This window comes from Lissotriton vulgaris, chromosome 8 (assembly GCF_964263255.1).
Source record: "Lissotriton vulgaris chromosome 8, aLisVul1.2, whole genome shotgun sequence".
Classification (NCBI taxonomy): domain Eukaryota; kingdom Metazoa; phylum Chordata; class Amphibia; order Caudata; family Salamandridae; genus Lissotriton; species Lissotriton vulgaris.
The window spans coordinates 1,317,595,612-1,318,749,044 of NC_141696.1; the positions used below are offsets into that span (position 1 = coordinate 1,317,595,612).

Here is a 1,153,433-nt window from a genome sequence, read left to right on the forward strand (position 1 = left end):
TTGGTAAATTTGAGGACATTTCTGATCAACATCTTTAGGTAATATACTTTAAAATTCCTTTTGCATCTTGTCATAAAATGTCGTTTTTTTCCTAACTAGACAGTTGACGGAAAACCTCGAGAGTTTTATAGATACAGAGGCTCGTATAATCTTGCAGCTTTATGATTGCCTTTTCAAGTTTGCATCCTGCTTAAACAACTATTTCTTGACTTTACTCTCAACTCCAGTTGCCAATGTAGGAAAAACAGTACAAGGTGGTGATGATGATGTCGATCCTGTTTGGATTATTTGTCCGGCTTCCTCTGTTTGCTTTTCATCTTTAATCGTGAGTGCTTTGCAGCATCAGACAAAAGATCTACTGTATGAGAAGTTTATGTGCACACTGATAGGTGACTCGACTTTGACTTGATGGATATTTTTCTCTTTGGTAGTTCAGGTTCCAAATACCTCTGGAATTGTAGTCATGTTTAACTTGGCTGTGGTTATAATAAATAGGAAAGATAATAAGGATAATACTCACGGATAATACTCACCTTTGTCTTTAATCAGAATTGAGACTTTGTGCACAGACTAGTGAAGAAAATCAACAATTTTACTGAGAATAAAATGTACATGTGTGATTTTCCTTCGAGGGAGGAACACCTGAAGTAACTGAGAAGGTAGTCAAACCATTCAATTTGAGGATCACAAAGCCTGGAAACGGTGCTAGAACATGTGGGGTATTCTTGCTGGCATATTAGCTATTTCACCATTTAATATAAATACAAAACACTATAGTGGGCATATGCTCGCATAACAACTGTGCCACCTCTACTGTTGATGCTTGCCAACTTGGCTGACAATACTGAACATTTGAATTCTTGCTATCAAAACATAGAAATGACAGGACACGTTGTCTTCTCTGATATTATCACATCACATTGAAATAGCTTTGATTGTAATGATGTTAGCAATGTCAACTACAGGTGAGTAATACAATGAGGTGGACTGATGTTGGTTGATGCAAAATCATAAACTGTTACTACTCCTCCAAGATATCACTACAAATGCAATTCTGAGAGCTAGTACAGTGCACACTCTAGCTCAAATGCTGATCTTTGCGATTTTTGTTTTCACCTTCTGCCTTTCGACCAGAAAAGAACTCAAGATGTGGACATATTATAAGAACGTTTTGTGTTTTATTCTTTTTGGTGGGTACAAAAACCACAATTTTTTACACAGAACAAGATTATAAATAATATTTGTAACATGAGTGACCCGTAGTCGCTTTTGACTCTACACTGCAGAATTATGACATACTCTAACAATTCGCTTTTTCGTAGTTAGACAGATGCAATTTGTGGAACACTGAATGACGTGACAGAATGGCATAACATAATAAATGGAACAGCGAATGAGAGGATGACAAACAACTTTTATAAAAAAAAATACTCTGAATTTTATTACAGTGATGGTATTTTATATCAATTATTGCAATGAATTGTTCCCTAAGATGGTTAGAAAAAAGAATCATGTTTTTAGCTATTGAATTTACATCAGTTAAAAAGCAAGCATGTTTTCATATTTCTCTTTTTTCAAAGAAAATGTAAATAATTTCTTTATTTTTTCACAGGATTTACATATTTTTTGATCACAGTTTTAGTGATTTCCTTCTTTAACTGGATGTTCGTCCATTGTATACATGGATGTTCTTGAGACACAGGTTAGCAGGTTCATTGACTTCTATAGCTATGTTCTCCTCTTTGTTAAGACAGAAACCAAGTGTTGTCCTTTCCCGAGCATGACTTCACAGTTTAATGCGCTAAGTGGCAAGTCTTATTAGTTTAAAGTCCCCTCAAAAGAAATTTGTTGCTGTTAATAGTTATACACTCTGATCTAACCCCTGGCTACCCCACCACCCAAAAAAACGAAATTATGAATTTTCCTGATATAAAATCTGAGTTTGGGTTTCCGAGCTGAGCTCATGCACACATTGTTGCTGATGATGTCTGGCGCATTTTGGACGTACTTTCCCTTTCTCAGTCAAATCATAAAATCTTCGACGACACTCCCATGTTCAGAGTCACAGTCTGTGCTGTATTTCCATCAGTCACCAACACTGTTTGATTAAGGCACTCAATATTTTTTTTGGTTTTTATGGTAAGTCCGATGCAATTACAGCCAATCCTGAACTTTGTCTAAATGCAGTTCCAGTGTGCACAGCCTTCGGGCAATCCGGCGTTAGGACACGGCCGTTTTCCCCTACGCTCCCTGTAATGGATAGTCTGGCTTTGTTTCTTATGGCTTCAGAAAAGGTCAGCTAGATTTAAGGGAAAAAGAAGAAAAAGAAAGTATTACAACAAGGCCACCGCACAGTGAAACCACACAACAACAAACACCACAATAACAATAGTTAGACATCTGCATTTTTTCATATTATTACTCTAAGAAGTATACGTGAAGTACGAGCTACTGTTGGGCTTACTGACCTACCAAATACTAAAATGTGCGAGGTTTTTAGCATACCAAACAATAATGCATTAAGATGCATTGCATTTAAATTTGCTGCATGTGTATGAACTACAGATATTCTGAAAACCTGACTGGATTCTACTATTTAGTGGGCAGACAAGACCAGATGAGCAAATCCAACATACTTAATTAAATATTTGTATGGTCCTGATGTTTTTTTTTTTTACACACTCAGTTTTATTTTCTAGGGGTGTGCTTGTGCTTGCGTGGCGCTGTACAATTTTGCCCTCCACCTCCTGGCTTTTATTATGATATGTATATTGACGCAATACTTTTTGTCGCATTGCACCATGAAAGTACCTGCACAAAACCTCAGTAAGGTACTTCCAAAGTCTGAACCCTTTTATATGACTCTTATTTGTCAGAATACTGGGAGCTCCAACCGTAAGGAAAGTGGAATGCTACAACTCACAAAGGTGTGCAGGTTTGCATTTTTAGCTTAGCTATATCTAGTGCAAGCAAAAAAGGAACTTAATTTCACTAGCCAACCTGAACTTTTCTTTACACAATAATGCATTTTCATTCCATCATGTATATTTTTCTTTTTTCATAATGCATTCACAGTTTATTCTAATGTAAACTATATCAAACTTTTATACTAAATGGATGACATTGTTGGCTGTTTGTAAGAATAGGAATATTAATACTAGATATTTATTGAAGACTGAGATAATTAATGCTGGAATTTTGTACCTCATGCACATCGGTTCACATGGCCTGCTGTAAGCAAACTATTTTTTTTAAATGTATCTCCATCTCACATGTATTTTCATGCTATTATTTTTTTGCTGTCTTTTGAGAGAACTACATTAGAGTTTTATTGTTTAAATTGTGTATTAAAGCTCAATCCTAATAAACTGCTGCTCAAATTATATGAACAAATGTGTTAATTCTATAGTGGAATGAACCTGCTCAATTTGGTATACTATGAACTAGTTCTGTAATATTATGTTTTGAAACTGAGTTCTAATTACTAATATATTAATTGAATGCTGAATAATAAGAGCTAAGGCAGAAATCTAATATTTTGATAATGAGTTCTAAAACGTGAAAATGAAATACATTGTAAAATGTGAGAAATCCAATGGAAAGATTGCTGTAAGCCCAATGTTATGTTTGATAACTAATATTATTTGTTTCTATATCATTCCTATTTGCAGTGTTATGTTTGTATACCCCCATGGTATTGGAATAGTGTGGTCACATTTTTAGTTGTTAAAATAATGAGCCGTGGTCACCTGCTAGGTTTTTAAACGAATATTATCCTACAGGATAACTAAAGAATAGAGGATCTAAGTTAGAGATTGGTAGTAAGTGAAAACCTCTAATCTTTGGAGGAAATACTAAATGTGCAACCAAATCCAATAGCTTAATTTCCTCTATCATGTTGATATTATGATGGAGGAAAATGAGCCATTACATTTGTCAAGACAGATGTTCATATTATAGAGCATTACCTGTTTAATCCAAAAATTGAAGAATGTTTAATTATCACTGAACTCTTAATCAGATTCCATCTACTGATTTCAATTTTCTCATGCCAACTTCTGTACAAACGTTTTGTTTCACTATAGGAGTGTTATTCACCCTGCTGCCCTTCTTGCTGAAAGTATCTTTAGAACTAGAATGTTTACCTCTCTTTCTTTTCCTTTTTTAATAGCACTCTCTTTACTTGGGCCTTTCTGAATGGTTGCAAATCCCTGCATCTGGACCACCTTTACAGAATAATGGAGAAGCACAGAGCAATGGATGCTCCTTAGTGAATGTAGGATGCGTGGAATTCTGGATTAGAAGAATTCAAGCGTGGAACACAAATGAATTCCATACAGCTGGTTAAACGGTGAATCTGTGAATATTTTGCCCACCATTACTCCTGAAGCATAGAAGTCATAGTATCAAATCCCTAAACATTAGGATTGCAAATGTATGAATATGTATGAAATGTATAACTATTATTAAGTGCTATTAATTATATGGTGGTAAAAAATAGAAAGAAACTACATTTAACTAGTGTCATCTACCTGCCTTGATTAGAAATATCGATATCTACTTCTGTAAATATGTCTTGGATATGAAGTGGCATGTGGACCATTCACTTGGTAATCTCATGATATATTTATCATGTACATAAATATAAAGGTCTCTTTCAAATACAAATGTCTATTCTCTTGTGAAGCTTTACTTTCTTGCAGTTCTAAGTTTCATGTTGACTGTTTTCAAGAAACATTCCTTTAACACAGATTGTAATGCAGATGTCTATTAGCATACATATACAGTAAGTACATCTGCAGCCAAAAAATAAAACAAAATGGAACCACTGTGCACTGAAATTTTCCAAAAAATAAAGCTCTGTTTAGAAGCAAGCATTACCACTTGACAGACACGACACTGCATTACAGAATGCACCGCCCACTCACTGTAGTAGGCCTAAGTCCTACCCCTAAATTTTAACACTTTCGGTCCCATATACGTTGTAACCTTCTCTATAAGTTGCTAAATTCTGGGTATTCTGCGAGGAAGTTGGGTTAAAATTCTGTGCACTCTTTGCCACCTTCATTCGTTTCGCTTCTGAGCGGGACTTGTAGCAGAACTCTATCAGAGCCACCAGCATGGCCAAGCCCAAGCCACCGACGAGAATGTAGAACACTCCAGCCACGTTGCTCAGACTCAAGGCACTCGTCTTGTCCTGAGGGAACAGAATGGTCTCAGTTAGCTGTTGAAATGCTGCATATATAAACTAGCATCATCTACTTTAATCTAAACATATACTTTAAGCAAACCTAACTCAGTTACTCTTCAAATAAAACTAAAATTGAAAAGGCTTGGCATGCCAACACTAATTTTGGCAAATTGTCTAGTATTACAAGTTGCATGACTATTTTTTAAGTATGCAGTTAACCATTGCATTAGATATCCATTCTATATTATTTTTCAAATTCTGTGTCAGCTCATGGTTAAAATATAAACTTCTCTAATCAAATAAAGTAGGCACGCAAGACATACCTTTCCACAAAAGTCAATTAATTAGCATAAGTATAAGTATAAAAACTAAATATTTAAATTAAGATAAAATCTTTACTGCTAAAGCAAGACAATAAGAAAATACATTTTGATAATTCTACAACAATAAATCCTTAACATCGGAATTTCAAACAAGAAATATAACTGGTCTGTTATCTCACATTTTAAATAATATGTTATGCCTATTACTAACTTCTGTCTAGGGCACTGGTTTATACATTTCTCTGTGAATATTTTAGTGATATTTCAGTTTCTAATCAGCACTCAGTACATAACTAAACAAATCCCTAATTAAATGAGAATTTGCTCTTACTGGTACAAAACGATACGCTACATTTTGTGGCTGCGAAAGGGATCTGTCAAGAAGCTGCAGCCAATTCACACAGGCATGCAAGAGTATGTGAATTTGTACTTTTGTAGTACTACTTCATGTACTCCTAAATGCCTTTGTTAATTATTCCTAAAACACCTAAAATAGGACTATTCAAGGACTATTCCTACAATTAGTAGAAATAGAACTGTGACCTCTTTGCACTTTTTCTAATCAGGAATTTGAAACTTTGGAGCTAATTTACTAAGGGCTCGATTAATAAGGATTGACGAGCGAATAGATGAGACTTACTCTTGAAGTACTTGTGGGCTGACTTCTGAAATGTATGAGTAGTCCAGGACTACAAGATTATATCACTCTTACTCATACATCAATCTTTGTGAGTTTGGCCCAAGGACATTTATGAGCACTCAAAGTGCTACTATTTCAAATGCCACATCCCAGTTTGATTCTATATGAAAAACAATAACCTCTAAGTTTTAAGTGAAAATTTGTAGGTGTCTGGTATCCTCCTTGCAAGTACTGAGGACGAGGCCCTGTTCATTGCTCTCTGTGCCAGGGATGGATTTAAGGTCCTGTAGTGTTATCAGGACCAGCCGGGGTGCCTGCAGCGAGATCAGCCGCTTTAGCATTGTGTGGTTGTGTGTTCCGTCGGGTTAGCAGGACTTGCTTAGGTGCCTGCAGTGAGATCAGCCTTTGTGTGTAGTTTTGTGTTAGCACCACGATGTGAAGATGCGCTTACGTGTCTGATCAGCAGTTTTATCACTTTGTGTGGTTTTGTGATTTGGTCGCGGCAGCAGGGTGTGATTTGCATTAGTTACCTGCGGTGTGATTAGCAGATCTGCCTTTGGTGTAGTTTTGTGTTCCCGCCGCGATATACGGGCATTCTTGAACGCCCCTGGTGCCATAACCAGTTTACACGGCACCCGCGGGGGGAGGGGGTGCAGGCGTTCACCGTCCCACGGAGTTGTTGAGGGTCACAATCCGTATAAGGGCTTGCCTCATCTCGCTCTCTGTTTGTCCCCTCTCCCTCTGCTTGCCTCCTCTCTCTCTTTATTGCCCCACTCTCTCTCTGTTTGTTCCCTCTCTCTCCTCTGCTGGCTCCGCGGTCACCCCTTCTTGCCTGGGGTGAGCCTCCATATCTGATTCCGCAGACCCCGAGGCCATCAATGTCGGCCTTTACCAGCTCCCCTCCCCATGCATGATGCCTCCATCGATCACTCTTCTGCCCCGTCACCTGTCCCCTTCAATTTACCCCTCTCTGCTCCTGAGATCACCCTTCCAATGAGTGCATCATTACTCACTGCAGAGCATCAATTACAAAGAAGGCGAGCCCTCAGTGCAGGAGCGCTAAATGGAAAGACAGCCCACCTCATGTCCACCCTGCTGCGCCAATATGAAGCGGGGGGGGGGGGGGGGGGCAAGCCGTAGTGTTACGCCCTCCACATCTGGGACAAGCAGCTGGGCTGGGTCCTGCAGCTTCATTGACTTACAGAGACTTTGGGCTCTGCACTGACCCAACGCAAGCAGATGAATTCCTGAAGACGAACTCCGCAGCAATTGTGCTAACCTCCCGAGCATCCTGACTGCGGTTCATAAGTGTACAGAGCAGGTGGGTTAGCACTGGCCTCTGCGAGACCCAACAACCCCAGATCTCCGACACCCGTTCAGCTATCCAACTGGGAATGTAACCTCTGTGTCCCGCAGTTCGTGAAGACTGCATGCTGCCAAGGGGTCAATGGTCCTGCCCCAGAATTTTCTTCTAAAGTGGTGATCTATTAATCGAATTGTATTCGCCTAAAGTCAAACTTCAGGTACCAGAATACATTTGGTTATAAAAAATAAGCCCAAGACCCTAATTGGAGAGAATGTGGCCTAACGGCAGAGCTGCCGACATCTGAGCTGGGGAACCAGGTTCGAGGCCCAGCTCAACATCCTGTGATTCTGGGCAAATCGATTAATCTCCCCGTGCCTCCCAAAAATTAATGTGTCCTTGTGTAACGTAACTGGCGCTTCAATACCTTCGGGTCGAGTTGGCGCTATATAAAACCGCAAAAATATATATATATATATATATATATAACATGGACTACTTGGTAAACTGCAGTGATTAGGTAACCTTAGGTATGCTTGACATATGGGCATTATTCCCCGACCCCCACCCCGGACTGCCATCTCACTCTGCTGCTAATTGGATCCATATCAAATGTGACACCTCTTGGCAGTCTTGGATTTTAAATCAACAACGTGCATGCTTTTAAATCTAGTTAAATTATTATTTATGGTTACGGTGACCAGGTGGTATAATGCTAGTGTGACACTGACACCAGATTTCTATTGCTGGACTTTGTCTTACATATTGTTATCAGTTATGTTGGTCCAATTAAAATGAACCGAGACTACAACTCCCAGAAAGCACTGATATGTATAAGAAAGTCCAGGAATGTAAAAGTGGTGTCCCTTGACATGGAGCTATCTGATCACCCTATTAATGGTAAAAAGCGTCACTGCACGACCCAGCATGCAAAAGTTGCTACCTAAAAAAAAAGCCAGAATATTTCCCTGTTGAGCTGTAGGTCTGCTAGCGGTTTTTGCCTAACCCAGTGTTTGCTGCTCTGCAGGGAGCTGAGGGTGTAACTCGGAGGCGGTCACAGGGCGGCGGGAACATTACTGATGCAGTCTCCCATAGACGGGCCCAGTGTGTGCCGAGTCACGGCCCCTACTCCCCGCCGAAGTGGGGAGAGGCGGTGGGGGGTTGTGGCGGGGATGGCTGGGGGGCACTGTTCAGAAAGAAGTAAATACTGTTCCTATTGTGAAGCGCTCTGACACCTTCGGGTAAAGTCCACGCTATATAAAAACGCATAAAATAAATTTTAAAAAGGGCAGTGAGCCGTGGGTGGTGTGTGTGGCGGCGACAGTCGTGTTCCTGCCCCTCCGTGCACTGGTCTGCATGCACGGGTGTGTCCCTGTCCCTCCGTGCACTGCGGCCCTCGGGTGTTAGAGGGGTCGGTGTGAACAGTCAGCCCCTGAAGGTGTGGAGTGTTTTACTCCTGCACTGCCCGTCGGTGCTAAAGGCTGAACACTACGGACCCTCGTTGCACAGTTGCCTGGGGTGTAACATGTTCTCCTTGGTTAAAAGGTTGACTTTTGGGAACTTGCTTTTGATTTTAAAATGTTCATTGTGCGGTGAAATAAACCACGCGTTCTGGGCATTTCTAAACCCATCTGGGAGGGGCGAGCGGGCTCTGGGTCATCAATCCCACAAGGCGAGTCACGTAAACTCTCACCCGAGTGAGCCAGAGATCGGCCTAAACTGAGCCGTCTCGGGCATTAATCCTTCCGAGGTCGGTATATTAAGCACCAGTACATTGGGCGCTATTAGCCCCCTTGTTTTGAATTACACCAATGGAAAAAGTGTAAGGGCCATGTAAATTACACTCATTAGGTTGGTCTAAGCCACTCATGAAATGACCGGGAGAGGGCACTCGTTAATCATCCAAGTAGCAGTAGGTGCAGCGCCACTGGACATAGGAGGACGCAGCAATTTGTTAACTGCCTCCTTGGCAAGTGGTTTTATCTAATCTATATCGCCATATTTTGTTACTAAGGAATGACTACATCTGTTAAACATTTGTTTAAACTGATACTTCCTACGGGGCAGACGCATGCCTTACAGCAATTTGTTAAGTCTGTGTCTTATATCAAAGCCTATTTCATGCAAAAAGATGCCAGTGTCCTGTTGCTTATCTTTTTTTTCTTCACTGTTTCAATCTCCAGTCTAATGGTGCATAATTGATAATATATACTGTATACTTTTTACCAAAAGAAATATATTAAAAACAATATCATTTACAATGCTAAATTCTTTAAACAATGTCACTGCGAGACCTATTGCATTGTAAATGCTTGTTTGTAAAAAATAAGTGCTGGACTGCAGCTCTTGAATGCCAGTGGAGTTCGCTCCGTACACACAAGCAAACATTTTCTATTGTTTTGCAAGATTTGGCATTGAATAATTCTTTATTTTGTAGCTGTGGGTAGTTTACATATTTTGTTTTTGCTAGCCTGTTTGCTTGATGCTGATATAAGATTATGTATCAGTGTGCATGCACCTCCAGATACACACTGTGGTTTCCCAAGAGACACACTTCACTAGTTGTTACAAATATTAGCCTTCTACAATTTAAAGGCGTTGGAAAAGCATGTGCTACAAAAAACTCCACAGTTTGAAAATAAGACCTGGCAGCCAAGAACGTGTAGTAGTGAGTGCTGATTAGATCTGAATGCGCTACTTTTTTAGTTCTATATTAGAAATGTAACTATGTGAAAGGTCTCCCATGTGCATTAATTCTATAGTGACGAGTAAGGCCAGATTTGGTGTTGGGTGGTAATGAAGAAACTATTGATTTGTGGTCCATTCTCTGCCTTTGGAGAACTCTCCAATACAGTGTAGAAACCCCCCTCCCCGAACGGAGAATTGACCACTTTCTCTGCAAGTTGTAGAATGTTCATTATGACTCAACCCTCAATCTGGCCCAACGTCCCTTTCACATCTTGCTTAGGATGAAGTGCCTTATAGTCAGAAGGCGTATGTTGTGCTTGGACGCAGACAATGGTCTGCCACCATGGGTTTCAGCAAAGTAAAATGCGAGAAGCGGGCGCTGAGCTGCTCCTATCCTATGGAAGCAGAGCCAACCCCACTGCAGAATCTGGGAGATGGGGGGGGGGGGATCATCGCTCCTGCATGTGATTCACCCCTGCTTCTCTCAGATCCGGAGTGAGATAGCCCCTTCTGCATATTTCACTTTGATGCAACACCAACAATTTGTGTTCTCTATCTCATCAGCCCACTGCCCTTTTTCACAAGTAGGGTTTTAGGGCTCCCTCTAGCAACATAGGGTGATTCAGTGCAAAGGCATATATTTATTCAGATTACCCTACATTTAACAAAAACAAAAGTCATATTATATGTTTTAATTTTTCTAACTGCCCCCAAAACGTATTACTTAAGCCCCGGAGTTCTATGAAAAATATGCTTATAACTCAAATACCTAGAAGACACCTTCTGTTTGTTTTACCAGTGAATTATAGAAATGTATAATGCATGGTAAAGAAAATTTTCATTTTGATAATTTAACAATGCACTTCTGGTTTTTAAGTGAGGAAAATCATGTTTTACATTTACCATTAATACATCATTGGAAATGATTTCCCATATACTATTCCAACAGCTGTCTCAAGTATGGTCTAGGAGTGGAAATTCCAGGGGAGGATTTACAAATAATTTTCACCACCGGGTATGTGACGCAGGTTTTTGGCTAGTAGGTCGGCAAAGAGCAACAAGGCATATGCCACTAATTAAATTAAAGTACCGTCTGAGACCTCTAGATTACATTAGACAGAACAATAATAAGTTTTAAGTTACATTTGTTCCATATCAGTTGATAACAACTTCAAAAACCATTACACTACTAGCTGGACACACTAGGAGTATACAGTGAGTAGTCAAGTGTAACTTCCTAAAGGGGCAAGTGCATTGAAGTCCAGCGCCATTAAAAAACAGAGAGTGCAAGTTTAAATTATAAGAAGGTACCTCAGCAACCTGAAAACTGTTAGCCTTTGCCTTTACTGTCACGAGCATCCTTCTAGATTCATTCTAAATTACTCCATATAAAAATGCCCTTGCATCACTGCGTCACAGCTTTGTGCACACAACAGAAGGCCCCAAACTGCAGAGACTGACCTTACTTCCGGAGTCCTTCGGTCCACACTCCCCTTTATCGTACCACCATTTGTTTTTCAGCTTGTCTAAGACGCCTGCCTCACTGAGTTTCAAAACGGCATGGTTTACAGGAGTTCTTCACGTGGAAAATAACATAAATAACATAATATATGTTATTTTATGTTATTCAAGTCAAACTGCATAGAATCGCATTGCCAAGTGACGGAGCGGAGGCCACAGCCCAGGCGATGTCGTGTAGGCCCAGGGTTAGAAACAAGACACGTGGCTGGGGCCTGCTCTGTCGCTTTAAGTAACAGGCGCATACTGCTAGAGAACACTTTTAAATAAATGGTATGCAATTACTGTGAACCCAGGACTATTGGCTTGAAGGCATTAAAAGTTCATTTTGATGGCATTCGAAACTGCTTTCATTTGCTGGAGGCAGAAATCAGATTCCAATTTCACAAGTGACTAACTTGCTTTTTTTACGTGGGTACAATTTGCCCTTTTTAAAATGTTGCAGAAAGGACGCACAGTCAGCTACAAATTGATGTTACTGCATTCTAAATGTTTGGAAATCTTTCATTTTGGAATTGTTGATTATTTCTGATCTTTTTTTTGTTTTCTCCTTAATTTCTATTTTGCCCTGTTCTTTAGAAGCCTCACAAACAGGATTTATTCGTACATAATTCTAGTTTAGAATCCCGAATGTTTTTTTAAAGAGTTTGTGACATCCATCCACCATCAGTCAGTCACACATCTCCCGGTAATACGTGTTTCATTTCAATTCTTAATATGTCCAGTAGCCCTAAGTAGTATCTTCAGTCATCCAGATTCTTTAGTCAACACCACTGTGCATCCTGGGACTTATAGTTTTACGCCTTCTCTCCCGCGTCATACAAGTCCCATCATGCAAAGTGCTGTTGGATAAATAGCCATAACAGGCTGAACTTGCAACATACAGCTCAGTGCCGCTCAACAGTGATGGACGGAACAAAGCTTTTTGCTAGTCCACCTCACTATGTGAGCAGTACTTACAACATATAATGACTTGATGGCAACACCTCAAAAACCAAAGAAATGGAATTACAATGACCACACATTCCTTCCCTGTCTCAAGGTTCTGCTCCTACATAACAAACACCAGCGTAAAACATTGTGAAAATTCCAAATAAACTTTCAAAAGAAAAAATTTGATTAGTTTGACAAAACAACATGAAACATTTTGCTGATAAGAATGTTTTAGGCCTGCATTCATTGTGTCTATGTTGCAATGCGTATAAATAAGCTTTCTGTCATGGCTAGCATTCACAATAAGGCATGCTTTTGATTCTGCTTGCAGAAAGGAATGTTCTTCTCCACTAATTTCTTCCAGGGCCTAGCTAAGGACCTTACATTACATTCTCTATTCAGTGGCAGCCAATGCAAGATTTAAATGGTTGGAGCTGTGTAGGATTGCAGGCCTTAAATGTTCGTTTTAGTAGGGTTTCTTTTCAATCACTTTTCACTAAATCAGCTGCCAATAGATTTAGGATATGATCGAGGCTGAGTGCCCGTAGTTCTATCTGCCAAGTGCACGCTGGGTATTACCAGCATGGTTGTATGCTTTGAATATGAAAACCGGAATGATAGACATGAAAGGTAAATGAGAAATAATTACATACAAAGGACACTGGAGAACTCAAATTCACTCCATAAAATGCCTACAAGAAGGCAGACTTTAAAAAGTGGCAGTATTGCGATAATCCAGGAAAGCACTAATTCAGTGCTAGTTCGGCTCTCCCAATCATAGGAGCATATTTACAAGGCCCCTGCGCCAGCGGAGGGTCACTTTTTATGACGTTCTGGAGGTGCAAAATACTGAGCCATATTTACAGTAGAGAGGGACAAGGGGAACCCATTAAATGGCTCGGGACCAGGGGTATCAAGTATTTATCAAAACAACAAGTGGTCCTGAGCATACAAGAATAAGGGAAAGCAAAATAGTTGTATATAGACCGCAATGGACTTCTATATAGTTCAAAATTCCTTGACCAGCCGGGCAAGGAATATTTAATGATTTGATAGATTATTTAATCTCAAAATACATTACATAACCCGAAACAGTGGGGTTATAGTAGGGCACAGTCCTGTGCCGTACAGAGGGAGGAAGTGAGAAAGTAAAAGTAAGTGAAAGAAAATATCAGGCAAACAAAGTGAGCTAACAGGTCACTGATATTAATTTACATTGACAGTGTATTCCTTGCCCGGCTGGTCAAGGAATTTTGAACTATATAGAAGTCCATTGTGGTCTATATACAACTATTTTGCTTTCCCTTATTCTTGTATGCTCAGGACCACTTGTTGTTTTGATAAATATATGAGCCATATTTACAGAGCCTCACAAAGCCACCCTGCGTGGCTTTTCATGGCCTTGTACGTATGGCCCCCTTTCACGCATTACTCTGCATTAAAGGGAGTTCCATGGATGTTGCTGCGGGTGTTCCTACGCGACACCCATGTATTCTGACGTATTCACAAATTTATAAGGTTTCGTAAACCTGGTAAGGTGTAAGATTCTAACGCCTCCCCAAGGGAGGCCTTAAAGAGGCGAAACGAGGAGAAATACCTTTATTTCTCCTCGCTTTTGCTCTTTCTACGTGTGCTGCATTTTGCCGCAGACATAGAAGGATGAGGAAAATGCCATCAATTATTGTTTTTTTGCAGAAAGGTGTCCCGCCCTGCACAAAAACAATCATCCCTGCAACGCAGGCACCCTTGCATCATGGTGCAGGGGTGCCTTCATTGGCGCTAGGCAGCCAATTGGGCGCTAGTGCAGAGGAAAGCACAGGGATGCATCGTATTGCTTTAAATACGATGCATCCCTGCATTTTGCTAATGATGCAGTTCGGCACAACAAGCTGGCTTGCAGCGTCATGCTGTGTCATTTTCTAGTAATATTGTTGTCCATTGTATGAAATATGGAGTGCAGATCTAATGAAATTACATATGTTGCACCCCTCTCTGCTATGCATGGGTAGATTAAGACCATGTGTCAAAAGTCTTGGCAATATTCACCTCTGCAGATCGGTGCAGAACTGTGAAAAGGGTGTTGCACTGCTTAAATGTGCTAGAGAGCAGGGCTCCGATGTAGCGCTCTGAATAAGATTCAACGAATATTGGATGTAAGCTGTTTGGTAGGGATATGGTAGACAATAAAGAGTGCGTTACTGTAGAAGTGGTACTATTAATTAGTAGGTTCTGCTAACTTTTTTGATGTCTGTGGCAGGTAGATGTCAGTTAGGATCAAGTGTTGAGAAGTTTGGTGAATTTCTCTGGCTTCAATCAGAGGTATGATGTGTGAGTATTTCTAAGAGTAAACATGTCTTGTTCCTGAAATTTTTTGAGTATGGAACACCTGTGTCTTGAATTTCGTATAAAATGCTATGTGATTCGGGCCTGAAAATTCAGGTAAAGCCCTTAGACAGAAGTAAGATACAGCTTCTCATGCGGAAATCTGTTAATGGTGCCCGGTGTCTTTGAAGTTCCCAGAATACATTTTTGGAGTTGCAGATTGATGTATCCCTCAAGCCTCATGTTTCAATACCAATTAGGGATTCACCATTCCCCTACATCAAGAAATACAGCACAAAAGTGAGGGAGCAAATACTCTTAGATCAGTCTCCCTTGGATTCTTCCATCTCAACCATCCCACTCTGGTTTAGCAACAAAGGAGGTGAGAAACTGTTTAGGGAACATGCCCTTGCTATAGTATAACTCTAAGAACCCAAAAAAACCAAGGGGCATATTATGAAGAAGGGCATTAAAATTATTGTCAATTTAGCGGCATAAAACTGCTGCTAAAGCGGCGATAATGAGCTTGATAAAAAGCCCTGGAGATTTCCAATAGAAGCCCATGTTCACACCAGAACATGGACTTCTATTGGAATTCTCAAGGGCATATTATCAAGCCCATTATCGCTGCTTTAGCAGCAGTTTTCTGCCGCTAAACCGGCGATAATCTTTAATGCCGCTCTTGATAATATGCCCCCAAGAAGTCACCAAAGAGGGCAAGAGGTCCATTGGAGTGGAAGAAGTAGGAGGGGCCTGTGATTGCTAGGGAGCTAGTCTAATCTAGTGTAACTCCTACCCTACACACAGACTGTGCCTGGAGCTCTGAAAATTTTACTTAAATATAAACAATTTCCCAGAGCTAAAACAAATTACAAGCTCTGTTCAACACCGAACATAGAAGCAAAGCTGACCCACACTAAGCTCTCAATAGCCATTATACAATGAATGAGGTACCCATACCTCCTTCTGAAGAAAGAAGTGCTAAATTGGAAGGTAAACCTCTTAGAGGGAGACTCATAATGTTGCTGCATCAAAGTTCAGCCAATCGGTGTGCTCCAACCACTGGCATATGTGGATGGATAAAGCTATAAATTGAGTTGCAAAGGAGTCATAACTTGATAAGCAGATGTTCCCAAAAAATGAAGAATTGTGTATCATATTTTGTTAAGGCAGAGCGCAGTATATTTCTATTATGATTTGGAAACCTTAGAGGATCCAATGCGTGTTGTATTCACAAATATGGTTGTGTTCAGTGTACCCCAAGCTGGATTTGATTCCAGAGGACGGATGGAACCAATTTCACTTCTTTACACATGACGATTGAAATGTGAAAAAGAAGCAACAAGTAAATCATGGTAACCATGATTAGTATGGTATTTTGGAAGAACTGTGGCAACCCCAGTTTAATAGCATAGGCAACATGATCAAGCACCCTTGCCCCCCTGCTTAGTTCTGCAATCTAACTGTGCAAAGGTAGTGATGTAGATTCCAGGCAAGCTTTATAATGTATCTTTATTTACACAATCAAAATGTTATGTTCCAGTTTCAGCCTGTTGGCCAGGCTGGGGGCATACACCCTTCCAGGATTTTTGTCCCATGCATATTTCTAATTGGTGCCTTTGTAGTTGAAAGAATTACATCAAATCTATATTCCAATTTCTCTTCAATAATGTTGTATTCAAGTAAGACAAGATTTAAAATATGTTAATCTCCTGGTTTATCTTAAGAGAATTACTAATATATACTACAGATATCCAGGCAGACATCTGCATGAGTTATTAGTTATGAAGGAGGGAGACAATCTTTTTTAATGTGACCTCTTCAAAATATTTAGGCCTTTGTTAACTTTTTCAGACTTCAAGAAATAGATCATCGTAGACAGCAAAATCCCTTCCTTAGGAAGGAGTGTCAGTATCAATTGGGCTTTTATTATTATTCCTTGACAGAAATGTGAGACCAGGCTGGATGCTGCAGGGGTTGTTTGGTAACATTTTCCTATTTAAGTTAAGTTAATAGTGTAGATTATTTGATTGTGTGCCACCATGCCTTTTGAAAGTAAGCCTTCTGCTTTGCCAGGCAATGTCCAGTCACCAAGGAGGGGTTTAATGAGACATTTTTCACTTTTCGTGCTGATTCTGAATACAATTCTAATTTGATGCACATCTGCACCTGTACATATGCTTGACGTAACTGAAGGTTTTGAAATGAGCGAGAAAAGAGAGAAATCTTGAAACTATGTAGTTTTGTTTACCTACTTCTATTACTTTGATAGGAGAATGACCCATTTGAGTATAGGTAATAAACTGCTTGCCAAATGGCAAAAACCCATCAGAATGAGAAGGGCATGAATGCTAGTCATGATAGATTCAAATTTAGCTGAATGTTCTTAGATAAGGTAGTCTAAACTTCAGATGGCAAGGGTAGTACTCAGTAACGGGGCAAACCGAAACACTGTCATCAATGGCTAGTTTTATAAAATGTATCTGTAAAACCTTGGGAAATAATCTACTAAATAAGTTTGTCAGAGAGCAGATACAAATAAAAATATAGTTAATTGAGCTAGAAAAGCTAATATTGAATTTGTACACATTTTCAGGTAGTCAATCAAAATAATGTTATTTTGGCCCACATTTAAAATAAATATGTACATCTCGAAGTCTGATTAAGATTTAGGTTACTGACACGTTCACTGAATGTAAAGGTGCACCTAGATAAAGAAAATAAGTGTACATGTCTAAAGGAAATGCATCACAGACAAGTACAACATGCTTTGACATAACGTGCATTGAACATTAGAACACCCTTGCATGCATTCATTGGTTGTTATCAGTCAATATCATGTTTCCAAAGGATACTTCATGAACTCATAGGGCAACTGAATAAGCACTCAACAGAATGATGGGATTAATTAACTGCAAACGAAATTAAAATTAAATCAAATTGTGAAATGCTATTTTAACAAGCTAGCGACCAACTTGTGCAAAAGAACGTTGTGTGGGACATCACTTGGAAGTGACTGACTGTGCAGTATACTCTTTCAGACACTCACTAATTGACTCACTCAGAGACTTGGTTATGTAGTTCACTAACAGCCGTTGCAAAAAGCAATTACGAGGAAGTAAAAAACCAACCAGTATCTATAAGTGAGATACTCAGTAGCATATCACAACAATAAAAATAACAATGATGACAACATCAGATTTTACAAATATACAGAAAATGTTGCAAATGATAAAACACCGAAACAGATATTTAAAATAAGTTTGTAGAACATGGATTATGTTGTACAGCAGTATTTAGCATAAAAGGTAGGTAATCACATTATCTGACATGCATTGGAGGACATTAAAAAAAACAGTTTTCTCAACAAAACTCTCCCTATGCTTTGTCACTAGTCATTCCAACTTATCCACCCCCACCAGCACCTCAAGTTTCTACATCTTCCCCTTTAGGATTTTATTTCAAACCACTCGCACTCTCTCCACTCAGATTCAAATCAATGCTCCTAATTCGAATTAAACATATGCAAATATTTCTGGGTTGACAGTAAGTGCATACTTCAGTGTGTAGGGGTGTCATAAGAGGACGAATTTGAAAATCTGACTTGATAGGGAGTGTGGATAGTTTCGCTCTAGCAGATGCTCTTGTTACTTGACATACTGTTTACCCGCTTTGGTGACATTGAGGCTAACCTTGGAGTCACCGCCCCCGCTGCCACATTCTCCTTTGTCGTACCACCATTTGTTTTTCAATTTGTCCAAGAGGCCTTGTTCATTCAGTTTTAAAACTGCGAGGTTAACATCATTTCTTGAAACGATAAAACATATTTTGTAAGAAATGGCACAGCTTCATGAAAATGTTAGACGGAATGAGCTCTTAAACTCTCTCAATGCCTTGCTACAATGGCTGAATAAACCTCTCATTCTGAAATGTCACAAAATAAAGTAATATTAAAAAAGAAAAAAACATTCTTTGGGACTCACTTTTCTTATATTTTTCTATTGTCACTACTGGTAGGCTTTTATCAAACAGCCACCCAAGGGAATTTTGAGTGATTCATTTAGCCTCTTTCTATCGTTAAATTTTAAACGTTAATGAAATAGGGTATGGATCTTCTATAGGTGGAAAAGATTTTTGCTGTCAGGTAATAAACGTCTCTCTATAAACCTTATGACTCATATTTAAAGCCTAGTTAACTCAAAATGTTCTAAGTCCTGGTGGAGTTTTTTACACTATCGGGATACTATGGCAGTGGACATTCCACGAGTAAGCTTAGTTGATTTTAACTCAATTTCCATGAGCAGAACACACATATTCTTGGAAGATAGCTTTGCTAATTTTCCTTTTAATGGAAGTAAGGACCTCTGTTCAGATTCCTTCAATATGCCCTTTCATTGACAGTTCACAGCCTGTGGGTAATATTGAACTATTTAATGACCATTGTTTATGTTATTTGCCATTGACAGCATGGCTTGATTTATGGATAGGATTCTCCAAGTCTTCACTAATTTCAAAACAGAAAACCGGGTGTGAATGTGGGAGCATTCAACTGATTCAGTTAGTCTTTTTGGAGAATTCCATTCTGCAGTGACAATTACAATTACTGACACAAAAAGCTTTGTGAATAGGGCGATTGGAAAAACTTTTTTTATATGTAGTTGAGTATTAATCTTGTCTTAGGTGTGAACATCTCCTCACTATTCAGTCCTGGGAAACGGGTCATTTGCAGTAAATGATTGTACCTTAATCCCGATTTGGGTATAACGTATTCATTTATTTCAAGAATAAGACATGATTACTAAAGTAAAATAGCTTTCAGAATCACACACTTTTTCAATGAGTTGTTGTGTCTTGCTCATGTGTTATATGTGAATAACACCTGGTGATCTAGGCATACGTCACAATTTTCACAACAGATTTGTGGGTAGCTTCCAGCAGTAAGGCGGGGAGCATGTTCACAAGAGAAAGGTGGAGCGCGATGTTACACCACATTTGGTCACGCCACGCTACGACATTCTGAAAACACAGGGATGCGTCGGATATACAATAATACAGCACACCCATGCGATTCCCTAGCGCTAGCGCTAGCGCTAAATTTAACTACCTAGTGCTAGCGCAGGGAATGATCGTCCATGTGCAGGAAGGTGTCCCTTCCTGGACATAAACATTCACTAATGACGATTTGTAACTTTTATGTGTGCTGCAAAATGCAGCACACATAGAAACAGCAAAACCGAGGAGAAATTAATCATTTCTCCTCATTGCACCAGTTTAAGAACAGGTTTTTTTCTGGTCTTATTCTAGGCGCTGCCCCATATTTATGCCACCCTTGTTAATTGGGAGCAGCATCAAAAGCAATGGGTGTTGTGCAGGAATGCCCACTGCAACACCCATTGCCTGCCCCTTTCACACTAAGTGGTGTGTTAATAGGAGCATTATTTACAAGGCAGTGTTAAGCTACGTTAAGTGGCTTAATACCACCTTGTGAATAAGGTGAAGGGCTTATCATCACTAGAACGGCAAAAAAAGTTATGTTCTGGTGGTGATAACCCCTTGTAAATATGACCCAGGATTACTTATGGAAACTGTAAATAAACCTGTCTTATTCCTCTGAATTCATCAGTAAATGACACCCATGAAACACATACTCACAGAAAATACTTTTGGGCTTATTTATGGGCCCCAGCGTCACTTTTGTACCACCTTTTCTTTACTTTTTTTGACGCACTTGCGGCATAAATAATGCGACATGCTGCACCATATTTACGAAGTGATGTATCTAGGCTGATGCGTCACTTCGTAAACCCCTGCGCTAAATTATACCTGCGTCAGGTATACAATGCGCAGGGTGGGTGTTCCGCTGCAAGAAAGGGTCCTATAATATTTCACTGCGCCACTTCTAGGACGCCAATGCGTCAATATCTTACGCCTGTCTCATGGTAGGTGTAAGGGTGACGCAGGCCATTTCACATGGGGCTTGCGTCACCTTTCTCATAAATGAGGCCCTTTGTACCTGAATATTCAGCTGTTCACATCTACCCCTGTGAATTGGGCAGTATGTACTTTTTATAATGCATAAGCATACTTTACTGTTAACATTCCATGATTAAGTCACACCCAAGCGTTAAGAAAAAAACAACTGCTCATGGGAATGCTTTTCCAATCACATAGGGGGGGGGGGGCTAGTGGTGTGGTCCACAAAGCTTTTTCTGTGAGTACTTGCATTTTACTCCAGCTTTAGTTAGTATGAGGTCATGTATTTCCAGGGGCAAGACATACCTACTTCTGAAAAAGGCTTGTTATTTACAAAGCTTGTCTTCAGTATGCATGCCATAGGCAATGAAAATTGAGTAAGGTTTACTTAAGCCTGGACTAAGACATAAAGAAACAATTTTAAATTTTTTTCCAGAGCAGGAATGATTTACTCTTGGAAATTCATGAGCCACTCTGGTCCGTCAAGAGTAAGTTATTCTAAACCACATAAACAGTTCTGTGAATAGGGTCCACCGGCTCTCAAGAAAAAAGCTTTGCAAACCAGGCTGGTTATTTGTTGATTCTACGAGTTTGATTCACAAATATTTTGATGTGACTTACTCTAGGAATTCTCCGAGTTTACCTACAATTCAAGATGAATGCTACTAAATTAAATCACGCTTACTCACAGCAAAATCTCTGTGACTCATACCCTACATTTGTTTGTTGTTGTTCCCCCCCTTGAAACAGATGACACACAGCGTGTGCAGGCGAAAAGTGAGGACCTGACATCAGAGAAGGAAACAGGTAAGTATGTAACCGGATGTTCAAATATCCTAAAGAATTTAAATGTTTAAACTATATTTTTGAAAGTGAATCCATCTCATCCAAAAACCTGATTCTGACAACTGCCTGCCACCATTAATTTGAATTCTGCAGACAAAGTTCTACCTTAGTTTCAAGCACAGAGATGTACTGGGGAGTTCAAACCAGGTCTACACAGCCTGTCTGTCAGCTTTATAATTAAACTGAATGATGATTCAGATTATCTGCCTGCAAGTAGGACAACTGCTTTGCTTATTTAATATTCAAAGGAAGTTGTGCAGTCAAACTGCATTTAAGTGGTATGCTAAAACATGTCTGCGATATCTGGCTGCTAAAATATACGTATCCTCTTTTTCATTTGCTTCTCGGAGTGGAAACTGCTTCAGTTCACCCAAGGATTTTAATTTATCCATACCCATTCGAGAAGCCCTATTAAAGTATTTCAATTATATTTGATTGGCTTTAGCTGGCAGATAGAGTTCCAAAAAGAAGGATATTAAATGAGAGGGTTATTTAGCCGAGTTATTAGCCATAATGACGAACCGTTTCACAACACAATTAAAACATTGAAATCAAGAATGATGAGGGGAAATAGTGGATGTTGATGGAAAAACCCTGATCTCATTTTAATTATCATTTCTAAGGCTAACAATTAATTGCAATTTTAAATAATGAATAGAAGGCCATATAAAAACAAGTCTAGCTTCAGATTGCTGTTGCAGTTTTTTTCAGAACACTTCATCAACCAAGCATTTGAAGAACTTGACTTAAACCAAAAAAACAATAATATTTGCAGGTCAGGTGAACACTCAATCCAAAAGATGCACCATTGTGGCTCTCTATAAATCAGCGTTCCACATGATGGGAGAGGTTCATATGGGTCTCCATGCAAAAGAAACGGAGTCATTGACTGAGGTGTCACGCAGTATTTTCTACCAGCAGATTACCGTTTGGTATTAAGATTTTTAAAAGATTATTGTTATTATTATTGGGGAGAGGATGTGGCCTAATGGCTAGGATGGTCGACCGCAAATCTGGGGTTCGGGTTCATGTCTTGGCAACAACGCTCAACATCCTGTGATTCTGGGGACATCACTTAATCTCCCCTTGCCTAACAAAAAAACCAATGTGTCCGCCTGTAACGAAACTGGTGCTCATGTAAAGTGCTCTGATACCCAATACCTTAGGGTCAAGTTTGCGCTATATAAAACTCAGAAAAAATAAATAACATCTTTCTAATCCAGGTATTCTCTTCTATAAATCCTTGTTATAGGTGCATCAGTCTAATCGGCTCAAATGAAGAAAGCCACAAGGCCCAGAAAGCATCAGTTTGTCGATGAAAGTTAAGACCGGACACATGGGGTCTTGATGACATGATGCAAATGCCAACCCTAGTAGACAAACCTTTCTGTAGGCAACCTAAACTCAGGCACAAGCAACCCAGTACTATAGTACTTAGAATTCATAAATTGCTTCTTTATTTCTGCAACATATTTCAAAGACAGTAAAGGACTGATGTACGAAGTGAAATTCCATGAGCAGGTGTGTGTTTCTCCAGGAAATCCAGGAGGGCGTCTGTACTAAGCAACATCTACTCATGGGGATAAGCTATATGATTTTGGGCCAGAGCATTGAACATTGAGCATCATCTATGTTGTAAAGAAACTTACATAAATCAAGAACCTTGAAACAATTCTCGAAAATGCCATGAATATTCAAAATTACACTTCTCACTCCGGTATATATGTTCATGCATTGATAAGATAGGTTGCATTTTAATATCTTACAGAGGCGCCCCTGTGCTGTAGCATCTTCTACTTTGACAAACACAGAAATTTACAGTCGTTTATTACTTGCTTTCTAAAACTGTGGGCCAAAATTAGAAGATCAGAACTATGGTGCAAGCAATGGGTTGAGTGGCAGTTTTACCTAGCATTTGCCAGAGTTTGTGGTTTAAGTCACTTCATCATTTGCTGTTAATTTTCAATGTTACCTAAAACCTCTATTAAGATTGAGAAAGCACATAATCACATTTATAAATGCACTGACTAAGTACATATGTATTTATGAGAAGAATATGCTACATTTTATTAGACTTACCACAGCTCATCATAAAATGATACCACAGTGCCTGGAGTCTGATTTAGTGGTCTACCACACATGAATTTATAGCAGAACATCATACAAATGTATTTTCTTATGATTAAGAACTAAGTAAGTCATGGTACTCTTTTGTGGTGCTGCAAGTCATTTTGCTGCGCAGCGCTGCATTAGTTTAGAACCTAAGGGATGCAACATATTAACAACAATATGTAGCATCTCTGTGCTTCCTCCTGCGCTGGCGCGCAAACTGTGCCATGCGCAGGCACCTCTGCACCATGGTGCAATGATGCCTGCATCGTGGGGAGATAGTTTTTGTGCAGGAAGAGGCACCTTCCTGCACAAAAACAATAATTTGAGGTGCATTCCTCTTCCAATGCATGCTATAGAATGCAGCACACATTAAAAGAGGGAAAAAAGAGGATGGCGTAGCTTTCTGATGCATTTCTAAATTTACAATTCCTCATAAATCTGGAAATGCATCAGTGGACTTGAGGAACACTCTTGCCAATATTGGGCAGCAACTACTTGCCTTAGATGCCTCGTTGCTGAGTACATCGGACAACACCGAAATCACACAGTGCCGGTTGGCACTATTGATAGAGTTTCAGGAAGTGACCGATAGGGAAACACACATCCTTAGCAAATACATTATGGCACGCAGGTATGGTGAGGGCAAGAGGCCAGGACGCACATTAGGCCAACTACTCAGACCCTAGTATTCTGCAGCGTACATCACTGAGCTCCGGTCCGACTCAGGTGCCACGTTAACTGACAAATCTGATATCCGGGACAAATTCCTGGCCTATTGTGAGCACCTTTATACCTCTAAGCAGAAGCATCCCCAGACGGAGCGTGAAGGCTATTTCGTCGAAATTGCGATGGTATACTTCGATAAACATAAGCAAGATTTCCTTGTCGAGCCATTTTCGGAAGACAAAATAATTGACACGATTGATGCATTTAATAGCTCCACTGCTCCTGGTCTCAAAGGGTTTTCGGGCAATTTTTACAAGCGATATAAAAACATTCTGGCCCCAAAGCTCATAGAAGTCTACCATGCATCTTTAGAACGGAATCAGTTACCTCCTACACTATGAAAAACAGTGATTGCTTTATTACCAAAGCCTGGTAAGGATCCCTTACACTGTGGGTAATATAGGCCACTTTCTCAAATACATTTTGATTATAAAATACTAGCGAAAACGATCTCCACGCGCCTTGCATTGTTGATAGACACAATATTTTCCCCTGCCCAATCGGGATTCGTGCCCCAGAGATCCACCTCCCTGAACCTGTGCATGCTTTTTGCAGTCTTGCACAGAATCAACTCTGATATATCAGCCGCAGTCATCATGCTGGACGCGGAGAAAGCTTTTGATTCTCTGGAGTGGCTGTTCTTGTGGACAGTCATGCACAGGATGGGCATGCCCTTCAGGTTCATGAGGCTCATGGCGCTGTTATACTCGGCCCCCACTGCCAGGCTGTGCTTAAACGGCCCGCTCTCCCGCTCCTCTTCGATATCCCGGGGCACAAGGCAGGAATACGCCCTGTCCCCCTTACTCTTTATCCTTGCCATGCATCCGCTCGTTCGTCATTTCCATACACAGAGGGATCCAATTTAACACAGGGACACTACTGGTATTGCTATATGCGGATGATATCATTTTATATGTTCGACACCCCCAAAACAATTTAGATCCACTTATCCGGGAGATCATTCGATTTGGTGGATTTACGGGCGTTGGCATAAATCAGTGATCTTCCCCCTTATTCAGGGTGCGCCCAGACGGGAGGGAGAGTTCCCATTGACCTGGTGCTCATATTCGGTCAAATATCTGGGAATCACTATACACCACAAAAATCATGCCATCTAACTGCGGAACAGTGATCCATGTGCTGGAGCAGAAGGTGGATAAATGGCTTTAACTTCCTCACTCGCTTGCTGGCCGCATAGCTCAGTTCAAAATCATTGTATTGGCCAAATTTCTCTATTCATTATATATACCTATCCTGCTGCCGAATCGCTTCTTTCGCACCATAAACTCCCAGCTTATTCGGCTAGCTAGGGCGGGCAAGCGCCCGAGGGTCCGCTGGGAGAGCATGACACTTCCTTATCACAGGGGTGGCTTTGGAGTCCCCAATTTACAGATATACTATGTGGTAGCTCAGTGCGGCTATGCGCATGCCTGGTTTCACCCGGACGCTAGGGTCCCCTATTTAAGACCTGAAGCTGACTTAGTTCTGCCGGACACGCTGAATAGGATGTTACCTCTGGGTTTACCACGAGACTCTCATACTCATTCCCGCCTCCCAGCTGAGTGTCCCTCCCCTCCCCTACATAATTGCAGACCGCTGCTGGGGAGCGCTCGTAAGGCTTGACCTTGGTCACAGGCCTGCACTCTCCCCGACAACTCCTGCGTTCAGCTGTTGCCTCTGGGCCCCCTGCCTTGCTAGTTCGAGTCTGCTGCTCTAAGTACTGTTCTTTTTTTTGCTGTAATTTGTGCTTGCCTGCTTTTCTGTTCTTCTGTGCCACTGTAATATTCTTGCTTCTGTGTGATTTTTCTGCCCATTCCTAATCTTTCCCCCTCGCACCGCCCCCTTCCCACGCTTCCTGCCACTGCACACCCGACCCCTCCCCTCTCCCTGTGCCTGATCCTGCCTCCCAGCTAAGCGTCCCTCCCCTCCCCTACATAATGCAGTCTACGCCCATCTGCGACCCGGATGTAACCAGCAGCAGGAACCCTGGCTCTCACTGGTACGATTCTACCACCCTCAACACACTCAACTTCGGAAGACACATCGACTGCGCAAGAGCCTCAGCGAATACCACCCAGGGAGAGTTTGTGTGCAGAGCCTGCCGCAGATTCTTCACCATCGAAAACAACCCCACCATCACCGAAGACTCTCCTGTCGCACACACCACCAACACCCTGACTTGCATCATCCTTAATGTGCCATCACTACACTGACACACCACATCGGTCTAGGACCTGATCGACACCCTCTAGCCTGACGTCGCCTTCTTCACAGAAACCTAGACCAACGCCACCTCCGGCCCGACATCGCACTACCATCCCTGACGGCTACAAGGTCCAGAGAAAAGACTGCACCCACAGCCCAGGAAGAGGCCTCGCCATCGCACACATGACCCCCATCCGACTCTCCATTTCCAGCACGAGTGACCCCCACTCTGACACGGAACACCTTCACTTCCAGAGCCTGACCAGCCCCAGGACCACGCTACGTGGCACCTTTATCAACAGACCTCCGGGCCCGCGCACCCAGTCTGCAAACATAATCGCCGAATACGCCGCACCCCACGCAATCGCCTCCATGGACTACATCATCCTCTGGGACATGAATTTCCACCTCAACAACCTCAACGACCCACACTCCATCACCCTTCTTGACAGCCTCGCCAACCTCAGACTGAAACAGCTGGTCGACACACCCACACACAGAGCTGGCCACACTCTGGACCCTATCTTTGCGGGAGGGACTAACATCCGGTTCAGCAACACCACCCAGCCGCCCTGGAGCGATGACCACTGTGTCCATTTCACCTTCAACACCACCGTCCCGTGGCCACCACAAAGAAACTGGAGCAAGGTCACAGAGGAACTCCTCACTACCACCCTCCGTCAAGACCCCCCCAGCGCCACGACCGACACTAACTCCGCAGCCACAGAACTCTACTGCTGGATAGCCCCCTGCGCCGCCACCCTCGCACCCCTGCTGGCACCCTGCCAAGCAACGCCCGCTGAAGGCCACCTGGGTCACCATGGAACTACAGGAATCCAGATGGTCGTACAGACGCCTAGAACAAACCTGGTGAAACCAGTAAACCGCAGAAGCACGTAACACCCACAGGAGCGCCCTGAAGCAATACCACCATCGCATCAGGGACACCAAACGGACCTTCATGAAGGACAAAATCCCGGCCAACGCAACCAACTCCAAGGAACTGTTCAGTGTCATACAGCATCTCACTAAGCCATCCAGTTAAGCCACGGATGTCACACCCTCCCAGCAACTCTGCAACAAGCTCAGCACATACTTCTACCATAAGATCAAGGACCTCTACGACAGCATCAGCGAGCCAATGCAGGACATCACCCCCCCATCGTGGCAGACCAGCCAACGATCTCGACCTGGAACCCCACTACCATCAAACACATTACCGCGACCATGCATAAAGCCCAGTCAGGAGCTCCTACGGACCTCTGCCCACAGTACATATTCCACAGGCCTGCTGCGGCCATCGCACTCGAACTTGAACGGACCTTCACATCTGCCATCTTCCCAGTCGACTGGAATTGGGCGGAGGCCAATCCCCTCCTCAAATAGCCAACGTCCGACCCTACGGACCTGAAAAATTACCGGCCCATCTCCCTCCTCCGTTTCGAAGCCAAAGTCACAGATAGACTCGTGAACACTCAGCTGACCAACTTCATCGAAGATAACTCCATCCTAGACGCCTCTCAGTCCAGATTCCGCAGCAACCACATCACGAGATCGCTCTCATCGCTGCCAAAGATGACATCCGCCTGCTCCTCGACCAGGGGCACACCATGGCCCTCATCCTTCTAGACATCTCCGCAGCTTTCTACACCGTCATCCATCGCACCCTTGCAGCCAGACTTCACGACGCCGGGATACAAGGAGCCGCCCTTGACTGGATCCGATCTTTTCTCTCCGGCAGAACCCAGAGGATCAGACTCCTGCCCTTTCTCTCCGAACCCACCAACATCAACTGTGGAGTGCCCCAGGGCTCATCACTTAGCGACACCCTTTTCAACATCTACATGGCCCCCCTCACCACCACCGTCAGACAGCATGGGCTCAGCATCATATCCTAGGCTGACGACACCCAACTTATCCTCTCACTGACGAAGAACCCAATAGACACCAGACTCTGCTTCTAGGAGGGCATGAAGAACATGGCAACCTGGATGAACGACAGCTGCCTTCAGCTCAACTCAGAAAAAACCAAGGTCCTCGTCCTCAGACCCTGCAACTCCGCCTGGGACAACTCCTGGTGGCCCTCTGCCTTAGGGAACCCACCCATCCCTACAGACCACGCACGCAACCTCTGCATCATTCTCGACTCTTCCCTCACCTTGAATCGCCAGGTCGCTTCCACTAGCTTCAATTGCCTGCGAATCCGCAGCAAGACCTTCTAATGGATCCCCCCGACTGCAGAAAGACCGTCACCCACGTGCTCATAACCAGCAGACTGGACTACAGCAATGCCCTATAAGCCGGAATCAACAGATCCCTCCTTCTTATACTCCAGACCATCCAAAATGCCGCTGCCAGACTCGTCCTCAGGACCCAAAGCCATGAACACATGACCCAACACCTTCGCGACCTCCACTGACTCCCTGTCGCGAAGAGGGTCACCTTCAAAATCCTCACCCACGCCTACAAATCTCTCAACAACATCGGACCCAAATACCTCAATGACAGACTATCCTTCCACGTATCCAAGAGGAACCTTCGCTCTGCCGACCTCGCCTTGGCAGAGGTCCCCCGCATCCACAGAAGCAGAACAGGAGGGAGAGCTTTCTCCTACATCTCAGCCAAGACCTGGAATGAGCTCTCCGTGAACATCAGATGCTTTCAAACCCTGCACACTTTCTGGAAGGAACTCAAGACCTGGCTCTTCGACTGATCTGGAGCTCCTCCCCACCCCCCCAGCGCCTTGAGACCCTCACAGGTGCGTAGCGTGCTATATGAACCCTTGATTGATTGATTGATTGACATTTAGACGGTCTCAACTACAAGTTGGGCCTGGCTAAAATTAGTCAGAATGATGGGATCGCCGATCCTATACTCCCCAAGTTTGCAGTTACCAAATTCACGATGGCCTCCCATAACTGGGGAGAGAATAGTCCAGCGTACCCTTTCTCAGTTTGACATGGCCACTATAGGGGACCTGTAGTTTGAGGGCCAGGCTTTCTCGGTCTCCAACGAGGGGAAATTCCCTGATGCATCCTTTATGGATAAGTTTGTGCTCACCCGGCTTCGTTCCACCTTGTAAATGTAAAATGTAAATGTGTGTGTCTTGTAAAGCGCACTGCTACCCGGAGGCGTCCTGGCGCTATAGACCGCTGGGGAACCCGTCCTGGCTTTCCCTGTGAGATGTTCCTTCCTGGGTATCTCCAAGGTGAAACCAGGCATCCCCAGCGTTTGTGGGGGGCCGTTGTGGAGATGAGGCAAGCTAGTGCCCAGAGTTGCCGAGTGTGATCCCTGGTTAGAGTAGGCACCGAGGCGAGAATTATCGAGTCCGCTGACCCTGGTTCACAACCCTGCCGCGTCGGGAATTGAACCCTGGTCCCGGGCCATCCTCTGCTTCCAGGTCTGCTGCCTCTAACCAGTGAGCCACACCACTCCACTGCGTGCCAAGATCCTCAGGTTCCCCCTTGAACCTAGCCCAGTCCCTCCACTGTCCACCGTAATAGATAGAGCTGCGGGAACACATCTGATTTAAAAATGTGCAGATCATGCGCTGAGTTTATTCCAGTCAACGATGCAACTGTACGCGCTGCCTGGGAGGCTGATCTCGGCCACGAAATCACTGATGATCAATGGGAGGCGTGCTGCCAGCAATCTAAGTCTGTCTCCCTCAATAGTCACCACAAACTTATCCACTTCAAGCTCCTTGGAAGTATATACATCACGCCTGAAAAGGCGCACAAAATAGACTCAGGTAGACCACATTGCTGCCTAAAATGTAAATTCCCACACTCAGACTTCACACACCTAACTTGGACCTGCAGCACAATCAGCAACTACTGGACTGAAATACACCATACACTGGGGGAAATGATAGGGCTAGCACTGGTCCCTACCCCAGAGATGGCACTGCTGGCGTACGTGAATAACATCACAAAGAAGGTCAGGAAATTTACAGCACTAAGGGCCAGATATAGGTAGCCCAATAGCGGTCGGTAACAGCCAAAATTACAGAATTTCGGCCGTTACCGACCAGTATTAGGCTATTGAGATGTAGGTGGCGACATTTCAGATTCGGTAATTTAAGGAATCTGTAAATTACTGATTCCTTAAAATACCGAATCCGTAAATTACCGAAACTGAAATGTAAGGAGCACTCAAATGAGTGCATTGCATGGTTAAGGATTCGGTATTTACCACCAAATAAAAGTTGGTGGTAAATATCAAAAACCTTTGAAAAAGCAAATTTGTGCCTTTTTCAAAAGTGCCAAGTGGCAGACATACATGCCCATAGGGCATGTATGTGTGCCACATGTGCACCCCTGCACTATTCAGGGGTGCAACAGGGTGTCAATGTGACACCCTGCCACCCTTGAATGTGTTCCCCCATTACCGAATCGGTAAATACCGATTCAGTAATTCCCATTCATTTCTATGGGCCTCCAGGCTCATAGGAATGAATGGGAATTACCGATTCGGTATTTACTGAATCGGTAATTATCGATTATTACCGATTCGGTAAACTCTACCGAATACTTACCTACATACCATTTACCGATTCTACGGTAAAATTCGGTATTTTAGAATCGGTAAATGGAACTTACCTACATCTGGCCCTAAGTCTATTACTTGCCAAAAGGGAAATAGCACTAAAATGGGGACACAGGGCTGCGCAGAGACTGGCTTACCAGCCTAGCATACTGCAATCTCAATCAAGTCTTGTATGCTTCCACTTTGCCTAGCACGTCCCGCCCGCGACATTTGGGGCCCTCTTAAACACTACACCACGAAACCGCATTCACAACCTGCTGATCAACTGGAAGATGGGCTGGTGCCGGCCGGCCGGCATAGGATGTATGGCGGGCATATACAAGATGGGTATGTGTTTGGGATCTGTTCATTATAACTGAGAACGCCTCCAGTATCACAGACCGTTGGCCTGCAAGATAAGGTACTGTACTCTGAAGGTCATGAGAATGTATATCATGTGACTGATAATGCTAAGAAAGCTGGTTTCTTTTAAAACAGCGGAGACGAATGCCATGTATAGTTTACACTATGCAACGAGCTTGTCCTGCACTGAAGCTGGTATGTTATTTTGTACTATATCATGAAAATGGTAAATAAAGTATTAAAAACAAAACAAATAAAATCCAAAAGCATGCTTATTGTGATGTAGAGTGTTTAACAAGCTGATCTGATTGTGACACTTGTTTACAATGTTTTCATTTCCCTCCTTAAATAAGATGAGAGTTCTTGGCTACCTAAAAATGTGCCTAGATTGTTTCTTTACCACAAATGCAACAAGGTTCTATAAAAGAGCTCTGCTTCTAATACGTAATTTGACCGCATAAATTTCATTTGGTGTTCTGAATGACACCTGATTTGTGCCTATCGATGAAAACTCTACAAGAGACTTTTTATATTTTAAATAACAAATTTGTACCAGAGCTCTTCATTTATACACAATTTGGGGGACTCCAAATTTAACAGATCTGAACTCTCTGTACCGATCAGAATTAAGGAGATGGGGAATAAAATGAATGATATTTAAACTCACTGCCCTGAGAAATGCATCTACAAATGTACCAATTCTGGTGTACTCAAATGCTGCTGAAATTGTAAAATATATCCAGCTCACCTGCATATATGGCTAAGGATAACATCATTTGTGCTTTAACAACTTGCACTTTATATATTTAGCATGTGGTCAATATTTTGAATTGTATATATGGTGGTATGTTTTACGACCTACTGAGAATGAGACAGTGTAGCATTAGTTTGAGGAATTGTGAATAACATATAAAATGTAATAATGGCTAATACATAGGTTGTTCTAGCCAATTGTTAACATTGTTATAAATCTCAGCCACCATTTGGTTAAAAGAAATTCATTACTGTTTCCATAATTGGGTAGTTTTTGTGAATGACATTTGGCAATTCAATAATAAGTTCTCTAATATTTCTCATAGCTATGTACACCATCTAAGAATTTCCACTTATATTATCAAAAACCTGAATCCACCATTGAATCAGATTTTGGCAATTAAGTAGGAAATAACTTTTTCCAGGCAGCAATCGAAAATGAACTATTTTAATCACGTCTAGGCCTGTCCTATAGAAAATGTAGCTGAACCTACACAGTGAACTGGCTTTTCGGCCTTTGATGACTGTGAGGGCACACATTTTAAATATGTAATGTGCTAGTATTTTTTTTTAATATATTATGCAATCGGCCTTGATGATTACAAGGCACATTTTAGGTATGACTTACTAATTAATAGGATAGGTTTTCATTTACGCCAAAGGCACTTTTCCTTGCTACTGCAATGCCTTTAAACTGCAATCCATGCAGACACAGATAGGTGCTCCTGCAGCCATATATTCGTGGCATATATTTGGTGGTATAAATACAGACTGCAACCCACATATGACATTTTACTTCCATGCCACCGATGCATTTTCTGCATTATTTTTTGTGACCTTACAGTAAAGATAAATATACCAATTGAGTGAAGCCAATCTGATTAGCAGTGTCACAGTGTACACCGTCTTATAACAATAACAGTAGGTTTAAAAAAAAGGTGAAAATCTGGAGAGACCATGCAGTGAAGTTGAGTTTGCTACACAGTTGAAACTAAACCCATGTTGATGAGTGACAGAGATTTGCCTGCAGTATCTGGCACGATTTGAAACGGCTGAGGGACACATGCACAATAAGCAGGGAACTTTGCGAGACTCCAATAAGTTTTCCATTTCTGGTTTCAGAAGTTGCAAAATGCCATCCATTTTCAAAAGATTGGTGATACATCTTAAGCTCCTTCTAAGGGTGGCAGGAATTCTCAAGAAGTGTTTCTGGGCTAAAGTGGTAGTGGGACGGCTTGAGTTACATTTTTCTAAAACTTCCGTAAAATCTAATTATCTTGTTGAATACAGTCTTGCATGGTCTCCAAGAAACAGCCCACATGCATCAAACGGTGTTACGTTCCTAAACTTTAGCTCAGAGAAGACTATGCACTTTCAATTGTATGTTGTGGTCAACATGGCAATCAAATGCAATGCTTGTAGATAGATATTCCAACTGAGAAAAGAAAGGTGGTCTTTTGAATATGTTCCTGATTGTATTACTTAAAGAGTCTCTAAATCCTACGTTGGCACCCATAGAAAAAACATGTATTTGTATGAAAACAATTTTGAATTTCTGAGCTTGAAATTGTACAATGTAATTCAAAGGTGAGTTATATAAATAGCTACTTTAGAGTGTGTTATTATTGTGGCAGTTACATGTTTTGGCACACCCGCATCACATTATAGGCCCAAATTAGGAGTGGTCCATAATGCTTGGTGGGGTCGGTGACAGGATTCATGAATGGATTTACTATTACCACACCCAATACTCTTGAGTGCCCTAATACTGCATGTTTTACCCAAAACAAATCCTCCAGGAAAAACCTGGAGGATTTGTCCGTGGTAAATGCAAATGCATTATGAATAACTTAAAGAAAATGAAGCAGTGGCATTAAATTGTGTATGTTATCCCCCACTGCATGAACAGTTTGATTGAGATCAACCTCTGATCTCCTAGTACCGAACCCAGCATCACTCGTACCCTGGTGTCAGTAATAGTGGTTGTCGTTCCACTGGCCCTTTTATCACACCACTCCTACTATACACACACCCACACTGTGTCATATCTATACATACACCGTTGATTGTAAAGACGTGTGCATTTACTCTTCTACATCATGGCCATCTAGACACTTGATAGCAAGTTAAATATAACAGTACTTCTAGTTCTTTGATATACTTTCTTTAAAGTACCTAAATACATGACAGGGAGAAATCCCCATACCGTGATGGTCCATGCAGAGATGGTGTTTGTCTACTTTCATCAGGGTTTACCAACACTATGAGGAGAAGTCTGATCACCACAGTGTGTGTTAAGCAAGCACACACACAAACACACACAACATAACATACCTATTATTATGAGGACTGGCCATTGACTGTAGTAAAGTATTTAATTACTATTCTAACTCCAAGCATGCTTTGATAGTAGGGTAGGTTATAAAGCAGACCGAGGAACATCTAACTGCGCTTTTAGTTTTTTGATACACTCGCTTGAAAGTACCTAAACACACTTCGGGAACCGGTCTGCACAGCGCACTGGTCCTCACAAAGATAGTGTTTTTCTGGGTCTGACAAGGTTAACCCACACAAGAGGACTCAGCTGGTCCCCACAGTGTGGGTTATACATGCCCAAAGACACACACACACTCAGAGCACCTCATGTTTGACACAATCTACTCAATGAAATAACAAGCTCTCTAGCTTTTGGAACCGCATTGGGTGAGTTGAAGAAAACAGTGTCATTTTCAAATTGAAACTGGGATGATCAGAATTTGTCCTAGATTTTACTCCCTTCCTCCAATGTTCCAGATTTGATAGTTTTAAATCCAATATGGCTCGCGCCTGTGGAAAAGCATAGTCTCTGGCCTGCCTAGAATATATTAAATGTGAACAATTTATAGTTATTTATTGAAGGAGTAATATTTATAGATCTTTTCTACTAAGTAAACTAGACTCAGTCATGGGATCATTACATTTCAGACTTGCAGCATTACAAGAGTGCTGTCATAGCGCATTATTGGGTTCCAAAATATAAAAATTGTAGGACTCATTTATGAGGTTTTACCATAGGGTAGCACAGCAGGCCTTCCTACTCCACTTTCTTACGACAAAAGTAAAGGGCAGGAATGCGCCGTATCTATAAGAAACGGCGCATTCCTGTCCTCTTCTGCTGCGCCGGCACACAATGGGCTGCAGTGCGCCAAAGCAGGTACCTTTGCACCATGGTGCAAGGGTGCCTGCGTTGCGGGGATGATTATTTTTGTACAGCAAGGGAAACCTTTCTGTACAAAAATAATCACTAGAGGCTATTTACTTTTTCTATGTGTGCTGCAGAATGCAACACACATAGAAAAAGGAAAAATGAGGGGAAATAAAGATATTTCTCCTCGTTGCACCTCCCTTATGCCTCCCATGCGGAGGCCTAAGCTTTTGGCAGTGCCTCAGATTTACGATTTCTCGTAAATCTGGGGCAGTGTCAAACAGCCATAGATATTGCTGGGAACGCCCTCAGCAACACCAATTGTATGCACCTTTAACGCAGAACACTGTGCTAAAGGGACTGATATTTATCAGGCAGCATTAAGCCCAAAAAAGTGGCTTAGTGCTGCCTGACAAATATCACGCAGGCTTCTGCGCCACAGAACGTCACAAAAAGTGATGTTACGGAGGCGCAAGGAGCCTCATAAAGGAAGGCCTGTGTATTTAACAATATTGTTGCTATGCACTCTAATTATGTCTGCTCATCTAATGAAAACAATGTGTTTAGAACACTTTTAACAGACATTTTGAAAACTGTCATAGAAAAAAGATTTTAAAAGTTCAGTGTGGTAATAACAATTAGTTCTTCATCTGAAAGTTCACTGTGGAAATAAAAGTTAGTTCTTCTTATTACAATATATCAAATAAAACACACATACTAGTGAAAAGTAGCAATAATATCCTCGGTGCATGGCATTATCATCCCATAATACCCAAAGGTGTGTCCATCCACCTTTGGCCTGGACACATAACCTCACAGAAGGGCATTATGGTATGATAATTCCTCTGGACAGAAGACATGATTGCTTAAAACAGTTTCAGGCAAAATGAGTACCAGTGATGATATGGCTGTATGGTCCCACAATGTGAAACTTTGAATGGCTTCTTTCCAATACCTCTTCTCTGAGTACTACCTCCACCTGCTTCCTCTGTACCACCCAAAAGCAACCAAATGCAACTACTAAACTGGCTCTTTGACTTTACCACCGCTGGATGTTGGACAAAAGAAATATTGGTAGGAGCCTCGGTCCTTGCTCTCATGCTACAGAGATTCTGGACGAGAAGGATCAATTTCAGGCTGTGTTTAGTCATTGCATAATTGCCAGTCAATTGCTTGATACCACAGCGTCTCTGTTAGGAAGCTTTTAATTGGAAGTGCCTTTAAATAAAATACTGTTTAGAAATACAATTCTAGAAAGCAATGCAGGGTTTCAGTGCTGCAATACCACCCTATATCCTGTAGTTAAATGTTCGCAACAACTAGATGATTTTAATAGTCTAAGGCTTGCATTGTTCAATTGAATCGTTTTAAGATTCTGTATTTCATTGATGTTTTTCTTCAGAACACAGCCACAATAAAAGTAGCCATTTAAAATGGTTAGTGAACAGTCAATCTGTTTCAGGCCCTCTGTCTTAGCTGCAATGTAAAGTATTGGGTTGCCATGCCTTTAAAAGAATTTGGGCTTTTGTATGTTTGTAAGGTGTTTACAGGGGAACTATTACAAAGGAAAGTATTTACAAATATACTAATTTTATTAGCTCCACTGAAAAATAAAGCCCATTAAAAAGTAATAAAAATAATTCTATAATAGGGTTAAAGATGCTACAAAGGGATAGGGCAGTTAGTATCCTAAATAAAAAGGTGAGTGTTATTTTTTGTGATAAGGTTTATAGTTCAAGTAAGGGTTAGGGGAACGGTAAGTGCAATAGTTTGTCTTAAGTGTTACGTTTAGAGTTAAAGAGAGGGTTATGTAATATTTATGATTTAGTCAATAAAATTCACTTTTGTAATCACTGTTGCATTTTAGGAGCCTTGATGTGAAATAAAAACTGCTATTCAACCTTGTCTTTAGTGAATTCTCTGTAAATTTGTTCTAGTGTATTAATCTTTCGCTTTACCATTTTGTTCTGTGAAGATGGTCTTTGGTTTGATATAGAGCTCTTTATTTTGAGAATTTAAAATGCTTAAATTTGTCCACACAGAAAGTAGAACATCTGATTGGTTGTTCATCTATGTCAAATATCATGGCAATGGCTCATTATCTGGAGACTGATGTAACATTTTATCAACCTTTAAAATGGTAATGGTTGTAATTTTAACTTCAGCAGTGCCACTTTAAATCAACTGAGGAGATTTAGAGAAAGATTTAGGATTTAGTAAAATACACTTTGAAAAAGAAAGTTTTTATTTGTTTCGCTCCTAGAAGGGGCTGAGAGCGCATCATCTATGTTAAAACATATGTTAGGAGCCCTAAGGAAATGCATTCCTTGACATTACCTTTATTTTAACATTGAGCTTCATGTTTTATGAATCTTTAAAGTGATGTTTGGAGTACTAAACCCATCTTAGATGGCAAAACACCGGCCTCTCCCAATGAGTGTACCCACAGGCCTGAGCTGCAGGTAGCTAGATGTATCTCCTGCTAGACCTGACTTGGCCGTTTGTACTTTTTGTACCCCAGAGACTGCAACCTCAGGTCTCAATAGTCATCAGCAGCAGGAATAGAAAGTAAACAGGACTGCAGTCCTCTATTCTTTCCTTGTCATCACATTTATGGTCAGTAGTGACTGAATGTTACTTCTGCTATCCCTGGGATTGTTGTGAGCTAATGCTTATGGAGGTACATAGTAACACAAGGGTTGTAAAAGATAAAATTTAGGAAGTAAAGCGGCTTGTCATTTTCAGCTCTGCACACAAGGATTTTTTATAAAATCTAGTGTCAGATGTTTCATTTTGCAAATGAGGCTGGTAAACATATGCAAAAAAGTAAAACCTTTGCATGCAACCTGCTGCTGCCACTCTGAAATTTGAAAATTGTTTCTGGTGACAACCTCCAGTGCACAGGTTCAAAGACTTGTGACCTGTCTCTGAGAGGATCATCAGAAACATTTTGCAATTGGTTTCAGCAGAAAACAAGGTGGAACTGAAAATGTCCTGATCCACTGCAAACAGAGAAACAGGTCTACCACGTCCGGTAACTACACCACTGGCCCTTGCTTAGCTTTCTTCATTTAGAATTGTTCCCAAAGGGTTTTTTGCTCAGAAACGATAATCAAGCTGTATTGGGAAACAGCATGTAGAGGACCTTCGTTAAACAAATATATACAAAAGACTGGCAAGTTACAACCCTAGAAATTGTTTGCATTTGGTCTGCTTTTTTAAAAATTAATGCTGCAAATGTTCCGCTAGATTGTTATTTATATGGCCTTGAACAGAAACTGACCTAGTCATGCTCACTCTCTCTTCCTCAATATTACCTGCTCAATGATCGTGGGAATGAAATGGAAGAAAAGGAAATGGAACATACCATGTTCAAACACAACATAAAAGAATTATATTAGGGACATCAGGGAAGGTGGAATACTATAACAACACATTTCATATTGTTATACTATTCCACCCACCTTAATGACGAATGCTTAGGTGTTGCGACCCCGTATCCTTTGGAGTCGAGGTTTCCTCCCACTTTCATCGTGTCACATGGCTTTCTCTGCTCGATATACTCATTCATGGTTGACTCCAGAAGGAAGGCAAACTTCCCCTTGGATTTACGGACACGGGCTACTCCTTCAGCAGTGGTCTTTGTGAATACTGATGGCTCAGCTGATTTCATGTATGTCCACATCTTTTCATACACTGCTATTTTCGATCTCTAGAAAAAAGTGAAAAAGAAATAAAAAAAACAGTTTTTAACACACCTATGGGTGATAAACATAGTACATACTTTCTTAATTCCCTTGTTGCCATCTGATTATTTTGGAAACAATATTTACTTCAGAAATAAACTCAGGAGATGAACATGATAGTACTTATTTTTTTTAACTGTTTCTAATTCTAATCATTTTGTTTTTACAAGAAAATCCCCTGTTCTTTCATTCTTTTTAATGTTGCTTTACAGTGCCCACCCCCATACCGATCTTTTTATTTTCTCTTTCTGTTCTCTATACATATATTTGTATTTTTATGTAATAATTCAATTTCACCACTTACTGTCTACACAATAATGTGTGTTTTTTGTGTCTCCCTCTTTTTGTATAAAATATTTTTTATTGTGAAATATTCACATTATTAATTCCAACATCAGGAAGGTATATCAGAACATGAACAATCCAGGCGCATTTCGAAGCACTGAGGTTTATTTTGTATTATGTTGAACTACTCTAGTTTTTAGTAGGAGAAAAAAACACTTACACGACTACTCCTGCACCCCTCCCAAAGCACATGACAAACCACTCGGGCCATTTTATCCATAGTCTGAAATACTTTTGAGGAGAAACACTTACTTTAGAAATTTTGGAACAAGTTTTAGTTACCATACTTTCCATATTTTGATTGTATTTTTTCTAAAGTTGTACAACATATTTTCAAGGAAGCATTATAGCTGATCCTGGTTACTTAATTTTCCCAATTTCTTAAAACATTAAAGAACTGTGCTGTTTAAATTACTTATTGTTTCTCTTCAAATAAAACAACTTGTTATTTCGGTTGTATTGTGATAGCTTTGGAAAATAAAAAAACTGAAAAAAATAATAATTGAACACCGTTTTCCCAATGCTTTGGGCTTCCCAACATCCAACTCAATTTTAAACCTGTAACTTAATACATCCTAGTGCTGTCACAGCTGGGTGGTGAACATTGAAGAATGATCTTCTACTGAACTCATGAACAGTGCCACCTCCCACCAGTTCTTAGCATCGCCCTTCTCATAAAGTACATACATTGGAAATACTATTTCTGAAAGCCTAACGTGGAGAAGTAGTGCATAGCTGCCAAGGTTTTAGATTGCTTATGTGTGACATTTTCACAATTTCAGTGTAATTATGAGTGACATTCAGCGACTATCAGTGACACCCTCTCTCGAGCATAAATCAAGCAATGAAGACACGGGAAACATATAAATAGCAGAAATGACACCCATTTAAGCAACAAGAAACTTTAAGAACTTGCACAACCTACTCACATCCCACATGATTTTACACCTCTTTTGACCAATGCAGCTGAGCTGACATAGAAGGTCTAAGCACCCGATGAATAAGTCTGGAGCTCAATGGATAATCAGGCAGGAAGGAAGTTTAGTTCCTACCACCCGCTAGCTACCATTAGATCGCTGGCAAGATAACAGATTACTTGTACCTTAGTTTAAATACAATTATGCCAATGTTTCTCCAACAACAAAGTGTTGTCTCAGTTTGTGCTCTTGTGTTCCTTTTTATGGGTTTGTGTATACATCTGACTGGGACTACAGGTGTGACCCTGGCTATAGGATATCGTCTCTATGGCGGCAGAGCAGGAGTCTCCACTGGCAAATGTCTGCATTTGATACATTGGCCTGTCAGAGGAGAGAGAATCTGTTGTATTATTTACAGATTCTAATATTAAAATCTCAAAGAACATAAGTCACTCGAACTGCTCAGCTTCTTTTAAGTTTGGAAAGTGAACATCCTAGCTATAGGGTTCTCTAGCACTCTGGCTCCCACTGGAGTAAACATCTATATATTGTTTCCTCACCCCTTACGTGCTCTTATATTTCATGAACCATAGTAAAATATGTCCACATTTGGCCGTCCCCATTATTGACTGTGAAAGCCCTTCCTTGCAGTCCTCTCCCTCTCTGACTGCAGTTCCTGACACACAAACCAGTCTGAGCCATTGGACTTCATGTGTTTTCGACATTTCCCATGAGTAGATGTTTGCTTATCTCATGGTTCAGTAGTTTTAAGACAAAACCTCCAATCACAGCTCTGTACTGCCCACTTAGATAGGAGTTGAATTTATCTCTGACCTCTTCCCAAGAGGTCACCAGGGCACATTCCAAAATGTTTCCAGAAAAAGACATGCAGAGTAGAAGGAGAAGGGGAAAGGGACAAAATGAGAAATGGAGATATAGACTGAACAAATAAAAAGAAAAACAGTAAAAAAAAGCTTCTATCAAGATATTAACCTGTCAGCTTCATGTAAACAGAAGATGGTCCGAATAGAGCCCTCCCATAGTTGCGTTATATATTGTTCTGCCTGCCATGGTCAGCACAGGTTCATCCCTGCGGGGTGGAGTATCCATTTCTGAACTCTTGATATGGTGGATGTGCTACACTTATGGAGATGGACAGCCGAGTGGGCGGTCTTTACAGGAATGACTCAGATGAAGACCTGATCTGATTGCACCTGCAGGAGTGACGGCAAAACAACATTGGCACCATCACTTTAGGCTGCTTTATTGACTGTCACGTCAGGACTAGTGAATCTGAAAGTGCCACGTAGGGATTTCGTGTGGTGAATGTTATATTTGTAGACAGCCCTGAGCGAGTCAGCTCCCTGCTGCAAGCAGCGCATGCCAGCTAAGAGATTTGCTCTGACTGGTTCCAATTTAGTAGCGCTCCAACTTGCTGAAGAGGTGCACTGTAATGCATTAGTCTAACACTTAATGCGTGGTACTTGGCACGGCTGGTAGTTATATAAGCACCTTCATGAAATGTCACAAAATAGGCATCCAAACTATAATTATATCACTTGTGACATTAAATGACAACATATTTGATATTACTCATGGTATTTCAAATGCCATCATTGATGACATCACTGATGACATCCTCCATTCATTATGACAGATTCCTATAGAGTTTATGGACTTGAAGTCATTAAGAAGCTAAACTTGTGTCCAATTTTCTATTACCAATCTAGTGATAATGGACATAAGCTTTGCGTACATGCTAGACATAGCATATATAGATGTAACCTGATGTTTACTTGTATTCACCCACCTAACAACCAAAATGCCTCCACGCACTTCAATGGTGTCAATCCCTTTTCAAACCATTAACACCCTCCTAAAAGTTCTTACTATTTTCACCTTGAAAGGATCTTCAAAGGATCAGCCTCCAAAAGAATTCACATGTTGACAGTGTACATTTACCATTCATAAAACACCTTCTGCTGAGCCCTAAGGATAATCCTCAGTAGTTTGGTAAAATACACTATACACATTCCAGAGATGAGCACACTGACATACAACCTTATAGGCATGCTTACAACCCCAGTGTGAGTCAAACCACCTCTAAGTAGGTCAGTCCTACATTCTACATCATTGAGAAATCTGCAGTGTCTCAAAATCTGCAAATAAACATATGCACCTTATACAAGTCTGATGCTACATAGAATGTGTTTATTGGCTATGGATTACAATCATTTAACATCCACTGGTGGATAATCTATTGTCAACAGAAGCTTTGGCATTCATAACAGATTTTCTGTAACAGGTTTTGGCTTTAAGCCACAACTAACTGTAAAATATGACTTTAAAACACACATCAGGTGCACTCAGCCTTTGCCTTGTTTAACATGGAGTGCTACTTGCACCCAAAACTTTACTCTATCTCCATTCAATGTACTCATACATGTAAAACATAGTAACTCTACACATTGTATGAGTATAGGCCAGTTACTAACAAGTTTCGTTTTTTAATTGATGTAAGTGCTTATGGTGAACAGCATTATAAAAGATTATGGGCTAGATTTCGGTAAATAGTATTTACCGATTCGTAAATACAGAATTTTAGCGATTCGGTATTTACGAATCGGTAAATGCTATGTAGCTAAAAATTCAGTAAAAATTACCGAATCGTTAAGATTCGGTAATTACCGAATCGGTATTTACCGATTCGGTAATTGCCATTCATTCCTATGGGCCTGGAGGCCCATAGGGATGAATGTCAATTACCGAATCGGTAAATACCGATTCAGTAAAAGGGGGAAAACATTGTTGCACCCCTCAATTGTTTATGGTTGCACATGTTGCAGACATACATGCCCTAAGGGCATGTATGTCTGCAACATGGCACTGTAGCAATTTGCATTAAATTGATTTTTTTTTCCGTTATTTACCACCAACTTGTAGTTGGTGGTAAATAGCGAATCCTAACATGGGATAAGCACTCATTTACATTACATTAGGAATTCGGTAATTTACTGAATCGGTATTTTAGAAATCGGTAATTTACAGATTCCTTAAACTACCGATTCGGTAAATTACTGAATCCTTAATTTCGGCCCCCTACATAAGAAAAGCCTATTACTGGTCGGTAACGGTCGAAATTCGTTAATTTCGGCCGTTACAGACCGGTTATAGGCCACCTACATCTGGCCCCTTGTCTTTTGAGATGTCATCAGTGATGTCATTTAACATGCCATGAGTGATGTAATACGTGAGGCCATAAGCAGTGCATGATGGGGCGCAAGTTACAGTACTTCACTAAACTATATCTTGTGAATTTCAGTGTATTTATCAGTTTTAGAATATTAGTTCATATCTCACTTTAACTATCTAGAATGTCACTTTAACCCTTGTTTTGTCAGTTAAATTCAGGCCTATCAGTGTGTTGCCTGTAGGGTCTTGCCTCCAGTCAGACCCGGCAATACCCCCCCTTCCCCCCCCACCCCCCATGGGTGTCCAACCCAATGCTTGTGCCAACTCCTGGCCAGGCCCTGCACCAAAGCCTCCATGGGGTCCAACCTACCTCCACACTTCGTAGATATTTGGCTGTGTACAGTGCAACATTGTGTGCAGGAGCTACCCTATGGCCAGGCCCTGCACGTATTGCCCCATGGGACAACTATCCTCCAGGGGGACCAACCTCCACTTCACATAGCCTTTGTGATGTATCATGGGGCTTGGCTGTAGAATTCAACCCTGGAGCCAACCCTTCACAGATGCCCAACACTTCTTATGTTGGGTGCGATCCTGGGCAGAGGCCAGGCTCTTCACCAACCCCCTGTGGGCACCCAAACCCCATCCTCTGCACGGTATTAAGCTGTGTGCAGCAGAGGTTTGGACACAGGGCCTGTGGCCAACTACTGCGTTTGTCTAATCTCCTCAACTACCAGTGGGTGGCCAACCGTCTGCTGCCCATGGCCTCTGGCACTATAGGGGCACAATAGGGGTTTAGCAAGGTGCTGCACCCAACCTTTCATGGGTGGCCAAAGTTTCACGAATACCAACCCCTCCACTTCGCACAGTTTTCAGCCATGTGTAGTGTTTGATTGGCCCTGTCCCCAGCCCACTACTGGCGGGCAACCTCAATGCACATTGCCTACGGCCTGCTCCCTGGTGGCTATCTGCAGGGTGTGGGCTGTGACCACACCAATCTAATTAAAAAAAATGTTTTATTGCTACTGAGGTTCTACATGCAGTGCTGTGCTGGGTGCTGCAGTACCAGCCACTGGTACTGCGACCCATAATATCTAGATTTTAATTTTGACCCCACAAAGCTGAGAGGGGTCAGAGTGTCCATACATGTGGTCTTTCATTTTTTTTTCAGGACATAGGAAGCAAGTCCACAAGTCCTGTAATGACTGCCACAACATATTGTGGCAAGCCAATCGGAATCTGACAATCTCTCTTGAATAGGCCAATGAGAACACATTTGGAAACAAACTTTTTATACCAATGTTAACCTTGTCACGCACATCCACAGAACTTTTTTTTAAAGTTAATATCTTGAAAGCAGTAAAATGTAGAAATGCTGCTGCACTTCACAATTTTACTTTTCTACCTCATTTCCACCCGACTTAGCCATTTGAGTGGAGGGAGTCGCTTTTGACACATGTAAAAGACTAAAACGGCTGACATTTTCTCATGGTCAGCAGTCTAGTCTCTTGAGTTCCTCTCTTATTCCTCTGCTTAAAGAGCAGCCTGGTGTGGATTCACAGCAGACTACTGAGGCGAGCGCGCCAACGGACACGCCAAAGGCAAGCCTGTCTGTGCCTGCCCGCCACCAGCTGCAAAGAATTGTGCTCCTTTCACTAAAGAGGCAAAGAGAATGCCTAGAATTTGTAAACATTAAGGAGATTAGAGACAAGGCCATCTTACAGAGAATGGCCATATTATTTCAGGCCTACCCCCTTCCTCTGGAGCATAAGACTCCTCCCAACTGAAAACTCTACAACTACAGATGTTCATCATGCCTCCCACAGCTGGTCTCTGACCCTTGGAGGGATTCTATTCCTAATCAGGACAAAGTGGGCACTTTCTCCTTTCATTTAAATTAATATCCATAAATTGATCATGTTAACAAGTCTCTGTTGAAAGGCCTCTACTGCAATGCACGTTCCATCCCAAAACTACTGAATATAAGACCTCATTACAACATATCATCCAGTTGTTTGTTTAATTTCTGAAACATGCCTTCATTCATCAGCTCTACCCTGTATTCCTATAGATTTTCCTTCAAATTACAGCTTCATTAGACTAGATAGGGAGACTAATAAAAGGGACAGAGGCGCTATTGCATTTTGCAACCGGGATAAAGTCACTTTGGTGAACAACCTTATTGATGACTTGGTAGTGCTCTGTATTTCTACTTTGGAAACTCTGCCTGGTGAATCATGGAAAGGTGACTTAGTTTATCACTCCCCTGGACTTAAAAAAAAGACTTCAGCCACAAAATGACTGAACATCTTGCTCCCATGTGCTTGCTTCTAACAATTTCCTGCTGGTTGAAGATTTTGACTTTCACACGGAACTAGGTTCAGACCAAGAAACACAACATCTACTCTCTGATTTGGAGATGGTGGGACTAAATCAGTAATTGGCCCACACACAGTGCTGGGCATACCTTAGACCTTGTTTTGACTAATTCCTTGGACATTCAGGTGGACTCTCCTCTTTCTTTTATCTGGACAGACCATTTTTCTATTAGTTTCCAGTTCCATATAAAAGGAAAACTGTCCGGACGCAAAAACAAAGATCTTAAAAAGACAAGGCCTTGGAAAAAAGTCTTAAATTCCTCATTCTGCTCCTTCATTTTCTCTCTCAGTATGCTATTAAGACCTCTGATATGAAGAGTGCTCTCATGGATTTTCAATAGGGTCTATTTCTCAGGCCCTTGATATAGTCACTCCCCCGAACTAAGCCACTCCAACTTCACTAAGGGCTTGATTTAGATCTCGGCAAACAGGTTACTCTGTCACAACGGAGACTGATATCCTGTCCGCCAAAATATAAATCCCATAATTTGCTATGGGATTTTTATTTCGGCTAACAAGATATCTGTCACCATTGTGACAGATTAATCTGCCTGCTAAAATCTAAATCAGGTCCTAAGTCTCTCTCCCCCTGGTTTTCGGAGGCCCTTAAAAAGGAGTAATTGGCGTGTAGAAATTGGAGAGAAGATGCATCCTAGACAAAGCTGCATATAAATGAGACCTGAACATCCCACATTATAAATAGAATTGACAGTGCGTGGAATTCAGCCAAAGAACTGTTTAAAGTTTTAAACAAATTCATTAGGCCCACTGTCTGTGCGTCCTCAATCCCCGAAATTATGCAATGCTTTGGCAGACCACTTTGAAGAGAAAATTGTGATTATCCATCAGAATCTCTCTTACTGTTCCCAATCAACAGAAATCTCCCCCAATATTTCCCAGAATGTCAATTTTCCCACCATTCGAGAGTAAATCGAATATATTACCTCATCACAAATTTTGGAGATGATGAAAAAAAACAAATCAGGTTCTCCCTCAGACTTTTCCCCCCTCACATCATGGCAACCCTTGCCTCCACCCTCTTTCCAAACATCACCTCATTTTAACCTTTCCCTTAGCAAAGCTACCTTACCAGTAGCTTAGAAAACTGCACAAGTTATGCCAATTTAAAAAAAACAAACGTGGAACCCTTCCAACCCCCCAACTATATATGGTATAACCAATATTGCTTCATCCCTATCTCAGTAACATTTGGAAATCTTAGTAAATAAACAACTCTCCTTCTATTTTGCAAGCTAATTCCCTCCTGGACCCCTCACAGTCAGGTTTTAGAGTCTCACGTAGTACAGTAACTGTGCTGATTGTGGTGCTTCAAACTTTCCTTTGATGGCAGTCTTCTTGCCATGCTGGTACTATTCTACCTATTTCTCAGCATTCAACACCATCTCTAATTCCATCATGGTCCATTAATTTACTGAGATTGGTGTCTGCGGTAAAGCTCTAGGGTGGCTCCAAAACTTCCTTAGCAATTGGACTCAGACAATATACTTGGGACCTTTTAAATCCTATGCCACATCCCTAGACAAAGGGGTACCACAGCTACAGGGCTCTTATTTGAGTCTCACACTTTATAACATATATTGCGCCCCACTAGCTCAAGTGGTGAGATAATGCGTCTTTAAAGCCATCTTATATGCAGATGACATGCAATTGATCATGTCCATGGGTCATAACCCTGAATCAACAAAAAATAGATTCAGGGAATATATTTGAAAAGTTGCTTCCCGAATATCTCTGAATTACCTACTTTGAATGGTGATAAAGCGGAGATCCTGCTGTTCAGTGAGGCTCATGCGTATTGGTCGGATGACTGGTAGCTGTTAAAAATAGGAGCTACCTCACACCTTAAACAGGTGGTAAAAGCTGGGAAAAAGAGCTGGGCAGAGAATTGACATGGAAAGAATGGTCATCAATCTATCACAGGGCCCGACACACGGCTCGCAACATGGCCTTCACTGAGACGGCCATCAAGGTGGCTACTTATTGGTACTTGACCCCTGAACACTTACAACGCTGCAATCCTTCTCGCAGTCCCCTCTGTTGAAGACAATGCAGCTCTCTAGGTACCCTCACTCACTTACTCTGGGATTGCCCATTATTAGAGGGTGATTGGCAACAGACACTTAATGACATCTACTCTCACTTTGACACACAGATACCTCGCTTCCCTGCGTACATTTTGCTAGGCCTCCAAAACGCTCTCACGTTCCCCCGTAAGTCCTGACGAGGCAAACAGATGACCCTGGCGCTAGGCGCAGCAGCCCAAAATGTTCTTACACACTGGTGCACTATGATGACACCGACAAGCCTTGGCTGGCTCCACTTTACTCTCACGACATCCACTTGAACTTTCCTTACCTAGACACAATTCGCTGAGGAAGGTGGAGGAGGGGAGGAAGGGGGGGTTTGCTGTCTTTTTCTCTTTTTGTTGACCTTGTGAGTAAGATAGGTGGATTTCAAGCCGGATTGTACTTCGATGAATGTAAGGCATTTACTGGCCTATTGTACTTAATGCTGAAAAGCAATAAAAGAAATCTAAGCAAAAAAAAGGTGGTAAAAAACCTCAGCAACTTGATTGACAAAAATCTCTCTAAGAGACAGCAGGTAGGCTCAACTTGTACTGCCTACTATGGAATCATGCACATGCTCAGAAAAGTTTTTCAGTGATTACCACTACACACTAAAAGAAATGTTACTCAGGCTCTTGTTGTAACCCGCCTGGACTATGGCAATGCCCTTTTGCTGCAGCTAATGAATCAATAGTATTTAAGCTTCAAGTGGTTCTCAAAACACTACTGCATGCCTGGTTTTCAAACTACCCTCTACTCTCTTTCGGAGCCTAGTCAAAAATCTCTTCTTTGGCTTCCGATCAAGAAATGCTCTATTTTCAAAATATCTATGGTTGGTGTATAAATCTCTGTCTGGTGAGGGTCCAGAATATTTTCCAAATAAACCCTGCCTTTATCTCCTATCAGAAATCTGAGATCAAAAGACCAGCTACTGCTCTGTGCTCAGCATATACATGTAGCCAAGTATGGCGTCCGATCTTTCTCCTATCTCATCCCCCACCACTGGAATAGACTATCCCTGCACATTCTGGGGTGTCCAAACTTTGTCTGTTTCAGAAACCTTCTTAAAACCGTGCTTTTCTAATTCTCTAACCTGGTTTGCACTTCAGCACCAAGGTACCCCTTTTGGGGTGATTGCCTGCGATATATTAAGTGATCATAACATAACATGACAATGGATTTACACCACATAACAAAATTCCATTCAGTTGTTTTTTATGTATCACAGAGAATCATTTTCAGTGGGAATTAACATTTCCTTTTTCTTGTCCCCCACTTCATGGATCACTGTGAATCTTACCAGGAAGGGGCCAAAGTGACTGAACTTCTTTTATTGGCAAACTTTGTGCAGATTCATCCAACAACCCTGAAGTTATTAAAGAAACAAAAACTGCGTTTTACTGTGCTTACAAGGTGGCTTTGACCACATTTGACAAATCTTCACAAACCTTTACACATAAAAAGTTTAAGCAAACTCAGTTCCTTCCTGGAAAGTTTCAGGGTGATCTATCAAGCAAGGGCAGTGAAAAAAGGTGCGTCCCAAAACATCTATTCCTCATGCAATTTTCGAAAGTAAAATTGAACTGCAATACAACAAAAATTGCAGAATGGATTTATACCAGGCCGTTCGGCCAACCCTCATTGCGTACTGCCGAAGGCTAGTGGAGCAGGGGGTTAGCCAACCACTTCAGTTGGAAACAGAGCCTGGCCTAGTTAGGGATGGTATTACTTTACATTAAAAACCCTAGAAATTGACTGAATAAAGCCAAAGTTTAAAGTGACATTATAGTTAGGTATGGTGCTAATATTTTACTTTACATTTGCAAAAAAACTAGATTTTCACTTAACAAAATGTTGAAGTATCCTTATAGTTAGGTGAAAATGTCAGTTAAAATATTACATTTTAAACTAAAAAAAACACTGAAGCCCTCGCTGCTTATTACCTAATACATGACATCACTCATGACATGTTCTATGACATTATTTATAACATAAATGGAACTTCTGAAAAAAACATCAATGATGAGACTACTGTGCTTGGTGAGGTGTGCTAGTTATAGTTACGTCAGATAAATATAACTAGTGCATTTCACTTTTTAAATTTATTACATGAATGAAACTTCTGGAAAAAACATCAATTATCACACTAATGTGCTTGGTGGGGTGTGAACGTTATAGTTACTTCAGTTAAATATACCTAGTGAATTTCACTTTTTGAATTTATTTTAGAAGCAACATGGGCCTCGAGCTTGGAGTCTCTTTCAGTCTTTTTGTTTATTTCATTGTTCGTAACAGAGTGCTCACTGCAATATGGCTGAGATACCCGCCACCCCCTCTCAACACAATCCCCAAGGATGGGAAACCGGAAACAGTTCTGAAGTTTTTGGAAGACGGGAGGGAGTGACCCTCCCGGCCGTATTTATTAAAATATGAAACAAAATGAAAACATCAACAGTTTCATATTATGTACAATTTCATTACCACATTGCGATGTTTGGCTAACCTTAACATATCCTCTAATACAAAGGTTCTCCTAGCCGAACTAACATCCTACAAAACATTTACTTGAAATTTTGAAATTGTACATCCTAACGTTTAAGGGCCAACGGCAAGGTCGTAACCGGTGTCAAGATCCCTAACCCAGACATATCCCCCTCCCTTGTGAGGGGCGGCACGGAGGCATACCTCAAGTGCAACTACCAATTTCCCTTGACTTGACGGGGGCCCCAATAAAACTCGACGCCACTTAAAGGTCGTACGAGGCTCGTGTGAGGTATCTAGAAGGTAGCGTAGACCCCCCCCCACACCCCACACAACTTACCACATCTGCCGTCGCAGACGTCCTGGCCCCGGGAAATTCACCAGGAGGGGGCTGTAACCCCTCCTACCCATGAAGGGGCCTTGACCGCCTTCTCTTTCCTTTCGGCGACCCATCCTTAGAAGGGACCGCCTCCCCGTTGAGGGGCCAATGGCCACCTCCCCCGAGCGCCCCCATCCGTAATGGGTAACGCCCACTCATAGGGATCTTCCAATTAGTGCTCACCGATCATGACCTTACCGCCACAGGTCCGGATAGTTGACCGGCTATCCGGACCCCCCACCACACTCCTATCTAAAGGTCATGTTTTAACGTCTTTAGCCAAGCTATGAAGTCTCCTATGAGTAACTCATTCCCCACCCGAGACAAATGAACACCGTCCCCCAAATACATACTGTCATCATTAATACACCCATGCGAAATAGAATGCAGTGCATTGGACCGGAACAACCTACTCACTTTGTTATTAATTTTTCTCACAGAGTGATTTAAAGCAGAAACAGAAAAAGCCCCCCCGCCACACTTTTCGTGTGATCATATGGGACCACGCAATTGTGCACCCTGGAACTCTCCTCGCTAACCAACTTACAGTGGAAAGCATCGCCTCCAGGAGAAGTCGTCTACCAGTGGTGACCAAATCATTGCCCCCAAGATGTACTATGACTACAGACGGCGGTGACCTCGTCCGCCCTAGCAAACCCTCGAAAAATGATTGAAACTGGTCAATACAGAGACCGCCCTTTCCGTAGAAGGACACACTGTACCCGTATTCCCCAGCCACGTGCACCATGTCACCTGCCTTGAATACGTCCGCGGCACGCCTCACGTATGAGTGGCCCACGACCCACACCTCCTTTTTCACAGCCGGTGATGTCTGACCGCTGTCCCGGTGTTGGGTCGACTGCATAGTCCGCCCCGCCTCGTAGGCTTGCGTAACTGAAAACCAAACAAAACAAGAAGCGTGAGTACATCATTACAGCTTCACAACATGTGCAAATGCACATACCTTTTATAACAATTGGAGGACCAACGCCCCACACGTTTAACTTGTTCTACATTCAGACCCCTGGCTGTAGCCTCTGTAGCAGCCCCTATCCGAAAGGAATGGGTCCCAAACTCGCCCGGGTTCAAGCCCGCAGCTGTAATCGACATCGCAAGCACCCGCTGAAACTGAAACCTTGTCAGTGGGGTGGCGTCCGCGTGTCTCAACAAGGTCCCCCCCCATGATGCCACCCTTCATGTTAAATAATCCTCTAAACACTTCACTGGGCACATGGACGACCCGGGAATCCTGCGTATAATTATGCAGTCGCCCATCCCGCTCTGATCGGTCTTGGACCTTACAAACGAGACAGTCATTGTCTCCCCTCTGATTTGAACGTGCTCTGCGCACAGCCCTCCCGTAACATCCTGCTTGTTCCTCGCCACTAATTCGCTTACCCGCATAGCCCCATGAAATGCCAGCGTAAAAGCGGCTCGGAATAACACTGTCTCAAAGTGAGATGAACATGTTGTAGGGAGTCTGGATAATAACTGGGCCAACCTATCTAAACCTATCGGGCGCCTCTCGTCTACTCTGCGACCCTCAAGGCGTTGCCACCCACGTAGCGCTTTTTGCACAACGAAAGACGCTGTCGGGTCCTGGATCCCATGAGCCCTAGCAACAAAGGAAATGGCAGCCCGATGCCTCTGGGCCGTGGCCACCGATTTCCCTGCCAGATGTAAAGACATCAGAAAGTTCACTACCCATTCCTCCTGGCCCCAAAGCTCCTCACTAGCAGTCCCCAAAAAGGCTAAATAGGACCGGAACGCCCCTTCATATGCCTTCCTCGTCCTGGGTGCTAAACTCTCTCCCACGAGGTTACGAAGTTCGGGGTACCGAGAGACCAGAGAGCTTCGGGAAAGGGTGCCGGCTCCGGGTCCGCTGTGGGAAGAAAACCCCAGAAGGCCTGCATACGAAAACGAGAAAGGGCATCAGCCGCCTGGTTCATTACCCCCGGGACATGTCTTGCTTTGAATAGCACATTCAATTGCATACACAGTAATACGATTTCTTTAAGCAGTCTCAAAATCCATTTGCATCGTGCTGCCTGGCTATTGATACACTCAACCACGGTCATATTGTCAGACCAAAATACCACAGAGTGATCTCTGAACCCTTCGGGCCACGTTCTCAGGGCCACCAAAATGGGGAAAAGTTCCAGGAAAGCAATGTTACTTGTCAGTCCACTGTCATGCTACCATGCCGGCCATTTTTGTGCAGACCATCGAGTGCCGAAAATGGCACCAAAACCTATGCTCCCTGCCGAATCTGTCCACAGCCCCAGCTCCTCAGAGGACACGGCCGGTTTGTTCCAGACGACTCGACCATTGAAATCCGCCAGAAATGCCAACCAAATGCGCATGTCCTGGCGGACCTCTGCCGAGAGCCTTGTGCGATGATGGCCCTCCTTCAGTCCGACCATGGCTTGAGCGATCGAACGGGAAAAAGGGCGGGCCATTGGTATGACTCTTAGGGCAAAATTCAACTGTCCCACTAACTGCTGTAATTGATGCAGCTTAACCTTAGATTCGCTCATACACATTTGCAGGGATGCCCTGAACTTTAACACTTTATCACCTGGTAAACGGAAACAACCTTCTCCGGAGTCTAACTCGATCCCCAGAAACTCGAGGCAAGTCGAAGGACCCACAGTCTTACCTGGTGCCAGTGGCACGCCAAACTGATTCATTAAAACACAAAATGCGGCCAAAGCCTGCCCACATACCGGATCCCCGGCTGCCCCCAGGAACAAAAAATCATCTAGATAATGCATCACATGTTGGAAACCCGTCTTCTTTGTGAAGACCCATTGTAGGAAACTACTGAATGTCTCGAAATAGGCACAAGATATAGAGCATCCCATCGGCATACACCTATCCATGTAATATTGACCCTGAAACATGAATCCCAGGAGACGCTGATCGTCTGGATGTACCGGGAGCAACCGGAACGCTGACTTGATATCAGATTTTGCCATCAGCGCACCGGGCCCCAGGCGATTCAAAATGGCTACGGCCTCATCGAAGGATGCGTACCGCACTGAACACATTTCCGGGTCTATCGCTTCGTTTACGGAAAGACCACGTGGGGCTGACAAATTATGTATCAGCCGAAACTCACCCGGGTCCTTCTTGGGAACCACCCCTAAAGGAGAACAAACAAAGTTAGCAACCGGGGGTACACTAAACGGACCGGCGACTCGACCTCGAGTAACCTCCTTCCGGATCTTTTCCTGTACCACGGTCGTATGCTGCAAGACCGATATCTGATTTTTGCATTTTTCCACACCCTGAAAGTCCCCCACTGGGATGCGGAAACCATATGAAAACCCGTTTCGCACCACCCCAGCGGAAGCACGATCCGGGTATTCGCTGAGCCAGGGAATCATTGCCAAGGTATCAATCGGGGTAGGTAAAGGCGCCCCTCGGACTATGTTAGACCTGTTTGGCACCTCCTCTACCCCCGTTATCACCCGTTTTGGCTCTGCACGTGGACTCAGGTTGGGATGATTGCCCACACCCACTACATTCGTGTCTAAATTTGCACGACCCCTGGGGCCTAGTACATTTGCCCCTGTTAAAGTTCCAACAAACCCCCTTTTTACCTGCATTGCCGGTAGGCCTCGAGTGATTGTCGGTACCCGTACCTGAGCGAAAGGGCGTCCCCGCATACTGACGGGAGGATTCGCCCACGTTACTCCCTACCAATGGCAATTTCAACATACCAGTATCCTTCATTTTGGACCAGGACACAGAATCATAACAATCCCAAGTTAAGTTTTTATCATGTTCTTTTGCTTTTCTAAAAATATTATCATAGCAGAACCAATGATTACCCTCGTGTGATACAGAGTACCCCATGATTCGTGACTGATAAATCGGCAATTCGGGTAGCAATTCGGGCCTTCGTTCTCCCAAGATCGATGTGAAAACCCCCCACGCCTTGCCCCAATTGCCAATGTTCTCATTTACCTTAAAGGCGGCCATCTTTGCGCGCCAAACACTCGGATGCATGAGGTCCTTCTGACCCTTAACATGCTCCATCTCATAATGATCAGTAAGCAACGAGAAGATGTTTACATACTCCCCTGCCCATATCTTTTCTTTAATAGCTAAAGGGACATGCTGGCCCAACTTCTCCCTTCGAGAGGGTGCCGACTCCTCCCTCGCAATCGGCAATGGCCGCTTACCTGCACCGGACGCTGTCTCTGCGACTAAAACCGTCCCCCGTGGCTTCTCTGCGGCCGCAGCCGGCGTGGATACCGTCGCTGCTTCCCGAGTTTCACGCAGTTGCTTCATCAACACCTGCGCGTCGACAGCCGTGGCGCCCTCGCTACCTTTACCCAACCACGCTGCTAATTGTGCCGCCAGCTCGGGCGGCATATCTTCCCCGGACACGGGGGTGACCACAACGGGAATCGGATCCCCTTCCTCCGGCACGGGAGTGGGTGCTTCGAGCGGGACACTGGGACTCGGGATGTCTCCCCCAGCTGCTCCCCTCCTGGGCCTCTTGCCTTTTCCTTCCGGGGCTGCTCCCGCCAAAGGACGTTTCGGCCCCCCTTCCTCGTCTTTATCCATTCGCCTCTTTAGGTCGGTCACCTCTTTCATGAGAACACGCAGCATCTGGTCGGTAGTCATTCGCTTTCCCGCCTTCCTCGGCATTCTCCAACAGAGTATCTGAAAAACAAACAAGAACGATTACAACGCTCAAAATTGGCTCTTCGTTCCGTCTCGAGCTCACGTGCAGCGAGGAGGTGCAGCTTCAGAGCACAGGAACAAGAGGATGCCTTCTGGTCTTGTTTCTCCTTTTATCCGTCTTCAGGGCGGGCGTAAACCCGCCCCTGCCTGCCCCAAGGGCGTGGCCAGCCGCGTTAGTGTCTAGGCCAACCCACTCGAGGGCGGGAAAAGGCGCGCCCCGGCTACGCCGCTTCGGGCATACCAGCCGAGACTCGCCTCCCGCCCAAGATGGCTTCCCGGGGGGATCGTGGTACTCTGCCATACGTTCGGGGGGACCGATTGGTCGCCCCTTTCCATGCGTTTGGTAATTGTGGCCGACAGATGTTAGTCTGCCAGCCAAAGAGCACAGTTGCGATAGGTGATGGAATCAAAAGATCCCTCATTCAATGGTCTACCTTTATTTTTTGTACATGGCAGTGAGAGTCAACAACTGGTTCAGAAATCCGAAGAGATTCTGTGAATTAATGATCTGGATAGCTGCATTTTTTAACTCTTTGAAGGCTGCCTGACAAACACTAATTTATCAACAACCAATCAACAACCAATTAATGGATATAAAGGTCTTGTTTCATTCCAAGTATGATCTAATGCTGTTTACTGTTTTTTTTCCTCTAGTGGAGAGCACAGGACTTGATTTAGAGTTTGGGAGACTGAGTACTCTGTTGCAATATGACAGAGTATATCCTATCCATCAAACCCTCAATCTGCCTGCCTCACTTACAGTGGGGGGACAATAGGTATTCCATCGACGGAGGCCCCATTGGCTTCATCAAGAGAATAATTGCTCCGATGACCTGATGGATTATGAGCTGTCAGAGGAAGGACTACACACCATCCACCCTATTTAAGGTGGTCCGTTCACAGCCTTTTTTTTAGTTGGTTGACGGAGCACCTCAAGCATTTACTCTGCACTCCTTTACGAACAGTCAGAACCCCATGTGCAACGCTACCACCCATTACTTTAGCACGCAAGTCGTTACAACGAATTGCTTTAAGGGGGCACTGAACTTTGGAATAGTATACATTGCCATTCCAACTCCAGTCTACACAACAATGGTGAAGGTGTTGTACTTTAAAAATCCAACACCAGTCCAACAACATGCCCCCTACAGCAAGTCATTTTAACAACATGCGTGTTAAAGTAACGTGTTGCAAAGTTTTTGCGGGGTACCAACCTCGCTGTAAAGGTTGGCCGTAGTAAAGACTGCGGGGTAAATGATGTTTTCCTTTTTTTCCCTGACTGTCACCATCATAAAAAACTTAGCAGTAAGGGGTGTTGTGGTTGCTGGTACCAACTGTCCAACTTTTGATACATTTTCCTACTTTGACAGAAACCCCCATGGCCATGGGTCCTGCAAATGTAGAGAGATGTACGCAGGTACAGCAGACGGCTCTAAATTTGGCGGATGAAGATCCCCTGACATGGAGGAGTTATTGTTCTCCCCCAACAAGCACGTTATTTTGGGATAGCCAGGGGTCGCACTTGAGACCCCTGGTGCTATCTTTGCGACCTCTAGCTTAGAGATTGCAAAACAAACTTAAAACAGTATGTATTTGTCGCTTTTGAGAAGTCCGTCCTATGTTTTTTATTGTTTCTACCCATTGGGCCTACTGTGGCCCTTCAGCAACCTCCTATATATTGCAGATGTACAGGGGAATGGCAATGGGTGGGGCTGTTTTTGATACAAGGGCCTGTCACTAAGGATGTGGCAGAGCAACGAAAAGAGAAATTAAATGCAACCTGCCTAAGCGCTCCTTCAAGCATAACAATGCCTTCAAATGGCTTCTAGTAACTTTGAAGGGAGTTTTGATTGACAGCCAAAGAAGACTTATATGTTGTGCCGACATTTGAGTGCAGCGAGGCGCTGAGGCCTCCTCTCCAAGAAGGTGAACTTACTACTGTTTAGGAGCCAGCACTGTCCCGAGGTAAAAAATAAATTACTACATTGTAAAGAAGTGAAAAACGAAAGGGAAGATTTGAAGAATCCTCCAGACAGGCAGGAGATGATACCTTTCAAATAACAGGCATATCTCCTGCCAGAGCTTTTAACATTTCTCCCTCAGTTTTAATGTTTATCTCAAATAATTGCAAATAGTTTTATTTTTATTTTCCACGTTTGTGTTTTTCCAAGTATAGGTTTTTTAGCAGCAGCCATGTCCAAGTCAGTCACTGCTGCTCTGAATTTGAGTAACCTGAAACTCAGTTAATACAATTGAATCTACTGTCGAAATTAAAGTTATAGCCTGGGTGCGTCACATTAAAAACTCAGGCAGGTTTGACAAATGGAAGGGATTATTTTTACTTAATAAATATACAAAGTGCACTAGCTTCTGTAGAGTTATTTTCAAATGTTAGCCAGTTTTGACCAATGTTACTGTTTCATTGTGCCACAGATTAACATCTGTAAACTGGGTCACTCATTTTCACAAGTTCTTGTCCAAAACCCCTTTATGAAATTGTGATGAAATGTTATTCAGCTTTGCCAATGATATTGGTCCAACATGCTTTTAAGTACACCATCTGTCACACAATCAAGGAAGAATGCACTCATCAAAACAAATGTTTCTCGTGCTTGAAAATATGACTGTATTGCACAATGTTTCCTGTATTTTGTGTAGATAACTAGACCACTAGACTGTTCTTTCATACTAATAGCATTACTCAGGACCATGCCCCACAAAACCTCTAGTCCTGGCTATGGCCCTGATGTAAGTAATTACTTTTTATTTGAATGTCTGACTGTGAGTGTGTGTGTGTGTTTAATACGTGTCTGACAGTGTTTGCAGGTAATAAATGTTTGGTTGTATGTGTAGGTAATATGTTAGTGTAGTATTTGCCCCTGAGGGTGGAACAATGTAAAATAACAGTCCTGAAGAGGGATTTGTTGATCAAGAAAGAACAGGACTAAAAGACTGGTTATATTATAAGCCAACAAGGCTTTAAATTTGTGCACTTTAAATCTGGCTCCCCTTAGTGGACCAGTTATTCGAGCCTATAAGTTTTTCATATATGGCTTTACAAGGGTGTGGGTGTTGGATACAGACCAGGATTTATTTTTGCCATACTACTACAAATCCTGTTTCCCCTGTTAGAAATATGAAAAGTACAATTGACAGAATGAAAAGAAAAACATAAATAACTTGGAATGAATGAACTATTTACAGGTGGGTTCAGGACACTTGAAGGCTGATAGAGAAAGAGTGTGTCGTATGTGTGTGTGTAGAATGGCTCTTTACCTTTTCTATTGGTTAGTGGGTCAGTAAGAAAGTAATGTCTCATATCGACAGTGTAGGTAGTATGCGTGTGTTAAGAATGTGTGCATATGAGATCTGTATTTTTATGTGCCTCTTTTTGTATTAAAAAGATATGTTTAGTTGTTCTGAGTGTGTAACAAAGATGTTTGTTTGGAATGTTTACCCTGCTGTGTGTTTAGACCAGTTTGCCTAGTTGTCTGTTGAAGGTATGTACATCTTTGTGTTTTAGCATTGTGTGTAGGGCGATGCTTGTGTTAGGAATCTTCTTTGGTGTGTTACAAGTGTTGTGTGAAGAATGTGTGCCTCATTGTGTGTGTAAAGAATAGTAGCTGTAACCATGTTAAGATCATGTGTGTGGGCTATGTGTAGAGTTATGAGAGTGTTGTATAGTATTTTAGGACCCTACTGTAATTTTCCCGATACATGACCTTATATAGGTATAAATCACCATATCCTTATATAGGCATAGAAATCATAACCATATTTAGACATAGCTCATGCAGTCCAAATACAGCAGATCTACTTCCACTAGTTCCGAAAATCCACAATGATTTCTTGGAAAACTCGGCTTCAGCAATTAGGGACTTCCCCTTGCTTGAATATTGATTTGTCCAAGAACTCATGGAGTTTTCAAAGAACTGAGACTCTTTGATGATGTTATTATGTCCACCCTTACTTCAAACTTGGCACCTTCAAGGTATAAATATGCCCACACTTGCCATAGCAAACACACAGTGGTTTAGAGCAGTTCGACGCTCTACTTGCCCGACGCAGCTCCCTACAGCAAGTGCCGAAGGAAGCAGACCCTCCAGCAGACGCACTGAGAGAGACGCTGTTTTTTCTCCTGCCGAGAAATCCAGCTCCATTGTTTCCAAGCTACCCTTGCGGGTTGTTGGGAAATTGAGTCCTGAGATTGACCTCCTTCATTCCAAACCAGGGTACGGAGCTGATTAGACCCTAAGAGAAATCTTGGATAGATTCTTTGCAAAGAACACTACATTTATGCTACACCTCACTTACTTCTTCCCTCGTACTAAGCTTAGGTTAGGTACATTGGGGTAGGCGTATTTTAGAAGCACCAGTCGAGTACTTTTTTGCCTCTGTTATTTATGTATGTATTTATCTATGGTCTAGGAACCATACAATGCTCTTACAGTATTATTTTATTCTACTCATTTTACTGTATGCACTATATTTTGCAACCAGTTTTACGATTATAGCAGTTCATTTCTTACGCTTGAGAGAGAAGACTGTTCAATAAATACTTTTATTGAAAATGCCTGTCTCTCTATTTCTCTGCACCTCTGGTGAAACGAAGCATGCACGAATGACTGAGTAAAATATCTATCTATTGTTTCCACGACTCTGAAGATCAGTTTTATCTTGGGGAAACAAAGTTGTCATGTTTATGCGGTTGTCAGAAACTAAATCCTTTCTTGTGAACTCGAGAACGTTTCTAGTGACCTCTGAGTTAGCTGGTACTCACAATTAATTGTAATATATTCGATAGAGACCTAGTAGACATGAGTCCTATGTCACATCTATAGGATATATTATTCCAATGCGCAGAGCCTATTGGGAATATAGGAACTACACTACAAGAGGTAGCAGAGTGTTCGAGGTTAGTGGAGTCCAGATAAAAAGATGTAACAGTAGTGGGCTGTGCATATAAGTTCAAGAGTAATCAGTTCATGCAAATGGTAGAAAAATAATTGGAAATAGGTTTGTGGCAACATATGAAAGGGCACTACGCTACATGCACATCAGTGAGATGGGGTTAGTTGCACATTAATAAATGTGGTGCCCATGGTTGACATAGACTAGGTCATTATCAAATATGGCAGCTTTTTAACTTAAGTGGAGGTAGCTCCAGTAATGCCATCATGGTCAAATATCATGTGACATTACCTCGTGTGGTGACACCAGGGTCAAAGGACATATAATGTCACTTCCTGTTGTGTCATCTGGGGTTGAAGTCATATGATGTAACTTCTACTACCCCTTGCATTCTGGTGAATAGGTGTCCATGCTCAAACCCTTTAGTTTTCTTTTAAGAGTTAAAATGTTTTACCCACCTGCCCATAGCTCCACACAAAAACTAGTGCAAAACTTGACTTACCAAAAAGTAAGAAAAACAAAACAAAAATTAACTTTAAATATAAACTTGGGCATAACAATACCCAAAGGGTTGCTATAGCTGACTCTATGTGTGTCTAATCACGTAGCCAATATTCACTGGCAAAACAGAAAACAGACCCTACATGGGACCCATGACAATGTGTTTTAACATAGAGCCGGGTCTGGTGGCTCAGTTCACTGAGTTTGACTTCATGGTCACAGGTTCAAATCCCAGTGGGTCCACTCTGCCCTTCATCCATCTGAGGTTGATAAAATAAGTACCATTGAGTTGGGTAACAATGAACATCTGTTATTCAGTGCCGAGATACCTACGGGTGAACATGCACTACATGTTGCAGTACTTTTAGTGCACAAAATGCAGTGGTGTAATACTTGTTTCTCAAAGACCAATGAAATATAGAAAACATTTTATGATTCCATGTGAAATATGGATATTATCATCATGACAGTCCCAAATTACTCTGCAAAGCTTTAACATTGTCTATTGTTTAATTAAAATTATGTTCATGAACAGCAAACAAAACCTGAACATCTACAGTTAGCAGATAACTCGTTCAACAACATCTTTCTTTTATAATCAGATTGTGTTTTTTAACAAAACAAAGGGTTCTTTTTTGCAATTTCACATGTATTGTCTCCTTTTTATTACAAACAGGAAGTTTAGTATTTCACTTACTCTTTTCAATAAACATTTTCCTGTTTGAAAAACCCTAACTCCCCTAAATCAGACATTTAATAAAATAGATGGGAAAAAGTTCCCCCAGTCATACATTATAAGTATATTGCAATTCACAGTGAAGTTCTGTGACCATATAAAGGAGGGTGGTGATTATATGGTCATCAAACTCTGAGGTGACTTGCAATGTCCTTTTAACTTACCACACTATTTTAGTCCTTTTAATACATGGTGATACTATCATCATTTCCACAAACAGCTTAAATTCTTGGTATCCTGTTCATGTGAAAGAGATAGCATGACTGCTGACAAAGAATAAAAACGGAATATGTAGTGCGCAAGTAAACACTCCAAAAAACAGTAAAAAGATACTACAATCAGTTTAACGTCAAATAAATGCTGTAGCTCAGAACGTATAGAAACAAGAAAAGATACATCTTTCCTGTAGTGTGCAAAAATTAAACATGTTGCCACTAATATGTCTTTTCTGTTGATCACTATTTAAAAAACAAAAACAACAAAAAAACATAGGAGAAAAACGAAAAGCCAGTTCTCGTTTTGAATGTCTAAACTGAAGCTGTATTTATGCTCTGAGACCTGCCTTTCACCTTGCCTACTGGCTATGACAGGAGGCATTGCTATGTACCAACTCAACTGTAATACCCTTTCACAGTTCAGCAGGTATGTCATTTCATCGATACAGGTGACTAAAGATGTCACAAGTCCACAGTAATAAGGATATTAGAAATGGCTTTTCATACAGTCTCTCACGTGTTATATAAATAAAACAGTAATGGTCCTACATGCCGTTTCGTCATCCTGGTGCTATTTACAAAACACTTGGAGGTGGATTTACAAGAAAGTGACGCATCTGTAGAGATGCCTCCCTTTTCCTGCCCCACTCTGAGAAACCCTTGTGCCACCATGGATAACCGTATTTACAATACAACAAAGTGTCTAGGTGTGCATTCAAATAGAAAGTACTTGTAGAGCAACCACCACACCTATTGAAGTGGATTGTTGTTGTGGAAATACTGTTCATGAATTCTTCATATTATGACATTAACATTCAACTTTTAAATCATGTCAACGTTGAGAAAAACAATAACTTCAAAACAATACATTAAGCATCAGTGACAATGACATAATTGACATAAGGACAAGCTGCAAATGCAAAACCAAAAGTACGCAGGACAGTAACATGCAATAGTAATGAGGTGACCAGCCCTTTAGTTAGGCAGAGATGTTTGGCGGTATAGACAATTTTCATTTTCAAAGCCTATAACCTGCCAACAGCAGCTAGCGTATTGGCTGACACCAATATTCTTCCTTACACTGAGCACATCTTGATTGCAATTTGATTGTGTACCACGAGACATACAGTACACATCACCAGAGGCAAGTTTTAACACTCTTTTGGAGTAACATCCATAGCACAGGCACAGCTTCTAGCGCTTAGCCTAATGTAGTAGTGCGTAAGTGCGATTTTTCAATCCTTTGATTTTAGTGGTTATACGGGCGCAACCCGCACCAAAAGCCACGCGCCGTGTCAATAAAGTGTATCTCCATTACAGATGTGGATCACACAACACTGACATGGCCAAAATTAGCTCTCGCTCTCTTTTCTTTCAGAAATTAGCACAAAAAAAGAGAGCGCACGTGCCACTTGGGGTTCCTTAATGTCGCACTCACCTCACGATTACCCATGGTAAGAATTAATTTGACAGCCTCAGAAAGATCAGTATGGTTAGTTCACAATGAGGGACATAAACTTAATTAATCTTTTTTGTAATTTCATGTACATTGCAGCCTTTGACCTAGTCCTAGTCCTGAGAATGAAACCTCAAAAAAATCAGAAGTTCTGAAACGTGTTGACCCGATTCAGCTAGCCCACATCCTTTCTCCAACTACAGAATTATACAGTGTGCACTCAAGGCATTGTGCCTGATGCTATTGTCCCATATGACTAGCTGCTGTTAGCCTTTGAAAGTGAAAATTGTCTATACCGCCACACTTCCCTATCTAACTGAAGGACTGGTCACCTCATTACTGTTATATGTCGTGTAATTTGTTGTATGTTACTGTTTTGCATTTGCAGCCTGTCCTTATGTCAAATATGTCACTTTCACTGATGCTTAATGTATTGTTTTGAATTTTTTGTTTTCTTGATGTTGACATGATTTAAAAGTTGAATGTTAATGTCATAATATGAAGAATTCACGATAAAGCAATACAAACTTTAAACCACTTCAATAGGTGTGGTGGTTGCTATACAAGTACTTTCTATTTGAATGCACACCTAGACACGTTGCTGTTTTATAACTTAAAAAGAGGCCTAGTCTAAGTGGAGTTTAGGGCCCAGCCCCCCATTCTTGAAAAAGTATTTACAATACTGCGCACCATGGCGCTAGGATTGACAGATGCGTCAGAAATTCGGGGGCATCAGTTGATGCAAAAGTCACGATTTGCTGGAGTTGTGTCGCAAGCACAACGCAACTTTAGCAATGCATTTTGAGGAATATTCCCACTACACTGCGTCACTCCTTATGCCTGCTTTTAGCAGGCATAAGGTTTTGATGCAGTGGCATCCTAGAAGCAACACAGTGAAATCTTGTACGTCACTTTTCTGAGGCTTTTCTGAGTGGGAACGCCTACCTTGCACAAATTATTCCTGATGCAGGTATAATGTGATGCAGGGTTTTACAACGTGACGCATATCCCTAGATGGAGCTTCATTTACGAGGTTTTGGTGCAGGGAAGTGCCACAAGGAATCTTTGCGTGGACTTGTAAATAAGCTGCGGCACATTGTGCATCTAGGAGCATCTAAAAAGTGACGCTCAGCAGACCAAAAGTGCCGCTAGGGGCCTTGGTGTTTGTTCTTGCGGCCTTGACGAGGGAGCTTTTCCATAACTAAATTCAAAATAAAAATAATAATGTGCCTGGTGCTTTCTACTTTTTTTCAACAAACAGTGGTCCCAAGCATAGTAGAATTTCAAAACAAATTAAATAAAATATAGACAGAGTCAATCTATATTTAGAGAGACATGTCCAGCCGGACAGCGGTCTTTCAGAGATTTTACTCAAAATTCATGTATTTAAATCACACAGAGTACCTTCCAACGGTCAGCCAGTGTGGAACACAAGCCTGTGCCCAGCACTTACAGACCGGGTACATAGGGTTGATGTAAACAGCAAAGAAGGGCTTTATAAGGCAAAGCAAGTTACTCTACCAACAATCCAATTGTACAGAGCATCACAACTAAGCACTTTACAACATATAGTAATCACAGTTTAGTTTCAGTGCTTGAAAAGTGTTAAATTAACTGGTGCTTTCTACTGCACACTGGGACACATTGGTTGCCCTTCGCCATTTCAAAAGCACATTAAGTACAAAACTCTAGCCCACTAAACGGAAATCAGTAATTTAGAAAAAAGAAAAACATGAACATGATTTTTCCCGACATGATTTGGACCAGATGTGAATAACACATGAATGTGTGCGTGTTGGGGGGGTTGGACGTGAAATGTGGTTCGGGTTTACCTCTCAAATTAGACGGAATAATTGGAACAAAATGCTAACAATTTAAAACAATGGGTGGAGGAAACTTTTTTAAATTTTCATATAAATCCATCAATGGCAAACATTGGATCCACTTACGAAAAATCAGAACCCACAACCTTCCTGATAGCTACAAAAATTTACAGCCGATCCAATAGTCCACTGAGCCATCTACTGCGCTTTTGTTTTCAAGTTAGGTAAAAGTACAGTGTTCATTCAATAATCTTCCCTTGCACAGGAAGCGTGAAAAGCAGACTAACAATGCCTGGAGATGGCCATTGTCACAGAGAGCTGCAAGCGAAGAGGCACACATTACACACAATATAGCTTAAGTGATGATTAGCCAATTTCTATAGAAGTTCAGAGGTCCTCAGTTCAGAAGTGTAACTGGGTCCTGACAACTGAAACACCTGCTTGGAAGGTGTTAGGATCCTGCTTCACTTGAAGAGTGTTTCTTGAATAGAGGCTTTCATTTATTACAAGATGGAGTACAAGGTGACCTATCAAATAATTCTCCTTGAAGTGACCCTTTCTGCTGCAACCAATGCCAAGCCAGGATTGCAATCTCTGGCGAAACGCATGTGGTATGGTATTTGTTCCTTGTCAAAGAGCGGATGGTGTATCATTATCACATTGTACTGGAACCACTGGGCTGTAAAGAGTAATCAGAGAAGGGACATCCATTTAGTGGCTGGTCAAGTACATGGGGTGGTAGGTGAATTGGGGATCTACCGCTGGTTTAGAACATGTCAAAATGTTGGGAGAGCGGAAAAATACGAGAACCGACCGCCTGGTAATTTAGCAATGGTCATCTTTACCTGATGATATCGAAATACGCCGGAAATTACTTTTAGTAAATGCCATTATTGCCAGCAAATTTAACTGAAGGTTCTACCTACGTGGCTCGTAAATATATAAGAAAATAATCTGAGAGCAGGCAGGTTTGTAATCTTCTACAGAACGGTAACAAAAAAAACATTCCAATTAATACATAACGTATATTTAATTAAACTCGCAACTACACTTACTCAAAGTGGTTTAAATTAATTGAACTTGTATGAAAATCTACATCACCAATGTATGGAAAATAAACGCATGAAAAAAGGGTGAATACGTATTTGGAAAGGAAGTTCACACCTAAATAATGCTAAAAATGGGTTGTTTTCTCCTTTTACTTGCTACATCGCTGCGCTTGCTTAACTGCAACGTGGGAATCGGGGACAGCAGGACTTATCCGGTTAGTGTTGAGAAGATTATAACATTCTTTGGAAGTGCATTTTTTAAAGTTTCTGAAATGTGCTGATGTAACGCTCAAGGCACAGGACAAACAAAGAGAGTTTTGTACCAACGAGCTATGAAAGTGAAGGAATCTCCACCCAAATTATTTGTTTGCGCCAGCCAATGGAATAGCTTATTTTAGGACACCAAAGGTAGGTTTCTAATTGTGTGGTATGGATCACCAGATATGCAAACTTGTTTGCGGATAGGACCAAAAAATGTAGTAGGTACACATCACAGACAGTTAACTATAGAAGCAGCTCCAATGATGTGATTTACATGTTTCGGGCATGGATGAGACAACCAACACAATTCTGCCCTTCTAATTTGCCTTGGCGATGTTGATTTCAAGGTCTAGAGTCATCCGATTAGGCAGCATAGTTATCACAGGTTTCAAGGTCACATTGTTGTCCAGAAGGATGCCTCTTGATGGTGGCTTGAGGCACTCAATCCCTGAGGAACTAAGGAGCATATTACCAAGCAATAGCGATAATTATCGCTATTGCTTGGTTAGAGACAAAAATTTACCGCTGAGCTGCAGCGATTTTTACCGCAAATATACCTTGGTATTACCAAGGTTTATCGCAAATGCGATAAAAATCGCCGCAATGCATGAATATCGCTGAAAAGTCAGCGATATTCATGCATTACCGAGCTAATGCTCTTAGCCATGTTATCCACCTCCCATTGGATAACATGGCTAAGAACTGCTCAGGGCAGGTGTTAGCGTTTGGAGATATTTGTGCTTAGCCCGAATATCTCCAAAAGTTGGTAATAGGAGATAGCGATGTTAGCGACTGTTTTCAGTCGCTAACATCTTGGCACGCCCACTTTGCATGTCATTAGTGATAAATATCACTGACATGCAAAGAGGGGCCCAAGATGGTCGCTATCTCCTACCAGCTGTCGCTAACTGGTGTTAGCGACAGCTAGGTAATAGGGAGATCATTTTATCTCCGCTTTCTTGGCTTTTAAAGCCAAAAAAGCGGAGATAAACCCCCTTGATAATATGCCCCTAAATCCCTCTTCCACTGTTGTAGATGATTCTAGGACTCTAGTAAATATTCCCGATTTTCATGCCCTTATGTTGTTATATCAAATCATACCCTTATATAGGCATAAGAATCGTACCCATATTAAGACATAGCCAATGCAGTCCAAATACGGCAAGGGTACTCCCATAGACTCCTAGAAAGCACAACATGTTCTTAAAACAAACCAAGCCTCCCCTCCAGCAGCCCGGGAAATCCCCCTGCTTCTGTATTGATTTGTCCTAGAACTCCTGGAGTCCTGAAAGAACTGCGAGTTCTTAGTGATGTCTTATGTCCAACCTTACGTCAAACTCGGCACCTTCCAGGTATAAATATACCAGCATGTGCCTTAAGCAACACACGGTGGTTTGGAGCAGATCGACTATCTACTTGCCCGACGCCCTGCTGATGCGAGTGCCGAAGGAAGCCGACCCTCCCATTGATGCACTGAGAGAAACGCTGTCTTTTATCCTGCTGAGAAATCCGGCTCCAGTGTTTTCCGGTCACCCTTGCGGGTTGCTGGGAAAGCGAGTCCTGAGAGAGAGATACAAGACCTCCTTCATTCTATAACCAAGATACGGAGCTGATTAGACCCACAGAGAATTCTTGATTCAGATTCTTGGCAAAAACTGTAACTCATCTACTCCTTCCCTGTACTAAGCTTAGGTTAGGCACACTGGGGTAGGCTTAGCTTAGAAACACCAGTTGAGTACATTTAGTCATTATTTTATCGTTGTATGTATTTTATCCATTTTAAGTATCTTATGGCTTAGAAACCATATAAATGCTTTTACAGTATTATTTCATAATACTCATTTTACTGTACGCACTTTACTTTACGACAAGTATTGCAATTGTAGCAATTCACTTCTCTTGCATGAGAAAGTAGACTGCTCAATAAATAACCCTTTTATTAAAAACGCCCGTCTCTCTATTTCTCTGAACTTCTGGTGAAACGAAGCATGCACGAATGACGGAGTGAAATAGCTATCTATTTGTTTCCGCGACTCTGGAGATATACTCCTTATTCTGGGGAAGCAAAGTTGTCATGTTTATGCGGTTTTCAGAAACGAATCCCTTCTTGTCTATTCAGGAAAGTTAACTTCCTGGTTACTAGAGAAAGTTTCTAGTGACCTCTGAGCTAGCTGGCATTCATAATTAAGTCTAACATATTCAATAGAGACCTAGTCGACCTCAGTCCTACGTCTACACTATCGTTTATGTTATTCCAATGCGCAGAGCCCTTTGGGAATATAGGAACTACACTACACCACCTATCCCTTCACTGCCAAAGATTTTGAAATCTTATTAGATTCGAATTTGCCCTTCTCTTCACACATCCAACAGGTATCTGCTGTCTGTTTTGCAAATCTTAAATTATAAAAAAAGATGCTACATCTGGTTCCGGAGAGTACTTGGAAAACGATTGTTCATTCATTGGCAACATCTAGACTGGATTATACAAACAGTCTCTATTTGGGTCTTCCTGCTTATTTAACTCACAGACTCAAAGTGGTTAAAAATGCAGCAGCAAGTCTGATTTTAAGAATTCCAAATCGTCAGTCTGCTTCTCCTCACTTGAGGTGCCTACATTGGTTGCTGATTGCCAAGCGTGTTAAATTTAAAGTACTCACCTTGGCTTTTAGAGCAGTATCAGGACTTGGTCCTCTTTATTTACGAAAAAGGCTGCACTTTTATCAACAGTCTAGACCTTTAAGATCAAACAGCCTCCATTTTTATACAGACGCTAATAACTCTTCTTTTTGATGATAGTGATAGTGATAGGAATTTCTATAGCGCACTATCACTCCGAGGAGCATCTTGGCGCTTTTTGGCTTGTGTATTCCAGGTGGTGGGAGATGTAATCCCCACAGAGGCGTTAAATCCTAAACCAGGGTTTTCAGGTAGTGTCTACTAAGTTGTAAATCCAAGTTTTAAGGGATTTCCTAAATTTACTCTCACAGGAGATTTCACGAATATGGTGAGGGAGTTTATTCCAGGCTTTAGCTCCTCTGACCGCTAGGGATTCTCCTCCTTTCGTGACGAGCCTGAACTTTGGGATGACCATCAGATTGGCCGTTGCTGATCTCAGTTGTCGGTGAGGGTGATAACGATTGAAGTTTTTAGACAAATATGTTGGGCCTCGTTTATGGAATGCTCTAAAGGTAATTATCAAGACTTTAAACAGGATCCGCTTTTGTATGGGGAGCCAATGAAGTGTATCGAGCGCTGCAGAGGCTGAGGTCTTTCTTGGCATTTTAAGCACTAATCTTGCCGCAGCATGTTGAACTATTTGCAGCTTATGTAGGGCTGCTTTGTTTACCCAAGCATACAAACTGTTACAATAATACCACCTGGATATAACTAATGCCACCGCGACCGTTTTTCTGACTGATAGGGGAAGAAAGTCAAAAGAAATTCTGAGACCCTTTATTACATTGAAGCATGAGCCTGCCACTTCACTTGCCTGTTGTTTAAAGGATAATGCCTCATCGAATTTAATTCCTAAATTTCGAGCACTCTTAATAGTGCTAGGCGGGGCCTCGGCCTCTGACGGCCAACAAGTCTGGGGGAAAAACATATTATTTCTACCAAAAGGTAAAATTTCAGTCTTTGCGGTGTTGCATCTCAGGTGATTAATATTCATCCACTCAAAAGTGGCTTTCAGGCAGTCCCTCAGAGAGCATTCAGCAATTGCCGCGTCCTCGTCTAGGATTAGGACTAGTTGAGTGTCATCGGCATATGCTATTGAACTTATGGCAAAAGAAGAAATGAGCTCCATCAATGGGACCATATAGAGATTAAATAAAATGGGGCTCAGACTAGAGCCCTGAGGTACCCCAGACTGGACTTCCCTTTTTCCGAACAGTACTGCCCTAGCATGGTAATCTGCTTTCTTTGTCTCAAAAAGTTGGTAAACCATTTCAACACGGTGCCCACTATGCCTACACTTCTTAGGCGATGTATCAAGATATCGTGGGACACCGTGTCGAAGGCTGCAGATAGGTCTAACAGGATCAGGACTGCTCCTTTGCCCTGATCCAAAGCAGCTCTGATTGTTTCCATAGAAAAGAGGAGGGCAGATTCTGTCGAATGATGGGATCTGAAGCCAGCTTGATTTGGATGGAGAAGATTATTGTCCTCCAGGTATGCTGTGAGCTGTTTGTTAATACAGGTCTCTGCAAGTTTGCATACCGCTGGAAGAAGCGATATGGGCCGAAGATTAGACAATACTGTCGGGTCTTGAATGGCTTTTTTCTGGAGAGGTCTCACAGCTGCAACCTTCCAGCATGTTGGAATATCTCCTGTTTGTAATGAGGAATTTAGTATGGAGTTGATCATTGGGTTGACCTCCTCTTTTATAGCCTTAAGTAACAGCGGAGGACAAGGTTCAAAAGGGGAACCTGAATTCAGTCTGGAGATGGCTTGAGAGGATTCAACTGGGCTAATCACGGCAAAACTTTCCCATGTTATAGTGCCCCGTGTTTCCTTTGAAGCTGTCAAACAAGCTGCGTCAAGTTCTTCCTGATTGAGCTGTGGGAAATCTTTTGTAAAGTTAGTGATTTTCTGTTCAAAATATTCTGCGATTTTATCACAGAGAGACTGGGATGGCGGGATTTCCTGAGATAATATTTTGGGTTTCCTGAAACCGTTGACAATTTGGAATATTTCTTTTTGCTTATTATTAGTGGACTCAATCAGATTTGTATAGTAACTTGTTTTAGCAAGTTTGATTGAGATATGGTAATTCCTCCTAGCCTTTTTATAGTTTTCTTGATCGTCACTTTTGTAATGGCATCGCCATTTACGCTCTAACACTCTCACTTCTCCCAATATTTCTTTTAGTGAACTAGTATACCAGGGAGCAGATTTTTTTTTTTGTATAATTTTAGATTTCGTTCCTCGTGTTTTCATTCTCTCCCCGATGGTTCTCATCCAGCCCTTGTAGTGTTCATTATCAATGATCACATTCCCTGACCGAGTCGGTTTTTCTGCCTCCACCCAGCTCTTCAGGTCCGGATGTTCTATGATTTTACCCCAACAAGGGATTGAGTTTGTATTGCCTGAAATTAGATTATTTTCCTTTCGAGTGTTAAGGTTAAAACCAATAAACTTGTGATCTGACCATGTTTGGGTTAGTGGAGATTCTACTTTGATTGTATTTATATTAGAGCAAATGCAGTCCAAAGTGTGCCCAGCTGTGTGGGTTGGCTCTACTGTATGAATTGTCAAACCTAAGATACCTAGGTTTTCTTTAAAGCACAGTACATTTGGGTCATTCGCATTATCCAAATGCAGGTTTATGTCTCCTAGCAAAGTGAATTTTGCAAATCGTAGGATTAGATTGGCAAGTGCCTCCCCTATACTTTCCAGAAACTGGGTTGCTTGTCCGGGGGGTCGGTATATTAATATCCCAGAGAACATAAAAGAGTCATGGGCTTGAAGATTAAAACCAAGAAATTCTGCTCCTTTTATGTCTGGTATTTCCATATTGGAACATTTCAGGGAATCACGATGGATGATTGCCAGTCCTCCTCCCCGCTGGCGGGGTCTGTCTTACCTCTGTATTAAGTAGCCCGGGGGTAGGGCTAGGACAATATCCGGGTTTGACCAGTCTTTAAACCAAGTCTCTGTGACTAATAAACAGTCTAGTTCTTTTTCTGCAATTAGGTCATATATGTGCTGAGCGTTCTTGCACATAGAGCGGGCATTTCTGAGGCCTCCCATGAGGGTCCTCTCGGGGTTTTTAATCCGTTGTTTTATAAAGGGTACTACGTTTTGTTTGCATTGTTGACAGCTTATAGGGCCTACCCACTTATCTACCGCAAGAGCTTGAGGACAGTGCATGGAGTGGGTATCCAGGGATAAAATAAATTTTTTAGTAGGAGAAACATAAGTGGTTACCAGATCAGAATTTCTGGCCCTAAGCCCGGCCTCAGCGCGGACGGGCGCAGACGGGCAGGACTTTGGCTTGACTTCGGCGCCGCTGTCCGCGTCCGCTGTGCGGAGGAGTGGCCATCTCCTTTAATAGTCTACAGCGCTAGAGTGCTGTGACTTCCTTGTTCTCTCAATATGGCCGCCACAAACCACTCTTCGATCAGGGGTCAGTGTAGAATGTTTCCCAGGTGTGGGGATTGCTGAATTCTAATTAAAACACGGCGCAGAGGCTTAGATCATCCTGTTTCCCTCACCAGCAGGCTAGTTTCTCTTGCTATTTTGAGCCATGCACTTCTTCTGAAGCAGCAATGCTCTGTAGAAGTACAATCTGATTGATTGATGCATAAGTGATATTAGTTGTTAATGATCCTCAAGTTGCATTAAAGAGATGGAGATGTTGATGGGGTGGAGGACCAACGAGGAGGAAGAGAATAACCGAATAGAGAGACGTCCACTTTGGAAGGATCCAGGCGTAGTCATTTGACTGCAGCAGCATGTGATGCAGGGTTGATTCCCTAGTTCATCACAAATATGGATACGTTTCTGAGCATCAAATTCATATGCAATAGCTAACATGAGCAGCATAGCTCAGTAAAAAAATAAAACACTGACTCCCACCTCTGCGGTAGCCCCCTGCATTCTTTTCCGCCATTCCTCTATGCCCAGGTATACCTAAGATTTTGTGCACACTTTCGTATGGAGGGTGCACACTGGAAATCTGGAACTAAATATATGTCATTACATTAGTTTTTCACTTGTAAGCAGGCCTGAAGTTAAACAAGCAAACACAAGAGCTCCATAGAAAAGACTAGGTACCTACATTCAGAAGGCCCATACTTTGAGTACGACAAATTACCCACATGGGGCGAAAGAGGACAAGGAGCAGGCACCAACAAGTGAAAGATAGCACTGAAATAAAAGAACACTGTAAACAGAAGGAAATTAAACACTACAACTTGAACCTTTCCATAATCCACACAACCACACTGGATTTGTGTCTCTCGGCCTCGTCATTTTTAGCTCCTGCATTAAATGCTGCAGCCGGTATCATAACTCACTAACAGACGCAAAGCTGCCAGCAACCCCAGAGACCGGCCTGCAGTCAATGGCGCCTATTGTTTGGATGCTCGAGGATGGATCAGTAGTGCCATGTTGTTCTAATTATCTTTGGGTTTCTCATTCCCTTAGGAGCAAGTAATCATGATTATTACATACAGCTCTCTTGCCTGATGTGCCAAAATCAATAACCGCTGAGCGAATTAAAAAGATTACAAATTCAGCCCTGTGGCGCTGAGGATATTATTACAATGGCATCAAGTCTGCAGTATTTTGGCATTACATATAATACAAATAAAAAAGATAACTAAGGCGATGGGCACAGTAAAGAGTACCAAAATTAAGTAAGACTAGTTCAGTTGCCTAGCAACAAGCATCTTTCTACAGACGGCCAATCATAAGAAACATTCACAAGATGACTTAGCATAAAATGGGGAGCGGCCTGGCAGAGTCTACACTTCTGCACCACAGAGGCTATGATTGCTTGGGAGGTCGAGCATTCACAGCAGCATACAAAACAGCCTTGACAGAGAATGGACATGCCATCTGCGATATGCACACTACAATAATAGAATAAGTTAGGGCAAAACAATAATACCCCTAATTGTAGAGGTCTCCTTCTGTGGGTCCACCAATGGTGTTCAACAACAACTATGCAGTTTCTATTTGAATACAAACATAAGTAAAAGGTGTACTACAGCACAGACCAGGGTGTACTTGTAATATACACGCTACTCTGCTGAACTCTTATTGACACTCAGAGGGGGAGCAGGTTCCAGGCTCATGTTTGTTTGAATATCTAGAGTAAGTGGAAGTGGAAAATGCTGAAAAGATACTGATAGGTCTTCGAACATTCCAGAAAATCCGAGGAAACACACACCGCATAAAAAATGATTCTAAAATACAAAGTTAGTGAAAGAGCAACTCAATGTTATCCTATGGGACAGGAAGGCCTCAATAGTGAAAAACGAATGTATGAGTTTTTTACTACCAGGACATGGAAAACGTAAAAGTAACTTGAAAAGTACATACTCAACCTCTTGATTGAAATTCACCCTTACCTATGGGCTACCTTGATCCTACCTTAGAGATGACTTAAATGCAATGAAAGGAGAGATTTAGGCTTGGCAAGGGGGTTATATTTCCAAGTCAAATTGGCAAGCCAATTAAACCATGTTAAGGGGAGTGAGCACTGTCCCTTAAGCACTGGTTAGTTAGCTCTAAGGCCCAACAAATGAATTTCAGCACCAAGGGAGGTGATTAGGCAAAAAAATTGGGGGAAGAACTTCTAGGGCTGACAGGTCAAGAACGAGCTTCTCTGTCAGACAAGATTTCCTCTTATTTGACCTTAGATTATATTAATTTAATTGAAGATTACAAACACAATGCTTTAAAAGGATCATTATTTAGGATAATACACCAGGCAGCCCATGATTACTGTGCAAAATAGCAATTAATATTTCGAATTGATCAAATAGTGTAGTATCAGATGTAGTATTCACTTTAGGGGCTGAGCAATGTTTAGAATTGCATCTTTACTGTGTATTTTGAAGCGACATTATATAGCATGAATATGCTATACATTTAAAATATACACATGCGCACCTTAGGCAACCTATAAGCATGCCTGTACTTTTCAGACATAAAACATTAACATTTTGCCTCTAGAAAGGACACTTTTTATTTCAGATAAATCACAATTTTTATATTTTTAAAAAATCAAGAAACTGGGCTTGTATAATTATGCACCCACTGAAAGGGTGGCAGTCAACACATCAGAGACTATGGCCTCTACTCTTGTGGCTTTAGACCTACAACCGAAATTAGAAATTTCAGGGTGCCTGGTGGGGATTTTTAAGCCTTTAAAGATTCCAGTGCTGCAGCAGTTGCCCTGAAAGCTAAAGAGTTTGTCCATTCAGCTTCATGAATTTTGCCCCCACTCTCCCTACATTTTTTGTTTTTCAAGAATAAACCCCCGGAAAGCAAACTTGCTCCTGAAAAAAAAGAAACAATTATGCTGACATAAAGGGCTATTCTTCTTGTATGTGGGGGCTGTTTAGCAAAATCCATGCCCGGTGTACCCATGCTTTGGTTTGCGGTACTGGTCAGGGAAGCCTTGTGATGGCCCCTCCACCTTAAATGGGACATGGCAGCTGTCAAAATGGCCTATGACGTACAGGCCAGCAAGTCAATGGCTTCTGCTGGCAGAGCCAATGAGGCTTAGCTGAGAGAAACCTGGCTGTACCTCCACATCTAAATTGGCAGAGGACCTGCGAGTTTGAGGGTGGCAGGGTCAAGTGCACAGCCAATTTATGATGGCCCTCATGCTCTACCAAATGCTAAATGAGGGCCTTAGGTTTTATTTTAAAAATAAATGCAAAGTGTGGAAAATAATTTGTATTATTTTACCTATTCATACCAATGCTGAATTATTTTTAATCTGGTTTGCATTCACAAATAGTCCTACTCATTTTGAAATCAAAGTTATTTTTCATAACACTGACATGCTACATTTTATGCGTATCCATAATTTATTATATATCAGAAAAACACATTGCTGCAAAGCATTTTCAGAAGAACTTAAATCAAATTCACCATTAAGAACATTTTATTGTATGCTTCATAACTTACTTTGAAAAATTCCTTTGTTGATCCTGAGTCAAGTGTTCCATATGCAATGTCTGATTGTTTGGCAAGGTCTTCTGCACTTTCTATAGGGGAGACCATCCTCTCAACAGTAAGGAAAGCAGCGAGGTTAGCAGTATATGATGAAATAATGATTAGTGTGAAGAACCACCACACACCCCCAACAATGCGACCTGAGAGGGATCTAAACATGAACAAGGAAATATATTTTATTATTGTACAAATAGAGATTTTGTAACTTGTTGGCTATTATTGGTACATTAGCCTCAGAATCGTAACCACAATCAAACATAGATTAAATAAATTAAGCAGCAACTGTCTTCAGATGTCAAGAAATATACACCAATGCATGTTTTCATTAATATTGAAAATAGATCCGCGAGCACCTAATAATGACACAGAAGAGCAGGGGCACAGCTTGGTCTGTAAGACTGGGGGAAGAAGGAGGGTGACAGCTTCAGATTTTCCAACATTCACGCTGGCATATAGTGTTAAAATATATTATAGGACTAGCATGGTGCATTAGAGAGTCCAACGACACAGTGAAAACTGAGATAAATTCGGATTTGTAGGTGTACTGAGTGAGAAAAAGCTAAATATTTTGTAAAGTAACCAACATTTTTGAGTACATCCAAGACAGAAAGGGAAAGAGATTGTGTGCATTTTTGTTTTAAAATACATTTATTAGGGGGATGTAATGGCCCAAAAGCGCCCCCACCCCCGGGTGGCGTAGCCCCCGGGGTTAATCTGGTTAATGTTTCGCCACTGCTACCCAAAGCTACACCCCTGCAGATGGGATTAGATTGGCTAACTATACTGACACAAATTGGATAACTTACTATTTTAGAAGTTGATAAAATATTGGTCAATTTTGCTTGACAGTATCAGAATTGTTAGTTGTAGTTTTCTGCATAGGTATATGTTCACTGAATGGAACAAAATGATAAGGTTGGGCAAGGGCGAGCCTCCAGGACTCTGCCTATCCTTTTCCTAATGAGTATTAATTAAATGAATACCGCCTGAAATTCAACATGCTCATTGGAAACCTCAATAAAAAATTGAGTTCTACCTTTTACAGCAAACTTGCATTAATCCCTGTAGAACAGTGCATGATGGAAATTAGTCTCAGACACCATCAGTAACTATTACTCTATCCCATAATAACACTTTGTAAAACTAATAAACACCACAGCATATAGCTTAATCCAAAATGAACGTGTGCATGCCACTTGCTTAAAGCATGTTTGGCATGTGGGCATTGGAAGAGACTTCTTTTGAGCAGCTGTGGGGCACCAAAGGATTATTAGAACTTGCCTCTGTAAACAAAGCGCCTTTGCCAAAAGTGCATTGTACAAACTCAAGTTTAAATGCACTGGAATGATTACTTGCTACATCAAGGTCTATAATACAAAAGTACATTGTCAATAAGTACTTTTTAAAAATTATTGTTGAACACACTAATTATCGTCAGTGTGTAAAAGTATATATATATATATATATATATATATATATATATATATATATATATATATATATATATATATATATATATATATATATATATATATATATATTTATATATGCAGAGCATTGCTTTTTATAACACCAATGACATGTTCACGGCGAATGGAGTCTAACTGACTGCAACAGTCATTTTGTATATTTATTAGTGGAAATGTTAATCCTTTGCTAATATGCCACCTAGAATTTCCTGAAGCTACATGTTTGTTTTAAAATCATGTTTTTGTTGCTACCTTGACATTTTCTACACATTCTCCCATGAACTAACATCGAACAAATGAGACTGATAACAATAAAATATACTGCAAACAGTTCTTAGAGGTTCTCCAACTTCTAATTGGTTTACAAATTTGAGTAGGCTATTAATTAAAAATTTAACAACAGAATGAATTAAAAACAAACAGAATAACAATGACAATATTTTACCCTTATAAATAAATGCAAAAGCTTGTCATGTCATTTGCTATTCAGCATTTACCATATAATTCACAGCTCAATTGTGAATTTACCAACCTTGGTGAGATATCACATCCTTGTTGCATAAAGGCACCCAGAGAAAACCAGAGGCTGTTGAAGATTCCGAATTCATTTGGTGGCTGGTCACTAGGCCCCTCTTTCCCATCTTCAGGCTCCTCTGTGTGCCATTCATAGGGGCTGAACCTGCTGACCAGGAACAAGACTACACTGACTCCAATGTAGGCAAAAACTATACACATCCAGATCTCATATGCCAAAGGGTCCAAAAAGGAAAACACCCCTGGCTTTGACTTCTGGGGCTTTTTGATCATTATGGAGATCCCCAAACTCATAAAAGGCTTAGAAAAATCAATAACTTCTTCTCGCACAAGTGTAATGGTCAAAGGGGCCACTGCAATCTCTGCTTTCTGTAGAAATAAAGAGAAGATAATCTGCTTTAGAATATGGAACCATAGTGATAATTGTTATTTAAAGGTAAATAGAATGAAATACAATTAAATATTGATTGTGATGGTACTGGATAAGGACATGGTTATAGAACTGCTCAAGCCAGTTATGGTATTACGTTAAACAGCAATTGCCATAAATCGAATTGCAAAGGCAAAGTACTCCTGTTTATCTGGGAATGAAAGGGACAATGCACATCGCAGATTGTAGAATATTAAGTGTCATAAATTGGGGATTTAAGACCTATAATGTTTTCTCTATGAAGTCTGATTTAATTCTAGCCATCCAATCAACTATGTCATTTTAAAGGAAATCAAACATGTATTTTCTATCTTTAAGATTATTTCAGCATAAAAGTTACACTGATGCTCAATGTGAGCTGGGTGTTTTTTTCTCAATTTGGCTGACTTTGTATGGGCGAGAAATAAATACTTGAAATTCAACCACACCTTTCGTATACATTAAATGAATGGACCATTACCAATAAGGTCCTAATGGCAGGGGTTTTTTACTTAAAAAATATAAAGCTTGGAGTTCATCTTTAATATCAAAGTATTGAGTGCGGCCGGTGGCAAAACTGAATTTCTCATAAGCAAAATAGAAATATACCGAAAACGTATTGGATTTTTCCTAAGTCATTCAGCATACTTCTGAAAATATAATCTTGGGTGAAGTTTAATCCTACTTACTCCATAAACTAGCTCTCCCACCATTCCATTCCATATTTTGGTTTCAGAATCCCTCGCTCCATATTTTCCATCAGGAACAATGGCAATTTTGTACTTAAATCCAATGTGTTTTGCTATTTCTGATGCAAGATCTACACAGTAGCCTTCAAACTTGTCATTTCCTTCAAAGGTCTCATGGTTTTTCTTGAACATGACATATGGGGCCTCCTATAATGAAAGAAGTATAACTGTAAAGAAGAAACATACAGTATGGGATCTACTTAGGTACATGTGGTAACACAGATTGTGTATTATGTTTATCATTCAGAGAATGGTTACCAATAACACAAGCACGTCTATGTGTAAACACACACATATATATGCATATATGTGTGTGTATATACATATGTGTGTATATAGTTATACACATATGCTTTTATATGCATATATAGACATAGAGTATAGATATGTAACATTTAAACTCAACCTTCACGAGAACACATTAAGTTCAACAGAAATGTGAAATGTACGTTCACTTACTACAAATGCATACCTTAACATATTGCTGAAAACTGTTAATCAGAGAGCAACATTAAACAAATAAGATTTAAATGCATATTAGGTTGGTACATATTATTTCTAAAATAATTCTATGAGAACCACCATGATAAATTTACTATCAATGGTATATGAAGACTGCTATCTTTACATTTTTTTAGGTGTTTATGAGGTACAAGCCAAAGAAATTATTTATGATGCGTAATTGAGAAATAATAAATTAGCTTAATTTAATTGTATTTATAGGTATGCATATACACACTCAAAAGCAACACCTGTGTGTTATGCACAAAAGCCTTTATAATTTTGTAGTAAGCTTGGAGAAGGTGTCCCAGCTGTTTTCAAATTACAGTGATTATGAAAATCTTTACCTCACCTAGTGTTGCTATATTTCATACATTTAACATAAATCAACAGCAATCTCAATTGTAAAAGTACAGGCATCATCAGCAGGGACAAATAAGCAATTGAAAACCACCTCCTGCAATGTATTTTAAGATTACATCTCATTTCAGAGCTCGTCATCTGTAGCTGTTATATTGACTCAGGCTCTGGAACTGCTTATTTGCAATATAAAGTGCCACCTCTGCCACTAAATGACTACAGCCTCGCCTTCGACCGCGTAAACAGAAACCTGCTGTGGCAAAAACTGGAGAGAATGAAAATTCCAGCAACACTACTGAACCAACTAATCCTCCTGCACAGCGACACTTGGGTCCAGGTTAAACTAGGTACCGGCGACTTTTTAACGAAGAAAATTCCAACTAACACAGGAGTAAAGCAAGGATGTGTGCTAGCGCCAACTTTATTTAATCTCTTTATGGCCGACCTATCTACCACACTAAACGAAAACAACTCTCATGCGCCAAAACTGGGGGGCACTCAATTGTCTAACTTATTTTATGCTGATGACTTGGTGCTAATCAGCCGGACCCCGATCGGCCTACAGCGGCTTCTCGACATCACCGCACAACACTCCAAAACAAATAAACTCAGTATTAATTATTGTAAAACAAAAGTAATGCGCCTCAACTATTGCAAGAAGAAACCAACATTCAGTTGGAACCTGGATAAAAATAAACTGGAAGTCACAAATGAATATCGTTACTTGGGAGTGACTATTGATCACAGGAGGAGCTTCAAACCGCAATGCGAGGAGATAAAAAAGAGAGGCTTAATGATAGCTGTATCTCTAAGGAACTTGAAAAATAAGATCATCGGCCCAAGCTTCACCCCACTCCTAAAACTGATACAAGTCAAACTGATACCATCCATTACATACGGTAGCGAAGCATTGAGAGGCAGAGATACCGGAACCTTAGAAGGAGTAATTACGAGAGCAATGCGGATGATGTTTGGCCTCCCAAGATACACTTCTCCGGCGCAGATCCGACTCGAATTTGGGCAAGTTAAGGAAGAGCTTGCTCGCAAGGGAGCATACCTTAAGACCTGGCACAAAATTAGCAGAGGGGAAGCAAACACCCTCAACGCACTCCTCTGGAAGGATCTACAAAGCAAAGACAACTGCCCAGCAAGACTCTTTCTAGAGGATGCAATTAAACAGCTGGGGGCAAGCCAACTATGAGATCTGCAAGGGAGCCTGGCAGGTTTTAAAAAAGCCGTAAACAATACAGTTAGGAAATAATCCCTCCTACAAGACAAAGCATCACTAACGGAGAGAGAACATGGCTGGCTGACAGTACAAACCTACAATAAACTCACACCACAGGCATACCTTCTGACCAGCTTCACTAAAAAAACAAAAGAAACATTCCTAAAATTACGATTAGGAGTATTACCTTCAGCTGACCACATGGCCCCATGGCTGCGGTCCCCAAAACCGTCAAACTGTCGCCTGTGTGGAACTCATGAGGAAAATATAGTACATCTCATTACCATCTGCAAAGAGCTGCAGCAAGATCGCAGGAACCTACTGAGACCCCTATTCATAAAAAAAGGAATCAGGACGTGCAGACAAGCAACTCTGGCTTGCTTCAGAGGCGATGAAGTGCAAATGGCTTGCCGACTGGTAAAATACCTCGGAGCTGTAGAAAGCAGAATCAACACAAAGAAAGAACAAACGGACAAGGACAGCACACCCTCAATACTTTGAGTGCCAAAACATCAAGACAGCTCAGAGACTTAAACTGAATTAAAACACTGGCATACTATAACTAAAAGTTATGAACATTCAGGGCAAATGCCAGCCAGTCTTCCAAAAAGGAATAGGCACTGCAATACTTAACTATGTATAGAAATGAGGGTCAGGACTGACAAAAGAAACCCTCTCCGTAGAAGGACACAAGCACCTAACGGCAGACGGACACTCCGTTCTTTTTAACTTTTTTTAAACTGCACTTTGTAACATAGCTCAAATTGAATAACTCCATCATCTATGCTGCTACAAATATTTTTAATACTTTCCTTTTTTACTGCTGATGGTTTTTGTAATGGTTTTTATTAACTGTACAATAAAGTATTACTTACTCTGCCACTAAATGAAGTGCAAGGAAAGAGGACACACTTTTCAAAAATCAAGAGGTTTTTTAATAGACAATTTGTTTGCTGGGGCTCTGTTTGTTATAAAGACTGCTTGCTGACATAAAGTAATAAAATAAAAAAAAATTTAAAAAGACAATTTGTTTTGCTAACCCGTTCCATGCTGATGACGGAACCGCTCCGTCATCAGCTGCGGTTGGGCTGTGCTGATGACGGAGCGGTTCCGTCATGGCCCGGCCGCCGCGCCTGCGCAGCTCTGATTTCGCGCCTGCGCGGCGCATTCTATTGAGCGGGGCGGGCCATGACGGAACCGCTCCGTCACGAGCACAGCTCAACTGCGGCTGGTGATGGAGCGGTTCTGTCACCAGCATGCGGCCGCCCCGCCCTGTTAGCGCTGCGGCGGAATAGCCGCCGCAGCAAAAGAGTTAAAACTATTTAATTTTCTCTAGTGCTTGGAAGATAACATTCATTTTCTTCATATGGTTTCTTGACAGATGTGAAAAAGACCTCTACTTTGCAGTTCATGAAAGTCAAAACTGCACCACAGATAAGGTAAATAAATATAGTTGGATGACACTGAAATCTAGTACTCCACCAGCAATATGCTTATTATTGATGGATATACCGATTTGTGTGCTGCCATGATGTTAAGACCGACATGAAGTTTGTATTTATCATGTTCAATATTTAACATCATGTTGAATGGTGTTGAAGCTAAAGTTTTCAGAGAACAACAAAAGCACTGTATCATAGTATGTGATATATGCACATTTTTTACATTAAAACTGGGATTTTGAAGGTACGCCATATATCAAATAGGCAGCACAGAAGAGATAAATAATGTAATGTACTGCCCACTTGATTACTTTAGTAGTGCACGTTCAAAATTATATTTTACTTACATCTAATTCTGTATTTGTCCTAGAAGATGCCAATATACTTTAACATACATCAAAATGCAAATAACGTTATAGTACAAAAAATATATATGGAGAAACAGTAAATATGTGCATCCTTTAAGACTCACAGTCAAGATTGCAGATGTATTTTAGAAACTAGAAGGTACAGTGCAATGAGTTTTATCATAGAGAGGAAGCATACATACTCTCCCATGATTCCAGCAGCATGCAGCAATCCCTCTTATTTCCCTTTGCAAGTAAAGCAGTTGGGCATAAGTGATAGGGTAAGGGGAAATATGGGATGATGAAACACTAAATTCCTGATCACTAGGGGGCTGCAAATCCCACATTTGTGCCCAAAAGTGGAGGATAATTTGAATGCAAATTAAAGGTGCTGCATCTGTGATTTGCAGCTTGGAAATCTTGATGCAAATCACATTGGCCAATTTTAAATATGCACGGTTCCCTGATCAATAGGGGGCTGCAAATCCCACATTTGGACCCAAAAGTGGAGGATAATTTCGAATGCAAATTAAAGTTGCTGCATCTGTGATTTGCAGCTTGGAAATCGTGATGCAAATCACATTTGCCAATTTTAAATATGCACTGTTTGAGCAAGCAGGGATGGAACATTTGCAACTTGCATGCTACTCTCCATTCCCATAACTGGGTGCAAATTGCAGTCACACATTTTCGAACTCTACACTGTTGTAAAATTAGGCTAAATGAGGATAGGGGCACAGGCATCTTCAGAGTGGAGCACTATTGTATGTAAACCATTTTGGACGGAGGAATGTTAACATCATAATGAATGAAAGCATATCAAACACTGGAATTTTTATAAGTATTGTCTATAAAATAACCAAGCATGAACAGTGTATGACAGGAATGTACTATGTCTTTAATGAATCTGACAGTAACCATGAAAAAGGAACTAGATGCAGAAGTAGCAAGCATTTCGATCCATTCATTTTTGCATTAGAATTTGTGTTCGGTTGTCTGTAAACGTACTTTACAAAGTCATGTAATGATGAAATACAATAATTTGAGTTTAGTAGACTGAAAACATAGGAATAACCAAGTACAAACAGTTTTAGATGGGCTTTTGTTGTTTAGACAAGTGTGTACGAGGTGAAAATGGGTTCTAGAGCAAAGGTGTGATTAAGGGAATTCTGAAGAAGCTCTGGAAAGTAGTGACGAAACAAAAATAATTGAAGTAAGGAGAGAAGAATAGGATTAAAGAATTTTGCCTCTGGTGCTTGAACAGGTCTATTGGCTTGTTACAATTAAGAAGTGAGAGGAACAGTGGTTTGAAAAGGTAACAAAGAGAGAATCAGTATTTTGAATGACAGCACATGACAGTAAGAATAAGATCTTTTGTGCAGGAGAAGTTAATAAAGAGTGGGATTTCACAAAGGATAAAAAGCTGAAAGCAATGGGTATGATATTTAGAAAATATAGAAGAAAAGGCAAAAGATGTTGGAGTAACATTAACATATTGTCCATGGAGTTATAGGCGTGAGGTGGACCTATATTCCAGAAGAAGGATGAAAGATGGAGAGAAGTAAGAGCTCAGAAGAGATGAGTTTTGTTTTAGAAGCAGACATTTTAGAGAGTAGTAAGATGTCCAGATTTGACTAGTATACAGCACATTTATGAAGTGTATCATTCAGGCATTGCATGCAAGAGATAGAAACAATTGATAGCAAAGTAAAAGCCAAAGGGAAAAGGACTAAGTACAGAGCATTGGAGAGCCCTATAGAGGTGAGAAAATGAGGTACAATAGGAGGCAAATATATTTACCAAATATGTTCACATAAAAGGTAAGCAAAATAATCTGATGGCCAATTCCTGAAATGCTCGCCGAGGAGAGATTACTAAAGAGCACATAGTGCAAATTGCTTTCAAAAGCAGGGTGCAATCAAGCAAGACAAAGTTGGAATGGGTACTGGACTGATGAGTACTTTGAATAGTTTGTATATCCAATATCTGTGAAGTGAGTAGAGGGGAGATAGAAACTAAAGACTGAGATATGAAGATAACTGTTGGAAAAACTAGTAATGGATGAATACAGAGTGAAAAACCAAAGGAGTTAAGGAAGAGCAAACCTATATGTCATGTGGCACAGAGATGTGGAAACAAAAAGGGTAGGGGAAATAAATTAGGATGAGAAGGGAAATACTTCCCATCAAATAGAATACCACATTTGAATGATGTGCACATGAGGCCTGCACATGCAAAGTGGACACATGGAGGTCAGAATATTAAGATTATTTTGCCCAATCCTACAATGAAACGATGCCTACTGTTTTTTTCAAATGTCTATTAGCATGAGCTACAAATCGTAAAACATCGAGCTATGTTAACTTGTGTAACATATTTTTTAAAGCATGATAAAAATGTTCAAAAAGTCTCAATGGGGGTAAAGCCATACAACCTTTGTACACTTTTGGTTGTTTTTTTTGTTCAAAGCCACATTCACTATTTCTGCTAATCCCCTTAGGAAATAACTAATTAACTTCACATATGTTTTCCATTTCCAGTGTTGAAAAAACAATTCAACATAGTAAATGCAATTCTAAGTAATAGTTAATGCCATAATCCCAGATGTGTCCATATCAGGCAGCATGACATAATAATCTGCAGTTCATGAGCTTATCACCAAAATCAAATCGTTTTACGAATCAAAGATACTTTCCAACATGTACCTTAACAGAAATGTTTTTCTGCACCTGCACCTAAGGGGTATACCAAAATAAACCACTCATTCTGAATGTAAGTCGAGATGCACAGAGACAGGATTTCCAAGCAGACATGTACGTAACTAAGTTAAAATAACCACCTACCTGGAAGGCTTTTTTATTTGAGAAAATGCGGATAAGATGGGAAGGAGATCTGCAACAAGCTTGGCTGCTACTTCCATCAGAAGATCAAGGGCCTCTACGACAAGTTCAATGAGCAGACACGTGACCCCAAAACCACTCCATCCCCCAGCAACATCAACAAGCCGACCATCTCCACCTGGACCCCAGTCACCACCGAAGACACCGCATCGGCCATAAAAGGCATCCACTCAGGAGCCTCCAGGACCCCTGCCCCTACACATTTTCCACAGAGCCGCTGCCGCCATTGCCCCTGAACTACGAAGCACCATCAACACCACCCTTGAACCCGGCATCATTCCCGATAACTGGAAATGAGCAGAAGTCAGACCCCTACTCAAGAAGTCCTCAGCAGATCCCACACACTCCACTCCATCATCGACCCCTCCCAATCCGGTTTCTGCAGCAACCACAGCACTGAGACCGCTCTTCTCACCGCCACAGACGACATCTGCACCCTCCTCAACCAAGGACACACCACAGCCCTAATCCTACTTGACCTCTCTGCAGCCTTCAACACCGTCCCCTACTGTACACCGCCACACTCCACGAAGCCGTCATACAGGGAACCTCCCTTGACTGGCTCCACTCCTTCAACGCCGGCAGAACCCAAAGAATCAGACTCCCACCCTTCCTCTCTGAATTCATGGAATACAACTGTGGAGTACCCCAAGGATCATCACTCAGCCCCACGCTCTTCAACATCTACATGGCCCCCTTCACCACCATCGTCAGACAGCACAGACTCAGCATAGTATCCTATGCCAATGACACCCAGCTCATCCTCTCCCTCACCAAGGACCCCATCACCACCAGACTCAACTTCCAGGAAGTAATAAAAGAAGTCACATCCTGGATGAGCAGTAGATTTCTGAAGCTCAACTCCAAGAAGACAGAGGTCCTTGTCCTCGGATCCTACCCCTCTGCATGGGACAACTCCCGGTGGCTCACCGCCCTCGGCAGCCCCCACCCCACAGACCATGTCTGAAACCTCAGCATCGGAATCAACTTCTCCCTCTCCATGACCTGATAGGTCAACCCCGTCACCTCCACCTGCTTCACCACCCTCTGCACCCTCTAAAAGACCTTTATAACGATGCCCCTCGAATCAAGGAAGACCATCACCCACGCACTCATAACCAGAAGACTGGAATATGGAAACACACTACGCAGGGATCAACAAGTCTGTGCTCCGCAAACTCCAGGCCATACAGAACACAGCAGCCAGACTCGTCCTCGACATCCCACAACATGAACACATCACTGAGCACCTGTGTTACCTCCACTGGCTCCCCTTCGAGAAAAGAGTAACTTTCAAGATACTCACCAACGCCTACAAATGCCTCCACAACACCAGACCCCAATACCTCAACGACCAAGTCTCTTCCACCTACCCAAGAGGAACCTCCTATCTGCCGACCTCACCCTCGCCGAACCCCTGCGCATACGCAGATCAAGAACGTGTGGAAGAACCTTCTCCTACATCGCAGCCAAGACCTGGAACGAGCTGCCGATCAACATCAGACGCGCCCCCACCCTGAACATCTTCAGGAAGACCCTCAAGACATGGCTCTTCCACTGACCGGAGCTGAGACCCTCACAGGTGAGTAGCGTACTTGAAACTTCCCTAATTGATTGATTGATTGATTGATTGAAGGAGCTAAGGTAAAGGACAGAGGCAGGGAAAGACCTTGCAATACCTTTTGGAACTTCCTCAAACTTCTGGGAATTGTCTGTGATAGATTTACGAACGTTTTGCAGGTAGTTTCCAGCATGCAAGCATGTCATTGTAAACTTACAAAAGTGGGAAAGAAAGTAAATTCATACCTAAATTCAATCCATAGCGAAAAGTTTGTTGCTCACCTAAACCTGGGAAATCAGTGCAAGCACTGTTTCACCTAATGCACTATTCAGTCTAATTTCAAGCATAGTGGGCCTGATGCACAAATGAATTTTCAAGTTGTAGGATCAAACAAAAAGTTGCTGGATGTATGCCTCCATGACATTCACTAAAGGCTATCTTGAAGGTGTGGATCTATTTACGGCCACATAATATTACCCCACAGTAATGTAATATTGTGCATGGCACAACCCTTGTAAGGGTTGGTGAATGGATAGATCAGGGCAGGGCTTGCCTTGTACATTTATGAACACCTTCAAATGTCTATTTCTGAGTATCTCAAACTCCTCTTTGACCCTTTCCCGCCTTGATTTACACCAGTCCAGGGATGGAGTGTATCCCTTTCTAGAGTGGGAAGGGGAACATAACACTTTCAAACTATGGGGCTCATTAGGATGGTGGACGGACCTGCGTCCGTCCGCCGGGGCAGCTGCGGTCCCTCTGGTGCAATTAGGATGTGACCGCCACCCTGGTGGTCACATTCTGTATCTTTAACCCTGCGGCGGGTGCTGCTTGAAGCAGCACCCGCCGCAAGGTTAAAAATGCATGTTTTACATTTACATGCACAAAGCGGCAGGCACCGCGTGGTGCCTGCCGCTTTGTGCATGTAAATGCACCCCCATGCCCCGCTTCACCCTGGGGGCCCGCAAGGGGCACCCCGGAGCAAAGTTCCACATGCTTTTCCACGGCGGAAAAGCCGCTGCGGAAAAGCATGTTTCAACACACATCCTAATTTGGCTGTCGGTGTCTTGCAGACATCACCACCAAATAGCGCCCAACAACCCACGGATCAGCGGCGGACGGACCTGCCGTCCGCCGCTGTTCCCGCGACCATCCCACCGGCGGTGGGTGTTTCCTGTGGCCGCGGCGGTGAATCCGCATCCTCCGGGCCGGCGGTGGCTTCCGCCTGCCCGGAGGATGCGGATTCACCACCATCCTATTGAGGCCCTATGCACTGGTATTTGGGCAGGGTATCTCCAAAAAGAAAAGTATTTTCACCAAGATGAAAACATATTTAAAAAATGTGCAATTGTTCATAGATTCTGGTGTCCCATAATACAAATTTGTGCTGTGTACAATGAGTACAATTCCATATTGTGAAAATACAAATATATTTAAAAGATCACGACTTACCCAGATGCACATCTGAAAACCAATGTTTTGCAAAGCTTTTTTGGCATGATACTGGTACTTTATTTAATTAAGTAAAGGAGTAAATGTTCACTTGTGCATAGGAGTTCATGCATGGGTGTAACTTTCCACCTGCAGCCAGCTGACAAGGATTAAGGGTTTGGAATAAGACTTAGGCCTTCAGAAGCATGAGACTTTTTTGGCTTTCAACTTTCAAAACAAATGGAACTCTAAGACAAGTGCAAACTTAGAATTAAACCACACTAGTTTTATTTAAATATTTTTACAAGTTAGTGAAACAACTAACACAATATTAGGGAGAGGTCTTCCAACATTTTTATAAGCATAACCTCTTTCAATATTTCAGTGGTAGCTTCCCCAAAGTATAATTTTGCTCAAATTTATTCGACATGACTATCTCTCAAAATAACTTTAAAACAATATATATTGTCTCATTTTCAATATTATTTTTTATTTTTATTTAGAACAAACCCCTAATTAAATCTACACAGGCCATGGAAAGTCCTAAAACTCAATTGAAACAGTCAGATTATGAAATCATTTTAGGCATCTACACCATTTCAGCTCTTGGTTAACTTTTTTATAAATAATGGGTAAAGAAGAGGGAAATTATATTCATACCCAAGAAAATGGAAAAATTATAAGCTAGATTTAACTTTAGAGGTAGCATATTAAAATGAATGTAATCATCCTGGAAAGAATATCTTTAATATTATATTTTTCTTCCTTTCAAGATCCTATTTCAGGATGTGCAGCTAGCTTATTAGTTTGCACAGTGGACACTTCTTGTCAGTTTCACAGAGGATGAAGAAAACTCTGAAACCCAGTAATGATATTCAGAAGATCTAAAGAAATGTTTAAGCTTCCAGTGAGCAAAATATACATTAAACACTGTGGTGGTGATTTACTATGACAGTAAACACGGATCGCGTTAAAAGATATTATGGATTTATACTGAGTTGGCATTGATACACATTACCTAAACATGTTTTGTGCATACAAGTCTGCATGTGTGAGACATGTAACTGAACATATGAATATGAGAATTTGTATATATGGTAGAACTAAAATTACAATGCTGTTTTGTCAATATTCATTTCAGATAAACTCCACCAGGAATATGAGAGTACCTTAGTATTTTATAAGTCCAAATTGCGGTGAAAGTGGCTTGAAAAAATCTTATAGTCTGACTGTTTTTAATTGAGCGATAGACCACAATTTACATAATTAATTTTAGTTGGAGGAATGTTGAGAAGGGTTTGCCATGAGAGTGTGAGTGGGTACAAATGAAAGAGCCTTAAGTAGAAGAATTGTTTTCTTAATATGGTTAGTTTTGAACATGGTAAAAGTACTGCTGTCCGGAGCTTATTCATGTGACATATTAAAATGAATAAGACTCTATTGATTGAAAGTTCTCTTGCTTGCCAATCATGTAGAATATATTTGTAGAAAACTAATGACTGAGAAAGTACTCAAAGAAAAAAATGCAATAGTATTTCATTATTAATGAAAATGAAGGGATCTCCCTAACATTCCCTTAGATGTTTCAATAAAAAGTAAATAAATAAACAGCAGGGAGTCATTGCAATAGGATGTTAGTACCAATCCTCCGTCCCTATACCTAGGGTCAGTCTTATCTACAAGCCAGCAAGTCTGTCTTGTGCCAAGGAGTTTGAAGTGCTCATCAGTTCTGCTACTCCAGCTACAAAGTTGTCACCACACCAAGTATAGAAAAGCCAGATCCACCAAGCTGTGTATCGAGATTGCATCCTCTGGTTTCTATTTGGATATTACTATATTTTATGATAAGGATTTTACTAGGTTGTTTTGATTTGATTAACATGTGACCCAAAAAATGACATACTCTATGAATTGGGGGGGTTTATATCCAGGTTCTTGATGATCCTATTCAATATTCCAATGAAAAATGCCGAAATCTTTGGCATTTATAAATGACATACAAAATTGCATTCTGTCACCCGGCTATACAATCAGGCCTGCACTGCATGAGTATCTGTAAAAGGATGTGCTACTATTTAAATTCATAAAAGCTGAGTTTGGTGTAGTCTTTTTTCATTTTCATTGTGGTGTGTTCTCTTACAAACATAATCGTAATTAAATAAGTGGCTACTATGTATGTACCATCTGACATGCAATATCAGATCATAAATTAAATTGCCATGACAACAAATCAGACATGTACAAACTCAAGACAGCATTAACAGTTTAGCATACAATAAAGCAAATCAGTGTCATGTGGAGACATCAAACATATACCATGAGATGATACACTTCATCACAGCTAAATACAACAGGTTTACAACCTACTACAAGAATAACTTGGAAGGCAATACAATATGAAGTAATCAGGATGTGTCAGGTAATATTTTATTGAGAGAAAATGCCCTCTTCTCAGAGTCACAGAATTAATTATGTAAGTGATCAGAGTGCTTCCCCCATTATGAATTGTGGGGAATAGTGTCAGTGATAATGCACATATACCTAACCCAGCTGGGAAACCCATAGAGTCCTTAGCCCTTATCGCAAATAATATCATGGCAATGGCATTATAAACTTGGATTCAAATATCTGGAAGCTAGGAAATTCCCACAACCATTGTTTAACATTCAAGACACTAATCTATCTCTGTGAATTTAACTGCAATATACTTTCAGCTGCATCCTTCCAAGCTACAAACATAAATGAGATGGTCAACGATTGTTGGATGCAAGATTCTGTACAGTGCCTTGCCCTTTACCTGTTCATGTCCTCCCAACAGCCAGAACAGTAAGGGTCTGTATTCCAAAGGGGGTAATATTCACTAATACTTATTCTCTCTTTGGTCCAATTTATCCTTGAGGTGGTGATTAGTAGAAGTGGTAGTAAATAATGGCATAGTTCAGGTAAGCATTCATAAACTAAAGGGTTCAACATTAGGGGCATTAAAGAAGGAATCTGAACTATTCCATTCTTTGTGGCTGACAGCTTGTGTCGGAGACGAAAGCAAACCTTTTTATTAGTCCGGTGATGAATAGGTCCATGCCAAACAAAACATAAAATCTCAATGGTGGGAATGACCAACGAACATATGGAGCTGTTGTGGTGTGCTACTCCCAGAATCACCATTTACAGCACCCCCAGTCTGCCTCCCACTAAAATGGAGAAGGCAAGACTGTACTGATTGAGGAAGTGAAGACAAACGGGGTGCAAAAAGCCAAGGAGCTGATCGTGGACAGTGCAGACTCTAATTGACTGGAGGCATGGTGAGTCATCGAATATCATGAGCAAGTTACATGCACATGCAGAAGGACTCGGCTCTCATCGTGAGATATCCTGGGGCCAGCAGTTGACTCAGAGGTGCAGTGATGCCTAGGGAGAGGAGTAGCTCCGTAGATAGGAAGAAGCAGAGCCAAGTGAGGAATGGAACAAGAGAGTGATTTGACCATGGGGAGACCGGGTGCACCCACAGAAACAGAAGACGGGTGAGAAGGCGCCTGTGCCCTGATGGAGATCAGCAACACCTTCACACTGCCGGAGGTGTGCACTCGGATGCCTGGGGAGCCCTGCTTGAAGGTACAGAGACTAAGGAGCCAGCGATTGCTAGTGGCTTCTGGCACAGTCTATACAGGTCAATTGAGGGTTTTGCTGTGCCTGAGACTTCGACAGAGTAGAAGTATTCCATCTACGCCTACTCTCTCTGTAACAGTAATGAGACGCTGACCAGGCCAGCTTCAAGGGAGTTTCGACATTTAATAGTACGTTTATTTTTTACATGAGGGGGCACCTACCTGAGTGAAGAATGTCGGCACTGGCAGAGATTAGGGAAAACCTGGACATATTCCAGGTGCCTTGGAAAAGAAACAGGGGAGGAAGAAAATTCATCCAGACCTGCTGGGTGTCTCTCGGGTCGCATTGGCTGGCCTGGCAATTCAGCCTGTAAAACTGCTGGAAACTCAGTGGCTGCCCTCCAGCAAAGTAGGAATCAGATGAACTGGTCTGAGCAAACAAGACCAAATGTTGTGGGAGAGGTCTTATAGGGCGATGCATCGATGGCGGATGATCCACAACACATTAAGAATGGAAAGCAACAAACCAAAAGCAACTGTAGCTCTAACTTGGGCAGTAGGGAACAAAGGGTGCCTAGAGCATGATAGCAAAAAAAACCAGAAGAGGTAACTCGATTAAAGAGCTGCTGACCACCAAAGAAGGAAAACTGGACAAAGGCAAGCAAGTGATGTCTTCAGTTAAACAATCAACAGAGTGAGGAGAAGGTCAAGAGTAGGTGATGTTCATCTCACAAAATGTTTTCACCACTTTCTGAAGGGGATAAAGGACGAGGTAGAGGCAATCAAGGTTTATTTGAAGAATAATCAGAAAGACATTACTGAGATGGAGAGATGATGGCCTGAAACACACTGTTAAAGATGGCTCTGAAGAACCTCATCTTGTGGAGGTCAGAATGGTGAGCAATATGATGAACAAGCCTTTAAGCAGGAATACTTAATGAATAAATGCTGGAGGAACAATAATAAAATTAGAGGCATGCCTAATGGGGCAGAGGGAGCAGGCACCAAGGACTATGTGTCGCAGCTGTTACAACACATTTGGAGCCAGCCAGATGATACTTCAATTAGAATTGACAGAGCATATCAATTCGGCACCTGGGGGCACTAGAGAAGACCCTCCGGATCTAATAGTATGGGTTCAATTATTCAAAGAAAAAGAGATCATGAGCATGTTTTAAAATGGTGGCAGATGAAATAGATTATACCTTTTACTCAGCAGTCTATAAAACTGATGCACGACTACACTACTTTTTTTCTGGCTACCAGATTTTGTTCATGCTTCGAAGAAGTAACTATTAGTAACATAGCTATATCTGATCATGCACCTGTCAGCATTTACCTGTGCTCCTATGGCCATGAAGCCTCTGTGCATAGATGGCAGCTGAACATATTTCTGCTGTGCGATCCAGTAATTAGAGAAGACTTTGCTCAAAAGATCAATGACTCTATATTAGACAATGCCAGCCCAGACATCTCTGCTGGAAATCTATAAAATACGCTGAAAGCAGTTCTGACGGTCAGCTTAGCCCAGCAGTATCTCACATGAGAAAGACCAAGGTGAAGGTGAGGCAATTGCAGGAGGGTCAATCATTCTTAATGCTATTGAAGCAAAGGCATCAATATTCAGATTAATTTGTCAGAGATAGACATGCTTAATAAATTCACAAAAATATGTTATTATGTTGATCATTGCAAATTTCAAAAGAGAACAGTGTATAAACTGAATCACTGTAATGGAAGCGAAAAGGGGTCAGTAGATTTGCTCAAATTGGCACAACAGAGCAATGGCTCAGCCAAGATCCCTGAAGACAGTAGCCGCGTTTTTAAGGAATCGTTTACATAAAGACTATTACAATACCAGCATATTAAAGCTAGCACGAGGAAAAATTTTATTAATGGAATTACTGCATCTAGAGTTCCATTCTGTACAATGGCGATTTGTTTCATGAACACAAATAGTCTTATAACATCAATTGCAATTTTCCAAAAATTCAAACCAACTTCAATTTGCAGTGCACCATTCTAAAATGAAGGATGCGCTCTGTTGATGAATGCAAGTGTCAAGACAAGGTGCTCTATTTTTTGCTTGCATCAGTGTAATTTTGTGTAGTCCCAACTGTGACCACGATGTTTGGTGGAGTTACTCCTGAAATTGACCAGCAATTAAGATATGCTGATGTTATCAAAATACAACAAGAAACAAGGTGCATACTCACCTCTGCAACAGGACTTCATTCTGTTCCATATTGTATGGTGTTTCATACTGCTTGCTGACTGAAGGATTTATTTCCTGTGTGTTGTCCAGCACCCTAGTTGATTGCTGCCTGATTAATTAACAAGAATTGAAGACACACTAATGTCCTCACCATGTGACTCAAAGAGTGGCAAAACCTGGTTTTCAAGTATTAGCATTTGTCTTCGTATTCATTCTTTGCTTCAGAATTCCTTGAATCTCAAGACTTCAACGGATTGCTGCCTTGTGTAGGCCCCATACATAGCAGGGCAGACACACTTACAATGTCAGCATTGTGTACTCAAATCTCTCTCTCTGTATTTTGGTCTATGCAAAATGAGACACTAGCCTTTAGGGCTGCTGGTGTGCTGTCAGGTGTAGGTCATCTTTCTTGTTGGCGACTCTCTCAACACTTAAGCAGCATGGTAGTGTTACTATCTTCATGAGACACAGAAGAGAGTCCTGTACTGGACATTGTACAAAATATATTTGTAGTATATGTCATTCTTGGGACAGTGCTTCCGATAGTATCTTTCAGAAAATTGCAAATCTTCCATTCTATGCTTTATGCCATGTATGTACCATTTAGGAAATGCTAGGTAAGAAAGAGGACAATTCAAAGCTATTCTCAACACAAGAGGTGACATAAGAGAATACTCATATAAAGTCAAGAGTTTTTTTAACCATTGACTATCTCTAGTCAAATTTGTGAAATATGCTTTTAGAATTTGGGTGAGAGCACAGTTGAGATATTGTTTAGAGACTTCTGTCATGGAAGAAGAGCACAAACACACCCCTGCGGTAGGGACAGAGTTGAGGAGAAATGACTGCATTGCTCTGACCGTCACTTCACTTTGTCAGGTTATTTTCTTCTGTACAAAATACCATTTATTTGTGACAGAGTACTCTATAATAAAGTATGGCATACTAGTATGTTGAATGGTGGAGGCAAGAGACTCGTGTTTGCTACTTTCATGAAACACCATGGCCGATATTGTCTGATCCTGCAATCATCCACAATGCATTGTTATGATCTGGCAGCCTGACCCTGAATTCTGTGGTGAAAAGATACACGTGACAACAATGTTAATGATGTAGTCCCATTAGCAACCCTACAGCAGATACCCAAAGAGGCAACATTCACCAAGATTGTTGTTGCACTATAGCTGAAGCCAATTCTGCTACATAACAGAATCATGATCTTTATAACATGATTCCCGATAAAAATTTTGATTGTATTCTCATTTTGAATTCCTTGTTAATGGATGTCAATTTCTACATAATCCTCTAACTAATTCCATCTGTCTAAGGAATTCAGCGCAGGGAACATCATAGGATTTGCCATGTTATGTAAACCGTATCCAATGCTGTATGTCCATTGTAATTTAGAATTTATGGCAATTAAAGTAACCCTCCCCTGATGAGCCAACACAACCTGGTTTATACACCCACACTATTTTATTCAATGCCCATCTGACTTCGATCATCTACTTGTTGAGAGAGATTGTATATAGAAAGTCTGATCTCAATTTCACTACTTGGGATCCCACAAATTACTCCTCCCTCTTCATTTCTAACAACAACAATGCAATAAAGCCTGCTAAATTTTCTTGAAATTATATGATACTTCCTTTAAAGGATCTGATGACAGGCAAATATTAAAGGCACGTTAAAAGTAAAACACAAATCTGGGCCCAAAAGTTTAAAAGGAAAAAAAACTAATCACTGCCATACATTAGTCATTCTTTCGCTTTGAAAGTTATAAGAACAGTTCTATGACACCACTTGCAGATCTGCCAGAAACTGGAAGTGAACCAGTTATCATATGTTTAAGACCTCTAATGCTAAGCATGTGCACTGTTTTATTAAGGATAACTGTATATGTTTCTACAGTAATGTTGTTCCCAAACAATTGGTTGAAAAACACTTCTTGAGGATCTGTTTGGGTTTGTTTTAGTCACCAACCAATCCCTATCTATACCTTATTCAATAGTTATCTTCTATGAACATTTTAAATACTATTACTATGTCTCCTCTGCATTTGTGGCTATTAGGTTGTACCAATGAGCATGTTGGTTGTACCCAATTGTTTTAAATGATGTATTTAAGGAAACATGTGCAATGGATATAGTGTGTGCGGGGGGACATGTGGTTGATTACTGTTACTGGCTACAAACACAGGTTGGTGGCTTACAAGGATCTTTCAAAAATGGGTTATTTTTTAAAGCAACCCAAGTTGATTAGAAAAAACAGTGTTGCTGAAAAAAAGTTAGCTCTTTGGGAACACAACTAGAGGAACATGCAGTGGTCCACTTCCTTCTACTCCTAAGACTGCCCAACACAATTCCCAAAAGGGAAGCGATCCAATGGGGACAGCTTGTCTTTTGCGAATAGGGTACAACCTCCTTTATGAAGTTATTAACTTATCAATGGTTTGCACCTGCAGGTGTGGACACAGACAATTAGTACATTGCGTTGCAAATGTGTTGTAATTCGAATGCACAAAAAGGAGGGGATGCCCTTTCGAGTTACAGTTTAGAATTAGTCCGTAAACACTTTTTGCAAGTTTGAAAGGCTTTTTAAATTACAATAGGTGTTTACTGCATTTTGCAATTTTGTTTGGTGAAGGTAAAACGATTTCAGACATGTGTCCCTGGTTTCCTTTTGACAAATATTAGGTATGTAATACTATTTTGAGTGTGTAAAACATTGATGGGAGTCAACAACAATTTCTAAAGGTCTAAATATTGGAAAGGATACTGGAAAAGAAGGTTTATTTCAGAAATCTGACTGCACACTTCCGGTTGGGGAGAGAGCTCTAGTCAACTTTCTACAGAACTTCAAGGTGGTCAAACATGTCTCCAGAAGTTTCTTCTAACATCGGTGACAACTGATGGGGTGTAGTTCAACTATTTACCTGGTATACTGGGCTTAGGTTCCACTACTACAATGCCATGACTTCTACCAAGAACCTTTGTAAAATTCCAAAGGATCAAAATCTATCCTATCCACATCTCTTTGGACTGAGCTGGTCTGACCACAACACCCAGTCTCTAATAGCCTTGCTCTGACTACTATCAATGAACAATCTCACTTCAAGGGATTGCACCTTGTATACCTAATGTATCATGGAATGAGGCCAGGTTACCTCATCACTGCCCTGTCACCACAGACTAAGCAGAACTAATCTCTCAGAAATTCCCCTGGCTAAAGACAGGTGATTTGGTGCTCTCTCCAGAATAGTATTCATTGTTTCCACAATGCCCGCAAGAAGTGACACCTAATAACCTGGCATTGGGTTGACTCTCTCATTCTCTTAGAAGTGCACTGACATGCAAAGTGGAAGGAAAGCTATATAAGGTCACCAAAAAATAAGTGCTAGTCATTTTTTCTAGGCGTTATAGTGACATGGCCATATGCAAATCAGTCTGACCCTGTGCCTCATGGGAACAGTCCAGCCCGAACTGCCGAGCCATGTCTTCCCTGGACCGGAAACAAGCATCCTGGGACCAGTTTCATATTCATAATCCTCATCAACCAGGCTATCTTGAATCCAGTGGTAGAGTGAGCAAGGGACCCACATCTGGGCATACAATCAGGTGGCCTTGATAGACCAGGAGGTTGCATATCTGCTTTAAAAAAGAGGCAATTACCCCAACCTACTTCCACCCAGGGGTTCGTCAGCAACATCTTTCTGGTGGAGAAAAGAGATGGTTGGCCACGACCAGTGATCAACCTGAGAGTTCTACGGGTGGCTGGTTTATCGCCACTTCAACGTGAAGATAAACCATCTTTTGAACGATCTGCTCTGCCCCGACTACTGGATGGTGAATTTAGACTTAAAGGGGACATGCCTAACGGTCCTCATTTTTCCCCCTTACTGCAGGTCCCTCCAAATCTGGTGGTGAGATCAGGTATATAAATTCATGGCCCTGCCATTGGGCCTCTCCTCTGTCCCCTGGTGTTTAACAAGGTTCTCAAACTGGTCATGGAAAACCTTAGAGCTCAGGGATTCTGTATCATAATAGATTTAGACGATATACTCCTTTTGGATGAATGTCCAAAGTGCTTGATGGGATGACATTTCCCTTGCTGGAAAGTTTGGGCTTCATCCTCAATTAGCAGAAATTAATCCTGGTCCTGTCCAAACAGACAACGATTTGTTATCGACCCAGTAGAAAACACCTTAAGCCTTCCTTCCTGGAAAGTGGCCAAGATTTGCAGAGTACTGAAGAGGGAGCTGCCAGGACCGACAACCTAACTTCAGAAGGTGGCCTGTGTGGTAGGCCTGCTGTCCTCCTCCATACAAGTGATCTTTCCAGGTCCGCTTAACTACAAGGCCCTTCAGCGTCTCAAGGCCTTCCACCTGTGCAAGAGCTTACAGTAATCTGAACAGATTCCCCTCTCAGAGGAGGTCAAGGACAAAATGGGATGGTGGTTGGCACAAATGGAGTCTTGGAATAGGAGGGCCATCTTCGGCTCCAACCAAAACATAATTGTGGGGACTCCTTTACAAGAAGAAAATTGTCCACAGTGGAACAACAGCTCCACATCAATTGTTTAGAGCTAATGGCAGGGTCCTCCACATGTGCCCATGCAAGGTTCTCCGGTGGGGAACATCCTTTAGTGTGTAAACTAATGAGGAGGATGCACTTAGCGCTGCCACCGGAACCCAGGAATTCATATCAGTGGAATGTTAATAGAGTCTTATATCTATTTTGCTCACGGCTGAAGAACAAATACTTATCACGCAAGGAACTATCAGCAAAACTTGCCATGCTGCTGTGCCTGTTGTCCTTTAGACAAGTGATGGATATCTGAGCACCAGACATCGCTTGTTAGATGTTTACTCCCCAAGAGGTCACCATTCATATTTCTAGATGCACAAAGTCAAATTTGAATGTGGTGTCATGTCCGGCTTTTGATAAAGACCCCAAATTGTGAGTGGTGTGCTGTCTAAAGGCGTATGAGAACTTGACGGAGGAATTCCGTCTGACTGGAGAATGATAGTTGTTAGTCTCTTTCAGGAAACCTCTGAAAGTGGTCACTCCTCTAACCATAGCTAGATGGATCAGCTGGGTCATGCAAGAAGTGAGAATTAACGTCTTGCAGTTCGTTGATAACTCTGTCAGAGGTGTGATGGCTTCTAAAGCTTTCTAAAGGATATCATTAATGGAGTGGACTGGTCTTCATACTACATGTTTAAATGGTTTTATTTCAAACCAGTTTAGACATGGCATCTTTGGTGGTGGATAAGATTTGACCGACCATAATCGTCGCCTCTGGTCCTAATACAGAATGAAACATTTCCTAGTAAATATGAAGGAACATTTTAATTCTATTAAGGACACAAATGCGAGGATTATTCCCACCCACAGAACTCTTCCCGCCCAAGTGAAAACAGTGGTTTCCTTATTTTCTCTAAGTTAGTGCTTAGGTAGATATACAGATATCTTAAGGTCTAAGTATCTGTTTCGGTCAGAGGCCTGTGGAATTGGTTTCAATGTTGGGTTAATAGCATCTAACCTATTTTCTTCCCCCAAGAATGTCAGTCTTGCAAATTCACTAAGATATAACCTTGTTCGTCATTGTGGAACCCGAGTTATAAAGTACAGATTCATGGCTCTTGTGTCTGATTTATTTCAGGTTCAGGCGGTAATAAAGGAGAATGATGAAAAGAGATGGAAGACCTCATGTCGCATTCAAGAAAGAGGAAGATGTGCAGGGGATGACCGCCTATATGCGAGGAACTGATGCCTGATCTGCTGAACTGCTATAGTTTTTTTCCTTTGCCTGATGGGAAAATACGTTCTTTACTGTTTTGTTAATGTCTCCTGCAATGGAATAAAGACCTTGTCCTCTCTAGCATGGAGAGTAATTTGATGGTTTTGCTCACCAATTAAAAAAAAACAACTGGCTTGTAGGAGTTTCCCTAAATTTGGTTTAACCCAGTTTTTGTTAGGGACTCTGTGAGATATGATCTGGAGGCACAAGTGTTCTTGCTTTATAATTCTTACCAGAAGTCGTAATTTGAAGTGTTAGGGGCAGCCTTCATGATTCAATTCCCGGAGTTTATGAAGGCCCCACACTTTGCCAATGTTTGTCTCTGGTAACCAAATTCCAGCCTTATCTGCACCAAGTAAGTGGGAAGATTAAAAATCATTCAATAAGTTCTGCCCATGATGTTATTCAGGCTCTTCACTTCCCTCCATTGCAGAGCCTCACTTCCATAGGTTATGCTGGGCAACAGCTTTGCTTGAACTATACGAAGGAGTGGTGTCATAGTTAATTTCTTCTTTAGGGTTTTAAAAGTGACAGCCAGTGCATTTCTTTTCCTGCTTATGGACTCTTTCTGTGCAATAAAAAAACATCTTTGTCAAATATGGCTCTGAGATATTTGTATTCTTCCGCCATATCATGCCACTTCCTGTCCCGGTACCAGCTCGAGGGCCTTCTCATTGCGCGGTTGATTAACATTTTTTTTGTTTTTTCAAGATTAATAGCTAGGCCATTTTATCTGGAATATTCCACAAGAAGTTGAGTAGATACTGCAGCCCTACCTGGGTATGACTTATAAAAATTAGGCCATCAGCATTCAAAAGGCTGGAGAGTTCCATACCTCCTAGTTTAGGGGCCCGTGCATCGCTGATTTTTTGCTTTAGTGTTGTCAGCAAGAAAAAGATTGAACATGGTAGGTGCCAACTGGTAGTTGGAATGCATCTGCAGAGATGAGATCCGATGCCCAGCTTGATCTATACCCATTTATAGGTGTGTAGAAGTATGAATAAGTGCAGAAGGGCTGTAGGGATATCCCAGGTTGCCAGCTTAGTTTCCCCCAAATTAATGTGGCTGAAAGTTGACCAATGAATCACGGATACAGTGCCTGGTTTGTTTTTTTACTACATCAATCAAAAGTGAGAGGGCCATTATGATGGTTGTGGTACCAGTTAGTTTTTGAGAAGACTGTTTTATTGAGTGGTATAATGACACTCTCCGAAGCCCAAATCGGTAGATCCTCAAGAAGTGTGCCAGCAAAATATCTGGCTTTATTATGGATGAGTGCTACAAGGCGGTAGTTTTTGGAAGATGTTTTATATTCCCCATCTTGAAAATAGGAGATTTTATGGAGCCTCTCCATGAGGCCAGTATTGTTTCTTCTGTCAGACTTGACTGAAAACTTCTTTAAGTATTGCCGTCCAATAGATTAAATTGAGCTTAAAGAGGGCCGGAGGGATTCCATTTGAACCAGGAGACCCTTCGTGCCTGCCCTTTGTAATGTGCCGTCTGATTGATCCAGCGCTCATCGGAGGGTGCCGGTGAGCAGGCCTGCTTTTGGCTGAGGAGAGGTAGTTGATGAGCAAGCTGCCCTTTGTACATAACAGTTGGTGCCTGTTGTCAGTCGTTCTTTGCTTGCCCATCAGGTTTTCCCAGGTTTCCTCTATCAGATGCAAGTGAATTCCTCCTTGACCAGGGTGTAGCAGTTTATTTCTTGTTTCCCAAAAGCACACACTATCAATTTCTACACCAGAAAGTAATTTGGGCCATAATGAGTTATCCTGCTAAGTTTTTATGGTCGATTTCAGTATACTTAATGATGCATTCTGAGGATAACTTGTCTGCAGCCCTTTTTAGCTACCTTTTTGTGCCTACTTTGCTTCAGGGGAATGAGCCCCAGTTGCCGGGTGCTTCGTAATTGTTCCCCTCCTTTTACTTGATTTGCAAATTTCTCAATGAGCCCTTTTGTGAACAATTTAACAGTTTGTTAAGGCATTGCAGAAGGTTGCAGTTAATAGTAAATGTTGGACCATATACTTCCGTTGACCGCTGGAATTCTTCAGTGGCTGCCTGAAAAGTCATAGCTAGTGGGAGGTGGTCCCGACCCCCCTCCTTTCCAAGGTGAAATTAAGATACATGAGATATTAGTAGCAGGGTGATAAAGGTGTAATCTATTGTAGACCTGGCAGTGTTTGAAAGGTAGGAAGCAGCAGGCAGGATGACACATGGGAGGCGTCTGTTTATGCAAGTATGTTTAAATGCTCTAGGTCCCCTAGAAGCAACTTGGCAATTTTGCCTAATTTGCCAGATCCATTTATATCTTGGACTGGAATGTCCAAGTACAAAGATTGCGCTGATGTTAGTTCATCACCAGAGGAAGACTGCAAAAAGTAGAGATAAAGTCGCCAGGACCACCAGCTCTGTAATTTGTTCTTCTTGCTGGAACCCTACCAGCATTCTGGAGGACTTTACCCGACTATTATGATCAGGCACGCAACAGCCATTGGGCTCACCGGGCTTCAGGCCCCCCGTCGTGTGTGTCAGCTCGAGCTGAGACAGCTTTGCGGGCTGGCCACCGTCTAATTGCAGCCGCACCCGGGTACTTCACCAGTCTTTAAAAGACCATGTACTTGTTAATGAGGCTTTTGTTGTGTTTTCACCGCTGCTTGGAGCCACTCTGCCTATGGCTGGAAGAATTAGCCCCCTCTAAATCTTTTTCAGCCGCCCACCCCACCCCCGCCCAAATTTGGCTCTAGTTGCCCGCCTGATTGGGATATATATATATAAACTAGCGGTGACTCCTTCGCGATAGTGGAGGTGCATCGCTCTCCCTAGAAGCCCAAAAAATGTAAAATAAAATGATAATAAGTGCTTGTTTATTATTGTTTTACTTTGGCTGTTGGAGCCAAGGTTTGGGGGTAGGGCCAGAGATGACAGGCTGGTGGAGGAGTGTTTTGAACAGCAATCAGTAAGCATGGTGGTTTGGCCGGCTGAAGCCCTCCCCAATCCCAACTGTATTGCGGGTTGGAGAAAGCAGTACAGGCTCTCAGCCTACCTTAGAGCGCAAATCTATGGCACTTAGGCCAATCCTGATGCTGCTTTTATGCAGCATCAGGATTGTCCACAGGGGATTCCTTCGGTGCCCGGTGCGAGATAGAAGCGTCGGAGCCAGATTAGAGCCTGGATGCAGGTACGTTTTTTTTTTTTTTTTTGTTGTCCGTCCTTGATTACCCCCTCCTCCCACCCACCACTTTGCACAGATACCAGCCGCTACTGATACAAATGTTGATGACTGTGACCTGAGTTTTAACTTACTGGCAGATGATTTTAATTCTAATGGTGTTTATGGCTAGTGAGTTGGATTATATTACCCTGTATGTACCTATGCTTGTTGCAGATATGTATATTGCTAGGCCACACCTCGTATGAGCATATTTTGCTTCTTTGAGGGATGGTATGGAGAAATTTATAAACCCTTGTATATGTGAAAGGGGTCTTCAAGTCATGTCTCCTTTAAGAGGGTCATATTGAAGGTTTGCAGGTAGCCTAGAACTTCTAAGTCGGATGTTTTACTTGCAAGTCTGTTTATGTTCCATGAGCACAGATGTATGGATTAGAGCATTACCTTAGTCTTTCTGTGATTACCTGGGTTTTGTCACAGATTGCGCTGAATGCAGTTTATTGATTGTGAGAAGCATCTTTAGTCTGGGTCAGAACAGAGTGTTTGATTCATGTTACTAGGAGAAGATTTTGATGGTGGTGATTTTCCCAGGGCTCCCTTGAAAACTAAATATGCATCGGCAGGTGGGCGGGTGGGTGAACGCTGTCTCTAGGTGAGACAGGCCTGATCTTTGGACTGGGTAAGAGTGGTCTGCTTAATTCAGACACTCTGTTCATCACCACCCCCTTTTCTGAATCATTTTTGTCCACCATAAGCGTGGAAGGGTATACTCAGATGTGAGTCCCTTGCTCATTGCACCATCAGGATTCAAGCAAGCCGGGCCGAAGACGGCTGAAATGCCAGAAACCGGTCCACGGAAGCTTGTTTCCTTCCCAGTATAAGAATTGGCTTGGTAGTTTGGTCTGCCCTGTTCCCATGATGCACTGGGCCAGGGTCAGACTAATTTGCATATAGCCAAGTTCTGAGCTGGGATGGTGCAGTGAGCTAAAAAACGGTGATGGATCAAGCCCTGATCTTTGGACTGGGTAAGAGTGGTCTGCTTAATTCAGACACTCTGTTCATCACCACCCCCTTTTCTGAATCATTTTTGTCCACCATAAGCGTGGAAGGGTATACTCAGATGTGAGTCCCTTGCTCATTGCACCATCAGGATTCAAGCAAGCCGGGCCGAAGACGGCTGAAATGCCAGAAACCGGTCCCCGGAATCTTGTTTCCTTCCCAGTATAAGAATTGGCTTGGTAGTTTGGTCTGCCCTGTTCCCATGATGCACTGGGCCAGGGTCAGACTAATTTGCATATAGCCAAGTTCTGAGCTGGGATGGTGCAGTGAGCTAAAAAACGGTGATGGATCAAGCCCTGATCTTTGGACTGGGTAAGATTGGTCTGCTTAATTCAGACACTCTGTTCATCACCTCCCCCTTTTCTGAATCATTTTTGTCCACCATAAGCGTGGAAGGGTATACTCAGATGTGAGTCCCTTGCTCATTGCACCATCAGGATTCAAGCAAGCCGGGCCGAAGACGGCTGAAATGCCAGAAACCGGTCCCCGGAAGCTTGTTTCCTTCCCAGTATAAGAATTGGCTTGGTAGTTTGGTCTGCCCTGTTCCCATGATGCACTGGGCCAGGGTCAGACTAATTTGCATATAGCCAAGTTCTGAGCTGGGATGGTGCAGTGAGCTAAAAAACGGTGATGGATCAAGCCCTGATCTTTGGACTGGGTAAGAGTGGTCTGCTTAATTCAGACACTCTGTTCATCACCACCCCCTTTTCTGAATCACTCTAGGTGAGTCCAAGGCTGAAAAGGGAAGTGGGTATCCTGGTTCATAGAATGGCCTTAGCCTTATTCCCCATTTCCATGAAGTTCGCCACTCATTTAGTTTTCTGAGCAATGTCGACTGTGCTCCAGGTTGCCTTAGTTGCTTTTTTCTCCAAGGGGATTTTTATCACAATTAATTCAATTGAGGCCAAATCAGGTGACCTTAAAGTTTACAGATTGAGGATAGTAGCTCTAAGATATTACTTCTGTTTAGAATGTCACATTTCCCTTTGGATTTGTAAATAGGTAAAAATGTTTCAATATTTGTGGCTGGCTGGTCTATTCGCACTGTCTGAAGATCACCTTTGGTTGTTCTGACCTCTTGTCCTCTAGGAGCAGAAGAGTCTATCAGGATAAAACAAGCTGTCTGCGATACAGGGAGATTCTCTGTCAGGGTGTTGGGTTTAGAGGCTGTTGTAGGGCTGTGCTCATGTTCTGCATTGCCAGGAAGAAATACCAATCAATGGTATACCATTGATTGGTTTTTCCTAGTGTTCAGGATAAATACAAGTACTAAAGATATGCAATCTTGATTGGCAGAACCAATCACTAATATATATACTGCCATGTTCTGCGTGGGGCATGCCATTCCTGGTGTCTACCCACATTAGTGATTGAGTATTCCTCTCGGGTCCTTCGCCCGATAGGGTGCTTGGCTGATTTGAAATTTTGGGTGCAGCCCCTGCCATTGTACTCTGCTTGCCACCGTGCTGGGCTCCGAACATTCTTGCTCAGGCAATCACGACAACTGTCTGGATTTTTGCAGCTCTGCTCACCCAGTAGTTCTCCATTGTTTCCATCCTGATACTCAGGGCAGCCGTCCTCAGGTCTCCTGCTGTGCAGGTTTCCCCCCAGGTGATGTGACATGTAAAGTGGGTGATGTTAGGTCAGCCTTACTGCTGTAATAAAAATTGGGTATTCTGCAGTCTGCATTATTTTTGTTCTTCCAGCCTTTCCAATGTTACTTATGCCCTGAATCCTGGTGAGTTTATATTGTTGCTAGCTTGGATGCCCTCCTGAGTGTTTGGGTGGAAGTTTAGATTCCCTGTGATGGATTGGGCCTTTTGAATGATTTCCGCCTGATTCTTTTGGTTTTGTCTTCCCTCCAGTGGGGAATTGAGCATGGTGGTTTGTGTTAGTTCCCGAGATTCCCAAGTCAGAAGTCTGTGCTCTTGCTATTGGGTTAGTGGTTTGTTTTATATCCATGAGTATGTCACTGAGCATGGCAGGGCGGGAGGATAGCTTGTCCAGGACCAGTGCACAGGAGCAGTTTAGCTGTGGTATTTGTACTTAGGAGTGAGGTCATTTAATAAGGTTGTTAAAATCGCCAAATTTCCCATCTATGTCAGCAACAAAGACCGCAAGTGTGTTGAGCAGTGACATCTGTAAATCAATTGTATTTGACTGATATTGTAGGACATTTAAGATGTTCAAGAAGAGTATTCAAGTGCTGTTTGCCTGTGGATCCTCCTCACTCCCTGATTTAAGTGATGTTGCTTGAACGACCTCTGAATTTTGCTGGTCATGGTGCTCTTGCTTGGCCTTGCCAGACAGCAGTACAGTGAGCTGGCTTTTTGTCTCAATATTTGATGCTTTCTTTGTTTGCTATTTTGACTTGTTTGGAGGAGATGCTGTACCGGATGAGGCCTTACCTAAGACCACAGGGTCAATAGAGTATGTATGAAGGCTTTGTGCTTCTCCTACTGCTAGATTCTGAAGACCAGTAATTTCTTACGCGAGGTCAGTGGGGTTATGTATTTTCCTGTCTGTAGTGTGCACGCTTACCATGCTTCCTAGGGGATTGTTCCTGGAGTGGAAGTTGTCGTATGACTCTTGCAGAGAGGGCGGCTTGGCAAGAGGGCAAGAGCTTGAGAATCTTGTGTAGCTAAAGTCCATGTTACTGCCCATGAGTCCTTCCAGGTTTTTCCCCACCTTTATGTATCCAGCCACTTTGGCAGTAGGGGAGCATATTGGTGTCCTCCTCACCTTCTTCATGTCCTTGTACTAAGTTTCTAGTTTGAATTGAGGCATCAGGCTCAGGTTGGACTCACTCTATGGGGTAGGTGATGACTTCTGGTTGTAATGGGGTGAACAGCCCAGTTACGCTCTCGTTGCATGAATAAAAGGCGGATCCTGCGTCCTTCATCAACTAAATTTAGTGTATATTCTTTGGCTGGAAGCTGTGGGATGGAACAATCAGAGTAAGGGGACTCTCCTGAGAATTATTGATCCCAGTTATATAGCCTCCTTCAAGCTGCTCATTGTGCCCCTTTCCATTAGGAGCCACGAGGTTCTCGGCTGTGCAGATGGGACATCTTTTTTTGGGAGGATTGTGCAGTGCGTTTCGGAATTAGACCCTCTGACCTTTCCTGACCTCATTAGGTTGGAGATCTGTGTACTCCCTGCTCAGGCCTTGAGGAACATTGAAAAGGAAAGTACTTGATGGATGGAGCTTTCCTGCTGACTTAACTGCTGCTGGAAAGTGACTACCATCTCCTTGTGTCAGATCTTGCGCGCTGGATGTTCCTTTCGAGTGCTTTGCCTTTCATAGGGGATAGTATCTAGTTCTCTGTCAGTGAGTGCCTGAAAAATTCTCTGGTAAGGCGTTGATGAAGTTGTGCCCCCAGGGAGCCATAAGCCACACTGGGACCTAGAGTGGCCGCTTCCACAGCGTCTCTCCCCTTTCCTAGTGCAGAGGGGCAGGTAGGTGGGGCGGTTGCAAATATAGCTTTAAAATACGGCTAAAGGTATGAGCTACTAGCAGAGCTGTCACTGTGACAGGAAGTAAGGCTGGAAGCCGAGGGTGGGGCCTCGATAATGAACTGCAGTAATGATCACTGTAATGATGGCAGTACTACGGCCCCTGCACCCTCTCCTCTGAATTCCTCTTAGCGAGCAAGCCAGCCAGCCAGGATGCTCAGTTTGAGCTGCCCCGGTAGCCCTTGGCACTCTACGTCACACTGCTACCTGCGGTTCACCGCAGTTCGGCACTCTGACACTCCAGTGCTGCGGTGAGCACTCTGCTGCCATCTCTGACATCTCTGCGCCTCTTCCTACCTCTTTGACTTCCCAAAGCCAACTGGGGAGACCATCAACACAATAATGATGATGATTTAATCTTTTAATGGAATGTAAGGCTGTTACATCTACGGGAATATGTCCTCCGACCTGCCCACAGTTAACCTATAAAGCATAATTTCCCATCAGGTCTGAAATAAGACAACTGAATACATGTACTATAAACAGTGACAACATGGCTCCTTTAGGAGTTATAAGGATAGTGTATCACACACCATGAAGGACTACGCACTTTCAGCCAAGGAAGCACTGAAATTTGCCATTTCAGTATGTCTAGCAAAATTTGTTAATAGTGGTAGAGGATACCTAGAGTTAAAAGGCCTCAGAAAGAGAGTGACACATTAGTGAATGCGAGCCAATGTATACAAGACCTTGAGGTATTTTTCACTTAAAAAACGAAGGGATAATCAAATCAATTTCAGTTAATAATTTATGTGTGTTCTATATGGAAGATAATACCATGACAATCTCACTAGATAATTTAGTAACTTGAGAATGTCTTTTTAAATGTTTGTGCAATGCTTTCAATTTTAATAGAGACAAACTGATTTTGTTTGTCATTACATTACATTGTATGCATAGTTTCAGGAACTTAAAGGGAGTGTTTACTATATTGGTGTAATGTTAAGGGGTTAAATGGTTTGTATTGGCAGTACAGAAGCCTTTGTTGTAATAGAAGTGTGAGCCTGGTAAATATTTAATTTTTCACCACTTTTTAATGCACTCTATCAGAGCACATCCTATCTAAAGGGTATCCAAATAACAATGGCCACCAGATCTTGAATGCAGCTTCCTTGTTTTCAAGTGAACTACTTCATCTGATATTGTCAGGGCCACCGGAAGTATATGATTGCTCAAAATTCATCATTTGCTGTGTAGCTTTCAAGTTGTACCTAGATCAAGAGAATCAAAAGCTCAAAAAAAGTGTCACATGTGGTGCCACAGAGTGACATCTCTCCTCTAATGGTTGATGATAAACCCCTTCTCATAGAATGTTGATAATTTTATACTTTTCCCCAGATGCCCTGGAACATACAGTGATAGAATAGAAGTATAAAGAGAATCAGAAATGGTGGTGATTTTGGAAACTAAGATTAGGATTCTTTTAAATATTCACTTCTTTAATCTCTGTCACCTGGATGGCTCAAACACAAGATGTGTGCTGTGTCTCTTCAGTATGATATACGGGCTCACCATGCCATATCACATTTATTTATCAAGAAATAGGTTAATCCAGGCCATGGAAAAGAGTAAAAGCAGAAAAGATTTAATGAACTACACTGGTAAATATATAAATATAATGTGTTCAAATTCTAAATCATGCCTTTTTATATTATACAAATATGTAAAATCCCTTAAATAAAATGCAGTCATTTTTAAGACCTGCATAGAATGTACAACTTATTACCAATAATATTCGACTCAGACTCAATATAACAATTGTAAATTTTACCAGACAGAATTGTGCATACCATATACACTTAATAATACTTCTGCTGCAATGGTTTTTTACATTGGTGAGAAATACAACTCTTTGCGGCTGTACTAGAGGGAGTAAAATAGATTGAAGCAGTTCACAGTCTCCAATTGTTCTTCACAGATGCAAAAACCAGAATGAGGAATGCTATTTACTCATAGTTTCCGACATTCTAAGACACTCTAATCAAAATTGAGCAAAAGGTTTATGAAGAATTGTTTGGTAAATCTATCCTCAATATATGTTCTTGAAACGAGTAGACAATATAACGTGTATAGGGTGTTTTAGATGATTGCATATGGTAGACTTCACACAACCCTCCTCAGATAACATTGTAGACCTATTACAATGAAGATTCAAGGGACAGCACATGTTTTATGGATCAACTAAATAAGTCAGGCTTCTGTCAGAACGAGCTGCCAGTGATCACACAATATTTTCTATTATTTATTCTCAATGGCACTGTGCTGAAGAATAATGAACGCTGTGAGACAGTGTCACATTATGTGTGGTCACCCCCATTTTTTGCTGACTGGAATTGCTATTTTCTCAGTTCTGTACCATGTGGCACTTCTGTTCATGCCCTTAAACATGGTAAATTGACTAACACCAAAATGGCATATTTAATTTCCCAGTGAGGGCATAGTATATGATGAAGGAAATACAGCAATGGTAATAGAAATGCACATGTCATTGTGGACTGCAGCATATGTTGTAAATGTAAATGTAAATGTATTTGAGCTTATATAGCGCACAGCTACCCGCAGTGGGTTTCCCGGCGCTTGCTTAGGGAACCCGTCCTGGTATTTCCCTGTGAGATAACCTCGGCAGGGTATCCACAAGGTGAAAGCCTGGCATCCCGCCGCGAGGGGCCGTTGTGGAGATTAAGCAAGCTATTGCCCAGAGTCGCAGAGTGTGAACCCGTGAGTCGAGAAGGCACCGGAGCGAGAATTATCGAGTCCGTGGAATTTTTAGCCCAAGACCCGCCGAGGCGGGGAATTGAACCCTGGTCCAGGGCCGATCTCCGCTTCCGGGTCTGCCGCCTCTAACCCCTGAGCCACACTTCTCCACTGTACCATCAACTAGGATGACAAAGAAAATATGGCTTTAGGTCGACCTGTGTAGCATGACTCCTGCAGCTTTTAAAATGGCAGAGGAACCTTTCAAAACAACCCTGAAACATACACACAAAAGATGCACTACTGCAAAGGTTTTGTATCACTCTTACAGAGTAGTACTGCAATATGCGCAAACACTGAAAACAATTTTAAGTTGACTTTGTAGACACATATTAGTACTGTAGGGCTGGGTGAAGGGCAGTGAAATGAGCACTTATGGCGAGCTGTAGAATTGTTTGATGAAGTAACACATCCTGAGTAATTGTCCTTCAGAGTTGGAACCGCATTTAATGGATTCCAAACGGACTGATCCCAGACAGTTTGGTAAGTCAGCCAATGTGTAGGTATGCACTAGGGAGTCGAAAAAGTTCCAGAGAAGTGACTCCAAGAAGAGGGGCAAGCCCACAGCTGTGAAAGTAAGAGAGCAACAAGGGTCAAAAAGAGAACTCTATGGGGTTCTAATATCCTCACAAGGGGAAAGTGTCCCAAACTACTTCCGGGAAGCAGAAACTTGGAAACCCAGGGGAAAGAGGCTTTCAGAGAAGTGCATGAGTTTTCACTAAATACAGTTGGGGCACAAAGAGGGTGGAATGCTTATGCCACAAGATGGTACTCACCAGTTGGCACTCTACAGGGATAGTCAGTGAAGTACTGGGTCAGGAGCATTACTTTAGTTGGGAGATGGACCAAGAAACTGGTGATCCCAGAGCGTGGTAGAACTCACTTTCTGAAGGTCAGAGTGGATAGGGTTCCTGTCACTGCTCTGGAGGAAACCTGTGGCAGCCAGATCCTGCTAGTGGAAAGGCTGGTGGCTCCAGAAGAGTATCTACCAAGAGAGGTATGTAAGGTAAGGAACTCCCATTGGAAGAGCCTGAACACCTTATGATCATGGTCTCCTTAGAGTGGAGGGGGGTAGTTGACTAGAAAAGGGTACTTGTATGTTCCTGCTTTCCTATAGACTGCATCTTTGCCAGTGAGCTACTACTGGCAAGTAGGGAACAAATACCTATGTATATACCTAGTTTGACCCACCGCAGATCTCGGGTGGGACTGTCCCTAAGGTTAGAGAACAAGGGCCCAGTGGGAAAGTAAGGGGATGGAGGTGGGTTCCAACCACTGAAAAAAACAGAGGGCCGGAGATTACCTGCCCAAGACTGGCACTGGTGAGGCCACTTCTGTCCTGGAGGTACTGCCTGTATGATCCCAGAGAAAAGAGGCAGGAGACCTGGAATAGGCAGACTCCTTCCTGACACATACTGTGTTCCCCTTGTAGGGGGGCTGTGAGTCCACCCTAGAAGTCTTAGGCTAACAGGGAAGTGTAAAGAGTCAGGATGTCACATGTGAGGTGGTAAGAGTGAGTGCAGAAGGAGGCTGACTAGAGCCTAAGGTTGTAGCTGCCCCCTCTGAGAAACTTAGGAGGCCTGAGAGACCTCAAGAACATGTGGTGACTCCTTATTAGCCCACTGACTGGAAGTGAGGCTTACTCAAGGCCAGTGATTGAAGGATCATTGGATGGCCAGTGGCCTGCTTCATGATACTCACAGCTGTCAGTGGCCTTTCTCTGTTGCTTGCCTTCTGGGCAGAGCTGTCCTTATGTTGGGACTATGGAGGTCAGCTAGGGATAGTCCTGTCCCACTTGTGGCCTGCAGATGAGAAGTGTTCCTCATGGATCAGGACAGTGGCTGGGACTGAACTTGACAGAGTGTCGGTGTTATCAAAATCAGACAATGAGGGAAGACCCAAAGCTGTTAAGGTGGCCCCTCTTCCCACCTGGAATGGCTTTACAGTAGGATGTGAGTCTGGAACTGACCAATACCAGTACAGATATCTTTCCAGATCTATCCCGCTTATGTGATAAGAACTAAAAAGGGAATGGCTAAGTGCCTCCTCAAAATTAATATAAGGGGGTCACTGTAAGAAAGCATATATTTTTGGGTGTTCATTCCTATTTTACTGCTGACTGGTTTTGCTAGTTTTTCAACTCTGCACACTAGGGCTCTGCTCAGGACCGGCTTTAGGCCTGGTGGCACCTGGTACAATAATATTTTTTGGTACCTCCCCAACAGCCCTCCATCTCACTACCACCCCCAAATATTCTCCTTGTCTCTCCTTAGTCTTTCTCCCACATCCATTTAATTTGTTTTATAGCGCTAATCATACTAGCGTAGGGTGTCAGAGCGCTTTACATCACAGACACATTATACAGAGACAGTTATTCACACATGTGTAAATTAATCTAACGGAAATGTTACCTAAAACAATGAGAACTACAGGGTGGAGGAATCACATGTCATCCACACTAGCAGGCAGTACATTTTAAGAGTTTTTGGTCAGGAGAAGCACAAACTTCACATTTAAAATGTACCACAGTGTTTGGGTGTGGCTTTACCAGCAAGAATGTATTTATACCCAAACTAACCCTTTTTAGCAATATTAAGAGACTGAGGAAAATAATAATGTTCTAACATATACCATGGTCTTCAATGACAGTTAATAGGTCACTGTACAGGATTGTAACATATGAACTGAAAGTAACAAAAGGATTTCTGTGACAAAAGTAATAACCCAGTGAGCTCTCCATATTAAATACAGTTCTGTGATCTGCACGGTACACTTTCTTTGTAGCAAGCATATTTAAACTCTGTGCTACTTTATGATGAGTCAAAAGTGGCACTACACAAACCTCCAATCTCTTACGAGTTATATTTACATTTTTACTGTGGCCTGAGAACTGCTCAACGCAAAAGGAAAAAACAACAGGTACTTTAAAACCATAAATTATTTCTTAACAGAGAGCCCTGCGGGTCAGCACCCGGCGCAGCTGCACCAGTCGCACCTACCTAGAGCCGGCCCTGGACCTGCTATCATGGGCCTGTGTATGTACTCTGACCACAGAAAGATCAAAAATGTCCCTGTGGGAAACCTATATGTCACACCACATATAAAGCCACCTGGCATGCAAATTGGTCAATGTGCTCTGACCACAAACATATGGTAAAATTGGCTAAACTCCAATTAACGTATTTAAATTTTAAAATTAACTTTAATTTTAAAGTAGGTTTGGAAAAGAAAAGAACAGTCGCACTCCTTGGTTGATCCTGCAGTGATTAGGTAATCACAATGTATGTTGGTGCTATTTGAGTACTTCCTTCTGGGTCGAGGAAGATTAAATAGTTCACTGTAGCGTTATTCCAACTGGGAATACCGTCCCCAAATGCACACAGAAAAAACTTCCTTTGTTGTTTGATATTTTTCGGAATAAAGTTTTATTGAAATTTCTTTTCAAAGCTCATTCGCAATTATTAAATGTTATTTTCACATCTGTTTTGTATATTATCTTCATACACATTTTGACATGGCCCAATGCACTTCGGGCAATTTGCCCTTCATCAGTGGAATTTTCACGCTGTTGCGGAAAATATGCACAACTAAGAAACGGTCTATCATTTGTACAATCTCTCATGACTCAATAAAGGTAGAATATGAACAACCTCATATCCCTATTCACCCGTTCGTATTTGTACCTGTAATGTAACATTAAAGTTTCCTTTGACCCAACATCACAATCATGCTTGATGATGATTAATTTGCTAATAGTGATCAATTTAGTGTATGAGATGTTTGAACCCCAGTGTTTCACGGTAAACAATAACAATATTGAGTGTATCCTGGCACCGGGTGAAAAGTGTTGTATAAAACATGCCAAAATGCAAGCAAATTCATCCTACCTTCCAAAAGGAAGCAGATTTGAATCGCCACAGTGTATGGTCAAAATAAAAATTGTATTCTTGGTTTCCTATGGGGAGTTACGAGACGATTGGTTAAATTGTGATAATCATTCTCACGTTTTTTGCAACAAAGCAATATGAAACGTTTTAGCGTACCTTCTTGCGGTTGCGTGCTGGCTCGCAGTTCACAAAATAGGGTGCTGGCTCGCAATTCACAAAATAGGATAGTGTTCGTGTTCTAAAAAAAGAAAGACCGGCACAAAGATGTCAAAGAAAAGTAGCCGCGATGTGGTGGATTGTGCAAAAAAAGGCTCAGAGAAAGAAAAGCTCACCATTCAAGTTAGACGCGTGGCGTCGGTCAAGTGGGTGTCTCTTCCCGATGTCACTCGGAAGTAGTATATGCGCACCCATTTACATGTGATTTTTCATGTCCGTGAACCGGAAAAAAAATATATACGCTGTTCCCTTTCCATCACATTATGGGAAGGCTAAAACGTTTCATAGTGCTTTGTTGCAAAAAACATTAGAGTGATTATCACAATTTAACCAATCGTCTCATAACTCCCCATAGGAAACCAAGAATACAATTTTAATTTTGACCATACACTGTGGCGATCCAAATCTGCTTCCTTTTGGAAGGTAGGACGCATTTACTTGCGTTTTGGCATGTTGTATACAACACTTTTCACCCGGTGCCAGGATACACTCAATATTGTTATTGTTTACCGTGAAACACTGGGGTTCAAACATCTCATACACTAAATTGATCACTATTAGTGAATTAATCGTCATCAAGCATGATTGTGATGTTGGGTCAAAGGAAACTTTTATGTTACATTACAGGTACAAATACGAATGTGTGAATAGGGATATAATGTTGTTCATATTCTACCTTTATTGAGTCATGAGAGATTGTACAAATGGATAGACCGTTTCTTAGTTGTGCATATTTTCCTCAACAGCGTCAAAATTCCACTGATGAAGGGCGAATTGCCCGAAATGCATTGGGCCAAAATATGTACGAAGATAATATACAAAACAGATGTGAAAATAACATTAAATAATTGCGAATGAGCTTTGAAAAGAAATTTCAATAAAACTTTATTCTGAAAAATATCAAACAACAAAGGAAGTTTTTTCTGTGTGCATTTGGGGACGGTATTCCCAGTTGGAATAACGCTACAATTTTAAAGTAGGGCCTTTATGTATGGTACAGACAAATACACCCATGGCATGGCAAGTCAAATGATTCCTGTGGACTGCAGCACTTATGTTCCATCCACTAGAATGAGAAAGAAAACCTAGTTACAGGCCTATCTGTGTAGCCTGACTCAATTCACTTTTATGCCTGAATGTAAGCCTTTTAAAAACACTTTTTTAATAGAACAGAACTCTACTTTCAAATATTACCTAAGTTATCTCAAAGTATGCATTCTAGACCACAAGGCTTGCTACCTGTTATCTAAATGTGGCAGATGCAAGAATATCATTTTGGCAAGTATCAAACCACTAGCCCTCAAAATGTATTTTCACACTACAGGGCTGTAGCTGTCCAATGAGCAAAAATGAGAGTTCAGAAAAAAATCGTAACTCGGTTATCTGCAGTTTGGGACAAGCTCCTGGAATAATTCTAAAACTAGTGTAAGGTTTATTAAAATATCCATTTTTTTAAATAAATATTTCGAAAAAGTTACTTTTTAAAAGTTACACTTTACCTAACTGATATACCAGAAGGCTAATTGGTTGACAGCCCTGCAGTGTGTGTGCTTAAGGAGATGTGAAAACTGCTACCACAGTAGGAACAAATACTTAAGCAGTTTCAAAGGAAGACCTAGAAGTGAAGTATGTGAAAGATATTCACTCAAAAAAGGCAGTTGAGGAAGGTCCGAGAACATCAGTAACTTCAAAGGGACCAGGGTGAGGCATGCCCATTTAACATTAAGTGTAAAGGGAGGTCTGAGGAAGAGAAGACCTTTGTTTTCTAGGCATTCAGTAGCTAGCATGGCACTAGCCCAGAGGGTGGGGGGGAGCTCATAGGCAAAACCATTTGGTGTAGCTGAAGAGAGGACTGCTTATTTCCCTAAACACACCCCAGGCTGACTTTTACGCCACTTTCAGTAACAGAAAGATTCTGAAGTTATAGGTTTGCCCAAGTGCCCAGGATCCTCCTCCACCCATTTGCTAAAGAAACATACAAAGCTGCCACCTCAACCTCAGCTCATGACATCACTATCTGGGCCTGTAGAAGACCAGAAGAGGACTGGACCTGATGTTTGAGACCTGTGTGGAGTCCTGAAGGGTTGAGCGTGCTCTCACTTGTACCCAACACTATGAAGTGGACTCCAGGGGTCAGTCGGCTGACCCCTTGTGTGCCTACATTGCCACAACAAGCTGCAAGAGGCCTTTTTATTGAAGTGCCCTACTGACCAGTAGCAACAGAACTGGACTGGACCCTGCTAGTGGCCTCTGCTGAAATGCACTCTGACCTCTAAGGTCTGTTCTTGAGGTCCTGGGAGACTTAGAAGTGATCAAGAGGAGGTGCTCCTGAAACTCTGAAAAGTTGGGAACTTTAAAAATGTTTAGACATCCAAGATTTCTGGGGTTACAGCAGTACCTTGTGGAAACAGTGACCAATGTTGAGAGGTCTGTTTCAGATACAGCTCCAAGCTTGCCCTGCAGGTGGATGTTGAGCTCTATGAAAAAGAATGCATCTGAAGTTAGATCTCTTGAGCCGGCGAAGGCATAAAAACTGTCCGACTTGCACGAGTGCATTAGCGCCAGCAAAATGTGAATTCGTGCCATTCTGAGGTTTTCCTGAAAAAACACAACTGCGTCAGCGGGACATTGTCCATCAACTATCCAGCTTCAAGACGACTTTAGCAGCTACAAACTACAACCTGGCCCCAATGGTGGATTTCGACTTCCTTTTCAGTCAGAAGGTAACACCTTTGACTGGGGAGAACCCACTTTGTTATTCGACCTGCACTCCATTGCGGTCGTGCAATATCACACCTATGTCCCAGTCAGCCACAAACAGCAACCACTGATTGGATTTTTACTTTTTCTTGCCTCTTAGTGTGCCAAAACTTTAAAAATGCATACCTCTTGTTCCCCTTTTTTTAGTGTTTTTGGTTTGCAGTCATTATGCTGATTACTCTTTTCTGTATTTTTATAAATGGGTTGTGTGATTTTTTTATTTTGTTGGGTTGTAATGTTTCTACAGTTTTTTCTACTGCTAAATACTATGCATATTTTCCTTAGTTACGCCTATCTGATTTGTGCCGTAGCTACCAGGTGGTTTAGCACAAGTTTATCACCCTATTAATTATAGTGGACTCACATCTATTTGAATTAATTATCCACTTTGATGCAGCTGTAAAACAAGCTGGACCAATTATAAAGGAAACTGCACTGTACACTTTTTTTACCTTTTCCCTTTTTTGATACAATGTAATAATAAGCAGGTCGAAACATGTTTTAGGATTCTGACCAGTTAAGTGTTGTTCTTGTTAGATTTTAATATTTCTCTCCACAAGCTCTCTAAAAACCACTAATACTGCTAACCAAAGCAAATCATTTCCAAAAACAAATTATTAAAGTTGTAAATCATCCTAAATCTCTCTTACAAAATATCGAAGATTGAACCAATCCCACCAGGCAATCTAGAACTCTCACCTTATCCACTCTTGCTCATAATTATAAAAAAACAATTCATACTGACATCGAGCTCTCAAACAAATTTTTATTAGCATTTATAATAATACATGCATAACATTATATTAAACATATATCACGTCACATAACACTGAGAAGTACCTGATAATAGTCAGCCTTTCAACAACTAGACACGCATGTACTACAGCAAATTATAAGCTCCACTCATCCAATAATATATACTGATGACTTTGCGCTTCCACCCCTAATAAATCTGATGAGCTCATAAATTGACTGCTCTAATTCTATGAATCATCAAATTCTCACCAGAAGAAGAAATACATATTCCTTTCCTCATTAACATATAGCCAGAAACCTACTTTTCTGAAAAAACAAAAGCTTGATCCAGGAGACCACCAGAACATAAAACCAGTTTACAAGCCCTCATTCTCAGAGAAATGTATTGAGAACGCTGTCTCTTCATAACCTCTGACCCACATGGCTAGCAAACACCAACTCTGCTGCATTCATTTCAATCTGGGTTCCACCTGAAATGCAGCACTAAAACAGCACTACTCAATAACATTCTCTGCACTTTGGAAGAAGGTGATGCTTGCCATCGTGTGTTATTCTACCATTTGTCTTTTTTTTTAAACAGATTTTATTTTGTCAATGGTCGAGTACAGTGCAGAGCTCCGTAGCCCAGGAGACATCTGCCAGAGTAGACATTGGACCTTATTGACATCTACAAATAGTTTATACAGTATCAATATCATATTAAAGCTGAACAACACAACATAAATGCTTTGAATACCCCCATTGCACTTTTTCATCTCTACATCCTAATTGCCACCACTTCGCCCACCCCAGCAGATAGTGTCCATCACCAGGCAACCAGTCTCCTACCCAAGAGGCCCACACACCTACATAGACATGGATGCATTCACCGGAGGCACTGGGTCTAAGTCGATACCTCAATATTCCACCCATCTTTTCCAGATCTTAGGGTGCTTTTGCATGCAATCCCTGGACCCAAATATCGGGAGCTCCATCCCCATGCAGAAGTCAAGTCCCTTTTTCCATGCCAAAAGGGAGGGTGGGGCGGGTGCCTTCCACATCTTTGCTACAGCCCTCTTAGCCAGAGTCAGGCCCAACAGCAGCCGGTGTCTCTTACATATATTGCCTCCAATACCCTCCATAATATGCAGAATTGTTAATCTTGGGGCAGATGGGAGCCCCCACCCCAGCACGTCTGCAAGACAGGCTAGAACCCCCCGCCAGAATCTGGTGAATGCTGTGCAATGCCAGATCGTAAGTATCAAAGACCCTTCCTCCCGACTACACCACAGGCACATCAGAGATGACACTAGGCCGGCTCTCCATAACCTAAGCCTCGTATAATAAACTCAGGGGAGCTATTTAATTTTGAATGAGACCCATCTGTGTTGCTATCGATGCTCCCATTGGGGAGGCCAGTGCATCCATCCAATAATCTTCATCTTTTGGGCCAAGATCACCAACCCATGCTATTTGGCATTGTTTATCACAATCGACCAAATATTTAAAAAAAATCTTTCCTATACTTTACCATAAGCAGGCTCCACAGTCTGGGTGGAAATTTTCGCAAGTAAAGGAGAAAATAAAAAAGTTTATTGAACCCAAAAATAAATATAAAAAATATTTTGTATGTTAAATATTAATGTAAATATATTTATTTTACATGTAGAATGAAATGAAAATACTTCATTATTACTAACTTGATTTTGAAGTTCTTTAATTAATGGAAATAAATAAAATTAAAATGATGTTACTGAAGTTTAAATTGAACAATGTATATGCACCTTAAGAAAACAAAAATGTATTATGCATTAAAAATGGTGTTTAGAATTTACTAAAATTAATTTAATTACATTTTATTATAACTATTCTTACAATAATTTTTACATTCAAAACATGGTAATAAATTATTTTGTAAATAAATAATACTTTGTTTATATTTTTTAATTAAATAGTGGGCTTTATTTTAATCCTCTACCTCCATTATTTTCTAAGGGGGAAGTTGCTGTACCAGAGGTTGGTCATGTGTGGTGCTTGAATTTCTACAGTTTTTTTAGTAGTAACTTGCACCAACATTTTGTGAGTAAGCAAAATGTAGCACATTTAGTTAAAAGTGTAAATTACTCAAAAGTGTAAGTTATCTTCCATAAACAAGCCTGTATGATATCAGCTCAACAATAAGCATTTACACAAATGTTCCCAAAAATGTATGTGAGGTGAACCCTGGCCACAATGTTATAACTCACAATAGGAAAATGGTGATGCTAACTCAACAACTGACACAATGTAGTGAATAGGAACACATTGAGTTCATGCACAATATTCAAACAAAGGTTTTATGCAAAAGTGCCAAATATTAAAGAACATATGAAGTTGCAATATTGTTCAACCAAAGGGTAGTAATGGAAGGGCTAATATTACCTCTAAAACACAGAATATAATAATTGACAGTAGAGATTGCTGAAATGTTTCTACTTAGAATCTGGCAAGGTGAATAGTTTGAGAAATAAACGGAATAGTATATGTACTTTTTGGGTTATAAAAAAGTTGTAATGGAATAATAGAGATATACTATAGACAATTAAACTTAAGGAAACCAAGTCACCAAGAAAGAAATGCAGCTGAGTTGCAAAGCAATACTTTGTGGGCTAACCTATGAGAGTGAAGGAATAAGTGTATGAGAGTGACTGGATTGTGTGGGATTCACCCACTGTATATACTAACCGATGTATATGGTGATGTATCCACTGATGCCAGAAAAATATTGTTTCATAAATAGTTATACATACGTATTTTAATGGATAAGGATGGCACAGTTCTGTAGGTATTGCATGTTTAGTATGAAATATAATATGAAAAATAGTTGGTGAAATGAGGTGTATGAGTTTGAGATTTAAATAAGAATAACACTGGCCACAACACTCAAATGTATATATATTAAGGAAATGTCAGTGTTTTGCTGTTGCACATTTGGATGGTTGTAATTAGAAACATAACAAGGATCAGGAAGAAAACATGCAATAATCAGTAGTATTGGACCAAAATAAATACATTTTTCATGAGTGCATTAGAATGAAACAGTAGACACGACTGACTCTTGCGTTTCACCTGAACCGCATGTACAACAGCTTGTCATTGTGCAATATAATTGGACAAAATGTGGGTCAAAAGCAGAGTCTTACTGTTATCAATTGTTGTGTGATAAATGGTACCTTAAACCATGAAGAGACTAATCCAATCCCAGTCTGTTTGAAGATGAATGAACGCAGTCCTTGAGTAATTGTGTTTTTTTAATTATACCCATTAAAATTGAGTAAGTACTGGTTGATTATGCATTGTTACATAGAATGCTTTGCACTTTGCCTGAACACTTTCTTATATATTACCAATTTGAGGCCGGTTTTATTACTGATTACTGTTGTGTGTATTTGCCTTTAGATTATCTGAGGACCATCCAACCAATATATTCAGTGTTGGCGCACTGTACTCTGCAATAACACCACAATAATAAATATAAATGTAGCTAAATAATTAAAGCTGAAATTTGTGCACACGTTTCTTCTTCTTTAGATTATGTGTGTAATGTCTCTACTAAAGTTTAAACAAATGTTATTTAGAAAGAGACATTTATTAACTATTTAGGCAGAACTCGATTAGGCTTATTTAATTGATGGGGAATCTTATCTGTATGTTTCTTTCTTTAACAAAGTTAAATAGTAATAAAAGAAGTATCATAAATTATATTTGGTGTTAGCATACAAGCTGGAGGCATACAGATATGCATAACTATCTTCTACTGAGGGGTTACATCAAGCAAATGAAGGAAATTATCTGTTAAATACATAATGCACATTAATTAAAATAGCTCTGTCGAAACATATTGAGAAATCTGAGAAATTCTCATTTATAACTAAATAATGTACAATACTGATTTTGGTGTTTCATTATGTACGATGAAAGGAAATAAAACACAAAATCTTGCTGTAAGATACATTTTCAAATACGTGTTGATTTTTAATCAGTTTTGGAAAATATATATATATATATATGTTTTGTAATCAAATATATTGATTAGCTGCATAAGTTCTGTAAAGGTTTGCTGTTGCCATCTCAGTAACTGGTTTCATATTTCCATACTGCCAGTATAACAGATTTACTTATGACTGCTAAGATTTGATATTGTGTGGAAGTTACATTGATATGTATTTGTTAATAAAGAAGGGAGCTTGGAAACAACATTGGAAAATGTACACATTAATCACAATTATCACTTGAAACCCACACTCACCCTCTTTATGTCTTATGCAACTTTTATGTGTAGTTCAATAACCTGCAAGTCTGTTTCATGAAAAAAGTCAGTCTTATTTTATGAAACATTTCTGATCAAATGACTTAAAAACATGTATTTACATATAATTTTACATTAACAAACCCCATGTATTATAATGAAACTAACAATAAAACATTACATTACAGTATGATGCACTTTCATATCAGAGCAAAACTCAGTTTTTCTTATTGAAAAATCAGATACAATACATATTTTATCTCATTTGTTTCTTTATTGTTTGATGACAAAGTTAAACATTACAACACATTGAAGCAAAATGCTACATACAGAAATATGGTACAAAGGTAATAAAGTTTGTTTACGTTTGACAAAATAACATATGCCATGCTAACTATATTAAAAGCTTTTCACATGTTTGCCTCACAGCATTTGGAAATGTTATGTCCTCTAATTTTAGGCATTTTACTTGTTAACATTCTTTCATATAAAGGAAACAGATAATATTGTTTTACAAAATATGTTTTCATCCAACAACACAGGAAATAACAAATAATAGATACTTTTGCTATCTCTCTGTACTAAGAGTACATTGAGTCAAATTTCCTTCAATATGAAGTGGGAAATGTAGTGTTCTTCTTTTTTCTCACTGTGTGACATATGTAGTGCTTGTACGTCAACACAAATAAGTGCAATCTGACTTTGACATACCACAGGAATGTAAATTGATCTGTGTTTGGTACTTATCACAGGGTATAATGTATTTATGTTCAATATGTTATTATAATGAATGCAACCTCACTTCTTATCCCATTGCAAGTTTTAACAACACAATATAAAAATTGCAGTTATTTGAAACAGTGGCATTAGGGAACCTGAACAAAAATATGCCATGCTATTCAATCTCGTGAAATTACTGGTTCAGAAATGCTATCAACAATGCTTTTTATAAGTAAAAAAGCTTCCTTTAGATTATCATTTTACTTTGCACATCAATATCTTTCACTGCAAGCAATACAAAAAGTCATACATTTTCAAAACAATGCATAATCAGTCTTAGAGCAAACAAGAAAACAAATTCATACTTCTTACATGTTCCTCCTAACTTTGGCGATGTGGCATTATTTACACTCTTCATGCACACTAGCCTTGCTAAAAGAGATTAAGATCGGGAAATATTGGTAAAAGCCATCCAACTGCTTGTGATATTCATTTTATTCATCACATCTGCAACACCTTAAGTGTTCACTCTTCATCTGTTCTGGCTAATTCAGAATGGTTCAGGCTGGTTACTGTCAATGGTTCAATGCCTAATCATGCAATCAAGACAGTAATCCATATGAAGAATGACTTTAAAATAACTACAATGGAGGTTAATACTTGAGCCAGAGCAAGGAATGTTCGCAGGATCTTGGAAATTGTTTCTTTTCTTTTCAATTTCGTAAAATTGGATTCTTCATCAGAGGCTGAAAAGAGGAGGACTGTACTGAAGTATGAGTTTCTATTACTGTTCCCTTCAGGTAAAATAGTTATGATATTTCAAAAGGCCCCATGCAAGTGACAACAAACAATCAGTTTATGTACTGTATTTTGAACCTCATGTTGGTTAGTTAACATTTAAAATGACTGAGCAGGATTTATTGTCAGAAGAATTTTTTGGGGCTAATTCACACTTTAATAAAATGTTTCAGTCTTTCTGTAAAAGGATTTTCCTTTAGAGTGTGCATTCTTAAAAATGCCCTGTTGAAGAAGAGTGCAACAAAAGGCAAGCATTTTCTCATTTCATGCCAGACAATATCTCCTTTGAAAATATTTTAATGCTCCCTTCCAAATAAGGCAGGTGATGACATGTTCAGAATACTAACATGAAATTCTTAAAATAGACAAGTAAGTAAAAGCCATTGTTTGACAGTCCTATATGGCATTAGTTTTTTAAAGGAGTGTCAGGCTTGAAAATAAGAAAACACCATTAAATAAGTGTTTGAACTACATATAATTTTCATTTTTTAGAAGTACATTCTTGTTTTAGCATTTTCAATACACTTGAAATCCTATTAAGTTAACAACAAGTTTCATTGATAGTATTAAGTAAAAGTTGGTATTGTACTAACCATGTAGAGCACACTAATTTGACAATGAAATCCTAACTATTAAAAAGAAATGAACAAACGCATTCCTGGGACTTAGGATTTCTTGTTATCTTTTCAAAAAAACAAGCAGGAATACTAATAGGAAATTAATGACTGTTTTAAAAATAGTACAAATGAAGTGCCTAAACATATGGCATGTAATGGAAGATGGGCAGACAGGAATTCTTCCTCTTTTTTTCTTGCTTTAGTAAGATGCGCCCCCTCTGTAGTCTTAGACAGTAACATACAAACATCCCAGCGAGAAATACTCTTTACTTTCCAGAGATACTTAACATGGCAATAAAGCATGTGGAATTCTTGAAAATGTTAAGATAAAAACTTAATTTTCCTTCAGTTTGTTCTGAAATATTTCAGAGCGTAACCTAAATACATATGAGAAAACTTTCTCCTGTTCAAATAGCGTATTTTGCATCATCCCCTTACAATCAAAGGCATCTTAATCAGAGAGGAACCAAAGGGGGATGTATATAGAACATGTTAAAATGAGTCCCAAGAAAAGACTTACCAATATTGTTGTAACAACTACTGTTCTGTTCTCAATGGCAGCAGTGCCATTCCCAGGCTGTGGCTCAGCCTGAATCAAAACAAGCTTATCCATGTCATTCCAGAAACCAACCTAAAAAACAAAAAATATGAATTGATACTATGCAAAGATTTATGGGATTCTTCAAGAAGAAACATGTTATTTAAAACTTATTATGCCCTTTGTCAGTTTTTCTGTGACAATACTTAGAGGTACATTTGAAATTTTGCCATTATTATGGTCTTTGTAATGCTGAAACTTATCTTCAAATCGTAATGCAAGGGAAGCAATTTATCAGCTGTTATTGTGAGCCAATACAGATTTTAATAGCTTTATGTAACCTACAGTATTATTAAATGTCCTTGTATCAAAAAGTGACCATGTTAAAAATCTGCATTGCCTGTGCAGGGATGCACTAATCAACAACAGTTAACTTGATGACATCATAAAATAAAGAGTTCAAAATTTGTTGACCAGGTTAAATACTTAGCAGCCAAAAAGCTACAGAGGGGGTTATAGGTCTCAGTCAAGATGGGTGCATATCATCAGGGCTTTTTAAAAAACTAAACAGCAGTGTTTTTATATCAGGTGTCATTGCAAGGTGTTCCACTGTTGTGGGTCTCAATGTCTAGTGGTTCTTCCACATGTTTCTTCCAATTTAATCCGGATTGAGTGACTAGTTCAGTTTGTTTCCAGACAAAGGGTGCCCCAGGGCTATCGCGGACCAGGACTTGCTACTAATGATTGTTAACTCACACAGACATATAAATAAGGTGTAGTGCAAATAAAACTGGTTATTACAACATACTTGAGAGGAAGCAGGTAGAGGAGGCACTACAGATGGTGAGCATGCCTTCATGAGCACACCTCATTTGAAACATCTGAAACATCTGACTGATTAGCATAAACCATCAAACAAGGAACATTTTCTGTCATTATAAGGCCACTGATTATAACAGCTATTCTTCCCTCTGCAAGGTCGTTTATGGCACGCTTACAAGATTACATTTTGTAGCAATATTTCATACATATATTTTCGAAGGGTATTTCGAATTTTCCATAAAACATTATTTTAAAACACAGGTGCAAGCATCATCCACTTTTTCAGCAACACTGTTTCCATAATATTCTGCACACGTCTACAGACTGGGTCTTGGTTTTTTTTAGTACATCCCCTTTTTATCCTTGATCAAGTGGTACAACTTTCTTTCTTTGAGCATTCATCTGCTTTCCTGCTATGTTTAGTATCACTTTTCTTCCTTGGTTTTGAAAATTGGGATACTGGTTGAGGGGGTGAAACCCTGCTGAAGCAGCAGCCACAATTTCTGTCAGGGAGTAGTTACATGCAAACCACAAATAAATCTGTACTTAGCACAAAAGCAGACAGACTTAATTGAGAGGCTATGTGTAAAGTATTGCATCACTTCAAACAGTAATAAAGTGAAAACACAATGCTGTAATAAATTATTGGATAAGTATGGGCGAATTTTGCGGATTTGCAGTTCGCGAAATCTCGCGAAATGGCAAAAAATTCTGCGTGTTCGCGGGAAAATCTGCGAACTCGTGGATTTGCACAAATATATGTGATCACGTGTGTCTGTAACTTTGTCACCGCGCTGAAAGGTGCCGAGGTCCCTCAAGTGAGCAGTCCATCATAGTGAGGAAAGGGCCCAAAGACATTGCATACCCTAGTGTGTGTGGGGCGGGGCCAAACGGGCGGGGCTTCCATGCAAGTTCACATGCCTCTTGTTTATAAAGGGTCAGAGACCGATCAGAGCAGCAGATGAGAAGAAAGCAGCCTCCTGGTCACTACAAGTACACGGGGATTACGCTTGTGAAACTCGTGGATGCAAAGACCTCCATCAAGGATTACATCTAATTGTAGGCGGTAGATATGGGGAGGAAGCACACCTGCCTAGTCTCGACCATGCTCACTAGTTGTTTGGGCTGATTATAATGCGTCACTGAATTTGAGCTTCAACTCAGGCACCTTCTTTATTTATATCTGTAAGTGCTTCCTGTTGAGGTTTAATTTTTGTGATAGGAGCATCGTGCCAGAATGAATCCTGCCTGCATATTTATCCACGAAGATGCCACCATGTTGTGCCATACCTCTACTCAACTGGAGTACTTTCTACTGGCTAATCAGTGGGTGCTACCTCGTTGGGTAAATGTATAGTGCTTTTGCTACACTACAGCTTTGTAAAGGGCCAGAAGAGTTGTCTCCAGTGACCACGTGTGTCTGTAATTTTGCCACCGAGCCGAAAGGCGCTGAGGTCCCTCGAGTGAGCTGTCCATCATAGTGAGGAAAGGGCGGGAAGAGGTTGCATACCCTAGTGTGTGTGGGGCGGGGCCAAACGGGTGGGGCTTCCATGCGAGTTCACATGCCTCTTGTTTATAAAGGGTCAGAGTCCGATCAGAGCAGCAGATGAGAAGAAAGCAGCCTCCTGGTCACAGGAAGTACACGGGGATTGCGCTCGAGAAACTTGTGGATGCAAAGACCTCCATCAAGGATTACATCTAATTGTAGACGGTAGATAAAGGGAGGAAGCACACCTGCCTAGCCTCGACCGTGCTCACAAATTTTTTGGGCTGAACGTTACTGAATTTGAGCTTCAACTCGAGCATGTGCAAAAAAAAAAATCCGCCCGTGAGCGGAGTTGCGGATTTTTGGGCAATTTCGCGAGATTCGCGGATCGCGAAATTGCCGAAAATCAGCATATTACGCAAGCGGAAAGTATTTTGTGCCCATACTTATTATTGGACATTAACACCACAAAAATCCAAGCAGTAGAGCCGGAGCTGTGCAATTTTAAAGTTTAAGTGAAAATAGTGCCCAGATGCACACAGCGTCAAAAGTGGCTTTCTGGTTGTGCTGGACAGGGACAAAGTCACAAGTTCAGGCTGATCGTAATGGAGAGTGGGCCAGATACAATCACCAAGGTAGGCCAGTTACACAAAGTACCTTAAATCCTAGTTGCGGAGCGCTGCAAGACCCTGCGTCGAGGATGCATCACTTAGCTGCATTTCCGAAGAAGCTGAGAGGCTGCAATGTAGAGTCCTGCTTCGTTGTCGAAGATGCTGTTGACCAGGGGCTTGAGATGTGAGGTCCCATGCCGAAGATGCGTTGCACACCAGTGGTTCAGAAGAAACTGTGATGCTTTGTTTTCAAGGATGCTTTTGATGAGAGGCTTTCAATGTGAGGTCAGGCATCAGGGATGCATTGCACAGCCTCATTCCGATGTGGGGGCTCTGCTTACAGGACCACAGCTGGGTTGTCAGAGCTCCTTCAGGCCCATTTCCAAGGGTCTAAGACCTAAGGTGCTGGGTTCAAGATTATTGAAGTATTTTCTGTCGCTGAGGCTTTTCTGAGGAGGCCAGCCAAGTATCCCTTGAAGTCATTCTGGTGGTCTTGGGTTCAAGATGCAGGTCCAGTCCTTCTGTTTCAGGCAGCAGGGCAGAGGGACAGCAGAGTAGCAGTCCTTCTTGCAGAGCAGCACAGCAGTGCTCCTGAATCCTTCACCGTTCAACAAGTAAACCCAAGGGTTAGTTCTGAGGGTCCATTATTTAAACCTGGATTCTACTTTCATGTAGGAGACAGTTCTGGAGATTTCCATCCTCAACCAGAGATGTTTGGAATTTCATTCCTCCCTACAAGGGTCCCTGCTTGACTGGTGTCACAAAAGACTAGTGGCAAAATCCTTTCTGATTGTGTTGGGCGTGGACTTTGTGATATGCAAGTGTGGGAGGCGACAGCTCCTCCCTCTCATGAAGGCAGAGATAGCCCATTCTGCCTACACCAATTCCCTCTTGGGGTACTGTCTGGGAGCAATACACAAAGACCAACTGTAAGTTACACCTAGTCTTGTAGCCCAGGATGCAGGTTGGAGGCAACTGATGGTTGGGATAAGAAAACCACAAGTTTCTAAAAGTGGCATTTTCCGAATTGTAACTTAAAATTGGACTTTACCATTAAAGAGGGTTTTAAATTACGAGTCTTTAGATATCAAACCCAAGATTCCTACTTGCTCCCAATTTAAAGTCATCTCTTATTAAATGTAATGAAGCAACTCAATGTTATCCTATGGGAGAGGTATGCCTTGCAGTAGTAAAACACAAATGTAAGGGTTTTTCACGGCCAGGACATGTAAAAGTATAGAGTAAATTTCCGACTTTTTAAAGTACACTACACCCTGCTCTGTAGGCTATGTAGGGCCTACTCTAAGTGACATGTATTAAAAATGAAGGTTTAGGCCTGGCAAAAGGTTTATTGAGGAAAAGGTCTTACAAGACATATAAAATTTTGAAAAATCCCAGGAACATCTTAAACGAACAAACATGACTGCGGATGATTGGAAAGCAGTAAGGGCACTTGAACAGAACAGTCTGCTTCCTATAAAATCAGCAGATATGGGGGTGCGGTTGTCGTACTTAATACCAAAGATTATGATGCAGAGGTACAACGCCTACTGAATGTACGTGCGAACTACCGTCCTCTTAATAAGGACCCTGTTGATGAGCTATCCAAAATGATAAAGGAAATGGTAAGCAGGGCCAAGACTAACAAATGGATCTTGGTAAAAGAAGCAGAGTTTTTGGTCAACGATACTCCCAGGACCCCTGCTCTATACATCTTACCGAAGATACACAAACCTACCTGCCCACCCCCCGGCAGACCTATTGTGTCGGGGATGCAATCTATCCTTGAGCCCCTCTCGCAATATGCAGATTATTTTTTGCGAGAGGCAGTGGTGAATCAACCATCCTTTATAAAGGATACCACCGACATTCTGAAAATTTTGGAAAATGTACCCTATGATTCCAATGCACAATGGTTGGTAACCATTGATGTTGAATCTCTGTATACGAGTATCCCTCAGGACGCTACGCTGGTGGCGGCAGCACGCGCCCTGAGGGACCTCGAATGGTTCTATGATGTTCCACAATCCTATGTCATGGAATGCGTTGAAGTGGCTCTGACTCGTAACTATTTCATGTACAAAGACCAACTCTATTTACAAACCTCTGGGACCTCCATGGGGGCCACAATGGCTCCCAGCCTGGCATGTATATATGTTGGTCAGTTTGAAGAGCACATCGTCTATCCAGATACCAACCCCTTCCAGAGGCAAATTTGCCTCTGGAAGAGATATATAGACAATGTGCTCTGCATTTGGTCTGGCTCATAGGAGTCGCTACTTGAGTTTTGTACCTGGTTAAACTCTCAGGATCAGAGCCTTAAGTTCACCTGGTCATATAGTCACACCAAGGCTACGTATTTGGACTTAGAGATTGAAGCCAATGGAGTAGGTACCTTGAGTACTCGGGTCCATCAAAAACTCACGGACAGAAATTCCCTTCTATTGTACAACTCACACCACCCGAGGGCTTTGCGTGACAATCTCCCGGTGGGTCAATTTCTTAGATATTGTAGAAACTGTTCTGAGACTGAAACTTTTGTCCAACAGTCCATTGACCTCACTAAAAAATTAGAACAGAGGAATTATCCACGAGAATGCAAGAAAGAGGGCGCTTAATACTCCCCGTGATGTTTTACTTGAGCATAGTACCAGAGACAAAAAGGACTGCTTACCAGTGGTCATGACCTTCGAGCCTATGGCTACGAAGATTAGGCAGTCTATTCGGAAACACTGGGGTTTGTTAAGTAACAAAGATTTTTCAATGCCCCCCCCCCCCTAGGTTCGCTTTCAAAAGGTCAGGCAATCTTAAGGACAGGCTTGTCCATACTCGGGATCGAGTACCTCTGAGAAATGATGCTACGACGATCCCTAAGGGGCATTATCCTTGTGGTACATGCTCAGTGTGTCCATTGACCAGTAAATGTAGCAGTGTTATGCTATCCAGCGGTAAAGAATGGTTCCTGAATCAATTCAGTAACTGTAACATCACCAATGTGGTGTATAGGTTGCTATGTAGCTGTGGCCTTCAATACATTGGGCTCACCACGAGAAGAATAAAGATTCGTATACAGGAACGCCTAAGTACCATCAGGGCTGGGAAACTCACGACGAAATTGGTTCAACACTGTTGTCAAGAAAAACACAGCTTCACCTGGACAGTGTTGGAGACAGTAAAGGGTAACCCCACTAATGTGGAGTCCATCTTGATCACAAAGGAAGCAAAATGGATTTTCAGAGAGGGCAGTGATAAGTGGGGCCTCAATGAAATTATAGAGTGGAATAAGGTAAAATAATTTGGCCATCATTGTTTGCCTCCTGCCCCGTGACACGCCCCTCGTGATCTGTATTTTGAGTATGAGTGGGTTAACACTAAACAGTGTGAAGCATCCAGTCTCTGCAGGCCATCAGGCTTTATGAACCTGCCAGTTTAACCCTTTGAACAATTTTTCAAAAGTCTGGAGATTTAGGCATAGCCGAAGACGATGTGTATGACATATAACATATGATATAAACACCGTTTTGGCATTGATTATACTCACCGAGCCAACTGGTATAATTGAGATTCTATCACTACATCAATTAGCCAATTCCAAAAAGCGTCCACACTGTTTAGGGATATCTTTTGACTCCAATATCTGGACACTACTTTTTTTCTTTTTTTTTCTCTTGTTCATAAAATGAAATTTCTAAATAACATTTTTAAGTTCAGATTCCGTATTGTAGTCACATGTGAAATGCTCTACTTTACTGTCTCTATTTTCATATCATTGTTGTGATTTATGCACGATTATGAATGCGATTTCGCCACTACAAAATGGCGTTCCGTTTTGGGAAGTGCACATCTTGACACCACTCTACCTCTTGTTCAAAAAAAACGTGAGCTTGTTTGGAATTTCAAAACAACATTTTCAAGTCCATATTCCGTATTGTAGTCATATGTAAACACTCCACAGAACTGTAATCGTCCTCACATCCCTAAATCAATGTTTCGAACTACATACGATTACTAGGCGATTCCGCCACTATAAAATGGCGGCCGCATTGGGAAGGACAGCCCTTGAGCTGTTTTGAGGCATTCTGGTCTCTAACCACGTGACAGGGGTCTGGCCCGGTCACGTGAGTGTGGTGCGCGAGATTTTTCGTTTCAGCCGGGATGTTTAAAAGACACACGCGTTCACTCGCTCGGCGTTCCTGGGATGGTACAACACCCGCGGACGCGGATTGTATGGCAAGGAGAGGGCTCTGTGATGTGGGGTCCCCAGGCTGCCTGAGTGCATATACCGGGCGCTGTCTTCCATTGCTATGTCGGCGCACTTTTAAGCTAGCAGCGTATACCATCTCTTCAATGCTCACGTTATGTGCAATATTGCGTGATGCACAGTGGCAGTGGGTTTTACCGGCGCTGCATCATTTTCTTTTACATATGCTGGCAGACCCTATTGATGCGGAAAATAACATTCACATACATTGTAACAGTAGCAACTAAGGTGTCCTTTGGCCAGTAATTCTCTGTGGATGCTCTTCCTGTATAAACATATATTGGGCGAGTGTTTGCCCGCCATTATGGGGGCAGCCCGTGTATTTAATGCATTTTGTGTACAGTGTACATATATTGCACTGACTATATGTGAATATTCCATAGGTTGATGTGACAACCAACAACCAGGCGGAGACCTGCCTTTTCAGCTGGTACGAGGGAGCGTAGCTGAATAAGGGTAATATCTCAAAGAAAACATGTCTCAATACCTTTGTCTTTTTCCATCCCCCTAGTGTTGTTGGGTATGTTGGGTTTAAGATACATGATAGACCGGTGAAGGATAACAATTTATTTTAGAATTAGGATATGTTGTTTACGCAATTTTTTTTAATTCAAAGTAGTATTATCTGGATTTCTAGATTGAAAATCTGGTCGCGATTTTAAATTTTCTTTTCAACTTGGCAGCTTCCTGTTTAAAAATGTCGGAAGTGGGTGCAGCAACAGAGTACTAACCCTGATGAATCTGCCATAAAGGTCACGGGCAGTGAAACATGTTGGTTACAGGTATTGGTATGCGACTTTAAGCTACCAGCCTTTTTATTTCAGCCGTACACACCTGAGTCATTAATAAAAGAAGTCCAAGAGGTGTGACTGTTGATTTTACTCTTCACTCTGTTTTCTGTATGTCTAAGGAGTCATGCTCTAAGCTCCTTGCATTGCACTGTTTCTTTATCTTTTGCTTTCTTTCACGTATTCACCAATTCTGGAATAGGAATGGTCACCTATGATGAGAAAGGGGCCACGTTTCTGGTAAACATCTGACCAGATCGCCCCGAGGGTGTTCGCCCATGAGGTGCCTTCCTCTCCGCCACACATTTTTTTCCGGATTATTTTTGTGTATGTGTGGGTGTGTGTATGGTCCTAGATAGGGCTGACACTTTTTCTGGTTGCGCCGAGTTGAAAAACACTTTGAATCCCCCATAATCAGCAAAACTGACAGATTAGAGAGTCTGTTCACGGACAGTAGGGCATTAGAGACAATGAACATCTAAATATAGAAATAGTATCGGGTGTTTTCCGCAATTCTACGAATTGAGAATTTTAGCGGAAGAGGGTCTCATGCCCGTTAGATAATTACTAACTATAGTCCTGGGTACTGGGAACTCTTTTTGGATTATTTTCATTGAGTGGAGGGCTTGTTCTTTTTAGTACCCATAATTTTCCCTCTAAGCTCCTCTTGTTATTGAAAAGGTTTATTGCACCAGGTCAAAATGGCAGATTAAAACTGCACACACAGGCTACAAAGGCAGGTCTGAGACATGTTTAATAGGCTACTTAAGAGGATGGCACAAGCAGTGCTACAGGCCTACAAGCTGCATTGCATTCAAAGGCCCTGTGTATATGTAGTACTACTTTACTAGAGACATTCTAATAAATTAAATATGCCAATTCGGTGTAAGCCAATTTCACTGTGTATGAAGGAGACAGCAGACACACTTTAGCACTGGCTAGCTGTGTTAAAACAGAGTCCTTTGACCAACAAAAATAGCCCAGAAAACAGAAGGATAAAGGCAAAAAGTTTGGGAATGACCCTACACAAAGGACCAAGTCCAACACTCAACTTGCATCTACTTTTCTTTTATTATGCTAGATTTTACCTACCCTTAGCTTTCATGGTAATGGCCTGACTTAGAAGTCGGCGGAGGAGAACACTCCCCGTCCCAAATGTTACAGATATCCTGTCAGCTGTATTACAATCACATTCTTTCCAATTGGGATCGTAATATGGCTGACGTGATATCCATCACATTTGTGATGAAGTATTCCCTCCACCAACTTCTAAATCAGGGCCTTAGTCTTCTTTGCTGTTTTTTTAGAAATCTGTGCTTATTGTTGTTGAATTGCTGTAGCATTTTAGTATTTTTCCAAGGCTGCTTTAGTAGAAGGGCTGTATCTCCATCTTCCCTTGAGCCATTGCTGTATGCTAGGAATGCATTTCTGATTGTGAATTTGGACTACTTGCCCACTAAATTTCTCAAGTGGGTCACATGAGTAATGTGTCATGGAGAAATTCAAATATGTGCACCAAAGGCAACACACCATTTGGCATAAAACTGCAGTAAGCAAATCCCACCTATCCATACTTTTGGCACTTGTGTCGGCAATGTGTAGATTATGAAGGGTCACATTTTGTACTGGGCGTGACACGATGTACAAAGTTATTGGATGCATTAAATGATTGGTGTGAGAGTCCTTCTTTGAATGTTTTATTTTAGAAAGTCGTCCACCTCCACATAGGAACTTTATTGAAGAGCATTTGAGGTTAAGTGAAACGAGAATGGAAGTAGGTGGTCATCCTGTATTTGGAAGATTAGGATGGCTATCTTAATTGGTCATGACCATGAGATCAACAGATTAAGGAGGCCACGAGGCCTGAATACTGGCCATCAGGTCAACAATGGTTATGCTAGAGCTCGGGGCTCTGAGATCCACAGAGTATTTTTCTTAAGAAGCTGCATAAAGGACGAGAAAGCCATAACTTTGACAATGAGTTGTTTGAGGATGGATGGTGGTTTTGTCATGCTTCTATAAAATATGGTGTGTTGACTGAATAAATGCAATATTCTATTAAGGTCCATCATCATGGGTGCCATGCACACCAAGCAGCCTAATGTAGTTTCTTTACAAAAGGGTAGGTAGGTAATCTATTTGTGGCTGAACTTCAGCAATGTTTTGGTTTGACTGTTCGGGGTTTTTTACGAACAGGGTTCTTCTACAAATTACTTCCAATCGCAAGAATAAACGCTGCAGTCTATTTCCCCATTTCTAGTTGAGCCCCAGTTTGTGTTCCTCTATACGAGGATGGTTCCATACCAACACAACCTTCCCACAGACCACAAGCAAGGAACATTTTCCATACTTCTTGAAAATATTGGATGGTAACTATTGGAAATCACAGAGTAGAATATTCATCATAACCACTGAGCGACTCCAAAGTTGAGTCTTGATGAAATAGGGAGTTTCTCTGGCATGTACCACAGCCCTTTCACGTTAGCTTACCTTCTACTTAAACAGAGAAACAAATTAAAAACTTGGCTGCATTATAAACCAGTCATGTATGCCATCTGCAGGACAGAGGGGGCATAAATCAAGCCATGCAAAAAACAATTGGTTGTCGATTTACAAAAGCATTTATGAGTTCGGAAAGTAGTAGTAGATGAGTCCTCTTTACATGATTACCTTTGTGTATTGGCCTGAAATGTCCAACTCCCCATCAGCAGAAGTGCAAAGATGGTACAGTCCTTTCTATTTGTAATAATTATATATGAAAATTCTGATTTTATACCTGGATATGACGTTTTGGAGCTAATTCACAATGCTGTGTAAGAGTACGTAAAAGAGTACCTTCAACGAGTATGACAAAGTGATGAAACTATACCTCGTATGAACAATGCCCTTTGGACCCTGCGTTTCCAATCACTTGCTCCAACCAGCCCATGGGATGCAACAGAATACTAATAATAAGAAAGACCAATGAAACGCACAGCAGCGCTCCAGGCATCCATGTAGAGTTGTTTCACATCTCTACCTCTGCCTGTTCTTTAGCGCACGTAGAACCAGAGTACTTGATTTAAGTATAAGTTTAGCTTCCAGTAAATTTTAAGCAATGCTGATTCATTGGGAAGGCTGCAGAATTTGTTAATTGATTGCACTACTAGAAAAAGATACTTTTTCATTCAGGCAGCCAGGAAATCATGCTCACAGTTTATAACAAAAAGCGCCAAGCGGCTGCCAGTATTCATGAATCTACTGCAGGGAGTTTATTGCTATTGCAATTCAAAGACCTGCTCAATCCACTTTTTAGAAAATGATGGTGTTTAAGAAATTCACCAAAACCTCTTCCTCAGCTGAGGGATAATAAAGCATTCCTGGTGCCAAGCACAATTGTAATATCCCAGCACATAAATATTTGCAGCAGAAGCACAGTAAGACTTTATAGGTGTTCAGGGGACTTTATGGGATAGTTGTCACCGTAATGGCGAAGGCTTTAATTAGTTGTGTAGCCAGGATTTCGTGATAGAGCAGGACTGGACTCAAAATGGACCTATTTGGGCCTAAGTAGTTCAGACTTGTCACTGAACTGCATCCTCATGTGTGCCCCTCCACAGTCAACCTCCCTGTGCAGGGCAAAGGGTAGTATATTTATTTTATATGAGTATTTACCTCCACTGGAGGTCTTTCTTTTAAAGGCTCACAGTTATAACATGTCAAGAACCACAGTGAAATGTTGATCTTGATAGGAACGAATCGTACAACTATGTTTCTGACATAGTATCCCATCCGTCAAACTTTAATCAGGCCGAAATTTGTTGAAGGCCCATTGTTGGTCGAGACACTAGAGGACTGTTTTAAAATGACTTTAGGTGATGATGTGAACAGGGTAATGTTGCCTTCCAAAACATAAAAAGAAATAGGAGCTATGTCTCTCCATAAATTTCCAAGACATGCACAATTGCACCATTGTATACTAGATTGTAATGTCTCCATTTGGAGACAGACGATGTGGCGTTAATTTGATGCCACATTTATGCAAATGCATACAATTTTAAACTGTTTCTAAATATGGACAACCTTGAAATGCTAAATCCCTATAACTCTTTTAAACTTGTAAAGTTAAGACGCATGATCATGCACAAGGTAAAACCAACTGAGGTGTCTACAAACTGAATGGTGATTTGCATTATACATTGGTAAATAAGGAATATTTGGCATGCGCAGCATATTAGCCTCAATTGACAGATCTGTTTCCTGGTACATGTGAATGTGTCTACCATGCTTATTAAAGCCATTATAATTTCTACATGGTGAATATTTAAATTGGCTGTAATCCATCCAAATTGACATTTGACGAAATGCGAAGATACCATTAAGCTGAGCCTCAATGGATGGAAATAGGCTATAAAAGGCTGAATGCTTGACTATGACAAAAATATTTCTTCTAGTTTTGCATTCCTTTCAGTTGTTTCGATAATGCCAATACTAACACCCGATTAAATCTTGCATGTATTTTTTTTAATTCAGTTATGAAAATCTTAATTCTTTCAATTTTCTGGAAAATGTTACTAAAGCATTCTTATAATTAGCACGCTGGCCACCTTATCAGCTGAATAACTTGTGGTGCATTACCATATTGACTCACCAACACATACTGCAGGTTTTCCCCGCCCATAAGAAAGACAGAAAGAAAGATATAAGTTTTGACTAAAACTACACAGGTTTTAACTGCAGCACTAATTCTTTCTATGTCTAGTTCCTTCTTTGTTGTACCTTTGCCTGACTTCAGTACAGCCCCAGAAAACGCACAAAAAAGATAATTGTTTATATTTATCCACTTTCAACCAACAACCATCGCTATGGTGCTGGAAATGGTGAAGCTTCCTTTCCAGAGCTTCCACATTCAATTTAGGGTCTGATTATGACTTTGTCAGAATTTAAGGCATGGATAACAGAAGGCCAGAATCTCAGACTCCAGCTCAAACTGTGTCATCAAATTTCAGCATTTATACATGTTTCCCTTGGAATTGGAATAACTACTAAAAATCAAGAATTCCAGGTCCTTTTCTGCGTCTTTACCCCCGGGTCTGATGAAAACATTTCAGCCCCATTGATCCCGAAAGCTCTGTGTAATAGCACTGCTGGACAAGTGCCATGCTTACATTTGGGCCAATTAGTTTGTAGTTTAGGAGACTATTAATAACACTTAAAAATGTAATCTATTTTAGATAAGTATACTTGTATAGGTCCACTTGCTTGAAACTGATAAACTCATCATGCCATTTGGGAAACAATATTATCATTCTTTCCTGATTTAAGTAATAAGTAGACATGCCTTTTGGACAAATGAGAAATGTCCTATTGCATTTATTTGTTTACATTTAATCTGCTACAAAATGTATAAGAACAAGATTGTTCACTCACATTTCTAGAAGTTTATATTGCACACAATGTACTTAAATCAATAATGACATACTGAAACCAGTCTGGAGAGCATGCACCAGATCAGGGATATTTAGACAAAGGCAGAAGGAGTATTTGTGTGGTCAAAAACTCCAGTCCTGTGAACACATAGGGGGCTATTCACAAAGGCATTTTGGAGTATAGTAAAGTAGTGCTCTTCTTGTACTCCTTTATTCTCTTACATGCCATTGTGAATTGGAAGGAAAACAAATAAAATGGGAATACTGTGTGAACATTGAAGGAGTGCTCCTGTACAATTATAACTAATAGAAAGGATTGCACTTTATTTGCACTTTTACTTCAAGAGAGTTGGACATTTCATGTCTGATTTACAAAGGCACCAAAGAGTATGGAAAACTACTGCCCCCTAGAAATTATAGCTGATGTCTGGTTAAGCGTTAGAGTGATTTGAGTACAATTGATTTCAATTTCACCTATATATGTCAGATTAGCAAAGTGTACCACAAGCAACTAAACTAACGTCTTATGTGCATTCATGGATTTGAAGTGTGCATTCAAATTGAGTGATTGGGTAAACCTCTAAACCCGTCCCGGTGTGCAGAAAATGGATAGGAGGGTTTCATTATTGATTTCTAACAATACTTAATTTTGAAAGAAGTGAGCCAGGAGTAAGCACCGTTAACTCCTTTCAAATAAACTGAGGCAAGTCATAGCACTATTTTTTTTAACTAAACCAAATTAATGTGTGTTGGGGCATATTTGCGAGCCACTTGTGCCACAGTTGCACCCGTTTTTGTGATGAAAAAACCACCAAATCAGATTGGTGAGGCCACGTAAAGCCACTTTGCATGGCTTTGAATAACGTCATATGCATGGAGTACGGCAAGGCTGCACAAATTGCTGAGTTGCCTTACTCTGCGCTGAAGAGGCATCCTTTGGGATTTGCGGTGGGCGTATTCCCACGCAACACCAATAGATTTTGATGCAGCCTCAGATTTACAACACCATATAAAACAGGGGATGAGCCAAAACCTTATACCCCCCCAAGGGAGCGGAAACAATGAGAAATAGCTTTATTTCTCCTCTTTCTATGTGTGCTGCAGTCTGAGAGAGAGAGAAACGCCTCCCAGGATTGCTTTGTGCAGGAAGGTGCTCCTTCCTGTACAAAAACATTCCTGCCAGCAACGCAGGTACCCGTGCACCATGGAGCCAGGGTGTCTGTGTTTGCGCTAGACTGCCGGAATGGTGTCACCACAGGAGGAAAGGACAGTAATGTGCAATATGCCACAGATAATCAATCAATCAATCATCGCATTTATATAGTGCACTACTTACCCAGTGGGTCTCAAGGCGCTGGGGGAGGGGGATCTGCTACTGCTCGAACAGCCAGGTCTTGAGTTGCTTCCTGAAGGCGAGGTGGTCCTGGGTCAGGCGGAGGTGGGTGGGGAGGGAGTTCCATGTCTTGGCATTCCTGCCCTTTCACTTTGACACAAGGAAGTACAGGAAGGTGACTTGCTGTGCTGCCCTGTGCTTAATCCCCATAAATATACCCCTTAGTCCTGTGGACCTGACCCACTGCTGGCAGCATTAAGGGGTGGTATGGTTTACTAGGCTGTTTGTGGGCAACTCTGAAAAGGGAATGCCAAATGTGTATGGAGTACATACTTGGTCCCCAGTGCAAAAGTGTTTCCCAAAGCCTTTCTTTGTGGTTATGTAACTGTATGTTTGTTGCTTTACTCCTACTGTAGAACAACTAATAATTATTTTTAAAAACCTTTGACTCTCTCAAATGCACTTCTCTATGTCAACTTTCTGACTCATCCTAAACCTCATTCTACTACTTTGATCTCCAAAATAACTCTTTCAGGGCTCATACCAAGCCTCAATTTACTATTGTGATCTCCCAAAACAACTCTCTCTAAATTCTTCCCTCATGAATCCCTACTATGACTCATCTCAAACCTCATTTTACTACTATGAACTCCATAATCCCTTTTTAGAGACTCTTCCCTCCTCCATCTCTCCTTTATGCATCCCAAACCTCGTCTTACTACTATGATCTCCCAAATAAACACTTCTATGCCTCCATTATCCTACTCAGTTCAACTAACAGACATGCATGTCCAGCACTCAAATTAACTTGTATTTCTCTACACTAATCCACCACTAATCATTTTTGAGTTCGGGAGTAGAGTGCTACTTGCCAAAAATCGCTTCGATACCTAGTCTGGGGTAGTAAGCGCTGTATGAATACAATTACAATAGTTTCAACATTATGCCAAGAATGAGTGATAAAGTACAACATAAGAGCTATCCTAACAAAATTCTGCACATTTTTCCCGTTTCTGACCACTATTCAACAGGTATTACCTGCAGAAACCTGCAGGGAAAATGCACAGATATTACTGCACCAACAGAAGTAGGTTCAAACAGTATTTGCACCTAATCCAGTATTTCCAGCCCACTCTGAATTAGGGACTAACTGACTAGTTTCAACATTATTCCGAGAATGAGTGATAAAGTACAACATAAGAGCTACCCTGACCACTATTCAACAGGTATTACCTGCAGAAAATTGCAGGGCAAATGCACGGATATTACTGCACCAACAGAGGTAGGCGCAAACAGGATTTGCACCTAATCCAGTATTTCCAGGCCACTCTGAATTAGGGACTAATTTAATCAAATGCAGTGTGGCTTCTCCGGAAGAATCCGATTTGTTTTTCTTCATTTTAGTAACAGTAAAATGATTAAAGATTAAGCTGTGTTAATCGCAATACACTTCAATGAATTAAGATTTAAGTATCCAAAAAGTGAGGTGTGAGATGAGGAATCTGTTAGAAACAGATTTTCAAGTGTTCTTGAAGTTGAGTTTTTAGGGCACAGGCAAATTACTACTTGTTTCATCTTATAAATTTATAAAGGTAGTGGAAGCAAATTTCTGAATTTTCATCTTGCATCTGGCTTCACTTTACATCCCTGGCCATTTCTACTTTTGATCGAAAGCACTTGGATAACGCTGGCAAATGCTTGTAATGGGTCTTAGGAGTTTGGTTGTAAAAAATCAAATCAAAGAACGCAGAGCACACAGGCTTTCATTATATTTTTATCTTAATAACATAAAACTTTACTCAGAGAATACCTACATATATGGTAACATTTCAGTTTTTACTGTGTAAGCATGCACTTTAAAATGATCGATCATAAAATGTTATGACTTCACTATCTCATCTCATGTGTTTTACTAAATAAGTCATCAAGACTATCAAATTAGACTGATATTACATGGAAAGCATCTATGCATGAGCTCTCAGCAGCCCTCAGACCCATCCACTAGGAATCCCTCATATTTTCGGCATATAGGGAGAGCTGTCTTTCTATGGGCCCCTGTGCGACATGGCACTTTATGCAGGGTCCCCTCCAAACATTTTGCCTTCACCCTCCTGTTTTCTGAACACGTTTTGTTGTCTTTTTGGACTCTGCATACTTTACCACTGCTAACCAGTGCTAAAGTGCTAGTGGTCTCTCGTTTAAATGTGGTGACATTGTTGTACCCCCACTTGGCATATTTAATTTACTTATAAGTCCCTAATAAAGTGGAACTACATGTACCCAGCGCCTGTAAATTAAATGCTTCTAGTAGACCTGCATCACTGATTGTGCAACACCTCAACCCCGCCCTCCCCGAATCTACAGACCTGCCGATGAGAGAAGACAGAGTTTTCGGTTTAATTTCTTTCTCACTTCTTCTTTTCTTTTGTCTATTTTCTTCTGGGTACTGTATATGAGTGTATACATGTTGTGTGGCTAACAATAGGCAATGTTACGGATTGAGGTCATGTTATACTTGTCATGTACCATTTTACTTTATTTATTTAGGTCCATTGGGGCTTAATTATCCTGTCCCGCACTCACTGAGATTGTGGATATTCGGGTGTCATGCATGCACATTCAGTTTAATTTTAACACACATCATTACAGCCACCTGTCTTATTATATAGACATTCTGGTGTATGATTTTTGTCTACACAGATTGACACATTATGTCTCACTGTTATTTGTTTACCCAGTTTCACATTTATCATTAGAAATCTATTGTTTTCTCTTCACCCTACCTTTCATATGTAAAACGGGTGCTGTGGATCTCACAGCAATTTGGGCATCCCCTCAACCAGTAACCCCATTTCTTAAAGCCCCTTGAGCCTTTTTGATTGGTCTACAGAAGTGCTGAATAATCCAGTGGAGATAGACATGGAAATGACCTACGCAACGCTCCTTCATTGATACAATTACACGAGGAATAACACACTCTCTTTAAGGTAAAGGGGTAAAATGCCTTCATAAGACAGCATTATTTAGATTTCTGGGGTATAATCAAAATCCTGCTCTTGTATTGGATTTATGTAAATTCCATTGAGGTTAACTATTACCTGCAACAAATAAGGCACCTAACAAGAAATCAGCCCAGCATATTCCCCTAAGGTAAAGAAATGTAATTTAGAGATATATGATATTTTCGTCTGCAGAATAGGCCTGCCTCAATCAGCACTTCGGCATTCAGTAAAGGGAATCTTAAACTAACCTTTGTTGTTTCAACAAACTGAGGGGCCGCACACCCATAGACTTGCCCCAAGAAAATCAGACTTCATTTATGAATTGTCTGGTACATAACACAATATACAATACAGATGGGTAATGTTCTCAACTATTTCAAATCTGGGCTTATTTTTGATGCTCTTTGTACCTTTCATGAACTTTCACGACTATGAAGCCAATTCACAAAGACATGAAAGAGAACATAAAAGAGTACAGCTGTATCACTCATTTTTGAATTTCAACATGCCTTTTGTGAATTGGCATCAAAAGACATAAAATGGGAATTTCTATGTACAGTCAGCACAGTTATAAAGAATGTGCCCTCTTTGCCCCCTTAATAATATGGAGTTGGATGTTTCTGGGCTGATTTACAAAGACATGCAAAAGTCCATAAAAGAGTGCCATATAGTACTACTTCCTGTAAACAGTTTTGTGAATCAGCATCTTTATATCTTTCTCCACAGAGTAAATTAATTGTCACATGTTGGTAGGGTTATCCTTTCTCTAATAAGCTTCATTAGAAAAAAAATATTATATTATATATATTATTAATTATAAAAGCTATATATTTTTATATAAACATAATTATTCATATTATTTGTGCAGTGTGTATGTGATGTGCATCCGAAACAATCACGAACTATCTGCAAATATGTAGTTTCTTTTAACAAGTTGTTTACACTTCAGGAAAAAATCCTTTACATTCTGAGTGGCACAATACTTAAAGTAATATTGCACCTGAGGTTTTTCCCATTAGAAGTTTGATGAGTAGAAATTAGGTATACCATAGTAAAACTGCTCATTTTAACTTGTTCAGAGCTTCCAAACTCTGATAAAACACTGGATAAAAATTTGCATGCATCCTATAATATGGGTTTTGCCAGGATTAAGATTACCAGTGCACCTAGAGTGACAGTGGGTGTCTATGGACATGGTGGGATTGTCAAGACAGACCAGGCTGAAGGTAATCAACATAGGTCCAACCCCTTAAAACTCATTCTACACGTTATCTATGTCATTTACATTTAAAACATAAGTTGAAGTATTTTGAATAAAATTAGTCCATACCCTGACTGGACCTGTGCTCTTCAGTTCAAGGACATCCATAGTGTAGTTGACTCTACGCCCGTAGTGATCAAACTGAACGTTTCCTGTCAGCCCTTGAATCCGAACCTAAATTGAAACACAGCATCAGCATTCATAACTGCTCCGCACAAATACGTTTTCTCTTGGTGGAGCCAGACTGACATGTTACTTTTAATTTAAACATCAAAAACAATTATGACATTTGAAACAAGCTTGTAGCAATTATCACTTGGGTTAGCAAGACATATTTGGTGACGTACAGCAGGCTACCAAGCATACTTCAAAGTTGTTAAATATTAACAATAAGGGCTCCCGGTTTTATGGTATTTATTTTTTTAACATTTCCATCTGTATTTATCCATATTTTTTTTCTCCATCTTATTGGTATTTCTCCATATTTATTTTGTGTGTTGCGACTATATGGAGTGATACAATGGTATAATTTCCAAATGTATTTCACTTAGAAACATGCACTCATACTTTGCTGCCTGTCGAGTTTTAGCAAATTAAGCAGCTAAATATAGAAAAAAAACTACCCCTCCAGGTAACTATGAGCATTATAATGCAAATATATATTACCATACACCGGAATTTAGGGGAATCTCAACCCTCAGCTGTTGTCCTAGAAATCACGAAAAACAGCATAAAGAGAATCACCCACAAGAAGCAAACTTTTCTGTAAAAACGAAGAACTGGGAGCCTTGATAATAATACACCTACATACATTCTTCTTCAATACAGGAAGAGTCCGCCGCAAAATGTTAGATGAGGAAATAGTTTCTAATTCACCTGAATTTTTCAACGAAATACTCAAACATCTTCACAACTAAAATTGAAAATAAATTCACCCATCCAGCTCTCTTACTCATGAAACTAACATTTTTACATAAAATATGTTTGGCCTGGGCCCTAGGATTTGGTGATGGTGCTCAAGTAGTCTTATGTTAGACCAGTACAAATGTGTGCTGCTCTTTGATGTAATTGATTTGCTGACACAACAAAATGTTTGGATGCTTAGTCTGTTATAGTAACAGAGTAAGAGTCACCATTTCGTGTGTATTTGTTTCACTTTGCTGTCATGATAACATGTTGGATTTACAGCTTTTTTAATTGATCACAAAGCATAAATGTGCATGTAAAGAGGTCTTCTTACAGATGCGATAAAAATAGTGGTCTTTTGTCCAAAGTATCTGCTATTTACTATATTATGTTAAATCCACCACTTAGAATGCAAACTCCATCTTCTGACTCCTTTTCATAACACTCTTCTTTGAGAGTACAGCTTAGCTCTGTTAATGCAGTCTTCTCAGGAATGGTGGCCTACACAGCTGTATGACACAACCATGCTTTCCTTTTCCACGCGCTATTTAACAACACGGGTGTAACAACAAATGAGTCTGAACCACGCATTCCATTTACAATGCAAGTCATTTCAATGACTTGCCTTAGGAGGGGGTTGGACTTTGGAACAGTATCATTTACTATTCCAACTCCTTTCCCCGCAACAGTAGGGAAAGCGTTGAACTTTAAAGTCCAACGCCGCTTTGCCCAAAGCATGTCGTTGTAAAGACGTACTTTGTAAATGGAATGTGTGGTTCAGATGTATTTGTTGACAATGCATTGTTCAGCGGTTGTGGTATTTGCTGTTTCCTGGCATACACCATCACAGTTTCCATATTGTTGCTGCCCAAAATGTTATAATTAAAGTCAGAGGGCCCGATTCACAGAATGAACTTAAGACTCAATCCTAAACTTACTATTCACAGAATGCACTTACTACTTTTGGCATTCACAGAAAGAACTTACTACTTTTGGTATTCACAGAAGTTAGGATTTTGTCTTAAGTTTGTCTTAAGTCTGTCTTAAGTTTGTCTTAAGACAAACTTAAGACAAAATCCTAACTTCTGTGAATACCAAAAGTACTAAGTTCATTCTATGAATGCCAAAAGTAGTAAGTGCATTCTGTGAATACCAAAATAGTAGTAAGTTTAGGATTGAGTCTTAAGTTCATTCTGTGAATCGGGCCCAGAGTGTGCTACAAGGGACTAATTCAAGGAAAGTTAAGTTTGTTTGATGAGTAGTACAAGGGTATCTCACTCAATAGTATCCACAGAATAACAATTTTGATTCAAAAAGGTAAATGAATTAATGAAAGGAAGAGAGAGAACACACAGAGTATGGATTATATTTTGAAAAAGAATTTTTACTGTAACAAAATTGGGGAGATAGATACAGACAAACTAATTAGAGCAAGAAATCATGAACAGAGGTAAATAATACTTTTTCACTACAGTTCATAACTTAAAAACATCAACTCCAATTGGTAAACCACACAACCTAGACTAGTTAATAAACATGGTTATGAGTTAGTGTCGAAACAGCAATAAAGGAGATGATGGAATGTCTAAAATGTTATTTCATTGTAGGATGTTCTTTCTTAAACAACAGGGGCAAAACAAACACCCCAAAAAACATGCGCACACCCCACCTTCCTCCCGGTATTAAACAATTTTCCTAATAAAAAGTGGGCATAGTGGTTTTACTAGCATATCTTTGAAATGTAATAGCATTGCCTTTGTACTACAAAAAAGAATGTTCATGGGGAAATTGAATGTCCAGGGAATACCAGCATGTTTTGATGCAAAAATACCCCTTTTAGCAGGAGAAAAAAACCTTTATATTATTAAGTCACCCCTATATGAGCCTTGTAGCCTACAAAGCAGTGTGCATGGTATTTTAAAGTAGGCCATGTATAAATGTTTGGTTAATGTCTTCCTACAATGACTGCAACCCAAAAGCTATTTTCACTGTGGAAGGTTCTGGTTGGCTATAGAGAAATACTGGGGACTGACATTGCATTTTAGTTCTGCTTTCTTAGATTTGGGGCAAGCTGGAGAAATAGTTCAATCACTTCTTTTAATATTTAATAAAAGCGCAATTCAATGGTAAAGTTGGATTTTCTAATACATATTTACAAAAATGTAATCAGATGTTCCTGGAGACTTATTTGCATTAGCTCTCCAACAGCTCCCAGAACAGAGATAATGGCCTAGGTGTGGGGGAGGTGTTTTTCTTAGCCTTGCAGGAAGAACAGTTATGGTGGACCCAGGAACTTCATTAACCTGTAAAAGGTCTGTCCTTTTACAGGTAACTGTAAGGTGAGATCTGGAGAAGGCAAATCTTTGTATCCGTAGAGAGATTGACTCCAAACCCAGCGGGAAGGAAGCTATCTCCAGAACCAGTTTTGAGGGACCGTCGTGGGGGGGACTGTTCATTTCCCTGGCGACACATCTGGATGGGTATACAGGCTATGCACAAAGGAAGATGGGTTTCACCACTTTAGAATTTTGGAGTAAGGTGCCTCTAACTGTCTCCCTGAGGTCGTGGTCAACAGTGATCACAGACTATCAATGGCACTTTCCTTTTTCCTGGTGCTTTTTTCCTTAAGTCTTCTACCATTCATATCTCTGGTTCCCCTCATTAGTTTTTTGCCATTTTTATGTCAATTTGTTTGGTACATTTTACCCTATTTTTCCTAATTGGAGTTGGATTTGTATTATGTTGTGTTTTTGACTTCTTTGATGCTTTGGTACTTCTGAAAATGTTCCATGTTTTCTTTAAGTTAAGCCCATCTGCTCAGTGTCATGGCTACTTGGGACTGAGCTAAGTACAGCATCCATTTTAGGACATCCCCAACATCCTCATTCCTCACCCCTCATCCCTACTTCTCATCCATCATCCCTACTTCTCATCCACCATCCTTACTTCTCTTCCCTAATCTCTACTTTTCATCCATCATCCCTACTTCTCATGCATCATCCCTACCTCTCATGCATCATCCCTACTTGTCATCCCCATCCCTGCTTCTGAGCCCTACTTCTCATCCATCATTCCCTCTTCTCATCCACCATCCCTACTTATCATCCATTATCCATACTTACCTTTCATCATCCATACTTCCCTTCTACTACTTCTCAGCCATCATTCCTACTATTCATTCATCACCCCTGCTTTTCATCCCTACTTCTCATCCATCAGCTCTACTTCTCTACCCTCCTCTCTACTTCTCATCCATTATTCCTAAATCTCAAACCTGCTCCTCCTCCATCATCCATACTTCGCATTCCCCATTCCTCAGTCATACCACAACACTTTCAATTATATGAAACACCCCTTTACTCTGGTTTGCAACAGCTAATTAGCATAAAGAGAGAGGGCTGGCTACTGAAAAAGTTTGATCTCATTTCACATGAGGATAGAGGCGAGGAAATACAACTGGTATTTGCTCCTAGTGAGTCCAGGGCTGTACAGCATTTCATTTTATTTAAATAAGTGCTTTTCTGTTTACACAGGCCCAAGAGGAAAGTTCTGAGGATTTAAGGAAGTGAAGGGGCCCCCACCCGGGCCACACAGCAACACTTGGAGAGAGGGCTATACAGGAAAACATTTCTGGTTCAGTTTCATATGGAACAACTCTCTCCGGGCCTTACTTTGCCTGGTTTTCTACTCAACTGAAGCAGAGACTCTGAAATCTGCAAACAGCAAGGAAAGAAACAAAATACATCTCTGAAAACTATAAGCAGCCTCAGATGAAAATTTTTTCTTTGTTAAAAATATAATTGAAACAAGAAAGGTTTCCTGATGAACTATATCACCCTGTTTCCAGGAGTTGGTTTTTAACATTTCCATTGTTACAATTTTTAACTCTAACAAGCAAGATTTCCTATGACCTGTACACCCCTGTCTCCAAGTGTTGATTTATGGCCCAAGTCAAGACCCTTGCCTTTCCCAAATCAGAGTTTTCTGCAGAGGCCTGTGTAAATAGAAAATCACTTTGATAAAGTGAAATGCGGTACAACCTTGGATTTACTAGAAACAAACTGCACAGTGTGCAATAAGATGGCTGTTTATTTCAGTGGCTAGACCAACATAATGCAGCCCTGTCTCTTAACTCTGATGTGCTGCTACCAACCAATCAGTGTGATGATGTGTTTCCCATCATTGAACGTGCATTGGTATGAATGAGGGATGAGGAATGAGATGTAAGGATGATGGAGGATGATTTAAGAGTAGGTACCAAAAGTAAGGATGGTGGATGAGAAATAGGGGTATTGGATGCGAAGCAGGGATGAGAAGTAGGGATGAGGTATGAGAACTGTAGGGATGATGGATGAAAAGTTGGGATGAGAAGTATGGATGATGGATGAGAAGTTGGGAATGATGGAAGAGAAGTAGGGATGAGAAGCAGGGATGAGAAGTAGGGATGATAGAAGAGAAGTATGGATAATAGATGAGAAGGAGGGATGAGAAGAAGAGATGAGAAGTATGGATGATGGAAGACAAGTAGGGATTATTGATGAGAAACAGGGATGAGAAGTAGGGATGAGGAGTGTGGAATGACGATGTCCTGAAATGGAGGCTGTACCAGGGATTAAGCTCACATTTACATTACAGAATCCCTTTACTGGGCCGAACACTTTAGTGACTTTATTACTTGCAGTAGCTTTCCATCCACCCCAATAAATAATTCAATTTCTTTTAGACTAGGCCCTCTATGTATGGTCACCCTGGATGTTTGCCTTTCTTTGCTGAACCAATTTTTGTTAGCTTCTAGGATCCTCTGCACTTTAGTCATGCTAATCAGCGGTAAAGTGCTTGTGCTCTCTCCCTTAAACATGTTAAAGTTGGCACCTGATTACTACGTTTAGTTTTTTAATAAGTACCTAGTAGATGGTACAAATATATACCCAGGATCTGTAAATTAAATGCTACTAGTGGGCAGGCTCTTTGCGCTGAATACGTAAGCATAAGAAAGTTTTTAAAATAGTAAAAAAGTACATGGGATAAATAGTAATGGCGGTGTATATGTACCGAGCTATGAGCTAGTAGAAGATACGTAGGGACTCTGAGATACAAGCTGAATATAGATGAAGACAGTCGTAGCCCGCTTGGAATAAACTAAGAAAGGGGTGTTTTGCAATAGGATAGAAGATACAGCTGATACATTTTATTCTATTTAGAAAATATGATTGACATGGAACATATTCTACTCATAGGTGGTAGATTTGAAACTAAAGGAGGCGACCCACTTAAATTGAATTAATAGTACAGGCATACCCCAAGAAGTGGCACATCAGTCTAATCCTAAATGACTTTATCACGGTAGCAGTGATGGTTGCATTCATGATTGCATTTGATAAGTCCTGGAAAGTTTGACATGTAACCTCTGGGTTTTTCATCACTGTTTTAGACAAATTAGTAACATATACATATGTATATACATAGAATTCGATGGCGTCTCCAGTATACACATATACAGAAAAGATCCTGCAATAGCAGGTATTTCTTGTGTTTATAATTATTAGAAAGGACTAGATGTCACGCTCCACCTATGATTAAGTGGAGTGAATAGAGTCGCTAAAATCTATATATATGTCTTATATCTCCTTCCCTATTTAAGGTGAATATTCTAGAGGAGGCCATCATTTACCTCCCTTGTTTTAAACTCAACAATGTGATTTTACCAGAAGTAATTGATAAAGAGCAAGATATCATCACTTGCGTTTTGCTTAGGTAGGTTGATAATTTGACAATCTTAAACATAATTAGAGGGCAAGTGGTTACAAACAGAGATATATATAGCTCTTGTTTCCCTATTCCGTTTGTCTTGATCAAAGGTGGAAATTCTTGAGAAGACTATTAGTATCTCTCTTGTTTTTTAGTATAATGATGTCATTTCACTAGAAGTGGTTGATTGATTGCAGGATATCAGCACTGTCTGTAGATGGGTTCACTATTTGGATATCTAATTCTCTGTACTATAGATAGAGCATTGTTTTACAAGGATGTTGGCCATGAGAATCAACAATATCTTATTAAGAAATTATGGGTGGTTCATGCTGGTGGCCATGTAAAATATTGAATTAACAATGTAACTAAACAGAAAATTGTTCATAAAAAATGGAACAAAATAAACAAATGATTGTTGTGGATATTATGCTCAATGTCTTTTGTGTTAAATTGCTTTTTATTATAGATTTTAATTGTATGCTTTCAAATATTTAGAAAAACTGTCCTGAAAAAGGTGTTTATTACAATACCGAAACGCTGCGTCGACAACTGTTTTTCCGAATCTTTTTTTATGATACAATTGTTTTTCTGAATCTTTTTAATGAATGTTTTATGTAATTATGTACAGAAATGTATTCGAATAAATTGTGGTTTTTTAATTATGATTTGTTATTGTTAATTTTTTGATTTATGTATTTTTTTTGTCAAAGTTATGTTTATTATTATTTAAAACAGAAACATGCGATAATCCCGCACATCTTCCCACGCAGGGGGTAGCAATAAAATCAAAGCCCAAGTGCAACATGTTGTAGTAAGACAGAACCCCAAATAAACAGGACCCCCATCACACAAGATAGCTCTCTGAAGGGTACACCTTCTGACAGAAACGGGGTATACCATGCGACCTGCCAAATGAAGAGGAGAAGTTGAGAAGGCTCAGGGCAATCGCACTCCCTACGGCTCATAGAGCGGCCTACAGTCCCAAGGCTAAAATCAATAGCCGCCGCAGTGCGGAATGGTAGTCGGAGCGCTTCCCAGAGTAGTTTCCCTTGTGGGCATTGTCGTAAAAGAAATTATAAGGAGAACAAACACCCAAACAACATTGAAATACAGAACCTGATGTCCTCCCAAAACCCTCCCCCCTCCCCAGTGGTGGTAGCAACTTAAAAGAAACAGAGGTCAAGTACACATATTGTCAGGGATTCATAGCTGGAAGTGATGCAGGGCTCTAACACTAGCAGGACACACTGCAGCAGGAAGAACCCTGGAAAGAAAAGCAACCAAGGGGCCCCAGCGGAATTTAAAGTTCTTGAAATCATCCCTAAAGATGTCAGCCATCCACTCCAGACTCAGTAGCTTCCACAGCCGCGAATGCCAGAGGGAGGTGGCCGGCAACTCCCTCCTCTTCCACGCCACCGCCAGGGTGAGCTTGGCCGCCCCAATGCATAGCCACACAATCTTTTTATCTGCTTTAGTCTGATGTTCGAGACTTGGATTACGGAGACCCAGTAGGGTAGTAGTCATCGATGTAGGGATGGGGTAGCCCAACTTCTCTTTAATATGGGCAAGGATTTCCTCCCAGAACGGACAGATACTGGGGCAGTCCCACCAGATATGCTGAAAGTCCCCTAGTAGCCCACATCCCCTCCAACACCTATCAGAGGTACCAGGGAATATCTCCCTCAGCTCGGCTGGTTATAGGTATCAATCCATCATGGTTTTCATGTGCGCGTCCCTAAGTTCCAAGGAGTGGTTAAACTTTGCGATATCCGACCATAAGTGCGAACACTCCTCGTCAGTGATTTCTTGTTGTTGATGGACATGTAACGGGGTCTAGAAGAAATCACAGTGGAAAGTAAGAACCTGTATATGAAGGAGATGACACCCTTCATGGAGGAGGTCTTGGTGTGAAAGGCCTCAAATTTCGTTAGGGGCCGGGCAGCTGCGTCTCTCACCTGCGGAGATAGTGCCCAGTGAAGTAGTTGTGCGTGATGGTACCATTCATTGTCCCCAACCCCGTAGTCCCTCCTATAATTGTCAAAGGTGAGCGGATCGAAGTTATGGAAGAGATGCGTTAATGCCTCAGGGGGACCCTCTTCGAGCGCTGGGGGGAAAGCAGGATTGAAATGTATTGGCGTAAAAGGGGAGGGAAGGTAGTCCACCTGTCATCCTTGGAAACTGAGTCCCAGACCTTTAAAGTAGTGCGGTGGGGGTGCTGATATAAACATTTTTGGGCCTGTCGCTCTTGGGCCTCCATACCAAATCCCAGATCGTCCTCCCTGCAACGCTCCGATCTATATGTAACCAGTGTTTTTCTGATTCCTGTTGTGTCAATTCAACCAGTACTCAGAGTTGCACTGCTTTCTAATACAAGTGAATGTTGGGAAGCCCCACACCCTCCTCCTTCCTCGGTCTGTGCAAAATAGAAAAGGAAAAGCGTGCTCGACCACCCTGCCAGTTGAAGCGTAATATCATAGATTTCACCTGCCGGAAAAATTCCCCTTCGAGCTCAATGGGAAGGGCTTGGAACAGATACAACCGTTTCGGAGGAAGGGACATTTTGGCAGCATGAATCCTCCCCAGCCGAGATATAGACATTGGCTTCCAGCGAGCGAGGTCGGCTTGGATCTTGGCTAGTAACGGGGGGAAATTGGCTGAATATAGTTTCCCCAACGAGGAGGTCAGATGGACCCCCAGGTACTGACTAGAGGATGGCCCATGGGAGAGGTGTGAATGCCATGAGACGAAGGACTTCCGGGGGAGAGTGAGGTTAAGGACGTAAGATTTGTCAAGGTTTATTTTTAACCCCGCTAATGCCTCGAAGCGCTCTACTTCTGCCTGCACATGAGGAAGGGAGTGGGCCGGTTCAGAGAGGGAGAGAAGGATATCGTCCGCGAAGAGAGTGATATTATGTGACTCTCCAGTGAAGGGCAGGCCCCGGATGTCGGAGTTGGCTCTCACTGCCAGCGCCAAAGGTTCTATGCTTAGGGCAAAAAGCAGAGGCGATAGGGGACACCCCTGTCTGGTGCCCCGCGAATGTTCAAAAAAGGAAGACTGGTGCCCTTTCACCGCTACTCTGGACCTGGGGAAAAGGTAGTTCGCCCGAATCATAGATAAAAGTTTGGAGGAGAAGCCAAAGGCAGTCAGAGTCTGGAATAGAAACTCCCAGTCCACCCGATCAAATGCCTTTTCGGCATCAAGCCCCACCCGGACCGCCTGGAGTTTGAATTTATTGGCCTTTTCAATCATATGTATTACCCGCCTAGTGTTATCGTGGGTCTGGCGCCCTTTAATGAACCCAGATTGGTCTGGATGGATGAGTGTCGGCATCAGGTCATTAAGCCGTTGTGCAATTATGGAGGAGTATAGTTTTGCATCCAGATTTTGGAGGGCAATTGGCCTATAGGAGGCGCACCTGCTAGGGTCCTTCCCGGGTTTGGGTATGATGGATATCAGAGCTTCAGCCATCGTTCCCGAGGTCACGCCATCCTCCGCCATACCGGTAAATAAGCGGACTAGGTACGGACTGAGTTCAGAGGCGAAGGTCCTATAGAAAATAGCTGTGTACCCCTCCCTCCCCAAAGCTTTATGGGGTTTCAAAGCCTTAATGGTAGCCACCACTTCTTCTCTAGTGAAAGGAGCAGAAAGCATCCCGTTCCACTCTGCTGAAACCTGGGGCAGTGGTAAGGTTTGCAGATACTCTCTTTGCATGGAAGAGTCAAGAGCATCTCCCGAATATATATTCTTGTAGAAGGCACCGAAGAGCTCGGCCTTAATCTTCTCCCTGTGCGTAAGTTCCCCCTGTGGATCCTGGATACCCCCAATATACTTATGCTCCCTCTTGTCCCGTAGCTGCCTGGCAAGGTGTTTCCCTACCTTGTTACCCTGAGAGTAAGAAAGACGTTGTAATTTCAACAAGGTGTATTCTGCCCTATTATTGTAGAACGCCCGAAGTTTACCTCTCACTGCCATTAGATTAGGTTGTGCTTGTCTAGTGGGGTTCGTCTTGTGTGCTTTCTCTAGAGTGGATAGTTCCTTCTCTAGTTGCTCCCTCTCCCGACCTCGCTGTTTGTTGAGAACAGCATTTAGAGCTAAACATTGCCCTCGAAAGAACGCTTTAAAGGCGTCCCACGTAGTGAAGACTGAAGTGTCCCCCGGGTCGTTAAGAGCAAAAAACTCATTAATAGCCCTCTCAGAGTGTCACAGGAGGTTTTGTCATGAACCAGGGATGCCAGGAAGTACCATCTAGGGTTAGCCTGACCCTTCACTCCCCAATTGAGGCAAACCGAGAGCAGACTATGATCAGAAATGGACAGCGGGAAAATCTTGGCCTCGCGAAGATCACCCCGGAGAGACTGACTTAGGAAGATGTAGTCAAACCGGGAATAAGAGCGGTGAATGTGTGTCTGATTTATTTAGATGGGTCTCTTGGAGGCCTACTATATCTAAGTGGTGGTCGTTGACATATTTCCAAATCTTTTGGCGCTTCTGGGGAGAATTCAGCCCTTTAACATTCCAAGTCCCTATAGTAAGCGGCATCGGGGATATAACCAAAGACGCTGCGCTTCAAGGGATGCCTGCCCAATCCAACCCCGAGGGGCTACTGTGTGGCTGACCCTACCAACTTCCAGCCCGCCCAGACTTCCGATTGTGTTCTAGATCTGCCCAAGCAGTACAATCCTCCCCCTTGCATGGAATCGCCCCTCCCGCCAGTCCCCCCCTCCACAGAATACTTTAAAAAGTAGTCCTCACACACACACTGGCATTAAACTATTGCTGTTAATTGTTTTAATTGTGAGGGCACACAACCCCTGTGCTCTCTTTATATAATTCAACTCCCCCTCCACCATCCCTCACCTACTCATCTTAGTGCTCCCCATCACATCAATCGTAATTCTTTGCACTGTTTGTTTTATTTATTTCTGAGGGCTTACAGTTGCCAAGGGCTACCAGTAGGCTGACTTGACATTTAACCCACTTCCAAGCTTAATTGTGTTGTATGTTTAATTTATTGGAATGATATGACTATCAGTCAACTGCAAAGTAAAAAAGACACAATGGCTTCTGTATGACATAACATAAATCATGCACGTGTTGCGATGCAAACGCATGCCTGCATCACATGCATGTTTGCCCACTGCAGCCATCATATAACAATAACCAGAGGTTAATTTGTAAATCAATAAGTGCTAGGGTCCTCGTCAGGAGGACGCAGCAGCTTGCACCATTCATTGCCCTTGCCAGCACTGCCAATTACAGTACCAACACAACTACTAACCATCACACTCCTACAAGTGTGACAATTCATACTATTCTAGGCTCCCAAAGGTATAGAAATGGCTTTGGTGGCAGGTATTAGTAATTGTTAATGTATATTTTGTTGGAAATGGCCCTCACAGTAGGGTTAACCCCAAACATTTTGCCTTCCTCCTCCCATTTTTGTTGAATTCATTGTGGCTGCTTTTAGAACTCTGGGCACTTTACCACTGCTAACCAGTGCTAAAGGGCATGTGCTTTAAACATGTTAACATTGGCTTATCCACAATTTGCATATTTAATTTACTAAGTCCCTAGTAAAGTGCACAACAACATGTGCCCAGGGCCTGTAAATTGAACTAGTAGGCCTGCACCGCCAATTGTGCCACCCACTTAAGTAGCCTTTTATACATGTCTCAGGCCTACTACTGCAGAGCATGTGTGTGCGTAGTTTTACACTGCCATGTTGAGCTGGCAAGTTAACCCTCTTGCCAGGTTCAAACCTCCCTTTTTAATATATTTAAGTCACCAGTATGGTACACACAGGACAGTCCAAGGTCATGGTATAGCGTATTTAAAAGATAGGACATTTACTTTTAAGTTTACATGTCCTACCAGTGAAAAACTCTTTCATTAATTTTTCACTACTGCATGGCTTATATCTCCCATAGAATAACATAGGGATTACTTTATTACAGTTTATGTTTAATTTCCAATTGGGAAGTGATTGGACCCCCACGTTTGGTGACTCTGGAATCACATTTTAAAATCACAACTTATGGTGAAGTCAGATTTTAAATAGTAATTCTGAAAATGCCACTGTTAGAAAGTTGGCCTTTTCTTACTTAGCCATTTGGTGCATGGTGCCTATCTCTGAATACATGTTTGAGGTGGATGACAGCTGGGCTTTCTGCATTCCCTCTAGACAGCCACACACAATGGGAGCTTAGGTGTGATTTGATGGGCCTTAATGGGCCATTAACTGGCTTGATGGGGGGGAAGAGCTGAGCACTAAACTTAAAGCTAAACTTCACTTCCTCCTCCGATGCAAAACGCTAATGATCTTACTGAACACTACAACAAATCCATCACTGAGGTCCTTGACCAAATTGGCCCTGCCAAATCAAAATCTCTAAGAAACATCCCCTCAAAATCCTGGATTAATGCTGATCTCAACATCGAGAGACATGCGCTTAGGTTAACAGAACACACTTGGAGACAACATCCCTCCCTCCCAAAGTTTGCCTTCCTTAGATCGGATCGGGGTAATTACAAAAAAACATATCCACAACGTAAAGGCCTCCTTCTTCCGTACCCAACTCGACCGGGCTAAGAATAGACCTGGGGAACTATTCAACATTATCAAAAGTCAAGCAGCCTCGGCCCCACCCAAATTGACTGCCACTACCAAAAGATGTGAAGAAATTGCAAATGTGTTTTCTGATAACATTTCCAGGATTGATATTTACTTTGTGGTTACTCCACCACCACAGGGCTCCTCACCCCTACATACCCCCCTCCTAAGTCACCCTGTTCAACTTCACCCCTCCAGACTCTGTTCTTCTCCCGCTCTCCGCCACTCCCCTGGAACATCTCCTAACCTTCCCTCATCCCAAAAATAATGCATCTTGGTTTCACTTCTGCCCAGTTACTGATCAAGAAGTCCTCAACATCATCTCTAAACTTAAACCCTCCTCTCATACCTTTGACCCACTCCCCGCCAACCTCATCCAAGATTTAAAGTATATAATCTCACCTTATTGGACTTCCATCATCAACACCTTCTTAGCCTCCGGCTGTGTCCCTGTTTCCCTCCAACTGGGCCAAATCTCTCCCATCCTCAAAAGGGCTACTGCGACCCTAAAGACCTTAACAATTTGCGCCCGATTTCCAACCTGCCTCTTCTTTCCAAAGCCCTTGATAAATGCGTCCTACTACAACTGGACAAACATATCGACTCATTCAATCTTTTTGATAATTTACAATCAGACTTCCGAAAGGGCTGTAGTACAGAAACCGCGATGCCCAACATTGTTGACGACAACCGTCACTCGCTCGACAAGGGGGAGACTTCCCTTCTCATCCTCCTGGACCTCTCCACTGCTTTCGATACTGTCAGCCACCCTACTTTACTCAATACCCTCAAAGATCGATTTGGCTTCAATGGTCCTGCTCTCAAATGGTTTTCCTCCTTCTTTCAGCACAGAACCCAGCAAATTAAAATCAGCAACTGCCACTCTAAACCTATGCCTGTCTCCCTGGGTGTTCCTCAGGGGTCTATTCTCTCTCCTGCTCTATTTAACCTCTTGATGGAGCACCTCACCCTCATTCTAAAGAATGCAGGTATCAATTATACCTCTATGCTGATGATACCCAACTTTACTATAATACCCTGATTAAGATTCAACAGTGGTTCCATCACAACCACCTGAAACTGAATCCTAAAAAAACTGAAGTCATTCTCTTTGCCTCCAAAAACAACCAGCTCCCCATTCTACACTGGCTTGCCAACCTCAAAGCTCTCAATTGCTCCCTGGCCTCCTCGAGCTCAGTTAAATCTCTCAGAATTAGCATTGACCAAAATATCATCATTTCTCTCCACATACAAAAACGCAGCTAAAGGTGCCCTCTTTTACCTACATCACCTCAAGAAAATCAAACCTTTCATTCCTGTGGATGACTTTAAATCTGTGGTCCAATCATTAGTTCTCTCCAGATTAGATTATGGCAACGCCTTGCTCGTCGGATCCCCCAAAGTACACCTAGCCCCTATCAAATCTGTCCTTTACCTCACGGCCAGGCTTATTTCTGATTGCAAGCGGTCCGATAACATCTCCACAACCTCAAAGATGTCCAATGGCTTCCCATCGATGGCAGATCCAGCTACAAGACCGCGTGCATTACACATAAAGCCTTACATCTTTAAACTCCACTGTATCTCTCACAAAGACTTCACAAAGCGGGCTGCACCAGAGAATTGAGGCGCACCAACGCTCTTTTACTGGTTCCTCCTGTGGTTGACAAAAAATCTACCCAATCACGCTCTTTATCCGGTAATGCTCCTACAATCTGGAACTCTCTTCCCAAGAATCTATGTTGCAACCCCTCATACTTCAGCTACAAAGAAGCTATAAAGCGACACCTTCTCCTCAAATACTGGGGTCCTTAATGCTGGCACCGTACAGATTTCTCGCATCCTGCCCATTATTATGTTATGTTTCTCACCGCCTTTTGCCTGACAGCCACCCCCTCCTCTCCTCTTCACACTTACCTCCACCCTCATTTATCCAGCCCTCATATTTTTGCTTCATACTCCTTCATGCCACCTCCTCCCCCTTCTGCCCCCTGACTCCACCCCTTCCCCATACCTCTCCCCATTCCCCCCTACAATCCACACTGGCTCTGATATCCAACGCACTTTATGGACTAAATGTTATGTTTGATTTCCTTGTCTTTTTATTTATCGTTCTGTACATTTTGCTCATATATTTTGCTTTTCGTTTTTTTGTACTACCGTATCACTGCATAGTGAGTTCACTCACATCCCCTGTAAAGAGCTCTGATATCCTTGGGTTTAGCCAGCACTATATAAAACCGTTTAAATAAATAAATAAATATATTCGATGTCTCCCCCACTTCAAAGGCCCAACTGGGTATAAGTACTGGACCTCTGACACAATCAACACTTCTGGACTGCTACTTTGCTGGACTCCTACTCTGCTGACCTGCAACCTGCTGCCCTCCTTGCCTAGGTGAGAAGAATTGGACGTGCACTACCTGAACCCAGAATTACTCCAATGGCTTGTCTGTTGGCCTCCTTTTCTGAGTCTCAGAGAAATCAAACAAATCGACTAACCCTGCTATAGCACCTGGACTCTGCCATCTGTGAGTCCTGCCCTGCCAAATGGTGCCAATCCAGTCCTGGGCCTTTAGAAGTGGGCAGAAATTATAGCTTCAGCGACGTCTACCCATTGATTCTGTTGCACTGCCCGGAACTGGCACATCTCAATTGGCACAGACACATAGCCGCTTCCGCAAGCATCGAAAACATTGCATCGCTGACTGTGTGGCGCATCATCTCCACCTCTGGACGCAACCTTGACTTGTGTGGCTCGACAGCGAAGCATCGCCTACATCTTGGGGTTCAATGACTACGTATCTCTAACTTGCCATGATCAGAACTGACGCATCGCCTACATCTGGAGGGGTAGACAACGCATCACCTCCTCTGCTCCTTGATCTCGTCCTCAACGCAACCGCAAACAAAGCTACTGTTTCAGTGGGCCAGGGCAGATTCCTGTATCTGACCTGTGCTCCATCACAGTCGGACTGAACGTTTAGATTTGACCGAGTCTAGCGTGACCAGATAGTCCTGGTTCACATGTTATGCTTTTAAACACTATATTTCAAGATGTTCTTTATAAATTCATAACTCTGGTTATACTTATTGAACTTTTGTCGTTTAGGTCTTGTTTTGTACAAACTAGGAGTGGTATCTTTTTGTGTGGTGTTTTCATTGTTTTACTGTTTGAAGTGTTACACAAACACTTTACACATTGTCTCTTAAGCTTAGCCTGACTGATCTGTACCAAGCTCTAGAGGGTGGGCACAGGATAATTTAGGGTGTGTTAGCTGACTTACACTGACAAGGACTGTGGTTCCTGCTTGGTCAGGGTGCATACCTCTGCCAACCAGAAACCCAATTTCTAACAATATTAAATTAATAAACAGCTGCTATTCTGCTCATACCCAAATTTGGCAGACAGTGCCACCATTTGACAGACTGTCAGAAACACTGGTGCTAAGAATTAAGTGCCGGTGCCGAGCACTAGAAACCACTGGCTCAAATTAAGCATGGATGATAACTAAGATGGATACCGTGTGGATACTTGTGTGTATGTACTGTAACGTATACAAGCGTATGCATCATGCTACATGAGCAAGCATATGCCTGGGCATGCGGTGCCCATTTTGTCTTTTGTATTATTGTTTTTTTAACTTATTGTTCCTGCATATACAACAGAAATACTGGAATATTAAACAAATAAACACATGCTGGGCGAATTCTAAACAAGCAATATCAAAGACATTAGGTTGGCACATGCTTTCTAAATGAGGGACCTATTGGCTCTGCCAAAATTGTTTTCCTTTTTCCATACTCCTCATCATACCAGCTTCCTGTATTCTGCGGGCTCATCTTTTTCTTGCCGTTGAAAACTGCTGTTTCTTTAGATGGCCAGTTTCAGAAAGGTTTCATAAGGACCTTAGTTTGGCCATAAAGCAGTTTCCTCTTCTTGATTAGTTAAGAGTTTTGGTCATTGGATAAGACTAAGTTAAAGAAACTACTTTTTCATGAAGGATTCCTATGCTGATCTCATCCTGGCTTTCATTTCCTTCTTGTCCACTCTACCCCAATCTTATTCTTGTCTAGTTTACAATGAAGACTTCATATTAATGGTAATATTTTTCTGGAATCTCTACTCTGATTGTACATATATTGTTAAAAAAGGATTGCAGTCATTCCCTACTCTCACTATGACTTCCGTATACAAAAGTCTGAACAATCTGATGGTGAGATGATAAAGTAGTTTATGACTGAGGATGGCAGACCAACAAACAACAACGAAATGGAAGGAATACTTGAAATATATCCAGCCACTGGCAATCGCTCAGGGATGCATTCCAATCTACGGCTTTTCATCCTCTACGTTAGTGTAGACAAAGACCTGCCATATGCAAATCGGGTTTTCTTCTAATCCAAGCGGAACAATTCTTCCATCACATTGCTGTTTGCCGCAAGGATGGCCCACCAGCACTGAAGGTTGTGGTAGCTAATTGGATGATGGGCACTATATCGAATACAAATACCAGGCCTTTCGCCGAGTACAGCACTCAATCCTTATGTTGTTTGTGTCCTCAACTTCAACTGTATGGTTAGTTACAGGGACCTCCAGTGACTCCATTATTTTCCATGCAAGGTTTGCCACCACATGTCATTGCACCACCTCATCATTAAAATCCTCACTATAACTGGGTATAGCTTACCTGGTTGCCTTCATCTGTCATGGTTTCCATGGCCAGCAATTGATCTTCTGAGGGACCTATCTTAGATTCAGAGGTATATATCTGAAATATTCATAGATCTGTGTGTGTTGTAACTTAACTTCTAGCATGGAACTTTGATTATTTTATTTATTTATTTGTGTATTTTGTGTATTTTGTAAAGCGCACAGCTGCCCCAACGGGGCGTCCCGGCGCTGAGAACTCTGGAAACAGAGGGCATAGGATCAGAAAGCCAGTTTAAGAGGAGAAAAGATTAGTCTTTCTAATTGTCATATTACTACAGCTATCCCCTGAATCACTTATCTATAGCACTCCAAATCCCCTTTCTTACTGAGGAGGTCAGAGAGAGAAACATAAATGCACAGGAAGTCTTCACATCTTATTTCCACTCAGAAATGTATACACTGACCCCTACACCACTCACTTATTCATACCCCATCCATATTTATTAGTGTATAATTAATTCCTCAATTCATCCACACATGCTCATTCAACAATCCTCCATCCAGTATAACACTCCCATCTGCACATACATCAACAGGCCCTGCAGAAACACTGGCATAACATCACAGCTCTGTTGAATAATTTGGAGAGAAAAATGAAGAACCTGTAGCTACTGAAGCTATGAAAATATAATTGAATAAACGTTAAATATTAACTTGCCAATCGATTGTATGCAACTAAATAAAAAAATGAATAAATAAATGTCAGCCTGAACATAAACAAATTAATAAAAAAATACCTGCTTGAGTGTTCGCTCCATGTCAATTCCTTGAGCCCATGGAGCGGCAGGATTTGCGAGACAGTCCCCAGCATTGCCTCTTCTTGAAATGTCAATTTTCTGCTTTCGAAGAATGCGGAAAGCTTCAGCCATCACAAGTACCCCATCATAGGTCAATGCAGATGTATACTACAAACAGGAATTAGCACCTTTCAGTTTTTATTTTCCATCAACTCATTATAACAAATCACTGAAAATAAACTGGTGAATTATTCAGATACATCATCCACTTTCACTGTCAAATGATACTCATGCCTAATGTTTTGAAAAATACACACATTTAAAAGACTACATTGTCCCATCTAACAGATAATATTATTTGCTGATTGTCGAAGCAGAAGTGTGTTGTCATGAGAAGTAGGGAAACACACACATAGCTCAGTAATCCAACAGTTTGTTATAGGTATCCATCATACGCTAGTACCTTAATTATTTACCATTTCCATCAGCCCGTGCAATTTGTGTAACAAGAATCTGAAATGTTTTACTATCAAGGTTTCTGGCAGCATTCACATTTTTCTGTGAATGATTAATTATTGAAAGCACCATTACCTAAAAAGGGCAGGCCACGACATCCCAGATGGTATTTCTTACCTTAGGAAATTTGGCAGTTATGAGGTGTGCTATTTTCCTAGTACAAGACCTCCATATATCCCCGGCATAACGGTTTACTAGCTGATTACTTTGCAGCATGGCTGAGATCAGGAAAATCGCTTTGTTTTGTGACCAGGGTGGCCATCTTGCTCTTAGATTAGAACGCTCTTGTCCTTCTGTCTAGTGCTAACAGCAAATTACAACAGCCAAACTCTGGATCGTCTTCTGTCCCCAATATTAGATCCACATACACATATATTTATTAGACACTAGCTTACCCGTCGCGCGTTGCTGCGATCTCAGAAGAAAGGAAATTCAAGGAAACTCGTTATGATAACATTAAATTTACATTGTGTCATTGTTATTGAAACGTATTCATTTTATTTTTTAAAACATTTCTAAGTGTGGCTTGAGCAGTGCGTCCTCGATTGGCTTCCAATCTTGATTCTGGTTGCTCTCCTGTTTCATTTGTGCGGGCTTGAGCAGTGCGTAATTGATCATTTTCCAATCTTGATTCTCGTTGCTCTGCTGTTTCATTTGAGCGGGCTTGAGCAGTGCGTAATCGATCTGTTTCCAATCTTGATTTTCGTTGCTTGTTCGCTTGAGAAGAACGGGCTTGAGCAGTGCGTACTCGATCGGCTTCAAATCTTGATTCTCGTTGCTCGTTCGTTTGAGAATTACGGGCTTGAGCAGTTTGTATTCGAACAGTTTCTAATCTTGCTTCCAACTGCTCGTCTGTTTCTGAAGCTCGTAATGCCTATTTCTTTCATGCATCTGATGTATATTGACCAATCGATTTCCGTTTGTGGGTCATAACTGTCGACGATGCTCGGAAATTCGCTGTCTATTTCAGTATTCGAAAGATTATGAGGGCCCTGGGGGGACGATTTTTTTAAAAGAAATTTGACAGAAACATCACATGAGTGTACTCAACAACTTCCCAAAATTTCATGGTGATCGGATGAATGGTGTAGTAATGCATAAAGGACAAACAGACAGACAGACATACTTTCGTTTTTATATATATAGATATATTCTTTATACATGTATTCGATATATATCTCTAAAAAACTTTACGTGTTTCTCCGAATTATTTGTAAAATGCAGTAGCAGCTCCTCCATTTGAGCAGAGGAGTGTTACCCCCACAAGCCCCAGAACTAAAAATAATTTTTTTTATAAAGTTTATTTATTCCCATTTTATTTGTCAACAACCCGTCCCGAACTAGGGGGCCTATTAGGATGGCGGACGGACCTGCGTCTGTCCGCCACCCCAGAGGAGGAGGGACTGCGGTGGTCCCTCCGTTCTAATTAGGATGTGACCGCCACCCTGGCCGTCACATCCTGTATTTTTAACATTGCGGTGGGTGCTGCTTGAAGCAGCACACGCCGCAATGTTAAAAAATGCATGTTTACCTCGTGCACGCAAAGGCAGGGGGGTTACATAGGTACCCCCCATGTGCACCCCCACCCCTCCTTCACCCCTGGGGGCCTGCAACGGGCCCCCGAAGAAAACACCGTATGCCTTTCCACGGCGGAAATGCCGCCATGGAAAGGCATCGGAGCGCCGCCATCCTAATATGGCTGCCGGTGTCTGATAGACACCGCCAGCCATGTTAGAGCTTTTCCGCCGCGGTCGGAATGTGACCGCTGCGGAAAAGTGGTGGACGGAAAAAAGATGCTCCAGCCATCCTACTCTGGCCTGGGGTCTTTTCTCAGACAGCAGCGGATAATCCACATCCTCCGGGCTGGCGGTGGCTTCCGCCGGCCCGGAGGATGCGGATTATCCGCTATCATAATCGGCTCCTAAGTGTCAGGACAGGGCGGGGCCATTGCAGCCGAGTGGCAACAGCAGGAAGCTAAAGTTTAAAATGTGCATGTCTTTTTGGCCGGGTGGTTTGCAACGACCAGCCAGACATGCATGTTTTAAACTTCTCTAACCTAGCTGTCATAGGCAGCTGGGTTAGAGAAAGCGCAGGCCTCCAGTGCTCTTGAGTGCCCTCAGTGAGGCTGCCCCCTCCCATTCTGGCGTCCAGAGCTAAGAGAAGACACCCGAGTGAGGAGGACGTTGTGCTGCAAACCAGGAAGGTTAAGTCTATTTTATTTATAATGTACCATTTGTTTTTTGTGCCCCCTTACTACCCTCGGTATATGCCAACCGCCACTGGTAAAATGTGCTGTATTGATACAAGTAGAAAGCATTCAAATGGAACTGTGCCCGAGTTCATTCAAATGGTAACAACTAAAATTGGATCTTTTAACGCTTATGTTCTACTTTTTAAATTTGATGGCACTGTTTGCTCTCTTTTCCATTGCTCCACAGGCGGCATGAAAGGAGCGAATCATATTTGTGAGAACATGCACTTTGCTTTTCTGTGCCCGATTTGCGTGCCCTCTTTGTGAGGGATTACAATCTTTTGTATTAAGCCAACTTCTCAAAGCAGAAAAAGTGACATGATATATTGGCCCTGACAACGACCATATCTACATTACTGCTCCAAACTTCATGACACCCAGGAACTTATTTATATTTCTCACTGCATGAGAGATTGTACCAACGTTTTTTTGGTCAGCCTCATGCTCGTGAGCAGATAGCCCTATTCTTGTGTTTCTCTCACCACAGTAGCATTTCTTTTATTTATTTATTTTAGGATTAAATAATTTTTTATTAGCAGAATACGTCACATAATAATAAAATGCATCATTACCTACAACCCTGCGGGCCGGCTACATAGAAGTCATGAAAGCAGATAAGAGCCCCTGAAATACAGGCTACCTTCATATATGAAATACACAGCATGCCACCTACAACCCTTGATGGGCTGGCTGAGTTCAATAAGTCGAAGCATTGAATAGTCCAGGATCTAAGGACCGTAAAGCATAAAGATGACCCTTACACTTTGCATTATGACCTATAATTCAACATATGTCACATCTCGATTGGTATTCTCTGTGCAGGAGCAATCTGATATCATCCCTCTTTAATGTGCAAGGTGTGCCCAAGATCGAATATGTACCACATTGTGACAAGAAAGGCCATATTATGCAGCAATGTTTAAAATGTGTTCCAACATAGCCTCTTCCCCCCATCCCCGCCCTCCCTCGAACTGGTGTGCCCAATGCCAATTCCCGCTTTAAAATAGTGGTCAGAGGGAGTTTGATAATTAGATTCAGGGTCCATTGTTCGACTCTGCCAGTGTTGTGAGTCGAAGGAGGCAGAGGTACTTTGGGCATGTGATCTCGTTGAATTCTTTGGACAAAAGGGACACTATCGGTCGCCAAACCTCCCCAAATCCCGATGTGGTGCTTATGAGGAAGGCCTGTATCCGTTCCATCCCCAGGATGTGCCATAGTTTATGCAACCACCCAGTGTGTCCCCCAATGTGATAAGATATTCTGCAGTGCTGCCCCCAGTACTAGGCCTATCTGCTTCCCTTCGCGGGCCTTCGGAGGGAACGTTAATGGGTTGAGCAGCCCTAGCACTACATAGACCGGGGAATCTCGGAATCGGTGTTTCAAACTGCTGGTCTATTTCATCCAGAATTCTGGGCCAGTAGGCAGTCAATTCTTTACATTCCCATAGCGTGCCCTCCTCCGCACACCCCCACCAGCAAGTAGAGCTGCGGTCTGGGTTCCCTTTATTAAGTTGCACCGGCATCAGATACCAGTACGTGGCAATGTTAAAGGCTGGTGGTGTTTCGCGCTGTGTACTTGGCCCTGTAGTAGATCTCCCTCCACTCTTTCCCTGTGAGGTCTCTTCCCAATTCTTTCTCCCAACATTTCTGACTGGTGGTGGGCTGTGTATGGGCTGGCGGACGTAGCATATCATAATTCAGAAATCATTTTCTTATTGTTGCGCTTCGTCACCAATCACTTTTCATATGGTGTCAGTTTCCTGTTAACTTTCGTATGTACCTCTGAGTGGAGAAGCCAGTGTCTTATCTGGAGATAATGGAAACTTTCTGTCTCCAGGAGGGATATAATCTTGTCTTAACTGAGAAAACGGAATGATCCCCTCTACATCAAACAGGGGCCCTGCCGCTTTGTATTCCGTTGTATGCCACCAGAGAACCCCCTCTTGCCAAGCCCTGGCGTGAACTCCTTGTTGTCAAATAAGGGTGTCAATGGGGAAGGAAAAGTTGTCAGTCCCTTTCTACGGGCTACTCCGTCCCACACCTGCAGTATTGTGTTTGTTATAGGAGAGCCCTCATGGTTCTGTGGTCGGTCCGCTGTTTTCAGAAAGGGCACTTTCCATAAGGAGAGCTTTGCAAGTTCCTTATCCTGAAACAGCCATCTCTTTTCAGATTATGGTCTACTCCATTCCACCAAATACCTTATTTGAGCCGCCCTGAAGTACTCTAACAGATTCAGGATTCCCAGGCCTCCCTCTGCCAGTCGCAAATGCCCCAGCTCCCTCTGCAGGTGTTGGCATGCCCCGGCCCAGATAAAATGGAGTATAGCCTTTTGCAGTGTTTGAAGACTCCCCTTTGGAGGCCAAACTTGTAGCATTTGAAACAAATATAGTGCCTTGGGGAGAATAGATTTTTTAAGTGCAGCCACGCAACCCAGCAGAGACAGTTGATGTGCTTCCAATTCTGGAGCTCCCTCGTGACCTGTTGGACTATTTTGGACTAATTTAGTGTGACCGTCCATTGTATAGACGCAGCCAACTCAATTCTCAAATATGGGATAGACTCCATGATCTTAATTCCTGCGGGAGTGATCCCTCCTGTCCCTAAAGATGCCCGTCCCTGATCTAGTCAGGGAATCATTGACTTCCCCATGTTCACTTGGAATCCAGAGACCTGCACGCATGATTCTAGTTCCTGCAGAAATGCCGGTACCAAGCAGCCTAAAAACTCTAGGGATGCTATGATATCATCCGCGTACAGGCTTATTGCATTTCTCTCCCCGCCAAAGGGAACTTGTGTAATATTCGGGTTTTCCTTGAGCTTCTGGGCCAGCGGATTGATGTATAAGGCAAAAAAGAGGGGCAACAGCGGGCATCATTGTCTTGTTGATAGCAAAAGGCCTAGACAACAACCCATTTACCCTAATAGTCGTGGTGGGTGAGCTATAGCAGCTCGTCACCAAAGCCCTGAACAGATCTCCCAGGCCAAAGTGGACCACAGCCCGAGATAATAAATCCCAGTTGACCCAGTCAAACACCTTCTCAACATCCACTAACAATAGTAGGGCGTCCATATTTGTGCGGTGAGCCTTATCAACCAAGTGGAGAATTCTTTTGGTATTGTCACTGCTCTGCCTACTCTGCATGAATCCCGACTGATCAGGCTCCACGATACCCGGCATCAGGGGGCCCAACCTTGCCGCTAAAATGCTGGTAAGCAGCTTTAGATCCACATTAGGAAGGAACACCAGATGACAGGAACCACAGAGGGTTTTATCCTTCCCAGGTTTAGGGAAGACTACGATAGATGCCATCAGCATATCCGGGGGAATCAACGCTGGCCCTGCAAACAAATTAAAAAGTCGCTTCAGGAGTGGAGCTAAGACATGACATAAGGATGTGTAGAAACCTGCCGAGAATTTGTCTGGTCCTGCGATTTCATAAGCTTGAGGCATGATATCGCCCCTATAACTTCTTCTATTTGGATCGGGCATCTAACAATTCTGCCTGATCTCTATCAAGCACCGTCGTATTTGCTCCCTGCCATCATTTGCGATCCTGAGTGGGCCTCTCTCCTGTATAAGTCTGCTATCTCCTCGTCCACAACGACCACCACCCCCTCATCCTTCTTGATAGATTGGACTTTAGTCTGCTGTATACGGGCCTTAAGCTTATTCGCCAAGATGCGCCCCCACTTGTCCCCCCAACATAGTGGGAGTGCTTGAGATGAAGCGCTGCGTATTCAGCTCTATCGATGTCAAGCTCCGCCAACTGAGCCCATGCCGCCTTCTGTTGTCGCAAGACTTTCGGTGCCTTGGTCCTACTGTGCACCTGCTCTAGTTCTAGCACTTGTGCAGTGAGGTGGTCCCTTTTATACTTGCGCTCCTTGTTCTGTGCAGCAGAAATAACTATCAGTTCCCCTTGCACTATTGCTTTTAGGGCCCCCCCATAAAGTGGGCAAGGAGATGTCTGGTGTATCAATTATCTCTACATAGACTTTAATGCATTTGTGTATCTGACTTGTCACTGGTTCCCTGTGGAGCATGCTTTCCTTGAGTCTCCAGCCTCCCGGCTGTCTAAGGGTCAGGGGCAATTGAAGGGAGACTGTCACTGCTTCAGGGTCAGAGAGTGCAGTCAGCATCATGTCCATCGCCCCCATCAGTGCCTTTAGTTCTGTTGTGCCTATCAAGTGATACGTACCATGTGCATGTGAGTAGAAGGAAAATTGGGAAGTCTGTGGATGTGCCACTCGCCACATGTCTATCAGTCCTCTGGAATGAAGCAATTCCTTCCTTTCACTAGACATTTCCCCGGTCTGAGTGAGTCGGTGGCCTGACAGGTCTGTAGTTGCATCCATAACTATATTAAGATCCCCTCCAACTATTGTTCACCTCTCTTCTTTGCTCAGGACCTCAGAGAGAGCCGCCTTCAGAACTTTCTCTTGCCCCGAATTGTGTGCATATAGTGACCCCACCGCAGATGTGTGCCCCCCTAGGTGTATCATGTAGGCCAAAAGCCTTTAACTTCAACGACCTCCCTGCAAAATTCTCAGCGGCCATGATCACCACTCCTGCTTTTTTAAACGAGGTGGAGGAGAAAAAATTGTTGGGGAAACTTTCTTGATCTCGGCCAGTACCAGTCCTTGGAGAGAAGGGTGGTCTCCTGGAGGAGACATACATCGGCCTTCAGACTCTCCAAATATGACAGTATGGCTTTCTTCTCAGTAGGATTGTTAAGGCCCTTCACACTCAGGGTAACTATTTTCACTGTGGAAAATGAAATGATGCAGGATCGTGAGGTATATTCTGCATTCGTTGGCCCTTGTAGCCTCGGTCCCTTTTTGTGCCCTCTTCCTCTTCTTTGCTTGCCCCCCTGGATCAATCTTCTTTCCTGTTACCCCGACTCCCAGCACACCAGTTCCTCCCCTCCCCCGCCCCAACCCCAAACTAACAACTCGAACACCCAAAAATGTCCAGAGCCCGTCAAGTGTGCGTGCGTGCCCTTGGAAAAGAAAGATATTAGAAGCATTTCGTGGTCCAAGACTCCCCGTCTCCCTGCTCCCAGCAACCGCCCCCACCTCCGCTTATGTCTGCCTCTTAAAGCTATCCCCTCAGGGTTCAAGAGCTATCATGGGAGGCTGTGTCTCTAAAACCGCTTGCCTCTCCTGTGCCATGTTTGTGGGGTCGGGACACTTCCCACGCGAGGTCTACTTTCAGTACCTGGAAGTCGCCTCGTAAGGTGTTAAACAGTGTCTCTGGGAAGGAAGAATTGTGTTGAAGGAGGCAGCCAGCCCTCTCCTCCGCTGGTCTGCGGGATTTTGGTCAGCATATCCTTTAACGTCTGATCGTTCTTCCCTCGCAGCGAGGACATGCCGGCTGTGTGTTTGCGAGCCCTGTCTCAGCAGCTCCCTGTATCTGCTCTAATCCATTTGTGAGAAGCTAGAGGCCTTGTATCTTGCCTTTCTCAAAAACAGAGCTCTGTCCTTAGCCACTTCAACCCAGCACCACTTCACTCCTGCTCTGGTGCCTTCCTAGCTTCTATGCCGTGCCCCCCAATGGCAGCCCGGGGATTATTTGGTAGTAGGCCCGCATGGCCAGACACTGAAGCCCTGATGTTCCATTGTCTTGGGCCAGTCCTCCAATCGAGCCTCAGTCGTGGCCCCATTAAATTCTGGCAGGAGGAGTGTGCCTGACTGAACTGTTGGCCCACAGAGCTCTCTGGCCCTAAATCTGAAAACACCTGCAGCCTCCTGTACCTCGTGCCCCTTCCTGAACCGTGAATGACCATCTCCAGGAGGTCTCAGAGCGGTCACTGTCCACTCTTGCTCTAAGGGCGTAGGGCTCTCTGTACGGTCATCTCAAGGTATTCGTGATTGACTGGGCCTGCAGGGAGCAACATCTCGCGTCTGGTGCTCAAGGCTGTTCCATGCCCCCACTTCCCTGGGGTTTGATGTGTGCCGCTCAGGGAGGGTCCAGCCGCCTCTATTCTCTCCGCTGGCCCTTGGGTCTGGTTGCTCTGGGAGGCTCTTCTCTCGCCTTCCCCCCGAGCAGCGCACCTCCGTCCTGGGCACTACTGGTTTGCCACTATCCACCTCCTCCCTGCTGTGCAGACTTCCTTGGGGCATTCCAGTGGTAGGCCCAGTGAGAATGGGCCACTTCTTTGTCCCCTGCCGCTAGCGCCTCGCTCTGCCATTCTGCGCTTCTTCCTGCACCAGCCCCTTCCTCTCGCTGATGCTGCCAGGTGCCGCTTTGCAGTGTATCTCTATGCTGGTGGGCCCAGCTGTCATGCCGCTCCTCACCCCAATCCACCGTAGGACCTGTTGCGTCCGACCGTCTCCCTTTGTCAGGCCTCCTGCTCTCTGTCGTCCCCCGGACCGGAGCAACGTTGCAGCTGCCGCGCTCACCTGTGGGCCTCCATCTCCCTCCTTGGCTTGTAATGGAGTGGGCAGCTGCAGCTCAGGCTCTGCAATATCCAGTCAGGACCCCCTCTGAAGCTCAGTGTTGACGGGTGCTCTTTGTCGTGACCTCCTTCCACCGTCAGTCTGAACCGGATCGCTGGGCTCTCGATATTCCCCTTTCCACTATGCGAGGCCCCTGCCAGCAGAAGTCTCTGGCCGAAGCGCTGCTAGGTGAGTGCAGCGCGGGTCAATGTTCCGCTGCTGCTGTGAAACACCCAGGCTCCTCTCAACAGACCCCAGCCCCTCACGGCTCTTACAGGCCCCTCCATGCATACAGGCAGTCTCTGTTGGGCCCCAACAGCAAGAAGCCCGCCCCATAAGCCCTGGCCCAGACCCCTGGATTGAACTTGGGCCCTCTCCTTGCACAGATCTCTCGCTGACTCTGGTCATCCTCCAGAGACCGCCGGACCTGAGCGGCTGGGCTCCGGTGCGACTCTCAGAGGATCTGGTGCAGCGAACAGCCCCCACCGGCTCTCCTGATTTAGGGCACCATTTTCTCTCTCTGGCCTCCCTTCGCGGCGGTCTCGCCCTCTCTCAGAACTAGCTCTCAGCACCAGATTACCGCAAATCAGCTATGCCAGTATGTCAGGGCATATATCCCTTCCAGTGCTGCTGCGAGATGCAGGGATAATACTCCTATCTAGGTTGGATTGGGCGCGCAGGAGCAGGGAGAGGAAGGAAGCCGCTGGCCATCTTGGCCACTCCTCCATTTTTTTTAAATTCGCTTTTATTTGTTGAGTTGCATCCTTCCTCTGCTGATGTCAGGAAACAATTTTTTCCTTCAAAGCAATGTTCTCTCATGGTATTTTTTCTTTTATTTTTTTTATTTGTGAATTAGAACCTCATGGGAGCCCATTATCCTACTCCTTTGCTCTGTAGGCTGATGGATGCTGCCCCAAGTAGCATTGAACTGGCTTTTCAGGCAGTCTGCCACAATGGCGCTGCAGAATGGGCAAGCTTGAAGGGGTTGGTGTGTGGGCCGTTTTGTGGTTGTGTGGTTCCCTCATGCCCCACAAGATTGAAAAACACAACCTTGGAGATACAAATCTATCTGTTCACTATGGCTGACACCGTTATGGGGAAGGAACGGACCAACCATAGGTTTGCGTTTTCAACACTTTAATTTGGACGCAACCAAACATAGTGCAGACGGAAATATCCATTTTCCTAAGGGAGCTTGTACGGCTGGCTAAAAACGCCTGCAGTACAAGCTCCCATTTAAAAATGGAAGTTTGTAAACATCCCTGCACCATGTGACAGGCATTGTAGACGGTGTAGGGATTTTGAGGGGGTACCATAGGTGCGAGGAATGTTACAGGGTTAATATACATGGAGTTCTTATACACAAAATGAACAGAAAATGTAGGATGTCTCAAGAAGACCATGTTTTAGAACACTGCGCAAAGAAAAGAGCCCTCATGCGCATATCTCTGGGGAAAAAAGAGGGCTAAGAGAAAATGCATGTGGCAGGTTAGGTAGGAGAAAGAGCATCTAAAGTTGGATGAAAGAGAGGGATGGCTATGTATGTAGGCAGGTTAAAGGAATGCAAGATTATGCGTCTAAATTAAGCAAAATGCCTGGCCGAACTCAGCCACAGACAAATATGAGAGTTTCACATAAAATCAGTAATATGTTCAGGTTTAATGAACTATCTAAAAGTCACAAAAAAGGGGAAGGAAGATTTTATGGAGATAATAATATTAATTAGGAAAATATTGAAAAAAAACATAATATGGGAGGTGGAAGTATAGAGCTATCTTGCATACCAAAATGTCACAGCAGTACACTGAGGAACAGTTCAGAAGATAGTGCAGCATATGCAGCACAGAAAGGTAGACATACAACTGTCATTAAGCAATAGTGAAAATATAGGGAAAAAGGAAACCAGTGCAAACAAGTAGCAAATCCTACAAATAGGAAGATACCTCATTTGGAAATCAAAGAAAATGCAGAATGCAGACCAAAGTGTTTTAAATAAAAAGGGAAGTAAATATGCTAAAAAGGTTTGCTGGGTAATTTACAAGAGTGGGTGACTGACTGAATGCAATTGGTAAACATGTGACTAAAAGGGGCAAAGAGTGGTAGGGATCTGAAACACTGGACAGCCAATTAGCTAAGATATTTTTGACACAACCAGAGCCTATGAAAATGAGATTTGGGGCCTATTCTCAAATGCTCTGGTGCATGGAGATGTTAACTCCGTACACCTGAGTTAAGGGTACTGTGGTCTTGTCAACTCTAGGGTAATAAAATAACAGAAATGGCGGGTTGAAACAGGAAAATCCTCAGAGAAACAAGAGATTATTAGGGGAATCAGTAATTAAGGGGAGGACTCTGTTGGTGATGCCTATTGCCCCTACAGTTCGAATCTCTGGGAGAAACATGAAAGGTATGTGGAGGGTCCACATACCTTGCACTTCCAGACGGGCCTATACTCAAACATCATATACCAGAAGACATATTTCTAATATATCAATCAGTTATAAAGTTATTAAAATATAATATGTATGATGTACCCACCTGGAAGTACTGTCACAGCTAAGCGCTCTTCTTGTATAGTGAGGTAAACTAATTAAGACCTGGTTAGTGACCATCTGATATAATCATGCCTCAAAGCGTCCCACACAATTGCAACAGTATTCGACATATGCCTTGCCTGTGATGGAGTGTAATTTTTCTTTTGCAAAATTAAACACATTAATTGTAATGTAATGTAATGTAAGGGCACATTTCTATAGCGCGGCTATCACTCCAAGGAGCATCTTGGCGCTGTGGACCGTAGCCAGATGGACTTGGCCGGCAGACTGCTCGAAAATCAGAAGGCCTGCACACTCATACAAAAGCTTTCCAGGCGGTGTCCGTAAGTTTTCAGAGATTTCCTAAACTGGCTCTCCGCTGGAATTTGCCGGAGATGAAATGGGAGCTGGTTCCACGCCAATCACTGCCAGGGGTTTCCCTCCCTTGGTGACAAGCTTAAATTTAGGGATCGCCAATAGATTCATATTTGAGGACCTAAGATTCCGTGATGGCAGATACCGTCTGAAACCATTCAAGAGGTATTTGGGTCCTCGCAGATGGAAGGCCCTGAATTTGATGACCAATATTTTAAACAGGATGCGCTTGTGTATTGGCAACCAATGAAGGGCGTTAAGCGCAGCCGAGGCGGACGACTTCCTCGGCCGGCCAAGGACTAAACGGGCGGCTGCATGTTGGACCATCTGCAGCCTGTGTAGAACCGATTTATTCGCTCCCGCATACAGGCTGTTACAGTAATCCAACCTAGATGATATAAGTGCCACCGCCACCGTTTGCCTGGCTGCCAATGGAAGAAGGTCAAAGAATTTCCTGAGACCTCTGATGATATTAAAACAGGTGCCAGCCACAGTCACCGCCTATTGTTAAAATGACAGGGAGTCATCGAACTTAATGCCCAGATTACGGGCAGTAACGATGGTGTTAGGAGGGACTTCTGCATCCTCCGGCCACCATTGTTTAGGTGAAAACAAGTTTTGCTGTCCAAATGGCAGAATTTGCCCGAGTTACACTTGAGGTGATTGTTCCTCATCGAATCGAAGGTGGCTGCGAGGCAGTTTTTAAGATTTTCTTCTGCTCCAGGTACCTCGCTATCCAGCACTAGGATTAGCTGAGTATCACGAGCATACGAAATTGTGCTAATCTGGAAGGATGAGATTAGTTCGATCAGGGGGACCTTATACAGGTTGAAAAGTACAGGGCTCAAACTAGAGCCCTGCGGCACCCCTGTCTCCAAGGCTTTCTCTTCAGAGCAAAACTCTCCTAGAACGGTGACTTGCCGCCTTTGATTGAGAAAGTTTTTCAGCCCCTCCAGCACCACTCCTGCTATCCCCGATGTTACCAGGCGGTCTATCAATATGCAGTGCGAGACCGTATCGAAAGTCGCTGATAGATCGAGTAAAATCAGGACGGCTTTCTTCCCCTGGTCTATGGCGGCCTGCAAGGTCTCCACAGTGAACAGGAGGGCAGATTCCGTCAAGTGCTGGGTCCTGAACCCTGACTGATAAGTGTGCAGGCTATCATTATCCTCCAGAAACTTGGTGAGTTACTTATTTACGAATGCTTCCGTCAGTTTAAATAGTACTGGAAGTAATGAAATGGGACGGAGATTCGAGAGCGTTGTCGGGTCTGCTAGAGGTTTTTTCTGTACGGGCTTTACAGCTACGAGTATCCATTCCCTGGGAATCTCAGCAGAGGAAAGTGAGGAATTAATGATTCCGTTAATAATAGGGTTCTTCGTTTCCACTACAGCTCGTAGGAACATCGGGGGGCAGGGGTCGAAGGGCGAGCCAGATTTACTAGCTAGTATGGCCTGGCGGGACTCTTCTAGACTGATGGGGCAGAACGTTTTAAACCAGACTGTCCTGGAGTCCTCCCCATACACCCCATCAGGAGGGGATAACACCGGTTGAGGGAAGTCTTTGAATATGTCTTGTATCTTTTGGTCAAAGTAGTTGGCGATGGTATTGCAAAGGGTCGATGAGGGCGGAATGTCCTGTGAGAGCACTCTGGGGTTCCTAAAACGGTTAACGATCCTGAAGATCTCTTTTTGTCTGTTATTAGCGGAGGTAATGGCTTCCAGATAATATGCTTTTTTGGCGAGTTTAATCAAGGCATGATACTGCCTCCGGGCTGTTTTATAAATACTGAGATCCTCGGCCTCATAATTCCGGCGCACCTCCGCTCCAGCGCTCTGACCTCACCTAGTTTCTCCTTTAAAGACAGTGAGAACCATGGAGCAGACACTTTTTTGCATCCGTGTAGGTTGTCTGAGCCTATATGGTCCATGGGTCCACTGAGTTCAGTGATCCAATCACAAAAGCATTTATTGTCAGTTACAGTGTGGCCAGTCATTATAGGTTTACTGTCATTGGCTCTCCCTGGAAGGTCAGGGTTGGCAATTATCTTTTCTAGCCAGGTTTGGCGCACCCACCAGCTTTACTAAAGCGTTTCTCTACACAATTGCCTTCCACTATGAGATCAAAGGGGATGAATGTGTGGTCTGACCATGTCTGCACACAGGGGGGTTTAACCTTCAAAGTATCTAAATTAGAGCGGATACAATCCAGCATATGCCCCGCTTTGTCCGTAGGATCCAGAATCAGCAGTCTGAGCCCAAGGACCCTTGTTATGTCCCTAAAGCAAACCGCCCCTGAATCTGTAGTAGAGTCCATGTGAAGATTTAAATTACCTAGCAGCGTAAAGTTGGCAAATCTGAGGGTAAGATTGCTGAGCACCTCCCCAATACTCTCCAGAAAATCTTTTTGTTGGTCAGGTGGGCGGTAAACTAGAGCACCTGAGAAAGTAAAAGACTCATGGGTCTGCAGGCAGAACCCCATACTTTCTGCCCCTTTTATGTCTAATAGTTCATGTATGGTGCATTTCATGGTATCGCGGAAGATAATTGCGAGCCCCCCCCCGCGTTGCTCCTGCCTGTCAAGTCTTTGAATTAGATAGCCTTGCGGAAGGGGCAGTGCAATGTTTGGTTTACACCAGGCTTTCAGCCATGTCTCCGTAATAAAGAGCCAATCAAGTTGGCCCTCTGAGATTAGGTCAAAAATGTGTAACCCGTTCTTACACATTGACCTAGCATTTATGAGCCCTCCCCGAAGGACAGTAGACCCGTTTTTCCCCATTGGGGCTTGTTCCGGGGCAAGCACGGTCTTACAATGTCGACAGCAGACTGGTCCTTCCCATTTGTCCACCTTTAGGGTATCATGGCACTGGGTTGCATATTTATTCGGTGATAGTATAAAATCCCTTGTCGGCCCCATGTGAGCTTTAAATAGGAGGCTGATAAAGGTCCTAGTGCAACCACTAGACCGTCACCTCCCCGGAAGTGAGTGAGCTTCACTCCCTCTGTACCGCGCTATGCTCCCTTCACACAAACATCACAAGCTGCGGTGGAACGGGGAGAGAAGCGGTGCCCAGAAACAGTAGGTTCCCCAAATATAAGCTTTCCAAAATGTGCCTGCTAACATAAATTTCCTAAGAATTAAAACAATGGACTGTTATGAGTATTAATCATTCAACAACACAGTCAAAGCGGCGAATTTTAAAAAATGCAGATTATGCAGTTGTGCCAGCCGCAGCTTCAGCAGCGTATTTAACTTATAATTTGTGGTAGGTAGCCACACTCAGCTATTATAATCAATGCTCGAGTTACGTGTTGTACTGAATTAAGTTGACCTAATATTGAAATAATTTTTTAATGTTAACTTCACACATTTAAGCCTAAGAGGCCTGATCACATATTTTCCTGTTTGTTTTGCATTTTTCCTTTTTCTCTTCCCACTACAGGTGCTGTAATTTTCCAGAAGTCTTCTATTAGCTAGTGAATAGGCATTTGTTATGGATTAGACAATTGACAGTGAGTTTCTCACCGAGAAAAGATTATGCCAGGAAGCTTGACTAGTGGGAAGAGCTGTCTGTACCATATATTCTGCCCAGTGTAACAACTCAAGGAGGTAGCCCTGCATGAGCAATTGTGAAAACACGGGAATTAAGGGAGTTTACCTGCTGCCAGCTTTTGGAGAAGAATAATTGGATTCCGATCGTGTGAACACATTTCAACTAGACTTTTGTTGAATTATAATAGCTTGTGTTCTATAGACTAGTTAGAAGAAGAGAAGCTGACCCGAATGATGCTTGCTGTCTTTGATCTGAAAAGATCATCTCAACTCTTCCAATCTCCCCTGCTTGAATGCAAAGGCTTCATGTCTGAACATTCCCATTCTCTCATCAGAAACCTTAATTTGTTTTACTGAAGTGGGCACCTTACCTTATTGCCTAAATGCCCTTTTTGACTTATCCTTCTTTAATTTACATTAGGGTATTCATTTATGGAACACACTTGTTGCCTATTCTGCATTCTATTTGTAGTTCTTACTAATATTCTATTTTACCTTATTTCGAAACATCAACTTTTAGAGGGTTTACATCTGTGAAAACAATGATTACAAATTGAAAAGTTAACGGACTAATGATTTTGCATTAAACTGATTTGTTAATAAATCCCTTTGTTCTTTGTCATTTCCTTAGATGTTTCAATTGGCCTTCACTGTATGTGGAAATTAATGTAAATGATAGCTCCTTACCCATTCTCCTCGTCGACTAACAAAGGTCATAGGACCAATAGCGGGGTTTGTATGATTATTATACTGGACTTTTAAGATTCAAGAATCCCCGCTCCAGCAAGTGGTAGCAGAGTGATGATTATGGCACAGGAGAAAAGTCACTAGAACCGTCTAGAGAATTTAGGTTCATTAAACGCCCCAGTTCAAAACCTGCCCACATCCCTAAAGTCCATGGGCAAACTTTGATGATAAATGGGGTTTTGGGGTTTTTAAAGATGTCTGCAGTGATGGGGGAGTTAATATTAAAAGGGTTGTGCATTGCAATTGTGTATGTATGTAGAGATTATGGTGTTGTGTTTAAGCTGTGCATTTTGCTTTTTATGTTTTTTTTGTGTAAATGCACATATGTGCACATGCACATATGTGTTTGATGTTGAACAGTTGAAGTTGCTATTGGGTTAGTTTCAGGCTAAGCTCTTGGAGTAAAGAGATTACTCGACGTGTAGTTACGACACTGAGAAATAAACAGAACTGGTAGGGAAATAATATGTTGACCTCTCTTCGAGTCTTCCCTTGCAGAAAAGTATCACTGCATAACTGGATGATAAAGCGATCGTCACTATTCAATCTTCAGGGATGGAGTTACATATTGATGAATTAGTTAAATGCAATTAGAATTGGAGCAATTTTAAGGTTGGAGAGCAATTGAGCAAGAAGGCAGGGAAAGAAAAAGAAGCAAACTGACAGTATAGAGATGAATGGTAAACCATTTCCAGAACCCCCAGACAAAAATGAGGCTCTGACTGGAAAATACCAGCTGGAGAGTATTTTCATGTGCCATGGAGTCAAGGTCATTTTGAGACACTCACAAACAATTTCCCCAAATTTAGAGACAATCCTGCCAAATGGTACACACAGGTTGACAGATCTTTTAGGATCTTGAATATTTTGCAGAAGAATATGAATACCTTTTTGATATTGTGGTACCTTGTGATTTATAGGCTTGGTGCAAAATAGCTATAGAGTGGTCCCTGTGAACATAGTCTTATTTGAAGAAGATCACCAATTTGTTATATGCAATTCAAGCCCTGTACACCAGGTAGGGAGAGATCTTTTGTGCAAATTAAATTGCACTATTTGCAGCACACCAGAGGGTGAAAAGTTCCCCAGGTATGATGAGGACCTTGACTTCAAAATGGCAAGACAGGCACAGCAGTTGAGTTGTTCCCTGTGAAAACAATAGAGGATCTACCTCCTGATTTATGAGATACTATGAAACCCGAAGTTTGAGATTCTTCAGTTAAAGACATCTGACTTATTAAAGGCGGAGAACCTATTCACATAATGATTAAGCCAAATGTTGAGTTTCCGAGAACACCACTATGCAATTTCTCACCTGAGGCAGTGGCTGGAATCACTCTGGTGAGTGAGTCAATGTTATGACAAGGGATTTTAAGAGAGATAGTCAGAAATCCATGTAGGACCTATAAAAAATTAAACCGAGGAAGTGACAGCACTGAACTTCCTATCATCCATTTGAACAGGAAGACACATTACTGGTTTTCCCACAAAAAACGGAAAAAAAGAAGCCAAGCAAAAGGACTTCAGTTTCCATCTCCCATCAGTGGAGGAAATAACATCACTGTACTCTGCATTCCTCCCCCACCCCCAGGACCTAGTTAATGGCAGCTCCAACATGGACATGCAGCGGACGCATGTAGTGGGCATGCTGATGCCATCCTAAAGGCAAGACATCTGAGCCCCTCTGCGTCTGGATGAGCTCAGCACCAAGAATCCTGGTCCATCACCATCCAGCAATACTCCGCAGCACTGCTCAGGTCGCTAGACCCCAGAGCTAGTTCCTCCAACTGCTGCTGTGCCTCACATCACAGTAGGAGCATTTAACTGCATCCAGTGCCAGTTCTCCAGCAACCATCCACCCACACTTTCCACGCAAATACTAACGCCTGCAAAACCTCCACCACACAAGCACCAACAATACATACACACTGACCCTCCTCTACAAGTTACAGCAAACTTGCAAATCATCATCTACCCGCATCCATGCTTCTAAATGCATGATCACTTAGCAAACACACAACAGAAATATGGGACCTACTGGGTAGCAATGCACCCAACATCCTCTTCATCACAGAGGTTTGGCTCAACCCTCATTGGTTCTTGACATTACCACAGCAATCCCAGCAGGCTACATGACCGTTCAACAAGAATGCCTTCACAAGCCAGGATTCGCTATCATCTACATGGAATCCATCAAATACACAACATTCACAAACAAAGTCACTCCATTCACAGAACACCTGCAATCAAGCTGCAAATCTCCAATAGAACCCTTGCCTATCGACGACCCGGACCACGAGCCACATTTACCAACGTCATCATGGACTTCTTCGCGCCGCTTACCACTGACTCCAGAGCCTACATTTTTCTTGGTGACCTCAAAATTTACCTGGAAGACCAAAACGACACCTACTCCACAGCACTCCTCAAAAGCTTGACTAACATCAGACTTACCCAATTTGTCTCAGAGCCAACACACACACTAGGATACAGACTGGACACACAAGTGACAGTATCAAATACAAACCCACCACACTGCTCACATGAACCGACCACACCATCATCCACTTCCAAATCAACACACCACTAGTCAACATCACCACCAGGTTCAGCATTCCAAGCTGCAGCTGGGGCAAAATCACAGAAGCAGACTGGCTCAGCACCCTCAGCATGGATCAAACTAGCCCTACATGCAACCTCAACAAGGACATCAATAACTTCAACAACTGGATCAAGAACTGCACAGAGTCCCTTGCACCCGTCAAATCCACCAAGCATAGTAGATCATACAACCTGGCCAGCTGGTACACAGAAGACCACAGAGAGACCAAACAACACTGTACACAGCTAGAAAGGAAATAGAGAGCCATCCATGACACCATCAACAGAACTGCCTACAAGGCTGCACTCAGATGCTATCACCAGCAAATAAGAGAAATAATTCTTATATTTATCATATTACTCTGCATTGCGTTTGCCATTATCTGATTGACAAGCTGTGACCCAAGCAATTTGAACACTGATATCACCTATATCAGTCAAGTGTGATCGGCAACATTTAAGAAGGTAGGCCTTCCGCACACCGCATCAGTATTTGTATTCATTTTACGGGTATTATAAACTATTTGGAAGCCATAGATCAACAGAAGGGCTAGATTTACATTCTATAGTAGAAAACACTGAAGATTTAAATTAAAGGAATACAACAAACCTTAAAAGACATTTTTTTCTTAATCTAATGAGTCCAGGGGCATTTGCTATTACCCGTTTCAAGTATCAAACAGTCTATTAATCAGGGACAGTAAGGCAATGATGATTGTGGTAATTGGGGCAAGTAAAAATCAGTTTTTCTTTCAGCTACCATGTCAAGTAATCGTGTAATGCAAACTAACGTAAAATAAGTTTGGGGATTCCTCACACTGTTCCCATCAAAATTAGAAACATGATATGAATGTTCATAGAATGACGGGTTGTGATGCCCTATTTTACAGGTCTTTTTAAATCACATTGACAGATGGAAAAAATTGGCTTAGCAGAACTTTTTAAATACATCTTTCAAATTAGTTTCAAGGATTTAAAGAGTCGTTATGGTTCAGTTTCCATGGGCCACACTGGGGTTTCAAATTTCTTGGAATGTATTAGCCTAGTTACATGAACAAAGGTAATGGGCTGTGTGGTAATAGGATGTAGCTGTGAGTCTCTAAACAACTACTCAATCTCTAGTTGACAGTAACCAATAGCCATATAGTTAAACTAGATAGTACAGTTGTTTACCTTCACCCACTAAGATTCTTTGGTACTTGTTTAAAGAGACAGGAATGGTTTATTCCAACTCTCACCTCAGTTCTTTAAACTCCACAAGGCATATTTTGTGCTATGTGTGCTTTCACATCTTGAGCCCTGAATAATATATGTGGTAGTAGAGTCATCATTAAGCACAATTCTTCGAGAATTCCCTTTCTTTAGAGCACAATATCCTAGAGTAAATCCACCTAGATTTTATACGTGTATTACATTTTAGATTATGGACACATAAGAGATGTTTTGAGAACAGGTTTGAACTCTATAAATGAAAGGGTATATCATGTTGATAAAGAAGTCTTGATAATAGAAGCATGCACATTTCATTACCTGTTTATGTTTCATATTAGATTTTTTCGGCTGACAATGTTTGTGAACTCAAAAATGTATTAGGGATGTCGAAGACATGTTCTGAAAGAGTACAGCATGTACAATATGATTGAAAGTTGAAATAAGTGAAGAACTTGAGTTGTTGAAATTATAATTACAAATTTAATGTAAGAAGAAGGTCTGAGTGGATATTCTCTTCCTAGGAGTGCAACATAATCCAAAAGGAGTTTCTTTGTAAATTGTTTGGCTAGTTGTTAAAGAAATGACTGCTATTCCTAAGACATCAACACCGATACAAAAGCTAAAGCAAAAATGCAACAGTGTGAACACTTGATCAATGTATAGTCATCATTATGGCATTAATCATACCTAGCATTGTGAGATGCTGGTTTTTTATCTGGTTTAGATCCATCTTGATTTTATTAAGCTTTGTCAAATAAATCAACAAAGACACAGTTAATGGTTCTAATCCCAATATAAACTATGTTTCTTTCATCAAGTGGTCTGGTAGGACATGAATCAGCTATTTGTTTTTTCTCCTGATTTATAGAACATTAAGAGATCTTTTTCCTTTTTCAGTGATATTTTTAAAATGCTACCTGTAATCTGGCTCTATGCAATAAACTAGGAGGTCACTTTCATTTGATGCAGTCTGCAGTTGTTTAAAACAGGGCACTGGATGTTGTGTTGTGTTGTAGTTGTAAATTTGAGAAAGTGGACAGTGGATTCCAGCTAATGGACATGTTGTCAAAGAACTATTGGTAAAGTAGTGGAGCTTAATAAGATGCAAATAGACCTTACATCTGTGTAACAATGCCATTAATTATCCCCCATTTTAATCAACACTGCCCAGAGACAATGCTTCAGAATATGTGTTAATGTATATTTGGTACCTATAGCAACTACTGACAGGGAACAACAGGTGTAGTAAAAAGATCATGGACTAGTTCATGCACTTTGCTTATATGGATAACGCCATGTTGTTTTACCCAGACATGATCATGGCTACATCAAGCTGACCTGGACCCCAATGTGTTAGTGTAAATTTAAGATTCAAACTGAATCAAAACGATAGATCTTTAAATAGGTCTTGTTTTCTGTGCTTTGGAAAACACAGGTTTACATTCACAGTGGACCTTGTTGAGGAAACATTCCAGATGCTCCATTAGGCATTAGTACAAGTGTCCTGGTCATCCTAACTGGGGAGCAAATGCAAATCAGCATTATAAACACTGTTCAGGTTTTTCACTTTCTTTCTCAGAAAAACTTTGCAAGGTGAATCTTGGTAAAGGTTGTGTAGGACAAAATGTACAGTATGAGTTTTACATTCAACATCATGCAAACGTGGTATTACCAGGCAATTTCCCATTTAAGATGTGGCACTCAGAACAATGCCGTAGTATTGAATCTAGTAAATACTACACACCTCTGCATCAATATTTACTGGAAGCAGTACTACCATGGCAAAGTTATAGGGCACTAGTAGTGATGCCCCTTTACTTAGTGGCTGAGTATCAGTGCCCCCTCATTTGCTGTTTTAGGCTTATGGGCGGGGGTGGGAGGGTTATATTACTCATCAAACACAGGTATTCCCATAGTTCACTTGGGTAAATTTGATAACTTATTTTACTCTTCAAAACTGTATTAATCTTTAGTTATATCTTGGCTACTTGTTGGGTCAGATTACTGCAGCTGCTCTGCTTCCACGCTCCGCTCATGGCTGCTGCTATCGCCATTGATGAGTCGATGGTCTCTGGCAACAGGTGTGGAATATTTGAGCTATGATGTCCTCCCACTTGCTGTCCTGAAGAGTTGTGATCTCCAAAAACATCCAAAATCCCCAAATTACTACATTTCGTGAGATACTGCAGTGCCTCGTCTATTGCTGCAAGACACCACATGTCCTTTCATTCATGCTATTGAATGAAGCCAGCTTATGCAGGACATTCTAGCCAGAAGCATGGTCTGTGGAACTCATTAAGAGGAAACATAAGGACATAAGTGTCGCCTAGTACAACATCCATTATTATTTGAACAATACAAGGGAACCCAGGGCGCAATAGGCAAAGGACCTTGGGTAAGTACTTATTATCAATAACAGTGGTCCTTAGTAAAGGAAGGGAAATGTTCAAGAAATGAATATAGACTGAATAGAACTATATTTTTGAGAAATGCCCACCCGGACACTTTAATGTCTTGATAAAAATAAGGCAAAAGAAATAGAACACAGAGTGTGATGAACGTGGGACACCAGCCGATGTCCAGCTAACACACTATGGGAACACAAACAAGGGAGAGAAATAGTAGGCAAAAATTGGGTCATCTAAATATCATAGATCATAAGTAGACAATCCACAGTGTACACATATGCATGTTCAATTTTGTGTTAACTATGCATTTAGTGCATTTTTGTCGACGACGTTTCGAACCATACAAATTCTCGGTTCATCCTCAGGACAGAAATGATTGCCTAAAGAAGTAACAATTAAGCTTGAACCCACGGTGGGGATAAGCTGAAAGTCACTCAGCCAGGGATCGGCGATAGTTAGAGTGAATTTCAATTGGTGGGGCCAGCGTGAAATCTACATGAGCGGTGCCATTGTCCAAGGATCGGAAATTAGTGTAAGTGCAGTTCCACGGTGGGGGTCCTTACACGGCGTGAGGAAAGCTTCACGAGAAGTGGGTTTAAGCTAAATTGTTACTTCTTTGGGCAATCATTTCTGTCCTGAGGATGAACCGAGAATTTGTATGGTTCGAAATGTCGTCGACAAAAATGCACTAAATGCATAGTTAACACAAAATTGAACATGCATATGTGTACACTGTGGATTGTCTACTTATGATCTATGATATTTAGATGACCCAATTTTTGCCTACTATTTCTCTCCCTTGTTTGTGTTCCCATAGTGTGTTAGCTGGACATCGGCTGGTGTCCCACGTTCATCACACTCTGTGTTCTATTTCTTTTGCATTATTTTTATCAAGACATTAAAGTGTCCGGCTGGGCATTTCTCAAAAATATAGTTCTATTCAGTCTATATTCATTTCTTGAACATTTCCCTTCCTTTACTAAGGACCACAGTTATTGATAATTAGTACAACATCCATAGCCTTTCTTTGGTGTTTACTTTAATGTTTGATGGGCCAAGAGTAACTTGTGGAGTACAAAACCTCCACTTACAGCTGCCTGCACTTTACCATTGTTGGTTTTATTTTACGCTTACCACATAAACAAAGACTTAAAATCGTGCATTAAAAATGACAATCATTCTTTGCAGAGACTCTTCCGAGAACAATAGCAGTGTCCATTTCAGAGGAAGAGAACATTTCATTTTTGTGGAGCAGTAATACATACCAGAAAATAGTGTTTAAACCTTGCAGCATTCAGCAACACGTCAATATTTGTTGCATAATGGGAATTAAATGTACAGGGCGCACACTGCTCTTTCAAGTATAATAAAACCACTTACGTTTTCCAATTCCATTATGCAGGGCATGGTGATATCAGACAATATAATTGATTGGTGCCGAGGTGAAAATATTGAACCACGTGCAAGATCAGAAAAGCTAATTGCTTAGCCAGTCCAACAGAAATCTTGCTAAATTGATCAACATCCGTTCTAACTTTGAACTGAGAAACAATACTGCAAGGAATGATGTGCCCAAATATGGAAAAACTGAGTAATGGTAATAGAAAACAACAATAGCAATGGAGTTGCTCATATTCACATTTCTACAAATTTAAAAGAGAAAAGGGAAAACAGAAAATTTGCTGTGAAATGTATTCTGGGACAATATGTTCATCTATTAAATATTTTGTGGTAGAATTAACAATTGTAGTAGGGTTTATAATGGCCACATTTAGAAAAGTATGTAAATGATATAGCTGAGGGCATGTTTTCAAGTTGGATGGTAACAGGAAATTCAAAAATGTGTGGAGGAAATGCTTAATTTACAGGATAATTCAATTGTAGGCCTTTCCAACTCCATACCTGCACTCCCCGATGCTTCACACTTTCTCCAGAATGCTTTGTTGCTGCCAAATTCCCAGTCAGGCTCAGCACCCAGTTCACAAATATTAGCACACCTATGATTCACCTGGGTGCCCAAATACATTCATTAGGGATGAAACATTCTTTCCTGAGTCACAGTCTCAGAAATGTTGGTATTTTGCTCTCACAAAGGGAATTGTCTCAAATGGAAAATTAATATATTCGATTTAGGGGCATTTTTCTGTGATGTAATCTACACCAAGGTTTTAGCCAATCACCAAACAATGTGCAGCTGCATCGCCACTCTAGAGTGGAAATCAAACCTGTGAAGGGCAGCAGTGAAGGTGTTTTAGGGTGGAAATTACGAGGGAACGTCTCCAAACGTTTTAGCGAAGTACGTGAAGAGCTTTCTTCCAGAGGACAATAACAGTCAAACGCATTTGTGTGTCACATTTGTCCACTCAGAGACCTGTCACATTCCCATAAGTGGAAATATTTCTTGTAAGTACTACTGAAAAACTAAGGTGTCACAGGATTTCAGGACTACTCCAGCGATTTTGTGAGTTTCTAAAATGACAGAAATGTCGTCTATTCATTGGACTTGTCACTGTTTATGATAAATGTGCAACATGACCTAGTATTTTTTTTAACACACTGTTTATTGACACCATCAGGATATCTGGCAATACAATGCCTCAACAATGCATGTATTTCTTCAGGTTACATAACAAATGAAAAATCAACAGTAGTCGGACATTGTACCCCGCTTACCCATTTCCCCTCATGAGCCCACCGCCCCAAAATGATTCAGATTAGGATGGAACCTCGTGAGGGTCTCCGCCATCAGCACTCTCTCTATGGCTCCTGATTTCCACAACCACATGTTCAACCTCAGATCATAGTGGCTCCAATCGTAGCCCTCTGAATTCAGCCCACACTTGCCAGATTTTGTTGTATTTCCAGGGACAACCCTGGGCTGCATATACTAGTGTCTCTATACCCATACAGTGGTCGAGTCTCTTTATCTACTCCCCCACTGACGGGGGAGTATCGGCTTTCCAATGGTGAACTATATGCCCTTTGGCAACTAACAGCCTCAGTTAAAGTAATGCCCTTTTATATCTGTTCTAGTCTAAATCATCACTTGTGTGAAGTAAGATGGATTTCGGGTTGAAATGGACCCTCTAGCCCTGGACAGAGTCTAGGCAGGTGGTGACGCTCATCCAGAACAGGGCCTGTTTGCCGCATCCCAAGACCATGTGTATGAAGTCACCTTCTGCAGCATGACAGCAGAGGCAAGAGGGGGACTCAGTCACCCTCATCCCCCAGAACTCCACTAGGTGAAGTATACCCGGTGGAGGTAGTGTAATTATATTAAATAGAATCTGGCTGCTATTACCGTGCTCCAGGGCGACGCCCTGGCCTCTGGACACTCCTCCTCAGTAAGGTCCCCTATCCCAGTCTTCCAAGTGCTACGCAATGCGCTGATGGGGTCAGGCTGTTGAAGGAGCAATGAGCAGAAACCCTTAGCCAGTTTATGGTCCCACTAAAGCCCCCTAGCCTTTCAGGAGTTCCAGGGGCAGAGACCACTTCACTTCTTCTACTTGGCAGAACATTTATTGTGTTCAGAAAGAACAAATTCTCTGCTGTTCGTTTCTGAGGAAAATGCCCCTGCCAACACAGCACTTTAGTTAGAAATGAACACCAGGAGAGGCCCCATGTCTTAGCAGCCCGTGTCCCATTCTTTTTTATTTTTCAGAAACAAACCGCAAAGTGGGAGCTCATTTCCAAAAAAAAACATTAAAATATAATCGTAACAGATTGGGAGTTTTGAACTTCCAAATGCAGCCTTTGAAGATTTGACCTGCCCAGGTCCACCCTGCCATGTATGGTGGATTCAGCAGGGACATTGTGTCAGGGCTCCCTCTCAGAGAGCCTTAAATGAGGTCACAATACATTTTGAGTACAGATCTGTTATTGAAACATTGTTTTGCTTCCATACTTTTTGTCAAATAGATGTATACAATGTGTCCATAACTTGAGCATGCAAAATTTAGTAAATACCTTGGGAGGGCTCTCAGATCCCGGGTACTCCCTTTGGTCGAGTTTTTTCCAGCGCTGCATAAGTCTAGTGACAATAGGAGTGTTGAAATTTACTAACTGGAATCCTGTTACATTGGCTCCTCCATGCATGAACCTTTCAAGAGAAATATCCTTGAAACCCTATAAAATAAATGTTACACCTTGACGTTTTAAGTCATATGTCGTCAGTTTCACCAGCAGAGCATGAATCATAAGACTGTTTGCAAGAAGAAGCGTCTTACCTGTAACGCTAGATAACTGCCAATCTTCACTATTGAAACATCTGGACAGGCCTGATCATGATGGTCCAGTAATGCGGTTTTAGGCCTAGTTCTTGATTGACATCCAAACTCTAGATTAAAGTGGGAACATATATCGCAGGTGTTTGCTCCAATGGTTTCTGCCAGGTGAAACCCAGCATAAATGGAAGGAGCAAATAGCACACATATACCGTTTGCAAACATCGGAAAGGGGAGGACATGCATTTTAAGCATGTTATTATTCCCCCTTACGAGGTGAAATACTTGTAACTGAGCCCAAATTGTGCAGGCGCTAAGCTGTAAACTCAGCGTCACCTTTTTGCGCACGATCATGCTGATTTTTCTATCTTTTTTTGGCCCATTTTTGCTGGCATTAGAACTTTCTCTGTGTCACTGCTATACAGTCATGTACTCGGCTGCTAAAATGCCTCTGGTAAAATTGGACTACCTAATTTTCCTGAAAGGCCAGAGTAGATGGTGCAGAAAATGCATCAATGCAAGGAAGGTAATTATCATATATGGGGTGCAGTGTGTATTTACACTACTCACCAATATGACAAAAGTATATGGCCGACAGGAGCATCCTTGTGCTCTGGCTGGGCTTCTGTTTAAAAGCGCTGCTGTGACAGTGAAAAGTGAGTTCGTTTATATTTTAGGTAATTCGCCTTGTTAGCCCACAGGGCTAGGTGCTCAATATAGAAAAAAGGCATTTTACACACTGTAAAGAGTGTACCCTCAAAGTGACTAAATACTATAAAGCTGTTTTCTCTGCATAGGCTAAGCTAGATATGAAAAAAGCTTTGTTTCTCATCTCCTTTTGGAAATGCTAGAAACATGATTCAGTTATTATCCACTTAATTTAAAAAATCTGATTTAATAGTGAAATTATATTTAGACAATAGAAAAGTTGATTTATAGAAGTGTACTTTGAGCTGCCTGAGACGAAACTGGTTTAGAATCAATTTCCCTCACAGCTCATACTAGAAGCCTAAGACACACCCATAGCTGAGGGTACGGATTGGCCTCTAGGCCCAGGAAGACAGGGTTACTGTCAAGAACTAGTATTCAACAAGTAGTAGCCTCCTGGGATTGAACTTTAACTTGATGATGCCAAATGGGGCTGCCAGGATCAGTTCCCATTCAGTCCCTGGGCCCTAACAGGCTTTCTGGCTCAAAACCCCAGCAGGAAAGAGAGGTAGATTTTGAACTAACAGACACTAGGACACATCATCTAAATAGAGGAGTGGTTGAGTGAGAGACAGAGGCCTTCCAGGAGTTAGAATCTTTGATTTAGGTTTCTGTGAATTTTTACGGTCAAGCAAAGAGGAAGAGGTGCCATAGGAAGTGGGAATAGGGTAAAAGAGAATACAAAAATGGGCTGTAAAAATAATATTTACTGGCTAGTGTACAAGATATGACTGGAAACTCATCAAACCTCCTCACAACCGTCCTGGACCAGGGAGGACAACACCCAAAGAACAAAGAGTCTACTGGAAGAAAAACACTCAAGGACTCCTGACTCCTGCTGGGACACCGGAAGGAACTGCTCAAGTGTCAAACAGCAGACCTCCTGTTTGCATGCACCAAGGACTGACTCCAAAAGATGACCGAGGACTAGACCCAGCAGGAGCCCTGACTGGCAAGAGACCTGGTGTCTCAAACACCCCTGGTGCCTGTATGAGTTACCAGACTAAACTTTTGAAGCAGTTGGAGAAAAATGGGACAAAGTGCTGAGGTTTTCCCAAGAAGAATGCACAGAAATCAGGCAAGATCAGCAGTTTTGTTTCACCTTATCAGCACCTCACAGTAATTGTATCTATTCTCAATGCGCCTTGCCTAGATAGGGGTTCCAACTGTGCCCCTCTGGTAGATTTTCTGAACCAAAAAAGTGACTATGTCAGATGGTAAAGCTTTGGAACAGGATAAGGTGGCAAATCATCTATTCTAGCAGTGAAGCAATGTCACCAGAATCGAAACTGAGGTTTGTAGCTCTCTTAGCTTTTGGTGCTAAAAATGGCTGCAGCTGTATGATAATAGCAAAAAATTAAACACTCTTGCCGTCTGCACCCTTGGACATTGCCTCCGTGAAAGGTTGTACTCCAAAAAAAGTAGACTAAGTCAGAAGGCAAGAATGTTGACTGGACCAACCTACTTTGTGTATCCGACACCTGCTTCATTGCGGTCAGCCTGAAATGTTGCCTATGTCCTGGCCAACCATAAACACAGATTTTATATGGGCGTTTTACTTTTATTAGCCACTGTTTAACTTAACAATTATTATTTCATGTTTTGGGCAATCCTTATCCAATTTTAATAATTCTGTTACCTTTTTTACACATTTTTTCTCTATTTTTCTAAACTGGTATGGGACTTTGAATATGTTGTTGTCCAAATTGTTGCTACTGCTTAAACCTAACACTCATTTGTCTGGTAAACTGCCTCCTGTTTGTGACACCATTGGCAGGGTAGAGTTTGACTGAGACTTGTGTTGGGACCTATTGGTGGTGGTAATGGGGAGGTGTTTATTATGTCTGACAAGGGTTTCCTCTTCCCAAATGAATAACCATGCTGTGCCAACTCCTGCACTGTTTTGGAGCTGTGGTATCTGCATGCATGTGCTGTTGATAGAGCGATTTCTTCTGCAAGGCATAATTATATGGCCCAAAGTTTTCCTAACTAGGGAGACACTGCAGGTCTTTGTATAGTCCTTCTGTATTGTCCTTGTTAGGATTGGCATGTAAGGGCAAATGCACCATTCAATGCAAACATATTTAATGTATTATAATCAGCACCTACTCTATGTTCAGAGAAAGTGAATTCTGAGTCAGCCTTTTTCAGCGCTTGCTTCTGTGGCTCAGGACACCTCAGTCATTGGCTTGAAACATTGTCAATCACATCTTTCATCAGCTAATACGAGCATTTCAGTCTCACCGTGATTCTGATGGCTTCTTAGGTATATCTTTCTGCCTCTATCGGAAATGCATGGGGGTTTATTTTATAACTAAGAAGTGCCCTTAATAATTACACATTTAATTCTTCATCTCATTTGTGCATTTTATACACAAGCAACCCCATTTTTAAGTATTTTGCACTGCAGCAGGCATTTGTTTAATTCTTTTGTCTGTGTTTGAGTGTGAACGTCAAACCTATAGGCTTTGCCATGGCTTGTTTTTATATCCACGAATGTTCTTGGCTCTCCCAGTCCAAAGAGTCACACATTCTATCTCCGCCTTACCATCCGCCTCTTCAATCGGCCACTCCTAGCAACACTACTGCCGGTCCTTACTCTGGAAGTGTTCATCATCTAAACATCATTTAGCGGAGAGAATCATGTCCTTCAATATTCTAACCCTCATTATAAACCAATCCCTTACCTGACCCTTTTCACTCTACCCATTAACTATCTGTCCATACAGATGCTATGAAATCTTTTTCCACTATATAGAAAGAGTATCAAAACACAACCAAAGAGCACAAATCTATCTCAATGTAAAGTGTTTTTCCTACATTTTCACTCTCAAAAGAAAAATAGTCCTGCTTGACAAATCCTATTTGAAATGAAACAGATGTAGTTCAAACTCAAGTACATTTCATTGTGTGAAATCAAACCAGAAGTTAGAAAATTGCATTTTTGAAAGCATTAGTATACAATTGCTGTATGTGTGTTAAGGTCTGTGGAGTACCGTACAGGTCCCATACTATTGATTAAGCACCACATTCAGCAGAAGAGTGCAATATAAAAGAGAAGATCACCACTATAACCTAAAACGGCAGCGCACCACTGTCAAACAGTAAATAAATGAAGAACAGAACCCCTTATGCTCGCAAAAAAAGCTGCTATTGCAGAGTCAAATGCAAGAACATTCTCCATCCTCTCAAAATGCACCTTGTTTAGGTATAGGATGCTTCAGATTATAGGTGGTCAACAATTACCATTCCCAAAACTCAGTGACTTAGAAAGGAACGATTCAGCGAAGTCTAAAAATTCCAGGCATTACTATAAGAAAGGAAACATATTTCATATTTTTTAGGGGAGTCAAAAGTCTGTTGTGGAGGTTTTGAGGCATTAAAGTTGACCACAACATGAATAGAAATATTGTGGCTGTCATTAAAGGACAAGGCCCTAGTGTCCTTGAAAGGAAAGAAATATGGTATAATGAGTACCTAGATCCCTATGTACCTTCCCAAGCAAAATTAAAAACCAAAAGGAGGGGGGAATTGCTGTGATACCCCGACTCCAGTGAGAGTCCTGCAGGTTGAAAAACGATAAAGAAATATAGGAGGTGGGGGTGTCACTTGGGACAGGATGTGCCCTGCTCCAACTCCACGGTGTACGTGGTGGAGGGCCATGCACAGCAGGGTGTTTGCTGCCTGTCAGAGATGGGTGCAGGGCATGGCCGCCGAAGGCCATGTGCAACGGAGTTTGGCATAAGTATGTATGGTGATAAAAACTTACTTTACGCAACAACAAAAAACTAGAAATGCACTGACATCAAACATGACATTATAGTTAGGTAAGGTAACACTTTCTTACTTTACATAAAAAAAACTCATAAATTATTTGAAAAAATAAAAGTTAAAGTGGCATTATAGCTAGGTGAGAATATTTAAAATACAAATAAAAGTTAAAGTGACATTATAGGTAGGTGAGAACATTTAAAATACAAAAACACTGAAATTCACCTTTTATAGTTCAATGCAGTAACTATAGCATGCACCCTTGCTTTGACCTCACATATTACATTATATATGATATGTTCTATGACATCACTGATAGCATCACTATAATGTCATAGAACATATGATGTGCGATGTAATATATGAGGTCATGGCAATGGCGCGAGTTATTGATAACATCACTGCTGACATCATAAATTACAGAATTGATGGCATGACTGTGCATGGCAGGATGTCAAAACATAAAATCTATGCCAGTAAGGAACTGTATTTAATCAACCCACTGATTATACAGCAACGGATCATCAAATAACAGGAAAATGGCATCACATTTTTGGATGTCCAGGGCCCGACTATTTGGAAAGCTCACAGACCACAGCTGAGAGCAGTACTAACCAACTCCACTTCAGAAAGCTCTTGAAGACAACATTTTTAAGATTGACATGTTGTTGAATGATATAATAGTAGGGGCAGTGACAGATCAACACCAGAAAAGGGGCACCACAGAACAAATGTATTTCTTATAAATCTTCAGCTGGAAATCACATATTCATTTTAAATGTGGCCATCAAGCTTACAGATAAAATGCATTGCTTTGTTAACCAGTTTTGCAATCAAGTAATGAAATAAACAATACCTACCAAGTTTGCAATAATATAATGATATCCTTTTACATGCTTCCCAACACTTACAATCTGTGTAAAAAGAAACATAGGTATTACAATTTTAGAAATAATATCACATATTTTAAATCCTAGTAATCTGTGGTCTGTCAATTTTACTGCAGCATTTATATAAACTGTAATAACCTGTGTATTGGTTACATTTGCAAGCGCAGTGTACAGCATATTATACATTTGCAGGTGTGAACATGGGTGCCACTTTCCCCCCCATTCATCATCCATTAGGCCAAAGGCCTTTGTGTAAGATGACTAGACTTAAGGGTCACTCCATAATTTTGCAGGGAGCTTTGTGTGGTATTTTGCCTTACATCACTGGTTACATTCATTACATCCTCTCAACTATGTTAGAGTAGAAAATGTTACAATACAATTAAATTTACTTTTCTTACAAAATTGTCACAATACAATGATGATTAATTAAAAAACCTTCTAAAGGCAGCAAACTTGGAAATGTAGCACTTTATAATTTAGTATTAACGTTTGACTACAAATGTACATCCGCACATACAAATAAAAAACACGACATATATCACCCTTTAACCTCTAAAATGTTGAATAAGAGTATATATACAGCTGAAGAATGTATGCATTTACCATGCACAGTTGCACAGCTTCCAAAAGGGATGTCTGAAACATACTATTTCTAGGATTTGCTAAACACTAATTTGACTATATAACAACAGCTTGTATTTTTCATACAGTAAGTGAATCAGAAAATCAGCCCCCCTTTGTAACACGTTTGTAAGAAATCAGCTCCCACAAAGTCAAAATAATCTAGTTTCTTGTTATTAACCGCATAGCTGCGGCGGTTATTTTTCCGCTACGCGGCTTTTTTCTAAAATCCGCGTTAGATGACGAGCTCAGCTCGTCATCCGCACACGACCACCGTGGCTGATGACGAGCTGAGCTCGTCATCAGCATCGAAGGGGTTAAGACGTTTCTGCAATGAATCCCAAGCTAAACTTTGGTAGCTAGGCAGAAAGAACTATGGCTTACTCATAGACACCAAAACAAAATTATAGTTAAATAATTTCCAGAAAATGTTGTTAAAACAGCAAAGTTAAATAATCAAAGTGAAAAAAAAAATTCAATAAACCTGATTTAGGAGCCATAAATGGAGTGTTTATTAGATTAATTATTTAATCTTTGGGAGTATAACTAAGCAGTAAGAGTTGCCTGCTTTTAGTTGAATGGACTCATTACACAAGTTCAATCAAGGTACTGTAACTACTCTAGCACTTCAAAAGTCCTGAAACATCCAAGGAAGTGTTTATAGACAGGTGGTCATAGTGAAAAATGGGAAATGCCTTTCTAACAGTTCCATTCAGGTCTATAGCCACTGTCCAGCAACCACTGGCTTGCTGGTTTATTCAAGGCGTATGCAAGTACCCTGTGCCTTCATGCTCTTCCAACCTCTCTGAACTTAGAACATAAATTCCAAAACGTAGACAGGCACCAGAAGCAGGACATGGGCTCCTTGAGCGCCAGCAAGAGGCTAGTTTCCTTATTCCCTTGAGTAGCCTTTAGGATTTCAAACTAGTGGTAAACCTAAAGACTGCCCTCTGCAGACCATTCACAAACAAGGCAATCCTTCCAGCAAGCAACCAGTTGTCTTCATCAACATATTCCTTCTAAGTAGTATTCAGCAGTTTGTAACAGGTAACCTCAGCTGTGGTTGGAAATATACCTCATCAAATCATGCTAATGTTACAAACATTCTTTGCCGTGTACTGCACTGTGACTGAGTTTCTGCTTTACTGTAAAAAATGTCCACCAGCTTGGCCCTATAGTTTGTCGCTCGGCCACTGCTTCCCATGCTGTGCTCCTTGTTAGACGTGCAACTCTGTGTGCCCATTTGACCGTTACATCTATTGATGCGGCTTGGAGTAGACACATCTCACTCTGCGACTGATTCTTTATAGGTGCGCCGACTCCCTGTACCATGCTACAATTCTGGATACAGGTATTGGAAATTGTTTCCTTACCAAGAAACAAGTACCCCCGGCTGATCCTGCTGGTTTTTGATGTGTCCTCAATTAAACGCAGCTTCCCTTAACTGATGGTGTAGAGGTGTGACAGCTCCCCACGCCCTACTATATTACCTACTGGCGATAGCCAGTAGGTATATATAGTTAGGATTTTTTCTCTATGGGATTTTTGAAAGTTCTATGTCTAATAACTTTGGCGTTTGTGGACGGAATTGGCAGAAATTTTCAGGAAAATGGCACATTTTGTTTCTGAGCAGCTCCTGAAAATTTGGGGGGGGTTCGTCAAGGGGGGGCCGAGAAAAAAGGGGGGTCCCAAAACGCGTTTTTCCCATTAATTTTTCCATAGGGCGGTTGGCCTCACTTTTAGCTCGAACGGCTGAATGGATTTGCACGAAACTTGGCAACATTGTAGGGACTGTTAGCCCGATGTGCCTTTGCTAGGTCTCAATATATGTGCTCCAGTGGATTTTGAGAAATTAACGTTCAAAATAATATTTATATCTGTGACAGCGCTCCGGGCAGCGCTCCGGTTCGCGTACTTTTCGCGTAACGGAACTTTGCGAAGCGAAGCTGATTGGCTCTCCGGTGTCTGTCAACATTCTAAACAGTCCGGAGCGGCCGCCATCTTGTCTCTCTGTAGGATCGAGAGACAAGAGGAGGCCAAAACAAAGGGGGAGATGAAGGAAAGGGGGCAAGGTAGACCCCTTCTGACCCCCTAGGATTGATGAGGGGGATATTATAGAGCCACGCGGGGCAAAAAAAAAAAAAAGCCGATTTTTTCGCCGTAGAGACGCGTGTTGGTACGCGAACCGGGCAGCTAACCGGGCAGCTAACCGGCAGTGTAACGGGAGTCTGAGGAGTAGCTGATTGGCTGTCAACATTGTAAACAGTCCGGAGCGGCCGCCATCTTGTCTCTCGGTAGGATCGAGAGACAAAAGGAGGCCAAAACAAAGGGGGAAATGAAGGAAAGGGGGCAAGGTAGACCCCTTCTGACCCCCTAGGATTGATGAGGGGGATATTATAGAGCCACGCGGGGCAAAAAAAAAAATGCGATTTTTCGCCATAGAGGCCCGTCCCGTTACGTGAACCGGGCAGCTAACTGGGCAGCTAACCGGGCAGCTAACCGGCAGTGTAACGGGAGTCTGAGGAGTAGCTGATTGGCTGTTAACATTGTAAACAGTCTGGAGCGGCCGCCATCTTGTCTCTCGGTGGGATCGAGAGACAAGAGGTGGAAAAAAAAAAGGTGTAAATGAAGGAAAGGGGTAAGGTAGACCCCTCCTGAACCCCTAGGATTGATGAGGGGGCTATTGAAGTTCCCCGCGGGGCAAAAGAAAAAAAAATTGCGATTTTTCGCGGTAGAGGTGCTTTCCGGTATGTTAACCGGGCAGCTAACCGGCAGCGTAACGGGAGTCCGACATATTGTGTTTTTGGAATGTTTGTGATATGTGCACGTGTGGATTTTGTCTAATTAAGGTTAAAAAAATATATATATATCTTTAAGCGTGCTCTGGCGCGCTTACGTTACGGGTTTTGTTTGCGCTGCAGAGACGATACGTCACGGTTATGCGATGCATCATGAGGCGTCTCACGGGCTACGTGATACGTCACGTAATAAAGAATATATTTTACAGCTATAGATATTAGCTTTTAAAAAACCAATGAAATTCACTGAAAAAAACGTAGGTTATACACCATATATAGTTAGGAATTTGCATTTACAAAACCTTGAAAATTCACTGAAAAAACCATAGGTTATAGACCATATATAGTTAGGGATTAGCATTTACAAAACCTTATTTTACTCCCACAAAACCATTGAAATTCCATATATAGTTAGTTGCACTAACTATATATAGCGCACCCGCAATCCACTGCTAATGATGTCACATATTACATCATTCATGACATGGTCAGTGACATCACTGATGACATCACTGATGACATCTCAAATGACATCACTGATGACATCTCAAATGACATCACTGATGACATCACTGACATCTCATTTGACATTACTGATCACATCACTGATGATATCATTTATGTGATAATACAATGAACATCTTCAGACTCTAATATAACCTTAGATACAATCAGTATAAACAGACACTCACAGACTGTCACTTATCCATGGAGTTACTCACACACCTAGTCAGTCATGCAAAAAATTAATCACACCTCCATTTCCTCAACTATACAGTTATACACACCTTACTTATTCAAACATATACTAACACATATTTACTCTCTTATACAATCCCTGATACAAGTTCACAATGATCCATACAGCCACTCTCACATTCACTGGCTCTTATGTTCAGTTATTTATATATGTCAACTCTCACATGGACTGTGTTTTACATATGTACTTACTTTGACATGTAGCACTGAGATATCCATTCACTCACCAATACACTCATGCACTCAGTCAACCGCCCATACAGCTGTTTCCACATGCACTTTTGAACCCATACATTTAGTGAATCAACTGCTCACACATCTATGCACAGAGTCATACACCTCCCAGCCACCCACACACATACTCAGTCTCCCATACAAATACTTGGGCAACCATTCAATAACCCATATAGTTACTCATATAGCTACTGATTTAAACATGCAGCAGTTTACAGAACAACATATATAATGATTGCCAAATTAAGACAGTTTAGTCACTAACCCATGCACTCAGTGAGACACATTTAATCATTCTCTCATACAGTCAGTCATGCACCTACTAAATCCTTCATCCAGACACTTATACATCCACTCATTCTTCAATATGTAAGACATATTTTAACTTTACAGAAACATACAGTCACTGGGTGTTGTCATCAGTGATGTCATCAGTGATGTCATTTGAGATGTCATCAGTGATGTCATCAGTGATGTCACTGACCATGTCATGAATGATGTAATATGTGACATCATTAGCAGTGGATTGCGGGTGCGCGATATATAGTTAGTGCAACTAACTATATATGGAATTTCAATGGTTTTGTGCGAGTAAAATAAGGTTTTGTAAATGCTAATCCCTAACTATATATGGTCTATAACCTATGGTTTTTTCAGTGAATATATATATATTTGGCATTCTTCTACATGTATTTGCTGCATGAAGATAATTGCAAATGCAAGACCCCTTTCCTAATCATTTTGTCAAGGCTAGCACATATTAATTTACAAGGAGTTGTGTCCCAGGTATTTTAATTGTAATGTCCTAATGAATATTCCTTGTATTGTAAGAGGATAGAAACATCGTCGACTGCACACACCGACCCTGTACTGCATATGTAATGAGGTATAGTTTGTGGTTTTGTGTATTGTGACATATATAGAATATTATGCATTAATTTCACTTGGAAGTCATTTTCTGAGTATAATATAGAAACAAAATTCCTTTGGCACTACCCACTATTTTTTGATAACCTGTGCTTAGATTAACTATGCTTTTTGTAGGGACCGTAGTTCCTTTAAAATAGAATGTACCTATGCGCCCCTATGTACCCTTGGATTCCCTTGTGTGTTTGTACAATAGTCTTTTGTAATAGCTGCTATAGACCTTGTTTAGTTTTCTCCCTTTGTTCCCCAGCACCCACCAAAGACAGTTTCCTTTTTAAATGCACCTCTAGGCTGAGCTACAGAATACTAATTCTGCCATCTTAAATGCAAAAATGGCTTTACTTATATTTTTGAAAAGCGACCTAGTCTGTGCCACTAAATGGCTTTGCTTGAGCCCATGTTGCCTGGGGCACCATGGCATTACAGATGGGGCCACAAATGTTAACACTTTAGCCACGGCTGTTTTTTCGCGGCAGTGCGGCGGTTTCACGGAGTGGGCGGGGCCGCGTCGGCCGTTGGACATTCGCAGCACCAGCGAGGTAGTGCTCGCGACGGCTAAGGCTGACGGCAGCAGTTAAAGTGCTAATGCAGCCTCTTCTGTAGTACGAATAGAGCTGGAGCACTAAGTTGAGAGTGCGTTCCCTCATTTGCATGGGGGAATCCTCCCAGGCAGGATGCAGTCCATCACTGCACCCACCTGCCGGGGCATCTCTGTCCCTTCTTTAAAGTGCCGTTGGGTGCTGCCAGCACAGAGAAAGACAGTGTGGCTGCTTTAGTCAGCCACTCTGTATTTTACTGAATGGCTGCTGTCCCAGGGGATTTCGAGTTCAAGGCAGCACTGAGGCACGGCATTATTTGCAACAGGTTTGTATCAGATGCACCTATGTAATGGATTTGTCCATAATATGGGCCCAGTTATACAAAAACCTTAAATCATACGATTGAGGCAAAACACAGAAAAAATATGAATTTCCTACAGTCTAACTGATATACTGCTAGGTTACATTCATCAGCAATTAGTTGACTGCAACTCTGAACATGGAGGGACATCCGATTTTATTTTCTGTTGTACTAGTGCAATGAGAGTTTCTTACATTGTGTTCTTTTTATAAATATTTCTTTATTGAACTTTCATGTTATTCTAATTCAAAACGTACAACACCCTGGTGTTTACAAGTATGCATACCAATTGTTGTTATGACATCAAAACCGTCACACGTGCCCTGGTCTCAAGTATTATGAGAACACCCTCCAAGCCAGAAACAACAAAAAACTCACAAGAAGGCTGCAGACAATTCTGAACTTGGTAGCCAGAAGTAATCTCAAATTTTAAGCGCTGCACCTACCTCACACCACACCCAAAGGCACTGGCTTCTAATTTACAAGCAAGCACAATCCAAACTCCTCACCCACACTTTCAAGGCACTATATAACACTTGGCCCAGGATACCTCCACAATTGCATCTGCTTTCACAAACCACACCTCTGCTTGTCTGGACTCATACTTGGACAAATCCCGCGCATACAGAAAACCAGGTCTAGCAGTTGAGCATTCTTCTACATCTATCTTAAAGCATGGAACGACCTATTGCTACAAATAAGAGCCTCCTCCTCACTTTTTCAATTCTGCAAGATTCTGAAGAAATTGATTTTCGAGTCAACCCACTAGGCCCCAGATGGGCCTATACTCACACCTCCTCAGCACCAGGATACCCTGCCGGGTGACAGGGCGACTTCCATAACATAACATAACGTAGAATAATGAGATCTGATGAGTAAATATAAAACAACCGCAGAGCCAAGACACATCCTTATGCTACTCCCTGATTTAAGGGTAGTTTACATAGAAATCTCTTGCTATGTAACCCAAGGCTTAGAATATATCTGCAGGATACCCTCAGAAAAGTAGTCTCAATTTTCATCTTGCCTTGACAGTATAATATAGGTAGATATGATTTTTATTAATCTTGAGAGATACAAGCTCTATTGTCTTCAATATTGGGTCCTACCATACCCTTAACACTCTACACTCTACACTAGAATGCTTTCATGTTTGATTTTAAACTATTTTCAAGTTAACTTCCCTTATTGCCAAATAATCAGACGCTCCATGTTGAGTGTTTTTGTACAACTCTCAAAAAACACAGATTCGACTGAAGTTACAGCATCTGACTATGTGCGGCACCATGGTCGAGCATCAGGTGATCAAACCACCCTCTGTTATTCTCATAAACAGAACTGCTTTTGTTATAATCAACGTAGGAAACAGTTGAATAACTGCTGTTGCAGACAATCAATGAACATTTTATAGGTATTCAGGTCAATTTCTAAATCTGTCCCTAAATCAGTCCCATTGTCTGTTATATGCCAGTAGTTCATGGCTTCCTATGCAATATACGTAGCTTATACATACAAATGCCCAATCGATTCAGACACGTTTACTTTTACTATTCAAATAGATCCTGCTATTTAGGGCTTTTCTAGTATCACAATGCATTATTTTAGTAGCCCAAGCAACATGATCAATATGAAATTGTTCATCCATTTTGTAATGAGTCACGATCCCTCTTACATACATGTAGTCTATCAAGAAAGAGTTTGAAGATGACGTGTGTGTGAGTCCTTCCCGGGATTATCCCACTTGTCTGTTTCTTTGTCTTCTAAACTGCTGGCCCCAATGCCCACGAGGGGATGTCCATTCTCTAGATCCAAAAGTATTGCAATTTGGGATTGGGCAGGGATTAGTTAGCCCATTACACACTCCAGACTAAGGGCATGATTCACAAAGGTAAATTTACACTTTCAAGTAAGTTTACGATTGTTTGCTATTCACAAATGGGGTTACCTGTAGCATCTTAGGAGTGGGGAGTCTCTGCACATATAAAGACTTATCTGTTTATGTGCGGAGAATCTCAACTCGTAAATATACTACTCCTAAATCCCTTTGCGAATAGCAAACAATCTTAAACTTACACAGAAGTGGAAGTTTACCTTCACGAATCAGGCCCTGAAATTGGCCAGATATTACCAGGGCTGGAATGGCCAATTATCTCATTGGCAATTCCTGTGTGGGCTGGAGCCTTTGAGGCTTTATTTTTGTAAGTCCCAGGGCTATTGCTGGCACCACTGTCACTTTATTGCAGCAGGGGTAGAGGGAGGTACAAACAAATGTTTTTAAAAGATAGAGGAAAATTAATGGAAAGTAAATGGGAAAGTGAAGGGGGCTGGTTTGGACATTTTTGTAAATACTACTTCTGGCACACATACCCAGTTTGTCAGCTTTTCCACAAGGAATTCATGTCATACCTTATTCTAGGTGACAGAGACCAGGAAGTATTAAGGCTGAAAATGTGCCTTCATCCACTGCAAGGAGGAAAGCATCTCTGGTGCTAACTAATCCTGAATGGTGATCGTGGAGGAGATGGTTATGTTCCTTATATTCATTGCCTCACACCTTCACTTTTGAGATGGGTGGACCTTGTGCTGCTAAAGGAAGCCAGGAGTATATTCCCACTTTTCTGCCACAGAGAGCATGTATTGCCAGGGGTGGGGTGTTCCCAGAAGCATAATGGTTGGCCAGTAAGGAGCGTATGCCAGTTAGCCTCTGTGATTGCTTGATCGCTGTTGCTGCTTAGATACAAACATTGTCCTTTCTCCATAGATGTTGCTACAAGACACTCAACTTTAGGTAGATAGGTTGTGTCAGCTGTCCCCACTAGCCTGGTCAAGTGCTATACATAAGAGTATCAATGAATCAATGTGCCATCTGCTACATCAAATGTATGTGTCACTGTGTATGCATTGCACAGGTAGCATTTCTTAGGTGGACTCATCAGGACATGCAAACTTCTATATATTATTAACAACTGTTACAATCAACCAATGTCTACTGAATGTGGGCTCATCAGCATATGAATGACACTTTTAACAACAAAGGGCCAAGGGTGACTGAATTTTTGGCCCCTCTTTCTGTATGTGGACCGTATAAGCGATAAAAGAACAAGTAAAAATAGGTATGTGCACACAGCAAATGTGCTTTTGGGAGAAATTGAGTGCTTCAAAAATGTATGCACTTTTTCAAATGGGTGTGGCATAATGTCTGGTCTGTGTGCACCACGACAGCTGCCTACATTCACAATGAAAGTCACTGAGACTCATCCCATGTGTCCTCTGGCTCCGGTGAGTGCCCCCTCAGTCCTCCACAATCAACATCTTGAGTAAAACTATGTTTAAAAGTGACTTGTGGGTAATGGGACTGTATAATAATAATATTCAAGGTAATGGGGACACGTTAATATTCCTAAGGTAAAAATACTGCAAAGGCCCGAGTAAGAAGCTATCGCTGGCCTACTACATCAGTTTGATGGACAAGTGAAGTGGGACATAATGCCCAGGTTTGAGAAAGAGACTCATTCCTGACATGCCATGCAAGGAACAGCTAGCTCATTATTGCAATACAATTATTAAAAGCTGCATTTGCGAATGAGACAACACACTCAGTAACCAGTATAATCCCAAGACTTTTGTAGTAGATTTCACAAATTAATACTCGCAATGTTCCACTCCAAAACACACGTACAACCTAGTTTTGGTGCAGATCAAGGACCATATCTACAAGAAATACCTTTGAGCAGGCGACAGCTGTGCGCTGTTTTTATGCAATTGCACTTTCTAAACCCCATGCATTTAAGTTGGAATTTCTCTGCTGCAGATGGCAGAGCTCGGAAGCAGCCAGCAGTGATTGACTCTTTCTGTTTGTGAGCTGTGCTGTCAGCAGTGCTGCAGTACCAATTTGGAGAAATTCTCAGTTAAATGAATGGGCTTTAGAAATTGAAGACACATAAAAAAGGACAAATCTGTGCCGAGCACAACTGCAAACCTTCACCATAAGGTTCCATCATTAGCGCACTGTAAAATGCTAATTCACTGTATCTAAGCCATACACTGGACCCACTCGCTTACCATTGGTCCTCCGACAGACCTTTTAGATCTGACTGAGAGGTAAAGGGAGTTAGTCTTTTGCATTGAAGCAAATTTCAATTAACAGTGCAACCCATTTGGCTACACAATGAGGACCAGAAATCAGTAGCCATTTTTAAAAGGTCTATTACAAATGTATATTCAAGTTCAAATAAACAACTCGTAGTACCATCCTGTAAAGATACAGAATATCAACTGGGATCCCAGATACCTAAAGAAATTAAGGCAGACCAGTATTAAACAAATAAACAATTCGGTTAGAGCAATAGAAAAGAGTAATATCAAAATCTGATACTCAGAAAATAGTCTAAGGCGCTCTCTCCTTTGCATTAGTAATCTAGGTTTTCAAATTCCAAATGATGGTTCGGGAACAAAAGACTCACAAATCAGGGAATTTCCATGAAAGAAGTCAGGACAGGACAACGGAAATCAACCATGGATGCGTTAGCATCTCAGAAGCTCGGTCAAGATTCTTCTATGGGTCAAGAATATGTGTTAGCCTTTAACACACCTAAGCAAAAATCAAAGGGAAACATAAAGATCTAAACCTCTCAAAATTCCCTCAGTTAATAGGGCAGCACGGAAGGTAAGGTGTCTGCATGGAATCCGCTAGAGAGATCTGCACAGTCTGTAAAAAGGGGGCCCAGCAAAGCAGTCCTGTAGGAGTCAGGAGGACTCTCACAGGGGCTCATGACAGGCCTGAAGAGGTTTCTGAAGCATCTGTGAAGCATCTGGGTAAGAGTCCAGGGGGACCGGTATATTGTAATGTATAAAGTCCACCTAGACACCATCCCCCTTTATCACACCATCAAGGGTCCACTGTTCTTGTCAAATCCCAAAGTTGCAGATTGCAACATAGATGTATTGTCTCACACTAGACATGGGAACAACATCTCTTTCTCAGGCACGGGTAGATTGTAACAGCTGTAAATGAGTTCATTCAGTCAGGGCTTTGCTTTCCCTTCTACCTTTGTCAAGGTCTTTTTCTCAGGCTCTTTTCCCTATCTCTAGTACAGAAATGTATCTGCTCTGAACTAACAATGCATGTGAATACCTGCATGAAATGTTGTATTAGCAGAAAATGGAAAAAAGTATTTTATGAAATACAGAATGGTGAAATACAGGCCTACACTGTTAAGTCAAATTCTGCAGCCATTCGCCATCTCCATTGGTTAAGGGTCGAAAGCAGGATCAAATTTAAAGCTCTTTGCATAGCCTATAAGGCCATTCACCAGACTGGACCGAAGTTTCTAAAAGAGGCTTTCCAGGTGTACATCCCCAAAAAGAATCTAAGATCAGCAGATAGCTTCTGTCCCCCGGACAAGAACGGCTACTTGGGGTGACAGACGATTCTTGGTAACAACTCCTGTGCTTTGGAACTCACTTCCTTTGCACATTAAAACTGCTCCCACCCTTATTAATTTTCGCAAATCACTGAAGACTTGGCTTTTTAATCAATGAGAACGGGCTCTGATTGGTGCTGTAATCCTGAGTATCTGCTGTGCCTAGACACCTTAGGGTATTAGTTGCGCACTAAAAAATTCCATAAATAAATGTAATAGTGAACATTTAATATGCATGTGGAGGTTTAAACACACATGAACATACACTCTAGCACATGTTATTTTAATTCAGACCATGTGTGCCATACAGTAGATCTTTAGATTTGATCAGGTGTAAGTATGACTGAGAACTTCATTTAAATGCATTTATGTGTAAAATTAGTGAACAAGTTACATACATTTTATTGTTTCTATTAAAATCACATTCTGCATATAGGAGTATGGTTTTGTTCTCAATTACAAATCATTAAGGCCCTTATTATGAGTTTGGTGCTCTGTGGACCGCCAGCCAAGCAGTGGCTGTCCTACGGCGGTGAGTTGGCCTCTGTGTTACAAGTTGGGAGTGTTGCCTGTGCAGAGCATGCCACTGAACTGCCGCAACACCTACAGACTGCCGACTTCCAGGTTCGCTGCCTGGGGAGGACAAGCCGACTGCAGCGATCTGACCTCTGGCTACAAGGTCAGCAGAGACAAAGGATTAGGGGTGCATATTCACCCCTTTCCTGTTCTTCGCAGCAGATTCCAACATATATAACTTTTTCTAGGTCCCCCTACACAGAAGCATCTTCACCCCGAGGAATATGACCACGTCTGCGACGAAATACAGGCAAGTGCATTGGTACCATATACCCATTACCAGAACTGCCCACGTATGGGGTCAGACTTCAGCAATGGGTAGGTGGTATTTATCAACATGTATAATGTGTTGGACTTGGCCCTTTTTGGCTAAAGTTCCTTAAATGTTTTGCCTTCCTCCTAGACCTTTTTCTGACATTGTGTTGCCGACTTAGATGCTTTGGGCACTTTGCCACTGCTGATCAGTGTCAAAGTGCAAGTGCTCCCTGTATAAAGTGTTAAGGTGATTGTCCATAACTGTATGCTTGACTTACTAGTAAAGTCCTAAGTAAAGTGCACTATATGTGACAGGGCTGGTAATGCAAATGCTACTAGTAGGCCTGCAGCACTACTTGTGCCACCCACACAAGTAGCCCCAAAAAGAGATCTCAGGCCTGCCCTAGAGTGCATGTGCGCAATTTGTTAACTGCTTTGTTGTCCTGACAAGTGCACCCACTTGCCAGGTCTTACCCTTCCCTTTTTATGCACATCAGACACCCCTATAGTAGGCCCAAAGTACCTCTCTGGGCAGGGTGCAGTGTGTGTGAAAGGTAGGACATGTACTGAGGTTTGTACCATGTCATAACAGTGAAATACTGCCAAATTCGTTTTTCACTGTTGCAAGGCCATCTTGCCCATAGGACAGAATGGGGAATGCTACGTCACATGTTTCCAGCATATCTTTCCATAGGCATAAGACGGAGAGATGGAGTTTAGTGTCCCTGAACTAAGAATTTAATAACACGTCTTTTTATGAGGATGGTTTTTAAATTGTGTATTAGAAACCACGCTTTTAGAAGTGGCTGGTTTCTTGTCCTAACCATCCTGCATGCCTCTGACTGGTTGTGTATTGATTGTATGGGTTTGGATGTGACAGGGACAGGGTCTGGGGAGTGTCCTGACACCAGGGAGGAGTAGGTGGGACAGCAACTGGCTGGCCTTCATTTGGTGTGGTTGGAGTAGTAGCTCCTTTGATGCAAAGGGGGCTGTGCTGCTGCCACAAAAGAATGGTTCCACCTCCTGCAGAGCGTCTGGGGCCAAGACCCTATCAAAGAAAGAAGGTGTGCACTGGCAGGAAGACACCCAGATCTGGTTTGGACTGAGCTCAGAGCCCCCTGAACACAAAGACTTCAAAGGCATTTAGGGGTATAAATTTGAGGGCTGAAACCCCTGAACTGAAGACTGAAAAAGGATTGCAACTACTTAGTAATCACGAGGAACCTCTGCCAAAGAAGAGCAGCTGAAGAGATTGAAGAGAAGCACTTCCCTTGCTGTGTATTTTGGGGCTGGCCTGCAGTTTGCAGATGTGACTAAGGAGAGGACAAGGGACTTTGCTGTGTCCCCCTGCTTGAAAGGACTTTGCTGTGTGCTGTGTCCTGAAGTAACTTGTCTCCAAGGGCCCGAGAGGAGCTGGCTCCCTGTTGTGGAAACTCAGGAACATCAAAGTTTCCAAGTGTGTCTCAGCAATGCTGTGTGTGTGCTTTTTACAGCCTGAGACCTTCATAAGAATTGCCGAGTGACTCTGTGCCCCGGAGCAATCTTGCGCTTTGCTTTGATCGACAGCGGGGCCAGAAGTGCTGTGATCGTTATCGAATATGATATAAGGTAAAGACATGTTACCAGCAAACTCCGCCTCAATAAATTGGCCCGGCATGATTTTCGGGGTGGGGGGAGTCTATGGGTGCCTCTTATATCGAATACACATAATCCCTGTTTGCTAAACACACTAGGGGTTAAGTAAACTAATGCCAAGAGCCCATATACGAGAAATGAAAATGGGATTAAAACAATAAGAGAGATTGTTGTGATGAGATTAATGTAAAGACATGCATTCAATAGTAAATAACAAGTTAAGAACTTGAAAGTATGTGCACAATTGAATCTGAGACTGGTGTATAGGTTGTGTAAAATTTGATTTGAAATGTTTTAACAAAAGCTATATTTATAAGAATATGATTAGACTATATAGGTTTAATCGATGTTGCACACAATACTTATATAAGTATGTGTATCTTCAGGATTTCCTTGAATGTGGCAACCATCCAGTGCCGGTGTTTAGGAGAGACATATCTATGTTTGAAAAAGATGGTCAAAATTTTAAACTAACCATCGAAACGTGTCGACGCTTGGAATTACATAATCAAGGGATAGAGCTTTCTCCATAGACATCATAAGTGAATGTGTCCTGGATCAGTCTCTTATATCTGAGTTCCCTGATATGTATTAATATGACAAATAGGATTGAATGTTTTTTGTTCTCTCCTCTGTCTTTTACTCTTTTGTGATCAGAAGTGGTTTAGTAACCCTTTTAAACACAATTTTATTTTATTGGTAGTTTTTAATCATGAGGTGTATATTGATGTGTATTTGAATGCAATTATTATGTACTGTTTTTTAAATCTTGCAAACACAAAAAAATCTTTTTTCTAAAACTAAAAATAAAAGAAGAATTTTAGAACCTACTCATGTGTTGGTGACATTCACTTCTAATATATGGGCTAGAATACTAACAACCACATACTATCTGGTTGAGCTATCTTGTTTCACCAAGGGATCCCCTTCCTTTTACTATTGACTAGTACCCTAATCCCCTGGTTTGCATGGGGTCTCTCTCATTTGATTACTCCTGTGATCGTTATCTCCATTGGCCTGGACCGTCGTCCCATGGGGAAGCCGTGAGAAATCATCGTCGCCAGCCCGAGCCTGCCTTTGCCAAGGAGAGACCTGTGAATCTTCACCATCGTGGGTCCGAGGTCCTCTGCCCAAGATTAATGGAATCGCACCGGGAGCCGATCAGCTCCGAGGCTGTAGCCTAGTAGCCCATCTCTCACTGCAAGGAGAAGCCACCATCAACCCAAAGCCACACAGCGTCATGCCCAAGCCACGAGGAGAGGAGAGAGAGACTGCACCCCCCCAGATAATACTCAGCGAGCATGCATGTGTCGCTGCCTGGGGCGGAGTGCTCGCTACAAGAGACCGCTCTCTGCCTTTCCCATCTTTGCAGTGCGAGCCTCCTCTCAAGTCAGTATCACGGTCCATACTCGCAGAGGAGTAGCAGTACCGGGGTCGGATTGTGGAGCTGCACTTTGTTTCCTTCATAACAGCATCGGGGCATATTTTGGCAGTCGCTGACCGCGAGTCAGCCAAGAGTGGCATTGAGATCTTCACTAGCACCGCAATCGGTGCCGAACTACATTATTACTTGCTTTTACGATCCGCATTAGTACTTGCATTACGGATTGCATTATTATTTGCATTTACTATCCGCATTAGTCTTTGCAGTAATAACTGCATTATTACTTGCTTTACAAACCGGATTAGTACTTGCATTAAGGACTGTCTTATTTCTACATTCGAACTGCATTACGACCTGCATAGCATTGTATTAGGACTGCATTAGATCATTGTGAAGTGCTCATTAATACCGCAAGAGCCTACAAGTGATTGTTGGCCTAATAATCGGCCAGTGAAATATTAAGAATACGCATATGCTGGATATTTTTTATCGTTTGGTCTCATCGTATTTCTTCTTGATAAAGATACTGCTATTTTCCAAAATCTGTGTGGTGTCCATTTGTGGTGTTATCACTGTGTTACTGGGAGTGTGATTGCAAAACTTTACACATTGCCTGGGCTGCGCGTGCCAAGCTACCGGGGGGGGGGGGTGAGCAGGGGTTATATAAGAGGGTGTCCCTCCTGTCCCTAACTAGAAGCAAGGGTACCTATTGGACTAAGGTGCCTACCCCAGCCAACTAGAGACCCCCAGTTCTAACATGGTTGCTTGCATTCTAGCATACCGGTGTGCGGTCTTTTGGCGGTCAAGTACTGCTACAAGTCCTTTTCTACCAGGAGCGTCACTATTTTCATCAAACCTCACGGGCAATGCTATGACCAGATCATCCTCCATAGTATCTTCCGCTCCTGGGACATCCTTTCTACTTTATCTTTAGGTGGATACAAAATATTCGCGCTAACAATTATACATCATTATTTCTCGCCTCCGGATATTTTATCAACTTGTGGAGATAAAATACTTGCTTCCTTCACTATTGCTCTCATCACCTTACCATCTATTCACTGGAAGTTATCCTCATGGAGGTTCTACAAATGTCAACACAAATAACGATCTGAATATAAGCTACCTCCACTATACTGTTATACCACCTCCTTTTCTCTGATGTCATAACATCATATGACAAGTTATAGGACTACATCGTTCCACATTTCAAGATCTTAAGAAGCTGCTTTTACCGACTGACCTTTTATATCCACGCCACACCTAACTGTGAGTCCTGGACTCTTTGAAACTCTAACAATAGACGGTCACCTGAAGAAGGCTCAAGAGCCGAAACGCGCGTAGTGGTGTCTACCGCTTTGCCTTCATCACTGTATATATGTTTCATGTCTATTGATTTTGTATTTTCTCTTCTGTATTTTTTAATTCAAGACTATATAAAATTTAAACACATAATCACTTATAAAAACTATATATATAAAAAATAGTAGAAAACAAAAGAAAAATAGTCAACAACAATAAACAATAAAGCTCTATCAGAAATTATTTTGCTCATTGGTTTCTGTACACAAGTGGACTTTAATATACGGTTTCAGTCTAGGTTTTTATTTACAAAAAACCGCAAATTGTACTATCTAATCAATGTCTGTCACTTTGCTATAGACCTTTCCTAATTCTGTTTCTTCCCTATGTATAGCAAGTGCTACTACATTATATAGGGGTCCCCTTTTTCCAAATATATGCATCTGACACATATGCAGTCGGAATGTACACACAGGCATCAATACATATTGAAATACATTGCACTCCGCGCAAGACCGCCGCAGCCACACGGCCGGCCCCTCAGTACACTCATAACACGGCGGTCAGACGGCCACGGCGCAGCTGCCTCCTGGCGGTCACGGACCAAGTGTCACTGATATGGTATAGCACATGTTTAGAAAAGTCAAGTCTCCTCTTAAGAGAAAGTAGAATATGAAGATGATTTTATTTCATCAAAACGTCACTGTGATATTTAATTAGTATGTCATAATTATATAAATAGATTCTCTAATTCTACAATCAAGGCCCTCTTTAATGGTAGTCTTGAGTGAAACATTTTCATAAAACATTGCATCAAGTAAGAAGCCCGTGCTAAGTGCATGTTCATGGCATATAGCTGACATTTTATGTTGACATTTGTGACGTCTTAAGGATGGGCAACTTTGCGCTGCACCGCAACATTACACACATAGACCAAGAGAGACAGGAGGTCGTTATGCAGTGTACCCTTCCTTTCTCCTTGCCTCCGAGTTTCAATCACGCCTATATGTTAAGACCTGCAATCATATTCAATTTGCCCTTGACCTAAACAAAACATTGGACAGCAGAAAGATGCACATTAATCAACCGCGCGCTCATTTTCTTGACCTTTATTTTTAATTTAAATAATGATAATGCCTGCAGACATGTAACGAAAGTGGAAAATCGAGCTCTTGATCGGAAGACTTTTTTTACTTGCATTCTATAGATTTTAAATGTATATTCTGCGGCTGGAAATGCTACATCAAATGCCAAGCCGTGCTACTGCTGTCTGGCGCAAATGTGTGCAATGATATGTTTAATGCTCTTGTCTCCATCAGTTCTGCCTCCCAAACGAACGCTTTTGATTCCCTGGAAGCGTTTGGACTTCTCAATAAAACATGAGGATGCGGCGAGCCCGGCTTGGCAGCCTACCAAGCTGGGAGGTTTGCAAACTCCAGTTAGCAGAATGAAAGCAATATGAATTGGTTCTTTACGAAATAAACACGGTCTTTTTCTAAAACTGCAACTGTATTTGGTGCTTACAGGCTCTGGAATCTGCAGTAGTGGCTTTCCATTAGTTTAGGATCATAAAGACATTTTAATCGCGGCCAGCCACATCTCCAAAATATACGGAGACATGTAGTCAAACGTGAGTAGTGATGGCTTCCTTTGAACACTTCAGTACAAGAACCCTCGTATTAATTCTTGAAAAGTCCTTCTTCCGGACAGATAACAAGCTTTGACGGGTCCAGTTTCAAACCGCATGCACTCCACTCTGAGCACTGTCCTACTTTTAATAAAATGGTAGAATGGAATGTTGCTGGCCAAGCCTTGTCAAATCTACGACCCCGGCACAGCTGGTTAAAAAAGGTACTTATTCAGGGAGGGTACGAGGTGGCAGCCACAGTGACCAGCCCACGGAGAGGATTTCATCCTTAGCCAATGAAATGATGTAATTTAGGATTTGCACAAGAAGTGTTGGACAATGCAGCTGCCTTTGTGATCGCATTATTTTTTACAATGTACAAAAGCATGCAATGATTTGCAATTGGGATCTATAATTTACATAATTTGCAAAAGGCACAGACAATAAAGGGGCATTCACAGCTTAATTGGTACTCATAAGGAAATTTATACAATTTACTGGCAGATGCATCAACGTAGCCTTTTGCCGGCTGGGTTGGGTCTGTTGTTGGGTTCCATTCTCCGGGTCGTTATGCAGGGCTCGAAAATGAAAAAGAATAGCAAAAGCTTATGCATTTAGGAATCGCTATTAAAATAGCGATTCCTAAACATTCCTTAATTGCTATTTGCAAATTGCTAGTCGCAATTAAGGAATGCTGTCCCATTCATTCCTTGGGCCTGCAGGCCCAAAGGAATGAATAGGAGATTGCATGAGCAATTTGCGAGTACCAGAAGGTACTCGCAAATTGCTCATGCAATTTCAAGGGTATCAAAATGACACCCTGTTGCACCCCTGAAATTGATCTCTGCACATATGTTGCACACTTAGGGCATGTGTGTGCGCAACATGAAACTTTGAAAAATGCACAAAAATGCTTTTTTCAAAGTTTTAGCAAATTACCATGAAGTTCAAATTCATGGTAATTTGCTACTCCTATTAGCAAATTCGCAATTTTTTTGACTTTCATGCATTGCATTTAAGGAATCTCAATTTGGGATTCCTTAAAGGCAATCGCAATTTAAGGAAGCTCAATTTAGAGATTCCTTAAATTGCGATTTTTGCATTTGGGATGATGCATCCCAAATGCAAAAATACCGGGAGCAAAGGCGCAGATTCTGAGAATCTGCCCCTTAGCTCCCGGTATTTACTTTGATGCATATGCCTGTTAGAGTCTAAAATTATATAGAAAGATCTTGAATGCAATGAGATCTAGGTTCTGTAGAAAAAGAGAGCGACATGCTAGTGTCAATGCCCGGATGGCTAGCGCAAGTCGCCTATTAGTTTCCATTCTGAATAATTACCAAAAAAAGAGACGGGCGCTGGGAGCAGGAATCACAAGAACAGAGTTTATTTCTCATGAGGAGAGCCAGTCATTTCAGACACGAAACAAGGTGTCATCGGGAGGTGCTCTAACAAGTGAGCTGAGACTCCGTCTTTTATACCTTGCAAAACACTTGGCATTATAAGCAAGACATTGTGAAACAAGAAAAGATAACCCCATAATCCTCGTGTCAATCCTACCCCACATGTGTTCACAATAGGGACCCTTGACCTGCTGATAGGAGAGGGGGCAATGACGCAGCTGAATGTTCCGCTGATTATTAGGATGTGTGCGCCTGATCGTAGCCCAGGGGGTGGGGAGACCAGGATCAATAGTGGGTCCTTTGAAGGGGAGTGACTTCATACAATAAAGTGCAGTAAATGGTATCCTCTGGCTCAGGCGATGGCCTCGGACATGTGTGGTCAGTCGGACTCGGGGAAGGGGTCATCAAAGGAGTGGCATTCATGCCGCGTGGACAATCGAGCGCGGAGGGAGTGCTTTGTCAATAGAGGGGCATTCATGGAGGGAAAGGAGGTGTTGGTCAGGCGCGGCCGTGACTCCCAAGGACAGGGTCTTGCAGAAGAAGGTTTATGACTTGTCCATGTGAGGGAGAAGGAGGGGGTCAGGGTGCGCGCAGGGACAGAGTCGCACAGAGAGAGAGAGGTCTTATGACCCGTACATGAGAGAACGGGGACAGTCAGATACAGCTGGGGTGGGGGTTATGTCAGCTGAGGCGAAGGATGCTTTTTCAAGAGGGAAATGGGGGGTTTTGCGTGGGTCAAGCAGAAGGGCTGCCTTTCGGGGCAGGGTCGCGCAAAAGGGAGAGGGTTTCATGGTTTATGCACGAGAGAGAGTTCGAATACACGCAGAAGGGAAGCCGGTGAGTCTAATCTTAGGCGGGCAAAAGGCCAGGGTGCCTAAAATGGCTGTCATGTACACAGGAGTACAGGCCTTTGCTGGCAGTGGGATGTAGTTAATGCTTTACGGTATTCATGGTACGCGCAGGGAGAGGAGTGGGAAAAAAAAGGGAAATGAATGCTGTTTATGTACATCAAGTTCTTCAATTTCCACAGTCGCCCCTTTTACATTACAGCGTTCATTTTCGTAATCGATGATGGTACATATAAACAGGTGCCGTCAAAGAATTAGCAGTTGTCAATACTAACATATGGCAAATAATCATGGACAGTTGAGGTGTTTGGCAGAATGAGGCACACAGGAAATTGCATTTCGTCGAGTTCCTATCATTTTCAAAGCCCTACATAGCATAAATGTTTCTGACTAAAAAATGTGACCAATGAACATCTCGACCAAGCAATTGAGGGCGGAATTTAGTTCAATATACAAGATCTCTTCGTCACAGTGTCTTTTAGCAGTGAGCCATCACTGGTAGGCTCTAGTCCGTGTACTTTCGTTGGTGCTGTGGAGCACCGGCGGTGGAGCTATAGGTCCAGCTCGGGTCTATCCTTACGCGTTGCAGGGTGCGGTCAGTCCTCTGCTGTTAGACCACAGTCCTGTTCCCTAAACAATCCGTTCAGCGGTGCCTTATGCTCGGCACCCATATTCCTGTGGCAACACCTTATTTCCAGTTGAATGCAGTTCTTCCTTTTGGCTTTCCTTTTGGCAATAAGTCACGTGGAAAAGAGTGGGTGTGTGGTTCAAATAGTCGATAGGAGAGAGAGTGGAGTTGGGTCAGAGTTCCTGGGACACACAAAAGGGACCAAGGGAGCAAAGGATAACAAGCAGGCAGGCCCATTAATCGGGCCCAAAGAAGGGGGACGGAGACTCCAGGCACACGTGGTTTAGCAGACGGAGGGCTTCAGGGCAGCCCATCAAGCTTCATTTTCCACGTTTGAAATTGCTGTCTCGTCCCGTATCTTGTTGCTCTGCGGCTCCACCCTTGGTTGAGGTCACACGTGTCTCAAGATCTGCAGCTAGGCTGTACGCCACGTCCGACCCTCCTCCTCCGGTGATCGTGAATCTTTGAATAGGTACAAAACAAGCTTTTAGAGAACTGACAGACGAAGACATTTATGCATGTGAATTCCTCCCTTAATTCTACGCGTTTGGGAGATACGCTCATCGGTCACAGTCAGAGGCCTATTACCAAGTAGTGCATATGTCGGCATTCCTACTGAGTTCATGCCAAGTTTATTCATCGTCCCATTTATAATTCAAGTGAGGACAAAATAATATTCCCATCAACTGTGCATTTCATCATGTTCGACATTTTCGGAACATTTCCCCTCAGGGCTGGCTAACCTTATCAAACAGGGCGGGGGCGCTATCATCGAGAGTCAGGTAAAACAAGTCTTTCTCGAGGGACTCATGGTCATCATGTTTATACCTGGGACAGCAGCTGGGGTCTATCAATGGGGCGGGGACGCTTCGGGCATTCGCGCTTGGGTGCAAAAGGGGTGGGGTAATCTGGGCATTGGGGTCAAGCTGGACGTTGGCGTTCGTCTCTGATGAACAGAAAAATAAGGTGCCATTGACATACAGTTCCCCTATAAAGGCCGGATTGGGGGACCTTAGTCGTCTTACCTGTCCTTTCTTTCTCAGCCAATTCGAGTTCATTTATTTTGCAGAAAGGAGAGGTAGTAATATGGCGAGGTACAATCATTTTAGTTTTGGTCAATTTCGCTGAACACCTTCGTGTTCAATAATTACCCAATCAGACTGGTGCCTGTGAGGCACGATTTTACCATAAGAAGGAAGATGAAATAAGGAGACTCTCATAGAGTGAGAGTTGTCCGCAATCTAAACGAGCCATTTGGTACACGCAGGACATGTAGTGAGAGAGAGAGAGAGAGAGAGAGAGAGAGAGAGAGAGAGAGAGAGAGAGAGAGAGAGAGAGGGGGAGAGAGAGAGAGAGAGAGAGAGAGAGAGAGAGGGGGAGAGAGTGAGGGAGAGGGATAGAGGAAGGGAGAGACGTGTACAAAAATAGGTCATTTGGTGCGTTCACAACACAGAACAGTAGGGGGTTAGGTAACGGAGGGACGTAAACAAGGAAAGAACACAAACCCCTACAGTACACACACACACACACTCAGACGAAGGAAGACAGTACATGTATTACATACATAAGACATTCACAACAAAAACATAAAACAATAGTTGGCCAACGAGATCTATATGTTTTTATATCCTACTTATCTTTTACTATCCTATTTACCTACGTGCTTAGCTCTGTCTACCTTTCCCTCCCTTTTCCCTCTCGCCTGTTATCTTTTCGAGCGTTCTCAATTGCCAATACTTACACCTCGATCAGTCGATCAGAAATTAACCTGGTTGCGCTATTTACCCATGGTTGGATCTTAAACCATTTTTCAGTTCCTTCCTTTGGTGGGAAGTACTCCGGGCTGAGGCAACGGCAAGTATTGATCGGGAGAACAGTCGGACAGCTTGGCTAGATCTATAAGAGTATGAGAAGGGGGAAGCAGTACATTTTTGAACATCAGCAACATTTCTAATTCCCCAGATTGGTGCAGTCTTGGTAACCCTTACCCGTGCACTTCTCTTTCGTCCTTTCCCTACCTAGTCAAACGTCTAGTTACATTCTTTAACGTGTTATTTCGAGTCAATTTTTGTCATACAGTACCCGTCAAGTCTCTATGTCAGTCCATCCTCCCAGTCGCTATGTTCTGAGGAGATACAGTCATGTCAAGTCTACGTCTTTTTAAGAACTTATTGTCATAAGGACCATGCTCATATTCCCTTCTTCCCTTTCTCATCGGTGGTTCGGTCATCGTCCTTCCATACTTCAGCCAAGGTTCCGACGTGACCTGCAGAAGGGAGGAGAAGAAGGAGGGGGGGGGGTGCAGCATTCAAACCACATCAGCGCGCACAAATCCGGAAATGTTTTTACCTACCACATACTCGACCTATCTCCACGTAGTGCATTTCTTTACCATCTCGGCGTTTAAGCCCAGAGGGACCAGTAAGGTCAGATAGATAATTATTGACGATCTGCGTATCTACATGAGTTACTTGGTCGCAACCCCTTTCGCAAGGGTGGCGGTCAGGTGGCATTTCTGTGGTGTCGCTTCAAGTGCGTCTAAAACATTTTTCCAGCTGTCTGTGACGCATAATGTAGCTTGCTATTTTTTACCTTCAGCTTTCATCATACTTATTCTTCGCTCACAGTAGAAAAAGATCCAAAACTCATTAATGCAACCGCTACAACTATGCTTTCTTTTTCAAAATACTTTTAATAAAAAAAGTGTTGATGTATAAATACAGGCCTACAACCCAGTGGACCGGCCACGGAGCAGATTGGAACTGTACATAGGAAGAACAAAGTTGGTGGCAGTTCATTGCATAAAGTGCGGCAGTGCAATAAAATCGTATAAAACTTTACCACAGAGCAAGCATGATGCATGTCGAGTATTCAGTCAAAAAATAAATTAATTCATTATCCAGATGCTCGTTCACTGTCTAAATTACACCAATTCCATAGTTCCCATTCATAATCAGTACCCACCCTAAATCAGTTCATTGTCCAAACACGTGATCAATATCGGTATTGCTTTTCTTCTATAAGCACATAATCACTATCCATCTTATCGACTTTCATTGTCCAAAAAATGCATACATATCTCAGAGCATCAATATTCGAGCAATCCGGGTGAACAGGGAGTTCGAAAGTTCCGTTTCGTGTATCGGCGCCATTTTGGGCGAGGTCAGGCAGGTTCCGGTATAGTCAGAATGTCTCCAATGACTCATGGTTGGACCAGAACCTTCCGTTGGCAGTTCAAAATGTTTTTCGCAATGTGGTAACAGTCTAACAAATGGACCATCAGTCAAAGAGTGGGGAGGGCAACAACAAGTTTCCTACCGGGTCATTCTGGTGTTCCACCGGAACTGAACAAGTCTGTACTTTGGCTGTGTTTTAGCCATTTCCAAACTGAGGCTGGCGCCGGCAGGAGTGTGTCGATGTCGCGGGTCCCAATGAGGGGGGACGGGGGCACCCATGCAGAGGGGTCGGGGGCCCCCCGGCTCTTATAGAATCTTCAAGGTTGAGGAGAGACAGCATGGGGCATGTGCCCGCCCCGGGCAAAAGACCGCTTTTCGATGTGGACCCTCTTTAAGTAAGAGCGTTGGGGTGTCGCTGGAAGCCTCCACCTGGAGGGAGGTGGGGGAGGCTCGTTCGCGCCACCTCCCCCTTCCAGCGACCCCTCGCCGATCCTCGGCTCCGCCGTTTCGATATTGGCCGTGCCGGCTATTGAAGACGGGGGGGGGGTGGTCGGTGGCTGAGGCAAGACAGCCCCCCCCCTTCTTGACATGTGGCGGGACTACCTTCAACTCTCCAGGAATTTGACATGTGGCGGGACTACCTGTAACTATCCAGGCGTCGGCATGTGGCGGGACTACATGTAAGCGCCGCTGTTCTTGTTCTTGGCTTCGGCCTTCTTCGCGGGCCGGACCAGGCGAGAGACAGAGGGGGGGGGGTGGTCGGTGGCTGAGGCAAGACAGCCCCCCCCCCCGTGGCCTGCAGGGCAGCAGAAGAGGAGAGAAGGAGAGGCCATCACCGTTTTCTGGGCCGTCCGCCCCACAGCCTCCCCTTCCGACTGCGTCCAGGCGAGCCCCGCATGCCTCGAGGCCTCGCCTACCGGATGGGCGTATCCGCGGACCTCTGGCACTTCGGGAGTTTCCGGAATGGGGGTAGGTACCTATTGATTTGTATCTATTTCATGTGACCGTTATTTGGGCGTGGTGGGCAATGAGGCAGACATGTTTAGGGCAGGAATAGGCAACGGAACCTAGTTACCTCGTGGCTTGCCTGCTGTCAAACTTGTCTTCCCTCGCCATTTTTATGTTTCTTATTACGGGTTATTTCCAACGTTTCTTATTTTATTTTTAGCGAAGTTGATAACTCCTCAGTGGCCTACTGATTTCGCTCAACTCCTTTTCTTGTATTTTTATGCCATAACCTATTATAAGCTATAGCGACTAGTCCACACTTAATGAACAGGTCCTTATTAGGTGTGCCTTCCAGTGGAGCTGGATGGTTCGACTCTAATAAATGGTCCGGGCTAAACAGGCTACCAACCAATGGGGAGAAGATAGGCATGACGGATTACAACGGGGACAAAAGTCTGCACTACCTATCTTATCACGGCGGGCAAAGACTAGGCAGAATATTTCTATTCTCCGTTGTTTGCAGGCGGTGAATACCTCAAACGAACCAATACCGAACAATCAATGTTCGGCCAATCAAACAATCAGTGGGGAGAATAAGTGGGCACGAAAAGTTATCGTTACCTACTCTTTCTCTACCTGCAAAGAGAGACCTTGTTCCTCCCCGTTTGCAGACAGAGAATCTCCAGACAATAATCCACGAACGGTAGTTCGGGAAACAGTGGGGGAGGAAGATAAGCACGACGGATTACAATGGGGACAAAAGTCTGCGTTACCTATCCTTCACTGCTTGCAGAGAGAGAGCCTGTTGTTTTCTCCGTTTGCAGACAGTGAATCTCCAGAGGGTTTCAACAAAGCGTAATACTAGTATTATCCAAAACAATCATTTCACAATTTGTCGCATTTATGCGACCTTACCCGGACCGGACCGTGTGGGCAGTTCTTCGCCTTCCTCCTTCCAGCACCCGATCGTTCTCTTACTCCATGATTTTACCGCAGCAGTCCTGTGGGATTCCAGTCAGGACAGTAGGTCACTCGAGAGAGGTCCGTTCGGAATTGGTGAAGTTCATTCAATCGGCAGCCGGACGAGGGCCCTCTCAAGGCAGGTATACTCCGATCATTTAGATGTTCACCTCATCGTCTGGATCTCTCTCATTGGACCCTATGTCACTGATGGACCCCGCGTTGGGACGCCAATTGTAGAAAAAGAGAGCGACATGCTAGTGTCAATGCCCGGATGGCTAGCGCAAGTCGCCTATTAGTTTCCCTTCTGAATAATTACCAAAAAAAGAGACGTCTTTTATACCTTGCAAAACACTTGGCATTACAAGCAAGACATTGTGAAACAAAGAAAAGATAACCCCATAATCCTCGTGTCAATCCTACCCCACATGTGTTCACAATAGGGACCCTTGACCTGCTGATAGGAGAGGGGGCAATGACGCAGCTGAATGTTCCGCTGATTATTAGGATGTGTGCGCCTGATCGTAGCCCAGGGGGTGGGGAGACCAGGATCAATAGTGGGTCCTTTGAAGGGGAGTGACTTCATACAATAAAGTGCAGTAAATGGTATCCTCTGGCTCAGGCGATGGCCTCGGACATGTCTGGTCAGTCGGACTCGGGGAAGGGGTCATCAAAGGAGTGGCATTCATGCCGCGTGGACAATCGAGCGCGGAGGGAGTGCTTTGTCAATAGAGGGGCATTCATGGAGGGAAAGGAGGTGTTGGTCAGGCGCGGCCGTGACTCCCAAGGACAGGGTCTTGCAGAAGAAGGTTTATGACTTGTCCATGTGAGGGAGAAGGAGGGGGTCAGGGTGCGCGCAGGGACAGAGTCGCACAGAGAGAGAGAGGTCTTATGACCCGTACATGAGAGAACGGGGACAGTCAGATACAGCTGGGGTGGGGGTTATGTCAGCTGAGGCGAAGGATGCTTTTTCAAGAGGGAAATGGGGGGTTTTGCGTGGGTCAAGCAGAAGGGCTGCCTTTCGGGGCAGGGTCGCGCAAAAGGGAGAGGGTTTCATGGTTTATGCACGAGAGAGAGTTCGAATACACGCAGAAGGGAAGCCGGTGAGTCTAATCTTAGGCGGGCAAAAGGCCAGGGTGCCTAAAATGGCTGTCATGTACACAGGAGTACAGGCCTTTGCTGGCAGTGGGATGTAGTTAATGCTTTACGGTATTCATGGTACGCGCAGGGAGAGGAGTGGGAAAAAAAAGGGAAATGAATGCTGTTTATGTACATCAAGTTCTTCAATTTCCACAGTTCCACATCTAAAGGCAACGGGGTAACCTTTATGACTCTCATCATTATTTAGTTTGTGTGCACCTATTACTAATGTGGAATATTGCCCATGGCTGGTGGAGAGGGCATCATCTAATTTAGCAGTATAGAAGTAGATGAGCACATGGCAAGTCAAGAAATATAGTTGAATAGGATTGTAAACAGTTTAACTCCTGCATGTGGTGTATAAAACCCAAGAGGAAGATAAAGGATGGTCTCTTTGGATCATGAAGAATGTTACTTCTTTAGTTTGGATCCTATCAAATGATACCAGGGCACTCAAGCAAAAAGAGAAGTATATATTGAAGCAACTTTTAGCCAATGTGTTTGAAAATACATTTCCATGCAGGGGAACATCATTGCAATCCCAGAAAACCGCATAAAGAATCATAAGCATGGAGGGCTAGATAGTCCCTAAAAGCACCAAATATAGCCCTATTTACAGCGGAGAGAGCATAACAATGTATCTTCACCTAAGGCACTGAGAATCCTTGCTTTAGTTGCAAAACAGTCTGATGAGCTTAAGGAATTTCCCATAAGAAATTGTAATCCCAAGGAATTCCCCATAAGCAGTACTGTTCTCAAGAAAATGCCCATAAGAAAACTGATCTCAAGGAATGCTCCATAAGAAGTACTGAGCTCTAGGAATATCCTGTAAGAAGTAATGATCTCAAAGAATGCCCTATAGGAAGTACAGATCTCAAGGAATTCCCCATAAGAAGTACTGATCTCAAGAAAATGCCCATAAGAAAACTCATCTCAAGGAATGCTCCATAAGGAGTACTGAGTTCTAGGAATACCCCGTAAGAAGTAATGATCTCAAGGAATGCCCTATAGGAAGAACACATCTCAAGGAATGCCCAATAAGAAGTGCTGATCTCTAGGAATACCCCATAAGAAGTAATGATCTCAAGGCATTCCCCATTAGAAGTACTGATCTCAAGAAATGCATGATAAGAAATACTTATCTTTAGGAATGCCTCATAGGAAGTACAGATCTCAAGGAATACCCCACAAGAAGTGCTGATCTCACGGAATATCCCATTAGAAGTCCTGATCTTTCGGAATGCAACATAAGAAGTACGGATCTCAAGGAATGGCCCGTAAGAAGTGCTCATCTCTAGTTATACCCCAGAAGAAGTACTGATCTCAAGGAATTATCCATAAGAAGTAATGATCTCAAGGAATGTCCCATAAGAAGTGTTGATCTGAAGGAATGCCCAGTAAGAAGTACTGATCTCAAGATATTCCCATAAGAAATACTTATCTCAAGGAACGTCACATAAGAAGTATTTATCTAAAGGCATGCCCCATAAGAAGTACTGATCTCAAGGAATTCCACATAAGAAGTAACGATCTCAAGGAATGTCCTATTAGAAGTGTTGATCTAAAGGAATGCCCATTAGACGTACCGATCTCAAGGAATGCCCCATAAGAAGTGTTGACGTGAAGGAATGTCCCATAAGAAGTATCGATCTCAAGTAATGCCCCATAAGAAGTGTTGATCTGAAGGAATGCCAAAAGAGTCCTGTTCTACATCTATGAAGAGATCACTTCACAAGAGGAGAAGACATTAAAAAACGTACTAAAGTGACAAAGATTTTGTCTCTTTAAACATGCTCTCCCGAGGGAAATCTGGGATCAGAATGGAACAGGATGTATAGATTCAAAATTCTTCAAGTGTAAATGTATTTTGGGAGAGGATATCAGCTTTTTGACATGATCATGTGATCTAAGGTAGAATAAGCTTTAAAATAGTGACCATGGCATTCAAATGCCAGTTCAAGTGGTTCCCATTTTTTGCAGCTCTGTCAACTATCATCCCTCCAGACCCTTGAGGCCTTCCGAGGTGGTCCTTCTGGTGACTCTGTGCACCAGGAGTAGGAATAGGTGGAGACAAAAGGTTTTCTGTTGTGACGTGAAAACTATATAATAGTATGTCTTTTCCAGCTTGAATGAATTTCTAAACGGGACTTTGTCTCCTTCTATTGCCTAGATAGTCATGGCGTTTTTAACTTTACAAATAGTCGAAATAATTAAATAAATAAACAAACAAATACATAAATAACTAGTACATTTTTTGAAGGTGTTATGAGGTAAAATCAAGAGAAATACAAGGAAATGTTGGCATACAAAGAACATAAACATGGCTAGGGAGTTCAAATCTTAATTAATTAATTAATTAATTAATTAATTAAATAGTACATTTTTTGAAGGTGTTATGAGGTGAGACCAAGAGAAATACAAGGAAATGTTGGCATACAAAGAACATAAACGTGGCTAGGGAGTTCAAATCTTAATAGAATTCAGGGTGGTGTATTGAAAGCAGAACCCATGTAATTGTGATAAAATGTAGAAATCAGAAACCTTGCAGGAGCTGCGGGTATGAAATTAGTACAGTGGGTATGTATGGGAGAGGAGGGGCTTCTGTGCTGCAACTCTTCATGGCCTATGTTAATTTTGACTTTTCAGGTGCAATTAACATTTTTTCATTCCTTTGATTCAATATAAAACTGTAATCCTAGCCAATGATTTGCTTCTGTTTAATGTTTTACTGAGATGTAAATTGCAATAATTCATCGCAGCACAATCTGAAGACAGCAGGAGCCATGGAAACCAAGGATTCCTGGAACATTCCTTTCGGTGTATTGCTTTTTATTATGAGAAAGCTGCCTGCTCTCTAAGCAAGCCTCTCTGTTCCCAGTGGACCCTTGGATGGCTCAGTAATTTTACACTGGCTGATTTTAGCTCTTGAAAGGTCTAAAGGGACAAAATCCAAGCAGAGCCCTGTTCATGTTTCTGAAATGCTGTAAGGCACTGCTCAGTATGCCACTTCATCTAAGGGACAGACTCAAAGAAAGATATGCATCCCTCAGTTGCTTGCCAGGTTAGTAATTACGGTGATATAATATTATATGAGATTTTATAGAGTATTTCTTCCATTTGTATGGGCTCGAGCTGTTCTCGGCAGCCGGAGTGCCTTCCTGCAGAGACCCGGGCTTTCTCACCGACTGAGGGCTCTAATCAGGTTTTGCTTCGTGTAATTCAATCTACCTCGCTCTAAGTGCTGTCGAAAGTGTAAAATTGGGTGTAAACGGTGTTTGTCCACGGTTTGAGAATCACAGGCTTCAAATAAATTATGGTCAGTCCCTGACTTCTGCATGCACAATTTCCTCTAGGTACTTCATTACCTCTTGTTTTGTTTGGATTTCACATATATAAACACGGCCGGACTGGCCATTATGTCACTCTGGCATTTCCCTGGTAGGCTGCAGGCTAGAATGCTGCTTTCAGAGCGTGGTGGGCTGCTATGACCCATCCATACCCATGTATCCCCATTCTACTCCCAGCCTTCAGCAAGGTGCAGGTATTGCCCGGGATGGTGTTGGCTTCCACTGTGGCCCTACACATAGCGCAGTCTGCCTACGACAAACGTTGTTATTTATTCCTGTACTTATAAAGCAATAGCTTGCTGCTGGTTGAGGAAGGTATAATTTAGAGCAATGTGCAAAGGGATAAATAACATTATCCACTTTGGAAATCTCTGTCAATAATTTGGATCAGATGAACTAAAATAACCCTTTTATAGTGAGTAAAGTTGGGGCTGCATTACTATCCATTCTTAAGGGTCAAGACGAAGGGTTTTTAGTCAGGTAGAGGAAAGGGCGCACAGCTAATGGTTAGCGCTTGGTGTAAATCTGTTCAAGTAAGGTGTGAGGTGCAAAAAGGTTGAGGGGATAAGCTCTATAACCCCCCAATTTCAGTAATAGCCTACGCCACCACTGTATATAGTACAAGAGAGATCACCTATGCACACTATCATATATACATTGATTATACAAAGTGGACATAGAACGCAAAGTGCACAAAGCCTATTTATCAAATTCAAAATCACAGATCTTATCCTCGGAGTAGGTTGTTCCAACAGTAGTGTCTTTAATGTTCAACAGAGACCAGCCGACATGTGTTTAGTAGCACAGGGGATAGTTTCCCACTACTCCTCAGGGCTCGAAATACAAAGAGTGTTGTTGCCTAAGTTGCTGTGCGATCACTATTGTTCAAGCCGCCGTTATGTAAGACGACGATGTAGATAAAGAACACAAGGTTCACGAGTACTCGTGACCCTACCCGATCACGGTACGAGGAACCGGTTCCAGATGCACCCGTCTGCATTCCCTAGACCTTCTAACTAGAATGTGTTCTTTATCTACATCGTAACAACAACCTTAACTTCCATCCTCAAATAAATTAACTCACTAAAGGGGTGCAATACCAGGTCAGACCTTCTTTTTTAGCGGATAATTGTAAATCTTAATCTGTAGTCCGATACCTCCATACATACACAGCATCAGCATCTGCTTCAGCATCTATGTGGACAACAGCACACATTCTCCACAGTCCATTAGGAGCGCCTGTTTTTGAATTTTTAAATTTCAGTATATACACATCTGAAGACACGGGGAGGGATGGAGTATGCCATTCTTCATTAAGTGTGGGCGGCCAGCTACGCTCCGTTTGCGGAGTGTGCGTAGTGCCGCCTACTCCGCATTTTGCGGAGCCGGCGGAGCCAGGCGGCACTACGCACACTCCGCAAACGGAGCGTAGCTGGCCGCCACCCGCCTCCCTCCCGCTCTCCCTAAATACTTTAAAGTAAAGGAATAAATTAATTTAAAACGCACTTACCTTGCCGGCCGCTGCCCGCCGCGTCCCCGGGGCTCGCTATCTTCCGTCTTCGTCTTCTTTCGTAATGCGCATGCGCGGGCGGCCGCGCATGCGCATTTTCTCGTGAGAAATGCGCATGCGCGGCCGCCCGCGCATGCGCATTACGAAAGAAGACGGAAGATAGCGAGCCCCGGGGACGCGGCGGGAAGCGGCCGGCAAGGTAAGTGCGTTTTAAATTAATTTATTCCTTTCATTTAAAGTATTTAGGGAGGGCGGGAGGGAGGCGGGAGGCGGGTGGCGGGGCTGGCGGCCGGGTGGTGTTTGCGGAGTGGGGCTACGCGGAGTGCGGAGGTGGGCGTAGTTTCTCGCCCACTTCGCGTAGCTCCGCGAAGCCCCACTCCGCCAACTCCGCCCAGGGTTATTCTTCATCTCAATACCTGCTGTACAGGTTATGCTGACAAAGACCAGCACGAGAGTAGCATTCCTATATTCCCACACCAGGGTATATTGTTTGGGATCAAGGACATGTTTTCACATTTATTTTGTCCACTGGACACGTAGACTCAACCCCCTGCAGCACAAAACATTTGGCTTCCAATTTACAGTGTGCAAAATGGTTGTAGGAAAGAGGATTGCCTGCTGCTGAGATATGCATTAACAGATATTAAGAATTCAAAATTGCATATTTGGTTTATTAATGGAAATCCTTTACTAATTTTAGGGTCGGCCTATGAGGAAATCACTGCACTGTAAGCTCAGCTTCCATCGCTGACACTGATTCCAGACCATGAATGTAAAATGAAACATTTTAAGGCTATTTATAACTCTCCAAGAATGCTCTGTGATTATATGTAGACTGATTCAGAAGAATGACAGAAAGATTGTTTTTGCAGTCCCAAAGTAAATGTACCAAAAAAATAATATTTGTGTGTTGGGCCACACGACTCAAAAGAGCCTGCCGCGTAAACTCTGGGGACCATGACAGTAGAGAGGAAATCCGAAGCCTGCTAGCAAGAGACAAATTGCTAGGCAGGCAGGAGCCAGCATGTCTGATCAGCCTTGTGCTCCTGTGTGATACAGATTAGAGTGTGCAAGAGTGCCGCATGTGGGACAGGAGCACCCACTTGGAAACAAAGGAAAGTACCAGGTGCTTTTAGTTTTAAAAAGAAAACAAAATGAAAGGAAATATTTACTATTGATGGAGCAGGAGAAAGACAAACATTTTTGTGCACCCCCATGCAGAGTCTAGTTCTCATAACTGTAATATTCACTAATAGTGTGAAGCATGAAAACTAATCAACAAAATGCACATTGAATAAACACTACACGTGGGAAACTAATAGCTGTTCTGCTGAAAAATTAATGACTAATTAATCGAAAAGTCATTCTAATATAGAGCTGTGATTTTGATATATAACAAAAATAAAGGTGTGCATTTGTGCTTATATTAGAGGTTTTTGTGGCAAAAGAATGCAAATGGTAAGTAAATCACACATATTCGTTTGCTTTTGCTAGGTAACTACTTACATGGAAAAATTAGAATGGTGGGAGGTAAACTGAAAGGCTAAAATTCTATTTCTAATATCTGTTGTGTTTGTTTTCATAATAGTTCCCATTGAGGTCCGTGTGGCCTAGTCTAAAAATGGCAGTTTGAATGAAATACTAAGAGTGACTCAGAGAGAGAGAAAAGGAGGGCCCCTACACATGCGCAGAATAAATCAGAAAAACGTGCATGGCCTGTGCCTGGAGCAAGAGATGTCAAGTCCAGTTTGGCCTAAGCCTGGGAGATGTGCCTAAGGACACTTGCATTTGGGAGCCTGGGAACAGTAGAAAAATATGTTTCATATTATGAATAAAAGATACATGGACTGAGTGTAATTGGTAACATGGATAATTTGCACACAGGAAAATATTCGAGATGACCAAGCAAAAACTAAACCAGTTTGGACAAGGAGGACATGAGGTGATCTTCACCACCCCCTTAATGGACCAATGAGAAATGAGTGCCGACCCTAAAAGTTTCAATTTTGTATTAAATAGTTAGTGGAAAAGGGTATAAAAGAGCCTGTGCGTGAGAGAAGGTGTGGGTACGATTTTTGGTTCCTTGAATTGCATCAAGGCATGCTGTCGGACTGGATAATTTTTTGTTAAGAGAGACTTCGAACATTTTTGGACTTTAAATTTTGATGGGGCAGAGAAATTGAATTGCAGAGATCCATGTCGAGAGGGAGACATCGAGGAGGTTAGAAAGACAGTCAGCTTGGGAACCTGTTCTCTGCAGTTCTGTCATCTTCCTATGGCAGATTGTTTACTTATTTATTTATTTATTTATTTATATGCTTTTGAATTTCTCATTTCTTAAATGTGCTTAATAAATGTTTGAATTTCTCTTTAGAAAATGCCAATTTAGATAAACATCATTAAATATAAATTCGAGTCTGTTTTTATTTAGAATAAAGTCATGACAAGTTTTATAGTAATTTAAATGGAAAATATTGCGATTGAGCTGGTCTTGATCCCATCAATTAACTTCTATTAGATGGTCCATCGACCAAAATAGTGGAGTACCTTGATCTTTATTTTCCTTATGTCAGCTGAAAGACATCTAGAAATGTATATAAATAGTGTATAACATTTTAGAATCTAGGACAATAAGGTACCTCGCTATCCAGCAGCTTGCCTTCATTTTCACTGATTTGGGAGAAATGTGATGTGTGGATGTGTGACTTGCCGTGCTATGGGCCCCACCGATGAGTAAAATACGTTTGCTCCTGAATTTAGTGGGATGAGATTTGAGGGTTGTTTGGGAGCTGCGCTGGATCACTATCATGGCTAATTTGAACAGGAACAATCAAAGAGAGTCCGTTGGTGTTGTTTGGACTAGTAGAAATAAATATATACACAATACCCATTCAGTAGTGTTTCCTTTAGCCATGGAAAGTTACGAGAGAAACGTTAATCTGTCCTAGAAGGTTATGAAAACAAATCACTATTGTGGAAACACGTGATATATTTTTGTGAAAACACGTGATAATTTTGTCTCTCACCACCGTGGTGGTGAGGAAACTTTATTAGTGTTGAGGAGACTTTGTTAGTGCTACCCAGAATCTGGTATGATAAATAAAACATACAAATGACACACTCATACACATTCAGCTTCTTTTTGCCAGTATCCTTATACTTTGGTGCAGCTTAGATAGTTCCTTTTGCAGTCGCAATAGACTCAAAAACAACACACACAAAGACAAAAAAATAAAAAGGTCAATTGTAAAAATTTGTATTCACGAGGTCTAAGTAATGACTGTTCAGTTGACACCAGTAGCCACTGTGTATTGTACTGTATTGTGTATATATTTATTTCCACTCATTAAGGATACTCACATGAGAGTTGTTCACCAATAGGTGTGGTACTAGGGATCATTTGGTGGTCCTGACGAAAAGCCTTGGGGTAACGGCTCGAAACATGTAGACCTTTGAAATACATACACATAAACATATGTCTTTAATTCTCCTTTTAACCAGACCAGCTAGAGGTCAGAATAAATCTTTTTTTCCAATTTAGCCAGGTATCTTTAACTCTAGATTCTCATTAGGTAAGACCCTCCCACTCTTATACCTCCCAACTCTTGATAGTATATGATCAAAAGTGCTCCAGCGTATTCCTCCGTCGCAGCACACCCCTTTCCGCAGCGGGACGGGAAGAACCCTATAATGAAGCATGCCACAAGGAGAAATCTTGGTGGGTGAGGGTTATTTTAGGAAAACATTCTTGGCCACATGCATCAAAGTCCGATTTTGCGATTCCTAATTTGTGATTTTTACCGAATCGCAAATAAGGAATCGCAAAACGGGATGGATGATTGAAAGTGCATAAAATTTGCGATTCGGTAAAAATAGCAATTTTTACCGAATCGCAAATATTATGCGAATTCCAATTTGCGATTTCGCAATTCCCATTGATTCCTATGGGCCAAAGGCCCAATGGAATCAATGGGAATTGCGAATTCGCAAATTAGAAATCGTAAAATGTTGATGCATTCCATGGGTGCAGGGGGGGCCAAAGGACCCCCCCCCCTGCACCCCTGAAATGTATTTTGAAGTGCATGTTTCAAACACACATGTCCTAAGGACATGTGTGTCTGTAACATGGCAGTGTTTTGAAATGCAAATTAGAGCATTTTAACACATTTTCGCAAATTACCACGAGGTTCAACCTCTTGGTAATTTGCACCCCCTAATTGCGAATTCGCAATTTTAAAATTAATCATGCATTGCTTTTAAGGAATCGCAAATTTGCGATTCCTTAAAAGCAATCGCATTTTTGGAATTCGCTAAAAATAGCAATTTCAACAAAAATGCTTGATGCATTCCAGAAACCTATTTAGGAATCGCAAACGGCCGAATTTTGCAATTCGCAGCGTTTGCACTTCCTAAATAAAAAAATTGTTTCGTATGCCGACGATACCCAGCTAGTGGTCTCATTGGCGCAAGAGGGTACCAGACACACGTCAGCAGGTCTGATGAAATGCCTTGAGGACGTCAAGGAGTGGATGACTTGCTCCTCCTTAAAACTTAACGGAGACAAGACTGAGCTCATGCTCCTGGGCTCAGTATCCCCAGTATCGCTCACTCCCCTGTGGCCTCCGTGCCTAGGTACCCCTCCAACTCCTAAGGACAGTGTAAAAAGCCTAGGAGTTTGGATTGACAAAAATCTTTCCTTCTCCACTCAGGCCACCAAGCTTTCTGCCACATGTTTTGGCCTACTAAGAACACTAAAGAAGGTTCTACCCCTCCTACCTATGGAAGCCAAACAGGTGGCTATACAAGGCCTGATTCAGTCCCGGTTAGACTCGAACAATGCCCTGGATGTCGGAGCCCCAGAGATGACCCTGCGAAAGCTACAGGTGGTGCAGAACTGTGCAGCCCGCATCCTGTTGCAGATCCCACGGACTCAGTCGGCTAAACCAGCACTGAATAAACTACACTGGCTTCCAGTGAGACAGAGAGTGGCATTCAAGGCACTATGTATTGCCCACCGGGCCTTCTGGAAATCAGGCCCAGTTATCATTGACAAACTAGTCACGCAATACCACCCTAAGAGAAACCTCAGATCTACAGAAGCCTTTCTGGCCATAGTACCCAGAGTAAAGAGAGCTAGGTCCGGAGGCAGGATGTTCTCCTTGAACGCCTCCAAGATGTGGAACTCACTCCCTTTACAGCTCCGGGCCAACCCAAACCTACTCTCCTTCCGCAAACAACTTAAAACCTACTTGTTTGCGAGGTCCACTGTACTCTAATTTCCTTCCGCTTACTCAGCTCTGTCTTAGGCCTCAGCGCTTGGACGCCCACTGGGCAGCAATCGCGCTATATAAATGACAATACAATACAATACAATACAATAAATAGGTTGATGCATGTGGGCCTCTGTTTTTTATCTAAAAGAAAAGGTGGAGAGATAGTCCAAACAAAACGGACGGACTCTTTTTGATTGTTACAGTATGCACATGAGGCTGAGTTTTCTGTTTCCTGGCCTCTGTCTCCCTTAATCTTGAATAATAATTTCCACAGGAAACAGATGCAGGCTAATGAAGTGCACCAGAAGGCACCTGACTCGCCCAAAATTCAATTATTTGGTGCACTATGCCCCAGCTTGCTAGGGGCACCACCAACAGAGGCAATATATGTTGAGGGATCACCCAGAGAACCAGTGGGTACCCCAATAATCCTTCTGGAACCCCAAATGGACTTTGTGTATGTGACTCTAAGGAACATGGGTCATTAAAAGAGTGTCCCTGGGAGTGTATATCTCAAATCTAATCAAACCACTTGCGTGCATGGGCTGTGTTTGCTCAGTTCTTTGAGGCTGATAGGCAGTTGTGTTCAATACAGAAATTAGACTGACATGAAATATTCACTGTTTACATTTTTATTTTAACAGTGTGTATATATGAACGTTGAAGTCAATGTATTTTCTTGGTATAGAAGTGAAAGTTAAATTCAGGGCTTTTTCTTAATATCACTTCAGGCGTTCTGTAAAGCTGAAAGGATTCATTAAAATCAAGAGCTTATGGTGTGCAATTGCTTAACATGGTGGCACCCTGACAAAGGCAGTATGCTGCCCTTTTTTAAACACACTCTTGTGTTTTGTGATAAGCACATGGGGCAAGGTTATTGTGTTTTAGTGCGTATTGTGCTTTAAAAGGTGAGGGCTTGCTGGTGTGCAAACAGTTCAAGGCGTCTCCGGCACACGTGGTCCAGGGTACATTCAGGGATTACATGATCTGTGTGGCTGTTCTTTGCTGTGTGCCCTGGGAGGTTGTGTAACCCTATAGAATTGTCACCATAGGCATTTCTACCTATCAATGTTAGTACATTTGTGAATTTTTGCACAGTATTTAGCTTTGTGACGAATACATTTTCCTTTTAAAAGAAAAAGTTTGGACTGAGTAGAAAATTTGCCTTTTCTGCACATTCACCACATGCTTTTTACCTTTTCTGGACCCTTTTTTTGTTGGACTTAGAACTCTGTGCATTTAAGCCCTACAAAAGAGAAGCCAAGGGCTTGTGCTCTCCCTTTGAACATGGTCGAATTGCTTTACCTATTAGTCGTGGTTCCTTTCTTTACATGAGTGCCAGGGCTCCGTCCGACCCCTATTTATTAACTTTCAATGTTTAAATAAAGAATTCTGAAATACATACATGCCCTGGTACACTTGTGGCAGACATCGCAGGTTTAGCTGGGCTGACTTGCTTTCAGCCCTGTCTTCTGAGGCCTGGCAGGCTGTAACCCCAAACTGACGTAGGCAGACTTTGCAAATAAAATGCTGCCGAGCGCTTAAGCCCTCTGCTGCCCATTACTGATGTCAATCACCGAAGGCACACCCATTTGCCAATGGGTCCCTCGAGTTTGCTCTGTGAATGCCTGGAGAGCGGTGGGTGGGCGAGAGTGCACATAATTAGCATTTATTTATTTATTTTTTGCAGATTTATATAGCGCAAACTCGACCCAAAGGTATTGGAGATCTTTACATGATCACCAGTTACATTACACAAGGATACATTCATTTTTTTTTGTTTGGTAGGCACGGGGAGATTAAGTGATTTGCCCAGAATCACAGGATGTGGAGTCAACCCAGAGGCTTGAACCTTGGTTTCCAGTTCCAAGGTCGGCAGTCTAGCTATGAGACCACATCCTCTCCTCAATCGGCAGTGACGCTAATCACACACTGTAAACAGATTCACTGTGAATATTTTAGCTAAACCAAAACGAGTGCAATGTACCCATTCAACTTTGTGATCAGTGCTTCTGGCAGAATTGACATAAAAGTAAAGAGAAGGCTGTCCCGGGCAGGTGGGCTGCTGAGAGTGTGGCGACCTGAGAATTTCATTCCCAGGCTCAGCTGCCTCAGCCTTATTAGCCTCCTGTCCTGACCTTCGTACTGCCACAGTGCCATCCAAGAAAACGTGTTGAATGTTGCTCCCTCCGTCCCCAGTCCAGCGGAAATGAATGAAGTACGTTTTTCTTTGCTGTGATTGTCTGGCTGCCCTTGGTAAAATCCTCTGTGCACTTTCTGTGATACAGGTTATTTCAACTTTATTCTGTGTGAAGGGTTGCCTCGTTCAGCAGTGTAAAGCTTAGAGGTCTCCGTTACTGGAATTAGTAAGGCGGGCAAGCCAACAAATCGACAGGGAGAGCCCAGTCGAAGGTCTGGATTGGCACTCACGCCCAAAGCGCGAGCCCAACTTCAAAATATGTAGATGTGAAATGTGCATGTGTAAAAGTATGGAAAATACTTTAACATTCAAAAAAATGTCATTAATATTTGGAATTGTTTCAATCTAGTATGGTATAGTTTATTAAATTATATATGTGGGGGGTGTAAAGGGCCCACTAAACTGAATTATTCACATAAAACGATTCACAGTGAACTACAGTGATATGACTAAGGTCACAGAATGTGGTCACTTGGGAAAGTTGCCACTGGACATATCTTCTTCTCTGTCCTGTTTAAAAGCAAAGGACAGTGCTTTTTGTTCATTTCTATGGTAAGTAAATAGTACACTATTTTAAATACAAGATGTTTTTCTAAAAAAAAAGTGCAAAGTTTAGTGAGTGCAAGACACTATTTGAATGTTTTACAGAGCGCACAATTTTAAGTTTCATTGGGACAATCTTACTCATCGCCTGTTGGCTGCACCGGTCAGTGGGTCAGCCTTGCTTGGCAAACAGGGAAACCTTTCATACTATAGACATGTTTTTTTGTTTTCAATGCCTATAAATAGTTATAATTTTTGTCAGGCCGTTAATGAAAATATGCTGAAAATCTGCACTATTTTACAAACTTTTTTAAAACCTTTTCCCCTTTAAAACCTTTCCCCCGGGGAGACCCAAACATGTTGAACCCTTCCTGTAGCAGTCATACTTGCTTGCTGTTTGTGCCCCATCATGTTCATAGTTCAGCAGCAGGCACTGCTACCAATAAATAGCATATTTGGATTTCCTGTAAGGCCATAGTATATGGTGCAGAAAATACACCAATGGCATCGGAAGCTATATTTCACTTGTGCACTGCAGCATTTATTGTGCTCTCCACTAAAGTGACCAGAAACACATGACTTCAGGCATTCCTGTGTATTGTTAAGTGCAGCAGCCTAAAACTAGGGTTTTTTCCTAAACTCTGCCCTCTAAGCAGAGTGTGGAGCGGGAGGTAAACTCAGCTCCTCCCGTGAAGTTTGCAGAGTTTTGCTGCTGAGCACTGGGTTTTGGAAAAACTCCACCCACCCGCAATGAGGCAGAGTTTTTTCTCCTGCAAAACTTGTCAACGGTAAGTTGGCGAACGTGAGCAAGAAAATCAAGCGCTAGACCGCCTCCCAGCAACTTTTCTCGATGTGGGCAATCACTGCGGGTCGCTACCATTCACATTGAGAAAGCTGCCACTTGTATTGAGAAAGCTGCCGCTCGAGAACTGGGTATTTCCCTTGCCACACCTTTGACAGGACATAAAGGTAGTGCACAAGGGAGGAAAGGTTTCCCCCATCTTGGATTTTAGTGTTGAGGTGCACTGTTGTATTGTTTGTAGCAGGGCAAAGAGGAACTGCTGAAAAAGTGGGTAAGGTTGCACCTGGGAACTTTTACAAGTTATACACTATTGGTTAGGTAGTAGCCAGGAGTCACGCCTAGCCATAGGCTATTGCCAACAATAAATGTGGCACCTCTAATAACACACCTCAGAAATCTTTCTGGACCTGCAGAAGATCAGAAGAGGACTGGACCCTGCTTGCTGTAACCTGAGAGGAACCATGAAGGACAGACACTTCTTCTTATACCAAGGACAAAGAAGTGAACTTCAAGGGACAGTGGGCTGACTTCTTTTGTGGGTACAGGGACACAACAAGCTGAAACAATGCATTTTCCTGGATGCCCAGTCACAACTGCACATAACACTGCACAAACAAGGCCTTTGCTAAACCAAGCCCTAAAGTCCTAAAAGCCGCCCTGAAGCCTGGCAGCCTTAGGTGAACAACTGAAGAAAAAACAGATGTGCCACTACAAAGTTTGGGACCTAGATAAATTCTGCCTTCCAATCGTCGGTGGACCTGGACCAACCACCAGAGCAGATCTGGCATAGGCGCAACTTCTTTGGGCTAGAGAAGCAGGTTGGTTCCAGTTGGAGCTTCTCCAGGTCAGCAAGTTTGTTTCAGCAGGCCCTCTGCGAGAAAGTATTTTACCCCATGTAGCATTGAGAAATCGAGCTCCATTCCAGCGAAAAAGTTCCACGGTAGGAATCGTGACGGGGGACGTCATTGGGGTGGGGGACAGATCACCATTAACAATAATCCCCTTACTTACACACTGAATCTTGTTTTACAATGGAGTTTATTGTGTTGCTGAGTTCTGAGTCTGTGGCCCACAGCACCTCACCTGTGTAAGTTTTGAGCTGCTCTTCCTCACTCAGAATCAAGTACTAAAAGAGATATTTGGATCCCAGTTTGGTGGTGGGGGTGGTCTCAGTAATGGAACCCTGGGACACCTGAGTTCAAATATACTAGTTTTTATAATTGCAGCCCAAAATCTTCTGACTGCCCTGGGAGTCTCCAACCCAGATTTCTCACTCGCTACCTCATATACATGCAATGGAAACCCAGCTACACCTTAACCAACATAGGATTCACCAATGCTGAATGATCCTCCACTTTGCCTCGAACAAACTAACAATGTTTTCCTATGACAGACCAGAAATAATGTTGTGCAACTACACCTGCAAGAATGACTTAATCTTGAGAGTACTATTTAACAAGAACCTCACCATAGCAATACAATTGAATGAAGTAACTAGAAACATGTTTTTTTTATCATCTTCATTGGTTACAATCAGTTATCCTGCCCCTCCAACAAACATCTTTAAAAGGTTTTACTAATCACACTATAAAGTTTACATTTACAACAAACATCTTACAAAATGTTCTTATAGATAGCGGTGTCAGTGCTTTACCTAGATTTTAATACAAGCCCCTCTTGCTGTAGACATACATAAGACTCTCACCAAAATCCAGAGTGTCCAGAACTATGCAGCCCAGCTCATGTTTTGCCTTCGTATGTATGTATTTATGTATGCATGTATATGGTATTTAAATAGGGTGAACTTATCCAAAAGGCAGCGGAGCACTGTACAAGGTCAAAGACGTACAAAGTCAACAAGTAATAGGAAAGGGAGGAATGTTACGGACAGTTAATACATTGTGATGTAGTATTCTTTAAATAGGTAAGCTCTCAACTCTTTCCTAAGTTGGAACAGAGTTGGAGCAGACCTGCTGGATATGGGTATGCTGTTCCAGATCCTGGGTGCATAAATGGAAAAGGCCTGCTGCCTTTTCTTTTTTTACGCTTCTTAGTCTACAGTATAAGGGTGTCCTGTCTGCAAATGTACAGTGTACTTCCAAATATGGTGAGCTTGTCTGCAAGAGAAGAGGGGGTACTGGTCATAATAGCTTTGTAAATGATGCAACTGGTTTTGTAGTTAGTGTGGGCTGGAAAGGGGATCCACTGGAGTGCCATCAAGATGGGGGTGATGTGTTCATATGTCTTCAGACCATGGGTGTGGCATTGATGATGGCCTGAAGGGGTACCAGTGTGGATTCTAGAAGGCTGTGGGGCAGGGTGCTACTTTCAGCCAGATGCAAGAGTCTGATGCCTTGAACAGCAGTTCTGAAGTCGCTATCGGGATAATACAGTTTCATTTTCTTTAGAAGAGATAGCTGTTTCATGGCAATTTGTTCCTGGGGAGAGGGGGGAGGGGGGGGGGTTGGTGTCCAGGGTGAATTCATGTAACATGGCACTTAGCGACAGTTAGGGTTCAAACCAATTAATGTTTATATCATTGAGTCAGGTTTGTACTATGTTTTTGTTTGTTATTCTTGGCAAAAAACTGCAATTCTGCTTCGGATGGGTTGAGCTTCAGATAGGTAGGTGCTCTACATCTGGGTCTGGATAATATGCAGGCAGTGTGTGAAGCTTTGGATGTCTGAAGAAGGGGAAACTTTCAAACAGAGTTGTGTATCATCGGCATATTGGTGAATCTCGATGCTGTCATCTGTGAGTAGATCACTAATCAGCTCCATGTAAGTGTTGAAGATGACAGGCGACAGTATGGAAACTTAGGGGACTCCACAGGTGATAGGGATACTTGAAGACCAGGACGTAGTGATGGAGGGTCCAATTCGAGACTCCAGGGTTCATATGAGAATGAGATGTTGAACTGTGCCGAGGGCAGCTGGGAGGTCCAGCAACACAAGGAGGAAGGAGTCATTTTCATCTGTGCTCAGGAGGGCTCCGGATACAATGTTTAAGGCAGTGGCCTCGGTGTTGCAGTATGATCTGAAGCGAGACTGGTAGTCGTGCAGGAAATGGTTATCACTGATGTGATCTTGGAGTTGAACCTGACCAGATTCACTCTGTTGAGCATATGATGTCGATCCTTCACTGGAATATAGCAAGGGGGTTCACCCAAACATAGTCACTGGGACCTGGGTCGTAACAGTACTGAGAGAAAGGGGTCCCAGTGTATAATCAGCAATTGACACAAAATGATCAAAAATGTAGAAACAATGAATACATCTACACTGTTTTTATTCACAATGTAGATGTATGTTAGATATTGTATCTAGCAATAAACATTCAAAAGGTTGTACAGTGCCCCAGGGGAAAGGGGGAAGTGATAAGGTGAGGATGGTGTGGATAGGGAATAGTGACAATGAAATCAACCAAATAACGCAGACGCATTTGTATGCCAATTTAAATATAAACCAACAGCTGACTGAAAAGATCATAGATTGAAGATTTCATGTGTGGTTATAAGTTGTTGCATGGCCACACTCTTGACTACCAAGCCAAGGCCATCATATAGAGTAACCTCCCTATAGCACTCACTTTGCTACCCCTGCTAAGCAACTATAAACGTAGCCAGATGACTAAGACCAGCCTTTGCATGAGGTGTGCATGCCCACACTGCGTGAATCCTTTCTACCTTCTAGTGAACGTTTCACCAACACAGCATCCAAACAGAGACAGTTGTATGAAAGAATGAAGAGTTAGCATCTCATCCTACAATAAATAAAAATATAACAAACCTCTTCAACCAATAACAAGTTTTATATACATTCTATTAAAAGATTTCTGAGACTGAACTAATATAACACATTCATAAGGGAATTTATGTAAAAATCTAAAGTTATTGACACACTAGTATTCAAAACATTTGTACTTTGAAGAGATATTATTCTAAATCCAAATCTATGTACATTGTCTGACTAGAACCTTAAATTCACTTGTTTGACAACTAGAACAGAAAGAACAACTCCAGTTGAATACTATAGTTTTGGGATGTGAGACTGATATAGAATCGTAAATCTGCGCCCACATGGCTACGACCTTGCTGATGACGTATGACTTTCAGCAATTAAAAGCAGTTTTCAGAAGTACACATGGAAATCTACAATGGTTGTAAGCTCCGAGGCAAAGTCCTGGGAAAAAATATTTTATGTGAAAATATGTTTAATTATGCCTTTTTTCCTCCATGGAGAAACGTTTTATCCCATGGAGAAGCTGTTTTCCATACACCCTTCCCTTTCCAATCCTAGAAATCAACTTACTCCTGCGTAAATCTCCAACACCTTTCAGTATGGGAAACATTCAGAGAAGGTTTTGTGAATACCCACAAGCTTACATAATTGTGGGTATTCCAAAAGTGACAGCTATTCCCATCCAGAAACTCCAACGCCATGCTTAGTGTGTACCCCCCACTTCTGCTAGTAGACGTAATGACAGGAAAATCTTTTTGTGTGTAAATCGAGCTAAAATTGCAAAAATAATGTTTCAGTATTAGATTTGTGGTTTTGCAATTGTTTAAAAGGTATTGTTCAAGAATATCTTGGGCTGGATATTGCCAAACAAAAAACTGTGACCTAAATATCAAGCGAAAAATATTCTGGGTTGCAATATTTAACTCCATATATATGTACATTTACAATATATATCTTCAAGGATTGTAAATATGAAGATACAAATAGTACCTCTTCACTTACCTTTATACACTCATCTTCACAATATTTTGGTAGTCTATACTCTGGCTATATTTGTAGCACAATCATTTTTCCCTCAATATTCTAACACAACCCATGAAAAAGGCTTTTTGTGCAAGTCGAAGTTGCAACTATGTGAACCTCACCCACAACGTCTCAGATTGCACATTACATCAGTAGCTGTATTGTGGGTGATGCACGGTTTATTTGATGTTTTAATTCCTGCAAAATCTATGCAATTTTTCTGTCACTGAGACAGAATAAGGAAACATTCATGTTCAATGGCTGACAACAGGTCAGATTTGTAAATAATGTGTTACAGACATAATCATCTGCAATGTAGACCCGCCAACTTGGAAACATTTTTTACCATGTAAAAGAGGAGGCTGGGCCTTAGAGGGTGGACCTGAGATGGGGTGGAGTTTTCAGTCCACCATACATTGAGCTGCCATGGAGAGAGCTACTGGAAGGGTGGGCTTATGTGGCTACCCTGGCGAAGAACAGAGAAGGTTCCTGAAGCTGTGTGAGTCCTGTGGAGATTGTGGAATCCGTTATGGGTTTCAACAGTGCTGAGCCTCCACACATGAGCTGGAAACTTTTTATTTTAAGCGCACCTTATAACCCCTAAGGGAATCCAGGCACTGGAGGGGTGGGGGTGGGTGGGTCGAGGAGATTAAGTGAGCTATTGGCCAGAGTCAGATGATGCTGAGCTGAACTGCCGCCGGCGATCAAACCGCGAGTCCCGCTCTCCAGTGTCGATACTCTGGCCGCTTCGCCGGTTCACCCAGGGCTCACCTTGTGAGGATGGCTCTGGCTGGTTACAAGATGACAGTGTGATGAGAGTTGATGTTATGTGACACACAGTGGCAACCTATGAGTTGGTAGATTTTGCATAGATGCATTTTAAGTGTTTGTGGTGGGCGAAATTTGCGTAGTCGCGCTCCGCAAAGCTCCGCGAAATGGTTATAAAATCTCTGCGAGCATGCAAAAGTTTTGCGGACACGCGGAATTGCTTGTTCTGCCCGTTCGCAATGCTTTTTTCCTGTTCGCGAACGCTGTTTGCGTGCTCGGGGAAAAATATCTTGCAAACACGCATTTTAAAAGCGCGAACAAGCAAAAAATTCTGAGGAGCCGCAGAATTTTTGTCAATTCTGCGTTCTCCGCAGAACGCAAAATTACTCACATTTCGCAAATTCCACGAGCGGAACGGAATTTGCCACCCAGGCCTAATGCATAGTTCATATTTTTACCGTTGCGCATTACCTGGAGGACTGTGTTTTAGAACTGGATCGCATCACTCACTTACTCCTACATAGTCCTAGTAAGAGATTAACAAGTATACATGTGTAGGTTATAGATACAAATATTTCGTTTATTACCACTGCAGAAACAGTGATTCCCTAAGCTATGTATGCAGAAACATGCCCCTGGCCATTTCCATGCCTAATAAAGGATCTTACACACAAAAAGTGCATTTGAAAATAAAAAACACACTGTAAAAAAATAACCCGTGAATTACACTGCCAAATAATCTTTGGGTGAATGATCCGTTTTGAATGATACACGGCTGGTGCGCTAAAGAGCACAGCCCTGTGCTACAAATGAGGTGAGTGTTTTATAGAACAAAGGACGCACACAATCGGCGGCCACTAGATGGCGTCGGTTCACCGCAATGTCCTTCACACAGGCGAGCACATGAAGGCTTAACATGTTTTGAGATAATGTGAAAAGTAAATGCCATCTAGCTCTCTCAGCCATTATCTAACAATTTTGCAAAACGTTCTTTCCTAGCCATTACTACTTGTTTATGCTCTTGCTAAAAATAGTGCCAATTCGTGCCTAAGGCAGCCCCCCTGTACACAAACGTGTTATTCCTGCTCCTCGTGCGCACAGATGCTTCTAAGCAGTTGTCAGTGCCATTCTCGTGTACCTGACCTGCATTTTACAACGCAAGACCCCTCCATACGTTCCTGTTTACAAAGTGCCACCGTTTGTCACACGATACAAGCCGTCTTCACACACGCTGGCCGGGTGAAGGGCCAACATCGCGCTCTGAACACAAGGCAAGGAAAAAACCCTCTACGGATTCTGGGTATAAATGAGTGTGAATTATCTGCACCGTTTTAAGCCATTACATGTGTTCTAAACTCCTTCAGGGAAATCACGGTATGGGGTACGTCATAAGCCTTTGTGTTTTTGGAGAGGTCTGGTTGGTCGGACAGTGCTGGGATCAAAGTCCCGCCCTTTCTACAGTACCCGCCCCCCTCCAGTGACCTGCCCCCTCAAGGAACCTTCTTGTCTCTGTAGGCTCGCTGACTCGAAATATTTCCAAAGCTGGCCTTTTTGATAGTTTCAAATCTGTCCTTTTTGATAGGTTCAAATCTGGCGTTTTTGATAGGTTGAAAGCTGGCCTTTTTGATAGGTTCAAGGCTGGCCTTTTTGATAGGTTCAAATCTGGCCTTTTTGATAGGTTCAAAGCTGGCCTTTTTGATAGGTTCAAGGCTGGCCTTTTTGATAGAAAGACCTGCCAAAAAGCAATGCAGGACGCTGAAAAGACGCAGAGGAGCCCTGCAAAGGACAATCAATATCATCCTGCGGCTTGACCTCTGACACAAAGAAATTATCAGGGGGCCCTGGAAAGCCATGGCAGCGGGTCATAATCTGTAATGACATTGAGAGTCCTGTCTGCTTCCCTGGTGACCTCAACTGGGTCAAGGTCACGGCATGCTAAAGTGACACATAAGGCTAAGTCACAGCAATTAAATAGGCATGATTGACAAGTTCAAGGGCCAGTGTATGGCACAACGCCCTACAAATTAATTGCATATGGCGCCGGACTCAGCACAGCACACACAGCAGTTCAGATCTGCGAATACGGTCTGTTTACAGGTCCGTCTTTCGGCAGAGAGGGCCGAAGTACTGAGTACAAATTGTTTGCATTGAGCCCAACATCTTGCCTACAGATTCGACTTCCAAATACTCACGCCTAATCAGCACGTGCCAAGGATTTTGATTATATCTGGAGACAAAGGCGACATTTAAGTGGGATTACCATTATCAAGCCCAAAAAAGTGTAAAGCATTTTGGATCCCACGCGCTCCCCCATATATACCCCTTTAACTCTCCGCCCTTTGGATCCCACGCGGCGCTCCCCCATATATACCCCTTTAACTCTCCGCCCTTTGGATCCCACGCGGCGCTCCCCTATATACCCCTTTAACTCTCCGCCCTTTGGATCCCACGCGGCGCTCCCCCATATATACCCCTTTAACTCTCCGCCCTTTGGATCCCACGCGGCGCTCCCCCATATATACCCCTTTAACTCTCCGCCCTTTGGATCCCACGCGGCGCTCCCCCATATATACCCCTTTAACTCTACGCCCTCGTCTCCTGAGCTGGAGCTCAACGCCTTCACCCACATACATGTGCCATATGTATCTTTATTCCCCTCTAGTCAGTGCTTCAAATGGGAGAAAATAAGTGGAGGTACTCATTAAAATGAGCTAGAGGTGTAGTTAGGGGGCGGGGCTAAGGGCGGGGCTAAGAGCAAGACTTGATGATACTTAACAACTTCTATATTAGTTGCAGCGCATAGCATACCAAAACTCATGAGAAATGTGTTTATATAAACAAAGCAGGTTAACTCATTACACAAAATGAGAAATGCGATACTATGTTAACATTTCCTTTCGTTGCAATAGTTGCACCTTCTTCATGACATACTGTTAATTGCTGTTTGGCACAATACTATATATTTTTGAGCACGAGAGTAGGGTGAAACTGAAAATACCCCCACGTCGCACCAAAGCTCTTATGGCACCAAGTAATTGAAGCAACTCATGACCCTCCCCAGAAGATATCTCTTGTCTCTTCCATCAATCTATCTATTCATCGTTTCATCCTACCATTTACCTGCTGATGTCCACCATTTAACCTTTACATTCTATTGTCTCCTTAGTCTTTCATCAATCATTCAGTTTTTCACCATTTCGTCTACCCACCCATTTATATCTAAACCTATCCATCCATCCATCAATCCATCTCCAAACCTATCCATTCATCCTTTCACTAATCCATCTCTTTATCCACCCTTCCCCTCATCCATCTATCCTTTTGCTCATCCATCCATCGACCCTTTCACTCATTTATTCCATCCACCCTTTCACTCAATCCCTCCTTTCACTCATCCATCATCCACCCTTTCATACATCCTCGCTACCTTCATTCATCCATCCAATCTTTCACTTATCCACCCATCATCCTCTCTTTTATCCAATCATCCACCCTCTTTCACCCATGCATGCTTTCACACATCCACCCATCTATTCATCCATCCATCTTTACATCCACCCTTGTTCACTCATCCATCCCCTCACTCACCCACCCACCAACCCTCCCTCCTACATTATTTATGAATCTTTGTCGCAGACCAGACATGTTCTAACAAAGTGCCAAACATTTTCTTTAAAATACCTCCTGTGAGTGCCTTGATTCTCTTACTCTTTCTTTCACTTTTTTTCTTACAAAACAGGCTTACATACAAACATGATTCAGAAAAGGGGGGGGGTGGTGATGAACAGAGTGTCTGAATTAAGCAGACCACTCTTACCCAGTCCAAAGATCAGGGCTTGATCCATCACCGTTATTTATCTCACTGCCCCATCCCAGCTCAGAACCTGGCTATATGCAAATCAGTCTGTCCCTGGCCCAGTGCATCATGGGAACAGGGCAGACTAAACTACCAAGCCAATTCTTCACCAGAAAGGAGACAAGCTACCGGGGACCGGTTTCTGGCATTTCAGCCGTCTTCGGCCCGGCTTGCTTGAATCCTGATGGAGCAGTGAGAAAGGGACTCATGTCTGAGTATACCCTGCCACACCTATAGTGGCCAAAAACGATTCAGAAAAGGGGGTGGTGATGAACAGAGTGTCTGAATTAAGCAGACCACTCTTACCAAGTCCAAAGATCAGGGCTTGATCCATCACCGTTATTTATCTCACTGCCCCATCCCAGCTCAGAACCTGGCTATATGCAAATCAGTCTGTCCCTGGCCCAGTGCATCATGGGAACAGGGCAGACTAAACTACCAAGCCAATTCTTCACCAGAAAGGAGACAAGCTACCGGGGACCGGTTTCTGGCATTTCAGCCGTCTTCGGCCCGGCTTGCTTGAATCCTGATGGAGCAGTGAGAAAGGGACTCATGTCTGAGTATACCCTGCCACACCTATAGTGGCCAAAAACGATTCAGAAAAGGGGGTGGTGATGAACAGAGTGTCTGAATTAAGCAGACCACTCTTACCCAGTCCAAAGATCAGGGCTTGATCCATCACCGTTATTTATCTCACTGCCCCATCCCAGCTCAGAACCTGGCTATATGCAAATCAGTCTGTCCCTGGCCCAGTGCATCATGGGAACAGGGCAGACTAAACTACCAAGCCAATTCTTCACCAGAAAGGAGACAAGCTACCGGGGACCGGTTTCTGGCATTTCAGCCTTCTTCGGCCCGGCTTGCTTGAATCCTGATGGAGCAGTGAGAAAGGGACTCATGTCTGAGTATACCCTGCCACACCTATAGTGGCCAAAAACGATTCAGAAAAGGGGGTGGTGATGAACAGAGTGTCTGAATTAAGCAGACCACTCTTACCCAGTCCAAAGATCAGGGCTTGATCCATCACCGTTATTTATCTCACTGCCCCATCCCAGCTCAGAACCTGGCTATATGCAAATCAGTCTGTCCCTGGCCCAGTGCATCATGGGAACAGGGCAGACTAAACTACCAAGCCAATTCTTCACCAGAACGGAGACAAGCTACCGGGGACCGGTTTCTGGCATTTCAGCCGTCTTCGGCCCGGCTTGCTTGAATCCTGATGGAGCAGTGAGAAAGGGACTCATGTCTGAGTATACCCTGCCACACCTATAGTGGCCAAAAACGATTCAGAAAAGGGGGTGGTGATGAACAGAGTGTCTGAATTAAGCAGACCACTCTTACCCAGTCCAAAGATCAGGGCTTGATCCATCACCGTTATTTATCTCACTGCCCCATCCCAGCTCAGAACCTGGCTATATGCAAATCAGTCTGTCCCTGGCCCAGTGCATCATGGGAACAGGGCAGACTAAACTACCAAGCCAATTCTTCACCAGAACGGAGACAAGCTACCGGGGACCGGTTTCTGGCATTTCAGCCGTCTTCGGCCCGGCTTGCTTGAATCCTGATGGAGCAGTGAGAAAGGGACTCATGTCTGAGTATACCCTGCCACACCTATAGTGGCCAAAAACGATTCAGAAAAGGGGGTGGTGATGAACAGAGTGTCTGAATTAAGCAGACCACTCTTACCCAGTCCAAAGATCAGGGCTTGATCCATCACCGTTATTTATCTCACTGCCCCATCCCAGCTCAGAACCTGGCTATATGCAAATCAGTCTGTCCCTGGCCCAGTGCATCATGGGAACAGGGCAGACTAAACTACCAAGCCAATTCTTCACCAGAAAGGAGACAAGCTACCGGGGACCGGTTTCTGGCATTTCAGCCGTCTTCGGCCCGGCTTGCTTGAATCCTGATGGAGCAGTGAGAAAGGGACTCATGTCTGAGTATACCCTGCCACACCTATAGTGGCCAAAAACGATTCAGAAAAGGGGGTGGTGATGAACAGAGTGTCTGAATTAAGCAGACCACTCTTACCCAGTCCAAAGATCAGGGCTTGATCCATCACCGTTATTTATCTCACTGCCCCATCCCAGCTCAGAACCTGGCTATATGCAAATCAGTCTGTCCCTGGCCCAGTGCATCATGGGAACAGGGCAGACTAAACTACCAAGCCAATTCTTCACCAGAAAGGAGACAAGCTACCGGGGACCGGTTTCTGGCATTTCAGCCGTCTTCGGCCCGGCTTACTTGAATCCTGATGGAGCAGTGAGAAAGGGACTCATGTCTGAGTATACCCTGCCACACCTACAGTGGCCAAAAACGATTCAGAAAAGGGGGTGGTGATGAACAGAGTGTCTGAATTAAGCAGACCACTCTTACCCAGTCCAAAGATCAGGGCTTGATCCATCACCGTTATTTATCTCACTGCCCCATCCCAGCTCAGAACCTGGCTATATGCAAATCAGTCTGTCCCTGGCCCAGTGCATCATGGGAACAGGGCAGACTAAACTTGCTCATTGCACCATCAGGATTCAAGCAAACCGGGCCGAAGACGGCTGTAATGCCAGAAACCGGTCCCCGGGAGCTTGTTTCCTTCCCAGTGTAAGAATTGGCTTTTGTAGTTTGGTTTGCCCTGTTCCTATCATGCACTGGGACAGGAACAGACTAATTTGCATACAGCCAGGTTCTGAAACTGGGATGGTGCAGTGAGCTAAAAAACGGTGTTGGATCTAGCCCTGATCTCTTGACTGGGTGAGAGCTTTCTGCTTAATTCAGAGACTCTGTCCCTCACCACCCCTTGTTGTAAATATTTTTGTCCACCCTAAGCGTGGAAGGGTATTCTCAGATGTGAGACCCTTGCTCATTGCACCATCAGGATTCAAGCAAACCGGGCCGAAGACGGCTGTAATGCCAGAAACCGGTCCCCGGGAGCTTGTTTCCTTCCCAGTGTAAGAATTGGCTTTTGTAGTTTGGTTTGCCCTGTTCCCATCATGCACTGGGACAGGAACAGACTAATTTGCATACAGCCAGGTTCTGAAACTGGGATGGTGCAGTGAGCTAAAAAACGGTGTTGGATCTAGCCCTGATCTCTTGACTGGGTGAGAGCTTTCTGCTTAATTCAGAGACTCTGTCCCTCACCACCCCTTGTTGTAAATATTTTTGTCCACCCTAAGCGTGGAAGGGTATTCTCAGATGTGAGACCCTTGCTCATTGCACCATCAGGATTCAAGCAAACAGGGCCGAAGACGGCTGTAATGCCAGAAACCGGTCCCCGGGAGCTTGTTTCCTTCCCAGTGTAAGAATTGGCTTTTGTAGTTTGGTTTGCCCTGTTCCCATCATGCACTGGGACAGGAACAGACTAATTTGCATACAGCCAGGTTCTGAAACTGGGATGGTGCAGTGAGCTAAAAAACGGTGTTGGATCTAGCCCTGATCTCTTGACTGGGTGAGAGCTTTCTGCTTAATTCAGAGACTCTGTCCCTCACCACCCCTTGTTGTAAATATTTTTGTCCACCCTAAGCGTGGAAGGGTATTCTCAGATGTGAGACCCTTGCTCATTGCACCATCAGGATTCAAGCAAACCGGGCCGAAGACGGCTGTAATGCCAGAAACCGGTCCCCGGGAGCTTGTTTCCTTCCCAGTGTAAGAATTGGCTTTTGTAGTTTGGTTTGCCCTGTTCCCATCATGCACTGGGACAGGAACAGACTAATTTGCATACAGCCAGGTTCTGAAACTGGGATGGTGCAGTGAGCTAAAAAACGGTGTTGGATCTAGCCCTGATCTCTTGACTGGGTGAGAGCTTTCTGCTTAATTCAGAGACTCTGTCCCTCACCACCCCTTGTTGTAAATATTTTTGTCCACCCTAAGCGTGGAAGGGTATTCTCAGATGTGAGACCCTTGCTCATTGCACCATCAGGATTCAAGCAAACCGGGCCGAAGACGGCTGTAATGCCAGAAACCGGTCCCCGGGAGCTTGTTTCCTTCCCAGTGTAAGAATTGGCTTTTGTAGTTTGGTTTGCCCTGTTTCCATCATGCACTGGGACAGGAACAGACTAATTTGCATACAGCCAGGTTCTGAAACTGGGATGGTGCAGTGAGCTAAAAAACGGTGTTGGATCTAGCCCTGATCTCTTGACTGGGTGAGAGCTTTCTGCTTAATTCAGAGACTCTGTCCCTCACCACCCCTTGTTGTAAATATTTTTGTCCACCCTAAGCGTGGAAGGGTATTCTCAGATGTGAGACCCTTGCTCATTGCACCATCAGGATTCAAGCAAACCGGGCCGAAGACGGCTGTAATGCCAGAAACCGGTCCCCGGGAGCTTGTTTCCTTCCCAGTGTAAGAATTGGCTTTTGTAGTTTGGTTTGCCCTGTTCCCATCATGCACTGGGACAGGAACAGACTAATTTGCATACAGCCAGGTTCTGAAACTGGGATGGTGCAGTGAGCTAAAAAACGGTGTTGGATCTAGCCCTGATCTCTTGACTGGGTGAGAGCTTTCTGCTTAATTCAGAGACTCTGTCCCTCACCACCCCTTGTTGTAAATATTTTTGTCCACCCTAAGCGTGGAAGGGTATTCTCAGATGTGAGACCCTTGCTCATTGCACCATCAGGATTCAAGCAAACCGGGCCGAAGACGGCTGTAATGCCAGAAACCGGTCCCCGGGAGCTTGTTTCCTTCCCAGTGTAAGAATTGGCTTTTGTAGTTTGGTTTGCCCTGTTCCCATCATGCACTGGGACAGGAACAGACTAATTTGCATACAGCCAGGTTCTGAAACTGGGATGGTGCAGTGAGCTAAAAAACGGTGTTGGATCTAGCCCTGATCTCTTGACTGGGTGAGAGCTTTCTGCTTAATTCAGAGACTCTGTCCCTCACCACCCCTTGTTGTAAATATTTTTGTCCACCCTAAGCGTGGAAGGGTATTCTCAGATGTGAGACCCTTGCTCATTGCACCATCAGGATTCAAGCAAACCGGGCCGAAGACGGCTGTAATGCCAGAAACCGGTCCCCGGGAGCTTGTTTCCTTCCCAGTGTAAGAATTGGCTTTTGTAGTTTGGTTTGCCCTGTTCCCATCATGCACTGGGACAGGAACAGACTAATTTGCATACAGCCAGGTTCTGAAACTGGGATGGTGCAGTGAGCTAAAAAACGGTGTTGGATCTAGCCCTGATCTCTTGACTGGGTGAGAGCTTTCTGCTTAATTCAGAGACTCTGTCCCTCACCACCCCTTGTTGTAAATATTTTTGTCCACCCTAAGCGTGGAAGGGTATTCTCAGATGTGAGACCCTTGCTCATTGCACCATCAGGATTCAAGCAAACCGGGCCGAAGACGGCTGTAATGCCAGAAACCGGTCCCCGGGAGCTTGTTTCCTTCCCAATGTAAGAATTGGCTTTTGTAGTTTGGTTTGCCCTGTTCCCATCATGCACTGGGACAGGAACAGACTAATTTGCATACAGCCAGGTTCTGAAACTGGGATGGTGCAGTGAGCTAAAAAACGGTGTTGGATCTAGCCCTGATCTCTTGACTGGGTGAGAGCTTTCTGCTTAATTCAGAGACTCTGTCCCTCACCACCCCTTGTTGTAAATATTACATACAAACATAGCAGAAACACAAAAGACTCAGGTATGATAAAAGCCATCTTTTCTCTTCACTTACCATGGCTTTTTTAATCGCCATCAGGGGCGGACTGGCGGTAACCTGTTTTCCATTGCCAGGGGACTGACATGATTCCCGTGCATGCAGGAAAGCACAGGATAGTGTGAATGTGATTGACAGCACAGGGCCTGAATGGACTCTGCTCGGTCAAGCACAGTCTGATGGTGAGCACCCGGACATTATTCAAATAAGCCCTGCTGAATAGCTCAGCTGGGGCTCAGGCTACAGAAGCGGCACCTTGGCTTCCAGAGACACGTTCCACTACTGCTCACCAGCGCAGCTAATGAGCCTACCTTTTCATGAGTACCAGTACTCTCTAGGGCAGTAGAGAAGTACCGGCCCATTTAAAGCACTGCCTCTAGAACCACCCAATGCCCCACCGCTCCAGGAGGCAGTAGTGGTGGCCCTTGGAAGGCAAATTCATTCTCTCGCTCCATCTTGTACAAAGCCTCTGCAGGCCTCCTGGCAAGGCCCTCCCTTCTCTAATGACACTGGTGTTCTGCTGAAGAAGTAAGTAGCGTTAGGTGGCTCACACGTGGCCCACACTCCTTGGCATGCAATGTCTGGATGCATGGCACTAGGAGGCTGTCCACGCTACCTCCTTTGATCATGGAGCCTTATCTTCTCTGTTGGATCATACAGAATTTTCATATGGATGGAAACTCACGCAATGGCTTGGTGGCTGTATTTGTATGTAGTTTATAGAACCCTTGTGCATCACTCACGCTGATCTGTATACCTAGTATGATTTTCAGTCCAATATTGCACACAAAGAGATCTACATAATATACACAAAGAGAAACCATTTCCATCAGACTTATTTGGCTGCATTTTGTTCAGAAGGGGTCTTATTGGCCAGAAATTGTTGCATTAGGAACCTCATTGCTCAGATTATTTTGCCCACAAAAAACAAAAATCACCTGTTCTAAGATGTTCTGAAGTCTTTCCACTTCACAGTCTATTACAAACTTATTTTCTTGTCTTCGGTCCAAGTCTTCTAAAAGCCGCCTGTAGCTTGCATCGTTGAAATTCTCCACACATATGGCACTGACTTGCCAGCCATTTTGTCCTGCTTTCTCCATAATAGCTTGAAGTATTGAATAACCTACAGCAAAGTAAAAGAAATATATGAATATATTATTTAAAATACCACAAGTTTCATATATTCACAAGTGATAAAGAATACAATAAAAATCATTGGCAATACCCTGCAGGATATTCTTCGTTGAAGGGTAAGCTATGTCAATACTAATTTTTTATCAGAATGTGCTAGAAATTGGGTTTCTGGTTGGCTAGGGTATGCACCGAAGCCAGGCAGAAATCACCACTCTAGTCAGGGCAAGGGGGTTACACACCCAAGATAACCCCTGCTCACCCCTTGGTAGCTTGGCAGAGCAGTCAGGCTTATCTCAGAGGCAATGTGTAAAGCATTTCCGCAACACAAACACACACCAGTGACACACTAGGCACACCACAAAAAAGAGACTCCACACAAGGTTATATAAAAATATCCTTTGTATTGTACATAAAACAATTTTAGACCATAATCACATATATCACTATTCCACTAGACACTTATCATGATGTCACATAGATCATAAAATCACTTTACCAGAAGGCAATTGTCATACACCTAACAGTCAGCTCAAGGAAATAATTATAATGTGCACAAGTTAGAACACATCATGCCAACATTATGCATAACACCATCACTGTGCACATAAAAGCAACTTCTCAAATAATGGCTGTTATCCAGATAAATGCATGGTATACACAGCAAAAATCATCACGTCAGGGCGTGGGCACCAAGCAGCAAAGGATTGCACAACACAGCAGAATTACTCCCAGCAGATCCACATTACAGTGCATTACAATAAACAACACCAAGAGCAGCACCTGCGCTCCTATTATGGGTTATATGGTAAATCTGTTCCCCACACGTAGGCTCCTGGGCCACCTGCCCACCTACAACAGGGAATGCAGTAATTTGCCTTGCACAACGGGCGCTCAAGTGCCAGTAAATGACAGCCCCTCGGGACAGAGCAAAGCAAGGAGGCTTACGTGAATCAACAATGTTCATCAGGCCTGGCCCCACAGGACTGGGACAGCAGTTGCGGCTCCTCAGCCCCCCTCCCAGTATGTCTGATGGTAGGGCACCTATGCTGCAGTGAGCATGGGAGACTTCACTGGGTCCCCCCTCGAATGTAGGTTTGTGTAAGTGCAGCTGCCCACGATTGTGTGGGGCACCTGCTGCCGGTCCCCAGTGATGCTGAATGGCGGGGAAGAAGAAAGGAGCATGGGGCCCTCAGGCAGGACACCACTGCCACTCTGGGAGACCTCCATCTGCTCTCCGAGGTGGGAGACTCAACTACTGGCTCCATACAGTGGAGCATGACCTGGCGGCACTGACATAGCTAAATGTTAGGCCCCATGTGGCGGCTCCTGCTTTTGCTGCCCTGTGACGCCGTATGTGAGAGTGGGAGGGTGCTGGCAAATCCGTGACAGGTGCAGGTAAGAGCGGGGGGGTGCTGGCGATTCTGCCCATGGCGGCCGCAGGTAAGGGGGAGGTCACCGCCCCCACACCCTCTTGCTACGCCACTGCCCGGTGGTCCGGTGCGGCGGGCTGGGTTCCTGTTCCCGGCTTGCCTTCACAGTGCAGCCTGACTATCGTGGTGCTGTGCTGGTCACCAATCTGTTGCCCCCCTTGTTCGGTGCTTCTTGGGCGGTTGGTGTAATGTGGGGGTGCTTCTGCTCCCGACCATCTGGAAGAGCCCACTGACGGTTATTCGCGGTGATTCGGTGAAGCTCCCACAGCGCTGGGTTGGCCACCAATTTAGCTGCCCTTGCTCTCCGCTTCCAGGGCATAAAAGGCCTCAAACAAGAATTTCAGCCCAGTAGCTGCACATGTGTTCAAGATTGTAAGGACCAGCGGGCACAGCAGCACTCATGGGACAGCACTGGGCACACAACAGCAGGGTTCAGACAGATAGGCTAGTACAAGGGTCCCAGAGCAAACTGGCAGTCCTTCTTTCAGCCCAGCAGGCGGCAGGTCTTCACTTCTGAGCAATGAAGTCCCAAGGCGGTTCCTCCTGGCATTTGAGCAGTCTTCTGGTAGCATGTAGACCCAGCAGCATCTGTTTACAATTCCCATGCAGTGTCTCTAACTCAGGGGATCACAGTCCCTGTACTTATAGTCCAAAAGTCTTTGTTCTGGGGGCACTTCAAACAACTTTCAGAAGTGCACAACACCCCCATTCAATACCAAGCCTTGGCTCCAGACACACTACAGGGGGGTGGAGACAGCACTGTGAAAGTCAGGTACCGCTCTATTCAGGTGCAGGTGCAACTCCTCCCACCCCTCTAAATGCAGACCAGGCATTTTCAGGTGCAAGGGAAACTCTTCCCACCACTCTAAGTGCAACCAATGTCTATTCAACACAGCGCTGAGTCACAAAGGAAAGGCAGGACACACCTCAACCCCCCTTGTGACTGTCTAGAGTGAATGCACATCCCCTTTTCCTGTCAGTCTAAACCAGACGGTGAATAAACAACGAGTTGGGGCACAAAGAGTCATAAGGGCACAGAAATGCCCACTTCTAAAAGTGGCATTTCTAAAATAGTAAGAACAAATCCTTTTTCACCAATAAGCAGGATTTATTATTACTATTCCAAACATATCAAACCTGGTCAAGCTACTCCTTTATATCAGAAATTATCACTGAATCACATTTCAGGGAATTCCCAATGCAAACCAAAGAGAGGGCAGCTTCACAGCAGTGAGAAACCAAATAGGCTGTTTGTCACTACCAGGACATGCCATACAACTAAGGCACATGCCCTACCTTTTACCTACACAGCACCCTGCCCATAGGTGCTACCCAGGTCCTAACTTAGGGGTGAAGTATATGTAGTAAAAGGAGAGTTTCAGATGTGGCAAACACTTTACATGCCACGTCAATTCGGCAGTAAACTGCGTACACATGCCCTGCACCACCAGAGGCCTGAGACAGGTTTGAGAGGCTACTTCAGTGGGTAGCGCAACCAGTGCTGCAGGCCCACTAGTAGTATTTAATTTATATTCCTTGTGTATATGTGATACCACTGTACAAGGGAATTGCAGGTAAATTAAATATACCAAACAGGTGTAGACCAATCTTTCCAAGTTTCCATAGAGAGCACATGGACTTTAGCACTGATCAGCCGTAGTAATGTGCCCAGAGTCATTAAAAACAACAAAAACAGGTCAGAAAATATACAGGAGGAAGGCAAAAAGTCTGGGGATAACCCTGCAAAAAACGCCAGTTCCAACAGGATGCAATTGTCACAAGGAAGTCCTGCCCATGTTCCCATTCACCAGTTGTCAGTCCCAGCAACCTATTATGAATAGTAAGCGGCACAGTAAAGAATAAATATATCAATATTCTAACAGTTTTTAAGGGTTGTGCACTGAAACAGTTTCAAAGCCGAGCGGGCGCTATAGACTTTTCGAGAAGCCAGTGAGAAAGGAGACATTTCTAACTATGTAACTCCAGTACAAGGATATATATAATTTTATATCAAATGGCACCTTTAAAAAAACAGGTAGCATGGCGGGCAAATTGAGTCATCCAAAGTCATTACACCTAAGACTACATCACTAGTGAATCACTCATGTCTACAGAGGTTCTATAGTAACTTGACGTTCTCCTCCATGTTGAATTGCCGGCTAGGGGAAATAAAACATTTGATTCTTTTTCTTTGATAACAATTCTGCCTTTAGACAAATCCGTTCCATCAGATAACATGTTTCACAAATGTTGCTGTTTTCATATGTAGAGTGGAACCCCGCATGCCATCAGATTTTTATCCTCCTCTGCCACCCAGGCCCTGATTATGAGTTGGGCGGTTATTCTGGCCTGTGCATAAACCTCTGTTTACGGACAGGACAAAATTACTTGTTTAGTTTTATTTAACGCATCTGAAAAACTATTGGATGTGTTAAATAACACAACATTCGCAAAATCTAACAGGGGAAATGTGTACAGTATTTACCGTATCATGCAGATTTTGGTATGACACCAAAATCTGCATGTTATTTTCCAATAACTCGCAATAGGTGCTAGTTATTTCACCCGATAAATACCTAACTCCAGGGCATCGGTATTTACCAGGTGCAATAAATAGCACCTGTACTTGTAATCTCACCCATATCTTTACAATATAGAGCCCAACTACCTGATTTCTTTTGACTACTTCCTTTATTTATGTCTCTCCTTTCATTTCCTCCTTCCACATCAATTTCTCCTCTTCCTCATTCACCATTCTCCTCCCTCCAGACAATTGATCTGCCAGCCTCTTCAGGCACCCCCCTCAAACAACATCCCTCACCCTCATGTTATTTTCCTATTCCCACAAACCAGTACTGTCTGCAACCTGTATTGTGCTGGCTTTCCGATATCGTTTGCCCATTTCTTATTAACATATTCTTACAATTTAGATTTTATTTTAGTAATTGTAAGAATTGTACCAACTGTGTACCTTTTCAGATTGGAATGATGATTTGGTAATCTGTCCAATGCAATGTTTTGATGAAGACCAGCTTAGATTTTATTCTGTCTAATAATTCTCCAGATTGGAAGTTCGACTGACTGTATTTGCCACACTGCAGTTTTCCAACTTGAGAAATTGAGCAGATGCATGAAGCCTAACCTTAAATTAGCAGTTTAGCACAAGGGGGAAGACCTTTGAGTCAGCTTTATGTAAACGTTACTAAGAAATAAAGACTCAAGGCATGGAGTGAGCCCAGTGTAATGTCACATAAAAGAATATCTATAAAAAGACCTGGCCCTAGAGTGGAAAGTCGAAACCTGGTATCATCCTTTTTGCCCAGATCACCCCCATTTTTTGACTGATATGGGTGGTTACTGACTCTGATTGTTCCCTGGGCTCTACTGACCAGACCCAGGGCCAGTGCGCTGTTTAAAAGGTGTATGGTAATTAGATGTAATTACAACTGAAATGACAACATACCTGTAAGCCCCTAGTATATGGTAGGATAGGCTGCTTTTAAATTAAAATTATATCCAAATTCAACTTTTGAAATTAAAGGTACTTCCAAAGTCTTAAACTGTTTTATTTTTTACATATAAGTCACCCCCAAGGTTTCCCCTAGGTGTTCCAGGGGTAGCGTGCCTTGTAACTATAAGCAGGGACATAAGAAAATATGTTTTATATGCTCTGATGAGGGGAAAAAAACAACAATTTTGTTTTCGCTCCATTGCAATACATTTGCTCCTTAGGCTAACATGAGATGGTTTTTATTAAACTTTAATAAAGTCTAACTATTGGCAAGAGTGAGCTAATAAGTACTTTAAAGTGTCTAAATAATAGAATAAAACCAACAACTTGCCAAAGTTAGATATATTATAACTATGACAGTAGCAGAGCAAATCGCAGAAAGGGGGGGCTGAGCAGCTAAATTGGTCTTCAAAGAGGAAAACACACTTAGGACAGGACACAGACCCAACCCCACTTCCTGCACCCTCAGCCAGATGGGAGCCACAGTAATTGAATTAACAGAGGGGCTGAAGGTGTGTGTTAGGGAAAGTTAGCCACACCAGTAGGCTGGGTTAGCTAGACCCTAAGCTCCAGTTGAGATTATCTCCATTTTGGATTTTAAAGAACATTGTTTTTTGGGACAAGAATATGCTACAGTTTAGAGGGAGTTGTCTTACCTGAGGGTGGCACCCTGCACCCCATTGGTCAGGGCTGTGCCCTTGCTTGTAACCTCAGAATCCTGGATAGATATGGGAGAATTTTCCCAGCAACTCAGATCCTTGCCTGAAGAAACAAGAAGACGAAGGACTGCCCTGCTGGAACCCTGGCCTGCACCAAAAGGATTGCACTCTGAATGATTGCATCTTCTGCACACTTTGGAACTACAGTAAAAGAAGGAATGTGCCTTGCTCTGAAAGTTTAAGGAGTGGACTCCCTGAAAACAACAGGTTAAAAGAGCTCCACCTGCATTATCTCCAGCAAGAAGAGACCAGCTGACCACCTTCAGCTGGACTTTAAAGGATTTGGCCAGGTGCATTGTGAGAACTGTAGTCCCATCATCCCAAGGAGCAACTCAGAGATTCTGGAACATTGCATTGGTGTTGTGGAAACTTTAGAACCCCGGAAGGACCTTCTGGAGGCATCCCCAGAAGTCTGAGATCATTTGGAGTATTTTGACCAAAAAGCTGCATAAGATGACCGGCACCTCGTTGAGAGTCAAGCCGATGACATAGTACCATGGCCTGGCTTGAAATCCAGGCTAGTCCCACTAAAGTTCTGGATCTTTTTGCCATCAGCGAGACTTCAAGAGTTTACAGAGGCCCCCCACTGGACCAAGCTGCCATCATCGAAACCAAAGCTGGCCTTCCTAGGAGCCTCGCTCAATGTGGAGAATATTAGCTCCAAAAAAGAGACCAAGTCAGAAGGTAAAAATTTGACCGGGCCCTACCGCTCACTGTATTTAACTTGCGCACCCTCGTGGTTGGCCTGAAACTTTGGCTTTCTCCTGGTCAAGCGAGACTAGATGTTCCATAGTGGCACTTTTGGCTTTTAGGCACTATAACGTTTTTATTCTTTACAAAATCATATCTCTAGTTCCCTACATTAGAGTTTTGTAGTTTTGGTGTAATATTAATCATAAAAATATTTCCTATTGCTATAAACTAGTATACAATTTTTATTGTGTGTTGTGGCTTACCTTTTTAATATATTGGTGTTTTTAAATGCTTTACACACCTATCTCCTAAATTTAGCCTGCCTGTTTGCAGCCAGCTACCAAGGGTTGAGTAAGAGAGTAATTTATTGAGACCTTGACTGGACTTTACATTGCGATTATGGCCTTATTACTAGTGGTAGGTACCTACCTACACCTACTAATAAACCACCTTCCAACACTTCAGGCCTTTTTTGTACTGCATGAGAGCATACAATACAAGTATTTAGTTTGAACCCTTACACACTCACCAAAAGCATAGCAGGTTTTGCTCAGCTGTCAGTCTAGGTTTCTCATTCTTGGCCCTGCTTTGAGTGCCTGTACAAGGTAGAGGTGAGTAATAGTTGCCCACTCTCTCACACCGTCCTCTTTCCATGTGAAAGCCAAGGTCTCTGGTCCACAGCCTTATGTAAGTAGTGATGTGCAAACAGCACCCTATGCCAGTGGTACTTATATTTTTGAGTTCTGAATGATTTGAACCTCAAAACAATACACCAAAATACAGAAACTAGCACTCATCAAACAAACAAATGATGAAATATGTATTTTTAATCACAAATATAAAACGAATAATAGTAACAACTTTAATGGAAAGATGGACCTTTTTAACATTCAACTAAGGCAACCCATCACCCATACTTTATATTGTCTGATATACTTGCCCTAATCCCACTAATCAATTTGAGGATACCAATTTTATTTTTAGTCTCCAATTTCAAATTCCTTCAAATATACAGAACATTCGAACAGTTTCCATTCTGCTCTTTTATTTATATATACTTTATTAATCTGCTAATATTAATTGATTTTCAAGCAGCCGTAGGCCCCCTGAGTAGATGTAACAGACAGGCAGGCATACGTTTTAACGTTCTTCTGAAGGTCGACTTGTTTCTCTAACTTACTTGGTGTGAGATTCATCAAGACTGAACATTTTGTCTGAACTCACTTGCTAACAAACTGTTTTGTAGATTTCATTTGAGTTCATTTTAATTTTACCTCATTAGACAGAACCTTCATTTCACAGTCAGACTTGAGACGATGCCTCAGAAGTTGGACTTGTGAAGTCCCTTCAGAACATGATACTTTAGTGACTTAGGCCAACATGGTCGGTATCTCCAAAAAGATTAACTTGTATTTATTCTTTTGAAAAAACAAAATAGGAGCATTTTAGTCAAATGTAGGAACTGAAGAAAGCAAATAATGACTACATAGAGTAACAGTCTGTACACACTAACATTTCTGGAAATTAAGTGGAATAACCTTAATGAAGACATACTCACTGAGTTAAGAAGAGGATCTGGAAAATTCTGCATACTAGGCAGGCAACACAAAGGGGTCAATTTACAACTGCATTTTGTAGTACCTTAGTAGCACTACAATAGCACTACTAACATCCTACAAAATGCTACTCACTAAAATACATGCAGAGGTCTATGCCTCAGCCTCTCCTATCTTTTATGTGCGGAGATCTCTGCCCTGAATGATAAGATCTCTGCACAAGTAACTACATGTTTAGCAGTAAATGTTGGAAGACTGGGAGGAATAAAGGTAAAATGGGGTATATTTACGAACAAATAGGACGGCTTTAGGAAAGAGTAAGGAGAGGTTAGGAGAGGGGACATGCACTCACCCACAAAAGAGTAAGTCCATTGCTATTCACAAACTGCTCTTCTATAATTACTGCAGCCAAAGCAGACCACAAACAGTTGTAAATGTACTCCAGCAAAGAGCTGGAGAAAGTTTTGCACCACACATGGCCAGCCACTGGTACTACAATACCCTCCCATAGAAAATAATGGAGACCAGGATTTAAAATTAAACCAATGGGAACAAATGTTAAATTAAATTAACCCACTTTTACATTTATAAATAAATGTAAAATATATCTAACCTTTTTAAAATGTTCAACAATAATGTAACGTCTAAAAAATAAATAATAAAAAAAATTAAAACATAATTTCACACATTTTATACTTTAGGTGAGATTTTTAATGTAAATCTTAAAAAAAATATTTTGAAGTTAATTCAGTACAAAATAATGACATATTTAAAATTACGTAAATGCTTTAGAGTGTTTGTTTAGTACTTCATACTAAATAGTTTTTCAAAATTAATTTGCATTAATATTTAACAATACATATTCTCACCAATTTACTTTTAAGTTACTTGTAGCAACTTTACATTTGTAAATTAGGCTCCACCCCCTAAATTGAGGAGGTGGGAACATGTAAGTCTATATTCATGAGTTACGCCACACTCTGAAAGGGTAAATAGCCAAATGTAGTAAAGATACTCAAAAGTATGAGTACATTTATATACCTAACCTTAATGACTTACCTAACCTTAATGACTGGTCCTCTACTAAACTAATATGCCCTTGTGACAGCACATCGGTGCAGTCTAATATTCATATTATGTTTTTTTGCAAGTTATATACGAACCCCAGAAAACAATTTTTGATGCCTTTATTAAAACGATGGGGGTTACGAAAATGTAGACCAGCATACCTGAAAATGCTACAGTTAGAAGGAGATCATGTCGTTTATGCCGTCTCATGTTTTCTAAAAACGGTAATAACATATAGAAATCATTGTACTAAATTATCTTCTTGTGGTATATTGTTATCTGTCACTAATGAAATGCTTGTCTTTTATGGTTTTTAGGAATTTTATTAGATGTTTTTTAATGATCAAGTAAGCATTTATCTTGTATTGATTATGCACATGTCACTTTAAATGTTGTATGTATAAATGTCTTTGTATTGCTTTTATGATTTTAACTGAAAAATCGAATAAACCTTACTTTGAACTTTGAACTTTGAGTACATTTATATGTGTAGATTTACTCACAGGTACGTTTACAACTTTGTGAATAGCCCCCAAATCTTTTTATTTTAGAGAAGTTAAATAGTATAGGTAAGAGTCATCAGGAATGCTAATCGCCAATATTTTTCCAGAAGGTTTTTATGCTTTTATTTCTTCTTTCCATTACAAACAAGGATGGCAAGAAAATATAGACAATGAAAATGTAACCGTGAAACAGAGCTTGCAGGAAAAATCTAAAATGTCTTTGCCCTGTTAAATTAGCTGCATTTCAGGGGAGTACAATTAAATAATCAAAAGAAAATGTTAAGAGAAATAACATCTGTGAAGAGTAGGCAATGAGAGTGGTGTGGTGGGTGTATGAGGTGACAGTCCGAGCTAGGTAGCGATGGACAAGGTTGTGCACTGATTTGAATGCATACAGGAAGAACTTGTATAACGATCTTTTGCAGAAATCGAGTAGACACTCTAAAGGTACTAGAGGGCAACACAATAGCTGTCCATTCACTGGTATGTGTCAGGAGGTAGTAAATTGGTAAGGGATTGGAAGAAGACATCTGATAAGAAGTGGTAGGCAAATTCAAAGGAAGAGACAGTATATCCTAGGAAAGTGCTGTAGAAGAGAAGCAGCAAGTGTCAAGTGTGAAGCTTTGGAGAATGTTCAAAGATGGAAAGGTGAAGGCAGAGCTGGACTAGTGTCTGGTGACAGAGTATAATGAGCCTGTAAGACGAGAGGATAGGCAGAATAGAGCAGTTCAGTAAAACCCTGAGTAGAGATATTATTTTCATAACTATGCCATGCTAAGTGGTGTTGAAAGTGACAGAAAAGTCAAAGGGAACTACGATGGAAATTGGAGTCATGGTTACGGTGGGCAGGTATAAAAATATTTGAGACATATGAAACAGCTGTTATTGTGACCTTTTCTTCTGAACAGTGTACTTCCCCCGTAACTTGTGGGGCGTTTATATAAGTTAGAATAAGTAAGCTAATTGAATCTGAGCTTTTCCCAATCTTGTGTTTTCCGATAAGGAAATAAATAGGAAACAGTGTGCCATGAAGGAAAATATTAAAAAATGTTGGTAAATAGACCTCAGAAAGATAAACTAATTTTCAGAAAAGTTTAATAAAAAGAGTCATACGAAACTAGAAGGGTAACTTACAATTAAAATAATAGTAGTTCGCAACTCGAAGTTTTCGTATGAGGGGGAGGGGTGTGTAACACCACCATGCCACAAGTCTATTTCACGTTTACAAACTATGTTACATTTCCTATAAACGTACCACATTGTAGTGCTTCTTTTCATTATGATTCACATAGGGTTAATCTCAACGGCATTCATAATAACAAGAATGTCCACTGTCACTCCTTTTATAAGACCAAATATGTTAAACAAACGCCTAACTGGTCTAACATTCTAACATACCCTTTTAGCCCCATTAAGAATGCTCCAGCATTTGTCCCACTTCAGAATTATTGATTGCTAGGGCATCTGCAATGTCAGAGGCGGATCGAAAATAAATTATCAATGATGAAGGTTGTACCTTGAGGGAACCCTCAATTTGGCATTTCTAGGATAATCACGAATACTGGACCCAGTTCTCCATGTAATTTCCCATTTTGCAAAGGAGTTCCACCTTGAAATTGTGTGGTACCTGGGAGAAAGATTTGCGCTCCACGGATTTATCCCACCTCTTGTAATCAAGCTGAGGCAGGTTACTCTTGTAATCAGCCCAGCGGGATTCACGGGGAACTGGCAATGGGTCTCTTTGAATGCTAGATGGAAACCTATGCTGATAGAGAGAGGATATGCAAATGGAAATAGCAAATCAACATAGAAAGTGGGGAAAGGAAGATTTCCGGCCATGATGTCCATGATGGTCTCAGATTTGGAAGTCCTGTCAGGTGGAAGTGACTCCTGATCACGCCAGAATGAAGCCTTTTTGATGTCAGTTGAAATATCCATAAGTGTCAGTCATTCCCTCTGTTGGGCTGGTTCTCTGGTCTGTGCAGTAAAAGTAATCACTTGGATATCTGTAGTATCTTCATGTTAGGTTTATGGTGTTCAACTTTACCTTGATACTAGCTGCTCAGCCAGTGTGAGTGTTCTGTGTAGAATGTTGGCGTGATTGACATGAGTGGAATGCTTGGGTGCCTGGTGTGAGTGTTGTCAGTTGGAAGATGGGCTGAGTAGCTAGCAGGCTGCTCCTAGTGGGGCTGTGTTTATGGATCTCAACAATTCAATAAATATCTTAAAGAGGTCACCTATCTGCGTGGAATTCATTTTAAAACAATATCCTACATAGAACAGGGTCCTTAGCACCCACTGCTTAAGCATTCTTAGCTCTCGGGCAGAGGTGGCCAAGCTGACAAGGCATAACTCAAGAGTGATGGGTGGGGAAAGACTAGATACAGTACAAAATTCAATCACAGCTGCAATAAATGATACATTTCCAATCAAGATTATGTGTTACACCAACACATTTAGTAACGCCTCATAGATAGTTATGAAGAATGAACAATAAGCAGAAATTAGAGAGCTTGTAAATCACAATAGCAGATGCAACTTACTAATGATACAATGAGTCAATATCTTCACAATAAGAACATTAATCACATAAAAGGTAATCAAATAGAACAAATGGTAAACACACTATAAAGCGTTGAATCCAGGGCCCTCTAATGTTTGCAAAGCTCAGAATACACCTGGATCTGAAGCACAGAACACCAGTGCAATGCAAGATGGGTATGAAAAAGCAAGGTTTGCAGATAGGTAATGTTAGAAAATCTTTAAACACTCTTTGTTGCAGAATGAATGATCAGTACCAACAAAATAGGTTACATTGCATTTTTTCTATATCTATTAATGTTCACAGCCATAAGAACACAACACAAAATGCACACTATAGCAAAAGAAGGATCAGTGTCTTGGAGTAAGTAAGACCGTCATATAAGCATTTAACGAAGAAAGAGAAGGGAGAAATAGTGGGGGATTCAGTTGTTCTCCATGGAAAGCACTCCTCCTCCCTCTTGCAAGTGCAGTTTTTATACAAAAGCAAATGTTCCCAACCGTTATGAGTAATCGTAGCAACAAATGTGCTTAAAGTGTTTACAAAGCCTCTTGTTTTAACTCACTAATTTTAAAATTTGTGAAGGCTTAAACTGGTAATGCCTTGGATATTTTTTGCAAAAATGCGTCAAAAAAATTAACAAGACTTGGCCCCCATGGGCTCAAGTATCTGAACAAAATTTATATAGGGGGTAAGCAGTGCTTAATTTGAACCAGCAGTTTCCGGTGCTCAGTATCAGCACTTAGGGGCTGATTAAGATCAGGGTGCACCAAAAGGCTGCCGGGTTCACTGCGATCTTGCAGCCTTTTCCCGCCTGCCATATTTTGAAGGCGGGCGGGTTCGTGGCAGTCGGTAACTCTGACAGCCACAAATCCGACGGGCTCCTTGAACCTGCCGCAGGTGGTGCAGGGTCTCGGCATCCAATGCATGCCGGCGGTGCCTAGCAGGCACCACTGGTCTGATTACGATGCTGGATCCTCACCAGCCTTTTTATGGCAGTTCAACCGCCATGGAAAGGCTGGCGGGGATGGGCTTTGGGGGAACGTTGCGGGCCCCCCCTTTGAGCAGGGGCAGTTCGGTTTTGCACTTGGGGGCACCAATGGTGCCCCCCTACATTTCCCTGCACCACGTGGTACCTGCCATGTAGAGCAGGGAAATGCAGAACTTGTTATTTTTCCATTGCGGCGGGTGCTGCAACCAGCAGCACCTGCTGCAATGGAAAACATGGCACCATGGCGGCCGCATTGTTATGCCATATGTGGGCCTTATAGGCGGGCGGTCCCCATCCCCAGGGGGCGATGGCGGACGGACAGAAGTCCGTCTGACATCTGACTCAGGCCCTTAGCTATCAACAGCAGGACTAATGACAGTCCACCACATGGTGGCACTGTCTATTTTTAGGATGAGCACAACAACAGTGAATAATAATTCAATACACATAAAAATGAAGAATCTCTGGCACCAACGCCCTTCATATAGCGATGCATTAGGGCCCCACCAACTACTGTCAAAATGAAAAATAGTGGGGAATTGAAGAACTAAAAGTAAGAAATTGTGAGGTGGCATAGCTGCACAGAGTGTCAGTGACACTCATTCTCACAGATAGTAAGTTCCTTATAAGTAGCACTACTAGTAAGTATTCAAGTCTTTTCCAATGGCTTTTCCCATGTCAGTTAGTGGGAGAAAGAAAGGACAGGAAATCAAAAGAAAATGTATTATTTATAACATCAGAAACTGCAGTATATAAACGAATACAAAGGAAACTAAAAAAAGAACAATTGGAAGTAATAAACGACAGTATTTTCACAAATATGTTATTGAGAGAAAGCACTAGACCTAATGCTATTTATTAATCCACCCATCCATTCTATTTGAATTGTCTTGTTTTTTGTTTCGATGTTTCCTTTAAGAAACTATTCATCTTTTTTGATATGTCTTGTTTTTAGTATTTCTATTTCCTTTGAAAACTAGTCAGAGAACACTCTGACCGCTTCACTTTTATTTAGTGAGATGTTCTAGAGACACTAGTAGAAATCAGAATTTAGCAGATCGATAAACTGCCTGTGGTACCACTGCCATGCTCTGAGAAAAGGAAACAGTAGATCTCATTGTAATGGACAGTCTGCCAGCTTGAATATTTTTCTGTTGGTGAGCCACAGAAAATTACTCCCTATTTAATGTTTCAAGAGGCAACATTCAGTGTGCATGATTTTCATGTTGGGTGGATGTGTAGCAAGCCATCCTCTGAGAGCTATTTCGCAATTTCAAAAGGCGGGGTTCATTCAACCATGGACAACATCAAGATAGTCCTTGTCAATGGTGGGATTCAGCTGCAGAGCCTTTAGGTACTAATCCGTGATTGGGGCATGTGAAAGGGTAATGGTAAGGCATCAAGAACAGATGCTGAAACTGTGACTTCAGCATAGGCTTCCATGCACTGCTCTGTTATGCACTGGCTCTCCAGCAACGTAGTGGGGGGATTAGTGCCTGTTGATGTCAGCAATCTGTGGACCACCACCAAAGTCACCTATGGCAGCACATTGAAATGTAGGGGTTTTACAGAACTAATACGTGTCAAGGCAAAGAATCTAATTTGCACCCTAAAATTAAGAATGGGAATGTGATTCTGCACTACCGTGCTCATGCATTTCATGAGGGGTGGAGTATTATGGCCAGATTTGGAGTTTGACGGACAGTACTCCGTCCATCGGAGTGGCTGAGGAAATTACATCTACCACTCTGACGGACAACTGCCCACCAAATTTAGAGCTCATCGCTGGTCCAGCGCTGATCACTGTACCTTGACAGGAACCACCGTCATGGCGGGTTGTTTCAAGGTACAAAACTCTGGCAGACCGCAGCTGTCAGTTTGGATGGCCCTCATTCAAACTCTTAACAAAGTTTTTGTCTTTCAAATTGGGAGTTTGTTATTGAAAAGAAAAAAATAAGTGATCCCTACTGTCAGAAACTTTTTCCCCAGGCGTGAAGGTCATTATTTATGTTTTTTCTATCCCTCACCACCAGGTTTCACTTTATAGTGATGGACAGAATTTTATTTTAAGTGTGAAATAGATTGTGGCACAAGTAATAACAATAATCCTGGAATCCTCCATTACTTCCACAGCCACCTCCGCCAGACATCATCTATGTCCAACATATCCATCCCCACATCTGCTCTCATATGGCCAAAAACAATACATTGCCACCTCGTTCCCAAATTGTATTATTGAAACATCGTGTTAGCGGGTCTTCATCAATACTTATTTCTGGCACTAGATAAAGAATTAAGCTTTGCTATAATTTTCATTCATGACCATCCAAAGAACACCCCCACAGCCTACTATTATCATCAAAAAACATTGAAACGTCCAAACTACTAATTCTGGTTTATAAAGTTCTAGCTGATCTATCCTACAGCTACCTACCTCAAATGCAGCGGTGGCTTCTCCATTAGGGCAGAGAAGCATTTTCCACCTGCTGCAAGTGCAACAAACGTGAAAAATAAAATAATTGTATTACCATTTTATTTTTTACTGCTGCCAGCCTGAACCGAGCATGAGGGTGGAGTAGGGCCATTTCTGCTGCTGATGGCCACTCCACCATTGTAATTGTAATTCATATTTATATAGCGCATTATCACCAACGGTCTCTAAGCGCTTGCTTTGGGAACCCATCCTGGTTTTTCCCTGTGAGATAACCTGTACTGGGCACCCCCAAGGTGAAAGCCAGGCATCCCGCCGCGGGGGGCCATAGTGCAGATTAAGCAAGCTATTGCCCGGAGTTGCAGAGTGTGAACCCGTGAATCGAGCAGGCACCGAAGCGAGAATTATCAAGTCCGTGGACATTTGGGCTCAAGACCCTGCCGCGTCGGGAATTAAACCCTGGTCCCGGGTCTGACCTCTGCTTCATGGTCTGCCTCTTCTAACCATTGAGCCACACTCCACCATTGTAAACTGTGCATATGAGTTAGGCAAGCTTTCCTGTGAAGGCCACTCTGACGTGCGGTTTAAGCCCCTTCACCCTGAACTGCGTTAGACAACCGGGTGGAGAGCAGGCACAGGTCCACTGGGTCTGAATGAGTGCTCCAACCAATCCTGGGGCTTCTCTCCTTCTGGTTGGCAATATTAACAGTACAAGAGCAGCATTTGGATTGGTTAGGGGAGTGGCTCTGGGACCCTAAGCTCGAATGACTGGAGAAGAACACAGTGGACCAGAAGACTCACAGTCAGTGGGTAAGTCAACATTTCATTTAAAATTTATTTTGTGAACATTTAATACGTTAATTAATGACATTAACATTTTAAAGTAAAACATTCTAATTGTAAAACGTTAAGGTAATGCATGTTAACGATTTAGTTGCAGTTTATTGCTTGCATGCAATGTAATCTTGCCTGAGTCAGCTCTTGTTTGACCCACTGTGAAAGGCATTGTAAGAATTCGCCCTGCCTTCAGCCTCATCTCCAGAGCTCTCAGGTGTTCTCCATTATGAGCACTGTTTATAACGAGCCACGTTTGGGAGCTTTGGCACTGAGCCTTAAGGCATTGCTCGTTTCTCACTGTGCTAGTTCGCTCGCCCACCACATTCAAATGTCACCAGCCGACACTGCTCAAATGCATACTTGCTATGTGCCTTTTCACAGCCTTCATTTGACTCACCTGAACCACCTTGCAATCCCCAAGCCTGCTGGTGCTGCTTTGCGATTTTGCTCATTTGACCTACTCAGACCATGCTTCTAGAATCACAAATAATTCTTAGCAACTCACGACTGCACGCCTTAACCCTCCCACTACCCTCTAAAGTAAATATATATATAAACTAAGTTGTCTAACCTATCTGTTGTCATTCTTGTACCTTACCTGTGCTCTATCTCACTTAACATCTTTTACACATCTAACTTCTTACAAAAATTGGTTTCGTTTCACCCAATCTGTAGGTGAACTTTGGTACTCTGGTGCTTGGTTAAGCATCTCTGTTAGAAATGCTTGTTGTTTGCTCAATACATAAAATATTATAACTATTTATCCACGTACAATTATGCACTATATTTAAGATGGAAATTGTACATTGGATGTAGGGTAATAATAATGAAGGACAATTATTTAATTAATGCTGATAAAAAGAACAGCTGTGGTAATTTTTCGTACAGAGGTGTCCACGAACCTAGCAGGACACTGAAAGGACAACTGAGGAAAATGTGATCAGAGCAATGGGAATTCAAAAATGTATCTCTCCACTGCAAATCCAACATTACAAATGCCACATATTTGTCTCTGACAATAAAACCTCTCTGGCTGCCAATCAACCCTACTTTAGCATGGCAAATAAAATATCAGAGTGCGCTTCATTGTCACAGCACGCAGGAGGGGTAGCTTTAACACATTTCTGTCTATAGTGACAATCCCTAGTAACACATTGCACATGATGAAATAAAGGCAATTGCTCTTGGTTGTATCAAAATGAATAACACATATTTTGCTTTGGGGCTGCATCACTTTTTTGATGCAGCCTGACGCAAATTCCTTCTTTGTATTTACAAAGCCATGCATACATCGATTTGAGTTGTTTTGTAAGAAAATGTAATGCAAGGTAGCGCCACATAGGCATTCCATGGGCGGGGCCTGGGTGTTCCCGTGCATACACCAATAGATTTTGATGCACACTCATATTTACAAATATATGTATACCTGGGTGTGCAACAAAATGGTGCTCCTCCCTGAGACTGGTGTAACAAGGAGAAATACACTTATTTCCCCTTGTTATTTCCTCTTCTGCAGCACACATATAGAGAGGAAACAGCCTCCAAGAACCGTTTTTTGTGTGCAAGAAAATACCCATTTCTCTCCTGACTATACGCAGGCGCCATTGTACTATGGCACAAGCTTACCTGCATTGCCGACTCCATCATCGCACCCCAACTCCGGGACATCATTAACAGCTCCTTCGCATCTGCCACCTTCCTGGAGAGCTGGAAACATGCCAAGCTCAGGGCCCTCCTGAAGAAACCCACCGCGGACCTCAAGAACTTCCGCCCCATCTCGCTCCTCCCTTTTCCTGCCAAAGTCATCAAGAAGACCGTCAACAAACAACTCTCCGCCTTCCTCGAGACAAACGATCCCTCGACCCCTCGCAGTCCGGTTTCCGAGCAAACCACAGCCCCACAGTCTTCAACGTCTACATGAGCCCCCTCGCAGCCATCGCACGCCAACACAACCTAAACATCATCTCCTACGCTGACGACGCCCAGCTGATCCTCTCACTCACCAACGACCCCGCCACCGCCAGAGCCACCCTCCAGGAAGGAATGAAAGACGTTGCGGAATGGATGAAGCTCAGCCGTCTGAAACTGAACTCAGACAAGACGGAAGTCCTCATCCTGGGACCATCCCCCTCTGCCTGGGACGACTCCTGGTGGCCCCCTGCCCTGGGCACCGCCCACAAGCCAATGGACCATGCACTCAACCTGGGCTTCATCCTGGACTCCTCCCTCACGATGACCAAGCAAGTCAACGCCGTCTCGTCATCCTGTTTCAACACCCTGCGCATGCTCCGAAAGATCTTCAGGTGGATCCCCATCGAAACCAGGAAGACGGTCACCCAGGCCCTCGTCACCAGCCGATTGGACTATGGGAACACCCTCTACACTGGAACCACAGCCAAACTCCAGAAAATACTCCAATGCATACAGAACGCTTCTGCACGACTCATCCTGGACATCCCCCATCACAGCCACATCTCTGCCCATCTGAAAGACCTGCACTGGCTCCCCATCAGCAAGAGGATCACGTTCAGACTCCTCACCCACGCACACAAAGCTCTCCATGACATGGGCCCCAAATACCTCAACAGCCGCCTCACATTCTACACACCCACCCGCCAGCTCCGATCCGCCAGCCTCGCCCTCGCCACGTTCCTACAAATTCGCAAAGCCACCGCCGGAGGCAGATCCTTCTCCTACCTGGCGGCCAAGACATGGAACTCCCTCCCCACCCACCTACGGCTGACCCGGGTCCATCTCTCCTTCAGGAAACAACTCAAGACCTGGCTGTTCGAGCAATAGCGACTCCTCCCCCACCCAGCACCTTGAGACCCTAGCGGGTGAGTAGTGCACTATACAAATCTGTTTGATTGATTGATTGATTGATTGCCCTAGGCATCCCAAAGAGCGCCTGTGCAGGGAGAGAGCAGAACTGCACCATTTCTTACCACATATGGCACAGTTCTGGTCTCTCCCTTTCACGCAGTGCTGCAACTTAACATGCTGTGCTGCGTTGCGTTAAATGTTTGTCAAAGTGCCACTAAATGTTGACTTCATATTCGTCATATAATTTTGAGTGAACTTGAGACAGAAAGAAAAGTAAATAACATGGGGGCACATGCATCAAACTTCATTTTTGCGATTACCAAATAACGATTTTTTTAAAATCGCTATTTGGTAATCGCAAAATGCAATGCATCAAAACCGGCTGCAAATAACAATTCTCTAATTGCAATTCCTTAGGATTCGCCATCTCAATTAGGGAATCTATATTTGCTATTGTGACTTTCCTATGGGCCTCAAGGCCCGTAGGTGGGAATGGTCATTCATTGCCTAAATGGCGATTACCTAATTGGTAATCGCAACTTAGGTAATGCAGAGGCAAGAGTTTCCGGGAGCCTAACACTCCCCTAACAAAAAAAGGTGCACATGTACGACACACACACATGCCGTAGGGGCATGTGTGCGCCACGTGGCACTTTGAAAAATTCATTTTTTTGCTTTTTTCAAAGTATGCACATATTAGCATAAACTTGAAGTTGATGCTAGTTAGCGTTTGCTAAATGCACAGTTCGCATTTAGGAAAGGCTTTTTGATTATGCATTAGGGAATCGCAAGATTCCCTATTTGCATTCGCAATTTAGATAATCACAAAAAATTGCGATTACCTAAATTGTGAATCCCAAAAACGTTTGTGCATTGCAAAAGCCTATTTTGCAATGGCAAACAGCCAATTTTTGCGAATCACACTCTTTGCGATCGCAAAATACCTTGATGCATGTGACCCTTGGGGTGTTCTTTGGAGTTGGTTAAAATTGGTGTAACTTTTTCTTTTAACCTAGCACTGTAAGCATCAATTGGGATTTTTTACCCAATATATTATCTTATAAATTTACCTTTTTAGAACAGAGGGAATGAAAGTCTAGCAAAGGCCTCTGCACTGACTATTTTTTCATCAACATTAATAGAAGAAGTTTTTGGCTGAGCATATAATTGAGCACCTCTGTTGATGGACTGAGATTTTTCTGTCTGTTCAGCGCAGATGTAATTTTTATGAGTTTGTCTAAATATAGAATCAGGGTCAAATTGCAACTTTTCAAAACGAGACACAGGTTGGACATATACATGTTATTCAAAATGAAACACAGGTAGTGCACAACATAAGCTATTTTGAAAAGTGTGCAAAGTTTTTTTTTACACCAGCAAAGTTATGAGAAGTACGCAACTTGTGCCTTTTGAAAGGTTCGTAGGGCCATTTCATACATATGAGGAAACGCTCTGTATCAGATTGAATGCACTGCCCCCAGGGCAGCCGCGAACATGCGCAACCCCCAGGGCAGAGCATTCATGTGAAAAAGGGAGTGGCTGATTTTAAGCTTCTCTGTGTTGCAAAGTGCGGGCGGCAACCTGCTTGCACTTCTAAGGGGGATTTCAGATCCCCTTGCAGGCGGGTTCAGTGAGTGACTGCACCACCCTGCCAGAGGATGTCTGGGGGGGGGGTCCATGGGACCCTCCTTTGCCCTTGCAGAGGGTTGCCAACAGGCGGCACACCGTAAGTGCCCCCCCTGAGAGCTTCTTTGCCTCTGTGCCCACGTCTGTAATACGCCGCGGGCACAGAGGCAAATGGATTCCCTCAAAGGGATTCCCTCATTTGCATGCAAATGATGGGCCACCCTCTGATGATAGCACTGGCGCCTTATGTGCACCAGCACTTTTGGTATTACTGAAGGGCACACACAAATGTCTGTGGCCCCTTCTGAAATAACAAAGTGCCCGGAGGAGGCGGGGGGGGGGGGGGGGGGGGGGGGGAGGCGGTGGATGGAGTAATACGACCCCTGGTGTAGATTTGCATCCACCTGTGCAATTTTGATTTTCACCACACTGTGAGATAATGTTCTCTATAATAAATCAGTAGCAAATGTCCACAGGATTTTTTTATGCCTGTTTAATTATCTTTTGGAACACAGATTTGAAATAGTCACAATTTCATGCAAATGTGGGGACTGAATAAAACTTAGTTAAGTTTCCCATAAAACTTTGCTGATATTATGAGAAAATGAACTTGCTAATTCGACAGCCCTAGTTAATTGTAGCTTAGAATATCTCTCATATGCTAAATATTGGTAACAATTGCATTAACTGTGGTGCTTTAATCTGAAGGCCTCTAAGCCCTTGATGGAGCAGGGCCAGCAAGCGCCTATGATAAAAAGGACGAAATCACATCCCCCTGTTTGTGAATAAGAAACTTCTTTGTCAAATGTGTTCCTTTGTGGCTGAAACTTAATTTTCCTTGCGTCTTCTTTGGCACTCTCATTTGCATATGCAAAACAGGGGATTAGGCCGATTCAACGCTTTCCTTGTCCACATTTTTCCTTTTCCACACGCTGGCTCTATGAGCATGCATAACTCAAGCACCTGGAGGATAATCTGGAAAAATAAGACACACCTTCTCTGATTTAAAGCTGTCTGTAGGCTGAATGAAGCTTGTAACAGTCCTTCTGAAATCAGACCCTATTTCACGGGCTTGACAACGCCCTTCAAGACCAACGTCCATTCTGGAGCCTTGCTCCAGTCCGATTTCATCTAGATTCTAGGTAATGTAATGTTCTATGTCCTAGAACATTACATTTTGACAGTATGTCTTGGAGTGGAAATAGCCATCAAAATGCTTAGAATAATTCAGTTGAGTTTTCCCAAAAGCCAATAAATATTCAAATAATTTCCAATTAAATTCATTTTATGTAAATTCCTTTATTAGTGTTCATTGTCGATATCCTCAAAACGTCCATTGTTCAGCGGTCCAAGGAACCCGTTCCTTGTGTAATTGAAATTAAATGTCAAGTAGTATAAGTGTTATATAAACTTGTATCCTGCTGCTAGTGTAGGCTCAGCCACTGAACGTGCACATCAGCAGAGTTTTCTAATTCACTGAACCGGACTCTTGGTTAATATATGTGGATTTTTCACCAAGCAACATTATATCATTTCTGAACAGTGGTTATCTCTGCATATAAATCTAAAAGAGTTTTATTCTCTACCTATTAATGCAGCACTAAATTAAAGTGTATCAGCTCCTCCTTCTAAAACTTATTCCCACAATGTGAATTGCTTGACATTTTGACCTTCAAAAAGTGTATATTTTTTCTTTTGCAATGGCTTCTCGCCTGAGCGTAAATCATTTAAAGACAGACAAAGATGGCGCCTTCTTTCTTCCATATTTCGTTTCATCTCTGCTTTGCTGCCTTTCCCGGTAACCAGGCTGCAGTGACCTTTTCGTAACATGCCTCGGCTCTTTTCATTCGATTCCTTTTCTCTTCCTCTCAATCTCCATAGAACATTTCAGAGTCCTCCTTGTGCTCATTCACCAGTAATGTTCACCTTTAAGGTCGAATATTTGATGTTCAGAAATAAAAAAAAGACCAACATGTTCCACCTTATTCAAACGTCAGTTAAACAGAATGATTGCAATTGAACCTAGGGTTGATGAGACCCATTTTAATGGACTAACATCCCACCCCCATTAAGTAGCAAAAGAGAAAATACGTTCCATCTGGGTCATTTACAATGACATTTTTATATCAAATATAGCAATGAGTCCGTAACCCTAGTGCTATAAGTTGTCCTGATCTCATTAAACAGACTGATAGCGATTACATAGGTGCACTTTGTTTTAGGACAATTGTGTTTTAAGGAATTGTTAATTACCTCCTCATCCTATGCCTTGTGTCATTGCTTACTCAAAGAGGAGGGCCAAGATATGCACTCTCATAAAGCAGTTTGTTTTTAACAAAATATCCTGCATATTCCCCATGTCCCATACTGTGGCCACGCCCCCACATAAGACCTAAAGGATAGGACCACCTAAAACACTTCCTGTATTGTTCTTGTGCCAGTTTTGTTCAGGTCGGGCACCGGGAGCATTTTATGTTCCTTCTGAACACAATGGTTCACTGTCCCCACCCTTTCTCTTGCTTGTGAGAGGCTGATAATAAGAGGTGCCTCCCCCACTCTACATTACAGCTGTTGCAGTGGATGCCAGTAATGGAGCATGCTGCTGGATGTTAAGGTACTATTGCCACTGGAGTTTGCCCAGTGGTGGTGGCGGGAGATACCAGTGGGAACCTCAATGGGCTTTCATGTAGGGAGTACTGCTCTGCCCGATTAAGGGGTCCCTCATTGAAGTGCTTTGGGTGTCTGAGTACAGAACTGCTGGTGGCCTCTAGTTTACAAAATATGCACGGCTACTGGAAAGGGCAGCAGAATACCTTCTCCTTCCACTCTCACTGATTGATAGTATGTCGCTGCAATTCACCTGGAAGCCTGTGATCTATTCCGACATTGAAATGTAGCTCTCTAGTAACTGCTGGTGGAGAAACAAGCAATTGCATTTTGGTATGTTAAGTTATGTTATGTCCAGTTGTATTGCGTACTAATCACCCAAGAGGGTATCCAGGCGCTTGTGCAGGTGTGTAGTCCCCAAAGAGCTTATACAATATATGATGTGTTAAGGGAAGTAGTTCCATGTCTTTGGTGTGATGTATGAGAATGAGCAACCTTGTGTTTTGCTCTTGCCAATGCAGGGAGTGTGTGCAAATGAGAGAGAGGCAGTGTGTAGGAGTCTGGTGGGTTGATGAAAGTGTATGTGGCTGTTCAGGAATTCTGTTCCGCTGTTGAGCAGAGCTTTGTATGTGTTCATGAGAAATTTGAGTTGGCTGCGCTTGTGAATGGTGAGAAAGTGAAGCTGCCTGAGGTGTGGTGTGATGTGGGTGCTGGCATGCGAGGTTCAGTATGAGTCTTGCAGTGGTATTCTGGAGGGTCTGGAGTCTGTATAGGAGTTGTTTGGAGATTCGGGTGTAGAGAGTGTTGCTGTACTCCATACAGCCTGCCTGCTGCTGATAAGTGCTTGCATGACTGGCCGTCTGGTGTTCTGAGGCAACCATTTGAAGGTCTTTCACAACATGCTTAGGATACGGAAGCAGGAGGTGCTCACTGCATTGACTTGAGCCGTCATGTTGAGCTTGACATCTAGGATGGCCCCCAGATTACTTGCATGGTCTGTGGGTGTGGATGTTGGTCTTAGCTCCGATGGCTACCACTTGGAGTCCCATGGGGGGTCTTACTGCTGAAGACTAGTACTTCCGTATTGTCAGAGTTGAGCTTCAAGAGTTTGGGGCACATCCAGTCTGACACCATGGTAATGCATTTTGACATGCAGCAATTGCAAACAGGCTTTGGAAGCCGTCCTAGCCAGTGCACACACACAGAGCGCTCTTCCTGGAAGTATGAATTCCCCCATTAAGATACATTGGAGAAATCATGAGATGGGGCTACAAATTAGTGCAGAATGTCTGCAAGCACAAAAAGCCCTGCTACCAGTTCTATGGGGTGCCTTTCCCTTTTTGGTGGTGGCCAATTTTTTTCCATCTCTTAAAGCTTCAAGTTGCTATTAATGGATTTGGATTGGATGTCCATGCTCCTTCCTTTATATAATATAGACCTAGTCAGGCTTCTCTCCTTCTCCCTGGAATTTAGGAAACGTACAGGGGTACACCCTATACTGGGCTGCCCCAGTCCTGCTTTACTTTAGGGAATAGCTATGGACATACCTCTGTGGAGACCATAATATCATAAAGCTTTTAGAAATGCGCTACTCCTTCTTCAACATTCTGAATGTGTCCTTGCCTTTGATTGCAAAGTGCACTGGTGTCTTTTGGCTGAGATCGCGCTGCATAAGAGCCAAAACACATACATATATTTACAAAAAAATAACACAAAACAGGGTGAATTTTGTTAAATCAAAAATTAAGGTATTTTCAGCCCTCGCTGTTGCTGGTGAATATTGCAGGATGGGTAGATACAGTGCTTAGGATCATGTGAATGGCGTCCAATCCTTTATTACAACCCCAAGAGTTAAGTAAGTGAGCATGGTTCTCTTGCTGGTTTTGAGATCCTTTATTGTACACTTCATTCTGCTTCCATCAGTTGGTATCTAGTTATCTTCTGTCTGCGTTGTTTCTGTTTAGACTTGCTTGGTCGATTGAGGGGGGTTCTCTGCTTGGATCCTCCTTACCATGCTTAAGAAGCTATGCTGCCTTCTTTTCTCCATAATCTGGGAAATTTGTGTCTTCCAGCAGGCTACTGGAATAAAAAATAAAAAAAACTTCTGTCTCTTCTCAGTAATTCAGTGCATGGAGGGCTATCTCCAGCCCCTGGCGCTTGTGGAGTCCTGGGTTTTAATGAAGCATTTTTGAGATAAAAGTTGTAGGCTGAGTAAGTGTCTTTTGGTGGGTAATATTTGAAAAAAGTATTTTCTATTCATGTGCTTTTTACAAAGAATCGAAAAGGTGGAGGAGACTGCAAATCCACTCGCCGATAACACATTTAAAAGGTGCATATTTAATGAAGAAGTTATTGTATAGACCAACTGGTCAGATGGCTTCTGGGTGCACTCGTTTTACTGCTATGGACTGTACTAGGGTGAAAAGCTGTATCAATATACAGAACCACACGAGGTGGGAACAGAAATACAGGACTCGGCTTTCAGTGCGGCTTTCAGTGAAGGAGAAAATAATTGGTTACTTTACAGCCTGTCATTTCATCCAAAGAGTGGTAACATCAGCCATCATCAGAGCTCATCACCATCAGGGACAATAGGATTCTGGTGTGTCCGCTCACTGTGCGCACGCACACGCACACGCACACACACACACATACAGACGCTGGCCTGTCAATGGCTCACATTGCTTTAGGACTGAAATTAAGATTACATACATCTTAATTAAATCCAGGTTTATAGTCAAGAACCATGCAAAACTAGCATCAAGACTTGTGAATATATTCACAAATGATGCATGAACTTCTCTGCCTCTGATGCCAATAGTTTTTCCTCAGATGATGGTTTGGTACTGGTGTTGAAAGAGAGGGAAGCGTGTCTAATCCTCTAAAGCAGGGTCTTTCTTAGCACTTAGTGAGTATGTCAAGAAAATGTTATTTCTAGTTAATCTCTGACAATTGCCTAATAAGATCTCTGAAGTTCATAGCTGCATTACAGACAGCCAGCTGGGGCCCATATCAAAAGAATGCTCAAAAGCCAGTTTCCTCCTGCAGCAGAATGTGTGTGTACATGTAAACAAACAAAACCAACCCATAGAGAGATTATGCAATTATGTGCACGTGGAATTTTCTGCTCAAGTATGAATGTACCACTCCTGCTACATAATTCACCATCTGCTTCATAATTTGCAGGTTTTAACAATACAATCGTTACTAGCACCAACAGATGAAAAGTAACCAAAATATGCCAAAGATGAAGGCCCTTTGTAAAGCTTAACTGGTCGTCTTCCAGTTGCTGATTGGTATATTCAGGCGTAAACAGGCACTAAAGAGATTAAACTTTCGACCAGATAGTATTAATGGGTATTAAAATAACAAAATAACAGTACTGCTACCAAATGTACTATATCATTTCCTTTCACAGCATAATTTAATGAACTATGTATTGATATGTTTTCTAAAGCACGCAAATGCCAATGGCATCTTGGCACTGTCTACCTTACTGATACTCATCCAGCTGGGTAGAATCTGATTTTATGTGCCTCTCATTATGAACAGGAGAACAGCCAGGTGTTAAGATCTTTTCTGAAACTCAGGAAGTTAGACTGCCCTCTCAGCTATTCCTCACGGTTATTCCTTAATGTCAGATAATTTGTTCCCACAAAGCCACATCATTGCAGTGGCCCTGTTAATAAGTCACAGCTGCAGTTGTGTTCCACTCATTCAGTGGGGCGGGATTATTTAGCTTTCTGGATTACCCAGTTTTGGACTTTTTTACTGTGGGTGAGCATATCTGCATGTGTCTCGCCCAAAGTAAACATATGGCAAATGGATTGCACGTGCTTACCACCAGTGTCCGCCTTTTAAGATAAGGCTACTGCGAAGCAGCAAAGGTAAGGGACACTTGGCCAGTTACATGTGAACATGTGTACATACACATGTGCTCGCATGCTGGTAACTGCACACAGGTAGCCTGGCACCGAGGGGACTCTGCAGGATTAGATATTAACCTGGGGTAGGCCTTATAATGTTAGTGTACCCTAAAAGGGAAATAGCTTCAGTGTACATTAATATGGAAAGTCAGGGTGATTTACTGTTTTGTCTATAGTAACTCTTTATTATACATATAAGGAGGAAACTGCCATAGAATGCAGTTTTGCTCCCCTGTGGCCTACAGAGACCAGTGACATATCGAAATGGGGTGTACCCTGTGCGGGAAACTCAATTCTGCAAATTCCAAAAAGATATCTGTACAATGTATGAGTCATCCAGAATCGTCATTTCTCTGGCTCAGCTCAGGATCAGAGCCCAGACCTTTTATCACTCTGCTGTGCCAGGTTAATAAAAATTCTGAACCGCAGCATGGAGCAATGAACAGTGCTTCACTCAGCTCCTGATGAGGAAAGGGGTGGGGCAGAAGGATCTTCATCAATCAATCAACTGTCACACTGTACCAGGGATGGGCATGCCCACGCCCAAGGAACAAAGGAGGGCTCCCAGACCTCTGGAGACAACTCAGGAAGGGGCTCCCTTTTGTAGATTTAGATAGGAAGGCCCTGGCAGTGATGTCAGCGAGGTGTGGAGCTGAGGCCCCCAGAGGAGATGTGACTAGTGACTCCTAGATGAAACCATTTTTAACTGTCCCAGCTTGCAGAGCAGGAGGGTTGGGATAGGGGTGGAGAGGTGACGTGGTACCCTAGGATTGGCCTGGGGTGCTTGGCTTCTAGAACCTTCCACTTCACTTTAAAAACTCTTGCACAAGGGGGAAACTCTTTCTTGCTTGGTGATTTCACTGTACTTCGCTGCTGGGCCCTGGTATCTCTATGGACAATTGTAACGAAGAACCCCCTGACGCCCACAAAGGACAAAGGACTCTGCCCTTTTGACACCAGGACTAGTGGGTCTCCACAAGGGCCAATGAGGTTGGCCCCCTTAAACCCCCAGAGGACCAGTTTGGGAAAACTCTGGACTCTGCACCCAGAGACAAAGACCAGGAGGAAGGCTGGTGCAGGGAGGCAGGAGAACCAGCTCTCTGAGGTCTACACCACTTTGGAGGTGAGGAGGTCTGATGCAACTGCCCTGAGGGGCTAGCGCTCACCACAAGAAGTACAATGAACTCAAGATCATCAATATTGGCCCAACAGGGCCCGGGTTATGGCATTTTACACATTGGCAACCTTTGATTTTTCCTTGCTGAGCAGAGAGTAAGAAGCTCTGCCACGTTTCCTCACTTCACCCCCATGGTAGGCCAGGGCCCAGGGGTCGACTCACAATGTTTTTACTCAGTGTTTCTAGGGAGGGGACATGCATGGGGCCCCCTCCCCAGATTCTACTTTGTATAGGGAACACCATCCCCCGGCCATAGTTGCCAAGGAGGGTGCTGCCTGGCGTGGGCACCCTGGGCTGGCCAGAATATTGAGAGCACGTGGGGTGCTTGGGTGGGTCTGGGCACCCATAAAAAAGGATAAAGAGAATAAAAAGGAGGCACACAGCACTCGAAGAAAATGAAAGCGGCTTCTCCTGACACAATGGAAAAGCTGCTCATAAAATATTCACTGCTTCTGCTGGAGCGCCCCACAATGCACTGTGGGTCATTCCCATCTGCACATCTTTCTTTACTTGTAGTGGTCCTTAAACTGACATTGGGACACACTAACAAGATAAAGGAAGTGTGGGGGGGGGGCTGAAAGAGGGCCGAAGCTCCCTCCTCCAGTGTTTTTTAAAAAAGCCTGATCCTATGTCTGCGGGGGTAAGAAATCTTGGACCCTCCAAGGATTTCCTTAATGCTTCCAAAGCACTCCCCAGGCTGGAGCTTCAGTTCTACAGCTGGGAGGGCTGCACTCTCTAGGGGATGATTTTATGGTCGAAATTATTATGGCCTGAATATGCTTAAACAATGTACATGTAGTACAATGCCCTCTAGGGGTTACGTCTATGATGACAGATTATGTGATTATGATTATAATGCAATCCCCTCTAGGGGCTGGTTTATGATTGTATTTTCAAGGTTTGAAAGTTTATGCAAAATACACAGGCACATGTTTTGCTAATTTTAAGTGCTTTATAGATATAATAATGTTGACAATGAATACTGATCGAAGTGAATACGTTTTAGTTATGATGATTATTATTGATGATTGCATTTACCTACATAAATGATGGCTTTAACGTGTGGTTTGTTCCCCTTGAACCTTTGACTAACCCAACAGACTTACCTTATATGCTTATATGACCCCTTTTAGGGGGTCAAAGGTGATTATGTAATGTAATTGGTGGTACTTTCCATCTACCAATGTTTATATCTGTAAATTACTGCATAGTATTTAGAAGTATGTGTGAAGCAAATGTACTTCTCCTGCTTCTAAAGAAAAAGTACTGACTGGACAATCATTTATTGAGTGTTATTGTTATGTTCCAGTGAATGGTGATTACTAGTCCATGATACATCCCCTGTGTAGGCCCTGGTCTGCTCTGCCTCGCTACACTGATAGAGTCAACTGTGGGGTGGTTGGTTCCCAGTAAGGAGAATTGTGGAACAATTACTTGTGCAGGCCACACAACTAATAACGCAATTTCCTACAGTTACTTTTTAAAGGCTATCAAGAAAACAGCTCCTAAAAAGCTCCTGTGCACACCTTGGTTCAGTAACGTATACTATGAGGTAATGACAAACATCCATCTCTATGTCATTATATAGGAGGAGGGATTGCTTAATCGCCATAGGGTGGGATAAGGGTAGACCACAACCAACCTCACCAAGACAGACAACATGAAAAGAGGTTTATTGGAGGGGAGAGCCATCTCCAAATGTACAACTTTTACAATAGGCTTCACTAAGATAATTAGTTTAATTTTAATGTTATAAAATATTTGAAACAGTAAGAAGGCTTATTTTTTTACTTGGAGACTCAGATTAAATAAGATACAGATCAATACCTGAATGTTACTAGGGCTGAATCAAAATAACAGCATGAAACAGTTCCAGCACTGGGGTTTAACTCCCTCCATGCTCATGACGAGCTGAGTTCGTCATGAGCCACGGCGCTCCGGTGCTTATGACGAGCTCAGCTCGTCATGAGCCGTGGACCGCTCGCATGCAGGGATAATTTGATTGCTCAAACACACTGTAACTCACATCAGGGAAACTAAATCCCATTATACTGTCTATTACCATTGACAATCAGCTTTGATGACCCACTAACACTGATCAAATACAAAACAGTCACACAGGTAATAGACTTGCACTCCCACAAACAAGATGTTGAGATGCCCCTATATCACACATTCCATTTGCAGAGTATGGAGTGCCGCTTACCTTTAGATAATCTATATGAATTACCCCCTCCAGTTCAATTGTAATTGCTCTTTTGCTGTACCATTCATTCCCTTGTCAAATAGTCAGCATTGGCATGTATTGACAATGTAGATGTTTTTCAAGTGTCCCATGGAGAAACCCAAAGATTTACAGTTGCCTTGCTAGTCAACATGGTGGCCATCTTGCAAGTATAGAAAATAATGTTCCATAATGGCCAAATTTTATTTTCTATAATTCTAAGATGTCTGCTACGATGTGTCTACATAATGTGGTGACTATCTTAGAAGTATTGAAAATAACATTGCATTATGGTTGCCCACATCCAGTGGCTTTGCCACTGCTGGTGACACTATTTTACAAGCATTTGTAAAAGCGATTTCAGCACTGGAATGCCCCAAGCATTGATTGTCTCCGAGGGGCAAAGGGAGAGAGAAGAGAGGGAAGGAAGAGAGAGCGAGGTGATGAAGGAGAGACAGAAAGAGACACAGGATCTGCCTTGATAGTTGTGTGCTGAGGGGGGAGGCAAAGGGTGTGGGAAGAGAGAGCTTAAAGGAGGCAGTGGGTAGCAAATACGAGGATAATTGGGGAGGTGATGGTAGGCAGAGAGAAGGAGAAGAGGTAGGGAGAGAGAGAGGAGGAAGGAACAAGACATGTCCCCATTGAGTGCTAGAGATGAAACATCTGAGAAACATGGAAAAAGAAAATAATTCTGTGACATCAGTCGTGGAAGGATACACTTAATTATTAGAAGAAAAAAATAAAGTAAAACATAAATTTGACAGGGATTAGATAACCCCTAGAATAAGGAATAATACCATTAAATCAGAATTGAAATAGAGAAAAAAGCCATCCAATCATGAGGAAGTGACAGGCCCAAAGTTCTCTGTATCGGTTACAATGTAGTCTACAACAGACAGATAAGCTGTCTGCAATGAGACTGCAATAATGAAATATTGTAAAATTAACAGGGCAACGGTACATTAAAATCAAGGTCTGGAAACATTATTGTAAGTAACAAGAGAACTCAGTGCAAGCCCCATTTCCCCCAAGACAAGTTAAAAGCAGCCTCCTAAACAGGCAGTGAATTTGTGCACTGGAGATAATTCCAAAGTCCACCCTTAATTCCCCAACAACAATAGTGGAACAGAGTAAAACACTCTATCTTTAAAATAAAAAACTTAAATTACCTAAAAACGACTTACAACAATAAACGTAGCAACACAACCGCCAACCACACGGTCAACTTCTCTTGCACACCCATTACTATTCAGATGCTAAAGCTCTCCCCCTGTATCAAACCATCCCATGACATTTTCAGAGTGAGAATGCTCATGTAGCAGCAACTGTGGAACATCTGCACAAAAACATAGGCCAACCGAACAACAAACATCTTCTCCACAAAAGGGATGAGGTCTAAAAACATAGGGTGTCTCTTTGTTAACTATTTAAAACACAAATACCAAATATTTCCACTGTTTATCGAACTAGATGAAGCATTACTAACTATTTCGTAGCACTAAACTGCACCTTATATAGGAGTCCAACAGGGTCAGAACTAGCCTGGATTTACTTGTGTTTTTGTTCAGAAGGGATATAGTCTAGTAATTCAGACAGCACTGTCCCTTTTAGGGTGTGGCCAAGGCTGATTTGCATAAGATGACTCAGAGTAAATAACAGTAACTTTGATTAATTTAAGCATTTCATCCATCACAGTTTGTTCTGTGTTCATAAGTGGATGTGTCTGCATACGGTCCCTGTGTATCAGTGGCAGTTCGCATAGGGCATGCTGCAGGTGGTGGGGCGGGGTGGGGGCTGTAAACTCAGACATACGACAGAACGGAGGAATGTAATAATTACGTACCTTCATATGTCCGAGTTTACTAACCCACACCCTGCCCCTCCCCAGCCCCGCCCGCCCCACTGCCCCGCAGCACGCCCTATGCGAGCCGCTACTGCTGTGTATAATGGCAGAGACGATATACAACCGGCAGAACAGAATACGACTCAGACTAATTCCCAGTAGCTGCGATTAATTCAAGCTTTCCATCCATCACTTTTTGTGCTGTGTTCATCAGTGGATTCATCTGCACACCAAGAAGAATAAGAATAAATAAGTGTGTCAGATGTGACACTGCCAGATATCATGAACCTATCAGCCTTGTCATTGCTCTGTACTCCTGAACACATTAGTTTTCCATTGCGGGCTTAGCAGAACTGATTTTACCATTGGTTGTTGGTGGTTGTGTCAAATTTGCCATGCATGACTACCCTCTTTTTCAAAGAAGGCGCATGTCACCAGTGTGCAGCGGGAAGTTCACTGCTCTGAAGGCGGCAGTCAGAGACTTTTAAGGCATGGGCAAAGTGGGGTCTGGCCCTGGGACCCTGCCTTTCAGCGGGGCCCTAGATAGTGCTTGCTCTGTTCAACAGATTGAGCCTTGCTCGGGTGACCAGTAATAATTCTTAAACTTGTTGTTTTAAATACAATGTTCCTTTATGTTTAATGTAAGTGATGTGTGAGAGTCTGTTACGGATATTTTGCAGAGGAATGTGTTTATGTTTCATGCAACAGCCTTAAAAAAACTTAATTTTAAATCGAAACAGGGCCTCCCCTATTAGGAATGGGAGGGTGTCTCAGACACTATTTGCATTCATTTTAGTGGGCTGCTACTGTGCTACAATATTGAAAATAATGTCTCACTGTTAGATTCCTTCATTGAGAACCATAGGGGGGGAAATTATATGGCAATCGCGGGCTATTTTAATTGTACTTTCGAGACCCTTGGCTACGAAGACAGTGCCCTCACTAGCGATGAGGACTCTTTTTGGGGTATCCCAATGCTAACATTAACCCCAATAAAAAAATGGACAGAGGCTGTTCTCCAGCTAAAAAGCTTGTGTCTGGGGCGGGGTATTAGGGCTGCAAATGGGAGGACACCTTCGGACAGCGAGGGCCAGCATACCTATAACAATGGGATAAGAAGTAGTCAAATTGACTACTTTCTCATTAATTTGGAGTTGTGGTCCCTATTAATTGATATGACGAGGTTGTGTTGTTTCCAGCATTGCCAGCGTGATTCCAGCCCTACCTGACCTCGCTACAGGAGTAGCTGCCTTCTAACAAGAACTCTGTGTCCCTGAGGGAGGAGACGTGTGGCCGCAGAGGAGGTGAGAGGCGCGGCCCCGGGACTGCGAGGCACAGCGTTACCAACACCAGCTGTTTCCTCTTCCCGCGTGAGCCGCGCCCCCTCCCAGTGCCCCGCCCCCTGCAAGGCGTACTTAACCTCTCGCGGCCCCCGCTTCGCGGGTGCCGCTCGCCTAGAGGTTGTGTTGTTTCCAGCATTGCCAGCGTGATTCCAGCCCTACCTGACCTCGCTACAGGAGTAGCTGCCTTCTAACAAGAACTCTGTGTCCCTGAGGGAGGAGACGTGTGGCCGCAGAGGAGGTGAGAGACGCGGCCCCGGGACTGCGAGGCACAGCGTTACCAACACCAGCTGTTTCCTCTTCCCGCGTGAGCCGCGCCCCCTCCCAGTGCCCCGCCCCCTGCAAGGCGTACTTAACCTCTCGCGGCCCCCGCTTCGCGGGTGCCGCTCGCCTAGAGGTTGTGTTGTTTCCAGCATTGCCAGCGTGATTCCAGCCCTACCTGACCTCGCTACAGGAGTAGCTGCCTTCTAACAAGAACTCTGTGTCCCTGAGGGAGGAGACGTGTGGCCGCAGAGGAGGTGAGAGGCGCGGCCCCGGGACTGCGAGGCACAGCGTTACCAACACCAGCTGTTTCCTCTTCCCGCGTGAGCCGCGCCCCCTCCCAGTGCCCCGCCCCCTGCAAGGCGTACTTAACCTCTCGCGGCCCCCGCTTCGCGGGCGCCGCTCGCCTAGAGGTTGTGTTGTTTCCAGCATTGCCAGCGTGATTCCAGCCCTACCTGACCTCGCTACAGGAGTAGCTGCCTTCTAACAAGAACTCTGTGTCCCTGAGGGAGGAGACGTGTGGCCGCAGAGGAGGTGAGAGGCGCGGCCCCGGGACTGCGAGGTACAGCGTTACCAACACCAGCTGTTTCCTCTTCCCGCGTGAGCCGCGCCCCCTCCCAGTGCCCCGCCCCCTGCAAGGCGTACTTAACCTCTCGTGGCCCCCGCTTCGCGGGTGCCGCTCGCCTAGAGGTTGTGTTGTTTCCAGCATTGCCAGCGTGATTCCAGCCCTACCTGACCTCGCTACAGGAGTAGCTGCCTTCTAACAAGAACTCTGTGTCCCTGAGGGAGGAGACGTGTGGCCGCAGAGGAGGTGAGAGGCGCGGCCCCGGGACTGCGAGGCACAGCGTTACCAACACCAGCTGTTTCCTCTTCCCGCGTGAGCCGCGCCCCCTCCCAGTGCCCCGCCCCTGCAAGGCGTACTTAACCTCTCGCGGCCCCCGCTTCGCGGGGCCCCTCGCCTAGAGGTTGTGTTGTTTCCAGCATTGCCAGCGTGATTCCAGCCCTACCTGATCTCGCTACAGGAGTAGCTGCCTTCTAACAAGAACTCTGTGTCCCTGAGGGAGGAGACGTGTGGCCGCAGAGGAGGTGAGAGGCGCGGCCCCGGGACTGCGAGGCACAGCGTTACCAACACCAGCTGTTTCCTCTTCCCGCGTGAGCCGCGCCCCCTCCCAGTGCCCCGCCCCCTGCAAGGCGTACTTAACCTCTCGCGGCCCCCGCTTCGCGGGAGCCGCTCGCCTAGAGGTTGTGTTGTTTCCAGCATTGCCAGCGTGATTCCAGCCCTACCTGACCTCGCTACAGGAGTAGCTGCCTTCTAACAAGAACTCTGTGTCCCTGAGGGAGGAGACGTGTGGCCGCAGAGGAGGTGAGAGGCGCGGCCCCGGGACTGCGAGGCACAGCGTTACCAACACCAGCTGTTTCCTCTTCCCGCGTGAGCCGCGCCCCCTCCCAGTGCCCCGCCCCCTGCAAGGCGTACTTAACCTCTCGCGGCCCCCGCTTCGCGGGTGCCGCTCGCCTAGAGGTTGTGTTGTTTCCAGCATTGCCAGCGTGATTCCAGCCCTACCTGACCTCGCTACAGGAGTAGCTGCCTTCTAACAAGAACTCTGTGTCCCTGAGGGAGGAGACGTGTGGCCGCAGAGGAGGTGAGAAGCGCGGCCCCGGGACTGCGAGGCACAGCGTTACCAACACCAGCTGTTTCCTCTTCCCGCGTGAGCCGCGCCCCCTCCCAGTGCCCCGCCCCCTGCAAGGCGTACTTAACCTCTCGCGGCCCCCGCTTCGCGGGAGCCGCTCGCCTAGAGGTTGTGTTGTTTCCAGCATTGCCAGCGTGATTCCAGCCCTACCTGACCTCGCTACAGGAGTAGCTGCCTTCTAACAAGAACTCTGTGTCCCTGAGGGAGGAGACGTGTGGCCGCAGAGGAGGTGAGAGGCGCGGCCCCGGGACTGCGAGGCACAGCGTTACCAACACCAGCTGTTTCCTCTTCCCGCGTGAGCCGCGCCCCCTCCCAGTGCCCCGCCCCCTGCAAGGCGTACTTAACCTCTCGCGGCCCCCGCTTCGCGGGTGCCGCTCGCCTAGAGGTTGTGTTGTTTCCAGCATTGCCAGCGTGATTCCAGCCCTACCTGACCTCGCTACAGGAGTAGCTGCCTTCTAACAAGAACTCTGTGTCCCTGAGGGAGGAGACGTGTGGCCGCAGAGGAGGTGAGAGGCGCGGCCCCGGGACTGCGAGGCACAGCGTTACCAACACCAGCTGTTTCCTCTTCCCGCGTGAGCCGCGCCCCCTCCCAGTGCCTCGCCCCCTGCAAGGCGTACTTAACCTCTCGCGGCCCCCGCTTCGCGGGAGCCGCTCGCCTAGAGGTTGTGTTGTTTCCAGCATTGCCAGCGTGATTCCAGCCCTACCTGACCTCGCTACAGGAGTAGCTGCCTTCTAACAAGAACTCTGTGTCCCTGAGGGAGGAGACGTGTGGCCGCAGAGGAGGTGAGAGGCGCGGCCCCGGGACTGCGAGGCACAGCGTTACCAACACCAGCTGTTTCCTCTTCCCGCGTGAGCCGCGCCCCCTCCCAGTGCCCCGCCCCCTGCAAGGCGTACTTAACCTCTCGCGGCCCCCGCTTCGCGGGAGCTGCTCGCCTAGAGGTTGTGTTGTTTCCAGCATTGCCAGCGTGATTCCAGCCCTACCTGACCTCGCTACAGGAGTAGCTGCCTTCTAACAAGAACTCTGTGTCCCTGAGGGAGGAGACGTGTGGCCGCAGAGGAGGTGAGAGGCGCGGCCCCGGGACTGCGAGGCACAGCGTTACCAACACCAGCTGTTTCCTCTTCCCGCGTGAGCCGCGCCCCCTCCCAGTGCCCTGCCCCCTGCAAGGCGTACTTAACCTCTCGCCGCCCCCGCTTCGCAGGTGCCGCTCGCCTAGAGGTTGTGTTGTTTCCAGCATTGCCAGCGTGATTCCAGCCCTACCTGACCTCGCTACAGGAGTAGCTGCCTTCTAACAAGAACTCTGTGTCCCTGAGGGAGGAGACGTGTGGCCGCAGAGGAGGTGAGAGGCGCGGCCCCGGGACTGCGAGGCACAGCGTTACCAACACCAGCTGTTTCCTCTTCCCGCGTGAGCCGCGCCCCCTCCCAGTGCACCGCCCCTTCCTTACATCTCACTACAATTATATAAACAGGGATAACTACGCGCATCGCGGGACGCGCGCGGGTCGACGCCCGGGCGAAGCCCGGGCCAAGGGCGGGCCCGTTTAAGCCCGTTCAAGCCAGGGCAAGTCTGGTCTGGGCCAACCCTCTTTCATCCTTACCTCCCCGCCTTGTACATTACTATCCGCACTGGGAGCCATTCACCTCTACTGTTTTAGCTTTACACCCTAAGGGTGTTTCTCTGCTAACATGACTACCAGGGCTATGAGGAACAAAACGGCCCATGGAGTGGGTGAAGTAATCGGCCCAATTGACCAATTTATTACCAAAGCGAACGATGCTATCAATCAGGGAATTGTATTGCTTGAAAGACGTGTCTCCCAGGACCTTGCTGCAGCACGGAGGTCTTCTATGGGCCTTCTCGCTCTACCCAAAACACCTATCCACCAGGAAACCAACGCTCCTTTATTACAAGAAATTCGTGCTGAACTTCACACCATCCCAATGAGCGTTGACTTATCAGTCACTCATCTCTCACTAGGGGAAGCCTCTATGGATGACCTGGCGAAAACTCCTACCTTGGTGATCAGCCCCACTCAAACCGTGCCGTCAACTTTGATAGAGTCACAACCTCAGCCTTCACCCTTAGCTGTAGCCTCATCCCCGAAACCCGAGAAGGTGTCCAAGGAGGGAGCCATTCCCAAACAAACCAGTGTAAGGTCAATACCCAAGTCTAAGTCGCACTGTCTACCGAAGCGTACTAGGCCTAAAAAACCTCCACGTACTAACCTTTCAAAGATCACTAGACAGTCATTGCCTGACAACGTGGATGACTCTTCTCTTTTGGCTGCCTCGATGGAGGAGACTCACAGGGGTCATGACACTGTTAATACTAATCATTTAGAACTCACTGTACAAGTTTTCGACTCAATTAAGGATTTTATAAAATTGCAACTACTCCCAATCGAGCGAACGCTAAATAATATTGAGAAGCAGCTCGCTAGACTAACAAACCAGGTTAGTCATCTTAAACCTTCTGCTACCACCGTAGAGCCACTAGCCTCTACGACCACCAAACATGTTCAGGCTGTTACTATACAGAAACCAGCGCCCCAACCTACAACGCATAAAGCTCCCCCACCTATAGAAAAAAAACCAAAAACTCCAACCATTAACCAAACAACTTCTACAGACACTAAGGGTTCCACCAAACAAGTACAGGGAAAACCTGCAACAAGTGCAGATCCCACTAGTAAGAACTCTAAGCCCCCATCACCCAAACCCTCGGCCACCCAACAGGATGCTAAAACACCCACTAAACCAGTTGGCCCAAAGAGACCAGTCCATCTTCCCCCAGAAGCAAGCCCCTACACCGTGATCCTTACAGGGGTACCAGAACTGGAAGAAAATATGAGTGAATCCACCTGGTCATTAAAAAACAAAGTCATGCAGTGGCTCCAGATTAACAGACCCCTTCCTTCACACTGCAAAAGTAGACTGTCCATGGTACGAAGAGTCCCGTGGATAGGGGACACAAGGAAAAGAATAAAAGGGGATTGTATCATCATTAATTTTGATAACCCAGAGACAGTGAGTTACATATGTTCCTGGTCAACCCTGGAGAGAAAGGGAAGCATAGACACTAACCGTCTGTCCTTCTTTTACCCACAGAGGTTTCCACGTGAACAAGATTTCCCCCAAAACTGGGACCAATCCCCAGGCTGGAGTTGGTCCCAAGTCGAAACACGTAACAGGAGGAGGGACTGGGATTATCTGCCCTGGAACCCAAGAAGAGATCATCCATACGAAGTGGGGTGGAGAGGGGCTCCAACTAGTAACTATTTTTCAACCTTAGAAATGGTCGACTGACCACTAAAAAAATCACTCACCGTTTAATAACAAGCCAAGGTCTCCCAGGTCTCCTGCTAGCCCAGGGATGACCCCAAGCAAACATGGAAACCTTGCCCCTCCCCAACCCACCGAGGACTCCCTTAACCTGGCTCTGTCACACGGCCCTTCTGAGTCGGAAAGTTTACAAACCAATGACTGCCAGATTTCTTTCTTACCCCCAACTTCTGACCTGATTCACCCAAACTGCACCCCAACGCATTCCATTGAGGACAAATATCTCTCTATCTTATCTTGGAATATAGCCGGGCTTTCAAATAAAATAAATGACCCAACCTTCCTGAACTATATACACACTTTTGACATCTTAGCGTTCCAGGAATGTTGGGATCTGACGCCCGTAAATCTGGATGGTTATAGTACACATTTCACTCCTTCTATTCAGTCCCATAGAGGTAGATCCTCTGGAGGTCTTTGCTTGTACGTTTCAAATAGATTAAATGTATCATTAGAACGCGTTGACCTCCCGCAAACTGATCATAGCCCAAAGTCCTTTGGCCGCCTACTCCAGGCCTTTAAAATATCTGGGAAAGAGGTTGTCAACTCTCTCAGAATTAATCTATACAATGGTGCACAGAGAGATGATCAAATAAAATTCATGGAGTTTCTTTCTAAACTAATAAAGAAGGGTATGGGAGGGTCCTCCTCAGACCGGCGCTTGATCATTCTAGGTGATTTCAACTGTCACTTATGCCCATATAGTGGAACCAGGGTTTGTGATCAAAGAGCCCCAAATGGAGAACATACCACCCATTTTGAACATTCAATTATGGGAACCCAACTGAACAACTTACTACATGAGTGGGATTTGGGTTTCTTCAATGATCTAACTGGGCCCCCGACTGATTTTCTACCCACATTCCATGGAAGGGGATCGCTCACGATAATTGACTTTTTCCTCTTGTCCCACAGTCATCATGGAGACGCCTTAGAATTTAATAGAGAGGAGTTGGTTCTGAGCGATCACTACCCCATCAGCGTTAAAATATATTCCCCCTCCAGTGGTACTAAGTCTAGGAGCAACTTGGAAAACCTTTTTTCACATACCATTTCACTTTCGTCAAGAAACGGATACACCATAAAATGGGCTAAAATTGACACCTCGAAATTTCTTGAAAACCTGATCAAAACGGCTCCTGACCTTTTCTGGACCTGTTTAGAACTCCCACCCAACCCATTGGAAATTATTTCTGCCTTCGATCAAATCGCCTGACAAATCAGAAAAAACTTGAGCAGAAACAACAACAAAACCAACGCTCCTAAGAGCCAAGGTTGGTTCGATCACGAGTGTTCAAACACTCGCGACATCTTGAAGGCCAGCCTCAACAAAACGCCAAAAAACCAGGTGGAAATCAGATCCGCCTGTGCCGCTTACAAACAGGCAATCAAGAACAGAAAAAAGGAACTGAAAAACGCGGCCTGGGAAGCTCTGTTGAAAGCCAGTACTTTAAGGGACAACACGGCCTTCTGGAGGGAGGTGAACGCCCCTTTCTTTAGTGACAGGACAACCGACTGTATAGAAATTGCCATCACCGAAGATGTCTGGATAAACCACTTTACCGATCTGTATAAACTAGATGACCGAATTGAACCAATGGAGAGCAATGAATCGCTAATCAATAACCCAGATCCGTTTCCACTTTCCATCTATTTCAATTACTCGGAAGTGGAACTGGCTATTCTTGAAAGTTCAAATGCCAAAGCGCCCGGCCCAGATGGAATCCCCATAGACTTATTCAAAGACAACATCCAATTATGGGCACCTATTCTTACCAACGTCCTTAATTCTTATGCCCGTAAAGGATTCCCCACAACATGGCAAGAAGCGATCATAATACCCATTTTCAAAAAAGGAGAAAGAACGGACCCAAAATGTTATAGACCTATCTCCTTATTGGACTCCATGATGAAGGTGGCCGGGAGAGTCCTTCTGAATCAACTACAAACATGGGCACAGGAGAATAACATTTTATCTAAATTTCAATATGGGTTCGTTTCTGGTCTCGGGACAGTGGAACAATGTCTAAATCTAGCTCTGATTATTGACAAACATGTGCTGGCAAAAAGAGGCAACATATATATGACTTTTGTGGACTTAAGCTCTGCTTTTGATTGCCTCAACCATAGCTTACTCTGGTCTACCCTTAACAATATGGGCGTTGATCCCAACATCTTATCATTCATAAAAGAACTCTATCGTGGAGCCGGGGCCAAGGTCCGATATGGGAAGGACGGAGCATGTACCAACAAGTTCCCTATTAGAAAGGGGGTCAGGCAGGGCTGTATCCTTGCCCCCTTTTTTTTTAATCTGTATATCAACAGCGTCGCCGACTGCCTGGCCAAATTAGATGTGGATTACCCAAAAATAAACGGCCTTGCGGTTCCAATTCTTTTATACGCGAACGACGCCGTGATTATGTCCAGGACCCAACTAGGGCTTCAAAAAGCGCTGACCGCCTTTTCTACCTTTATGGACATGAGAGGTCTCAAGATCAATGTAAGCAAAACTTTTACAATGTGTTGCAGCAACAAAAAGAACATCACTTGTAATACGTACATTGATGCTAAAAAGATCAGTCTCACAAAAACCTTCACCTATTTAGGTATACTTTTTAGCAGGACAGGCACTTGGAAGAATGCTGTACACACCCGAAACCTGGCCTTTATCAGACAAATTGGAGCCTTAAAGAAATTTGCGACCAAACTAGGTGGGAAACCAGTTAGAATCTTGCTGGACATATTTGCTGCCAAATGCGTCTCTACCGCAACATACGGAGCAGGCATCTGGGGCATGGCGGATTGTGGAGAGATCCAAATCAGTGAGAACGCATTTTTAAGATTTCTGTTGGCTGTTCCCCGATCCATTCCAACCACAGTCTGCCACAATGAGTTAGCACGAGTATATATCTCTGACATAATTAAAACCGCTCCAATCCTGCTATGGCACAAAGTCTGGTCCTCGGAAAAAACGGTGTTAAACCAGGATATAATTAAGGACTGTATGGCCTTAACCAATTCTAGAAAAATACCCTGGCTCGCCTATGTACAGAAATTTTTAACCTCCCTGGATCTAGCTGATATGTATATTAACCCCACAACGTGCCAAACGATTTCCAAAAAAGACCTTAAGGCTCGTTGTTTAGGCTTACTTACAGACAGACGTTCCTATCTTGAAGGTAACAAACAATCGATTGCTAACCACAACCTTTTACTACATGATGACGGCATCCCGTCCTATCTTTCTCCCTTCACCACCCCCTATACGAGAATGTTGCTGACAAGGATGAGGACAGACTGCTTCTTCCGCCTACTAACATTTCCCACTGTAAACGATTGGTCGGTTACACCGGCGGTCTGTCCTTGTGACAATGTCTCCAAACAATCCAACATTCACGTTATTTTATTCTGTAAATTCTATGACTGGGGTAGAAGGAAACATCTTCTTCCGCTCCTCAAATTGTGGGGCTTAAGACAGTGCCGGCCAGCCTTACTTAAGCTATATATGCTTGAAGATGAACTTACAATCAATGCAGCTAGCAGCTTTTTGAAATTCGCAGTAAGGTGCAGAGCATCAATGAATTAACTGTCTTCTGTTCCCCACCAGCCAAAACTTTACATTATTCTATATAAACCTAATTTTTAACTTGTTTTTAATATGTAGCATGTCTTTTGATCGTATCTCATAGTCATTTTTTATATTGTATTATATGTGCTTTTATGGTTTTAAAATCGAATAAAGCTTTATTTGACTTGACTTGACTTGATATGACGAGTCAACAGAGAACCGAGAGTAATCACAACCCCTTATTATTAACTGTACAGATAAAGGGGCTGGATACACAGTCTGAGAAGACCGAGATAGTGACTGCAGATGTAATTATGACAAATGGTATGTGAAGGGTAAAATGGGCAACCCTAATGGAAAAGGATAACTCCTTAGCCTTAGAGTATATGAAGATAGCGGTGGATAACACACTAACAGCCATTTAAACCCTAGATACCCAGGATGAGTTTGACACTGTGATTGTATAAGCATCTGTCACAAGCCATTAGGGAAAAAACAATAGAGGAGATTAAAATTGCACTGACCATGTACAAAAAAGTCCAAAATGTAGCTAAAAAGGAGTTTTCTGAACAAAGATGGAATGAACTTCTGCAAGCGAGTAACGGGAAAAATATGCAGCATTCTGGCAGACAGTAAAATGGGTTAGTGGGGAATTAGGCAAGCCCCGGTTAACAATGTAGCACCAGAACAGTGGATTTCCTATTTTCAGGCATAATTCGCAGCCACGCCAGACAGCCTTAAGAATCATTTTGAAATAGCTCCTAACACCACGCTGACCTTTGGGATTGGGGAGATTGAAACCTCCTCCTTGGATGCGATCCCAATGGGAAGGGCCCCTGGCCCGGATAGTATTCCTGCCGATCTTTTCAGACACGACAGAGCCAACTGGCTTAAATATATTCACACATTAGCTAATGCTGTATCCAGAGGGGCTCCCGTCCCTGACTCCTGGCGTGGCACTGAAATTATACCTATATATAAAAAAGGGGACCGCACTTCTCCAAGCAATTACAGGCCAATTAGCTTAATAGACATAATGGATAGATCTTGGCCAGGCTCGTGCTGAGTAGAATTAACATGTGGATAGGCGAATATGATATTTTATCAACATTACAAGCTGGTTTCTGTCCCCATGTTAGTACTATTGATCACGTTTTTAGGTTTATGCAGATTTTTTGGAGTACCGTAGTTACAGCTGGGGGAACCTTATACGCACCTTTTATCGATTTAAAGTCCCCGTTTGATTTAGCTCCCCGCAACAAATTATGGGAATCATTAAGGGAATCAGGGAAGCCTTCAGAACTTCTATATTTAATTTTCAAACTGCATGAGTCAAACTATGCTCAGGTCCGCTGGGTATCACAGGGAAAGGTAACCGATAGGTTCCCAGTAAGCAAAGGGGTCCGACAAGGGTGTGTCTTGACTCCCACTCTTTTCACATTGTTTATCAATAGTTTGTTACCTACTTTTCAACACATTCTACAGATGCACCTACACTTGCCGGCTTGAAGGTACCTCTACTAATGTTTGCAGATGATACCCTAATTCTATCCAAGACACAAATAGGACTCCAACGAGCCTTGGACAGATTCACCGTCTTCTACAATGACCATGAGTTAGTAGTTAATGTAGACAAAACAAAATTCATGGTCTTACATAGACACAAAATAGTGAAAGGGAGAGTAGTTATGGATAATACTCTATTGGAACAAACTGACACTTTCACATATCTGGGGGTTACCATGGGAAAGAGGTAAACTGGAAACCTCAGATAGATTTGCTGGCCCTTATGCATGCCCAACTTACAGGTGTCCTATTAAAGGAGCTCAGACTTTCACTAACCAAGCCGGTTGGCCCTGCAATAATGATTTATAATGCTAAGACCAGGGCCTCAATATTATACGGTGCTGAGCTCTGGGGCTTTGAAAATATAACACCCTTAGTCATAGCTCAGAATAAGTTCATGAGATCCCTAACAGGCCTCCCGCAATCACTCCTCCTAAACCCCTTTTTTTTAGATTTGGGTTGCACTGCGCTCGAGGAGATAGCTTGTTTTAGGCCTATATCTTACTGGAGAAGGTTCTGGACTAAGCCAGAGCTGCTACCCCAAGCCAACGCGCTAAAATATGTAAAGAAATGTGACTCATCATGTAAAATTAAATGGTTGCAAAAGATCAGGTGTTTGTTGGTTGATATGGGGTTAAGACATCTGTGGGAGGACCCAGTAGGTAGTTGGTTTCCATCAAAAAAAGATTATTAGGAAGCATACTGGAATATGGTTATCATCAAGTCTATGTCACTTACACAAAACACTGCCCTTACGAGTATCTTTTTGGAGCACAAGTTTAAAGCAAGGTTTGAAGCATACTGCAACTTTATTTCTAGACCTGGTGATAGGAAATTGTATCATCAGTTTAGAGTAGGATCACTCCCTATAAAAACATTTACGTCAAAATGTAATAAATACCAAATGCTCTTCATGCTTAACGATGGATGAGTCTATTATGCACATATTGTTCGTATGCCAGCATAAAAGTGCCCCAGAGATACATTTTTAAAGCCGATTTGTTATAATCTTGGTACAAGATCAAGCAAAACTGCACTTCGCATTTTGAAACCAAATTTGCATGAACTTATAGTAATAGCAATGGCAACGTTTCTGAGTTGGATGTGGGACATTCGAATAAACATTATGAATAAATGAAGTGCCACGAATGTCAAAAACGTTTTTTTAATAACCTTAACCTCTTTTTACATATTTTCATTTAGGGAGTCTTGGATCTGTACCAAATTTGCAACTTACTTGTACATTATTTCGGTGTCCATTAGTAGTCGAGATTATAAAAACGGTATATCTGATGCTGAAAAATCTATACTAGGGATTAAATGTGCAATGTCACTATATGCCATATACTTTTAAACTTTTTAACTTTTTTAAAACAGTCAACTCAACTTTTATATTTGTAATATAGCATGTTCTAACGAAAATCAATGTTTAGCACTGTATTGTTTTACTGTGTCTTTAATGATTGGAAAAATAGAAATAAAGACTGATTGCTTGATTGAAAATACATGCCACTATCCCTGAATAATAGATGTGAACACATTTAGAATTTGGATGAGTTTGGCCTGCACTGTCAGTGGCCTTGCCAAAGAGGGCATAAAAGAGTTGACATTGGATCATAATTCAAACCTGTTCTGAACAGGGGGCCCTAAAATACGTTTGGCCCTGGGCCCCAAAGATCCTGTTACTCTCATGTGACAAGTCTTACTTCTTAGTTCAAACCTGAGCCCAGTGTGGCAGCGAAGAGAAAATGTGACTGGCCTCAACATTATATCATTAGCTCCATCCCTTTCTGTTGTGCCCAGTTCTTAGCCAATGCAAAGGCGCTAGCGTGCGTCGATTTCAGATGGAATCCGGAGACATACGTCACTCTATCGTAAGAAAAGCATTTCTTTTTTTTACAATATTTTAATTTTGTGATAGCAATCAAATGAATAAATATAATGCTGCCTATAATAATTGTGCTTTTGCTGGGTGCAAAGAATACAGCTGCTGTTTAGTCAGTTAACCAATCCCTGCTGCGACAATAAGATGCAGGTAACACGCTGGGATCCATTGCAAGGTCTTTCATCCTTCAGAGGTCGGTAAATTGAGTACCATCAATGGCACATTATGAGTAGGCCTCTAAAATTATACTGTGTCCGGTTGCCAAGCCATCAGATTTATAAGTTTAGCAGGGGCACTGCTGCTCAGTGGTATACCACAGTGATTTGTTCTGGTGCAAGCAGGCAAGTCTCTGGGTAGAGCCAGTGAAACATGCAGTAATGGGTGTGGTAAATCCGATTTCCACTTGTTTTTCCCCAAAAATTCATAATCCATGTTATTCCCCCTCTGAAATTACCAGGACCTCCGGTAACTACACCAGGGGGAAACGAATAACCATTTTTTATGTGACAATGGAAATGAAACCTGATTAAGTAACAATAAAATGTGTTGTTTCTAGCTTTTAGTAATAGTATGGGTTGCTTGGAGTGCTATATAATTTTAAAAATATATATTATTACTAGATGTCTCTAGGTTTGTACACAAATAAACGTAGTTACTTGAAAGCAATCTCTATTTTCACTGCTAGAGAAGTGTGGCTCACTGGTTAGAGGAGGCAGGCCTGGAAGCAGAGGTCAGCCCGAGACCAGGGTTCAATTCCTGGCTCGGCGGGGTCTTGAGTCCTAAAAATGTCCATGGACTCGACAATTCTCGCTCCGGTGCCTACTCGATTCACGGGTTCACACTCTGCGACTCTGGGCAATAGCTTGCTTAATCTCCACAACGGCCCCTTGCGGCGGGATGCCTGGCTTTCACCTTGCGGATACCCTGCCGGGGTTATCTCACAGGGGAATACCAGGACGGGTTCCCTAAGCAAGTGCTTAGAAACCGGTCGGTGATTTGTGCTATATAAATTCCTGTGCAATTACAATTACAACTCCTTGGCTGTACAGGAAGCACGGATTCACAACGAACAGCCGCCGCTGCAGGGAATTACCTCCCTGAAAAAGGCATGTCCAGCCTGCCAGTCCGGCATCTCAAGGCATCCCTTTGTCTCATCACATGTTGATACACATCAGAAAAGTGATGACCTTTCAAACACTGCGCAGAAAGCACCGAGAGCTCAGGCTCCCTCCTGGGCTTCAAGCTGCTGTAAAGTGGCGCGTATCCCCTGGCTCCGGTGAAGGAAAGCTGCTGGTCTTGAATAGGAAACATTTCTATTTCATAAACACTCTTTTTATGAAAGATGTTTGCTGTAGGTCTTGTCTATCACACTGGTCAAATTAAAAAAGCCCCAAACACCATAAAAGCACCTAAGAGTTTTATCTTTCCAATAAAAAGGCGTTTACAAAATAGGACAGCTTTGACAATTTAAGTATATCAATGTGTTTATACAAATCTTCATCTGTGAATTGCACGTCATGTGCAAACAGAGAATATATGTGCAAGGATATAGACTTGTGGGTATTGCACACAGCATACCACAAAGGATGAAAAATTAGTATTGCCAAAAATCCCTTTATGAAGCGTTTTTGTAATTATAGAGCCTTGCTGCTATATATATCAGCTTTAAAAAAAACGCGGAAAGAACTAGTGTTGCTGATTTTTCAAGTGTAGACCTTGCCACTAAATCCTTAGACTCAGTTAATTGTTCACTGTTTTTCATCAGGCTCCAAAAAGCAAATTCATCTTGTCTGTTACCCAATTGGCACAGGCCAGGGCAGAGCATTAAAAACGTTTGCTAAGTGGGCACTTCTTGGTGTTTTGCCCAATAGGAATATTAAATAGATGAACGGTGTCTGCATAATCATGACTTGAAATCACATAAATTCCATAAAAAAATTGCCAAAGTCCAATTGCTCTTAAAAGAGTTAACTGTAAAAGACATGGGGGTGTACGAAAAAAGTATTGTCACTGCTTCTATAATAGTATATATTTACTTGTATTCACTTATTTACAGAGAGCACTAGACATCTTGGTACTAATGTGAATAAAGAATAAAACCAGGATAGTCGGTCTTGGTTTGCAGGTGGTGGGTAGGCTGTTCCAGAGTGGGGATGCCAGAAGTGAAAACACACTTCCACTCATGTAGGTTGGTTTTGACAGGAGGGATTGAAAGAGCTGAAAGACAGGGGGAAGAGGTTGGAAGAACTTTAACACCTAGGGGCCGATTTCGATTTCGGCCGGAAGGTTTCCGAACCATGCTCGGAGCCCTTCCGAAGGAATCCGTCAGTCACGGCCGGATTCCTTCCGACCGAGCCATTCCGATGGGCTCGGTTGGGAAGGAATCCGACTTGGATTTCAGGATTGCGGACGACAGGCTCGGAGAGCCCGTTCGCCGTCCGGAAATGCTCCAGTACTCCCCCGGTCGCCTCTCTGCGACTGAGGGAGTTATGTTACGTTATGTTACAATGTTTTTGTGTAGCGCAAATCACCACTGGTCTCTAAGCGCTTTCACAGAAAAAGTACATAACCTACTGTAACTCAGGACGCCATTCCGCCATCAAACCCCGTTAGGGAATTGATGTTACCTTTTTAAACAGGTAGGTCTATAAATTATTTCTAAAGGAGAGTAAAGTTGAGTCCCCCTGCAAAGTTGCAGGTAGCTCATTCCAGAGTTGCGGAAGGAGTACTGATAGGGCTCTGCCACCTTTAGATTTCAGTTTAAATCTAGGTTGAATTAGTTTACAGGCTATACCAGAGCGCAGAGATCTACCCGGGGTGTACTTCCTCAAGCGCTCTTTGATATAATTAGGAGCTTTTCCAAAAATGGCTTTATGGGCCATACAAAGACATTTGAACTGCACTCTATGTTTAATGGGCAGCCAGTGCAGCTTCAAGAGAAAGGGGGTCGCATGAGAGCTCCTTGGCAGAGAAAAGATCAGCCTAGCTGCGTCATTCTGCACCACCTGCAGTTTCCTCAGGAGTTTCTGCGTGAGGCCCAGGTATAGAGCATTACCATAGTCCAGCCGAGAGATGACAGTGGCGGATACTATGGATTGCAGGGTAGAGGTGGACAAGATGGGTACCAGCTTCCGGAGTTGCCTGAGCACTCCCACACAGGAACCTACCACCGCCGAGACTTGGGGGGCCATAGAAAGATCTGCATCAAATATCAGGCATAGACTTTTTACCACTGTTCCAGGAGTTGGCATAGTCCTTAATTCTGGAGGGCAGAACAGCTCACACCAAGGATTTTCTTGATTAGCAATAACCCGCATCTCTGTTTTCTCAGCGTTGACTTTCAGGAGGTTGCTCGTCATCCAATGTACGGTGAAACTGAGCAAGTTCTTTACCGAATCCTGTGCCTCCCTGGAATTCTCCAACTGAACCAGCAGTTGGGTGTCATTGGCGTAGTTAAAAACTTGGCAATTTCTGTGCGTTAGCTCCTCTATAAGGGGTTGAAGGTAGATGTTAAATAACAGGGGAGATAGTGCAGACCCCTGAGGAACACCCCAGGTCACAGCACTGGGCTCGGATAATTGGCGATGCGGTCAAGCAGAATAGTATGGCTGACCGTATCAAATGCTGCTGACAGATCCAGTAGAATCAGGGCACATGGCTGTTTATTGTCTGCCCTGATTCTCAGATCGTCAGCAACCGTGGCCATGACCAATTCTGTGCTATGCTGTGGGCGGAAGCCCGCCTGGCATGGATGAAGTAAGCCATTATCCTCCAAATGGCCCGCCAGCGTGGTCAAAACGTGTTTTTCCAGGATCTTTCCTAAAAATGGGAGTTGGAAAATAGGCCTATAGATCTTTGGATCCTTAATGTCTGCTCCTGCTTTCTTCAGGAGGGGGATGACCCTGGCTTCCTTCAGATTCGTTGGAACGTATCCCAACTCTAGGGACCTGTTTAATAAGTTCAGCAGATGTCTTTCCAGGCCGGGCAAGGCCATTTGAAATATTCTGGGGGGGCACGGGTACATACTTGATCCTGATTTGATTTGGCAGGCGATAGCTGACGAACTCCCTGCATCCAAACATGGGAAACTATTCAAGTTACAGATCAACTCCCGGGAGATAGGGGCTGCTAAGAGAATGGAATCAACTGAGCTTTTTGTGATGTCTCCAATGATATCTTGTACTTTTTGAAGAAAGAAGCTCTGGAAAGTGTCACAATCCGGGCGGTCATTTACTGGGGCTTTACTATCCCTCTGTGTTAATTCCCTGAGAATAGCAAAGATCTCCCTTTGCTTGTTTCCTGCACGTCCAATTCTGTCTTCATAAAATGTTGCCTTCCTCAGCAGTATGTCAGTCTTGTACTCTGACAGAAGTACTTTATAAATTACAGACTCTGCCTGGCTATAGTTAAGTCTCCACCTCCGCTCCACTTGCCGGAGAACTTATTTTTTCCTTCTTAATGAGGCATCGAACCAGGGGGCTTCCTTCTCTTTTTCTCTGGTCCTCTCCATCCGCTCAGGGATCAGAGTGTCCAGGGCAGCTCGAAACCAGGCCAGCAGAACTGTGATGTCTGAGTCAAGGCTTCCCTTACCCCTCTCTAACGGTGGAAGGGAGAGAAGCGTGGAAATCAGAGACTCAGCTTCCACCTTCTTCCAGGCTCGAACCTTTCTCCAAAGTAGGTCAGCTGTTGCCGATAAGATGTTACACGGCACCCAGCACCTGGCCAAGAAGTGGTCTGACCATATGCAGGGACTAACAAGGGTTATCTGTACATTGGGTATAGAGGACCAGATCCGGTCCAGAGGTCCAGAGTGTGACCCTTAACATGTGTTGGGCCAACCACTAGTTGTCGCAGATTCAGCGAGGTAAGGTTAATGTCAAATCCTGCTGCTATTGTGTCTCTGGGAACCTTGTCCCAATGATAATTAAAGTCCCCTGCTACCAGCAGAGACTTGTATCTGGACCCCAAGTCAGTCAAGAACTCCAGAAAGGTTTTGTTAAAGTCTGGGGAGCTCTTGGGTGGGCGGTACACTACCACCATCATAATACAAGAGGTTTTCAATGAGATGTTTATACCCAGTAGCGGGTATAAAATACGATTTATACGATGGCAGCTTTTCACTGCGTTTACGTGTCAGTCTGTCTGGCATGAAAAGGCAGTTGGAAGCTGTCTCTAGGACCCTCAGCAGGGCCCCATGGGTGTGAAGTCACCGTATGGCGGCCTCGAGGGCACCTACGGTGCCCCTCCGTTGATCCCCGCACCCGGTGGCAGGCACCTTGGGGTGCCGGCCACAGGGTGCAGGGATGAACTGTACCCCTAGTTTCAGCAATGCAAGCATGCTTTCCGGTTGGAAAGCATGCTTGCATTGTAAGGTATACGAATGCGACCAAACCCTGTTCGGTCACATCGTACTACCGGGGCTGTAACCGACGACAGCAGGTCGGACGGTTACAGCTCCTGCCCAATGTCGGACGGACTTAGGTCCGTCCGACATCAGAATAGGCCCCCTAGAAGTTAAGGTCTTGGAAGAAGGAGCTGACCGACTGGATGGTTTTAGGGTTTATGTCGACTTGTGTGTTTCCCGCCTCTTTCCCCGTGTTTTTGTCTTTGTGAAAAACTTGAATTAAACCGCTGCTCTGGACTGTTGTCTGTTCACTAGGTTCTGGGCCCATATGGTGTGATATACTATACAACACTGACCAAGCCTGCTAAAATATTAATACCTCGATCCTTGTATGTCAGCAGCATTATTTTGCTGCTGGAGATCGAGTTATACATGATGCGGTGAAGAATACATCAGGTACGGTTTTCCATAGTGCACACTATATTGGCATATAACAGCAGTGACCTATATGTTCTTGCCTTTTAAAATAAAAACTAAAGGGCTCCTTCAATGTTGATTTAAATCTCAGGTTTGGAAAATGCAACTAACATCAAAGTGTCTTAATTTATCTAACACATGCACAAGTATATTGAGATTTGAGCTACCTGTTGTAGTTCAGGTATTGAGTTACAGGATAGTGTGTGCCCAATTCAGCTATGGTGTGCTCAAGAACTTCACACTATAAGAATACACAATAAACAATACTATCTTTAAAAAATACGGCAATACAATTCCTGCAATTTCCAGAGTATCTTGTTCTAGCAGTGGGTCTACAAAGGGCCATCTTTGCTCTGGCCCATTTGACAAATATGAACATTATACATTGCTGGTAATTAAGAGTCTCCATATCTCCATACCTCCTGATGAATGTCTGACAAGGATCAGTTTCTGATCTCCTTCCAACAATCCATTGCTGATAGTTACACTGACCCCAATCTGCAGCAATATCTTTAAACAAGGGCTAGCTTTTAAAGTATTTACTTCCTATATCCATGTTATAGCAGATTCATGAGTTCAATCAAGATTGGACGACGTGTAGTGCTTCAAAGGGAGAATATCATCTATATGAGGGATGAAAGATGAACTATACGTATAATTTATGCCTTTGTCCATGACTTTAAAAAGAGCAAAGGTATTTTAGTTCAATGTTTTTAGTATTTAAGACCAATGCTTTTAGACCAGGGGAGACGCATGTTGAGGACACCAGTTGAAATTATTTTAATAACCCTGATCTGTTTCAAGAATTGTGACTTATTTTGAAGAAGTTTATAAGTTATTACATGGCGACTGCTAGGTGTTTTAGGTCCTATAAAAATGAGGACTATATTGAATGTTGTTATGTTCCGTAGAGACCCCTGTATGACTACCTTTCTAAGTGTATGGTGATTTACAAACACGTGTTGTAGATTCTATATATCTCATCAATGCCCAAACATGTTTCTATGTTTATATTATTTTAATAATGTTTTTAATTAATCCTCAATAAACCTAACCTATAACATATTCTGGAGGTAATTTTTTCAGGTCTATTTTGCTCTTTTGTAACATAGTTTGGCTATTACTTTTCAACTGATGCTTGCCTTTTTGTCAAAGACCAGCTCATGCCTTTTCCCACTTTTTTCTGGAGGGACATCAACTGCCTTTCAGCACACAAAGAACTCATAATGACCAGGAAAACTAGAAGGGATCTAACCTGCAAGCATTTCTGGGTCATTTGTAAGGAAAACTTCTGCTCACACAAAATAATTTTCAGAAGAGATCCAGTGCTGGCTGCTGGATCTCAAAACGCTTTGAGGTGGGATTGGTTAGATCTCCTGTGCCATCTTGTGTTTCAAATCATAAAGAGTCCAACCAGTTAATCATCGCTAATCACAGGATACGCTTTAATTTGGAATAGGACTGCGGTGTGTGAAATCTTTCTAGATATTAAGACTATCAGCGTTCCTGTGTTAAGAACTGTTATTTGGCCCACTTGTACTTCAGAACCTGTTTAATCACTGATAAAAACATTCCTACTTAGATACTGAAAGATTAACTTTTACTGCCTGATAGGGTAATAAATGAGGATTGTGCTGCCTCCTAACCTGAATTTGTCTGTTCAGGGCATTGTTATAGATTCCTAAACTGGGACACAGAGGGGCTTATTTACAAGGCCCTTGTGCCGCTGGTGCGTCACTTTTAATTTGGAAAAAAGTGACGTAATGGTGGCGCAAGGTGCTTGTAAATAAGCCCCAGGGTTATTTGAGCATATCTGATGAGAACAATGCCTAGTGGAAGGAGTCTCCTTCAATGAAATGTAAACAGAGAAGCAACACATGTCCTGGATCCAGAGGACGGTGCTGACCCCAAAGAACCCAGGACCAGATGAGCTGAAAGCAAAAATGATTTGGGACCCGATGTAGGAGCCCTAATACCGGTCGGAAACTGCCGAATTCGGCCGTTTCCGACCGGTATTACGGTTTTCTTATGTAGGGGGCTACATAAGTACAGATTTGGTAATTTTACCGATTCTGTACATTTACCGATTCGGTAAAATACTGAATCGGTAAATGTACAGAATCGGTAAATAGAGATGTAGGTGGCACTCTGAAGAGTGCCACAGGCCTTCAAGAGTCAGTATTTTACCACCCAATCCAATTGGGTGGTAAAATACCGAATCCAGGTGTGCATGCACATCTGTGCATGCACACCTGTGCCATGTGACACACAGACATGCCCTTAGGGCATGTATGTGTGCCACATGGCACACAAGCCTGTAATTGGGGTGCTAGAGGGTGTCAAAGTGACACCCCCTGCACCCTTGCAAGAATAGGTAATTACCGAATCGGTAAATACCGATTCGGTATTCCACATTGATTCCTATGGGCTTCAAGGCCCATAGGAATCAATGGGGGATACCGATTCGGTATTAACAGAATCGGTAAATACCGAATCTTACAGATTCGGTATTTACCGAATCAGAATTACCTACATTTCCCCCCCTCTAATTTACCACTTCTTAAATACCGAATCGGTATGGTTCGGTATTTTAGAAGTGGTAAATTAAATTTACCTACATCGGGCCCTTAGTCCTGCAAACCTCGGAGTTTGTTTGTGAATGGTTCTGTGAAGTCAGCTGTCTTATTATGGCCTTATAGCCTTCTGTCGGGGTCTATATTGATTGTTAAAGGCCCTGAACTCGAGTTATAGCGTTGATGGTGAGAAGAGCAACGTTGCTAAGTAACCATGATTGCCACAACACACAATATTGTGCTACAGGATTTTGTATTCCTTAGACAGAAATTTTGGCAACCGACATCCAATATGATCCTTACACCCATGTTTTGAAAAATGAATCTATCTTAAGCAAAACTAACCGATACCACTAGCATAGCACTTGCACAAAGGATTACAGACATTAGAAACATGTTCCTATGCCTAGCCTGATACAATTAATAAAAGCAAAGGATCTTAATGAATTTTGGGCACTGGTGTAGAATGGAATTCGTTGTTCTCAAGAATCTCGAAACCTGCATATCACTGAAATGCAATTGTTTGCAAATGTTTGAGGTTTTTATGGTAATGAACAAGAGTGCTCCATTTTTCCTAGCACTAGTTGCCATCTCTCAGTTGAGGGGAGCACTGTAGCTATGATCGATCTTAATAATTGATATTGAATTTACAGGAGTGCCTGGACTGAATGCGATTTCTATATTTATTCTTAAGCTACATCATTTTTAGGGCCTCAGTGCCTTTTCCCATTTTCTGTAAAGTTTTATAAACATATTTTTATCTCTTATGTAACTCTAATACAAAAAAAACGTGCACCGTTTAGAAAAAATGTTTGCTGTGTTTTATGAAGTACTGTCTGTTATAAAATGTATTGACATATTTGCTGCACCATTCAGCTCAATAATACACAGACCATATCCCCTTTGTTTTTTTTCATTAGTTGATTATAGTTTTGATTGTTTTTGTTTTTGGTAACCTGAAATTAACAGGTTGGACAACATACTCATATGCATAAAATTAAACAATGATACAGTGTAAATGTAGATCCTTCAAAACTCAGAAAAACAAAGTTCAAGTAGCTTTTGTCTCATATGTTTTAGATTTTGTTTTTGTTCTCTCTATTTATGAAACTTTGTGGTGGTTATTGGTCAAGGAAATTAACATGGTGTCTTTGTATTGGGACTGCATGTTTTATTTTTTGCCACATAAAGGGGGAAGATATAGCGGGGAGGTGGTCACGAGCCACCGCTTTGTTATTAAAGTCTGCAGTTCCTGGGTTTTGCCTGTAATGAACTGCTCGTACCTAATTTCGTGGGAGGAAAGCAAACGTAGTCTGAAGTTGACTATTACAAATTCATGTCTGCCGCAACCTTCCTAGGAGTATGCAGTCGATAAGCGTTTGTGGATATTCCTAATAATTACAAACAAATCACATGTGCCATTTCAGCCATATCGCAATAACTTCTACCTGCAGTGGGTGGGGTCAGAAGGGCTATCATTAACATCGATAAACTGGACTTAAACAGAAAAAAATGGTACCCGCCATGCAGGACATGGCATTTTCTCATTAGTGCAAGCAGGTGGAGGTTAAGAGATGCAATGGCCGACTTCCCTTCAGACAGCTAGGTGAAATGTCCACCCAGGCACCGGAACAAATTAAATAACTTGTGTACAGCCCATCCAATGCACTATAGTCCATGATTTATTAGCAGCAATAAAACAGAAAGCAGTTTGTAAATCAGGCAGGCTTTCTCCATTCAGCCAGCCCTGCGCCAGTCACAAATCTGTGACAGCCAGCCATGCAGGGAGGCGGTCCTGTGCTGAGAGAGAAAATCTATTTATGACTAATATACTGAATGACACTGTTTGAGAGCAGGCCAACTGTGCTGAAATGTGACCACTGACGCCCTGCCAAGGTCAGTCAGACCGATTGTGAATCTGCTGCCCACGTGATGATGATTGCACAACTTCAGTTAGCTTTAGGGCTACACTGTCTGGCCATCCTTCGATCCAAGACTGCCACAGCATTTTGGGAAACAGGCTAAAGAGCACAGCGTCTAAAACGGATTGCTCGCATGGATTTTATTCAAGTGCCTTTACTCCATCTTCATTAAATGTATAAAAGTCCCCATTTTTCAAGCTCTACTCTGCAATGCAAATTCTGTAAAGCATGTTCCAAATGCTTGATTTAAATAGCAATAGGAAAAAGCAGCTTTAAGCTGCACTCTGACTGCAGGATGCGCAACGCGTAGCTAGCTCTGCTGGTTTGTCTCCTGCATTGAGCTTGCACCATATCTTCATAAATCATGTACGCAGTGATCGTCTATGATTCATACCTGGGTAGATCTACGCACCATTAGAAGGCAAGTCCGGCTGAACTTGTGCAGAAGATAATCCTTTCTTCAGGTTGCACGTTGTTGTCAGTACTAACAAGTTGCAAATAATGAATCCACTATAGACATGCATACATCCCTGGAGCAGAAAATTCCCAGAAATATCATACTTGATGCTCTGATTCCCCACTGATATCTCTATATGTGCCATCCGGCCAAGTCTGGGTCTGGTCAACCTCTTTCTAGGACGCAGCCTACCAGTCAACGCAGCTGTCCAGTTTACTAAAAAAATCTTGGGGACTTTCAAAAAGTTTACCTAGAAATTCATTCTGCCTGTTGCTTACTATTGGCTTTGTGGTTTGTAGCTAACATTTTCTGGCTTTCTATTTGCTGGCTTTATTTGCTTTAGGCTCTACAAGTTCAGTTTGTTCCGCCCATTGCACAAAACATGTTTACTGTATTCTACCACAAACATCACTTCTGTAAACAGGCCTATAAATCTTGTTCGTTATCTTATCACATTTGTTGTGCATTCAAACACTGAGCTCAAACGTCAGTGCTGTCTTCTGAGGGCGCTTGTTTACTTTTCTTTCTCTGACTTCAAAGTGAGAGGATTTATGTGACAATCTTGCTGGATACTGGGGTAGGAACGTTTTTTTTTCTAGCACACAACAACATTTAAATGAACTATGTAAGTCTTTCACAATATATCAGAATTAGGAGCACAAATGAAACACATTTTTTTGTTATTTCTAAAGTTTGTTGGAAACAAATACTTCATATGATCAAAAAAATCCTTACACTAGGTGTTGCAATTTTCACACATTTTCGTTTGTACACTGTATAGTTTTCTTAGTAAAACTGTATGTCTATTCAAATGTAATGGTAATTTCAATTGCAAATGTGTTGTCTGTAATGGCAGTGCACTACCATACCATGCATACTCCACTCTATGCCACTCCACTTTACTCTGCACCCTTCCACACCACTGCACTGTACTTTGCACCACTCTGTCCCACTCCACTCTATGCCACTGCACTCTATGCCACTTCACGCTACTCCTTTCTACTGTACCCTGTACCACTTTACTCTATGTCAATCCACTCTTCGCCACTCTACTCTAATACACTCTTCACAATTGCACTCTACACCGCGCTAGTCTAGGCCTCACCAATCTACTCTGCACAACTTCATTGTTTGCCACTCTGCAACACTGCACTCTACGCCACTGCACTCTATGCCACTTCACGCTACTCCTTTCTACTGTACCCTGTACCACTTTACTCTATGTCAATCCACTCTTCGCCACTCTACTCTAATACACTCTTCACAATTGCACTCTACACCGCGCCAGTCTAGGCCTCACCAATCTACTCTGCACAACTTCATTGTTTGCCACTCTGCAACACTGCACTCTACGCCACTGTCCTCTATGCCAATACACTCTACGCCTATTCACTTACTGTACCCCACTCTAATCCACTCTGTACTACTGCACTCTATGTCACTGCACTCTCCATTTCTGTACAATCTACACAGTGAAACAATCTACTATACGCCACTGCACTGAATTCCACTCTACTCCACTCTGCGCCACTCCACTTATGCCACTGCACCTTACACCACTCTACTCTTAACCAATGCACTCTATGTCACTGCACTCTACACCACTGCACTCTACTCTGCAATACTGTGATCTCCACCACTCTACTCTGGACTCCTCCACTCTATTCTACTCCACTCTATGACACTGCACTCTACAGCACTATACACTACTCTGCAGCACTCTATGCTACTCTACTCTGCACCACACTATGCCACTGCCCTCTGCATCACTGAACTCTACACCACTCCAATCTGTACCACTCTATGACAATCTACTCTATTCCACTCTACTCTGCGCCACTCTACTCCACAACGCACCACTCTAATCTACGGCACTACATTCTACGACGCTGCATTGCATGCCGTTGAATTCAACGTCAACTCACTCAATACCTCTACACTTTGCAACACTCAACACCAATGCACTCTACACCAGTCCACTCTACTCTATTCCACTCTAGTGTATGCCACTCTACCCGACTCGACACTATGACACTTCAATACACAACACTCTATGCCACTCCACTCTACTCCACTCTTCCCCATTCCACTCTATGACACTCTGTGCGGCTCTCCTCTTTGCCACTAATTGTTTGCCTTACTGAACAGGTGCCACGCTGGTGTATAACATGGCTAAAACACATTGGCAAAGCCAATAGCTCTTGCATAAGCGAGACCTGTTGGTTTTGCCAATGCTTGTTTCTTCTAGTTTACCATTTGTTGCTACCAGAAACGATGTGAGTCCACTTCATAGTCTTTGTCTGACCAAACTAGATTCATACCTGAAGCCTGCAGTTTGTTGTTTGTTGAGCCTGCAATGTCCAGCAGAAGCCTCCCTGAATCTGAAATTAGCAGCAGTGACATCTTTTCTGAACTAATCTAGTTTAAACCATACCGCCCCAGCAGATTGTTATTGCAACCACTCTCATCTAGATGTGCTATGGTGGGGGATTATAAATCACGGACCTAGATCACAGGGGCAACAGAGAACTGTAAACAGCAAGATGGTACATAGCCAACAAGTGAAAAAAAAAATCAGTTATATTTACAATGTGAACTCAAGCCAATAATTGCAAAAACTCAAGAGTTAAAAAAAGATTCCTTTAGTGGGGAGCAGCAGGGGAGACAAGGATACCATCTAGCAAGTTTGCAACATGTGCTAGAATGCTGTACTGTTAAATTGCATTCACTTCACAGCTTCAAATGTATGCTGACAGCTACAAAATCTTCAATCTGCACTAAAAAGGATTTCACCCTGGCAAGAGTACAGAGAGCCTGGTAATAGCAGCCCTGGATATTCTTAAAACAGAGACAGAAAAGTCAGTGTCAGTACACCAACACTTCTAGGTTTGGTAACAGTGTATCACTCCTCACCACCTGCTGCTCCTGCAAAGCATGCCTGAAGCTGGTCTGAAAGCCATAGCATGGGCCTGCACAACATCTTTTACTTTTCTGACTATTCTCGGTTACCCTAATGCCACTGAAGAAGTGCAATCTTGATCCTATCTGCAGATAATGCAGGAGTGCATCATACTCGTGCATAGTCAGCACTCAAATTTACTCTGTCGTAACTAATGTACTAAATGGGGTGGATTATTTTGTACTAAAAGGTATTTTGCGTGAAATATATGTATTTAGAATGTGATTAATAAAGTTAAGCAACAATTTATGTATTAACATGACAGGAGGAAACCATTTGAAATGTCAGATTTTGAAATACTTAATTAGGATTTATGCAACTACTGTTTAACGGTTATACACGTACTTTGAACTTATCATGTGCAAATGCATTTTAACCAAGATGTTTGATTCATTGCACTTATTCGTGCCTTAAGCAGTTGCCTTTATTTTATGTGCAGAAAGGTGCACATATTATGTAAACCTGTGCACATGTTAACTTAGCAAAACCAGGCCTTGGGAAGAATTTATCTCAGTCGCAGCTCACGTTATGATTTGAAATTCATGTCTAGCCTTCAATTATGGAATGTATGCTGCTGAGTTGTTTCTACTGCAGGTGCGGATAAGCCTCATTATTTAGAATAAGGAGTTTTGTGTAAGTAGATAGCAGAGCATGGGAAGGAGGAGTCTGCCAAGAGAATCGCTGTAACATGGGAAAGGAATGGCCAAGCACAAGAAGAGATAAAGTGTTATCCTGCAGAAAAAAGGTGCTGAAGTATACAGTTGTACCAGAGCTATGGAAATTTCACAAGGAGGAGCCCATGAGAGTATCACTTAGACGGCAGATGATAGTATGTGCTGTGTCTAGTTAGGGAAAGAGTCCATCTTGGGTTTCCTTAGGGAGCAGTCTTATGCCACTCTACCCGACTTGACACTATGACACTTCAATACATAACACTCTATGCCACTCCACTCTACTACACTCTACCCTTTTCCACTCTACGACACTCTTTGCGTCTCTCCTCTATGCCACTCATTTTTTGCCCTACTGAACAGGTGCCATGCTGGTGTACAACATGGCTGAAATACATTGGCAAAGCCAATAGCTCTTGCATAAGCGAGGCCTATTGGTTTTGCCAATGCTTGTTTCTTGTAGTTTACCATTCGTTGCTACCAGAAAGTGTTAAGTGGTAATTGTATTTGAGGAGATTGGAAGATTCCAAATTGCAGCCATTTTAGAGCTTCTGAGAATTATAGATTGTGTTTAGTTCTTTTAAAATGGAGCACCTAAGTCGAGAACAAGGGAAATTTCAGAGTGTAAGGAATTCAAGAAGTATGGAGTAGATTTACTGACACTAAATGTGGTGTGATTTTTCTCTAGAGTGGAACTGAATGATTCAGACACAATGTTTCTCCTGCTTGTCACAGGCCTGCAGGAATCCACTACTCACAGCTATTGCCTAAAAGGCCCTGCAATTGCTCCAATGAATGAGCACTGCACGAAGCTGGTGTTTTGTGATTTGGCAAAGAAATGCGTAGAATTTCAGGAAACAGGGACTAGTCACATTTACATGAGCATTCCATGGCAGATTTGGGAGTTGCACTGATTGCTACCACCACATAGGTTGACAGTGGGACAGCACCGGAAATGTGCACTATTTTTCAGTAGTTCTTAATGTCTAATGCACCACCCCACTGCTTGGGGTAAACTCATTTTAGCACCAGCACTACGGGGATTATTTATCAATGGGCTTGCTTACATTTAAAGATCAGAAAACACTTTTCACTGTGGCTCATAACCAACAGCAAGCATTTAAGGATGCCTCCATTTAGCAACAATTGCAAAAGGGTTCATGGAAGGCATAGAACCACTGGCACCACTGTAGTAACCATACGACTTGCGTGTCCACTGGTATGGAATTATATACATACCAGCACAAAGTGAAGTTATTAATTGTCAGGTCACCTTATTGTATTTTTTATTTTTTCCATGGATTTCGTTTGTTTACCTCTCGTAATGAATGAGATAAGCCCAGAAGCCCACTGGAGTGGACAAAATCCCTACTTAAAGGTAGAATGCATTTTCTCTAATGTAAAAGTAAACATCTAAACAGACTTGAGTGCCTTTTACACAGATGTGTTTTTGAATGTAAAATACACCCGAAACAGATCAGGGATAGCATGAAGTGCAGCAGTTGGAAAAGAAATTAGATATTGTTTCATGGCACCTGCATATGTATGTTTGTGTTGTTGTGTCTGCCTATTAAATCTTAATGTACCATGAACTTGATTACATTATTCATCCAGGCTGCTCTCAGTTGTTGTACAATGATTTGTCTGTGTTACTACCGTTGAAACATTAAATGTTTACAAGACACTGCAATAGTATCAGCAGAGCAGAGACCAGGAATTGTTAGAAGAAAACGTCTCCTGCTGCACAGTGAGGGTTGAGAATTCAGTTCCAGTGAAAGTACCTTGGGCATCGTCCATCCACCACTTCAGAGCCCTGATGTTCAATCAACATCACATAACTCTATGACTTTGTGGGCATCTCAATACTGGGGGACCTACTACTTTAAGAACTATGCCTCTATATCCCCAGCTAGCCACGTTCCCTATTCCTATATCCTACCCAGCTCACCCAGCCCCTTTGTCGTTGGAAATTGGGTTACTTGTTGAGGGTGGTGAAACCGTACTGAAGCAGCAACCACAATCTCTGTCAGGGTGAAACATAAGCAAATCTCAAATTAACCTGTGCTTAACCCTCTGGTAACTTGGCCGAAAAGTAGTCAGGCTAAATTTAAACAGGCAATGTGTTAAATAATTATGGAGCACTTCAAACTGTGATGAAGTGAAAACACAAGACAAATTCCACACCTATTCATACAAATAGAGCAAGATGTAATTAATTATTTGAGACCAAAATGACAAAAATCCAATCAGCAGACCCAGAGATATGCAACTTTTAAGATTTTAAGTAAAAATAGTGCCTAGAAACAAAAAGCGGCAACTTTGGTTATCTGGACGTGCCGGACAAGGACAGTCAAAAGAGTGACCATGATGGATGATGGACGAGATACAGGGTCCTAGTTCGGCCTGTTTAATAAATTACCTTGAAGCCTGATTTGCAAATTGTTGTGAGATCCCACCTCAAGGTTGTGTCGTGCAGCGGTAATTTCGAGGAGATGCAAGGCTGTGATGCAGAGTCCTGCGCAATCGTTGAGGATGCTGTTGACAAGGACCTTGCAATGCGAAGTCCTGTATCGAAGACGCATCACGCACCAGCAGTTCTGAATATGCGGCAGGGCTGCAATGCGGAGTACTGCGTCATTGCCAGAGATACTCTCAACGAGGGTCTTGCGTAGCAAAGGGCTGCATCAAGGATCAGCAACCAAATGATGGACGGAATGCTGAATGAATCATACATTCACCCCCAGTCAAGAGATCTGGGTGAAATCCGTCGTTCTTTTGCTCACCATGCCACACCAGTTTAGACCCAGCCATATGCAAATCAGTCTTGACCCTGTGCCTCATAGGAACAGTCCAGACTGAACTTCCAAGCCTGGTACTCCCTGGACCGGAAACAAGCATCTAGGGAATGGTTTCAGGGTATGCCACCCTTCTTTAGCCAGGCTAGCTTGAATTCAGTGGCACTGTGAGCAAGGGACCCACGTCTGGGCATACCCATTCCACATAGGGCGAAAAGTGCTACGCAAACAAATGATGGACGGAATGCTGAATGAATCATATATTCACCCCCAGTCAAGAGATTTGGCTTAAATCCATTGTTCTTTTGCTCACCATGGCAAACCAGTTTAGACCCAGCCATATGCAAATCAGACTTGACCCTGTGCCTCATGGGAACAGTCCAGACCGAACTGCCAAGCCAGGTACTCTCTGGAACGTAAACAAGCAGCCTGGGATGGGTTTCAGGGTATGTCACCCTTCTTCAGCCAGGCTAGCTTGAATCCAGTGGCACAGTGAGCAAGGGACCCACATCTGGCCATACCCATCCCACATAGGGCGAAAAGTGCTACGCAAATAAATGATGGACAGAATGCTGAATGAATCATACATTCACCCCCAGTCAAGAGATCTGGCTTAAATCCATTGTTCTTTTGCTCATCATGCCACCCCAGTTTAGACCCAGCCATATGCAAATCGGCCTTGACCCTGTGTTTAGCCAGAAACTGGCCCCAGGATGCTTGTTTCCGGTCCAGGGAAGACATGGCTTAGCAGTTCAGGCTGGACTGTTCCCATGAGGCACAGCGTCAAACTGATTTGCATATGGCCATGTCTGAACTGGGGTGGCGGAGTGAGCTAAAGAATGATGATGGATTAAACCCAGTTCAGTTGACTGGGGGTGAGTGCTTGCAATGTTCAACACTCCGTCCATCATCCCCTTTGGTTTTGCTTTGTTTGCCCTAAGTTGGCAGGGTATGCCCCGACATGGGTCTATTGCTCACTTTGCCACTGGATTCAAGCTGGCCTGGCTGATGATGGCTGATTAGCCAGAAACCGGTCCCAGGATGCTTGTTTCCGGTCCAGGGTAGACATGGCTTGGCAGTTCGGGCTGGACTGTTCCCATGAGGCACAGGGTTATATTAATTTGCATATGGCCATGTCTGAACTGAGGTGGCGGAGTGAGCTAAAGAATGATGATGGATTAAACCCAGATCAGTTGACTGGTGGTGAGTGCTTGCAATGTTCAACACTCCGTCCATTATCCCCTTTGGTTTTGCTTTGCATCAAGGAACCATCATGCAGTGGCAGTTCTGGAGCAGATGCACAGAGAGGCATCATGCTGCATAGGTTCTGCTCAATGGTCCACAGCTGGGCAGGCAAAAGACTTTCAGGCCAACTTCCAAGGGCTCAGGACTGGGGTGGCACTACTTAGGGGGTTGGACCCCCAGCACACAGACGCCAAGTGCTGGTTTCAAGGTGGTTGAAGCCTTTTCAGTCACTGAGACTTGAGTAGCAGTCCTTCTTGCAGAGCAGCACAGAAGTCCTTCTGAGCCTTCCACAGGTACAGAGGTGTACTGAAAAGGTGAGTCTGAGGGTCCAATATGTATAGCTTGTGAACACTGCGAAGTAGTAGAAGGTTCTGGAGGTTTCGACCCCTAAAGGTGCTTGTAACTTCTGGCCTCCCTGCCTTGGACCCAGATTATCTGGGGTCACAATAGACTAGAGTCAAACCCTTTGTGATTGTGCACAGGCAGAACCTTTGTGATGTGCAAGTGTGGTAAGTAGCAGTTTCTCCCCTTCATCAAGTCAGAGATGGCCCATCCTGCCAACACCTATGCTCCTTTGTCTCCCTGTCGGGTGGTAATACACAAAGACCAAATTCCAGCTACACCTAGTCATTTACCCAGGATACAGGCTGCAGGAACCAAATGGCTAGGACAAAAAAATGCCAAATTTCTAAAAGTGCCATTTTCAGAATTGTGACTTAAAGTCCGACTTTACCAATAAAATTCAATTCTATAGACACCAAACTCGAATTTCAGACCTGCTCCCAATGCTATCCTATGGGATAGGTATGCCTTGCAGTAGTATAAACCAATTTTTTCCCTACCAGGACATGTAAAAGTTAAATTTACATGTCCAACTTTTTAAATACAATGCATCTTGCCCTCTGAGTTGTATAGATGCTACATTAAGGGTGACTTTTATGTATTCAAAAGGAAGGTCTAGGCCTGACAGAAGGTTTATTTGACAAACTGCACACACAGGCTGCAATGGCAGGCCGGAGATATATTTAAAGCTACATAAACAGGTGGCACAATCTGTGTACCATGTTTAGAGGAGGGAGCACATACACATTAGCACAGGTAAGCAATGAAGTGCACAGAACCCTAAAAGTCAACAAAAATGGGTTCAGAAAACAGGAGGTTAAAAGCAAACAGTTTGGGGATGGATCTGCAGAAAGAGCCAAGTGCAACAGTCATGTACTGTGTACTACTGAACAACACTCTGTTGCTTAAGTGGCTAGGTTGACTCTTTACAAACCCACATAAATAATCCAAAGATCCTTAAAAAAGATTGCTGTGCCATCACAGTTCAGAAAACTCTAGGGACTCACACATGCTCTGGGCTGCTGAAAGTTTGATGAACTGAAACAGAGTTATATTGACTAGAACATTGTAAGGAGGAATTAGCACCTAGAAGTGCAGAAATCATGGGTAAGCAGACCTAATTTCATCTACATGTTTTATTTTGATCCAAATGATCCAATTCTGTAGCAGAAATTCCTCATGAAGTTAAAGACACATCACCAGAAGCAGCAGTTAAGCCCACATTCATTGAGCAACTCCAATTCTGCATTTTAATTGGAGTAGCGCAATTTAGACTCCATCCTTTACAAGTTGTCACTGCGCAATTTCACATTCATACTTTGACATTATATTTACTGTCTGCCTTAATAATATTAATTTGTGTGAACATTTAAACACATTAATGAAATGTAACTATTAAGAAACGGAAGCTTTATAAATGTGTGCATCAATGTCCATTTAAAATGCTTAAATGTATTCATTATTCACTTTTATATTTCAAGTCATAATTGCATAAGTGATCTTGCATTCTTTATTTCACGTTTGCATTTATTCTGAAAATCATGTGTTCATGTATAATCATATATTTGAAATGCACATTAAATGTTTAGTTAAAATTAGCCTCACTAAAGGCTTTGATTTTGAAATGTGCTTTGCTTGCTCAGCGTGTTTTTTCTTTTGCAGGTGGGTTCTCAAGGTTTCATTAGAGAAGGAGTATTGTTGTATACATTAGTTTGCTGTGAGGAGTGAGAAGGACATCACAGTGTGCTGCACTGGGATTAGACAGTCAGCATTAGTGCTGCGCTGTTATTGGTTGTTAACATCGAATGAGAATTGAGTGTAAAAATAAATTATTTCTTGTTTGAAATAAAATCCTTTTTGTGCTTGTTGACTATACGAAATATGATTATGGGAGATGTGAGAATACCTGTTCGAAATGGGGAAGAGACACAACCCAATGACACTCTAGGTCATTATATGGCATAAATGTGGGTTTTCACACATGTATTTGGCTGAGTCAGTGGTATAAGATCCCTGAGAAAGAAGGTGAATTGATGTGTTCATGCTATGGCACATTTAATCTGAGAATCATTAAAAATTTAAGAAGGGTATTGTATGAAATGAAGCCTTCTCTTAGGCCTGCACGGTTTGAAGCACTTAATGCTTGGTAGTACACTGCTCATGTTAGGCAAAGGGAAACATATCAGGGAAGAGTCGGAAAGGAAGTGCGCAGCTGTGCCAATGCTAGATGGGATGCAGGACAACAACAACGGAGAACTGATATAATAGAGGGAACCAGACTATACCCTGCATTGATGAGTAAAGAACTCATTGGGCTACAGGAAACCTGAGATATTAATAATTTCTTCTGGTTGGATGGCTACACCACCTATTCGATACCAGCGAAAGACTCTGCAATGGGGAGGGCAAAGGGTGGGTTATTGACCCTTATTTCCTTGAAAATTGCAGGTATCCACAGTAAATTGGAAACTGGCGCACCTAATTGTCTGGCCGTACAGATTGCCCTTACTAATGCGCAAACTCTGCTTATTGTTAATTTTTATAATTCCTTTGATAAGGCTTTTACAAATTAACACTTGGTTAGTTCGTATCATTTTCTTGAATTGTATAACGAGAAACAAACAACTTCTTATTCGGTTATTGTTTTAGGTGATTTTAATGTACATTTTTGCAACCAAAATTGTTATGTTTGGGACAGTCTAGGTCCTGCAGACCAAGCAGAGGCACACTTGGAACACTCACCGCAGGGAGGCTTTTTGGTGGTGGACAATGGTCTAACTTATCCCAATAAATTTGATGATGGCATAGTTGTTCCAACTTGTAAGAGTATGCACTCAACTGTTGACTATATTTTTATTAGTGCATCCCTGATCTCCAGGGTTATTGGCTACACCACTATTTGGTCCCAGTATAGTGACCATAATCCTGTCAGCTTGACATTGGTGGATGGACTTAAGAATAAACCTAACAGATCTGCCGTTTTTTTAGATATACGACCCACAGACCAGGCCAGTAGAATCAAATGGTACTCGGTAGTGCCGCAGGATTTTCAGGCCAATTTATTGGTTGAGGCCGGAAGGGAGATGTACCTCTGTTTAAATCAAAGCTCAAGTGATGTTGATGTCCTTACGGCCTTTACCACAATTTGTACCCATTTAGCCTCCGATCTTATGCGGCCCTGTAAAGAGCAGCCAACAAAAGGGGAGAGATGGTTTGATCGAAATTGTTCAGTATCTCATCGTAAGCTGTTAGCAGCTCTAAAATCTAATCCACTGGATAAATGCGTCATAGTAGTCCTAAGGAAAAGATATAAAATGGCTCTAACAAAACGGAAAAAGGAGATTAAAAATGAGGCATGGAACGAGTTATTATCTATCGATGTTATTAAAAATAGTACCAAATTTTGGGAAGTTGTTAATAAACCCTTTTTCCAAGATTACATGGACAATACCCTTGATTGTAATATACAGGAGTAGGTCTGGTACAATCATTTTTAATCTAAATCTCGACCCCTCACAGTCCGGCTTCCGAGCCAATCACAGCACCGAGACCGCCCTCATCGCCGCCACCGATGACATCCGTGCCCTGATGGACAATGGAGAAACAGCGGCCCTCATCCTCCTAGACCTCTCCGCGGCTTTCGACACGGTCTGCCACCGCACCCTAGTACGGCGCCTCAGCAACGTCGGAATCCAGGACAAGGCGCTGGAATGGATCATCTCCTTCCTCGACGGAAGAACACAGAGAGTCCGCCTACCACCATACAAGTCAGAGGCCTCCGAAGTCATCTGCGGCGTCCCCCAAGGATCATCTCTGAGCCCCACCCTCTTCAACGTCTACATGAGCCCCCTCGCGGCCATCGTACGCAAACACAACCTCAGCATAATCTCCTACGCCGACGACACCCAGCTGATCCTCTCCCTGACCAACAACCCCGCCGCCGCCAGAGCCAACCTGCACGAAGGGATGAAAGAGGTAGCCGAGTGGACTTTTTGCACATTTCGGAAGCGTTTAATTCTCCCAATTTTAAAAGATAAAGGTTTCTTGCAAGTTAAACCAGCACTTTTGTATTTGCAGCTGCTATCTAATGTTTGGGAGACTTTTAGTATAGCTAGCTTTCCTACTGCAGCAGTTAGATTAAAGAGGAAAATAAGAAAAAGGTAACTGATTTTAATGTACTAGCTTGAATTAACTAAATCTCAATATTTTTTTAAATGGACCTGTGGTTTAAAAAAAAATGTAATTAACTGTTTGATATGTATTTAATGTCTGAAATTTGTATTGTGATTCACTGTTTTATGATCCTATTTCATGTATTGTCTAGTATGCTTTTATGGTTTTTAAATTAACCGAATAAAGTACTTTCTGACTGACTGACTGACCGAGTAAAGAACTCAAAAAAGGAAAGAGTGTAAAGAGAAGAAAAAGAAAGTGAATACGACAAAATAAACAGATTACAGACAAAGACAATGATAGTCTTTCTTGCAATAATTTCCTAGATGTTTTGTTATCAACACGCCCATCTATATATAATGTTGCCCAATCTGAAGAAACATATGGTGCATTTACCAGTGGAAACACTGAAATAGCCACCGCACCATCAAATAGAATTCAGAATCTGATGGGCGAGAGTTCAGGGATCAGTGCCCCCTGTTAATTTCACTATTCCCAATGCCCCAGAAGCAATCGCTGTTCTAATCACTATTAGTCCCGCAGTTCCTTTGTATTAACCAGATTCAGCAGGAACCATGACACATACTTTGACAGTCCCTACTGTAGTAGATATATCAGATAATGTTTCTTTGTCCCAGGAATGAGAGGAACTCCTTTAGTCCCTTTGCAATTGAATACCCCTTATGTTGCCTGTACAGCATCAATCATGAATCAAACAGGATTTACTCTTGAAGGAGAGTCCACTCCAAGATCGCAAAATTCTAATATGCCTATTTGGAATTTACCACAGAGTGCCATTAACAGTAGTCCCAGAGAAAGGATAGTGTCTGTTAGACCCAGCTGTTTTGGCTGGGTGGGACACATCGAAGCCAATCGGAATCCCCTGTCCTAGATAGGACGACCAGCCGCCTGAAACTGAACTCGGACAAGACGGAGGTCCTCATCCTGGGCTCCTCACCCTCCGCCTGGGACGACTCCTGGTGGCCTCCCGCCCTGGGCACCGCACCCAAACCGACAGACCATGCACGAAACCTGGGCTTCATCCTGGACTCCTCCCCCTCCATGACCAGGCAAGTCAACAACGTCTCCTCGGCGTGCTTCAACATCCTACGCATGCTACGGAAGATCTTCTGGTGGATCCCCACAGAGACCAGGAAGACCGTCACCCAGGCCCTCGTCACCAGCCGACTGGACTACGGCAACGCCCTCTACGCCGGCACCACCGCCAAGCTCCAGAAGAGACTCCAGCGGATCCAAAACGCCTCAGCCAGACTCATCCTCGACATCCCACGAACCAGCCACATCTCCGGACATCTGAGAGACCTCCACTGGCTCCCCGTCAGCAAGAGAGTCACCTTCCGCCTCCTCACCCACGCACACAAAGCCCTACACGACCAAGGCCCGAGCTACCTCAACAGCCGAGTCAACTTCTACGCTCCCAAACGCCACCTCCGATCAGCCAACCACGCCCTCGCCACCGTCCCCCGCATCCGAAGAGCAACTACAGGAGGAAGGTCCTTCTCCTACCTAGCCGCCAAGACCTGGAACTCCCTCCCTCCCGACCTGCGCCTGACCCAAGACCACCTCTCCTTCAGGAAGAAGCTGAAGACCTGGCTGTTCGAGCAGTAGCGGCACCCCCCCCCCCCCCAGCGCCTTGAGACCCTACGGGTATGTAGCGCGCTTTATAAATGTCACTGATTGATTGATTGATTGATTAGGTTACCCAAAGTCACACTGGCACCATATTCGAGATTGAGGCATTCATTCTGACCTTGACAGAGTCAGATGCAGTAGAGGCCATAAGCCAAATGACAAGCAATAAGGCCTCTGGACCAGACAGGGTCCGAGATCATCTTTTTAAATCTGATATAAAGATATGGTCCAAAATACTGGTCAATGTTTTTAATAGGGCATGTGAATCAGGCCTACCTAGTTAGTGGTCTGAGTCAGTGATAGTGCCTATCTTTGAAAAGGGTAACAGAGGGGACCCTAGTTGTTACCGACCCATTTCACTTATTGATTCCACCGTAAAGGTGCTTGGTAGGGTGGTAGTCAGTAAACTTACAGGTTGGCTATCTGAAACTAAAACCTTATCAGAACTGCAATACATATTTAGGAAAGACAGAGGCACTACCGATCAATGCCTCAATTTACACCTTTTAATTGGGAAGTATACTGTGGCCAAAAAGGGTACACTCTATCTGGCATTTATGGAACTTTCCTCAGCCTGTGACCGTGTGAATAGGTCCAAATTATGGGTTATGCTTCTCAAACTAGGTGTTGATAGAAATATTTTGCATTTTCTCGCCAATTTGCATAGGGATTTAACTGCCACCGTGAGATATGATCAAAGGGGCACTTGCACCCAGGTAATACGTATTGCCAATGGTGTTAGGCAGGGGTGCATTTTGACCCCTTTAATTTTCACCCTTTACATTATGAATTTGGATCAAGCTTTAGGTGAAGTATGCAAAGACATTCCTTGTGTAGGGGAACGCTTGATCCCGGCACTCCTCTACGCGGATGATGCCGCCCTTCTAGCACGAACGGCGGTAGGGTTACAACTTCTTTTAAACTCCTTTGCTGCTTTTATGAAATCCTTTGACCTAAGTGTCAAATTTTCTAAATCTCATATCATGATAACTGGCCTCAAACCGAAAAGGGTTAAAACTTTTCATTGCGAGGGCAATGTGCTTACCAGGGTCTCTACCTTTTCTTATGTAGGTAATACATTTGACGATCAAGGTACTTGGACCCCGCAAATACAAGCCTAAAGAAATGTTCTGGCCAGATCTACATCAGCTGTCTTGTGTTTTGCACGCAGACCAGGGGCCAGACCAATGCAAGCTCTTTTAAAAATATATGGAGCAAAATGTATTTCTCCTGCGATGTATGGTGCAGATATTTGGGGTTTTAGAAACGCAAAGGAAATCCAAGTTGTTGAGAATATGTTTTTAAGAAACCTTTTATCTGTCTTACAATCCACGTCTGGCTATATTGTCCATCAGGAGATTGGAGCTGGTTTTCTGGAAGATTTAATTGCTTTTGCACCTCTCCTGAAGTGGATTTCAACTTGGTTAAATCCTGAACTAGAGTTGAACCGCAAAGTATTGAGAGATTGCCTGGCCCTAGAACAAGCAAATCGTATTCCCTGGCTGAGTTATGTCCATAGACTGGCAGTGAAATTGGGACAGCCAGAGATATTTACCTCGCCTGACAAGTTAGTGAAAGGTGATATGAAATGGCGAAGGAATCATATTTGTTGATGACTTCTATGGATAGAGAAGAAAGGGAGCTGGTAAAACCAACCATAAGAGCCCACTGATTGTTAACTACATCTGGTGCAATTGAACCATACCAGAATGTTGTTACAAATCCCAATCACCGATTTCGCCTGGTTAAATTAAGATTGAATCAACTTCATTTCCTCCTTGCTAATCCGCCGGGATGAAGGAGGGTGGAGGATTTGGGGGTATGTTCCTGTGACGATTTTTCTATCCAAGATACAATGCACTTTATCTTTTTTTGTGAGCACTTTTTGCACATTTCGGAAGCGTTTAATTCTCCCAATTTTAAAAGATAAAGGTTTCTTGCAAGTTAAACCAGCACTTTTGTATTTGCAGCTGCTATCTAATGTTTGGGAGACTTTTAGTATAGCTAGCTTTCCTACTGCAGCAGTTAGATTAAAGAGGAAAATAAGAAAAAGGTAACTGATTTTAATGTACTAGCTTGAATTAACTAAATCTCAATATTTTTTTAAATGGACCTGTGGTTTAAAAAAAAATGTAATTAACTGTTTGATATGTATTTAATGTCTGAAATTTGTATTGTGATTCACTGTTTTATGATCCTATTTCATGTATTGTCTAGTATGCTTTTATGGTTTTTAAATTAACCGAATAAAGTACTTTCTGACTGACTGACTGACCGAGTAAAGAACTCAAAAAAGGAAAGAGTGTAAAGAGAAGAAAAAGAAAGTGAATACGACAAAATAAACAGATTACAGACAAAGACAATGATAGTCTTTCTTGCAATAATTTCCTAGATGTTTTGTTATCAACACGCCCATCTATATATAATGTTGCCCAATCTGAAGAAACATATGGTGCATTTACCAGTGGAAACACTGAAATAGCCACCGCACCATCAAATAGAATTCAGAATCTGATGGGCGAGAGTTCAGGGATCAGTGCCCCCTGTTAATTTCACTATTCCCAATGCCCCAGAAGCAATCGCTGTTCTAATCACTATTAGTCCCGCAGTTCCTTTGTATTAACCAGATTCAGCAGGAACCATGACACATACTTTGACAGTCCCTACTGTAGTAGATATATCAGATAATGTTTCTTTGTCCCAGGAATGAGAGGAACTCCTTTAGTCCCTTTGCAATTGAATACCCCTTATGTTGCCTGTACAGCATCAATCATGAATCAAACAGGATTTACTCTTGAAGGAGAGTCCACTCCAAGATCGCAAAATTCTAATATGCCTATTTGGAATTTACCACAGAGTGCCATTAACAGTAGTCCCAGAGAAAGGATAGTGTCTGTTAGACCCAGCTGTTTTGGCTGGGTGGGACACATCGAAGCCAATCGGAATCCCCTGTCCTAGATAGGACGAGTGTGGTACACGTGTCCGATAACCTGGGCTCACACTTGGGTAGCTTGGCACAGAGCAGTCAGGCTCATCCTCTGGGTCCATGTGTAAAGTATAAGTGTAAACACTGGTCTTTGTATTACACACACACACACCAAAATCAACCCAAGATATACATTGAAATCAAAACGATATGCACATTGAATATATACTTCCAGGTATATGTAATTGTCAAACGTTCCCATTTGCAGCAGAACAGCATAATCATATATGCACTATTCAGAGGTAATCATCAAAGACAACATTCCCAATATCGCATACCACAACATTTGCAATGATCAAAAAATCACAGGTCTTTGACTAAGCCTTGTGAACCAGCCCCTTCAATCATTCAACCACCCCTGCCAATGATACACATTGCCCCTGCTGGCGATACATTGATCGGAACCACAAAAAGCGGAAAGAAACAGTTACTTAGTGTCGTCTATCTGGATTAGACCTCCAGGTGCCCGACGTTATTTGCACGAGTGCAGGACCGCTATCCTCCCCCCTAGACAAAAAGTTGTGACCCAGGAAGTTGGCTCGCTTCCAAGTCTGGAGAAATGTTTCCCCTCAGGGGGAGGTGTGAGCTGCTGTAGCTCCTGACAGCCAGCTGTAGGTTCCCACAAGGCACCTTGAAACCCTTCTGGCCCATCCCGATGTTCTCCACAACAAAGTACCCTGTGGCTTGGGTCCAGGGAGAGGGAACCAGCAACCTCGGACAGAGGCTGCGATATCAGGCACTGTTGTCTTTCCGTCTGGAGATCAAAGACAGTCTCAGCTCAGGTTTCCCAACACCCCTCCGACACCAAACGCTCAAGAGTGCAAACTAGCACAGGCCGCTGGTTGCAAGCATGGGTCCCTCTGATCTGGAAGCTTCCCCTGCACACCTCAAACTCACCCCGTCCCGGCACCTCGGATGGGCTGCTAAACTTTACAGCATACTCCTCTGCACAGTGGGATGATGGTAAATGTCAGAATGGTCCTTGTCCCAAATGATGATCACATCCACCCTCTTCCGCTTCACCTTTGCGCGATCCTTACCATCTCTTTGAAATGGCGAGATCCTTTTTGTCCCTGGGATCTCTTGGACAGAAGGCCAGGCAAATGGCTCTTGGAGAGTACCTAGGGACCCGGGTCATGACAGTTGGCACTAGCTGCCGGCCAGGCAAAATCCAACAAGTAATAGTTCCCTTCCTGGAGCACAACAATCTCCCGGCCACCACAAGTCGGTGGATAATCCAGCTGCAGTCCCTCCTACCCTAAAGATTCCTCTTGTCGATGTCTGAGCAGCAAACCACTGTAGTATGGTTCCAAATTTAAAAGCGTCTCTAACTTCTTAGGCCAGAGTCCCAGTAGTTATACCCAAGGTGGCCTTTGAAGATGCAATCAGTTCAAAAGGCCACCTTTGAAAGGCCCTCTCTATATTCTGTCCTGTCTGCAATCTACGGGATCACTATCTCTAGTGGAACCTAGACCCTGCCCCATGGAATGCAGGTTCCAATTCCACCTCCACTTAACCGTCCCAGAGAGGCCCCTCATAGTCAGGGGTCTGCAGCTTCCCTTAAGCCCCTAGTTTAGTCTAATGCGAGAAGCAGGCCCCGTCATACCGAACAAACCAACCAGTGCCATTCATGACCCTTGCATGTAACGCACACGCGCACATGCCCTACCTCTTCCAGACACCACACCCTGTTACCAGGGAGAACTCAGATATAGCAAGAGACATGCAGAACCTTGGCATGTAGCTTTTTAAATGCCAAGCCAAATAACAGCTACCCATGCACAAAGGCCACACCAGGGGAAACCTGCGGCATGATCGATGAGCTACCTCCGTGCTACAGGCCCAATGAGATATGTCTTATCCCTAGATATTGGCCCCATTAAGTGACTCGGTTCTTCTGTACCTCCTACCCACCCAGTTCCATTGCCCACACATCTTGCCAGGTTCCTTGGCCAGAGCAAATAATAGCAGGGAAAGGGGCTAGCCCTGTCACATTCCATTCTTAATAGAGAGGGAGCCAATGGGGCTCTATTGACCTTAACCTATGCCAGCAGCACAAACAAGATTTTATCGTGCCTTAGGAAAAGGGGACCAACATTCATGTTTCTAGAAATAAGCTGCAGTTACTCTCGGTCAGCGGTATCAAGATAGTTCTAAGGGTTACTAAGAACAATGTGCGTGGACCAGATATAACATGGGCATGGGCCAGAGTATTATGTAAATGAGTAAGATTGTGCCTATTAGCATGGCTGGGCTTAAAGTCATTTGGAGCAGGGTACACAAGAAATCTGTCACCCCCCACGATCACATTAGAGATAGCGTTGGTAGGTAATTTGCACTCAAAATTGATAAGATGACAGGCCAACATAAGGGGCTTCAATTAGCTGGCTGTTATTCCTTATCTCTTACCTGTATGGCTTGAAGTTTGTTACTAAGGTATCCTGCCTATATAATATGTGAACATGCTCCAGACATGGGAATTAGCCATGTTGCTGACTTCTCTAACTAATTAAATTGCGATCCAATTAGGCCCCTGGATTTCCACTGGTTGCATGCCTGCCATAGTCTTTAGCAGTTCCTTAGGAATTTGAGGCCTGTCTCATTGCGGTCAGTGCCACCAAGTTGATACACTGAGAGATCCACCCAAAAAATACCCTCTGCGTCCTCTGTATTAGCTTTGACTGGTGCAATGCCAAACCTTATTATTTCACCATTCACAGTATACAAAACTCTATTAATAAATAATTGGCTAGGTAAGTGAAAGCCAATAAAATGTAACAAAAGTTTCTCAGTGATTTAGTTCTGTACCCAGAACTACATCAGTATTAGTCAAGTATCTTTGATAAAAAATTTCATTATTTACACTGGACCTTGGGTACATCTTGTTTATTTACGGCTAAATTCTTACTTACCAGACGGCTGAACAGATGCGTTGCCACCAGCTGTAAATGACTGGAAGCATGACGTTTTTAGATGTTTCATGAAATTAAAAAATAAGTCAAAGCAAATCAAAGTTTCCACTAGATAAGGGCACCTTTGATTTATTATCAGAGGATGTCGTTGAGGACAGGTACGCTGAAAGGCATTCATTTCTATCATTACTGTGTGCCTTATCCAGGTATGTGCTCACTAACTCATTTCACTATTATATTAACTGTTGGCGTTTTGATTGCCCATTCAAGAAATAGATTAATGTATTATCATCTTCAACTGAAAATTAAATTGCTTCTGCTTCTCAGGAGATAGAAATATTATTGCACGTCAATAAAATGGTGTCGACGAGAAGTCTAGCCACATTATCATGAACGAGAATCACTTAAACTAAACAGGTGAGGACAATGCAATTCACAGAGCAGAAACCGTGCTTGCCTAAGTCTCTGTCTCTCAATCAGTACAGGAACTGAGGGGGATCCAGTTGGATTCCAGGTCTAGCTGCTAATATTGAACCAGATCCTTGATCCGGGCTGACCCCAGTGGAATATACTGGCTTTGACAGTGGAATTTGCTGACACAGGGACACCTTCAGCAGTGCTCCTACGTTGTCTGCTTTCCATTCAGAGCAAGAACCTGCAGGCAGTGAGGGGCCTTTCTTATTTTCAGTTCTAGATGGCCCAAAACAAAGGCTTAATTTAAAAGGCAATCAACCGTCCTTTTCTGGTATCATCTTGGCTGGGAGAATCTGGAGCCTAACACTTATATGCCAATGCTTTGGAGGGAAGCAAAGGCACACCACTTGTTATAACTTCACAGGTACTTAAGAGAAACTAGGATATGGAGGCAGGTTTTTGACTTTACTCAACCCCTGTCTGTAAGAGGTATGCATGATTTTAAGAATGCCAGATGTATCTGTCTGTAAAAAAACACTAAATTAATGTATTTAATTTCTTTTATAGTGCTTCTCATCCCAATGCAGGGCATCAGAGTTCTTTAAATCTCATACATTATGCAGATACAAAACATCATACATACAGGTGTGTAAATCAATGTACAGGGAATGCCACATAAGACAGAGTGTTACAATTTGTATGAGTCACGTATTGCCCACACTGGTAGGCAACATATGTTAAAGGTGCATGGCCTGGAGAAAGACAGAGTTAGGATTTAAAACATAACACATTGGTTGGGGTTGTCTGTACTAAAAAGACTTTACTACTACCCAAAGAACCCTTTTAGCAACCTTAGAATAACAAATGATTGAGAAAACGTATGAGCTGCAGGAAATAAAAGGAGCAATGTGCTAAAAGCTGTAACCTGCAGAACTATCTACGCAAAGTACAAATCTGTGATCTGGATGTTACACCCAGTACTTTGCAGCTGGCACACTAACCTTCCTCGTTGCTATATTAGTCAAACTGTGACTTGACAATACACAGATCTCTCAAGCAACTGTGTTAGCCACCAGAGTTATCTAGCCATTGCTATTATCTCCTGACAAGTGCTGGCCACAGAAGGATGTCTGCAGCGGGTGCCTTAACCCCCTAAGATATTATGTGAGCCAGAACAGATTTACATTCGCATTTTTCCTTGTTGCCAATTTGTTGGCGGCAGAGTTTAAAAACAATAATGTAAAAGTTGACTGTCGGACTTTGCTTTTCATTCCTCCGCCCTTTGTGACTCCACCCAATTTCTGAGGCCACATCTTGACCCCCAATTTATGAGTTTCTAGAGTCATTTTTTTTTTCATTTCCGGGTACTGCTCTCAAGGGATAAGGAATATTATTGCAGATTAATAAAAACTTGGAATAAGTTTAGAAGGTAACTCTGAGAACCGAGAACCACTCTCTAACCACCTTTTTACCTTCAAAACCGACTAGGCCAGGTGGTCAAAAGCAGCCTGTAGCATGGTTCAAAGTAAGATAGTGTGGAGTTCCAGTCCTCTACAGTGCAAACACTTCTCAGACATTTTTCAGGTGGCGATTTTGAGACTGTCAGCATAAGCTTTCATTTTGAGTGTCAGGAGAAAATTGCATCTATAATTTAAATTAATGGATATATTATCTCTCAACTATTCAGCTCTACTTTATCTGTAACCGATGAATGCATGGTGACTTGTGTGACATTGAAAGAGCACAAGTATTCCAGCATATTTAGTTAATCACATTTCTGTCATACAAAGATAAAAGGGGCTGGGAAGTTATGCAGTCTTTATGGACGCTGAGGCATTTCTGACAAACTTAATACAAGGTATTTTGATAACTGCTTCAATAGATGCAGTTCTGATTGGCAATGAATACGTGATATGTTTTCTTTCAGAAAAGGGATAATCAGCTACATTTCTGGCTACCCTTCTAGGCTTGACGTCAAGATTCTAGCACCTGAAGCATCCTTCTATTTGTTCTTGTGTACATTCATGCTGCCACTGTGAGCTCCAGCTGGGGGTATTTTCTAACCTCAACATGCGGCTTCATTCTTTTCATAGTGAGGCCTATTTTATTTTTTCCTACTTGATCAAAGACCTACTCGCCAGCTCTCCTTCCATGCCATCACCTGCTTCAGTGTTTCTCTATCCCCTTGTCACACAGCCACATCAGGGTCCAACGCACTTTGACAAATTTATTCTCTCTCATTCCATCAAGCACTGCTCCATTCATTAACATTCATTCATCTTGCACGAGTTTTAACATCATTTAATGGAATCTCTTTTTATCCTCATATTTTTTTTCTCTATTTTTATATAAACAATGTATATTTTCCTTGCCCTTTATCCTTTATGTATTACCTCGTGAGCTTTATGACCTGTGTCTTGCTGGGGACATGTTTTGATCATGTGACAAGTCAGTGTGCGAGGTCTTGGGGACAGAACTCTTCCTCTGCCATTGCTGAAGGCGGAGCAGGTTCTTTGTAATTAGTTTTGAATTCTCATTAAAGCAGACAATGAAGTCGAGACAAGATTATTGCAGGCATAGCCATCGCACATTACAACTGTTTCATTGAGACATTATAACATACATAAAACATCATTAGATACCTAAAACACATACAAAAATATTCCATCCTAAAAACGGCTGGACAGCAACACTAAAATAACAACTCAATCTATATTTGTTTTCCTGCATTAAAAGTGTTGCTTCTTACTTTCCAAGCATAGTACAAGTCCTGGATCATAACATACACATTTTCCCTGCTGTCTGGTTGTATGACGTTTCAACGCATAATTTTACCACGCGTGCCTTTACAACGCAGGTATTACAACGCAAATCGTTACAACGACTTGCGTTGGGGGGCGCTGGATAGTGGAATAGTTTAATTTTCTATTCCAACTCCAGTCCCCGTGGATAGTAGGGAAGGTGTTGGATAGAAAATTAAACTATTTCCTATCCAACAGCGCCCAACGACTTTTGTTGTAATTCCTGCGTTGTAATGGTAGTGCGTGGTAAAAGTTTCGTTGTAAATGATGTTCCCCCTGCTGTCTACCATCAGTAAAAATAAATATATGAATAAATAAGGCAAGCTGAAGGACAAACATTTGCCTCCTCATCCGTAATGCTTCGCCTCAGGGACAGAATGGGAAAAGTGCACCATGGCCTCCTGTCTTATATTATACTAGTTGCAGCCCGGGGAGCATCGGCCTAGCTGCTAGCGGGAGAGCACCCAATCTGCGCTGGAGCTCCAGGCGCCTCACTCTTTAGGGAAACATTTCATGCAAATACTATTCAAATGAAGCCTGGAGGAGTACCTTTCCAGACTCAATGGCTGTTTCTTTTGGAGGGGGTTCCCTTTGCAGGCTACCAGGGTTGCTCCTCAGTCCAGCCATAGTCAACAGTCACATTCAAGTCTCCATTAGGACCACTGCTAAGTTGCTTTTTTGCAGCTATTTTCGCACTCCCATCGATACTGCTTATTCGCCTTGCTTGTGCCCGTTGTCTACATTTGGCACTGATGGCAGAAGCGGATAGTCTTCACAATAGTGAGATGGCAGCAGAGTTTCTCAACCGCATCATATGGTGGTCAATGTTAGAGGGAGTAATCAAATAGCATAAAGAACAGCATACAAAATGTTGGAAGGGTTCTGTGTGCAGCAGATGAAAATTCCTCATCAAATTATACAGATATCTCTTCTAGCATCCAGAGGATAGCACTTTGATGGTGTCAATCACAACGAATGAACCAACCTGAACGTTATGACAAATAATTATTTTCTTTATCTGTCATTTCCCCAGTCTAGGTTTATTGCTATTTGCTCATTATATAGGCCAAATAATATATGAATGGGGATATAGGGTGCAAAGGTGTCTTAAGAAATTGTTCAGATAGGGGTATTCCAGATATTTCTGAAGTTTTTGTAGGGCATGGGTCACTAACTTTTCCAGTCCCAAATGCCATAGGTACATGCTTTGAAGTACAACAAACGTCTCATGGAACGAGAACCACAGCAGCTTTAGCATCTGCTTCCTTCTTATGGTTTATTAAACGTCCTTGCTTCAAATTCTAAACTGATTTTGCAGCACAAACGCAGGATATGGGAAAGCACTGGGCCTGCGGAATAATGTCCCCTCTTGCCTCTCCTTGTGATAGACCGGATCTGGTGCATTATAGTGCATTCTGTACTGTACTAAACACCTACACAATTTAACTGAGGCTCAGTTGTAAGCCTGGGTAGAGTTCGCTGAGTTCCAGTAAGCAGAACTCCGCAAAGTGTCAAAAAAACTCCACCAAGCTACACTGAGTCCCGCTAGCGGCGGAGTACTTTATCCTATGCCGTTCACTCTGATTTTTGGCACCGGATGTTTGTCCCACGCTATCAAATTAACAGGAATGGCATAATGTGCAGCGCAAGAGGGTGCATCTTCTTTCTGCCGCTGGAGTAGAAGTTCTACTCCAGCAGCAGCTTCCTCAACACGAACGGAGGGTTTCTCCACGCCAGTGGCAACCATCTGCGACCGCCCGCGCTGAGAAATTGCGCTATGAAGCAGTCTAGCGCTGGATAATCCCCGCTTGTGCTCGTCAACTTACTGTTGGCGAGTGAGATCAGAGAAAAAATTCCGCTGCGCGGAGCAGAGTTTTTCAGATCTTCGCGGGCCCCGTGGAGTGTAAAAAACTCTGCAAATGGAGCGAAGTTCACCGCCCAGGCCTACTTAGTTGTAGGCCTAGATGAACATCTTTAAAGGTAATGAAAACTCTTTCTCAACTGTGGCCTGACTATTACCCAGGGAAATAACCAGGCCCCACAGATTAACTTTAAAAAAAAATCATTTTTGGTAGGATATGATTTACTGGATCAACACCTGGGTTTTCACCAAAACCCATCTGACGTATATACAACATTTCTTAAGAGACTGGGAATTGTAGGAGGTAAATTTGTTATTTGAAATGGGAGGAGGAATGCCATTTGCAGCCTTGACTTTGATATTGTACAACGCTTTCTTCCGCCAGTGTTAACTGAACTGTTGGTTCTCCAATGCCCAGAGAAAGCATTAAGATTTCCCAGAATTACCACCAGCCAATGTTTTGGCCACAGATACTAAACAGAGACTGACCTTAATAAAGCTGATGAACCATTTGGGGTACCTCAGTATGAACAGTAAAAATGTTACAATCACATGTTAAACTGAGTGGGACTCTAAACATAGTAAGAATGACTTTAGAAGATGGGCGTTTGGAGTATGTGTGACAAGAGAAAAGACAGATAAACCACAAAGAACATAAATATTTTAAAAATTGTAAAATGTAAGTATTATTGGACTAGGAGAATGGTAGGATACTGAATTGTTTTCCAAAGATGGTTATTGCATTAACCTAAATTGAAAAGAATGCTGTTTTTTGCTAAGCTTCCTAGTCAGAACATATGCCCCCGAAAATGTACAACTGCAACATGATTTCTCTTGAAGAAAGGAGCTTCACCATGGAGTTACATGGCTTTGATTTTAATTAAGCTGCAAAATTACAATTTTGCCAGGAAATGTTTTCAAAGGGGATGAACTTTGCAATTTTTCAAAATGTTGCACTTTTGAAAAGCTTCTACTGTGAGCCAAATTTGCTAGCAAAAAACTTCTGGGGGGAACATTTCCAGCAAAAGTATTTATTGACAAAATAAATTCTCACTAAAAGTGTTTTTTTGCAATGTCATTTTCTGGATTTTTCACCACAATATTTTTCTTAAAGCTTTGCAAGGTTTCCTGAACTTTAGATGTCTTGTGAAGTTTTGAAAAACCTCACAAAGTTTGTACCATAGCTCATCTTTACTTTGTACTATGTGTTGATATATCGTTATTCTAAAAGGCCTAGTTCTAAGTGCTCAGGTAACCACTGGCGAAACGAAAGTTGAGGGGGGCACCCCTGCAAGGTACATGAGGGGCCACCACTCCAGATTAAATCTGGAGCTCTCAGGCCTAACTACCGTGAAGAAGGAGCCTCCTGCAGTTCTGGCCCCCCCACACCACGGGGATGCGGGGGCCTGAGTTACGCCACTGTGGGTAACCACGATTTTGATTTTGGCACACACTAGAAGTTTATGCCGAATCTGGTTATGAGTAAAGCAGATTTACCCATTTCTCAGTTGTTTTTCCTGAGCAAATTTAGCAAATTGTGTGTGCAAAATCCAATACTACATATTATACATACTTCAAACTGCTTCAGCTCGCTATCGAGAAGTAGTGCTAATCTGGGGGAAATACCACATATTACCGTAACTTTAATTCCTCAGGCAGTATCACTGCACATAAATAAGGGGCAGCGTGGAATGAGTCCATATGATATGAAAACACCAATAGGTCAATTTACATAGGTAAACTGAGGCGAAGGTCTAACTTTACCAATTTTGGTATTCACAAAGGGTATTTACTACTTGCAAATGCCCTTTGTGAATTCCACAAGTTAAACTTTACGATTTTCAGTATTCACAAAGGGCATTTACGAGTAGTAAATGCCCTTTGTAAATACCAAAAGTCGTAAAGTTAGACTTTTGTCTCGTTTTACCTCTGTAAATCGGACCTACAAGATTTTTAAGACATGGAATTTACATTTTAAATCGTGAATGAATGATTTCATGTAATTTTCAGGGCTTTGGAGCTGTCTGAACTGCATTAATTAATTTCACTGGTCTAATGTGTTCAGTAATTGCGGACAATACACCTGTGACATGATTGTTGAATATTCATTTTTATATTATGCGATTAATGTAGGAAAAAGAGGTTTTGGACCTTGAGAAGAAAATCTGTTCTTCCCTGCTTGCTCTCATTACAATTAAAATAAGTTGGACTTCTTCATGTGTGCTTCACCCCGCATTTGTTCTCATATATATTTTATGACCCTGTTTGGGCTCATTAGAAATAATTAAGCATAGGCAGGATCTCCGACTATAAATATACAAATCTCAGATTGAAGCAAAGGTGGGCCACTAGACTGGGGCACATTTTAAACATATTTTAGTGTATTTATTCATAGAGGAAGGAAAGCAGTAACACTATTTCATAAGTTTGTGGAGAATCATTCATGGCTTGTGTAACCTGTCCATCTTTTTGAGTATCTTTTTCAGTCCTTTACTGTGTTTTGAGACAATAGTTCATTAAAAATTGCTTCAGATGATACAAAACAGTAAAAATAAGGCCACTCTCCTTTATATCAAGTGATCACTAGACAATAACTCTATTTTGATGCTAGGAGAAGATACTCTTGCTTACTAGACCTCTTTTTGCTTTTCATAAACTTCTCATGTAATTTCACAATAACTATTGGAATCCAGTGGCAAACTGTTGTCAATATGAAGGCAACAAGGGACAAGACCTATTATTCAATCATACTTAAAAACTTTCCAACATGCCTAGGGCGTGATCAAGCTAGCCATACACTTACATCCAAGAGCACATGGAAATTGAGAAGATGATCTTCATCAAATACAAATCCAAAGGCTGAGCTACACCATTCAAGCAATTAGCTATGGGACACGTGAGACAAAATACATGGGAAAACTGGAAAAAGCATGAAGACCCAAGAATTACAATTAAAGTCAAGAACATCTTTTTTTAGGCAGGACCAGCCCGTGCAGGTAAGAGCGGTGAAATGGTGGTATGAGGAGGGAGTCGACAGAGAACGACGAGGGAAAATGTAAGCAAAAAAAAAGAATACCACTTACCTTGCGCACGCCGCATCGCCGACTAAGCGATGCGCCGTGCGCACGTTAAGTTGTTTCCTTCTTTTGAAATTTTATTTTCCCCCGTGGTTGTCTGTCGACTCCCTCCTCAACCCGCTCCATGGGTCTTACCTGCATGGGCCGCTCCTGATTATAGGTATATTTCAGTTTCATTGTAACCTGCATCCAAAGTGAACACTGTAACTCTGGTTCCCTTGGTGATGTCATGCATTCTTCAATGGCTACTGGGTTTATGTATTGGACACAGTCATTCCTACTATGACTTATGGACTATTGCTCAGCTCGGCTCTCTTTTACGCAGCTGGACACAGACTGCAGGGAGGTGGGCTGACTGCTTATATCATTGGTAAGGTGTTTTGCAGTGGCCAAACCACTGACCCATGTCAATTCTTCATTGACGTCTTTGCCCCAACCATAAGCTGAACTGGTGGAACAGGCTTAATGCTGAGAAGGTGACCGCAATAGAATGTTCATACCTTTTTGAAGAAGATGCAAACTCATAACCAGATACACGCTACTTGACATATAATCTGTGATGCGGAGGCACAACGAGAGCAACACAGGTGAGAACACAGGCAAGGGGAAGAGACTTGCATTCCAACCACCACCATCTTGGTGGAGCACCTGCCAATGTTGGAACTTCATATGTTCAGTGGGGAAATCCATGCTGCAGTACCCGCCCTATATGGGGAAAAAGCCTTTACACTGTGACTTGAACTACGTTGTGCCTCAACAACGCGGTCCGAGCTGCGAATGCATCTTCACAACACGTTCTTTTACCATGCAATTCATTACAATAACCTACTTTAAGGAAAGAGTTGTTGGAGTTTGAGTTCAACACGTTCCCTACTGTTGCACTAACTGGAGTTAAAATAGTAAATTATACTATTCAAAAGTCCAGCTCTTTCGTTAAGGCAAGTTGTCGTAACGATTTGCGTGGTTAAGGAATGCGTTGTAAAGATGCACTTGTGGTTTGGACCACGTTGTTAAGGCAGGCATGGTAAATGCCTGTGTGGTTCCCACATACTACCCCGGTATTAACCTCACCACTTATCACAGACTCATCTCAGACCTGGGGGAAATAGAGGCTCTAGTCATGACAACCTGTACAAGTTTATCAGCTAGACTGATAGCCATTCTCCCCTCATTAGAGGGCAGATACAAAGAATGGACCCCATGACTTTTATAGGCTGCCATCAAATGTTAATTGGATCATGGCTCTGTCGTGGAATACTTAGTCAACCATGTAACAAAGGAATTCTATCTTGGGGTAACCCCTGCAGGCCAGTGGAGTGTAGAACACTGTTGGGGAGCACAACAAGTGCTATTTAGATCACCTTTCAGGGGACCATTGAAATTAGACCTCTGTGCAGATAACTTACCAGTTGTGTCCTATGATGAAATGAAGAGCAGGAGGGCGCATCACAAACTTTCAGCCCCACAATACATGATCATGTTCATCTTCCCTATCACCTCTGCAGTGAATAGCATCTACCTCTGGTATCTTTCATTCCTGTTCAGGCTACAGTGGATATGAGTCTAAAACTGTAGGTCTAAAGCAGTGGCACGCACAAACATTTTCTGGCTGACCTAAGATTTTGCGATGGTGCTCCTTTGGTACAAAGCGAGTAAGAGGATTGCATTGATTTACTTATAATTATAAAAGTCAGAGGGTACCAGACTAAATTATGATGCACCACATAAGTGCCTTAGGAGCCCTTTATAAAATCTATTCCATAACTGAGTATCTGACCATATCGTCAACTTCCTAGAGAATCTGCATAGGGACATCAAGGCGAATGTCAGATATGCTCAGGATCTCTGTGTGTCTAGGGATTTTAAAGTTGGGAGAGGAGTAAGGCAGGGTTACATTATGGCCCCTTTCCTGTTCAACCTTTACATAAATGATCTAGATAGGGCCTTGGTCGAGACAGGGGCAGATTTTCCGTATCTAGGGGGACGGGGTCTTCCCATCCTCCTATATGCGGGTGATGCGGTCCTCATAGCCAGAACTGCCAGGGGACTTCAAACCCTGCTTGATACCTTTTTAACTTCATGGGGTCCCGAGATTTGGCTTTTAATAATGCCAAATCTTACATAATGTAGGTAGGGACGTGCCCCAAGAAAAAAGTATCTTTTAAGTGTAGGCCCCAAGAAGGTCCCCCTGACCACTGTTTTTATTGGATGACCGTCTGAAGTGGGGGCCCCTCATTCAGAAGAAAAAGGGGGAGTTTACAAGGGTAATCGCTGCTATTTTTAACTTTGCTGCAAAGATGGGTAAGCGCCCAATTGCAGCTATGTTGAAAATCTACCAGGCCTAAGGCATAGTAACTGCCTGTTATGGCAGTGAAATTTTGGGACATACCACTACAGACGTATTACAGGTGGTCGAGAAAAATTTCTTAAAGCACCTGTTGGGTGTGCCAAGTGGTCTATCAAATCTTGTGGTTCATGAGGAATAGGGGGTACCTTACCTATGTGACACCCTGGCTATGAGCCCCATAGTGCTCTGGCTTAGGTGTTGGCTGAACAAGGATTTCCTTCTCAGCCAGCAGATTATAAATGATTGTATGAGCCTTGACCATATATCTCGAATACCATGGCTGAAATATATCAGAGGTTGTTTTGTAGAGCTGGGGCGTCCTGAACTTTTTTAAAGCCTGACACCATTGTGAAAAAGGATGTGGAGTTTGTAAAGAAAGCCTTTAGCTGTATAAGGAAGCTAGGAAGTGATGAGTTGGAAGTGCGAAAACCTAGGGCCATATTATCAAGAAAGGGTGATAACTTATCGCCGCTTTTATCGGCAGGAAACTGCTGCTAAAGCGGTGCTAATGGGCTTGATAATATGCCCTTGTGAATTTCCATAGAAGCCCAGGTTCTGGTGTTAACCAGATAATATGGCCCCTAGTGTCCATACATTTCTGGCACTAAAAACCAACTCATCGACAGAGCCTTATCTCCTGGGGTCACTGTCCACATATGAATGGTTTTTATTGTCCAGGTTTCGTCTGGACCTTTTTCACTAGTTATTGGCCATTCCAAACGTGTGCAGCAGAGGACAGGTGTTAGCACCATGTTACTGCGATGGCGTGTCTCCCCAGGATTTGCTAAACGTCCTGTTACTCTGCAAATTTTATGAGGTATACCCGGAAACATTTTTTACTTCCCCTTTTAAAGAGGCTGAAATGTAATCAGGTTCGCCCTTCGCTTTTGTACCTGCAACTGTGTAAAGCAGATTGTATTTTTTTTATTGTGGGCTACTTGAAATCTTCGGTGCGAACCAGGGCATGCCGGGAAACTTAGATACTTTACTGGTAGAAGGCGCCCCTTCTTTTAATGTGTGGTACATATGTTTTTTTATCAATGGATCCATTTTCTCTTTTACTATTGATATGAACTGTAATTTTTTTTAAACTTTATGTTTTAAATGATATTTGGACGTTGTGTAACTTTTATGGTTTTAAATATGTAAAACCAAATAAAGTTGTTTTTGATTTGCTTTGATTTGAGTATCTGACCAAGATCCATATTGACAACCGCTCCAAAACATATTCTCTGTTTTAATGGAAGTAGTGAGCACCTTTTAAAGGTGTTTCTGTGGTTCTACTCTCCACTGAAATACTGGTGCATGCATTGCAAAACGATGCACTCAAAGTCCATTGGGTCAGTAAAATTGATAAAACATGAAAAGATACAGACAGCTTTATAAGGGGAATTTGAGTTCTCCACACAGATAGTTTTCATTACAAATACTTTCTGTCAGTAGCACATCCCAAGATGTGATAGGATTTAAAAACACTTTACACAGAGTTTGGAATTCTCATTACAGTACATATTTAGAAATGTTTAAACATCCCTTTTAGCAGGCAATGCCAGCATCACCTGCCCAGGGCCAGTTTACACAAACCCAGCAACATTTCTGGCCTGATTCTGCTTACAGAGCAACAAGTTTGGCTACACTCCATATGTCAAGCAACAGGTAATGCCAGTCATTCCACATGCCAATAAATAGCCATACACAGCCCCCATATGGCCAAAAACTAGCATGGGCAGCCTCCACATGTCTGGCAAACACATATGACCAGTTTTCAGTCACATTTATCCATAGTTTCCAAATTTCTAGGCACATAAGTGATTTGCCGGTGTTGAAGGAAATTGCCAAACGATTTGAAAAGCTGTTCTGTAAATGCTATCACACAACCTTGATTTTCCCAAAAACTTCTTAGGTTGATAACCCTTGCTTGGTGGAATGTGGGGATCATATGAATTTCATTTTCCCTACTTACTTTTGATTTCCATGCCCAGACAGGGCAGCTTTATAATAGGATAAGTATACGAATTACGTGTTTTAACCCGTTTCGAACTCACGTGGGCCAACGGCCAACGGAGCACTCCCTCACTAGTGCTGCGCACGACCATTGGCCGACGCAGCCCTGCCCACCCTTCAGAACACCCGCACCATGGCGGAATGTCCGTCGCGGTAAACGGGTTACGTTGGTACTGCAGCCACAAATGTATTTGAACTTTTAGTGCATTTCATTTTTTTGATGTAGTGTTCTTAGAAGTTATTACTCCTTAGTTCTTTCCTGAAATGAAGGAGCCATGGCTGGTCCTGGTGGGTGCAGGGTTATCATTTCAGGTCCGCGGTGGGCACAGGGAGAAGGCCTTTTTCCTGTTTTACTTTGTTTCATTTCTTAGTCTCCAGCCTGGCAGTGTCTTGGCAGCTGTTGTGTCCGGAACCATTGGAGATGGTGAGCTTACCAGCCAGATTGGTGGGGGTGCTTGTCGAGATAGCTTTGTAGACTCAGCTGGCACTGAATTAGGTACAGATCACTGGGAGAGGGGCAGTGCTTAATTTGATTTTTTTTAAGTGCCAATGCTCTAGTCAGAAGGCCACTGAAGGTTGCACCACACATTGCTCCTGCCATGCTGCCAATGAAAGTAACAAAACAACTACTAACCATCACACTCCTACAAGTATGGGAATTCTGACTATTTCAGGCCCCCAAACTATAGGAATAGCTTGGGTGGCAGGGAATGGTAATTTTTAATGTATATTGAATTAATAATTAACTGTTGTTGCAGTCATCTCTAAATTAGCCAGACAGTACCACCTTGTGTCAGCCTAGCTATCACAAGCACCAGTGTGGACAATTAAGTGCCAGTGCCAGCACCGGGAACCAAGAGCTCAAATTAAGAACTGAGGGTGGAAGCAATTTTTTAAAATTACAAAGTGGGTTTGCATTCTAAAATGACAACTTTCACACAGAACCCAACAGGCCCGGTTTTAGCGGGTGGGTCAGGCCCACCCAAACGTGAGCCTGGCCCACCCAAACATGAACCGTGGCCCTGACGTCAGGGGGGCAACAGCAAATGGCCACGGCAATTAAAACGTTCATCTAAATGTTATTTTTCTTATTTTTCTAGGAGTTGCGTGATTGGGCCTGGGCTTTTTCTCACAGGCACCCCCAATCACGCATCTCCTTTTAGGAAGGTGGGTTGTGTCCCCGCCCACTTGTGCAGGTACAGGGGCATGGCATGGGGAGAAATCCTCTTTGGCACCGGGTAATGTGTGTGCACTGCCCTACTGCGTGGATATTTCAGAGCTGGAGAAAAGGCGTTTGTTGATCCAGATTCACCTTTCCTAACCCCTTCAGCTGTTTATGAGATCGGGCTGTGCCACAGAGTTTGAACAGAGCAGTTAAGAGAATGTGTGGCTATTGTTCCATTTTTTTTAAATCTGCAAAGGCCCAGCTAGATGTATGCTTCGAGGATGTGTGTATATTAGTTTTATTTTTTTAAATCTATGAGGGCCCAGCATGACACATACTTCGTGTATGCTGTGTATATTTTATATCGTTGTATCGTTATCATGACGGATGCAAGACACAACTACTAAAATGTCCAGATAACTCTGGTGATTAATGATCTTGCTGGAGAGCAATATTTTGTCTGTTCATAATTTTTAAATGCATATAAACTGTATTTATGTGGATAGCTCAGTAGGTTACTTGCAATACAGAAGTTACAATCCTAAAATAGGACAGTGGCCTATGAACTGACATCAAAGAGCTGCATACAAACCTGAATGGTATAATTAGAACTTATTTTTTTGGGTGTTGCAATATAGTTAGAATTTACCCTGTCTTTCATTACTCTAATAGTGCTATAAAGAGTTTGTTTTGGCAGCTAATCATTTTAATCAGTAAGGCCAACTCCGCAAACACTGGGGTATGCTTTCAGTCCTGTGTTTGTGCTTCTCCAGACCCAACCCTCCTAAAACATGCTGCCCACCAGTATGGATGACATGTGATACCTACACCTTGCAATCCTCATTGGCTTATGTGACATTCCCTATAGACTGATTTACATACTTGTATGATTCATTGTCTCTGCATGTTGTAAGTACTGTGACACCCTACAACTTGAGTAGCGCTATACAACAAATGAAATCGAATATGAGAGAGGGGCTACAGAGAGATGAAGGACACTTTTGGAGGGTGACAATTAGGGAATCCGAGGAGGAGGTCATGAGGGGCTACGGAAACATGAAGTGCACTGTTGGAGGGTGGTAGTGAGGAAGTCTGAGAAGGAGGTGATGAGGGGGAGAGGCTATGGAGCTATGAAGGGCACTTGTGGAGGGTGGCAGTGAGGGAATCCAAGGAGTATGTCATGGGGGCTACTGAGAGATGAAGTGCACTGTTGTAGGGTGGTAGTGAGGAATTCTGAGGAGGAGGTGATGAGGGGTAGAGGCTATGGAGCGATGAGGGGCACTGGTGGAGGTTGGCAATTAGGGAATCCGAGGAGGGGGTCAATAAGGGGAGAGGCTCTGGAGCTATGAGGGGCAATGGTGGAGGGTGGCAGTGAGGGAATCCAAGGAGTATGTCATGGGGGGGCTACTGAGAGATGAAGTGCACTGCTGGAGGGTGGTAGTGAGGGTGTCTGAGGAGGAGGTGATGAGGGGAGAGGCTATTGAGCGATGAGGGGCAATGGTGGAGGGTGGCATTTTGGGAATCCAAGGAGGAGGTCATGGGGGAGGGTGGGAGATACAGAGAGATGAGGGGCACTGGTGGAGGGTAGTAGTGAGGGAGACTGAGGAGGAGGTCCTGTGGGGGAGGGGCTATGGAGAGATTGTGAGGGGTACTGTTGGAGGGTGGCAGTGAGGGCATCTGAGGAGGAGGTCTTGAGGGGGAGGGGCTTTGGGGCGATGAGGGTCACTGTTGGAGGGTGGAAGTGAGGGAATCCGAGAAGGAGGTCATTGGGGGAGGGGCTACGGAGGGATGAGGGGCACTGTTGGAGGGTGGCAATGAGGGAATCCAAGGAGGAGGTCAATCGGGGGAGAGGCTATGGGGTGATGAGGGGCACTGGTGGAGGGTGGCAATGAGGGAATCCAAGGAGGAGGTCATAAGGAAGAGGGCCTTTGGAGAGAGGAGGGTGCAGTTGGAGGGTGGTGCTGAGGGGATTTGAGGACGAAGTCATGAGGGGGAGGGGCTTTGGAGAGAGAAGGGCACTGTCGAAGGGTAGCAGTGAGTGAATCCGAGGAGGAGGTCATTGGGGGAGGGTGGGAGATACAGAAAGATGAGGGGCACTGGTGGAGGGTGGTAGGGAGGGAGTCAGAGGAGGAGGTCATGAGGGGGAGGGGCTACAGAGAGATGGAGTGCACTGTTGGAGGATGGTAGTAAATGTATCTACAGAGAAAGAGGTTAGTGGTGGGGCACCAATAAATAACTCTCCACATGCTCTGTAAACACACAGAAGCAAACCTTGTATCTTGGTGACTGTAAGTAGATATGATGTAATCTATGGCTTGTAGACTACCTCCAGAAGCGACAAATTGGGACAGTAGTGGCCCACCTGAAAGCACCCTTGGCCCACCCAAATATAAATTCCTGGAGCCGGTCCTGGAACCCAAACTTGCACATATAATCCGTTTTGTGAAACGGCTTTTGCACGTGCGGAAGGACTGTCTGAAGTGTGTGACGTACCTATTGCGCACCCCGGCTGACTTGTGACCTGCTGTCCTTAATGAGGGCTCTTGATTGTTCTAAAAAACAACATGAAAATGGGGATTTAAAGATATGTACCCAAAGTGCTCCTAAACGCTACGTCTTTGCACACTGCCCTTGGGTCAGCATCCTTGACTCTTTAACCCAGTACTTTGGTTTAAAAAAAAAAAGAGCGCGAGCGCCACGGGGATACAGCCCTTCTGAAGTTCCTTTTCTGTTTCTGTCATTTTTCTACTGCCAGTCACTGGCATTAAACTGAACTGGATCAAGCCAGTGAGTTCCTGGGAGAGCTTTGATGAGACTTTTGAAGAGATTAATGGGTTTCCAAATCAGCAGCAGGCTTCAGTCGCCGTCTTCCACTGAGGTCTTAACTTTCCCCAGGTCTAAAACTGGCTGCGGAAGACAAGAAAGAAAAAAAAAGAGCGCGCCTTTCAATTAAAGCTGCACAGAATCTCATGCAACCGGCACCTATTAACAGATAATAATGTGGTTCCAGTTTAAAGGCATTTGTGCGCTCTTGAAATCAATTCGAGAAAGTCAGCCGTGCACATTTCGCTCAGGGAATTTGGCTCATTACATCAAAGTCTAAAATTTCATTTGCAATGCTTGCTCTTTATAGGTTTTTTTTCGTTCTGCCTTGCGCTCATATAGGAAAGGTCAGCGACTTTCTTGCTACGTGACGTTTCAAATGGTATGGTAGCTATACGAGCACTCAAGAAGGCTTAATTTCCACTGAGCACTCAAGATCATCATAAAATAAACATCACGATGTACAAATTACGTTTGTTGTTTATTTGTATGTACACCATTTCCAATAATCCCACTGCACTATAATACAAGACATAATTATTCGGGCTCCAGTTTTTTTACCCTTTTCCACCTATTTCATTACAAATGTATTCATGTTTCATGCTTAAAAAAACAGGAGGACAGTGGAACCTTCTTGGTATCGCGCCTGAGTGGTACTATACCTGGCAGATATTGGCAGCCATCGGCAACCCCAGAACATGGCCTATCCCTGCTGACGAGGGGTGATACCCCGAAACACGTGTCCAGGGATGGCGAAGACAGCAAGGATAGCAGAAGATCGAAAGATGATGCATCGCGAACACGTTACTACATTGACCAGAGTCCTTAGGGGCGACACCGCCGGTGTGTGAGTAGTGTGCGACCCCACCCCCATTTGTAACTTTAAAGCTCCCTGAGCAGCGGGCTGACGAGCCTGGGATCCCGCACTACGCGCCTGAGTGGTACTATACCTGGCAGATATTGGCAGCCATCGGCAACCCCAGAGCACGGCCTATCCCTGCTGACGAGGGGTGATACCCCGAAACACGTGTCCAGGGATGGCGAAGACAGCAAGGATATCAGAAGATCGAAAGATGATACATCGCGAACACGTTACTACATTGACCAGAGTCCTTAGGGGTGACACCGCCGGTGTGTGAGTAGTGTGCGACCCCACCCCCATTTGTAACCTTCTTGGTATCAGCACCTAACCCGTAATAACTCTAATCATAAAGTTCCCTTTCTATCAGCATAGGGAAATGTGTGCACACTGGTTGGTACCCACCATCACAGTGCTAGTACCAACAGGAACTGAACAATATAAACAAAAGCACAGGTGCACCACAAAATATCAACAATAAGACAAGTTCAAATCCAAGTGATAACATGGGAAACGCTACTCAGTTTTGATTACTTTATTCCATATGTAGTCGAAAAAACAGTACAGCCGACGCGTTTTGTCCCAACTTGAGACTTCTTCAGGGCGATTTATAGATGGTACGTCATGTCTATAGATGGAAGAGACTGCAACCACAGCACGCTATATCTCAATCTGGAATCCTCAATGTAAATATGTGAAGAGAAGATCCAGTGTACTCAAGAGAAGGATATTTACTGGTTACAGCTCATACACAGATTAGGCGTGGGCGGAAAATCCGTTCCGCTCGCGGATTTTGCGGATTTTCGGGAAATCCGCAATCCGCGAGATTTGCGAATTTCCCGCAAAATCCGCAAATCCGCGAGCAGCGGATTTTGCTCGCACTGCTCGCACTGTTAGCGTGAGTTCGCGCCCCGCGAATAAGTGCGAAATTGCAGAAATACGATCTTGGCAAAACTGAAAGTAACTACTTACCAGGTTCAAAAGTTCAGGCACATCATTAGTAGCCATTTCCTGCAGTGCTTCCTGAGGGGCCCCTCCAGAGTTCAGTTGCCAGTTGAAACTATTATGTGACCCTGCTCTGAACCTCAGAATAGTTACACATATGCCACAAAGGTCCTGAATTACAGCTAAGGGAGACAAGCAGGAGCCAGGCTGGAAGTTAAAATCCATTAATCAGCCCCTAATTCATTATTGTCAGTTGGGGCAGGGCAGGTGTTGTAACTAATTTTGCAACAATGAAAGCACTTAGCAAGTGCAAAAGATCACTAATCAGGGCGCACTAAGGAAGCAGGTGCCAGCTAAAAAAATATTCTGTGACACATTAATCAGCCCCAAATTAATTCAGGTCACTTGAGGCAGGGAAGGTGTGCTTTGCTTTGCCGAAAATAATGTACACTGGACAACCAGAGGGTGTAGTGATGAAACAGAGGGTGGCATGGGTGGGCCAGAGGGTGGCATGAGTAGTCAGAGAGTGGCAGTGGTGACAGAGAGTGGCAGTGATGAAGAAGAGTGTCCCAAACAGGCTGGACACGTAGAAACAACAAGTTCGCAAAACTTGCGACCCGACAGGTAAGTTCGCAAATTGCGAAATTGTAAAAACCCTCGCGAACTGGCAGAAACACGGGCGAACACAAAAAAAAAAAAAATCCGCAAATTCGCGGGAATTCGCGGATTTTGCGGATTGCGAATCCGCAAATCCGCAAAATTCGCGGATTGCCAATCCGCAAAATCCGCTCATGCTTAACACAGATACGGTCAAACACAGACGCCAATCGTAACAGGGTCCGTCCAGCAACAGTATTCATTTTTCATCGTATCAATATGTCTGCACATTTATTTTTTAGCCTGGTCGAAAAACTAAGTTAAAACTCTAGACCTCATCCTCTTTTCTGGAATTCAGGAAAGGACTCAAGACATGGCTGTCCAATGGTGCCCACCCGAGGCAACAGTGCCTTGAGTGCCCGGATACCCTCGCTCTATAAAATTCTGACCGATTGATTGAAAACCAGACCACTTCCACATAGGGTGACCAACCATCTGTAAATTTCACGCCTTTTGTCTGTAATTTTGGCCATCACAGGGAGCAGCACTGCTCCCCTGTGAGAGGCCTCACCACCCCCTTGAAGGGGGTGCCTCGGCTCCTCCTGGAGCACAAGAGCAGCCCCACCCGCCCATTGTCATTCTGTATGCCAGGTAATTGCTACATACAGAATGTCAATGGGGCAGTCTGGGGTGTTAAAGCATGTGGCGGGCCTCCTCCTGCCTCAGTGTACAGCAGGGCATTCTGTTAGAAAAAAGGAAAAGCGCCCATGCTGCAACGTTAGAGAACAGTTTATTTAAAGAAGCCTGAAAAACAAGTTAAAAAGAACGGGTTATCGTTCTTTTACTGTCCCATCATTTTAGAACTGAAGTATTTTCAATATTATATTCAACAAAGCCCTGGTTACTGCTTTTTTATTTTAAGCAACTAACACCCATTGACAAAGCCACTAGTCCTGTCTTCTTGTTGGTGTAATGATACTTGCTGTATTATACATCTGGATGCAATGACAGAAAAAACATAATACCAGTCGGGCGGAACACTATGCTAAGCGCAGATTTTTTGCCTAGGTGTTTTAAACCATGCCCTTAATTATATCAAACACACACTTTGAAGAGACCCCCCAGTTTTTTTACACCACTTAAAGCCCTGGAAACAACACCATGTCACAGTCACCTCACATCCTGGCACTGTGCATCATGCATGACTCATGACTTCTACGTTTTCAGATTGCCTATGTGCAGGGGCATAGTGAGCCCTCCCCCACCCCTTGCTTTAGGAACTACAGCGAGGTGAAGTTCTTGATGGACCTGTTCTGTCTGCGACTCTGCAGACAAAGGCTCAGCTCATAATGTGAAAAGGTGGGTGAGTAAATAAGTAAAGGAATGTGTGAATGGCTGGATGGATAACTGAAAGGATGAATGGATGAATGAAAGGGTGAATGGATAGATATTGAAAGAAAGGATGGAAGGATGAGTGAATGAGTGGAAGTATGGACGAGAGAAAAGGTAAAAAGATGGATGTATGGGTGGAAGGGTAGATTATGGGCAAGTGAATGGGTGGATGGATGAGTGAAAGGATGGATGGATGGATGAATTGATAAGTGAAAGGATGGATGGATGAGTGAAAAGGTGGATGTAAGGATTGATGAGTGAGTGAAAGGGGGTAGATGGTCAAAAGGATGGATAGATGAGTGAAGAAGTGAAAGGGTGGATGGATGAGAGAACAGAAAGATGGATGAGTGAAAGGATGGATGAGTAATAGGATCAATGGATGAATCCATGGATAGATGAGTAGATGGGTGGGTGGGTGGATGGATGGATAAGTGAAAGGGGGATAGAGAGAGAAAGGGAGGATGAATGACTGAAAGGGTGAATGGGTGGAAGGATAAGTGACTGGATGGATGAGTAAGTGAATGGATGGGTGAAAGGGTAAATGGCTGGATGGCTGAGTGAATAGATGGAAGGGTGAAAGAATGGATGGGTGACTGTACGGATGGATGGGGTGAAAGGGTTGTTAGATGAATAATGGATGGATGAGTGAAAGGGAGAATTAAGGGATGGATGAGTAAAATGATGGATGGAAGGATATATGGTGGATAGGTTTGCAAATGGTTGAATATGTTTGGATATAGATGGGCACACAGCTGGAAGGACAGAATGAATGGTGAAAGACTGAATGATGGATGAAATAATGATTACACCTTGTAGCAGCCATTATCTTAAGTAACATTTTCTATAGATTGACTTTCATGTTTTTATGAGTCATTGTCTCTATATAATGTGTGTGTGATGTAACGTACTCTGACACCCTGCCCTACATACTTGGGATGAGTAACACTATAAAAGAAATTAAATACACATGAGAGGCGGTCTAAGTGAAGATGAGGGGCACCAATGGAGGGTGGTAGCAAGGCCGGACTGGCCAGACCTGTCATCGGGTGTTTCCCTGGGAGGCTGGAAGGGGGGGGGGGGCAGTTTTGTTACTGGGGGCTGGCACTGCAAAATTCCTTGTATACCCAGTAGTTTTCAATCACCATTGTCTGGTGACTAATGTACCTGCTGGAGCGAGATGCAAATTTTGAATCGTCTAAGGTAGCAAGCTGGGGCCATACTGAAAAACCGTCACGTGCACGATTGTCTCTACCTAATATGAACTTATTTTGACTTGTACTTAGGTGGTTGTCTATTTACTAACTTATATACTGTTGCGCCACCACCTCTGACGTGTCTGTAAAACTTACCTTTTGTCCCGAAGTTTTGTCCTGAATTTTGAGCTTTTGTCCTGAATTTTTGTCCTGAATTTTTACACTCACCGTCAGTGGCGGTTTCTCGTTGAGGGCGTCGGGGCTCCGCCCCCTTTACTTTATTTGGCACTGTCAACTAAAAGCAACGTGTTTTACTCACTGTTTTATGTTAAACAGTGGATCTATGTACATAGTACACAGACTAAACACCCATCATTAGTTTATTTTTCTCAGCGCCTGCTACTCACTCTGGGATGAGGCAGTCTGCAGTGACGCTGGCGCTGAGTGACAAGGTCTTCAGTATTTGCCGGGCTCACGATCGCACAGCCCTGAGGTCTGTGACGTCATGAGCTCGGCAAAAACATAGACGTGTGCTCCAGTCTCCACCCCCTGATGCCGCAGGGATACAATTAGCCCCGGGCGTCTTACAGTGAAGCCCTGCAGTGCCAGGGCTTCACGTCAATCAAGGAGTGAAGAATCAGGAAAGTCACACCCCCCACCTCTCTGATCACGTGTGGGGGGTAGGATCACTAACTCCACCCAGCAGCGTCGCAATGTCAGGCTCCATGGTTTTTCAAAAACATGGCGGGCTCCTGCAGCTGGGACTTTGGAAGGCTTCGTGCAGCAAAAGGAAGGCAACAGGCAGCTGCAGCCTTCCTCGTAAGAGCCACCTGCATCCAGTGCTTGTGATAGAAAGGGTTAGTCTCTGGGCAGACTGGACCCCCGGATTTGTTCTAATCGCCACGGGCTGATTTCAGAGTGTTTGCGCCTCAGAGGAAATAGCACCGTTCATAAAGCGGAAGGATTAAGGAAGGTGAGAAGGAGGGATTCAGACTAGAGATAAGTAATGAGCGAGTGCCCACCCTGACCCCTGCACATCTGGAGGCTCCCAGACTCCTCTGCGCCTCATCCTTCTTTCTTGTTGCGAGCCGGTCTTCCTTCGTGGGCCCTCAGTCCTCTTCCCTGCACGCCTTCACTTCGCTTCACTTTCCCTTCCCTGCCCTCCCTCCTCTTTCATGGACTGCTCTGGTATCCCGGCTTGCTTCTCCTCCGAGATGGGAGGTGACTGCTGCTGGCCGCTGCTGAGAGCCCTGCTGATGATGGCCGCCGTCAAGGGCCAGGGGTGGCCCCTGCTAGCCGAGGAGCCCTCCTGCCAAGGTGCCTTCGACCACTAGTTCGTGCTGGACAAGTAAGTAAAGTGTTATTTATCTTTGTGAGTCAGATTTTCAGAGCACCGTAATGAAGTGCATGGTGCTAAAGATAACTGCAGCACCTTCATCTCACGCCAGCCAGACAGCTGCTCTGGTCAGTTCGGTTCGCAGAGTCTCAGCGCCTGCTCTGAGTAGTAACATCTAATGCAGCACCTTCACACCTCTTGCACAACACAGCACAAGTGCTTCATTTGTAAACATCACAAGTGGCAGGGCCCTCTCAGGAGGCCACTGCAGCTTGCAACACACATTGCCCCATGAAGTGCAGCCGATGATAGTAACAAAAAAACTCCTAACCATCACACGCCTACAAGTGTGATAATTCAGACTATTCTAGGCCCCTAAAGCTGTTAAGATGGCGTGAGCATCAGGTAGTAGTAATTTGTAATGTATATTGAATTAATAATTGACTGTGGTTGTGGTCATCTCTAAATTAGCCAGACCTTGCCACAAGCATCGACTGGTGTTGACACAATTAAGTGCAGGTGCAGAGCCCCGAAAAACGCTGGCTCAAATTAAGCACCACACAGCGCAGTCATGGAGTATTTTTTAATGTGTTCGCTGTAAACTGTACTGTCTCAAGTGGAGGACCCATGTTTATTCAGTGCTGTACCTGAAGGGTGGCCAGGTCGTATAATGCCCTTTTCCCCTCCACTATGTTGGATAAGAAAAAATAAGTCAACGGAGAACTTAGTGCCTCCACCGTGATTTTGGTGCTTTACTTGTGCAAATAACAAGAAAAATCTACTTGAAGTTATTTTATCATTCGTTGTACATTGTGATTTCTGCCACGGGTATGAGCTTGCAGCACCAATGGACCCTGGTGCCCTCTGATCCCTGTTTAGAGGATTCTTTAAGACTGGTGCATAGTTTGGTTCTTCATTTTAATACACCACAGCGTAAATAAATTGGTATTGTGTTGTTGGGAATTGGATTTGTTGTAGGTTTGCTGGGTGTTACCAAAAGTCTTGCCAAGATTATACTTACGAAGCTGTCAGGGTAAGTAGAAAAAAGGTGCAAATAAAACCGATATCCGTGTTTCAGGCTGCTAGTCAGGAGGGAGACAATGGATTAAAGAACCCTCCATTAGGTATCCTCTATTTCCCAACTACGCTTTGTCCATGGAGGCAATGAGTCTGTAAAGAGTTCTGCATACCTCATCGGTTCGGATGAGCTGCAAATACTCGAGTGCCTCTTTACATTTCCTAATAATTCAATTCCTCACATGATGTTTCCCTTGCTGTGGTCTCTGTTCTTTATACAACTCACAAATAAAGATAATATACAGTTGCGATCTGGGCACTATTGACTTGCATGGGCATGGTATCAGGTATTTCACAGAATACACATTAGAGGGATGGGACGCCAACATTTGGGCCAAGGCAAGCCTAAATCGTAATAGGTAAAATCTCTGCTGGCATTGCACCTTTAGCAGGAATGGCTTAATACCAGGAGTTGCGCATAATGGGAGGTATGTCACCACCATTCTCTCCTTAATTCACTATCCTGTTTCATATCAGCTATTGATCTTAAAAGTTCACTTTTTCCAATGGTTCGGCCAATTGATTAATACACAATGGATTTTCAAACAGTTCCATCCTGTTAATTACCTGCAAATCATCTTTTACATACATAAGCCATTTCATTTTGTGGGCCCTTCCTAGATTTAGGCAATCGTTAATCATTGTTTGTGTCAATGCTACTTCAGGCCTGGACCACACTGACAGCCACAGCATAATGGGTGCCTACCTTACAATATCTTCCCAGTTACAGTAGTCCTAATTCCTCATGCGCTATTTTCGGCAAAACGCTATGGGAGAGTGACCGGAGTCTTCCAAACTATCTATAAACTTCCGGAGACCCATCCCCGTGCTTGCCAAGAGCACTCAGTCATACACAAGTACGGGTACTGATGGCACCCCATAATAGGCGGATAAGCTGCAGCATCAATCAAATAATCATCTAGGTCATTGTTATAAAAACTAAAGAGGAAGGGGGCCAGCATAAAGTCTCACATGACCCCTTTTTGGATCTTTATATGTAGCTTACTCTCCTTGTTTGACCAAAACCCAACACTTCCTTTTATATCCACATGCAGCTGGGAGAGAGGGTGAACCATTTTGGGATTGGCACTTTTGTTTATTAACATATTCCACAGCTTCCCCCTTGTGACATTATCAAAGGCTGTGCATAAATCCATAAATGCCAGTAAGAGACAACCCTCTTTGGTGGACACACATTTACTCATATCTAGATGTAGATTCAAGCATTTATCTACAGTCCCTAGGCCCTGCCTGAAACCATATTGTGCAGATAATTAAACTGCACTTCTCATGTGCCCAGTTTTCAAGTCGATCCAATAAAACTCTCTGTCCAGTACTTGGCTGGGGAATCATTTAATGATAATGGATGATAGCAATGGAAATCACTTCTGTCCCCCGTGTGGGACAATTGTTGCCCTAGACCATGGTTTAGGGGTATCAGCACAGCTTGCACTCCGAAGCATATTCAGCAGTATTAGGGCCCAAAGTGCCAAACTGTCCTTAAAAGGGTCAACAGGCACCCATCTGGTACCAGTGCTTTGTTGCTTGGGCATCTATTCAGAGCCGAGATTATGTTCCCAAGGGAGATTGTTAGCTCTTCTGCAACTCCTAGGCCAATTGAATCCTCAATGGCGATAATCTTAATGGGTTCCAGTTTATTAGATTCATAGAAATTCGTAAAGTGTTTGACCCATACATGTTCAGGAATGGTCCCCATACATGTTCAGGAATGGTCCCATCTATGCTAATTGCGGAGCTACTTGAAAAGAAAGGTGCATTGACTTCCTTCCAAAATTGAGACGCATAATTCCTTGCACATATTTACAACAAGGGGTGGTGAGGGACAGAGTCTCTGAATTAAGCAGAAAACTCTAACCCAGTCAAGAGATCAGGGCTAGATCCAACACCGTTTTTTAGCTCACTGCACCATCCCAGTTTCAGAACCTGGCTGTATGCAAATTAGTCTGTTCCTGTCCCAGTGCATGATGGGAACAGGGCAAACCAAACTACAAAAGCCAATTCTTACACTGGGAAGGAAACAAGCTCCCGGGGACCGGTTTCTGGCATTACAGCCGTCTTCGGCCCGGTTTGCTTGAATCCTGATGGTGCAATGAGCAAGGGACTCACATCTGAGTATACCCTTCCACGCTTAGGGTGGACAAAAATATTTACAACAAGGGGTGGTGAGGGACAGAGTCTCTGAATTAAGCAGAAAACTCTAACCCAGTCAAGAGATCAGGGCTAGATCCAACACCGTTTTTTAGCTCACTGCACCATCCCAGTTTCAGAACCTGGCTGTATGCAAATTAGTCTGTTCCTGTCCCAGTGCATGATGGCAACAGGGCAAACCAAACTACAAAAGCCAATTCTTACACTGGGAAGGAAACAAGCTCCCGGGGACCGATTTCTGGCATTACAGCCGTCTTCGGCCCGGTTTGCTTGAATCCTGATGGTGCAATGAGCAAGGGACTCACATCTGAGTATACCCTTCCACGCTTAGGGTGGACAAAAATATTTACAACAAGGGGTGGTGAGGGACAGAGTCTCTGAATTAAGCAGAAAACTCTAACCCAGTCAAGAGATCAGGGCTAGATTCAACACCGTTTTTTAGCTCACTGCACCATCCCAGTTTCAGAACCTGGCTGTATGCAAATTAGTCTGTTCCTGTCCCAGTGCATGATGGGAACAGGGCAAACCAAACTACAAAAGCCAATTCTTACACTGGGAAGGAAACAAGCTCCCGGGGACCGGTTTCTGGCATTACAGCCGTCTTCGGCCCGGTTTGCTTGAATCCTGATGGTGCAATGAGCAAGGGACTCACATCTGAGTATACCCTTCCACGCTTAGGGTGGACAAAAATATTTACAACAAGGGGTGGTGAGGGACAGAGTCTCTGAATTAAGCAGAAAACTCTAACCCAGTCAAGAGATCAGGGCTAGATCCAACACCGTTTTTTAGCTCACTGCACCATCCCAGTTTCAGAACCTGGCTGTATGCAAATTAGTCTGTTCCTGTCCCAGTGCATGATGGGAACAGGGCAAACCAAACTACAAAAGCCAATTCTTACACTGGGAAGGAAACAAGCTCCCGGGGACCGGTTTCTGGCATTACAGCCGTCTTCGGCCCGGTTTGCTTGAATCCTGATGGTGCAATGAGCAAGGGACTCACATCTGAGTATACCCTTCCACGCTTAGGGTGGACAAAAATATTTACAACAAGGGGTGGTGAGGGACAAGGTCTCTGAATTAAGCAGAAAACTCTAACCCAGTCAAGAGATCAGGGCTAAATCCAACACCGTTTTTTAGCTCACTGCACCATCCCAGTTTCAGAACCTGGCTGTATGCAAATTAGTCTGTTCCTGTCCCAGTGCATGATGGGAACAGGGCAAACCAAACTACAAAAGCCAATTCTTACACTGGGAAGGAAACAAGCTCCCGGGGACCGGTTTCTGGCATTACAGCCGTCTTCGCCCCGGTTTGCTTGAATCCTGATGGTGCAATGAGCAAGGGACTCACATCTGAGTATACCCTTCCACGCTTAGGGTGGACAAAAATATTTACAACAAGGGGTGGTGAGGGACAGAGTCTCTGAATTAAGCAGAAAACTCTAACCCAGTCAAGAGATCAGGGCTAGATCCAACACCGTTTTTTAGCTCACTGCACCATCCCAGTTTCAGAACCTGGCTGTATGCAAATTAGTCTGTTCCTGTCCCAGTGATGATGGGAACAGGGCAAACCAAACTACAAAAGCCAATTCTTACACTGGGAAGGAAACAAGCTCCCGGGGACCGGTTTCTGGCATTACAGCCGTCTTCGGCCCGGTTTGCTTGAATCCTGATGGTGCAATGAGCAAGGGACTCACATCTGAGTATACCCTTCCACGCTTAGGGTGGACAAAAATATTTACAACAAGGGGTGGTGAGGGACAGAGTCTCTGAATTAAGCAGAAAACTCTAACCCAGTCAAGAGATCAGGGCTAGATCCAACACCGTTTTTTAGCTCACTGCACCATCCCAGTTTCAGAACCTGGCTGTATGCAAATTAGTCTGTTCCTGTCCCAGTGCATGATGGCAACAGGGCAAACCAAACTACAAAAGCCAATTCTTACACTGGGAAGGAAACAAGCTCCCGGGGACCGGTTTCTGGCATTACAGCCGTCTTCGGCCCGGTTTGCTTGAATCCTGATGGTGCAATGAGCAAGGGACTCACATCTGAGTATACCCTTCCACGCTTAGGGTGGACAAAAATATTTACAACAAGGGGTGGTGAGGGACAGAGTCTCTGAATTAAGCAGAAAACTCTAACCCAGTCAAGAGATCAGGGCTAGATTCAACACCGTTTATTAGCTCACTGCACCATCCCAGTTTCAGAACCTGGCTGTATGCAAATTAGTCTGTTCCTGTCCCAGTGCATGATGGGAACAGGGCAAACCAAACTACAAAAGCCAATTCTTACACTGGGAAGGAAACAAGCTCCCGGGGACCGGTTTCTGGCATTACAGCCGTCTTCGGCCCGGTTTGCTTGAATCCTGATGGTGCAATGAGCAAGGGACTCACATCTGAGTATACCCTTCCACGCTTAGGGTGGACAAAAATATTTACAACAAGGGGTGGTGAGGGACAGAGTCTCTGAATTAAGCAGAAAACTCTAACCCAGTCAAGAGATCAGGGCTAGATCCAACACCGTTTTTTAGCTCACTGCACCATCCCAGTTTCAGAACCTGGCTGTATGCAAATTAGTCTGTTCCTGTCCCAGTGCATGATGGGAACAGGGCAAACCAAACTACAAAAGCCAATTCTTACACTGGGAAGGAAACAAGCTCCCGGGGACCGGTTTCTGGCATTACAGCCGTCTTCGGCCCGGTTTGCTTGAATCCTGATGGTGCAATGAGCAAGGGACTCACATCTGAGTATACCCTTCCACGCTTAGAGTGGACAAAAATATTTACAACAAGGGGTGGTGAGGGACAGAGTCTCTGAATTAAGCAGAAAACTCTAACCCAGTCAAGAGATCAGGGCTAGATCCAACACCGTTTTTTAGCTCACTGCACCATCCCAGTTTCAGAACCTGGCTGTATGCAAATTAGTCTGTTCCTGTCCCAGTGCATGATGGGAACAGGGCAAACCAAACTACAAAAGCCAATTCTTACACTGGGAAGGAAACAAGCTCCCGGGGACCGGTTTCTGGCATTACAGCCGTCTTCGGCCCGGTTTGCTTGAATCCTGATGGTGCAATGAGCAAGGGACTCACATCTGAGTATACCCTTCCACGCTTAGGGTGGACAAAAATATTTACAACAAGGGGTGGTGAGGGACAGAGTCTCTGAATTAAGCAGAAAACTCTAACCCAGTCAAGAGATCAGGGCTAGATCCAACACCGTTTTTTAGCTCACTGCACCATCCCAGTTTCAGAACCTGGCTGTATGCAAATTAGTCTGTTCCTGTCCCAGTGCATGATGGGAACAGGGCAAACCAAACTACAAAAGCCAATTCTTACACTGGGAAGGAAACAAGCTCCCGGGGACCGGTTTCTGGCATTACAGCCGTCTTCGGCCCGGTTTGCTTGAATCCTGATGGTGCAATGAGCAAGGGACTCACATCTGAGTATACCCTTCCACGCTTAGGGTGGACAAAAATATTTACAACAAGGGATGGTGAGGGACAGAGTCTCTGAATTAAGCAGAAAACTCTAACCCAGTCAAGAGATCAGGGCTAGATCCAACACCGTTTTTTAGCTCACTGCACCATCCCAGTTTCAGAACCTGGCTGTATGCAAATTAGTCTGTTCCTGTCCCAGTGCATGATGGGAACAGGGCAAACCAAACTACAAAAGCCAATTCTTACACTGGGAAGGAAACAAGCTCCCGGGGACCGGTTTCTGGCATTACAGCCGTCTTCGGCCCGGTTTGCTTGAATCCTGATGGTGCAATGAGCAAGGGACTCACATCTGAGTATACCCTTCCACGCTTAGGGTGGACAAAAATATTTACAACAAGGGGTGGTGAGGGACAGAGTCTCTGAATTAAGCAGAAAACTCTAACCCAGTCAAGAGATCAGGGCTAGATCCAACACCGTTTTTTAGCTCACTGCACCATCCCAGTTTCAGAACCTGGCTGTATGCAAATTAGTCTGTTCCTGTCCCAGTGCATGATGGGAACAGGGCAAACCAAACTACAAAAGCCAATTCTTACACTGGGAAGGAAACAAGCTCCCGGGGACCTGTTTCTGGCATTACAGCCGTCTTCGGCCCGGTTTGCTTGAATCCTGATGGTGCAATGAGCAAGGGACTCACATCTGAGTATACCCTTCCACGCTTAGGGTGGACAAAAATATTTACAACAAGGGGTGGTGAGGGACAGAGTCTCTGAATTAAGCAGAAAACTCTAATCCAGTCAAGAGATCAGGGCTAGATCCAACACCGTTTTTTAGCTCACTGCACCATCCCAGTTTCAGAACCTGGCTGTATGCAAATTAGTCTGTTCCTGTCCCAGTGCATGATGGGAACAGGGCAAACCAAACTACAAAAGCCAATTCTTACACTGGGAAGGAAACAAGCTCCACCCCCTTTTCTGAATCATTTTTGGCCACCATAGGTGTGGCAGGGTATACTCAGACATGAGTCCCTTTCTCACTGCACCATCAGGATTCAAGCAAGCCGGGCCGAAGACGGCTGAAATGCCAGAAACCGGTCCCCGGTAGCTTGTCTCCTTTCTGGTGAAGAATTGGCTTGGTAGTTTAGTCTGCCCTGTTCCCATGATGCACTGGGCCAGGGACAGACTGATTTGCATATAGCCAGGTTCTGAGCTGGGATGGTGCAGTGAAATAAATAACGGTGATGGATCAAGCCCTGATCTTTGGACTGGGTAAGAGTGGTCTGCTTAATTCAGACACTCTGTTCATCACCACCCCCTTTTCTGAATCATTTTTGGCCACTATAGGTGTGGCAGGGTATACTCAGACATGAGTCCCTTTCTCACTGCACCATCAGGATTCAAGCAAGCCGGGCCGAAGACGGCTGAAATGCCAGAAACCGGTCCCCGGTAGCTTGTCTCCTTTCTGGTGAAGAATTGGCTTGGTAGTTTAGTCTGCCCTGTTCCCATGATGCACTGGGCCAGGGACAGACTGATTTGCATATAGCCAGGTTCTGAGCTGGGATGGTGCAGTGAGATAAATAACGGTGATGGATCAAGCCCTGATCTTTGGACTGGGTAAGAGTGGTCTGCTTAATTCAGACACTCTGTTCATCACCACCCCCTTTTCTGAATCATTTTTGGCCACTATAGGTGTGGCAGGGTATACTCAGACATGAGTCCCTTTCTCACTGCACCATCAGGATTCAAGCAAGCCGCGCCGAAGACGGCTGAAATGCCAGAAACCGGTCCCCGGTAGCTTGTCTCCTTTCTGGTGAAGAATTGGCTTGGTAGTTTAGTCTGCCCTGTTCCCATGATGCACTGGGCCAGGGACAGACTGATTTGCATATAGCCAGGTTCTGAGCTGGGATGGTGCAGTGAGATAAATAACGGTGATGGATCAAGCCCTGATCTTTGGACTGGGTAAGAGTGGTCTGCTTAATTCAGACACTCTGTTCATCACCACCCCCTTTTCTGAATCATTTTTGGCCACTATAGGTGTGGCAGGGTATACTCAGACATGAGTCCCTTTCTCACTGCACCATCAGGATTCAAGCAAGCCGGGCCGAAGACGGCTGAAATGCCAGAAACCGGTCCCCGGTAGCTTGTCTCCTTTCTGGTGAAGAATTGGCTTGGTAGTTTAGTCTGCCCTGTTCCCATGATGCACTGGGCCAGGGACAGACTGATTTGCATATAGCCAGGTTCTGAGCTGGGATGGTGCAGTGAGATAAATAACGGTGATGGATCAAGCCCTGATCTTTGGACTGGGTAAGAGTGGTCTGCTTAATTCAGACACTCTGTTCATCACCACCCCCTTTTCTGAATAATTCCTTGCACAGGCAACAATAAGCTGCTCCTAAGCCTCCCTTCTGATCTCTTCTTTCCTTAACCGAATGGCTTCTTTATAGAGCGTCCTACAGTTTCTAATTTCTAGCAGAACCTCAGCAAGCTTTTTAGAGCTTGTCTGAGGCTAAGATGAGTTGGTGAGCATGAGTTATCAAACCATTTATTGTGCCTCTGGCATAGTGTTGCTTAAATAGTGTTAATTTTAATTTCTCAGTTGGCTTCTTACAAATTTTGGCAAAGGCCCCTAGTACCAACCCCAGATCGGGTTCAGCACGGAGACAAAGCTCAAAGTGCTCCCTCTGATTCTCCACAAGCTGGGCTAAGAAGACCTTTGGTTCGTCATCCCTCCATTTATGGCGCACACCCCTATTTCTCATATATTCGATGTGGCAAACCATCCCATTCATAGACACCAAGGGCGGCCGTAGTTTAAGGCCTAAAAAAAGTCGGTTATGGTCATTCAGAAAACTCTTTACAATTTAAACGTACACACCTTTCTAGCCCAAGCCTTAGATAGTGTGATAAAATCAATTAAGGACGTCCTTCCTCTACCTGGGTACGTTACATGACTCAGGATTTCTTTTGCAACTAAATCAATACTGGGTATGAGGCCATGTGTCTTCAAGAGCCTATTCAATTTGACACCACATGGGTTATGATCAAAATGTGAGAGGCCTTAAAATTCATTGTCACTAGTAGGATTCCTGCTTCTCCCACTGAACATGCCCTGAGGAGTGTGAGAGGCAAAAAGAGCCCATTCTACCACTGAGTTCAGCATTTACAAGCCTGTACATTTAACATAAAAAGTTGGCCAGCACCTGGAATTTGTATGTGCTTTTGTGATTTTTTTGCTGATGCTACTTTTCAGGAGAAATTCTTCTGTAACACACATTACAGCTGTAAAATTGTGGCTTCTAGAAGCACTTACTTAGAGAAGGCTATGAATAGACCTAGGCATTCAGCTCTTGACTGCCGCTACATCTGCACCTTCCTTTATCAATCCAGTCACACCCAGGCACGTGTCCATAACTATTTAGCCATCCATGTACACTCCCACTCTAAGGCACCCATTGACGCAGCATTACCGACACTGGTGCATTAATACATTCACCAATGTGTGTCTGTGCACGGTCAGTGGCCCCATTGTGTTGTGGCCATACTTTCCTCAATGCACCAGACTTAAACTAGAAACAAAATGGCATAATGTTCTGGGACTTGACTCTTGACTTTCCCTGATCCCAGCATAGCCATGACAATGCAACCTATCCCCAGATTTCTCTGTTTCATGGAGCTGGGGAAGCTTTTATTTTCTCTGCCCTCAAAATGGGGAGATAACGGCAAGCATCCATCTTTTCACACATATATCTTTTCATCCATACACACATGCTTTCATCTTTCCAGCTATGCACTCGCTCACATGCATGCATTTGCACCCTCTCCCTTCAGCCCGCCAAACCCTTAGTAGCCCAATAGTCCCATTCTCCCAATGCAAGGACCTAGGCATTGGCTTTCATCTGTTATTTTTAGATCTTGCGTACAGCCGCCTTTTAGCTATCTGTGCGTAAAAGACATTCTGGGAACCATATCAAAAGCTTCCAGTGGACTTTGTGCCAGCCCATTGCTAATCATTAGTTGCCTGTCTAATCGCTTGTTGCTTGCTTCTTAATTGATGTCTTTTCTTCCTCTCGTGTTTGTAATTCCCCTGGAAAATAGCTTCTTTACAATCGCTTTGACTAGATGGCATCTATCCTTCCACTGCTTACATTCATATAACTACTTTTTTACGTCTCAGCCTACAAACCGCATAGCTGTCTGGTTTGCTAAAGACATTGGGGACATTCAGAAAGTTGATCCAGGAATGCATCCGCCCGTTGCTTACCATTAGCTGTGTGGTTTGTAACACACATTTTCTGTTTGCTGGCTTTGTTTTAGGCTGTCGGGTTTGTCCCTTCCATTGCCAAAATCTTGTATACTGTGTTTTTCCACATACTTGCTTTCTGTAAACAAGCTTTTATATCTTGTTCTTATCTTGTCACATTTGCTGTGCAATCAAAGACAGAGGTCACATGTTAGTCTGTGTCTTCCAGGGAGCTTGGTGTTTATTTTTCTTTCTCTGATTTACATGTGAGTAACCTGTGCGTCCCAGTTTCCCAGGGCTTTCATGAAAAGTGTAAGCAAAGTTTGTGTGCAGGGGTTTAAGTGGGATGAACAAACTGGGGGGGGTCTCTCGTCGGGGCAGCCAATGTAATTATGAGTGTGGCTTAAAACTGTTAAGCTAAAAATCTGTACTTCGCATGGTGTGTTGCCCCACTAGTATTGTGCTTCTTCTGTCATTGCCTCCAGATATATAATACGAGTGACATTTATTTATTTATTTATTTATTTTTAGCATTTGTTAAGCGCGAACAATTGCCCGCAGGCGTCTCGGCGCTGTACATTTGTTTACTCTCCTGTATGGTCTCATGAAATTGTTTAGAGGTTGAATAGCCAAGTTTTCAGTTTCTTCCTGAAAGACATTAGGTTTGGGCTGGAGCGTATGGATTGCGGGACTGTGTTCCATAGTTTTGGGCCGGCCACTAGGAAACGTCTGTCTCCCCAGTTGACCAACCTGGTCCGTGGCACAACCAGGTCGTTCTGTTTTGCTGAACGAAGTGTCCGAGAGGGAATGTATGGGACAAGATGGTCTCTCAAAAATTGCGGCGCTTGATGATGTAGTGACTTGTAAACAATACACAGTGTTTTAAATTTAATTCTGTTCCTGACAGGGAGCCAATGAAAACTTCTCAAAGTCTCAGCTATAGGCTTAAATTTAGGAGTATTTGAGAGAAGTCTGGCTGCCGCATTTTGGATTACCTGCATTTTCTTAATAGCCCTGGCTTGGGCATTGGCAAACAAGCCATTGCAGTAATCCAATGCTGATAGGACAAGAGCGCTGACAAGTGTCTTGCCTACATTTGTGGGAAGGAAAGGGAGAATCTTCCTGACCAGGCGTAATTTGTAGAATGCTGTGGCGGCAGTCTGATTGGCATGTGCCATGAAATTTAAGTTGTCATCGAAGATGACACCCAGATTTCTTACTTTTGTGGCAGGTTTGGGCACGGCTCCAAAGGATGATGGCCACCATACTGGGGACCAGCTGGGACTGAGATGGCCAAAAGTGACCACCTCAGTTTTATTGGAGTTTAATTTCAAACAGTTTGCTGACATCCATTGTCCAATGGCCAGCATACCTATTTTGAAACTCTCCGCTACTGTTTCCCCATCGTTTCTGACACCCAGAATCAGCTGGGTATCATCTGCATATGAGGTAAGGTTCATCCCGTGCGCTTTGATGGTCTTTGCGAGGTCCGACACATAGATATTAAAAAGTGTCGGACTAAGGGATGAACCTTGAGGTACCCCACATGGCAGTGATAGTTCAGCAGATTCAAATTGACCTAGAATAACTGCCTGGGATCTCTCCGTCAGAAAGGATGCCAGTAGATTTTTTGCTTGGCCTTGCACGCCCATTTTTTCGACACGGTCGACTAGGATCTTATGGTCAACCGTGTCGAAGGCAGCTGATAAATCTAGAAGCACCAATAGTGCCGTACCACCTTGGTCTCTGATTAGCCGGATATCATCTGCCGCTTTAATGAGTGCTGTTTCAGTCCCATGAAACTTACGGAATCCAAATTGTGTTTCATCAAGCAGGTGGTATTGCTCGATGAATTCCGTAAGTTGGTTGTTCATGGCCTTCTCTACTATTTTTGCAAGAAACGGTAGGTTAGCTATAGGCCTGTAATTTTTCAGATCGGTTTTATCGAGGCCGGGTTTTTTCAGGAGAGGTTTTAATAAGGTCTTTTTTAAATGGGTGGGAAAAATGCCAGTACGATACATTATATTGCATATTTGAGTTATGACTGGAGTCACAGTGTCCATAAGTGGGCGAAGAGTGTTCAGGGGACAGGGATCTAAAGCCGATCCAGATTTGATGGTTTTAATAATGTCCTGGAATTGATCTTCAGTGACTTCAGTAAAGCAAGATAAATTGTTACTTATGAATGGGATATTCATCTTTTCGATATTTTGATTATCACCAAGGTTGAATACTGAGAAAATATCGTTCACTTTGTTAAAAAAGAAGGAGGCCAATGAGTCACAGAAATTTTGTGAACACGGGGGGTTCAGGTCTGGGACACATCCCGCCAACTGTTTAGTTATTTCGAAGAGCTTTTTATTTGAATTTTTTGCGTTTTCGATTTGCTCAGTGTAATATTTTTTCTTGGTCTCTGTAATCAAGAGCTTATATTGGGTTAAGAGTTCTTTATACATCTTTTTATTTTCATTGTCATAATTTTTTCTCCACTGTCTTTCTTGGTTTCTACATTGCTGTTTAAGTTTTTTAAGCTCCTCAGTATACCATGGGGCTGAAGGGGAACTTCTATTCCTAGACATCCTTTTTATTGGTACTAATTTATTGGCGGCCTGGTCCAGCCATGCTTGATATTGTTCAGTGGCAATTTCTGGGTTATTTGACAGAGTGGGTTTTGAGTTATCTAACGCGTCCTTAAAACTGGGAATGTTAATGTCTTTCCACACCTTAAACGATTCTTGTTTAGGGGCTGGTGCTGTCGCGATAGATGTTTTGTTAATTTGTATCGTGGCCAGTACCAGATGATGATCGGTCCAAGTCATTGGCAGGACATCAGTTACTCGCAGATTCTCAAGATTGGTAAATATTCCATCTAGGGTGTGTCCTGCATTATGAGTAGGTCCCTTCACCAGTTGGGATAGACCGAACACCTCCATTTCTGACTGCAGAGATACAGTGTCTTTGTCTTCACTACAGTCCAAATGGAAATTAAAGTCTCCTAGCAGTGTTATAGACTTATCAGTAACAGAGGCTTCCAGAAAGGCGGCGATTTCTTTAAGGAATCCCGAACGGATTTCTGGTCGTCTGTATAATAGTATGCCTCTAAAGTTGTAGGAGGGGGACAGGTATGTATCAAATTGAAAAGCCTCACATGTCGTGGAAGGAATTGCTGTGGTACGAATTTTTAATGTATCACGAGCAATTATGGCGATCCCCCCTCCTCTCTTACCAGTTCTGTCCAGCCTGTAAGATTTAAATCCTTTTGGGACGGCTATCACGAGGTCTGGGTCTGATGCTTTGTCCAACCAGGTCTCTGTCAGGAACATTATATCGATGTTCCTGTCTGTCAGTACATCGGCCGTTTCTTGCCTATGTTTAGCCAGCGAGCGTACATTGATAAGGACATTAACCTACAACTAGCTAGGACCATAGGCTTTGTCAATGGTGGTAAGTTGCATAAGATAAATAAGAACAAACTGCAGCATTTTCATTATTATATACAATGAAAACATAGTTGGTTCAGAGATGTGTTACAGGTAGGAAACACTTGGAGGGCCTGTTTCCGTTGGCTGTTTGTGCTTGGCTTGGGGGTCATTTTGCAAGCAGGCCAGTTTGAGGATTGGGCACATTTTTTATTTGAATCTAATGTTTTCTTCACACTTGTGCTTCAAAATGCTATATTTGGATCCCCCTTTTTTCAACAATTTGCAGTAAATATGTGGTGTAAAACCCACCATTTTAATACATTTTTTTCAAAATTTTCTTGTGGGGGGAGAATACCCCTGCACCCTCCTTTTCCAGTTCGAGCTCGCTCGCTTCGCTCGCTCGCTTCTTAAATTGGGGTACAACATTTTTCGCCCCACCACTTTCTAAATCCACCAGCCGCCACTGCTCACCGTCCTGAATTTTCAACTTCCACAGTTATTTAACTGATACATGCGCATGAACATTTTGAAGTCTGTGGGGTTTCTGTGGCCCAATGATTAATAGCACTTTAGTGTTACGTAGCCTGCGATTTGCAAAATCACAGATTTTGTGATCACAAATGCAAGGTGACAAAGGCATTTTGGCAGGGGCGGCTTTTCCACGTGGCAGATGAGCGTCGCCCCACTGCTTTCTCGCAGTGCGAGAAGCAGAAACATAAAATGGTATTATGAATACTAATTTATGTTTCTGCTTCTTGCAATACAAGAAAGCAGAAGGGTTTGGTTGGGGGTGAGTGGGTGGGCGGTCCTGCTCTTGGCAGGGGAGGAGTGGCTTGCCCACTGTTGTGGGCGCTGACTGTTTGGTTTGCCCTGGTAGACACTCTCCTGTTTTCTTCATGTGGGCTGCATGGAGCCTGCATGAAGAAAATGGCCTCCCTATAGACGCCTGTGTGGTCGGCATCCCGGCCATTCACAACACTGCCATTGCAACGTTGTGATTGGCTTAGGGATGGAGAGGAAGGCTGCCAGCTTCCTGTGAGGAGCAGAGAGAGGAGACGCGAGGCGGGACCAGAGGTAAGTTATAATTTTTTTTTAAATTATCCACTCCACTGCACGAGCCCCCTACCCCCCAACCGCGAGTCATGCCAGCCGCGACTGTATTTTGGGAGTTGGAAAATCTTTTCTGACTTAAGAATGCCTATTACAGCGTTTTACAAATTGCAATAAGGAGGAGAATGAAAAGGACGTGTGTACGAGGTATTTATGTAGTGCAAACCTATGCAAAAGGAAGTGGAGTATCCCTGCTCAATTGTTATTAGCAATGAACTGTAGAAATGTTTTTTGATCACACCTGTTATACCAAGCATTGAAAAGTTACTAACTTTTGGAGTGCCCAGCTTGGTGGTCTCCATGATAGCCACCCATATCGAAGCTACATTGCCCCAACTCCTAGACTGCGGAAGGCCACTTTCAGCATTTAGACAGGTTTCTATACAGGCAGTGGCGGGAGCATGGATCTGTTGGAGGCTCGCCAGGACCCTGAGTCTGTATTAAACCACAACATTATCTAAAGGTATTATACCCATTGAAACTCAAGATGGTGACTTGGCTCAGGCTCAGACATGGGGGCAGATTTACTAAGAGTTCATGCAACTCAGAGCAGCAAAGCAAGTTGCTGTGCTGTGCGAATGGGAAATAGATGAAGAGTGCCATATTTACAAAGATATGACGCCCTTCAGCTCACTTCCTGCGCAGGTGCCCTTTAGCTGCCTAGCACCATCACAGGCACCCTTGCACCATGCTACAATGGTGCCCACATTACCTGCTTGATTATTTTTGGTGTAGGAAGGGATACCTCCCTGCACAAAAACAATCCTAACAGACATAGAAAGAGAAAGTAACACAGAGAGATAAACATACTACTCCTCGTTTCGCCTCGCTGTGGTTGGCATACCGATTTCACACAACTCCAGCTTTACTGACCATAATTAAATCTTGAATTTAATTAAATCCATGGGTGGATGCACATGAATGCTCATGTTCCGCCCTAAGAAATGTAATGCAATGCATCAGGCCATGCATATCAACACTTGCGCTGCTTTGTAAATCCCAAATAAGGCTTTGCATTGCAGTGCATTGCCTTGCGAGACACGAGGGCGGTTCAAAGTCTTAATAAATATGGGTCCAGCTCTCTAGGCTCACCAGAGCTTTGAGACAACCTCAGATGTTGATAGTTACTGCAGTGGTGTGGGGAAGCTGGAAGCTAGGGGGTGAGGTGGTTGCTAAAGTGGCTGCTGCAGAGTGGTGACAATGAATGGTGGATATTTGGACACCTAAAAGGAGGCAAAGTGGTCCAGTTGACCTCTTGTCTTGGTACACGATGGTATAACTGTAGCTGAGGTTAACACTACAGTTGTAATAAGAACCTCTTTGCACTGAGCTATGCATTGGTATGTTAATGACCAAATGGTATACACAGAATGGGCAATTTTAATGATGCAAAAAGGGGTTGCTGAAAGCTTGCATCTAATGAAAAATCTTTCCATTAGATTCTGAATCCAGCTAATGGCGAAAAGTTGTGGAAGCGAAGGTCCTTTCCCCTTTCCCAAGATTGTTGTCTAGGGTGGAATTCTCAGTACCCTGTCGGCCAAATCTCTGACTCATGATAGGATAATACATAGAATTACTAACCCAGAAGGGAGCAGAGATTTTCAAAATCTGATTCTCTGACCCACGATTAATCAGGCTGTATGAAATGCCTCCATCTACTGCTCTGAGTACAAGGTTCAGTGGAGAGCCGTGTGGGGTGCTGGCTGAAGGACATGTAGCCATGCAACAAATATCCAATTAGGAGCATAAATGACAGAAACACGGCTGCATCTGGCTAAATGTTGGAGCGTCAACCACTGTTTACACAGGCGCACATTGTCCAACATGGCATTATGGGTAAGAAGGCAGGCCCGTCGGGCCTTTCTGTGCTATTATGCGAAACACGGAAGTGAGATAATGTTGAATAAAGCTCTTTGGTATTATTACACATAGATGCAATTTACCATCTGGATTTCAAATATATAGCTCATATACATTAATCTGAGAAAGCAAACACCAAGGAATATTGGAGTCAATTTGACTCATACGTACTGTGCTTTCTATACACACTGCTATACCCAGGCATCTGCTATTTTCATTTTTTATGAATGAACATTTTGCCATCTAGCCAATTTACAAGGCGGCCCTGCTAATGAACGAGGCCTGTTTGGGCTCCTCATTACGGTGACGCCATTTGAAAGCGTGAATGAAGACGTGGCTGCTGGGTTTGAAACTTGGTTTCGTCTTTTTCATTCTAAACAGCCCATTGAATATTCATAGGCCAGGAAATCTGGCCTAGAATATGAAATGAGGGGGGCAGCTGTGCTCCCCACGCAGAGTGCAGGTGGTCCCTGCAACCCCACTGGCCGCTTTGTGAACGCAGGATAGACACATTTCCCCATCTATTGGCCAATGAGCGAACAACTGCATGTATCTGCACGAAAGCCTCTGATAGCGTCCTGGCACTAGCAGAAAAGTGCAACAAATAAAACTCATGTGAAACCAAACACCAGTTAATCCTGAATAAAGCCTTCATGGAGAGCTACCATACTGAAGCCATAAAACAAGGCGCGCTTTTGTGTGAGCGCCTGAACTTGTTATACAATTCACCCAACAACTGGTGCTCAGTTCGTTCAACTTGCAGTGAAGGAATTGCCTCACACTCCTTGGATGAGAAAAGACTTCTAATGAGCCTGAATGTGTGGTTGAATGAAGACTCTGCCAGTGATGTATTTGCTTCACAGCACTTGTGTTGCTTCACACTAAGCACCCACCTAACAGTCCCATAGACAAGCGGGCTATGTTTCTAAACTCTTTCCCAATGGAAGTGGCACACAGAGGGAATATCTTGGGGCATAAACTTTGCATAAACTTTGCACTAGGTTTTCCTTGGTGATTGATACAGAAAGGGGCAAACCGTTTTTGCTCCAGTCTCCACCATAGAACATTTTATTTCATCTCGGTCATATGTGACACTCAATTGCTTTTGAATGATTTAATACGTAACATGTATATTACAAACGATTTACAGCATGGAAAACGCGTTTCTAAAATAATGATAAAGCAAACATTATGTTCAAATGTTTTCCCTACTTTTGTAATTACAAATGGATCACAATAACTAAAAAGAAAAACTGTGCGTAGAATAAGGAAACGGCAAACAAAGATCTTGGTATATGACCCCAAACATGTTGAAAGGGATTTACCGAATTCCAGGGCAAAATTTTGGGGGGCTGTGGAGAAGATGCTGATAAACTCCTCATCTGGCGGTTCTGTCCTCGCTTGCAGGTGTTACTGAGTTACACAAAGGGGAGTGGTAGGATTCCCAGTACCACAGGATTCAGGAGTGGTGGACTGTGGTTGAGGCCGTTGTTGTGGGAGGGGACAGCTGACTGGGCATTCATCTTTCACATGCTTAAAACAGGTTGTAGCAGGTCATCAGAAGAATCCAAGCCCACCTACATTGCTGAAATGGGCATCGAGACAGAGGATGTTATAGGCAGGCAAATGATCACATTTTCGATTAGGGGTGAAATAGGAAGTTTAAAGTGCTTTGGAAATCTCTGGTGCGGCAGTGTAAGGTAAATCCAATATTTGTGTCTGAAATAGCTCTAGAGAAGTCATGTGGGATGGCATACTTGGCTTCTGTGGGTGAACCGTATTAGTACTTCCCCTGTCTACCTGTTTCCAGGGGATACTTCTAAGTTGTAATGAAGGCACTGGGAAAGCTACAGGCCCACACACAACCTGTGAGATATATGGAAAATGAAACATGCAGACATTAATACATTCAGTTTTCTTCTGAGTATGGATACTTGCAAATACTACAACTACTTCCTGACCTGATTCCATCTCTGCAAATACACAGAGGAAGATCTCTTTCCAGTTCTGATCATCACAAGTTCTTGTCAGACACACTGGCAAAGCAGCTAGGCTTCTTCTAGCGGGGAAGGGCATAACCGTTAAAACCGGAAGGCAAAAGATGAAGAAGGTGCAGCAAGGATCAGTGTCCAGGCGTTTTGCACTTGGAAGACATTATTAGACACTGCTCGGGAGTCAAACAGGTGCTACTGGGCCTCAGCTGTGGGGGCGAGGCAGGGCTGGACTGGGAACCGAAACCATCCCTATCTTGAGTACTGAATGGCCACCTTTCGTTACCTTAGATGGCACCCCTCATGATTAAATCTCATGTAACATACACAAGTGACATCAATGAAATATGAACAGATTTAGGTTAACTGTTTTCTAACACAATGTCGTCACAATGCATTAATATTAAACAAACATGCTACCAATCCTATCACTCGTTGTCATTATGCTTGTCTCACACTCTGTATGGTGCTCTGATGCCTTTTGACTGGGTGGACACATTAGAAGTGCCATATACTCCTATAGAGAGATAATACATCTTGTAATATGACTTACCAGTTGGTCACCACATGTGTTCTCAATGTATAAACTGGGAGAATTAACTGAATATGTTACTCCATTTAATGATGCTCTATAACAATGCATTTTAAATATTAGATATGGATAGCAATTATTTGATTTTATAACAACTGTCTCTTCTGTAATTAACTCTAAAGGAACCAATTTTTATCAAAATATAGACTGACAAGTTTCCTAAGGATATTGGACAAGCTATTTTTTAGGCCTCACCAAAAAAAAAAACACTTGCAGCTGTTTGTTGTCTAAGAATTATTGTGGACTACATCCATACTTACAGTGGGCTTTTGAAGAGTCTGTTTCTTACTATTGGTTTGTTTTCTTGTCATCTCACTTAATCTCTTTCCTTTCTCTTCTTGGGTTTGTTCTTCTCCTGGGTCATAGCTTCTTTGCCTTTCTTTTGATTTGATGACTTGTAGCCTTCCACTGTTCACAATCGGGGAACTATTTTTTAATTTTTTCGTTCAGCAAGCCATGGGGTTCATGTGCCTTCTTGCACTCTACCCTGAGGTGTTTCCCTTCTCAAATAGCTGCCTCCCCAGACACTCCCTCCTGCCCGAACTTGTCTGTTGCTCCATTCACCACCCATTGTCCAGCTTTTCTTTACTTTGATTTTTATCCCCCCCACTTCAAACTCCTTTGTTGCTGCCTCCTTGCCAGCTCAATCCATCTTAACATCCCAGCCATCCAGTCGAATCTTTAAAAAAAATCAATAAAAAGATTTGAGAGACCTTGACTGCTGCAAATTTGTTTATGCCCACTCCTATTAGAAAGCGAGCTTTCACACACATTTACATTCATTTATTTATTTACTGCTTAAAGCTTAGCATTCACCATCTTGGAACAGTAAATAAAAAAATCAAGTGGAGGCAGCATCATGTCATATGTGCATGATGACTCCTTTTTGAGCATGTCATCATGCTGCCCGCCACAGCACCAAGAAACACAGATGCACTTATGTCAATATATATGCGTTCATACACGTGTTGTGCTGCACAAGTACCAAAAAGCATTTCTTTCTGCTAATACTAAACAGCATCTGAAACAAGCATTGGTAAATCCAATAGGTCTCAATTGACAATTAATAGAAAACTGTCATTCTTTGAAGTGGAGTTATTATGTAAGTATTATGTATTATGTATTCCAAGTAAAATGTATACTTTCGAGGCAAATGCTGATAGCATGGGGTATTATACTCGTGGACTTAAATACTCACATGCGCACAAATTTACAGTAATTTAGCCCTGTGCAAAATCTGTCCACATTTTGCTAATGCAACACACTAATCTCTAGTTCTGCCAGTTTCAAGGTACTGCAAAGTCTCTTTTTCCCAAATGTACTGTTAAGTCATTTTCCTTTATTTTAATTTTATTTTTTGTTATATGTATCACCTTGTTGCTATAGAATCTACCTGTCTACAGGAAGCAGGATCTTCCTGTGAAAGCCATCTGATCATAAAATAGCTTTGTAGGCAGCTAGGAAAGAAATATTATCTGGAAAGATGTATGCAAAGAGCTGACTTTTTCCTGTCTCTGTGATGAATACATTGTCTTTTCAGGGCGTGATGAATGCCCTGAAAAGTCAGAATGGTGGATTCCCTCACTGCAAAGTCTGAAGTTTATTCTACCCAGCTCTGTGCTGTAGGCCATGATAAATGATGCTCCCAGCCTGAACAGACAACCTATTTTATTGTTAGCTTGCTTTAGGCAACCCCCAAGCCTAAATGTCTGCTGAATCCACAGGAGAGTTGAACTTATGGCAGCCTGACACTTACATCGACAGTAAAAATTCGTAATGTAGCAAGAATTTAATATCCATATTGGAAAGCAGCTCTTGCTTCAAAATATATTTTACAATTGCTTTGTCTTTCCTCAACAGAATTTTAAGGAATTTCATTTTAGAAAGCTGTAAACCAGTGCTCTAAGGAAACAAATAATATTTTGTTTTTTTACATGCTGTCTGTGTTGTGCTTTGTACTCCACATCTGCCACTTCGCTGTAAACAACATATATTCCTTTTACCTACTTTATGGCATTGAATTTACAGGCCTTAGAAAGATGAATAGCGGAATCTTCTTTGATGAGATTTAAACTCATGACCTTCGGTCAACACATTTGATAGTGGGTGCCATTTAGCCGACCCAGTCTTCCTCATGGCTTATAAAACAAAAGAAAACCACCACTAGTGTTCAAAAATCTTACCACAGAAACCTAATGTTTGTTTCCACTTTCTTATTTTTATACATGTTACTACAGTTATGTTATGTATATTTGTAAAGCGCAGTATCACTCCCAAGGGTATCCTAACGCTGGCATATTCTCTTCCCATTTGAATATCTGAAAGGTGCACAATTTAAAAAAACATTCTGATGTCATGTTCACATGTTACGCACTTAATATAGCTCTTTAAACAAATACCCCATATTCACTAATTTCATGGTCTCAGTGCATATCAGGAATATAGCTTGAACATAGTTTGAGAGAAGGTACTACTTAAGAACATAAGACATAGGAGGAAGTAGAACATTACTATGGGTCTGATTTTGAGTTTGGGGTCAGAGTGTACATCCTGCCAAATCCTTGGTCCGCCCACCTCATTAGACAAGCGGACCGGTTCCGTCAATAGAATGCTACCTCCAGCGGCCCAATGGAGTAGAGGGCGTAACGGGAAGGGAATTGCACTGTCCACCCTAATAGGGTGGATTGTGTAATGACTATTTTTCCCTGTTTGTCACTGACAGAAAAATCAAAAGGTGTTAGGGACAAGAAAAATAACAATGACCCACACACCCTAGGAGAAAACTCTCAGAGTGTTGGGGTCATTAGTTCTATGTTTTTCACAAAGAAATTCCCGCTTTGGCAATTTGCTTCTGAATTTTTTTTCAAAAACAGTCAAACGTTTAAAGGTGGCCCTCAAAACTGACAGAGGCCAGCCAATAAACTTTAGTAAATTGAAAAGAGCTGCTGCGATGGCAACTCTCTTCACTGTACAGAGAACACTGCTGACCCGGTGGTCATCTCTAAATTTGAGGTGCAGAGTACTCTTGAGATGGCCCAGCTATTGTCCCCCATTCGAAGAGCAATATTACATCTGCCAAACTCTAAATGAGACCCTATGACACATGGAAAGGGCATCATTTAACAGTAAAACTGTTTTAAATTTTTTTTTACAACATTACATAATTAAATATAATTTCAGTATTTGCAGCCATACCCAAAATGCAGTGTGACTTCCATATCGGGGAGCCTTTGTTAACTGAATTTCATAACTAGAACTGGATGAGGCACCGCTATTGTTCTCCCACCTCTATATGAGAAAAGAAAACACATATTGGATGTACAGGGTATTTCTGCCCGATAATGCCTTTTTCTAAATGATGCTCTTATTCTCAGCAAGTGTTGAGGGGAGGATGGACACAAGAAAACAATTGAAACAGCAACCCAGTTGGTAAAATATAATATATAAAGTACAAACCAAGGTTGTAAAAAAAAAACTGCAGATCGAATTTGGAATCCAAATTAATTTTAGACCCATGAGCGGCTTACACATATGGACAATGTTCTTGAGGTTGTCGTCTCTAGGAAATCTGTTATCTAATCATAAATGACCACACTGATGACATAATCCAATGAGTGTGTTCATTTTGTTTCATAGCTTACATAGTGGGAGGTAACTACCATATTAGATTGTTACCTAGTTTTTTTTCATTCTGTGACCAGCTAATTGGTGTAAGTGTTATTAGGGTATAATGCACGTATAGTGGAAGGGAAATCTGCCTTGTTTGTGACACTCTTCCGCTAAACTAAATCAGGCCCTTAGTCTTGCTTTGAACAACATGCTCACCACATTGCCCATTTAATCCCACTTTAACAGCAGTCTGATCAACATTTGAACATTTGTGAAGGAGTACTCATGCACTCAGCTCCAAGGGCCATAAGTAACAAGCCAAATTGACTTCGCAAAAACACCGAAATTCGCAGAATTTGGCTTTTTCGAATGCAATTTGGACAAATGGTATGTATCAAGGAAATGTGCTTCAAAAATAAGGATTCGCAAAGTTTGCGATTCCTTATTTTGCGATTGCATATAAGGAATCGCAAATTTTGTGATTCCTTAAATGCTATGTAAGAAGCCCAAACAATTCTCAAATTGGCCTTGAGGAATCGCAAATTACCACCAACTTCTAGTTGGTGGTAAATTGCGAATTCCTTTAAAAATGCATATTTTTGCATTTTTCAAAGTGCCATGTGACGCGCATACCTGCCCTTAGGGCATGTATGTGCGCCACATGTGCACCCATGCATATTTCAGGGGTACAACAGGGTGTCCTTTGGACACCCCTGCACCCTTGAAATTATTCTCAATTTACGATTAGCAAATTGCGAATCGCAAATTGAGATTAATTTCACATTCATTCCTATGGGCCTCCTGGCCCATAGAAATGAATGGTAAAAATTCCTTACTTGTGATTAGCAATTTGCTAATCGCAATTAAGGAATTTTAAGAAATCGCAAAAAAAAGCGATTTTCTACATAAATACCATTTTGCGATTTCTAAATAGCGGTTCCTTAAAAATCACTATTAAGAAATCGCAAAAGGGTATGTTGATACATATGTCCCCAAATCAGGGCCTAGGTATGGGAATTTTAAATACTTGCAAACGATGTATAATTATTATTTTATTTCAAGCTGAAACGGGCAATTTTGAACTTGAAGCAAATTGAGGTTTGGGCATTGAAATTATTGTAGCTTCAACAAGCAGTAAAAAGTGAAATTACCTAACCCAGGAAGGCAGTTTTTCAAACATGGCTTGTAGTGGAACTATCAAAAATGTTTATAGATGTACAAATCACACATAAGACCTGTCCTTCACAACATGGTTGCCACCACGACTCTTTGCCGATTACGAGGTAAATAACGGATATTCGTATATTTTATCTAAGGGTCTATTCTGAGGTCAGAAAGGACTACCATTCCTATGTGATTTTAGAGTTTAGCTGTTTGTATCTCTTCCTTGAGTGACTTTACAACTTGTACATTTGAAATGTTTCCCTCCTTTCGCTCCACTTTTTTCCTGTTTATATCTCTTATGTAACTCATGTAATCCAAAGTCCTTATGTAACGCAACTAGTTCTTTTGTAAAGCGCTCTGACATCTTCGGGTAATGTACGCGCTCTATAAAATCGCATTAAATAAATAAATAAATAAAACTACACCATTAGCAACTTTCTATATTAATTACTCCCACATTGTGGCATTAAGGTCCACTAATCAAAACAGGTGATTAGCTAGTTGTATCCATGGACATTCCTGAATCATTTTACCACTGAATCTCGAATTGCCATTGACACTGTGACGACAAGGTGCTCCTTAATTTCCTTGCTTCTCATGCCGCAATCAGAGGCGGATCCTCATGCAGGTCACAAACTTTCTTGAGAACTAGGCTTACCAGAACTACATAAGAACCTCCTTCTCGAAAAACACTACGACTGCTTGCGGAGTACCACAGGGATCCGTGCTTTCCTTTTTACCATTTTTATATATGTTGCATAAGGGACTAAAATCTGAAAATCATGCCAACATATTCCATTTATATGCCGATGACTAAACAAGTTTAGATGCCCAAATATAAACCACTCCTTTATACCGCCCGGATTGAGATTCCACCCCACCAACCTCACTTTCAACTAGCTGGCTCACCAATTGGGACTCCAGCCTATGCAACAAGTACATTTCTTGGGATCCTTGACTCTTATGAAACCTTCACCAAAAGTAATGATGTTATTATCATCATCTCTGACCACCTGTACCCACTTCAGGGAATCCTAGCCATACTAATCCTTTTTCGCCAGATCACATTCGTCATTGCTAAAGCCACATTCAGGATGGGCTACTGTGATTTCATTTACACCAGTCTTCTGGAAAAAATGACTGGAAACCTAGAAGCAACCCAGGACAGTTAACATTACTTTGCATTGCCTACAATGCCTAAAATGTAAGGTCCCTCCCCACCCCTCATCTTCAAGGTCACAGAAATCCTCTTGGGGGCATCCATGAACCATCTTGGCATCCAAATTGGGGCGGTATTACAGAAGGGGCCCCAGGGGCGCAACGGGCGCTTGTGCGTCCCCGTCTATAATACTGCTAGCACTGGTGCACTTGATGCGCAAGCGCTACCTTGATAGGGTGCTACGTCATTTGCATAGGAGCGTGTCCTATGCACATGAGGGAATTACTTTGACTCAGCACCTGCGCTATAGCTGCCCTGGGGGCAGCATGAGTTTGCGGCTGCCCTGGGGGCAGCACATACATGATAATAGGGCTCATTGGCATTGTTTGTGCCCGGCGCACCTTTTGAAAGGGCTCCGAGTGCAAACAATGCCAATGCGTAATACGGCCCCTGTTAAATACTAGGTTTTAGGTGATGATCTATTTAGGGTCAGGCTATCTTTCTATCTATCTATCTATCTATCTATCTATCTATCTATCTATCTATCTATCTATCTATCTATCTATCTATCTATCTATCTATCTATCTATCTATCTATCTATCTATCTATCTATCTGTATGTCTATCTATTCACTGAAAAAACAAAGTGACGTTATAGTGAGGTGTAATAAAAAGATCTGTTTAAAAAAAAATACCTTAGAAATTCCCGGTGAAAACTAAAGGTTAAAGTAATGTTATAGTTAGGTAAATATGCCACTGACAACAGTAACGTTTTGAACTAAAATAAAACACAGAAATTCACCTGTTATAGTTAGCAGTTATTGACATCCCCAGCAGTCTCCCCACATGCAGCGAGAACTGGCATTGCTCCCACCTGGTGGGAGCAGCTACTGATGCTGCTCCCTCAGGGCGGGAGCAATATTTTGATCTGTTTCACTGCCTGCTTCTGTGTGGGCAGGGAAATAGATCAAAAGTCTGCTACCGGCTGGCTGGAGCATTTTTAAAGGTCTTGCCAGCTAGGAGCAGATTCTGTGTTTGCTCCCACTTAACGGTAGATTACAAAATGCATCAGGCAACCCGGAGCAAACACAAGTTTCCCTGGCTACGCCGGTGCGGGAGTGAAAACGATATGTCCTGGGGGTGAGCTCCCCTGGGCCTCTAGAGGCTAAGGGAACGTGCCACGCATTCCTCCTCCCCTTATTGAATACCGCCCCTGGGGTGAGCTCCCCAGGGCATACATTTAATGAATGTGGCCCAGACACCTTGATTTCAATTGCAGATGTTTTTTATTTTTGGCCAGGAGAGGTCCTGCTGTGTTCCCCCTATGAGTCTTGGGGGGATAGGGAAACGCTACCCTTCGCCCTTTTATTACGCTTCATTTTTACTTTAATACAGTGGGCTAAGTCTCCAAATCTGTAATGCCTGCCAGGAACATATCTCTGCCGTTGCTGGCAGCCAATCAGAGCGCTAGCTCCCGCAGGAGTGAGATGGCCCACTGGAAATAAATCTCCCCGGGCCAATCAGAATGCTCTATTTTTAATAAGGCACTCGACCATCCAGATATACAATTATTTTTTAACCTTAAGTTCTCAAAAACTGCTGAACTGATTCACACCAAATCACTAAGATCACAATCTGCGGACCATGATCAGCTTCCTACCAAATTTGGTGTAATTCTGTTCAGCAGTTTTTGTGGTAGCCCGTCTTAAATAAGTCTATGGAAAATGCATGGGGATTTTGCATTTTGGGACCCCCCTTTTTTCTCAGCCGCACTTGATGGATCAATCTGAAACATTCTATGCACAAACTCATATAAAGTTAGCAACTTTTTTGTAAGGTTTTGTGTAGATTCGTCAAATGGTGCCAAAGTTATTAGCAACACAATATATATATATATATAGGACCACAAACAATCTGCAGAAAAACATCAACTGGGATAACACATATTTTGCAGGGATAAATAATTTGGCTAAAAATTTGGATAGAATACAACTGTTGAAAATCAACTATAGAAAGGCTCTCTTTCTTACTCAATTAACTAAGTATTAATAAGTGGGGTATACATTTAGGAGGGGAAGCCACACCAAATTAGCAAAAAAAATGTTGTCATGTTACAATGCAATTTCAAAGAAAACTTTGCTAAACCCCTAGTAGATTTTGCATAAAAAAGAGGCTATCCCTCTGAGATAGGTGTGATATTCATAGGCAGTATCAAACAACATTAAGGTTAAAAAAACAGAAAGTATAATTCCCAAACAAAATCACCCAACATCTCTATTCTCCTAGGGTCTAACAGAAAATCTTAAAAGGCAAAATTGGCAACCTGTGATATAGATCTTTAAAGTTTTAAAGTAAAAATATGCCAAGACACGGCAGCATGGCAATTAAATTCAATGGCGTGGATCCTAAACCCAAGTCACGACCCAGCCATAGTTTATGGCTCTCTGCAATACAGTCAAACATATCAGACATTTTTGTGGTGTGTCAGGTCAAAAACATAATACTTATCCTTATATGTCACAAGCATCTGTTTCTAAGTTTAAAAAATGTCCTCAGCTAAAGAGGAGAAAACACAGCAGCTCCAGTATCTGGTACTAACTAATGGTTTCAGTTGTGTTAATCGCCATATATAAAAAGGTCAGGGTTCCTTCAAAATCTATAAATAGATGTTGATACAAAAGGCCTACAAGAGTACATCACCTGGGGTACAATGCCCCTTTTGACAGCACTTGAAGTAGCGGGGGTTGGGTAAGTCTTTTTGGCCTCCCTGGCCAAATATGTTACCCTTGGACTTTGCTACTTTTTTGGCTCTCAGTATCTGTAGCGTCCTCCCCAGCGTGGTAACTGCTAATAACTATGCCAAACATGGAGCTTGTTTTTGCACGTATTTATTCAGCTGCGTTTAACTGTGAAAACCACATTTTAAACTTGAATTCACTTCACTACTCTCTAACATCTTTGTCACAGTTCTGCGGAGTTCATCAGGAGATAAAAGGGTTCCGTCCTTGATAACTCACATCTCCCTTTTTGCTAAATAAAAAATTATGATTTTGTACAGTTATATACACATTCATAGCTAGTCTTTGTGGTACTCTGATCACAAGTCCTGATTGTGTCTTCGGAAACTGAGGACAGGCAGTAGAAATGTCCGTGATTTGCGTTGGTGATATAGGAACCACAGCAGTCAGGAGGTTTTCACTTGTTCTTTCAGACCCAGTCTCTACATTGACATCAGTGCCTGACAAGCAATGAGCCACATCTCGAAAATGCAAGAAATATCATGTAATGGACTTCCCAGGACATTGGACAGTCAACATGTATCCTTTACTGGTCACAACATGAAAGTGCTCAGCATCAAAGCGAGCATCAGATGTCCTCGGGGTTCCTACTCATTACTTGATCTTCTGGTGGTCCTTTGAGGTAACTTGGTCATCATGGCTCTCCCGAACATCAAGGTTGCAGGGCTTTCACCTGTAGTTGAAGCAGGGGTTGAACAGTAAGGTCGAAGACTAGAATTCAAGACAGTTTTAAGGTTGAACTTTTCCAATAGAGCAAGCTGAACAGCTTTCTTTGAGATAGTCTCTGAATTCTCGACTTTTTAAAGGTGGGCTATTGTCAGATTTTAAGATCGTGGGAACACCATGTTACGAAGATGCCGTCTAATCGCTCAATGACTCTATTTATCAATGGGAAACAGGAGTATTCATTAACAATAACCATCAGGTCATGTCCATTGCCAAGAGGACCAAAGAAGTCAACAGCAATTCTTTCCCATACATGCGTTGGCAACTTTGACATGCTTAAGGTGTATTGAGTGGTTTCTGATGAAAGGCAATCCCATAGATGACAGGCTTTCAGTTTCAACTCTCTCATCGAGATGAGGAAACCAGACTTGGTCTAAGAGAGCATGTTTTGTGGCAACAATTCCACTATGTCTTTCATGGGCCATGTCAATTATCTGTTGTCAGAGACTTTCCAGAATAACAATTCCAGAACCTCTCAGGATAATGCCTTCTTGAGTAATGGACAGTTCATCTTTGACATTTTTTAACTTCTGGTATTCACTGTCACTGCTAAGGGGTTGAATGTGCTGGTTCCAAGACTGATGTGTAATAATTTCTTTTAGTTTTAACATGTCACTATCTGTGACAATTCGTCCAACAAAATGGAAGCTGGTATTATTGATTTCATAATTAAATTTATGTAGGCTTCAGCTAACTTGGAAGGGGTACCAGTACACTGTAGAAACACTTGTGAGAAGTAGTCAGCAGGGCTTTGATCTTTCCCTAGGTGGTGCATGATTGTGTAGCGGTATTCTTGTAATTGTAGACCTCAACTTTGAATGCAAGGAGGCATCTTTGCCTTTGGATTGCCTAATGTGGTCAACAATTCTAGATGATCTGTCACAAACGTGAAAGACTTTACATATAAGAGTAGGAGGAAATGTTCACAAGCCCACACGACTGCTAAACTTTCTTTTGCAGGTTGTGAATAAGCATGTTCAGTTTGAGACAAACTCCTACTTGCATATGCCACAATATGTCTTCGATCATTTGGGTATCCACTGTGTTGTGCAAGGATTGTGCCTAACCCAACAGGACCCACATCAACAACAACCTCAATATGAAGCTTTGGATCAAAGTATGCCATTTCGGTAGTGTACTCAATAGCTTGTTTGATTTTCATCAAGCTTTGCTCACCTTCACGTGACCTATGAAATGAGACATTCTTTTTCATCAAGTCTCTTAACGGAGCAATTATGGTGGCAAAGTCGTGTATATATCTGGAATCGTAGCTGGCCATGCCAAGGAATGAACGTAGCATGGAAACATCTTGTGGGGGACTGGCAGTTGACAATGCCTGCACTTAGTTGGTTCGGGTGTCATACCTCCATCAGAAAACATATGGCCAAAGAATTTTAACTTTGTCTTATGGAACTCACATTTCTGAGCATACAAAGTTAAACTTGAATCAGCAAGCAAATGACACACGTGCGCGAGAGATTTATCATGCTCCATCTGTGTAGCTCCGAAAACCAATATGTTGTCAATATAATTGAAAACATTCATGACAGGCTGTATAATACGTTGAATGACATCTCAAAAAAGCTCTGCACTTGGTGACAAACCGAAACTTAGTCTTTTATAATGGAACATACCAATATGTGTAATAAAGTTTGCAATGTACCTGCAATTATCCTCAAGTTCCAACTGAGGATATCCTTTATTTAATTCAAGGTGAGAGAAAACCTTAGCACCATTCAATTGTGTTATCATGTCGGCAATGTGCGGACTGAGATATTGTTCTCTTTCAATTGCCTTGTTCACTTGACGCATATCAACACAGAGGCGAACAGCTTCTCTACTGTCCTTTATGGGTACCACCACTATGGGAGAAATCCATGATGTGGGAACAGTGGAACGATCAATGATATCATGCTTGGGTAAGGATTCAAGTTCTTTTCAACAGCTTCCTGTAAATGAAAGGCAATTCCTCTGTGTCCTTGAGCAATAGGACGGATGTACTCATTAATGTGTAATTCTACTTTAATGAGTTACTATTTTGTGATGAGCATAAATGTGATAGTTTGCTGATTGCAGTTCCATATCAGCAGCAGTGTTGAAGCTGAGTAAACGGGCACTTGATGCTGTACCTTGAAGTACATGAATGGATGCTTGTAATTTTGTTTTCTTGTGTTTTATCAGTGCTACAAATGAACCTTGACTTTTTAATGGTGTTGATGCAACCCATATATACACTTTGGCTTTCTATGGTCTAAGCCATGGCAATGGAGGCAGTTCAATGTATTTCTCCTCAGACTTAATGTTTAGCGATGCACCACTGTCGATAATAAAAGTATTTAGCAATTGTTTACTTTTAGTGTAATCTTTGGACAATATTTGAATGACTTTGGTGATTTTTCATGTTGACTTTACTTTGATCTGTACTTTTATTCACATGTGGCAAGTCCAAAACGCGCACATTTTTCTGAGGTAAACATCAACATTGCCCAACCATCTTTTTCACTTTCAATTGACATTGATACTGAAGAACTGTTTGTCGATGATTTAGTTGATGACCAACTTCATTTAGTGTTGACTTGCCTTAACTGGTGTAGTCATTCTGCCTTGCGGGCGTGAGTAGAACGCCACTTCTGGAACCTTCGAGCGCCCATTTTGTTTTTGCGCCGTGATGCACTTAGTTTTTCCTTCTCCTTGCAAACCATTACAAAATGGTTCTTCTTACCATGGCCATTGCAGATCTTTTCAAAGGCTGTACATTTACCTTCATCTGGAAACAAAAATCCACAGCTGAAGCACAACTTCTTTTTCAAGGGAGGCATCACTCTGTGTCCTTCAGTTGCTTGTCGATCAGCATGCTCTTCAGCTCTGGCAGCCATGAGAACTTGCTCCAGACTAAGAGTTTCTCTCAGCATACGTTGTCTGAATGAATCCTTCAGTAACACTAGACGTATAGTTTCCTCATCATTAGATTAATTGAACTTACAATGTTTGATGAGTGTATCAAGACTCTCAACAAATTCATCAATAGTTTCACCAACTTTCTATCATTCTTGATTGAAAAAGTACCTTTTGAAATCTACTTTTGGCATTGGATTGAACTTGAGATTCAAGGATGCTTTGATTTGACAGTGTGCAATATCGTCAGCTCACAGCATTTTCTTTATGACTTCTTTTACACTATCACCAGCAAGCTTCTTAAGGTATTTGATGATCTTCGTCTTTTCTGCTTCTTCTATCACATCAATGAAATCATCAACTATCTCTATCCAAGCAGTCCAGCTGTTGCTATATTTTGCTTTTTGGTGGTGGTTTCAAGAAGGCGGTGGCATTGTAACCATTTATGAGAGTGGCTGACACGATGTTCAGTACACTAGCATCCACTTCATCCATGCCATCTCTAAGGCCCTGTGCTGCACTGGCCTCTGGGTCATCTTGGACAGTCTGTGGAGCCTTGACCTACTCTTGATCTCCATTGGAGCCCTTCACTTTTCTGGAGTCCTTTGGTGTTGTTCTGCGCTGCCACCGTCTAAGGACAACTCTGTAAGCACAACCTCGGGCACTTCCTCTGGGGCCGCTCCATCCAATGCTGTGGTATAATGACTAGCTTTACTCAGTTCTAATAGGCAGATGACTGTTTCTTGCATTTGAATTGCTTTGCTTTTAGGCATCTCTTTGTACTGTCTGATACCTGGTTGATCTCTGCCTGGCAGCACTTCTAATCGCAGCGCTATTTTGCAATTTGCTGTTGCTATTTGCTGCTCTTTGAAAACCCGGTTGTATCCGCCTTTAATGTTATCACTCCGTATGATGTACCGCTTTAGGTTGCATAGTAGTGGGGTGCCTTACTTTACGACCTTCTCAGAAGGTTCTTGGCCAACGATGTGTAGAGTTCTCAGTGAAGCTTTCATTATCTTCAAATGCTTCACACTGGCTGGAGTTGCGCTCTGACTCCACATATGCGAAACGTCGATTCTGCACTTTGACTGGCGCACATGTGACACAGATTAGCAGTTTGCTGGACCACGGCAAACTCTCCTTGAGAGCACTGTCAATCTTCTGGTTATTTACCCCCTGTCTTGTCACCAGTAGTAGCGTCTTTCTCAGTCTGGGTACTCGCTAATGACTATGCAACACACAGAGCTTGTGTTTACACGTCTTTATTTGTCTGTGTGTAATCATGAACCTCACATTCTAAACCTGCATTCACTTAACTTCACTCTAACAATTATGTCAGTTCTACAGAGTTCATCAGGAGCCAAAAGGGTCTGTTATTGATAACTCACACAACACTACATTATCTGTGAGCAGGGCATGGCGAGGGCCCCATAGCGGTCTTCCTACCCTATGAAATTGGCATATTGTTTCAGCTATCTGACCACTTCACACCTAAATGGAGATCTAATCACTGTCAATGGAGGAAAGGAAAAGTCAGTCGAACTGGTTTTCTTCTGTAGACATCTAAGCAGGATAAAATATGATTTATATAAGTTATATAAGTTACTTTCCAACTTTAGATATTAAAAAATATTCTTCGAACCCTGATCTATATAACCAAAAGTGAAAGGGAACTTGGAAAAAAGTTTCTATTATTTTCCAAGGCACAATTATGAAAAAAGATGTGTATTCACTCTCAAGCCGCTTTTATGAAAACTGCCATTTTACCTACATAGTGAGAAACAGCATTTGGGAGCTAGTCACTGTGGGGACATACTTATTATTTAGCGACTCCTGCTTATATACACAAACCAGCTAACCTTGTGGGCTTGCAGGGCACACTTGGAGAGGCAGGGGAGTCGTTCCTAATGGATAAAAGAAGGGTTTCTATATGACTAAGCTGTTTTTCTCTAAAATGTGCTACTGCAGTATTTAAACTGCAGACATCCAGGAAAAATGGTGCCTATTGGAGCCCTTACATATTTAGTCATACATTCGAGTGGGTTAAATATACACTGCAGCCCAGGTATGAGATTGAACTTCTGCGCCCCTGGTGTATTTCTTGTGCTAATTAATGATAGTCTTACTGGAAAGTTAAATATACAATTGGTTGTGGCTAATTTTACCTTATAGTCCTACTGGAAAGTTAAATAAACCAAATGGGCTCAACTAATGTTACCACACGTTTTAACAGAGCACATGCACTATGTCACAGACTGACTACTACTGTCACACAGCCCAGAATCATGTCATGAAATAAGAAATCTGAAAATGTAGAGGGGTTAGCAAGTAAGTAAAAATGTTGTAGAGCCCGCAACTGCCCAAGCACCCTGGCTAAAGCTTAATGCTAAAGATGTCAAGCCTTACCATATTCACTGATATGTTTAACATGGAAAGGATAGAAACATTCAGCACAAAAACTGGTTGCTTGGATGTACGCAGAGTGTCCACATGGGCTTGTGGGTATGACAGAGAAAGGTCATTGTTTTGTACATGTACACTGATCCTCTGTGGTATGCTGACATTCATCTAGGAATGAGAGAACGATTTAGCTACCAAAAAAGGTGCAAGTTCCTGTGATTTAGTATGTCTAGTGACAATGACACTGTTTGAAGATTGGATAGCAACCTAGATTCAGGAACACTTTCCCTACTGTTGCACTCTCTGGAGTGGGAATAGTAATTTTTACCCCTACGCTATCCAACGCTTTCCCTACTGTTGCACTCACTGGAGTGGGAATAGTAATTTTTACCCCTACGCTATCCAATGCTTTCCCTACTGTTGCACTTTCTGGAGTGTGAATAGTCATTTTTACCCTCCCGCTATCCAATGATTTCCCTACTGTTGCACTTTCTGGAGTGGGAATAGTAATTTTTACCCTCACGCTATCCAACGATTTCCCTACTGTTGAACTCACTGGAGTTGGAATAGTAATTTTTACCCACCCGCTATCCAACAAATTCTCTAATTTTGTACTTGTTCGAGTGTGAATACTAATTTTATTCCCTTAGCTATGTAATGTTTTTAATTTAGTTATATTAAATGTAGTGTAAATTATTTATTTATTAACATAAAAATTATTACTTTAATTAATTTCATTATTATATATTATTTATTTTTATGTTTAGATAATATGTTTATTTATATATATATAAATATATTTTTAATAATGTTCTAAATATTTTATAATTAAGATTAATCATTATTTTATAATATTGTTAAGTAAATATATATGTTAAAAAAGGTTTTACATTACATTTATTATTTTTACATTTTAAGTTTTTTTACATTATTTTAGCTATGTTTTATTTAATTGTGTTTATTATTTAATTATGCTTATGTTATTTTTAATACATTAAAAAATATATATTTTAGTTGACTATATTTTAACTTTCTATATTTTGGAATCGATATTTTAGTAATGTTCGTAGATAGGCATTCTATATTCTGTTCCTCAATATTTTGGAGTCGATATTTTGGGCACCATGCACACCTCTTTTACCTCTCCTGTACACAGAAAGGTACAGGATGAAGACTAACTCAAATACTGAATCTTACAGGATTTCTTCTTTGGGTCTACCACAGTAAGCAAGCAAACCAAAGCTGCAAGTACAATAACACATTGGTCTCAGAGGTAGGTAAGGAAACACATTAATAGATTTAGCTATGCTTCCATACGAGGGAAAGTTTAGTCAAACAAATCAGGCATTCACAGTGCTGAAGCAGGTATGTGGGCCTCAGACCAGTGTGGAGGTAAAGCGTCAGGATGCAGAAAAGACAGAACCTTTGTGCTCTTTGAGCAAGACAGATAAACCACCCTAGAGTACACTTCAAACCATGGAGAATCAGCTACATATCAGGGAGGAAGCAATATTACCAGTAAACAGTGTAAATGAGAGGTACCAAATCGAAGCATTTAAAACTTACTTCTTCTCTTTCTTAGCCTTAATGAAGCAATTTAAAGCATTCCTTCATCATTTATAAATTAAACATCTTCAGTCATTAGCAATTTGTAGTTCCTCTAATCTATGTTACATGCTGCTTTGGGCAGCAGCTGAATTCCTATAAGAGAAATTCCAAATAGATGTACAGCCAGAAATGTTCTTTCACTTCAAGGCAAACTCACTCGACAGCTGGAGTCCTTTGAAATCTGCCTCGTGACCTTCTTCCATAGACTAGGGATCACTTGTGGTTTTGTTAGATGCCTAAAATAGAAGTCTTACCGTAAAACCTACAATGGTTAAGGCAACAGTCAGCCATTTTAGAGGTTAACAAAAGAACACTGCCAACTTGAAAATGTAAGTACTGATTGCAGGCTAATAGTCAATGTCTGCATCTCACTGAAAAGCAACCCACTAGTCATTAGTCTTCAGCAATGCAAGGGACTTAGATGAGCAGGTGACAGGAGAATGCCTGCCTACCTTCTTCTATGCAAAAAAAGGCAAAACAAATATTGTCACAGCTGTCTACAAAAGAGACACTGGATTTGCTGCGAGATGCTATTTGTGATATGCCATGGATGTCATACTGAGTTGACCTTGTAACTGTACCAATGACCTTCCTCTCTCTATTCACAAAATGGTACGTTCTCTGCCTGTCTTATGTTAATCATGGTAATCTCAAGGTTAGATGTCAGAGTATAGAAAATAGAAAGTCCCCAGCAGCCCAGACTATTTGCAGGTCTCTAGCTAGTTTTTAACTGGAAGATATTAAAACAAGATGGGACATCCATTCTTAACACTTAGCTTCCCTTTCTGACCACATTTCAATATCCAACCATGTGTGAGGAGAGAACATTATAGCACTCCCAACTGTGTGCTTGAGCTTATAATGAGGGGATGTTGGAAAGTGCCCCTTTTTGACATGGTCACCCCCACTTTTTGACTGATATTCGATGCAATTTTGAGTATAAGTGAACTGGGTTCCACTTAACCAGGGCCCCAGTGCCAGATCTATTTTCCTAAAAACTGTGCATTGTACTCCAATTGGCAATCCCTTAAGCTCCCCTTGTAGGTCCCTAGTATGTGGTACGCCAGGTACCTAGGACATAGGGTACCAAGAGGGTCCATAAAGGCTGCAGCATGAGCCACTATCTGGGACCCCTCACCAACACACAGCCAACACAGGCAGACGGCCATTGCAGGCTGCGTGTCTTGGTGCAGACAAAAGTGAAAACAAGACATGGCACACATCTACGTCTGCCATGCCCACAGACACTGCATGCAGCTTGGGTAAGTCACCCCTACAGCAGGCCTTACAACCCTAAGGCAGGGCGCATTATACTGTATGTGGAGACATAGCTGCATGAGCAAATATGCCCCTGTGCTGGTCAGTTCAACTGCTGCCAGTACAAGTTATCGGGTAAGCCATTTTAAGTACTTGTGCTGAGCACTGTTCAAAAACAAGTTCCACAGCTACATGATCGCTTCACTGAAACCAAAGATGTTTGGTATCAAACATCTCATAATAATAAGCCTACACTGATTCCAGTGATGGATTTATTAATACATGCATCCAGAGGGCACCTTAGAAGTACCCCCTAGAAACCTACCACCTACTAGTATGCTGGCTGACAGGTCCTGACCAGCCTGTCACCACAGATGAGCGTCTGACCCACAGAGATGAAGGGCTACGCTCTCGGGGGGTCAGAAACAAAGCCCGGTAGAGGGTGTATTCATTCCCTCCCACTGGATGATCTGAGAATTAGCATTCCAAGGCAGGTAACTTCAAAGAGCCCAGCATATTTGGTATGTGTATCTTACCCCTCTCCAGGGCCTATTTGGCACCTGGACAGGTGGGATAATTAGTAGTCAGAGAGGCGTGTTCATCTTCAGGCTAGTTCCACCCCTAAGGTGGGCTACCCGAAGTGAATTCTTCCATCTTTGTGATGGCAAATGTTGGAACTCTCAGTCAGGGTTATGCCCACTACCCACAGGAAGTTGTCATATAGGGGGGCAGCGATCCCAGGGGTAAGTAACCCATTGACTACCACCCTACACTCTCTTAACTCCCCTAAATCTAGTTTCTTGGCACCAGGAAATCAGATTCTGCCGACCCAAAAGAAGAAGGACTGAAGAGCAGAGAAAAGCAAGAACTGATTAAGAAGCAACCGACTTGGTGCCAACCAAGCTGGCCTGTTTGCCTATTCCCAACAATTGCACCAAAATTGGCTCACCCTGCAAGCTGCTATGGATCCAAAAGCCTGGGAGGACCACCAGAACTTCTACCAAAACCCAGGAACTCCTGTGGAGCAGCAGAGCTGTTCCTCTGCACCTTGCAGGCAGCGAAGAAAGAACTGTGAGGATCCTAGACCTCGAAAACCCGAAACCAGCCGGCACCACTGGACCTGTGGCTCCAAGCCTGAGTTGAAGTGGACCAATAGTGCCAGTGTGGTCCCCCATCAATTCAGAAATTAAGCCCACCTTGGGTTTCCCCGCTGTGGACTACCTGACGCCACCTGCAGCCTCTGCATGCAGGCCTCTTTACCACAAGTGTCTCCGGTGATGAAAACGTGATGCCTCTAAGTACCTCAGGCCCATAAAGAAGAGCACCAAAGGTTTCCCTTGCCTCGCAAGACCTGAAACCCCTGTTGGTTCAGCCTGACTGGTCTCCCAGTCCAAACATGCAGCCTCTTTTCGACCGGACAGATCCCCATTGACTAACATTGGGCACTCAACACTGTATTGCACCACTGCACCTGGCTGCCTAGTGCCACTGGAGGTGACATGCTGGTGCTGCCTTGGAATTTGCCCTATACTCACCATAAGTCCTGAGGATTGGTCCTGTAAGTCGCTGTAAAGAACTTATATACAGTATTTGTTATTCCTCAGAAGGATAACGTTGCTGCCTATGAAAACTGCACTAACTGTTCACTTTCGAAACCTAAAAGTATTTCTATCTCGAACCTTACTTACCTGATCATATTGATTCTGTTGCCTAAATACATATAAAGATATGTGTTATTTTTTATAAATTGGAGAGGATCTCCTTATTGTGTGGTGTGTACCATTTAATGACTGTAGGCTTATTGCAGATGTCTAACACTCCTCTCTCATAAATCTAAAGCTGCTTAACCACACAACCCTCTAATAGAGCACCTAGGGTTTGCTAGAGGAAGCCCGTGACCACTAACAAGAGAATACCTGGACTATTTGCACAGTCCTTTTTGGTTTACTATATAAAGAGCCAGCTTACGGCAGCAGGTAATATTACATTCCAGATACACCAAAAAGCTGTGAAGATAAATGTGGAGCTGTTCTCTCAAAAGATAACAGGCACAATTCAACATAATTAGCAATTCCTAACAATGTATAGGTAACTCAGTGTTTTGAATGCAAACCTTTTTAAAGAAGTAAGGAGTATTAATGTTTTACCCAAAAGGCAACAGACGAGGATTGCTGTATTCATGGGACACGGATCATGGCTTAGGACTGACAGTTTATGATATGCACAGAGTTATGCATTTGAAGTAAGCAGGCTGAAGATCACATAAATGGGCTACAGTTTTATAGAACACAACAGAATCAAGTGTCAGAAGTACTTTACAGAAAACGCCGTGTGACCACAAATGTTGACATCTATTCCCTGAAGAGTTACAGGACATAATGTTAAGGCATTGATTAAAACGCTTCAGTGGTATATGAGTCAGTAACAATCATTACCACCTCCAGCATGGACACTGCCAATTTAATGCTACTATCAATAACAATATGTACATGTAAGAAACTGGAGTATTAAATGAGGGTGGGGACCCACCTCAAACAATAATCACAATCCTTGTTCAGAGTTAACTGTTAGAGTCCCTAAAGAAACCTGTGCTTAGCCCACTGGAAGTTTGGTACAAATAAGCCATTCTTAACTTGGAGGCAATGTGTAAAGTATTTATGCAGCACTTAAACAGTATCAAAAAGAAAACACAACACAGAAAATCCTAAATGAATTTAGAAAACAAGAGTACATTTTAATAAACAAAAATACACCAAAGTGACAAAAATCAATACATATAATTGGAGATATGATTTAGTTTGAATGAAAAATAGCACCAAAAAGCACAAAGCGCCAACCACATTTAGCTGGTCATGCTAGCCAGGTCAAGGTCAAAAGTTAAGGCCAACCACATTAGAGTGTGGGTCGGATAAATGGATCAGGTTTGTTAGAAAAGTTATCGAGAAAAATTGGTCATCAATGAGTCATCAGCCGGGTAAGCCGCTGGCTGGATCTGAAGCGGTGCTCGACAACGGTGAACTGCTGAAGCGCCTAGTTCCCATGCGATCAACAACAAAGGTGGGAAAACTCAGAGTGGGCACAGTTCTGAGTCTGTGCCCAGGAAAGCCTCGACATTGACCAGTTTTGGCTCAGCATCAGTCTTGGTGAAGCATTCTACATTTGGACTTGAAAAAATGTCAGGAAGTCATATCTTCTTCAGCAGGGTAAAACATTAAGCTGATGTGGACTAGTGATACGGCTGCAGCTTCAACGGAGATCCCAGTCTTCGTTTTTTCTCCAGGCACAAAGTTGAGAACATTTATAAAACCCACATCTTGTATTTTGGGGAGTAGGGGAAATACACTCTAACACTGGTCCAGGGTCTTGGATCAAGGGTGCACCACTTGAGGGTTAGGGCTCACTCAAACAGAGATCAGCAGAAGAATCCAGGGTAGATCTAGTTAGAACTGGTCAACTCTTCATTTGCAGGAAGAGAGGGTCTGTAAAGCTTATTGTTTCCCTGCAGCTCAAAATGGAAGGTCAGCCAACTGACTTCCAGAGTAATTTCTGGTGTTCTGGTTTCAAGGCATGCAGGTACCGTCTTCCTTCAGATTCTTCAGGCAGTCCTTCTGATTCTTCACAGGTCTAGGAGTGTTAGGGGAGAGGTCTGTGGTGCCCACTTTTATTCCCGGTGACAGCCTGTTGGTGGATGCCAAGCCTTTGTTCACACCTTAAACCAGTTCTGTTCCATTCCTCTAAAGCCAATGGGGTTGTTGCCAGACTGACCAGAGAGACAAAGGGGAGGAAGGCTGTGGTGTGAGCCTCCTCTGCCATTGACAAATTAGACATCCTTTAAAGCTAAGGAAGGAGCTGGGCACAGATGCCCATGCCATCCGGTCTAGAGCGGAGTCTCCCTCATCACTCCCAAGGCCCTTTGTCCACTACCTGAGAGCAATACACATCTCATCACACGGGCCTGGATGAGCAGGGGCACTGGGTCAGGTGACAGCTGGACACTGGCAGAAAAGCCTTTTGGGTTTTCCCAGGAAAATCACAACTTTCTAAAAGTGCAGTTTCCAAAATAGTAACTAAAATCCGACTTGCTCATTAAGTTGGATTTTAAAATACTACTAAAATGAGTGATTTAAATGTTTTATATCTACTCCAAAATTGAACTTATTAGGATAATACTGTAAATCATTATTAACCTATGGGAGAGCCAACCTTGCTGCAATGGAACATGACTTTGTAGGTTTTTCACTGCCAATACATGTAAAACATAAATTATACATGTCCTACCTTGTCTTGCCCTACTCTTGCAAATGAGCATATAGGGCCTTCTATAGGGGTGACTTATAATTATAAAAGTAGGGTCTCGGCCTGAAAAAGCATTGTTTTGTGTGGTAAAAACGGCAGTTTTAAAACTGCTCACCCAGTCAGGATTGGCAGACCTGGAGACATGTTTTACTACAGCTACTTTAGTGGGTAGAAAAAGGAGTGTTGCGGGTCACTAGTAGCATTTAATTTACAAGCCATGGGTACCTGTAGTACCATATACGATGGACTTATAATTAAATTAGACATGCCGATTAGGTATATTCCTGTTTATTAATGTTTAAAATGTTTAAAAGAGGGCACAAGCACACTTTACTGCTGGGTAGCAGGAGTAAAGTGTACAGACTATGGCCAAAAAAAACAGGCTCAGCAAAAAAAGGATATAAGCTGGGAGGTTGCCACACGAAAGATGTCCATTTCCAACATTACGGTGACAGTTCACAGATTTAAGTGCCTGTTACTAATATCAGTGCAGTCAGCAAATCGCATGTTTTAATCACCAATGACAAAATCGGTATTTTATCCCTTTTTCAAATAAGCAACATTGCTTTTTTTTAAATTTATTTCAACAAGCTCCTATTTAGGATTCAAGTGCCCAATATTTTAAAATACAGTGTTATATTCAATGTGACACTGCAGTGCTTACGAGCCAATTGGCCAGCAACTAGGTGTTTGAGAGGACGCTTGAGGATGCATTCAATGCCAAACTGGAAAACACATTAGATGATCTGTAGTCCAGTTTTATTGTAGGCAACAGCGGCTTTAGCAGAACCTTCTTGTTCGATTTAAAGGGCCACCAGACAAACCTTTCCAGAAATAAACTTACAAGTTATTATTTCAGTAGGTAAGTAAATAGATGTACAACCGCAGAAAGAGCAAGTTAATGAATGAAGTTTAGGGTCTGGTAAAACAGTGACTCCATATCTGCCATAAGTCAATATGGCAACTTCCCTTCTGCCTTCAGCAAATTGGTTCATTTTATGTTAATTACTGGGCATCACAACTGAGTCTAGGTCATTCCTTAAAATAAGGCACTTTCTCTTCTCATAATAATAACCTTCACTTTGCATGGATCTTACTTAGGCTACTGTGCTTACAAGAGGTATTACCGTTACCAATTAAATGATGGCTAAAAGAGTTAAACCCTCTAGATTATAAAAAAATCGTTAGCACCCATTAGTATGTGGTCATTAGTCCGCGTACCATTACTACGCAAGCGATACAATGTATGCGATGTAACAACGCGTAGCCTTCAGTACGCAAGTTGTTACATTGCATGCGTTGTTACAAAGTATGAGTAGTCGGTGAGGGGGCTCCCATTTTCAGGAAGAGAGTCTGCCGCGTGTGCCAGTCGGTGAGGGGAGCGCGCATGCCCTCAGCACTCCTTAATCTGCCTGCCCCCGATGGAGGAAGCGGAGGAAACAGGAAGGGGGAAAAGATTGGAACCAAATGTAGAGGTGAAGAGAGGAGCCACGAGGAGAGAGAGGTTAGAGGGGCTGTGTAGGGTCATGTAGGGGTTGTGTAGGGTCGTGCAGGGTTGAGTACTTGTGTTTGTGTAGTGTAGAGTAGTGTCGGGGGTCGTACCGGGTACTGTAACTGTGTTTGTGTAGTGTAGAGTAGTGTCTGGGTTGTGCAGGGTAGTGTTTGGGAGTAGGGACAGGACTGGGGTAGGGTCAGGGTCGTGCTGGAGGTAGTGTTTTAGGGTTTAGCGTAGTGTTCTGATGTTAGTGTAGTGTAGGGTACTGTTTTAGGGTTTAGGGTAGTGTTGGGGTGTCGTGTAGGGTAGTGTTTAGGAGAAAGGGACAGGACAGGGGCTAGGGGCAGTGTTGTGCTGGGGGTGGTGTTTTAGGGTTTAGGGTAGTATTCTGGTGTTAGTGTAGTGTAGGGTAGTGTTTTTGGGCCCGATTCACAGAACTAACTTAAGACAAAATCCTAAACTTACTACCATTTTGGTATTCATTTTGGTATTCACGAAAGGCACCAACTCATTCCGGTATTCACAGAAGTTAGGAGTCCTAACTTTAGGACTCCTAAATGCCTTCTGTGAATACAGAAAGTCTTAAAGTTAGGAGTCCTAACTTTACAACTCCTAAACTGAGAAAAATCCTAACTTTAAGACTTTTGGTATTCACAGAAGGCATTTAGGAGTCCTAAAGTTAGGAGCCCTAACTTTACTACTCCTAAACTGAGAAAATCCTACCTTTAAGACTTTCGGTATTCACAGAAGGCATTTAGGAGTCCTAAAGTTAGGAGTCCTAACTTTACTACTCCTAAACTTGAGAAAAATCCTAACTTTTAGACTTTCTGTATTCACAGAAGGCATTTAGGAGTCCTAAAGTTAGGAGTCCTAACTTCTGTGAATACCGAAATGAGTAAGTGCCTCCTGTGAATACCAAAACGAGTAAGTGGCTTCTGTGAATACCAAAATGGTAGTAAGTTTAGGATTTTGTCTTCAGTTAGTTCTGTGAATCGGGCCCCTAGGTTTATGGTAGTGTCGGGGGGCTGTACAGGGTAGTGTTTGGGGCTAGGGACAGGCCTGGGGCTAGGGGCAGGGTCGTGCTGGGGTAGTGTTTTAGGGTTTAGGGTAGTGTTGTGGTGTTAATGTAGTGTGGTGTAGTGTTTTAGGGTTTAGGGTAGTATTGGGGGGTCATGCAGGGTAGTGTTTGGGAGTAGGGACAGGACTGGGGCTAGGGACAGGGTCGTGCTGGGGGTAGTGTTTTAGGGTTTAGGGTAGTGTTGTGGAGTTTGGTAGTGTAGGGTAGTGTTTTAGGGTTTAGGGTAGTGTTGGGGACTCGTGCTGGGTAGTGTTTGGGAGCAGGGACAGAACTGGGGCTATGGGAAATGTCGTGCAGGGGGTAGTGATATAGGGTTTAGGGTAGTGTAGTGATGTTTTAGTAGTGTAGGGTAGTGTACTTTATGTGGGTTTTGGTAGTGTTTTACATTTTCGGATGTGTAGTGTAGTGTATTTGTATGTAGTGTTGTTTTTTTTTACTAGGCAAGTTTTTAGTTTGCATACATTAACACTTTCAATGTAATGGTATGCAAACTAAAAACTTGCGTAGTAACAGTTAATGCTAGAAAAAAACGCGTAGTAATGGCATGCAAACTAATTGCATGAGAAATAACGAGTCACATTCCAAAAAATATGAAAGTAACACTGCCCTGGCTTCAATATAAGTGTTGATGTGAATATAGGATTCAGAAAAGGGGGTGGTGATGAACAGAGTGTCTGAATTAAGCAGACCACTCTTACCCAGTTCAAAGATCAGGGCTTGATCCATCACCGTTTTTTAGCTCACTGCACCATTCCAGCTCAGAACCTGGCTACATGCAAATTAGTCTGACCCTGGCCCAGTGCATCATGGGAACAGGGCAGACCAAACTACCAAGCCAATTCTTATACTGGGAAGGAAACAAGCTTCCGGGGACCGGTTTCTGGCATTTCAGCCGTCTTCGGCCCGGCTTGCTTGAATCCTGATAGTGCAATGAGCAAGGGACTCACATCTGAGTATACCCTTCCACGCTTATGGTGGACAAAAACGATTCAGAAAAGGGGGTGGTGATGAACAGAGTGTCTGAATTAAGCAGACCACTCTTACCCAGTCCAAAGATCAGGGCTTGATCCATCACCGTTTTTTAGCTCACTGCACCATCCCAGCTCAGAACCTGGCTACATGCAAATTAGTCTGACGCTGGCCCAGTGCATCATGGGAACAGGGCAGACCAAACTACCAAGCCAATTCTTATACTGGGAAGGAAACAAGCTTCCGGGGACCGGTTTCTGGCATTTCAGCTGTCTTCGGCCCGGCTTGCTTGAATCCTGATGGTGCAATGAGCAAGGGACTCACATCTGAGTATACCCTTCCACGCTTATGGTGGACAAAAACGATTCAGAAATGGGGGTGGTGATGAACAGAGTGTCTGAATTAAGCAGACCACTCTTACCCAGTCCAAAGATCAGGGCTTGATCCATCACCGTTTTTAGCTCACTGCACCATCCCAGTTCAGAACATGGCTACATGCAAATTAGTCTGACCCTGGCCCAGTGCATCATGGGAACAGGGCAGACCAAACTACCAAGCCAATTCTTATACTGGGAAGGAAACAAGCTTCCGGGGACCGGTTTCTGGCATTTCAGCCGTCTTTGGCCCGGCTTGCTTGAATCCTGATGGTGCAATGAGCAAGGGACTCACATCTGAGTATAGCCTTCCAAGCTTATGGTGGACAAAAACGATTCAGAAAAGGGGGTGCTGTTCCCATGATGCACTGGGCCAGGGACAGACTGATTTGCATATAGCCAGGTTCTGAGCTGGGATGGTGCAGTGAGATAAATAACAGTGATGGATCAAGCCCTGATCTTTGGACTGGGTAAGAGTGGTCTGCTTAATTCAGACACTCTGTTCATCACCACCCCCTTTTCTGAATCGTTTTTGGCCACTATAGGTGTTGCAGGGTATACTCAGACATGAGTCCCTTTCTCACTGCACCATCAGGATTCAAGCAAGCCGGGCCGAAGACGGCTGAAATGCCAGAAACCGGTCCCCGGTAGCTTGTCTCCTTTCTGGTGAAGAATTGGCTTGGTAGTTTAGTCTGCCCTGTTCCCATGATGCACTGGGCCAGGGACAGACTGATTTGCATATAGCCAGGTTCTGAGCTGGGATGGTGCAGTGAGATAAATAATGGTGATGGATCAAGCCCTGATCTTTGGACTGGGTAAGAGTGGTCTGCTTAATTCAGACACTCTGTTCATCACCACCCCCTTTTCTGAATCGATGTGAATATAGGAGCAGGTTAAGTCCCCTGTTTCCCCTGTACCCAATCTGCATTAACTAATTGATTGGGGTGAACATGAGCTAGAGATGAACTGGTGTTGGTTCTTTGTAAGCTTTCTTAAAATGGGACATGTTTGCAAAGCAATTCCTAGCATTAGCTGCAGCTGTGCGGTCAATCTCTAAAGAACCAGCGATAGAAGCCAATCTGAGAGTGCACTGCCCACTTCAGACACTGAATGTGGCTAGGCACATAGGGTTTCCAAGTACTTCAAAAAAATGTACGAGTCCAAACAGAACTTTTTCCATCTAGATGGACCTTTCACCCAATGGCTAGACTGGCCACTAAGAGTTCAGTCTAACTGACCTTCGTCCTACGAAACATGTTTAACAGCCTCATACACTTTCATGGGCTCCCAGTGATATCCATCACATCAGATGTCACATTAGCTTTACATACAATAGACTTTGTTATGGTGCTTAGCTAATATATTTGCACTATTTTTACAACACCTTTGAATTGGAGCTTTCGTTCTTGATCTTCTGAACTGAGGTGTCCCCTCAAGTGTGCCTACCAATCGTCTTGACCTGTTGCTGTTGGTGAATTGGTGGATTAAAATGGATGCTGCGAACCCAGCTAAACTGTCTTGAAGGAGACATCCAGTGAATTATTTCAGAATACATCCCAAAGTCCCAGCAGGCATCATCAGGCAGGTTTCTAGACTGTCTACTATTTGGGGATTGTTAAGGAGGCTGGCCTGCCTCAAGAGGTTTTTGTCCTCTACGTTGGATGGCTCCTTAAAGCATTTACCCTGTCTACCACCTCTATTCCTCAATGAACGTCTTCAGAAGGCGAGAGCAACACATCATCCTTGATTGGGTCCAGTGTTTGAGAGCGTGTAATGCAGGACTGAGTACCCAATTAAACACAATCAAATCCAGGTGATGTGAGGAGACACTTGGCCATGCTTTATGCCTTAGTCCAGGGCTGCTAGACGTACAGACAGTTTTAAAATCATCTAAATAACTGCAATGTAGGAATGAGAATTGAGGCTTTCTTACATTTTGAATCTGTTTTTAACAACACTGTCCCTTGTTGTTACGTTTTCTGAAGGTTGCCTTGGAACACTTGGATTCATAATTACTGATTACTATCTTTAAATAGATTAAACACACTTTCTTAAATATGTTAGTTTTAGAAAATGAGATTGGTGACTGATAAATTACAAATGTGTAAATTGTACTAAGGGTCCATTCTCAATTCAGTTATATTTTTAGATCGTTTATACATTTTATTCCGTTGTAATTTTGTTCTATGATAATGTTGTGTACGACGGTTGATGATTCAAAAGCAATAGATAATTATTACCTTTTGTTCCTGATATTAACACTGACGACCACCGCCATCATCATCATCATAATGATACATGATGGGTAATCGCTGTGAGATAATAACTCCGGACTCCTGGATAAACATGCATGTCTTATCTGTACTAGTGTGTGTGGTCATTGAAAGACGGCAGCGCCTTGCGCCCAGGTGAGTCAGGAGTGCTGTATGAGGCCAGCGCAATGATTATGAAAAATCTGTCGTCGTCAGACATTAAATAAAGGTTTATTACACCTACACCGCGCTGCTTCCGTGCACCACAACTTATGATTTAAGTTACAACAGTATAAAGGTTGATGTCTCCTGCTCACAATAGTTCTGCATCATGTCACCCCGTCCCCTCCACCAGCCGACCCCGGTGGGGATTAATGTCACTACATTATTTTTTTCCGTCTTATTTTCGTGTTGCTTCAGCTGTGTAAGCCACGCGTGCCATTACTTCACCTGTGGCAGCCGTTCGCGCGCAACCATGTTAATATTAGCACTGTAAATGCGTTTCTAAATGCCTTTAAAATTCCTGGCTCGGTTTAAATTCAAAATAATGCAATGGTTATCCATAATACGGTGGAGAGCGTGTTTGAAAACCTCACGCATGCAGCACAAACGGAACAAAATAGGCAGCTTCCCGTGCCTGACGGCTTCAGTGTATCCCGCGAGGAAAGTCGGTCCCGCGGCTTCTGATGTGCGGAAGGCTGCACTGCGCCGAAGGTGTATCTCGCGAGCAGCGCGCTCCCCACCTCCGAGGCGCCCCGCTGCCATGTCCCTTCATGTGCAAAAAGGGAATACACAATTGACAGTAGCGTGGAACTCTGGCTTCAGATGAGCTGTGTGATTCACCTACATTAAATGTTTGCATCTCTGTGACTGCTGTACAATGATGTATCCAAGAGAATCCCCGGCAGCCCCCAGTCGCTGCATGCATCATTTATACACTGGTTTACCCGCTGTCACAGCCTGTCTAGCGAGGCGGCTTAGACCAATCCGGTGCTACTGCAGTGCGTAGGGGAGATCGTTTTATGGCGCAAACATAGCTGGGGAGCAGCAGAGTGATGGAAAAGAAGTGCTAGGAAGCCCACGAATTAATTAAATGAAAAAATAGTGTAGGAACAAATTCGTTAATTCAAAGTGTCAGAATAACCTATCAAGGTATATGGTATTAGAACATCATAGCTAGGAAGAAAAAAGCCATTGGAGTTAAAAACGCAAAGTATGAGAACATCTGTATTCAATGGGGCATGTTTGTGAAATAAATTTAGGATACAATATTTATCTGAGGCGAATTTTTTGTAATACAATATTATGGTGTAAAACCCAAATCAGACACCAAGCGAGATAACAGATGGCCAATTTCGATGGCTTCTTCTGCGCACTATTTTCTTTTTTGAGTTGTAAACATCTGCGTTTGCGACTGCAAAAAAAGGTCTTACTATGTATCAATCCCACTCCAAAAAATGGGATATGATGACTGGATTTCGATTGAGTATTTGGAAGGGGCGTGTTTTGGACATGCATTCCAAATGACGAATTGGTACCAGACGTACAATGGTTTGCAACCGGAATTGCAATCATCAAAACCATTGAACTTTCTGACTGCCATATTTGGCTGGTAACTCTTCGCGCAACAAGAACACTCCACACATCTCTTTTCAAGTAGCATAAAAGGTCCCTTTATTATAGGACAGTCAAAGACAGACTCCAACCACTGTATTTTATTAAATAATTACACCCTCTGATATTTTCCCCAACATTTTTATATACTGGTTTTTGCATCACAAATCCCCACCGATTTCATCATTTGTTAAAACTCCAAAACTGTTTAATTCCAAACCAATGTTATCCTTAAACCTTTTCCTACCCTTTTCCACCTACCCCCCCACCCGAGAGGGAAAGGATAAGTGCGCACAAGACTATCCTATCCCCAAAAAACACGCTTAAAAGAAAATATCACAATTGAAGAACTGTCAAGACTGCCCTAGAGTTACATCTTTTTTTTTTTTATATTTAGGGGAGAAGAAGAGTTTACACAAAAAACCCCCACCAATCCACAAATGGGACGGGCGGGTGGGGCAAAAAACAACGACGCCACCGCTCCTTCACTCTAGCGAGTGACGTCGCAATTCCCGCTCCCACCCCGAGCCCAACAAACCCCTCCCTCTTCCGCGGCTAACCCAATCCCGACGCGCGTCCTTCTCTATTGCGCGACCTATCCCAGGGGGACACCGGCTCTCGCCAAGTCCCCTCGGGACCCATTGGGCTCCCCTTTGAGAATTTAGGTACACGTTTCAGGGAGAGAAGGCAGTGGGCCGAGGGAACAGAGCCAACTTTCCTTTATGGAAATTGGAGTGCTCTAACAAAGGTTTCCTTATTTAAATGCAACCACTCCCATGGTGGCCACCATCCCAGCGATTGTGTGCACTTGGAGTGAGTCACACTTTGCGACCTACCTAATAAATCTTAATTACTTAGGTTATTGCAACCCACACCAATTCAGAGTTTTACTAACTGAAGTACTGCATAGGTTGATTGGCAACATTTTATGTTGATTGCAAATTTCAACTAGGAAAATGATACATCTGGCCTTTGGTCTTGTTGCATGCAAAAGGTGTTAACTTCCTAAAGTATAATTTTCTCTGTGGGGTGGGAGGGCATAATATAGCATTATAACCCCCTGTAAAGGGCTATTCAGGCTCCGGCCTATAACGAGAGACAGACCTTTAACAATTAGTATAGCCCAAGGCAGAAGAATATAATAGCATTAGAACATTACAGCCACTGTTGGTGCAATTTTATAAAATTAACCGTAAGAAACAGAAATATAAGAATTGAAATGTTGGAACAGGTCTGTCAATCAGTCAATCAATCACCCGTGAGGGTCTCAAGGCGCTGGGGGGAGGGGCATGCAGCTCCGAGTCAACGGAAGAGCCAGGTTTTGAGGCATTTCCTGAAGGTGTGCAGAGTGGGGGAGCGTCTGATGTTGATCGGAAGCTCTTTCCAGGTCTTTTCCATGATGAAGGAGGAGGCTCTTCCAGCCACTCTGGCTTTGCGAAAGCGCAGGGTTTCGGAGAGAGTGAGGTCGGAGGAGCGGAAGTCTCTCTTGAGTACTTGGAAGGAGCCTCTTTCGTTGAGGTATTGAAGTCCGGTGTTGTGGAGGGATTTGTAGGCGTGAGTGAGTAGCTTGAAGGTTACTCTCTTCTCAACAGGTAGCCAGTGGACGTCTCGCAGGTTCTAGGTGATGTGTTCATGTTGTGGAATGCAGAGGACGAGTCTGGCTGTGGTGTTCTGGATGGTCTGGAGTTTGCGGAGCAGGGATTTGTTGATCCCGGCATAGAGGGCATTTGCTTAGTCCAGTCTGCTTGTTATGAGTGTGTGGGTGATGGTCTTTCTGGATTCGGGGGGGATCTATTTGAATGCCTTGCGAAGGATGCAGAGGGTGTTGAAACAAGTGGAGGCAACGGCATTGATCTGTCGGGTCATGTTGAGGGAGGAGTTGAGTATGATGCTGAGGTTCCAGGCTTGGTCTGTGGGAGTGGGGGGGTTGCCGAGGGCAGTGGGCCACCAAGTGTTGTCCCATGCTGAGGTGGGGGGTCCGAGGACAAGGACTTCTGTCTTCTCCGAGTTGAGCTTCAGTCAGCTGCTGCTCATCCAGAATGCAACGTCTTTCATTCCTTCCTGGAAGCTGAGTCTGGCATTGTGGGGTTCCTTTGTGAGGGAATGATGAGCTGGGTGTCGTTGGTGTAAGATACTATGCTTAGTCCATGTTGTCTAACGATGGTGGGGGGTTATGTAGATGTTGAAGAGCCTGGGGCTGAGCGATGATCCTTGGGGTACGCTGCAGTTGATCTCTGTGGGTTCGGAGAGGAAGAGTGGGAGTCTGATTCTTTGGGTTCGGCTGGTGAGGAAGGAATGTATCCAGTGGAGGGCAGTTCCCTGTATACCAGCGTCATGGAGTCTGGCGGTGAGAGTGTGGTGGGAGACGGTGTCGAAGGCTGCCCCGAGGTCTAGTAGGATGAGGGCCGCGGTATGGCCCTGGTCGAGGAGAGTGCGGATTTCGTCTGTGGAGGCGAGGAGGCTCGCAAGTCTCGGTGCAGTGGTTGCTATAGAATCCGGATTGGGAAGGGTCGAGGATGGCGTTGTCTTCGATGAAGTTTGTTAGCTGGATGTTGACGATCTTCTCAGTGACTTTGGCTGCAAAGGGGAGGAGAGAGATGAGTCAGTAGTTTTTGAGGTACGTCGGGTCTGGGGCTGAGTGATGATCCATGGGGTACTCCGCAGTTGATCTCTGTGGGTTCGGAGAGAAGAAGGGTGGGGGTCTGATTCTTTGGGTTCAGCCGGTGAGGAAGGAGCGGATCCAGTTGAGGGCAGTTCCCTGTTTGCCAGCGTCATGGAGTCTGGCGGTGAGATTGTAGTGGGAGACGGTGTTGAAAGCTGACCAGAGGTCTAGTAGGATGAGGGCCGCAGTGTGGCCCTGGTCGAGGAGAGTGTGGATTTTGTCTGTGGCGGTGAGGAGGCTCGCGAGTCTCAGTGCTGTGGTTGCTATGGAATCCGGATTGGGAAGGGTCGAGGATGGAGTTATCTTCGATGAAGTTCATTAGCTGGATGTTGACGATCTTCTCAGTAAATTTGGCTGCAAAGGGGAGGAGAGAGATGGGTCAGTAGTTTTTGAGGTACATCGGGTCTGCAGAGGGCTTTTTAAGGAGGAGCTTGCCTTCTGTGTGTTTCCAGTCATCGGGGAATGTGCCAGATTCAAAGGTGGCGTTGATGGTGTATCGTAGCTTGGGTGCTATGGCGGCGGCGGTTCTATGGAAGATGTGCAGCAGGCAGGGCTCTGTGGGGGCTTCTGATTGAATGCTCTTCATGGTCATGGCGGTGTCTTTGGTGGTGACCGGGGTCCAGGCAGACATGGTAGGCTGGCTGGCGTTGCTGAAGGAAGAAGTGGTTTCAGTGTCTGGTGTCTGTTTGTTGCAGTTGTCATAGAGGGACTTGATTTTCAAATGGAAGTAGGAGCCAAGTTTGTTGCAGAGGTCCTGGGAGGGTGTGACATCTGAGGCTTTGCTAGGGGGTTTGGTGAATTCCTGAATGATGCTGTAGAGTTCCTTCGAGTCGCTGGAGTTGGCGAGGATTTTGTTCTGTAGGAAGGTCCTTTTGGTAGATCTGATGCGTTGGTGGTATTCTATCATGTTGTTCTTGTAGGTGATCCAATCTTCTGAGATTTTGCTGTTTCTCCATAATTTCTCAAGACATCTGCAGGTGCGTCTGGATTCTCGGAGGTCAGTGGTGAACCAGGTGACTTTCATGGGGTGCCGTCTGTTGGGGTTGCAGAGGGGGGCGAGCTTGTCTGTGTAGTAGGTGAGCCATCTGTGCAGTTCGTTGGCTGCAGAGTTGGCGTCGGTCGAGGTGGGATGGGGATCATGGTTGAGGGTGGAGATGAGGTGCTCTTAGTGACCTTGCTCCAGTTCCTTTGCGGACGGAGTGGTGAAGTTTTGTGAGCAGTGGCTTTGTCGAAAGAGAAGTGTACGCAGTGGTGGTCCACCCAGGGGGGTTACGAGGTGTGGCTGAAGTGGATGTTATTACCTCCCGGGAAGATGGGTTGAGGAGTGTCCTGCCTTGTATGTAGGGGTGGTAACGAGCTGTTTAAGTCCTATGTTGGCAAGGTTGTCCAGAAGGACGGTGGAGTTGGGGTCGCTGAGGTTGTCGAGGTGGAAGTTTAGGTCTCCAAGCAGTATGTAGTCCATGGAGGTGATGGTGAGGGGCACGGTGAGGTTGGTAATGGTTATGGGTAATGCGGTTCCTGGTCCGGGATGACTGAAGGCGAGGGTGCCACATCATGTCATTCTGGAGCTGGTCTGGATCTGGAAATGGAGGTGTTCTGTGGGGGAGGAGGAATCGTTCCTGCTGGAGGTGGTGAGTCAGAGTGCGATGGCGAGTCCTCCTCCTGGGTGGTTGGGGCAGTTCTTTCTCTGGATCTTGTATCCGTGGGGATGGCGGTAGCAATGTGGGGGGCGAAGGTGGAGTTGGTTCAGGTTTCCTTGGAGAAGGGGAAGTCTGGCAAGAGGGGGTCAAGGAGGGCCCAGATCTCTACTGCATGTCTGTGCAAGGAGTGTACATTGAGGAGGATGCCCCTCAGGGCATCGGGTGTGATGGCATCCGGTGGGAGAGCGGTGGCCATGGGGGTGAAGGTTGTTGAAGGTTTTCGGCAGTGTTGTCAAGAGAACTGGCCATGGGTGGTGTTCGTCGTAGACAGCTGGCAGTTGTTGTTCCTTCGGGGTTGAGTGCGTGGAGGGCCGCTGATTTGTAGCGGGGTGGTTGGAGAACCAGGGTCCCTGGCACTGGTACTGGTCTGGTCACAGAGGGGCACAGATAGGCTTGCCTTTGGCGCACTAGCGGCACACCCGATGCGCGGCCGCCATTAAATAGGTAATGGAGGAGGGAAACGCAGCTCGGAGGCAGGAGCGGGATCCAGCGGGGGAGGGGCCGCTGGGGCAGCAGCGGCACTAAAAAGGCAGCAAAAACAGGCTCAATAGTAGTAAAACAGAGGACACAACAAATAGCGAAAAATACAAAAAAGCTGAAAAACAGGCACAATAACAGTAAAAACAGAAAAGACAGACAAAAGACAGTCAAACAGGCACAATAACAGTAAAAACAGAAAAGCCAGACAAAAGACAGTCAAACAGGCACAATAACATTAAAAACAGAAAAGACAGACAAAAGACAGTCAAAACAGAGAAGGCTGGCCAATCAGACCAGCAGAAGAGCAAGGCTGTCCCACAGGAACCTGCGGGTGGAGGAGGGCCTCGAACACCTACCTGGACACAGAGCTGTAGGGGTCAGCGGCAGCGGCGCAATGACGGAGCTGCTATGGCGGAAAGAAGAGTTCCCTGACCAGGAGGCCAAATCAGAGGACTTTATAGGTATGTGCCAGCCATTACTGGCCCTGAGCTAATTCATTGTCTTCAGTGGAACTCTTAACTTTCCAATGTTCTGATATAAACATTTTTTTTTATGTAGTATTATAAAGAACTGCCAATTTAGGATCGGACACTAGTGGGCGTTTTTACAACAAGTTGTAGACTGATTCCCCACTGCTGTACACTTTTCTTCAAATAAAGTTAGGTGCATTTTAAGCAGTGCCATTTTGTACATTTTCCTCTGGCAAAAATGTTAACCAATAAACATTGCTATAACTACCCGAGATGCTCGCTTCGTTTACACTTTTACAAAGAGTGATTGGTGTGAACATACTACAACACAATAGACTCGGAATTTTAATACATTGAAACTGCTGGAGAGCAATAAAACTAGCAATACTCTTGGGCAGATTAGTAATTAGATTTCTGAGTTGTAAATCACATCTTATCAGTTGCTACGGAGATGCTGTTGCCTCATACGCTGCAGGAATTGAATTGGATGCTCACCAAGATATGTAATTTCCCGCAAAGATAAAATAAAGACAGTATATTAATTTCAGTTTAACATGCAACAGTGGAAACCGAAATGTCATTGTACTTTATCTTCTCTCTGTTCTTTGGGAGACAATGAGTAATATCTGATATTATCCTGACTTTATAAGGACGGAAAGAATCTCCAGTGAACCTGGCATACTCGTTCTGGGAATGTAACATATCCACTTGTTGGCAGTAAGTGCTAAAGGTGTTCATACAGAATGGAAGTAAAAAAGCCTGGTCAGGCGTTCTATATTTTTTCTGAAAACATTTTTGGGGATTGTGGGTGAGAGATTAGACCTTTTCTATGAAATGCAGGCGTTCAAACTCTCTGGTCCAGCTTCTTGACAGACACAGCCGCAGCCTCAGTGCACTCGTGGACCTTCATTGACATTCTGTAAGTCTTGCATTTAAAAGGCAGACTGTTCCTGTATAGATGTAATGGACAGCCACTTCAGTTAATCCAGGGGTCAATGAGAAATGATGGGAAAACAGGCCAGCATTGTCTACCAATTCTCATTGCTGTTGCGGTGTACCTCTCTCAATAAGCAGCATGGGTTGCTATCTCATTAAACAACCTTTTCATGAGCTCCTGGTTAGTATGAAAGTATGAAAAGTTATGTTCGAAAACACACTTAGAATAATAGGTTATCGAGTTGTTAATGTAAGTATAATTGAAAGCGTGCTCAATGCTGCTGGGCATGCTCTGCATAATGATACACGTTCAATTGCTTTGGAAAAACTAGTGTGGATCATACTTATTTTGTAGGATGATAGTCTACTGAAGAAAAGACCTGACAAAGTAATTGTGTTCACCCTTGTGACGAAACACTTGTTGGCTATCTGGAAAATCCTAAGAAATTAAGATGCAAAGAAGAAAGGAGGATTTGCATAAATGACTCTTTATAAACTTAGTATTCTAAGAGTGTGTGAGCATCAATTTGCATATTTTATTGGAATCTGTTTCTTTCCTTTGAGAGCACAAGAGTGGCCGCTCTCCTTCTGAGCTAAGCACCCATGGTCATCTTTATTTTCAGTAGACTACTGTATTCAATTGATCAATATGCATTATGGATTAGGGCTATGCCAACATGTTTCTCGCTATTACGTTAATAATTTAGCCTGAATGTAGTCCCTGGTCTTGTGAATCAATTGGATGATCATTTTAGAGCGGAGAAGTGCGGCTCAGTGGTTAGAGGCGGCAGACCCAGAAGCTGAGATCGGTTCTGGACCAGGGTTCAATTCCCCGCCTCGGCGGGTCTTGGGCTCATAAATTCCACGGACTCGATAATTCTCGTTCTGGTGCCTACTCGACTCACGGGTTCACACTCTGCGACTCTGTGCATTAGCTTGCTTAATCTCCACTATGGCCCCTCGCGGCGGGATGCCTGGCTTTCACCTTGTGGATACCCTGCTGGGGTTATCTCACAGGGGAATACCAGGACGGGTTCCCAAGGCAAGTGCCTTGATGCCTTCGGGTGATACGTGCGCTATATAAATCGCAATACATACATTTACATACCCAGAACACAGCCCTGCACCTACACCCTATAGTGAGACACTGTAGAACTGAAGTCCACAGAATGATTCAAACAGTTTGAACATGACTCCTTTCAGGTGCACCACTGAATAAGCAGAGGTTAGATATCTTCTATGTGCTTCCAATGCTCTCATCATGCTTTTCAAGTTTTTATTAAGTCTCTCCACCAATCCTTTGATCTGTGGATTGTAGGATACAGTATACAAGGTTTACACTACATTAATATCAAATAGCTTTTTCTACTTGAAGATAAAGTTACTTCCTCGTCGGAGACTATAGTCATGGGAAATCTGACACGGAGAATGGTCTCACAAAGAGCGCTAGCCAGTACAGCAGCAGTTTTTGCCTTCACTGGCACAGTCGTATGATATATGGAGTCACTGTCTTCCACCACAAGGATATATGTGTTTTCTGAGTTTGTAGGGGGTTCCAGGAAGCAAAAAAGATCAATCCTCACCTTCTGTTTGTGTAGTTCAACCACAGGCAGTGGTACACACGCAGCCTATGTCTTCACAATTGATTTTTCAATGCACTTGCAAATTGGACAGGGGCCACAAAATGTCTTTGTGTATACTCCTTTGAGATGTTCCTCTGGTTTCTTAAACTATAGTTTCCAGTCAAGGGTGACTGACAGTCCAATTGCATGAGAAAGCTTGTGTAATCCTGGGTGACAACCAGCCTCCTGCACAAAACACAGTCTATATCAGAAGGCTAACTCTAAAGTAGCCTCTTCCCCTGACACCTCGAAGAACCCAGCTGCTTCATCTTTGGTGCGCTTTTAAACCGTATTGTGCCGGCCTAGTCTTACTCTCCCTCTGAGCCTGATAACTCTCTTCCACAATGGTACCCAAAGTAATCAAGAACTTCTGCAACTCTGGCGTGGTCTCACACCCTAACACCTGGCCCCCAGCAGAGTACTCCAACATCATTCTGTGTGGATCAGTCAGCTCTGAAACCGGCATTAGTAGACCTATCAGGTCTTTCTGAGATTACTATAAAGGGTCTTCTCCTTGGGTGGTGCTTAAATAGTTGCAAACTGTGAATTAGTTAGTGCTATATCCATCCACCTCAGTTCAACATGATCATTTGTTGAGGTCATCTCTGACAGATCTCGGTAACGCAGTTATAAGTTGTCGTCAACGATGGGGAATAAAATGGAGTTCCCTTTACTGTTTATGGCATTTGTTTAAAAATTATTGTTTTTTTGCTTTTATTAGTAAATTTGTGACACAACCAAATTCTGAGTTGCTATCACCATTGACATTACCACCGCTTTCAATTTTCAACTTGACACCTTGAGTAAGACTTTATGGGCACATTCATCAAGCTTTTTACAGGTCGCAAATGGGCTGAATCCAAGAATCGGTCTGTTTGCGACCTGTAAACAGCCATTTCCGATGCATCAAACATAAATGCGTTCACAAAATAGGTAATCACAATGTTTTGCGATTACCTATTTTGCTAATGCATTTAGGGAATTGCAATGTGCGTGTTTGTCTCTGATTGGTTAGTACCTGGAAGTGTTTTTTTCTTGCTGTGGCTTAGTACCGCCCTTACTCACCCACCCACCCTCCAATACTCTGTCGGCCAGAAGAGTCAGTGATGCTATTGTGTAGTTAATCTAGAACAGGAGGTGTGCCAACATATTTCAAAACCATACGGTGTGAGGAAAAGGGCCATTGTGAAAAGCATAAGTAATCTTTACTGTTATATTTAGGTTCCTGCTTGGTACCAGAGAAACTTTGGGAATCTATTCCTATTTTCCTGTTGGGGAGGCAAACTTGTATTTCCCCATATGATGGAAGACCCTACACCTATGCAAGAGATTATTGGTTTCACTACAGGCTGCAGAATGTTTTCTAGATACCTTTATTCAACTCTGCTGGAAAGGCAGATGTATTTTAGCAGACCTGGCATTGTATGCAACTCTAAGCACCTCACAGCTTCTGCACCTAACAAATAAGCTCACACTATGATTGATTATACACTTCACATGATTATGCACTACACACTGAAGTGTTTATATCAGCTTGTAAAAAAAACAGTTAAACATTCTACTTAAAACAACAACGCTCAAAGAGAAAAAGAGGTGTCGAAAAATGTAGAAGCCCCTAAACGAATACCGAATTGTTTCAGATAGAGACAAAGTGTAAGAAGTTGCATGGAGTCACAGACGCGATGCACAACAGCATTGTTGAGTGGTTGATGATTTTACTACACTGCAGCTAATGACAGAAATATAATACAGAAATGTATTTGCAGCTTGACTTACACTCACAAGAATTGTGTATGTGACATCTCATGGTAACAGATCACTTTTAAACCCTGGGGATTCTTATTTGACGTACTGTGTAAGAACGACCCTATAAGAAATTGGGCTATTAGTTGAGAAGGAGTGAGAGCCCCACTCAAGCAATAACCACAATCCTTGTCAGGGTGAACAACGCAAGTCACAAACTAAAACCTGAGCTTAAAAAAACAGTCAGACTTAATTTATAGGCAATATGTAAAGTATTTATGCAGCATGCATATAGTAATAAAGTGAAAACACAACACAAGGAAAATCCCAAATCGATTTAGAAAAATAGCATACGTTTTTATAAGTAAAATGACACCCAAAATGACCTAAATCCATACGTAGAACCAGAGATATGATGTTTAAAATAGTACCAGAAAGCACAAAACGTCAATAGAGCTAACCTAGTTGCTCTGGAAATTTCAAGCCTACCACGTTAGAATTTGGCTCAGTGACCAGGGTTTTCTGGTGGAAAGTTAACCTTCTAATTTAGTCCAGTTTCATGTGAGAACCACTCGTCGACGAGATCAGCGTTGGTTGGCCTGCAGGCTGGATGCAGAGAGAGTCTTGCAAACAGCGGATTGCTGAAATCCCACTTCTAGGTCGGTACTTCGAATTGGCGGTGTGGTCATTGGTAGCATGCAGTGTTGGCCGATAACAGGAACTCAACGTTCACTAGAAATGCTAGGCAGTTATTGTCGAAATGAAGAGAGCTTGGCTGTGATGTCTCTAGCCTGTAGCAGGAAAGATCTTGCAGCGTTAAGATGTAGTTCCTGCGTTGACCTAGGTGAAATCTGCTCATGTTCACAGGAGACCGGGGATAGATCTTTTAGATGCAAAGAGCCCAGAGCCTTTGTTTTTTCACCTAGAGTCCAGTCTTGCAGTTTTAGGGTTAGAGGACTACCGCTAACACCAGAACCAGGGGGGCACCTCTTGGGGGTTAGGATGCACTCCAGCAGAGGCCAATAGTAGGGTTCAGGAGGTGCATTTGGTACTGATCAGCTGAGCAGTTGAGGCAAACGTCCTCTAGAAGCATGTTGTGTTCGAATGTCTGACATAATATCGACATACAGAATATCGAACTACAAAAATATCGGAACAAAAATATCGACATCAAAAATATCGGAATCCTATATTCATAAAGGTAAGTACAAAAATATCGAAAAAAAATATCGTAGTACAAAAATATCGGAATTAAAAATATCGTTTTTTTAAATGTATTAATAATAATGTAAAAATTATTTTAAAATACATATAATTTTACAAATATTAAATAAAAATATAAAAAAAAATAAAACTAATACATATACATTTAAAATAAATAAAACACTTAATAATTTAATGTAATTTTATTTTTTTTAATGTTATTTAATTGATTCAATGTAATATTTTTTTGTTTTTACCCTGTACGCCTGTACCCCAAAAACCCAAAACTGACCCTGAACCCTAAAAATATCCCTGTACCCCAAAAACCCAAAACTGAACCTCAACCCTAAAAATACCCCTTTACCCAAAAACTGAAAACTGACCCTGAACCCTAAAAATACCCCTTTACCCAAAAACTGAAAACTGACCCTGAACCCTAAAAATACCCCTTTACCCAAGAACTGAAAACTGACCCTTATCCCTAAAAATACCCCTTTACCCAAAAACTGAAAACTGACCCTGAACCCTAAAAATACCCCTTTACCCAAGAACTGAAAACTGACCCTGAACCCTAAACATACCCCTTTACCCAAAAACTGAAAACTGACCCTGAACCCTAAAAATACCCCTTTACCCAAAAACTGAAAACTGACCCAGAACCCTAAAAATACCCCTTTACCCAAGAACTGAAAACTGACCCTGAACCCTAAAAATACCCCTTTACCCAAGAACTGAAAACTGACCCTGAACCCTAAAAATACCCCTTTACCCAAAAACTGAAAACTGACCCTGAACCCTAAAAATACTCCTTTACCCAAAATTAATTAATGGTATTATATTATTTTTCCCAATTAATTAATTAAGAATAAAAAAATATATATATAAAAAATTACTATAATTAATGTAATTAACTAATTAATACTAATTAATTACCAACTAATTAATAATTAAAAATATGTACACAATTATATTAATTAATTAACTAATTAATATAAATTAATTACCATTTAATTATTAATTTAAATATGTACAAACATATATTAATTAATTAATTATTATTAAATTACTTCCCACCCTATTCCCCTATAAACCCATAACCCGCTACAGAACATATTTATCAAATAATCAATTAATTAAAATTAATTAAAAATTAATTCTCAATTAATTAATTAATAATTCCTACTAATTAATAATTAATTTAACATAATTAAATTACTTCCCACCCTATTCCCCTATAAACCCACAACCCGCTACAGTAGTAAAAGACAATATTTAATTAAATTGCATTAAAAATAAATAATAAAACATAATAAATACAATATAATATACACTAAATGTATTTAAAAATTGATATTAGTAACATCGAAGTTATTTATTTCGATATTATTGATATCGATATTTACAACTTCGATATTACTGATATCATACTAATATCGATATTTAGACTGTCTATATTACTTACCTTCGATATTTTGTCCCATCGATATTTAAACTTCGATATTTTTGTATATCGATATTTAAAAATCGATATTTTGTCTGTGTACCGTTGTGTTCTGTAGCTCAAAGAGGAGGACAGCCAACAGATCCTTTGAGTCACTTCTGGGCTTCAAGACATGCAGGGTCCAGTTTTCCTTCAGGTTTAAGACAGCAGTGCAGTTCATCTCCTGAGTCTCCACAGGTCCAGGAGTGCTCTGATGAGAGGATACGAGAGTGGCAGATTTATACCAGTCTGTGGGTGGGGAACAACCCCTGGTTGTTTCTCAAATTTTACCTGGGTTTGGCAAGTAGGCCCACATGCGGACTTCATTTGCAAGAGACAGGGCAAACATCTTCTGAAGGCAGAAAGGGGCTGGGTACAGCCCTCAATCGACCCTTTGAAGCTTGGCCGCTAAGCCATCGGGGTCAGGTGAGGAACACCCTTCCCCACACTCAAGGCCTTTTTGTCCCCTAGCTGGAAAGAATACACATCATTAAAGAGGAGAGCTATTAACAGTCATGTGACCCTGGAAACAGGTCGAAAGGCACATTTGGTTTGGGCACAAAAAGCCAGCTTTCTACAGGTAGCTGTTGAGATGAGAAAGTCTTCAGCATGCTAATAGATGTGCACACCTGCCCTGAGTGCCCAACTGTACTGATGTCTGGATCGCTGATGTTGATTTTTTCGTCACAGGTAAACACGGATCTTGCGTGTATGTCATGTCATAGTCCTGTCTCGCGGATTGCAGTCTTGTTGTGCCAGGAGGGGTGCCCAAAGTGCTACCCTCATAGTGTTGAGGGGCTACTGCCTTCACCAGGAAGTATCTACAGAGAGATTGTCCCCCTTGCATCTCAATTAAACTTGAGGATTTTTATCCCCCACCGTTCACTTAGGTTCCATACGGGGAAGGAGAGTACAATAACTTTACCAGTAGTTAGCAGGTGTAAAATATGCAGAGTCCTAAAGCCAACAAAAACAGGTTTAGGAACAATAGGGTAGTGAATGCATACGTCTAGGGAAATACCACACAAAAGATGATCATTACTAACAGACACTCCACCAGTGCTCCAATCTGTGATTTAAAAAGGTGAGTTTGTGTCAGTAGTTTGTTCCTGAACCATTCACCCCATTAGCAGTAGCAGTTCTATTTTAGAGCCCCCACTCTCCTATTTAAAAAAAATAAAATTCTGGTATACAGTATACCATTTGCTATCACAAGTGGCAAGCCCTAGCATATAAGAAGCAGACCGTGAACCAGCTAATCTGTGTCAAATTACTTAAATTCATGTTCTACCAGGCCTGGGTTTTGAGATTAGGGTATAGTGAAAACCAGTGTGTCAACAGTAACTTGGGTCCACGGGGGCGTGGCCAGTGAGCCAAGATAGTGTACGCACTCTAGGGAGGCTCTGCACCTTTGCCCCTTTATCTGCCATAAATCCTGACCTGGCAAAGTGTCCATCCCTTCAAAAAATGTTGGGGGTCTCCCGCTGCTGCAGGAAGCTGGTGCCTTCAATTGCTAGGAAACTGCCCCTGGTGGTTAGCCCTCAGCTGAGCCTCGCACCCACGTGGAGGGCATGCGGCGGGCGGCCGAGACAGTGGTGCTGACCTGCGATATCGGAGGTGGTGGGTACGGAGCGCAGTTGGCCCCTCACCTGACAGGCCCACAGAGGGAGCGATCGAGATAATGGGCGGGGTACTGGATTTGGGTGGCCTTTGGAGGAGTACAATGGTGCCAGTGGCAAGCGCCCATCATTGGCTGGGAGGTAGGAGGAGATGCAGCTGTGATTTTAAATGTGCGGCCCACGCACTGAGACCTCGTTGGAAGCCCAGGGGCCGAATCAGGCCTAGGCTTGACCGAGAGGCAGAGGGGGAGAGGGGTTACGCCATGCCCCCTGGGCATTGATGGACCACTCCTTCTTCATCCCACTGTGTTCCTGGCCCGACCTGGCCTGTCAGCGGCACAGACTGATCCGGCGTGGAATCGCCTGGGGCCTGTTTGGGAGTCGTTGCCCCACGACGGAGGGTGGTGAGGGTGGCTCCCACCTGTAGTCCCCACTGCTACAAGCCCCGGCAGATCTGTAGGAGGCCAGGTCTTCCCAGCTCCACCTACCTAACATGGAAAGCACCCATAGCCTGGCAGAGAAACTGCATTGAGGGCCAAAGTGAGGGGGAAGATTTAGACTGTGCTCCACTGACTGTGGGGGCCCAAGGGTTGTGCCGGGCCCAGGCCCCACAAGTGAAAATGGCCCACACTTACCAAGAACGCTTGGCATTAATTCTGCTGCAGGCCCCGCCGGACCTCTAAGAGGCCTGGGCTTCTTGGCCCCCCTCCCTTACACAGACAGCACCCTGGGCTGGGTGGAAAAACTGCATTGAGGGCCCAGGTGAGGGGGCGAATTAGACTGTGGCACACTGATTGTGGTGGCAAAGGGGTTGTGCCAGGCCCTACAAGGGAAAATGTCCCACACCAACCAAGGGCATTTGGCATCCCCACTGTTGCAGGCCCCGGCAGACCTGTAAGAGGCCTGGGCTTCCCAGCCTCCCCTCTCTTAGACGGAAAGTACCCGCTGCCTGATGGTGAGACTGCATTGAGGGCACAGATGAGGAGAAAGATTTAGACTGTGCCGCACTGGTTATGGGGATCCGGGTGTTGAACCGGGCCCCCACAGGTGAGAAAGACCCACACCGGCCAAGGTAGGGTAAGTGTTGGAGATGGAAGGGGTACAAATTACTAAGTGTTGAATAGTATAGGGATAAAAATTACTATTCCCACGCAAGTGAGTGCAACAGTAGGAAAAGTGCTGGATAGTGTAGGGGTAACAATTACTATTCTCATGTACCCCAAAACCCATAACCACCCTAATACTAAAATAATCTCCATTACTTACCTTATAATGCGTTGTAATGGCATGCGTTGTAATGGCATGTGTTGTAGTTACATGCAATGTAAAGGCAGTTGCGTTGTAAAGGTAGGTTGTTGTAATGACTGCGTTGTAATGGATGTGTCCCGTTGGAGGAGCTCATATCTTGCAGTCAAGAGATGCCTTTGTGACCTGAATATTCGAAATTCCCTTCTATTTCCCAAAATACCTTAAATGCTGACAGCTGACAACACACAATTTCTTGACTCCACGGAAGAGGTTTGAAACTGGATGGAAAGTGGCCTGATGGTGACTCACTCAGCAAAGGGAGAACCTATACAGACTGATAGTGCGGTCGCAGGGGTAGACGTGGACGGAGCCGCCCCTCCCCTCAGCTGCACTCCATGCCAGACCTGGAACAGATCATTCTGGAAAGATGGCAAACCCTGAAAACTGCAGCAACCATGCGTGAACATGCACAGAGTCCAGACCCAGACACGTCCTCTGAGCAGTGCGTCTACTAGCATGGGTGATACAGCAGACCCAGCTTCGGCTTCCTATCTTTCCTTGCAGTCCTCGGCGGGGGATCTCCTGCATACCCAAAATGGAATACACGAGGAACTGATTCGTCACTATACATTATTGTATGAGTTGACCACTAGTGTTAGCCCAGACAGTCTTGCTGATTTCTATTTAACACTTCGCTTACCCACCATTACACTTGAGCAATGGACGGAATTAGAGGAACCCATCACAATATTCGGTCCGAGAAGCCATCAGAGCCCTGGCCATAGGCAAAGCTCCCGGGCACATGGTTTACCTGCTGAATACTATAAAGCGTAAGCCCCTGTGTTAGCCCCCCAGCTACTTACCCTTTACGAGGCGACACTATCAGCCTCCTCCCTTCCAAATTCCTTATGCCCTTCATCATTTTCATGGAATAAGATGGACTGCTGCAAGGTGGGTTCCTATTATGCAACTCACTGATAACAGTGCTAGGTTCCATGTGGGGAGAACCATTACGAAATGGTTGGCAAGCTCTTTATGCCACCACACTGCACACTCTGTTGCACACCTGCAGGGTCATTGGAACACAGACTTGAACCGCACATGTACAGATCGAGAATGGGTTGCCATACTGGAGAGTCCAACCTTCATCCCTAGGAACACTAGTTTAGTAATCATCAGATACTACATAATACACAGAGCTTACCTGACCCTGGCTAAAATAAACAGATATTTCATGTGCACTGATGCCCAATGCCCTAGATGCGGTTGATAAAGGCAGACCTCCTTCACATATTTTGGGCTTGCCCATCTCTTGCCATTTATTGGCAGTATGCAGCTACCCAATTGGCCAAGTGTGCCAAGTGTGTGGTAGCACACACATGGGAAACATGCATCCTGGGTTTATTCCACAGAAAAAAGGGAAACAGGGACACCGCCCACTTGAATGACCTGGCGCTATTGATGGCCAAGCACTTAATACTAAGACGTGGCTGCTATCAGAAACCCCCCGCGATAGCATGGACTCGTTTTCTACTGACCTGGGCACAGGCTGAAAGCGCTGCATTACATAGGGAGGACATCCTGGGACTACACAAAATCCCGATCAATGCCAATTGGGATGCCATATTTCAAGTCTTCCAAAATGACCGACATGCAGATGCTCAACCCTTAGCTGCCACGAATGAGGCAGGAAACTAGTCACGGCGTCACAGCATCACATACAGCTGGTGTTCGCAATGGGGTCCCCTATGAGGTACCCTAGGTCCTGGAGGCTAACCGAGAGACAGCACGCAGGACACTACACTGTGATCAAGCGTAAAGAGGGAGCTAAGGGTGGGCAGGGGTGACCTGAGTTGGGCAGAGGTCAAATACCTAGTTCAAACTCTCCTTCCCCATCACCACACTTCACCACGACTACTCGCCATTCCCTATAACCCCCATTACCAGATCTCCTTCCCTGGGGCAACACATAATTCACATATCGAGCTGACAACACTGCGGACCCCATAATGCACACTGGTGCCCTGCGGCCTGGGGTCAAGAGGGCAAGGTCATTAAGAGTACACTAGCCTATTATGTCACACACTACCCACCGCAGACCTCATCCTGTCCTGCAGGTACCACTATTAAATGCCTTTCTGCTTGGATACGTGAAATATGTAGGACAAATATTAGTGCAGTAATGCTAACCCACACCTTGTACCTGTATAGTATCTTATACCTTAAAACCCAATAAAAAGACTTAAACAAAAATAAAACAGTAACCTGGGTGCGACTTTACACAAGAACATGGAATCCGCAAACCCACTTCACTTCCTCAGACAGCTGAAACCGATTTAATGAGACACAGAGCTATGCATTTAATATTAGATGAACACTTACGTTTTTCACATATATGCACAAAAACGGCAAGAATCAAAATTAAACAATTTACATACTATAGCCCCACAGGGCCATGTAAATGGTAGTAATGCGCTTTAGAGATGAACAAGACATATTTTGCAGTACCATGAAAGGATGAATTCATCTAAATGTAAGACAAGAAAAAACAGCAGAATGTCAAATTGCTTTCATTAAGGGCGGAAGATTGTTTTAATCCAGGTTGAGTGACCCAGTTTACATCTAAGGGAAGCCTTCTCCGTTATGTAGAGTGTGTGCGGTGCAGCAGAACCACAGATGGACTTCTTAAAGACTGACCCTGCTGACGTGATCAAAACCTCACAGAGCTGCCCTGGCACAAATCTTCACAATGCGACCACCTCGGGATTTACGACCTCATCCCGCCCCTGTGCATGATAACGACAGACCCTGATACACTGGAGTAATATATCATCGATTTAGATATTAATCTGCTAATCCCTCAAGCTCTTCCCTGAGGCCCCTTAAAGACTGCTCAGGTTGTAAAGATGTTCGGTCACACTGAGCGCTCCTTCTTACATTAAACAGTCCACACTGACTGTAAATCAAGAACTTGCCATATTAACTTTTCAGCTGGGCTGTGATTATTTAATCTGAGCATGAGTGGATAATGGAAAAGAGCCTGGCTATTGTGGAGGGTTCAGGCAGAGCAGAGTCGCTGTGAACAGAGGGGCCAAATGTCACGTGATGCATAATTTATTTCCAATTTCTTCTCTACATTTCAGCATTGAATTCTCTCTATTCCCAGGCATAAACTTTAAAATACAGCTGTAGTCATTAATGGTCGGTAGCGCCATGGTATTTCAGCTTTTAGTTTAGTACTCGTTACATTTTTATATATTAAAATAACAAAGAAATGAAACACGTGTACGTAGGTTTCTTTAAAGACCAAGCCACAACCACTGTAGAAAAATACAGTTCATGACAAAAAGCTAAAAAGCCAAATTACAGATTTCGAAATAGCAATCAATATTATTGAAACAGAAAACAGTGCACACAGTAGTTAGAAACATATTGACAAAATCACAATGTGTATTTTGCATAAATCTGCAATTGGGATAAAAAACAAAAATGTAGAAGAAACGCCCATAAATCTACAACATGCACTTGATAGAGCTAAAATGTAGGAATCAAGACAAGTCTTGTAGGCCCAACTCTAATAAAGATTCATTGACTAACTTTTTTAATTTTGTATAGAAATATTGAAATCCTCATTATATCCAAACTATTACGCTGTAATGAACGATTACAAGGCGAAACATCCTACGCATCATATTGACATATAAATGACATTATGATAAAACCCTAACCTCCATCGCTTCTCGGTCTCAGACATATCAGAACAACGGGGCATATTACCAAGGGCATTATCGCCAGCGGCGATAATTTAATCGCCCTATTACCTAGATGTCGCTAACACCAGTTAGCGACAGCTAATATGCGATAGCGGGCATTTAGGGGCCCACTTTGCATGTCAGCGATAATTATCGCTAATGACATGCAAAGTGGGCGTGCCAAGATGTTAGCGACTGGAAACAGTTGCTAACTTCGCTATCCCCTATTACCAACTTTTGGAAATAATCGCGCTAAGCGCGATTATCTCCAAAAGTTAACAACTGCCGAGAGCAGTTCTTAGCCATGTTATCCAATGGCAGGTGGATAACATGGCTAAGAGCATTTGCTCTGTAATGCATGAAAATCGCTGACTTTTCAGCGATATTCATGCATTTCGGCCGATTTTTATCGCTTAGGAGATAAACCTTGATAATATCAAGGCTCCTAAGCGATAAAAATAGGCGAAGCTCGGCGATATAATTTTGGCCGCTAACCAAGCTTAGCGATATTTTCGCATAAGCTTGGTAATATGCCCCAACATCTCTTTTCAAATAAACATGTCATGTGTAATATACATATCGTAAGTAATTTAAACGTAAACGTATATTGCCCAATATAGTTAGGCAATAACAAAGGAGGTTTGAAAAAATGCATTCGCCAACTTGGCAACCATTAACAAAAGCATCTGGCCAATCAGATATTGCCTGCAAGCAATCCATCTTAATTTCTCGGATTCATAGGTTTCTCCGGTGGCTTGTTCATATTTGAGAGTGAGCTGGTCAACATTGTGGCAGGGATGTAGAGCTTGAACTATTCAACAGCCATTGATTATTTGGAAATTTACAGCTTTCACAAATGGTCTCTGATGCCCCATCACCTCTTTTGACCTCGGCTTCAAATCAATAAATGAACGAACACTTTCTTTTATATCATTATTGAAAGCTAAATCATTGAGCATTCCAAGAAAAATGTAGGCAGCATGTCTTTCATGTAAGGGATTTCTCAGCAACATCAAGAACCAATGCTAGTTGGATACATCTAGTTATATCATAAGGCATTTACAATAGGCATTGATAGATGTAACTATTACGCAATGTGTTGATATTTATAAAATATTTGCAATGGTACCGATCACCTTCATTTACTAAGAGGGGCTGGGAACCATGATGGATTTCAGAATGCATGGAGGGATTTAGAAGCTAATACTGCCAGTGCTTTAAATGACCTGGTATGGTCCGGTACTGAGTACCTGCATTTCTTTAATTTAAAAGGGAGAGTGCCTACATTCCTCACCACTGCTGCAGTACATTTAATAAGAGAACCAGCACTTTTCAGGCGCAAACCGGTACTCTAAGCAGTGTGTACCTGCACTCCTAGATTTCTATTGAATGCGCTGGATACCGCTCTTAGGGTCATTGCTTCTCATGCAGCCTCTAATGGGTAATTGCTAACTACAAATTAATATAGATTCCAAATTATTTGACCTTTTATTCCACAATGTGTAGCACTGTGGAAAGGAGTCGATTTTCTGAGCATCCTCTCAAATATGTAGTAATGATGAGGCAAAGCCCTCGACTGACAAGGATGCCATGTTTGCCCATCCAAAGGCCAATAAGAAAACACAAGTGCCACTTTTGAATGGACAGGCTGTTGTTATCTAGCATAACAATTAATTTTGCCTGAAAGTGGTGGAGTGAGTGTTGCCTGTGCTAACGAAATGCAGAGAAACATACAAGATCTTGGTGACAGCTAGCATGGGTGTACGGTATCTCACCGGGTTCAATTACTGTGCTACGGGGCCATTCTAAGGACAGTACTGTGTTGTACAAGCACAAAGTATGGTAACATATTTTGGAACTAAGCTGGATTGTGATACATTCTTAGACATCAGCTAGGCCTCTGGTCAGGTGCAAGATGGAAGTGGGACAGAAGGTAGGCCCGGTCACCAAAATAATAGTGGCCACCATTAGTCAATTAGATAGCTAAAAAAAAGTGGCCAATGTTAGCAAATTTTGCAATTTTTGGAATTGTAAAGACAAGCTGAAAACGTGTTTTTTTTTTCAAGGGGTATGGAGAAGGGCATGGACTTGAGCTTGTTGCATGCAATTCTATTTTAATATCTGGATTATCAACAGTAAACACTAGCCCACAAGACCATAAAAAAGGCCCACAGACAGCCAAAAAACTGACCAACACACTGACCTTTCAGAATAGCCCCTTCCTCTGTCACTGCCTGGTATCCCGAAAGGCCAGTCCCACCATGATCATGTGCAACAGCACTTGGACACATCTAAGAGGCTCCTGCCATGTCTTAGTTTCTACATGTGAAATTGAAGGAAAACACCACTGCCTCTCACAGCGGCTAAGTGTGGATGCCTCAGAGGACTAAAGATCCTCTTCTCTTGTCACTTTCACCTGGTATCCATTCCTCATAGGCCGTTCTCTCACAACATGTAGAGTCAGCAACTCAATGCAGTCTTTCTCTGCCTGCCACCTCCAGACGTTCATGACCGAGGTGACCCTTCTCTTACTCCGGTTTAAGGACTTTAAAGATGCATGACATACAGGCCTCAGCATGGTGTTCTGGGGCTGCAGAAGCAGACACAGTGTTTGCATAAGGAGCTCAAAAAGCATAGAGCAATGTACAACCATAAATAGATAATGAATTATCATGATGAGCAGAGGGCGACCCGGTGACAAACTGTCCTTTGATGCTTGCTTAATGACTAAACACAGTAGCAAGATTTTCTAATGGCAGCAAAAAAGTGTTTTTGATTTAAAAAAAAGAATAATTACAAATAGGCTTTACCATGTTTACCACTGCAGACATTTTGTGTTATAATTGTAAGTAGCAAGGACCCCCTGAAAATTAGATCAAGTTCCTGGGTCAGGGTAAATAGACTATTGAAAATAACGCACCCAGGCAAGCAACCTAGATATACAATGTGATGAGAACCAGAAAACTGAAAATGACATAGAACTGCAAGATAGTATCTTTTTTTTAAAAAATTCTAATTATTTTAATGGTTATCATGTACAATTAAATAAAACATTTCATACAAAACAATTATACATAATGAAAATACGTTGCATTGACAAATTAAAATAGTACAAATGAGGTAATGACGAATTCTTCATTACCTCATTTGTACTATTTTTATTGTATTTTATATATTTTGTTGTCAATGCAATGTATTTTCATTATGTTTAATTGTTGTGTATGTAATTTTTTATTTAATTGTACATGATAACCATTAAAATATTAAGATTTTAAAAAAAAGATACTATCTTGCAGTTCTATGTCATTTTCAGTTTTCTGGTTCTCATCACATTGTATCTAGGTTGCTTGCCTGGGTGCGTTATTTTCAATAGACATTTTGTGTTATATACATTGCTCATCCATTCAACCAACCATTTTGTGGATTTCACATGTCACATTCCATGACTGGCCTTCCAGTGTAAAGACATGGTAGGGTTTGGCTTTCCCTGTAAAGAAGGATGTCCTGGCAGTGATCGCTTAAACAGGGAAGACAACTGAAGCACGTCATTCCCTCATTCACAGCGGTGTGTGAATACTGAAGCAGTATTCCCACACCTGGAATTACCACTACCAGTGCTATCGACAGTTCTAAGACCCCAAAGAAATGGGGAATTGTCACATGAATCACTATCTCCACCCCTAGTTAATCTGATAATACTACATTTGTCATCTTTTTCACACATGTGAATGAGGGAATTACATGCTTCAGTTGTCTTCCCTGTTGAAGTGGAGAAGTGTGGCTCACTGGTTAAGGAGGCAGACCTAGAAGCAGAGGTCAGCCTGGGACCAGGGTTCAATTCCCGGCTCGGCGTGGTCTTGAGTCCTAAACTGTCCATGGACTCGACAATTCTCGCTCCGGTGCCTACTCTATTCACGGGTTCACACTCTGCGACTCTGGGCAATAGCTTGCTTAATCTCCACAACGGCCCCTCGTGGCAGGATGCCTGGCTTTCACCTTGCGGATACCCTGCTGGGGTTATCTCACAGGGGAATACCAAGACGGGTTCCCTAAGCAAGCGCTTAGAGACCAGTTGGTGATTTGCGCTATATAAAAATTCCTGTACATGGTGATTTCACCAGCTTAAATCCTGTTGAAGAGCTTAGGGCTAAACGGGGTAGGGTGGTAATGTGTTATCCAGTATTATTCCTGATTGTATGATGAATCAGGAATTGAACTGACCTTGTTACTTGGCCTCCGACTTACTAATATGTCTGCAAACCAAGCTCTCGCTTTTGAAATAGGTAGGAGCATTCTTTAGTGTCATCCAAGAAAGGAGAAAAACACTACACCACATTCCACAAAATGTAGAACAGGAAGTCAGTTTCATCCTCTAAACTACACATGACACACTGCATGCATGTGGCAAGAGACTTTAATAATAATGAGCCTGGTTTCACATATGTCTGTCCTTATTTTGAAAGAGTTCACAAATATTGTGTGTGGGTGTTGAAGATAAGCGTGGGCCAACAAGATTTGGGGCTAGATGTATCAAGAGTGAGGTTTGCGAATCTGTATTTGGGATATTTTGCGAATCGCAAATGCAGATTCGCAAAACGCGATGTATGTAGGTTTTTGCAAATATTTTGCGATTTCTTAAAAACCAAAAAATATTCTCAGAATAATTTGCGATTTCTTAAATTGCGAAATTCGCAAATTAAGAAATCGCAAAAAATGGGAATCTGCTAATGCAGGAACTGGGTGATGACATCACAGTCAGGAAGTGAGAGTGATTACCTGCACCTGCTTGCCTGAGCCACACCCAGTTGCAGTTGGAAGACTGTTTGGGATCTAAGCAGACCTGTTTGCCTTGTCAAGGAATCTCAAAACCCACAGGAGGGAATGGCAGGAGAGAAAAGGAAGAGGAAGCACAAGTTCTCAGAAAAAGAACAGGAAATATTGATAGAAGAAATGGCTTGCAGCCATGAGTTGCTTTTTGGGCAAAAAGCACTGAAAGTGCCAGAAGCACGTAAAAGGAAAATTTGGCTGGACATAAAGCAGAAGGTAAATTCAGTTGGTGTGACCACCCGTACCATCGATGAGTTGCGCAAAAGATGGTACAACATGCACCAGAGGTCAAAGGAAAGGGTTGCAGCAAGACTGAAGGGGGCCAACAAGACAGGAGGTGGGACATTTTCTGCTGAGCAGCCTACTCCACATGTGGAGCTAGTGGAGGCCACTCTCTTGCCTGAGAGTGTGAGTGGTGTGGCTGAGATTGACAGCTCTGCCCCTTCACTAACAGCACAAGGTAAGATGCAGGTTTGTATGTTACTGAACTGTTGGGATACACATGTGCTTTAAAGTAGTACAAGTATACAGTGGTTTGAATGTTTAAGACCAGGGACACAGATTCACATACAGTGAGCAATGCATCATGGGAGTTGTAGTTACCCTATTACATGTTAATCTTCACATTAATGAAAAACAGATTAACATTGTGCTTTTGAAAGGAAGACTGAAATGCACTACCAAAGATGTTTTATTTAAAGTAGAAACACTTTATTAATGTCATAAAGCACTCCATACAACAAACTCATATGTCTCAATCTACATCCACAGGACAGGCAAGTCATTCCAGGGATGAAAGTGATGGTAATCAATCACCTCAGCAAAATGCTTGTGCTTCAGAAGGCATTAGCAGTGATGACACTGTGTCAACTCCCATTGTCAGGAAAAAGCGGAGATATGTGGCCCCTCTGCCTCCTTTAGAAGGTGATGGAATGGAAGAAGGTGGTGAGAGAGAGAGTGTTCAGGAGACAGTTGTCCCTCAAGTTCCTGAAGAGCAAGCACATGCACAAAGAAGGTCACGTGTATATAGATCTAGGAGCAGCAGTAGTGGACATGTGGATAATCCTACTGTCTTTGCAGGGTTGGAGCAAGATATGCTACATGTGCAGCGCCAACAACACAAGGCCCTCCGTTCCATCAATAGGCAGCTGTGCAAATTGAATAATAAACAAGATGGAATGGGAGATGGGATGAGAGCAATGGCATCATCAATGGACAGACTGTGTTTGGCTCATGAACGCACTGAAGAATCACGCAACAGGACAGCTCACCGAGCCCATGTCAGAATGCATAGCTACACAAAAGCCATAAACAGATAGTGCACTGTGACATGCAATTTTACAAGACGTAGCATTACTATGCAGAGAGAGAATAGTGACTTCACAAAGAACATAGCCAAAGGTCACATCTGCTGTGGAACTACTCCAGACATTAAACTCTGGCACAAGAGCACTGTTTGAAGCAGCAGACAGTGAGGAAACCTCCAGTAGGAGTAGTAGCAACCCCACTCCTACATCACAGCTAACACAGCGCAGGAGTGGTAGGAATGCCGGACATTCTGCAGCGATGAGGAGCATGGAATCTGTGCAGCGCTGTTCTCAAAGCCACCAGCGCAAAAAATTACATTTTGCAGATTCTAATTTTGTTCTTATACATTTACCATTTTGTTTGGATAGTAATAAGAATTTAATTTTGCCTGTGCATTAACAGGTCATGTTGCCCTACATTACTATCCTCAATGTTTTGAAATTAAAACATTCACTTCAAAAGCAAATACATGTTTTGGAATTTATTATTTTACCTAAAAGTAATTGCGTGTTATCTCAGTACGTCTCTGACGGCAAGCAGCAGCTCCTACTCCTGCAGTAGCTGTTCTAGGTGGAGGTATGTCATCATCATCAGATGTGTCTGAGTCACTCACTTCAACTTTAGTCCCTTTTCTCATTGCCATGTTATGTAGCATAGCACAGCTACTTACAATTTTACAGCATATTCGAGTATTGTATTGTAAAGCACCACCACTTTTGTGTATGCAACGAAAACGGCTTTTTAAAATTCCAATTGTTCAATGACACCACCGGTTGACCAGTGTGCCCTATTATATATTCTTTCATGGACATTTGATGGATTCAAATATGGCGTCAGAATGAAATCACGCACAGCATAGGCACTGTCACCTCCATGATGAGAAAGAAAGAATGCGTGTGTGACATCAAATAATATTTGTTGTGGGTATGACTGTAAAATTGTGGTACATTTACCTAGTAGATATCCCTCTCCAAACTGTCCAGCACTCAGACGTCTATGTATTCCACTATGCCGAAAGATAAAGGAATCATGATTGCTCCCTGGGTACTTAGCCACAATATCAGTGATAATGTACTTTGCATTGCACATCATTTGAATGTTCAGGGAATGAAAACTTTTCCTATTTCTTTACACATATTCTGTGGCTGCTGGTGGAGTGATGGCAATATGGGTGCCATCCATACAACCAATCACATGTGGAAAACGTGCAATTTGATAAAAATCCAGTTTAGTCTCTTGGATGGCTTGTTGGGTGTTGGATAAGTAGATGTGACATTGTAGACTGTTCATCATTATAGAAGTGTGGCTCAATGGTTAGAAGAGGCAGACCATGAAGCAGAGGTCAGACCCGGGACCAGGGTTCAATTCCCGACGCGGCAGGGTCTTGAGCCCAAAAATGTCCACAGACTCAATAATTCTCGCTTCGGTGCCTGCTCGAATCACGGGTTCACACTCTGCAACTCCGGGCAATAGCTTGCTTAATCTCCACTATGGCCCCCCGTGGCGGGATGCCTGGCTTTCACCTTGGGGGTGCCCAGTACCGGTTATCTCACAGGGAAAAACCAGGATGGGTTCCCAAAGCAAGCGCTTAGAGACCGTTGGTGATAATGCGCTATATAAATAGAAATTACATTACATTGCATCCAGAAAGGCATGAAAGAAGTGTGACAGAGCACTCTGAGACACCCCACCAACCTCTGCAATGACCCTTTGAAAAGAACCAGAAGCCAAAAGGTGCAGTGAGCACAATACCTGCACATGAGCAGGAATTGATTGTGTCCTGCCTGTTTGATGCTCCAAGATAGGTTTCAATTCAGCAATGAGGTCCAAAATAGTGTGTGGGTCAAGTCTGTATTTTTCAAAGATGTCCTCTTCTGTCTGCTGGAACAGCGTGAGGCGCAGTCTGAAGATTCTCTCCTGTCTCTGTCTCCTCTGTGCAAGGGCTTGGATACGCAGCCTCCTAGCTATCAGGTAAAGTCCCGACATTTCCAAAGTTAACAATGCATTGTGGGTTTCCTTTTATACTTTCAAACTGGTTACCACCTGCATGTAGTTGGTGGTAATAGCGATTTCTTATTTTGCGATTTTCAAGTTTTCGCAATTTGCGATTTTTTCATACATCTATTTGCGATTTCTTATTTTGCGATTTCTAGATTGCAAAATTTTCAAAAGTTGGACCATGCAAAATAAGAAATCACAAGAATATTCGCAGAATATCTACTTTCGCAATATAAGTAATCGCAAAAATAGCAATTACTTATTTTGCTATGCGAATTCTTACATACATCCCATTTTCCTATTTGTTAGTCGCAAATGCTGTTTTTTAGCGATTCGCAGCATTTGCGACTAAAGAATAGCTTAATACATCTAGCCCCATGTCCCTACATGCTGCCTGAGTAAGCACAAATTGAACTCAATAGGGATAGAAGCCTCTTGCCTCAGTGCTGCACAGCAGGCCTTGTCAGGACAAATGATGAGGTTCTAAGTTGCAAGTACATTTCTGATTTGTGGCCAGGAAAATTTTGCCTAACACCAGTGCCATTGGTCCTTGGTTCAAGAGTCTATTTAGATGAAGCATATTTATCATGTCTTGATGTGATGACAGCTCCTCTTATCCTAAGGATGGGTAAATATCAATTACCCAATCCAATGACCTTTGGTGGTGCAGAAGCTATTGAAGCCAGTAATTTAAGGCACTACACATTAAACCACAGGCACAACTAATTTGCACCGCCCTTGGTGGTGCACTGACAACTTCTCTTCTGGATCGGACCATGTTGCAAAATTCTCTTTGCTATCTGTTAAAGGGTTCTTATTAGAGATGGCTTGCCAAGAGAAACTCAGAGACAAATTTGGGTAACAGTGAACACTTTGGAAAACTTCTGCACCTGTGACTGCGTCACCGCCCCATAATACCTGACAGAGAGAGACTACCACCTCAATCCCAAGACTTCTCGTCCTGCTGTGGTCTCTCGCATCAGCTCTTACTAGAAGAAATTACTTGCGTCAATTATATTATTGGATCAGGTGTGGAATCAGGGTGTTCGTTCCTTGGTCCTCATGAAATGCCATTGGGAACAGCTTGGCACATGTAGACCTGTAGAAAGGAAGGGCAGTGCATCCATACTTTCTATTTTTCTCCCCGTTTTTTAACCTTACTGTCTGGAGGACGGATTAAGGCTTTGCCCTCCTACCAGGCAGAAACTTTTAATTTTCACCCCAAAAAAACCTCCTACACCTATTCTATCACCGGAGCATACCATTCAGTGCTCCCGCTTAATTCGCAGGTAGAGGCAAACCTCATTACATAGTGGAACGGGAGGAAACCTATGATGAAGCATACCGCCAGGGGGCAACCCTGGTGGGTGAGGGTTATATAAAATAGCCATGAAATTATTTCTATCCTGCAGGAAGTTAGCACACACTACAAAGAGGGCTCTCTTTTCTTTAGATATATGCAACTAGAAGAACAAGCCTCTCTGGGATACTTCTCTGATCTGCCCCTTCTTTTGATATAAACAGGAAGAACGACAGAGAAAAGCATTTGTTTGTGACCTACATTGAGTCAAAATATAACAATGAAAAGATATATCACACTTTTGATGCCAAGATCGAAGACAGTGTAAACGTTCACAGCAATGACTTGTGATTACAAGTGAGCCAAATGAGTCAGAAATGTACCAAAGTGCTGCTTGCAGTCCCATTCCAGACGTGCAAGATGCATTTGAAATACTGCAATGACATCTCAAACATCCCCCAAAAACTGCCCAACATGATTAGGAGCAGCAAGATAAATGAAGACCTAGAGGCAGACAGTAGTACTGGGACACAGTCTGTCAATCAAGACCGCCTCAGAAAGTTAAGAGGGACAAAAACATATGCCATTCAGAAAATATGCAAGGAAATCCTATATCTTAATAACAGCAGGACATAGTATCGGCCCGTGATGGAACAGTTCACAATCTCAGTACCCACCTCCAAAATGAACAGCTTCAGATTGCAATACAATATTTAATAATTTTCGAATGCGAATTCAATAAGCAAGATGATTTTTGAAGCATACCACTTCAAGCCAACATGTAAAAAACACAACAGACAGTAAGGGGGTTTGGACGGATAATCAATATAAGGTCAGGGGTTTGGGTAAAGAAATGACAGATAGATGGAAAAGAGCAGAGGTGGATAAAGAAATGACAGATAGTGGGAAGGGAGTGGGTAAAAAAAAGTAAAATATCAGGAGGAGGAGCTAAAGAAATTGCAAAGTAGCGGGAGGTAAAGAAATGACAATTAGTGGGAGGAAGGCCATGGAGTAGGTAAAACACATGACAGGGGGGGCGTGGCCGAGCGGGCAGCGAGATGGCCACTTAGTCAGCGAGCTCCGCTCGCCACGGCTGAATCCTGATAAAATCCTGCCTTCCCCTGCTCGCACAAGCTCGGAGCCGACTTGACGCGGCGTCGGAAGAACTGGGGAATAGCGGGTGGCAACTTTGGAGTCTGGACGTGACCGGCTACCCGTTTTCTAATCCTTTCTGCCTGGGCCGTGCGGAGTCGGGCTGCTAGCTGAGGGGCCGGAGGTCGACGCCGGCCGCTGCTGCTAATTGAGGACGCGGCTGTGCGGGCCAAGACGCCCACTATTCGGCGCTGCGGGAGAAGGCACTGGACCTGCGCTGATGGAGGTAGTGAACAAGCGCTGTCCCAGAAACAGATGCACACACTGGAGATTCCACTCCGCCAGCCCGTAAGACTGTTTCTTTGTTCTGGAGGCTGCTTGTGTGGGTCGACTGGACGGGAGGGTCGCCATTTTGGATTGGGAACAGCACCACAACTACTTTCGGGCTTGGGGCAGACCTGAGCAGCATGTTTTTCGGACCTCAGCGACATGGAGGTCAGCGATCTTGCACACGTTTGGAGGGTCTATCCTTGATATTATGACCCCGTGCCACACAGCGCAATTATTGCCTGCGCTTCCCATAAGGTGTCCAAAGACTGAGTGACCTGTACATGGCTATGGTGGAATTGGCGGATTGCCCCTAGCTGCTGAGTGTGTTGTCGGCCCCCGTTTGGTGGATCTACTCATAGCTCTTCGGCTAGGTGGAACTGATCGGGCTTCTGGTGCTGAGTTGGGTAAGGAGCTACATTGAGTGCGACAGAGATTGGACCGGACACGCAAGATGGAGCCCACGGTCCGGGACCTCTTTGTTGCTCTGGGCTCCCTCCATACCGCTTGGGTGGGAGGAGCCAGAGAACTTGGACGGAGACTGGACGCCATTGTTGCCCCACCGATGGATGAGAGCCCCGACGATCCTAGGATGAGTGGTGCCGCTTGCGGCTCTGCACCGGCACCTAGTGGCACTGCTATGCACCTACAGTTGGTTCCGTGGGGGGCCCTGGCTGGTGTTAGAGACGGGTTCAATTCGACCGATCGCGTGAGAGCGGCATTGGGGCCTGAAACTGCAATGCAGGCAGACTGCTTCCACGGAACAGTTCCTTTGCCCACCGACCTGCGTTGCCCTGGATGTGTCGCGATTTGGGAGGATGGCTCGGAACCTTGCTGTTGCGCCTGAATGTCTGTAAGGGCTGCTTTCTCAGTCCCTGGATGCTGTTGTCTCCCATGGAGTCAGCTTTGCCTTGCTTGCCTGTTTACCCTGGTCGTTGGAGATTGTACTGTATTGCTGACATTCAGTTGACACATACCGATGGAAGGGTCAAAGTGGGTCAGGGTTGAATTCTTCTTCCATATGTCAAGGGACGGATGCCCGGCCAGCTACTGCGATGGGGATGCTTTATTGCTCCGTATTACGACGCCACTATTGATTGTTGATTTGTGGGCTTATTTGTGATCGAGCCTGAGCTACTTGGTGCGAGCGGGGGGGAGGGCAGGGGTGTGGTTTTAATGACTCTCCCCCGTCTTTTCCCTTTCTTTGGGGTTATTTCTGGGGCGACAGGCACGTTGGTTGGGGAATGGGCCATAGCCTCTTCAGACGTGCAGGGTGGGGGGTTGGAGGGGTGGGGTTCTTGGTTTCGCATACTCTTTATTCTATGGCCCTTTTCTTGATTAAGTCTTTTCTCTCTAAATTTCGGGTATTCGTTTTAAGGGCGACAGGCACGCTGTCAGGGGGGGGTAGGCCGTAGCCTCTGCAGGGGTGCAGGGTGGGGGGTTGGGGGATGGGGTTATTGTTTTGTTCTCCCTTAGTTACTATGGGCCTTTTTTTTCTTCTTCTTCTTTTTCTCTTGTGTTTCCTTTCTTTATCTCCTTTCTTTGGATCAACATGTTGGGTCAGTGGGGTACCTCTCATTGTCTTCCGCTTATTGCGGTCCTGTGGGGGGTACTATGGTCGTTCTACGTTCTTGGGATGGGCGATGACTGGTGTGATACGCGTATAGCTACCTTCTATCTTGTTGAGAGATTTAGCACCGGTATTCTGATTATTTGCTATTTTTCTGCCCTGTTGTACGCATTGCCCACTCGGTACTTATTGTTAGACTGTGCAGCATTTGATCCTTTATATTTTATAAATTTTAAAAATTAACCTTATCTCCTCCTGTATCTCAGTGGTCGCTTTGTTTCCAGTGCAACTTGAAATGCTTGCTGTTTTTATTGGTGTACTACTGAGTTCCCGTAAATTTGCTAATGTGCTACACACTGTAGCCGAGGCCGGCCAGGTGGTTGTAGGCCCGTAACTGTCTGCTGATACTACACAATAAAGGTTTAAAAAAAAAAAAACACATGACGGGTAGCGGGAAGAATAAAACAAATAATGGTTAGCGGGAGGAGGATGGGGGATTAATAAATTGATAGATGGCAGGAGGAGGACAGGTAGAGGGAAACAGACTGCAGAGACATGCACTCGTAGAGTGTATGTTAAAAACTGAAAAAAAGAGTACCTGCAGCAGGCTGCGGTCAGTGGTAGGACACTGATCACAGAGCGACAGGAAATGGTACTTGGTCCACGTGCCACAGCAGGGAAACACAGAGAAACTCCATGAGAAGGCCAGGCAAGGAGGGGCTCTAGCCAATGAGAAGCAGGGAAACAAGAGTGACACGGAAGCCAACCAATGGTAAGTAATGGTCATGCTCTAAACCTGTTTAACCTTTTTTATGTATGATTACGACAGATTGCACAGCATGCGAAACTTAAAAGGCAGTGACATCTGATCCTTGGTTCGATAGCCTGTCTTCTAATTATGTATGAGAACACCTAAAAAGAAAAGTGTGGTTGCCTAGACGGGATTTCTGAATCTTGGGAACCCTCAGTAAGGAAGTGCGGACAGAACACAGAGAGCTCGAAGGAGTGTACTGATTAAAACATTGCAGTATGAGATTAAGGCCATGGCAAAGAAGAGCTTTGAAACAAGTACAAAGACTTTTCAACTTAACCTGCTAGTATGTTGGAGCTAATTGAGTTTCTTCAAAAGATGGGAAATCGGAGCCCTGTATGGGAGTATGAGCAGTAGCTGGGCTGCAACATTTGTACTACCTATAGAGAGCGAATAGCGGATGCACTTAAGGGGAGTTGGCATAATGCAAGCAGGGAGACGTCCTGGCTTGGATGATATTAAAATGGATGTGATCTGGAAGAAAAAAGAGAACCTTGGGGCATATTACCAAGCAATAGCTATAATTATCACTATTGCTTGGTTAGAGACAAAAATGTATCGCCGACCTGCGGCGATTTTTATCGCAGATAAACCTTGGTATTATCAATGTTTATCGCAAATGCGATAAAAATCGGCTGAAATGCATGAATATCGCTGAAAAGTCAGCGATAATCAGGCATTACCGAGCTAATGCTCTTAGCCATGTTATCCACCTCCCATTGGATAACATGGCTAAGAACTGCTCAGGGCAGGTGTTAGCTTTTGGAGATATTCGCGCTTAGCGTGAATATCTCCAAAAGTTGGTAATAGGAGATAGTGATGTTAGCGACTGTTTCCAGTCGCTAACATCTTGGCACGCCTACTTTGCATGTCATTAGTGATAAATTTCTCTGACATGCAAAGTGGGGCCCAAGATTGTCGCTATCTCCTACTAGCTGTCGCTAACTGGTGTTAGCGACAGCTAGGTAATAGGGAGATAATTTTATCTCTGCTTTCTTGGCTTTTAAAGCCAAAAAAGCGGAGATAAACCCCTTTGACAATATGCCCCCTTGACCTCTGTCCACCAAGCTGATAACCAGATTGTGGAGGAGAGGGGTCATCACCCTCATCACTAGTCTGGCTGTGTTACGCTAGAGGCAGTTGTGCTTCATTAAAGCAGCAAACAGCTGACGTGGATTCAAGTGGCTATCTAAACTCAAGATGAGCCTCGTATCATCAGCGTATCACATGGAGGACTGACCATATGATCAAATAGGCCATACTACTGGACACACATACATTCTCAGTAGGGTAGAGCTGGATGTGGAGCCCCACCCCACAAGCAAGTTTGTTTCAGAGTTTTATATAGCGTGAACTTGACCCGAAGGTATCGGGTATCAGAGCGCTTTACATGAGCACCAGTTGCGTTACACAAGGAGACATTCTTTTTTGTTAGGCTCGGGAGATTAAGTGATTTGCACAGAATCACAGGATGTTGTGCGTCGTTGCCGAGAAGTTTGTTTGTGGGGGGGCTTTACAAGTTTCTGTTACTGCTCATATAGAAAGGAGGACATTTCTAATACTTGACTCTTGAGCTCTGCTCCATGCAGCATCTCAATCACTGCCTTATGCAGCACAGTATCCAAAGACGCATAGAGACTTAGAAGAATGAGTGCCACCACACCCTTCTGTTCTAGGGCCATGCAAGCCTTTTCTGTGCACCAATAAAGGCCACTTAAGTGCCAAGAAAGGGGTGGAGGGCTGCTTGTACAGGTTCAAGTAGGGAGTTAGTAGAAATGAAAGAAGATATCTTTTTTAGGTTACATTGGCTACAAAGTGGTTTTTTTTTTATACCAGAGGCATCACACATGCTCTTTTTTCCATCCTGGAGGTACTACAGCTAAGATGTAAGAAGAATTTATTAGTGACTGAATCTGGGGGTGAGGAAGGGCATCATTGTAAATATTCAATGAAAATTTCTAGCAGGACAGGGGTCGCGAGGGTCGTCAGACTTGACTGCTTTTATCAATTGGGTCATACGGTACAGAGACAGCCATAATGGAACTTAATGGAAGAGTTACAGCGAGCATATACGAGAGAAAGCTGCATCCATTACAACAATATTGTGAAACATTTTAGATCCACATTTTTGAAGTTTTTTCAAGCAATGAAGAATACATTCGGCTATCATTAAGAGCCTGGCACTGTGCCATAATACTTTCACAACAAAAACATGCTTTGCAATTTTATTTTTCACAAACACGCTTGAAATAGTCAGTACTACATGATGGAAATTAGATTAATTATTTGCACCAGTTTAAATCTGTTAACATGTTTCCTGGTGATTGCTTAAAGCAAGGTGTACTACCATAATACGATTAGAAGTGCACGGGAAATGTGTACTTATTCCTACATATGCATCTCGTTATTCCACTTAAAGGAAGCATTGGAAGTGGCAGATTACACGAGTGCCTAAGGGGTAGGGGCGAGGGGGCTCAAACAAAGCCTGCAAGTTGTGAATATTGGCAACCATGGTGTGATGGTGTGAAATAACACAGCCATGTGTCGGTTTGGGGCATGAATCCTTCATTCCTCACACACGGGCCATATTAGAACAAGGGAAACAGCCTTTACAACGCAACTTTTACCCCGCAGTGCCTTTACGACGCAACTATTACAAGGCATGTCATTACAACGCATTGCGCTGGGGGCGCTCTAGGATAGGGAATAGATTTAATTTACTATCCAACACCTTCCCTACTATCCACAGAGACTGGAGTTGGAATAGTAAATTAAACTATTCACTATCCAGCACCCCTCAACGCTATGCGTTGTAACAGCATGCGTTGTAAAACCTGCGATGTAAAGGCATGCGTAGTAAAAGCATGCGTTGTAATGTCATACATCCTTAGAACAACTGCCATGGTGGTACTAACTTGCATTAATGTGATATTTAGCACATTATCATCTATTATAAGGGTATTCTCCCATTCAAGCAAGCTCTCATGCTAACCCCTACACAAAAGAACATTCTGATTAAATTACCAATACACAAAGCACACCCTCCATCCCTACATCAATATGTGTGTTAAAATGTGACTGACTGAAACCAAACAGGGTTGGAGATTTGCCACTTTCTACTTTCATCAGCGCTTGTTTGGTTTGTTGTAAGCGAAATGTACTATTTGAGTGTCAAGTGCCTGGCTACAAATCATATGATCAATCATTTAATAATTCAACCCCTAGTTAACTATTCTGTACTGGGAGTCGAAAGCTGCCCTGGCAATGTAGACGGGCCAGCCTCCCTGCTGCTTTTGTTACAGTGTGCCGATATAGTAGCACCGCTGCTGAATCGCCCCCCAGAAGCAAAAAAATGGCACCGCTGCTGCACAATTGGCTCCACCCTTACAGCCTCCCGGGGAAACGCCCAATGCCCGCCACAGCAAGTCCGGCCCTGCTCTCTGCAGTCCACTAACTCATCAGTTCTTTTGTTACCGTGGTTACCATTCTTTCTTTCCGTAAAGGTCCTTTTATTTGACAGATAAACTGACTGCTGTTATTCATAAATATTTGAAGTAAAATTGTTCATGGTAGGCTATTGCCTGATGAACGGTGAGTGAGTGGCTCTCCTCTTTCAAAGTGATGACACATCCACAATCAAATCCCATTCTATGCAAGCAACATACTGGGTTATTGTTAGCATTATATGCCTATTGATTTGCTTGAGTAAACATGCTGTAACATTTCTAAGTATCTGAAACACATATATATATATCTATATTCACTGAAAAAACCATAGGTTATAGACCATATATAGTTAGGAATTCGCATTTACAAAACCTTATTTTACTCACACAAAACCATTGAAATTCCATATATAGTTAGTTGCACTAACTATATATCGCGCACCCGCAATCCACTGCTGATGATGTCACATATTACATCATTCATGACATGGTCAGTGACATCACTGATGACATCACTGATGACATCTCAAATGACATCACTGATGACATCTCAAATGACATCACTGATGACATCACTGATGACATCTCATTTGACATTACTGATCACATCACTGATGATATCATTCATGTGATAATACGATGAACCTCTTCAGACTCTAATATAACCTTAGATACAATCAGTGTAAACAGACACTCACAGACTGTCACTCATCCATGGAGTTACTCACACACCTAGTCAGTCATGCAAAGAATCAATCACACCTCCATTTCCTCAACTATACAGTTATACAAACTTTACTTATTCAAACATATACTAACACATATTTACTCTCTTATACAATCCCTGATACAAGTTCACAATGATCCATACAGCCACTCACACATTCACTGGCTCTTATGCACAGTTATTTATATATGTCAACTCTCACATGTACTGTGTTTTACATATGTACTTACTTTGACATGTAGCACTGAGATATCCATTCACTCACCAATACACTCATGCACACAGTCAACCGCCCATACAGCTTTTTCCACATGCACTTTTGAAACCATACATCTAGTGAATCAACTGCTCACACATCTATGCACAGAGTCATACACCTCCCAGCCACCCACACACACACTCAGTCTCCCATACAAATACTTGGGCAACCAATTAATAACCCATATAGTTACTCATATAGCTACTTATCAACACATGCAACAGTTTACAGAACAACAGACATAATGATGCACAAATTAAGACAGTTTAGTCACTAACCCATGCACTCAGTGAGACACATTTAATCACTCACTCATACAGTCAGTCATGCACCTACTAAATCCTTCATCCAGCCACTTATACATCCACTCATTCTTCAATATGTAAGACATATTTTAACTTTACAGAAACATACAGTCACTGGATGTTGTCATCAGTGATGTCATCAGTGATGTCATTTGAGATGTCATCAGTGATGTCATCAGTGATGTCACTGACCATGTCATGAATGATGTAATATGTGACATCATCAGCAGTGGATTGCGGGTGCGCGATATATAGTTAGTGCAACTAACTATATATGGAATTTCAATGGTTTTGTGTGAGTAAAATAAGGTTTTGTAAATGCGAATTCCTAACTATATATGGTCTATAACCTATGGTTTTTTCAGTGAATTTTCAAGGTTTTGTAAATGCTAATTCCTAACTATATATGGTCTATGGCCTATGGTTTTTTCAGTGAATATATATATATACATACATATATAAACATATATCATCTGTATATCTATATAAATACAAACATAAATGCATGCATACATATACTTATATGCATACAGATGCATGTTATTTACATGAAAGTTGAAAAAACACTAATAAAAGCAAAGCTAAAAAGCCACCTCATTACAAACAGAATGGCTTTAACTTAAACGAGGGCGAGATCTATTGCATTTTCAATGCTTGTTTACTTTGGTTCCATCAAGAAGGCATTCAGATGTGTCACACATTTGCCATAAATTCTGAATGTTAGCACTCTAGTTGCACATTAGATCACTGTAGTAAAGCTACTGCTCACCAGGGACGTCTGCTGCTGGTATTCAAAGTGCATGTTTCAGTCTGCATGTCAGAATTTTTTTAATGAAATAGAAGAGGATTTGAGAAGTCACTCAAAATGATCCCTAATTTTTCTTTCTGAAGCACTAATCATACTTTCTATGGCAAAATTAACCCCCTCATGTTGTTCCTTTTTAAATTGAGTGTTTTCAGACTTACCACTTCATTCCAATCAAGATGGCTTCTGGTGTGCCATACTTTTGTCATAAGTAAGACTGTTAGCGCTCTAGTTGTTCTTTAGAACACTCTGGGACATTCTGTCATTGGGCTATACTTGGGGTACATCTGGGTGATATTTGGGCTACATTTAGGCTCTTTTGTCTCTGGTGGCCATCTTGGGAGACTGTATGTCAGAATTTTTTAATGAAATTGAAGAGGGTTTGAGAAGTCACTCAAAATGTGCCCTAATTTTTCTTTCTGCAGCACTAATCATAATTCATATGGCAAAATATACCCCCTCATTTTGTTCCTTTTTAAATTAAATGTTTTAAGAGTTACCACTTTATTCCAATCAAGATGGCTTCAGGTGTGCCATACCTTTGTAATAAGTAGGACTGTTAGCGCTCTAGTTGTTCTTTAGAACACTCTGGGACATTCTGTCATTGGGCTATACTTGGGCTACATCTGGGTGATATTTGGGCTACATTTGGGCTCTTTTGTCTCTGGTGGCCATTTTGGGAGACTGCATGTCAGAATTTTTTAATGAAATAGAAGAGGATTTGAAAAGTCACTCAAAATGTGCCCTAATTTTTCTTTCTGCAGCACTAATAATACCTTCTATTGCATAATATACCCCCTCATTTTGTTCCTTATTAAATTAAATGTTTTAAGAGTTACCACTTTATTCCCATCACGATGGCTCCAGGTGTGCTATACCTTTGTAATAAGTAGGACTGTTAGCGCTCTAGTTGTTCTTTAGAACACTCTGGGACATTCTGTCATTGGGCTATACTTGGGCTACATCTGGGTGATATTTGGGCTACATTTGGGCTCTTTTGTCTCTGGTGGCCATTTTGGGAGACTGCATGTCAGAATGTTTTAATGAAATAGAAAAGGATTTGAGAAGTCACTCAAAATGTGCCCTAATTTTTCATTCTGCAGCACTAATCATACTTTCTATGGCAAAATATACCCCATCATGTTGTTTCTTTTTAAATTAAATGTTTTAAGAGTTACCACTTTATTCCAATCAAGATGGCTTCAGGTGTGCCATACCTTTGTAATAAGTAGGACTGTTAGCGCTCTAGTTGTTCTTTAGAACACTCTGGGACATTCTGTCATTGGGCTATACTTGGGCTACATCTGGGTGATATTTGGGCTACATTTGGGCTCTTTTGTCTCTGGTGGCCATTTTGGGAGACTGCATGTCAGAATGTTTTAATGAAATAGAAAAGGATTTGAGAAGTCACTCAAAATGTGCCCTAATTTTTCATTCTGCAGCACTAATCATACTTTCTATGGCAAAATATACCCCCTCATGTTGTTTCTTTTTAAATTAAATGTTTTAAGAGTTACCACTTTATCCCAATCAAGATGGCTTCAGGTGTGCCATACCTTTGTAATAAGTAGGACTGTTAGCGCTCTAGTTGTTCTTTAGAACACTCTAGGAGGCTGCAGTAGAACACAAAGGAATCAACTGACAGTCTCTGTCCTTGTTGGATGTACATGTTTTACTGAGAATGTCAGACTTCATTTTCACATGACTGAGAAAGATAATGTGAATTTACAGAAAATATGCTTTCAGTTTAGCTTATAGATCCCCTTCCAAACCACTGTGGGAAAATCATGAGATATTAGTTTTCTTTCAAACAATATTCATGATATCACAGCAGAAGGTTTTTTCACATGGTAAAATCACCTTAGAACCCACCACAATTCCTAAAACGAGTATGGTACCATCAACAAATGATTTATAATGTAACTAAAGTCCTAAAACCCTCTATTAACTACAATGCTTTTTAATGAGGTGCTATCATGTATATTGGTCCCAAGATGGCTGCCAACACTTCTTGGATGAAGTGCTGACAGCCAATCAGATCAGATGTGTGGTTAGGCTCCGCCCAGATATATATCTTTTTTTTAACCTAAATTACTCAAAATCCACTGGAGCACATATATTGAGACCTAGCAAAGGCACATCGGGCTAACAGTCCCTACAATTTTGCCAAGTTTCGTGCAAATCCATTCAGCCGTTCGAGCTAAAAGTGAGGCCAACCGCCCTATGGAAATTAACATGGGAAAAACGCGTTTTGGGACCCCCCTTTTTTCTCGGCCCCCCCTTGATGAAACCCCCCCAAATTGTCAGGGGCTGCTCAGAAACAAAATGTTCCATTTTCCTGAGAATTTCAGCCAATTCCGTCCACAAACGCCAAAGTTATTAGACATAGAATTTTCAAAAATCCCATAGAAAAAAAATCCTAACTATATATACCTACTGGCGACCGCCAGTAGGTAATCTATATATCTATCTATATATATATTTATATATAGATAGATAGATAGATAGATAGATAGATAGATAGATAGATAGATAGATATAGGTAAACAGACATAATATCGATTCCAAAATATCGATTGGACAAAATATCGAGTAAAAAATATAGACTAGCAAAAATATCGACCAGACATAATATAGACTACAAAAATATCGAGTAATATCGATATTAATAGCCAAAATATCGAATCAAAAATATAGACTAGACATAATATCGACTAGATAGAATATAGACACAAAAAAAATCGAAAATAAGGATAGTTATTAATAATTTTTAATAATTGTGTAATATAAATCTCTAGCGGGTTGTGGGTTTATAGGGGAATAGGGTGGGAAGTAATTTAATTATAATTAATTATGTAAATTATTATTAATTGTTAATTAATTATTAATTGGTAAATAATTAAAATATAATTGGTAAAAAATAATAAATATTAATAATGAATTTTTAGTACATTATTTTCTGTAGCGGGTTGTGGGTTTATAGGGGAATAGGGTGGGAAGTAATTTTATTATAATTAATTAATTATGTAAATTAATAATAATTGTTAAATAAATATTAATTGGTAATTAATTAAAATATAATTGGTATTTAATAATAAATATTTAAATGATAAATAATTAATATTTAGTAATTTATTTTCTGTAGTGGGTTGTGAGTTTATAGGGGGATGGGAAGTTAATTAATAATAATTAATTAATTATGTAAATTAATTAAAATTGTTAATTGTTAATTAATTAATAGTCATTTTAACCCCTACGCTATCCAGCGCTTTCCCTACTGTTGCACCCACTGGAGTGGGAATAGTAATTTTAACCTCTACGCTATCCAACGCTTTCCCTACTGTTGCACCCACTGGAGTGGGAATAGTAATTTTAACCCCTACGCTATCCAACGCTTTCCCTACTGTTGCACCCACTGGAGTGGGAATAGTAATTTTAACCCCTACGCTATCCAATGCTTTCCCTACTGTTGCACCCACTGGAGTGAGAATAGTAATTTTAACCCCTACGCTATCCAACGCTTTCCCTACTGTTGCACCCACTGGAGTGGGAATAGTAATTTTAACCCTTACGCTATCCTATGTTTTCCCTACTGTTGCACCCACTGGAGTGGGAATAGTAATTTTTACCCCTACGCTATCCTGAGTTTTTCTACTGTTGAATTCACTATAGTTGTTACAATAAATTTTAACCAATTTGCTATGCTACGGTAAAAATATTATATATGTTTAGTTAATAATATGTATTTATATATATATAAATATATATATTTTTTTATTTTGTAATTTACATTAATTATTTATTAATATTACATTTATTTAATCATTTTAACTAAGTTTATATTGAATATATTTATTTTCATATTAGTTTTAACTTAATTTAAAAACATATAAAAAAAACGATATTTTGACAGTCTATATTATTTACAGTCGATATTTTAGAGTCGATATTTTTGTACTTACCTGTATAAAGATAGAAACTCGATATTTTGTCCATCGATATTTTCTCATCCATATTTTTGCAAGTCGATATTAATGGGCTCGATATTATTTCAGTGATCCATATATATAGTATCATAATGTAACCCATACTTCATGGGTTGTGAGAGACTAGCCTATCTGAAAATGGGACAGGTCTTACCAATTGGTATACCTGCTTGGAAAAGAAAATTATTTTCTTTAGTCCCCTCACTCACCAGAGGTTGCCCTTAGGTGACATGCTTCATCATTGGGGCTTCCAAGCAGCTGCTTGCGAGGGAAACGTATGAGCACTTTTTGTGAAACTATGTGTGGTGCAGTGTGTGGTGGAGTAGTGTGAATTAGTGATTTAAAAATGCCTACTAGTAAGCCTACACATGTATTCCTGCTTATAGTTGGTATAGTAAAAAGGGGTGAGATGCAGCAATTGGATCCTGTAATGTGGTCTAAAACCTAACTCTCTTGTCAAAATGTTTCAAGGTGCCCCCTACACCTTTTCATCAGGCAGCATGAGGGCCCGCCTCATGTTTGCCACTCCTTCGCAAGTCGCAGCACGCCCCAAGCAGCAGCTGCTTGGGAAGCCCCAATGATGAAGCATGTCACCTAAGGGCAACCTCTGGGGAGTGAGGGAATAAAGAAAATAATTTTCTTTTCCAAGCAGGTATACCAATTGGTAAGACCTGCCCCATTTTCAGATAGGCTAGTCTCTCATGACCCATGAAGTATGGGTTACATTATGATACTGTAGAATCAAGAGGCAGAGCCTAGCCTTAGCCTCTTTCTCCCTCCCTTTTTTGATAAATATATATATCTATATACATAAATATATAATTGCTAATAACATTGGTACCATTTTATGAATTTTCATGATGAAGCTTTCCCCAAAAAAGGTTACGTGAACTCTGCTCCTTCCTGGAAGGTTTTCTGGTGATCCGTTAAGTTGGGGATAAAAAGAGAGGGTAGCACAAAGAGGGTGCTAGTAAGAGGGGGGAATCCCCTTGTTGGAACTAAAACCCTCACACACCCAGCAAGCTAGGTGTCATGCTTCATCATATGGGTTCTGCTCCTCGTCAGACTGGCGCTGCAATGTCTGACGAGCTCCCGAAACCGGGGCTCTTTATCGGAGATCTTTTGTTCCAGCCATATGGTGCATGCGTGTGAGAGGGCGGGTAAGTGTGGTCGTGACGTGAAAGTGAAGCTAAAAAAAGTGGGTCAGTCCACAACCTAATTTATTCTCGTGGTAGACTCCCTTGGTTAAAAGGGGAAGAGGGGAGGTAAATGCCCTGGAACTATCCAAGCAAATTAACTACTACCCTCAAATTTGGTCGACATGTTCCTTGCCTGATGGCAATTCTTCAGGACCTCAGTAGATAGTACCACACAGTGAAAAATTATTATAGTGATGGATAAAACTTGCAATGAGGTATACAACCTTCTATGGTCGGTAATACCGTACCACTGTAGGTCTGGTGTGGGGGCCCAGAGGGAACCCTCATTGGCAAAAACTACTTTTTATTTTACCTGCACCACGGCACGGTAGTCATTTTTCTTTTTATAAAAGGGCAAGATCCTACCCTTTTCAATTAAAAACCCCTCTGCGGGGACATGACATAGTTTATATGGGGAAGAGGGCATGGTGCCCCCTTTCCCAAATTAGGGTGAGGGGGTGCATAGTCCCCCTCCCCAAGACTTTAAGAGGTCCCTGAGACGATCACCGGGGCCAAAATTCTATCAAAAAAATAGGGGCACACGGGGCATTTTTATTAAAGTGGAGGGGGCTGCATAGTCTCACTCCCTGAGCCTAAATAGGCCCCTGATACTCCATCCCCCGGGGCAGGCTCTTGGACAGTCTCACGGGGTCCCAAACCCCCAAGACACCATCTTTTGCCTTCCCAAGAGCTGCACAATGTAGCTCCAGCGGGGTGGGAGCACAAACAATTCCGTCTGCATTCTCGGGCAGGGAAAATATATAGAAATGCTTCCGCCCGGCAGGAGAAAAAAAACATTGCTCCTGCAAGGTAAGAGCAATGCCTGCACCTGCTGCACTCATATGGGTATGAGCATGAGAGCAGATGGGGCTTCAAGGGCCCTGGGCCTCCCCCGCAACACCCAACAAGGGAGCAGTTGTGGGGTGCCACGGTGGGTAGGCTTTAAGTACGGTAATAAAAAAAAACTAGAAATTCACTGAAAACAACAAAAGTTGAAGTGGTGTCATAGTTAGGAATTGGAAACTTATTTGTGCCTTAAGGTAACTATATTGCGTACCCTCACCATGCACTGGTAATTACCCCACATATTACATCACTCATCATGTGTTCTATTACATCATTGATAATATCACAGCAACATTTGCAATCACATCAATTATGAGACAACTGTGCAAGGCGGGTGTGAGGATCTGTGAATTAAAGCTCCAGATATAGCTAACATATAACCTCTGAATGCCCAACATGAGCACCTTTTTAAAAAATACTAATTTATCAAAAACTACTGAACTAGGTGACTGGCTTAGGCACTGAAGACAGGTGCATCTTATGGCTGCTGGTTACACTATTTTCACCAGAGTAATTTTTCAGTAAGGCACAAAGAAAACTGTTACGATTGGATGGTGAATTTCTCTAGTTACTCGTCAGCACACAGAATGAATCTAGCACCTAAACCACCACGTACTCAGAACATTCCTGAACCTAAGAAGACTCCATTTGAAGAAGAAAGCCCTGTTGGAAGAAAAGGACTCACACAAGGACTCCAGAATTCAGCATTCCTGAATCCTGTTGGCACTCAGTGACTGTCAATTGGTTGGCCTCCTGTTTTCCTAGGATTCAGGGACACAAAAGGCAGAAGGAGTCCTGATCCCAAGAAGGTCCAGTTGACCACTGATGACTAGACCCTGCAGGAGACTTGGCACCCAGAAGCCTGCCCTGAGGAGCTAGGACCAGGAATGGTTCGGATAATCCTTCCCAGTAGCTGGAGACTAACTCAGAAGGTAAAACCTTTGACAGAGACAACCTGCTTTGTCATTACCCTGATATTGCATGTAGGTCCTTACCAACCACAAACAACAACTTTTGATTGACACATTATTTTTTCTTGTCGCTTTTTTCCACAAAGCATAAATATTATCTCTGGTTCCATTTAATCTATTTTGATGATCTTTTTGTTCATTACTTTGTTCTTTATTTTCCTAACATTGTTTGAGAATTTTATTATGTTATGTTCTTTCCTTTAAAGTTGTTGGTAGAGCTTGAACTTGACACTTCCTTCTCTGGGGATAGCCTACTGCTTGAGCCATTGCTACCAGGGGTTGAGCAGAGATTCTCTTAGAACTGTGTTTTGACCTAACCAGGGATTTTTTAAGTTGGTTGGGGTACATCCTCCCAAATGAATAAGACAATTTCTGACATATTCACTGTAAAAATCTCAAAGTTAAGTTATGGTTGATTTTGTTATATCACCTTAACATACGTTTTTTAAAAAACTCTGAAATTAACCTAACAAAAACCAATAAAAGTGTAATTAGGATAACAAATTAAAATGAAAAACCACAAAAATTCTCAGGTTATGGCTAGGAAAGCAACTGTTATGCAAACCAAATCCATCTTTAGGGGGCTTCCTGTGTTCTGCAAATTGAAGACATTACATCCTAGGGTTTGCTTTTGCTTGAAAAGAAAGATTGCCTCTGTGTTATTGGCATTGATTGCCACTGGGCTGTCGCTGTTATGGGGACACTTCTGCCATGCATTGACTTTTAATTGAGTCTTTGGATCAATGTGGGATCATGCTTTAAACCAACTCTATGGCTGCTTTAGTTAATAGCCCACCCATCTCTGGTGATGGGATTCTATGAGATTTACAAACTAGTGAAATATGTATTTTCTGGTTGTCAGATAGAAATTTGCCTTAAAGGCATTTTGATAGTTTGCTTTATACTACTCTGATTCTGCTTGATGTAACTATAAGGAAAGGGTTTGCCTCTGTTTATACAATAAGTCAATTATTGGTGTGCTGGCTGATGAGGGGGCGTGGCTAGCTAGCCAACTTGGCGGACGTGTCCGCGTAGAGCTCCGCTCTAGAAACCCCTAATTATCCTGCAATTACCCTGTTGGAGGTGCCCCCCGAGTCCATGAAATGCCACGCGGGGTGACCGGCAGCCATTACAGCAGCTGTTGCAGTGGGGGAGACTCCAGCTGCCTGGTGCTGCCCTGGGCCCTTGGGGGACCTTGAGTTCCGTAGCGGAATCGGCGCTGCCTGGTGAAGCGATAGATGAGTCGACTGGCCGGAGCGATGGGGGCCGTGCACTGAGAGGACGCGGTGTGAGGCGACGCCAGAGGAGGGCGCGGACCGAGGCCTGGCGGCTCCTTGAGGCCTGGTGGCCCCTTGAGGCCTGGATCCAGAAACGGGGCCGCGGCACATCCCGCCTCGATGCCTTTGGAGCGGCGGCTGGCGGACCCCACACAAGCAGTGAGGCGAACTGGGGGCGATTCCACAGAGGCGCTGAACCAGGAGGTCAACCCCATCCCTGGCGGTGCAGGAGGCAAGTGCGGAGCTCGGCGGCCCCGGTGCGGCGCCCACTGGCATCTGAGCAGTGGGGAGAGAACTGCGAGCTGCCCGCCCGCCTAGGAGTAGACGGAGCTGATCTCGAACCGGAGGTGAGGAGAGAGGGGCCTGCGCTGGTGGCCGGAACAGCTCACACCACAAGAGACTGCCACACGGGAATGGGCTGCCCCTGGGAGTGGAACTGATATAGCCTAAGAAGAGAGGCTGCAGGGGGACGCAGGAGGGCTGGAGTCGGCTGGTGGTATCTGCCCCGGGAACAGTAGACCTACGGGGCTCAAGTGGCACCACCCTAAACAGATCCCCGGACTGGTTGGCGCCCGCAGCGGGCTGGATGTCCGTGATTCACGGCAGCCGGGCAGCCCCACCGGATTGAGTTTCGCGCCCTCGGGCCGGCGCCTTGAGCGCCAGGCGCCCTTTTGGAGGAGCTGAGAGAGTCATTCTGGTCCCCTGCGCCTGGAGTGTGTACAGCATCCTGTGGGGAGAAGGCGGCAGGCAACTGGGGCCCTGTGGAGTGTGTGACTTTTGCTGGATGTGTCGCTGGGGCCCCTGCTGTTGGGATAACTGAGACGCCGCAATTGGGAACGCTTGTGCGCGGTGACAGCTGTGCAGGAGCCCACTGGGACTACGCAAGTGCGCCATTCTTGTGGGCTGTGGTGAGTGTCCGGCCATCACCGAAGGTGTGTGTGGGGCTGGCGCTGGATGGCGGGGGCTGAGACTTGGCGGACACGGATGCTGCACCATGATAGAAGCTACCCCACTAGCGGACAGTGATGTTGGCGCGAGCTGCAGCGCTGGGTGCTAGCCAAAATTGACTGGGTGGCCGCTTTTACTATCCTCAGGCCGCGACTGTGGTAACAAGACTGTGCGCATGCAGCCTGGTACGGTGTGTTCAGGACGCCATTTTGTTGTCGCTATTGGCGCCACTTTCGCTGCTGTTGGTGTCAGCTTGCCTGGTGTTGTTCCTGGGATGGCCGCCATTGAACTGAGCCCGGCGCCGTGCCTGGTGACGGCATTGGGAATTCAGGTCTGCGTAAAGCACGGTGGATACCGCTACAGTGGCGCTGTGCCATAGGCTACTGGGAGTTATAGAGGAGACATAAGGGTACTCAATCGCCGTGGGACTGCTGGAGCGAGGTCACTGGAGGCTCGGAGGGAAAGCATCACCGCTGGAGTGTGTGGTGCTGATTGGTCTGCTACCGGAGACACCAGGGGGGTGAGTGCGGACTGTTAGGCGCTGGGGCCTCCACTGCCTTGGCGTTTGGACTGGATTGGCGCCTCCCCGGCGGCGACTGCTGGAGCTGGGCTGGAAGAGGTGCCCTCCTTGTGGTGACCTAGATTGGGGCCGGGCGCTGGAGGTCGGGCGGCTGTCAGCAGGTGTGGATGCCGTCCGCGCAGCAGCTCGCGATGGGCAGGCTAAGGGATAAAACCCAGCAGAAGCAGCAGGTCGCAGAGGGAACGAGTCAACCGCATGGCTCACAAGACGACAACCTGGATCCTGTGGTTGCCCTTGCGGCCAAGATGGATTCTGTATTGGCGGCAGTGGAGCGTATTGGCAACACGCTGGAGCAGACGAAGACATCACTTGAGACCCGAATCGATAAGGTAACATCAGACTTCACATTACTTCACGTCGACCATCGCAAATTGGTGGACACCGTCACCGTGCAGGGCCGGTCGTTCCATGAGCTGCAGCCGGTGGTGCATCAACACACCTCGGCGCTTCAGGACATTCTTGACCGGGTGCATGTGCTAGAGGATCGTGTGGAAGACGCGGAAGGGCGCTCCCGGCGCAACAATTTTCGAGTGGTAGGGCTTCCAGAAGGCGAAGAAGGGAAGGACCCAGAGCGGTGTTCCAAGTCTTGGCTGAGAGACCTCTTGCCCTCGGAGGTGTTGTCCCCGCACTTGACCAGGAGCCCGACCTCGCCCATTCCTCTTCAAGTTGCATAATTATCGTGATCGGGATGTGGTGCTGCGCGAAACAAGGAAGCTGGACACCCTAACGGTGGGAAACAGCCGTGTGATATTTTTACCTGACTACACGGCAACAGTGCAGAGGTGGAGGAGCACATACCTGGCGTTGAAGAAGCAGTTGCGGGACCTGGGACTGTCGTATTCCTTGCTGTTCCCCTCCCGGCTCAGAGTGATCACCAAAGATGGGGCCCGCTTCTTCGACGCGCCGTCGGATGTATGGGACTGGCTGGATGAAACGGGGCAATGGAAGGGCGCACGGCCTGGAACTGCGGAGGGGACGGTGAATGGAAAGGTGCAAAGATCAAGAAAATGCAGGAAACGAGGAGACCGTAGTGGCCAGGGCACTGGCCCAGCAGCGCCCAGTCTGGAGGAAAAGCGGCTCGAGCGACAGGAAGCTCACTAAGCGGTCGTGAATATGGGAGCACTACACGGCGTGGACCGACAGAACTTGCAGGCGCGCAGTGAGCCAGATATGATCTGCCCATCATCCCCTCCAACTGTAATCTCTGACGACTTAGCCATGCCTGTGGTGACACCACAGACAGGTGACCTTCTTGTGATGTGAATTGGGGTGAAAGTAAAAGACGGGGCCTTGCTGTTAGCTCGAGAGTTAATAGGGATGTTTCATTGCATTATACCGCTGCTGGGCGCAAGGAAGAGATATTATTAAGATGCGCTTGCTTTCCCTTATGTACACCTGTAAGGCTATGTAATTCTGACGGGCTGTGGGGCGGAGGGTATAGCTCCGGGGCTGAATTTACCAGGCGCTTACTTTAATTATCTGGAGAGCTCCCCGGCGAGTGCCGCGCGCCGTCCAGGTGCGGCTGTGGGTATCGGGAGTTCGGTGGCACCCTCCACAATCCCAGGTGATAGGTGTTAGGGGTACAGAGTAATGGGATTGTTGACAGCACACGCACCCAATCAGCAAACACGCTGAGTCAAGCCCACTAAGGTGAGGTAGATTTTGTTACTGTTTGGACGTATTCCCTACCAGGGACGCGCCCTTCTTGTTATATTGTTTTGACTGTTCACATGATTCCAATGCAGCACACTGGTCCTCCTTCCCACACAGGCACTCCAAGACCCCTCGTGAGGTGTTCCCCTGGCCCGACGCGTGTGCCAACAGATTTGTCACATGACACACACTAACATAATGTCCTGGAACATTCGCGGCATGCACACACCCTCTCATCGTTATTCAGTGTTTTCCTACCTACAACGTCATGGGGTGGGGATAGCCCTTCTCCAGGAGACACATATGACCCTGGTCGAGATAGAAAAGTTACGCAGACGTTGGAGGGGCCAGATATTTGGTACAACTTTATCTGCACACGCACGTGGTACGCTGATCATAATAAGGGCGGGTGTCCCATTTACATGTACAGAAGTGTTAGTGGATCCTGCGGGCAGGTACACGTTGGCGCGGGGGCGGCTGAATGGCCAGGAAATCCTGTTAGGCTCCCTCTATGTTCCGAATGCAGAGCAGCCTTCCTACTTAGAGGGTTTAAATCACATCCTTCACCCATACGCTGGACTGCCCTGGCTGATTGGGGAGGAATTTAATATGATTCTGGACATGCACTTAGACAGGTCCTTCCCTCCCCTTCGAGCTGCGACAGTGACGTCTACCGTGCAAGCGTTTAGGGACTGGCTCACACATTGGGGGGTATGTGACCTCTGGTGCGTGCAGCACCCCACACACAGAATCTACTCCTTCTATTCCCCGGTCCATGACCTGCACATCCGCCTGGATAGAATAATAGGCACCCAATTGCAGCTACCGGTCCTCGCCAAAACAGAATACCTAGGAAGAACGCACTCCGATCACAACCCCCTGTGGTGCAGGGTCAGCTGGGAGGCAGACCGTCCACCAGTATCCACGTGGCGGCTGCAGCCTACCATGCTTGAAGACGCCGAGTTCCGATCCTCGCTAGGCACGGCTATCTTAAATTACTTTGAGATCAATGACGGGACTGCGAGCAACGCACTGATAGAGTGGGAGGCACATAAAGCAGCTATTCGCGGGCACTGGATGGGGGCCACATGGAACATACGGAAAAAGTTATCAGCTACCCTGACGGACCTGGAGTTACAGCTCCTCCGATAAGAAATGTAGGGCAAGAGATCAGGGGAGCACTTGCGCGTGCTCGGTGAACTTCGCACAAAGCACGCGTCGCTTCTGGAGCAGCTTCGCTGTCATAATTATGCGGCACATACGGCCAGGACAAACGCTAAGGCGGATAGAGCTGGCCGGTTGTTGGCCTGGTTGGTGCAAAGCGAAGCTCGTCAAAACCCTATTGGTGCGCTGCGCACTGCGGAGGGGGAGATGGTATACACTCAGAGAGAAATCCACAGTGCTCTGACCGAACATTATAAGCAATTAAAACGGTCTCGAGGCACAGGCCCCCGGTACGCGCTCGACGCATTCCTGGACGCTCTTGTCTTACCCGAGGCATCTGAGGGCCATAGGGGCAAGCTCAATGCTCCATTCACACTGGAAGAAGTGGGAGATGCAATAGGGGCATGGCGACTGGCAAAACCCCTGGGCCGGATGGCCTGCCCACTGAATATTATAAGGCAAACAGGGACATCTTAGCACCCCTACTCCTTCAGCTGTTTAACGACCATGCAGGAAGCATTTCTAGCCTCCTTACCTAAGCCGGGCAGGGACCACACTGCTTTAGGCTCGTATAGACCGCTAGCAATGCTCAATGCGGACTATAAAATCTTCGCGAAAATTCCTGCGGAGCGGCTCGCGGTAGTGGTCCCCCACCTTGTGCACCCCGATCAGAACGGGTTTGTGCTGGTGAGATCTACATCCCTGAACCTCCGGAGGTTCTTTAGGGTGGCGACTGAGGCAACAAGTGAATGCCCAGGGCGGGGTGCCTGATAATTGACTTGGAAAAGGCCTTTGAATTCCTGGAATGGAGGTACCTAGCTGTGGTGCTCTCGCGCTACGATATGGGCGAGGGTTTCCTGCAGGCGGTCCAGCTCCTCCACACGAACCCTGAGGTTCAGGTGAGACTGGGCCCATATTTCTCTGAGTCGGTGGCGGTGGGCCGGGGGCACCCGTCAGGGGTGTCCCCTGTCCCCGCTGCTGTTCGCACTGGCAGTGGTGCTACGGGACTTCATTTGGGGCACGTCCCGGCACCGGCTGGCGCTTGCGAAGTTGTTCCTACCAACGGATAGTGGCGGGTTGGCTGCTCCCTGTTTTGAGCATTATTACTTAGCGGCGCTACTCCAGTGGATCGCCTACTGGCTGGCAGACAGAGGCAGGGAAGACACCGCCACAATGGAGCCGCCGTACTCGTTAGAGCGAATCACTAAGCTTTTCCACCCACTGGCGGCACCTGTGAGGCCCACCCCGCTGCTGCTGGCGGTGGCATACAAGTGCTTTTGCAGAGCCCTCTTTCTTACCCGAAGAGTACTTACATATGCGCCCGCGGTGCCTCTGGAGCCTTTTCTGGGAGGCTACGGAGTTCTTGCGCGACCCATGTTGGACCACTGGAAAGAGGCGGATATACAGACATTGGGAGACCTCTATCAAGACGGCAAGCTGGTGCTGTATGAGACGTTGGTCTCGGATGACGGACTCCCTCCCGGGGGGTTCCTACTACACAGATCCATAGTGGCAAAGATGACGGCCAAATGGCGAGGCATGATGTCGGAGCCCGCACAACATTTAACCATACAATATCTACATGTCATGGGGAGGGGAAGGCACCTGGTACGTTGGTTCGCGGGATCGTTAAGGGTGCACACAGGGACTAGCTTGACCCCAATCAGGGACAAATGGGAGCAGGATATGGGCAGGCCACTGACTGACAAGGAATGGACAAGGAATGGACAGAATACTCAAAAGTCCGGTGCGCATCCCGCAAAATCTGCGTTTCTGCCAAATACAACTCTATGTAGTTCACAGAGCCTACCTTACGCCAGTGCTTATAAACAGAAATTTCCACCACGCTGACGCATCCTGCCCTAGATGCGGAGAACTAGATGCGGGGCTCCTCCACCTCTTATGGAGCTGTCCCAGATTGGGCTACTACTGGAGTGCGATCGGTGAGCTGCTCTGCAGATGCACTGGGCGTACTATAACCCTGGAGTGGCCAGAATACATATTTTGCTCAATTTAAAAGACCGCCTAAAGATAAGGCGCCCTCTCGCTTCTTAAACCTGGGATTAGTGGTGGCTATACGTCTCATTACGAGGGGCTGGAAGGCGAGCGACCCAACAAGTGTACAGGCATGGACCTCCTCCCTTCAGGCGTGGGCCCGAGCGGAGTGGACGGCCATACGTAGGGAGGAAACGGTGGGACTCCGGAAGTAACCAACGGCGGAGCGCTGGGAGTGCATGCTTGACGCCCTGCAGCGAGATGGGGGGGGGGCAGGAGAAGCCAAGGACTGAGTGGAGCCCTTGATGGGTTGGGGGGTGTAGGCTGGGATGATCTCCAGTCCGACAGTACACTTAGATTCTGACAATGATTACTGGGGGCGCATGGGCTTCAGGTGTGTAATTTAGCTAGGACTAGGGAGGTAGCACGTGCGGGGGGGGGGCTGACCAGGAGAGGGGAGGGGAAGGAGAGACCAATAGATACTGTTTTTTTTCCCTCACGCTGCAATCGTTCCCTTCTGTTTTCTTTCAATGTTCGGTTCCATTTGTTATATAAAAGTCTATCTTGTGCACAAAATTGGTCTGGGAAGATTCATCCCCCAACTATGCTATTACACGGGGACTTAGCCTATGGACAGCCATGGACTCATTCTAGGGCTAGCGCCCTGACAGCATGTGTTTAGCCAGAACTGGGTGGATATTTCCCCTTCTGATACCACTTATGGTTGTTGTACCCCATTAGTACAAACTGCTAGGCTCATCGAAGCGTGCCTGGCATGCCCAATTACTGTGCTGCAACTGCGAAAATGTCCAATACAATGTGATATTCATTCTTGCAATGTTTCCAAAAAACTGCTAATAAAAAAGATTTGACAAAAAAATTGGTGTGCTGGTTGATTTTGACATAACACCTAATTAAACGTTTGTATTTGTTGAGTTTAGGGACTTCTGGTTTAAAAGGACAGTTTCATGCTTCTTACAGTTACTGTAAGAACTCTGACCAAGTTGTTAGGGTCTATGTAATATGACTTAGGTTCTGCCACGGGCGTGGGCTAAGAGTAGCCTTTGTACGTGGTCTTTGTAGGTTTCCGATCACACTTGGAAAACATTTGCTATTGAATAATGTATTGCTCCATTTTCTCCCATTTTTCTTAATTTCTACCATGCAGGTTCCAATGATAGACTTTGATATACGCCATATGTCCGCATAAACCGATTGTAGAATGTTTATTTATTTTTAATGTTATTTTTTAAGGTTCCAGTACATAACAACACTTCTGCACACTTTCGCAATCTCTCATGTAAAACATTCCCATGTATCTTTTGGCTACACAGCTTTTGGGCCAACAACCCAATTCGGGCAGGCAGCGACTTCCACCATTTCCTATGCAATCCAGACCAGGTAATCGTGCTGCCAGAAAGTTTTGTTCTCTTTTCGGTCACTCTTTGTTATTCTCAATGTTTTTCAATTCACCCTTGCGTTGTTTGATCTTCCAAGCCTCCCTTCTCTGTATTCTCAAGACCACTTTTCTTCACCACCTCCACTTTATCCTATTCTTTTCCATTTCTCTCAGCCCTGCTACGCTGCCTGCTATGGCTTTCTATCTTTTCATCTCTAATTTCCTACCACCTTTACTCTCTATCTCACACACACACAAACACACAGACATGCACACACGCCTGCAGTAATGACCACATGAGGGGATAACGCCTCACAGAGAAGTTATGCTACCCATGTTGAGATGCAACATTAATTGCAACAGTGTTAATTTATTGCAATGTTGCCCCTACACCTGCAAAAACCCTTTTTGAAGGTTATTTGCTTTTTGTTCCATAATTTAGATATTTCAGGGATGTATCTACTAATTGGTATAAACTAATTGGAGGAAAGCATGCCTTTGAATTAATTAGTCCTGTCAACCTTCAATGAAAGGTCACACCCAGCTTGAAACTCTCATCTCTCACCCTATGCGGTCTTCTCTAGACATGTTGTTGCACCCATAATTTAGCAATTAGCATAAAATCATTACTTGTTTTTTGAAGACGCTGATGAAGCAGAATTGAAATGGCAGCTAATAGGTAATATGTGTAAGTAAAGCTTTTGACAGGTAGCAGTAGCAGTCATGTGAGTGTGGCTTCAAAATATCACACGATTTATGCAGCTGAGCACATAATTGGACAGTGTATGGGCAAAAATATGTGCACAGTGGATAAATAGGTATTGTTTATCACTGATGTTTTACACATTACCAAGGATGTGTACCATGGCTTGCCCTTTTGATACCAGTCTTTTATCTTTTTCTTCTATGGCTCGAAAAGCTATTAGGGCATGTTGGACCTGTCCTATTTGCAGGGTCACCTCCAACATGTTTCCTTTAACCCCTCCTGTTTTTCTGAAATTGTCTTTTTTGGCTTGAGGACTGTGTGCACTTTACCACTGCTAACCAGTGTTAACGTGCTTCTGCTCTCATCCTAAAACATGGTACAATTGGCCTACATCTGATTGGCACATTTAATTTACTTTTAAGTCCATAGTATATGGTACTGTCATATGTCCTGTGTAGGCCCATGTCGTTTTCCCTATGTTGGCATGAGCACGTTGTAGATTATCCTCTGATTTGCGCAAGTTACTTTACAGATGGAAAGGGGCGACCGAATCGGTCCCCCCGAACTTATGGCCGAGTGCCTCGATCCCCCCGGGAAGCCATTTTGGGCGGGAGGCGCGTCTCAGCTGGTATGCCCGAAGCGGCGTAGCTGGGGCGCGCTCGTTCCCGCCCTAGAGTGGGCTGGCCTAGACACCGACGCAGCCAGCCACGCCCTCAGGGGCAGGCAGGGGCGGGTATACGCCCGCCCTGAAGACGGATAAAAAGGGACGCAAGACCAGAAGACATCCTCTTGTTCTTGTGCCCTGAAGCTGCACCTCCTCGCTGCACGTGAGCTCGGGACAGAACGAAGAGCCAATTTTGAGCGTTTTAATCTCTCTCTTTGTCTTTTAGATACTTCGTCGGAAGGATGCCCAAGAAAGGAGCAAAGAGAATGTCGACTGACCAGTTGGTTCGGGCACTCATGAAGGACATGTCCGAAATTAAGAAGCGGTTGGCGGAGCGAGACGGCGAGGAGGGATCGGGGCGTCCACCGGCCGGAGGGAAGCCAAAGAGGCCGAGAAGGGGGCCGGTCGGGGGAGACGTCCCGGTTCCCTGTTCCCCGCTCGAGGCGCCAGCCCCGGTACCGGCCCCGGTACCGGATGAGGGGAATCCGATTCCCGTGATAGTTACCCCGACGTCTGCCGGAGATATGCCTCCCGAGTTGGCGGCACAGTTAGCAGCATGGTTGGGGGACAGTAATGGGGGCGCCATGGCTACCGAAGCGCAAGCTCTCATAAAGCAGTTGCGCGAGAAACGTGATACAGCCAAGGTGCCCGCGCCGGATGCGGCGATAGACAAGCCACGAGGGACGGAAGCAGCGTCCGGTGCAGGTAAGCGGCCATTGCCGATTGCAAGGGATGAGGCAACACCCTCTCGTAGAGAAAGATTGGGGCAACATGTTCCTTTGCCAATAAAGGAAAAGATTTGGGCGGGGAAATACGTTAACATTTTCTCCCTGCTCGTTGATCACTATGAGGTCGAAACTGTTAAGGGTCAAAAGGATCTGATGCATCCGAGTGTTTGGCGCGCAAAAATGGCCGCCTTTAAAGTGAATGAAAATATTGGTAACTGGGGTAATGCTTGGGGAATTTTCACGGCAATTTTGGGGGAACGGAGGCCTGATTTGCTCCCTGAATTTCCAGTATATCAGTCACGAATTATGGGGTACTCGACATCACACCAAGGTAACCAATGGTTCTGTTATGACAACCTTTTCAGGAAAGCGATGGAGCATAACAAAAGTTTAACCTGGGACTGTTACGATTCTTTAACATGGAATAAGATGAAAGAGTCGGGAATGTTGAAAGTGCCATTGGTAGGGAGTGCTGTTAGTGAGTCCTCCCGCCAAAATGGGGGGACGCCCTTTCGGTCGGGTACGGGTACAGACGATTACCCGAGACCCGCCGGCAATACAGGGAAGAGGGGGTTCTGTTTCAATTTCAACAGAAGCAAATGTACTAGGCCCCCGGGGTCTTGTAAGTTCAAACACGAATGTAGTAGTTGTGGGGCACCCCATCCTGAGTCCTCGTGCAGAGCCAAATCGGGTGAAAATGGGGGTAGAGGAGGCGCTAAACAGGTCTAATATAGTCCGAGGGGCGCCTTTACCAACCCCGATTGATACCCTGGCGATGATTCCCTGGCTCAGCGAATACCCAGATCGTACTTCTGCTGGGGTGCTACGAAACGGTTTTTCATATAGTTTCCGCATCCCGGTGGGTAGCTTTCAGGGTGTCGGGTCGTGCAAAAATCAACTTTCCGTCTTGCAGCATACTACTGTAGTACAGGATAAGATCCGGAAAGAGGTTAACCGAGGTCGGGTTGCCGGCCCGTTTCCTGTCCCCCCGGTACCGAACTTTGTTTGTTCTCCTTTAGGGGTGGTCCCCAAGAAGGACCTGGGTGAGTTTCGATTGATTCACAATTTATCAGCCCCTCATGGCCTTTCTGTAAACGATGCAATTAATCCAGAAATGTGTTCGGTGCGGTACGCATCATTCGATGAGGCCGTAGCCATTTTGAATCGCCTGGGGCCCGGGACGCTGATGGCGAAATCAGATATCGAGTCAGCGTTCCGTTTGCTCCCGGTATACCCGGATGATCAACGTTTGTTGGGATTCACGTTTCAAGGTTTGTATTACATGGACAGGTGTATGCCAATGGGGTGCTCGATATCTTGTGCTTATTTCGAGAAATTCAGTAGTTTTCTGCAATGGGTTTACACGAAGAAAACAGGTTTTCGGAATGTGATGCATTACCTCGATGATTTTCTGTTCCTTGGGGCCGCTGGGGATGATGAATGTGCCCGGGCCTTGACTGAATTTTGTGTTTTAATGAATCAATTTGGCGTGCCGTTGGCACCAGGTAAAACTGTGGGTCCCACGACTTGCCTCGAGTTCCTCGGGATCGAGTTGGACTCTAGTGAGGGTTGTTTTCGTTTACCAGCTTCCAAAGTATCGAAATTCAAGACAGCCCTGCAAATGTGTATCACTGCATCTAAAGTTACGCTGCATCAATTGCAGCAATTGGTGGGGAAGTTGAATTTTGCCTTAAGGGTGATCCCGATGGCACGCCCCTTCTCCCGTTCGATTGCACAGGCGATGGTCGGCCTAAAAGAGGGTCACCATCGCACGAGGTTATCGGCCGAGGTCCGCCAAGACATGCGTATTTGGTTAGCATTCCTGGCGGATTTCAATGGTCGAGTCGTCTGGAACAAACCGGCCTTGTCCTCTGAAGAGCTGGGTCTATGGACGGATTCAGCGGGAAGCATGGGTTTCGGCGCCATCTTCGGCACAAAATGGTCGGCACAAAAGTGGCCAACATGGTGGCACGATGAGGGGCTGACGAGTAATATTGCTTTCCTTGAGCTGTTTCCTATTTTGGTGGCCCTCAGATCCTGGCCCGATGGTTTCAAAAATCATTCTGTCATATTTTGGTCTGACAATATGACCGTTGTAGAATGCATTAATAGTCAGGCAGCACGTTGTAAAATGATTTTGAGGCTGCTTAAAGAAATTGTCTTACTGTGTATGCAACTGAACGTGGTATTCAGAGCAAAACATGTCCCGGGGGTGATGAATCAGGCTGCTGATGCACTGTCTCGTTTTCAAATGCAGGCTTTCTCGGGTTTCCTTCCCTCAGCGGACCCCGAGCCAGCACCCTTTCCCGAAGCTCTCTGGTCTCTCGGTGCCCCGAACTTCGTTACCTCGTGGGAGAGAGTCTAGCACCAAGGACGAGGAAGGCATACGAAGGGGCGTTTCGGGCTTATTTGGCCTTTTTGGGGACTGAGAGAGGGGGACTTTGGGGGCATGAGGATTGGGTAGTACATTTTCTGATGTCCTTGCGTAAGGCTGGGAAGTCGGTGGCTACAGCCCAGAGGCATCGTGCTGCCATCTCCTTTGTTGCCAGGGCTCATAATATCCAGGACCCGACAGCGTCTTTTGCTGTACAGAAAGCGCTGCGTGGGTGGCAACGCCTTGAGGGTCGCAGAGTAGATGAGAGGCGCCCGATAGGTCTGGATAGGTTGTCCCAGTTGCTGGCCACACTCCCCGACATATGCTCGTCTCAGTTCGAGGCCTGTTTGTTCCGAGCCGCTTTTACGCTTGCATTTCACGGGGCTATGAGGATAAGTGAGCTGGTGGCAAGGAGCAAGCGGGATGTGGCGGGGGGTTTGTGCCGGGAACACGTTCAGATCAGGGGTGAGACTATGACGGTATCCTTTGTCAAGTCAAAAACCGATCAAAGTGGGGTGGGAGACTGCATAGTCATTCGCAGGATTCCAGGGTCCTCCATGTGTCCGGTGAGGTGTTTAGAGGATTACCTAGCACAAAGGGTGGCATCATGGGGGGGGACAATGTTGAGACACGCGGACGCCACCCCACTGACAAAGTTTCAGTTTCAGCGGGTGCTCGCGATGTCAATTACCGCAGCAGGCTTGGACCCGGGTGAGTTTGGGACCCATTCCTTTCGGATAGGGGCTGCCACTGAAGCTGCAGCCAGGGGTCTTAATGTGGAACAAGTAAAACGAGTGGGGCGTTGGTCCTCCAATTGTTATAAGAGGTATGTGCGGTTGCACATGTTGTGAAGCTGTAACAATGTACTCACGCTTCTTGTCTTTTGTTTGGTTTTCAGTTACGCAAGCCTTCGAGGCGGGGCGGACTATGCAGTCGACCCAACACCGGGCCAGCGGTCAGACATCACCGGCTGTGAGAAAGGAGGTGTGGGTCGTGGGCCACTCATACGTGAGGCGTGCCGCAGACGTATTCAAAGCAGGTGACATGATTCACGTAGCTGGGGAATACGGGTACAGGATGTCCTTCTACGGAAGGGGCGGTCTCTGTATTGACCAGTTTCAAGCTTACTTTGAGGGTTTGTTAGGGCGGATGAGGTCACCGCCGTCTATAGTCATAGTACATTTAGGGGGCAATGATTTGGTCACCACCGGTAGACGACTTCTCCTGGAGGCAATGCTTTCCACCGTAAGTTGGTTGGCGAGGAAAGTTCCGGGGTGCATAATTGCGTGGTCTCATATGATCCCACGAAAAGTGTGGCGGGGGGCTATTTCGATCCCTGCTTTGAACCATTCTGTTAGGAAACTTAATAACAAAATGAGTAGGTTGTTCCGTTCCAGGACATTGCATTCTATCTCGCACGGTTGTATTAATGATGACAGTATGTATATGGGGGATGGTGTGCATTTGTCTCGGGTGGGAAATGAGTTACTCATAGGAGACTTCTTAGCATGGTTAAAAACGTTGGAACATGACCTTTAGCTAGGAGTTTTGGTGGGGGGCCCGGATAGCCGGTCAACTATCCGGGCCTGTGGCGGTAAGGTCATGATCGGTGAGCACTAATTAGTAGATCCCTATGAGTGGGCGTCACCCAACACGGATGGGAGCGCTCGGGAGAGGTGGCCATTGGCCCCTCAATGGGGAGGCGGTCCCTTCTAAGGATGGGTCGCCGGAAGTAAAGGAAAGGCGGTCAAGGCCCCTTCCTTTGTAGGAGGGGTTACAGCCCCCTCCTGGGGAATTTCCCGGGGCCAGTGACATCTGCGACGGCAGATGCGGTAAGTTGTGTGGGGTTGGGATAAGGGCCACGATACCTTCTAGATACCTCACACGAGTATTCGAACGACCTTTAACTGGCGTCGAGTTTTAGGTGCCCCCGTCAAGTCAAGGGAAATTGGTAGTAGTTGCACTTGAGGTACGCCTCCGTGCTGTCGCCCATCCCAAGTGGGAGGGGTAAGTCCGGTTAGGGATCTTGACACCGGTTATGACCTTGCCGTTGGCCCTTAAACGTTAGGTTGTACAATTTCAATATGTCAAGAAATGTTTTGTAGGTTGCTAGTTCGGCTAGGAGAACCTCTGTATTAGAGAATCTGTTAAGGTTAGCCAAACATCGCAATATGGTAATGAAATTGTACATAACATGAAACGTTTAATGTTTTAATTTTGTTTTAATAAATACGGCCGGGATGGTCACTCCATCCCACTTCCAAAAACTTCAAGAACTGTTTCCGGTTTCACTCCTTTTGGGGATTGTGTTGAGAGGGGGTGGCGGGTATCTCGGCTATATGGAAAGGGGCGACCGAATCGGTCCCCCCGAACTTATGGCCGAGTGCCTCGATCCCCCCGGGAAGCCATTTTGGGCGGGAGGCGCGTCTCAGCTGGTATGCCCGAAGCGGCGTAGCTGGGGCGCGCTCGTTCCCGCCCTAGAGTGGGCTGGCCTAGACACCGACGCAGCCAGCCACGCCCTCAGGGGCAGGCAGGGGCGGGTATACGCCCGCCCTGAAGACGGATAAAAAGGGACGCAAGACCAGAAGACATCCTCTTGTTCTTGTGCCCTGAAGCTGCACCTCCTCGCTGCACGTGAGCTCGGGACAGAACGAAGAGCCAATTTTGACCCACCCACCAGCCCCTGAAGACAGCCAGTTGTGTATAATAAAGTTGATTAATTTTGTTTTGTTTTCGTTTCCAGGTTGTAGTGCCATGTTGATTTTGAGTTAATAAAGAATGTTCGTTTTGAGTATGTTTGCCATTAAAGATATTCAGTTAGTGTCGAATTTTGATGTATGCTCTTTCGGTCATAGTGGCCAATGTATTCTTAGGTTAATTTGCACTGTCGTATTTATTTTGGTAGGCGGTAAGGTCATGATCGGTGAGCACTAATTAGTAGATCCCTATGAGTGGGCGTCACCCAACACGGATGGGAGCGCTCGGGAGAGGTGGCCATTGGCCCCTCAATGGGGAGGCGGTCCCTTCTAAGGATGGGTCGCCGGAAGTAAAGGAAAGGCGGTCAAGGCCCCTTCCTTTGTAGGAGGGGTTACAGCCCCCTCCTGGGGAATTTCCCGGGGCCAGTGACATCTGCGACGGCAGATGCGGTAAGTTGTGTGGGGTTGGGATAAGGGCCACGATACCTTCTAGATACCTCACACGAGTATTCGAACGACCTTTAACTGGCGTCGAGTTTTAGGTGCCCCCGTCAAGTCAAGGGAAATTGGTAGTAGTTGCACTTGAGGTACGCCTCCGTGCTGTCGCCCATCCCAAGTGGGAGGGGTAAGTCCGGTTAGGGATCTTGACACCGGTTATGACCTTGCCGTTGGCCCTTAAACGTTAGGTTGTACAATTTCAATATGTCAAGAAATGTTTTGTAGGTTGCTAGTTCGGCTAGGAGAACCTCTGTATTAGAGAATCTGTTAAGGTTAGCCAAACATCGCAATATGGTAATGAAATTGTACATAACATGAAACGTTTAATGTTTTAATTTTGTTTTAATAAATACGGCCGGGATGGTCACTCCATCCCACTTCCAAAAACTTCAAGAACTGTTTCCGGTTTCACTCCTTTTGGGGATTGTGTTGAGAGGGGGTGGCGGGTATCTCGGCTATATGTATTTTGCTTTGAACCACACTGTACTTTTACACAGAATCTACAAGTTCAAATAACAATGCTGTTTGTTATTTTTTTCTGGTCAGGGATTAGCACCTACACAAAACACACCAATGCAACTGTTATTTGGGAACAGGTTATTTGTCATAGGGCTATGCACAGAGTAGGTAACACACATTAGGAGAGGGATCTCTCCAAGGAAGAGATCGTGACAGCACTTGAGATGTAGATCTTTCATCTGTGCCCTCTAAGGTCCGGGGTCTGCTGCGAAAATCCAGAGATCTTCTGATATATAATCGCTTTGCTTCTGTGGAAGGGGAGGGGGTTAGGCTACCCTGTCTGATACAATGGCAGCTCCTTTTATGATTTATGGGCTACTTGTTATGTTGACCGTATTTGTGTTAGGCAGAATCCCTGCAACAGTACTACATGTATCCAAGGCCTATAAATTAAATAGTACAAATGGGCCTCCAGCACACGTGCTACCCACTAGAGTAGCACTTTAAAACATGTCCCAGGCTTACCATGGAGGCAGTTTTCGACTGCCATTCCGACCTGGAAAAATAACCTTTTGCCAGGCATAAAACATTGTTTTCAATACTTATAAGCCACCCCGTAGGTAGGCCATTAAACCTCATAGGGCAAGGTGTGTGAATTTAAATTCTACATATCCTAGTAGCAAACAACTCCTGAAGTTGTTTTTCACTACTGTAACACCTATCCCGCCCATTGGTTAATGTTGGGTTACCTTATTACATTTAATAAATGCTAATTTTGGATTGGAAGCAGATAGAGATGTAATTGTAAATGTAATTTGCACTTGTATAGCGCCTATCACCCAGGGGTCTCTAAGCGCTGTACGAATACCGCTGTGGAACCCTTCCTGGCCTGTTCCTGTGAGGTGTCCACTCCTGGGCACCCCCAAGGTGAAGCCAGGCATCCTAGCTTTGTTAGGGCCGGTGTGGAGATTAAGCAAGCTATTGCCCAGAGTTGCAGAGTGGAACCCATGATTAAAGTAGGCACTGAGGCGAGAATTATCGGGTCCAAGGAAATTGAGCCCAAGACCCTGCCGCGACGGGCATTGAACCCTGGTCCCGGGCCAGACCTCTGCCTCAGGGTCTGCCACTCTAATCGGTGAGCCACACTTCTCCAGATGTGCTGTTTAGACTCAAATGAATTGTAATTTAAAACCCTCTTTAACGCAAAGTCGGATTTTAAATCACAATTCTGAAAACTTTTAGTAGGTTAGCATTGTGTTGCCTAAACCATTTATGCCTTCTGCCCCGGGTCATATGACTGTTAACAGTAGTGCAGTTGGTGTTTGTGTAGTCACCACATACTATGACACAAAGGGGAATAGGCATGGGTGGGATGAGTCAGCTAGGATGGCTGGGGGCAGAGCTGTACCCAGCCCTACTTACACTTCAAAGGGTTTGCCGCCAGCACCCACAAAGGAACTTGACTCCGGCCTTTTGTCACCAATGACAGTTTAGAGCCTTGACCGGGGAAGGTAAGAACTTTCCAGAAACATATGTGGGGGTAGGAGAGGTGTGCCCTCCACATAAATAGACTGACACCAGCTATAAATATCGAACCCCCAGAGCCACTCTTCAAAACATTCCTGGACAGGTAGAACTTACAAAAGAAGGAATGTTATGCTGCTAGAGGACTGTCCTACTATAAGAAAGACTGCATTGCTGTCTAAGACTGGACCTGCTTGCCTGTATCCCAGACTAACCAGCGTAAAAATTGTAAATTGATACTTGTATAGCGAACTACTCACCCGCAAGGGTCTCAAGGAGCTTGTACGAATACCGCTGTGGAACCCATCCTGGCTTTCCCTGTGAGGCCTGCACTCCTGGGCACCCCCAAGGTGGAGACCAGGCATCCTTAGCGTTATGGGGCTGTTGTGGAGATTAAGCAAGCTATTGCCCAGAGTTGCAGAGTGGGACTCCATGATTGGAATAGGCACCGAGGCGAGAATTATCAGGTCCATGGAATTTTGAGCCCAAGACCCGCCGAGGCGGGGAATTGAACCCTGGTCCCGGGCTAGATCTCTGCATCAGGGTCTGCTGCTCTAATCATTGAGCCACAGTGACTCCAAGCATCAGTTGGCTGACCTCCTGAGTGAGCTGCACGTACACAACAAGCTTCAGAGTCCTCTATGCAACTGCCTAGCTGACCTGTGGCCTACAATGCTCCCTAAATCTTGTCACAAAGGTAAAGGCTTCATCAGAACTGAAGTTGAGTGATTCAAAGCTCCACAAAGCTTCGCTGCACAGCTGCATTCATCATTGGAACCGAAGCCGAGCAATGCAAAGCCTTACAAAGCAATGACACACAGACCTAGCACCAACAACATAAGGTACAACTTCCAACAGGGCAAACTTGGTCCTGTGCCTGTGCTGCACTCCATTGCCAGCTGCCTAAAATTGTGGCTATTTTCTGGTCCAGTGGAACTAGATAACACCAGTGAGCGCTTTATTGTTTGAGACACTATTTTCAATTAAAACTTTAAAAATGAATATCTCAGTTTCTACTGATTGGATTTCTTTTCTTTCAGGAAACATTTAATTATTAAAATCTATTCTATTTTTCAAAATTAGTTTGGGATTTTTCTTGTGTTGTGTTTTCACTTTGCTACTGGTTTTGTGCTGCATAAACACTATACACTTTGCCTCTAACTTAAGCCTGGCTTCTTTGTGCCAAGCTGCCAGAAGGTTTAGTACAGGTGATTTAGTAACTTCTGTGGTTCACCCTGAGAAGGATTACCCAATTTCTTACAGGGCAGTGTAAGTAACAGGGTTTCTAAGAAACATGTTTACGTTCTCCTTGCCCTTATTAGCCCCTAGAAGCAAACAATACGCTGTTGAATGGCTAAGAATAGAATACAGCATTTACAGTCAAATTTATGATGCCCTCCGGGGCAAAAGAGAAATTGATGTAACACCTGCTAATTCTGGAATTTTGGTGAATTTACGACTATGCTTTTTGTATTCAACTCCTGGAACATACAGCAATTTTTTAGCACTAAAAGTACACTTAATGGTTAACAGTGCATTGTTATGCAAATCATTTTCCAATTTATTGACTTACTTCTATTTCGGCCATAGTCAGAATCATAAATGCTGAAAACAAGGCCTGCTTCTGAATGGAATCAGGATAGGCAAAAACAGGCAATTCCACTTTAAAATAATACATGAGCAAATTACACATTTTTATGAGTGTAAAGAAATGTTTACAGGACTCTTATATCCAACTTCATATGCTGCAAGAGCATAGTTGTGATAATAAAATCCCACTCGCTCTGCTTCATCTAAGACTTTTCTGGTCAGGTTGGGCTGCAAAATGCTTAGGCCCATAGATGTGTTGTTTGGCCTCTGTGAATTTTCTATGTAAACTGAACACTCCAATCTGACCAACAACCCAAGTATTTTAGACTCTCTACCTGAGATAACGAGTGTCACTAAAGACGACTGGCTCACGTTATTGAACTTGAAGAAGACCCATTCTCCATTCATGGAGTGGCGATGGCTGAATATTTAAGGGGCAAATGTGCACCGACAGGCCTCATTCTCACCAATACACCTAGGCTCTTTCTAACAGATAAAGAGTTCTTACAAGATTGGTCACTTATCACGTGGCGGTGTACCCGCGATTGGCTTATTCTCATAATTAGCACTGCCAAACGATTGGCAGACGCCATTCTCATAGAAATCCAGGTCCTTGAGGGGCAGATTAAAACAACTATCAGTAGCACCCTCTACAAAAAACATGTGGACGAAACTAACAAAACAAATAAAGAGTACAGAGAGAACTTCCTAATAATAAGATTGACAAATTCAAGAAAGACCTTGCCCGCTTTTCCCTGGTGAAAATATATCCATACACCAGCGATATTTATGTAGCACCAGAGTACAATAGCAGAGGCAGATGGTATGGCTCCAACTATTCAACATCTGGGTCAGACCCAGAGTCCAGTGATTCAGATACATCGAATGCTGGTACACCACAGAGTAGAGAAAGAGTGTCTTTTCAAAGATTTAACAAAAGACGTGGAATGCAGGGTTTCTATCAAAATCAGGGACAATGGTGGCCGCCAGCCCCGTAGGGATATCAACCACCACCATTTGCACAACATATGCCTGTTTTCCAACCATACCTACAATTCTTTCCAGACCAGTTTTTTTTAGGACAGGGTCAGGGACGCAACCGCAACAAAAGAAGGGGAGCACCCTACGTGCATTGGGAGACGGACCTAACGTTCCGGAACACGCGCAGCAGGAGAGGGCAACAGCAGGCGACCAACATGAACATGGACGGGGCGATCTAATCGTGAACCTAAGCTCACGCACCCTAACACCAGAGGAACACAAGGTGCCTACTAAAGGCATGGGATTCGCCCCACCAACAACGAAGATCCATTCAAACTCAGGTGTGAACTTGAAAGTTTCTTTAGAAAAATGTGCCTTCATTTCTTTTTTAAGAACAGAGAGGGCGTTACTGTTGCACAGGACAGCAGCCTGACCAACACTGGACTGTGTCCTAAGTCGGTGTTCACTCCTTTGATACACCAGGTTCCTTCCCAAGGGGCAACATTTGAGAAAGCAGTCACTCATGTCGTTATGGTGTTGTGTAATTTTCACCAACAAAGTTACCAGAATTTCTCTAGAATAGAAAGAACTGCCCTAGAAAGTCTGGTGAAGGATGATTCCATCACAATAAAACCTACGGACAAAGGTGGTGCAACGGTTCTGATGGATACCGACACCTATCGATCTGAGTGTCGCAGACAATTAGATGACACCAAGTCATACCGTCTGCTCCTCACAGACCCGACTTCGAGACTTTCGTCCGAGATTAAACAATTGACTGATCAGGCTAGTGCGGAGGGCTGGATCACCCCACATGAAGCAAAATTCCTGGTTACAAGTCATCCGGTTATGCCCTGCTTTTATTGCTTGATGAATTGAATGTACGTAAGGAATTGCTGTCTAGAAAAGTGCCACATTATCGGAACAGCAAGTTCTCAGAAGCACTTTAAAGAGGATTTGAAAGTACTGAGACATGTATTTTTATATTTAAAGCTTGTGTCACTCTACATATACATGATAAACGATCGATGTACGGGCTGTGCGCATAAAAGTTGTACTGAAATTTAGATGCATTATGGGATTGTGAGTTGGTAAGGCACACCATGGTGAATTTCAGGTTGTTAATTGATTGCACGAGAGAGGGAGGAGCCGAAGTATTTGATAAAGTGAGCGGCAAAGGGGAAAACACCTGAGAGCTAGAGAGGTACCTGGATTTTAAATGAGGAGGATACGTAAGCAGGTACGCATGGCGCACAGACGGAAGTAGCACATTTTAGTAACGTAGAACATAGTTTCAGCTTAAATATGTAAACTGATAAAGCCATCGGCACATGTGAACGTAGAAAATTGGTACGTGTCCGAAATAGGAAAAGTGATAGTATTTAAAGGTGGAAAGTGTAGCCATGGCGTAATCAACAAGTGTACAATAACTGAGTAGGTTATGAGACCGGGTGTATACCTATATAAAAAGGAAGGATAAAACCATAGATAACTTCGATGCAAAGTATTTCGACTCTGAAATGTTTGAGTAGTCACATAGCTGTGGTAAAACACTTGGAGAGTGGTAGAAAGTGAACGTATCTTGATGTAACTAAATCATGCAACGAAATCGTACTGATCACCATGTTTGTATGAAATTGAGTTTAGAGGTTAATGAGGTGTCTTTATTATTAATGTGAATTTCATGATGTTGTTTTGCAGCCACCCCTGACGAAGAGCAAGTAATTACCCGAAATGCATTGGGCACTAAATAAAGTATGCTGCAGAGAACTACTTTCCGTGTATGAATCATATTTACAAGGAGGCTTGGATGGGCACCTGTGAATACTGAAAGTTTCAAAAAACACGTTATTTGATGGATATGTAGAACGGATGGAAATATTGAAAAGAACATGTTATGGTTAAAACTTGGACAAATCAGTATCAGAAAAAAATGGACGAATTTAAGGGGGATCTAGTATCCTTTAAATAAAATGTTGTGCACCAGGGTGTGGAACGTAAATGTCGCGTTCCCCACTATTGGATTCTACTTTTATTGCTTGCCAAAAATCCATAAGAGCCAGAGACCACCGCCTGGACATCCCATCATTTCCGGAATTGGCTCTCTTTTGGAACCGCTATCCACTTTCGTGGACCATCCTTTGAGGCCGATGGTTAAGGAAATGCCAACTTACCTCAAAGATACTGTTGATGTCCTTGGGCTCCTCCCAGGTGTTGACTTCGACGTCACAACTGACCTGGCCAGTTTTGACGTCGAGTCGCTATATATGTGTATTTCTTGGGAGGATATTCTGAAATCGATCAGAGGTCTCCTTGATGCTCGAACTTTGGATAGTATCACTCCGGTTAATTTCATCATGGAGTGTGCCAGATTGGCCATGATGGAGATTTTTTTTTCGTTTCGAGGACCAGATCTTCCTGCAGATCTCAGGGACATCGATGGGCAGTTTTTTGCGCCCAGCCTCGCCAACCTGTATGTCCATCTGTTCGAGCAAGACAATGTCCTCAACCACAGCGACCCATATTTCCGTCAGGTGGTGCTGTGGAAGAGGTACATTGAAGACAACCTAGTGGTTTGGCGGGGCTCGACCACTGAGATCCAGGCATTCCACAGCTGGTAGAACCAACAGAACAGATTTTAGAGATTCACACTGGAATTCAGTAAGATCAAACTCCCTTTCCTCAATATTCTCATCTTTCCGGAGAACGGCAAACTACAATCTGAGTTATTCAAAAAACCTAGGCCAGGAATTCCCTGTTAGCATTTGATAGTCACCACCCTAAAGCCCTACGTGAGGACTTGCCCGTAGGCCAGTTCCTACGGATTCGTAGGAACTGTTCAATGAAACCTCTCTTCGACAAACATGCCAAAGAATTGTCATTACAACTACATGATTGTGACTACCCGAAACGCCTTGTTCGTCAGGCATGGAAAAGGGCCTCCAACAACAACCGTGAGGCCCTGCTTGATCGCCATCTTGAGAAACCACCGATGGAGAGACTTACTTTTGTAAACACCTTTAGTACACTCTCAAATAAGGTGCAAAAGACTGTACGCAAGCAATGGAGAATTTTGAACGTGGCAACTGAGAATATTCCTCTGCCACTGTTCTCTTTTAGAAAGGGCCCTAGTCTACGAGATAGCCTGGTACACACAAGGCCTCAGCTCCAGCTCCATGACAACACCAAAACACTATGGAACCTTTTTCCTGTTCGAGGTCATCATCCATGTGGCTCGTGTAGTGTGTGCCATCAAACATGCAAGACAGAATCTGTGGACATTGGCTCAGGAAAGCCATGAATCTTGAAGACCCATACCAACTGTAACTCGCATTGAGTTATATACATGATCACATGCCCCTGTTCATTGAGGTATATTGGCCATACCACACGTAAAATCAAACTCCGAATCAGCGAACATAAAAGCACAGTTCGCTGCAACAAGCAATCCACTTGTCTCACCAATCATTTCCTTGCGCTCAAACACGAAGTGGATGATATGCGGTGGCTTGTGTCAGAACGCCCTTTCATTCCACCACATGTCAGTGACATCTCAAGGTTTCTTTTCATCAAAGGACAAAAGTGGATCTTTAAATTGAAATGCGACACCTACGGTCACTATGACAGAATTCCGTGGGTCTCATTGGGTATAACCATTCTTGTACATTTAGATTCTTCTGCCGGTTCATTACCATCTAAAGAACCTATCTATGATATCATCTATAAGGAGTATCACTGTATGTGGGAAACACACTAATACACACACTACTTTTTCGAACATAGGTGTAGAGTGGGTAATTCACCTAATCTATCCTGAGATGCCTTCTGGAGTGGTTATTGTGCACACTCAGTTTGCGTACATGACGCATCTGCGCTAATATTACGGCTTATAGCATTTATTCTTCTTTTTTCTGCGCCTCCTCAGGCGTAACCAAATCAATTACGTGCAGTCTAAGAACTGATGCAGGAGGGGTTGAATAACAATTGGCTGAGCAAGCATTTTGCATTTGGTCACTCTTTTTCAACGTAGCGCACTTTTGATAATATACTTGATAATATAGATAACATACATATTGCGTTTCTCTTGTTGCCTTTTATTATGAACTGCACCCTACAAAGCGCAACTGTATAGATACGTGCATGCTTATGAATCATCATGAGCTTTTCTCTATGTAAGGTGGAGTTAGTCCCCCGATATGGGGATAATATTAAAAAACAATCCTTTGAGATCAAATCAAATCGTGATTAATCATGACATCCCTATTATCTCTAGACTGAGAGTCTTTTCATCTGTACCTCTTTTCAAATGGAGACCTATGTAGCTTGATATTTCTATAAGGGTGTGTAGGTTGGTCTATTCAGTTTGACGACTTGTGCTGTCTCTGGCGACTTGTGCTGTCTCTGTTCATCATACAGCACTTGTTGCGCCAGCGCGCATGCGCGCATGCTGGTGCACTAATCTTTGAGCATGCGCGCACTTTGTAGACAATTCTTTTGCCAAACGTGCATGCTCATTGTTTATTCAGTGTATGGGCATGCGCGTAATGGACAAATCGATTGATGATTCTGCCGCTAGCCCGCAGTCCTTGTTGTTAAGAGCCTCCAATCAGAAAAGCTCTTCAATTACCACCAATCTAAGACAGTATATAAGACAGGCTGACCTGCCATTCGGTACCTCCCCTTCGGCTTGGACTCCATCCGGAGGTACCGACGGACAGGTAAACAACTTGCAATCGCTCCTGACATGCTTTTTGACCAAGACTTGCATATTTAGCGCTATGATGCCCAAAAGATGTTGTATTTCCTTTCTTTCTTTCACCTGACCATGGGAAATAAGAGACTAATTAGTTACTTAAAGCCTCCATATAGGTACATGTTGACCTAATGATTTAGGGGTATATGAGCGTGATACTAACATTTTTTATGTTTAAAATCAACTTACATTACTTAAATCCATAGCGGTCCTGTCTGTCTTTAAGCCCTCTAGCAGACTGTCAGAAACTCAATAAACTCATCTGTGTCTCCTTGTTTTACCCACAAATAGAGCGGGGTCTCATATACCGAGCAGTTGCCGGGTGAGGTGAGGCTTAATCCCATATAAAGCTGGGTGAGTAATATTTCTATGAATTTAAATTTGTTTGGCCACTCTTTGGGCTTGGTTGTCTATTTTTTGAGACAAGCAACACATTGTTCATTTTGCTCAGGAGGATGTATGTTCATCTACCTATGTCACGAACCTATCATTTTTTTGCATTTTTTTTGCATTATTTCAGGAAAGAAGACTACATACGCACCTACCGGTCACCACGGTCCATAACAGGTCCTGGAATATAATTTGCTTAAGAAAATTTCTGAATTTTGCTTTGTATTATTGCAGTAGCATATTATCCTTTTTAGGTCCTGACGAAAGCCGGTCACTGTTACCTCTATGGCTGAAACATGTTGACCTTTCATATATTGCTGAAAGATAGTCATTTTTTCACACTATCAGGTTGTTTTTAATCTTGGCATTTGGACGATTCTGAATAAACATATTTTTCGCCCTCGTAGTCATTTTTAGTTATCACTTTCACATTGCACTGCACACCACCAGCACTACTGTTTTGAAAGCACTTTGGCTGAGTCAAATATTGGATAGAAGTCTAGTGTTGTACAGCCATCCAATGGTAGGTTGGCGACACAGATCTCACTCCATCATCTCCCAGATGACGATGCTCCACCAGAGTGGTGGGCTGATGAGACTTGTTCCATAGCCTGGTGCTATTCAAATCATCTGTGACTGATGTCCTTATCCTCATGAGCATATGTATTAGGTTTGACAAATTGACCAGTAATCCACTTTTACGTTTTTTCTCTACTTGCCTTGGGGTGTGGACATTATTTGGTCGGCAAATATTATTCACAAGACCATCCTTTATAAAATTGTTTTCATGTTCACATAGTTTCCCCAAAAATGTTTAAGTTGTTTAGAAGGATGTTGGCATGGAGAGTGGAGTTGGCCGGGCAGGACATTATTTCAAGCACTAGGTTGTCAATGGAGGTGACACTGAAAGATCTGAAGGTTTGTTTTTTCTTTTGGGCTGACCTCAGTTTGTAGATTGCTAAGCAAGGAAAAGATGGTGAGGTGATCCATCCAGGGTGGTTTACGCTTAATTGTTGGTCATGCTGAGCAGATGAGGTAGAGGATGTAGCGGATGTAGCCTTGGAGCGTGGTAGTTGGGTGACATGCTATACCATATTGAATGCGTTGTTGATAAGGTTGAGGAAGGTGTTTCTTATTTTATTGAGTGGTGTTGTCTGGAAACTTGAATTCACCAAGGTAGCTGGATGAATGAGGTGGCAAGGAAAATTACATTTAGAATTTTTCAATGAAGTACTTGTTCTGCCTTTGAGGTGCGTAGATGAGATAGAAGATAGTAGTCTGAGTTGCAGCATGTAGAAAGTGCCATATCAGGAGCTCCAAGGAGTTGGGTGTCATTCGCTTTCAAGATCATGGAGGCCTACTGATTAGGAGTGTGGCCTCCTCTCTTCTTATGTGTGTAATGCACTTGATGGACACAATGCACATTTAGCTCCCATTTAGTGTAGTGTAGGAACACTGGGGAAAGACCTGTTATGATATTCCCTGTGCTAGTTGGTATGAGAAATATTACTAAAAACAAATCTAATTCAGTTTATCAGTGGTCCTAATGCTGTACAAGTATTTCCTCATTTCCTCCAGGTCGGTACTTTATCTATGCCTTGATTTCATTCAAATTCCTAAACCACCAGCATAACGAAAGATAACAGACCAAGATGTCAAACTGCTGATCCCTCCAGGCCCATTATATTTAATGGCAAAGTCTTGTTTCTATGCCCTGCATAAAGGACATTCTTCTGGAGTGTCCATAGATTAGATGAGCTGGTCTAACCACGAGTGCAAGCGCAAGACCTGTGGACTAAGACCTATGGAGAGCATAGCTTCCTGTGAAAGATTGCCTTTGTTATGCCAGCAGTCTTCAAAAGCAGTGCCCCGCAACACAGTGGTGAACCAGGCAACTCAAAACTGAGGAACCAGTCCAACATTTGGTAGGATCTTGACCTTCCAATGGTCTTTCCCATTGTTGAGTCAGCACTCTTTCTGTTATCAGGTACACTGTGTTCCCCTACACCTTGCAGGAAAAACTTGAGGTATCAAGATTGTGCCTCTGCCAATTATTTGTCTCTTGTTTCACAACAGAAGACCTCTTAATCGGGTGCTAAGTTTCCACTTTTGAGATCTGTGTTTAATATGCAGGTCAGAGATTCGAAAACCCAGTAAGGCTGTCTATATTATTTGTTAGTCAAATACTGATAACAACTGATACATAAGAAAACTACGAAGTTTTCTAATACCAACATGCAACATTTGAATGTTGAGGGTAAATTTTGCTTGTGATTAATATTATTAAATCACTGAACTCCCTGGGAGTTGCAATTATAAACTTCAGTGTGTATACCCTATGAAGCAAAGGAAGAAGGCTTTGGATGGTAAACTTTAAATGGTATTGTAATTGTAATTAGTAGATTTATATAGTGCAGTGAGGGTATCTAGGCGCTGTGAATGGTCACAGGAAGATTAAGTGATTTGCCCAGAATCACAGGATGTTGAGCCGACGCCGAGATACAAACCCAGATCCCCAGTTCCAGAGTTGGCAGCTCTAGCTGCTGCGTCACATCCTCTCCCTTAGTTTACTTTATTACATTGTTACTGATGGGAAGCAATTGCTGCCACTGAATTGGAAGCTTGATAGCTTAAAGTGGAGTGGTGTGGCTCACTGGTTAGAGGCGGCAGACCCGAGAGCAGAGGACGGTCCGAGACCAGGGTTCAATTCATGACGCGGCAGGGTCCTGGACCAGGGTCAGCAGACTCGATAATTCTCATCTCGGTGCCTACTCTAACCAGGGATCACACTCGGCAACTCTGGGCATTAGCTTGCCTCATCTCCACAATGGCCCCCCACGTACGCCGGGGATGCCTGGTTTCACCTTGGAGATACCCAGTAGGGACCATCTCACAGGGAAAGCCAGGACGGGTTCATCAGCGGTCTACTGCGCAGAGATACTCCTTAGGGAGTCGATTCTAGCGCATTACAGAACCACAATTAATTTAAAAAAAAACACAATTAATTCATTTGGGGCCCGATGTAGGTAAATGGGTTTTTCCGAATCCAAAATACCGAGGCGGGCCGAATCGGTATTCTGAAATCGGAAAACGAGATGTAGGAAAAAAACACCGAAGAAATACCGAATCGCTCTGCATCGGTATTGTGATTCGATACGAACCGAATCGGCATGGACCGAATCGGAAATTACCGAATCGGCTACCACCGAATCGGAAATTACCGAATCGGCTACCACCGATTCGGCAATTACCGATTCGGAGGTCGGAATACACCCCCATGGCCAAAATGCCCATAGGAATGCATTGAACAATCCGATTCGGTAAAATCCGATTCGGTAAAATCCGATTCGGTAAAATCCGATTCGGTAAAATCCGCTACAGCCAATGAGGTGGACCCACCCAAGCAGGGAGTGGCTACCCAGGCAGGTGCAGCTCATTATGAACTTTCTGGAGTTCCAGCCTGAGCTGAACACTCACAGTGAGCAGCAGTGAAGGCAGGAGCCAGAGAACTGTGGATAGCAAGATGGCAAGCACCAGTGAGAGCCAAAAGGCTGGCCAGAAGAGAAAGCCAAAGTTTAGTAGCATGGAGCTGCAGGTGTTGGTGGAGGAGGTGGTGAGGGTGCACAGGCAGCTCTTTGGGAGGCTGTCCCTCACTGTGACGGACAGCACGAAGAGGAGGCTCTGGAGTGAGATAGCTGAAAAGGTCAACGCAGTAGGTGTCACCCCAGGTCCCTTGATGACCTTAAAAACCGCTTCTACGACATCCGCAGCCTGACCAAACGAAAGATGGCTGAGATCCAGAGGCAAACTGGACTGACAGGTGGAGGCAGGATCCCGGCGCCACCCCTCACTGAGCTGGAGGAACTGGTGTCCAGCACCATCGAGAGGGAGTGTGTGACAGGAATCGGGACCCTGGATAGCTCAGCCAAAGCTACAGCTACAGGTAAGAAGCATGCGCATCATGACACACCCTACCAGACACCTCCCCTTTAGACACAATGCACAGCCAAACCCCAGCCCAGTACTGTAACCAACATACAAGAGAAAAGCATCATGGTATATGTAGTCTGCAGAAGTTAGCAAAATATGGCACTGCAGAACCACAAGATAGAAAAGAGTGGAACACATTCAAAGGAGATGCAAGGACATGTGCAATGCTTTAATTGTAGTGACTGTAATACATCTGCACTCAATTTACAAATGCTTCTTTATACCTAGGGGCACCATCAGGCGGAGGACCACAAGCTACAGAGGCACCAGCACCAGCACCAACTACCATTGCGGTGGCAGGGCCTAGCACGAGTCAGGCTGCCGAGGAGGAGGAGGAGGACAACACCAGTGGCCAGGGAAGTGAGGGAGACCTGGTAATCGACTATGCATTCCTTCACTCCCCACAAATGTCAGGCACACCCCCCTTGCTGTTCTCCCCTGAGAACTCTCCGACAAGGGCCCACCCTGCAGCTACAACACCTCCTGCCACGAGTATGGCTGTGGCTCCAGTCAACCCCATCCAGGGAGCTGCGGGTCAGGCCCCGGCCACCACCACACCCACACCAGTGGCACCCCAGCACAAACAGCAGGGCGGCAGCAGCAGTACCCGGAGGCGTGCCATTTCCAGCACTGCAGCGCCGGCACGGGAGGGCAGTGTCTTCCAGGGCCTTGAAGGCAGCATGGTAAAAATCCAACGCCAGCAGGCAAAGTCAATCATAGCCTGCAATCGCCAGCTCCGCCAGCACAACCTGCAGATGGGCGAGATGGTGAAAGGGTTCAAGGCATTTGTAGACACGAACAAGGAGGTTGCTGCAGGTCTTGGCAGGCTGACCACAGCCATAACACAGTTATGCGGAAGACTTGAGGAGCACGAGCACGAGCGCAGGCGGGATGCCCGCGTGCAAAACCGATCCATTAGCCGCCTTGCTGCTGCAACCGCGCAACTGTGTCAGCGTGGTGCCAATATGGAGGCCAGTTTGACACAAAACACCGCCGAGGTCACCAGGGGAATGGCCCGCATCACAACAGCCATGGAGGCAATGATAATCTCCAACACTGCCGCCAATCCAGCCCTGGACCTGGGGGATGCTGGGGACAGCAGCAGCCGCAGCAGCCCGGCCAGCGCTGCGTCGGAGCCGCGCAGGAGCACCAGGCGCTCCGCAGAAGCCGCAGGACATGCGGAAGGGGGTGAGGCACACCCCAGTGGGGCTGCCAAGCGCTCCAAGAAGTAGGCTTGCCAGGGCGGGTGAGGCAACCCGGACCTTAGACATTTGTTTTCTTTACTTTTACATTTTATTTTGTTGCACATCAGTGCAGTAACGGTGTTGCAACATTATTAAAATTTGCTTTTCCCACAACCATTTACCTGTCTGTGCATCTGTACTCACTCAGAAATAGTTTTCTGTGATCTCCTCACGTCTGTATCTGCCATCACTTGGCGTAGACACCCCAGCAGGCTATGTTAGTGGCACAGCATCGTCGTCGTCATAGTCCTCGTAGTCAGACAACTCCACCTCAGTGCCCTTCTTCACCGCAAGGTTGTGCAACATTGCACAGACAGCTATGATCTTGCAGCAGGTGATGGGGGTATACTGCCTTGCGCCTCCACTCTTGTGCAGGCATCTGAATCTACTTTTCCAGATGCCAAAGGTCCGTTCAACTACATTCCTTGTGCTTTTGTAGGCCTGGTTATACCTCCTTTGGCTGGGTGTGGAGGGGTTGAGGTAGGGGTGAGTATGAATGAGCGGAGGGCATATGCACTGTCGCCTGGAAGGAAAAGGGGTAACATTACTCACATGCATACATGTATTACACCTAGCTACTTTGTGTTATGGGGGTCTGATGATGTGTCTCACCTAGGAGGTATCCTTCACCAAATTCACCAGCCATCAGCCGTGCGTAGATGCCACTCTGTTGGAAAATGTAGGAGTCGTGGGTACTCCCTGGGAATTTTGCTACCAGGTCTGTGATGTTGCACTTCGCATTGCAGATCACCTGCACGTTGATGGTGTGCGTAGACTTCCGATTGCTGTATATGTATTCTGTGTCAGCTGGGGGGCAAATCGGAATGTGCGTGCCATCTATGCAGCCAATGATTTGTGGAAATTGTGCCATCTGGTAGAAGTCAGCTTTAGTTTGTAGCAGTTCTGCGTGGGTTGCAGGGAAAGAGATGTATTGGTCCATCCTGTGTATCATGGAGTCAAGGAATGTGTGGAAGAACCTTGACAGGCTGCTCTGGGTCACCCCTCCTACCGCTGCAACTCCACTTTGATAGCTGCCAGACGCAAGCAGGTGTAAGCTGCATATCACCTCGACGTGTGCTGGGATGGCGTGTGCCCTTTGGGTGGGGTGGTCCAACAGTGGTTTGAGGTCCCTGATGAGCTCCAGAATGGTGTCAGAGTCCAGCCTGTACCTCTGTAGGATCTCTGCCTCTGTGAGCATGAACAGGGTGATCCTCTGTCTGTATACCTGTTCCTCTCTTTGCCATTCCCTCTGTCCTTCCTGCTGTAGCCGTAGCCTCCTCGCAATGACATAAAAAGCTGCCATCCTGTAAGTTGCAATGCATTTTGGGTCTGTTTTTATGGGTTGGAGTTGGTTACCACCTGATTGTAATCCATGGTAAATACCGAGTGAATAATACCGATTTTGAGCCGAAATCGGTGTTTCTGTGCTTCCCAACATCTCCCCATCTGTCCAAATCGGGGACTTTCCCGATCGGTGATTCTACCGAATCGGTAGGTTATCCGATTCGGCTTATGTCCGATTCGGTGTCACTACCGATTCGGTACATGGACCGAATCGGATATTTTCCGATTCGGTGTCACTACCGATTCGGTATATGGACCGAATCGGATATTTTCCGATTCGGTGTCACTACCGATTCGGTACATGGACCGATTCGGATATTTTCCGATTCGGTGTCACTACCGATTCGGTACATGGACCGAATCGGTATTTTAATCCGAATCGGTGTGTTACCGATTCGTTACATTTCCGATTTTCGGTATGTACGTATAGGATTATTTTCGATTCGGTAGTCATTCCGATTTGGTTTTTGTACCGATTCGGACGTTTTTCTTTGCCCTACATCTCGATGGCAGTATACCGATCGGTAAGGGCCCAAAATCGGTATTTTCGGCCGTTACCGATCGGTAACGGCCTACCTACATCGGGCCCTTAATGATTAGATTATAAAAAAACAGGTTGTGCCGCAAAAAACTAATATGACAGACAATGAAATATTTCATAGTTTCTGTCCTAGTTGAATCGTGGACATTTACAGTAGATAGTAACTCTAACAAAACAAATCTTTATGTAATTCTGTTTAATCTTCCAAATATTTAAAAACAATAAAATATAGTAGGGCGCGTTAATGACTAGTATATTGATGTTTTTGTTCTAACTACTAAAGTCTAGAATGTAAATGCCACGTGGGAACGGGTGTCAGCACATGTCCCCATGACACCATTAATTCCAGAGGGTTTCGATCAGATAGGGTTTCACTAAGTATCTTGCATGGATGATATGAGTCAGGAGTGAGGTGATGCCTAGGATTCGGTCTAGTCTCACTTTCAAGGCATATGGGAGGGAGAGAAGGAATATTCATTCATTCCTTTATTATGGCTACCCAGGCATCCAACCATCCCTGTAACCAGCTCTACAGAGCTATGGCCTGTTGGATTGGGGCTGTGCCCGGTAAAGGGCCATTTGAGCGATCTAGTTACACGTCTCCCCACCCTCCACAGAGCAATCCGACCCATGTTCAATGTTCTTGCAAAACCTTTAATCCAGGGGAGCCAGTGCAACCTCAATAGGCTTACAAAGGGCACTTTGGTAGGATCACATCCCCTCTGCAGAGGATGGCTTTTAATCAGTCAATGAATCAGGGTTTTTTAAAGCGCACTACTCACCTGTAAGGGTCTCAAGGAATGGAGGGGGAGGGGGGCTGCTCCATAGATCATTCAAAGAGCCAGGTCTTGAGGTCCCTTCTGAATTGGTGCAGTATTGGGCTTTGTCGGATGCGGAGGAGTAGTTTGTTCCAGGTCTGGGCAGTCAAGTAGGAGAAGGATTAAGGCAGTGCTTTTGTCATAGATGGCACCCCCGTATAGTCGATAGATGAGGATAGGCAGTCCCGGGCTCGGGAACGCGTGGATTATGTGGTCTCTATCTTCGGTGGTTGGTCGCTGCCCCCAATATTGATATATTTGCCTACATTTCTCCGTTACAATACAAACTTTCGCTTACAAAATACTTAGCAAATAAACTACAGTAAATCTGCCCCACGGAATAATCAAATTATAATTAAAACAATGCAGCAGGAATTATTCTCATTACTGCATTTGAAAACAATGTGATTTGCAGGAGGGTAGGACTTCAATGGTTTAGACTTTATTACCGTTCGATATTGATTGTAAAGCATTACTAAACCTTCTTTACTATCTTTAACTTCCATCTATAAATTACTTTACCTTCTTTACTATCTGTAAATTACTGGACTTCCTATGAACTCTTTATTACGGAACTATCTTTACTGATAACAATACTTAAGCATTTTAGAAACCACACCACTGTGAGCTCATTCATCTGGCACCATTTTCCCTTGAGTCTATGACTTTTAATGTCCTTCCGGCCTTTCCGTAGACTACCCCGTGCTAAGTGCTCAGAGCCAAACAACAAATCCAATTCGAAGTCAATACCCTGATCAGAGCCATCGTAGCTGTGACAGAAATGTAGGGAGTTCTAGAGTAGCTTACCACATTAAAACAAATGCCTGCAAAATCAATGGAGGAAAAAGAGTAATTTAATGCGATGCTGATTTCTCCCAGTAGCTATTCACAGGCATGCCATCAGCAGCAGAGGGTATGTATAAGCAATGAAGTGAACTCCCCCGAGAGTTGCACAATTGCCTGATGGTACATTCCATTCTCTGCAGCGTTCAATAGATGAAGCCATCTTTTGATTGGATAAAATCAAACAGCGCATGCGAGGGAATACAATGGGAACCACAAAGGATTTCCTGGTTTACCTTCTTTAAGAAATATTACTCGAAGGAGAAGGGCTCATTTTACTATAACACCAGGCAGACGGCGGGGGAGCAGAGTGTTCTCTCCCGTGGGTGCAAGAGGGTTAAGACGAATATAAAATAGATTATCCCAGTGGTTTTCAGCGATGTCTGCTACCCGGTCGCTTTTTGCCCCTGCTCCCTGTGTTCAGAGCAGTAATACAATTAACCTCACATCCGAAGCAACGCCACAGACACTCCCAGGACAATAGCGCTGATGTTTAACCAGGGGTGTCTCATAAAACGGAGATGCGCTTGGAGATGATTTAACAAGCCACCCCCCTTCACTGGGACCATTAACACACAATTAGGTTTTAACTCAGTCTCGTTTCTATTGCTGTAGGAAAGCCAGTACTCAAGTAGTATTAATTAGTTTTCATAGCACCTCAGAGATCAGGCACAACTGCGCATCGTTAGTAATGTAGGAGACATGTTTTTCACCTCTAATTGTCGCTAATAAATAGCTGCTTGGACAAACTTTAGCATATGATGCGTGACAACACAGGCCTTGAGTGTGTTTTGAGGCCCAACATGGGATTCGCACAATACTCCCTTTTATCCTGCATTGTAATGTCTATTCACAGTAAATAATTTCCCTCTTCATGCTCCCTTTCAATTTTCCATTCAGCACTTCAATTAAAAACGAAAAAATAATAAAAAAGTGGGATGTTCAGAAGCGCTCCTTAGCTAAAGATTAGTGCGGTATAATTACCCATGCACTAACAACATGCATAAAAAAATGTTTCAGCCCAAAAGTACTCCGTGTGGATGATGTGATTTCGAGCGTTCCACCAACTTGAACAGGACCAGAGAGGCCTTTTATTTTCCCGGGCCTTTCTCCAGAGGACTGGTCCCTGGGAGGCCAGCTGTGAAGGCACAGGGCCGCTCTTGGAATTCTGTCACTTTCCCAAGCTCCCCGAGGTTAATTGCAGCACATCCCAGGGAGGCTTCAAGAGAGGGGGAGGGGGAAGATAGAGAGAAAGCGATCAGTGATGGAGAAGAGAGGAGAGAGAGGGAGAATGGATGGATGGAAAGAAAGAGCTTGCACTAGGTAGGGTGACCAACTGGTATTGGTGCAAATTCAGGACGGTGAGTGTAAAAATTCAGGACAAAGGGTCAAAATTCAGGACACAAATTCAGGACAGGAGGTCAAAATTCAGGACAAAACTTCAGGACAATAGGTACGTTTTACAGACACATCAGAGGTCGCGCAATAGTATATAAGTAAGCCCAGCCATTTCCAAACATATTCAACCGTTTGCAAACCTATCCATCATGTATCCTTCCATCTATCATTTCACTCATCCATCCCTTCATCCATCCTTTCACTCATCTCCATTATCCATCCATCCATCCATCCATCCACCATTTCACCCTATCCATTTGTACACTTATCCATCCACTCTTTATCCCATCCATCCATTCACTCATCCATTCAGCCATTTACCCCTTCAGCAATCCAGCCATCCTTTCACTTACTAATCCTTCCACTCATCCACTATTTTAGTCATCCATCCATCCTCCCTTTCTCTCTCCATCGACCCTTTCACTTAGCCATCCTTCCTTCCATCCATCCATCCACCCATCCATCCATCCATCTACTCATCCACTCATGAATCCATCCATTGATCCTATCACTCATCCATCTATCATTTCACTCCTTCACACATCTATTCATGCTTTTGTCCATCTACCCTCCCTTTCACTCACTCATCCATCCTTACATCCACCCTTTCACTCATACGTCCATTCATTCACCCTTGCACTTATCAATCCATCAATCCATCCATCATTTCACTCATCCACCTACCAACCCATCATCCACCCAACCATCCACCCACCCACCATCCACCCACCCACTCATCCATCCTTTCACCCACCCACCATCCAATCCACTGATCCATCCTTTCACCCACTATCCACCCACCCACTCATCCATCCATCCTTTCACCCACCCACCCACTCATCCATCCATCCTTTCACCCACCCACTCATCATCCATCCATCCTTTCACCCACCCACTCATCATCCATCCTTTCACCCACCCATCTTCCATCCATCCATCCATCCGTCCTTCCCTCATCATCCATCCTTCCCCTCACCATCCATCCATCCTTTTACCTCAACATCCATATATCCATCCTTCTACCCACCCACTCATCATCCATCCATCCTTCCCCTCATCATCCATCCATCCTTTTACCCACCCCCTCATCATCCATCCATTCCCTAATCATCCATCCATCTATCCTTTCACGCACCCCCTCGTCATCCATCCATCCACCCCTCCCCTCATCATCCATCCATCCACCCTTCCCCTCATCATCCATCCTTTCACCCACCCACTCATCATCCATCCATCCATCCCCTCATCATCCATCCATCCATCCTTCCCCTCATCATCCATCCATCCTTTCACCCACCCATCCATCCATCCTTCCCCTCTATCCATCCCCTCATCCATCCATCCATCCCCTCATCCATCCATCCATCCCCTCATCCATCCATCCCCTCATCCATCCATCCTTCCCCTCATCCATCCATCCTTCCCCTCATCCATCCATCCTTCCCCTCATCCATCCTTCCTTTCATCCATCATCCATCCTTCCCCTCACCCATCCATCCATCCCATCCATTTATCCTTTCCCTCGTCCATCCATCCATCTCCTGATTCATCCATCCTTCCCCTCCATCCATCCACTCCATCCATCCATCCATCCTTCCCCTCCATCCATCCATCCATCCTTCTCCTCATCCATCATCCTTTCCCTCATCCATCTTTCCCCTCATTAATTAATCATCCAGCTACCCTTCCACCCATACATCCAGCTATTTAAATTTTCTCTCCATCCTTCCCCTCACTCATCAATCCTCTCTCATTAGCCATTTATTCAATCTTTCATTCATCCATTCACCCTTTCACTAATTCATCCAGCCATTCACCCATCCCTTCACTTACTTACTCGCCGACCTTTCCATATTAATTTTGAGCTGAGCCCTTTTGAGAAGAGGCCCATCAAGAACTTCACCCTCGCTGCAGGGGCCGTTCCAGGACTGGGACAGAAGCCACCCCGGGCGCAGACAGGATCCACCACAGGGGGGGACAAGAGTCACCACAGGTGGGGGTGGACTGGAGCCACAACATGGGGGGACAGGAGCCATCCCAGGCGTGGAGTGGACTGGGGCCACCACATGGGGGGACAGGTGCCATCACTGAGGGGAGGGCAGGAGCCATCACAGGAGAGGGAACACACGGGTGGGCATGCAGTATTCTAGTATCATCTTGGGCTCCTCTCCTGCACAAGACAACGAGAAGACAGGCTCTCTGTCCAAAATGCCATCCTCCACTGTGATGTACTGTACTTACAGGAGATACTCTAAGAGAACTGATTGAACTGATTGTCCTCCATACTTTGTTAATCAGTGTGGGTGCGATTGTGCCATTTCTTTATTTTCTTACATTATAGACTGCATGTTTGAAGAACCGAGGTTTGCTTACAATTTAGTGACAGTAATTAAGCCCTGTGAAGAGAACCACGTGCTGCCTCGGTGTAATCTGGGGTGTAATCCTGCTGAGTCTCGGATGTTTGGGGCCCTGGGTAGAAATGGAACGTGTGAGCCCCCCTCTAAATAGCAGAGACATGACACGTTCAGGGCTGTTTGCATGTGAATAGATGTCGCTGCTCCTGAACCTGCAGCCCCTCCCTCTCAGTCACCTTCGAGCACCTCTTAACAGGTCATCAAGGGCTGGAGGTGTGAGGGTAGCCATTCCGCTGTGCCTCTCCCATGCTGCGGGGCATCTGAGGCGCTTTGGTGCAGCATCGGAGTGAAGAAGGGAGGTGGGTGCAAGCTGTGCCGGCTTTAGGGTGAGGCAACCGGTGCCCTGTTAAAATGACGGACAAATGGCGTCCGTTAAAGATTCCTTCACGGACAATGGACAGACGGCCGAAATTACGGACTGTCCGTGAAATTTACGGACGGTTGGTCACCCTAGCACTAGGAGACCAAGGGAGTGGTGCTGGTTTGAGCATTTTTGCCAGGGCTGCTTTTGATTCCCCAGTCCGCCCCTGAACTTTGAAGAACATAACCCATTAAGGGATTTTAAATTCAAGTTACTGTAGTGTAAGTCACACTTGTGTGTTGTCTACTCTGACATATATGTAAAGCAATGATTATTCAAAGGTCTATTTCAGCATGCAGGTTGGAATGTCTGTTTCCATATATACTAAATTTTAGGAGAGAGAGAAAACACACAAGGTAGTTTCACTTTAAAAATACAAAAAAGATAAATACTTAAGTCACTTTGTATGCACCAGCATGACAACGCATTGAACCACTGGATCACATTTGTATTAGTTCAGCCTCTACCTGATGTATTAGGACGATACAGACAGTTATGCGAAGAGCATTCCCTAATAGTGGCATAAGCGACAAATAAGACACATACAGTCCCAATGTAGCGAACCCAGTGATTCCAGTAATTCGTAGTTCTAAAGCTGTTTACTCATGTGTGCTGATACTTGACGAGTACCCTATGTGATCGGAAACTGAATAATGTACAATTGTAAATTCCTGAAGTCAACATACTCAAACAGACATTGATTACGCATGTTTCCAAAAAATGTGACTCACATTCAGAGATGAATTAAAAAAAAAACACTTCAAGGTCATACTCAACTTGCTACACTTGCACACTCCAATGCTACACTCAATGAAGAGTTTAATTTGTTTATGTTTTTAATATTGTTAATTATTTTCACATCACAGGCACTTTCTGACATCAGGACGCACCTGTAATAAGGACATTGTGGCACCACTCACTTCTAAATCATATTACAAGCCTGCAGTATTGCATGTAATGATTCCTGTTAGCAATGTCATCTTTAGCATATTTCCCCCAGTCGTTTTTGCTTCTGATCTCCTGTTTTTGACTGTGTGCTTTATTTCGATGTTGCTGGTTTTAGAACTCTGGGCACTTTATCACTGCTGATCAGTACTAAAGTGCAAGTGCTCCTTGTGTAAATTGTGATAATGATTGGTTACCCTTGATTGCCATTTTTGATTTACCAGTAAGACCCTAGTAAGGTGCAATGTGTGTGCCCAGGGCATTTAATTCAAATGCTACTAGTGGGCCTGCAACACTTATTGTGCCACCCACATGATTACCCTTGCAAATATGTCTCAGGCCTGCCACTGCAGTGTCTAGAGTGCAGTTTAAAACTACCATGTCGACAGGACAATTTTTCTACATGTAAGGCACCCCTAAAGTAGGCCCGAGGTATCCCTGTAGGCAGGGTGCAGTGTATGTGAAAGGTAGGACAGGTATTGGTGTGTTTTGCATGTCCTGCTAGCGAAATACTGCCAATTTCGTTTTTCACTATTGCAGAGACCATCAATACCGGAGGTTATAATTGGAGATGCCTTGTACATTCTTACAGGTGTGACTTCCAATTGGGAAGAGATAGAGATTTAGAGTTTGGAGTCCATGAACTCAAAATTTACAAATACATATTTTAGTGAAGTTGGTTTTTAAATTGCATGTTTGAAAACAGCATTTTCTTGCTTTACCATTCTGCGCCTGCCTGCCTGCCTGTGGAATTCATATCTAGTTTGGACTGCCAGTTCAGGGAGGCGAGTTCTACTAAGGTGTAGACTTACATCTACACCCTTCCAATGAAAAGTTGGAATTTGTATGTGTTGGTTGAGATCTCCGCCAGTGAGGGGGGGCTCTTTGTATAGTAAAATATAGGGATATTTAAAGCAATTTGTGAAATATACACATTTCAATGTAAAATAATATACGTATATTAATTTAAAATAATTCATATTAACTTGGAACTAATAAAATAAACTCCTCAAATTAACTCTGTTAAAAAATTTAAATTATTAAAATATTTTGATTTAATTTATATAAATATAAATAATTTACTAAGCAATACATTAAAAATAAAATTACCTAACATCACTACCATTTTCTTGTTTGTTTAATCTGTAGTAAACATGGTCAATAGTTATGCATTTCATTCTTTAAGACTTTTTATAATTTTTAAGTTTTAGCATATCCTTTTTTCCATTAAGTTTATTAATATATTTTGATATTAATGTATTAAATGTTAAAACAATTTACTTAATGTAACATTCATTCTTATGGGAGGTCATTTTAATTCCCTGCCTAACTGATTTCTATGGGGGTGTACTGCAGTACCAGTGCTGGACCATGTGTGGTGCTTGACTTCCTCCAAGGCAGAAAAGGAATATGTTTATGGATTTTTTGACACTTTTAGGGCTGTAGTGATTTTACGGTGTATTTTGTAGATTGCAATGTTATTACTCTTTGCTGGGTGTAAGTCTTGTTTTAGCGTGTCACTCCCAAACCCTTCCTTAAATTTGCAACCCACCCCCATTTTTTAGTATTTGTTCTCCATGTTCCCACCACTGCCAGTCTGCATAAGTAGTATACTTACACAGTAAGATATGAGCTCAGAAAACATAGGAGTGGCAGAGATGTGTTGCACTTTGTAGTATATAAGTTGCACGACTATAGTACTAGTTTATGCATTACAAAATTCCGTCAGTGAAACTGGACCCACATCCAGTGTTTCCCTATTGAATGTAGATATGTGGTGGGAATAAAATCAACCTCATAACTTTTTGAATTTTGTATTTTGATCTTAAATATTGATGCAATGGTCATTAGGTTGAGCATTCAAGACCTCTTGTATATACTTTAGTATATGCTTATATGTGTATCTACTTTGTGGGCTCTGGAGATCAGTACTAGGACTTGTCTGCTTCCTCTTAGGGACTTTTGTTTCTAATCAACTGCCTCTATTTAACTGTCTTAGTAGAACCGACCAGAAGAGGTCAGTAAAATACCAGAATTGCTTTCTGCTGAGAGACTTTAAAAAAAAAAGAATTCTGGCAACAGCCTCCATTTAACTTTCTTGACATAAAACGACCAGCAGAGGTCAGTAAAATACCAGAATCACTTTAGCATTCTCTGGATTCCAGTCCATAGAAATTGTTTTTCACGAGCACCCATAGAAAATGATATTTTTTTCAAATCTTGTATTTTCCGTGATATGACCACCGAAGGCTCTGGTTTTATATTAAAAACAGAGCTTTGGACTATACCATTCACAGCTGAAAGGCAATATTTCCTTCCATGTGTTCCCATACCTGGCGTGTCACGCAGTTTGGTGCTTACTTTCCCTCCATGTTAAAGAACAGTAGATGTCTCAGCACCCAGGCTAATGTGCTGCCTAGCTAAATGCTCATAAGTTCCCAAAGGCGAGACCGATTGCATTGCAAATGCTTGTTTTTATTACATTATCACTTTTGCTCTCGGAGGCCTCAACATGTATGCTTGATGTATCCTGTCTTCACACATCCATGCTTTCATTCACCCATTGGAATCACTCATTCATCCATCCATGATCCCATTATTTAACCATCCATTCATGCACTCACCTTGACATGTACTCTCACTCAACTAGCCACACACTCACTCATCCTTCCAACTGGTGACTCATTTCACACTCGAACAGCCTCACACCCACACTCAAGGTCCCCAATCAATGAATTAAGGTTAAAAACCATTAACGATAGTCCATCAGAAATCCATTCAGTCAATAGCACTTATTGAAGATGCTGTGCTGGGCACCCCTTGTTTCCTGAGATATAAAGCCAATAGAGGTGCCCAGAGTCGGAAGTAACATTCATGCCTACTTGACTATTTCTTGTGAACCCCGCTGAACATAAAACGCCTGCATCTGACGCCAAGTAAAGCTAAAAATATCGGGCAGGCGCAGATGAAGCCTTTGAAGACATACGCTTGTGTTTTCTAAATAAAAACAGAGTGAATCAATTTGGCAGATATGAGCACAGCGATAGCAGAGTTAAGCTGGCACCGCCCGTGGCTGCTGGCAGTCTGTGCCGCGCGCCCCTTTTGTCTGCTCCTTCGACTGGCTGTAGCGAAGGAGTCGACACCTGGCCATGTTATGTGACACACACACAGCAGCTGCAGGAATCAGTTGTCAACACAAGAATATAAGGCGAAATCGGAAACAGTTGAGTCGATGGCTGACTTCCTTGCTTGACTCAATCAGGCCCCTTGGCTCCTTCGCACAGCTGATCCTGTACATATGCTGGCGGACTCTACATCCGAGTGCGGGGAAGGCGGCGAGAGGCACTGAATGATGTTGTGATTATGAATTACTTTGCATCTGCTTGGCCTTTCAAGAGAAAGCAGCACAATTTTCTTTGGCTGTACTCTGCGTTTTGTTGTTTTTGAAAGGTGGGCTTTTGTTAGCTTGATGGGCCTGCTGAAAGTGCAAAAACCTTTAAGTTTAGGCATTGCCCAAGTCGAACCCTTACTAGTTAGGCTCTCCATTCACCCGCACGAGTATTTTTTTAGATAATTACGGACACAGTCAATACCAACACCACCAGGTATTTGTGGTATTATTTCCCCATTCTGAGTTCTAAGAATGAGGATAATGCAGTAAAATAACGTGTTTTGCTCTATGCTGGGCTGCAAATCTCAATTTGTAGTGGCGTAGCGAAAAAAAAACACTGCTGATTTGTGAAAGTGGCAGAGTGCAGGGCAAACTGCCGTTCACGGTGATCTTCCTGCAGCTCGAGTAGAAATTCTACCCGAGCGGAAGCTCGTGCTTGCTAACATACCATTGGCGAGAGCAAGCGAGGAAAAAGCTCTGCTGAACTATGCAGAGCGAAGTTTTCTGCACTCCGCGAGCTCCGCGGAGTCCGGAGTAGAGAAACCTCTGCAAACTCTGTGAACGGAGTGGAGTTCAAAGGCCCAGGCCTAGTATTTTCCTCCACAAATTCTAGGAGGTGTTATCTGGAAAAATAATTTGATATGGAAAAATGCAGCAGCATCACACAAGTTATAATACTGATTTGGGAGCAAACTGGGAATTTTCTGAATCAAGGTTAGCGTAAGAGTTAGAGTGGGGCCCTTAGTGTCTTGAATTAAAAAGAACAAAAACAAATGAAGGAGTATCCCCAGGACGTGATGTCCTAGTGATCAAAGTGGAGAGAATGAGCTGTAAGTAAAAAAAAACATTATTTTCTTTATAAACCCCTCACTCACCAACATGGTTGGTGACATGCTTCATCATCGGGGTCCACCCGAGTGTCCGAGTGCCACTCAGGTGTGCTGCGACGCCTGCAACTGTAGCGGAGCTGGTGATTCTGTGAATGGTGAAAAGTGAGAGTGGATTAAAAAGTGTACTACATGTACTCCCTAAATATTTGTATTCTAAAGTCATGTGTCACAATTAAAACTAAGTGAGGTACTTATACTGGTGTATATTGACCGGAAAGTAGCAGAGTTAAAATGTGAATACAGTCAACATGTTTTAACCTTCTTGCTTGTTGTTAGGTTTTCATCAGGACCAAAGTGAAGTGAGTCGGGAGGTCTACACGCGCTAAGGTGCACCCGTCCCAGTCTCAACTCTGTGCTAAACCGTGTACTTACAGTTTAGTGTGTGCTTACATCCTTCTGAGTAAGACAATTCTGGAATTATAAAGCAGAACATAGTAGTTGTTCATTGGTACATATCCTTTGAGTGCAGTTACTCACCAAAGAGTGCATTCATTCTCTTTACGGTGTATTCTACTCCACATGCAGTTTCATATACTTTGCAGCATTGTGTGGAAAGTAAACCACATGGTCTGATTATAGAATATACAATTGATTCAACAACATACCCACTCAACAGTGCACATTTTTTCAGTGGGTGTCAAGCGATCCTAATACCTTTCTAGGAGAACTGTTCACACAGTGAAAGTGGTTCAAGAGTACACTGTGTGTGCCTTTTTCATGGCATGTCTTTTGTATGCAATTCATATCTACTCAACATTTCTTTTATTTTAAATGGTGAGAATCATGCGTTCATTCGGACATGCTAAGGTGCACTAATATTGAACTTAATTGTTGCAAAGATCAATATTCTTGGTGGAGGCATAATGTGATAATACACGTAATCATAGATTAGGGTGAAGAGACCAAGGATATCTTTGACCAGTGTTTTTGACAGAGAAAACACACTCCACAAAGTTCAGGAACTTACTTATGGTTAATTCTAGCTGGACCCCATGGATACTGTGGGGGGGCCTGTTAGTGAGCGTTCTGTGGGCGAGACGAATATACAAATAAAGTTTTTTGAGACTCCGTCATGCATTGCCGGTGTCAAGCGTTTTAGATTCCAGCGCGGGCCGTAGCCCAAAATCAAACCACTTACTTGTCACTTCATGGCGGCCCGCCGTAAACCTGTCTTGAGATCACACGGAGTCCCGATGATGCCTGTGGACATCCTACAGTGTGTTTAAAAAGGCAGGTACATGGCGTGGGTGGCGGCCAAGTGTAACCCGTGCGTCGTGGTAAGCTGAATCCAGCGCAAGGTGGGAGGGCATGCGTCAGTACACAAATAAGGGATCATGTGTAAATATCCCGTTGCCTCTGTAGTGACTATGGGGTCTTGGCGAAGTTGCCACAAGTCAAAAATATAAAACTTTATTTAATCCCCATGTATGATTGTCGATACTGGGCCTGAGTGGGGAGGTTAATATTGGCCTTCACAGTAGTAACACCACAATATGAAAAAAACGGTGGAGAGGGACAAATTCTTGTCATAGAATTGAGGGAGATCTTAAAACAAAGGGCGATTATTGAAAAACAAACAAAATCATGCTTGTGTGTTGTAAATAGTATGGGTGCAATGCTCTATCAGATGTGGTGTCTGGCTGTCTATGTTATTTCTACTTTCAAAGCAACTTCACCCAGGGGTTAAAAGAGGGAATTGCTCACTCTAGTGTTTGCTATTCAAGTGCTTCCCCATGGGGTTGGGAAGGGTAGTGGATAACTTCCTATGTTGCTAATCATTGTTTTCTTGTCCACTACGTGGGTGAATTTCAAGTTGTTATCACAGGTGTTTATCCACGTAATGAATTCACCCAGAGTGTCTTCCGGTCCTTGCCAAATGGCAAGGACGTCATCAATGTATCTTTTCCAAAATACAATATGTTGTGCAAAGGGGTTACCCTGGCCCAAAATGTACGTTTTTTCAAAATCAAAAACGTACAGCCCCGCTACACTCAGGGTGAAGGTACTCCTCATCGAAGTACCTCCAGTTTGTAAGCAATTAAAAACAAACAAGAATTGGCAAAGCCAGTAGGTTTCACTTATGCAAGAACTATTGGTGTTGTCAATGTTTTTTAATCAAAAACATGCAGCCATACAGTGATGGTTGCATCCCTGTGTAGGGCACACCTTAGGTTCCAAAAAGGAAAAGGACTCCTCTGAGTTATTGCAGTTTCAAATTTCAAAATTTATTTCATCATGTTTCTTATCTTTTATCTCATTTGAGTTCTTTCGATTGATTTCAATTCATGTACATTATACAAAAGATAATTTAAAATCAGATAACAATCAGATAAATGTCAGGCAGGGTTATTCTATACAAGCGATCTTTTGGTATTAATCCTTGCAGCGGTAAACAGTCAAAATATCGAGTTTTTAATTTCGACCTACACTAATATCGAGTTGCTAATATCGATGGGACAGAATATCGATGTCCAGAATATCGATGGCCAGAATATCGACCCTAAGGTAAGTAATATCGAAATTACTAATATCGATAGCATATATATCGAAATTACTAATATCGATAGCATATATATCGATGTAAGTAATTTCGATTTACTAATATGTGTTAGAAATATAAGTTAAGTATTTAAATTAATTGTTATAATATGTGTTTAATATGTTTTTATAATTTAAAATATATAAGAGTAAATAATATGTTTTACTACCACAGCGGGTTGTGGGTTTATAGGGGAATAGGGTGGGAAGTAATTTATTTGTAATTAAATAATTATTTTTCAATGATTAATTTATTTTGCAATTAAATATTAATTGGCAATCATTTATTTTAATTGATTAATTGATTAATTAATTGATAATTTATGTATATTTTTAACTAAATTATGTTTTACTACCACAGCGGGTTGTGGGTTTATAGGGGAATAGGGTGGGAAGTAATTTATTTGTAATTAAATAATTATTTTTCAATGATTAATTTATTTTGCAATTAAATATTAATTGGCAATTATTTATTTTAATTGATTAATTGATTAATTAATTGATAATTTATGTATATTTTTAACTAAATTATGTTTTACTACCACAGCGGGTTGTGGGTTTATAGGGGAATAGGGTGGGAAGTAATTTATTTGTAATTAAATAACTATTTTTCAATGATTAATTTATTTTGCAATTAAATATTAATTGGCAATGATTTATTTTAATTGATTAATTGATTAATTAATTGATAATTTATGTGTATTTTTAACTAAATTATATGTTTTACTACTGGAGCGGGTTGTGGGTTTATAGGGGAATAGGGTGGGAAGTAATTTATTTGTAATATTAATTAATTTTGGGTAAAGGGGTATTTTTAGGGTTCAGGGTCAGTTTTCAGTTTTTGGGTAAAGGGGTTTTTTTAGGGTTCAGGGTCAGTTTTCAGTTTTTGGGTAAAGGGGTATTTTTTGGGTTCAGGGTCAGTTTTCAGTTCTTTGGTAAAGGGGTATTTTTAGGGTTCAGGGTCAGTTTTCAGTTCTTTGGTAAAGGGGTATTTTTAGGGTTCAGGGTCAGTTTTCAGTTCTTTGCTAAAGGGGTATTTTTAGGGTTCAGGGTCAGTTTTCAGTTTATGGGTAAAGGGGTATTTTTAGGGTTCAGGGTCAGTTTTCAGTTTTTGGGTAAAGGGGTATTTTTAGGGTTCAGGGTCAGTTTTCAGTTTTTGGGTAAAGGGGTATTTTTTGATTTCAGGGTCAGTTTTCAGTTCTTTGGTAAAGGGGTATTTTTAGGGTTCAGGGTCAGTTTTCAGTTTTTGGGTAAAGGGGTATTTTTAGGGTTCAGGGTCAGTTTTCAGTTCTTTGGTAAAGGGGTATTTTTAGGGTTCAGGGTCAGTTTTCAGTTTATGGGTAAAGGGGTATTTTTAGGGTTCAGGGTCAGTTTTCAGTTTTTGGGTAAAGGGGTATTTTTTGAGTTCAGGGTCAGTTTTCAGTTCTTTGGTAAAGGGGTATTTTTAGGGTTTAGGGTCAGTTTTCAGTTTTTGGGTAAAGGGGTATTTTTAGGGTTCAGGGTCAGTTTTCAGTTTTTGGGTAAATGGGTATTTTTTGGGTTCAGGGTCAGTTTTCAGTTCTTTGGTAAAGGGGTATTTTTAGGGTTCAGGGTCAGTTTTCAGTTTATGGGTAAAGGGGTATTTTTAGGGTTCAGGGTCAGTTTTAGGTTTTTGGGTAAAGGGGTATTTTTAGTGTTCAGGGTCAGTTTTCCCTACTGTTGCACCCACTGGAGTGGGAATAGTAATTATTGTTAAGTAATTATATATTATATATTATTATTTTTTTTTTTTATTAAATATGTATTATTTTTTTTTTTAACAATTATTACATATATTTAAATATGTTTAAGTAATTCTTATGTATTATTTACAGTTTTTTTATGTTATTTTAAATTAAAAAAAAATCGATATATTTAACAACGATATTTTTTACATCGATATTAATTTTTCGATATTTTGGTACTTACCATGTTGTACATAGGGCGTCGATATTTTTGCTATCGATATAATTACGCCGATATTTGTGTAGGTCGAAATTCTGTCTGTCGAAATTCTGTCATAGATCCCCTTGCAGCAGCCACCAGAAAGCTAGCAACAGAAAAAATAACTTGGGTACTGCTTAGTATCTGGAGAAAGGTAAGAGCGGGCCTGACTTGTAATAAACCCGCCTCTCTAAGCATTGGCAATAAAAACTTTTTACGAATCTCCACAGAGTAATCACAAAACATAACAAAGTGCATTGTGTCTTGTGTGGAAAAATTATCACAACTACAAGGGTTGCTGTTTTCAGGTTTTCACCAAATGGGGAAAACACCAAGGGACAAATGGATTAGGTTGAACCGGAATCTAATTAGAAGCTTGCGATGGAAAGGTCTAGTAACAATTTTTAAGTATGGCTAAAGTGAAAGTGAAGTTAACAATACATAATTAGCTTTACACATGGTTTCTTTAACTCCAGCTCCTCACGTTCCAATGATATCATAGTTAAAAGGTTTTTCTTTGTCCAGCTTATGTCCTCCTTATTAATAGAGGCCGGTGAGGTGTAAATCTCAGGAAACCCTAGTTTTATAAACATTGCTTTAATGAACATTAACCAGGGCACCCTGCTAGCCCTATCCAAGGAAAGACAGTCACCTATAATCTGGTGGTTCAATGTAATTTCTTGGTTCAACCACGTCTTCAGCCAACATGTCAGCGGGGCGACTTTCAGCTGATCTGTAACATAGCCCAGTCCCAATTCCTTATGCAAAGAGAATGTAGGGGTGGATTGGGGTACTGCCAAAAGGGATCTTAGGAATTTATTTTCCACCACTTGGATCTTCTCTTGGGATGTGTACCCCCATAACAAGGCACCATACATGGCTATAGCCAGGCATTTAGCTTTGTAAACGTTCAAGAGTGCCTCCATCGGTCTTGCCCCCAACCGCTTTGCAAAGCCCATCAGTGCTGCAGTAGACCTAGCTACGGCGTTACTTTTTATATTCTGTTGAGGTCCCCAGGTACCTTCCTCATCGAAAAGTACCCCAAGATAAGTAAAAACAGGCACCTTGCTTACCTCAGCACCATTACAAAAAAAGGGACGTAGCTTTAGGCTCTTGAGACGTTTACCAGCCACCGTAACGTGGGACTTTTTGCTATTGTACTTCAGATCCAAAGATCCCATAAAATCCCTAAAGGAATCCAACAACCTCTGGAGACCAAGGCCAGTACGGGACAATAAAACGGCATCATCTGCGTATAGGAGAACCGGGATTACTGAATCTCCTATACGCGGCACGTCCAGAGAGGTCCCCTCTAAAGATTTTTCCAGTGCATTAACATATAAGGTAAAAAGGAGGGGGGCCAGGATACAACCCTGCCAAACTCCTCGCCTTGAGCTAAAGTGACTGGTGCATCTACCATCCTGTGTAACCCTGACTAACGCTAAAAGTCCCTGATGTAGGACAGCTAAAAAATTAACCAAGGGGGGATCGACCCTATATTCAACAAAATTGTCCTAAGTTTTTCCCGGTTAACCAGATCAAAGGCCGAAGAGAGGTCCATAAAACCAATGTAGAGGGACCCCTCTTTGGCAAATGTATATTTATTTATCAGAAGATGTAGGTTCAGGCATTGATCCAATGTGCTTCTCTTCTCCCTGAAGCCATATTGAAGATTGGAGAGGACACCTCTGTCGTCTAGCCAATCTCTCAGTTTATATAAAATAACTCTGCCCAAGATCTTTACAGCAGAGTCTATCAAAGAGATTGGTCTATAGCAAGAGGGGTCCCCTCTCTGCCCCTTTTTAAAGACGGGGTTTATAATTGAGTTGGCCCAGGATGCCGGAAACCCATTTACACTAGAGGCATTGTAAACATTAGTAAGGATCTTTGTCCAGAAATTAGGGTAGGTACTATATAAGTCCGCAGGGATGCCGTCCGGGCCTGGGGCTTTATTTTTAGATATTTCTTTTATTGCTCTTTCTACCTCATCCACTTCAAATGTTAGAGGGGGTGATGACTGCTTAAACACATTAACATTTTCTTCGGATACAGGGCCCACATTACCCTAAATCTCACTAAAATGTGAGAGCCAATGTTCATCTGGGATAACACAATCCAAAATTGAGTTCTCTAGCCCCGAAAAAAAAGGATGGTTGATAGTTGCCCAAAATGTACTACTGTCCCGTAGAACATCCATTGATAAAAGGTTGTTCCACGCCTCATCTTTGATCTCTTGCTTACGATTAGTAATAGCCATTTTATATATTTTCCTCAGCCTAAAGACAGAGTACCTATCTCTAGGTCTCTTCTTCAAGGCTAGAAGAAGAGCACCATGGGCTTTGGTGCAACTGGTATCAAACCATTTTTGAAACCGGAATGGCCTTACATCGGTTTATCCTTTAAATCATTTGCAATCTGGGCACATATGGAGACATAAGCATCAATAATTTCCCCACTAGAAGCAGTACTATCTAAACATGAGGCCAAGTTTGCCTCAGCCTTAATAAAAATATCCTCACAGAAGGCTTCAGGGATCACCCTGTCCCTTTATAGCCTTCTACCCTGATCCTTTGTGGTTATATCGCTTGTCTCTACACACTCCCTAGTCCTTGAGTCAATAACTTCACCCATAACCAACTCCAGAATAACCGGGTTATGGTCACTGAACGCAGAGGGCACTACTTTGTAGGAAAAGACCCTAGTTATCACACCAGAGGATAAAAAAATATAATCAATGACCGTTCCAGGGTCTTTATCTTTAAATGTGGGGACCCTCTCCTCCCCCTCGCTGATACCTGCCTCAAAAAGGTTCATAGTAGCTAGGATGTCCTCCAGGGCCTCAACTTGCCTACTGTGTTCAAAGTGTGGGACCGCAATGCCTGGGGAACCTTGGTAATTATCTAAGACACAATCCCATCTACATGGGTGAATATTAAAATCGCCCATAATAATAATATAGAATAAAGTGTTATGTTTTGACTTATAATCTGCTAATTTACCGTCCAGGGAGCCTAAATGTTGATTAATTAACTCACTCTTACTGGCATTATAAAAATTAATTAGTAAAATATTAGGCAGATTTGGGATAACCCCCTCAACAATTAAAATAATACTTGAGTCTGACTCCAGCATTTTCAGGGAACCTTTCAATTTTAATGAAATAAGGAGGATTAAACCACCTTTTGATCTGCCCCCTAGTCCCGGAATTACTGGGACAACAAAACTTGTAAAACCATCCACGTTGAAAGACTTAGATGTATCCCACGTTTCCTGGAGGGCAATGATGTGGTATTGTTTTATAAAATCCAGCCAGATGTCATCACTTCTCTTTTGTCTGATACCTGCCACATTCCAGCTTATGAGTTTACATGCTATTACATTAGGTGATACCATGGGTTGATCCTTCATATGTAAAGCTGGGATATGTAGTCAGTCATTGTCCTCCAGATTTGCTAGCGGGGAAAATGGTTTAACAGGGCTATATCAGTGTCTCGATGTTCTAAAAAATTACAGTAAGTTGTGGGAGAACAGATACAATTCTCTCCTCTTTTGGTGGAGACCCGTGTGCAGTTTTACACTGCGGAACATCATAAAAATATTTGGGACCCACTGCGGGTAGCTGTGCGCTATATAAGCTCAAATACATACATACATACATACATACATAATATACTCATCTGGGGAGGCAACAATGGTTGTATGGCATGAGATTTTATATGTGCAATACGTGGGGGATAGAAATAACCCAGTGGTAATGGTCTAATTCCAGGGTTTCCTATCGCTGAAGCATCCCAGAACAATCTATCAGCCACATTACTCCTATTGAAATTGACTACCACCAGTCCCCCTCAATACTTTTAGTGCAGCACCCAACTCAGCCCACCCGTCGAGCCATGATGATACTAGGGGAGATATTTGGACCACCGCTACTAAGTTGGTTGCACCAGTTTCTAGACTTCCTAAGGAGGTCTTGGGTAGTTTCAACCGTGCCATCATCTAGGGAGGAAACCCCTGTGAGTACAGCCACCAAAGGGGCAGCTTCTGGGGGAGATCCAGGGTAATACCACATGCGTTTATACGTCTATTATTACCAAAAGAGGTCCTAGCGGGCATCCCGCTACTTATATCAATGATTCCTACCCCTTGGAATTCACTACGCGGTAAGTTACCATTTGCTAAATGCAGTGTATTACCAGTTGCCCCAGATCTCCCAGTATATTGTGTTCTAATACGACTGTCATGGGTTATTTTAGTGCTACCGTGTTGACCCTTCTTGACCTTAGAGTTAGGGATATGCTCCTCCTGGGACTCTCTCTCCAGAAATTTCTGCCCTCTGAACTCTTTTATAAAATGATCAATATATTCACATTTTTTCAACAGACCCGCAACACAGGTATTAAGAGAGTCCACAATGTCCTGGGCTATGCCAACAAGCACTGGCTCCAGTCGTGAATTAAACATTTCTTCCACTAGTTCAGCCAATTGTTCAGGAATACTTAAGTCAGCACCTTTTGTCAGAACTGCAGGTTTTGTTCGTTTAATAAACTTCTTTGGTCGTCTACGTTTCCCCGAGTTGTTTTGAGGCAAAGGGGCTGATATTTTTCTTCCATTGGGACAGTCTATACCTTTACTTAGTGCTGAGCCATTATAATCTCAACCACTGGTGTAGGATGGGGCGTAGGATGAGTGATCACAACTACCGCCTCCAAGGGAACATTGGGCACAAGCATGACAGGCATAATATCAGACTCATCACGTACTATGGTGGGGACGTCCAAACCCAATTCCTTCTCAGCATTTGCAATCTCCTTGCTTAAGACCCCCACTGCCAATGTTAGATAGGAGATAATGGATTCAGACTTTCTTAGCACCTTTGACTTTCTGCCCTCCTGTTCCCCATTACTCAGCTGCTTTTGCTTACCCGTTTGTGTAGGTTAGAGGGGTGCCCCGGTCTGTCCTCCTTCAGCCTCCGACGGCCACAGACGGCCAGCCCTTTGCCCGGGCTTAGCCCGGTGACCGCCCATGCGCGTCCCGCGTGGAGGAAATGACCTGCTGATTAAATCACCCCCAGTGTCGAGGGGGAGGGGCTCCGGTTCCGCCGGTCACTTCTGGGGCCTGGAGTCCTAGGTCTGTTGCCGCCAAACGCCGAGTCCAAGACGAAGCGTCTCCCGCGAAGCAGGAGACGCGAGCTGTAATGAATGCCCCCGGTGTCAGGGGGGAGGGGCTCCAGTTCTGCTGGTTGCTTCTGGGGCCTGGAGTCATGTGTCTGCTTGCCCCCGCTGGCCCCCACACGCTGAGTCTCCCGCGAAGCACAAGAAACTCCTCCACCCACCCCTCCCAGCAGGATTGCTTTTGATCAGGGTTAATTCCAGGCCTTTAAGTGAGCCATGTCCTCCCGGTGCTGAGCACCGGCAGTTCTAAAAAGCAGGTGCTGAGATGGGTCTCTATTGGACTCTCATTGTTGCCCTCAGGGAGAAAAAAAATCTTAACTCTGAAGCAGAACTACCCTTTACTGTCTTTGAGGTAACTGCAAAGAGATTCTCTACAGTTCTTTCACAGTCTCATAATTTCAGAACTGAAACATTTTCAATATTCTATACAATGAAGCCACAGTTGTTGAATATTTATCTTACGCAACAAACAACCATTGGAAAAGGTAATAGCCCTGATTTGTTGTAGGTGAAATGTTACTTGCTCTATTATATATCTGTATTCAATGACCGAAGCAGCAAAATACTAATCGGGCTGCATACTATGCTACACACATTTTTTGCATGCATATTTTTAAGCCACACCCCTAATTACATTGGCCATGCCCCTTTGAGAGACCCCCCTAGTTTTTTCATTCCACCTAAACCCTGGTTAAATCTGCCAGAAATTGTTGCAGTCCAACTGATCCACCAGCATTTACGGCAACTCTATAAAAGTCTGCCAATGAAAGGTTGTTGAATTTTTAGGAAAAAGTAAGTATAGTGAGGTTAACATTCCGGACACCCCTCCTCCAGCATGTTAAGGAGAAGTGAAATGTGGTCACTAAAGGCCACTTTGACTTTCTTGGTACCTTTCCTCCACATAGTTATTTTGTTATTAAATTTAAAGAAAAGGATTTGCAGAAAATGAAAAAAAGTTTGAAGCTAACTGAGGTCAGACCATATTTTTCTACAGGCTGCAATGCTGTAGTTTGCATGTGCGGACAGGTTGCACTTAATCAACATTTACCGGGCTCATGATTTAACAGCCCTGAGGCCTGTGAGGTCATCACCCTGGCAAAGCCATTGTTTGCAACGCTACGGACCACCCCCTAATGACAAGGACATAAACTTGGGTCCAGGTGCTTTTTTGGCGCCCCCCATGACTTTCTCCTCGTATTCTCTTACCTGTGGTAAATTCTAATTACCGGTACTTAATTTCTATGCGGTAAAATCAATAAGAATAACTCATAATAAATAAGAGGCAAAATCCGTGATATTTGAGGTTTCTCAAAAGGGTTTTATTCCTATAAAAGGAATTGGGTGATTAGCATATTGGCTCGAGCCAAGGTGGCATACCATTCCGTCACCACATAGGTTCGGGAAGGGACTGAAAGACAGTGTCAATGGTAATATGCGAATATGCAAGTATGCGACAATATATTATTGACAGGCATTCATATATATAGTCAATGCATTACAGTAGAGGCATATGCAGGAGGCGTAACAGCTGAAAAGAGAGATAAGAGTGCATGTACGTAATACAAAAAGGCGTTACAATAGGCGTGCATGAAGGCGTGAACAAGAACGTCATTGAACATGATGTCACAGATAGGCGGATCCATGAGTGAATCCGGCAGTGTCAGCAAAAATACATGGCAGAGATGCGCGCGCAGCAGTATGACGTGTAATGTACGTGTAACCTGAGGGGTAAAGGGGGCTTGACATTCAGCCCTACAAGTGTAGACGGATGTCTGGATGTCGGATCAACCTAATCCCAAATCGTATCTAATATCTCATGTTTAAGGAACTGTATTATCTGGAGGGAAAAGGTCTCTCGGACAAGAGGCTATTCCATACTGGCTATGAGTGCGTGTGTGAGCGTCTACGTGTCTGCATGAGATGCGAGGGGTGCGAGGGAGGGCATGGGCCTACCATGGAAACAGGGCCATGAATTACTTGCATAGAGACAGTGAGGCCTAACCCTTTGCTCTGCAGCTGGAAGGATGTTGACATGAATCTACCAGACAGGAATGTATTTTCAAGGAGGGGAGCAGATAATTCGAAGGTTGAATACAGTCTTGGCAGGCAACGGGCTGAGCCGAGCACCGTTAGCCGCGCAAGAAGTAAGGCAGGGGTCACTGGTACGGAGGCAGCCTGGGCTGAGGCTTTCAGAGTCAGAAGGCAGGAAAAAGAGGCTCGATGGCAGAATTCAGGCCTACTTCGCCAGAGCTGAAAAACGTGTAAGGTATACCACAAAAAGACGTTGGCATAGCATATTTAGGAACTGAATATTCAATCCGTTCATGGCGGATCTGAAAGAGAACATGTTAACGTTGGACGCAAATGTATTTACGTCTTCATAGCTAGCACAGGAGGGAAGTTACATGCACTTCAAGCTAGTACATGGAGTCGGTGGGGTCTAAGATAGGGGACACAATCGATCATAAAATTTATATTACCTCATACCAGTACAACCACTCCACAAAAGTGACCCTCTTCTCTCAATAGCCTCTCTCTCACATACATTTCTTGTGTTTTAAACCGTTGATAAAGACTGGTTTACCAATCCACTCAGCTATCCTCATAAAATGCCGATCTGTTCTTTATAGTAGGCATATTAATCCCCTGCACTACTTTAGGTAAAACAAAACTCTGATCTTGCTCCAGCAGCAACATTTTTATTGCTGCCTGAAAGCTGGATGCACGAGGTAATCTGCAGCAGGTGCATTTAAATCACAAGGGGGCATATTACCAAGCAATAGCGATAATTATCGCTATTGCTTGGTTAGAGACAAAAATTTACCACTGAGCTGAGGCGATTTTTATCGCAGATAAACTTTGGTATTACCAAGGTTTATCTCAAATGCGATAAAAATCGGCCGCAATGCATGAATATCGCTGAAAAGTCAGCGATATTCATGCATTACCGAGCTAATGCTCTTAGCCTTGGTATCCAGCTCCTATTGGATAACATGGCTAAGAACTGCTCAGGGCAGGTGTTAGCTTTTGGAGATATTCGCTCTTAGCGCGAATATCTCCAAAAGTTGGTAAAAGGAGATAGCGATGTTAGCGACTGTTTCCAGTAGCTAACATCTTGGCACGCCCACTTTGCATGTGATTAGTGATAAATATCACTGACATGCAAAGTGGGGCCCAAGATGGTCGCTATCTCCTACTAGCGGTCACTAAGTGGTGTTAGCGACAGCTAGGTAATAGGGAGATAATTTTATCTCCGCTTTGTTGGCTTTTAAAGCCAAAAAAGCGGAGATAAACCCCCTTGATAATATGCCCCAAGGTATTGCGAAACATAGCGCCCACCCCCCTTAGGTCAGAGCCCCACCCCCAGGTTGATGCCCAGCGCCGCTGCACCTGACGCCCTGCCCTAAAGCCCGCCTGGCTCCAGTGGTATGATTCTATGATGTACTTAAAGTACATCGAAGTATCAATCAAACACTCAGTCACTATTTCATGGAGAGTAGCCCCCATTGCATTGGAGAGCAGAGAATGAGGTAAAGCAGGCAGTTGCATTCACTTATTTTAAATGGAGGTCAACAAATTGCCCTCACCACAACAAGGGCAGTGATGGAACTGCAGACCCAGGGTCCACCTTTCTTTTTACTGTGAAAGATTGATGGCACATGAACATGTTTAAATGCTACGTATTGTGGGCTACGTGTGGTTGACCTGTTGTATGTGTCTGTCAGCAAGTTATTTTGAAGAAACAAGGGGAGGAAAAGGATAAAACTTGTAAAAAAAATCTGCGTAAGGATGTTGCCTTTCTAGTATGAATATGGGGGCTGCGTATAAGACATGTTTTTATCTCGTTCTTCACTTTGAGGTGTGCTGACACCCATAAAACATGCAATTCAAAAGCACACGTAGCAATTCAACTCTCACTTTAAAGACGTGAATGATGTTTGATATAAAAACTAGGATAAACAAAGTTGCATAATTTTTCAAAAAAAACTTTCCCCTCTCCCGTTCAAATCATAACTGCTGGCTGCAGACCATGTGATAGTTAACGGAATGTGGACAACCTCTTTTCTGTTGGGGCACCTGTTAGTGTAGCTTCTTATTTGGAGTCCCATTTTTGTTTTGACAGGGTCCAGTTTTATAATAATTTTCTTACAAACGTGAAGCCATGCAAATTGATAAAAATTCAAAAGCTGAGTGAAATGTTCACATGTCCATTTATTAAAATGAGTGATTGTAATCTGTGCCATTATTAACCTTATCAAAAAAATAGCCGATGTTCCTGCCGGCATAGCCTCTCTGTCTATAAAGGCTTCAGCCTCTGCGTGCATCTTTAGCCTGTCCCCCTACTTACAGGTTGTTTTTACAGGGTTCTTTGGTGGCTGATGACTTAAATATAGGAAAAATTATATTTTACGCAACAAGCAATCTCTTTACAGATAATTATGTTACATGCAGTATTTAGTTTACAATGTTCAACTCTGGATCCAGTGTACTTAGCAGTGAAACACGAGGACAAATCCTATCAATGAAAGAATGCTTTTACCTTAAGTAGACGGTGCAGGTATAGCTCTCCAGTGATTGTGGTTGATCACTGCGCTCACTCTCTTAGGCAAATGCATGGGTTCATCTGGCGCCCACCACTTCAAAACTTCACCAGCCGCCACTGCTAAGACCCCCTCCAAAGTTGCTCTTCATGTGGCACATAAATGAATACCGATGGAGAAACCTTACCCACCATGAAATGGAATCTCCACTGTGAACGTTGTGAACAAAGCTTATTCTGCCACAGGGGTAAATGGAAAATCCGCCAACCAATCTGGAAATTTGCCTGCGAGGATGTCTGTGTTGAAGCTTGATTTTGAAAGAGACAATTCGTATAAACATTTGACAACAAAGCTGTCCGAACGTTATCAAAAAATAGCAATTGCATTCTGTTCGTGATGGTGTTTACTTATTTAAACATATTACAGGCATGTTAGACTATTGGTGGCGTCGTAATTAGCCATTAATAAGGTGGCCATGTAGTCATTTAGACGCTCCTTTTATCTTCCAGCTCTGGTTGCTCAGATGAAATAAGATTTCCATATTCATAGAGATGTTTGGCACAGAAGCGTCCTTTTGCTGCCATGTTCTGAATGCCTGATCTCCCAAGTGGCCTTGGCAGCCCTTGGATACAAGTGAGTGGCACATCGGTGCCTAATGGAAATGCTTTCCCCTTCCTATCTGTAGCATCCTTGAAAAGGGCTTTGAATCCTGTCCAATTACATTTAGTTGAGCAGTGAATAGCAGCTCAGTGATTGGCAAAGAAGCAGCAGTATGCGCTCTCAGGCGGACTGCAGGAAGGAGCACCCTGCTTCGCCAACCAAGCAGGCGTAGATTGCATTCGGAATGCAGAGTTATATCACATTCAAGCAAAAGCCACATCTGCACGAGGCACAGCACCTCTGCCGTGTACAGCTAGACCATCACACACACGCATGCATATTTATTTATAACTCATAATTTTTCCGCAAAGCTTGGTATTTAAAAAAAACTTGAGTTTGTTTACAAAAATGTTTGTTTCTGTTTAATATATGAACACCAATATGAGTACAAGTATATCACTCTTATTCCACGTGCATCCTATTAAACATTTTGTTAAAAAATAAAAATCAAAATCAAAAATGAATGCTAATAGAGCGCGTTGAAATTTATTAAAGAGTAAATCCCCATATTAGTTCACTTTGGAATTTAACAATAATGATGCAATCCTAGGCTTACATATGGAAAAACAAAAATCAATTGACACGGAAGTAAGATAAGCTCTTCGACCCTAGTGTGGTACAAGCGAAATTGTTGTTCAAGTTTGTTCTTTGCTTACAGTTTTACTCCAGACACCAGTGGCTATTAGAAAAGGTACCCCATTGGGATCATCGAAAGACTAACATTGTCAGTGAGAACTCTTCAATTACATTTTATCTTTTGATACTGCCTGCAACTTTACCACATTTCAAGATCTCTAATTAATGCATGTTGTGTGGCTCACTGGTTAGAGGCGGCAGACCTGGGAGCAGAGGACGGCCCGGGACCAGGGTTCAATTCCTGACACCACAGGGTCGTGTACCAGGGTCAGCGGACTCGATAATTCTCATCTCGGTGCCTACTCTAACCAGGGATCACACTCGGCAACTCTGGTCATTAGCTTGCCTCATCTCCACAACGGCCCCCCACATACGCCGGGGATGCCTGGTTTCACCTTAGAGATACCCAGTAGGGACAATTTCACAGGGAAAGCCTGGACGGGGTCCCCAGCGGTCTATTGCGCAGAGATACTCCTTCAGGAGTCGATTCTAGCTCGTTAGCAACCCACAATTAAATTAAATACATGCTACTGTTTATTTAAATCAATGTTGGCGCTCAGGGTTCTTTGTTAATGGCATTGCTAGTTTACTTGGTGTTGCTACAAACCACAATATATCTGGAAAAGGTAAGAGGGTCACTTAGAAGTGGAATGTAATAAAGCATCCACCATAAATTGGCAGGTGCACTGTAGGGACACCTTTTACATCCCCTGCCTCATTCAAAGGCAGGAGATTGAGGACTGCAGGAAAAGACCGGAAATAGGATTGGAGAAAAGGTGTCTGACCTAGGCGAAAAAAAAAGAACTGCACACTTACCTTCAAATGTAACAGTGCTATAGAAAGAGGACTGTGACAAACCCCCAGCTACCATAGAGAAAGGGCTGCAATCAGGTATTCCTGTTGAAATATTGCAAGAATGGCCACATACGATGTATGCTTTAAATTTAAATATAAGCAAATAATCAAGATTAAATATCGTCTTTAGGGAACTGACTGCATAAGGAACCCCTGACTGCTGTCCACAAGTCACACAAGCATAAAATAGAAGATATTAATGCTGCTGCCCTGGCGGATACAAGCAACAGCTCCATCCTCGCTGCTTGGACAGGCAAGATAGTGCACCACCCTAGAAACACTTTGCACACAAAATCTTCCTTTTAATGAAGTCCCATGAGGCCTCAGGCCAACAACTATGGGCAGAATACCTATAAATATTTTTGAACTGCTACAATTTCTTAAAACCAATTCTTTTATGAAACAACAGCATTTTAAGGTCGAGCCTAGCGCAGAGCGCATGCGCTGCTCTGCGAAGCTTCATGTAAGTGCTTTAAGCTATTCTGTGAGGGTCTGACTACCCCCACGCATGTGAATGGCTTTTATGTGTGTCTTTCAAAAACGAAAGCACACAAATGGGTAAAGGCGGGTGCACGTCCCACCTCTTTTCTAATGTTCACTCCCACTGCGTTTTGCCTGCAGGAGCAAGCTGCTGCGCGCATGATGACAACTGCATTCCTGTTGGGTCAGGTTACTATCTATACACAAGCGTGCTTTCTCTTTATCTTGCAATCATGTATTTTACTGCCAGCGCCTACGTAGTTTTATGTTTCTTTTAATTACATTGCTCTGATACTTTTCACTTCCGATTTCCTTTCTAGAGTTTTTTAATATATGTTTTATTGGAGTGTGTGTCTCCTTTTTACAAACGCGCCTACGTAGTTTTATGTTCCTTTTAATTACCTTGCTCGATACTTTTCACTTACGATTTCCATTTTAGAGTTGTACAATAGGAACGCTTTGGCTCAGTACCTTGATTTCTCAGTCACAAAAAGCAAATGTAGATTTGCGTGCACAACAGTGGTGCCATGCCCTCTTGCTGATGGCAAGGGGGCACACTAGACAATCGCCTGGGGTTGCCTTATTGCACAGCGGGCTCTGAGAAGAAGTGAATACAACTGCTTGCGACCCATGCACGTCCAGCTGCCCAAGAGAAACACTGCAGTGTGAACATCAAGTCCAAACAGACTGTCCTCGGCACATGGGAAGAAGGGAGTTACTTTGAATGTTAGTTCTGTAGAAGGCACTCCTCGCCATCACCCTGGGGGAGGCGGGGGGGGTAAACATCGTTTACAACGCAGTGTTTACACGGCACAACCTTTACCACGCTGCCATTAAAATGCAAGTCATTACTACGACTTGCGCTGGATGGTGCTCTTGGTTAAGGAATAGTGTGATTTTCTATTCCAACACCTTCCCTACTGTTACGTGGGCTGGAGTTGGAATAGAAAATCATATTAATCCTCAATCCAGCGCCCTCCAACGCAAGCCGTTGTAACGTCTTGGTCATAAAAAACGCAATGTAAAGTACCGCAATCAAAATGATCGTGTTGTACTGTCAAACATCTGGCCGGGGCGACCTCTGTATACTTCAGTACAGCAGATGTGCTGACCACCGACCCGACTGTAGCCACCCACAACAGATGGAAAGGCACAAAGAGGACAACAGACCCCTCTTTCAAACAAAACAAAGTTTGACTGGAGGGTCTGTGGCCCATTCAGCTATCGCCGTCCCTTCCCATCCACTATTTTGAACTCTGAACGGGGCGCACAATGTATGCATGCACCCTCCTCCCACAATGCAAGATTTAGAAGGCGGGGTCAACGGGCGCCAGCTGGGATGCCTGGTGGCAGGGATGTAGAGCAATGCAAGTGCGACCATGTGCCACAAGTGAAGGGTGCACCTACCAGTCGGTGCCCTATCAAATCTCGCAGCGCTAGCTTGAACGTTTTAGTGGAACATTTAATGCAGGAATTAAAAACAGGTGGCACCAGTTTAAAATGTGAAGAACTGCAATAAAAAAAGTCATAGTCAGAACTGCGCCGTAACCAGAATGATTTTCTTTACTACATCACAAGCCAAGACGCAGGAAACAGATGGGAAGTTACCATATGATGAAGATAAAACCTGCATGGTGCTACCACAGCTGCATCACGTTGAGACATTCCTCGCGGGTCAGGTTACCGTCTACACACAACACGCAGTGCTTTTGCTTTCAATCTGGGGGCCGCACGCTTATGTTATTTTGTTTTTTAGAGTGCTGTGCTTTTCACAGCGCTACTGCCTACTTGTTAACAGTAGTCCACTTATAAGGTCCCAAAGGCGAGACCTGTTGGCTATGCCAATGCTTGTTTATATCAGGTGTATTAAGCACTGCCATACATGACACCTTGAGAGCACTGCAGGCGACCTTTTCACATTTATGCATGTACTTGTACAAACAGTCCATATGGGTAAGATCACATGTGCCCAAGGTGGAGTTCGAACAGGGCACAAGTGGGCGAGCCATGCCATGGGATAGGGTCACCTTCAACAGTAGTTTATGGGTCCTTGTAGTGGGACAGTAGTGAGATCCCAGGGATGGGGAGATGGTCTGTGATAGAGATGAGACATGAATAAATACCATGGGCCCATGGTGGTAAGCTCCAGACAGGATGTGGGGAAGGTCTCCTCTTTTACATTACTTGGTACATGAATTCTCTGCATGGAATCTTCAGTCTTGTTTTAGGAGTCTTCTGAATAGTGAGGTGTCGGCTGTATTGTCAAGGGTAGATTGAGGGCGTTCCAGAGCACAGGATGCTCTGCACTTTCACAGAGACCAGACCCTGCGCTTTAGTCACTTGAACTTTGGTTTGCAGGCCCTATGTTTTCTACATAGAGGTTCCTGGGTAGTATGGCAGAGGGCAGCTTTAGTGGGTTTTCTTGCGCCAAGAGGACTTGAGTATGTGGTCGAGAGGTTTGAATTTGATCCTACACTCCACATAGCTGCAACAGAGTATTCCACAACAGAGATTGATTGCTCATGCTTTTTCATGTTCAGACAATGGTGTTATTTGGCTTAGTACTCACTGAAGCATTTCAATTAGGTGTTTGGTTTGACCACTACAGATTACAAAGCAGTACTCCACATGCACCATGAGCAGTGATCCGGTAGACGCTAGACTGTACTGTGTTGTTTTGCAAGAGGCAGACTCATTTGTGGCATGAATAGTGGGAAGCTGGTTAAATTAATTCCTGTGTTGGTTGTTGCATGTTAAATATTAGGACCTGGTTCTTTTCGTTCAGGTTCCAGGGCTGGCAAAGATCCCAGACATGCACCACAAAAAGGTATTGTCTTGAAATTGACTCAGCTGCATACCTGAAGTGAGATGTAGATTGATGTTTTGAACAGTTAACATGATTTAAGAAATTTGTCATGTTAGCTTAGCTTCCTGATTCTAGGTGCAGTTGGACATACGTGTTGTCAACGTACATCTGGCAGACTGTGCACAGTCACTTTCTATATCATCTACGCACTTTTTTTAATTTCACCTAGTTGGTGGTACAATCAGTGCGTATGCCATACAACACCATTAGTTGGAGAAATAAAAAAGGGCCCAGACAAAGGAGGCATAAAAAAGGAAGGTTGCACAATCACAAAGCACAAATAGTATGCAAGAATATGTACATGCTTGAATTTGCTTGCTTTAGCACATTAAAGTGAGACCTATTGGTCGATGTTACCTAGTAAGAAGCATCTCTCTGCACTTTCGTTAGACCAAAATGTACCATTAGTGGACTGACCAGACAAGGAATTCAACACCACGGTCAGTCCTGAACTAAACTCTGTCCTTGCACTGACCTTATTCATTCTTTACATTGAACTACTAGGAGCCCTACTAAGAAAATCTGGGATCCTTTATCACCTCTATACTAAAAACACCCTACTCTACCTCAAGGTATCCTCTGCACACATCTCACTCCTCGTCACCACACTCAAGTCCACCCAAGGATGGATGGCGCCACTTCACCTAAAACTGAACCTCTGTAAAATCAAATTCCTTCTTACCTCTACCTCAAAGTCTCCACCTACATTTCAATAATGTATACATGGAGCCACTGGCCAAGATTGTGCAGGATTTTGACATATCTATGCCCTCATATGCCGACGATACGCAGCTGGTTATCTTCCTGGACTCAAAAAATAGTAGACAGAGAGAGACTGTCCCCCTGCTTGATAAGAGTCAAAGAGTGGATGACAAGAAGCTGTTTAAAGCTGAATGGGGATAAAACTGAGATATTATGTCTCGGAAACAAATCAGTACCTAGGCCAATCATAGGTTGGCCTGCCAGCCTAGGTAATCCACCCACTCCCACAGAAATAATAACAAGCCTAGGATTCTGGTTAGAAACAGACCTCTGCGTGGTGACACAGGCCAAGAAGGTTGCTGCAACCTGCATTTAACTACTGAGAAGCATTCGTAAAAAATCCTGGATAGGGTTCCCATAAAGCTCAGGAAGACAGTGGTCCATTCCCTGGTCACATCTCGATGAGACTATGGAAACTCAATTTCCTTGGGGGCACCAAAATATCCCACTCGCAGACCGCAAGTAATTCAAAATGCAACTGCTTGGCTGCTATGCAACGTTCCCACACGGGAATCAGTAAAAAAGCACCTAGTGGTCTCCATTGGCTTCCGATAGAAGCAAGAATAAAATTTAAAGTCTTAATTATCACCCACAGAGCACGCAATAACAAAGGCCACTAATATCTCCTTACATCCCAAATAGGCGGCTACATTCCAGTAAAGAGGAACGACTAATACAAAGGTCAGAAAGGAGAGATGGGGGGAAGATCTTTCTCCCATCTGGCTCCCAAACTCTGGAATTCCCTGCCATTGGAATACAGACTGGTAGACAGGGAGCTACAGATTCGAAAAGAGATCACAACATGGCTGTTCTTGCAATATCTCTAAATCATGGTTACCCTTCTCAGTTTCTGACTACGCAGCGCTAGGAAGCCTCAGGGCAGCCATGCACTCTACAAATCACATAATAATAATAATAATAATAATAATATTAATAATAAAAATAATAATAATAATAATAATAATAATAATAATAATAATAATAATAATAATAACAATAATAATAATCATGGATGGATAATCTGAACATTCTTAACAATAAACCTACAATACTTGACAGTGCCAAATCCCTGTGTGTCTTTCTGGACCAAAAACGTAACCTCCCCTCCTATATCAACACCACAGCCAAGAATGCATGCTTCTAACTGCGCCTTCTCTGGGGGATCCGATGTTTCATTCCTGGGAAAGACCTGAAAACTCTTGCCCAATCTTTGGTACTCTCCAGACTGGACTACTGTGATACTCACTTTGCAGGCTTCCCCAATAGCGACCTATCTCCTTTAAATTCTATCCTCCATTCAGCTGTGCATTGTATCTATGGGGCCAAAAGAAATGACCGTATCACACTTATGCTGATAACTCTTCGCTGGCTTCCTTTTGAAGCTAGGATGATACACAAGACTGCGTGTATCACCCAAAAGCCATTCACACCCCTTGCTACCAAGATAACAAACACAAAATATTGAGTGGCTTTAGACCTTCACCTAATGCTGAAAATCTGCTGCTCAAACCATAAACTTTCAAAAGGAAAAGACTTATGGCGAAATCTTTCTTGGATAATGTGACTAGAATTTGGGACACGCCACTTCCAAACATTCGCAACACCGCCTCTCTCTGGATCTTCAAAACAAACTTTACAACTTTTCTCTTCCAAAGATATTTTTATCAATAACTCTCTTTGTCGAGCTCCTCAACAGGCATACGCCCCGACATTCTATGGCGTGACCCTGACTGTTATATGAGATCTATAATGACCTTCCACTTTAACTGTAAATCAATCAATCAGTCAATCAGGGGTTTATAAGGCATGGCTACTCACCCATGAGGTTCCCAAGGTGCAGGGGGAGTTACAGCAGCTTTTAGTTCCTTTCTAGTACCGCTGTCCCTGTTCAGTGGATGTCCCATCGCCCCCTTTAGCAAGAACGGGGTACCTATACACACTTAAAAGAGTGCTGCTCAGCCATTTTTGTTTGAAAAGGTCCATTGAATGGCATGTTCTGAATGTGTGCCAAATTGGCTGACTGGGAAGGAAAGCACCGGAAAAGCAGGCAGCTGAGGTTAGTCATAATGAGTGGTATACAGTCATAATATCGAATAAAAAATATCGATTGGCCGAAACTATCGAGTTAAAAATATAGAATGGACACATTATCGAATATAGACAACAAAAATATCGAATAGAAAAGCAAAATATCGAATAGAATAGCATTAATATCGAATCCAAAATATAGAATAGACAAAATATCAAATGGACATATTATAGACAACACAAATATCGAATTTGAGGTAAGTTAATATGAATTTTCTTAAGTGTTTTTTATGTTACTATATGTGTGAAAAGTGTATATTTATTTTATAATTCATTTTAATTAATTAATTTAATTATATTTAACTTTTGGGTAAAAATAATTCTGTAGCGGGTTGTGGGTTTATAGGGGAATAGGGTGGGAAGTAATTTAAATATAATTAATTAAATATGTTAATTTATTTATTGGTATTTATGTTGAATTAATAGGTAATTAATTATAAATTGGTAATTAATTAAAATATAATTGGTAATTAATTGTAATTATTTGATTAATTGATAATTATGTTAATTACATTAATGTATTTTCTGCAGTGGGTTGTGGGTTTTTTGGGGAATAGGGCGGGAAGTAATTTAAATATAATTAATTAAATATGTTAATTTATTTATTGGTATTTATTTTGAATTTATTGTTAATTAATTAATTGGTAATTAATTAAAATATAATTGGTCAATAGTTTTAATTAATTGATTAATTGATAATTATGTTCATTTTATTAATTTCTCTTCAGGAGTGGGTTGTGCGTTTATAGGGGAATAGTGTGGGAAGTAATTGAATTATAAATAATTACATTTTTAAATTTATTTATTGCTTATTTTTGTTGTAATATTTAATTTTCTATTAATTGTTAATTAATTTAGTGTTAATTGGTAAATAATTTGTATTAGTAGGTATTTTTTTTAATAATTAAATTTCATTTGTATTTTTAATTAATTAATATATTATATGAAATTGTTAATTATTTTGTATTATTTGTAATTGGTATTAATATTTAATTTAATTTAATTCATATATGAAGTATTTACTTTCCCTACTGTTGCACTCAATGAAGTGGGAATAATAATGTTTACCACTAGGCTATCCAACGCTTTCCCTACTGTTGCACTCTCTGGAGTGGGAATAGTAATTTTTACCCCTACGCTATCCAACGCTTTCCCTACTTTTGCACTCTCTGGAGTGGGAATAGTAATTTTTACCCCTACGCTATCCAATGCTTTCCCTACTGTTGCACTCTCTGGAGTGGGAATAGTAATTTTTACCCCTACGCTATCCAACGCTTTCCCTACTGTTGCACTCTCTGGAGTGGGAATAGTAATTTTTACTCTCCCGCTATCCAATGCTTTCCCTACTGTTGCACTCATGGAGTGGGAATAGTAATTTTTACCCTCCCGCTATCCAACGCTTTCCCTACTGTTGCACTCACTGGAGTGGGAATAGTAATTTTTACCCCTACGCTATCCAATGCTTTCCCTACTGTTGCACTCTCAGGAGTGGGAATAGTAATTTTTACCCCTACGCTATCCAACGCTTTCCCTACTGTTGCACTCTCTAGAGTTGGAATAATAATTTTTACCTCTACGCTATCCAATGCTTTTCCTACTGCTGCACTCTCTGGAGTTGGAATAGTAATTTTTACCCTCCCGCTATCCAATGCTTTCCCTACTGTTGCACTCACTGGAGTGGGAATTGTAAATTTTATGCCAACTCTATCCAACGCTTTCCCTACTGTTGCACTCTCTGGAGTGAGAATAGTAATTTTTACCCCTTCGCTATCTAATGCTTTCCCTACTGTTGCACTCACTGGAGTTGGAATAGTAATTCTTAATATCCCGCTGTCCAACGCTTTTCCTACTGTTGCACTCACTGGAGTGGGAAAGGTAATTTTTACCCCTACGCTATCCAATGCTTTCCCTACTGTTGCACTCTCTAGAGTGGGAATAGTAAATTTTACCTCTACGCTATCCAATGCTTTCCCTACTGTTACACTCTCTGGAGTGGGAATAGTAATTTTTACCCCCACGCTATCCAATGTTTTCTCTACTGTTGCACTCACTGGAGTGGTAATAGTAAATTTAACCCTCTCGCTATCCTACGTTCAAAATATTGTATATGTTTTGTTAATCATATGTGTATATATATATATATATATATATATATATATATATATATATATATATATATATATATATATATATATATGTATTAAAAAAACATTTTTTTTAAATTTAAGTTACATTAAATATTTATTATTTTAAGTTTATTTAAGTATTTTAAGTATGTTTAAATTAATTATATTTATTATTATATTAATTTTAAATTACTTTTAAGACATTTAAAAAATTCGATATTTTGACTGTCTATATTTTTTACAACGATATTTTGGAGTCGATATTTTTGTACTTACCTGTTTGAAGATATGAATTCAATATTCTGGCATTCTATATTTTCTCCACGATATTTTGGCAGGTCGATATTTTGCTCCTCGTTATTCTGTCAGTGATCCATAATGAGTAAAGCTCCGGGCGGCTCCTCCATGTGGGTGGAGGAGTTTCACCCCACTTCTTTATTGCACTAATATAAATACCATTTTATGTTTCTGGTTCTCGTACTGCGAGAAAGCATAAGGGTTTGTTTGGGGGCAAGCGGTTGGCTTGCCCAATGCTGTGGGCCCTGACTGTTTGGTCGGCCCTCTGGGACCCACCAAACCAGTCATGCGCACTCTCCTTTTTCTCCATGTAGGCTGCATGCAGCCTACATGGAGAAAATGGCCTCCCCATAGACGTCTGTGTGGTCGGCGTCCCAACCAATCACAACGCTGCCATTGCAGCATTGTGATTGGCTTAGAGGAGGGGAGGGAGGCTGCCTGCTTCTTGTTCCTTCAGAGGCAGGAAAGCAGGAGCAGACCAAGCAGTGAAGACAGTGGACCCGGGAAAGGTATGTTTTTTTATGTTTTATTAATTAGAACCCCTCTCTGCGTGACCCCCCTTCCCTCGCGACCACTCGCCTGCCTCCCCACACCCATGCCAGCCATGACTGGTAAAGCTACTTGTAAAAATAGCTGTTTTCTGTACAAAGTTCAATTGAACAGCATGTGGGGGTCGATGGCATTGGATGACAGCACAGGTTCCTTGATTCAGCTAGGGAGTTTCATGAGTAACATTACTTCAAAGTGTGGAGGATAGTCCAAAGGGCTTGTGTGATAATTACGCTAAAGATTGGAACATTGTTGATATTGTTTAAACTGTCATAATTGAAAGTAGTAATATAAAATTAAATTTTAATGAGGAAGACATAATTTCATTTAAGACATTGAGGGTGACATTGCCCCATCGCTGATTTCTCAATTGCATTTTAATGACTACATTTGTCTTCTTGTTCTACTGAGATGTCTTCTGATACAAGGCCTTTTGGGAATTCATTGGTATTTAAAGAAACGACACCCCATGTAATAATTTGCATTCTTACTGAGTGCTTTGATTGGCTGATCTTGCATTTGTCTACTTCCTGTTCCCTCCACCTCCCACCAGGTCTAGGGAGTTGTAGAAATTGCCTTCTGTTGCACATTTATGTTTTTGTATTAATGAAATTACAATGAAACCGTTGTTGTTTTGTGTCACTAAAAATAACATGTAAGATGTCCTAAGAACGACAATCAGCATGAGCATTAAAGTTGAACGAAATGACAACAAAATGTGTGGTATTGCAATCAGAGCAGACCGTATTAGACTAAAATCAGGGGAGTCAAAACACGAACAGAGTAATTAACATGTCTGCGGAGCACTTCAGAAAAGATTAACACAATGGAAGACGCCGGTGCATCGAACGTGAGCAGTATGCTGCAAGAAACAGACACTTGGCAAATGGAACCGGTTAAAAAAACAAAAGGAACAGAAAAAAGCGCACACAAAGAAAAAGATTCGAGTGATTTAGAAAATGACTTAAAGGGGATCTATTCATATCCGATTACACCACTGTTGAAAAAAGGCAAAACTTAATTCCCAAAATACCTTGCTTTTGTACCTTAATTGCAACATCCGTTTATCTATTCAAAGTAACTTTAAAAAAAATGTGCTAATGTTTCACAATTCAATCACACTCAGTTTACTACAAGGGAATATTCATGATGTCCTGTAAAAGAAGTTGTTAGTTTACTTAGCAAAGCATCAAGCAAAAAAAAACAACATCTATTCATCTGCACCCACAATGCTGTAAAGTCAGGCATATTTGACAATGGGAGTTGAGGAACATGCAAGTAACAAAAACAAAAGTGTGCATAAATGATAATTAGCTAATCCCTGCTGACCAAACACTAGCGCATGAGTTAACCAGCCATTCTGGCATGATAGTTACAAATAAACTGTGGGGTCCGATTCCCAAAGTACAGCTATGGAAAATTAGAAATAAGCCCTCCTAAGGTTACTTGTACATTTCAAGAAGATTTCTCGCTTTCATGGGATGCAGGAAGAATCGTAGGAGCATCATGGAGATGATATCTTAGCCAGTCAGAGCATTTCAGGAGTTCTCCAAAGCGCAAAGCAACTTATGCAAAATAATTCTACTACACAGAGAGCTTGCACGTGAATAAATTGTGTGGAAATTTGCATTTATACACATATTTTTTCAATGGAGAAATTATTTCCCTGCATCCCTTTTCATCTCCCCCCCCCTATAAACGGAGAAGTCTTTATTTCTCTTTCACACCTTTGAAAGGTGCGTGGACCAAATGTATTAGAGTTTTTTTGTGGGTGCATAGCCTGTCATATGTAAAACTGAAAGCATTGTCCCCATAAAAAGCATGATTTACAATGGCCTAGGCGAACATTACAAGCAGGGCTACTGAAATTATGCCGCAGGGGAGGAACACATTATCTGATAGAGATACATTAGATGGCAAGAAAAGGAAAATGATGCAGAGTAATGTGGCACAATTTGTGGCAGTATTACTTGATTATTTTTGCCTTTTTACATACTATCCGGTCAAAAGATCTACCTCATTAATACCAGTTTAACACTTAAATAGAGCAATTAGCAACTGAGAATGGCCAGTTAATCTTGCCAAAGGGTCTTCCACTGAGTGGCAGCATGCTTGGCAGCGTATTTATAATAACTTTTGATTCATTTGAGAAAGAAACAACTTTTTTGTTACAATCTGTAAATTATGCATCAAGTGATGGATTGTGTGGCAAATTAAGGAAATCACAATTTTTTTAGAAAACGCAGGCGCCGCATGTTCACATGATTCCAGTGGCCCTGATTACAAGGCACAACTTTCTTTGCAGCTTTTGAGTTCCAAAAAGGGGGCATGAAATTGGCATTCTACCTTCCTAGAGATTCACACTGAGCCGTATCAGAGGTTTGGGACCACAGCTGTAGTCGCAAACTGCTGCCTGGTTATCGGCACCTAAAAAGGTGTGGTATATATTTACTAAGAGTAAACTGCCCGTGAAGGACAGCATCCATTGTGTAAATGTGGGCTGTGGGCATTGGTGGGAGCACACATCTGTCCAGGAGGTGGCTCAAAGCCCCCCCAAAATGCCCTTATCATGATGGCACATTTTCTTAAATTGCAGCCCCCGGCCATTTAAGGGACAGGGCCTTCAATGTCAGTATTTTGTAAATGCCATTTCAGCAATGGACGTCTTCAATTCCTCACGGGCCTCCATAGCTGCATTCACTGCCATTCAATAGGGTTTGCAAAGGGAATCCGGCCTAATTATTATAAAAAATAGGATTTTTAACCCCTTGGCCGCTGCGGTAATTCTGCCGCGGCTCTGGGAGGGAGGGGGGATGCGCGGCACCGCCATGCTCGTGACGGAACCACTCCGTCACGAGCCACGGGCGCGCTGGGCTTGTGACGGAGTGGTTCCATCATCGCCCGCCCGCTAAATAAAACGCGCCGCGAAGGCGCGGTGGCCGGGCCTTGACGGAACCATTCCGTCACCAGCACAGCGCGTCCGTGGCTGGTGACGGAGTGGTTCCATCACCAGCACAGAAAGTGTTAAAAATACTACCAAATGTTAGGTTTAGCACTGTGACGATTTAGTGAATTTAAACAGAGGCTTTGTTACAGCTTTTCCCAAGCGATCGGTCCCTGAGTTTGCTGCCCAGTGACGGCCAGTGCATGGTAAGAACGGGTAGGTGGGTGGCGGGGGTATCGACGGATGACGAAGAAGGAAAATGAAATGAAAAGTAAAAGAAAACCACTTACCTTGCGCTCACCGAAACTGCTCACCGCATGTAAAGTGCCGCCGCCACCAAAAAAGTGCCGACCGGGGTGTACAGCCCTACCCCCCACCTAGCTACGCCACTGCATTTTGACATCACAAAACTATTTTTGAGTCGCAAAGAAGTCGCTGTGCAAAAACTGTGATAGCTCTGTGATCAGAGAGAAGCTCAATTTTCAGCTTTAGTACTGCTTTACATGTGAGAAATGAACTGCAAATTGATGATGAACACCCACAAACCTACAGGTCTATGGGAGTACACTGCAACCTGCAATGGCAACAACTCCTCTCTAGATTGCCCACGGTTGCTCCTTTATTCACGAATAGAAAAAATCACCATCCTGGTGAGTTTTCGAGTTTTTTAAACACACTTCACAAGAGAAAAATTCTACCAATTATGCTTCCATGAATACTATTTGGTACAGTTTACTTTTTTTTTTATAAATCTTTTTATGAACAGTCATTGACATTCACATACAGTACTGAGAATTAGCAGGTATACTTAAAATGGGGACAAACAGTGATTATTAATAAAAAAACAATACTTTTCATTGGAAGCTATGGGGTTGAGGCATCATCGATGTCAATTCCCCGGGGTGGGCTATAAATATCACCTCGGTAAGTGTTCCAAGGGTCCCAAACTTTGGACCAGTTTACTTTCTTAAACCACTGATTTTGGTCACTTAATGGGAACTTTGGTGCACACAGACCTTTGTAAATTGGTTCTGCAGTAGCCCAGGCTCGTTTTAAAATTGCCAGCTATCTGCATCTGGCCAAGTTAACAAATGTCACAAACAGTTAAAATATGGGTCAATTTTTTTATTTACGGCACCATAACATTGTGAATTTTCCTTACTATTAAAAAAAATGACATGGAATGGAACTGGTTTGAGAAGCCTCAATGTAGTTTGCAACATGAAGACCTTGGATTTTTTTAGCTCAGTTGTTCATATTGTTTTTCTGTTTTCTTACCAGTGCATAATGGCCCGCTTTGGAAAGGGATTGCGTAGTTTATCAGACAAAAATGACATCTAAGACCATGAACAAACAAGAGTGATCAATGGCCGCAATTCAGATGGCAACTTCTTTAACCCTGGAAGAGGCAGAATGCCAACAGGTGAATGGATGAGCGGAAATGTAATACATTTATGGAGCATCTGCAGAGGAGATGAACTTCTAAGTGCAAGAGCTGGCAGAAAGGAACCCGGGAGAAGGGATGCTGAGTGTGAAGTGCCCCATAGCAATCCATCACATATTGAAGGCCGACTTGCGGACTCATGTTTTTTTCAATGGCATTTGCTTTTGAAGCACTGTAGAGAAACAATCCATCATCTACCCAGAACAATGTCACCTATTCAGCAGAGCCACTATTAGATTAAGGTGAAGCAAGCTTTGATGCTCCTATGTGTTCGACTGAGTGGTGTAGCTCCCCATTTACATGCCCACTCTTATTTCCAATCATAGTGCCATGCTGGCACCCAGGAATGAGGAAGAACAGTGCACGGTCGAATGCCTGTGGTTATGTTTTTTGTTCTGGATGGGAGGATTATAACAGTGTTTTATTGTTGTAGGACCAACACCACCCTCCTTAGTGCGGTAAGAATTTCAGTAATATTAATGTACCTCCTACACACACACCGACGTGCATCAGCACATACGAACATACACACACACATGCTGTTATGTAATGTTATGTTAGGTTAGCTTGTATAGCGCATGGTTACCCCAGCAATGGGGCGTCCCAGCGCTGCGGACAACATAACAGATCAATTGTATGAAAAGAGAGAGTGTGATGATGGCTGCCACTGCCATACAGATTAGATGGGCGAAAATAACCAAGTTTTAATTAGTTTGCGGAAGCGCTGATGGTTCGTGGTAGCACGTTCTTGTAATGGAAGAGCATGCATCAGCACATGAGTATCTACACACACACACACCCACACCAATGTGCATAAGAGCATACATACACACACACCCAGACACACGCTTCATATATTTGAGTGTCTACACACACCTACCTGCATAAGAGCATACACACACACACGCAGACTCACGCATCAGCACATAAAAATACACACACACACACACACACACACACACACACACACACACACACACACACACATATATATATATATATATATATATATATATATATATATATATATATATATATATATATATATATATATATATTACCTACTGGCGGTCGCCAGTAGGTAGTTATAGTTAGGATTTTTTTCAATGTTAAATCTGAAAATTCTATTTGGAATAACTTTGGCGCCGGTTGACGAATCTGCCTGAAATTTTCAGGAAAATGGTCTCATGGCGGTCCGGTCCTTCCCTGAAAGTTTGGGGGGGATTCGTCAAGCGGGGGCTGAGATAAAAGGGGGGTCCCAAAACGCGTTTTCCCCATGTTAATTTCCATAGGGCGGTCGATTTCACTTTTAGCCCGAACGGCTGAATGGATTTCCACCAAACTTGGCAAAATTGTAGGGACTGGTAGCCCGATGTGCCTTTGCTATGTCTCAAGATATGTGCTTCAGTGGATTTTGAGAAATTAACGTTCAAAAAAATATATATATCTATAGGCGCTCTCGGGTGCGCGCACCCGTGAGCGCTCCCGGCGCGACACGCGACTTGCGCGCAGAAAGCTGGTTGGCTCTCAGTTGTCTGTAAACATTCTAAACAGTCCGGAGCGGCCGCCATCTTGTCTATCGGTAAAATCTAGTCATAAGAGGTGGCAAAAACAAAGGGTGGAATTGACCATAAGGGGGCAGGGTAGACCCCCCTGACCCCCTAGGTGTGATATGGGGGCCATTAAAGGGCCCCGCGGGGCCTCAAAAAATTTTTTTTTTTTTTCGATTTTCGCGGGGGAAGCGCCTGGTGCGCGCACGGGGGAGCGGGGGAAGCGCCTGGTGCGCGCACGGGGGAGCGTATCGGGGAGGGTACTATGGAAAAATAATCACTTCAAAAATTGTATGTTTATGAATTGTTTTTTTTTTTTATTTGTTTATACTTCATGAATTACATATCAAAAAGAATATTGTCTGATACAATTGATATTATTAAAGATAAATTTATTCCTCTGATTCTGTTTCATAATTTAATAAAATTTCTAACATAATATTGTCCGGAATTTCCTCATAATTATATGTACATGATTCAATTTCTTCCAAACATTCTATAAACTGTTCATCCAAAGAGTCATCCATGAAATCAACTTCTTTTTTTTCATCTTCTGGTTTTTCCACCTTTACTTTGATAGAAGTATCATTTGCCTTATTTTCTCCTTCCATTTTCTTTCTGTAAATTGCATATAAATTAACTATATTAGTAGAGCTAGTATACCAGAGAAGCCTAACTCAATCCATAACTATTACAGAGAAGTCTATGTCTATCTCTAACTATTAAAGAGGGATAGCATATCACTAACAGAATATTTTTTAAGAAATAAACTTAATGTGTACAATATACTTCCATAATTAGAAGTTACCTTAGAGAAATTAGTTGAAGTTGACAGTGAAATTTGTTTTCAAGTGTACTTCAGGAAGCAGTAGTCAAAATGGCTGTGTTTCCCTCTCTTCTTTTATATATATTGTTGTACTTAACCAATCAAACGACAGGAAAAAATCGTAGAAAATGAGAGATACTTTTTAATTGGTTGTAAATTCTAACATTACAAGTGTGTTTTTGTCATGTAATTTACCTCAGGATATTTAGACAGGCCTGTAGCCTAAATGTCTCAATGGAATTTCACCAAATTTGGGCAAATGGTAGGGACTGCTATGTAGTAGGGCGTATTCTATATTTGATGAAAGTGTCTCCATTGGGTTTTCCGTAAATTACTTTCCCACCTTTTTTTATTTTGCGCTTACTAGTGCGCGCTCAAGTACGCGCACGGGCAGCGTATCGGGAGTCATCCATTTTGTGTTTCGGAACAATCGAGACACAAGATGGAGGGTAAACAATGTTCGGAATGGATAGAAGGGGGAACTGTAGAGACTTCTTGACCCTCTAGGTTTTCTGAGGGGGGCTTAGGAGGCTCATAAACGTAAAAAAAAAAAAAAAATTCTTTAATTTTCCACGGGGGAAGCGCCTGGTGCGCGCACCTTTAAGCGTTCTCGTACGCGTACTTTGGTGAAAAATAGTGAAAAAAGTTAGAAAAAAATAAACGCTTTGAATGATCAGAGTTAGGGTAGCTCTGAAAAGAGCTTTTGGGTTCTGTGGTTGATTTAGGTACCTACAAGTAGGTTCCAATACACATTCTTAAATTCAGGAGGAATATTCTATTCCCCTCATCTGAGAAGTGCACTCCATCTCCTCTGTAGATGTCTTGCATGTTGTAACGCAAGTTATTATTGTATAATGAACCCATTCCATAGTCTCTCATGTAAGCAGAAACAGATTTATTTACATGTTTCCGTGCTTTCTCAAATTGTGGACCAAATTGGTTGGACCAGTTCCATTTCTGTCTTTGGCATATATTGGAATATACCAAGGCAGTGTGGGGAAAAAGTATCATCAATTGATGAAAGGTGTCCTTTAATAGCATTTCCAGACCTACCCCAGTTAATGTGCCTAGATCGTTTCCACCACAGTGCACAATTATAAGGTCAGGTTCTGGCAGATGCAAAAAGGTTTTCACCAATGGTATCAATTGGTGACATTTTAATCCTCTGTGGCCAATCCACTTGATTTCCACATTTGATAAATCAAGGTTATGAAAATTTCTGCTAGCTGCATACCTTTGAGCCCAGTGGATGTAGCTATGTCCAATAACCCAAACAGAGTACATGATGTGAGAAGGTTCTGGTCCAGTCAGATGAAGTGTGGGAATGAAATGGCAGTTGGAACAGTAGGAGTTCACAAAAAAATAATTGTGGAGTTTCTGTGCTCTTGAATCACTAGCAATGATTGGTGGATTCAGATAGTTGAAAACTGAAAGTTAGGGTGTATGGTTATGTTGTGTGAAAGAAGCAATTTGAATGGTTTAAAAAAAATCACCAAAAGCAAAAATACCCTGTATAGGCTGCTGTATTCACAGGTCAAACATCCTTGCTGAGTTAATTTGCAACATTGTAAGATAAACTTTTGAACCTTAGAGTTCAGTTAGGAGGGAGTTGCTATGGTAACAGATAGAAAGGTTTGAGAGGGGGATGGGTGTTGGTTTGAAAATAGTGAGGGAAGAGTTTTCATTGGTTGAATTAAGGCATATGTGTACAAAGAAAGAGATTTTCTATGCCAGTCTTGGTTTCAGTGTATTGAGAGCACACCTTTTCCTCTGCTAAAGAAAAATTGGTGTGTGTGTCTGACACTGTTTTCAATCTCCAAAAGCATTTCTAAAGGTAAGTAATGATTCATTTAATTTAGATAGAGATTTATTTTCTCTATGGAGAATATTTGGAAGCAGATAGTTATGTTTTAGAAGTGAAATTGTATGTTAGTATATAAGTCCTGCGCAGTGTTTTTTACATGTTATTTAAAAATCGATTTTGGGTGCAAATGAATGGTATTTTTATTTGGCCTTTTTTATGATTGCCATGTGCAGTTGATGCATGACTTTAAACATGGGTAATAAGTGATGCACTGGTGGCGCCAGGCTTTTATAAATGAGGCCCTGATTTTGTTTGATGAGATTGAGTGGTTTTAGTTAGGTTCTGTGCAGTGTTTCTTACATGTTATTGAAAAATCGATTTTTGGGTGCAATTGATTGGTATATGTATTTGGCCCTTATTTATGAATGCCATGTGCAGCTGATGCATGACTTTAAACATGGGTAATAAGTGACGCACTGGTGGCGCAAGGCTTTCATAAATAAGGCCCTGACTTTGTTTGATGATATTGAGTGGTTGTACTTAGGTTCTGTGCAGTGTTCCTTACATGTTATTTAAAAATCGATTTTTGGGTGCAATTGATTGGTATATGTATTTGGCCCTTATTTATGAATGCCATGTGCAGCTGATGCATGACTTTAAACATGGGTAATAAGTGACGCACTGGTGGCGCAAGGCTTTCATAAATAAGGCCCTGACTTTGTTTGATGATATTGATTGGTTGTACATAGGTTCTGCGCCGTGTTCCTTACATGTTATTGAAAAATCGATTTTTGGGTGCAATTGATTAGTATATGTATTTTGCCCTAATTTATGATTGCCATGTGCAACTGATGCATGACTTTAAACATGGGTAATAAGTGACGCACTGGTGGCGCAAGGCTTTCATAAATAAGGCCTGACTTTGTTTGATGATATTGAGTGGTTGTACTTAGGTTCTGTGCAGTGTTCCTTACATGTTATTCAAAAATCGATTTTTGGGTGCAATTGATTGGTATATGTATTTGGTCCTTATTTATGATTGCCATGTGCAGCTGATGCATGACTTTAAACATGGGTAATAAGTGACGCACTGGTGGCGCAAGGCTTTCATAAATAAGGCCCTGACTTTGTTTGATGATATTGATTGGTTGTACTTAGGTTCTGCGCCGTGTTCCTTACATGTTATTGAAAAATCGATTTTTGGGTGCAATTGATTAGTATATGTATTTTGCCCTAATTTATGATTGCCATGTGCAACTGATGCATGACTTTAAACATGGGTAATAAGTGACGCACTGGTGGCGCAAGGCTTTCATAAATAAGGCCTGACTTTGTTTGATGATATTGAGTGGTTGTACTTAGGTTCTGTGCAGTGTTCCTTACATGTTATTCAAAAATCGATTTTTGGGTGCAATTGATTGGTATATGTATTTGGCCCTTATTTATGATTGCCATGTGCAGCTGATGCATGACTTTAAACATGGGTAATAAGTGACGCACTGGTGGTGCAAGGCTTTCATAAATAAGGCTCTGACTTTGTTTGATGATATTGATTGGTTGTACATAGGTTCTGCGCAGTGTTTCTTACATGTTATTGAAAAATCGATTTTTGGGTGCAATTGATTAGTATATGTATTTTGCCCTAATTTATGATTGCCATGTGCAACTGATGCATGACTTTAAACATGGGTAATAAGTGACGCACTGGTGGCGCAAGGCTTTCATAAATAAGGCCCTGACTTTGTTTGATGATATTGATTGGTTGTACTTAGGTTCTGTGCAGTGTTCCTTACATGTTATTCAAAAATCGATTTTTGGGTGCAATTGATTGGTATATGTATTTTGCCCTAATTTATGATTGCCATGTGCAGCTGATGCATGACTTTAAACATGGGTAATAAGTGACGCACTGGTGGCGCAAGGCTTTCATAAATAAGGCCTGACTTTGTTTGATGATATTGAGTGGTTGTACTTAGGTTCTGTGCAGTGTTCCTTACATGTTATTCAAAAATCGATTTTTGGGTGCAATTGATTGGTATATGTATTTGGCCCTTATTTATGAATGCCATGTGCAGCTGATGCATGACTTTAAACATGGGTAATAAGTGACGCACTGGTGGCGCAAGGCTTTCATAAATAAGACCCTGACTTTGTTTGATGATATTGAGTGGTTGTACTTAGGTTCTGTGCAGAGTTCCTTACATGTTATTCAAAATTCGATTTTTGGGTGCAATTGATTGGTATATGTATTTGGCCCTTATTTATGAATGCCATGTGCAGCTGATGCATGACTTTAAACATGGGTAATAAGTGACGCACTGGTGGCGCAAGGCTTTCATAAATAAGGCCCTGACTTTGTTTGATGATATTGATTGGTTGTACATAGGTTCTGCGCCGTGTTCCTTACATGTTATTGAAAAATCGATTTTTGGGTGCAATTGATTAGTATATGTATTTTGCCCTAATTTATGATTGCCATGTGCAACTGATGCATGACTTTAAACATGGGTAATAAGTGATGCACTGGTGGCGCAAGGCTTTCATAAATAAGGCCTGACTTTGTTTGATGATATTGAGTGGTTGTACTTAGGTTCTGTGCAGTGTTCCTTACATGTTATTCAAAAATCGATTTTTGGGTGCAATTGATTGGTATATGTATTTGGCCCTTATTTATGATTGCCATGTGCAGCTGATGCATGACTTTAAACATGGGTAATAAGTGACGCACTGGTGGCGCAAGGCTTTCATAAATAAGGCCCTGACTTTGTTTGATGATATTGATTGGTTGTACTTAGGTTCTGCGCCGTGTTCCTTACATGTTATTGAAAAATCGATTTTTGGGTGCAATTGATTAGTATATGTATTTTGCCCTAATTTATGATTGCCATGTGCAACTGATGCATGACTTTAAACATGGGTAATAAGTGACGCACTGGTGGCGCAAGGCTTTCATAAATAAGGCCTGACTTTGTTTGATGATATTGAGTAGTTGTACTTAGGTTCTGTGCAGTGTTCCTTACATGTTATTCAAAAATCGATTTTTGGGTGCAATTGATTGGTATATGTATTTGGCCCTTATTTATGATTGCCATGTGCAGCTGATGCATGACTTTAAACATGGGTAATAAGTGACGCACTGGTGGTGCAAGGCTTTCATAAATAAGGCTCTGACTTTGTTTGATGATATTGATTGGTTGTACATAGGTTCTGCACAGTGCTTCTTACATGTTAAACAAAAATCGATTTTTGGGTGCAATTGATTGGTATATGTATTTGGTCCTTATTTATGATTGCAATGTGCAGCTGATGCATGACTTTAAACATGGGTAATAAGTGACGCACTGGTGGCGCAAGGCTTTCATAAATAAGGCTCTGACTTTGTTTGATGATATTGATTGGTTGTACATAGGTTCTGCACAGTGCTTCTTACATGTTATTGAAAAATCGATTTTTGGGTGCAATTGATTGGTATATGTATTTGGCCCTTATTTATGAATGCCATGTGCAGCTGATGCATGACTTTAAACATGGGTAATAAGTGACGCACTGGTGGCGCAAGGCTTTCATAAATAAGGCCCTGACTTTGTTTGATGATATTGATTGGTTGTACTTAGGTTCTGCGCCGTGTTTCTTACATGTTATTGTAAAATTGATTTTTGGGTGCAATTGATTAGTATATGTATTTTGCCCTAATTTATGATTGCCATGTGCAACTGATGCATGACTTTAAACATGGGTAATAAGTGACGCACTGGTGGCGCAAGGCTTTCATAAATAAGGCCTGACTTTGTTTGATGATATTGAGTGGTTGTACTTAGGTTCTGTGCAGTGTTCCTTACATGTTATTCAAAAATCGATTTTGGGGTGCAATTGATTGGTATATGTATTTGGCACTTATTTATGATTGCCATGTGCAGCTGATGCATGACTTTAAACATGGGTAATAAGTGACGCACTGGTGGCGCAAGGCTTTCATAAATAAGGCTCTGACTTTGTTTGATGATATTGATTGGTTGTACATAGGTTCTGCACAGTGTTTCTTACATGTTATTCAAAAATCGATTTTTGGGTGCAATTGATTGGTATATGTATTTGGCCCTTATTTATGATTGCCATGTGCAGCTGATGCATGACTTTAAACATGGGTAATAAGTGACGCACTGGTGGCGCAAGGCTTTCATAAATAAGGCCCTGACTTTGTTTGATGATATTGATTGGTTGTACATAGGTTCTGCGCAGTGTTTCTTACATGTTATTCAAAAATCGATTTTTGGGTGCAATTGATTGGTATATGTATTTGGCCCTTATTTATGATTGCCATGTGCAGCCGATGCAAGACTTTAAACATGGGTAATAAGTGACGCACTGGTGGCGCAAGGCCTTTATAAATCAGACCCTGACTTTGTTTGATGATATTGAGTGGTTGTACTTAGGTTTTGCGCAGTGTTTCTTACATGTTATTGAAAAATCGATTTTTGGGTGCAATTGATTGGTATTTGCATTTGGCCCTTATTTATGAATGGCATGTGCAGCTGATGCTTGACTTTAAACATGGGTAATAAGTGACGCACTGGTGGCGCAAGGCCTTTAAAAATAAAGCCATGAGTTGCTATTGTATAAACTTAAATATGTTGCAATTTATTGTTTATATTGTTTGCTTTTTAACATTACTTTGTTGTTTGCTAATAGTGGTCTTTCATGTGTTTTTTTAACAGAACAACAGATTCAAATCAACTTCTGAAAAGCAAGCAAAAATGCCTTCAAGGCAAAGAAATATCAAAAATACCATACGGAAAAGGAGAACATCAACAACAGAGTTTATGGAATCCTCTTCAACAACTACTTCAAAAAACACCAGAAAAGCTTCTGGTAAGCCAATTAAGTCTTTTCTTCGTAACATATGTCGTAGGAAAAAAAATGAAATTGCTAATGTGAATATACAGAAAAAGTCAACAAATCTAAAAAGGAAAGAGAAGCCCACAAAAAATGTTTCCATTGGACCAGGAGAGAAGAGAATGGTTAGCAATAGAAGAGTAAATGTTTTTAGGGACATTCGTAGGCGAATGTTTCGCAATAGGGTAGTTTTAAATTTGCTAAAAAATGAAAAGAAAATTAAACTAAAAGCTGCTTTTTACAAGAAAAAGAAAAGTGTAGAAAAGATTGTTGATCAGGCTTTTGAAGTTAAGAAAAAATTATTTATTTTAATAATCAATAGAATTAGGATACTTAATAAGGCAATGGATGTTTTCAAATCGAACAGTAGATGGAAAAGAATTATTAATCGGAGTAATTTTTGTGAAGTATTTTCTGGTGAATGGATGCATAGTTCAAGTTCTGAGCCTTTTTTTAATGAGGAGAGTTACTTTCAGGAAAATGATTTGGTGCATGCGGTTGACACCAGTGGTCGTGCCTATGAGGTGAAAGATAGTTGTGTGATGGAAAAAGAGAAACTTGTACCTAGAGATGCAGAAGAGGTGTTAGCTGATGAAGTTTTAGGGAGACGTACTAAGGGTCCAGTGTACACATGGAAATGCAGTAGTATTTGTAGTGTGCGACAGGAATCAATTGATTTGCTTCGAAATTTCTTACGTACATATAGTAAAAAAAGTCTCAAACAAAAAATGAAGATCCTGCAAGAGTTAGATCCTTGCAGAGTGAGAGAAAGCACAGGTTTGCAAGGGCATTCACTAGCATGTCTTTCTAGAAAAGTTTGTCGGAGTGTTTTTCATCATTTTAGGATGTTAGCAGTGCATCATAATAACGTAAGGAAATTAGTGAGGAAGTTGTATTATGCAAAAAGTCCTGCACTTAAGCTTAAACAGTTAAATAGTGCTCTTTTGCATGGATCTGAAGTGGATGTGAAGACTATTTGTGAAGAAATTGAGTTTTGTTATTTTGGGAACAAAGAGGACAGTGTAGAAATAGATATAGTAATGGATGGTAATGCAGAAGATAATGGACAAATTTCAAGTATTGAAAAGTTTGATGAGGAAATTATCAAGTTTAAGGTGAAATCAAGTGAGAGGCCTAATGTAACTTGTGTGTGTTGTCGACGGACTCATTATAAAATTCAGACTAGGTTAGTTGATTTATATGCAAAAAGTGAATTGGAAAATAATAGTGAATGGGAGGATTTTGTAAGTTATTTGTTGGTGGAGAATTCTTTTGATTTGAGTTTGGATCAGCGTATTTGCACTTATTGTTTGAAAAAATTAAATGAAAATAGAATGCCTGCAAGAGCAGTTTATAATAATCTTCAGTTGATAGATATTCCTTCTGAATTGATGGATCTAAATACTTATGAATCTATTTTGATTCAATGTGTCCATCCTTTTCAGGCTATTGTACGCATGGAGCCTAAGACAGGGAAATTGCCTCCATCAGATTTACTGAGAGGATTAAAGGGAAGAGTTGTTTATTTGCCTCTAGATGTAAAGAAAAATATTAATACAATTGGTGTAGAAAGAGCAGAAGAAGATCCTTTAGTTATTCTAGTTAATGGGGTTCCAACAAAGAGTAAGAAAATTTGGCAAGATTTAGTGGATGTTAAAAAAGTCAAGAAGGCAACGTTGTATTTAGTTAAAAACAATGAGTACTACAAACATGTAAGTGTTGGAGTTGAGGAAACAGCTACAGAAGAAGATAGTGATTCTTCAGTTGGTCAAATTGAAAAAGTTGATGTGTCTAGAACTGAAGAAATATATGAACATTATACTGTTCATCCTTTGCATTCCAAAGAAGTAATGGGAAATGCAATTGACTTGTTTCAAATGAAGGCAGCAAAAGGAAGTCCCATTAGTGTATGGGAAGAAAGTTTGGAAGCTCGTTGTTTTCCACAATTATTTCCAACAGGTTGTGGTGGACGATATGATGATCGACCAGTTCAAATTCCTGCAGCTGAATACCGGACTCTAAGATTATATGCAGAAGATCCAAGGTTTCGTCAATGCATTCCATATTTATTTCATCTACTGTTTGAAAGTGATTTGTCTGGGCTTTCTTATGCAGTTAATCATATATTAAAAAGTGGACCTCATTTGCAAAATGTATGTGCAAGGGACTTTATGGAGAAAGTTAATCTGCAAGACAGTATTTTGGAATCTCAGCTAATCAATCTCATGGCATGTCAACGTGGAACCAATGAGTATTGGTTTCGTCGTCATGGAGAATTGAAATGTATGCTAAGAAACTTAGGAACTCCTACATGGTTCCTCACTCTTAGCTGTGCTGAGTATGCATGGGATGATTTACTTCAATTTCTACGAGAGGCAAATGAAAACATACCAAATATAGAATTGAAAACACCAGGAGAACTGTGTTCTTTAGATCCAGTGAATGTTTGCAGATATTTTAATCATAGATTTGAAGCTATGATGTCTTTTATTACCAACAAAAAAAATCCTCCCCTTGGAGAGGTTTTGGATTTCTTTTGGAGGAAGGAATATCAAGCGAGAGGTGCTCCTCATATACATATGTTGTTGTGGATTAAAGATGCACCCAAATTTGGAACAGATTCAGATGAAACAGTGATGAGTTTCATTGAAGAGTATTCAACATGTGCTGTTCCAAAATCTACTGAAGAAAACAATTTAAGGCAACAAGTTTTACGTTTTCAATCTCATCGTTGTGGAAAGTACTGTCGTCGAAAATTTAAAAACAAGGAAAAGTACTACACGAAATGTCGTTTTGCATTTCCTCGACCAGTGATTTCTAAGGGAAGAGTAAATAATTTGATGTCATCTCTACGACATACTGTGACGAGAAAATCTCCCAAAAACACATATAATTTGAAAAGAAATGAAGAATCTAAGTACATCAACGATTACAACCCAGTGATTTTGTCCATGTGGAATGCTAACATGGATATTCAGTTCGTTGCTGACAACTCTATTGCTGTGGCTCGATATGTGACATCTTACATCACCAAAAAAGAAAAGACAGAACTGAAGGAAATGTGGGAGGACATTTCACATGAAAAGAGTCTAAGCAAGAAATTATACAGTTTCAGTCTGAAGATGTTGTCGCATCGAGAAATTGGAGCATATGAATGTTCTGATCGGTTATCATCAGCAAGTCTCTATGCCAAATCAAGAACAATCATTTGGGTGAGTCTTGGTCTTGCTGCCACACGAAACCGAGTTTTGAAATCTGTACAAGAAATTGAATATTTGGCGGAAAAAGAACCAAACAGTACAGATATTTTGAAGACAAATATGTTGGATACATACTATCCAAATAGAAGTACTCACCTTGAGAACACATGTTTGTATGAAGTTCTTCAAAACTACAGTTATAAGAGGAACATCACAGAAGATATCAATAATGGAAAATATGCACTCATTGGCTATGAAGGATGTCTAGTGAAGCAGAAAAAAGGCCATTTGATTAATCATCGAAAATTGAGTTGTGAAGTTCCAGACAAAAGAGAATTTTACTACTTAGCTCTTTTGCAACTCTTTAAGCCATGGCGTACAGAAGAGGAACTACTTGGAGATTTTCTCTGTTATGAAGACTCTTTTAATGCAACTAAGGATACCATAGAATGTCCTATTTTTCTAAATTATCTGCAAATGTTGAATGAAGAAATGGAGCAAGAAACCACAATTGCTGAAGAGATAGCTAGAAACAGTTCTCAAGATAGTCAGAGTTCTACTTCATTGAGCCAGGATCCACTAGGAGGACCAATTATTCAAAATGAAGCTGCCACTGCCATGGATGAGGTGGAAAGAGCTATGGAACAAGCTCAAGAGGATGGAGTTAACTTAGAAGATTTGGTAACGCAACTAAACATTGAGCAGAAAAAGATATATGATGAAGTCACAGAGCAGATTGAACATGGATTCAGACATGAGAAAAAAGAGTGCTCATGTATATTATTTGACCCTGTCCGACTGTATGTAAGTGGAGAAGCGGGGACAGGAAAAAGTTTTCTAATTAAAGCCGTTGCAAGTTATCTGCAGAAAAGGACTGATTCACCACTGTCTTGTGTTGTAACTGCTCCAACTGGTCTGGCAGCACATAACATTAAAGGGATTACTCTACATCGTTTATTGATGCTGCCAGTTGAACATGATAATAAATTGCATTACAACAAGCTATCTGGAGATGCGTGTTCTGAAGTTTCAAGAGTCTTGAAGAAAATGAAACTTCTTATCATAGATGAAGTAAGCATGGTCTCAAATCTAATGCTTGCTTTTGTGCATTTGAGAATGCAAGAAATTCTTAAAACAGACTATGATGTGTTATTTGGAGGAAAACACATTATTGTTTTTGGAGATCTATTGCAGTTGACTCCAGTAAAAGGACAACCAGTGTTTAAAATGCTCACGCATGAAGATACCAGGAAGTCCCTTGGAAGCATTGGAAATGTTAATATATGGCTAAATTTTAAATATGCTGAACTGCTTCAAAATATGCGACAGGCCAAGGATGAAGATTATAAAAATATTCTACAAGATGTAAGAATTGGAAAAATGACTGAGAAAGGGAAAAAAGCTTTGCATAGTCGATTAATTTCAAATTTGTATCCAAATGAAAACATTCTTCCAGAGAATATTTTTAAAAAAATGACTGAGAAGAAATCTGGGATATGTTTGATGCCAACTCTGCAAGAATGTTCCATCTTCAACCAAAAAATGTTAGACTTAGAAAATGAAGAGATTGTGAAACTAGAAGCAATAGATAAAATAGAGCATATGGGTGCAACAATTGTTTTGTCAGAAAATTTGAAAATTAAATTGCATTCATTGGAGAAAAGTATTTCAAAAACAGCTGGTTTTGAAAAGACTCTGAATGTGTGTTTAAATTGTCGTATCATTTTGAGAAGGAATTTAAATGTTGAAAGCGGTCTGGTAAATGGAGCAATGGGTTATGTTGTTGATTTTGTGAATTACAGAAATAGAGATGGAATTGAATTTTTAAAAATAAAATTTGATGGCATTGAACAAGTACAACAAATAAGTCGTTGTTCTGCTAGATTTTTACTTGTAAAAGACTTATATGTTCGCCGAAAACAGTTTCCTGTTTGTTTGGCGTATGCAGTGACAATTCATAAATCTCAAGGTTTAAGTGTAGATAGTGCATTGGTGAACATTGGAAGATCTGTGTTTAAAGAGGGTATGGCATATGTGGCATTATCTCGAGTCAGAACTTTATCAGGATTGTATTTGATTGCATGTGATGAGACAAATATTTCTGCCGATCTAGATTGTGTTAAAGAATACAATAGGTTAAGAAGAGAGTATGCTCCACATTTGCCTCAATATCCTCTGTTTGAAAAACGTGTGGTAGGCCGAAAAAGAAGAAATGAGGATAATTGTAGTGAGGTAGTTGCAAAAAGACAAAAAGTAGAGAAAACTGTAATTGAAAACAGGAAGAAAAAGAATTGTGGAGAAAATGTTGTTGGATTTCAGTTTGAAAACAGTTCTGGTGTCAACTGCTATGCTAATGTAGTGGTTAATGTTGTTTTTTTTCTTAAAAGTTTACAAGAACAGATTGTTGAAAATCGGGATCAAAGATTGTGTGGTTTATTGAATTCTGTGTTTCAGAAATGTAGCAGTGTTACAGCACAAATAGAAAGTGTAACAGAAATTCGAAATATTTTAGATTTGTGTTCTGGTCAAGATAAATTTTCACAGAACATTCAGCAGGATTGTCAGGAATTTTTAATGTATATGTTTGGTGTTTTGGAAGATGAAGGTGTAGATGTAGATAATCTTTTCAGTCTTTCTTATCAATGGCAGCATGACTGCCACAATTGTAGTTTATCAAGTACTACTACAATAGACACTGAAAGATTTATATATTTGACTTTACCAGACTGTAAATCAGTGTCTTTTAAAAATCTAGTTAAAGCAGCAGATCATAATATGGTGTGTACCCAATGTAACTGTACAATGCTGTCCACATTATTTATACAAAGGTATGGGCAGTATATCATTTTAGTTTTCCAACGATGTAGACCTGATGGAACTAAATTGACAACTTCTATCAAAAATTTTGTGGCTTCTCAGTTATCAATTTCTGGAAGGACCTTTACAACTGAAGCTATTATTTATCATGATGGACCTTCGACCACCTCAGGACATTATACATGCTACTTAAAATCTGAAAATGGATGGAGTTACTGCAATGATTCTCATTTAACTTATAAACAACGTTTGCCTTATGACTCTACAAATTCTTATCTAGTGTTTTTAAAACCAAAGTTTTAGTAAAGGGAATTGGCCTTTGAAGACGGGAATAGTTAATAAAAGTTAGTTAGTTAGTTAGTTAATCTAATATTTGAAATTATTTATCTCATGTAGATACTTTAAGTGGATCTCAAAGTAAAAAATACCGATATATCAGACACAAATTGGCCGTGAGGATTGTGTATGGTATGATGTTTTTAGATCTTTTTTCATAGGAAGTCGATGAAATGGAACTCATAAGGAACAGCAGACTTTTTTTCTACCAAAAGGACCTTCACTATCTTCTATTTGGCCTCATGGAAAAGTAAGTGAATCAAAGATTAGTGTACATATATGAGATGTATGTTTGAATGGGTTTTTTTAAACACAATCTTTTAGATTGTGTTTTTTTTTTCCCGCTGTTATATGATGAAGACTTTGAACTCACTAATTTAAGTGGAATTCAATATATTCTGAGAACAGCAAAAATAAATAATGTAACATATTGTAGAAGTTATTGTGTAGTTTGCATTATGTAATTTATATTGTGTTCACATTGTTATGCACTCATTTTCTTTTTCACCCTTATTTACCTCTCTTTAATAATTTACAATCTTTTTTCATTGCTGTTTCTTTACTGTACTTCATTCACAACTTCTTAATCTAATAGGAACTATCTGCATTTCCTCAGTTCCTTCCACCACTTTTTATCTTTTTTATATTCTCTTAGTACCACTGCTTTAGTTTCCTAACCCTCTTTCTCTTTCTCCATTTTTTTTTCTTTCACACTCATTGTACTGTAGTTCAGTTAGTTCTTCCTTTTGTCTTTCTTTTACTCTCTCTCTTCTTTCTCTCTATTACTCCCCATGTGTTGCCCTTATTCACTTATATGTACCCTCTTTCACCCCTCTTTACTTATATTCACTGATATTTACTTTCCCTCAATCGCTGCTATTCTTTTCCTCTGATCCCGTCACTACCTGTCATTCTCATACTTAACTGTCCTTCTTTTTACTTTCAATATTCATTTATATTCTCCCTTAACCTCTACTTTAGTGTTCTTCCTATTTCTTCTTTCTTTTGCTCCCTTATTCATTTTTCTTTTCTCAGTTACTTCCTTTTACACTTTTTATCTGTCTTACTATCTATTACACAGTCCCTCCTTCATTTTTTTTTTCTTTTTTTTTGTTAGTGCGCTGACGGTACGCGCACGGGTGCGCGCACCGAAAGCGCACCAAAGTGAAATATAAAAAAAAAATATTTTAAATTAAAAATATTATCTCAATATACATTATAGTGTTCATTTTTACAAAAACATACTTTAGCAATTCACTAAAAAACACATAGGTATGAGTCTGTATAAAAAGTTAGGAATTAGCATTAAAAAAACCTATGAAATTCACTGAAAAAACCATAGGTTACACACCAGTTATAGTTAGAAATTAGCATTAAAAAAACCTATGAAATTCACTGAAAAAACCATAGGTTTCACACCAGTTATAGTTAGGAATTAGCATTTAAAAAACCTTACAAATTCACTGAAAAAACCATAGGTTTCACACCAGTTATAGTTAGCTGGAAATTTTACTGATATAAAACCATTGAAATTCCCACGTTATAGTTAGTCGGACTCACTATAACTTGCGCGTACAATGCACTGCTGATGACATCACATATTACATCACTCATGACATGGTCAGTGACATCACTCATGACATCACTGATGACACCATCCAGTGAATATGTGTCTTTCTGAAAAATAAATATTAGTGAGTTATGTTTAAATATTTAAATACATATATTAGTGTTTCACTTTGTGTATAAGTGGCTACATGTGTTGATAAGTAGCTACATGCGTATGTATATGGGTTATTTGATATTTTTATTAGTTTTAGTATGAGTGTCTATATGGTTTGGTGGAGGTATTACTTAGCACATAGATGCATGAGTGACTGACTCTTTGTTTGTATGTGTTTTGAAGACAGCATATGTACAGGACTGTATGGGTGGATGAGTGTCTATATGTGTTTGTTAGTGAGTGAATGACTGTCTCACTAGTGTCTTTATCAGTAACTACATATGTTTTAATCTAGTATATATGAATATTGATGTATATAACTGAGTATATGTGAGAGTAAGAGATTGTAAGATTTCCTGTTTAAATAAGTATGTGTTTCAATAAGTGATTGTTTAAGAGAATAAATATGTGTAATTTTCAATAGAAGTAAGGTGGAAGTGTGTGTATAACTCTATATTCAAATAAATGGTTGTTCAATAGTTTATTTGCACGTGTGAATATGTGTGTGAGTAACTTTTGGATGAATGTCGGTGTGTAACAGGATGTATAGGTGTATCTCTTCATATGATGAGTGAGTATATGTATGAGTGACTATATAGAACTGTTGGTGAATGAGTGGATGTGTATATAGATAGTGGAAGTACAGAATTGCTTGTTGTAACTGATATAGGTATGTCCATTTTTTAAAAATTTCAGTTTCTATTTTTGAATATGTGTCTCAAGGGTTACTTTACACTGAGAGGAGGTCTGTCACTATGTCACAAGGATGGTGTCATCAGTGATGTCATGAGTGATGTCACTGACCATGTCATGAGTGATGTAATATGTGATGTCATCAGCAGTGCATTGTACGCGCAAGTTATAGTGAGTCCGACTAACTATAACGTGGGAATTTCAATGGTTTTATATCAGTAAAATTTCCAGCTAACTATAACTGGTGTGAAACCTATGGTTTTTTCAGTGAATTTGTAAGGTTTTTTAAATGCTAATTCCTAACTATAACTGGTGTGAAACCTATGGTTTTTTCAGTGAATATATATATATATATATTTGTAGGCCCCTGGCAGGAAATCAAGGTATCCCCCACTAAGAAAACTGCACTTTTAACTGGTCAGTCCAAATTAGTACTTTATACACTGTGCAAATTTGCTGAGCTCAAAAGTAGAATTCCCCTGCCGATTTGTTCTTTAGTAATAGAAGGAAATATGCATCCTAACTCCTCATGTTCTGCACTATTTGAAGCTCAAAGGCACCTCTGTCCTTCCCGACAACTGTGAGGGATATTTTCCCATTTTTTTTGAAGAAATAAAAAAATCGATCCCACTGATTTATTCTGCACAGCGTAGATGATGGGTTTGATCGCCTTATGCTTTGTCACACCTTTCTGTACCTGGCCTCTTGGAAAACACTGATGCTATCCCAGCTAGCAGAGAAGGCGAGTTCTCCTCACCCATCGCCAATTCTCCAATTTTGTAGTCCACCAAGACAAGGCAGGATCGAGTGAAGGACTATTGTTTAAATCACCACAATAACCAGCCGTCGGTGGTGCAGTGGCCCCTATAGTCAGAGACCCTATGCTTCAGCTGTGACTTGGGTAATGACCCGCAGATTGCACCGGCTGCAGCCCCTTGCCAACACTGGTGATAAAACAACAGACATGTTTTCTTTATAATGTTTCTCTGGTACTCTAAACCTTATATGCTATTCTAGTTCTGGTTTTCTATGTAAAGCGTTTGGCTGCCTTTGATGCATTTTTAAAGATTGGCTCAGGGCAGAGGCAGCAAATGCCCTTCCTCTGCGTGAAGATGTTGTTCAAAGAAAGACACGCTTGTTGTTGATATGGTTTTAAAAGATGGGTTCTGGTTAATCCCGCACATTTGCTTGGCTGCGTTCCCGTTGCATTGACTTGAATGAGATGGATTGCATGTGATGGGGCGGCGTTTGGTTTATGGACTGCCATGATGAGATGATTCTGTCATAATCTGACCATGCATAATCAGGTGATATTGATCTGTCTTGCGGTTAACATAATTTATTGATCGCTAGGCAAATAATAACTGCAGAGACTAATCACAATGACCAAGGTCAACAGTTATGTGGCAGGGCAATGGATTCCCGTGTCCAAAATCGAAAATTTACTGTTTGCAAGTTGTGCTTTCCCCTTGTTCAATTGTTCCCCTTTTCGCAGACAATGATTTTGACATCTGTGTTTTAAGGAAGGCAACGGGCAGTGACCTCAGCGATTAAATGCATACAAGGTGAACAGATGGATGGGGCAAAATGGGCACAACAAGAGCTATTTTGTACAATGGGGCAAATCCCGGCTGAGCCATTTTGGAAACAGCGCACAGGGAGATCTTGGTCCCAGAAGGCAAGGGTACAAAGTGTGCTACAGTGCAGAGCACGTTACAGGTCTGGAACTATGGCACTTAAGATCTTTTTAAAGACTAGAAATGGCATTCTCCTTAAAATGAATGCATTTGAAACACTGAAAAGCCTTATTTGTTATAAAATAAAATACAATAACAACTGCACTAAACACAGTTCGGAGAAGGAATTAGATGAGAGGATCACATGGAGCTAGAATGGGCTGCTCAATCTTGTAATTTCAGTGACCAGTGTTAGGGATGATGCCCAGATATAGGCATAGTTGACGACTAAAGGCCTCGATTACAAGAGGCCAATGTCTTCCAATGGGCCTGGTAACGCGAGTTCATGGGCACACTGAAAATGTGAGTTGTGGGATTTCACACAGAAATTTCTGCAGATCAACGTGACTGAAAATCCCATTTGAATCACCAGAGGAAAACACGAGGCACAGAAACACAGATACTTCCATGGTAGGACTTCAAATATCATAAACTTGATTAATTCCACACCCCGAGATTTACCAGGACCCCCAGCAGTGGTAATTCTGCATTGGGATACAATTAGATCATGCCCCATAATTGAGACCACTATATAAATGTTGGCGTTTCTTTGTAGTTTTACATTACTTTAATGATCAGTTTTTGAAAGACACTTGTGGCTGGGGAAACCCAATGAGCAATAGGAAAAAAGTTCCAAAGAGCAACCCTACTCACTTTGAGATAATTTCCTGGTGGTTTGGCACTAAACAATCCCACAGTGATCTGCTCTGCTAAAATCCAACTTGGCTGAACCTTTCTTCCCCTTGACACAGCTCTGGGCACAATCTTGAGGTGTTTCTGGGGAAATGGGAATCTCTTGAGGCACACAAGTTTTGGAACAGGTTTTCTCCTCACTTGCATTGGTGCCACTCTAGAAACTTGGACAATGGCAGGAGAAGGCCAAGGTGTGAGTTTCACTTGCCTGTGACAATTCGGCCGCGCCAGAGGCAAGCCCGTCTGCGCCCATCCTCGCCTGGACCGCGCCCAGCGCCAGAAACCCTGGACCCCGGGACCGCCACAGCAGCAGACTCCACTCCAACGCCAGCACCCTCCACGCAGTCAACAACGGCCGAAACCACACCTGGTTCGAGGCCGCCCCGAAACGGACCCATGGACCCTTCTCCTGCCGCATCTGCAGCTTCACCTGCGACAGAGGCATCAAACCTCCAAGATCTGGACCCAACCACCTCTGCTGCATACTCCTCAACACCTGCTCCGCACGCAAACACGCCGTCGAGCTCTAGGATCTGCTCGACACCTCCGCTCCAGACTTTGCCTTCCTGTCCGAGACCTGGTTCAATGACTCCTCAGCGCCTGACATCCCCACAGCCATCCCAGACGGCTACAAGATCTCCCAAAGGGATTGCACCAACGGAATCAGAGGAGGAATAGCCATCATCCACGAATCCACCCTCAAGATCACCACCCACGGAAAAGACACCCTCAACACTGCCAAACACCTGCACTTCCAGATCCAAACAGACCCCAACACCACCCTCAGAGGAACACTCATCTACAGACCCCCCGGAACCCGGGCTCAGTTCAGCGACTCCATTGCCGACCTCGCCAGCACCCAGGCTCTCGCCTCCATGGACTACATCCTCCTCGGGAACCTGAACTTCCACTTCGAGAACAACAACAACGCCAACTCCGCCACCCTGATCGACAACCTCGCCAACCCCGGCCTCAGACAACTCGTCACCATACCCACCCACGCCGCCGGCCACACACTGGACCCCGTCTTCTCCACAGGCACCCACGTCACCTCTGACCACACCGGTGGACAGACATAATATCGACTCCAAAATATCGACTGGACATAATATCGACTTTTAAATATAGACTGGACAAAATATCGACAGGACAGAATATAGATGACCAAAATATCGTTTTTAAGGTAAGTGATATAATATCGACTGTTAAAAATATAGATAGTAAAAAATATCGATTTTTTAATAATATCTAATTTTTTATAGTGTATTTTTATGGTATAATATGTGTGAAAAGTGTGTATTTATGTTATAATTAATTTTTATTAATGATTTTTGTTTTTATAATTATTGCGTAATTTAATTCTGTAGCGGGTTGTGGGTTTATAGGAGAATAGGGTGGGAAGTATTTTAATTATAATTAATTAAATATTTAAATTTATTTATTGATAGTAAATTTAAATTAATAGTTAATTCATTTATAATAGTTAATTAATTAAATTTTAATTGGTAATTACTTTTAATTCATTGATTAATTGGTAATTATATAAATTTGACGAAATTATTTTTGTAGCGGGTTGTCATTTTATAGGGGAATTGGGTGGGAAGTGATTAAATTATAAATAATTAATTAATTACATTTATTTATATTTATTTAATTTCAAATAATTGTTAAATACTTTTTCATTATTAAATAATTAATTGTAAATATTTTTATTAATTAGTATTAATAGGTGATCAATAGAAATAATTATTGTTAATTAGTAAATTTAATATATTAATTATTATATTGTATACAAATATTATTTATTTTTAATTAATTATTAATAGATATTCAATAATCCATTTTATAATTATTTATGAAGTATTTACTTTCCCTAATGTTGTATTCTCTGGAGTGGGAATAGTAATTTTAACCCCTACGCTATCCAACTTTGTCCCTACTGTTGCACCCACTGGAGTGGGAATAGTAATTTTAACCCCTACGCTATCCAACACTTTCCCTACTGTTGCACCCACTGGAGTGGGAATAGTAATTTTAACCCCTACGCCATCCAACGCTTTCCCTACTGTTGCACCCACTGGAGTGGGAATAGTAATTTTTACCCCTACGCTATCCAACGCTTTCCCTACTGTTGCACCCACTGGAGTGGGAATAGTAATTTTTACCCCTACGCTATCCAACGCTTTCCCTACTGTTGCACTCTTTGGAGTGGTAATAGTATTTTAACCCCTACGCTATCCAACTCTTTCCCTACTGTTGCACCCACTGGAGTGGGAATAGTAATTTAAACCCCTACGCTATCCAACCCTTTCCCTACTGTTGCACTCACTGGAGTGGGAATAGAAATTTTAACCCCTACGCTATCCAACGCTTTCCCTACTGTTGCACCCACTGGAGTGAGAATAGTAATTTAAACCCCTACGCTATCCAACACTTTCCCTACTGTTGCACTCACTGGAGTGGGAATAGTAATTTTAACCCCTACGCTATCCAACACTTTCCCTACTGTTGCACCCACTGGAGTGGGAATAGTAATTTTAACCCTTACGCTATCCAATGTTTTCCCTACGCTTGCACTCTTTGGAGTGGGAATAGTATTTTTTACACTTCTGCTATCGTACGGTAATATAATAGTATCTTATTTAATTATTGTATGTTACTATATATATATGTTTTAACAAATATGATTGTAAAAATTTATTTTTGTTAATTTCATTTATTATTTAAATATTATAAGTTAATTTAAGTATTTTTAAGTATATTTTAGTAATTAAATTTTAATATTAATTTAATTTAACACTGTTTTTAATAAAGTCGATATTTTTTAAAACTATATTTTTGTAAACGATATTTTGTACTCGATATTTTTGTACTTACCTGTTTGTAGATACAAACTCGATATTCTGTCTGTCGATATTTTGTCCACGATATTTTTGCAAGTCGATATTTTGTCCCTCGATATTATTTCAGTGATCCGACCACACCACCGATCTCCACTGGACCGACCACCGCTGCAACCAGTTCACTTTCAAGAAACCAACCACGCACCAGCACACCCAACAGCTGCCTCGCCGCTTCTGGAGTAAAGTCACCGAAGACCAGCTGATCACCACCCTCGCCCAGAACCCACCCACCGACCCCACCAACCCAGATGCCGCAGCCAGTAACCTCAAACAATGGTTCAACGACTGCGCCAACACCCTCTCCCCTCTCAAGAAACCCTCCAACAGCCACACCAGCAAAAGAGCCACCTGGTTCCCCGGCGAGATTCAGGCCTTAAAACGTGTTTGCCGAAAACTGGAGAAGAAATGGCTCCACGAACACACACCTGACAACCACGCAGCTCACAAGGACGCCACCCGCAGACATCACCATCTCATCAGATAAGCCAAGAGATCCTATTTCAAAGACCGCTTGGATAACAACGCACATGACAGCAAAGAGCTCTTTAGCATCATACTAGAACCCTCCAGCCCCAGCGCCAACGCCAACAACATCCCACTCTCACAAAAGCTGTGTGACTCACTAGCCATCTTCTTCCACCGCAAGATCGCTGATATCTACGACAGCTTCAACACCACGACGGCCCCGACTACACAAGACTCCACCTCCCCGGTGAACACCACCAGCGCCAACCGCCTGACCTCCTGGTCCAACGTCAACGATGATGAGACACGCAAGGTCATGAACTCCATCCATTCAGGATCTCCGTCAGACCCGTGCCCACACCACGTATTCAACAAAGCAGGCACAGCCATCGCACCCCAACTACGGAAGGTCATCAACATCTCCTTCGAAAAAGCGACATTCCCGGAAAGCTGGAAGCATGCCGAAATCAATGCCTTCCTTAAGAAGCCCAAGGCGGACCCCAAGGACCTCAAGATCTTCCGGCTCATCTCCCTGCTCCCGTTCCCGGCAAAGGTCATTGACAAAATCGTCAACATGCAATTGGCCCGCCACCTGGAAGACAACCACATTTTGGACCCGTCCCAGTCCGGATTCAGATGAAACCACAGCACCGAGCCAGCCCTCATCGCCGCCACAGATGACATCAGGCGCCAACTAGACAATGGCGAAACATCAGCCCTCATCCTCCTGGACCTGTCAGCCTCTTTCGACACTGTCTGCCATCGCACTCTAAAGACATACCTCCTAGAAGCCGGAATCCAAGAGAAGGCCCTTGACTGGACCACGTCCTTCGTCTCCGGCAGAACCCAGAGCGTCCGCCTCCCACCCTTCCGATCCGAAGCCACCGACATCATCTGCGGCGTCCCCCAGGGCTCATCCCTCAGCCCGACACTGTTCAACATCTACATGGCCCCCCTCGCACAAGTGGCCCGCCCCACGACCTCAAAATCATCTCCTACGCCGACGACACCCAGCTCATCCTCTCCCTCATCAAGGACCCACACACCGCCAAAACCAACCTCCATGACGGAATGAAGGCTGGTGCCAACTGGATGAGGAGCAGCCGTCTGAAGCTGAATGGAGGTCCTCATCCTTGGACCCACCCCCTCAGCCTGGAACGACTCCTGGTGGCCGACCACACTGGGAACAGCACCAACACCCACGGACCATGCACGCAACGTAGGATTCATCCTTGACTCCTCCCTCTCCATGTCTAAACAGGCCAGTACCGTCTCCTCCTCCTGCTTCAACACCCTCCGCATGCTACACAGGATCTACAAGTGGATCCCCACCAAAACTAGAAGAACAGTGACACAGGCCCTCGTCAGCAGCAGGCTGAACTATGGCAACCCTCTCTATGCTGGAATCCCAGCCAAACACCTACGACGACTACAACGCATCCAAAACGCCTCGACCCGACTGATCGTCAACGTCCCCCACCACGGCCACATCACCCCACACCAGAGAGACCTACACTGGCTCCCCGTCAACAAGAGGATCACCTTCAAGCTCCTCACCCACGCACACAAAGCACTCCATAACGCCGGACCAGCCTACCTGAACAGCAGACTCCGCTTCTACACCGCCAGCTCCGCTCCGCCAGCCTCGCCCTCGCCGCTGTCCCCCGCATCCAACAAACGACCTCCATTGGCAGATCCTTCTCCTACTTAGCCACCAAGAACTTGAACACCCTCCCCACCCACACATGGCAAACCCAAGACCTACTCGCCTTCAGAAGACTCCTCAAGACCTGGCTCTTCGAGCTGTAGCAGCACCCCCGTCCCCTCAGCGCCTTGAGACCCTCACGAGTAATTAGCGCGCTTTACAAATACTTTGATTGATTGATTGATTGATTGAAAGACACAGGAAAAACAAATAATATGTAACTCAAAGAGATCATTTTTAATCATGCTATCACAGATGACGGTTATTATACCATTAGCAATGGCCTTAGCATCCTTTTCATAATTCAAATTAGACGTTATTCTCAAAGCTGGGGCGACAACATTCCGCTGAGAAAGTGCAGTGCGCACAAACAGCACCAAAGGTTGAGGCACCTTCTTGGCAAGATTCAGGCCGAAATAAAACTAACCTCAATGGGCACCTTTGCATTCCTACCATCGAAGACCTTATTACTGAAAATATGGCACAGCTGAGACCGAACATGCTTTTCTACAACTCTGGCTGTGACAGCCAATAGAGCACGTTGAAGTGGAGTCAACCCACACTCGTAGCAGAAACATTCAAGCGAGTCATTGCAACCCATTTTACCAGGCTCGGTTGAGAAGTGCTGGTAGTAGGTCCGGTACTCCAGAAACGCACTGATGTAGCAACATGTCTTCTTGAGCTGCAGTCACCCTGCTGTTACCACTGTTAGATTACTACTAACAACTTCTGTAGTTTCAGTCAAAGCAAATTTGTACAGTAAGCACATCATAAATTGCAGCACAAAATGAAGACAACTAAAGGAACATGCCATTCCCCATGTCCTAGACCTGTGCTGCGACAATGAACGAACAATGCCTACTATGGGGTGCTGTAGGCTATAAATTCCCCCTCCATCCATACCATTACTCCACTCATTTTGTATTCTAGCAGCGAACTGGAAGACTGAGCAATGTCTGCTTGATAACACCACCGTCAGAGCTGAACTCAGAACCAAAACCAACTGTGGCAAAGAGAATGTTAATTAATGCCCCATACTGCTTTGTGTGAGTGAGCATAACGAGCAAGTCTGTTCTGTGGTTGCCAATGTTCAGTGGGAGTTTCTCTCCAAAAATATGTTTAGAAAAAAAGGGTCTAAACGGTGCAACTTAATGCACAGTTTTCAAAACACATTAGCTTTGGAAGTTCAGGGTTGATTTGTGGCCGCCCATCCTGCCCTGAAAGTAGTCCCCAACCTTACAGCTCATCTGGGAAATATCAGACTAGGCAAGTTTCCAGTCCATCCCTGACCTCCATAATAAAGAATGTGGTAGTGCAGATGCATCTGAAGTGACAGGGCCTAAGCTGTTGCTATTTACTGCATCAATGGCAGTAGCATACTGCCGGCGGTAGTCTACTGCGAACACGGGTGATAACACAAAATCCTCGCCTGTTTAACGCATCTCAATTTATCTGCATCACTATGTTGCTTGGCGGATCGACATCGGTGGCCTCTTCGGCATTGGTCGGATCGTCTCATTCTCGTTGGAAGCCGTCAGATCGACTGCAAAATTACCATGCATGTTGGATACAATCCAACCGACTGCTGGAAGGCTGCCGACTGCAACAGCTTTTCTCCGACTGCATAGATTTCCATGAGATCGCTGTCTCGACTCATCGGAAATGAAGGTTTTGGGGTGCATAGTCACCCAAATCCACTTTTCCCTGACATTCTGCGGCGTGGATCTCATTCCACAGGTTCCCCCCTACACCGTGGCAGCTGAACCCCGAAGACTATGAGCCTGTGTATGCCGGAATGCAGGTAAGTCCGTAGATCGTATGTATCACCATTGACTGGATTGTGCACAGATAGCCACACTCCAGCAATGGAGTACATGCAGCACAAGGCACATCCCCATATATGTCATGCATGTGTGTTCAAATCACATTTCCTGTGAGCGTGTACACACTTGCAGCAACATATTGGGGGATATGAGCACTGCTATATATGAGACCGCAGGAGCATCGTAATATGGCAGGGAGAACTTTCCCAGCCTTGGCGGTTAGAATCGGATGGCGGCCACGGCGGTCAGACGGGTGGTCCGACCGGCATCATAATGAGCCCCTAAATTATCTCAAAACAAGTAAGGCTGAAGCTTGTCCGTGAGTGTTCCTCAGACCGTTCATTCATTGCTATTACTTAAGGCTGTGTGTGCATGACGGAATGATGTCCTCTTTTTATTTAAGGATGATATTGGTGGGTGCCTTGAGTGCGTTTCTCTCTTTATTTGCTCTCGTTCTGTTTGCTTAGCTGGAAGCATTCCAAGATGCGCCTATTTATAGTCTGCTCTACAGATCAATGGGCACGTTTCATTTTATCCTTCTAATAATAGTTGTTTTTAAAGACTGTGTGGTACCATGTTATTGTAGTTTTATAGCCTCATCTCTTAAGCTGGAAAAGCAGTCAAGACCATGTTCAAGGCACAGAGGATCAGCTGCTTGATCCTATTAAAAGCTTTGATGAAAGAGAAATGCCTCCCCGAGAGCTGCCTGCTACAGGGGGGTAGGGTGTTCATAATGCTGGGTCTCTGCTAGATGTCTTTTTAACCCTACACATGCTGAGGAATTGAAAGTAAACATCAGTCAAATGTCTGACACAAGGGCCTCCTGAACTAACAGGTCATCCTTACATTGAAAGAGTTCCATAACTGGAAGTGTGAAGTGCTGTCTGTTGTTAAAGTTGTAAGGGGGCAGTTTTAAATAGCGTAACATGACGGGGCCCGCTGCAGAACGTGTCGAGGGGCCCCTGAGTCTTGCATATGAGACAGATACTTAGGGGCATATTATCAAGCAGGGCGATAGGCAATTATAGCCGCTTTAGCGGACGTTTTCGGCTGCTAAGCGGCGATAATTCTATTGCCCTATTAGCAAGCTGTCTCTAACTAATGTTAGCGACAGCTTTTAGGCGATAGCGAGCGGTTTGGGGCCTGCTTTGCATGTCAGCGAGGTTTATCGCTAATGACATGCAAAGTGGGCGTACCCAACCAGTTAGCGACTGAAAGCAGTCGCTAACGTCGCTATCGCCTTTTAGCAAAGCAGGCGTAGCGATGGAAATATTCGCGCTAAGCGCGAATATCTCCAAATACTAACACCTGCCCAGACCAGTTCTTAGCCATGTTATCCAATGGGAGGTGGATAACATGGCTAAGGGCATTTCGGTGCTAATGCGTGAATATCGCTGTATTCTCAGCGATATTCACGCATTTTACCGCTATCGCTGGATATTTAAGCACAATGGAGAAAAACGTTGCTAATAGCATGTTTTCTCCGCTAACAGATCCAGCGATAGGCAGCGATAAAAAAAATGCCCTAGGCCCATTTTGCGATAAATATTGCTATTCCTTGGTAATATGCCCCTTAGAGTTGTGAAGCTGAATGAATGCGGTCCCAAGGCTGCCCACCCCACCCTCCCCCTGCACAGCTGGGACTCCAGGGGCATGTGTCGCGCCCCTGGCCATTCTTACTATTATGATTTCATTGGAAGGGAGATAGAAACATTCTCATGCATAGGTTCCACAGAGTGCAAGTGGCTGGTGCACGCGCCCAAACCGTTGCCTACGAGTCTAAATTAAATAGTGTGCAGTTTAGATATAAGCGCAACTGCATTCGTTACAATGGGAGGTTTTAATCTGGAATCTTAGACCACAATATATTGGATTCTGCGAATGAGGGAACAGCTACGAATGCTTGTAGTTTCTCTGTCCATCTTTACTAGGACTGAGGGCTGTAAACGTATATCCGTCGTGTGCTGCCTTCTATTTCTACATCTGAGCGTCGTGATTTTATTGAATGTCCCTATTTTTCATACAGCTGTTCTTTCATTTCCAGGAAAACGCAGTTATTCATTTTTTCACCCATATTGACTGGAAGCATTGATGTAAAAACTGCTCTGTATTTACGTTAAAGGCAACAGTGAATGGAACTTTCTTCTATTTCTGTGGCTTTTCTGGGCGAGTGCAAGCTATGCCCTTCAGCCTGCTAACATTATCGCTGAGAAATACTAAGGCATGTGTATCACTCGTTGCCAATTCTGCTTCAATGGCAGAGAGCAGAGAATGGCCTTCTTATACTGCTAATGCACAATGTTCTTGACTCATACAAATTATGTCCCTCTTTTGTGTCCAGATGCATATTATGTTTGACCTGTTTCTATGGCTCAGGATGTGAAGAAGTGCAATTATTGTCTTTTTTCTTTACAAGAGTATGACGGGCATGACAGCTTTATAATCAGGTTTCGATGAATGAAGTGTATGCAAGGCCGAATAGTTCTTCCATTTTGTTCGCTGACATTTGTGGGCCAAGGCTTTGTTCCTCTCTTTTTATTGGGGGTGATCATGTGGGTGTATAAGACATGTACAATTATTTTTAGAAACAGTTCAATACAAGTCAATATAAAAAAAGCTGCAGTAGTTTGGAATGTGTAGAAATATTCAAAAAGATTCTAGATTTTCTGTCTAAATAGTGCAAAAAATAAACATGTTCTCTTTGCTTGTCATTGAAAGCTATTAAAATAGAGTAGAAGAAAGAAAAGCAATGTTCCGATTGTTGCTTTAAACAGCTGTTTAAGATATGCTCGGTGTCCGGACCTGCCTTTCACCTTGGCTGCTGGCTCTGACAGCAGGCATTGCCACGTCAGAACGTGCCTGTAATAAATAACCATATAATAATCGAGTTCTGACGTCTTTTCTTTATAATTGACGATTTGCGGCGACTTGGTGCGTCGCACAACGCTGATTATAAAGAAATTATTGACTGCCTTTTATACAGGGATTGCAGAATCCCATGTATTATAATAAGAATAACAACAATAACAATCATAAGAATATAAATAATAACAACAACGATGATAATAACAACAACGATTATACTACTACTTCTACTACTACTAATAATAATATCTTAAGGGGACATTAAGCCCACATAATCACGTTACATTCATTTAATATGATCAAAATTAAAACACATCTTGATACATTTAAAAAAAAAATCCCGTGGCTTATGCAACTGTGGTATTTCATAACGAAATCCAAAATTCCAAAGAGGCATCCTTCCAATGTTTAAATGTCCAAAACACCTTGAATGAGGTTAGACAGGTCTCCCCGCTTTCTTTGCCCTTTCTCCAGTGACAGGCCCAGCTGCATGTTCAATAACAGAAAAAGAGCATAGGCTTCGTCCCTTCAATATATTTGACCAGAATACATTAAGCGTGCTTTCTCGCGTCATATTGTACCTGGTGCATTATTTATTGATTTATAAAAGGGGTTTACCATAACTACACTGGGTTCTTTTCACGGCATAGCTATAAAGGCATAGTCTCCACCATCGTATTAGCAGAATTGCTAGAGTATTCTCTAACATTTTTACCGCAAACATAAGAGTTTGTATTGCTATTCAACATCATAACTGGATAACAGACAGTACTGTAAGTTTTACTGTGGGTTTACAAGTTGTCATTGAAGGAATGTCTAATAAACGCCGGTATAGCTAGTCAAACCTAACCAGACCTCTCATTGATGACATGACCCTAGTCTGGACCATCTTCCAGTTCGTACCCAATGACAAGCAATGAGCAAACATATTCCCATATACTGGTTTTCGAATAAAGTCTTCAAGCAGCCCTCTCCCAAGCACCACCATAAATGCTACTTTTTTCTTCTGAAAATAACTACTTGGGCTTTACTTAGGCACTAGGGGGCAGGTTTACAATTACTGGCGCATCCCTGCAAATTAGCAGGGATGCGCCAGTAATTGTGCGCCGCAGCTCCGCCACCCATGATGCGCCGCATTTACAATGCGGCGCACCATGGGGCAAAAACGCACAAATGCGTCACGCATCTGTGCCGTAAAAGCGACGCATTGCTGGAGTTGCATCTCAAGCACGACGCAGCTCCAGCAATGCTTTGGGGGGCCTATCTGGACAATGCTGCATCAAGCCTTACGCCTGCTTCAAGAAGGCGCAGGGTTTTGACGCAGCATTGGCCTAAAAGTGACTGAGTGAAATCTTGTAGATTTCTCTCAGCCACTTTTAGGAGGCATTCCTGTGCAGGTTCGCCCCCCCTGCGCCGGACCGCCTCCTTATGGCACAGGGCTTTACAACGTGACGCATCTCCCAGATGCGTCACGTTGTTAATATGCCACACCATGGCACATCTTTTGCGCCTCTGCTGCGTCACACAAGTGACGCAACGGCGGCGCAAAAGAGGCGCAAGGGGCTTGTAAATCTGCCCCAAGGAGTTTAAAGCATCTAGTTGCATTTGGAACAAAACTGGCATCCAATCTGGAGCAATCATTGAATTCACACAGTTAACAAATTTTCACGTGTAGTCAAAACTATGGGAGCATTTTTTTTAACAAATACTTTGGAAAGACTGGCAAAAATTACATTTTTGTAAAGTTGCCAATGGCGCAGCAAAAAGGAAATCACTACAAGAGGACAAAAAATCTCTAACTAAACTGCGCCACGCATGGACAGTAATCTCTCTTATACTCATCAAAAACCACAGGAATACCTAGCCACCCACTTTAATCAACATCTAAAAAAAAATTTACGTTGCCTACCGAATGGGTCAGCACTACTCTAAGGACTTAAGACCATCTTGAAAAAACAAAAAGAAAGTCCTCACTGCAGACTGTGCGGATATCATAATGAAACCATAATGCACCTGTTATGTGCATGACCTGCACTCTTGGCTTTAAGAAGACGGTACTTACAGGACATTTTTATCACTTTAAACATCCACACATGCCGGCAAGCTGTAATAAGCTGGCTGGGAGGTGCCTCCTCTATCTTGGCCTTTCGTGGTCTTAAATTTTTGATCGAGATAACAAAACGGCTACAAGAAGAACAACTGAAAAAAAAGTGAACTGTCCGTGGCTTAAAGACCATTGAGGCACAAATGAAATTATTAAACCTCGCCTATGAACTTGATCTTAATAATGTACTGTACAGGGGGAAATTGAGAATGGTTTCTTCTTTTTAAACTGTATAGGGACTTTTACCAGAGAATGTATATTTTCATAGGATGAAACTTTGTATTTTTTAACTTGCTCGAAATTGTAATGATTTTTACCAATCACGCAATAAAACTGAAACTGAAACCGAAACTGACTGACAAAAATTGGAAAGCAAGATAGTTGTCCAACTATGCCTCTGTTCTTAGCTAACTTTTTATATGTTATGGTTTTGTTTGATGTTTTTGTGCTATCTCTAATTTAGCGACTTCAGCACTAGCTCTGGTCATCAATAACGGGTACTTTGGATGTGCTGTGTTGCTGCATGCAGTACTACTACCATCAGTGCCACTGTGAATTCCACATCATTGTTTTAGTGTGAGGACAGAGCATTTTACCCTTCTAGACAAATCACTGACAAACTGTACATGACCCGCTGCTATTCAAGGTACTGATTTTAATATGCTTGACTACTGCACTCTGCCTGTGAGACTTCCTGCTTACAGGCCTTGCATCTAATAAATGTCTGACTAAATTAATAGATATACTTATTAACATTTCTTGGTTACCACTGCTGTGTACCTGAACATGTCAAGATGAATTGACCCTTTGATGAATCATCTAATTGTAAAATTCGTTTGGTGAGATCTTGCTGCTAAATTATATTTTTCATTAAAAATATCAAAAATTTCACGTTAATTCCCTTAGCTCAATCTTCTTGCTGAACCTTCTTGAGAAGTTGGGAGCGGGAATGGAGGACCACGTCTCCGGATAGCCGTGGGTGATCGCTGCCCCACCCCCAACATGGCGAATCCTGTTGGCGTATTGCTGGTCGGCATCCCGTGTACTCCTGCCGACTTTGCTGACTTTGCCGGCTTTGCAGGGGTTCTCGGCAGACCAGCGGGTCCCGGTGTCAAAACTCAGAGCGGATCATAAAGCATGATAGTGGGGCTCTCTGGGGGTCCGTACGCCGGCATTTTGTGAGCGTTTTGTGAGCTTTCAGGTGGTCCACCTGGAGGGCTGGTTGATGCGGTTGGTGCCGAGGAAGTGAGGAGAAGGGGGCGAGCGCTGCTCTAAGTGCCGGCTGAAACTGCTGCAGCGAGATGCTGCTAAGCTTTGATGCTTGGGATGATAGACGTACCAGCCTTGATCCTTTTATTTGCATGTGAGGCGATTGTGGGGAGAGAGAGACAAAGGGCTTGCAGGAATATGGTGCTCTCATAATTTCAGCGGCTTTGGTGGTACTGAAGCATGAGGCGAATTTAAGGAGAAAGTAATAGGAGAACACAGTAAAACTGGGAATTTTGGACTCAAGGAGGAGGAGATCCTTTCGTGAAGTGTAAGAGAGGAATAAAGGCAACCAAAGTTACAAAGTAACAAAGTAATAAGCTACAAAGCTATAAAGCATAATACAGTAATTAAAAAAAAAAAACCTAGGTGTAACAATGGGCAAACCCCAGAAGAATGTTAGTGCTGTCGCTAAATTAAACAAAGCAGAGACTGCAGCTCGCCTTAAAGCTAAAACACGCCAGGCCTGGGCAAAAAAGACCGCACTCTGAGCCAATAAGGAAAAGGATAAGGGAAATAATTCCAGCTCCCCTGATCTTAAGCGCTCTGAGGATGAGTGTCCGTCCATCACTGTTTCTCCTCAACGTGAAGGGCTGTCTGAATTAATGGCTGATCAAGCAAGTCCCACACCGGAGCCAGCTGAAGCTGTCGTCGCATCAACAATGTCTTCACAAGACAGTCCTGTGCATCAAACAGCCCATAAAATTAGCCCAGTACAGGATGGCTTAAGGAAAGGTGGAAAGGGGGTGAAGGATTTCCAGTTGTTTGTAAAAAAAACGATCCTACAATTGTCGCAGTCCTCTTCACCAACCGTAAAACGCAGCTTCTAAATCTTCTAATGCTTCACCGCCGGGGCCAGGATTGGCTTTAGCAGGATCCCCAGAAGAACTGACTACTAACTCTACCAAGGCTCAAGACGTGGTGAGATGAAGGCAGAAGGATTGTGATGGATATCTCGGTGAGCTTGATGTCATCTCAGCCTCTGTTACAATCCCAGCCTCAACCCCAATTGAGATCTCTAGGGCAAGCACCGCCAGAAGCTGTGTCAGCCCAGACGGACCCAGAAGTAGGATATATGACTACCGAAGCTGACAGCCCACCAAGTGACTTCTGCCTGAACATGGAGACCAGGGGGTTCCTTCAGTTAGATTTTAGGGACATGCTGAATTTGATCTTGGAGGAGGTCCATGAAATGAAAACAATGCAGCAAATGGAAATCGCCGCTTTGCATCAGAGACTTGGGAAGATTTAGGAAGTGATGACCGGATTTCCCATTAGATTGCAGGAAGCGGAAGCCAGAATTTCTGTCTTGGAAGACCAAATCAATATGGCTATGGGGGAGGCAAAAGAGACGGCTAAAAGGAAGAACTACCTTGAGAACAAGCTGGAGGAGCTTGAAAACCACTCTCAGAGGTCTAACCTCCGGATCGTTGGGGTCCCGGAAGGGATAGAAGGGTCCCAGCCCCTCACTTGGGTAAACTCATTTATCAAACAGCATGTCCTGCCTGAATTTGAGGGCGATTTCACTATTACAAGAGCCCCCCGAGTCCCTGTGCAACTTTTCCAAGCTCCACAATACCAAGAACTATCTTGCTGAACTTTGCGGATTTCCGTATAAAGGAAAGGATTTTGACAAAAGCTATTCAGCAGAGACAGTTCTTTGTGAATGAGACGAATAAGTGTCGCATATTCTCCGACATGACTGCTGCCGCCGCACGCAGGAGAAAATAATTTGTTAAAATGTTGGATTTGTTTAAAGCACATGGCGCGCAGGCTTCAATCGCTCAGCAGTCCAAACTGAGGGTTTTGGTCTTCAGCCTGGGACGACTCCTGGGGGCCGACCGCACTGGGAACCGCTCCAACACCCACCGACCACGCACGCACGCAACCTAGGGGTCATCCTCGACTCCACCTTCTCCATGACTAAACAAGTCACCGCCGTCTCCTCCTCCTGCTTCAACACCCTCCGCATGCTCCATAGGATCTACAAGTGGATCCCCACTGAAATGAGAAGAACAGTCACCCAGGCCCTTGTCAGCAGTACGTTGGACTATGGAAACGCCCTCTATGCAGGAGCCTTGGCCAAACTCATGAGACGGCTCCAATGCATCCAGAACGCCTCTGCACGCCTGATACTCGACATCCCTTGCCGCAGCCTCATCACACCCCACCTGAGAGACCTGCACTGGCTCCGGGTCAACAAGAGGATAACCTTCAAGCTCCTCACCCATGCAAACAAGGCCCTCCACAACACCGGACCAACGTACCACAACAGACGACTCAGCTTCTACACCTCCACCCACCAGCTCCGCTTCGCCGACCTTGCCCTCGCTACAGTCCCCCGCTTCCGAAGAGCAACCTCAGGCGGCAGATCATTCTCCCACCTCGCCGCAAAGACCTGGAACACCCTCCCCATCCACCTACTGCAGACCCAAGACTTGCTGACCTTCAGAAAGCTCAAGACCTGGCTTTTCGAGCAGTAGCAGCATTCCCCACTCCAGCGCCTTGAGACCCTCACGGGTGAGTAGTGCGCTTTACAAATGATATGATTGATTGATTGGTCAAAGGAAAGTTTTTTATGTTTTCAGACCTTGAGGAGGCACAGGCTTTGGTAAAGGAGATTTCAGCAGGGTCTAGCGTTTAAATACTGGTGTGTATATATAGAGCTACCGGTAGAAATGGCAATATTTAGGGTACCCTCTCCAGAAATTTATGATGGGTTGGTAAGGAAATGTATTGCAGATAGGCAACTGTATATGGCAAATAAGAGTTAACCTTTCGGTAAATGAAAAAGGGGTCCCCTATATCTAGTAGCAGGGTCCAGTGCTTGAATACTGAAATATATAGAGAATTACCTGTAGTAATGGTAATATTGAGGGTGCCCACCCCAGAGATACAAGCTGGGTGGGTTAGGAAATGCACTTATTGATAGGTAGCTGTCAATAGTAATTATGAGTATTTGGTACCATAGGTTCTTATTAAGATCAACCTTTTGTAAATTATAAAGAGGTTTCCATATAACTTGCGTATAGACTCTGGCATGCACGCAGATTCACTGCTTTTCTTCAATGTTGTTAGGGGGTCAGAGGGCAGCGGGGTCACTAAGGGTATAATTTCATGACACCCAGGAAGATAGATGGGAGGGGAGAAATGTGGCTAGCGTGGGTTGTAGGGTTTATTCCACATTTCAAGGGGTGGGTATTTCCTTTTCGGGGTGGGAAGGGTGGCATTTCACAGCAGAAAAAAGAGCATGAGCAGAAGGTTCAGAAAGGTTGGAAAAATATACAAAGAATAGTTAATGTAAACGGAATACTAAACAAAAAGAAGTACAGAGCTCTTATTAGTTGGTTATCTTCATTAAATCCCCAAGTTTTGTTTCTGCAGGAGACATATATGAAATCTAACTCTCCAAAACTTTTTTTACTCAAAGTCTTTTCTAAAGTGTTTTTTGCATCCTCAGGTCTTGCAGTTCGAGGCGTAGCAATTTATTTTTCAAGTAAACTTCCCTGGGAATTTTTAGAAGTCCGTAGGGATACACATGTGAGGTGGCTATGGTTAGTACCTAAGTTACAGGGGAAAACGTTACATTTTATAAACTACTATGGCCCTATTTCAGATGATATAGGACCCTTGGCACAAATCATCAATTTATTGATAGGATCTTCTGGGCAGGTGATACTTGGTTGGGATTTTAATTTTATACAGGATATTAGAAAATATACCTTGAATAAAAATAAAAAACAACTAAAACCAAATACAAAAAAAATATTGTGAGCCTTTATACAATAATATCAATTGGTGGATTCATGGAGGGAAGTTAATTTAGATAAGGAATTTTATACTTGCTATTCGCACCGTTTTCGGACGGCTTCTCAAATAGATTTTTTTTCTCAACTCCAGATCCCTTCGGATTCAAGATGTCGATATAGAATGTAATCCTTTCTCAGATCATGTATATGTTGGGATGGAAGTTATACTTGGGGGAGAAAGCAGGGAACGTCCCAGGTGGCAGCTGGATCGTCTTCTTCTTGCAAAATGAGGAGTGGGTAAAATGGTTCAGAGAGTGGATTCTGGAATATTTCCCGTTTAATGAGAATGCCGCTGCCCCTTTTTCGGTGTTGGGGGGGTTTAAGACAGCAGTCCGTGGTCAGACAATGGCTTTTACGGTGGCCCAGTTCAACAGCCGGAGGGGTAAGATAGCTCAATTGCAATCCGAAGTGGATAAGGAGTATGCTCTCCAACTCCAGTTTCTCCCAAATAAATATGAGCAGCCGAGAACAGCCTGAAGGATTTTTTTATTTTACAAGAAGTTTGTAACTCACAAATATTTCAACAGAGGGTCTATGAGGAAAGCCAGTTAATAGGCAAATTCTTGGCAAATTCAACCAGGAAAAAGCAAGAATCAGCTAGATTATCTGAAATCTTAGACCCTCAGACTGGCCTAGAAATAGTTGACAGTAGCGACATCTCACAAACTTTTATGGACCATTTTCGCCAGCTGTATTCTACCGAGTATTTAGTGGAGGTGGAGTTAATCCAGGAATACTTCATGAATATGAACCTTCCTAAACTTTCGGAGAATCGGATTAGCAAATTGGAAAGGGAAGTGGAGGCTACTGAAATTTTAGCAGCTATTAAAACAACAGGCAAAAGCTTGTGGGCAGGATGGTTTCCCCATCGAGTTTTATAAAGTCTTCTTAAAGGAACTCACCACCCCTTTGAGAAATGTATTTAATTTTGTCAAAGAGGGTGGCGAGGTCGCAGCGGTTTTTAAAGAAGCAATAATTCTTTCTTTTACTAAAAAAGATAAAAATCCTGAAGATGTGAATTCATACAGGCCTATCAGTCTTTTGAATTCCGATTATAAACTCTTGATGAAGGTATGGGCAAAACGTTTTTTACTGGCCGCCCCGGTGGTAATACACAGAGATCAAACAAGTTTTATAGCGGGTAGATCAATAACACCCAGTTTTTAATACATGCTCTGGATTATATTAATACAAACTCCATTCCCGGAAAGCATTGTAATGGTCGATGCGGAGAAAGCTTTCATCCTAGTGAACTGGAGGGCCCTGTTTGTTACCCTTGGTCAGTTTGATTTTTCTGCACAAGTGGTGGATATGTAGTGTATATCTACCAGGGGCCACGGCCAAGATCATAATAAACTCAAACTGTGCAGGGACCATAAAAACAAACTGTGGGAACAGACAGGGTGGTCCACTTTCGCCTTTATTGTTTACTTTTTTTGTTGAACCTTTGGTTTTAAAGATACGGAATAATGCTGCTATCCAATCACCGATCCCTGACATGGCTAAGCTTAAATTATTTGTGAATTATATTATTTTGTATCTGACTCCAAATAGAGAGAATATCGAAACAGTCCAGAGGGAATTTTCAGAGTTTGAAAAAATAGGCGGGTATAAACTTAATGCAAATAAAACTGAGGTTCTCGCCCTTAATGCCAATCTGAATTTTTTTCCACATTGCCTGAAGCTACAAGCAACAAAAACTGACCCTATAAGGTATCTCAGGATATATGTATTAATTATTTGAATTAAACTATTTGAGAATGAAGGGTAAGATTAAGAAGTTGTTGGAACAATGGACGTTACTCCCCTTATCGATAGTGGGTAGAGTATCATTAATCAAAATGTCCATACTTCCGCTGCTAATCTTTTTATTTTCTAATGACTTGATAAAAATAAATCAGTCATATTTCAGGGAAACTGATACCTTATTTAGGCAATTTATTTGGGGTGAGAAAGCTCCAAGGGTCAAACTGAATGTGGTACAATTACCAATAGACCAAGGGGGTTTAGCGCTGCCGCATTTACAAACTTATTACGAGGCCACTTTTTTAGATTTAGTCTCCAGCTTGATAGGATCAAATTCCAATAGAGACAGCTTTTTTATAGATAAAATGACACAAGAAATCGGATCACTAACTCAAGTGTTTTTAAAAACTTCTAAACTTCCCAAAAAACACGTTATAAAACTTTAAAAGATTATCTTTTTAGACTTCAGTTTTTTCAAAAAGATGAGTTCGTCGAGTCTCCAGTAATTAAAAATAAGAGAATCTGCCAGTCTCGTCTCCACCTCCAATTAAGGCATATAAATATTTGGGAAGGCTGTGGACTTTCTGAGTTAAGGTATTTCATAATACAAAACAGGCCGATTTCCTGGCAAGAAGTATTGGCAAGGGCGGAGAACCACCGGAAGCCGACCTTTCTTGAATATCTAAAATTGTTTACTTATTAAAAAATACTAGTGGTATCCTTGATTCCCCTAATCAATTGGTGGTAGCCCTTTATGGGGCCAATATAAGAGGGGTGGGAAACTGGTATAGGGTGCTATATACATTGAGACAAGTCCCGGTGATAAACAATCATCTGGGGAGAATAACTCAGGAGACCGGATGCAGGCTGACTGGGAAGGAGTGGGAATTCATCTGCCATTTAGGAAGCAAATTGCCACGTGCTGCCAATTGTAAAAGGATGGCCTTCCTATCACGATGGCTCTCGTACCTAACTCTGTCCACCTTAAATAAAAGATTTCCGTGAGTAGAAAATAAGTGTTTTTGATGCCAGATAGATGGGGAAGGCGGGTGGCACCAAACTTTTTTCTCATGTGCAGGTCTTAGGATTTTCTGGGAGACAGTTTTTTCGGATATCGAGCAAGCTAGCTGAAAGAGTATTCCGCTCGAGGCTGAAGCTGCTTTGTTGGGAATTTGCAGAGGGGAAACGATGCAATCCGAACCCGAAAGAGCTTTTATATTTATTTCAAGTTCCGTGGCTGGCTCCCTAATCCTGCAAAATTGGAAATCCAGGGAAGCCCCTTCTCATCTGAAATGGTTAAATAAAATGAAAAGGAGCCAAAAATTTGAAGAAGCCTACGCTAGGAGGGTAGGAGCTACCAAAAAATTTGGAAAAAATTGGAAGCTTTTTAATTAATTAGAGAAGTTTAAAGAGAATTCATAACACTTGAAGTGGTAAATCAATATAGCAGCTTTTTATTAAGAGGTACTAGCACTTTATTGTATTGCACTTTCAATCAATCAATCAATCAATCAATCAGTGACACTTATATAGCGCGCTACATACCCGTAGAGTCTCAAGGCGCTGGGGGGGGGGGGGGTGCCGCTACTGCTCGAACAGCCAGGTCTTCAGCTTCTTCCTGAAGGAGAGGTGGTCTTGGGTCAGGCGCAGGTCGGTCGGGAGGGAGTTCCAGGTCTTGGCGGCCAGGTAGGAGAAGGACCTTCCTCCTGTAGTCGCTCTTCGGATGCGGGGGACGGCGGCGAGGGCGTGGTTGGCTGATCGGAGGTGGCGTTTGGGAGCGTAGAAGTTGATCCGGCTGTTGAGGTAGCTCGGGCCTTGGTCGTGTAGGGCTTTGTGTGCGTGGGTGAGGAGGCGGAAGGTGATTCTTTTGTTGACGGGGAGCCAGTGAAGGTCTCTCAGATGTCCGGTGATGTGGCTGGTTCGTGGAATGTCGAGGATGAGTCTGGCTGAGGCGTTCTGGATCCGCTGGAGTCTCTTCTGGAGCTTGGCGGTGGTACCGGCGTAGAGGGCGTTGCCGTAGTCCAGTCGGCTGGTGACGAGGGCCTGGGTGACGGTCTTCCTGGTCTCGGTGGGGATCCACCGGAAGATCTTCCGTAGCATGCGTAGGATGTTGAAGCACGCCGAGGAGACGTTGTTGACTTGCCTGGTCATGGAGAGGGAGGAGTCCAGGATGAAGCCCAGGTTGCGTGCATGGTCTGTCGGTTTGGGTGCGGTGCCCAGGGCGGGAGGCCACCAGGAGTCGTCCCAGGCGGAGGGTGAAGAGCCCAGGATGAGGACCTCCGTCTTGTCAGAGTTCAGTTTCAGGCGGCTGATCGTCATCCACTCGGCTACCTCTTTCATCCCTTCGTGCAGGTTGGCTCTGGCGGAGGCGGGGTCGTTGGTCAGGGAGAGGATCAGCTGGGTGTCGTCGGCGTAGGAGATTATGCTGAGGTTGTGTTTGCGTACGATGGCCGCGAGGGGGCTCATGTAGACGTTGAAGAGGGTGGGGCTCAGAGATGATCCTTGAGGCATCAGCACTTTGTAGCCTGTGCACTTGATGGAATCACGTATTTTGTATTGGGGTTAATAATATATTGAGCCATTATAGCCATATTTATATTTTCTTGTGTTTAAAGAGATGGTAGCTATGATGGCTTTTGGCGATAAGATGGCACTAGCACTTTATTGGTATTGCACTTTAGGCGTAGTAGGAATTGTCTTCATTGCTGCTTTGTAACAAGATAAATTTGCACTTTGCACTTTGTTTTGTGAATGTCTATAGGATTAGCTGCTTTAGCTAAAAGGCTGTTTTATTGTTTTTTTCTTTGTAATTGTTTTAATAATGATTTCAAGTATATAATGTATCATGAACTCAATGCTCTGCTCAATAAAAAATGTATTAAAAAAGAAAAAAAGAGAAGGAGGGAGCGGAATTGTTCACCAGAGCCTAGTGGTTAATAATTTGTCCACACAGAGAAGTCCTGTCTGACTTTTACCCTTCTCTCTTTTCTTACTCATCACTGGCTTCTCACTTAAAGGAGAGTAGAAGGAAAAATAAAGGAAACGTGTTTGATCCCGAGGAGAGACGTGCTTCATTTAGGAAATTCATTAAGGTTGATTATGAGATGGGGCATGCCAAAACCAACTCTCTTGGAAGTTATTATGTCATTCTGTAGGATACATGGATGTAGATCTACCAAAGGAAATCTTACAATTGGTACAGTTTAGGAATATTGGAAGAAAGGATTAGATTTTCCTCTATATATTGCCAAGCTGCTTTCATTAACTGTTGAGCAAACCTTATACAAATACAACTTTCTGATTCACTGCTAAGAAAATAAGAACTATTCTGACATGTTTTGAGTCCATGATAGACTCAAGACATATTATCAGGTCCCTACTAGTCAGAACCATGACTGACTCCCAGACCACACAATATCCGTGGACTGCATAGCACTCCTGTCAGTACCAAAGTTCCTGTAGACTTGTGTGCATGTTTTGTAGCTATGTGGTTAAGGAAACAGAGGATCCTAACACCTGCCAAATTTCTACACTCTTGTTTACAAAGGTACACTTAGACCTTTGAAAATGATTGGAAGCTCATCTAAGTACCAGGACATCTTACTAGCACCTATTAACAAAATACACTACCCCCCCCAGATTGAAAACGGGTCTCTTCCAAAGCTGAGAAATACAGGCATTCAAAGACCTTCAGGTCTGAGTGCGTGCAACTGTAATCTATGCCTATATGATTCTGGTCAGCTTGCACATACCGTGCAAGGTTCGTAGTGGCATATAGACTACTTTGTCTATGCCGTGATTAAACCCCTCTGATCGCACGACAGAGTATGAGCCATAGGAGGCTGACCACTAATTCTGCCCACCTAATTAAGATGGGCAGAATTAGAGGTGGTAAGGGGCAGTAAAAACTGCTAAATGATCCCCTTGATATGGGAGAGAATGCCTGAGGGGGGCATTTTTTTATGTTCTAAAAGAAAATCTAGCTTCAGTTATTTATTCATTTTTTAAATACAAAACAAAGTTTGATTGATGGTTCAGTTATGTTGACGGAGTCATGCACGAAACTTCAAAAAGCATTGACATGAACTTCTGTGATGTTGGTTCCTGCAAATGCTTTAGAAATGACTACTGGCTTGGCAGGCGGAGTTGTCTTGGCCTCACGGAAGTCAGGCCCTCTGCCAGACTAACGGAGATCAATCCACCCACCAAAACATACATCGGGCCCTGTGGTTCAACGAAACTTCAGGGCCCCCCTGCAAAGTGCAAGGAGAGGGCCCCCAAACGCTAAACCCAGTTATGAAACTCTCAAGTGCCACCCATGCACAGTAGCTGGGGGTGGGGGGGCTAGAGCTCGGGGGCCTCTCTGCCCTGATGGTGCTGCATGGGCTGTTGTTACACCACTGATTGGGACCTAAATTATGCTTTGGTCACCACCACTTCTTGGCCTACCTTGTGCATTATTTACACATGCCTTTTGGGGTTTTCAGTCTTTCTTTTTAATTCAATGTCAGGACCCTGCTAATTCTTGCTAAACATCTCTGTTTGCTGACTCTTTTTCTGCTCATGTAGCATGTGTCAGATATACAGTAGAGCAATGTTTAGCTATTCACTAGGTCTGTTTTTGTTCCCCCTGGATTTGCACTCTTCACCTTTGATTTTGATGACTTAGGATCAGAGTCAGATTACAAGTCTGGCGGGCCACGGGCTGCCAGACTTGTGGTGGCATAGGCGGTGGCGGTCAAGCCCCTGCCTCACTGGCGGTCATATCGCTCCATTAAGACTTGGTCTGTCAGACCACCATGGGACCACCGCCAGGGAACTGCCATTCCCTGGCATTGGCACGGTGGTTCTGGGGTCGCACTATACTTGGCTGGACCACCATGGGCCCACCAAGCATATTGCGGGTTTCATCTCCGCATTGGTTTTCAATGTGGTTCTACCACCATGAAAACCATGGCAAAGAGGAAACAAAGGGGGCCCTACATGGCACAAGGGGGTGCATGCACACCACTTCCCGCATGGCCTGGACATAACAGTCCATGCCGTGCAGGAACTGTTTTTGGAATTCCCATTGTGAAGCCCATTTGTAGGGAATGCCCAAAAAAGTCAGCCAGACAGGAGGAAACTCCTAATCTGCCTGGTGGCCCGTCTACAGCTTTGGCACAGTGGGAGAGTGGCCGTAGCATACCGTCCTCTCAGGCTGCGCCAAAAGTCGTAATCAAGCCCTACATGTTGTTGCATAAAGTTTATGTGCTAGTTGTTTCCCATCTTCCAAAAACCTTCCCTTTGCTCCTGATATTTTATAAACCAGAAATATCCTATGCCTTTGTACAAGTGTTTTTCATTTTTAATCAGGTGAATGGTTACTGCTTCACAAGTGGGTTTAAACAGAAATTATAATTATGTAATCAGAACTCTTCATTCAGAGGTAGGATGTGACTTCCTCTCTACCAGTTATATTGTGTTTCTGTTCCGAACCATAAAAGGTCATACTCCTCTGAGCCATTGCTCAAATCATTAATGCAATGTATTGTCTATCAACTGCTGGACTTGAGACAAATGATGAACTTTTCCTGTGGAGTGAAAGAGCCCAGAAATAAGATTAACTCTGGCCTTGATGACTGGAATATGAATAGTTTTGATCTCTGATAAGGGCACATCTGTCACTTGCAGGAGGTCCAGGAAACAGTCATATTGCGTATTCTGTTCTAAAAATGAATTTTCATCGTTATTGGGTTGTGGGCAGTCGGCCCCAGGGGGTCTATATCTAATATAAAACACCCAGATATGAGACCTGAGCCAACTATGGTATTCTGTGTCCCACCCATGAATTACACCAAAGGAAATATAGCCACACATTCTACCTTTCAGTATAATCAGGAGAAATTTAGAATTTGACTCAAAGAAGAAAGAAATTTTATAATGAGGCGATTAATCAAAGATAGCAGTATTATACACGAGGAGCTTCCATGTGAATCCCATGACCTCTGCCGTCTTCCACTTGTCCAACCACATAACTTGATGCCTCATTCATCTACTACTCCTGTCATATGGCTGGTCATTAACCACATGAGATATACTAAAGATGTCCTCTGCAGCAAAATCACTTTCTGCATGCAAGGAGCTTAGGATGCCATTTTGCATCCATAGGGTGTCTAAATAATGACTCTTCTAAATATAAATTTAAACATGTTGATGATTAAACAAACTGTTGTGGTTTGCAAGTATTATATGTAAATTCTGTTAGGTACTCTCTTCTCTGGCTCCATGGATGAGGCAATATTGCTTATATGTATTTCTCCATTATCAAATGATAAATTAATTTGTTTTCATAATATCAAGGCTGGATCCAACTTGCTTTAGCTGCACCTCAAATAAACTTTATTCAAAAGTGATCTCGTAAAGACTTATGAGGCCTGAGGTATTCAAGATCAGCTGGTTTACTGAAATAACCAGCCAAATTGGAGTTAGAAGAAATACAATCATGATGATATGTGTGGGAGAAGGTTTCCATTATGGAGCTTCTGAAGGGAACTATATTGTGTGTGGATGTGGTCCTTGTGAAAGAGCGGCATGCTGTAATTCATGGTGAAGTCAGCTACTGGCTAAAGGGGGTGATGCGTTGACCCTTGATGCATGCACGGTTGGGCTGGGAAAAATTACAACGATGCAACCACAGCAAATAGATGAAGTGTGGTGGAAAACCCCTATAAGTAACCATGGCATACAAATCATTTTGGCAAACACAAACCACCACCAAGTTAAAATTCTTGTTGCTTATCCGTGTTCCCTCCCTTCACCTTTGGCTTGAATAGAAAATAAGCAGGTCTCATGGTTTTGCGCACAGAGACACATACATGCCTATAAGTCATCAAATAAATGTTTCACCACATAATCAAAGCAATATAGAAATCTGCTAATATGCATTATCTCTTTTGCTTCAGTGAAAATTTAAAGAAAAAAGGGCTGCATTTACCACCTCCAGTGTCAAAGTTTTCTCCCTTGAAGAGTCCGCCGCACTCCCAAAAAATCCCCTTCTCTGGCCAAAGTATTTTTCATGCTGAATGTCGCCGTCCATTATCGCTACATCAGTGAAGCTAAAGTGGGTGAGTACAATTTTGAAGTACTTTTCCCCAACCTGCTCAAGTCCTCAATTTCTGGTTTGAACAGGGCCTTTTTCCATCCGTCCAAGACCAAACTAAGTACTCTCCCATCTGATATAAAAATGTCTTTTACCAAAATGACCTAAACCACAGCAATCCTTTCACCAGTTTACCCTCTTCTTAAAGCTTGATTGCAACAAGGCCTGTAATTCTGTTCCATTTGCAAGATGCCGATTTTACCAGAAATCAGACAGCTGTTCCTGGCGCAGGAGTTTGCACCCTTGATGTGCAGCAGGTACAACCTGCTTCAAGTTACCTGTAAAAATTCCATGAGCTTATGGTGTGCGCACTCCCAGACTGGGTGTACTCATGAACAATTTGCACGGAATTCGCCATTTCATAAGGCAAATTTTGCCATTTAGTGCAAACAGTGTACTTGTTAAATGCTTCATGCCACAATAGTACTGTTTACAGGGTGTGTAATTTGCACCCACGATATGGGGTGTCATGGTAATCGGAATCTCAGTAAAGTTAGCAAAACGTGTATTACTAGTCCACTACAAAAGTATGTCCACTCCAGTGTCCTACTAGAAGCCCGCAATCTGTCTATTGCAGTCACACTGAAACTACTACCATCAACGTATTCAATGTAAAAATCTGCATTCTAGGCATTGGAGGGCCATGTGTTCATTATTCTTGATATCCTGCCAGCATTAGATACCGTAGACCACTGTGGCATAAGAAACATTCTGTTCACAGACAAAGGTGTTGAAGTACCATTCTTATCCTGGATGTCAGCTGTCCAGAATAAGAAGGCCAACTACACCAAAACTCACATTTTTAAACCTAGCCCAAATATTCTCTACACTAAGGCTGAATTTTGTCTCATAGCATGTTTTCAAACTTTAAATGTCTTTACATGCACTCACTTGCAACTTTTCAAAAGGGTGACATGTTATGTTCCTGTTCGCACCACATTGAAGCAAGCTCCAGAGCGGGAATATCCAATGGACACCCAAGAGGGCAGGATCCATGCCAGATCTAAATGATCACGAAGCGCTGTGTAAATACGTTCTAATTAGATTCAGTTCAATGCATGAGGATTGATAATTTAGATTAGCTTCAAAGTATGTGAATTGATAATATGTGGATATCCTGATAATCGTGCATGGGTCAGCTCTATTGCACCTACATAGGATAGCCCTGCTATATAAAACGCATATTGGGATATAGGACCCACTTCACAAGAACTTTGCTGTGACTTACTCTTGTAGTACTCCTCAATTCCAGGCATAAGCCAGGAGTTCTATAGGTTTATGTCACATCTGCTTATGCAGCAATCTATGTGAATCAGATCCTAAGAATTTGTCTGAGACTGTGGGCACATCCACTGTTAACAACAACTGGAAACATGTAAGTTCCTTTTCGTAGGCGGGAGGTCTGGTTGCTCGCCATTGGACCTGATATACTTTCTCCCCTACCCCCCCCCCCATCCCCCCCACCCCCCCCCCCACTACTTGATAAAACAGTAGGCAATAGCAATTTACTTTATTTAACTTGTATTTATCTTTGCTAAATAAGTCGTTATTATTTCCATAAAAGGAAATGCTTGCTATGGTAAAAAGAAATTGACAAAACACGTTCGGAATTTAGCATACAAAAGAACAGATGCACACCTTTTGCAAACCTATCCAGTTCATTAAACAATTGTATTACTCCTATACGTTTCCTCAACAAAAAATAATCAAATATCCAATTATTAAATTTCTGAAAAGGATTTTAGCCAAATACAACGAGCTCAAGTGCCACTCCTTAAAACTTACAACATAATACATTCATTTTAAAACAAAGGCAGGACCCTACTTGCTGGATTTCAACACTTCTAAACATTTCACTCTCCAAAGTGCATTGCTGACCTTATCTTCTATCAATCAGCAAACATCAGTGCTCAGAAGAAAATTCCACACAATTACATTTGTTCTACTTGAATCGATAACATAGAACTGAACATATTGATCAATGTCAACTAAAATTGAACCTTCACAAAATGAATCAAAATATCTAGTCAATGCATAAAGTGAAACCCATGGAAATTTGTCAACAATCTTACCCCTGTCTGTATCATATAAGAAGACATAATGATTCCATCCATAGTGGTCCAAAAGGCTCATGAGCGCTCCTCGTAACGAAGGTCTCAGCTGCAACACAAACTGGCTTTCGCCTTCGGTGGGGAAACTTGGCGTGATGAGGGAGATGTGCAAGGCGCTGCAGAAGGAGGTCAAGGTGTGTACTGATCTCTTATCGTACAGTCCAAAGATGGCAAACACCCCTCTGGAATACTGGGAGCAAACTGGAAAAAAAGAACATTTAATTAGTGTTTGCGTAGGAATTTGCAAAGATCTAGTCACATTCAGATATTTGGTGACAGAATGCGAAAGGCACAAAAGAATTGACAGACATCTACTAGACTTTGTTTTCTGATGTGTCTAAATTGCTTCAGTATTATCCTGAGGCATTTCATGTTGGCGAGCGATAAAATTGACAAGTGGTACATTTTCACTGATGCCAATATTTCATTATCCAGTTAGAAACATTTATTGAAAAATAGGCAAGGGAGATATTTCATTAGTATTATTGGACAGCATGTCAATGTTCTTAAAATACAATAGAAAATGTCTACTGTACAGGCTGAAACAATTATTGAAAGCTAAGTCACATTTGTTGGAGTTAAAACCCTAAAACGGTAAAACGGAAGAATGATATTAATGTATTTATCTTTGAGCTTTATGTGGCACTGCATGTTGCTTCATGGATACTTTATCGTGCTGAATACAATTGAGTTTCTCATATATATCCTGACATGACAACACTATCAAACATTAGTTTTATATCTGTAGATGCCTTTGTAGATCATAGGAGTGCACCAGGGGAATCTTAGCATGACAATTTCCTATATTTAACTTAAACTCGTTAATGTTATCACATTATTTGAATATACAGAACTTCAGGTGTTGCTTAAATAATTCTACATTCTTCAGAAGGAGGGTCTCTGAAATTCCAAATAGCACACAATGTCTGTTGAATAATGCCCATAAAACAAGACATATTTTAAGTCATTTAATATTGTATTTAATCAGATCCTAAAAAGATTCTACATTCGCCTAACTTCACATAGAGAGGTGATCTGTGCTACAATTATAATGCATACATTGCTGAAGCATAAAGTAAAAAACAATTGGCAAAGCCAAGAGGTCTGGCGTAGTATGGCAGCATTTTAGCAATTCCTTTGTTTTTTAAGGTCTTTAACAAAACTTTATTTTTGGGGAAGCTGCTGGGAGTTTGTCAATCTAAAAAAGTATTGAATAAAGGCAAAAATGTTTTCGGTTAAAGAAAAAAAAAAGACCTCATTGCCATAGTACTTCCTGGGCCTTCAAGGGAACTATATTGTGTGTGGAGGTGCCCCTTGTGAAAAGGCAGCATGTTGTAACTCATAGTGAAGTCAGCTAATGGCTAAAGGTGGGTGATGTGTTGCCTCTTGATGCATGTTCAAGTGGGTTGGAGAAAAAGGAAAATGACATAACCACAGGAACATGGATGAAGTGTGGCTGAAAACCGCTATAAGTAACTGTGGCATACACATAATTTTAGGAAAATCACTAGGTCTTGGCTAACGTAGACCTAAAATAGCCAATCATTGTGCCATTGCCCTCTGTCTTTGGGAAAGAAAGAATGAAAGAAAGAAAGGAAGGAAGGCAAGAAAGAAGAAAAGAAAGAAGTCACAAAGGAGAGAAAAAGGAAAGTAAGATGCCAAGAAAGAAAGAAGCAGGGCATTGTCTGGCTCCGGTCAAGATGGCCCCCTCTTGAGAGAGCCCCGTACCCCTAAACAGAATCCCAGGCCAGCCGCATATGATGCGCTACAGCCTCTATGCATACAAAGCTGAAAGGGTGGAACCATACCTTGGAGCTAACTGAGAGGTTTCCGACACCCGGCTCCCACCAAAAGTGCGCAAATCCAGTGTGACGTTTGTCAACCACCCACCATTCAAGTGTGCCCCGTGGCCTTACGTGGCTGGGCTGGCAAATGATTTGCCCATTCTGCAGAGGTCGAGCTGCAAAGTGTGGAGGAGCTGTGTGAAGACAGGGGATCAGCTTAACCAGTGTTCCTTCTGGCACTAAGTGAGTGTGGATTACTGCCAGAGGGGCCAGTGATGGCAGACATGGTCGATGCTGGGGAGTCAAGGGTGAGTGACTGAGGGGCTTGCCGGTCTCCTCCTTGATCGCCACACGGGCGCAATGGAACCTGCTGTGGCCACGGGCCGCAAACTGTCTGATTCCTGGGGGCTGTAACAAGTGTTGAGGACTGCGGCTGGGCCCTCAACCAGAGGGCAATCTCTCCCAGGCTCTGTGTTGGCTCTCAGGGGCACTTTTGGAACAGGTTCGCCCTACGGGGGGCCCCTTCTAAATATTGACATGTAGAAAAAAGATCAGAGGGCCTGCATTCTAACCGATTGCCCTGATAGGTCAGCCATTTGGGATCTGGATGTTTCTGAGGCCACCCCCTCGTGCTGTTGAATTCCCATGTGAGGGCTGCTGTGTGGAGTGGTGCCATGGATGGACTTGTTACTCTTAGGTGCTCATAGTGACATCGAGGTGCATGAGTGTACACAACCCAAAGAAGTGACTGCCTGCCCCTGTTCTAGAGTAGTCAGAACTGGTGTGGGGGTTTGGGTCCTGAGATCGCGACTTAGGGTGAGTGGTGCTGACAGCTGCAAGAGACCTTGTGTGTCGAGACCCCCTGGTGAGCGACACCCTGAGTTATGGTGAGGAATAAGTTGCTGCAGCCCACACAAACTAATAAATTGGACAAATATGCTTTGGTGAAGCCAAACATGGAGGTCGTTGTGGGTGCAGATGTGGCAGCTGATCCAGGGATGGCTTCAGGCCCCTCAGACAAACCTACACTAGGGTTCATTGGAACCAAAATTGGATGCAGTGACGATGGATGTCACACTCCTCCGCGCAGCATTTTAGAAAATAATGGAAAAAGTTACTGCAGCTGAGTCCCATATCACCTATTTATAATCAAGTCTGTGCCCCACCCAGCCAGTGGGAAGACCAAGAACTTAAATTTGGTGCCCAGAATAATCCCAGAAAATCCTGGAGACCTGGAGAATCCCTGGTGACGTATAGCAATATTTCATCAGCATAGTGAGAAATATATACCTCCCATGCCCCTTACACAGATGTCCCAGATCAAAGGGTCCTTACGGTCCCAAGCAGCCAGTGGCCCAAGTGCCAATGCAAATACCATGGGGTAAAGAGGACAGCCCTGCTTCATGCCCCTCAGGTGAAAGACCCTGGAGAGTGTGGCACTAACCTTCGCCAGAGAGTCCCAATATAGAAACCTGCACCCATCCACAAACTCTTGGTTCAAAATCGAACTAGGGTCATGAAGATATAATTCCACTCCACACTGTCAAATGACATGCGGGCGTCGAGAGAAAGGAGTGCTACTCGTTCAGATTGTGGGACTCTGGTCATGTGAATCACCCCATACAAACACCTCAAGTTACAGTGAGTGCTCCGGAGTGGCATTAAGCCAGACTGATCCTTAATGTTATGCCAGTTGTTCAGGATGGCTTTGTGTATTTGGGCATCTTTGTTACTCGGATACTGGAACAGTTCCTGAGGAGGAATGTAAAGCCAGGAGTCAATAGACTCCCTAGAGATGAGCAAACCTGGCAAGCCCTCACGCTATCTTTGATGAGTAGGGCAGTCCATTTTAATAAATTGATGGCCTTACCACGCCTACCACTGAGAAGTGTGGCTCAATGAATAGAGCGGCAGACCCTGATGCAGAGGTCTAACCCGGGACCAGGGTCCAATTCCCCGCCTCGGCGGGTCTTGGGCTCAAAATTCCACGGACCTGATCATTCTCGCCTTGGTGCTTATTCCATTCATGGAGTCCCACTCTGCAACTCTGGGCAATAGCCTGCTTAATCTCCACAACGGCCCCCACAACGCTAAGGATGCCTGGCCTCCCCCTTGGGGGTGCCCAGGAGTGGACGCCTCACAGGGAAAGCCAGGATGGGTTCCACAGCGGTATTCGTACAAGTGCCTTGAGACCCTTGCGGGTGAGTAGTGCGCTATACAAGTTACAATTTACTGTATGTTCTACAGAATACCCTATTCCAGGTACCCTCATGCGGTTTTAAACTGATTGATTCTGAAGTCCAAATACTGCTATGTGAGAGAGGGAGCTCCCACATAGTGCTACCTTGACTCCATGTGAGTGTTAATGAAGGGGGAATGGTGGGACCAGACATTTTTAAGTATTACGGGGCTGCAAAGCTCATTACAGTCAACAACTGGGTCATCGCGGGACGGGAGGAACCAGTGTTCCGCATTCACTGAGAGGTCAAATGGAAGGAAGGTGATGAAATGGCTATGTACAACAATAAGGTTGAGGGTGCACTGCTGATGCACACACAGACAGTTGTCCGCTTGTGGAGAGAGGCATTGAGGTATCTGGGTCGGGAAATTGATGGCTTTGACCTCGCTGTGATGTAGTGACATTCCACATGAAATACGGGCTCTAAGGAGCCTCGCAAAATGGAATCTGATAGGCATTTCACATTTGAGCGATAAATGGAGAGGCCAGGCAATGGTGTAATTTAACACCTTACAACAAGAATATGACATGGCAGAGACTGAACAATGCAAATGCCTGCAGCTAAAATATGCTCTTCACTGACACGTAGTGGAAGAGGATCAAGTACAGGAGGCAGCCCCACAGCAGGATCTAGTTATTTTGTCACCGTTGGAGATTAAGGCAGTCTGCGTAACATACAAAAAAATCATGAATAACTCTCTTGATCTTTTGGCTGCCCTGAGAGCTTCCTGAGAGATTGATGTGTGGACATTAGATGGCGAGGACTGGGCAGACGTCATTCAAAGCCCCAAGGAGGTAGCCATATGGCCATGAATTAGATTGATCCAACTTAGGATACTCCCTAGGCCATACTATTGCAGGCTCTTCTACACAAAATGAATTGGGGTGACTCGCCACGATTTTTGCGAGGTTGTGGGCAAAAGGGCACTTTCTTCCACACGCTGTTTGAATGGCGGTTTATTCAACTAATCTGGACAGATGTCCTAAAGGTCCTGTCAGGGGTCCTGGGACAGTAAGTCCCATCGTATGCCAAACTACTCCTCTTGAATATATGTGGAAAGGAAGTGGGCTCAGGTGCCGGAAGATCTGGTTGGCAACAGCTGTGATCATGGCCAAGGGTAACATAGCACATGTCTGGTAATCAGGGGTCACTCCTCAACTGGGGTATGGAAGGTTGATCTAGACTGGTGTCAGAGGACTGAACGTGTAGTCTCTCAGAGTAGAGTCTGCTCCTAAACAATGGGACAAGGAATAGGGCAAATGGTGCACCTAGCTGGACGAATGAAAGCGGGAGGGTGAGAGAGAGTGGTGGGTTTGCTTGGGGTGTCTACTATGAATGATAATGATAAGCTGTTGCAGTCAGATGTCTTCTGGATTTGTTTCCTTGACTATGTATGCCATACGGTGACTAAATAGTTGTGTGTGTCCTACCCGTGAATGATGAGCAATTCATTGAGGTCTGCACCCACTGTTCTATGCACTGTTGTTTTCTTGTATTCACAATAAAAAGACGTAAAAAAAGAGGTAAGAAGAAAGGCAAAAACGAAAATAGAAAGAGAGAGAGAGAGAGAAAGACAAAGAAAGAGAGCAAGAAAGAAAGAAAAAGAAAAAAGAAAGAAAGATGGGAGGATAGAAAGACCGACACACAGAAAGAAGGAAGGCCAGAAAGACAGATAGGAAGAAAGAAGGAAAGAAGCAATTCAAACAGGAAAGAATGAAAGAAAGAAAAAGACAAAGAAAGACTAAGAAATTGAAGAAAAATGATAAAGAGAAAGAAAGCTTCAACACAGGCAAGAAGGGATGAATGACAGATAGAAGGAAAGAAAAAAGTAGGAATGAATGCAAGAAAGAAGGAAAGAAAGAATTAATGCAAGAAAAAAGACGGGAGATAGAATGGAAGGAAGGAAAGAAAGACAAGAGCAACAAAACGCAAGAAAGAAGGAAGGAATTAAAAATGTAAAGCAAGAAGGTGGAAAGGATGAATGAAAGAAAAAAGGAAAGCAAGAAAGAAGGAAAGAAGCAATAAAAAAATGAAAGATGCAATGAAAGCATGCAAGGAACGATAGAAGGAATGAAAGAAAGAAAAAAGGAAAGAAAGATTGAAGAAGGAAAGAAAGAATAAAACAAAAAAGAAAAGCAAGAAACAGGGAAATAAGAATTGAAAGAAAAAAGGAAATAAGGAAGGAATGAAAAGGTAAGGAAATAAGGAAGGAATGAAAAGGTAAGGAAAGAAGGATAGGAATGAAACAAAGAAAGAAAGAAAGAAAGAAAGAAAGAAAGAAAGAAAGAAAGAAAGGCAACATCAAAGTAATACATTCGAAGAAAATATTGGTACAGAACGAAACTAGCTTGTGTGCGTATGTGGTCCTTGTGAAACAGCAAAATGCAGTCACTCAAAGTGAAGTTGTCCAGTGCCTGAAGTAGGCTGACCCTCTGCCCCAATGATGTATGCTACAGTGGGCGGAAGCAAAATGTGAATGACACACCAACAGACCAATGGATGAAGAAGGCTGGCTGAACGCTCCTTCAAATACGTATAGTGTACATTTATATCTTTTTTAAATCAAAAGGTCTTGGCTAATGCAAGACCTACTGTTTTAGTGGCTTTTTTATCATGTTAAAGTCCAGATTGTCTGGAAGGCTATCAGTTTGTTGGAGCATTGCTTTTTCTACATAGTCAGAACGTACATGTTGCCATTGGTATATGTGATGGATGATTCTCTGCATCCAAAAGGGCTTATTCATGTGGACTCCTAATACATTAGTGATTTCTTATCTGCAAACTCCTATATCGATAAATCATTTACTTATGGATAATGATTCTCAAAATAACAGTAATATCCGCTTATCACTACTGTAAAGATGGTATCAATATTTTCCTTTAAAAAGTATTCATCATGTTGATTTTGAAAATAAAGACCTGCATTAAAAAAACATGGAAGGTGTAGCAAAAATCACAGCCATTGGGTATTGTGTAACTAGGAAGAAATAGGATGAAATTATAGAGACAAAAACAAAATGTTTTCACTTTCCCAAATAATCTTTGCATATTACTGATGAGTAATTATGGCTATATACGTATGGAAGTTTTCCAAAATAGATCAAACTTTTGAAGACATAGGGGTGTGGAAATTGTCGCATGAGCTTCACTATGTGACTGTATGCTAGCCAAGATCCACTCTTTGCTATGATATGCCAGGATCGAATCCATCCATTGGCTACTGGTAACTAGGAAGAAATAGGATGAAATTATAGAGACAAAAACAAAATGTTTTCACTTTCCCAAATAATCTTTGCATATTACTGATGAGTAATTATGGCTATATACGTATGGAAGTTTTCCAAAATAGATCAAACTTTTGAAGACATAGGGGTGTGGAAATTGTCGCATGAGCTTCACTATGTGACTGTATGCTAGCCAAGATCCACTCTTTGCTATGATATGCCAGGATCGAATCCCTCCATTGGCTACTGGTAAAGGAAAAATTGTCCTTCAAAACTTTACCCTTAGTGCATAAGGTAACCTTGACAGTGACTCAAACTATCTTGTTAAACTGTTCTTTGTGTACAACCGTCCCATCCTGATGTTTCAGGTCTACCAATATCAGGTTACTGTTGATCTGAGCACTCACCTGAAGAAGGTTCGGTAGCCGATCCGTCCACTTCCAGAGTTCCTCCCTGTGGAACTTACTTTCATTTAAGACTGATAAGAGGCTACTTCAAATTCATAATACCCTTAAGAAATTAATTTTCGTCTCGGATTTTGGTTGATCATGTCCACACCTGATACATCTGTCAGGTTTTCCTAAGCCCTCTCAGTCAGAGCCAAAGAGAGGATTGCTCTTCCCACCTGGGCCCTTGGACTTTTTCTCTCACAGGTTTTTAAGACCAACTAGGATGATATTATTATTATTATTTATTATTAAAGGCTTTTGTAGCGCGCTCAATTACTGAAATAGTTTCCTGGCGTGGGGTGTAAGATACAAGTAGACTGTCAGGGGGAGAGAAAGATAAAGGAATCAGAGTCAGGTGCTTACTAACAGAGTTTGAAAAAATGGGTTTTAAGTTGTTTCTTAAACATCTCAATTAACTGAACCGATCTAAGTGTGAGAGGGAGGGCGTTCCATGCCCTTGCCGCCCTAACTGAGATCGATTGGCTTCCTATTCTGGCAAATTTGAATCTTGGGACAGCCATTAGGCATTGATTCTCTGACCGAAGGGAATGGGATGGGGTGTATAAGGCAAATCTTCTCCTCAAATAACTGGGGCAAGTACTAACTTTTTAAACAGAATCCTGTGCACCACGGGTAGCCAGTGGAGACTCAGCAAGTGAGACCAGACGCTGGATCTCCTGGGAAGTTGCAACAAAAGGCGCGCAGCAGAATTCTGGATCACCTGGAGCCTCTGAATCAGATAGGCAGGAAGGCCACTATAAAGGGCATTCGCATAATCGAGTCTTGACAAAATCAAGGCTCGCAAAACAGTTTCCTTTGCTTCTCTCAGAAGGAGAGGAAAAAATATTTGTAAAGCCCTGAGAGTACCAAAGCAAATGCCCGTTAGTTTTTTTATGTGCTCTTCAAATTTTAGGTTACTCCCAAACCAGACTCCAGGATTTTTTGCCCATGTTTTTAGGAGAGGGCAAGTCTGGAGGCCATAGGAGGTCCCTAAAATTGTCAGTAAAAGAGGACCTCAGATTTTTCTTCATTACATTTTAGCTGGGCAAGGGCTAACTAGCGAAAAATGGAAGATAGACAATGGTGGACTGACGATGTGTCAAGATTGTTCTTAGGCAAAGTAAACAGGAGCTGAGTATCGTCAGCATAGGCCATTGTTTTTGCCCCTAGTTGTTCAGCAAGGTAGATCAAATGGCTCAGGTAAACATTAAAAAGAAGGGGATTTAACGTGGACCTCTGCAGGACACCAGTCGTAAGCCTCTTTGGGGTAGATGAAAAGGGAGGCATCCAGACCTCCTGCGATCTATCCTGCAGAAAGGACGATAGCCAGTCAGTGCTTGCCCTGCGATGCCCACAGCAGACAGTCGGGTAAGGAGCTGGGCGCGTGGCACCGTATCGAAGGTGGCAGAGAGGTCAAGTAGTATCAGAACCGCTTTGCCCCCTTTGTCCAGGCACTCGTGAAGAGCCTCGGACAGCTCAACCAGCGCCGTCTCTGCGCTGTAGGCAGCGCGGAACCCCGACTGAGACGGGTGGGGTAGCTGGGAGGACTCGATGAAATGATCCAGCTGTTTATAGACCCCCTTCTCACATACTTTGGCCATAGCTGGAAGTAGTGAAATGGGTCTGTAGCTGGATGGGGCCAAGGGGTCAGCCCCGGACTTTTTCAAAAGGGGCAACAGTTTAGCCTGTTTCCAGCACGCCGGAACGCATGCGGAAGACAGTGAAAGGTTGACAATCTGGGTGACCTCTTTATAGATCATAGCAGCCACCCCGCCCAGGATTCTAGCCGGACAAGGGTCTGCGGGGGAGCCTGACTTCAATGTCTCAAGTATCTCCCGGATGTCCAATTCGGCCAGGGGGGAAAAGGCAGTGAACTGAGCAGTAGATCCAACCCCAGAAAACAGAGGGGGTGACATCTTACGGACAAGGGTCTGCGGGGGAGCCTGACTTCAATGTCTCAAGTATCTCCCGGATGTCCAATTTGGCCGGGGGGAAAAGGCAGTGAACTGAGCAGTAGATCCAACCCCAGAAAACAGAGGGGGTGTCAGGGGGGAATTAAAACTGTTGCACACAACCTGGAGGTCTAACTGTATCCTATCAATTTTTTCCACAAAATACGAGGAAAGCTCCTCGCACCACTCTGAGGAGGAAGGCAGCCTCGGTTGCTCCGCATATGGAGAAAGGAAGCTTTGTACAATAGTGAAAATTTCTTTGCTATTATTTTGAGCCTTGGCGATTCTCCCAGCAAAATATTGGCTCTTGGCTGAGCGAATCGCTGCATAGTAGTTTTTTTGCAACGCTCGTAAAGCTTTCTTGACCTCTGGGATATATGCGGTTCACCAAGCTCGTTCTAATTTCTTACAACGCCCCTTCATTTCCCGGAGGGTATGGGTAAACCATGGTTGGGAGGGGGAAGACCGCATCCTACGGATACCATCATCCTTAGTAGAAGCACTCACACCCTCTTGCAGCCATCTATTAAAAGTGTTCACAGGTGTACTTTCTCCTGCATTCGTTGTTGCTGCAGAGTGCCAAACTGGGTGCATTCTCTGTTCCAACAATGGGACCAGACTTTTTTTTCCTACTCATATGGGGCCCCACTTCAGTGCCTCCTTCGAGGGTTGCATCCCGTTATAAATACCATCCATTTCGACAAAGGAGGGTGCACATTAGTAGTTTTGTATCTCTCAAAGAAGCATCAAATTTCTGTAAATTGATGATAATCTCAAAACACATTTATCTTATTTGCCTCATAATCACCTGTGAAATGCAGACATTTAGAGCAAATGAGTGTAATGTATTAAAATTATTAATAGCACCCAATATCCACCTCCATGGAGGTTTCGTTTATGTAGTCTTGCCTACTGTGGGTAGCCAAAGCTAGCAGGTGTGGCTCAATATAATTCCACCCGCTGTTATTCACAGGACACCCTAATGAGAGTGGTCAATACCGATCTTCAAATGGTTGTTGGTGGCACATGAGGGACTGTTCTCAGAGCAACTGCGATTAGTTAGGATTAATGTGAGTAGTTTTATCTTTTCTTCTCATAATTCAATGAATTATGAGAAGTAGGTTGAACATTCAGTTTGCTTTCTGCATGAGATTTCTGGATGTCATTGTTGTTTAAGGGTGATCATTCAAAACAGTTTGTCTGCTGGATTGGACCTGCATCTCCCTTTGATTATCAATTGACTTTTTTACTTGTATGCTTTACATGTTAACTCATACCATTCCATAAATAGATAACAGGATAGAGGTAAGCTCTTCATACCCATTTTCTGTTATTTCTCACATCTTACATAAAATACTAGTGAAGGGCAATGACTTAGTGGTAAGGCCCAGTGCATAGACATTTACGCTCCATATTATATATCATTGAAAGCGAACACTGGAATTTAACACAATAACAACATTAGAAAATGTGCTTAGTGTATACAGGTTGGCCATTCATACATTACTTGTATGCTGCAATCATTGTCTACAGTGTAAATAGATGAGTGACAATTAATTTAACTTTCCTTGTTCCAAGTAACTCACATGATAAACTTTTATTCTACAGGTACTTTTTGCAGAACTATCAATAAAATGTGTAGTGGACTAGGACCACAGCTGGGATATTACAAATATTGTGATGTTTCAAGTACTTCATATCATCTCCAAACGTTGGTGCTGGATATAATGTCTTTAATGTGGATACATTTTACAAAAAGTCCCACAACATGAAGGTACAAAGATCTAATATTAGGGGAATTGCGTTATTAATATGTGCCATTGGCACCAACTCAGTACCGGGCAAAAATCACTTGAAGGAATACCAGGACTTGCGTACCTCATTCTTAGTTTCTTCAAAGGTCCAACCTTTTTTTTCTTTTTTTTAAACAAACTTTTTGGAACATTTCATCTGCATTGTATGTACCACCCATCATTGAACTGAAATATGCTTTCTACCGGGCTCCTGTTTCTATTCCTTGACATACAGTAAAGTACCAACAGATTGTATGTCAGAAATTGTTCATGTATATAGACAGTATTCAGCGTCCTGATGACCGTGACAATTCCCCCAAACCTCTAAAATTCAAATGCTCATTGCGGAAAAGAGGAGCACCCCTAAAATCAAGTTGTGCCCCAGTTCATTCCATTCTTCAGCGAGGCTTTAAGGGTCTAATTTGTATTAGATTTGGTATTGTGCTCAGGGGATGGAGGGCAATTTACTATAAATGAAGGAAGCATATACTTAGGAAATAGAGGTCGCTATGCTGTTGAATGGCTTTCTCATACTCATGTACCCAGTTCTTGTCAGCTACAATATGTAAGCAGAATCAGAAGCAGCCAACCATCCAGACTGAGGAATGAAAGAAACAATAGACCATAATGAATTTCCCCGTGGAGGTTTCTGTGTGTGTCAATGAATGCCAGCTGGGTCCTGCCTTGGAGCAAGAACGCAGAGAGTGCTCCTGAAAGAATGAGTTTAGTCTATCTCTGGGAGCTGCCTTACATCTTATAGAATTAGTGATAAACTTCCCTGAAACAACTTATGTTTTGATGGAGTGGGAATTAGTGCTTTCTGTAGGAAGCATTAGATCTTTAAGATAGAGGGAACTATCCAGTGAGTACTGTAAGTAGAGTAAGCCTAGGAAGACTGCCTTAGTAGGTGAAAAAGACTCTGCAAATCGATAGGTTGTACAAGAAAACTATCTTCCCTGCAATGCACAATGTATTCACATTTTTAAATTACCTTTTTTCACCCTACCAGTGTGTTTAAGATTATGCCATGGAACAAAAGAAGATCACTTGGATTCATGAGGAGTCTAATCAGCTACAAACCCATATGTTCCCCTTTTAAATTTCACTCTGAGCAGTTACAGGATCTACAACACAACACATTTTAATATTCCTGCAGGATTCTTTTTTTTATAATTTAAATCATTGTTATTAGTTTCATTTAATAGACCGTAGTGCACTATGGACAGGCATATACTACAGATTATAATTGATGTGCACTACATATACAGTAATTTGCTTTAAAAAGGTAAGTAGATAATTATAATGAATAGATTAAAATATAGGTTAAAAAGGAGAAATACTCAGATAACTATAATTTACAGATTACAAGGGATATCAATATATCTCATATGACATGCATCCTCAAGCATTCAACCGTATTCCATCTACTGTATATTTCATACCTATCTTAAGTCTACTAAAATTAGCACAATCAAACCCTAACATCAATCCCCCCACCCACAGTTATCCATAATCAAGAAAAGCAGTCCGAAATAAAGTGTACAAATATTCCACATGTAGCAGTACTTGTGGCAAAGAAAAGTGCTGGTACTGCCCAAACCCATATGCATTCATATACTAATGTAGTGTCAAACAGTGTAAGCACCAGGAGGCTTTCAAATGAGTAGTCCCCAAGAGAGCAGAGAAACAAGCGAGTTAAAGGGAGTCTGTGGAGTTGCTATTCAATTGAGGTTGATTGTTGCTATATAATGCGGGTCAGACGACCCCCTGTGACTGGAGGTGGTACTATGTCCTAAAGACTGCCCACAAAAATAACACTCTATTGGAGGTAATATAAATTCTACACTAAATTTACAATATTTTTGCAAGCTATGTTTAGAACACAATTTTTACATCAGATGATATTTATGCACATAATATTCTGATATGCCATTTTATTGATTAATGTTTATTTATAATGCAGCTGGCAGTGAAATAGTATGTGTCATACATCACTTAACCAGGTAGGTCTCTCGACTACATTCTCCCCATAATATTCTAGAAACATAAAAAGTCTTGATTGAATTTCTGAACTGTAAGGACTGTGTTTATTATTAAGGCTCAAGTGTACAAAGTGCTTTCCAGAGCACTGAAAGATCCTGTGGCATTAGGAGGACAATGTAACTTGGAGCAGTGTGAATAGTCTAGTTTTTGGGTATGAATGTTCATAAAGAGGGTAGAAAACCAAGTGGGTGATAACAAAGCTATGGTGGAATTTTTCTTAATTCACAGCAGATTGTTAATGTTAAAAAGGCAGCAGAACGTCAGTGGCAGAAATAGGGCGTAATCTTTCTGACCATATATAGCACGATTTGTCCCACCTTGACAAAGAGCCACAGTGTGTGATGAAGAGGTAGTGTGACCAGGGTGGGAATTCTGTTTGAGAATGTAATTGCATCCTTTGTGAACAACCTTTAACTGGCCAAATCACTCCTCACACGCCAAAAACAATTATCCAGAACCCAGTGAGTCACTGATGGACTCCCTACAATTTAGTCAGGTAGACATGCATTGTAGATTGCTTGACTTTCTCGCCACCTTCCCTTATGTTTCCCAATCATATAATATGTACACTTTATCCTAAGGGTGTTGACTGATATAACCTAGTGCAACTTGTTAAAACACTACCATCCCTTGCTACGTTTCCTATATCCCTCCACTATTGAGGGCCTGTTTTTGTCTGCACCATTCTCTAACAATCTGTGCCCTTGTGAATCGCTCTGTAAAGAACACCGCCACTCAATACAGTAACAGTCCACTTCTGCTCCCAGAATCCAGCTACCTCTCCTATCACTCATTGGCTGTATGCCTGCCTTTGATCCTATGCAGCGCTCTGCTGCTTATGGCTAGGGTTGTGTTATACAATACCACATACATACATACATAATTAAGGTGTTAGATGCATAGTGACCATATTTTCAGCATTCTTATTTCTTGCAGTAGTTGTTATCCGAGCATAAAGCTCCATCAAATGGCCCCACACCTCCCAGTAAAGCCATTCATTGGGGGTTGTTCGACATTACAACGCATGCTTTTACTATGAATGCCTTTAGCATGAATTTTTTTATGGCTCATGCCTTAACACGCCTGCCTTCAAAATGCAGGTAAGTATAAATCTAGTAAGTGAAATACTTTATATTTTTATTGGAGGTAAACCCACCAAGCCTCCCTTTATTAATTGCCCTTACCACCCTATGCCCCACCCTAAAAAATACTTTTGTCACCCTGTGCCTCTACCACCCATAACCCCTAAAAATTATACCCTGTCACCCAAAACCCTTGTCCATCCCTAAACCCTAAAAGCACCCTTACAACCCAATACCCTTACCCACTCCTAAACCCTGAAAATATCCTTACCACTCTAAACACCTACCAATCCCTAAACCCTAAAAAGTCACTTATTACCCTATGCCTTTAACTACAGTTAAACCCTAACATACCCATACCAACCTATACCCCTACCAACCCCTTAATCATAAAAACACCCTCACAACCCAATGTTTGGGGAGAGGAGTTGGTTTAATGGCTAGGGCGGTCGACCTCCAATCTGGGGAACTGGGTTTGTCTCTCAGCAATGACGCTGAACATCCTGTGATTCTGGGTAAATCACTTAGGGCCATATGTATCAACACATTTCCCCATAGACACAGAATGGGCAAAACCCTTTGATACATCTGGCCCTAATCTCCCCATTCCTGACAATAAAATGAATGTGTCCTCATGTAATGCAACTGGTGCTATGTAAAGCGCTCTGATACCCGATGCTGGTCTAGTTCGCGCTATATAAAACTCTGTAAAATAAAAAAATAAAAAAAATGCTTTTATCCACCCCTCAACCGTAAAGCAAACCTAATCACCCTATATATATATAAAGGAAAATATCCTTTACAACACAGTTGTAACCACATAGTGTCTTTACCATGCAGACTTAACAGTGCAAATATTTACCACAACACCCTTTACCACGCATTCCTTTACCATGCATGGAAATTATAGTTAAGTAAGTGTATGTGTGTGTGTGTATATATAAATATACACACTAAATATATATATATATATATATATATTTTTTTTTATTTATTTGAAGAGTTTTATATAGCGGTGGCTAGACCCGGAGGTATCAGAGCGCTTTACATGAGAATAAGTTACACCAAGTTACATCAGTTACATAGCATAAAATTAAAACATATATGAATTATCTGGAGCATGAGGGAGGGTCGGTGAGGGTTCGAGACAGGGGAGAAGGAAAAAACAAACAAGGTCATGTAATTCTGGAAAGGGGAGTCACGGAGGGAGGGAAAGGAAACAAGCGGAAAGACTAGGAAAAACAATGTCCGGCTGGGTAGGTGACGGCTAAGGGTGTGAAACCAAAGTCAATCTCCTCTTTAGCTGCTAAAACAGCTCCACCGGGCATTGGCCATGTTGCTCGGGCACCGCGGTCATTAAAACATATAAGGTTTCCGCCAGAGGACATCATCATAGATCAATCAGCTGCACTAGTCGCAGTGGTATTGGGGAACGCCGCCCGCTTCAACCTCCAGCTTTCCAGTACTCAACTCTCCTCAGCTGGTCGAAGGTCACTCATCTCGAGGAGTATGCAGACTCCGGTTCCCATTACAGGGATATGGCAAAAAAATTGCAGGCCAGACTAATAAGAAACTGGTAGTGTTGATTAAAGCTTAGAGTAATAGAGAAGTGAATTACCCAATATCAATATTACAGCATTGCCAGACGGCCATCACCCTGATTGCAAGGGCTAAGATAAGAGTCACCGGCGTCATTTTAGGGATAGGCAGTACTCTCATAATGACTGCTGAGATCAGTCATTACAATGAAGTGCACCACGTTATCAGCAGTTATCACATCCGCAATAATTAGTGATAGTTGAGAAACAATTACGGACGATTAAAACATTCATGAAATACTCCAGGTTTTAAAATACAGGTGCCATCTTGGACATGCTCAGCACTTATGAGAGAGCACGGTGTTGGAAAGAATGGCTTAGCAATAGTTCACTCCTAAACATAACAGTCACCACATCAGAAATACTTGCTCAGGTTATAAGATTCCATAGCGCAGCCCGCAGGGGAAGGTGAAGCGCTCCCCGAACATCTTGTATGGGCGCCATCTTGAGGTCAGGCCACGATAAACAATGATCACCGGTACGTCAAGATCATTAAGTATATCATCAGTGAAACATTGTACCTTTGCGAAGAAAAGGGAGGTCGAATTGGTCCTCAATCAACGGCACAGGAAATGGCAATCGGGATCCTCCCAGCTCCATCGGCAAAGCCGCAGTCAATGTTGGTCACTTATCAGCCATTTCTCTGCCTGCACCTCTCCGATCGGAATGATCACGGAGGGACCACGGATGACAACCAAGCCTCTTCAGCACGTCCAATCGGGCAGTGAAGGCACCCAAAACATGCAGAGCTCCATCAAAAACAAAAGCCTGATGCCTTGACCCGAAGATGGTCCCAGAAACTCCCAAAAATTCAAGCACCCAAGACAATGAGCACAGCAGAGGGATGGGAAGAAACAAACAGCCATCGGCTCCGGGGCTGCTCACTGTCAACAGGCAGTTCAACGGCATCCACAGCCCCCAGGAGGATCCAGAACAGAGCAGAGGCCGGGCGAACTTCCCGAGGACGAGCAACTCAGAGGGAGGCAGCAAAGGCAGAAGGAGAAGCAGTATCGGCGGAAAGAGGTAAGCCCTGCCCTGATGTCCACCAGGGACTCATAGTTTTTCACTTTGATCATATCCTTCGGTGGATTCCGCAAACTTTACATCTTTTTGCCACCAATCTTACTCTCTGGTGAGTTAAAAACAGGAACCGGAGTCCAGGGTTTGAAACTCAACAGAGAGTAAGATTGGTGCCAAAAAGATGTAAAGTTGGCAAAATCCACCGAAGGATATGATCAAAGTGAAAAACTACGTGTTTCAGAAGGCTGAACTCATTAAATAACCCACCAGAGGGCGTGACTCATCGGAAGATGTTAAAAAGCTCACCAATGAACTGACATATGTATTCACTTAATCCTGCCTGCTGACATCCCACTGAGCCTGTGATCAAGGAGCAGGAGCTCTGTAACGCGTTGAGCCAAAGATTGCAACAAGCGCTGTGATGTCCGCTTTCATACGAATAAAGAATTCTGCTTCAAGGTGCAGGATTTGCCTGTTTTCTCAAGTGCGTCTTCGCCTGGGGGACACCCATTATTTTTTAAATATATATACATATATATATCAGCTGCATGCATATATATATATATAAATCAGCTGCAAGCACTGACGCAGAAGTCTCAGAAGAGGAATTCACAAGTACTACAACCCACAGCCTAGCTCCAAGAGGCTGATTTTTCGAGGAATTCCAGTTAATAAGAAATTCCTGGCAACAGGGGGGAAGAGGGAAACCCCCAGAACAAAGGCATCAGGAGGTCGCAGAAAGACGCGAAGGGCGGCCACTGCAAATCAACCAGAAGGAATAGCAGGCCAAACGCGAGCAAAAGAGGATTCAGGAGATAGAGCTGCCTCCTGATTTTACCATAGTCAATCTGACAAAAAGGAAATTGACAACAGATGAGGAAACAGTACTCAAAAAAGGATTAACATTCTGTCCTAAAAAAAGACTTGAGTACACCCAAACACGAATAGACCTTTTTACCAGCAAATTGAAATTAAAGAAATTTTTCATTATGAGGGGGCAACAAAATCAAAGCGCTACAAATGTATCCATATCTCCTTTGGAAGCTGTACAGACAAGGGGATCAATCGCCCAACGGGGGAGGATCATAAGGACATTACAGATCTTGACAAGCCAAGAACCAACCAGCTCGTAAGACACAATATCTAGGATAACAGAAGCCAGGAGGTATGGTCTGGAACAGAAATCGATACAGACACCATTCAAACCAAAATCCACCTACATTCCGGCAATTGATGTTTTCGAGGAATCGGTTAAGAAAGATTTAACTGCAATGAGGACGGCAACTGCATCAAATATGGCAATGAACGTGACAATAGGGCAACGAGAAGCGATACATCATCTGAAAAATTATCCGAACTTGGTATGTAAACCCTCAGATAAGGGCGGAAATATTGTTTTAATGTCTCAAGAATTCTATACTAAAGAAGCACTTCGGCAACTATCAGACACTACATGTTATGCCAAGATAACTAAAGATGAATACATTGTGAGTATCCATAAATACCATGAACTTATTCAGAAATGGGCGAATAAAAGCATGATTAATGACAAAGAGTTAACATTTTTGACATGCCCATACCCAGTTACAGCTACTTTTTATCATTTGCCGCAACTGCATAAGGACGCCACTAAACCACCAGGACGTCCTATAGTTTCTTCCATTGGTTCTTTAACCGAGGCTATGTCCCAATTTGTGGATCACTTTTTGGCAGACTTTGTACAAATGTTGCTCTCCTATATACGGGACTCCACACATTTTATTAAGAGCATCATGGACATTCCTTGGGAGCAAGATATGATAATGATAGTTTTGGATATAACAAGGCTGTATACTGTACTTGGGCATACTAACAGTTTACAAGTAGTACATTATTTCCTGAAAGGCAGGTCACTGCAGTTAACCGAGCATAATGAAATGCTAATTGAGTATATCAGCTTCTGCCTATCTAACAATATCTTCCTTTTTGAGAAACAACATTACCACCAAATACGTGGAACCGCTATGGGCACCTGTTTCGCCCCCAGCTACACAAATTTATTTGTGGGTTGGTGGGAGAAGCAGGTGGCCTGGGCGGACAAATATCAGAATTGGGTCAAATGTGTAATTTCGTGGCACAGATATATTGATGACCTATTTATTCTTTGGAAGGGTCTACAAAAAGTTGCAGAAGAGTATATTAGTGAATTGAATAACAACAATCTGAATTTACAATTCAGTAGGCAGATGAGCAATAAAGTCTCCTTTCTAGACCTAAAAGTATTCATAGATCTGGGCAAGATATGTACATCTTTATTCAGGAACGAGACTGCTGGAAATTCGACATTAGAAGCCTCAAGTACACACCCAAAAAATGTAAAAGATAGTATACCTTATGGGGAGCTTCTACGTTTAAAAAGGAAGTGCACCAGCGTATGAAGCTATAGACAGATTAAAGATGCGGGGCTATTGTGAGAAGCTTCTATTTAAAACTTTTAGTAAAGTTGAAATAATACCCAGACACTGCCTACTTAAAGACAAAGTGCAACCATCTAAAAGGGAGGATTATGAATGCAGATTCATCACTACTTTCTCAAATGAGGCAGGGACTCTGAGAAAAATATTATGTAGGAATTGGCATATCCTAAAAACTGACCAGATAATAGGAAGGTTATTACCGGACTATCCGCAGATAACATTTAGGCGGAGTTAGTCTCTTAGAGATGAACTGATCAAGAGCCATTATGAACCTATTCTGTTTGTTCCTAGGATCAGCAAGGTCACTGGATTTTTTCCTTGTTCCAAATGCAAGGCATGTATGAATAGCCCAAGAGTCCTCTTTTATAAGATACCTGGGATGAGAGGTGCAAAAACAATAAGTACATTTTTAACATGAAATACACCCTATTGTGTATATTGTCTTTACTGTCCTTGCACAAAAAGTACATAGGAAGTACTATGCACCCCACAAAAAAAGAGAATCCTAGAACATGCACGAGCAATAGAAAATAACGACTTTTCATACCCTGTGGCAAGACATTTCGCTCTACATCACAACAGCAACAGGAATCTGTTAAAATTCTTTTGTTTAGACCATATCCCTGCAAATGACCATGGAGGAAATAGGGTACTCAAACTTAAAAGACTCGAGTCAAGATACATAATTGATATGCAAACAGTAATCGCTGATGGCTTAAACAGATCAGTGATGTCATCAGTGATGTCATTTGAGATGTCATCAGTGATGTCACTGACCATGTCATGAATGATGTAATATGTGACATCATCAGCAGTGGATTGCGGGTGCGCGAAATATAGTTAGTACAACTAACTATATAGGAGCAATTTCAATGTTTTTTTAAATGCTAATTCCTAACTATATAAGGCCTGAATTCTATGTTTTTTTAAGTGAATATATATATATATATATATATATATATATATATATATATATATATATATATATATATATATATATATATATGGTAAAGGAAAGAGTGGTAAAGGCATCTGCGTGTAAACATTTGTGGTGTAAAGGCTGCATGGTAAAGGCACTGCTGCATTCTAAAGGATGTTTCCGTTCAGTGGGCGCTCATTATTCTTCATGAAAACAGTATACACTTTCAGTACTGTAGTGGGACAAATACTCAGTGTTATTAAACAAAACAATGGTCAATGTACCCACTCTTGCACTCCTGCATCAACAGGCACAATCCTAAACAGACAACGTTACAGAAAGCCCAGGCTGACAAAAAAGGGTCTCAATATGAGCAATATGTTCTAGGCCTGTAAAGATCCCGGTCTGTCACTATTTTCAGAGTCATAATGCAAAATGATGGGACATCCCCCTCCTCCCACGCAGAATTTGATGATGGGCCCCGGAGTTTACCACATCTCACATTCATTGGCCGTAGACTGGATGGTGGTCCCTTGAAGAGTAGGGTCTCCATGGAGGTTTGCCCCCCCACCGCACCATAAGGGCTGCGGGGTCCTGTGTTTACGCCCCAGACTGTTTTACAGTAAAGTGAGTTAATAAATAGACTAGATTGTCACATAGTTGTTTTCTTGTCTTTTAGTCCCTCTGAGAAACCATAAACGAATAGTGATTTGTTGTTGAATGGGCTTGAAAATCCCCAAGTATGACCAAATGTTCTTAGCTTAACAGAGCAGTAGATACAGGACTGGCAAGTGGTTCTTGTACCAAAACATTACTAACTAAGTTTCTCGCCCAACACATCATCTTGCAACCACAGACAGGCATTCTGACAACCTGATCCAAGAAAAGGCGACTAGGAAAATGGGACATAAAGCAAATGCAGATGATGAAACAAACATACAAAAGACTGAAACCAGAATGTTGACATAACTGTCAATGAAGAAATGTGTCTGTTCTTGCAGGTCTCCCACTGTTTTTGTCAATTTGGAACTCACTATTTGTTTATCTCTTCTGTGGACTGATGTCTAGTAACCGAGCTCATGCCCCCCCCGTGCTCAGTTAAAATATCAGTGAGAGTGGGGGGAGGAGGATAAATGTTATGCTTTGGATTAGGGTCATCCACCAATGCCATGCTAGTTCCTCCTTATAAAGTGCTTATTTCACTGACATTTCACAACTTCTTTAGATGCAGAACAAAAAACAGAAGACATAAAGACTGCTGCAAGTGAATATTCTGCTGCTTGACAGGGAGACACTGGAAGATGTGTTCATCTCTCCGTCTTGAATCTTTCTTGCATGACTTGATTCCATAACAAGAACAGCCATTTTCATGACCTATATAGACAAGAATAAGCATCGGCTGGGAATTCAGCTGGCTGAAAAGGCTTCATTCTGGTGCCACGTTTATTAGAATCTGGGAATCAGCTGAAACTGCTTAATAGAAATGTCCTGAAAAGAGAGGACTGGGCTCATTAGAACCAGTCCCGAAGACTAAATTGGGGTTTGAAGAATTATATTTTCATTTTTTGGACATACAACAACATCTGCATGTGACCTTTTCTCAAGGGGCAACGCTTTGAACTTAGACCAATTGGACCCAATTCTTCTTCACTCCAAAAATGTTCAGAGCCACAGGCAAAGGGGCATATTGATGTTTGTGAGCTCCCTGTCCCCTAGCAAAAAAACTTCGTTTGAGATAATTTGTGCTTTAATGTAACATCACCCCTCTTTCTCCCCTAAACACAGAGGCGCACTAGTTGGATATTTGACGTTTCTGAGCCAAAGTATGCTGATCATTCGCTTCAAACAGAGAGTCCATGGTTGGCAGACTCCCATCAATGCACTTTTCCATTTTTTGATGTTTTTGACGACGCGTTGAATAATATACTAGACATTTTGGCTCACTGCTTTCTAATTTGGTGCAGATGTTTCTACATTTTTCCTAACCCTACATTTACAACACCTGCCTAATCTCCTGTTTAATTTTTTCCCCTCTATTTGTTAGAGTTCTATATTTCTTAATTGTATTGTTTGGGAGTGTTGTTATGCATAATAAAAAATGAGCCAAAACCGCCCATTGGTAAAAAAAAACCAATATGTGTGGACTGCAGTGCTGAGCAGCTCTAACGCGGGATGGTACCTTATAAGGGCAAACTGGGCTAAAATGTAAATGTAAACTGGGCAGAGATGTAACTTCCAGACCTAATTAGCTTTTACCTTTTGGAATCAATGGGATGAAATGGAACACAAGATTATAGGCATGAAGTTCAAGTTTGTCGTTAATACCCTCTATTAGAAGCTATAGTGGGGATGGAGTTCTTAATTGGTCTCTTTTGTTTGCAACTCGGCAGACAAAAGCTCACATTTAACACTAAAAAAAGATGAGTTGATAGAGGAAGGAATGAATGATTGAAGGTTTGAATAAAGGATGGGTGGAAGGATGAAAGGTTTCATGGGTGGGTGAAAGGATGTCTGGGTGTGGGATAGTATGGGTGGGTGAAAAGTTGCATGGGTGGGTGAAAGAGTAAAAGGATGTGTGCATAGGTGAAAGGGTAGGTAGGTGAGAGGGTGGCTGGGTGAAAGGATGCGTGAGAGAGTGAAATGGTAGGTAGGTAAAAGGATGCATGGGAGGGTAAATTGATGATCCATTGGGTGAATAGATGAATGGGTGAAAGGGTGGTTGAAAGGGTGGATAGGTGAAAGGATGGATAGAACTGCATGGAGAAAGAATGAATGATGATGGAAAAAATGAACAAATGAGACAATGTGAAGGTTAAATGGTGGGTCTCAGCGGATGGATAGAAGGGTGAAAGAACGAATGGATGGATGCTTGGATGAAATAAGCAACTCTTCTGAGGAGGGTTGGGTTCAACTGCTTCACTTGCTTGGTGCCTTTAAAGCTTTGGTTCAAAGTGGGAGATATTTACATTTTCTGGCTACTCCCTATATTAAGTTATCCATATGGTTTAGAATTTCCTGAAATATTCACAATCATTCTGCATATGAATTAATGTAATTTTACAAATCTACGCACATTGTTTAAACACATCTGCACCCATGTGCAGCTGAGTCATTGGAATGGAACAATGAATTCATCCTTTTCTGCAGTTTGCTCTTTTAGCTAGGCTTTTCAGCATTTCAGCAAGAAAAATTGTAAAACTGAAATGTATAGTCACCTTATGTCTTTAAGATTGAAATGTTAATATTTTACCAATGAATTCATCACCTGTTGGAGCCAACTAGTTATTTGGTTAACTGAGTATCACATCTGGCATCAGTCATGTTGAAGTTAGTGACAACTGTTGGAAATGACCATCTTTTGCATGGCATTCCCCAAGATGTTTGCCCTCTGTTGTTGAACCCGTTTATGTTGGCCCTAGGACTTTGTGCACTTTACACCTGCTAACCGGTGGTAAAGTGCTTGTGCTCTCCCTTCATAACATGGTAAACATTGGCATAGACCCAATTGTATAATTTATTATACTTATATGTTCTAGTATGTGGTGCTACATCTACACAGGATCTGCAAATTAAATGCAGCTGATGGGCTGCAGCACACATTTTGACTCACAAATAACGTAGCTCTCTAAAACATGTCTTGAGTCCTGCCAATGCAGCCTAGGTGTGCAGTTGTAAAGTAACTTTTCGACCCAGCAAAATAAACCTTTTGACATGCATACGCCTTCCTTTTGTAAAACGTATAGGACACCCCTAAGGTAGCGCTTAATACACATAGGATAGGGTGCATGGTTTATAAAAAGTAGAATATTTAATGTTTTCAGTGTCCTGGAAGTGAAAAACCCACAAAGTCGTTTTTGACTGTGGCACGTCTGGCTCTTGTATAGATTAAAACTGTTTTACACTATTACCTTGATAAGGTCTAAATCAAGTTTGAAAGTAGTTAGAAAAATGGTTCAAGGACTCCATTTTTATAACCAAATGTTATTGACTGTTGCTTTAAAAAGCAGTACATACATAAATTGCATTTGCCCAAGCATTTATAATGTAGTATTCACCCAAGGAAAGAGAATAGGGTTCCTGTCTCTGCCCCAGGGCACCAATATATTGTAATAGGTCCACCATCTCCCCCAGACTTTTCCATGTTTGTGCAGACTCAAGGACTCCTTTTAAAAAAATTCAACGTAATGGTAAAGTTGTATTTTATATTAATATTTTTGAAAGACACCTTTTTCCTACCTAAAATGAAAATACTTTTCTGACAGGGTCCAGCTGTCATCTGACTCCTTCCTTGTGATGAGGAATGTGTTGCTCCCATACAGTGGAAAAACGGCTCTGGGAGTTGCATGGGGAGGGCTCATACCTTGACAGGCTGGCGTGGGGGGCTATGCCCCTTCCTGAGTTTCAAACGATGCCTAACCTGTCACTGGCAGATGAAGCTCATACCTAGGTGCCTTCCCTTTTCCCCTTAATCAGGATAACACCAAAACCAGTGTCTGTAGAGGAACTGGTTTAGGGGCTTGAAAAATGCTTGCCTTTCACCCTCATGCTGGCATTGGGCATAAAAGAAGACCCCAAACACCTCTCCTCAGAACACTCTTGCAACTGTGAAGATCAGAAGAAGGACTGTCCTGCTGCCTGAAACCTGAAGGAAGACTGATCATATTTGCATTGGGCCCAGGACTCAAGGAATGACTTCAAGGGTCAGTTGGCCAACCTGCTGTTTGAGATACAGGCATACAGCATGCTTCCACAGACTTTTTTTCTTACAACTGCCAAGCTGACCAATACCAACTGGACCTTATGGCCTCTATTGGAGTGAGTCCTAAGAGGTGCCCCCAGGTCCTGGAGCCTTGGCTGGTGTTAAAGTGCTCTTCTCCTTTCCTCCAAAAAGTGGGACTTTTTACCAACTTGTTGCCTGGAGAAGTGCCAGAGACTGAGAGCCCAGTTGAAGCAGCAACCATCAACATTGAATCGCTGGTCAGCCCTTAAAATGCTGTTTTGCCCCACTGAAGGAGATTTGACTTCCTAAAAAGTTTTTAATTTGAATGTAGAATATTTCATAGGTACAGATGCAGAGGACAACCAGTTGAGGTTGTCCTAGGCACAGACTATGGCTTGCCCACTTGGAGCTTTCCAGCCTTTGTTCACAACCGCACTGGGACTCCTCTCTTAAGTAACCTGCCATCTTTGAGCCCTGCTGTGGATCCAGCGTGCAATGACTCGTCAATTACCACTTTTAATCCATAACGTTTCTTAGTCCCAAGGTAAACCTTCCATCAGAATTAACCTGGTCTCTGTATCCGTCACATTTGGCCTTAACCTGGCCTTAACTTTTGACTATGACACACTCTAGCACAGCCAGATAACCAGGGTTGGTGCTTTGTGCTTTTTGGCACTATTATTTTTGTTTTTTTGACATTTTGTGTCATAATTGTGATTAGAATTTTTCATATTTGTCTGAATTAGTTTGGGATTTTTCTTGAGCAGGGTTTTCGCTGACCTGGTGTTGGTGGATTTTAGGACTCTGGGCACTTTAGCACTGGTTAGCAGTGCAGAGTGCATGCGCTCTCTCCCCTCCCTAGGCTAACATAGGGAACTCCCCCCTTATAGGATAATTCCTAAATAAAACAAAATAAGTATGGCATGTTCGGTATGTGTGGAATGGAAATGATAAATGCTGTGCAATGGTGTGCGCAGATTTACTTTTAATATTTTAGGTGTGCCACTTTTAGAAGTTGGCATTTCTGTGTGCTGTGTGCCTACCTGCATGTCTGTTCCTAGAAGTGACTGGGGCTAGTGAGGAGTGGGTGGCTCCAGGGAGGCAGGGTCAGGCTAAGTGGGAGGTCTGCACCTAGAGTAGTGGGCGGAGAAATCCCCTGCCCCTGACTAGGTCAGTGCCTGCCCTGTACAAGGCTAGCTCCGCCCCCTCCTAACACCCCTCCCAGTGCCAGTTGAGACTGGAACTTCTAAGACCCTTCCAGAAACCCCGACCCCTAGACCCTTCCAGAAGCTTATACCCCCTTCCAGACACAGGGCAGAGAGGTGTATAAACACAGGGGCTGTGAGCCCATGTGTGTTGTTGTGCTTACTCGACTGGAGGGGACACTCTGCCGGGAGGAACCACCGCAGGACCCAGCTGCTGGCTCCTGAGGGTCCCTGCATGCTGGCCTGCTTGTGCCCAGCTCTGTGACTCTGCCCTTTTGGACACTCTGCTGAACTGAGAATGAGCTACGCTGGAGCATGGGCTGCTGCACTTCAGGATCGCCATCCTCGCAGTGCCTGACTATCTCAAGGGATTGCTGCTCTGCCTGGAAGAGCTGCCCTGTGGTCTGCTAACCTGTGCCCAACCCTGCTTGCTTCCCAGCACTTTGTGAGTAATGCACTGCGTTTCTGTGCCCCAAGAAGGGGAGAAATGTCTGTTCCCTGCAGCCCAGAGTTGCTCAATCGTCCTGGAGGAATCCCAGCGTGGGGATCCCCCTGCACGCAAGTGGACACTTTTTTAAAATAAAGTGGGTGCCCACCCCACGTTTCCTACATGTTTACTCGTGGGTGCCCACCTCGCATTTGCCCCGCATTGTTGGCTGTTCTCAGCGGGAGCCTACCCCACCACTTTGAGCTTATTAAAACCAGCAGGTGCCCACCCGCATTTGGCAGCCTCTCGCAGGTGCCCACCCCGCATCTGTGACACCTTGGAAATAATTTATATTAAGCGGGAGCCCATCCCCATTGCACCGCCGAAGTCTCCAAAATCATCACCGTGGCCCGAGAACACCAGGGACAGAAGTCGGTGCCTGCGCCTGGTTGTGGGTGGGGCCTGCTGCGATGGAACCACGCGGGCTCCATTTCCACCTCCCCCTGCCTTGCGTGTTCCCCTTCAAAGTCCCGGGTCCCAGGAGGGGCACGGGGGAAGTCAGGAGAAGCCTGGAGGTGGCATGCTGCATTGCGGGGCTCCTGTGATCTGAACGGAGCCCGGTGTATTTGCAGCAAAGAAGTGGTGCCGGCCCAGAGGAAGCCCCATGTGAGTGGGGGCTTCAAGAGTGCGCAGTGTTGGTGCTCACGAGCGGCATTAATGATGACGGCGAGACTGGCTGTGACCTCACCTGCCCAGCCCCCAAGGAGTGGTGAGTGGGGCTGGGCTCTGGGTTGGTGAGGCGGGGGTGGGCAGCTATGACGTGGGGGCTAAATCTGTTCCAAGTGTCCCGGAGTGGGGCTCCTACGTGAACCTCGGTGCCAGTGACTGCTTTGGCTACACAGCGGCGCCGTAGTTGCGGGCTGCTGCAACGCTTGGGCATTTTTTTTAACTTCAGAGTCCCGGAGCGGGGCTCCAACGTGCACAGTAGTGCCAGGGATTCTTCTGCTTTTGTGGGTCTTATTCTTCCTCAGCTGTTTCCCGGTTGCGGCAGCTGCAACGTGGGGGATATTTGTACCTTAGAGCCCCAAAGAGGGAGGGCTCCAACTTGCCTCGGACTGGCCTGTGTACTTCACAGCTGTACGCAGTTGCGGCAGCTGCAATGTGTGGGCACCATTTCCTTTCAGAGTCCCAGAGTAGGGGCTCACATGGGTCACAGCTGCACCGCTAGAGCGAACAGCTGCAACGTAGGGGGCAATTATTTGTAGGTATCCTTATGTGTGCACTACTGACTTTGATTTATGCCCACTGCTAATATGACTTATGGTTAATGTAATTCTGCCCCATGGTGATGCCTAACGCATATGATTATGTCTAATGCAGGTTGTGATTTCTGCTCATGGTTTTTTCCCCATCTGAAGATGTGAATACATAAAGTTTTTAGGCCTAATGAGATGCTAAGATGTGTTAGCGTTTGTCTAATCTAATGTGGGTACGCCTAATGAGACGCCTGTTTTTATGCCTGTCATGCTAGGATGTTTTAGGATGAGGCCTCATGCAAATGTGATTTATGCCCTGTGATTATTGCACCATGTATTTGTTTATTCCTTACAATGTGGGGTGCCTGACGTCAGGTCATTAGGTTCATGCCTGATCTAATGTGGTTTATGCTGATTGCAAGGATGCTAAGTTCACTATTTTACCAGTAGCTACAGGCAGTTATTACTGGTTGTTTTATACTTACTACATGTACTTGTGCGATGGTCCTGGCAGCGACCCGATTGGCGCTGCCTTGTACATAATCCCCTGTAAATAATATCCTGGTGCCGGTAGGCACAGTGTATATGTCTGTGATTCTAATGTGTTTTTATAATACAAAGGCTATTTTTATATAACCTTGTGTGGAGTCTCTTTTGTAGTGTGCCTAGTGTGTCGCCGCTGTGTGTGTGTGTGTTGCACAAACACTATACACATTGCCTCTGGGATAAGCCTGACTGCTCGTGCCAAGCTACCAAGGGGGTGAGCAGGGGTTAGCCTCAGGGTGTAGCTCTCTCGCCCTGACTAGACCGGGGGTTTCTGCTTGGCCCTGGCGCATACCCTAGCCTACCGGGAATCCCCGTTTCTAACAGGGTGAATACGATATCAATGATTACAGTGATGTGTGCAGGCGCGACAACGGCAATAAATGCAATATCAACATATGCCATAACCTGTGCCTGCATGACAATGCCAGTACCCGCCAATGCAATGTCAATGTGTGTCATAACCTGAACCCGCACAGTAGCGCCGGCAATGACGATATCAATGATTTTTATAATTTATGCTCAAATGACGATAGTATTACTAATAGGAACAAATCGGATGTACCTTATGACCTAAGCAAAATTAACCATGTTAATACCAGTAAGAACAATGCCAATGTAAGCTAAGAAAAATGCATGCACAAGGTTGAGTATGTCAATAAAAATGATCCCAGTGGGTGCCATACTATTTTCAGGAGTTCTAATCATTGCTGTTGGATTCATTCAGAGATATGTGGTTAGACAGGCCCTACAACCCACAAACAGGCCTACTGAATAGCAGGTCAGAGGTGTGGTCTCTCTTATCCTATAGAGAAACGTGCGCCCAGAGAAAACCCGTGGTTGCACCACAAACAAGTCAGAGGAAATTGGCCCCAATAAAACTTGTTGTGGACAAAGGCTTGCATTCCCCAAAAATACCACAGAGCTAGATACCACATGAAGATAGAAACAGGACTCGACAAGCACACCACACATAATGATCACCGGCTCCTCATGCCGGACATCTGGACACATACACACGGGCCCACACATCTGTGTGCTTTTCAGATGCCTGAGCTTGTTGATGTACAACTGAGATGCTTTTTTGGAATGTAGAAAATTGCTTTATTGTACTTCATTAACTGTATATAACAGCAGCCAAAACATTGTTCACCAAGAGACTTTGAGCAGGATCACTTTATCAAGGGTCTCCTAGCCACAGCGTTTAATTAAGCCAACTTGTTCCTGTTTTGCCAAATGGCTCTTGTCTTTTCATGTATTTAAGGTAAATTCATATCCGAGTAATATTTTTAAGGTGGGTTTAAACCACCCCAACTAATATTCCAATTTCTTATTAAACCTTACATCAATAATTTGTCATTCACATAATGCACTCTTGTCTGTGAGATCTCTCAATTCATGTTTTATTGCCTAAATAATACACAATAATTGCTGGAATCAAGATAGAAATTTTGCCCTGTCAAAATATATAACTTAAAATGTATGGGTGGCCTGTACTATTGAAGCAAACGAAAAATTAGTTGAAGGGATTAGCATTTAATAACCTATTTAGTAAAGTGCACTATCAATGTGAAAAGAAAGGTCTGCTATACGTTTTACAGGGAACTTTCAGAGCAGGAGGCGAAAAGAAACTACAGCAAAGACCACTTTGCATTCAAGGAACCATATTGTCAGTAATACAAGAGAATTGCAGCCTAGCCTCCAGGCCCATTACCTTTCTGCTTAGACTGACAACTAGGTGCTTATTAGTGTCAACTCTGATAGTGCTTTTAGTGTTGTATCTGGTAGGATCAGGCCTCAAACCAGCAATTCATTTTCCAGTGGCTAGCAGACATCAATCACACAGTAATGACTTTGGGTTACTGTTGATGTGAGCTAAATATAAAACAGTGACATTTTGTAGGTAAAAGGGTTTCTTTTTATACAACCAACAAAGAAAGAGTTCTTCTCACCACTGGATAAACACCAGTGAATATTTGTAACTTTGTCTCTTTTTCCAATAATCTTTTTACTTCCAAGTGTTTCATTTCTGGAAAAAACATGTGAATGTGTACATGTTCCAAAATAATGTAAAAGGAATTGCCAAAGGTAAAGCTTCGAATGATTCTTTCCTGAGTTTCATCATTTTGCTTTAGCAGTAACTCAACTGGTTAAGAAAGCCATATATCACAAAGGCTAAACACATTTCTTCAAATAAGGACTTCTCAGCTGGCCTTTAGAATAAGATTCGCTCTGTTCTTCATAGTCAGAGCCTCTCAGGAGACACACCGCGCCATCTCTATGCCAACAGACTAACAAGAACACAGGTTTGCATTAGCTTTATTAGAGGAAATATGTTTGATGGACTGTGTGTGCACGCATAAGATAAAGCATTAGCTAAGGACTGTTTTTCAACAGCACAGAATCTGAAATGTGGTTAGTCTATTTTGTTACAGTTAGTTATAGAGGAACATATTTAGTATTTACATGTGTTTAAGAACAGTGTTGAGTAAATGACAGTTAAAATAAGTATTTCATGAGAACAGAGCAAACCCAAGTTAAATATGCAAAATTAGAAAACTATAAATTGTTTTTTTTTTATAACTTTTTTTACTATGACATAATAAGGTAGGAGCTTTAAAAATACTTTTGATTTCAAAATGTTTTTTTAGTAGGTTAATTGGAATGTCAGGTTTTAAAAAGTGTTTTGTTTATTTTTTATTTGTTTTTAAATAGGAACTTATTTTTTATTTAGGTGTAGTAATCAGACCCTCCAAAACAATCTCTTCACCAAATGCTTGTTGGACTGGATTGCCTGTGACAGTGTAGGTCTCTTAGAAGTTAATCACATTTGTGGGCATAGCACAGATGGTGACCATCCTGGTAGAGGAACAACCACTTCCTCACAACCCAAGCCTTTCTCTCAGCCATGGGAGTAAATTCACATCTCATCATGGGGTTTATTCAGCTCCTCAGTGACAGTTGGAACCCATGCAAATGGGACCCCAGAGGCTAGAGGCAGGGAAATGGTAACTATCTAAATGCACCTTTTCCAAAATATTCATTATAGATCTGACTTTACCAATGAATTGGTTGTGTAATATAAATCATAAAAAGTCCAAGTATGTGTAACATGGAATGTGTAGCTCTTTCCTAGTTGGAGATAACATTATTAAATGTATTATTGTATCAAATGCTGTTGGATGGGACAGATAACCCTGCTAGAGTGACAATATCTTTCTGGGGCCTTTTACACTGTAAGAACATGTTTAACATTAAACCTTTACAGACCCTACTTTTAAATACCCTGCCCCCTACCTTATAGGCAGTAATGCCTACTTATGGGTAAGTTATCAATATTTAAAAGGAACATTTAGGCCTGTTAAAAGGATTTATTGTGACAAGACAAATTCATAGTTTGAAAATTGCTCATACAGCCTACAATGGTAGGCCTGTAGTCATGTGTGGACTGTCACTGTAGTGGCACATAGGGTGCTCCATGAGCAATAGTGAGATTTAACTTACAGGCCCTGGATACACTTTAAACTATATTGTAGGGACTTATAGATAAGTTAAACATGCCAATTAGGAGTATAGCCAATTTCTTCATGTTTTAGGTGTCAAAGCACATGTACTGGAGTCTTGTTAGCAGAGGCACAGAGTCACAAAAACAACAGTATCAGTCCAACAGAAAGGGTGTGGTTTTGCAAAAGAAGCATTGTCCTGCACCACTGCTTGTTAAACTGGAGTTAGAATAGTAAATCTATCCATCCACCGAATGTTTATGCATTTTCTAATGTTTTTTAGAATGGCATTAGCATAGTAAATATGTTTTTAGAAATGTAAAGACATTGTTTTCTACTTATATTATATGTACATAAAGTTGAACTATATTTGCGGTCGATATTCTGTCATGCAACCACACTTTGATGCATAGTCATGTTTAGAAAGCACTGTAAAAATGCAGTTGCCGACTTTATAATTACAAGTCATACTACTATACAACACACCACAAAAGATGTGACCATCACTAACGATCAATATGAAAAATATATTGTACATTCCTTGGTAAAACTAGTCCCACACAATATATGGGTGTGCCGTAGAAGAGAAACATTGCATTGCCTTTGGTGCACCAGTAAGATTGATGAATCTAAGTCTAACCCACTGGGCAACTGGTGCATTGGTGTAATTTCTGTTTTTTGTTTTACATCGCATCGCATCGAGGGGCCGCGAGAGGAGAACATCGACGCTGCGAATCGCCGCCGCACCTGAGATCGTCGCCGTCCCGATGATCGTCGCATCATGCCTTTGCAAGACGTTTCCTACCGAACCTGCGCAGTGGAATCCATACAAGGTATTGCCTACCTCCCCATACAGACCTGATTCATCGCAACTCACCTGATACGTCCAGCGGGGCTGTCGCATTGCCTTCCCAGGGTCTCAGGAGTGACGCAAATACTTACACATTGCCTTTGATAAGCCTGTCTGCTCGTGCCAAGCTACCAAGGGGATGAGCAGGGGTTATCTAAAGGGTGTATCCCCCTTACCCTGACTAGAAGCAAGATTCCTTATTTGAACATTGGTGCCTACCTCTTCCAACTAGAGACCCCCAGATCTAACACCCAGCAGCAGGCATTCCTTGCAATAAGCAAACAACGCTAAACAAAGCAATCTGACCAAATAATGCAGTGTTTGTTATGAGTTCTGTTATAGCAAATATGCATGCTGTAAAAGCTTAGATCTGTATCACAAAGAGGTTCCCAAAAGACAAGGTTGTTTTATTATTTGCATGTACAACTAATATCACAAGGGATCCTTGGGCTAAATCCCAAAAGCTGCCAATGTTGTACACACCATTGCTGCATCAAGTTAAATATTGTGGCATTGCTTTTCAAATTCTCCGGTCCAACTCATAACTTCATCATCTTACTAAATAGCAGAAAATCGTACATCATGTAACAGAAATAGCTTACACAGATTCATGAAGATGCATGGGGCAATATGAAACCAGCACGTAAATGTGGAAACCGACTGGCAACATGTGCTTTTCTCATTAAGTGTGGATAGCCAAGAATAAAAGAAAATATAAGGGCAAATGAGGATTCACATATGTCCCCAAGGGTAACAAGACAAAATGTCGAGTTCAAAATGTGGAATTGACAAGATATCGAGGTCAAAATATGGAATGGACAAAATATCTAATGGAGAGAATATAGTGGTGAAAAATATCGAATTGAAGGTAAGTAATTTATCATCGAATAGTAATTTTTACCCCTACGCTATCCAACACTTTCCCTACCGTTGCACTCTCTGGAGTGGGAATAGTAATTTTTATCCCTACGCTATCCAACGCTTTCCCTACTGTTGCACTCACTGGAGTGGTAATAGTAAATGTTATATTTATTATTTCATTAATTTTAAATTACTTTTAAGACATTTAAAAAAATTCGAAATTTTGACTAACTATATTTTTTTAAACTGTATTTTTAATTCGATATTTTTGTACTTACCTGTTTGTAGATAGGAATTCAATATTTTTGCATTCTATATTTTTTCTTCGATATTTTGGTAGTTCTATATTTGTTGATTTCGATATTATGTCAGTGATCCGTCTCCAAGACTCGATCTGGGCATGTAAAGGTGTTTCTGACATTTTATAGTGTATTAAGGGAAATGGAAGGCCCAGGAATGAGTCCAGGGACAAAGAGACAGAAAGAGTCTAAAACAGCATGACACTGGGCGGAGAAAACTGCTTGAAACAAACAAACTAAAACAATAGACTCATGAGCAACAAATTATGAACAAGAGAAGGACAGATCAACATCAGGAAAGTCGAGAGATGGAATTGGGTAAAAAAAAGCACTATCAGAAGCTCATCCAGAAACGAAATACCCTGACAAGAAATAAACGTTAAAAGAACGGCACAGGGCCAAGATTCTGGCATTCACAGAAATAGGTTGTACCCAGGTTGTACCTAAGGGCGAAAGAGAACCACTTATACAGATGCCCACTACTATTCAAAGAAGACAGACAACACTGCCATAACTGATAGGGTCAGGCTGTAAGATTCAAAACCGCTCACTAGAACCACACATTAAAACCACCTAGTCATGATGACATGCATTAAAGCTAAGCTATAACGTTTGAAAGTGAAGCTTTAGCACATATTGAATCCCTACTCTACGAGGGACGAGTCTCAGACTAATGTGGACATGGAAGGGCCGGCCCACGTCTCCTACCCCACCCCTAAACCCACCAATAGTAATACTCACAAAACTCACATGGACACAGAATGTATGAGGGGATTGGATAGCTACTTGCGCTGGAGATGAGGGGATTTTAAGAAAAGGGATGTAGCCAAAGTGGGCATCTGCCCCGATTTTGATGTATTTATCCCTTTTCCATTTTTTTTCATGATGACACTGTAACCTTGTATTGTACTTTAAAACAACTGTTATTTTTATTAAATCATGTAACTGCTTTATGTCTTATAATTTATGTAGTAAAATCCTTTAATAAAACTGATTTTGTAAATTATCTATGCTGTTCCTTACATATGGCTACTCTTAGAACATTGATGAAGTGGACTTGAGTTTAGAACTTCTTTAGTTAGCTTTATGTGGAAAATCATAGACTTATTGTATTCTTAATATTGCTAGCACTCACAATATTCCTGTTTATCGTATTACTCTCCTTGATTCACTTGTCTGGGAAACTGTTGTGTATTCCTACTTGATGTCGATATTGGATCTGTGCTCTTCTTTTCCGCATTGTGTACCGCCTTTCGTAGCCTGCTACATACCCATTTATTGTACTACTCTCTTTGATTCACTTGTCTGGGAATTATGCTATTATTTCTCTGGGATTATTCCTGTTGTGTATTCTTACTTGTTGTCGATATTGGATTTATGTCCTTCCTTCCTTTGTAAAGCGCTCTGATATCCTTCGGGATCTTGTTCGCGCTATAGAAAACTTTATTAAAAAAAAAACAAGCAGCAGAGCACTCTACAAATAATTAAACACCCTTGCCTCTTTGGTTGTCACAACTCAGACATGCATGGAGTCTCAGATCCCTGGGAGACTGTGATTTATTAAGCAAAGAGGCAAATCTCAGAAGAACCCTAGTGCACACACTCATTATAGGAGCAAGGATGGCTCGCCTTTGTGGAAAGTTAGGGTGAAGAGCAGTGTTGTGGTAAAAGAGATGCTGTCCCATAATTTCCAGGCACAAGCTGCAGGACAATTATTGCACTGGCTCTGGACTCTACTGCAAAGCTTTGCAAAAGAACACATGCAGAAAATTACAATTTTAGAGGCATGGGACCAAGTTTGTAACAAATTCCACATCTCTAGCAAATATGATTGCCAAATCGTTGAGGAGTATTTGAGGAGGCTTGACTAATCCCACAGAGTAAGATCTAAGACAGAGCAAGCCTTGATGCTTTTACCATAGGTATACTGTAGGTATAGGGATAAAAAGTGCACTGCAACTCGCAGGATTCTAAACAATACTGAGCTTCAAGGAGAATGAGGGTGACTTTGACCTGAAACTAAAGTCCTGGTGGAAACATGACTAGATGTTACATGCTTGAAATATCCTGTGCTCAGTATTAAGCTAAGCCTCTTCGTCAATTCCAGAATAAGATCTGTACTAAGGACTTTACTCCAACAAAGACACCTTAATATGACAAAGTGGACTACAGATGTGACAATATTGTCTATAAAGTGATGCCTCTGTCACCTATTCATTTTTGGCCGTGTACTCTAAGTAGAGAATCAGCTATATTTTGGCATAAACAGGTAAGAGGGGACATTGGTATCCAATATCGCAAGACCAGATATGTCTTTAATGCATTGAGGTTCACTGAACTATCACACTGACCCTCATGTTGTTCTGCTACATCCACACAATGATCTCGGCCAGACAGGACATAGGAGGGTTGTTTCTGACATCTGGATTAGGATGAACCAGTGATCTCAATCGATGAACTGGTAGTAGATGTCATGCCATATGTTTTCTTACAACAGCATCAGGTTGGTGTCTCCCGACATGGAATTTGATAGACATCAGATTCTATGTATTCTTTTAAAGCTGAACATTCTCTGGCAAGTCAGTTTCTTCCTGACCAGCCAGGGATTGTCTGTTCATCTTATCTGTTCTCATATCAATAAACAAGATTCATCTGAACTTGGTTGGTGTGATTCACAAGTTCTTTACTACAGATTATGGCGACGAGCTGGCCAGGAGGACAGGAAAAAGGACCAAATTCAGATCGCAGTAGGTATAGCAACGGATATGAACCAAGGACGCATCAAGGGTGAAGACGATACCCAAGACACCCAAAGGACATTCAAGAGGTGTTGCCACCCACCACAACGGACAGTACACTTTCCATTACAGAAGCTTCTGGAAAAGTAAGGGAAGCATATTAGTTTTGGGTTCAGTGTGGGCCTGCCCAGATGTTGATGATGTGGAGTGTTCCCCCATCATCTGTTCTGTAATTGCATGTGACGTCCACACACAACATGAACCACCCTTGTCCGCTTACAGAGGGCGTGCAGTGGCCATCTTGAATTGGGCTGCATGGTCAATTAAGGCGGCCAATTTAATATTTCCTGCAGCAGCTATTTTCACAGATCTGTGTTTCGCATTTCCGTGTCTGCACAGTGATTCGCACACCTGGACATGCAGCACCCATATCGGGTTGGTCTCCGAAGTTATTGAGAGGCGGCCAACCAAGGAGCCCCAAAGGTTTCACAGCAACGTTTGTGAATGCGTATCTGCACAGTGGTGCGCACACTGAAAACTGTGTAATGCTTTGTACCTGTAAGTTTCCGAGTCCCGAGAAACACAACAGAGTGAAGAGCTTGTCCATGGAGTCTATCGTCGTGGGGAAGTAATCAGAATTTGTCTTTATGATATTTTGAGGGGCACGTCATGAGGTGATGCGCACACCATAAGGAAATCTCTGGCAATATGCGGTGATGCGCACACCATGAGAAAACAACTGGAAATATGCTTGTACATGCCAAGCAATGGTGATATGCACACCCTTGAGTTTTTAAGGCAATATTTTACCAAATTTCGCAATATACTTTAAACCAATCCAGTTTACAATTGATAGTCCGATGACAGCACGACAAGTGTCAGTGATGTTACCACTGAGTTCTGTAGTACAAACAGGTCCCTCACCGTTACCATGGGAAGATTGGATCTTAATCTTCGATAACTATTTGGATGTATTAGATAGGCAAGAATTCAGTCCTAAAAGAAAAAAAAATTCCTGTTAAGTACCTTAGGTAAAGAAAGGCAATGTATTTTTAGATATTTGCCTCAAGCATTAAAAGCGAATGGGCAACCCAAGCCAGATGAATATAAAGAGGCAGTCCGTAAATTGGAATCTAGATATGCCAAGAAAGAGAGTTTGGTTATGAATCATTATCAACCAAAGCTTCACAATGAGTCTAAACCGTTAACAGCTTTTATTACCACTGAGAAAATATTCCAATTTACACGCATACCTTTTGGATTATCTTCAGCTGCAAGTGTTTTTCAATACATGGTGACAGAGATATTGAAAGGTATAGCCAATGTAGTATATTTTCAAGATGACATCTTGATCTTCAGAATGTCTATAGAGTAACAAATATTGTGTTAAAACAAGTGTTGCACAGAATTGCTGAAGTGGGTGTGACACTGCGGAAATTTAAATATTTAGGTTACACCATCTCTACGTTGGGCATTTAACCAAAGAGAAACCTACTCAGTACTATCGAAATGGCACCTGTCACTACTGATAAAAATCAACTGAGATCCTTTATGGGGTTAATCAAGTATTATTCCAAGTTTGATGAAAAGTTTTTGGACAAAATAATACCTTCGAGATTGTTACTCAAGAAGAGCACAAATTTTGTATGGGGTGACCGACAAAAAGAATGTTTTGTAAACATAAAAAAACATTAATTTGTGAGGCAAATTTGTTAGCACCATTTTACATCAAACTTAGATCTATAATCACTGTTGACACCAGCACCAATGTGTTAGGTGCTATTCAGCCTCAAAAGCACAGATTGGGTGAGAAGACAGTGGCCTTTGCATCTAGGACCACACAGCTTCTGATCAAAACTACTCATTTAGAGAGATGCATTGGCGGCAGTATGGAGAGTGGAATATTTTCTTATATATGTGTGGGGTACCCACATTTCTGTTGAGAACTGACCATAAGCCCTTAGTTAATGTTTTACAACCAGGTGGGGCTTGTAAGAGTTCAGCAAGATTGGCAATATTGGCAGTCAAACTCCAGGAGTATCAGTATGTGACTGAACATTTCCAGGGTTGGAAAAACTTACAAGCTGATTGTTTGATGGTCCTTCAACTAGTCTCCAATCAACAGACAACCTGTACAGTCTCACATTCTGATTGTAATGGTGCTGTTTCTTTGGAGGAAGATGTTGCCATGATAGGTGAGGGAGCATTTACAGCTGAAGAGTGGCATCACGAGATGGAAGCTGATGATGTCCTCAATGAGGTGGTGCATATGGTAAATTATGGAGGTAGAAGAGAGAGTTGTGTGACTATCTCCGTGCGTCCGTTTGTCACGATCCTGGAGGAGGTATCGCTGTGTGACAAAAAAGTTTTAATGAGGGGAAGTAGGATCATTCCACCCTTTGGTTTAAGAATTACATTGTCAGCACTTGCCTATGAAGGACATTTGGGGCAGACTTTAACCCAACAGCATCTTAAAACCCAGTGTGGTGGCCAGGTATGGATGAGCAGGTGGTATCTTGGGTTGAGAAGTGTACCGTGTGTAAGGAAGAAGAGAAGAGGTTAAAGGTGGGCCCCAAAACCAATAGGGGACATATTACTGATTTGGGCAAGCCATGTCACAGGATACTAGTATATATGTTTTAGGTTACAACCATAATTACATAGGCCACTTCTCTTGGGAAAAATTCCTAGTTTTGTTTATTTGGACAGCCCCCTTTATGAAACACTTCATTTTTTTCATTCCATTTAAAGCTCCAACTTCAGTGAAAGAAATTGCTTGGGTCTCAAAGCAAATTGCCCTCTCTTTTCCAATGTATATCAATACACTGTTGGAACACCTTCTAGAGTTGAAACCACTATGCTTCTGCATTGCTCCCTGAGAGAGTCTAACTTATAAGCACCTGAAGCTGTGCTGAAGAGAATATGTAGGGTGAATCCTGCTCTCACTTCATTGTGCTGCAGCAGCAGCATGTAATGGGTTGTTGGTATAGCGCAACGACTTGTCCCCGGAGAGCCATCTCGGCGCTTAGGCGACAGACAGATGGAGAAGCAGCCATTAGAACAGCCAGGTCTTGAGATTTTTTTTAAAAGTAGGGAGGTCAGTGCATGTCTGCATGAACAAGGGGAGCCTGTTCCAGTGGTACGGAGCGAGATAGGAGAAGGCTCAGCCACTGTACCTGGATATTCGAATATGCCGGGGACTTATAAAAATCTTGATTCTTTGATCTAAGATTTCTTCCGGGGAGACCGAGGAAGAGTTTATCCTGTAAAATTTGGGCCCATTGCCTGAAAAGGCTGCATGAGTCAGGCAGAGTAGTTTGAACAGTGCTGTTTTCCTTATGGGGTACCAGTGAAGAGCTCTGAGCAATGGGACTGAAGGTGTGCCTGTCAGCAATTTTTTAACCAAGCAAGCAGCAGTGTTTTGTACCACCTGCATTTTGGACAGAGGGGACTCCGTGGGTGCTATAAGAGCATTTCCAGAATCAAGCAGGTTGAGTATCAATGCTTTGATAAAGTGTTTTTCGAGAGCTCAGCGGAATCCAATGAAAATCCTTCCTGAGAAGGTGCTTGTCCCTAAACACGTGCCACAGGTGGACGTAACAAGGTCATTCATTGATAACATATTATCTAGTAGTATACCCAGGTTTATGGCTGTGTTTCTAGGGGAAGAAGCAGGGCCAAGCTCAGCAGGCCACTATTCATCTGTCCAGTGGAGCTGAGCTTTGCCAAACAGAAGGATCTCTGTTTTGTCCCTGTTAGATCTGGGGGTCTCTAGTTGGCAGAGGTAGACACCAATGTCCAAATGGGGACCCTTGCTTCTAGTCAGGGTAAGGGGGATACACTCTTTAGATAACCCCTGCTCACCCCCTCGGTAGCTTGGCACGAGCAGACAGGCTTATCAAAGGCAATGTGTAAAGTGTAGGAAAGCAGTAAAAAGACAGTGGTTAGAGCCCTGGCCTTACCTGGGCTGGATTACTGCAATAGCTTGTTGCTGAATGCTCAACAGGGACTTCTGAACAAGATGCAGGTCCTGCAAAATGCAGCAGCCAGACTCCTGACTGGCATTCCGAAATACGCATCCATGTCGGGCCAACTTACGAAACTACACTGGCTGCCGGTCCGTAAGCGGATTACTTTAAAGGCCTTGTGTCTGGTTTTTAAGGCCCAACAAGGCCTCGGACCGGCCTGTTTGAAAGATTATTTTCATTGGTACAACCCCCGCAGACAGCTAAGATCATCGAGCTTGCGTCTGGTCCGGGTTCCTAGCATAAGGAAAGCACAATGGGGGGGGGGGGGGGGTAGGGGCTTTGTGTTGGGGGCTACAAAGGCCTGGAATGCCCTGCCTTTTGCCTTGAGAAACACCACAGATCTTATGACATTTAGGAAAGGCATTAAAACTTAGCTATTCACACAGTAATCTCGTTCGGCTCATACCCTTCTGGATCCTTTTTTAACAGCGCCAGGACACCTTCGGGTAACAGTGCGCTCTACAAATGTCTAAAATTAATAAATAAATAAGTATTTGTACCAACACTCACAGTAACACAGTGAAAACACCACAAATGCACTCCACACCAGTTTAGAAAAAAAGCATATTTATCTAAACTACAGAAGACCAAAATGACAAAAATCCAACATACACACTTCAAGAATATGATTTTAAAAGAGTTCTAGGGTTTGCGTCAAAATAATCCACAGTTGCGTCACGTTTAGCCCAAAGTACCTGTAAATGTGATAAAAGTTCCAAATGGAAGCTGCAGCGTTGAAAAACAAGCGATACGTCACTCCTGAGACCATGGGGAGGCGATGCGACAGCCCCGCTGCACACAGCGGACATGTTGCAACGAATCCGGTCTATATGGGGAGGTATGCGATACCTTGTAGGATTCCAGTGAGCAGGTTCGGTAGGAAGCGTCTCTCACAGGTACGATGCAACGATCTTTGGGACGGCGACGAACTCAGGTACGGCGGCGATGCACAGCGTCAATCTTCTCCTCTCACGGCCCTTCGATGCGATGGCTCTGCAACGATGTTCGCAGTGACATGAAGGTCCACAAGCAAGCGGTGCGACGATCTCACCCAGCAACGACAGGCTCTGCGACGATACTCGCAGCGACAGTAATCTTCCAGCACCAGAGCGATGCCTTCCGCAAGTGAACGAAGGGCCAAATCTTGCAGCGGGAACAGGCGTGCGGCGATCTTCGCAGTGGCGGGAATTTCCTTGCACTTTCGGGGATGCGCTCCGCATGCGATCGATGTGTGAAAATTGCAGATTGTCTTTGTTTTTCCTTGTCCGGCTCCCCAAACAGCAGGCACAACTCCCAGAGGTCCCACAATTGGATCAAGCACTCTAGGAAGTGCAGAACTTATACAGCAGAGTTCAGGGGGAAGTTGGGGGTGAAGTCCTTTTGTTCCTGGGACTTCTTAACAGAGAGCCAGCTCTTCTCAGGCCCTTGGAGATTTCTTCAAGCAAGGGGAAACAGCACACAGCAAAGTCCTTCCCCTCTCCTTGGCAGCAAAGCAACTGCAGGTCAGCCCACAAGTACACAGCTGGACAGTCCTTCCTCTTCAGTCTTCCAGCTTTCTCCTTGGCAGAGGTTCCTTCTTGATTCCAGGATGATCTAATTTTCTGTAGTCTGGGTAGCCCTTTTTATACCAGTCTTTCCTTTGTTCTCTAGAGGCAAAGAGGACCCGGCTTGGTCAGAACCAGTTCAGGTCAGTTCCTAAGCACTTTGTTTTTCTGTCTTCTCCTCTCCTTTCAGAGAGAGGGACAGGGTTGTCAGCTGCCCAGCAGGAGGTGGAGCCAGCATTGTGGAAGGCAGGCACAGCCCTATTCAGGACCAGGTGCTATCCCATTCCTCCACTCAAGATGCAGATGCGGACATTCAGCCTAGGGCTGACTCATCTACCCTCCTTGGGGCTCCCCAGCCCCTGTTACTCACAAACCAGACAGTCAATTCACAAACAGGCCAAGGCACACAGAGAGGTTAGACAAGAGAACAGCCACTTTCTAAAAGTGCAGTTCTCAAACACAGGATTTAAAAACCATCCTTCCTAAAAGATGTGTTAATAAATTCTGAGTTCAGGGATACCAGACTTTCATTTTCCATCTTGCTCTTATGGGAAGATATGCAGGTAAACATTATACTCAGCATTCCCCATTATAGCCTATGGGCAAGATGGCCCTCTCAATAGTGAAAAACGAAAATGGCTGTGGTCCACTACCAGAGCATGTCACACACACCAGTACATGCTCTACCGTTCATATACACTGCACCCTGCCCAGGGGGGTACCTAGGGCCTTCTATAGGGGTGTCCAATGTGTAGAGAAAGGGATGGGTTAGGCCTGCCCAGTGTGGACACTGGCCAGGGCAGCATGGCAGTTAGCAACGGCACCCAGGCACCGCGGTGGCAGGCCTGAGAGACCATTTTAGGGCTACTCATTAGAGTGGCACAATCAGTGCTGCAGGACCACTAGTATCATTTGAATCACCAGCCCTGGCACACTCAGTGCACTTTACTAGGGTCTTCATGGTAATACAAATATGGTAATCATGGATAACCAATTACAATAACAATTTACTCAGGGAGCACTTGCACTTTGACACTGATTAACAGTGGCAAAGTGTCCAAATCATCTAAATCAGCAAAAACGAAATCCAGCACAGCATCAAAAATACTGGAGGTAGAGGCAAAAAGTCAGGGGAAACCACGCCCAAGATAGCAGGTCTAACAGTCCCCATTTAACTGAAGACAGTTAAGGGACATCCGTGTGTCCCTTTGTTCATGCAGGCAAATGGATCGATGTTTAACGTTCTTAATGACATGCTCAAAGGAAATGATTACTTGAGTATCGGATGTACCATGATACAACGCATACCATTACAACTACCTACCATTACAACGCTACCATTACAACGCATACCATTACAACGCATAGCGCTTAGAGGTGCTGGATAGTGGTAAGTATAATTTACTATTCCAACTCCAGTCCCCGTGGACACTAGGGAAGGTGTTGGATAGTAAATTAATATTATTCCCTATCCTAGAGCGCCCCCCAGCGCAATGCGTTGTAATGGTATGCGTTGTAAAAGTTGTGTTGTAATAGTAGGTAGTTGTAAAAGTTGCGTTGTAACAGGTGTATACCCTTGAGTATCGTCTGCATAAGAGAGTATTTATAAACCACAGGACTTGACTAGCTGGGCAAGGAGAGCAACATAGATGTTAAAGAGTGTGGGGCTCAATGTGAAGCCCTGAGAACCCCCCTTGCCCAGGGAAAGGGTTTTGGATTGAAAGGGACCATTGGAAATCATTTAGATCCTGTCTTTGAGAAAGTCTATGAACCAGTTGAGGGGAATGCCCTGGATCCCTATCTAATAGAGGCGTTGAATCAAGATGGGATGTAAAACGGTATCAAACGCCAATGACAGGTCAAGAACAACCAGCATAGCTGGATTTATGGTGCCCAAAGATAAACTAAGTGAGGCTACTACTGCTAGGAGAGTGGCCTCAGTACTGTGGTAGTGTTGAAAGACTGATTGAGAGGCATCCAGCAGATGGTGATCCTCCAAATAGGAGGAAAGCTGTCTGTTAACATAGGACTCTAGCACTTTGCCTATCAGAGGAAGGAGAGATATAGGGCGAGCTCCTTAGGATCAGCGTGAGGTTTTTCGTTTTAGGATGGATGTAACATGGGCAGCAGTCTATTCCAGATGAACAGTGGCTAAAGTCAGGGATTGGTTGCTAAAAGATGTAACAGTGGGCACAAAAAGGGACGAAAGGGTAGCTATAACATTTGGGGGAAATAAGTTGGTGGGAGAACCAGATTTTATTTTTGATAGTAAGTCTAGCAGCTGGTTTGGGTAATGGGAACATTGGGTTGGCAGGACTTGGTGATGTGTAATTTATCGGGGGCAACTATGTCAAGAGCTTGGGTGAAGGAGTCCTGAAACCTGGCCAATGAGGAAATAATGTCATGTGAGTTATTCAAATTGGGGGCATGGAAAGTAGAATGAAAACACTCCAAAGTAATCTGCTTCCATGGTCTTGATTTCAAGCTATTTACCATTTTAGGTTATGTGAAGTTGGCCCTGGGGTGGGATCTGAAAGATGATCGGTCCATGTTAGTGGTTCAGACATTTCGAAATGTAGAAGCCTAGAGTTAGAGAAAATAATGTCTATGGTGTGGCCTTCCGAATGTGTGGGACCCGTCTTTATCAGGTGAAGCTCAAGCATTTCAGTTGGACAGCAGGATGGATATGTCGGGGTCAGTGATATGTCTACATGATAGTTGAAATGCACTATCAAGAGGAAGTTCTGCGTGAAAATAACGTAAGGTGCTATTCGTTCTGTTAGGTTATGACTAAAATCTTTTTTGGGGCCCTGGGGGGCGATATGCTAAAGCACCTTTCCATATGCCGCTTTGTGGAGGTTAAAAATTACACTACCAGATTGGGGAGAGATAGCGATGTTTAGAGTCAATGATTTCCACTTTAAGGGAATTCCGGAAGGCAAAAGCTACTCCACTTCCTGGCTTTGATTCCGTGTCCAGTTTGTTGTTGTCAGGAAAAGCGATGGGAATGCAAGAAATTGCCAGAGAGCGTAGCCAGGTTTCAGTAATAAAGCATAAGTCCGGTTATAGGTGTGTAAGTAAGTCCTATATTTCTATTTCATGTTTAGGGATTGACCTAGCATTACAGTAGAGACTTTTTAATGCAGGAGGACTGGACCGTGGAATAATTGTCGAGTCATTAGTTTGAGAGGCAGATGTTGTTGGGATGTTAGGCTGCTGTTCGGGAGAGATAGGGCTCTCTGTTGCCAGAAGGCAAAGTTGAGTAACTAATGCAAAAGGAGAATTTACATTTATTGCAAGAGAGTGGCACTCCAGACAGAGTGGAGACTGGGGGGAACAGTGCAGACAGATAGTCCTACGTTTTTTGATTTCATTGCTAGTCTAGAATTTCCTTCATAAGAGGCCTACTTCTGGGGGGCATCAAAGCAGGTTTCCTGGCACCTGGAGACGTTTGGGTGAGGATGGACTTGACTTTGGGGTGCCAGCTGTGCATGTCTGCTGAGCATTGGCACCAGGCTCTCTATTTATGCAATTCAGCAAATCAGGGAGAAAACAGCTACATAGCAATTGTCCTAAAATGGCAGTGGCTGCGGTAAAAATGCACAAGAATACCCCTCGACTCCCTTCACACAATCAGCACTGACTTATGCAAAGAGGTGGATTTTGAATTGCTTCCTAAAACTTAATAGAATGTTATTTGACCTAATCTGAACAGGTAGAGTATTCCACAGTTTAGCTGTGATGTATGCAAATGACCCACCCCCTTCTATTGCTCTCTTGATTCTGGGGACATCAAGATGGGAGAGATAATTTGATCTTAGTGCTCTGGGAGCTGTGTGTGGTGTAATAAGATGCTGGAGAATATGTGTTCCTGCTTTGGGCAATGCACAAGGAGTTATTCTTTTTTTGATCGGCAGCCAATGCAGTTCCACAATTTTTGGCACACCAAGCAATGCTGGTGCTGCTGCATTTTGAATAACCTGCAGTTTTTTTTATGACATATGCTGGGCTACCCAGATACTAGGAGTTACCAAAATCTAGGCGTGAAAGATAAGACCTTGGACCACAGTCATTCAACACATCAAAGGAAGCTATTTAAGCATTTTCCTAAGGGATCTTTGTACTCCAAAGCACATGCCTGACACCTTTTGCCTGAGAAACCATGGTCAGATCCTTGTCGAAGGTGGCACCAAGGCTCTTAACTTCAGGTTTAGGAATAGGAGACTCTCCCTAACAAGGGGGCCCTTGGAGTTGGCCCTATAGTGAGGGATTATTTCTGGCCACCAACACCTCAGCTGTAGGTGGCTTGCCTCCATCCAGCCAACCACCTGTTACATGCATGTGATCAGCTACTTGGAGGTGGAGTTAGATTAGATCAGATTAGTTTATTGTTCAGTTAAATAAAAGTCACTATTGAGTGGAGATATTAAATTAAAAACAACATAAAAATCATCCATCTTTTGATTTATGCACCTATTGCGTTTGCTACAAGATCAGTGTGCCATAGTTTAAAGTGTGGGTGCATAGTATTGTAAACATAACCAGTTCATAAATGAATGGCGACATTACATTAAAACACACTTAAAATTCATCCATCTTTTGATTAGTGCACTAGGTGCAGTTGCTACAAGTTCAGTGTGCCAAGTTTAAAGTACTGGTGCATGGAGATGTAGTCATAACCAGTTCAATTTAGCAAAACCAGTATGCCAAGTCAACCATGCCAGTTTAAAGTGCAGGTGCATCCAGATGTAAACATAACCAGTGCAGTTTAATTAATACGTATAGACTTTAAGGATTGCTAATGAGTCTCTTTTCACATTGTCAAAGAACTTTGTAAGGCAACCGTTTAGTTGGGTAGCAATAGGGTTGAAGCATAGCTTCACTGCCTGTCTGCAAGTCCTGATGCCACTCTGTTTAAAAGTTGGGCGGAGTAGAGTGTGTCTAATATCCATTAGGCTTGGACAAATGCAGATAACATGCACACGATCCTCTCTTCCCAGTTTGCATAGATGGCTGTTATTTTGTCCTATTGTCCTTTTCCAGGGGGTAAGTGCGGGAGGATTGGTAGAATGCCAAAGCGTAGTTTTAAGAATTTTTCTTTTGTCTTCATTTTGAAGCCTTTGCTTAAATAGGTTTGTGGTGTAAGAACTTTGTAGTCATTGAGCACTGGCCACCAATGTGCCCTTTTTGTCAGGGTTTCTTTATCTTCTATTATGGATATTATTTTTGTTGCATTTGTTACTTCCTTCTTAAACCTCTGGCGAGTTGTAAAGGTAACCCACTGACTTGCTTGCCCCAGTTTTGATAATGAGTCAAGCAGGCACTCTCTAGCAGGTGAATTTTTGTGACATGTCAGTTTGATCAAAATATGAGTGTTTAATGATTCTGTCTTGGCTCCTCTGATCCTGTGCCAACTTTTTATGTATGTCTCCCTTCTCTCCACTGACTGCTTCTGTAGACCACATTCTAGGCGAATTTGGGAAGGGGACACGTAGGTCGGTATTTGAAAGATCACTCTATATGTGTTGGTGATTATTTTGTCCAGCGCGATTGCATCTCTTCCTCGCAGCACTATGCTGCTAAATGTTAGCATTGTTTGTAGTTTCATCCGGATGACATGTAATAGAGGATCTAGGGATAGGTCTGGTAGAGCTTTCTTTAGGGGCAGCATTGTTAGGGAAGTTGGGAGGTTTGTACGAGCCTCTGCTATCCAGTAAAACTCTTAGATATTTTTATTCAGTGGCCCAGTCTAAGCGTTGCCCATCTAGATACCAGTTCAGCTTTTTCATCCTAAAGTAATTCACTGCCATGACTTTTATTTTGTTTAAGTTGATGCTTAGTTCATTGGCTTGCAAGAAGTTGTTGGTAGTGTTCATGAGGTGCTGCAGGCCAATTGGTGTTCTACTCATTAGCACCAGGTCGAATGCATATCAAAGGTTGGAAAGGACAATTTTTCCTAATTTCGGGGCTTGTGATGTGCTTCTATCCAGCTCCCCATGGAGGTCTGCCATAAAGAGGTTAGAGACCAAGGGTGCTCTGACACACCCTTGTTTACCCTTCGGGGTGCTTATTCGCCTTGAGAGGTGTGTCCCGGCTCCCAGCTTTATTTTGACCCAGGAAGGCCGTCAGTATCCCCCATTTTTCCAGTTTCTACTATAGTCTGGCACAGTTTACATGGTCGAATGCTGCGCTATAAGCTATAAAACATAGGAATAGTGGTTGCTTTGCCGCTTTGGCTGCATCAATCTGCAGTGCCAGGGCCATGATGTTAGTGGTGGTTCCTAATCGACTGCAGAACCCAGTCTGGTTTATGGGAGTGATGGAACTTGACATGGCCCAAGTTGTTAGTTCTTCCAGGATCACTCCCGCATAGTACTTAGTTCTATGTCAATTAGGGCAACGAATCGATAGTTGTTTGTGTTGGTCTTATCTCCCTGCTTGTAAATGGGACTGATCGTAGATCCCTTCCATGATCCCGGAATAGGTTATGTTTTCCCAGATGTCATTAAAGGCTAGCACTTGTGCTTTGCTCCAGTATTCTGGGTCATGTTTATACAGAACTGGTGGTATGCCGTTGGGACCTGGGGCACCTTCCAGCCTTTATTTGGCTATTTGTATCTCGATTTGTGGTGCTGTTATTCCATAATATTCTTCTTCGCTGATTAGTGAAGCTTCTAGGCGTTCTGCCACTTCGGCCCTGGGGTATCTTTGTTTGTTCAGTATGGAGTGGAGTTGGTATCAGGTGACAACGGGATGACAATCTGCATGTCGTCTGCATAGTATACATTGCAAAGCCATAGGAGCAGATAATGTCAGAACGAGGACGCACATATATATTGAGGAGCGTAGGGCTCAATGAAGAACCCTGCGGAACTCCACAGCCCATCTTATGTGTTTCTGACAGAAAAGGCCCTTCCCTCACTCGAAAGCTTCTTTTTGTTAGAAATTATGTTAGACATTTTAATGATGTCCCTGAGATACCTATTGCTTTCAGCCTCACACTCAGGAGTGAGTGTGAGACAGTATTGAATGCTGTGCTCAAATTGAGGAGAATAAGCGCAGCGGACCTTACATGACCCTTATCTGTCCACATCGATACAGTATTTCAGGCTAAGACAGTTAGTCAAATTGCTTATGGGATGGAACTTTGGCACATGAAACAAGAGTGAAATAATTGGCCCTTTGAAAGAAGGCTGTGGTAGAAGTTGCTCATTCTCCCGGGCAGCTTTCTTACAAAGGCTCTACAAATTGGTGTTAATTATACTTGTAGCAACGCTATGTGAAAAATGGCCCCCGGTAAAGTACACTGTAATAAGCAGGGCACAAGTCCTAAAAAAAGAAGTGGGGGGATGCTGACGTCAGGACAAGAAGTGATGTCACGACAAGTGGTTTGCACCATCAGACCCATTGCCTCCCCTCGCTCACCCCTTAGATGCGATTGCATCAGAGAAGCCAGCGCGTGAGCAGTGTTCTGAATGGGCTCTGATCTCGCCCCAGAGAGGCCAAAGAATGAATGGGTTTCTCCAGTTATCGAGCTCCTGGTAAAATAAGTGGGGATACGCTGTCCGCCCGCGTGGTACCCCGACTCGAGCCCTGGTAATAAGGACACAGTAATACTTTCGACATGCCTCTCAGATTAGACATTTTAACCTCCAGAGGGCTTAAAACTTGGTAATAAGCCTAGATTCCTCTTTTTGAGGCTGAATGAGTGCTCAAAAATCAGTTACGATTTTGAACATCCGGAGGCCCAAAGTCATGTGACTGGTAGTCCAGGCACTGAAATAGTACTCTGCACCAAAGCCTTGGGGTTAGCTCTCACTTTACCTTTCCTACAACTTTACTTAATGTGCGATGGTAATAGAAAAGAAAGCAAACCTTTTGCACGAGTTGAGAGTGGAACTCATTCAATCATGGAGACTTTGTAGGATCTGACAAATGCGTAAATGCCTATTCTACGAAGATTTGATAAAAAATGTTACGCATTCACCATTTTTCTGCAAGAACGCGATATAAGACAATGGCTTGCCACATTATAACAGAGGGCTTGGATCCAAGTGTAAATGTACTGTTTTTATATGCAGTGACCTATTTGACTCAATGATTACATGGATGGTGATGTACTTAGCAGAAGGTTGGGCTGAATAAGGAACTGAATGGTGCAAAGTTATTGCCATGTTGGACACTGTTTAGTTGAGCATCAGATAAGTCTTAGCTATCTTGAGCTTAAGAAATTACACCTTAACATTAATTGGAGGTCCTGGTGGTGAGGATGTTTTAATGATGGATTGCAAAGCCCTAAGGCCGCGTGCCAAATACTATATTTCTAACAGTCCCCTTTAGGACTAAATATAGATATTGGATTCGGGTAAAGGGGCTGTAACAAACTTTTACTCTGGGTATTTTGTTATTTCTCTTATTTTTACATTTTTATTTTTTATAGTAGGTTTTGTATCTGGAAGTGAAAGGCTAAAAAAATCATTTATCAATACAATGTTAAGCAATGTCACCAACACAAGCCAATGGCTGACAAGATTCATCTCCATCACTACATCATTTACAGTGGTGAGTCTAATTTCACAGGTATATTTAATTATATAAGCTCTGTAGCCAAGCTACAATTGAGCCAGTTGTTCTATGGAGCTCAAACACATGATATATGTCAGGCATCTACGTCTTGAGTGACTTTGCTTCAGCCTAGCCCTATCTAGTTTACTTTATAGTTGATCAAAATGAAATTTACTTTCCAACGCCAGTTTCCATGTAAGATCATCACATCTTATTAGATTGTGTACCCATGCCCTACACCACTGTTACTTGCCTACCTCGTTGTTAGGGTCCTGAGATCAAGGTCAGGGTGAGTAAAGAGAAAGGACATTGATAGCTAGGAACAAATGGACAATTAGACATTTGCAATTTCCCAACCACAAACTCTCAAACTACAGACATACAAACCAGTTCAAAACTCCTGCCTGCTCAGGTGTCTCCAAGTTTCCGTGAAGATGCAAATGAACAACAGAACAAAATCCCATCATTCCAAGCTTTTGGATTGGCTGATGCCAGCAGGACTGGATGCTACTGTGTTTTAGAAAGAGAAGACTTTGCATCTCTCTAGTATATTTTTCGATTGTCAGTTATTTGGAAACTTATAATAGTAATACAATGCAGGAGACATGCGAAGTGACAGGAGAAGAATAAAAAAGTAAGCACTGGTTGTGGTTCAAGTATCTTTAACTAAAGTAGAGTGCACGCCCTGGTTCTCCCTAGCCAGATTACTAAATCAAAAGAGTCAAGTGAACAATACAACTGGACGGACAACATTTTTCTCAGAAATGGGGTACACCAAGGATGTACCCTGGAAGCACAAAAGAACTGATCAGGAGCCTACGTTTATTCCTGCTGAAATTAAGATATACTTTCCCAACCAGACTGTAAAACCAGGGAATTCAAATGTGTTAGCCATCTCGAGGTTTAAATTTGTCAGAGTTGTGAGGGTGGCAGGATAGATCTTTTTAGTACTGGTAGGCAACGCATGGAGTATACACTGCCAGCTCATTTGCACCGGCAAGTTCATTTACTGGCTTTTTTGATGAAGGCAGAAAATCTGGCTGCTTGCACAGTAACTATGCTATATCTAGGTGTGTGTTCTCTAAAAATATAGACTAGAAAATAATATCACAATATAATAAAACTATAACACAAAATAATTTTGACAGCTCAAGAACAATTTTTTCATCAGAAGCTAATTGGAAAGTAAGCCATCTCAAGCAGAAATAACTATCAGCCTTGTAGGACACATTGGGAGCAAATTCTGCACACTGCCAAGGGTTACCTGCTCATATACCACCAGTCTTTCCTGTGATGCAGGTGAGCATGTACAATGAGAGTGTGTAATGACTTGGCTTGGTAACCCGTGAATTTAGGTGATTACCGCAGGTAAGTCCCTCGAGAGCAACAATGAAGGCATTGCGCTAAATAAATGAAGCCTGTATACTTACAAAGACGTTTGTAATTATGGAGAGGAATATAAATGTGGTTTGACCTTATCTTTACGACAACATTAAATTGTTACTTTTTAATTTTTCGTTTTTAATTGAACAATAGTAATAATTTTTATGTATCCCATGAATGTGCGGTTTGCTTGCTTACACATGAAAATTTAAGACCCACGTCGCATTTTATCTGTAGAGCACACAAATAATTGTAAATTGCGGCATAAAAGTAGATCCTTTTTTAGACTGCTATGTTTCATAGTCAAGTTACAATCCTAAACAATTGACTAAATTATGATATGGATAATATTGCATGAAGGTCATTAAAGAAAATGTGTACCCACCGACGAAAATGTATTCTGAAAGCATCAGAGTAACACTGTTTTACTACATTGTGCATATAAACATTTTGGTTATGACAGCAAGCAGGAAAATAGTGATAGAAATTAATATCTGAAAATTGATAACTACAAGTTTTTTGTGTGGTATTTTGTTCATTGTATGGTCTGGGCTAGGAAACTATTCACATTTCATGGGAACTTGTAATCCCGGGATAAAAAGTCAGACTCAACTTTCTTCATTGCAGTTGGGTTGTGACGTATCATCAGTCATGGCTCGCAATACTTGCGTGGGGGGGTCATGTGGGGTTTCGCCCTGGGGTTCTGCGCGGGGGTAGAGGGGTAACAAGAAAAAAAACCCTTACTTGACAGGCTCCTGCGCCGCCTCTCCCGGGCCGGTCCTGCGTTTGGCTTTTTCCTGCTCAGGAACAGGCACGCTCCCTATCCTCCGGTAAGCCAATCACAATGCTGCAATGGCAGCATTGTGATTAGTCCGGACAGCGCCCAGCCGGGCGCCTGTAAGGAGGCCATTTTCTCAATGTAGGTTGCATGCAGCCTACATAGAAAAAATGTACAGTGCCCATGATTGTTTTGGTCAGCCCCAGAGGGCTGACCAAACAGTCAGGGTACTCAGAGTAGTGCAAGCCACTCGTCCCCGACCCGCCCGCCCCCAACCAGGCATTCCCTGCCTTCTGCTTTCTCGCATTGCGAGAAGTAGAAGCATAAAATGGTATTTTAAGCAGTGAGGATATGCTCCTCTGCCCTAATGGAGGAGCCGCCACTGCGTATCATAACGAAATGATGTAGCTGCTCAAATGTAAAATGTTATTACAGGGGAGTTGTGATGTCACAATGTCTACCGCTAGCAGCCAAGGTGAAAGGCATGTCAAGGTGTACAATTGCAGCTGCAGTTTAAACAAAGAAAATCGGAACTGCCTTTCATTCTTTTCATTGGTATTTCTGAAAAGGGACAGCAGAAAGGAGATACCTATGGAAATATATTCACTTTTTTTGTCACATTACAGGAATGTGAAAAATCTCCATGCTTCTCCACAATCTGTACTATAAATCAACAAGGTCCACCTCACGTAGGGTCAGTGTGTATCCAGTTGTTAATGGAATACACAAAATGTGTTAAAATACCCCTCACACACCAAAAGGGCCCTTGGTGTCATGCTTCATCATCGGGGTCTTCCCGCCCGGCTGCCGGACGGGGCAGTGCTGCGACGAGCGACTACGCTGGAGCAACTTTTGAGATGAAAGTGCTATGTGAGTGAAAAGGAAGCACATTAACCCGCTTTTTCTTTCTGAATCACCCCTTTTTTTAACAATACCAGCCAGTGTTTATTAAATAGTTTTTTCTATCACCAGGCCAGGTATTTTTTAACATCACATATTTATCTCACCCCTGACCCCACTGACACTCACTCCATTTCACTCACATAGCACTTTCATCTCAAAAGGTGCTCCAGTGTAGTCGCTCGTCGCAGCACTGCCCCGTCCGGCAGCCGGGCGGGAAGACCCCGATGATGAAGCATGACACCAAGGGCCCTTTTGGTGCGTGAGGGGTATTTTAACACATTTTGTGTATTCCATTAACAACTGGATACACACTGACCCTACGTGAGGTGGACCTTGTTGATTAATAGTACTTTGTTAAGAGGAGGACGTGCCCACCTTGGTGCTTCACAGCACCACCTCTTCACTCCCCCCTTTGATATCTTGATCTCCACAATCTGTGCCATAGCATTTGTTTTATGATGACTTACATTAAAATGATTCAAATATATTTTTGGAAAGATTGCTAACTGTTTTTGGGTTTGTCTGAATTTCACAGTACAGATTCTGCTTTAATTCTTACTATCTGCAATCAACATAAAGAGCACAGTACCAAGGATTTAAGTGGTTTATAAGGAGGATGAAAGTGTGACCATGTATTGTCAAACCATCACCTTTATATGGTTCCAGGACTCTTCAGTGGCTTGCAATATATTTATGACATATGGTAGGCAGTAACGTTGTTCCATTTATAATGTAATTACAACACGACATTTGCTGATATTAAGCTTGCATTACTAGGATAAACTTAAAGTGTCTGTGGTTACATGTATGTATTTTGGTATTTCCTAGCTCTGGCTTCCACCCTACTTTACTGCATTACTTTCCTCTTTCCCAGCTAACACATCTGTTAGTGCAGCTATATCTTGGTAATCGGCAGCACTTAACTCTCCCTTTTCTTCAGTATTACCTTTGTGCCCATCCACACACGAGGCGGCTAGTGCAACTATGTATGCTAGCAGTTCTTCGCCATGACCTCTTTCCTTTCTTTGTACCCTTTTTCCAGCCATCTTTCTTACCACACCTATTTTTCTTTACAATTTCCAGTGCTTCCCCTTCCTTTTCTTCATTTCTATGATCCTGTTCAGCCACCCTTTAAGGACACCTTTTGGACTCTGAACACGGAGAGTCTGATTCACACATATTTTTGTTACTCTTGTAGCACTGCTGGCTTACTCCTGAATTAAGTTACAAGTTAGAAATAAATACTCCTAGATTACTCATGGAATTGTGGAGAAGGAGTGCTACAAGAGTGGCACATCTAATGACATCAAAACCTTTATGAATTGAGCCCATACACTTCCAGGATTTATTTGGAAAGTATTCTTTCAGACAATCATGGAATCAAGGTAAATGGGCACTGTGAATAAAGATGGGTATAGCCTGGGTACTGACACCCCAGGGGCAGCTCTAGGCTCATGGCATCCCTGGGCAGGGAGCGTAAGTAGGGGCCCCCTGGAGGAACTTAGGCGCGGAGGCCAGTTAAGGGGAGGGGGGTGGTCAGGATGTTTGTAAGTGGAACAGAGCCGGAGGCCGCCAAATCCCTGCCAGCGGCCGCCACACAAATATGTACCCATCCTCCGAGGATTATTATATTAAGGATATATACTGGTGTGGCGGCCCCTGGGGTTTGGCGGCCCTGTGCAGGTGCACAGCTTGCACATGCCCAAGGCCGTCGCTAGACACCCTTTCTCTGTACCCTCTAGACCCCCCTAAAAGATTGGAAGGTGAGACTGCGTCCTTAGCGGTGCAGCAAGAATGCCGAGGAGAGGGAATAGTTACTGCCACTGCTCAGACATCTCAGTGGGTTAATGAATCTTGGCGCAGGTCCGAGTAAAGTGCGAGACACAGGCTTGGACAACGGTCACTTGTTTCAGCCTTCCCATTTCTACAGATGGATCGAATTATATTTTTCTTACTCTGGTTCTGAATTGGCCACCAGCTATCACAGTAAGACAGTATCCAGTCACTACGGATTCTTTAGCTTTTACTTTTATTCAGTCATTCAGTCATCAGAGAACAGACCATTTGAGAACGCATGATTTCCCCCTGATAAAGCTACCTCTAAACTGCCTTGCGCTGGTTAAATACACATTTCTGCTTATACTGCCGAATTTGAAACGGTTATCATTTTTTTCTTAAAAGCAATAGTTTGCACTTAAAACGCGACCGTTCCATTATGTCCCCTTCTCCGCTGAAGAGAAGGGAAGAGAGTGTTCCCGGCCGATGTAGATTGAAATGTAAAACTCTGCAATCGTGTTTCTGAGCAAACCATGAACAGAATTCATTATTTTAAGCCTTGAAGCCATCGACACGGTTTATTACCATTCAGGCTCGAGCTCTGGAAGTTCCCAAAGATGCCAGTCGCGGAATGTATCCGGAGAGACTTCTGGCATTAATTACATGTTACAAAACACAAGAGGGCAAGTGTGGCGACGCTCTTCAGATGCAGAAAACCAGTGTCGGCCTCCGCGCCCTCGCGCCATTTCTCTCAAGGACAAAGAGCTGAGTGACCTCACGTGCGATGGCGGCATTTATTGGATGCTTGCACTGGGTCAAAGAGGCGGACGCATCCTCTTTTTTTCTCTTTTTATTATGAGAGCAATGTTTGAACACGTGACCTTCGCATCAGTGACTGTTATCCTAATCAATATTATTATAATTAATAATAGCAAGTATTAAATTAATAATGATTAATATTATTGTTGTTATTATTATTATTGTTATTATTATTATTATTATTATCAAGGGCGTTTTTGTAATATTACTATTATTGTTATTCGTAACAATAGTAGAACTATTAGTGGTATTAGTATTTTTTGTATATATTTATTATTATAAAATTTATCAATATATATTGATACATTTTAAAAACCACTATATTCAGCACTAGTGCACATATGTAAGGTCCCATGCCACAGGTGACCACTTGCGATACACGTGACCTTCGTGTCTACATCGCTCCCTCTTGGGTGCTATGGATCCGAAGGTCAGTATCAAGCACCCAGCAACCGTAGAGCTACTTCTCAGTAGCAGCTCCTCAAGGGAGTGCTGGGGGCGGTGGGGCAGGGTGGGGGAGGAGCAGGGTGGGGGTAGTAAACTTCGGAATACGGCCGAATGGAGGTAAGTAAGCAAATAAATAAAACAAATTCTGTTGCACGCGCTGCATTGCATTTGGCAATGCAGCGTGCGCAATGAAATGTGTTTTATTTATTTGTTTACTTACCACTGTTCGGCCGTAGGGCATAGTTTACTGCCCCCCACTCTGCTCCTCCCCCGCCCACCGCCCTGCAGTACTCCCTCCAGGAGCCGCTACTGCTACTTCTGTGTACGACTCCGGTTTTGTACGCTGTCCTTACCCTTGGACCTGAGCTGCCGAAGTGGGATGGGTCGACTGGCAACTGACAAGCTTGTATTACCTCCTCGTCAGCCCTCCCCGTCCCAGTCCTAACTAATGAGCATAGCTCCTCCCACCAGAAACTCCCAAGCAACTAAAAACCCATCCCTTCCCTCCAGGCCACACCCACACCCTAAGGCATATAATCATGTGACCCGCCCATCCACATCCTGTTTGTTTTTTCTGCGGAATTCATTTCCTGGCAACTTCGTTGTGGGGGTACTGGAGTGGTGTCTCCCTGCTGCGGCCTCCCCTCTTCCGGGTATGTTCCCTGCCCTAGCGGGTACACCCGGGGAGGGAGGGGTGGTGTGTTGGGCGCGGCTAGCTTCTCTGCTCGCCAGTGGCGTGGCGGTTTGGCTCCTCCTGGGAGGTGTGTTTGGGGGCTCGGTGCTCGTCTCGGGCCCGTGTTTCCCTTTTTTGTTTTTGTTACCTGGGAGGCAGTACACGATGCAGATATCGTACTGGATGCGCACAGAGCTTTGTATAAAGCGGCCGCGAGAACAGACTCTGCAATTTCCCTGCGGGGATGCGCTTTGTTCCTTTAAAGGACGGGGCTCTGTCTACCGGGGCTTCGTGTCCTCTGGCCGCGGGTCGCTCCCTGCCCCTTTTTAGGGGGCGTCGCTTTGGTTCACACAGTGGGCCGTGGTGGCAATGCTGTGCCTGTATGCTTCCTTTGGTATGTCCGGGAGTTCGTGTTCCCGTGTCTGTTTGGAGGCAGGTTGCTTTACATGTGGAAGCTGCTCTCTCTTTCGGTCCTGTTTTGGGCTGCCTGTTCTTTCTAGGGCCCGCCTCGGCGGGTCTTGGGCTCAAACTTCCACGGACCCGATAGTTCTTGCCTCGGTGCCTTTTCCAACCCTTGCGGGTGCGTAGTGCGCTATACATGTGTCCTTATGCATTTAATTGCGTTCCGTTTGTCCTTCAGTTTGGGGGCGCCCTGGTGTTCTGGATATATTGGGCTGCGCCTCATGACACATGCATGGGGCTGGTACTTTTGGGGGTCGGGACTCTGTGTGCTGGGGCTGCGTGTCCTTGGTTCCTCCCCTGGCCTCTTTCTCCTGCCGTGGGTCGCTCTCTGCCCTTTTTTGGGGGCATTGCTTTTGTTTAAGGCGGTGTCCTGTGGTGGTAGCGCGACTTGTCTTCCTGCTGGGGCCTCCCCTCTTCCGGGTTGGTTCCCTGCCCTGGCGTGTTCGCCTAGGGTGGGAAGGGAGGTGTGTTGTGCACGGCTGGCTTCTCTGCTCGCCAGTGGCGTGGCGGTCTGGCCTCCTTTCAGGTACGTGTGTGTCGGTCTGATTGGCGACAGTTTTTTTTATTCCCCTTAGATGCCTGTTGTTTCGGGTACATTTGTGTTACTGCTTTGGCGGGACCATGGGGTTTGGGGGAGTCCCGGGCTCCCTCTTTCTGTCTTGTTTGGTCTGGCCTGCTGGCCTGGGGGGGGTGTGGCATTCCCTGATTGGCCCTTGTGGATCCTGCATTGCTTGGTCTGGGCGCTACTTTCTCTGTTCTGGGCCCCTGTTCGAGATGTGTGGTTTTGGCATGTGTGGGCTCTGCTGTCACGGGGAGGTGGTGGTCGCTGGGTCTTCCGCTGCTCCTTCCTTTGGGCATGGTCAGGTTGCTTATGCCGCATGGATTCTGTCTTGGATTGGTTGGGTCCGGGGGGGGCGAGCCTTCGTGGTTTTCTGTTCCGTGTTCGGGTCGCTTTTTGGTTCCTTAGGCCCTGGGTGGGTGGACAGTCTGTGAACTTTTTCACCATTCACCTGTTGTTGGGGCTTGTGGGCCTCCCCTTTCCTCGATCTCTGTGTATGCTGTGCAGGAGGGGGTGTGGGGGATGTTTGGTGGACATGCCTTTCCCCGGTTTCTGGACGTTTGGGGTTTCATTTACGGTGGTTCGCTGGGGTATCCTGGTTGGGTAGCGAGTGGATCCCGGTGGCTGGTGTGGCAGCTCGGTGCCTGGTGGTGTCCGTGGTTGCGGTTCCTTCTTCTCCTGTGGTCTTGCGGGATGGGGGACCTTGAAGCTGGCTTGTGCTACCTCTGGTTTTGCGGTCCGGGCTGCGTCTTGCCCTGGCTTTTGGGTCGGTCACTTCGTGGGTCTGTCCGTTTTTTCTGTGCTGGTTTGCTGGTTGTGGGTCTCTTTGCCTCTTTTTCCGGGTTGGGACTGCAGTTGCATTTCTGGGCAGACTTTTTCCTTTGAAACCCTTGGTGCGATGGCGACGGTGGCTGGGTCCTCTGTGTCTGCTCGCTGGGTTTTGCCTTGGTGGTCGGTACTGCTTGGGGGACTCCCTTAATGGTGCTTCCCTTCGCGGGCTCTTTACTATTTTGGGATCCGTGGGTTTGTGCGCCTGCTTTTGGGCGGCGTTTCTTTCTTATTTGGTGGGCCTGCCCTTTGGTGGTATGGAATGGGGTCGGGGTGTCCCTTCCTTCCTCTTGTCCCAGGGTCTACGGGGTGCTTCCTTTTCTCCTAGCCCTCCTGGTTGGGCTGGGCTACTGGCTGTGTTCTGTGCTGCCCCTTTTTCCCATTTCTCAGGCACTGTGGCGGGCTCTTTGCTCAGGGCTCGGGTCTCGTTTCTGAGGGGGCGGTGTTGTGAGTGCAAGTGTTTCGGCAGGGTCGGGGGGTGTTCTCGCTCCTGTTTCTGTTCCGGGGCCCTTCTGGGGTCTGCTGTCCGGTGCTGGTTATGGCAGCTGCACGCTTGGGTCTCCCTTGTCGATCCTTCTGGTTCTCCGGGACACGTTCTTCTTATGCCGGTTCCCGCGGCTTCTTTGCCTACTAGGGGGTTCCGGGTGTTCCCTGCCTTGTTCGGTAGGTTGATTCTTCCTCTTCTTTCCTTCCGGTTTAGGCCCTTTCAATGGGTGTTTGCTGACCTCCTGCGTCGGTTTGGATTGTGCTGCTGTTCGTGGGGTGGTTTCGGCACCTCGGTTGGTGGGGTTTTCCTGACGGTGCCCCGCAGACTACGGTGGTGGTTGGGGGCTCGGTCTTCCTCTACTCCCCGGCGGCTCCTTGTTCGGCGGCTGTTTCCTGCTGCTGTGAGGTTTGTCCTTGGGCCCGGTGGCTCTTGTTCCCCCTGGCGTGTCTTGCACTGGGCCTCTTGCGGGGCTGTCCATTTGGGTCCTGAGAGAAGTTGGTTCTCTGACCTGGGTTCTAGTGCTCTGTGGAGTGTTTTGTGCCTCTGCTGTCGCAGGCTCCCGCTGGACGGTGGGTTCATTTCCTGCCTCTGCTTTCTTAGTGTCCCATGGGGGTTTTGTGCCTTTGGCCTTGCTTGCCTGGGTGCACCTGATCTTGTTTGAAGGATCTGGGGTTCTGCAGTTTCTGGCCTGGTTGGTGCCTGGTTGGGAGGTCGCCTGGGTATGCCGGGTGCTGTTGCGTTCGTGTGGTGCTTTCATGTGGCCCGGGGTGCTGTTGCTGCTCTTGTGCCTCTGGTGGCGCTGGCTCGCTCTGGTCTGGGGTTGAATCCTGACTGCCTGTGCTTTCAGTCTGTCCCTTGGTCGGTTCGGTTGGCCTGGCCTCTTTCTGCCTTGATTCCTCCTGTGGTTAGTGGGGGTCTAGTCAGGCTGTGTGCTGGTGGTGTGTTTGGTCGTCCGCCTTTGTTGTGCTGGACTGGCTTCACTTGACGGTTCGGCTGTTCGGCCGGGAGGGGGGGGCGTTTTCTTCCTTGCGGCCCCTTGGACTTTTCGTCTCCCGGGGGTTTTTTCTTCCCGGGGCGGCTCTCCTGCGTGGGGTGTTTCCCTCCCTGTCCGAGTTATGCCTCTTGCTGTCCAGGTTCAGTGTCTCGTGGTTGGGCCTGTTTTGCTTCTCCGGGGAGTGCCTTGGGTTGAGGTTGTTCTCTGGTTTGGTCAGGCTCTGTCTGCGGGGTGGTTGCCCTGTCCTTCTGTTGTACGGGGGCCTGCTGTGTGCTTTCCCCCGTTTGCACTGGTTCCGTGGGTCCTGCTGCGGGTTGGACTGGGTCGGGCCTCGTTTGTCCTGGTGGCTCCGGTTTGGTCTGGGTGGCCTTGGCTCCCTCTGTTGTGGTTGGCGGTGGGGCCTTGCTGGTGTTTGCCGGTGCTCCCTTGTTGTTTCCCCTATGTCTCGGGGTGTCTGGTCCACTTGCGGGTTGGCTGTGGTGGGTCTGGACCTCCTGGCTTTGGGGTGTTCTGGCTGAGTTTTTTCTCAGTTCGGGGGCCCTTCGCCTCTCCTGTCCTGTGCCTGTCATGGGGTTTTCTTTCCTGGATTGCTGTCCGACACAGGGTGTGTCTGCATTGGATTCCGAGGCTTGTCTTGGGTTTCTGGGTGATTGGCTTCGACTTGGGTCGGCCTGTATCCTCCCTGCGTGCTCTGTGGGCGGATGGTTGGCCTTTCGGGGTTCAGGCGTTGGGCTGGTGCGCCCCTTGGCGTCCGGATGGTTGTGGGGTTGTTTCCTCCTGGCGCCGTTCTTTTGTTCCTTTGCTCCTTGTTGGAGTTTCTGGTTCTGCCTGTTTTCTGTCCTGTACCTCTTACTGGGGTTTGGGTGCTGCTGCTCTGTTTGGCGGTTGTGCGGGCTCTGGCGGTGTGCCTCCTTCCTGCTGTGCCTTTTTTTATGGGGTGGTGTTCCCTTTTTGTTGCCTTTAGGCTGGCTGGTCGTGTTCTGGGGCCTTCTGTGGCTGCTCTCCGTCAGTGGCTGTGTTGGCTGTGCGGCCTGCTGTTGGTGTGTTGACGCCTGGGTCAGTTCGAGGTTCCTCGCCTCTGGGGTAGCTGCTCATTGGGCTTGCTTCCGGGATAGGGCTCCCTGGCCGTGTTCTGTGTGGATGCTGCTGGGTGTTCTCCTCGTGCTTTTATGTCCTGTTGTCATTGAGTGATATGTGGGGCTGTGTCTCCTGGGTTTGGGAACGCTGGCTTGCGTTCTGCTCAGGTTGTGTGACTTTCTGCTTGTGCGGCTTGAGTCTGTTTTTCTGCTATGTGAAGCCGATTCTGGCTTTGGTATCTGCTCATTAGTTAGGACTGGGACGGGGAGGGCTGACGAGGAGGTAATGACCGGTTACTCACCGGTAATATTCATTACTCCGAGTCGTAGCCCTCCCCGTCCCAGTCCTGGTTCCCATCCCTCCCTCCCTGTTCAGCTTCTTGTGCTTGGTAGTACAGGATGTGGATGGGCGGGTCACATGATTATATGCCTTAGGGTGTGGGTGTGGCCTGGAGGGAAGGGATGGGTTTTTAGTTGCTTGGGAGTTTCTGGTGGGAGGAGCTATGCTCATTAGTTAGGACTGGGACGGGGAGGGCTACGACTCGGAGTAATGAATATTACCGGTGAGTAACCGGTCATTACAGATGTGGTGGCTTCAGTTGCAGGACCGACAGAGCTCCTTTGTTTCCCGGCGGTTCACCATGCGTAAGCGTCTCTGTTTTCTAGTGCAACCACTTTATCTTTAAAGAACTAGGTTATCATGAAGGGATGTGAGTGCCTTGCGTTTCCACTTCATACCTCGGAGTTGTAGGCTGATAAGGTGCGGAGCGGCCACTAAAGCCTGACCTCAACCCCTACAAATAGGAATGAACCAACAATACTACGTTCGCAGCATCATTTTTCCCTCTACCCAGCAGTTTGCTATTTCTAAATGCTTGTCAATGAGACATTATAGTTTTACACAATTAGATACCTCAATAGTGACATTAACTTACATATCCCCCTTTTGAGACCCTCGGTAGTGAAATATTGAGTGCTTTTGGAGAGTAAGCCCATTGGAAAATAGCAGAAGAATGTAGTGTTGGAGGGGTGGAAGTGCATAGGAGGCATTTTGCTAACTTTAGGCATAAAGATGAGCCCAAGTAGGGTGACACACTCCTTTTGAGGGTGAGTTGAGAGGCATGCATTAATGAAATGATGAATGTCAAGAAGAACATAATAAAATAACACTGAAACCATAGCAAGCTACTCTCATGACTTACAATAATAGTGAAGCAACACTTAGGAGCTGCTTCTTGTCTCATCTGGTCTAATCTGAAAGGCTTTATGGGAGACCACTTACTGTGGTTTGATGACTTTGTGAAGCATTTACATGCCCAGGAGCTGGGGCACACAGTGTAGATATCTACTGTTTAAAGTCCAGAATGCAGCTCTTGTTTCTAAGGGACTCAGTAAGAGTTGGCCATTAAATTGTAATATGTGTGGTAACTCCTGTTAAAACACATATTGGAATAATGAATATTACAATGAATATAACATTCATGGAATATATTAACGCAGTTCAAAGGTGTTGATATTTAATTGTGGGAACAGTGCACTTTAAATACCTAGCCATGCTAATGTCCCCACTATGTCATTCCCCAATAGTGGGGAAACACTCATAATTGGGTGGTAATTATCACACCCTCTAAATACTGACCCAATAGAGTCGGGTTGTATCAGGAGCAATATATATGAACATAATTACCCACTATCTCATAATGACACTAATTGTGTGGGATTTAAGTTGCTGTGAGTGACAGCTAAATCTCAAACCCCAAATGACTAAGTCTCACTGGTAGTACCATTTGAGGTTTAATGTACAATGAATGACATCATGTATAGTAGCATTACAGGCAGTGATCTCAAACTAGTAGTTCCTTGAAGGTCAACAGGAAAAGTGTCATCATTGCCCCTTCCCTGCGGGGGTTTTTCACTTCCTCTGCGGGGGCAGGGGGGCCGCGCGCGAAGCCGCTGTGCTGGTGACGAGCTCAGCTCTTCATGAGGCACAGCGGAGCTGCACTCATGACGAGCTGAGCTCTTCACGGCCACACCCGTTTTTCGAACGTTAGGCACAGCGGGGAAATTATCCCCGCGTGCGAACGTTCCAACTGCCTTGACGAGCTCAGCTCGTCATGAGTGCAGCTCAACCGTGCCTCATGACGAGCTGAGCTCGTCATTAGCACGCAACGGGTTAAAAGGCTTTTATTAGTTTGACAAGTGTTTTGTTAATAATTATATAGAAGTGTGTGCTCTGCTGTGTGCTATATTAGAATGTCATTTGTGTAGGTGCCATGTCCATTTACGAGGACATATCAAATGCACTGCATATGAACTCACAATAATTATATCAATAAATAGGAGCATGAGACAGCACAACATCATTAAATAGCACATCGCCATTAAAGAACGATACATACTCAAATCATATCTAAAGTCATCTCTTTGACAATCTGAACGATAATTTCATGTCTCCTGTGACACGTCTGTTTATCATTTGCGATGCCAATTGTCACACTGTGGGTAGGGGCAGCGCATTCCATTCGGCGCATCAGTTATAGTTGGCATTGCTGTTGTGCGTGTCGTTTTGAGCTAACCACAACTGGGGAATCAAAGAGGATTTGACACATTTTTTTGCGAACTTCCACTTCACCTTCCTTTGCAAAAAAACAAAAGTGCTGCAAAACAATGGACCAATGGTATTAATCCTTTTCATCCATCTCCTGAAAAATATTTTAACAATGTGTCTTAGAAACTCACTCCAAGTAGCTGACAAAAATATAAACGCAAGAAAAAAGCCTCTCTGTGAAGAAAGGATGAGCATCATACTTTTGGAAAATACAAAATGACACAACCACACACTAATGGATGAAGTTAGGCTAAAAGTCCCCGTTAGAAACTATGTTATACACATACTTTAGTAACATCTAAAGATCTTGGCTAACACCAACACCTTAACATTTTTTTTTAAAAATGGTCTGGTGCTGGCTGCCAGCCTTTTGCCTTTGCTTATGTTTTTTGTGAATACTGTCTGTATAACACCGTAATCAGGAATACCGAAACAAACAACAATTCCAGACAGGCAGGTCATACAGACTAAATTGGATTTGCAAGTATAATTGTAGTCTTTGAATAATATACATGCTAGCATGATATACAGCACATTTATAAATGCACTTCATTGCTGGATACTAAAAAAGGATAACTTTATAAAGAGCGGTTTCAAATGGACACAATCTGGTATGCTGTAAAATAATCGCATTAAGATAAACAAAGGTTACTCCAAAGTGAATTTACAACTGCATTAGCAAGAGACAGGAACTGAAAAACCTGGATTGTGCCGTGTGCTCATTTCTGGTAAAAAGCGTCAAGCTATCACACCAGGATGTACACCCAAAGGCAACACAAAATAAACAGAATGACTAACTATTGTGATATTGCCTTTTTCGGAGTGCCGGCAACCTATTTATCACATATTTGGGGATTTTATGCCTGACTAGGCACGCATGGGAGTAGCTGTTTACCCCAACTGCTGTGCACCCAAATGAAGCTTGGTACATTTTGGTGAGCCACACTCAGGAGTTGTGTTATCTATAGTTTGGACTATAAGCAAGAGCCGGTGCTACTCCTGCTGTTCTACAACTGGAATACAACACAGAAAGGAGATAGGGGAATATTCAGACACTGAGAGCAAAGATGGAAGGGCGGATAGATGTACAGCAAGACAACAGACAATGGAGGAAATACGGAAGGAATTAATAACAGAGACAGCAGGACAAAAAGACGGGCAACAAGACAGTTAGCAGCTTGAGTAAAGAGAATTGAAAAGATGAGAAGGACAGACATTGCAGATTGTGAACGATGTGAAAGATGCAGAACTTGAGAGACACAACAGAAACACAAAAGAAAACCAGGGGGTGAGAAAGGGAGAATGACACACATGGTGAGGCAGAGAGAAATAGACAGAACAAGCATTTGCAATGCAATAAGTCTCACATTATGAAAGTTTGAGCTATAGGTCTTGTAAATGATTTTTTTTTTATTTATGTGTTGGTTTTGAAAATAGCTAAATTAATAGCTTTGTCATTTACAATGCCAATAGTTATAACTTTCGCAAATGTGACGCCTATAGCATTAGTAATGCAACATATTTTGTATTTACGTGACTTGGATTTATTGATATTACAAATAACAATGGCTTTTAATTTTTTTAAATAATTAATAGTTAAATAAAAGTGATTGTAATTTATAATGGCAATAGTTTAAACTTTTGTAAATAACTTTTGTGAAGATTATGTTCAGTATATTTTATTGTGATGAAAATCCAAGAACAGAAGTGAAATATTAACATCTTTTTGTGACATTTGTAATAAAGCTTGAAACATTGAGTGAACATATTTTAACCAGTTGTTGTTGAATGGTTGCACAGATTGATGCTGGGGTGGCGCTGAGTGGTGCTGTGGTGGTGCTGAGTGATGCTGTGGTGGTGCTGAGTGATGCTCTGGTGGTGCTGAGTGATGTTGTGATGGTGCTGAGTGGTGCTGTGGTGGTGCTGAGTGATACTGTGGTGGTGCTGAGTGGTGCTGTGGTGGTGCTGAGTGATGCTGTGGTGGTGCTGAGTGATGCTCTGTTGGTGCTGAGTGATGTTGTGATGGTGCTGAGTGGTGCTGTGGTGGTGCTGAGTGATGCTGTGGTGGTGCTGAGTGATGCTGTGGTGGTGCCGAGTGGTGCTGTGGTGGTGCTGAGTGGTGCTGTGGTGGTGCTGAGTGATGCTGTGGTGGTGCTGTGGTGGTGGTGCTGTGGTGGTGCTGAGTGGTGCTGTGGTGGTGCTGAGTGATGCTGTGGTGGTCGTGAGTGATGCTGTGGTGGTCGTGAGTGGTGCTGTGGTGGTGCTGAGTGATGCTGTGGTGGTGCTGAGTTACACTGTGGTGTGCTGAGTGACGCTGTGGTGGTGCTGAGTGATGCTGTGGTGGTCCTGAGTGGTGCTTTGGTGATGCTGTGGTGGTGCTGAGTGATGCTGGTGTTGCGCTGAGTGATGCTGTGGTGGTGCTGAGTGGTGCTATGGTGGTGCTGAGTGGTGCTGAGTGATGCTGTGGTGGTGATGAGTGGTGCTGTGGTGGTGCTGAGTGACGCTGTGGTGGTGCTGAGTGACTCTGTGGTGGTGCTGAGTGATGCTGTGGTGGTGCTGAGTGATGCTGTGGTGGTGCTGAGTGATGCTGGAGTTGCGCTGAGTGATGCTGTGGTGGTGCTGAGTGGTGCTGCTGAGTGATGCTGTGGTGGTGCTGAGTGGTGCTGTGGTGGTGCTGAGTGATGCTGTAGTGGTGCTGAGTGGTGCTGTGGTGGTGCTGAGTGATGCTGTGGTGGTGCTGAGTGGTGCTGTGGTGGTGCTGAGTGATGCTGTGGTGGTGCTGAGTGATGCTCTGGTGGTGCTGAGTGATGTGATGGTGCTGAGTGGTGCTGTGGTGGTGCTGAGTGATGCTGTGGTGGTGCTGAGTGATGCTGTGGTGGTGCCGAGTGGTGCTGTGGTGGTGCTGAGTGGTGCTGTGGTGGTGCTGAGTGATGCTGTGGTGGTGCTGTGGTGGTGGTGCTGTGGTGGTGCTGAGTGGTGCTGTGGTGGTGCTGAGTGATGCTGTGGTGGTTGTGAGTGGTGCTGTGGTGGTGCTGAGTGATGCTGTGGTGGTGCTGAGTTACACTGTGGTGTGCTGAGTGACGCTGTGGTGGTGCTGAGTGATGCTGTGGTGCTCCTGAGTGGTGCTTTGGTGATGCTGTGGTGGTGCTGAGTGATGCTGGTGTTGCGCTGAGTGATGCTGTGGTGGTGCTGAGTGGTGCTATGGTGGTGCTGAGTGGTGCTGAGTGATGCTGTGGTGGTGATGAGTGGTGCTGTGGTGGTGCTGAGTGACGCTGTGGTGGTGCTGAGTGACTCTGTGGTGGTGCTGAGTGACGCTGTGGTGGTGCTGAGTGATGCTGTGGTGGTGCTGAGTGGTGCTGTGGTGGTGCTGTGGTGGTGATGAGTGATACTGTGGTGGTGCTGAGTGGTGCTGTGGTGGTGCTGAGTGGTGGTGTGGTGGTGCTGAGTGGTGCTGTGGTGGTGCTGAGTGATGCTGTGGTGGTGCTGAGTGGTGCACGTAGCACAAATCAACAAGCATATTTCCCAATATCACATAAACAAACCCATTCTATGATCAACAGTCCTTTAGACAGAAAACAAAAAAACGAAACTAGAACAGTGATAATAAGGGGAACACTATATTGGCGGTGACAAACCTTGCGGTAGTGTTTTTTTGCTCTCCCAAACGTGGAGACAGGGATCCTTTCTTTAGTTCTCTGCTGCTTTATTATTATTCACCACGCACAAGGTTATTTCATTAGGTTTACTTTACCGACCTTTGAAGGTAGATAAACCGGATGCCTGTGTAACTTACACATCACATACCGTTTTCGGCAGCAGCATAATAACTAGCTGGGCTATCGCCCCAGTTAAAATGTAAATCACAGCATTAGGCACAGTAGATGGATAGAAAACTGTAGTGGGAAAGTAGAAAGGCGCTTGGGAGATAGCAGGTAGTGCAAATGCAAAAATACTGTAGTTGCATGGTTACCCAGGTGTCATAGATTAAAGGGTGGCTTGTAATACAACCTGCAATGTATCGTAGACCACAAGATAATAATTTCAGCAGCATAAGAATTCCACACCCATTGGCTTTGCCATTGCTTATTAAAAATGTTTGATTTGGAATAGGGTTAGTCGATTTGGGGGATGTACTCGGATTCTCAGGTTTTTAAAAAGTGCCAGCGCTAGAATTAGAACAGCTGTGTCTCAAAGTTGGGATGTAAGTCAGTGGATCATATCTTTCCTCACAAGTTAGCCTTTTTTAAAATTCAAATATCAAATACTTACCAGACTGTTTTGAGGAAAGTAGCCTTGTGCGTTTGCTTATACAAATCGAGAATTCAGCTTTAATTTCCCTTAAGTGTTCACATTCCAGAAATGTTCTAGTGCATCTTTCTTCCCCATAGAATCCCACTGCTTTTCACTCTCGCACAGTTCTCTGTCTTATAGTTTGAAAGTAGCCTGGTGTGCGACGACGGTGTGTTCGACTAGGCGGACAATATTAATTTACACCCAGTTCAAATGGGTTAACAAGGGAAGCTTTTGAAACCGTTTTTTTGTCTTCATTTGTCTGTTTTGGTTGTAACCCAATACAAGCCTAATACCTCCTGTTTTCTCCCCTCTGACTTTTATGCAGGATAACTTTACTTGTCATCATTGCCTTAGAAAGTCTTAAACAAAATATTTTAATTAGCCGCAACACTGCTCACGCTGTGAGATGTGTAACTCCAGAGGACCAACATCTGAGGCCGTATTCTGCGCGAAGTAAGCCAGACTTTAATAAGGAAATGCCGTAGCCGGGAGGACTCACGGGGTGCAGGAGACAGGGGCTCGTTTCCTGGCCAGTCATGTGGAAAGTGGCAAGCAATTAAGACAGGCGCTAATCAGAAGGCAAATAATGCATGCTCTTCTTCTATATTCTGCTAGTTTTCCCATTACGATTTGAGGTTTCTGCAAAATGAAACAAGTTGAAGGGAGCAGTTCAGTGTCTGTGCTAAATTTAACAAAAATAATAAAGCATGAAATGTGCTCTGTATTCACTTCTGTCACATGAACCCCCTGAGCTGTCCAGCCGAGCTGGCAGTGAAAAGACTAACACATGCAGTCAAGAACTAAAGAAAGTTACAGGAAGCGTATGTGCAGTTTGTGCTGCAGCCTGCCTTGTTGCTCTGCTGGTGGAGACCACGGGAGAGTGCGCTGTGCACAAGAGAAGTTTTATGATAAGCCTCCTGAAGGTTGCAAGTGTGTGGCACAAAGGTTATGTTGTTTTATGATGTAGACGCCACTTGTGTTTGTTTTTATTGCCCTTGAAGCCAGTTTTTGCATCATTGCAGAGCAGACAGCATGTGCGCCGACTCTCTTTGTGGATGTGCCTGTGAGAGAATAACTCGTTATTTAAAACTGAAATTGACGGATCTTCAAATTGAGACCTGGTTCATGGTTGACGTTTGCTCCCAATTAATAGAACACAACAATTACAAAAGTCAGGAAGAAAGAAGGAAGAGGAGAAGCTACTATTAAAAGGAATTAAACATTTTTGAAAAAGGGAAAGGCATGCTGTCAACGGTTTTTGATAGCTTCCGAAGTGGTGAGAAAAGCTGTGATCAAATGTAATATTAAAAAGGGCTCGCAGCGTGAGATTAGACAAAGCAGTACACTGGGACGGGGAGGATGTTGAAAGAGACTCGGCCTTGCGGCCATGAAAGTGAAAGTACGGCCGGCCGTGGGCAGCAACAGCAGGGGTGAATAATTAGGGGGAGGAGAAATGCCTGAGGCCGAGTGCACGCTGGGGGAAGCTTCAGATGCCTGTGGGAGGAAGGCTGATAGCTTTGATGTGGACGCGCTTTCCGCATGAGTGCACCACACGAACTATAGGAAATCCGCAATGGTTTCAGACCTTGGTTTGGCCTCTATACTCTCATCCTATTATCCCTTGCGGGATTAATAGGCGAGACCTAAAAAGCAATATTGAGATAAACAAAGGCTGCTCCTGTCCACTGCAACTAGCAGTAGGCTATGGCAGGCTGCAAATAGTAGAGGAGGCCTTGTCTAGAGAGCATAGTGCCCTATGCGCAGAGAACTCATGATGACGAGTCATTGAGAGAAACTGGCATGTTTCTTTCAGCTGAACAAGAGTGTAGAGTCTCTGCTACTGTTTGATGCATCAAATTCTGACATAACTGTAGGACAGCTAAGAGGGTTAATGTACTCATTGGTGTGATCTGCGTTTGCTGTGCATGCAGGTCTTAGACTATGCTTGGACCCCCTTATGATGACCGCTAGAGGTGGACGAGCCACTGAAAGCTTGAGCCAGCCTCGAGCTTGAACCCTAGCTCTAGCTCAGCTCGAGGTCTTGTTGGAACGTAAAGCCCATAGCGAGCAGAGCTTTCACATGGCTTTTGCATCCCTCAATTTATCCTAGTTGAGATGTTACGGACAGAGATGCCGTCTATGGAACTCGGGAACGGGGTGAGAGTCTTGGTGTCCACTCAACATCATGGTAATCTAGGCAAATCACTCAATTGCCCCATGCCTGTAAACAATTCATGTGACCATGCATCATGTAACTGATGCTCATGTAAAGCGCTCCAATACCTTTGGGTTGAGTTTGTGCTTTATTTTGAAAACTTCAGAAGAATCTACTAAGAGGTAAAAAGCAAACCCTTAACCTAATGAAAGATAGATATACATTTACTGGCTGATTTGTACAGAGTGAAACCAGAAAAACTGGATAAATCCCGACTACCCTGCTTAAATTGGGTGACATTTAGGCAAATATTTTATTTGACCAAAACTCTTTTTTCGTCATTATCTCGTATGAAAGCACTTTTGAATAAGTGAGTTCAGACTACCAGTTGTACAAAACATTTAACTTCTTAGTGCAGTGTTACAATGTGCCCTATCAATATCAAAGCTTCCACATGTTAAAGAAATACACATTTTTTAACTTTGAAGAGACTTTATCATATTTGACGTGGTTTCTTGTATGGTTTACATAACACATTTTCAGGGCTTGGCTCATGCACTATCTCTAAGATCCGAGCCAGACCATTGGCTCGGTCCTGGCTGGACTCTTTGGGCCCGATTCACAGAATGAACTTAAGACTCAATCCTAAACTTACTACTATTTTGGTATTCACAGAATGCACTTACTACTTTTGGGATTCACAGAATGAACTTACTACTTTTGGTATTCACAGAAGTAAGGATTTTGTCTTAAGTTTGTCTTAAGACAAACTTAAGACAAACTTAAGACAGACTTAAGACAAACTTAAGACAAAATCCTAACTTCTGTGAATACCAAAAGTAGTAAGTTCATTCTGTGAATGCCAAAAGTAGTAAGTGCATTCTGTGAATACCAAAATAGTAGTACGTTTAGGATTGAGTCTTAAGTTCATTCTGTGAATTGGGCCCTCCCTGTTAATTTGTTGACTCGCCCACCTCTGTCTGTGGAGACTTTCATCCTACTGAGGTGCACAAAAAGTACTGAGCTTTGTAATAATCCATGCCACCAGGGCATAAGGACTATGAAAGGATTCAGATTTCTAATATTTATTCTATCCGACCATATTTGTTAAGGGCATGCGCAGCATCAGAGGTGAAAGTGTGCTGTCCTAGCAGTGGCAGTGAGTGACAAAACAATTGGGCCAATATAGTTTTTTGTTGTTTTCTTTTTACAATTTAAGCACTAATGTAAGATACTGAAGCGAGATTACAGTCATAGTTTCTCCCCAAAATGCTAGATGTATTAAAAGAAGTTTTAAGCAATGCCATATACTTTTCAAAATCATCACTCTTTCAGAAGGCGGCTGGTAAAGAATTGAAGCGACAGCCACTTAATGCAAATGACAGGATGAAGAGACTTCCTGAACCCGAATATTTGCTTCTGAGATTTTTCTGCAATCACTGCCTGCAGTTCTTCCTTGTGAGGTTACTCAGCTCTTCTGGGTTAATTTATTTTGTTCTCATGAAAAAAGAGCAGTTGGCGCGCAACGTTCAGATAAAATGTCTCAGCAGAACAGCTGCCTTCCAATAGAGCTGAATATGCCAATAGAGAGTTGGCGTTTTCCCCGGGGTTCATGTTGCCATCTGCTAACGTGTAGCAACCATTTTCCATCTCTCCATCCCTATAGCTTCCTCGCTGTTTAAAGTTACAGTAATGGCGGCAATAGCATGCTGTGCTTTATGTGCTGTCGGCTCTGTAGTTGGGGCCAGCTGAGAAAAGGTCGGACTGGCCTTACGGGGCATCAGGCGTTTTCCCGGAAGGCTGGAATGGTGGGGCGGGTTTTGCTGTGGGGAGGGCTTGTTTTGTTACTGGGGGCCGGTTTTGCAGTGGTGCTGCTATGTGTGTGTGTGTGTGTATATATGCATATATAGACACATATATATTTATTATATATGTGTGTAGATAGATAGATAGATAGATAGATAGATAGATAGATAGATAGATAGAGAGCTAGTATTTTCCTTTGCACCAGACAAAGTAAAAATCTGCTCCAGAAAAGCACACTTTGAACTTGTCTCTGTCGTGGGGCAAACAACAATTCTGAAATGTCAATCCTTATATTATGTCCATCATGGTGGCGGCCATCTTTAGATTATGCCACAGCAAAAGACGTACGAAGCATTTCCCAGGGTTCAGAAAAGAAAACAGCTCATCCGTCTGAACAGAAATGAGCAGCGGAACAAAGGTGACAAAATAAATAAACTGCATAGAGGTAGGTAATGCCAGGTCGAGCTAGGGAATAGAATATCAGCATGAACGAGAAACTGTTTAGAGAACCTTCTACAGTATGCCGTTCAGGAAAACTATCACAAAAAAACATTGTTTCTCTTGCAATTACAAATTTTTAAATACATATTAACCAAATGAATGCAAAAACGATACATATATATACACAAATAATAAACAGCTGGTTATATGATACAGTACAAGTGCCATCTATTATGCATATATTTAACATATTCTTAAATATAACACCTTAATGCATTGAGCTGTAAAAACTGTTAACATCCACTCTGTTCCTTCAATCAGGATCAAGCACTAACCATCGCCTTTGTTACCCCCGACCCCACCTTCATTCCAATGTTATGCAATCTCCTACAACCTCTGTCAATTTAAATTAAAAATATTCAATAATATATACCACCACAGAGAAAATACATATATAACTAGAGCTTTTACAGGACCTCAGAGCGAAATGGGAACCCTTAAGCATCTCCTGACTTGTGTAAGATGATGTATGTCCTTGATGCCTCCTCTTACCATGGGTGTTGGGTACCGCATTTATCTCCCGAGATTCCTCGTTTATAGTCCACCAAAAGGTGTAGGTCATTTTAAAAAAAAGTGTCCCAAAATGGTGGTTATGACAGGAGTAGATGCTGATAAGACTTGCACATTGAAGGCAAAAATAATCCCCAACAGCCCAGACACAGGTATCGCGCAAAGCCCAAGAGGTGTTTACAAATAGAAAAAGAAAGACAGCACATCCCAATAGGACTAACCACTATTGCCTTCCCACTATCATTAAGGAGATAATGTTCCTGCTGATGAGGAAGCTGACCAAACCCATTTTCCCCCATTTGGTCTGCCCTAACACTTTCTGCGGCTGCATAGCATCACACTTTTCCTCCAACACAGCCAGACTTTTCCTTTGCCCTTCAAGTATCCAGTCCTTTCAGTATTCTAACCAAATGAGATTATTAGATGATGCATCTGGAAGGAGATGAACAGACTATCTCAAGGTTATGCTAAGTCCCATTTTGCATCATAGTTAGTCTAAGGACCACAAATAATGTCAGCCTGATATATAGACCAGTTTGACACTGAGAGTGCCATTGCCATCACAAACAGTGTATTGCTATACAGATGATCAGGCACAGAGTGTCTAGACTCTGCAGCATCTACCCAGGCTTGTGAATTTTAATTTTCATGGACCTGACAGTAAAGCAATGGCATCCATCAGCCACACTTCCCATGCTGGATATGACACCGTCTCAGGAATAAAAATGGGACATAAAGACACTCTGTCTATACAGCTCGCATATCTTGTCCACGTTGTGTATGGGCACTCGATTGCTGTCTTTGCAATTCAATAATGCAAACAGGCAATTGCCCTAGTAACTGGCTCCAATACAGATACATCATTTGAATGAGAATCCTGACTTGTTCCTACCTTGCTGGTGTGTCTCGGCTCTGGCGATTCCTTAATGTTGTTCCTTCTGTTGTGGGTCCAGATACCACAGGTCTTACCACTGTATGCTGTCACTGCAGGGATATGTGAATTGCTAGTCATTGAATGTGGGGCTGTTGCCACTGGTCTTACCATCTATGGTAAGGGCCTTATGAAAATCTATTATTTTTGATGTTCTCCGTTGTGTTTTTTGTTCTGGAAAAGTAGTATAACCTGCGTCACTTTGTCACTGTTGTTCTTCTAAGGCAGCTGTCTATGTGCAGGTTTTCTGGTCAGCGGAACAGAGTGCAGATACAGAAAATAAGAGTGCAGGTTTTACTTGCAGACTGCTGTATGACAGATTTGCTCCTATTTAAGATGTAATTTGACATTTAATTGATGCCATAAGATTGGATAGTGCTAAAAGAAGTACATTTGCAGTGGATAGGTTGTCAGTCAGTCAATCAACTTTATAAAAATTCCATAAAACTTACATTGAAAAGTATAAAATTTTAATATCGGAAAACAATTGGCTTACACATGCAGAAATAGTTTGCCCAATACTAACAGCACAGACAAAATAGTGGATAGGAAATTTGGACTGACAGGGCCATTGGTAAGGTTTAACTCCGGGTTTGAGTTTTATAGGACTTAGGAGAGAATTTTGAAGAGATACTATTTTTGCCTGAGCTCAGCCTGATCGCATTCCCAAAGGCATGCACATTTGTGTCTGGGGTTATACTTCATTGATACTTTTTGATGGCCCTGCATTCCAACTGCATCTTTGAATTAATGGCAAACAATGTCTTAATTGGGTGGAAGGAAAAGCCTGAGGCCTGCCAAGTCAGGACATCTCTGATTATATATGCTTTATTTCAACTATCTCCTTAGAAATGGAGGAACAAGAGATCCAGTGGAGTCAGGTCAAGCGTGGACCCATTTCCTTTGAAGCCCAGTGATTTGTACCTAGTAGGACCAGGGATTAAGCTGAGAGGCAGGAAACAGCCCTGCTAAACTGAGGCAGATAATTACCATTTGAATCTCTGGGTCCTAAAGCAATTCAAATTATTAAATGGTGCAAAGCAGTAGAAGAACCGTACTCAAAGTTGGAAGCCTGGGAATTATAGTAAGGTTGATAGGACTTCCCTACCACCAATTGACCAGTTTACCCTTGAAAACACCCTGCTTCACCTCCTCTAGTGAAAGAGTCTTCCTTGATCTTAAGAGAAAAGGAACTTACCTGCCCTTTACATTCATGAATTCCTGCCTTTCTTCTAAAAACCTTTGAAGAGAGATGTGTCCTGCTCTGCAAGAATGTCAGCTTCCTGCATTTTCACCTGTTCCGCTGACTCCCTGGAGGAATTCTAGTGGACAGTTTGGAGCTTACTTATCCTTCGTTTCACACATCCTTTTGAAAAACCATTGTGAACCCTGTGTACTCATGCAACACCTACATACAGACATATTTCTGCATTAGAAAAGAAGAGCAAACACAATTCCTAGTTGTTTTTAAATGAGGAAATTGTTTTCCCTCTTAGCAAAACCTTCCCCTACACACCTACACCAATTTTTGGTTTGTTTACTTTCTTTCCCTGTGTGATTTAGCCCTGCCCCTTGTCAGAAGTAAATTTCCCACTTTGCAAAGTGTGGGAAAGAGTCAAAAGAAATGTGTGGGTACCTCTAAACATACTATTCGTAGGTAGTCACAAACATCCAGAGTACTCGTGCCTTATAATGTCCATTTATTGCCCTAAGTGGGCGATTTACTCACATGGAAACATCTGTATAAGTAGATCCATTTAAGCGATCATAACCAATTTTTGTGACTTGCAAATGTTGATATGCACTCATAAGGTAAGCTATTTACACAAGTTACTCAAGGTTACTCATGCAATTAATTTTAGGAATGAGATCCATTTCAGGCATCCAACAAAATGCTTGTATTACTATGTTGCTTACAATGTGGTGTGCATGGTTCTTACTCTAGACAGAAAGAATTGCCACCCAGTCCTATGACGGTACTTCTTGTGTAGGTCAAAAACAGAGTACTGTTTCGGTCATGAGAATAATTTGTGACATAGTTACGTGATCTTTGAACACAGTACACACTTCTTAAACAAAGCATATCAAAATACAAACGCAGAAATGATGCATAAATTACTTTAGAAGACCACGGAAACAGAAGAACTTTGTAAAAATGATTGTAAGGAGAACAGTGTTATCAATGTTTTTGCGCCTTCTTGTAGATAATGCACGAAGAGCCGCCATTTTCTGTCAAATTTCTTGGAATACCTCCTTTATTTTGACGTGAATAGAAGGGGTTGTCAGATACCTCTAACTTTTTACCTTAGTCCTGCTGAAAGTCAGGTATTGTTTGCCGCCAGCAGAAGTATGATATTACCTTTATTCTTTTAGCCCCCCCTTCTCCATTCTGGAAAGTCTCTTCCATAACAAGTCGATTTATCATGGGGGGATGAATCATGCTTACTCCACTGTGACCAATTATCAAGAACACTTGCCTCCATGAAGGCCTGTAGGAATTGGTACACATCTGTCTGAAGGTCTTGTGGGACTACTTGGGCATTCACAGACAGCACTGAACTACACAAAATGGCAGACACAGATGTACAAAGATGAGTTCAACTGCATTCACGTTCAGCAGGTGGATCGCCCTCTAATTGCAATCAATGTATGAGGGTACTGTTTTAGCAATATTTAGAAATTCACACACCAGTTTTTCATTTATTCTCGACGAGTTTACCAAGTATGCTTCTGCTGAGCAATCAACCCGAGGGATGGGAGGGCGAGCACAGATTTGTACAACAGAAAAGATAAAAAAAGGCTCCTTCAGTAATTCTAAATGAGTAGTAAGAAATATATGGGCCAGGTATCACAAAGTAGGTGTTCCTTCACTTGCCTGGCTGCAGGTCCCCATGTCAACATCTGTGAGATGTTCACTATTCAGTGAAACCTTGAATGGATCATTTGGATGTTTACAGGGGAAACCTCTGTAACCTGCTACCGAAGGATGCAGCCAAGAGTTGGGAGATAAGGGTTATTTCCCTTTTTTCCACTGAACTTAGGGGACTTTGAGGCAACCACAAGAGTGTACATTTTTCAAATATAGCTTTCCATGTGGGAGAAATCAGAGCCCCCTTAAAAGCTTTAGGAAGAACATACATGCACTGACAGACCGTTGAGTTCAACAGTCGCCGTTTGATGCTACCAGTGACTCTTACTGTGCACCCGAAACAAATGTTTTCATCAATTGGGCTAATGACACCGATAAGCATATTGCACAACCAGCATAGGCACATACCTGTATTGTCCACCCTGTTAGATAAAGGCCTAGTTGGAGTACCCAGGTAAGTTAGGATGCTCAGCCATTATGGACTCCATCTCAAAACTGCACTTGAGAAGCTGCCTGTCTACCAGGATGGAATTTTGCGAGTGTCAAAGACATATGAGAGGTCAAAGAAAAAAGAGAAAGATCAAAGAAAAAAGAGCATCATCACCCCTTTCTTCTTATTTATTTTGATTTATTTTGAAAGTTTTATATAGCGCGAACAGGATCTTTGCAGATATCAGAGCGCTTTACACGGCTGGGAATGCCAGCAAGAGATTGGGGTTACATATAGGTAGAACAGCACATCAATAATATAAATATAACAGTTAAATGTGTGCATAGATAGTCAGTAGCATCGATAATACAGGTGAGATACATAGTCATAAAGTTCGAACAGCGATTTAAATGTGTGCGTAGATAGTAGTAGCAACAATAATTCAGGTGAAATACATAATCATACATGTTCATACATGCATAGAGTTCGAGCAAAGTAATACAGGTCGGAGTAGGGTCTTTCCAAAACAACGTTAATCGGTCAACTGTATTTGGCCATAAAAATAGCTTTTACTTCTTTCTTAAAAAGAGTGAAGGAGGAGATGAGCCTGGTTTCAGGGGGGAGTGAGTTCCAGATCTTGGGTGCCATTCCTGAGAAGGAGCGTTTATATGTTTTTACCTTCCGGAATCTTCGAGGTTTTAGCAGAAGATTGTCTGTGCCTCTAGTGATTCTAGAGCCGCCAGAGATTGACAGCTTCTGAGTGAGGTATCTGGGGGAGCTCAGGTGTAGAGCCTTGTGTGTCATGCAGGCGATTTTCAGATGTATTCTGGCTTCAAAAGGCAGCCAGTCCAGTGTTTTCAAATCAGGGGTGATGTGCGAGTGTTTTCTGATCCAGTGATGAGTCTGGCTGCAGCGTTTAGAGAGGCTCTTAGGGGTGCAGTGCTGGTTAATGGGAGACCGCAAAGGGCGGTGCTGCCGTATTCAATTCGAGGGATTACTAGAGCTTGTACTGCAGTTTGGAAGTCTTTGGCTGGCAGGAAGGGTTTAAGCTTCCTCAGTGTATTGATTTGGAAGTTCGCTCCCTTAGTAGCCTTGCTGATATGATGTTGCATGTTAAGGTTGGAGTCTAGGGTTATGCCTAAAGATTTCGCTGAGTCCACTATGATGGGTTGGACATTGAGTGCAGTTAACTGTTTAAGCCAGGTTTGCGTGATGGGGATCTTGGTGGGGGGTGTGATCAGCAGGAATTCTGTTTTTAGAGCATTGAGTTTGAGATGATTATCAGCAAGCCAGGATTGGGTGCTTCTGATCGTAGAGTTCAGTAGTACAATGTCGTTGGGGGATTGTACTTTGAGATATAGTTGGGTGTCATCTGCGTACATGTGAAAGAGTACATTGGATGCTTGGAGCAAGGTGGTGAGAGGTTCCATAACTAGGTTGAACAGGGTTGGTGATAGGGAAGATCCTTGTGGGACGCCTAGCGACACAGGTATTGGAGAGGACATCCGGTTGTTACTCTTGAATTTCTGCGACCTGTTGTGTAAAAAGGATGTGAACCACTTGAGAACAGTCCCAGAAAGACCCATTCTTGTGCTCAGAAGCTCGAGTAACTTCTCGTGTTTGACAGTGTCGAATGCCGAAGAGAGATCAAGCAGGATGAGGAGGCAGGTATCACCTTGATCTAGAATTTGAAGGGCGTCGTCAATTATGTGCGTCATAGCTGTTTCAGTGCTGTGTCCTGCTCGGAAACCTGATTGATGCGGGTTGAGGAGATCAAACAAGTCGATATGTTTAGTCAGTTGTAGTTGAGCGCATTGTTCCAGTAATTTGGCGAGAGTGGGAATATTGGTAATGGGACGGTAGTTGTTTAAGTCGGATGGGTCGGCAGTAGGTTTCTTTAGCAAAGGTGTGACTTGTCCAATTTTGAGGGAGTCAGGGAAAGTTCCTTCTTGGAGCGAGCTGTTGATGATTTTAGTCCAGAGGGGAAGGAGCAGAGGGATGAAATCTTTGACAGCGTTGGCAGGGAGGGGATCCGAGAGGTGATTGGAAGGTTTCAAGGTGCTGAGCAGTTTGCCTATTTCTTCTTCGGAGTAGGTTTCAAAGGTTGACCAAGTTGCATTGTTTTTAGGTTCGGTGGGTGTTATGCAATTGAGAGTGCTGTGGAGTCTTGCGTCCGCGCGGAGGTCATTCTTTATGTTGTCAGTTTTTTGGGTAAAGAAAGTGGCGAAGTCATCACATGAGGGTGCTTCGTGCAAGGTACTGACAGGTTGGGGTTGTTCCTTGGCCTGTGTTCTGATTAACTCAAACAGTTTTCTAGGGCGATTTTTTGCTTGGTCAAGCTGGCGGCTGAAAAAGTTTGCTTTCGAGCGCTTTATTTTCCTGAAGTAGGCGTTTCTCTTTGTCTTCAGGGTTTTTAGGTGTAGTGCAGAGGGAGCTGTCCTCCAGGTGCGCTCTGCCAGTCTCATGGCTCGTCTATCTTCATTGAGACTCCCGTCGTACCATGGTTTGGAGATTTTAGCGGGGACTCTTTTTAGCTGCATGGGAGCAGCCTCATTAATTATTGAGGTCACTGCGCTATGATAGTGGTCAGTCAGAGATTGGACATCTGTAACGCCAGTAGGGGGGAGTAGGAGGTCGCGACTGTTCTGAGGTAAGGATAATGGGTTGAGTCTTTTCAGGTCTCTTTTCCAGACTTTAGGTCTGGTGGGTTGAACAGAGTTGAGTTTGACTTTTTCATTGATGTGAAATGTAACAATATGATGGTCTGACCAGTCACAGCGTTGAATAGCCTCAAGTTGAGTAGCGCCCTCTTTGGCGATGATAAGGTCGAGGATAGCGCCTTTCTCGTGGGTCGGGCTGTTGCATAGTTGTGTGAGGTCCAGGGCGCTGAGGAAGCTTTTAAGACTATTTACCACCGCATCGTTGAGATCGTTCCAATGGAGGTTTGAAGGACTGGGTTCTTTAAGACCCAGCGGTGCCAGGGCACAACACCTGAAACCTTCGTGGGTAACCTGCTCCGGCGTAAGAATCACAGAGACACGGGACACTTCCTTCGGCGCCAAAGATTCAAGGTTTATTTACTGCAGGGAACACAGAAGTCACGACAAGTACACCACGTGCAACTTGGGGAGACTGCTTCAAATTGGTTCTGTGGATCGCTCCTTTTATACAGTTTTTACCCATAGGACAACATGGTACACAAAAGTTTACAACCCGGTTCTCATCATTATCCCCCAGAGGGGTCGCTTTGGTCACTTTGAAACACATGAGGTCCGGAACATAAGTGCGGAAACATTTGGCGGTTCCCAACTGTAAAAACCCATCTTCCCACCATTAGCAAATTCCAATCAGCAGTAAAACAGATCGAAGTAGGAACAAAGACAGGTGCGGGGGAAGACGGAGACAGTGGGGAGATCGGAAAGGGTGTAAAAGGGGAGGTATCGAGAAACACGAGATACAGGCATCAAAGGGACGTGCCTAATGAGATGCACGGCTGAGACAATAAGTCCGTGCTGCAAGATGAGCCTCGAGCGGCGCCATCTGCCTTACAGTAGTAACCCCCTCGTCATAAAGACACTTACAAAGAACATGTGTCTTCCGCAAATATCTTGGGAGTCCCAGGGTCGCGAAGCAGACAGCGTCCGTTCGCTGGCTACTTGAGGGCAAGAGACAAAATGGATGCCGTATCTAAGATGGAACCCGTGGGTACAGATGAAAAAAACCCACATAACAAACGAACGGTTTAAGCTAGCACAGCAAAACTGCGCACACTTACTAAACTCGTCATTTGCGGTTCATAGATACCAGACTCGACCATATTCGTGCGAGTCGAAAGCACCACTTACAATTGTCACGGAACCTCAGACGCTCCTTTTGCCCTCATGTAGGCAAGCACTAGTCGGAATCATATTCGATATTCATCAAACCATCGAGATGTTGCTGTAGCATAGCTCTGTCCAATCGAGTCCCCTTGGTAACAGGTGGTTGTCTTATACACGTTGTAGCACAGAGGCCACATAAGGCAGGGCCACACTGCACACAAAGGCAACACGTGAACAGGAACACTACAACGACTCCGATGATCATCAGAATTTTCCAACCCCAAGTCGACATCAGGCCCCAAAACCATCCAAGTAGCGTCCAATCCCCTACATCCACGTGTATGGATTCGGAGATCTTATGCAACCTCGAGATGGCTTGATAGACAGTAGGAGCATTATCTGGAATGAAAATGCAGCAGCTCGAATGGATCACCTTACATACCCCACCTCGATCTGCTAAGATGACATCTAAAACCATACGGTTTTGTAACGTCATAAGTCTCTCCGCCTGAAGTTCTGTGGTGATATTACCAAGGGCACTGGCAGTAATATTAGCTGTTGATTCTACCACTCGAGTCAACTGTCTCAGGTTCCTACTATTAACCATAGGTCCCCAAAACGGGAGGAAACCCTTGAAAAAGTCTCCTGCCTCTTGACCGGCAGTATCCTCTTCGCTAATTACGCCTCTCACAACTCTAGTCTTGTGATAATCGGCATCTACGGTAAACGTCGGAGGCAACAGATTTGCAATGAAACATGAGCCCATGAAGTCAGCGGGCAACCATGCATATGCGCGATCATAGCAGATAAAGTATGTACCCTTGGCAGCCAGGAACACAGGGGACGAGAACATTGGCAGAATGTAATTTTCAGTGCAAGAACTTGCTCCAAGTCGGGCTTGCGATCGTCGGCCACGACCCATAAGACAAAAATTACCTGTGTGGGGTACGACCCATATTGGAGGCGAGCTTTTGAGCTGCTTTTCGCTAGTGAACACACTATATTCACCTCTACTTAGGACTCTATAGGCTTGTACCTCTTCTTCGGGAATGAGCGAGGGATCATAGATATCGCTATCTAAATCCTCTATTGCTATCGACAAAGGTTTTTGATACGAGGTAGGACCAGAGTAGGGGGAACGTGGTTCTCGAATGGGGTGGAAACCCAGTGCGCTTCGAAACATTGTTTGAAATGCTCGAGCTGACCCTTGGGAACTATACGGTAACACCAGATATGGAATTCCCTTATCCGTAGTATGTGGCATCAATCCACACACCCAACAATTAGTAGTGTTAACCACTAACTGATGCTGATGAAGGAGCTGAATAAAGGAATTGTTGCGGAATTCTACACGTCTAGCCTGCTCGTGTTCGGGTAACATGTGAAAGGAATGGGGAGAAACAGTAGAGGTAAGTTTAGGGTCAGGAGTAGGAGTAGGTGTAGCAGAAGGTAAGAAGTAAGACATCGTATAATACACCCCACCCGCCAATAATGTTGAAATAGTCAAAAACAATACAAACAGTTGGAATATAAAACATTTGGTACGACTGAGTTGCTGCAGCTTGAATCGATGAACTTGAGCTCCCTCCAAATCATTCAGCTTCGAGAATGCCATTCCCTACGACCGTCCGCAACGTTTCTTGACGCACTTCGTTCTGTGTAGCAATAGTCAATCCCTAGGAGTTCCCAGGAACCGACGGCCTTTAACCTAACGTCAAGACCTACTATCCAGAAGGAAGTACGCGCGCGGCCCTACGGCCTTCAATGCACAATATGTATATATGCAAAAACAAAGTCTCTCAACTGTGGAAGCAAAAAGTACAAGGAATGAAGCTCAATATATATATGTATATACAAGAATATTTACAGTAATACGAAGGTTCAAAACTGATCACGGAAAACGGGATTATGCAGTTGTCAATACAACAAAACCGAATCTTTTATTTGTCCTTAGTGCGAGATCGCAAAAAGTATCGTGTTTTCCCAGAACGTGTCTGCTCGTCAAACAAAGGATCCGTTGAGGAGACAGCGTCCTGCTGATCAGTTGAGTGTTCTGGTCTTGAGTCTTTTGATGCTAATTGTTCAACAGTGTCTTTCTGCTGCGCTGGGGATTCTCCAACAGGCCGTGCGTCGCTAAAAGGTACAAACGCCGACAATGTTTCTGTTTCCGTTGACGCAATGCCTCTCCTTACCCACGGGTCTGCCGGCAAAGGAATAGGGACTCGTTTGGTGTGGGTGGCATGCACCCAATTCTTACGTCCCTCGAGACGAACGGCAGTCCTCGTGGCCAGGAGCACTTGATAGGGTCCGGTGAACCTCGGGTCTAGGTTGTTTTTTCGTGAAAAGTTTCTTGTCACCACCCAGTCTCCGGGCTGGAGGGTCCGGGCTGGTGGCCTGGACCCTCTGTCTGCGTCGGCAATGCGTCGTAAACCTGTTGGTGAATTAACCTCAGTTTAGCAGTCAAGTCATGTAGATAATCGATCAACATTGGGTACTCAAGATCAGAAAACATTCCTGGCCTAGGAACCCCCCACACATTCGCAGGACGGCCGAACACTATTTCATAGGGACTAAGCCCTACTCGGGAGTGTACAGTCGCCCTAGTTGACAGTAATGCTAAAGGTAAAGCGTCAGGCCACGAAAGACCAGTCGTAGCTTGAATCTTCGCTATTTTTAGTTTAAGGGTGCCATTGTACCCTTCAACCAAACCAGCTGACTGGGGATGATTGGCGCTGTGGAATTTCTGATTAATTCCAAGGCCCTTACACACACTCTTCATCACACTTCCAACAAACTCACTTCCGTTATCTGACCACACGACTCTAGGCATTCCATACCGAGGAAAATATTCCTTCAGTAGGATTTTCGCAGTAGACAAAGCAGTATTGTCTTTGAGAGGATAGGCCTCGATCCATCGAGAGAATGCGCAAACCACAACTAAAACGTATTTCAGGTTGTTGCATCTCTCCATATGGATGAAGTCCAACTGAATCACCTCAAAGGGATACGAAGGGGGAGCAAAACTGCCAGGAGGAGTTGGGGTTCCTTTGCCAGGATTGTACATCATACACACCATACAATTCTTCACCAAGCGTTCAGCACATTTCGTAATGCCATCATTCTTCCACACCGGAGACAGCAACTTACAAATACCTTTCACGCTGATATGTGCTAACCCATGTGCCATTGTCACAACGGCCAGCACATACGCATCGGGCAACAACCATCTTTTCTGATCCGACAAATCAATCCAACAACCATTCGCATCCAACTTTCCCGTACTTTCTTTCCACTTCGCCTTTTCAGTCTCAGTGGCCTCATTCTGAATTTCTTTCACACTTTCGATAGTGTCCTCACACATGCTCGATTCTGTAGGCCACCTAACCGAACTCGTCACATACATTCGAGTGCTAAGGTTTCGGGCAGTCTCCTTAGCGATCTCGTCTGCAAACGCATTACCACGACCAACATCATCCGTCACCTTACGATGTGCACTACATTTAACAATCGCTACTTGCTTAGGCAACGTCAGTGCATCCAAAAGATCATTCACAAGTTGGCCATGCTGAATCTTCGTACCGTGCGACGTCAAGAAACCTCTCTCTCTCCACAATCGTCCAAAACTATGTGCAACACCAAATGCATACTGACTGTCAGTGTACACATTCACACGCTTATCTTTCGCTAACACACACGCTCTGGTGAGAGCAATCAATTCTGCAGCTTGGGCAGAATTCTGATTCAACCTTGCAGTCTCAACAACAGTATTCAACGTTACAACAGCATAAGCGGTAGTCACATCGCCATTCGGCAACTTAAAACATGACCCATCCACATACAGTGTGCCATCCGGATCTTCCAATGGGGTGTTTTTAAGGTCCACTCGACCTTTTGTTTCCTCTTCAGTCCTCAAGTAGCAATCATGCTCCGCTACTTCATCTGACTCCGTGCTAATTGGTAACAGAGTCGCCGGGTTCAGAACATTACAACGTTTTATTTGAACATGGCTTGCCAACAACGTCAACTCATACCCAGACAACCGCGCACTCGTCAAGTGTTGAGTTTTCGTTCGATTCAAAAGAGTATCGACTGCATGCGGAACCATCACCGTAAGCATATTATCCATGACCAATCCTGCTGATTGTCGGATGGAGACCGCAGCTGCCGCAGTTGCTCTTAAACAACTCGGCAATGCTCCAGCTACTGGGTCCAAGGTCGAGGAAAAATATGCACATGGACGCTGCTTACCACCAAAAGGTTGCGTCAAGACACTCAAAGCACAACCTTCTCTCTCGTGAACATATAATGTAAAAGGCTTACTGTAGTCAGGAGTACCTAACACAGGAGCCGAACACAATGAATCACGCAGTTCAGAAAAACTTTTCTGACATTCTTCCGTCCATGGTAAAGGAGTTGAAACATCCTTGCACGTAAGAGCCACCAATGGTTTCGCTAGCAATGAAAAATTAGGAATCCATTGCCTGCAGTACGACGTGATACCTAGAAAGGCACGTACATCTCTTTGGGTTTTTGGCACAGCCATTCGCGCAATCGCTGCAATTCTCTCTGGGGTCAATCTCCTTCCCTCCTTTGACAATAAGTGACCAAGATAGGTTACTTCTTGACAACAATATTGGAGTTTAGTAGGTGACACCTTGTGATTCAACTCACAGAGATGTTGCAGCAACGACACCGTAGCAATTTTGCAAATGTCCTGAGTATCGGCTGCTACCAATAAATCATCGACGTATTGGATTAGGGCCGCACCAACCGGCAACTTGAACGCATCCAGTTGACCCTTCAAGGCTTGACTGTAAATCGATGGACTTTCACAGTAGCCCTGAGGAGCGCGCTTGAACCGGAAGCTACGTCCACCGAGAGAGAAACCAAAAAGGTCCCTGCTCTCTTCGGCAATCGGGATGCTGAAAAACGCATTTTTCAAATCAATCACCGAAAACCACGATGCAGAAGCCGGAATCAGAGTCAGTAGCGCCGTGATGTCGGGCACAACAGGGAATTGAGGAACCACAATTTTATCCACCTCCCGTAAATCGATAACAAAACGATAAACAGGTGGTTTTGAAGGATCAGTACGTTTAAGAATAGGCAGCACAGGGCTGTTGCACACGTTTCCCCGTGTCTCTTCAATAACATCTTTCTCAATCAGATCATAAATGATCGCCAACAGTGCTCGTTCACCATCAAGGGAGATACGATATTGGGGAATACGTGGCAAACGCACATTAGATTTCAACTGAACAACATAGGGCGAGATATCAAGTAGGCCCACATCATTCGGACCCGTTGCCCACAAAGACGCAGGAAGAGAACTCAATTCCGGTGGGAGCTTGTCGAGAGACAAGTACATGGGAGAGACAACCCTTTCTCCTAACGTAAGCTTTACACCCGCAGGAGAACAATACAAAGTTGCGTACAAACGTTTAAGCAAATCCAGGCCCAAAAGATTTTCACCACAACCTGTGGTTAGAATCAATGGAGCTTCTAGCTCACGTGGTCCAATTTTAAGGCGCAAAGGGCGTGAAACTGGATTGCTAACGGGGGCGCCAGAGAATCCAACGGAAACATTTGTTAAGCCAGACAAAGGTGCGCCAGGGAGTTTCGAATGCTGAATAGAACTTTTCGCTGCACCAGTGTCCAACAGAAAAGGCTCAACGACGCCCGATGTAGCAACTGCAACGTAAGGCCCTCTCTGATCAACCGGAACTGATACCACTCCCTCTCCTTGTCTTTGGCTGTCCTAGTAATTACTGTCGTCAGTCCCCTGATTGACGTAATAGTCGTCTACATTGTACTGCGCAGATCGCCCTTGCGATGATCCACGTTGATCGAAACAATTATTAGAATTAGAGGAGTTATCTGAGCGATCGTTCTGAGTACCACGACCTCTACCACGTGATGCCTGTTGCGAACCACCACGACCTCCTCTAGATGAGTTACCACTATTACGTTCATTCAAAACAGGGCAATTCAATTTAATATGTCCCTCCTGTCTACAATAAGCACATTGATTGTACCCTAACGATGATCTTTGGGAGGAGGAGTCATTACGTGGCTGCGATCGATTCGATTGCGGCTGCGATCTATTCTGCTGGGGTGCATTCTGATTCGAACGCGGAGGATATGCTTGTTGAAGCAACACTTTAGTTTTTAGCTCTTTCGTCTTTTTATCAGCACGGTCGTTCTCTTCCTTCTCCCTATTCTCATAATATTGTGCTGTAGCCAATATCTGAGCAGAGGTAGAAACGGCCCATGCACTTTCCGAATTCTTTAATTTATTGCTCAAATCGGGCAATAAGTTCGAAACAAATTTATCCACAAACAATCTCTGTCCACCCTCGGTACCCATATCCTGTCCACTATGGTCAATGAATGCTTCCTCAAACCTCGTAAAGAAGTCGGAAACACTCTCATCTTTCTTCTGCTTGCAAGCTGACAATTTGTCCCAGTTTACTCTCATAGCTGGCATAAGCGTTTTCATTAATGTAATTATTCGCTGGGGAAGAGCAGCAATCAACTGTTCAGGCTTAGCACCACCAACTTGCAACCCATCCGCCGCTACGATGGCCGTCCAATCACCACCTAACTCGGTCGCGTGATTTTCCTGACGAATCTTAGCCCATACCGGTTGCGGTACAACATTGCCAAACAACATATCGATATCGGCAAGATTCATTACCGTAGCATCTACGAGCTGCGATAACTCTTTGTAATACCCTGCAGGATTTTTGCGAGGGTCAGGCAAGGATTGCTTCACCTGGAACACTTCCGATCTTTTCCATGGGAGATGTATCCATACTCTCTGGAAATATGGCGGGACCGGAGGGGCAGCTGCGGGGTTACCTGGCATCCAAACCGGTGGAACTTCACGCATGGGATATTGGCCAGACTCATCTGGTTGTCCTTCAATATCCTCAACAAACAAGGCATGGGGTATCGGAGCGGGACGAAAAGATAGCAACCGCTCAATAGCACGTCGAACGTTAGTATCTACTATCAGTCCATTTGCGAACTGAAGCTGAAGCTCAGACAGGGCGGTCAGCACCTCGTCAGGCGCATCGGCCACTATCTGATCATGAAGGAACTTACACATTTCATTAAACACATATCTCTGGGTTGGTATATTAAACTGACAAAACATTTCAAGGACAACACGGGGTGGATTTCTAAGAGGGTTTACCATCCAACCCATCGCCATATTATATAGCGCAACACGTTCTCTGTTTCCAGGAAACTGACTACGTCTCTGAGGACCATCAGAACCAGCGGACCCATGAACAGGCCCGAGCGAATGAAAGAAGCTAACCGCAAGGGGAGAATTACGACTACGAGTAGAGGGAGAAAGATACGACACAGGACTAACAAGAGAAGGAGTAGAGACAGTAGCAACAGCAGGAGTTAACAAAACAGGAGCAGTAGCAGCAGCAGGAGTATGTGGAAGTGGAGGAGCAGTAGGGACAGAAACAGGCAAAGGAGCAGGAACAGTCGGAAGGGCGGGTACAGGCTGAGGAACAGGCGGAGGAACAATAGGCGGAAGAATAGGTACGGCAGGGACCACAGGAGCTGCAGCTGGGGTACCCTGTACGTACGGAGGTGGCGACTTCATAAGATAAGACATTAAAGGATCCTCAACTGGCTCTTCCTTCTTTTCTGACTCCGTAGGCAAAGCGGGATAACATTTATCTACAGTCATACGCTGTAATCTGTCAAACACTTCCTTATCCTTAACCTCCTTATCATGCTGATATTGCTCTGCTTTCTTTACTATGGTAGCAACAGTATCTCGATGATTACGTTTATTTTGTCTGATTTCTTTCTGTCGGGCTTCTTTGCGCCACAACCGAAAGGCATCAAACATGGCCGGCCTTGACTTTCTTTCGAACAATTTAATCTCTAGATTATCTAAGATCGGCGCCTCGAAGCTACCATGAGGTGGCCAACGAAGGTCGCCGTCCTTTTTCGTATATTTAATCCAGTAATCATTAAAGGTAATTGGGCCTAGCCCATGCTTACTGTACAGGTCATAAGTGGGAGTTCCAACCGGAGGTATCGGACACGAGTCCTCCAGTCGGGAATCCACACCACAAGGTCTGAAACAACTAAACAAAGTACTGCGGCCAGGCATCTTGCACACTAGCCGAGTTTCACAAACTTCAAGAGTTACGGGATTTACCAAGTCCCAGCAAAGAACAAAACCCTCGGTCTTTGGCGGCTGCAGTCGTCAAACAACACAACAAAGTACGCTAGCAAGGTGTCACCGACAAAAACACTCACACAGCGTTAACAACAAAACACTCGCTAAAGTGTCAACAACCAAGAACTCTGGGAGCGACCCACAAATACTTAACTCAAAGATCAATGGCGTCACCAGGAAGGCCCGTCTATCGTCTCGCTATACCAAGGTCTACGCCAGGCGCCAAAACAGGTCTACAGTCAGGGCAGCAGTCCGTCGCAGCCGTCCGGAGGCGGGAATCTTCGCGGGAAAAGTCTTCGGGCCACTTATTTCGACAACTGGATCGATGAAGCGGAGTGCACCTTCCCTCGGAGATTTCACACGAAGTTCCTCACGATCGTCGGGCTTGGACCGGTACCACTGATGCAGCCCTACGTTGGGCGCCAACTGAAGGACTGGGTTCTTTAAGACCCAGCGGTGCCAGGGCACAACACCTGAAACCTTCGTGGGTAACCTGCTCCGGCGTAAGAATCACAGAGACACGGGACACTTCCTTCGGCGCCAAAGATTCAAGGTTTATTTACTGCAGGGAACACAGAAGTCACGACAAGTACACCACGTGCAACTTGGGGAGACTGCTTCAAATTGGTTCTGTGGATCGCTCCTTTTATACAGTTTTTACCCATAGGACAACATGGTACACAAAAGTTTACAACCCGGTTCTCATCATTATCCCCCAGAGGGGTCGCTTTGGTCACTTTGAAACACATGAGGTCCGGAACATAAGTGCGGAAACATTTGGCGGTTCCCAACTGTAAAAACCCATCTTCCCACCATTAGCAAATTCCAATCAGCAGTAAAACAGATCGAAGTAGGAACAAAGACAGGTGCGGGGGAAGACGGAGACAGTGGGGAGATCGGAAAGGGTGTAAAAGGGGAGGTATCGAGAAACACGAGATACAGGCATCAAAGGGACGTGCCTAATGAGATGCACGGCTGAGACAATAAGTCCGTGCGGCAAGATGAGCCTCGAGCGGCGCCATCTGCCTTACAGTAGTAACCCCCTCGTCATAAAGACACTTACAAAGAACATGTGTCTTCCGCAAATATCTTGGGAGTCCCAGGGTCGCGAAGCGGACAGCGTCCGTTCGCTGGCTACTTGAGGGCAAGAGACAAAATGGATGCCGTATCTAAGATGGAACCCGTGGGTACAGATGAAAAAAACCCACATAACAAACGAACGGTTTAAGCTAGCACAGCAAAACTGCGCACACTTACTAAACTCGTCATTTGCGGTTCATAGATACCAGACTCGACCATATTCGTGCGAGTCGAAAGCACCACTTACAATTGTCACGGAACCTCAGGTTGAAGTCGCCCAGGTATATTTGGGTGAGCTGTCGTCCTGCGTTGGATGAAATCAGGTCCATCATTTGCTGGGCGAAGGTGAGGTGGTCTCTGGGAAGGTGGTAAATGCTATGGAGAGAGCATATCGGTTTGCCATCACTGATGACATCGAGGCAGATGTATTCGCAGGAAGTTGGAGAGGGTAGGGACGGCACGGGGACTTTCAGAACAGAAAGGCTGTTCCTGTATATGCATGCGATACCGCCACCTATCTTGCCAGACCTGTCAAGCCTAATGATGTGGTAGTTAGGGGGGACCAGAATGTCCATTATAGGTGTAGAGGATTCGGTTAACCAGGTTTCAGTCAGGATGATTAGGTCGAGGTCCAATCTGAGGATGAGTCAGCGATGGCGGCGGAGTGTTTAGAAGCCGATCTGCAGTTTATGAGAGTGCATTTGAGACGGGGTGTGTCTGGAGAGGAAGAGGGTGCTAGAGAGAGTGGGACTTTTCTAAGGTTATTTGGGACGGATATTCTGTTGTTAAGAGTGGAGGATCTACGGGGGTTTGAGTGTATTGTGGGGATGGGGAGGTGCGGAGCCGTTGTGAGGTTTAGGGGAGCTTGGTCGTAGGAGCGGAGGAGGGAGAGAGTGTCGAGGTCCGAGTGGGGGTTGCATGTACGGAGGGGGCGGTTGTTGCGATTGTGGGCGGGGATCGCGGTCCAGTGAGTGTGGCGGTTGTGCTTGTTGCGATTGTGGGCATGGATCGCGGTCCGGTGAGTGGGACATGGCTTAGGAGCATCGTCAGGACGGGAGGGGAGCATGTTGAGATGGGAGGTGGTGGTGAGTGAGGCGGTTCTAGGGGGTGTGGTGATCAGCTCTTTGATGATGTGCATGTCTTCCTTGATAGTGTGAATTTCTTCTTTGAGTTGTAGGAGGAAGGACATAATCTTGTCCAGCGTGGGGAGAGTATTAGTGCTGGGGGTGGAAGTCATGGTTGGGTGGCTGACCTGGGAGTCACCACCTTTTGGGGACTAACTTATATCACAACCAAGACCTTTTATTACATAGTAGCTTGATGTATAGCCTAACTCAATTTATTCATAAACCATCCAGATTTGGAATACAGGCTTTCAAATCACAACTTTGAGCATTTATTTCTGATTCAGAGTGAGGGTGGCTACCTCAAAGCCAGCTCACAATTCCAGTCCTAAACTTTTCACCTACAATTCCTTGCTTTCATGTAAGTTTAGCTAATTAGCATCACATAATCAAAACAAAACTACAACCCAAAAAGGCATTAGGCTGTCACTTAAAAGTCCAGGACTAGAAAAGTGTCCGTTATGACCTAGAGGGAGTTGGTGAACGTATTCAAAGTCCTTTTCGACACGTGTGAAGTTAGACAAGAATCTGACTCAACAGTTGAGTACAACCTTCCTCACACCTTCCATTTTCATTTCTTATGTTAAACTGAATCAAAAGATCGGACAAGTGGCCAGGCAGAAACACACCCAATCAGACTGCAGCAGAGCCATTAGATTTCAGATTACAATACGCTGAATAGCAAACAACCGAGACTGCAGGTGGGGGATCAATGGGTGAAATGCAAAGCCAGCGTGTGGACCACTTAACAACTCACACCATCCCTCAAAGATGCATTACAGCACCATTTCACGAGATTGTTGTGCTTCACCAGACACAATGGAAATCAATTGTATCTGGACATAAGAATGGCTGGTTCCTTTCACTGGAAGGACTTATTTACTCCGAATGTGGTTAAGCTGTGCAATAGATTGCTAGTGTGGAAATCCTTAGCAATTCTCCTAACTGCATTAGCGGGCACTTAACTCAGTCACCACTGCATATTACATGAGGCGTCACCAGGATTCATTAGTCAAACTCCTCAAAACGCTGTTTCGGGCAAAGCACTAAAAATAGATGTGCTGAGGACTTCTGTTTTTCCCACGGTTTGTGACTAAACAAAAAATGAAGGGACAAAACATACCGTGAAGAAAATTGGGAATAGTATTTTGCAGAAAGTATGTTATAGGCTCAGCCATGTCTGGAGCGAATGATCTAATAACATACATTTATATTTATAAAATAATATTGACACATGAAAAAAAGTATGTGTCAGTGGTATTTTAGGTGCACGGGTTTTCTGTTTTCAAACTGCTAGCCAAAGCTGACAGAGACCATAGTGCCCCTATAACGAGTGCCGTCGAGGTATTTTCTATTAATTTGCCCTTAGAGAAAAAGGCCGCTGCTGCCTTTTGCAAAATTAGTCAAAGCCGCCTGAAGAGTCACCGTCTGTAAAAGTAGGCAAACATATGACGGCTCTGACTGCCAGGGACTGTGCACGTGCAGATGCCTTTGCAAGACAGAGCTCGAGAACTGCGACTGGGCTTCATTTAAGCATCTAATTGTCAACACCAGGGCTCGTCCCAGTCTGCCACATGGTGGTGCTGCTAAAAATGACTATTGACTGCTTTTCCAAGCCATTCTTATTGCTCTGAGGGCCTAGAGTCGGTTGAATTATCACAATTGTAAGAGTGTGATGGTTAGTAGCTGTGCTTGCATAATAATAATAATAATCCACATTTGTAAAGCGCACAATCACCGGTAAGGGTCTCTAGGCGCTGGGGGCCGTCGGGTAGATTAAGCAATCTATTGCCCAGAGTCACATGGTGCTGGGCTAATCTGCCGCCGGCCCTGGGGATCGAACCGTGATCCCCAGATTCCGGAGTCAGTCACCCTGGCCGCGGCGCCACACCTCTCCCACTTGCACTGTCATTGGATGCTGGCAGGGGCAATGGATGGTGCAAACTTCAGTGGCCTCCTGATGAGGGCCCTGGCACTTATTTTGTTTTACAAATTAAGTACTGGTGTCACATGAGTCCATTGCAAAATGAACGAATGACTGTTAGTGGGGTCTGGCTCCGATCATCCGGACATTGTCATAGTGGAGAGAACCCATTCTCCCAGCCTTTACAACTCTACTGAATATCACAAAGCGTGTAGTTGTAGACAGAGCTACTGTTTTGGGCTTCATCACCCTCCCTCATGGGGATTTTACCTGATCCATTGTAATATACGTTCCCAAGAAGCACAGCTACCGTGAAAAAAGAAAAGCCCCAAAAAATACAATCAATAAATAGCAAAATTACAAAGTGAATAAGCGCTATGAGACTTACGGGTGATATAGGCTCTTAACAAATACCAATACATACATATAATAATCACTGGACACATTTAACTCACAACGCACCAGGGGCTGTGTTTCAAAAATGCCTCTCGGGAACAATTTGCAAGTGCACTCGCAACTTGCCCCCCCAGGGCACTTTGGTATTATATAAGGGGCCGCAGTTGTTTTTTACTCATTTTATAATAGGGACTGTGTTGACACACATTTAGTGGCAGTACAATCATGAAGAATGTTCCCTTATTTGCATGGGGGCGTGGCTCTATGCAAATGAGGAAACACTTGGGTTTTGCAACTGGCCAACATTAAAGATACAGGTGCCAGGTCAAATAGGCAGGGGGTGCATTGAATGTGCACCACAAAGAGGGGGCACAGTCAGGGCACACCCTGGAAGGGGTTCCTGTGGGTTCTCTGGGCAGTTTACAGTACATGTGCGGGTTTCCGCTTGTGCAGTGAACAGCGCATTCACTGAAATTTGATGCACTATACCATCTGCGTCCATCATGTTTCAAACTTCTACCATCGGCAAGGATCTCTGTGGCCTGCTCGGTACAATCCTCTTGAGTCATATTACTGCACACCTACCTAACTGACCCTTTCATTGATCGAGCCAACAGTATCTCCTATCAGTTACAGTCAGGGCTCCCCTTGGAGGTATTGTAAATTAGCTCTCCATGGCTTCACAGCTTTGTCATCTCATCTATGAACTTTTCTTCTCTAATCTCTTGTCTGCAGGTTTAGCATCAAATGTCTCAAGCTCACCTTTTATGTCTTTCCTTGTCTAGATAAGTATCTGAGTACTGGGTGTGCACTGTACAAAATCACTCCTACCAGACTGACTGGCAGTAATCTACCCAAGTGGGTAGGCTGACAGTCAGTCCTCATCCTTCATCATTGCACCAAAGTCATTCCGTATATACCTGCTATTAAAAACGGTTCACCCACAAAATTGTTTTGAAAACATCTCACTTTAAAATGATTCATTTTGAGTACAGTTCACACACAGTATCAGCACTGCTGCTCCTATTTCATAATTTGAATTTTTTCCAAGTAAGCAAAAACATGTTAGCAAAATCCAAGTCAAGCAACATATCCAATGTCAGTGAACTACAAATGTGAGTCATTTTATGGAAGGTTGGAAAGAGGTGATTGTTTTTAAGGCAATACAAGGTAAAATCATTCATTCAATCAATCAAAGGGATTTGTATAGTGCTGTTTGCAACCCGTGAGGGTATCCAGGTGCTGGGGTTTCTGCTGCCGGGTGTAGTCAGTCGAAGAGCCAGGTATACAGTCCCTTCCTGAATTTCTGCAGGGAGGGGAAGGCTCAGAGATGGTGGGGAGGCAGTTCCAGGTCTTTGTGGCTAGGTAGGAGAAGAAGCAGCAGCCGCTCCTGCTGCAGTGAATGCTGGGAGTCTGGGAGTGGGAGGCAGAGCGCAGTTGTCTGGGGAGGCTGGTGGAAGCTCACCCGGTGGTTAATGTACGATGGACCCTGACTTTGAAGAGCATTGTTGGCATAGGTTAGCATTGAAACTGGCACTGCTTTTAGATGGGGAGCTAGTTTAGATTTCTGAAATGGGGGGGTGATGTGGGCCCGTCTTGGAAGGCTGAGGAAGAGTCTGGTGGCTGAGTTCTGAATGATCTGTAGTCTGATGAGCAGGTGTGAGGTAATTCCTACGTAGAGGGTGTTGCCAGAGTCTAGGGGGCAAGTTTCCTTGTATAGTTGTATCCAAATCTGTAATTGTAATATACATCGATATATCAGATTCTCAAATTCCAACCACACATTATCAGACCTTATACCAAATCTCGAACAATTATAAGTGTTATGTTGTCACCACTTGACAGTTTATCACTAATGCTCCATTTAGGTCTATAAGTACTTAATATATACAACTTCTTAGTATATCATTTCCACAATGTTGGTTGGAATTTGAGAATCCGATATATCGAAGTATATTACAATTACAGATTTGGATACAACTATACAAGGAAACTTAAATTGGAACATGAGGATGGTGCTGAAATAGGTGAAATATATTCTAATTTTCTTAATAGATTCCACCCAACCATGTTCATGGGATATAAGGTAAACTCCCACGCATGAGGTGAAACAGGTAGATGGTGTTATTTTCAATCTCTTTTCTTTTCAAAATGTTCTAGTTCACAATGGGGCCTACTTACTCTACTATCCTTCAAACACTCGGTAACTGGTGAGTGTTAATGACTATAGTAGGATCCTCTTTACTTATGTTATTATTATTTGGGTTGCAGCCCTGAGGAAGTCAATGAATGATCAAATAATCATGACAAAACACGTGTTGGCTGCATAACTGTGAAGAATCGTGCTGATGATTGGATTGATTTGTACGACAAAGAAATAAATATTTGGAAGATAATCCTGGATTTGATTTTGGACTTGAACTTGGAGTGTGTGCTATTCAAGACTTGGAACTTTTTGTGACTCTCTAATAATATTTTGCTGAACAATTTGGAGTGCTCGGGAGGGTATTCTACCATTACAAAGCTGCTATTACAACGCAAGTCGTTACAACGACTTGCGCTGGAGGGCGCTGTTGGATAGGGAATAGTTAAATGTTCTATTCCAACACCTTTTCTACTGTAACGTGGGCTGGAATTGGAATAGAAAATTAAACTATTCCACTATCCAGCGCTTACAGCGCAAGTCGTTGTAATGACTTGCGTTGTAAAAACAGCTTTGTAAAAGCCCACGTTGTAATGCCAACAACCGAGGTGTATGGTAGGATGTGGACGCTCTGGATTCTTCTGGTTAGGAAGGATGTGATCCATTTGAAGGTATCCGCTTGAATCCCCATCTGGTGGAGCCTTTTAAGGATCGTGTAGTAAGACAAAGTGTTGAAAGCTGCTGAGTGGTCGAGGAGGATCAGGGCGGCAGTCTCTCCTTGATCTAGTAGGTCCTGATGTTTGTGGCTGCGATTAGGGCAGTTTCTATGCTTTGATTCGTGCAGAACCCGGATTGGGGTGGGTCCCGTAGGTAGTTCTTCTCTAGGTAGTTGGTTAGTTTTAAGTTGCCTTGGTATGGAGCCTTTTTGTCTGTTTCCTTGTTTTTTCTGCACACAGTAGCAGTGGACATTCCAGCAGAATTTGATTGTAACCACACTTGCCACGTATGGCCTGGTAACAAGACATGACTCAGTAAACAATAGGTCTGCTGTGACATTTAGTTTATGTATGTATTCTTAATCAAAATAGTTATAGAAATGTCTAGTTTATGTAGTCATCAAAACGCATGTCATAGTTTCCAATAGTACCACTTCCTCCTCTATCAGTAGTAATACGTCCCTGCAAAATGATAAAGGATACATGGAAACTTAGTGGCAAGCTGTGGTGTGAAAAATTATGCTCCAGGGAGACTGACAGACATCTGGCCAAACCAGTGGATGTGAGTTACTGGCACCTCTGCATCAGCTAAGCCTCTTCTGCTGCTAGATAAGAGTGGCAAGCGGATTGTAGGCAAAACTGTACATATCAATAATGTCAATAATCTCTCCTAAGCCACTTTTTTTCAAGATATATATGAGGATCCTGAAAGTTCGTGAGTTTGTTTATGAATTAGAGAAATACTATGTCAGGAAGTGATAGCAGGATGTGAATGGCAGTGGGGAGAAATTGTAAAGCCAAGAAGAATAAATCTCCTTTGGATTCCATAAAAGTAGGAAACATCTATCAGAAACTAGAAATTACACAATAAAATGTAGTTAAACTGTGTGGTTCAAAAATACCTCTCTAAAATGAAAACATCGCTAGTTTGCTAGCAGGGAACAATCAGCTAAATTCATATTCGGCGTACAACAAGAATTTGTTAATAACCACATAACCCTGATAAGACTCACCAAAGGCAGATAATCTTTTTTGCATTGCTTTGCCTTGAGCCAGATGTACGTACCTTTAGAATAATGATTCCTAAATCACTATTTGGTCATCAGTATTCTAAACGTATGAAATGTTTGTTTAATTTGTGATTCCTAGTGGGTCACAAATCAACATACCTCATGAATATTAATGAGGTAGCCTGCAATTTGCACTCATTGGTAATTGCAGCCATCACAGGCATGGTGGCCTGCTGAGGTCAGATCATGATGATTCAAAGCAATCTTTTTTTTATTTTTAAAGGCAGCCTATGATGTGCTTAAAAAGAAAAAAAATTAACTTTGAAGTTTTTTTTTTAAGAGTATACGCCTTGGTCCCTGGGACTAGAACCTGCTCCTAAAAAATATTAAACATGAAAATATTTTTTCAATTCATTTGCAAATGCTTTACCACCAAATTTTAAATGGTAGTATGTATCACTGTTTTGAGACTGGAATTTCGGTCGCAAAACAGTAATCCATACTATACCGATTCAATATTCGGAAGGGATGTCCAAAACACGCCCCTTCCAAATATCGAATCGTAAATGCAAATCAGAAACAAGTTACCAAGTTGCATGTTGTACATTTGAAAAATCATTTTTCCAGATTCAAACGGGCCGTTTACGACTGGAAAAATGCATTGTACATCTGGCCCCAAGTACCTAATATATCTGACTGAATAAAGCATAGTATGGTCAAAACGGGTTTAATATGCTATTCTTGGGATTTTATAACATTACTAAGAAGCTCAAAGCTATATTGCATTAGATCTGTAAGTATTGTTATTCATTGGCTTAGCTCACTTCACAAATGCAAGGCCCAGTTTGAAGGACCAAGGATACAGTGTGGGTTCTAGGTTACTCTGAAGTGTCAATAATTCCGTAGGTTTCAAAATGAGTTAGGATAGTCAACAGCCTATTGCTATTCACTGCTAAGATGCTACTGTCCTCATGAGAACCTTGAACAGCATAGGTTAAGTTGAAAGGATTCTTAGGGCAATTGTAAGCTCCAAGCAAGAATGCATATGATAGGGAGGAGCCAAGATGGCGGACGGGATGGACGTCTGAGCTCCCGGCTCCGTAAGCCGTCCACCTTTGGCGGAATATCCTGACTTTACTCCTGGCTCACACCGTGTTTAAATGCCGAAACGAATGCGCAGAAGCCAATTGCTTTCCATTAAGACCTCTGCAGACCGAATTGGTGCAGGATTCACTGATTTCGTCGATCTCCGGAGCTGCCCGGGTAGCTGTGCTGATCGCTACCGCTGGACGCCATGAGACCGAGCTGGTGAGACGAGCGGGGGAGGTGCTGCTGCCTACGGGAGTGTTGCGATCTCGGCACTGGACTTTTCACTTCTCTCCCGATGCAGAGTGCCTCACCTTGGCTGAGGTGGGTCTTTATGTGACTGGAGCCCCCGCGCGGCGCTTCCCCCCGCTCTGCTGCTTATCGCCTGCTCATTCCCCATTTTGGGGCGAATCTCGGCTGCAGGACACTCGCATTGGCGAGAAGGGCAAGGTGATTTTCGTACTGTGCAACCCCTTGCTGTGGGCTGCATTATCACCGGAGGTTTAACGCCTGCTTCCCTGGATAGTGAGATCGCCCCCCCCCCCTCTCATCCTTGCGGATTTCCTGAGTGGCGGCAATGGCGCTTGCCTTTTATGACAAAGAGACGGCTGCTCCACCATCTCTGTCGCGCGCTGCCCTGCCTGTTACTGGACTGGAGGCGGACCCCGGGGCATCGCCGCTCGCTGCGGATCGGCTGCTGACTCAGGACACCCTGACTTATGGGGATATTCTGCTCGCCCTTGTGGACTTGGGGACAACATGGCGGCGTAACGTCCAGGAACTGACGGAGAAGATCGAGGGTGTTTCCTCTTGTATAACGCGACCGGGGCTGGCTGACCCCCTGCCACCTCTGACACTGTCTGGAACTGATACAAGGTTGCAATATGTGAGGGCGGAGAGGTACAGTGTCCCTGACAACAATGTTGCTGGTCCTCTCCTTGGTGAGGCTTTGGCTACAATGTTACCCCCCACATTGGGAACTGTGACTCTTTCCCCACATTGGCTCTGTTCATCGGCCTCCCAGTGCCTGATTCCCCCTAAGGTCTTTGCCTCTGGAGCCGTCTTTCTACAGTGGTGGAGATTGTGCTGTCCGGTGGCGGAGGGGGTGCTCAACGAAATGGATGCTGGAACTGGTGGTGACCGGGGACGCTCCTCTCCGCCTCCTGTGTTTCTTCCTCGTTTGGAGCGGCCATCTTGCTCCTTTGTTCTACCCAGGAAGTGCTCGCAGCGATGGCCGGCCCTGGCTGGAATTCGCCGTTCGGGTCAGGGCTGATGTTCTTTCTCGTGACTTTGCTCGGACGGATGGCGGAGACTCGGACTGACCTATATCTTGATTGGCTGACTGCACAGAATGTACTCCTTTTTTCCCGCTTTGATTCAGAATCTCTATGTCCTGCTCTTTATTCTGGTTGTGGGGGTTGTGATTAATGTGTTGACCTGTGACTCTAGATATGGATGTTTAGGTTCTCTCTTGGCTGAATGTCTTTTGAGTTTATTGAAACACGGTGTGGGAGCTGTACGGGGCTGTGTGAGTTCGGGAGGCCGGATTTTGGAAGGAAATTGTGGCCCTCCCCCGGGGTTAGGTTTCCTGGGAGGTTTAGATTAGAATTGTCTTTTCTGGCTCCCTATATCAATGGTGACATTATATCTTTCTCTTTCTTTCTTTACTACCTCTACTATATTTCGGGTTTATGGGGCGACAGACGCGCTGCTAGGGGGGGGTAGGCCGTAGCCTTTGCATGCGTGTAGGGTGGGGGTTGTGGGATGGGTATTTTGTTTCTTTTTTGTTCCTATGGTGCCTTGTTTTTTCTTCTAATTTATTTCTTCTTCTTTCTGTCTTGGGTGCGTGTCGACGGTCTTGCCGGGTGGGTGGCGGCGAATGCTGATAGGGCCTTGTGTCTAATATCCTGGTAACGTACATCCTGACCGCCATTCTGCCTGGTGGGTTTTGTTCCCTGAGTTGCTGGGCTGTGTATACCTGCGTTGATATCCCTATCTTACGTCTTCACGGACCCTGTTCTTTCTTTTCGCTTATGTTCCTTTTTATTGAAACGAAATAGTCGGACATTATTGCTTGCAATGAAAACTTTGAAAATTAACCTTCAGAACTCTTGAGACGCGTCAGCAAGGGCTCTACAGTATAACTGCTGAATGCTTACTGATCATACTGCTGTACTGTCGCGTCACCGTATTGCCTGTGCAAGTGCGCAACCGTATTTGTGGCCGGCCTGAAGGTTGTAGGCCACTATTTGTAATTTTCTAGATGCACTAATAAAGGTTTTCAAAAATTAAAAAAAAAAAAAAGAATGCATATGATAGATTGAATGCCAAATATCAAAGTTCCTAAATACTTTCACTAGCACTGTAGTCACAAATGGTAACTTTTAAAATCCATCAAAATGTAAAAACATAAGTACTTCAGGATTAATTTCCTGACAAATGTGAGCACCCCTCTTTGATTTCTGAAAACCTCAGACATCCTTTCCCTAAAAAAAAAACAGTTGGAAATATCTTTGAAGATGAAGGTTAAAGTAGAAGCAATCTCTTTCTAGTGCAACCAGACAAATCTTTCAATAAGCTGATAAAAGGATACCTTGGATAAGCAGTAAAATATTGCAGCTGTGTTAGGACGACATATTATCCAATGCTTGGTACTGGTTCAGCCTCCTAGTTTCTGTTCTAAATCAACCAACTGGCTTTACATTAAATCTGGGGCATAATATGGACTCCTATTTGCTAACTGCAAATACACTGAGATCTAGGTTGCACTTACTAAACTCTGTGAAAACGACTTGATTTATTTCACCTCAGAAGTGTAAGGAAAATCCTAAAAATCTTAGACAGACAGTCATTTCTAGTTTATGGAATAATACATTATTACAATTCAAGGGGAAACTATATCCTCAATTGCTTTAAAACAACAAGGGACTTATATTATAGATCAGCAGTATCAATGTGTATGTATATACACTAAGTCATGTTCTGGTTAGGTAAACTAACCATAACTCACGCCCCTGTCATGCACTGCTTATGAACGGATATATGACATATTATTGACATCATTAATAACATTGTATCATTGATGATAGCACTAATGTTACCTCAAATAGCATCATTGATAACGTCACGGATCACAACACTAATAACATCATCTATGACAGTGGTGTTGACATTAGACTGTGACGTGTAAATAAAGGCCAAAGGCATCATGGATTGATTGTCTGCGGAGGAACAGGCACAAAGTCTAGCCTACGACCTGATCTGACATCCAAATGCTGCTGTGTACGGCCAAAGGCTGTGTGCAGTGGGGATTGGCTGCTCCCAAATGGTTTGGTGCAGTGCCATATTCCAGTCCGTGGATAACCCTGGTGTGCAGGACTGAAGGCCGTGTGCAAGGGGGATTGGCAGCTCATGAATATATTTTTATGCATATCCTTTTTGAAAGCCAGGCCCTGATGCAAGTTCATGCTGCAAACATCCAAAGATTATATGCACTTAAGACCGGCTGGCCAGAGAGGGTTGGGTGCAAAGATTTGCCACATAAGTGCACTGCTGAAGGCCATGAGTATTTGAGGTTGGTCACATGGCCAAAGGCCGTGTGCTGTCAGGATTGGCTAAGGGTCTGGCTGTAGGCCAGGTACTGCATTCTGCCCCATTGTGTACAGCAAAAGGTGATACTGCATCCACCTGCTGTGGGTGACCAACACCCACTACCTACAGGAGTTGGCCAAAGAGCCTGATGTTGCTTCAGGTCTTGTTGTTTGTTTTTAAAAATGTTCAAACCATGGTTTGGGACTCAGTGATTTCCAGCCTTAGGTTGACTCTTCAAACTCCTACTACTTGAGGAACAGCATAACATCTCTTCATTGAAACCTTTGGTACCGCAAACACACGGCATTTGTCATGCTCGGGTACCGCAGGGCCTAGGGTTAGCTCAAGCATATCCTTGTGGGCGTCCACAGTTCTGTATCCGTGATCATAAACTCCTGAACGGTGCGGCATGGGTTGGTGAAGCTTTCCCAGCATTTATGTTACTCAGGCACTTAGCTTCCCTGGTCCATGAATCCTTTTGGGATTCACAGTACTTTGACATTTACAATGCCGCATGGGATTCGCGCTGCAGAGACAGTCCCCAGCAACCATTTTAGGTGTCTAGGTTTTGCAGTACAACTCTGCAGTAATAGAGGCTGTTACTAGGAATCCAAGAGTGAGCAGCATAAGCCTGCAGTACCACAAACTGATACTAGGTGCCACATGAGGGAGATACTCCAACCTGCAGAGCCATAGGCTGTTAGTGTGTGTCCTGAGAGACAAAAAGAGATGCAGCACACTTCAGGATGCTTGTTTAAAGGTCATGCTTGCCAAATCCTCAGAAAAGGATTCTTTCTCTTAATGTTCCACACTTGGATGCAAGATGTGCATCTGTGGCAGGAACATCCTTGCCAGTAACTAGAGTGTGTTGTGGGATGTAGAATACTAAATAAGAGGGTCAGAGTCTTGTCCAGCACATTTAGTATTTAATATCCCAGTAGCACCTGTTCTTCTCAAGTTAACAGCATGGACATCAAGAAAACCCTAGGCTCATAACCATAAAGCAGATGGTGGGGTAGATGACAAAGCAGAAACATGTTGGCTGCCACCACTGGCTACCCTTGATACCACTGGCAGTGTTTGTGTCCTCAGAGCAACTGCTATGTGAAAGGCTTGAGCAGGCCATTGCTTAATAGAGAGAGAGACTGTGTGTATATGTTTGTGTATGTGTGTCCGCACCAAGAGCAGCAGTGAACCTTCAATCAAGGATCACTTTTAAAGGGTGAATGTTTCTTTTTAAGATGGCTTCTACATCTGGCAAACAGCCCCTCTCACATGCTGAAAATAATGTCCTTTATGCATGACAACAGAAGCACTCACTTAGAGGTGCGAAGGTACAACAACCCGTTAATAGGACGAGGCAAGGAAAGTGTAGTCCTTTGGGATTATCCATGATGAGATTGACAAAGCCCCAAAGAATGGGCTGAGGGCACAGACTGAGAGCACACATTCTATGTCGTAAACAGCATTTATTATTCAAACAGCTGTCAATTTCAGTCTTCAAGAAAAAATAAATAGGGTGCTTTGTCAAACTATTTGGCCAAAAATGCACGTTTTTACCTAAGCTGACTTAAAGCAGATGCAACAGTGAGTTGAGTAGGCTTTTGAAGCACTGATTGTTAGTGAATTGCTTTCTGTGGTTGAGTGGAAAAAGAGCATATGTAAGATCAATCTTTGGGTGGTGAGTAATAATTTGCACGACCCTGAGTTGTTAATCCTCTTCAACGATTATGAATTGGTATATAATCACCCCACTTGGTGCCATCCAATAATAGCCTCTGCATTGGTATTATACATGGATCCCAGTATAATAAAAAGATGCATGCCTTTAGAGTAGAGAAGAAATTATGTTTATTTAAAAAAATTCTCTCTCTCACACACACGCACGCACACACAATCTCTCTCAGTAAAAGATAGTTTTTTTTCTCTTGATTCTCTAACAGCACTATTAGCAGACTCTCTCATGTTCCAAAAACTAAAGATTTACGTTTCCACATACTGAAAACATAATGTTATGGATGGTTTACAGAAATGTGCTATTACAGCAAAAAAAAGCTTAATCAGAGTAGAAACAGCAGCCTAGCAAATGTTTTTGTAGACCATGCATCAAGCAAGAAAATGAGCATTGAATGTGCTGACTGATCACTGTTTCGTAAGTTGGATGAGATAACAAAAACAATGTCAAATATTACATATTCTCAAATAAATATCAATTACAAATTTAAATGCACATTAGCACAAAATACCAATATAGAATTTTCAGAACATGTATTTCTTAGAACTATTTCAGTTAAGAGGTTGTGCTTCAGTTATACTTTTGAAGAGAAAAATGTTTGTAATAATGCTAAAATTACATTAACCAGAAGAGGTCAAATTTTGCATCCTATAATTACAATACACAGAAAAAACTTTTGTATGATAATATTTTATTGCAAATTACCTTAATTCAGACACAGAATCAAATTAATATAGTTAACCTAAATTAGGATGAATAGATGTGTGTCAAGATCTGAATTATATATAGTGTTAGGTTTAAAGGCATGGTAAAGCTAGGATCAAGGTAAAGCATATCTACAGAATATGAGTTCATTTTAGTTCAGGACCGTGCAAGGCTAGAGTGAGGCTGGTAAAACACACAAAAGGTGATGGAAGGAAAGCTTGCAATAAGTCTAACCACTGGCAAATCACTCGGGTAGCATTCTAACCCATAATTCCTTTGCCCACCATGTCACCACGGTTTGGACGCAGTTTGATGTACTGCCCTAAGTGACAAGGGTAGGCCCAGACCTAGGTCCAGTGATCACTGTGCCACTGGAACTTAGCTATACTTGCTTGTGTTCTGGTTCAGGCAACACATGGGCAAAAGAACAATGGGTTTGAATGCTACCCTGAGCGATTGCACATTTTTGTGTGTTTCAGGGTTGCTTGTGTTCTGGTTCAGGGAACACATGGAAGTAAGAACAATGGGTTTGAATGATACCCGAGCGATTGCCAGTGGTCAAAAAAATTGCAGCTTTCTTACTATCACATTTTTTGTATGATTGATGTGCCACCCTAAGTGGCAAGGGAATGCACAGACATGGGTCTGTGTTCACTTTGCCACTGGAACCAAGCTAAACCCAACTGAAGAGCTCCATTCAGGGAGAAACCATTCTCGGGATGCGAGTGTTCCGGTTCAAGGCGGATCTGGTCTTGCAGTTTGAGCTGGACTGTTCCTATTGAAGCAGGGTCAAGATTGATTTCCATATGACTGTGTCTAAACTGAGGTGGAATGGTGGGCAAAAGAATGATGGGTTGGAATGTTACCCTGAGCAATTGCCAGTGGATAGACAAATTGAAAGTATTCCCCCATCACCTTTTATGTGCTAGAGTGAGGCTGGTGTTAGGATAAGTGTTAGGAACAAAGTTAGGATTAAGTGGTGTTTAGGGTTTAAGTTAAAATTAGGGTCGGAATAATGATTAAAGTCAAAATATAGTTTGAACTCAGAGTTATGTTAGAGTCAGGTGGTAATGTAATAGCTTTGAGTATGATTAGGCCAAAGATTTGGGCAAAGGTGAAAGATAGGCCATGGGACGTGCTATTCCTAAAAACATTTTAGAAAAATATAGAAATTCATATTACCACAAACGAAAGGGTGTTCACTGAACATCATACCTTTTCAACTCATTTTTTGAGCAAATAGTTTTCAAAGAAATGTCTATAATTCAATATATAGCATGGGGCTTGTTTAAATGAATGTGAATTTCTTTGAAATGCACTTAGGTCAAATGGAATAAAGCAACCAACAATTCAGCACAATGCAGTGTTGTAAGCTTTTTCAACTTTGGAATATTCTTAAAAATTTACATTATCACTTTTTTTTGCAAATATTGGACTCGTCCCATATGTGTTTTAAATCATAATCTAAAAACATAATAATTCCCTCAATTGGGGTCTATGTCTCTCAAGAACCATGGGCCAGAAGACATCGGTGCTGAAGATTGATGGATATGTTACCATTATAAAGCTAACCAATTCTCCAATGAAATCTCATGTGACAATTTTAAATTAAAAATAAGCACGCAAAATTCAATGCATTAACAGCATCAAGGTCATTGTCAGCCACTCTCCAAAAATAATTTTACTGCTGTTAATTTTCCTAAACATTGTAGCAAAATAGATGCACACAAACTTCAGGTTATTAGGCATAATTCTTCTCTAATAAGAGCTTGTTAATTATTGCTGGACCCATGCATCTATTTTAATATGATATATACCAGTCACCAGCACAGATTTTTCCACCGCTCGCTATTTTAGATTCCACTATATAGTACAGATTGGTGGGGTAATCTGATTTTCTGTAAGTATTCCTCAAACAGGCAATGTTCTACTGCTTTTTGAAATATTAAAAAGTACCACGCATATAAAAAAAAACTCGAAACCTTGCTTTTTATCTCACTGCAATTTTTCATAGTATGCCATTTTCTATCTGTTAGTCCCAAGACAACACTATTAATAAACCTGTGAATTTAGAACACACCTTAATAAGACCCCGCAATGTTGCGTCTCTGCAGTTGTCAGAGTAGCAGAATCCTCATTCTCCTGGTGTGCCTCTGTCAGACCTCGCTTTTCACACTGACACTCTAATTGCATGAGTCCTGTCAGATGATAGGTAATGTTCCTAAAAGGCTGTCGTCTACGCCTTTCACCATCCTTCAGATGCACACCCTCTTCTACCACAAGCATGCAGATGAGATGCATCTTTAGCAATGCCTCGTCAATCAGCGTTAACATTGAAAATACATGTAATAATGTCTGAACTCTATCAAGGAATAGATTCCAAAATGCAATTTCCCCATAAAGAAACGCTGATTAGTAACTTCAAACTCCACAAGCAGCTATTTCTAGGACTTCAACACACCTACCATGCAATCAAAACAATCCCTCTTGCTCAGAATCCTCAAAGCATGGTGGTCACCCTTGTCTGTTTAGTGACACAGGATTTCCAAATTCAACCAGTGCCTCCTATTTCATACTCTGTCTGTCTTTATATCTCACTTCTCTAAAGCACCAGACGATTCATGGCGGTGGATGAGGTGGTTGGATTGAAGGCTAACGTGTAACTTCCTCTAACTTTAGCTGAAAAAATCACCAATGTCTCAAGCTTCAATATCTTAAAGTACATTTACTTCTACAAGGGCATAGTTGTAACAAACACAAAACATGCAAGGATAGTTGAACCTTCAAATCAAACTTGCATCAAACGTCGGCATTGAAATATCAAGATATATAGTTACCAACTAAGAGTGGTGGAGAGGGTTGTGTGTGCAACGTTTGGGCTCCCTGGGGATGTTCCTAGGGTTGAGGGATAATGTATTTCAAACAGTTAAGGTAATCCAGAACTTGTATGCACCCCTATAGCAGTGTTACATATTAGCTCTCAGTTGGGTATACATGGATAAAAGCTGCAGCAACCTGATGATGTCACAAATTAAAAAAGAAGCCACTAAACTAGACCTTTGTAAGCATGCGTGACTGTGCCTCTAAAGAACAAATAAACAAAATAAAAAGAAGACCTAGTTCCTGTGACAGGAGCCATGATAGAAGATCTTTCATGTAGAGGTGGTCAATTTTCACATCTTAACTGTGCTGGAAAACATGGAGCGAACAAGGTTTTTCTCTTTTGGAACAATGAATATGCGAAGTACAAATAAGCTAAAATGAAGAGCGAAACATTCCATAAAAACGTTTCACATTTGGAACTTAACATAAATAGATTCCTACTACCAAAATGTCAAGCTCATAATGAACAAATTATTCCAGGCAACTTTAAAACAAGATAATAAAAAAATCCTATAATGAAATCATTCTACATAGAGATATTGAATGTTCAATTCACACCTGCCATTGGCAGCCAAGCCATCTTCTTTTAACAGAGCATTTAAAGGAAGACACAAAGACACATGACGAATCTGAGATTGCTAGAGTGCTATCTCATTTCTAGTTCAATGGTGCTGAATGTCAATGACGGTACAAAAGGGGGTGGTGATGGACGGAGCATCTGAATCAATCAAACACTCACACCCAGTCAAAAGATCTGGGTTTAATCCATCACCGTTCTTTAGCCCACTCTGCCACCCCAGTTCAGACATGGCTATATGCAAATCAGTCTGACCCTGTGCCTCATGGGAACAGTCCAGCCCGAACTGCCAAGCCATGTCTTCCCTGAACAGGAAACAAGCTTCCGAGGACCGGTTTCTGGCATTCCAGCCGTCTTCAGCCCGGCTTGCTTAAATCCAGTGGCAAAGTGAGCAAGGGACTCACGTCTGAGCATACCCTGCCACACTTATAGCGGCCAAAAGCGGTACAAAATGGGGTGGTGATGGACGGAGCATCTGAATCAATCAAACACTCACACCCAGTCAAAAGATCTGGGTTTAATCCATCACCGTTCTTTAGCCCACTCTGCCACCCCAGTTCAGACATGGCTATATGCAAATCAGTCTGACCCTGTGCCTCATGGGAACAGTCCAGCCCGAACTGCCAAGCCATGTCTTCCCTGGACCGGAATCCTCTCCTCCTTTTACCTACTCCTCTTTTCCCCATTTTGGCCGAACCATTTCACTGCCCAATACTGCCCTATAGCATGCATTCAACTCTTTTCAGGTTTATTCAAGTAACTTTTGTTTCCTTTGAAGCAAAAGACAACTGTCTATATGACTATTACAAATTTTAAATAAGATTGTTTTGACCCTGCCAGAATTCGTTTGCAAACAGGGAGTGGCTAAACTGGTATTTGAAATAATTATGACCAGAACGTTATAAAGTTGATCTTCTGAAGAAAATATTGTGAGCATATTTTCGAAGACTTTTTATATTGTATACATCAATTTAAAAGTGTTGGGACACAGAGATACCGTCTACAATTAGCAGACAGATTTGCAGACTCACTACTCATTTATCCTGTCTATTTTTAATATGTTCTGATTGTAGCCAGGTCTGGTCCTTCCAAAAACATTAAAATCTGCAGATGACGAGGCACAAAAAAGCAGCTGTACTTGAACTGATTTCTTGGCAGGATTTAAACCACTTAAGGAATCAAGTACTTTCCCACTACAGATTACAGATATTAGTAAAACAGTGAATAATGTGTTTCAACCAGTTTTGTTTTGAGTGAGTGTTATTGTAATTTTAAATCATATACTGAAACAGTGTACTGTTAAATGTACATTTATGATGAAACCTTTACATATTTTTAGAATCATATGAAAAAGAATAGACTGTGACACCCACAGTGCCTTTCTGTTCAACATAATTATTTTGGTGATTATGAGATATGCTTGAAAAGATTGTTTCAACCCCACTTACTGTCAAGAAGTGAAATTACTAACATTTGTTTAATTGCTGCAGTGGGATACACTGGCAACAATTTAATCGTTTTCTATGAGGTGCCTGCGCATCTTTAATTCAGCAGCTTGGCTATACATTTCTCGTAGTCATGGTAACATGATAATATTTTGTCTCTACAACTGAAAGCTTGAGTTGTGATGAAGCATTGGGCTAGAAGACGTTGCCTTGTTTTGACATCTGTCAAACAACTTAATTGATCCTCAAAGGGTCCTATCAAGGAGCTCATTTATAAATACTTCTTCAAGGTCCGAAAACCATCAATCTTAGATTTACTCTTAGTGCCTGCAAAAAACGTAGACTTACAGGCGACACACAAAAATTCCCAGGAATACTTTCGGAAAGCTGTGGATTGTCCAGAGTGGAAGCCAGCAGGAGTACGTGCCGAAGAAATGAGTAGCAATACATTACATTTTCTTTTTTCTTTCTTACTTCAACAGAATCCCCTTGAAATTCGGAGCTTCTGATAAAGTCTTTCACTACATTTGCACACTTTCTCCATCATTTTTATTGGTAAATGTGTGTCTGTTCATTACCTCTGAATGGACCAAGTCAAGCAAATCCATTGGGGGCGACCATGTTTCCTGCTTGAATTTCTTATATTGTTAGGGATAGCTTCCTGACGTTTATGAGATTTACAAAGGTCCTCCTGTGCTGTCCTCCTGGAAACCCACAAAAGTCACTCAAGACTGGGTTCTCCTCCTCCTTTATACTCACTGTCAGGCCGCTTGATAACTAGGCGGACAATCCAAAGTGTGGTGCAACAGCGCATTTGCACATCTACATTTCTATGTAGGTATAGTTTTCATTGTGACAAAATCCCTTCTCTAAAGCCCTATAGAAATTTTGAAGTGTCCCTCCACATTTCCTCAGACTCAACATGCTCACTCCATCTTTCTTTGGGAATAATGTGAAATATTTGTGGACGGGTACAAATGTATGTGTTTCTGACTGTTCTTTGCATCTTGTATGACCACCACCAGCAGTCTCTCTTTCTCACTGTATCCACGCACTTACAATGGCAGAATATTTTTGGGGGTATCATTAAGTGGAAAGTGTGATTCTGAACTTTCTCTTATCCTATTTCAGTGAATCAGGATGTGGAGTTTCAAACAACTTTCATGCCTTCCACACTCCTGTTCCACAGGGTTATATAGCGTCTCCTGTTTTTTTTGGAGATTTTTTGCAAAGCCAAAGGGGTCATTCGCCTAATATCAGCCCCCATCACCCACCAAACTGCTTGGCCGTGGAACGATTATCTATAACTTTTCTTATTATGATTTTATCACCGTACTATTGTCCTCCAGATAATATCACAGAAGACTCAAAAAGGACACTATCTCACCAGTGGAATTCCCTGTAGGTTATACTTTCAAAAGTTGTCTCTTTCTGATATGCTTGATGTTTGGCACTGTAACTGCTTACTTCCATTGTAATTCCTGTAATCCCTTCGCTCTAAACCAGTGTATGGTAGCTACAAACTGTATGCAACACTATACAAAATTATTAACTAAATAAGCACACATATTTGCTTTGGTAAACACAAGGCAGTCATTAAGATAATAAACTATATGAGTAAAGGAAAAAGTTACAAAGATCAAGAGAATAGGGCTGGGGGAGGCAAAACGTGAAGTAAATGCAGGGGTAAACATTCTTACATTTTAATGTAGAGTTTTCAGCAAGACAGTTTTAATCAAAGTGAAAAAGGACACCTGATTTTGAATTATGATACATCAAATATACATGGGAACAGCTTTGATGGTTGGCTATAGAGTCCCAGGATCCCTTCTTGAGTAGATTGTGTGATCTAAGGAAATCATATTATATCTCTATGCCTCAGTTCGCTAATGTGCCAAAATCTAAGTATATTTAGAAGTATACTTTTTTCCAGAATTACGCACTGTAGAAATCAGAGCTTTACATTTAACAAAGGTTGTGAAAAGTGAGTCCTGTCTCAGATGCAAGCCATTAAGGCAACACACCTGCTGGAAAGAAGAAGACAGAAAGGGATACACGAGGACTAGTGTGGCACAACACAATCTGCAGATTTACAGCAGGTGGCCCATTCAATTACACTCTAAATTATGCCCTCAGTTGATATAATGGCCTCGCAGTAAGAGATGTTTTTCTTAAGATGGGGGATATTAAGGTTGCTCTCTCAGCTATACGGTAGAGAGGGACCATGTTGTAAAGTTTTATTGCATTACTCTGCATTTTCTCCCAATAAAGGGTATCAAACCATAAATTAGGCCCTAACCCCCCTGTCCACAATGACAAGAGGGGAGAGGGGGGATACGGACACAATTAGTTGTTCTGTAAGGTAAAGGGTTTCTGCACATGGACAAATATGTTCCTGGTGGAAATGAAAAAGTTAGCAAATGCACTGGAAATTTATATTTACACGTCTAGGTGTATACCTTCTACAATTCTCAAGTGCAAATGCACCTGGACATTAAATTTACACACGTCTATGTGCACAGTGGTTACAAAATGTAAATAGTGAGTTTTTGAAGATTCTCCCCCAGACTGTCACCTTCTGTTGGTCAAGTCATTTATTTGGGCATTAGTACTCTGTGTACTTTACCACTGCTAACAAATGCTAAAGTGCTTGTGCTCTCTTGTTCAAACATGATAAAATTGGCTTACACCTAATTTGTACATTTAACTTGTGAGCACCTAGTGAATGGTACTACATCTACCCAGGGCTTGTAAATTACATGCTACTAGTGAGCCTGTAGAACTCCTTGTGCCACCCATTGAAGTGGCCTTTCAAATCGTGTCTCAGGCCTTCCACTGCAACCTGTTGGGCAGTTTTAAACTGCCCAACCTTTTGACAGGCCTAAACCTCACTATGCCGACAACACCAAACTCATCCTCTCCCTGACTAACAACTCAACGACCTCCAAGGTCACATTCCAAAGATGCATGAAAGACCAAGCCACCTGGATGAACTATCTCAAATTCAAAACTACCAAGACAAAAGTACTCATATTTAGGAGAGGCAAGGATACTCTCTGGAACAATGTATTGTGGCCACCTGAGCTGGGCCTAACCTCCAAACCCACAGAACACGTCCACAACCTCGGCATCATCCTCGACAGCCAACTATCTTTAAAAAAGCTGGTCAATTTTGTCTCCTCTGCTTGCTTCCTCCCCCTCCAAATGCTCAGGAAGGTCTTCAGAAGGCTCCAACACAACACCAGGATAACAGTTACGCAGGTACTCGTCACCAACAGGATAGACTACGGCAACTCCCTATACAATAGGAATCACCAGCCAACTCATGACTAAACTCCAGACTATCCATAACACAGCAGACAGGCTCATCCTTGACCCACCCAAATGAGCCCCTACCACCCCTCAACTCAGGAAACTCCACTGGCTACCAGTTGTGAAGAGATGGTAGTTCAAGCTGCTCACCCACGCTTGCAAGGCACTACACAATGAAGAACCAGCATACATCAACAATCCAATGAATTTCCACCGACCTACCAGGAAACTCCACTCAGAATCCCTCTCCATAGCAGGCACCCGACGCATCCGCTGGATGAACAGTGGAGGCTGCTCCTTTTCCCACCTGGCGGCTAAGACCTGGTACAACCTCCCTTTGCACCTTCAAGCTTCACCATCACTCTAGCAGTTTAGGAAGTATTTAAAGACCTGGATGTTCAACCAATAGGAGAACATGCAGCATGATTACCCAGAGCCTCAAGACCAACACCGGTTATGCAGCCACGCTCTACAAGTCCTGATTGATTAATAATATATGTAAGTTGCCCCAAAAGTAGGCCCTAAAGCATTGGTACTCACAAACTTTCTGTCGGGGGCCAAAATTACTGTGTGGTTTGTGGCCGAGGGCCGCACCGGTAGGGGTGGGGTCAGTGGGAGATTGGGTCAATGGGAGGGTGGGGCTAGAGTAAAAAAAAGTCAAACCTGTTTCAAAACATTGGACAATGCGATAATGCTGTATTTCAAAAGCAAATGTAACTGCAAAGAGCACATTTTGATAATACATGTTTATTAGCAGACAATAGCAATCTTAAGAGGCATTGCATTGCTTCATACACACTTGGACCCAAATTCCATCACAGTCTCCCTCTTTCTCTCTTTCTCTCAGACAGTCAGTCTTTCTCTCTTAGTCAGTCAGTCTCTCTCTCTCTCTCTCTGTTAGTCAGTCTCTCTCTTTCTCTGTCAGTCAGTCTCTGTCAGTCAGTCTCCCTCAGTCAGTCAGTCTCTCTCTTTCTCTCTCAGTCAGGCATTCTCTCTCTCTCTCTCTCTCTCTCTCTCTCTCTCTCTCTCAGTCAGTAAGTCTCTCTCAGTTAGTCAGTCTCTCTCTCTCTATCTCTCAGTCAGTCTCAGTCAGTCAGTCTCTCTCTCTCTGTCATTCTCCCTCTCTCTGTCTGTCAGTCAGTCAGTCTCTTTCTGTCAGTCTCAGCCAGTCAGTCTCTTTCTCAGTCAGTCAGTCAGTCTCTCCTAGTCAGTCAGTGACTCTCTCAGTGAGTTTCTCTCTTTCTGTCAGTCAGTCTCTCTCTCAGTCAGTCAGTCTCTCTCTCTCTGTCAGTCAGTCTCCCTCTCTCAGTCAGTCAGTCTCTCTCTCTCTGTCAGTCTCTCTCTCTCTCTATCTCAGTCTCTCTCTCACTCAGTCTCTCTCTCTGTCAGTCTGTCAATCAGTCTCTCTTTCACTGTCAGTCTCTCAGTCAGTCAGTCTCTTTCTACCTCAGTCAGTCAGTCAGTCAGTCTCTCTCTGTCTCTCTCTCTCACTCAGTCAGTCAGTCAGTCTCTCTGTCAGTCAGTCAGTTAGTCTCTCTCTTAGTCGGTCAGTCAGTCTCTCTCTCTGTCAGTGAGTCTCTCTCTCAGTCAGTCAGTCTCAGTCTCTCTCTTAGTCAGTCAGTCTCTCAGTCAGTCAGTATCTCAGTCAGTCTCTCTCTCTACTCCCTCTCCACTCTCTCTCTCTCCACTCTCTCTCTCCACTGTCTCTCCACTCTCTCCATTTTGTCTCTCTCCACTCTCTCTCTCTCCAATCTCTCTCTCCACTCTCTCTCTCTCCACTCACTCTCTATGCCTCCCACTCTCTCTCCCCACTCTCTCTCTGGGAGGCCATGAGTACATTACCTGTAAGGTCCACGGGCCACCAAGGAAGACCTGCCGGGCCGCTGGCGGCCCGCTGGCCCTACTATGAATACCACAGCCCTAAAGGCTCATAGGGCAGGTGCCTTGTATTGAAAAAGTCGGTTTGAATTTCGGATGTCCTAGTAGTGAAAAACTCCTAAAGTCAACTTTCACTGTTGTAAGGTCTATCTCTCCCATTGACTAACACAAGGTTGCATTACTACATTTATTACATGAGAAATATTGATTGGGCGTGGATAGAGAAGTGGTGTTACACTAAAATTAATTTTAATCCAAATTGCTCTTTAATGCTAAAGTCAGATTTTTAGTCACAATTTTGAAAATACCGTAACACTTTTAGAAAGTTGGCATTTTTGTTGTCCTAACCACTTGTGTCTTCTGCCAGTGTCCTGGGTAAAATGACTGTGAATAGCTCTGCTGTTGGGATTTGTGTATTCCTTCCAGACAGTGACACAAAGGGGTTTAGGTGTGGACAAGATGGGTGATCCTGCCAGGATGGTTGGGGCAGATCTGTTTCCAGGTCCACTTACTCTTCAAAGGGCTTGCCTCTAGCGCCCACAAAAGCATCTGATACAAGTCTTTCATCGCCCCAGACTTCTTGGAGCCTTGACAGAGAAGGGAAGAACTTTCCAGAACCAGCTGTGGGAGTACTATAAGTAATCCCCCACTTCAAAGTCTGGCCTAAGGAATGAATATTGGACCACCACTGTTACTCAGCAGTATACAGCTGGACCAGTGGGCCTTAAGGAAAAAGGACTGCCTCGCACTCCAGAAGACGGCTTTGCCGGCTGAGGCCTGCCTTGCTCCCCAGAGGAATGCCCTGCTGCTACCGGAGGACTGCCCTGTGGCTTGGGCACTGCCTTGAACCCCATAGGACTGCCCTGCTGCTTGAGGACAGCCCTGCTCTTGAAGAAGAAAGACTAGGTCTACTCCTCATCCCAGGCTAACCTGAGTGACTCGAAGGGTCAATTGGCTGACCTCCTGTCTGAGCTACAGGTACACAACAAGGTCCAGTGGCCTGCATGCAACTGCCTACCTGACCGGCTGCACTGGAGTTGCCTAGACATGTAACTCAACCTACATGTGCCTTGCTGGCCTCTGCTGGAGTGAGTTCCTGATTCCCAAGAGGTGACTTCCCAGGTCTTGGACAGTTGGATGGCATCAGATGTTCTTCTCCTGTGAAGAAAGGTGAAATCCTGAAATTTTTGCTTCTTTGCGTACATGAACAGGCCCGTTCACGTCTAGACTCTGCCACCCATGACGAACCTCGACGAGAAGCTCCAGTGAGCCAGACTCTTCGTGTTACAGCAACCACCATCGATAATGAGCAGCGCAAGATCTGCACTATGAGCTACAGCATCGACAGCCCACTGTGACTACCAACATGAAGCTCCAGCAGTGCCCGCCCACGATAACCAACCGGCTCTTCAAGCTACAGGGAAGAGAGCTCAAGGCACCAGGTCTGGCCTTCGATCTACAGCGATGACCATCCGTATGCTCTCCCCGCTCCTCGCAACATCCTCCACTGCGAGCAGAGGTCTGCACACTGGACTTTAAGAAGTTAACTTTTTCAGTGGGACTAACCTGGTCCTGTATCTGACCCACGCTACATCTAGGTGGGTCTGAACTTGTGACTTCTCCCGGTCTCTCTTGACCAGATGACCATGAGTGGCACATTCTGCTTTTAGGAGCTACATTGGCTTAAAGCATTAACATTGCATTTCTCTGGTGTAGTGTTTTGACTTTATTGCTATGTGTGCTGCAAAAATACTTTACTCTTTGCCTCTTAGTTGAGCCTGACTGCTTTGTGTCAAGCTACCGGACAAAGATTGTAGTATTTGCCCGAGGGGGCTTCAACCCTCTCAACCAATAACCAGATTTCTTAGAGTGATTAATGCTGGAAACCAGTGAAAGGCACCATTTCCCAGGAGTAGATCAGGGGCTATATCAGGGACAGTGCTGCAGGGACACAACAGGAGTGTGCAACTGCTATTTGTACTCCCAGGGCACTGTAGTATTACAGAAGAAGGGGATGATGCTTGTATGCCTATCCTGTAAAGCAGATACCCCATGCATATTCAGTGCCAGTATTATGTTAAGAGGATTTTACTAAACCTGTCACCACTGCTAACCAAGGCTGACGTCTGTATGCTCACTCCTTAAAGATATGGTAACATTCGCTTCTCCTCAGGAGTTTTTGGTACATTTTGATGTGAGGGGTCTATGTAAATTGTGTTATGAATGTGCTGTGTATGATTTTATGATTATGAGAATTGGATGCATAGATTTTAGAAATGCTGTCATTTGAGAGGAAAAAAATTATTTAGAAGAAAAGCCTGAAAATAAACAGCAATCATATTAATTTGGTTGTGTGGTCACAGATTAAACCAGGTTCGGTAAAAAGTCAGTATTTCCACTTGTGACGTTGAGTATATAGATGTGTGGTCCAACCTTACTGGCTAGTGCCCAACCCCTAACAGGTTGTTGTACGTTTAGAAAGTTGTCAATTTCCTGCCTTAGCCATTTAGTGCCTGCAGACTGTCTCTGGGTCACATGACTGGGCGTAGTTAGCAGTTGGTCTTTTTGTATTCCTGCTAGACAGCCACTTAGAATAGAGAGCGTAGGGGGTCCTGAATGGGCCATCACTGGCAGGAGGGAGGGTGGAGTTAGGCACAGCCCAACTTACACCTGTAATAGGCTGTGTCCTGCTTTCACTCAAGCCCCTGCAGCTGATCTGGGGCCAGGGCTGGGGAGGTAAGAAAACTGTGCCCTTTATAAAGAAAAACCTCTAGAGTTTCTCCCACTTTAAAGGAGGCACCAGGTATATATAAAGGGCCTAAGACATCAAATCTTACATATACTTCGGGAACTGCGGAAGGCTCTGCCATGACAGACTGTTGTGCTACTGAAAAGACTGCTACTCTACTAGACTGCTGCCCTGAATAACTGCTACCTGCTGTGCTGACCTGCTGCCCTCTTGCCTGGGTGAGATGGACTGGACCTGCACCCTGTACCCAGGACCACCAGAGTGACTCCAAGGACTAGTCCTTTGTAACTAGCACCTGGACTCTGCAACTGTGAGTTCTACATTGCCCAGTGGTGCCACCCTAGTGCTTGACCCTTGGACGTGGACATGAAGGTGCTCTGCTATCCCACCTGTGGATCCAGCAGAACCGACGCATTGCCTCTGCTCCAAGGATTCTTCCAACACAAGGACTTCACATTGAACTCACACCCTACCACCGCATCTGAACCGCCACTGCGCAACACATTCCCAACACATGCCCTCACTTCAGAAGACCTTGTTGACTGCAGCCTTGAAGATGACGCAGGACTTTACATTGCGAGTCCTGCAGACTCTTCTGAACCATCTGGTGTGTGACTCATCCTCAATGCAGAACTTACCATCACAAGCTTTCCTCATTGATAGCCTCCTAAACGGCGTAAGACTTCACATTGCAGCCTTGCACCTCCTTGAAACCGGCACTGTGCAACGCATCTCCAACCCGCACCATGCACTATCTCGGCTGCACGATGATGCATATTCAGTGCAGGACCTCAGAATGCTCTGCGGCAAGAATTTAAGTTACTGGAGTTCATTTGGCCTAACTAGGTCATTGTAGCCGGCCTGCACTCTAGATTGGCCTGAAGTTGTGGTTTGTCCCGATCCAGCATGATCACTTAAATATTTAAAACTGCATATCTTTGCCCCGAGAGCGCTGACTCTGCCCTGACTACAGAGTCTCCGCACAACTGAGGAAGCTCTGCCCGGGCTCCGCAGTCAGAAAGTTACGATTTGTTACTTTCTTTGTGAAACAGGCCCAACCTATATATAGTTCAGATATAATCTACATATGAAATAATGCATTTATATGACTGCAATACAATAAATGATTCTCATCAGAAGCACATGCCAACTCTGGCATCCAACATAGATTCATCTTATACACTAATTTCTAGTGCATTCACCTGACCCCACTTGCTCAGCACTGCCTTTTACGATTGTATAGCACTTCTGCATATGTGTTCCTATCTGTTCTTAGGGTATTTTTCCTGCTCACAGTCCACTATTAACAGAGTTCATGTACTGTCAGCTGTACTGGTACTTTGTGATCCATTTCATTACTATAATTTAATTAAAAAACAACCAATATATCTGTTCTGAAGTCCCTCCCTTTCACCTCACCTCTCTGACTTGCCAGTCATAAGTCTATTTGGCTAATCTAATTTAGTAAAAAGGTTTGATGTATCTGTGCCATGTTTTTCAGCTGTACTCTTGAACTGAAAAGATTGTGCAACAGGGGTGAGAAAACACGACAGGGAAAACACTACAATATTGACCTATTTGTCCCTTGCAATATAAACACAAATGCCAATAGGAAAAGGTCAATAGGGTCTGTTTTATCTTGACTGATATATGCATATGAAAAGCCCTTAGCATGCGTTTGTTTTATGTCACTGACTGGATTAAAATATTAGGTTTTCCTTCCCAAAATGGCGGCCAAGCAGAAGTTGTGGCAACTAACCTTTTAGATGAGGAATTCCTACATTATTAGCTTTTATAGCACCACAGAAAACCTCAAAGCAATATTACAACTTTACCTGTCATATTCCTCAGGGACTTAAAGAATCAAATTCATGTGGTTGTTACACTGGAGTTTCTATAAAGATGCTGAATGTTGAGGGCAGTTATATTCACATGATTGCACTGCCTATTATAACTTAACACTATTTACGGCTTTCTTTTTAAATTTTCTCCACAAATACTTTCATGGTTTTCTTGTTTATATCGCAGCTTTTGGATATGATTATCAAAAGAATTGGGAGAAATTACCCATGGTCTTATCATTAATACATTGCAGAGTGAAAAGTCAAATGCTAAATACGGGTTTTGTTACTTATCCTTGAGCTGTTTTGGCACAGCTTTGAAAAATTCGTAGATAACGTGGTTTACATCATTTTGAAATCAAAAAATGAAGACAACTAAAAGAAAAACATATACCAACCTCACGACCAAGGAATCATGAAAAAAAGAATCAAACCTCATTAAAGGATACCTTTCCGAAAAACAATTGTTCATGCTTTCAGATTGTGGTTGTTCTACTTGTACATTAGTTTCCATGCTCAACGAATGTTACATTTTGCTAGGATTATGACACCAAAAAATGTCTAATTAAGCATTGAAATTGGTTTGTAACTGGTACCAAGAGTGAATGGCACAATGACTGCTGGTGCCCACTAGTAGTGTTAATTAAATATACCAATCAAGTGTAAGCCATTTGTACCAAGTTTTAGGGGCAGAGTGTAGGCACTTTAGCTCTAGTTAGCAGTGGTAAAGTGCACAGAGTTCTAAAATCCAACACAAATGCGTTTAAAAAATAGGAGGAGTGGAGACAAAATGTTTGAGGGAGACCCTGCAGAAAGGGTCAACTGCATGTTAAAGATGACTTTCATCAGGTAGAATGTGCATGAAAATGTGTTGTGCATCACCATGCATTTGAATTTGACATTTCATTGTAAATGAAGCCACCACCGGCCCGGAGGATGCGGATTCACCGCCGGGGTCCCTGTAAACACCACCTGCCAGATCAGGATGCCGGTAGGATCAGCGGTGGACTGCAGATCCGTCCGCCGCTGATCCGCGGGATGTAACCTGCTATTTGGTGGCGGTGTCTGCAAGACACCGCCAGCCAAATTAGGAAGCATGTGTAAACATGTTTTCCGCAGCGTTTTTTCCGCCGTGGAAAAGCATGTATCCCTTTGCTTCTGGGGGCCATTGCGGGCCCCCAGGGTGAAGTGGTGTGGGGGTGCTTGAAGCATCACCCGCAGCAATGTTAAGGTTACAGGATGTGACCGCCAGGGTGGCAGTCACATCCTAATTGGCATGGAGGGACCGCTGCTGCCCTTGTGGATGGTCCCTCCACCTCGGGGGTGGCGGACGGACGCCATCCTAATGACCCCCATCGTGTGGGGTGGAAGCCATGGCCGGAGCTTTCCTCTTTTGCACCATAGGAGCTACCGTTTCAATGTAGTTTGATTCCAAATATTCAGTGGTGCTGAGCTGTGAAAGTCATGGAAGTTACAGTTTAACCTAGTCATAGGCTCATTTGCTCTTTATTTACTAGATCAATTAGGTTTTGCGGTCTAAATTGATATGTATTTGATTTTGTCTATTTATATTATTAGCTCAAGATTATTTTGCGAGCCATCAACATTTTGAAACTATTTTGCTGATATGTTTTGGAGACTGTTCAGACTCTATGTTGTTTTTAGGAACTACCTCATGCAGTACATAAAAGAGGAAGTGGTCGAGTAGCGTACCCGAAATTGGGTTTAAGACTAACCAAAATATACTAAATCCAACATGCACGCACAGTAACTGAGCGATAGCCATATAAAATATAAAAATTGCTCCTAAATACATAAAATCATTCAGATATTTGTATCATGAAAAGGACTATTCTTCTTGAGGACGTCAACAGAACTAAAGGAATGTAATGCATTTTTAGAAGACCCTGTCCAAGGAGAGACGTGCATCTCATATTAGTAAAAATATTTATACACCTGAAGGACTTTAATTATAAGCAGAAAATGCCTCAAAAGCTTGGAAGTAAAGTCAGCCAGGCAGGGCAGGGGTATGTGTTTTCATCTCTGAGAATATTGCCCTAGTTGCATTTGCCTTCTGTTTAAATTCCTTGGCTGTAACTACTCCATTGAAGGGGTCAATATACCATCTTATCAAGTACTGCTTTCAAGATCATAGCAGAGATTTGAAATGATGCAGATCAAAACACAACAAAAACGATTTTGGGACCTCTTTTGATAGTGTTGCTTGAGGGTATTTTGTCATTCATGGTGCTCCGTAGCACCGGGGAGCTAAGGGACATGGCTCAAAAAGTCCTCATCTCTTTCATTCAATTTCCAAAAGATAATTAGAAGCTGCTCTCCCACCCCACTACCCCCAACAGGAGACAAGTATCACGGATGACCTTTGTCCTTTTCTCAAAATTAATGTCTGGTCCTAAAATGCATTGTGGAAAAATCAATAGGAAACGTTTTGTCTTGAAAAATGTGATAATCTTCGGATAATAAACTAAGGCAATGAACAATTGACGGTGCAGCGGAAACTACGTACAAATGATACGCGCCTTCCCAAGAGCCCCCTCGGGCAAGGACTCATGCTTTCCGATCCATACAACAGCGGGTTTTTTGCTGTGTGACTCCTGAGTTCTCCGTGCAATGTAAAGTAGATCGAATGTGTGGTCCTTTTACTTCAGTTCCACTTAAACATTTTAATCCACATCTCGCAGGAGGTTACGCCACCAGAGGAAGCACAGGAGATTTGATTTATCTTACAAGAGAAGACCTAGTACAAGAAATCCTTAAAGCTTAACACTTCTATTGAACTAGAAACAGCTTTGCCAGGAACTGCAACAGCATGAGAAAAAATCAGACAACGTCCGTGCATGTGGGATGCTCATGTACTGTAGAAGAGGGAATACTCAACCACTACCTTCCATCTCATCAAATGAATTATGCAGCTTATAACATCACAAATGTGCTTTGATAAAGTTCTCTTAAGAAGGGATACTAAAAGAAAAGAGTAATGAAAGATAGAAGCAGGGTAAACCAATGCCATCATAAGACTATTCCTAGGTCAAATAAAATTATAGAATTTAGGGGAAACGAGAGGTCTTTTCGAGCCAGTACTACAATGATCTGCACACTTTCCTGCATTTGTATGTTTATAGAACGTTATAAATGTAAGAGAATATGACCCACAAGCCACATTAAATAAAAACATATACAACTACAAAACCGAACTCCCTGCCTACACATCTGAAACTCAAAGGAAACTTACTAAAATCCAGCAGCATTAGGAGCAACAAAGACAAGTGATGTGCTAGAGCCTGGCATATAGCTTCGTCTTTCAGAAATAAAACAACATTTTGGACAGCTCCATCCTTCCCATAAAAATTGAGCATTTTTTGTTTGTACATTTAATGAGATATTTAATCATAATAATGTCTGTATTTGTTTGATATATACTTGTTTCAGAATTTTTGTGTATTGTTTTGAGGGTCAAATCGTAGATGCCTAGGTGGGGGTTCCTGGGTTCCAGTAGTAATCCAGTGTGTATCCAAGGAAGGCAAACATTGAAGAACTGGTGTTCAAGAGAAGTCTGTGATCTGGAGGGACATGGATTACATACAGACGGGCCAGTCCCTTGTCCTATGGACAAATCTCTCAGCAGCCATTATCATCTCCTATACCTGGCTGGTAAAATGCCTCTGACTGGCCTGTAACCAAATAGATTTCATGGATGGATTTCGGACTTGGAGGCTTTACAAGTTCAACAACACAAAAACATCTACATTGAAATTACTTAGCAGTGACCTTCCCTTTCCTTTAATTCTCAAACTGCACACTCAAGTTTGCCTCCCTCCAGAGAAAAAACTCCGTACTAGTGCCATTCACAGATTTAAAACATTAATATATGCATTTGTTAGTGAATTAAAACTATCATTTCTAAGACAATTGTTTGTCAGCATAGTAAACACTAAATTAATGATGGCTTTGTTTTAAAAAAACAATAAAAGTATAATGCAGCAACCAAACTAATCGCTTGCCATGACGACAATTACAAGGAGTTTCATATTAAAAAAAATTACAAGAATCATGACAATGCACCTAAAGTCCTGTGATTTGATTATCTTTGAGGTTCTTTCTAAGAGATCTAAAAAGCTAACTGAAGAAATATGAAAATAAATACTTTATTGCTACATTATGTATTTATGTTTATGAAGCACTTATTCATTTGAGGGTTTATTGGAAACGATAAATGCAGATCTGGACCCGCAGTCTAAGATAATGAAAGAGAAGATATGAAAAGGAAAACTTTCTATTTCTTTTGAAAGAAAACAATATTAGCCGTGAGGTGCAGTATCAATGCTAACGTCCATTTCTTTGTCTCAGGAATCAGTCAGAGACAATTTAAGCCTGAGATCTACTGCAAAAATTGAATACAGGATTTGGGATAAACTTTTCTAAAGAAAAGTTGGAGAAATGACAGGTACCATGATGGTATACTACCAGAATATGGCGTCCTAAATATTGTGCTACAAAAATATTGTTCCAAGAATATCTATAACAAAAATACTGCAAAGGTAAAATAAAAGATTTACTAGACTATACTCCATATTCCTTCACTTTGATGTATGCATCTATGTGCATGGTATATAAAAATACATATATAATATATAGTAAATCTATTCTTACCTATTATATACTTGATTTTTATGAAATATTTGTTTTTGATATTCTAGTGAAGATATTTTTGTGCCACAATATTTTTGTAGTTGAGATTCTGATATACACCCAAAATTAAGTCAAGGAGCTGGATAACATCATCAGGCTTCCGAATTTGGTGACCAGAGAAACTGTCACATTCACATAGACTGCTTCTTAGCAAATTGCATTCCCTTAATTTAAGCAGGATAGCATTTAGAGTTGATGTATGCACTAATGGTCAAGTAGGGTAGAACGTTGCTTCAGCACAGCATGGTGAAAGACGCATGCTGAAGCAAGTGCACTCACCTATGGTACCAGAGACAATTCAGCATCAGATTTTAGCCAAAGTGAAATGGGTGAAACACTTTTGCTCTTTGGGAGGCCAAAAGGGTGCCATAGAGGCCAATAATGCCACCTACTGCCAAGGTTTAGGTTTTAGAAATGCTTAGCTTCAGCCCCTCGCTGGTGTCCATTCCCTTTTTCTGGTCATTAACTGTTGATGTTTTTGCAAGCCAGCCCCTTCTCCTCTAAAGACTCAGGAGGATGTATATGTTTCCCATGTGCATGTAAAACTGGATCCAAAGGACCGAATGCCTGAGAGTGAAGTTACTAGGTTAAAAAGCTGAGCCAAAGTACAGAGCCTTGGTGAACCCGGCAGAGAATAGGACAATGTTCAGCTCTGAACGGAGGAAGACTAAAGGTTAACTCATTGAACGGTTGGTCAACAATGACTCAAACTAGGCCAGAGCTTAACTATATATTTTAATACTTTTTAGATGGCTGATCAAGATCATATAGTTGGTCAAAGACCACTGATAAGCAGAAAATAGCAGTGATACTGCTACCATCAGCCACCATCCAGGCATAATTTAGCAAAGAAATGGGGACTTCAAAGGGCCAGATGTAGGTAGGCCGTTACCGATCGGTAACGGCCGAAAATACCGATTTTGGGCCCTTACCGATCGGTATACAGCCATCGAGATGTAGGGGAAAAAAATAAGTCCAAATCGGAGCGAAAACCGATTCGGAATGAGTACCGAATGGAAAAGAATCCGATACGTACATACCGAAAATCGGATATGTAACGAATCGGTAACACACCGATTCGGATGCAAACACCGATTCGGTCCATGTACCGAATCGGTAGTGACACCGATTCGGAAATTATCCGATTCGGTCCATGTACCGAATCGGTAGTGACACCGAATCGGAAATTATCCGATTCGGTCCATGTACCGAATCGGTAGTGACATCGATTCGGAATTAAGCCGAATCGGTCCATGTACCGAATCGGTAGATATACCGATTCGGACATAAGCCGAATCGGAGAACCTACCGATTCGGTTGATTCACCGATCGGGAAATTCCCCGATTCGGACAGATGGGGAGATGTAGGGAGGCACAGAAACACCGATTTCGGCTCAAAATCGGTAGAATTCACTCGGTATTTACCATGGATTACAATCAGGTGGTAACCAACTCCAACCCATAAAAACAGCCCCACAATGCATTGCAACTTGCAGGATGGCAGCTTTTTATGTCATTGCGAGGCGGCTACGGCTACAGCAGGAAGGACAGAGGGAATGGCAAAGAACTGAACAGGTCTACAGACAGAGGATAACCCTGTTCATGCTCACAGAGGCTGAGATCCTACAGAGATACAGGCTGGACTCTGACACCATTCTTGAGCTCATCAGGGACCTCAAACCATTGTTGGACCACCCCACCCCAAGGGCACACGCCATCCCAGCACACGTCCAGGTGCTATGCAGCCTACACCTGCTTGCGTCTGGCAGCTATCAAAGTGGAGTTGCAGCGGCAGGAGGGGTGACCCAGAGCAGCCTGTCAAGGTTCTTCCACACATTCCTTGACGCCATAATACACAGGATGGACCAATACATCTCTTTCCCTGCAACCCACGCAGAACTGCTACAAACTAAAGCTGACTTCTACCAGATGGCACAATTTCCCCAAATCATTGGCTGCATAGATGGTACGCACATTCCGATTTGCCCACCAGCGGACACAGAATACATATACCGCAATCGGAAGTCTACGCACACCATCAACGTGCAGGTCATCTGCAATGCGAAGTGCACCATCACAGACCTGGTAGCAAAATTCCCAGGGAGTACCCACGACTCCTATATTTTCCAACAGAGCGGCATCTATGCACGGCTGATGGCTGGCGAATTTGGTGAAGGATACCTCCTAGGTGAGACACATCATCAGACCCCCATAACACAAAGTAGCTAGGTGTAATACATGTATGCATGTGTGTAATGTTACCCCTTTTCCTTCCAGACGACAGTGCATATGCCCTCCGCTCATTCATACTCACCCCCTACCTCAACCCCTCCACACCCAGCCAAAGGAGGTATAACCGGGCCCACAAAAGCACAAGGAATGTCGTCGAACGGACCTTTGGCATCTGGAAAAGTAGATTCAGATGCCTGCACAAGAGTGGAGGTGCAAGGCAGTATACCCCCATCACCTGCTGCAAGATCATAGCTGTATGTGCAATGTTACACAACCTTGCGGTGAAGAAGGGCACTGAGGTGGAGTTGTCTGACTACGAGGACCATGACGACGACGAACCTGTGCCACTAACACAGCCAGCTGGGGTGTCTACGCCAAGTGATGGCAGATACAGACGTGAGGAGATTACAGAAAACTATTTCTGAGTGAGTACAGATGCACAGACAGGTAAATGGTTGTTGTGAAAAGCAAATTTTAATACTGTTGCAACACCGTTACTGCACTGATGTGCAACAAAAAATAAATGTAATAGCTAAGAAAACAAAAGTCCAAGGTACAGGTTGCATCACCCGCCCTTGCAAGCCTACTTCTTTGAGCGCTTGGCAGCCCCACTGGGGTGTCCCTCACCCCCTTCACAATGTCCTGCGGCCTCTGCGGAGCGCCTGGTGCTCCTGCGCGGCTCTGACGCAGCGCTGGCCGGGCTGCTGCGGCTGCTGCTGTCCCCAGCATCCCCCAGGTCTAGGGCAGGATTGGCGGCAGTGTTTGAGATAATCATAGCCTCCATTGCTGTAGTGATGCGGGCCATTCCCCTGGTTATCTCGGTGGTGTTTTGGGTGAGGCTTGACTCCATATTGGCACCGCGCTGACAGAGTTGCGCCGTTGCAGCAGCAAGGCGGCTAATGGAGCGGTTTTGCACGCGGGCATCCCGCCTGCGCGAGAGCTCATGCTCCTCTAGTCTGCCGCATAACTGGGTAATGGCAGTGGTCAGCCTGCCAAGACCTGCTGCTACCTCCTTGTTGGTATCTACAAAGGCCTTGAAACCTTTCACCATCTCGCCCATCTGCAGGTTATGATGGCGGAGCTGGCGCTGGCGCTGGCAGGCCATGATGGACTTCGCCTGCTGCCTTTGGATTTTCACCATATTCCCTTCAAGGCCCAGGAAGACACTGCCCTCCGGTGCCGGCGCTGCAGTGCTGGGAATGGCACGCCGCCGGGTACTGCTGCTGCCGCTGCCGCCCTGCTGAGTGGGCTGGGGTGCCACTGGTGTGGGTGTGGTGCTGGCCGGGGCCTGAGCCCCTGCTCCCATGATTGGGTTTACTGGAGCCACAGCCATAATCGTGGCAGGAGGTGGTGTAGGTGCATGGTGGTCCCTTGTCGGGGAGTTCTCTGGGGAGAACATCAAGGGGGGTGTGCTTGGCATTTGTGGGGAGTGCAATAAGTCATAGTCAATTGCCAGGTCTCCCTCAATACCCAGCCCGATGGTGTTGTCCTCCTCCTCCTCGGCAGCCTGACTCGTGCTAGGCCCTGCGACTGCACTGGTAGTTGCTGCTGCTGCCTCTGTTGCCTGTGGTCCTCCGCCTGATGGTGCCCCTAGGTATAAAGAAGCATTTGTAAATGGAGTGCCGATGTATTACAGTCAGTACAAATAAAGCATTGCACATGTCCTTGCATCTCCTTAGAATGTGTTCCACTGTTTCCTATCTTGTCATTCTGCACTGCCATATTTTGCTAACTTCTGCTGACTACATATACCATGATGCATGTCTGTTGTATGTTGGTTACAGTACTGGGCTGGGGTTTGGCTGTGCATTGTGTCTAATGGGGAGGTGTCTGGTAGGGTGTGTCATGATGCGCATGCTTCTTACCTGTAGCTGTAGCTCTGGCTGAGCTGTCCAGGGTCCCGATTCCGGTCACGCTCTCCCTCTCGATGGTGCTGGACACCAGTTCCTCCAGCTCTGTGAGGGGAGGCGCCGGGTTCCTGCCTCCACCTGTTGCTCCTGCTTGCCTCTGGATCTCAGCCATCTTACGTTTGGTCAGGCTGCGGATATCGTAGAAGCGCTTTTTCAGCTCGTCAAGGGTCCTGGGGGTGACACCTACAGCATTGACCTTTTCTGCGATTTCACTCCACAGCCTCCTCTTAGTGCTGTCCGGCACAGTGAGGGACAGCTTCCCGAATAGCTGCCTGTGCACCCTCACCACCTCCTCCACCAACACCTGCAGCTCGGTGCTGCTGAACTTTGGCTTCCTCTTCTGGCTGGCCTTCTGCCTCTCACTGGGGTTTGACATCTTGCTCTCAACAGTTCACTGCCTCCTGCTCCCACTGCTGCTCACTGTGAGTGTTCAGCTCAGGCTGGCTCTCCAGAAAGTTCTTAATTAGCTGCACCTGCCAGGGTTGCCACTCCCTGTTTGGGTGGGGGAGGGGGGATCCACCTCATTGGCTGAATCGGCTTTTACCGAATCGGCTTTTACCGAATCGGTGAAATCCGAATCGGATTTTACCGATTCGGTAAAATCCGATTCGGATTTCACCGATTCGGTTTGTTTAATGCATTCCTATGGGCTTTTTGGCCATGGGTGTGTTTTCATACCTCCGAATCGGTAATTGCCGAATCGGATTTTACCGATTCGGCTATTTCCGATTCGGTGGTAGCCGATTCGGCTATTTCCGAATCGGTGGTAGCCGATTCGGTAATTTCCGATTCGGTCCGTGCCGAATCGGTACGTAGCGATTCACATTACCGATGCCGACCAAATCGGTATTATTTTGCTGTTTGTTTCCTACATTTCGTTTTCCGATTTCAGAATACCGATTCGGCCCCCCTCGGTATTCTGAATTCGGAAAATCCCTTTTACCTACATCTGGCCCCAATTCTATTCCCCTATGGGAAGACACCCATACAACAAATCCAATTAGCCTATGTTCTCTATGTAGTTTGAGAATGAAGCGCAGACTTCTCTCTAAAGGAGTTTAGCTGTGCTGCAGAGCAGTGAAATTACCCAAACATTTTAAAGTGTAAAGCCCTCAAAGAAAGGCCAGGCAACCACTGGTTTCTTTTTTACTGGTGGAAACTTCAGATACTCTAAGGACAGCTTACGTTGTTGGCCTAAATATTCTAAAATGTAAGTGACAAATGAGAGTAACCCCTTGGACAGACATGGCCGAGAGGGTGTAAGATTTCACTCTGACTAGAGGCCCCACCTGATCTTCTGAAAGCTGACAATGTTGTCATAACAAAGATGTTCCACATAGAAGCCTTAAAACGCATAATGTACACAGTGGGGTTTATGAAGCAAAGAACGTGAGGATTTGCACAAGTAAGGGCTCACCCAGGGGCATGTGCATTTCCTACTCACCTTGGGGTGCGCCTGTTTATCCCTTCTCCTAATCTGCACCGTCACAGGTCAGGCACAGGGCGAAATATAAGTCAAAGAAGGATCAATTCAGACCAGTCACTGCCTTGCAAGAGGCCTGTACACCAACACTCATGCACTGAATCTCTGTTATTCTGTATAGCTCTATTTGTGCACACCCTTGATGTATTTTGAACACTTAGATTCACTCACCCAAAAATTGTTAAATCATTTTAAAATCATTTTTCCTGCTATTTTTTAAAAGTGTAGCTCTTACTTGAACCTTAAAATTATCTCCAGTCATCCCACTGCTTTAGCGGGACAGAAAGCGGGTGATCCTCCCTAGCGCCATCTTGGGTGTGGGGACCTGGGCTCGGCCGCAGCAGCGCCCGCGCCGATGGCGCGCAAGAGGCGTACCAGAGGCAAGCCCATCTGAGCCCGTCAGCGCACCGTCCGGGCACAGCACCAGCAACGCTGCCCGTTGCAGCCTAAACCAAGATAGAATATGATGTACCAGGGAACAGCTACTCACCATAGGTAAGAGGGACGAAGGGGGGATTCGTCCACCACCTATTTTTGTGGGTCAATGCAGGAATACTCTCAATTGTGGGATGATTAACTGTAGATCCCTGGGGAAACATGACCAAGAGGTGTTCGCCATGCTAGAAAACATTGAGTTGGACGTCCTTTTTTTAACGCAAACCTGGACCACCTCAGACTCACTGGTACAAATGGGTTTTTGCCTGCCCAGATGGCTACAAAATATTCCACAAACCAAGGACGACTGGGAGAGGAGGGGCGGTCGGGGTGATCTTGAAGGAAAAATTGAATTTTGCACCCCTAGTAGATGAGGTCACTGGTATTGAACGGCTGGGCTTCTCACTTCAGGAGGTTAAGGGCAGACTACTACTGGGGGAGCTCACCCTCCCCCAGTGAAAGATGGCTGCAGGGGTATTGAGCTCCGAAACTGAGCTCCCGGCTCAATTGAAAACCACCTAAATAGAGCCCCCCCAGCGCTGCCAAGAGCGCAACAGGAGCCAAAGACGGATAAGTGCAGCCAAAGACGGATAAGTGCAGCCTGTCCCGCTACCGGAAAGCAGAGTGTTGCCACCTGATCACGCTCATCAGTGATCGCGCCCTTCTGCCTTCCTAGCGACCCCAGGACACTCACCCGCTTGTTGCCGACCACTGCCGGATCCAGCATCAGCGCCCGCACCAGGAACCATGAACGCCTCAGGCCCACTCAACTATCAAGAAAAAAGTCCCCTCAGCGGAGCTCCGTGACTCCCGACACTGCTGGATCCCCGCGCCAGTCTTTAAAATGGCGGCCAAAGAGGATGTCGCCTGACCGGAGCCCCCACCGGAGCCGCTTTTCTCACCCTGTAAGCTCATTGCCTGCTATGTGGGCGCCAAGCTACTGCCCCGACTGCCATCAAAAATCAAAAAGTCCTTTTACCGGAGCTGCTTGAGCCCCGCCGCTACAGACTCCACGCCTGTCCTCAAAATGGCGGCCAAAGAAGACGTCGCCTGATCGGAACCTCCACCGGAGCCGCCTCTTCCACCCGATAAGGTACCGATCGCTATGTGGGCACCAAGCTACAGCCCTGACCACCTTTGAACTATAAAAAAGTTTCTTCACCGGATCTCTATGCTACCCGTCGCCGCCGACCCCGTGCCTGGCCTCAAAATGGCAGCCAAAGAGGACATCGCCTGACCAGAGCCCCCTCTGGATCCGTTCTCACTCCTCGCTGTGAGGTACTGGCTGCTAAATTTGTTTGGGGCATCAAACAGGGGGGGCAACGGAACGTCCTTTTCCCATCATTTACAATCACTTGTCCTCAAATTGTCGGCCAAGGAGGACCTCTCCTGATCAGAGTCTCCTTCATACACCATTCCTATGGTGCTAGTTTACTAAGGCTCAACTGCCAATCAGAGACTGGTTAACTGCAAACTCCCAAGCAGAATCACCCGGGCGATAGGAACCCCCCTCTGCCTAGAGCATCACCCTCCTCGCCCCACGGTTCGCCACCCTGGCTGCTTGTTCCGGAAACGTCATTAGACAGGTTGCTCCCGACTTCTGCCGCCCTGGAGCTGCCTCTACCTGCGAACTTAAGCCCTCAACACCACAAGCCGAGCAAAGCGACCCCTCGGCCACTGTTCTCCTGACACATTGCCCCACAGGACCCCAAGTCTCGTGTCCTGATGAACCGCACCAACTCAAAACCCTAATTCAGCCTGTCGCCTGCCCTCCAGGCCACCCAAGCTCCACACCGCAACTTAATCAGGCTCCCCCCTCCATTACTCTCACGATGGCACGGGACCAGCCTCCCCCTCCTCCAGTCCCACTTGCCCACCTCAAACCTCGCAGTCGGAACTCCTTCACCATCATCTTCCCCCCTCCTCTCTACAAAGCTTCGACGCACTTTCAAGCAGAAACTCATCCGCAAACATAAAGACGCCCTAATCATTGACATCTACCACTCGGCCTCCATAGGCCTGATGAAGATGGATCTAATATTCCACACTGAAAGACCCGAATACTGGGTCTCCACGATCAGAACGCGGATGCTCATCACCAAAACTACCTCCACTCCTCATAGCTGTAAATTAACCGCGATTCTCCCGTTCAGATCAGCCGGTAGAGGCTATACAACCGTGACTATCTTCACCAATGGCACAGTCCTCATCCAAGCTAACAATGAGAACCTGGAAGCCTTCGACTCCCTATTTCCCTCACTTAGATCAGCCCTCCTTACCCCTCCCCACCTCGCCTCTACGCCCTCACCGACCACTCCCCTAGTTGACAGAGAAGACCTCGACACGCCCTTTATCGATCTACACACAGCCCGCCAGGCTCCCCCTCCCCCACCATATCTCATCCCCCACGGCCAGCCACCCTCCACCAACAGGAAACGCTATTCTCACCCCCTACCCCTCCCCCCAACCACCTCACCTCCCCCAGCCACAGCCACCGACCTCCTCCTACGACAATCACCTCCCTGCCAACAGGCAGTGCCCAGCCAATGAGCCTCCCCTCGAGTCTCTCCCCAACTCTCAAACCTCCCCTGTCTAATGCTCCTCCTGTCCCTCTCCCTATCTCTCCCATGTCTAAACCTCCTCCTAGCCCTCTCCCCACCCCTCCCCCGCCCTCTACCCTGATCCCTATCTCCCAACCCATCCTCTCGAACCTTAACACGCTTGGCCCCACTCCATATGCCCACAACCCCTCCCTTGATTCCATAACAAAGCGGCTCACAGCCCTTGAAAACCAGGTCGACACTATCACCCAAGGCTTAATAGAAATCCTCTTTAACCTTGGTATAGCCTGTAATCCCCACAAACCCCCTCTCCGAACCCCCCTCCTCGCCAACGCCAACGTCACCCAGGTGCCCACAGAAGCCCTCAGTGCCCAGCCGATCGATCCCTATCCCAAGGGCCTGGGTTCCGGTCCCAAAAAATCCGAATCAACCAGAGCCCCATGCACCAGGCCCTTGACCTCAATCTCTTCTTCCACCCTAACAGGCTCAAAACACCTGACCTCCAGGCCGCTTAGATCAGAAGCTTGCATGTCAGACAGGGAAGCAACCCTACTAGCCGCTACCTACGACTCTCCCATTTCAGATTCACCCAAATCTAAAATCCAAGTAATCACGGGTCACCGGAAAGATCCACCCACTCTCAAACGACAGAGACTGCCAGTCCTCACCGCTATTCCTAGAGAGGCTAAAGACAAAACCACCAGCAATCAGGAGAAAATCACCAACTACCTCCTAATCAATTGCAGATCGGCCTCACTACATGCAACGGACTTAGCCGAAGCTATCCTCACACATGACATTGACGTTGCGTTCCTCACTGAGACCTGGCTAAATAAGACATCTCCTCCCTGCCTAGACATGCTGGTTCCACCTGGTTTCTTCCTCATCTCCAAAGACAGGATTGAACAACGAGGAGGTGGGGTCGCTATCATCCATAAGGACAACTGGAGCATCACAGAAACCTCCTCCTTCGAGTACGACTCATATGAATGTCTATCCGCTGTCATCAAGACCAAAGACAATGACTCTCTACTGTGCCACCTACTCTATCACCCCCAGGCAGAAACAACGAGTTTGGAGAACAACTATCCAACCTGAATGCACAAGACGCACTTGGCGATTCCAAAAACTTAATTCTTGGTGACCTGAACCTCCGATGGAACGAAACTCATAACCCTCTAATCAGATCGCTATCCAGCCTCCTCGCTTAGAACAACCTTACTCAACACTGTACTGAGGAGACACATTATTACAAAGGAGCCATAATGGAGGCCATCATTGCACAAAAGAACTCAATCACGGTCAACCACAAACTTCCCGTTGACTGGTCACATCATCATATGATCTTATTTCACATCAATCATCCCACCATCCCGCTTAAACCTCCTCAAGACCCCCCCAAATGGTCGAGAAACCTCTTCCAGGTACCCCAAGACATCCTAGAAGGTCAGCTAAGTTCACTTCTTCCAGACAACTCTCTGCACCTTTCGACCAATGATCTCATTGACCACTATAACTCCGAGCTAGTCTCCATTCTCGACAATCTAGCTCCTCTAAAGCTCAAAAGAAGCTGTGACACCCCATCTAGAACCTGGTTCAATGCGGACCTCAACGCAGAAAGAAGAAGCCTGAGAGCCACAGAAAGAAAGTGGAGAAACAACCCAACAGCCATCCTTCGCTTACAACTAAAAACAGCCCGCAGGAAGTATAACAACCATATCAAAAACAAGAAATTCAGCTTCTTCCATGAGGCACTAGCCAATTCCAAAAACAGACCTAAGGAGCTCTACAACATAATCAGACATCAAACATCCAAGCCTCTGCCCACACCCCTGCAGGCGTCCAAAGAACTATGCAATAACTTCGCCAGCTTCTTCAATGATAAGGTCTTAAAAATCGAACTATCTCTAGACATCAACAACTTACACCTCCAGAAGAGCAAAGCGGCTATCCCACAGGCCCTTCCATCCGGCTCCTCTCCCCTCCGTTGGCTAAGCTTCAGCCCCGTGCCGGAAACTGAGATAATCTCACTGATCTCGACCTCCAAACCATCAGCACACATCTCAGACCCCATTCCTCCCTCACTAATCAAAAAAATTAAGCTCACCTTAGCACCTATCTGGGGCAAAATCATAAACAGCTCCCTACAAATCGGAGTGGTCCCCGACTGTCTAAAAATGGGACAAGTCACCCCTCTGCTGAAAAAACCCGGTCTTGACTCAACTGACTTGAACAATTTCAGACCGATATCTAACCTCCCTCTGCTCGCTAAAACACTGGAACGCTGCGTGCTCCTGCAATTGACGCATCATCTGGACAACATTAATCTCCTGGACCCCCTCCAATCCGGCTTCAGACAAGGCTGCAGCACAGAAACCGCGATGCTGAACATCATAGACGACATTCACGGTTCTCTTGACGCTGACAAGTGCTGCCTCCTCATACTCCTTGATCTATCCGCAGCTTTTGACACAGTGGACCACAAGCTCCTCATCAAGACTTTGCAAGCAAGAGTCGGCCTTGGCGAAGTAGTTCTCGAGTGGTTTTCCTCCTTTCTACATAACCCCTCGCAAATAATAAAAATGAAGAACTTCACCTCCGATACTCAGCAAGTCAACAAGGGTGTCCCCCAAAGATCAGTACTTTCTCCTCAGCTCTTCAACATCTATATGGAACCGCTCGCCAAACTACTCAGGAATGCCAACATCCACTTCCACCTCTACGCGGACGACACGCAGATCTACCTGGAAACCTCTTCTCTTAATGACATCCACAGACTAAATGCTGTCCTAAATGATGTTCAAGATTGGCTGACGATGAATCACTTGAAACTCAATCCCGACAAGACCGAAACTCTTCTCATCTCAAACAAAGAAGACAACCCCCAAATCATCGAGTGGCTGAAGTCGATCGATGCTCTTAAAGGTACTCTCACGCTAGTTGACTCCGTAAAATCTCTGGGTTTCACCCTAGACCCCAAACTAACCTTGACAAACCACATTAAGAACTCAGCAAAAAGTGCATTCTTTAACCTCAGACTTCTGAACAAAATCAAACCCTTCATTCCCAACAAGGACCTTAAACTAGCCACGCAATCTCTAGTCCTATCTAGACTGGACTACGGGAACTCAATCCTAACAGGCATTCCCAAATCGCACATGGCCCCACTGAAAACAACACTTCATGCGGCAACGAGAATGATCACAGGATGCAAAAAATCTGACCACATCTCCCCAGCACTCAAAGAACTCGAATGGCTCCCGGTGGAAATGCGTAGTACCTTCAGAACAGCCTGCCTAACCCACAAGGCCCTCCATACCGGAAAACCAGAATACTTAGCAAACAAGCTCAAAAAAGCAGGCCAAGTTAGAAATTTGAGAAGCTCTAACTCCCTGCTGCTCATCCTACCAAAAACCAGAAAGAAGAGAACTGCGGACTGCTCCTCAGGAAATTCCCCCAAAATATGGAACTCTATCCCCCCGCACATCAGAACCATACCGTCCTATGCGGAATTCAAGAGCCAACTCAAATCCTTGTTCCTTATCCGTTCCCTAGGTCATGGGTAACTAGGATCAGCAAGCATCCTCTGAACTATGTGGTATCTCTGTATCCTATTACCAAGAAGTCCTACTGTACAAACTTTTCCTCCTCCCAAATTGTCTTTGCTGATCGCCTTTACTTGTTACGTGTCTTGTTGTTCACCCTCTCATTCCTTTTACTGTAAAGCGCTCTGATACCTTCGGGTCTTGTTAGTGCTATAGAAAACTTCTAAATAAATAATAAATAAATAAACCCCCGGGGCAGACACCCAGTATCAAGATCTACTTAATTCCATCACCGACTTGAGTTTAACTCACGCACGTATGATGGTATTGGGAGATTTTAACTAATAGGATAATTGCAGCCTAGATAACCACCTAAGGGACCTAAGGCACACAGTGAGAATCTTGGTCTTCATCAAATGGTAATACAACCAACTCATCTAGGAGGACATGTCTTGGATCTCCTGTTTGACGGAGGTGGTTGACATTTTGCCTCTAAGCTGGACTGATCATTTTTTTATTTACTTTTTAATTAAGATACCCAGCTCAGAGGACAAAAGCAACCAGTCGTCGATTTTCAAAAAGGAAGAGAATGGGTTAAACTGGTAAAACACAAGACTCAATTGTCCTTTCAGGACCAGATTCTCTTTACTTTCTCCACCTCGGTAGATGAAAATTACCAGATCTACTGTAATGCTGTGGCGGAAACTCTTGACTCAGTAGTTCTGATAAAGCGCCTCAAAAACAGGAAAAAAATCTCTGCTCCCTGGTATAATGATGAACTAAAACAGATACGGGCAGCATGAAAAAAGGCTGAGAGAAAATGGAGGAGGGCCTATCTGGAATCTGACAAGAAAGCATTGAGATTGGTACAGACCCGTTATAAAGAATCTATTGTTAGGGCTAAAGCAATCTTTTATGCTAAATCTATTCTGCAAGCCCCCAATAGTACAAAAGCGTTCTTTAATATCGTCAGGGATCTATCCAGTCCGGCTTGTATAAGTAACAAGGTAGTTACATCACAGAAACTCTGCATTGAGATTGTCTCTTTCTTTGAGGACTAAATAACCAACATTGCCGGAAAACTACAATCTGACGGCCTGGCTGATTCAGCCTGGAAGCCTGATATAGAATCTCAGATAGCCACCTCCCTGGACATCTTCCATGCCCCTCAGAGGACTCTTTCAACCAGCTTGCTCTAAGTGTGTCCTCGGGTTCCCCATTAGATCCTTTTCCTCATAAAATCTGGAAAATTTTAGGTGAAGAAACCTTTCCTTGGCTATGGAAGATCTGCTGCGAGTCATTGGAGGAAGGTGTGGTACCGGAGGCATGGGAGCAAGCAGTAGTAACTCCTCTGCTCAAAAAATCTTCCATGGACCCAACTGATCCAGCAAGCTTTAGACCTATTTCCTTACTGCCCTGCTCGGTTAAAATCTTGCAAAAGTCTATCATGCTATCTTGAGGATAACCTGTTGCTGGACTGGGACCAATATGGATTCCGCCGGGGACATGGGACTGAGACTGCACTGGCAACGGTAATGGATAATCTGCGAATGCGTGCTGACAATGGGAACTCCTCGGTCCTAGTATTACTGGGCATGTCAGCCGCATTTGACAGGTGAGCCATACCGTGCTGGTTGAGAGATTGGAAAGTATAGGGGTTAAAGGGCGGGCCCTGCAGTGGCTACGATCTTATCTGTCAGGAAGACAACAGGCTGTATCTTTAACACCGTTTATCTCTGACATGTCCTCAGTACATCACGGGGTGCCACAGGGCTCAGCAATAAGCCTGATCCTTTTCAACATCTATCTACGCCCTCTATTCCCCGTTATTAAATCCTACAGGGTGGACCTGGTCAACTATGCAGATGACACTCAATTGATATTCTCCCTGGAGGGGAAACAAGCGGTATCTATGGATACCTTTCAGGAGTGCATGTGTCAAACTGCGGGTTGGCTTAGGAAAAACTCCCTACAGTTTAATTGGGGAAAAACAGAGGTGGTGTACTGTCCTGCCACCAGATTGACCCGACACCTACCGACAGAGTTCAAGGTCACTTCCGAGGATGAATATCTGGTCCCGGCAAAGTGGTGCGTAACCTGGGAGTTATGGTAGATGTAAATCTCCAAATGGACTTACAAGCTAACAAAACTGCCAGTGTGTGCCTTTCTTTGCTACGAGTATTACGAAAGATCCTTCCCCTACTCCCTGAAGATACCCGACCGCTTGTAGTCAGCACCAGAATATATTGTGCAGGGGTTGCAGAGAGTACAGGTGATGGCAGCAAAGTTGGTGCTAAATAGACAACGTAGGTCTTCTACGACACTGGCGTTCAGAGATCTTCATTGGCTGCCCATTGGGGAGAGAATTTGTTTGAAATCTGTCTGCATTGTATATAGGGAAGTACATGGCCAGGGTCCCAACCCCTTGCAAGAAATGTTCATCTGCTATAACCCAAGGAGCCATCTCCGCTCGTCAAATACTAATCTGATCACAACTACCAGATTTAAGAGATCCCAAAGTGTAAATTTCCCACTGCCCTCACCAAACACAATCACCACTGATCCACTACCAATCACAAGAACAGGGAAAAGATCTACACCATAGAGTCCACAGCTGAGGGGCCTGCTGACATTGGACCACTTGCACAGTGTGGACCAGAACCCAATGATGAAGCATGCCATCTAGGTAGGTGAGGGTCTTGCATCCTTAATAGGATACCTCTGGTGATATCTGTAAAAGAGAATGGGGCCGATTCGCTAAGGGCCTCTGCACTGTTAGCGTTGACTCTGCATTTGTGGTGGGGAACTGCACTTGTGGCAAGTCTTCCGCAATGGCTAATTGCAGTATGGAGGACCCGCCATGACTGTGAGGCCTCTGCCATGAGAGCGGAGGAACTTTGCGAATCGTCCCCAAAGTCTCCTACAAGAGCCTTCAAGTCTGAGTAGTCAAAACAGGCTGGCTTACCCAGAAAAAAAGAAAGCCAATTGACTTCTAAATCTCGAACATGGACCACTGTCCTAAAAACAAATGGAGAATGAAGCTGGCAACCGATAAGTAGAGGTTTCCCTCTATGGCATTCTGTTTCTATAAAACTCTGTTGTTTTTCCCACTGAGTATACCAATGATGCTACGGCTGCACCAAGCCCGCACAATCTGGCCCACAGAGTTAACCTTCTTTCTATAATAAATCATTGACTCACCGCTGGTAGCATGGCTCCAGCAGCAAGTCTTGTCTCATAGAAGGCGTGTCGAATGTGTGCAACAACTAGTTAAACAACAATACGGTTAACATATAAAGAACTTCAAGTTGGGAAGTTAAAATTTAAAATATTGAAATTTTAAAAAGCAAGTCATATCACTCACTATCAAGAATCATAACAATTATATCAAAGGGGATCTTCTAAAATTTATATATAATAATCCATACTAAAATGGGCCAACAATGTTACAAATTACTCTGGAGTTTGAATTCAGTTTACTATTTTACCTATTGAAACAACTAAATTGATGGTGAGCCGGCTCAAAAGATGAAAGATTCAGATCTTTGCAGGCTACATTACCTGTGTACTGTCCATTTGGTTTATTTGACACTTCCTAGCAATAGTTACACTTTATTTACTTATTTACATATCATGTAGTTGGAACAGGACCTGCAGTCTGCTAGGAAAAATATACAATCACATGGTATGCCAATTGTAAAAATATCCAACCTTTCAAATCTAGAAAATGAATACTGCAAACATTGCTGTTGACATGAACGGATAAAGGAAACAACGATTAACAATATTATCTAATTCCTCATGTGAAATTATAAACATGTCTTCCAAATTGCAACTAAAGTGAGCAGTGCAATTTGTCTGTAATGCCAAAAGCATTATTTAACATACAAGGCAGACTGTATGCCAACTAACTGAGAGAGGATGAGACCAGCTGGTTTATTAAGGAAATGAAGAATTCATCGGTTACAAAAGAGAGGCAACAGATAAGCTTACCATCTAACACATTCCTCAAAGTCAGAGAAATTCACAACTACTTGAAACTGCCTTTGACCAGCTCTCCAATCTTCCCCCCTTTAGGCTTTTGTTAGCCAAATAGAGGTTTCAGAAACCATTACTGTAGTAGAAAACAATGTATAAAGCCACTGTGGGCATATGTTTTATAGAGGAAGTTTTCAAATCATATTCAGGCAGACTGGCATTGCATTGTTTGATGACATTGTAAATAAAAAAAGACAGGAACAACCCCAAAGCATTTCACTAAAACTTTATAGAAAAAGTGTAAAATTATGGGGACTGTGTCACTGAAAGGTGTAGATGCTAAAATCCTCGTCCTTGTCTTAGTTATTGGACTAGAAGACTAGACACTGGCTTTCACTGAAAGTGGACAGTCCCATCACCACAATCTTTTGGTGCTCAAAAGCTGTATATCCTGGATGAGTGAGACAGTCTGTTCCAGGGACATCTCTGGTGCATGGATATTTATCCATCGTATCGTGCAGAAAAGGGCAAATATATTGGATATGGGTCTACTGGTTAAAGAGAGAGTATATATGGAACATTTCTATGCAGTGAGTTCTGACTTATAAGATATTTATTATGCACAATAGTGTGAATTCCAGCACAAATCATTGATGCTCCCCAATTAAAAAACTATTTGCCACTTTGGCTTGAAAAATGACCTGTGTGTATTCAAAATGTCTAGACATTCAATGGCTGGAGATACAGACTGATGACAGTAGTAGACATCTTCACCGGCAACTAAAACACCCCTGCTTTTGTGTTTGTAGGAGCTAGAAGGAAGGGTTGTGTATTGTCTACTGAATGGATTCAAACCAGATGGTGGCACCTATGATAACATATAGTAAAGCTGACCAACATTTTTAGCACCTGAAAGAGAATCTGGGTTTGTCAGATTCCTTATCTTCAGTTCATTAAGGAAGACATACATTTTTTAATTAAGTGTTATATTATGTATGAATGGGAAACAAAAACAAGATTAGCACTGGTGAGATAGTCCTTAGAGTGCAATGATTAACCCATGGCTAGGTGGACTATTACGCTATACCAACTTTTTTCATAATAACTGATTTTCCATTGATATATACTGTTAGACCTGGCACCATTGGCGTGGATCTCCCTTCCATTTTTAGCTGTTGCCTCCTGTGTTTTTGCTATATGTTTTGCTGGTCTAGATGCTTTGGGAACTGTGTCACTGCTATTCAGTGCCACAGTGCAAGTGCTCCCTATGTTAAATTGATGTAATGGATTAGTGACTCCATGATTGGCTTATTTGGTTTACTTGTCAGACCCTAGTACAGTGCCCCGTGTGTGCGCAGGGCCTGTAAATCAAATGCTGATGGCTTTTAGAAAGTAGGTATTTTTTTCGCTAACCATCCAAGCCTGCCTCTGCTAGGTTGTGTATTCCATGTCTGGTTTGTGAGTGAAAGGTGCTTGGATGGCTCCAGGAGACATGGGTGAGTCAGCACAAGGCTGAATAGACCTATCTGCATAAGGAGTCGTGGGAGGAGTAGCACCTGGGCCTGAATAGGCCTGTGTATGCCTTCCACAATGTTGGCTCCAACTCCTGTGGTGAGTCTAATGACCCTGGCCAACTAACAAAGGAAGAAGTTGTGCACTGGCACAATGCACCCACAACTGGTTTGGACTAGGTGCAGGCACTCTCTGCCTTCAGAGACAAAGGATTTTGCAGTATAAATATTGGGGCCCAGACTCCAGAACTTTAGATCACTTCTGGGAATCAAGACGACCCTCTGCTGAGGACAAGAACCAGAGAAGCTGAAGGAGGAGACTACCCCTGTGCTGTGTGTTTGGGGGTTGGCCTGCAGTAGTATCTTCATTGCCAAATAAAGGCGAAGATAACTGAGTGTGCTTTTCTTCATCCTGTAGAAGATCTCCAAGGGCTTGAACTTTGAACTTGCCTCCTGCCTGAAGTCTCAGGGATACAAGACGTCACCACCAGCTCCTCCCCCTGAATTCCCTTGCTGGGAATTTAAGTGCCCGCTGTTGTGCTGGGCCTTCTGAGAGACTGCATGTCACTGGGAGCTGGAAGCGCGACTCAACAACGAGAAGCGCGTTGCCGCCACAGCAGTTGCCGTTGCATCGCCGAGTAAGCGTGCCGACGCTTTCAACATCGCATCGCCGAAGCGCGTTTCATCACTGGAGAAGTGTGCTGCCGCGGCATAGGTCGCCGTCGCATCACTGGAGAAGCATGTCGCAGGGCCTGTCGTGGCTCAGAAGATCACTGAGTCGCCACACAGCGGTCTGGAGTGCAAGCATCGTACCTACGTTATCGCATTGTAACCAAGACGCCATTTTGTCGCATTGTACCGGAGCGTCATCGCATTGGATTGCAGTAAGAAACCGACGCACCACCTCCCCACACAGTAAGGAAGCGAGCATCAACTCCCCTGTGCAGCAGTAAGGAACCGACGCATACACTCCCCTGAGTGTATGGAACCGACTCATCACCTTCCCTGCGACCCTTTTTGTTTGTTTTGCGTTATGCATCCCAGGTACTGTGAGAGTAAAAGTATTGCATTTGCATCTAAAGTGAACTAAGATATTTCTACCATTTTAAAGGCTTATTTGGATTACAGTATTGTGGATTTTTGTCGTTTGGTATTGTGTTAGGTCTAGTAAAGAGTACTTATTTTTCTAAATCTGTGTGGTGTCCATCTGTAGTGTTTTCACTGTATGACTGTATGTGTTCACAAATGCTTTACACACTGCCTCTGAGATAAGCCTGTCTGCTCGTGCCAAGATACCAAGGGGGTGATCAGGGGTTATTTTAGAAGTGTAGCCTTTTACCCAGACTAGAAGCAAGGGTCCCTATTGGGTCAAAGGAACCTACCTCTGCAAAGTAGAGGCCCCCAATTCTAACACATACATGATAGCTTCTCCAATCAAAAAAGATTGAAGGATGGATGGGCGTTTCATGGATAAAACCAGTAACATTATTTGCTGCATTGCCATATGCCTTTTTCTCTGCACATTACCCCCCTCACTACATACTAGTTAGACCATGCTCTCCTCAATCATCTTCACATATGAGTCCTTGTAAGCAAATCTTGAGCTTCTTTTCACAACAGACCATTGGTTCCTGGACCACTGCACTCCCATCTTTGAAATGCCAGTACCTGAAAACTACTCCAGTATTCACCAGTCAAGGTACATATAAAGTAAGAACACTACTTTTATTTCACAAACCAAATCTGTTCATGAAAGTAAAGTGATAGTTACTCCTACAAGATACTGTCTCTTGCCCTACGATTATATCCAGGCAACTGCGTCTTTCCATAACATTGACCATTATGCTTAAAAGGAAAATTTGTTCATTTAACACTCTGATGACTTAGGAATGCTAGTTAATGTGCAATCTGAATCGAACTGTGGGTAAGCTAAACGTACACTTGCAAATAGGTTTGTAGATTGAGTCCAGATTAAAAAGTCTCTGATTTGTAGAAGACCTCTCGGGTTGGTGGTTGTAAAGTGTTAGTGGTCCACCACAACCTTTATAGAAGAATGTTTAAAGGCAAAAGTACAGGCTTGGAGGGCTTCTATTCCATCTTAGTGATGACCCTGCCCTGGTACTTGCTGATTTTCTGAAATACCTCACAAATACAAAAGGATTAAGAAATAAGAATATCCACAAGACGATCTTTTTATGGTGATGATTTGGAGTAACAAGCAGATGCAGACCATGTAGAAGATCCCGCTGGAATTGCAGAGGGACGCCGAGTCTGGCTGACCCATTTTTGGGAACCTCCATTTCCACCCCACCACTGAACATAAGAGTGTTGTTAGCCTACCAGGGGATTGCTGTTGATACGCGTGTTCCCTTCTCAGTCATGCACTGTTAATCCCAGACAGAAATATATTTCCACCACAGGTAGCATTATCATATGTATTAAGAACTACACCTCAAGGAATCTCTTCATCAACATTAGCAAATTGTGAAAACAAATGGTAGACTTTTGGATTTTGAGATACCACTTTGACGTTCCACATCCAAACTCTTTTCACAGCTCGGAGAAACCACTAGTGTTCACCCCCTCACATCCATGCCCACACTTCCTGCAGGTGACATGTTTTGACTATTTAAAGCTGTGACTTTTACATTGAGAAGATGTAACGTGATTCATCGCAGTAATAGCCCAAGTGAATCCTTCATTCTTTTTGTTAAGAAAGCTTTCAGCTAGATAGCAATTTAACAAAAAAATGACTCATACAAAGCAAAGAAGTGTAATACAATTGGCTTTTGTTTGCATTTGCTCTCTAACAATCTCTGCTGACATTTATTTACTCCCTATACAAGTTAGCCTACTTTAGCAGCCAAAGAAATGCTTTAATCCCTGCAAGAACCTGTAAGTACAATTATATGTTGTTAAGAACTTATTGGTTATCAGTGTAGTTCTGTGCAGATAGAAAGTGAATGGATATTTCAACATAACTATTAAGTATAGATGTGGGTTTCCGACCCCACTATGACGCTTTTAAACCTATGTTAAAAGATACATAAAACGACTTAGGAGACACAGTACATTTGTTGCCTTCTCACTCATCCTATTGGTAATGCATTTTCATCACGTTTCCTTTTAGCTTGACAACATGCTAATACACATCATATATAAGTATTGTATACTTATATCCAAGTGTGATTTTATGTACAGCTTGATCATGGTTAGTGATTCTTACATTAATAGTTAACTGTAGTTAGAGTGTGTTAATGTTAAGTTAGCCTTAGTTGATGTGAACTTTCAAATGTGCCCTTGGCTCCCACCTCTTATTCTCTCTCTCAATTTTAGAAGAACTGCAGTAACTAGGTTTATCTAATTATAGCGTAATGTCTTTGTTTTATGGAAAATATATACATTTGAATTTCACCAAAAACAATATAATGAGTATTCCGCACCTGTGTTGGGAATCGTCTGTCTGTGAGAAACCAGCCAGAAGGAGATATTCTGAAGGTTATGCAGCTGTGAGCCTCCTCTGTTGGATGCCTGAGGAAGGGAGTCACAACTTATCAATGAGTTGTTAAAGTTTGATTTCTTCGCCTCTCTTGGGAATGGTGGGCTGTGTTTCAAACTGTTGAATTTTGTTTTAATGGTGCATAGCTAAGGTAGCTAGAATTAGATGGCTCTTGTCTATCCTTCAAGGCAGATGACCCTCTGCCTTTCTTGGGACCCTGTGCTTATTTTATTGCTGCTCATAGAGTTACACTCTCGAGCATATTTATTCCTCCTTTGCCTGATTTGAACATTCATTTGGGTCTGCCTTAGAGGCTTTGTTTGCTGACACCTGCTTCTTAAAGCTTCCTCGATGTCACTTGAAACCTTGGTTTAACATTAGGAGGTTTCCCTTCTGGGCAACCAAATCTTTGATGATTTGCCTACAATAATCTTTATATAACTTTGCTTAGAATTTCCTATTTTGATATACTGTGGATTATACCTAATCTTGCTGAAACCAGGTGAAATGTTGATTTTTCACTAATCTGACTGATTTGTGTTTCTAATTTTGCTAATCTACTAATAAACCTTTATGGATGCAAATCGACTACTCTCCAACATCCTTGTGAGGCAAAATATGTTTCACTGTTATTCATATGCTTTGCCTCAATTCGAGATAAAGATCCATCCACAGTTGCGGCTCCTGCAGGTAAGTGCGGTGGGGCGGGGGTGGTGTTGACAGACGACGGTAATGGGAAAATAAATAAATCCTATTCCATCGTCTGTCGACATCCCTCTACGACCCACCGCCCAACCGCCCTATCACTCTTACCTTCAGGAGCCGCAACTGTCCATCCACTCAAGTGCAGCTGGGATTTGAAATTTGCACTAAGGCGTTGCACTGCGCAAACCCCATCCCCTGCTCCATCATTATCAAAAGTATAAACCAGAGTAAAATGGGATCCATATGGGTTAAGCTATTTAACAATATGGATTGTTGAAACTCTAAAGGATGAGTCAATGTACTTTCATTTAGTTCCCAATGATAGCGATGTCAGTCAGTGTGTGTGGTGAAATTGGTTACACTGGTGGAATCTCATATTTTTCTGACATCAGTGTACTCAGTGGCCCCGGTGATTAGCAAGTCACCATATACATTTCAAGGATAATTCCAATGACTACAACTACTTACACTTTTTGTTTAGCTACTTTTTAGTTGATGTAAATATGAATACGTTTTGTCAGCACATTTACAGCTATCTACAGCACGAAAGTTACAGTCTGAGATAATATTTAGTATGGGTTCATCTGGTTACTCCCAAGATCTGAAAAATGTCAACGACCTGATTATGAGTGCTTAATAAAATTGTGATCCTTGTAGAACACATGTTTGTGACGGGATCACAATTATAAGGGGAGTGATATTTATCACACCTGGTAATTAGTTGGAGCAATGAAGTTCGGTCCATCCATTAAACTTTGGCAGGTCAAACCTGCTGGAATTTAATGGTTGAAAAATGCCAGAAAAGTGCAGGGCATGCATGTCATATCATTATGGCAAACCTTGTGCACGGTTGATGTTTCAGCCCTGTACACCTCGATCCCACACATTGAAGGTCTTGAAGCAGCAGAGTGGATGTTATTGAAACATGATTATGAGGAGAGTCATAACATTTTTCTGCTTGAACTTCTACAATTTTGTTTGTATCATGGTTATTTTAAATGGCAAGACTGTTTTTTTCTACAAAAGACGGGTACCTCTATGGGATTTACTGGGGCACCCACCTACGCTAATATGTTCATGTCCAGATTCGAAGATCAACACATATTACAAAATGAAATATGGAAAACACACTTGGCGCTATACATGAGGTATATCGACGATATACTAATGGTGTGGAGAGGGTCAGAAGAAATGTTACGAAAACAACTGCATGAGTTGAATAATTGTCACGCCTCCATCAAATTCACACACACTATGAGTACAGCACAAATAAACTACCTTGACATTTTGATTGTTAAAGACAGGAATACACTGATGACGAGTGTCTTTAAAAAGGAAACAGACAGAAATAATGCTTTACATTTTGATAGTTTCCATGCAGACTCTTTAAAAAGACATCTGCCATTGTCACAATTTATCAGGGCAAGGAGAATCTGTTCAGATGAAGCGAAAGGGATTGAGACCATTGAGAGAATGCGAAAAGACTACAAGGTGAGGGGGTACCCGGACACAGTTCTAGACGAAGCAGAAAACAGAGCAAAAGTCATGCCCAGACAATCTTTGTTGGAAAAGAGAGCAAGGAGTGTAAACAGGAGGGAGGTTTTTGTACTGAAATTTTCTACAGCCGCACCGGCTATAAAAAAATGCATAAAGAAAAGATGGGAAATCATTGAGCAGGAACCTGATTTTCAACAGGTATATGTAGGAAAACCTCTATTTGCTCACTCAAGATCAAGAAACATCAAGGAGATATTGAAAGGTCAGAGACACGATAACATAGACTTGGGCAAGAAAGGTATGATGAAGTGCCAAAACTGTGGCCACTGTGGCAACGTATTAGTGGGTAATTCATTTGCCCACCCCCAAACAGGTAAACATATAACCTTAAGACACACATCAGACTGTAATTCAAGTTTTCTAATTTATGCAATAAAATGTCCTTGCGGACTTGTATATGTTGGACGCACTACAAGAAAGGTGAAGGTTCGTATGACCGAACACAAAAGTATGATTCGCACTAAGAACATGAAATCTTGTTTGGCTGTACACTGGCATGAAAGAGGGCATACAATACCTCAATTAAAATTCACTGTACTAGAAAGATTGGTGGAAAGATCACATGTTGACACAACTAGATTACTAGCGCAAAGGGAGACTTACTGGATAAAGTCCCTCAGGACACTGACCCCCTATGGTCTTAATGATAAGATTGAAATGATGTGTTACCTATAAGTGACTGGTTACTAGTATTGTACTGTAATGTTTTTAGCATGTAAGTGCTGTAACATCCATGCTCCCAAAATCTCATGAAATAATCTTGTACCTCACATCAGTTATAATTTTCATTTCGTTTTTTCACACATTTTTTCACACATTTTTTGTATAACATATCTATTAGGATAAGGTCTTCTCCCCTTTTTTAAGTAGGTCAGCTTGACCAATATGAGCTATATGGCACATTAGGTGGGTTAGCGGTTCATTTGCGCCCGCCATTTTGGATAGGGACACACGAGGTAGAGGTCCGTTTTCGTTGTCATTGACGAATTGTTGACGTCAGACGCCTTATACCGGCATCGTGCAAACGAGCCGGTGTAGCGATAGAGCGATATAGCAAGAGAGCGAGACGCGAGAGGAGAAACATTTAACAAACGCGAGTAAGGTAGGAAAGAACTGCTGCTGCAAAGTATAATGGTTGGCGTTTATCTAGTACAAGAAGACTGAGGGGGTTTCCTCTTTCGTCTTTCAGATAGATTCACATGGCATAAAGGGATCGCGTGGGGAAGAGAGTTATCTCCTTCGTTGCACTGGTCATTAATAACGCGAGAGAGGTTTCACGCAAAGGGGAACCAGGACATAAGTAAGTGGAGTCACGTTGAGATAATTACTGAGATAAATACCATCACGACCAGTATTCCAATAGAACAGTAATTTTAGTGTTTGTTTCATATGTGGTTACAGAATAGGAACACGAATCTTGTCTCAAAGTTGCCTCTGTTGTGGTTTATGAAGGTAAGCAGACATGACCTTGTTAACTCTTGATACGAGGGAGATTAGGCACATTTTTATGGTTTGGGTTTGCATGTAGACACCTGGCAAGAGGTGGTGATTTCAATTTTAAACTGAGTTTCATTTTGGATTGTAAGGTTAATGGAGAATATTTGATGAACTTTTGCGAGCATGAGGCGCTATCACACACAGAATGTGGTTTATATAATGTGAGATCTTTTGGTTTCTGCTTATCACTCCATTAAATTTAATTGTGATTGTAAATAGTGATTTACGCATGGGGATACGATATGATGAATTCTTTGTTTGTTATTTGTAGTGCATTCCCCTGACGAAGGTGCATGCCGAAATGCATTGGGATATGACTTCACTTGTGTAAAGATGAAAGTTGATTGAAGAATTCTGATTTATACTACTTCTGATATTCAAGAAGAATAAAAACAATCTTGAAGGAAGGAAATACACCCATCGATTTGATGAGAGTTATTCATATTTCATTTTATTTTACTCTTTGCTGTGCATATTTTGCATGATGTTTACATCAGCAATCTGATCTACAAGACTGCTGATAAAAACTTCACATGAACTTGTTTTGAGATATATTTGATATGCTGAGTTATGACTATTGGTATATGAAGAAGAAACAATAAATTATCACGTGTAGTGAGACAGTGAATAGTGCTTCCCATAACACAGGTTATCTGTGAATTGTGTTTAAACCTTGTAATAGGACACCCATTTATATTTCCTCTTGCTGAAAGTACTATTATCAAGCACTACACATATAATGGAAAATCAGTGGACATTCTGGAGTAATAAAAAATGCAACAACCTTTCTCCGATCTAAACTAAAGTTGGATGCATTAATGCATACCTACAATGACTAAAAATGTTCCAGCAAATTTCTGTGAATGAAATACGTACCTGGTGAGAAAAGCCACTACTGTTCAAATAGTGTGCTTGGCTGAGTGTCTTTATGTTTTTAAAACTACTAATACACAGCTGTGGCTGTAACTAAGTGTCAGGTCCCTCAGTACAGGTGCAATCCACTCGACCAACAGAGTCCTTCTTAAAGTTAAAATTCTAGTACGTAAATGGAACCCGGTGGTGATACTGTGTGTGTGTGTGATTCAAGTGTTACTTTTTATTCAGATTAAATTTGCATAGGATTTGCAAATGGCGTTCAGTGAGCACTTCTTGTTCAGTTCAATGTTACTCAAAGTTAATGAATGTTCAGGAAAATAATATCAGAGAGATCACTGGGCTGTGGGCTAATGACCAGCCCGAGAACCACAAAGAGCAACTGATCCAAAATCAATCTAAGATAAACAGAGAATATGGAGATGAGGCTAGCAATAGCGCAGATTAACGGAGAAAGCTTACTTAGAGAATTCTCGTTTTTGAGAGAAACAAATGTTGGCTATCATAAAATTGGATGGGATGACTGGTGATCAGTACACTCTCATAGAAAAGCAAGATGAAATATAGAAAGGATTCGCAATCACAATATGCTTACCGTACAGCGAATATCAGCAAATCTTATACTAAAAGACTGTGAGTAAAATGTCATATGAAAATCACATATTCAGAGGGGTAACTCTTGTATTCTTTAGGCAGATATATTGTGCTACATTACCACTGTCCCCTCTTTAGCTCTTCCAGCATGACCGCCAATGTGGAAGAAAGAGAGGCATCACTTGAATAGTGAGACTGCCTTCATTCAGGCCCATGTTCTGCAAGTCTCCAGAGGCAGCAGAGCGATCTGGAGACCGAAGGACAAGTTTCAAGACAGCTCTGAAGGACCTTCTCAACAAGATGTTGAAGTGCAACTGAATCATGTGGGATTCGGTTTGGATCCATGCCAGGTCCTTCGAGGGACACTTCCTACTGTGCCTGGGAAGAATTAGTGGTATAAAATCATACTATGTGTACCAGGGATTGCTGTAACTTTAGTGATTGCTCCCTGGCCTATGAACATATGCAAAATGCAATAACAGTTTAAAAAGGAATGAAAAATGTGCATGGAGCGATGCATTTCACCATTCCAGTTATTAACAATGCAACCTTTCTCGTTTTTCAATAATCTGCACCATATAGTCTTTCTTTCATGTCTGTATCCTATCTTAGTTTAAAAAAACCTAGCAACCTTACTAATTATAGCCATAATTAACTACTTGTAGTAACAAACCCACACAAATCACGTTAGTTTGGATATGATGATTCAGTGATAAATTAAAATTACAATTTTTACAGCTTTTTTATGTCTGATGGTGAATGTGTACGAAATAGCCTCATTAAATACTGCCTTGCAACAGGTGGGGCGTGGGGCCTGCTTGCGACGGGCAGTTACTGTTTCATCAAATCACTCCAATATTCTATACCACGCTCACAATGTTCTAATGCTACTTCCAAAGATTCATGACATTAGTACCCAAACTTTGGCTAATTTCCCATAATAAACATTACCATCTGTGTGTTCACTGTTTTTTTATGCAAATGTTCTAGAGCCGTCATCTGAGTAATGTTCAATAGTTAACATATGTAAAATATAACTTCTTAAATCATCAATCCTACTTAGAAAAGAAACATTTCATTTTCCTAGAAAGGCATATTACCATAAATGCTGACACCGTAAATAGGCAGACCTTATACAACGGGAAATCTGCAACATGAAAAGAGATTTACTTTCATTGCAGGTAAATAGTGAAGTTTATTAGGGAGCTGTGGTTCCATTCGTTCTTCTAATTGAGAGCAAACACTCCATGAATATCATACCCCAAACCAACAATCTGTACTGCTGTACAATTTTAGTAAAGTTCCATATGTATAAAAGCCTGTTTGTGAATAAAAAAGTTGATGCTCCAGAACCTGTTAGAACAGCCTATAATTTAATAGGCTATGTCCCAAGATTTTTAAATCCCAGTCTGCACAGTACTAGAGAGAATCATCAGGAGCCCGTATTTACTCTCCATCCCTTCATTCAGCTTCTAAATGTCTGTGTCCAACTCTCCTATACCCTGCTGCTCAGCAGGTCAGATAACCAATAAAAGAACAGAGGAACATACCCACTGCATACCTGCCGACCCGAAGACCAATCTCACTGTGTGAGGAAGGGGCGGGCCGAGAAGTACCTCCAAGCCCTCTCTCTCCGCCCACCCCGCCCCCCCGAAAAAAGCTGGCTGAGGCTGGTTCCAACGTCCTGGGGTGTTTTATGGACGTCAGCAGTTCAAGCCTTAGAAAACGAGCTGGAAGCCCACTACTTACAGTGGATTTTAGCTCAGTTTCCCTGCCACCTTGTGATATCGGCTCCTCACTGGGAGACCGTGTGATGGGAGCCGATATTGTGTGTCACACTGTGGGGCCGTGTGAGGTGGCAGGTATGCCACTGGGCCACCCCATGGACTCAAGCTGCTTGTCTGAATTGGTTGAGTGTATTGAGCAAGTTGTTTGGTTGATTTGCTACATGCAGCACCTCATGCATTTTCTCACACGATAGTCTTGCTTCTCAGCCTAAGCTGCTTACGATGAGCCATGATCCCCAGCCTCAAAAGTGCTTGCACTTCATGCTTCCTACTTTAGGGCATTGTGTCATTAGGGCACATATCCAAACTATGCCCTGTTCCTCCATAGAACAGCAGTGGCATTTCCCCACACTATTCTATTCCTTTCTGGAGAAAAGAAAAGTTGTTTTCAGTTATTTGGAAGACATGTAGAAACATAGTGAATTTGACAGTATATTCCTTGACTGCCCCAAGAACTACTGGGTCATGTTTGGCATTGAGATAAGACCAACACGAGACAAAAATCCCTAGTAGCCTACTTTGTAAAAGATCTCCACACACTAGTGGTTGAGATACACACGTTCCATGGGAAGAAGAGGGCAGCCATAAACTGACACCCCACCAACGGTGAAGCACAGATTCAGAATCAGAGCAAATAGAAATGTTATGGAACGCTAGATAAAAAGTACGCTTTTTGTAGAATGCCTCATCACATCGAAGAATCTTAAACAAAGGCCCACAAAACAAACGACGGAAAGAAGGTGGAGCAGGCCGGCCTGGACCACAGGAAAATCAGATGTTGCACTAATTTCTTTTTCAGCCTCTTGTAAATTTATTGCACTTACTTGTTGTGACGTTGTGTGAAGCGGCCTCTGCACCTCCCCGGTCCACCACAGCCATTAGCGGGCTGATTGTTGTGGAGGGAGCACTGCTCTGGTCCAGCCGGCGTGACCTTATCTCCACTTCCGGTTTGCCATCTTGCAAAGGGAGGTGGTCTAGTCTTTTCCTCTCCCTGCTTCAGGACTTCCTATATAGGCTGCCCATGTCGCGGCAGCACAGAGGACGCGCCAGCGGCGCACCGGCGGCGCGCCAAAGGCAAGCCTGTCTGCGCCCGTCCGCGCCTGGACACCGCCAGATGCCAGACATGCTGGTGGTTCTCAATCAGGGGTGCTAAGTTATACCAGGGAGTATCTGATGTCCATTGGTCAGCGAATCGGACTGTGTGGACAGTATCAGGGGGATGCAGTGGAAGGACCTTTCTGCTGTCCAAAATGTGGCTATAGTTTCTGCTCTTCATTGCCCCCTACCTCTTATAGACCTACCATAAAAATACTACATCTCAAAGTCCGTTCCATGGTGAAACACTATATGGAAATTCATGACCTCATGAGGACGAGTCTCCAGATGTGTTTTTTATTACAGAATCCTGGTTGACTGATGCTGAATTGGCTGAACCTGGCCTCGATCTACCCATGGGGTTCAGTATTCTGACCCTCAACAGGGAGTTTAGAGGAGGGGTATAGCTGTTATTTTCAAAACTTGTTACCGCTGCACATTCATCAAGGAGGAGGTGGCTGGGTGCGAATGTGCTCGCTTTGCAATTTCCTTTAATGCACACTCCTCGATTTCTGGTCTACTAGTCTACCGCCCCTGGACATATCTCTGGCTTCATGCCTGCCATTATTGAGGCTGTTAGTTCCCTGGCACTTACGGCTTCGAATTTCTGCCTTGTTGGTGACCTTAACCTTCACTTTGACCGGCCCAATGACCCCGAAATCAGCAGCTTGCTTGCTGATTTTGGTGCTTGCCAATTAAAACAGCTGGTAGTGGGCCCCACCCATTCGGCCGGACATTTACTTGACCTGGTCTTTTCTAACAACCCCTTCGCTCTCGGTTAAGACACCCAGCCTGGTGTGTTGGACTGACCACTTTTTAGTTACTTTTTACTTTCCGTTCTCCAAGTCCATACCCAGAATCAACCTCAAGGCTACTCTTAGATGTTGCTGGCATAAACTTAATATAAAAGATCTGCTTTCGATCCTGGCATCTCCCCCCCCTATCCCAGACACTGATCCCGAGCAAGCTTATCAAGCATTCTGTGACTGCATACTTCAAGCTCTAGACACTTTGATTCCTGCCAAATGGTCAAAGGGTCGCTGTTCGAAGTCCAATCCCTGGTATGATGACTCTCTGGTAGCCTTGCGTAGCATCTTTGAGAAGCTAGAACGGGCCTGGAGAAGGGCCTACGACCCTGGGGCTAAAAAGCTGTACCAGGATGCGAATAAACGCTATCACAAGGCCATACATCAGGCACGAACGGCCTACCTCACTAATGAGATTAAATCTAGCAAAAATCCTGTAAAAAGCATCTTTAAAATTCTTAATGATTTCAAAACCAGGAAAGATCCATGACTCAATAAATGATGGTGGGTTTGACCTGCCAACATTTAACGAGTGGGAAACTCCAAGGGACACTTGGTAAATTCCGGGAGTGATAAACGTTGCACCTCTTGTACTTGCAATTCTGCAGGGATCGCAAAATACCAGGCGCTTACAAGCTGAGCCCATAAATTTAATAAAATGCAACACTACCCCTACGTCACCCTCTATTTACATGAAAGTGCAAATGCTCACTTTGTGCGTGCACATATCAGAATGCACATTCCTAAATGGCTTTTTTATATTTTATAACTGACAAGCTTTCTTTAAAATTTCTTTGTAGCACGTGAGGGAAGTTATTAGCTTAATCTGCAATGTGGCCAAGACCATTGTTTGCGGGGTGCCAGATTTTCACTCTGGTTGGGAAGATTGGAGAAATCCTGCTTTATCAGTATTCATTAAGTCAGATTCCTTCTACAAATCCTTGCAGCCAGATCCCATTGTAGAGAGAGGGGCTTGTAAATGACAACAGACCTCCATCTGTACATTAGCAAAGTGCCGTTAATGCACTTTTTACCCCTCTACGGGACTGTGGCGGCAGTACCAAAACTGACACTTTGCAAAAGGGACATTGCAGGAGCAACCAGGGGACGGCTGTCTAATATGCAACCCAGTGTCCACACCTGTCGTTCACATAGTGGAAGATTTTTCTCACTGACAGTTTCCACTATGCACATGGTTACCGGACAAGAGCTATTAGCAAACTTATAATAATATGAGAACTGGGCCTGCTCTAGGGCATTGTGGTCTGGAGCAGCTGCACCAGGTGCTGACCTGTTGCTGCTCTTTCCTTTTGCGTTCAGCAGTTTTTAGGCAACAATAAAAATGTCAAGATAACTGGTTATTAATAATCCTGCGGGAGGGAGATTGGGGTTTTGTATAGTGCCACTTTTAACTCATCATAAAATAGCACACAGGGTTGATAAGCCAATCGAAGAACGTGTGACTTGAAGATCAAAGAACTGTATTTAATGTGAATAGCTCCGTGGATTACTGCTGTTGTCACAGACATCCATTTTTTACCAGCAGTTCATAAGTTACAATCCTAAAATAGTACAGTGACCTATGAGCTGTCATCTAAGGTCAGCATGCACACTGTGCGTGATAGGTTGGACCGTTATGTTATTCCCAGTCTTTCATTATCCTAATGTTCTACAAAGGGTTTGTTTAGGTAGAAATACAATCTTATCAGTAAAGCCACCCCCAACCACTGTGGTACATTTTAAATCCGGAGTTTATGCTTCTCCAGATCAAACAGTCTTAACCGCTTAACCGCTGCGGCTGTTTAGCGAAGTGGGCGGGGCCGCGTCAGCCAACGGACGTGCGCAGCACTACGGAGGTAGTACTCTCGATGGCCGCTGGCCGACGAACGCAGCGGAGGGGTTAAAATGTACTGCATACTAGTATGGATGATGTGAATCTCTAATCTGTAATCCTCATTGCTTTATGTAACATTTCCTATCGACACGTATGATTCATTGTCTCTGTATAATGTGCTTTGATGTAGAGTGCTCAGACACCCTACGCTGTTATGAGTAGCGCTATATAACAGATTAAATGGATGCCGAGAGGGCTATGGAGAGATGAGAGGCCCCTTTGGGGGGTGGTAATGAGTGAATCAATTGAAAAGGGGTAGGCATTGAGGAGGGCGCCAAAAAGATTGTTACATGGGTTGCAAGAAGCACTAAAGCCGGCCCTGTGAAAGACCACATTGAGTTGTCCAGTGGTGTAAAGCAAAATAGTGGGGCCTTCTGCCGAAAGTGCCACATATATGACAGATATTCATTGGACTGCGGCTATGTGGGGGCCCGTTAAGCGAGTGGGGGGGGGGGGGTGCTCCGAAGGGGTGCCAGGGGCCTATGTTATGCCCTTGGAGCTGCTGCAAAGCACTTTTCCATGTAAACGACAGCAGGGAACCGGAAATGCCCATTGACGAACCGTTGTCATTGTGATTCCCAGGAAATCACAACTTTGATGCAATAAATATATTTCCAAGGCTAAATCCAGGGCTTTAAGTGGGCCGGGTCCTGCCGTGCTCAGCACTGGCAGTTCTAAAGCAGGTGCTGAGACAGGTCTCTCTCAGGCACTCCATTTTTGCCCTCACCCTCAGGATGAAAAAAAGAAATGTTAATTCTGCAGCACTCCCACCCTTCACTGCCTTTGGTGTAACCTCAAAGAGACTCTGTATAGTTGTTTTACACTCTCATCATTTCAGAAGTATTGTCAACATTATATGCAATGAAGTCATTTTTGTTGCTTATGTATCGTATGCAACTAACAGCCATTGACAAAGCCAATAGTCCAGGCTTGTTGTAGGTCATCTTACTTTTTGTATTGTATCTATGCATCCAATCACAGAAGCAGCAAAATGCCAGTCGGGCGGCACACTATGCTAAGCACAGATTTTTAGTTTAGGCGTTTTAAGCCATGCCCTTAACTATATCGGCTACTGTTCTTTGAGAGACACCCACTCTCCCCTCCCCCCAGCCAGTTTATTCATCCCACTTAAAGCCCTGGCTAAATCTCGCTATAATACATTGCGATTTGTTCTAACACCCACGCCGAGCCAGCCACTTAACGCAGTGCGGGCCTTGAGAGGTTGAAAAGTCTGATACATCTTCCAAGATTAATCAGACCCAAGGTTCAAGGCGCTTTCCGCGATTCCCAACCCACTTCTCCGTTCCAAGAGTGAAGGCACATCTCACCCTCTTCATAAACACCGCTCTATAGAGATAGGCCGTACAGTGAGGGAGACAATAGTATGTGCAGATAAATGTAATCTGAATAAAATCACAAAAGCTACTATTGAAAATAGCAGGAAAAAAAACAGCACCTTTTGTTAAAAAAAGTTAGAGGAGTCGCTGTGATTCTGTACGTGTGAACACTCACTGTGGAGCAGAAATGGATAAACAAGTCCCCGTTCGATGGCACTCTAAAAATGCCTGAGATTATTTAGACAGAAAAAGCATCTAGAAGAAGCCATCGTGAAATCCCCAGAGACCCCTCAGAGAAAGCATGGACAACTGTTTCAGTTCAGTGTGCGTTCAAGCGGAAGCCGCCGCCCACGTCACCGCGCCTCGCGCTGCAGCCACTGCAAATGAACTCCGCGCCCGAGGGAGTATTGGAAGGGGCCGAATAATGCGGTCTCCAGCCTGCCCTGCTCTCCGGGCCTCCCCCATGAAGAGGCATCCGCGCGCTGTTCGCCGGCTGACACACTAAATCTAGCACAGCAGCTGCGTCATTTGCAAATAAAGGCAAAAATAAAGCAGCAAGGGCTGCCTTCGCCTCATTGTAAGCCCCCCTCCCCGCACCGCATTCCATGCAGTATCCCGGAAACGTTTTTTTTGTGTTTAGAGGTAATTTAATTCGGCCGTATTAGAAGCTGTCTCAGTTAAAACCGTGCCAGCACTTATTTCATTCGTCATAGGTATTTTATTTTGTGGTGCATGATACAATTGGCTCCACTGAGAACAGAACAGCCAGGTTGGCCTTTCCTCGGGCAACGCCCTGGGCGAAACTAAATATGACACCCATCTTTTTTTTCCCCGGCGTTTATAGAGGGCGAACTTGGCCCGAAGGTATCAGAGCGATTTACATGAGCACCAGTTGCGTTACAACAGGACACATTCATTTTTTTTGTTAGACACAGGGAGATTACGGGATTTACACAGAATCACAGGATGTCGAGCGTAGTTGCCAAGACTCAAACTAGGTTCCCCGGATATGAGTTTGATCGCCCTAGCCATTAGGCCACATACTTGAACCTGCTCCTCCATTCCTTCCCCATCTGAGATCCAGCCTGTTAGCATACCTTTCCCGCTTTTCACTCACTTTAATCACCTAGTCACAGTGCCTACAGTCGTGGCCAGTATGACTCGCGGGTCGGTGGCAAGGAGTCGCATGGAGCGGGGTTACGCGGGGGAAGGTTTAATAAAATGTTTTTTAAAACTTACGTTAACTTACCTTTGCGTTTGCCGGCCTGTCCCGCGTCGTCCGTCTCAACAGGAAGCAGCCACAGACAGCCTCCCTCCCCTTCCCTAAGCCAATCACAACTCGTTGGGACTGGCTGGGATGCCGACCCCACAGGCATCTATGAAGAGGCCATTTTCTCTATGTAGGCTGCAGCCTACATAGAGCCTACACAGAAAAAAAGCGGAGTGCGTTTGGTCGGCCCTGGGGCTGACCAAACAGTCATCGCACTAAGAGTGGGCAAGCCACTCCTCCCCGGGACTCCTGCAGGACCGTCCGCACACAACCAGGCATACCCTTCTGCTTTCTTGCAGTGCGAGAAGCAGTAACATAAAATGGTATTTAAAATACCATTTTATGTTCCTGATTATGGCACTGCGAGAAAGCAGTGGGGCGACACTCCTCTGCCCTCATGGAGGAGCCGCCCCTGAGTGGCTAATTTGTAAAAGAATAAGTGCTGATGCCCAGGGCTTTAAGTGGGCAGGGACCTAAAAAGAAGGTGCTGAGACGGGTCCCTATCGGGCTCTCCATTTTTGCCCTCACCTTCAGGAGTGATTTTTTTTAAAACTCTGCAGCAGTGCCACCCTTCACTGCCTTTGATGTAACTTCAAAGAGACACGTTATGGTTCTTTCACCGTCTCATCATTTTAGAGCTGAAGCATTTTCAATGTTATATACAACAACACCATAGTTGTTGCTTATTTATCTTATGCAACCAACAACCATTGACAAAGCCAATAGTCCTGGTTTATTGTAGGTATAACGTTACTTGCTATATTACATATCTTGGTGCAATGACAGAAACAGAAAAATACCAGTCAGACGGACCCTATGCTAAGCACAGATTTTTAGCTTAGGTTTTTTTAAGCTACGTCCTTAATTTCATAGGCCACGTCCCTTTGAGAGACCCCCCCAAATTTTTCATCCCACTAAAAGCCCTGCTGATGCCCAAAGCTCAGTCCAGAAGCCCGCGGCCGGTGCTACTGCATGTCGGCACGCCCAATACCAATGCAGCATAGTTTGGAATGCCCTTCATGCCTCTTTAATCCACTAGCAGATATTCCCTGCCCCTTTTCCCTCACTCTTGCAGGTTCCTACTTTCTTCCTTTATGACAGTTTTCCTGTATTTCTCTCTCTCCTTTCTGGAAATGACAGATGAGGAAAAAATAGAACAATTAGAAACCGTTCTTCAAGTTGCACTTAAGCCAGAGTGACGATTCTGAGACCAGCCCCATCTCTATTATTACTCCCTCTAAAGCAGAACTCATATCTAAACATTTAGAATGTCTAATACTCATTTCTGAATCCAAACAGGAACTTTCATGGGAGTCTGACTTACACTGCAATTGGCCTATATCCTTATGGGATAATTTATGGGCAAAGAAACATTCTGCTGCTCGTTTGGCCAACCTCAACCAAACTTTATGTATGTTTTACAATAGATTATTTTAGACTCCAGCATCCTTATATAAACTTAAATGTCTTAAATACGCTACATGTTGGCATTGTAATATTCATTCTGGTTCCTATATTCATATGTGTTTCCTGTGCTGCCCTACCCTTTTGGATTTTTGGGTTCAACTATGGGAGAGAATTAGGGCTATCACTGGCATTTCTACACAATACTCATTGTACTCATGGAAGGCATTATTCCTAGTTGGTTTACACCAATTTTAGTCTCATAATAACATTTTGTAAATTAGTGGACCTCCTAATCGCACTTGGTTTGCAGGTGATTATCTCCAACTGGAAATCCCCAGAGGATATCACTGTTTCACAGAGGTGAAATTTAGATTGCCATAATCATAGACTGAATATTCTTATCATTAACTGATTAAACGTGAGATGCTGTGGTCTCCAGTTACCAGATATCTTTCTAAGACTGCAATGCGTAATGCTTCATCGACTTCCAAGACATAGTTTTTTGTTTCGAACAATATGTTTTTTACTACTCACTCCATTTTTTTTCCATTTTTCCTTGACCGTATGCATCGCCACTAGAATTATGCGATTGAGTGGCGATTTTCGCACAGTTATAGATTTGCTGTATTTGCCGCATAATCCATGATCTGCCACATAATCTGCCGATTTTAACAAGAAACATTTTTTTTTGTTCCTAGCTCAACCGGTTCAAAAGTTACTGAAAATGCAGCGACACGTGTTGCCACACAATAGAAGGCCCTTTGCAGAGCAGTTCTATTGCTTATTGCTATAGTTGGGTATTAATACTAATGAGGTGCAATGCCCAGACAGTGTTTCCAAGTTTTAAGATGACAAAATATTTTGTTATTTTATAACTAAATGTGCCGCATGATGCCACTTAATTTGTCTTTTCTAGCCGCATAATTTACTCAACCCTGCCACATAATTTGGCCCTCTCCTGGCGCATAATTCCAGTGGTCCTGACTTAATGTTATCATTATAAAGTTGTGGCTAATGTTATATGACGATTTTATTATTAGATTATGTTTTCCTCTGCCCCTTCCTTCTCTCCTTCCACTTTCTCTTTCATCTTTTCCCTTTAAATGTTTTCATAGCTGCCCTTCCATTAGGGTTTTTGAATTTCTGTGCTCAGTTATTTGCAGATTCCGGTTTATGGTTACTTGCTATCTTTATTCTACAATGTTGTACTTATGGAGTGGTATGCCTGTTCCTTTGTATATTTTGCTTTATTTCAATAAACATATTACACCAAAAAAAACATACACTGCTGACAAACTCAATTGCTGTCAAGACTCGTCTGCTTATGTGATACAGTCAATATTGCAGACTAATTCCAGTACTGCAAAAACTAAGGACTGTTATGTGATGCTGTCCATGGTGCAGTGAGAAAGACAGAGCAATTAGTTGAATGAGTGAGTTTCATTTCTGATTGTGGTTAATCTCTGAAAGGAGCACGAGTTACTTAGAAAAGAGTGCAACTTTGTGCCAGAGCTTTAATAAGTTCCCCTAACTCTACAGTGCATACACAGATCTGTCACGGGTAATGCCCTATCACACTGTGAGCTGATGCTATTTTTAACTAATCAATGTGATGAGCAGAGCACATTTACACAGTGTCAAAGAATCAGGATACTTGTATGGAGGTCACACACGCAGAGCCTGCTTCGGCGGGAGATGGAGCAGGATTTCGAGGATCACACACTGCCAACTGGTGTGTGCTGGGATTCAAGCAGCAGGAAGGAGAGCCTAGAGCATAAGGATGCCTTTACTCTCCCCCTTGTCTGTTCACCACTACGCCATATCACATGTTTCCACTTTAGCTGATCAATTTGAGGACCCAAATAAGCTGTGAAAAGCCTCGATGATCCAATACCTTTGGGTAAAACGCTTGAGGGCACTAACTCGATTGTAAAAGTGTGTGTGTGTGTGTTGGGGGGAGGGCAACCAACGTTTTCAACTCCTGCTCAGAAATCTTACTTTCCATACCGGCTCGCCATATTATCTCCCCAAAACTTGTGATTGACACCAAAAACCCTCACGTTGCATTGACGAGTATTTTGTACTTCATTAACAAATGTTTCTCCCCCAAAATGAACTACTGCGCTGTAATATAGAGAAAGCAATATATATTGCTGTGCACAGACGAGTGAAAGTAAAGAGGGTTCATGTGTTAGATGAACAGACACGAGCAGGAGGGAGAGGACAAACATGGGCTGAATGATGAGGAATTATTGAATTTACAAAGTTGAGGCGTTACCACATTATTAAGGCTTGTCCGTCTCAGTAATTAGACGAATGAAAACACATCTAACACGCAGAGACGTTTTAGGGCAGAGGCAAAGTGGGCTCTAGTTTAGGGCCCCCACCTTTCTAGGGGCCCCTTTATTAAGTTTCCAGGACAGTTTCTAACAGTGGCATAATGCAAATATGATGCCCTCCACCGCACAATATGTAAATGGGATTTCAGGTTTCCAATATCTCATATTTAAAGTCCTTGCACTAAATGAGGACCCCCTGAATGACTGGGGACACCTTAAAGGTTTGGGGGCCAACGAAGAAGGTTGTCAATGATCAGACAAGTTGCCGAGGGTGCGAATGAGATAAAAATGGATAATAAATTCAGGGCTGTTCCGAGTTGGGGGTCCCAAATTATGTTTGGCCCGCGGCCCACAAAATCTTTAAGATGTCCCTGCTACCATGGCCTGCATTCCCAACTTAGACGCAAGCCTGTAGGTAGCCACAGTAGGCATTCCTATCTAGATCCCAGGCCTAGCACCCCCTTTTCAGGACAATCCATTGCTTTAAAAAATGCATCTCATTTGTGACTTACAAATGAAACTTCAACCACAAAATGGGTCAAAGCGCTGTTGAAGCATTGCAAAGAACGGGCATTACAGAATTGTTAGGTGTGCAGTTATTGTGCCTACTACTAACACATAAGAGTGGACATTGACTTTTCCCAGCATTCGTCCACATTCTGTCACTGGTTCCTCCCAGGTTACGTGCATGTGCATTGGAATAAACGGGTATTTTGGCACATTTTCTTCATATTTTTCTGCCTTATCTCTGTTTTAGTGGGGGATAAACAGGCTTTTATTCAAGGTTCACAGGGCCCCTAGTGGCTGTCTAACAGTAACATGCTTCTTTTACCTAGTTGTGCAGTAAAGCACTCACATAATACACTTACTTCAACAATGTCAGAGGCAAATAGCTTGAATTTGGACATGGGGATGTTGTTTGTTGCCAGAATCCCCCTACTGCTGATAGCCTCCTGCTGGGCTCACTCATACAGACCACAAACATAGTCAGATATCTGCTTGTAGGAGGACACACTTTATTGCCTTGCTTTTCTCTCGCCTCTGAAGCAGGACATGGTATGTAAATCCCATATTTTAGCTGTCCCCAAATAGGAAGATTTCTGGGGGGCTTAGACGAAGTGCCAATGAACACTTGCTCTCAAGTTTGTCTTGCCTACTGGTTTGATTAAGTGCTGGAATCCATTTTGGTCCCGAGATTGATTCCATATAGTGTTGGTATTCACCAATTAATTTTTGGAAGTGCCTATGAAGTTAGCAATAGGAAGGGTCATGTTGCCCTCGCTCCCTCATCCCTCCCTTACCTTCGTTGCATCTCCCCATTCTGAATAGTAGCTTTGTCCTTGAGGTCTGAGAAGACCCCTAATAGGCTGATGTGTTTGCCATGCTCTCCACCTAACGAGTCCCATATTAGCATGATTCTGGGTTCAGAGACAGGGGTGTTTACTTGGAAACCCCCTTCATTTCTAAGCTTTATGCCCAGAAACCTGAAATGCCCTTGTAAGAACTTAAGGGGATGAACACTTAAAGGTGAGACATTCAAGATCAGTATCAAAAGGCTACTCACCACATCAGTTTTCTCCCTCAGCCTCCTGTCATCTGCGAGCCTACAGGTTCTAAACATAGGCACTCACTCCTCATCACATTCTCTCACCGCCCAAGCTCTCTGCCTTACTTAGCTAAGAGAACTATCAACTATCAGCCTTTTTCATTTTGAATAACAGCTCAGGTTGAAGCCATCTTCAACCTTTCAGCTAGACCTTAACCACCATCCCCTGTATCATCCTTTGATGCAAGCCATTGTCCATTTTCTCAGCTTGTGTTCTGCCCTGGTAACAGTGACCACCTAGAAACATGCTTATCGACATTCAACAACAATCAGCGCAGAGTCCATTGGCCAAGCACCCGGCCGCGTGTACCTACAATGCATTCAGCTTGCTGAACTGCCCCGCCTCCCTTAACAATGGATACAATGTCACCTAACCCAACAGATCTCACTTTTATGCATGAAGGCACGGATTGAAACGGAGTGGGTCAAACACACACAGGATGCCCAAACATGTTGATAGCCTTCTTGCACCTAGAATGCTTTTCAAGATGGCGGATCAAATGTGCTGCCAAAGGTGGCGGGCCTGCCCACAATACAATGTCCTGATTTTAACTACCTATGCAGGCAAATATGTACCAATGCCACTTAGTCAGGGGATTCCGTAAACAGTTTGCATCAAAGCAGTTGGGCAAGTGATCAAAATAGAGGACAGGCATGGTGTGGTAAACAAAAAGAAGTCCCCTGTAGCAGTGTAGAATCCATGTACCACATAATTACCTTATTTTGAACATGATGCTATAATACCGTAGCTCTGTATTTCCAAGAAATGTAACCATTTAATGTATTTAATGAACGTGTTTAGATGTGTGTGCCTATTTTAGTGTCTACAGTGTTGGACTGAACAGGATACCATGGAAACTGGTTCATCAAGCAGATGGAAAGGGAGTCGCACTAACTTGTGGCATATATTCATTACAAGCCTAGGAGGAAACCTACGTGTAATGAATTCTTCTTTGGAACAATCATAACATACAAGCAACCTGGGTAAGGTTCTTGTTTTAAACAGGAAGGAGATTATGATAAGGGTACATTGACTGTCGCTCACTAACAAATCTGTCACCGCGCCACATACTTGTGAGCAGCACTACTGAGAGAGCGCCTTTCAGTGCACAGAAGCACCCCCACCACCACAAGCGGCACTTGCCAAGATATCGCAATAAAGCTTCAAAGGGCTCATGGATGAATGTATGCATGCATGAAATATATTCTTTTGTTAAGATTAACATACGATGAAACCACAGTGACTTCTAAGCGTTTTTTATGACCAAAGTACATGAGGAAGTTGAATTTGAGGTCTGACCAAGAGACCATTTTAGCTGTCTAGCTACTCTCATATTTTCAGATAAATCCATAATAAAAAGCATACATATCGGGACCATGGCTCAGCCCTCTTTACCCACTGGTCAGCTCAAGTGTCACTCACATTTTGCTACTGCAGGCACCAGCATATAGCATGGGTCAGTGGGCCGGTCCACTTCAGCCATTGGCTCTCTTCACGGCGAGTCACACGAGGATTTGCTTGCGAACATCCACATAAAAAGTTATCCACTTTGTTGCTATAGCTGGGGAACCAAACCTGCTTTTTTCCCTTCTATAATTTATTTCTTATTTATTTCTGTGATGGGTCATTTCTTAGCGTTTTTCTCTGCAAACATATCCATGCCCCCTTGAGATGGTAGAAGTTTTAATTTGAATTACTTTAAAACTTTTACTGCCCATTTCAAATAAAAACATTGCTTAATGAAGGACAGATTTATTGGCATTGTATATGCTGAATTTGCCTTGTATAGCATTTTGATTTTTTAACTAAAACAAACGAATGCCAGCACGAATATAATATGCAGAGAGAGATCCTTTATTTGGCGTTCTGGAGCACACAATTCTAGATTACAAGCTGCCCATTTTAACAGACGCGCACATTTAAAAGTAAATTGCACACTTAAATAGAGTTTCTGTGGCGTGGTTGCACATTGGTTTAATTCAGCTGGATTCTGTCAATATCTTGCACGAGAATCCAAGGGGAGATGTTCAACGCCTTCGCTTTACTAAGATCAGAGTTCATTCTTCTGGCTTAAACCAATTCAGGGACTATCCTAGATAAAGCCCTAGACAGAGAGTTTGAGCAAACCACATCTGGAACTATTTGCTAATAAAAGAAACGAGAACATTCCAAGATCCAAAATACAGTCTCAGTGGATGCAATTAGTGCGGCAGAGTAACACCTGAGTACCACGCAGACCTCTCTTAAAGTGCCTGTCCGAGCGCATTAAGCGTGCCACTGCCAAGTGTCTGAATGTGTATTGTTAGAAGTGAAAAGAAACGCCACAAATACCTAATCTACCATCTTCCCCTCCTGGGATCCATACGACCAAGCAGTTACTGCCCAGAGCAATGTATTTCTAAAAACGCGTCTGTAGCAAGCGCCCCGTATTGATCCCTGGCTAATTAGAGAGAGTCAAAGGCAGATGGTCATTGGCCAGTGGGAGAACAGATGTAAGGGCTTTACACAAAGACACCCAGCAAATACCACCATATTCCAGTATGTACATCAGTGCTTCGGCAACCAAGTAAGTAACAGGTAAAAACACTGACATTTGGTATTATAAAGAATAAGGGTTATATAATAGAACACAAGATGAACAGATACAGACGTTGGCTGTATCAGGAAAGAAGGCAGATGGGCAGCAGAACAGCAGGGATGCTGCTATGGACCCTGGGGCAGAGGTTTTGCAGGAGAAGACATTTTTCAATCAGTGCTTTGCTGAGGGAGAGGGCATCCGAGTGTAATGCAGGACTTAACACAATCAGGCCTAAGAGGCGAAGCCAGGATCTCACCCCACCATTGTTCATCACTTGCGAGACTGCCTTCTCGCTCATGTCATATTGTATAATAATTTGGTTTGTTCAATAATAAGCATCATTATACACTTATTTTTCATATAGCACTTACTATAGCAGCGTTCCAGTTAAAGGGTGCTGCAAACATCGGATGTTTGAATGGCAATCATGTTTTGACCTCAAAGATTGAAATGCCGAGGCAACACCGCCAAGATTCGTGTGGGTGACCTGCAGCGAATACTTATCTCACGGAGACATTTTGTAAGGTACTCATCCCTAGCAAACCCTGTTTACAGAAGATACTACTAAAGAAGATGATCTTGTGTCTACCCCACTCTTAGATTTTAAATGGAGCCAGCACTGCAGGGATCTAGGAGCCTTACGTGATGTGGTGAGAGATGTGGCCCCTGGCCGGTGGGAGATGGGGCAGGCCTGCTTAGGGCCCTACATTAACTTCTTGAGTGGTCACAAATGCAAATAATTCCCCATGCAACCTCCTCATAAGGCAGGCCCCTAATCAAAGGCTCATCCTCCAAGTACACTTCTCCTTCTCTGCCATACCCACACTGATTCAAGCCAGTTGTGCACATGGTTCAGCTACTTATTTCCAGTCTGGAAGTCTGTGAAGTGAGACAGAGCACTATTGCCCTACCAGAGCCTTTCTGCCACGTGAGGCTAGGCTTCCATACAATTCCATCAGCTGTAGGCTCAGGATAACTCTTCTACCGGGAGACATAATGTTGGACCTGGCCCTTTTAGCTCTCTAGGCACTTTACTACTGCTAATCAGTGCTAAGGTTCATGTCTTCTCTCCTCTAAACATGGTATGATTGGTGAACACCTGTTTAGCATATTTTATTGACTTGTAAGTCCCGTGTAAAGTGCTATACCATATACCCAGGGCCCGTAAATTAAATGCTACTTGTGGGCCTGCAGCACTGCTTGTGCCACCCACTTACGCAGCCTTTCAAACCTGTCTTAGGCCTGCCACTTCGGTGTCTGTGTGTGCAGTTTACTGCCACTTTGATTTGGCATTTAAAGCTAATTGCCAAGTCTTAAACTTTACTTTTATGACATATAGGTGACCCCTAAGGTAGGTCCTAGGTAGCCCTATGGGCAGGTTGCTGTATAAATAAAAGGTAGGACATGTGCCTTTATGTGTGGCATTTCCTGGTAGTGACAAACAGCCAATTTTGTTTCTCACTGTTGTGAGGCCTATTCCTCTCATTGGCTAGTTTTGGGAATTCACCTAAGTATATTTAAGTGGTAATTCCTGATCAGAAAGGAGTAGCATTGCCAGGTTTGGAATAGTGGTGATAAATCCTGCTTACTGGTGTAGTTGGATTTCACATTACTTTTTTAGAAATACCACTTTTAGAAAGTGGTCTTTTCTCACTGCTCATGACTCTTTGTGCTTTACAGTTCTGACTACAATCCATGTCTGGGCCTGGGTGACAGCTACACTTTGAGCAAACTTTCCATACCGCCATCTCAGAGGAAGGTTTTGGTGGGTGTGACAGGGTTACATCTGCATTCATCTGCATTCTGATGGTCTTCCAGGGCTGGGAGAAGGAAAGGGCGTTCACACTCTACATTTGTATAGGTTGCGTCCTGCCCTCACACAAAAGGGCTGATTTACCCTCTGCTGAAGATTGTAGCTAGGGCTAGGTTGAAAGGGATTGTTATGCACTTCCAAAGGTTCTTTTGAAGTTCTCCTTCGAATAAAGACAATTTTGAGTGTAAGTACAAGGGCTCTGACCCCATGATTTTAGACATTTTTGGGACTTGTAACCAGCCGCTGCTGGATTTACATCTGCACATTGCCTGAGGAACTGCTGTGCTGCCAGGAGGGGCTGCCACCTTGCTAACTGCTTTGCTGTGTTACTCTGCTGCTTGCTGTGTGCAGTGCTGCAAGAGGGACTTCAACTCTGCTACCTTCCTTGTGTTGCTGGCCTGCTGCCTACTGCTGTGCTATGAGTAAGCATGGGCGAATTTAGCGAATCTCGCGTTCGCGAATTTTGCGGATTTGCGAACTCGCAATCCGCAAAATCTGCGAATTCTCGCGAATTTGCGGATTTTTTTTTTGTGTTCGCGCGGGTTTCTGCCAGTTCGCGAGGGTTTTGTACAATTTCGCAAACGCGAACTTACCTGTCGGGTCGCAAGTTTTGCGAACTTGTTGTTTCTACGTGTCCAGCCTGTTTGGGACACTCTTCTTCATCACTGCCACTCTCTGTCACCACTGCCACTCTCTGACTACTCATGCCACCCTCTGGCCCACCCATGCCACCCTCTGTTTCATCACAGCACCCTCTGGTTGTCCAGTCAGTGTACATTATTGTGGCAAAGCAAAGCACACCTTCCCTGCCTCAAGTGACCTGAATTAATTTGGGGCTGATTAATGTGTCACAGAATATTTTTTTAGCTGGCACCTGCTTCCTTAGTGCTTCCTGATTAGTGATCTTTTGCACTTGCTAAGTGCTTTCATTGTTGCAAAATTAGTTACAACACCTGCCCTGCCCCAACTGACAATAATGAATTAGGGGCTGATTAATGGATTTGAACTTCCAGCCTGGCTCCTGCTTGTCTCCCTTAGCTGTAATTCAGGACCTTTGTGGCATATGTGTAACTATTCTGAGGTTCAGAGCAGGGTCACATAATAGTTGCAAGTAGGCAAATGAACTCTGGAGGGGCCCCTCAGGAAGCACTACAGGAAATGGCTACTAATGATGAGCCTGAACTTTTGAACCTGGTAAGTAGTTTCAGTTTTGCTAAGATCGTATTTCTGCAATTTAGCGCTTATTCGCGGGGCGCGAAGTTGTACTGGGAAGCCGCGAACTCACGCGAACAGTGCGAGCAAGCCATAAAATCCGCTGCTCGCGGATTTGGCGGGAGATTCGCGAATCTCGCGGATTGCGAATTTACCGAAAATCCGCAAAATCCGCGAGCGAAACGGATTTTCCGCCCATACTTAGCTATGAGGTGGCGGTACGATTTCTTGTTTCTTCCTAATTTTAAAATTGTATTGGTGTCACTTAATTTTGCTATGTTTTAATTGCGCACTGACAATACAAAGCTTACCGCCCTCATTTCTCTGGTTGGGGCAGCAGCCATTCGCTCCTTCCTCTCACGCACAGCCGATTTGAACGCTGTAGCGTTTGATTGTTTACTCGAGCGGCCGCCATTACCACAGGCGTGCTCGCTGACCACGCCCCCTTGAGGCCACGCCCCCTTCACAGCCTATAAATACGCTGATCACTAGCGTACACGCCGATTTCCTAACCCACTGCTGAGGCGGAAGCCGGGAGGTGGCGGAATGATTTCTTGTTTCTTCCTAACTTTAAAATTGTATTGGTGTCACTTAATTTTGCTATGTTTTTATTGCGCACTGACAATACAAAGCTTACCGCCCTCATTTCTCTGGTTGGGGCAGCAGCCATTCGCTCCTTCCTCTCACGCACAGCCGATTTGAACGCTATAGCGTTTGTTTGTTTACTCGAGCGGCCGCCATTACCACAGGCGTGCTCGCTGACCACGCCCCCTTGAGGCCACGCCCCCTTCACAGCCTATAAATACGCTGATCACTAGCGTACACGCCGATTTCCTAACCCACTCCTGAGGCGGAAGCCGGGAGGTGGCGGTACGATTTCTTGTTTCTTCCTAATTTTAAAATTGTATTGGTGTCACTTAATTTTGCTATGTTTTAATTGCGCACTGACAATACAAAGCTTACCGCCCTCATTTCTCTGGTTGGGGCAGCAGCCATTCGCTCCTTCCTCTCACGCACAGCCGATTTGAACGCTGTAGCGTTTGTTTGTTTACTCGAGCGGCCGCCATTACCACAGGCGTGCTCGCTGACCACGCCCCCTTGAGGCCATGCCCCCCTTCACAGCCTATAAATACGCTGATCACTAGCGTACACGCCGATTTCCTAACCCACTCCTGAGGCGGAAGCCGGGAGGTGGCGGTACGATTTCTTGTTTCTTCCTAATTTTAAAATTGTATTGGTGTCACTTAATTTTGCTATGTTTTAATTGCGCACTGACAATACAGAGCTTACCGCCCTCATTTCTCTGGTTGGGGCAGCAGCCATTCGCTCCTTCCTCTCACGCACAGCCGATTTGAACGCTGTAGCGTTTGTTTGTTTACACGAGCGGCCGCCATTACCACAGGCATGCTCGCTGGCCATGCCCCCCTTCACAGCCTATAAATACGCTGATCACTAGCGTACACGCCGATTTCCTAACCCACTCCTGAGGCAGAAGCCGGGAGGTGGCGGTACGATTTCTTGTTTCTTTCTAATTTTAAAATTGTATTGGTGTCACTTAATTTTGCTATGTTTTAATTGCGCACTGACAATACAAAGCTTACCGCCCTCATTTCTCTGGTTGGGGCAGCAGCCATTCGCTCCTTCCTCTTACGCACAGCCGATTTGAACGCTGTAGCGTTTGTTTGTTTACTTGAGCAGCCGCCATTACCACAGGCGTGCTCGCTGACCACGCCCCCTTGAGGCCATGCCCCCCTTCACAGCCTATAAATACGCTGATCACTAGCGTACACGCCGATTTCCTAACCCACTCCTGAGGCGGAAGCCGGGGAGGTGGCGGTACGATTTCTTGTTTCTTCCTAATTTTAAAATTGTATTGGTGTCACTTAATTTTGCTATGTTTTAATTGCGCACTGACAATACAAAGCTTACCACCCTCATTTCTGTGGTTGGGGCAGCAGCCAATCGCTCCTTCCTCTCACGCACAGCCGATTTGAACGCTATAGCGTTTGTTTGTTTACTCGAGCGGCCGCCATTACCACAGGCGTGCTCGCTGACCACGCCCCCTTGAGGCCACGCCCCCTTCACAGCCTATAAATACACTGATCACTAGCGTACACGCCGATTTCCCAACCCACTCCTGAGGCGGAAGCCGGGAGGTGGCGGTACGATTTCTTGTTTCTTCCTAATTTTAAAATTGTATTGGTGTCACTTAATTTTGCTATGTTTTAATTGCGCACTGACAATACAAAGCTTACCGCCCTCATTTCTCTGGTTGGGGCAGCAGCCATTCGCTCCTTCCTCTCACGCACAGCCGATTTGAACGCTGTAGCGTTTGTTTGTTTACTCGAGCGGCCGCCATTACCACAGGCGTGCTCGCTGACCACGCCCCCTTGAGGCCACACCCCCCTCAACTAGATATGTGCATGCACAGGAAGCGCAGCGGACGAGCGCAGCGGGAGCGCTTAAGGCAAGCCCGTCTGCGCCCGTCCGCCCCAAGTCCGCGACAGGCGCAGGAAATTCTGTCCTAACTCCCCCCTTAGTAAGGTATCTGCCTAACGAACTATACCGCCTACGCGGGATGTATAATTGCAATTGCAAACTTGACATGAAGAACCTATATGGTCCCTTCAGCTGTAAATTCTGCCGTTGGTCCTCCGACAGCGACTCAGCCAAATCACCTACTTCCGTTACCAACTCCACAGATTACTCAACACACTTTAAAGGAGGGCTAATCAACGCCCGATCCATGTGTCGGCACAGCCAAGACATAAGGGACCTTATCCAAAATTTAGATCTTGATTGCCTCCTGATTACTGAGACTTGGCTAACGGACGATAGCAACCCGGATCTAGCCATAGCCCTTCCCCAGGGCTTTTCCATCTTTAGGCAAGACAGACCTAAGGGAAGTGGTGGTGGTGTCGCTGTAGTACTCAAAAACAGCTTCAACTGCCACACGTTTAACTTAGACCCCCTAAAAGACGTAGAAGGTCTTGGCTTCTCTATCAAAATTAACGATTCTTCGTCCTTCTCCGGAGGATTGATATATCATCACCCTGGCAATTCCACCAGATTCCTAGATTCGTTGAGTGACTCCTTGGCTCACCTACTCCTCAGATACCCACATTTCACTCTCGTCGGGGACTTTAATCTACACCTTGAGTCCAAAACCGATGTACAAGTCAACAACTTCCTTCAGACCTTAGAAATCTTCAATCTCCATCAAAGAGTTAACCAGCCCACTCACTTACTAGGGCATACACTTGATGGGGTCTGCACTAACCTCTCCACCCTAACAACCCTACCTCCTGTCCCTCAAATATGGACAGATCATAGCCTGATCCCGTTCCATATTAAAACTTCACGAGTGCAAACTACCTATAAACCCAGCTCACACCCGGATAACCTCGCTAACTGGAAAAAGGTACAGGAAAACATCGACCTAAATCCCATCACCAACTCTCAAATTCCTAACTTCACCGGTAACGTCGAACATGACGCCAACCTTTTCCACAGTTGGATTCGTCAGGAAATTAAAGCTCGAGAACCTCCCAATCGTCCCTGAAGAACAGATAAAAAATCCAAGACCAATGCCCCCTGGTTCACCCCAGAGCTAGCAATAGCCCATCTAGCTTGCAGAAAAGCTGAACGCAAATGGCGTAGAATGTACTGCACGGCAGACAAACTTTCATATATCCACCTGAGGAAAACCTATCATTCCAACATTAAAACAGCTAAAAAAAATGTCTACACTAACGCCATTAATGAGTCCAAACATAAACACAAAACATTGTTCTCAATTGTGAAGACGTTCACCCAGCCCAAAGCGTTACAACCTGAAATTCCACCATCCCAAGAGTTTTGAAAACCAAATAGCCGACTTCTTCGAGGAGAAAATAGATGCCATCCAAAAAAATGTTCCCCCTCCCCAAGTAACTCAGACCTCAAGCAAATCCGCCCAGAAAAAAATTCCTGTTGGAAGTCTTAAAAACTTCACTCCAGTTAACTTAGATCTAACCCGAGAAATTATCATGGCATGCAAATCTGGATCACCCTCTGACCCCTGCCCCCCCAGAATACTCCATCAACTCATTGATGTGGTGAACCCAATTATTAACAAGATTGTTAATTCCTCTCTTAGCACTTGAATTGTACCTCGCCTGTGGAAACAGAGAATAGTCAAACCCCTGATGAAGAAATCTAACAAATCTCCCTCTGAATTTACTAATCTCCGCCCAATATCTCTCCTTCCAGCATTAGGAAAGATCACCGAACAAGTGGTTTATAGAGAACTTAAAGGGTATCTTGAAGCACACAATGTACTCCATCCCCAACAATCAGGCTTTCGCCCCCATCACTCTACAGAAACTGCACTGATTGAGTTAACAGATTCTATAAAGCTGCTGTAGGATCAGAAGAAGAATGCTGTCCTCATTCTTTTAGACCTCACGGCAGCATTCAACACCATCTCACACTCCATTCTGATTAGCAGACTGAAAGATATTGGTATCTCAGAGGTGGCTCTAGCTTGGATAACGTCCTTTCTAATGGACAGATCGCAAACGATCGCCCTAGGTCCTTTCCTCTCCAAAGAGAAGAGGGTCTCATCTGGAGTCCCTCAAGGTTCCATCCTGAGCCCTCTCCTCTTCAACATTTATCTAATTCCACTCATCTCTCTGATCGAGTCATTCGGCATACTCGTAACATCGTATGCCGATGATACGCAACTCATTGTACCCCTAGAGGAACACTCGACTGAGGCGGAGCAGAACCTCAAATGCTGTCTGAAAGCTGTTTTTCATTGGATGGATCTAAACCATCTAAAATGTAATTCCAGCAAGACCGAGATCCTCCCTATGGGAAAAAATGCCAATTTCTGTCTTAGCCTATGTTGGCCTGAAGACTCAGCTGCTCCCCCCCAGACTGTAACAACTGCTAGGAACCTTGGAGTCCTGTTTGATACTGATCTGTCTTTCGACCAACACGTGAGAACTGTGGCCGGCCGTTGTTTCGGAATTATCAAATCTCTAAAAAAGTTTTTTGACTTTTTACCAATAGATTCCAGAAAAACCGTCGCAGTTGCCCTAGTTCTTTCGCGCTTGGATTACTGCAACGGCCTTCTTGCCGGAGCCAAGAAAGCTACACTTAAAAAACTCCAAAGTGTACTTCACTCTGCAGCCAGATTAGTCCTGAAGTTACCCAGAAAAACTTCAATATCCGCCGCCTTAAAATCTTTACACTGGCTCCCTCTGCACAAAAGAATATTCTTCAAGATTCTGATTGTAGCATTTCGGGCATTTAATGCCCAAAATATCTTATCAAGCGTTTCCCTCACTACAACCCCAGCAGATCCCTGCGTTCCTCCAAGGACAACCTAATCCTTCCTACCAGGTTCTCTTTGAAAACAAAAGGCGGAAAAACCTTAAATCATCTTTCCACAAAAGCTTGGAACAGCATGCCCAAATTCCTGAGGTCCTTAACCCAAGAAAAACACTTCAGGAAAGAACTAAAAACTTGGATTTTTAATCTTCCCGACGACTACACCATGGCAGCCATCTAACCTTTCTACCTTTAGGAAGTAACCTGATCCTTTACCTGGAAATCAGCGCCAAGATGCTCCTTCCGGAGCGACCGTTGCGCTCTATAAATACCCCCACAAATTACAAAATTACAAATTACCCCAAGTGTTCTGCAAGGGCTTGTTGGCTGGGCCCCTATTGTTGGGAGATCTCATGTACATCAAAGATTGCAGAGTTAAGTGCTCTTTGTTTCAAGCCAAGCACTTCCAACTCAGCATATCAACCCGAAGAGTAGCACTCAACCGCCTGCAAGGAGATCAGCTGTTCACCGCCACTCTCAGTATGCATTTTACAACGCAATGGGGGCTGGCTAAGCTCAGAAGGAGCAGTGCTGTTCCCATTCTTGTGAGTGTTCTCCAGCCAGCATCAGCGGCATGCAGGGCCTGACTCATGTGCCGCTCCTACTCGGGAGATCAGCTGGTCATTTACTGCTCTGCAGTAAGCATTCCTGGACACATTGCAACCTCAGGGCAGCGTTACTGCTGTGAAAGGCTGCCGTGGTCAGCAGCTGCACCGTATGCTCATGTAAAGTTGCCTTGCTCATTTTTCATGCGTGGACCCAGCGAGGTCTGCCTTCTGAATCTTGCAGTGTTGTACCTTGCTCTCTTGTTGTGACATACATTGAGGGCACTGAATCTTTTTGTTTTGGGGACACTGGATCTTGCTGGCAGGACAGGGTGAACCTTCAACGGAGGTCCTGATCTTGCTTTCCCCCCGACACTGGACTACCTTTATGAAAGTAGTAGGAGTGCAGGTGTTCCTGTACCCTACGCTTGGAGCCCAATTACCATACAATGATTAATAGGAGCACAGGTGTGCTGTGCCCTATAGTTTCATGGTGATTTATGTGTTTTCTTCATAATTTGACTTGCATTACATGCACTAAGGTACTGATATATGTCGTTTTTGCCTTGCATTGTTCAGGATAGCGAGTACTATCATAGTAAGTGCATAGTATGCACAGTATTTATGATACAGTACAGTCTATTTTTACACAATCTGGTGTAGACACTCTTTTCCTGGTCTATTTATTGTGTTACTGTATGAGTGTGTTGCGCAAACACTTTAAACATTGCCTCTGCCTCTGATGATAAGTCTGCCTGCTCTGTGTCAAGCTCCCAGAGGGTGGGCACAGGTTATCTTTGGTGTGTAACTGACTGGCCCTGACTAGAATGGTGGATTCTGCCAACCAGAAACCCCATTTCTAACATATAGCCATAGGCGTAAATCTCTTTGACCTGCAGTTATTGGACAGACCCTCACTTGGATCTAAACTGCTGGCCAACACATGTGTATAGAAAATTCTACCTTGTGCCTGCGCTCGTGTGGCGGGCTATAGTAAATGCACATGCCACACTATAGGTAATATTCTCAACAAAACGTGTGGGACATATAGACTATCCTTGTTTGGTCATTCCACACTTTTTTTAATAAACAAAGGAAGCCTTAGTAAAAATCCTATCCGTCTTGATTTCTAGCAGACCATCCGTGTAAACTGTGTAATTTTTGTGGTTTTACTGGATGCATACTTGTTCAGGAACACCACAAATGAAAGAGGTAAGTCCTTGTTTATTCCACCTCTGTCTACACTAGAAAGTTTGACAGCAATGATATTATCACGGGTGCTATCCAGCGGTGTCAAAATTACTACTCAGTAATGCTGGGACAAACATGGAAAATTAGGTGTCTCAAAACCGCAAAGAATCCTTAACTGAAGGTATCCTCCAGCCCAAAGCAGATGGAAAAAAGCATAAGAACGCACACAATACTCAAAACACACAAATCAAATCCATTCGAGCACAGAAAACACATGCAAAAAAAAAAAAACCACTTAAAAATAAAAAAGGCGTTCAGATAAGTTTGCACCACAGCAAATCTACTGCAGCACGTCTATCACATCCGCTAAAAATATAAGGATTGCGCCAAATGCCCTCATGTATGGATCATTGATTGTGACGTTAGCGCAGCCTACAAAGTACAACGGAGCACACCTTACAGGTTCACCCCATTATTGTACCATTACTACAAAAGCAATTCACGAGTCACCAGACAACACACAGCCTGCAACACCAGTTGCACACAATTGTGGAACATGCCCGTTGGAGGAGGGTGAAGAATGGGCGGTTAAGAATGGGCAATTGTGACGTCACTGCATTATCCAGGTGGGGAGGACTGGTACCCCAATACCACCTTAAGTTCTAACACCAGCTTGCTCTTGCAAACTAATATATTCAAACAGGGCACCATAAGGTAGCATCTGTCCTCACGCTTGTTTGCACTTGAAATGGAGCTTTTTGTGCAGCCGGCCGGAAGTAATTCTGATGAAAAAAGAATAGGAATTGAGAAATGTCCTGAAAAATAATTGTCTGCTGATGGAGCACCAGGAACTGAACAATCTAAAGTTCCCTTCGTGCTTTACTTTTGGAGCCAATGGATAATGAGAGACTGTTGAGATCTTAAAAACTGGTAAATTTCAAACAATGTAGAAGATAAACTAGATTGTCAAGGCAGGTTGACTTAGGCTGGGTAGATACCCAGACTCTACCATTAACAGCACAAATTCATCTTGACAATCAGCAAGCCTACCAGGGCAATTAGGATGACAGCGCAAATACTTGGGTACTGTACGCAGCACTGCCATTGATTTCACAGGGCAATCAGATGTAGCCTAATGGCTAGAGCGGTCAAAATCTGGGGAACCGGGTTAGAGTCTCGGCAATGACTCTCAACAAGCTGTGATTCTGGGCCAATCACCTAATCTCCCCGTGCCTAACAAAAATGAATGTGTCCTCATGTAACGCAACTGGTGCTCATGTCAAACGCTTTGATAACTGATTTCAGGTCAAGTTTGCGCTATATAAAACTTCGGAAAAAAAGATTAAAAAAGCGTGCGCCATCCTAGCATTGGCACATTGGAACCCACAATGACTCCTTCCACAGGACATCTGTGTACAGGCACTTTCCTAAGCCCTGCACTTTAAGACTTCCAATTATGCGAATCGAAAAGAGAGATCATTATATGTTTTTCACTGCAATGTTTATTTGTGACAAGTGAGAAAACTAGAATTTGAAATGATAACTAACAAAAGGAGGGGTAGTGGTGTGGAAATCAGTCTACCTCTGCTCCAATAAATAGTCCAGCCCAAACTGCTAGGTTGGGTCCCATTCAGACAGGAACACAAGCAACCCCTGACTGGTTTTACACTATTCCACCTCCTATAAGGTGCAACTTGAGTCCTATGGGAAAGTGAGCACGGGCCCACATCTGGACATACTATGGCACTTAGGGCATCTTACTTGGAAATGATGATGATTAAAAACTTCAATGATACGGCTGTTAGATAGATTCAAATAGATTAAGAGTGAAAATCCTAAAGTTAGTTTATTATAGAAAACTATTTTTTTATCATTGGATAGATTAAAAATAAATATATTTACTAAATATAACATAATATAATATAATATAATATAATATAATATAATATAATATAATATAATATAATATAATATAATATAATATAAGAGTGACTAATGCTTTGGACATGTAATGGGTATACAGGCTAAGACAGCAGGCACTCTCCTTGGACATAGACAACTGAGGTCTTTCTGAACACAGATTAAGGCATGTACAGATTGCTGAATTAGTTTTATGAGAAACCCTGTCACATGAGTGTGATCTGCAATTATCCTAGTTTGAAAGGGAGTGATCTGGATAGAGAGGCAGTGGGGTGAGGCGGGGTCTTCTTTTCATTTGTTTATAAAAAGGCAAATATAGAGGTTAAAGTCACTGAGTTATAAGCAAAGAGAATGTAGGAGGCAAATTGATGGCTTCTTTATGGGCTTGCCACTCTGAGCATAGCAATCAATTTAAATTATATAAGATTCATAAAATGACATCAACATATTTTGGAAAGTTAGAATGCTATTTACTGCTAAATGGTAATACAGAGATTCAACAGAGACAATAGAAAGGGATCAGGAAGGGAGACATGTGGATGCTTAAAATATCAGAAATGAAGAACCCGTTCAACGAGTTTCAAATGTAGGAGCAAGGACCTGTGGTCAGAAAGCATCATTCAGTCAATTGAACAAGTCATTCCAATGAGAATGGGGGTCACTCCGAATTTATGTTTATAAGAAAGGCTGTACTAAAGAAGACTAGGACAACCTTGGAGGAATTCAGTAAATGGTTCAGTGAGGGCTGAGCAGGCATGGGAGTCCTGTATGGTAGTGCATGGGAACCAGCACATGGATGGGTCAATGGGAAGAAGGCACATCCATGCTTTTGTATCCATTTATTGGTATTTGCAGATCACCTAGATAACTGTTTCTAGCACTGTGGACAATTCCCAGGCGTTAAAATAGAGAGAACTCTTAGAAATCTGCAGCTTGCACAGATTTCTAGGAGCACACCTGGGAACCTATGCAAATCAGCTCTATAATGTATATACCAACGTATGTCAGCCAATGTGTTTACTCTGAACACCTGTTGCTAAGCAACTATTGCTACGGAGTGTCAGAACAGCAGAGCAAAGCTTCTCAGTGTTATATTGATTACATGGTAGCGTGTATCCAAGCACCGCTGCCAAAGTTTAATGTAAAAGGGCATATGCAAGCCCTACCTTTGCATTCATATTTACTTCACTGGTGACGCAGGCCCTCTCCAAGGAATTTAATCTTTAATTAACATCGATGATTTTGCTTCAATCACATGAATAAACATGTATTTTAGAGCTATGAAATGCATATAGATGTGTTCATTTGCAAATCCTGGCTATGATTTCTATTTACTCAACCATTAAGCTTTGGAAAAAGGAAAATCATAATTATTTGTGTTTTTTAGATCTTCTGAGGCTTGTTTTTCATTTTCGAATATGCCCTTGTAACGAAAGTGCGCATGCAGAGGAGTCCGAGTTGTAGCTGAGTAATTTAAAACCAAACGTGTGGATGATTTGGAGTCAAAATCTATTTGGAATCCCTCTCTGTTCCTTCAAGGAACAGCTTGATTTTGACCCAAAGCAATTCTAAGGAACTAGTTTAGAAAAAAATTCTAATACCGGCAACTGTAATGGGTTGAGGTCCATTATTAAATGGGGCTTTGCGGGGGGTGGCCGACCGGAGGGAGGCTCGCCCTCCCTGGGGTGTTTTGGGGCCTCGGGAGGGAGGGGGGTCTTTGACAGGCAGGAGACGGGAGCGAGGCTGTTTTGGGCTGGTTGGGTGGAATTGGGCTCTACCTTGGCTAGTTTTGGGCTTCTTGGGCTTGTTAGTGTTTATAACCGGCCATGTCAGGTCACTGTCCACCATTTTAGGGACAGTGTCACAGCAGCCGGGGATTAGGCAGGAGCGGTGTTGTTCCGCCCGCCCTCCCTATAGACAGTTTCTGAGGGGGGTACTCAAGTCTGATGGGTCTTTTGGTAGGATGATGGCGGGGGCCCTGGTGTCAGGGGGAGAGGTTAGGATGGGTGTTTTCTTGGGAGCAGGTGTGCCCTTGGACAGGTGGTAGGTTTGTTTTGTGTCGCTGGAACAGGTGCTGGTGTGATGGTTGCTTTAAGGGCACTTTTCTCTAGTCTGGGTGGGGTCAGGATAGGAGGACTGAGGATTCCTGGACAGAGGGGGGGGGTGTACATATGACAAGTATTTAACCAGTTAGGTAGGCATTGTGCAGTTTGCATTTATGTGTATGTTGTTCTTCGGGGGGGAACCATTTTTGGGGTGGGGGTGGGGGTTTTGTGAGGTAGTGCATATTTAGTTAGGCCTAGTTTTGTACGGCACAGGCCAAGGGTTTGGTATTTGTAGGGTGCACCTGCTTCCAATAAAGCGGCCTTTGTCACACCATATTTGGTCTCCGGTTGGTCTGTGCCCCCCCCTCTCCCGATGGGCCCCAATGCTAAAATTTGAGGAATAAGTATTATTTTTTATTATTATTTTTAGTATGAAACGCAGTGCACATAAGACATGTTTCATAGTCTTTCTTCTCTTCTGTTTACCGGGTCATCAAAGCATCACACGCCCAGTCAAAGCAGGGGGGACAGATACAAATTACAGAACAAGGAATAAAGAGCATCAGGGGAGCTTGCTTTTTAGATTTGGCATTGTTTATTAAATATTAACCAGCATATCTGATACTGCAGCTCTGTTAATGCTGACACCATTAAAAGAATTTGACTACAATGAGAAATTACCTTTGTGAGACACCCATTCATAATGCGAGTGTGTGCGCATATGAAGACAACTTCAATATGTTGTTTCGTAGTTTTCCACTCATATGACTGAAATTCTTATACAAGACCAAAAGGGAGTCAGACAAATCCATTTTAGCAGGGAACAGATAGAAATACCAATGCCACCTTGTTTAAGGATAAACATACTCTTAGCAAAATAAGACATTCAACTCATTTTTCTGAAGTTAATTTCGGCGTGTACCAAAAACTACAAAACTTTATATCCATGCCAGGCAATACTTTTGGACATTAAAGTTGACTAATTACAAACCGTTTATACTGGTTTCAATTGCATATGTTTTTTGGGAAATTAAACGCTCAAGATTTAACGCGGCTTTCTCCGATTTTCAGTGCTGTGAAACCAACATCGGAGGACTATTCCGGCTGGCCATTTTGCTGTGCAACGAGTCCAAACGATCAACTTCCGGGAAATAATTTTCCGATAATTGGAAACCTCTTTTAATGAGTAAGTGCCAGTCTATAAGAACGTGTTGACGATGTAGACATGTCCACAAATAATTGAGAAAAGCTCTGTTTCCGGTGGTGTTCTTCTAAAATCTCCCCCGAATATCTCTTAATAGGGCTCTTATCCTTGTTCTTCACCTAACTGAGGGAAGAAATGGAACCTTCGATGAAACGATACTAGCTGCAGGCAGCCTGTTAAATCTAGGACCACAAGAATTACGACTTTCAAGTAAGTGTAGCTCGAAGGTTAAGGATAGATAAGATGTGCTCTTGAAAACTTAGCTCCTGAAATTCATAAGAAACATTTTTGCCTTGTTTCACTGTATTTTAGAGAGCGCCATTTGAATCCACTTTGCTGTTGATGCAGAACGTTTGTCCTTGCTCCGTGAAAAATTGTGAGTGTTAGCCAATTCCATTCTATCTGCCTAGTGTAAACCCACGGTTTATTGTGTCCCTGGTTGTCTTTCTTTCTCTATATATGTGTTACATATTTAAGAAAATCTACCCATTGGGACCAGAGTGTATTACTCTATTACCATAGTACCCTTTATTCTCGAAAGCTGTCCCTTATAGTCATCATCGGCAACTGTTCTTTTGTCACTCTCCATATTGTGTATTACTATAAAATTCTTTTTTCCCTTAGGGATTCCTTTTCTGTATGACCCTGTTGGGCTTGTTTTGCATTGTAGTGTGCCTTTCTTTGAAAAGACCTGCATCATGTTGTGCACCCCTTTGAGCTCGCTGTATGTATTCTGTGACCTGAACCTCATGTGTCAATAACAGGACTGTCCCTGGATTAGTCATAGATGTGAAGTAGACATTGTTCTGAATAAAAGTATCTGATTAAGAATACAACATTGGTAGTCTACATAAAGAACTGTACATATAACAGTGTTATTCTGTGCCTTAGAATAATCAAGGAAAAACAAAAATGTTATCCCTGAATGAGATTCTAAATGTTATCTCTTTCTTTGCTCATCACAGAATGACCACGGCTGTATAATTGTGTTGTACCCCCGTTTTCTGCTCCCCCTCGTATACATGCCCTGATGAAGGTGCCGCCATAGAACGGGCTGGGCACCGAAACGCGGGTCGGCGTGGTGACCATCTGTTCTGCCTATAACATCTGGTGTCCCCCCAGCGATCCGCTGAGTGGATACTGCAGAACCACCTCAGCGTAATTGTGTGCGATGGGAGTTGAGGTTTTTGTGTTGTGTAGATTGAATGAAAGGACTGAATGTTTGAAATGGTGTTGAGTGGAATTAGTTCTTGAATTTGGATGAATGACGAGAGGGTGCATTAGGGGGTCTGTAAGTATTTATATTTGATTTCATCACTGATGTGTACATATACGTAAAGTAAGATGTTTTTACATGTGTTTGACATCACCCTTATATTTTGAAAAATGAAAATAAAAATGTATATTTATTCCGAAACTGTGTTGAGAAGTTAAATGTTATGACCGTGGTCCAGTGAGCTCAAAGCTGTGCCTTTTTTGATAATTTGGGACTCTATATGAGCCCGTAGATTGAAATATATAGAGCAGACTTCCTTCCTTCGAATTTGGTACAATTGCGAATGTGTATGGCTTTTGTGCCGCTACGGAATTGTTATGGAGAAGGGTTGAGCTGATTTGCAGGTGCATTACTGTTTTAGTTATTGGCGACTAGTGATACTGTTGGTTGTTGTTAAGTTTGCTTAACCGTAGAGTTTCTCTCCTGTCTTCCACTCATGATATTTGGTACAATGCCACAGCTGCCTCTAGAATCATTCAGAATCATTGCATGTCGACCATCACCCACCCAGATAATTCACCTGAATATATACAAATCAGAGCAACCCAAAATATTTAATTGAGCGCATATCTGCTTATTGGACAGCTTCCCTTGATTTGTGTTTTTTGTTTTGAGTTTTCAGAACTTTTATCTGTCTTTTGAGTGAATATAATAGACCATGTTTGAAATTGTTTCTACAACTTTGGGTAAGGATTTTGAGAGTTTATCAGAGAAACAGTTTTCTGACACGGAAAAGGTCCAATCATGACGTCACGTCTGTCCCAACCTAATACTTGGGTTTTGCCCTCTTTCCGAAGGGATTCTACACCATTTCAAAGTCCTTATTGCCAAGAAGCTTTGCAACCAAAGCTTCCGCTAGAGTCCTTGTGGCCCCCTCAGTTGTCCTGGACTACATAGCTATCAGCAGTCTTTGGCATTTCGTACTTGAGGTCCTAGTAGTAGTCAAGAAAGCAAGTATGGTATGAAGAATATGGTATAAAGCCTGGCGGTAAAACTGGAAGTCAGGTAGTCATGTTGGTTCCTGGGAAAACACCAGTGCAAGTTAGCACAGTCTTCTATTTCTTGGTCGGGGGGATGATTTAAACATTCACAACTTTTGCTGGGTCTGCCCTCGGCCACAGCATTTTGTACCTATTGAATGACAATTTACTGAAATCCTGGTGCCTGTATTTTAAAAACGTTACCTTCTTAACTTATTACTTGCAATTAAAAATGTTAGAAAAAAAATAAAATATTTATTTGCATGACATCAAATAATTTGATGTATTATTTTTTTGGCAATTAGAGTGTGTAATTCACATATATCAATGAAGTCACAATGTTAACTTTCTTCCTTTCAGTGCTAAGATTTTGTTGAAATGGAACCACAGACGCTAATAGCCAACCGAGAAGTCCGTTTTGAACAAATAAAACATTTTATACACAGCGTAGCCTCCCTGCGAGTTCACAGTCAACTGCTTGGAGGGTGGCCAATTATTCTCCGGTAATTAGGGACCCGTGAAAGGTCTACTTTTCTCCTTGGCAGAGGGCTCACAGTTTGCCTGGACGCCTATTTTCATGAAAGAGCACAGCAGTTGAAAAACTGCAGAGACTTATCACAGCAAGTCATCTTCAGCAAACCTCTGCCCTATGGCCAATACCAACTCCATCTGTATTATCAGCCACACACGTAAAATAAGCCATGTTCAGATGTGAATTTTATTTACTTAGGAATCAATCACAAAGATGCTTACACTAAGGAAAACAACTGAAATAAGAACGAATAAACTTATTTATCAGTACTTACAGAGTTCAAAAATAGTGGTCTGCAATTTCAGAACACTTCCAGGAAGGTCTTAGGGGCAGTGGCGTAACGAAAGGCGAGGGGGCTTCCCTGCAAAGTACAGGAAGCCCCCCACATGCTTTGGACCCAGGCAGGAGCTCTCAGTGCATGGGCCCACCACCAGTGTAAAATTCTAGAGGGGGCCCCCATGGAGTTTGCAGGCGCTAATGTTACGCCACTGTTTAGGGACAGACAGATCATGTGACAAATCAAGATGGGGTCCTTCGAGGAATTATGGCGCAACAGTAGGTCATAAATGGCGGTCGGCATATGGAATTTGGAATTTTTGGAAGTCTTCTTTAAGCCAGAAATGTAGGGGGAGGGGATTTCAGAGGGTGGAACCTGGTGTGCCACATATTCATCCTCTGAAGTGCTTGAATCTAGCAAGGTTGTATAGTTGGTAATTTCAAGGAGTACAACCATAAGCATGTCGTTGGGTGGTAAGCTTCAGGGACTTTGGAGAGCTAGTCACGGATTTTAACCCCTTGCATGCTCATGACGAGCTCAGCTCGTCATAAGGCACGGTCGCGCTGGGCTCATGACGAGCTCAGCTCGTCATGACGCTTGCGCTTCGCCCACGCAGGGATAATTCGCCTGCTGTGCTGGGCGTTCCAATGGAACGGGAGTGGTCATGACGAGCTCTGCTCGTCATGAGCACAGCGCCACCATGCTGCAAGACGAGCTGAGCTCGTCATGAGCACCTGGATGCTGCGTGCGCCTCCCGCCCCCCAGCACAGCGGGGGAATTACCCCCGCAGGGGAGGGGTTAACAGTGAAGGGTCTGGTCAACAAAGGATACTATTAGGAGGTGGAATCACTATTCTATTAGTAGTCAAGACAAAGTTATCAGTAATAGTGTCCAAATGGCATATTCAGATGTCATATAGAGCAGTTCCATTGCTCTTTGTATTTATTTGTCAGATGGTCCTTGCCTGAAGGCCATCATGTTGTTGCAATGCTGAGCAGCAGAGCCATTTTGTGAGGTAGGTTTAGATCCTCATTCTTTGAGGCCCATTAATCTCTATCGGGCTAGCAGCAGTAGTTATATGCCTCATCGGGATTATACATTTTCATGTTTCACCAGTACTGCAGCTTCTGGTAACTCCCCAAAAGCAGTATTGAAGAACATATTAGGGAATCCTTGTACCTGCATGTTAGTCCACAAAACATGCGATACAGAGTATTCCCACTACCCTGGGGTTACCAATGCTCTAGATATAGGGATCTTAGGGGGGAAGATATTGGGTCAAAATATACTGTACTCGTAATGAGCCCTTTAATTGAGGAGAACCTCAGAATATGTCACAGATGATAACAGACTCTCCATGAAAGTGCATTGATTTGAGGGATTACGTTGACACATTCATCACAGAAAAAGCAATTCTCAAGTCTTTCAAGACTTAGGGCTGGTTGGGAAAGAAGCTTACATATTGTAGTCTAGTAAATGTCAGGGTAGTACATGAAATGAGACCATGTCCAGAATCATTGTCTTGAATGATTCCTTGTGAAGAAAAATAGGCTCAGGCTTAACTTAGCGTCAATGTGTAAAGTATATATGCAGCAACTCAAACAGCAATAATGTGAAACATAAGCACAAAAAATTCAGAAGATTATAGTACAATTTATTAAATTATCTGAGACCAAAACCACAAAAATAATCGGTAGAACTAGAAATATGTAATTTTAATGATTTAAGGGAAAACAATGTTTAGCAGCACAAAGTGCCAAATTTGGGTACCTGATCGAGCAGGACTGCAAAAAAGTTGCAAGTTCAGGCCGACTGTGATGGCATGCGGACTGGATACAGGGACTTAGTTGGGTCAGCTGAACAAAGTACCTTAAATCCTGGCCAAGGAGCATTGTGACGCACAGTGGCGGGTACAGGCAGTATTGAGAGAGGATGAGTCGCACATCAGCGGTTCTGGTGGGATACGGATTGTGATGCAAAAGTCCTGCACTAGGAATGTGTCCCTCAGAGGTGGTTCCAAGGCGGGGCTGCGAGGAGGTGGTTTGCGCTATGTCGATTCTGGCAGGACCATATATGTGCTGGCAGAGAACCTGTTTGGAGCCTCAATACCCTTTGAGAAATTTAGACCAATGTGCCATTCCAGCGCTTCGAGTATACCCCTTGCATTTTATTAACCCCGTCTTATTTTAAAACGTTCCCTGGGAATCTCCTGTCATAACCACCAATGACGTTTCCCCTGTGCACGCTCTTGGGATTAGCTGTGCTTTCCTTACAGATGCGCAGTATGGATGATGTACCACGCATGCGCTGACCTTGTGTCAGCTGTTAGTTCCCCGAAAGGAGGTCCCACCCGATAGTCGAGTTTGGTATTTATTTAGAGCCCGCGTCCCGCCATTGCCAGTTCCTCTTTTGCGGGTGAGAGGACGGGCTACAGGCTCCGGCACTGACATCTGGGGCTCCTTTCCCGACTTGGTATGGGCGACGACCGTCCTCAGCCTCTGGACCATTTCTCCTCTACATGAGAGGTAGGGACCCCGTGAATAGCGTTATAAAATGTGTAGCTGTGATTTGTGAGAATGGGACGATTGTTTATTAGTTAAGATGGTATGGCACAAAGGATAATGATTTTTGTGTGCCATGAAACCCCATTTTTGGCATTTGGGTAATTCTTATGGGTCTAGAAGACTTTCTATTTTCTACCTATGTGCTTATTGTTTACACCACTGTTTCCCTATGCTGCTAGACAGTGTAGTCTCTGTGTCTCGTGGGTCTTTTGCTTACTTCTTTATTACAGTGTGCACACAACTGTGGCACACAATGTTGCATCAAGCTAGTCTGATGCACATAAATCACATATCTTTCTTTTCTTTCCCAGGTCTATATCAGGAGCGGTCTCAACTTTTACATGTCTTACACTTGGTAGGGTACATGTCCTGCTATTTCTCCCTGGTCTATATATATTGAGGGTTTGTTTCAAGATCCTTTCTATTTTTGATCCTGAAGAAGCGCCAACGACCTTTTTTGGCAACAGAGGCGCGAAACATGTTGGCCAGTTACACCTGGGCACAATGTGCCTCATGGGATTACTACTTCACTTATGCATTTTAATTTGTCTAGGGTACCATCACACTTGTATCTTTCCTGTAATAACCCTTTGGCAATTTTAATTCACTATGCAGGCACCTCTTTTACCCTTATTTAGGACCCACACCCCACACACCCGCATGCACCACCCGGCGTTAGAAAAAAGATCTCTGACAAAGTGACCCTTCGGGGGACCCGTAGGGAATTGCAGCACAGGCCCTATGAGGAGCAAAACGCCAGATGATGAAGTATGACATCCTTCGGGGTGTGTGAGGGCAACAGGATACAAGGCTTTAGGTCTTTTCCCTTATCAGAGGGCTTTTCCCAACCTGGGATTCTGCTTTTCTCACCCTATTTAGTTTTTTGGGGCAAATATTTGCGCCCTAGGAACAGTGTCCTTTTGCTGGTACACATATGTTATGAGGAGCACGGACACTGGACCTGAATGGCTCCTGGGGTCCCCTCCTTTTTTTGTTGATATAGAGTACCTTCAGGCCCACTTGCAAGGGTCCAGGACTAGGATAGCACACTTGGGGGCGAGACTCACAGCAGACAGACTCCAGGTGCTGACATCAACGTGGTTGAAGCCATTTCTGTCCCTGAGACTCTGATCAACAGTCTACCCACATAGCCCTTGGAGCCACTTTGGTGGTCTTGGGTTCAAGATGCAGGTCCAGTCCTTCTCACTCAGGCAGCAGGGCAGCAGTTTAGCAGGGCAGTTGAGTAGCAGTACTTTTGCAACAGAACAGAACAGAATCTGAGTATTCCACAGGTATACTGAAGAGTCGGGTCTGAGGGTTCAATATTTATACTTGGTGCCAGATTTGAAGTAGGAGAATGTTCTCCAGGTTTCCACCCAAGAGGTATTTGGAATTTCCTATATGATTGCACAGCAGTTAAAAAAGCAATGAGTGTCTGGAGTACTTACTTGAGCTGTGCTGCTGTGATGATTCCCTTACGTCACCTATTACCAGTAAGGATAAACTAATGACTCTTTTTGTTTGTTCACATATATCCTTAAATGCTCCACTGGAGTTAACATGCAATGACCCATATATTCTCTGTTCCATTATATAAGAGCAGTGAGGTTCTTCAGGTGACATTATGTGCACACTTTATAGTGCAGAGTTAGTTTTGAGTAGGACAGTGTGTACACATCTGCCCTAAAAGACCCCTTTGTTAGCTACCAGCCTTTTCATGTCTGACTTTGCATATTTTGGAAGGGCAAGCATTTATGTTAATGAATGTCAGATCATGATATGCAGTGTTTTCTAACGAGAGCATCTACAGCAATTGCCATAAGCAAAGAGACCACTTATGAAAAGCCCCCAACACCATGGCAAAATCTGCCAAAATGTTGCCTTTTAAACACTGCCATTTGCATCATCTACTAAAATGTGTTGTAAAAGCCCTAAATCAGAAAAATTGTCATGAACCACTCGCACTCATTCAGCAAATTCCATTAAAGATTATTGAAACATTTTTGCTACTAAATTCATCCTGTAAAAGTGAGTAATATTATTTCAAAGCTTTGCGTGTTCAATGGTGTGAAAAAAATATTTTCTGATAAGCCCTTCCAAGTAGAAATTTAGGCACACACATGATTCTGATTCTCATTGTGAAGATGCACGATGGAAAAATGAAGGAAGATGCTATGTGCATTTTGATGCATGATGGGTCTTGTCATATGGTGTAGCCTTTTTTATCTCCATGTATTGCATACAGCTCTTTACCCAGTTTTAAAGAAAACTTTGTTGAAAAAACGACTATTTTGCCACCATAATTTCTAAATTGTCTTGGAGAAGTTAAAGGCCAACACCCTGACTGAGAGTATCACTTGCCTGGAAAACCACAAAACCAATAGAATATTTCATTCAGCACCTTTGGAGCGTTACTCAATTTATGTAACAATTGGGCAGTAAAAGGCTCAATTGGCTTTGTTTTTGTAAATGTTCTTGCAGGGTAAACTCGCCCTGAACCCTCTTTCAAAGTGTCAAACCTCCTTGCTTGCTCCAGTTCCATAATCATTTGTACACTCTTTCAAAGTTCACCAACTGCCACTGGGAAGACCACTCACTAGCCTTTCCTTTCGACCTCTAGTGAGAAGACAGGAAGAACTGGAGTATGTAAACAAAGCAAAGGCAACTAAGAGTTCAATGTTCCTTTAGTTAAATCTGTGAAATGTGTAATGCAATTCTTTAAGAATGGTTAATTTGTGTGTGCCTAAGCAGGACAACTGTTTATTGCTAATGGTTGGTTGAACAATTGTGCAAAGTAAGGCAGGTGAAGGACAGTAGAAAGAATTGAGAGTTTACTATGTAGGCAGTGCTCAAGAGCTACAACACACCAGAGGTAGTTAGTTACACCATGGTGAAGGTGATTAACATTTCTCGGCTAGGCAGGTCTGCACAAACAGCAACGCTTAAACTATTGACCTAAATTTGTTATGAACCGCCCAGGTCTATATGTTTTTTTTTGTGTTTTTTTTAAATATTTTTATTGATTTTCCATAGACACGGTGAACACAAGGGCAAAATGTTTCAACAAGTATTGGAGCTACGGAGTTTAGATGATGTTGTGGAAAATGAAAAAGTTATCCTGGAAAGCGTCCTGAAATGAATCCTTACACACCTTGGGACGCGTTACAGGAGTGGTAAAGAAGTGTCACTAGCTATTACTGCATATACCTCCTGAGCTACGACCTCTGCAGTGGCTTTCCTTGGAGCCATGCTTTAAAATATAAAAATCATGCCTTATTCATAGGCAGTGCAAGACAGAATGGGCAGAATCTCCAGAGGATACTGCTCTGCCTTCGGAACACCTGTATGGTTATTCCACTTTTTCATCTCACACATGCATGTTTGGATCTATCGTTTTGGTTTAACCGCTGACCAATCAAAGGGTGCTTTGGCCAATGTGACTGGTCTATACGTCTCCTTATCGCCTTCCCTGGTAAAGCATGGAACGCAAGGTATTCTGAGCTGATTTATCAAACTGCGATTATGTTGTGGGTTTTGTAGTTAGAGCTGCACTGAAGACAGTGGAGCCAGTAATGCCATATTCCAATGATATGTCAATTATGCTATATTCCAATTACAATCCTGCTCTATTCCAAGACAGACTATCCAGGAAGTGGAGAACCACACCATGTTCTGCACCTTGTTCTGCGGCATCTTGAGACTGGCTGCGACCTTTCTTAAGGAAATTATTTTCAAAGTCCAGAACATCTTGCGGACAGTGTTCAACCAGAAGTAAAAGCTTTCTGAGTCTCTTGGTGCCTGTGTCAACAGGAGGCTTCTTTGAGTTGGGCCATCCCAGGTTAGGCCTTTAGTAGTGGAACAAAGAACCTGTCAATTTGAAGTTGGAGAGTGATCTCTGGACATTTCATAGACTGGCCTACAGGATTACTTAGTGAGCTAAGTGTTCATCAATGACAAACTTTGGTTTGGCAGAGGTCATGAGTTTGAATCCTGGCAAAGCAGACTCAACCGGCCATCCTTCTTGTTGGTCCCACAAATTGGGTAAAAATTATATATGTTATTTATGGCACTGGGCAATAGCAGAAGAAGGTGTTTTCCATGGTATAAAAGAAAAGTATATTTTATTAATATATCATTAAAGACAGCACAATTTCAAAAATATTCTCAACTATTCATCAAAGAAATTAATGTTGAATATAAATGTTGACGGTAATTCAGTATAACAGGGAAAATATATTGATAATAGGCCAGCGCTTAATGTTGAATTCAGAGAAATTATTGCTTATGTGCAAGTTTAGGACACAATGAATGAGATTTTAGTGCCATTATACTTTTTTCTATTGTTTGTACTGCACTGTAGCCAAACCCTCCTGTGAAGTCGTGCTCACGTATTAAAACTGCAACAAAATCAAATAAATAAAAGATAATTGGTGCGCGAGGAGCTCCGGGGGCTCTCTGCTCCAGAGGTGTGGAGCCGGCGAGTGATGGATGGGCTCCCTGCATGGCTGCGCTTCCGCCCGGCTGATGAACGACACGAGGCTGCTCAGGGGGCCACACTGTGGTCGGAGGCAGGAGGAGACAGCTGCACTGAAAGGTCACAGCAGAGGTGCAACCCTCGTCAGAGACGGCGAAAGAAAACTGCCCAAGGAAAGCTAGTGTTGAGTCTGTAAAAGCGGCAGGTCGATGCGAATCCAATACCCTTCTTTTCAGGAGAATCCTTAGCCGCAAATAGCCTGATAAAGTGATATATTGGCCTTGAAAGCATGCAAATAAGCTATTTTGTTATCGAATTTAGCTATCGAATTGTTACTATATATGGATATGTTATTGTATATATTATGCTTGACCAGTATGGTGAAGTCGTTGCCAGAATTACACCTTTAAGTGACTCGAAGGTCGGTGTTAACATCTTGTATTTGAGTTAATATATTATTAGAACGTCATTGCTCGTGATTGGAGCTGATATGGAATGAAGAAGCCAAATCATTTCAGGCGAAGTGCTAATTTATCTCAAATCCCATCCTACCGTTATTGTGACAACAAATTAAGAAATAATTAAGTGTGTTTCTCTAACAAATATATTCTTATTTATTACATATGAATTTGTTTTGGGTATAGCTTTTGCTGCACTATATGGCATATCTGAAATATGAATGAACTTTATTATTATGATTAAATCATTGCTAATAAGATTTCAATTCAGTTTAAGTAATTTCCAAATGTTTCCCCTGGAGAGTATTTCCTTTGCTTTATCGCCCCAAACTCTAGGTGGGTTACAGAGAGCACACCACGACTGTTTTTTTATGGACAAAATTGGACGCACACTTTACCAACAAGACTACAACCATCAAGGTGGTGTAGGGCTGCTTTCTACCAGTTATTCGTGGAAATGAGCATGCTTGCTGTAGCCCCCCGTGCACGCTGTCTGTGTTGCGGAAGAGGAAGGCATCTCACAGGTCTCGCGAGGGCACCATGATGGATGGCCAATTTAAATTACTATCCGCGAGAAAGTGCTTTGAAATGTCAACCCATCCTCAAACAGCTGATGCGCACAAAAACAAAACACGAAAACCCCCACGAATGTGTTTTTGCCCCTGTTCTCTGCCACCTAATTGCTGCTATGAAACACTGCCCCAACGTAAGACCCTTCGTCTTAGAATTGCCACCGGATGTGTTTCTATAATCCAGGCAATGCACACAGAAAAAGGATGTTTGCCATCTAGTGTCAAGTCCATAGAGTGACACATTCACATTTACAGGGGATTGATGTAGTGCGCAAGCGAAACAGTAAATGGAGAATAGGGACCCCATTGGATACGAGTTGCTGCATACATGTAGTATGCAGAGCTTAATTTGTAAAAAGGTAAGTGCCAGGGCCCTCGTCAGGAGACCACTGCAGCTGGTAGCATCCATTGTGCCTGCCAGTGCTGCCAAAGACTGCACCAACCCAACTACCTACCATCCACTCCTACAATTCAGACTACTGCAGGCCCCCAAAGCTATAAGAATGGCTTGCGAGGCAGGTAGTTCTCATTATAATGTATATTGAATTAATAAACAACTGTTGCTCTTCTCATCTCTGCATTAGTCAAACAGAGTCACCATGTGGCAGACTGTCATGAGTGCTATTGTTAACAATGAAATACCAGAAACCAGATGCTCAAATTAAGTACTGGTGTATGCATTAGCGTTAAAAGAAAATTTCAGTGAATACAAATACAATGTACAAGCTGAGACTCCCTTGCTCTTGCCTACGGTGAAATTAAAATATTCTGAATTTCTTGCATGCCAGGAATTTTATCATACATTTATGGTTTGATTTAAAGTTGGCTGGTAACTGCATTTCCAGAGGAAGTGCTAAATCTGGCAGAGAGTCCACTGGTGGAGAAACCATTCTCTACCTACGGTGGAGGAAATTCCAATATTCTCCTTCACATATATCACTTCCTTGTGACATCATAGAAGTTTTGTATTAGCACATAACCTCAAAATCAATCCATTATATTCTGCTGGCTTCATGCTGTTTTTCTATTTTTGCACAACTTGTCTTTGCACTTTGCAAGTTTGCACTAGAATCTCCATCAGCATAATATTTTCAAGATTGCCATTCATCGGTCACTAAGCAATGTAAAGGCTACTTGGAGAGGGCAAAGAATGGTTTACCTCACTGGAGGGGACACCAACTCATCAGTTCTCCCAGTAGTGGCTCTCCTTCACAACAAGTGGTGGGTGGGGGAGGTGTGAGTTTAGAGGGTAAATAAAAAAAAACACTTACCTGCTGCTGCCCGCCGCTGTCTTCAGGTTCTTCTGCTCCAGTCCATGCACACTGCGCAGGTTCCTAGACGCCAATCAAGACGCTGCTCTCACACTGGCAATGCAGCATAAGAGCAGCGCAGTGGTTGGCCTGAGCGGGCTTGTTTAATGCTCGTTCAGGTCCTAGGAGCCTGTGCCTCTGCTCCACACGGCAGTACAACGAAGCTCAAGTGGAGAGAGATCAAAGTGCGCATGACGGTTTATGGCGGTTTTGCCGGCCTTGGACAGCCGGCCAAACTATCATGCGCTCTTACAGTGTGCACTTCTTCTCTCCTTGCTCTCGTCATGGCCCACCCTGCCAAGACTTGGCTGCCTTTATCAGAAAGAAAAATAAGATGATAATAACATTTTTTTATGGGGCGTGGCTTGGACGCCGATCGGGATGGCGGCGTGAACTCGCAGCTCCGCGCGGAATCCTGCTAATTCTCCTGATTCCTGCACCCTGGGCGACCCGGAGTCGATACTGCTGCCCTACGAAGTGTAGGGGAACCACTGGGCATCGGCAGAAAGTTGTTGGGGGACCGCTGGCCCCGAGGAGACCTCGATGAACGACGGCCAAGGTGTCGCCGAGGGTGAGAAGAAAATGGCGGCGGAGCGGACCGGCGGCTCCGGACATCGATATTGAGCGGCCCTGGCGCCGACTGGTGGGGGGTCCCACTGCTGTGAGGTTGCTGCTGTGGGGGCTGTGGCGATAGTCCTGAAGATCGGGGGACCAGGAACCCGGCACTGCTCGGACATCGGGGACGACTGCTGGCCGCTATCCTCCTCCTCCCCTTCCTCCTCCTGGAGGGGGCAGGTCGGACGGTGCTAGCCCATTTGGCCCTTGGAGTTGCGGGCATCGGCGGTGGCACTTGATCCTGCACATTATTGGGAAGTTTGCCCCGTCCCACGAGTGCCGGGACCGAGCGAGTTTCCTAGCCTGTGACGCAGCACCCTAACATGGCGGCTACGGGAGGACCGGCGGCCATGGAGCACGGACAAGAGGACCTAGCTGCGCAATCCCAGGTGGGCGAGACCCCCCCGCCGATGTTGGAACAGGAGCAGCGACTGAATCTGCGCTTGGATGCCATACTGGATGCTATCACCTCGACCAAGGAGGCGTTGCAGCAGGACATTGCGCAAGTCGCCACGGGGCTGAGGCTATTGCGAGCGGACCATGCGAAGCTGGCGGATAAGGTCAAGGACCATGATCAACTGCTATTGGACCTGAAACCGTCGGTGGTGACCGCGGAACATAAGATCACAGACATCCTGGCCCGGTTGGATTCGCTGGAACGTCGAGCGGAGGATGCTGAAAGCCGCAATAGGAGGAACAACGTGCGGGTCGTAGGCCTGCCGGAACGGATTGAGGGGGAGGATGCGGTGGCCTACATGGAGGACTGGTTTCGAACTGTGGTGGCACCAGAGGGGCTCACTCCTTTCTTTACCCTGGAACACGCCCACAGGGTGCCGGCTCGCCCGCCAGGGCTTGGCCGCCCCCCCCGACCGATGGTGGTGCGGCTCCTCTATTATAAGGACCGGGACCTCCTCATCCGGAGAGCTCGGGCTTCGGGCCCGTTTGAGGTGGAGAACAGCAAGGTTACGATTTTCCCGGACTACACTCAGGCGGTCCAGAAGAATAGGGCATCGTTTCTGGCGGTGAAGAAGGAACTGCGAGAGGAGGGCATCCAATACTCCTTGCTCTTCCCGGCCAAGCTGCGGGTCATTCTGGATGAGACCACGCACTTCTTTCAGACCCCGGACGAAGCATGGCAGTGGCTGGAGTCATATAGAGCGGGGACGGATAGGTCTCACAAAAGCAGACGAGATCGGCCTAAACCTCCTCAGGTCAGACAATCACAACGAATCCGGTCCCGCAATAGGCGCCAGCGGGAGAAACGGGAGGCCCAAATGGCTGCGGACAAGAGAGAGGCGCTTGCAGCGACGGCGGCCATTACGAGGTCGCAGCAGGAAAGTGAACTGGTGGAGACAGACTCTGGCGGCGAAGGCAGCAGGACAGGAGAGGACCTTTCGGAGGCAGAGAGTTCGAAGGGGCCGGTGGTAACCCCTCAGACATCTGATGGGATTTTTCACGGTTGAGGCTGCATTGGGACTTGGACACAATTTTTGGTAGGGTGGTATCCTGTTGGAGATGGGTGGGTTGCCGGGTAGGGTGCTGCGTTGGCAGGATGGGATGGGGAGCGCGGGGCGTGGGCTCCGCTAGCTGGGGTCGGCGATAACTCACCTCCCCGGGCCCTTAAGGCCTTCTGTGGTGGCGACCACAGGTTAGACGGATGTGTGTTTGGTTTGAGGTTTGGATCGGGGCTGACACTGGGTTTGTAGGCTCTGTCCTGGGGAGTGGGGTTTGGGGTGTTTTCCTTTTCAGGGTTTGTTTCGGGGGGGGCAACTGCTATGGTGGGGGTACGAACTGGCAATGCTTGACTTGGATTGTTCACTGCTGGTATGGGGACGTTACCTAATTTGAAATGCCTAACGTGGAATGTCCGGGGGCTGCGAACCATGGTCAAGCGCCACAAGGTACATGCGTATTTGGTGCGAAGGGGGGTCCAGGTTGCCATGCTACAGGAGACCCATTTGACGAAAAAGGAATGTACTGCATTGCAAAAAAGATGGCGGGGTCAGGTGTTTGGCACCACTTATTCAGCGTATGCTAGGGGGGTGTTGATATGGGTGAGAGCGGGGATCCCGTTTCAGGTGCTGAACCAAGTGGTGGATCCTGAGGGCAGGTTTGTGGAGGTGGAGGGACGGTTATATGGTCGGGATGTGGCTCTCTGTTGTGTGTATGCACCAAACGCAGATCAGGCCCGATTCTTCGATGGCCTTTCCGGGTCCTTGGCCTCTTTCCTAGCGGGCCCTGTGATACTGGGGGGGGATTTTAACTCGATTACGGATGTGGTCTTGGACAGGTCTCACCCTCCCCTTGTTGATTCCCCGGTACGCAAGTTAGCCATGCACAGGAGGGATTGGCAGGACAGGTGGGGGTTGCTGGATATGTGGCGGGAACAGCACAGGGATACCAGGGATTATTCCTTTTACTCAGCCCTCCATGCTCTACACGTGAGAATTGATTCGGTGCTCTGTGGCGGGTCCCTGGCCCCACTGATCACACACACGGAATACTTGGCCAGAACCATATCGGATCATAATCCCCTATTGGTACATGTCCAGTGGCAACGGGAGCGCTCGGCGATTCCAACATGGCGGCTCCAGCCAGACACGTTGGAGGACTCAGTGTTCAGTGAAGCGGTCCAGCAGGGCATCAATCATTATTTCAGTGAGAACGAGGGTACTGCTACGTGTAGGTCCACTGAATGGGATGCGATGAAAGTGGTGGTGAGAGGGGTATGCCTGGGTCGGCTTTCGAATGCTCGCACGACTGTGTTGAATGCACTTGCGAATGCGGAAGAGAAGCTGAGAGATCTGGAGCGGCGCAGGCCGGATAGACCGGACTTGCAGGCCCGGTTGCTGGAAGCGAAGGAGGTGGTCGCTACCGAAATAGAGCGGTTGAGAAGCTACGACTATAGGCAATACGCCATCAGAGCGCATGCTGAACGGGATAAGGTGGGCACGCTTCTGGCCAGACTTGCTAATCCTGAAATTAGGGGATGCCCGGTACTTAGCATCAACAACGCACTGGGGGAAATGGTGTATTCTCAGGCAGCGGTGTTGGAGTGCTTTCGTGTGTATTATGAGGAATTGTACCAGAGTCAGTTGGGAGTGGAGGCCCAGGAAATTGCAGAGTACCTAGAGGCGAGGCAGCTTCCGGTCCTTGACGATGAGGACGCGAAAGAGCTGGGCGGGCCGATCACGCTAGCTGAGATAAGGGCGGCCATTAAAAATATGGCGCGGAATAAAACACCCGGAGTGGATGGGTTGCCAATAGAGTTCTACCAGCAGTTTGTAGATAGCTTGGCACCCAGACTGCTGGTGGTGTACACGGAGGCTTATGAGTCAGGGGGCTTGCCCGGATCTATGAGGGAAGCATTGATAGTGCCGCTGCTGAAACCTGGCAGGGATGCGACGGATGTGCGGTCCTATCGCCCGTTGTCCATGTTAACGATGGACTATAAGATACTGAGCCGGATCCTGGCCACCAGGCTGGCTCCGCATATGACCGGCCTGGTGCACAGGGATCAGGCGGGGTTTATCCCCGCGAGGAGTACGGCGCTGAATGTCCGTCGACTGGTTGGGATAATGGACGCTGTCTTGGATGACGACGGAACCCAGGCAGTCCTGTCCGTGGATATTGAGAAGGCTTTCGATAGTTTGGAGTGGGTTTTTCTAGATGGAGTGCTGGAGAGGTTTGGTATTGGTGAGGGGTTCCGCCGATGGACGAAGGTGCTGTATTCCTCGGCGACGGCGCGAGTACGTTTGGGTGGCTTGGTGTCTGTGGCTTATCCGGTCGGTAGAGGCACACGACAGGGGTGCTCCCTTTCCCCCCTTCTGTTTGCCCTGGCGATGGAACCCTTGGCGGTCCATGCTAGGTCGGGAGACAGATATGCGGGGATAGACAGCGGCGGGCGGCTACATCACATCTCGCTGTATGCGGATGATCTGTTGCTGTATTTAGAAGACACAGAGCGGGCTCTGGAAGGGGCGATGGACCTGTTGTCGGAGTTTGGTCAGTTGTCGGGCCTCAAGGTCAATTGGGCGAAGACCTGCGTGTTTCCGCTGAGAGCGGAGTCGCCATGCCCTGCTCGTGACTTAGGGGTGGTCTGGGAGCCATCTTGCTTCACCTATTTGGGAGTTCGTATCTACCACGTGACTGCGGACCTATTGGAAGGCAATATTGGACGGTGCGTACGGGCGCTGAGAGGTAGTATGTCTTTTTGGTCAACCCTTCCGCTGACGGTACTGGGTAGGATTGCTCTCTTGAAAATGGTGGCGCCCCCCCGGCTCCTGTACTACTTTCGGACGCTGCCCATTTGGATTCCTCAGAGGATCTTTAGGGACCTGAGGACGATGGTTATCGGTTTCCTGTGGGGAAATGGCCGCCGTAGAGTGGCGTTGAGCACGTTGCTATGCCCTAAGATTGAGGGGGGGATGGCCGTTTCCGATTTTGAACTGTATTATTTGGCGGCGCAACTCCAGGTTCTTACGCAGCATGTGGCTCGGGTGTTTAGGGGACCGGAGCGTGATAGAGAGTTGGGGATACAGCGCCATGTGTTGGCCTATATCGTTATGCTGCAGAAGCTGGAGTTGCGTAGCCTCACTATGGAGGAACGGACGCTCAGGCTATGCTGGCAGAGGAGCCTCAGGAGGGCGAAGGCGACTCGACTATATGCGCCGGAGATACCGATTGGCATGCTGACAGCCCTACCGCATGGAGGCGATTGGTCCCCATTGCTGGAATGGGAAGAGGCGGGCCTTCAGATGGTGGGAGACCTGTATGTCGATGGGACTTTGGTGCCCTTCGGAGTACTTCAGGGCCAGTTCGGGCTACCTGATGGGGGTTTCCTCTTACACGCGGCGGTGGTAGCGGCCATACAGAAACATTGGAAGGGAGGGCTCATCGAACCGGACACGACTATGGCTTGCCAGTATGTGGTTATGGCAGCGGGCACCTTTAAGGCGGTGACCTGCCTCCATAACAGGATGTTGAACGAGGGTCTGGAACCGCTCATGGGGCTCAAGGCAAAATGGGAGGAGAGCGTGGGCAGGCCCATTCCGGACACGGCATGGAGCCACATTTTACGGCGTACGTGGAAAGGCACGAGGAATGCACGTTTCCAGCAAGTGCACTTCTTTGTGCTACATAGGGCATATCTGACTCTGGAAAAAATAAGGCGGTACTTCCAGGTGCAGGACGCACGGTGCCCGAGGTGCTTGTCACCGGAGGCAGACATGGATCACTTGTTTTGGGGTTGCCCGCATTTGGAGGCCTATTGGGCAGAGGTGGGGGACCTTCTAAACGACGTGACTGACAGGGAGGTGGAATTTGACATGGCGGCGTGTCTGTTGCTCTGGTTCCCGCACACCAAAAACACTAAGGTGACGAGCAAATTCATTGAACTGGGATTGATACTGGCACAAAGAGAGATTTCGTGGCATTGGAAATCCAGGGGAGGGCCCTCAGTAAGGAGGTGGAAGAATGACTTGTTGCGGTGGTCTGAATGTGAGAGTGTGCTCCGAATGAGGCAGGCTGTCAAGCTTGGTAATGAGAAAGCCCTGGATACAGCGCGTGCGTGGGAATTGGTGGTGCAGGCCTTGCGTGACTCATTAGTGGAGGATGAGGACTGAGTGGATGGGACCTGAGGACGCCGCGAGGCATACTAGTCAAGAGTTATCATTGACACTGTGGCGGGACCCATACTACAGTTAGGAACATGATACACACCATTAGCGGTTGCCGGGGAGGGGGTACTGGGGGGTTGTTCAACGGGCGTTCAGGGTGGGTTGGGAGCCAGGGGGTGGATTGACCGCGGTGGCGATTCTGGGACTGAGAAGGGCCTGTGGGGCGTAGGTGGCTAGCGGGAGGTAGCAGAGGGGTGCGGGACAGGTATGGTGGGCCCCACAGAGCACGGGGGGGCGGCAGCGGCTTGTAGCACTGACCTGTATATGTAGGATGGCTGAGGTTGTTATTTGTTGCGGGTGGGGGGGTAAAATGCAGATACGTAAAACGTTCTTTTCGACCATTGTCCCTAGGGACACACACCATGATGTCTTCCTGTTATTTAGAACACTGCGCCGCCCGACCTCCGGGATGCGGGCTGAATGGCTGTGTATGGTACACGCTCTTATGATTGATGCGGGGGGGCACCATGAGTGGACTGGTTGAGCCATTGTAAGCTGTGGTTTCTAATTCTGCAATAAAAACAAATAAAAAAAAAAAATAATAACATTTTTTTATCATCATTTTATTTTCCCCGTTTCCCTCAGCTGCCAGTCACTGCAGCGGGGGTGACGCCCCTCCGCCAAAGCAAAGGAGCCGCAGCTGAGTTCACCTGACACTTTGCAGGAAGCATGCCCTGCAGTGATGCTCCTTTCCTGTCCAGATCTTTTGACTGGGTGTGAGTGTTTGATTGATTCAGATGCTCCGTCCATCACCACCCCCTTTTGTACCGCTTTCCTGTTCACCATCACAGGAAGGCTACAGGTTTACAGGGTGATGTGGAGGTGCCTGTGACCCTGCTGCTCTGTGTCAACAAAAGCGCTTCCTCCAGGGCGCTGATTTGGGAAATGCAGCTCTGTGTTCTTTCTCACTCTAACAACAGAGACACCTTTCGAGGCGTATTCATCACTAGGAGTTGATCAAATGTATTTTTGATAGCTTTTTTTATTCCTAGCTACACTGTTTTCTCTGAATGTATGAAATGATTAATGTCTCCGAGCTTGTAGCATAGACATAAGAGGAAGTGTGTACTTTTCACCATGACTTCTTTTTATTTTGGGTCAATTCGAATTAAGCGCTATTCAACCACATTTTGCCATGGTTAAACTATGTTGATAAAATATAAAAGGAATATATCATTTGGAAGATGTCACACATGCAAACAACTTATTAATTTTGGAGAAACTTTTTTTATTGGCGCTTGTTATACACCAGACAAGAAATCTATCAGGCAGAGAAAGTCATCACGATATACAATAATGTAAAGTTCGGTATCTTAATACAATTGAACACATTCCCTCCAATTAGCATTTACTCGACCGTCAAGACTTTAACCTTCACCCACACCCTCATGCATCCAATGCCCCATAGCTCCTAGTGTTTTTGGGGCATCCTCCTGCCTCATATTTATAGGTGCTTCAAGCATTCTATATTCATCGAGTCCAAATTTCCATTCAACAAAACTTGGCGTTTCAGGTTTTATCAAATTCTGAGGAATATCCCGGTTAGCCAAACCAAGACTCAAGAATACCCTTTCATATCTAGTCAGAAGAGTGTCCAACTGATGTTCAGTGGAACCATCAGTGGAGTGTGGGACGTGTGCCTACCATGTACTTCTTCTAATACCCTCTCAGTTGAATTCCAGAGCCCTCTGATGACACCTCAAGCTCAGTCCGCTTGACACCTTGGGTACGTATGTGAGGGATCCCTATGTACGCACCATAGTCTCAGCCTTATGTATTATACTCAATTTAAATTCTTACATTGTATGAATTGTTATATGGCTGACATGGGCACATCCATGGGCGGTGCAAGGGCATCTTGCCAGACAACATCCTCGAGAGGGCACAAATCCTATGCCTGTCTAAGGCTGGAGAAAGTGCCAGGTGTGTATGTGTGTGCATGGGTGATGATCTGTATACACCAGAAATATTCCCCCCAAAATAGATGTGTGGTAAGTTTGGCTTTGAGAGGATACAATCTGGTAGTGCGTCAGCGTGGACAAGGAAGTGAGGCAACGAGTGTTGGTGTTACAAGTATTTGTAAAACCGAGACTGATGAGTCCAGACCTTTCCTGGAGTGCGACAAAATATTTTAAAAAATGGTTGGAGATATCTGCTCCTGAAGGCGATAATCTCAGCCTGCTAGTGCAGCTACTTGGGAAAGCATTGTGACCACTAAGAGAGGGATTGCTGTGGTTATTTTCCCTTGACATTTCTTTTGCTCAGTCGTCTCTTTCCTGTTCTGGAATATTGTCACAGATGTTGGAGAGGTGTCTCTTGGGATGGCCTCTGTATGGATAGTGTAATGATGAAGTTTCCCCCAGCACTCATAACTCAGTACAATAAGCCCAGTCTCCATCTGATCTACACATCCTAACATTGCCTAATATAAGATGATTCGCTTTGTATTAGGACATGAAGTCTCCCACGCCTAACCTCTCCATCAAAGGGCGATAGGCAGCAGAGTGTATCAAGGATGCTAGTGTCATCACAAGGATTTTTGTTGCCCCGGCATGGCATAGCTTGGAGCCCTGTGTTAGGGAAAATTTGACATGGAGTCACACAAAAACAACTCAAATTTGTCCTGATCAGAGCCCCAAAAATCCTTTCTATGAGACCGGGTAGGGAGAGGTAGAGGTAGGCAAACAGAGGTCGAGATAGAGAAACAAACCAAGGTGAGATAGCAAGATAAAAGATATCCTTCCCAGGGGTGCCCTGTGGAGTGCTGTGGCTCTGGGCAATTGCCCACTTTGCCCAAGCCTTAAAAAGTCTGTTTGTTAGGCATTTAAAAATGGTGGATCAGTGGTGAAAAGGGTACTATCGGAATATGAAAAGCCCTAAAGAAACGTCACATTTTTTATAAATGCCATCGGACCTATCAAATAGAGAGGGGGTCCCCGAAGGTCCCTTTTCAGGCTATCCATCCTGGGATCAATATTGTAGTCTATTCAGTTCAGTTCATTAAACTTTATTCGATTTTATAGTAAAAACGTAAAATTGTACAGCACATACAACAGTAGATTTAAAAGTAAACAGCTCCATGTATGGCTGCAACAATACAAAATAAAACCTGAAATGAGTTACATCAGATGTAAATTGTTTAAAAACAGTTAAATATATAGAGCCAAAAGGGATCATGCTGTCCCAATGGTACCTAGATCCCTGCATTATGGTTTTATTGGATAGTCGAAAGGACACCAGAAAGAAAACAAGAAACAAAGAAAAGTACTTTTGGCGACACTAGCAGCTGTAAATAAATATATGCCGGTCGGATTTGCCTAAAGCGTGATGGGATCAAGCGAGGCCTGATATGCTTGTGATGTAAGTAGAACAACATTGGACACACAAGTACAAAAAGCATGGAGTCACAGAACGAGATTTTATCGCAACTACAAACATGCAGATCAGGCAATTTGCACCAAGCCCCCTTTGGAAACTAAAGCTAGTGAAAGATATCGAAACTTAGAAATGTTAAAAGAGGTTGTTGCCTGTTAGATATATTCAGGAGGAGATAGGGCTCTAATATGCGGACACTATTTTAGCCCATACCACGGATTTCTCTATAGCCATTTACATCATCAATGACGTAAATGTAAATGTAAAAAATGTAAATGCCATTTAGTAAAGCGCACAGCTATCTCCAACGGAGGTGTCCCGGCGCTGTCCGTATACCACTTAGGAGCCATTCCTGGTTTTTCCCTGTGGAATGTCCACTCCTGGGCACCCCAGACATCCCAGCACTGTTGGGGACGTTGTGGAGATTAAGCAAGCTATTGCCCAGAGTTGCAGAGTGGGACCCATGATTAGAATAGGCACCGAGGCATGAATTATCAGGTCCGAGGAAATTGAGCCCAAGACCCACCGCGGAGGGTATTGAACCCTGGTCCCGGACCAGACCTCTGCATCAGGGTCTGCCGCTCTAACCATTGAGCCACACTTCTCCACGATGCCGGCATTTGAACCAAGGTCCCCAGATTCCAATGGCAATACCTTAACCCCCATTACCCACCTCCTCCCAGATGGAAGCATGAATATCCCTGCACGAGCTCAGAGTACCAGGGTTCCATTTTTAAAAAGCTTCTAAAAGTACCATTACAAAATATCGTATTTACTATTATCTAAGCTCACTCTGTGCTGTCAGATCTCATCTTATGAAAAGGCAGTGATTGGTGTTTTGTGCTCCACAAAACACTGGCCGAGAATAGAACTGAACAAAGGAAGTGGAAAGACTGTTTTCTCTCAACTAATTGGGTTTAAAATAAATGCATTACATCACTCAGGGGCCCGGATTCCTCTCTTTTGGCTTATTCCGGTGTGTTCTATCGACTGATAATGCAAATGTTTTTTTCATCATTGCTCTGTAATAGGGTCACATTGGAAAGCCCTTTTTCATTACTCATGCGCTGCTTGTCAGCACACAGACTGGAGCAAGATTACTAATACATCTGTCTGCTTCTGCGGAGACCATTCACGGGCTTCTTGCTTAGTCTGAAGCATGCTCGGAGAGCGCGCAGCCTTTTTAGATGCAGGGTATTGTCGGGGAATTAGAAGCAATTGGTGCAGCACCAAATCTGCATTTGTTTACAGATAAATATGTACAGCCTGGAGAAAATGCCTGCTCGTGCTAGTTGTGCAACCAGACATGCTCAGCCCTTGCATTTCGGCTCATCCATTGGCTTTGTGCTGACTTTGCATGCGGCACAGCACAGCTTTACAACGTAACACGGGATCAAGGTGATTCCGAACACCTGAAACGAGACGCAAAATGATTCCAAGCAAGGCAACTACATGGAGATTCGCCCAATGGCGTCCCCGGAAATGTATTCAGAGCTTAGTAACAGGAGAGTGAGAGAGGCAGTGAGAAAGAGAGAGAGAGAGGGGCAGAGTGAGAGAGAGAGAGGAACAGATAGAGCGGGAGAGATAGAATTAAAAGAGAGAGAAAAAGAAACAAAGAGAGGGAGAAAGAAAGAAAGAGAGAGAGAGAGAGAGAGAGAGCGAGAGGGGAAGAGAGAGAGCAAGAGTAATAGAAAGGAAGAGAGGGAAAGAGAGAGAGAAAGAGAGAGAGAGAGAGAGAGAGAAAGAGAAGACTAGAGGGGGAAGGAGAGAGCGAGAAGGCGACAAAGGGTTGTAGAGAGGGAATAAGGAAGAGAAGAGACAGGTAGAGAGAAATAAAAAATAGAGGGAAAAAGCAGGAGAGGGGTGAGGGAAAGATAGTAGAAGTCAGTACAAGAGAGGGAGAAATAAAAACTGTGGGAGAGATGAACGGACAGAAATAGAAAAGGTGCAGGAAAGAGGGAGTGATATAGAAATAGAAGAGAAAAAGAGAGAGAAGGAGAAACAAAGCAGGAATGAGTGAGAAATAAAAAGAGGGGAAAGGGAAAGTGAGGGAGATGGAGAGAGAGAGGGGGAAGAGGAGAGTGGAGAGATACAGATATCCAAATAGGAAGCGAAAGTTAGGTATAAAGAGAGATACAGGGAGAGAGGGAGGAAACGAGAAAGAGACAATGGAAGCAGGGGAGAGTGAAAGAAAGAGAGGGAGATTGGAATTTAAAAAGAGTGAGAGAGTGAGAGAGAAAGAGGGAAAGAGTAAGGGGAGCTAAGGATAGAGGATGATGGAGAAAAAAGGTGCAGGGGAGAGAGGAATAGAGGGAGGGTGGTGAGCGAGAGGAAGCGAGGGAGTGAGGGAAGGAGAGAGACAAAGGGAAAGAAAGATGGTGAAAAAGAGAGGGGGCGACAGAAGGGAAGAGAAATAGAAAGAGGTAAAAAGAAGGGAGATTGAGATTAGAAAGAGAGCGCTAACAATGATATTTACTTAGAGAAGTGACAGCGAAGAAAATCTAAAATTACTTAAAAATGGTTTCTAGCAGATCCACATATGTTTTTCTGCATTTGCCTATATATAGCAAAGGGTGTAATCCAAATCTAACTGGTGGAAAACAGCAACCAAAACATAACATAGAACAGACAATAATGCACCCTACAGGGAAACTAGTCAACTAGTCAAATGGAATTTTATCAATAGCATTTAAAGATACATCCGAAATATATATACCCTACCTACTGGCTGTAATCTGGATAATATTGTGACCAAAACATGAAAAAACAAAATTTTAAGGAGGTAAGCGCACAGAGGGAGGTATAGATTTACTATTCTTAACTATACACTAGCAGCCCGCCCCAGCATTGTCCGGGGGCAGAAGGGGGCTGGGGGCTGCATTTTGAGCATTTGCTTAGTCCCGTCCCGGCTGGGTCCCCCGCCCCGACATTGCGTATACCGCTGCCCGCCCGCCTGCCTGCCTCCCTCCCGCCGCCCGCCTCCCGCCTCTGCCTTACCTCCGCTCCGGACTTAGCCCCCACTCCCGGGCCCCCGCCCGCACCGACATTGCCCGGACCGGCTCCCGCCTCCCGCCTCGCCTTACATGAGGCGCTGCGCCACTACTCGCCGCACGTCACTCCTCCGCACGTCGCCGCTCGTCACCGCCTGTCGTCATCACGCAGGTGTAGGTCGCGGTTAGCTCTACGTTGAGCCGGCGCTTGTTTTAGGGGACTACTTTGTTTTTAAACTTTAATTTTTTAATTTACGTTTTTATTTTATTTTATGCAGCCTATGTCCTTCTACATACCCTGAGGATTACAACAATGTATTGGGTGTATGGATTGGCGCTGTGGTTCCAGAGTTTACCTTGCCAAAAGATGTCTATTCTCTCTTTATAATAGTAGTATAGATTTACGTACCCTGCAGTGGTGGCTGGTGACATTTGAAAGTGGTAAGGTGTAAACTTTCTGTCGGAGTGCACCGTGGTGAGCGAGCGAGCACGAACATCTTAAGGGGGGTTCGGGGAGGTTCTTCCCCTGAGATACGTTTGAAAAAAGAGTGGGTAAATGGTGCATTTCCAAGCAAATTTGAGAAGCAAGAAGGTTATTAAAGCAATTGTGAAAGTGCAGTTATTACATTAATAAAAGGATGTCATATAACAACAAGTAGATACTGCCACAAAGTTGTTTTTTTAAAAATGGGTCTGATTGGTGAAAATTATAGCACAATTACTCAATTACATTGGCTTTAAGCCATACAATATTCAGTCAGGTCTATAGGGGACAGCATGTAATATTGAAATAATTCAGGGTCTGACACATTACCAAGGAGCTATATATTTCCAAAGTAGAAAACCAAATCGTCTGATCATAAAAATGTTAGACAAAATCCTAAACTTAATACCATTTACTCATTTTGGTATTCACAGAAGGTACTTACTCATTGATGAGTAAGTGCCTTCTGTGAATAACAAAATGAGTAAGTGCACTCATTTTGGTATTCACAGAAGGCACTTACTCGTCAATGAGTAAGTGCCTTCTGTGAATACCAAAATGAGTAAGTGCCTTCTGTGAATACCAAAATGGTAGTAAGTTTAGGATTTTGTCTCAAGTTAGTTCTGTGAATCGGGCCCGCAGTGCCGGCCTTATACAGTCGGCCTAGTTGAATGAATGAAGCCAGATTTATATAGCGCTACTTAGCCAAACGGGCGTCAAGGCGCATCTCAAAAGTTGGAAACTTTGTGCCAGTATCTAATGCCCAACATTTTACATGTGCATTAATAATGTGGTTTGCTTCTAATAGTATGTTGATACACCAGCATACCACACAAAACAGCCCATGTGACATCACAGACCGAACGTTCAGTGATGCTGATTGTGACAGAAGATAGCTCACTGTGACAATCAGCCACTCAAGCTGCCTGCTTTGCAGTTCGTGATGCAATGACTGGTGCAGGTAACCAAATATACAGGTTCTAGTTTCACACATTATTAGCATTCAGTAACTACACATACTGATACGAAGCCAGCATCCACACTGCTAAAATTTGAAAAACAAAGATTGCCATTGCAAATTCTACAATTGAACATGTGTAGTAACGGCAGCAGCCCTCGCCTCTAGGCCTCAGTGGCCCCGCAGTTCTGCTCAGGTGCTCGCCAGCAGGTGCCTGCTCCGGTGACCTGGAGCTGGGCCAGCACTCCCTCCCAGACTGAACTTTGTGTAATATTTAACTATCCGCGGAATGCAAGCAATGCGCTCCACGGTGCTGCGCTCTGATTGGTCAGGGCTCTCGTAAGAAGTTACAGCAATCCATGGGTACCCTTAATGAAGTATTAACCCTCACAAAAGCGGACCATATCCCTCAGCCAAGTAACACCAAGCCCTCCACCTTGTCTCTCTCACTACAGACTCCCAGCTCCAGCAGCAACTCTGCCCATTCCAGGGTCACCTCACACCCCAGGCCCCTCTTGCACCAATACTGCCCGCTCTCAGTCCACTCAGCAGTATCTTTACCGTATCTTTACAGGTCTGACAGTTCAGCATCATACGGGGTTGACATGGCCTTTCATGCTTCTAGGGAAGATAACATGAGTAGCAATGAGCCCCGCCATGAAAACACTTATTGTTAATGCCAAAAACCAAACACTTTCTAGTCTGCGAAATGTACATCTTTATAAAAACAGCTACAAGGCGTCCATGCTAGCAACATTGTATTATTATTATTATTATTGGTGTTGATATTTTTAGCATTGTTATTAGAATGCTATTATTAGCATAATGGTTCTCTCTGTTGTCGTTAATGTTATTGGTTTTGCTGTTCGTATTATGATGTATTATTATTCCGATAAGTTTTCACTGCTGTGGTTGTTCTCCTGTTTCTTTCCCACCATGTAAAAATCCCGGAGCACACTTTGCAAACGCACACTACAATTGTGCTCCAGTGCCTGAGTCGGGCACTGGAACTAGCGCCATCTGTCAAGCATGCATGATCATGGCAGAGTTGTGATTGGTGGGGGGTCCCGGAGTCAATGTCTGACCTGCATTGGTCCTGTCTTTAACTCCTTTTTATCTTTTCTTAAATTATTTCCCCCACAGACAGCCTCTTCAGCCCAGCTGTGCACACTGTATTATGTTACTATTCTTCTGATGACCACTCCTGGGTCACAAATCATGATTTAAACACTGAAAATGTGCGCCCTGATTTAGGAATCTTTATTGTGTGTTGTGTAGTGTCCGAAACGCGCGTCGGCGCTTTTTTCTCCCCCTTTTTCTGTTAGTGTTTTGTATGGTATTATCGTGTATTGCATATTGTGTTTTTTGTAATGTCTGATGTTCTAATAATATTTTTGCTATTTAATGTGCCTTTGATTCACTGTATGTTTCAAATGTATGTGCTCTAGGGTTGTTGGGGTTGTTGGTGATATAGTGTGTACATTTATTTAATTTTTTGGATATTGTTCATTGTGAGTTGGGCCTGTGCGTTTTATGAATATTTATGTAAAATGTTATTGTCTTTTGTGATATATTTGATGTATTTCCATGCATGTTTTTGACTTTTTTAAATAAAACAATAACATTTCTAATAATGACAAATAAATAAAATGTCAGTTCAGCTGTTCTGTGGGTGATTGTTTCTATATCTTGGAGCTACTGCCCTAATTTTAATTATAGTTGGGGATATCCTTTGATGTTCTCTAGTTTGTCTTTCTACCTGGTTGGATGCTCCCTTAGGATTGTTTTTTCTCAGGGTCCTTCTTCTGTTTATTTAGTGAGTCCCGGATGGTGCCCAGCCGGGCACCAGTAGGGTTGCCATTTTCTTTATGTAGGCTGCATGCAGCCTTCATAGAGAAAATGTAGAGTGCGCATGTCTGCTTTGGTCGACCACAGGGCCGACCAAACAGTCAGGGCACTCAGGGTGGTGCAAGTCACTTGTCCCTGACCCGCCTCCCAACCAGGCATACCCTCCCACCCACTCCCAGCCGGGCATACCCCTGCCTCCTGCTTTCTCGCAGCACGAGAAGCAGAAAATTAAATGGTATTTAAAATATTTAAAATACCATTTTATTTTCTGCTTCTATCCATCTATCTCGGTAAGGTATATAAACGTGGAGTTAGGTATGGAAAATCTGTATGAACTTATCAGTCAATATTTTGGTTCTAAATATTCTGGTCACTATATTGTGACCACTCAATAGTCCTTCTGATATAATCTTGACCCACACAAGTACTGAGTCTGGCAAATACAATTTGTGACTCATAAACTGAATTTTTTACCATGGAGACAATGGTCACTTTAGAAAATTCTTCATTTGCAGGGTTGGTCTTTGGCATCAGACGGCTGGGGCCATGCCTAGGGCGTTAACATTCAGGTGGGAGCAAAGAGTGTTCTATTAAGGTCAATCATGCAACAGCCTTGCTTTTAATCACTTTTTTCTACTGGTCACAGGTACCTGTGTTTAACACCTCAACTCCCTTCTTCCATCTCGCCTCCCATCCTCTTTCCACCCACACCCCATTCTTCCCTGTTTCACCTGCCCCATACCTATAAATCAAGACCGGTTCAAGGACCTGCGCTGTGGGTGATTCCAGTCGCGGCCAGCAGTGGGAGTACCGGCAGGGCGGAGACGTGGGGAGGGAGAGGGGTAGGGCGGGGGTAGTAATGTATGGGTTATGAAGCTTCCCAGGTAAGAAAACATTTAAATAAATAAAACAAATTTCGTTGAGTGCACTGCATTCCCAAATGCGATGCAGTGCGCGCAACAAAATCCGTTTTATTCATTTAAATGTTTACTTACCTGTAAAACTCCGTAATCCATACATTACTACCCCCCACCCTGCCCCTCCCCCTCCCACGTCACCGCCCTGGAGGTACTCCCACTGCCGGCGTTGGCTGGGTGCTTCAGCTGAGGTGGGGGAGGAGCAAGGGTGTTCCTAGACAAGTCATTACTCAGATGTAATCAGCCAGTGCTGACCAGTGAACACAAAAGGCCCCCGTTGCTTTCTTTTACTCACCAGCAGGAATGAGGAATAGGCGGTCGGATGACATAAGCCATCTTCACTCCACAGAGTTAACAGTGCACAAAGATCCATGTTTGAGTAGCTCTTCCAGTCCAATAATTTTTTGTTACAATCCGGGTTCTGTAGTTTTGTTCTGCTCATAACTAAGTCAGTATTACTAGTCCGGGAATAAAATAAACACATCTGGACAGGATGAGCTATTCAAGCATGGACCTGAAAGATTTGGGAGCTTTGAATCACATGCCAGCCAGCAGAGGGCAAAGGCGAGAGCAGCTTTCCCTCCCTAACTCTCCATCGCCACTGATAAAGTTGCCTCCTTTTTAGGTTTTGCCTACCAAAAGCTGCGCTTGCGCAGCTCTCGCTGGGAGAAAACTGATGTTTGGCAGAGTGGGGCTTGAACCCGCCCCTCTTCTCCATTGGCTGGCTTCCTAAACGGAGGCCAGCCATTGGAGGAGAGGGGCATCACTCCATTGAAGCCCCGTCTTTTTGGGATTCAGGGGTGTGTTTTTTGCGTTCTTTCTCTTTTCTTTCTCTCCTCTTCCCATTGGCCAGAATTTTATCTTCCAGCTAATGGGAAGAGGAGAGAACAAAAAACACGCCCGAAACCCAAAATGACGCTGCCTTCCTCCGAGGCATTTCTGCTTCGCCTCGGAGGAAGATAGTGGTGTTTCCAAGACTGCACTCGAGCCTGGTCAACAAACATATCCCCCCCCCGCCACAGCCCTCTCAAGAAACTGATGGGAGAGTGTATGTGTCTTGAAGTCGGTCTCCCTAAAGAGGAACAAGGACGCGCTTGTCGGAACAACTCACCGCGCGCTAGGCCGCTGATGCTGCTGGTCCGAGGCGTCGCTGCTCCGTGTATCGTTGCTGAGCCCGGAGGTTGAAGGGGCTGGGGGCGGAGGAATAAATGATTAGGCGACGGAGGGAAGTGACTCACGCTCTATGCGCACGCAAGTTCCCCCTTCTTCCTCTAGCGTAGAGGCCTTCGCTTCCCCTCTGTGACAGCCGCCGCGTTCCCTCCCGCCTTCTTCCCGCCCCTCCCCAAACTGTGTGTAAACGCACTAGCTTAGCGTGGGAACCTCAAATCCTCCACCTTTCCCAGCACCTTTGTCACGGCTACCTGCGTCTTGCGTTGGACTCTCCGAGAAGGGCGTAATACACAACTGAGACTTGCGCCCCACCTCCCGTACCTTTTTACGTGTTGTCATATTTGTAGGCGCTTATCACGCTTGCGTTCTTGTCTCAGAAATCATTCATAGAGGCTAAACGTGATGTTTATTTTCGTTATTTAAAAAAAAATACTTGTCAGCCATGGCGTTTACAAATAGGAGGGAATGGGTGGATTACTCTCCGTCATTTGCTTTATACATACGTGTTTTATAAGTAACCTTGCCTGCGGGGCTTATGTGGTTTCTATTTGGTGGTGGCCATCATAAGGTCAGTCAAAATGTCTCGGGATGCTCATATAAGTTGATCACTACAGATCGTATAAAAACTGTGTGATCCGAAGGTGACCATAGCTGGTGAAGCCATCAATCTGGTCTTATATTAAACTCAGTATCTTGACGACATCCTGGCACCACTGCCAAAATGAAAGATGCAGGCTGGGATAACATGGGAAAGGGAACCCGGGGAAGTCCAATGCACAGCGCAAAAAGAAGTTACCATCTTGAAAATGTGGTTGTAACCCGCATGTTCCGCCATGAAGAATGTACATTTCTGTGATTGGCATGTTTGTGTACTAACGAAACTAAATGGCGCTATTTTGACTTCAGAAGGGTATCCCAGCGTTTGTTCTGCAGGACCCCGGAAGCGTAGTGGCTGTGGTGTCATTACTTGCCCCGCCTCCTGCTTTCCCTGTGTCTCCCTGGGAGGCGGGTGTAGGGTTCGCCAAGCTGGGGCAGACTTTGGAAAAGAGGCAATATCCTAACTCCTGGACCCTTTTCTGAGCTGCTGTACTGTAGAGGCCCTGGGAATGAAGAGGGCAAGGAGGAGACATCAGGGAGCGAACAACGGGAGGCTGTAGCTCCAGGGGGTGGGGGCTGCAGTGTGGTCAGCATCCACAGAATCGCCATGCAGGGGAAGACCACCCCGGTCAGGGTCTGCGACACTGAGAACATAGTGGAGGTTCTGGGGCTGCCGAACAAGAGTGCCCCCGGGCCTCGAGGGCCAGGGGGAACTGGCTGCAGCGGCGGCAAAGGCTGGCAGTACAGGTACATTTAACCCTCCTTCTGCGAACTGTCACACTGTATTGTAGTTATTCATCCTCTAAATGTAAAAAAAGATACGTTTAATGCACACCGCCTTAAGTATACCTATCACATTTTTAGCACCCCTGACAAAGAGCTTCAGTCCATCGACACCCAGGCTTAGCTCGCAGTACCAAGAGCTGAAAGTATGATGTTTTCCCCAGACATTATTCTGGCATAGCATTCATCCTAAGGGACAGCCAAACATGTGCTGTTCATAAGATCTAAGGAGATGAACTATCACAGAGGCAGCCAGTAAAGTTAGAGTAAAATTACGGTACATTTAGCAAATGCTGGCACTCAGGTCTACACCATGCCCTCTGTGCAGCATTCGATCGCTGTACTTTTTACAGAGGATGAAGACATGCTACCACGCCTGGTACCGTCAGCAAGTAATTGAATGTAATCCCTTTACTTTAGAAGAATCAGTGAACTCCTTTACCAGAAACTTTGTCCATTCCCTTGTGTGCATGACATAGATGTGTCGCGTTCCACGGAGAAGGGCAGTCTCGAACACTGCCTTGAGAAGTTTTGGTGTCCGTAAAACTATATTTCCCATGATTCTAGGTTCGTCTGCGACGCCTCTGGCCGATGACGTCACATGCGGAAACCTCAAGACGGAGCGGAGAAGGAGAGACCTCGCCGTTGGTTCTGGTTACGATGAGAAGACACGGTAGGATTCTTTCCACAAGTATCCAGCGTATCCTTTGGAGGTTTCTTCTCTGAGTTTTGTTTCCTCGCGAGTGCTCGGTTCGAGCATTTCAGGTTTTGGCCACGGAGCTTGTTTGAGCTCAGGGAGCCCTCGGCTGAGGCTCTGTACGCTAGTCTCATCAGAGGCTACCTTCTGTGACTGTTTTCTTTTGCTTGCTGCAGCAGTGCACTCCCGTTGTGAGTGTAAACTCTTATCTATGTGGAATCTTCTTGGAATATTATTTGAGACTGGAACAGAGCGCTTGTTTTGATTTACTTGCTATAAGTGAGACAGTTGCAGAATTTCCTCTAGACCAGTGGATGTCTTGACTATCTTGGAATTCGGTGATGGTAAATACGTTGCTGTTATTTTCGGATTAACTTGGAGGTAAAGGTTGCTCCCACCCTGGACAACGTTGTCAATCCTATAATGCTGAAGAAGTATTCAGCATTTTTGTTCTTTGGGCTCCAGTACAAGTACAGAATTGGTGCTGACTCTTTTGTTCTCTACCACTGTTGGTCCTCGGGTAAAAAGTCCAACCAGAGGTCTAATTGTGTGGGCATTTAAGACTAACTATTGTTTTCTATCTTGTGCCATTACAACAGGGGTTTATGAGCTTCGCCTGGCAGGCTATTTACCATTTGCCCTCTGTTGAAGCCTTAACTGTATAACTTTTGGTACGTGTATGTTTTACAAAGGTTTATTAAGCAATGTGTATCCGATTCAAAAGATAACCTCAGGGTTCTTGTGTTCTAGATCGGAGATACATGTACTACACTTCTGATTGCCGTGCAAAGCCAACCCTAACCTATTTCCAGGTAAATGAGCCTTCATAGAACTGTACCTGGTAGGCAGTATCTTGTGTTATGTGCAGGTGTGTATTATCGGTATATGTGTGTGCTTGACTCATAGTGCCTTGTTCTCATTTCAGCTTCCTCTCCCTGCTGCCCCCTTCCTATCCTTCCTGATATCCCTCGCTTGACCACTTCTGTGAGTCTGTTTTCATTCATACCCAGAGGCTGTCGAGAGGTGGAACCCTTTATAGCATCGTACGATCCTGAGGACACTGGGACCTGACAGAATCAACGGCCCAAGATATTTAGTCCTCCCGGTCGTACGATACAATGTCCACCATAAACGATATCTTGGCAGCACTAGCGTTAGTGCAAACTGAGTTACAGGCTTCTAGGGCGGAGACTGCTGCGTTGCAGGCACAGGTAGATAGGATGAATCGTAATCCCTTTGATGCAGGTACTCCGCAGGCCTCTTCCCTGGTGGTGGAAGTACCCGCTCCGATACCTCTGGCCTCCCCCGAAAGATTCCATGGAGATAGTAGCATGGTGCAAGTCTTTCTCACACAGGTGTTGCTACACTTCTCATGTAAACCCAAGGTTTTTAACACAAATCATGCCAGGGTGGCGTTTCTCATTTCATACCTAGCTGGGGATGCAGCTCAATGGGCGGTACCGTTAGTGAAATGAGATGACCCCATATTAAGGGATTGGGAGGCATTTAGAACAGATTTTGAGAAAACCTTCAACCGCAGATCAGCCACCATGTCGGCGGACAGGGAGTTGCTAGGTTTATAACAGGGAAATAGAGATTTAATAGCGTATCTTAACGACTTCAGAAGGCTCATAGCTGAAACTGATTGGCCAGAAGAGAAAAGACATGCCATATTCTACACTGGACTGACAGAGGAGATGAAGGACGTACTGGCTCAGATTGATCCTCAACCCAGTACTTGTGAGGATATGATTAGTCTAGTTCCTAGACTGGATCATCGCCTTAGTGACAGGAGGGGAGAAAACCGGCGGAAGGACAGGCTAACACCACGTTATGAGCATCCCAGGGTCTCCGAGGGGGCAGCAGCTTCTAAGCCAGAACCTATGGAAATCGGGGCAGTACGATCTCCTTTGACCTCGGAAGAAAGTGAATACCGAAGAAAGAAAGGCCTATGTTTGTATTGTGGGCGGAAGGGGCATTTCATCAGGGAATGTCCTACGAGATCAAAACCAAGGAATGAATTCAAGAAGGTGTCTGTGGTGGCTTCCGAACAGGGGTCGGGAAACGAGAAGGCTTGAAGGTGGAGGAAGGGATCCCTTCAAGTAAGTTCTACATCCCTTCATTGGACGGAGATGGGAGAAAGGAAGGTCTACATTTCTACGTTGATATCGGGTTGGAAATAGACAAGAAGTGGTTGTGGATTCGAGCAATGTTGGATTCCGGGGCAACAGGTTGTTTTATGGACCATACAAAGGCGATCAGTTTAGGACTTGCACTACAAGAAAAAGAGACTCCAGAAGCCGTGTTTGCAGTGGATGGCAGAAAGTTGGATTCGGGTCCTATCAGGTTACAGACCAGGGATCTTGATATGACCATGGGTTTGGAACATACGGAAACGTTGTATTTCAATATCATACATACCCCACAGTACAGAGTGATCTTGGGATTGCCATGGTTACGGAAACATAACCCCGTAGTGGATTGGGAAGGACAGACACTCCAATTCACATCAGAGTATTGTCAACAGAACTGCTACCCTGAGAGACCTAGTCTTGCCTCTGGTCTAGCTTGTATCCATCATATTGCCACCGCAATAGAACATGACGTGGAACTCCCAGTCGAATATCGGGACTTGGCTGAGGTCTTCAGTGAAAGTAAGGCTGAAGCATTACCGCCGCACAGAACATATGATTGTCAAATCGATTTGATTCCAGGGGCAAAGATTCCGGCTGGGCGTGTTTATGCGCTCACTGAACCAGAAACCTTACATCTCCGAGCATATCTAGATAAGCTGTTGAAACTTGGGTTTATCAGAGAATCGAAATCCCCAGCTGCCTCTCCGCTGTTCTTCATTCCCAAGGCTAATGGGGAACTCCATGCTTGTGCGGATTATAGAGCTCTAAACGCCATTACAGTCAAAAATAAATATCCTCTCCCTCTCATCAATGTGCTGTTGGAGCAAGTGAAAGAGGCGGTGATTTTCACGAGGCTGGACCTGAAGGGCGCTTATCACCTAGTCCGAATGAGATCAGGGGACGAGTGGAAGACTGCCATCAAAACCCGTTTTGGTCTCTATGAGTACCTAGTAATGCCCTTCGGGCTATGTAACGTGCCTGCCGCCTTCCAGTTCTTTCTGGACGATGTACTCAAGAAATATTTGGAGCGTTTCGTTGTGGTATACATCGATGACATCTTGATCTATTCCTCTACCACGGAACAACATGTGGATCATGTGAAGTCTATTCTACGCACATTATTGGAACATCACCTATATTGCAAGCTCAGCAAGTGTGAGTTCAATACTACCTCAGTGGAATTATTAGGTGTGATGCTCACGCCTAAAGGACAAGAAATGTCTGAAAGAAAGATTTTGGCTGTGAAGAATTGGCCCAGACCCAAAACAGTGAGGGACATCCAGTGTTTTATTGGGTTTGCGAACTTTTATCGCCGGTTTATTGAGAACTTTTCTGCTATGGCATCCCCTATGACAAGACTACTGAAAAAGAAGGTGCCTTTTATTTGGATGGAGGAGGCACAAAGAGGTTTTGATGACCTGAAAAAGGCTTTTGTTTCGGCACCGGTGTTGGTGCATGCAGACCCCAACAAGCCGTTCATAGTGGAAGCAGACGCTTCTGATTCTGCGGTAGGAGCTGTCCTGTCTCAACGACACTCCGATACAGGCCAATTACATCCAGTGGCATACCTCTCCCGTACTCTGAACCAGGCTGAACAGAACTATGTAATAGCCGAAAAGGAGTTGTTGGCTATAAGAACAGCATTTTTGGAATGGAGGCATCACCTCATGGGGGCACGTCATGTAGTAACCGTATATACGGATCACCGTAACCTTCAATATATGGCAGCAGCCCGACATTTAACGCCTAGACAGATGCGATGGATGATGCATTTCGCGGACTTTGATTTCATCGTTACATATCGACCAGGAAAGGATAACCGAAAGGCGGATGCTTTATCCCGGCAGTTCACCAAAACGGAACCAACTGAGGTACGGGAGGAATCCATCATCAACCCGCAGAAGGTTATCGGTGTCACTTGTACTCAGATTTTTCTACACAGTGTCATAAGAAACGTGCAGAAAGAGGAGTGGAAGAAATGGATAACAGAGCATAAAGAGTGGAAGATAGTTCAGGGTCTGCCTATGAGACAGAAGCAGCTTTTGTTACCCATCCAGGCATTGAGGAAACAAGTGTTCCACTGGTGTCACAGTGCACCGTGTGCAGGCCACAACGGAACCGGGAAAACACTTGAAAGAGTACAAAGACAATTCTGGTGGCCTAACATAAAGAAAGACGTTACTGCCTGGGTAGCGGAGTGCCCTGTGTGTAGTCAAACGAAAACGTTGCACTCCAAACAATCCGGACTGTTACAGCCTCTTCCCACTCCTCATTTACCCTGGGAGAACATTTCTATGGACTTCGTAGTGGGTATGTCGATTGACCAGGGATGCACTGCCATTCTGGTAGTAGTAGACTACTTAACGAAGATGGCTCATTTCATCACCTGTAAAAGGGTTCCTTCAGCTAGTTTGTTAGCTAGGCTGATTCTCATCAACATAGTGAGATTACATGGATTACCCAGGGTGATAGTCTCAGACAGGTGCAGTCAGTTTACCGCCAGATTCTGGAAGACATGGTGTAAGGCCCTGGGAATAACATCTAGTACATCCACTAGCTTCCATCCCCAAACTGATGGGCAAACTGAACGGGTTAATCAAACCTTAAAGCAATATCTATGCTGCTACGTGGATGTCACCAAGGAGGATTGGGTAGATAGCTTATGGCTAGCTGAAATAGCATATAATAGCGCTGTACATGGTTCCACTAAACATGCCCCTTTCTTCAGCACATATGGTTTTCATCCCAATTTCACACCCTTCCAACATCCTGCATCAGCCTCCCTAGTTCCAGAAGCACAAGAAAGAGTACAAAATATCCATGAGACATGGCAGAGAGTCAAAGGTCATTTAAAACAGGCCAAAATGGGGTACAAGGCCTATGAGGACAGGCACAGACAGACCGGGCCAGTGTATAAAAAAGGGGATTACGTATGGTTATCCACCAAGAACATACGTTTAAAACGATATAGTATTTTTAATCCAAAATACATTGGTCCTTACAAGGTGGTCAAATTGATCAATCCTGTGGTTGTTAAGTTGGCTCTACCTTCCTCTTTGCGAATACATCCTGCATTTCACGTGTCTTTAGTTAAACCCACGCAGTCTGTCAAAAGGACCATCCCTGCAGCTGTCGCGGTGGACGAGGATGAAGAATACGAGGTGAGAGGGATTGTGGATTCCAAAATATACCGCACCAGGTTGTGGTATTTGGTGGCATGGAAGGGATATGGCAATGAGGAGAATTCTTGGGAACCAGCCTCGGGTGTTCATGCTCCTAAATATGTCAAGCTATTCCATAATCGATTCCCAGACAAACTCTGTCAGTGTTCTTCGGGAGAGGGATGTACTGTCGCGTTCCACGGAGGAGGGCAGTCTCGAACACTGCCTTGAGAAGTTTCGGTGTCCGTAAAACTACATTTCCCATGATTCTAGGTTCGCGTGCGACGCCTCTGGCCGATGACGTCACACGCGGAAACCTCAAGACGGAGCGGAGAAGGAGAGACCTCGCCGTTGATTCTGGTTACGATGAGAAGACACGGTAGGATTCTTTCCACAAGTATCCAGCGTATCCTTTGGAGGTTTCTTCTCTGTGTTTTGTTTCCTCGCGAGTGCTCGGTTCGAGCATTTCAGGTTTTGGCCACGGAGCTTGTTTGAGCTCAGGGAGCTCTCGGCTGAGGCTCTGTACGCTAGTCTCATCAGAGTGTTGTAACCTCCCCCTCCTCCTCACCCACCCCTCTCCTCTCTCCCACCTTGGTACAACCCACTCTGCCCTCGGGAGTGCGTGTTAGAATGTTCAAGTGTGAGAGTCTGCCGCCAAGCTGGGAGCACCTGTTACTTATGAACGAATAAAGTGTACTTGGAAACCCTTAAATGTAGTGGCTCATTACTACATTTCATGGCGACGAGGACGAGGAGCTGAGCCAGGGTCAGTTGGGTGCTTTCCCCCCTGGAAAAGTTGATGCTTGTGCGGAATTTTGAAATTAAATGAAGTACTCACCAGTTGATATTGAAGATCACAGGACAACAGGCAAACCGGTAATCCAGGCTGTATCATCGAGGCGCTCCCGTGGAGGGACGTGAAATCATCGACTGCGGAAATAGAAAGAAGTCGAGTGTGAAGCCTCGGTGAAGGTGAGAGGGTGCCGAGTGGAGAAGAGGAACGTTCCCTTCTCAATTGAGGTCTGGCCTATGTCTGTGCATCTGGTAACCAGTGCTCCCTGGGAGTATTCCGTGGCGGAGGAAGCAGCATAGCGGGAACCAGCGTAAGAAGAGTTGGGACAGCTGATTGTGAAGTAACGGTGACAGAATGGTCCGGCAGTGGAACACGGATTTCGCACAACAGTGAAAGCTGACGCTGAGGTGGAGCAAGTGAGGAGGCTCGTCTTCTTTTGGTGTGGAGCGGGACTGCTGGGGGCAGCGCTGTGTAGGCATAGTTCGCCTGTGATGTCTGAGGGGTCGTAAACGGATTCCGACTGCAGCAGTTCTCTCTGACTAGCCGTCCTGGTGACTGAAGGGGGCAGGCTTCACCCAGACTGGTTACCGACCGGGAGCCAAGGCTGAGCGGAGAATATTTTTTTTTTTTTTTTATCCTCAAGAAAAAGAACATGTCAGCGGAAATAAACACCCCTGTAAAAGAGTAGATACGGCAACGTGCGGTGTTTGCCTTTCACGGAGGGAGAGGCAGTACACAATTGGGAGAGAAAGGAACAGTGCACTTGCGTTAAGCAACCGCAAGGTCGACTACAGGAAGTTCCTGTTCTGCAAGCGAGAAATAAACAGAGGACTCCGCAGCCCAGAGGTGAAGGCGCAAGGAATCAAGACTGGTCCGCACCTGAGGGATTCGTACCAGGCTAAGAGGTGAGCCGTGGAAGCTGTTGGAGCAGAAAGGGTGCAGAGCAGGGAAATAGTCGTATCTCTCTTTCTGTGAAGTAGATTTATCCGAGGCGGAGTGTGCGACGCACGAGACAAGGGTGAGTGACAGCAGTGGAAACACTGGGAGGAGTGTACAGCGGAACCCAGGGTGAAGTGATTTCTGAAAGGAATTGGTGACGGCGTGTGATAGGTGTGAGGACACACCTGAGGTACAGGGGCGTAGCGAACCCTAATTCCTGTGAGAGAAAGTTAACAGTGGCAGCCGATTGAGTCATTTGTGATATCTGAGAGGATCAGGAAGGTGTGTAACCCCTGTGGTCCCGGAGTAAACGGAACTGAAAATGCGAATGGAAGCAGTGTGAGGAGATTAAAAAGGAACAGAGGGAACAGAGGGTGCAGCGAACCCTAGTTCCTGTGAGTGAAAACAAACTGAGGCAGCACTTTGAGCCGTTTGAAATATCTGAGAGGATCAGGGAAGGTGCGCAACCCCTGTGGCCCCGGGGTAAACGGAAAAGAAAATGCGAATTGAAGCAGTGTGAGGAGATACAAGAGGAACAGAGAGAACAGAGGGTGTAGCGAACCCTAGTTCCTACGAGTGAAAACGAACTGAGGCAGCACGTTGAACCGTTTGAAATATCTGAGAGGATCAGAGAAGGTGTGTAACACCTGTGGCCCTGTGGCTAATAGAACTGAAAATGCGAATGGAAGCAGTGTGAGGAGATCCAAGTGGAACAGAGAGTGCAGTGAACACTAGTTCCCGTGAGTGAAAACTAACTGAGGCAGCATATTGAGTTATTGGTGATATCTGAGAGGAACAGGGACGGTGCGTACCCCTGTGGCCCCGCGGCATCCTGCCGTTTGAAATGGCTGGAAGGATCAGGAAAGGATTTTAACCCAGGTTGCCACGCAGAATACGGAACAGAAGCAGCAAGTTGAAGCCGCGTGAGGAGATTCAGGAGGAACAGAGGGAGGGGCTAACCTCTGGTTCCGAGCTAGAAACCCATCGGAGGCAACGCGTTGAAACTGCGTGAGGATATCTCGGAGGAGCAGGGAGTGCAGAGAACCGCAGTATAGTGCTCGGTAATTACGCTGAGGAAGCACGTCGTGGGAGAGCTTTGAATTTTCAGGTGATCTGTGACCAGGGTACTGTGACCAATAGCATACAGGCGTGTTTAGAAGACACCTTTAGTGCACTTAAGGTAAAGCAGAAAACCATATCGCCTGTTCATTAACCCCATGGCTTGAGTGAACAAACCTCTGGTACTAGGAGCCACCGAGTGGCCATCTTGTTGGTGACAAAACACCATATCACCACTTACTAGAAAATCAGGGAGGAAAATAAAAGAGAGAAAACAATACAAATGGGTGATTTTTCTCACTCTGAGTCGTTAAGGAGGGAATGGAGTGAGTGGAAAGAAGATTGGGAGGAATATACATCAGTTTTGGAGGAAGAACAAGCACCTCTCACACCAGAGGAAAAGGTGGGAAAATTAATTAAGTGTCTGGGAACAGGAGAAATGAAAAAGTACCACGAAAGGGAAAAGGTGGACATGAAAGGTACTGCCCGAAATATTTATGAGAACATGTTGAAGGTGTTGAAGGCACATCATACACAAGCCTCGTGTATTAAGGAAATAAAAGATGAAATGTACAAGGAAGGAATGGACACCAAAGAGGGAGTTGAGGTGAGCGGATTGAACCCGGTGTGTACCATTTTCATAGAGGAAGTAACGACAGAAAGAAGCTCCGAATATGGGACTCTTAATAGTCTGGTAACCCTGAGGGAGTGGAATAACAAATTTGAGAAAAAATGTGGAAACAAATTGAAGGAGGCCAACACATGCCCGAAAGCGTACGCAGGGGAAGACATTAAAATGAAAGTATACATAGACATGGAATTAATGTACAAGAGAAGTAAGACAACTAGTAATAGATATACAGCTGAAGGAGGACCCACCATGCTAGGGTGGATGGATCAAAAGAAATTGAGAATATCTTTTAAGGGAGAAAGAGAAGGACTCAAAGATGAACCGACACTGATAAGTAGCACGGATGCAACTAAGGGTGAAACATGGATCACTCGCACGTCAATGTCTAAGGGTTTGGTGGCTTTGCAAGATGCGACAAGCAATAAAGCATGGGGAAAGGATGTAGCAAAGGACAATCCAAGGAAAAAACCAGAAACTTGCCAAGGTTGGATGGACGAAAGAGAATTACAAAGGAAATGCGAGAGAAAAGGCCGTGGTGAGGAAGGTGCGAAAAACGGAGAGTTCGCGAGTAAGGGAGAGCGCACAACCAGTGCAACTAAGGAGCGAGAAAAAATAAAATGTGAGAGTGAACACTTCAATCACAGGGAGAAGAGGGAAAGTATCCCATCAGCTGAGTTCAGGACTATAAAAAAGGTAGAATTTGTGAAATATGTTAGAAAGAAAAGACAAGAAAGCTTAAGTTCGTTAGAGGATAAGAGTGAGAATCGAGCAAAATTCTTTCAAAGGCCTTACAAGGGTAAGAGGGAGTATGAGAGTAGGGAAACGCAGAAAATACTTAAAGGTTCCCCAATAAGAGGCCTGTCAGGGAAGAAGGGCCCTCTTGATAATTTGTGTAGTATGCAGGAGAGTCATGACCCAGGAAGCACTTCTGAGTTCGGCCAGGAGAGTCAAGGAAACGAGCAGGATGACCGACGGGGGACAGCAGAGACTGATGCTAAAGTTCCGGAGCACTTTGAAATGGAGTTCGTTAATGGTCAGGACTCTGCTTACGGTCAAGGAAAGGAGAGTAGTAGAGGGACCAGACCAGTCACCGGGGATGACAGTGAGAGAGAGACTTATCTTGTCAGAGGGAACAAAAGGGGGGTGTCCGGGCCCCAGATACTGTCCAAGGGAGGAAGCAGCGTGGCCGCCAAGATCCTCCTCCTCAAGGGGGATGGAAAGACTAGTAGAGGAGTTCTCAACTTCAAGTTGGAAGAAAATGTAAACTTGTTCACGCCAAGAGGAACCTTGGAGGAAAGTTAGGTGGCACTCGTTTCTGCCTGGTGCCTATATCACTAGACCCACCCCACAGTTAACAGAAGTGCAACGGCGAGGAGGTATAAGCAGACTCCTAAGGATCGGCACAACCGCCAACATCCATTGTAAAATATGGAGGTTCAGCCTCTGCGAGAATGGTCAGGACTCTGTGCGGGACCTAGCTGACCAAAGGAACCCATTGCTCTATGCCATCCATTGTCGGTCCTATACTGAAGTCAACGAGATGGCACTATAGTCTGTTGTTCAATGTTTCTTGGTTACAGCTTAAATTTTTCCTCCACTGAGGTATACTAGATTGATTCTCTGTTTGTGATTTAATGTTCCGTTGATCCAGCTTCCACTTTCTTTTCTCTTTTCTTCCCCCCTTTTCTTCCCTGCCTCCATGCCTTCTCCCCTCCCATCTCTCGCCTCCCCGCTCCCCCTCCTGTCGCATACTCTCATTGTTCTTCTCTCCTTAAGGGGGAAGGTGTGTTGTAACCTCCCCCTCCTCCTCACCCACCCCTCTCCTCTCTCCCACCTTGGTACAACCCACTCTGCCCTCGGGAGTGCGTGTTAGAATGTTCAAGTGTGAGAGTCTGCCGCCAAGCTGGGAGCACCTGTTACTTATGAACGAATAAAGTGTACTTGGAAACCCTTAAATGTAGTGGCTCATTACTACACAGAGGCTACCTTCTGTGACTGTTTTCTTTTGCTTGCTGCAGCAGTGCACTCCCGTTGTGAGTGTAAACTCTTATCTATGTGTAATCTTCTTGGAATATTATTTGAGACTGGAACAGAGCGCTTGTTTTGATTTACTTGCTATAAGTGAGACAGTTGCCGGATTTCATCTAGACCAGTGGATGTCTTGACTATATTGGAATTCGGTGATGGTAAATACGTTGCTGTTATTTTCGGAGTAACTTGGAGGTAAAGGTTGCTCTCACCCTGGACAACGTTGTCAATCCTATAATGCTGAAGAGGTATTCAGCATTCTTTGTTCTTTGGGCTCCAGTACAAGTACAGAATTGGTGCTGACTCTTTTGTTCTCTACCACTGTTGGTCCTCGGGTAAAAAGTCCAACCAGAGGTCTAATTGTGTGGGCATTTAAGACTAACTATTGTTTTCTATCTTGTGCCATTACAACAGGGGTTTATGAGCTTCGCCTGGCAGGCTATTTACCATTTGCCCTCTGTTGAAGCCTTAACTGTATAACTTTTGGTACATGTATGTTTTACAAAGGTTTATTAAGCAATGTGTATCCGATTCAAAAGATAACCTCAGGGTTCTTGTGTTCTAGATCGGAGATACATGTACTACACTTCTGATTGCCAGGCAAAGCCAACCTTAACCTATTTCCAGGTAAATGAGCCTTCATAGAACTGTACCTGGTAGGCAGTATCTTGTGTTATGTGCAGGTGTGTATTATCGGTATATGTGTGTGCTTGACTCATAGTGCCTTGTTCTCATTTCAGCTTCCTCTCCCTGCTGCCTCCTTCCTATCCTTCCTGATATCCCTCGCTTGACCACTTCTGTGAGTCTGTTTTCATTCAGACCCAGAGGCTGTCGAGAGGTGGAACCCTTTATAGCATCGTACGATCCTGAGGACACCGGGACCTGACAAGATGCACATCTAAAGTTCTTAGTTACACATTGTATAGAAAGTGTTTGTCAGTTAGCCAAATTAATAGGCTAAACTAGCAGAACCTCGCCTTCTAATAGTTGTATTTTATTTTTCACAAATATGCAACGTGCAATCGGATTTTATAAGCGTTAAGTGTAAAAGTGGTGATTTGGCAGCTGTGTCAGCACACGTATCTAGTCACAGTACTACTCTCAGTAGTTGGCAGTACACGTTGTGCTCACTTTTCTGCCCCCCTGTTCCTCGTTGTGTGTGTGTGGCTCTGTGTGTGTGGGGGCCGTTGTGTGTGGCTCTGTGTGTGTGTGTGTGTGGGGGGGATCTGTGTGTGTGTCTGGTGCACTCTGTGTGTGTGTCTGGGGCTCTGTGTGTGTGTGTAGAGCTCTGCGTGTGTGTGTGGGGCTCTGTGTGTGTGTGTGTGTGTGTGTGTGGAGCTCTGTGTGTGTGTGTGGGGGGCTCTGTGTGTGTGTGTGTGGGGGGCTGTGTGTGGGTGGGGCTGTGTGTGGGTGGGGTGGTGTGTGGGTGGGGCGCTGTGTGTGTGTGTGGGGGGGGCTCTCAGTGTGTGTGTGTGTGGGCTCTGTGGGCGGGTGCAAATGCAATAGGTCTCGCATTTGCGAGAGATTAAGCTATTGACATTGTAAATGACAATGCCACTTATTTATCTGTTTTCAAAACCAACACATAAATAAAAAAATTGTCATTTACAATGCAAATAGCTCTAAATTTGGCAAAGGCGAGACCGTTGCATTGGAAATGCTTGTTAACTAATCTTGCTGGGTAACAGGAAGCATCTCAGCTACAGGTAAGAGGCAGACGGGCCGTGAGGATAGCGTAGGTATTGGAGAACGTGGGCTTGACCATTGTGATAACTGTGAGACCTGTAACAAAGCCTGTGTATTAGAAGCTTGGAGCCTGCTGTCACAGTGTGACCTAGAACCACTCAGAGCCCCATCGAACAGAAGGCTGTGGCCTGCTGCTGCTGGGAAGGGCCACTGTGTCTGGGGCTTACCTAGGGCCTCCTGTTAGCCTGTGATAAAGGTCACAGCGTTCAACGGCATGAATGAGAATGGACTGGGCCTGCTGTCATTGTGTTTTTAGAGCAGCTTAAGTAGTCACAGGAGGGACCTGGGCCTTCTAATCATTCTAGTACAAGGATAGGCCACTGCTACTTGGGGGGAGGGAGAAGGGAGGGGGGGAGGTGGCGCATTGACCTACGTCCTCATCTTAGCCTTTTCTAAGATCACCACGTTCAACGGCACGAACGAGAAAGGCCTGGGGCCTTCTGCCATTGTGTTTAGAGCGGTTTACGCAGTCACAAGAAGGAGACCTGGCCCTTCTATGCATTCTAGTACCAGGAACACGCCGGACAACAGGACCACCCTCAAGCTCGCCACCCGGAAACACCACCAACTGATCCGCACCGCCAAGAAAATGGCTTTCAAGAACCGACTGGACAACAACGCACACAACTGCAAGGAACTCTTCAACATCGTGAAAGAGCTCTCCAACCCCAACGCCAGAAACAACAACATCACCCCATCGCAAGACCTCTGCAACTCCCTCGCCTCCTACTTCCACAACAAGATCGTGGACATACACAACAGCTTCAGCACTCAACCGACGCACGCCACGACCGCAGCAACGCCACCCACCACCACCCTCCGCGCCTGGACCCCGGTCAACACCGAAGACACCGTCCACATGATGAACTCCATCCACTCCGGATTTCCGACCGACCCCTGCCCTCGCCACGTCTTCAACAAAGCCGACACTGTCATCGCACCCCACCTGCGGGACATCATCAACACCTCATTCGACACCGCCACCTTCCCCGAGAGCTGGAAGCACGCCGAACTCAGCGCTCTACTCAAGAAACCTACAGCAGACCCCACCGAACTCAAGAATTACCGCCCCATCTCTCTACTCCCGTTCCCAGCCAAAGTCATCGAGAAGACCGTCAACAAACAGCTGGCCGCCTTCCTCGAGACGAATGGATCCCTCGACCCATCGCAGTCCGGATTCCGGGCCAACCACAGCACCGAGACCGCCCTCATCGCCGCCACTGACGACATCCGAGCCCTGATGGACAACGGAGAAACAGCGGCCCTCATCCTCCTAGACCTCTCCGCAGCTTTCGACAAGGTCTGCCACCGCACCCTAGTGCAGCGCCTCAGCAACGTCGGAATCCAGGAGAAGGCACTGGATTGGATCGTCTCCTTCCTCGACGGAAGAACACAGAGAGTCCGCCTACCACCGTACAAGTCAGAGGCCACCGAAGTCATCTGCGGCGTCCCTCAAGGATCCTCGCTGAGACCTACTCTCTTCAACGTCTACATGAGCCCCCTCGCGGCCATCGCACGCCAACACAACCTCAACATAATCTCCTACGCCGACGACACCCAGCTGATCCTCTCCCTGACCAACGACCCCGCCGCCCCCAGAGCCAACCTGCACGAAGGGATGAAAGAGGTAGCCGAGTGGATGACGACGAGCCGCCTGAAACTGAACTCAGATAAGACGGAGGTCCTCATCCTGGGCTCCTCGCCATCCGCCTGGGACGACTCCTGGTGGCCCCCCGCCCTGGATACCGCACCCAAACCGACGAACCACGCACGCAACCTGGGCTTCATCCTGGACTCCTCCCTCTCCATGACCAGGCAAGTCAACGCCGTCTCCTCGTCGTGCTTCAACATCCTGCGCATGCTTCGGAAGATCTTCTGGTGGATCCCCACGGAGACCAGGAAGACCATCACCCAGGCCCTCGTCACCAGCCGACTGGACTACGGCAACGCACTCTACGCCGGAACCACCGCCAAGATCCAGAAGAGACTCCAGCGCATCCAGAACGCCTCAGCCAGACTCATCCTCGACATCCCACGACACTGCCACATCTCCGGACACCTAAGAGACCTGCACTGGCTCCCGGTCAACAAGAGAATCACCTTCCGCCTCCTTACCCACGCACACAAAGCTCTCCACGATCAAGGCCCGAGCTACCTCAACAACCGCATCAACTTCTACGCTCCCAAACGCCAGCTCCGATCTGCCAGCCACGCCCTCGCCGCCGTCCCACGCATCCGTAGAGCCACTGCAGGAGGAAGGTTCTTCTCCTACCTGGCCGCCAAGACCTGGAACTCCCTACCGGCCGACCTGCGCCTGACCCAAGACCACCTCTCCTTCAGGAAGAAGCTCAAGACTTGGCTGTTCGAGCAGTAGCGGCACCCCCCCCCCAAGCGCCTCGAGACCCTACGGGTAGGTAGTGCGCTCTATAAATGTCTTTGATTGATTGATTGATTGAGGAAAGGCCACTGTATCTGAATGGGTGGCACAATGACCTAGGGCCTCATGTTAGCCAGTGCTAAAAGTTGCCACGTTCAAGAGGCATGAAGGAGAAAGGCCTGGGGCCTGCTGCAATAGTATGTTTAGAGCAGCTCAGGCAGTCACAGGAGGTAGACCTGGGGCCCGTAGTACCAGAAAGGGCCACTGTGTCTGGGGGCCACCAGCAGACAGGCGTGAGCACTGCTGGCATAGTGTGTCAAAGGTCACTGTGTCTTAGGGCCTTACAGATGAAAGGCCTGTCCCAGTTTGCTTAGGGCTACTTAAGGTCTCGTTGGAGAGAAGAACTGGGTCTACTACTGACAGTAAGGGTCATTATGTATGGGGTCTCATTGCCAAAGAGTGTGCTTGTACCGTTTGTAAGAGTCACTGTGCACAGGATCCTGGCAGGAGACAGGCCTGAGACCTTCTGCCAGTGGAAGCTATTCAGGGCCTCACAAAAAGCAGGCTTGTGTCCTGCTGCTGCAAAGAAGAATTAATGTCTCCAGTATATTGACGCATGACCTGCTGGTACCGTGTGCTAATGGTCACTGTGTCCTTGGTCCCCGCAGGAGGGAGTCTAGAGGCCCACAGAGACTCACCTGGGCCTGCAGCTGCCAGGAAGGCCCACTCTGTCTGGGAGCCCCGCAACAGAAAAGCCTAGGGCCTGCTGATAGCATGTGTCAATAGTCACTGTGCCTGGGTGTCCCACAAGAAAAAAAAACCTGGGACCTTCTGCCACTGTGTGCTTAGAGCCACCCAGGACCTCACAAAAGAAAAGCAGGGGGCCTGCTGTATTTGGGGTTCCAGAGGGTATAGGCCTGTGAGCTGCTGGCACCAGCTCACTTAGGTCCTCACGAGAGAGAGTGTTGCTGCTAGGAATGGCCACTGTGAAAGCAGGCCTCATTCCTGGGGCCTTTTGATACCTTGTATGAGGGTCACTCTGCCCAGACAAGAGGCCTGAGGCCACTGTATGCTTTGGGCCACCCCAGAAAAGAGGCCTGGGGCCACTGTGTGCTTAGGGCCACCCCAGAAAAGAAGCCTGGGGCCACTGTGTGCTTAGGGTCACCCCAGAAAAGAGGCCTGGGGACACTGTGTGCTTAAGGCCATCCCAGAAGAGAGGCCCGGTGCGCCGGGGGGGGGGTTAGGGCCACCCCAGAAAAGAGGCCTGGGGCCACTGTGTTCTTAGTGCCACCCCAGAAAAGAGGCCAGGGGCCACTGTGTGCTTAAGGCCACCCCAGAAGAGAGGCCCGGCACCACTGTGTGCTTGGGACATGTGTGTGTGAAACTTGCACTTAAAGTTACATTTCAGGGGTGCAGGGGGGGTCCTTTGGACCCCCCTCTGCACCCTTGAAAATGCATTCACAAATTGCAATTCGCAAAATACTAATCGCAATTTGTGAATGCCTTCCCATTCATTCCTATGGGCCTATTGGCCCATAGGAATCAATGGGAAGGGATTCCTTAATTGCGATTCGCAAATTGTGAATTGCAACTAAGGAATTTTTAGAAATCGCAAATTAAAATGCGATTTTTGATGCATAGCAATTTGCAAATTCTTAATTGTGATTCCTTAATCTTCGCAATTAGGAAATCGCAAATGCTAACTTTGATGCATGTGGCCGATAGTGTTTAATGTGATGTCATCGTCATGCCTGCTAAAGGTTGTTTGATGGTAATTTCCGGTCAGCCTCTCTTCATACTATTTAATGTTTTCAAAACATAAACAAATCCTACATCTTTGTGGGCACATAATGTTAGCAAGCAGAAATTGACTGTATTTGATATTTGTTGTGAATATTGCATTAAGTTCTGCCTTCTCTCTTCGCATTTCTTCTTTTGTCTTCGTTATATAAATGAGGTACCAGGATGCAAAGAGAATGTTATTTGTTAGGCCAATGGTCTGCTCTTTGTGTACCCTTTCAAGCAAGTTCTAAACCACAGCTAGGCTGATGTCGGGCACATCTGCTTCTGCCCTGGGTGCTATCTGAGCATGGCCATTCCTGTTTATATGTCTACATTCATAAAGGTTATTTCAAACGGTACATCCCGTTCTAGGCACAAAACATGTATGCGTGTTTGTCAATTAGTGTAGCATGCGCGTGACAAGGCATTTAGGGATACTTGCAACTTAAATTCCATGTTAAAGAGCTGAAATGCAGTCAGTGCATACAAGCCTCAAATGCTATGGGTCTTATTTACAAGCCTCTTGCGCAGCCGGTGTGTCACTTTTTCCAGTGGTGTAGGAAGGCGGGTGGGGGGAGCGGTCAGCCCCGGGTGGCACGAGTTTTGGGGGTGGTGGTCTCCCCCCTTACCCGCTGCCGTCCCGGGAATCACCAGCACCAACCGACGCCCACCATGTTCTTACCTGCGGTCATCGCGGGTATTCGCCAACACCTCCCCAACCTCTCCACCCCCTGCTCCTACATGCCACTGCTCGCCGCAAACGCAGGGACCGCCATGGGCGGCACATGGGCTAGCTACGCCACTGACTTTTTCCCATATTAAAAGTGATGCACTGGCGGCTCATGGGGCCTGTAAATATGACCCTATATAAATATACCATACTGTACTTGTTTTCATTTTTGTATTTCTTAATATCTAGGTGTTATTGCCAGGCCTGGACTGGTCATAGCGGGCACCGGGCAATCCCCCGGTGCGCCGCAGGGGTGGGGGCCGGTTTTGAGCCCCTGGGTGTTGATTTTGTTACAGGGCCGTTTTTGCAGCAAATCGGCCCTGCAACAAAATCGGCCGAAAACCGGCCCTAGCAAAGCGCTCGGCGACACCTCCAACCCCTCCCCCCCCCCTCCCGAGTGGGGAGGGGGGGGCCGGCCGAGCACTTTGCCAGGGCCGGTTTTGGTTCCCAGTCCGGCCCTGGTTATTACTACTGCTTGTCATATATATATATTTACTGTAACTATCAGACGGTGAGTACCGAGCGCATTTATTTAGCATCTCATGACGTCAGTGAGCGTGATCCCAGAATTGGCGCAACACCAAGCAGGGCTGGACAGGAAACTAAAATCAGGATTAGGAACAATGTTCAAACTAGCACCTCACTGACGGAGGCTCCAATCAGACTAAGGCCATATGGACATGGGTGGGCCTTGGCAGTCCCCCCAGCTCTGAAGAACCCCCCACAGCCAGCAGATCACCAGTAATATGTGGCAGAACATCCAATCCGGGCCTGGCCTAGAGCAAACCAAATTCTAATGAGAGGGGTGACGCTCATATACTGTCTTACTCAAAACAGTTCCAGTGCCCACCTGGGCAGTGAATACTCACATTGTTTATCAGACTGGGGTCACCAAGCTGGTAACGGTATACAACGTTTACAACAAAGTTTTTACCACGCACTACCACTACAACGCAGGCATTACCACGCATACCATTACAAAGCATTGCGCTGGGGGGCGCTCTAGGATAGGGAATAAGTATACTTTTATATCCAACACCTTCCCTAGTGTCCACGGGGACTGGAGTTGGAATATAAAATTATACTTACCACTATCCAGCACCTCTAAGCGCTATGCGTTGTAACGGTATGCGTTGTAAATACCGCGTTGTAATGGTATGAGTGGTAAAAGTATGCGTTGTAACGTCATACATCCGCTGGTAACAGGTTTCCTAGTTGCAAACTGTTTGCAGCTGTATTACATTATACATATATTTACAGAAAAAACGATGGGGTGTGGAGGGGAGCCTTTGCTCACAACCAGTCCTCAATAACAGCAAACTTCAACCAGCATTGACATGCATAAATACCCTATGTGGCATAATTCAATGACGAAATGCTTGGAAAATGCATCAAACTCTTCGAAGACATCTGAAGTCGTCAGGAAAATACTTTTAAATAGAACAATGATCACAAAATAATTTGCAATAGCAGCAGAGGGATAAGAAAAACACCGAGCACAAAGGTGCACTATCTGTTCGGACAGAGATTAAATGCAGCTCTTCAACATCAGTCATTTTTGTTGCAGCAGAAACAGTATTTGCTTAATTCCACTCGATGCCACCGTCTTTATCTCCATAACTACAAGAGTGTTCACCTGCAGTTCAGATTAGTTCACCAAAGCGTCGACTGCTTGACATCATTGCACCGTTTTTGGATCATTGCAGATCCCTTCCTTTCAAGCTCTTTTCCTTCCGTAAATACGCTTATTCTTAAGCATTTGCCCTGATCCAATCCTGTCTTCTAATCCATGGTCCAGCTGGGTTTACATCAGCCATAATTATAAAACAAACTCCAGATTATCTGTCATAGTTTAGAAATGACAGTGCCAGTTTGTCCAGGATCAAGTTCTATTGAAATCGGTGCATAAAATTTGCATGAATGAAACTAATTTTAATTACAGGAATAAACTATGGCCCTGATTACACATGTAGGTGCTATTTATGCACCTGATAAATGACAATATCACGGGGTACATTATTTTTTGGGTGCTATAAATAGCACCTATTAGGAGATTGTGGGGACTAGCACGCGGAGTTTGGTATTTAACAAACCAAAATCCTCGTGGTACGGTAAATAATGTAAATATTTTGCCTTTTAAAATGTGGTAGGTTTGACCTGCCAAACTTTAACGAAGCTTGTGGTATTTAATGCATCTGATAATTATCGGACATTAAATTCCTTCAAATTCGTAATTCCAGCAGGAGTTTATGCAAGGGTCAGAATTACCCGACTCTTTGGTAATCAGGCCCTAAGGATATTTCTCCTTTTTTAGGTCTCGCCTAGGCAGCGCTTTAGTATATGGGCATACAGCTCTGCCCATTTGTGGCCCATCTTTTAATTGGCTCCTGTCCCTGTCCTTTTTAAACAGTGGCTTTTCATTGGTCAGTAGCCTTAGCAGTTCCTCCTCAATACTGCCTTGTCTCTTCTTGTAGCCTTCCAGGAGAACACCCCCTGTTACATGTGGTGTTACTCCCTAAGTTTTAATTACAGCCTCTGAGCACTATTTTCTTAAAGGGCTTTTGGGCAGGACACATGCTTGGTTCTAGGCAAGGCTGGCAGTGGTTACTTTACTCACTAGTACATCTCACATTTATATGAGGCCTTTCTATAAATTTCCCTTCATCAGCTCCGTACAACCTAATCCAGAATTAATATAATAAATCTTTTGTCACATTTAAAAGCTACTAATTGTATATTTGGACATAGCAATTTGAATGTACTCGTGCTACTGTCTTGCATGCAAAGCATTATGGGTAGGCTACATTTACCATATCTTCTGCAGGGTGCAGTACCATATGTGGCTAAAAGAGGTCCCATGGGACCTATTTTGGCCACATATGGTACTGCACCCTGTAACATTGGCATTTATAATGCCGATAACTCCAACCAATGTGAGACAGATTGCATTTCCAATGCAATAAGTTTCACATTTGTTAAATTTGCTGGCGTTTAAAATGTTTTTTTTTTTTACTTTTGCTTTATCATACCATTGACAATAGTGCTATGCAGATATAATAACTCCACTGTAAATAAAAAAAACATAGTAAAAAACATTGTTATTTTCAATGCCAACAGCTCCAACTTTAATAAATGCGATACCTATTGCATACAAATGCTTGTTTCTGCTACAGTCAGATAACCAGATAGAAACATGGCACTCACACGCACCTGTTTGAGCCGATATAGATGTAAAATCCTAGGACCTTTGTTCTGTCCACCTCAACCCCATAATAAATAGCTGTTCAAAACAAAACAAAAGCAAACACTAAACAAATCCATACATTTATGACACCGAACTGAGGGTTGAGGCACTAACAATCTGCACCTTTCAATACAATGTATGGGCTCTAAACGGTGGTGCTGGAAACCAAGGAGTACACCTCTCTCTACTCCTAAATTAGGAAAAACTTCCAATCAACCAAAAAACACAAAAGGTTCCACACTCAACAATGTAATATATAAGTATCAAGGTGAAAGACAGTCTTTGCGTATAAGATGAAGAACTTCCAATTCACTGGTGTTTCTTTTTTTCAAACATTCTTTATTAGACTTTCTTTTTTATCAAGATAAGTTGATCAAGTAACATCCAATAGCCGACACGTTTCGACCTGAAGGGACTTCTTCAGGGCTCCACAGCGTAAAAGTGAACTTCCAATAGCATACTTTGTTTTTGGTATATCTTAGTTACTGTATTTACACATTTTGTATAGTGTGTATCTCGTAATTCAAAAGAGTTGCCTCCATACCGAGGTACGAATGATGAGAAAAAACCTCTGCAGTCCAGCGTCAGGCTAAAAGCGGTGGAGGGGGTTTAAGCCCCACTCTTAGCAAGTGCTAACACTTCGAGAAAGCAGTGAAGTGATTCAATCTGCCTTACAGGAGTCTGATTTCCATTGCTCAGAACCTCAGAAATACTTAAAGATTTGTAACATGTACAGCCGCTGAGGTAGTGTGCCTGGTCCCTGCTTTGGTGCTCGCACTTCTGCTTGCTTGCAGTTCCTCCTGCTCCCAATGACGAGGTACCCACCTTTATATATTCACTGAGTAGGATTCTGCCCATGTCTGCCTGTGTTTGTGAGCATGTATTCTAGTGCTCTGTGTGTTTTCATAAGCTTGTCAGATGGCCGCTAAGACTGGAAATTTTTTAATGGCGCAGCCAACCAGTCACAAGCTGCAATTCACAGGTGGGGTTTGCACGTTTCTTTTCTTCAATTTTTAAAATTTGAATATGATTCTGTTACAAGAATGGGGGACACACAAAGTGGATGTTTTTCAACATTCAATACAGCCCCTCTAGGTAAAGGAGCATTACTCAGGTCAACAATTTGCTGCATTTTATTGATATCTGCTCTTGGGGAAACACACAGTGCAATAACAGGCAATGAAAGGCACATCAGGAACACCAAAGTGGCATTCTTCTAAAACCAACTTGACTCTGCAAAAAAACCACCAAAAAAACTGTTTGAAATCAAACAATAACCACATGGCTAGCACAAGGGATCCGCCATCCTCCGTCAACAAACCACTACCTAACTGTGAAACCTTTGCCTCCTTCTTTGCTGAGAAAACCATGCTAATTACGACATATATTCAGAACACTACAAACATCTGCCATGTGACCCTTTTTTACTCGCAACCCCACTCAATCTGGGCGAATACTCAATAAACTCTCCCAGCACACCTAAAAACAACACCGCCTGGTCTTCCTCTAAAACCTTTGAGGAAAATGACATCTTATAACTTCTGATCCCTCTGAAATACTATTTCAAATTCCCCCTTCCCTCCAAACTCCTCAAAAGACCATTCACCTCCCAGACCCTTTATGGAGGACAGTTATCAATGCCTCACTCACCCAAGGCTTCATACCCGACTGCCTCAAAAGAGGCTAGGTTACTCCTATTCTAAAAGAAACCAACGCTGAGAAGTCCGACCCTAATAACTACCACCCTATCTCCAAGATCCCAACTTTAGCCAAACTCTTAGAAAAATGTGTGCACTTACAGTTCTTCAATCACAAAGAGCAATCCCAACGACTTGACCAATGTCAATCTGGCTTCTGACCGGGTCATAACACCGAAACGTCCCCAGTCAACATTATTGATGATGGCCTATGCTCACTCAACCAGAACTAATCTTGCCTACTAATCCTACTTGACCTGTTAGAAGAGGCATTCAACATGGTCATTCATGATACCCTGCTGGGCCTTTTAGAATACAAGGTGGGCCTCTCCGATACCCTTCTAAAATGATTCTCCTACTTCTTCCAATGACGTCATTGAGATCCTTGCGAACATTTCTCAATTTCAGACTTCCGGCCACAAGCCACTGGTGCGTTCTAGTCTCCACACTCGGCCCCGTAACCACGCCCCCAACACAGTGTCCATTACCATCGGCGTGCTTATATCCCCCCGCCGTACGCCGTCCCACATCGTCTCCACTACCTGGACCATGATCGACGGACGCACGTACCCGATGCGCTCCTCGTTTTTTTAAGCACTCCCGGGAAGATTTTGGACGCATCCGTCCTCCTTTTCCATCCCTTACTTGAGGAACGGGGTGTCTTTATTCCTTACTACATTTTCCTACCGTAGCTGTTCATCCATGCAATCACCAAAACGCTCCTGTTTATTCTTCCAGCCATTAAGCCCTGATGAGTCTCACCTCCTACACGGTGTGACGAAACACGTGTCGGCTGGCTACTTTGTTTTGTACTGACCAACAATTACTTTATAAAAAACTTCTTGGCATACACAACCATTTGTACTTGCCTTTTGAATTGTGACATACTTTGCCTTCTTGAACGTAACATTGCGTCCTGACATCAGGACAACCCATCTTTCTAGCGTGTGCACAGGATCCAGTTTTTCCTCTATTTTGGTGTAGGCTGCCCTATACCTACACAGGGGTGCTTTTCTCCTTGGGTTTGTGTTCCCCTGTCCTGTTTTGCACCGCGTGCCCATTGCACGGACATTGAAACGCAAGAGATCACACGGCTCAGTGCGCCACTTCTTCCTGTCTTCTCAATTCAAACCCTCCTCCTCACGAAAAAATCTCTGATGAGTATGTAGTCCATGGAGGCGATGGCGTGTGGCGCAATACGGTAGACAATGGTAGTGGTGAACGTGGTTCGAGGTCCGGGAGGTCTGTAGGCGCGTGTGCCTTGTAGGGTCGTTCTGGGGCTGGTCTGGATCTGGAAATGGAAGTGTTCGGTGGTGGGCACGCTGTTGCTCGAGCTGGAGGTGGTGAGTCGGAGGGAGTTCTTGTGTGTGATGGCAAGTCCTCCTCCAGGGTGGTTGGGGCGGTCCTGTTTCCGGATCGTGTATCCTTCGGGGATGGCGGTGGCAATGTCAGGGCTGGAGGTAGGGTTGGCCCATTTTCTATGAAGAAGGTGACGTCTGGCGCGAGAGTGTCAATGAGGTCCCAGATCTCTACGGTGGGTTTGTGTAGGGAGCACATGTTGAGGAGGATACACCTCAGGGCTTCAGGGATGCAGTCGTCCGGTGTGGGAGCAGCAGCCATGAGGGTGCGCAGGGTGGTGAAGGTTTGGCAGCAGGGACAGCAGAACTGGCCGTGGGTGGTATTCGGCATAGCCAGCTGGCAGTTGTTGTTCCTTCCAGGGTTCAGTGCAAGCGGGACAGCTGAGTTGTAGCGGTGGGTGGTTGGAGAGCCCGGGTCCCTGGCACAGGTCACAGACGGGCGCAGATGAGCTTGCCATTGGTGCACCACCGGCGCGCCCGCTGTACAGTTGCTCTGCACGGCCGAACAGCAGCCGCCATTAGACAGGGAAGGGGGAGAGAAGTGCAGTTGGAGGAGGCGGGAGCAGGGACCGGCAGGGGGGAGGGGCCGCAGGGGCAGCAGCAGCGGGAAGGGAAGTGGGCAGAATAACCAATAACAGGCAGAAATAACAAAACAACACATAAAAAATACAGAGGCACAATAACAGCAAGACAGAAAACGGGCACAATAACAAAAAGAGCAGAAAATTGGCACAACACAATACAGACAACAGAGGAACCAGCAGAAGAGCAAGGCTCTCCCACCGGACCACCAAGGATGAGGCAAGCAGGAGTCTGCGGGTGGAGGAGGACCTTGAACACCTGCACAGTGCAGCGACTGCAGCAGCGGCACAACAGTGGATCTACTGGGGGAGAGAGCAGGTCATTGACCAGGAGGCCAAAGGACTTGCTCAGGCAGCCGAGCAGCTTCCGCCATTAAATAGGGAAGGGGGAGGGAAGTGCAGCTGGAAGGCGGGAGCAGGGACTGGGAGGGGGAGGGCAGGCGGGGGCAGCAGCAGCAGGAAGGGGAAGGGGCAGAATAACAAATAACGGGCAGTAATAACAAAACAACAAATAACAAATGAAAAATACAGAGGCACAATAACAGCAAGACAGAAAACGGGCACAATAACAAAAAGAGCAGAAAACTGGCACAACACAATACAGACAACAGCGGAACCAGCAGAAGAGCAAGGCTCTCCCACCGGACCACCAAGGATGAGGCAAGCAGGAGTCTGCGGGTGGAGGAGGACCTTGAACACCTGCACAGTGCAGCGACTGCAGCAGCGGCACAACAGTGGGGGAGAGAGCAGGTCATTGACCAGGAGGCCAAAGAACTTGCTCAGGCAGCCGAGCAGCTTCCGCCATTAAATAGGGAAGGGGGAGGGAAGTGCAGCTGGAAGGCGGGAGCAGGGACTGGGAGGGGGAGGGCAGGCGGGGGCAGCAGCAGCAGGAAGGGGAAGGGGCAGAATAACAAATAACGGGCAGTAATAACAAAACAACAAATAACAAATGAAAAATACAGAGGCACAATAACAGCAAGACAGAAACGGGCACAATAACAAAAAGAGCAGAAAACTGGCACAACACAATACAGACAACAGCGGAACCAGCAGAAGAGCAAGGCTCTCCCACCGGACCACCAAGGATGAGGCAAGCAGAAGCCTGTGGGTGGAGGAGGGCCTTGAACACCTGCACAGGGTAGCAGCTGCAGCAGCGGCACAACAGTGGATCTGGTTGGGGGAGAGAGCAGGTCATTGACAAGGAGGCCAAAGGACTTGCTCAACAGCCGAGCAGCTTCCGCCATTAAATAGGGAAGGTGGAGGGAAGTGCAGCTGGGAGGCGGGAGCAGGGACTGGGAGGGGGAGGGCAGGCGGGGGCAGCAGCAGCAGGAAGGGGAAGGGGCAGAATAACAAATAACGGGCAGTAATAACAAAACAACAAATAACAAATGAAAAATACAGAGGCACAATAACAGCAAGACAGAAAACGGGCACAATAACAAAAAGAGCAGAAAACTGGCACAACACAATACAGACAACAGCGGAACCAGCAGAAGAGCAAGGCTCTCCCACCGGACCACCAAGGATGAGGCAAGCAGAAGCCTGTGGGTGGAGGAGGGCCTTGAACACCTGCACAGGGTAGCAGCTGCAGCAGTGGCACAACAGTGGATCTGGTTGGGGGAGAGAGCAGGTCATTGACAAGGAGGCCAAAGGACTTGCTCAACAGCCGAGCAGCTTCCGCCATTAAATAGGGAAGGTGGAGGGAAGTGCAGCTGGGAGGCGGGAGCAGGGACTGGGAGGGGGGAGGGCCAGCGAGGGCAGCAGCAGCAGGAAAGGGAAGGGGCAGAATAACAAATAATGGGCAGAAATAACAAAACAACAAATAACAAATGAAAAATACAGAGGCACAATAACAGTAAGACAGAAAACTGGCACAATAACAAAAAAAGACAGAAAACGGGCACAGCACAATACAGACAACAGCGAAACCAGCAGAAGAGCAAGGCTCTCCCACTGGACCACCAGGGATGAGGCGCTGGCAGGAGCCTGAGGGTGGAGGAGTGCCATGGACACCTACCTGCACTAGGCAATGGCACAACAGCTTTTCTGATGGGGGAGAGAGCCGGTCTCAGACTATTGAAATTAGATTATGGCAGTGCCACACTCGTGAGCCTCTTGAAAATCACGCTGGCACCACTTAAGGCCACTATGAATGATGCAGCCAGGCTCATCACCGGATCAAAAAAAAGTGATCAAATCCCCCCTGATCTCCAATCACTGAAATGGCTGCCTTATGAGGCTAGGATCCATCTCAAAATTGCATACATGACCCATAAAGCGCTGCACCACAATACCCCCTCTTACCTGGCCCAGAAACTCACCCTATTGGGTGGAAAAAGACCTACCAGAAGCACAAGCACCTTACTAATTAAACCACAAAAATGTAACAAAAAGAAGACCTACAACCGATCTTTCTCAGGCATTGCCTCTAAGATCTGGAACTCTCTCCCATTCGATATCAGATGTAACCCTTCGACATCCATCTTCAGGGAAGAAGTAAAAACTCTACTAGTGAACAAATTCCTCTCTCACTAAGGACAATCCTTCCTCTCCTCATGAATGACTCTTTCCTGTTTTTTGTGTTGCTGCTTTCTGCCACACCCTTTCACATACAACTGTGATCAAGTTGTTTCTCCTATGCTTCCCCACAAATTTGCACATCGTTCTATCACGTATCACCTGTAGGACACTGCCCATGGAAGTATGTGTCTATGTTCGTTTCTCACCATTCGCTTATGTGACTTATATTGTGTTTTTGTATACTGCCTACCGTTTTGTAAAATACCTTCCATTGCTATTCTTGTAAAGCGCTCTGTCACCCTACTAGAATGGGTCTTGTTTGCGCTATATACAACTCTAAATAAATAAATACGCAGAGTAGGATCATAAGAAATGCAGAGGTGCCCAAGGCTATCAGCATTCTGAAAACGATAAAAGATGTCTATCTCTCATAGCTCTTCTTCAACCACACAGCTGCATCCCATAACAAGCTAACCGCACCTTCGTGGTCATCATGCTTGACATGGAAACACTGCCCACATAGGATCGAAACATGGGCAACACACTCCAACCACACATCCCGCATGGCTTAGCTTTCTTCTCATATAGGCAAGTTCTTCCGTGCCCCACAGAGAGGTAGTAAGCACTATATAAATGCTTCACAATGCAAAACAATTTAGTTGTGTCCTGGCCTTATGATTACCTCGCCTCACTTGTTTAGGGCTGAATGACAGTCATCAAAATAGTTTTCTTTCAGTCTCACATTGAAAGGATATAGAATAGGTAAAAAATATTTTGCTTAATTTATTCGGCCAACATACCATAGTTGACTTGCTGATCCAGGGGCGGCCTTAGGCATGTGCAAGCTGTGCACCTGCACAGGGCCACCAAACACCAGGGGCCACCACGCCAATATATACCCTTAATATAATAATCCTCAGAGGATGGATACATATTTGCATAGTGGCCCCTGGCAGGGATTTGGTGGCCTGTTCCACTGTTCCACTTCCAGACACCCTGCCCCCCGCCCCCCCCCCCCCTCTTCAATGGCCTCTGCGCTCCACCCCGCCCAGACCCCCTCTTCCGGGGGCCCCCTACCTACGCTCCCTGCCCAGGGCCACCATGAGCCTAGAGCCGCCCCTCTCATGATCAGTCTGAGATACACATTCACTAGTTGGGTGTAGGGTCACCTGTTTTGTGCTTTTACTCCCTGTTCGACTGTGTCAGACCCCTGTCCCACCTTCCAGTTTCACTGACCCCAAGCCCTTCGGCAGCCAACATAATATTACAGTGTGCCAAGCTGTGGAGGAGACACACTGTGGCATCAACAAGGTGCTACACCCTACTTGCTGGCAATGGACAGGAATTCAACCCACATTAGGGATAAACTGCAGCATTTACGCAGATGACATTATGTGCTTTACAGAGGGGTTCAAGTCTATGCACAGCGATAGGTCCAAACCTTGACAAGAGCAGGTTAAATAGAAAACAAGTTAGAAGCCGAACAGCCCTTAACGAGTAACTGGAAACGGAACCCTTGCCCTGAAGCTCTTCATTCTTCTGAGGTTGATGTAATAGGTACCACTGATTGGGCAATAACAAATATTTGGTTTTCAGTTCCAGTGGGCAACAAGGGGTGAACATGCTCCTCACAAGTGCGCATTTTATATTATGTAGATTTTTCACATTAAAATGGGGATTTCGTTCCCATTTCAAGTTGTCACAAGACAAAAACATCACCAGCATCCATCCAGTTTAAAGATGCATTTCAAGGCACAGGATGTAACCCCTCAGAGAAGCTTCAATCTCCATGAGTGGGGTAGAGATGAGAATGCACTGCCTCTATCTCCGTGGTCCTGGCTGCACTGCTACAGAGTCGGCTGAGCTGCAGAGGTTTCATTTGAAAAATGCAAAAAAGTTTGAAGGTGCTCCTCGGAAAATGCATGAAGGGCCCATTTAATTTTGCCCACACAAGCTCTTTTTTCATTTCCCTGCAGCGTTAGCTGCATTCATTTAACACCGAGAACCGTGGTTGTTTTAATAATTTAAATTGTTTTACATTAATTGGCTCCCTCAAAGGCAGAGGGACCATTCCACGTGCAGTATTTCTTCAGAGGTTTGAAGCATTTAATAATGGAACAAAAGTCAGCTAAATTAAATTGAGCAGGCTTAATGGTTAATTATAACCATCCAATAAAATAGATGACATTGAAAGTACAAATTGGTAGTCCTTGGTATACAATGATTTTCACCTTGAAAAAGCCACTGGAGCATTCTCAAACTAACCTCAAAGGAAGCACAGAAGAGGTACATGGACAGCTCAGTGGGTTGAGTGTAAGCGATTAATGACTGTGTGTAACCTGTAGACCACATGTTTGATGAAGACCACGCAGGACAGACTCCACGCCATCCACCGTGGTCGATAAAATGAGCAATATTTACTAATAATTTATTATTTATTTTTACTTATGTATTTCTATGTTCATGTGCCTGGGCCCCAAAAAACCATTAACAGCATACATATATATAAAAAAAAATAATCCAATTTCAAAACAATTTAAAAACTATAATTAATTCTTATCATTCCTAATGTTACTGCACCATACGGACTTTCTACTCTTCACCGAATTTCATTTGCATTCCTACAATTAATTGAACCCAATTAAAGAAAATCGAGGTAAATGATTAAGACATTAATTTAAAAACCGCAAATAAAATGCAATGCATACACTTTTGCCTTAGACGATGTGAGCACACACCAGAGCATATTTGATAGTTTTCTTTAACCCCTTGGGCGCGGCCGCGATTCTGCGCCTGTGCGGCATTTTTTGAAGTGGGCAGGTTTATGACGGCCCCCAGCCGTCATCACCACACGCACACCGTAGTGCATGACGGCTGGGGGCCGTCATCAGCATCGAAGGGGTTAAATACATTAGCCTCCAATACAGGTGAACCCCAATATTCTATCTCAAAAGAGCATCATATTTTTAGGGCAGGGAGCATCACTGTCATCCCAAGGGGCAAAGGAGCCAAGACTCTGAGTCTGCTTGACCTGGGAGAGTTGTCCGAGTGCAGCTAGATGGCCCAGAAGGTAAGTTACTGCCAGAAGAAGAAAACCGCTGCAACTGCTGTGCTGGGTAACTGGTAGCCCACCAGCAATAAGAGTTCTGCCAAGCTTGAGAGGACTTCAAAGGACGTCGACCCCTATTGCCAGGATCCCCTCCCCAAGCTACACTTATAAAGCACTGGATTGATATTGACTAACCACATGTCTACCATTCTCCATAAGATGCAAACTCCCATTTTGAAAAAAAATAAGAAATGTGCCAATACAAATATATATATTCACTGAGCAACCCTGGCATTTTTCAAGAGCAAATCGAATGGTACTGCCCTGTACAGAGCAATTCATAGCAGCACAAAAATATGTATCTTCTAATGTTAGGGTAAGGAAAATTGCTTTTTTCAGGTTCTCCCACACTTTTTGCTCCCATTTTGACTACTCGTCATTGGTGTAATGGCTCTGAAATGCTCTGAGCTCTGCTAAACAGGACTCAGTGTATGTACTCTGACTCTTAAAAGGGTATATGTTTGACTGGCATACACCCAATTGGCCCAGATCAACATACTTGTACATCCCAAGTATACGGTACCAGGGGTACCTAGGGCCTGTTTGTTTGTTGTAAGGATCATGTCTTCCCGCGCAGAGCCCTCTTTTTTATTTCATTTTGAAGACTTGTTATTAAACATGTAACAAGCAGCTAATTGATTTTTCATCAAATGCACATTTCTGGCTTGTGCCTTTATTCCGTAAATGTAAGTTGAATATGTCTGATATGCAACATCAATCAAAAACACAGTGATAATTTAGTGACTATTGAGCTTAGAAATTATTCCAGGAATTTCATAAATCTTATGACTGTTTTCCTCCATTCTATTATTTTATCTAATTTAATCACTTGCTTTTAGGCTTCTTTCGGTTTGTTTAAGGTTCTTAAACACATACTGGATAGGTTAAATTTGAGCTATAATCTCAATTTTAGTTTGCCTGTCCAGCTTGTTTATCTTTGGCCAAAATCCATCCTAGGTAATGGAGATCACTATGTTAGACCATGGAGGCTGCCATTTTTGACTATGGAGGCTGCCATTTATTCTCAAACCATGCAGAATCATCAACATGTCTTCCTTTGACACAGTGTTAAGTCATTCAGATGTATTCATCAACAAAATCCTCAGCGGGGCATCAGTCTGGGACAGGTGCCCTTTTCAAGGTCATATAACAACCTAATTAGCACATACACTGATGTATATGATTCTGTCAAAGTATTCCTAAGGTGATATTGCAAATTCCATCTTAGATAATATACCACTTGACCACTTAGTCAGGAGAGAAACCTCCCCCAGGTTGCAGAAGCAGATCCAGATGAGTATGGCACCACATTGCACTTTGACAGAACAAGCATCCAGTGGGACTCCCCGAAGCTCTGCGAAGCATTCCATTCTGCCGTCACAAACTGGTGCCAGGATTGTGTTCTCTCATAGAGCTCTTAGATCTTGGCTTTGTGCTTGAAATAGTTGAAAAGCTATTCAAAGCAGACAAAAAAACTTGTAGTAATAATCCAGAACCTAAGTTTATGCAACAAGCTGATGTGTCTCTCATGGACTGCAGTACTAGTTGTGCCACCAAGAGAACAACAAGCTAAACCACATCTCCCAGACTGTCACTCCAGACTGGTAGATGTGTTTTGAACTGCTAACTCGACTTTGTAGTTTAAGATGATGGCAAAGCCTAGTCCTTCCTTTTTAATATATATAAATCACCACTTAGGTAGGTCTATTGAGCCCTAAGGCATGGTGCTGTATATTTATAGATGGAACATATACTTTTACATGTTCCAGCAGTAAAAAGCCTAAATTGTCACTATTACTGTGGTTAAGGCTAGCAGCCCTATTGGGGAGTGCAGAGATACAAGGTGACACCTCAGGCTTGCTAACTTCTGACTGGGACAACTAAAGTTGGTACTGTAAGATATTAAAATAATCAGTGCATTACATCTGATGTCATTGTTAATTCACATTTAATGTCACTGGTGAGCCAGGTACAACTTTAGAAGTTGCCACTTTAGTCGCCCAACGTACCTAGTGCTCATTTACAATAGCATACAAGGACTGTCCTCACAGACAGCCTTCTGCCCTCCTGGGGAGATGTGTGAATGACTACCAGGAAAGGACACACTAGAAGCCTGTGTGGGGAAGAGATGTTACCTCTCCTTGGCAGGAAGCTACAAGGGTGTTAGCTCTAGAGCTGAGCTTCAAATGAGAAGCTACCTTTGAATAGAAAATGGAAAACACATGGGGGAGGGGGTGTTCTATTGTTTGGACAGACAGACTGACACTAGGGACATAGAGGGGAAGCCAGTTGTCAAACCATTTTTTTCAGGGGTGTGTAGCAATGTTGGAAGCCATATCTCTGGGTTGGGCTAGGGAGCTCTGCATGGCGAGAGAGGGGTCTGCTATGTTGGAAGTTGGCAGAATGAAGCCTTGTGGGATAGCTAGATGCCCCACTTCACAGGAAGTAGTCATTAGGAGGGATGGAAACCTTGTAGCCCATAGGCTGCAACCTCCCCTGAGAGCATTTTCTGGGCATAAAAAGGCCCCCCTGGAACTCAAATCTCTTAATAGGAGAAAAGGACTAAAGAAGGACTACCTGCTGCAGCAAGGGCCTGGCAAAGAGAGCTTGCATCGACGGGGACTGCACCTGCTGTACCTGCTGGCTAGCAAAGCAAGTGGAATTGTGCCTGCTGTATCCTACTCATGGAGAATTCAACTCCTGGAACCAGCCAAAGCAAGAGATTCCAAGGGTCAGATGGCTGACCTCCTGTTCGCAGCACAGTGCCAGCTTGCTGGGGCTAGTTTGTAGCCAGGAATCTCAAATCGCCTCTCTGCATCACTGTGCATCCCAAGGGAGTGGTAGCAGAGCTATAGAAATGTATTTTACATTACATTACAAGGGGCAAAGGAGCCAAGACTCTGAGTCTGCTTGACCTGGGAGAGTTGTCCGAGTGTAGCTAGATGGCCAAGAAGGCAAGTGTCAGAAGAAGAAAACCGCTGCAACTGCTGTACTTGGCAGCTGGTAGCCCACTGGCAATAAGAGTTCTGCCAAGCTTGAGAGGACTTCAAAGGACATCGACCCCTGTTGCCAGGATCCCCTCACCAAGCCGTGGACCAAGGAGTAGCCCAAGGGAGATGCCCGTCGACTGTACAGCATCTTCAGGATCCTGTATTACTTGCCTCAACACTCTCAGTAGAAGCAAATGGCAAGGAGCCACTAATCCGGGAACTGAAAGGAAGACTATTTTCCTTGGAGAAGTAACTGTTTCTGTTGGCCCTCCTGGTCCCTCTGACTAGCTGCCTGCTGGGGTTGGTCGCCTAAAGTAACTCTAAGTAACCACATTGATACTTACCAAAGTTTTCCGGGGAAACGTTTTTGTGCCAAATGTGTTAAATTTGCCAATGCTTGTTCGCGGTTAGATAAAAAGTGTTCATTTACTATACTTTGAAAATTCTATATCTCAGGATTTTTTTAGTTTTGGTGTCAAAATTTACAAAACAATCTAATCAATTTTCATTAATTGGTGTCGGATTTCTTGGGTGTCTCGTGTATTTCTTCTTCAATTGCATTTGTGCTGTGTAAATGCTTTACACTTGTTCCTTTGTGTAAGCCTGACTGCTCAGAGCCACAGCTACCCAGGGTTGAGCTGAAGTTTTGACAAAAGAAACCTGACTGGTCCTAAGGAGGTAGGTAGTGCATTACATGGTAGAGTTAGACTACCACAGCATAAAATGCACTCCATTTCCTCACAATTAAGTTATACGAGCAGCACTTCATGTAAAAAAGATTATTGCTTCAGAGCCAGAATTTGGTGCTCTTGGCTCGAGGTCAAGGCAACACTTGGGCAGTAGCCTACACTGAAGCCAGTAGATTTCGACTCTGAAGGTATTGAGGCACCTGGTAGGAAGGTTTTGAAGGGGCAACAGATTCAGCATCTTTAACCACAATGCAGAGTTCATCAACTAAAGAACATTTGCAAGTGTCTGGGTCAAAGTTTCAGCAGAAGGTGTTGCTCAGGTCAGATACTACAACTGGGTTCCTGAAGCATTAGCTTCAATTTAGCACTAGTGTTTCACATTGGTCTTAAGTTCAATATGGAAGATGCAGCAGGTTGGAAGATTCTAAAGGGACAAAGGTAGTTCTACAATAACACAATTCAGTAGTTCTTCAGCACGTGTTTTGCCTAGAACAGTACATTTAGTTCTGATTATCGATGTTCAATAGCTGTACTTTAATTGGAAATGCATAGCTTTTCACGTAACCAGACTTCCAAAAACAAAGTCCTCCAGCAGGCTCATGTCCCCCATACACAATCACAACTATTTGTGTGGACCCAAGTCAGCAAACTAGTATCCAAGTTACTTTTATTCTTTTTGACCATGTATGTATTTATGTGTTTGCTTTCATGGATAATGTAATATCCAAATAAAGGTTATCTTATCTATCTTATCTTAGTATCCAAGTACTTGAATCAAGCCCTGGAAGCAGAGATTTAATTCAGCGAGAGGAACACTTATTGAATGGTCTCAGCAATAGGCAGCACAATGTTTTCCTGCAGCAGGAAAGATGCCCTCCTTCTTCCTGATCCAAGCTAGTTCTTGAGTATCATTCGGTCAAGATTCTGTTAGATATATATGAGCTTGTATGTAATTAAAAGTTGATCTTAATACATTTCCTATAATTTCCCCACACTCCACCCTCCCGATTTCACAATGTAGCCATATTGTGGCACTGTATTTAGCCATAAATAATCATTCCCTGGTAGGTGAAAATCCATGACGGCTGAGAAAGTCCTTGTCGGTAAGAGGCTTCCAATTGCACCCCGGCTCGACTTAACCTTCAAAAAGATCAATCTGGTTTACTTTAAGGGAAATTTCAACACCTTTTTTTCTCACGCTAGTAAAGAATATTTTCAAAACTGAATCTCTCTTTATGAGTCTTAGATATAATCCTTCCCTATCTTAAGCCTTCAGAAAGGATATCACAAAGCACCTTTCTAAGGTTCGTTCTTTGTACCTCAGCCTTTACACGGGATCTCTGCATCATCTTTGAATGATATAGAATGAAGCAGTCTAATCTGATTTTTATGCATGCAGATTAAATTCAAACTTCCTGTAGAAGTTTTACTGGAAACATCAGTCTCCTTAAGGATTCAGAAGACAACTCGTTGCATTGTTCACAAATGTCTCTATTCGCAGCCCCTTCCAGGCAGCAGCAACAATGTTATACATTATTCTCCTACAAGGAATTCCATATCCATGGACCATTTTCTACTCATTATTCCAATATCCTAGAAAGGCCCATGGGTGGTTGCTTATTTTCATAACTAATATTAGTTATTTTCTAAACATTTAAATCTGGTTGTTCTTCCAACTCCTTTAATTCCTTGACTGGGTGTAATTCAGGTTCTGTTCAGTGCCAAGATACCTGAGAGTATTTGAGGGTAAAATATATAGGCAAAACAAAACATACTTGAAAAAAACATAAAATAACATCTCAGGACACCAAGCCTAAATCCGCCCTACATCTTATCTCTTGGGAAGTGTGCAGTCTCTCTTTGACCGCATGCAGAGGGTTTGAGCAGGCTTGTTTAAAGATGTGAAGGAAACTGGTTTCTCCAGCAGAAGGATTGACTGTTTTCGATCGCTCCAAAAACAATGATATCTCATTAATTCAGTCTGTCTGGCTCATGCACAGTTTTACTTGTGTAATACCGGATGGTACGCAGCAAGATAGCTGAAGTATCTAGTACTTTCAGCCCAAGTAACCTACATGTGATCATTTTAGTGTTGACCTAATTTAGAAAACTTTAGGTCTTAAAAAATGCAGCCTTAACCCCTTCCATGCTGATGACGAACCCCAGCCGTCATGCACTACGGTGCTCGTGTGCTGATGACGGCTGGGGTTCGTCATGGCCCGCCCCTGTTCTTTTGTTTACCGCACAGCGGTGGAAACGGGCCAGCAGGGAAGGGGTTAAGCAAGGGAACATGTGTTTATACTGAGGAGTAGAAGAAAAATCCAGCTCTGCAAGTTCCATAGCTGACTCCTAGGCAACCAACCAGGTATCCCAGCACAATTACCATTCTTTGATAAGTGACTTCATCTTTAAATGTTTTAGAGTTTTCAGTGTTAGGCTAGTAAGTGCCCTTTTAATGAACTGGGAGAGTGGTACAGTAGTGGGGATTTTGCTGGTACGAAAAATTCATACAGTGTTGTCAGAGCACACAGGACTGAGATCCATCATGGAAGCCTCAGTTCTCGGCGGAGGTCACACTTCTAAAGTTCAAAATAAGAAAGAACAGATGAAGCATGGTAGAACAAGCTGATTTAATCTCAGCAACAATACTTCTGTCTAATTTTGTCCTTTATACACCTGCACAGGTATTTATAGGATATACCAGAGGGTACTCTTGTGTCACCACGAAAAAAAGTACTGTGAGGTTTTTACAGTGCATCCTAATTCAGTAGAATACATGTAAATTAAATTGCAGCATGCAACAAATCAATGCTTCCCTATATAACCAAACCAACAAATCTTTTTCCTGCATTAGAAGACGTAAAAGGCAAGCCGGGCCATGGGCGCATGTGTGAGCGCCCTTCCCTATGTTCGCTATATTCAGTGCACATCTAGAAATGAAAGCTGCAGACATCAAGAGCCTCTTGTAACAGCAAATTAGGCACTTGTTGGAGGTGCAGCAGGCAGCCATTTCTAACTTCAGATAAACATATATTTTGCTGCCCTGTTAGAAGTGTGGGCAGGGGAAAGGATCAGGGCTGGCTGCCTTGCTTTCTGCTCTCAAGCCTTCCCTGTGTTCGCATGAGGATGGTGTTGAAGCTGAAGGGCAGAAGGATGGGAGGTGGCATGGATTCAGCATGGATTCAGCACAAGCCCACCAAAGTGCAAGAGGCTGACTCTGTTGAGGCTTTAGACCTGAATACTAATTTATGCTAGGTTAAGCCTTCTGCCAGGGGAACTATCCCACTTATGCATGCTTACTCCACCAAAGATCATCAGGACACGACCCCCCCCATTCTACTGGAGACCACTGAAGCTATTGAATACTCACTCTGCACATTTTTGTGTCATGAGATTTCATCTTTGTATAATGTCTCCGAAATGGAAGGCTAGCATCACTACTGGGGACCCCCTAAAATCTAGACATGCCTGTCAAGCATAAGAGCCCTCCTCAGCATTGCTATCCATACTCAATTAGGGGTAAATGTCATGCTGGTCTTATGTTGTGTACTTTTAAGATCCTTGTGATCGAAATAAAGTTATATGATGATGATGGCTGGTCACCATGCACCATGCTCTCCTGAAGGTGAGACTTGCTGCCTGCCCCAGGCTTCTCCATTGCTAAAATCTCCGCCTCCCACTTTCAGACATAAAGGCTAGCATCATCTGTCCTGTGAGGCTAAGAAGCTGATACTAAGTGGTCAATTTTGGAGGCCAGTAACTGTACAGCATAGAGTGAGAGCTGAGCCATGACTGGAACCCATGACACAGGGGAGTCATGTGAAGGTCATCATATATAAGGAGTCATATCAATGTATATGGAGTGCATCCAAATGAAACTCATTTACAAAGCCAATGGTTATCTCTGGTATGAATCTGGCCCACCTGGACACATTCTAGCCCTTTTACCATATACCTCACGTTTTCATAACCCTCTTTGCAATTTAGCACTAGCCCCAGCTAATTTCACTGTGCTTGGGGATATTAATATCCATTTAGATGACCCCTCTAACCATGCAGCCAATGAATTGTCAACAAGTCTCCTGGCACTCCAACTTAGGCAGAAAGGATTTGTCCCCACGCATGGCAAGGGTCATCTTCTCGATCATGTGTTCAGCAACCAGCATAATCTTTCGGTAGGCACCCCTATTCCACTCCCCTGGACTGACAATTGTTTGATTCCTCTGCTCTGGGAGATATCGGCGCCTACTTTCTCCCAGTGTACCTTTCCGACACAGGAAAGGAAATGGTCAAAGCTCTCCACCGACCACTGGGCCACGGTTCTTGATGCTACAAGACCAATCTGTGACCAAAACCCCCCTCAGGCTAACGACAATTTTAATCTATGGATTCAAAGCTCCCTTGACATAGTACTCCCTAAGAAACCCACCTACAAGAAAAAATAGCCCCGTGGTTCTCCCCCAAACTGAGGGATCTAAAGCAGGCTTGCAGTAGATTAGAAAGAAGGTGGATACAGAATTTTTCAGAAGATAGGAAAACAGACTATAGAGAGGCAATTAGGCTCTACAAAGCAGAAATTAAAACTGCTCAATTTATATTTTATGAGGAAAAAATTAGCACAGCCGCTAACTCACCCAAGGAGATTTTTCCTATCGCCAATTCGCTGTCTACCTTGCCGCAGAAACCCCCAACTACTGAGGGAGCACTAATTTGTTGCAACAATCTGGTGGAATTTGTCCACCAAAAAATTCAGTTGATCTGTCTGTCTTTTCCTTCCTCTCAGATTGAGTCCACGGCCATTAGTATGAGAGGCCCTCTTCCTAAATCCCAGTGCTCTCTAGGGGAATGTCCTCTATTGGACGCCGAATCATTGGATTCATACATTCCCAGGGTAACCTCGGGCTCTTCCTCAACATCTGTCCTTAGTTATCAATTCCATCCGCCCGGTAATTCTAAACATCTTGAATTCTTCCATCACCTCCAGTCTGGTACCCCCTGCCTGGAAGTTTGCTCGGGTCAGGGCTCTGTTGAAGAAACCCAACCTGGACCATTCTAACCTGGTAAATTATTGTCCGATTTCTCTTCTTCCCTGGCTGAGTAAGCTGATTGAGAAACACATATATACTACGCTTGTGGAGTATCTGGCATCTAACAACTTGTTCCATGAATCTCAAACAGGATTTTATCCTCAGCTCGGGACAGAAATGGCCCTCTTAGCAGTAACAGAGGAGGCAAGGAGATTACTGGACCAGGGCGGCACAGCAGCAATTATTTTCCTAGATCTGAGTGCTGCCTTTGACACTGTCAATCACAACGTCCTGTCCCAGCGACTTAAAAACCTATGAGTGGGGGGGCGTGGCTGGCGGCCGAACATGGCGGCAGCATAGAGGACTAGCTCCGGCGGGGAAGCGACCTCTCCATCTATCCGCACGATAATCCGTGACTATTTGTTACCTCCAACGGCAGCACCGCACGCCCGGGACCGGGCGGGACTGGCGGCAGGTTCCCAGATGAAAATCGCGCATTGGATAACGGAGTTATCGTCGAATGTTGAATCGACCGAAGCACAGGCCCACCTCCGGGCCCTCAAGTGATAGCTGAGACCGACCGGAAGTGCACCCTGCTCGGTTGCTACAGACAGGAAGTGGTCGGTGCAGGAGGCCCACACCCAGTGACGGTCCTGCTCCGCGTCACTCGGCTCGCTATATCTAGCGGAGACTCATTGGAAGGGTGGCTGTACTTTATCAAGACTATCATCCGAACTTGCCCGACAGTCTGCCCTGCGGGGACCATCAAGGCGTCTCGCTTTTAGCAACGGAAGCCCCCTCCATCTTGAACTGAGATCAGCGTTGTGATTGCGCATTCACTTGATACCCCACCGGACCGACGAACTGTATTCCCTCCGCGATCGAACGATGGCCGGGAAAGGTGTGAAAGGCGGCACAACCCAGACTCGTATCGACCGCTTCACAAACGATAGGACCGCTTCCCCTTCGGCGGAAGGGAGGACTCCCCCCGTAAAACCAGGCGAGACTGGGGGAACGAAGAAGGCAACGTTGGATGATGTTATGAAGGCTCTCACACAGGTCCAAACAACGGTGGGCTCTATCTCGACCGAAATCACCCTTATCCGCGCTGACTTTCACAAGATGGCCGAAAAGGTAGGCTCTCTAGAGCTTGTCACGAAATCGCTGGTGGAGGATGTTTCGGAACTGCAGACGGCCATGGAAGCGGTCATGGCGGAAAACAAGCTCCTTAAGGACAAGCTCGACGACCAGGAGGGCCGCTCCAGGCGGAACAATGTACGCATTCTTGGCGTTCCGGAGTCTGAAGGTGTGAGGGCTACGGATTTATACGTGGAGGAGCTCATCAAGACTCATCTTCAACCCAAAGGCCTATCGACCTTCTTTTCTGTGGAGCGAGCCCACAGGGTCCCGGGAGGTCAACCAAAACCAGGGGCCACGCCGCGGCCAATCCTAGCGAGACTGTTTAACTACCGCGACCGGGACATCATCCTACAAGCGGCACGTGTCTCGCCACCGGTGAAAATCCTCAACTCAACGGTGGCATTTTTCCCGGACTACACGGCGGAGGTGGCCAGGCGGCGAAAAACATTCTTGGACGTTAAAAAAGAACTTAGGAAACGTGAACTCCCTTATTCCATGATCTTCCCAGCCAGGCTTCGGGTGGTGGCGGAGAACAGGACATGGTTTTTTGACGACCCAAGCACTGCGCGAGACTGGCTGGACGGCTGGCGTCCTGCTTCTCACTCTCGCTGCCCTGGACGGACTAAGAATGGCTCGCCTCACTCTGATCGCAACGCTGCAGGAGCCGAGGGTACAAACAGTGGCAGAAGCTCTCCGGTACGAGATGAGGCTACTCTAAGTCTGGAGGTGGACCCTTGAACATATGTACGTGCTGTTGAAGTTTGGGACTGTGGCTGAAACCGCCAAGGACACTGGGCCGAGGGCTTCCGTGGAGGGTATGAGGGGTCGCTAATTCCGGAGTGATCCTCACCCCCAACGAGCAAGTAACTGTGTGTTTTCTTTGTTTAAGCACTCTGCTAAATTGGGGTGGCGGGCAGTTTGGAGTCCGTGTAGCAGGGAAGCAGGGAGGGTGGGGATGTTGGATATGGGGGGGTTATGTTGGTTGATTGGTTTGAACTGTTCGGCTCTACTTCTCATTTTGAAAATGCTAGTGGTCACATATGACCGTATTCCTGACACCGGGTATATTGCCTCCGATCCTCGAACACTGAATCGGCGCAAACACACGCTTAGTTGCACGGGGTTGGGGAATTCCCTACTTGATATGGCTCCGTCCCACCCTCTAGGACACCCAATTGCACGCTTGATCACAATATGGCGACTCCCCCACAACCTGCTGTAGTAACGCATGACACTGGGGTGGGGGCGGTACCACCACTGCGGGTAGCGTCCTGGAATGTTCGGGGGTTAGGAGATAAAGTGAAGAGAGGGCTGGTCTTACAATGTATTAAAAGACTGAACTGTGATATCGCCCTCCTCCAGGAGACACACTTAGTGGGGGTGGCCACCAAAGCCCTGGATAGGAGAGGATACCGTATGTTAATACACTCAGACTTTACTTCGGGGTCCCGGGGGACGGGTGTCTGGGTGAAGAGGGTGTCACGATTCATACATCACCCCACGAAAGCGGACAAACATGGCCGCTTCGCGGCGGTGTGTGGGCAATGGGAGGGCGTGCCCATTAACGTGGTGTCTGTGTACATCCCACCAGCGCTACATTCATCGGCACTTCCGGACTTGGGCAAATTTCTTCTGGAACTCCCGGAAGGGGATCTGTTAGTGGGCGGAGACTTCAATGCATTGGCTGATAATGATATGGACAGGTTCCCGGCTCGCTCCCTCCCTACTGGCCCAACGAAATTCAGGGACTTCCTGGAGGCACAGGGTCTGGTAGACATTTGGAGACAACTTCACCCTACTGATCGCCATTATTCGTACTATTCCTCCACCCATGCTTGCCTGTCACGCATAGACTATTTTCTCACACTGGGGGGCGGCAAACTCGCTTTTGACAAAGTACAGATTGCGCCACGGGGGGGGGGCGGCAAACTCACTTTTGACAAAGTACAGATTGCGCCACGGGGTATTTCAGACCATTCCCCCTTGATCGCTACACTGTCCTGTTCGGCCACGGCCCGCAAACGTCTCTATCCCATTTATCCTGGTTATCTCAAAATTCCCCCGATCCGAAAATCCCTCAAAACTGCCACTAAACACTATTTCCAGGAGAACTCCGGGTCGGTGTCCTCACCGACGATTCTCTGGGAAGCATACAAGACGGTACTACGGGGCCAGGCCATTGCGACCATAACCGATCATAAACGCAAACAAAAACTAGAACTGGTGGAACTGGAACTGCAGTTGGAACAGGCTAATGTGACTCATATGACCACACTGTCAGAGACCACTCGACACGCGCTGACTCTCTGCCAGCAGAAGCATGACGATCTTCTCCGCCGAAGGGTGTTAGAGCGTATAGAATCAACAGCATGCAGAGTATATGATGTGGGCGACAAAGCCAACAAATTGCTGGCTTCGTTGGACAAAAAGCGGGACGGAGGCAGGCACATTCTGCAGTTACGGGACCAAATGGGGACGTATCACACGCACCCTCCTAAGATCGTTGACCTCCTGGCAGACCACTTCCAAGGGGTGTACACCCCAGAGGTGGTGGTCACGGCGGACAGGGCGGAACTGGCACTTCAAGATGTAGAAGTGGAGGTGTTAACGCCGGAGGCGCAAACCGAGTTAGAGGCGGACCTCACGGTAGAGGAACTCCGTACGGCGATAGGCGCACTACACACGGGCAGAGCGCTGGGCCCCAATGGGATACCAATCGAGTGGTTCCAGACGATGTCAGACACACTAAGCCCACCATTGTTGGCCATGTTTGAGAACTGCCGTGAGACCGGAACGTTACCCTTGGACCAGCGCTTGGCAACGATAGTAGCTATCCCAAAACCTGATAAACCTCCAGAGTGTTGTACGTCCTATCGCCCGATCTCGCTCATCAATGCAGAGGCGAAGATCCTAGCGAAGGTGATTGCTAGTAGATTGACCCCACACCTATCCCAGCTGATCCACCCAGACCAGTCCGGCTTTATGCCGCACAGGAGCACGGCATTAAATCTCCGTAGAGTGCACAGCGCATTGGCACGAGCGCACTCCCTGACAGAACCGGCGGCCATCTTGTCGCTGGACGCCAGGATGGCCTTCGATATGGTAGAGTGGCAGTACCTGTTCGCAGTTCTGCATCGGATGGGCTTCGGACCGAAGTTTTTATCATGGATCCGACTACTCTACTCAGGCCCGATAGCCCACGTGGCGGCCAATGGCCATATCTCCCGAGCGATCTCTTTAGCGCGTGGGACTCGCCAGGGCTGCCCCTTATCCCCGTTGCTGTTCGCGTTGGTCCTTGAACCCCTCGCGATCGTTCTCAGAACGACACCACTGTTGAAGGGCATCAGATGGACGGAGACCTGGGAAGATAGAATATCATTGTATGCGGATGATATGTTGGTTTACGTGTCAGCCCCTGAACTGAGTGTTCCGATTTTATTGGCACTCTGCGACAAACACGGTGCGGCCTCCGGCTACACAATCAACTGGACGAAATTGGTCCTTTATGTTCTGAAGGGCCCTCGGCCAGTCCTCCCTGAACACTGTCCGTTGGTGGTGACCGATGTCTCCTTCAAATATTTGGGCATCCATGTCACTAGCGATACAGCTGTCTTTACCGACCGGAATCTGACGCCCCCCCTCCTCCGTCTGAAGGCAGACATGAAACACTGGTCGTCCCTGCCACTCACACTCTTAGGCCGCGCCGCACTGTTTAAAATGATGGCGCTCCCACGCCTCCTCTACATCTTTGAAAATACGCCAGCTGCGATCCCGCCCTCCTACTTGCAGAAAATCACCGCAGTTGTCACCACTCTGCTTTGGGGTGATCGTCCCCCGAGAATAGCTCACCTCAAACTTAACCGCGGTTGGTACGATGGTGGAATTGCACTACCGAATGTGCAGCTTTATTACTGGGCATCCCAACTCAAGGTACTCAACCAGTGGATCCATGCATCACACACTGACCCGGCATACATGGCGGACAGGGCCCAACTGGGAACACAAAGTCTCCTGGCCCCCCTCTATAACCCATGTCTCCTTAAGGACCTGATTGGCCCCACTAAGCACACAGTCACCTTATGGTACAGGGCACTCACCAAGCTACAGTGGAAGGGAATCATCACAAAGCTTACCCCGCTTTGGGATACCAAAAAACTGGGCTGCCTGAGGACCAGTAAAGGGTTCACCCAGTGGGATAATATAGGCATCTCTACGGTGGGAGATCTCTGGACGTCCACAGGGGTGGTTCCATTCGAGCAACTTCAACAACAATATGCCCTGGGCCCCACAGAAACATACAGATATATCCAAATCAGACACGCTCTCCTGGCGGTGTTGGAACCGGGAACTACAGTCCCGGAATCCTCGCCCCTAGAAGACCGGCTCCTCACGGACTTCATGCAAACAAGGGCCACCTCGCTCACGTATCGCAAATTGCTAAATAATCTCCCAGACCCCCTGCAGAAACTGCGAGAAAAATGGGAGGATGAGTTGGGTGCTATGGTTGAGACGGATTGGAATGCTGCTATGGCGTCCCCGAGAGAGGCTGGGGTTTCGGCTAGGTTCCGTCTCATACAGTTAAAAATACTACACAGAACGTACTATACGAGGACCACCCTACACAAAATGCACAGGGCTGACTCCCCTCGTTGTCTTCGGGAATGTGGGGAGGATGGCACATTATTGCACACACTATGGGGCTGCCCTCTCATCGCCAGATACTGGCAGCAGGTCATGCGCACCATCTCACAGGCCCTTGATACCTCCCTCACACCCGAGCCACGCCTTTGCCTCCTGAACATATGGGAGGGCACTGATCTTAACCTCAGACAACAGCAATGGGTTACAATTGGAACAATGATGGCGAAGCGTGATGTGGCGCAGAGATGGGGGGTGGCGGAGCTACCTACTTTGGCGCTATGGTGTAAAAACATGGACAAATTGATGATAACTGAAAGAACTGTCTACAAACTCAGAGCGAACCCAAAGAAGTGGAACAGGGTATGGGAGGCTTGGAATAGGTACAGGGGGGACCTGTGTGACCCGCTGCAGGAGGATGAAGACGAGGATTCAGAAGATGAGGAGGGAATGATTGATTAACCTGTGGGTCACTGCGGGGTAGGACTAGGAATGTACTTTTATAGATGGAAATTCTGCTCGTGCTATGCTGGGGGGTGAAGGGGGTAGGCCTGGGGTCGGGGTTCGGCGTGTTCTACTAGCATCTTATGTTCTATATTGCTTCATGTCTATACACTATTATTGAGCCACTATGTTTGGTTTGGTTTTTATTTTTCATAAATGGAACAAAAACAAAAATGAACTTTAAAAGTAAAACTTCATGACTCCGATATTTACATCCTGGTGGTCTACCACATCATCCTCATCCTGTGCTGCCGGACCGGAGGGTTGTCGGCTGAATAGCTGTGTAGAAGTACGTGAAATTCCGTTCTTATCTCCTGTACTGATTCCTGTGTAATTGTACTGTTGTAACGTGGATGATGAATATCAATAAAAGTTTTACACCCAAAAAAAAAAAAAAAAAAAAAAAAAAACTATGAGTGAAAGGCATGGCATTAACCTCGTTCCAGTCCTTCCTCAGTGACCCTTTTTTTTTCAAGTCTTTTAGGGAGCTGCTATGTCCAACCGGTTTCCTCTTAGTTGTGGGGTTCCTCAAGGCCCATCTTTGAGCCCCACGCTTTTCAATATTTATATGGCTCCCCTGGCAGAGATTTGCCACCCATTAGGCAAAAAGATCATCACGTACGCAGATGACAATCAGCTTATAGTGGCATTAAACCACCCTGAGAGGTCATCTTGCACCCTAGGTCCCTGCCTAGAGACGGTAGCCGAGTGGATAGAACTCTCACATCTTAAGTTAAATGGAGACAAAACTGAGCTTATGCTCCTGGGCAACTCTCCTTCACCCAATCATGCTTTTGTGTGGCCGACCCGTCTTGGCCCTGCCCCAGCTCCAAAGGAACAGATGAAGAGCCTGGGCATGTGGCTCGACAGCACCCTCTGTTTTAATCACCAGGCTACCAAGCTCTCAGCTACCTGTTATGGCCTGATGAGAATGCTGCAGAAGATCCTCCCCCTTCTCATCTTCCAGGCGAGAAGGATTATGGTACAAACCCTTATACTTTCTCGCCTGGACTATGGGAACGCACTGTACCCTGGGAGACTCCCTGTCCACCATTCAGAAACTGCAAGTGATTCAAAATTCTGCGCCCCACCAACTCCTCCAGATTCCTCGGAGACAGTCGGGAAAACCGGCACTAAGGAGCCTTCATTGGCTCCCAATTTTGGCCAGGATACAGTTCAAGGCCATGTGCTTGGCTCACAGAGCAATCCGGAAGACCGGTCCGGTCATTACTCACTCCCATGTCACTCCCTATCACCTCCCCTAGGAACCTTCGTTCAAGTCTCGCTTTCCTGGCCACCCCGAGGAAAATACCAAGAACCAGATGGGGCAGACGCTCTTTTTCCCTGAATGCATCTAACCTCTGGAATTCCCCCCCCCACTCTGTGCAAGGAAACTAATTTGTTGGCCTTCCGCAAGCTCCTTAAAACCCACCTCTTCAAAGCTTCGCTCTAACATTGCTGTTCCTCTGCCGCCCGGTCCAGAAGCTTTAGGAGGCCTAAGGGTAGCTACACGCTATGTACATTCAAATTTATTCATTCATTCATATGCAGAAAAGGACAGCTCTAATTTGAGGAGCAGCAGTTTCTATGGAGTCTTGCTCTATTTAATTAATTTATTTATTTTGTATTTATTTTTTCACTGTAGCAACCATACATCGACAGCTTCCGAGTACCAGTAAAAAGCTGAGTGTCCATAAATCCTTTCGTGACAATGTTCCTAATGTCCTTCATGTGTTTTTTGTATTTATGATTCTCTCACCAGCCCTCAGACTTGCGACAAACTCCCCGCTACCCCCGCGCTAGTGATTAAACGCAAAGTAAAAAATTGATTGTGTGCACTGCAGCATGCATTCAAAACATGCTGTCACTGCCTGCATGTGCCTCGGTGCACAGTAAGGCTCTGAGGAGCACAGCAACTCAGTATTTCAAAAGGAAGATTTTACATTTTTAGGACAGGCGAAAATAGAAGATTGGCCCTAAACACATCTGCGTCCGATGACCCTCATTGGCTGCTCATCTACAGATGCAGAAAATGGTGCAGCACAAGACATTTCCTGCAGCATCCGGCATCTGCCTTGGAATCAATCCTTTGCTGCAGATTCACAACTTCGACCATTAATTAACATTTCATATAAAGGTACTCAAGTTAATCACATTAAGTTTAGAGAAATATATTCGAATATCGCTTCAAAGAATCTGTAAACCCTCCAAGGATTTTAGTGAGTCTTGAAAAACACACCCCTTCTCTAATTTGGCTAACTCGAATCAGCACCTACAGAAATTACACAATAACTGGAAGCAAAAATACACAAGGACTAGAGCAGTGACAACAAACCGTGACTTGGCATTTGAATTTTTACCTTGCTAAATACATTGCCCCTTAAAACAGAATTAATTTAAATGTGTGACATTATGGTGAAGCGCTAGATTTTGCCTACAGAAAAAGTTTCTGTCTAATACCTTCGTTTTATCAGTCAAGTGGCCCTGTAATTTGTTAAAATCATAACAAATGGATTTGATCTAATTATGAAACACAATTACCATAACAAATGTAAAAATCTTTTCACATTATACTTAAAATACCGTTAACAATATGAATATTACATTTGTCAAATTAACAGATAATATTTATGGTACCCCTTAAAAATATCCCTAATGGAAGAGCCAGCCAAAGCAAATAAAAATGCACTTGCTCCAATACTACCTTTAGACCACTTTCTTTCAAAAGTGGATGCAAGTACACTTTACTTGTTTTTGAAAGGAAAAAAGCTTAACCCCTTCGATGCTGATGACGAGCTCAGCTCGCCATCAGCTACGGCGCTCGTATGCTGATGACGAGCTGAGCTCGTCATGTAACGCGGTATTTTCAAAAACGCTGCACACAGCGGGAAAAGCCGCCGCAGCGATGCGGTTAAGCAAATATTATTACTATTTAGATGGAAAAGTTCCTCACACAGTGATGGACGTGCTTCCCTGCACTGAGTGCCCCAGCTGTAAAGAAGTCTGGCTCCCTAATACTGATTTTTCTTGTCATAGGCAAACATGGATCATTCGAGTGCATCATGATATAGGTCTGGCCCACGGATTGTGGTTGTGTTGGACTAGGAAGGGCACCCAAAATGTTACCATCATAGTGGTGAAAGGCCGCTGCCTTTACCAGAAGTTAAGCAGCACAAGCACAGTGATGGAAGCATACCGCGTAGAGATCAAGGGTCCATTTAACCTGGGTCGTGCAGTGAGACCTACAATCCAGTGACACAGTGATCACTACACAATATGCTGCCACCAATGCATTTAAAATTGTGCTGCTGTGTGCTTAACTCACCCTTGGCCTACATCTGTTTGATGGGTAGTGCAGTAGTGGCTGCTACCCAACGGGGGTGGCGGGACAAGGGGAAGGAGAGGGGTAATATATATATATTTTAAGCCCTTGCCCGTGACCGGAATTCCGCTCCTGTGCGGCACATTCCGATCGCGGGCGTGGTCATGACGGGTGGGAGCCGTCATCAGCACACGAGCACTGTGTGCCATGATGGCTCCCAGCCGTCATCAGCATCGAAGGGGTTAAACCACGTATCTTAATACTGCCGGACGCCGCCTCTTCTTGGTCTTCTCTGCAGCACGAACTAGGAAGCGATGCACACAGTCTCCCAGAATCCCCTGAACAATCACAATGCTACCTTACAGCAGTGTTGTGGTTAGTCTGAGCTCCGTGGTTCAGCGTTCAGACTTTGGTTGGCCGGCTGTGCATGTTCTCCACTTAGGCTGGAATGCAGCCTGGGTGGAGAACATGCAAAGTGCTCATGACAGTTTGGCAGGCCTATGACGGCGCACTTAAGGTGCTGCCACCATTCCTCCCCCTTTGACACAGGGAGCGCCGCCCCGCCGCTTCAACTGCAAACTGAATACAAAAAACAAAATGATATTAACAGAACGTTATTATCATTTAGTTTTTTGTATTCAGCTCGCAGTTGAAGCGGCGGGGCGATGCTCCTCTGCCGTATCGGAGGAGCTGCCATTGGGGTAGTGCTGTGCCGTGCATGTGTGGTATCCATGTGCTGGGTGTATGTGTTCCTGTGAATGGTACAATACAGGGATAATGCAGTACTGTGCAGTGCATGTATACTGTTTGCATGTGCTGTGTGTGTATGTACCTGTGAGTGGTACAATACATAAAGGATGTAGTGCTGCTGTGTAGTGTGTGTATATTATATGCATGTGCTGGGTGTATGTATGCCTGTGAAGGATTCAACACATGGAAGACTCTGGGTTCTATTTTGGGAGTCCATGGGCTGGATGGATAAACATGAGGAGAGGAGGTAGAGGATTCCTCCGGACAAATGTGTATATTGCTACATTACTGTAATATGGGTGGGACACACTGGAGAGAGGGAGAGGCAGGCTCTCCAGTGCACTTCAAGGAGTGCTCTTGGTTCAGAGACAGGGCACAAGGAAGGGGCCCAGGCCCACTCAGGAAGGAGATGGGACTGATATGAGAATCGTAAAGAGGAGGACTGAGGCCCTGGGGCAACCTCTTGATGCACATATCACTGTTGCTGACATCCACGTGTAAACCTCTAGTCACTTCCATGGCCTGTGTTGGGGGGCTATCAGATTTGGAGTTGCTCCTGCTGGAACAGACTCCCTTTGTGGAGGAAGAGAGAACAGAGGAGTGGGCTCTTCAAAAGGAAGCAAGCCCCAAAATATGACTGGAGCCTGGAAATTGACTATAAGAAGGGGAACTTCAGACCCTAAAAATTGTAAACTGTCAAGCAGCTATTCGGGCTGTAAGAGGAGGAGAGGCTTTGCAAGACTACTGCCAAGACTACTGCCTGTGACCAGGACTGGGGGCCATGACCTGCTTGTCTCCCTGCAGGGAGAAGGGACATCACCAAGGGGATCCTGTGCTGATTGATGGAGAGAGCGTGGTCCGGAGGGGAATCATGGTGAGTGGATTCCCAAAGCAAGGTGTGAGGAGATGGCTGGTGCACGGATCAAGCCGTTGTCCGTGTGCAAGGCAATGTGGTGATTCCCATATGCCAGAGGAGGTGACCCTGTATGCCAGGTGGGGCCACCATGGAAATTACTGCCATACCAAGGGGTGCAATGTTAAGTTGGATACATTGTATGCAAGGTGGGGCTGCTTTGAAGTGTGCTGCCATGCCACATGGGCTGTACATCAGTGACCCGGTATGCCAGGTGGGGACTCCGTGATGGGTGCTGCTGTGCTGAGCGGACCATAACCTGTGTGTGGTGTTAAGTTGGTGACTCCATATGCTGGGGGGCGCCCTGAAGACTCCCACTATGCTGATGGGGCTGGAGCCCGTGTGCAGTGGAGTAATGTAGAGTGGGCCACTGGATCCAAGCCAGAAGTGTGGGCTGGTTGAGTCAATCATTGGACAAGCGTGGCTGCCCTGTTGATCCTAGCAGCCCTGGGCCATGACTGAGACCATTGCCAAGATCGCTGCATCTCCTGACTACTGGTGGGAAGAACTGAAGAACTTGCCCAGCTTTGAGGAGCTGGAAGAACCCCCCCACCCACTCGGGACAGTGTGTCCAGGAATGCTAGGACTGACGAGCTTACAGGAGACAGCCGCTGCAGTGGGAGAACACTCAGAGAATCTGGTCATTCGGATCCTGTTGGTGCGGGTAAGGCTGATTTCGGGCCAGACTTCCATGCGGGAACTTGCTTGCCAGATAGCACGGTGGTGCAAGAACAATTTTAACTTTAATACAGAGTTGGAGTGGGACTCCTGAGACTTGGCCTACTAGTTGGGTTTAACCAGAATGTCGCCTATAGTGAATGGGGAATAACCTCTAGCACACGCTTGAGAGGAGGGGACTCAGGGGTATGCCTATGATACACTAAAGCCCTGACCTCAGAGGACTGTGTTTATTGTTTGTGAATGTCATATTTTAGTTTGTGGTGGTTAATAAATTCTCCTTTTTCATGAAAGCAAGTATTTGACTATACATTCAATTATTGCTGCTGATGCACGTATTTTGAATTGTGAGCCTGTTTTCACCCCCCTGTGTCTGCTCTCTCCCAAAAAGCCTTGTACTGCTCAACCAGCACTACCACTGAGAGTCAAGTGTTGAAGGGTTACTTGACCTAGATACTCAGGACCCTTAGCAGGTTGCACCATGGCACATCAGGAGTAAAAGACCCCAAACCACACAGTTGGGTCCAGTAACCCCTGCTAGCCCTGAGGCCCTCTGAATGGGGTTCTGACTGTCACATTTATCATGTGGCTTCAGCCTATAGCCACACAAATTTGAACCCAAGCTTCGAACGGGAAATTTCCAAACTAAACATCAACCCTTTAAAAAGAGCCACTTAACTTTTTTATGGTATGATGAAGCACCAGTCACTTACAACAGAAAGAGAAAACCTCTTTGTACAGCCCAGAATTTTGTAATATTTACAACATTGCGAAGGGGACAGAAAGTTAAGAGTTATTGACATTTTGCATATACATTGTCTACACACTGGGTAAGCCCCAATAACAATAATACATGGCTGATGACCTGCTGCATACAGGCAGAGCTCACACTAATCCAAACTTGAGCAACACGCGCTCAGAGGCTCTACTTTCTATGAAAGCAGTGCACAGGCTGGCTGCACTGAGGTCACTGTTCATCCAAGCCTCAGAAGCAGGGGTGCACCACAGAACCTGGGATTTATTTTGATTGCATTACACTGATGTAGAGTTCAGCAGAGGGTTAGTTAATCCATTTCAAGCGTGAAAGATATCCCATCCGCTGTATTAGAAGTGCATTATGTCCAATGTTTTTGATGGAGTAACTGATCTGCTGAGTTAAAAAACAAGCCCTTAATCTTAAGAAACATCCAGGACTTCAGTACGATTTAAAAGATGAAGTATACCGTGGTAGACCTTAGGGTTAGGTTCAGAGATTTCCACAAGTTTCAGCTTTTAAAATATAAAGAAACCCCTTTGTTCAGCATGCTAAGCAAGAGCATATGAGAGTTGTAGCAAACAGCCTTTTATTTTGAAGTCATTCTTTTAACCCCTTCGCTGCGGGGGATATTCCCCCGCTGTGCTGGGGGAGAGGGGGGCGCACACAGCGCTCACATGCTCATGACGAGCTGAGCTCGTCATGAGGCACGGCGCTCCTGTGCTCATGACGAGCTCAGCTCGTCACGGCCACACCCGTTCCTGTGGAACGCTCAGCACAGCAGGGGAATAATCCCCGCATGCGAGCGTTCCATGGCTCATGACGAGCTGAGCTCGTCATGAGCACCGGAGCGCCGTGGCTCATGACGAGCTCAGCTCGTCATGAGCATTCAAGGGGTTAATGTGGCCAACCAGGAAGAGACCAGATACGTAACAAGATATGCACTGATATTCTGAAGAACTTGGAATTTACTGACTCATGTTTTGGGGACGCCATCTTGATGACATTCCAGTAATCACACTTTGATCCGAAGAATACCTAAATTACACATGAGAGAGGTCATTTTCAGGCCTACGTTTTGGCTTTATCTGAGAAAAAGAATTGCGATCTTGACAACAGAGAGAATCAAATTTTATAGTGGTGTGTAACAAGCAATGTCAAAATCTCTTATCTTTTTTTCTCTTTTTTTAAGGTCTGGGTGGGAATTTTGAAAATAATTGTGCTTAAGGGTGCACCTACTAACCCACTCTGACCTGTGAACCGAGATTCTTCTTTTATTTCCCGATTATAAAGCATGGTGTTTGAATTTTGAGGGCATTTTTCTTTGGGTCTCTTTGTGTACCAACTTAGAAACATTTAATTCCCCCTACTTGCCCAAGTTCTCTTGTGCAAGATGAGTTTTGATGCCAATTGGATCCCTTTTACCATCCTCTACTTCTTCTCAAAGACTCTTGGTTAAGAGAGAGGCTACTTCCTTTGAAGTCTCCATATTAGCACAAGATCTGAACCAGTAGTGCGAGAAGTTGCGGTGCGGGGGGTACTGCAGCACCCCCATAAAACCCAAAGGGGCTTAGAAAAAGAATGAAGAAGTTTTATCTTCCGGCAGAAATTCTGTGTGTTTTTAAAAAAACACTGTCAAATATCAATGCTTGGACAACACCGTCACTCTAAAATTAGTTCTAGTACCACTGATCTGAACATTTCTTCACCCTTACAATTCCCAAGGGTGCAATACATCTGTATACACTGCCTATTAAAACAGCTAACCCCAAAATGAATAAAGACATTAGAGGACTTTTCAGTCACTCTTCAGTTAGGCACCCTAACTGTCCAGTAAGCCACAACATCTGAGAAAGACCTACCCCTAATAAGAAACGTACCACTCACAGTCATCCTTCCCAGATCCTGCCTTTGTCCAGAGATCCCTCTGAACCCTGCCAAGTTATCCTTATACAAGGTGCCCTCAGAGAAATGTGTTGACTGCCACTCCAGCCTTTTGCTTTATTGTAGTGTAGTAAAGTACTCGTGGGTTTGGAAGATTTCATCTTGGGAACGGATACATTTGGTATTGTCTAGCCGGAATGTAAGGTTTACGTTAATATTAGGGATGGAGTTTCTGGATCTTGATGGCAAGAAGGGCCCCATTGAAACTTGACACCCTCAGGACACCATCAAGCTTTGTCTTAGCAATGATGGCAAGAAGGCAGAGAGAATCAGCATGAATGTACCAATGGATTTGGATTGAAGATGCTTTCATCGCAGATTGCTTGACTCTAGACCACCGTTTTACACACTAAAAGACACACAATAAAAATGCGAACATTGATCGGGAGCATTTAACATAAAAGATGTAACTTCTTATTTTTAATATAATATATTCTAATTAAGAAAATTGAGCAGAATGGTGCACTCTAAAGTGAGGTGGTCGTCATGTCAACCAGATGATGAAGAATGAAAGAAATATTACTTCTGTCAAAAATTAAAATATAAAATAACTCAAAGGATTTCTCCCCTTGAACGTAACTGCAATGTTCTACTAATTCATGGACTGGGACCTCAACAACTCACTATAAAGCTCCTTTTTCTTGTGGTCATTGTGGGATAATCCAAGTGGCATAGTGCAAAAGTGATGCGGAATTGTAGGACTGCTCTTATTTCTGTGTTGGACTAAAAGTGCCAACATGAAAATTGTTGTTGAGAGCAGAAAGTGAGGTTTGAGCTATTTAAAATGATTGAATATTAGTAGTCACCTGTGAAGTTGGTGTGGATGAAAGCCCCGCCCCTTGCACATGTGCGGGATTATTTAAGGGTTAACATTTAGAATTCTTTAACCTTAGCATCAGATAATGGGTAGGCACGAGCTGTTTACAAGGAACTATGCTAATTCTTTGACATAACTATATGTTGTTACCTAGTTGTAGGCCCTTGCCTCCATTTGTCAATCTATTTTATTGACTCCTACAAGAGTTGTGAACCAGGCCACCAAGTCATAGATGCTCTGCAATGTCAGGGCACTCACCAGCACAACAGCACCGGGACACTCAGTGGAGTAGCTGAGCGCTTTACAAGTACCCATTCACATCACATCACAAATGAACTTTTTTTTAGATGTCTTCACACAGCCCCTTCACAGCTCATCATCTTCTTCAGTGGCTGCACTTTTTCAGGTAGGCAAAACATACCCCAAAACATGTCTAGATATTTTGCAAGGTCTTTTAAAGCAAGCTGTGAAGGTCTGGCACCAAGACCAGTTACACATAAGGAAAGTAAGTAGATATCCACATTCACACGCCTTTTACTATCAGCATGCAAGATGCATAGGCAAACAACATATGCTATCAGCGGAGAGACCAGACGAATGGTAACAGGGCAGTGTAGTTAAGTAACTATTAATAAATACGAATAAATATGTATGATTTCTAAATAACTCTAATGAAGCTGGAATACAGGGATATACAGAACTAGAACTGTTTGTTGTCACAATCAGAAAACTTGGTTTATAAATTAGTTTTATGTCGTGCTATGACCTTTTTGATACCTGCTGCGAAAGAAACTATGGGTGAGCTGTACCAAAGGGTTTTACCCATTCTGTGACTACCGAAAAATGTGTTCGTACATCTGGCCCTATATTCCTGAAAAAAATGTATAGTTCGCCTGTGCGTCATGATGAGTCAATATGTACCAACAATATGCTCGTGAATGAAATACTTATGTAAGCGAAGGACCTAAATCGTCTGCCAATCATGAAGCAGTGATGCAAAGCGCACAATGACCACAAAGATGCCATAGTGTTACTTAGGTCAATTTTATGACAGTCGCAGAAAGAAGATACACAAACAAGCAGGGCTGACTCTAGCAGAGAGGCAAGGGGTGTGAGACCCCCCCCCCCCTCCTCAGGGAAAAGTCTCCAGGCAGCAGCACTGGCCCTCCTAGTGATTAGTATGGGACCTGGGATGTTGCCTTTGGGGGACACTATCATTTTTTGTGGGTCACACGCCTATGCCCACCTGCATCACTGGTTCCAACCCTGCAACCAGGGCAGATGCAGCTGTCACCTTCTTACCTGGGAGCTGAGTCACCCAGTCAGGTGTTTAAAACACTGCAGACTATTATGGTTTTAGAGACACTCGTGTATTCAGGTCATTGGCAAGAAAGTGGATAGCTTTAGAAGTGGCTGCAGAGAACGTGGAAAGTCAGGATAGATCCAAACAGCAGGAACACTGCAATGGGAACCTCCTTGTTAGTTGAGTGTATTTTATTGCTTATTTGTTAGTTAAAAATCTCATTTTAAATGCGAAGTTAGGAAATCTGGGAGCCTTTCAAATGCTGTCAAAGTCTGTTAACCTTGTAGGCTTTCAATAGCTCACTGGGGTATCTGGTACATGGCGAGCTGCAGCACTAACAAGGGTTGTGCTTTTGCCCACCTTACTCCTAAAGTATTATTTGTTGCGATGACAGCTCTGATGTGTACATCCACTTGCACAGAAGAGGGCACTTCTGCAAAGCATGAGGCTGAATTCACTATGTTTATCGAGATCAGTCCTTGCCCAACGTTTTAAGTGAGACGTCCAAACGCCCCGAATTCACGGGGGAGTCTTGGGGGGAGTCCGAGTGTGCTCGGCTTCTGTAGTGTGTAGGGTTGGGCCCTAGGCCCTCATGCTCGTAATAACTGCAGACACAGGACACACTGGATACTGGGTGCAACTGGCCCAGAGCACGTGTGCTCGGCCAATTTTATTAGAGCTTTGTCACCTGACCAGTGACATCAGTGGTGGTTGGGTGTTTAGTGTAATTACATTGTTAGCACTAGAATGCTAACTGACTCTGGGGCAGTACATACTGTACTGGGAGATGCCTTATCAAATGTATACTCTCAGCAGTTTAGGGATAGCAATGGCAGAGAGCGGAGGAGTAGCATCTGTGTTCAGAGGAGCCAATGGAAAGAAAAGGCACCCTGGTATGGACAGACTTGTACATTAAATGTAAATTACTAGAAATCCTGTAGAGAGATTGAGGCATTGTCAATGTAATGGCTTTATAGGATCTTTGATGTAAGGAGCTATTACAGAAACTAAGACAGGTCAAGGGTTGTGCTGCTGTATTGACTCACATGACCCGAGTGAGTTGTGTCGTTGCTGCGACAATGTCAATTGCATCTAAACAACAGAGTGATCTGCACCGCTGCTAGCCAGTAGTGTGATTGAAAATAACCAGAGAGAGAGACACTTTTTTAAAGCAAGAGAGATAACTGTTATGGGATGAAGTTAATAAATATAATAGATGAATTTAACAAGAAGTAAGGCTATGAATATCAGAAAAAAACAACTTGAGAAGTATGCACACTATCCATTTAATCGGATTGCAGAACGGGGAAAAGGAGCATTTGCCCGTCAGACAATTCAGGTATGAGAACTCACAATTCTGGAGAGAAGTTTAAAAAAATCAATCTAATTTACCTACACAACAGAAAAAAGATACATTTTAAAGACAGTTCGAAAGAATCACTGTTTTGCCAAACCGGGGGCCATATTATCAAGAACAGGTGATAAAATTATCGACGCTTTATCGGCAGGAAACAGACGCTAAAGCGGCGATAATGGGCTTGATAATATGTCCTTGTGAATTCCCATAGCAGCCCAGGTTAACACCAGAACCTTGGCTGCTATGGGAATTCACAAGGACATATTATCAAGCCCATTATCGCCGCTTTAGCTGCAGTTTGCTGTCGATAAAGCGGCGATAATTTTATCGCCTGTTCTTGATAATATGCCCCACGGTTAGTTTCTTTTTAGGTCTAGCTTACAGAGACCTGAAGCTGTCTGTCTGTAAGAGACCTTATGCCACCAATACACACACCGATATATGCAGTACAGAAGATTAGGGTTTTGGTCAGCCCCCTTCTGCTATCTGCTTTCATATGTTTTTATTGTTTTGCCATTGGCTGGATAGGCTGTTCATCAAGCCCATGGTATTTCGCAGGTTATTATTGTCTCATTCCTGCCCCACAGATGACAGGGCTTAAATGTCAGTATGCAGTCCTAATGTGTCTCGTGCTGCTTGGTTCCCTTGGCCCCTTTTGCCCTCAACACCTCTCTCTCACATCCTGTCATCCTCCCCTCACTCCCCGTCATGGCTCTTGTTCAGACTGCTCTATTATTCATCTACTCCTCTCCTCTCACTTCCTTCCTTTTCACACTCCATCATTTCGGATTCGGTGCCAATCCGCTCTCTGTCCCCCACAACATGAGTCCATGCCCCCTGCATCCTCTATGCCTACCGTCTACAGATTTCTTGTAATAAAATACATAAATCACTGTCACTGGTGCTTGCAAAACTGTTGGCCTATTGGACCAGAGTAAAGCAGAAGATGGCTGGTCCGGCACTGCTTTGAAATACTTAGCATCTAGATATGCATTTCAGAACTGCCCCGGTAATCATGTGCATTGCTCTGAAACACTAAAGGGGTTGATTGCGATGTCGTCCGGAAAGGTTAGGAATCAGATTCATGTCTGCCGAATCCGATTCGGAACCTGTCTTTCTGACTGAATCGGAAAGCTTTCGGAACGACCGATTATGATGTTCGGAAAGCGTTCAGACTTTCTGAGTCTGTTCTGGGTGGCCTTCAGAGGAACCGGGTCATTTGGAGCTGACTCGTACAGGTCTACGGACCACATTTCCCACCGAGCGATTACGCTGTCAGATTCGGACAGCCTTTTCAAATCCTTTGTTCTGACACGGATAGGCTGTTGGAATCTGACTTTTTGGGCCCGTAGCAGGCCCCCTTCACCCAGAGCCTTCCGAATGGGGCGTGTGGGGGTACCCAAGGGACCCCCCTTTCAGGCCATATACAATGTGGCGGGCACCAAGTGGTGCCTGCCACAGGGTGCACTATTTTCCACAGCCATCCCTTTCTTAAATAGGAGTCTGTGTATTTGGTCGGAACACATGCTCCCATTGAAGTCAACAATCGTAATCGGTCGGACTCCTCGAATCCGATTCGGTTGGCCACCATTCCGAGACAGATTTGGTTGGAATACTTTCCGAACGACATCAGAATCGACCCCTAAACTGGGTCTCATAGTTGAGAACTGCTTCTGAATGGCAGCAAACATAACCCATGAAGATGCTACTGCCCAAGGGCATTCACATAGTTTGTGATGAGAGAAAAAGCCCAGGATGTGTGCAGAGGCACCCACTGACATGGAAGTGTAGGGTGACTCCGAGGGAGGCTGGTGGGTCAGTCACGGCAAGCATAAGGAGATGATGGATGGAGTGCTGTAACTTTTCAGACACTCACCCCCAGTCACAGTTCTGGGTTGAATCCATCATCGTGCTTTAGCTCACTTCGCCACCTCCGTTGAGACCCAGCTATATGCAAATCAGTCTTGACCCTGTGCCTCATGGGAACAGTCCAGCTTGAACTGCCAAGCAAGATCTTCCCTGAACCAGAAACAAGCATCCTGAGACCGGTTTCAGGGTAACATCCTTCTTCAGCCAATCTAGCTTGAATCCAGTGGCAAAGTGCGCAAAGGACACGATCATCTGTTAGTAGCCTACAGCAGAATATGTACACAGGACACAACAATAACCAGAGGCGGTGGGCATCGCCAACTCAGTGCAAAGTCAAGCCACATGGGCAGCATGGTGTTGATGGGCACTGGCGGCAGTGACTCAGAGCTCAGTAGCATTGATGGACACAGGACAATGACAAATGGCCAAAATAATTTGCAAACATTTTAAATAATTTTTGACCAAATGCCCTTTTAGGGCATATGTATGATGCTTAACTGTTATGCAGGTAGGATCTGGCAGGTGGAGAAGTGTGGCTCACTGGTTAGAGCAGGCAGACCCTGAAGCAGAGGTCAGACCTGGGACCAGGGTTCAATTCCCGACGCGGCAGGGTCTTGAGCTCAAATGTCCACGGACTCGATAATTCTCGCTTCGGTGCCTGACCTAATCATGGGTTCACACTCTGCAACTCTGGGCATTAAGCTTGCTTAATCTCCACAATGGCCCCCCGCGGCGGGATGCCTGGCTTTCACCTTGGGGATGCCCGTTAGGGGCTATCTCACAGGGAAAAGCCAGGACGGGTTCCCAAGGCAAGCGCCGAGATGCCTCCGGGTAGTCGAGCGCTATATAAGAACATACAAAAAAAAATAAAAATCTCGGCCTAACAGATGATCTTCAACAGGGCAGAACAGCATCACCTCTAACACGGAAGCCTCAAGCATCACAAGACAATTCATTCTACCACTAATTTATATACAACTGTTCTCACTCACTCACACCTCACTGACTCTTTCACTCCCTCACTCACTCCATCAATCACTTACTCACTTCTGATCACAATGCTACCACTATTAAAGTTTATCGAGTAAGAGAAAGTGATTTTCTCATTTGCACGGTTTATTTATTGCACTGCATGTACCCTTTCAGTTTCTTCACAGTGCAGGAGGAGTTAAAAATGCAGTATGAAGTAAAAATAGAAAAAGATGGAGGGTGAGGGCGTTTCCACCTTTTAAGTGTGGGTGCCCACAGCTGACGTTCTGTGATCACAGCACCTGACAGGCTAATAGGTCTGCTGAAAAGCAAGTCTGACTATCACTCTTTTAGAGGTTTGCTTATATTCATGTGATTATGTTCAGATCTATAAAATGGGTTGAGGTCATTTCACGGTACTGGGCCTTGCACTAGTGATCTGCCTTCCTGTTGTGTCTGCCATCCAATTTCCATCCGCCCTTGCAGATAAAATAATCTTTACAACATCTAGAAAAAAATGTGCCCACTAATAATGTTAATATTGCATGGGCATTAATCAAATACATACAATTAATTACAAATGCAAGCTCTCTTATGATAATTGTTGACAATGTTCAATATTTTTTTGAGAAACATGATCAGTCTGCATCAACATTTCTCCCATGCCAGGTATGAAATTACCATGGAAATAAAATGCCATCAAAATAACTGACACCCTCTACCTTCTTAAATAAGTATTATTTGAATATTTTATAGTAGAATTAACAAGCTGTATGATGAATGTGTCTAGTGAAAGAGTGGGACTTCCAGCAGAGTTTGCAAAAGAAATAAACAGGCACTTCCACGGATGGAGGGCAGACTGCATTTTCAAAGGGTCTTTCTTAAAAGGTTTTATAATCCAGATTAACATTCCATGAGAAATAACAGATCAAGCTGTGTTGACAGACATTATGTAGATCGTGAAATAATTATCCTACCGAGATAATACTTACAAATATATATTTTGTTTGTTTTCTTAAAATGAACTGGTACTTTTTTAACCAAACTTGTATTTTTTGCTTCGCATAATGGTTTTAACTGTTTGATTTTTTGTCATTTCGTTTTGAATACAAAATAATCTGCCTCTTTCCTCCATCTCCACATCGAAAAGAGGCCTACATCAGGACATGAGTAATAGCATCTACACGTTCCATATTCATCTTCATCAGGTCTGATATAGTAAGATGCATGGTCTGCATTGAAAGTCTAAGAAATAATGGTCTTCAATTTGTAGGGTGTTGAATTTACAACGAGAAGAGGATGTTCTACACTTTGTGAAACATAGGCTGAATATATTCACATACAGCCATTTGGGCATTGGAAGTTGTCCTACCCTGACCCATTCCTCCAAATGTCTTCTGCTGTTTCCAATTGACCACCAAATCCCTTCCCGCTCAGGCTAGAGCAGCACATCTGAATAAGCAGAAGTCAAGTGTATGGACTGTATGTAGCCTTTTCTCAGGCACCTTCATCAGCTGCCCTTCTGACCTTTAGTCCAACTTGTGAGTAGAGGAATCAGAGCTCTGTTGACTTGAACTAAAGGGACAGGCTTTGAGAGGAATATTTCTTAAGAAGAACACAATTAGCCACACATAAGATTAAATAACAGTTCTTTCTTCATTCTCCCTGATAAATGATACCCAATGGGAATCTTCCAAAGAAATAAAGCACATAGTGCCATATGACAAAGGGTTTTAAACATTTGCAAACCTAAATCGGTTAATCACCGGGTTTCCGAATGCTAAAATTCCCATGTACTAAACGCATTTAGCAATTCAGAAAAGTGCGTCCAAATTGCTAAAGGTTTTCATAAATGTATTGTTCAGAAATGGATAGAAATGTTGCCTTTGGAAGAGGTGTGTTGTAGGTATCCCTTCCAAATACCTAATTGGTATTTTTTATATGAATGTTCTGCAACCAAAATCCAGTTGAAAAACATTAGTATTTCACCAGCCCCTCAAATGAGGTGGTACCCCATTCGAGACCCCTTGCTCTGTGTGAAAGTAAAAACAAAGATTGGTTAAGAGGAGACAGCAGTTGATGACATTGCTGACTTCTATTAAATAAAAAAGAGAAACACATTTCAGTTTCCTTTAAGGAAAACGGGCTTCATCTCTAAAAAACAAAGATTTGCTTTATTAAAAAGCAATCACCAGCATGATGGCAGCTAATCCTAGTGAGTTGCAATCTGCAACCTGCCTCGTTAATATTCGTGAGGTAGGTGAAATTGTAACCCACAATGATTCATCTTTTCTATTAGTACACAGGTTAGTTCGCAAAATACCACACTGGTCACAAAAACAGTGGTCGTAAATTGCGACCAGTATTTTGTTACAAGTTTTTAGTACATCTGGCCCTAAGTATTAAAACTTGAAAAAGCTTAGAAAAACCCTCCATATAAGTATGCCCTGAAGGGCTGTCTTGAATAATCCCTCCTATAAGTCACAAAATCAGAAATCCACTCTTCACATAAGTACATTTCAGACAGATGCACACAATATCAAGTGCACACCTGGACGTTTTCAGGCAATTTCGTTTATATGATCAAAGTGGTGAGCTATTTTATCACTAGAAATATAATCTGACGTCCAACAGAAAGAGCTGAGTATAAAAATTCACTACCGACATGCACTGAGAGGGACATTCGGACAAAAGCTTGCCACCCCTCCCCCCCCCCCCCCCCCCGCTGGTATCAGTTGTCATAACAAACATAGATCCTGTGTTACTCTTTTTATATTGAAGAAATAAAGAATGTACCGAAATTGTACAGTTTATTAAGGTTATTAATCACAAAGCAAAGCTCGCCTACAGATGTCAGTGATTTATGCTAAAATATGTGATCTATATCATAAAAGGGACAGTTTTGGAAAGGGCATATGAACTTGAGGAGTGTAAATGGCATTAAAGAGTTTAATGATTTTAAATCAGAAGTTCAGAATCTTCTTGCATACATCACTCTGAGATGGAAATGGCCAGAAACTGCTAAAAAGAAGCACACTTTTCAAACATGAGTTTTTCCTAATTTATTTGGACTGAGAACTGACAACCTTTTGGGAAGCCCTTTCTATGACTCTTAACCCAGAACTAAAATGCTTATTCAGTGAAGAGGTCACTCTGTATTTAGAGATAACTCAAGCAAAGAAAAATGGCTCACAGCAATTATGTTAATAAATGTTATTCAACATTCATTTACATTTCGCTTCCAGCAGCCCTTTACAGATACCAACCTGCCACGGAAATTTCTTGCTCTGATGCGTATTACCACATTACTGCTCTAAATGATTGGCTAATGATTACCACTCTTTTCCTTGATTCTGTTATGAGAGTTAAACTCACGTATTCGTTGTTTCGAAATATCCACGCCTGTTTGGATGAAGTTTTTCATAACTCTTAAATTAAAACAATATTTGTGATAACTTTTAATCTGTGGTCCCACATTTGTCATGTGGAGAAGTGTGGCTCACTGGTTAGAGCAGGCAGACCCTGAAGCAGAGGTCAGACCCGGGACCAGGGTTCAATTCCTGTCCACGGACTCGATAATTCTCGCTTCGGTGCCTGACCTAATCATGGGTTCACACTCTGCAAGTCTGGGCATTAAGCTTGCTTAATCTCCACAACGGCCCCCCGCGGCGGGATGCCTGGCAATCACCTTGGGGATGCCCTGTAGGGGCTATCTCACAGGGGAAAGCCAGGTCGGGTTCCCAAGGCAAGTGCTTAGAGACCCCTGGGTGATAAGCGCTATATATATACAATACAATCTTTTTAAGCAGCACCCTAGGGGGCTCATTCCTAGCTGCCTAGAATATTGACTGGTATTTATGAACTCTGGAATTACGTCACTAGGGGGCAGATGTACGACTGTTTTCTGTGGTCGCAAAGCAGCATTTGGCCTGTTTGCGACTGCAAAAAACAGATGCACGATGTACTAACCCAATTTTGCAAGGCCCTAATCTATTAGCGACTCGCAAAAAAGGGTTAGTGACTCGCAATTAAGAAGGAGTGTGCCATGGGCATCCCTTCCTAATAGCGAGTGCAAGTGACATGTATGAGTGTTTTGCGACCCCATTTGTGGTCACAAAAAACTCGCAGTTTACCACCTACTTCAAGTAGGTGGTAAACCATTCGCAACCAGGAAGGGGTCCCCAGGATACAACTTCCCCTTTGTGAATGGGTGCACAAATATTTTTCAAGAGCAGGCAGTATTCCCAGGGACCCCTGTCTGCCCTTAAAAAATGAAACACAAAAGTTTCATTATTCTTTTTTAAATGCTTCCCATTTTCCTTTAAGGAAAACGGGCCTGCTTTTTTTTAAAAAAAAAAAAGAAAAAATGCTTTATTGACAAAGCAGTCCCAGACATGGTGGTCTGCTGACCCCAGCAGGCAACCATCCCTGGGAGTGCTAGCCGTTCCCAATGGGGTCGCAAATTGTGACAGCCTCTTTAATATTCATGGGGCATGCAATTTGCGACCCCATTGGGAATTACAAACAGTGTCTGAGACACTGCTGTACATAGAATTTTGTGACTCGCAATTTGTTGCAAATAGCAAGTCATAAAATTCAATGGTCGTACATCTGGCCCTAGGAGTCATGAGTCTTAATGAGAGCACACCTTTCTGCTGCATCCACTCCCTCACTTGGAGGAAGAGTGTGGCTCAATGGTTAGAGCGGCAGACCCTGATGCAGAGTTTGGGCCAGGGACCAGGGTTGGATTCCCGCCTCGGCGGGGTCTCGGGCTCAATTTCCTCGGACCTGGTAATTCTTGCCTCGGTGCCTATTCTAATCACGGGCCCCACGCTGCACCTCTGGGCAATAGCTTGCTTAGCCTCCACACCGGCCCTAACAGCGCTAAGGATGCCTGGCTTCACCCTGGGGGTGCCCAGGAGTGGACACTTCACAGGGAAAGCCAGGAGGGGTTCCACAGCGGTATGAGTATCAGCGCCAGGAAGCCGAATAGGCGACACCGCAAGGTGACCGTCTGGTGACAGTGCGCTCTATAAGTACCATGACATTTACATTTCACTTACAATCCCAAATACTGTCCTCGTACTGCCATCCTTATGCACAGTACCCATAACCATAGGTTGTCAGAGAGGTACCGACACTATCAGTTCCATCTGACACATCAACATTTGCGTTCCCTTTGAAAGGGAAAGCAGTTTTTTTCATGTTGCCAAGCTGGAGACCAAAATATACTCTCACCTCCGAGAAAAGCTTCGACAATGTGGATGCAAGATGTTTCTACTACAGACTGACCTTAATGAATGGCAATTAGGGGAGAGCTGAAAATCCACCAGTTACTTAAGTGTGAAAGTGGAGGAGTGGTAGTTCATAAGAATCAATTAAATTCAACTTTTTTTAAGTGTTGCATAGATGGTTCGGTCCAGGACATAAGTCCTAAAAAATGAAGTGGCGGAACGCTGACGTCACGACAGGAAGTGACGTCACGAAAGGTGGCGTGCACCATCAGACTCATTGCCTCCCCTCACGCAGTCCTTAGATGCGATTGCATCAGAGAAGCTAGCGTGTGAGCAGCGTTCTGAATGAGCTCTGATCTCGCCCAGAGAGGCCAAAGAGTGAATGTGTGGCTCCATTTGCTCCAGTTTTCAAGCTCCTGGTAAAATAAGTGAGGGGACGCCGTCCACCCGCGTGGTACCCTGACTTGAGCCCTGGTTTGGTCCATAAAGACCAGAAAATAATGAAAGTTAATGTATCTGGGTTTGGTTTACGCCCAGTTTCCTCACTCTGGGGATCGTTCTATATTACAGAAGAAGTTGCAGAAGCGTGCCCTTTTTCTGTATACACATTTTGTCCCCACGCATTGATATGGGGAGGTCCTTTGTTTGCTTGTGGATGTCACCACATAAATACAGGACCACCTCTACCTGTAAAGACGCCACCCGAATGGAACACAAACTGTGCGCCAAATAGGAGAAGCACTTAATGGTGTACAGTTAGTGCGTCCCGAGGATGCCATGTGGTAAAAGACAAAAAGGCTCTAAGCAGGTGTCTTTTCAGGCCAAAACCAGCCAAATAATTCAATATAGAAATTCTGTGCCAGGAAAAAAAAAATCATATATTCATAAAACAACTCAAAAATATAGCATGACTGGAGCAACTATAATTACATTTGGAGCAAATATAATTCGATCTAGCTTCCATTAAAAGCGTGATGGATTGTTTGCCAGAGCACATACCTTGCATTGGCCTGTACACCAAATCTGAATTTGCCTGCGTGTTAACACAGTCAAATAGCATGTATTGAAACACATCATTATTTTCTAGCAAATTCAAGAGACTCGTTAATCTGTTAATGTGTTTCTGACAGTCTTGCAATGAAAAAAAAAATTGGAGACATTTAGTAAACAGGGGTCTTTAAATCAAGTACACGTTGCTCAATTAGTTGTACAGCGTAAATTGTGAATTTTGGCACTTTGATAAATTTGTGACATTAAGGGACAGCTTAAAAAAACAGCAATTTTATGCTCAATAGGCATATTCCTACGGTTTTTGCGGCATTACTCATCTGTAGGTGTTCACAAAATGAGCCGACTTAGGTAAATGTATGAGAATCATATTTCCATATTGATGCTTGCTTAGAACTCGTGTTTTTACCTCAAATGTAAATCTGATGGTTACAGATAATTAAGGTTAAAATTCGCGTTGGCTTTTGTATTTTTATGAGCTTTCCAAAAATGTGGTGGAGTCCGCGCACTATTTGGATATATTTCAAATGTTTTTTGCACTGAATGTGAAGTGGTTGCAGAATTGTTGAGATGGTTATTGCATCCCCACAAAGCTATGACTTAGTGTGTGTTCACTACCACACTTGTGATTTTCTTGATTTATAAATTCCGTCTGTTAGTGTAAAAGGTGGTAGACTCTGAGTCTGTGCATCTAGATCGGCCTTTGTTTGTGCCTGTAGGTCACACATTATGTGCTGTTCAAATTATGGTTGTGAAATACTTCGGGAACAGGATGACAAGAGCTTTGTAAAGGTGCTGTATACAACACAAGAAATTGTTCAATAGAGCAGTGTAAGAAGTTCCATACTTAATGTGGGTGATCCTCAAGCCAGGTTAGGTAGATGCTATGTTATTTAAGTTTTATAGAGCGCAAACAAACAATAAATGTTACTTATACCGAAAATAAGAGCAGATCAAAACATATGTACAAGCATATAGTAAACACAGCATAATTAGGTGTAACAAAAGTGTCTCGTGGGAGGGGGCGTGTGCGCGTCCCGTCACAGGGTTTCAGTAGATTCTAATCATGTAAACTTGGCCATGAGGATGGCTTTAACTTCCTTTTTAAAAAAGGTAGTGGAAGGGTTGAGTCTGGGTTCTGGGGGTAGGGCATTCCAAATTCTGGGTGCCATCCCAGAGAAGGATCTGTTATAAGTTTTTTTCTTATTGAATTTTTGTGGTTTCAGTAGTAGTTTTTCTGCACTTCTTGAGGATCTGGACCCACCCGAGATCGTCAATTTCTGTGCCAAATAGCTGGGTGTCTTGTGATGCATGGCTCTGTGTGTCATGCACACCATAACTTGTGTAGTTATCCTGGCGCTAAGCAGGTGTGTGCCTTGCCGGTTTTTGATAGTATGGTTAATTGAAATATCAAGTCCTCAGCTTCTTGCAGGATTCAAGCAGAGAGAAGGAGGCTCTGATGTGGAGTGGGTGGGTGAGGGGGGTTGTATGGCTGAGATACCCGCCACCCCCTCTCAACACAATCCCCAAGGATGGGAAGACGGAAACGGTTCTGAACTTTTGGAAGGCGGGAGGGAGTTACCCTCCCGGCCGTATTTATTAAAATATGAAACAAAATTAAAACATTAAATTAACAGTTTCATATCATGTACAATTTCATTTACACATTACGATGTTCTTTGGCTGACCTTAACACATCTCTAATACAAAGGTTCTCCTAGCCGATACTAAACATCCTGCAAATGCATTTCTCAAATTGAAATTGTACATCCTAACATTACGGGCCAACGGCAAGGTCGTAACCGGTGTCCGATCCCCCATACCAGAACTCCCCCCTCACTTGTGAGGGGCGGACGCACAGAGGGCTGTACCTCTGTGCCTGCTTCCAATTTCCCTTGTCTTAGCGGGGGCCCTCTGTTAACTCGACGCCATCTTAGTGGTCGTCCGAGGACTCGTGTGAGGTGTCTAGAAGGTAGCGTAGACCCCCCTCCCACCCCACACAACTTACCACATCTGCCGTCGCAGATGTCCTGGCCCTGGGAAATTCCCAGGAGGGGCCCGTAGCCCCTCCTCCCCAGGGAGGGGCCCATGGCCGCCTTCCCTTTCGGCGTCCCCATCCTTAGAGGGGACCGCCTCCCCATTTGAGGGGCCATTGGCCGCCTCCCCCCGGGCGCTCCCATCCGTAATGGGTGACGCCCCCACCTCTAGGGATCTTCCAATTACTGCTCACCGATCATGACCTTACCGCCCGACCAAAAATAAATACGACAATCTAAGCTAAAGAGGAGAAAAGACGATTATATACTCATGCAAATCGAAATATAATCTCTACTGTTTAATAACACATGCTGAAACAGAAAATTATCAACTTTATTGCATACCCAATTACCAACTTTTATTCAGACAACCTGTAAGTGAAACAATATCACGTCACTCGACTTTATTCAAACAACTCGCTGTCATCAGGGGCTGGTGGGCGGGTCAAAATTGGCTCTTCGTTCCGTCTCGAGCTCACGTGCAACGGGGAGGTGCAGCTTCAGAGCACAGGAACAAGAGGATGCTTCGTTGGCTTGTCGCTCCTTTTGTCCTTCTTAGGGCGGGCGTGGACCCACCTCCAATCCGCCTCCGGGGCGTGGCTAGCGTTGTCGGTGTCTAGGACAACCCTCTCTTGGGCGGGAAAAGGCTCGCCCCAGCTACGCCGCTTCGGGCATACCAGCCGGGACTCGCCTCCCGCCCAAAATGGCTTCCCGGGGGGATCGGGGTACTCCACCATACGTTCGGGGGGACCGAGTTGGAGGTATCTGGGCGGTTGGTGGAAGGAGATGCAATTGTTCAAGTAGGTGAGGCATGAGTTGTGTAGTGCATTGAATGTGTGCGTGAGGAGTTTAAAATGAGCATGTGTGTACATCTATAGCCAGCAGACCTCCCTGAAGTGTGGATTGACGGGGGTTCTGTATGAGTGGTTGAGGATGAGTCTGGCTGCTGAGTTCAATCAATCAATCAATCAATCTATCAGCTTTTAAAATAGCAGGTAATTACCCAATAGGGTATCCAGGTGCTTCTGAATGGGTTGTAGTCTCTGGTGGTTTCTTGGTGATCCTGGCATAGAGGGTGTTCCTGTTCCCCAACTCACTTGTGATTAAGGCACAAGTGATGGTTTTTCTTGTGCTGCTTGGAAGCCATTCGTAGATCTTCCTCAGCATCTTCAGATGAGATGAAAGTTCCAATTACAAGCTTAGAAAAAACTGGGCTTATCTGCAGAGACTGTTAAATAGGGGGATGTGGTGGCCTAACGGAATTTGAGGGAGCTCCAGCAAAGTACAAGGAGGAGCCCAATCTGAACTCACTCGATAGCTCTCAGGCCAGGGTACTGTGCTGAGGTGCCCCCTGGAACTTGGGGCCCCCTGCACTTCAGGGGCCTTTGCTACACCACTGGGGGGAACACTGTCCCAACTGAATAGCGCTTGATACAGGAAGTGTATGTGAAACAGGGAAAGAGAAACCTATGACTGCGGACATATAGAGCTGGCACGAGAGAGACAGAGACTGCTAACTTTTCTGGCGACTGTTCTGTGAGACTCATCGCCTGCTTAGATTCTGCACAAGCAGAGGTGTCTGCCAATTAGAAGATAATATATTGAAACTACAGCGAAGAATGGCTATTAAATTTAGAAGGCAGTTTTGGGGACATGTTTAGGCAAAAGTAGCACGTTTTGAGACACTAGTCCAAAAATGACATTAGATTGTTTTGGCTGAAATACAAAAAAAAGTAAAGACAGGAGGAAGACGAGAAGATGGTGTGTGTGACCTGACAGAATTTTGCAAAATGCATGGATAAAAATGACTATAATTAAGGGCCTTTCTGAACCTTGTTCTATTTTGAAGGTGCTAAGCATGTCACCTTGAAGATACTTGGAGTGTTTCACTGACTCACCATACACAATGGAAAACATATTTCTTGGGTTCATCTGTGGTATTGTGTCAGGGTTCATTTGTATGCTGTTTTTTTTGACATAACATGTTAGACAGTTATTTTTCTATTCTGGAGATGTAACAATTATTTGTGGGATATGGGAAAATGCACCTTTATAAGCATAATATAGATAATATATAAAAAAAGGACTATGCAAAGCTGCACAGATGCAATCTTAAGGAACATATTTTCAGCTGTGTACAGTACTAATTCAGTGAAGTACAAACCTAACTCTTTGGCAACTTTTAAGAAAGAGCTGAAACGTTCCCTTTTCCAAAGATACTCCTATTCTACCTGAAGTTAACCCTGTTATTCTTTTATTTTATTTTTATTGTGCTGTTTTCTCTCCACCTTTCCCAGGTTCCAAATCCCCTACTCACTCTCGAGTAGTTAGTGGATGAGTGCATATATTTTATAAGATTTACTGTGACATTTAACTGACAGCTTGATCACCTAGACGATTATATTTACTGTTTAGTCCATCCATATTGCAATCACCTGATTTTGTCTCCGTAAAGCGCTTTAAAACCTTGATATCATGTTTGCAAAATACAGAACTGCGAAAATAAGCAAATAAACAACATTTAGTTTGTAGTACTTATAACATGCTACACATTATATAGAAAAAACACTTCTAGGGTTATAGAGTTTTATTATAGGTATGATGCAGAGTGCAGAATTAACATGGCTGATCCATACCCACTTATGAGAAGTCCATGGAGCATGCACAAGAAAACATGAAGTGGATCTGGCTGTCAAGTCACAAGCATATGAGGGTGAAGAAGGATAAGTGGTTGGTCAGATGCTTCCGTTTAAGCTGTGGAAATAAAAAACACTGGATTCCTTCGAAATCGAGTCTGTATTATGTGTAAGAAAACCCTAGTCTCCACAGATTTATTTTGAAAACTGCTTAGAATAATAAAGGGATATCCCACAGGAGTATTGAATCAGTCGTATACTTTATTTGGCACAAAGAAAAGGCCTTAAAAGATTCATGAAATACATCGTTCAATAAGTTGAACACATCCAAAATGACAGCATAATAAAACAATCTAAAGTGCAATAAGCAATAAAGGGCATACAACGAGGCAGCATGCTTACATTTTACAATCCAATCAGCACTGTGATCACTTGGGTGCCATATGCGCCCCTTATAGCTTAAAAATATGTAACTACTGAGGACTATACCTTAGTACTCCAGAGTCCTAGAATTCTAGGAAAAAAACATGGTACCAAGATTAAAAAAAGCATAGCGGGATCCTCAATCTCCTAAATTCAAGCTTCGGTAAGTGAAGATTGAAATAATAAGTGGCTACCAAATGGCTTCCGAAAAAAGAAAACTTAACCCTCCATTGCTTTTCTGCTTCTCACTGCTGCTTTAAGAAATGAGCAGACTCTGTGACAGAAGTCAATGCTGCCTAACAACTAGAGCTCTAGTAATGCTACCCTGTACTTGCTATTTCCTAAGTACTTTAAAATTGGATTAAAAAAGAGTAAAAAATCATATATAGAATTTACAAAAAAACATAAAATGCAATAATATTTCCTGCGACAATCCATCACAAGGGCAAGTCTCTGCTAACCTACACTAAGTACCGTATGGCTTCACAAAACACTGAAAGCGCCACACAGTACCCGCCCTAACACAAATAAAAAGAGCACTCTCCCACAGAGTACTGGCTAAAGTTAAATACATGGCACAATTACCGGGAGCCAGATAGGTGTAATAGTCTCCATCCGAGCTCTTAGTAGGTTTGAGACTCAGTCTTTGAGATTGACAATACTCCTGAAAGCTAGCCTTAACTTTCAACTTGCCATTCTTAGTTAAATTGGGAGGTAAAGTAAACATTGAAGGCAGGCTCAGTTCATTCAGGAGTTATGGAGAGTAGCCCAACCAAGGGATAGATAGATACTTTTCTAATTTAAGGCAGTCTAAAATAGTGCCTCTCTTCAAACTAGTCTCTGGGTTTGTCCAAATGCTAACCCAGAGCAAAAGTGGGGCTAACAGGTCTTTGTCCAATATGTACTGAAGATTTAACTCAGAGTGAATAATAAAATGTGAACTAGTGACGGGAAGGTGTAAGAGCCGCCTGCAGATATGATTTTCCTCCACTTGTAAGGCGGTAGCATTGTGATAACCCCAAACCCCAGCGCAATATAAAGCTGCAGAAACACACTGAGACTTGTATATATACAAATGAGGAGCAATGGTCCCCCTTCCCGAAGGTTGCAGTAGATGGTATAGTACCCCATCCACCCTACTGAGCTTTATACGGGAGCTACTGATTTGGGCTGCCAAGAGTAGGAAGAGTTAAAGACAATTTCCAAATAGCTAACATTAGACACACTGGCCAGGGATTGAACACTAACCATCAGTTTGGGAATAGTTTTCCTGCGTGGGACACACATCATAATATGTGACTTCCCGAAATTTGTGAGGAGATCCTATTTTCTCATGAAAGTCACAAAACACTCAACTAATAAACGGAGGGACTTCGGGGTCGTGCCAATAGTACTGGTCGGCTGCATATAATAACACAGGTACAGGCAAGTTTGCTTTCTTACAGTATCTTTAACAGTGTTTAGAAAAAATGGGCTCAGAATATTTATTTTTAAGGAGAACAACAGCAGGGCCAGGATGTAGCTTTGGCGCACCCCTCTTCTGATATGAAAGGTATCTGACATTTCCCGTGCCAGGCAAAATCAAACTCTCACAACTATATTCTGAAGATTATATAAAACGTTCCCCAAAGCCACTTCAACCCCCAGATCAAGAAACAATACCCATAGCTTGGTACTGTTTACACAAACAAACGTGGTTGATAGGTCTATAAAGGCCAGGTACGGTGGACTGCCCTTGACAATGGTATACTTCCCAACTATCAGATGCAAGTTTAAGCTCTGTTCCACTGTATCTAGTCCTGGATGGAAATCAAATGAATGGAAAAACAGGATGATATTTGAATCAGCCCAAGATTTTAGGCAATTGAAGCTCACCCTCCAAATTATTTTATCAATGAGGGAGATGGGGGAGTAACATTTTGGTGAAATGCAATCACCTTCCTTGATAATGGGGACCATGGTGGACAGGATCCTACTGCTGATGAGCTGTTACATACCTTGGTGATCAATGGTACCCACTGGTTCACATTGCACTTGATGAGGTCCATTGGTACCCCAACTGGCCCAGGTACCTTGCCATCTGGACTTGGCCTGATGGCTTCCTCTACCTCTGGCTGGGTAACACACAATATAGGCAAGTTAACCAGCTTACCCTGAAGTACTTCCGCCAAACTCTCCTCTGGTTCTACATATTAATTGCACTGAAATGGGAGACCCATTCGGGGCTTGTTACATTACTCTGCAAAAATGTATTCATTGGGGCCTCCCTTTGTCTAAACGTTATTACCACGTCCCAGAACAATTTGCTGTTGACCGAAAGCGCTGCACATTCTGGTCGCTCTCAGTCCTTTTTATTCAAAGTATTCCTCCTATCCTTCAAGGTGCACTTATAAATCTTCCTAGCTACAGTGACCTCTACGGCATCTTTTGGTTTGGACTTTATTGCTCTTCTTAACCTGACACTTGCTGCAGAGCAATTCCTATCATACCACCAGGGACCCTCTAAGGTATGTTGATTTGGCTTCAACAAATGGTTCCTAATGCACAAGCATAGCTCTTCATATAAAAACACCCCCATTCGCTTCCGACAAGCAGTCTAAAAAAACCTTAAGATGGTCCTTCAAGAGTAACACTTGGGTCCTTAAAAATCCCATACTAACTTGAGACCATCCCTGGTGGGCTGGGGAACTGAAATAATGTATGTGGGGCTATCTATTTTCATTACTGAGCAAAGTCCTACTGCTGTTAGACCAATATGGTCCCACCACTCCATACCAATGATAGCACCCTGTAAAAACCTAGATGTTATGTTATGTTATGTTAATAACATTTATTAGGCGCAACAGCTGCCCCAGCAAAGGGGCGTCCTGGCGCCAGATCATATGCAGCAACATAACAGATCAAAGCTGAACAAGGGGGATATTTAGCTGACAGAGGTAAACAGGTAAGTTTTAATGGCCCGTCTAAAGAGGGTCAGGCTGTTAAGGGCGCGGATTTGAACAGGGAGAGAATTCCATAAATCCGCCGCCATCACACGGAAGGAACGACCTCCCATCCTGCTAAGCCTGAACCTAGGCTTCTTCGCCAGATACTGAGCTTCTGATCTAAGGGATCGTGTAGGGACATAAGAAGAGATAAGGCCTGTCAAGGCCGGGGGAGAAGACAGTTTTAAAATCTTGAATGTCAGGCAGAGAGCCTTGAATTTGATTCTCTGTCTGACCGGAAGCCAGTGCAGAGAGGCCAAGACAGGAGAGACCGAACATCGTCTTGGGAGGCCTACAATGGCCCGTGCAGCAGCGTTCTGCACCCTCTGGAGCCTAGTCGCCTCCGCCTGGTTGACTCCAAGGAGTAAGGCACTCCCATAGTCTATCCGAGACAGGATAGAGGCCTGCACCACCAGTTGACGTGTGGGAGGATCGAAAAATTGATGAGAAGCTTCTGGTAACAAATATGTAAACAATAATCAACGCCCTTGCAGATCCTCTATAAGTTGCCAAAGATGGTCCATGTCCCCCAAAAATATCAACATCTACAAAATCATATGCGGCCAAAAACTGGCTTAACTCCTTTCCTCTGTTGACCCCAAAAAGACACAGAGCGCTTCAACCCATGCGCCTCATAGTCATTGAACAGTTTGGCGTTAAAGTTCCCACACTGCATGGAATGGGGCTGAGAGGAGAACTCAGCCTCCAGTGGCTTAAGATCCCGTGCAAATGAGAACAGTTGAGCAAAAGAAACACATGAAGAATTTGAAGAATCGTTGGGAAAGAAGTTAATCAAATATAACTAAAAAGGACTTGAAATGTCCTTATGAGCAGAACCACAAAGGCTGAGATTCCTGAGTCAATAACCGAGACATCCACTCCTAGATTCAGATTAACCCATACGTAGAGACCAGCTTTGGCCCTGCCACATATAAACTGGGTAGCAGGGCATGAGAAGCAAGCAAAACCTTCACAAGAAGAAGAAATAGTGTCCCAAGTTTCCTGTAGGACAATAATACCATATCTAGTGACAAATTTGAGCCAAGCCAGGTTTATGAGCTTGTCCTTAAGACCAGCTCAAAAAGGAATAGGGATAGTTTGCGATTTTGGATTTAGGGCTGTTCATGGAGGTCACTTCTCTCCTGGGATTATCAGTTGGGAGAGACACCCTGGCACCATCAAAAGGTCAATCCACACTAGAGAGTGCTACATAGCAATTCAAAACAGGTATTAAAAACTGATTACCTCCACAAGGTGTAACATCTTTGAGGGGGTGGGGGTTCAGTCGTTTGCAGAACCTGAGGCACAGAAGAAATAAACTTCTGAATGCTCCTGCCACGATCAACAGTTCTGGGCACTCTTTGATTAACTGCCTATGATTGAAGGGAGCTTGGTTTGTAAAAATACCCTAGTGGCACCTTGAAAATATTACGCTTGTCACTAATTTTACTTGGAGATCTAAACAATAGATTTCACACCAAGAGGGTTGATCTAAAATTCACTATAACACAGTCTCCCCTAGATTCAGGTGGACTCAGCCCTATCCAGCCCATCTTGTGATTCAGCAGGATGTCATTTTCCAAGGAGAAGAGAAAATCTCTGTGCCGTGCAAGCCAATCCAGGACCTTATTTTGTCATTCCGCATACGTTTCCCCTTGGTTCCTGCATGAAGGAGGAACTCCCTTAAGAATCACCAGGAGGGTGATTGATGGTGACCGGATTTGGGTTCGGATCAATGTCAATAGGCATTGGTCCCACCCTGTGATGCCTGGCAGAAGGCGCCCCATAGGCTCAGACTGTTGATCCCTTCAGATCTGGGAGCTTGAGCAGGACCCAATGGCATGATGTGGGACCGGGTATAATTTGAGTCAATAATAGACCATTCAGATGGTCCAGGTGCGGAAGAGCTATAAGCGGGGGCTGAGAGTTAGTTGAAAAATGAAGTTCCACATTGGAGTTAATGCACAAGTTTGAAACAGCAATATTTCAAAGAATTATTTGGTGCTACATTGCTAGTGAGGGAATGGTGCAATACACAGAAAGGGGCAAATGAGAGAAATATAAGTGTTGATCAACACCTGAAGTATAAAACAATCTGTCTGCACAAATAAAGCACCTAAGTCCGTTCTAAATAGTCAAATCAGTGGTTAGTGAGCAGTCCAGAAGAGATGGAAGTTGACATCTCAGGAAACTGCATGTCCTATTTCGACTTCTGAAGAGCCCCTTTCTCATTTGAAGACAGTTTAATGGGTTAGGAAGTTGTTAAAAATTAATATTATTCTTCGCTGAATTCCTGACAAAAAATTGCAATATACCACCACTGAAGAAAACGAATTTACAAGAAAAGTAAGTTACGAACTAACCAATGTGACCTGAAACATTCAAACGTTGCTCCACCTTCTCCACCACTTCCTATGGATTTGCACTGGTGCCTTTTGACTTATGTTTGAGTAAACCCATTTCCTTCTAGTAAACATGGGTTCAACTTATTTTTACCTGGTTTCATCCATTAAATGTTGCACAACACACTTAATTAACAAATTAGTATCACTTTGAGAAACATGGTTTGCACTATAACCATTTGTTCTCTCAGCTGAATTGATTTTTAAATTGCTGATCCTTGCAGCCAAACTCGATGCACAGTGACTTGCGAGCCAGACAGAGTTGCAACTATTGTCCCACTCGAGTATAAGTTTAACCAGGTGGGATTCCATGCATGTTTTCCTCCTGCTCAAATCAGGAAGAAATGTGCACGAAAATGGCCCCAGAATCAGAAAAATCACGAGATGTTCGAATGGGTAAATCTGGACCCCGAGGGTTATTCGTCATTATGGGGCCAAAAACTCGCAACGCTTAATAATTGTGGGGAGGTATCAGCCAGAGTTGTTAACTCTGGCCCCAGTTTCTCTCAATCTAATTACTTGGCACCTCATAATGGGGCGAAAATATACGAGCCAAGAATAATTTAAGAATCCATTTTATTTGCTTGGCAAAGCAGCTGTCAGAGCTCAGCTGAAATAGTTCCGGTCCATTTAAATCCTGCTAGCGAGGGTTTACAGCATTTCAGAGGTCTTTGACAGTAATACCTGCAGCCATGAAATAAGCACTTATCTAGAGAAATGCAATTGGGAGAACTCTGCATCGTCACTTTAAAACTTCTTGGCAGGAAAAGAAATGCTCTGGATGGCGGATTGGTTGATCTGTCAGCACCACTCCTGGGGTTCATTATGCCTGTAACTCCCTCTCTGCACCCCAATGTGTTGGAGCAGTGACACTGGCTAATGGCACACATCTATCAATCAAACGAGATATAATAGAGGGCAGTTAGTGGGGAAAGTGCTTTGTGCATGTGTGAAGTCACTGGAAATTCAATCTCAGCAAGCAGTCCAGGATGTGAAAATAATACCAATCAAAGGTTTTTGACACACTTTTCCCATGTCTGGCTGACTACAAAAGCACCACCTTCAAGACGAATCTTGATGCAACAGTACTGGGAAATATACCTTCGATGTGGTTCCGCCTGTGCACAGACTGCGGCTCATGTATCAAATAACCTTTTCTGTTATGTGTGTAAGGTATTCCTGTGTCAATATAAAGGAGCAGTGGTATCACTACACCTGTGCATAAGGTAATCCTGTGTTGTACACAGGAGCGGTGGTATCACTGCAGTGCGTGTAGCACACTGCACCTTGTTCATAAGGTAATCCTGTACATACACGGGAACTGTGGTATCACTACACGTGTGCATAGCATATTACACCTTGTTCATAAGGTAACACTGTGTCATTACACAGGAGCAGTGGTATCACTACATGTGTGCATAACACATTCAACCTTGTTCATGAGGTAACCCTGTGCCATTAAACAGGAGTGGTGGTATCACTACATGTGTGCATAGCACAATGAACCTTGTTCATGAGGTAATCCTGTGCCATTACACAGGGGCGGAGGCATCACTGCATGTGCGTGTAGCACACTTCACCTTGTTCATGAGGTAATCCTGTACCATTACACAGTAACAGTGGTATCACTACACGTGTGCATAGCTCATTGCACCTTGTTCATAAGGTAATCCTGTACATACACAGGCGCAGTGGTATCACTACACGTGTACATAGCACATTGCACCTTGTTCATAAGGTAATCCTGTACATACTCAGGAACGGTGGTATCACTACACAAATGCATAGCATATTGCACCTTGTTCATGAGGTAACCCTGTGTCATTACACAGGAGCAGTGGTATCACTACATGTGTGCATAGCACACTGCACCTTGTTCATGAGGTAATCCTGTACCATTACACAGGAACAGTGGTATCACTACACGTGTGCATAGCATATTGCACCTTGTTCATAAAGTAATCCTGTACATACACAGGCGCAGTGGTATCACTACACGTGTACATAGCACATTGCACCTTGTTCATAAGGTAATCCTGTACATACTCAGGAACGGTGGTATCACTACACAAATGCATAGCATATTGCACCTTGTTCATGAGGTAACCCTGTGTCATTACACAGGAGCAGTGGTATCACTACATGTGTGCATAGCACACTGCACCTTGTTCATGAGGTAATCCCGTACCATTACACAGGAACAGTGGTATCACTACACGTGTGCATAGCTCATTGCACCTTGTTCATAAGGTAATCCTGTACATACACAGGAACGGTGGTATCACTACATGTGTGCATAGCATATTGTACCTTGTACATGAGGTAACGCTGTGTCATTACACAGGAGCAGTGGTATCACTACACGTCTGCATAGCACATTGCACCTTGTTCATGTGGTCATCCCGTACCATTACACAGGAACTGTGGTATCACTACATGTGTGCATAGCATATTGCACCTCATTTATAAGGTAATCCTGTACATACACAGGAGCGGTGGTATCACTACATGTGTGCATAACACATTGCACCTTGTTCATGAGGACACCCTGTGCTGTTACACAGGAACAGTGGTATCACTACACGTGAAAAACAATGCACCTTGTTCATGAGGTAATCATGTGCCGTTACACAGGGGCGGAGGCATCACTGCATGTGCGCGTAGCACACTGCACCTTGTTCATGAGGTAATCATGTGCCGTTACACAGGAACAGTGGTATCACTACACGTGAAAAACAATGCACCTTGTTCATGAGGTAATCATGTGCCGTTACACAGGGCGAAGGCATCACTGCACGTGCGTGTAGCACACTGCACCTTGTTCATGAGGTAATTCTGGTGCATTACGCAGGAGCAGTGGTATCACTACACGTGTGCATAGCACATTGCACCTTGTTCGTAGTGTCTTCCTAAACCAAAAGCATGACAGATATATATTTCTCATTTCTTTTAGGAGAAACATATAGTCCCTTCTCCCAATCAGAGCTAAAAGACATTGTCTCTATTTATTTACGTTTTACCCGTCTTTTTTCGGGCTATGCAACACAAGAGTGAAGTGACTGCTCTTTACTTTTTTTATAGCGTAAACTCGATCCGAAGGTATTAGAATGCTGTACATGAACACCAGTTGCATTAAAGAGGGACACATTCATTTTTAGTACAAGGAGATTAAGTGATTTACCCAGAATCACAGGATGCTCTATCCAAATGCCTGGTATTTCAGCGAAGAGAGTTGGTCAGGTGCAATATGAGATACACAGACAGGGATAGATTGAAAAGTCACAAGACACTGACAGCTAAAAGGGATAACATAAATAGAAGAGTCTATTAATATTAAGCATGGGTAAAGTTTGCGAATTCGCAATCCGCGAATTTGCGGATTTGCGAATTCGCAATCCGCAAAATTCGTGAATTCCCGCAAATTTGCAGATTTTTTTATATTTGCGAGTTTGCGGGTGTTCGCGGGGCACTTTGCGTGTTCGCGGGTGTTCGCGAGGCGCTTTGCGATTTCGCGTTTTTTTTTTACCTGGTTAATCACTGCCACCCTCTCGTTTTTTATGCTCATCTTCCCTCTGTACCACTTGTTTCTGTGCCCTTCTGCCCTCTGCCCCACTCTTTTTTTGTCCCCTTCTGCCCTCTGTCCCACTTTTGTGCCCTTCTGCCCTCAGCCCCACTTACCATTCTAAAATAGCTGCAAATAGCTTCAACAGGAAGCACTAATAGATAAAGTAAAGCCGGTGCTCGAGTTGAAGGTCAAATTAAGTTACACAATCATTAATCACCCCAAGTTTGGGGTGATTAATGATTGTGTAACTGAATTTGAGCAGCACCTGCTTTACTTTATCTATTAGAGCTTGCTGTTGAAGCTGACTTTTGTAACTATTTTAGAATGGCTCTGGCAGCTTGCCGGCGCCATTCTAAAAGAGTTACAAAAGTCAGCTTGAACTGTTGACCCAATCCGTTCCGCTCGCGGATTTTGCGGGAAATTTGCGAATCTCGTGGATTGCGAATTTACTGAAAATCCGCAAAATCCGCGAGCGGAACAGATTTTCCGCCCATGCTTAATTAATATTCATTGAGAGAAGACCGCAATTCAGTCCATAAAAGAGCATTTTGGGATATCTGGAGTGGTGATGTCAGGTCGGGTGACCTAGGAGTAATTAGGGAACGCATTTTAATCTATCAGACTGGAGATTGGTACTGAATCTGATGGGAGAGGAAGGCATGTATAGCTCACAGAATCAAAGAATGTGTAAGGGTCTATCCACAGTGGCGGCTTCTCCACTATGGCAGAGGAGCGTCACCTCATTCTGCCAGCAGCCTCAAAACTTGAAAAATAAAACGATAATATAACAAGTTTAATATTGTTTTATTTTACAAGTTATAAGGGCTGTGTCTTGGGGGTCTGTCCATTATGGGGGTAGACACTGAGGGGTGTGGGGGGTACTGCAGTCAGTGCGCATGTGTGTTTGGCCAGCCGTCTTAGGATGCTTGTGCCCTATTGATCCGGCAAGCTATAACCTTATATCTTGGGCCCTCCTTCTCGAGAAGATCCTAGCTTAGTTTCTCCTAAAGTGGTTCACTAAACATCTGAAAGATAAAGATGTCTTGGGAGAGTTTTAATTATGACTGGGCGTAATTTCGATTACGCCGGTGTAATTGGAGTAATTTAAGTATTTCCGCGTAACTCTTTGACACGTTATTACCGATAATTACACAATTACTCCTCCTTGTGTAAGAGTAATTTAGGGTGGGGGGATCCTAATGCAGAGCACATTTACAGATCATGAGCAGCCACTCACACTTGCTATTTTTGTTCTGCTACATTTAGCGCTGTTTTTTAGTGCAAAATGCATCCTTTCGTCTACTTTGGACACAGCGGTGCATTTTGCGCTAGGAAAATATCACTAAATATTGGTAGAAAGTTAGGCAAAAATCCTAACTCAAGAGCACATTTATCAAGCACGAGTGTTGCATGTAGCACTGTTTCTTAGGACAAAATGCATCCTTGCACCCATTTTGGATGCCGGGGGAAATTTGTGTGCCAAACAATAGCGCTAAATGAAGAACCACTCTTCTTGCGTAACTCAAGCATAATCTTACTGGATTTTGAGGCGCTAGTTACGCCCACCTCTAGTTTCAAACTGGTTGTAGGCTTCATTCTAGCACGGGGACAGTACTGATGGACATAAACAAAAGGCTGTTATAAGTACAGGATGGGTGAAAAGCAGCTGTAAGTGTTGTATTACATATCCACCATCTTCAACACCTATCATTAAGCACCTGCAACGAATAGCTGGTGTTTTTCCTTCATCTTTTGAATGACTGAAGTAATTCATCATAGATAGGACATCACAGATGTTCATAGATGGGGTGACAGCACCAGCAGTGGAACTGACATGAGATGTGCCTTAAGGCTCCACATTCCTCATGCTTTTCAATATTTATATGAAGACACTGCACAATCTTTTCACCGCGTGGAGGACGGATATTAACATCTATGCCAATGCCACTTAACTGCTTCACCCCAAGAGGGAAGATACGAAAGTGCACGCTGAAGCCCTGATTCCAAAGTGGACGCTGCTGCCCTGTTTAGACCAAGACTACAAATAGAAAGCTGAGCAAGCCCTACAATGTTGGAGGGTAGGCCATATTTTACAAACACCACAAAAGAAATAGCCAACAACGGTGAAATGGAAGTGAGTTGGATACTCTCATCCAATATTCAGAAATTCCCTACTAGAGACGACCAATTGGTTTTTAAAAGGACTCTCGCTGGCATACTTTTTGTGGCATGCTTCCTCATGGCGCCTTTCGTCCAGAATGACCATGCATCCAGAGGAGGAGGTGGAAAAATAGTCAAACCCATTGTGGGTTTAAGGCTGGACTTTTTTGTAGCTGCCACAAAACATTAGAGGTTCACTTAAAAATTCGAAAGTTTGCTGCAGGGCCATGGTTTGCTTAGCTGTTGAGGGCACACCATTCTTTCTCTAGGTAGACTACATGGCTCCTTCTTGTGGTCGGCCTATTTGGCCAAAGCCCGGTGGAGCTACCTGATAGCTATAGAGGAGATGGGTTTTGAGACTTCCCCCTCGACAGTCCCCTACCCAGCCAGACTTTGGGCAGACTTTCCTTCGTCTTTCTGCCGTATCTCCTCCCACCCCTTTGCCCTTCCCCCCTTCCCTCTACACTTCACTTATCTCGTTTTCTATGCTCTTGCAATTGTTTGTCTAGCAACTGATGTAATCTTATAATTTTGTGGAACCTCACGTAAAGCGCTCTGATACCTCCGGGTCTAGCCAGCGCTATATAAAACTCTTAAAATAAATAAATAAAATAAAAGGGTCTAATTTCCGGACCTTACCATGATTTCTAAATTAGTCCTTTTATAGAGGTTTGACAAACTAGAAGGTCATGTTGACACAAACCGAGAATTTCTTTGAAATCCATGGACAAGGAATGACTGGAGATTCCTGTGCTCAATAGAAGCAATCTCTGAGGTAAACTGCTGCAGGATGCAGTGCCTGCCAGTGAAATAAACTCTGCATCATAGTCAGGAAGTCTGATGAGTTTACCTAGTTTAAAAAAAGAACAATAGTTCTTTTTCCTACAACATTTGCCTCATAGGGATTCAACCATTCTGGTGCCTGAATACCTATGGGTTTGGTGGCAAATAATAACCCTTTTTTCAGCCGAATTGGCTTGAGACAAAAAAATTAAAGAGGAGATTAGCACATAACTAATATAAAAGAGCTCAAATAAGCGGATAGAAAGACGAGGAAGGCAGATGTAAGAGTTAGAACAATGTACAAATACAATGAACTAAATGGCGAAAATATAAGACAGCTATATAAGATAGAAGATATCGAAGTATTTTCTGTAGCGAGAGATGTAGGAGGTGGGCTGCATGAGATAAAATAGATAGCAGAAGAACTAGAGGACGTACAGACATACCTCTCTGCTCACATTCCTTCAAGCACGTCTTTGCCAATGTATCCAAACTTCAGGAACAGTTTCCTTTTGAAGTAGATTCAGTGTAATACTTTTATTTGAATGAGACAAAATACAGAGTGAAGAGAGACTTCTCTTGGGTGCATTGATGCCTTTTCCCAACTTATGTCTTCCATAATGCCCAAGTCTCCTTTTTAGGATGTGTTCAGGTTGACTAATGATTGAAACATATTGTTCAGTGATGTACTATGAGTTCGGGATATTGCATTTTCAGTCACTCTTTTATCTACGAGCCTATATGCTGATAGTGAGGCTTCACGTAATACCATGTCCTCACTAACATGCTTTCTCACTACATGCTTGAGTTTGAAATACTTGAGGAACTGAATTATAATAATCCGGTTTTTGTAAAGCGCGAACTAATCACCCCGAAGGGTCTCAGGCACTGGGGGCTGTTGGGGAGATTAAGTGAGGTGTTGTCCAGAATCATATGGTGCTGAGCTGAGCTGCCGCCGGGAATTGAACCGCTGTGCCACATGTTGTATCTTATGTCTTCCTGCTGCTCAGCTAGAATGCATGTGATGTGGAATGTTGGATGAATGGAATGTTAGAGGTTTGTAAATGTCAGTTGGGTGAGGGCTGAGCAGCAGGACAGCTGCTCCTGATGGGGTTATCGCTTTATCTTATTACTAGCAGCCCGTCCCGCCGTTGTCCGGGAGCAATTAGGTTTCAGGGCCCCTGCCCGCCCCGACGTTGTCCGTGGGTCCACCGGAGCCTTTCTCCATATATTGCAGTATTATACCTGTATGTTTACTTTCTACGCTTTTGTAACCTTCACACTTAACTTTTTCCTCCTGTAATGCACCGTTTGGCTCACTTTTTTAATGCTCCGTTTGCTTCCTCTTGCTACCTGCACACGTCAATTTTTCCTCCTATACCTCTATGTTTACTTTCTACACTTTTGTAACTTGCACACATAACTTTTTCCTCCTGTAATGCACCGTTTGGCTCACTTTTGTAACGCTACGTTTGCTTCCTCTTGCTCACGATGTACGCTTTTGTAACCTGCACACGTAACTTTTTCCTCCTGTAATGCACCGTTTGGCTCACTTTTGTAATGCTCCGTTTGCTTCCTCTTGCTACCTGCACACGTCACTTTTTCCTCCTATACCTCTATGTTTACTTTCTATGCTTTTGTAACCTGCACACGTACATTTTTCCTCCTGTAATGCACCGTTTGGCTCACTTTTGTAATGCTCCGTTTGCTTCCTCTTGCTCACGATGTACGCTTTTGTAACCTGCACATGTAACTTTTTCCTCCTGTAATGCACCGTTTGGCTCACTTTTGAAAATACTCTGTTTGCTTCCTCTTGCTCATGATTTTCATTTTTGCTTCATTTTTCAGCCGCTCACCGCTCCTAAATAAATAAATAAATAACCTACCTCATCTGCCGCTCACCACTCCTCCCCGCCTGTCTGCCGCTCCTCACCGCCTGTCCGCCGCTCTTCACAGTTCCTCCCCGCGCCATGTCCGCCGGTCCTCCTCGCGCTCCAGGACACCGCTCCTCCCCGCGCTCCTCACGTTGGGCACGCACGTCGCGGCCGGCGCTTCTTCCAAGGGACTACTTTTTTATTCGGTAAATTTTTTAAATAACATATATTTATTACGTTTATATAGCCTATGTCCATCTGCACACCCTGACGATTACAACGATGTATCGGGTGTGTGGATTGGCGCTGTGGTTCCCGAGTTTACCCGCCTCAAAGGTTCAAAGTTCTTCCTTTATAATAGTAGTATAGATCTAGCATCTTAACTTAAATAAAGTAACTTGAATAATCTATCTTGAAGTATCCATCTCCTTTCCGATTACATCACCACACTTCTCCCTTGGGAACACTTGAGGAACTGTGCATCCCGTAAATCAAATTTCTACTTCATTTGTTATCATTACTTGGGTCTCTCCATATGTTACCCAGATACCAACAGTGTTCCACTTAAAACCTGACTATTATGTTCTTTGAGCCTCACCCCTACCCAAAAGCCGGTCCTTGTTATGTGACTTTCCCATTCCATCACTGTAGTAGTGTCTATCCATTTACCAACCAATACTTACATGGCTGGAGGAAGCTTCATTGTCCACATCCCTATCTACCCCAAGCCCTGCCCACTTTGTGGTGCAAGAGCCCAATCATGGAACCTTGCCATCTGTACAGCATCATAGTATTTTTGAACATTTGGTTTTGCAGTTCTACCTCCATATGTCCTCTTCTTTAGTTTTGCTTGTGAAATCCTATGCGTGACTCCTCTCCAAAGCAACGACCTACTTAACTTATTTAGTCTATTGAATAAGGAATCCTGCAGCTTGTTAGGCACATTTTGTGGTATACATAAAATCAGGGATGTGCAATCATGGTAAGTAGGGCTGCACGATCCAGTGACAAAGGCAGCACCTGCCAATGACGTACGTTCATCAGAAATATTTTTAACAGAGGGTCTAAGTTGTCTATATAAAATATATATTGGCTCCAAGAAATTCCAAGTACCAGAACATATGTGGCCTCTACCATGAGTCTTAAAGTTGTTTCAGGTGTGGATGACCAGACATTAACCAAGAGTGTCAATGACTTTTTAAAATGAATCTGAAAGCCCAAATTACGCCCATATACTTTGATTTTCTAGGGTCAATCTCCAGATTAAATCTACTAAACCAGTCACATATACGAACATATCATCACATATCCGTTCAATCAAATCATCACACCATTTTCATCCTCTTAGTAAGCATTCCTTCCATACGAGCAACGCTTCCAGTTTTAAGACAGTGGAGTGGAGGATATCTCGCTGGATTTCCCTAACTGCCCAACCACATCTCATTCCTTATTATACACGTAGTAACAATCCTTAAGGTGAGCCGTCTGAGACATGCTCTCCACGTTGTCACTTCTCGCAGGATGAAATAAAGTGAAACGAAGGCTCCTTGTGGAAGACAGAGGAGCCATCTTCTAGTCTGGCTTTAAGCCACATCTGGCTACTGTAAGGAGAAACCTACGCAAACGGCTGCACTCTTCTGCTGCCCGGAGAGTAATTATTCCTACTCTGTGGCAACAGAAGCCTGTCCATCTGACTAAGTCCACAGGAAGCAGGAAAAACATCCCAAAAGACAATTCCAGCCTAAATATAATTTGGAAGGCAGAAGGAAATCACAAATCTCAAGTGCATCAATCATGTTTTAGAAAGTTATTCAAGAATCTACCACGAGGAGTTTGGAGACTGAGGGCCCGTTTCGAGTTTGGCTGACAGGTTACTCCATGACAGATGTGGCGGCTGTGGCCGCTGCCTCTACAGGTGCCATAGGATGCAATGATCTTGTAACAAAGAAGACGTTTGTGACGAAGTAACCATCCTGCCAAATTCTAAATAAGCCCTTTATTGATAAAGGTCGATGCCCCTCAAAGTAGAACACTTTACTATGACTGCATTACTTTACATTATAAATAATGTGAGCTTTTAGCAGCATGGCCAGTAGGCCCGATTACAACAGAAGCAATAGACTGAAAGAAGGACTAGACAGACGGACAGATGATAGAGAAGCGGTAGGCATTTAAGAGGGACAATTTGAAGAGTCTCTTATATCGACTGTCTTGACTGCTAACAGAGCGTTTTGGTGGACAGTCTGCCTTTATTTTGGTGGGTCTGTTTTGGTCCTGCAGGTGCATGTCTACGTGTAGCCTTTTTTATAATCAGACAAAGCCCACAGCAAAGGAGAGATTGACGCGAGTGCAACCTGAAATCATCCTGCAGCAGCTCATTTCTTTCTGGTTTTTGATTACTTTTTGACCAAAATGATTTCTCAACACAGCCCGGAGTGATCTTGTAAAAATACTTAATTTCGTGGTTATTCGGCTGTAAATGTAATCACTTGGGAGTGGGATTTTCTCACACGCAGCACAATATAAATCATCAGAGAATTCGTCTGGCAACATGTCAGAAGTTTAAATATGAATATTTAGCTGCTCCATTAATTTAAACGCCATGATTTATTATCGCATTTTACAAGTCTCCACTGTCTTCCACTGCAGTATTTGACAAGCACATGCGCAGTCGAAGAAACCAGTATGGCAGGGGTTGCCGGAGGGGGGGTTGAGGGGGCAGCTGACCGCAGGGATGCCTCCCGTCGGGCGGTTTGGGAGGGGCGGGGAAGGCCTCCTGGCCTCCATTTTGTATATTTTTGGGCTACATATGTGTAGCCCAATAGTAGCCCAAAAACTATAAGGCTACCTGGCTGCGTGTTCCCAGCCACCATTTTAGGTTTGGTGACCTGGTGGCTGGAAGTGGATAGCGATTATTTTTGTAGAAAGTTGGATTTAAGAGAGCAGTAGTAGCAGGGTTAGTGTAAGTGGATAGCACAGCTTACCTTGTAGGAAATGGAATACTATAAAGTCCTCGAAGCATTGAGGTTGCTGAGCAAGGCAGGGCACCTTGATCTGGTTGTCCCTGAGGCGGCAAAGTCAGAGGAATTTTGAGCATGCTTGGCATGGGATACCCAACGCAAAATGGGATCCCCAACGCAAAATGGGGGGAGCTGGACACAGATTTGTGGCAACATACGATGGGAGCTGCCAAAGGGGGGAAACAATATTCACGGCCTGTGGTTTGCCTATTGTCTACCGGCCCTTTCAGAGAAGACCCACCCGAGGAGGAACTGGGGGGGGGGCTTCAATCAATCAATCAATCAGTCATTTGTGAAGCACACTACATACCAGTGAGGATCTCAAGGTGCTGGGGGGGTGGAGGTCGCTACTGATCGGACAGCCAGGTCTTTAGTATCCTCCTGAAGGTCAGCAGGTCTTGGTTCTGTCGTAGGCTTAGTGAGAGGGTGTTCCATGTCTTGGCGGCGAGCTGGAAGAAGGACCTCCAGCCGGTGGTTGTTCGTCGGATGGGCGGGACGGTGGCGAGTGAGAGGTTGGCGGAGCGTAGCTGGCGGTTGGGGGTGTAGAAGGAGAGCCTTCTGTTGAGGTTGGCTGGGACGGTCTTGTGGAGTGCCTTGTGTGCGGGGATGAGGAACTTGAAGGATATCCTCTTGTTGACGGGGAGCCAGTGTAGGTTTCTCTGGTGGGGGGTGATGTGGCCATGTCGTGGTACATCGAGGATCAGTCATGCCGAGGCGTTTTGGATGCGTTGTAGTCGATTGATGAGCTTGGTCGGGGCTCCCGCGTAGATGGCGTTTCCGTAGTCAAGTCTGCTGCTGACGAGGCCCTGGGTGACTGTCTTTCTTGTATCTGTCGGGATCCATCTGTAGATCCTGCGGAGCATGCGAAGGGTGTTGAAGCAGGAGGAGGAGATGGCGTTGACTTGCTTGGTCATTGAGAGCGTTGAGTCGAGGATGATTCCCAGGTTGCGTGCGTGGTCGGTGGGGGTCGGAGCTGCCCCCAGTGCTGTTGGCCACCAGGAGTCGTCCCAGGCTGACGGGTTGGAGCAGAGGATAAGGACCTCTGTCTTGTCCGAGTTCAGCTTCAGACGGCTGATCTTCATCCAGTCGGCAACGGCCTTCATTCCTTCATGGAGGTTGGATTTGGTGGTGATGGGGTCCTTGGTGAGGGAGAGGATCAGTTGAGTGTCGTCAGCGTAGGAGATTATGTTGAGGTTGTGCTGTAGGGTGACAAGTGCGAGCAGGGCCATGTAAATGTTGAACAGTGTTGGGCTGACGGAGGATCCTTGAGGTACGCCGCAGATGATCTCAGAGGCTTTGGAACAGAACGGGGGGAGGCGGATGCTCTGGGTTCTACCGGAGAGGAAGGAGGTGGTCCATTCCAGAGCCTTGTCTCGGACCCCTGTAGCGTGGAGGCATGCGCGTAGTGTGCGGTGGCAGACGGTGTAGAAGGTGGCAGAGAGGTCTAGGAGGATGAGTGCTGCAGTCTCCCAGTTGTCTAGCACGGTCCTGATGTCGTCGGTGGCGGCGATGAGGGCGGCCTCGGTGCTGTGGTTGCTGCGGAACCCTGACTGGGAAGGGTCCAGCATTCTGCTCTCTTCTAGGTATCGGGTTAGCTGTCTGTTAACGATTTTCTTGGCCGGGAAGGGGAGCAGAGAAATGGGTCAGAAGTTCTTGAGGTCTCTTGGGTCTGCCTTGGGTTTTTTGAGTAGGGCGTTGATCTCGGCGTGTTTACAGCTCTCTGGGAAGGTTGCGGTCTCAAGGGAGAGATTGATGACGTTGCGTAGGTGGTGTGCGATGGAGCTGCTTGCTTTGTTGAAGACGTGGTGCGGGATTGGGTCTGACGGTGAGCCGGAGTGGATTGTGCTCATTGTCTTGATAGTGTCATCGTCGCTCACGCTGGTCCAGGCTAGCAAGGGGATGTGGTCGATGGTGTGCGGAGGGTCTGTTGTGTTGCTGTCTGTTGGGGCTGTCGGGGTGTTGAAGCTGCAGTGGATGTCTGCTATCTTGTGCAGTGGCATAACGAAACTTGAGGGGGCCCCCCTGCAAAGTACATGGAGGCCCCCCCCTCCCGGCAGCCCAGCTCATCACCTAACTCCTTGCCCCACCACCCTAAAATCTGGTATATTTTGATTCGAAACCTACATTTAACTTTCACTTTCAAGGCAGTTCGGGACAATGGCGACCGCTTAAACTCTCCTATTGCAGTGCAAATATTTGTCTATGGATGCCAGAGACAAATTTGAATATCAAATCGGACATGTCTTCAGCAAATTTGTTTTTATTTCTACCCTCTCTTCGCCACGGCGCACAGAGCTGCTTACACTTTTAAAAATGATGGGTGAACGAGGATACCTTTGCATTAAGAATGAACAAAAAGAACAAGTTCACACACGTGTTTCATTCGGTGATGACCCTGAGACTGCATCGCTCTTCACCACACAAAAAGCGTGTGCTTGTACACACACGGTATGTGCACGGAGGTGTGAGGCTCTCTACCACATAATCGTAGCTTGGCACAGCACAGTCTGTTATGGGAGTACCTAGCGAGTTAGAACGTTTCTCCACACACACATCGCCATGTTCAAAATGGGCATTGCACATCTTCAAAGGATCAACAAAAATCAGATTAAATGATTTGAGCAAAAATGGTGTTCACACGTCGACGTTTCGGTCCCTGGTGGTCACCTGGATCCTTGGGATCATCTTCAGGACAAATAGTTGCACAATAACATAAATTTCAAATGTCAACTGAATCACACTATATAAGATAGACCAACCAATCAGCCGTGTGTGTTCGTCTCAAAAGTGATCTAACATACGGGGATGGAAAAACTCGTCCCGGAATGCCTGACTGCAAAGTTCTGAGACTAACACACACGGCTGATTTTGAACATGGCGATTTGTAAAACCCATGTATAATGCAAAAGGTGTTCCTCCTACCACTCTATATTGTTTGAAATGATTGGTAGTTTCTGTTGCCAACAATCAATTGACATAAAATTCATGTATTATTAAAGAGCTTGATCTTTTTTGATAAACTGGTGTTATCATTCAAGCTCCTGTGACCATCACTAATTAAGGGTTCATGAAATGAGACGATCAAATACTAAAGTTATTGTATGAATGACTCCTTTAGGGATACTTTTTGATATTGTTATTGACGATACCCAGTCCCTAGGGGATTATTGGGTGGCTCTATCGTTTTTGAAGAATTAAAATCAGCAACTTCTTCACTTACAAGTTGCTTGGCACTGCAGACCACTGCACACCACAGAGAGGGGCTCAGCAGGTGAGCCTGGAGCGCATGTGCAAAGTGCACCATATAATTAATGAATGAACAACAGTAACGGGCATAACTTTAAAACTAGGTCTCAGAGACGGACCCTTACAGTGAGTGTACTGTGCGCTGCGGGGCCCCTGGTGCTCGCCACCCCTCCCCCCGCACCGTGGGGGCCTTTGTTACACCCATGATGGGGTCTCAGGCCAAAGGAGTTGCCGAAAAATTCCTGAGCATCCTAAAATTAACTGTGCAGAGAGCCAAAGAAGAAGTGGTAATGATTGAGGCAGCACTGTGCTAAATCCTGCGGCATTTCGATCCACCCAGCACTCGATGACAGGAGAGAGTTCCGTCACTCTCATGTTCGGGCAGGAGGTCATCAGGACCAAACTCTCACAATGGACCGCGACTAACACTGTAGACAATGCCAGGCTCAAGGCCACTGACAAAGCAAAAAATGAGAAAATTAAAATGTAAGTAGACACCATGCAGGGGAGGCAGTAAACAACACCTAAGAGAGGAGAATGGGTGGGGTCAGGCAAAAACCACAAAGGTAGGCACACTCAAAGAAGCCACGTACGGAGCTCACGTCATGCTCCACAGCTGAGATGCCTGACTGATCTCGAAGCGTCTAAGCATCAGTAGCACCGCAGTGCTCTGTGTCTGACTGCCCCCGGCAAAGAGAAGTTAATCGGCACAATGCTGTTCCCCGTCCCATTTCTTTTTAATGTAGAAAATTGTATCGGGACTTTCCCTGTTCTCCCCTCATAGTCTCAGTGGCTACACTGTCATATTATTCCAGGATTATCGAATTATCATGCTTTTTCGACAACGCTGCGGCAGAAACGACATTGCAATGCCCGGTGAGTGAAAGCTGGCAAATTGATGGCCACAGTACACTTACAGAGAATAGGTGGGGTGGGAAAGGAGATTTGTTTTAGCAAACATTGAGGGGAGGGGGGAGTGAGAGCGCCCCCTAGGATATTAACATTACAACATAGCTCGGACACAGACTCACCTGACAACTGACCTGAGGTCTGGGGCCTGGGCCTGGCCTGCAGGCTGCCGCTCAGAGTTCTGTTAGGCGCAAGGGAAGGCCGCAAGCGGGACTGGCAGAGAGGCTGCGCCCAGCGCAAAGCTAGCCACTAGGCTAGCCAGGTAGGGGACAGGGGTGCAAATAATTTAAATTATGGCTAAAGACCCGGCAGGTGAAGCAGTGGACTTCGGACAGTCCTGACCTGCGTAGGAGCATTGCTGCTGGGTCTTCTCTTGGATGCCACATCTTACTTGTCTCTAACGCGCATTGCGCTTGTCATGACAAAAAGAAATCAGGGGTCAGGCGTTGGTCACCAGCCCTGCCCCCGCCCCCCACCCTGTACAACGCTTGCATACTATTTCCGGGGCCGGAAGGCAGAAAGTGAAACCCACCCAGTAATGTATTCAATATAAAGAGAACCTCGCACACCATGAATAAAGAGCCTCAGCCCCAGGCCGGGGCGCCCCCTCTCTAGAGCCCCGACTGATAATGTATGCTGACAGTGCGCTATTCATGGCCTATTAATACCGCCTAACTGTACAACTACCGGAGAGGCTCGGGTGCTTGAAAGACGCTCCGGGGGCCGTTCTCATTTCACTTCCGCCCTCCATCTAATGGGACGGTGAAGGGAAGAATGGAAAGAGGGAGGAGATGGAGCTCAGGTCGGCCGCACGAGGCGCAGGTGCCCGCCGCCAGCCTCTGAAACCCAGCGTTGCCAGGGGATTAGTGCCACGAACCCTGGCACCAGAGCAAAGTCGCCGAGAGGCCCGTGCAAAGTCAAAGCGCCGCCAAGCAACAGCTGCACCTGCTAAAGGGCCGTGTCTGCGGGACATACACGGGGCCCCGGCACCATTTGCAAGAGCCTCACCGGCCACGGCCGGGGCCCTGCACAATTTGTTAAGAGCCTCACGGGGCCCCTGCCGGGGCCCACGCACCATTAACTAGCCTCAGGGGCCCCCGGCCCCGCCTGCACCATTTGCAAGAGCCTCACGGGCCCCGGCCGGGGTCCAGGCACCATTATATCTAGCCTGGAGAGTTCCTTCATGATGTTGAAGAGCTCCTTGCTGTGGTGTGCGTTGTTGTCAAGGCGGTCTTTGAAGGAGGTCTTCTTGGCAGCCCTGATGAGGTGGTGGTGGTTGCGGACGACGTCCTTGTGTGCTGCGTGGCTGTCCAGAGTTTGTTCACTGTGCCATTTCTTCTCTAGTTTCCGGCAGGCTTGCTTGGAGTCTAGGAGTTCTGGGGTGAACCAGCTGGCCCTCTTGCTGGTGTCTCTGTGGGGGGGTTTCTTCAGCCGGGCGAGGATGTTGGCGCAGTCCTCAATCCAGCATCTGAGGTTGTGGGCAGCGACGTCGGTGTTGGAGGGTTCGGTGGGTGAGCTGAGAGCAAGGTTTGCATGTAGTTGGTCTTTCATGATTTTGCTCCAGCAGCGGCGGGGGATCTGTTGGGTGTGGTGGTGTGTGGTGGGTTTCTGGAAGGTGAAGTGGATGCAGCGGTGGTCGGTCCAGAGGAGTTCGGTGGTGTGGCTGACGGAGACGTGCGGGCTGACGGAGAAGACGGGGTCGAGCGTGTGGCCGGCGGAGTGGGTGGGCGTTGTGACGAGTTATCTCAGTCCGAGGTTGGCGAGGTGATCGATCAGGGTTGTGCAGTTGTTGTTGTTGTTGTTTTCAAGGTGAAAGTTCAGATCTCCGAGGAGGATGTAGTCGGTGGAGGTCAGGGCGTGCATGCTGATGAAGTCGGTGATGGAGTCGCTGAACTGGGGGTGGGGTCCAGGGGGTCGGTAGACGAGGGTGCCTCTGACGGTGGAGTTGGGGTCTGTGTGGATCTGGAAATGCCTGTGTTCGGCGGTGCTGAGTGCGTCGTCGGTGCTAGTCGAGACCCTGATGCTGTTCTTGTGGACGATGGCGATTCCCTCTCTGACTCCGTTGGTGCGGTCACTGCGGGTGATCTTGTAGCCGTCTGGGATGGCTATGGCGATGTCGGGTGCAGAGGAGTTATTCAACCAGGTCTCTGTCAGGAAGGCGACGTCTGGGGAGGTTGTGTTGAGCAGGTCCCAGAGCTTGACGGCGTGTTTGCGTGCGGGACGGGTGTTCAGTAGTATGCATCGGAGGTGGTTGAGGTCTTTATTGGCGGGTGGTTTGTCAGCTCTGTGGCTGGTGTAGCTGCAGTTCCGGCAGGGGAGGGACCGTGTGTGTGTTTTGGAGCAGTGGTAGGTCCGTCCGGGTTGAGAGCGTGCAGATTGCTGGTGTCGTAGTGGTGGCGGGTGCGGGGGCCAGGGGTTATGGCGCTGGGCGCGGTCCAGGCGTGGGCAGGCGCAGACAGGTCTGCCACGCACCAGCAGCGTGACCGCGCAGCAGCCGGCATGTGTGGGGAGGTGGGAGTGAGGAGCAGCTGGGAGGCGGGAGGCAATGGGGGCAGCGAATAGGCAGTCAGGGGGGCGGAGCCGCAGGGGACGCAGTTGGGGGGGGCGGTGAGGGGCGACAAAGGAAACAGAAGGCAAAAGGGCACAACAATTGAGGTGGAAAAGAGTGGCACAGAGGGCAGAAAGGTCACAAAAAGGGCAAAAAGGTCACAGAAAATGGGGGAAACGAGTGGCACAGAGGGCAAAAGGTCACAAGAAAGGGCAGAAATGTCACAAAAAACGGGGGGAAATGAGTGGCACAGAAGGCAAAAAGATCACAGGAAGGGCAAAAAGGTCACAGAAAACGGGGGGAAACGAGTGGCACCGAGGGCAAAAGGTCACAAGAAAGGGCAGAAATTTCACAAAAAACGGGGGGAAATGAGTTGCACAGAAGGCAGAAAGGTCACAGAAATGCAGGGGCAGCTAAGCAACAGAAGGCAAAAACAGGCAGAGAGGCACGGGGCCACGAGGGGAGCAGAAGGAAAAAACGGGCAAAGAGACACGGGGGCAGCGAGGGGAGCAGAAGGAAAACCGGGCAGAGAGATACGGGGCAGCGAGGGAGAGAACGGGTACAGGCGGTGCTGTGCAGAGCGGGAGCCACCTACCTCGAAGGGTCAAGGGCCGCTCTCCTCAAAGCGCAGCTGCCGGCCTATATCGGGAGGTGGGAGGGAGGAGCAGCTGGGAGGCGGGAGGTGGGGGCAGCAAATGGTCAGTCAGGGGGGCGGGGACGCAGCGGCGAGGGGCGACGAAGAAAACAGAAGGCAAAAGGGCACAACAATTGAGGGGGAAACGAGTGGCACAGAGACAGAAAGGTCCCAGGAAAGGGCAGATAAGGTCACAAAATATGTGGGGAAATAAGGGGCACAGAGGCAGAAAGGTCCCAAGAAAGGGCAGAAAAGGTCACAAGAAAGGGCAGAAAAGGTCACAATAAATGGGGGGACAAGAGTGGCACAGAGGCACAAAGGTCACAAGAAAGAGCAGAAGAGGTCACAAAAACGGGGGAAACAAGTGGCACAGAGGGCAGAAAGGTCACAAGAAAGAGCAGAAAAGGTCAAAAAAACGGGGGGAAACGAGTGGCACAGAGGCAGAAATGTCCCAAGAAAGGGCAGAAAAGGTCACAAAAAACAGGGGGAAACGAGTGGCACAGAGGGCAAAAAAGGTCACAAGAAAGGGCAGAAAAGGTCACAAAAAACGGGGGAAACGAATGGCACAGAGGCAGAAAGGTCCCAAGAAAGGGCAAAAAAGGTCACAAAAAATGAGGGAATCGAGTGGCACAGAGGGCACAAAAGTCACAAGAAAAGGCAGAAAAGGTCACAAAAAATGGGGGAAACGAGTCGCACAGAGGCACAAAGGTCACAAGAAAGAGCAGAAGAGGTCACAAAAAACAGGGGGAAACGAGTGTCACAGAGGGCAAAAGGTCACAAGAAAGGGCAGAAATGTCACAAAGAACAGGGGGAAATGAGTGGCACAGAAGGCAGAAAGGTCACAGAAATGCAGGGGCAGCTAAACAACAGAAGGCAAAAACAGGCAGAGAGACACCGGGCCACAAGGGGAGCAGAAGGAAATAATGGGCAGAGAGACACGGGGGCAGCGAGGGGAGCAGAAGGGAAACCGGGCAGAGAGATACGGGGCAGCAAGGGAGAGAACGGGTACAGGCGGTGCTGTGCAGAGGGGGAGCCATCTACCTCGAAGGGTCAAGGGCCGCTCTCCTCACCGCGCAGCTGCCGGCCTTTATCGGGAGGTAGGAGGGAGGAGCAGCTGGGAGGCGGGAGGTGGGGGCAGCAAATGGTCAGTCAGGGGGCAGGGACGCAGAGGCGAGGGGCGACGAAGAAAACAGAAGGCAAAAGGGCACAACAATTGATGGGGAAACGAGTGGCACAGAGGCAGAAAGGTCCCAAGAAAGGGCAGAAAAGGTCACAAGAAAGGGCAGAAAAGGTCACAAAAAATGGGGGGAAAAGAGTGGCACAGAGGCAAAAAAGGTCACAAGAAAGAGCAGAAGAGGTCACAAAAACGGGGGAAACAAGTGGCACAGAGGGCACAAAGGTCACAAGAAAGAGCAGAAAAGGTCACAAAAACAGGGGGAAACGAGTGGCACAGAGGGCAAAAAAGGTCACAAGAAAGGGCCGAAAAGGTCACAAAAAACGGGAGAAACGAATGGCACAGAGGCAGAAAGGTCCCATGAAGGGGCAAAAAAGGTTACAAAAAACGGGGGGAAACGAGTGGTACAGAGGGCACAAAGGTCACAAGAAAAGGCAGAAAAGGTTACAAAAAATGGGGGAAACGAGTCGCACAGAGGCACATAGGTCACAAGAAAGAGCAGAAGAGGTCACAAAAAACGTGGGGAAACGAGTGGCACAGAGGGCACAAAGGTCAAAAGAAAGGGCAGAAAAGGTAAAAACAATAGGGGGAAACAAGTGTCACAGAGGTAGAAAAGTCCCAAGAAAGGGCAGAAAAGGTCACAAAAAACGGCAGAAACGAGTGGCACAGAGGGCACAAAGGTCACAAGAAAGGGAAGAAAAGGTCACAAAAAACGGGGGGAAACGAGTGGCACAGAGGGCACAAAGGTCACAAGAAAGTGCAGAAGAGGTCACAAAAACAGGGGAAACGAGTGGCACAGAGGCAGAAAGGTCCCAAGAAAGGGCAAAAAAGGCCACAAAAAACGGGGGGGGGGGGACGAGTGGCACAGAGGCACAAAGGTCACAAGAAAGGGCAGAAAGGTCACAAAAACAGGGGAAACGAGTGACACAGAAGGCACAAAGGTCACAGAAATTCAGGGGCAGCTAGGCAACAGAAGGAAAAAACGGGCAGAGAGACACGGGGGCAGCGAGGGAGAGAACAGGCACAGGCCGTGCTGTGCGGAGGAGGAGCGACCTACCTGGAAGGGTCAATGGTCTCTTGCTGGGGCTAAAACAAAGGCTTCTGCACACACTTGCTCTGTAAGTTTCGGCATGAATGCTCGAAATGCGGAGGCTGACAGGCCCTGGTCAACTGCTTCGGGAAGGGTACCAGTAAGCGGGTCAGCAATGGCACCAGCCATGGGGTAACACAGGATGGCACCAACAGCAGTTTTCAGGAGCATGGGGAGGTAAAAAAGTCACAAGGGCCAGGGCCAAAAGGCTCTGGAGAGAGTAGAGGCAGGCTACAAGGATATGAGGACCAAGGGGCAGCACAGGTTTTGAGTGACAGTTCCAGATGGGGGGTGCGTTTGGGGTACAGGGGTCCACGACATAGAAGATTGGCGGAGAATTTGAGATCAGCTACTGAACACAAACAGATAGTTCAAGCAAAGCTTACTAAAGAGGTGCAAGAAGGGAGGATGACGGGACCTTTTGAGGACTGGCCCACGAAGAATATAATAATTTCTCCCACCAGAGTGGTCCCAAAAAAGGTATCTGGGCATTACAAACTGATACAGCACTTGTCATGGCCAGAAGGAAGTTCAGTCAATGATTTAATCGATGAGGAGGCAGCCACGGTATCCTAATCATCGGTTGACGTGGCCATGTTACTAGTTGTGACGCCGGGCGCAGCAGCACCAATGGCAAAATGTGACATTAAATTTGAATTTTGTTTGCTTCCAGTCCAGACTGGGATCTACTGGGTATCCATTTCGAAGAGAAATAGTACATGGACAAGCACGCTCCTTTTCGTGTGCATTGTTTGAGTGCTTCAGCACATTTTTACAGTGGTTATTTTCACGGCACACAGGGCACCAGCTGGTAACACACTATCTCGATGACTTTGTCTTTGTGGTTCTCCAGGCTCCACGGAATGCCAGGCAGCACTGGACAATTTCCAAGAGCTGATGGAGGAACTTGGGGTGCCATTGGCACCAGAAAAGATAATGGGCCCCAGTACGGCACTGTCTTTTTTGGGAATCGAGATTGACTCTAGGGCAATATGGGCACGCTTGCCAGAGGACAAAAAAGAGAAAATGTTGGACTTACTAGGAGGCGTGTGAGCACCGGACAAAGTAAAGGTCAAGGAAATACAGATACTCTTATCATTTTAACTTTGCTTGCAGAGTAGTGAGGGCAGGGAGGAAATTCTGTAGGAGATTAGGACAAGCGTAGTCAGGACCGAATTTACCTCACCATCACGTTCGGCTTTCTGCTGGGGTGAAGGAAGATTTGAGGCTGTGGACTGCATTTTTACAATCTTTTAATGGGGTTCCACTGGCAAGAGAAGAGAACCTGACATGGGACATGCAAATATTTTCTGATGCAGCAGGCAAGGCTTATTCTGGCAAGGGAGGTGGTGCACAGAGCAATGGTCAGCACAATGGAAGAATGGCAGCAAAAGCATTTCCTGGAATTCTTTCCATTAGTGGTAGCAGTAACCCTTTGAAGAGGAATTAGCTCATAAGAAAGTTATTTTCAGGGTGGACAATATGGCTGTAGTTGAAATTGTGAACCGCCAGTCTACAAGAGATGAGCAGGTTTTGAAATTGCTGAGAGTATTTGTTTAAGGCTGCTTAAAACCAGGCAGCTTTCAGGCCATTACATGTTCCGGGAGTGGACAATAACGTAGCGGATGCTTTGTCTAATTCACAGTGGGAGAGATTCTGGGGGCTCGCCAAGGATGCTGACAGGACCACCAACGCCAATACCACCCCATTTGTGGTACGTATGCAACGTAGGAGGCTACAATTGGTGGTAGGGTCACGGGCAGAATTGACCTGGACAGCGTACAGCCTAGCTTGGAAAAAAGTTCTGCGGTCAGGCACTCAGTGACATGCAGAGGGTTGTCATTCAATTTATATTGGATCTCATAGACAAGGGTTTATCGAGAGTCACAATTGCAGGGGAGCTACCAGGTATTGCATTTATGGGAAAGCTGCTACGCTGCTACCCTCCAGTGGTGGGGGAACAAGGAACTAGAATTCTGGGCAGAATCTTAGGAAGCCTCTTTCTTGTCGTATGCTGATTCGGTTATGGAAGGTGCTGCCAGATGAATTCACGGATGAGTTAGAGACGTGCTTTTCCTCGACTTTGATGGTGTGGATGTTTTTCTGGGCCTTTAGAGTATCGGAATTGTTGGGTAACAAGAAGGGAGGGGGAGTATTTTGGCACTACGAGGCCCCTCACAGAACTGGGGTGTGAATATCGTTGGGCCGGTCCAAAACACACCAGAAGGGACAGGGAAAATGGGTCAATTTGTAAGCAGTGGCCCCTTCTTCGACATGCCCACTCAGGTTGGCAGTTCAATGGTTCAGCTTGTCAGGGAAGTCAGGGAGGTGGTATTGAAACAATCAAAAGGGATCAGAGTAACAGCGTACCAGCTTCAGGCAGTGTTGCATGAAGCTTTACAACTCATTGGAGGAGATGGAGCAGGCTTCGGGACGCACTCTTTTCGCTTTGGGACAGCAACAGAAGCTAACAACAGGGGCTGGGCACAGGAGGATATTATGCATCTGGGCCGCTGGTCTTCCGATTGTTTCAGGCGTTATGTGAGACGGGGAGATGGGGAAGCGTGCACTATTTGCACCAATGTATTAAATTCATGCTAATTTTTCTCATTTCAGGTTCGGTGCCTGGCCCACATGCGGAGGAGTTGACTATTTGGGTTGTAGGGCACTCTTTCTTAAAAAGGGCACAAGTGCAGGCACGACAGAGCTATTTTGGTTTGAACTTAGGTTTTAATGAACGCATGTTTAAAGTAGTATGGAGGGGCAAGAGGGGCATATGCTGGAAGGAGTTAGTACCTTTTTTAAATAGATGGTTGTTGGGTGGCAGGTGCCCCGATATTTTGTTGTTACACCTTGGGGAGAACGACTTGTACAAGGACAAGGGCGAGGTTGATGAGGAGCATGAAAAGAGATTTGGCTTTGATTAAGGAGATGTGGGTAGGTTGCTTCGTGTTGTGGTCCGAGTTTGTTCCTCGCAGGGTTTGGCCGGGAGCCGTCAATCCAGGTGGTATCGATATGGCTAGGCAAAAGTGAACACCGAAATGGCATGTTTTTGCAGGAGTTTGGGTTTTGGAAGAATACGCCACTCAGAAATTCGTTTTGATGCAGTGGAATTTTTCAGGGATGATTGTGTACACCTTTCCAGGATGGCCATGGACCTATATCTTTTGGAAATCAGGGAGGTGTTGGCCAGGTCTTTGAGCGTGCAAAGGCACAAAGGTAGAGGGCCAGATAAATAGAGTAAAAATAGGGGGGGGCAGAAAATTGGTAGTGGGGCACTCCCCCCTATTCTGGGTGGCAGGGTTTTAAATGTTTTCCAGGGTTGGCAGCAGTTTTTTGGTTACAGTTGAAAGTTGTGATCATGGGCAGGGAAAGGGTAGACAGGTAATTTAAGGTTCAGTTGTAGAAGTTTGGGGATTTACAGTTTTAGACAGGCAGGCATAGGATGTTAGTTAATAAAAGTGTATTTTTAACTGCAATAAATTGTAATGTTGTTTATATGTTTATGGCAGGGTGGGGGTATGTTGAGGGGATCGTATGGGTGGGGGCGGGGTCAGGTGTCAGTTACTGTATGCACAGCGAGGTTTTAGTTTTGTAAGGCAGTTGCCAGGTAAGTTATTGTAATGTGCACCTGTTTCAATAAAGCAGCCTTTTTCACACACCAAAATAGTTTCGTGTCTGGTCTGCCCTCCTCCCTTCCAAGCCTATCAATGCTGCTCCTGCTGTTTAGGAACATACTGTGTGCCACCAGGCTCCTCAGAAAAGTTTTCCCTTGCACTGTTTGATCTGAACAATTGTGCATGAATCCAGAGGAATTTCAACGATGGACTAAGAAGCCCACTGTTTACCTCTCTGTGTGACGCAGCCAAGTCCTGCAGGGTAACGGACACCTTTCTTTGGCTGCCTCATGCAGAACAAAACACTGCCATGCCTTTGTCAAAAATGAATACTGCAAAATGTCTCATGTTGAAAAGAATCTCAAAACCTGATTTCCCTCAAAAATATCTTAAGCACAATAAACTACTCCTAAACAATATCCAACATTTGAAATTGTAATAACCAATCTGCTACAGCTATATTTTCACCTCATTCATATTTGACTAGTTATACCATTTATAAGTACATTTACATCTGCAAAGTGAATGTTCCCACCTGAGATTGCACGTGCTATAAACACAGGGGCCTGGGGACAGCTCAGAGACTGTGATACTGTGAACTATCATGGAGTATAGAGGTGTGGGGTGACTGGTGACATCCACTCTCCCACCCCCTCTGGGCCATGGCACAGGGAACATCACACTTTAGCAGCTACAGTGCGGGCAGGATGGATGGCACAGAGTTGGATGGGCTGGGGAGCTCCCTAAGTTTGACTAGAATGTTCATGAAAAGGCTGCAAGGGACTACCAGGGTAGGCTGATGGTGGGGGAAAGGAATCCTATTTCAACATAGAACACTGAAGGAGAAAGTGCAATTATAAAACTGGTGAAAGAGTAGCGAAGATGGGGAAAAGGAGCAAATGGGAGATAAAGCCAGGCACGTAGCTTGGTCAGTACGATTGGGGAAGAGGAGGAACGGTGAGCTTCAGGTTTTCCAACAATCACGCAGTCATATAATGTTCAAATACATTATACTGGGGCAGGGTACATGAGTGGGGTTTAAGGAGCAGTGGAAAAGGAGAGGAATGCAGATTGGTAGGGTATTGAGGAAAAATACAATATTTTCTAAACCAATATTTTTTAAGACTTTCAAAACAGATTGTGTGCACGTTTTTGTATGCTAGCATGTAAACATTTCTGGCAAAATACGACAGCCACATCACCATATCTGACTGAAATCACCTGTACCTAACTATTTAGCAGACAACACATTTATTTAGGGGGATGTAACATATCAAATCCCCCTCCCCCTGCAGAAACCATCATTAATGGTGTTTTGTGGAATCCACTGAGAAATTTGTCAAAGGCCTACCAAAGAATACAACCATCTCTGGTTTGGACTCTTGGGGCGGTATCATATAAAGTGGTGAATTGTTCCAGTATGTGAACAGTACAAAAAAGTGCTTTCCCCAGCGCATATTCAAACTTGTGCCTGTACTATGGACAGCAAGGCTGTGACACACAAACTGTGATCTTTGTGTGTGACATTCCTACTTTCAGGGGGATGCCTGAATGTCCCTGGGGCACCCTGTTATAAATGGATGCCTGAAGGCCCCAGGGGCACCCAGTTATATATGTAAAATGGAGCCTTTGTTCAGCTCATTAACTGCGCCCACTTCCCAGGCACTCCTCTGGCACGCCTATTTTCATTAACGTGTGTCCATATTACAGTGCAGGGGCAAACAAATGTGGAAATGGCCCCTTATCATTCTGTGAGTGCAAAATTTGTGCTGAGCAATCAGCCTTATAGAAGGAACTGGAGAAGAATCTGGTACTCCCTTTATAGTACAGAAGTGAAAAGGGGTGCGAAAATGGGTGCAAATACCCTTCCCATTCCCATGACACTTCTGTGACAGTACCGTGCATGTGCAGCAAGCCAAAGTGGAAACTGGTAAAGCCGATTTCAACATCTACAATCTCATGATTAATTTTTTCTATCCACTTGCCTCTCCCCTACTTGGGAGGACATAAAGCAAGCATCTGTGGAGCCGTTGAAAAGCAAAATAAGTTCACCATATTTAATTGAGCTGTCAATTATTAGCACTGCCTCAACTTAATGCCAATAAGGAGATAACTCTTGTTCCCACCCATTTTATGATCACTCCCATCGTTCTCTCAGGACTCACTTCCTTTAACCTTTCCTACTGGACATTACCGCCTCCTTTTCAGACCCCCCTGGGGTCGCCATGGGCCTTCATTGTTTGCAGGATGCCACACTGACCACTACTCACCCTCACTTGCCCATTCATCCTCTAGCCCACGTGTACTGAAAGTTGTAGTTTCTTTTGTAAATGCAAAGAATTGCAAGTTTGGTGTTGATCTCTACATAATTCAGCTAGGTCACCTTTCTGCCTGTTGAGTTTTTATTTAAAGATCATGCAGTTCTATAAAAAAATGTTTGTTTTCTCCAATTTACTCAGAGTCAGAGTTTCTCCGAAACAAAGGCTGCCATGGTGAAGTTTTGGTATCATGTACCAGGAGGTCTTGTGATTTATCATATGATTTATTCTACTCTGCAGAGAACCACTGCTTCACAGCTAAGTTTACTTAACTCAAAAACACAAAGTATTTGAATAAATATATATACATGTATTCTTTTGTTGTTTTGGCCATAAAGTTGCTGAACCAAAATACTTTCCAATAGGCTATGCAATTTAAAATATTGTGCAAAGAACCGGAAATAAATTGTGACATTATTAATTTTCCAATTATTGGGGGTGGTGCATTTGATTTGTATGTGGTTTTGTCTCTGTTTGTTACCTAACTTGCAGAGTATTTATGCTTTGAAAAGATCCATAGTGCAGAAAGTGTACTGAAGAATGTCTATTAACTCATACTTGCTCTCCAATATCACCTACAAAGGCTTCTGCCAATTATACATTGTGTAAACTGTATTCAAGAATCGAGAATTACTTTATTCGGTTAAAATTTAAAACCATCAAAGTGAAGATCACAGCGCATAACACATTAAAACAATATACGTTTATACAAAAAATTCATTCCAATTCTCACGCCTTTAACAGATTCATCATGAGACATCAAATATTGGGAAATCCCACTAAACAAAACATTCCTTGATGTTTGGATAAATATATAAAATGTTTGTCCTAATCAAATGTCCACTATTTACAAAACAGTTTTACCAAGAACAGGTTAAAAAGTTAACAAAGTCCACGCTATGGTGCAGTGAGTCTCTTCCTACGCCTGATTGCTCCGATAATAAAACTTTCTACCGCAAAACAGACTACTGGGGATGCCAACATTTGCAAATATGCTGGCCTGACTTGCTCAAAGTTACGCCCTTTTAAGAGTGGAATGATAAATTTCATGCGTAGTGAGATGTAAAATTCGCAGAAAAATATCATATGTAGGGTGTTCTGTTCCGAGAAAATGTCACAAGGACAGGGACCCAAAGTCCCCTCTTTAAAAAACCCATTTGGGAATGCTAGTAGCCGGGGCACCATATTGTGCTTAAATCTACTTAAAGCAAATAGATGATGTGGTTTATTTATATATGTTAAATATGGTTGCAGCTGTCTACCTAAACTCAACATGACAAAACTCCTCACTGTGGGTTTAGCTAATTCCCTTTCCTCCCTCAATGACATAGATCTAACCAAGAACTGCTGCTTTAGACCTCTAATCGCTGACTTGCTAAGAGCTCTAGGGTTTAGGAATAAATCGGGACACCCAAGAACTTCCGTTTGGGTCTTAACATAACGGATCCAGGGTATGTCCAACCCTTTATCCAGAGCAACGCAGTCCTGGATGATTAATTGATTCAAATTAGGGGGTGGTTGTGCCCAAATTCTCAGCCAGCATAGTAAAGGGGCAACCGCAATCTGATCCGAAATAAAACCAGCACCAAGGTCCTCATGAATGTTAAAATTTGGGGTGGAGGCCGGGACCGACAGCAACCTACGAAAGAAAATATTTTCAACTGCCTGGATTTCACCAGTCTCTGTATATCCCCAGACATCAGTCCCATAAGTTACCATAGGGAGGCACTTGGCATTGTTATTCTTCATGAGGGGCGGGAGTGGTTTGGAGCCAATTCTTCTAGAAAACTCTAAAATGGCCCCAGAGGCTCTGGCAAGGGTGTTCTTTTTGTGGGCACGCTGAGTGAACCACGAGCGTCTATCATCAAAAAGAACACCTAAATATGGGAAGGCAGGAACTTTTATTAATTCCTTCCCCTTACAATAAAATTCGGCCTTCCTAGCTCTAGCTGTACCAATAGACATCGAGTGTGACTTTTTAAGATTTGCAATTAAATCTAGAGATTCCATAAAATCAATAAAACAATCTAAAAGAGATTGCAGCCCTGGCGACGTTCTTGCCACCAGAACCGCATCATCGGCATAGAGTAAAGCAGGAATCAATTTTGAGCCTGCTTTTGGGACATCTTTGCAAGAGGAAATCAGGGCGTCCCCAAGTTTGTTGATATAGAGAGTGAACAGCAGGGGAGATAAAATGCACCCCTGTCACACCCCTCTCTTGACAGCCCATGCTTCAGTTAATCCGCCATCCTCATTAAAGCGGACAGCGGCTGTAGTGTTTCGTGGATGGCCGCCAAAAAGGAAATCAGATCTGCCTCCATACCGATACTATGAAGGGCTGCCCAAAGTTTTGATCTATTTACAAGGTCGAAAGCTGTGGTTAAGTCCATAAAAGCCAGATGGAGATCCCCATGCTTTGCGACCGTGTACATCCCTATTACTAGATGAAGATTAAGACATTGTTCCAATGTGGCCTTTCCCTGTCTAAATCCATACTGAAGATCAGAAATTATGCTACTTTTATCTAACCAGTCTGTTAAGCGGGCAAGAACAACTTTCCCCATTATTTTGACTGTGGAATCCAAGACTGAAATCGGTCTATAACAGGCCAGATCATCTCTTGAACCCTTTTTACAAATTGGGATGATTTCCGTCTTCGCCCAAGACAGGGGAAAGCCGACCTCGGTTGCAACATTAAAAACAGACGTTTAGATTTTTGCCCAAAAAAGTGGGATCTGCCCTATAAAGATCCGCCAGAACCCCATCAGGGCCTGGAGCCTTCCCCCTTGATGTTAATATGATTGCCTCGTGACTGTCCAATGTGAAGGACAGGGCCTTTGAAACACAACCTGTATCCCCTGGCCTACCAATAGATCCCTGACTCACGTCACTGGATACGCCCCCAAAGTGCTGGCTCCCCCTCTCTGAGGAGATAAGACAATCACTAACAGAGTTAGTGGATTCATCAAAAAGTGTGGCTATTTACCACAGACCAAAACCTGGAGCTATTAGCCAAAACACTTGCTTGGCTAAGTTCGTTCCATGCATCTCTCTTAGCTGCAACTTTCTTTTTTGCACTGCAGTTTTATATGTCCATCCCTTGGGTTCTCTTTAAGCTCCTCCAAGAGCACCCTGTGCGTACTAACACAGTCATGATCAAACCATTTTTTATGTCTCTTGGGCCTTAGTTTGCAAGGGACCGTCAAGTTGATTGCAACCTGTCTCGTAATACGGTCAAATGCACCTAGGATTATTGGTAGGTCCGAATCCTGATCCATACAGATTCCAAACTCTTCTATGCAGTCATTATATAGGTTTTCAAGGAAGCTATCCGGGAGTGATTACCTCCCATCTCAGCCTGCGTGCTTGGTCTTTTGGAGCAATATTGGAATTAGTTATATGAACCAGGGTTGTGGCCTTTTCCTTAACAGCGATATTAATACCCAAAGTCAAAGATTTGTGGTCACTCAGACAACTATAGGTCACACAAAAAGTACCCAGTAAGTCCATCAATAATCCTGAGACTAGAATGTAATCAATGGTACTTGGGACACCTTGGCCCGTAAATCTAAAAATAGGAGATGAAGCTTCCGATTGCGCGGGGCAGATCAGATTATGGGCCGATAAAAAACTCTAGAAAAGACCCAGACTTTGTATGTTCAAAATGTGTTAGCCCCTGCAGGCCATGTTCCTCTTCTAGTCTTGACATACAATTAATAGGACAAACATGAATATTAAAATCACCAAGGATTAATAAATAGTAGGACAGGTCAACTTTTGCCCCATAATCATCCAAAAAAGCGACGAGAAGTCTTAAATGCTCCAGATCATCACTTCTACTAAAAGAATTGTAAAAATTGACCACTAAAACACTCAGTAGATTTTACCCTGTTAGTTGTACTGATAGAATGTAAGGTGAGCACGTATCTATTAACTTTTCCCTATACAGTAATTTTAGACTGATGAGCAACAAAAGGACCCCACTAGATCTCCCCATTCTAGATGGGAAGGATGTATTTACAAAAAGACAAGCACCCATCCAGAAAGTAGGGTGCTTTTGAGTCCCATGTTTCCTGCAGGGCAATAATATGGTGATTGGCAAGGAAAAGTTCCCAATTAATATCCCCCCTTTTGGATTGAAGCCCTGCTATGTTCCTTGATAACGTTTTTAAACCAGAGACACTAGATTGCTGCAGAGTAGTATTAGATTCGGTGGCTCCATGAATAAAGGGAACAGATTCTATAGTAGGAGGCGTATTATGAGGTGGCAGATGATTCATGGGTAGAAAAATTTCTTCCTCTGCAATATCCCCCATAACTGTTGGGTCTGCTATGGCTAAATATTTTACTGGTAGTCAGACTTGGTCGTCTAGGATGGATAAGGCCTGAAATGTATTTGAGACAGGGATATAAGGGACGATCTCCTTCTGGAGTCTCAATGGGGGCTTGTAGAAATAACCCAGTGGGAGGGCGACCATAGAAGTGGCAGAGAGTGGGTAGTGATCATGATTTTAAGGGTCTTTTGAGCAACTGCAGGGCAGGGAAATGTACAATAACACAGTCCCCCCCTATGTTTTTTTGCGATTGCCCCACCCAAGCAACTCTGCGGACCATCAAAATATTATTGCTCAAGGCCACCCTGAAACCTTTAAATCTAGATAGCCAGTCCACAGTTTTATTTCTTAGTTGGGTCCATGATTCTGATTGGTCGTGTCTCAACGGGGGAACACCAGCCAGGACCACGACCAGGGGATAAGCTTCTGGCGGCAAATCTAAAGTGTCTTGCGCAGGCTTTGTGGGTACATTGTTAGTGGTGCTAGATCCCTCGTTAGAACAGACCGGAGCGTCAGTTAATACCCTAGGTAGTCCCTTTGGGTTATGCAGGTTCTGACCACCCGAACAGGAAAAAGTTGCCTGCCTTCCCATGCCTAGAGAAGCTGCGCTCGATTGCGGAGGGGGCCCCCCTGAATTTAATATTACCTGCTGGGGTCGCGAATTTGCAATGCTCGTTTCTTCATTAGAGTTATTTACTACCCCACAAGTCATAACCTGATTTTGGTCCCCAGCAAAGCCACTAGTTCTGGGCTATACCGGCACCCCATGTTCCAAACCTCCCCTGCGATCATCGCTACATCAGTATTTGTCCTTCCCTCCACACTTTTTGAGAGCAGGGCAAGTTTTTCTTCAATTACCCCCAGTTTATTCAAGAAAGGTTCGATGGGGGAGGAGCCTAGCTCGCAACTATGATGGCCGCCTGATTCCTCGGCTCCGCCGACCCTCTAACCCTTCTCCCGTTTTCCGCCCTATCCTGCTGGCTATCCTGTTACCGAGTGGCGTCAGTGGAATCGGGAGGCGAACCCGGTTCTACCGATGTGATTTTCTGCTCGATCCTGGCAGTGAAAGTACCGAGACGCCCTCACCTCCTCCTGACGCTGCGCGGCTGTGACCGGGTCTTTGTTCTCCGAGTGCGGCCGTCCCTGCACACAACAACAGCGGCCATTACAGGCGGGACGGAGCCGGCCGGTGAAACGTGGCAGCCGCATCGTGATCTCCGCATCTTGTTTCGCCGCTCCACAGGCTTTGGGCACCGCCGCTGAGGGGGAAACATTGTATCCTCTCCCCAGCCCGGGGACGGCTCCGCTTGCTACTTTGTCTCCCCGAGAGCTGTGATGGGCGCCATTTTACTGCCTGCCTTCAGCTCCTGAAAGTGAGGACCCTGGGCTGCTATTGAAGACGCGGACGTCTGCCCACGCCACTTCGACACTGTGGGGTGATGGAGTGTGCTACCCCTGTGCCCCCGGATTGGTTGGGCCATGATGAGTACTGGCGTGGTGATCAGCAGTTTGTGGAGGGTGATGGCGGCCGACTCCCGGGACAGCTCCGCATCTGTTCGCCCCGTGTACAGGGGAATGCTGCATCCTCTCTCCCTGTGGCACCAATGTTGATTGGCGACATTTTGGGCGCCCTAGGCACTTTGAGAGCTGCCCTATGTACTGCTGCCCGTGATTTAGGGGATCGGCTGGATGCGATTCTATCTGCAACATCTTTGCCTGACCGCAGATGCCTTCGAGAGCGGGACACTGAGCCACACCCTGTGTCTGACTTCTGTGGTCTCTTCGTCCCGGTCGCCACCGAAACGTTGGGGGTGCGAGACCCCAATACTGCTGAGGTGCCGGCTGGAACATCCTTGGAGAGGTCCCAAGTTTCTGGAGCTGTAATGTGGCTGGGGAAACGCCACCGGGCACCATGTCTAGGGACTCCCTCGGAGATTACTGACATGACTCATCCCCTTCTCCTGGAGCGGTTGCTGCTGCTTGGACTAGCCGATTTTGGAGGATCACTGCCGTACGTTGCTCCTTCTTGTACCACTGCTAACCACATGGCTATGTGTCGGATGGATTTTGGTGGACATCTTCCTACTCTGATGTGGTCACCTTGTTCACTCGCTTCTTCCAGGATGTCTACCATGAAGCTGGACTATGTCGCCACACCGCACCGCAGGGGGCAAGGTTGAGGGTGTCTCCTCTCATGTCTGGATTGTTGTTGCTCGTACTGCTGGGATGCTGATGGACTGCCGGGTTTATTGAACATTGGTCTGGTATCGGTAACGGAGTCAGGGAAAGGGCGGCCAGAGTAATACATGCTGGTAGTATTGGGTGTATCCATATGGCCCTCCTCCGGTCTTATGTGTACTATGTTCATTTCTTTTTCTTTTCCTTTTCCCTTTTCTGATTCTAAATTTCGGGTTCGATTATGGGCGACAGGCACACTGCTAGGGGGGGTAGGCCGTAGCCTCCGCATGCGTGCAGGGTGGGGGGTTGGGGGTGGGATTTTGTTTCGTTTCAGTTTCTATGGGCCTTATTTCTCTTCTCTCTTCTTGGTTTCTCTTTCACTTTTTCTTTTTCTCTCGGGTCAGTCAGGTGCTTAGGTGTAGCGCTGCTTATTCTTTCCGCTGTTGGTCCTGTTACTTTCGTGGACTTAGGTGTTCAACGTCCGTGGGGCGGGCGATGGCCAGTATGTACTGTTGGAATGTGCTATTATCCTGATAAGTATCATTGTCTGCTGCTTTTTTGATTACTATCCTTCGTTTTGTTGCTAACTTGCTGGGTTCATTGTCTGCTATGTGCTTTTGGTGGATTGAATGTGTCTGATCCTTCTTATCTAAAAAAAATTTTTTAATTAACCTAACTTCTCCTGTACCCGGCGGTCCCTCTTTCCATAAGTCATGTTTTGGACAATTGCTGCTTTCTGTCTTTGGGACTGCTGGGCTGATCTATCCTTATTTTTTTGTGCTGCCAATTGCTTTCGAGGCCGGCCATTATGGTTGTGGGCCCGTACCTGTATGCTTATGTTGCACAATAAAGGTTTCAAAAATTTAAAAAAAAAAGAAAAAAAGAAAGGTTCGATGAGAGTGGTAATTAGAGTCTCCATTCGTTTCCAATAATCCGGGTTTTCTCCTGAGTCCACCGGCTTATTCACAGTATGGTTAATGAGTAGATCATTGTCAGTACTTGTGGGTGACTTCCCTTTTAGGAGTTTAGTCTTTCCTTTTTCTTTGTTTTTGCCCCTCAATGCAAAACTTCCCCTCGTACGCTTTGCCGGTGGTTCCCCAGGTCCTCCCTCTGTCATAGAATCCACACCTTGTGAGTGAACACTAGTCGTCCCTTCACTATCCTTTTGTGTCATTTTGGACCTGGTGGCACGATCACCTTGGGCTGACCGAGGTATAATGGGGGAGTGGGATTGGACTTGGGGAGCTACTTGTGCAACAGAGAAATCAGGGTTCTGCAAACTAAAATAACCCCCTGTAACACCATGGGCACTCAGTCTTGAAGAATTAGTGGCTTCAATAAGAATAGAGTCAACCGTCTCTCCCCTCTCTAAATCAGGGATAGGCTCTGTATCAACCGTACAAACTTTAGTTGCTTCAGTAGTCTCTATACTTATAGGACTTGAGGATTGTGTGACTGCCACAGGTGATTTAGCCGTTCTTATTGCCCCCAAAGATTAACTTTTTTGTTCAACGTACGACCCCAAAGACAGTCTTTTCTCAGTAAGCTGGATTTCGTGCTGGAGCACAGATTCAGCCCTGGTTAGGAAAAGCATCCAGCGTACCTGCTACCCCCCCCACCCTCCCCTCTGCCATGTTAGCTTACGTTTTGTGGCCATCAAACAATTAAAATCTAAGACAAAGCTAATTCAAACCTCCCTAAAGAGTAAAAACTTGAACTAGAGAGAAAGAATGTTCAACAAATAAGTGGCAGTTCGGAGTTCACTAACAGTTAAACATAAGCTTCACTAACCAAGTCCTCTAGGTCTCCAAGATCAATAAAGTCCGTTGAAAGGGAGATGGCCCAGCCCTGCCTCCTCCTAGCTACGAAGGGCGTGGACGGGCCCGCCCTTCGCCTGGGCTTTACCCGCGCAGTGCCTGGGCATGCCCGCGTGCGTTCCATGCCGCGGGAGCTCCCAGCAGATTTTATTTCTGCGGTCCAGAGCACAAGAAAGTAGCAAGCTGCGAATCGCACCAGTCCTGGGCAATGCAGCAAGAGTGGTCCTGAAAGCGGTGAGTGGGCTAAACAAACTGGACCGTCCCTCACCGCTGAAACTCACAGCAGATTTTATTTCCCGGTTCGCTGGTATCGTGGCCCCTCTCGTGGGACCGCACAGCCTTCTGGGAGGTGGAGTTCTGGTTGGCGTGCGGGCGGCAGTCCAGAGCACAAGAATGTAGCAAGCTGCAAATCCCACCAGTCCTGGGCAATGCGGCAAGAGTGGTCCTAAAAACGTTGAGTGGGCTAAACAAACTGGAGTGAACTGTTTTCATCTAAACCATTCACACTAAGGGGCCTATTTCAATGTTGGTCGGAAAACCTCAGATCATAGACAGACATCTACGGTTTCACTTCCAACCGCCTAATTACAATTTAGGCAGTCGAAAATGAAACCGGCCGGTCATTGTAGCTAGATTCCATCGGACCCAAGGAGCCTATCGACCAGTGGGAACTGGCACGTAATCGCTATAGGACGGCATTTCCGCCATCAGGATTACAATGTCGGTATTCCAAAGGCTTTCCATTTCGGGCTTTCTGACATGGTAAGCCAGTCGGAAAGTGACTTTGGGGTCAGCTAGCAGGGCCCCCTTCTTTCTCCAGCCTCCGACTCAGGGCCCAGGGGGCACCTTTGGTGCCCCTCTGTTAATCTCTGCAGCTTGTGGCAAGTAACTTGAGGTGCCTGCCTCAGTGTGAGTTGATTAACACAATCTCCCATTTCATTATGGGACCTTGTGCTACGGCCGGTTTACGGTTACAGCACAAGCTCCCATAGAGAAATGGGACTATGCGACGCACCATGATTGGTCTGTCCGAAAAACACAATGGTGTCGGTCGATGCCAACTCAGACCGACATCGTAATGAGCCCCGAAGTATTCACCCTTCCCCTAGCAATATCAATACATATTGCAAGAAATTCCCCTTTGCAGATTGAGTGCTATCAGACTTTTATGCATATCATGGCTAAGCAGTTTGCCAGCAGCACCTCACAGAGAAAGACCAAAGACTCCTTTTAAGGTTCATTATCTCAGATTAGAAATACAGTTTAAAGAATAAATACTATAAAGTCCAATCAAGTGCATTAAAAAAACATTGAGTAAAAAAATAATTTGAACAAAGTATTAAATTGAAACTGAAGCAAAACGTGCTTATCTATTTCAATATAGGTCACTGGAAACTATCAATTACATGGTAATATCTGAAAATCAAAGCAGTGCACAGGAAAGTAATTGTACAAAAAAATGACTAGGACTTTTTCACCTAAACCTAGGCCAAGTGAGGTCACTTTGTGAACGCACATGGTTTAACTGAACCAACAAAGGTACTTTAGGACCTATGCCTTGATTAAGTGTTGGGAGTAAATTCCGATCCCTGAACAAACAGCAAATTTAGACACAACAGCAGATTGGCTGGCCATTCCTGTCAAAACTGTCTGGAGAAAAATATTTGGACAAACTCCAATTCATGAGGAATTCTTTGTCATAAACATCTATTTGTCCTGTCATTCCCCATTTTCAAGTGAAAGCTTGGAATACAAGTTATTTTTTTCTGTGATCTTTAAATACCGTACCCATATGTATCTGGATTTAGCAGGTACCGTAAATACTTCATATTTAACCAGCCCAACTATAATTAGGGGGTTTGTGTTGTGGAGCTCAAATTTCACTAGAGATTTGGAGCCGCGTGCAAGGCTGACCCTTAACGCAACCCACCATGTGAGACCAAATGTTTGACTTGGCCCTCTCTGCAGGGTCACCCGCAAACATTTCACCTTCACCTCTACTTTTTTCTGCACCCGTGTCTGTAGACTTTTATGAATCTGTACACTTTACCACATCTAACAAGTGTTAAAGTGCTTGTGCTCTCTCTTTTAAACATGGTAAAATTGGCTTACAGCTAATTGGCACATTTAATTTACTTATAAGTCCCTAGTAAAGTGGTACTATGTACCTAGAGCTTGTAAATTAAATGCTACCACTGGGCCTGCAGCACTTATTGTGCCACCCACTTAAGTAACCCAGAGAGTATCACAATAAAGGGTCTGGGTGGAGCTTGGGGGGGCCATTCTGGCTTAATGGGGGTGGAAGGGGTAGAGCTGTCAACTACCACACAAGCACTGCAAAGGTTCTGGCTCAGCTCACACACAAAGGGTTTCCCCCTTATATATTGTGCCACAGACAAGCTGGGACCTGGGCAGGGAGGTCTGGGTTTCCAGACACCTCTGTCAAGGAAAGATTTCAGAAGCTTCTCACACTTCAATGGGGGCCCTGGGTATAAAAATGGGGCCATCAGACCCACTCTTCAGAACACTCGTGGACCTGTAATACTACAGAGGAAGGACTGCCCTGCTGCTAGAGGATTGTCCTGCTGCTTGAAGCCTGACCTGCCACCTGAGAAGGAAGACTGAACCTGCACCCTTCATCCCAAGCTGAAAGTGACTCCAATGATGAGCTGACTGTCCTCCTGTTGTGCGCTACAGGTACACAACAAGCCCCAGAGACCTATCTGCAACTGACCTGCTGCAACGGGACCTGCATGAGCCCTGCTAGCCTCTGCTGGAGGAAGGTCCTGCTCCGCAAGAGTTGTCTTCAGGTCCTGGACCCTTGGCTAGGCATCATTTGAGATCTGAACTTCGCATCATAGCATCGCCCGCCCGCTGTGACTGCCACCATGAAGCTCCAGCAACGAACATTCAAGAAGCTCGACAGGATCATCGTGCTACATCGACAACTGTCCATGATGCCTGGCCAGCTCTTCGTGCTACAGTGACGACCATCCAAGGCACTCTCCGTGCTCCTTTAGGCCTCCTCTGCTTCAAACTGGACTCTTCTCACGACTTCAAAAGGTAAAATTTTCAGCAGGATTACCCTAGTACCTGTACCTGGCTCGTGCACCATCGTGGTTGGCCTGAACTTGTGACTTTATTCTATTCTGGCACATCCAGATAACCACAATTGGCGCTTTGTGCTTTTAAGTGCTATTTTCATCTCAGCGTTTAAAGATTCATAACTCCGGTTCTACAGATTAGATGTTTGTAGTTTTGCTGTCATGCTATTTATTAAATTGTACTTTACTTTTTAATTGGTGTGATTTTTTTCAGTGTTGTGTTTTTTCACTTTATTAATGTTTGAGTGCTGCATAAATACTTTACACATTGCCTCTAAAATTAAGCCTACCTTTTTTGTGCCTATCTAACTGGGGGTTAGCATAGGATGATTTAGTGACTTATTCGCCTTGACAAGGATTGTGAAAGGCTCACACCCCCCCTTAACCAGCAACCCAATTTATCACACCGAGCCGACAACGAACAGACCTTCAGATATATGCAGAGGAGGATGGCCGAGCAGCCTAGCTTTGTCCAGCCCATATGTTTTTAAGGGGTCGCAGACCATGTCATAGAGTTAGTAAACCTTTGATAACCAGTGGACAGACCTAGGAACTTCTACTGGGTCTTCATACCAGGATATGGATCCAGGGTCTATACAGAAAGCCTAGCATGGGTTTGGACACTTGAGTGGGTTTTCAGTGCCTTGGAAAGAATTTGTGGCACTTGGGGACTGCAAACCACACTGAACTATCAGAGCTTTTTTCAGTTTGATAACAGAGGTCTTTCTTTGGGGCCCCCACCTAAGCCTGGCGAAGAGGGGAAGAAGACACTACCCCACTGTCTTCCCATTGCATTCTTCAAATTAAGAATATTCTCGGTATTCTTTTATAGTATTCAAGGACCAAGTACTCACATCTTGTAATAGAAGGCTTAATATTTATTCCTGAACTCCCTGTTCTTCAATTAGACAGCTTCAGTTCAGTGATTCCAGCTTTGAGATTACAGGACCAAAATGGCAGATTGGGGAAAAACTCCATCCTCTAATCGGATCTGAATATGTTTTAAATGTTTAGTCAATTGAAGGTCCACAAACCAAGGTTAACAGTGTAGATATCTCAATAATGTAACCCTTTCAAGCCTACTTATATATATTTTTGTAAATGCTAATTTCTCAAAAACTAGTGAACAGATTTACACCAAACTAAGCCAGGGCACTTCCTTGAGTAAAGTTCTACGCTCATGCCTATGTTTGGTGTCATTCTGTTCAGCATTTGTTCTGCATTACAGAAAATTAATTCTAAGGGAATTAAATTAAGAATGTCAGGTTTTAGACCCCACCTTCTTTGGCCCACACTTGATTAAGCTGCATGAATCTTTTCACGCTGAACCAAAATCAGATTAACTTTTTTTTTTATAGGAAAGTGCAACGCAGACTCAAATGTCGCTAAAGTCAGGAAAGGAAAACAAAAAATGCTTTACTCTTGAACCTCTGTCCTAATTAGACTTTCTCCACTGATCTCACTGTCCTTTCAAATTTCAGGCCTATTTCTTTAAGTCTACTAGCATCTACGATCCGGGAAAGTTTTTATCAATGACGAACTCTCCATTTGTTTTAAAGACAACTCCCTCCTCAGGTGAGCTGTCAAAATATAGAATTTTTAATATCGAGCTGCAATTAAATCGAGTTTACAATATCGTAGGGACAGAATATCGATGTCAAGAATATCGTTGACGAGAATATTGACCTTAAGGTAAGTAAAATCGTTTTTTTTATATCGAACTTAGTAATATCAAAGTAAGTAATATCAAAAGCAAAAATGTGGTTGTTAATAATATCAATATTTATATTAGTGTTATGTATTTTAGTATGTATTTTATATGTATGTTTAACATTTTATGGCATGTATTTTAATTATTTCTAATTATATGTATTAAATGTTTAGAAATTAGTAATTTTATAAAGTACATTTTGCGTTTTAGTATCAGAGCGGGTTGTGGGTTTATAGGGGAATAGGGTGGGAAGTAATTTAATGATATATTTTTTATTTTTTTATTTATAGTTATTTATTATTAATTTACTGTTAATTAATTATTAATTTGTAATTCATTTTAAATAATTGGTTCATTTATCATCATATTCATTATAAATAATGTATTATTTTATTTAGTTATTGTTATTGTTGAATAATGTATTGTTTATTAATTAATAATTGGTAATTTTGTTATTACTTGATTAATAGATAATTAAACTAATTATGTTCATTTTTATGTGTAGCGAGCTGTGAGTTTATAGGGGAATAGGGTAGGAAGTAATTTAAGTAAAAATTAGTTCATATGTATAATAATTTATTGTTAATTAATTATTAATTGGTAGTTACTTTTTATTAATTGAATAATTTATAATTATATTAATTATAACTACTTAATTTTTTTATTGTTAATTAATTTATTATTAATTGGTCACTAATTTGTATTAATGGATTAATGGCAAAATAAATTAATTGTGTTCTTTTTTATGGGTAGCGGGTTGCATGTTTATGGGGGGAATAGGATGTGAAGTAATTTTATTTTATTTAAGTAATTATTAATTTAGTTTTAATGATATTTATTATTAATTTTGTAGTATGTTAATTTAACCCCTGTGCTATCCAACACTTTCCTTACTGTTGCACTCAGTGGAGTGGGAATAGTAAATTTTACCCCTCCGCTATCCAAAACTTTCCCTACTGTTGCACTCTCTGGAGTGGGAATAGTCATTTTGATCCCTACACTATTTAACACTTTCCCTACTGGTGCACTACCTGGAGTTGGAATAGTAATATTTACCACTCTCTGGAGTGGGAATAGTGAATTTTCCCCCTACGCTATCCAACACTTTCCTTTCTGTTGCACTCTCTGGAGTGGAAATAGTACATATTACCCCTACGCTATTCAACACTTTCCCTACTTTTGCACTCCCTGGAGTGGGAATACTAATTTTCACCCACCAGCTATCCAACACTTTCCCTACTGTTGCACTCACTGGAGTGGGAATAGTAAATGTTACCCTACGCTATCCAACACTTTCCCTAATGTTGCACTCACTGGGGTAGGAATAGTAATTTGTGCCCCTACTCTATCCAACATTTTCCCTAGTGTTGCATTGTTTTGAGTTGGAATAGTAATTTTATTACTTCTGCTATCTAATATTTTTTATATAATTTTTGTTAATGTATATGATTAATATGAAAAAAGAGTATTTTTTATTTGTTTTATATATTTAATTACTTTTTATTTATATTATTGTTCGTTTATAGATGTACTTATACTATATATGATTTTTTTGTGTTAATAAAATAATTAATAAAAATTATTAGTAAGTATATATATATTATAGATTATATGTATATGTTTATTATGTATAATTTTAAACATTTTAATATTTTTAAACTATGTTTATTTTAATTATATGTATTCTTTACTTTATTTCACATTCTTTTTAAAACTTAAATAACAAACGATATCTTTTACATCAATTTTTTTTCCTCAATATTTTTGTACTTATCATAATGTAGATAGGATGTTGATATTCTTATTCTTGATATTTTTGACGTCGATATTCTTGTAGTCGATATTATGTCAGTGATTCCCCTCCTCATTTACTCACAGTCCAGCATCAGGCTCATATTCAGAATCTTTTTTTTTGCAGGAACTGTACATATATTATCTAATGTCTTTGGGAGAGGGTCATCCTCCCTTTTCTGACTCAACCTTTCCACGGTCTTTGATACTGTCACCATCCTATTCACTTGGGACGCCTTTTTAGGCTGGAGATCAACGACTTTGCCTTCCTGTAGCTTGCTTCCTTTCCCTTGGACCTCACTCCGTCTCCTTCTCCCCCTACCATTCCACAACCTACCCATTGAACAGCACCATGTTGTTTAAGGGATGCATGCCCCCCTCGCCTAATCGGTTTGCTGTTTAAATTTCTTTATTGTCTCTTATTCTGATGACACACAGCTTATAATATCTATTGACAAATATCTTCCATCCACTCCACACAAATTGAAATCCTGTCTTTCCTCAGTAGTTGATTGGATACATCTCAGCTGCCTCAAACTTAATTCCAATAAGGCAGAGCTCCAAATCGTTGGGGAAGTCAGTCTCTCTGGACCCTCAACTTGATGATCAGCAAAAACAGTTATCCCGCACCACCACACCCCAAAACAGTAAACAACTTAGAGATCAAATTAGACCCTGAACTCTCATTTAGATCTCAATTCACACTCTCTCTGGCACTTGCTTCAACATCCTCAAATCTCCCAGGAAAATCGTGGATCTCCTCTCATAAGGCAGTGGTATACGCAGTTATTACTGCTAGACTGGAATGCTTTTTATAGGCCTGTCCAATTATTTACTCTCACATTTTCAGATTATCCAAAATGCAGTAGCTAGGCTTATTCTAAAAAAAACAAGACATCAATCAATTTCCTCATATGTTAGAGCCTTTGACTGGTTTTTCTTGCACAACAGAATAAGTAACAACTCTAACTCTTAGATTTAAAACTTTAGAGCCCTTGATTAAAAAAAAGGATACAACTATTTGCAGAACTACCTACAGTGATTCTTCCCTACCACATCTCTCAGATCGAAAAGGGAAAATCTGGATCCACCAATCGAGGCTTAGGGATAGCTGTTTTCCCATTTTTAGCAGCTACACTTTGCCATTCTCTCCCGGCACACATCTGTTACGCCCCAAATCAACTTACCTTTGGCAAACAGATGAAAACATTGCTGTTGAAAGAAATGTACTTTCTCATACTACCTATCCTGTGTCTTCAGTGCAGTGTTGCACCAGTTTCAGAGCAGGTATTCGTACTATACATCAGGGGGGCTTCTCTGTAATGGCGAAGGAGTGTCACCCCACTTGTAAAGTCAGTCAGCGAAAAATAAAATGATAATAAAGCAATATTATCATATTTTTTTTCCTGACTTACTAACCTGATGTCAGTGTAGGCGGGGCCGGACCATGGGAGGGGCGGGAGTGATGGCCACTGGAAAATATGCATGTCAGTTTGGTCGGCCATCTTAGGCCGGCCAAACAGACATGCGCACTTAGGTTTCTCCAGCCTAGTTGTGTTGCACAGCTGGGTTAGAGAAACAGCACAGGCTCCCAGGCACTGTCTGAGTGGCACACATGGCTGCTTCAACCAATCATGGCATTGCTCTCATACTATTGAGAGCAGCATCAGGAATGGGTGGGGAACCTGTGACCCAGTGACTTCCGGGAGGAGAGCCAGAAAAGAACACATAGGCGGCCAGTGTCGACAGGTAAGTGTTTTTATTGTTTGTTATCCACTCCCCCCACTTTAACTATGAGACAGCCGCCACTGTAATACAAAATCTCATTCATTGATCGCTTGTGTGTATTATATGTGTGTGTGACTGACTGTGTGGTAGTTTGTGTGTGTGTACACACTCGGCTTGTCCTCAAAAGAACATTTAAGAGGAGTAAAAATAAAGATAAGAACATGTTTTTAACATTATGAATCACATCCTCTACTTGCTTGAGCAAGAAGTCACATGCTGTCAAGAGCTAAAATGTCAGAATCCTATTTTTAGCTGTCATTCTGAGGACGGTCTCCTTGGATCTCCAAGGCATCTTTGTGTGTACGCTTGTCAGGTGGGGATGAGTGTTTCTTTTTACTGCTTCCCTTACACAATGGCCTAGCACATTTCTTACATCTTGCCTTCCAGCCTGGCATTATCCAAAGAGATCCTGCTGAGAGCTCGGGTCGGCTAAAGGTTTTTTTTTCACCGTGGCTCTGTGCTATCTAGAAATAAACGAATGTTTTTCGATAAAGTCTTTGCGGATTTGTTTGGAAGCCATTGTATTTTTAAAGGACAGGCCGCCGTGTCTGAATTATTTGGTTGACATGATCAAAAAGACAAGAGGCTATATTTAGATGAGGGTGCAGAACTAGCTTTAGCGTTTCATGTCTTCATTTTCTACAGTCCAATGCCTTCTGCAAAATGCCCGCAATATCTACTGATTCATCTGCCACAATAATAGTCAACATTATGTGCTCTGCATACATGTTTACCCGAGCATTTAGGAGACTATGTTTGGTACAGCCCTAGCTGTTCCTAATGACCAATTTGACACTAAAAGCTGATCCCTACGTACTCACCTTCAGAAAGGCCTTAATGACCTCGCTTTTCTCACAGGAATAGAAGGCACTTGACCATTGTGCTAGATTCGCTTCTGATATTTCTGCAGCCTTATCCGCTTTCTATAGCGCCAAGACGCCTACAGGCAGGAGTTTGCGCTTAATAAATTACATTCATTCATTCATCTCTAATAATAATTTTAAAAAAGACAAGACTATTTAAAATAGTTCCTAATGTATAGCACTACTTGAGAATGAACTTCGTACAGTTGTGACAAGTATTTATACCGTATTACTTGGAGGAATGATTGTTTACAAAATGTAGTTCCTTTAACACAAAATGAGGATCAGTTATTTAAGTAACACAAGTGCAGCTTTTCACCTCTTCACAAACCATATGAACTCTTGCCAAACATATAATATTAGGAATGGTTCAGAATATGAACATTAAAAAACTATGTTGCTTGTACTGTGGGGTGGGAATGTGAAAAAATGCAGTCCGGAACCACTATGATACAAATACCAGTGTATGCAAATTATTATTGTAGCTGCTGATAGAACATAATTCACAAAAACCTTAATTATTTTGAGCCAGGAAAACAACATTTTTTGACAGGAAAAAACCCCTACAGGAATGTATTGAACGGAGAACAAACCGCCATCCCAGTACATCAATACCTTTTAATATACCTTGGTCCCAAGGCAACCCTTCAACATGGGAGGGGGAGGCCTGTGCAGCGTCTTGGCACACACGCAGGTTTGTAATGACACCATCTATCAGTGGCTTTCATTTTGTTTCAGCGGTAGTGCTCCCGACATGCTGTAAGCGGCCTCCATTGTGAACGTGCTCACAATGGCGAACACCATTTTGAAGGTGCACTTCACCAGCCATATTGGTTATGTGATGAATGTGGGCTAATCTGCATTTAAATAATCAAAAAGTATATTTAAATTAAGGCCATGAGGTACTTCGCTTAAAGACAAATAACTGAAAATCAGTGCACAGCTAAAAAAGTACTTGTTTACTGCGTAGAGTGGTCCAAAAATAATGTGTTTTTCACTTTTTTCTGATGTTCTGCAAATGACAAATGAATGGACCCCAAACATGTGGTCTGACCTAATCATAGCTACCAAGTTGTGCAATTGCTTTTGAGTGACACTTCTTTTGGTTTGCGTATAAGTGGCATTCTACTGTCAAATCTGTGACCACTTGAGTGACACTTTCTCCTTTGGAAAACAAAGCAAATCTGTACTGAAGTTCCTCTGTGCGTTTTCTGATAGTGCATCTATACATATCCTATAACAATGAACATACTCCTATTCCAAGCCCGACCTATTGGCCTTGTCAATGCTTGTTAGCTGTATCTGCTAAATGATTAATAGCAATGATTTCATTGGGAATAATCAGATTTGAAAAAAATTTAATTCTGAAAATATTAGACTATCTATTAAACATACTAGGGTCTGTGGAAGTAGTCTTCAGAATGTCTCAAACACTCCTGTTCTCTCCTTCATATCATTTTTCTCTGCATAACAAAATAATTACTAATGGTATATATATGACCATCGCTCTGTTCACTCTGTAGAGGGACCAAGGACTGGATGAGGACATAGTCTGGACACCTTTACGACTGTCAGGCACTGTGAGAAGCTCTCACCGCCTTGAGCCTAAGCGTGGAGGGGATGTGGCCAAACGGTTAGGACAGTGGATCTCAAATCTGGGGAACCGGGTTCAAGTTTCGGCAAGGACGCTCGATATCCAGTGATTCTGGGCAAATCACTTAATATCCCCATACCTAACAAAAAATGAATATGACTTTGTGTAAACAACTGGTGCTCATGTAAACCGCTCTGATACTCGATACATTTGGGTCAAGTTCGCGCTATATAAAACTCAGAAGGTCAAAGTTCTAGAACAGGGTTCTCCAAAGCAGGTCTTGGAGGGCCAGTTTAATGCCAAATGTTTAAGATAACTACATTTATCTAAATGGGGGTATGATAAAAATCTGGCATGGTCCGACTTTGAAGAACTCAGCTCTAGAACTCTCAATCATGCCCAAGCTGAGACACCCACCCATAACCTGAACTAGCGCCAAGAGACTCCTTTGGAGACTACATCTCCGAAAGAAACTCAGCAACAGTAGAAAAACAAGAGAGTTCAGTCCAATGCGTAGGTGGGCCACACGCCCCTAAGACTACCACAGAGACAGAGGAGGGACATGCACTTCTCTCAGGCTCTCTAGGACTATAATAGGTTTGTGCTGCAAAAGGGTCAGCACTATGGAGGGTTTGAAACAAAACATGCACCAGGGGTCATGGCGATGCAAATACGTGTCCGTGTTTTTGTACTGCTTACGCGCATAAACTATTTACTAAAATAAATTTTTTTACTAGGATTCCGCTACTTTCTCAAACATTATCAACACAGCGTTGTTTGTGGACATGCTGTCACCCACTGGCACACTCTCGTTCCTGTCCATAGTCGTCACTTCCTCTAAAGCGCCCGGGCCTCGTGATGTTATTAAGTTAATCCTACAAGTGTGTTCTTAGCATATGCAGTCACGTTACAAACACCATATGCGAGTATTTCAACTGCCACAAAACATGCCAAAAGTAGACACTCATGCTGAAAATGCTTTTACAGAAACAAAACTCAGATCTAATATGATAGGCCGAGAGCAGAAATAAATGCTCATTTGGCAAGCTTATGATAGATCAGGGTGCCAACGAACAGATTGCTCCATTGCATGCTCCTACGAAGGCTTTGTTCATACCGCCACCGCAGCAGAAACTGTTTGAATTTCAAGTTACACAAAATTACTATTGTTTTGATGCACTACTGTTTGCTAACTGACCCAAGGACTGTTGATACAGGTTTTACCCAGATTCCAACAATGTGACCACAATTCTGAAAGCTCACCTCCAGTTTAACGATGGGTTTTAAAATTAAGGTTTGCGAAATCTCCTCCATTTTTGCTGGATTTCTTTTTGTTGGCCTTAGGGCTCTGCCCACCTTACCACTTCCAACTAGTGCTTGTGCTCACTCCCCTAAAACATGGTTACATTGGCTTATACCTAACTGGCATATTTAATTTATTTATAAGACCCTTGTGGACTGGTATACCATATACCCAGGCTTGTAAATTAATTGCCACTGCTGGGCAGGCAGTGCCTATTGTGCCACTCACTTAACTAGCACTAGAAAGCATATCCCAGGCCTGCCATTGCAGCCTGAATGACGTTTTAAATTGCCATGCCAAGTTGGTATTTAAGCCCCCTTTCCAAGCCTTAAACTCCCCTTTTATTACATATGTCACACCTAGGTAGGCCCTAGGTAGCATAGTGAATTAAAAGGTTGAAAATATACTTTTAGGTTTCTCATGTCCTGGTAGTGAAAAACTAAAGTTGTTTTCCAGTACTGTGAGGCCTTCCGCTCCCGTAGGATAACATTGGGGTTCCCTTATTACATTGCATAGGTGTAATTTCCAAATGGGACCAGGTAGCCATTTCATGATTGGTGTCTCTGAAATTGGATTTTAAAATCTTAACTTATGGAGAAGTTGGATTTTAAATTGCAATTTTGAAAATACCACTTTCAGAAAGTTGTAATTGTCTTCCCTTAGCCCGTTTGTGCCTGTAGCCTTTCTTAGGGCACATGACTGGGTGTAACTGACAGTTAAACTTTGTGAATTCCTATCAGACAGTCACACAATAGAGGAATCAGGTGTGCCTGAATGGGTCATCTGCTGAAAGGATGGGGGCCGAGCTGAGCACAGCACCACTTACAACTGAATAGCCCATACTCTGTCTTCACACAAAGGACCTAACAACCCAGAGTTGTTACAGCAGCAAGCTTAGAACAAGGCCAGGAAAGGTATGAGATTCCATGCAGTTCAAAGACACGGTCTATAAGTTTCTCCCACCTTCCAGAACCAGAGCACCGGGTATAAAAAGATGACCCCAGACACCAAATCTCAAGTACATACACTTCTGGACCTCTAGATACTCTGCTAGGAAGAAGGACTGTGCTGCTACAAGGACTGCCATTCTGCTGGACTGCTACTCTAAGAGAACATCTACCCTGCTGTGCTGTGCTGACCTCCTCCCTGTTTCCCTCTTGCCTGGGGAAGAAGAGCTGGGCCTGCAACTTAATCTTCAACCTAGGACCCCAGAGTGACTCAAAAGGTTAGTCTGATGGCCTCCTGATCTGAGCCTCAGGGACATAAAAGGCTCCCCTGCCAGTTCCTGGGTCCAGCTTCAGTAAGTTCCTGCCCCCCAAGTGATGCGTTTCGGGACCTGGCCTGTGGTGTGGCTCACAGGCTGATAAATCAAGCTTTTGGGCTCTTTTGACCGCAAACGGGAGTGTTCACACTAAGACTGCGCAGCTCACCCCAAGAATAAGGGGGTCATTAGGATGTCGGGCGGATTGCCTCCGCTAGAGCCCGACATCCACTGCCCAATTCCCCCCCGCCATATAAGGATGGATGGGGGGACCGCGGCGGTGTAAAACACTGCCCGCCTGTTTTCTGCCCCGGTCGCCTTGCGGCCGGGGCGGAAATTGTTTATTATGGTGGCGGTGTCTGTTAGACACCGCCAGCCATATTACAATGGGCAAATTGACATGCCAAGGCAGGCGGTCTTCACTCTGGGGGCCCCCTGCGGGCCCCCAGAGTGAAGGAGAATAGGGGTGCACATGGGGGGTACCTGTGGTACACCCCACATTTACATAATCAAAGCGGCAGGCACCGTGGGGTGCCTGCCGCTTTGGTTATGCAAATGCTGCATGTCATTTTCAGTATTGTGGCGGGCGGTGCAGAGAGCACCGCCCGTCACAATACTGAAAATACAGGATGTGCCCGCCACTGTGGCGGGCACATCCTAATTACCCCTACAGGACCCCTGCACTTATGGCGGGTGGTCCCGTTCTCCATTAGGGTGGCGGGCGGACAAAGTCCGCCCGCCATCCTAATGAACCCCTAAGCGTGAGCCGCCACCAACCTGTCTCTTCACACAGCAAGCATCGATCCCCCACGGTGGTCCACCAGCCTGCCTGTCCGCAACACCCAGCCTGCTCTTCGCACCATGTCAACAACCGCCAGAGATGCCATTGGTGCTTTCTGTGACCCTTTCCAACTAAAAACTTGAGAAAGTAAAACATCAGTGGGACTGATCTGGCACTGTGTACGGCCCACATTCCATTGCGGTCAGCCCTAACTTTTGACATTGACCTGGTCCAGCATGATCAGTTATCCCTGGTTGCCGTTTTGTGCTTTTAGGCACTATTGTTCACTTTATTCATTAAAAATTAATAACGCCAGTTCTATTGATTGGATTGTTGTCATTTTGATCTTGTTTTATTTATTGAATTAAGCTCTATTTGTATAACATGGTGTGGAGACTTTTGTGGGGTGTTTTCACTGTTTACAGTTTAAAGTGTTGCACAAACACTTTACACATTGCCTCTAAGTTAAGCCTGGCTGATCTGTGCCAAGCTACCAGAGGGTTGAGCACAGGTTAATTTAGGGTTGGGTTGTGCCTCACCCCGACAAGGATTGTGGTTGCTGCTTGACCAGAGCAGAACCCAGTCAACCAAAAACTCAATTTCTCACAGTGCCCCAGATCCACTCAGGGCTCAAATAATTCACCAATAAATGTTCACGTTTTCCTGGTGGTTAAGTTGTCACTCTGCAGAAGTTTGGCACAAGAAGCATTGCTATTTAGATGATTTTCCAGAACTCTTTAGAACTGGTCTAACAAAGTCTGACCCCTTTCTCCCAGCATATGATGAACATCTCAAACAGTAAATCATGTTAAAAGTCCTTTCTAACCCTTTATAAAGTCAAGGACTGGAGGGACTGTCTAATTGGAATTCTGGTTCCTTTGTCTCAGGACCACAAGATATGCATAGCACTGGTTCAAACCAAGGTCTCATTGAGGAGCCTGAGAATAGTTAGCTGAGATAAGTAGCTTCCCTGGTGTTGGCACCAAGTCTTAGTTCCTAGAGAATGAAGCTTATAGTGTGGATAGGTGTTCTCATTTTCTTCACATCCCCTTTTACCTCTTACTCATACAATTAAAAAAAATCAAAGGCAGTAAGATTTGAATTAAGTCCTGGGAGTTCTCACTGGATATTGTCTCCAGCTTTCAAGAAAGAAGAGTTGCCTACTTGAAATCGTAGCCTGTGTCTCAGTCATGCTTACCACCTCTGATACTACAGAATGTCATCCTATATCCCTGGAGAATAAAGGGCAAGAATTCTCCAAAGTGTTGGAAATTAGTAAGTAGAGTGGAACTGAAGACAGAGTGCTCCAACTTTCGAAGATACTTCCAGCACCATAAGGCCCTTAACCAGACTAGGTGTTTTGCTCTTCATTACATCCTGTGAACAGAATTATATTGTGTTTGGCTGGCTGATGCCTATCCCAGCAGGGCTGGAGTGTTTTATAATTGGATTTTACTCTGGATACTGATTTGATCGTTCACATATTCCAGAGTCTTTATTCTTCCAATCAAGTTATAGCAATTCTCTATTCCCATATCATGTGACATTACTCCCTGACATCACGCTTGTTGATGCCCCTGAACAGTTAGAAATTAATGGGACAACTTGGTCTCAGATCACAGGTACGCATATGATGTTATGTTATCACGATTTATAAGGCGTGACAATTACCCGGAGGTGCCCTGGCGATGATAATACATGGTTACCCATGTTGAAAAGGGAGAGTCAGTTAACACTGAACTAGTTTGGAATATTTAAGGATCACAGCAGCAGTCTCTTGAGCGCCCAAGAGGACAAAAGTATGTTAGAGTAATCAGGGAGATGATGGTATTTCTTTCATTAGCAGGTTGCAGTTTTGTTGGGTTATTTGTGCCTCGATCTCTTCATAAAATAGGAAAAGATTCCCTTCTATATCCACTTAAGGACTCTAGATGCTACAGTAATAGTCAGTGTTCCTTCATCTGCTTGCTGACAATGTGATAAAGCATAGAACGGAAGTTATCAGTGAGAATAATGGCACATTGGGGTGCTTATGGACAACATCTGTCTAGTGTTTGCTGCTTCCCGGTTCAGGACTTAAAGCAGCCACAAAAGGGGTCTTCTCCAGGACAGATGCAGCCTACCCACCCTCACACCACCCTCTTCCGCATACGTAAAGGCACATGAAGATGCAAGCAGACCAACTGAAAGGACGGCTCTGGCAAACCTACCCTGGTTCAAATGTGCCAGTCAACTTCCTTAGTTTGGTGATTAACTAGTTTCATCCTGCAATCTTTTTAGCAATGACAAGCACATCTGTAAAGACTGACGTCAAAACATTCAGGTGACTATGTTTGTGTAGACACAAACTTTTAGATTTATATCAAAACGGGTCTTCGGTACTAGTGGAATTATGTAGCCACTGAAAGGATTAATTGTGAAACTTTGGGCCCACCCAGGAGGGCGGGGGGAGGTGATAACTGACCACAGACACTGTAGTAAGGTATGACAAAGGCCGCTTTATTGGAAGCAGGTGCATCCTGAATAACCAAACCTTGGCCTGCGCCGAACAAAACTAAGCCTCACTAAATAAGAAATACCTGAACGAACCCCCCACCCCCTCCCCTAAAAGATATCCCCCCAATCACAACATACTCACAACATAACCACAACATCCCCTCTGCAACATGCCTCCTTTCTGAATTAAACATTCCTTGACCCCTGTAAAGAACCCCACCCCCTGTCAAAACCATCCCAGTGCTCCAACTTAGCCCCTTTTCTCTAGGAAAAGTGCCAATCCCTTTTATAGCACACCTGCACCTGCTCCAGCGACACGATAAACCACCAACCTCAACCCTGATGCACCGGCTCACAACAAACCCCCTCTGGTCCACAACCGAAAAAACCCTGTTACCCACAGGCTGCCCCAGGACAAAGGCCCCCCTTTGACAACCCCCCCTGCCCCCCTGGAGACAGGTTCCGTCCCCCCCGTCCCCCCATGGAAAACACACACCCCAGCAAACAAAAGAACAGGGAGGGGAAAAACCACGAGCCCCGGGACCCCCTCCGGCTGCTGTGTCACTGCCACCGAAATGGTGGACAGTAACACAAGATGGCCGGTGAAATATCACCCCAGCCCAAAACCCCACCCCAAACGCAGCCCAAACCACAGGAAGTAGCCCAAACAGCCCAACCCCCCCCCCCCCCGAAACCCGGTGGTGTGCTCTGGCTCCCCCCCCCCTCCCTCCGGGCCCAAAGCCCCTTGGGGTGGCAGGCCTCCCGGTGGTCTGCCATCCCCCCCCCCAGACCACGAACCTTTATTGCATATAGTATAAAAGTCTAAATATTCAGTCATTCGGACTCTCAGCTAGTAGCCATGGCCCACATGTGATGGGCCTCGCTTCTAGGAGGAAAATGGGTTATTGAAGGTTGCCGATAGCGGTCCTGAACGTACTTTAGTCTAACCAGCAAGTCATGGTTTCCGGGAAATCACAAATCTCCTAGCAAGGACACACTTTTGGTGTCACAGTTCAGGGGACCAGCTTCTTGTCTCTCCTTGTGGAGTAGGCATGCAGTACAGAAGGCTTGACTGAGGCTACATCAACAAAGAAAACACATCTGGTAACTACATTTTCCGATGCATACATTTAGGATAAAAGTATTTATAGTTGCTGCAAACTATACAGCACAAAGTGACTAGATTTTTAAATGCCACAGGAAAGGATTTTGCCCTTCACGTATATTAAAATAAATGAATCAGGCATATTAAGTGCAGATGTACTATGTAATTAAGCATACATTTAAGAGTCCAGAACCTCTGCATATGAGGTTCCAATCGTATCAATATCAAATACTTTTGGGGAAACACTAGGAATGACGATTTTCCTGCACAAACTGTAGTTACTACGACTGAGTGTGGAATTATATTTTTAAATTTTTTGTTTTAAGTTATTTATTGTACAGCTAATTAACAACTTTACAATTAATTCGTTAAGGAAAACTTTTTATGACAGAAAATTCTGAGTGGAGTTTTATCTGGATTACACTGTTTCACGCCCCCAGAAAACCAGGGCCACCAAGTTAGTGTTTATACTTTCACTGATCCTTACGGATTCATATTATGTGCTATTTTTGTGATGGTTGTCAAGCCAGGCGTGTGTTTGCAGAGCCACAATTGAACCCTCCGTGCCAATAGGAAGGTTCTGCAATTTTTATACAGCAGGCTTCCTTCTGTTGCTAAAAATGCTGTTTTCCATGTTTCGTTTGAGTTTTCTGAAGCGGTGTGCCAAATGGCATTTTACCAGCGACGGCCCGTGGAGGGAGTTACGATGGGGCAGGAGGGCGGGGAGGGGGAGGGGCAGGGCGGAGGTTGCTAAAAACCGGCATATGGATAATTGCAGGTAAGTAAACAATTTAATTAATAAAACGAATTTCGTAGCTCGCACTGCATTGCATTTTGCGATGCAAGGCGCACTACGAAATTCGTTTTATTAATTAAATTGTTTACTTACCTGCAATTATCAATATGCCGGTTTTTAGCAACCTCCACCCTGCCCCTCCCCCTCCCCACCCTCCTGCCCCACCGTAACTCCCTCCACGAACCGTCGCTGCATATTACTGAAATGAAAAAAATATAATTTGTCATTTTCAAAGAGCAAAATTCATCAGAATGTGTTGTACTGCAGAGGGCGGATGTTGTACGACTGGAAAGAGAGGGATGTCTGTTTGATTGATGGAGGCATGGGACTACTGGCAAAAGGTCAATCCTTATGTTTCCTGGAAAATGTAAAGATTTAGGGTGGGGAGGGTACATGCAGTTCTAAAGACAAAGGGGGCGGATGAAAAGGCACTTTCAACCATGGTGGGGGGGATGAACCTTGCCTTTTGCGTGAACTAGAAACAAACCATAGGGTCTTGTCCTTTTTATTAGTTTGATTTTAAAGGTCAAATACGCAGGAACACTGCTGGTTGTCAGGATGAGTATTCTAATTTGAATGCATTGAGTGGTAAGGAGCCAAAGTGTGGCTCACGTGACATCACTGTGTTATTGGAACCACTTTGTTGGGTTCTTTGGAACCTGCTTTGATTCTTAGTGTGGGATGTTCTCTGAGAAGCTTTAGCAGTATTCAGGTTCACGGACAATGATGGCCCTTTTTATGTAATGCATTTCTGACTTGATCACAGTGATTAACTCATCAAATTTTAAAAAAAGCGCAGGGGCCTAAAATGTAAGAGTCCCTAGTTTGGACTCCAACTCATACCTCTTTCTTTCACCAGCCTCCATTTCCTTTCTTTTACCCCCGCAAGTTCCTTTTAATCTGTGAGTCCTAATGTTTTCTTCGACTCTGTCTCTCTACCCAGTATCCTGGGCAAGACATATCTTACCACTTTGTATGCCCCTGTACAAGTTTAACATATAAGTAAGAATGATTTGACATCATGCAGGCTTGAATTAGCAGAAAATGGGTAATTCAAGTCAAATGTATTTCATAAAGAGGCCCCAAAATATATCTTGCACCGGGCCCCTAAGATCAGACTGCTCCTTTACTACGAAGAGAGGTGGGTGAGAATTTTCAGATGAAGGTGCCGTTCAGCGACGGCCCGTGGAGGGAGTTACGGTGGGGCAGGAGGGCGGGGAGGGGGAGGGGCAGGGCGGAGGTTGCTAAAAACCGGCATATGGATAATTGCAGGTAAGTAAACAATTTAATTAATAAAACGAATTTCGTAGCTCGCACTGCATTGCATTTTGCGATGCAAGGCGCACTACGAAATTCGTTTTATTAATTAAATTGTTTACTTACCTGCAATTATCAATATGCCGGTTTTTAGCAACCTCCACCCTGCCCCTCCCCCTCCCCACCCTCCTGCCCCACCGTAACTCCCTCCACGAACCGTCGCTGGTGCCGTTTAAACGTTTTTCTTTTTATTGAAACTTTAGCACAAAAAACAAAAAAAGTGCAATTCAGGCAATGTTCAGCACCATTGCTTGCGTTGTGGAATTCACAGGCTCAATTGAACCGGCCTAGTGAAATTCAGGTGCCATGAATATCATCTAAGATTCATATCCAGGAATACGTACTTTTACAAATATTTTCCTGGGGTCTGGTAATGTACACAGTACCTACTCCACAATCCCAACCTCTAGGTCTGTTAGACTTGGCGAGTATACATCCTTCCCTTTGTGAGAAATATTCACCCTCTGCACTTTCGTGGCCTACTCAAGTCACGCCTTGAGAAAAGCTATATTTCATCATACTTAGGGGCAAAAATCTCAATGGTAACAATTTACGTATACCCATACCTGCCTAACCCTTCCCAATATTCCCCTCTTTCAGACAGCGTTCAGGAATCAACCTAGGGAGAGAATGAGGTGTAACGGCCAGAACTGCCGATTTTGGAACGCGGGGAACTGGGTTTGAGTGTGGGTGTCGGCTCAGCATCCTGTGATTCTGGGCAAATCACTTAATCTCTCTGTGCCTACAAAAACGGAATGTGTCCCTGTGTAATGTAACTTGTTCTCTCGTAAAGCATGCCAATGCCTTCGTGTCAAGTTCACAGTACATAAAAAACTGCACACAAAAACATTTGAATGGTCAGGGAGGAGAGTGGCTAAACTTTGTTCTGTGCAATGAGAAGCATTCGATAATAACCAGCTCGTGGAAACCCCATTGGAATAGAACAAAGCCCCACATAGATCTCTGGTTTGCGATTTACTTGCAGAGACTGAGGCAATAACTTATTTTGTTTTGGTTAGAGATGTGATGTTGTGAGGCAAAATAAATGTAATAGTTATGAGATTAAGAGTTTAAAGTTACAACCCAAGGTTTCAAGATCAGTAATATAGTATATATACAACGAATTGGGGTGAAAAGTAAACATCAAAGATCTTTTGAGGGGACTTTTCAATATTTTAGTAACCCATAGAGATCACTTGCAAAGTATGCATTTCCTGATGTGGCTGTTACTAGTGGCACTGTGTATTTTTTTAGGCAAGGGATAAGTAGGATGTGTGTGTTGTTTGATGCATGGAGGTTTTGGTATATGTTCCTGAGTTGCTTGCAACCCCACAATCCTTTAAATAGCTCAGGTTCATGAGCCCAGTTGCAGCATTGCGGGGAGAGTAATCCTTGTAAATGTAACCCTACCATCACCTAGAGATGATTTACAAGGAGTATCAAGAACTACTCCAGTCCCACATGCCCAAAACGATATTGTTCTTAGAAATATCCCAATAAAGTAAACTCAGGTGGTAGGTGGTGGGAAGAGGCAGTTGTTTTTGTCACTCAACGTTTAGGCATAACCTTCAGTAATGGGTTTGTGCGATTGAGGGAGATGCAGGGTTAGAGTTCCTTCGGTAATATTTACATTACATAATTATATTACAGTAATTAGGCTTTAATATATTGTATGGATCTGAACGAATGTGGTAATGTGGTATTAATGGCATGGTTTGATATGTTACTGTTCCTCTTGAAATGAGAATATGCAGATGCAGAATAGTTAGTGTTTCTCAGTCTCAGATGTGGGTCCATACCCACCATCACAAGGTTCTTCTTGGTTCGACCAAACTGGAACTAATATTAGAACATTGGAATGTTGGGACTTCCATTGAAAACAATGGAGTGATCTGGGATTATAATGGCTGGTATAAGCCTGGAGCTCCAACATTCCAATGTTTCTTTGTTCACAGCTGTGACGGTGAACAAAGGCTTCAGGGAACCTGAGGGGATTTCATTCCCCTCACGCTCCCAAAAGGCTTTGTTTTTTTTGTTAGAACATTCTGTCCTCTGTGACAGAATGTTCTAATAGCCTTATAACCTAAGCCTACATGACTAAAGTCGTCTCCACCTTTGGTGCTTTGCCTTGGCCATCTCAAGCCAAGTCAAAGGCCAACATCTTGAAGCAATTTTACTATAGCCTTAACCCTTCGTAGATGGGCTATACCGCTATTAAAGTCCCTCTCCCTTGTTAAAGGCCCTCGCCTTCGGCTTGGGGCCTTTAACGCTGGAGAGGGCCTTTAATAGCTGGTATAGCCCTCTACGGCGGGCTATAAGGCTATAGTAACATTGCTTCAAGATGTTGGCCTTTGACTTGGCTTGAGATGGCCAAGGCAAAGCACCAAAGGTGGAGACGACTTTAGTCATGTAGGCTTAGGTGGGCAAAAGAAAATCACCAGGGAGATGGGTGTCAACTGGCTAGGCACATCTCGCTATTAGCATCAGGAAACAGTAATATTAGAAACACCCTTAAGTGGCTTTGAAGATCCTGTCAAAAAGACTCTCAGTAATGGGCTGAACAAATCCCAACACTAATGCACTTTCTCAATCCAAATATATACAAAAAAAGTAATCTAGTGTTATATTTTCTGGAAATGACTAGGTATTAAGGGTCTCAGTCAAAGTGTCATTTGGTAGAAAATCTAAATCGTGTTCTACGTTGAGACATTTGTCCGTAGAAGTTAGATACTGAAATATTTGAGGTAGGATGGCTGGCAGGAGCTTAAATGGTTGTTGCTGGAGGTGTGCAGTAGATGAATAAGTAAAGATTGTTCTACTGTATTGGGAGAGATGCGCTAAACTACAAGTTGGGTCATTGTGGCTGTATGAGAGAGAATAAAATGGAGCAGATATTTTAGCACAATGATACTAGAAAGGTGTTGAAAGGTCACCTGTGGGTGTAGGTTTAATTGTCAGGGTCGGAAAGACATATGTGGCCTAATTATAGAGATGACCTTGCTGCATGTTGAGTAAGAGTAGAAGACAAAATAGTAGAAAGGAGTAGAGAGCACATGATTAAGCACCTGCCAAGCTCCTCCTGTAGGTTTGCTGTCACTTATTTTAGCTGTGTGACTCAACTGATTACTTCAGTGATCTGAACATGACTGTTGCTTCTTTAATGAGGTTTGCTTTTCAGTGTTCTTAAGCCACTTCTGAAGAAGTGTGACAAGACTGTGTGTAAAAATGTGATTTGCTTGGCAGCAAACTGGAAAGTCTTGAAAGTGATGAACCAGCAATTTGGCAAAATGCAGGTCAGTGTCAAATGAAACATAGACATTCGTTTTAAAATGTTCAGAATTGAAAATGCCCGCCAATCACTGTGGGCATGAACTGTTGGGTATGTGCAGCTGTGCACAAGATGACTTATATCAAACTCCATATAGTGCTAATGAGGAGTTGACCTAGCCATCAGTAAGATAGATCGAATCAGAGAGAAATACATCTATTTCCCTTGAATTCTGCTTTATATTTGACCCTTAATACAAACCTCCATCTCAGTTTACTGCCAGCCTTTCCAGATTATTTCAAGAGCAATGTGCATAATAGAGATGTTACCTTTTTTACACAGGCATTTATGCAATAAAATACTGCAGAGGCAAGGATTTTAATGTATATTTCTTCTAAGTGGTAGTCGTTTAAACTCAAAAAGTGTCTGATTATGATGGATTTCAACAGACAGCTTTTCTATATGATAGAGAGACATTTTAACCTGCTCTGTATTATGCCATGCCTGCCACTCTTAACAAGTTCTGGGATGAGCTGCTTCCTTTTGTCATGAATTTCATAAATTCAGACTTTTACTCTGAGTCTTTCGCAGACTGAAACATGCCAGAGTGACATATGCCTTGTTTGTATATCCAATCTGAAGTATTCACTGTCAAATTTAATATATTCTGCTACTGTTTAGATTATGGAAAACATGGCAGCAGCTTAACTTTTATTTTTGAAGGAAGCAGTCAGGCTGCAGGCCAAGTGGAGGCAGTTGTTCAATTTACCATCTTGGGGTGTCGGTGACTGGTCAGTGGCACTGCTGACGCTGTTGGACCTCTCGGCTGTTTTTTATTTTTTATTTTTATTTTTGGAAGACCTTTATTTAGAAAAGGGTGCACACAGCTGTTCAGCCAAACATCCCAGAGGCATGGCAGCAAAATTAGAGCATCAAACTGTTTCGGCACACCCAGGAGAGCTGCTCAGGATAAGAGAGGTCAATTTTTAAAATTAAAACAGGATATACACGGTAAATACGTAATACAGTTCCATATGTTAACGAAAAGAAGAGAGAGAAAAGAAAACAGGAGGGGGCCGGCTACAGGATCTAAAGTAGATGCAATCACCGGGTGGGCAGGGAAGCGTGTCCAACTGCAGAGACGCCCACATTTTGAAGCGAACAGTATAAGCAAGCATACATTTCTGAAGACTCCCGGCTAATGCCCCACCCGATGAATCCAATGACAGGAGAGGCTGAGCGGCCACAGTCCCAGCACCACCCAAAAAGTCCAAACAGTAACCCGATACACTGACCCCCAACCCAGGGAGAGAGGAAAAAGGAAAGTCCAGTCAAACTAAAAAAAGAGAAAAAGGCCATAGAAACAGAGAACGGAAAAACAAAAATACCCCACCCCCAACCCCCCACCCTGCACCCCTGCAGATGGCTACGGCCTACCCCCCTAGCAGCGTGCCTATCGCCCAGCGACCAAAAACCCGAAATATAGTAGAAAAGAGATTTATAAAGGAAGGAAACACAGAAAAAGAAAGAAAAGAAAAGTTAAGGGAGGAGGAGAATCACACATTCCCGGTCACACTGCCCCCCTCCTGCGACGTACAGTCCTGGTCATTAAACAATAAGCAACAAAGCAAAGTAGATTAGGTAGAACCCAGGAAAGACGTCCTACAATGCCCCGCCCCCAATACAAGAAAATGGCGGATCCCGGGTCCCTCACAAACCCCTAGAATCCGAGTCGAACACCAGTCTCACCCTTGACCTCTACGAGTGTTCACCATGAGTTCCGCACACCGCATCCGCCTATTCCCAGGATCAATCAAAAGTCCCTCTCGGCTGTTTTTGACACCTTTGACCACCTTCGCTTGCTGACTCGAATAGGGGGCAGAGGTGGGTTTGTCCAGGTTGACTAATTACTTGCATCTCACTTAGACAAGCTGGCCTTCAGGGTCAGCGTAGGAAACACTACGACAGTCTAATTCGAATGTGTAGTGTCTCCTGGGTTTCTGCCTGTCTCTAGCCCTTTATAACACTAACATTTACCACTAAATAATCATTGCACTGCTAGAAGTGAATGCCCAAAATTAGGTGGCTGGTACAAAAGTAATTTTCTCTCACGTGGAACGCATCTTGCCTTGATCGACTGCAAGTAGCAGCCCAAATGACATCTAACACTCTGATGCTAGACCACAAAACAATACCCGCAACCTTTCAAAACATCTGAGGTCCAGGTGGAAAGTATATTATACGCCACCAGAGAGGATGTGACAGTGTTAAGTACCATACAATGGTAGTCCCTTTGGTGCATCCAACCTGAGGTGGAGGAAGAAATTTCTATTTCCATGATATTTGACTCTAGAAAGCATTACAGGAACCCTCTCTAGTCATGGAGGCTATGTAATACATTTCTGTAAACTGATATAAAATTCCGATGCTGAAGTCGCACTTTAAAGTCACTCGTTTTTAGTGCTATATAAATGTACTGATATTGACAATGATGACCATGTAAGTATCACAATGGCATTGTGACCATCTAATCGCTGATATAATACAAGTTTAATTTTTAGGAAACTTAGCAAGCTCACTGCCACCACGATTCTATGCAAACCCCTTGCCTGCTGTGGCCTATTTGATCAAATACACAAAAAAATGTTACATAATTAGATTTTTAAATGAAAATATCTAAAATAGTGCAACAAGAAAAAATGTTCACAGTGTCATCTCATTTTAGTCGTTTAGTGTGTACATTCTTTAAAAATTAATGTAATTTTAACTTGTATTCGAATCTGTGTAAAAGCTGCGCAAAGCAAAATCCACTCACTGAATAAAACTAACGAAATTAAAAATTGCCCTGCTGATGACACTGGGAATTTATTTGTACAAGAAAGAAACCGAAATTTCACAATCTGTCAACAAAATGATAACCAGAGGGCAGAGATTGAGAAATAAACATCTAATGCTTTTTGGAGGTTTGCATCTCCATTATTGACAAAAAACAATTCAAGAAACATTTTCCTCTATGCCTTAAAAAAGTGCTTCACAGAGACAAAGGGAAGGTTAAAATTTCGGTGGCATTTTCGCTGTTCGAATAAAAAAAGGATGCATTTTTTATTCAAATAAAGGTTATGCTCCACCAGAGCATCCCTATGCTGCAGGAAAGCTGTTTTATCAAAATGGAATGCAAGGGTTCGGCGGTTTTGTTTTGCTTGCAATTTTCAATTCCCATCTGTTCAGCTCTTACTTTAAAAAAATGGACTGGGGGTTCTACTTTTCCTCTTGCTTGCACAGTAGTCTCAGTTTGTAAAGAGTCTGCCTAGTGATCTAGCGGTGAGGTCACTAGGCATACAATTATTAAACGTTTGCCAGCATCCGCTGCACTTTAATGTGGAGTAAAGCATGCTGGTCTTCTCCACCACAGTTTTGCCACCAGGGGACACAAAAAGATGCCTAGGGAACAGTGTGGCAACATACACACCCAGAATGCAATTACCACAAGCACACCCCTCTGAGCAACGCACAGCAGACGATCACAAATTGTCTGCTTAACCCAGCTGCAGCTCGTGCAGTAAGAGGGATAAATGAATATTTTTTTCATTTTCCCTCGTTGTCGTCTGTCGAAATCCCCCCCACCGCTTTTACCTGTACGAGCCACGGCTGGCTTAGCTTTCATATGTGCATAGTGGCCTTACCCTAGTGATAACTTCAGGCCCCACCGCAAGGGTCAGGGTTCACAGCACAAATGTCACTGCTACCATCACACTTCCAGTTACACCAGTAGTCTGAGAGTATGTGCACTTCACCCTGAGTTTCACTCTGGCTTTACATCCCTTCTGGTCTTGAGAGGGATCCTAGGACAATCCATTCTCTAACAAAAAACACACCCTCTCTGGGTAGAGAACACATCTAGTTGAAGTTTCTGTACCCATCTGACAGGAATATGTTTGGAGCAGGCGGATTTTACGGTTATCAATGGACACTTGATATGCAATGGACGTTGGAGAGACTCTACTATTGTCTCATGGATTGGATACCTACAGCTTCTTATGATTTTAGATACTTTGGAATGCGTCATATGAAATATTTCTACATTGGATAATTGACATTCAATCTAGACTGCTGTGAAACTTTGGCCCTGAGGAAGTCTGTGGCTTACACCAAAAAGAGACGAAACACGTGTTGGCGGCTAGGACAATTGTTTTTGGAAGAATAAAAAATAAATAAAGACGATAAAGAAGATTTACGGTGTTGACATTTCATTAAAAATTGTATTGAACTGTTGAGGAACTTGCTCAGGGTATATCCCTGCTTTTGTGTTAAAGTGCACATACGTTGGGAAGACCAATGTTTATCATCTCTTCGGTTGAGCCAACTTTCTACCACAGGCCAAATGGTATACTGGATTTTCAAACCACTGCCAAGCATGGAAAACCCCTATTCTCCTAAGGAATATTCAAGCACCAACTTGACATCATAAAACGGATTAAAATCCAATATTCCAGAATATTTGCTTTTATTAGTCTACTCTGAATCAATTGAGATGATTAAGCAGGAAAATATAAAAGGCAGCTTACTTACATGATTGTTTAAAATTATAAAACATTCACCACTTTTATAAGGACAGAAATATGTTCTATTTTGAGGTCCAAGTCTGCAGAAAGTTAATGTTCGAGAATAAATTGCCTCTAGCAGATTCTGGGTTTGATGGCTGAACATTACGAAAGTACTCCTTTTCATATTCAGTTCAATTCAGCTTATCAAAGGTTATTGAGACTTACAAATTAACCAAAGCACAAATGACATATGAAAGTACATGTTCTACAAAAAGGGATTGCTTTGACCTATAACTTGCATGGAAATATTATGCATACATTCAAATAGTTCATTCTATTCTTACAAATATTTCGTTGAAAGAAAGTTCCTTGTTAAAGTGCAAGGGAAAACTACTGCAGACTAATTTAAAATTCGGGTTGTATTAAGTCCTACTACTAGGACAAACTTAAAAGAAACATTGGGTCTACCAGCAATGTGACTAAAATGTTGCTTCTCCTACAAGACTAACTAGAGGTGCTATAGATTAAAAGGGCAAATAGATCAATACTAAGTACATTCATGCATTTATAGTTAAACTGGTTGATAATCTGGTAATGTCAAATTGTAACTTAAATAAATAAAATTGCAATGGTAGAAAGTCTGTAGTAAGCACCAGACTTAATAGAGGTGCTTTATATTGGAAACTGGGTGTAGAATGCACATAAAACTGTTAATTTGTGAAGTGAACAAGGCCACATGACAAAGATAACATATAGTAGGAGAAGACTTTTAACTTACTAGCAGTTACACAGTGAATTTAATTTCCAATCTAAAATTTAGACTTTAGCAATTATAATTGTCTCCTTTGTGGTAACTAAATGTACAGATTAGCAATCATCTATACCTTTCCAAAAATGTTCACCTCGTTTAACAGTAACCTCCGCGACCTGTTCCCTAGTTACTGGTTGAAATTCAGTCAACAGGGTGCTTTATAAATCGCCGCTGGTGGTTGTCTGCTCATAGGTCTCATCCTCCGGCGAGAAGGATCGATACATAGCCCTGATCTTATCTTTGAAAAAGAAGGATAATTTATCAACCCATTCCTTGGAAGGAGACACCGAGGATTGAAGGGTTTCAGGGGTGGTGAACTCTTTCATAATTGTGTAGAGTTCTTTGCTTGAATTAGCAGCATTATTAATCCTCAAAGCTAGATACCTCTTTTTGGCCTCTTTGATGTTATTTAAGTATGTACGATGACTCTCTCTGTACCTGACTAGATCTATGGCAGTCTTCGTTTGTCTCCAGAGGCGCTCTGCCTTCCTATTAGCTAATTTTTGAGTTTTGAGATCTGCAGTAAACCAGGGTGACGGTTTGTGCTCCCTCTTAATTCGGGAAAACGACGCTATTTCATCCAAAGTAGTTGTGATCGCCTGTTCAGTCAGTAATCGCTCCCTCAATGTCATTAGTATTCGGTGCGGTTCCAGCTTTGAAGTCATTAGCAAAGGAGACAGATGTAACTTTGCACCACGGTCTAGTCATGACGCTTTCGTTAGATGGTCTTATTCTCGGCTCCTTAGCCGGGAGACTGAACTGTGACAGATAATGATCTGTCCACAACAGCTGTGCTGGTTGGTCCATAGTGATCCCGGTACAGTTAGTAAACAGAAGGTCGAGGGTGTGACCAGCCTGATGGGTCGGCCCCACTACCACTTGCTCCAGACCCAAGGCCAGGGTTGAGCTCAGGTTAATTTAGTGATTTTGAAGACTCTCCCTGACTAGGATTGTGATTATTACTCAAGTTGAGTAGGCACCCCCTCCCCCTTGACTAATAACCTAATATCTTACAAGTGCCAATCAAAAATGTTTTGGCTCATTCTCTTAAGGTCTTTACGTGGCAGATGTTGCTAATGAAGCAGAAAATTAGCACGTGAAGATTTCTCCAAAGCTGCAAGAGACTTATATTGGTTGGAAAGCTGGCGTTGCTGGGGGTCGGCAGAACATTGGGCAATGTAATTGAGGAGAACACTAACATTTTCATCTTTGTGAACATTGACAAACATGCCATACATTTTCCATACTTGTCAGCGCTTTTAAAAGTACCCATGGACATCTTATATGTACAAAGTGTAGAAATTCGGAGAACGTAAATATAACACCACCATTTTTGGTAAGAGCTATAGAAGAAAGTATGTGTGGTAAAAAATGTAAAAGACTTAACTGCAGAACTTCACAATACCTTGACATCTCTGCCAGTTTTCTGCAATTCTTGACACTCTACGTGTTTTTGGCTATTGCAAACAAGATAACTCCAAGAAAGCTATCACATCTATAGCTCTCCTTTGTGTTTGGGAGGGGAGACTGGAAATAGCATAAACGTGTCATTTATGCATGACATACTTGTAGTCCTACTGTGTGCCTGGATTTTCATATTTTTAATAAAGCAGACACACATGCTTACAATTACCGGACTGAAAGGTAGCAGGCGTGTCCTCTCTAGACTACACTCGTTTTCATGTATGAATCTAGACATTAATTGTTAATGAAAGCTTGGTACCACATTATGGACAGTGGTGCATGCATAGAACACTGTGTTGTAGCCAAGCAATAGACAATCTCCCTCCACTCAGGGGTTGAACTGAAAAGTCCAAGCATACACATAACACAGAACTAAGATATTCCTAGATGAAATTCATGCTAATTTTATATAAACTCACACAAACCACTTTGGAACTTCATATTGATCAAAGTACACTGACCACACACCAACAAATTAACGTACGCTACAAAAACAATGGCTAATCTAGTTTCATTAGTTGCCTTTCTAGCTCAACATATGGAGGCACCTCGATAATAGTGGAATGTGTTGTACAAATGTGAATAACCATACATAATATTGCAGATCATAAGTAAAATATTGCTGCATTGCTCAATTGCAGATACATTTTACAAAATAACTAAATTACTAAATTGATGGATAATATTCTCGTATATCAAGGAAAATACTACACTTGCTTAGAATGAATCGCACTTTAAACGTAGCTGTTGCAAAGATCTTCTGGTCGGTGAAACTTTGTGCCATACAGTGTGTCATACTGTAGACTGAATGGATGCGTTTTAAGAGTAGCACTATATATGTCACATGGCTTGGCAGTTCGGCCTGGACTGTTCCCATGAGGCACAGGGTCAGACTGATTTGCATATGGCCAGGTCTGAACTGGGGTGGTGGAGTGAGCTAAAGAATGATGATGGATTAAACCCAGATCAGTTGACTGGGGGTGAGTGTTTGATTTGCTCAAGAGCTCCGTCCATCATCCCCTTTGGTATCACAGCAGTAGTCTCAACAGAAATGGATCACTACCTCTTCAACCAGAACGGTTTGTGTGGTCAGTTAAGAAAAGTAATCACTGAAGACTGCATTTTTCTGATGAATCACAGTAAGATCTTAGTGGAATACAATTCCAATTTTTTTTAACATGTTCATGTTCAGTCACTGTTACACTGATGATCAACTGTTTTTGTTGTTTGAGGGATAAGAATGACCTGCTATAACTCCAAACATAAAACTTCAGTCTCTGGGCTATTAATCTGGAGAAGGTTAGTGATCATCAATGATTGGACAGCAAGCTATACTTTCTCTAAATCTCTACAGAGAGACAAGTACAAGAGGAAGTAATGGAGAGTTGGGTATTACTTCAAGATGAATTGGCTGACACGTGGTAGTCCCGGAAGTTATCAAAGAATAGAGTGACATAGATGTTGTAAAGAGCCAGGGCACGGGAGAGGGAAAAGCTAATGGAGGTCAAGGAACCCATCTTACCCCTCTGTGATTCTTCAAAAGGGCTCTGAACCACAACCTCCTCTGAAGTCAGTACTCATGTGAACAACTGTTTTACTAGAATCTGATGGTTCACCAAGGCAAACACTTCAGATAGATCTAGTAAGACAAATCGGGTGGCAGTATCTTTATTAATGATTTTGAGTGTGTTGTCTTATATACTAAGCAAGGTAGTTTTGTTCTGACGATGGGGTCCGAACCCATAAAGAACTTGTCCTATAATATGCTGGAAATCCAAGAGATTTTGAAACTGCTAAGTTACTGTTGTGCTTATTTTTTTGCTTGTGCAAGCAGGGTAGTAATGGAGAAAAAGTTATTAATGTTACAGGTAATGGCCAGTCTCTTTCAGTTAAAGCAGCCATTCTCTGGAATGCCTTCCCTATAGCGCTGCGTCACACTCAGGACCTAAGATGTTTTAAAACGCTCCTTAAAACTCACCTTTTTAAACAGGCCTATTAATTCACTTTTCTCGCCATCTGTTTATCACTGCTTCGCACCAGGATACTCAAGAGTAGTTGTGCGCGCTACAAATACCAATATAACATAACATAACATAACATAACAGGTAGATATTGCGTTTTTTTTAGAATATAAACAAACACGTTTTGGGACCACATTGTCCATTTTGGAAAGGTGCATCAGCTATAGAATAATGAAAGGGAACAGGGACCGACGTTTCTGTGCAGCTAGGCAAAAACAATTGATGGACAGAATGCAGAACAATGTCGTACATTCACCTCAGTACAGAAATGTGGGCCTAACTCCACTTTTATGCTCAGTTTGGGCCCAGCCATATGCAAATCAGTCTTGACCCTGCACCCAATGGGAGCAGTCCAGCCCGAACTGCCAGGCCAGGTCCTCCCTTGACTGGAAACAAGCATCCTAGGACCTGTTTCGGGCTTTCAGCCCTCCTCAGCCAGGATAGCTTGACTCCAGTGGCATGGAGAGCACGGGACCCACATCTGGGCATACCCGTCCCACTTGGGGTGAGAAATGCAAAACTAATAATTGATGGACAGAATGCAGAACAATGTTGTACATTCACCCCAGTACAGAGATCGGGGCGTAAATCCATTGCGATGCAGCGCGCACAATGAAATCTGTTTTATTTATTTGTATGTGTACTTACCTCTATGCGGCCCTATTCTGGAGTTTTCTACCTCACAACCTGACCCTCCACCGTCCCACGTCAGCGCCCGGCAGCACTCCCACCACAGGCCGCTACTGTTGGAGGAGCTCATGCTCTGGGGGCACTGCATATTGCCATATGTGTGAATCTTTGTGACAGATTTCAAGGAACTCTATTATTTTGTTAAAAAGATTGGCCACCTTTCAAAGATGGTTCTTTTGTTTTCTCTCACCGAGCAGGACGCTGCAATCTGTCTTTTTTGCCTTTGTGGCTTCCTTTACCTGCGGCAGCATGGGGCATGCTTCAGTGCCACCATGCGCTCCTGGGCTGAAACCCATCCCGCAGCACTTGTAGCTCATGCTCCATCCTCACTGACTATGTAACAAGTCAGACAATACAAATGCTGACATGAGTGTAGTAAATCACTAAAATTACATTATGGAAGACCCTGGGGACATTACAGCTACTGTGGAATTAGTCCCTTATGCCCGAGTCTGAGGGCTCAGCTATGAGATCCCAGACACGCTTTACCTCCTCAGCCAGCCTGTCAGACTGGGGTTGTCTTTGTGCACTTACATATTTTCTTTGAAGTAGACTCAAGCACCTATAAGCCTTTCTCATTTTTTGGTAATGCCCACTTGGTCTCCAAGGATCAGCTTGTCATTTTCATAAAGTACGCTATTGTACTACAGCCACACATGAACATATCCTGATGTTCAGAGTCATTTATTACCCTCAAATAACAGAGGCATCATGTCCAAGTGATTTCCTGCATCAGGAAGCAAGGCATAGCCATGGCTATGTCAATCAGGCATACACTATGCCAAGGATAGACACTAGTTTGCCAAGGCCATTATTATTTCATGGACCCACAAATGTGTCACAGGAGTCCACACTATGCTAATGATGGCACCATTAAGCCAGTGGTACTATTATATCAGTGAAAGCAAATAATATTTCAGAATACCCCAATATATCGATGCTGACTATCACCATTAGCTTTTCCACAGCACTGTCATCCTGGGTACCAAACTAGCCGTAGAATCTGTTCAGTTGGAAGGATGTTGAATGAAATTGAGGTCTATGTAGGGCGCACTATAGTGTTGTGTGTGAGGACCAGATTGGTGCATTTATATTGATATTGGTAGATACAATTATGCATGTAGTAGAGCGAATATGAGTAAGGAAAGAACGGATGAAGTTTATATTAAATTATTGTTGGGTCTTGGAGGAAGGGTGTTGGTTATGAGTGCAGTTCATGTGCTTCGTTGTTGTGCATCATGGAAAGGGGAATACACTTCTTACGCTGTGGTGGCCACGTAGCTGCACTTATGCCTGTAATAGTAAAGTGAGAAAAAGTTGCAAATGTGGTTGTGTCTACCATCCCTTAAAGGGAAAATGTTCCAATTCTTCGTTGGTTATAGTTCAGGGTCATCTGAAACCCTTAATTCTCTTTTGTTTACTGTTTGGTGTGATTTTGCATGAGTTATGGAATGCACCTGTGTTGCTGCCATCATGAAGGTGTGTTTATGCGGGTGCAGGGGCCCTCTTCCAGCTTTAATATGTCTCATGTGTGAAGCCGCGGCGTAGACAAAGTCACTTATTGAGATGGTTCTTCTGAAGTGTACGGCTGATTGAAGGTATTTTCCAGGGAGACTTTATTATATCCATGCTGCCGTGGACAAGAACCAAACATACTCAAGTTAGCAGATGTCAAGTAACCACTTATTTGAATGCTGTTCTTGTAAAGCCTTGTAAAGCCTTCATTTTAGCTTGACACATTGGATCACTTCTAATCCAACACCTTTCCTGATCTTTACTTCACACACAAGTAGGGAGTGCTATTTATGCCAGAAAATATTCACCACTACCATTACAAATTTGCACATGTATCCATTTACTCACAAACACATACAGCCAGACACACACGTTCCGACACACAGGTTCTTTTGTCTGTCCCCCAACTTACCTTCCAACATGGGGAGAGGTGGCGCTGGACCTTTGCCTTCTTGCCTGGTTCCTCCTGTCTTGGCTCCGGGCCCTCTCTCAACCAATCCATCAGCAAAGTAACAAACACATGTGGAAGCTGCCATCGGCTGCATCTTCCACTTGTCTCATTCAAGTCCTCAAGCTTCTGCTTCTCTCAAAGTCAATCTGCAGAATCAGAAGCTGCAGTAAGACTACAGGCGCCTTCTTTCCTTGATCCTGTTTCAGCTCAATAGGGCAGGAGGCACATGATGGGGCACACAGCATGCCTGTTTGTTTAGGTGATAGTCCGCATTTATCGAGGCATATGAGAAGAGTGCTCTAAGTTACACTCCTTTACATGCATCATACAGCAGTGGAACCTCTTTGGCCATTCAATATGCAAAGTGCATGTGAAAATACTATGCATTTGTTTTCATGTGACTGCTATTTAGAAGGGATGTATGACATTACAACGCATGCTTTTACATCGCATGCTTTTACATTGCAGGTTTTACAACGCATGCTGTTACAACGCATAGTGTTGAGGGGTGCTGGATAGTGAATAGTTTAATTTACTATTCCAACTCCAGTCCCCGTGGATAGTAGGGAAGGTGTTGGATAGTAAATTAAATCTATTCCCTATCCTAGAGCGCCCCCCAGCGCAATGCGTTGTAATGGCATGCATTGTAAGGCTTGCGATGTAAAGGCATGCGTTGTAAAAGTTGCGTTGAAAAGGATGTTCCCCATTTAGAAGTAATGTATGGATATTAGCGGGGTGGCCATTGAACCCCTAGTGATCAGCCACTACTTTTGATCCTATTATTGATCTTAGTCTTAGTGAGGTGACTAAGGTTGAAAAGCCTTCTATGGATTAGGGTTAGCCGAGTTTTAATTGCATCTATGTGGTTGGGCAAATTCTGGGGACTTCACGCTGCTTGAATGAGTATTCAATTTCCAACATTTGCCCTAGGCATGAGCAGTTTCACTTCTAACCCGATTCTCTGCGGCTGGATGTCTCACCCAAAATGGAGAGAACATCGGATTACAGTCAAGGGTACTCCCAAAACATCACCTTAGCAGCCGCAGGAATCAGAACGGATAAATCCGCAGGACGCCTTCAAAGCTATATATTTTTTTCAACTTCAATAACTTGGAGTTTGTGAAGCCGGTACAGTTTTAAAAAATATATAGCTCTAACATCTGTGACTTTGCAACTTCGCCTGTTACGACTACTATAAAGTAATTGCACTGTAAGAATACATGTGTAAATGAGTGTTTATTAACATGATTGCTCTAAAACATATGTGCTATTGGGACCCACTTCCACTGCCATGACACATTAACATAAGTAAAAACAGCAACAATGTATTTTGACCTCTTCTGGGTCATATGCTCAAGACTCAGAATGGATCTAATGCACTGTTGCGGTTTTCCTCTGCTCTAAAGTACATTTGTGCATTTACCACTATGGGATAGCTCGTGATTCTTTCAAGATTGCAAGCATTAGGTTGCGATGTATGGGGAGTGTACTTGCTGTTGACCTGTGACAAGCCCCTGTCATGCAACATATGTCAAGCTCCATTTTCCAGACTTGAAGCATGGAAGACGTATTGTTTTTTCTCTCTGAAAAAACAACTATAAATGAGTTATGCTTCTGTCTCAAACATACAAAACCACTGAAATTCACCAGTTATGGGTTCCAGTGCAACACATGCCCTAACTAAGCTCATGCTGCAGGCTGCATATATTACTTGAGCCATTTACAAATGGTCGTTTGGACCATAACAGATGGTGTTATGTATAGCGCACGTGGTCATGCCACGAACCATAACTCGTTTTATAACTGTTTTATTTCAGGGAATGTTATGCTTTTTTAATAACACACTAAATTATAACTAATGAACATGACTAAACCATATATGCAGACACATAAAAAGTAATATGCTATTTATTACCATAGTTGAGGGAGGGGACGGACCGACAGAATGATACATACGCAGGGAATAAATGGCTGACACTTCAGTTCAAAACTGATTGATAAAATCTATCCCTTCCGACTAAAAAAATGATAGTGAAGTCTCAGGGCAGAAGAGAAATGTACACAAAAGATGGAAATTACTTAAACGAATGCGCAGGCAGCGCGCGCACAACTCCCGGCCCACGGATGTACACGATGTGACAGGAAGCCGAACGGACGACTCTCCCCATGTCCCACAATGCTTCAGTCACTGCAGGTTTCACCGCGGCCTCTGCAGTGAAATGGAATTAATGCTAACCGGTCACGTCTCAGATCCTTACGCTTGACCTCGCATGAATATTCATTTCAGTCCAGCCGCTCCGAAGCAATGCATCACTCAATGACACGCTAATTTTGCACATTTTAAGTAAGATTCAGCACCAGTAGCATATGATTCCCCGCCCGACGCTTGCAGGAGGATATTATTTTAAATATTTAAATTGAGACAATATGTCGCCGCATGCTGGTTTTCTTATCTTTAATTACGCCGGAAAATTGCATACATGTGTGCACCGGGAGCCCTTGTGAGCCGAGCGGATTCAATCACGTTGCTTGTGTGTGTCTGCCTGCTAATAGACAATTTATATTTTTCAGGATTCTACTTAGTTTGTGGGGCATTCCCTCATTCATTCATTCGCTGTTCACCGTGTCTTGATTTCTACAGAAAGTAGCTTGTTCTGTTTGGGGAGCATTTTGGAAGAATTCTTGAGACAGCAGCCGGCGCTCGCATCTCGGTACCACTTCCATCTACAGAGTCGACGGCGCAAGCACGGTGCCTTTGGAATGTGCCATCAGCGCAGTCATGTTTCTAAAAGACGACTATACAACAGAAGACTGTATAAAGCAATTATTGAAGCTGAGGATTCAGTTAATACCGCAAGATTATTTAATGCCTGCACGTGCTTAACTTGAAAATGTAAATTTCAGCGACCTCTGAAGTGCTTTGTCTTATTCGATGAAAAGTACGAACCAATCTATATTTTATAGCAAAATATTAATGCATACATTTTTTTTCAAGATTCGAGCTTTTTTCACATAAAATAACTATTAAAAAGTTGAACGAATGAAAAAAAAAATATACAAAATTATGGATTGCGCTGTTTAAATAACACACTCCATACTGTGAAGTCTTGCTGATTTTTGTAATTTTGATTTAAAGAGGCTTTTTTAATTACTAGCTAATTATTTAACCTTATAGAAAAATACCTGTTTGTAATCTTCAACCGCAATTCTCACTCAGTCAGGTCAGGTGTAAAGTCATACAACATGGACCTGTCATTATCAAGGCCTTTGTCCTACAGCACCAGAGAAGCCGCTTACTGATGGAGGTGAGCAAGCCACTAAAAGCTGCTCAGCTCGAGCTACTTTTGGAACCTCGAGCCCATAACGAGCCGAGCTTCCATGTGGCTTTTGCTTCCCTCCCTCTATCCGGGATGCGGTGTTAGGGCCAAGGCTGCCAATTACGGAGCCCGGGAACAAGTTTGGGATCTCGGCGTCGACTCAACTACATGTGATTCTAGTCAAATCACTTAATCTCCCCATGCCTGTAAACAAGGCATGTTACGTTTTCTAATGTAACTGGTGCTCATGTAAAGCGCTCTAATACCTTCGGGTCTAGTTAGTGCTATATTTTAAAAACTGCAGAAGAATGCACTAAGAGGTTAAAACAAACCCTTAACATAAGGAAAAACAAATGGATACCCATGTACTAGCCGATTTTTACAGTGAAACCAGAAAAACTGGATAAATCGCAGCTTCCATGCTTAAATTGTGTGATTTTAGGCAAATATTTTATTTCACAAAAATTATTTTTTCTTCATTATCGTGTACAAAAACACTTTCGAATATGAGTTCAGAAAACCGGTTCCCAAGTGTTAAAGAAATGCCTTTTTCTGAACTTTGAGTGGACTTTATCATATTTTTTGTTGTTTGCTGTATGATGTACATAGCACATATTTTCAGATCTTGGCTCGTAAACAGGCTTAAACATCCGAAACCTGACCCTTGGCTCGACTCTTGTTCAGCTCTCCATGTTCATTTGTTGGCTTGCCTATCTCTAATTACTAGTCTATCAAAGTGGACTCATGCATCCAAGAGAAGCCTCCGATCCGCCGATCTTGCCATAGCTGAAATCCCACGCATCCCCAGAGCCAGAGAGGGGGCGGGCGATCCTTCTCCTACATCGTAGCCAAGACCTGGAGCAAACTCCCACTCAGCATCAGACAAACCCCAACACTGCAAGCTTTCAGGAAGAACCTCAAGACCTGGCTCTTCGGATGAGACAAAGCTGTGTAAACTCCCCCCAAACTCCCCCCCAGCGCCTTGAGACCTTCACAGGTGAGTAATGTAAATGCAAAAATGTAAATTGATACTTGTATAGCGCACTACTCACCCGCAAGGGTCTCAAGGCGCTTGTACGAATACCGCTGTGAAACCCATCCTGGCTTTCCCTGTGAGGCGTCCACTCCTGGGCACCCCCAAGGTGGAGGCCAGGCATCCTTAGCGTTGTGGGGGCCGTTGTGGAGATTAAGCAAGCCCAGAGTTGCAGAGAGGGACTCCATGATTGGAATAGGCACCGAGGCGAGAATTATCAGGTCCGTGGAATTTTTGAGCCCAAGACCCGCCGAGGCAGGGAATTGAACCCTAGTCCCGAGCTAGACCTCTGCATCAGGGTCTGCCGCTCTAACCATTGAGCCACACTTCTCCAATAATGCACTTCACAAAACCCTAATTCATTGGTTGATACACTGGGACGAGTGATCAGGTTTCTGATTATAATTAATTAGAAAAGTGACTTTATGAAGACTGTAGGCTGCACCATATGGATATGGAACACTCCTCCTATAGGGGATGATCATTTTAGGCACTGGATATGCAGACTGCGGATGGAGGTAGGTGCTCAAAGGTGTTCCTGTGTGTCCTAGGTGGGAGCTGTTCCGGATTTAGCACATGGTAGAATCATTTACCTTCTCCTCTGGCATTAAATCAGATTTAGCAGTAAGTTCAATATTTCATATCCTTGTTTATCCTTGCAAGGCCGACTAGTTCTTCCATCCTTCAGAGGTCAATACAATCATTACGAATTAAAATGTTGTGATTAGAAATGGCAGTACTGATGAATTAAAAGCCATATATGTAACGTTTTATTATTATTATCCTTCTGTCTGCCTGTGCAGAGAGTACACACTAGATCCTGGAAGATGCACCAGGGCAAAGAAAAATGCGAACTACCAGGCTGTCAAACAATCCTCGAGAAAATAAGGCTAATGGCTGGTGGGTGGAATGTGCCGCCATACGCCTCCAGGGAAGAATCTTCTATAGTGATTCCTTGGTAAATCCAAAAACTAAAACTGCAACGGAGTGCCTAAAAATCTGTACTGCTTGCACAGAAATTGCTGACATATCGGAATTAGGACCATTGTTAAAGAATGCTTTCACAGATCAGAAACTATGCAGCACAGTGCTTCTGTTCCCATATTTACCCTCACCTGGGGTGGCAAACATTTTGTGGCTAGCACCGCAAAAATCTGGAATTCCCTTCCTCTTAACCATAAAGAGTCACAAAGCCATCTCCAATTCACAAAAAGCTTTGAAAATATGGCTTTTTAATCACTATCCATGTCCTCTGTTCTCATATTCTCCTCCCAATGCATCACTAAGACACCTTCGGGTAATCGGGCTCTATATAATATATATTACATAACATAAGAAATATATTAACATAACACATTAGCCCATCCCTACCTGAATAGCTTTATTAACTGTTAACAGTTGCTGCATGCAGCTAGGTGTGCTAAGTGGATAAAAGATCTGCGAAACATGCTTACAGACAATAAATGCTTCACTTTGTAAAGGGGAATTGAACAGTTTGCTGTCAGATTCCTAACACAGAGTACACTGTCAGATTCCTAACACAGAGTACACTGTCAGATCGCTAATAGAGTACAATGTCAGATTCCTAACACAGAGCACACTGTCAGATACCCAACAGAGAACACAAAATAATATGATGGTGTGAGAAAGTCATTCTTTTTGTCCTGATCAACCCAATTTTTTGGCTTGGTACTGGTGCTAACTGAGTCTGATTGTTTCATGGGCTTTGCTTACCAGTTCCAGAGCCAGTGCTCTGATTATAAAACTATGTAAACTAGGTGTAATGATAATTTGGACTGCCAGTCTAACTGTAAGTCCCTAGTATATCATAGGGCATGGAGGTTTCGAGGCCCACTTTACTTAATGCACTTCGGTGTGCACTACTGTGTTGCCTGCTGTAATTTTATATGCAGTGCTGCTTATCAGGCTGCCTTTACATTACATTTGTATGCAAATTTGACTTTTGATTTAAAGGTACTTCCAAAGTCTCAAACTACCTTATTTTTTCCTATAAGTCACCCCTAAGGTCTCCCCTAGGTGCCCCAGGGGTAGTGCACCTTGTAACTATAAGCAGGGATATTATAAAAGATGTTTTATAAGCCCTCGTGAGGAAAAAAAAACTGCCAATTCCGTTTTTCTCCATTGTAGTGGATTGCTCCATAAGCTAACAATGAGATACTTTATTGAGAGAAGCTACCTAAAAATGTACTTCAGTGTATCTACTTAATAGTTAGGATAAATCCAGCCACAAAACACAAAAAACCTAGTCCCAAAGGCAATACTTTCTATAAATCTATGGGCATACTTGGATTTGTCAATAGATCATTCCAATCGCTCTTCTAAAGATAGAAGTAGTTGTCATGCTCAAGAAACTTGCCAAAAGTAGTTAATTAAAATAGCCACTCTCTGATACATCTAAACATTAGACAACACAGTACTAACATTCACTAGAAAGACAACATTTGAAAAAATGTGTGAATAGCTAGAGAACACCTCACGGGCGAACCACCAATGGGGCTCCTGGTTGGTACTCACCAGGTTAGCCCTGTTCTCATCATCGGTGTCCACTAGCTTAACGCAAACGTGTCCGACTCCCAAAAGTAAAAAGACAGTGAATGGTGCAGTGTACACAAACTTATATGTGACAAGGACTAACAACATTCAACATATAACAAAACCAGATACTGTGCATGCAGGAAACATAAACCTTTTTATTTGTATCTTCTTGTCTGCAACAGTAAACATATAAACTTAAAAGAGGAGAGAAGCGAATACTACCTATCGATTCGCTTTCAACTCACTGCCGACATGTTTCATTGCCATGGTAGGGTTTCAGGCAATTTCTTCAGGGCGAATGTTTTTAAAAAAAGAAAGCCACTGCCAGCAGTACTATGTTGGGCGTGCTGGTTCTAGGCTTGTGCTATGATACCATTTATGATCGCGTCTTTGGACGTCAGAAAACCCACTTCCAGTCGGTAAGTGTGGTCTCGTGCTCCCTTAACTTGTATCTGTGGAGAAGGCCCGTGTGTACACTGCACCATTCACTGTCTTTTTACTTTTGGGAGTCGGACACGTTTGCGTTAAGCTAGTGGACACCGATGATGAGAACAGGGCTAACCTGGTGAGTACCAACCAGGAGCCCCATTGGTGGTTCGCCCGTGAGGTGTTCTCTAGCTATTCACACATTTTTTCAAATGTTGTCTTTCTAGTGAATGTTAGTACTGTGTTGTCTAATGTTTAGATGTATCAGAGAGTGGCTATTTTAATTAACTACTTTTGGCAAGTTTCTTGAGCATGACAACTACTTCTATCTTTAGAAGAGCGATTGGAATGATCTATTGACAAATCCAAGTATGCCCATAGATTTATAGAAAGTATTGCCTTTGGGACTAGGTTTTTTGTGTTTTGTGACTGAATGAGTGGAGGGCTACCTAGTCCCAGAAATCCCTCTTAACTCCTAGTATTTGAGCAGGATAAATCCAGCAACTTGCCACTGTTAGATATATAATAACTATGTCAAAAATATGATATTAAACTTTCCTTTCTGTGATCCAAAATCCAGCCTTTCAGCTGCTCTCTCCTGACTGGCCAGTCTTTGCCCAGGCTGGGCAGGCATCTTTAATTAGGTGTGAAAAGCCCTGAAAGAGAGACAATGGTTTTCCAGTGGGCGGAGAAGTACAAGCTGCAGTTCAGATGACAAGAAGGGTGTGAGGTGTAGCCAAACTGGTCTTCAAAGGGAGATTGGCACTTTAGAACAGCACAGGCTGACCCCACACCTTGCCACCCCAGCCACACAGGAGCCCCTGTAATCAGATGAGGGAGAGTTTTGGAAAGGGTGTGTTAGCGTAACTTAAGCACATCAGTGGGTTGGCTTAGCCAAATCTAACCCTAAAGGAGAAGAATTCACCATGTTGGAGTTTGAGAGAATCGTGCTTTCTGGGACAAGAATATGCCACACTTTGGAGGAAGTAGTCATACACCTGGGTGGAACCCTGCATCCCATTGGCCAGGAGTGCCTCCCTACTTGACGCCCAGTAACTTTGAATAATGTGAGAGAGCTTCATAGCTCCTTAGATCTGCTGCCTGAAACTACAAGGAAAGGAAGGACTTCCCTGCTGGAATCTGGACCTGTACCCAGAGGACTGCACTCTGAAGGACTGCACTTGGTGCACAATCTGGTACTACAGTGCTAAGGACTTTGCCTTGCATTAAGAAGGATTAAGGAGTGGGCTTCCTGCATGCTATAGGTTAACAGAGCCCACCTACATCATCTCAAACAAGGGGTCCCATCCTGGAGTGCGCCCAATGGAGTTTTAAGGATTTGGCCAGGTGCATTGTAGTCCAGACACCCCAAGGGCCATCTAGGAGATTTCAAGATGCTTGGATTTGTATTTTGGACACTTTGAATCTTCAAGTGGAACTTCGGGAAAAACTTTTAGAAGTTTTGAGCAACTTTGGTAAAAGCTCCATAAGGTGCTATACTAGACGTAGAGAGTCAAGCCTGCTACCTAAAACCTTGACCTGTCGTAGACTTTAGATTCGTACCGTTGAAAGCTCCGGAGCTTCAGATTCCAGGATCTGACTGGCCTGCACACAGAAGCAATCTGACAAGGTCGCATTGAAATTGGCCTGTTGGAGGGGGCCACTCGACGTTGAGAGAAAAATCATCCAGAAAAGCTTCAAAGTCCGAAGGTAAGATTTTGACCAAGGCCTCCTCTTAGTGTATCCAACCAGGGCTCCATCATGGTCTGCCTAAAATTTTGACTCAGTCGCGGTCAAACGTGATCAGATGTGATATATGTTTTTAAGCACTAGAAAGTGTTAATTCTATAAAAATATATATCTCTGGTTCCCTACATTGTATTTTGTCATTTTGATGTGTATTTGTTTATAAAAATACAATCTATTTTTATAAATTACAGATGGATTTGTATTGTGTATTGTATCCTAGACAATATATTGGTATTTTTAAATGCTTTACACACCTGTCTCCTAAGTTACACCTACCTGCATACTGCCAGCTACCAAAGGCTGAGCTAGGGAATAATTTATTGAAACCTCAACTGACCCTTTAATTGTGTTTGTGGCCTTATTACTAGAGGTAAGTCACTACTTATCACTACTAATAAACCACTTTCCAAACATATGACTTATGCTAAAAGGTTTGCATATCAAATATGTGGTCAGAGTAAGAGGATATGAAATTCCGAGAAGGTAGAGACTGTCCCTATGACGGTGCTCCCTTGATACCGTTGATAGAGCAAGGACTCATAGAAAAGAGACTTTCTCTGAAGCAATCCTCTCATTTAACTTCTAATAGTGTACTAATTACGTATTGTGTAAAACTAATACGCACAACATTGAACATAAAAGACAGAGAAGTTTGCCTACGTGTTTACTAATAAGTAACTCGAGCGTAATTCTAAAATGGCTGATAACGGAAAATCTTTATTACGCCTGCGTCAACTGCCTCTACGCAGTATGTCGAGCTATCGCTTGGAGGGAATTTCTTGCGCATGAGCAGACTCTATTAAGATGGTGGCTTGGAAGCTCACATGCTTGGCATCTGCTTCGTTGAAACTGACACAAGTTATTTTACTAATGCTAATGTGGAGAAAGCATTAACTAGTGAATGGGATTAGAGTAGAGATAGGTGGTATACAGTGAACCTCTTTATTTTTTAAATTACCATTTGTCTTTTTGACTCATTTATTAGTGCATATTTGGGCCTTTTGTATAAGTCCAGAGTCTGTTAACCACCTGACCTCTGAGCATGCCTAGTGAGATTGAGCCGGAAGAGTGACGAGACTCTTGAACGCCATCCAAGGACACAAAAGATACTAGCATCAAAGACTCCTGAATGAATAGTCATGAATGAAAAATGTAATATTTGTTTCTAATAATACGGGTGGGAATAAAGTTTTTGAAAAAAAATTAAGGGGTTGGATTTATGAACAATAGACTGATAGAATAAGATGAAAAATAAGCATGGTGTGATGATCTTCCCCCTAACCTGTCCAATCAGAGTTAGTATTTTTACGATATTGAAACATTAATGGGTGGTACATGAATGTTGAAGAGTATAATTGAGGTAGTCTTAGTTAGAGACGGAGATTTGCTGAATGCTGCAGGGCTCGGGATTCTGTCCGAGTGACAAGGATGCTGATGAAGAATCGAATGCAGAACCATCTGTCTTAAACTAATTGATTCAGAAGAAGATCGCAGAAGAATCTCCAGGAGAAAGAGAGTGTCAGAGAGGATGCTACGCAAGCATCAGTGTTAGATAGGTAATCTATTCTGTCCTGATTCCTCTCCTGAAGCCTTTTTTGCCTGCACTTTCCTGGGGGACCTTTCCCAGCTCCTTGGCCAGGGGGTTGGTTTTCACATCATCCTAGGTAGTTATTATTTCTGTGAATGTGTCAATGTTCTTTTCTCTCTATCCTCTCCTTTCTGAGCATAAGTCATTGCAAGATATAGAGTAACCCTGGGCGAAGCACTATGCTACGCTCGCAGAGTTTGCGAAGTTTGCGCAACTTCACACTACGCGAGCTGCACGTAGCACAGTGCGAACACGCGTAGTGCAGCGTAGCGTAGTGCAGCGGTCATTTTTTGCTTGTTCGCGGTCCTCAAAATTATGTTCACGACCGCGAGCAAGCAAAATGGCATCCCGGCGAGATTCTCAATGCGGGGAGGCCAGGTTTCTCATTGTGAGTGGTTGCGCATGCTTGCGACCACTCTCATATGAGAAACTACCAGTTCGCGTTGAGAAAGCTGCCGCTCGAGTAATAATCTACTTGAGCAGCAGAAAACTACAGCTCGCACTGTGCAAGATGCCGTTTTTAATGATTGCACAGTGCTGGATGCTTGACCGCACTGTGCAATCATTGAAAACGCATCTTGCACAGTGCGAACATGCTACTACGCAGCTCCCGTAGTGCTACATGAAGTTCGCGTAGTGCGAAGTGCACTTCGCGTAGTTTCGCGTAGCGCTACTTCGTGAACTACGCCCACCCCTATCAGTATGTGTTCGATGATTGAATAATTGGATCTTCCTTCCTATGGGTGATGGAGACCGTACTGCACTTTGTAAGTGGTTCACATGAAATTAATTTAGATATCATTTTTAAAATATTTCCTGAGTCTGTGGTCATTTCATAAATGTAAGAAAATTATTTATGTCATTCCCCATCAACTAGTTCAACTAATGGTCAATTGACCAGAGGAAAGATTTCTTTGATCAGTGATAGATTAGTTGAGATTAAGAGGTGACTAGTCTTGAAATGATAGAAAATTATAAACTTTGACTCCAGCAGTTATTGCCAGGCTGTATGTGTGTATGTAGGAGTGTTTATGGGCCCAAGTGAGTATATGGTATTGGAGTACCTGTTGCTGGTGAGCCTCTGGATCACCTCACCCTGCCACCAGGGGTGAAAAGTATGTCCTGTAGCAAGGTCCCAGCATGGTGAATTTGGTACCGAAGCACACTAACAGCCTTGAAAATGTCTTGTAGCTGAAACCTGTGTCAGCTGCCTTTTGGAGATGTGTTGTATGTAATACGAAGACTTCGAGAAGAAAACATGAAGAATAATAAAATAACTTTTGCTCACCTTTACTGCTCGTATGTCACTGTTTATAAGAACTGTTGGGACGTACTTGTGTGCTTCTGTACCATTTTGTTCTCATAACACTGAGAACACTGTAAGATTTCTAACACAGAGTGCACTGTCAGGTTCCTAACACAGAGTACTGTTACGCCTCGTTCCTCCTCTGCCATTTGCCAAACACTTCTGATACTCTTTGGGCATTTGCTGTTCCCCTCCTTTACTGGTCCATAGTAACCCTCATGTCCATAGGTTTTCTGGACCCTTTTAGCCCTTTCGCAGTCCTTTGCAAATGGCCGCCTTCCTGTTCCTTTTTTGCAGTTCTTGCCATATTGTTCAAGATCTTGCGAGATCTTGCAACACTCCCAAGCTTGGTAGCCATCTTGGTTTGTGGGCGCAGTCTATAGAGACCGCATCCATTCTGCCAGAATCTGCTTGGCTTTCACATTTCCCGAGAGAGAACCCTATGCTGGAATCTCCACGTTTCCCGCGTCAAACTCCTGGTTCTGCTTTCCTTCGCTGCTCCTGTCCTCAGCAGCAGTGTCTGCCTCCTGGGATGCTCCCATACTGTCTTGATCATTGGCTCCAGGCCCCACATACTGTTGCACCCTTCCCTAACTTACCTGGGCAGTTTCTGTCTTTGGCAGTGGCGGCTCCTCCCAGGCTGCAGCTACCCAGCATTACCTTGTTTATTAGCTCCACTCTCACATATTACCGCATCCTTTCTATCCTTAGCGGGACAAATTCTGTCTACTGCAGTGGCATCCACCTCGCTGGATGCATGCACCTATCTCAATTGTGTTCTCTGGCTCCAATGTCTGAGGATTTACCAGAGTCTAGGCTTTCCCTCCAGTAAATACAAAGACAAAGAGGTATTATCTCCAAATGATTTACAAAAGTCAGTGCACTGAACTTTCTCTCTGTGATTCCAACAGATAATCCTTCTTGTAATGATTTGACTTTTATTTTCGACTTTTACGGTTTGAGTTGCCTTGGACCCTAGCCCCTTGAGAGAGCGCAAACTGACCAAAATGTAGAAATGCATCACACTTACACGTAGTAAGCACAAGTCATGAAGAGAAATGCCATGAGTTCTGATAGTATCCATAGTTATATTCTGAAATGTGTAGTTAATATAGAAATTTAAGTAGAAGTGGAACTAATACAGAAATGTGTGAAGCAATACGATTTTATTAGACGTAATTATTCCTGAATCCATGTTGTGTAGCTGCTAAAATGTAAGATGGCATACGGAAACGTTGAACGTGGTAGGCCTCAGGGCCAGAGCTAGGAGGGAGGGGGAAGGTGATTAAATTTCACAATATGGATTGCACTAATGTTTAGTAATAATGAGTAGGCCTTGATTTATAGATGTGTTTACCGAATCAGTAGAATAAGAGTATTAACATGCTAATAATTAAAGAAGAAGTTGAATACTATAAAAATGTTGTAGAGCTGGAAAGCTTTAACGTTGATTTACACATATTAGTCTGGGCCGGGGAATGTTGCAACGCGGTTGGAAGACCATGAGAATTGGGATTTGGCTGCAAATGTCTGTCTGGAAGAGAAAAGGGGGTATTCAATTATTAATAAAATGAATAGAAGCTTGTTCAAGAAATGGACCAGACATGGAGGAGGGTTCCGGAATGTTTAAGGGGTATCAGCGGGCCGGAGAAGAGTCTGAGAAGCAAGGTCGACTCTAACCACAAGGCCTCATCATGGAAAAAGCCAGAAGCTACACCACGTGAGGGGCGTCTCACGAGGGGCGTCCTAAATGTTGTTGGATTTTTGTATTAGGGACAGCACCCCTGGGTGGAGTTAGAGCAGAAGCCTGAGGACCCTTTAGAGAGCGGATGGGTAGGAAGAGAGGGGTCATGATTGGAGAACTATAGGTTTTCACCAAGAGTTTGAGAGTGGGTGGCTTCCCTTGGGAGTCATTCACTGCTGACACCTTTTGATAGGTTGAGACCTGGTTAAGTAGGGATACCATCTAGAGCAGGGTAGGGTCAGCCTAACCTGTACTTTCTCTCCGGCTGTAAATGACTGATAGATTTCAATATGTGTCTATGCTAATAGCACTATTGTTTTTAGAACTGGTATTGGTAGTTTCCGTTGTTCGTCTGAGGGCTTTCAGAGAACACATGTACGTAGTTGGGCCCGTGTATCTGGTGAATCTCATTTTGAGATGCTTGTACCTGCAACTTATCCTGACTTTATAATAAACCTTTGAAAGCTAGAAGTTGTTTGTGATCCTTTGAAGCAGAGTCCTTTATTGGGAGAACTAACTTGGTAAGAGATGCACTTTCTTCCCTCAATGACAGGCAATAAAGGTTCAGTCGACCAGACCGGGGTTTTAGATCGATAGTGATAAGGTATTGATCAAAATCTCGCCCTTCCACCCTCTTGCCTAGTCCTTGGGTACTTAAGACTCCTTTTTATCACCCTTATTCAAGGAAGCAATGCCTACAATGCTGTTCAAATATGGAGACTGCTGAACATTTGACAAAGCTCTACATTGTATATCAAGTGGAAGACGTTTCAGATGAGTCCTCTGAGAGCGCAGCTAATTCTTGCGCCTCTGGGCACCATGAAAATATCTTCCCTCTCTCATTTCTAATTCCCCCTTTCCCCTGGGAATTAACTGCTGGTGCTTGTGGTAATATTCAAGAGTGGTAGGGGTTGGTCAATTGGCGATTGGGTGGATTCTCTTTGCTCCCACTGATTCAGGACTCAGGTGAGTGGACTCTGACAAGTACACTGTCAGAATCCTAAGTCAGAGGACACTATCAGATTCCTAACAAATAATATCTTTAAAATATTTTTTTAAATATATTAGCTCATACTGTATATTTGTGTTGTGTGTATCTATGTTACACGTTTTTCTTTTCCATCAAAGAAACGCATTGTATAGCGCTGTATATATACTTAATTTTCACTCAATATTAGATGTCTAATTTAATTGTGAAAAGTAATATGTACAAAAAGATTATAAATTGAAGAAATGAATATTTAAACAAAAACAAAATATAACACAATAAAAAGTAACATGAGACTCACACAAGGGTGATTTTATTTATAGACCAATTGTGAGCGGATTTCAGCCCTTGTATAAGTAATACAGGTCTGATTGGGCCACCGACTTTATTCATTGTTTTACTTCCCAATTTGTCCTGGACCTAAATCGAGACTGTAGGGGATACCTACCTTTCTAAAGATCCCTGACAAACTACATGCTTGATGACTGCTTAAATGTAATTGCATGATTTGAGCAGCATAGTTCTAATCTGTGCAATAGCATCAAATCAAAACAAAACGAAAATGGGTTAGCCATGTTTAAAATATAAAAAAATAAACCATAGGTAATATTATTGATTATACCTGCTTGTATTCTGATGTAGTAAAAGACGGAAGTGTTTGCCTATCGTCAATCAATTACATACCATTTTTGGGGCTGGGAGGAAACCCCTTAAGATCCCACCATTAAAACTACAAAACAAAAAACACCAAGAGGCGGGCAGGTTCCTGTTGCCTCCGCCGACTAAATGTCCAACAGAGATGGTGGAGGCTGGAAGCATGCGCATGTTTAAAGGGGCGTACACCGCTATACAGTGCTGTGTAGGAGATGGGTCGAACTCAAGCAGGCAAAATCCTTTCAAGTTTCTACCTTCTCATTTCTAAAGAGCAGAAGGGCAACTCTGTTGTGGTATGCTTTAGTTTGCTCTGCATGGGGGCAAATTAAGTTTAGGGTGTGTTTTCCTCTACAGCACCATTGTTTTTCTCTCATTCTGGCCAATGTATCTTATGAATTTGCAGGAGGTATTTTTCAGTCACCTGTGCAAAGGGGTGAGTGTGTAGGTTAAGCAGTGTTACCTAAAGGAGAGTGTCCCAAATCATGACAAAAGTGATCTATTCATGTAAATGGCAAGGCACATATCCTAAAAAAATACTTGCTTTGTAGGGAGGTATGGAAATGACTTACACAGCACAAACCAATCTACAAAGCAATATCTGCTCTATATAGTATCCTAAAGCAATCAATCAAAACTCCTCCTGTACTTGAAGTCACGCATTATATACTATATCACCCCCAATATGCCACTTTGAACGAATACCGAAACAATATAATTATAAAGAAATAAAGATTCCTTAGGGAAACACATTAGTGTTTTAAATATAGCTGTACTGATTTTATAAATAGATGTGTATAGTTCCTGAAGCACAGTCAAAATACCTTTCTTTCTCACTGATTTTTATATTGATTCCACAGACCACCAAGGCTAATCAATTACTTTAATAAAGAACGAGTGCCCATGGGACAGAAAAACAGAGCTTTACTACAAGTGAAGATGCTCGAGTCAGCCTGCTAAAGCCGTCCCCATTCATACATTTTACATGAATTCAAAGTGGAGCACTGTGACAGTGTCATCCACTGCAATTATCATAATTAGTTGCATGCTTCCAGCACGAGGTTCCTGTATACACACCCTATATATGGGAATGTAGGAAGTATAGGAAGAGACAAAGGTATAGGAGGGAAGGAGAAGTTGGACATACCGACAGATGTGAAGACACATACAAACCCAAAGACAGACAAATGGATAGCAAGCTAGCTTCAAGAAGGAGGCCAAAACCTTCCTCATTGGTAAATTCCTTGCCTAATGCCTACCATCCCTGACCACAAATCTGATGTGTCTAAGACTATCGTTTTTCCCAGATCATCAACCCTCCCGCAGAGAATTTATGGGGCCTTTAATTTTTTGCTGAATCTAATTATGATTGCAATCTTACATTTGTACCCCCAATATCCCCTATGTTCCCCACACCCCTGCCCCTCCCCATCCGTTTGTACAGTTTCTGTATATTTCTGCACATTGACTTTGTTTGTACACTGTGATATATCCTGTAAAGCGCTCTGATACCCTCATGGGTCAAGTTCGCGCTCTATAAAACATTATACAAATAAATAAATAAATATGTAGCTGGCAAGCAAGCTAGGCAGGCAAGCAGATAGACAGATAATTAGCTGGCTAGATTGACAGACAGGAATGCAAACAGATAGGAAGCTAGTTAGATTAATAGACAGACAGACCAAAGAACTAATGTACATCCACATGGATAGAAAGTCAGACAAATAGACAGACATACATCGGCTGATAGTAAACATGAGCGGAAAATCCGTTCCGCTTGCGGATTTCGCGGATTTTCGGTAAATCTGCGATCCGCGAGCGGCGGATTTCGGGGGCAAAAGTTCAACTGTGTTGAACTTTTAACTATTTTAGGATGGCGCCGGCAAGCTGCCAGCGCCATCCTAAAATAGTTACAGAGTTAGCTACAACAGGAAGCACTAATAGATAAAATAAAGCAGGTGCTCGAGCACCTGCTTTATTTGCTCTATTAGTGCCCTGATGAAGCTAATTTAGTAACTATTTTAGGATGGCGCTGGCAGCTTGCCAGCGCCATCCTAAAATAGTTACAGCAGGATGATGTGTGTTTTGTCGAGGCTGGGTAGGTGTGCGCTCTCCCCATATCTATTGTCGAAAATTAGCTATGATGCTTGATGGAGGCCTTTGCATAAATGACTTTCACAAGCTCAATCCCTGTGCAGTTCCTGTGACCACGAGCTTCTCTGATCCGTGCCTGTCCTTATACACACAAGAGGCATGTGAACTCGCATATAAGCCCCGTCCCTTTGGCCCCTCCCCACACACTAGTGGTGTGTGCACCGTCTTCGCGCCCTTTACCCACTTGATGTACAGTTCACTCGAGGGACCCCGGCGCTCTTTGGTGTGATGGCAAAGTTAATCAGCCCCCCCAAAAATGTGTGTTTTGTCAAGGCTGGGTAGGTGTGCGCTCTCCCCATATCTATTGTCGAAAATTAGCTATGATGCTTGATGGAGGCCTTTGCATAAATGACTTTCACTAGCTCAATCCCTGTGCAGTTTCTGTAACCACGAGCTTCTCTGATCCGTGCCTGTCCTTTTATACATACAAGAGGCATGTGACCTCGCATATCAGCCTCTCCCGTTTGGCCCTGCCCCTCACACTAGCGATGTGCACCGTTTTCCCGCCCGGCCATGCCCCACACAATCCGCAAAATCCGCGAATCCGTAAATTCGCGGATTTTGTGGATCGCGAATTCACAAATTTGCAAAATTCACGAATTGCGAATTTGCAAAATTCACCCATGCCTAGCTGATAGATAGTTTATTAGTGATCAAAGATATAGAAGGACATTGCTATAGCTACATTGTCTTCGTTGTTTTGTTTTCAACTAATTAGGTTTGAATACATTCTTATTTCATGTAATATTAAAACTCCTCATTAGAACCATAACAGTTTAAGAAGTATAAAACTCTCCAAGAGTCTAACATCCCCCTCCTGACCCCTCTTTCATTTGTCTCCACCCCCTCGCAGCCACCAAATCAAACCCAGGGCAGAGTAATAATCTGCTGTCCTTAATATGCCCAATCATTATTCAAATATTAGTAGGGACTGTCCTTTAGACGTATGTAGCGCTATGGCATAGTAATCATCAAGCTTTGAATCATTTCGAATCATTAGGACTCTGAGTTCGCTGAAGAAGGCAAAGAGATGACTCCATTGTTTTGCTAAGTGTTTTTCCTCATCCCTTGCTGCCCGTGAGAGTTTTTCCACTCCCAGAATCCACCCAAATTTTCCAATCCATTTATTTTCCGAGGAGATTGTCTGTTGTCCCCAGAGAAAGAGGACCATTTGTTTGGCAGCCAGTAGTAGATGGGAGATGAGTTAAGCTGGTTGCCATGGGTTCAGTAAAAAGAAATCTCAGACGGGGGCGTGGCCGAGCAGGCCGAGCAGACGTAACCTACCTCGGCTCCTGGTGCGCTCGCTGTCCTGCGTCGTTTTCGGGCATCTTTTCATGACCAAATCATCAGCAAAAGGCACCCACTGTCGGCGGATGATGTGAGGCACTAGCGGAGGAAGTTTTTGCTGCTCTACGATACGAGGGCTGGCCAATGGTTTAGGGTGCACTGGCTTCAGGATGTTATTGGCCTAATGACTGCCTATCTGCTTTCCTGCTTGGGCGGTTCAGGTACACTTTTGATGCATTATGGACACCATTATTCTTACATGAGAGTTGCCGGGATGGGGCGCGGACAGGGTCCCTGGACCCGTTGTCCCCCCTGGTCCATGTGGGGGTGTTATCGCCCCGGAGTGAGACCTAGCATTGGTTTCTGTATTGTTTTCTTGTTCACTCTTGTTTATGTTCTTGTAGGGGTTTTGGGGTGGGTGAGGGAAGGACGTGATGTCGGTTTTTTAATGATCCTTATTGTGGGCTCTTTTGATTTTTGTATTGGTACAGCAGACGCAGACTTAAGGGCTTCTGTGGGTGGAGAGGTAAGTGGTGTCCATAGGTTTAGGAAGATGTTTTTTTTTCCTTGTAGTCATGATGCCGGTCACTGTGGCAACGTCAAGGGGCTTAATTCGCCACAGAAACGGTTTAAGATTTGGAAATATATTGTGGACCACCATTTAGACGTCGTAGCCCTGCAGGAGACTCACTTGGCTAGGCCTGACGACTCCCCGTCTCAAGCATAAACTCTACCCCCTAATATACCGTTCCTCAGCACACACTAAGCACCGGGGGTGGCCATAATGTTTCGTGCTGCTATTCAATTCCAACCTCTGGGGGTTCAACCGGATAAGGATGGCCGGTGGGTCTTGGTCAAGGGACGTCTAAGGGGACGTCTTTGCACCTTTGCAGCCCTATATGCCCCCAACGTAGGCCAGATGACTTTCTTGCACACTTTTCTGGGGAAACTCATGGACTTCGTGGAGGGCCAACTGATATTAATGGGCGACTTTAACCTAATTTGGCAGAAAGATCTGGATAGCTCCCACTCACAGCGCGCAGATGCAGGCTCCTTCTCAGGGGGCACGCAGCAGACAATACGAGACCTTGTCCTCCTCGATACATGGTGTGTACTGTATCCGCAGGCACGGTATTACACATTTTTTTCCTATGTCCACCGCACCTACTCACGGCTAGATTATATTTTCGTTAGCCAGTCCCTTCAGGGGGATCTGCAGGACGCTAAGATATTCCCCCTCTCAGTTTCTGATCATAGCCTGTATTCTATCTGCCTTCAATGGCGTGGTCCCGCGCCGGCTACTCCCACATGGTATTTTCCTCCCTCACTCACTCGCGACAAAGACTCGTGCGCCAAGCTACGATCCACCATCACTGAATTTTTTAAGGCTAATCCACCAGAAGACACCTCAGAGTTTACAACTTGGGACGCTCTGAAAGCTGTCCTAAGGGGTGAATGTATTGCCCTCAATGCTGCTCTGAACAAATAGCGCGCTCGAGAACGGGAGGCGCTGGAAACGGAATTATCCACCCTCGAGCAGCTCCATAAAGTCAACCCCACGAGGCTCACAAAACGGCAGCTTACGGCGGTGCAGGGCAAATTGTGGGCTATCTATACTAATAGAGCGGAATTCACCCTTCTTAAACTGCGCCATCTCTCTTACACCTAAGGTAACAAAGTGGGTAAACATCTAGCTCGACAGCTGAGGGGTAAATGCGAGAAGGAATATATTGGTGGCATTCTGGATCCCCTTGGGAGGGTAGTGCATAAAGATGAAGATAAGGCCGCTATTTTCGGGTCTTTTTACCTGGATCTCTATTCAGGAGACCCCTTAGAGGAGGAGGCGCAACAGGAGTACCTCCGATCGCTTTCTCTGCCACAGGTCTCGGAAGCATGGAATGAGGTCCTCACCGCCCCTATCACCTCGGACGATGTTACCTCCTCTATCAAAGCCCTGAAGCCCAATAAAGCTCACGGGTCTGATGGCTTCACGGCTCTTTTTTATAAAACTGTTGCCCCTGATCTCTCTCTCTACCTGGTCACGCTATTTAACAAAATGGCGGAAGATGGCATGACCTCTGGCTCTATGACTGAAGCCGTGATCTCAGTTATCCCCAAACCTGGGAAGTACCGACAATCCTGTGCCTCCTATAGAACAATAGCCCTTCTAAACTTAGACGCGAAGCTCTACTCCTCTATCATTACCAAAAGCATCAACGACCTCATGCCCATTCTCATCCATCCGGACCAGTCTGGTTTTATTAAAGGCCGCCAGACACACGGCAACACCTGTAGGATCGTTCACCTCATGGAGAAGGTTAATAGGTGTCACATTCCAGCAGTTCTAGTAGGCCTGGACACCGAGAAGGCCTTTGACAGGGTCGACTGGGCTTTCCTTTTCCTTACACTCACGGCATTTGGCTTCGCCCCCAAATTTCTTAACATGATTAGAGCTAACTATTGCTTCTCCTTCTCCAGGGTGGTCGTTAATGGAGTACCTTCGCCTTCTTTTCCACACTCCAGAGGGACCAGGCAGGGTTGCCCCCTCTCCCCCCTGCTTTTTGCTCTAAGTATTGAACCCTTGGCGCTCGCTATTAGAAACAACCCTGCTATCCAGGGGATTACATTCAGGGGGAATACCCATAAAATATCCTTATTTGCAGATGATGTGCTCTTGTCCTCGACTGAGCCAGACCTCTCTCCCGAGCCTACAAGCGGAACTTGTGCGCTATAAGCGGACCTCGGGATATAAAATAAATGCTGGAAAATCCTTCATACTGAACCTTACTCTTTCACCGGAGGTGGTTCTTCATCTGCGACCCCTTACACCGCTGGCCTGGGCCTCCACAGCTATTCAGTATCTGGGGGTTCAATTAACATCGACTCTACGCGGCTAACCTCCCTCCGTTCCTCACGCGCATCCAGGTGGAACTCGCCAGATGGAAGCCACTCTTCCTATCATGGTTAGGTCGCATTCACGCTGTAAAGATGACCCTCCTGCCCAAGCTTCTTTATCTTTTTCAAGCCTTACCTATTGAGCTGGAGCGTGATTTCTTTCAGCGTATGAAGTCCCTGATCCTGCGTTTTATATGGCAGGGTGGCCGAGCTCGATTCTCTTATTCTTTGCTGCGTCGTCCCCGGGCTAAGGAGGGTTGGCTTGCCAGATATCCATCTATAATACAGAGCAGCCCAACTGAGGGTGTTAGTGAGTGGTCCCAGAGGGATTCGGAGAAGCACTGGCTACACGTGGACCGTAGTGTGACGGGCAGAAATATCTGGGACTCAGTTTGGCGCCCTCGTAAGGACAGACCCCCAAACACGTATATTAGTACTCCTACTCGGAAAGTCTGGGATACTGTCTCGGGCGACGACAGATGGATCACTTTCCCGTCGCCCTTTACCCCCATTCATTTCAATCCAGTGTTCCCCCCAGCCCACCATGAGGGGCCTTTTGAGGCATGGAAAAAAGGCGGGTGTCCTGCTCTTATATACTTATTCCGCAACTTTGAACCCCTTACTTTTGAAGAGTGTAGAAGGGAATTTGATTTAGGTAACGCGGAACGCTATCACTACACGCAGCTGATGAACTGGGCCCTCACGCCTTGTATTCGGGAGGCTGCTACTCGTCCCCTCACAAAATTTGAAGCCTTCCTCACCAAAACGTCCTCTATGAAAGGGGTGATTTCTTTTATTTATAACCACTTGCTTGAGACGGCGCTGGCACTGCGCCCTCGCTATATGGCCAAGTGGGAAGACCTGGTACAGAGTTCCATTTCTGAGTCCGAATGGTCGTACCTCTGGTTCGACATCTCTCGCTTCAACCACTCCACCGACCTTACAGAGGCTCACCTTAAGACTATGATGAACTGGTACTTACACCCCTCCAAACTTTGACAGATCTTTCCCACTTCCTCAGACAGGTGTTGGAGGGGCTGCGGGCTGCTGAGCGACTTCCGACACATTTGGTGGGATTGCCCTAACATCTGCCCCTTTTGGGAGAAAATTCTTGCCCAAATGAAGGACATATTCGGCTACCCTATCCCCACCACTATAGTAGGGATCCTTTTGGGACTTCGTGACCCCGCTCTGGAACACCAGACCCGAGCTGACAAACAGATTATGTGGCTCTGCATTGGCGCGGCCAAGGTCACGCTCGCAGCTGCATGGAAGAGAAGGGAGCCCCCGGCGATTTCCCTTTGGCATTCTCGGCTCTGGAGATTGCTCAGCCTGGAGCGCATGGCCGACATATTCAGAGACGACTACAAAAATTTTGAATTCAAATGGGGACCCCTGGTTTTCTTCCTCTCGCCGGGCCTCCTCTCTGCAGTTTGTCCCCCTTCCATCAGAACCCTTCATCTCTTTCAATATTGATACTATTCGAAGAATAGCCCAGTTGGTTGATAATTTGGTTTGTGCCGCCACCACGGGGAGGGTAAAGGGGAGAGGTTTGTTTTCTTGTTTTTGTTTCTTTGGTTGTCGCACAGTTTCCATCATGTGAGCGGATGTCCCCAAGTTGGGACACGCCCTGGTGCCTACATTCAATCCTCTATGGCACTCTGGGTACAATTTCTGGATCTGATGTTGCTGTGGGACTAGGAGGCATTTGCAGCTACTCCGCCCGCTTGATTGGCAATGTTGTGGTCTTGACACACTATTACCGGGCCTCGTAATATGGAGATGCTCTGTCTGTTAAGCAACTGTACCTTTCATTTGGCTATCTGCATAGGCGTCAGAGCTGATTTCGTGTGACTGCTGCACTCTGTCAATTTATCAACTTTCTTAGTGCCTCCTTTCCCCTGCGTGGGAGCCTATGACGATATCATTGGATTTTCATGCTTATGGATTGTATGCGTAAAATTTCTAATAAAAACATATTTGAAAAAAAAGAAAAAAAATCTCTGACAAAATCAGATTTTGTATAATAAGCAGGTGGAATACTTTAAAGAGTTTCATCAAAGATTTAAAAGAAATCTATTCGTCTGTGTAATTTATCTTTTTTGACTCTAAAACTAAAATTTGGCAGAGCTTACATTTGTTGGCAGAACTTTCACTTACTAGCGAAATTCAAATAGTTTAGTCACAAGCAATATATTAAACCCACCTACAGTGCATTATAATACATTAAGGCTCAAATGCATTGGACACATTGAATTGATTACATTAAGTCAGTATATGCAGCCAGAACAAACTCCTGTCTGTTCCAGAGATTTTATGAGGAAACATTCTCCAGAATATGCTCTTGTAATTTATACCTACACTTGCCCATATTATCATCAGCTCGCTTCCCTAATTCAGCTTTTCCTGTCATCCTTCTGCATCTCGGGTTTCAATTTAATCTCTCCTTCTCCATGGGAACTTCTTTATACTTCATAGACATTAATCACTGCCTTTAAGTTTTCAAATGCTTCTTCCCTCATCCATACCGTGTTTGCCTGTGATTTGCCTGGTTTTATTGCAATGTTCTCTAAGCCGCCAACCTTCAAATTACCTTGATTGAATTTGCTGCATGAATTTTGAAATATGTTTTGTGCGAGCACAAATATATACATTATACAGAGAATCACGCTTCTCTCATAAAACACGAGCCACCATTCTGTTCTAGTGTTTCGTCTAGTGAAGACCGTGCTCTACAATCAGTTCCTTAACATATCAGTATGGATTATTCACCAATTTGACACACGTTTTACTGCATAGCCTAGTGGACTTGGAACATGTTTCTACAATGCGGTTTCTAGCAATTTATATGTCTGATTGTTTTTTTCGACTGGGATTTCATAAGTGGACAGCTTCATCTGTCTTTTTGGCCTCATGTCATCAACACCAAAACATCTCCCTTACCCCATTGCTTTCAGAAAGTGTCCCTCACATTCTAGACCAGGCATGAGAGTTTTTTTCCATCTCACCATTTCCTATTGGCTCTTAGGTGTGTTAGTCCACCTCTCTTAATAGTGCTTCCCATTACAGTGCATGGATGGTGGAGCTAAGTGTCCTTCTGCTACATTAGAGACATTTCAGTTTCAAAAAGGGTTTCCACGCTGCTTGATGCTTCACCAGCTGTGGTTTACATCTCATACACAGCACATGAATGAATGCTAGCCTCCTGAACTGTGGGTATGCAGTCTCTATCCAATCTAATCCAAGATTGCTGACCTTGTAACTACTGCACTCCATTGCAATTCCCTCTACACAGTGTTGTATAATGTGGACCTTTCCAATATTCAGAGGGGGTATACACCTGTTACAACGCAACTTTTACAACTACCTACTATTACAACGCAACTTTTACAACGCATACCATTACAACGCATTGCGCTGGGGGGCGCTCTAGGATAGGGAATAAGTTTAATTTACTATCCAACACCTTCCCTAGTGTCCACGGGGACTGGAGTTGGAATAGTAAATTATACTTACCACTATCCAGCACCTCTAAGCGCTATGCGTTGTAATGGTATGCGTTGTAATGGTCGCGTTGTAATGGTAGGTAGTTGTAATGGTATGCGTTGTAACGTCATACATCCTTCAGAGGGCCATATTGTACCTTCCATAAAGAATTACAATAGCTCAGTACCGTTAGAAAGTCTGAAGCAGCAGACAATGTTCCTATACTAACAGAGCAGATGGGGAGAGTCTGATATGCACCCTATAACGAAACATATGGACCACTCTTCAAAAGTTGGAGGAAGACTTCAAATCGTGGCCCATATTCAGAGCACCTGAAAACATTTGAAGTCACAACCATTATATAATGCTCTGCACAAAAGGCACACAACAGCATTATTAGGCCCCAAAACAAGCAACATAACATTGTGTAACTCCAACACACGAGACAAACAGAATCAAGAACTGCTTGTTCAAATAATCTCAGTAACTTAATCTTGACCTGGACTAAGGATGTGCTACCTTGTACGCCACAGCATGCGACTCCCCATATTCAACACGAAACTCCCTAAGACCAAGAAAGTGACATTGAAAATACCAACAGAGACTAATGTTCTCAAACTTAAAATTCAGAATAACTGTGAAGGTACATAAAAAATGGTCATACACTGGAAGAATAAGATAGGAACAACTATGTTTGAAAGAGTGAGACAATACCTTATAAAAGATCCCATGCAGAGCAAAGCAGGGATTCACACTCTACACACAAATGAAAGCAAGAAAGCACTCAACACTTGGATGTCAGTGTGTGAAAGAAGAAACTCTGGACAGTTTCAATTCCTCCCAAAGATGAACCAAGGACAAATAGACACACCGAGAGGGTAACTGAAGTGATCCCTAGCGCGGTGAGGCCACATACTGAGAGACCAATGGCAAGTCACACCTTAATCAGCCCATGAATAATGTAATTGGGAGAAAAAGGAAGTATGTCTGAAGACCTCCCACAATTGAGTGATTAACTGGTAAAGAGGGACCATGCTTTGACCACTAACTCAAAGTGACACTGGGCCCAGGATATCCATAAACATCCCGAGACTAAAAACCGAAGGGTATTCAACACATACAAGACATCCAAGTCACTTAGGCTAACCCATGACTTTAAGTAGAAAGTGAAAAATTTAAAGACTATGAAAAATTATAGGAAACATCTGGAGGTAGTAAATGGGATCTCATCCTACTCATCTTCAACAAAAAACAGAGGTTACCTGAGAAGGGACAAAAATTCATGCTCATTCCAGCTCAATGGGAACATTTATGAATACAAGTTAGAGACAAGGAAGATATAACCTAGAAGACATTGGGCAAAATAAACCCAACCAAACCAGTCTTCGTGTAGAAAGGTCAAAATACAGTGGGGATCTTTTAGGATGCCAGAATGTATTGCATTCCCAAAGCAGCTCTAAGCAAATTTAGATGCACAGATTTGCTACAGTGCAACACAGATAAAGATGAGTGTTATCTACCCTGTACTTCTTGTCGACTGCTAATGTTTAAGCCTCTCGAGGAAGGGATCCCCGGCATCTCAAATATAAAATAACAGAGCATACTCGAGTTAATTATGGTAGATGATTCCTTACTGTTAACCATGTGATGTCCAGCAAGAACAGATGAACAAAACGTGGTATCCTTTCGTGATCTTGGGTCACATACTTCATAGAGAGTTTATGACCATTTCTTGCAATTCTGTTTTAATAATAAAATCATGCTGGCAGTTTTTCCAAATCAGTACAATTGCCTGTCTTAATTTTACCAAGTTAAGCCAATGTCGGTACACTTAATTTCCCACTGGATTATTTGGTCACCTTTACTGCAACAATATATGGCTCGAAGCTGAGTGCAATCAGGTTAGAGTTACAGTTCCAAGTAACACACGTGTATATTGTGCTATATAGAAACAATAAATCAATCGGTCATTTGATCAATAATGTATGTGGAAACCATCTAATTTCAGCTAAACTCGGAATGTGTGTAAATCTTGTGTTCTGCCTGGTAACAGGGGCCTTGGGGATCGGGAGCTGCTTCTCTGTGCCCTTGGCATGGTTGAGTGAGAACATGACGGTCCAGCATCCTGTCTCAGGATGACATCAGGCCATTCCCGAATGTTAAAAAGTGAGATGCGAGTGCATGGCTGCGTTATGTTTGACGATCAAGAAATGTGGCGAAAACCAAGCATTAATTCAGAACTGACCCTGAGTCAATAGGGCTGCTCGCATGACTAAGGAAGACTGCCTAACCATTCTTCAAATTCTCTCAGGAGGCATCACTGGCCAACGCAGCCAAGGGAGCCATCTCATTGAATTCTTTAAGCCATTTGTTCTGTCCACTCAACAGCCAAATTACAATCTTTCATAATGATCAATAAGTAAACAGCAAACAGGGAACTGTGCACCCCACACACATGTAAGTTTGTCCATTATGGAGAAGTAGCTGCAATGGGAGATAGAAACTTCAAGTCTATATTCTGGGAGAGTAGAGGAAATTACAAAAAGTGAGTTAAAAGATCTATTAACATGAACCCCTGCCAAAGACACCAAGAGCCATAGGATGATCCGGTTCTGTAACTTTGCACAGGCACAGTAGGGATCCATGTTTTTATTTTTGAAGAGGTTTTGCTGTCTAGAGCACATGGACACACTCGGTAACTCTGCAAGTTAGAGCAGGCACTCCAGACAGCATAGATCAAAAACAGAGCAGTGATTTCCGCTCCTTGCTTCCAATATACAAGATAAGGGGCTTTGGTTGGTACTGAGTTAGTCTCTGCACCACAGAGTGAGCAGTTCCTTCAAACATGGCTTCTTTACGCTCTTCTGCAGCAGTATGTAGGTGCAAAACATGGTCATGATGCATCCCTGACATACAGGAAGTGGACAAACCTTATTTTACTCTATGGTGAAGGAGAATGACTGCCACCCAAAAACAAAAGTCTACGCGGTCTTCCGCTGATGTGCGGGGGGAAAAAAGTATGTTCCAACTTGATTAATTAAATTTATTCAAGTCTTCTATAGTGCTAATCATGTAATGTCGACTACAGAGGGATTTATATAGTAAAGTGGAGGATGATATTTTGGATAAAAATGTACCCGTAGGAAATACTTATGTAAAATAAGAGGCACACTAATAATGGACCAAAAAGGTACTGTAGACAAAATATATTATATGCACATAAGTATATATTAAAACCTGGGTATTAATTCATCAACATTCTATCTGCAGATATTTAAAACCTGGGTGCTGGATACAACTATAGATACTGTAATGAGTGAAGCGGTACTTATTTCGTGAAATGTAAGAGCTGATATTACAAGGTGAGCTGGTCAAGAGCGAGGATGAGGTATGAGAGCAGGTTAGCCATGGGTTAGGAGATCTTCCATCCCTCTCTTCAATGTGATGTGTGAAGGCGCCTTCCTCAGCTGCTGTCCCAGATACTGACTGACCCCACTCACAATGAATGGGCCAGAAAAGTCTCACTGGATTGTTTTAGAGACAATTTTAACAAACTTTGGAGATGATCAGGTTTTTCTCATTGCACTTCCTACACTGATTATCCAGTCTCAGTGGAAACATAAAACTCACATAAGATGGCCCAGGCCATATCATAAGAACAGGGAACATGTTTCTGAGGCAGGGCTGTAGCTTTGACCTTCGTTTTCTTAACAAATATGTTATTAGATGAATAGCTTCAATGTACATGTTTTGGTTTTTAATGAATATTCTCTGTTTTAAAACCTTATCCGGAACTGACAAAAATCGAAATACTCTGTTTTAGAAGATATCTCCCATGAGTCTCAAATTGCTATGAACACTCCAGAAGCATCTCTAAACAACATGCAAAAGCCTTTGAGGAACTTTGCTCAGCAGTATCCGGTATATATATCTACGTCTCCCTGTCAGCGAGGCAGTCAAGGACACTGTCCACTAATCCTGAAAAAGCCTAGTTTTCTGGAATGAGCGCTGCAAGAGAAAAATCTGCTAGTCTACCAGGGGAAAGCCAAATTGCCTCTAACACAAGCTATAAAAAGTCTCAAGTATGTCTTAATGTAATCTTCAGACACAAGTAGTGCGCTTGTTAAAAAAATGTAAGGTCCTTCATCTCATAGTAAATAATTTGTTGAGAGGAGTTCTTCTGATTTACATCTTCACTTCCTGCCTGTCTACTATGTTGAGAATTATACTTAATGTTCTGATTATAGACGTTTTAGTCATGTTTGTGCTACATGAATGCTTTATTGTTGTGCTTCAAACATGAACACAGCAACTCTTAAATCCCAGAAAAATCAAGTAACTTAGTACACTATTTCTTAAGTCCTTGATATGCACTTGCTGAAACTTAACTAAGTAAATGCCATATGATCTACTAGATCAACCTAAATAGCCCTAAAAAGGATTTCCCTTTAAACATCTTTGTTCCCTGAAAAGCTTCTTTTGGATGTTGGTAGGATGTGAGAACCTGGCCTTCGCTACATCTGAACCACACAGGCTGTTTCCCTTTCTCCTGATGTTTCCTCACATGTTTATCTTTTTGCCAACAGTTTGTGGAGACCGTGATACAGAGGAACACATGAAACTGAGGATTTAGTTATCCTTGGAACAACCTTCGGCTGCCTGAGAAGAGAAGAACATCCTTCCTCGGCCACCATCTCTAGTCTCAAAGGGGCAGCCCGCCTCGACCTCTTTCACATAGGCTTTGCTGGGCCAACGTTATGGTTGGTTGGGGGTTCAGAAGCTGTACCAAAAGGAGTTGCCTATTGGCTACACCTTCAAAATTAAATCTGTGGGAAATTGGGGCCCCACTGTGACTATTTTTATGGGTGGAAATATATGTGAGCATTGGGTGTCCGATGGTGCCATAAATACATAAATGGTGGCTCAGAGAAGATAGTTTATGATCACTATCAGTACTCTTGCCATTAGAGTTTCCTTGGCTGATTCCTAACAGCTTTAAATTTGTACGAATATTATGTCCATTATGGGGTATGACTGCTACCATTAGAGAACAAGAAAGGGTCACCCCTGTTTCTTTTTCCTCTCCTGCTGTGCCCTAAACTGATCATTAGATGTTTGAGCTAAACATATGCACTGACTCTGATTGACAATGAGCTGCTGAATGATTGACATAAACAGGACACATACGTTGCAGTTAAAGTCCAGCTTAAACAAGATCTTATCAACATGGACCAGACCTGTATGTACCCTGCTAAGGTGTATCTAGAATGTGGATCTGTGTGATACCAATTTCCTGTGGGCTGGGAATAAGCCTAAAGGTTTTGTAGCTGCTGTGCTCTGATTTCTCTTCTTGCAAGCCCCAAGCCTGCATAAAAGTCCACAGACTCAGGGCCTAGTGAACAGAGGAAGGCTGATGCGAGAAACACATTTCATTATGTGCAGGTCCACACAGTGGTGACTCTGCCTGCTAAGAACTGACCCCCATACACCACCTTTAATTACTTTTGTTTCTCTTGGCTGCAGGGTAGCTGGATTAAAATGCACCGGATTGACCCAATGTATGCCCTTGTGACATGCCTGTGTGGGTCAGATGAAAGTCTGCTTCTTTTCCTGCCTGAGCCAGTAGTAGTGTGGAACCACTGACCCAGGGCCTCTAGGATCTAGAGGTAAAAAGATATCCATATTTAGAGGGACAGACTACCACTAACCCTACACTGAAGACACGTTTATCACCCCTATCCACTTTCTATGACTCTGAGACACTTTATATTATTTGGGAGAATTAATTCATCAGTCATTTTGTTCATCATTCTGCAGTATGTTTTTTCCAGAATAAGGTAAAGATCACAAACTGCGTATTTCTGCATACATTGTGTGAATCACTTGATCATATTTATAACCATCTATCTTGTGTTCTGATGTTCGCGATCATCTGGTAATCACAAATGGTATGTAATGGTTATATCCAGGGGCTCATGTTTTATAACTGAAATATCATTGTATTATTCTTTGGTGGTGGATTTTGATTAATGTATTTTATCTATTTGACCTTTGTCTCTACTATACACATATTTACACAATGGGATGTCTTGAAAGTGTTGTGTTGTTTAAAAAACACTTTTATTACAACTATAAAATCGTTGTTATAGGGTACCCATAGTCAACCTCACATCACCGTCGTTGAGATAAGACTTAACTAAGACTTAACTGCTCGTCCATTGCTAGCCTGAGAATCAAGGAGGCTTTGGGGGCCAATTTCCCATCACAGATCAAGTCCCAAATATACCCTTTCAGGCTATAGAGTGCCACAAAGAATATGCAAGCAAAAAAAGCAGGGCACTCTGGGTAGTTTCCAAGTTTTAGGTGGAGAGCTGCTCCTTTATAAGGAGCACATTATAACAACAAAGACACTCCGAATCTGCTAACTACAAATGCCTGTTTATATACAAGAGGTTTTAAGTGTATGATCACTGCAGTGTCACCAATGGCGAGCTATAAAGTGACAAAGCCTTATGCCATTTTTACAGCAAAGTCTCAAAGCATAGGATTACCAAATGCCATCCATGCCGAGTTGAAAAATGACAAAAACCTTGTACCATTCAAGGCACAGTATTACAGCTTTGGATTTGGAAAGGACATGCCTATGTATGTCATTGTTTTGACATACTGTTTGCTCCCTTGTGTCTGTACAAAGCTACACCTCTCTGACGAGTTCTAATAAGAGTGACACACACATGCCAGGGGTTACTTTTAGTCATTCCAGTTTGGCTTGGATGGTATTTCCAATCCAAAGCTGTAATGCAGTGCCTGGAATGGTAAACGGCTTTTGTCATTTTTCAGCTAAGGTCCAAAACGCATGCCTGCTACCAGTGACAATTCGAGTATTTCTAAAAACATTAATTTGTGGCAATAAATACCAAAAACGAGAAGATGAAATTTTATTTTTTATGATTAATTTTGTATGAATAGCACATAGCGGTCATGTGTGGCTGCGGTTGATTTAATGCAGTAGTTGCAATGATCCTCCTTGAAAATCTGGAATGGTGAATAACAAATGCTATCCTGTGCACATGTAACAGAGTGTTGAAGCTCGTTTCTAATAACCTCAGTTGAGCCATCTGGACACCGTTTCAATTAGCTAATTACCTCACTTTCTCTACAATCTTTTATGGTTTTGCTTTCAGGATAGATTCTGAATTAGCCAAGCACTTCATTTTCTGTACAAACTTTGCGTGTCCCCGCCCCAACAGCTCACAATCAGCTCATAATTTCAGTTTATTTCTCCAAGCCGTCGTTTTTGTGTTGATTCTTGGCATGTGCTCCTTGTTTTTATTCACTTCCTGCTCCCTACAAGCCTTGTAAATGTAAATGTATTGCGACTTATATAGCGCACGTATCACCCAAAGGCATCAAGGCGCTTGCCTTGGGAACCCGTCCTGGCCTTTTCCCTGTGAGATAACCCCTACTGAGCATCGCCAAGGTGAAAGCCAGGCATCCCACAGCGGGTGGGCAGCCATAGTGGAGATTAAGCAAGCTATTGCCCAGAGTTGCAGCGTGGGACCCCATGATTAGAGTAGGCACCGAGGCGAGAATTATCGAGTCTGTGGACATTTTTGGGCTCAGGACCCTGCCGCATCGGGAATTGAACCCTGGTCCCGGGCCAGACCTCTGCATCAGGGTCTGCCGCTCTAATCAGTGAGCCACACTCCTCCACAAGCCTTCTTGCCATCAATCCTAAGAATCTTCCTGTCCTGCCTGAGATTACCAAACCTGTTTCCTTACTCTTCATGCCTCACCACAACCATTTGACCTCCATGAACAGATGCTGTTTGGCTAAGAACATAGGTAAGAGAGGAAGTGATCAATGGAGCTCGTCGATGCAGGGACAGTGGAGCTCAAACAGAGCTGTGTCTTTTACACAGTTTGGGTCGGGCATAAATCTGTTCCCTGGAATCGAATGGTACATTGTAATGAAAGTAAGATGAACCATCATGTCAATCAGATGGGTTTTATATTCTATACAAAATTGTAATGAACCTGCTTGTGCAATGCATTGGATATCAATAATTGTAGATGACAAAATGTAAATCCATAAAATCACAGTTTCAACTGTACCTGTCCTGAGAACTATAGGGCTCATTATGATGTCGGTGGGACTGACACCCACAGCATGTCGGTGTCGGTCCCGCTGACATCTGAAGCAGTCGTCAGATCGCCGTATTACAATGCGTTCGGTCCGACTGCTGTGTGAGGAACCGACAGCTGTGGTTCCGATGGGCTCAAGGAGCCCGTCGGCCCTGCGGTCTGAATGTAATTCCTACAGTGAGGGCGGTGGCCGCTCAGGCAGTGTCGTAGGGACTACAATGGCCCATTCCGACGGCCTTTCAATGGTGGTCCGACTGCCATTGAAAGGCTGTAGGAAATGGACATTAGGGTCCCCTAGCATGGCCCCCCTTCCTCTGCGGCCTCCGGTATGAGGCCAGGGGGGAAACATCCATGCCCCATGTGGCAGGGATATTTAAAAAACCTGTCTTTTGGTATTGGAACTTGTGCTGCGGCCCTTTACGGGCCAAAGCACAAGCCTCATTGCCAAAAGGCATGTTTCAGACTGCCTTCAAGGCGGTCGGATCCTAATTAGGCAGTCGGGACCGCCGACTACCTGTCGGACAGTGGCTTTACCGCAACGATGCGGGCCAAACGCTCATCCGACCGGCATCGTAATTAGGGCCTATGTGCAGTGTATACTGGACCATTTATGGAAGAATCACAAGCGCAGAAGTAGGCAGACCTCATGAGGCCTGAAGCCATTTAATAGCACCACCAGCTTTGTATGTTTACATTACAGTTTGTGATTTGCAATTTTCCTAGTGTAAATGTGACTGCTGGTACACTAATTTAAAGATGGTTGCATCTCAGACAGAAGGATCAGCTTTGGTGCACTGAATCCAGGTTCTTTCTAGTGGCAAAGAGTTCTCTTTACTAAGGTTCCCTCAAACATTTTGGAGCAGAATATTAATCAGCCATTGTGACTACTAATATCCCATGTCACATGATCCCACATGGTAAACCATGCTATGATTTGTCAAACACACTGTGGCCAGTTCATCGATATTAGCTGACTCGAGAAGACTTGTGCTGATGCAGGGTCTAAAAGGAATGATGATGATTCCTGGTGATGAGATCCAAGATAGAGCTTTGATACTTCTGTAATAAGAGAGCTCTAATGATGTTGTTAATATCTGCATAAAAAGGGAACTCCTAGTCACGAAGTGGAGAAAATGTAAATACCTCTGTATATCCAATGGGATCCCTTGACCATAACTGTATAGCCAACCTCTATGTTTTGGCTAATATATTCTGTAACATCTCAGTCTATGTCAGACTGACACAAGAATCCATGTGATTCACATGTATTTCATCAGCCTTAACTGTAGAAGTGTAAAAACAATTTCTACAGAGCAATGTTTTATTAGAAGACATTTTCAATCTTTGCAACAAATGTTAAATCAGCTAGAATTTTAAAAAAACATACAGATTTTTTTTATACATTCAAAACACGAATCAACTCAGTTTTTCATACCTCCCATTTCACAGAATCATTCTACCTCAATCTCTCCACTGAACAGCCAATCTATTTGAAGATTTCCATGAGTGGCGGCAAAGAATTAGGCGACAAGAGATCCAGCTGGGTAGAGCTTCCATCTAAACACAAAGGTTCCCCTCTTCTTGCAATGAGTCACGTACAAGCTGTATTACATGTGCCATCGGTTTCACTGGGCCTGCAAGCAGTGCCCATTTCATAGCTGAAAATTTGACCTTTTGAGAAATGTTTGCCTCTACCTTTACCTGTGCAGCTGTCAACCTTCTGGCAGAGGGTGGCCCACTTGCTAGAGAAGCCAATGTCCCAGAAAAGACAGATCACGGGCAGAGGTGGTGCACATACAAGGAATGCAGATGTTACATTTATCATGTACCAATCATGGGCAATGTTAGAAACGGAGATACAACCTCAACAAAGTCCTTGTGTACATAATAATGGCCCGTCACAAAACTGAGAGCTTACTTTTGACAATTTTTTCAGTACAAGGGAGTTCTCAAACTACTAGACTGATTTCTATAAATTTGTGATATTTGACTGTGGCAGCACATATGTAGACTGAGCAAAACTTTGGCAGAAGTGGACAAATTCTAGAATATCTCACGTGTGCTTTGAATATTTGACGCGCGGCCATAAAAAATAAGTAACGCTTCTACCAAAAAAAATGTGTGTGCATTGAGTTATACTGTACCAAATTAGCCATCAATAGGTCAAGCAGGAAAAAAGATACACTATTTCACAGTTATGCATAATTCTATATCATTTGTGTTTAGAGATACCAGTTTTATATGTTTATTCACAAAACCACGCACCAACCTCAAACATCTTTCCAAGTCCTGTTGCTTTTAAGTGAAAGAAAGAACTGGAAACCTTCTAGAATAAATTTCCCTGGGGACTGAAGTAACCTGAAACCCCATATTATGCGGATAGGTTTGCAATAATCGACTACTGCTTGCATCTCCATGACATGAATAATTACTATGCATAACGAGTACCTATTAGTGCTTCCAGCGTAGGCAAATAAATCGCAAATTACTTTCCTTCTCAGATTAGTTGGGCTTGTACAAGAGCATTCTCTCTTGTAGACGAAGATAAACAATTATAGCAATGAGATGTATAGATGTAAATGAGCTATTTTACAAAACACTAAGATTTAAAATGTAAATTAAGAAAGTCACTGCTTAAAGGGATTTAAATGATTTGATGTATCATGACTCTGGGTCAGTTCTTTTCTCTGTAATGGCTGTGCTTGGGTGATGGCCAGTTGGGGCCCTTGTGCAGCCAAGGGTAGCGGATGCTAACGTGATGTGGCACCGATGCATGCACGCATGCAGAGCCATCCAGAGGATGTATGCGGGTGGTGATTCTAGGAGACATTTACAGCCCAGAATAGAGGAGCAGGGCAGCCTCAAGTGACATCACCAGATCAACTGCAGTGTCAACCTGGGCACATATATTATTCCACACATCACTGCTCCGCTGGCTTCCCACTGCCTCCTTCGAAAGGCGCCAAGCCTTCCCATCAAATGGCAGAGAATCCCTGAATACGCTGCTCACAGCCTCTAGATGCAGACAGGGGACATGGTCTTTCCAGATAGTGGCTCAGTGCTGTGCGTGGGTTTACCTATTTTGGTATATTAGAGGGAAAGATAGAAACATCTGTGCAGCAAGGGTGTCATAAGCTCTATTACAACAAAAGGAAATCTTCCAGCCAAAGATTGAGTAGTTCATAATTGGTAGGTTGTGGACCCCACACACTCTTAGGACCGCAAGCAACCTGACCTGTGGCACTAATATTAACTACACCCTTGGAGAGGAATCCCAGCAACTAGGAAGAATTCGTGAGCAAGTTTATTTCTGAACTCTGGAAACATGCACAAGTAGCCTCCCTCCCTCCAGCCTGCAGGGTCCTTTCAATGGGACACCTGCTGAAAATAAAGGGCTGCCCTCCCCCTGGTCCTCCCACCCAAGACAATTACACCACTGTACATGGTCCTCATCGGGCATAATGTATGCATAACCTCTGCAGCTCGGTGGCTCGTTTACTCACAGGCATTCGTTACAGCAAAGCTGTTGGCTGTTTCAATGTTGTCCACATGCGGAACCAAATTAAAGGGCGCCTCCGAGGCGTTGGGGCTGGTGTTGTGGAGGAAGATTGCTAATCGGAAAGCAGTGTACTCCTGGTCTGTGTTTCGGATGAAGAGACCACCTACAGAAAGACATCACAAAGGGGGGCACGTTCAGTACAAGATCACTGATTTGACATCACGCCATGCAGCCTGCCACCAGCCTTGCAAACTGTTTATGGTGCATTGCCCCCGTGAGCGTGAGTGAAGAAGACAAGCAGCCAGGAAGCATTGCCTCCCTCAAAATGACTCCCCTTTGCAGTCTAATCAAACGCTTGCACCACTTCCCATCTTTTGAACTCGCGTGCACCACACACAAGCACGCCCTCCTTCCCCCCACGCACGTAGACCCTGGTAGGAATGACCTTTACGCGCATCCCGACCACCTCTCACTGCGCTACCCAGGGCAGGTTTGCTAGCTCGCGCATTGGTGAGATGCCGGGGGGCAGCCGGTGTGTGCCGCACGCGACAAGGGCGCCTCTCTGCTATCTATTAGCTGTCCACCTATCCAGATGAATAAGGGAGAACAGCAAAGCGGATTAAATGAAGTTTCTGGGCAGCCTCGGCAGCCCCTCATTATACATGGAAGGCCGAGTCAGCTCGCTCTCAGAATCTCATTAGCAGCAGGCTCATTGGAAGTCCTGCACGATGGATGATGCGGTGCTGCCGCCCGGGCAGATGAGAGGCTGCGCGCGTGGCTGCGTCCCGCAAGAGGCAGAGGGGACGGGGCGAGGCAGACCCCGGCTCCGCGTGCGGGGCCCAGCGCCCTGGTGCAGGCAGGGGCACACGTGTCCAATTATAACTTTAAATGAGGCTTTGCTTACGACAGAACCCGGAGACAATTAGGCGCTAGCAACATCCAACAGCATCACTGATTGAGGCAACATCCTCACTGCAGCCTCAGCCAGTCCGAGCATCCTGTGTCTCCTCAATGGAGCATCTCTCGTCCAACTGGAGTGATGCTGCTGTAAAAGGCCACCACCGCTGCTAAACTTGCCCCGACACTGCAGCAGCAATCCCACCCTCCAGACACCAACAAAAATCACCAATTTCACACCAAACTGTCCCCGCCAGACCCCCACCTCCCCTCAATGACACAAAAAATGTATATTGTAACTGTCATCTACAACACTTTTGTACAGATGCACAGAAAGCGGAGAGAGCACTTACCTATTTGTACACTACTTGGAAAAGCGCCCATGGCGAGTCCCCATAACCCAGAAAATAACAAAACAATCTGCCTAAAAATAATCCTCATCTTCTTTATTCTTTCTCTGTCCCGTTTTTCTCTCGCTCTTAGATGTTGCGGAGCGGCATCGGAGGCAGGACCGCGCTAAAATAAAAAAATAAAAACCATATAAAGGCGTGGGGGGCCCGGAGAGCAGCTTCTTAGCAACCGTCCATCCTGAGTCGGATTTTTCCCGCAGTCTCCATCGCACTGGCAGAGGTTGTGTCCGGCTGCGAATGTTGCACATGCAAAGATGGTGGTGTGGTTGGCGGTGGGGGCGTCTGGTGGCTGCACGGAGGGACGAGGCATGCGCTATCTCCCCTGTCCTCGCAGCGGGCGCGCAGCCTCCACCGTCTCTGCTCGGTCCACGGCTCCCTCCGCCAGGCTCCCGCAGCCCCTCGCGCTCAGGATAGCTCGGTCCGGGATGCGCGACGTCCAGCCCAGGCACGTCCCCTCCTCTGGCGCTGCTGGGGGGAGGGCGGGCTGCGCGCTCACCCACAGGCTGCCTCCTCTGCTGCCCTGCGCGGCGCTGCAGCCAGCCCTCGGCGGCGGCGGCAGGTGCACGTGGACTTGGGAGTCACTGCAGCAAAAAAATGCCTCAGCTCCCGCCCGAGCCGGTGAGAAAGTGGGCGAGGAGGAGGATGAGTGAACCGGGGCTATAGCGCTGGGGAGGGTCAGTCAAGGTCAGGCGCCTCCGCCACCGATTCCGCGCGCCCACCGACCTTCCCTCGCGGAGCCCACCCCTGCGGCAGTGTGGGGTCGTCTGCACCCGGACGCTCACAGGCTGCTGGCGTCCAGCTGTGGGGTCAGTGGGCGAGAAGAGCTTGCCTGCCGGGGAAAGCAGTAGCTTTCAAGCTAACTGCGGCATGACTTCCCCCAGAGCGCTCAACGTTTCAAAGAGCAAAGGAGATCCGCTTTGGGTTGGGGTGGTGACGTGCGTTGCAGTTCCCCTGAAGTGCTCGAGATAATATGAGGTTTTAAGCCAGAGTCCTTTCAGAATGGTAATTTTCGCATAGGTTTCAATGGAAGATGAGCATAACATCATAAGTATGATGATTATGCCTGACCCGGCCTCTCACACACATATAATGTGATCACCAGTGACAAGAAGGTTATGGCTAATGGGAAGAACTTTTACTTTATGCAGAACAGGTGGGGTGCGAATGGCTGTGCCAAGAAGACTAATGTAAAACCCTGGAAATGATTTATTACATTCGAAGTCGTATCTCAAGTCTAAGAGAAATGTAAAACTGACAAAATCGCAACTCTAAATTGCTAATGGGAAATAAAGATTAAGCAAAGGGGCTAATTTTAGAATTAATAGATGTTTTACAGCCGATTTGAGCACAAACACCCATTACAGTAATCCAATACCTCCCCATGTCCAGGTCCTACGCTCTATTTCTGCTGGTGTCACGGAGGACATGGTTGCAGTAGCAGGTGGAGTATCTCAAAGTGCCTTTCCCTTATTTTCTGAGTATTCTTGGGTTCTCTCTTAAGTAAGATACATCAACATTTTTCATTTCTAAGCAAACAAAAAGAGTTTCGGGGCTCTATGGCACACTTTTACTGTGTAGCCTAATTTCCTCAAAGTATTGGTTGTGTAGGTGGTTAACACACGGCAAGTTGTCTCCCTTCAGCAACAGAGTATTTGTATGCCACAGAAAAAGCTACATCCACTCAATTTGCAGGTGATGTGCAATTCCAACTTCCTTATCACAAACTTTGGTGCATGATATCGCGGCAGTACACATGATACACCCATGATTCACCAGCGTGGACTGTATGCGCCTTTTGCAAGGGGAGACCTTCAATATGGTTGCCTCCTAGGTAAGTTTGAAGTCGTTATCCCATGACTGTATTTTCTAAACACACCCACCACATTTAATTGCTTGACATTTATCGTAGGGGACAGAGCATATGTCAATAAACCATGAATTAGGACACCATCGCTACATCACCGGACACCAAGGGAAAGGAGGTGTAATATTGCTCACAAGAGAACACGCTCAGGGGTGCAGGCATATTTATGTACCTACACTAAGGAGTTAGATACATCGTGGCTTGTTGTGCTATCTTACATAACATAATACACAAAAGATTGCCCCCTTCTCAGTTTACTTTAGGTTGAGGACCAAATAAACTATTCCATTAAATCGGGTCCGGTATATTTATTTATACCTATTAATCATGTTCTTTCATACAAAAATTATTTCAAATGGCAGAAAGAGAATACACAATACAAACAATTACTAGCAATCTTATTAAATCAACAATTGACACAAAACATATTACGAAAATATCAAACAAATAACATCAATATTACATCCAACAATCAATACAAATTGCAGTACAACAATTTTGCAATATGTTAAACCAATTCAATGATCCAAATTCTTTACATAAAACGAGTTACTTCATTCCAAGAGCAAACAAAAACATGTATCACTGTTATCTTGAGACACACTAGATGTTACAATTGGCTCTTGCTGGGATAGCCGACGCGTTTCAAGTTCGGACCATGAGTGCCCAAACCATCATCAGGTAAGTGTTATTTTCTGTGTGATACTATGTAGTTGACCTGTGATCGCTTCTATCAGTGGACACAATTCTTTCTTCAAGTATCCAATAGGACAACTTATTCCACAAAAACAATCTTGATCTGCGCAATCTTGCGATGCACGGAGGGGCGGAGGAATGTCTTTCTCTTTTTCTTGTGATCCTTTAGTTCACACCACCGTGCTGGTCACATTCAAGGGACTTCGTTTTTTCTTAAATACTGCCACGTCTACCTGTATTTGTCGTAGAACGAGGCGTCGCCTCTCGCCCCCCCGTCTACCGCCCCGTCCGGGGCTGTGGGTATGTCGGATTCGCCTTCTTTTTAGTATTAGCGTGTTCCGTTTAAGACAGCAATTATGTCGTTCTGCTTGTGCAGTCCGCTAGTCTCGCATCCAGCTTCTCGATCGCTCGTTGCTCAGTTGTGAAGCCGGCGGCCATGTTGCCAAACTAAAAAGGGGGCCGCTGTTCAAATTGATGCATCAATTTGAACAGCGGGCCCCCTTTTTAGTTTGATGCATCAATTTGAACAGCGGGCCCCCTTTTTAGTTTGGCAACATGGCCGCCGTCTTCACAACTGAGCAACGAGCGATCGAGAAGCTGGATGCGAGACTAGTGGACTGCACAAGCAGAACGACATAATTGTTGTCTTAAACGGAACACGCTAATACTAAAAAGAAGGCGAATCCGACATACCCACAGCCGGGGCGATAGACGGGGGGCGAGAGGCACGCCTCGTTCTACAACAAATACAGGTAGACGTGGCAGTATTTAAGAAAAAACAAAGTCCCTTGAATGTGACTAGCACGGTGGTGTGAACTAAAGGATCACAAGAAAAAGAGAAAGACATTCCTCCGCCCCTCAGTGCATCGCAAGATTGCGCAGACCAAGATTGTTTTTGTGGAATAAGTTGTCCTATTGGATACTTGAAGAAAGAATTGTGTCCACTGATAGAAGCGATCACAGGTCAACTACATAGTATCACACAGAAAATATCACACTTACCTGATGATGGTTTGGACACTCATGGTCCGAACTTGAAACGCGTCGGCTACCCAGCAAGAGCCAATTGTAACATCTAGTGTGTCTCAAGATAACAGTGATACATGTTTTTGTTTGCTCTTGGAATGAAGTAACTCGTTTTATGTAAAGAATTTGGATCATTGAATTGGTTTAACATATTGCAAAATTGTTGTTCTGCAATTTGTATTGATTGTTGGATGTAATATTGATGTTATTTGTTTGATATTTTCGTAATATGTTTTGTGTCAATTGTTAATTTAATAAGATTGCTAGTAATTGTTTGTATTGTGTATTCTCTTTCTGCCATTTGAAATAATTTTTGTATGAAAGAACGTGATTAATAGGTATAAATAAATATACCGGACCAGATTTAATGGAATAGTTTATTTGGTCCTCAACCTAAAGTAAACTGAGAAGGGGCAATCTTTTGTGTATTATAATTAGATAGGGTCCAGCCCTCCCTCAGCCCCGCCAAGGGCCTATCTCCTTTTGTGTGCATCTTACATAACATAGCAACATAGAGAGGATTGACTCAGACAATGATGATGCTCATGGCGAGGACGCGGAGCCACTACAACAAGTAGAAATAGGGCAGTAGCCACAGGAGCAGGTGGAAGTGATGAACATGGAAACATCATTAGTAACAACCACTTTTTAGGTAATTTGCAAACACATTTTACACACTAAATAATGTATTAATGAACAGTGTTTATATTTGGGACATCAATATCTGATAGTGGTCTAGGGATGACCTGGCTTGGCAGTTCGGACCGGACTGTTACCATTGGAGTGGAGTGAATACTGATTTTTATATGGCTGGGTCAAAACTGGGGTGCATGGTGGGCAAAATAAAAAAAAGATGGGTTGAAATGCTACACTAAGCGATTGCCAGTGGTTAGACAAATTGCAAGCATTTCTTGAATCACCTTGTGTGTGTTTGATGTACTGACCTAAGTGCCAAGGGTATGCCCAGACGTTGGTCCCGTGCTCACTGTGCCAATGGAATCAAGCTACATGCGTCTGATATACCTCAATCAGGGCAAAACCATTCTTGGGTTGGTTTTGTTCTGGGGAAGAGAGAACCTGGCTTGGCAGTTCGAGCTGGACTGTTCCTATTGGATTACAGATTTCTACTGGAGGTTGATTTGCATATGGTGGGGACCATCTGTGATTGGATTGTGGAGAGAAGAACAATGGGTTGGAATGCTACCTGAGCACTTGCTAGTGTTGGATAATGTATAAACATTCCTCCAAGTACATTTTCTGTATTTGATAAATATTTGTTAATTCACTGGTTACAAACAAATTTGAAAAAATAATATCTCTGCCCCTTGGCTTCTACTCAACAACAGTTTAATTTTTTGAGAGTTAAAATTAGATCAACACAAAGTCTACAACATAAATGCCAGTAGTTTCCACTATTCTCAGTGTAGCCCTTTCAGATGCACTGCCTCTGCTTCCACCTTCTCTGTCACTTGTGCTGTTGTGAGTCTAGAGTGTGCAAGATGTTTCTGCAAAAGACATGCTACAGAGCCTGGAGGCTACCTCACTCTCTGTAAGCTTTGCAAGTTCCCTGGTGCTGACGTGCATTTTGCAAGACCTCCAGTACAGCTGTAACCTATCCAGTGCCCCTTGCAACATCATAGGTGAAGTGATCCATTTCCACTTAGGAGTTTATGGTTCTTTGTGACAACACTCCAATGGCATTTGCAAGCCAGAAAACAAACCTGCTAAAAAGCTGCCCCAGATGATGTCTCTACCTACATCTCAAGGTTATAGATTATTCATTAAGAGAGGCACATGACTGCCTTCTTTAGCTCCTGTATCTGGCTACTCCTGTCTTTGGACAATGATCATTATCTCTGCAAACATTTAAATTCTGGGGGTAATTACTTGTTGATGTCGGTAACCTGTCTAAGTAGACGCTGTGGGGGAGGCGTGGCTTGCGCCCGACGAGAATTGCGGCTGCTTTGTGACTCTCCGGAGCTGGCGGGCACGAGAAGGGCTTCATGTGACGATCTATACTTCTGCGTCATCTTCAGGTTGAGGGACATGGCGTCTGAACCTGTCGGAATACCTTTGGAGTCTCTTTCGATCCTTGACGAGGTCTGCTTTTGACTTTGTTTGCACTTGCGGTAAGCACTTTGAAGACGAAGGGACAGAATTACCAGGTTAATAAAATATTTTCCTCAGACCTCCTCTTAGGTCTGTAATTTCACCTCAACCTACTTTGTGACTGGCAGCACGGTTCTAGGAAGGGTGCGCCCATCATTTCATGTTACCCGCTTACAGAGTTGTCTCCTATGCGGTTTTTGTCTGGCCGAATCCGACGCTTGCCCATAGAGTGCAATATTTCACCTCTATGCCTTTTGCAGAGACTTTATTTTAAACACCAATTTAGCCATATCATATCTTCCATCTCTGCGCAATATGCCTTTTGAGTCTGCTGAGCTTCTGCCTGCTTTCACGTTTTCCCCTCATTCTTACCGCTGACGGAGTCTCCTTCCTATGCGGTACATCTACTTTTCTCAACGTGATACAAGTGAATGTTAAAGAGCTCTAATTGAATGCCTTTGACAAAGTTCATTTACATTGGGGTTCAACTACAACTTCAATTCTGTGATGTTTGTTGCTGCAATTCCTTCAATATGATACCTCTTACAGCTCTTGCCTCTTTCCATGTATGATCTACTCGCAACTCAAGTTTACTAAGAAAAGCACTCATTAGCAGCATCTCCTTGACCTGCAATACTTTTTTTCTTCTCATAAACTGGTCATATAATAACTTTGATATGATTCTGTTTGCCATTTTTGCTCTCTACTTTCTTTTATTATGCTTTGAGCCTTTTTTGTATTAAGATACGTTTACACCCTCCTTATAACATAAAAGTGCGCTATTTAAATGATTTTTCACGAGCTATACTGAGAACTGAAGTCACTGTTTATATCTTGATGGTATTCTATGATGTTTTGTATCCCACCTGCCTTTTTGTCTCAGATCTAGTTTATTTCGACTAGGTACTCAACTAATGTTAATACTCAACTGATTACTTGTTTTCTTAATTATTAACTGTTTCTTTATTTCAGCAATGCACACTCTCGACTTTTTGAGTCTAATTGCAGAAGCTTTTCAGTACGCCTATTATCAATGTGGTATTAGTCATATATAGGTCCATTTTAGCACTAGTTTGATAAGTGTACGATTTTTCCTTGAATGACCTTTAGTGGCGTAATTATATAGTATTTTGTTTATATTGTTGGTTGATGCTATGATTTATTGGGTGCCTACTTGTTTAACCGTTGATTGTTTCTCATTTGGGCTGTGAACCTTTTCCACTTGTTCACATATATTACATCATTTTACTTTTGGGGGTGTTCTTATCTAATACGTCTGTTACATTGCATCACATGCTACTGTGTCCTCTTTAACTTAGCTATATATAATTTAAGGATTATACGTCAATAGACATTTGCTATTGCTAACTCTTTTGCTTTTCAAGTCCTCACTTTGCCTTCTATTTGGAAAACCAGCTAAAATCTCTATTTCAGTCCAGGCATGTAAAACGTAAGATTTTACCTCAAATAGGTTCACGCTATTAGTGCCTCGCTATGGATGATTCGGCAAGTAATTCAACTAAAACCTCAACAACATCGACTGCTGCTTCTTCTACTATAACAAAAACATCCACCAAAAGATTGAAGAAAGACCCTCCTTCTCCTCCGAAACAAAATGCTTCAGTTACTATGGATCTGCTGTTAGAAGAGACCGAGCTCTTTGTCCATTTATTGAAGAAACCAACTCAGCGCTCAAGTTCTCACTGATCAATGGTCTAATATGGAGGAACGTGTCATCACTCTGGAACAAAGCGTTGACTCCTTGTCCTCTTCCACATCCAAAGTGGAGTCCTTATCTTCTCAGGTACAGATGCTTCATAAGCAAGTGGAAAATTTGGAGAACAGAAATAGAACGAATAACCTTCGCATTTACGGTCTGCCGGAAGAGAAGGAGGGCTCAGATTCTATCACTTTTTTCAAGTCATTTCTCCCGCAACTTCTTAAACTCCCGGAAAGCACTAATTTGAACATTCAAAGAGCCCATCGCTTAGCTTCAAGACTACACGCATCATCATCCTCACCTTCGGCCAGGAAACTAAGAGAGGTGATTATATATTTTCTGGAGTACACTGATTTGTTGAAGGTCTTATCTGCCGCTAGAGCACTTAATAGAATTACCTGGTCTGGTAATTCCTTATTTTTTCACGCAAGATTATGCCAAATCAACGGCAGATCGACGTAAAGAATTCCTAACACTGCGGCCCCAGTTACGATCGATAGGGGCACGTTGTGGTCTTTTTCATCCCTGCCTTTTTAAGATGACCATCACTAACAAAACTAATACTTATGAGGATCCAATGCAACTGAAAAGCTTCCTTTACTCGTTTAAGGCTCACCAGATGGAAACGGCTTCGTCTTCACATTCCAAATAATTCTTTGTATTTCCAATTAACTTTAACGTATTCTTCTCTCCTTCAGGCATGTATCATAGTTATGTCTCATTCATAGAGTATTAAGTTTAGGGTTGCATAGTAACTCACCTTTTTCTTAATATCTTCTGTATTTGTTTGATATTTCTTCTTTTTTAATCACAGATCAATTTGACGTCCTTCTTTTTCTTTTTTGTTCCTACAGCTCATTGGTTGTTTGTTCTCCTCTCCGTCCTCCCTCATGGTTCTCGAGTACGTCATTATTTGCTGTCGCCTTCCATCCCTCCACCCCCGTATGTCTTGGATTTCTTGTAAGTCTTTTGTTCTCTTATCTTTTCTCTCTTTGCATGTTTTGTTCACCTTTTCTTTTCTTCCTCTTTTCTTGGCCTTTTCACTCTCTTGTCTCAGCACTTTTTCTTATCTTTTCTTATTTCCTAATTCCTATTAGGCAATTCTTCAATAATATTCCTTCTTTTCTCTTCTTTTTTCTTTTTCATTTTCATTACCTCTTTTCAAATGTGATTGTTTCATTGTTCAATATGGTTCTATTTGCTTAGATTGTTGTTTATTTTTGTTTGCATCATTTTGCTATGGTTCTAATATATACCTTTAAAAATTATTCCATGGAATGTCAGGGGTTTCCACTCACCTATTAAGAGACAAAGTGTTTTAACTCATTTAGCTAAAGTGGACACAGATATTGCATGTATACAAGAGCCCCATTTGTCACCTGAAGAATCTATAAAGTTAAAGAGAAATTGGGTAAATAAAGTTTTCTTTTCTCCAGGTGATGGCTAACGAAATGGTGTCATTATTCTTTTTCGTAAATCCCTTCCCATTAAGGTACTTTCCCATTGCTCTGACCCAGTAGGTAGATGGGTATTAGTTACATTTTTGATAGATAATGTCTCCCTGTTGAACATATATGCGCCTACAACAGGCGATCCTTCCTTTTGGAAATCTTTAGCATCACAAATAACACAATGTTATCATGATAACTTCATCCTCGCTAGTGATTGTAATTACATTTTTGACCCCTTTATTGATTGGCATTCTTCATCTTCTTTTATTCCTTACAAATCTCACAAATTATTTACATAAATTGTAAAGAAACACAAACTGATAGATGCTTGGCGACTTTGCAACCCCACAATAAGGGAATATTATTTCTACTCCCCGTTGCACCATACTCAGTCCAGACTGGATTATTTTTTCATCTCTCATAATGTAGCTAAATCACTTGTAATGTCAGATATTGGTTCAATTTTAATATCTGACCATGCACCGGTCTCTATACTTCTTGAAGTCTTAGGCAAGCCTGAACAAACTCGTAAATGGCGTTTTAATAATTTTCTGCTTTTGGATCCAGTTTTTACATAATCTTTTACTTCCTTTTTTCGCGATTTTTTTTCTCTTTAATCACACAAAGAATACACCTTTTAATGTAGTCAGATTTCTTTCCAATAAACGTCGAAAAGCACAACATACTACTAATGCTCTCTTAGCCAAAATTAAAGCATTGGAACATTCCTATTACTCATCCAAATCTAGGGACTGTTTATCTGACCTTCTGAAGGCCAAATTTCAGTTCAATCAGGAAACAACGCTTCCAATTTCCTGCTATGATCCAGTGCCAAATATTACGGAGGCCAGAATAAAGCCGGTAAATTGGTAGCTAATTATTTAAAGGTTAAACAAAATAAGCTTAACATTGAATCTTTTTTTGGTCATGATACTCAATTGAAATTTACAGTTGGAGATATCTTGAATGAGTTTCTTCACTTTTATGAATCACTTTACATGTCTGAAACTTCTTCCTCTGACCATGACATAACTCAATTTCTATCTCCAATGCAATTTACCCCTCCTATTAATTTGGATCTTTCCCCGTTAGAAACTGATCTCTCACAGAAGGAACTTTCGGAGGCGTTAAAGACACTTAAGAAGGACAAGGCTCCGGGCCCGGAGGAGTTTACTATTGAGATCTTTGTTCATTTTTCAAATCTACTCCTCCCTAAATTATGTATCCTCATCTCTGTTTTTTTGCAGTAGGGTCAATCTTCGGGCTCATTTGCAGATGCCCTTATTTGCCTTATACCAAAAGAAGGTAAGGATCCACAACATTGTAACAATTACCACCCTACATCTCTAGTCAATATTGTTTATAAGATTTTCTCAAAGGCATTAATTTTGCGGCTAGTATCTCATTTGTCCGATTTGCTGGGAGCAGAACAATCCGGATTTGTTAAAGGACGTCTTATTACAGATAATACCCGTTTATTCTTTGATATTTTGTCTAAAGCCTCGCACTCCTCTCATCCTCCATGGCCATAGCGCTTGCTGCTGAAAAAGCGTTCGATAGATTTGAATGGACCTATCTTTTTCGTGTCCTTTAATGGTTTGGTGTTGGCCCGAAGATTATTACTTTAATCTCTCTTCTCTATTCTAATCCTTGGGCTGCCGTGTCAGGAAATGGTGACCTTTCTCCTTACTTTCACCTTTATAGAGGTGTCAGGCAGGGATGTCAACTTTCTCCTTTTCTTTTTAACCTTGCTTCGGAACCTTTTCTATTACGAATTCGCCAAAATGCCGATATTCACGGTTTCACTTTTAAAGATACTACTGTCAAGATGGCAGCATATGCTGATGTTCTTCTGTTTTTATCTCGACCTCAGACTTCTCTTCCTGCTTTTCTAGCAGAGGTCCAGTCCTTTCCATTTGTCTCTGGTCATAAGTTAAACAGGGATAAGTGTGAGATTTTACCTCTCACCAACTTTACCCTCAGTGCTGATTTTGTCTCTTCAGGTTTCACTTGAAGCCCCCAATACATTAAGTACTTAGGTTTACACTTCTCTCCGACCATCTCAGAGACAATCTCTCGCTGTTTGGAAAACTGCATCCAAAATTATCGTCTTTGACATCGAAGTGGCATCCTCTTTATTTATCATGGTGGGGTCAATTGGATACCATTAAAATGATGCTCTCACCCATAGTCTTGTATACGATCTATAATATTCCATTAGTTATTCCATCCAAACATTTCAAGAAGGTCACTTCCATTTTACCCTCCTTTTTATGGAGTACTAAAAAAGCACGTATGTCTGTTTCAAAATTAATTCGTTCAAAGTCGGAGGATGGGATGAATTTTCCTGACCTTCCTTCTTATCACAAATCATTTCTTCTGCACCAGGCATCAAAGTGGCTATCTGACTCTGACACATATCTCCCTAAGTGGGCTTCACTTGAGAAATCCTTTCTTTCACCTTTCTTATTTCAAGAGTACCTCTCTTTTACTACAATCCATTTTCACTCCCATAATTAAACTTACTTCCAAATTGATCCCGTCTGCTGTTGTGACTTCATTCTCTACCTCACCCATTTGGCATAATAAGAATATTTTAATTAATAACAAACCTATTTTATGGAAAGCCTGGAGACAGTGTGGTATAATATGGGTCCATCAACTCTATGATCAAGATCATATCCTGCCATTTGAAAGGGCTAGTTCTATGACCTCCTTACATCTATCCTTTAAATCTAAATATATTCTTATGTCGGAAGCTATTCAAAATGCCCACTCAAAATTTGAGTTCATCCAACCAACTAATCTGCATGAGCTCTTGCATACAGTTCAACTTAGGACTCTTGTTCATGGTGCTTTCGCGACGTCCTCTATATATAAGTTTCTTCATACCTCCTCACATCCAAGAGATAAATCTAAGGTAGAATTAGCGTGGGAAACCGATTTAGGATCCTTCTGGCCGATAGACTTTTGGGATAAAATCTGTCTTAAAATTCGTAAATCTTCTAGGGCGGCTAATACCAGTCAAACACTCTTTTTTATTTACAATAGGCTTTTGCTTTTTCCGCTCACACTTCATGCTAGACACGCTCATGTTCCAGATCTATGTTGGTCTTGTTCGTTACCACAGGCTGACCTATTGCATATGATCTTCACATGTAATTTTGTTCACACTTTTTGGAAAAAACTATGGGCTAAAATAAACTCCATTTTTAACTCCACCCACTCTTTTACACCCTCACATATTTTCTTAGGTAGCCTATCCCCCATATGGGAAAATTGTGAGTATAATGTTAAGATCATAGACTTATTGTTAGCAGTGGCCTTTCAGCAAATTACCAAGAATTGGAAAGACTTCACCAAACTGTCATTTCACGCATGGTGGTATGCGGTTTGTTATAATCATTGACACATCTTTTGTATATCTGTTACACATGGCATCAAAACGCCTTCATCTTTGGTCACCTATCACACTCCTTATTGACACAAGTGCAAGTCACTCTCTTCATTTGCCTCCTTCACAACAAGAAGTTGCTAAACCCCTATGACATTGTTTTGAGTTATTATTGCATGCTCTGTTTTATCTTATACTGTACTCTCCATTTTATATTTGCATATTTTTTCATATGATGTAATTTTGTCATATATTGATATTTATCTATTCTGGTAACATACCTTATAATACTTTCTCTTTTTCTTTGCTTTGAACCATACTTGTTTTTTGGATACACAATTGATACATTACATGTTATGTTTCTATTATATGTTGTTCTCACCTCAGTTGTATTGCTAACATATTTAATTCTAATAAACTTTCTTTTGAACTTAAGTAGACGCTGTGGTACAGTCCCTGAACTATATGCATCAGGTTGTTTGTGGTATCATGATTGACATTAAGCCAAGGTTTGATAGGATGCTGTTAACTGTGATTACCGGAAGGGAGGCAGGTAACAAAAGTTATTTATACAACAAAATGGTTTAATACTGTCAATATTTAAAATCCCACAGATGGGGAAACAAATGGGCAGGTGGTGACATAAGCTGTTGCACTAGATGTGGTGAATTCTCATCCAGTGAGGAAACAAGGACACATAGGTAGATGGGAAATACCAGCAATATCTAGAATATTTCGCAGCTTGTTTTTAATTAATAAAAAACACATTATTTTCTTTCATAGGATATGCCACAGTAAACAATAACACACCAAAAAGAGAAGGGATCAGCCATCCAGCTGTACTTTTTGTTTTCAACCAACCCCGCTTTCTCCAGTTTTTTTGATCCACATCTTCACAGAAAATGTGTAGGGTGGGATTAGGGCGAGAGAGAAGCTTCATGTTTCTTCCTCATGGGACAAGCGCCATGGTAGTGCTTTAGTTACGTTTATAGTTAACCTTTTTTTGGACTCTAGTTTTGCTGGTATTAGGACTCTGTATTGTGCCGCAAGAACAGTTCTGTTAAAATTGGTTTCGCCCAATTTGTGTGTTTAACTTTTGTGTAAGGCCACAGTAGATGGTGCAGAAATTGCACCAATAATTTAAATGTCATATGTGGGCTGCAATGTGTTATTACACCACCTACATTTGTGAAAAAATATATATATCATATCTGCCAGTAGGACCACTGTGCTATGACTGGGCTTCAGTTTAAAATCACTGCAGTGACACATGAAAAGGAGAAGTGCCTTTGCCACATAGAAAAGACTTATTGAAATAAAAAAAAAGAAAAGCCTATTTTTACATTTTAGTAAGTTAATTCAAAAGTGTGCCTTACAACCCCACAGGGCCAGGTGCCCAATATATGAAAACAATTGACACACTACATATTTGAAATAGGTGCATTCTCAGTTGCTGAATTCCCCAAATCTATTTTAATTATTTAGCTTTAAGCTGCATTCTCTAGGTACAAGCCTTAGTAACATTCTTAATCTCTACTTTTGCTTGCAAAATTAAATGTGCTTTTCATTCAGTTTTTAAAATGTGATTTTTGATAGCTTTAGTGGGAAGTTAAACTTTTAAAATGTACTTTGTGCTGCCTGAGCCCAAACCAAACCAGTTGAGTTACACATCTCACCTGCAGAGACCAATGCAGCTTCCTGGCTCTGCAGCGGGCAATGGCAAGGGAGGCACGGGTGGTGTCAACAGGGACAACAATCTGGGAGGGGTTTAGGAGCAGTTGGCAATGTAATCCATGACAGACAGAATGTGTAACGTAGAGCAAAGAACAGCCATAACACTAGCTGTTTTGGACCTCATGTAGAATCTGCCCCATTCATTCCTAGAACCATTCTCGCCCCACTGGATCCGGCTCCAATATGAAGGAGAACCAGTATTGAATATAACAAAGGTGAGGTTACTTCATCTAAATAGTGGATTGTTTTAGGAAGAGCTGTAAACCCTTCCAGTGTAATAAAGGGTTATCTATTGTCGATTTAGGGCTTCTGGGAATGTTTACAGGAACACAATAAGAAGTGGTGTAGAAGGAGGTAGGCATAGGAAGAAAAAGTAGACTTGACTGAGTAAAGAAACATTCTTCAGTGCTAGTGCACAGTTGACCACCATCTCATAAGAATATTCAAGAATTACACCTGAAGAAGATGGTCCTACTAGAGTAAAGAAAACTTAATGACTCCTGACTCCAGCTGGCACTATTTTCAAAGGGTCAGGTGGCGGACGTCTTGTTTGTCTGCACTCGGATATAAAATGCAAAGGACACCTGACTCTATGAGATCCAGCTGATCACTGATGCCCTCCCAGGAGACTTGGCTGAGGAGAGACCAAATGCCTATAACCCTTTCCTGAGGACTTGGGGCTGCAGGAGTGACCAGAACGAACATTCTGAGCAGCTGGAAATAAATGTAACTAAGTCATTCATATTTTCCCCCTTTGGAGGGCTGGGAAAAGGTGCTGAAGCTTGACGAGGGAAGTAGCACCCTATGAACATGCGTGTGGTGGCTTGGAATGTTGGCGCACGCAGCACAGTAGTTACAGAAAATCTGAGTCCGTTATGTGTGTTAATGGGTTTGGTACTGCTAGGAGGAGGAAGAGCCATCAAGTCTTCTGCTGCTGGACAGATTCCAAATGTCAGCACTCAGGAAATAAACAGTTAAGGTCTTGGTTTCAACTTGTGTTCTTTATTGAATTCCCATTATTCCATTCTGCTCTCGCCAACACATGTTTCATCTATGGCTGATTCAGTAACATCAGAGTTCATCGGGGCTATAAATACAACTGTAATCACATTTTAGGGAGGAGCGTCTGCACTATTCAGATCCCGTCACCTGGGTCATTGACCCACAGGACACCCTGCGTTTTGAGTGCTTGTCATTGTCAATCTTGATCATGCATCTGAAACGTGATGTTCATGTGAAGTTAGTACAAGTCATCATGCCGTGTGTGAATTATAACATCCCCCAGATTGTGATATTAGTAGTTAGAACCAGATCCTCCATGATTGCCTCAGAACGGATCCACTATGGTGCAGCCATTATGCAGTGAGTACGCTGCAACTTCTCTTGAGAAATGCTGTTTATTATAAGAACAAAACCTTCAATATTTATATCAAATCAGTTCAATGGCCATGTGGCGTGAGATTATCAGACACCTAGGGACTTACCTAGTCATAAGGCAAGTAATACTGTTGTCGTATAGAGTAGGATGAACCCAGTCAATACCTGTAACAGATAGAAGCACCTTAAGCACCAAACTCTTTGTACTGGTATCTATTTTTTCTGCATGTCTCATAATAATCAAACTCTTACTTCCTGTGACCCCACTGCCTCATGTGTGTTTTGGGGCGTTAGTGGTCTGAATGTGTACAATCTGTAATAAATAGATGTAATTTTTATAAGCATGTTGTATGCTAACCCAAATATCACCCCTAATTTAGATGGTTTGAAATATGCTCTCAAGATTGTCAATCCCTTGTTACCCACATGCTGTCATTTCTGGACTATAATTATATCACCGCACAGTGGGGACTATGTGCAGCGTGATCTATGGATCCCCCACTACCATCCATCCTGTATATATACTGTAACGGTATCCCGTAATTACTGAATAATGAAAAAGCTGGTGTGTGTTGCACTTCATTAAAATTGGTATCCACACAACAAAGATATCCCAAGAACCAAAGTTTAGCCAATACTGACATCTGTAATAACAGTCAATCCACTGGGGCCACGGGCGACTCTGTTCAAGGGTCCTCCGCTTTCTTCCATCATGTATATTTCCTACAACCATAAACTAGTTAAAAGCCAACGGGTAAAGCCGCTAATTGTAATTTGAAACCACACCCCCACCAAAGTACTCCGAGAGCCAAATTATGGCCAACGCTGACATATATATAGTACCAATCACACGACTGGGGCCACATGTTGACTCAGTTCATGGGTCCCCCTTGCCACCCATAATATACATTGCCCATAGCTACAGTATCATAAACCCGTGCACATATAAAAACCAGTTCTACTTGGATCCAACATCCACAATCACCTCACAGACCCTTCACATATCACCAGAACATACTGCATTCATTCTTGGTCATAGAAACCTGCGGGAGAGTGCTCCCATGTGTGTCCTACGAGGTATGGCTTTCACGTTCAGTGGACTGCCTATGTCCTGACCTTACTATACTTGTGTATCTTTTGCGGCCATATTGAAATATCTTCTATTAGCATACTTCATATCCATACCTATCCAGGATAGGAAAAGTGACACAGTGTGAAGTTGCAAAGTGAAACAGTACAATAGCAGCATTTGGTCATGTGTGTCCGACATTTGAAAGGAGGCCACACTGTACATGTCCAGACTTTACCATACATGTGAATCAAACACAGCCCTATTAGAATTTTGCATGTCTGTGTATTTCAAGTCAAGTCAAGGAAAGCTTTATTCGATTGTTATTGTACCAATCATAAAAGCACAAATACATCAGAAAAATTCATATAAAATTTCATTAGAAATGACACAAGATAAACTCTGAAAATATACAACAATATGTTTAAGATGCCATAAAACCTTACGAATACAAACATTTCATATAAAAAACCTGCTGTTTACTGCAAAGGAGGTGCCCAGGGTTTACAGGGCATCAAATATCATGTGTTTTTGCTGCAGGATAGCCTTCTTTAAAACCTTTGTTACTCCACACAATGTGCTCATCTTCCAAGAACTGAAGCCAAATAAAAGCTGGCCTCCATTGCCTTACACCTTGATATTTTAAAAGTGGAAGTATCCACACTTTCCTCAACTCTTCATTCAAAAAATTTACAAAAGAGCTTGACATTAATCGTGGAAGACCCCAACTTCCAACTCCACTCTGACGACAGAACAACCATCAGAGGTGCCCTCACCGACAGATTCCCAGGACCTTGCACCAGCTTATGCAATGCCATCACCGACTTCCTTGCCTCTTTAGCCATCAAGTCCAAGCATTACATCCTCCTCGGAGACCTCAACTTCCACCTGTTCAACCGCACAGGAACAAACTCTGTCTATCCCCTGGAACGTGCGGGCAACATCGGCCTCACCGAGCTGGTCACAGACCCCACACACAGGGCAGTGCTCATTCTGGACCCAATCTTTATGGTCAGTGACAGAGTCAAATAGCATAACATAACAAGCAGTCCAGAACTTCACCACTTCGCCAACGCGGCCGACCTAGACACCCCCATCATACCAGCCAAAACCTACAGACCCAGAAAAAAACAAGCCAGCTTGTACACACCAGAACTCAGGACATTGAAACACAGCTGCAAACACATTGAGAGAAGGTGGCGGCACCAGCAGAGACACAACAGACCAAGCCACCTTCATGTCAAACCTCAACAAGTACCACCAATGACTCAAAGATGTGAAAAATTATGCCCTAACCAACCACATTGAAAGCGCTGAGTAGACCAAGGAACTCTTCAGCATCGTCAGAGAGTTTTAATGCCAAACCGCCATCGAGAACACGATCCCTCCTTCACAGGAACTCTGCGATGCTCTTTCGAACCATTTCCACTACAAGATATTCACCCTCTACAGGAACTTTGAACCCCAACTCACCGACCTCCACAGCCACCTCACTCCAACAGAAGCCTGCCCCGGTCAGCCACTCACTGCAGGGGAACAGCTCACCACACAGAACACCACAGCCATCATGAACTCCTTTCACTCTAGAGCATCCACGGACCCCTGCCCCCGCCTTTCCAATCTCATAGGCAAGGACATCAGCCACCAACTCAGCACTATCCTTAATGCAACCATCACCACAGCCACCTTTCCCGAGGCATAGAAACACTCAGAAGTCAGACCTCTCCTCAAGAAACCCTCCTCCAACTCCAACGAACTGCAGAACTACCACCCCGTGTCACTGATCCCTTTCCCTGCCAACGCCCTTTAGAAGGCCATTAACCAGCAGTTCACCAAACACCTGGAGAAAAACAACATGCTCGACGCCTCCCAATCTGGTTTCCACACGAACCACAGCACCAAGACCACTCTGATCGCCGCCACTGACAAATCTGCATCCTCCTCGACAGGGTAGAATTGGCCGCCCTGACCCTCCTCGACCTTTATCCAATGTTCAACACTGTGTACCACCACACACTCATCAAGACACTGTACCACATTGTGATCCAGGGAGAAGCCCTAATATGGATTGCATCGTTTTTCACGGGACAAACTCAGAGAATCTGCCTACCTCTCTTTGCCTCAGAACCCAAGAGCACCATCTGCGACGTCCCTCATGACTGATCCCCATTCTCTTTAACACCTACATGACACCTCTAGCTGACGTCTTCAGAAGCCACAATCTCAACATTGTATCCTACGCCGATACCCAGATCATCCTTTCACTCTCAGCGGACCCCACCACCATGAAGACCAAATTCAACAACTGCATGAACAATGTCGCTGACTGGATGAAGGCTAATTGTCCGAAGCTCAACATTGACAAGACCGAAGTTCTGATCTTTAGCACCTCCCCTTTGAACGACACATGGTGGCCCACCAGAGTCGGACCCACCCCCACACTGAGAGACCATGCCCACAACCATGGCATCATCCTGGACAGCAAACTTACCATGAAGCAATATATCAATGTAGTCTCTGCTTTCTGTTTCAACACTCTCCACATGCTCAGCAGAATGGCTCCCCAGTGGCAGAAGGAAAACTGTTACTCAAGCCGTAGTCACCAGCCAGCTATACTACAGCAACGCACTGTATGCAGGAACCACCACCGAATGCATGAGGAGACTCCAGACGATACAGAATTCAGTGGCCAGACTCATCCTCAACCTACCAAATGGACCCACATCACCGTACAACTCAGGAACCTCCATTGGCTTCCCGTCCAGAAGAGATGCCAACTCAAGATATTGGCTCACGCCTACAAAGCCCTCCATGAACTAGGACTAGCATACATCAACCACCCCATAACTTCCACCAACCACCCATAAACCTTTGCTCCAACTCACTCACACAGACACTGCGCATCCGATAAAGCCACAGCTTCTTCTACCTCACCACCAAGTCCTGGGATGGCCATCCCCTCTTCCTCTGGACATCACCCTCACCGATAGAATTCAGAAAGAGACTCAAGACCTGGCTTTTTGACTGAGCCCAGCAACCTAGCACCTGGATAACCTCACTGGTGATTAGCACTGCTTACAATGATTGATTGATTGATTGAATATCTGAATCTATATGACCAGTTAAGATGATTAAATAATGAACTACGTAATGGGAAATTAGATTCAATGAGATTGATCATAGCCTAAAACATCTTAAGGAGGATCTTCAGAGACTTACGTCTTTTAAATCAGATCTGCGGGCCCCTCACAGGTCAAACAGCACCATGCTAACTAGAGCTGATTCCCATACAGTCAACCCCCCTCTCCATGGACCACATACATGCAATCTTGGATTGGAAACTACACCAACCCCTAAAGATAATTCTCGCCTGAAAAGATCAAATCATGATTTTGTGAACAGAGAGATCCATGAACTCCTACTCTCTTACCAATCTGAAAAGATTATTAACAAAACAGATCGAAATCAAATCCAAACCATCCACACGAATCCATTTAGTGAACCAAGCCTCAATCACAAAGTAATAAACAAGGATAATCTCAAGAGCATCACTATATCACAGACGGCCTCCCATCAATCTAATAATCACTTCAAGTGCCTGTTCCTAAATTGCAGATCGGCAAATAAACATGCAGCAGATATCCACAACCTCATTCTCTCACAAAAATTGGATGTAATTATCCTCACCGAAACATGGTTAAACAGCTCATCCCAACCCACCATAGATCTACTAGTCCCACCTAGTCACAAGATCATTCTACTAGATAGGTCCAAGAAAACGGGTGGTGGAATAGCATTAACCCTGGGTGTAGTTCACGTAGTCGCGCTACACGAAGCTAAGCAAAGATGTTATTGCACTACGAGAGCTACGCAAACTGGCGTAGTTGCTTGTCGTGCCCACTGGCGATGTGTTTTTCTTGTTCGGGAACGCGTTGTGCGTGTTCTGGAAGCTGGTTGCGTGCTCGGGGGATAGTATCTGGCGAACCTGCCCATGCGGTTGCTTATGGGCGCGGCCATCTTGTTTTTCAATCGTAACGCCCGTACACGATGCCTTATTTTCTGTTACGGGTCGCGTATTGCATGTTCGCGATTCTTATTTCATGTTCAGGAAAGCGTTTTACTTGTTCGCGATGCTTTTTGCGTGCTCGGGGGAAATTATCGTGTGAACTTACCCACGCGGTCGGCCTGCTTTTCTATCCTCCCTCAATCTTTGCAATCCTTAGTTTTTTACACTGTTTTTCTGATTTTTTAAATTTATTATCTATCTCTCTCTGTCCCTAAGTTTATATCTGCATTTTATTTCTACTTTTACTGTGGTATTTTAAACTTTTTTACTGTTTTATATTACTTCTTTCTTTAAGCTCCTACTTCTCCCCCCAACTTTATTTTTTCTTTCTAACTTTTCTTTTCTGCCTCCCACACACCCCAGAACCATGGTGAAGGGTAGCACTACCGGCTCCAAGGGCAAGGCAACAGTTCCCCAGAAGCAGCCTGCCTTGCGGCAGAATGCGCCCTGCAGGGGTGCAGGCCCGGCAGCTTTTTTTGCAAGGCGCAGGTGGCCCCCCTTTTTTTTTGTGCAGCCCCACCTCCCCTTGACCTTGGCAGCAGGCGGCAGGCCAGGCTCCGGGTACCCTACCCAAGAGCATCACCGCCGGTGGGCAAAGGTGCGCTGGGCAGTGTTTCACTGCTCAGGGGTCCGGCGTACCCATAACCAGCTGTCCCACCGGTGGTCAGACATCCTGGACCGGGAGCAGGACCTGTTGGACCTGCTAGGTGTGTTTGGGTTGTGGGGCTTGGTGAGTAGCTAATATATAGTAGTGTAAGTATTGTGTAACATTTTTATACGAATAACAAGAATACTGCTGCTTACATTGCGGTAAATTACATTTCAAAATCTTCTGTGATTGTAGGACACAGGTGCTCGGCGTTACTCTTACTAGTTTGCAACTTTGCGCTCGCTTGGGCTGATTAGTATGTAAGAATTTACTTTAGAGAACTTAAGTTAGGTAATGCTATTGCTAGAGAGACCCTAGTCCTTCCTTTGTCAACCTGTGAAATAGTGGATACTAGGTTTAGTTCATAATTTTTTTGCGGTCTGCCTGACGCCTCCTCTGTCACTGAGTGCAGCTTACCCCAGTCCTTAGTAGAACCTTTTGTATTTTGTTTAGTGAGTGGTAGGCTTAGCAGTGTCAGTCAGTAGCAGAACATCAGACGCAACCAACCAACAATTTCGTGTATGCACAAATGTATGCATGTGTTCTCCATCTCATCTATGCATTTTTGAAGGCTAAAAAAATGGAAATACAGACTTAGTGAACAATTGGCCCGTCTGGAATAGGTGGGCTAGATCAGGTGGTACATAGGCTTAGTTAGTATTCTGGAATCAGAATGATTATGGAATACTGGATTAGTGTTCATAAATAAGTAGACGGTCCGTGAATACCGCAAGCCAGTAGTCGATCTGATTAGATAGGTCAATTTTATTTTAATTGTTGTTTCCTAAAATGTTTTTTGAGCGTTTTTTAAAATAATGTATTTGTTTTACAGCAATCATTAATGTTTGTCTCTTTCTTTATGATATCTTACATGATCAGCAGTACCCAGGGGCAAGAAGACGGGGTCCGAGTCGATGGGACAGCCAGAGGACCGCTCCTCTACTAAGGGCGCTGCTGCTGGCCCCAATAAGTCCTCCAGTCCTCCATTCCTCCAGTGGTTAATATTAACAATTATATTTCCCTAACTTTTACTGCACCTTAATTTTTCCAAACTATTAATTCTATTTTCTACAAGAGCTTCTTTGATCTTGACTATCTGTTTCTAAATTACGGTTATCCCTGGCTCTAAGTTCCTTCTAACTGCCTCTACTATGACTCTCTGTACTACTACTATTAGTCTGTCGCTAAGCTTTCCCAGTTGGCCAATCTTTATTTAAGGTTTTCTTTTGAATAAAACTCAGATTGACAAATAGCTCTAGCCACTGAGTCCTGTCCTTTGTGTTGTCCTTTTCTAGACTTCTTAATCTTGAGGCTTTGACAATTCCCACCAACAAAATGACCAACTAGATATTTGACTAGTATTTGTGATAGGATATAATACATACTATAACTGTTGTGGGGATTCTGCACAGCAACATACAGAACTATGCACAAGAAAATAGGATGTTGGTGATGGGAGGTTGGACCATCCTCACACCTCAGTCAGAACTCACAATCCCCTGATTGACTAGGTGTAGTGTCTCATTAGGTCCCCGAACCCCGACCCAAAGATACCCAATGATTACACAACCCAGAACATAACACCCTTTTCCTCACTTACTCGTGTAAGTCCACCCCACCACAACAAATACCACAGAGTCTATGTGTAAGTTCAAAAGGTTTATTTTCAAGTAACAAGCTCTGAATGTTGTTCTATGAAATTACTACAGCCAGCTCCAACAGCAACATAAAATTCATAGCACTAACAGAGTAAATATTGTTACAAGTGCATGATAGAAGACAAAAGATTTGTGCGAATTCTGGGTGACCCCTCACCGTAGAACATAGAAATACTGGTTACATGCATCATAAGTTCTGCAAATCTCTGGTTCGTAGAAAGGGAATCTTTTGCCTGTTATGAGAAAAATGGTGTGCAATATACAGTATAATGCAAGCATTTCGCAGTCATGCCAAAAAGTGTAACATGTTATGGCTAAGCAATACGGACTAACTGAACTCCATAACAAAGTGGCTTATTTTTCGACCTCTTCACTTGTATGCAATGCTCAGACAGTAGCTGTATGAGCTCATGTGGGCGCAAAGGCGTCTTACTGCACAACAAGCTGAGAGGTAACATACGCAAAAGACATGAAGCTAAAATGGTTACATGGCTCAGGCTAACTTTGTAGAGAGTAGAGTAGAACTATAATGACCCTAGGGACCATAACACTACTAGTGTCTACTGACTCTAGTCTAGTACCCGATTTGGACTAGTGATGTATGTTTTATATGTATGTATTAACTTTTTTTTCAATCTTGCTAGTGAAAACGAATAAATAGGGGGAGGTGTCCATGCATCTAAAAATGTGTAATGTTCTTTCTAGGCGTACTACCGACCACCAGTGCCGGGAGGGCCAGCGGCGATGGTGATGCGGCCATTCCGGAGGGGGCAGGAGATGCGGTACCTGCGGGAACTACAGGGGGGAGCCAGCAGCAGTTGTGGGTGGTGGTAAGTCATATTCATTACTTATTGACATTATACTAGCTGGAAGTGTGTTCACTTTACTCAGTGTACTGTTGAGACTTATTAAGTATGAAGTTGTAGAGAACATTATACAACGGTTGAAGAAGACACCCTTTACTTAGCATTAGCAATGCATTAGCAATAGCATTAGCAGCGTGACTTGAGTAACCAATGGCCTCTTCTATCTGACTCCAACCCAGCTGTGAAAGTTTTATGGAGAAGACTAAGAGTCAGATCAGATGACCTTGATGGATGTGTTGAACAAAAAGGGAAAGAAGGGTGGAAGGAGGAAGGACGGGCGAGATGTAATATGACTGACAGAAAAGGATACATTGGAAGCATGCATAGGTGGCTGATAGGATTCAGATCAGATGCATGGGTTGTTGAGGGATGGGTGGAAGATGAAAGAAGATGCCTGCCTGGGTGGACGACACAGTATGGGCAGATACTGGATAGCAATAATCATCAGCGGTTTTTGGGTGAAACTCAAAGCCATTGCATGCAAGGAAGGACAGGACGCATGGGTGGTTGTTGGAGAAACCAACTAAGGTTTGTTAAGAGATATATAAAAAATAATGATAGACATTTACCTCGAATGGATAGATGCCTGGATGTATTCATCATAGACAGCATAGGTGGAGTCTTCACTGGATGCAGAGTCTTAGTTTGAAGAGAATGTAAAAGTAACCGCGCCAGAGTAGCAAAGCTGTGGGGAATATAAGCAGTATTTCCAGAATACAGTTGACTTACAGTAGTTTGCAAGCACATCATGTATATATATTGTGTATAGTTATCAAGTGCCTTCCTCCGACTCCGAGGACTACTCCCTACCTATGTTAATTTATTTTCGACTGTGTCAGCCATCCTGCAAAGGGTGGCCTATCCGTTGGTTACACAATCAATGAAAACAAAGTACCTTATACAGTAGCGGTCAGTGGTGGGAGTGCTGGCGGGCCATGGTGTGGGGACGGGGAGGGGCAGGGTGGGGGATAGTAAACTATGGATTACGACCAAATATAGAAAAGTGAACATAAAAATAAGTAAAACTAATTTCATTGTGCGCACTGCACCGCCAAATGCGATGCAATGTGATCAACAAAATTTGTTTTATTTATTTATATGTTTACTTACCTGTAATTGGCCGTAATCCATAGTTTACTACCCCCACCCTGCCCCTCCCGCTCCCCACGTCACCACCAGCCAGCACTGCCATCACTGACCGCTATTGACCTTATGTGATTGTTCCATATATAAGCAATGATCATTGGATCAGATATATAATAATCTGCCTTTTTGTAGTAGCCAAGGCAGGGTGAAAGTGAAATTGCGCAATTGCCCTTCATGTAACATAGAGAATATGGCCAGTGCCACCCATAATAGAAAAATAGGAGCTTCCCCACCTGCAGACTGTAGTAAATAAAAATAACGTGAGTCTGTGTCATGACTCTTATGTTTGTCTTGGGTGCAACCGTAGCTGACTGAGCTGGCATGCCGGCTACAACAAGGGTATGTAATTTCGCTAAACTAGAGATAAGAAGAAGACTGGTGTTCTGTGTTCTGGAGTCCATAGTGCTAGTATAATTCCTGAAACTCCCACCAATGTTAGAGGCTGAGGAAATGGGAGGATAGATACTTACCACAAATGTTATGTACTGCGCTTGCTAGTGCTACTGTGCCACTATGTGTTGAATTAATTTTGTGTTATAGTTTTGCTAAGAGTATTGGTCACAATATTCTTTTTCTTTCTTGATATAGATCCTCCTTCCCAAGAAAAACCTACACCAAAGGAGTTGGCAGCCATTGCCTGGCGCTGGAAACTGGAGGCCATAGGCCAAGAGTACCGGTGGCTGGTGGCTCAGGCGGAGGAGGAGGATGCCCCAGGCCCCAGCCAGGCCCAGCCTCCAGTGGTACAGTGCCACGGTCAGCAGCCACTTGCCACCATACGTCTTTATCAAGCACTACTGCCCCCCACCCTGGATGCAACTGCAGGGCATTTCGCGCCAGATGCTCCTCCGATGGCATGCCTAGAGGAGCAGCTAGAGGATCCGGTCAAGATCCTGGTGGGCAAACACCTTAAAGTCCGCTGAATATAGAACTATCTAGGACCCCGTTGCATTGCCCCTTTTTTATTACTTTTGTTGGTGGGCGGGAATTGGGCATTGGGGTTTATGGACATTGTTTGGACTTTTTCATTTTGGACATTGGTTGGGGTTAGGGAGAGGGGTTGGTCAGTTGTGGGATAGTTTATTTTTGTTAGGGTAATAAATTATATTTATTTATACCTAAACATACAATGTTAATGTTTTGTGGGGGGGTTACTGTTTTACGAATTTGCATCACATGGTTTCCTTGCTGCTGCAGGGCCACAGCCAATGTTTTGTAACACACAAACAGATAGATACGGTACTCCTCACTGAGTTATTTGTCCTACTAGTACTGTCAATCTCTCCTCCTAGTCCGTTATACCTCCCACCAAACTTATCTTACCTGTGATTGATGATTATTAAGTTCGGCACAGCAATGGCTGGTTGGTTTCCCAAGAGAATGGAGAAGATGGCATGGTTGTGGTGGTAACAGACACTGGCAGTAGCATTTGCAAAAAAGAGACAGTCACTTGCCTGAGAGAGACTGTGGGAGGAGTAGTAGAACTTAAGTAAATTACAGTACAGAAGAAGCCTGCCAAACAAACAAACAATATTGCAACTGCTAAAGTAAAATAAAACATAATGGTGGCGGGGACAGCTTTGTACAAAGAAGTTACAAACTGTAGTTGTGTCGAGTGAGTCACTTAACACAATCGTAATTCGTAACCTTTACTGCTTTGTGGTAGGATGTGTTGATGATGAATCCAATCAATGCCGGCAATTAATTACGGCAATTAATTATTATGTATTAGGTCCCTTTAGAAACTAAATTGGCTTGCACATAGACTGAGCATGGGTGGGAAAGCATAAGAAGATCCTCACCCTGCCTTCAAATTGAATTAGTGTTGCATTCACCACATCTTCCCCAGCAAGCTTGTGATCAACTGTTGGTGTACATTTAATGTAGTCACATCACAACTCAATATAAATCACACACAGGAGAAGAGGATTAGGGTTTGATGAATGGATGGGGAGGGGGTTTGGGGAAAGGTTAGACAAAGAAAAACAGTATGCATGGACACAACAAAAGCAAAACACAATCTTGCCAGATGACCATGATCTTATCCAATAAATAAAGGGAGAAAAAGGAAATGCATGCATGACGATGATGATTAATGATACTGAGTAGTTCTTACTAACTACTACTAGACAATTAAAAAGTACAGGGCAGCAGTATACTAATATTCATTTTGCCTTGCCTGGGTGTTTGCCCTCAGAGAGACCCAAATTACATGTTGTACCGGGCTTACTTTTAAAGATAGCAAAGAAAATTAAAATTAGTTGTAGGGATCAATTAGCAAACAAACAAAAAAACACACAGTTGTAATGATTGAAGAGAAAAAAGGAATCAAATTAATTAAAAGACGAATGATGAATGATACTAAAGTTACTGTATTATCCTGGTCAAATTGTGGAGTTGAATCTCGTCATTCCTCTTGGTCCTCCTTTCCATGGACGCTCCGCAGAACAATCTTGGGTGCCACTGCCTGACTGATGTGGATTGGTAAGGTAAGTGTGAGTTGTTTCTCCCAGTATAGCACAGGGTAAAGGCCGGCATGTAAGTGCAGATGGAAAACCAAAAGGGGTATTCAAAAGTCAATGAATAAAAAAAAGCATCAATTATGGTGGAGTGCAAGAAGAGAAGAGAGAACACTTTCAGACTGAGGCGGCTTGGATACATCGTGTCTACTCTTCTGTTTACAGCTGTAAGCTACAACAACAACAGGACATAGCAGGCCTACACGGTACCGGGACATGACCCAACCTCCAGTTAGCTTAAATTTTGACAGAGCCAGACAAAGGCATATACAGCAACCTAGCATTTTTAAAAATTAAGTGACTAAATCAATGTGCCGCTGTCAGTCATACCACTACACTCGACTCCACCACTACACGGACATGTAGGTCTGATGTGGTTCTTGTTGAATTGTTGTGTTTACCTTTTATGCCACTTCATGAAATGTAGTTATTCCATCAATCATCTCCGATCCAAATGACTGGCTACACGTAAAGATAATATGGTCATCATTATGGTGTGGTACGTGTTGTCCAACTCCAATTCAGTCTGTAGCGACTCCAATTAAGTCCATATATATTCCATATTAAAAAATTGCAACATATATTGACCTGCTGCACCTGCAGTAGAAGGAGGACAATGTGGTTATTATTAAACAACAAGGAAACATTGACTGTCACTTGAGTCACTTTTACTTTGTAGATTAACTAGTAGAGTTTGACTTCATGCACGTTCGCTCAGAGTCAGCAAGCATCCAATGCAATGCATGCCATCATTCATTAATCATTACCTGTCTTGCTCTTGTCTTTGGCTGTCAGATCAGATGCCTAGTTCTGACAGGTGTGTGTTTTTTTCTGATGTGGCAGTGGCCTCATTCATTACTCCACATTCATTTTGAGTGTTGTTAGTCGCTGCTTCGGTTTTCTTCTTATTCAGCTGTGGCACTTTGTTTCACATGGTCAGCGCTGTGATGGGCCACTGCCTCGGTAGCGGTCACTGGTCAATTGAGTTTGCAGAAATGTCAGCAAGTTTCTTCGAAGAGTCTTGTCTTTCTCTGCCAAGTACCTTTTGTCCTGACAATGATGAGCTTTGGATGCCTGCCAGTGCAGAAGCTATAGCCTTCTGACAGTGATGAGTTTACTTTTGGATGCCTGTCCAAGTTCTGACACTGAAGACAAGAGTTGTCAATGCCTTCAGACAGAGGCAGTAGACTTCGTACAGTGATGAGTTTCGGCTCGGAAACAAAACGGAGGATAGCTATAGTCATGTTTCATTTCTTATGGAGGGACTGCTAGAGCCAACATTTCTTGTACTATTCTCCATCTCCATCCAATGTCTGGCTTGATGGAAATGTATTTAGGGCGAGTCAGGAAAATGGAACAGGACTCTGAGGAGTGGAGGGGACAGTTAAATGCACAGATGTGCAACTCCAATAGGGAAACAAAAAAGAAGACGGTGGTGGTGGATTTGTTGTGATTTGATTTGAACCAGAAAAACAGATACACACACAAATAAAGGAAGGAAGAAAGTAGCAATTTGAAAGCCTAGTTGTCAGGGAAGAGGACGGAGCTCATCCTCAAGCTCTGGTGGTTCGGACAGAAGTAGGTCATGTAACCTACTACTTATGACATCGAAGTTGCTCTCCTCTTCCTGCTGTGATTCACATATTTTGTAGTCCGGTGGTATAAAGTGCTGATTCAATTTGATCATGGTTAACCTCTCCACACTTTTAGGCAAGAGACTGGTGCTTTTCAAAGTTACAATGGCACCAGCAGCACTGAAAACACGCTCGGAAGAGACACTTGTGACAGGGGAAGCCAGATACGTTATCACCAGCCTGCTGAGCATTGTCCATTGGCTTTTTTTCCCATGCCAATACACCAATGGGTTTCGATCCATGAAGACCTCTGTTGGGTCATCTAGACAGGCCTGGACCATCCACTCAATGCTCAAGGGTGCTCTAATGTGCTCAGACTCTTTTGCCTTTGCATTAGCACTGGACTTACCATAGCACTGCAGTAGAAACCAATCAGTTGCCAATTGTACTGTGGATGATCCTGTTCTTGCTGTTGTTGATGTTATTGGTAGTGTTGGTACCAGTGACTGCTGGGAGGAAAACACACTGCCTTCAGGCTCAGAAGTAGAACTTGACTCTGAACTCTGCCATGTAGTAATTGTTCTGGCCTGGGTCAGGGGGCCTCCAGTTATCAGCTGTCCATTTTCAAAGTCAATGGCTTGCTCAGCTATCAAAGGTTTGTACTAGGCAACATCCACTTCTGAAAAATGAATAACTGCCTTACTGTTCAGAAATACTTTGTACAGTGGATCCAAAATTGTGGCAGAAATGTAATGTGGATATGACACAATGTTATTTTGAATACTTGTATTGTGAGATAAGCAAACGGCTAAGGAGTCCGTCAAATAATATGGATCTTGTTTGTCATCCACACCTGCGTACATTTTAGACACCTCCTTCAGCTGTTACTCTAGCATGTGCAACAATGGGATGGCTTGGTCCATAGTACTGTCCTCCCTGCTGACTTCACGTGTGAAGACCTCAAAAGGAAGTAGCATCTTTGTCAGGCATTTAACGAGGTCCCATTGGCGCATCTCAAAGGTCATGCCTCCTCCCTCCCATCTACATGCAGATCTCCTTAATCTCCACCGGGCAGACCCATCCTGGCTCCTGGAGCCAAGCACACCAGCCAGCACCTGTCACTCACAAGCCAGACAGTCAGTTCACATTCACTGCACACAGAAATGCCAACCTCTAAAAGTGGCATTACTCCACCAGTCACATTAAATGCTGTGCACACCGTTTCGCAGCATTTAATTTGGATATACCAAACTCGCCCTTGCACTCCTTTCAAATCAGGAACTTCCATGAACACTCATATACCCCATGCATGCCTATGGGAGGGCAGGGCAATCTCACCCCACACACTCAGAGAGCGCACGCACTTTACACTGGGCCACAGTGCTAAAGTGTGCAGAGGCCACAAATCAACTAACATCATGTCATATTAAAAGGCAAAAAGTTCAGGGGTGAACCTGCCAAAATGGCCAAGTCCAACACAACCCGCTTCCTGGCAAAACGCAGGGCAGACCAATCACCACTGTGATGGGCTTCCCTGCTTGGGGTGATAGAATACAGTCGCGGGCCCGGCCTGCAGGGACACCCTCCGGTTCTACGCCACGTGGTTCCACAAAACAAACACACTAAAAAAAACTCAGGCCCAACTAGGCTACCCCATCGGTACTCTCTAGTTGTCCACCGCTAGGACCAGGCCCTAGGCCACCCAGATACCACTGGTCCTTGCCAATCCAGAGTGGGGGTAGTAACCCCTGGCATACAATAGCCATTTTCCACTCCCCTTCTCAGTGTAGTTCCAAACTACCACTGATCCTTCAACCTAGGGTCCGCACCCTCAGGCTGACCAGAGGTCACAGGCAAGAGTGCCCCACCCTACCTCTACTTCTGGGGTTGCGTACTCTCCCAGAGAAGCACCCTCCGAAACACAACTCTCCCACCAATTCAGGACCTCCCTCCATCAACTGGTCTACCACCTGGGATCCACATTCACCGGATGCACAGGGGTCAGCGGCGAGGTACTCCCTCCCTCTGCACCCCCATCCAGAGTTCTGCACCCTCCTACTATAGAACAGGGTCCCTCCACTTAAGGTAGGCCCCACCTGCTCTCAGGGTAGTACTACAACACTCAGCCAAGGACCCTAAAGATCCTTGCTAGGCCTGTACCACCCCTTCTGGGAAACACAGGGTCTCTCCACTCAAGATGAGCCCCACCTATGTTCACAGGGGTACCCCTAGAAGGCAAAACCGGCCAGGACACTGATTACAGCCAACCTGCTGTCCAGGACAGGCAAACACCTGAACCTGGCTCCCCAACCCGGGGACGCTCTTTGGTCAGATGCCCGGAGCCACAGGACTTCACAAGTGTGACACATAACTAATGTCAAAGTCACTGATTACAGTTGCCCTTCCATCCAGGACAGGTAAACACCTGAACCTGACTCCCCAACCCAGGGACACTACCCTTTGGTCAGATGCCCGGTAAACCAGGACTTCACAAGAGTGACACATAACTAATGTGTCATGTGAAAATCTGCCTGGCGCAGATCTCACAACCTCCTGTCCAACTGACAGTGTGTGCAGATCCCCCAGGACAGAAGTGGCGCCACCATGGCCAATCATTGGCGACACAGGCCTTCCTGCTGGCTCTGACCCACTGGTTCCCACTGGGCACTCTTTCCCCCTCTCACCCCTCCATCTGGACTTCTGCACCCTCCCAACTGGAGCGGTACCGCCAGACACCAGAACTTCTGGAGTCCTGCTTACGGAGGTTCCACGTTCTCTACACATTGGGAGATCCTCCTCAAATGGCCTACAAATACAGCCAGGGCTCCCAACCTGGTGTTCCCTAAATAAACCATCCAGGTCCTGAGACAGGGTTTGATGTTGGAGATTTGGAAGACAATTGATCTTCTGAATGAGTGGCTTCCTCTTCTTCCTCTGCATGAGGCTCAATTTCCTGAACTACCCTACTTCAGGGGGAAGAACAACTACTATTGTGGGCAGTAGTTGCGGCTGTTATTGACCACTTATCTGCTGTGCTTCCTCCTCCGTTGATTGGGTACTACTTTGAGATAGCGATAGGTTTATCTCAGGCTCAGCATCATTGCTTTCCATCATTAGGCTGGCTACCTCTTCCACACTCATGTGCTTGGACATGGGTGGGTGGGTTGGGACTACTGATGCGCAGGTGCGGGCCCCAGCTTGCCCCCCCGGACAACGCTGCTGCAGGCGTAATTTTTGATTACCCAAAAAATGGTGTTGGGGGGAACACCAGACTTAAGTGTCATTTCCTTCTTCTGTTCCTTCTTCTTGGTCTGGGAGGACCTGGGGGCAGATGTATCAAGAAACCAATTTGCACTTCTCTAATAGCGATTGTTAAGGAATCGCTATTTGAGAAGTGCTAAATGGTATGTATGTAGAATTTCGCTATTTTTTAGCGATTCCTTAAAATTCCTTAATTGCGATTGGGAAATTGCTAATCGCAATTAAGGAATAATTTTCCCATTCATTTCTATGGGCCAGGAGGCCCATAGGAATGATTGTGCAGTAATTCTCAAATTGCGAATTCGCAATTTGCTAATCGCAATTTGAGAATTATTTCAAGGGTGCAGGGGTGTCTCATGGACACCCTGCTGCACCGCTGAAACTTACATGTGTGTGCATATGGCACACATACATGCCCTATGGGCATGTATGTGTGTCACATGCCACCTTCAAAATAGTCATATTTTGTTTTTTAAAAGGATTTAGCAAATTAACACGAACCTCAAATTGGTGTTAATTTGCGATTCCTTAACCCAAATTCGCAATTTAAAAAAGTGTCAAACATGCCATTTAAGGAATCGCAAAATTGCGATTCCTTAAATGCATAAGCAAAATAAGGAATCGCAATTTTTTGCGATTCCTTATTTTGCTAATGTGTGATACATCCCAAAAGATGCTAAATGTCCGTTTGCGATTCCTTAAGGCCGAAATTCGCAGAATTTCGGCCTTAAGGAATCGCAAAAGGCTTGATACATCTAGGCCCTGGTACCTGCTTTCTTTGGGACCATCGTCTTCAGATGTCAGCAGTACTCAGTTGCACAAGTTGCAGAGATGTCTGATCAGTTCACACGTTACGTCGCGTACAGTAGCAGGACGTCTGTCTGGCAGTACAAAGGGCGATGATGACAGACACCTCCTCCTCAGTCTTATGTGCACCTAAAAGCAAAAAAGCCAGAAGAACATCAGTCAAACATGGCATTTGTTGTGCTTTAATTACTACTAGGATAATAGGATACTTATTTTTATCAAAGAACTTTACTCCGGGGCTGGTGCACGTGTAAGATATGGCAAAAAAGGGGAATGCTCAGATTTCTTCCCCATTCAAAGAGGAGTAAGACAGGGGTGCATTCATGCTCCCCTGCTTTTTAATTTATATATAAATGATGTGGGTTCCTTTCTTACACAACCCTATTACGATTATCCAGTAATTAAGGGAAAACCCATACCTATACTCCTCTACGCGGATGACGCTGCGATTTTATCACAGACAAAGAGGGGACTGCAAAAGGCAGTAGAAACTTTTTCACATTACATGAGCGAAAGGGGGCTACATATAAATGTTTCAAAGACATTCACCATGTCATGCGGTTTGAATAAAACTAGAGCACCTTGTATGATTATCCTAGAAGATAGGCGTGTGGAGTTAGCGGACATATTCTGTTCTTTGGGAGTGCATTTTGATAGACGAGGCACCTGGAAGCCCGCTGTAAATGCGAGGGCTCTAGCTTTTAACAAAGCAACTGGAGCACTCCTAGACTCCTAAACTTCGCTAAAAAGATAGGGTCTAGTCCACCTATGGCGCTTCTTCAAATTTTTATAGCTAAATGTGTTTCAATTGGAACCTACGGAGTGGGTTTATGGGGATCGCAGTCTGTGGAAGCAATTCAACGCATCGAGAATAAATTCCTACGATACCTATTGGCAGCTCCAAAGAGCACATCTACATATGTGCTCCATGCCGAACTTGCTCTACAACATATTTTGGATATTATAAAAATGGCGCAGATTCTACTCTGGCACAATATTTGGACTAACCCTGCCACAGAACTAAACAGAATCATTATAGAGGACTGCTTTCTATGCGAAGGGGTAAAAAATATTACATGGTTCTCTTACATAAAAAATATTGTATCCGAAATTGGTCACCTGGAATACTTCTGAAACCCAACTACCATGGACCTTGTTTCAAGATCTGCTCTAAAAAAAACTATTGGAACACCTTGAAATGAAAAGATGAAATAAGGAAAGGACCAAGATATCAGGCACCAATCATGATGAAGTTACATTGCATAGAAACATTCAGCTATATCTTGTAGTAGACCAACCTTTTTTCTTTCGTAGGCTTTTAACATGTTTCCGTTTGGAAACTTTTTATAGACTAATAACCCTGCCTAGGTGTAACGACTGGTCCAGAGAAAAAATAACCTGTCCATGTGATGATGTGTCATTCCAATCAAACATTCATTTTAGCCTTTACTGCACCTTTTACTCCCATCCGAGGCGACAAATCTTGAGACCTCTTTTGTTATCCTGGGGAGTAAGAAAGTGAAGAGAAGCATATAATAAATTAAGGACATTGGATGATTACTACACCATTAATACCATAACCACGTATCTGAGAGCAATATTGAGATTGAGAAGGTTCATTATAATTGAATAGCCGTAGCTTGTAATGATGAATACATTTTTAACCATTATTTTAACTCAAATGCACCCTCTGAAATTTTTGTCTGTTCCTAAGAATTTTTAAACTGAATTCTAATATTGTTTTTTTAATCAAAAGTGTAATTGTTATGAATTTTAAAAAACTACGATTGTATTGCACATGCTTTTATGAAATGTTTTTACACTTCAAATAAAGCTTTTGAACTTGAACTTGAATTACTACTAGTGTACTGTGTACACTCAGGAAGAGTAAGAATAGCAAAGAACAAAAACAAAAATACAAATGTAGTGGAACATGTTTGGCCTTAATTTGTGCATCATGTGGGATGGATGCAGCATCAGGGACCTGCAGCTGGCAATGGGGATGGAAGCAGTAAGCCAAGAGGAACAATGGAAAGACATGCAGGCCTATGTGGCAAAAACAGCACACTACTAACTACCACCACAAAATGGACCCAAGCCACATGGTCACTCATCACAGGCACATGGACCCCAGCCACATGGTCACTCATCACAAGCACAAGGCCCGGAAAACAAAGAACTCAAGCAGGCCTATATCACTATATGGCTAGACAAAGGATGCCTGTTAAATAACACAGCTTTAATGTAAAAAAGAAAATCCGCATGGCTAAAAAGGTTGGAAAGTTACACATCAACACATACACATGCAACAAAGGCATTTATTTAAAACACACCCAAAAAGTTAACTACACCCCAAAAACCACATTTTGCAATTCAATCCAATGCCATCCATACCATAAATGATGTTAAAATTAAACAGACACCATGGAAACAGTTGTTTCATGCACTCATGAGTACCTCGGGCCTACTGGCTGAAAATGACTAACACACACCAAAAAAGTGAACACCCCCTCCCCAAAAAACACATTTTGGAATTCAATCCAAATGCCATCCACGCCCTAAATGGTGTTTAAATTCAACAGACAACATATAAACAGTTGCTTCATGCACCCCTGAGTTTGGAGTTTGGAGGCCTATGGCAAAAGCCCAGTGGCTAGTCCCACAAAATGGCCTCCACCACATGGCCAGGCCACCCTCAACAACAAGAAAAGAAAGAGAAGACAGACAATGCTGGCCTATGGCAGAAGCACAATGCTTAACTTAACAAAATAGCCACCACCCACATGGCCAGGCCAGCCACAACTCTGGGGAACTTCCTTTCTCTTTAAAAAAATTGTGAAAAAAGAAAAATTATCCTTGCTCCAAAAACTACAGCCAAATGACAACCTGAGGAGTTTTTTTTAGCAAAATTACCAAAATCATCATTTTCGAGAAGGCTTTATGCTGCTCAAGTAATATTCTTCACAAGATTGCAAAATCTGCGTTTTTGGCATAGCACTCTTCACAAAAAGTCATTCCGGGCACGTGACAACGCATAATGAGCACACAAAGAAGCTCAAAAGTGTAAGTTTGCATTGTCGCGCGGGGGAAAGAGTAGTCAGAAGACTGCGAGCTGGAAGCCCAGGGTTACCTACTGCCTGAAAATGCCTATTCATTTAACACACACCAAAAAAATACCACTCCAAAAATCACATTTTGGAATTCAATCCAATGCCATCCATGTCCTAAATTATGTTTAATTCAACAGACAACATAGAAACAGATGCTTCATGCACCCCTGACGAGTACCTCTGGGAGTCTGGACCCACTGGCAGACTAGGCCACAATTTTGGAGGCCTATGGCAAAAGCCCAGTGGCTGGTCCCACAAAATGGCTGCCACCACATGGCCAGGCCACCCACAATAACAAGAAACTAAAGACAGACAATGCAAGTCTATGGCAAAAGAACACTGCCTGCCTTTACAAAATGGCCACCACCCACAACAACAAGAAGCATAAGCCAAGGGGAACAAAGGAAAGACATGCAGGCCTATATGGAAAAAGCAGGACACTACTAAACTACCACCACAAAATGGCCCCCAGCCACATGGTCAGTCACATTCACAACGGGCCATGGAAAACAATGAATTCAAGCAGGCCTATATATATGGCCAGACAAAGGAGGCCAGATATGCTAAACAACACAGCTTTAATACAAAATTGCAAAAACGAAAATTCACAGGGCTAAGAAAGGTTGGAAAGTTATACAACAACAAGCACACACACACATCCAACAAATGTATTTATTTATTAACACACACCCAAAAAGTGAAATACATCCCCAACCCACATTTAGCAATTCAATCCAATGCCATCCATGCCCTAAATGATGTTTAAAATTCAACAGACATCACAGAAACATGCACCCATGAGTACCTCTGGGCCTACTGCCTGAAATCACAATCAAAGAAAAACAACTTACTAGGCCCCTACTGAAACTACAGGCCACCCACAACAATAACTTTTAATAATGATGAAAATCCCCCAATTAATGTAGGTTCAAACAGTGCCCCAATCAAAGAAACAAGTACACCAATTCCAATTCTCCAACTTACTTGTAAATCTCAAATCCAAAAGTCCTCAAATCCAATCCAATAATATGATGCAGCAGACAGACACAAAAAGTGATCCTTCCAGCTCCAAATCTAAATGAATGTGAACCGCACATGGACAAAGCACCGGGAGGAGCATGCAGGACAGGAACAGGAAGTTGGGGATGCAGGGGCACTTCCTTCCTCTTGAAAAAAAAAGTAAAAAAAGAAAAAGGACTGCTTGCACAAAAAACTACAGCCAAATCACAATCTGAGGATTTTTTTTTATCAAAATGGTTATTTTCGAGAAGGGTTTATGATGCTCGAGAGATATTTTTTGCCAGGTTGCAGTTTCTGTGTGCTCGGGATCGCGACTTAACAACACTGCCTCCGGAAGTCAGATCGCGCGTCGAATGACGTTTCCCCATTCACACACCATTGCGGGATCGTGCGAGCGGATTCCAAATCTCGTGGCGCACGGGAATGGATAGGAAAGCTCGTCGGCGAACGCAGAATCACGGTAAATCGTTACTGTGCGCGTGAGAACACATATTGAGCATGCGAAGAAGAAAAACAGCTGCGGTACGTTGCAGATTGCGTAGTATTCTGTAACTTCGCATTCTACGTGAATTGCGAAGTTACCAAAACTCCGGAAACTCCGTGAGCATAGTGTAGTTCAACACCCAGGGTTAAATAGCATTCATCTACCACAATACTCTTTCAGTACGCCAATTGGAAACAATAGCTTTAACTACTTGCAAATATCCCTGCATCAATATCTCTTGCAATAACAAATCCTTCTGTAATATTCAAGCTTTCTATCACCCTCTAGGTGATAAATCTTTGTTCATTGAACATATCATGGAAATCATCACAATGAATGATAATCTTCAAGGCCCCAGATCTTCCTGGGAGACCTATCTACACTGGAATGACCTGAATGATCACCCAGTGAATAGCCTAAAGGCTTTCCTAATAAACCATGATTTGCGGTAGGCCAACACACAACAAGGCAGAGACTCTGGACCTTATAATCACAAAGATGAACACCACTTCCCTTGAGTCTTATTGCCCCTGTGACTGGACAGACCATTATCGCATTACCTTCCTCATCAACTTAAAGGCGACCCCAAAGAATGCCCAACCGGGGAAAATAAAACATTGGAGAAGGAATCTTTGTAATATAAACCACAATGAACTAGCTACCTTTTATAATAACACCTTCATTCCACAGACCAACATGAACAATGTCAATGACCTCACAGACTTCTGCAATACTTCCATATTGGAAATCATGGACTCCATCGCGCCCCTTCAACAGATAAATATATCCAATAAAAATTCAAATCCCTGGCTCAATGACAATTTGAACACCGAAAGACGGGAAACAGCGTTTACAACTCTGCTGTTACCACACAGGTAGGTAACAACACCATTGTTACAATGATCGAGTCGTTACCACACGTGCTTTACATCCCAAGTCGTTTCTATGACTTGCCCTAAATTGCATGCAACACCAGGAAATGTGTTGGATTTTAAATTCAACACATACCTTGCTGTTGCGCTAACTGTCGTAGGAATGGTAATTTATACTATTGCTAAGTCTAGCGCGCCATCTAGCGCAAGTCGCAGAAACAACTTGCGATGTAAAGCCACCCATTCTCTTCAATTTATTCCTGGAACCACTTCCAAACTATCTAAAAACTACAAACATCCATTACCATATGTACACTGATGACACTTGGATGTATCTCAATATTGCCTCCCCAGAGGACATTATATCCCTCAATTCCATCTTACAAAACACACACCTCTGGCCCATGGATAACCATCTCAAACTCAACATTGCAGAAACCAAATTTCTCCTCATCTCTCTACCAAATAACATCCCCAAGATTGAGCCCTGCTTGAAACATCTTACAGCCCTCAAATGTTCACCCCACATCATAGACGCCACTAGATCCTTGGGTATTATACTAGACAAACACCTGAATATGCAGGATCACATTAGCGCAGCCACCAAAGGAGCAAACTACCAACTGAGCATTCTGCGGAAACTTAAACCTTACCTTTCACACTAAGACCTAAAACAAGTGGTTCAATCTCTTGTTTTGCCCAGATTGAATTATGGTAGTGCCACACTATGTGGCTTACCTCGATACAAACTAGCCCCTAAAGAGCCTCTCTCAACGCGGCAGCAAGCCTTGTCCTCGGAACTAAAAGAAACGCACAAATATCACTGCCTCTAAAATCCTTAAACTGGCTACCGTACAAAGCAAGAAACCATCTGAAAGTTTCTTGCATGATGCATAAAGCGTTACACTTCAATACCTCCAGTTACTTGGCTCAAAAGCTAGAAAAATCAGGTGGCAACAGACCCTCTGCAATTGCGCACACCTTGCTTTTGAAAGCACAATGTACCCACAACAAGAAAAATGGAAAGGGGCGACCACTCGGTCCCCCCGAATGTATGGTGGAGTACCCCGATCCCCCCGGGAAGCCCTTTTGGGCGGGAGGCGCGTTTTGGCTGGTATACCCAAAGCGGCGTAGCCGGGGCGCGCTTTTTCCCGCCCTAGAGTGGGTTGTCCTAGACACTGAAGCCGTCAGCCACGCCCCCGGAGGCGGGAGGAGGCGGGTTTACGCCCGCCCAAAAGAAGAATAAAAGGAGCGATAGTCCAAGGAAGCATCCTCTTGTTCCTGTGCTCCTCGCTGCACCTCCTCGCTGCACGTGAGCTCGAGACGGAACGAAGAGCCAATTTTGAAATTTGTAATTTCTCTTTTTTCTCTTCTAGCAATACAAGTCTGGTCCAGGACCTTCCACCTTCGTGAGGAAAATGCCGGGCAAAAGAGTCGCAAAGAAGGTCAGCACCGACCAAATGCTCCGGATGTTGGTGAAAGACATGGCAGAGATGAAGAGGAAAATGGCGGCCAGGGACGGTGCTGGAAGGCCAAAAAGAACCAGCCCGGTTGAGGTCCCGGCCGGGAGAAGGAAGAGGGCCAGGAATGGGGCAAATGAGGACGAGGTCCCAGTTCCGGAGGCTCCCCCGGCGAGCCCTCCCAGACCAGCGGAGACTCCCGCGCCGGCTCCCGTAGAGGGCCAGCGGATCCCCGTGGTGGTTACCCCAGTGAACGAGGGGGACATGCCCCCGGAGTTGGCCGCCCAGTTGGCGGCATGGTTGGGTAAAAGCAGCAGGGGTTCCGTGGCTCCGGGGGACACGGCCGAGGAGGCCAAGCAATTAATGAGGCAGCTGCGGCAGTCACGGGAGGCCGCAAAACCACCTTGTCCTTTTGTTTCCCCGCAGGCCCCAGTAGGTCAACCCGCAGCGGGCACGAGTTCGGCAGCAACTGCGGTTACAGCTTCTAGCTCAGGTAAGCAGCTAATGCCGATTGCGGGGAAGGGGTCTGTACCCTCGAGAAGGGAGAAATTGGCTCAGCATATCCCAATGGAAATCAAAGAACGGATATGGGCTGAGAAATATGTGAATATGTTTTCCTTGCTAACTGATCATTACGAGATTGAGCATGTGAAAGTTCAGAAAGAGCTTATGCACCCGAGTGTTTGGCGCGCCAAAATGGCCGTTTTTAGAGTCGATGAGACGATAGGTAATTGGGGCAGAGCATTTGGCATATTCACTTCAATTATGGGGGAACGGAGGCCTGAACTGTTGGCCGAGTTACCCGTGTACCAGACACGTATTATGGAGTTTTCTCAGACATATGAGGGCAATGAGTGGTTTTGCTATGATAATATTTTTCGCAAGGCCAAGGAGTTCGACACGTGCCTGACGTGGGATTGTTACGACTCCATTTCTTGGCAAAAAATGGAGAATTCAGGCATGTTAAAGGCGCCATTGTTGGGGGGGAACGGGGGTGATTTTTCCCGCCATTCATCTGGGGCGCCCTTTCGGGCGGGGGCAAGTAATGAGCATCACCCAAGGTCGAATGGCAATACAGGTAAAAAAGGGGTATGCTGGAATTTTAACAGGGGAAAGTGTACGAGGCCCCAGGGGTCATGCAAGTTTAGGCACGACTGTGGGGGGTGTGGACAGTCCTCGCATCCTGAGACCATGTGCAGAGCCAAAGCAGGTGATAACGGAAGTAGGGGAAGCGCCAAGCAGGTCTGACATAGTCCGAGGGGCGCCTTTACCTACACCAGTTGATACCATGGCAATGATTCCTTGGCTCAGTGAATACCCGGATCATGTCTCCGCTGGGGTGTTGCGAGACGGTTTTTCGTATGGTTTCCGCATCCCGGTGGGGAATTTTCAGGGTAAAACGCATTGTAGGAACCAACTATCGGTCCTGCAGAATACGGCGGTGGTGCAAGCGAAGATTGGGAGAGAGGTGACCCGGGGTCGGGTTGCCGGACCATTCGACATGCCACCAGTTCCTAATTTTGTTTGTTCACCCTTGGGAGTGGTCCCCAAGAAGGACCCGGGTGAGTTTAGACTGATACATAACTTGTCAGCTCCGAGAGGTCTGTCAGTGAATGATGCGATAGACCCGGAGGTGTGTTCGGTGCGGTACGCATCCTTCGATGATGCCGTCGCCATGTTGAATCGCCTGGGGCCCGGGGCGCTGATGGCCAAGTGGGACATCGAGTCAGCGTTCCGGTTGCTCCCGGTACACCCAGACGATCAGCGTCTCCTGGGTTTCATGTTTCAGGGGCGCTATTACATGGATAAATGTATGCCAATGGGCTGTTCCATATCTTGTGCTTATTTTAAGAAATTCAGCTGTTTCCTGCAATGGGCATTCACAAGAATGACGGGGTTTCAGCATGTTATGCATTATCTTGACGATTTTCTGTTCCTGGGGGCAGCCGGGGATACAGAATGTGCACAGGCTTTAAAAGAATTTTGTGGTCTGATGAGTCAGTTTGGTGTGCCATTGGCGCCAGGTAAGACTGTGGGGCCATCAACTTCGCTCGAGTTTCTTGGAATAGAGCTCGATTCCGAAGAAGGTTGCTTCCGGTTGCCCGAAGAAAAGGTGCGGAAATTCAGGGCCTCGCTTGAGGCATGCATTAGGGAGACTAAGGTGAACTTGCATCAATTGCAGCAGACTGTGGGTCAGTTGAATTTTGCCCTTAGAGTAATGCCAATGGCCCGCCCTTTTTCCCGCTCGATTGCACAAGCCATGGTCGGTCTTAAAGAGGGACACCACCGCACGAGGCTCTCGGCAGAGATTCGCCAGGACATGCACATTTGGTTGGCATTCCTGGCGGATTTCAATGGTTGGGTTGTTTGGACCAAGCCGGCGGTGTCCTCCGAGGAGTTGGGGCTGTGGACAGATTCGGCGGGGAGTATAGGTTTTGGCGCCATATTTGGCAATCACTGGTCGGCTCAAACGTGGCCATCATGGTGGCACGAGTGTGGACTTACAAGTAACATTGCTTTTCTCTAACTGTTCCCTATTCTGGTGGCTTTGAAAACATGGCCTGAGGGGTTTAGGGATCACTCTGTGGTGTTCTGGTCTGATAACATGACCGTGGTTGAGTGTATCAATAGTCAGGCAGCACGATGCAAATGGATTCTGAGGTTGCTCAAGGAAATTGTTTTACTATGTATGCAATTGAACGTGCTCTTTAGGGCGAGGCATGTGCCAGGGGTGCTGATTCAGGCTGCTGATGCGCTTTCTCGTTTCCGTATGCAGGCCTTCTGGGGTTTTCTGCCCACAGCGGACCCGGTGGCGGCACCATTTCCCGAAGCTCTCTGGTCTCTCGGTGCCCCAAACTACAAAACCTCGTGGGAGAGAGTTTAGCACCCAGGACAAGGAAGGCATATGAAGGGGCGTTCCGTTCCTATTGGTCCTTTTTGGGTTCTGCTAGGGGGTAGCTTTGGGGCCAGGAAGAATTTGTCATAAAGTTTTTACTGTCATTACGCAGGGCAGGCAAATCGGTGGCCACGGCCCAGAGGCATCGGGCCGCCATTTCCTTCATGGCGCGGGCTCATGGTATCCAGGACCCTACAGCGTCTTTCGTAGTGCAGAAAGCGCTGCGTGGGTGGCAACGCCTTGAGGGTCGCAGAGTAGATGAAAGGCACCCGATAGGTCTGGATAGGTTGGCCTAGTTACTGTCCGTACTCCCTGCGACATGTTCATCCCAGTCGGAAACAGTGTTATTCCGGGCCGCTTTTGCATTAGCATTCCATGGGGCTATGCGGGTAAGCGAACTGGTGGCAAAAAACAAGCAGGATACGGGGGTGGATTGTGCCGAGAGCACATTCAAGTAAAGGGGGAGACGATGATTGTCTCGTTTGTCAGGTCCAAGACCGATCAGGGGGCGATCGGGGACAGTGTAGTAGTCCAGCAGATTCCCGGATCTCCCATGTGCCCGGTTGCATGCGTTGAGGAGTATTTGGCGCAGAGGGCGGCATCATGGGGGGGGACCTTGCTGAGACACGCAGATGCCACCCCACTGACGAGGTTTCAGTTCCAGCGGGTGCTTGCAATGGCAATTTCGGCCGCGGGCTTGAACCCGGGCGAGTTTGGGACCCATTCCTTTCGGATAGGGGCTGCTACAGAGGCTACAGCCAGGGGTCTGAGTGTGGACAAAGTGAAACAGTTGGGGCGTTGGTCCTCGAACTGTTACAAAAGGTATGTGCGGTTGCACATGTTGTGAAGCTGATATCATGTACTCACGCTTCTTGTCTTTGTTTGGTTACAGTTTCGCAAACCTACGAGGCGGGGCGGACTGTGCAGTCGACCCGACACCTGGGAACCAGCGGTCAGAGATCACCGGCTGATGAAAGAGTGGTGTGGGTCGTGGGCCACTCATACGTGAGGCGTGCCGCGGACGTATTCAAGGCAGGTGACATGATTCACACGGCTGGGGAATACGGGTACAGGGTGACCTTCTACGGAAGGGGCGGGCTCTGTATTGACCAGTTTCAACCTTTTCTTGAGGATTTGTTAGGGCGGACAAGGGCACCGCCATCTATAATCATAGTACATCTTGGGGGCAATGATTTGGTGACCACTGGTAGACGACTACTTCTCGAGGCGATACTATCCACAGTAAGTTGGTTGGCGAGAAGGGTTCCAGGGTGCACGATTGCATGGTCCCATATGATTCCACGAAAGGTGTGGCGGGGGGCTAATTCAGTGTCTGCTATAAATCATTCTGTGAAAAAGGTGAATAACAAGCTTGGTAGACTGTTCCGTACCAGTACATTGCATTCGATTCCTCATGGTTGTATCAGGGGGGACAATATGTATCTAGAGGATGGGGTCCATTTGTCCCGGGTGGGGAATTCTTTACTCATAGGAGACCTCGTAGCCTGGTTAAGGAGTTTACAGCATGACCTTTAGGTAGGAGTTTTGTGGGGGGTCCGGATAGCCGGTCAACTATCCGGCCTGTGGCGGTAAGGTCATGATCGGTGAGCAGTCATTGGAAGATCCCTAGGGGGGGGCGTCACCCATTACGGATGGGAGCGCCCGGGGGGAGGTGGCCATTGGCCCCTCAACGTGGAGGAGGTCCCTTCTAAAGTACGGGACGCCTAAAGGAAAGGGAAGGCGGTCAAGGCCCCTCCCTGGATAGGAGGGGCTATGGGCCCCTCCTGGGAATTTCCCGGGGCCAGGACATCTGCGACGGCAGATGTGGTAAGTTGTGTGGGGTGGGGAGGGGGTCTACGCTACCTTCTAGACACCTCACACGAGTCCTCGGACGACCACGTAGATGGCGTCGAGTTAACAGGGGCCCCCGTCAAGACAAGGGAAATTGGTATGGCACATGAGGTGCAGTCCTCTGTGCGGCCGCCCCTCACAAGTGAGGGGGGAGTTCGGGTTTAGGGATCTGACACCGGTTACGACCTTGCCGTTGGCCCTTAACGTTAGGATGTACAATTTCAATTTGAAATGCATTTGTAAGGATGTTAGTATCGGCTAGGAGAACCTTTGTATTAGAAATGTGTTAAGGTTAGCCAAAACATCGTAATGTGGATATGAAATTGTACATGATATGAAACTGTTATTTTAATGTTTTAATTTTGTTTCATATTTTAATAAATACGGCCGGGAGGGTAACTCCCTCCCGCCTTCCAAAAGTTCAGAACTGTTTCCGGTTTCCCAATTCTTGGGGATTGTGTTGCGAGGGGGTGGCGGGTATCTCAGCCATATGGAAAGGGGCGACCACTCGGTCCCCCCGAACGTATGGTGGAGTACCCCGATCCCCCCGGGAAGCCATTTTGGGCGGGAGGCGCGTCTCGGCTGGTATGCCCAAAGCGGCGTAGCCGGGGCGCGCTTTTTCCCGCCCAAGAGTGGGTTGTCCTAGACACTGAAGCCGTCAGCCACGCCCCCGGAGGCGGGAGGAGGCGGGTTTACGCCCGCCCAAAAGAAGAATAAAAGGAGCGATAGTCCAAGGAAGCATCCTCTTGTTCCTGTGCTCCGAAGCTGCACCTCCTCGCTGCACGTGAGCTCGAGCCAATTTTGACCCACCCACCAGCCCCTGAAGACAGCAAGTTGTTTTGGAATAAAGTCATTTGACATACTAGTTGTTTTCTTACAGGTTGTTCTGAATAAAGTTTGTGATTTCGGTTGCAATAAAGTGGATAATTCTTCGCAGTATGCTTTATTAAAGACTTACATCAGAGTGATCAGTAATGTTTTTGGAGAGTTTATACTTGATCTGCTTAGGGTATAAATGTCCTTTCTTTCTTTAGTAATTAATCTTGTCGTATTTATTTTTTGGTCGGGCGGTAAGGTCATGATCGGTGAGCAGTCATTGGAAGATCCCTAGGGGGGGGCGTCACCCATTACGGATGGGAGCGCCCGGGGGGAGGTGGCCATTGGCCCCTCAACGGGGAGGCGGTCCCTTCTAAAGGACGGGACGCCTAAAGGAAAGGGAAGGCGGTCAAGGCCCCTCCCTGGATAGGAGGGGCTACGGGCCCCTCCTGGGAATTTCCCAGGGCCAGGACATCTGCGACGGCAGATGTGGTAAGTTGTGTGGGGTGGGGAGGGGGGTCTACGCTACCTTCTAGACACCTCACACGAGTCCTCGGACGACCACGTAGATGGCGTCGAGTTAACAGGGGCCCCCGTCAAGACAAGGGAAATTGGTATGGCACATGAGGTGCAGTCCTCTGTGCGGCCGCCCCTCACAAGTGAGGGGGGAGTTCGGGTTTAGGGATCTGACACCGGTTACGACCTTGCCGTTGGCCCTTAACGTTAGGATGTACAATTTCAATTTGAAATGCATTTGTAAGGATGTTAGTATCGGCTAGGAGAACCTTTGTATTAGAAATGTGTTAAGGTTAGCCAAAACATCGTAATGTGGATATGAAATTGTACATGATATGAAACTGTTATTTTAATGTTTTAATTTTGTTTCATATTTTAATAAATACGGCCAGGAGGGTAACTCCCTCCCGCCTTCCAAAAGTTCAGAACTGTTTCCGGTTTCCCAATTCTTGGGGATTGTGTTGCGAGGGGGTGGTGGGTATCTCAGCCATAGGGTGCTAGAGCATTCTCAGTTATTGCACCTAAGATATGGAACTCTCTAACTCTGGACCTATGCCTAATTTACTATACCGCCTCCTTCAAAAAAGAAGCAAAATCTTTTCTGCTAACTCAGTTTTTACCTTAAGACAACATATTGGTGTCAATGAAAATGTATGCATATCAACCCTCTTGGGATAAACAACCAACTTATTGTTTGACTTTAAACTAGACCAAGCCTTTTTGGTAAATTTTTTTTTTTATCCTACTTACTTCCTTATATGTTTGACTCTTGTGCATGCTTTTAGTTACCAGTCCAATTATTACTTTACTTCTTGTCATGTAAAGTGCTCTGATACCCACTGGGGTCATGTTTACGCTATACAAAACTTTATAAATAAAATACGTAGAATATCTTTCATTCAATTACTATGATTCATATTCAAGAACAGAGGTTTTTTATAACCTTTACAACGCTGTCATGGGCGGTATAGGAGATATTATTGAAACCATATCATAGCTCAGATTTAATTCTCTTGATTCTATGTTCAGGATTAGATAAAGAACATACTGGACCTTGAATAGGTAGCTGGCTAAATAACAGGAATTATTTGCCTTATTAATCAAAAAGCTTTGTGTTTTTTTAAAAACCACTTGTATTCTGCTCATATCTTCACTGCACGGGATTCTTACCAAGTCGGCTTAAGGCAAGGTGAATACTGAGTTCACAATTAACTCAAGACGAGAATATAGACAAGAAAATAGCAGCCTGCTAACAGCTGTCTCGGATTTGGAAAAGGTACTACAGAATGAAAGACAACCAAGCAAATAATGTGTGGTGCTAGAAAGATCCTGGGTCTTATAGAAAAATAGTTCTTAGTGTGGGTGGGAGCAACATTGAGTAGAAACTTATTATGTGAAGAGCAATCCATTGTATTTACTGAGAAACATGACTGACTGTTACCTTGGTAAACTGGCATGACATGAAGTAGAAATTCAATGAATGGCACAAGTACAGCACGGAGGAAAGTGACCTCAGATAAGGAAGTCCAAGAAGAATTTGTCGAATATGTTGAGTATGTGTCCAGTAAACTAACTAACAACAATAATGTCAATCTAGTACAGTGCCTGGAACATACTATCTGATCAAGGTGTTATAGGGAAGGTTCTGAGCCATTTATTGAAAACTAGAGATCAGAATGATTACGCAAAATCAAAAAAGCAGAAAATCAACTGGCTGTGATAGTTTGCCTTTTATATTATAGAAGCTACCCCAAGAACATATTCAAATTCTATTGTTGTTAGTTTGTAATGCAGTATTTCATATGGGTTTGACTATTCAGTCATGCCGTAAAGCACCCATAAAAATATTCACTACACCTACAAAATGCTCGACCTTTTGGTCTTCATACAGTCGAATGTTTCAGTTGAATTTAATTATAATCTAGATGCTAAACTATTTGTTGACTCCTTCCTTAATATATTATTGCCTTCATTAATTCATTTAAATCAGCTGTGCTTTATAAAGGCCAGTTCCATTAACAAAAAAGTTTGCATCCTTTTTTCGTTTGCAGAATCAGTAACTAATTTGCCGTTACTATGTCTCACTGTAGATGCTAAAAAAGCTCTTGACTTTGGGAAATAATGGGAGCATTTGGATTCCCCAAAGAATCTGAACCGGCAATCAAAGCCTTTTATGGTCTTTCCAGATCCCAGGTAATAATTAATGGCTTCCAAAGCAGAGAGATTGGTATCTACTAAGGAACTAGATAAGGGACACTCCTACCTTTATTGCAATTTTCCATATTCATACAGTCACTAGAAGTGCTGTTGAAAGCCATTGAGATCCTAACACGATATAGACTCAGTCGTTCAATATCCACTATGAAAGTATACACTAATCACATTTTTGTTACAACAACCAAACCAGAGGAACTAGGCAGGACTTCTTAGCTGATGTTGACACTATGTCTGGGTCAAAAAATAATACACAAAATTCAGATCTGTTGACATGTTTGAAACAACAGTAAATTATTTATCCTTTCAAATTCCAGTTGTAAAAAAAATCAAAAACCTACTATGTATCTAAATGAAAATCAAGGATGTTTTAACTCAATTTGGTTGCTATGTAGGTGAAAGTTAAACAACTGATAGACACCAACCAACAGCTACCTTTTTCAATTGTGGTAAAAGTGAATTCTGTTACAAATGTAATTTTGCTGAAAATACTCGTTTTGTTTGAACAGCAGTGAATTCTTATTCAGAATACATTTTTCATACGTTTTAAATCGAGATACACATTTTTTTTGGCGTACTAAAACCCAAGAATTTCAATGAAAAATGCAGCCAAGAGGTCTGGGATAACACTGATTTATCACTTTTAAAGTTTTCATTCAAATCCAATATCCAGGACAAGATTTACTATGTATGAGACCTACTTGACAGAGTTAGCACATTAATAAAATTTTATGAAACACATTGTGAAACACATAATGAATGTCGTTTATTACTGTTAGACCTGGCATCCTCGGTGTGGTTTCCCCTCAATTTTTGCATTTTGAGCCCCCATTAATTTTTGCTGGCTTTCGGATTCTGGGCTTTGCCCTTGCTAACCAATGCTAAAGTGCATATGCTCTGTACTAAAACATGGTAACATTGGGTTATTCACAATTGGCATATTTAGTTTACTTATAAGTCCATTGTAGGAGGCACTATATGTGCCCACGGCCTGTAAAGTACATGCTACTAGTGGGCCTGAAGCAGTGATTGTGCTACACGCTTCAGTAGCCTTTAAACGTGTTTCAGGCATGCCACTGCAAAGCGTGTGAGTGCAGTTTAAACTGCCATTTCGATCTGGCAAGTTAACCTACTTGCCAGACCCAAACCTTTCCTTTTTTTACATATAAGTCACCCCTAAGGTAGGCCCTAAGCAGCCTTGTGGTCATGGTGCATTGCATTTAAAAGGTGGGACATGTACTTTTGAGTTTTACATTTTGTGGTAGTGCAAAACTGCAAAATACATTTTTCACTACTCACTACAAGGCCTCACTCTCCCATAGGTTAACATTGGGATTGCCTTAAAATATAATTTAAGTGTAATTTCTAATGGGGAAAAGATAGAGATTTGGAGTGTTTTGACTCTGGACTCACAATTTAAAATCACAACTTATGGTGAAGTCAGATTTTAAATTGTCAGTCTGAAAATGGCACTTTTAGAAAGTTGGTATTTTCTTACTTTAACTATTCTGTGCCACATCGCTGAATACACATATGGAGTAGGTGACAGCTGGGTTTTTGTGGATTCCATTTAGACAGTCACAAAAAGGGAGCTGGGGTGTGACATTTGCATCCTGATGGCCCATCAATAGGCTGATGGGCCTTCCCGAGGTCGATTGGGAGGGGGGAGCTGACACTAGCACTTGAATAGGGCTGTGCCTGTCACCACACAAAGTGCTGCATACCCCCCTGTAGTGAGTCTGGAACCAGGGCAGGAAAGACAGGGATCTTGTGATCTTTGAAGGTCTCTTTGAAGTCTCCCCACCTCAAAGGCAAATTTGGTTATAAGTACCAGACCTCTGACACCACCAAGCAGACCTCTGCTGGAACCAAGGGCACCCTGTCTAGAAGAAGAGCTGCTGTGCTGCAGGAGGAACTGCCACTTTGATAACAGCTTTGCTGTCTTGGCCTGCAGCCTACTGATTACTGTGTCGTAGGAGTGACTGCCTCTTGGCTACCTGCTCTGCTGTGTTGGCCCACTGTTTTTTGCCTGGGGGTAAGAAGGACCTGTTCTCTACATTCTTGAACCCAAGTTTCTCCATGGGCTAGTTGGCTTGCGTCCTGCTCTCTGATGTCTCAGGGTCACAAAAGGCTTCTTGCAACTCTGCTGGTGCTGCTAGACTCTGTCATATGGGAGTCCGACTCGTGCCTGAGGTGCTTCCTCCAGTCCTGAGCCTCAGAAGTGGGTTATGCAGCTTTTTCCTAAATAAATCAATGCAGCTGATCCCTTTGCGCCGATCGAAACCGACAGAATTTCCTCCAACGCAGTGGCAATTCGACACGGGTCTATGCAACAATGCAGTGCTAATCTGAAGACTCCATTGCGAGTGTCGACTTCGATGCAGCGCCAGCCCTTCACCACCGCCTGCAAGGCTTGATTCCGATATCCGATACATTGACCCAACTGTGTGAATCAGAACTGGAACATCAAGTCTTTGATGTTGACGCTTGCTCCATACAATGGTACTTTTTCAGCTGGCCCTACGTGAGACCTGTAGCCGGCCTGCCCTCCATTGTGGTCAGCTTGAACTTTGGATAGCACAACCTCAAGTAGCCTTTTAAGATAGGGACTTCTAAGCATTGTTTTTGGATTTAATCTTCAAAAAATTAATAGATCGACTTCTACTTATTGGATGTATGTCATTTTGGGGTCTTACTGTAACTTAAGTGTTGCCCAAATACTTTAAACATTCCCTCGTAAGTTAAACCTGTCAGGCTACCAGAGGGTGAGCACAGGTTAATTTAGGTGATATATCTGGCTTATCCTGACTAGGATTGTGGCCCCTACTTGGACAGGGTGCAAAACTCTGACAACTAGAGACCCATTTTCTAACACTCATTAACAGAAATACAGGATGCTCCCATGCATGGAAACTTTTGCAGCCCTGGACATGATCCTGTCAAGATGCGCCATGGAAAATAAACTGCTCCCTTGGCGGTCTTTACTCAGAAGTGATTGCTTCCAGAGGCCTCTATTATAGCTCGCATCATAGTGGTTGCGGTGCAGCAGCACTGGCCTACTGTGCCCTACAGTATTGATCATTTAATAATGAACTCCAAACACCATTGTACTTGAGCTAGAGGTAGCGGGGATTCACACTAGACAGTCAGAAGGGGGTGGTGAAGTTCATCCAGCCTTTTCTGGGTGACTCATAGACAGGCTGAATAGAACTTTCTACATTTATAGTGGTGGCAGGAGTTTTTACTAGCACCCGAATAGGCTGTGCCTCCCCTGCACAATGCTGTCTTCACCTCCTCTAGTGAAGCTGAACCGGGGAGGACACAACTGATTTTTACTGAGCTCAGAGACTCTTGAAACAAAGACTACAAAGAAAAAATGGGGTTTAAGTAGTAGCCTTAAAGCCCAGAACTTTAGATTACTTCTGGACTAAGAGGACCCTGCCCAGAAGAAGAGCTGAAGAGCTGTCAGGTGGAATACTGTGCCTGTGCTGTGTGTTGCCTTGCTGGGATGGCCTGTAGTTGCTGCTTCTGTCTGTGGATAGTAGATAGGAGCCTTGGATCGTTCATCATTCAGCATGAAACGTGACCAAGCAGGTGACTAAATTGTAATTATTTTGGTTCCCTCCTCCTGGTTAGCTACTACTTACATTTGTTGTCCTTGTGCACTTAATAGTATTTATGTTTTTAGATATTTCTCCTTTTTGGTCACTAGCTCATTTTTTACTAATTCACTGGTCTCTCGAGTGATGTTACTAGCGTTACAATTTTGGTGCCAGTTGCACTCCCTTTCCATTTTCCTGTTTTTGTTGAATACCCCCATTCCACTATCCTGCTAGAATGGCATTGGGACGCTCTCGATATATTATTCACTCTCCTTTATTTTCCTGTTATTGTTAATTACTCCCATTCCATTGTTGTGCTGTAATTGGACTGGGACACTTTCCAAGCCTTTTTCACCATATGACCACGCCCACAGGGGAGTGAATCATTAACAGACACCCTGTGACCACACCCACAGGGGAGTGACTCATTAGCAGACATCAGGGTTGCTTTCTTTCCCGGAAGATGTTGTGGCCCTGGACATGATCCTGTCAAAGATGCGCCAAAGAGCGCACTGCTCCCTTGGCAGTCTTTACCCAGAAGCGATCGCTTGCAGCCGCCCCTATCATAGCCCGCATCATAGTCGTTGTGGAGCAGGCGCTCTGGCCTCTTGTACCCCACAGTTTTTTATCCTTTTAATAATCAACTCCAAGCACCATTGTACTTGGGCTAGAGGCAGGCGGCCATTTGTGCACCATACATATACCCCTCATTTTATTGCCATGTTGCCATCCATAATGGTTCTGTCTGCCTACAGGATCCCTCTTAATTGTTCCTGCCAGGGACCAGCAAAACCTTCTCCTTGGCCGCATATGTTTTGTGGAACACGGATCTCTGCCCCCCCCCCCCCCCCTCTCTTTCAAGCACAGTGAGGAACACAATATGCTTTAGGAGGTATATTTTTTTGCATTGACACCCTCCTTAATGCAATAATGTTTTCTTGGCTTTTGACTACAGGATTAAATAATTCAGTATTTTCCAGATTGACACACCATTTACAGGCCTGTGCTGCTCTTTGCTAGCTTATATACAGGTATTGCATGTTTTCCATCCTTTTCTAATGACATATGTTACTGGGACCTGTGATCTAGCTCTTTGTGACCTTATACTACCTTATGATATGCTTTATTACGCTTTGTTAGTGTATGTTTTGTGGTCCATTAGTCATGATTGGTGATGATATGTTCAGTGTGTAATGTTTACTACTATGGCAATATAATGCTAGATGTTTACTATTTTCCTGGAATTGGTGGTATTGTTTTGTTTAGTGTATCATTCCTGTGAGCCCAACCAATCAATCTGGTTTTCTTTCGCTTTTTTCTTGTTTTTCCTACCTATTTTTATTTTTTACATATTGGTGTCATATCAGTTATATCTCTGGCGTTTAAATTGTAATTTCCTGATGATGATCCTTACATTGCAAGAGGATTGAAACATCGTCAACCCTGCACACTGACCCTTTATTGTATATTTAACTTTAGAGGACTGGTTTGTGGTAGCATGTGGTTTTACTTTGATTTAGGAGTTGTGCCACTTTTGTGATGCAGCCCTGACACAATTTAATTTTTGGTATATGCTAAGCCATGCAAAGCCACTTTGTACAGCTTTGAGTGGTTTAGTAGATACAAAGCAACACAAATCTGCACATAGCAGCATTGTGAGTTACCTTGCTTTGGGAAAGCATTCCATGGGTGAAGCATGGGCGTTCCCATGCATTCAGCCACAGATTGTTTTACTTTTCCCGATTTACTAAAGCTAGTAAACTTGGAAAGAATCAAAATGCTTTGCGGTGCCAAGTGAGGTGTAACATGGAAAAATATCTTTATTTATCCTCTTTATATCCTTTTTCTACCTAGAAAGAGGAATATGCCTCTAAGGATTGTTTTTGTGCAGGAAGGTACTCCTTCCTGCATAAAAACAATCCTGTCCGTAACGGAGGCACCTTTTCACCATAGTGCAAGGATGCCTGCATTGGGGCTATATCATAAGACAGAGCCACCCAATAATCCCACAAGGACTGGGTATAATCAATAACAAAATTACAAATTGTCCCCGTAGGAATCCATTTACACAATATTCTTCAATCAATTGCCGTCACAACCGTGATCATGAATTTGTAAAGCAGCAAGGAAATTGGAGTTATTAAGAACTGTTATTTTATTTTGTTTTTATCAAAAAAGTTTTTTATGGCAACAAGGAATACTACACAATATATACGCTTTTGGTTGTAGTATTAGACACCTTTTGTTTTTTAGCATAGGGAACACATTACCATGCAAAACAATAGTAATTATTACAAACTTCATTCATTGTAACAAACATTCCAACAATGAAACCGATAAAATCCAGGGCAACCAGTCCTGATGATGGTCCGATTGATTCTATGTAACCAACGAGGGACCGAAACGTCGACGCACGACACCATTTTATCGGTTTCATTGTTGGAATGTTTGTTACAATGAATGAAGTTTGTAATAATTACTATTGTTTTGCATGGTAATGTGTTCCCTATGCTAAAAAACAAAAGGTGTCTAATACTACAACCAAAAGCGTATATATTGTGTAGTATTCCTTGTTGCCATAAAAAACTTTTTTGATAAAAACAAAATAAAATAACAGTTCTTAATAACTCCAATTTCCTTGCTGCTTTACAAATTCATGATCACGGTTGTGACGGCAATTGATTGAAGAATATTGTGTAAATGGATTCCTACGGGGACAATTTGTAATTTTGCATTGGGGCTAGGCAGCACTCAGTGCACCAGCACAGAGAGAGAGCTGAAGAGCAGCATATCTTAGTATATCTGGGGCCCGATGTAGGTCACCAAATACCGGTCGGTAACGGCCGAATTCGGCCGTTACCGACCGGTATTTGGTGATTGAGATGTAGGGGCCATTATTTTACAGAATCGGTAATTTTTACCGATTCGGTAAATCCCAGATGTAGGTAGCACTGTTTACTGTGCTACAGGCCTTCAGAATTCGGTATTTTATCACCCAATACAATTGTGTGGTAAAATACCGAATTCCTGTGTACATTCACATCTGTGCATGTACACCTGTGCCATGTGACACACAGAAATGCCCTTAGGGCATGTCTGTGTGCCACATGGCTTACAAGCCTGGAATCGGGGTGCTACAGGGTGTCAAAGTGACACCCTGTTCACCCTTGCAGGATTCGGTATTTACCGATTCGGTAAATACCCAATCGGTATTTCCCATTGAGTCCTATGGGCTTCAAGGCCCATAGGAATCAATAGGAAATACGGATTCGGTATTTACTGAATCGGTAAATACCGAATCTTACAGATTCGGTAATTCTAAAATAAGAATTACCTACATCTGCCCCCTTCCTATTTACCTACTCTTAAATACCCAATCGGTATGATTCGGTATTTAAGAGTAGGTAAATAGGAATTACCTACATCGGGCCCATGGTGCTTAATCAGGTATATGCCATCCACGCAGCACCGTGCAGTAACTTGCCTTGCTGCACTGCATTGTATGAATGAATTCTAAGTAAACCTGCATCATGGGCTTGTTAGGTACATGCAGCAATATTGCAGTGATTTCAGTGGAGGCTGATATGTTTCCTTTCTAACTGAGGAAACACCTGAGATGAGGTGCTCCGAGTTAATAATGGGTGCTTTACTCACCCAGCATGCACAGCGTGAAAAGCTTTTCATATTATAATCAAATAAAACACAAGCTACGCAGACTCATGAATATAACAGTAATTACTGTCCTCTAAGAGCATGCTGCAGTGACATTATCGTCGGTCAGTAGGTTACCACTGTTGACTGTAAATGAAACTATACATTAGCATCAGCCTCAAATAGTCCTCTTTACCACTTTTGTAATGACTTACAAGAACAGTAATTTAGATAAATGCCTTTTCAAGGATCTACAAGCAATCGCTGCAACGTGGCAGATCTTTAAGGGTTACTATTTAGAAGTGGATATGCTGTGCATTTCAACCAAGGGCAAACGTTTGTTGCAACACTGTGACCCCTATGTCTGAAGTAAGTTTTATATGCACCCAGAAATGAAAACACTGTGACCCCTATGTCTGAAGTAAGTTTTATTTGCATTTGGGCATGAAAACACTGTGACCCCCTATGTTTGAAGCACGTTTTATATGATTCCAGGCATGAAAACACTGTGACCCCTGTGTCTGAAGTAAGTTTTATATGCATCCAGGCATGCACTTTGTCTCCTGTCTACAACAGATAAATCAACAATTTGAAGAAAAATCGTATTTTAGAACTTTTTTTCACATTGGCTTCTATCATTACCCGGACCTCCTCGTGACAAACACAAGTCCCACCACGTCAATCTTTATCAACTATCTCCAACCCACCCGCAAGAAATGAAACTTTATCATTAGATAGAGACACCTTTGTAGGAGAGACTTGACACTGCAGCTGTCACTTGACCATAAGTGCTCAAGAGGAAGAGAGATTTCAGAAGAACTACCGAGAGAGAAGCTTTGGCCCCGCCCACGTTGTTTGCCTTAGCTACAGCATTTGATTGGACAGGCTTCCACTGATTAGGAATGTGTGTGTGTGATGCCCTTTTTACCTTCTGGGAAAGCTTATGTCCAGGACAGTAAGACTGTTTTGATTATGGTAGCATGCCCATGATCAAAGCTTTATCGGCCTGACCTGTTTATTATAAAAAGTTACTATAAGAAAAGTAGACCTAAAGTGTTTATTGTGGAAAGCATATGTTAAAGGCATTAATCTCATAGATTAATGTAGCAGGCAAGGGATTTGGTGTTGGCTACCTCTTTGGCAAACCGGGGAGAATAGACGAATTGCACTGTGATGATGTTCAATAGGACCTCTTGGGAGGGATTACATTTTGTTTTTCCAAGTGTAATTGTATATCTATTAGTACTTTTCTGACTGTATGCCTGTTGGTTGTCTTGTGGAAAGCTCATGCTCAATGCGGTAGGCCTGAGTTGGTAATGGTGACAAAGCAATGATAAAAACTACTAGCCTGATTGGATCCTGGGAATAGTTATTTCAAATGCCCTATGTCTGATCTGTTTATTATGACAATTTATGAGAAAGGCATCAGAGCTAGATTTTTGTGGAAAACATTTATTAAAGTCAATAGGCCTTTAAAAGTGAGTTGTTTTACACTATGTTACAGGCTGTGGACAGGAATTTTGTGATATGAAATCTAACAGATTACTGTAGTAGGCAAGGTTTTTAGTGCTAATCATCCCACGACAAACCCTAGGCGTAGAATATTTTCATCACGTTAGTCCTTGTTAACCCGTTTGAGAGAGGCTGTACATTGTTTCCCCAACTGTAATTTTGTGCGTGTTTGTTATTTTCTAACTGTATGCCTTACTGTTGTCACTTTATCCACAATTCAGTAGGCTTATGTTGGGTATGGTGACAAGCTAACATTAAATGATGTAGGCCTTACTGGTTCATTAGGCAAAGTTATGTCAGATTCCTTAGAGGTGATCTTTTTATATATCAAAGTTATGACAAAGTCAGTAGGCTTTACTGATGTAATGTAAAAAGCATATGTTAAAAGCAATGCACTTTAAAAGATGGATTGTTATGACACTATGCTTTTCTTAAGTGCATACTACAGCTCTACAGACAATGTTAATGGGACACTTGCTTACTGCTCATTTCATTTGCAGTGCGTAGCATCCCAGTTGGCATTTGCCTTGAAATCAAGTGACCATCAGGAAATGGTATTAGTCATAGTGTATCAATGTTTTACTATTCCAAGGTGGCCAGCACAATCGTTCTAAGTGTGGTGCACGCAAATGCCCACCATGTTTAGGTGGCAGCATGTGTTCTTTGACTTATTTAATTTTTGTAAAAAAATTCTAGCATATGTTGTTCTATATGTGCCTGTGTTTTATTGTTGTTGTGTGAGTGGGTGAATGCAAGAATGAGTCAGTGAGTGAATTAATGGATGCATGAGTGCAAGGATAAGTGACAGAGTGCATGTATGCTGACTTATTAAGTGCCTAAACACAGTACACCGAAGAGGCACTTTCAGATTCACAAAACCTGTTCATATCTGCCTTTTTCCAAACCACAGCAGGCAAGTTACTCCCTGAACACCGGATATATACTGTGCAAATTCTTTTGGGTACAATAAAGCTCAAACACATAGAAATACTGAATTCAACCCAAGCATGCAAATAAAGGAAATTAATGTATCCCCTTGACACTGACACTTCTGTTTTCTAATGGTAATATCCACATCTTTGTTCACTTCCCTCTTAATTAAGGGTTGGTTGTCAGAATATTAAGGCTAAAATATTGTCCCACCAAAACCTTCTGTTAAAAATATTAACCATCTAAAAATTGTTATGGTAAGTTTATATAGATGAAAATACATTTATTATTCGTAACTCCGCATCTGAGTGAAGTTAGAAATAGCAAATCTATTATTTTTTTATTTAAAGAGTTTCGGTTTTTAAGCTAAATACGGTAATTAGAGAAATAGTGCAACAATGCGTTACAGTCTATGGAAGGCCCAATAGGTAGATATGGACAATCATCCACAGGTACATTTGCTTAAAGAAGGAAAGGGGTGGGGGGAGGGAGAGAGAGAGAGAGAGAGAAGAGGATAGAGAGCGGGGGATAGATAAGGCAAGGACTGTGTAGGAAACCAAACTCAGCTGGTCGGCTAGTTCAATATGGAATGTGCTTAAGGGAGATTAACTTTTTGTAGGTACGTATCCAGTTTAGACCACAATTGGCGGGAGAAGCCATTGTTGAAGTTAGTGTTATGTTAGATATTATCAGAGCTTCTAAAACTAGCAGACCCACATCCACCAATTGTGGTATGAGATAATATTATAATTCTTCCAGCTAGGCAACATAGTTTTAATGCCCACAATCAACAAGAGGTCAAATAGCATTCTGTCCCAGTGAGGTAAGGAACTGTTAGACTTGGCATCTTTTCGCATGCTTACCCATTCTTTTTGTTTTCTGACCTCCCTGTTTTGACTATGTTTTTGCTGGTTTAGTGTCTATGTGCACTTCCTCACTGCTGTTTAGTGTCAAAGTGCAAGTGCTACTGTTGTAAATTGTTGTTATGGATTGGTGATATCATGCTTGGTCACTTGATTTACTAGTCAGTCCCTAGTATAGTGCACTATGTGTGCCCTGGGCCAGTAAATCAAATGCTGCTAGTTGGCTTGCAGCACTGGTTGTGCAATCCACAGACTTCAAAGGAGAGTCAGACCTGCCACTGCAGTATCTGTGTGCAGTCTAGTACTGCCATGTCTACTTGGCAAGTGCACCCACTTGCCAGGCCCTAACCTTCCCTTTTCTTACAGGTAAGTCACCCCTAAGGTAGGCCCAAGATACCCATGTGGGCAGGGTGAAGTGTATGGGAAAGGTAGGACATGCCCTGCTGTTGTGGAATGTCCTGATAGTGAAATACTGCCAATTTCGTTTTTCACTATTGAATGGCTATCGTGCCCCCTAGGAAAGCATGGGAGTTAATTTATAACATTTCATAAATATAAATTCCCATTGGGACCAGATAGCAAAATAAAGTTTAGTATGCCTGAACTCAGAATCTAAAGATGCATCTTTTAGTAAAGGTGATTTTTACATTCTGTGTTTGAAAATACCACTTTTAGAAATTAGGTATTGTCTTGCTTAGCCATCCTGTGTGCCTCTGCTAGGATGTAGATTGATTGTTTGGCTTTGGAGTGATGGGCTAGGGATGTGCAGTGGTTCCAGAGAGTCTGATGGGTCAGGGCTGGGCTGAATAGAACTCGCTGCTAAAATAATTTGTGTGCCAGCCTGTGCATCGCGCATTGCTGATGATCACATTTGCTGCTGCTAAAATTGATTAATTTGTGTGCCAGACTGTGCTTCACGTTTCTGCTGCCTGAATTATTTTCTGTGCCCTGATCTCGCCCTGCATCACCTTGTTGTTGTTTGGTGCCATTTTGTTGTCCCAGGCCGTCTCCCCTCCCTGCTCCCAGGGCTGCTCCTCCGCAGCCCCACCCCCGCTCCCTACAGCACCTAGTATCGATCACCTCTCCACTCGCCACCCCGCTCCCGCCTCCCAGCTGCTCCCTCCCACTGGAACTTAAGAGGAGACCGGAACGGAGAAGAGCTGTGACCGCCCTGACCTGGTCAGACACGGTCGCTCCACCCGCTCCTGGCCATCCTGTAGCGCTGCCACACTCTGGGCCCGATTCACAGAATGAACTTACTACTTTTGGTATTCACAGAATGCACTTACTACTTTTGGTATTCACAGAAGGAACTTACTCATTTCGGTATTCACAGAAGTTAGGACTACTAACTTTAGGACTCCTAAATGCCTTCTGTGAATACCGAAAGTCTTAAAATTAGGATTTTTCTCAATTTAGTAGTAGTAAAGTTAGGACTACTAACTTTAGGATGCCTAAATGCCTTCTGTGAATACCGAAAGTCTTAAAATTACGATTTTTCTCAATTTAGTAGTAGTAAATTTAGGAGTCCTAACTTTACTACTACTAAATTGAGAAAAATCCTAATTTTAAGACTTTTGGTATTCACAGAAGACATTTAGGAGTTCTAAAGTTAGGAGGCCTAACTTTACTACTACTAAATTGAGAAAAATCCTAATTTTAAGACTTTCGGTATTCACAGAAGGCATTTAGGAGTCCTAAAGTTAGTAGTCCTAACTTCTGTGAATACCGAAATGAGTAAGTTCATTCTGTGAATACCAAAAGTAGTAAGTGCATTCTGTGAATGCCCAAAGTAGTAAGTTCATTCTGTGAATCGGGCCCTCTGTGCCTGACTGTGCACCCGATCTCTCCTCCTGTGGTATCATATTGGCTGCTGATCGCTGCTAAAATAATTTGTGTGCCAGCCTGTGCATCGCGCATTGCTGATGATCGCATTTGCTGCTGCTAAAATGGATTAATTTGTGTGCCAGACTGTGCTTCACGTTTCTGCTGCCTGAACTATTTTCTGTGCCCCGATCTCACCCTGCATCACCTTGTTGTTGTTTGGTGCCATTTTGTTGTCCCAGGCTGTCTCCCCTCCCCGCTCCCAGCCGCTGCTCCCCCGCGGCCCCACCCCGCTCCCTACAGCACCTAGTATCGATCCCCTCTCCACTCGCCACCCCGCTCCCGCCTCTCAGCTGCTCCTCCCTCTCTCCGCCCCCTCCCACTCTCCACTTATGACAGCTGCACTTGCGAGAAGTGTCCACGCGCAGCGGACGCGCCCTATGCGCGCCGAAGGTGCGCAAAAGGTAAGCCCGTCTACGCCCGTCCGCGCCTGGACCGCGCCCAGTGCCAGACCTCCTGGCCCCCGCAAAACCCACTCCACCCGCATAACGTACAACTCCACTACCCTCTCAGCACTCAACCCTGGTCGTCTCTCAGACCCCAGGACACACCCATGGACCCTTCACCTGCCACTCCTGCAAGTTCGACTACATCAGGACCCACACCAAATCCACAGACTCCAAACAGAGCTCCGACACTAACCACCTGAAGTGCATCCTACTCAACACCCGCTCGGTCCACAGACACGCCATTGAACTTTGGAACCTACTCGACACCACATCGCCGGACGTCGCCTTTCTTACAGAAACCTGGATGAACGCCTCATCAGCACCCGACATCGCCATAGCCATCCCAGACGGTTACAAGATCATCCTAAAGGACCGCATCAACCAAACAGGAGGAGGAATCGCCATCGTTCATAAGAACACCATCCGCATCACGACTAGTTCCGATGACAACCTCACAACCGCCGAACACCTTCACTTCCAGATTCACACCGACCCTAAGACCACACTCAGAGGCACCCGCATCTATAGACCACCCGGACCCCGCACACAATTCAGCGAAGACATCACTGACTTCATCAGCCCTCACGCCCTCCCCTCCGAGGACTATATTCTACTGGGAGACCTCAACTTCCACCTGGAAAAGAAGAACAACAACAACTCCACCACCCTTCTGGACAATCTCGCCAATCTCGGACTTAAACAACTTGTTGACACCCCCACCCACTTTGCCGGGCACACGCTCGACCCAATCTTCACCTCCAGCAAGCACATCTCCTTTAATCACACCACAGCTCTCCACTGTATGGACCACAGCTGCGTTCACTTCAACTACAAACCACAACCACCCACAACCAATTCCCCGGAGAAACTGGAAAAAAATTACCACCGACTAGCTCTTCACATCGCTTCACCAAAACCCTCCTGCAAAATCATCGGACCCAAACCAAGCAGCCATCAACCTCACACAATGGATCACCCACAGCGCTGACGAATTAGCACCCCTGAAAAACCATCAAATCAAGCAAGGCAGCAAAAAAAACCCTGGTTTAATGATGACCTTAAGAAATCCAAGAAGATCTGTCGCACCCTTGAGAAAGCCTGGCGAAAAAACCCAACCACTGACAACCTGGCCACCTTCAAGAACGCCACCCGCAAACACCACAAACTGATCCGTTCCACCAAGAAATCAGCATTCAAGGATCGACTCCACAACAACGCCCACAACAGCAAAGAACTATTCAACATCGTCAAAGAGTTTACCAACCCCACCGCCGGCACCAACGACATCACTCCATCCCAAGACCTCTGCGACTCTCTAGCCTCGTTCTTCCACAACAAAATCGCTGACATACATAACAGCTTTGGAGACCAGCCCACCCCACCTGCCTCTGAACTAAAACCCCCCTCCAACAACGCTTACGACTGGAACCCAATCACCACTGAAGACACCATCCGCCTGATGAACACCATTCACTCAGGATCTCCAACCGACCGATGTCCCCACCACATTTTCAACATAGCAGACTCCACTATCGCACCCCATTTTCGAGACGTCATCAACTGCTCCCTCAACTCCGCCACCTTCCCGGAAAGCTGGAAACACGCCAAACTCAGCGCCCTCTTGAAGAAACCTACAGCAGACCCCACTGAACTTAAGAACTACCGCCCCATTTCGCTCCTCCCATTCCCTGCCAAAGTCATTGAGAAAGCTGTCAACAGTCAACCCGCCGCCTTCCTTGAATCCAACAAATCCCTCGACCCTTCACAGTCCGGCTTCGGAGCCAAACACAGCACCGAGACCGCCCTCATCGCAGCAACAGACGACATTCGAACTCTACTGGACAACGGAGAAACTGCTGCCCTCATCCTACTCGACCTCTCTGCAGCCTTCAACACAGTCTGTCATAACACCCTTATGCAACGCCTCAGCAACGTCGGAATACAAGGAAAAGCATTGGACTGGATAATCTCGTTCCTCGCCGGAAGAACCCAGAGAGTCCGCCTCCCCCCTTTTAAAGCAGAGGCCACCGAAGTCATCTGCGGCGTACCCCAAGGGTCTTCACTCAGTCCCACCCTCTTCAACGTATACATGAGTCCCCTCGCACCCATTGCGCGCCAACACAACCTCAACATTATCTCCTACGCAGACAACACTCAGCTGATCCTATCCCTCACCAAAGACCCAAAAACCACCAAAACCAACCTACACGATGGGATGAAAGAAGTAGCCGAGTGGATGAAGAACAGCCGTTTAAAACTTAACTCTGACAAAACGGCAGTCCTCATCTTAGGATCATCCCCCTCCTCCTGGGACGATTCATGGTGGCCACCGGCCCTGGGAACCGCACCCATACCAACGGACCACGCACGTAACCTGAGCTTCATCCTGGACTCCTCCCTCTCGATGACCAGACAAGTCAACGCCGTCTCATCATCATGCTTCAACATCCTACGTATGCTAAACAAAATCTTCCGTTGGATGCCCACCAAAATAAGAAAGACGGTCACCCATGCACTGGTCACAAGCCGACTAGACTACGGAAACACCCTTTACGCCGGAACCACAGCCAAACTACAGAAAAAACTCCAACGCATCCAAAACGCCTCAGCCAGACTCATTCTAGACATCCCCTGCCAAGCTCACATTTCCGGTCACCTGAAAGACCTCCACTGGCTCCCCATCAACAAGAGAATAACGTTCCGCCTCCTCACCCACTCACAAAAAGCCCTCTACGACCTAGGACCCGAATACCTCAACACGCGCCTGTCCTTCAACACCCCCACCCGCCAACTTCGTTAGTCCAATCAAGCCCTCGCCACCATTCCACGCATCCAAAGATCCACCATGGGAGGAAGATCCTTCTCCTACTTAGCGGCCAAGACCTGGAATTCCCTCCCCACCCACCTCCGCCTCACACAGAACCACCTCTCCTTCAGAAAACAACGAAAAACTTGGATATTTGATAAATAAAACTCCCCCCTCCCTCAAGCGCCTTGAGACCCTCTGGGTGAGTAGTACGCTATACAAATTTAAACTTGACTTGGCTTGAGAGTATCGGGAAGAAAGGCCTGGTCTGTCTTCCACAATGCTATCTCCACCCCCTGCCAGGAAGCTGTGCCATATAGGACAGACCTTGTTTGGACTAAGCACAGACACTCTGTGCCTGAGAGGACAAAGGAAGTTGGGTAAAATATTGGGGCCCCGATCCCAGAACTTTAGAACTCTTTTGGAACCAAGAAGACTGCTAAAAAGAAGAGCTGTAGAAGCTGTGAGGAGAGACTATCACTTTGCTGTGTGCTTTGCTATGTTGGCATGCCGTGGCCGCTTCTGTCTTGGGCAGTGAAAGGACTGGACTGAACTTTCTACAACTTCCTTTTTGTGAGTTTCCACAAGGGCTTGAGTAGAGCTTGCCCCCCTGTTCAAGAAGTCTCAGGAACAGCAAAGGCTTCAAGTTGTTCTGCCGTCAGCACTGGGGACTATATGTTTTGTTGTACAACAGAAGAAAAAACAACCCAATGCTGTCTACGATGCCACTTTTGACTCCCTGTCCTGAAGGCAACGCAGAGGGCACTGCCACCCTGATCTCACCGACAATGACGCTACCGAGCCGCTGCTCACACTGTGACCCGTGGGCACCACACTTCACACCGCCTTCCTTCACGCTGCCGCCTTGGTATCCCTGACGATGCCCCTCCACGTCAACAACAACACCGCTGTTTGCACCGTGGTTCGAGGGCATCACTCATAAGTTACACGACGCACCATCCTCATCCTACACCGCAGCCTTGGCCACCGACATCAGCGCCATCGACTCCAGTTCACCAGTCAACTACAGCGCATGAGCAACAACGACAACACTGCATGCACCGTAACCTGCCAGCAATGCGACGAGTACCGCATTACTTCGCACCGCAACACTGCCTCTAAGATAAGCCTGAATCCTCATGCCAAGCTACCAAGGGGGTGAGCAGTGGTTATTTTAGGAGTGTTACTCCCTTATACTGACTAGAAGGAAGGGTCCCTACTTGGACAAAGGTGCAAATCCTTACCAACTAGAGATCCCCATTTCTAACAGGAACTAAAAAGTTGGTTTTCAGTTTCTGCATCGATGTGTAATGTGACTAGAGCGTATGTCAGGGAAGTCTTGATGTTAAAGATTTCACCAAGTGTATTTTCAATGCCCTTCCAGAGAGGGTGGACGTTTTATCAATAAAAAGTAAGCAGTCAAGATCCCCTATATGGTCATTGTAGTGCCAGCAGGCGTCCAAATCAAAAAACCCTTGTTGTGTAGTTCCAGAGTCCAATATGTTCTATGTCTTGTCCAAAGTTTGCATTGTGATAATAGAGGGGACATTTTATATTTTATCAGAGAACCCCAGATGTGTTTCCAGTTGATTGGTGGGATAGGTAACAGGTTGTGTTTAGAACAGGAGTCATTCCATGCTTTTTGTATAGACACGTATTCTGGTTTTAGCAACTTTGTAGTGTTTTGTAGATAATAGAGCCTGTATGAGACTTATGAGTAAATGTTCTGGAGAAATGTTAGGTAGTCTGCACTATGTGGTTTGTTGATTCAGTGAAGAGCTGTTAAAATGTAAAATCTGATTCTCTTGTTTTTTGACTAAGCTATGCCTCTTCCATTTTTCACCCTTGCCCTGCTTCCAGCCCGGCTCCAGAACATGGACTTGGTCTGAGTGGTTATGGGGAATCATTTCTACATGGGGCTGGAAATTATTAATGGGAATAGCTACTATAGGAATCATCTTTCACATCATCTTTTGTTGCAATCAATATGCCCCTACGATATGTACAGCTTGTATTGCTACTTGTAACAATATTAAACCTCCCTCGATTAATGTTCAGGAATCAAATCGAGAAATGATGACGCAAACTGAAATTTACGAACTTATGAATATTGACCTCAGCGATTAATACATGTACTTTTAAAATGGATTCAGTACAGTCTTAAAAGGAAGGACTGTTAAAATGTAAAATCTGATTCTCTTGTTTTTTGATTGAGCTATGCCTCATCCATTTTTCATCCTTGCCCTGCTTCCAGCCCGGCTCTAACCTTGACACATCTTCTGTATAACATGAGTAAAGAATCTAGATTGGGGCATTGTAGGCTGTGAACACATGCAGAGTCAGCGCAAAAGAACAGCTGGCATCTGCTCGAAGGATTTCAGACAACGGTTAATCCTCAAGTAAAGGTTACTCAGATAGCATATCTTGTTGATCAGCCTTAGGACATAGTAATTGCACAAGACACCGAGGCACTTGATTCTTGCAGTTACCTCATTTCGTGTTTTTCCCAAAGCTCTATTTACCTCTGGGCGTACCTTGTTTGTGATCTCTTGCTAAAAAAACCCATGTAACCCATCAATCAGTGTGCTTCTCCCAGAGTATCTCTATGGTGCTTGTGGGATAGGCCTCCATCCATGAATGCTAAATAAATGATCAATGGTTCTTCACTCCAATGTCAATTCCTCCTTACTTGTTAAGATCCAGTGTACTAAAGGGTGACCTTGCACCAGTGGATTATTAACAATCTACTTCCACAGAGCTGCCTTCAGGGTTAGAAAATCATTAAAAAAACATGGTTTGGAGATGACATTTTTCAGCTAGTGTGCAAAAGGAGATGGGATTGACTGGGGGTAGATATCTTTAATAAAAAGTATTCCTGCCAAGGCCTACTTTTTCCAAAATTCAAGGGATGGGTCTATTTTAATTGATTTCTTGAACCATTATAATGCATATTCTGATCCTTTCAATTTATTTGTAAAACATTTATCTAGAATTTGAACAGGTGAGATAGAGTCTTTGGGAATTTGATAGGAATAGGAACATTTGCTTTTTTATGTGTTTAAGATATTAGTAAGTGAGAGAGGAGAAACTAGTTCCGCCTCAATGTCAACCTAAGGGTGGCAATTTCTAGATGGCAGTTGGAAAACCAGATTGTTTGTTTTGCCCAAAATGCTGTTTAGGAGTATATGAAATAAGGAAGATTTACTCCCCCTGGGGATTTGTCCTCACATTTTTCCCTTTCCATATGAAATATGACATTACAGTGTTAAGGGCTTTGTGAAATGATATGGAGAGTCTAGCCGGGAACATATTGAGGAAACATTTATTTGTGGGGCGAGTACCATTTTTATGGCTTTAATCTGCCATCACCATGTGATGAATTTTAGTGACCATGAATCCATCAGTTTTTTGCCTTATCAAGTAAGGTAGATTCAATGAGGTTTTTAGTCTCCTCAAACGATTGGGCGAATATGATTCCCATGTATTTTAAGTTATGTGGCTGCCATTTAAGGTTATAGCCTGTAACCATGTGTGGGAGGGAGATAAAATGTAGGGGAACATTACCATGTTTTCTCTGTTTAAAGTATATCCTGAGTCTTTTGCTAAGGATGCTATGACTTTGAGTATTTCAGGGACTGCTTGTTCTGCATCTGTAGAGAAGATTAAAATATCATCGCATATGCTGCAAATTTCTGAGGGCATCTCTAAATAGGAATACCAACAATATTCTTGTTAGTTCTAAGGGAGTGAAGAAACAGTTCAATTCATAACAGAAATAAGAAAGGAGATAGTGGACAGCCTTGCCTGGCGCCCTAGTATGAAGTAAACTTATCAGACAATGTGCCGTTCATTTTGATGCATGCAGAAGGCTTTTGATAGATTGCCATGACTAAACGTATAAAGTGGGAATCTGATTGAAATCTCTTGATGGTCACTCTTAGAAAGGTCCATGAGACTTCATCAAAAACCTTCTCTGCAACCAAGACCATGGCTATGGCGGGAGAAGGCAAATGTTTAGTCTTTTTAACTATATGGGTAAAAGTTCTGAATGTTATCCGTGGCTAACCTTCCTTGACAAAGCCTGTCTATGATGGGTGTATGAGAGATCGGAGGACTGACTCTAGTCTTAGGGCAAAACTCTTAGTGAAAATATTATTGTCCGCATTTAGGAGTGACATGGGATGCCATTTTTCCATCTCCAGGGGGACCTTGCCTACTTTTGGTAACACCACTATGAGGCATTAGAAAATGAGTTTGGAAGTTCACCTTTCTCGTCAAAGTTATTAAAGAGAGATAGAGATAGGGAGTTACAATATGTTTAAAATGTCGATAAAAGGAAACAGGAAAGCCATCTAGACCAGGCACCTTATTACGTTTGAGAGACTTGATGTCTGTAAGAATATCATCTTGTGTAATGGGGTTATTAAGTTTTTCTAAATCATCCTTTGTAGGGATAGGAAGACTAGGTGTTCCAAAATATTTAGCAACCTTCGTTGTTAGATGGCCCATTCTCTTGGGATGGTTTACAAAGAGTTAAATAAAATAATTGGACAGCCTCAAAGATTTTCCCTGGGTCCGTGTGTAAGTTGTTGTGATAGTCTTTATTAGATGCTACAGTGGTATGCTTCTTTGAGTCTTTAAGTGTTGAGGCACGCAGCCTTCCAGTTTTATTCGCATTCTAGAACATTGTTAGCCTTAAGTTTATTGGCCCAGATAGGAGCACGTTCACACAAAATGTTATTATTATCATACTTAAGGCGTTTCAGTTTTGGTGTTAATGAGGGTTCGAGAGCGGTGATCCTGATCTTTTCCAGTTTATTAATTTCTTCCTCCAAAGGCTTTCATTTTTTGTTATGTATTTTGTTCTTGTTTGTCATTATTGCGATCATGTGCCTGCTGATAGTGACCATCATGGCATCCCATATATTTCCCACATCTATTTCTGAAGTGATATCATCCGAAAATAATTTGTAGGGTTTGAGTAATATGGGTTTTGGACTCTGAGTCATGTTGCACTTAATCATTCATTCTGCAGAAGTTCCATATTTTTGGGGGCGAATCTACGTTTAGTGTTAAGGTAATACAAGCATGGTCTAAAATAAGGATGGGATCTTGAGTCAGTTGCATGGCCGACTGGATCAGATGTTTACTCACAGAGAAATAATATATTCTGGATACAGAGTTGTGGATGTGTGAGTAAAAAGTGAAGTCACTCTGTTTGATTGTGTAATCTCCAGATATCGACTAAACTGTTATCTTCTAGCAGTTTGTGTAATTGTGTATGAGATCTAGATGGTTTGCATCTGAAATGTGAAAGTCTATCTAAAGTCGCATAAAGTGGGATGTTGAAGTCTCCTGCTAGGATTATTTTACTATCTTGAGGGAGTTCTCTTAGTTTCTGATTCAGAGTGAACCAGAAGGAGGAGTCGTACATAGTTGGAGCATAGATGTTGAGAATAAAATATGAGAAGTTGTTTTTTGTGAGTTTTGGAAAGTATCAAATAACAGAATGTGAAAAAGGGGGCCTGAGGGGAGTAATGTTTATAGACCTATTGGTACCTTGTCCCCCAACTTAACAATAAATAACACGAGAGATACCAGAAGTCTGATTACAGGAACCTAAGTAGTGTTCAATCTGTAAGACAAAACCACAAGGTTAATGTACAAAGTATGACAATCCTAAATGATAAGGATGTGAAGAACAGGAGAAGAAATGCTTACAAAGACACCCTACTAAGTGCTCAGAAAAGTACCCATCAGCCCGCTCATTAGCGGAGCATCGTTATCTGGGTGGTTGGTTGAAAATTGTGGTATCCAGTATGCCCTTCCTCCGGAACACCTGAGGCTAGCAGAACTTGGACCACTTTGTTGACCCTCAACCATTAGAGATGACCAAGTGCAGGTTGAAAAAGGGCTTCAGTTGCAGTGCTCAGAAAATAGTGAGAAATGAGAAAAGAGGATGAATTGTAATCCAAGTGTGCTAAAAATACCTAACTTGATGTCATATGGAGAACTTTATTGGGTCTGACCATCAAGGTGGTATGATTAAAAAGCAGTGTGAGAAATAGCATGCAAGGAATTGCTATTTATCATGATAATAAACTGGTCGACATGTTTCAGCTTATATAGGCTTTCTTCAGGACCTATGATACTCTACTGCAACGTTGTACTCACTGTGACAACTACAGAACCACTCCACTTCCTTTGATAAGGAAGATGGTATATCTTCTCCTGTATGTAAAAAAATGATAAAAAAATGAAAAATAACAAACCTTGTTATTAGTTCAGGGACTATCGCATATTTATGATGCTTTGATTAGTCCTCTATTTTTGACTCACCCAAATTCTTGGGAGGAACAACCTCACCTCACCTGGCACTGGCTCAGAGTGAAGGAGGCCACGCACTGAAAAAGGAAAAGTAAGCAAAACATGCGTTTCAGAAAACAAATATTGGACTGAGAACAGTCAATAATAGTTAATACACTTACAGCCACACAACATATAACAGTCTCGGAGGTCACAGGTTATAGATGGCAAGACCCTGTTGTTTTTAGATGTCAAGCATCAATTTCAAAGACCTGACCTGTATACCAGGATCAGCGTCATGAGTTGTTTTGTCTGTCCCAGAGCAAGTAAGAAAGGAACCCCATTGCCAGAACCTCACCAAGGGATATCTACAGTCTGCATGGGGGCGCCAGCGCTTTTGCTTCAGTCAATGCTGTAAGTTCAGCAAGATCGCATTAATAGAAAAAAGACTGTCTCATTATCAGACAGTATGCAAAAACCGAAGTTGCTGGTCTCAACTCCTCTTCAGCTTCCTTATTTCCTAGAAAAAGTGCCCAGAGAGAAAGAACAAGAGAGGATGCATGCTCTCACCTCTCCGTCGTTGCCTCGCTCCTTATCGTGAGCCGAGGGGGAGGTGAAGCTGCTTTGTCGGCCACCTCGCTCGATGGTAATTCGTTCTCTTTACAACATTTCCACCGCACGCAGTAAGATAAACAAAGCTGTGTCCGATGCTCATTGGCTAACACGGGACCAATCACAGTCTTCGAGACAGACTGGTTGGCCAATCAGGGCCCTCTTTGTGCAAAGTGGTAGGATGCATATTCTACACCGGTTTTTCTTCAGAATGCAGCGATACGAATGGTTGTAAAGAGAACGAATTACCATCGAGCGAGGTGGTTGTCTCTGCGAGGTCCGCGTCTGACATATATCTTGCGACCGCCGACAAAGCAGCTTCACCTCCCCCTCGGCTCACGATAAGGAGCGAGGCAACGACGGAGAGGTGAGAGCATGCATCCTCTCTTGTTCTTTCTCCTTGAGGAGGATGTGAAGAGACTAGATGCACCCTTAGACGCGGAAGAGATTATGCCCGCCCTATTAAGTCTCCCTTCGGGCAAAGCAGCAGGGCCACACCAGATACCAATTGAATTTTTTTAAACTTTCTGGGATACAATTAGTAAGGACCTAATTGCTACAATACAGCAGGCACAATCAGGGGCATCTATACCAGGTACCTGGGCAGGCGCAGATATAGTGATTATTCTAAAGAAAGGAAAGCCACCTGCAGAACCAGGATCATATAGGCCAATCACGCTCATGAACGCGGATGCAAAGATTTTTTCTAAAGTATTGGTAAACAGATTTGCAAGATTAATAGGTACATTGGTGAGCATTAATCAACATGGCTTTATCCCAGGAAGAGGCATGACGCATCACACACGTAAGGTTATTACATTATTTGATGCCATGGAAGTTCCAGGAGACCCGATGGCAGTTATGCTACTGGATTCTGAGAAAGCATTTGATCGGGTCTCCTGGGATTTCCTATGGTCAATTCTGAGAAGCGCAGGCTTCCGGGAGGGTTTCATTCTTTTTTTTGTCAAATCTGTTTATTAGCATTTTTTATGTTTTCAAAATACAGTATAAAGAACGATCAGGTTATCATGACATTCCGGTCTCGCCGGCCCAACATACAGTTGTCTCAGGTCTATACAGAAGGAAATCATGCTGCCGCGCTGACAATGTCACATATTTGAGGGTCATGTGCTTAGATTTGACTGGTACGTGGAAGGCCTAGTCTGGCTCCCTCCATATACGTTCTGGACTATCTGGCGGTTCAGTCTTGCACAATAACATGTACTTAGGGTGGATCTCTTTACTATGTACTTGCGTCCAGAGATGACATTTATCCAACCGTTATATAACAAGATAAAACGTAAAACAATATTTAAACATTAGCAGCAAATTACATACAATCATGTGTATTTATACTCCCTCTCCCTTCCCTTCACCCCCCGCCACCCCCCGCCCCCCTCGGCACCCCCCGCATGCATACCTGTATCTACGAATAAATATACATCACATGCCTACAGACCTAAAGACTGGAAAACTGCATGACAGGTTATCTGGGATAGTAAAACATCCCACGGTACGCCCCAGTCCCTCCGTCTTTCGGGGAGGGTTTCATTAAAGCAATATAAGTATTGTATGTAGCCCCTACAGCTCGAATTCGAGTGAATGCAGGATATACAACACTGTTCCAGATTAAGCGAGGCACGAGGCAGGGCTGCCCATGCTCTCCACTCCTTTTTGCCATGTGTATGGACCCTTTAATACGTAAAATGGAGCTGAATGATAGCATTCCCCCATTAGATACTCATTGGGGACATTGTAAGATCTTGGCATATGCTGATGATGTGGCTGTCGTTACCCCAGATCCCACAGAGGATATAAGACAGGTGGAGGCAGAAGCTTTGTGCTTTGGACAGGTTTCAGGATATGCCTTGAACACCTCTAAGATGCAAATTATTAAGAATGGGAATGTAGAATGCTCCGATCCTCGTGTGGTACAGTCAGGAGTTTATTTAGGGGTAACTATCACTGCGGATTTGGATAGATTAGTGGAGGCAAACATAGGGCAATAGTCATTAAAGCTAAGAAAGATCTGGATAGATTGCACAATCTTCATCTCTCCATAGTAGGGCGCACCAACATTGTCAAGATGATCCACCTCCCGAAGTTTCTCTATTTATTTAGGGCAATCGCGCTCATGTTCGAAACAAGTGATTTACTATTTTAGAACACATGATAAATAGGTTCGTTTGGGTACATGGCAAGACTTGAAGAGCATTGAGGTACATGTCGCTCCCTAGGGAGAGAGGAGGATGGGCCTTACCTGATTTAAAGGTGTACTATTGGGCAGCAGCCCTGCAATATATGACGGGGTTATTGGGGGGAGCAGAGACGGAAGTAGAGGATGCGCTAGGAACTGTAGCTATATATGCACTGGCGCTAGGTGCTGAGGCAGAGAACGTCTTTTTGAAATATACTGACCCTAGCTACTTCAAAAGAACCAAATTCAAGACGGTGATTGCAGCACATAATATCTGGGAGGCTTTTATTAAAAAATTTGGCCTGGGGAGGTATATTATGTACACTAGACTGATGGGTAACCCTACACTCCCTTGGGAGATATTCTCAGATGCTGTGTCTGTAGAATGGGGGAGGCAGGGAATAAAGAAGCTAGGAGATATGATGGGGGAAGATGATGCAATTCTCTGATATGCGGACATCATGTGGCCTTGACTCTAGGATTTTTTTTTTTTTTTTACAAGTTGGAAGCTTTCTAGTGGGAAAAAAGGTGGGCCAGCCGGGTTTGAAGAAGAACTCTATCTTGGAAGTTATTCAAGGCGGAGCTGACTGTACGATAAAACGATTCTATACCGAATTGATTGAATATAAGCAAGATGACTTGGAGAAATATGAAAGCAAATGGGCACATAAGTTAGTTATAGCGCAGGAATGTTTCCGAGTCTCACTAGACCTGGGGCAGAGAATTTTATGCTCCGCGGCCCTTCAGGCACAGCATTATAAAACACTTTATTCATTGTATTACACACCTGCAAAGATTGCGCAGTGGGGAGGAACAAGTGGAATGAAATGCCCTCGCTGTAACAGCCTTGAGGCTGATATAGTGCATATCTTCGCCAGGTGCCCACATTTGCAACCAACCCGGGATGCTATAGAAGCATTTCTTAAAATGTAACTGAAAATAGAAATCACATTAACATCATCAATCATTTTGCTTGGGGTAGACAATGATGCCAGGCAGGCTCAATCCGGTCATTTGATATTTGTGGCAGTTTTGCGGGTGTGCATTGCCTCGGCATGGCTTGACCGACTTCCGCCTACTTTTCATCAATGGCTGGCTAAACTCTTGTCGGCCTATAATCTTGAAATCATCTGTGTGCTTCAGCTTATGTATGTGTATGTTTAAGTATACATATATATACCTTGGCCTAAATATTGATTTTGTCTTCTGTTTATGACTTGCTGTGCTGTGCCCTGTACAAAAAAGGGGGAAAACACCTTAATAAAAATTAAAAAATAAAAAAAAAGGAAGAAGCTATGTTTAGCAATTTGAGTTCAGGACACAGAGATAGAAATTGCTTCCTGCAATCTACGGTGGGTTTAGCGAAGTGCTGGGCAATTCCAATCCTGTGGCCATTCCAAAGAATATTTCTGATCTGTTTTATCCATTTAAGGATCATCTCGGTATGTTGATATCTGAGTGGACAAAAGATAAGTGCCTTAGGTATGTTGAGTGAGGTGGAATTGAGGTGCGTTGGAACCCCATGTGCTCCTTCAATTTCAAAAGTACGTTGAAAGGTCTCTTCCAGCACCTGAGGCAGCCATGATTCTCAAAAGGATGCACAAATCTTCTCTTTGCTTTCTGAATTCTCTGGAAGGCCAAATATTCTCAAATTTCTTCATCTGTTTCCATCTTCAAATGATTTAACTTATTTCTCTGTTGCCAGCACTTTGAGCGAAAAGGATTGAATTTTGTTTATTCTCAAAGGACTAATTCTAGATTGCTCCTCATTGGCTATCGAGAGCTCTGACGTTGTGTCTAAGACATACCATTTCAATTTGAAGATTCTAGGTGCTGGCTTTGGTCATTTCAGACACAGTCTGCAAGGGACTGAGTTAAAGTATAATAGTCTTAAAATTATTTGCGAAGTCCTGTTTACTTTTGATCGGTGAATCTGGCAATGGGTATCTTGTCTGGTTCGTGTCTGAGCCGGTTTGGATTGTCTCTGATCCCTTGAGCTTCTAACTCATTCTCTAATTGATTTTTCCTTTATGTCAGTCATGATTGCGCTCTGTAGGCAAGAGGTGTGCAGATATAATGAGAACAGTGTTCTTGTGTGTCACACAAACAATTATTACCATAGGAAGATTTTCCTTGCATAGCGACTATGAAGCACAGAATGCTTTACAGATCAATATTAGCAGACGGTAATGCCAGGGGTAGGTGAATTGACCATGGAAATGCAGGCATGCAGTGTACAGTGCACCTCATATTTCGTAGGTGAATAATGACAGGCTATACTTCCAGAGATAAGGTTTATTCTACGTGAAATGCGCGCACATGTCAAGTGCGTTTATTACATCGAATCAGAGGACACCTTTTTTTAATTTTATTTTTAGAGTTTTATATAGCGCGAACTAGACCAGAAGATATCGGTTACCAGCAGGGCTTTAAGTGGTATAACAAAACTGGGGGGTCTCTCAAAGGGGCGTGGCCAATGTGAATAGGGGCGTGGGTTAAAACATGTGAGGTAAAAATATGTGCTCAGCATAGTGTGCCGCCCGACTTCTATTTTGCTGTTTCAGTTTTTGCTACTGGATATATGATACAAGTAATCTCATACCTACACCAAGTCAGGGCTATTGGCTTTGTTAATTTGGTTGTTAGTTGCATAAGATGAATAAGCAGCAACTATGGCTTTTATAAAATATTGATAAAGCTTCCACTTAAAGCCCTGGTGACACCACCACAATGTTGCCACTCCTGAATCTCAAAAAAATAAGGTAAATCCAGAGAGAAAATGAATCTCTTTAAATGATTTCCCGTCCACTACAACACTCACCTGGCATGACATCATGCCGTAACTTCTCCACTAGTGAGAAGTGAGCAGTGTGAGCACGTGCACATCGGTGTCAGAATAAACCGGACCGCCTCTGCCAGGGCACAAAACAGAGCCCGATAGAGACCCTTTTTGAGGCCCCCTTTAAAAGACTGCTGGTGCTCAGCACCGGTGAGACCCGGCCCCCTTAAAGCCCTGGATATCAGAGTGCTTACATAGCACCAGTTCCTTTACATGAGGACACATTCATTTTTGTTAGGCACGCAGATATTAAAAGATTTGCCCAGAATCACAGGATGTTGAGTGTCGTTGCTGATACTCAAACCTGATTCCCCAGCTTTCACGTTGACCGCTCTAGCCGTAAGGCTACATCCTCCCCCTTTACATGAATTTTGCTGATCGTTGTGGCCTTGAGATCCAATATTCGTGCACACAGGACCCCAAGATTTCTCTCCAATATAGGCGTTCACTTTGCGGCTTCCAAAAGTCTTATGACCACTCTGGTTCTCCCTTTTGTAAATCGATTTTGGCCACTATAGGTGTGGCAGGGTATACTCAGACATGAGTCCCTTTCTCACTGCTCCATCAGGATTCAAGCAAGCCGGGCCGAAGACGGCTGAAATGCCAGAAACCGGTCCCCGGTAGCTTGTCTCCTTTCTGGTAAAGAATTGGCTTGGTAGTTTAGTCTGCCATGTTCCCATGATGCACTGGGCCAGGGACAGACTGATTTGCATATAGCCAGGTTCTGAGCTGGGATGGGGCAGTGAGATAAATAACGGTGATGGATCAAGCCCTGATCTTTGGACTGGGTAAGAGTGGTCTGCTCAATTCAGACACTCTGTTCATCACCACCCCCTTTTGTAAATCGATTTTGGCCACTATAGGTGTGGCAGGGTATACTCAGACATGAGTCCCTTTCTCACTGCTCCATCAGGATTCAAGCAAGCCGGGCCGAAGACGGCTGAAATGCCAGAAACCGGTCCCCGGTAGCTTGTCTCCTTTCTGGTAAAGAATTGGCTTGGTAGTTTAGTCTGCCCTGTTCCCATGATGCACTGGGCCGGGGACAGACTGATTTGCATATAGCCAGGTTCTGAGCTGGGATGGGGCAGTGAGATAAATAACGGTGATGGATCAAGCCCTGATCTTTGGACTGGGTAAGAGTGGTCTGCTCAATTCAGACACTCTGTTCATCACCACCCCCTTTTGTAAATCGATTTTGGCCACTATAGGTGTGGCAGGGTATACTCAGACATGAGTCCCTTTCTCACTGCTCCATCAGGATTCAAGCAAGCCGGGCCGAAGACGGCTGAAATGCCAGAAACCGGTCCCCAGTAGCTTGTCTCCTTTCTGGTAAAGAATTGGCTTGGTAGTTTAGTCTGCCCTGTTCCCATGATGCACTGGGCCAGGGACAGACTGATTTGCATATAGCCAGGTTCTGAGCTGGGATGGGGCAGTGAGATAAATAACGGTGATGGATCAAGCCCTGATCTTTGGACTGGGTAAGAGTGGTCTGCTCAATTCAGACACTCTGTTCATCACCACCCCCTTTTGTAAATCGATTTTGGCCACTATAGGTGTGGCAGGGTATACTCAGACATGAGTCCCTTTCTCACTGCTCCATCAGGATTCAAGCAAGCCGGGCCGAAGACGGCTGAAATGCCAGAAACCGGTCCCCGGTAGCTTGTCTCCTTTCTGGTAAAGAATTGGCTTGGTAGTTTAGTCTGCCCTGTTCCCATGATGCACTGGGCCAGGGACAGACTGATTTGCATATAGCCAGGTTCTGAGCTGGGATGGGGCAGTGAGATAAATAACGGTGATGGATCAAGCCCTGATCTTTGGACTGGGTAAGAGTGGTCTGCTCAATTCAGACACTCTGTTCATCACCACCCCCTTTTGTAAATCGATTTTTGCCACTATAGGTGTGGCAGGGTATACTCAGACATGAGTCCCTTTCTCACTGCTCCATCAGGATTCAAGCAAGCCGGGCCGAAGACGGCTGAAATGCCAGAAACCGGTCCCCGGTAGCTTGTCTCCTTTCTGGTAAAGAATTGGCTTGGTAGTTTAGTCTGCCCTGTTCCCATGATGCACTGGGCCAGGGACAGACTGATTTGCATATAGCCAGGTTCTGAGCTGGGATGGGGCAGTGAGATAAATAACGGTGATGGATCAAGCCCTGATCTTTGGACTGGGTAATAGTGGTCTGCTCAATTCAGACACTCTGTTCATCACCACCCCCTTTTGTAAATCGATTTTGGCCACTATAGGTGTGGCAGGGTATACTCAGACATGAGTCCCTTTCTCACTGCTCCATCAGGATTCAAGCAAGCCGGGCCGAAGACGCCTGAAATGCCAGAAACCGGTCCCCGGTAGCTTGTCTCCTTTCTGGTAAAGAATTGGCTTGGTAGTTTAGTCTGCCCTGTTCCCATGATGCACTGGGCCAGGGACAGACTGATTTGCATATAGCCAGGTTCTGAGCTGGGATGAGGCAGTGAGATAAATAACGGTGATGGATCAAGCCCTGATCTTTGGACTGGGTAAGAGTGGTCTGCTCAATTCAGACACTCTGTTCATCACCACCCCCTTTTGTAAATCGATTTTGGCCACTATAGGTGTGGCAGGGTATACTCAGACATGAGTCCCTTTCTCACTGCTCCATCAGGATTCAAGCAAGCCGGGCCGAAGACGGCTGAAATGCCAGAAACCGGTCCCCGGTAGCTTGTCTCCTTTCTGGTAAAGAATTGGCTTGGTAGTTTAGTCTGCCCTGTTCCCATGATGCACTGGGCCAGGGACAGACTGATTTGCATATAGCCAGGTTCTGAGCTGGGATGGGGCAGTGAGATAAATAACGGTGATGGATCAAGCCCTGATCTTTGGACTGGGTAAGAGTGGTCTGCTCAATTCAGACACTCTGTTCATCACCACCCCCTTTTGTAAATCGATTTTGGCCACTATAGGTGTGGCAGGGTATACTCAGACATGAGTCCCTTTCTCACTGCTCCATCAGGATTCAAGCAAGCCGGGCCGAAGACGGCTGAAATGCCAGAAACCGGTCACCGGTAGCTTGTCTCCTTTCTGGTAAAGAATTGGCTTGGTAGTTTAGTCTGCCCTGTTCCCATGATGCACTGGGCCAGGGACAGACTGATTTGCATATAGCCAGGTTCTGAGCTGGGATGGGGCAGTGAGATAAATAACGGTGATGGATCAAGCCCTGATCTTTGGACTGGGTAAGAGTGGTCTGCTCAATTCAGACACTCTGTTCATCACCACCCCCTTTTGTAAATCGATTTTGGCCACTATAGGTGTGGCAGGGTATACTCAGACATGAGTCCCTTTCTCACTGCTCCATCAGGATTCAAGCAAGCCGGGCCGAAGATGGCTGAAATGCCAGAAACCGGTCCCCGGTAGCTTGTCTCCTTTCTGGTAAAGAATTGGCTTGGTAGTTTAGTCTGCCCTGTTCCCATGATGCACTGGGCCAGGGACAGACTGATTTGCATATAGCCAGGTTCTGAGCTGGGATGGGGCAGTGAGATAAATAACGGTGATGGATCAAGCCCTGATCTTTCGACTGGGTAAGAGTGGTCTGCTCAATTCAGACACTCTGTTCATCACCACCCCTTTTGTAAATCGATTTTGGCCACTATAGGTGTGGCAGGGTATACTCAGACATGAGTCCCTTTCTCACTGCTCCATCAGGATTCAAGCAAGCCGGGCCGAAGACGGCTGAAATGCCAGAAACCGGTCCCCGGTAGCTTGTCTCCTTTCTGGTAAAGAATTGGCTTGGTAGTTTAGTCTGCCCTGTTCCCATGATGCACTGGGCCAGGGACAGACTGATTTGCATATAGCCAGGTTCTGAGCTGGGATGGGGCAGTGAGATAAATAACGGTGATGGATCAAGCCCTGATCTTTGGACTGGGTAAGAGTGGTCTGCTCAATTCAGACACTCTGTTCATCACCACCCCCTTTTGTAAATCCACTCTGGTTCTCAGGCAGAGCGTATGGAGCACAATTTTAGAAGGAGCGCAGAGTTGTGGCCTTTTGAGCAGTAGGACTGAGCTCACCACTTAGGGTGACCAACCGTCCGTAAATTTCAAGGACAGTCCATAAATTGGACCTCACGTCCGTTGTCCGTGAGGATTCCGTTTACAGATGCCTTTTGTCTGTGATGTTGGACCTTTCAGGGAACAGAGCTGTTCCCCTGCAAAATGCCTCAGCTCCCTGATGGAGCCGCCTCGTCCTCCTCTGAGCACTGGAGCAGCCCCACCCCGCCCATTGTCATTCTGTGTGGGGCTGATTGCCACATACAGAATGACTGGGTCAGTCTGGACTGGCACAGCATGTGGTGGCCTCCTTCAGCCTAGGTACAGGGCAGAGCTTTCTGTCACATGGAAGTGCAAAAACGCCCATGCTGCTGCTGGGTGAGAATCCAGTTAACCAAAGGAAGTTGGTGATAGAAGTTCAAAGGAAAGGATTATAGTTATAGTATAGCAGCCATGGTTGCTGCTTTTTTATTTTATGCAACTAACAGCCATTGACAAAGCCAATAGTTCAGGCTTATTGTAGGTGTAACGTTACTTGTTGTATTATATATCTGGCTGCAATGACAAAAGCAACAACAATACCAGTCAGGCGGCGCATTATATTAAGCACAGATTTTTAGCTTATGTATTTTAAGCCATGCATTTTATTACATCGAACACCCTTTTGGAGAGACCCCCTAGTTTTTTCATCCCACTTAAAGTTCTGGAAACAACACCATGTCACAGTCGCCCCACGTTCAGGCACTGTGCATCATGCATGACTCATGCCTTCCACTTTTTCAGATTGCCTATGTGCAGGGGAATAGTGAAACCTGCCCCACTGCACCCTTTGCTTTAGTAACTACAGCGAGGGTGGAGTTCTTGATGGGTCTCAAAATTAATGTGAAAAGGTGAGTGAGTAAGTAAGTGAAGGGATGGGTTTATGGATGGCTGGATAGATGAGTGAAATGGTGGATGGATGAATGAAAGGGTGAATGATGGGGGAGTGAATGGGTGGATGGATGAGTGAAATGATGGACGGATTGATGAATTGATAAGTGAAAGGGTGCCTTGATGAATTGATAAGTGAAAGGGTGAATGGATGGATGGATGAGTGAAAGTGTGGATGTAAGGCTGGATGGGTGAGTGAAAGGGTGGGTAGATGGACAAAAGGATGGATAGATGAGTGAAGGAGTGAAAGGGTGGATGGATGAATGAAAGGATGGATGGATGGGTGAAAGGATGGATGAATGATAGGTTCAATGGATGGATTCATGAGTGGATGAGTAGATGGATGGGTGGGTGGATAGAAGGATGGATGGCTAAGTGAAAGTGGAATTGAAAGAGAAAGGGGGATGCGTAAATGGATGACTGAATGGGTGAATGGGTGGAAGGACGAGTGACTGGACGGATGAATGAGTAAGTGAAAGGATGTCTGGATAAGTAAATAGCTGGATGGATGAGTGAATGGATGGATGGTGAAAGAGTGGATGGATGAGTGTACGGATGGACAGGGTGAAAGGGTGGATGGATGGATAATGGATGAGTAAAAGGGGGGATTGAGGGATAGATGAGTGAAATGATGGATGGAAGGATATGTGATGGATAGGTTTGTAAATGGTTGAATATGGACATGGATGGGCACACAGATGGAAGGACAGAATGAATTGTGAAAGACTGAGTTATTGTTGTTATTGTTCATTTTAGTTTATAGAGCGCTTAATACCTGCAGGTGTCTAAGCGCTGCGAGCAGATCTACGGAAGTTCCAGGGAGAGTTGTATCGCAAAAGGGAATATTATGCCCAGGCTTCTGTGAATAAAAGAGTCTTTAGTTTCTTCCTGAATGGCAGGAAGTAGCTTTCAGAGTGAAGCTGACCTGGCAGCCTGTTCCAGAGTTGCGGCATGAGGGCTAAGAAGGCTCGACCGCCGTTAGAAGTGTAGTGGAATCGCGGGCAATTTAGAAGGCCCTCCGTGGAGGACCTTAGTGAGCAACAGGGAGTATATTTCTCCAGGCGTTCCTTGATGTAATTGGGCGCTTGCCCTAACAAGGCCTTATGTGTAATGCAGAGGCTGTCAGGATCTGATGTTGAACAGTATTGCGCCTGCCTAAGTCATTAAGGACTTCGAGTCCCAGAAGTCTGTGCGGCAAGGAGGCGGGGACTATTTTACCATCTCCAACCCGGAATTCGGGTTGTATTGGATTTTGTTACCTGTACTGTTGCGGTGCGGCTGCCCGCAAGTTTGTGGTGCTCTGTGGTGCTTCGCAGAACTTCTGCTGAAGACACGGACACCCCTCGTTGAGTCCCGCGCATGGTTCTGGATGAGTGTGTAGGCTGATGCACTCCGAGTGTTCTGTGGTGCTTCGCTGTCATAGGCTGCGAAGACACAGACACTCATTGGCTTGTCCTTTAGTTCGAAGGAGGAGATTCCTTGGTTGTTTCCCGGAGTAAGAACTTGGATTACCGATGGGAACAAGAGCATTTCGGAATCAGAACACTCAAACGTCTTTTCGGTTCGGAATTCTTTTTTGCATTTGTTTGTTGCAGAAGGATCATCTGCATTACAGAGCGGGGGAGCTCTTTCCTAAGACACCTACCGGAACGCTAGGAAGACATAGGAGCCCAGAGGTACTGTAGACTCCTGTGATTTGGGGGCGTCACGGTGTCAAGGGAGGTCCTTGTCCGGTGACTCTTTGTTTGCCTAACTTTTGTTCCTTATGGTTTTCTTTGGGCTCTGATGCTGGTAACTGCGGGGATCGGTCTGTAGCCTCTGTGACTTAACAGAAGGAGATCGGTCCTGAACTAAGTACAGTCTTTGCTGAAGAGATCTCTTCATTCTGTGGGAAGGCTGACCATTTCCTTTAGGTTTCCTTGGGGTGTGCCTTGGCATGTAGATGGAAAAGACTACATGGAGGCGGGATAGGAATAGGAAGCAGTATGGGTGTGTAATCTGAGCTTGTGTCTTTGTAGGCTCTACCGCAAGTCGTTCCACACTAGAGAAACCGTTCTACATCACGGTGTTCTCAGCAAGGTATGTGGAGCAACATCAGGGAGAATATAGAGAGTAGAGAGGTGGCCTAGGCCTTTATTAACAGGTTGTCCTTTGTCTTTCAGATTGCCTCAACCCGCGCAGCATCATCCCGGCCCCTCCTTTTTTCCCTCACCCGATCACCTCTGAGCTCTGGGTACTAACTGAACCGAGCTTGGGAAGATCTGGAGGTGGACCCCTTGAGCATCACCCGGATCCCGAAGAGCATCGAGAATCCTGACAGAATCCAATACCCAAGAAATACTGCTCTTCTTGGTCTGGGTGATCCTTTTAGATGGCAACGATGGATGATGTACTGCAGGCACTAGTGTTGGTTCAGCAGGAGTTAATTGCTTCAAAAGCAGAAACCGCGGCATTGAGGGAAAAGGTGGAAAGACAGGCATGCAATCCTTTTGATGTCTCCCCATCCACCTCTCAGATACATGTCACGGTGCCCCCTCCCGTTCCTCCGGCCTCGCTGGAGAGGTATTCAGGGGATCCGCTTAGAATACAAACCTTTCTCGCACAGATCGCTTTACACTTTTCTTGTAGGCCCGCCTCCTTCCCTAACAATCTATCGAGAGTCGCTTTTGCGATTTTGTATCTCACAGTTTGACCGTCGGGCTACCACCTTTAGTGCGGATAAGGAGCTCTTGGAGCTCTAGCAGGGTAAAAGGGATCTGGTATCCTACATGACGGCTTTTAACTGTTTGGTAGCAGAGACATCTTGGCCAGAGGAGAAGAAGATGTCCCTCTATTACCAGGGTTTGTGTGAGGAGATGAAAGACGTGTTGGCACAAATAGACCCTCAACCCACCTCCTGCATTGATCTAATCAATCTCACTCTGCGGTTAGACCATTGCATGTCAGAACGTCATGGGGGAGGTCGAAGAGGGGATAGTCCCTCACTGGTGAAAGAACATGATCATCGACCTCCCGCTACCCCTATGAACGTAGGGCCAGAGTCTATGGATATCGGGGCCATGAGTCCACCCTTATCCAGATCAGAAAGGGAGACCCGCCGGGCCCAGGGTCTATGTATGTACTGTGGCAAAAAGGGCCACTATGTCCGGGAATGTCCGGCCAAACCTAAGAGAAGGAACACCTATTTCCCAGGGAAGAAAGTGGCTGTGAGTGTGGTGGGAGAAACCGAAATTAGTCTCTCCTCCTCTGCAGAAACCGGGAGGGAGGTACAGGGTCCGGTGTGGCAGATCCCGTCTTTGGCCATACCAGAAAAGAAAAACACCAAATCACACATAGTCCTACACATGCTTCTGACCGTCCAGCAAACGACGTATCAGGTCCTGTCCATGATAGACTCCGGAGCCACGGGGAATGTCATAGACCATGGACTGGTACAGCGGCTGGGGAAGAACCGAGTGTGCAGTAAGAAACCCAAACCAGTATTGGCGGTGGATGGCACCCCACTGAAATCAGGTCCTATAATCGAGCACACCGAAATGTTGGAACTAACACTTCCTGGGGACCCTCAGGACCATGTGGAAAACATAGTCCTCAATATCATCCAGGATCCTCAGTACGAGCTTATACTGGGTATGCCGTGGCTGTGGCGACATAGCCCTTCCATGGATTGGAGACCTGAAACCATTCAATTCCAGTCTAGGGAGTGTTTGTCGCAATGCATGAGAAACCATCAGTTCGTAGCCTTGACTCTTGCCCTGGTACACCAAGGGGCCACTGCAGCGAGAAAGAGCCATCGGAGTATGCCATCGGAGTATGCCGCATATCAGGATGTGTTTAGCGAGGTTAAAGCTGAATCGCTACTAAGCATGGGCGGAAAATCCGTTCCGCTCGCGGATTTCGCGGATTTTTGGTAAATTCGCAATCCGCAAGATTCCCGAATTTCCCACAAAATCCGCGAGCGGAACGGATTGGGTCAAAAGTTCAAGCTGACTTTTGTAACTCTTTTAGAATGGCGCCGGCAAGCTGCCAGAGCCATTCTAAAATAGTTGCAAAAGTCAGCTTCAACAGGAAGCTCTAAAGTAAAGCAGGTGCTGCTCAAATTCAGAGACACAATCATTAATCATCCCAAACTTTGGGTGATTAATGATTGTGTAACTTAATTTGACCTTCAACTGGAGCACCTGCTTTACTTTATCTATTAGTGCTTCCTGTTGAAGGTATTTCTAGCTATTTTAGAATGGCGCTGGCAGCTTGCCGGCGCCATTCTAAGTGGGGCTGAGGGCAGAAGGGCACAAAAGTGGGACAGAGGGTAGAAGGGGACAAAAAATGAGTGGGGCAGAGGGCAAAAGGGCACAGAAACGAGTGGTACAGAGGGCAGATGGGCATAAAAAAACGAGAGGGTGGCAGTGATTAAGCAGGCAAAACCCCCCCTGCAAAATTGCAAAGTGCCTCGCGAACACCCGCGAACACGAAAGCGCCTCGCGAACATGCAAAAATAAAAAAATCAGCAAATTCGCGAATTTTGCGGATTGCGAATTTGTAAATCCGCAAATTCGCGAATTGCAAATTCGCAAAATTCGCCAATGCTTAATCGCTACCACCACATCGCAAGTATGACTGCAGGATTGACCTGGTGGATGGAGCAGTCACTCCGTCCTGCAGAGTGTACGCCTTGTCTGAACCAGAGAATAGACACCTACGTGAATACCTGGATCATTACTGTGCAATAGAGTTTATCCAATCCTCTCGCTCCCCTGCAGCCTCTCCTCTTTTTTTTATTGCAAAGGCCAATGGAGACTTGAGATCCTGCATTGACTATCGCGTCTTGAATAAAAATACGGTGAGGAACCGGTATCCGCTTCCGCTCATCCCAGTGTTGTTGGACCAAGTTAGAGAAGCTAACATCTGCACTCGCCTCGATCTTCGAGGGGCCTACCACCTGGTCCGTATACGTAAAGAAGATGAGTGGAAGACGGCGTTCAAGATGGGATATGGACTGTACGAATACTTGGTAATGCTGTTCGGGCTGTGCAATGCCCCGGCGGCATTCCAGTATTTTTTAAATGAGGTCCTGAAAGAATATCTGGACCGCATAGAAGTGGTGTATATCGACGATATTCTTATTCATTCAGCTTCCCCTGCACAACTCAATTCCTTGAGGATTTAAAATGTTTCTTTTTGTTTGTTAGTTGCCATCAGGATCCTAGTCTCATAATATTCGGCCTTCCTACTAAGCAACACTTTTTTGTAGGTGGCAAGTTTATCCCTGTATTCTGCGAGGGCCTGTGGCTCATAAGCTTTTCGCCACCTTCTTTCATGGTGGCGAAGCATGCATTTCAGAGCTCCGAGCTCCTCCGTGAACCAGGGTGCGCCATTACCCTTGTTTCCTGTTTTTATTCTCTTGGCTGGGGCTAATTTATTAATTCCTGGCAGATGATAGCTGGCTGCAGATGGATTCCCTATCATCAGCCTCCTAACTGGGTTTTCTCGAAGTGTGCTCTCTAAACTGGGACCCTTGATTTTATTCCAACTCCCACTAGTTTCCAGTTGAGTGGCGGGCCAGTGCTCTCTAAACTGGGACCCTTGATTTTATTCCAACTCCCCACTAGTTTCCAGTTGAGTGGCGAGCCAGAGTCTCACCTAGCTCGAGGGAGTAGAAGATTAATAAAATAGTGCTCTAACCACTCGCAAGTGGTAGTATCCACTAGACTTACAGAAGAAAGAGTAGTGCAGACCTGGTCTAGTGTGTGTCCCTTCTCGTGGGTAGGGGATGATACTAACTATTTAAACCCGAGGGAGGTGAGCGTATCCTTGAGCTGTTGGGCCTTTGCCCCTCTGGGTTTCTGGTCCCAGTGGTAGTTGAAATCTCCTACCTCCGGAAGTTGTTGGAAACGTGAGCGGAGGTTTGTGACACATTTGGTGAAAAGATCTACGAAAGACGGTGAGCAATTAGGTGGGCGGTAAACTACCATGATTGCTATATTTGAGGAGCTGTGGCAGACTTTAGTTATTAAAATATCAGTCGCTTCTAGATTTTTTCCTGACAGCTTCTCAATGGTCAGATGATTTTTGTATTGTAACGCCACCCCCTTTCCTCTTTTCCCTGCAGCCCTGTTGTACCAAGTGGCATCATAGCCATCAGGCAGAGATACGATTAAGGTAGGTCCAGAGTCCTCGTCGAGCCATGTTTCGGTCAGGGCGAGGATGCCAGGGGCGTCATCTTGTAGGAGGGTGAAGATTTCGGGGGCATGTTTCTGTAACGAACGTGTGTTGAGGTCTGAGAGTTTGATGTAATTACAGCTCCGATGGTGGGAGTTATCTGGGTTGTGTGGAGATATAACGCTAGGTATCTCCCTCCCCTATGAGATGAGAAGTCCTTCCCTCTGGATAATATTTACTATATCTGGCTTTAGAGGGCTTACGCCAGCACCCAGTGCTCGTAGTTCATTGCCCGAGTATGACTGGATTTGGCCATGGTTTCTGGCCACTGGGCCCATTCGGGTGCGGACGGGGGCAGACGGGCTTGTCTTAGGCGTGCCTTTGGCGCGCCAGCAGGGCCCCCGCTGCTCACGTCCGCTGCACGTCTGCTCCAGCTTGTAGCCTTTATATCTCTTGTGACCCCTGGACCCTACCCTCCAATCAGCCTTGCTGTGCAGCAGCTGACACCTCAGATTGCATTGGGGAAAGCGAGGAAGGAGTGCAGGACCGGTCAGGAGAAGCCCTGGTGAGTCTAACAGGAATGCGTGGCAAAGAGTGAGTTAAAAACACAGCAATTACACAGTTCTAATAGTTAAAAAGCGAGCAAGTTTAAAAATCAGGTTTTGTCATTTTTTTAAAAAGCAATACAGTCACTGCCTGGGCTAGCGCGTCTTCTCTAACTGCGCGTCCGCTCCAGCATGCAGCCTTTATGTCTCTTGTGACCCCTGGACCCTCCCCTCCGATCAACCCTGCTGTGCAGCAGCTGACACCCCTGATGGTGTTGGGGAAAGTGGGGAATGAGTGCAGGACCAGTCAGGAGAAGCCCTTGTTGAGTGTTACAGGAATGCGTGGCAAAGCGTGAGTTAAAAACACAGCAATTACACAATTCCAATAGTTAAAAAGCAAGCACGTTTTAAAATCAGGTTTTGTCGTTTTTAGGTTTTGCCTAGCCAATGCGTACGAAGTACGCATGTGCTAGGAAAAAGCTAATGAGTATAGTATGGGGGCTGGGAATCCGCCCCCGTCTTTCATTGGCTAGCTCCATAAATGGAGGCTAGCCATTGGAAGACACGTTTGTCCGTCAATGCAGGACCAGATTCGGGGGCGTTCCCGAGATTTTTTGGCTTTTGGCGACGTCAGCCGAAAGCCAGTTCTCGGGAACGCCCCCGAGTCTGTTCCGGCATTGACGGCACCCACCCTCAATACAGTTGCCCCATCCCTTGCCGATTTTTTTGAGCCCCCTGGCAGGTGCCCACCCTGCCAGGTACATTGCCGCCTTTGAGCGAGTGCCACCTCGCTTTATATTTTAATTGAAGCCGGTGCCCACCCGGCATTGCCCCGTGTTTACACCGCCGCCGGCCCGGTGGGAGATTAGGAGGCGCTGTCCGGCCTCCCGACCCCAGGGCCGCGCTGCGATTGGCCGCGACCCGGAAGTCAGGCAGGCCGGGGGCGGGACAAGCGGAAGTGCCGGAGAAGAAGAGCTCCAGCGCAAGGAGAAGAAGCCGCCTGCCGTGTCCTTCCCTGGGCTCCCAAGTGAAGAGGGAGCCCCGGAGTTCTGGCCAGTCTCGAGGGAGAAGCGGGAGTCCTCCAGCCCCTGGCCGCCCTGTGTTGCGTAGGTGCGTCACCAACTTTGAGGGGGGCAAGCCAGGCTCATCTGAGCTGCCGCAGTAAGGTAAAGGTAAGCTGTTGGGGGGGGCCTGGGGTGTTCTGCAACCCTGGCGACATGCTCACCTGCTGCCCCTGTCGCCGTGGGCCTCTGTGGTGAGCTGGCCGCACCGACATCATCCGTCAGCAGCAGTGTGCGGTGGCTTCAGTAGGTCCTGACAGGCGGCTTCGGGCAGACGTTTCAGCTGCTGAGGGTTAGGGAGGGTGGTTCTGTTGTCCACCTCCCTCCTCCCCCAATCCCCCCCTCCCCATCCGAATTGGAAAATGTTTTGTTTCTTATGTTTTAACAAGGCCGAGCTGTTTATGTCCGCCTGGTTCCATCGCGCGAGGGCCGGCGCTTCACGCCACCTTCCTCTCTTTGCGACATAGTAAGGGAACCACCTGTTAGTGCGACCTCGACTGCCCCGAATATGCATAATGGGGATTGGATGTGAGTGCGCACAGCCGTGGCACCGCCAAGTCCTGTAAGGTGTACACGGTGTGCTGTCAGCCACTTATGAAGGCCTGTGGGGTGCACACAGACACGTCCTATAAATTGCACACACTGCGCTGCTTTATTCAGCTTACCAAGGTACCTGTATGCACATGGGAAATGACCTGCAGCGCACACGCAGCAAATCGTGGCGCGGATGTCTGGAGAATGTTCACGCGCGTCTACTACAGACAATACGTTGTTCAAGTATCTATAGTGTACGTGTAGCACTCTTGCTGTCAGACACAGCGTCCATTTATAAAGCAAGTTTGCATAGTGCGCGTAATGCACATTGTTAATGATACTGTTAATTACTAGCCAGACGCTGAGCAGATCCAGGCAGAATATTCGTACCTTTCTATTACGAGCAGGAATCTATACCTCGTAGGATGGGACTTACGTATACTAGAATCATAGAACAAAAATCCACCCAGTAATACATATTGAATTCAAATATCAACTTCGCCAATGGTGAATGTATATATGTGTGTGTTTATCCCATACAACCTCAGTGTACGTCTATGCTGTAATGACACGAACCACAACCCACTGTTTTGTAGTGGATGAGTGGGCGGATTGATGAGTGAGCGGATGGATGAGTAGGTGGAAGGATGAGCGGATGGATGAGTGGGTGGATGGATGGATGAGTAGGTGGAAGGATGAGTGGATGGATGAGTGGGTGGAAGGATGAGCAGGCGGATGGGTGGGTGGAAGGATGAGCGGATGGATGAGTGAGAGGATGGATGAGCGGGTGGAAGGATGAGCAGATTGATGAGTGGGCGGATGGATGTGTGAGCGGATGGATGAATAGGTGGAAGGATGAGTGGATGGATGAGTTGGTGGGCAGCTGGAGGGAGGGACGAGGGAGCGGATGTATGATGAGGTCGGCGGGCGCCTGCTTTGATAGATGAGTGGGTACCGGAATGGACAAGTGGGCAGCTGGGTGGGTGAATGAAGAGATTGGCAAGCGCATGCGTAGATAGATGAGCGGGTGGATCAGTGGCTGGGTGTTCAGATGGGTTAGATGAGTGGTTGAATTTGCTATTGTAAATGACAATGCCATTTATGTTAAAAAAAACATAAATAAAAATAATGTCAAGAGCAATGCCAATAGCTCTAACTTTAACAAAGGCAAAACCATTGCATTGTAAATGCTTGTTTTAAAAGCAATACAGTCACTGCCTGGGCTAGCGCGTCTTCTCTACCTGTGCGTCTGCTCCAGCATGCAGCCTTTATATCTCTCGTGACCCCTGGCCCCTCCCCTCCAATCAGCCCTGCTGTGCAGCAGCTGACACCCCTGATGGCGTTGGGGAAAGCGGGGAAGGAGTGCAGGACTGGTCAGGAGAAGCCCTGGTAAGTCTAACAGGAATGCGGGGGAAAGCGTGAGTTAAAACACAGCAATTACACAGTTCCAATAGTTAAAAAGCGAGCACGTTTAAAAATCAGGTTTTGTTGTTTTTTTAAAAGCAATGCGGTCACTGCCTGGGCTAGCGCGTCTTCTCTGAGTGATGGATGAAAGCATGATTACACATTGTAAGACCCTTTATCTTAAGCAACATTTCATCTACATTGACTTTCTCATTTATATGAGTGATTGTCTCTATATAATATGTGTGTGTTGTAACGTACTCCAACTTGGGATGACTAGCAGTATAGAAGAAATGAATTACACATGAGAGAGGGTCTATGTGAAGAGGAGGGTCACCATTGGAGGGTGTTAGCAAGGCCAGACTGGCGGGATCAGGCCTCAGGCATTTTATCTGGGAGCTGGAAAGGTGGGGGCAGTTTTGTTATCACAAAAAGACCTGCACATTTGCTTAAAGCTGCACGCATACTGAAAAACCTTGAAGTGCACAATTGTCTCAACCTAATATAAACTTATTTTCACTTGTACTTTAGTGGTTGTCTATTTGCTTACTTATATACCATTGCGCAACCTCCTCTGATGTGTCTGTAAAACTTACCTTTTGTCCTGAATTTTGACCTTCTGTCCTGAATTTTTGTCCTGAACTTTGACCCTTTGTCCTGAATTTTCACACTGACTGTCTTGAATTTGCACCCATGCCAGTTGGTCACCCTATCACCACTGGCTGACTAAGAAAGAGAGGCTGCAGTTACTGCCATTGCATGTGAATCGTAGAACTTTAGTATTATGCTCTTTTACCTGCACATGAAGAGCAAAGTCCATGGAGGTTGCTTTTAAAAGAAAATGTGCTCAATTATTGTGGCAGCATTCTATAATAATGGAGCGATAATTATTATTATTATTATTATTATTATTATTATTATTATTAACAAGTTTTATATAGCGCCTGGTTAACCTTGGGCATCCCCGCGCTCATCCAGAAAGAAACGCTACCACACTAGGCACAGGAATTAGAGAGGGAACAGATAAGTTTTTAAAAGTTTGCGGAACCGTAGAAAACTCGTTTCCGAGCGCAGATGCAAAGGGAGAGAGTTCCATAGGGTGGCCACGTTTATGGAGAATCTTCTGCCACCGGTTCTTGCCTTCCTCACCCTCATAACCTGCAACAGGTGTAGATGGTCAGAACGGAGAGAGCGGGAGGCCTTGTAAGGCTGAACCATATCCCCTAGGATAGGTGGGCCTTTCCCCTGCAGAATTTTGTGGGCCATACAGAGTGCCTTGAATTTCACCCTCTCTCTGACAGGGAGCCAGTGTAGCGCCTTCAGCGCAGGGCGAGCGGACTGACGCCTAGGAAGGTCCGTCAGGAGCCTGGCGGCCGCGTTCAGCAGTTGCTGCAGTTTGTTTAGGGTGGATTCTGGAGCACCCAGAAACAACGCGTTACTGAAGTCCAGCCGCGAGATGACAAGCCCCTGAATGAGTAACCTCCTAGAGGCCACTGGGAGGAGAGGTAAAATCTTCCGGGCTGATCGGAGCAGGCCGAAACACACGCCTGCGATCTTTTTTGCGTGTGTTTTAAAGGAAAGGTCCTGCTCGAGCCACACCCCCAGGCTCTTGATCTCCTGCTTGGGGGTGGGTACGGGTCCCAGACAGCTGGGCCAACTGCTAGGTGATAAGGTGGGAGGGGAATTCCCCAGCAGCATCAGTTCCGTTTTGGAGCCGTTAAGCTTGAGAGCTGAGCTACACATCCACGTGAAGATCTTATCCAAACACGTGTGCAGCCGGTCTGGTTGGTAAGCCGACTGGGAAAGGCCTACCACCAACTGAGTATCATCAGCATAGCTGATGATCTTGATACCCAGAGGCAGTACCACACTCTCCAGAGGGGCCATATAAATGTTGAATAAGGTAGGGCTCAACGATGAGCCCTGTGGCACACCACACTGGAGAGGTACTGAGGATGATTTCTCATGGCCTTCCCACACCTCAAATGTCCGGCCTTCCAAAAAGGAAGCGAACCACTTGAGGGCCATCCCGGAGACCCCCACCCCCGACAGCCGTTGGAGAAGCACCTGATGGTCTACGGTGTCAAATGCAGCACTGAGGTCCAGGAGGATCACTGCCACTGATCCCCCTGAATCCAAAATGCTCCTAGCATTCTCCACGACTGCCAGCAGGGCAGTATCGGTCCCCTGACCGGGGCGGAAGCCCGTCTGGGAGTCGCCCAGAAGGGAATTGGACTCCAAGAAGCCCGATAGGCGACTAATCACCAGCTTCTCCGCCACCTTACTGAGGCCGGGAGCAGAGAAATAGGCCTGAAGTTGGCAAGGTCAGCTGGGTCCAGGTTAGGCTTCTTCAAGAGAGCCTTAACAACCGCTCCTTTCCAACCAGGGGGTACCACTCCTTGGGTGAGAGACCGATTTATAAGGTCCGTCACTGGGCCGCCGATGGTGGGGGCTACCTGCTTCAGATATTTCATGGGTGCAGGGTCTTTCGGAGAACCACTTCATGGTCATCAGGACTGTGAGAACTTCCTCCTCAGTGACAGGACCAAGAGAAACCAACTCTGCCGGTCGCACCCTGGGCTGAGGCCTTGGGCTACCACCCGAGGAGACGTCCTCGGTTAGCCGGGGGAGAGATGCAAGGATGTTATCAATTTTAGTTTTAAAGAAGGAGGCCAGTTCTGAGCATTTCTCACGTGGGTGACCTGAGGTTTGGGGGTTTTCAGGAGTTCTTTAATGACCCTAAATGATTCTTTCGAGGAGTTGGCCGCCGAGCCTATTCTATCCTCAAAGAATCCAGATTTTGCTACCCGAATAGCAGATTTGTAGGTACTAAGAGCCGCCCGATATTCTCTCCGGCTCGTTTCGCTCCAATCTTTCCTCCAGGTCCGCTCCAGCCTCTTGCAGCCCTTCCTCAATGTCCTCAGCTCAGATGTATACCAGGGCGCAGATCCCACTCTCTTACCCCTGGTGAGTTGTTTCTTTTTGGGGAGGAGAGCATCCAGCGAGTTAGTAAGCCAGATGTTTAAATTCTCATCCGCAACTAGCGGATTAGACCCAGGGGGAGGCCGAGACGCCTCCAGATGTATCGCCCATGTGTCCACTGGGAGCCTAGACCAGGCTCTTTCCACGGTGTATACCCTAGGGGCCGGCGCAACTGGGATGTCAAACTGCCACTGTGCAGGCACCATAAAGTGGTCTGTCCAAGGCAGAGCCAGCGCTGGAAGTGGTTTAAGGCCGTCCGAATTAGAAAATATAGGGTCCAACAAGTGGCCTTTCCCATGTGTGGCACCCGAGTTAGCCAGGTTGATCCCAAAAGCTTTGAGATCGCCTAGCAGATCTACTCCCAAGGAATTGGAGGGGTCGTCAAGGTGGATGTTAAAATCACCTAAAGCCACAAAGTTACAAGTTAATTGCCGTGAGCATGTTGTGCTGGTACATAGAATTGTGCCCATTGCTTTGGAAGCGTAGAGTTCCCAGAGGCTGCAGCTAGCAAGGAGTTTGATAGTGTGGCATGGCGCCTACAATTTTAAAAAGTCAGCATGGCAGCCTCCATATCATGTCTGTTGCTCGTCATGGATCACATGCTCCACACACAGGGGTGCGTTTAGTACACCGACATTACTGTGTGAACAAAGTTTTGAGTGTGATATTGTGACAGCGTGCAGTTGATTTTATAAGGGTGGCGTGGCAGTCACCATGTTGCATCCGTTGCTGAACATGGATCACATGGATCACATGGGTCCCATGTGCCACGCCCAAGGGTGCAAACAGTTCATAAAGACCGTCTGCATCAGTTCACGCACAAAGAAGGTACTCTTACTGTATGGTTTGTAGATTGGTGCTGAGCATTGATGAACGGTAAGGGTTGTGAGAGTTGTAGGCCAAAGGCTCATACTGTGAGCGCCGTGATCATCTGTGTGTGGCAGGCTCCAATGTAGGTGTTGTGAGCCACACTGCCACTACTATACTTTGTGTTGCAGTCAACTCCCTGGGCAGGGCTCGGACTAGGGAGTATTTAATAAAGGGTGACGTCAGCGCATGTGGCTGACGGCACAAACTGAGCATCTGTGTAGACGTCTTTTACTGCTGTGCTGCCATTAGTAGTTAGGCCTACCCCGCACCTTCTTAGAAGATGGTTGCCGTCCCTTACGCAGTGCCCAGGGAAGCCCCTTCTTTGCCCCCACCCCCAAGCACCTTTGCACCAATATATCTGGGATCCCACATTTGCGACGACAGCTGGATCGAGCCCCGCGGGCGGCCACGTGTCTGGTGCGTAGGCTGGCCTGTGCCTTCAGTCGGGCTGATGAGTTTCAGCAGGAGGCCAGAGACTGTGGTGGATGCCTAGCTGGTGACGGAGGCACCTGTGCACGCCGAGGAGCACCGACTGGCGGGCGCTGTTTGGGGCCTACGCCATTAAGGGGAGCATGGCCAGAGAGCAGTCTAGACATCAGCTCCTGCCTACCACAGTGGCGCGGTGTGTAGCGCCCAGCGGGGATACCTGATTCACCAGGTGGGGAGGCTGCCCCGAGTGGGGGGCGGCAGGAGGACGGCCGTGTTGTGGGTCAGCGAAGTCCCTCCTGGAGTTCAGTCAGCTTGCGGATCCCTCGACGGTAGCTTTGCTCTGAAAGAAGTGGTTGGGGTAGTTGGAAAACTACTTTGTCGCCACCCACGAGACTGACAATGCAGTAAAGAGATTGTTATTGCTATTGATTGGTGGCGATGAGCCTTATGACCTGTTTCAGGACCTGCCGGATACGGGTGAAAGTGATGACTATGAGAAGGCAGTCCGGGTCCTAACCCGCCATTTTGATCCGCAGGTAAAAACTAAGTATGAGCGGAAAATCCGTTCCGCTCGCGGATTTTGCGAATTTTCGGTAAATTCGCGATCCGCGAACTCCCGCGAATTTACCGAGAATTCGCAAATCCGCGAGCGGCGGATTTTTCCGGGGGCAAAAGTTGAAGCCTGCCTGTTGTAACTATTTTAGGATGGCGCCGGCAAGCTGCCAGCGCCATCCTAAAATAGTTACTAAGTTAGCTTCAACAGGAAGCTCTAATAGATAAAATAAAGCACTTGCTCGATTTTATCTATTAGAGCTTCCTGTTGAAGCTAATTTAGTAACTATTTTAGGATGGCGCTGGCAGCTTGCCGGCGCCATCCTAAAATATTTACCATGCCCTTCCTGTGACTTCTTCACAATCTACCGTGGAAAATCAGCTGTGATGCTGGATAAAGGCTTTTGCATCCGTGACTTTCACGAGCGCAATACCCGTGCTGTTTCTGTGACCAGGAGCTTATTTCTCTTCATCTGCTGAACTGATCTTTCTCTGACCTTTTATACACACTAAAAGCATGTGTGAACTCACATGGTAGCCCTGCCCGTTTGGCCCAGCCCACACACTCGCGGTTTGCACCGTCTTCCCGCCATTCACCCACTATGATGGACAGCTCACTCAAGGGACCCCTGCGCCCTTCGGGGCGATTGCATAGTAACACGCACATGGTCGCTCGAACTAGTTGATGCTCAAAATCAGTGAATCATTCATTAGCCCAAATACAATCATGAGCATCTTCGAGGCGGGACAGGTGTTCCTCTTCCCAAATCTACTGTGGAAAATCAGCTGTGATGCTGGGTAGAGTCCTTTGCATCCTTGACTTTCATGAGCGCAATCCCCGTGCTGTTCCTGTGACCAGGAGCTTCTTTCTCTTCATATTATTGTGTTCGCACGGGTTGCTGCAAGTTCGCACGCGTTTTGTACAATTTCGCAATTTGCGAAATTGTACAAAACCCTCGCGAACTTGCAGAAACCCGTGCGAACATAAAAAAAAAAAATCCGCAAATTCGCGAGAGTTCGCGGATTTTGCGGATTGCGAGTTCGCAAATCCGCAAAATCCGCGAACGCGAGATCCGCAAAATTCGCCCATGCCTTTGTAAAAACCCAACTTTGAACATTTTAAGTTGAGACAGGCAAAACAGCGGGCTGATACGTCGATCAACATGTTCTTTGCGAGACTGCGGAAGTTGGCCAGCACGTGTGTGGGGTCGATCGAGCTTTTGAAACACAAGCCCAGCTGATTGCGGGATGTAAGTCAATAGAGCTAATATTACGCCATCCAGGAATTACGTTGGATGAGATCCTCTTATTAGGAAGATCACATGAGCTGGCGGATGTGCGCGCAGGCGAGATGGAGGTGTTGTTAGCGAGGAAGTCAGAGACAGAACAGCCAGTGTTCCCAATGCCTATCAAGGAAGAGAGGGTTGAGGCCCTCAAGAAATCATATGGATGAGGGGCTGGAGCAAGGGCCAAGCAGGGAGAGAGGCGCCCGAGGCGTGAATGTCGGAACTGTGGCATTGGGCGCATCCTCTGAGATTGTGTCCGGCACAGGGAAGACAGTGACTCTAATGCAACAAGTATGGACATTTCGCAAAAGTGTGCCAGAGTGGAACACAGCAGGGGGGATATACGCCCTCCAGGACAGAAGTTTACGAAGTCGGCTAAGACCGTGCAGGAGGAGGAGGATGGGAACAGCCACGATCAGGAGTCGTCGGCCACTGAGGACGAGGAGGACAATGTGTTTATCATCCCACACATCAGGAGGGTGAATACCACAAGAGACCACCGCCCACATGGCAAGTGTGGATAGGGGAGTCATGTGTGCGGGTGCTGATGGACACTGAGGCATCTGTGAACATCCTGGATGCTGCACAATACAGGGGCTGAACACAAGGCCGTGGTTAATGCTGACTACTGCTAAAATTCTCACGTATGGGGAAGCACTCCAATTCCACTGCAGGGCATCATCAATGCAGAAGTGAAGTACAAGGATAGGGTCACTGCCACGCGATTCTATGTCACCTGCGATCAGGCCGGCTCACTACTAAGGTGCTATACGGCTGAAGATTTGGGGCTGGTGATGTTTGTGAAGCACATACACCAGTCACTGGCGGACAGGATTCTTGAAGAATTCTCGGAACTGTTCCGGGGGCTGGGTTGCCTGAAAGGAGTAGAGGTCCAACTTCACATTGATGAGCCTGTCAAGCCGGTGGCGCTCCGCCACCGTAGGGTGCCTTTCCATCTAAGACCACTGGTGCAAGCTGAGCTGGACCGCCTGGGACTCCGTCGGTTGAAAAAGCTGAGCTTTGGGGTGTCATCAGTGGCAGAGGTGTTCCAGGAGGCAGTTCGAGAAGCGCTATCAGGCCTAGTGGGAGTCATCAATGTCAGCGATGACATTCTAATTATCTCAAAATCACTGGAGGAACACCATGTGAGGTTGAGGGCCACTCTGAAGCAATTGGTGAAGCCAGGACTGACTCTTCACCGGAATAAGTGCGAGTTCTATACCAAGGAGGTTGAGTTCTTTGGATATGGGTACTCGGCCCGGGGATTACAGATGGATCCGGCTAAGGTGGAAGCCATCAGAACGACTGCAATCCATCAGACGCCATCTGAAGTGCAGAGTTTCTTGGGGATGGCCAACTACTGTGGTCATTTTATTCCTCGTTTGGCTACTATCTCGGAGCCTCTAAGACAACTCCCCAAAAAGGACATAGGGTGGCAGTGGACTGATAAGAAAGCACAAGTGTTCACCGATGTGAAGGAGGAGCTGCTGAAGGGGGCGACGGTGTCCTATTTTCAACTGGGAGCGACTACTGAGTTGATCGTGGATGCGAGCCCAGTGGGGCTTCGAGCGGTGCTCTTAAAGAGGAACGATCGGGATGAATAGGTCCCCATTGCGTTTGCCAGTCGGGCACTTACCGCCGTGCAGACATGCTATGCACAGCTCGAGAGGAAAGCATTAGCCATCCGATGGGCATGTCAACATTTTCACATCTATTTGTGTGGACACACGTTTACGGTGGTGACGGACCACAAGCCATTGGTGCGCCTCTTTGCAGGAACGGCGAGAAACGGGCCTCCGCGAATTGAAAGATGGGCCATGCAAATTCAACAATACCAGTTCGAGGTGGTGTACCGCCCAGGGGCAAGCAACCCGGCTGACTATCTATCGCGACACCCCCATGCGCTGAATGGAGACCAGGGGCCGGAGGTGGATGAAGGAGCCAATATATTTGTGAAGCAACTGCTGGAAGAGGCTCCACCCCAATCTCTGCTGCTAGAAGACATCCGGAAGGCCTCGCTGCAAGATGGGTGTTTACAGGCGGTGGCCCGAACGCTACGTGACCACCGGTGAAAGTGGTTCCTCAGTGGTAGTGACCGAAGATCCGCCAAAGACAAGGAGTACTGGGAGTGCCTGTGGAAGTGTCGAGAAGAACTGAGTGCCACAGTGGATGGCATAATCTTGAGAGACTCGCGCATCGTAATACCTGCCGCACTACGAGACCGAACCGTGGATCTGGCGCACCTGGGACTCCAGGGGGTTGAGAAAACCAAAGATCGCCTGTGAACAAAAGTGTGGTTCCCCCGTGTGGATTGGCTGGTGGAGGACAAAGTAGGAAAGTGCCATGCATGCCTGATAACGGGGGCTGACCCGCCAGAAGTGCCAATCCTGACAGAGGGTCCGAGCAGGTCACCCTGGGCGAGGGTGAGTTTGGATTTTGGGAGTTTCCCGGTTGGAAGCAAATGATAGTGTTGGTGGACAGCCATTCCAAGTTCCCAGTGGTGGAAGTAGTCGCATCCACAGCTTTTGAATGTCTCCAGCGGGCACTTGAAAATACTTTTGCCTTGCTGGGACTACCAGAGAAGATCCGAACAGACAATAGGCCGCCCTTCCAAGGACAGGAATTTTGTGAGTTCCTCATCCAGCATGGCATACAGCATCGGAAATTAACACCTCAGTGGCCCCAAGCCAACGGAGACGTAGAGCGTTTCATGAGGACATTGAATAAAGCACTGCGGATTGGGGTGGCCCAGGGTAACCATCAAGAGACTTGCCTGCATCAGTTTTTGAGAGCCTACCGGCAAACGCCTCACTGCACGACTAAATGTGCACCCCACGACCTTTTGCTGAAAAGGGGTGTGCGTGATGGGATACCCAGCAGCGAAGTATGGACTCCTGCAGTTTTAGATGTCTCAGGCCCGCAGCCAAAAGCAACAATGAAAGACCCAGTAAAAAAAGAATGGCTCAGCCGGCCAAAATACAGCTGGGAGACCATGTGGTGGGAAAAGATCGACACCCAGAGTCCAAGTTCTGCATTCTGTTTGAGTGTGACCTGTGGAAGGTGGTGCGGATCAAAGGTACTCTGGTGGTTGCGGAGAAGGGACATCAACGCATAGCCCGGAACATGTTGTGGTTCAAGAAGGCTCCCAGTCTGAGTGAGGCAGTTATGGAGCCAGAAATTGAAGCGTGGGAGAAAGGAGACGCTGAGGTACCAAGGGAAGAAAGCCCGTCAGTCAGCAATACTCCCGAAAGACAAAGAGAGGGTGGTCAAACGACAGGAGCCCGACAAGAGTCATGACAGCAAACCCAATGGTGCCGAGCACAGAGAAGATTGGAGTAGGCACCCACGCTATGGGCTGTGCAATAATCCAGCACTGAGCACACGGTTGCGTGACTTTGTGTGTTAAGGGCTCCGGAAGGAATGCCGACCAATTTCAGTGCTGATGGGACAGGTTCCAGGGGTGGTCTCTGTCCTCTGACAGAGTGACATTGCATTGAACTGTTTTGCTTCAAGTTCGCAGGTTGGATGGGATGTAGTGAGCCACCCGGCCACTACTATACATTGTATTGCAGTCAAGTCCCTGGCTGGGCTTCGACCGGGGAGTATTTAATAAAGGGTGACGTCAGCGCACGTGGCTGACGGCATGAACTGAGCATCTGTGTAGACGTCTTTGACTGCTGTGCTGCCATTAGTAGTTAGGCCTACCCTGCACCCTTCTTAGAAGACGGTTGCAGTCCCTACCGCAGTGCCCAGGGAAGCCCCTTGGTTGCCCCCACCCCCAAGCACCTTTGCACCAGTATATCTGGGATACCACAGTAGGTTTGTTGAGTTGTCGAATGGGCCTGACGGCACTAGGGTCAGCAGCAGTGAAATAAGTTAATCATGCATCGTAGCAGCTTCAGAGATGCACATCTGGACGGCGGGGATCTGATGGATTGCCCACGTAGTCTTATTGACTCCCCCAGATCTCTTGTGGCGCTGTTTAAATAGATGCTAGTCTGCCTTTGGCAGGAGCTTCGCGCCTAATCGGCCATCTGCAACAGGCTCAAGCCACACCCTCAATAGCAAATCTCTTCTTACCTGTAATGTGGTAGTCAATAATTTGGCCTCAATATTTTGTCAGAGTGATATTGAAATATTTATATTCTGATAGAAAATCTTTTCCCAATACTCGATCCTGCAAAAGAGCATCCAATTGGAGAAAGAGTATGTAAATTGCGGAAACATGAGAGAAGCTGGCAGAAGTACACATACTATTAGCTGTTTCACAAATACTGTTTGCTGTTTCACACAGCTGCTCACACAAGAGACATATCATCACAATGAACCCTTTTAAACACCTGTTGGTTGAGCATTGGTCGTTGTAGCAGCCTTCCTGTCTTCCAGAGTTCCTTAGCAATTGTTAATTCTTGTTTCCGGAAGATTCCTGATTCTTGAACTGTAGCTAATGCCTTGAACTAGCATTGCCTGCAGTGATTCCAGGATTCCTAAGTCCTAACCTAGCTCTATTTTACAACATACATGCTCCTTGACCTAGCACTACCTGAAGTGCTACCTTGATTCCTAGTTCCTGAGCCAGCACTATTTTAATGCAACCTTCTTTCTGTAGTTACCTTTTCAAGTGCCTGCCTTTCTTCTTCCATGTATCTTAGTTCCAGATTCTAGTTCGCTACCTACCTATTCCTGCTGTCTTACAATCTATTTCCTAGTGTGTTTTGTTACTTTCTTTCTGGCCAGTGTGTCCTTTGTTTTCCCTGTTGTACCATAAAGTACTCCTCCTTGCTTGCTCCTTGTCCATGGAGGCTGTACATTTTAAACCTCCACCTTTGTTGTTTGTTGTTATCACCTTGCATGCTCCTGTTTGATTTCCAGAATTCATGGGCACAGTTGAAAATCTTGGTGCCGTTTCTTGTCTACTCTTTTGATTGTTCTGTTATTTTTATTACAGCACCAAAGGTATGATCTCTACAGAGCCTGCCTTAGCATATGCATTTCATTTTCTGTAAACACCATTGTGGGTGAGGAACTAACTGAACTTATTTCATAATGTGTGGCGCATCTGAGTGCTTTACCCCACATCCCCTCTATTGTTGATGTTGTAAGTGCATGTCTTGCACATTGCACATCCTGATTGTTAATTCTTCTAAATGTTGAATTGCTTCTTGAGTTTCTGATCTTTTTGAGCTTGGCCTTTCTTTGTGCAGAGCTTTTTCATTAAATTGTTTTTTTATCTAACCCCCTGTGTGAACATAGGCAGCTACGTACTTAATATTCTGATTACTTTGTTTACACTGCCACCAGTTCTTGTCGGAGTCCCTTTCATTGAGCCACATTTAATGTTACCATGTAGAAAGCACCAATGTGCATCATGTGCTATATACATTTGTGAAATAAATACATACATTAATACATGAATAAAATGTGGGCTACATCACTTTCTACTTATCCTCCTGTTTTTTTGCTACCAGTTTTATTCACTTTATCTAGCAGATTATCTAACTAACCATGTGGCAATAAAAAATGAAACAATCTTAAAAAAAGTAATGCATTGCAAATGGAGTCTTCTTTATATAAGACTTATCCACCCAAAACTACGTAGTGATAGGCTCTAAAATGCCATTTGTTGTAGTATTCTTATATCCTTTAGGAGATCGAATTAATACAGCTCAAACTCATTTCTCTAAGTCATACGTGTTGGTAGTGGGCCCTAAATCAACAAATAGCAAGACCTTTAAGGTTGCTAATTCTGCCCTGGGTAAAGTCATGGTCTACCCTTACCATGGGTGTTTTATTTGATGTTAAAAACTGTTGTAAACCATTGGTTGAGGCAAAAAGATCAGATTTTGTTAAAATCATGGGGTCATTTTTTTGTTTCACGCACAGGGTAGGTTATGGGGTGCCCGGGGACCTTCTAAAAACCTATCGGCCCAAATATATTTACCAGCTTTGACATGGCAGTGAGGTACGGGGGTATGCCAAGGTGGATTAGATTCAATTGGCAGAGAACATCTTTCTCAAAAAAGAACGTCCTTTGGGAGTGATTGAAATATAACTTCACAATATCCTATGTTATGTTATGTTATGTTATGTTATAACAATTTATTATGCGCGCAGCGACTCCAGCGAAGGAGCATCCTGGCGCAGAGACACGGGGCATACATAACACAACAAGGCGAAAAGCAACAGAGAAGTGCTGAACCAAGGGGGCTAAAATAGAAAAGTTTTTATAGCTCTACGAAACGACAGCAAGTCCTCTATCTGCCGAATTTCAACAGGGAGGGTGTTCCAGATTAACGCAGCTCTCACCCTGAAAGAACGGCCACCCATCCTGCTGAGCCTAAATCTAGGGACAACAGCAAGGGCCTGACCTTGCGATCGAAGGTTGCGGGTAGGGACATAGAAGGAGATAGAGTTGGCCAAGATCTCAGGGCCTATGCCTCTAAGAATTTTAAAGGTCAGACACAGGACCTTAAAAAGTATACCACACATAGAATCCTCTTATGACCCAACAATCAAAAAGGCATACAACCTGAGAGATCACTGTTGAGACCAACAATCCATGTATTGATACAAAACCTACCACTCATACATTGATATAATCAATTTATTAAAAATATAATACAGAATTTAATACAGAACTTAAAAACTTTTCATATACAACATGGACGGGAATCTCTTTTCCCAAAAGACAACAATATAAATGAAAATATCACACAGTAAATATTGTCATTGGGTACCATGACTCATTTCAATAACTATACAAAATCACCGGAATTTATTGTAATTCATTAACATTTGAGGTAGAATAAGAGTGATGAGTTTATGGCAGACAGGTGTTGACGCGTTTCGAAGGAGATATAGTTGAGCCTTTTTTTTCAAGACTACAAAACACCGTACTCTCGCTGGTTAAAACATCTAAAATATATTGTTCTTTAGAATCAGAAAGTTGTTTGGCCACTGTTACGTAGGTCCAATTTCCTATCTGAAGGAACCAAGTGCTGATTAAATATGGTTTGAGACCACTTTTACACCCTTTTGTAAAGGGGGAATATGCTACAAGTGTAACTGTAGGGATTCTAAAATCAGTTGCAAGTTGCGCTGGACTGGTCGCTCCCTTAGGTCAACTATTTTGGTTTGCCACATGACTGGTTTCCCTTCCTACACAGAGGCGGAATGGCCGTAGTGAGATATCTTTTGTCTGTTTTTTTGTATGAGTCCTTATTGTATTGTGGCCCTTTCGTTCGGCTTATGCAGGCAACCATCGTTGTCTCAAAACGTCCGTTTCTACCTTTCGTGCGATAAAAACATCTATCGGGCCAAATGTATTTCCCAGCTTTGACATGGCAGTGAGGTACGGTGGTATGCCAAAGTGGATCAGATTCAATTGGGGGAGAATATCTTTCAACGTAAGATGATACAGGTTCTCCACTCTAACCCAGCTTTTTCCATGCAGGGGGCGCTTGGGCTCGAACAAGAGTCGGACCTGATATTCTTAAATCAGCTTCTGTGCTGGATTAAGATCCGGAGTAGAGCTGAACTGAAGTTAAACCAGTTCATTCTTGCTGATTGTTTGGCTTTTGATCGGGCACATAGAATACAGTGGATAGCCTATGCTAAGGCAGATTTTACTCTTTGGTAGGCCCAATATTTATGAGGAACCCTCCTCCCTCTCCATGTATCAGCTGAGGTGTGTTAAAAGGTTGTTTTGTGTATGTTGTCGTCTGGAGAGAGAGTGGCTAGAGCTGTAGAAAACATCAGTTTGGGGTTATATGCTGTTAAAAACCATGCAGAAAAGGGGGGTGGTGATGAACAGAGTGTCTGAATTAAACAGACCACTCTTACCCAGTCCAAAGATCAGGGCTTGATCCATCACCGTTATTTATCTCACTGCCCCATCCCAGCTCAGAACCTGGCTATATGCAAATCAGTCTGTCCCTGGCCCAGTGCATCATGGGAACAGGGCAGACTAAACTACCAAGCCAATTCTTCACCAGATAGGAGACAAGCTACCGGGGACCGGTTTCTGGCATTTCAGCCGTCTTCGGCCCGGCTTGCTTGAATCCTGATGGAGCAGTGAGAAAGGGACTCATGTCTGAGTATACCCTGCCACACCTATAGTGGCCAAAACGATTCAGAAAAGGGGGGTGGTGATGAACAGAGTGTCTGAATTAAACAGACCACTCTTACCCAGTCCAAAGATCAGGGCTTGATCCATCACCGTTATTTATCTCACTGCCCCATCCCAGCTCAGAACCTGGCTATATGCAAATCAGTCTGTCCCTGGCCCAGTGCATCATGGGAACAGGGCAGACTAAACTACCAAGCCAATTCTTCACCAGATAGGAGACAAGCTACCGGGGACCGGTTTCTGGCATTTCAGCCGTCTTCGGCCCGGCTTGCTTGAATCCTGATGGAGCAGTGAGAAAGGGACTCATGTCTGAGTATACCCTGCCACACCTATAGTGGCCAAAACGATTCAGAAAAGGGGGGTGGTGATGAACAGAGTGTCTGAATTAAACAGACCACTCTTACCCAGTCCAAAGATCAGGGCTTGATCCATCACCGTTATTTATCTCACTGCCCCATCCCAGCTCAGAACCTGGCTATATGCAAATCAGTCTGTCCCTGGCCCAGTGCATCATGGGAACAGGGCAGACTAAACTACCAAGCCAATTCTTCACCAGATAGGAGACAAGCTACCGGGGACCGGTTTCTGGCATTTCAGCCGTCTTCGGCCCGGCTTGCTTGAATCCTGATGGAGCAGTGAGAAAGGGACTCATGTCTGAGTATACCCTGCCACACCTATAGTGGCCAAAACGATTCAGAAAAGGGGGGTGGTGATGAACAGAGTGTCTGAATTAAACAGACCACTCTTACCCAGTCCAAAGATCAGGGCTTGATCCATCACCGTTATTTATCTCACTGCCCCATCCCAGCTCAGAACCTGGCTATATGCAAATCAGTCTGTCCCTGGCCCAGTGCATCATGGGAACAGGGCAGACTAAACTACCAAGCCAATTCTTCACCAGATAGGAGACAAGCTACCGGGGACCGGTTTCTGGCATTTCAGCCGTCTTCGGCCCGGCTTGCTTGAATCCTGATGGAGCAGTGAGAAAGGGACTCATGTCTGAGTATACCCTGCCACACCTATAGTGGCCAAAACGATTCAGAAAAGGGGGGTGGTGATGAACAGAGTGTCTGAATTAAACAGACCACTCTTACCCAGTCCAAAGATCAGGGCTTGATCCATCACCGTTATTTATCTCACTGCCCCATCCCAGCTCAGAACCTGGCCATATGCAAATCAGTCTGTCCCTGGCCCAGTGCATCATGGGAACAGGGCAGACTAAACTACCAAGCCAATTCTTCACCAGATAGGAGACAAGCTACCGGGGACCGGTTTCTGGCATTTCAGCCGTCTTCGGCCCGGCTTGCTTGAATCCTGATGGAGCAGTGAGAAAGGGACTCATGTCTGAGTATACCCTGCCACACCTATAGTGGCCAAAACGATTCAGAAAAGGGGGGTGGTGATGAACAGAGTGTCTGAATTAAACAGACCACTCTTACCCAGTCCAAAGATCAGGGCTTGATCCATCACCGTTATTTATCTCACTGCCCCATCCCAGCTCAGAACCTGGCTATATGCAAATCAGTCTGTCCCTGGCTTGTTTCCTTCCCAGTGTAAGAATTGGCTTTTGTAGTTTGGTTTGCCCTGTTCCCATCATGCACTGGGACAGGAACAGACTAATTTGCATACAGCCAGGTTCTGAAACTGGGATGGTGCAGTGAGCTAAAAAACGGTGTTGGATCTAGCCCTGATCTCTTGACTGGGTGAGAGTTTTCTGCTTAATTCAGAGACTCTGTCCCTCACCACCCCTTGTTGTAAATATTTTTGTCCACCCTAAGCGTGGAAGGGTATACTCAGATGTGAGTCCCTTGCTCATTGCACCATCAGGATTCAAGCAAACCGGGCCGAAGACGGCTGTAATGCCAGAAACCGGTCCACGGGAGCTTGTTTCCTTCCCAGTGTAAGAATTGGCTTTTGTAGTTTGGTTTGCCCTGTTCCCATCATGCACTGGGACAGGAACAGACTAATTTGCATACAGCCAGGTTCTGAAACTGGGATGGTGCAGTGAGCTAAAAAACGGTGTTGGATCTAGCCCTGATCTCTTGACTGGGTGAGAGTTTTCTGCTTAATTCAGAGACTCTTTCCCTCACCACCCCTTGTTGTAAATATTTTTGTCCACCCTAAGCGTGGAAGGGTATACTCAGATGTGAGTCCCTTGCTCATTGCACCATCAGGATTCAAGCAAACCGGGCCGAAGACGGCTGTAATGCCAGAAACCGGTCCCCGGGAGCTTGTTTCCTTCCCAGTGTAAGAATTGGCTTTTGTAGTTTGGTTTGCCCTGTTCCCATCATGCACTGGGACAGGAACAGACTAATTTGCATACAGCCAGGTTCTGAAACTGGGATGGTGCAGTGAGCTAAAAAACGGTGTTGGATCTAGCCCTGATCTCTTGACTGGGTGAGAGTTTTCTGCTTAATTCAGAGACTCTGTCCCTCACCACCCCTTGTTGTAAATATTTTTGTCCACCCTAAGCGTGGAAGGGTATACTCAGATGTGTGTCCCTTGCTCATTGCACCATCAGGATTCAAGCAAACCGGGCCGAAGACGGCTGTAATGCCAGAAACCGGTCCCCGGGAGCTTGTTTCCTTCCCAGTGTAAGAATTGGCTTTTGTAGTTTGGTTTGCCCTGTTCCCATCATGCACTGGGACAGGAACAGACTAATTTGCATACAGCCAGGTTCTGAAACTGGGATGGTGCAGTGAGCTAAAAAACGGTGTTGGATCTAGCCCTGATCTCTTGACTGGGTGAGAGTTTTCTGCTTAATTCAGAGACTCTGTCCCTCACCACCCCTTGTTGTAAATATTTTTGTCCACCCTAAGCGTGGAAGGGTATACTCAGATGTGAGTCCCTTGCTCATTGCACCATCAGGATTCAAGCAAACCGGGCCGAAGACGGCTGTAATGCCAGAAACCGGTCCCCGGGAGCTTGTTTCCTTCCCAGTGTAAGAATTGGCTTTTGTAGTTTGGTTTGCCCTGTTCCCATCATGCACTGGGACAGGAACAGACTAATTTGCATACAGCCAGGTTCTGAAACTGGGATGGTGCAGTGAGCTAAAAAACGGTGTTGGATCTAGCCCTGATCTCTTGACTGGGTGAGAGTTTTCTGCTTAATTCAGAGACTCTGTCCCTCACCACCCCTTGTTGTAAATATTTTTGTCCACCCTAAGCGTGGAAGGGTATACTCAGATGTGAGTCCCTTGCTCATTGCACCATCAGGATTCAAGCAAACCGGGCCGAAGACGGCTGTAATGCCAGAAACCGGTCCCCGGGAGCTTGTTTCCTTCCCAGTGTAAGAATTGGCTTTTGTAGTTTGGTTTGCCCTGTTCCCATCATGCACTGGGACAGGAACAGACTAATTTGCATACAGCCAGGTTCTGAAACTGGGATGGTGCAGTGAGCTAAAAAACGGTGTTGGATCTAGCCCTGATCTCTTGACTGGGTGAGAGTTTTCTGCTTAATTCAGAGACTCTGTCCCTCACCACCCCTTGTTGTAAATATTTTTGTCCACCCTAAGCGTGGAAGGGTATACTCAGATGTGAGTCCCTTGCTCATTGCACCATCAGGATTCAAGCAAACCGGGCCGAAGACGGCTGTAATGCCAGAAACCGGTCCCCGGGAGCTTGTTTCCTTCCCAGTGTAAGAATTGGCTTTTGTAGTTTGGTTTGCCCTGTTCCCATCATGCACTGGGACAGGAACAGACTAATTTGCATACAGCCAGGTTCTGAAACTGGGATGGTGCAGTGAGCTAAAAAACGGTGTTGGATCTAGCCCTGATCTCTTGACTGGGTGAGAGTTTTCTGCTTAATTCAGAGACTCTGTCCCTCACCACCCCTTGTTGTAAATATTTTTGTCCACCCTAAGCGTGGAAGGGTATACTCAGATGTGAGTCCCTTGCTCATTGCACCATCAGGATTCAAGCAAACCGGGCCGAAGACGGCTGTAATGCCAGAAACCGGTCCCCGGGAGCTTGTTTCCTTCCCAGTGTAAGAATTGGCTTTTGTAGTTTGGTTTGCCCTGTTCCCATCATGCACTGGGACAGGAACAGACTAATTTGCATACAGCCAGGTTCTGAAACTGGGATGGTGCAGTGAGCTAAAAAACGGTGTTGGATCTAGCCCTGATCTCTTGACTGGGTGAGAGTTTTCTGCTTAATTCAGAGACTCTGTCCCTCACCACCCCTTGTTGTAAATATTTTTGTCCACCCTAAGCGTGGAAGGGTATACTCAGATGTGAGTCCCTTGCTCATTGCACCATCAGGATTCAAGCAAACCGGGCCGAAGACGGCTGTAATGCCAGAAACCGGTCCCCGGGAGCTTGTTTCCTTCCCAGTGTAAGAATTGGCTTTTGTAGTTTGGTTTGCCCTGTTCCCATCATGCACTGGGACAGGAACAGACTAATTTGCATACAGCCAGGTTCTGAAACTGGGATGGTGCAGTGAGCTAAAAAACGGTGTTGGATCTAGCCCTGATCTCTTGACTGGGTGAGAGTTTTCTGCTTAATTCAGAGACTCTGTCCCTCACCACCCCTTGTTGTAAATATTTTTGTCCACCCTAAGCGTGGAAGGGTATACTCAGATGTGAGTCCCTTGCTCATTGCACCATCAGGATTCAAGCAAACTGGGCCGAAGACGGCTGTAATGCCAGAAACCGGTCCCCGGGAGCTTGTTTCCTACCCAGTGTAAGAATTGGCTTTTGTAGTTTGGTTTGCCCTGTTCCCATCATGCACTGGGACAGGAACAGACTAATTTGCATACAGCCAGGTTCTGAAACTGGGATGGTGCAGTGAGCTAAAAAACGGTGTTGGATCTAGCCCTGATCTCTTGACTGGGTGAGAGTTTTCTGCTTAATTCAGAGACTCTGTCCCTCACCACCCCTTGTTGTAAATGTTAAAAACCATGCAGCAGATGGAGCTTTATCTCCTTAACCCCTTTCATACAGCTGCGATTCTGCGCCTGTGCGGCAGAATCGCGAGTGGGCGGGTTTATGATGGCCCCCAGCCATCATCAGCACATGAGCACCGTAGTGCATGATGGCTGGGGCCGTCATCAGCATGGAAGGGGTTAAGGTTCGCTCACAGCACGAGAGGTTTTTACTGGATAGCTTTAGGTTTAAACAATTGCATAATATTTTGCCATTTCCATATAGATGGGCACAGCCTGAGGCAAGAGTACCCTGTGGCTGCGATACTAAGTCCCCTCAGGACACGCTGCATTTTATAATATTTTGCTCTTATTTTAGCTGGACAAGGAAGCAATTTTTAATTTAATTTCCCTGCTGAAATCATTGAATTTTAACTAAGTTTGACCAGCATTGATGTATCTTCAGACGCTTCCCATCGATGATGTTATTTTAAAAGTTTTATCCTATTTGCGAGCACGTCGGGTGTCCAGGAGATCGAGACCTGACTAATCTCGTGTACATTGTTGTATGGGTCATATTATTGTCTGCTATTTATTAACTATGAACCTGATACTGATGTTTTTGTTTTGTACTCTTTTATGGTGATTTTAACAACCGAATAAAGATTTACTATAGCATGAAATTTGTTTGCAATTGTATTTATCAGTCATTCAATTTGGAGATACCCTTTATTCACATATACCACCCTAGCCTCAGTTCGGTCGTAACGAACCTCACAGGTAAACAGTATCATGGGGTTCTACTAATGGAGCCTGGCATGGTCCACATTTCCATGGTCCTCCAGAGAAAACATCTGCAAATAACCTTATATTAATATTATCAGAGTTTCCTCCCACACCAGATTAAATCATATGACTATTATATGTAAATGTAAATGTGTTGTACTTGTATAGCGCACAGCTACCCGGACCGGGGTCTACCGGCACTTGTACTCATACCGCTCAGGAACCCTTCCTGGCTTTCCTTGTGAAGTGTCCACTCCTGGACACCTCCATGGTGTAACCAGGCATCTCTAATGCTGTTGGGGCTGTTGTGGAGATTAAGCAAGCTATTGCCCAAATTTGCAGCGTGGGACCCATGATTAGAATAGGCACTGAGGCGAGAATATCCGGTCAGAGGAATTTATGAGCCCGAGACCTGCTGAGGCAGGAATCGAACCCTGGTCCCTGGCCAGAACTCTGCATTAAGGTCTGCCACTCTAACCATTGAGCCACACCCCTCCACCTTTTATTAGGGAAAACAGTACAGGCAAAAGAGGAGGGCACTAGTAGCCAGTTCCTCTATTTGATTTTAATACTACCTATAGCCTGACCATTATTAACAATTCTAACATTAGAGTCTGAAAAGACATTCTCCAGTGACCTGTTAAACTTGATAAGATTGTCCATTAACTTCCCACACATACTCCCATTTAACCAGGATGGAAGTTCTCTCCACATCCAAGAAGACATAATATGAAGGCAAATCTTCTTGTGCTGCAAAGTAAATTGACTTCCACGATAAACCCATGTGATTTTCTCTGCCACCTCAAACATTTTAATTGCATCAAATCGTTACAGTGAAACTTTAAATGAACGTAAGTGTTATATAGGTGAATTCTAATTAAACCCTTTATGATAACTACTCAAAAAAGTCAGGGATCTCTATAGACCTCAGTAATCTTCTGAATTATTTCATTCCACTTAGTCACGCTCTTTTAAGTAACATTTCCTTGCCCCATAATATGACTGTGGTAAATTGTGTTATTAAGCATTAAAGGTCAAAATTAGGGGACAGATACATCAGTCTTGATGTGAGCTGTGATGTAGGTCTTACAAGGCCCAACAAATCTAAAATATAAACTATAAATTGGTATATTCACTTTTGATATCTTGGTTCAAAATGCAAGGCGTTTTTTAGAGTAAAGCATGTGGCTGTGAAAAATGGGAAACAGCCAGTAAAAGACAGACAGGAAAATCAATGTAGTTAAAAACTTATACATTTATTTACATTTCAGCAGAATTTGATAGGGCAAGACTAGGCATATTACTAGGGGTAGGCAATAAACAGTGGTGTAACGAAACTCGAGGGGACCCCCTGCAAAGTACATAGAGGGCCCCCCATCTGGCTCACTCAGGAGCTCTCAGGCCGGCATACTTTGCTGAGGGGGCCCCCTGGAGCATGGGGCCCCTCGCACTGTGGGATCTGCAAGGGCCGTTGTTATCCCCCAGGCGAAAAATTCCTCTTTGCTGGTGGAGTTTTGCCCATTGTACGTTACGCTGATAACACGGCGTTCCAGCAAAACTGCTGTGTGGTGGAGTCTTTTCTCACCCACCGCTTGACAACAGTATGTTGGCGAGTGAAGATGGCTCCTGACAAGATTTTCTCAAAGCGGGCAGTCGCAACTGTTGATGATGAGAAAGCTGCAGCTAGCTCGAGTAAGAAAATCTACTTGTGCAGCAGCAAAGAAGCAGCATCCTCTGACATGTCACATGGTGCTGTTCGCACTGATTTTGCAGCGTGGAACAAGCTCCCGGCACAAAAAATCAGCGCAACAGGCCGTTTCCGTCCAGTCTCATAACTCTACAGAATCTCACAGAGTTTTCATGTAACTCAATGGAAGTTTTCTGAATCTCGCAGAATTTTCAAGTAACTCAGCAGAATTCAGCAAAGTGAAACTTCACAAGTTCCACCCACCCCTACATATTACATTGATCTATTTTTGCCACCTGGTGGTTGGGGTAATATTCAAGCTTTCCAGGACAAAACACATGATGAATATAGCTGAACGGATGATAGCTCCCCTCCCTGGAATAAGAATTCCTTCACAATCTACAGTTTCTAATTGGACCCAATATTTCTAGTATATCTTATTTTTTGAGAATCACAAGGTTGCCATTCAGTAGCTTATCTTCTTAAAGTCTCTGGGCCCGATTCACAGAACTAACTTAAGACAAAATCCTAAACTTACTACCATTTTCGTATTCACAGAAGGCACTTACTTATTTTGGTATTCACAGAAGGCACTTACTCATTTTGGTATTCACAGAAGACACTTACTCATTTCGGTATTCACAGAAGTTGAGAGTCCTAACTTTAGGACTCTTAAATGCCTTCTGTGAATACCGAAAGTCTTAAAGTTAGAATTTTTCTCAATTTAGTAGTAGTAAAGTTAGAACTCCTAACTTTAGGACTCCTAAATGCCTTCTGTGAATACTGAAAGTCTTAAAATTAGGATATTTCTGAATTTAGTAGTAGTAAATTTAGGACTCCTAACTTTCGGACTCCTAAATGCCTACTGTGAATACCGACAGTCTTAAAATTAGGATTTTTCTCAATTTAGTAGTAGTAAAGTTTGGACTCCTAATTTTAGGACTCCTAAATGCCTTCTGTGAATACCCAAAGTCTTAACATTAGGATTTTTCTCAATTTGAGTAGATGCATCCTTCTGATACCGAAGGCCACACCGGGCATCGCCTGGGAAAGAGGCTTGTGTTGTGATAACCATGTCCTGCTCCTCTCCTTTCAGCTCTCCAAGGCCGTGCAGTTCAACTCTTTCTTGCGCGAACAGCTTTTTTTTAGTTAGAGTGTGAAATACATTTAGGATTTAAACACACCCTAGTTTTTGCTGCTCTGCGGGTTTTCTTCCGCTCTGCATTTGAATATGAGCTGGCTGTACTTCCGGACCAGGTGCGACAGTTCTGCATCTGGAAGAGTTGTTTATATATAATAGCTGCCTGTTGTCAGAAGCCTACTAAAGCGTGGCTGGCTGAATTCGTACAAATTAACAGAGTGAACTCTCCAGCAATATGGGAATATTCCAACATGTGCTATAAACACAATAGGATGGTTCTGCAAGGTCAACAGTCACTGTTAGAAGATGCAGAGATCAGAAGGTCAAGAGGTTAAACCTGAGGACAGTACACTCTGCATTCCGTCCTTCTGAAGTCGTTAAATTCAGCAACATTAATTTACTTACATATATCACCAACATGGACACCAGCAAAACACACTACATACATACATCCCACCAACACACATATCACAACCTACCACGACAGTCCACACCATGCCACTGCCCTTACGTCACTACACTAAGCACATGTAGAGCGAATAAAGTTATCAAAGCACTTTACATAAGTACTCGTTCCATTACAGAAATCTGCCCGTTGGGTAATAATGTGCTGCATGGCTAAACACTTATAAGGTCCCAAAGGCGAGACCTATTGGCCATGCCAATGCTAGTTTGGTATGTTTTTGGGCAGTAGTTGCATTGGCTCACCTATAAAGTACTTCCATGGATCATAACAAACAGAGACATTTCTAACACAGGCTTCTCACATACAGTAAGAAGCACTGCACTGTATAAACCTGTGGAAAAAGTATGTGTCAGGTGGCTTTACATTGTGGAATTTCTGAAAATTCAAATAGAGGGGGTTTCAACTTGTGAACACTCTCATAGATGCAAAAGGAAGGGGTTTCCCATTGTGAACTCGCTGACACACAATAGAGGAAGGGTTTTTACAGTGTTTAACACAGGAACACCCTTTACACATATTGGAGGGGCTAGAGACTTCTTGTTTTTATTATGAACATTTGTAATGTTATGTTTAGTAGTATGACAATTAACACGTTTAACAAATATTAATTTCTTATTCGAGGCTTGTTGTGTGTAGTGTTATTATGTGGTTTATAGTTGGACTTCTCTGTTTAATTGCCCTCAGGATCAAGTAATACACTTTTGAAATTACTCTCACACCACTCACATACTAGCAACAACGCCATTATGCCTGATTGATAACTGGAAGTGTCTCTTTTTCAACTGATGAGTTTGTGTGCATGTTTTCTGGATGGGAGGGTGGGTGAATGCAAGAAGAAAGCAACAGGTGGACTAAGACATGCAATGTTACAATGGGTTAGTGATTGAATGCAAGGTTGTCAAGTAATTAAGTGCAGGAACATATGAATGATTGATTGCATGGATAGAAACATCAAGAAACTGTCAGTTAAATGCCAGTCTTATTGGCTTTGGCAAAAAGTGTAAAATATACATTTTTAGTGTTCCTCCATGCTAAATCAAGTGTGAGTTCTACAACAGCTCAAATTGTCAAAATATTGTATTATGTGAGCATAAATGATGTTTAAATTTTCGATTGGAACAATATTGCACTTTAAGATAGTTCTTTAGTTAAATTATAAGCCTCTCATTAAATGTTATCTCTAACTTCCAATTCTTGTGCCAACGTTATTAGGAGTTAGAAATGGACTCAAAAGAAACCTTGGCACAAAATGTTCAAACCAGCCCTGCTTCTTCCCTCTCGTTTGACTCTTTCCATCCATCCATTCTCTCTCTCGCTCCCCTCTTTCTCCGTCTTCCCTGGAGCACCCTTGTGCCTACTGTAATTATCCTCGGGGAGCAGAGGAAAGTGATAAAGACTCCAGCAGCTGCCCAAGGCCTTTAAGAAAATGGCTTCTAATGGCTCCAGGCCTCTGGGAGATGCACGTTGTAATGGTATTTACCATATGTCGTAAATACGCAACCATGTACTGCCCATCTTTTTATGAGGGCATTCGTGTACTGTTGTGTTTGCTTATTTGATATACGATTAAGCTTGAAACTGTATGTACTTTCATAAGTACATGAGTATTCATTAATGTATGATGCATATTATGTGCAAATATCTTGCCTAATTCATGTTGCTCTATCGCCCGGTTTGCACTGACTGCTACTGTATTTCTGTGCACTGAGCTCCTCATCCTGACTTGCATATTCACCGACAGCCTCTGCGACCATTTCAACAGGGAGATTAGCGCAATATGAATCATGCCTTCCAGGAAAACTGTGATGCCTGTTTCTACACAGCAGGGATGATTTTTATTGCTTGCGGCCAATGCTAGTTTATTTCACACTGCAAGTTATGTGACTAGGAGATACATGAAATACTAGGGCAGCTTTCATCTCGGGCACCAAATCATACCTTGTCCTCCTTACTTTTGAAGGCAAATGATAAATGCGTGCCTGACATTTACTCTACTGCTCTATTGGCCTTGTTTGAAAATAGCCATTAATTTGATTTTCTGCTAGGTGTGAATCAAAAGTTCATTGAAGGCAAATACCTTCCTCAAATGCCATGGTGTTTGCTTGTCGTGTGATTCATAGCCATGCTATTTGTATTTTCTATTACGGTCATTTTTAAATACCATACAATTTGTTAGCCGGTCCACCACTAGCATCTTCAAATTGGTTTAAAATGTGTAAATCAAAATGAAACGAACCAATATAAGTGTAAGACAGAATTAGGGGACGCATTCAGCCTGCTAGGTAGCGAATGCCGCCCTTTTACAAATGGGTACATACACATGCCACATGTGTCTTAAGCCAGAACACATGATTGCAAGTCATATACATAATTCCATGCATGCTTCTGAATTATTTTGGGTGCTGTGAAGGTCTCAAACTATTCCTTACAAAATAGGCATAACTAATTTGTAAATAAAGGTTTACATTTGGACTGGATGCATTATTTTTCTGAGTCGGATAGGAAGCTATCCAAGCATTCAGACGTTGCTTATGCTGTATTTTTCCTAATTTATTCAACCCATGCTTCTTCTGGCACTCTTCACAAAGACATGGTTTTTTCAGGTTCCTCATTTAAAGTTAAAATCCCATCTAACCTGCGGTGAATATATTACAGGAGTGGAATAGAACTTGCTCTGTTATTCATAGCATTGGTGGCAGGACAATAAAACAAATTTAATGCTTGAATAACTTCCATTAGCAGATGTTTGGGTTAGATGCTCTGTTTCCCAAGCATCCGCTGTGTGTTTTGCATTTTTGTAAGTTTTTGGCTCAGCTTAAAGGGTAATTGGATCATTTCACAAACAAAATACATTGTTCATAAATGCTTGTAAATGTAAAAGTGAAGGACTATAGAACTTTTTTTTTCTTGGAGCAATTATACTAATAAGGCTGTGAACAGTTTGCGAGGTGAAGACATTGCATTGCTTAACATTACAATACATCAGTTACAGGTTACAGCTTGCATAAAAGTCGAAGCGTATTTATTCTCAGCTGACTCATGCGGCCTCTCCAATTAAATAGGTGAAAAGAGAAAAGAAGAAGAGTTCTCTTACATATTTGATGATTGCAATTTCTTTTGTAGAAATTACTTTGTAACTTTACATTCTGGAGGGATGTTCGTGTAAGTGATGACATCTTGTTGAGACTGACTGAGATATAGAAGGGAAACTGATCTTCAGCAGACTGAAGGGCATGTTGGCATGTTAGTGTCTGATGCGATGGATCTGAGATTTGCTAAGAGTTGTATAGCAGATATTTTTAGTGGTTATCTCCAAGTGTCGTTTAGTTGTGTTTGGCCAATTTTTTGGAGTTTGAAGATTTTTTTTCAGGGTTCATGATATGTTGGGGAGCATTGTTCAGGTTTAAGGCATTCGAGGAAAAGAGAGGTCTTGAAGTAAGCAGAATTTTATTAAAAAGATGATGGCGAGGGCCCTGATTTAAGAGCATTATTTCTGTATTCTGTTTTTGATACATTCATAATCTTATCTCTATGACTTGGCGCAAATGACTTAAATCTGGGCCCTGTAACAAACACAGGTAGAGCCACTATAGGATATGCTTTGAGCCATGTTTTGTAAATAGAAGGTATCCAGAGCAACAAGGGCACCCATACGAGTCAGCACAGGACCTCGGGGAACATATTTTCAAAACAACAGTGGTCCCATGCAAAAAGGAATACGAGAAAGCAATGAATATAGACACAATGGAAACTATATTGAGTAGTATGACTTGTCCAGCCGGACAGAGGTCAAAACATTTTTTACTATACACTTATTAAGTCAATTAAATACCTTACATTCTTTAGAGTAGGACATAGAAGGAGCTCAGTGACATGATGCAAAATTGTGAGTTCGCCCTGCAGAATGTGATGAGGGGCCCCCAGGTATATTATAGCTCACAGATATTCATTGGCCTTGGGCCGCAAGGGGCCCCCATTGAGTATGGGGGCCACCTGGAGGGTTGGTGCCCCCCCCTGTGCCTCAGGGGCTGCAGAGGCCTGTGCTACGCCTCTGAAGCAGGCGTTACCAGTGGCACAATGGGTACTTACCCTGTAGCAAGTGATGCACCGCAAGGTTGGCCACTCTATTACATGCCACAGAAGTGCCAATAAGAATGATATCTGACAAACAAAATGAACATGCACTTTGCAAATAATTCTTACGTACCACCATGATTTATAGACAGGTTGCATTTGACAATAATATTGCTGAAGAGTCTTTACTGTAGGATTTACAGTTTCGCACATAGAATGTTTACTAATGTCGAAAATAAATAATTCTGATGTTTAACGTAGGAACCGTCTTCACTAAATTAGAGATGTGGTTTAGTGTAAATAATCTAGAAATAATCATCTGGTGTTGATTACGAAAGTGTAATAACAATTTGTTGCAATTCAAAGATTTATAAATCATAATGTGTCCTATAGTGCGAGTATGAACGTTAGTAATGTATAGTTGTTTCAAACCATCCTCTTCACTTTACTGCTGAGCCGTTACTCAAGATTCCTAAGCGTGTGCTATATTGTCTGTATAACTGTAAGGAATATAGTTATTAGCTCCCAAATATCCTTATATGTGTAGGATCCTAGCATAGGACAAAAGATAAAAGTTTATCTACGTATGCCGTAATGTTTCAAGTAAGTTCTTTCAAATGTAATTCCTAGTCATACTTATTATTGTTTAATATGATTAGCCACTATATGCTAATGAAACATGAACTAAAAGTACTAAGGGAACTATTCTCATTTATGTTTAATGGTGCACACGCTTATTAAATGTGCACCCTTTATTTAATACCTTTAAATTAGCATTCACTCTAAAGGTCTGTATTTCTACTTACTGTATTTTGGAAAGCCAATGTATTGTTCTTTCTGCCGATTTGACATTCTGGCAGGTGTTCCCATAAAAGCTGGTGAAAGGAGAGGCTTTCTCTGCCCTTCTTGATTTTGTTCCTGGGACTATGCTGAAACTTCCTCTGTCTGTTCCTTGTGGATTTCTGGCCGAACCATTCTGCCGCCCATGCAGAATTCCCTTTGAATCCCTTGCAGACCCCCTCCATAATTCCCCACTGCCCCTTTCATGGACGTCACTGATTTTTAGATTTCAATGATCCCTTTGGACTTTGTCTTAAATGTGGGTTAGGCTGACATTCCGTTTCCCCTTAAGACTATTGACTGAACTTCTGATATGCTAGCACTTGACTTACTCAGTCCACTGTGCCTTGTCTTTAATACCAACCTGGAGCCCACCAATTTCTGAGACTCTCTGAACTAACTGAACAATTTTGTTTCTTTGTTCTCTGCCTGGGTTGTTGAGATTGCTAATGTTTAGCAGGGATAATTTGAGATTGTTTTCTGGCCATCATGTATTGATGCTGCTAGCATGCATTGCACTGTTGCCAGTCTGTATTTCTATAGCATGGTCTTGAGAGTGATTTATTTGAATCTAATTACTAATTTGTAATAAACACCCTTGAACTTGGCTTCTGATTCCCGGTCGTCATTGTGTAGCCAAATTGGTTGCACTGTTTATTGGATGGATGAAGAGTGATCACCCTAACAGCCTCTACCCTTCAGTGTGATAAAAAAGGGTCAGTTGAGGGATCAAGGGTAAATGACTCAGATAGAAGATAAGTAAATGCAAAAAAAGTGTGAGCCTAGAAAATGCTGGATCACAGTTATAGTGCAAGAATAAATTACACGAGAGCTCCAGAATCTGAGCCCATTAGTACCGTACTTAATTCATTGCCAATACTGTGTGATTATCCACCAAAACTGAGCACACTGGGTCATTTTGGGACAGAGGTTCCTTGAATAATATCAATATGGATTGGTACAAGTGTCCTCAGTCTGGGTAGCCCCAAAAGAATAAGATGAGTTTGGAACCAGAGGAGCGTAATAGGAAATTAACTGGGAAGTAGATGATGTATGGGAAGCAAAATATATTTATGATGTATATGTGAAATGTGCTCGCCACCACACTGTTTCTTGCAAAAATGTGAGATAAGTACTGTACTTTTGTTAAGTGTATAAAACATTATTGATAAACGATGGAGTGGTGAGGGAAGTAAGGGTTATGTCACGGAGTGTGGTTCATATTGTGGAAGTTTCTTTCTGCGTTGACATTACGGTATTGAAAGTTTTCCTTTTCTGAAATTCTAAGAATATTTAGAAATACCTGTGAAATTCTATTTTATGCTCTTTCTTTCCCAAATTAATGACTTTTGTGAACAGACAAGCAATCATGCATATTTGTATCTGCCCATTTTGTTCTGCAAATCATGATTGTTTGTATCATAGTTTAATGTAGACTCCTGCATCAGCATAGGGTGCTTTTTAATCTTAGTGATTTTAGCCACTATTGTTTTTATTTTATATATACAATATAAAATATAGAAAACACATACTGAACATTTTTATGACACACTCTCACCACCTGTGCAGACTTTAGTTTTGATCCCTTTTGTAACATTTTGTTGCAAAATTTGAGAAATGCAAACTGCAGCACTACATGTCACAATTCATATAGTTTAATGAGATAACAGAACACATACCTGTATTATATCAGTGGCTTAAATAAAATTGTTCATTATGTCAGAAAATGATGGATGGGTAACAGATGTAAAACAAAGAAGATGATGGACGGACTGTTGCATATTGGCAAAACATTCACCCCCAGTCACAGATCTGGGTTTAATCCATTGTTATTTTGCTCACCATGCCACCCCAGTTCCGACATGGCCATATGCAAATCAGTCTAGACCCTGTGCCTCATGGGAACAGTTCAGCCCAAACTGCCAAGCCATGTTTTCCCTGGACCGGAATCAAGCATCCTAGGACCGGTTTCGGGCTATCAGCCGCCATCAGCCAGGATAGCTTGAGTCCAGTAGCCTAGTGAGCACGGGACCCACGTCTGGGCATACCATTCCCACATAGGGCGAACAGGGGTGGCGTGGTAAGCAAAATAACGGTCGATTAAACCCAGATCTGTGACTGGGGGTGAATGTTTTGCCAATGTGCAACATTTCGTCCATCACCTTGTGTGTTTTGCTGTTCGCCCTATGTGGAAGGGTATGTTGTTAAACATTATCTCTTGGAATGTCAAATGTTTGGGCTCTCCCATTAAACATCAGAGAGTTTTATCACATATTGCAGGTCTGAAAGGGGACGTTGCTTTATTGCAAGAAATCCATATAATAGATACTGAGATAGTCAAATTACGTTGTCACTGGGTTGGCCATGTGTTTGTATCACCGGGTTCAGGGAAACATAACGGTGTGGCTATTCTCTGCCATAAATGTTTAACACCTTAGCAGCTATGGAACGTCCAGCTCCAGTGCTGAACGTTCCATTGCGCAGGTACAGTTGGAACGTCCAACGGCCGACGGCAGGACTCCCGAGGTAGAGGTGCCGTTGGACTGGCGCAGCACTTATGAGGTTAAATGTTCAACTCTTACATCAAGATAATGATGAAGGTAGATGGGTTTTAGTATCTTTACTGATCAACAAGATTCCTTTAACCATTTTTAAAGTATACGCTCCCACACATCAAGATTAATTATTTTGGCCTCAAATTCTCTCCTCTTTGATGTAATGTACCGATGATTATTCAATCTTTGGTGGTGATTGTAACATGGCTATGGACCCTTTTATAGATAGATCTGGGCCTAAATCCATAGTTTTTTGAGTGGTGTGGAGTGCAAAAAAAGGATGGATTTAGGCCCAGATCTCTGTATTTGTCAAAACCCAGCTCACCTGACATTCTGTTCAGTTCTGATGGAGGTTGAAGACAGTCCGACCCCACCCTGAAACTGCTTGTTCCAGCACACTAGTTTTAAAACAGTGCACTAAGAACCAGAAGCTCAAGGGATGGGGGGAAGTGGATAAACTAAAAAAGAGAGACATCACTGTTCTTGCGTTTCCACTGTAGAAGAGCTGCTATAATCTGTGGCCCTCTCTGACTTCTGTAGAAACTGGTGCCTAATGAAACATAAACAAAGAACAGATAAGTGCAACCTATCCCTAAATGTGTTCCTGACTAAACCTTAATCTTATTAGAAATTCTCTTCTAAAAGTACCTCTTGGATCCTGGTCTCAAGCTTCCAGGTTTGGAATGCGTTACTGTTCTGGGATGTGCTTTCTATTACTGTAAAACTTCTATAAAATCAAACGAATATTATTATCAGAATTACCAACGTCTAACATTCTCCTTATATAACTAAAGCCTAAATTCTTAATAGCAAACCCACTTTTCACACATTTCAAGACTTTTTATAAACAAATACTGTACTTTTACATCAAAATACAGCAGGTAATTTGTGCAAGTCCTTGATTTACTGTTTGCCTTGCTGTCAATGGTTTCCTCTGTTCGATTCTTAAAAAAGTTCCATGTAAAACAATGTTTATTTCACAAAGTTCCACAAAGTATTCTTGTAACAAAGGGTTTGAACCACAAATTTCGTGGGAGATATCTTGTTCCAAATTGTCTTTACATGAATCCAGAAATCGCCGATAAAGTTCTTTCAGGTAATAAAAGGTTTTGCACTTACTTGTTGCTGAAAAGGGATACTAATCAGTCTAATCTTGACCTCTTTCTCTTTTGCAGGTCGATTGCAGTGGACAGAAGAGGGGCTGAGGCAAGAAGTAGCCGGAAACCAAAAGAAGGAAGAGCCAGAAGCCGCGCCCGTTGAAGTCAATGAAGGTCTGGAGAGAGCAGGAGTGCCAGCGCCGAAGGATCTGTTCTCAGGTAAGTGGGAGGTAGACGAGCACAAGCACTGGGTGAGGCTCAGGGGCTGCTTTTTATAGACAGGGCTGGGTGTGGTTCGAAGAGCTGGGTGTGGTTCGAAGAACTAGGTGTGGTTCTCACAAGCAGGTGTGCAGAGCTTCAGTTATTATGCTAATTAGTTGAAGTAACACATGGCCTAGGGAGGAGTGTTCTAAATAAGCCTTGGTAAAAGCAAGGTCCAATGTGCAAACAAGACAGCAATGTCCAAACTTGTGAATACATTGAGCAACATACACAGAAGTCTTAGGGAGGGGCTGAGATAACAAGAAAGGTTTTCAGTAGTATGTTTAAAGAGAGCTATTACAGAGACCACTAGTGCAATGAGAGGGGACATGCTCTTTGCTGTGCACAAACCCTAACAGTACTGGGGTGAATGTATGACATTGTTCTGCATTCTGTCCATCAACTTTTGTTTTTGCATTTGTCACCCCGAGTGGGACGGGTATGCTCCGACGTGAGTCCTGTGCTCTCCACACCACTGGAGTCAAGCTATCCTGGCTGATGACGGCTGATAGCCAGAAACCGATCCTAGGATGCATATTTCGGGTCCAGGGAAGACATGGCTTGGCATTTTGGGCTGGACTGTTCCCATGAAGCACAGGTTCAAGGTTGATTTGCATATGGCCATGTCTGAACTGGGGTGGCGTGGAGTGCAAAAAAAATGGATTTAGGCCCAGATCTCTGTACTGAGGTGAATGTATGACATTGTTCTACATTCTGTCCATCAACTGTTGTTTTTGCATTTGTCACCCCGAGTGGGGCGGGTATGCTCAGACGTGAGTCCTGTGCTCTCCACACCACTTGAGTCAAGCTATCCTGGCTGATGACGGCTGATAGCCAGAAACCGGTCCTATGATGCTTGATTCTGGTCCAGGGAAGACATGGCTTGGCAGTTCTGGCTGGACTGTTCCCATGAGGCTCAGGGTCAAGGCTGATTTGCATATGGCCATGTCTGAACTGGGGTGGTGTGGAGTGCAAAACAATGATGGATTTAGGCCCAGATCTCTGTACTGGGGTGAATGTATGACATTGTTCTGCATTCTGTCCATCAACTGTTGTTTTTGCATTTGTCACCCCGAGTGTGACGGGTATGCTTGGACGTGAGTCCCATGCTCTCCACACCACTGGAGTCAAGCTATCCTGGCTGAAGATGGCTGATAGCCAGAAACCGGTCCTAGGATGCTTGATTCCGGTCCAGGGAAGACATGGCTTGGCAGTTCGGGCTGGACTGTTCCTGTTAAATATTGGACTGATTTGTTAGCATGAGCTGAAAGCCATTTTGTATTACTGTCAGCCATTTTAGTTTGCCATGTGCTGCCACATGCTCGCCATGTGCTCTGTCCTCACTCAGTTTTGATTGCTCTTGTAATCTGCCTAGAAACTAACTATATTTAGCATCTTCCACCTTCGCATATGCTCAGAAAGGGTTAGCTATTAGAATGCACCTGCTTCTCTAGTATAACTGTCAGGCTATTTTTGCTGCTGTATGGAGAAGTTACTCTCTTCCCACTTTGTTGAGCAAGCAGATCTTGCATGCCCATATTAGTCATTTTGCATGCTTACATATGCCAGGACTGCTCCTTGGTCTTATGCTGACTATGTAACCCTAAGCATCTATAGGGCCTATGTTTTCTGTACTCCTGAGACTGCCTCATTCAGTTGCTAAGGCTTCTGTGTGATGTAGTCTCCCTCATTTGAGGTTAATAATGATGTTACTTTTATATTTCTGCTTCTGTGCCAATTTCCTCTTTGTTGGTTTAAAAGGACCAAGTATCAGTGGGACCCCGGAGAAGGTTTCTATTTTCTACAAATGGCGCCCAAAGTGGGACCTCATCAGAGAAATGGATATCTAAGGAGTGATCTTGTCAGGAGACAGAAATCTACTGTGGAGGACAGGACAGGACTCTACTAAGGAGGTACTCTGTGCAAAGAGATTCTAGGGATTCTCTGTCTCTGCAGCCCAGTATATTTCTGGTCTTCCTGATTTTGATCCTGCACAAGATGTCACTTCTGACTGAGAACCTTTTTGGCGTGAGTATTCTAAAAAAACGACCATTAGGAAATTCAGAACTTGGCAGTTAGAATTTGGACAACCATTTGTTTGGTAAGAGTTGTTCTGCGGCACTTGCTGTTGGTTTTGATGCCTTGGATTGGTAAGGTAGTTTAGTAACGCTTACTGTGGCTTTGGGATTTTGGAATTTGTGTTGGCCAACTTTGGATTTGTATGGGATAGATATACAAATTGCATTTTGTGTAGGCAGGTAATGAGGAGATTTTTCTCTGTTTGAATTTGTTTGAACGGCGCAACATGCGAAGAGTGCCTTAAACGCTACTTTGATTATAATACTGCATATTTTGCACTAATTTTTGCATGCCTGCTTCAAGCACACATCAAAGAATGTGTTGCTTTTTGGAGGTACCATAGTGAGATGTGAATTAAATTAGCCGGCTCCCTGAGGGAATACCTCAATAAGTTTAGGTATAAAACCATATTTCTTCCTTGGTGACTTATCCCCAGGGAATTAAAATATGACAAAATACAAACAAGGATCCTTTTTCTGTGCAATTTTATGAATGGAGAAATGTAGAGCAATTTTTTGATGTTCTGCCAGACAAAGCTAGTGAATTGAGTGTATTTTGGCTTCTTGAAAATAAAACAGTATGTTGGGCTGTTTTTTTTGCAATCTTTTGGAATAGAATTGAGAAGCTCTTCTTGTAAATATGATTTACAACTAGTATTTACAAATGGTTTGGTTTAAGTACGGGCTGTGGGCTGTCCTTTGTTTTTGTCCTAAGTGTTGATCTGTGGGTTAATCATGTGTTTAAATGTCTATGTGGTTTGTGGTTTTCACATTAGTGATACTTCGGTGAGTAAATAGCGATTGCGCTCTTTGTGTAAGGATTGCTAGCCTTAAGCGCGCTGTATTATGTGATTCTGAGTGTATGATCATTCTGTATATGTCTGGAATGAGCTCAATGTGTGGGTTTGTGTTAAATAAATTAAATAAAACTCCAGAAATGAACCATATGATATGCTAAATAACTGCATGTTACTATTAAATTATAAGAGTAAGCAACTATGCACATGTACAAACTGCTAATGCTTAAAAGATAAAATTAGAATTCACATTGAATAGGAATAAAGTAGGCCTCAAAAACGAAATTGTGTGTTTTGCAATAAATAAACAATTATAAAACATTTTCCTTAGATACATTATGTTAGATATAAACAGGCAAACACATCATCTGAGTAAATTGGATGTTGTTGAACTAAAACACATATTTTAGAACATGCATTGAAATGCCTCAGTTTTAAATAGACAGTCACCGTGCTTTTCAACACTGAAAAAAGCTTTACAACAGCTGTGTTTTAAGTGCCGCTTAGCAGCAGCTGCTGTTTTAATTGTAGGCCACAGAGAGACAGGAATGTTGACTCAGCCAGGATTTTGTCAGTTAAACACGGGATAAAATCCTGCATTTCAGACTGCTGTTTTATAAAGTTACAAAAATCAGATTCATTATTTTAGATACCAGGAAAACATTTAAAGTAGGGATTTCCTTTCTAAAGGCCTTTTTACATAAGCACATTCTTGGTTCTGATGTTAAATAATTGTCCTTTTAAAAAGTGGCACAAAATGTTTCATGTTTCAAGTTAGGCTTCTGTGCTTAGGCTTATGAATGAATGCGTCTAAGGCAAGGAATGAAGCTTGCTTTTCCTATGTGGAATTATCAAAATGATTGGTTTTATTAAACATTAAGTGCTTTTAAATTCATTTTTAATATTTATAAAGCTTAATACTCATACTGTGACCTCCTAGCATTAAAATTAAATTTAAGTTTTGTTGTACCGCATAATGAGGATTTTGCATATGAGATTTCACTCTGCCAGGCGTAAACACTCATTTTTTATAAGGGTATACATGATATTCCTGATGCCCAATACTCTTGGATTTGTAGAGAACATTCTGAGGATGACTATCATGCAAAGAAATGATAGGATATTCATTTTTAAGTGCCCCAAATATCAAAGTCAAAATTGGGTAAAATTCACTATTTAAACTGCATTTTTTCCATTCAGAGCAGCTTTTAAAGTGCCTTAGGCTTCAGTAAATGCATACATTTAGGTATAATATAAATAGCTGACTTCTATATTGTTAGACAAGTCTACTGCACACGGCTTAAAATTGAAAATATGTATGAAAAACCAGCAGAAGTTATTAAACTGACAAACAGGGGAATGCGTCCGCTTTCTGTTTTCAGGGTGACTTTGAACAGGGAAAGCTGCATGGAAAATTTGCACACAGAATAGGACAGCTGGGAAGAGTTAAAAGTCAGTTCTATATTTAGAAGCCTGGCAAGGCTACCAGAGCAAGGTCTGCTTTGACATTTTGATATCTAAAACTTTTTGAAAGACAAGATGGCAGCGCAGGGAAAGAAGGAGGAGTTGTGCTTATTTTTTGTTGGCAAAAGCAAGTTTTTATGCACTCATATGAATATACCACTATTCAATTGTATATGTGAGCTTGGCCATATATACAGCACTAATGCTTTTAGTTTGGTGCTTACTAGGGCTGAGCCAATGAAAGTTAGTTTGAATTAATTCGCCCTCATGTTACATTTGGACATTTGCTAGAAGGATTGGGGTTTGGGTATTCATGTTTTTTTAGTTCTCTCAAATGTGCTATCTACCTCCTATAACTTTGTTTATGGCCAGTTGCTACACATAGGGGTTGATAGTGTTGACAGAAGTGAAACCTGTTTCAGGTTTCCTAATGTCAAAATGGGGGAAAGAGGCTAGCTCATCTACAATTTAAGGCTAGGTAATATGTATGTGGCTCTCTCCTTTTCTCAATTTTTTTTTAGCCTGTCTAAATTGTCTGTGAAATAGCAATGAGACATTTAATTGGCTATTCAGTAATACTTTTTTAAACATTATTAGCATTAATAAAATGAATAAAAATATATGTTATGTTACTGCCCATCCTGTTTGATGAAATTATGACAGGATAAATAGTCTAGATTGTTGTTCCCTTATTTGACCTTTAAGGGGACCTAGATATAGGTAGTTTTTGTTCTAAAATGCTTAGGTGATAACACCATTATTGTATGTTATTCCATGCTACATAGTTTTGCAAGGGCATTGCTAGTTTTTTTATTAGCTAGTCTGTGTAAATAAACTGACAGTCCTTATTAGAGCTGATGTTGCACAGTTTGGATCATGAAAAGTAGAACGCAGGGAAGATGCCCATGTGATCCTTAGCAAAAATGTTTTAAGGGATATGTTGTTTTATAGATAAGAAACTCCTGTTAAATTAGCAGTTTCGATTTTCCCGCTGCTCCTATAACATGAGAGCATGGTCCTAAACGTACAATGTAGGTGCTTTTGTTAAGAAGAATCAATTTAGAAGTGTCTGCAGTCCTGTACAAGTAATGTAAAGTTTATGAGCAAAAGTGTAGAACATTTCCTTTTTTTGAGGGTTTTCAGATCAGTGCACAGGAATACACCAATGTAAGGATTTGGAGTATGTCTGTGTTGTTTTTCTCTTTTTCCTCTGAGTTTAGTAAATGAATACAGACTTCCTTGGCTGCTTGGGATTAGGTGATGTATTACTCTTGTCAAAGAATTCCTTTTATACTTGCCAATAGGTCCAGGTTTTTTTACTCTCTCATAGATAGATGAGAATGATTCTTGGGTGCCTTGCTAATATATGGGACGTCCCAAGACTAGGAAGTATTCTGACACTCTCCTCTCTGTTGATAGACTGTTTCTGTGCCTTGTCTAAAGACCTTTTGTTCTGTCCACCAATAGATATTTGCTGCTTTAAAACCATTGCCAGAGGGGCCCGGACATCAGATTCAGCCTGGGGAGTCAGCACCAGTCCAGCTTGAAACCAAAGTGAAGGTAACCAGCACAGGCATTGCTTGCAACTAGAACCTCAGTGAAGGCGGCAGCCCTGAAATGAAGTGTGTACCCCTGCCACTGTCTTGGGCGAAAGATGGGGTCACAAATCAGAAAGGAGAAATCGTGGATCATGCCCAGCTGAGAGTCACAGACCGACCAGAATGGCGAGGAGGCTTTGCTTGAGGTGACTCCTTTTGAAACAAGGGTTGCTTCAGCCATCCCAGTATCAGGCCTCTGAATCCTGGTCCCAAAGTGAATACAAGTTTGCTTCTTTGTTTGTTGGTCAAGAGATACCTGGGTATACTCGATGCAGTGAGTGGCCCCAATGAATGAGCAGTGCGCCAGCAGAGCAATACAGGAGTTAGGGAAGGACTTGAGATTAGGGTACAGGTGCTGTGTCTGTGGTGCCTGCTAGATGGTAGTGAAGAAAACTGGTGCACTGCCTGAGAAACTAGACAGGATCGCTGAGAGCATTCACCTGGTGGGGGACTGACCTATCCTGAAAGAAGAGACTTTTTCCATGGAACTGGGCTGTGATTCTTGAGTTGCGAGTTGTGCAGCTCCACCGTGGAAACAACAAGAGCCTGCCTGTGAGGCTCAAACGGACATGGAGTGCAAAAAAACACGATTGATTTAGGCCCAGATCTCTGTACTGGGGTGAATGTATGAAATTGTTCTGCATTCTGGCCATCAACTGTTGTTTTTGGATTTGTCACCCCGAGTGGGACAGGTATGCTAAGATGTGAGTCCCGTGCTCTCCACACCACTGGAGTCAAGCTAATCTGGCTGATGACGGCTGATAGCCAGAAACCGTTCCTAGGATGCTTGATTCCGGTCCAGGGAAGATATGGCTTGGCAGTTCGGGCTGCACTGTTTCCATGAGGCACAGGGTCAGGGCTGATTTGCCTATGGCCATGTCTGAACTGGGGTGGTGTGGAGTACAAAAAAACGATGGATTTAGGCCCAGATCTCTGTACTGGGGTGAATGTATGACATTGTTCTGCATTCTGTCCATCAACTGTTGTTTTGGCATTTGTAACCCCGAGTGGGATGGGTATGCTCAGACGTGAGTCCCTTGCTCTCCACACCACTGGAGTCAAGCTATACTGGCTGATGAAGGCTGATAGCCAGAAATCGGTCCAAGGATGCTTGATTCCGGTCCAGGGAAGACATGACTTGGCAGTTCAGGCTGGACTGTTCCCATGAGGCACAGGGTCAAGGCTGATTTGCATATGGCCATGTCCGAACTGGGGTGGTGTGGAGTACAAAGAAACGATGTATTTAGGCCCAGATCTCTGTACTGGGATGAATGTATGACATTGTTCTGCATTCTGTCCATCAACTGTTGTTTTGGCATTTGTCACCCCGAGTGGGACGGGTATGCTCAGACTTGAGTTCCGTGCTCTCCACACCACTGGAATCAAGCTATCCTGGCTGATGATGGCTGATAGCCAGAAACCGATCCTAGGATGCTTGATTCTGGTCCAGGGAAGATATGGCTTGGCAGTTCGGGCTGCACTGTTCCTATGAGGCACAGGGTCAGGGCTGATTTGCATTTGGCCATGTCTGAACTGGGGTGGTGTGGAGTGCAAAAGAACGATGGACTTAGGCCCAGATCTCTGTACTGGGGTGAATGCATGACATTGTTCTGCATTCTGTCCATCAATTGTTGTTTAGGTCTCGCGACCTATCGATGTGCGCAAGCGCATCGAGCGGAGCGAGAATTTAAGTGGCGAAAACATCTTCAAACAAAGGGCTTTCAGCCCCGCGGTTTTCATGTAGTTCACGTGAACCACGTGATTAAACATGCACGTGCATCAGACCCATCTACTTCCCAATCTCCTCCCACCATCAGGCTTCCCTCCTAATCCGCCGCAACATTTCTCAATCACCCTCCCACAGGCACGCCCCTTCCAGGCTCTCCCGCCCCCATCAGGCTTCCCTCCTAATCCGCCGCAACATTTCTCAATCACCCTCCCACAGGCACGCCCCCCCACCAGGCTCTCCCGCCCCATCAGGCTTCCCTCCTAATCCGCCGCAACATTTCTCGATCACCCTCCCACAGGCACGCCCCCCCACCAGGCTCTCCCGCCCCATCAGGCTTCCCTCCTAATCCGCCGCAACATTTCTCAATCACCCTCCCACAGGCACGCCCCCCCCACCAGTCTCCCGCCCCCATCCGGCTTCCCTCCTAATCCGCCTCCCCTCGCTCGTATTCCCGCCCCAGGCTCTCCCGCCCCCATCCGGCTTCCCTCCGCCATCTGCCGGCCACACTAGAGGTGCGGACGCCTCAATCTCCTCCCACCTCGCATGGCCGTCCTTTCTGCCCGCCAGCACTTCAGTTCCGCCCTCCTTCCCCCTAATTACATCACTGTTCACGGCCCCGGCTCGCTCTGGCTCTCTACTTCCCTGGCTCTGCCTTTTCCCACTGTGTTTGAGGACGGTGACAGCATACAACAATTTCATTAAGCTAGGACATGCCCGTCAGTAATATTTTTTGAGTAAATAAGTGTTTCCTTGAGAATGTTCAGTTTAGACATGCCGATGCTCTCAAGGCTCGACGCTACGTTACTTTGCATTCTGTAAAAACTGCCAAAGCATGTATAATGTGAAACGAGCACTCAAGGACCACAGTGCGGAGTGAGGGAAAGGTCTATGCTGATAAGGTTTCTGTCATATGGTAGTCACAGGCGAGTGGGTCTGGTTCACGGACCACAAAGGGGCCAACCAGACTTCAGTGGCACATGCATTAAGTTAGAAGGGGCTCCGTGCCAGGAAGGGTACAGTCCTAGTTTTTCAAATAACTTGGCGCGTTCTTGGAGTTGTATTCCAAATGTATTCAGTTGATCCAATTAACACACATGAAAATATTGGCGTGCATAAAAAAAACTAAGAATTGTTCTTGATGCAAAGGGGCCATCTGGTGATCTTGAACAAAAAGCACAATGGCATCTCATTTTGCAAGGCGTGTGCATACGTTGCCTTTAAATTGGAAAACAAACAAAGCTAGAGGCTGAGAGGTTTTGTAAATTATCTGAAGTGGGGCCATAAAGCCTGCAGCTCGCCTCTTGTTTCTCCTTCCTTCAGCCCGTCGCAGTTTGTTTTCCTTCAGCCCGTCGCAGTTTGTTTTCCTTGCACCGCCCCTTCTTACTGGATCATCCCGTTCTTCTGTTACCAGATCTTCGACTTCGCTCTGAATACTTTGGTTGCAGTCAGCGTGCTTGTGTATCCGAACACAATTCAAGACTACATACTTTCACCAAGTGTGAAGCCCCCCGAACACCCCCCGGCCCCCCCACACACACACACACACACCTCCACCCTACCCAGTGTGCTCGTGCAGCACAATACCCTCCCCTCGTGCAGGCTTTCTCCCGAGAAGGTGAACTGGGTCTACCTCCCCTAGGCACTTTGATTCAACCAAAACATTTTACACTCCTCACGGGCTGTGCGTGAGGTGCGTGACCTCCCGAACCGCCCCTGATGGCGCAATATTTACACTGCGGGAGCCTTTACGGTGCACACAATAAGCACGCGGACTGTAACATCACTATCTTTACGCTCAGCCCATATTACGCATCGCAGTGGTTGCAGGGTCTGCATTTACTACACACAGCCAGTCCGTGTGTCTACGCAGAGCTCTCTGTGCAAACAGCTCAGTATGAACAGTCCACGTCACCACTCAGCAACACCACCACACCACTCAGGGACATCACCACACCACTCAGGGACACCACCACACCACTCAGCAACACCACCACACCACTCAGGGACATCACCACACCACTCAGGGACACCACCACATCACTCAGGGACACCACCACATCACTCAGGGACACCACTACATCACTCAGGGACACCACCACATCATCACTCAGGGACACCACCACACCACTCAGGGACACCACCACACCACTCAGGGACACCACCACACCACTCAGGGACACCACCACAGCCCTCAGGGACAACACCACAGCCCTTAGGGACACCACCACACCACTGATGTACACCACAAAATCAATCAGGGACACCACCACATCACTCAGGGACACCACCACACCACTCAGGGACACCACCACATCACTCTGGGACACCACCACATCACTCTGGGACACCACCACACCACTCAGCAACACCACCACACCACTCAGGGACATCACCACACCACTCAGGGACACCACCACATCACTCAGGGACACCACTACATCACTCAGGGACACCACCACATCATCACTCAGGGACACCACCACACCACTCAGGGACACCACCACAGCCCTCAGGGACACCACCACCGCCCTCAGGGACAACACCACAGCCCTTAGGGACACCACCACATCACTGATGTACACCACAAAATCAATCAGGGACACCACCACATCACTCAGGGACACCGCCACACCACTCAGGGACACCACCACATCACTCTGGGACACCACCACATCACTCATGGACACCACCACATCACTCTGGGACACTACCACATCACTCTGGGACTCCACCACATCACTCTAATACACCACCACATCACTCAGCACCATAACAGCATCACTCAGCACCACAACAGCACTGTCTTTGCTGGCTAACAACAAGCATTCCCATAGCCAAAAGGACTTGCATTCGGAAAGTGTAAGCTATTGGCTTTGTAAATAACAATGCTATTAATTTATATATTTTCAATGCCAACACATATTAAAAAAATAATTGTCATTTACAATACCAATAGCTCACACTTTCCTAATGCGAGACCTATTGGCAACGCCAGTGCTTGTTTTGAATTTGTCACCCTGAGTAGGACGGGTGTGCTCAGACGTGAGTCCCGTGCTCTCCACAGCATTCTTTCCATCAACTGTTGTTTTTGCATGTTTTCTTGTAAAACACTAAAAGGGTTATAATCTTCTACTGAGTCACTGTGCAAAGATTTGGAATAACTTGGACAGAGCTTGTCTTTGCCATATAACATTGGTAGTAGCCGTTACTATGAAGAAGCAGGTCAATTAGAAAAGAAGTTCTCCTCAGAAGAGCAAGAAGAGCAAAGAAAAATAAGTATTGTTTTTAGTAATTCCTCTAGAAAAAATATATATTCAGAATAAAGATGAGGAAGGTCACCTCATTAGAAGATAAAACAAACCATTCATGTAGACATAATCCAAATGGTCTGAAGTGTGTAAAGCATTAACACAAGTATGAAAAAGTTGAACAGGCAGCTTGAAAAATTCATTGGAAACGAGTGCCAGTTAAGGAGAGAAGTTCCGGCGGCGCTTTGAGGAAAAAACAAAATGGCGGCCATATAAAAATGAGCGTGTTCGATAGTGAAGGAAAAAAAGCGACAGTGCTCACCCTGGGTTTCAAAAAGCAGAGCAGTCCGTAGCCTTGGCATTCACAGACATCTGTGAGAGGAGAGATTGCGTTTGAATTGGGGACAGGAAGAATTTGCGCTCAGCCGGTACGTGGGTCATGGGTAGCGTGTATGTTAAGTTTGTACGCTGCAAACAGGTCAGGGGAACAAACCCAGACAGAACAGCCCCTGCATAGATAGGGAAAAGGGTACCCTATCAATAAATGTAAAACAAATCCTGTGCACACGTGTATAGATTATACAGTTCTCAAGTGAGAACTTAATGCATCAAATGAAAGTTAAAAAACATGAGGTCGAAGTCCAGCGTCGTAGAATATAAGTTTATGGTTCAGTCTAGATCATTACATACGAGAAACAACTAGCCGACACGTGTTTCGTCACACCGTGTGAAGGCTGTGACTCTTCAGGGCTGAGAAGGACATAACGTATGCATTAATTAGCTATACTGACAAAATTTGTGCTATACAGTGACCAATCAGAGGTGAATGGCAGACAATAGGTTATTTAGAATGGTGACAGTGTGAACGATTGGAAAACACCAGTTAATAGGTGGAGACCCTCGGAGCCAGATTTCACTTACCCTCGAACTGGCCGTAAGCCCGGACCTTCCAACCGTCACCACAATATTTTCGCTATATTCTTACCCATGACCCACCCACTTACCTATCCCATCTTTTCCCCACAGCGCCGTTATATCTTCAATGTGTTTTCAATATGTAAATTACTACTCGAATTTCTTTTTCACCAATCCGCCTCTACCAACCACAAGCTATTTTCAGCTTTTTCTCTTCTTTCTCTCGGCACACACTTACTACAATTCCTGTCTTTCGTTTCCATGTCATGCACTGCTTAGTATATCCGCAATGTATTATCTCTTATGCAGCTTTGTCTTAATCCTTCACTTTAAAACACATAATTCCTTACTATGTATGACTTAATGTTTTTCGCTTTGATTATTACTATTGCTTAGGTTTTAATCCTTCATTTAAAAACACATGCCTCCTTCAGTGCATGCCATCTATTACTGGTACTTTAAGTGAATCTGTACTCTTTAGTATCCACGCTTTTGCCACCATGTGTATTAGATGATTATCTTTTGTCTTCTCTTAAATGCTTATACGGAAACTTGCTCAATATTGATACTGACACACGTTTTCTGTGTGTACACATCATTCCTTCTCTATGTTACGATATTTAGAGGTGTTCTCATCCAAACCTTATGCCCGTTGACTCATCCAATACTATTTACACTTACTATGTTTTGCTTCACTGTATTGCCAGTGCTAGTGAAAGAATCCAACAATTTCCATGACACCTCTGTTTGTACTCATATGTTCGTTGTGTAATCATTACTTACCGTTTGGTTACATTTCTTTGTCTTCTCTTAGGTATGATTGCTAAGAAACATCAACCTACCGCTCGATACAAACGCCCTTTTTGTCTGTCGGTTTTATTTTAATTCAAGTTGTTTAGTTTTATCACCGTGTCACAACACCATCGTTGGATTAATCTCATATCCATTCCAGGTCACTTTCGCCATGTCCTTTTCACAAACATAGGGTCTCCACCTATTAACAGGTGTTTTCCAATCGCTCACACTGTCACCATTCTAAATAACATATTGTCAGTCATTCACCCCGTTTGGTCACTGTATAGCACACATTTTGTCAGTATAGCTAATTAATGCATACGTTATGTCCTTCCCAGCCCTGAAGATTCACAGCCTTCACACGGTGTGACAAAACACGTGTCGACTAGTTGTTTCTCGTATGTACTGATCTAGACTGAACCATAAACTTACATTCTACGACGCTGAACTTCGACCTCATGTTTTTGAACTTTCATTTGATGCATTAAGTTCTCACTTGAGAACTGTATAATCTATACACGTGTGCACACAATTTATTTTACATTCACAGATATCTGCCTGCGTTTTCCCGGGTTCAGGAGTGCCGAAAGGCACCCAGAGGAATCTCAGATCCTCACGTTGCAGCGGAGCTCTCCGCAAGAGCGGGTATCTTCTTTGGCTCCTAATCCATGCCCACCTGGGACGATTGTTTTAATCGAAAAGATTAATGATATTTAGGGAGATTGGGAGCATGCACTTCACCTTCAGCTTTTGCCCGCTTTAACCTGATTGAGGGCATGCGAGGTGTTTTATTATTCCAAAGAAATGTAGATAGCATTGAATGTATTATCTTATAGGACTTAAGAGGGACATGTAAGGAATAGTAGAAAGAGTAAAATGGATGATGGGAGCCAGTGTCATCTTAATGGTGTCAAGTCAACCACTCCAAGACAGGTGTAGAGAATGCCATTTCTTGGTTAGGGAAGAAATTTTCTGAATGCAGGTATCACTATTGATAGCAATGAAGGTGTGAGGGATCAAGAGAATAGTACACCCAGGTATTTAAGTTGTTTGGATTGACATTTAAAATTAACGAAGGAAAATTCATGCCAAAAGGAGAATTTGTTAAGAGGCAAAATTTCACATTTGTCAGTATTCAATTTATAACCAGAGACAGAGGTCAATGAAGAAACTTCTGACACAAAAACAGGGAGTGAAGACTGGGGTTGAGAAATAAATAGCAAAATGTCTTAAGCATACGCAGCTAATTTAATTTGTTGTGAATCATGAATAAAACCATGCATGTCAGCATTCTGATGAATCCGAGACAAAAATATTTATAGCGCTAAATTAAAAAAGAATGGGGCGAGGGTACAACCATGATGAAATCCTGTGTTAAAAGTAAAAGAAGAAGGTGTTAAACCATTAACACATATGGCCACCCTGGGTGAAGTATAAAGGAAAGATATTAAAGACATAATTTTTGGGTCAAAACCAAACCAGGCTAAAGTATGAAATAGATAAGGCCAAATAACACGATCAAAAGCCTTTTTGGCATCTAGGGCAATGAGCGCCATAGAATCAGACAAACTCATGGATCTAGAAATAATGTAACAAAATAAATGAGTATTATCCATACGATACCTACGCTTGATGAAACTTGGTTGGTCTTTTCCCAGAAGATCAGGAGGAAGCAGTTCTAATCAGAAAGCTAATGCTTTAGAGAAAATCTTATAATCCAAGTTGACTAAAGAAATGGGCCGATATTTCTTGCAAAACTGTGAATCTTTGACTTCTTTTGGAATGAGGCACATAAAGGCATCTAAAGAAAAGCCAGAGGAGGTGGCTTAATTCATAACAGAATTAACTAACAAACAAAGTTTGAGGAGAAGTAATTTGTATAAATGTATGTCAAACTAGGCCATAAAACCATCCTGCCCAGGGGCCTTGTCTGTTTTAAGTGAAAGTAATGCAAGCTGAAGTTTTGCTTGAGTGATATCTGTCTCTAAAGATGAGAAGTCTGCTTAAGGGGAAGCCAGTTTAGATACAAGGAACAGTTAGTTTAAAATTTGAGCTTCTGAATGGAGGCATTCTGGTATATAAAGAGTACTATACAATTGCTGAAATTCAGCTAGAATGTTCAGATCTTTGAGATGAAAGGCACCAGTATCTTCCATAATTTATTAAATGAAAAACTTGTTTTGCTTAATTTTATGATAATTAGCTACCAACTTCCCAGACTTGTTTTGCCCACCATAGTATTTATCACTAGATTTGAGATAAGAAGCAGCAGGATCAGTAGAAACCTTATTAAATCGAAGTTTGACTTTAATGAGTTGATTTAGAGGTTGTTGAGAATGATAAGTTTAATAAGAACGCTCTATGCATTTAATTTCACCAAGAATTTGCTTAGACTTTGATTGAGATCATCGCGTTTCTTTAGTAACAATATTAACTGTGAAGTCACAGGCTGAGGCTTTAAAGGTATCTCATATAGTGTGAAAGAAAACGTCCCAGTATGATTAAAGAGAAGAAAATGTTGTCCAACAGTAGTGAAGGAAGAAGTATAAGTGGTCTCCAATAATAATGAGTTATTGAATCTCCATAATTTAGGAGAGGCGAGTTTGGGTAAAATATCTAAATGTACAGATACCAGGGCATGGTCAGAGATCAGTATGAAAGCAATATCCACTGAATGTGAGGATTGAATTAGTTCGGGTGAGACAAAACATAGTAAATTTGAGATTGTGTGTGATGTACTGGGGAAAAAACTTACACGTCCTTAAAGTAGGGTTGCATAATCACCAGGCATCCGTAAGGCGAGGTCTCTGAAAAGCTTGTGTGAACGTTTTTTGCACTTTGTATGGTATGTAATGAGATAAGGAATGTCTGTCAAGAAAAGGGTCATCAGGCTTGTTGGAATCACCAGCTAGAACCAGATTATCATCTGGGTGTTGCAGGAGCTTCTGAGATCAGGGACCAAAATCGACAATCCGGGCATTCCGACCATATATGTTGAAAAAAACAATCAGAATCCTATCAATGCTTAATTTAAGTAATAACCGACTAAACTTTTAAAGATTTGTGACACAATATTACAACTCCAAGATTTTTTCCCCAAAGCTGATGAAAAGAAACTTCAATCTCTGCAACTTCATAGATTCAATGTCAGAGAGATGGGATTCCTGAAAAAAGCTATATGTGCATTAAGCTTCAACAGATGAGTGAGAACTCGCTGTCCGTTAATTGGAGAATTCAAACCCCTGACATTCCATGAGACCAATGTCAAAACCATTGAGATAGGACAACTTGAAGATAGTAATCATTCAACAAGTGAAAGAGAATATAGCAAAGCCATAAAAGTAATGAAGGAAGTATCTGTCTAGGAAAGTGAAGAAAATTAAGAGAATTCAAAAAAGAGAGGAAAAAGGTAAAAGAAAGAGGGAGAAAATAATGAAAGAGAAACAAAGTGAGGAAAATAGAGTAAGTCGTGCACTAGCAAAGAGCAAACAGGACAAAAAAACAACAAAAAGGGGGGAACATACTTAATGATAATTTGATGATGGTGGGGAGGACCACATGTGGAAGACATCATGTCCAATGTACAAGGGGCAACTTGGCACGGGGGGACAGTGTGACAAGTAACAGGAAACAAAGACAATCATAACATAGATAGAACATCTGCAAGAAAAGAGAACAATATAAAATGTAAAGCGTAGAAAGAAATATTCTTTAGCTGCAAAAAAACATCAACAATAAGTAGGGTTATACGAAAAGGAACAAAACACTCCAATAAAATATAATCCCTTGATGGTGAAAAACTAGCAAGCAAACTCAACAAGAAACTAATATCTTGAAGAAGTTGAAGGAATAACATTCATAACCTCCACTCTGCAACATGTAAGAAAATCCCTCAAATGAGATGGGTCCTCGCAGGCCAATGTTTTACTATTATACATGACTTTAAAGAGACATGACTGGAAAAGTCCAGACCGGCTTCTATTGAATGAAGGGCAGGTCTCATAAACAGAAAGTTTCTTTGTCTTTTATCTGCTGTGTTTCTGGCATTACCTTGGAAAAAAAGATATCATTCCCTGACAAGGAAATCCATTTGAGACGTATAGCAGTGGAGATAACCTGCATTAGTTCCGTATATTCCAGAAAATACAGGACAATACCGCTTGGTCTAATAGAAGACGAAGCACTTGCAGGAGGACAACCCAATCTGTGAGTTCTCTGAATGTTAAATTGTGAACTTTTTGGCAATTGTAAGATCTGAGGCAGAAAGGGTTTAAAGAAAGAATTAGAGTCTGAAACTTCTGTGACCTCAGGAAGTCCATAAATATGAAGCTTATTTATCCGATTTCGGTTTTCAAGTTCTTCAACCTGTTTCTGTAAGGAGGAAATCTTTGTCTGAAGAGAACCCACATTTGAGAGACGTATCTTTAAAGTTAGTAATTTGCTGCTCCTTCGAAGACAGACGTGCTTCCATGAGTGACTATCTATCACTGAGAAGTTGTAGTTTGGCATTAGTGTTTTCCATAAAAGGGCATAGAGCTCTAATTTCCTCCAACAGAAGATCTAACAAAGCCACATGTCAAGACTTTGTAGGACAAGGCTTTTTTAACTGGGGCCTTACTGGAAGAGGTTTGAGATGACATGCCAGGTGTGATGGAAGAAGAGGCAAAACAGGACCCTATAGTTGAAGCAGAGTTCTCCATTTCAGTAGCTACTAATTGCACCAGCAAGCCCCTTAATGATTTACCCAGTGTAGTCTTAAATAGTGGCTGAAAAAAACTTTTGACCTGCCTATATATCAGTCACACCAAGTAGAAATAAAGACACAGTCAGTGTGGAGCAAATATTACTACAACAAATACAGCTCTAAAAATTATTCAGCAAATAGAATTGTCAAAGCAAACACAGCAGTGAAGAGGAAACCCAGAGAAAATACTGAAATATACAGATAAATTCCTCAAAGAGAAGCTCAAATACTTTTTTTCTGCAGGCTGAATACTCCATCATAGGAGGAAATACCTTTAAATGAGGAAAATGCCATTACCCGTATATCTTCATTCTCGCCTTCCAGTTTCATAAAAAACATATGTGCAGCGGCAGCTACACATTTCCCGTCCATTTCAGGCAACAAGAGATGCAAAGGAGTCGGAAGGCTGCTGTCACTCCTCCACAACCAGTGCCACTTCTCTGAGCCTCAAAAGATCAGGGGCCCTTGGTCCAACCTTACTGATCTGCTCCAGTGTCGTCCTCTATGTGTATGGGGAACCCAATGTGGGTTCTCTAACTGCCAAGATGTTATGTTGTGCGCCACCTGGATACCATGTGGCTGCAAAAACCTCTGTTTTCATCCTTAGCATTCCAAGTTCATTCCATTCTGGCAGTTAACACTGTGTCCAGCACTTTTCCTACCCATGATTTCCACCTCCTCTTATTCCTCCTGGGAAGATTTAGCATTTGCTACAGAGATAGATGAGACAATACAATTGTAAGGTTGTGTTGCTGTCTAGTGCAATCCACACACATAACACATTTTAGAATTCTCAAAAAATGTTCTCTTCTCATCTTTTTGCAACTATATGGCTGCTCATCAGTACTCTAAAAGTGTAGTGATAATAGACTGCACTGTACGAGAGACCTTAAATCATATATCAGGAATATAGGAAAGTAGATTATTTTTTGAGGTGGAGGATCATCCACTTCAGTAATAATAAAACTGTCTCATAAAGTTGAACCAAAAAAACGAACCTGAGTTTAACCTCCTCGTAGCTATGGCACATAGCAGTCCCACTTAATTTAGTGCAATGTGTAAAGTACCCAGGCAGTATCAAGACAGTAATAAAGTCAAAACATGAATACATAAAAATCCCAAACCAAGTTAGGAAAATAGAGTACAGTTAAAACAACAAAATAATACCAATATTACAAAAATCCATTAAGGAGTTTTAACATTTTAAGTGAAATTAGGGCCAACAAGCCAATGAAAGACAGTGATCGCAGTAGACGGCACCTATTTGCACTTTAAGATGGGCCATGATGGATCGTGAGATCTGATACACTAAGTGGGACAGCCTGGTCAAAGGTTTTAAGCTTTTACATACTTAGTCTGCAAAATGATTGTCAGAATCTCTCAGTGGGGCAAGGCAGCAGCCTGTATTTGGGAAGGTCTCATTGAAGTCGAGTAGTCGCTGAGAAAGGTCCTACTGAAGATTTTGGCATGACAAAGCTCTAAGTAGGAAAAGTCATGGGATGCTTTTGATGCCTTCGGCTAGTCATGATTTCTACCTTGGAGAATAGTCTACAAAATGGAGCTCGGACTTCTCCAGAGGGACATGGTAGCAGACTGTATTTTAAGAGGGCTCCACAGGGTCAAATACTTTCTCTCAGAGGGCCCGTTGAAATGGATTTTCCGCTGCTATGAAGCTCCAAGTAGGACAAACCAGTTTCTTCAGTCCATCAATTTTGCACATTCAGCAGGTCAGTTTTGGTGGCTGGTCCCGGTCTCCCAGGGGGTGAAAGTCCCAAAACAATGTAGAGGTAAGCCATTTTTTCCTCAGCTATTCACCGATGGCTTCCAGACCTCAGGATAGAGCTCTAAGGACTGCAAAGTTTTATGCAGCAAAGGCTTTGTTCACAGTCCAGAGCAGGTTCAGCTGTGACCTGGTAACTGTCATCTAGGAAAAAAGTATTTTTTCTACTTGTTGTGTCCCTGTAACCGCACAGGAGTACAGAACACTGACCCTTGGTGTCCTCTTCTTTGTCCTGGATAAAAGAGGGAGCAGATCCAGTCCTTTAGGTCTCCTTTCAGGTTTACAGGAGGCAGGGTCCAGTCCTAATTTGATCTTCTGCAGCTCCAGAAAGTGTTCTGAGGAGATTTCCTTGGAGAGCCTTATCTATGATTGCAGTAGCTTGTGGGTAGTGGTGACTCTTGTCTCCTTCCTAACCAAATGCGTTATATGTTTCCAGGGGTTGCTCTACCCACGTTTCCAATAGTTCTTGTTTACCTTACTGCAAGCAATGTCACAGAGTACCTTACTCCTAAACTCCAAGGTGGAAGGACTTATTTTCAGTTGTGCAGAGCCTTTGTGTCCACCCAGGGCTGTAGCCAGAAACATGAGCTGTCCCCTCTCCTGTATCCACTCCAAATTTGTTTTGGGGGTCACTTCCCTCTTACTGGGTTTAGAGCCAGTGTGGACCTGGGGGTCAAAGTTTTATATTGTCTTGTGAAAGAGCAGGCCTTACCTTGCTTCTTTATAATTAAATAAAGTTCCTGGACACACCCCAACTTTCCTTCCTGCATGGGTAGAAAAACACCTCCCCTCACCCAGGCTATTGTCTGTGCCCTGGGAGCAGTTTTTGTGCCTTTTTAAGGTCAAAAACTGGCAGAGCAACTGTCAGTAGGGTAATGCTAATTAGCCTACTGGTGATGCAGACAAGTAAAATGTGAATTTTACTAAATATTTATTGAAATCCCAACTTTATCTTTAAATTGTTTTTCTTAAAAAGTATTTATTATAGTATTTGGATGACTCTTGTGGTTGTTTCCAGTCAAATGTTACATATAATAGTCTATAATCCTTATTTGGTTTACGATTTGTACTTTTCTATAATTTAACTACAGCCCTGCCAGTGATAATAGCTTTTTGAGTCTAGTCTCTCAAGGAACATTGTAGTTTTAATGTCACCCATGTTCCACTTTTAAATATCAGGCAATCTAAGTTGAAGGCAACAAGGTGTACTGAGGGATGGCTTATTACTAATTAAGAGCAAGGGTTATTTGGACAGGTTCATACACCATGTTTTACGCAGCTAAAGTCAGGCTTCACAGGGCAGTTGTGAAGCCATGTTTTTCCTATCACTTTAGTGAATTACACAATAATTAATGCAGTTCACAAATAACATTTGACTTTCCATCCCATTGGTGTATTTAAAAAAATAACAATTAGGTAGAAGTTAATTCATATTTGGACGAGTCCTGGGGGGGAGCTTGTGGAATTACACTCCACGGAACCTTGTGGTTACATAAAAAGTCTGCCTGATTCTGCAGAGTTCTGCTAAAGGACTTAAAATGCTTGTCACGCTGTTCGCACTCCGATCAACTCATAGGAAAATCATACTTTCAATCTAGGCCGTCCACCCTCCCAAAAATGTGCAACTTTTTTCACTTACAAAATAAATTTAAAAGTTCATGCAAAATAGGATCGAATGCAACTCCAGACCAACTCCAGACCACCAACAATCACATTTTTTTTTAAATAAAAAACAAAATAGGTAAAAAAACAAATATGGTGCTTGCCTTCCATCAAACAGCAAACTCATGCAATAGTTCTTTAAGTTACTCAATTGTTCACTGAAAACTATATATATATATATGTGTGTGTTTTTTATATATATATATATATACATATATATATATATACGCGATGATCTCAATCAAAGTCTGGCTCGTGAAGGACTGCTGCGGGGAGACTCACAGCGGAAGAAACGCTAAAACGCCAACGGGACAGTACGGAGGCGACCGGAGCTGGGGTGAGTGAATCGTCGTGGTGCTTGTCAAACCGCCTAACTTTGTAGCGCAGCGGAGGCTGTGTTCGGGTGGGGTGAGAGGCGATCGCCCCTCGGCTCAACGAGCCCCGGCGAGGGAAGCCCTGGTGTGGTGTGAAAGCTTGGCGTGTGATAAAAGTAACGGAAGCAATCCGGTAATACACGCAAAACCACTCACCAGTTCTGAAAACGTACAGCCTGGCTGAAATCCCCGAGTGAATGGGAAAACTTTAGCGATTTGCCCTGCAAGGAAACTGAGGCACGACATCATCGGCGAGATCGACGAGTTCAGACTATCCTTAAAGGGACAGCGCAGCATTTTTGGAATCAACGTGTGAGCACAAAGGTGCCTCACAGGAAAGCAACAGAAGCGTGGAATTGGGTCCGGCTAAACTTTGGGATCAGAGGAGCTGGCTGCCCCAATCTAAATACGAACACTTAACACACCAAACAAAGTGTAGCAGTGTATCAAGAAGAAGAAAATTAATAACCCAACCCAGCAGAAGTTAAAACATGGCAGACAAAACAAGAAATCGCCAGCTAAGGGCGAGTGAGCTTCTGAATGATAACAACTCACCAACAACATCCTCGGATGCAAAGAAAGATGGGGGAGAGAAAACCAAGGAGAGAACAATTGCCAATATTGTACGGGAACTACAGATTCAGCGAATCCAGGAAGTGAATAAGTGGTGGGAGAAAACATCATTAGAGAAATATATTGAATTCAAAAGAGTACCTCGAGGATTGAGGATCCTGATAATGCCAACTCTGAATGACCTGGACACCGACCTGATTAAATTATGGCAAATGGACACAAATGAATGTTCCTACAAATTAATGAGGACCCTAATCATTCATGCGGAGAGAAAACTTGAAAAAATTCTGATCACAATAGTGGCTCTGGAAGCAGAACTCGCAGATATCCCTACTTCAGAAGAGAGCAAAGAAGCATTGGAAAATATGGAAAAGAAGGTAGCCAAGCATGAGATGGAGGTAGAGAAAAGGAAGGCCAATAAGTTTATGAGAGACAGATTGGATTATATGAATGGCCGAATTTATACCTTCGCCAGAAAATATGATACACTTAGGAGCCACGTTGCCATGGATAAAAACACGGACAGATCCACTGATCCCGCGGAAGAAGTAGACAGCTCCGAGGTGAGTTCAGTTGAAGGAGAACCGAACGTAATCCCTTTGGATTTTCAGGGGGAGATCAAGTTAGCGCACATGATAACGCGACAAAGAGGAAGAGGCAGAGCCAACACTTGGGGAAGGGAACAACGTCCACCAAAGAAACCCCCGACAAACCAAAAACCAGAAGGGGTGGAAAAAGAAGCAAAACCAAAGCGAGGCAAAGGAAAGCCAAAATAAAGGTGAAGAAACAACTGTCCGTGCCCAACATAGTGGTAAATCTATCGAATAAACAACTATCGGACAGTCATCTAAAACTTTTAAATGAAGGTCTCTCCTTCTGCCCAACAAAGACTATGAATGTACCAAATGCTCGCATTGACCTCTACAAATTTTGCAGGAAGGTGAAACTTAAAAAACACTTTGCTGAAAAAACTCGATATAATAATAACAAGAGAACATGTGCCTCTGAAACAAACAGAACATCAGCAGTTACACAGAAGGATTTAACTGCTATGATAACCTTAACATCAATCAAAGAGACCCCCTCCAATAGCCAAAGGGACAATACAATCACCTCTGAAATGGAAATTAACTTCTGTGAAAGCATTGGCCTACCTACCAACGTAGGTGGAAACAGTGGATTGAAAAGAGCTTCTAAATTTTGTCCACAACTTCCTCCTGGCAATAAAGTTGATTTATTTCAAGAACTTATGGTGGAGGAAATAATGAAAATCTCGGACAAGTCCACAAAAAATGGACAAAGTGGAAAACAAAATCTTTTTCTGGAAGAACAAAAAGCAATGATGGATTTAAAAAATGATACGTCTATAATCATAAAATCCTCAGACAAAGGGGGCAACCTCATTATTCAAAATGTTACAGATTATATTGCGGAAGCAAATCGACAACTCCTCATCCAGGAACACTATGAAAAGCTGAGTACAAATCCATTAGAAACATGGACAAATGAATATCATTCAAAGTTGTTAACCTGGAAAGATAGGAGTCTTTTGGACTTTGATGAGTACAACTACTTGAAAACGAACAACCCGATCATGGCCACCATATATTTCCTACCAAAAATCCACAAGTCACTAGATCAACCACCAGGGAGGCCCATCGTGAGTTCAATAGGGTCTCTACTAGAATCTACCTCAAGATTCATAGACATTTTTTTGATGCACTATGTGACCAATTTACCATCTTTTCTAAGAGACACGATGGATTTTTTGCAGAGAATATCAATATGTGAATGGAAAACAACCTATCAAATGGCAACAATCGATGTCACATCACTATACACCTCAATACACCATGAGGATGGCATTGAGGCTGTGAAAGAAACCCTGAAGGCACGATCTGTGAATTTTCTAGAACATTCAAGTATGTTACTGGAGATGCTCCAATACTGCCTGACGCATAATGCGTTCCTGTTTCTGGGAGAAACATACCTCCAGAAACAAGGGACAGCAATGGGGACATCATTTGCACCCACATATGCGAACATCCTGATGGGGGCTTGGGAGACTGAGGTGATCAAGAGAGACCAAGAAAATCCGGATGGGCCAAAAATTAAATTGTGGTGTCGTTTCATTGACGACTTGTTCGTCATTTGGGACGGAGATGAGAACTCACTGAAAAGATTCACTGAAACCTTGAACAAAAACCGATATAGTCTGAAATTCACATCCACGACCAGCTCCCATTCCCTGATATTTCTTGATGTGGAAATATTTGTTATGAACAATAAACTTTGCTCCAAAATCCACAGAAAGCCAACAGCATGCAATAGCATTTTACATGCTAACAGTGGACATCCAACCAGATTAAAATGGAGTATCCCTTATGGACAGATGTTAAGGGCAAAAAGGAATTGTTCTGAGGAAAATGACCTGAATAAAGAAATAGAGAACATGAGCCTCAGATTCCTCGAAAGAGGATACCCCATTGAAGTGATCACCACCGCAAGAAGTCGCATGCATCTGAAAAGAAGAGAAGAACTACTAACCCCAAAGAATAAGAAACTTAAGAGAGATCAAGAACATGAAACAGATCAGAGCAGTGAAACAACCAGACTAATTGTTGAGTATGACAATCAAAGCATACAAATGAAGAAAGCCTATAAAAAACATTGGCCAATTCTTCGTCTGGATAAAACTTTGAGTGAGAGCCTGACAACAAATCCCAGTATAACATACAGAAAAACCTCCTCTTTAAGAGACATATTGACACAAAGTCATTTAGAACTACGTGAGGAGAAAAAACAGAGATGGCTGACAACACCTGGCTTCTGGAAATGCCACAAGTGTAAAGCCTGTGAGCATGGGGAAAATATCAAACACTATATACTACAGAACGGCAGAAAAGAAACCATACATGACCATATTACATGCGAGTCCAAATGTGTGGTTTATAGGCTTCAATGTCCTTGTGGCAAATATTACATTGGGAGCACTATAAACAAACTTAAACTAAGAATACTGCAACACCTAAGGGCGATAAAAAACAAGGACCCGTGCTACCCAATGGCCACACATTTTGCCCAACACCATCAGAGTGACTCCACCCTTCTGAGATATTCGGGAATCAAACTGTGCAAACTCCCGGAACGGGGTGGCGACCAACTACAACTATTAAGACGCTTAGAGTCACGAATGATACTGAACATGGGGACTGAGGCACCGTTTGGTCATAATTTGGATGCCGAACTGTATGTACATTTGTGATCTGACAAAAGGACAAATTAATGATGCTGTCATTTGAATGTGTAGAATTCTAAGGGAATCCTGTATACACCATCTTTATGAAGCTGGAATATGTACATGTTGTGAATATCATGGAATCAGAACCGATTGACTTTTCAGATCCTATAATTGTAACTAGAGGATAGGAATTGTGGGGCAAATTACCTCATAGAGTATATGACAACATTGGGACACGATGAGGGATCAAATGAAGATTGGTACTTTACAATAATTTTGGGTAGCTGCATGGGGAGGATTTGTCGAAATAATGCATGTAATTATAGATGAGAGGTTGTGCTACACCGAGATAATGACATATGCATTACTTAGACATTTTTCTATGTTTATATGATACTTCATTTAGATTATCGCAGCAATCTCCCAACCTTTAAAAACTCAAAAACTTGATCTCTCGTAAGTTTTGCGAATGGATCGTCATATAATTTCAGGCCATCACCCACCCTGATCTAATTTAGTCCTCAGGTTGAGTACTTCACTGGAAAGGTATGATTTAATACCTTAAATGCTTAGACGGATCTGACTGTAAATAATTGATTGTTAATACTTTATTTATAATTATCGGCTCGGTTCATTAATGGTACTTCACATTGATTTGGAACACTGATATGTATAATGGAACAGAACAATGGTGTAAATACTTTATTTTGAATGTATAGTTCTGGATCACAACTATGGTACTTTACGTTAATTGTATATATTCGTGTATATACCTTTAAACATGTAATGGCCATGCATATACATTGCTGGGTGGGTTGGTCTAGATGACCATGGAAATGGTAGAGGGTACTTACACTATTCACACTATTTAAACAAGGTCTAGACCTAGGGACTCTATGGTCCAGTGGAAGGCAGGAGCCGAAACGCGTAGACCGTCCTTGTGATGCACGTTACTTTTTGCACTGGTGTGTAAATAAAAGAACGCTAAAACCATCTGTTGCTGTGCCGTGTCCTTTGGTCTACTGAATGTAGAAAGAAGAAGCTGTGGCAATATATATATATATATATATATATATATATATATATATATATATATATATATATATATATATATATATTGTCGCTCCAGGTTGTCCACCTATGAGTAGCACACGAGCAGCAGCTTGATTTATGTGTAGGTGAGGACGGGGATCCGCTTGTAGATGAAGCTCCGTAATGGATCTGCCTGACGCGTTTCGAAGCCCCATCTGCTTCTCTTCAGGGGCTTTAACGGAAGCGGTGTGCGCAACCGCCAACCCACTTCTCCATTTTCCATATGACACACCCACCGATGGGAGGCTCAAATGAGACTGTGTATTATGGGAAGTGTGGTGCGGAAAGCACATAATCAAGTCCTGTATGGACCCCGCAAGTGGGCCCGGTCTCGATCCCATGTACGGCTGCTGTTTCACTTCTGTGACCGCCAAGGATAACGGGGTGGTGCATACTCCGCAGCTGGACTGCTGCGTGTAAATTGTTGCTCCAGGTTGTCCACCTTTGAGTAGCACACGAGCAGCAGCTTGATTTATGTGTCGGTGAGGAGGGGGATCCGCTTGTAGATGCCGCTCGGTAATGGATCTGCCCGACGCGTTTCGAAGCTCCATCTGCTTCTCTTCAGGGGCTTTAACGGAAGCGGTGTGCGCAACCGCTAACCCACTTCTCCATTTTCCATATGACACACCCACCGATGGGAGGCTCAAATGAGACTGTGTATTATGGGAAGTGTGGTGCGTAAAAGCACATAATCAAGTCCTGTATGGACCCCGCAAGTGGGCCCGTCCTTGATTCCCATGTACGGCTGCTGTTTCACTTCCATGACCCCCCAGGATAACGGGGTGGTGCATACTCCGAGGCTGGACTGCCGCATGTAAATTGTCGCTCTAGGTTGGCCACCTTTGAGCAGCACACGAGCAGCAGCTTGATTTATGTGTAGGTGAGGACGGGGATCCGCTTGTAGATGCCACACCGTAATGGATCTGCCCGACGCGTTTCGAAGCTCCATCTGCTTCTCTTCAGGGGGTTTAATGGAAGCGGTGTGTGGGACCGCTAACCCACTTCTCCATTTTTCATATGACACTCCCACCGATGGGAGGCTCAAATGAGACTGTGTATTATGGGAAGTGTGGTGCGGAAAGCACATAATAAAGTCCTGTATGGACCCCGCAAGTGGGCCCGTCCTTGATCCCATGTACGGCTGCTGTTTCACTTCCGTGACCCCCAAGGATAACGGGGTGGTGCATACTCCACGGCTGGACTGCCGCGTATAAATTGTCACTCCAGGTAGTCCACCTTTGAGTAGCACATGAGCAGCAGCTTGATTTATGTGTAGGTGAGGACGGGGATCCGCTAGTAGATGCCGCTCCGTAATGGATCTGCCCTACGCGTTTCAAAGCTCCATCTGCTTCTCTTCAGGGGCTTTAACGGAAGCGGTGTGCGCAACCGCTAACCCACTTATCCATTTTCCATATGACACACCCACTGATGGGAGGCTCAAATGAGGCTGTGTATTATGGGAAGTGTGGTGCGGAAAGCACATAATCAAGTCCTGTATGGACCCCGCAAGTGGGCCCGTCCTCGATCCCATGTACGGCTGCAGTTTCACTACCGTGACCCCCAAGGATAACTAGGTGGTGCATACTCCACGGTTGGACTGCCGCGCGGAAATTGTCGCTCCAGGTTGTCCACCTTTGAGTAGCCCACGAGCAGCAGCTTGATTTATGTGTAGGTGAGGCGGGGATCCGCTTGTAGATGCGCTCCGTAATGGATCTGCCCGACGCGTTTCGAAGCTCCATCTGCTTCTATTCAGGGGCTTTAACGGAAGCGGTGTGCGCAACCGCTAACCCACTTCTCCATTTTCCATATGACACTCCCACCGATGGGAGGCTCAAATAAGACTGTGTATTATGGGAAGTGTGGTGGGGAAAGCACATAATCAAGTCCTGTATGGACTTCGCAAGTGGTCCCATCCTCGATCCCATGTACGGCTGCAGTTTCACTACCGTGACCCCCAAGGATAACGGGGTGGTGCATACTCCACGGTTGGACTGCCGCGCGGAAATTGTCGCTCCAGGTTGTCCACCTTTGAGTAGCCCACGAGCAGCAGCTTGATTTATGTGTAGGTGAGGCGGGGATCCGCTTGTAGATGCGCTCCGTAATGGATCTGCCCGACGCGTTTCGAAGCTCCATCTGCTTATATTCAGGGGCTTTAACGGAAGCGGTGTGCGCAACCGCTAACCCACTTCTCCATTTTCCATATGACACACCCACCGATGGGAGGCTCAAATAAGACTGTGTATTATGGGAAGTGTGGTGGGGAAAGCACATAATCAAGTCCTGTATGGACTTCGCAAGTGGTCCCATCCTCGATCCCATGTACGGCTGCTGTTTCACTTCCGTGACCCCCAAGGATAACGGGGTGGTGCATACTCCACGGTTGTACTGCCACGTGTAAATTGTCGCCCCAGGTTGTCCACCTTTGAGTAGCACACGAGCAGCAGCTTGATTTATGTGTAGGTGAGGACGGGGATCCGCTAGTAGATGCCGCTCCGTAATGGATCTGCCCGACGCGTTTCGAAGCTCCATCTGCTTCTCTTCAGGGGCTTTAACGGAAGCGGTGTGCGCAACCGCTAACCCACTTATCCATTTTCCATATGACACACCCACCGATGGGAGGCTCAAATGAGGCTGTGTATTATGGGAAGTGTGGTGCGGAAAGCACATAATCAAGTCCTGTATGGACCCCGCAAGTGGGCCCGTCCTTGATCCCATGTACGGCTGCAGTTTCACTACCGTGACCCCCAAGGATAACGGGGTGGTGCATACTCCACAGTTGGACTGCCGCGCAGAAATTGTCGCTCCAGGTTGTCCACCTTTGAGTAGCCCACGAGCAGCAGCTGGATTTATGTGTAGGTGAAGCGGGGATCCGCTTGTAGATGCGCTCCGTAATGGATCTGCCCGACGCGTTTCGAAGCTCCATCTGCTTCTCTTCAGGGGCTTTAACGGAAGCGGTGTGCGCAACCGCTAACCCACTTATCCATTTTCCATATGACACACCCACTGATGGGAGGCTCAAATGAGGCTGTGTATTATGGGAAGTGTGGTGCGGAAAGCACATAATCAAGTACTGTATGGACCCCGCAAGTGGGCCCGTCCTCGATCCCATGTACGTCTGCAGTTTCACTACTGTGACCCCCAAGGATAACGGGGTGGTGCATACTCCACGGTTGGACTGCCGCGCGGAAATTGTCGCTCCAGGTTGTCCACCTTTGAGTAGCCCACGAGCAGCAGCTTGATTTATGTGTCGGTGAGGCGGGGATCCGCTTGTAGATGCGCTCCGTAATGGATCTGCCCGACGCGTTTCGAAGCTTCATCTGCTTCTATTCAGGGGCTTTAACGGAAGCGGTGTGCGCAACCGCTAACCCACTTCTCCATTTTCCATATGACACACCCACCGATGGGAGGCTCAAATAAGACTGTGTATTATGGGAAGTGTGGTGGGGAAAGCACATAATCAAGTCCTGTATGGACTTCGCAAGTGGTCCCATCCTCGATCCCATGTACGGCTGCTGTTTCACTTCCGTGACCCCCAAGGATAACGGGGTGGTGCATACTCCACGGTTGTACTGCCACGTGTAAATTGTCGCCCCAGGTTGTCCACCTTTGAGTAGCACACGAGCAGCAGCTTGATTTATGTGTAGGTGAGGACGGGGATCCGCTAGTAGATGCTGCTCCGTAATGGATCTGCCCGACGCGTTTCGAAGCTCCATCTGCTTCTCTTCAGGGGCTTTAACGGAAGTGGTGTGCGCAACCGCTAACCCACTTATCCATTTTCCATATGACACACCCACCGATGGGAGGCTCAAATGAGGCTGTGTATTATGGGAAGTGTGGTGCGGAAAGCACATAATCAAGTCCTGTATGGACCCCGCAAGTGGGCCCGTCCTTGATCCCATGTACGGCTGCAGTTTCACTACCGTGACCCCCAAGGATAACGGGGTGGTGCATACTCCACGGTTGGACTGCCGCGTGTAAATTGTCGCTCCAGGTTGTCCACCTTTGAGTAGCACACGAGCAGCAGCTTGATTTATGTGTAGGTGAGGACGGGGATCCGCTAGTAGATGCCGCTCCGTAATGGATCTGCCCGACGCGTTTCGAAGCTCCATCTGCTTCTCTTCAGGGGCTTTAACGGAAGCGGTGTGCGCAACCGCTAACCCACTTATCCATTTTCCATATGACACACCCACCGATGGGAGGCTCAAATGAGGCTGTGTATTATGGGAAGTGTGGTACGGAAAGCACATAATCAAGTCCTGTATGGACCCCGCAAGTGGGCCCGTCCTCGATCCCATGGAGGGCTGCAGTTTCACTACCGTGACCCCAAGGATAACAGGGTGGTGCATACTCCACGGTTGGACTGCCTCGCGGAAATTGTTGCTCCAGGTTGTCCACCTTTGAGTAGCCCACGAGCAGCAGCTTGATTTATGTGTAGGTGAGGCGGGGATCCGCTTGTAGATGCGCTCCGTAATGGATCTGCCCGACGCGTTTCGAAGCTCCATCTGCTTCTATTCAGGGGCTTTAACGGAAGCGGTGTGCGCAACCGCTAACCCACTTCTCCATTTTCCATATGACACACCCACCGATGGGAGGCTCAAATAAGATTGTGTATTATGGGAAGTGTGGTGGGGAAAGCACATAATCAAGTCCTGTATGGACTTCGCAAGTGGTCCCATCCTCGATCCCATGTACGGCTGCAGTTTCACTACCGTGACCCCCAAGGATAACGGGGTGGTGCATACTCCACGGTTGGACTGCCGCGCGGAAATTGTCGCTCCAGGTTGTCCACCTTTGAGTAGCCCACGAGCAGCAGCTTGATTTATGTGTAGGTGAGGCGGGGATCCGCTTGTAGATGCGCTCCGTAATGGATCTGCCCGACGCGTTTCGAAGCTCCATCTGCTTCTCTTCAGGGGCTTTAACGGAAGCGGTGTGCGCAACCGCTAACCCACTTATCCATTTTCCATATGACACACCCACTGATGGGAGGCTCAAATGAGGCTGTGTATTATGGGAAGTGTAGTGCGGAAAGCACATAATCAAGTCCTGTATGGACCCCGCAAGTGGGCCCGTCCTCTATCCCATGTACGGCTGCAGTTTCACTACCGTGACCCCCAAGGATAACGGGGTGGTGCATACTCCACGGTTGGACTGCCGCGCGGAAATTGTCACTCCAGGTTGTCCACCTTTGAGTAGCCCACGAGCAGCAGCTTGATTTATGTGTAGGTGAGGCGGGGATCCGCTTGTAGATGCGCTCCGTAATGGATCTGCCCGACGCGTTTCGAAGCTCCATCTGCTTATATTCAGGGGCTTTAACGGAAGCGGTGTGCGCAACCGCTAACCCACTTCTCCATTTTCCATATGACACACCCACCGATGGGAGGCTCAAATAAGACAGTGTATTATGGGAAGTGTGGTATGGAAAGCACATAATCAAGTCCTGTATGGACTTCGCAAGTGGTCCCATCCTCGATCCCATGTACGGCTGCTGTTTCACTTCCGTGACCCCCAAGGATAACGGGGTGGTGCATACTCCACGGTTGTACTGCCACGTGTAAATTGTCGCCCCAGGTTGTCCACCTTTGAGTAGCACACGAGCAGCAGCTTGATTTATGTGTAGGTGAGGACGGGGATCTGCTATTAGATGCCGCTCCGTAATGGATCTGCCCGACGCGTTTCGAAGCTCCATCTGCTTCTCTTCAGGGGCTTTAACGGAAGCGGTGTGCGCAACCGCTAACCCACTTATCCATTTTCCATATGACACACCCACCGATGGGAGGCTCAAATGAGGCTGTGTATTATGGGAAGTGTGGTGCGGAAAGCACATAATCAAGTCCTGTATGGACCCCGCAAGTGGGCCCGTCCTTGATCCCATGTACGGCTGCAGTTTCACTACCGTGACCCCCAAGGATAACGGGGTGGTGCATACTCCACGGTTGGACTGCCGCGCGGAAATTGTCGCTCCAGGTTGTCCACCTTTGAGTAGCCCACGAGCAGCAGCTTGATTTATGTGTAGGTGAAGCGGGGATCCGCTTGTAGATGCGCTCCGTAATGGATCTGCCCGACGCGTTTCGAAGCTCCATCTGCTTCTCTTCAGGGGCTTTAACGGAAGCGGTGTGCGCAACCGCTAATCCACTTATCCATTTTCCATATGACACACCCACTGATGGGAGGCTCAAATGAGGCTGTGTATTATGGGAAGTGTGGTGCGGAAAGCACATAATCAAGTCCTGTATGGACCCCGCAAGTGGGCCCGTCCTCGATCCCATGTACGGCTGCAGTTTCACTACCGTGACCCCCAAGGATAACGGGGTGGTGCATACTCCACGGTTGGACTGCCGCGCGGAAATTGTCGCTCCAGGTTGTCCACCTTTGAGTAGCCCACGAGCAGCAGCTTGATTTATGTGTAGGTGAGGTGGGGATATGCTTGTAGATGCGCTCCGTAATGGATCTGCCCGATGCGTTTCGAAGCTCCATCTGCTTCTATTCAGGGGCTTTAACGGAAGCGGTGTGCGCAACCGCTAACCCACTTCTCCATTTTCCATATGACACACCCACCGATGGGAGGCTAAAATAAGACTGTGTATTATGGGAAGTGTGGTGGGGAAAGCACATAATCAAGTCCTGTATGGACTTCGCAAGTGGTCCCATCCTCGATCCCATGTACGGCTGCTGTTTCACTTCCGTGACCCCCAAGGATAACGGGGTGGTGCATACTCCACGGTTGTACTGCCACGTGTAAATTGTCGCCCCAGGTTGTCCACCTTTTGAGTAGCACACGAGCAGCAGCTTGATTTATGTGTAGGTGAGGACGGGGATCCGCTAGTAGATGCTGCTCCGTAATGGATCTGCCCGACGTGTTTCGAAGCTCCATCTGCTTCTCTTCAGGGGCTTTAACGGAAGTGGTGTGCGCAACCGCTAACCCACTTATCCATTTTCCATATGACACACCCACCGATGGGAGGCTCAAATGAGGCTGTGTATTATGGGAAGTGTGGTGCGGAAAGCACATAATCAAGTCCTGTATGGACCCCGCAAGTGGGCCCGTCCTTGATCCCATGTACGGCTGCAGTTTCACTACCGTGACCCCCAAGGATAACGGGGTGGTGCATACTCCACGGTTGGACTGCCGCGTGTAAATTGTCGCTCCAGGTTCTCCACCTTTGAGTAGCACACGAGCAGCAGCTTGATTTATGTGTAGGTGAGGACGGGGATCCGCTAGTAGATGCCGCTCCGTAATGGATCTGCCCGACGCGTTTCGAAGCTCCATCTGCTTCTCTTCAGGGGCTTTAACGGAAGCGGTGTGCGCAACCGCTAACCCACTTATCCATTTTCCATATGACACACCCACCGATGGGAGGCTCAAATGAGGCTGTGTATTATGGGAAGTGTGGTGCGGAAAGCACATAATCAAGTCCTGTATGGACCCCGCAAGTGGGCCCGTCCTCGATCCCATGTAGGGCTGCAGTTTCACTACCGTGACCCCAAGGATAACGGGGTGGTGCATACTCCACGGTTGGACTGCCGCGCGGAAATTGTCGCACCAGGTTGTCCACCTTTGAGTAGCCCACGAGCAGCAGCTTGATTTATGTGTAGGTGAGGCGGGGATCCGCTTGTAGATGCCGCTCCGTAATGGATCTGCCCGACGCGTTTCGAAGCTCCATCTGCTTCTCTTCAGGGGCTTTAACGGAAGCGGTGTGCGCAACCGCCAACCCACTTATCCATTTTCCATATGACACACCCACCGATGGGAGGCTCAAATGAGGCTGTGTATTATGGGAAGTGTGGTGCGGAAAGCACATAATCAAGTCCTGTATGGACCCCGCAAGTGGGCCCGTCCTTGATCCCATGTACGGCTGCAGTTTCACTACCGTGACCCCCAAGGATAACGGGGTGGTGCATACTCCACAGTTGGACTGCCGCGCGGAAATTGTCGCTCCAGGTTGTCCACCTTTGAGTAGCCCACGAGCAGCAGCTGGATTTATGTGTAGGTGAAGCGGGGATCCGCTTGTAGATGCGCTCCGTAATGGATCTACCCGACGCGTTTCGAAGCTCCATCTGCTTCTCTTCAGGGGCTTTAACGGAAGCGGTGTGCGCAACCGCTAACCCACTTATCCATTTTCCATATGACACACCCACTGATGGGAGGCTCAAATGAGGCTGTGTATTATGGGAAGTGTGGTGCGGAAAGCACATAATCAAGTCCTGTATGGACCCCGCAAGTGGGCCCGTCCTCGATCCCATGTACGTCTGCAGTTTCACTACTGTGACCCCCAAGGATAACGGGGTGGTGCATACTCCACGGTTGGACTGCCGCGCGGAAATTGTCGCTCCAGGTTGTCCACCTTTGAGTAGCCCACGAGCAGCAGCTTGATTTATGTGTCGGTGAGGCGGGGATCCGCTTGTAGATGCGCTCCGTAATGGATCTGCCCGACGCGTTTCGAAGCTTCATCTGCTTCTATTCAGGGGCTTTAACGGAAGCGGTGTGCGCAACCGCTAACCCACTTCTCCATTTTCCATATGACACACCCACCGATGGGAGGCTCAAATAAGACTGTGTATTATGGGAAGTGTGGTGGGGAAAGCACATAATCAAGTCCTGTATGGACTTCGCAAGTGGTCCCATCCTCGATCCCATGTACGGCTGCTGTTTCACTTCCGTGACCCCCAAGGATAACGGGGTGGTGCATACTCCACGGTTGTACTGCCACGTGTAAATTGTCGCCCCAGGTTGTCCACCTTTGAGTAGCACACGAGCAGCAGCTTGATTTATGTGTAGGTGAGGACGGGGATCTGCTAGTAGATGCTGCTCCGTAATGGATCTGCCCGACGCGTTTCGAAGCTCCATCTGCTTCTCTTCAGGGGCTTTAACGGAAGTGGTGTGCGCAACCGCTAACCCACTTATCCATTTTCCATATGACACACCCACCGATGGGAGGCTCAAATGAGGCTGTGTATTATGGGAAGTGTGGTGCGGAATGCACATAATCAAGTCCTGTATGGACCCCGCAAGTGGGCCCGTCCTTGATCCCATGTACGGCTGCAGTTTCACTACCGTGACCCCCAAGGATAACGGGGTGGTGCATACTCCACGGTTGGACTGCCGCGTGTAAATTGTCGCTCCAGGTTGTCCACCTTTGAGTAGCACACGATCAGCAGCTTGATTTATGTGTAGGTGAGGACGGGGATCCGCTAGTAGATGCCGCTCCGTAATGGATCTGACCGACGCGTTTCGAAGCTCCATCTGCTTCTATTCAGGGGCTTTAACGGAAGCGGTGTGCGCAACCGCTAACCCACTTCTCCATTTTCCATATGACACACCCACCGATGGGAGGCTCAAATAAGATTGTGTATTATGGGAAGTGTGGTGGGGAAAGCACATAATCAAGTCCTGTATGGACTTCGCGAATGGTCCCATCCTCGATCCCATGTACGGCTGCAGTTTCACTACCGTGACCCCCAAGGATAACGGGGTGGTGCATACTCCACGGTTGGACTGCCGCGCGGAAATTGTCGCTCCAGGTTGTCCACCTTTGAGTAGCCCACGAGCAGCAGCTTGATTTATGTGTAGGTGAGGCGGGGATCCGCTTGTAGATGCGCTCCGTAATGGATCTGCCCGACGCGTTTCGAAGCTCCATCTGCTTCTCTTCAGGGGCTTTAACGGAAGCGGTGTGCGCAACCGCTAACCCACTTATCCATTTTCCATATGACACACCCACTGATGGGAGGCTCAAATGAGGCTGTGTATTATGGGAAGTGTAGTGCGGAAAGCACATAATCAAGTCCTGTATGGACCCCGCAAGTGGGCCCGTCCTCTATCCCATGTACGGCTGCAGTTTCACTACCGTGACCCCCAAGGATAACGGGGTGGTGCATACTCCACGGTTGGACTGCCGCGCGGAAATTGTCACTCCAGGTTGTCCACCTTTGAGTAGCCCACGAGCAGCAGCTTGATTTATGTGTAGGTGAGGCGGGGATCCGCTTGTAGATGCGCTCCGTAATGGATCTGCCCGACGCGTTTCGAAGCTCCATCTGCTTCTATTCAGGGGCTTTAACGGAAGCGGTGTGCGCAACCGCTAACCCACTTCTCCATTTTCCATATGACACACCCACCGATGGGAGGCTCAAATAAGACAGTGTATTATGGGAAGTGTGGTGGGGAAAGCACATAATCAAGTCCTGTATGGACTTCGCAAGTGGTCCCATCCTCGATCCCATGTACGGCTGCTGTTTCACTTCCGTGACCCCCAAGGATAACGGGGTGGTGCATACTCCACGGTTGTACTGCCACGTGTAAATTGTCGCCCCAGGTTGTCCACCTTTGAGTAGCACACGAGCAGCAGCTTGATTTATGTGTAGGTGAGGACGGGGATCTGCTATTAGATGCCGCTCCGTAATGGATCTGCCCGACGCGTTTCGAAGCTCCATCTGCTTCTCTTCAGGGGCTTTAACGGAAGCGGTGTGCGCAACCGCTAACCCACTTATCCATTTTCCATATGACACACCCACCGATGGGAGGCTCAAATGAGGCTGTGTATTATGGGAAGTGTGGTGCGGAAAGCACATAATCAAGTCCTGTATGGACCCCGCAAGTGGGCCCGTCCTTGATCCCATGTACGGCTGCAGTTTCACTACCGTGACCCCCAAGGATAACGGGGTGGTGCATACTCCACGGTTGGACTGCTGCGCGGAAATTGTCGCTCCAGGTTGTCCACCTTTGAGTAGCCCACGAGCAGCAGCTTGATTTATGTGTAGGTGAAGCGGGGATCCGCTTGTAGATGCGCTCCGTAATGGATCTGCCCGACGCGTTTCGAAGCTCCATCTGCTTCTCTTCAGGGGCTTTAACGGAAGCGGTGTGCGCAACCGCTAATCCACTTATCCATTTTCCATATGACACACCCACTGATGGGAGGCTCAAATGAGGCTGTGTATTATGGGAAGTGTGGTGCGGAAAGCACATAATCAAGTCCTGTATGGACCCCGCAAGTGGGCCCGTCCTCGATCCCATGTACGGCTGCAGTTTCACTACCGTGACCCCCAAGGATAACGGGGTGGTGCATACTCCACGGTTGGACTGCCGCGCGGAAATTGTCGCTCCAGGTTGTCCACCTTTGAGTAGCCCACGAGCAGCAGCTTGATTTATGTGTAGGTGAGGCGGGGATCCGCTTGTAGATGCGCTCCGTAATGGATCTGCCCGATGCGTTTCGAAGCTCCATCTGCTTCTATTCAGGGGCTTTAACGGAAGCGGTGTGCGCAACCGCTAACCCACTTCTCCATTTTCCATATGACACACCCACCGATGGGAGGCTCAAATAAGACTGTGTATTATGGGAAGTGTGGTGGGGAAAGCACATAATCAAGTCCTGTATGGACTTCGCAAGTGGTCCCATCCTCGATCCCATGTACGGCTGCTGTTTCACTTCCGTGACCCCCAAGGATAACGGGGTGGTGCATACTCCACGGTTGTACTGCCACGTGTAAATTGTCGCCCCAGGTTGTCCACCTTTGAGTAGCACACGAGCAGCAGCTTGATTTATGTGTAGGTGAGGACGGGGATCCGCTAGTAGATGCTGCTCCGTAATGGATCTGCCTGACGCGTTTCGAAGCTCCATCTGCTTCTCTTCAGGGGCTTTAACGGAAGTGGTGTGCGCAACCGCTAACCCACTTATCCATTTTCCATATGACACACCCACCGATGGGAGGCTCAAATGAGGCTGTGTATTATGGGAAGTGTGGTGCGGAAAGCACATAATCAAGTCCTGTATGGACCCCGCAAGTGGGCCCGTCCTTGATCCCATGTACGGCTGCAGTTTCACTACCGTGACCCCCAAGGATAACGGGGTGGTGCATACTCCACGGTTGGACTGCCGCGTGTAAATTGTCGCTCCAGGTTGTCCACCTTTGAGTAGCACACGAGCAGCAGCTTGATTTATGTGTAGGTGAGGACGGGGATCCGCTAGTAGATGCCGCTCCGTAATGGATCTGTCCGACGCGTTTCGAAGCTCCATCTGCTTCTCTTCAGGGGCTTTAACGGAAGCGGTGTGCGCAACCGCTAACCCACTTATCCATTTTCCATATGACACACCCACCGATGGGAGGCTCAAATGAGGCTGTGTATTATGGGAAGTGTGGTGCGGAAAGCACATAATCAAGTCCTGTATGGACCCCGCAAGTGGGCCCGTCCTCGATCCCATGTAGGGCTGCAGTTTCACTACCGTGACCCCAAGGATAACGGGGTGGTGCATACTCCACGGTTGGACTGCCGCGCGGAAATTGTCGCTCCAGGTTGTCCACCTTTGAGTAGCCCACGAGCAGCAGCTTGATTTATGTGTAGGTGAGGCGGGGATCCGCTTGTAGATGCCGCTGCGTAATGGATCTGCCCGACGCGTTTCGAAGCTCCATCTGCTTCTATTCAGGGGCTTTAACGGAAGCGGTGTGCGCAACCGCTAACCCACTTCTCCATTTTCCATATGACACACCCACCGATGGGAGGCTCAAATAAGATTGTGTATTATGGGAAGTGTGGTGGGCAAAGCACATAATCAAGTCCTGTATGGACCCCGCAAGTGGGCCCATCCTCGATCCCATGTACGGCTGCTGTTTCACTTCTGTGACCCCCAAGGATAACGGGGTGGGGCATACTCCATGGTTGGACTGCCGCGTGTAAATTGTCGCTCCAGGTTGTCCACCTTTGAGTAGCACACGAGCAGCAGCTTGATTTATGTGTAGGTGAGGTCGGGGATCCGCTAGTAGATGCCGCTCCGTAATGGATCTGCCCGACGCGTTTCGAAGCTCCATCTGCTTCTCTTCAGGGGCTTTAACGGAAGCGGTGTGCGCAACCGCTAACCCACTTATCCATTTTCCATATTACACACCCACCGATGGGAGGCTCAAATGAGGCTGTGTATTATGGGAAGTGTGGTGCGGAAAGCACATAATCAAGTCCTGTATGGACCCCGCAAGTGGGCCCGTCCTCGATCCCATGTACGGCTGCAGTTTCACTACCGTGACCCCCAAGGATAACGGGGTGGTGCATACTCCACGGTTGGACTGCCGCGTGTAAATTGTCGCTCCAGGTTGTCCACCTTTGAGTAGCACACGAGCAGCAGCTTGATTTATGTGTAGGTGAGGACGGGGATCTGCTTGTAGATGCCGCTCCGTAATGGATCTGCCCGACATGTTTCGAAGCTCCATCTGCTTCTCTTCAGGGACTTTAACGGAAGGGGTGTGCGCAACCGCTAACCCACTTCTCCATTTTCCATATGACACACCCACCGATGGGAGGCTCAAATGAGACTGTGTATTATGGGAAGTGTGGTGCAGAAAGCAGATAATCAAGTCCTGTATGGACCCCGCAAGTGGGCCCATCCTCGATCCCATGTACGGCTGCTGTTTCACTTCCGTGACCCCCAAGGATAACGGGGTGGTGCTTACTCCGCGGCTGGACTGCCGCATGTAAATTGTCGCTCCAGGTTGTCCACCTTTGTGTAGCACACAAGCAGCAGCTTGATTTATGTGTAGGTGAAGATGGGGATCTGCTTGTAGATGCCGCTCCGTAATGGATCTGCCCGACGCGTTTCGAAGCTCCATCTGCTTCTCTTCAGGGGCTTTAACGGAAGCAGTGTGCGCAACCGCTAACCCACTTCTCCATTTTCCATATGACACACCCACCGATGGGAGGCTCAAATGAGACTGTGTATTATGGGAAGTGTGGTGCGGAAAGCACATCATTAAGTCCTGTATGGACCCCGCAAGTGGGCCCGTCCTCGATCCCATGTACGGCTGCTGTTTCACTTCTGTGACCCCCAAGGATAACGGTGTGGTGCATACGCCGCAGCAGAATTGGCGCTACAGGTTGTCCACCTTTGAGTAGCACACGAGCAGCAGCTTAATTTATGTGTAGTTGAGGACGGGGATCCGCTTGTAGATGCAGCTCCATAATGGATCTGTCCGACGCGTTTCGAAGCTCCATCTGCTTCTCTTTAGGGGCTTTAACGGAACCGGTGTGTGCAAACGCTAACCCACTTCTCCATTTTCCATATGACACACCCACCGATGGGAGGCTCAAATGAGACTGTGTATTATGGGAAGTGTGGTGCGGAAAGCGCATAATCAAGTCCTGTATGGACCCCGCAAGTGGGCCCGTCCTCGATCCCATGTACGGCTGCTGTTTCACTTCCGTGACCCCCAAGGATAACGGGGTGGTGCATACTCCGCGGCTGGACTGCTGCGTGTAAATTGTCGCTCCAGGTTGTCCACCTTTGAGTAGCACATGAGCAGCAGCTTGATTTATGTATAGGTGAGGATGGGGATCCGCTTGTAGATGCAGCTCCTTAATGGATCTGCCCAACGCGTTTCGAAGCTCCATGTGCTTCTCTTCAGGGGCTTTAACGGAAGCGGTGTGCACAACCGCTAACCCACTTCTCCATTTTCCATATGACACACCCACCGATGGGAGGCTCAAATGAGACTGTGTATTAGGGGAAGTGTGGTGCTGAAAGCACTTAATCAGGTCCTGTATGGACCCCGCAAGTGGGCCCATCCTCGATCCCATGTACGGCTGCTGTTTCACTTCTTTGACCCCCAAGGATAACGGCGTGGTGCATACTCCGCGGCTGGACTGCAGCGTGTAAATTGTCGCTCCAGGTTGCCCACCTTTGAATAGCACACGAGCAGCAGCTTGATTTATGTGTAGGTGAGGACGGGGATCCGCTTGTAGATGCCGCTCCGTAATGGATCTGCCCGATGCGTTTCGAAGCTCCATCTGCTTCTCTTCAGGGGCTTTAACAGAAGCGGTGTGCGCAACCGCTAACCCACGTCTCCAATTTCCATATGACACACCCACCGATGGGAGGCTCAAATGAGACTGTGTATTATGGGAAGTGTGGTGCGGAAAGCACATAATCAAGTCCTGTTAGGACCCCGCAAGTGGGCCCGTCCTCGATCCCATGTACGGCTGCTGTTTCACTTCCATGACCCCCAAGGATAACGGGGTGATGCATACTCCGCGGCTGGACTTCCCCGTGTAAATTGTCGCTCCAGGTTGTCCACCTTTGAGTAGCACACGAGCAGCAGCTTGATTTATGCATTGGTGAGGACGGGGATCTGCTTGTAGATGCAGCTCCGTAATGGATCTGCCCGACGTGTTTCGAAGCTCCACCTGCTTCTCTTCACGGGCTTTAACGGAAGCGGTGTGCGCAACCGCTAACCCACTTCTCCATTTTCCATATGACACACCCACCCATATATATATATATTACCTACTGGCCTGTACGTAGTTATAGATAGAACCGAGTTTCCATAGGAAAAGCATTTTTTGATTTGCTAATAACTTTGGTGTCATTTGATGAATCTTCCTGAAATCCCGCCAAAAACAAGTCTATCCAGGTCAACTCTTATCCTGAAAGTTTGGGGGTGATTCATCAAGCAGGGGCTGAGAAAAAAGGTGGGGGCCCAAAAGTCATTTTCTCTATGTTCATTTCCGTAGAAAATTTTGCGACAATGTACAGCTCAAACTGTGGAACAGAATTACTCCAAATTTGGCAGGAAGGTAGAGCTTGGTTCAGAAAGTGACCTTTTTTTCAAATGGTGTAAATCCGTTCAGTATTTGCTGAGAAATTATAAAAATAAAAGTTTCAATATCTGGACGGAGCCTAAGTCGCGTGCGCAAGCTTCACTGTGATTTCCTGCTAGCACTCCAAACCAGGAATTGTTGGTAGCCATCTTGTGGCTCAGTAGAAGCTAGTCACCCAAAAACAGAGAAACAAATGTATAAAACAAGAGAAGGGGGCAGGGTAGAAAAACCCTGACCCCCTAGGTTTGCTTAGGGGGTTCCATAAAGACCCCCAAGGCCCAAAAAATCATTTAAAAAAAAACCAAGATCTGCAAAAATTCGCGCTGGGGTCGCGGGTTCTCATGTTTCACTTTAATGAGGCCCTTGGTTGGGCTAGGTTCCGGGAGTATTTCTTGGAAATTAATAGCAGGGGCTTGCAGGGGTTGGGGGGGTCCGCGCAACCCCGGGGCTTCACTTATGTTGGGAGAGGGGTTGTGCGGCTCCCCTCGTGGATTCTTCCATGTGCTTGTAACTTTGGCATCGTTTGACGAATCTTTATGAAATTATCCCAAAAGTTTCTCTTTTTTTGATTAGCCTCTATATATCTATATTGAAAGTTTGGGAGTGAATGGTGTAGGAGGGGCTGTCCCTTTGTGAGTTAGAGCCGAGCTCTCCCTTTGCGAGCCAGCACACTGGTGTGTGTTTGCGAGCCGACGGCTCGTAGCTCACACTGTGCGAGCCGAGCCCATGGGCCGCAAGTGTCCCTCTGCAAGGCTGCTCGATGGCCCGCAGGTCTCCCTGTGCTAGGCGGATTGCAGCTGTCACTCTGCGAACCGGTATTGGGAATATAAGGCTGCACTAAAAAGAACCCTTGTGTTTATTAGTTGGAGCTACATATAAGTGCGGATGAACAGCTTCAGGTTTTTCAGAAAAACTCGATTTCCCTGATTTGTGAAGTGTACTCCATCACTTCTGTAGATATCAACCATATCAAAACGTATGTTGTTGTTGTGGATCGACCCCATTCTATGGTCTCTGAGGTATACAGACACAGCTTTGTTGACATTCTTCCTAGATTTTTCAATCTGAGGACAAAATTGGTTTGACGATTTCCACTTCTATCTTTGGCACATATTGGAATATACAAAGACAGTTTGAGGCAAAAGCAACATCAGTTGTCGAAAGGTGTCCTTCATTAGCATTTCCAAACCTACCCAAGGCAATGTGACTAGGTCGTTTCCACCACAGTGCACAATCATGAGGTCAGGGTGTTGGAGATGCAAACAGGTTTTAACCAAAGGCAACAATTGGTGCCACTTCAATCCTCTCTGTCCAAAGCACTTAATGTCCACATTTTGTAAATCTAGGTCTAAGTCAATACGTCTCTGTTCTGCATACCTCTTGCACCAGAAAACATAGCTATATCCTATGATCCACACTAGCATTTTGAAGATATGGCTGGGAGGAATGGATGGATGACTGTAGCTCATGCAGTCCATTGATAGAATAAGACATATGTTTAAAGATGGGGAACAACTTTTTTTTGCCATACAAAATGATACCTGATTGGGAGATGAAAAGCATTGTTTTTTAAAAGTAAGGTGCACATTCGTTTTGTGGAAAAGCATCTTTGAGATTGGTTAAGAAAAAGCAGTTTTAACATGGAGTACATACCTCAGGATAAAATTTGGTCAATTCAACCACACCTGCTACTTGCATTTAGAAGGAACTGTTCGAACTTAAAGCAATCGTGAACTTTTAACCTGCACGTGCCGTTAAATGTTCGAGAAACTGTTGCAAAAAAATATCGTTAGGTTTTTAAAACATTATGAACTTTTAACCTGCACATGTTATAGAATGTTCTAGAAAGTGTGTTGATAGAATACGTTGCATTTTTTACTTCTATGTGTCCTTGAATATTAAAAAACTGATTATATGGAAAATTAAAAAAAAACAATAGAGAGAAGTTTTGAAACCTAAAAGAATCAAGGAACTATTCTAATTTGTTCATTACAAGTATTTATGTGTTGAGCAACAAAATTACAGACACAACAGCACCAGGAAGAGGAAGAAGCAGGGAGTGGGGGCGGGGGGGGGGGGGGGTGGGGGAGATGGGCACAATGGCAAACATGCACAATTAAGTACAGCACAACTATATACAAACCGTGGCCAAAATGAAACACACCATCAATGAGCACAAGTCACACTACCGGCCAACATCACACCACTGAACGAGCATAGAAGTGAAAACCACACTGCCTGAAAGGGAGAAGAGTGAACAAAAGCTCACATGAAGGGACAACTCCCACACAATGCAGCACACACACATATGAAGCAGAGTACACCAACATCCAACGCAATGTTATCCAAACACAAATATTCGCGCAATCGAACACAGGACACAAATGCACTCGCCTGTGGCAGATAAGCGTCCAAAAGCGTCACTACGAAAGAGGCATATGAGAACGCATAGGTAAAAAACCCACAGTCAAGATGGGGTACCAATTCACATATGGCAGGGAGCCAGAGAATGCGTGACACACACATTGGGCGGGACATGTGCATTGTGGCACATCGAGTCGTGGTTCCAGGTACCTTGTCACTCGTCCATGAACGCAAATGCAGCTGCGTAAGCCACTTTTTCGAATGAGTGATGGTTGGCCACAATATTTGACATATCGTAAACGTAATCCATCAGGTGACCGGGACAGATGTGCTGACTCCAACCACTGTACCCAATGTGCACCAAAGCAGAATCGGAAAGTGGGTCAATTTGGTCACTGCATCTTACGACACGTGCAATCTCCCTGGCCCAGTTCCCAACATGCATGCTAAACATCCATGCATGACATAAACGGATATCACCATGACACTCCTGGTTGCGGGCCTACAGGGGGCGCACACAACCGTCATAATCCATGTTAGCTACCCACTCGTTGGAGAGGCACACGTCCATGCACCACTCAGATAGGCATGTGCGACATTGGAATAAAGGTTGAAGACAGGTGATGTCCGCAATGCGGTAGCTCAGCCGGTAAGTGATCCGCAGCACTGCCAAAGGCAATGCACCCAGGATATGCAGCAGACATGCAAGGTATAGGTGGACGTGAATGGAGTCGACCAGGTGTTCTGGATGCCCTGCCATTGCATTTGTGGCTCTGCTTGTAGCTGCACTGGCTTGCCGTGTGCCAGTGTTGTGGATGAAATGGATCAGCTTGGTGCAATGAGCCGGGTGTTTGTGCAATGGGTGCAGGGGTTTGGTGGGAGTACGTGTAAAGGCCATTTTACGCACGCTAACTGCTACAAAGGACTTTTGAATGTGGGATGTGTACTCGTTGTTCTCAAAACGGGAAGTGTGTAGTGTGGGAGAAACAGCAGTTCAGTTATGTGCAACATATTGCATGTCCATATTTGCATTCCACATCTTGTAAATTGCCACATTGTAATGATTAAGGTACGTTTCCACATGAAGATGAATTTGGTGATTGTACTGAAGCTATAACTGATATAAAGAGAGTTCTTGAAGTAAGGGTACTAAAAGGATATTATATAGGTTTTAGGCTGTGATAGTTACTTGTCTACTGGACTCTGTATTAAAGAATCAAGACTTAATTTTAATTGTGAGCCCTGATGACCACAGTGTAGGCCAGAGTTAGCGGTCAGCAAGGGCCCATAGCCATGTGGTGTTGAGTTGAGGTGCACAGTTAGTGGCACCAGTAGCATTGAGACTGTATGAGCCTGTGATATTGCTTGGTGCGGACAAGGCACACTGGAGCAATGTCTGTTGCCTACCGGACTGCGTCATCTGCAATCGGGAGTCTATCTGAATTGTGAGCCCTTCTGACCGCAGTGTAGGCAAGAAGTAGCGGTGAGCAAGGGCATTGAAGGAATCTTCATAGCAGTCACAATCTCCAAGTAATTACATTTCAGTCTGCCAAGGTTTGAAGAGTTGCAGAAGAGATAAATAGAAAAACTCTCTTTTATTTGGAGTATCACAACTTAGTTTCCTGTGATTAATCAGATTTCCTTTGGAAAGCTTTACCAAACATCCTTCAGATGCAATTACAGTGTATTTTCCTTCATTTATATCTTCCTTAACATTTTTTGGGAAAGCATAATGTTGCAGTATTTCATATAGACATATGTTTTCCAGGTATGGTTCATTCATTGCCAAGTATTCATTTTCTTGTACAGATTGCAAAACTCGATTTAGTGCTACAGGAAGACCAAACCTTATCCAGATGATTCCTCTTGACTTTGAATATAAACTTGCAAGTGTCTATCGACACGAACATTCATAGGATGTAATCTCTCGATGTGAAAGCATCTTTAATCTGAAGCTGTACAATTGTTTGCTAAGTGTCTCGTCCTATGAAAGTTTTTCCCATATTTCTTTAAATTTTGTCTTCTCAGACTTGGTACTATATGATGTGACATAGGGAGAAACAGGAGTTCAGTTATGTGCAATATATTGTATGTCCATATTTGCATTCCACATCTTGTAAATTGCTGCATTGTAATCATAAAGGTACTTAAATTGTTCTGTTCTTTTTATATTATAAGTATTTTTGGCTGATTTTCGAGTGATAGTATGCCTCACTGCTGACATAAAACGGTTCAGTCTTACTTGCAATGACTTATGGTGCACTGAGTTCGTTGTTCCTTTGGCGCTCAGCGTGTACGTTCCCTGAGATGATGTGTGGTTAAGGGGGGGCCGCACTCAGACCAACGTCTTTTGTCTATTGAATTCTGCTTGGCTTCTGTTGAACAGGGTTAGCGGTACTACGTGTTGCCACTTGTGTTGAACAGAGTTAGTGGCAGCACGTGTCGCGCCTTGTATTGTACAGGGTTAGCGGCATCATGTATTGCCGGTCTTGCATAAGGAAATGTGCTTCACTGATCGAAGGGAGTCTGGTGCTGTGGTCACTGCCACAGACTTGGGGTCACTGCTATTCAGGACTCAGGACACAGTTACACATCTGGGATCGGCTTGTGTTGTACTGGGTTAGTGGCATCACGTGTTCTGGTCTTGCATGTGGAAATATGCCTCATTGATTGAAGGGAGTCTGGTGCTGTGATCGCTGCCAAGGACTTGGGGTCACTGCCATTCAGGACTCAGGACACAGGTCCACATGTGGGATCGGCTTGTGTTGAAGATGATTAGTGGCACCATGTGTCACCGGTCTTCCACGCTGTAGGTCGGAGGTAGCGGTAAGCAAGGGCCCACAGCCAGGTGCATACGTTGGTGGCCTCACCGGCCTGGGAAGTGTAGGTTCAGTGGCCCCACGTGCTCGCTGGCCTTTCATATGCAAATAGGCCTCACTAATCAAATGGAGTCGTGTGCTGTGGTCGCTGCCATGAAGTTGGGGTCACTGCCATTCAGGACTCAGGACACAGTTACACATGTGGGATTGGCTTGTGCTGAACAGAGTTAGTGGCAGCATGTGTTGCGCCTTGTGTTGTACAGGGTTAGTGGCATCACGTGTCGCTGGTCTTTCACACTGTAGGCCAGAGGTAGTGGTGAACAAGGGCCCACAACCACTTGCATACTTTGGTGGAGTTCAGGTTCATTGGCACGACGTGTTGCTGGCCTTCCATATGCAAATACCCCTCATTAATCAAAGGGAGTCTGGAGCTGTGGTTGCCGCCACGAAGTTGGTGTCACTGCCATTCAGGGCTCAGGACACAGTTACACATGTGGGATTGGCTTGTGTTGAACAGGTTCAGTGGCGCCACGTGTCACTGGTCTTCCACAGTGTAGCCCAGAGGCAGCGGTCAGCAAAGGCCCACAGCCACGTGACATTGACTTGAGCTGCACAGATTGGGAGCATTTGGTCTTCTTAACCCATTATAGTCTCTTACACAATTTGCATCAATACCAATCTTGAATTATGAACCGTGCTAACCCCAGTTTAGGTCGTAGGCAGCGGTCAGGATGGGCGCACAGCCATGTGGTGTTGAGTTGAGCTGCACAGTTAGTGGCACCAGGAGCATTCAGCGTGAACGCACCCTGCGATGATACGTGGTCTCTGTGGGCCACACTGGGAGCAATGTCTTTTGTCTAATGAATTCTGCCTTGATAAGGCCACATGGTGTTGACTCGTGGTGCACTGAGTTAGTGGTACCTTTGGTGCTCAGCGTGTGCGCAGCCTGCGATCATGCGGGGTCCGTGCGGGCCAAACTGGGAGGAACGTGTCTCGCCTGCTGGACAGCATCATCTGTAATCGCCGCTGCATCTGAATTGTGAACCCGTCTGTCCGCAATGTAGATCGAAGGCAGTAGTCTGTACAGACATAAGTCTGCGGTGCTGTCCCGCTGGGTTCGCAGGTGACCTGTGTCGAGGAGGCCCACGGTCATGGCGGCAGCCACATGGCAGGGTGAGGGCCGCCGCTTTGGCAGACTCGTTGGTATTTCGACAAGGGAACCACGCCCAGGGTATGGCCTATTTATTCATACCCCTACGCTGGAGTGGCGTACGTTGGACAAGCCCACTCTGCTTCCGCTTCTAGGGGGGGACAACACAGCTACATGACCAAGATCTTTCCTGTTGCCTGAGGTAACATGGTTGCGTCCACTGTGCATAACACTACAAGTATAGATATTATATGTCCACATGGAGAGGCTTGTGCTTTGCATAATGAGGTCTTTGCAGCACATCAGCACTACACTTGGCATCGTGTGCATCATTATTGATGGGTGACTTGCCTCCTTCACACTATTGTGCGGCCAATTTGTTTTGGGAAGTCCGTTGTCCTGTTTTGCGCTGCCTCGGTGGTAGTAGGGGGGTTGTCCGTGGAGAGGTTCTGGTGGTGGTGGCGCTGGGTGTTGTGGCCTTGTTCGGTGTCAGAGCTGCAGGATCAGTAGCTGTATCACGTGTTGGTCTTTCGATGTGGCTGTGAGTTGGGTTCAATTCACGCTGTAGATAGTCGACCTCCTTAAACCAGTTAAAGGCTGATGTTCATTTTGTTACTGCTAAGTCAGCTTATCGCCTCCTTTTGGATCGCATTGCAGATTTGACTAGTTGTTCAAAAAATGGGGAAGTGGTGTTTTAGTTTTTTTTCCACGGGAACGCCTACTTTGCATTAGCGTTAGTTATGGCTCTTATTTGTGGCGATTTTTTTGGCAGAAGGTATCGATAGAAAAGTAGTGAGATTCGCAGTTTTGACCAGTTTGAGAATGGGATGCTAATTTAAACACACAGAAAAAAAGATAGGTTTAATGAACATCTTAATTAGAAATTAGCACTTAAAAACCTTTGAAATTCACTGAAAAATCATAGGTTTCAGGCACGTTATAGTTAGAAATTGATATTTAAAAAAACATTGAAATTCACTGAAAAAAACACAGGTTTTAGGGACATTATAGACAGGTGATGTTAGAGTGTGAGGAGATGCATCAGATTATCACGTGGATGACATCATCAGCAGTACATTGCGGGGGCGCGAGTTATAGTTAGCTGAACTAACTATAACAGTGGAATTTCTATGGTTTTGTATGAGTGAAGTGTCCAGCCACCTATAACGTCCCTGAAACCTGTTTTCACTGTATATATATATATATATATATATATATTATCCACATATACATACATACATGTATATATATATATATGTGATCAAGACTGTGGACGCAGTCGAAACGCGTAATGGCGGGCATGCTGAGCTTTCATTGATTTGAATAAACACACTTGACTTGGCACCATTACCTGGGTTCCTCTTTTCATTTCTTTCCAGCCCGGCAGGATTGCGCTGGAGCTGGGGGCTACATGACGAGTTCGATTCAAATATATATATATATGCCAAGGTTGTTTTCTTCTGTGAAAGAAACAAGGGGACACAGCGGGGTTGGAGAGACCATTTATTCAGAGCCTGGCGTGACGCATTTCAGTGAAGCCTTCCTCAGATGCCTCTGGCGCTGCTGGAATCCATTTAAAATTTCTATGGCCCATCCCCTAAAGTAGCGTGGGACACACCTGCGTCGCATTCCTCCGGAAACACTCCAACAGTTAGTGCTTTAGGACTGCATTACCCAGCATGCAGTTGGTTCTCAGTTGTTGATGAGTGGTTCCGTCAGCCTAGTTTGTGATGTTCCACATTGGAGGGCTGACATCGGCCGCGGCACAGGTAGGAAACCGGCACTTGTACTGGACAAAAAGTCTCAAAAACCCTCACTTTCAGCCGCTCGTATCTCTGTGAGCAGCGTGTCTGGAGACCTCAGTTAAAGTAACAAGGTCTCACCATGTAGTAGGGGCTTGTCAAGAGACAACAGATTCACTGCATTCAGGAAGTGGAGGCGGTCCGGGTACCTGTCAATGACCCTGGAGCTTTTAAGGAAGGGTCCCCATACGTGTCAATGACCACACGTTAAATATGCCAAGTTTGTTTTCTTCTGTGAAAGAAACAAGGGAACACGGCGGGGTTGGCAAGACCATTTATTCAGAGCCTGACATGACGCGTTTCGGCGAAACCTTCCTCAGATGCCTCTGGCGCTGTTGGAATCCATTTAACATTTCTCTGGCCCATCCCGTAAAGTAACGTGGGACACACCTGCGTTGCATTCCTTCGGAAACACTCCAACAGTTAGTGTTTTAGGACTGCATTACCCAGCATGCAGTTGGTTCTCAGTTATTGATGAGTGGTTCCGTCAGCCTAGTTTGTGATGTTCCACATTGGAGGGATGACATAGGCCGTGGCACAGGTAGGAAACTGGCACTTGTACTGGACAAAACAGTCTCAAAAACCCTCACTTCCAGCCGCTCGTATCCCCGTCAGCAGCGTGTCTAGAGACCTCAGTTAAAGAAACGACGTCTCACCATGTAGTACGGGCTTGTCAAGCGGCAACAGATTCACTGCATTCCGTAAGGGGCGGCAGTCCGGGTACATGTCAATGACCCTGGAGCGCTTTAGGAAGGGTCACCATACCTGTCACGGACCACACGTTAAATATGCCAAGGTTGTTTTCTTCTGAGTAAGAATCAAGGGGACAGGGAGGGGTTGGAGAGACCATTTATTCGGAGCATGGCATGACGTGTTTCGGCGAAGCCTTCCTCAGATGCCTCTGGCGCTGTTGGAATCTCTTAAAATTTCTCTGGCCCATCCCCTAAAGTAGCGTGGGACACACCTGTGTCGCATTCCTCCAGAAACACTCCAACAGTTAGTGTTTTAGGACTGCATTACCCAGCATGCAGTTGGTTCTCAGTTGTTGATGAGTGGTTCCATCAGCCTAGTTTGTGATGTTCCACAATGGAGGGCTGACATCGGCCGCGGCACTGGTAGGAAACCGGCACTTGTACTGTACAAAACAGTCTAAAAAACCCTCACTTCCAGCCACTCGTATCCCCGTCAGGAGCGTGTCTGGAGACCTCATTTGAAGTAACGACGTCTCACCATGATTGATTGATTGAATAAAATTTATATCGCGCAAACAATAACCCGAAGGCATCAAGGCGCCTAACAAAACAAATCATAAATGTAAGCACTACACCACTACAGATACGCCTGCACAAAGAGATGTGTTTTCAGAGCACTTCTGAATGCCTGAAGAGTGGGTAGGGATCTTATTTCCAGCGGGAGGGCATTCCACCACTTAGGCGCCAAGGTGGAAAAGGCCCTGCCACCCCATATCTCTCTCCTGAAATGGGGGATAGATAGGAGAAGTCTGCCAGAGGAACGCAGATCCCTAGAGGGAGTGTAGCAGGACAGGATGGATCCTGCACCAGTGGGACTGTTTTTAGCTAAAGGCCTGTATGTCATAAATAGGGTCTTAAAGTGAATGCGGTCCTCAACAGGAAGCCAATGCAACAGCTTTCTGGCCGCTGTGGCTGAGGTGCGTGTAGGAAGATCCAGGACAAACCTGGCAGCGGCATTCTGGACTACCTGCAAGCGCTGCAGTAGACTCTTATTCATTCCCGCATATAACGCATTGCAGTAGTCCAGCCGGGAGCCAATGAGGGCAACAGCAAGCTGTTTCCTTGCCTGTAGGGATAGGTAATGCCTGATCCTCCTCAAGACATGAATAATGCCCCAGCAGGTGGAGATGGTTCTGCTGACCTGTTTACCCATGTTAACGGCAGGATCAATCATAACCCCGAGATTTTTTGCAGAGGAGGTAGGGGTGGGGCAGACTCCTAATGAGTCTGGCCACCAGCAGGATGACCATACGTCATCTTTCCCTCCAAACACCATTACCTCCGTCTTCTCTCCATTTAGTTTCAGCGAATTAAGGATCATCCATTGACCGACTGCCTCCATACAAGATATAAAATTGGAGGCAGTCGGGACGCTAGACTGGGAGAGAGAGACAAGGATCTGGGTGTCATCCGCATAGGAAACTATCTCCATCCCAAAGGATGTAATAAGCCTGGCAAGTGGGGTCACATAGATGTTAAATAGGGTCAGACTAAGAGCCGACCCCTGGGGGACCCCACATTGCACAGGAAGGGATGGAGATAGGTACTCCCCCAACTTCACTCTTTGTACTCGATGATTGAGGAAAGAAGTGAGTAGATCTAGAGCTGCACCTTGCACCCCAATCTCCCTCAGCCGAGATGTTAATACTGAGGGAGAAAGGGTATCTAAGGCCGCCGTCAGATCCAGAAGGATCAGAAGGGTGGTATGGCCCTCATCAATGCGTGTGCGGATATTGTCCAACACTATGGTGAGGGCCGACTCAGTGCTGTGTTCCCTCCTGAAAACCATGTTGAGAGGAGTCAAGACAGGCTGAGCTCTCTACAAAAGCAGCAAGATGCGTGTTAAGATGCGCTTCTAACAACTTTGCTGGAGCTGGTAGTAGTGAAATGGGCCGGAAGTTTTTTAAAAACGACGGATCCATGTAGTAGGGGCTTGTCAAGTGACAAATGTAAATGTAAATGTATTTGAGCTTATATAGCGCACAGCTACCCGCAGTGGGTTTCCCGGTGCTTGCTTAGGGAACCCGTCCTGGTATTCCCCTGTGAGATAACCTCGGCAGGGTATCCACAAGGTGAAAGCCAGGCATCCCGCCGCGAGGGGCCGTTGTGGAGATTAAGCAAGCTATTGCCCAGAGTCGCAGAGTGTGAACCCGTGAGTCAAGAAGGCCCCGGAGCGAGAATTATCGAGTCCGTGGAATTTTTTAGCCCAAGACCCGCCGAGGCGGGGAATTGAACCCTGGTCCAGGGCCGATCTCAGCTTCCGGGTCTGCCGCCTCTAATCCCTGAGCCACACTTCTCCAAGGCTGAGACAGCGATTCACTGAGACAGGCTGAGACAACAGATTCACTGCATTCAGGACAGGGTGGCGGTCCGGGTACGTGCCAATGACCCTGAGGCACTTCAGGAAGGGTCCCCATACGTGTCACTGACCACACGTTAAATTTGCCAAGGTTGTTTTCTTCTGTGAAAGAAACAAGGGGACACGGCGGGGTTGGAGAGACCATTTATTCAGAGCCTGCCATGACGTGTTTCGGCAAAGCCTTCTTCAGATGCCTCTGGTGCTGTTGGATTCCATTTAAAATTTCTCTGGCCCATTCCCTAAAGTAGCGTGGGACACACCTGCATCGCATTCCTCCGGAAACACTCCAACAGTTAGTGTTTTAGGACTGCATTACCCAGCATGCACTTGGTACTCAGTTGTTGATGAGTGGTTCCGTCAGCCTAGTTTGTGATGTTCCACATTGGAGGGCTGACATCGGCCGCGGCACAGGTAGGAAACCGGCACTTGTACTGGACAAAACAGTCTCAAAAACCCTCCCTTCCAGCCGCTCGTATCCCCGTCAGCAGCGTATCTGGAGACCTCAGTTAAAGTAACGATGTCTCACCATGTAGTAGGGGCTTGTCATGCGACAACAGATTCACTGCATTCAGGAAGGGGCGGCGGTCCGGGTACGTGTCAATGACCCTGGAGCACTTCAGGAAGGGTCCCCATACGTGTCACTGACAACACGTTAAATAAGCCAAGGTTGTTTTCTTCTGTGAAAGAAACAAGGATACACGGCGGGGTTGGAGAGACCATTTATTCAGAGCCTGGCATGACGCGTTTCGGCGAAGCCTTTCTCAGATGCCTCTGGCGCTGTTGGAATCCATTTAAAATTTCTCTGGCCCATCCCCTAAAGTAGCGTGGGACCTCAGTTAAAGTAACGACGTCTCACCATGTAGTAGGGGCTTGTCAAGCGACCTCAGTTAAAGTAACGACGTCTCACCATGTAGTAGGGGCTTGTCAAGCGACAACAGATTCACTGCATTCAGGAAGGGTCGGCGGTCCGGGTACGTGTCAATGACCCTGAGGCACTTCAGGAAGGGTCCCGATATGTGTCACTGACCACACGTTAAATATGCCAAGGTTGTTTTCTTCTGTGATAGAAACAAGGATACACTCCGGGGTTGGAGAGACCATTTATTCAGAGCCTGGCATGACGCGTTTCGGCGAAGCCTTTCTCAGATGCCTCTGGCGCTGTTGGAATCCATTTAAAATTTCTCTGGCCCATCCCCTAAAGTAGCGTGGGACACACCTGCGTCGCATTCCTCTGGAAACACTCCAGCAGTTAGTGTTTTAGGACTGCATTACCCAGCATGCAGTTGGTCATGAGTGATGTAATATGTGACGTCATCAGCAGTGCATTGCGGGCGCGTGAGTTATAGTTAGCTGAACTAACTATAATGGGGGAATTTCAATGGTTTTGTATGAGTGAAATGTCCCGCTAACTATAACATGCGTGAAACCTATGGTTTTTTCAGTGAATTTCTAAGGTTTTTTAAATGCTTATTCCTAACTATAACGTGTGTGAAACCTATGGTTTTTTCAGTAATTTTCAAAGGTTTTGTAAATGATCATTGTTAAATGTATTACTTGTTAAATTTCTTTCTTTTTATACTAATTTTCTTCCTTTTTATAATAAATATTTATATAATATTTTTTATATATTTATATTTCATATTTTAATGTAAAATAATAAAACTAAATTCAAAAATATATATTTTTTTATAATTTTTTTCTCCAAAATAATAAAATTAAATTCTATATAATTCCTTATTCATTCTTTTTTTCTTTTTAGATAATCGCACCGTACGCATACGGTGAATGCACCGCCCTTTGTACGGTAAATCGTACTCACCGCAAACGCGCGCATACGTCACAAATACATTTTGACATTTCGCAGCGCATCAGCGCTTCCGTGTGACATCATGCACGCTTGTACGGCACCCTGTACGCATACCCCACGAAAGTTTTATAATGTTTAAAACAATATATCTATGTATTTATTGTAAATTTTAAAGGTAGACATTATCTGGGATAATCATGAAAATAATTTTTTAAAAACTTTTAATAAGCGTTTATTACTTTGAAAAGCAATTACGTGAATCCCGGCAGTACGTCGTACGTACTCGCATCGTAAGTGCACCGTAAACGCAGCGTAAGAGCTTCGTAAGCGCACCGTAGGAGTACGCACAGCCATGTGACTTTAAAAGAAGAGATTTCATTGGTTCATAACACTTCCTACTCCAACTGTTGAAAGACCACTCCCATTTTGATCATTCTACTTGGACTTTCTCAGGAGCAGCATCTATTCTGGGGAGCTGAAGTCCTTTAGAAGCATTATCTTCAAAATGGCTGGTCTTCCTCAAAGTCCATCTGACCAATCCTCTGATGATAATGAATTTGTGATTGAGCCTTCTCAGAAAAAGAGGAAAGAAACCTTCATCTGGAAGTTTTTTTACTTTTCCAGAGGGACAGAAGAAGGTAAACTGTCACGTAAAAACCTTGCATCCCAACAACTATGCAAGGGTGGCAATGCGAAGCTTGCAAGAGAATCCTCCACCTGCAGTGGCTAGCACCTCAACTGCACCACCACCTCCTATAAGCATTTCACATCACATCATTGTTCCTCAGTTTTCGGAACTCACTTTTCACTGCAAATACTGCAAAGAAATGCTTTGTTCCGGTGAGCAATCTGTTGCCCTGATTGTGAAGAGGCAAGAGGAGCACCTACTTTTTTGTTCCTGTTCTACAGTTTTTTTGTTTAAAAAGTTCCAGTTTTTTGGTAAAAAAAAAAACTTTTTGAAAAAATAGAAAATAAATGCAAATCTAAAAAGACAAAAAAACCCAGTTCTTGTTAGAACTACCTTCACTGGTCAAAGAAATAAACTATATTTCTATGTTAGTGTCTGAAAGTTTTTCAGAATGAATGTGTAGTTCATAAATGAATAAATGAATACATTAGTAGTGTATGGTGAATGTGAAAGTGCAGAACTATAAGGAAGTGCTACAGCATATATCTATAAGGTGTTTACCTATAGTATACCGTAGTACCTCCGAAGCACTTGAATGTAACATATACATATAAATATGTTACAAGTCTATGCTTCAATTTGCACTACTGATGAAACTGCCTGGATGAGTTTGTAGGTGTTAGGGGCGGATTTACAACCCCCTTGTGCTTGTTTTACACAACAGTTGCATCACTTTTGAGATGCAGCAGTGGTGCAAAATATGTGCCAGGGTGTGTGGTATTTACAATGTGACACATTTGGAAGGTGCGTCACATTGTAAACCCCTGCGCCAGAAGGAGGCTTTTCTGTGCAGGTAGGAGGTGTTCTGGCGCAGGAACGCCTCCTAAAAGTGACTAAGTGAAACCTATAAGATTTTATTCCGTCGCTTTTGGGCTTATACTGCGTCAAAACCCTGCACCTGCTTGAAGCAGGTGTAAGGATTGACACAGCATTTTGAGCATAGGGCCCAAAGAGCATTGCTCGAGCTGCATTGCGCTTCCAATACAAGTCAAGCAAAGCACCATCTTCACACCACAGATACATCATATATCTGTGCCATTTTTGCCTAAGAGTGCACCACTTTGTAAATACGGTGCATCCATGGTGGTGATGTCACAGTGCACAATAACTGGCATATCTCTGGGGATGTACCACTTATTGTACATCTATTAATTACTGTTTTAATGTAGTGAATGCCTTACTACACACTGATCAAAGAGTCACTAGAAAATTATACCAAGAGTAACAGAGTGTTTGGTGGAAGTGTAAAGATAGAAACTGCGGAATTCAACATATAAAAAGCAATTTTAAAGGTGCATAGAACAGTGTATGCACAGTCTATAGGGGTTTGAAGCACTTTATGCCCTAAGGCCCACTTTGCACCATGAGTACTTGGCTACTGACATAGCCCTCGTTTATGAGATTTTGCCGTAGGAAAGTGCAGCAGCCCTTCCTGCTGCACTTCCCTATGGCAAAAGAAAAAGGTAGGAATGCGCCATATCTATAAGATACAGCGCATTCCTATCCTTTTCCTTGGCGCCGACGCACAATGGTCTGCTTGCACCAACGCAGGAACCTTTGCCTAATGGTGCAAGGATGCCTACGTTGCAAGGATGATTAGTTTTGTACAGGTAGGGAAACCTTTCTGTACAAAAATAATCACAAGATACTTTTCTTTTTTCTACGTGTGCTGCAGAATGCAGCACACATAGAAAAGGAAAAACAAAGAGAAATAAAACTATCTTTCCCCGTTGCGCCTTCCTTACGCCTCCCCTGGGGAGGCATGCATTTTTGGCACTGCCTCAGATTTACGATTTCTCAAAAATGTGGGGCAGAGTCAAAAGGCCATGGGTGTTGCTGGGAACACACCCAGCAACACCCATTGCACGCCCCTTTAACGCAGAATGATTACACTTGGGTACTGACTGTATATTTACACTTCTGCAAAGAGACTGCATGACTGAATTTATAAGAGCTTCATTTTTATCACAGTGCATACATAAGGACATTCTGATGAATAGCTCAGTACAATACTGAATCAGCAATGACAGAGTGTTTGCTGGAAGTGTAAGGAGAGAGACTGGGGGAATGAAGGTATAAAACACAAATTTGCTGGTACATAGAACAGTGCATGCATAGTCAAAAGGGGTTTGAAATAGTCCATGCCCTAAGGCCCACTTTACCTCATAAGTACTTCGGTACAGGCTGAATGATTAGAATTCTGCAAGGAAACTGTCTGGTTGAATGTATAGCAGCTTCACTTTTAGAATAGTTTATAGATAAGCACATAGTGCTCTATGACTCAATACAATATTGAAACAGTAGAGTGAGAGTGATTGCTGAAAGTCTAATAATACAGACTGGGGAATTCAATATAGAAAATACTAGTTTCTAGTTACATAGAAGACTGCATGGATAGTCTATAAAGGGTTAAAGCACTCCATGGCCTAAGGCCTACTTTCCTCCATGAATATTTGGGTACTGACTAGGTAATTACAGTTCTGGAAGGAGAATGCCTGATTGAATTTTAAATAGGTTCATTTTTAGCACAGTGCATACATAAGGACATTCTGTTGAATAGATCTGTACAATACGGAACCAGCAATCACAGAAACTTTGCTGGAAGTCAATGGATATACACCTGGAAATAAAAACTATAAAACACAAGTTTGCTGGTACATAGAAGAGTGCATACATAATCTATAAAGGTTTGAAGAAGTCCATGCCCTAAGACCCAGTTTGCACCATGAGTACTTGGATACTAGCTGAATGATTACAATTCCTTAAGAAGAGTCCCTCAAACCATTTTTAATTTTTAATCATAGATTTATTCTTGTAACATTTTATAATTTAATAGAGCTTCTAACATGATTTCATCTGAAATTTCATTTTCTGGATTATCAATTTCAAAAGTCATATCATGAAATTCGATGTGGTCTAATGCTTCAGAAAATCATCATCCAGTGTTTCCATCTAAAAAATCGCAGGTAATATCTCCAGCACCAATACTTTCATCTTCATTCTTGCTCCCCATGAAAGGTATATATAGCTCCTCGTTCAGAGTGTTATTAATTTCAAAACTCTCTTCCATATTGTTCTGTTCTTCTTCCATAGTGAATTTATTTGTGTTGTTGTTCCTTGTAGAAAAACATGAACACTTTGTTTTATCATTTTTCCTAATACATAATACAAAACTAGCTTTATCAACTATTTTGCCCTTTAAAAAATGTTATGCAAAAACCATTTTCAACTACTTTATATGATTATATCAATAAAACTGCTTATATGAATTTTTAGTTATAAAATGTCCTTACATTTTTAAACCAGTCACTCTTTATCACTATAGAAAAAACAACTAAGGCTATTATAATGAAATGCAGTACTAAAACAAGTACAAAATATCTATCCACCTTACCAGTTCCAAAGTAGTTGATGTGTTATAGTAAAATTCAAAGAATACAGGTGCACTCAGTATATATTTTTTTCTTAAATTTCTTCAAATGTGTTTAAAAGATACAAACTGTCTTTACAAAATTATGTACATCATGGACTTTCTGTTACTTAAGCTCTGTAGAAGTACATCCCATCAATCATTTTTAACAATAAGTTATACTTACCTTCAAAATATTAAATAAAAAAATAATAATTATTATAAATTTAGCATTTGTAGAAGACAAAAAAACCCAGTTACAATGTATCTTTTACAACACAAAATCATTTGTAAAGCATTTCATTTGCCTTTTTTGCTGTTCTCAGAATATATTGAATTTCACTAGAAACAGTGAGTTTAATAGTACTCATCACATAATAGCGGGCAAAAAAAAGACAATCAAGAAGATTATCTTAAAAAAAACCAAACAACAATCTCAATAACAATCTAAAAAATAGAAATAAAATGTATGTTAAATGTTTTTTTCTAAGACCAATTTCTTACGTAACTATGAGGTATGTCAAACAATCTTGAAATAACAAAACACCCTCATTCATTTTCTTCCATTATAAATAATGTTACTTACAAATATATGCTGAAAGTTATTCAGCAGTAACTCTGATCGTCTGCCTTCCAGCCTTCTGATCCAAAACCACTGACATCATTTGCACCGTCCTCCACTGCTCATTCCTCAGCCCAATCTATCCAACATCTCCATGGCCACCCTCCCACAAGTGGCCCGCAATCTCAACCACAACATCATCTCCTACATCGATGAAACCGAGCTCATCCTTTTCCTCACCAAGGAGTCACATACCACAAAAAACAACCTCCACGACGCAATAAAGGATGTCATCAAGTGGATAAGGAGCAGCTCTCTAAACATGAACTCGCAAAACATGAAGATACTCATCCTCAGACCCACCTCCTCAGCTTCAGATGACTCCTGCTGGCCAACTACACTGTGAACAGTACCAACACCTACTGACCATGTACACAACCTATGATTCATCTTCAACTCCTCCCTCTACATATGTAAACAAGTCTACAGCATTTCCTCATACTGCTATAATACCCTCCACATACTCCACAACATTTACAAGTACATCCTAAAGAAAAGAAGAAGAAATAGACTACACTGTGGCAACACACTCTTCACAAGAATTCCAGCCAAACACCTATAACAACTACAACCAATCCAAAGCACCTCCACCTGACTGATCTTCAATGTTCCCTGCTACAGCCACATCACCCACGACATGATACACCTACACTGCTTCAACATCAACAAGAGCATTTACTTCAAGCTCCTCAACCTCAGTTACAAAATACTCTACAACATCAGACTAATCTACCTTAACAGCAGTAATCCTGAAAGGCCACATTTTGATCTTAAAATTTTGGCTTTAAAAATATTAGGTAAGAATTTGGTAACTCTTTAGGCAAACGTTGCTTAAAAACTAATTGAGTATCATTACAATGTATCCAACCTTTCAGACATTTTAAATAAACAGTGTAATGTCCAGATGTTGTAGAAGGTTCATCATGAAAAATAATTGCAACAGCTACAAAAGTTCTTCCTGACATTGTTAGTTGAGTAGCAACAACATTTTTAATTAAAGTTTCCAATTTTCTTCCATCAGCTGTACAACATTGCAGCATTAAAATTACATACTGTCCATATCTTTGTATAAATAATGTTGATGAAATTTCTGTTTTACATTAGCTACACTCCATGCTTCGACTTGCTCCTGTAACTAGATTGTTAAAAAAAACCTGATTCCCAGTCTGGTAAATTCAAATATATGATCTTTCAGTGTCTATGTTAGTGCTACATGTAAACAAACATATTTGACAGTCATGTTGCCATTTATAAGAAAGGCCAAAAAGATTTTCAATATCTATACCTTCATCTTCCAGTACACCAAGCATAAACATTAAAAATTCCTGACAATCTTGTTGAATATACTGCGTAAATTGAGTAGAACCAGAACATATTTCCACAACATTTCGAATATCAGAAACACTTTGTATTTTACTTTTATCACTACTACATTTCTCATAAACAGAATACAACAATGAACAGAATCTTTCGTCCCGATTTTCCAAAATTTGCTTTTGTAAACTTTCAAGAAAAAAAACAACATTAACAACTAAATTAGCATAGCAGTTAAGACCACAACTATTTTAAAACCGATAACCAACATTCTCTTCAACACTGTCCTTTTTCTTTTTTAT

General features: G+C 43.9%; 1 protein-coding gene across 7 annotated transcripts; it reads right to left on the reverse strand.

The window, feature by feature from the left end:
• Nucleotides 1–1,158: 1,158 nt before the first annotated feature.
• Nucleotides 1,159–970,365, reverse strand: GRIA4 (glutamate ionotropic receptor AMPA type subunit 4). 7 transcript variants are annotated; one of them, XM_086935255.1, is made up of 16 exons: nucleotides 969,795–970,020; nucleotides 968,549–968,707; nucleotides 569,778–570,017; nucleotides 253,187–253,371; nucleotides 195,977–196,030; nucleotides 190,381–190,539; nucleotides 163,785–163,952; nucleotides 145,136–145,240; nucleotides 126,077–126,187; nucleotides 79,583–79,789; nucleotides 78,483–78,853; nucleotides 76,434–76,632; nucleotides 39,072–39,319; nucleotides 11,607–11,721; nucleotides 5,063–5,197; nucleotides 1,159–2,299 (listed from the first exon to the last, which is right to left on the reverse strand). In XM_086935255.1, the coding sequence occupies exons 1-16, from the start codon at nucleotides 969,880–969,882 to the stop codon at nucleotides 2,135–2,137; spliced, it is 2,709 nt and encodes a 902-aa protein (XP_086791381.1). In that variant the 5' UTR covers nucleotides 969,883–970,020; the 3' UTR covers nucleotides 1,159–2,134. The 7 variants fall into 7 exon arrangements, 6 of the variants coding, with proteins under 6 accessions (XP_086791381.1, XP_086791383.1, XP_086791382.1 ...); XM_086935257.1 differs by having other exon boundaries at nucleotides 4,950–5,197; XM_086935256.1 differs by lacking the exon at nucleotides 11,607–11,721 and adding an exon at nucleotides 18,611–18,725.
• Nucleotides 970,366–1,153,433: the final 183,068 nt, after the last annotated feature.

Coding starts and splice junctions, on each gene's coding strand:
- GRIA4 (XM_086935255.1), bottom strand. CDS start 969,882: ATGAGGATTATTTTTAGGCAGATTGTTTTGTTATTTTCTGGGTTATGG. Junction 78,854..79,582: donor TGGGAGAGCTAGTTTATGGA/GTAAGTAGGATT, acceptor TTATTTCTACAG/AAAGCAGAGATTGCAGTGGC. Junction 11,722..39,071: donor CCTAAGCATTCGTCATTAAG/GTGGGTGGAATA, acceptor TTCCACGTGAAG/AACTCCTGTAAACCATGCCG.